The sequence below is a fragment of the Aspergillus fischeri genome, genomic scaffold, assembly GCF_000149645.3.
Source record: "Aspergillus fischeri NRRL 181 1099437636245 genomic scaffold, whole genome shotgun sequence".
Classification (NCBI taxonomy): Eukaryota; Fungi; Ascomycota; class Eurotiomycetes; order Eurotiales; family Aspergillaceae; genus Aspergillus; species Aspergillus fischeri.
This window is the reverse complement of record NW_001509773.1, coordinates 13,895-974,492: the sequence shown is the minus strand read 5'-3', so window position 1 is coordinate 974,492 and position 960,598 is coordinate 13,895. Positions and strand designations below refer to the sequence as shown.

The following is a 960,598-nucleotide window of genomic DNA, read 5'->3' as shown; positions in this document are numbered from 1 at the left end:
TCCACTAAGCAGATAATCTTTTAATCCTTTGGTTTTCTCTTTGGGGTTCTTCCGAGGCTCCTAACTTTAGTACGTAGTTATATATGGATAGTGAACGTGTTCCGAGTCAAAGACAGACCAGATAAAGTGATCAAGAGGGCGCGTGTGATCGACTGTGGGGTAATAGGCTAGATACGGAGTCCTCCGGAGCTACTCGTGGATTAGATATTATGCTCCGCTTGCAATCTTCATACTGCCAATCGGTCGAGTGGTGAGCATAGCACCATTGTTTCATCTATGGAGTAATTTCGAACAGTTCACTATAATAATTAAAAAGTGTGGTTGGATCCTGGACTAGGTAGACTAGTCTAAGGAGAATATATCCTGGATGCTGGCTATACTCTGTACTATCTACATGAACATGTCTCGTGGATCTTCGTCCGCCCATCAAAGATCCGAGAAATTATTATCAACTGTCAACTGAAGATGGACAGATTCCAGTTACTGTTGCATGAGTCCTATGCCCATCAGATGCAGGTCTTGCTTCCTTCGCTCTGGTCAACTTGAGACACCTATTCTGTGTGCATATCTCCAGTTGTGTTCAACGTACTCCTTCGCCGAGGAGATCACCTCATGTAGAAGACCTAGTCTAATCCTTCAAAGTTCAGGTAGCGATAGGCAATTCCACAGATCATTATGATCGTTGATATCGAATACTGTGGATCTGATCCTTTGCGGAATAAGCGAGCCTTCCTGCACCTAAGCAAAAGACGAAACCATTGGCCAGATACCTCATACCTTGATAAGTCTTGGATTTCAGGGGAACCATCTGGGGTTGAACCAGGGGTTGGTTAAGGAACCATATTTTCATGGGATCAGTGAATATTATCTAGTAGACCACTATCGAAACGAGATCGATCAGAATAGGGGAGATCATCTCATGCATTCCACAAGTCTAATTGGGGGTCCAGAATGCGAGAGGTCTTTGCGGATTCCATTTTCTTTTGTTACCTATCTAAGCACCTCCTAAGAAGCCAAGATGCAGAAAAACAACAAAGCATATGCATGTAGTTGCTACCAGTCATATCATTTCTCCAGGACTGAATTAGCTCATGCGACCGTTATTGTATTCTCAATCATGTCAAAAGTATTTTGATGAATGATGTTCCTGTGAATGCTGATCCATCATATTATGGTGTGTTGGCCTGTCCTTCAGGTAGCCTCATCCTCTTCTTCTAAGTTAGAATTTAGACTTGCTGATCTTCTTCGCTCCTCAATCCCCCCAAAATCATTTTTTCCTCCCACCTTATCCACTCTATTATCGTCTGAATAACTTGCCATTTACTCTGTTATATCTCTTCTCACACAAATCGCCATTCACTGACCTTGGTTGATGTGGAAGTAGCTGCTGCTTTATGATAATGATCCCTGTTTGGTGACGGCTCGTCCCTGAGACAATTCTCCACACCAATCCATTGCCGCATTCCACCGCGCGTTTCATCGGGATATCTCGTCTCTAGAACTCGAGATGAACGATCACGATCGCTTTAGCCAGTCATCCTATGGCGACCCGAGATACCTGTCGTCCGCCTCCTTCGAGGCCCCTCCGGCCCCTCCAGCCAAGGTTCTCATGAACGGCTACCGCGAGACCTTTGAGCCCCAATATGCGGAGAAATTGCGATACAATCCGGTGCGTTGAACTCTCACTCGGTGTCTCTCTCATATTGAACCATGCTTTTAACACATCTATTCTTATAGCTCAATCCGAGCCAGCCACGAAGTCCATCTTTGCTGAACGCCAACGACCCCGTCGCCATGTACCTACTCACCGAAACCGCTATGGGGGACAGCATGAATTATGAGATAATGTCGTTGGAGGAAGTTGAGGCTTTGAAGAAAGATTACTTCTTTCTGTCCAGTCGCCTAAACGCAGCCAAACGGAAATTAGCCCTGGAAATGAAACTGCGCGACGCGGCTCTGTCGCTTAGCAGATTAAACAACTCAACAAACCGTAGGGCTAGCGAAGAATACGACGCAGGGATCTCGCCGAAGTCTCGTCCCAGTCACAGAAATGGGTTCGGTGCTACGGACTCTGTGGACAAAACGGAGGAGGAACTGGCGGAGAGCACGCGAAAGTGCGAGGAGCTGGCAAATGAAATCTGGAACTTGGAACGCAAGGCGCAGCACGTACGCCAAAGATTATTGGAACACACAGCCGGTGTTCTACAGATGACGCATAAGGGGTTGAAGAAGAACCTGAGGAACGTTCCACATACCCCGGAGAGCCTCTCTAGCCACAACACCCGCGGCAGTATCGACGACTTTGACGACAGAAGCTTGTACAAGACGTCAGACAATCTTGATGGCCCAGCTGGTTCCGGTAGCCAAGAGATGATTGGGCTTGAAGTTATCGGTAATACCGAACGAAGGCTGGAAGCTTTGAGTGAGAACCTGCGCGACATGGTTTTAAGGCTGCAACCTGAGAGCGACTATGATGCGATTCCTCGAACTTCGGATGATGCGACATCAATCAATCCGACAGCGACAGTCGAAGCGCTCCTCGCTTACATTGAGCGTGGTTTGAATATAATAGCTGCAAAATCAGCTGAGACACCGCGCACCTTGGAGTCGGATCACGGTACGGAGAACCATTTAGTGGAAATCAACGCCCGACTACACCACATCGTGGGGCAATCTGGATTGTCTCGCTCGCAGGCTCTCTCTCCTCCCCCGGCGTCATCAGGGAATGGCCTACAAGCACATTTCGATTACCTGAATCTTGGTATTGATGACCTTCATAGCCAGATTGAGAAGCTCCTCGAACAGAAGAGCATCTTAACCACTCAAATTCAGCAACAGCGGGAATTGAACTCCAAATCGGACGCGGAACGAGATGCACACATAGCCGATCTGGTTGAGCAGATCGCTCATCTCCGGAAAGACCTCGAGCTGTCTGAGCAGGGGGCTCAGAGTGCAAAGGATGAACTCGACCTGGCAATCAAGCAACTCGAAGCTCTACGTCAGGAACTCAACGACCTTCAACAACACAAGAGCGTCGCGGAAGATCACGCGAGTGCTTTGGCATCCGAAAAAGAAGCTCGAGTGCATGCGGAGGCAGAGCTGTCACGCTTACAGACTGTCATCCAGGAACTTAAGCAGGGGAGGGACGATCAGACGGAAGCTGATGAAGCCCGTGTGCGGGCTGAGCACGAGGTCGCTCGTCTAGAATCCCATCTCGAACAGCTTCGATCCGAAAGCGCCTCTCAAACAGAGGAACTCACTGCCGCTCGCTTGAAGGCAGATAGTGAAGTCACACGTCTGCAGAGTGTGGTTGATCAACTTCGTCAGGAGGCCAACGCCAGAGCTGAGGAAGCTGTCGAGGCCCGGGACCGAGCCGAACAACAAGTACTGCAGCTGGAGCAGACGATGCAGCAAGTTCGCAACGATGCTGACGCACGGATCAAGGAAGCCTTAGATTCTCGTGTCGCTGCAGAAGAGAGTGCGACTCGGCTGCAGGCTGAATTGAGTGAAATGGTCAGCGAGGTCTCTCGGCTGCAAGACGCTATGGGAAAGCTTCGCGCCGACATGGAGTCGCGAGTCAGAGAAGCAGCTGAGGGACGCACAAACGCAGAACAGAGCGCGAGTCGTCTGCAGGCCGAATTGACAGAAATGGAAGGCGAAGTCGTCAGGGTACAAACGGAACTGACAATGGCCAAAGCGGAGCTCGATGGTGCGTACGGTAGCAGAGCCCAACGAGCAGCAGAGGTGGCCGCCAATCCAGCTATCCAAAAGGAACTTGATGCCTTGAACACTAGGAATCTTGAGCTTGCGGAGGAGCTCGCAGCCCTCAAAGCCGGAAAGCCTGGTAGCAGCGATCTGCAGCAGCGAGTGCAGATGCTGGAAAGGGAACTCCGGGAAACTATTGACGATTATGAAGTCATGACCAAGGCCAGCATCGAGTTCGAGAAAGAGCGTGAGCGGTACGAAGGCATGATTGATGGTCTACGTGACCGCTGCGAGCAATTGGAGACGCAGCTCAACGAGGAGCGAATCAATTGGATGGGTGTCAACAACGCAGTGGGACGAGATGGCACGTATGAGACCACTTCTACAATGGTCCTGAAGAATGAATTCAAAAAGATGATGCGTGACACTCGCATTGAGAACATGAAGATCCTCAAGGTTAGTTACAATGTCGTGGCCTTCCGTTGCCATTATTCCAGGCTAACCTATCTGTGCAGGCGGAACAAGAAGAACGAAGACGACTAGAGACTCAGATCCGGAATCTGAAGAAAGAACAAGCAGCAAGCACTGGCAAGTCGAGTCTCAGCCAAAGCGTCACGGCTTTATGATCATGATATCCTATAGATTTTCTTTTTTTTTTTTTTTTTTTTCGGTTACCCCAGCTTTGATGTCGACTATCAACTACTACAGCCAATACTTTCAATGTGCATATTATTCTGTAATTCCCTCCATGTACTATTTCGGAACTCTGCCCATATGTGTCTATATTTGTCTCCGCACATATCACAACGAAGCTGACAATGTATCATCAATCGTCTTGCTTTCTCTCGCTTTCCGTTCTTGGATGCTGCATCCGTATTCCTGCTCCTGCCTTGTGACGAAGGTGCGGAAGGTGCACAGGGCCACAAGAAGTTTGTTGGCGAAGATTGCATCCCACACTCCCGAGCCTCGAAAGCACTTGGTACACCGTCTTCTGCAGTCTTACTGAGCATCCATTGTTACTCTTTCGTTCATGACTCCTGATTGTCATTGAACATGTCACTCCGATGTCGTTCTGTCTCCAGCGAGTCTGTGTCCTCCGATCGACGGTCATCTCTTAATGGACGAAATACATATCATGGAAATGTCCGAAACACGAATACAGGTCTATCTGTGCCATTGACCAGTGACGAAAGCTCCATCTACAATGCTGCCAGAGCGGGTTCCGTCGACGACCGTTATTCATTGACCCGTAGCACTGATAATCCCATGGACGAAATCTTAGACAGTGGGATGGCACCGAATATGGCCATGTTCATTCCTTTAGCCCATGAAGCACATGCTTCTCACGCTCTCTATCTCTCAAAAGAGCAGATGATCAAAGGCCCAGTGTGGGACTCGCATCCATTATCAGACACCTGCGTCGCAGCGACCGCGAGCTGTGACGAGAAATCTGAACTTGTTTTGTCTGACGTTTCATTGAAGAAGCACTCTCGTGATAAGTCTCGTCATCGTAAAGTGGCCAGTCTCAATGACCTAGACAATGTTCAACGAGTTCCTAAATGGCCAGGACGTAAAGGGTCGCCAGCGCGTCCTGCTATTCCGCGATTCCCTCCACCATATAGATCACCCACACCTCCGGGCCTTCCATCTTTCGGAAGTCCTGAAGCGATATCCTACTCTACCCAGTTTTTCGTTCAGTCCTTTGTTCGCGAGGGACATATCCAACAGAGAACTCCACCAACCACAGGTCCACTCACTTCGAATGGTGGAGGCGTGGCGTCCTATGGGGAAACCTTGCGCAGGTTCTTCGGATTCTCTTCAGCTGCCCCTCCTCGGCCTACTAGACAGTCGATTCCCGTTGCAAGGGCCGGAGATGGTACGGCAGTGCTAGGACGCTTTCCCTATCGGCATAGCGCCCATGGTACAAGCTTGGTCAGACGACTCGACGACCATCCTTTCCACCGGAGAGCGCTTCCTGCGGCCGATTGGGAGACTGTCGAGGAGGAAAGCGACTCTAACCGTCCGAATGAATATGGTACGAGGTTCGTGAAGTCCACAAGCTTAGCGCAAGCCGAAGCATCAGTGCCAACTTCGCGTCCCGCTGAAGAGAATCGTCGTTTCAATTCTTCCAGTGTCACGCCAGCAATACCTAAACCGACCGTGACTGGACGATCTCGAAACACAGGACCTGCTACGGTGTCCCGGGCGAAAAACCTCATTCCTAGACGGACTAGCATCTCCCAACCACAGCATGGTCGTACTTCACTGAGTGGCAATGAGCCCCAGCAACAGAGTTCGGATCGAATTGGCGAGCCTCGTCGATCTGTCGACATGACTGGAACAGTCCACTGGTCAGCAGACCCTTTGTTGCAGTTTCTACAGATCAGGGCGCTTTCTCTCTGCTGTTGCCTCCCAGGCTTCGACGAACAGGACGACATCATATACGCACAATCTTCGAACGATACGTACACCACTGCAAGGAGCTCGCCTGGCAATGGGATCAACTGTCGAGTATAGTATTATCCGTCAAGCGACTTCTACGGACCTGAGCACGCAGAATCTCGGTCTGTCAAATTGGGCAATCACGCAGGTAGATCCTTTTCTGGACGCCCGGGTTGGCATTGTTATATCACTAGAAAGACACGGAGAGCCTTGGGACAATCAACCTCATCAGAACCTGTCGCTAGTCATAAATTGTACTCGGCTCCCTTGGGTGTTGCATTACGAACAAACACCAAGCCTTGTAACTGTATCATTATTTCTTTCATTATGATTGGAAAGAGAACCAATAAAGACATCCAAATGGCTAAGTCATATACCAGGCAACTCCGCTGCTCACATGCAAATATGCTTGGACATAGAAAACGTAAGGGATAATATGCGTGTGCTGTGGTGGGAAAAAAATATGGAAAGTAGGAGAAGGCTTGGAAGGAAAGGCAATGAACCCGAGATGCAGAGGTCCAAAAGGAAAAGACCAAATGTGCCGCAAGTAGCTAAAGAATTATCGGGCATAGAGAAGAATGAGTGGCATAGATGCACAGAAAGTGAAGTGGTCATGCTAATAAGGACAGAGAAAGAATTATGTGACGAGAAAAGGCCCGAGAGAAAGCGCACTCGAACCGGGAACGAAGTTCGATAAAGTATTATAGACCGGTAAAGAATTGGCACGCTTCATTGAGTTCTTCGTCATCGCCGACAAAGTCCCATCCCACGATCCTGGGATCCTGGCTGGCGCAGATGATCTTGCGAGCGTCGAACTGTAGTTTGAAGATCCTCGACGTGGGGTGGCCACCTTGCGGGTTCAGAGCTCGGTTCACGCGGACATGGTGGTGGTGGTGCGGCGGTACGGGGTTTGGAATGGGCTGCGCGTTCTGCATATGATGTTGGGCCTGGATCAACAGTGCCGGATTCGCAGCGTGCCCTACTTGAGCGTTGGCGTTGCCCGTGTTCCAGGAGTTCCAGAGAGCATTTTGTTGACCAGGCGCAGGATGAGTGATAGGAGCCTGATGATGAATTTGGTTGATGGGGGGGAGATGCTGCGTGGAAGGTGCTTGTCCAGGGGGAGGCACAGCAGCTTGCCCCTGAGGCAAAGGCGGACCCTGATTCTGCGGGACTCGCGGGGGAGGAACCATTGTCCGCGAAGAGGACGGCTGCGCCTGTGAAGCGTTGTCGACGGCGTCGGCCTGCCGTAATCGCTGGCTTATGACCCATCGGCCCTCTTTGTCTTTTTTCCAGATTATGATTGATTCGTCGTACGACCCCGAAACGATCCGACCCCATTGACTGCCACCTCCGCCTGGAGGTATTTTGGCACCCAGGGCCTTGATGTCCCGAGGGTTCCGCGAGCCCGCAGTGTTTTGATGATAGCCGGCGCGTCTGAGGGCACTAGGACCCAAGTCCACCCCTTCACCGGAGCGTTGAGCGTCCCAGAACTCATTTTCGATTGCCAGAGCCTCAAGTCTCATGGCTTCCTCGGCGCCCGGTGGATCACCGAAGCCAGCCTGGACGGTCCTTACCAAGTTGGCATGTCCATGTAAACAAGCGACCTCTGCGCCAGAGGCATGATCAAAAATTCGGACCGTATCGTCATTGCTTCCGCTGATAATACGTCGATTGTCGAATTGCACGCACGCAATGCCTTTTTCATGACCCGGCAGAGTCTTCTTGCATGCACCGCTGTGGATGTCCCAAATCTTGATGAGACGGTCCCCCGACGCAGAAACGATCTCATCGTCGTTCATCTGTATCGCATTAACCGCTGCCCCGTGTCCGTCCAACGTCATCAAAAGAGAGTAAGGCCTCAAGCTTCTGATGTGGTTTTTGGCAAGCTCTGCTTCTAAAACGGGAGATGGGATTTCGCTGGTGTCGATAATATAAGACGGATACGTAACTCCGACTCCTTGACGAACGCTGGGATAATCTTTGTCCAGTGGTGTAAGTTCTCGTCGATTCCAGATCTTGATGAGTTTATCCTTAGAGCAGGTAACAAGATAGCGCTCGTCGAATCTGAGGTTCAGGACGGAGTCATCGTGGGCGGACGTGATTTCATGGATTTTCTCACCGGTAGAGAATCGCCAAATTATGACATTTTTGTCGCTACTGCCCGATATTATGACATCTTCCGACGGCCGCGGGTCAAACTGCAGGCATAGGACCGACTTTGTGTGACCGACAAGGGGACGATACCAAAGCCTCTTGGTCTCCAAATCCCAAACGCGAACAGTCCGATCTCGGCTGCCGCTGACGAGCCACCTCCCTATAAACTGAATTGCATACACACACTCCAGATGAGCCTCTTCTGGGTGGGCCGGATGCGGGAGTTGGAAGTTAGTGAATCGGCCTTTCGCCCAGTTTTCTTCCAAGCGTCTTCGTTGTTTGTAGAGGTGTGGCCAGTTAATTCGCACGGCGCCATTAGGCATTCGAATCATGATTTGAGACTTTGGGGAAGTGGACAGCGGCTGACCGTTCGATTCGGGTAAATCGACAGCTCGGGAATCACATCTGTTACTGGGAGACAGCGGCGAAGATCTCGAGGCTGCCGACACGGCACGGTCCTTCACAACATCACTCATCTGGTGGTCTCCCTCATTATCCGCTTCCACGGGCGCTCCGAGATCCCGTGCTGGCGCGTCATCCGATACTGTTTCTGTAGCACGCGAGTCCAGCCAACCCTGAGGGACTCTTTTCTTATTTTTCGGCTCTCCAACATCCGAATCTTCATGTCTCGACCGTGATTTGCGACTCTGCGGCGAGGATAGCGCGGAGTGCTTCTGTTCGAATGTGCGGATGGCGTCGATGTCGACGCGCCAGCCTTCGCTGATGTATAGATCTCTCCATAGTCGAGTGTCACAGATACGGCTGCGCCACGCGCGGGATGCTAATGAGGCCGTCAAAAGGGTCTTGGGGTCAAGGTAGGAGAAAATCTCGGATGTGATTTCTGGCGGTAGCTTGAGAACAGGGTCCATGTGCAACAGAGGGGCGAGTCGATCGACGACCGAGGCAATAGTAGAGGTTCGTAGGGTCCGGAGCAAGTTATAAGCGAATTCTGCACAGCCAAGAAGATAATCCATCAGTCTCCATGGTTACAGCAATGGCTTTCACCGGACGGGTTTCCAGTTCTGGCCGCACGCCTTACTCACCAGCTTTGTCCGCTTCTCGGAGTGCAAGGAGCCAATCGGGAAGGGACATCACATCGCCTGAAGACGGTTTCAAGCAATCATTGTCCGACTGGCTTTTTGTCTCGTCAGCATAACCTTCATCAAGCTTGAAGCCTGCTGGAGACAATGATGGGGCGGTGAAATCGGAGGAGCAACTGGAGTCCCGGAGCCGCATGAGACGAGGAATTGCAGCTTCCGCCGCAGCGGGCTCTTGCTCCATGTGAAAAATTTTCGTCCGATAACAGTCGTGTGGTCGGATTATTGTCTCTATAATGAATCTTCGTCGTTCAGTATGAGCTTGGTTGACATGGGTGAGGATGTAATCGCGGCGGCCACTGCCTGTCAATAGATAAAGCTAGGACGTTTCCGTTGATCGTACAGTCAGGGGATATGATAATTGATCAGAACAGTGGATCATGCCAATCAAGACTGAACTTGAAGATTGATAGAATGGTCTTCAATGGATCGGACCTTTACAGTATTGCCGTGATGGCAGCCAGATGGCTTGGCCGGAGGGGAAGTTGTTTGTCGATTATGTCAAGCTGAGAGCGGTATATCATGTCAGAATACACGCATATACGTGTATCCAATGATTCCAATCCCATCGATTTGAAGGTCGAGTATTTAGAATTGCAATCTATAATGAGTTTCTTGGAATTCTATCTACGTGGTAGTCATTGCTTTCTAGCTCGTTTTCCATTTCATTTTCTGGTAGGAGTTTGACCGTTCATCCTACAGCGAAAGAAGCACCGGCACTCCGGGAGGTGCTGTCTCTCTGTAAGGGACAATACGGCCATATCATGGATACCTGATGCCACACCGTACGGAGAGCTGTGACCGAACAATTTGAACCCATTCCTTGAAGAGAACAATGCCTTCCTTACTTTCGAAGAAAATATCAAGTCTTTGGAATAACCAGAAAGATACTAATTATTCCAGCCCAATTTGAATCTGAGTGGAAAGAAGTACCGTGCGGCATTTCTGGTATCAGATAGATAGATACAGCAGCAAGGACTCCCACCCTCCTTGACTCTTGAGGTCAAGAGACCAGATTCGTCACGGCTGCTTACTGTCTATCAACAACGAATGCTGTGGACCTACTTGGAACCGGGAGAAGAATATGTATCATGCAAGTGCCCAGTCTCTCTCCCTTTCGCTGCACTAGATACTCCATCAGTTGATAGAGTTGAGAGCCGAAACACTGACTGATTGAGGTCTCCACTTCCCAGGCCCGCCGTCCAATTGAGTAATGGATATCAGAGTCTATTAGATTAGATCAAAGGCTCCATTGTTATTGATGTGTTTTGGATTTTGATGTTCTGAATCACCTGTCACTCGAGAGTTTAGGTGAATACTAGGTGGATAGATAGATAGATAGTCAGACGTAGGACTTCAGGACAACATGATGTAGTGTGACCCTGACTGCCAAGGAGCTGACAAAAGAGAACAGAAGGACATTTGTCAAATTTAAGCCTACTATAAAATAAGTTGAATGCAGGAGGTATTAAAAAAATTAGGTGGAAGAGATTCCGTCTAAAAGTTTATAACCCCTGCCTCCTATGCAGTTCTTACATTTACTAGAGAGGTATGTCTGCATCATATCATCAGGATTATATACCTCTGTAAAGTCCGTGAGATTTGTAACAGAATCATTATGCTTCTTTCTTGTCCTTAGTTATAAGCTTTAGATGATCTCTTCTTCCTTCAGGATCCTCTCTCTCTTCCCTATTTTATGACCTTATTATCACAAACTAAGAAAGAAAGTTCTGTAAGACTCTCTTTTGCTGATACTAGCTATTCAGAGTCTGCTTCTCCCCACCTCTCCACAGCTACTTTAAATACTTCGGTACTCCGTATTGCCTACAGTACTACTGCTTCTATAACTAGATATACATAGCACTAACGCGCGCTACCCTGCTTCAGTAACTAAGCAATCCATTGGCCTGGATTCTTGCGAGGTCTGTCCCTGGCGCTCTGTTACTCATCATCTTTCTTCTCCTTCTTCCACCCCTCCTATCTGTTCTCTGCTCAAAAGAGTCTGCTCTCTTGTCGTCTTCCTTCTATCATATTTTTATCCTGGCTTCTGGTGCAGTGGTACCACATCAGATATCCATCCCCTCCTTCGTCTCCCCTCCCTTTTGCCGTGGGAACGCCTCCTTAGTTCTTGGGCTTCTTGAGAACGCCCGCAGCGGCAAACCCCACACCCACCCTTCTTTTAATTTCTCAGTACAGAAGATCCCTCCTGAGAATTTCCGATACTATTGATACCTGGAGCTGTTCGCAGCAAGGGTCGGGGAATTTACCAAAATAAATCAAGGAAGATAAGGAAGCACAGGAAAAAGAGGAGTCCTGCAAATTCTGTGCGTTGAGAAAGGACGCGAGTGTATTAATACTTCTTTCTTGGTCCCATTTTAACATCTTCTCCCAGAGTTAGTTAGGGCGCGGGAAAGCTTCGTCGTTTGGCTCGACCCAAAGGGATAGTTATTAGTTAACTATCTATCTACGGAGTACCTATCTCCACTCCCCTTCCTGACAACCACCTACCTACCTTAACCTCTCTGCTCGCTCGCACCCGTCCATCCCTCATCAGTCCACCGGCTCGAAAAACTCGTGATCCATGATCGACAGTATTCCCTTTGACCGACGATTTTCATCTCTTTCGACCTCCTTCCTTCGGTCTGCTGCGCGGATCTGATTCGACTCACACTTTGGTTTTCCGTGCCACTACGACTTCGAGTGGCCGGCAGCTGAGATGATGGAGCCCGTGGTATCAAACGGCGGTCCTGTCGCCGAGGACAATATCATCAACCGTCGCGGTGGTGAATCGATCTATCAGAGCTGTGTAAACCTCAAAAAACGGCTGGCTGAGGTACCGAACTTCGAACCCCACTTGCGAGAGATGGAGGAGGAGGACGAGAAGCTGGGCAACACCGACCCTGTCGCATCGCTCTGGAATTGCCTTCGGAATGGATACCCCTTGTTGACCATCTACAATGCCTCTGATCCTCCCGAGCTCCTCGAGATCGATCCCTCCAAGGTTCCCGAGGCGAAACGTCCCAAAGCCGCCACCTTCAAGTTCCTACAGGCGTCGCTGCAGGAGCTGGCCTTTCCCCAGCAGGACTGCTTCTTGATCACCGATCTATATGGCGACAGTACGACTGGCTTTATCAAGGTGATCAAGATGGTGAATCGCGTTTTGGATATACTGGAGATGCAGGGCCAGTTGAAGCGGTCTTTGGATTCCACAACTTCGGTTCCAGCGAAAGGAGCGGTGAAGCTCACCAAGAGGGAGTTCATTCTCAAGGAGTTACTGGAGACAGAACGCGACTACGTCCACCACCTACAGAATCTGCAGGCTCTCAAGAAGGAGCTAGAGGAGACAGGGGCTCTGACTGGAGATGCTAGCCACCAGATCTTTCTCAACTTGAACAATCTCCTTGATTTCGCGCAACGGTTTCTAATTAGGATGGAGCAACATTACGCCCTACCTGAGGATAAGCAAAACTGGGGTGAGCTGTTCATTCACCACGAGGAAGCTTTTCGACAATATGAGCCATTCATCTCGAATCAAATGCGCTGTGATGAAGCCTGTCTCAAAGAGTGGGACAAGATTCGGTCAGCACCGCGGCCGCTCGACCTTCAGCAGATGGTCGCTCAGCCTGCAACTCTGAACAGTTTCTTTGTCAAGCCTTTTCAGCGCATGACAAAGTACCCCCTGATGCTTATGGTGTGTTGACTTCCGATCTGATGTGTGTGCACCGTCATTAACCACCGGTTACAGGAACTGCGCAAACAAACCGAGGATCCCGATCTCCAAGCTGATATCACGAAAGCTATTGACACCATCCAGTCTGTTCTCGACTCTGCAAACGACGCGATCGACAAGGAGCACCTAGCGTCGGCCTTTCTCGATTTAGATGAACGAGTAGACGACTGGAAGGCTCTGAAGATCGACTCGTTCGGCGAATTGCTCCGCTTTGGCACATTCACTGTCTTGAAAGGCGACACCGGCAAGGATTCTGAAAGAGAGGTTTGTACCTGTTTTGCGAATCATCCCGTTATTTGACAAGCAAGCGCTGGTCATGCTAACCAGAATGCGTCCGATCTAGTATCACATTTATCTCTTCGAACGGATATTACTCTGCTGCAAGGATATCAACCCAAACAAACAGAAAACGAAGTTGATGGTGAGCAAGGATAAGCCGGCCACAACTATCAAGGGCAAGCCACGTCTGCAGCTGAAAGGTCGCATCTACATGGCCAATGTGACGGATATCGTTTGCCTTCAAAAGCCAGGTATGAGCGTTCTCCCTACCCTTGGACATATGCCCACCACAGTTCTAACAGGCAGTCCCTCCCCGCAGGATCCTATCGGATTCAGATCTTTTGGAAGGGCGATCCTGGAGTTGTGGACAATTTCATCATTCGCTTCCAGAATGAGGACGTAATGCGCAAATGGTACAAGGAGATTGACGCGCAGCGAGCGATTCAAGCGGAGCAACGCAGCGCCCGAAACACGGGTACCTCCGAAACGGAATTCATGTACATGAAGGGCATTGCGAACATACCGAATCCTTATCAGCAAGAGTACGACGCTGAAGAGCAGGGCACCAAGGAGGCAGCGTTCTTCTCCGAGTTCCCAATGAGCCGTAATGCGTCCAGCACGAGTCTTCGAACCCGGTCCGCAACAGGAGGAAGCGGGAGCTCTGGACCTCCGCTGTCGTCCGGCCGGCAACCTCGCTTCCCGCCTGACCCTAGTCTGTCTGTCCACACGCAGTTCACGCCCGGTAGCATGTCACCTGCAGAGAGGAATATGAACTCGTACTTCTCCCCTGTCGCCGAGACACCGTCGACCAGATCGAGTTCCCAGTCCACTGGCTACTCGTATGGGCGCCAGGGCACACCGTCGAACAACTGGAATGAGGAGCCTAATCGCTACACCGCTCCTGCACTGTCTCGTGGCGTATCCAGAGATGGTACCAACTTCTTCAACAACGCGCCCAATAGCCGGGGTACTCGGCCTTCCCTTCCGCCTTTGGCAGGACAGGCCAATGCGAACGGCATGGCGCAAAGAATGCGTTCCGCTAGCAGCCCGGACATTCATCATCACAACTCTGAATCGCGTCGGTATATGGGAGCCCACACGATGCAGACCGTGGACAACGTCCCGGTACCACCCATTCCTGCTCATATGGCCAGTATGAAGGCGCCAGTGAACAGAAGCCAGAACAATTCGCCTACCGGTATGAATCTTCCGATTCGCAACGGCCACAGCCAGCAAGCCTCTACCCATTTCCACGAGCCTCAATATTCAGAGTCTCGAGCCACTGGGCCCGCATCCGATCAACCGACGTCTCCACTGAGCCGCGAGCCCGACGAAGAGCCTCTCATGCCGACCCAGCTCAAAGCCAAGGTCAACTTTGATGACAATTACGTGACCTTGGTCATCGCCAGTAACATCATGTTCCGATCGCTCACTGATCGGGTGGATGCCAAACTGGCCCGGTTCACCAATCGATCCATCGGCAATAAGTCGGTTAGGTTGCGCTACCGGGACGAGGACGGAGACTTTGTTACGATTGACAGCGACGAGGCTGTCCAGCTAGCCTTCATGGAATGGCGCGAGCAGCATCGGGATATGCTTGCGAAGGGCCAAGTAGGGGAGATACAACTCTACTGCCAAGTGGTTGAGAATTAGACTCGATAGAGCTAGAGCATTGGACTGCTCTGCACATGTTTGTTTTCGCCTTTTTTTGCTTGTTTTTTTCTCGAACCGTCCTTTGCCTGTCTTCCATTGATGTGGGGGAAATTGGCAGCAGGACGGATTATATCCCCTGGATTTCTCGGCCTTCCATTGTCTCACTGGATTTCCCAGCTCATCCCCCAACTGGATTGGCTTGAGACTGTCAAGTTGTCAATCTTGAAACTTGCAGGTAAAGTGGGAATTAACTACTCCGTTGCATTGGCCCTGTGTTGATCACAATGAAGAGCGATATTTACCCATCTACTCCCGATGCTCAACCATATCTGCCCCTGATTTTATCCATGGGGGTACTCTCCCCGGGTCGAGGAGATCTTGATCATGACTTGTTCTATCTTTTTGCCACGTCCATGAACCATGACTGCATGATGTATGTTATACCGCTGTGTTTCTTCGTTTTCCTCTTTTGAGCAGACAGTTTCTTCCAGGTCATCGAGAGACAAGATGTACAGTGGATTTCGTTTTAGGGGCTGGTTCTTTGTCTTTTCTTTCGACTCACATTTTCCATTGAGCAGAAGCGGCACATTTGCATTGTAGTCTGGCTTTTTCCGTTCTTTTTTTTTTTTCTCGAGTAAGGAGGTTTAATGGAAAAGTCTAGTAACTATCCAATACTACCAAGTCCCTCGTAATTGTAGCAATTGTCAAAGATCTAGATAGTGATATACTATGTATCCATCACAGCCGCTTGGATATTATACATTATTCTGTAGATACTCAAGCTTCAGCATCGTCATTCAGCAGATTCTTACAGAGTACCCCTGGACAACTGTATGAGAATAAAGAGATGAGAATTGTGGATCCGTATGGAGCCTGGACGCTATCAATTTAGCCTGAGGGAAATAGAAGCTAGTCTCCCACCTTTTCTCCATCGTCGACCAAGACTCCAAATGCGCAACCACAACGATCATGCCGCACCTTGGGAGTCGATTTGATTTGGGTACGCGTTCTTTCTGTAAGGATGCCAGAGCTATCAGTTATCATCTACACAGTACAGTAGATACATAATCCTATTCTCAGCAGCCCGCATGAACAGTGCAGCGACGCGGGCCATCATCCAGAATCCCCATTTTGCAATGGGGCAGGCGGCTGCTTAGCTGATAAGGTCGGGTAGAATCCGAACTGTTCGTGTGGCGCCCAACCGTTTCCAGACTCGTCAATTGGGATTGAAGATCGGGCTGGACTGCCTGATCAGCCTTGAAGGAACGGCGGTCTGTTGCTGTATGAGGCATTTTCTGTGTCTCTGTCATCTAGTCTTGTTCTTTTTAGAGGGTTGATGCTGGCTGGCATGTGTTCACTTCGTAATGGACAATGTCTTTAGCAAACGAAGCTGATTCTCCTTGGATCGCTTGAGAGAGCTGAATCTTCATCTGTGTCCATGTCTGAGAGGATAAAGGTCTTTTATAGATGCGGAAAGCGAGACCAGCGGGGGAATGAGCCGGGGATATTCTGCTTCAGCGCAGGAGGCCTAATTTAGTGATATAGAGTGATGCCTATTGTCGCCTTTTCGAAAGAGAGTCTGGTTGACTAGACGGCGTGAAGTATCTACGAGGCATCCATCCTATCTAAACTCTGGCTGATGGATCATAGCTCCGTAATATGGTTCCGCTGGCAGTCTCCGATTTAGTAGGAGGAGAAACTTGGAGTAGAGCGGGGTTTCTCTTATCCCAGTTTTTTTGTCACTCTTTCTGCCTTTCTTCTTGCAAGTTATTACTAAATATAATTGATCCTCTGCTCTATGAAGGAGTAGGAAGCTTGCTATCAACAATACACAAGCATCGTCACCTTTGGTTCATGAACACCCTTGTGTCCTCTACGAAATCATTAGAGCGGCGCCAAGAAGGATCTACATTCCTCGCATATATACATACTGCCACATCAGGACAGGACTACTGATACTAGTCTACGAAAATGTCGTTTTCTGGACGTCGCTTGAGCATTCTGCGTCCTTCTAACCGGCGGTTCTCCCTTGGAAAGGAACTGTCCGAGAATGGTGCGTGTCTCATATGTATACTTGCGGCTTCGTCTTGAGGAAATTACCTAGACGCTGAAGGCGTTACCGACTTTGTCCCCACAAGCTTCCTACAATGAACAACTGCGCTGACAAGCTGGACCTCTGCAGAACTTCGTTCGGAAACTCATCGTCAGTTCAGAGCTGCCCACGAGGGTCACCGTCCCCACGCCGGTCTCGATGCTTCCCGTGCCTCGACGGGTGTCGTCTGGTGTACAGAACGTGCAGTAGAACACGGGTACGCAGAGGATCCTTCGGGATGGGCGAACCTGGGTCAGGGCGCCCCCGAAGCCGACGACGAGATCGAGGGAAGCTTTCCCCGACCTACCAGTATCCCCATCACATCCGCTGCCCGCGAATACGGTCCTACCGCTGGTATAAAGCCGCTGCGCGCGGCAGTTGCCAAACTATACAATGAGCATTACCGTCAAGGAAAGGAAAGCCAGTATACCTGGGAGAATGTCTGCATTGTCCCGGGTGGTCGAGCGGGACTGATTCGAATTGCGGCCATTCTGGGCAATTCGTACCTGTCTTTCCCTATTCCCGATTACTCTGCCTACTCGGAGATGTTGACGCTATTCAAGAATGTGAGTATTCTATATGCATCGCATTGCCAGGCAGTCTTGGGCCCTTTGGGCGCCTCCTGCACTTTGGAGCTGTCGGTCGAGTACGGTTACTCACGTGTATGCTTCTACATAGATCGCACCTATTCCCATTCCTCTCGCCGAAGAAGACCACTACCATATCCATCCCAACAAGATTGCGGAGGAGATTGCTCGCGGAACTTCTGTCCTCTTGACGTCGAACCCCCGTAACCCTACTGGACACTTTGTCTCGAATGACGAGCTTGCCCAGATCCAGGACATTTGCAGAGATCGCGCAACGCTCATTCTCGATGAATTCTACGGTGGCTACAACTACACCACTGACTGTGATGGCTCGACAATCAGCGGTGCCGCCAACGTCGTCGATGTCAATCAAGATGGTTCGTCAACCTCTGCCCTTCCTTTCGTAAATCAGAACAATCAAGAGAGATGGGAGGCTAATTCTGACAGATGTTCTTCTGATCGACGGTCTCACCAAACGTTTCCGTCTCCCCGGCTGGCGTATCGCCTGGATCGTCGGTCCCAAGGAGTTCATTGACGCATTGGGTTCCGCCGGCTCCTACCTCGACGGTGGTGCCAATGTGCCATTCCAGGAGGCCGCTATCCCTATGCTCGAGCCTTCCCTCGTGCGCGCGGAAATGAAGGCGCTGCAGCGGCACTTCAGGGAGAAGCGTGACTATGTCCTAAAGCGACTGCACGAGATTGGTTTCCGCGTCAAAGATGTGCCCCAGGCCACCTTCTACATTTGGCTCGACCTGACGTCCCTCGAACCACCTCTTCCCAAGGAGGCCAATATTTCCGACGGACTGAACTTCTTCAATGCCCTTCTGACTGAGAAGGTCATTGTGGTCCCTGGTATCTTCTTCGATTTGAACCCGGCAAAGAGAAGAGATCTGTTCGACAGTCCTTGCCACCATTTCGTTCGCTTGAGTTATGGACCAAAGATGGATGTCCTCAAGATGGGTCTGGACGGCATCGAGAGGGTGATCCGTCGTGCTCGTGGAGAAGCCGTTGAGCTTCGGCCTCAGATTGATACTCAGTGGGAGGATGAGGTTGCCGTGTCGGATTAAGCGGTTACATCGATTACCTGTCACGCTCGTTGTTCTTGTCGCTTCCTCGTTCACACACGTAGAACATTGTTACAGAAGCGTCCGATACGAATTTGGATAAACCGGCATAGATAGATATCACGTTGCGGACTATGGCACTCTAGCTGAAACGGAGTATCGAGTAATAATCCATTGGATCCACTATGTTCCTGTGCAACCAAGTACTCCGTACTGTCCTCTTCTCCTATTTAATATCACGTGATCTTGAGGTGGGATCACGACGGTGGATGATCTTCATTCAATCTTCCATCACCCATGTCCTCGAACTTTTGAGATTCAATGAGGGCGAGAGCTGCGCAGCGCAGTACTCTGCGCCCATGACTATGGTCCTGAACTTGTACCGCGTCCTCAACTATGCTGCCTTCACTTTCTTTTCCGTGCTCCTAGTCTGCCTAATAATCCTCACACCCGCCGACGCGATCTACCAATGCTATAAAACGCACCGGCTCATCAACATTTTCTTCATCACCGGTGCGTATGTGGCCACATTTATTCTTGCAGCGCTCATATATGCGACACGGATCTACACGAATCGTACCGTCCTATCTGCCATCCCCAAAGCATGGATTCCCGTCGAGAAGGAAGATGTCGGGAAGAGCGTCCGCCGGCTAGTAGTGGAGGGACTCGCCCGCAGCGCGATCATCGCCTTTCAGGCGCGACCGAGAGATATAGCGGCAGACGGGGACAAATTCGCTGACTATCCAATGCTTGTGGTGGATCGCGACCAGCCGCCCTGGGGTAAGGTCGAACATCCAGGATGGTCGTCTCCTTCGTCGCCTGATCTACCGGACCTGCCGTATCGCGCTGTGGTGCAGGAACTACCGCATCTGATCGAAGCCAAGGCGGTTTCCCTTGCGCCTCCGGATCCCTTTCTATCGGCTGCCGCCCATCATCGGTTCGATCCCTCCCTCTCCGATCATGGACAGTCAGTTCCGGATACGCGAGTTGTGGAAGTACTACGGAGACCTGCGTCGATGGGATTGCGGGAGTATATCCAGCATCTTACGGCATTGAACCTGGTCAATCCCCCAGAAATCGGTGCGGAGTTTCTGGCTCACTACGAACGGGCCCGGTTTTCGTCTCGCGAGCTCCACGAGGATGAATTCAGGGAGCTGATGCACGTCTTTGCGGACGTCTTGCGGGGGATGACATACCTGGATGCTCGGATACTGGATGACATCCGAGGAGGAAGCTCTCGCGGTGACAGCGAGTCCCTGATTGGACCCTCCGATGAAGAAGGCGAGACGGATACCGTGGAGTTTTTGGATGATAGCGACGCGCTGTCTCTTCGCCGTAGCAATAGCTTGCAGCCTTCGGTCGCCTCGTCGACCTGGGAGAGCCGATCGGTGCATACTGCGCCTACGGCGCAGAGTCGTGGATCGCCGGTCGCATCCAGACATCACGATCGGTATCGCACATTGGCCCCTCCCCGCACGCCGTCGACCCGATCGCTCAGACGCATGCAATCGAATGTCTCTGGCAGTTCATCAGGGGGCAGTGTTATTCGCTTGGTAGATCCCCGCGGGCCGTCGGATCTGCCTTATGCTTACAATTTGGATACTACAAATAGTAGATCATGAGATGTTTTGGTTACAAGAAACTAAGTGCCTAAATTCTGGTCTTGATTCCCTTAAAGGTAGCCAATGCTGCTGATTCTCTACACATTCTCTGGCCGTGGTATGTACATAGCGGTGACGTAAGCCAATCGGAGATGCGGCACAGCTTGGTCATTCGTACTCCGTACCTGAGAATGAGACACTATGTACGTAGTTTCCACTTGCCGGTCTTTTTTCCGTTCTTGGCACAAGAGCAACGTAATCTTGATAAGATCTGATAAAAATCCAGATCAAATCATCCGAAACAATTGCTTTGTCGCATGCGACCTGCGCACTTTGATCCAAAACCAGCATGCAGGCCCTTCTCCGCCGAGGCGCCTCGCTATTTGGCTCGACGCCATCCGGCTCCCCCAAGGAGAGCGGGGGTTTCGATGAATTCCGCAAGGCGCCGTCACACGATTTGTTGTTCCCCAAGGTCGACCCGGCTGTTGACGGAGAGGAATGCCTCCACGACTGTGCGTCGTGTACGGTGAAGTATCCCGCCAGGTTCGACGTGGACTACGAGGATGAGCTCTACGGGCACGTCAACGGGTGGGCGACGCATCTGCTCGTCGCGACCGGGAAGACAGACTGGGTGAGGGATGTTGCGGACGAGAAGGGCAGTTTGATGGAGGCGATCGAGAAGGGGGGCCTTGTGCCGAGCAATGGGGTATGTCATCGTGCAATTCAGCATTCAACGGATGAGTCTTGCTAATGTGTACTCGTAGAATCTGAAGCTGTCTGCGTCCAACATGCCGGTGCCGGACGAGTATCACCACCACGAGCCCGGGGAACAGCCTACCAACGTCCTGATCCTGCCTGCCTTCACGGTGGTGGAGCAGGTGACTCCGGCTCTTGCGCCCGACCTCATCAAGTACTTTGTCAGCCGTGCGCCGACGACCACCACACCGCTCGGAAGCATCCCGGAACCTCTGACAGAGACAGAGGGCGAGGAGCAGCAGCAGCAGCCCGCCCCAGTGGATATCAGCTCGCTGACTCCGCTCCGGTCCCGGCCCTGCGGCCATGCGGCCGTGATCCTTCTCTGCTCGCAGCGCACCCGGGACGCGCGGTGCGGGCAGTCTGCCCCGTTACTGCGGCGCGAGTTCGAGCGCCATCTGCGGGCTCTGGAGCTGTACCGCGACCTGGACGATGAGCGGCCCGGCGGCGTGGGCATCTACTTCATCAGCCACGTTGGGGGCCACAAGTACTCGGCGAATGTGATTGTTTACCGGCGGCGGGACTTTGAGTGGTATCGCAAGGAGAAACCGGGGCAGGACGCGCAAGGGAAGACGACGGGCGAGGCAGACGAGGGCGCGGCGCAGGGCATCTGGCTGGCCCGCGTGCGGCCGGAGGACTGCGAGAATATCGTCAAGTATACGGTCTTGCAGGGGAAGGTGGTCAAACCGGGGCTGCAGCTTCGGGGTGGGTTTGATCGCGAGCGAGGGAAGATTAGTTGGTAGACTAACTACGCTTGACTTGGGGTAGATTGTAAGTATACTGTGATGATATCATGACATTGGATGCATATAGAATATGGCACACATCACCATCTCAATACATCTCAAATGAGAGAGGTGTTTACGAAGGATCTGCATATTAGTTATGCCGTAGATGGGTGCACTGTGCTGTTAATGACGCTATGTGATTGCCAGTATGGCTGTGGCACCCCCACGCCTCAATATCCCACTACCCCAGACCTATGCCGTATTCCACAATCTTCACTCAGGGTGGGTAATGCAGTATAAGAGTACAGCATCCGTACGGAGTACGGAGACATACACCATCAAACATGGGGTCTCAATCATAACCATAATCATAACCTCCCCCGTATCATCCTGGCCAAGACCAGACCAGATTGAGGACGATGAACCTCGGCCTCACTCACCTACTCAAGAGAAGCCAGAAGCCAGAAGCCAGAAGCCAAACTAAACAGTCCCACCCGCTTCCCAAATACGAGCTCCTAATATAACTGAACTGACGGTCCCAGTCAGTCGCGGGCCCCATGCCCCATTCCAAAGTCCAAGTCCAAGTCCAACAGGCAGATTAGTCAACCCAAGCCCCATCGCGCGGATCTTTCGTTAAATTTTACTTGAAAGAGGTTAGCCCGGAGAAGTTCCCCCAGTGTTGCCCCCTTCAGTTCGGCGAGATTACTATCTGCTGAGTGGTGATTCGTTATTCGATCTTCGGCCATGAACACCAGAGCCTTGGGTTCGTGAGTAGGGTGCCTAGGTTCTTGAATCATGAATATTTGATCTCTACAAGGAGTTGACTTTCTTAGGTAAGGTAAGATTGGTGTGGCTACTTTAAGGGACCTGAGTATCCATATTCCGTAAAGAGTGTCAGGTCGGGTGCGATGGCTATGGCCACAAGATTTAGTCCACATTATGGGATACTGATCCGAGAAAAGCATTGCATACCGTTATTGGTGCATCTAGACGACGGATGGATTTGCGAGATGAGATGCAATTTGCAAACTTGCTGTAAATAATAATCTTACTTGAGGTCGTACTAGATAGCAAGCAAACTTTCCATGGTAGTACGGACAGTACTCCGTTCCCTTGCTAGAGTGTTGTGGACGATGGAGCCTGAGGCGGGAAGGGAAGCTAAAAGTGTCTACCTTACCTTACCTTAACCTTAGGCATTCAATGAGTATGACACTGCTGTGCTCTGATTGGACGGTGGGTTTGTGCCGCATTATTTCAACCTTTACGAGGACACAGTACATACCCAAGGCACCTTACTTTCTGACTATGGTCTTCCAGAGTGTTCAGTTGGGCATGGTCTCCAAGCAAAATTTCACTTACAACACGGAGTAACACTTTCAATACTTGCTGAAGAGGAAGGAGAGTAAGGAGAGTAAGGAGACTCTGGCACACTGCAATATCAGCATCCAGGACCAGGAGCTCATTTTACTACCAAAGTTTAAACGGCCCGTTGCACACAAGACTTCAATGTGGAGCGGACGGCTAGACGGGTTCGTGTTACAATACTTGACTTGTGTGACTGTCCACTGTCAATTCATTGTATTGTGTAACCTCTCGCCTTGTTTGGGCTTTGGAGGGCCGTACAACGTTGATACCTTGGATGGGATGGTTTGGGAGGTACGCAAGGTATCAAGGATAGAGTCAGGCAGCAATAGTTAGACTCGGTCATAACAAGAAGCTTAAGGTGTCCGACTGAGTAAGCTTAATCGCTAACTTTTCGATCACCAGGAATCCGTTTCTGGTTCATGTTCAATCAATCAAAGTCAAAAATAAGGAGAGGTGCAGATGGAGAAGTGAGCAGTCCATCAATACTCTGTACCCTCGTCCACATGGCTGCATGCAGATATCTCATCTCATAGCGAATCCCCGCAGCATCCACTTTCCCTGAACAGAGTACGTAGGCGGATGTTACTCGGTGGAACCCACCAAAGACAAATCCATATTGTGCACAGTGCAGACTGCAGTGCAGATTGCCTCCTTTCTGGACCCTGTATCAAGGTTAGAAGTGGGTAAACGTCTTCAACTGTATCGCACTGGAGTGACTTCGATTCTCCACTTTAGCATAAAGGGAAGGTCTAAAGACATCAATCCTATAGGGTGGAATGATGAGCCCCTAGAAAGAGCCCACCAGATACGAGGGACTCAACTTGTGGTTACCGAGAGTACGCCGACGACGATAACGAGCCCAGCCATAGATGTAAAAGCAAAAGATGGGCATTTTAACCGGCACATGGGAACTTCGCAATTCGAGTAAGACCACTAGACCATCTCGTAGACGACGCAGACCCTTACGGCAACGAAAGACGAGATATATTCGCGATGCAAGGCAGTTCTTCTGCCTCGTCTGCCGGCTGGTTCCACCTATGGTCCTCGTCTGAAGCTGTAGGGACAGATTGGCCGTGCATAACCGTCAACTCAATCTCAGTTGCCACCTTGAAAAGTCAAGTTCTCCGGATTTCGCTGCGACTTGACCAGGTAGTCCGAGGTATGTACCTACGAGATACAGGCTGGAGAAGCTATATGCGCATCTCTACAACAAGTACCCCAGAGGTACTCCGGAGATCCACCGGCGATTCAATCTCCTCCGCAAGGTGGCAAGCCAGTTCAAGCAGGCCATAAATTTCGCACTGCGAGTTTTCGCCTATCTGGACCTGAGTTAGCTTAACCTTTGGCGGAGATGTTCGGAGAAGAATCATCGGCCTTCGCCGCCGGGGAGTATCTTGTCTCTTGGATCTGTAGATAGAATCCGCACTTTTTGAGTTTGATTATCGAAGTGTATGAGGTGGATGTTGGCCACTGTATGGAGTAGGTACGAGGGTATGTATGTAAATCTGTATAGGTACCGTACCACGTACCACAGTATAAAACAGTCCCGTACGTACGTCCTGTAATACCAAAAACATACGTTACACGAGTCAGCCGTCAAATAGCATTGTGGGTCACAACAGGCAAACCCATGGAGCTGGCTTGGGAGTTTAAGTGGTAGGACCCGTCCCCGTACAAAGCTTAGAGCCAAGCTGTCCTGAACCTTGATATGTGGGCTCGCAGGATCACAGAATTGGAGATCATCAAACTTACAACTCAGTCCTGGCCAGTGCATGGTCCAAGCTCTTGCACTCTATCCAGATCAGAGTTCAGGGAATTGGTGGTAGCCGGCAAGAATTGCTTCACTTTGCTCGATCATCAGAAGCGGAGAGGTAAATACCGACAGGTGATTCTGCACTCATTGTTGATTCGATGGTTTCGAGTCGCCAAAAACCCAAAGTTCGTAACGCCTCCAGGAAAGCAAACTTTACTTCACTTTGTGCGATTTGCCCGTGTGTCAGCGCGTTCCCTGTCCATTTTCATGTCTTTTGTTTCGTCTTGGCCGATATTCCCACGCGCCGGAATTGCCCGATAGTCCGAGTCCCTGCATGAAGTGTTGAGATTAAGGCAGTGAGAAAGTACGAAGTAGGCAGTGTAAACATAGCACACAGGAGACAGGTGAATGCTCAGCATAACGTTCGGCGGCTATGAGCTAGGGAGCGATCAGCTATGCGGTACGAAGTACAATAATCAGGATCAAGTGAAACAGCATCCCCGATCCTTGGGATCGGCCAGTCGCCTCGTTAACCTCACCGAAACAATTCAAGTCAAGGCTCCTACAACTTAAGTGTTCCCTTGTGGATTGTTGAGGCGAGGTGGCCACTGTCGTCCCGTACCTTAATAAAGCGCTCCCTAATCCTGCTCAAGCTAAGCAAGAATACTCGCCGGTCGAGTATTCAACTGTATCTCCGCCTCAATTATACAGGGTGGATACGTCGATCCATGAAGGTTGGTTCGGAGAGAGTCAGGGGGAAATGATCAAGAGCCAGGATACGGAGAGTACTTACTGGAATGTTATTGTCCAACGAAGACTAATATGCTCGAAACCGTCTAGCCTCATTCTGACACGAACAAGCTTACCTAAAGTTTTCCTGGCCAGGTGGCCGGGACACCGGGTATTGTGGATGATATCCAACGATACTCATAAATGTGGGATCTGTTGCAGCTTCATATAATCAGTGCAACGACGCAATCAGAGTACCGTGTCCATTCTACTTATATTTCTTGGCCACTACTATTTAGAGCCTCGCGATGAGGAGGATAACTGTTACAAAATTAGCGTGAGAGTTCTACCTGCATATGGGACTCCAACTGAACATCCTACAGTGACCACACGTGATAGAGGAAAACAGTGCATTAGGCGCCTTCTGGCTGACATGGAGTACCTAGCAAAGTTTATTCAACTTATCATAATGAGCAAGGTTCACGCGTAGGAATGGTTTCCAGCTCTTCTTGACGCAAGGTAATCACAGTAAGATATCACAAAACACTGACAGCTTACAGTAAGTAGCAGTTAGTCTAGTAGCTATGGCTAAGAAAAAGAGCGCTGATTAGCTGATAACCCCGCGATTTCTGTTGCGCCCCAAGGCAACCACAGCTGCAGCTAGCTGTCAGTTCCGTCTGTTCTAGCAACATCCTTTCTCGTGTCGACGATGAGTCGGGACTCGGGAGCGAATGAGACTTGACTTCCAATCTCCTGGAACCCCATGACAGCATGATCCTTGCTGACAGAAATAGCTGAGCTCAATACTCCATACTCTACAGTCACTCTGACTCTGTAGTCAGGTGTAGACATACGTAACATGCTGGACTTGATGCCGTGCGTTACTCCGTAAAGGTGTGAGATACATTGATCACCCTAGTCCCCGTCCACACTGGAGACCGCTAGTTATCTCCGCATGGATTCTAGGCCTTCACGTCGTACAAAGTCCGATTTTAGAGTCTTAGTACCCCGTACGGATAGTCGGATAACCCCAACGTCTCCTGTCTTTAGCAAGCTCGATGACCTGTCTGTTTGATTGTTGTGGGATGAATCTCTTGGCTCTAGATCCTGGTCGAAGTGAAACACCTGGTAGGAGCTACCTTAGTCTAAAGTACCTAATTAGGTATGATTATGAATGGTATCTGGTATTTTTTGATTCAAAACTTGATACCTGGGCTGTACACACAAAAAAGTATTGGGCGTGGAATCCCATTATGCCCGCCACAAGTGGCACAAAATGTCAATGATAGAATAAAGCAAGCAAGCAACGGCGGATAAGCCATCAACCCTTTACACCCCCTAGCCAAATGGTAATTCTATCCGAATCTAACTACTGCACAGTCTGCACTGGGTATGCTGTGTGATTGTGTCATGATAGCTAACTCAGGCAGCATTAATGCCTCACTCCCCATCGGCCATCGGCACATCCTTGTCCTAGACTAACCCCCGAATCTACTAGTGTCCGTCATTGGGAAATTGGTACCTCTCTGGCTTTCTCATTCTCAGGTTAGGTTCCCCTCTGGCCTGGAAATAACGGAATGCCATTCATTTTTCCCCTCCCCGTCGCATACCAGGGAATCTCATCTCCCCGGATCCTTTATCCGGAAATGTCAGGAGAGGACGATCAACAGTAGCATGTACTTTTTTGTTTCCCTCTCTTCATTTCAAGTAATCTCTGCGAACCCGCAAATCATCTACATATCAGACCGCACAGTGTCGAAGTATATACTTGGCCAACCATTGCCAGATGGTATGTGTCGTCGATCGTGCAAGCCACAGTGGTGGCGGCCTGGTATCTAACCTACCTTAGTTTCTTAGATACTGGCTGGAGTCCTGGATATCGGACTCTGGATTCCAATTGGCCGTCCCCCACCCTCCACTAGGCATGGAATGGAATTCGCAGCAGATAAGTATCAAGCAGGAAATACTTGCCCTTCTGTAATGGCGAGCCACAAGGGTAAACAATCAAACATTGACACGAGTCGTCATTGTGCATTCTGAAACAAATGCCTCTCTGACTAGGGAAAAAAGAGCAGAATTAGTCTGTCTACTTACATGACACTAAGTGGGAGCCACAAACCGTTTCCGATATGTCGATCCTTGGCTGACGTTGCCCGTCTATGGCAGGTAAAAACTGGAAATAAATCGGAAATCCTCGCGACTTGCGACCTTTTTCGATGAGGCCCCACATGACTTGGAATCTCTACGATTCACTTAGTAATAATGTAATAAGCCCCTGGAAGAGAAGCAAACAACTTGCGGCTCAGGACAAGGTACCAGAAAGGTAAAAATGTATAGAGAGAGAGGGAGAGAGAGGGGGGGGGAGAGAGAGAGAGAGATTAAGAAGTGGCGCTCTGGAGTTCAACCTCCCACCTACAAAGTAGCGCTTTCACGCGATCATCTATCTAATGTCTTATTTGCTGGCTTCAGATCATTTATTGGATTGGCTCGAGAGTACCTTGGACCTGGTAACTATACTAGGTTCCTAGGAGTAGGGTGCTATGTATTAGATAGTAGTAGGATTGGACGGTGGACTTGAACTTGGAGAGCCACAGTAGAGAAGGGACAGGGTTAGCGCAAAACTTAATTTGCGGCATCATGGCAAGTATGGTATCAATAAGGACAGAACGCCTCTCCAGCCTTTTAAATAGGGTAATCAGAATGTAAGACAGAGTCGCCAGGGCTAAAATCAAGTGTACATCAAGAGAAGTCCGAGTGCATGTGTAAGACAATTACTTAATATCTTGAAAACATCTCGCAGCGAAGAAAAATCCATGATAGCGTCGTGTTCGGCATCACAGGACGTGCACAGGAGGAAGGTTTGAGATAGCTGATCAATATAGGCGCAAAGGCATTGGGAAGAGCAGATGCCTGGGGTATCCGTGTTGCAATATATCAAAAACGTAATGGTGAGAGTCCATTTGCAATTCCAGGGTCAAGCTCGAGACCACATCAACCTACTCCGAGGAAACCCCAATCTGTTCCTTCAGGTTGATTCAGGATTCGTGTCGGTTGTTTATAGTGAAAATTCTGATTGTATGAAATCATGAGAGGGTGCCCTTCAGCCATAGGCTGCGCAACAAATGTTTGCTGCTGCTGCTGCTGGAACCCGGGTGGTATATAGCTTTGGTTGGTTGTATCGTACCGCTGCTGCATGAGCTGCTGCATGTACTGCTGTTGCGCGTGCTGTACATCAAGCGGTGACGTGACAGGGACACTCTGGGTCATTATTGGCGGCGTATCGTGTACTGGGATATGAGTCACAGGCAGACTTTGTTGTGGATAAAAGTCCTGACTCGGCGTCGACGGCTGGTGGTAATACTGTTGCTGAGCAAGGAGATACTGGTCGTTTGGGATTGGAGCAGCGACTGGGGCCTGGTAAGATTGCTCCGACATCGCATCCTCAGACGGCGGTCTGGTCATTGTTCCTGGCGGGTGGGAACGGTGTTGATGCTTGGTTAAAGTGGTCTTACGGCAGAAGCTGGTCCAGAATGTTAGAGAGTCTTTGCAGTGGTCGGTACATGATCAGATTTCTTACCTTCTCTCGCATGTTGGTTCCTGGCAGATGTAAGGTCGCTTGCCAGTGTGAATCCGCCGATGACGGGCTAAACTTGATGACTGCGTATTTGTCAATTAGCAATAGCTTTTGAAAGCAATGCCCGGTATCAGTCCACTTACATCAGAGAAGGCCTTGTGGCAGCCTTCATGATCACAGACGTGAGGCTTTTCGCCAGTGTGTGTCCTCGAGTGTACAGTCAACGCGCTGCGCTGAATGAAACTTTTGTTGCAGTCCTTGACGGTACAATGATAAGGTCGCTCATTGGTATGTATCCGGTAGTGTCTGCAGAGATCGGATTTACGGTTGAACGACTGAAAACAGTGTCAAACCATTGGTTAGCGCAAATGGCTTCGTAATAGCTGTTGGCATCAAGATTTCCAACAGAACGGGAACGAACTAGGGCGGCAAAAAGCCCAATAAAGAAATAGAGGAAGCCCACCTTTCCACAGTGCTCCCAGGAACAATTGAAGTCACGTCCAACACCTGGGGCCATGGTTGTTGCGACGGAGTGATATAACTTTGGTAGATATGCAAAATGCTGAGGACCGGATATGATAGAGATAGGCGGGGCGATGGTTTTACCTTGAAATTGTGAAGGGCAAACTCGGAAGTGGGGAGATAAGCAGCACTGGCAGATCGAGGAAGATGTTTTAGGGGGGCTTATACAAGGGAGATAAATGTCACGGATCCTGAGGTGGAGACAAGCATGGAGAGAGTATTCCAAGTAGTGGGCAGAGAATGAGGCAGTTGAACAGAAATCTGCCTGGGAGACGCAGTAACAGATCAAAGAAGGACAAGGGGGACAAAGAATTGAATAATGCTAGAAGAAGCAGTATCAACCAAAGCTGCAGATACTCGGGTTTGTTGACTTGAAAGTTAAGCAGTCAAGATTGAACCAAGAGAAAGTTCCAAGAAACGATTGCCCGATGCGCTGACGATACAAGCAGAAGATGATGGGCTGATGGCGAAATCGGATGGGACGATGCTTCCGAATCCAGGTTGAAGCATAATAAGAGAAAGTGCTGTGATAGTTGTAGGTAGTGGTGGTGGTAATAGTTGATATTATATAGTCGAACAATAACAAATAGAAGACATTAAGGTGTCTGGTCGGGTGGAGTTGTAACGCACTGGTGATACGGGCGGGTGTGCCTTCTATGCTTCAATATCACTGAGGGACAGCTGTCAAGCCAGGCAGACCTGAAGATAAACAAGCGCTCCCAAACGATCGATATAACAGCACTGGAATACTCAAAGGATAAGAGAACAGCCAGATATCGGATGGAAAGGGGGAGGTAATAAGGAAAATGGGGTGAGAATAAGAGGGAGTGAAAATCGAGAGGAAGTGAGGACGATTTTCAGTGTCTGAATTCTTAATTTTCGTTTCTATTTTATTTTGTTTTATTTTATTTCATTTTATTTTTATTTTTATTTTTTCATTTCCGATCGGTTTTATTGTCTAGTGAGCAGGACGTACAGCATGTATTTTCATCAATAGGTAATAATGTACATCAAAATAATAATATTATTATTAGTGTACAAGTTGCCTTTAGAACCCATAGGTACCTCAGACCAATAATCAACTACCATTAACCAAGGCTACCTAAGTGGACAATTAGACTTGGCAATTTCCCCCGGAAGGCTGGTGGCCGCTAGTAGGAAGGACTTCAGCAAGTCTCGAGTCAGCTATTCTAAGGTACGGACCACGGAGTAGTCGATAGATACCCTTGTAGGTACTGCGGTAGTATAACTTGGATATTAAGGTAATATGGATCAATGGTACCAGAACACAGAGGGAGACGATGGCGGAAAAAACCTAAGAGCAGCAGTTACCTACTTATTTCGTACGATTTTACAGGAACATTACCATACTCTACGAAGTAGGCCCGACGAGAATGACAAGGCTGAGGTAGTCCAGTCCGTCCATAGCCAGGGTCCTAAATTTTGACCTTGTATTGTCGTTGTACAGGTCGTAGATAGGAAGCAAAAGAAAAGAAGAATAAGAAACGGAACATCGATACACGAATCCCAGGTGCCTACATCCTTTTAGATACTCAATGCAGACGGTCTTACAGAGGTTGATTGCCTACAGGCTACGTCCCTATGTAACTCACTTTGAGGTACTTCGCTGTATCCTTGTACCTACTGATAAATGCACCCAAATACCATATTAGGAAACACACGATAGTGACACCATAGTTTCAAAGGGACTGGAAACTGCTGAGGGAGGTTAAGTACGGGTCACTATATTAGTAGCTTTATCATTCCAGTAACTTATTCAAAATGCTTCGTGGGGCCCGACCTAGACCCAGATACATTTACTACTCTAGTCTCGACGGAGTACTAGCGCCGTGAACATTAAGGGCTCTTGAGTGCTACTTCTCCTAAGAGTGCTAAACTAGACTAGATACTGAACAGTGTTCCGGTCAATGTTATTTGGCGGGGATCGGAGGTACCCACCCGGGTTCCCAATACCGGCCTAGACCCTTTACAGACTAAGTGAGAGAGTACAGTATTAGTCAATGGAGAATGGTGGCTTGCTAGGAGCAATAAATTCGCGTCAAATGGCAGCTGGCCTTGGAAGACACTTGAACTAGTGCAATTAAGGCCTAGTCTCGCTGCATGGCGCAATACAACCTACTTGATTGTCCAATTCACTTGTATTGTATGCATGGTAAGATTTCCAATCCATCCATGGATAGGAGGTTTCGACGATAATACGAGTCTTACCTATGTAATTACTGATAAGACGGATGCTGGTGAACTTCTGGCTCTGTCGTTGAGGCTACTATTTCCATACCCCAGGGTGACTAGACTGAGTCATGTATGGCCTTAATGATCATAAGATGTTGTAATAAGGTTCAATCAAACAGAAGAGGGGACTAATTAGCTTGTTCAACTACTTCTGAAGGCACGTAAATATGTATAGAAGTAGCAGTAGCAGGGTCTATCTAGGGACGAGTACTCCGTACATCAGGTATCTTCTCTTGAAGTCTGTACCACCCAGTCACCCACCTAAGCACTTATGCACCACCTTAAGAATGCTTGGAGCCAATCTCTCACTAGCGGATAAAGGAAGCTAGCTTGTCAGCTTGTGTCAAGCTCCATCCAGTGCATCCTTACAGGAGAGCTACCTAGGGGTTTATTGTTGCTACTTGTCCGCAGGCACGTTGTATGCAATACAAAAGCCAGCCCGATGCGACTGTAATCGCAACTACTATGTTTGAAGCAGTCGCAAAGAAAGGTCGAGAAAGAGAAAGAGCAGACATTGACAGTGCCAGTAAGGGATAAAGGATGGCCTTTCTGACATGATTATGAAGAAGAGATCGGCATCATTTCCGGGAATTTGCGAGTAATAGGAATAACTTATCTGCCTGCTTACTCGACTAAGGTATTTCTGGATATCAGTATCGCCATTGTTCCCGCGAATCAACCGCGTTCTCTATTGTCTGGCTTCGATAGTGAAATGGGAGCTTAAATCTGACCGTCCTGATTCTGTAAACGAAACAGGTTTCATACTGCATAACATTTCACACGTGGTTTACCGAGATATCGAGGATTCGTGTATCAGGTATCGTACGGAGTTTACCGATGTCTTCGTTGATGTCGGTCAGATGGAAAAAGGTCTTCGCATTACCGAATGGCCGACTCTTACATGGCCCGAGGTTACTGTCTCGCAAAATTGTATGTTTTCGACTTCTGATCGGAGGATCCAGTTGGTTTAGGGGCCAACTGTTTGGGCCGTTGATGGTATGCTGCCCATTAGTTGAAAGTAAAATAAAAATAAAAGAAAGAAGCTTGTTAGAGTTGGACTGGTCGGGAGACTGGATACAGGCATCATATGTTGGAAACCTCACTTATGCCTGAGGGGATGATACATCTCAGCTTCATCAATGGAAAGTTCTCCCTTCCTGTGCTCTCCCAGCAGTTCTCCAATGTTGATCCCGACTTTATCTAAATTCAAGCATACGAGGTCATCTGTACCGGTGCCAAAGGATGATGAGGCAACCATGAAGGATGAAGGATGAAAAGTGACAGATCACCACCTCCAGTCAAAATAAAATTCCACTACTTTATTCCACGCGTACTGCATACTGCTACTCATGAATTGTAAACCATGAAGATCTCTCTTGAATTGACTCTTGTGATTTGTGAAGTTGCGATCAATTTGCTCGGTGTCTGGATATTCGGGAATTGAAAAGAGATCCCTTACTACTAGCTACAGAGTAGTAGGGGGTTTACGAATGTCATTTGTTGATTGCTCTGTAGATCCCTCCCTAATCATGCTATTGTGATGAGTATGTTTTCTTTTTCTTAACGCTCCTGCCTTGTTTCAAAACATAGACTAATGGAAGTCATTTCCAAGCAGGCTGACTAGTCAGAGGTGATCGTTTGGAGTCCCAACATCAGTTTAGGGTATGCGTACCTCAAGCTTCTCGATATCATGTGTGCGGCTTCAGCAGGGAACAATCCAACGACAAATGCAAGTATGCCTTATCCTTGGTGACGACGGCTTACTGGCCTCTAGACTTGGGTAGATAGTGTATGTGTGCCCTTTCCTTATCCTCAGAAGACAAGTTGCGCCGTTCGAATGCATCTGGTTATCCGATTGACTTGACAGTTCCGTCCCTCCCCCACCCGAACGCAACACCAGCTATCCTAAAGGCACTATCAAGACCCCACAATCCTCCTAAGTGGCGCAATATAGTGCTGTGCCACAGCTTACTGTAATTACAAATCGCTGCGCTTAAAATCCTTTTGCGAACTCTGGCGCGGAATCCCGTCAATGAGGTGGCAGCATCGAGATAGATGCATCGTGCTTGCGCTGCAGGACTTACGTATCGCGCTGATCTCTACATACAGATTTCAAGGGGCTGAGAGAGCTAAAGACACTGGAAGCATGATTGCCTCTGATTGGGTCCAATGCAAATAGGTTCACAATCAGGTGGCTTGATAACTACCTAAGGACATTGGTAGAGTCACTGCTGGCTAAATAAATGCCGAGGAAGACGTCATGGCTGATCTAAAGAGAGATGTCGTTTTACAATTACCTCTCTAGACTGGACCATCATGCGGAAACAGCAATGGACAGCCAAAATTTTCAGTTGCAAGATAGGTAGGCTTCTTATGCACCCAGGGCCAATGGATTGCAATGGTTGGCTCTCAGAACGGCCGTACTTTATGATCGAGCGAGCTTTGCCTTCGCTTCCTCTCATTATCTGCTGGTTTGCATTATATGACCAACTAACAAAAGTCATTCTCAATGGGACATGTTTCTAGAGAAGGATTTGTGTCTCCCGCTATGAAAGGGATAAGGCCCTTCCCGTCTTCGTGTCGCTTCATTTCCATCTTATTTTGCTGCTTCTTGTTAGCCATCTTTCGATTCTTTGTCATGATCAAAGATTCGCTTGCGATTCGTGCTCATTCGCTTATGCCACTCGTCTTATCGAGCAGTCCGCCATCTTCATATGAAAGCGGGCTGGAGGTCGAAGCAGTCAATAATCAGGAAAGTATAACGATACCCCGCATTTTGCAATCTCTACTCTAGCTTGACTCGACACACGCTATCAACAACTTACTGCACAGGAGGACTTGCCGCTGCAGCCACATTCAGCAAAGTCCTTCCTTCCCGTCGGCCTGTCCTGGAAAGATCGATCCGGCAACCGAGAATCAATGATTCACTCAATCATCGACTTCCTCCTGTGGAAATGCACTAAATGGTTTCGGTTCTGGGCGAAACTAGTCATTACTACTCCTGTTTCACAAGCGTGCATTGAGACATTTAATGGCTTGCGGACCCCTTGCGTCGACAGCCAATTGACAGAAACCAGGCCGTTGGTAGGGAGCAAATACTGTACTTGGCGACTTGCTCTTCCCCTGCCCTGCAAGAAGGATATGGCTCGATACTGAATGTCCTGAACGTCCTGAATGGCCACATAAAATTCCTGGGACACAGCAGCTTCTCTGCGTTTCCCAGGCCATCTGATGCTGGGATGCATGGATTACCCGCTAGTAGTACGATACTGAAGAAGCAGTTTCCCCCTCTTCGTCTCAAGGATGCGAAACATGCATTGCTACACCAGTCGTGCGTCGCACTACCCGACATCCTTGGCCAGCGTATGAAAATCTCCGACTTGCAGGGATCTTTAGACTTATGCACTGTCTCGAGTGGATTAAGTTATATTTATCTAGGCCACCATCACACAAAGACCACCGGCTCGGCTCGGCCTTTCCTGATGGGCAACTTCTCTAGCTCTCTGTCACAGGCTCACAGCAGCCAATGAAGATGTTCTTTGGAAGCTGAGCCGAAACGAAAGAGACTTGAAGTTCTTCCAACCTTCTTCGTCCGAATAGGTACAGGGTTACAGTTGCACTGGGCTTTCTATTTATTCATAATACTAATAACCTACTACTTCAGGCGCTGCTTTGATGATCTATGTTCGGAACATTTCCCCAAGTGTCGGTGAGGCGTCTGGATAAGCGAGCATGCAATCTATCCAGTCAGCGAATCCACCGATTCGAAGGAGTGTTGGCCCCCTTGCAGGTATGGTTGGTCCAACTTCCAAGTACTCCAACTACTGTAGGTAGTATCCATACTTCCAAGGTCCTTTGAAGACACCGATCAAAACGGCGGTGATAATCCTCCAACTTTGACGATCGGACCAGTCTGGAATGGGAAAGGGCCCTTAGGGGTTCGCCTGTTCAAGACTCAGAATTGAGGCTGAAAATATATTCCAGCCATGATGGTCACATCAGCAGCGCCACATGTTGTTAATGCGTCCGCTGTCCACTCCTTTGCCGTATAGGCGTCTCTTCTCCAATAGACACCATCATACTCGTCCTGTTGGTGGCTTCATCTCGAAAAACGAAAACTCAAAAAGATGAGGACAGGTAGTGTACATCGTACGGTTGGGGACTGAAGTACTTCGCCATCAGGATTAGCAGTGTCTCATTACTAAGAGTTCATTTTCTGGAAGAAAACCGGATTACTTTGAGCTTTCATAGCAAATTTCCTGATGCTGACGAGGAATCCCGGTAGAATACGGCTGTGCTGTGTTTTACAAATACGCTTCGCTTCCAATCTGTCGGATCCCCGAGGCCACCTGATCTTCTCTAGCTTTCTCATGGGCTTGCACTTTAAGTTCTCGAACACGAGGGTTCTATATGACAGATGAAGGATATCGAACGGAATGTAAATGGCTATCATCCGGTTCGAGTCGATCGTGGTTCAGAAGACTACGCCAGTAGGTTAGGCGTTCCATCTCTCGCACTACTACTTCCAAGTACCTTCTTCGTCGTCTTCCGCGCCGGTTCTCTTCATTAACATCGCCGTGTCTAGCCTCATCCAAGCCTTGCTCGATTCAATCGCTTTATTGAACCGCAACGGGACTTACATCCGAGGCCTTTTCGTCAACACTGAACTGAAACAGAGAATGATGACAATCCTTAATTGCGCTGGACTGTTCGGCTAGAACCTTGGATATCGCCGTCCTGGATCAATCTGAAGGAAGCATAACAGTTGATTTGAGGGTTCGCATTTTCCTAGGGTTTGACATTGATTGTAGTTGTACCGTCACGGCTTGGCGAGAAGATATTTCTCGATTTGGGTCCAGACCTGATGATCTCTTCGCTATCAATTGCTTGAACTTTCTGGTGCGAGAGAAATGCAGAACATGATATCATACCCTATACCGGTCTTCCCTGGTCGAAGTCGCACTATTTCCTACCCTGGTAAAACGGCCGCATTGCCCCGGAATCTCGACAGACTTTTTCGTTCCCTTGCCCTCCGAAGATCATCCAATTTACCCGTTGAACTAAGACACTACCACATTCGGCTGACCGATTGATGGAAATTTCTAAATTTATGCGTCTAGGTTCTAGGCGATGTCACCTTAACTATAATATCGTCCATCGCATCGCCATCGCCGCTTTGCCACTTGACAGGGGAAACTATCAATGCCCCCACGTTCCAGGACCAGAACGGTCGGATTGCACTAACATGGCTTCACAAGCATTTTCCTGATAGGGACCTCGGAAGAGCCGTCCGATTCGCTTCCATTCGATGGCTGCTTGATACACTATGTTGTTATTGCTTCAATGCAACTCTGCTATGAGCCAATGGCCGCAATCCGCCTCGTTTTATGAGACATGATCTCATGTCTTATGTCGAAAAATCTGGGAAACATGACGGCGAGTCCTGATTGACTTGCGAAATGTCGCATATCAACTGCACTCACCGGGCGCAGAACAGGGATTGTCATCCCTGCGCATCAATTGAGACGGCGCAGCATTTCGACCCCTCGATGAGTCCATGGATTGAGGTGTTATCCACACATATTAGGGTAATTGATGTTATTATGTCGTGAGCACAGCGTTGCGTTAAGGATGCGTAGCAAGCTCTGGTTGGTTCTTGCTTATATTGAGGCTGGCTGCCAAATACGAGTCTCCCGGGGTTCTCTCGAGATCAAGCGTCCCTCGACTGAGTCCAGACACTGTCACGTTGTTCACTTATGCTTACCTCGATAGATCAAGTTGAGGTTTGCTCAAGCGACAGGCCGGCCTTACAACCAATTGGGGCAATCAATGGTGGTTGGCATAGAACGCCATGGCTGCACTACCTGCTTCGAGTTGCTCGTGACACACTGGGGATAGGATGTCCAACGGGATAGAAAGCCTCTCCAGTTGTCCACCTGACTTACATCTACCACGGTTCGTCCCTCAAAATTAGGCATAGCCAGGTGCCAACGCAGAGGTGTGCTAGGTTCGTGCTTTTGTCGAGCTCATATCTGCGATGCACTATGGGCTTTTAGACATGCATCTCCGCGTAGAGTCATCAGCTATGCTCGTATGGCAGCGTAACGAATGGTACTTGCGAACTGGGGTATGAAAGGATCAATTATTTTGGTGATAGGTATGAAACAGAAGGTGAAGGTTAAGGTGAAGACCAAACAGTCCGAATGGATCTCGATCACATGATCTCCTGAACCGGGCAGGCCAGCGATAAACAATTTTCTAGTTATCGGCTTTATCTTGAAGGGGGCAGTGTTGACAATCACATCAGCTACACCAACAACAACTACTACTACTCAATTGACAAGTCACGATCGCAGAGATACTCGCGCCTCGAGAGTCTGACTACATGTCTGACAGGGATTCCCAAAATGACCTGCAAGACAAGGTCTTTGTCTTGGTAACCGGTGCCAACAGGTATTGTACATTTCTCCGCATCCCCTCCCCAGGGGGTAAATTTGCAGTCGCATACCATAATTCATCGTTTCCTAACGTGTTGTTCCTCTCCTTGGTTGCAATTCTCTCATTACAGTGGTCTTGGTTTCTCAATCTGCTGTCGACTGGTGGATGAATTCTTGAAATCTCACCGACATCCCCGCGAGTCTCTGACCGTTATTTTCACCACGCGGAGCACCAAGAAGGGAAATGACACTCTCCTTCGCCTACAGGATCATCTTCGGCGAACCTCTGCCTCTGTCTCTGCTCCCGCCGCAGCATCAGCACGAGTCACCTTTGTCCCCGAGAACGTCGACCTGTCGAACCTCGTCTCCGTCCGGGCCCTCTCCCGCCGACTGAACCAGACCCTCCCCAAACTCGATGCGATCGTGCTGAACGCCGGCCTGGGCGGATGGACGGGCATAAACTGGCCCAAGGCAATCTGGGGCGTTATGACGGACCTCGTGCACGAAGTCTCCTGGCCATCCTTCAAGATCGCGCCCGCGGGGATGGTGACGGATCCCCAGACCGCACTGGGCGACGACAAGGAACCGCGTCTCGGCGCGGTCTTCTGCGCGAACGTCTTCGGCCACTACATGCTAGCACACAACGTCATGCCGCTGCTGCGACACTCTGACACGCTCCACGGGTCCGGCCGCATCATCTGGGTCTCCAGTCTCGAGGCGACGGTGAAGCACCTCGACATCGACGACATCCAGGGCCTCCGCACCCTGGCCCCCTACGAGTCCTCAAAGGCTTTAACCGACATCCTGGCTCTGACAGCCGATCTCCCCAGCACAGCACCCTGGGTCAAGAGCTTCTACTCGGTCGGCGAGCAACCAGAACCCCACAAAGAAACAGAACAAGAACCCGCGCACCCAAACATGTTCCTCACACACCCCGGCATCTGCGGCACAGGCATCCTCCCGCTCTCCTGGCCCCTCTTCTACTCCATGCTCGCGGCATTCTGGCTAGCCCGCCTTCTCGGATCCCCCTGGCACACCATCTCCACCTACGCCGGCGCCTGTGCCCCCGTCTGGCTCGCCCTCTCCGCTCAGGCCGTCCTCGACGATGCGGAAGCACCGTACCGGCGCAACGGCGGCGGGAGAGTGAAATGGGGCTCCTCGTGTAACCGTCTCGGTCAGGATCAGCCGGTTTGCACCGAAGTCGATGGGTGGGGGTATGGTGGTGTGGTCGGGCCGGCCGTCCTGGACGGTGACCAGTCCCGTCGCCGGAAGAGGGGCGCGGTGGATCTCACTGCAGAAGAGAAACTGCAGTATGAAGATCTGGGTAGGAAATGCTGGCAGCGCATGGAGGAATTGCGGATTCAGTGGGACGAGCTTCTTGACAAAGCTGAGGCCCAGGCGGGATCCGAGGCATGACCAGCGTTCTAACTCTATTCCATAGGGGCCCTCCTGTACTTTTTCGGGTCTATAGCTTGCTTAATGTGTAATTGTACATCACCGTCTCTCGACATGGTTATTCTGGATTTGCCAGCCGTCGTTCGACAAGGGCCTCACTCTGTATCGATAATAATGCAGACCTGAACATGCTTCGGAACAAGTATCACCTTCATATCTGCCTTCACTATTTACATTCCAAGAAACCCCATGTCCACGTTTATCATTAAATCAGGTGTAGTATTATTCCTTTTTGCCCACCACCCCCGAGGAAGCACAAGCGGAGCACGCAAGAGAACGGAAAGCAAATGATCCACAAGAAGAGAAACACAACAAGAGACAGCTTCGAGCTGGACGAACTGGGAAGATTATATCATCGAATGCGGCTGTTTTCCAAGGAAGACAGGTTGGCGGAAACCGACGAGGATGAAAGTCAGGCGAGGGGAAAGATGAAGATGACTAAAAGGCTCTAACAGAGACAAAAAAAAGAGGCCGACGCAGAGACACGCCTTCACCGTCAAGGCTATGGGAGTGCTGAGCTACGGGATAGGAAGCAAAAGAAGACGTAAAGGTTACTGCACTGTCTGTGCCTGGCGCGAGAAAATCGGAGTGGAGAAGAGGCGTAAAGTATTGCGCCCAAAGACTTGCACCAGACTCAGCCGACCGATGGACCAAGCTTCAGCGACGCTGGAATAGAATCGAAGAAAATGACAACCACAACAACGACTCCGGTTATATGCATCTGGGTGATCGCGAGGTAGGTAGAATCAATGAAGATCGAGGTAAATTAGGACATGTCGGCATTAGAAGGAGGAAATCACATTATAATGGCAGGAACTGTGCAATGCGTTAGTTCTCGCAATCCCCAACGTTCGTAAAACGCGAGTGAAGAAACATACCATCGATGTTCTGCTTGATGCTCTTGTGGGGCAGAATGGAGCCGCCATTGACGTACACCTCGTCTGCAATGGTGACATCGTCACCCAAGACCGTGACATTCTCCAAGCGAGCCCACTTGCCAACAGAGCTGTTCCAGCCGACAATAGTCGACTTGATCCAGGCATGGTCCTTGACCTTGCTGTTCTCCAAGAGCACACAGCGTTGCAGACGCACGCCATCGCCGACCACAACGTTGGGACCAATGACTACATTAGGGCCAATGCGACAGTTCTTGCCGATCTTGGCCGAGGGATCAACCATGACGTTGCCGCCATAGACGTAGGGCTCGCTGTTGGGAGCCAGCAGCTTGGAGTTACGCTTCGCGAGCGAGGTGAGGTAGAGGCAGGTGCCAGTCAGGAAATCTTTGGGTTGACCAACATCCATCCAGAAACCCTCAAGATCAAAGGAGTGGAGCTGACCGTCGCTACAGATGGCGGGGAATGTCTCCTGTTCGATGGAGGTAGGACGCAGCTCAATGCGCTTGAGAACACTGGGGTTGAGGATGTAGATACCGGCGTTAATGCGGTTACCAACGAACTCGACTGGCTTCTCGACGAAACGATCAATGCGGGAGGGATGGTTGGGCTTGTGAACAACGACACCGTACTTCGAGGGCTCGTCGACCTTGGTAACAACGATGGTGCCCTCGTCGCCATGTTTCTTGTGGAACTCTGCGAGCTGCTTGAAGGGATAATCACAGATGATATCGGAGTTGAGGACGAAGAAGGGAGAGTCGTCCTTGCCCAAAATCTTCTCTGCCAGCTTCAGGGGACCAGCGGTACCGAGGGGTTCGGATTCTACGGAGAACTCGATTCTGACGTTGTATTGTTCCTCATACTGCAGACGACAATCACAGATTAGCCACAGGAACATACCAAGCTAACGGAAGAGAAGAGATCGGTGTACCTTCTTGAGGGCCGCGACCATGACATCCGGGCGATAGTTGACGGCCAGAACAATATCTGTGACACCAGCAGCAGCCAAGCTCTCGACCTGGTGCAGGATCATCGGGCGGTTTCCAAATTCCACCAGGGGTTTGGGAAGGGTCAGGGTCTAGCATTGAAACAAAGTTATGTTAGCATCAATTCGAAGTATTAGACAAACACAGGCTTCAACTGCGGGGGAGAGACACTCACCAAAGGGCGCAGACGGGTACCGAACCCTCCGACAAGAATGAGAGCTACACCGAAAGGTTAATCCCAATGAACGCATTGACACTCGGTTGCAAATGGAGAAATCCGTACCCTTCATGATGAAGATTGATTAGATAACGTAACGAAGATAGGTCAAAAAAGAAGAGGTATTAGAAGCTGGCAGAGGTATATGTTTTGGCTTTGCGACGAGTGTCAGGAGTTGAGGACGAGGGGCTGTGGAGGGAAAAGAGGAAAAGGGAAAAAGGAGGCCCCGCGGACAACGAATGTCAAGAAGCAAAGTCGACGACAATTAAGAACCGATTGAATGTGGGTTCTTGAGGTTGCAAGGCGAATCAAGAAGATAGAAGATCTGTAGACAGAGAAAGAAAATAATACTATTATTATAGAAAAGGGTCGAGAAGCAGAAGCTCAAGTCACAGGAACGAACACCTGGCGTTGTTTCTTCCTTAATAACCTAAATAGCAAATGAGGATAACATAACATGATTTTCCCAATTCTGAGCAGGGGCACTACCACTAAAGCAGAACTGCGTACGACGACAGGTCCCAATGGATGGCCAGTCTAGGGACGGAGTACCTTTGGAACCACACTAAGAATGGGTTATGGAACTGTAAGGTACACTTGCTCCGTACTTTGACCCGCTAATTGGCGATTCCACCTGAATCAGTCGATGGCTCGATGCCACTTACCTTGAACAGCCGGTACGAACATGGCGGACAGTTGCACGTTTTCAGCCAGAACGCCACTGGCAGCCGGTAGCAAATCATGTACGGAGTACTCCATACTCTATCCATACTCTGTAGATATATCTCATCTTAAGACTGGCAAGTTTAAAGGGGGGACATAATCTTAGGAAAGGCCCAGAACCACTGCATCAGGTGCTCGGTGGAGCAACCCCAATGCCCCTTGATATTATTTGGTTATATTAATAGGACTATTTCCTGCATATCCAGGACGCAGATGACTGTTCCATATCATTTAGGAACAACGAATGTCAATAACTAAATATGCTGAGTAGCTACTGTGTGACCCTGAACTGAATCTATATGAGATTTTCATTTTATCGCATTTGCGTGTCTGGATCTACAGTGTGGATTTAGGAACTGCGATGATTGGGGTAGCCGCATCGGGCAAGACAGCTGGGGAATATGACACCCCTGAACAATCTATATTGATGCGCTTGGGTTACATGCGAATCCTTCCTTCATTTCAATCTCTTTTCAGATTCTTGGGGATCTTTTCCTAACTCGATACCACGTTCAATCGATCGTCTGCCATGCTTCGTATCAGACTGTTAAATGGTTGTATACCCCTGTTAGGGATAGCTAAGGTATATATATCGTTATCGAGCATTGAGTTGACTACCCGTTGTCAACCTTGGTGCTAGAGACTCTCTCCTCGTCCTTGCATTATCGCGACTTTAGCTCTTGCAGTCCTTCAGCTTCTTCAATAATTGAACAATTCAATTACTCCTGTGTGTCTGGAGGCAAAGGCTGGCCATGTCTCCTTGACGTAAGCGGCCCACCGCCTACTAGATCCGGTGCACGGTCCACAAACAGACGGATCCACTCCCGCACTTTGCACACCTTCATCAGTAATGGCAGATCGCCATGCTTGGTTTCATCTTCTCTGAAGGTTTGCAGGCGCCTTGTACTGTAGATACCTCCTGCGTCCGTTGCGTCAATCCGCTGGCGGTGCAATAAGTCGACCTTTGTTGCCCCCCTGCCCACACTCTGCCCATATACCCGTTCTCGGAACGAGCTCAATCCTACCATGCGCAGGAGAACAATGTCTCGAGGTCGCAGACTAGACAATGACGTTCGAAGCTTCTGAGCCCCCATGTCACATCGGCCAGTAGCAATTTTTTCGTCTCCCAAAGGCAGCCAGAAGGTAACTCCGAATCCTGTTCTTGTCTCGTCGCCCACTACCACTTCCACGAGGTCCAGCTCCCTTTTCCACTGCCGAGTAACTATGCGGCGTGGAGGATGAATTGCGATGATGCCCACAATCAGGTTTACTGTCATTGTCTGAGGCACAATCGATTGTAGATATGTGGCGCTGGGGATATCCTTCAGGTCACTGAGACACCCTCGAATTGCTAGGGAACCCACTTCTGGCGCTTCTCTGTCACTGGACGACGCAACGGATGTTGCTGTACTATCCGTCGATAAGCCACTCTCCTGCATAGAGTCTCCCAGATGCGCTCCAGGTAAAGAGATCTCGCACGTCTCGTGTACTGCAAAGGAATGGTCGTAGAACTGAGAGATTACCGAGTCATCTGGTGAAATTGACGATACGCCATCTAGGGGCGTGAGATCTTGGGTTCTCAAAAATATAGCATGCCTGTCTGGTTCGGAGCAAACGTTTTCTCGTTCTTGCTCTTGAACTTTCAGATCCTGTAACAATCTCCATTTAACAGCATGGGATTCTGAAACAGGCTGGTTCACTTGGTCTTCAACATTTGGACCAGAGAATGGAAATATAGGGTTGTCGAGCAACCCATCCTCCTCCCAACAGAGGCTCTGCGGCGTGGGAGCACCCATGAGGAAAATGAGCTTTGTCGACATTGCTGGTAGGGCTCATGTGAGAGAAGCGCTACAAACAGATGGTCAACGACCATGGCTCGCACACTATATATATATATAAAATCCGTGGGAAGTGGCTCGTAGGGAAGTGCTGCTATGGCTTCGAGCCTAGTTAGTATGATGTGTCCAGGAGAGATGATCCATCACTGGCACAGGAGGAAAGACAATAATGACAGTATGTCGAAGTCTGACAGATCAGTACCACGGATCGCAGATCGACCTACTTAGGTTGTACAAGGCTCTACGTATGGTTCGTTTGCCGACTAAATCAACCTCTTAGACTACTCGGACAAGAGCGTCAATAATAATGATGCGGGTCAGAAAACAACTTACCTACATATTACCGGTTTACTGCCATTATTGCCTTTGGAATTGAGAATCATGGTGGAAGTTGGAATTAAGGAAAAGCACATGTAGTTCTGCCTGAGGCATATAATCACGTGACAAAGCCAGATACGGTCGTCCGTTCAGGCCGCAGTGGCAATATCCATACGAATTTCGCCGCCGCATCCTTGGCCGATTGTCTGCCGGAGAACGAACTACTCCTCATTCCTCATCTTTGCTCGCATTCGCCATCGTTTGAATCTCGTTGGCGATGGCAGTCATCCCGGTCAAAGAATAAGCTATCATCTATATTGTCTTCATACCTGCCATTCTTTGCGTGGTCGACATTGATTGCTGCGGCCTAGTGCCGCTCTGACTCGAGACAACTATGGCTTTCCAAGTTCCGGTCTCAAGACCTGTAAGGGTCCTTACACTTCTTACGCCTCTTATGCCATCTATTCTGACTTTCCCCTCTTCACAGAACCTTGCGGCCGTCACTTCCGATCTCTGGCCATCGATGTCAAAGCTATTAAATGCGCCTTGGACTGGCATCCAACGCACGGCCACCTCCGCATCTCCTACCACCCGACGACTGCACCAGCGGACGCTTGGGGGAAACGAATCAAGTGTATGCTTCTATTGCGCTCATAAGACTTTCCTTAGTCATATATTGACAATAAGCCAGGCAACTGGCCGGATTCCGCTACCTGAGTGCCTGGACACAGTCCCCCTCGAGGCTTTGAACTCGAACGTCATGCAGCGACCTGTCCGACTTGGGTTGTCGCGGACTTCTCTAAGAGGTAAGCTCATTTTATCGACTTCCATGCATATCGGGATACTTACTTTTGCCATTAAAGATTCGCTCTGGAGTTCCGCGACTGTATCCCGCCGTCCTATTGTGTCTCATTTCGCTCGATCGTATTCAACGCTATCCGCCACCCTGAGCCGGACTCGACAGGCTCCGAAAGCCAACGGTCTTTCGAACCTACAACAGCAGCGGTTTATGTTTGGAGGCCCATCTCACGGTCTGTTAGCGCACCAGGAAAAGACCGCGAACAACAACCCAAGCAGTGCCCACGCACAGAATGCTTTCTATCAGACTCTGCTCCGTGCGAACATGCCCGCTATTATTGTCGAACGATACCGCAGCGGTCAATTTGCGAGTAATGCGCTGTCTGAAGCTATTTATCTGAAAGCGTTGCAGCGTGTCGGTGGCGCCGATTCCGCAGCGGCGGCACCCATCCAAGGTCAGAATCAGCATCTCAACCCCGACCAGCTGCAGGCCGTCGGTCAAGCCGTCGCCGCTCGGAATCACGGTAGTCAGATCGGACTGGCAACGAAGCAATCCGGTACTGGTGCTAAGGATAATCCTCTGCATGTGGTTGTCGAAGAGTCGCTGGGCAGCGCTGTCTTTCGATGGGTCAAATTTCTGCTCGTTTTCGGCTTTTTCACTTACATCTCTCTTGTCGTGATCACCATTCTTGTCGAAACAACCGGCGTCTTAAAGAATATCAAGGGTCCGCAGAGCAATGAGGCTCAACCCCAACAGCAAACGGTTCGGTTCTCCGATGTACACGGTTGCGACGAGGCCAAGGAAGAGCTCCAGGAACTTGTCGAATTCTTGTTGAATCCGGAGCGATTCTCTTCCCTCGGTGGCAAATTGCCAAAGGGTGTGCTTCTTGTGGGACCTCCTGGTACGGGAAAGACTTTGCTTGCCCGTGCTGTCGCCGGAGAAGCTGGTGTTCCCTTCTTCTACATGTCTGGTTCCGAATTCGATGAGGTGTATGTGGGTGTCGGCGCCAAACGTGTTCGTGAGCTCTTTGCACAAGCCCGGAGCAAGTCGCCCGCCATCATCTTCATTGACGAATTGGACGCCATTGGTGCCAAGCGGAATGAGAGAGATGCAGCTTATGTGAAGCAGACCCTGAACCAGCTGCTTACGGAGCTTGACGGATTCTCGCAGACCAGTGGAGTCATCATCATCGCCGCAACCAATTTTCCTCAGCTGCTTGACAAGGCTTTGACACGACCTGGCAGATTCGATCGCAAGGTGGTCGTCGATCTTCCGGATGTTCGGGGTCGGATGGACATATTGAAGCATCACCTGAAGAACATTCAGATCAGCACAGATGTCGACGTTGCAGTGCTTGCGCGCGGTACTCCGGGCTTTTCTGGTGCCGATCTGGAGAATCTGGTCAACCAGGCCGCCATTTACGCTAGCAGAAACAAGAAGCCCAAGGTTGGACCCAAGGACCTCGACTGGGCCAAGGACAAGATTATGATGGGCGCAGAGGCTCGCAGCAGGATCATTCAGGATAAGGACAAGCTTTTGACTGCCTACCATGAGGCAGGTCATGCGCTCGTTGCTTATTTCTCTCCTTCGTCTACGCCATTGTACAAAATTACCATTGTTCCCCGCGGAATGGCGCTGGGAGTGACGCACTTCCTGCCTGAGATGGACATGGTTTCCCGGAATTACACCGAGTATCTGTCCGATATCGACGTCTCCATGGGCGGAAAAGCAGCGGAGGAGCTGGTTTTCGGTCCTGACAAGGTCACAAGTGGTATTTCGGCGGTAAGTTCTATCTTCAAACTTCGAAAGTCTGTTCACGATCACTAATGTTCTGCAGGATATTCAACAAGCCACTGAAACCGCGTTCACACTGATTACCAGATTCGGTTACTCCAAGAAACTTGGCAATGTCGATCTGTCGACCAACTATGATAGTCTATCATCTGAAACCAAGCAAGAAATCGAATCCGAAGTGCGACGACTGGTCGAGGAAGCGCGGATGCGTGCCACCAAGATTCTGACTGAACGGAGACACGAACTGGAACTTCTGACCAAGGCACTGATCGAGTACGAGACGCTGACCAAGGAGGAGATGGAGAAGGTCCTGAGAGGCGAGAAACTAGACAAGATGGAGTCCGTCCCATCGGCTCCGCTCAAGCTGCCTGAGGCTCTGCAGACCGCAAAATTGAATCATCCATCCACCCAGGCCGAGGAACCGTCGGCCGCAGCCAAATAATAGGTTTCTCCCTCACGACTTTGTACTCTCCATATGCCTTCCATCACCCACCTCCTCTCTGCCGAAATCAGGCGGCGCGTTTTTGACGGACTCCTTGTTCTCTGTATTTCGATTCCTATTTTCCATATGTTTTCTTTCTTCGTTCCTCGGTCGCGTTTCTGACTTCTTGGTGCTTCTCGTCTTTCGATATGAAGTCTCAAAACAGCAATTGTTGCATATGAGGTGTGGCATATCGGTTTAAGAATGAGCGATCAATGTACTGTATTGCATATACATACTTATAACATATTCATCCGATATCAATGAAGTTGTAAAGTTGGGATTTTGCACATGTGCTTATAAGAAGGGCATCTTGGAATTATATTATTCAAGCAGTTTCCGTAAAAACCTACACTACAACCAAGACACAACAATGATGCTGCGGAAATTCCCGTTTTGATTGATATGTATACAGAGTTATCCGTAAGAAATACGGTTTATATAGGTGTAGTGTAGGAGTATATATATACTGATGATAGCGGGTATCCAAGAAGAGACCTAGACCTCCACCCTAGAAATGGACCTACTGACCACCGAGACCAAGAGAAAGATGCCAAAATGCCATTACCCCAAGAAGATGAAAACGGAAACGCTCAAACGCAAGCACATTGCACACAATCATCACAATATATATATGTACGAAGAGATGTCGTTACTCTTGGCCCTCGGACTCGATCTCGCTCGTGTCCAGCCAGCCTCGGGACATCTCGACGGCCTTGGACCACTGCTTGTACATCCGTGCGCTCTGCGCGGGCGAGATGCGGGGTGTGAAGGAGGTGCGGTTGGCGCGGTTCATGTTCTTGAGCTCACTGAATTCCTTCCAGACGTCGATGGCGAACCCGGCAGCGATGGCGGCGCCCAGCGCGGTGGTCTCGTGCATGGCGGGGCGTTCGACGGGGATTTGGATGATGTCGGCTTGTGTCTATACAAGTAAAGGAATGTCAGTTTCACTGGTATCCATGATACGGGAAGCTTTCTTTCTTTCAGAGACGTACCTGCATGCAAATGTCGGAATTACTCATCCCGCCGTCCACGGCCAATTCCGACAATTTGTGTCCGCTGTCCCTTGCCATGGCATCGAGAATAGCCTTCGTCTGGAAGCAGGCTGCTTCCATGGTCGCGCGAGCAATATGTCCGCGCTGCGTGTGCTGTGTGATACCAACTTCGTAGAAGGTTAGCAATCCAACTCCATTGAAGGGTAAAATGCGTTCAAATCCTTACAGATGGTTCCCTTGGCATCATCAATCCAGTAGGGAGCAAACAGACCACTGAAGGCAGTGACAAAAACGCAACCTCCGCTGTCGGGAACAGTAGCGGCAAGATCACTGACTTTGCGCGAATCGCGGAAGAATCCGAGGTTGTTCATGAGGAAGGAGATACCACTTCCGGCGACAGCAACACTTCCTTCAAGGGCATACACCGGCTTTCGATCTTTACCCAGTTGGAAGCCAACGGTGGCAAGCAAGCCGTGTTTCGAGATTACGGGTTTCTCACCGACGTTGTAGAGCAGGAAGCAACCGGTGCCATATGTGTTTTTCGCTGTGCCCGGTGTAAAGGCGCAGTGACCGACTAAAGCTGCGGACTGATCGCCCAAGCAACTCGTGATCGGCACTCCGTCAAGAGGTCCAAACCGGACATATCCATAGCCCTCAGGGTCTGACGAAGGGAGAATCTTGGGGAGCCTGATCTTCTTCCTGTCGATACCAAAGAACTTCAGCAGTTTATCATCATATTGCAGGGTTTCGAGATTCATGAACATCGTTCTGGATGCGTTGGTAACGTCGGTGACATGACGACCAGCTTCGGGCCCGCCGTTGAGGTTGTACAGAAGCCACGAGTCAACAGTTCCAAAAGCAAGTCGTCCTTCGTCATAAGCCTGCTTAACTTTGGGGCTATGGCGAAGAAGCCATACTAGTGAGACAGAAGAAGGGTATGTGGAGAGAGGTAGACCGCAGATAGCCGGTAGTTCATCCGACCCCTCTTGCCCTTTGAGCTCTCGAACCAGATTCTTGGTTCTGGTATCAGGCCATGCGATCGCGTTGTGTAACGGTTCGCCGGTTTCCCAATCCCAGCAAAGTGTTGTCTCTCGTTGGCTGGTAATCCCAATGGCTTCAATATCTGATTTGCTGTGGCCCAAAGCCAGGAAAGTCTTCATCGCTTCTTCAATGCATGTGTAAACGGAATCCACGAGTTCGAGGGGATCATGTTCGTGCCATCTAAAGGAGGGGACAAGAGAATGGTTAAGTACAATCCACAAAGCAGCGAAAACCGCACTGGAGCGGCTGACTAGCAATATACCTAGCCACAAGGACGGAATTGAACTTACCCTGAATGCTCGTGGATCTGGCGAAATTCAGTCTGATACTTGGCCACAGGAACACCTGTGCAATCGAAGATAATAAATCGTGAACTCGTAGTACCCTGATCGATAGCACCAATGAAGCGGTCTTTCAGGTTGTCGCCTCGGCGATTTTCATTTTGAAGTAGCGAGCGGTTGCCGTCATGCGATTGATAGGCGGAAATATCAATGTGCGCTTGTTGCTCTTCGACAGCATTATCGAGCTCGGTCAGATCGAAAGGGTTCCTCATTGTGCCGGTTGCAGTGGGTTGATGTTATATATAGAGAGTGTGGTGAGAGAGATGTATATAAATCTGTCGTCTTCTTCCTTTCCTAAAGTGGCCAGTGGAAAGGTAGATGGCAAGCGAGGTTGAGGAGATTGGGGATTGGGGATTGGTGCAATAGTAAGGTAGTAGTAGTATGGTGGTAGTAGGAACGGGACTGGTGGGAAAATTTACAGTCCCTAATCTGGTCTAACTCCAATCTATAAGACAGCGAGAGTGATGGAAGATAGGAAGGGAGAGAGAGAGTAGAGCCGGGAGACGCAAAAAGGGTCGATCTCAATCTACAAATGAGGAGAGGTGGCGGTGCGTAGTACGCGGGGGCGAAAGACACTCTTCTTGGTCAACTTTGAATAAAAGAAGAGTCAAGACTGGGTTTGGTGACGTATAGGTGACTCTCGGGGCGGGGAGGAGGAGGGGTGACGGTGGTTGAAGATCGGAGGATATTCGGGTGGAGCGTGGAATAAGGCAGAAGAGGATCTTAAGAGGATGCCTTTTCCTGTTGTGTACCTCTTTACCCCTCGGTAGGCGCTCTGAATTATGATGATGATGGTGATGATGTCGGAATAATTAAAATATTATGGAGAGCCAGTTGGAGGATCCGGTTTGACTGGTGAGAAGACAGGACTGGGACAAGAAAAACGATGAGGTCACCGGTTGGGTAATTGAGTGTGGTTTATTCGGCGGAGATGTGGGGTGGAGGAGTTCAGATTAGAGAGGTGATGATTAGTAGTAGTTATTAGAACGTAGAAGGAAGAGACAGAGGAGGGGATGATAAGAAGAAGGAAGAGATCAATCAATTGTTCCATAGACACACATCAGGACGTGGGAGACTCTTTATCCCAGAGGGTGGATCTTGTTTTGGGAGGAGAAAGGAAGAATTAAATTTATTTTTTTTCTACAAGCCCGTGCTTTACCTACAGGCTTACAGGAGGAGGACTAGATCAGGTACCATACAGAAGTAGAACAATCTGTAAGTCTTCTCTGTAGGGACTGCCCTGGCTTCAGGATAAAAGGCAGGAGAAAGTCCCTCCATTCATCCATGGCGGAGAAGTGGGTGCGTGGGGAAAAATCCTATTCTCTGCCTCTTGTTAACTTGAATCTGTTTAAGCTAGTTTTTTTTTTTCTGATCAGACGACCATTTGACTTCGTCAGCGTTGACAGTTCCCCTTTCTTAGGGATCTAGTCCAGTACCTGTACCCTACTGGTTGCTACTATCCCCTTACTTCGTCCCAATCCTCTCTTGTCGTCGTTTGTCTTATTCTCATCTGAACTCTTTGTGCTTAGTCTCTAGCTTATTTCCTACCTCTGAATGCTATTTTCTTGGGTGTGGTTACAGACCTTTAGATGCTCCAGGTCAGAATCGGCAAGGTACCCGAAATCCGATATGGAACTCTAGACCTTCTGGACGCATTTCTGAACCCAGCGAGATACCCCATCAAAGCCGCTAAGAATAGTTTCGGACTTGCACATGACACCGATCCAGACCCATCGGCCTTGTAGTAAAGTTCCATAGACTTCTTTCCTAGGATCATCACTATTATCCTGCCTACCCCAAAAATCATATATCATCGAGCGACTGCTCAAGCAGTCAAGCCCAAAATTCTAGGTTTATTAAATAAGCTCATTTACAAACTCAATTCAGTCAAAGTCGGAAGAGATAGGTACATCTTTAAGCCGAAAGTCCATTGACCTTTTCCAGTCGATGAATGCGACTAGTCTTGGACTGCAGCGTGCAGGCTCATGCAGATCCAGCACGGAGTTCTGGAACTCATCCCTTTACTACCAGTCTACCATACTCCAAAAAAGACCATAAAACCTGCACAGAGAACAGAAGGGGACCCTCCTGTTCGCGTACTCCGCTATCATCCTCTGGATAAATTGTCGATCGAGCACATGTGCCACATGACAGTAGTCAATTTTCTTCTCGTCCGAATATCTAGTACTATGATATGATCTAGACCCCCAATTCAATTAATAATTCCTTGCTACTTGGTCTGTAGATTTACGTACCCATTATAGCATCCCCCGATTGGACATGCTCTTTATTCCGTACATCGGCATTTATCCCCTGTTGTAGAATCTAGATTGCTTCCGGACAGAGAAGATCCAAATAAGCTTGGGAGATATCCCGCGCGGCGAAGGGTCTAGGGACGGTGGCAGGCTGGCAGCTCGTCCAGCGCTGTGATTTATGGAGAAATTTTTCTCAAATCCGGATACTCGGTTCGGCTACTTTAGTCTTGGTTTACTCTGTACCTCTGGAGAGCCGGAAGATTTGGGTTGAACAGAGCAACTGTACGATGCTCAGGCACCAAGATATCTAGATATTGATTTTAGCCATAAATATGGGCGATAATGATGTCGTTGATAATGCCCATTACGGTACTACCAGTAGAAGTGTAGTTATGGCCCAGATAGTGGGCGGATTGTGACGTCTTCGACCAGACTTAACCTGCTACTCCGACGTCTCTTCTCTCTTCCCTTTTGCCTCTTTGGATCATTATTCTGCACCCAATGCCAAGAAACGACCTGTTCCACCTTTGGATGATTGCGCAAACACATCGACTATTGACACTGCAAGGGTAGATCGTGCAGTCCATCATGAATAGCCTCGTGATACTTGAGTGAAGATGGTGCTAGACCAACTTTAAACAAGAAATAGACAAAAAGAAAAGAAGGAAAGAATGCGGCACTGGCACTGTACTAGCAGTAGCAGCAGATGCACAGTTCGGCCTAGTTGGCCAAAACGGACGGTAGAATGGGACCTACAGGCAGTCAGGCACTCATGGGACGGAATCGTTGTTCTCTCTTAAGCGGGCCGAGTCCGACATACCTTCCGCACTTAGCTTTGGACTTTGGGGGTTGGGCTGAGTGCCTGTATGCCAACCCTCACGCCCCTCACACTATGGTCTTGTTCCGAGGCTTTCATAGTATCGAGAAAAACTGTCCCTTCTGACCTTACAAGGTCGTTGCTTCCTGCAATTGCAACAGCAACTCGTCATCGAGCTTTTTCGACTGATCACGCAATATGTCTTTAATTTTTCGTGTCATTCTATATCTCTTCTGGAAAGGTAATTATGCTCTGTAGCTTTAGATTTAATTGCACCAATCAAAGAGAAGTTTGGAATTCTCCAGACTAATGCGTCTTGACGCTACTCCGTACCCCTCTTCAGCTTAATCCAGCAAGTTTCGAGAACCCACCGAATAAGTCTAACCTGTTCATATACAGTCCAATAGAAATTCAAACAAAAGAAAGTACCAGCGTCCGCCAGGTCATTGAATTCGCATGTAATCTACAGAAACTCGATCAAAACGATGCGACGTCTTTCCTACTGTCACATTGAGCTGCCACAGGCAGCCCAGGATATCACCCAACCCCTCAATAGGTCATATCATGTGCTATGAGCATCTCAAAATGCACAGAGTATCACATGTATCCCGCAAGTCTATCATTTACTCAGACTCCTCCTCGCCGAGCTCGGCGCGGCGGCGAGCATTAGCCTCTTCCTTCTCCTTCTTCTGCAGGAAGAGCAGCGCGTTGATCTTGTCGGTGATCGTGTGCTCAGTGCTGATGGTGTTGGCGATCTGCTCACGGCCGATCAAGCTGGCCACGATGCTGGCTCCGACAACGAAGGTCAGGACAAAGCGGTACATGCCGTACCAGTGGGGAGCACGGCCGTGGGCAGCAGCGCGGGCGTCATTGTAGTACAGGAAGGTGAAGGCGAGGAACTGGCTGATCAGGGCATATTCGACGGGGAGCAGCAGGGTGGGCCAGGCAACAGCGGGGGCGATGACACCGGCAGCGTAGCGCCTGTAACCGTGCTTGCCACCGTATCCGGCCCATTCAAGACCCCAGTGAACAGCTCCAAGGAAGGAGAGAATCTTGAGGGTCGCTTCGCGTCAGATAGGGAGCTTGACAGCAGGATAAATTCAAACTCACCACAGCACCATAGCCGACCTGGATAGGCTCGAGCATGTGAAGCATCAGCTCGGCAGTCTGGCCGGAGAAAATGAGGCCATCACCGGTGGCGGTAGCACGGTTGATCTCGTAGGAAAGGTAGACAGTCTCGAGGGAAGTAGCGAGGTAGGGGATGACACCAGCCATTCCGAGGTAGAGAGCCTCCTTGGGGGTTCCCTCAAGGCTAAAAGTGTCCTTGATGACTTTCTGAAGGTCGTCAAACGCCAAGGTTTAGTGATATATCCCATACATAACATAGGTACGGCAGGCTCCCGTCATGAATGCCGGCCGGACGTATCGAACTTACCGCTTCGGTCTTGATACCCGCCATCATGTCATGGTCCTCCTCGGCAACCTTGGCTTCCTGCAAACAAACATCAGCAATTGACCAGAACTCACAACATGAGCGGCACTGGCCTTGGGGACGTTGGTAGAGCCCGGGACGCTGGAGGCATAGCGGACGAGGGCAGTGGTGACGGGCTTGCGGGTAGTCAGGGCCAAGCTGGATGCGCGAGCGGGAAAACGAGCGGAGGATGTCAGGTGAGCCTTGAACACATTGTTGGAGAAAGTCGAGCGGGCGACCGAAGCATTGGAGCTAGAGATAGCCCTGAGCACAGAGCGGGCAACCGAGTTTCTGTAGAGCATGGTGGACTGGGGTAGCTAATTTTTTCCGGTGTTTGGTTAGTGATGAGGTCTGGAAAGCTCGGATAGCCGGGATATAGCCGGCAGAGGACCCAATTGAGGCTGGAAAGTGCTACAAAATGGCTCTAAAGATAGAGGCAAGGCTGTTTACCTGATGCTTTACCGAGCTGAACTCGTAAGAGTGGAGATTTTGTGGTCGTGGAAGCAGTCAATCCTGAGGGCCGGGAATGAAGTGATACAATGATGAGGTGTGGTAACGTCTGGCTTCGGCACACCATACAGACCAATCCCGTAACTGTCATTGGCAATTATTGCCTCAGGCATTAAATCGTTCAGTGACCTCCGGATCAAAATAGACGCCATAACGGGATGACCCGACGTCACGTGGCTGAGTCAGCGCAGCTACAGGGTTGCAGCCCTAGGCATCTAACTAGATGCAGTCAGAACGAAGTCTCCAGCAAAAGGACCGACGTCACTCCTCGCAAGGTTGCCCGCTCGAGATCCGCCGCGTCACGGCTGTTCAACGGCAACCGCTACTGCTGGTACGCAAACCCCCTAATCAGTCGGCCAGCACATGTTTCCCCAGGCACTGAGCCATACATTTTCTTTTACGACGCAATTGGGTAATCAGCTTGCCTTGATACCCAACTACCATTATCTCATCCAGGTTTCCTGTCAAGTGGACACACGACCTACTGTTCTGACAGCTTGCTTTCATATTTGCCCCATTATCCACGACATCGTACCGGGTTGAAAAACAAATAGACTTCCTTCTTGAACTGGTTGGCCCGCATCAATCGTGAATGCGCTTTTTGCCAACCACCTGGATGGCTAAAGCTATCGTTACTTGCGAGTGTATCTAGTGCTCGCGCAGGTATGCCATTTCCTGCGAATTTATTCCTCAAACATCCTATATTTTTACCATCTATTAGCTCGTTTAAATCAATATATAACTCATCTTTCTAACGCCGTCATCACTAGGTACGAGTCATTGTTATCATCCGTCAGCAATCTCTGACCTTCCCTGGGCCGACCTGGGTCACGGTCGCACCCCGCAGTCATGTTGGAAGGCTTGGTCGCAAACCTGCTCAATCGCTTCTTGGGCTATTATGTCAAGAATTTCGATGCAAAACAATTGAACATCGGTATCTGGTCCGGCGATGTCAAGCTTCGCAACCTGGAGCTGCGACGGGAGGCTCTTGATCAACTACATCTTCCTTTAAATGTCGTCGAAGGCCACCTCGGCGAGCTCACCCTGTCCATACCCTGGTCTAATCTGAGAGGGAAACCGGTCAAAGTTGAAATCGAAGATGTGTTTCTCCTAGCAGCCCCGAAGGAAGATGCGGACTATGACCCGGAGGAAGAGGAACGAAGAGCTTATAACCTCAAGATGGAAAAGATTGAGAGTGCGGAAATCTTGCGAGAGCGGAATACAGAGGGTATGAGCCAGGAGGAGCAGCGACGGAACCAGAGCTTCACCCAGAGCCTCGTCACCGCCGTTGTTGACAACCTCCAAATATCCATCAAGAACGTGCACTTTCGATACGAGGACTCGATTGCTTCACCAGGTCACCCTTTCGCCATCGGTCTTACACTGAAGGAACTCAGCGCTGTCAGCACTGACTCCGAATGGAACCCTACTTTCATCCAATCGACCTCCACTACCACCCACAAACTAGCTACACTGGGTGCGCTATCAGTATATTGGAACACTGATGCCGAGCTTCTGGGCACAGGACGAGGCTCTGACCTGGGCGCAGAAGCACAAGGCATTAGTCACGCGGAGCTGATTGAGAAACTAAGAACTGCCATTGAGAGCGAAGAGAGCCACCAGTTTATGCTTCGCCCCGTCAGTGGTCGTGCTGGCTTGGAGTTGGATAAGTCAGGAAAGCATGACCGGCCAGCCATCAAGACACGGTTACTGTTTGATGAGCTTAGTTTCGTTCTGGACGACGATCAATATCGCGATGCTCTAATGCTAGTCGATCTTTTCCATTACTTTCTTCGTCATCAGGAATACAAGAAGCTCCAGCCGAAATGCAGACCGAAAGAGGACCCCCGGGCATGGTTCAGATTTGCCGGAGAAGCGGTTCTCAGCAAAATCCACGATCGAAACAGGCGCTGGTCGTGGGATTATATCAAAGAGCGACGGGACGACCGTATAGCCTACATCCATCTGTTCAAGAAGAAAAAGCGGGAGGAACCCTTGTCTCCACAGGAGGCAGAGGATTTTGAACGTCTAGAACGAAAGCTCAGTTACGAGGATATTCGATTCTGGAGGTCATTGGCGCGAAATCAACTGCGAAAGGAGAATATTGGCCTCAAGAAGCCCGCACGCCCACAAACTTGGTCGGAATGGATATGGGGCACCAAGAAGGAGGAGTCTGAAGAGACCACGATGACCGAGGAGCAGCGGCAGGAACTCTATAATGCCATTGACTGGGACGAGAAGAAAGCGATCGCCGAGAGTGTCGAAGTGCCGAGAGAGTGGGTAAAGCTTCAGGTCAACTCCGGTCTCAGAGCCGGAAGCTTCACTTTGAGGCGTGATCCCCACGGAAAATGTAGCGAAGTCATGAAATTGGTGTTTGACAATCTACGAGCGAAGGCTTTGCAGCGCCCGGATTCCTTCTTCATCGAAGTTGATCTCGGTGGGCTCAGAGTGTATGACGGAACAACCGAGGGTAGTCTCTTTCCACAGATAGTCAAGGTCAAGGATTCTCTCCCACAGTCCGAGGACAGTCAAACGCAGCCCCTTGATGGTGACGAGTTGCATCCGGAGGCCAACGAGGAATACGAGGAGGCTGAGGATAACCTGTTTCAATTCCAGCTTGAAAAGAACCCACTGGAGGGCGACGCCGACTCGGTGGTGAGAGTCAAGATGAAGAGTATCGAGGTCATCTATAATCCGAGGTTCCTTGTGGAGATTGTTAAATTCTTCGAGCCCCCTGAACGACACATGGAGTCCATTGGAGCCCTCTTGGACTCAGCAGGAGCAACTGTCGAGGAAATCCGCCAGCAAACCCGAGCAGGCTTGGAGTTTGCCCTGGAGGAGCACAAGAAGGTCGACGCTCACTTCGACATACACGCACCTCTCATTATAGTGCCAGAAAGCATTACACAAGAAAGCTCCCTCTGTCTCATCTTGGACGCAGGTCACATCAGTGTCAATAGTGAACTGGTCGATAGGCAGACCATGAGAGACCTCCAGGCCAAGCAGAAGCGGCAATACGATGAGAACGACTACAAGGAACTGGAGCATTTGCTATACGATAGATTCCTTCTTAAGCTTGACTCCACCCAGGTCTTGATCGGCCCTGGAGTTGAGAGTACCAAATCGCAACTCACGTCCGAGGTCAAGAACCGAAACTTTCATATTATCGATCGTATAAACGTGGACTTTGTCTTGGAACTGTGTATAGTACCGAAAAGCACCGAGCTCACCAGGACTCGAATATCAGGCCATCTGCCGGAGTTACACGCTTCGATGTCTGACACAAAGTACAAGGGTCTGATGAAATTGATTGACATCGCGATTCCACGATTTGACGAGGGAGGTGTTTCCGATCGTCCGCCCGCGAAGAGCTCGAGTGAATCGACAACAGCAGGGAATAGAGCAAGATCGGCTTCCTTCCAGCCCTCAGTACCCAGGGAACTGCCGGTCGTCGACGAAGATTCCGATTCCGAGACAGATCACGAGCAGACAAAGAAAAGTGTCGATAGACTGCCCAACATTCACCGCAAAGATTTTGAATTTAAGTTCACAGTTGGCTGTCTTCGTGGCTCACTGTTCCGGTCGGATCCAAATGACCAGTTTCGAGACCAATTGTTGGTAGAGCTTGTTGCTGAAGGTTTCGAATTAGACTATTACATGCGACCGTTCGACATGGTGGCAGAGATCGTTCTGCAGTCTCTGAGTGTGGACGACTATATCGAGGAAAACCCCATTCCTGACTTCAAGAGGATCATTTCTTCCAAGGGATTCGACGCAGACGAAGATAAGGACCTCTTTCACCTCAAATTTGTTCGAGTCAAGCCAGAGTCACCCGAGTTTCTGTCTACCTACGAAGGTATAGCAATGAACCTTGATATGTCCATATCTACCATAAACCTTGTGGTCACTAGGAAGACACTTCTCACTCTGTTGGATTTCGTTCTCCTCACCTTCACAAGCCCAGAGCAGCCCAGAACCCAGAAGCCGTCGTCCGACGAGACTGTCCAGGACACCACTGTTCTCACCCAGGACACAGAACAGCCGGGAAAGATTCGGATCAAAGCTGACTTGAAGAGCATCGCCCTCATTCTGAACAATGACGGCGTCAGACTTGCTACACTGAGTCTTAACACTGCGGACGTGGGAATTAATCTTGTTGGCCGCTCAATGCTTATCCAGTCTCGAATCGGTAGCTTAACCCTCATAGACGATGTCAATACCGGCGCCTCAGCCACCTCCGACCTGCGGAGGCTTTTGACCATCGAGGGTGATAACTTCGCTGATTTTAAATACGAGACCTTTGATCCCGAGAGCACAAATTATCCCGGTTATGACTCTGAGGTCTATCTGAGATCGGGTTCTATCAAAATCAATTTCCTCGAAGAGCCATATCGCAAGATCATCAATTTCCTTGTCAAGTTCGGCAAGATGCAGGCTATCTTTAATGCTGCCCGCCAGGCCGCAGCTAGTCAAGCCAACCAGCTGCAAGAGAATGCATCTAAGATGCGATTTGACGTCGTTGTCAAAACTCCAATCTTGGTATTTCCCGGTGCCGTGAGACCTGATCGACCCCGCGACACAGTCACTGCTCATCTCGGAGAGATCTATGCTAAGAACACTTTCGTTCCTCTGGATGAACATGCGGAAAGTCCCGCCGTTAACCTGATTTCTTCAGGCATACGCAATATCCGCCTGACATCCAAGTTCCACTTCGGGGAAGATGTTGTCGAAGAGCTGGAGATGATCCAGAAAGTCAACTTGGACTTCAGCATCTGCTATCTTGAGCATCAGAATGATAATCCACGTCCAGATATGGAAATCGAAGGGTCTATGTCTCCCATAAACCTTAGAGTGTCGCAAAAGCAGCTCAAATTTCTGCTAGAGCTCTCGAAAACTGTGCCCGGCGCTTTCTCAACCGACTATGAGCAGCAAGAACTCGAAGCCTTTGAAGATCTTCCTACGTCTGTAACAGACACAAGCAAAGGAGCAGATTGGAAACTCGCTCAAACCCCCCAGGAGCATGAAAAGACCGCCGAAGGATCGGGTTTGGACGACGAGACCTGGGCCAAGCTAGATATGATTTTCAAAGTAGATAGTGTCGGCCTGGAACTTATTCTTGCAAAGGATGACGAGCCAGTGGGTGATCTGGAGGACTCGAGTCTGTCTAAGTTTTCGCTGAATGACACTAAAGTCAAATTGCGCATGCTTACCGATGGGTCTCTGGAATCCGAGCTCTTGATTCATTCCCTGTCTGTTCGCGACAGCCGCAATCAGGACACGAACAAATTCAGGAAGATCATGTCACTGATCAATAACGATGTGCAACAGCAATTCATGGCTAGTCTCTCTATGTCGCCCGGGCCAGAGAAACATCTTATTGCGATGTTGACGATCGATAGCCCACGTATCATACTGGCGCTGGACTATTTGTCCGCTTTGCAGTCGTTTATGAACTCGGTTTTCACCTCAGAGGAGCCGGTGGCCGTAGAAGAGATTGAGGAGACTGATGAAGCTTCTGAGCCAAGATCCAGTACCACAGAAAGCCCAGACCAAACTGCCGTCGCCACCCCAGGCGAGGACTCGACAAGCTCGGCCGGCCAGACAACGATTTCATTCAGAGTGAACCTTGTTGACGCCCAGATTATCATGATTGCCAACCCTACCATTGCACATACCGAGGCTATAGTGCTTGGTACAAAGCAAGTACTCTTCTCCCAACAAAACGTCTCTACACTGCAGATCAACAAAGTCGGCATGTTCTTGTGTCGCATGGACAAGTTCGGGACCAGTAGGCTGCGGATTTTGGACGATTTTACGCTGGAGCTGTCCATGGATAGTCGGCCACAGGAGAAAGGCTCATCGTTAACTTCCATAGACGTGCACATTGAACCGTTGGTGCTGCGCCTTTCCCTCAGAGACATCTTGATGGCACTACAGATTGTCAATAAGGCCTCCGAAATGAGAGCAAACAGGTCACAGGAAATAGAGAGCGGCGACGTGAAGAGAGTATCAGATAGTAGACAACCCAGCGCAAAGTCCACTCGAAGGAGATCAAGCGCTGCGCGGTCGTCACATGCCCCTGCCTTGAAATCACGACGAGCATCGGGGGCGAGCGGCAAACCGGCTAATCAAGGAGCTGCTTCGGAACGCTCAGCTATACTGAAGCGCGAAGAACTGAGCGCGCAGATCGACGGCGTCAGAGTGATTCTCATAGGGGACTTGCATGATCTTCCATTGCTCGACTGGAGCGTCAAGAAATTCACCGTCGATGTTCGCGATTGGTCGTCTGCACTGAATGCTGACACTAGCTTCGATACCTTCATCAACGTTTACAATTTCTCCAAGTCGGCCTGGGAACCACTCATTGAACCCTGGCAACTCGGTTTTCACGTCGCCAAGGAGGTCGACCCAGAAGTCTTTTCAATCGATGCCTACTCACATAAGAACATGGAGCTCACTGTGACTTCGGCTACAATTGCATTGGCATCCAAGTCCTTCCAATTTCTCTCGACCGATGAAGATGTTCTTTCCAAGCCCCGCGGAGCCGACGCACCATATCGGATTCGCAATTATACCGGCTTCGATCTTCGTGTCTGGGCGGATGTCAGCACCGGAGAGGAAGGTCCGGCTGCTAAGCTCTCTGACGGGGAAGAATACCCTTGGAGATTTGAAGACTCGACTGCAGTACGTGAGACTCTTGCACCTGAAGGCCAAGGCGGCGTTGTCGGGGTGAAACTTGAAGGGAGCGGCTTCGAGAGCATCAACCGCATTCCTGTGGCTAGGGAGGGCGAATTCTTGTATAGCCTCAAACCCAAGGCAGATGGTGTTCTCCATAGGCTTCTAGTCGAAGTTAAGCTGGGTACCGACAACGTCAAGTATATTACCTTCCGCTCGCCGCTGGTTATCGAAAACAACACTCAAATACCGGTAGAGCTGGGCATCTTAAATCACAAAGAAGGACATCTCCTCAAGATTGAGAAGATTCTTCCTGGGGATGCTCGGCCTGCACCTGTAGGTGCCGCCTACTTGCATTCAGTCCTCATCCGTCCTGACCAGGGCTTCGGATATGAATGGTCAACAGAACCACTGCACTGGAAAGATCTTCTGCGGCGACCTACTCGCACGATCAAGTGCATCAGCGAAAGCGGACAGCAGGCTCCGCCCTTCTACTTCCAAATGAATGCCACCTACAACCCAAAGGATTCCTTGACCAACGTCTATCCTTACATGCGTATACGTATTTTCGCTCCAGTGGAGATTGAGAATCTATTACCATATGATTTCAAATACCGCATTTACGACAAGAACACAAAGAAGGATTGGACCAATTTCCTAAGGAAGGGTGGTGTCAGTCCGGTCCATGTTGTTGAGCTATCTCATCTACTCCTTCTCAGTATTGACCTAGAGGACACCGTCTTTAGGCAAAGCGAATTCGCCATCATTAACGGAAATGCACAAGATTATCGAAGGGAACACATGCTCTCACTCAAGGATGAACAAGGGATTCCGTTAAGACTAAAGCTCCATTACTTCAACGTTCCAGATAGTGGAGGCGCTTTCAAGGTGTCGATTTACAGTCCGTATCTTATCTTGAACAAGACAGGACTGCCAATGGAGATCCAGAGCAAGGCCTTCTTGCAGTCAGCACGCTCCGCAGCTGGTGAGGGCCTGAACCCCGACCCAAGACATGGCGGGCGGGCTCTCCCATACATGTATGCTTATCAATCGGAAGATCCGAAGAACAGATCTATTTTGAAGATAGGAGATTCCACCTGGAGCAAGCCGCAGAGTTTTGAGGCTCTTGGGAGCAACTTTGAAGTTGTCTTGTCCGATAGGCAAGGGAAGTGCGAGTTCCATGCAGGGGTGTCTGTTATGGAGGGTGAAGGCAAATATAAGATGACTAAAGTTGTCACTATTTCTCCTCGCTTCATCCTGAAAAACAAGCTGAGTGAAGACATCTTGGTCCGCGAACCCGGCTCATCAAACGTGCTTACCATCAAAAGTGGTAATTTGGTGCCCCTGCATTTCCTGCGCCAGATTGCAGAGAAGCAACTTTGCCTGTGCTTCCCCGGCGTGAACAATCAATGGTCATCGCCTTTCAACATTGCAGACGTTGGAACCGTACATGTGAAACTTGCCAAGGCAAATCAACGGCAGAGGCTTATCAAGGTTGATATCATCATGGAAGGCGCTACACTTTTTATCCACTTCAGTTTGGAAACTCGAAATTGGCCCTTCTCCATGCGGAATGAGAGTGATTCCGAATTTATCTTCTACCAAGCTGTAAGCACCCCTGCACGACATATGACTCGTATACATGCTAACACACTGACTGTCCTTATAGAATCCAAACGTGGAGGATGACGAGGATGATAGAACAAGTGGCTGGCGGCCAATTCGCTACCGGCTCCCGCCCCGCAGCATCATGCCATATGCATGGGATTATCCGGCTACGAAGAACAAGTCTCTCGTCTTGACATGTAATGGAAAGGAAAGGCATATCAGGCTCACCGAGATAGGCAACCTGATACCGATGAGAATACCGCCTTCAAGACCTGGGGAGCCGCAAAAGATTGTTGATATCAACATCGTGGCTGACGGGCCGACCCAGACCCTCGTCTTGTCAAATTTCAAGCAATCTCGAAGTCTTTATAAGCAACAGAAGGCACAGACATCCCAGACTAGTGTGTCAACTGGCTTTGAGGTAAAGGAACTGGACTCGGACGTCAATTTCAAAGCTCAGCTACGTCTGGCGGGCATTGGGGTCTCGTTGATCAACAAGAACTTGAAGGAGCTGCTATATCTCACTTTCCGCGAAATCGAGATCAAGTTCAGAGAATCAAGGGTTTACCAGACTTTGAACACAACGATCAAATGGATCCAGATCGATAATCAACTTTATGGGGGCATTTTCCCCATATTGTTGTATCCAAGCGTTGTGCCAAAGACCGGAAAGGAGATGGAGGCCCATCCGATCTTTCACGCCATGGTTACACGCGTAAAAGACGACTCTTACGGTGTACTTTACATTAAATATGCCACGGTACTACTTCAACAGATGACACTTGAGCTCGATGAGGACTTCATTTTCGCCATGCTCGATTTTGCAAAGGTCCCTGGTGCTTCATGGTCCGAAGAGCAGGAAGGAAAACTCTGCGATGAAGATCTAAAAATCCCAGAACCGCAGAATGAAAGTGCTAGCCAAGATGTGTACTTTGAGCTCCTTCATTTGCAGCCGATGCAGTTGGATATCTCCTTCATGCGGACAGAGAGGGTTAATGCCGAGAATACCATGCAGCCCTCCAACCCCCTCATGTTCTTCGTCAATGTCATATCCATGTCAATGGGCAACATCAACGACGCCCCCGTTCGTCTCAATGCTCTTATGTTAGAGAACGCTCGTGTCTCTTTCGGAATTCTTCTGAACAATATTCAGAGACATTACACTCAGGAGTTCCTTCGTCAAGTCCACGTCATTCTTGGGTCGGCGGATTTCCTAGGAAATCCAGTGGGTCTGTTCAATAACGTCAGCTCTGGTGTTGCTGCTATCTTCTACGAGCCCTATCAGGGACTGGTCATGACCGATCGGCCTCAGGAACTGGGCATGGGTATTGCAAAAGGCGCTACAAGCTTTGTCAAGAAGTCCGTCTTTGGTTTCTCGGACAGTATGGCCAAATTCACCGGAAGCATGTCCAAGGGACTTGCGGTCGCCACGCTAGACAAAGAATTTCAAGATCAGCGACGAATGTCGAAGTCTCGGAATCGGCCAAAGCATGCATTGTATGGTATCACGGCCGGTGGAAATGCGTTCGCAAACAGCTTAGCAAGCGGCATTGGAGGACTTGCTCGCCACCCGCTGCAGGGTGCGGAGAAAGAAGGTCTCCAAGGTTTCATCAAGGGTGTCGGCAAGGGTGTACTTGGACTGGCCACCAAGCCGGCAATAGGCGCCTTCGATCTTGCCTCAAGTACGTCAATTTCTCAACAATATAGAGATGTTCATGCTGACTGTTGTCTAGACCTCGCCGAGGGTGTCCGAAACACCACGACAGTGTTTGACGCGGAAGGTCTTGACCGTGTTCGCCTAACCCGTTTCATTGCCACAGACGGTATAGTGCGACCATACTCACAGCGCGAGGCTTTGGGTCAATTTTGGCTTAAGACAGCCGACGACGGCAAGTATTTCAACGAAGACTACATTGCGCACTTGGAGCTGCCGGGCAAGGACATGCTGGTCATGCTGACGTACGACCGAATAATGCTTGTGCGCAGCAAGAGACTTCGAACAGAATGGGATATCCGATTGACAGACATCCAAACCATTTCCAAGGAACGGACTGGTATGAGCATTACGCTAAAGGGTGGCGCAAACGGGCCTTTCATTCCCGTGCAAGACGAAAGCTCGAGGAATTGGCTGTACCGCCAGATCGCCATTGGTAGGTCTATCCGGATAACCTGCAGAGTGAACGGTTGCTAACCATCTGAAACAAAAGCTGTCAACGCATTCAATGAAAGGTACAATACGAGAGTTTGAGTTGGGATTTCTTCCATCTTAAATAATCAGGCCACGTCTCTCTCCCGAGAAAAATGTGTTGAAGGGGACCAACACGAGGATGTATGATGCATTGAACGTACTTGGTCAGATTCTACACTCGCATTCCTTTTTTCAGAGTATATACTTCTACCACAGCCCTTTTAGTGTTGAGCATGATATTGTCAATGTACATAGTCACACTTTTTTTATGACAACAGGACGACTCATTCTTTCACACAGTGTCAAAGTAGACTACAGAATTTATTACACCACCACCACCATTCGTAACTATAAAGCTGCCTCAAAACTAATTTGCCATGTCTCCTAGTGAATGTGGTTGAAAGGCATGCTCAGATTCATAAAAGTCGTGGTTAGACGAAGGTTTCATTTCATCACATACGTGAAGATAAGTTTACCATAGAGAAAATAAAGCAAACATGGGTATCATCAATTTCCCAGATGAACGCGCAGAAACAGAGGCTCTCAGGAAGCTCGAAGTAGTTGAGACAAAGGCTGATATTGTCACTTGCCCTCGGCACGCTCCACAAGCCTGTCTTCCAGACCCATAGGTTCCCATATATCCTTCGCTTTCTTATTTTGAACCCAGACGACATCTCCCTGTACGAATGCGACAACTCCGCCCTTCCCGGTGGCGCTGGCCGTGATGCGGAACAGAGGCTGGCCGTTCTGCGGGTGCGCTTCCCGCAGGGGCAGTATGATAAGACCCTGTTCCATGCACCACGATTCGAGAATATCCTTGAAGGCGATTTCCTCGACGACCTTGGGCTTGCGAGACGGGGCAGGCGCCTCTGGAGCGGCGCGTGGTACGTCTTCTGCGGGGGCCGATTGCGCTGCGACGTTGGGGACTGGCAGCTCGGTGGCGGGGTCGTCCAGGCGCGACGCAAGGTCCATTTGTTGGAGACCTTTGTTCCATTCGTCGTCGACGACGGCGAGCTCGTTGATCTCTGCGGGGATCTGGGTTCGCCACCAGGTGAACCATTCGCCGACCTCTTCGAAGTTTGGATCGTTGGTAAGCCAGATGTATAGAATCTTGTGCCATTTAGGGAAGAATTCTGCCACCAAAAGAAGGCCAAGGACGTTGGGCCTGAAGAATCCTTTCCACTTAAGGATATCCTCCAAAGCAGTCAAGTCCTGATCTTGAGGGTTTACCTCGAAGTCGTCCCGCAGGTGACTCGCAAGTCGGGGTAGCAGGCTGTTACGTAGGGTAACATCGAACTCGGACCCTAGCGCGTCTCGCCAGAGTTCGATGCCGCTTATCAGACCCTTACGGAGATCCCACGATTTCAGGATCTCACGGAACTTCTTTTTCGCGTCTGAAAGAAGACCCGTGGGTTGTCTCGGATTCGTGTGACGCTCGTCCAGATATTGGAGCCAAGTAAAGAGCCACCATGGAGAGCGCGAGCCCTGATGGGAAGAGGGATGACGCCTGCTGCTGCTCCTGGGCTTCCACTCTTTCAGGCCGCCGCTGAGCTTGGGAACGACGAGCTGGTCGAGCACGTTTGCGAATACAAAGTTTGGTAGGATCTCTTTCCAGGATACGATGAGTGATGTGGCAGGGGACGGGTCGTACACGTCCCAGTCATTAATGAGCGCAGAGCGGACTCGGGGGAGCCAAAGAGTGTAGATCATAGTTTCATATGGCGACGTCGCTTGCCTTGACACGGCTTCGTCATTTTTCTTCCTGCTCAGAAGGGGCTGAAGACGACGAAGATTGGATACAAGGAATGTCGGCTCTTGAAGAGGATCCCAATCCTCCATCGCTTGGCGGAAGAGCGGGTGAATAGCAGCGACCGCCGTCTCTGATAGTCGATACTCATCGATCTCGCCTCGGTACTTCATCTCTATCGATTCGAGCTTGCTGGTTAATTCGTCAAACCGTGCAAGCGTACTGTCTTCTTCGAAAATCTCCAGCTGCCCAATAGCGGTGATAAGGTCCGTGAGTTGATCCGTCTTGAGCTGATTGGTGTCCAGTTGTTCCACGATCTGAGCTTCCTCCAACTCAGCAAACTTCTTTCGTTCCGTCAATCCTTTCCATTCATCGGCAAACGCTTCAAGGTCGTGACGCGCTCTTCGTGCGATCTTCAACGCCTCTCCTTCACCTTGATTGACAAACTCCAAAGGAGTCATCAGGCCGGCTGTGGAGGTCAGAACTCGCTGTTCCTTGCCAGTGGCATCAATCAGCGACTTTAGCACGTTTGGCACCTCCAGACCATCCATATCCGCCTCAATTTCGCGTGCGGTTCTAAAACGAGGTTTCGCTCGAGGGACTGGTGTCCCCGTCCCACTCCTGCTCTCCCGTTGACGTTCTTCCTTCTTTTTCCGTCGTCTCCTCCGTTCTTCATCTGAACTGTCTTCGACAACTTCACCTCGGGCAGCTGCTTGTCGCTTCTCCTCCTCTCGAGCTTGTTTCGTTTTCTCGCGAACGGCACCCAACCCAGCGCCCGTCGGTCGCGCTTGCGCCTCGATCGGGGTGACGATACCCTGTCCACTCGCACCCAAACCTTGCCCTTCTTTGTAACCCATCTTAGCCATCATACGCGCAGCAAAAGAATTCCCTCCACCGGTGATGGGTTTGCTGGTATTGGCGTTTCCGCCTCGGGAGGCAGCGGTGGCTGACTGCATGTTGTTATTCCAGGGATTACGACGAGCACTTCCCAGGCCGAAAGAAGGAGGCGATTCGGAGCGAGAGGAAGCTCTCGCAAAGCCGCGAAAGCCTGTAGGAGGGCGAGCATCTTCCTCATCTGAGCTCATATCGACGATTTTACGCTTCTGGCCAGCGAAGGATGACGAGGTCGGTGACTCCATGACCAGACTAACGGGGGCAAATGCAATGAAGTACGCCTGAAAGTCACAGCCTTTTCAGTTTAACTGAGGGCGTGCAAAGTGACGTTGATCAGTCTATGAAAAATCCATGAAAAATGAGCTGGCAACGAGGCCGTGTGATCGGCTTCTAGAACATGAAGATAATAATAGCCCATATCTGATTTCTTGTAATCGCTCGGGCGGTGACGGGACGGGGAAACGCGAACTCCGAGGGCAGAGAAACAATGACGTTTGTTCCCCGTTCTCCTCCTTCGAGCCGATTCTTCTCTCGTTCTACCCTTCATTTCTTCTTGTCTTTTGCCTTTGAGGAGCATCAGAATAGCATCCTGTTTGTCTCTTCCATATCTTCAGTAAACGACATTTCTCAATTACACAATGGCCGCCTCTCTCATCCGTACCTCTGCGCGTACCGCCCTCCGCTCCGGAGCTTCGGCTGCTCCAAGAGCTGCTGCGAGCTTGACTTTTGCGCGCGGCAAGGCTACTCTGCCTGACCTGTCTTGTATGTTGGCTCCGCCTCATCAATGCATTCCTCGTCTCAAGATGAGAGCCTCCTTCCTCCGTTTGAAGTGGAATACCGACGCTGTATTCGAACTACACAATCTCACCTTCACATATATCTACTAGCGTAGCATTACAATTGCAGTCTCTGAATGAAACTAATCATGGATAACAGACGATTATGGTGCTCTGGAGCCTTCGATCTCTGGCAAGATCATGGAGCTTCACCACAAGAACCACCACCAGACCTATGTCAACAGCTACAACCAGGCCATCGAGCAGCTGCAGGAGGCTCAGGCCAAGAACGACATTGCGTCTCAGATCGCCCTGAAGCCCCTGATCAACTTCCACGGCGGTGGTCACCTCAACCACACTCTCTTTTGGGAGAATCTGGCCCCTAAGAGCTCTGGTGGTGGTGAGCCCCCGAGTGGTGCTCTGGCCAAGGCCATCGAGGAGACATATGGCAGCTTGGAAAACTTCCAGGGTAAGATGAACACCGCTCTGGCCGGCATCCAGGGAAGCGGATGGGCTTGGCTTGTCAGGGACAAGCAGACCGGACACATTGGCATCAAGACCTATGCCGTAAGTACAAGCATTCTGAAGGAGTCAATCCCAGACTACTGACTTCGAATTAGAACCAAGACCCTGTTGTTGGTCAGTTCCAGCCTCTTCTTGGCATTGACGCCTGGGAGCATGCCTATTAGTAAGTGGCCCTCTCTAGCCTTGCCGTCCCATGCCGGTCAACAGTAGCTGATGCAAACACACTCCGCAGTCTGCAATACCAGAACCGCAAGGCCGAGTACTTCAAGGCCATCTGGGAGGTTATCAACTGGAAGTCTGTGGAGAAGCGCTTCTCCGCATAGATTGTCCAAGAACATCGTATGTTGACACAGCTTTGGTTGGAGCGTTCTTCTGTTGGTTTGTCGCATATGATTGTATAATGATTTCCTGTATCTGATATAGCCCTAATCAACAAATGCACCAACAGCTGCCAGTCACTCTCGCAATTTTTGCCTCATGGTTGTAGCCACAGTAGGAGTCCTGCAGCTCTCCGGATAGTCGCGGATATAATCTCCCGTAACAGCCGGTATCGTTACCGTACTGAGCTCTTTGCGGCATCATCCAATCTCCAAAAGCGGAAATTCAATCCTCCAGGTCCGTTCCGCAGTATGACGAGCATATAGGGAAAAGGAGACACCAACTCTTCAACTATCTCTCACTCATTGCCCGCCGCCTTTCCAGCAGGATGTCTGCAGAGAGTCCGGGACAGAAAACTGGCTTCCGAGCCTTTCTGACAAACGCTCTGCGACCGAAGAAATCCCGCCAAGTCCTCCGCAAGAACACCGCATCTACACCAAACCTCCGAGCGGCTGCACGACCGAGCATTGCCAGTGATGAAGTTCCTGAAGTTCCTTCGCTTGCGCCATTGCAGGCTCATCGCCTCAAGTATCGGGAGAAAAATGCACTGGTGGACACCCAGCTAGGCGAGACTCGCGACCCTACAGCTATGCTACATTCGATAGGCATTCTTGATACGGAAGATTCGGATGGCTTCGCATCAGACCTACAAAAAGACAATCGACCCCCGGGGGAGCCGATGATTGCAAGCTTATCACAAGACGTGTGGGCGCTTGTTGCAGAATACCTCAATCCGGCAGAGCGAGCCAGCTTAGCATTTGCCAGCAAGACACTCCTCCTCCTCCTGGGCCTGGGGCCCTGGATGGCCTTGAACCTCCCCGAGAACCGCGAATACAGAATCGACTTCCTAGTCCCACATGACCGATACCTCCCCCATCATCTCCTCTGCATGCCTTGCGGCCGATACCACCGCCGCACGCAGGAGGGCCACGAACGACTCGAGCCCGCAACGGTCGTCAACCCGCTTTACAACTGCCCAAACGCCCGCAACCCCCTCCTCCCTGCACCCCGCCACCGCATCACTCACGCCCGCATGCTGCACTTCACCTTCGTGCAGCTCGCGCTGCGCGCCCACCGCTTCGGCCCCGCCTACGGCATCCCCGTCGACTCCCTCTCCCGTCGCTGGCGACGGGACGGCTGGTCCCACCACACCCGGTACCACATCCACAAGGGCAAGCTGCTGATGCGGGTGGTGAGCTCGACCTTCGCAGACCCAGACCTAGCTCCCAGCTCGATGCGCCTGCTCCTCTACTCGCGCGACGACTACTGGCCGTATTTTTCTGTCTGCGCGCACTGGCGCGACGGGGAACTCATGGACGTGTGCAAGTGCGCGCTGGGCCACGTCCCAAAACCCCGCGCCACCGCCGGCCTGCAGGGCCTCGAGCACCGCGCCAAGGACATCTACCATGGCCGCACGTACAACCCCAACGAGTTCGCGACCCTATGCGCCAAGTGCCGCCCCATGCGCCGCTGCCCGGACTGTCCGTCCGAGTACATGGTCGAGATCAAATTGTCCGAAGACCGGTCCGACCCGCGGAGTCTGCGCTTCCGGCATGCGATCGTGGTGACGAGGTGGTGTGATCTGGGCGATGGGAGCTCGCCGCATGGATCGCGCGAGTGGGCCGCGTGTAATGGCGAGCTGGCCGGGTATGACTCGTTTGAGGTGCTGGGGAAGCGGTCCATCTCCGGGGTGTTTGAGTCGGCGTTCACGGATGATCATATACCGGGGCAGAGGATCGTCTCGATGAATCCGAAGGGGAAGAGGCTCGGGGAGGCGGGGAATAGCTGGTATTGAGTGTCTGTTTCTTTTCCTACTATACACTGTATTTCTGGGGCTTTTAACCGTTGGTCATGGCGTATGAAAGAAAAAGAAGAGGAGTATGGTCCGGATAGCGCTGGCTGCATTTCGGGAATGATATAGACTGGGTTTGGGTTTCTGGATTGGTATTTGGCACAAAATCTTACAACCGTTGAATTCGTTATCAATAATCCTAGCTACCTTCATAGTTTACATGTAAGTTCTGAAATAGAAACGATAGTCAGGGACAAGCTTGCCATTGAAGTCAGATGAGCTCGTCATCATGTGCGAATTGTAAAAGCAGAGAGCAAGTCGTAATGAAAGGAGTATCGCCGTGCAAAAGCGTACAAAGGGACATGAGATCAAAAGAGAGGTGGCAGTGGTGGTGAGTTGGCAGACCTGCTGAACCACAACCAGGACAAAAAGCAGAAAGACGCCCAAATGCTTCATATATCATCAGAGATGTATCATAATTCGACAGTAAATAAATGCTTGCATTCCATGAAAACCGCCCATGTAATCGGTAGTCGTACAGTCCCACATGATATTATTTGACGGAAAGGCTCGGGGTATCAAAGCAGGTCATAAAAGTCATGCATGAGATACACGCGACGTGATAAGAGAATTGAAAGTGGCATAGGACGGGTCATATATTCCCAAATTTGGGTATTTTTGGCATTACTCCGCCGGATCCTTCAAGGCCGACGGGTTCTTCGCTCAATATATCGCGGCCGACGTGTCGAATCGTCGTCGTCCTGCTTTTGAGCCATATGTCTGACGGAAGCTGACATATCCTGAAAAGCTCCATATGCACCGACGCTCTTCGCTGCCTCGGGTAAGGTATTGGAGCTGTCAGGGCCCCAACGAGGTATCGGCCGTTCCTTGCTGGTGGTCTGCGTAGTTGCCGTCGAGTCGGCTCCAGCTTTCTTATGATGAGAACCGCTTCCGCTCGACGTTTTCATCCAACCAAAGCCAAAGATGCCAAGGGAGCTGCGTCTCTTATGCCCCTTGCTGGCGGACGTTGATGGTCTGGTCGTTGATGAGTGTGACCAGAAGTTCGATTCTGTGAAAGAATGGGGAAGAGTCCTGCTGGGGCTGTTTGCGGTATTCGCAGCAGCGTAGGTCGGTGCCGATCCGCAGAGCTCCCCGTGAACCCGTTGTGAAGCATCCATAGTTTCAACGGTCTTGGCTGTCTTTGGCGGTTCCATGATCCTGGCTTTGCGAATGACAGGGGAGGGCGCACCATCTCCACTATCCTCTGAATCAGTTATTGGGGATGGCTCAAGACGCCGAGGCTGTGCCAGACGGCCTAGGAATGGTGGCCGAAGATTGATCCGTCGTCGGTGTTCCCGTTCTTGATGTACAGGTTGTGTATTTGTGTCTGACAGAGGCAAAGGAATCGTGGGTTTTTCTGGGACTCCGGGGTCTCGGAGAGTCGAGTCCACACTATGCCTACGTGTTAGGAAGGTGGATTGACTGGGAGCCCGTGCCCCGGTCGCTTTAGACGGCGGAAGGCCGGTATAGGTCTTTGTGTTTGAAGACCTATTCTTCGTGGGCCGAGGACCTGGCTTTGCCGCCTCGACCCAGTCTTGAGGAGTCAAGGGGGACGATAGAGATGGCACGTCTGCTATTTGCTTTTGAGTTATGGGGGCTGGCGGAGAGTAGTAGTTCTTCTCCATCTTTGATATGACTTTCTCAATTCCCACAGGGTTGAAGATCACGTCATCAGCGTCGCTGAAATAACGCATACTTCGCTTAGGAGAAGCTGGATCAAACACGTAGTTCGTCTCGGATGGGATGCCGTTCAAGGGAAAGATAGCCGGGGTCGGTTCGCGCTCTTCAGTACTAAGACGAGGGAGAGTCGCATCACTCCGAGCAGGGTCGATTCTTTCCAAGTCTCTATGATCGGAGCTTTTCGTTGTCAGCTCGCCCGCAGACCGTGGCCGGCCAAGTTTTCGGGGGGCAGAGCACTGCTGGTAAGGCTGAACCTTCTCCCTGGCGCTACTGCCATTCGATCTATTTGTCCCCGACGCACAGGCCGTACTCATTGTGTCTGGAGTAGGGGGTAATTTTGACCCTCCAAAGACATCATCCAACCGCAGCTTCTGGCGGGGGGCGCTTGAGAACATGCCGTTCTTGATAATGTAGTCGCCAGCTTCCCTTGAAGCAGCATTGGTGTGAGCTTGGTGCCTTTCTTTCGGGATGGTACTTGTCGGAAATAATTCCACTTGAGGCTGGTTCCAGCTAGAGCTGCGAATGTGACCGCTTGCCTGTATTTCGCCTTTGGGCCTCGGGGTAGTCTCATTTGTCCCCACTGATTTTTCCCGGTGGACTGGAGTGTCGACTTGGTTGAAAAGAGGCGCCTCGTTTATAGTGTCATAGGGCATGAGCTCGCTACATTCACTGAGAGCACTCAATCTGGGTGACTCTGGTTCGGTAATTTCAGTCATTGAGTTCATACTCTCTGTCTTCGTCATAGCGCTTCTTACAGAGCGCGAAGGATGTTCAGAGGTAACGTAGAGACTGCGTAGAGCTGCGGTGCTCGGCTGCTCTTCACGGAGGAATGAAGGGGCCCTTGTGAGAGAACGACTTCCCGAAGAAGCTCGGTTATTGTCCCCTAGCAAGGTGCCCTTCTTAGACGAAGACCTCTCTGGTATATCTGGAGTGACACAACTCTTAGGTGTGGCTGCGTCTGGCCCATTGCTGGACGAAGGACGAGCTGTAGAGGCTCTGGACGAAAGCGCACCAGCCTCCAGCTCCTCCAATCTCGCTTCAAGTTGACAGATCAATTCCACGGCTTCTGTGACCGCCTGGTCTCGCTTATCGATCTCTTGACGGAGCTGCTCGTTGGACTCGCGAAGTCTCTGATTGTCCTCTTCCACATCACGAAGCTCTTGCAGCTCCTCTTCTAAATCGCGCATGCGCTGAACGTCTTCCTCCAGCTGCTGCATACGTTCCAGTCTTTTCTCCAAGACGGCCATCTGTTGCGCGCGATGGAAGATGTCAAGTTTCAGGTCAAAATTTTGTTTGTTGATTTTCGAAATGTACTGGCTGGGCGTCAATTTATGGCTTGACTCATGACTCTTCTCGTGGGCAAACTTACTTGGTCCATCTCCCTGAAACCCATCTCTCGTGGCTGCTTGAGACCCGCCGATAAGGCGCTATTAATCTTGCGTTGTCTCTCAGAACCTGCATCTTCCTGGGACTGGGACTGAGTCTGGGTCTGAGACTGGGTTTGCAAGCGTTCGGGGGTACGAGGCATGTACTCTGCACAGTCATCTGTAGGAGGAGGACCCTGCGAAACTCGAGTCGCACGTTGCTCCCTTAAAAGGTCTTGTAAAAGCGTAGACGAAGGGTTCACTAAAGGCGTAGAAGCAGGTTCCGGGGTCCCTGTCGCACACAGCAGTTGTCAGCATTCTCTTCTCCATGGTGCCACAGCTTCGCGGAGTGCAAGGACAGCTCAACTATAACTCGTACCTGATCTGGACCCATGTTTCCTTCGTGTGGTACGAGGCGTTCCAGGCAATGGAGACTGGCCGTTGAACCAGGACGTTTCTGTGTATATCAATCAGCACCGAGATACTCTTGTAGAACTCAGGCACGCTTTACCAGAATCCAATCGCGACGGACTATTCATAGTGGACATGCCTTTGACACGAGCAAGCGCCGCAGGAATTGGGGGATCGGATTTGTCTGTGGAACGCAGCGGTCAAGTCAGTTCTTTTGTGTATTGCAAACGGGACTTGCGAAATCAAGGGCGGGCTTACTGTTTGAGCAGTGTCTCAGGAATGCTGTACGGCGAGCAGGGACAGGCACGGAGGAAGAGGGCTCGAAGGACTGTCGCAAGGTAGAAGGGGCAGTTGATTGCACGGAAATTGTGCTACGTCGCTTGGGTTTCGAATCCATGCTGATGAAATGTAGACAGGAGCCACTCAGCTAGCTAGCTAGCTGGCACATTGCAGGATCTGACAAATTTGCAACAGGACGGCCAGCCGTGTGTCCTCTAGGGATGGCAGAACTCTTCATCAAATTGGGGAAATTACTTCATCCACTGAGCAAGGGTTGACTCAAAGAGCCCTCGCGATACGGAGTACTGGCAGATTGACGATGCGAGGGGCCCAAACTTTGAGGCTGGAGGCACAATGATCAACGAGGAGAAGAAACGGAAAGTTCACCTAATGCAGTAGAGAGGAAGGTAGTGATGATATTGGAGAAGCACAGCGTATGTAGCTTTTTGGCACTATATCAAGTGAGGGGAAGATGAAGAAGATGATGACAAGCGCCTGTGACGAGTCAACTGTGAGTCTGTAAGTCTTTAGGCTAAGCAAGAAACGGAGAATCCCACGATATGGGGTCTGGTCGGGGAATGTCAGGTGTTGCCATGCGACCGATTGTCATGCATTCAAGCAGCGGCCGATCTATTGATTTTTATCCCTTGAATTGCGATTGTTGTCACTCTTCTTCGTATTGTCGATATTCATCGTCATACCTCAGATAAGATAGGCAATTGAGCCCGTCGTCATTCACTTCCGCTGTCAGGATATCAGTTTCTGGAGAAAGGGTAGCCTGGAGTTCCCTTCCTGAAGGATCAAAGAAACCACCAATGGGGTTTCCCTCTTGCCAATCATCACTGGCGTTTTTGTGCTAGTGTCCACTAAAGAGTAAGCAATGAGACTAATGTACGACTAAAGTTCTATGTAGACTAGCCTTTCATCCTGTCAGAACTCAGGGGCTGGACTCTTATCGACGACTATTATCGTGAATAGGAGTCAATTTTGAACTCTGGCATATAAGAGCAATCTGCCATTGTCACACATATCCTTTCACCTTTAAATTGTTTTAAAGATACTAGTACACTCAGTAACTAGAAGTACTCCGTACCGTGATTCCTTCTGGCTCAAATGCTCATAGTACAGAGTAGAGCAACAAAAGGAATATGCTTCAACCCCACAAGGCGGGGTGAGCCATGAACCACAAGTTGCCCATGTGCGGTACGCCAGATCTACTCCGTAGGTAGGTAGTCTACCTGTAGCTACCACGGCACAATAGGAATATCATGAAGATATCTTATTGATTATTACGCAAGAGGACCTGCCTGGCCACTATTATTATATTATTGTCCCATCACTGATACTAGTATTTGCTTTGAGATATATTCAGTCACAATTGCGCTTAAATATTACAGCATGCTCATATTCTGTAGATATATATAGTCGCAATGAACCAGGTCACTTGCTACTACAGTTATCCATACTAGGTAATCACGATGACATTGGGCTCCTCTTCCCTGGGTTTCCTGGAGACAATTGATGGTCCCCAAATGCAAGCTACTCCAATGATGTGCTACTCAAACGATCTGGTAGATATTTGATACAAAGAACACAGACAACCATGACCTGCACGTAGGCTAGCATTATTAAGCCAACCGCGAGTCATTTGCTCGAAATTAGGACTAATGACCGATATCTAGAGGCTCATGCTTTAAACGTCCTACCCCATGTACCAACGAAATGAGATTATGGAATCAAATCTTGGATCTCTATCATGAACTAATCAAAAAAATTCTCCCTAACACACTAGAAGCGAGCACAGCTCAGCTCCTAACAACCATTTTGAAATTCGCTCTATCATCTCTTTTTGGCCTCCCCTGCCCAGATTCGTGTCTCCCTTGCGCTATCGTGGGCCACGCGGAACACTAGTTGACGGTAGTCAATAGCCGGGAATTGCATGTCAGGGGATAAATTCACATACATTGCCTCTCCGTCTCATCCAGCCCTCGAAGAAAATCAGCACCCTCCCCTAGAGCACCCTTGGGGTTATGTGCGTGGTCAGCAATTTCGGCTGCGCGCTTTTTGAATGTCTGTCAAGACCAAGATTAGCAGAAAAACTATTCGTTAGCTCCTCGCAGTCTGGTGGGTTTATACGTACGTTGATCAGAACATCCACCATCTCTTCCTCCTCAAAGAGGTCGAGCACCCGCTCGCTCAGACTGTAAAAGTGCGGTGCCAATGAGCGCAGATCGACGGTTCGGGGATCGGCTTTCAGCGCATTCACTACCCGGTCTGATAATGCTGAGGGAAGGTCAAGTGTAACTAATCGTGAAGTCCCCAGACGTGCTCTTTCTTCGGAGTTAGCGGGAGTCTACTTCATCGATAGCACATGCTGCGCAAGATCCTAACCCAATCGATAACATCACACCCAGCCATAATGGAAGATCAATTCGAGTCCCTGCCTTGATCTATACGATCGTCAAATTCTGTGTCCTTCTCCTGGGGCATCCTTACCCACATTTTCTCCAGGATTGCCCTCCAAGATGCCAAGCCCGGGCACCTCAAGTTCAAATGTGCAGGGCAGTTTCTGGTATGCAATCGTTAGATCAAGAAAAAACGTTGTCAAGGTACCGACTTGCATACTTGAGCGTCTGTCAGGATAGAGTCAACGTCATAGTAGGACATTTCGAAGTCTTCTCCGAGTAGTACGATTGTCAAGATGCCGATAATAAAAGCAATGCCATTATTAACTGTGATCTATCTTGCTCAGCGGCGCGTACCGTCGTCGCGTGGTCACGTGATGTATATAATTGAAATTGTCCATTGCGTCTCGGTACTCTTGGCACTTCTCTAAAATAATTATTTGACCATCGTGTGCTTCACTTGACTATCTCAAGAGCGTGATGTAGGTACTACTGTGTAAGTCTGACAATCCTAGCAAAAAATTAATGGCGTTTTCACGACACTCCTCAAGTTAGCTTCTATAGGTGCCATGCCACTGTCCGAAAGATATTGTTGCCAATCTTGGACCAGCTTCCTTTCCAGCCGTACCAGGCTTCTTTAATTTCAGAAAACTCCTTGCCTAGCCGATGGCGAAGAACAATATGTTGGAAAATTACGAAGGAGCTTCACTTGGACGTGTCTTTTGATCCTGGAACCATCTCGAAGTATAGCGCCGGATGGCTCGAATCATCCCAGAACTAGATGCATCCCGGACAATACGGCCAACAAGGAGGGCCCTGAATGATGATGTTTATTGGATGCAGATTCTGAAGTCGACGACGGATGAAGGACGACGGCTCGCAACTTACTCTGGAGGATCTGACAAGCGATTTCATAGATTTCGAAGAGGTCTCACTACTGAACGTACACCGTACAGAGACCCGACTCGAGGTCACAATGCACCTACGTGGACATTGATCTTTTTGTTCCACTACCTTCATCATAAACTCAAGAAAATCTCAAGAAGATCCTCTTGAAGAGTTGCAAGTCAAACAATTTAGGCTGAATTGAATAGGCGAGATCAATGTTGATATAGACGGGCAGGCAAAGAAAGCATGAGATCTCGGTTCGAGGATCCACGGTTTTGTTACCATCTCAGGACGGGACGAACCTGGAGGATCTAGAACTGGGGATTTTCAGGGCCAACCATAGGGTGTTTGTTATCTAAAATAGTGCGACTCCACCGGGCAGTCACACTGCGAACATGTCTTAGATACTGGGAAATGTCTATTTATTATTCATGGGTTCGACTTCGAATCATCCCAAGGTCGTGGGTCTTAAGCTGATGATATCTAGAGAGGTACGGAGCAGCTACGCCTTCTGTAGGTAGAGAGGTAGCTATAGGCAGATAACACTACAAATAGTGTCCAACTCAGACGCCTATCATGGTACTGATTCAATAAAACAGCGCATTGAGAACTAGAGATTGCCTTCTGAGCTTATCGGTCGAATCATACCTGGTTCGTGAAGCCCAACATGACAGTGTAAAATCGGACAATTGGTGAGGGGAGGGTGGAATACATACGGTACCACCATTCCTTTCTGTTTTCGGACCGATAGTGATCTGCCGAGAATCAAAACCTGTTGCCATCCGTCTTGTCCCCGAAATTAATGCGCAGCCATGCAGTCTGAACTCCATCATCCACATATCTCAGCGTTCTCTGTGCTCAGATAGGACAGCTACCCTGTTTGTTTGTTCGTGTCTCCAAGTCATATCTATCATCATCGCATGGCTTGGCGCTGGGTTCTAAATGAGTGCTAGCTACGAGTAATCGGGTCTAGCCTAGGTATTTAGTCTTTGTCCGTTGATTTTCACTGGCTAGAAGGCATCTATTATCTCGAGACTAGGAGGTGCTGGACCCCTCTCTAAGTTCTGAGATGTTTGAAAACCATCACGCTTCTCCAGTTCCTGTTTTTGAGAAGACTTGAGTACAAATGTGGCTCTGACTACATCATACCCTGCAAGAATTTTTTTTCTGCTCCATTGTTATGCGCATATTCGAGTCAGTCACATCCCGATCCAGAGATCGGTAAGTACCGAAGGTAAGCAGTACCTAAATACTTACCCAGGTACCACCTTACGTACTATCAGTTAAACCCTACCCGCTGCCTTCGATACTCCGTACCTGGGCACGTACTTGGGTTGTAAGTGTAACGGCTGCGTAATAATCCTGCAAGCGGTATGGGGACCAAATAGGTACAACATTAAGCAGTGGACCTAAGTAAGGCACGTACCTAGTTCCTTCTCATCCAAATATAGCAATGTATCCTGATAGCCGGAGTCAAGGTCTTACAATTCCATACATACGTCGCTGGGAAATCTAATTTAATTTATCGAAGGATGGAACGTTCAGTCAGTCAATTTATTATCTCTCCAACGATCGATCTACTCTACTCTTCATCTTTTTCTCTCTCTCCTTTGTTTATCTGCTCCTTTAGAAGGTCCCCATTATTGTTTCTTTTTCTTGTGTTTTTCACCCTCCTTCCTACACTCGCAGCTTGCCCCTATCTTTCCATCCCTCCTCTAGTATCATCACTCGCCTCCTTTGAGAAGTATTACATTTGATACACTCCCATGCACTATTGCATGAGGGTTGCTTACCTCTTTCCAAAAACTCTCAAGCAATTATCCATAAATCCCCCTCACTTCCACTAGACCTTACCGGCTGCCTTGTGCTCTTGATGGCCCTTGGGGACGTCCACTACTTCCCCACCACCAAAGAGAATGGCTTACAACGCCGTTTCCCAGGCCGACGTCGAAGTGGCCTCCAACGCGACCGATTCTGATGCCTCCCGCAGTCCATCGCCGCAGTCGCAACAGCGCCCCACCTTTCAGCAACTGCCCCTAGGTACAGACCATATCGGAGGAGGGAGTTATTTACAACCAGCAAAGACCGCAGAGGACACCGGATTTGGCAACTTGAGCTCCATGTTACGGTCCATGACATCGACCAGCTACGACATGGTCGAGGAAGACGACTACGAGGAAACGAACCCTGGCGCAGATCGACGGTCCGACGATCTTCGTCGCGTGATTCCTCCGCTTGACACTACTTCCAAGCCACAAGTGCAAACAGACTCCGATGAACCACCCCTGCGGACTCCCATCACCGATACGCCGGTACCTCTCAGTCATCCGACGCCAGATCTCCAGTCCTTACAAGGAGCGTATGTCACTAATGTGGAGAGGTTGGAGAGGAGTGCGGAACGCTTGAGCTCGAGCTCGGCGGATATTGCGAGTGAGATTCGAAAGATGAATCTCGAGCAGAAGAGGCGCTCGTGCAGCTCCGTCTCCAACTCTGTTCTCCAATACAACACGGAAGGCTCCCCCTTGAGGAACAACATTTCCAGCCCTCAGGGCTCCACTCATTCGGCATCTCGTTTGGCGCAACTGTCGGAAAGCGGAAATGAGGGTATTTTCACCCTGCCTGCGTTTGGGACTGCCCCTGAGCACGTTTCTCCGCCTCAAGAGGCCTTCTCGCCCCAGTCCCCCGCCGATTTTCCTGATCGACACGGTCATGGGGCAGCCTACGAGATTGAGAGGCCTTCGTCTGCAGCTTCCGGTGACACCTTTCAACAAGCGAGGGTTCTGTTCACTGATTTTGACGGCGTCCATTTTGTTGACAAAGGTCCGGACCCCATGCGCCATGTGTCGCTGACCAGACCGCCTCTCGCAAGTAGCTCCGAGTCGTACAAGGAACCACAGGTGGGAAATAATATGGTATACTACCCTGCGCCTGTTCCGATGATGCTGAATTTACCGCCTCGGCTATCGCAAAGACGTGATGCGGAACGGGAACGGGAGAAACGTCGCACCCAGCTCCTCAGCACAGTTGCTCCGGAGAACAGGAAATCCGCGCCATGGCTGTCTGATCAAATTCAAGAGGAAGCGAACGGCCAGAAAAATTATAAAGATTTGCCTCCGCAACTTCGAGCGAGCGTCTTCTTCGACACCCCGGCCGCACCGCTGGAAATCGAAGTGAAACAGGCTTCGGCCGTTGAAACGCTTGAGAGTATACTGGATGCCTCCGCGCATGCCCCTGTTACTGCCTTTACAGAACATCCCTTCGCTGGAAACGTAGGGTCAGATGTATATCGGAGCGCCAAACCCAAGTCGTCCCATCCGAATCTATCCGAACAAAGGAAGAAACGTGCATCTAGAACCAATCTCGTCTCTGAGTATCACGCTTCCAATCCTGACCTCAGAGCGGCCTCCATCGCGTCCCATCCATTACATAAGCAAACTGAAGCAGACGCTGCAGTTAGACATGAAAATGCCGCTCCACATGTGGATGATGATGCTTACGATGAACAGTCAGAGAGCGATGGTTCCGAAACAGGCGACGAAGAATCAGAGGAGGAGGACGGACCAGATTTCGAATACACAGGACCCCCGAATACTCTGCTAGCAGAGCTAGAAATGCGAAAGCAGGAACTGAAACAGCGGCGGCGGACAGCCGCTGCCTCCAGTGGAATGCACTCCACCCTTCTTCAGCTTGAGGCTGTCGCCCAGAAGCAAAGTGAGCACAGACGACAGAAGCCGGTTACATTAGCTTGGGAAGATCCCGACGTTCACAAGCACGAGGAGGATGAGGATGAAGACGTTCCCCTGGCCGTGCTCTTCCCTGAGAAAGCCAATGTCCCCGACGAGTCCAGGCCATTGGGTCTCATGGAGAAAAGGGAATTGGAGGAGAGTGAGCCGCTGAGCAGACGTCGCGCGAGGCTCCGAGGAGAGCCCTTGCCCTCGGCCAGCCTTGATAAGCGCCCAACCACCATGTGCACTCAGAATATGCCGGAGCCCGCGCAGCCGGACAGTGGAGACGAGGGAGAGACCCTAGCGCAGCGACTTAAGCGGTTGAAAGCCAAGGACCGCACCAGCACTGTCGCAGAGAGTGAGTTTGCGAGTGAAATTCTTGCCGAACTGAGCCATCTACACGAGGACGAACCGAAGGACAAGGAAACCGAAGCCGCGCCCGAAGACGAGACTCTGGCTCAACGACGAGAGCGGCTTCGAAGGGAGGCCGCCGCTCAGAAGAAGGCGACCCAAGCCCCAAGATACCGGAGAAGTATGGCGGACATCCTTCATGCCCGTCCGATCAGCGTCGGGCAACCGCCAACGAACGAGCCTGCTGCTCATCGTGGACCGACCCATCAGCGTTCATACGACAACCGTCTATCAACACAGCAACTGCCATTAAATTTTGGGAATCCAGCTCCGGCAGGATTTGCGCAGAACCAGGGACTAGCGGCGGCAAATCCTCAGACTTTTGGGATGGTGCACCCCAATACATTCTACAGCGATGCTATCTTGGGGATGAATCATCTGAGCTATGCTATGCCTCATAACTACCATTCCAAAGTCCTACAGCCAGTGATTGATAATGGCCAACGGGAGATCATTGATCGCTGGAGGCAAAGCATTCGATAAATTCTCCTCTAGCGACCTCAGGCTTGCTTTTGATGCTGTTGTTTCTTTCATTCTTTTACACTCTTGCATCTGATTCTAAGCGGTATTCCATGGTTGTGGTGCATTGAAAGCATAAGCCCTCATTGTATTGGTGATATCCATGTAGAATTAACGATTTTGCTTTGTCCTGTGTAAACTCAAATCTCTTCTGAAAAGATTCCTGATAATGTATTGATGCAACCTTTCGTCCTTGCTTGAAAGTGCAGCTCTGCAGTACTCCGTATGTAGGTATACCCTGTCTGCATTTACTTTGCGGATGTTATAACCAGTCCAAAGCATGATTGATCATAAAGGACATAACTATTTCAATCCGGACCGTGAGGTTGATGGATTTTAAGAGTCAAAAATAAGACACCCGCTTGAATCAAACGACATAGTGCAATCATTAGATTTTCTGTACTGAAAGTTTGGGTTGACCCGTTGATGATGATGATTATCCGCTTTCGGATGATAGGTAAGCTAAGTAAGATAACGGATGACATTCCTTCTTTCACCGTTTCTGTCAACAGCAACAATAAATAATGGAATAACACCTAGTTCTTCTCATGGCTGACCCCTTAGTCAGTTTTCATTATTGGCAATAGTTCTTCTCATGAATGATATCTTTATCATGACTTTGGATGATTCTATCATTTAAATAACGGATATTTACCAGTCCCCCCTCCTAATCTAATAATTTATTCCCCCTCAAATTATCTCCTCTGCTTGTTTAACTATTGTTAGAACAGGACCCGTGCACGGCTGAGAGAGCCCCACAGCTCATTATATTGATTTTATCACCATTGCAAGCTCAACAGGACGCGAACGACAAATTCGAAGGCAGAATGGATGATTTCTATGAGTCCTGAACGGAGCGACCACTCATAAGGAAAGCACTGTAGGTGCTGGGGCGCCGACAATCATGCCACCATCCACAGTCTTCTCCTACTGGCGACGTGAACATCGTCGGTCGAGTGCACCCCCCGTCTCATCGTCCGGACAGGTCTCTTCAAGAGGCAAAAGCAACGGCAACCCTCCTCAGCTCCCGGTTATTCAGCACACCCCGATCCTTGCGACTACGGTTGAGGAATCATCTCCATGCCCCGATGCGCTGACTCCCCTTACTTCGAGCGAATACTCGCCTGCAGATGGCGATACTGATAAGGGACATGGTGTGGGTTCTACAGTCTCGACAGATGCGCCGTCATCTGCTGCGACCAACCTGGCAGTACCGTTCTCTACTTCGGACAAGCAAGTGCGGCCTCAATCCAGTCCGGAAGGCCGCGAGAAGAACTTGGATCTGACTGCTCAGCCGAACTCGTCGCAAGTGTCCATTACGGCTTCCCGTCCCGAGTATGGCGACAGTGATTCCTCGAAGCCGAACTCGCCTTTTCGGCTGTCCTTCGGTAAAGGACTGCTGAACTCTCAGAATCAATCCTTCGACACCAATATTAAGCGATCTTCGACACCCGTGTTGACATGTACCGCTGACAAATCGAATACAATGCACAAGGAATACAGGCCGGAAGGCTCGAGTTACCGTCGTCAAACCGATCGGGACGTGTCCGCAGAACATACACCGCATAAGTCTGGGAAGGCAATGCTTCACCTCCTCAACCCGATGTCTCTGCTGGCCCGGCGCCGCTCTTCACAATTTGCCGGCCTCCGAGCGGAGGACATCAGCATCGGAGCTCGAAACGTGGTCCCCGCCATACCCGATGATTATGATCCTAGGATACGCGGAAACATCATACACGACTTCTCTGCCCCTCGTCCGCGCCGGAATCTGTCCACAGCCCCAGTGCTCTTACAAGATGCTGCAAATCAGTATAATCCATACAATACGCCGCAGACTGAGAATGTGTCTCATCCGCATGGCAGGGATGCAGTGGTTCAATCAAGCGAGCACAGGAAGAAACACAGTGAATACTCCCCAGTTTTCAAGGAGCACTTCGAGGACGATCAGAATGTGCTGCAGGTTGACAACAAAGCCTATTTACAGTCATCGCTTCTCACAAACCCGTCTCTTCGTAGCAATGATCAATCGGTCCCTGTATTTGCAAGGCGACTCCCGTCACGACTACCCGATCATGAGGAACATCCTGAGGAATCAATCCCTCATCAGTCCAAGCCGCAAGCAGGACCGCAGAGCAAAGAACAGCCAGCGGCTCAACAAGATTCAGATACAATTGAAATAATACCCCATCAGCCATCTGGCCTACCGAAACATTTCAAAAGCAACGCGTCCCGATTCAGCTTTGACATGAACGGAGTTGAATCATCAGCACAGGAGAAGCTACTGGAAGAGAAGCACAAGGAGAAAGAAGCGGCACGCAGGGCCAAAGCTCAGCTCGAAGATAGAGAATACAGTGACGTCGAAGACGATTATGACAACGACCTTTTGGATGACTTTGACGGCTTGGAAGAAAGGATCCCTGGGGTCAACACCGACGCCGAAGAAGATGAGTTCAGTGGATTCTCCGGCCCGGGGGCCGCATTGACTACCTCATGGTATGCGCCTGGCCTCTCACCGGTCGTCGCGAGCCCCATCAGCGCCCCGGGTCTTGGTCCAGCAGTCGACATAAATCTGCAATCGGATCAAGGCGGCGCTCCTCAGGTATCCGAGCTCTCTGCCACCGAAGACAAAGTCGCTTCGTTTCCCCCGACGACAACCCTTTCAGAAACGGCAGCGGTAGGATACGCAATGCAGGCGGGAACTCGTTCTTCTACATCGCAGCTAACCGAAGAAGACGACGACCTGTACTTCGACGACGGGGAATTTGGCGACCTGGCTGCTGATGCAGGCGGCGAGACGTTTGACGAATCGATTTTCGATGACGAATCCAGTCATTTGTATGCTCGCAAGACGGCAGTTGTACCCGCCGCGCCGGTTGAACCAGGCACGACGGACCAGACGGAAGACAAGTCTAGATCAGGTGAAGCACCTGAACCCCACAGCCCAAGTCCCGAACTGGATCAGAAGGATGGTCTTAAGCACGCACCCAGCGTTGCTAGTGATTTCCGAGACCGAGCAGTTGCCAGATATGGTGGACTTGACGCTGAAATGACCCATAACCTGACGACAACAAAATCTCATGGTGGGGTCTTATCCGAACATAACCTGGAGGTCTTGCACAACGCGCTGGAGAAGGCCGCCAATGAGACAGCCAACATGGACAGATTCAAGCGCACCACAAGCGCGAGCGAGAGGTCCCTAGACCAGGACAGCACTGCCAGAACGAACCAGACTATGGACTCTTACTCGGGGCTCGTCTCAGACGACAGCCATCTGAGCCAGGTTATGGATGCAATGGGCTTTGAAGAAGTTTTTGACGATTTCAACTACGACGACGATGATGCCTTTTACGATGATCCTATCATCGCTGCTGCCAATGCGGAGGCACTGGAAAACGACGATGAAGGTTTCTATGGGCAAGAGTTCGGATTTTACGCCCAGGCTCATGGGGCCTACAGCTCAGAACTTACAAATGGGGGATATTTTGGTCCGCGTGGCGTCGAAGGCATTTCGCGTAACCACAGCAGCCGAGGCAAATTCAAAGAACCCAGTTTGACTCCTATTACTGAACGAAGTGAATGGAGCACGCGGAACTCGGTCATTTCATTGACAGCGCACGGGGCGGCTCACTCCAATCCCGCCATCTCTGGTCCAGGGCTGGCGCAACTTGTTGATATGGGTACCATGGACGACGAGATGTCCCTGAGCGCGTTGTTGAAACTGCGACGAGGTGCCTGGGGTGGCAGTAATGGAAGTCTTCGTAGCAGCAGCGGAAGCCCACCACCTCATCATCACTCATCATCGAATCGCGCGAGCTTCACGGCCTTTTCTGATGTGAGCCCGACTGTATATACGGTTCCTCCGGATTACCTCTTTGGAGGACCAAGCGCGGCTGAATCGCCGATCATGATACCAACAAACGGAGATGCCACCCACCAGTCGGTATCTGGAGAAGCGGACTCGCAAATGAATCCTGAAGAAGCTATTCCCAGATGATGCAGTCCGTCCACCTCAACGAGCCTGCCGAGCTAAAGGTAGCACGACACGGAGGAGAAGTGTGGCGAGTACATATACATGATTTATACCCACTATTTTACATCTTTCTTGGTTTAGATTAATTCATGATGACTGAGTATCTATACTTGCGTTATGCGTTTCCTCTTTCCAGGTCTTACCTAGTCCTGACACCTATATTCACTTAGTTTCTTCCTTTTCGATGAGGTAATTGACCATCTACTGCGTAAGGTAGTGCCATAATTCGGTGGACCGTCATAGTCTACTCTCATGTAGTTAGTTTCTGATGTGCCTCAAAAGTGAAAAGTACATCCCATGAGTGATCGAATCTTCTCGATGACAGCTTGTGCATACAGATGAAGTCATAGTATGGATTTTGCGTCCTGTCCTGAGGATTACTATGAGTAAATTAATCCAAGGCGATGATTGGTCTGCAAGTCCATCCGCAAAAACCCGGAGCGGGAAATGTTCATACCCGGCCTGTGGCGGTGCGAAGTGTTCTATTGTGATTCGCGACCGGCTGTACTTGCCGCTCTCCAGCTGGTCGTCGGCCCGGGCGAGTGCTGAGTAAGCTGTGGCTGTTGTCAGGAGGACAGCAGGAACTGTATTAGCCACATCCGCGCTGGCCGTCATAACCGTAGGCATTCGGCAAACCTCTTCTCCCAGTCCTTCGTCACTAGAGTTACTTGTCCTCTCTACTCCGGATTTCTCTCCTCTCTTCTTTTTTTCGCGAGGAAAAAAAAAGAAAAGCTCTGATTGTCTAAAGAGAGTGCTTGCTCTCTGATGAGTTCTGTTTCTGTGCAGGTGCTACGGCAATCTTAGTCGACACCTGTTTTCTGATTTTTTAGTGACTACCGTGTGTCTTCCTTTCATCCGTTCAAGCTATCTCAGCTCCTGGGAGCGTTGCCACTTATATCGACAATTTACGAAACAGGTCTCTATACTATATCTGATTCGTTCTTACTTAGTGTTGAGCAATACTAGAAAGAGCTCGAGCCTACTTGTCGCATCAGCTTCATCGCATCTGTTTTCATCGGCGACGGAAAATTCCCGCAATGCTTCGTACCACAGCCGTCAAGGCCACCAGCAGCGGTCTGCTGCGTGGTCCCGCCTGCTCGGCCTGCAGGCGGTCCATCTCCCTTACTTCCTCTGCCAGAACTACTGCCAGCCATAGCTCGAAACTTGGCTTGACCACGAGGAGACCTCTCGCCATTGTTGACCGTTTGTCCAACGGCAGGAGACACTATGCTGCTGCTACTGATGCGGGAGTGGTAAGCCTAGCGCGCCTTAGTCCCCTAATCTAGCTATCACTGAAGACATGGCTGACTTGAACGCGCGAATCTAGGATCCCAATGACAACTTCCTTTCCGGAAACACAGCCAACTACATTGACGAGATGTACCTGGCTTGGAAGAAGGACCCTTCCAGCGTGCACATCTCGTGGCAGACATATTTTAAGAACATGGAAGAAGGCAACATGCCCATCGCCCAAGCTTTCCAGCCTCCTCCGACTCTTGTGCCTACTCCCACCGGTGGCGTTCCGCAGACCATGCCTGGCGAGGGATTGGGCCTCGCCGCTGGCACTGACCTAACAAATCATCTTAAGGTCCAGCTTTTGGTTCGCGCATACCAGGCTCGTGGTCACCACAAGGCCAAGATCGATCCCCTTGGCATCCGCGGCGAAGCTGAGGCATTCGGCTACAACAAGCCCAAGGAGCTTGAACTTGACCACTATGGGTTTACTGAGCGCGATCTCGACCAGGAGTTCACCCTCGGCCCCGGTATTTTGCCTCGCTTCGCCACTGAGAGCCGCAAGAAGATGACTCTGCGCGAGATCATCGCCACCTGCGAGAGGATCTACTGTGGCTCCTACGGTGTGGAGTACATTCACATTCCTGACCGCAAGCCCTGCGACTGGATCCGTGATCGCTTCGAAATTCCCGAGCCCTACAAGTACTCGGTTGACGACAAGCGCCGTATCCTTGACCGTCTCATCTGGAGCCACAGCTTCGAGGCCTTCCTGGCCACCAAGTTCCCCAATGACAAGCGTTTCGGTCTGGAGGGTTGCGAGACCCTTGTGCCCGGTATGAAGGCGTTGATTGACCGCAGCGTCGAGCACGGCATCAAGGACATTGTCATTGGTATGCCTCACCGTGGTCGTCTCAATGTGCTGTCCAACGTCGTTCGTAAGCCCAACGAGTCCATCTTCAGTGAATTCTCCGGATCTGCCGAGCCCTCGGATGAAGGTTCGGGTGATGTCAAGTACCACTTGGGTATGAACTTCGAACGTCCCACGCCCTCTGGTAAGCGTGTGCAGCTCTCTCTGGTCGCCAACCCCTCCCATCTCGAAGCCGAGGACCCCGTTGTTCTTGGCAAGACCCGCTCTATTCAGCACTACAACAATGACGAGAAGGACTTCAACAGCGCCATGGGTGTTCTGCTGCACGGTGATGCTGCCTTCGCCGGCCAGGGTGTCGTCTACGAGACCATGGGCTTCCACTCTCTCCCCGCCTACTCGACCGGTGGTACTATCCACATCATCGTGAACAACCAGATTGGTTTCACTACCGACCCCCGTTACTCGCGTTCCACCCCTTACTGCTCGGATATTGCCAAGTCCATCGACGCCCCCGTGTTCCACGTGAACGCTGATGATGTCGAGGCCGTGAACTACGTTTGTCAGATTGCTGCCGACTGGCGTGCCGAGTTCAAGCGCGATGTCGTCATTGACATCGTCTGCTACCGTAAGCAGGGTCACAACGAAACCGACCAGCCCTCTTTCACTCAGCCCTTGATGTACAAGCGCATCGCCGAGCAGAAGGCCCAGCTTGACAAGTATGTCGAGAAGCTGATTGCCGAGGGAACCTTCACCAAAGAGGACATTGACGAGCACAAGAAGTGGGTTTGGGGTATGCTCAACGACAGCTTCGACCGCAGCAAGGATTACCAGCCCACCGGCAAGGAATGGCTGACCTCTGCCTGGAACGGCTTCAAGACCCCTAAGGAGCTGGCCACCGAGGTTCTACCTCATCTGCCTACCGCTGTTGATGCTTCTTTGTTGAGCCACATTGCCGACAAGATCAGCGGCGCCCCCGAGGGCTTCACCGTCCACCGCAACCTCAAGCGTATTTTGGCCAACCGCAAGAAGGCCGTTGATGAGGGTAAGAACATTGACTGGGCCACCGCGGAGGCCCTTGCCTTTGGTTCTCTGGTCAAAGAGGGCTACCATGTCCGTGTTTCCGGTCAGGACGTTGAGCGTGGTACCTTCTCCCAGCGTCACGCCGTTCTGCACGACCAGGAGAACGAGGCTACCTATACCCCCTTGAAGCACATTGGTGAGGATCAGGGCAGCTTCGTCATCTCCAACTCTTCCCTCAGCGAATTCGGAGCGTAAGTTGACTTCCAACGACCGATTTACCTTGGCTCGCTCAAGCTAACTTGTTTTTAAGCCTCGGTTTCGAATACGGTTACTCTCTGACCTCCCCTAATGCCCTGGTCATGTGGGAGGCCCAGTTCGGTGACTTCGCCAATAACGCTCAGTGCATTATCGACCAGTTTATCGCTTCTGGAGAGTCCAAGTGGCTGCAGCGCTCCGGTCTCGTTGTCTCTCTGCCTCACGGTTATGATGGCCAGGGCCCTGAGCACTCTTCGGGTAGAATGGAGCGTTGGTTGCAGCTTTGCAACGAGGAACCTCGCCAGTTCCCCACTCAGGACAAGTTGGACCGTCAGCACCAGGACTGCAATATGCAGATTGCCTACATGACCTCTCCTGCCAACCTTTTCCACATCTTGCGTCGCCAAATCCACCGCCAGTTCCGCAAGCGTAAGTTTTGGTTCTCTGCTTCCATGAATGACTCTTCATAAACTCACTTGCCATAGCCCTCATGATCTTCTTCTCCAAGTCCCTCCTCCGCCACCCTGTTGCTCGCTCCGATATCGAGGAATTCACCGGTGACTCGCACTTCCGGTGGATCATCCCTGACCCGGCCCACGGTACCGCCATTGACGAGCCCGAGAAGATCGAGCGCGTCATTCTGTGCACTGGCCAGGTCTATGCTACCTTGGTCAAGCACCGCGAGGCCAATGGTATCCGCAACACTGCCATCACCCGTGTTGAGCAGCTGCACCCCTTCCCTTGGGCTCAGCTGAAGGAGAACCTGGACAGCTACCCTAACGCCAAGGACATTGTCTGGGCTCAGGAAGAGCCTCTGAACGCCGGTGCTTGGAGTTACACTCAGCCCCGTATTGAGACCCTGCTGAACGAGACTGAGCACCACAACCGTCGCCACGTCCTCTACGCTGGTCGGGCCCCAAGTGCCTCCGTCGCGACTGGTCTCAAGTCCGTCCACGCCAAGGAGGAACAGGACTTCCTTCAGGAAGCATTCACTGTCCACCAGCATCGTCTGAAGGGCGAGTAAGCGGGACGTTGTAGCCACTGTTGGATTATCATCTCAGGTGCTTTGATTTGTAGGAGCTAGCGTCTATCCATTTCTGTCTCCTTTGTATGAATTCATTCTGTTGTCAGCATCTACTGCGGCTTCCTTCCTACAGTCATGCTGTCCTGTTTTTTGATATCTCTTTTTGAATGTTCCCTGGCACCCTGTGAGGGGTTGGGATTGACTTGTCTATTCCTATAACATGCCGGAGCATGGGTTTGTAAACTAAGAAGGCCTGATTTACTAGATCTGCAATATTCCATTTTTCGTGAACATATCCTGTCCTAGAGATTCTTATGAGACTGAATTGATATTCAGCACTGATGACGTCATGGCAGCCAATTGGGCTAAGATTAGTAAGCTCGTTAGAATAACGTAATCCACAACCGAGCGAGACAGCAAAACCGAATTTTGGCCGATGCTGAAATACCATGAGATATCTTACTACCACACAATCAAATCAATGTAAATTTTCGAATTATCTGGATCTACTAGGGCAGCTGGTTCTAATATGACCAATTTAATGGCAATTACTGCATCGTGGTGGCGCATGCTTTCTGGGAACTGATTCCACCAAGTCCATTGCCTGCATGGCTTCTTGAGCAAGTTGCTGACCTTTGGATCCTGTCAGAACACCCCCAGTAGTAATAAAAGATCTTGGGGCTGTATGCTTCCATTTTTGCTTTTCATTTGCTGCGCGAAGCTCAGTCATCTGGTGTTATAATAGAATGACTTCATGCATGGTGGATTCGGCTGCTTTTGCCAGCTGATGAACTACTTCATTTAGCAGGCTTTCAGAGTTACAACTAACTAATAAATTATTTGATAAGCTGTATCTGCTTTTGTACCTTAGCAGTAGTATAAGGAGTCTTTGCTGTCCATTCCCTGTCTCTGTCTAAAGGCCCATGAGCAGTAGAGGGTGGTGTGATATGCTTAATGGTAAGCCTATCCAACACCTGTTGATAATTCAATGGAACTAGTCCAGAAGCCCTGAATCCACTGCTGATATTGGAAGGTGATAATGCTTTTCGTGCTCGCTTGTAGAGATCCAGAAAGTTCTCTTTGTTGATATGATGAATGCTATTTTGAATACTGCGCATCACCTCTGCACCATATGCCTCCTTTAGGGGTGCAAAGCAGCCAATATTAAGTGGCTGCAGTTTATCAGACGAATGGGAAGGCATATATAAAGGAATGATTTGATGATTCTTGCAGAATAGGTCAAACTCTGCAGATTCATGGCTAGTATGACCATCAAGTATCAGAAGCCAATATTTTCCTTATGCACGCGTCATAGTATGCTTCTCAAAGACTTTTTCCAACCATGATAAGCCAAGCCCATTATTAGTCCATCCATTATCGCTCACACCAATCAGCCAGTCAGGGTCTATATCTTGATACCATTGAGACTGATGGACCTTGCCAGAGAAGATGATCATGGGGGGCAGAGGCCACCCAGAAGCATTGATACATTCAATGACAGTAACCCATTCGCGATTCCCTGGCTGTACAGCTTGTACGCGGCTTGTTTGATGGTGGGATGCAGTAATGACCTTTGCTGTATGAGCTACACCCATTTGAAAGCCAGTCTCATCAAAGTTGTAGATATCCTGTTCAAGAATACCATATTTTAATATGGTGTTCTGAACAAGATCAAACCACCGGTTGATAATCTTAGGATCCTCACATTTTGCACGCTGATAATAATACTTGCGGGTATATTTTGATGTAAGATCATCATGCTGTTTAATGAAGTTGCTGACCCAGTTCTTTCTAATGCCAGTAGATGGACCTGATTTCTGCTGAGATAGTAGTAAATCTGCCATCTTGTGTACAATATCTTGAGTTGGGGGTAGGCCGCGATCATCCATATCTAGAATCCACTTCTTTAATGAGGCCTCTTCAAGATTGGTAAGCTTCTGATAGTTCACTGGTATATTGCTTCGCGCCTTTCGACCATTGATGCGATGGGCTAGAGTGGAATGTGGGACATCATATGCTGCTGCTGCCGCTCGTACACTTTTAAAATGACCATTTTTATATGCTTTGACTGCAAGAGATATGCGATCTTCTAATCTGATGCTTGAATCTGCTGGATTTGATGCCATATTGGACAAAAGGCTGGATTTGATGATGATTCGGTGGTGGTTGTAAGATTTCAGGGGTTGAGTGTCTCGCTCGGTTGTGGATTACGTTACCTGAAATGCAAGGCATCAATCACCTGATGCGGGCCCAAAGGGGAAAGTCTTGCTTCTCCGCACTGCAGAACTTCCGTCTCCTCTCGCCCCATTATCTGACAGACTATCCCATCAACACCTTTGCCCATGTTGTTGGGTTCAAGAAGTATCCCAAACTTTTGTTTGTACCATTTTTCCTCACCTGATTGAGCGGTTTCTGACCTGTTGCGTTTGAACTTTCTCTTCAACCATGGCATCCGTCGTTTCTTCGTCGACGGTCAACGCTCAGGGTCAAAATGCTCGCCAGTCAGCGCGCCAGACACGTACCAATCCATCCAGAACGTCCAAGACGCTGGGAAGGTCAGCATTTGCCTACGGTCACGGTTCAATGGTTGAAGCGCCTCCTACACCTCCCGCCCCTCACGGATTCTATCCCGCCCTCACTCATTTCACCGACGCTATAACCGCTCTGCCGCGAGAATTTCGCCGTCACAATTCGTTGCTGAAGGAAGTGGATGCAAAGGCTTGGGCGCTTGAGGATAACCTTCTCCAGTTGTTGAAGGTCTCCTCGGAGTCGCAACCTGTTCCTTGTCCGTCGAATCCAGCGCCTATTGTTGACGGGGTGGTTCGGGATGATATTGTGCCAGCGGTAGGTGGTGGATATCTACAACAATCAATATGCTTGGCTAAACCTGTGTGCTTTACAATAGAATCCCTCGCAACCCCCTGAATCGCAAGAAAGCAAAAACCGTCGTCTTCTCTTCGATCGCGTGCGGCGCACCCTAGTGGATCTGATGATGACCGCGGACGAAAAGAACCATGTCATTTCCAACGCCAATGACGAACTAGACCGGCAGCTTCTGCGCATCGATGGCGTATTTCCTTTCATTGCAGGGGAGATCAGTGAGGAGGCGCGACTGGGCAGTCTTACACACTGGGCCTACTCGAACAGGAACGCCGCGAAAACTACTACAAATGAGCGCCCGCGCCGGGAAGTCGCATCCAACAAACAAGACCTGAACCATGCGCTGGAAAACGAAGCTGGATCCCGTAGTGATGCGAGACGGGATGCCGCTCGCAAACAGCGGCGCACGCATGCCGATTCGGACTTTGACGATGCTCGTGCATCTGGTTCGCGGAAGGGGCAGGTTAGCAAACCTCGCAGTGGTGCAGGTGCGGCTACTGGGGATCTGTCTGCAGTTGGGCATGGTGCACAAACTTCGGGTGCCTCGGGGGCATCGGGTGCGACGAAACGCCGCAAGGTCGAAAGACCTCCAGCGGCCGATGCGGGTGCAGCGATGGAAAGGTCCGCCAGCGGCGCTGGGAATGCTTCGGGACGTGGTGCATCAAAGGACGCGACAGCTTCAGATGCCACCAAGAAGAGATCTCGTGCTCCTAACACGAATGCAGCCGCTCGCAAGAGGTGAGCTTTTTTGGGATATGCAATTCTAACTTGTGCCTTTGCTAACCAACTGGCAGAAATAATACGGGAACCTCCGCGGCGAATTCGCCAGTGCTGGCACCTGCTCCTCTGGCCGGGGCGTCGAGTGCCGTGCGTAGCGCAGCCAGTCCCGGACCTGGAGCAATCGCTCGGCCCCAGTCGTCTCGTGCCCAGCAGAGCTCTGGACAGTCGACCAATGGTCGCCAGCGGCCGTCCTCCTCGGCGTCCAATCGCCTGGCAAGCAACAGTATGTCACCTCTTTCCTTTGTCTTTCTTTTGCTAACCTTACTTTTGGTTCAGGCAAAGTCGTCGATACCAAGACTCTACCTAAAGAAACTCCGAAAGCGGACATGGTTGCAGCTGCACTTAACTCAGAATTGCAACGCCAAGCCGAGGAAGAGAACTCCGCCACAGCTGCAGCCAAGGCTGTCGGTCCCGTCAGCATGAAACGCGAAGATACAGAAATCCGCCCTGCGGAGTCGGTCGAACCTCGCGAAACACCAGTACCTCAAGCTTCGAACGCAGCCCCGAAGGGCCGGTCGTCGAAGACGTCCACGCCTGTGCTCTCCACCTTGTCAGAACCCAACTCGCAGCGCACTCGACCTACCCGCAACACAGACCCCGCGCCTGCGAAACGATCACATAAGAAGAGTGGCAGTATAGCGGTAGCCCAGCAGCGAGCAGTGTCTGAGCAGGAGGACTCTCTGCATGAAGGGGACGACGAGGACGAAGATGGCGAGCCGCGGTATTGTTACTGTAACGAGATCAGCTTCGGTGATATGGTCGCTTGTGACAACGATGCATGCCCGCGGGAATGGTTCCATCTGTCTTGTGTTGGGTTGACCAAACCGCCAGGGAAGAATGGTAAGTTCATTGGCCTAATGAGTTGGACCATGCTGATAGGGTACAGTCAAGTGGTACTGCAATGAATGCAAGGAGAATATGCGAAGAAATCGGAACGGGCGGTGACCAGTCGCAGCATGGGGTTCGTATGCTCAGGCACAGTTTTGCTGATTGGGATGGTCTCTTGATTTGGCGTAGGAGTAGGCAAGTTATGGACATAGCATAATAGACTCGATTTTCTGTGGCATATCATTTGTAGGTCATTGCCCTCGTAGTATTGATCAACCACGGCACTGTAGGAGTTACAACGCCCTCAACCTATCCATAATCCCTCCTTCTCTCCTACGCTGTCTCTGCCCAGACGCCTCACTCCCCAACCCGGCATTCCCACTCGCCGCCGCCGCAGCAAGAGCCTCACCCTCCAACCTCCTCCTCAAATCCTCATATCGCTCCCCGCCTTCTCCCCCCTGGGTTCCCCGTCTCCCCACCTCCTTCTCCCCAACCGCCCAAGCCGGAACCCTCCACCGAGCCGCAGGCAACGGCAACACCTCCGCCCGCCACGCAACCCCAACAACCCACCCCACCGTCGCTGGAAGCATCATCCCAGGAAACTGCGACAGAGCCAGCTGCGCCGCAACCAAGTACGTAGTTGACTTGTCGGAGAGGAGGAGCGTGAGGTATTTCCCTTGACCCCCTTCTCCTCTTCCGCTCTCATCTGTATTTCTATTCGCCGAAGTTGTAGACGTGCTGGTGCTGGTGCTTATCCTATACCGAAACGTATGCGGGATCCCCGCATGGTACTGCGCCAGCAATGCAAACAGCGTGGCGGTCGGTCCGCAAGGGAGATAGTTCATTTTGTAAAGTGTCAGTGGACGGAGGAGGACGAGGAGGAGCGGCGAGAGGAGAGAGGTATACGGTAGCGTGGAGAGGATGAATGTCTTTCTTTCTCGTCAGTATTGCGAGCGAAGGGGAAGTGGAAAGGGGGACGTACTGCGAACTTGCGCTTCCCCCATGCGCGCTCAACAACGCGGAGATGGTAGGCGAGCATAGCGGCGAAGAGGGCCTCGGTTGAATTGGCGAAGCCGGCGAGTTGCCATGTTGCGAGGCGCCAGAATTGCGCGTAGGGCCAGAGGTGTGGGGAGATGCGGATGCTGGCGAGGTATTTGATGTCGAGGATGGAGAGGGCGATGGAAGAGGCGATTGTGTAGATGAGGAGGAGTTTAGTGATTGGGGCGTTGGTTAGGCCGGAGGTTAGCATTGTTTCGTCTTTTTCTAATTTTCACTTTTGCTTTTTGCCTCTGGTGCAAGGGAGCAGACCGCGTGGCCTGAGTGTGCGGAGTGTGCTCTGCTGGTGCTGGTGTAGTCTGTTGATGATGGTGAGGGGAGATGATGGAGATGATGGATGGTGAACACGTCGCGCCAACTGTGGGCCGAAGCCGAGTCAGTCGGCATGCCGATCCATGATTGACTTACATCTACGGAGTACCGTAGCGTCTACAGTTATACTATACTGGATGCAGATAAAATCATATACATTATCTATTTTCCAGCGATTGCAATCGCTGCATTTCTTCAGTGTATGCCGTATTGTACTTGGCCAAAGCAGTCTCCAATGCTCGGATGGTGAACCCCAGCAACTGCTTGACAGCCTTCTCTCCACCTGTAACTCCCGCAAGATTGAGGCGGATCTTCTTGCCAGTAGCCTCTAGCACCTCTCGTGCATGCTGCTTGAGTCGGTTCACTTCCACCTGGCGCTCAGCCTCGGCGTCGTTTGCGACAGACTGGATGCGTTCCATGGCCCGGTTCAGCGATTCCACAAGCGATGCTACCTCAGCCGCACGATCGGGATTTCCGGACAGAAAAGCCTGCCAGAATTGGTGAAGGAACTCCGTGGTTGTCGCATGCGTCAGGGTTAATCTATCATACAGATTGGTCGACAATCCGTACGTCCCCCCAGTAGATGTAGCCTCCGTCTGGTTGCGCCGGTCGCGGATGGCGTCAAGGATCTGCTTCGATGCGCGCTGCAAGTTGGCCTGCGATCCGACCCGCTGATCATGTTTCTGCTCGTCCTCATCTTCAAGTTCCTCTGGTTCCACCAGCTTCCCCAATGGCGCTGTCCCATCGGTCGGCAGGTCCCGGTCGATCTGGCCACGTAGATCACGGAGAATCTGGTCGGGATCCTGCTTGGCAAACAGCCGACTCTGCTCATCTTCGGTTACTTTGGCCTGCGAGAAAAACCGACTCTGATCCCGGATATTCAGTAGAATCCTGTTCTGTTCATCGTCCCCGCGCAAGTCCCGCAACTGCAGCTCATTGTACGTCTCCTCATCAATGCCGACAGGCGCCGACGGGTCGCGATCCACCGGCGCCACATTCGCCATGATCTTCTCGCTCAGCGTATTCAGCGTCCGAATGATGGGTACCTTGTCCACCCCCGACGGCCGCATGTCCAGATCCGGCCGATTCCCGCGCCGCTGGCTGTTATTGACCTCGTTCCCCGCCAGATCCAAAAAGTGCGGCACGTGCGCCTCCCGCTCGAGATTCGCCTGCTCGTCCTCGCGCAGATATTTGTCGAGAATGGCATCCGTCGCATCGTTTTCGGAGATGCGCTCGCCGCGCAGTTTTTTGAACAGACGACTCTGAAAGAATCGCGACCAGAACTGCTGCTCGCTCAGCTTCGGCACATTCTCATCATATACCCTCTTCACAAGTGGATGCTGGCTGAAAATGAGCTGGATCTGCTCCTTGCTGATATTGAGCTTGGTCACGTTGTCCTCGACCCGCGGCTTCAGCGAGGATAGCACATTGTACGAGCCGCGCGTCTGCGACCGCTCGATCGCGTGCGCCCGCAGCAGGTGCAGCCGCGTCGACCAGAACTGCGACATGAACTGCGAGGCGGACAGGGTATCTGGTTTGGTGTGCAGCGACTCCATAAACATGCGCTGCAGGTTCGCATCGGCCTTGAGCAGCGACTGCTGCAGCTCCACGTCCGCCTTGAGCCGCTGGTCGTCATCCCAGGGTTTTGGGGCCCGCCCGGCCGAGGACACCGCACTTGCGATCGCCATGGCGGCTGACAACCCTTCCCCGCCGGCGGGTGTTCCTGTCCGACCGGGTGTCGGGGTCGGAGTCGCACTCGCGGCGGTTTTGGCGGCCTGGATGGCGGCGCTGAGTGCATCTTTGATGGCGTTCGCTTCCGCACGGGCGTTGGCCCCGGCCGTAAAGGAGAAGACGTATTGATCCGGGGAATCATTCGGCGTGTTGGGAGGGAGAACGAAGATCTTGAGCATCACTTTGGGGTTACTAGCCGGGGTTTGCTGTAGATCTGCCTTGGTCAATCACCCCCACAGAAACAACCGAGTGGCCATCTCACGTACTAGTGATCTGAGAAACTGGAATCGTAATTGTTCCGGTAGCGCCGCCAGCCGCAGGAATCCACGAGATGGACTGGCCGTCCTGAGACATGGTCAGGGTGCCATCTTTCTTCTTGTATGCCGCCGATCCGCTCGGAGGTGCCATCGTCCTGGAACTCGACAGCTTCCACTGTCCTGAGCGGCGTATCGGGATGCGCCCATCGGGAGAGGAGAAAAAAGTCCTTCCAAGGGGCGAGGCCGGCGAAGAGGAAGGTCAGCGGCCCTCTGTGAAGGTTTCGTGGGAGGGAAGTGGGATGATTTCTAGGTCTTGTAAAAATGGGCTCCGCAGCTCTCGTAGGAGGATGCAGATGATCACGTGACAGGTAGCAGTCTGCACGTCACAGACTCGATCCAGAAAAATTCACGGCCCCAGGTTGGAACAAGATGAAGAAGACTACGAATCCGAGCTACTGACATCATTTAACCCTTGTGGCACCTTTAACTTGAGATGAGATTTAGCTATAAGATCAAACCGAAATGTACAGACAGCAGAGCAATGACGCCATTTTCATGAAACCCCCGGCGTCAAAGCAGAACAAGAAGAACACTTTACAGCCAGAATTGCCCTCTGTATACCCACGCAGCTAGGATTGATCTCAAGGTTATAATGCGAACATGTCATGGAGTAAGGATTGATCAACAACCTTAAGAGCCTAGCAACCATCCCAGAGAAGCACAACCGTAACGCTATGAGAATCGCTCCCGCTATGCAGAACACAAGATGCTGGACAATTCATAGCAAAGGAAAGCAAAGCAAATTATCAAACAGAGTAACCAGTGATCACACCCGCACTTTTGTCGCTCACGCTTGCAATTTGGTATCATAAATGAGTCCGCCCATTTTTCGTCAAGGACAGCAAGAGAAGAAAATGAAGCATAGCAAGGGTATTAAACAATCAAAAGTCGTAAGCAACAGCCAGGAAGGAACACTCTTTGTCTCCAGGACTTATTTCTTGAACATGTAATGGCCATAGATGCCTCCAACGTCTCCAACTGCAACCGGGATCTTCCTCATCCCCCACCAACGGGCGCCCATTTTCCAGGGACGAGAGCCGTCGTCGGGGACTTGGTTTGGCATAGATGCAGGGTCACGTACGTACCAGCCGCGTCTGCCAAGCTCGCGGACGGTCCAGCCGCTGGAGGCACGGTTATTCTTGATTCTCTCCCTCAGCGGAGCAATGATCTTGTCACTGAATTCAATGACTTGCAGAGGATAACTCTGCTGCGAAAGGAGCAAGCAAGTATTGGTATTGAAGATAGTGCCAATCGACAACTGCGTGACCTTGTTGAGATCCAAGTAGCACAACGAGGACGGCACCCACGGTTCCGGCGCCTCGGTCGAGCCCGGATTATCCAACACTGGAGGCGGAGCGAAGAACATATTGAGGTCTTTGCAGGACAAATCCGCCGAGCTCAAGCCGAGCTCCTCCAGATGCTTGGTCAAAGGCACTAGGGCAGGCGCATGAGCCGAGGTGATCTTGGCACCCCCCAGGTTCAGCGAGCGGAGGGTTTTGGGCAACCGAGGAAGAAGAGCAGAGACATCGTCCTCCTCGAGAATCCGATAGCGAGTGGGATCGGTCAGGAGGTTAAGGTACACCAGCGTATTGCACACTGCCGGATGCGTGGTCAGAAACTCGACCACCCTCGGACCCTTCAACCGAGTGCACCGCGAAAGGCTGAGATGCGTAATCTGTGCGGTCTCGGGGATGGAGAAGAGCGCCGCCTCGCTGATCTGCGTGTGCGTGACATCGAGATGCGTCAAATTGATCAGACGAGGGAGAAGAACCTCAAAAGTAGATGGAGGCAGACTGCTACACTCGTGTAGGGACACCCGCTTGAGATTCGGTAGGCTCAGAGGCAGACCCGGCCCTGTGGTCAAGGCTTCTTGGAAAACCGCCGAGAATGACTGGGTAGCGCAACCGCAAAAGTCAACACCATGTAGGTTGGGCAGGCCGAGGAATATCTTCCGCACGATATCCACGCTGATATCACCTTCCACATGCTCCTGCAGCAGACATTCCTTAAGGTTTGGCAGAAGATCCAAACATTTCAGCAGCGTCGTGGAGGTGAGGTTCTGGATTTCTGCATTCATCTGCTTGGTGCGTCCGAGTCCTACGGAGGTGAAATGGGAAAAGTCCAGACGACGCACGAGCGTTCCGAGCGCGGGATACTGCGACATGTGGTTGAGAGCCTTGGAGAAGATGATGGAGTGCGGGAAGGTCATGTTTCGGTACAACACACCAAGTGTGGCAGCGTGCAACGTACGGGAGGTCAGGAGACACGACACCAGGTCGACATTCCGTGGTGTGTAGCCATTAGGAGGAATATCCAAAGCCAGGTTGGAAATGATTTGATCTGCAGTGGCATTGTCAGTGGACGAGCTGATGTCCGGCATGCATACGGGAAACTCACCGAGAACTTCCGGTGGCAGTTTCTCTAGCCGCGAGGAGCCTGGAGGGGGTTTCTGAGACTTGGATTGCACCGTCTTCGTGGGAGGATTATTCACCACCGCATTGTTCTCCCACGCCCAACCCCGAGTGTGCATAGCCCCCAACGCGCGAAGATCGCCATAACTCCGGCTGAGACTCTTTCCTCCGAGTCGAATCTGTTTCCAACCAAGAAAACCACCGCAAGGACAACAGAAATCTGGTGTGTGTTGCATATCAATCGCTAACAGCGATGTCTGTTTGGTCTGCTCTGTGGGAGACTGGGTGATGTGTGTATCAACGAACGATTGAGCAATGCCTGTACGGAGAAGATCAATCAGCATGTGCGACCTTGCCGATACATGTGCACGAATGCTTACCGTCGACGTCCTCCTTGATCGAACCAAACGACGGACGACGGCGACTGCTAGATCTGGATCCGTTGGGTGAGGAGCAAGCGGACGAGTGCGGCGAGGAAGTGCGCGATAGATGAGGATGACTAGTGTCTACAGCCGGAGCCGTAGTAAACCGAGAATAGGTAGGCTTCTGTAGGGGAACGGCAGAGGCGGCGACGGAAGACATGATGGACTGGAAGGGGCCTGCAAGAGGCCACCGAACTATATAATCCGCCGACTAGGTGAGGAGAAAGAAGGTCGGACGGGATACGGATGTGTAGGAAGGAAAGGGGAACACAAGAGGGCCGAACGAGACGGACTTTTTTTTTTTCTCCTTCCTTTTTTTCTCTTAGCTAATTAGTTCTCAATTTTTCCCCAGATTTACCAGCAGATTCTTAAATTCCTTACCGAAGCAGAGGAAAAAAGAGGGGCGGCGGAGTTTGTTAAGGTGAGGAGAATGAGGAAGCTGTTAGTCACAGAAATTCGCTATTGAACTATGGATTATCCGTTCGATGGCAGCGGATGGGCACACCACCGCGTTTCCCGAACTGATGCACGGTCCAAAGTTGGAATGCGACCAGTAGGAGCAAAAGGACGGACTGTCACTTGCGTAGAAGGCTATTTGCGGATAGTAGTCTGAAGAGTTTGTAGATTGACGGTAGATGGAAGAGTAGGAGTGGTGAGCGATGAAATGGGAGGCAAGAGTCAGAGCATGTCAGGAGACCAGAAAAGCAAAGGCAAAATCCATCCTACCTAGGTAGTACGGTACAGCTTCTAAATAAAAACTTTCTCGAAAAAAGTGCCAGCAAAGCGGAGGCGGCAAAAAACGAGCAGACAGAGATCAAGAGACACAGAAAGAATGAGAACCACCGGGCTGGGCGCCATGGAAAGGGCAAGATGCGGCCACATGGGGCGAATTGGCCATGATGAATGCGGCAAACAAAGTATGGGGTATCTAGACAGCTTTCTTTTGGAGATGGTAATATCCGTAATTGATAGTAGTATTGATAGTACTTGCAGGACTTTTTTAGTGAAGAAGCATCGGACGTTGTAATGATCGTCATTCTTCCATTTCTTTTCTTTTTTTCCTCTTGCTTCTAAAATGCTCTAAATCTGGAATTAAAATTATCAATCAGAACCTGGCGGTGTGCGCTAGTATTACTTGGGAATAGGGGATTCCTTCTGCGATGAAAACATTGCGTCATAAATCACGACAGCTTCAACATGGATGAGGTAGAGAACCATCACTGAATGTCGGTATATTTGATAGCTTATAAGCAAGGTTAACTACAAGGGACAATAATGCCTGTCTGTCCATTATTATCATTATTGCAGACATATGGATGTTATTATTGAAATCTACCGTGGCCCATCTCTTGGCCTAATCTTCTTTGGGATCGCCGCAAGCATTTTATGACATAATGCGAACCTCCCGCTAGCTCATTGTTAGCGTTTTGGTGGAACATAATTACATAATCAATTTATGCAACTTGACCCGAAACATTCCTGCTATGCTGTAGATAGATGGACATCTGAATGTTTATTCCTTGTTTAAACTTAAGTAAATCAATCAATCATTAGTTGTTCATTGACATGAATACACAAAATGAAGAGGCAAATTTGTCGTCCTTTGTACAGAGTACTCCCATAGACCATACTGTACTGTGAACACTGACTAGTCTAGAATACCCCAGATCCAGCCACGTTCTCTAAAACTAAACCTGCGCCCCCTGTTTTGCCTTACCTAACAGTTATGCTAGCGTGCACACTAGCTCTCTCAGCTTGACCTGTCATTTGTCACTTTGTCAACCATTCTCAGGGTGAATGGTTGATCATGCGGAGGTCTGACACTTACATTTAACAGGGCATCATCAGATCAGGATGAGCTGTGTCTCTGATTTGTCACTTGACCTTTCTATTAGCAATACAAATCCCCCTGGCTCTGCAACAGTCATCACCTGACCATCTACCTTAGCAAACCCGGAAATCAAGGATTATTACTCCGTACTCCATACTCGATACAACTCTAACCAACTGGCAATAGATTTCCGACCGGAAAATGGGTCAACCCGCTCCAGCAGACAATAATAATGCTTAGCTCAAATACGTGGACTATTATTGCACAATGGCTGGACCAGATGCTCACTAGTCTGGTAGTCTAGATAGTTCCTCCCTGCGGACTCCGTTCATAGTCCGTCCTCGTCTCCTTTCACCTCAAGGACAGGCCACATGACCTGATCTCATTTGGCATTTTCCCTTGCTGTTCGTCGTGCTCTGCAGCTGCAACATATCCAATTTCCCGGATTTTGGATGATGATCTTCTCCTCCCAACTCCTGACTATGGTATGTTGATCGTCAAGTTAGCATTCACCATGCATGTCTTGACCGCATAACCATCCCTTCGCGGTCAACATTACTCCTCTGTCCGCTCAGGGAAGAAAATGCCAAGGAGGATCATCCAGCCAAGACTTGAACTATCTACTCCGTCCGCTATTCCTTGTCTATTCCCATATTCCTAAAGAGCACTGAGTTCACTTGCCTAGACCCCTTCATTCTTGGCCGGAACCCCTTGATTCCTTGGATCAGTCCGCTGTGTGATATACACCGCATCTACGAAGTTACGAGGGGTGCTCATTCAATGATGTGCACCTAGTGCAATCGCCTGGGTAAGTAGTCACTAGGTCTAGCAGGGATGACATGACAATGCCTCGCCTCTTGCGGATCATGCTAAGAAAAGGGTTCATTGCTACTGGCGCATAACCGAGGAGAGATTCAATCGAGAATCCCCGGGACATGTGACCTCAGTCTCCGATTATGTCTGACTGACTGCAACTAATGTGCACACTCGAAATCGCAAGGACACCCCCAAAGTCTCACCCTCCAGATGAAGGAGAAACACTGGTCGATATGCTGAGTTAATCATATGAGAACCTCATTCGATCTCTGAAACATCAATACTATCATAATAATTGATCGGACTTACCTTAAGCGGACTTTACGAGAAACAGCCTAACGTGCATCTGCTTGAGCTGCGACCTTGAACGGTCTCGAGCTTCCGTAGGAATTACAGGCGGTCCTGCAGAACCATTCACGAGGAATAATCTAGAAATGCGCAAAATAGCAACTGTTGAATCCGTATTGACCTAGAAACATTTGAGGTCTTCTGTGCGATCTGGTCCCAGTACCTGACAAAAAGATTTACTGGTTGTATATCACTAAGCCAGCACTCCAGAACAGAAGTCGAACGACACAAATAAGGACGTCTGACATTCTAAGACCTCTACTGCAGACTGATGACATACTTCTTGGCTGACGCACCCTTCTTCACCTGTTCGAGCCCCGCCTGAATCGATCCCAATCCCTTACCTACCACCTCGGCTGTTGGGGCAGACTTGAACTCACCCGCTGCCAACGCCTTGGGGAGGAAAGCCTCGAAGATGGCTGGTCCAATCTCGTTATCCTTGACAGCAGCCCCAAACACGAATTTGGACTCGATGCCTTCCGGCAATGCACCACTGGGGGGATTGGTCAAGGAGACAAACTTGCGTGAGTTGACCTTGGAAAGGATCTCACAGCAAGGGCCTGCCGCCTCCGTGCCGATGGCCAGCGCACCAACTCCGGTTTTGCCGTCGTAGACCTTACTGATATTCTCGACGACAGTCGGGCTGCGGTAGTCAAAGACATGACTAGCACCGAGAGATTTGACGTACTCAAAGTTCTTCGCCGACGCGGTGGTGACGACCTCGTAGCCCGCCGCAACCGCCAGCTGGATAGCGTTGCTGCCGACGCTTGACGAGCCGCTCCAAATTAGTACGAGCTGGCCGCTCGACGCAGCCCGCGGACTCGTGGGTAACCGCAGCGCCAGGTAATCCTTTTGAAACAGCCCACAACTCGCCGTCGATATGCCCAGCGGAATGACGGAGGCGTTTTCGTACGACAGGTCTGCGGGGATCGGGGACGCTACCTGGGCCGGGATGACCGTGTAGTGTTGGAAAGCGCCCTCGGCGGGGTTGTTGTCCTTGAGCTCGCTACCCAGTCCCAGCACGCGGTCGCCAGGTTTGAAGTGTGCCGCTGCGCCGGAGCCCACCTCGACGACCTCACCTGCCACGTCGGTGCCCATGATCGTGGGGTAGGTGGTCCAGGAGAACAGTGCGGCGCCCTGCTCCTGGCGGAGATAGTCGACGGGGTTCAGGCCGATGGCGCTATTCTTGATAACAATCTCATTCCCCTTGGGAGGAGTGTAGGCGGCGGGCCTGACCTCCAGAGGCTTTGCCTTTTCGGCAATCTGCCATGCGGCGGTATTCGTTGGGTGCATTCCGTGAGATGAGGAGAGCGGATAAAAGGAACGATAATTGTAAGAGACAAGAGATCAGCGTCGGCCTGACTGGATGAATCCCAAGCCTGAAGTCTAGGAGCCTCGGAATCCCGAGCATGGGGCAGGTCTATAAGTTCTGTGGGACGACCATCATTTCGGGCGATATTGCTCTCGTAGCCGATGACTGCAACTTGACAGGCGAAGGTTGTCAGCATGAGCTCATTGCGATGGTGACCATTTGGCGGTTGCAATACTCTGGGACTGACTAATAGGCCCGGTGTACCTGCCATTCATTTGATGGCTTCACCACTCGTCTTCTCATTGTCCAACGGTCTATCGAGCTTGGTGATCCTGGTGGCACTAGATCAATGTGGATCTCCGATATCAGACTAAACAGGACAAGCCTTCCGAAGACGCTACCAGCATACTCCAGTGAAGCTTGGTTCACATCACTGCATGAAACCACGCAGAGCACTCTGGCACCAGGCACAAATTGTCATTTCTCACGCGCGGAGAAAGTTGCACATGATCTTTGCACGCGCGACATGCCTACAGGAGAGCAGTCGGTGGATCCACTATCGATTCTCTCACTATGGTTGCCAACACAACCTGGGGCTGCCCCCGTGAGTCTATGATAAGATGATCAATAGGCGTAACGAGTATCCTGCATGCTGCCTTGTCCATGAGCGGCACGCAGTCAGTCATATGTTAGAGCCACAAGTCCAGGTAGCGGGGACCTGATCGACTTTGCTCGCGAGACTCCCGGCCAGACGAAGCCCGTTCATCACTCCGTCTCTTCCATCACCAAGTTGGGCAACTCTTCTTGGACCGAGAAGGTCAATGTCCGAGATGAATGTAGGTCATTGATTCTGTGCTATTCAAGAGATAAAAGCGCTTGCAAGGTTGTCTCTAAGCGCAAGCGGGACGAGACACTGCACTTGTCCAGTGACTCCCGCACCATGGTTGTGCCAGGAGCTGTATCCTATCTAAGTACTGAGACCTCATGATCTTACCCCAGTGGATGCCCTTCAACTTGACGGACGACCGTCATAAATGGCGTCAACGACGTGGCTACCACCAGGGCAATCCCTCCACCACCCCACCTGGTATCAACAAGCGGCACGGATGTTCCGTCCATTGAAGTTGAAAACTGGTCTTCAGCTGGTCGAGTTCTGGCAAAGCGTCTTGCTCATATCGTAGCCATCATTTATCATCCTGGTGGACAATCCTTCAGCGTCTGAACGAGCAATGCCATCCACTGTTAGCGGAGCCGGGTATACACCGAACTTTTCCGTATATACCCCCGTTGTATGTACTTTATCTACGACATGCTACGCTTCGATCGGCAATGTATTTCCGAGACAAATGAATCTCACTCCGTTCATACCACATCATGTCGTACACGTACAAGATAGTACCCCGTAACAGAGCGCCATGCACGCAAAAATCATAAATCGAAATCATAAATGATGGTCAATCCCTGCAAGCGACAAGCCACCGTCCCGACCGGATAGAAGCCGGCTGGGCCTGCGTCGTGGCTTCGGTCTAGTTTAGTTTGCATTGACTGACATGTCGCATGCCTTGCCATTGCCATTGCTACGTTGGGGGCTATACCCGGTTCATAATTGTCAAAGGCAAACCCTGCTGTACTTGTGCATGGTCTAGAGAGTTCTTATTCTCGCTATTTGTTTGTCCCTGACAGGTGACTCGGACGCTGCCGAGTTGGTTTTGCCACTCGTTGATAGACACCAGCAATACTCCGTATTAGGATGATTCTCGGAGAATTGGCTTGTTTCCTTTTCCAGGTAACCTAACCTTAATTGAACAAAGTTCGTTGAACAGATACACCTCGTCAGTATGGCGTCAACGATGACCGCATGACTTCAATAATGCAAAGAACGGAATAACGAACTCTATTCATGACGCAAATCGAAGATGTCTATTTGCAAGCAAAAGAAAATCAATTGTAACCAGTTGTAGCAGTGGTCGACTTGCCGGACGGGGCATCCAGACAAGCGCCGATGGATATCAGTAGTCCTAGCCCATAAAACCCGAAGATGCAAAATCGTCTAGATCAACATGATGATAATGATGACCGTAAATCAATGAAACAGATAGTAAACCAGACGCCCAGAATAATAATAAAAAGTTCAACCCATTTCTTCAGCCACTTTTTCCCTGTTTTCAAGTCATTTGTCACGTAGCGAAGTTGTAGTCCAAGTGCGAAAAGTCAAGTGATTTATTCGACAGCGGAAGAGCCATCGCCGTGGGTGACCGGGTTGACCTTGGGGTTCCACTTGAACTTGAACTCCTGGCCAAGTTCCTTGCGGACGGCAGCCTTGACGGCCTCCAGCACGTTGGGGAAGACACCAAAGTTGGCGGGGTTGTGCTCGTCGTTCTCGCCGCCCTGGAAGACACCGGTGCGCACCAGGCAGGTGTTCCAGCCGTACATGTTACCACCAACAATGTCCGACTGCGGGTTGTCACCAATCATGTAGATGTTCTTGGGCAGGCGGTTCTCATTGTGGATCTGCTCCATCCAGGCCTTGAGCACCTCGTCGGCGTAGGTGTAGGTGGCGCGCTCGGGCTTGCCGTAGACAACACGCTCCAGGTCGACGCCGGTCAGAGCCTTGTACTGCGCCTCGATGGCGATACGGAAGCAACCCTGAGTCAACCGAGGGGGGCCCTTGTGGTCGGTAGGCATAAGCAAGTCACCCTGGGAGAAGTAGATGGGGATGCGGGAGGAGACGGGGTCCTTGGCGCGGGTCAGCATCTTGCCGTCCTCGGCCAGCAGCAGATCGATGATCAGCTGCATGTCGGTAGCGTAGTCGCGAGAGTCAGCAAAGACGAGAATGGCGTCGAACTTGATCTTAGAGAAGTCGCGGGGCTTGGCCTCGGCGCGGTCCTCGGCGGTGAATGTGCGCCAGGGAGAGACGGTAGGGTCCCAGGCAAGGATATCCTTGGGGTGAACGACGTTCTTGAAGCCGTAGTTCTCAGCGACCTCACGGATCTTCTGACCCTCACCACCTAGGACGAGGACAGTCTCGTAGTACTCGGACAATGCCTGCATTGGAGTATGAGACTGGATGAACTGGTCGGTCGAGATAGGCACCTCCAGGATCTCAGACAGCTGCTCGCAACGGGCGGCTTCAGTCTTGCCACCACCGTTGGTCAGAAGGATGTAGGGGATCTTGATTCCCAACTCGTTGTCGCCATTCAGCATCTTGAGGGCCTCCTTGGCTTCGGGGATGGCGTGGTTGCCGTGAGCCAAGACACCGTCGATGTCGAAAGCGAACGCCATGTTCTTAGCGGCAGCGACCTTCTCCTTGGACATGTCCTGTACCTGAGAGGCCAGGATGTCACGAGAGACAGAGGAGGCGTCGGCCATGCGAACAGAAGATAGGCGAGACACACGAGGGGATCTGGGAATGGGGAGGGAAGTGCCGAAAGAGTTGCGAGAACCCCGACGATCCCGCATCGAGGGAGACAAGCTCAGGTTGTGCATGAACTGAGCGGCATCACTGATGGAGCTTCTGGTGGCAGGAATCTCGACAGTGTTGCCAGCCTCGTTGGGGATGGGGAGAGAGCCAGAAGCACTGCCACGGGCATCTCTGGGCGAACGAGCACCAGGAGGAGCGGGCTCGACGCCAAAGTCAGCATCATCGAAGCGAGGCATGGTGACGGTAGATGAGAGTTGACAGAGTATGTAGACGTAGAGTAAGGTAAGAGTAACGTAGGAGGGAGATGAGTGGATGATAAAAGAATGGAAGATGATATCACTCTTATATGGGGAGGGCGGGCCGGATCAGTGTTGTTGGAAGAATTCACTAAACGGCTTCCCGAGAAGATAAGGAAGGATGGGAAGAAGAGAAACAGGTGAATGAAGAAAAAAGTCAAGATGATAATGAAGGAGATCAAGGTATTTATTAACTAGAACATGGTTTACCAGAACCAGTGGCGGTCAACCATCCCACTATCACTTGTCTTTCCCTTCTATCCAACGCAGCAGCATAATGAGAAAATCAGGCTCCACCCAGGCGTATCATCATTCCTAGGAATTATCGTCATCATCGTTTTAGGTATCTGGGAAATGGGATGGTATCATGGTAGCAGCAATAATGATTGCGGGATGGACTATCTTACGCTGTAATTGTTTCCAATAATGGTTGGTACCAGTGAAATAATGATACACCCAGCGGGTACAGCGGAGCCGGCGTCTAAACCCTTTTCAGCCCCGACAGGAAGGATTGCCGTGGGTCTTGGTATTTGCCATGTACTGCGTATTTCGTAAGGGAGTTTATACGGTAGTACTCATAGTAGGTACCTTTTTATCTTAGACCCTGTTTGATACGGTCTGTAACATTTATCAAGAAATCATTTCATTAGAGCATGGAAATAGGGCGGGGCGGGGACTGAGAGGCCAAAGGTGGCATCACTGACGTTTCCACTCACCCATTGGCTGGTAAAGGCTTAAGGTGGAAATTTCGTTACCAGACGAACCGCCCAAGAAATGATCCTCTCAGCCAGCATGAGGCCAATCTGCACGCTGAGTGGACAGGAACCCACCCATACCTGCTACTGATTGGCTGGTCAGGCTTTTCCACCCATGGAATATGCAGAGATCGATGGAGCCGATGACGATCGAGCGGGCGGCGGCGGGTCAAACGCTCGCGCCGTTTCGTCCTTTTGATTTGCTGGTGGCAGCTAGGCAGGGATGATGTCATTGCTGGGGGACTGTGTGTCGTGGTGGGGCATCACATCACTGCGAGAAGAAAAGAAACAGACGCAACGTTACAGGGTAATAATGGTGAATTAACTTTAAGAAAAAAAGAAATAATTCTCAAAATGTTGGGGAGATTCAGAGTAGCGACAGTTATTATTGATTATCATCAGCAATTGAGTGCAGAAAAAGAGAGCGGTTGTAGGCTTGTAGTGAAGAAGATATGCTGTCAAGGATGTTTGTTGCTTATCTCCTTTAAGCTGCAACAAACAGGAATTGATACTCAGGATAGACGATTCTGTTGAATAAAAAAAGAATCATAAGAATCCAATAGGGGAGAAAATCATCATCATCAGCGTCATCCCAGCTTGCCGCCTTCGCTCGTCTTCTGCAACCCCACCTAAGCTTCTTCTTGCTGCACTGCTACCCCTCCGCCTCAAAACCACCCAATAATCCCCCCTCCCTCATCTCCCACTTATCCGTCATCACATTCCAATACCCCTGAACATCTTGTTCCTTTTGATCAGTTTTCCATTCTTCATTATCATCGAGTTTCTTCTACCTGAACCACCTCAATTGCCGCCTCTACCTCTCTGCAAAATGTCGGCCGGTGTCACTTTTACTCTCAGCAACGGCGTTAAGATCCCCGCCGTTGGTTTCGGAACCTTTGCCAGCGAGGGTGCCAAAGGCGAGACATACAACGCTGTCACTTGTGCTCTCAAGACCGGATACAGACACTTGGATTGCGCCTGGTTCTACCAGAACGAGGACGAGGTCGGCGATGCCATCCAAGACTTCCTCAAGGAGAACCCCTCGGTCAAGCGCGAGGATATCTTCATCTGCACCAAGGTCTGGAACCACCTGCACCGCTACGAGGATGTCATCTGGTCGCTTGAGAACTCCCTGAAGAAGCTCAAGGTCGACTACGTAGACCTTTTCCTGGTCCACTGGCCTATTGCTGCGGAGAAGGAGACGCAGGAGAAGCCCAAGATCGGCCCTGATGGAAAGGTAATTTGACCCAGAGTCTTCAGTTTGGACCGCTACTGACTAGCAAACAAATAGTACGTCATCCTGGAAGACCTCACCAAGAACCCCGAGCCCACATGGAGGGCAATGGAGAAGCTCTACGAGGACGGCAAGGCCAGGGCCATTGGTGTCTCGAACTGGACCATCGAAGGACTCGAGCAGCTGCTCAAGTTCGCCAAGGTCAAGCCTCACGTCAACCAGATCGAGATTCACCCCTTCCTGCCCAACGAGGAGCTCATTCAGTACTGCTTCAAGCACGATATCCTGCCCGAGGCCTACTCGCCATTGGGCTCCCAGAACCAGGTCCCCACCACCGGCGAGCGCGTCAGCGAGAACCCGACCCTGAACGAGATCGCCAAGAAGGGCGGCAACACTCTGGCTCAGGTGCTGATTGCCTGGGGTCTGCGCCGCGGCTACGTTGTGCTGCCCAAGAGCTCGAACCCAGCTCGTATCGAGTCCAACTTCAAGAGCATTCAGCTGTCGGATGCCGACTATGAGGCGGTCAACAACGTGGCCAAGGGCCGTCATTTCCGATTCGTGAACATGAAGGATACTTTTGGTTACGATGTGTGGCCCGAGGAGACGGCCAAGCAGATGTCTGCTTAATTGGTTCGCTTGATGCGGGTCATAAAACATCATTTAATGTTGGGACGAATATCATGATCGTTGACACGGTACATAGCTACATCTGAAACAATCCAATAAGCTAGCTGGATTAGCTGGTTCATTCATTTGGTCGGACTGCTAGTACGGAGTAGTCTCCATGCTTCTACCTCTCTGCAGTAGATAAATGAAACATAAAATGCGCCAAGATGTCACGAACCACCAATAGCACCTCCTGTCAAATCCATCCCGAAATTGCTTGAAAACTCTTCAACTCAAACCGCAGCCGTAAATCCAATGAGATGCCGAGCTTCCTACAGGCTGCAGCGCCGATGTAACTGCACGCAGTATCAAGAGGCCGGGCCGTTGTAAATGTAATACAATGACTGACTGACTCGGAGGACAGTCCTCCAAGCCAGCACTAGCCACGCAGTATGACGCATGTCTCCATTGTAACCTTCGCACCTCGCCGAATCTGGATATCCAAGAGAGCTCGTCAGGGGTTCAGCCAACAGCCTTATTTACCTAAGATTTAATACTGCGACAGCTAATTGGACCGACGCATTATTTCCTGTACGGAGTAGAATGTCTATGAAATGCACCGCCTCGAGTAATGAGAATCGGGAAATCCCGGGACTCAGCCACTCCCGGTGGGCAAAAACGGAAAAGCCCTAACCACCGAGCTTCCCGAACAGGAAAGACCGAGTTTAGCCCGTGGATCTTGACTTGAGACATCAGCAATAATCCTACTCCGTACACTACAACTACCCCTTAGGAAGAGGTAAACTAGGATAGGATAACTGTTGAGGAATGGCCGAAGTAGACAATGACGTCGATACGAGGTTCATTGGGCTAAGGATATTGGCCAAGTGGATCACTGAGGTCCTTGCTGTTCCTATGGCGCTGTCATCTAACTTACACCTCTTGAATGGTACTGTGTAGACACTGAATAGGTACACGATCCTACTCATAACCCATGCTGAAGGTTAGCAACGGAATTGACATGGATATGAATAGGGGTATCATTTCCCCTAATGAACAGGAACATATGGATCCACATGGTCCCAACAATGATTCGTCCATCCTCGAATTGTTGATAATGAACCATACTCGAGACAAAGGTACTCACATTGCTGTAACTGGTTGATTCCATCCCTTGAGTGATTTTCTGTAGAGTGAGACTCAATTTTGGTATGTCTGTTATATCAAAATGGACGATGAGAGACCACCCTCCTTCCAGGCTGTGTAGATGTAGTATGCCCACCGCTAGTTCACCGTTGATGTTGATGCTGATGTTGATACTCCGGCTCGACATAGGCAAGTACTGCAGGGCAGGCATCAGAAGAATGCAATCTGCAGTCTGCTGCGGGCAACCTTCCTCAAAAGTAGCCTATTATCTAATTACCGAAAGTCAATTGCGTTGTTGATACGGATATTAATGACAAGATTCAGCCAAGAGCATGGCCGTCTGCCAACTTGCCTTCTATCTTAGGCACCATTTGCATGCTATCTGGCCTCACAGTTCATCCTCTCATGCTAGGACTCGGATCTATGGAGACAATCGTCGGTAATGCTCGGCATATACGATAATGGTGATAAACATGATCCAACAAATGACGATGCGACGCATCTCTTCTCCCCGCACTAAACAAACTACGCTGGACTATCGGAGGCTAAGCGAGATCTTCATGAACACAACCCCCCAGTTTCCCCAGTTGGTAGCTACGTAGTTGACTAATTCATCAATGGTATACGATACTGTAAGATGATCGTCGAGTCATGACAGACAAACAATTAATGTGGTTGGCGGGAATTGAGCTTTTACCACCTTCACAGAAACTGAACCGAAGTGATGGCGGTAATATTCACATGAAAGCAGGAATGAAGATCAACAGATCAACAACCACTGCAGATGAACTCACACAAGTTGTGTCTCTTACACATAACGCCTTACCCACTGACAAGTCAACAGAAATACAAAAACGCCGGTTCGCCAGTCATTTGCCTCGCAAATCCCGCAATCAACTGATTGGCGGGTCAGATTATGTACAACCTCCAGAGGAGGATCAGTATTGAAAATAACAATAGAGTTGAAGTGCTCAATCAAGGGCGGGGACGGATACGTCTCGGCATCGGCGTCGATCCAGCATGTGCCTTGAGAATGTTCTTGGATCTTATTCGCGGGGCGTTACCGCTTGTAGAGTCGGACGAGCTCCTATCGTCGCTGCTGCCGCAAGGTAGTATCTTATTCGAAACGGGAGTACCCGTTGCAACAGCGCTGGGCCGCTTGGGGATCAATTTCTTGCGCTTCTCAACATTGCTGCTAGTGCTGAGAGTCGGGAGAAGTGACGCCTTCTTCATGTCTGTGGCCGCGACAGGACTGGGATTACTCTTTGACCCTCCTAACCGCCGCACACGCCGCGCCTTGGGAGCTGCAGTAGCAGATCCAGTAGTTGATGCGGCCACTTCTTCTTCATCACCACCGGTCTTAGCTGTCTGGGACCGGGTGCTGCGATTACTGGTTGCCTTCTTCGTATCGGTGCCCTTGACCGTCGGATTCAAAGCGACGTCAATGCGCTTCCGCTGCCCTCCCTCACTGTTGTTTTCCCCTTGGTACTGCACAAGGCGCTCCTCGTTCCATGTCACATATTTCTTGGCCCCTGTGCGCTTCCGACCGGGGTCTGCAGCTTTACCATCATCGGCATCGAGGTTTGTCTTCTGCGATTGTTCCGCCAAGGCCTGAAGCACGTATTTCGGCATGACCGCATCCCCTTTGTTGTGACGAGTGTTTCGACGTGTCGCCAGCGCAAGCTCCTGGGCTTCTGTGCGCTGCAGGAAGACGAACTCCGTCCCCTTCGCGCGACGAAGAGTCAGGGTACGAAGAGTGGGCGTAGTCGTCTGGGATGGAACTTTGGCAGCACGGTGCCTCGAACTTCGACGAACGGGGCTGGCTGCTTGATCTTCGTCCTCTCGGGCATCAACGCTTTTCCGTGATTGATCATCCCGATCTGGACTATCTGCAAGATCAGACGCTTTCACTGGAGACAGCTGGATTTTCGATGGCGAGGGCGAATTGGCGTCGAGCTCTTCCAGAGCCCGTCGAGCCTGTGGAGTTGGTACGTCACTCACTTCCTGGCAGGCTTGTTCTGTGGCCACAGCCTGCACTGTCATAGCTGCGGCTTTGGCGGCGCGAGCTGCCTTGGCCTTGGATAGGAAGTTATTGAGCAACTCGGCATCCTCCCCACCCAGCGAGCTGCGTAGTGCCGAACGTACCAAGGTGGACTCTTGTTGCACACTTAGACCCTGCTCAGACTTGACTTCTGCTGCGATTGTGGAGACTGCGGCCTGGACTGACAGATCTTGTCGATCATCCGTCATATATGTATCCACGGCTGCATCTGGGGCAATGTTGGTTACGGTATGAAGACTCGTTACACTGATGTCAAGTGCGGGGTCAGGTTGAGCGACATCGTCGGTGGCATTTATCTCGAAATCGTAGCTGTTTCCAGCGCAATCATCTGCACTGACGGACTTGCCATGTAGCGCGTGGACATTCGCTGAGAAAAGAATCGAGTCCGTGGGTGTGTCTGGGGTCGAGTCAAACGATACGTCCGTGTCCTGTTCGGCGATTGACGTGGCCGCGTCCCGTGGCTCATCCTCGTCAGCCACAGCGTGACCTGCCTCCTCCTCTTCATCCGTATCCATCAGCTCCGCTCGAGGATCATTCAAGTCGGCATGGTTCGTAGGTAGTTTCCCTGTAGTCCATCAGCGCGTGTCCCCTAGTCGCCTTGCTAAACCAAATATCAAGCGAGCATGCATACGTCTTCTCCCCGTCGCTTCAGACTCCCATTTCGTCTCAAGGAACGAACGTCCTCGTAGAACTGTACTGTCCGGTTGACTCTCATCCTCCAGCCCGAAGCACCGTCGCTTGACACCGCGGACAAACCCCAGATTCCTGGACAAGTTGATTTCTGCGAAGAGATCTTCATCGACGTCCTCGTGCGATGCAGCGACGAGACGTTGTAACACTTTCATGCTGTTAAACGAGGAACGAAATCGCTTCCAGACTTTCCGCGACTTCGAACGCCCAAGGAACGCGTTCGACGGTTTTCGGTCCCATAGACGAGGGGCGGCGGCGGCCTTGACGGGCGTGAAACTAAACTTTTCTTCCTGATTCTGAAGCTGGCTATAAAACTCAATCCAGCGAAAGCGCGCGCAATTGGCGCACACAGTCGCGATCGTATCAGCGATCGTACCTTGGTCTCTGGGAGTAATGGCAAGGGAGGGAAAAGGGGCAGGGGGAATTCTTCAACACTTCCCCGATCAAAGGACGCATCGTAATTATAGGAATGTCAATCGGAACACAAGAAGCAACTCACCATGCTCGCGACAGAGGGCCAGATTGAAGGGATGGGTCATGACTGGTGGCCATGGCTGCTTGGAGCCCCGAGGAATGTGACGCCGTGACGGAGCTCAACTGTATGTCCATGGAGAATGCAATGTAGAGGTTCAAGCTTCTAGAATACTGCAATAATAGGATACAAGCTTAATAATCGAAGCAGAAATGCGACGCTGATAGAGAAGAAAACCATATATCCTTAGCAATACAAATACGCGTCAAGGTCGAGATGAAGAAATCATAATAATAAGGTAACAATAATGCCAGGCGATTAAGCCGGACCGACGTGTTGATTGGCGGTGGGCGGGCCGTTGCTGTGCCAACAACGCTTTATCAGATCAACTGCGAGATCCATACGGCCAACTCACCTGAAGACGCCGAGGTTCACTGGACATGGATTGGATCTCTCTTTCCACTCCATACCGTGGGTGACTCGATCATCCTTTACTGCATTTATACGTGAAAAAGAAAAGACGGACCCTCTTATGCCTTGATACACCCAAGAAGACAATCGAGAGGTCGGACACAGCCATGGATTTCCTTCCAGCGCCTAATCTCGGTGAGAAACTGGGTAATCAGCAAGACTGTTATGATCCAAGAAACTCAGGTGTCGTCTCATCTAGTTGCTCTGTGCTGCGACACCCTACACTCGTCGCATGTATGACAGGAACAGGCTTGTCATTGTCCGAGGTGCTCGGATTTCAACTTGCATAGTATGACTAGAGAGGTATCTATTCTGAAAAGCAACCAAGTCAAGGGGAGATCGCTTTTGCAATGCTTCAATGGGGCTATTGACTAGGACACACTGCCCTTTATCTACAGGATCACATCCAGTCTCAAACGCGCCTTTCCCGACAGCGTCAAGCCTGAGCTTAGGCACGTCCCCTTGAGCCACTGGCAGGATGATTACTACCGGAGCGAAGAGCTACTTAAGATTTCGAGGTCAAATTAATGGAGTCGGTCTAACATGGCAACGAAAAGCTCTATGAAGAGGCATTGCGAAATCATTTAATTCTGGCTTAATGATTAGCCATTATGGTTGAAGAGCAAAAAAAGGCACGGACAGGCCATACCCCCGGTAAGCATAACTCATAAGGTCGTAAACTACTGTCTCTAAAATTTCATTAAGCAAGAGATCGATAAATCGGCCCCGTAGGTTCACCGCGAACCCTAGAATACCGGCTCCTCCATATCTCGGTCATCGAAAGGGTCACCGAACTCATCTAGACAGTACCATTAGCCATCGTTCAATAACAAGTACCAAAGGAATCAGGACAGTAAGCAAGCAACGCTTGGTTACTCAACCTACCCAGATTAAAGTCCTTATCAATGATATACTCCATCGCTCGCTGGTATTCCTCCTCTGCCCGTTTATTCATCCACCGTGCCCCGGGTTGCCTTTGCTGCTGCTGCTCTTGTTGCCGCTGTCCAGCGACCTGTGTTGAAAAATCTGAGGGTCTGTTCTTCTCGAGTGCGGCCGTCTCCGTAACTTCAGAGAAGTTCTGTGTCTGCGAGCCCGGCGGGGATAGTTCGGAAGGCCCAACGAATCCCGACGCGGAATCATTGAGACTATTGTTGTTCGTAGGCGTGCGGGAGCCGGCCGGCGAGCCGACAGAAGATTCGGGGGATGAGGCCATTTGCGAGTCGCCGTCCAGGTCTGTGCTTCGTTAGCAAGCGAGTCGTGCGGCTGTTCAGATGTACTGGAGTGCGGAGGCGTAGGAAAGGGTTGGCGGAAACACATCAGAGCGCAGAACTTACCAGTCGGCATGGTAATTTATTCCAGAAGCACACAAACGAAGATGAGGCTGGCAAACAGTCGGTGATCGTTGGTAGAGATGCAGCTGTCAGCGGAGTAGAGACGCCTGGGCTCCGCCGCGGTTTAACTAATCAAGCAACAATGATTTTCCTGTCTTCGCTGGCTTTCCCCGCTGCTGCTCACTTTCTTTTTCTCACGCAACAACTGACGAGACAAATCCGCTATCAATGGACATATTGGGCTGGATTTGAATTGGTGTCTCTCGTCCCATTTTTTTGCTCCCGTCTACACCACTAGACCTTGACTAGTCGCCTACGTCCCTAGTGTGGTGGTCAATCCAGGTCCAACTCCATTCCCGCCGTGTGAATATGAGCGCAAAGCCTACAGCTGGCTCCCCCGATGCTTGGGAAGATGATTGGGAAAAACAGGCAGATGTATGTCTTCTATCTCCAATAGCAGTGTTATCTACCTGCGGAACCATTCTACAGATGGGTCCGCTCGTCACCTTCACAAGTGTCTGACCGGAAAATTTCTCCTCGACAGAAATTAGCCGATGATCCAACCCCTCCTCTTCCAGAGAAGAAGGTATCCTCGAAAGTCACCAAGGCGCAGCGCAGGGCGCAACAGGCCGAGTTCAATCGGCAGCTATGGGCCGAAGCGTGCGTGGATATACCCTCTACGATCAATCTCAATTGAATATTTATGTGTTGATTATGTGATAGTGAATCTCCACAAACTTTCCACTACCTAGAGGCTCGTTCCGATGTCCCTTTGAAGCAAGATTTCAAACCAGCGGTGACTGTACTCAGCCGCACGCCTCAATTGATGACGCGCCAGTCATCGTCCAGCGGAGTTTCTTCAGCGACGGCGGGCATCAGTCGGCTCGGTTTGGCGACCAATGATAGCCTGGAGGATTCAGATGACGACCAGAAACGGCCAGAACCGACTCCAGAAGAGCGGCATGCCATTGCCCTGAAGAACCTGGAAGAAAAACAACGAAAATATGAGGAAGTGAGAGAGAGACTGTTTGGAAGTCCGTCTGCAACCACCTCGGGTGCTTCGTCACCACGAAGCGCGACTCCTCCCAGACAGTTTGAGGGCAGAGGGAAGGGGAAAAGCCGCGGCAATGGCAGAGACAACAACAGAGACAAAAGAGACTCTTCTGCATCCTCGACGAAGTCAAAACAGCTCTTTGACCCTGGATATTCCTCCAAACCCAATTCAACCTACGTGCAGAAGAAGGAGAGACAGCAAGCTGGCGAGCGGGTATTGAATGACCTGCCACCATCTCCGCGGCAACCCATTCGCAGTCCGAGAGGCCCAGATGCCGGTGGACGAGGTGGTTTCAGAGCAGGCCACAGAGGCGCAAAGGCCACTTGATCACAACACGTGCGCGACGACCGGGGCGGAGTATGATGTCTTTCACGCCGGGATGTGTCTTTAGTGACAGAATCAATCCCTGCTCGCTGAAGGATTATGGCAACCCCCGCCCGGAGTTGATTGCGTTTGCAACCTGCGAGGTATTGGGTCGATTTTCTGCGGGATGTCAGTCTTGGGCCAGTCACGGCATGAAGGTATACCCACGGGCATATCGCTCATAGCTGTCAAGGTACAACTCGTCAGAGCTAGTTGTCGCCTTGACATGCTCATTGGCCTCAATCGCATTAACCCATGCGGCCCACCGGCTTCCAGGCTCGGGGTCTGGCCAGCCACGGTACGGTTTGAGCACCCGGCTCAGCCGGAGGATCCAAGGGGCGATCTGGACGTCCACAAAAGAGATGGTCGGTCCCAGGAAAAATGGACCTTCGGGATTGGCAGCCGTGATTAGCGTCTTGAGACCGTCTTGGAGCTCCTGCATATTCGCCGTCTGCCTTTGTTCCTCCTGTTCCTGGAGAGCCCTATAGAAGCTGGGCACGATGTGACGATTGATCTGCAGCCGTTCAGCACATGGTCTGGAAACTAATGTCGGACCACACGATACTTACATGGTCGGTCCAGAGCCGACAGTGAGCTCGCAACTTCGCATCGCCAGGCGGCAGAAGGTGCGGACCACCATCCAAATCTTCGAGCTGCAGACCCTGGTTAAGAGATGACGGCCTCCCCCGAGAAAGGAATGTGTGGGTTGAAACCTACATATTCGAGCAGAACCGAACTTTCATACGATCCCCAATCGCCGTGCCGCAACGCTGGCACCAGGCCTCTTGGGTTCACCTCCAACAGAGATTGAGGTTTTTGGTATGGATCTACTTCGATATATTGGTATGGGATACCCTTGATTTCCAAGGCTATCCAAACGCGTTGTACAAAAGGGCTAGAATATGCTTTGTTTAGCTGGGACTGGGCTGAAAGACTTGATGCTCAGACATACCAGAAGCAACTTCCGAACAGTTTGAGTTCTGCTTCATTGGAATGATTTATAGCGGTCAAGGCCGCTAAGCCAGTAGCTTTGGTGTGGTATGTTTTTTGCTGGGCTTCACTTTGGGAGGGCATCATTCTAGTCTTAAGAAATCTGGTTAGTTTCAAAATATTTTGTATCAGAATGAGTCTTCTCAATCGGGCAACCGTCTCGTGGATGAGTCTCGGTTGTAGCTCCTGGGACAAGCGGGGAAGCCAGAGGTCATTTCATGCGGCATTCAGCAGTGACGTAAATAGCGGAGATCACATACGCCAATGCATAACAGTCACACAGCGCAAATCTGACGACTAGTGAACGAAAGAACAGATCGCACACTTACTGAGACTGCCTTCTTCCTCTCCTTGGCCTCTTTCAGCAAATAGCGCTGAACACTATTTTTCTTGACCCGGTCGCTCTCTTCCAATGTATGCCGATGGCCTCCACCCACCCCATCATTCTTCCCATTCGCACCATTGCCATTGACCCGCTGGATCGTAAAGAATCTCTCCCCATTCGCCCCGGGATGACCCTCAGGTAAGGTCGGATTCGGCGTGAGCACGCCGAACGGCTGGCTGTCCCTCCTCTGTCCCAAGGCCGACGATTCATGGAACAACGAGTTCACGCTCGGCAGAAACTCCGAGGGAGGAAAGGAGGTCTCGGGCCCCGTGGCAGCAAAGTCCGATACAGCAGCCACGCCGTACCCGGGGAAGTATTCGGTGATTTTAATCTTGACGTCGCAGAGGTCTCGTTGTCGGGCGGTGCGTTTCCGCTTCTTCTTGTTCGGGTCGTCTGATTTGGGGGTTCCGGGCGGGCGGCCTTTGAGTCTGCAGTCCCAGTAATGGGAGACGAAGGGTTTGCGCTTGTAGCGTTGTGTGGAGCGGTGGGAGTAGACGTTGTCGACGTGCGGGAAGTAAGTTCGGAATCTAGTTGCAGGGCAAGTGGTTAGATAACCCAATTTGAGATTCAATTGAATTTAAAACTGCGTAGACGTACTGGTCTTCAGTCAAGGTGATCGTCTCGTCCACGTTGAATAGCTTTTCCCTCCAGTATTCAAGGTCCGGAGGATCAGGGACCAGTTTCATGTCTTTCAGACAGCCATCCTGTCTCGAGAGTGCCGGGGCCACGGAGTAGCCATCGCCTTGCGGCTGTAGCTGCAAATGATGCGGAAAGGACGGCGAGTCGGCCCCATTACCATTACACTCGACAGCGGTATGTGCAAGATCTGAACGTACTTGCGACAGGACCTGCTCGTGGTGTGCTTCTTGATCGCCGCTGTGAGATAAACAGGATTGCATCTGCTGGCCATCCGAAAGGCTACCCGGGAATGTGTGCTCTCGGGATGTTTGGTGGTAGGTGTGCAGCTTCTCGTTAAACTGCTGAGGAGATATTAACTCGGTGTTAACCGACTCGCCAGGCCGTGACGGCTGCATCGACGCCGGTGTATTGAGCGGATGACCCGCATTTTGATGGTGCCGCTGCTTCTGCGGATGATGGAGATGGAGCTCCGAGTGTTCGAGCGCAGATTGTAGAGGCTGAAGCGACTGCGCGTCCTGGGAATCTGCAAGCTCTTGTGTATGTGACTGGTGATGCTGTTGTTGGGTTGCAGCTAATGCGGACGCGTCGTCTGCCAGGGACGACAGCGATCGGGGCTGTCCATCAGAAGTGTGAGAGTCGACGCGGAATCGCTGGAGATCCGGACCGTCCATGTCTCGAGCGGAACATCAAAGCACAAAGGCGGGATTAGCGAGTCTGCATCATGTCGAGTGCTGCTTTTGGAGGAGCGGAAGGGGAATTGGTGGGGAAGTTGAAGCGGCGTGTTGGATGTGGAGAGCTGCTACTAGTGATAATATGACGGAGAATTATATTGTTGCAAAGTTGCTCAAGACATCCTCCAGAGGATGAATCTACATTTATACAGGTCTCTCTCAGAAGCTGCGCAATGGCTTTGATTTCACTCCCCATTTGTGGAACTCTACCGTATCTGTTGTCACGGTGAAATCAAACAGCTCAAAAAAGAAAAAGCAACTATCGGATATTGTGACAGGGAAACCGACCGGCAAACTAGTCAGCTCTACAATTGACAGTTCATATCAACAGAACAATTCTACGTTATTTGTCTCATGTCATAAGAAAATCCCAATCAATCTTTGTTTGACCTATACCAGTCTCCTCCTGCCGCCTTGAGGTCCGGTGCTCGATTTTGCTGAACGGCGTCCAATAGCGATGCTCCTCAAGACTCGATATGTCAATATCCATTCTCGTCAACACTATACTGACGATACATGGTTAAACTCTGCTTGGCGAACGCGCTCCGGGCCCGAAGCTTCTCGCCGTATCGCGTGAACAGGGGCGGAACAATGCAGAAGATAGTTGCCATGGCCGCCAGCACGGTCACAGCAAGATTTGCGCCTAGAGACGAGAACAGATGGGGCGAGACTAACGGAAAGACAGCCGATAGGATCGATCGGAGGAAGCTGAGGGCTGAGAACCCACTCGACGCGTAGCTTAGATAGCTGTCAGTGAGATACCCCCCAAGGACATAGTCTAACTCGGTCAGCGAGTATCCGACCAACAACAGCGCAACCACAGAGACGCTCCAATGTAAATCCTCCACACCCGGGGGAATGGTCCAGGCGAAGACCCATAGCCCGCCCGCGAGAATCGGTGCACCCAGCCAGAGACCAAGCAGCTTGTGCTCGGGGAGCAGGACGCGGCCCTGCTGCCGGTGCTGGTCGATGATGTACAGGTCAAAGTAGCGAGTCAGCAAGCCAAGACTAAGCCCAACACCGATAGCGATGAAGGGTAAACTCGCTTGTCGGGGGCTGAAACCAAAGGATTCATAGATGGGAGGCAATGCTTCCGTGAAAAGATACACCAGTGCAATTGAGATTGCGCTTATCAAAGACACTATGAACACGATAGGTTCGGTGAAGAAAAGAAGTACAGGCCGAGATAGTGCAAGCCGTGCAAAGCTATGCAGATCCGGTGTATGATCTGGGTTCACTCCTTCCAGCGACTCAACCTTTGACGCCTTGCGGAGCTGTGCAACTTCTCTTGCCAGCAACAGCGAGGGGCGGGATTCTCGGATGGTGAGAAGGAGGAAGGTAAGGAGGCCTGTTACGATGGCCGCAATGTAAAATAGCCAACGCCTTTGAAGCCAGTCCGTTAGCAGCACTCTCTCGGCCATCCATCGTCAAGCAACACTTACCAGTCCAGGTCTGCAACTATGTAGATGCTCAAAATTGGCCCCACGATGAGACCCAAGTTGCTTGTTACGGCCCAGATACATACCATCCAAACCCGGTCGCGAGCGTTGAACATATCCTCTATACTGCCTATTACCACAGTAGTGGGAATCGCCGATAAAAACCCACTGACGAAACGGCCCACAATCGCACCAGAAAGTGAAGGAACGGCGGCTACGACGAGGCAGCTGATGCTGTACAACGCAGTGCTGATGATGTAGAGCTTCTTGCGTCCGAAAGCTTCAGAGTAGGGCGGGAACAGGATACCACCGAGTGCTTGCCCAAGAAGATACCTATTGCGCGTCAATAATGACACCCGCGAGCACATCCACTCTCACAAATGGCTTGGAATGACTGAGAAGGCGAGGCAGGTCACGAACACTGATACGAATATGAAGATGGATTTTGTCTTCTCCAAGCTATATTCAGCAACTGCAGCTCCGGCGGCGGTTGACTAGGTAGCCGATGGGTATAAGTCGACGGTCTGGTACATGAATTCATACGACATGAAGGAAACATACACCAGAAGTGCTCACAGCTGTTCTGAGAGGCTCTTCAAATTAGCACAGATAACACTGTCCCAGACAAACAGGCACATACGTGAAAAATTCAAGGAAGAAGATAAGGCTGATATCATAGACCTTCCGAGAGACATCCCAATTCCGAGGATGTCGACGGTTGCCTACTGCCCATTGCACATAAAGCTCATCGGTGGTCATTTTGAGCCCATATTGGGAAAGGTGGAACGGTAGCGAGTCCGGGCTGCTCAACGGGCTCAGCTTCTCGTCGGCGATTGCGATTGTGGTCTGCATCAGGAAGAGATCAAGTCATAGGAATATCCAATTTGCAAAAGATCTCGTGAACGAGATACATCCATGAGGGCTAGACGCATTTGAAGGGCTTCAGATCAGAGCACCGGAGCCAGGGATACGATGTACGAGCAGGATGTTGCTATCTTCAGAGCAGGCTTCTAGGGAGGTATGCGACACCTTTCTCATGAGGTAAGCGCTCCCTCAATGCGCATTCCTGCGCCTATTGATATCGAGCTGTTCATTGGGCCCTGAGCAAGGATACCCGGCTCTCGTCGTGTGAGTGTGGGCCGTTAGCATGCTTCATTTGGAAGGTCGGAAGGTTCAGCACGATCAACATTCCTCACGGATGGATATGCTCTTCCCATTTCCTTGGCATGCACGTCGCACTGTTCGTCATCGCCAATCTTGCGTCGTGTCCTTGAGGCTTAATGTACGAGGATGTGAGCCGTAGCGTCAGCTGGAGCGAAAGACATTGTAGGCGGGTGATGGTTCACTTACTTTAGCCGACATAGTTGAGGTGTGATTTCCATCCGTTCCATCTCGTATTATTATGTTTCTTCCGACCTGCATGCAAGCCGAATAAAAGATTGTCTGCTTACAGGGTCAAGCATCAAATCACGCAAATCATTCCATTGCTTTGTTATATAACGTAGGACTCATAGATTCATCAACCTGCGAAGGACATCCTCCGTGCTCGCCTACTCCTCCCAACCATCCATCGGGTAAGACTCGCCCTGCGCAGTTTCTGTAAACTATCGGCTCTTCGACATAAGCTTAAGCATTGCCATTGTAAGCAAGCTTGTTGGGGCTGCCCTGAGCGTTGGTGACAACACCATTGGTGGCCAGCTGCTTGATGCGAGAGGTCACGGCAGCAGGGCCAGAGAGGCTCTCGAGACCCATCAAGTAAACGGACAGGCCAACAATGTGAGGGGTGGCCATGGAAGTACCAGAGATGGTGTTGGTGGCAGTGTTGGAGCCAATCCAGGCGGAAAGGATATCCTGACCGGGAGCGAAGATGTCGACAACGGAGCCATAGTTGGAGAAGGAGGCGCGGGCGTTGCTCCTGTTGATCGCAGCAACAGTCAAAGCGTTAGGAGCGGAAGCAGGGCTAGTATTCGAGGCATCAGTCTGGCGCAACATGTTAGTCCGACTAGACTTGCAATGTTCATTTGTAAGTTTTCTAAGACGGGGATACATACGTTCTCGTTTCCAGCAGCGACGACAGAAAGGACACCTTCGTCGAAAGCGTTCTCAACAGCGTTGTTGAAGGCATAAGAGTAACCACCGCCTGTCATTATCCATCAGCAGCCATTACTTTCAATTCAGTCGAACGAGCAAGACGGGTCCATCTTACCAAGACTCATGTTGATCGCAGCCTTCCTAGTACGACCCTTGCTCACAATGTCGTTGGCAGCCCAGTTGAAACCGTCAAGAATGATGGAGGTGCTAGAGGACTCGCCCTGGAAGACCTTGACGGACAGAAGGTTGGTCTTCTTGGCCACTCCGTAGGTCTTGCCGCCAATGGTACCAGCAACGTGCGTTCCGTGGCCGACGCTGTCAACATGGCTGCCACCAGCGGCGTTGTATGCCAGCGATGCGCGGCCCTCGAACTCGACGTGGTTGACATTGATGCCAGTGTCGACAACGTAGGCGTAGGTGCCAGCGCCAGCGCTGGTGTCGTAGATGTAGTCGGTGCTTGCTTGTCCCTTGTGGGAAATGCTGCCCAGACCCCATGGGGCGCCCTTTTGAGTGGTCAAGGCGTCAATGTACCAGATTTGGTCCTCCTCAACATGGGCAACCTGTGCGTTTGTAAGTCACTGATCTTATTAAGCGCTGGGGTTCTGAAGAGTACTGACATCTGCGCTCTTGCGGATTTCCTCGATGGTAGTGTCATCGAAGGAGCCGGCGTAGGCGGCGAAATCCTTGATCTTGTAGTTCTTCTCGATACCGATGGGAGGTTCGCCGCTGGTGGCATCACGACGCTCCAGGTTGCGTTTGTGGAGATCAGTGGCCCAAAGAGTGTGAGACTCAATGGTAGCTGCATCGGTGCCCGGCTTGAAGGTCACGATGTACTTGCCAGGAATCTTCTGAGCAGCACGGCGAGTTTCCTGGACAGGCGCGCCAAACACGGCTGGCAGGACAGCTCCAAGGAGCAGCAAAGTGCGTTTGATAGAAAGCATGGCGAAGACACCGAGAAGACTTTGGATACTCGATCAGGCTGGGAGATGTTGGACTGAATGGTCTGATGAACACAGATCTCTGGAGGACAGGCAGGTATTTATAACTTTTTCTCTCTTCGTGTTCCGTCCATGTTCTTCAGCACTTGTGCCATTTTGATGCCTCTGCATCTCCCAGTCACCACCACGAGACAAGGATGGAGACATTCCGGAAAGTGATCCGGAGAGTGCAGTGGGAACTAACAGGGTAACATTGCAACTCTGCATCGCACACCGTCGGAGAGCCAGATAGTGCATGCGGAGAGCGTGAGATGAGATGAACTATGCAGATGACGGATATGATCTTCATCAATTCGACATGACCGAGTCCGGGACAGGAAATCGATGGGTCATCAGAAAGAAGACGTTAACCAAGGGGAATAGTGATTGAGGCCGCTGATTCGTGCAAAGAGAATTCTCTCATTAGATGCGCAAATGGCGGCCATGAATGCTCTTGCGCCTGCATTTCGCTTACGGAAGGTAATATGTCTTTTTCTTGGCTTCCTCAGCGACGCCTCACGCCATTGTGCCGACTGAGGTCCGTCCAACGGGCAAAGCTTCGGGGAGGAAGGGTCAAGCGATTCGTCTGCAGAGACGGATGTGACCCTACCAGGGTACTTGGCAATCTCACGCGATTTCTTCTTGGCATTTCTGCACGCATTCGAGATAAGGATATTGACTTGGTGGCTCAGTCTGATAGCGGCCAGCCAGGGTCCCCTAGACGGGACCCAGTCGCATGAGATTGGCAAGAGGGGGAAAAGCACATGATGACATGCTTAATGGGCCTGAATGGGCCTGCAGATCGTAATAACGTTTGCATTAGACTGGAGGCCCAGTAGACGCCAATCGAGCAGGCAGCGGTGCTGGCTTGTAGCAGATAACCTTAGTATTGAGCCCTGTACGACGCGTAGATACTGTTTCTCTGGAAATGTCGCCGGCTCGCTATATGGACGATGGCAGTACACATATATCATACGCGCGCACATGTGGTCTTATTGATCTCCTGATGCAGTCATGGTTCCAGGGCAACACACTCGAACCGCTCGAGGTGACTCTTGCACTGACTCGAGCACGCCAACCAGGGCTCGGGGTAACTGTTGAACGAGGGGACGGCCAACTTCCCCTCTCCACATGGTCTCGGCTAGTGATAAGAATTGGTGGACGTAAGCAGTCTCTTTGACCTTTGTGGCTAGCCTAGAGATCCCGGTATCATTATTCGCCGGCGGGCGTCCGAGGAGCGCTGGGCCTTGGCATTAAGGGACCATAACCGTGAGATAGATTAAGAGCAATGCAACGATAATGAGTCCCGATGATAGATTCAGGGCCCGAACCCCAGAGATATGGAGTAAGTACTCCGTACCCTGTGAGACGTTGAGCGCCGAGGGAGTTCCTGTCTGGGCAAGCAGGATTCGCAGGCGCCTTCTCCGGCTTGGCCAATAGCTTAGCATGTCTGGTGATTTAGTTCAAGTTGCATTTGACCTCGTGATCGCGATAAGGGCGCTGTCCAGTCGGCCACGTCCGATTGCAGAGTGGGATCATGGGGGGTGATTGTGCCTTGTGGGCGAAAGGCCAAGAGTCCTCAGTGCAGCATGCCGACTTGGCACGTTCTGTTCCACCGGGAATCCGTTGGGGCTTTTTTATTATTATCCCATTTATATGTTGCAATATGCATATATGCTTGTGAAGATGACGACATGCATGTATACTTGAATTATGTCTCAAAGATAAGGTCTCTACTACAGTTGAACCCTTGCATTTGTTATTTCCGTGAATGATCAAGAAACACTAGGTAATAACGTTGGCAACAAAAACGCCAGCTACCCTGCGGCCAAGACCTATTTTAATGTACAAGGGTGAATGTGGCTAAAATCAAGGACAAAGATACTAGTGTGAAGAGACCTCGCAGAGAGATGACACCATTGCCCTGGTCAAGTACAATGAGCAATACCCAGTCGGAACCATCCTCCGAGGCTGACCATATCACGAAATTCGACAAATATCTCGTCGTCTCAGTGCCATGTCAGATCCTTATTCACTCTTCTCTACATGCTTCCTCTCCGCCACTCTGTTGTCAAACGGGTACCCCGTAGTCCTCTTGTCAGCTCCCGTCTTGCGACTGATCTTCCCATGGCTGCTTGCAAAAAGCGTACACCACAACCCAAGGGACCCGACGGCAAAGTATCCCACCATGGCCACCGCGAAGACCACTTGGTCGGTGGTGGTATACCAGGTGTACGCATAAAAGGCCGAAATAGCGTGGTAGACGGATGTCACTACCAACGTAGGAACGGCATACGGAGCCTTAGGGTCGGAGTCCTCGGTTGAGACTGCTTCTGAAACCGCTGAGCTGAGAGGTATGGAACCAGTCAGCATGATGGTCAAGGCGGCGATCGTGAGCAGACTGAAGCCAAGGCAACGAGCGAAGTAGACCTCAATTGCTGCGACGGTTAACACCAGTTCCTGCTGATTATCTTTTTCTGACGATAGTGCTTACGCGAAGGCTGCCTAGCTTCTTCCAGCATGATTCTTGCGATCATCTGTGGCATCCCAATCAAGGGTATGGCTTGTAGCGAGAGCCACCCCGCGGTTGAGTATGTGTAAGAGTAGAATACCTGGAGTACAGGACAAGATATCAGCCACCAGAATTGACTTTAGCAGTATCGCGCATCCCTTAACACATACGTCCATGATATGTCGAAATGAGCTATATGTTTGGTGCACAGACCCTGTTATGTCGTTGTGGTCCCTGAGGGTTCAGTATTCAAATTTCAACAAAAGATTCAACAAAAGAGTCAATCTTAGACAGATACAAGGACTTAGCATAGGAATATTGCTCCCAGGTGCAGTATAAGTACCTGGAGAAAGCGATCTGAAGCAATTCGGTGATACGTCAGTTTGATACTGCATGGAAGCCGTGTGACATCATCCACATGGCATCATTGGCATGCTTGGAGTGCACGCCTTTTGTCTTGTTTGCATTGGAGACATTATCCTGTTTTCTTTTTCTATCTGGATCCAATATTCTGAATATCCGTAAAGTTATAAAGTAGTAGATCCATATGTTATGCAATCTTATTGTTCCTTCGTGCCTGCGGAAGCCGATACCGCTGGATAAGAATGATAACTACGATAACGCCGTACCAAACCCGAGGAGGATGAGGTCAGCAGGGAAGTTCGAAAGAGAGATAAAAGACATTAATCATAAATTTTTGAGCAAGAAATCTATCGGTTGATATTACTAGAGCGTAGGTACCGTGCAAAACTCAAATCTTCGTCGTTCGGACCGCCTTGAGACTCTGAAAGAGCTTCTTTGTATCGCTGGGACAGCCCCGCCTCGTCACCAGCTGGAGGAACACCTTCCTCGTCATCGTCGGTATCATCATCGTTCTCCGAAAACTCCAGATCCCCCTTGCTTGCAGCAGCAGCGGCTGCTTCTTCCTCCTCCTCTGCTTCGCTGACGGTCTCCGCTTGGTTCGCGGGACGTGGCTTCCGCGAAGATCCGGACACACTCATATCCTTCATCAGCTTGCCCAGCTCCAACTCGCGCTGAGTTGCCTGGGTTTCCTCGCGCTCCTTCTTCTTGCGTTCCAGTTCTGGCTTGTAGTCCCGTTCAAACTCCTGGCGCTTCTCTTCCACTGCTTGGAAGAATTCGTCAATGCCGTCGCCTGTCATTGAGCTTACACCCACGACACTCAGGTGGCGATAGAACTCTTCCAGCATTAGACTCATACTATTGAGAAGCGAGCCCATGTATCCGCTGCCTGCCCCGAAGCCCGCGGCGCTGCCCTCCCCTCCAAAAGCACCAGACTCCTCCTCCTCTCGCAATGCTTGTTGGAATGCATCGAAGTCGGTCATCCATTCTTTCGCGAACTCCGCATCCTGAACATCTGTCTTGTTGAACACAAGGATCATTGGCAGTTTTGTTTTGTACAGGATACTGCAAGCGTAAAGCATGTTGCTCATAAAGGTACTCGTGGAAGTCGTACGCGGGGTATCAATAACATAAGCGATGACAGTAGGAAACGAGGAGGCTAGCGTCTCAAGTAAGATGCTCCCAGATGCACTCCAAACGAAGACTTCGATTTGTCCGGGCGTGTCGACCAAAATGTGCTCGATGGGCTTGGCTGATGGGTTTTCGGGATTGGGTGCGGTACGCTTTTCCAGTAATGATATAATCTGATCAACCTTTGTCGCGAACAGATTCAATGATGTCAAGATACCGCCGTTGGGTCCGAGATTGTACTGCTTCATAACTTCTTTGTAGTTGATCGAGTCACGGATGTCGATATTGCTCTCAAAGGGGACCGAGTATACAGCGGGATCGAGGTTGAGCACGTAGGGGATTTTCTTCTTCGAATGGAGGTACGAGTTTATTCTCTGCATGAAGGTCGTCTTCCCGGAGCCTAAAGTAAAGTGGCATCAGCAATTATGCTCATTCCTAGCAACCTTCAAGCTAGAACGCCCTGTTGAATGATTTACCTGCCATGCCGACGCAGACCACCGACACGGGAGTCGTCGCCATGATGAGGGATGGATAAATATATTGAGTCCTGAGTACAGTCTTAAGATTTCAATAATAAAGAATATTTCTCTTCGAATTAAGAAAAAATATCTAGCTTGATGGAGACGTGAACTTGTAAGTGAATAATGTGGTTCGAAGCAGAAATTCTTTTGTCGCGGGGATTCGAGGAGATCTGCTTGCAGGTGGAGCCCGTAGTCTGGACCGCCCAGACGTCATCCTAGTATTTTCCGCGCTGCGGCCGCTCCCTTTCCACACGAAAGCTCTATGCAATCGTCTTGACAGAAATCAACATGACTCTAAACGATTTTGAGAAATCTCTGGCGGAAGATCAAGAGCGGCGACGCGAACGAAGCGACAGAGAGAAACATCGACACAGAGATCGGGACCGAGATCGCAGCAAAGAACGGTCAAGGCATCATCGTCATCATCACCATCATCGGCGCCATTCGTCGAGGTCGAGAGAACGAGAGCCGGATCGCCCTCGTGAGTCTCGTGACCATGAGGAAAACGGTCATCGACACAAGCGATCTCGCCATTCCACCGACCACGGCGATGATCGGGATCATTCCCACAAGCGGCGACATAGGAGGGAGAGTAAAGACAATGAATCGGAATCCACAGCTCCGGTGAAGGAGATAGTTCAGGAGGAGCCGAAGCAGTTGAGGCGGGATGCCTGGATGGAAGCGCCATCCGCCCTCGACGTTGATTATGTTCACCGGCGTGACACTACACGGTTGGAGGAAGAACCGAAAGCCAAGATGCTCCAAGCGGACTTTGAGCTGAAGATACACGACCGAGAGCTGAACCAGCATCTCCGTGATCTGAAAGATGAGAAAGGACTGGCTGAATTAGAGGAAAAGCCAGCACAGCATGAGGTGGATTACACTTTCGGCGATGCTGGCTCGCAGTGGAGAATGACAAAGCTCCGAGGCGTATACCGGGAGGCAGAGGAGAGTGGAAAACCTGTGGAGGAAGTTGCAATCGAGCGCTTTGGGGATCTGCGCTCGTTTGATGATGCGCGTGAGGAAGAGGCCGAGTTGGACCGTCGCGCACGATATGGCGAGGGTTACGTGGGCAAAGAAAAGCCAACAGGAGACCTCTTCCAGGAGAGGAAGCTTGAACAAGGGGTTCATAGGGAGCCTCTTGAACACCATCGAGATCCTGAACAGGAGCTTGCAGCTCGTGGTCAAGGTCAGAAGATCGACACGGTTCCTCCTTCCGGCGCTACCCAGCACCTTGATTTGACAGCTCTCAACCGACTCAAAGCGCAGATGATGAAGGCAAAACTTAAGGGAGCGGCTGAAGCAGCAGAGCTTGAGGAGCGCTACAATGCGGCCGCCGCCGCGATGGCCAATCGCAAGGAGTCCGATGTTGTAGTGCTTGGAGTTATGGAGAACCGAATGCTTGCAGGACAAAGAAATGAAGCCAAACCCGTCGAAACTAGGAGAGGCCGGGAACGAGGACAGCTAGAGGAAAATGAGGATATGACTATTGAAGACATGGTCCGAGAAGAGCGGCGGACGCGGGATCAATTTGGTGGAGATGGGAGACGGCTGGCGGAGAGAATCGCCAGAGACTCGAAATTCGAGGTCAGTTTATCACCTAATTCGTTCATCTATGAATTGTTACTGATTTATTTGACTGATTTAGAATGATTTGGAATACTTGGATGATAATGCCGCCAAACTCGCCAAAAGGGTGCATCGGTCTGACATCGACCTCAAGAATGCTACCATCAGCGAATTCCAAAAGATGAATCGGATCTTGGATAACTGCCCGCTCTGTCATCATGAAGATACCAACACGCCCCCAATCGCTCCTGTGATATCCTTGGCGACCCGAAGCTATCTCACTCTTCCCACCGAACCCGAGCTCAGCGAGGGATGCGCTACCATAGTTCCTATCCAGCATCGCACCAACCTGATGGAATGTGATGACGATGAGTGGGAAGAGATCCGGAATTTTATGAAGAGTCTAACTCGCATGTACCACGATCAAGGCCGCGATGTCATTTTCTACGAGAACGCAGCTCAGCCACATCGGAAAAGACATGCAGCGATGGAAGCCGTTCCACTGCCATACAGTCTCGGAGAAACCTCGCCCGCTTTCTTCAGGGAAGCGATCCTCGCAGCAGACTCCGAATGGACGCAGCACCGAAAGCTGATCGACACCCTTGCGAAGGCGAAGCAGGGATTGGGTCGGAATGCGTTCCGTCGCACTCTGGTCAAAGAGATGCCCTACTTCCATGTTTGGTTTGAGTTGGACGGAGGACTGGGCCACGTGGTGGAGGATGAGCACCGCTGGCCACGCGGCGATCTGTTTGCCCGCGAGGTTATTGGAGGCATGCTCGATCTAGGCCCAGAGGTTATTAAACGACAAGGCCGCTGGAACCGAGGAGGCGATCGCAGGGTGGAAGGGTTTAAGAAGCGATGGCGGAAGTTCGATTGGACCCGAGTGCTTGTGGAAGGATAGGTCGGGAGAGCTTCAGTTAGATGTTATCCAAGCCAAGCAGCTGATATCATGAATATATATCATATGACCGTCACTCTCTACCCCAAACCCTGAGCAAACAATGGGGAAGATAGTGGTAACCTCTATCCCCGTACCAGGTTTGTGATAATGCGACAGGCAGAGCATTAACGTTCCCGGGAAAAGTATTGACTGCCAAATAGCAGCTGGTCTCACCGGTCCGAGGCCATCCCATGTCCCGATTGATGTCCTGCCTCGCAATTAATTCCGATGCTCGTACTGATCTCCCCGCATAACCCCCACGCCGCGTTCACATATCGCAGGCAAGCCTGTGGTGACTTTCCTCACTCGGGAAAGTCCAGAACATACCGAACGGATCCCACCGACATCGGTAATATCGCCTCATCTAGACAGTTTCTGTATCGTTGTCAGTCGTTGAAGATCTTGACTGGTCAGTTGGGACTGGTGGCTCCGTACGTAGATAGATAGTGCGGGGGAGAAATACTGAGAAGGCGCTGCGACGATAACAGGTGGGGCACTGCAATCCTTCACGGCCGAATGTAGGCAACATACTCTCTCCTCCTTGGTCTTTTTCTTTATTCCTTCTCATCTCTGACGGCCTCTGACGATTGTGATATTCTTCTCTCAGACTCTTCTCTGTTGCTGTCAATTGTGCTCGTAGATATCGACGCAGCTGGCAGGCTGATATACTCTCGGACCTAGCTTGTCCGCCGACAGTCTCGCTCGGCATAATTCCAGGTGCGACGCTTTTCGCTAATAAGTGAGTCAAACTCGTCCTTATCTATCTTCAATTCTTCTTTGAAAAGATCCCTAGATTAACTTGAAGTCACACAGAAACCTCACAATGGGTTCCACCGGTACCAAACCCAAGGTCCTCCTACTTGGATCCATCGTCCAGTACGCACTAGCCTCTCTCCCTGTCTCTATCGATCACTCTTCTGACCCAGTCTCTCCTCCCATCCAGTGCACACAAGACATGGCAATCGCTATCCGAGATCGCACAACTGATCACTCCCACCGCCACAAACCGCGCAGAGTTCCTGCAGGAATGCCGCTCCGGCAAGCTGGACGGCGTCGTCGCCGCATACAGAACCTTCGACTCCGTCACCATCACCGGTTTCATCGATGAGGAAGTCGTCAACGCACTTCCCAGCTCAGTCAGCTTCCTAGCGCACTGCGGTAAGCTCGCCTCGCACTTCTCTACAATCGTATCCCAGTGATCTGACCCCCTCCAGGCGCCGGATACGACCAAGTCGACGTCCACGCCTGCAGCGCTCGCAATCCCCCCCTGCGCGTCTCCAACGTCCCCACAGCCGTGGACGACGCAACAGCCGACGTGAACATGTTCCTGATCATCGGTGCGCTGCGCAACTTCAACGCAGGCATGCAGGCCCTCCGCGAAGGGAAATGGCGCGGCCAACCCCTCCCCGCACTCGGCCACGACCCCGAGGGCAAGGTCCTCGGGATCCTGGGCATGGGGGGAATTGGGCGCAACCTCAAGAAGAAGGCCGAGGCGTTCGGCATGCGGGTCGTCTACCACAATCGCCGCCGGTTGAGCGAGGAGCTGGCCGCCGGAGCGGAGTATGTGACGTTCGATGAGCTGCTGGCCAAGAGCGACGTGATCAGTCTGAACTTGCCCCTGAATGTAAGCTATCTATTCTGCTTTGGCTGGAGCTTCTGCGGTTATGTAGACGTGATTCTAACCATTAGAGAAGAAACACACACGCCACATCATCAGCAAAGCCGAGTTCGAGAAGATGAAGGATGGCGTCGTCATTGTCAACACGGCGCGAGGCGCAGTCATGGACGAAGAGGCCCTCGTCCAGGCCCTCGATAGCGGCAAGGTCTACTCTGCCGGCTTGGATGTCTTCGAGGAGGAGCCCAAGGTTCACCCGGGCCTTATCCGGAACCCCAATGTTCTTCTCATTCCGCACATGGGCACATGGACCGTTGAGGTGAGACTCAGTCTACAGCAGCGAAGTCAACATGGCAGACATATACTAATCCGATTGATTTCTGATAGACTCAGACGGCTATGGAAGAGTGGGCTATCGAAAATGTACGGCTTGCAATCGAAACAGGGAAGCTGAAGAGTCCTGTCCCTGAGCAAGCCGACCTTTGAATGAGAACATCACGAGCATTTTGCACTATGCCAACCATAATTTGGCTAAATGTACTTATTTCTCATTATTGATATGTACATGATTTTTGATGATAGAGTAGATCATTGGATACACTTGTCACTGTGTGTTAAAAATGCACACATCAAATCGATCGCTGTAATTCTTCGATCAACGGACGTGTATCCCTCGAGGTTCTAGTCGTCCATATGTAGGACACCTCGAAGCGAAGCATGCTAGAGCCAAACCCTCAACCAAGTCTTGATTCGAAATGATAAGCAGCCAGAACGCCGTGATGCTGCCATTCCCTAGCTTCTGAGAGAATTGAGAACCGAGAAAAACTCCAATGCCATGAAAGCTTTCGCTGAGCCGATTGGACAAGGTGCGTGAAAAACCGAAGAGGAATGTGAACCCGTACATGTAGGGAATGAAGAAAGAAAAGAAAAAGAAGTCAATGGCCGGATATCACCAACCGTAAGGAGATGTCACCAATGCCGCAATGCCAGCAAAGTTAATGCAGAGTCGAAAACTACTCCCGGGAAACGTACCAGGACCGCACAACCATGCCGCAAATGCGCTTAACGACCTGGGTGGTGCCCTTGCCGCTGGCTTCTTGCTCAAGGAATTTCTGCGCTACATATAGCTTGGCTCCCGCATCCTTTTCGTTGGTGGTGACATGCTGAGGGAGGCTGTGCGGGAAGTCTGCCCAGCGCTGTCCAATGTGGCGGGCAATAGCAATGGAATAAATCACATCGCGATTCTCATAGGTGTCCAATAGCGTTCTGCAACGAGCCAGAGTATCATCAATTTCTTTTGCAGAGCTAGCTTCGTTGTCGTGGAGAGTCAAGAAGTGACCGATCGAACTCCAAAAGTCCAATGCTCTTCGCATCAGTTGATCAGGAAGAGTGGGTGGATCAGCTGCCGGTTCTGGAACTGGCCATTGGGCCAGTGGGTTTCTCTCCATATGCTCGCCAGTTATCAGAGCTTCAATCACATCCAGCCTGGACGCGGTAGCCAACAGCTCGAAATCCTTTCCATGGCTGCCGTTCGACACATTCATCACATGACGGCACAATGTCATGGTACTCCAAACGACGGATGCCTCAAAGCTCTCCAGCTGTGCAACGACGTTGGGATCGCTGAGGTTCCGATCGTTAAATGCATCAATAAGAGCAGAGTACTCGGCCATCAGCTGCGCATTCGCCAACAAGTGGCCGAGAGCTTTCTCCGAAAACCAGCGAGTCTCAAAAAATCTATCAATGGCGGGAGCGTATGTAGCGAGGAACACGGCCTTAATTTCTTCGAGACGGTTCGGGGGGAGAGATGTGATAGGATGAGGGGGCGGAGGAGGAATGCCTCTCAGCGCCAGTAGATCGCTAATCTGAACTCGTTTCACTGCTTCTGGGTGAGTATGTACTAGAATGTAATATCAAGGGATGAATACCGCACGAGAAGGACGTACCTTTGTAGCTGGAAGTTTCCGACGGAGTGACAGCGGCATTTGTCGCATTGAGGGTCGGCTGCAGTCCTCCCTGGGTGACATTCTGGGTGCTGGCCATATTAGTAGAGTTGTTTCCCCCCAACGAAGGGTCAGCGGAAGAAGCGCCGTAGTCGTATTGTTGGTCGGTGGATGTAGATGGCGATTCTGAATGAAGAGAGGGAGCGAAAGGCTGGGATGCCGCAGGCACGTAACCAGGGGGCGCCGAGGGATAGGAAGGCGTTGGATCCTGTGGATTGACGACGAGTGAAGGAGCAGGATTGGGAGCAGGTTGAATTGCAGAGGGTGTCGACGCCTGCGGTCTAAAGACAGGGTCGTAACCTAAACATTCACGCTTGCTCTTGACGCAATTTCTGCAAACAGGGTGTCCTTCGTCACACTAAAGAGTAACACCAATGCTCCGTCAGCCACTTCTAACCAATATCAAATAACCAAGGAATCGATTGAAAACACGAAAAAAAAAAAAAAAAGTGGCTGTTGAGGCGGAAGAAAAACAGTGGGCGATAGGGAGAGCGGGGTTCTTTGCAGGTGGGCAGCACAAGCGAAGCGATAACTTTGCTTGCCCGCCCGCGATCCCCGCACACGATGATCGCCCTCGCTTCGGAATGTACCCAAAACAACAAGGGCTGGAGGTCCATGCCATTGAGATTTCTCATACTTCACGAATTACATACCTTGATTCTGCGCTTTCGGCACGTTAGACATCCGGTCTTCGTTCTCCGCTTAACTTCCTTCTTATGCCTTCCGCCAGAGAGCATTTTGTTCGAGTCGCCAGGGAGCTGGTAGCGCATCTGCGCGTTCGAATTCATACCCATTTGTGATACATTGGAGGGATATCCTGTCATATATTGGCCTACAGAAGCCATTGGGGGCATGTTCGAGGGCATGGGTGACCCAATGGGAGCCTGAGGAATATGGGATGGCTGTGGCGGAGCGTTCATCTGCGATGATGCGGGTTGATGATTCTGGTACACATCATGATTCTGTTGCTGGTATTGCTGATGTGTTGGCTGAGAATGCTGCGGCTGCGGCTGCGCATACTGTTGCGACGACTGATGCTGCTGCTGATAGTGCAAATCTTGTTGTTGTTGCGGTGGCGACGCCTGATGCGGCTGTTGAGCGGGTTGCGATTGATACGTCCCATTCGAATATTGATAGGGTGCCGTTTCAGCGGAAGCGTAGCCTGACTGGTGGGATGTGAGATGCTCAGATGCCCCGGATACCATGCCAGTCGACTCTGAAGCAGCAGGTTCTGGGTTGGATGCTCGTGTACCTGAAAGCAAGAAATTGGCCTCTGCAGCAGGCAAAGTCGTGTCAAGTGGTGGAAGAGATGTATCGATTGGAGGCAAAGATGGCACGTTCGAGTCCAGTGGTGGCAGTGTAGAATCCAGGCTAGGTAAAGACGTATCCATTGGGGGCAGAGTCGTGTCGACGGCCGGCATGGACTTGTCAATTGGAGGAAGCGACGTGTCGAAGGCTGGTAGTGCTTGTACCGGAGCAGAGCTGCTGGTCTCCGTAGGCTGTTCGGCCGCCGCTTGAGGAGTTTGTTCGGGCATTGGCTGAGGTGTGGTCTCAGGGGCATTTTCTGCAGGAGGCCTGGGTGTCTGATCCGGAACCGTCTCGGCAGCGGGCTGTTCGGTCGATGAAGCTGCTTGTTTGGGCGATTCCCCAGGCCCGTTCGCCGATTCTGCTGTTTCCGCCATGGGTGCTGGCGAGAATAGGGTTCTGCGCGGAACGGAGCTTTCGGAAGGCAAAAGCGGGCGAACTCGATGCAACGGGTGATGTACGACGTCGCAGCTTAGCAGACACGCCTATCCGCGGTTCTGTGACTTCGTACAGTGGCCTGAATGTTTGGTGCCGGCTTGCATCTATTCCTGCGGTCTTTCGGCCAATGCGACGTTAGTATCGAGAACACGCAAATAGGCTAGAATACAAAGGATTGAGCGTTTAGAAATCACAGTAGTGCTCTTCTGAACGGGGATGATTGGAACAAAAAATGAGGGTTTTGGCTGGTCAATCTTGTTGGCGCATTCTCTGATTGCCATGGGCTGTTATCTCAAGAGGCCCGCTCGCGCAATGCAAAAGAAGCATTTGTGGCTGAATAACAGAAATATTTCCCACAATAGATCTGGACACTTGTGCAGTACTCGAGACTCGCCGAGTACGGGACCTCGAGGGTGACAAGGCATGGGTTTGGAATGTTGCCGGGCGAGGCTGTCATGATCTTTCTCCGCTCGGACAAAGCGTAAAGCGGCCGCAAAACAAGCAACATCGCAACGAGTTTCAACAAGCAAATGTCGCTTCTTGACATAACGAGTACAAAGTTCAATAGCTCATGAAGCTTCAGAAATAAAAGACATATCGCAAGCTAGCAGATTGCGCCCGGAAAAGGAACAGAGAGGTCCCGTCTGGGTTACTTACCAAGTACTACTACTGGTCCAGATAAGCGAAAAGAAGCGAGAGTAGCCAGCCGAGTCAATAATATTCCACCAGATCTCTCGATTTGATCATGAAAACCTCCGCATTAAGTGTGGGGAGAATGGTTTGCAATGAGGTCGTTGCGCGTCAAGAAGATCTTCTGGTGTGAGCTCCGGAACAACACTAGAAGAAGCCCCGGACTTTGTCTACGAGAGGAAAAGAAAAAAGAAAAGGGAGGGAAAAAAAAATAGCAGTGGCGAGAATCACTCAACACCGCAGATATGGCAGAAGTATCTAATCCTCACTGATAAAATAGCTTCACACCTGCCATTCACTTCCTCTGTGATTAACATTTTTTTATCCAAAAATATCTCCTTCAAATTTCATATCACTCTATATCTTCAATTCTAGCACCATGTCTTTATTCCTCTCATTTTAAGTAGGCATACTTATACACTTATTATGGCTTGGTCATTCACGTCAATACAATCTTAGCTGGTATTAACCATCAGTAAGACCATAGACTATCATCTGACAATCAAAGCTTGAGCTGGCTTAGTATATTACTCTTCTCGCCGTGGGTCTCTTTTTCAACGAGATTGTTTCGTATGCATGCTATTGTAGATTGCACGCCAAAGAAACATGTGGATGTCACCAACGAGTCGCATAGCATATGGGACTCTTTTGATGAGCTGCAAGTGATGTTTACATACGTAAGAACTGATCACTCTCCGTCCACCATATGTGCTCCAACGTCTCTCTGCCAATCTAAGGCGGAATAATATCCGAGAACCCGCATAAGCTGGAATCGGTACACTCGATCTGGATATAGGCTAACGCAAGACCAGACTAGGCTTTCCGCGCAAGCAAATCGAAAATCCAGATCTTATATGAGCTGAGTTGCTTCAGCGACGGACGATTGGAGGCCAGAGGCATCATCCTGGTTTTCCGACACTGGAGCGCAGTGAGATGAGAACCCATAATCGCTTCATTGGAACACCGGCAGGCGAGGCATATTGGACCATGTGCAACCATAACGCATCGTTCGTACATTTATGCGCATGGTAGATGATAGATATCCCGCGGCTGCACAATTCGACTATTTCCTCAGAACCTTCGGCTTGCGCTTCTTGAAAACAACTCCTGTAGCTGCCGCCTCCTCTTCCTGCTTCACCGCTGGGGTATCTGTTGTAGCAAACTGCGCCGCTTCTTTATCCTCAGGCTTGACTGATGGTAGTTCTGACTCCCGTGCCGCAGCCTGTTCCGTATCGTTGCTTGGTGTAGCACCCTCTTTGCTAGCCTTCTCTTTCGACTCTCCATCCGGCGTCGACAATTTGACCTTCTTTACATCCTTGGTAGAATCAATAAGGGCATCCAGGTCTGCATCGCTCTGCGCCCCAGGATACTGCCGAGTCCTCGAGCCCCAACCCTGACTCACAAATCTCTCAGCCTCCTGTCGCGCCTCCTGCTCCTCCTCATCGCCTTCCATCTTGCGTTTCCGAACGCCGATAGAGCTACCAGGCTTTCCTTCCTCTGTATCGTCATCTGGTCGGATAACCCGTTCGGATACCGTCTGCCATTCGCCAGCGAGCGCGAGTTCACCACGGTATTCGTCTGGGATAGCAATTCCCATCTCTGCCAGCTGCGCTATCTGCTTCTTTCTCTCTTCCAGGGACACAGGTCGTTCTGCTGGTGGAGGGGCAGCCGGGGCGCGTTTCCAAGGTGTTGCGCCGCTGTCCTTTGCGCCTGGTTTTCCTGCGACCGTTTGCCTTAATCGCTCGACTTCGTCCTTCGCCTTCTGAGTCTCTCTTTGCTTCCGCTCATTTTCCCGGTGGATATCTCGTAGAAAGCGCTTAAGGTTTCCCTGGTGTTTGGCACTCGCTTCATGCTGGGTTTTCTCGAAGGGTGTATCCCGAATGAATATCTTGCATTGTTTGCACCAGAATCGGGGCTAGATTATTGCTGTCAGTTTGATGCTGGACTTCCCTCACGTAAAGATTACCTCGAGGAAATCTCCGGAGCTGAATGAAGGGCACTTACAGCTGATTTCCAGTATTCTGCCATGACGATGTCTGAGTGTTAAATGTGTTATGTGAAAGGGAAATGATATCACCGTTATCGCAAAACAGTTGCGGTGATAATCTGCCACCCAAAATCGACCTAGTCCTAAAACAGCAGTCAATGTTTCTCTCCAGCTTGAATGTACACCACACATATCATGTTGTCTAGGAATAATCAAAAGCTTCTAAATCCATTCTGGTAACAGAAGGTACAGGCGCTTGTGTAAGAGGTTTAATTTTCCTGTCGTTGTTGACTTCGTTGTATCCTAACGCACGAGTTGTGGTCAACTGTATATATTTCCCCACACCCGGACATTGTAAGTTAAGGTACTCCTTCACAACTCTTATGTCGCAATAGATGTCAGTTCGATGTTGCAACTTCTACTCTGATCCTTGCCTCAACAGTATCGGGTTGGAACCAAAAGCCTATGTCTCGCGTTGAATCCAGAAGCTCAACCTCTCGTCTGATGAACTTTGCATCCTCCGTTGCCGGTATGAACTTGTTGCTCTCTCCTAAACCAGTAGCTGTGGCTTCATCCTCATCACTATCCCAATCGTCTCCATCGTCCTTTTTCTCCTTATGAACAGGGTCCAACTCGTCGGTCTCCCAGACTAGTCGGCACTGGTAAGGCGGCAAATTGAACAGGCGGGAGGCGATAGCCTTGACTTGATATGTATCAAAGGATCTCGGGATCTTCTGAACTCGAATTTGTTCTTGGTTTGCACCGGAACCAATTGATGAGTGCAAGCGAAAAGCCAACTTCACTAGTCGGGCGGCAACAGAGCGCGGATTCACGGCAGCGCCTGCCAACTCGGCTCTCCTGATTGTGGGCGGGCCGTATTTGTCACAAAGCTCCTGATAGCGGGGATGTGTAGCAAGAATCTCGCGCTCTGCGCTTTCCGGATACGCGGATAGCTCCTTGCCAATGAGGGAAAGGTAATAGAGTTCGCCATTACTTCGGTCTTGGGCAGTTATCTTGCTGTAGTTGAGCGTTTGGATGGAAGCGAGTCGGGAGAGCGTTAGCATGTAGGCCTCGTCCACCGTCATTGGCTTCTCCGGTAGGTTTGTGACGTTCGACGGGGCAACAGGCTTGTCGTACAGGGGGTTGCCTGATATCCGCAAAGATTGCAGCCCAGGAAATACGTGTTGGAGTTCATTCACAAACAACCATGAATCGATGCAGTTTCTAGATAGGTCCACCGATTTGAGAATCTCCGAAAACTGAAGAGAGCTTCCTTCCATGCCAGGCGCATAGACCTTCTCGATGCGATTCTCTCTCAGCGAGAGGTGCTCGAGCTTGCTCAAAGAGGTCAGACATGCTAATGAGGATAGCGAAGAGATGTCATTGTTTTCCAGTGTCAAAGTCGTGATGGTACCCGTGATAGGTGTCGAGATCTGGGTAATCTGATTTGCGGAGGCAGATAGAGCAGAAAGTGATGGGAATTGATATGTCAAAGCTGAAATCTAAAGGGGACCAAAGGTCAGTCAGCTCGCTGGTAACCAAGCAGTAGCTTTGCGCAGCAAACCTCGTCCCATTCGAGTAGAGTCTCATCCAGGTGTAGTGTCGTGATACCCTCGAATACCAGACCTTCCTGGCGAGGACCCAGACGATTTCCTCTGCCAACCGTCAGCAGGCTTCTCATAGATGTACTGAATGACCAACATCAGCTTTAATGTCTTCAAGCGCTTCAGCTGTTGACATATGTTTGCAATGTCAACCCAGCTTTCCAGTAAGTTGTAACTCAGATCGAGATCAACGATCTTAGGACATGTCTGTTCTATCTCCTTGCAAGCCTCTGCAAGCTCATGTAGACTCGCTGTATGAGCGAGAACTCCTGCAATGCATAGGCGATCCAGGAGCACGATTTTCAATTCCTGGAGGTCTGCAAGTTTCTTCCGGATCTTGTCGAAGCCAACCTCTTCCACTACTTTGCCACTAAATTTGATGATGTCCCGCGCAGCAGAGGCTTCGCCTAAGTGTTGTCTTGCGAGTTCTTCTTGAAACTCAGAAGCATACTTGTGGCGCACTGCCTCAAGGAAGCCTCGAGGTCTGTCGGTCCGTCGCGAAGGGCGCACGAACGACCCAGCCGTGGGGTGTTTCCTTCTACCTTCCGTGCAAGTCAGTCAATCCGCTCTATCCAGTCTTGAAAGTACTTTCATACATGTAAAATATCTCACTCCGTTGTGTTCTCCAGAATGCTTTCCCCGCGTGGGGTCATCCCATTCCACTCCGAGCCACTCGTCGGTGGTGCCTTCAACTTTACCCATGTAACGAACTGTGCATAGATCCCCATTGTAGGATCGCCGTTGATTCAAATAGCATCCGACGCCCATCATTGAAACTATTAGTCATGCACCCCCGGACTTAAGTTCAAGAAGCTCTGGTGGTTGTGTTGATAGCTTCCCAAGCCCAATGAGAAGCCCGCGGCGGTGCTTACATAACTCAAATATATCGCGATCTCCGAATTTCCAGTCGAAGCTTATCGTTGCGCATCACCCGTTTTTGTCCACACCCTCAGTCCTCTGATTCTTAGTGGACGTGATTCAAGATGGATTACCAGGTGAGAATAAGTAGCATGTATATCCACTTTCTTTGGCATGGTCTGACCTCTCTTTTAGAACCGCGCAGGATCGAAGTTCGGTGGCGGTGGTGTTGCATCGCACTCCGCAACGAACGCAGACCGTCGCGAGCGTCTTCGCAAGCTCGCCCTCGAGACAATCGACCTCGACAAGGACCCCTACTTCTTCAAGAACCATGTCGGAAGCTTCGAATGCCGTCTCTGCTTGACCGTCCACCAGAACGATGGCTCATATCTGGCCCATACCCAGGGCCGCAAGCACCAGACAAACCTGGCCAGACGTGCCGCGCGGGAGCAGCGCGAGGGCAAAAATCAAGATCCGGCGATGTTGCCCGGCGCGATGGGTGTGCAGGTTAAGAAACAGGCTATCAAGATCGGACGACCCGGTTACAAGATTACCAAGATCAGAGATCCCTTGACGAGACAGCTCGGTTTGCTGTTCCAGTTACAGTATCAGGAGATTGCGCCTGGGGTCAAGCCCCGAGTACGGTTTATGTCTGCCTTCGAGCAGAAGGTAGAGGAGCCGCCCGACAAGAACTTTCAGTATCTCGTTGTCGCTGCCGAGCCATATCAGACGTGTGGTTTCAAATTGCAGGCCAGGGAGATCGACCGCAGAGAGGGTCGCTATTGGACCTGGTTTGATGAGGACAGCAAGGAGTTTTGGATTCAGATCATGTTCAAAACCGAGCGAGAAGAGAGATTTAGTGGTGTTCCGGGTCTGGCACCAATGGGACCCAAAACTTAATGAAGGGGGCGTTGAAGGAGTGCGGGTGCTTTTCTGAGCAAATCTAACGGCATGTACTATTCGACTGGGGCTTTCTTTTGGGCGTTATTGTTGGATTTTCCTCGCATTGTGAATCGATTAGTTTTCGGAATGGGGACATTTTCCCGCGAATACACTTTTAGAAAACCATTCTCTTTCATTGGGCTACTTTCTACGTGGCATAGCTTATCTACTTTCTGTTTACAAGATTGTGCTATTTCACAGATGCATTTTCATCGTGGATACATTGAGGCGCGGTGAGCGCCATATGTACGGCCTAGCTAAAAGACAAAACAGCCAGTCAAACCATGGTCTGTACGCTTCAGAGTATGAAAGAAATTTGACGACCAACAAACAATGCACTCGTATGTAGTTCTCTGCTGCTAGATACACTCTATACCCAGCAGTTGTCGTCTTGCGACAGAAAATGCATATGAAACCGAATATGCTCAGGTCATTATCACAAGGGGAAATCAAATGCGCTATATGCTCATGATGAAGACCAATGGAACGAGTAAACCGTCTAAAATTGAACATCCACCGCTGCCAGGGTTTTCCGCGCAAGCCAGCCCGCTTTGAGAATCCCCGGTTCGGTTCATGCACAATTCACCCACTTGGAAGGCCAGCTTTAGGTTTAGTTCGCCTGGAAGGCATTGAACGCTTTGTATGTGTATCCAATGAATGGGAGACTCATCTCAGCCTCCTGCTCCTCTGGCATGGCACGGGCCTGAGCACGGTGGATAGCGCTGGTATCTTCCTGCGGAATCTCGTCGATGGGAAAGTACGAAACGTCGATGTTCGAGCTGAGCTTCGGCTCGAAGGGAGCGCGGATATTACGAAGTTGTTCCCACACCACTCCACGGAAGAATGGGTGGTTCTTGATTTGTGTAGCACCACCGAACTGGCCGCCTTCATTGCCGATACGGTGTTCCGCGTCGCATAGGAAGCTGCAAAGTATGATCAGCTTTCAAAGTCACAAAGCTGAAAACGGGAACTGGAACATACCTCCGTATCAACGATTCCGAATCGCGGGACAGCGTAAGTTCCTCGGGGAAATACAAGCATTCTCTCCAGTTGACGATCTTACGGTAGGTATCCGTGGTATCCTCGGCACAGAACGGGGGCCAACCCACAAGACATTCGAACATGATAGCACCAACAGACCACCAATCACAAAGATAGGTATATCCCTGACCATTGAAGATTTCGGGTGCAATGTAATCAGGTGTGCCGACTGTCGAATAAGCCATGGCCCGGCGGGATTTTCTCCAGGTGTTGATCTGCCCACGGTTCGAGACTGTCAGGTTTATCGCATCGTTGAAGTATCCAGAGTTGCGATTCTTATCCTTCGAAGTTGAGTTCTTCAGAAGATTCTGGTAGTATGAATTGTCGTGTGTTTTCTTGCCTCCAGTTGAGAGACCGAAATCAGTAAGCTTGACGTGACCACCTCGGTCAAGCAGAATGTTGTCAGGTTTGATGTCACTGAACGCGGCCGAGTTAGTATTTGTATAATATCATAGCTGGAGAATGCCCATGGCATAGAAGATGACTAGAAACCATAGTTTGCGTTGATTGTGGGAATAACTCACCGATGGAGGAAGCCAAGCTTGTGGACGGCCTCGATGGCCATTACGATTTCTGCCATATAGAATCGCGTGATATCCTCGGAGAAGATTTCATACTTGATGAGCATGGTCATCAGATCACCTCCAGGTAAGAACTCCATGAGCAGATAGAGATAGGCGCTGTCTTGAAAAGAGGCATGCAGCTTCACGAGCCACGGGTTGTCCTTGGAGTCCGCCAGAATGTCACGCTCAGCACGAACGTGAGCCAGCTGATCCTTCTTGAACATTTCCGTCTTGATCAAAGATTTGAGGGCATAGATTTTGCCATCGGTCTTCCGTTGCACGAGTTTGACTTCACCAAAGGCACCCTTTCCGATAATCTTGATGGTCTGAAAGTTGGCAGGTGTCTCCTTGGTCCGGAGGAATCGTAGGAAAGTTGACTCCTTTCTCGCAGCAATCTCGGCCTCCTGGCGCTTCTTTTCCTTGGGGATACTAGGGTCACGGATCATCTTGTCGAGCTCGGCAGAACTGTTCGAACGGAACGAAAGGCATTAGCAATTTCTCCCTGGCGACGTTAAATGCCTTCATCACTTACCGCATGTTACGATCGCGTGCCCGCTCAATGTTCTCATGGAAGAACACATTCACCAACTCTTTCGCCGCCTTGCCACGCTTATGAACGTTCTCAGAGTAGCGTTCGGGATACCGTTGAAGTTCTTCGTTCTCAGCCGGGGTCCGGGGACTCCGAGGCATAGGAGGGGCCAGATGGCCCGGTTGCTGTTGTCCGGGGGCAGAAGAACCAGCCGTGCGAGGTCTCTGAGCAGGAGAGGCAGCACGACCAAAGAAACCCGTGCGCGTCGAGTTCAGATCCTGGTTAGAGAACTGCTGGATAAGTCCATTTGTCCCATCGTTGGCATTGTAGGCCATCCGTGACTGATAGGTCGGCTGAGGGGACGCCAGATTGTGCTGTTGCTGTTGCTGCGGTTGCTGCTGCTGCTGGCCGTAAGGCGCCTGAGAATACTGGGGAGGATAAGGGTTGGCCATGAAGTATCCTCCTTGGTTGTAAGCCCCATTTTGAGCGTCGACATAATCCTGAGGACCCTGATTTTGGTATATCGGCTGAGGAAAAGCAGAGGGGGTTGTTGGGTATGCGCGGTTGTTGGCCGCTGCTGCGTTGTATCCATTGCGATCGTTGAACCCGAAATTCAGGTGGAGACGATTACTGTTAGGATCCATTTTGTGACACCCTTTTTCCTCGACTCAACTACCTCGACGTGACAGACGTTGGGGGAGTGGGATCGGAGGGTTGTCGATGTGAAGACAAAAAAGTTGACGATCCAAGGGGGAGGGGAAGGGCACGGGTCAATATTCAAAGGAGCGGTGGCTCAGGAGTAGTACGAGGAGCCCTTTTGGGGGAAGAGAGGGGGAGAAGCCGCACGTTGCTCCGTTCCTCCACGTTCAGGAGAAAAAGGACAAGAGATGATAGTATTATCTGAGTAAAGTCAAAGAATTCTTCAAACAAATATGTCTCTATTAAACGAGAAGAAGACTGAATATGAAGAAACAATGAGTGTCAGAGCCAAACAACCAAGAGGCTACTGTGTCTATCTAGTTTACCTGGTACACTCCAACTCTGCGCGATGTTTGGTTCGTTTTTGCGACTTTTGCGGAGTCCGGACTGTCGGGATACGGCAGCTGACAGAGACCAACTGTGCAAGACAGGGGCGGGTGTTGGCCTGGGGCAGTCAGGCACAAATCTAAGGACTGAAAGGGTTCCTGAGGCTCTTATACAATAAATAGTCCATATCTGCAACCTCGGATTTTGAACGATTTAACCACACTTCGATGCACATTAAGCTCGCCTTCGCAGATCAATAGGTACCTTGAACTACTAGGCCTTCAACCACTGACAATGAAAGGGCGTCGCTTTGACATCAAACAGTGGGACAAGACCTAGAAGCACGAACTAGAGGATGATCCAATAACGACAATATCGCTGAATTCGTCAAATACTTTAGATCAACTTTAGCATATCTATTATTGTATTGTCTGCAATCAACGTAGTCTGTTGTTTGGTACAGTCTTGATTATTTGTCTGGACAGTCACTGACTCTTGAACAATGCTCCAATATGCTTTCTATACCGCCCGGATAAACCTCGTCCCGTGCAGCTTGAAGGATCCCAAAGTTTTCTGGACTTATCTCGAGTCATGACCAGAAGCTACGCAGAGGATCTGCTCACTTTCTAAAGAAATTCCCTTTCTCGGGCTTGGCCCAATTCATGAAAATTGGAATTACTGACTCTCACACTTGCGCCCCATTACCTCCATCAACAGCTTGAGCCATGGCGGAGTCCTCCAGTTCCGCCGCTGCCTCGGGCCAGGCTCAAAATGCTTCGAAAGCTACGCCGAAGCCAGCCAATCCAGCATTCAGGATGCTAGGTAATTGCTGATCGGTCTCTTTCACTAATTTTAGCTGACATCAGTCGCTCTACAGGATTGCCCAACTTCCGTTTCAAGCTTCCATCTCGGAATTGGATGATCTTTTTCACCATCACCGGCTCACTTACGGCTGCCATCGTCTATGATCGTCGCGAAAGACGTCGTGTACAACAGAAGTGGTGTGACTTGGTCGCACACCTCTCCAAGGAGACCCTCCCCATCGAACAAACACGGCGGAAATTAACGGTATTTTTGTCCGCGCCGCCGGGCGACGGACTTCGCATTGCCCGTGAACATTTTAAGGAATATGTGAAGCCGATATTAGTCGCGGCAGCTCTAGACTACACAGTCATCGAAGGCAGAAGGGAGGGCGACGTGCGTGCAGCACTTGCGGAACGAATCCGCAAGCACCGAAGGAAGGCTGGTGAGCCAAGCTCGGTTGTCGAGGAAATCGGCAACGAAGACATCATCGCCGACGCGAGACAGAAGATCGGAGTCGTTGAAGAACCGGGTCCAAAGGGTGACCTAGTGATTGGGCGGCATACCTGGAAAGAATACATCCGGGGTCTTCACGAAGGTTGGCTTGGGCCCCTTGATCCTTCAAGTCCCCCAGCTGCACCTGTGGAAGGGCCGTCGGTACCTGTCGAAGGCTCAGAGACGCCTGCTGATGGCACGCCCGCTGAAGAAAACACTGAAAAGAAGGAGGAAGCGGAGAAAAAGGACGACAAACCCGCCAAGCCTAGTGGACCGACACCAGCATATATCTCTCCGGCCGAATATTCATCGCGGAGTCTTCCGCCCACCCTCCCACAGTCCTTGGAAAGCTCCGTCCCCATCCCTTTCCCACATTTGCTGGGTTTCTTGAATACACCAATCAGACTCTACCGTTACCTGAACCGACGCCATCTAGCCGATGAGATCGGACGGGAAGTCGCCGGCCTTGTCCTCGCCTCGTCCAGCAGACCATATCATGACAGTTCCTTCAGCTCCGACTCCGAACTGAGCGGTGCAAGTGTCGACGCCGGTGCTTCACCTTTCTCTTCACCCGATGACTTGATGCCTTCATCTTCCGCAAAGTACGAACAGCAAACCGTCCTCGAAAAAGAAGAGTCCGAATGGCACAAATCAGTGCACAAGCGAGACGAGGAAAACCCTGACAAGGAACGCGAGTGGATAGATGATATCGTCCTGGACCCACGCATTGCATCGCGGATGCAGCGCTCCCTTCTCTCCGCTGACGAAGAGGCGCGCTCACAACGCATTACTGAGGGCAAGGAATACATTCTCGGACAAGAAAGGCCCGCCCCTGTCTCCTTCTGGCAGCGGATGTGGATCAAGTATGGCTACGGGGAGGATGAAGAAACCATCAAGATGAAGCCCATCATTGGCAATCTTGATGGAGCGGATGGCGAATGAAGACGAGTCTTGTCATTGGAGGGATGAACCTCTCAACTTCTGAATGTACCATACTCTCCCACTTAGACTGTATATTAGTGCGACCTTGAAGGTCATATATATTGTAGGCTATCCTGACGAAGGTACATGACCATGTCGCTGACTTCTAGAGGAGGACGACATCATAGTAGAAATCAGCCCGCTACAGGTAATCCATTCAATATCTTAGGCGGCGTCCTGTTCCCCCAACGGACACCGCTCTGATGACATCTAATATCAGTGAGTTAGGCCAACAATCAATGGCGCAACATTTACAAGATTATCGATCTCTTTCGGACAAAGACGAAGGAAAAGCTCGTCAGGAAAATTAACGAAGCAAGCACCAAGCCAGTCGTATCTCATTTTTATATTCAAGCCCCACGAAAAGATAAGAAGTATAGTATCCTACTCATACATCAATCACATTGTATCTCTTCCGCTACACTGGACTAAATTCCTTGTCCCCTTGGGCCCTCAACCACAGGTCCATCGATTTCCAAGGCGATGAGATGGGGGTGAATCTGAAGCGAGGGATTGACTAACCCTTAGCCCCAGTTATCACCGCCGTGATATGTGGATGACGGGATGATTCCTCTTAACATTCGTGCGATGGCTCAGCTGAGCTGGAAAACTGTCGATTCAGGCCATTTGCTGGTGGCCTTCTCGGTGTACGCGGTCTTTGCGGCCTGATCACTTCCCCACTCGTACAGAATCTCGAGACCCGCTAGCGCAGTCTCGATGGAGGCATTGTTCAAGTCAAGCGTGGCGACCAGATCCTTTTCGCACTGCGCCTTGGAGTCAGGCTGCAGGATGTGGCGGCATCTGAGGCTGGCTTGTGTGCACAAAGGACTCTCCTTGTGGGTGGACAAGAAAGAGTCGTTCCACTCTCCGAGATTCTGCGATTTTGGCAGCAGCTTTTCGAATTCAGCATTGACAACCTCAGCGACCTCAGGGGCAAGAGGCTCAGAAAGACTGTCAAGGGCTTTGCGGAAGCGCAGTAGCTGAACATGGAGAGTCGGGTTGCTTGCGTCAATTTGGTGAGCGGCGGCAAGACATTTGAGCGCAAGTGCGTATTTTTCTTCAAACGCGTTAGCCAATTTTCAAAGGCATCCCAGGGATTGTACTTACTCTGTCTGAGATACACCTCGAATCCAAGACACTGCGCCTCGATATTCTTTGGGCTATGCTCTAACAAGGGCGTCAAGAACTTGGTCGCATCCTTGAGCGGGTCCTGCGTTTGGACAAGCTTGTTGCCCAGAGGGTCAGGGTCCTCTTTCTTCGTCTCTCCATCGGAGCCCTTCGCAGTAGCGGCGGCAGCTTTTCTTGCCTCACGCTTTTCGGCCTCGATCTTCTCCAGACGTTGCTGTTCCTTCTTGGCTTTCTTGAGGGCCTTCTTCCTCTCGGCGTCGTCTTGGTCGCCTGAGCCATTGAGTCCGCTAGGCAGTGGACCGTGAGCCAGATCCGGTTCGTCATGGAGTAGAATATATGCTTTGATGGCAGCGAGAGCCATTCTGGTGTAGAAGGGATGTTCGCGCAAACGATCCTCCCACCGTACCATATCAACGTACGCCCTAATCATGCCCTTGCGAAGAGAAAAGCTATGGAAGTCGAATTGATCTTCCTGCCAAACATCAAAGATGTTGTTCACTCCATGGAAGCGCTTCAGAGCGAGACCAAGTTTCTTCTGTCGTAGATATGACTCGCCATCCTCGGTAAGATACCAAACACACTGCATTTCGTGAAGATCGCCCAATGCCCCTCCAACGGTCTCATTCCTGGTGAATTTGCTCATATTGTCAAGTGCCTTTTCGTTGTCGTTATTCCGCAGTTGATACTTAGCCGCCTTCGAGTTGATATAGCGGTCCTTCTCATCCAGAAGTCGGGCCTTCTCCATCTCTTCGGCAGCCTTTTGAGGGTTGCCGTAGTGCTTCCATATCCTGGCTTTGGTCATCTGGTACTCGACGGCCTTGGGGGCTAGTTCGATGGCCTTGTCGACGCACTCCATGGCCTTCGATAAATTGCGACTCAGGTGGTAGTTGTAGTGCTGAGCAAGGAAGTAGTAAGTCGAAGCGAGGAACTCAGTGTTATCCTTAGCTGCCGCTCCTTCCGCGGAGCCGTTTGATTGTGCCGTCCCATTACCAGACACATAGCTTTCCACAAGCTCCTGTACCGTGTCGCGTTTGCTAGGGTTGGTGTACAGAGATTTGATGTTTGCAAAGAGTGATGGCACACCCTTCTTGAGCATGCGCTGCAGGTATGCATCCGCCGCTTGCTTAAACTCCTCGCCTTCCAAGAAGTCCAATGGAATTCTGCGAGGAGCGTCTCCTCGAGGGTTCTTGTCCGCCCAAGCGTCATAGAAAGCCTTTAGCGCCGCGTGATCGCTTTCTGAGATCCCTTTCGCCCTTATTAGACCGTCATAGTAGATGGAGTTCTCCGGGTTCCGCTCAAGAAGGGCAGTGTAGGCGGCCTCGGCTTCCGCCTTTCGGTCCAATCGCAAAAGGTAGTCTGCCTTCATTTCCATGACCGCGAGCACATCCGTTATTCTGTATCCAATAGTCTCAAGGTGTTCCAAGGCCTGTTCGACCTTGCCTGCTTCCGCCATGATCATGTTCTTGTACAAAACAGCCTCTGAGTGCTCCATGTCGGATACCGGCGGCGGTTGCTTGAGCGTCTCCTCGTACGTGGTCAAAACCTTCTCCGCCTCCTCAAGGTCACCTGCAAGATGGTGTGCAATCGCCAAAGCCGTCCAGTTCTGGCGGAAGCCCGGACGGGCTTGCAGCATCGCACTCCTGCTTTGGACGTAACCCTGGTAATCCCGCATTTGCATCTGGAGCAAAGCGAGGTCGCGCTGGATGGGCTGGGACTCCGGCTCGATCCTCAACGCGAATCTGTATGCCTTGATTGCCTCCTCATAGTTTTTCTCGGCTCGGTACAGCAGCCCATAGACGTGCCAGCAAATGTGCGACTTCATGTCATTCCGCAGGGCTTCCTTGGCCAACACAAATGCCTCCTCTTGTTGTCCGAGATTGCTCATGATCAGAGCCTTCATCGCCTGTGTATCGCCATGATTAGGGGTTTTTCGAAGAATCTGGTCGGCGAGCTTAATGCCTATACAAGACGGAATGGAGTCAGTCCACCTTTCTGGAAACTTTGAGTGACTCAATTCGGTCGCCAACCCACCCTTTTTATATTGCTTGTTCTCATAGTGGCGGACCACCTGTCGGAAGGAGGACGCATCCTTGGAGCTCAAAGGCTGCGGCATGGTGGCTGTTGTGCAAGGTTGGCGGAGTTGAAGGTGCCAAGTTACTTGTGCGTAGATAAAGCTGGTGGAAGTTGTGCGGGGAGTGGGCTCTTCGCTCCGGGAACAATGACGAGCACTTATATTATTCTTCTTAGCCTCTGAACAATATCAACGTTGACTCTACCGCAATCTATTTACTCGATTGAGGACAATGGTTGATTTTCTCTCCTCTGCTTAAATTATTGTAACACAATGGATGGCTTGCCTGTACAATCCTCCCTCTTCAGCTGCATTCGCGCTCAACCAACAAGGGCTGACCAGCGTCAGTCAGCATAAGTATCCGAGACGACGCTTGCGTGCATATGCCGGCCCAGGGAATCCTCTACAAATTAAGGTCCGTTCTCGTGCTACCGTACCTTTGTTCTCTTTGGGTATATGCCTGGCCTCATGGTTATTCGACAAGTTGAGATAGTCATAATGGCGCTGGGATAGCTTCTGTCTGGATACCAAACGCCTGAGATATGCAAGTATAATATACAGAAATATACATCAAGAGATATGACATCTCGAACCATATCAACATCTGCTGCGCCAGCAGAATAATAAATGGGGGAGTATCCGTCATGTTTTCGGCGTAAGGATACCGGTCTCTGTTGGTGCCGTTCACAACCCTCACCGTTGCTTCCTCTGGCGCCAATTGTTCAAAGCCTCCTCCCAGGTCGAAGCCGAATCACTGCACCTCTCAGTAACTACGCCCCAGGTTCGCGCTCGTATGATCTCTTCCACTGTTCGTTGGTTCCGAACCAAGTTCGCAAGCGACTCTGTCCTCAGCTCTTTCGGGAAATATCGAGCAGAGTAAGGATCCAATCTTTCATCGACAATCTTTTCCCGTTCCTTTGCCGACTCTTCCTGTCGAAGAATAAGATCCGGATCGTCGGGATCGGGACTGGTCGCCACCCCAGCGCAAAAGTTCAGTACATCAGATCGCGTTTGCCATGACTGGAAGAGGACATTGTCTTTGAAGTTCCGGCATGCTGCGGTATCTATCGGCCTTCCGGCTCTGGAGTCCGTTTGACGGATTGCAGTTGACGAGGGATCAAACCCCTCCCGGGCCGGGGTGACCAGGGCATTGAGATTCTGCGAAATGGAGTCATCGATGGTCGCCCTAGAAAGCCGCAGAAAATCTGCTCGATCCAGAAACGGCGATGTCAGTCATGTTACTCTGCTGTAGTTGTGCGCGATCTTGGGCTGTGCATCAAGTACCTAAGAGCACCCTCTCATTGAAGCAGAACTGAGGAGTCAATTGTGGGGTTGATGTTGATGATGCCCCAGACATTTCGCCAGCCCTAGACGGTGTAGGTCCACCGTCTTTTCGAGAAGTCGAAAGAGCCCAAAACCACTCCAGTTTGTAGAGCTAGACAAGAACTAGGGAAGTAAGCTGTAGGTTGACTTGTGCAGCGGCACAAGAGCGGGATATGGGAACGACGTTCAGCCCTCTGATCCAAAAAGCTCTCAAGCACACGAACACATCAGGATCTTCCAATCTGATAATGTGGCAGACTGAACACACGTAAGGATGAGACTGGATATTGAAGGTGGCTGCGGCAATCCAACGACTGATGCTCTTATCGATAGTGGCTAGTCCAAATTGAGTAGGGAGCTATGGATCACGGGACTTCGTGACATCGACGCGTCTCTATAACAACTTCGTGTTCAGATAAGCTGACGTTTGTCATCGTAAATATTATGAGACATTGAGTACTCCGTACATTATCTTTCATCTAAACTAATAATTCTGCATATACATCAATAGGTTTGCTCTTTAGAGGTACTTCAGCCGCCATGCCTGAATTAGCTGAAGTCTCGCGCATCGTTCACTTTATCGATCAACATCTTGTTGGGAAGACTCTCACGAAGGTTTCTGCTCAGAACGATGATATTGTCTACGGGAAAGTTGGGACCAGCGCCTCTGAATTTCAAAAGGCCATGGAAGGGAAAAAGGTTGTCAGCGCAGGTCAACAAGGAAAGTATTTTTGGCTCATCATGAACGAACCTCCTCATGCAGTGATGCATTTCGGAATGGCAGGCTGGCTCAAGATCCGAGACGCCGATACATACTACTACCGCGTCGAGAAACCCGAAGATAAAGAATGGCCACCGAAATATTGGAAGTTCCTGCTGGAAACAGACGGGGACCCGAAAACCGAGGCAGCTTTCGTTGACTTCCGCAGATTAAGTCGTATTCGACTTGTGGATTGTCCTGCAGAAGAGATCCGCAAACATAGCCCACTGAAAGATAATGGTCCGGACCCGGTGGCTGATAAAGACATCGTCACGGAAGAGTGGCTGGCAGACAAGCTCAAGAGCAGAAAGGTTCCCATCAAGGCCCTTCTCCTGGATCAGGCTAATATCAGTGGGATTGGTAATTGGATGGGGTAGGGCTACACGGCGATGTATGCTGCCGCTTTGATGAGCATAAAGAGCTGACAGCTGTTCAGTGACGAGATCTTATATCATGCCAAGATACACCCGGAGCAATATAGCAATACTCTCAACGATGAGCAGATCAAACAGCTTCACTCCTCCATCCATTATGTTTGTACCACGTCGGTAGATGTGCTCGCTGATTCCGAGAAATTTCCCGAGCATTGGCTGTTCAAGCATCGATGGGGGAAGGGAAAGAAGAACAAGCCATCGGTCCTGCCAAATGGCGAAAAGATTGTTTTTCTGACTGTCGGAGGTAGAACGAGCGCCGTTGTGCCGAGTGTTCAGAGAAAAACGGGCCCCGTTGCTAAAGATATTGGCGACGAGGATGCCAATAGCCCTAAGACCGAGACCAAACGAAAGCGGGTAACGGCTGTTAAAAAGGAGGAGGATGTGAATGACGATGAGAAGGAGCCCAAATCGAAGAAATATGGATCGCGGTCCAGGAAATCCGAGGATGCAGTGGAAATTAAGGAGGAACCGAAGCAGGAGGGAAGACGACGATCCACGCGCCTCAGAAAATGAAGACTTTCCTTTTACACGCAGAGGCATGAACTTATAGCGACGCAATTCATCCGTCTTCGTATACGTATCTTGAAACATACTAAACTTCAAATATGGCCACGAGAAACACAAAACGAACATATCCCTAGAATCTCATTACAACTTCACTCCATCGAGACATTCTCGAAAGATACTCAAATTCCCTGTTCTATGACCGGGATCCACAATGCCGAATACAATTGCTTCAAACCATCCTTTGAATTCCTTCTCCTTCATGACTTGCAACCAGCAATCCGCGACGTCATGCTTGGGATTCATGAACGCGCCACAACCCAAGGCGCCCAGAACGAGCCTCCGATGACCATGGGTCCCAGCAATGCGCAGGACAAGGCGCATCTTACCCTTGATCAAATCTCGATCCTCCGCATTCGCATACCGATATTTCTTGGAATCATCGATCACGACAGGCGGTGCCACCTCTGCTGCTATGCTGACAACACCGACTATGGGGAGCCACTCAGGTTTGCCCAAGTCCATCCAGCGATGTCGTCTTCGCGTGTCTTCCCGAAAAACAACGACGGTCGGTGAATAGATAGCACTAAGGCTACCGATGGGATAGAACTGCTTTTTGAGTGTGAAGCTGAGGCTACTGCGGAAACAGAGCTCCTCTTCTTGGGCCATTGCTCCATGTTCCCAACCGCCTCCGATATGATCCGCGTTCGCCATGTTCAAGACACAGACAGGCTCGGTGTCCTCATGATCGAGGAACTGGGCGGCGTTGGCAAGGTTGATCGCGGTGTTGAAGGTGTCTCCTTCCACAACTTTGACCAATGTGCGGACATTGGGGCAGTTCTTCTGATCCAACTGGGGCAATTTATCGAGCGAATATTTGTACCCATCGGGCGGAGCGCCAGGCGTCACCGTCAATATCGTCGGAATGATGCCCTTTGTTTCTTGAGCGACTCTTACCAGGCGCGCTCTCCTCGTTCTGCTGTCTTCCTCGCCTTCATCTGTTTTCTGTATCTTTGCGGGCCGTTGGGCTCCTTGCCGGACATTCGACTCATTTGCGCCGGAAGCTTCAGGCACATCCTTGACTTGTGCGCGCCGTTTCTGTGCTTTGACAGTTACTGGCTGCTTAGAGCTATCCGCTGGTGCACCGGTCATGATTGGTAGGAAATTTAGAGTATACACAGGGGAGTAGTCGGAAAGTTAGAAAACTAGATGTTATGGATTCTGACACTTTCTCCTAAGCTATATATGTCTATCACTCTCGCTGTCCTTGATCGAAACCCAAGCCTGTAGCCCGACAACAGAGCAAAGCAAACCGGCGTCTCCTGTTGGAGCCTGAGGTCACTAGACAAAGAAACGGCAGAACCGCCTGAACGAGGAGCATAACAAGGCGGAATCTTCTTTGAACACGCGGGCGGTGAGCTTATCAGCGCCGATTGCGGGGTGGAGCAGCAAATCAAGTCAGTCGCCACTTTCGGCGACCATGACAAAGCGCAAGATTGGCTTTACTAAACAGCCTACTTTTTCTATCAAAGAGACTTGGGTTTGTCGGCTTTCTTTATCTTCTGAAAGAGCGCTTCTCTGGTCAAGCTGTTCACCAGCCCCCCATAACTACTGTTTTCTTTGTCGTTATTTTCGTCGCATTGCATCTACAACAAAGAAGACAGGCTCGAAGAACCCTGCGAGATCCATACTTCTTGGGTGGCGGTCTTCTTCGTCCTTATCGCATAGCGGGGAGCTCGACCAAAAGCCCCTGCCACGATGAGTGCAATCCTTTCTGCAGACGATTTGAACGATTTCATCTCTCCCGGGGTTGCTTGCATCAAGCCCGTTGAGAGTCTACCACAAAAAGAATCCCAGTCGGAGGTACGTTTCCTATCTTACCAATCATCTGTTGTTATCAGCCAATAGGCTAACGCTCATTTCCAATTTGATAGAATCCCTATGAGGTGACAAAGGAAGACAAAGTTCAACCGGAAAACCTTCCCCCGGCTCAGATTTCATTGACCGATTGCCTTGCATGCTCCGGATGTGTCACATCTGCGGAAGCAGTGTTGATATCCTTGCAATCACATACGGAGGTTCTCAATACTCTTGATTTGTACCCTGAATTGCCGCTGGATTTTGCAAGCGATCAAAGAGGCACGCAAAATGTTGGATCAGCAGACAGCGATAGTCGCATCTTTGTTGCTAGCGTCAGTCCTCAAGTCAGGGCGAGCTTGGCAGCCACATACGGAATCACCGAGCGGGAGGCAAAATATATGATTGATCAATTTCTTATGGGCCCTCACGGTCTCAGAGCTGGTGGAAAACATGGCAATGGGTTTACATGGGTTGTGGACACGAACGTTATGCGTGAAGCAGTGTTGGCTCTGACAGCGGACGAGGTCACCAACTCTTTATTATCAACTGGATCGGGCAGCCTTCCCAAGAGTCCAATTCTTTCGTCCGCTTGCCCCGGCTGGATATGCTATGCTGAAAAAACACACCCTTTTATCCTTCCGCACTTATCTCGCCTCAAGTCTCCTCAGGCTTTGAGCGGCACATTTCTGAAGTCAGTGCTAAGCAAGGCGCTTGGGGTCTCGCCTTCTCAGATATGGCATTTAGCTATCATGCCATGCTTCGACAAGAAGCTGGAAGCCAGCCGGGAAGAGCTCACCGACATTGCATGGGCTTCAACCTCCGCCGAGTCACAGACAACACCCGTCCGCGACGTTGACTGTGTCATAACCACCCGTGAGCTACTAACCTTAGCTTCTGCTAGGGGGCTTTCTCTACCCAATTTGCCGCTCAAAGCATTGCCCGCGTCATGTTCCACGCCGTTTCCAGACCAGGCCTTAGACTCATTCTTGTTCTCTAAGAGCTCGTCAGACCAAACAGTCGAATCGGGGACATCTGGAGGCTATCTTCACCACGTCCTCAAAATCTTCCAAGCCAGAAACCCCGGCAGCAAGATTGTCACACAGCGTGGGCGCAACGCCGATGTTGTGGAATATGTGCTCATGTCGTCTGGGGATGAGCCTCTTTTGAAGGCGGCTCGGTATTATGGCTTCAGGAATATACAAAACCTCGTCAGAAAACTTAAACCCGCACGCGTGTCGAGGCTGCCAGGTGCCAAGCCGCAAGCGGTCACTTCAAGTGCGAATCGACGACAACCCATGTCAAGGAACGCAGCTCCGGCTGGAACAGGCGCTGATTATGCATATGTTGAAGTCATGGCTTGCCCTGGCGGCTGTACCAATGGTGGTGGGCAAATAAGGATTGAAGATGCCAGGGAGGCAGTTCCGAACGCACTAAAAGAGACATCGACTGAAACTCCTGTGGCTGCATCGAAACCCACGCCACATGAGCAGCGTGCCCGGCTAGCCCGGGTAGATGAAGCGTACTACTCTGCGGACTCGGATAGCGAGGGATCTGTCACGACTGAGCCGGTTTCTGTCCTGTCAAGGGATACCAAGATTCATGAGTTCTTGAAGTATTGGTCCGAGAAGATTGATATACCCCTTTCCCAGCTCGCGTACACGTCCTATCGCGAAGTGGAGAGCGACGTGGGTAAGACGCAGAATGCGCCCAACGAGACTGCTCGTGTTGTGGAATTGGCAGGAAAGATCGGAGGTGGTTGGTGATACGGCACTCGCTGTCTGGAAAACATTGCATATATCATTTATACCCTTCAATTTGTTGTGGATGAGAGCGCTTTTTGCATCACTGGTTGGTTGCATGCTACGCATTTGGAGAGATACCCTTCTATTATAGATTTCTCATTTGTTGGGCATTTGAGAGGATTTATCAGTCATGAGATTGCTATAGGAAGTTCCATAGACGTATAGATCAGGGTAAAGCATGCCGCCTTAGCTTTTCCACTACGGTCACGATCAAACTCTTGAATTTAATACTTCGATTGCGGACAATAAAAGCAATGGACGGAGTAAACATGTGGTAGAGCAGGTACCTGAGGCATAAACGTGCTAGTCCAGAATAGGCTAGCTCCTTCACCCCCCGAACCCTTCCATCGGGATGACAAAGCAGCCTAGAGCATTCGGCAGAAAAAGTGCTCTATCCCAAGTCTGAGCTGTCTCCAACTCGCCTTCAATCACCCACGCCCCAGTTTATACTCGAGCGATACCTTCGCCAGCGATATATTATTTGCCTAGGACGCAATCTCGAACAAACCACATCCGAACACCATGTCCCGCGAAGCTTATCAGGTCCCCTCTCTCGGCGCCCAGAATGCCTTTGGCACCGAGGGTATGGCCGCTGGCTCGATGGATGGGCCTGTCGTCGCGTATCTGTGCGGCGAATGCAATGCGCGCGTCTCCCTGAAGAGAGGCGATCAGATCCGCTGCAAGGATTGCGGTCACCGTGTGCTCTACAAGGAGAGAACGAAGAGGTGAGTCTTTTTACTTCTGCGCCAAGTGAACCTCTGTCCGTGTGCGGTTGCTAATTGCCCTTTTTGAGTAGAATGGTCCAGTTCGAGGCTCGTTAAAAGAATCCGCACGACGAAGTGTTTTCGAACAAAGATTTGCAGGGCCTCCGCCCGTCTCGTCCTTTTTACGACAGTGATGTGCATTTCGTGGCGCTTTGGAGTTGGTTATTTTAAAGTTGAGAACTGCGGGCATGCCTAATGTTCTGCAAAGGCAGCGCTGAGGACAACAGCAAGCAGATATGTTTGGCAACATCGCTATACTATGTTCACAAATATTTTCAGTCCGACCTGATTCAATGCTAAAATATACCCCGTTCTGACGGTGTTGAATTTCCGTCCCTCGGAATATGCTCTCCGAGTAATCCCCAGGTATTCCAAAATCTCGTAACCCAGTATGTACCTAACCTCTATCCAACATAAGCAGTCCCAGCGAGAATTAAAAGAAACAACCCCGAAATGGAAGGCATGAGACATCACACATAACCTTGCGTCATCAATAGAACAGTTTTGTTAAAGTCTGTTTGTGACTTCGATGAACTGTTCCAAGCATTTAAGTGCCGAACCGCTTTCGACGGCCCATCTTGCTCGTCGAACACCCTCCTTCCAGCGACCACCGCCCGGACCACGTTCGGTAATCACCTTGCCATCATCACCAGGGCCCATGTTACTGGTGTCGGCTTCACAAATGCCCGAAATCACCAGGAGGGCGGCAACATTAATCAAGACGAAAGTAAGGATGGGGTCATCCGGAGGTAGCTCGTTTCGCAAAATACTCATGATCTTGGCTGCGTTTTCTTTCGGCATCTTTCTACCGTAGACTGCGCTTAGAGGATGTGTAGGCAGACCGAAATCAGACGGGTGAAGCTGGAAGGTTTCTATCTTGACCAAAGTCCGGGGAACATTTTCATCCTCGTCGCAGGAACACTCCTCATCAGGGCCGTCGTAGTCGGGATTGGGGTATCCCGTAAGTTTCCAGCAGTTTGTTGGACCCGCGCAACTGATTTCGTCCAGGTCCTCCGCACCACAGACAACAAGGGCCTTCTTCACCCCACTGGAGCGCAAGGCTTCTGCGAAAACGGGCCCCAGGCTCTGATAAGCCACACCGACCACTCTCGCTTCCAGCGCCCAGTCGACCGGGTTTGCCAATGGGCCCATTAGATTGAAGATAGTTCGCAGGCCCAAGCCCCGACGCACTGGGTTGGCGTACATCATACCGGGGTGGAAATTGGGGGCGAATAGGAACGCGTAGCTCGTTGCTTCGTAGACTTGGGCAAGGTTCTCGGCAGTAACTGCGGAGATCTTCGGGGGAACTGGGGCGATCGCGTTCAGGACGTCGGCAGAGCCAGAAAATGAAGTTTGCGCGCGGTTACCGTGCTTGGCTATCATAAGGAGCGGCGAGGCGATAATAGAGGCAGTCGTCGAAATGTTGAATGTAGAATGTGAATCACCACCGGTCCCAACAATATCACACTGGAATCCAAGACAAATTTGTCGAATAAGCAAGGCAGTCAAGCTATCGGTTCCGATTTCAATTCACTCACCAGGCCGCCCCCATAGTTTCCTTCCTTCTTCCCACGAGCATTGATGGCATTTTCCAAAGAGCTCTTCTCGATCTGGCTAGCTGCCTCTCTCATGCGAAGCGAACATAATGCAATGACCTGCGCATCTCGATCTTTTGCAGTAGAATGCAAAAGGGTTAAAAGAGCGGCCGTCTGGATGGCCGATAGACGATCTTCAAAGATCAATGCAAATGCTGAAGCGATTTCGGCGGGATCAACAGGGACCTGCGTAGTGGGGTAGGCAAGTTTCTGAAGGAGGGGTGAGATCGAAACCTGATTAGGCTTCTGGTCAAATTCATGCGCAGACAACATGGTGACTTGAGTAGAGTTCTACTCTTCAAGACACTTGAAAATGACTCCAAATGTCAGCAGTGACAAAGGAAAGGTGGAAGTAGCAAACAGCCCCTCAGCTTGTATCACCGGAGGAGTCATCGGCACCCGGCAGAATCTCACCGCCTATTAAATGGACTATACCGAAATGGGGACATCGGCCATTGTTTCTTCCAGATTTTGGTTTCTTTGCGTTGCTTTCAATAATTCATCGGCCAAGGTTATCGGCGCCAACCATTGCGCGAGACTATCACGCCCTGTATTTCCTGAGGGCCTGCACTGATATCATCACACTCGCAGAAAAACAAATCTTACACTTCCGATTCACGATGCCGCCACGGTTACGTCTCGCCAATGGACGCATTTGTCAGTCGTTCCGACGCCAGAGAGTCCTATGTCAATTCGAAATACCAGTCGCTGCTCGTTATGCGAGCACCGCAACTACAGCAACGACTCCGGCCGCATCTATTGAACAGATGACAACTTCCATTCCTCCAATCGCTAGATATCCCCCTTCTCAGCCTCCCTCTCATCGCAGTCCCGAGTACCGACGATCACAGCTTCTCCGGCAGTACACATCGCTTATCCGCACTACACCTCTCATGGTTCTTTTCCAGCATGATAACCTTCAGTCGGTGGAATGGACTGCAATCCGACGGGAACTGAGCAAGGCCATGCAGAAGGTTGATGAGAAGATTGCCGCTGAGGGACGGCAAGCTCAGCCACTGGCGCCGCACATCAAGGTGCAAATCGTGCAGACCAGCATCTTCGAGGTCGCTCTCCGCATTGTCGAATATTTCCGCCCAGATGGGGCCACAGTGGCCAATGCCAAACCTCCGAGAGCCGTCGACCCCGTTACACAGACCTCCGCGGAGATCCCTCTGTCGGGATCCAGGGACGACCCGGCTTTGACCCATGACCTCTCCCGTGCGGCCCATGACGCTGTGATGCACTTGAAAGGCAAGCATGAACTCTCAGCGCTTCTCGTGGGTCCCGTGGCAGTCCTTTCTATCCCACAGGTGTCTCCCGAGCACCTGAAAGCCGCCATGTCGGTTCTTGCCCCCAAGGCGACCGGCTTCCCTGCTCCCACTAGGAGGGCTAACCCGGCATGGCATGAACTGCCTGTCCAAAATGGATTGCAGAAATTGAGCTTGCTGGCTGCTCGAGTAGATGGTCAGGTCTTCGATGTCGACCAGACGAAATGGGTCGGCAGCATCGAAGGTGGTATGGATGGCTTGCGGTCTCAACTCATTATGGCTCTGCAGAGCATGGGATCTAGCATTACGAATGCCCTGGAAGGCGCTGGCAAGAGCCTCTATTTCACTCTCGAGAGCAGGAGGAGCGTTCTGGAAGATGAGCAGAAGGGCCCCGAGGGTGACAAGAACGAATCTTAACGACATAGCAAACCTTGTCTGGTCATCCATGTATAATATTTCTTGTACTTATCTCAATTAGATTTCCTCGGAAAACCCCTCGGTTACATTTCTCGATCTTGAATAGCATATCTTTGATCAATCAGGATCCATTCCGTCAGATCTGTTATTGTTCCTCTCGCTGTCCTCATACGGTGTAATTTATTTCCCTTCTTACACATGGATGCATGTACGAACTAAATTGTTGGCATATCATAATAACCTATAGAATCATCGATGGGAAATGATAGCTGCATGATCAGGCTGCCCAGGTCCACCAGGGCACGCGTGAAAGCACAAATCAAGCATCGTTAGAGTGTTCCTGTTCCTCTCTCATCTGTCTCATCTTCAGCTTAGCGTTCATGCCAACAATGCACCGCACAAGGTCCCAGTCGCCTTCGTGGCCGACCCAGTCCGTAACAAGAATACCAGTCGACCAGTCACCGTCCGTGTCACTGTGTCTCCGGCAGAGATAGTCAACAGTTGCTGGGTTCAGCTTTGCTGCAATCTTCTCGGGCCACGTCCCGACCTTCCAGAAGTTGCTTGCACTGAGGAAATTTATATAAAATGGATGCGCTTTGCTAGCTTCGGGATCCGGGAGGGCACCGAACGGGTAACAGTGCCCGCTGGAGCGCTCACAGTGCTCCGTTACGTATTTGATCTTGACGTCGATGTTCTTCGTCTCGAGGACCTCGTAGAAGTCCTGGATACAGAGTTGACCACTGCTGCAGGTTGCGCTTGGAGTATTATCTGCCCAATCGCTTCCGTCTATGCCCCAGCCGCGGCCGTCGTGTTCATTCTTTAGCTCTTCTATGATGTTAAACCGGCGAAGCAGGACGACTTTCCCGCGCACTTCGCCCAGAGTAGGGATTTTGGGTTCTGTGTACCACCGGCTATCTGGACGAGCATAATGGTCGCGCACAATCCGACTCAGTTGTTCGTCGGTATGGTTTCCTGGGCCTTCTCGCTTCAGAGAGATGATGAGCGTCTCAGATGGATTCTCATCGAGGAACTCATTAACGTCTCGCATCAGATCGCGAAAGTACTTGTTGCCCGTCAAGGAGATGGGGAACACGCTGTGCACTAGGATAAGCTCATCCTTGGATGGGTCCTCGGGAAACTGGGGCTGCACACGGATGTCGAAGAAGCGGACACCATTTCGAAGCTGTTCGCGCGGACTGACAGCTTGGCAGCGAACAGACGGGGCCGCGACATGGCACGTAGGAGAATTGTGTGTTCCCGGAATGGATAGCGAGGAGAGCAATGTGCTATCTTTGAGCTCTCCCATCCATGCTTGCAGATTGGCCGAGGAGTAGATTGCAAGGTGGGATTCAGGCGTCACGTAGACGCCAGTGAAGCGAAATCGAGGATTATCGCACAACGCCTTCATTCCGGCAGACTCCGTCGTAGGAACCGGTGTCTGAATCTGATGTCGCTCTCCCTCGGCTTCAAAGATCCAGCGCAGGCGCTCTTTGTCCGAATCGATGAATGCGCGAACTTCGGTCTGGACTGTCTGGAAAGGTTCCACCTGAATATCAACCTCTTCATGAACAAAGGGTTCATTGTCATCAGTAATTGCGGCGACGGTCTCATTGGTGCGAGTGACATTGCTTAGAATTCGAGTGAAATTCCTGGCCAAGAATTGCATGTCATCTCGAGGATCCTTATGGGGGTGAAAACGCTCAATGAGCTTGAGGGTTATCGGGGTTGTGGTAAGATTGCGAATCGTCAAGTGTTCGGCCACCATTGTGCAGCAAGTCGGCGCTCAATTGAACGGTCTATCATGTACAGCAGAAGCCAGTCTTGAAATGCAAAATATGAAACAGATGGGTCGAAGCACGAGTAGGGAGTGAAAAAGAGAATACTGCCGCCTGCTCTTCTCTACCCTCAGGGTGCTTGGCCCTGACAAGACTAGAAGATTAGGTTGCACCAATGATGATTCGATCCTCCGCAATGCGATCTCCCAGTCCCACGTTCACCATGCCGGTAGCTGGAACCCTAAGGATCATCCAAGACACACCAATTTGCACTTGGAGAACAGGTACTTTTACCCGTTCTGAGCTGGAGGCTGAGCATTATTGAACAGATAGCAACTTCGCTGGCATTAAAGTCAGATACTCAGAGACTCGATCACAGCATAGGGCATAGACGAAATGGTGGTCGTCGGTTGTTATTGCTCAGTGTCGTATTCAGCTCCACTGTGCTGAGATAATCGTGGGGTTTCACAAAACAATGGCAAACGGAGGGGAAGTTAGGCTAGTCGTGTAGATAAAAACCTCGACCATGGACATCATTGTCGCTATTTTTGAATAGTTACTCGATAACTAGCTCTGCTTAGTAATGAAAAAGTATTTGCATGGATTGCAGCAAATATTCTTGCTGAACAAGTAGATATTCCTGCTCTAATCAAACGAGCACTCAGTGAATATTGGTTGTCGCTGGACCTGAGTTGAAGCAAGGTTCGACTCAGCTTAATTTGACTCCCAAATTCGAATCGGATCTTTTGCTCAACAAGGAGGAAAGAATGGAGCCGAGCTGTTTATCAAGGTGCCATTGTTGAAGCTCTCAGTATTTGAGTTCGGATGAGAAGACGGACCGAACCACGGAGTATTCGATTGATAATGCGGAGTAAATCACGTGGGGTGACGCTGGGCTCGGTTACTATCGGCGATGGGGAGCAATAATGCGGAGAGACCCTGTGTAGTCCTCCTCCTACTAATAGGGACAATTCCATGATGTCTCGCGGTTTTCTTCTTTGGAAAACTACCCTCTTTCTATATTCCCATTCCCGGTCGCTTCGTCATCGACTATGAGCTTTTTGCGCTGCAACAGAGGTGTCCTGGGGGCTTTCAGGTCCTCTCGGCCTCAGAGGGTCATCCCAACCACCCCATCGTCGAAAATATTAATACCTCGACGGAGTTTCCACGCTGCATTACCTTTGTGGGGTATAAAATCTCAAATATTGAAGGATGTGGGCGAAGGTATTTTCTTTCCTACGCAACTCTCATGTCTGTCATTCAATTGCTCACCCAGATTCTCTACGCAGGGATCACTGAAGTCCAGATTATTCAGTGGTATGTCGAGGAAGGCGCTCACATAGAAGAGTGGAAGCCACTGTGCCAGTATCAGTCTGATAAAGCAGTCGATGATGTGAGCGAGTTCTTCTCTATCCCGCTATTTACCTATCTGACGATTTACCAATCTAGATAACTTCGAGATACGAAGGAGTAGTCAAGAAGCTCCACTTTCAAGCAGATGACACTGTTCCCACAGGAATGGTATGCATGTTCATTTACAATTGGGAGGCGAGAACTATCCGCGTCTAACATTATGCTCTTCCCAGGCACTCTGTGACATAGAAGTCGAAGATGGCAAATATCCAGATGATCACACGCCTACTGAACCCAAATCCGAGCAATTGCAGCCAGATCCCGTTGCTGCGGACACTCTTTCTGTACAGCCAACAGCATCGACTCCGTTGCCCCCTTCACAAGTCAATGAGACCGCTGTTGAAGCCCCAAGGTCAAAGTATGCCTCTCTCGCTACCCCAGCAGTCCGTGGGCTGCTGAAGACTTACAATGTTGATATTCTTGAAGTCAAAGGGACGGGGAAGGATGGTCGAGTTCTTAAAGAAGACGTGAATAGATTCATTGCCATGCGCGAAGCAGCAGCGCAAGCGCGTTCTGTGGCACCTGCCAGTCAGCAAACAGAAACCACGGTTAACCTGACACCGATCCAATCGCAAATGTTCAAGACTATGACCCGCTCTCTCACTATCCCGCACTTCCTCTATGCGGATGAGCTCAAGATCAACGACATTACGGCTTTAAGGAAGAAGCTGGCATCTGACCCCAAAGATCCCAAAAAGGTCACCTTCCTCCCCTTTGTCATCAAGGCTGTGTCCCTTGCTTTGAACGAATATCCTCTTCTTAACGCTAAGGTGGACTTGAGCATTCCTGAAAAGCCGAAACTGATCATGCGGCCGAAGCATAACATCGGAGTTGCATTGGATACTCCACAGGGGTTGATCGTTCCGAACATCAAAGATGTCGCAAACCGGACAATCATGGAAATAGCAGCAGAAATTAGGCGGCTAAGTGCACTGGGCAAAGAGGGTAAACTCACACCCACCGACCTCAGTGGTGGCACGATAACTGTCTCAAACATCGGTAACATCGGCGGCACCTACGTTGGACCGGTGATTGTACCAACTGAAGTGGCTATTCTGGGGGTCGGAAAATCAAAAACAGTACCAGTCTTTGATGATGCTGGTCAGGTCACCAAGGGCGAGCTAGTGAATTTCAGTTGGAGTGCAGACCATAGAGTTGTGGATGGGGCGACTATGGCAAGAATGGCCAACAAAGTTCGCGAGTTTATCGAGTCGCCAGAGCTGATGCTTTTGAATTTGAAATAGAGCAAGAGCGGTTCTTCCATCACAGTGATACCAGGTTCTAATATAGCAGTTATAGAGTCCACCTGACAAAGCGACTGAAAGTCAACACGTATTTTGTTTCTGAGTCTGTGTTGTGATGGAGTCATGAACACCGAGTCCTACTATTGTGTTCGATGAATAGATGTTTATCCCAAGACCGTTTGGCAGTGAATTTTCATTTCCTCTTGAATTCTGTGTTTGGACTTTCTTTCGTTTGTTTACTCAAGGCTGCGCCTGCTGGCGTCAACAACCCCTCCTCATAGCTCTCAGCCTCTCACACTCACCAACCTCTAACCTCTGATTTTCTCCTTGGTATTCTCTTTCTTTCACTTTATACTCCTCTTGCACTATTGCTGTTGTGAGAAGAAGTGTAACTCTCAGTCTGCCTCGTAGCCGTTGTCTCTGCCCTTGATAGTGTCACCGAGCTGCCAAGATGGGGACAAGAGGACTTCTCTTCATCCGCTGCCGTGGCAGATACTTCGTCATCTGGAATCAGTTTGACAGCTATCCTGAGGGACTCGGAGATGCTATTGTTGATGAAATACCAACTGATCCTGAGGGCTACCGCAGTAAGAAACGCTATGCTTCTGGAAGCTATGCACACCCACTGACACATTTGTTCTCGCTAGATTGGCTAAATTCAATGAGGGAGATGTATTCTCGTTCTGCACAGAAGTTCGAAGAGGAAATACTCACGGTGGATGTCAATATCGAGCAAGACGATCTTAGCATCAGTGAGCGTCATGCAAAGAGCTATCTGGCTGTAGATGACCGCCTTGAATATGCTCCAATTCAGACGATCATGAACGAATTCTCCAATGACCTCCTCGTTGAATGGACTTACACCATAGACCTTGACCGGGAGATGTTCGCTGTTGATGATGCCGCATGCTTCAAGCTGTCTAACATACCCCACGGGGGACAGTGGATCCGATATCTCGCTGAGGATGCCCGACAGCGCAGAAAGCTGGGTGACAATACACCCAAGGACATCATTGCTGATATCTCCTGGAAACCAAACATCGATCCCAACTTGAAGGTTCTGGGCCAAGCTCTCAACATTGAACTTCTCTCGCTTACCGATTTTGCTGCTGAAACTATGCTCCCCATGGACTTAGATGCCGCCTCACACCCCACTGCTGTCAAACAAATGATGCCTGCCCGCATCAACTTTCTGATGACCACGTTTTTGCAGATGTGTAAGGTGTATCGGAAGGTTCTTGATCGCTTTGTCCTTGGTTGGGATCCCAGCTGTTTTATGTTCAGGGAAATGGCGTTCGCTGTGCTGTCGCTCGCTGCTGGAGAAGTGTTCTTCGAATACCCTGAAGTCCTGAATGCGAAGTACGTGTCAAACGGCTATTACCTGCTTCCGAATTCCAGGACTCAAAAATACCATACGAGGATGCTTCCGCGATTTGTACATGAGAGTCACCTTCCTGGCATCGAGCCTGGATCAGCACCGAAAAGCACTAGCTTCTGGTTTCACAACGTTCTCGTTCATCTCAATTCTAGACTTGATTTAGATGATGTCGAAGAAGCATCAGTGGTAGCGGTGGTGAATGAGGGACTCGGTCAAGGACACGAAGAGTTCTATGCCATGGTACTCTCGATTCTAGACGTTGTTCTGATCCGTGTGCAGAAGAGACGTGACGGAAAGCCATATATCAGGAGGTCTCCGCTCATGGCTCTGTTTGAGTTTACTGAGGAGAACTCTGGATATGCTCATGGCCCTCGTACTCGTCCGTCTCAGTCCCAGCAAGGTCTCAACAAACCAGACAGTCACGACGCCAAACCGAAAGACACATCCCTAGGAGAGGACGATGCTGCAGAAGAGGACGGTTCTGCTTCCGATATATCAGCGGACCCAGCGGCAGCGGGTTATTTCACCTTCATGCTGATGTATCACTTCTTCAATGCAGCTGCAGCTGAGAGGCTTGCTGGTACGAGGTCTCTTCCGTTTCCCAATGAGATCTTGTCCTTGATCATGGACTTTTCGGATATGCGTACATATTTGGCCCTTGCACAATCATCTGCTTTCTGCCACGAGCTAAGCCATCACAAGCTCCGGCTGAACGATGAATACGCCGTGATTGGGAGTGGCGAAGATCCTGAGACCTTTGTCCTAGAAGACTTGCATTCAGGGAAGAAGATCCATTCTAAGCTCAGCATGTATCAAGAGAATTGGCGTGGCCGCGCAATCGCAGACGGACTCAAATTGAGTCCTGTTATAGGCGTCACGAATACAGACAGGCTCAGTATCATGGATGACGTGGCCATTCAGTTATCGGACGTGACGCCAAAGGATCCAGTGTGGTCTGAGCCAGAAGAAGGTCGTTCTCGGTAAGTGGTACATCTCGTTTGTAATTTGTCAGGAGAGCAGTAAAGCTGATATGTCGTAGAGAACAATACGCCGGCTGCTCCTTCCCTCGGAACGAGAGAGGTGGTAATTCGATTTTCGATCTGCCTAGTTATGCGTATATTGGTGCTGTCGAGAACGCCTGGTTACAATACCTGTCCAAGCTAGCAAGATACGCTAGTGACGCTGGTGATCTCTACTCAAGCTTCTTCAGAACCATACTCCGCAACAGACAGTACCGCTGTCTTCTGCTCCCTGGATACCGTGAATTAGGGATGGAGCCCTTTCGATGCAGCGGTCTTCACGCATTCTTCCGCCCCAAGCGTGATGAAAGTCCAGAAGAGTGGGAACGGACTCTTCAGTATGTCGTTCGCCAGCTCTCCATACTTGAAGCTGGCCCCAGAGATAGGTTCCAGAGATGGGGTCATCCCGTCATTGTGGCCTTTTCGACAAGAGTCAAACTGTTCTATTATGTCTTTCATCGTGAGGTCAAGCCTCCGATTTGCTCGAATGCGAAATCATACACGGTTGAAATCGCTGCCAAGTGCACTGACCCCGATCCTGGCAGTCGGCTTGTCCAGCTCATTACCGGAGAAGATCCAATTGATCTGTACGACAAAGAAGGCAGGATGAGGTTTGAAAGCTGGATCATATCTCTCTGTAAAAACAGCTCACTGCAATACAATCCATACACCGAACAGTTTGAGCGGGAGGCTGAGGTGGATGATGAAGAGGACAATGGAGAAGACGATGAAGGGCACGAAGATTGACGGACAGGTGGGAGTCAGATTGAGTCAGCCATGTTGCCTCTTTAGGAGCTTGATGCGACCCTACATAATTCCTCGCCTATCTGTTTGGCTTCTTGCTGTCTATCCTGGTTGGTATCATCATATCAGTCTCTTCTTCCGTACACCGTCCTTTGTGGAAGTCGATGATATTAGTTACCTAGATGTATGAATGACCAGCAGGTTATGAAACATTCTGAGCGAATGTGTCAATTGACTATACATAGCTAACGAAGCAAGATAATAAAAAATAAATCGAAAAACATGCAACAGCCAGGACGAGCATTAGCGCTTGAGGAACTTTAGAGGTCGTTGACCCGTTTAATCAATCTCTCTTTTGCCTCGCTTGGTAGCAGCACAAAGAACTTGAGACCATGATGCAGACTATATTACCCTCAGGTAAGGCCTCTGCAGGCCCGTTGGCAAGCTATAATAATAGGGTTAGGGGCGATTAGGGCCCCGCCTCTAGGTGCATGCAGCAGATGACAATAGTATATGACATGCTTGCTTTTTATCCGGTCAGTCTGTGACATATACGATGTCTGCTCCAAGAGAAGGGAAAACTCAAGCTTCAGTTTCTGTATTTACGGAGTCCTTGGTTGAAGAAGGGAACACGATAATTACTGCTTTATTGATTGATCCATCGTGTCCCACCTCCTACACGAGGTGGGGGTATTTTCTCCCAAACTTGCCTAATGCAAGAATCGAGAAGATGAATTTGTAATTCGGATATGTGATAGCACAACTCTTGTTGAAGATGCCTTCGATACCCTCCTGTAGCCATTCCCCGTTTCGCTGCTGTCTAGACATAATCAAGCGAACTCCACGGTGGATAGGTTCAACATCGGGGTAGTCAACGCTCAGGAGTGCAATGACTGCGAATGCGGTTTGAACAACTTGAGATCCCGTAGAATGCTCGATATACGTCATTTGTTCGCAGCTCTGAATGGGTTAGTTCTCGAGTATCTTATCGAAGCATAGGGGTAGTGTAGTGGCTTGTTGATTCAAGTACTCACCTGAAAGCTTTCTGACCATCCACCATCCTCGCGTTGTTTCGAAAGCAGAAACTCACAACCTCTGCGGACATGTTCACTATTATCATAAGTCTCTCCAGCTGATCTCAGGCATTCCAAAGCAAACATCGTGCCGTATGTAAAGCATACTGCCCAGCTTCCATACCAACTGCCATCAGGGCGTTGCGCCCTCCTGATAAAATTCACTCCCCTTTGGATAAATGACTGTATCTCTCCTCGCCGATAGTCAGGCCAGTGTTTGGAGAACAACACCAAAGCTGTCAGCACAGCGCTTGTGCACTCAGGATAATCATATTCAACCATAATACGTCCAAAGACCTCTGCTGTGTTTAACATTTCGAGGTATTCACTTCCCCTGGTCGGCTCATAGGACGCACAACCGCCCGACGGGTTTTGATAAGTGAGCAAGGTGTCCACGGCATCAAAGATCCTTTGGTCTTCAAGCAGCTGTGGATATCCATCGGCCTCTTTCTGAAGCACAATAACAGCCTTCAGCGCCTCTGAAATGCAGTCGCTCACCCCATAACCCTGGTCGCGATTGCTGAAAGCCCAGGCCCCCTTACGGAAATGACGATAGCAAACGTCCTGATCCTGACAATTCTCGCGGATCTGCTGTCGATCCAGGAACTCCAGCGCCTGTACCAGCATGGGCTTGAACTGCGCGTCTTCAGCTAGACCAGCCGACCACACAGCCTGAATCAGAAACGCTGTGTCCCAGCATTGTACACCGTTCGTCCCGTTGGCGAACATCCCGTCTTTATTCACCCAGAGGAATTCTTCCATGCGTTCCCGGTGACGACGCACAGAATAGGAATCGGGCCCATCGCGGATATAGCAAACAATCAGGTTCATAGGTCCATTCACGGATGCTAAATCGGCATAATCTGAATTCGCATCCTCCATGTCAATCAATTTACTGACCCAGTCTTCCGCCCGTGTAGCCAGGCTTCTCGGTCGAAGGTAAGGTGTCCAGATATTCGACAGGACCCAATTGACTGAGTTCAACAACCACGACTTGGGATGATAATTATCAGTCGGGGCAATGTCATTGCGGTGTGCCGCCCACTCGATGCTCTCCCACGGCTGGACAAACAGCTCCCGTCGCAGGGCCCTCACAACGTCCGTTTCCGCGGCCGTCCACCTTTTAGACCAGATCCACGACATCGGGAGAAAGACCTGTCGGATATGCACCCACCATCTCCATGGGGCCACTGGTACCCAGTCCGGCAGCAGCCATGCCTCTGGAGGAACAGGATTAACAACCTCCCAGTCACACACCCCTAGAACTGCTAGCCAAAACTTCGACCAGTGCGGCGCATTCAGCGCGCCTCCGAGCCGGTGGAGAAGACCTCGCGCCTGCACCATGACCGGGTGCTCACTGTCCACCCCAAGAAGGCGCAACACGGTGTAGTTCAGGGACGTGCCAAACACAGAGCTGTCGCCTTCGGAATGGAGACCCCATCCTCCATCGACCGGGTTCGCGTGCGCAATCAGGTAATTTTTGATCTCTGTCGCGTAGGCCGGCGGAATGGGCGTCTCCGTCACCACCCACGCAATCACCACCCCGGGAAGCAAGAACATTGGCCCGCCATATTCGCAGCCCCAATTCCCCGGTGGAAGCTGTAGTTTCGAGAAGAATTTCAGGCCATTAATCGCACTGTCTAATGGTGAGGTAGCAGTAGGAAGATCCGGGAGATCCTATTCCATTATCAAATTAGAATTGGTTGCTTGGAGCACGCGCCATGCGGGAGGGTTAATCGCGTATGGTGGAGATACCAGAGGAAGCCCTAAATAATACTTATCAGCGAGTGTTTGGGGCCATCTCCGAGCCGCTTCATCGTCGTCGAGATAATGCCATGTATGCTTTCCATCTTCGTCCAGCATCCGCCAGCGGGAGTAATCCGTCTTGACAATACGGTTCATGGCGGAGGGTTGCAAGTACCAGCATGCCAGGTATACTCATTGACAGACAGAGAAACAAACAGACAAAGGCCAGCTGTTTGCGAAGACGAAATTGGGCCCCTATCTAGCCGATCTAGGCTAGGGAGGTAAACAATGGACAAAGCGGACACTAGTTTGTATCACATGCTATACACCTGAGGTTCCTGAGAGGATTAAGTACGGCTGGGCGGGCGGGAAGCCCCGTTGTCCACGCCCTATGGTTATATGTGTTTTAACTTCAGCCATCTAGAATCATAATGATATCCTGCAAGGCTAAAGTCGGTTGTGCAAGTTGTTCAGAACGATGCGATCCCGCCAGTGTGGCTAAGGGAACTATCGACGATGACGTCAGTTACCACCAACCGCTACTACCAGCATTTAGAACACTGTGAATCAAGTTAGGATGTAGAAAACAAGGCAATCATCTTTCTAGTCAAGGTATCAGCTATGCCTAACGTAGGGAAACCCTCTTGTGTACATGAAATCATAACAGCAGACAGATCACCATGACAAGACATAAAGATTCAAACCGATGGGAACTCCAGGATATGATGCGGACTCCGTAGACAAGGACAGATCATGATGCTCCCAAAAGCATGAGTGGGCAGCTCTAAAACTCCAAAGACACCGGACAGCGCAAGAGATCCATGCAATCCGTGCAATTGAACCCAGCCAAAAAAAAAAAAAAGAAAGAACAAAATCATAAAGCAAGCAGACAAATGATAACCCGGTCACTAGTATTCCGCCAGCTTTTCCGACACCAACTGAAGAACCGTCTTCTGAACCTCCTCGCGGGGACCATCAGCGTTGACGGTCAGCGCATCCCATTCGCCCTGGGGTTCCTCGAGAGCCTGCAATTGCGAGTGGACCATGCCGCTCTTCATATAGTGGGAGGGATCACGCTGCTTGACGCGCTCGATCAGGACGTCCTTGTCCAGCTTGAGATAAATGAAGTGGATCTGGACCAAGGGGGAGCCGTAGGCGGCTACGCGCATGACGTCTCGATATTTCTGCTTGAGGGCGGAGCAGGCGACTACAACGCCGGACGGAGGGTGGAAGTTGTTGGCTTGCGAAGAGGAGAGGGCCTCGATGGCGGCTTTGCGCAAGGAGATGAGCCAGTCCCAGCGGTCTTCGTCGGTTAGAGGGATGCCATTGCCCATTTTCTCCCGGTTGGTTTGTGAGTGGAACTGTATGGGTGCATGTTAGTTCAACTTGCGCATTTCACCAGGAGGCCATAGGTAGAATATCGGGTGGATCAAAGTACTTACATCATCTCCTTCGAGGAAGGGCAAACCCAGCTCCTTCTGCAGCATCCGTCCAACGGTACTTTTCCCGCATCCCGCAGGCCCGGTAACGACCCAGATATGTTGGATGTTCTCGGCTTTGGATGTCTCTGACCGCATTGAGGTGGCCGAATTGTGATTCAGAGAAACTTTGGTGACTGGTGTCCGAGAGGCATCTACAACCGCATTGGTATTTATAGGCGGTTGAGGCCTTTCCCCAGCAGAGAGCATAGTGTGTAGAACAAAGGAAGAATAACAGCAACAAACAGAAAAGAGAAAACAACGGTCGCAAGAGAGCCGCCGCAGAGGGAACAAAGACTATGACGCTCTAGTGATACACGGAACTCGGTGGGTGGTCCGGATGGTTCAACCAACTTTTGTGAGTGTTGTTGGGGTTGGTGGATGTATATAGAAGGCAACGGTCTTGTGTCTCGAGTGCTTTGAACCAGGTGAAATGCAGCAAACCAGGTCGTTGAACAGGCGATTGCAGGTCAAAGGTAATACCAGTATCTTTCATGCAAGTTATAAGGGGGAGAAGAGAAAGAGACAAGGGAGTAATGGCTAAATAAAAAGGAAGAAATCCAGCAGGCGGATATTAAGTATCAAACCTGGGCCTGTGGGGACTTTCATGTCGAAAGCCGATCCTGTAGGGAAAACATGACCTATTGTTTTCTTTCAAGATTGGAGGTACAAAAACATCGAATCATACAGACGTAACGGGAATTTTCCAACAACTTTCAAACTGGAAAGTCCGAACAACTTCTACTACAATGTTGGGTTTCTCCATAGCCTAACCTTAGGGTACCTTACAGAGTACGGAGTATAGATTACAGCCAGCCGAGTGGGGGGAATCAGTGAAACATATCACAAGGTGGGGGACATTCGAGAAGAAAGGGGGTTCCGCCGGCTTGGGTGTTAGTGGGAGATCGGATTCTTATTCTAGCTTTGAAGACCCTCACCATCGGACAATGGAAAGAAAAGGGAAGAATACTTTCTGAAATAATACTAAAGATTCGAAGCAGCTGAGTAGGTTGTACATCGCCATACACAAATTGTAAGACTCTATCTTTTGGATGAGCATCAGCTACGTACGAAGTTACGTCCCCATGTCATCCCATCGTTTCATGATGTCACGGGTAGAAAAGAAGGTTGCCCTGCACCGGGGATCCGGGACTGATACAGCCAATAATACAATTACAAGAGAGTTACAGACACTCATCCTACAAATCCCCCACGCTATACCATAATAGGCAGGCTGTGTACTGGGAAAGCAGTTTTACCATGTTATTTTCATGCATTTCTTTGAATTCAATGGAAGACCATACAGTTCAAAATTCAAAGGACGCGGAATACAGACAAAACTCTCATAGATTACTCAGAGATGATCTCCAGGGACCAGATACCAGGATGCTGTGGCTAGCATGGGCTGACGGAAATAAGGTAGCGGCCTGACATGAGAACCTTCTACAATATCTATCCGTTATCTGTCTACTGGCCAGAAGTTCTTCGATATTGATTGCAATTTGGATTGCAATTAATGGTAAGAACGAATGGCGTACGCATAGTAGTATTTACACTGTAATCGGAATATTCCCCCACGCAAATTCGAGATCTTCAATACCATCAACAGCAAAAGTGGGAGGATTCAATCAAAGCGCAAAGGATCTATCCCTAGCTACACTCTGTAAAGCGTTGCTCATTCACTTCTAACGCATCCCTGATGATAGAGCATGGCTGTACAACAGTTCAATCTGCCAATGTTTGATCCCGTGGACAAGGGAACAAGGGGGCAAACAATAATGTGTACATTATGGACGGACTAGTACTCCGCACTTCTGGAGGTACTTTGGCGTCTCAGCTCTGATAGGCGCTCAGCAGACAATCATCGTCCAACAAGGGTTATGGTTCAAAAGAGCGAAGCTGCAAGCCCGATACCGCCTTTTTTCAAACTGTCGAGCGTCGACACTCCACCACTCAACAGTCAAAGCCGTGTATTGACTTCGACAGGAGTGCTGACCATGTGGCCCACCGCCTAAATTGATTGATCTTGGGTCATTGTGGCTTGCAGGGGGACGTGGCTCAATCCGGGGAAACCCGCCAGTTTGCATGCAAACAATTCGCTGGCCAACACCTTCAAGTTCCTAGCATTGAGTACTCCGTATTTATTCAAACCTTGTTGGAACTTGGAACTTGGCAGTTATCACGAGACTGGGTCTCACCTCAAGAAGGCAATATGTTCCGTGAAACAAGGGCTCCGGAAATGTGTTTCCAGTTGCCTTACTGGTAGGCTGGCAGATTTCTGCCCAATCCGTTCGTTCCAGTGCAGCTCAGGACAAAGAGACGTGTCGAACTTGTTGGGAACTGCATTATTTTCCGCGTCCCCTATCTTCGAAAGTTCCAGGTCGTACTGAAATCGGCTTTGAATAGCAGTCGTAGTATCATTACCCTCCATGTCGCCAAAACATATTTTCGCGGCGGATGGCAGGGATGCGGTAGCAATGCTGATACCCAGGTACTCGTACTTCTGTATTTTGACCGCTGAGACATGGGACGCTGCACCCAATGTCTTTTATCTTGGACCTTGATTCAAGATAGGTGGTTATCGAGAGCATTGTTCTCTAGCCATTTTAGCACGAACATGACATGAGCGAGTATGCAGCCCATTGGTCAGTATCCGTAGCGCTCAACAATTTAGTGGTACGTTACAAGTGCTCCTGGCACTGTAGATGTCGAGTCGCTTCATATTTTCTGACTCATGGGGAGAGTGACTCGTATGTTCTTCGACTGTTAATCTACGAAATCCGCAAGTACAGATGCAACTGTTGATGGGATAACGTCTACTATGATGCCGAGATATTACGTAATCACCCATATGACAGGCTAACCGTCAGGCAGTCGTGTATCGCCTCTGCGGTCAACAACCAGGTGTAAGCTTGAGCGAAGCTAAGCGGCATGGCAATTGTGTGATCCTATCTGATTTGACTGCAAGGACTTCACGTGTGCACGAGTTCCAATCTAGTATAACTCTCCTAACCCTGCCATCTGGCCTCCGAAATGACTTCTCTCTTCTTCTCCACTCCCGTCGACATTGACGTCGTGCTCGAAGACAGCGATGAACGCCAGACAGTGGACGTGAAGCTCGATAAGGGCCGCCGCGAGCGAGTTCCTCTTTACATGGATGGGGAGTCTGTGAAAGGTGCTGTTACGGTTCGACCAAAGGATGGGAAGCGATTAGAACACACAGGCATCAAGGTGCAATTCATTGGCACAATCGGTATGGGACCCTGCCCGTTCAAAGACTGCAGCACTTATTGCCACTGGTGGTCGAGACATGAACTGACCAATTATCTTGCTGAGCAGAGATGTTCTACGATCGAGGCAACCATTACGAATTTCTTTCGCTGGTGCAGGAACTTGCCGCTCCCGGAGAGCTGCAACACCCACAGACATTCCCTTTCAACTTCAAGAACGTCGAGAAACAATACGAATCATACAATGGTATCAATGTGAAGCTGCGGTACTTTGTGCGGGTGACGGTCTCGAGGCGGATGGCCGATGTGATTCGCGAGAAGGATCTCTGGGTCTACTCTTATCGCATGCCCCCGGAAACCAACAGCCCGATCAAGATGGATGTCGGTATCGAAGACTGCCTGCATATTGAGTTTGAATACTCCAAATCCAAGTATCACCTGAAAGATGTCATCGTGGGACGTATCTATTTTCTCCTCGTGCGGCTGAAGATCAAGCACATGGAACTATCCATTATTCGACGTGAGACGACGGGGTCTCCTCCAAATCAATACAACGAGAGCGAGACGCTGGTACGGTTCGAGGTAGGTCAGCTCGTTGATTTGGTACACAACAGGGGATGCCTGCTAACGTTGTTGTTCTGATAGATCATGGACGGATCGCCTTCGCGAGGTGAGTCGCATCCGGCTGAAGTTTGCTTCATGGCATACTGCTGGCACCCCACAAAAAGCAATATACGTTATTGAACAAATGGGAAGAGTTTCCTGCTGACAATGACCAGGAGAGACAATTCCTATTCGTCTGTTCCTGGGTGGTTTCGATCTGACGCCCACCTTCCGTGATGTCAACAAAAAGTACTCCACAAGATACTATCTGAGCCTGGTGTTGATCGATGAAGGTAAGCAGAACAAAAAAAAGAAAGCACTTGCTTGTTCGGATGTTTTCTCCATTGGCATGGAATCTGCCCGATCGATTCCCCATGGCGAACCAACTGGCAGTCTGTGTGACTTGGAAAGCGCATGACCATTTTCACCGCGTTGTTTGCTACCTGCATTGGTACCTGAGGTTTCCATCTGTTCACACTTGCCCAATAATATCCCACGGCATCCCACCTGAACATTTCAATAGCCGATCGGCTATTGAAACCACCTCGGACCAGTCATGGTGGTCATTCGGACCGGCTGACTTGCGGTCTCTTTCCGAACGGCAAAACCCCCACGCTAAGCCACACTTGGTTGATTACACTCGCGTGGCGGCCCCACTAGGCCCCCGGTTTTCGTCTTTTCATACGTTTTTGTTTCGAAACCCAGCTGTTTTTCTCAGTTTTGCATCCCACTGCTGTATTAAAACGTACTGACCTGAACTCCTTGTGTCTAGATGCCCGTCGGTACTTCAAGCAGTCCGAGATTACTCTCTACAGACAAGCTCCCGAGATCGCAGCGACCCCTCAAATCGCTCAACAACAACAGATCCAGCAGCAGCAGCTCCTTCAGCAACAGAAGCAGCAACAGCCCCTACCAGAAGGGTCAGCCACGGCCGGACCTGGACGCGAATCATATCACACTCAGAGAGTATCCGCCCCTGCCGCTTAGCCTGTAGGCTGAGTGTGTCGCATGGCGTCTCGCTTAACGTTTCTATTTCATGGAAGTTGTTGAGATTTGGCGACATCTTCTGCTCCGTACATATACCCTATCTGACTCTGTATCCGTACCTTGTGCTTATTTTGAATCGTTGCCATCAGATAAACTGGCCCTGTAGTCGACGGTCAACAATTGATTCCTTAAATATGGTAGTTCGCTGTGCCCAACGATGATTGAGAATGCGACTCTCGCTTTCCGCAAATGCTTATCTATACAAATATGCAGGATCGAGATCTATTTGAAATGGTCTCTAGCGAAAAATGTGAAATATACAAATTAAACATCATTGCCGACCCGTTCTAAGACCGCTCCAAGAACCTGGAGAACCTCTCCGTCATCTTTTTCCCTTCCAGCGACCTGCACCGCCTTTATAACGAGTGGGTATATCCATTCCAGATGTTTCTTGTGATGTTCATTTCCAGCCTGGCTTGAGTCGGCGGATGACATGACCACTGTCCTGATCATAGGCGGAGGAGGAATGGCAGTTGGTTCGCTCCGCAAATCGATCATGCCGCGGAGAAGATGTAGCAGCGCCTTGCGCGCCGGCGTGGGCTGCGGCATGAGTCCGCGGAGTGGCTGATCCGCGATGTATGCCTTCAGGGACACGGCGCATCGGAGTATGAGATACGGGGAGACAGAGCGCGAGAGCAGAACGCGGGCTGTCGTTTGCTCCGTATCACTTGTCTCTTTTCTGGATGTATCATCATTGTTGGGCTGGGAGGCTGATGCGAGCTCAAATAGCGTGTCGATCAGAACGTATGCCATCCGAGCACGTGGGGTTGGCGGTGGGTCAAACGTTCGGCCAGGCCGGACATCATATAGATCCTGCAGGAGCTCCTTATCCGAATACTTGATAGGAGCGCCAAAACGCTGTTGCTGGTAGATGAAAGAGGAGTCGAATATCGTACGAGCGAATTGGCGTCGAATATTGTCTGGAATGACGGATGCGCCTAGAGATGGAATGATGATGGACTTGAGCTTGTTCATAGCATCGATATCAAAGGTTTCGTCTGCGTGGATTTTTGTTGTGGGAATTGAACGGGTTCGATAACCTTTCGCAGAGGCAATGCCGTTCACAATGTCTACCACGCACTTCCAGAACCGCGAGATCTCTTCCAAATTTGCGTTTTCGTATTGCTTTTCGACGTATGGAACCGCCACATGGAGGATATCCAGCACTGCAGTGGTCGATTTCTGCCATAAACTGGGATCTCGGTCTTTTCCCGGCCACTCGTACCTTTGAACAATTGGGTTCCCAAGATGTTCCAAGGCACAAGATAGAGAGCCATTGGAGAAGATATCTTCCCTGATACCAAAGGCAGCAATATACCAGCCCAGGAGCTCTACAGCGCTTTTCGAGAACGCAACAAAAGTTGGCCTTCTCGAATCTGAATCTAGGGACCATTTTGTCAATGCGGAATCAACCAAGTCAGCAAGACAGAAAACGATCTTTGGCTGGGCCTCCGGCTTGTCTGAACATAGCAGTTTCACACAGTCAATGATAATTGCTTGTACATCCGAAACCCGATCCACGTCCGGTGAATAAGGAGAGGAGACGGAGTTCCAAGCGAGGAGGCGCAAATGATGGAGAATATGCTCAATATGGTCATCCCCTAGATCGTCCTTATAGAGGGAATACAACTCCTGAAATGCCTGCAAGTATGCAGATGATGCATCCTGATTTGGGCGTCCGAGGTCAATCATGTCCTCCCTGGGAGCAGGATGGCCAGCAACCCACAGCGACCAAGCGAGTCCGAGAGCCTTCTTGCTCATATTATTTGTCGTCTGCGCCCGAAGAAGGATGTTTGCCAGACTGGAGAATACCGCTTCACTTAGCTCCAGGAAGTTCGAGCTGATAAGCTTGTGCAAATATCCCAGGAGACGTTCCCAGGAAGCGTCAAAGGCACCGTCTCCGACAATAGGCCCGAAAAATGTAGTTATCAGATTGGAAAACCCCTTGATCATGACAACTGCTGTTTCTATCCAAGACTGAACCACCTCAGAGCCTCTGGCCTTCTCCGCTGCCCGAGAATTTGCGAGTTCAAGTTCGATGGCCTCAACCATTAGGAACAAAACACGATTCAGACACAGACGCCATGCCTTGGGTGAAAGTTGTTGCCCGTACGCATCAAAAATCCTTAGAAGGGTTTGAATCGCGCAGTTTCGGATCTCCAGCCTGCTATCCCTCGCAAGGCTTACAATCCTAAGCAGAAGCAGCAGCCACAGCGCATTTCGTGAGACCCAGGGTTCATCACCTCTTGCAAGAGTCGAAAGTGTCTCCTCGCTGACTGAGAGTTCGACATGCGACTCAATGCAGAATTCCTCAATTTGCCCTTGCAGAAAATCAGATACATTCCAGAAAGATGATGTCGTTGTCAAGGAGATATTGAAGTCCTCTTGCTGTAAAGCGAAACGGGATAATGAATTCACGAGGTCCAACCGACATTGGCGTGGCAAGAGAGCGATAAAATCAGAAGCGACTAACTGTAGAGATTTGTATGCAGCACGAACGAGCCGAGGCGAATCGGCTACCGAGCGTGTGTCACGCGCCCTGCTAGAGGTATCTCCTGCCGCTGCCGCGCTCTCGCCATTTGAAACGTCCCCGAACACACTAGATATCAGACTGAAGACAAGCGTCCATCCATCACTGAAAGACTCTGCGTACTGCTCCAGAATACTCTTTAACGTCTCCAGACTCTGCTCATGAATCTCTATGACGGAGGTAGAGGGTGGTAACCCTGGCATGCAAGCGTTAACCGAATAGAGCGTCGAGACTTGCATGTTCAGAGTTTCCAGGTTTCTGATATGACGCGCGTTTCGGACTGAATCATCAGCATCGTCTCCCTGTTTCATAGTCTCAAATACGACATAGCTGAGTACACCGTTCGCTTTTAGACGAAGTCTCTGGCTTATCTCTGGGTTTGCGGCGGTGGCAATCAACCGCTCAGTGAGCAGCTGCCAGACGCCGCGGTCGGTGTCGGCCAACGACGACAAGCGTTCAAGATTTGCTTGGGCGAGCTCTTTTGCTTTGTCCAAGACAAACTTCAGTTCTTCATCCCGCACTCTGGACTTTTCGGCCACAAAGGACACACCCCGGTTGTTCCTCCGTGGCCAACCGACGTGCTTTTGCGACGGTGAGGAGTTAGGAGTCCCCGGTATCTTTTCAGATGGCTCATCTTTAACTGGTTCTTCAGTTGTGCCGGAGAGGTCAAGGAGAGCAATCAGCAGACCGTCGAACGAATCGCTCGGATAGTCACCAGTGCTCTCGAACAATTTTGCAGAGGCTGCTTGAACAGCTGTAATTTCTGCCCCGAGGTTGGCTTTAGACATATCGCCTGACACATCCACCGCATTATTGATAGAGCTATTTGTTTTGCTGGAGGCCATACCGATGAGTAAGTCTACATCCTGCAGCGTTCCGAGAATGATCGACCAGGCCGGCTGATCTAAAGTGGGACCGAGGGCAATCCCCAAATTCAAGAGAGCACGGAGGCACAGCAGATTTCTGGTGCTTAGTGACAATGAAGCAATTTCCGCAGATGCTCTCGGACCGTCCGCAGGAAATGGGGAGCTAACAAGGGACACCACGCCGCCCTTGCGTTTTTCATCCATGGCGGTAATGCTGTGGGAATCTGAGGCAGCTGCAGTCGAAGCACCAGCCATCTCAGCTGGCATTGTAGCCTTCGCTAGAGTAGTCAAAAAAGCGTCCCGCGGAACGGACAGTCTGAGAAGGCCGGCAACATGAGCGAGCTTCTGAAAAGATCGAACAAGGTTGTGATAGTAATTTTCGTCCAACGAAGCGTAGAGAAATGTCGAACAGGCTGCAAGTATAGCAGGCCAGCAATTCTCAATGATGCCGGCGCAGGCCTTGATTGCTGTCAATTGAGGGTGAGAATCTAGGTCCAAGGGATTAAGAGGTATCGCGAGTTTCTTGGAATTCGATCGGTGTATCGTTGTGCTGGAATCCTTTCTCTGAAGATTATGTGCAGGCTTAGTAGTATTGCTTTTGTCGGGGCTCATAATCCGACTTCTCCGCTTCTGCTTTGAGTCTGGGACAGTTAATGGAAGTATGAATTTCGCCAGCCCTTCTGCAAATGAGGTGATACAATTGAGCACTAGGCTGTAGATGTATGTTTCAGGGGGAGATGGCGGATCGGTCTTGTCAAGCAGCTCGATGTACGGCGTGCGGACTGTGCTCCACTGACTGCTAATTCCCTGGAAATTAGTCTCAGTAGAAGGGCCAGTGGCCCCAATAACCCCAGCAACTCCGCCGGCTTCAAGTGTTATCTGCTCTTCCGTTATGGATCGTGCATGTTCAGCTCGCAAGGGTACAGTTGAACGACTGCTGACTCCAATCAATGAAGGCTTCTCAGACGCTAGACGAACGAGAGCGGCCATGTGATCTCTGAGAATATTCTTCCTGTTGTCTTCTCCGTCATATAGAGAATAAATGAGCCGAACTAGCCCCGGCTCGGCATAAAGTCCTCTAAAAATTTCCATACAGAGTACTCTTTTCCAAGGCGACGTCCCATCGGGTTCGAGAAGGTGAGTCAGCAACCCAAGAGCCATCTCGCATTCGGCTGTCAGAAGAGACATGTAACGCTTGAGAAGTATAAGAAGAATCCGAGCAACGCGGCTGGTAAAGGCAAAGCCGTGCCTCTCAGAGAGGTACCTGACTGTCATCGGCATGAGCCGAGTCCGCAAAACATGCGTGAGCTCCGCATGTCCAACAAATAAGTGTCCGCTGTTAGTGAGAATGCTCTCGATGAGCTCCAATGTGAACGTTTGAGAAAGTGACTTGATACGCAGAAAATGCAATTGCTCGCCATCTACAAGCCGGCACAGATCATCCAAGACCTTTACGCGCTATGTCAATGAAGTCCGAATACGCGTAGGAGTGTGATGCTTACCCGCAATGCATCGTACGCAGAGTACCCGATGTTCACGGAGTCAGCTTCAAGCTTGATTGTCACTCGTGGCTTGCCTTCATCGAGAGTTTCTGAAGATACGTCAGCAGGCATAAGAAGCCAGGCCGAACAAAGGAAAAACTAACTGTCTTCTTCAGCAACTCGTTCGAATGTCGAGACTACTAACTGCTGAAGAGTGGCCGCTGCTGTGCTAGATACGGCAAGAGTTTTGCTTGTTTGCAGCGTAGCACATATTTCTAATGTACTTGCAAGAAGCTCTCCGCCTAGGTCATTGGAATAATGCTGCAAAAGTGAGGGCAAGGACTGCAAAATTTTGAGTTGGATATCCAGGCCTGATCGAGTTAGCGATTTGACGGATTATCAGCTATGACTGCTTACTCAGGCTAGTGGTCTCTTTCAATCCCCCAAGGACATCCTTCAGCCTCTCAGAAGGTAGAGACCGTGAAGCCACAAGTCTCTGCAAGCAGACAACTCCGATTCCGGCAAGCTTTGCATGTCGACTATGGCAGGCTAAAATAAATGGATCGACAAATCTGGGTTTGCGCACAAGATCTCTTGGGTACTCAGTAATTTTCCCAAGCAGCAACAAGGGCGACATATGGCATTGCTTGACACCCACCAGCAGATATCTGAGCCTCGGAAGTTGAAGGCAACGCCTTCAAATCATTCAGTGACTCCTCAGCAGCCTAAGCCGTCAGTAAGCTTGAGTTTCATGAAACCTCCTCTATTAGATGGGAAGCAAACATTTCGCAAGTCAGAATTCTTCCGTTTGGACTCCTGAATCAGATTCAAGAGTTCTGTTTGCAAGAACTGTGAGGACATTTCCGATCAATGTGTACAGTCGCACCATGCCCAATGCTACCAGTCCGAGGAATATCTCCTGGACTTTTCTCCCTACTGGCGATCAGGTGTTCGCTGAATCCGATATTCGTTCATGGAGCATTTAGTGGATTGTAAGGAGACTGAGAAATTCCAGACCGGAAACAGAACTCAGCACTTTACTTCCGGTATAACAGCCATGTATCTGTCAAGGAGTAGAAGAGAGAAGATAATTGTGTTGCAGCCACTTAGCAAAGACGATGCAATCGAGTTGATCCACATACACCGTTCCTGTGACAGATACTCCGTCCGTACCTTAGCTCTATCTGGACTAGGTGGCTTCTCCAGGGAATGCCAAGACATCAGTGGATATGCCGGCCCCACGTGATACAAGTGGCTGTCGTTATCATCACGTGAGATGACTCTTCTTGAAATCAAGGCAGCCGTGACAAGTACCTCAGGCACACAGGCTAACCAGAATCAGTAGTGCATTGCAGAGTGCCCCTCTTCCTCCCGCCTTGATAAGGTAGGATAATCTCGCTCTCTACAGCAGCCTTTTGTCCTAGTACAGAACTCGTATTGTCCCGTCTTCAACAACAGTCACTGCAATGGCAGCAAAGATTCCAAGAAACTTCAGGCTTCTTGAGGAGCTTGAAAAGGGAGAGAAGGGCTTGGGAGCAGGTGAGCATGCGACCAATCTGCCATGACGCATCACCCCGCTGATATCATGATGCTTTTCAATTTAGAGGCGTGCTCCTACGGTCTTGCGGATGGCGAGGATATGATGATGAGCAATTGGAACGGCACCATTCTTGGCCCACCCCATGTTCGTTCTCTATCTCTTTCCGATTGTCAGACCTAGAAGTCAGCTGACCTAAGGAAATTAGAGCGTCCATGAGAATCGGATATACAGTGTCCAGATCCATTGCGGACCTGACTATCCTGATAACCCCCCAACTATCCAATTCATTTCTCGCGTCAACATACCATGCGTTGACCAGAAGACGGGAAAAGTATGAATCTTGGTCCACTACTTTCCCAATCGAGAGGGATATCTCCTAATCGTCGCTTAGGTCGATCCCGCCAAACTCCCCTGTCTGGCCCAGTGGAAACGGGAATATACCATGGAGACGATCCTACTTGAGATCAGAAGGCGAGTTTTGGACCTCTTATTTACCTTGCAGGAGTAGGCTAACTAATCGCTCAGATACATGGCCCTACCACAACACAAGAAGCTTCCCCAGCCCCCAGAAGGCACCAACTTCTGAGTCTATCGCCTTGTACATGGATCAGACAATGGTCATTGGAGTAACAGGTCGGTTCTTACGTTAGGTCTCTCTCCTTACTACATTGAGTTCTAGAGCGTGTACAGTCTATGCATATCAGCAGGTATTGGCGTGGTTTCGTTAGAAGCCCATTTTCCAAGCAATCAAAATACGAAACGTGCCAGATATTCTATTTGACCCTAACCTTGTAACAGCGACAATGGAAGTAATGTGACTTCATATTTAATATTTCGGTCAGCGGTTATTTCCGTCCAACCTGTATAGACCTAGGCGACGGAACCAGACATGCTTCCGAAGGTCAGGCATCAGGAAAAAGATGCGATAGAGACCGTAACGACTGCTCCCAGACAAGATGGCTTAATAACAGGTGAAAAGTACCTCACGCTGATAGATGACAAGATCTTCCAAGTATATTTGACTGAACGATATGCGAATGTCAAGCATAGCTATGTAGCTCAAAGCTCATCACGTGATATTTAATCTGTCCGTAATCACATGTTCTGGATAGAGATACAAGGGAACAAATTATTACGGAGTACTGAGTGTCAAGTTGATCAAGCTATGCATCGACTCATCGTCCCGAAATCCTTAGGGACGCATCGATATGCTTGTGAGTACCATGTTAGAAGATCGTTTATTATTGCGAGGCATATTTGGCACATAGCTAACCAGTCGTCTCTAGGCCTGGCACTGTATCGAGCACTCCTCCGCCAGTGTAGCAGATTGCCAGGTGCAGTACCTGAGCTCCAAACATCCAAGTCGCTAATCCAGCAAAAGTTCCATAAATATAAGAACCTTCAAAGTCCATCACAGACTGCAAATGCCCTGAAAGCTGGATATGAGGTACGAACACAGTCGCTAGGTGCCGTCTTCCGTGGCATTACCACTAATACACTCTCCGTTCAATCTGCCAGGCTCTCGACTTACTACATTCAGCGTCTCAGGGCAATGAACATGACCGCCACCGTATTGTGAAACTAGTCCTGGAAAGCCAGTCGATTAAAAAACAGACCACTGAGTTCCAGAAAGCATTAGCGAGCACAGTTCAACCAAAGCCTTTATCCAAGAGAGAACTCAAGAAAGAAGAATCGAGGCGCTTTCAAGAATTGACTGCGCGAAGACATCCGGACGCCACTCCCATCCTTTCCCGGCCCCGGCCAGTCGTGAATGGAAGACGTCGGGTCCCTGTGCTCGTCAGCGCGCGGGGGGTTCCTTTTCTGCGCATCAAGAAGCCGCAGCCCAAGAATCTGAGCGGAGTTATTCGGACGAAACTCGATAAGCGCTGGCGTCGGATAGAGCGCCGGGACAAGCTTGGTGTTGAAATACTATTCGCCAAGGACGAGGATGAGTGGGATCAATTGACTCTTGGTCGGCCAGAGACAGAAACATGGGCTGGAGAAATCAAGGAAGCTTTGGCCGAGGTGAACACGCAGCTAAAGGAGTCAGATTTAAAGAATAAGGAGCTTGCCGAGGCGATGTGGCAAGTCGTCCTTGCAGAGCGCAAATTGGCTGCGGAAGAAGCAACACAGGCGTCAACCCAAAGATGAAGGGTCGAACCAGGGAAGCAATATTCTCTTCTACGCAGGCCACTCTTTATGTCGTGGATTTTGCGCTCTGCGAAGCTTCATATCCTCATCCACTACACGAGAGATTGCGCTCTCGTTCGGCTGCAGTGAGCTCAACTGACAGTTTTTCACCGGAGCAGCTCGCTTGTGCGAGAATTCCAACAGCATCTAAACGTCTATGATGCTGAGTGGTAAATGTGGGCCCACCATTTCACCTCCATAATGCTTGATGCGGACGTTTAGTGCGTCGCTCTAGGTGTTTTGAACATGAAACTGGGTGGTCATCCTTATAAAAACTAGTGACAACCAGCTCTACTACCCTTGTTGCAGCTTGCGGTATGAGCAAGCATCTAAATGGGATGGTTTGATCGACCAGTCTATCCCGAGTCCAATCATACCTTTCGTCCTGGGGACAGCCAGATTAGCCCACTGATGACATGGTACGAATCGTACGGATACCACTGGGTGTTTGTAGGTAGAATGCTTCAACCATCTACAAAGTCACCAGTGGGGCAATCACACGTGTGATTCTTCAAAGTGTCCAGCGCTACTCGCAGCAAGTGTATTCAATGTTAGATCCAGATATGTACAGGTGAATGCTGGAGCAAAATCAACCCAGATATACCAGCACTACTTCTTTATGCAGTAATTTTCATCTTCTCAACAGCGGCCGGAATAGCATCCTCATCATCCTCATCATAGTCTGCTTTCCCTGCCAAACCTCTCTCCCATAATTGCTTGCCAGTAAGCTTCTTCTCTTCTTTGACCGGTGCCTTCTTTGCCCTCTTTTCGTCCGCCTCTTTCTCCTCGCGCTCCCTCTGCTCCTTTTCCTCCATTTCTTTTCTGAACCTCTCTCGCCACTCTAAAAATGTTTCAGGAGTCACCGCTGTGCCCTGGAATTTCCGATTCTCCTCCTCTTCCGCCTTCGCAGCTTCCATCTCTTTCGCGGCCTGGACAGCGTTCGCCCGTTCAGCCATGAGTAGTTCGGCACTTTCTTTCAAAGTGCTGACCAGAGTGAAGACCATAGCCATTCCCAGGTTTTCTTCGATAGTTGGCTGTAAAGCTTCCAGGAGCCGATCACGATCTTCCTGAATGTCTAGCAGAGGGTGCTTGGGTGCATTTGGAGGGGACGAGATGTCAAGGTCCGGGGCAACGTCGGGATATTCTGGTGGGTATGATACCTGAAGAATCAGGACTGGCTGCTCGGTTTCTTCCTCATCTCGGGCGTCATTTTCGGGCGTCTCTAAATTAATCGATATCCGGTATGCGGTGTCGGAAATATCTGAGCGTCAATTCACAATCAGCGACTGAGTGCATTCAAGATCGCAACTGCGAATCAAGACAGCTGTAGCCCAACCTGTAATCTCTTCGGGAAAAATGGAGTCGAGCACCTCGCGCTCCTCGACCTGCTCTTCGCGGCCCATTCTGCTTCAAATGTGCTAGTGGCTGGTGGGGTACTGCGAGTAGGTTTCGCAGCAGATGCACAGTAAGGACAGTCGTGCAAACAATATTAGCACTCGGACGTTCGAATTAGTTTGAGAGTCTTGACCCCAGAAGATTTAAAGTATACTCATCTGACAGCTATTATCAAGCTTGGAGTGCACCGAAATGCCCATAGACGATCTTGCGGTCCCGCATGCAAACCAGGCAAACAGATAAGGACGACCAAAATTATTTCATCCGAAAAAGGGAATAATTTCAATGCTTCTCCGCCTATCTGAAATACAAGCTCGACAGAGCCCACGTTGTTGGATACTTATTATGATAATCTATATAATTTGAAACTGTCCTCTTCTATTCGCGAAGAATTCTACAGTACGTTCAAGGCACACCAGCCCATTAATATATCATGGGCAAATCTAGACCTCACAAGAAGAAGGCTTCGAAGTCGCGTGAAAAGTCCGTTCTCCGAGCTGGCGGTTCAGTATCCAAACAGAAAATGACCGAAGATCCTGCGACACTCCTTGAGCAAGCGGTCGTCTTACTTCAAACGGGGCAAGCAGATGCAGCGCTTGCAGCAGCTCAGCAGGCTTTCAATTCTGCGCCCGCCAATTCCCCCACTCAACTATCAGCCCTGAATACTATTGGCGAGATCTACGTCGAACTGGGGGATATCAATGCTGCGAGAGAATGCTTTTTACGTGTGGTGGAGCTCGACCCGAATGGCACAATACCCGAGTCCGAAGGGGGTGGTGCGGAGAAGTTTTTATGGCTGGCTCAATTGAGCGAAGCGGGAGGGAAGGATAGTGTCCAGTGGTTTGAGAAAGGTGTTTCGGCTCTAAGAACAATCATCCAGCAGTTGGAGGAAAAGCAGGACCCTCAGACCGCTGCTGAGTTGGCAGAAAAGAAGAAGAAGATGGCGAATGCACTCTGCGGAGTAGCGGAAATCTACATGACAGATCTCTCGTGAGTAGCATTTTACCCAACATATTCATGGTGGAATAATCTGACAGTCTCCAGTTGGGAAGAAGATGCCGAAAACCAGTGCGAATCTCTCATAACGGAAGCTCTCTTGGTTGATCCTCAAGCGCCCGAAGTCCTCCAGACACTAGCATCCATCAGGATATCCCAATTACGACAAGATGATGCCCGAGCCGCACTCTCCCGAAGTCTTGAGCTATGGAAAGACTTGCCTCCTGAAGATCCAAAGGTTCCAGAGTTTGCAACTCGAGTCAGTCTTGCGCGTCTACTCATGGAAGTTGCAATGGAATTGGAAGCCCTCGAAGTCTTGGAACGTTTGATTCTCGAAGATGACCAGAGCGTGGAAGCATGGTACCTGGGCGGTTGGTGTCTTTATCTTCTCGCGGAGAAGCGACAGGCCCCCAAGGACGCAGAAGCAGAAGCATCGCCCGAGTCACAACGACAAGCTTCCCTTGTCGCCAGTCGCGAATGGTTGAAACAGAGTTTGACCCTCTACGACCTGGTCCAATATGAAGATGAAAGACTCAAGGAGCATGCTCTTGAGCTGGTTGAAGAGATGAACAAAGAAATAGGCGAGGATATGGAAGATGACAGCAACGCCGAGGATGCCGAAGGGGAGGAAGGGGAAGGGGATTGGGAAGATGAGATCGAGGACGAGTCAGATGAAGACCACGAGATGGCGGATTGATAAAAAGTTACAAGTCATATATGTTTGATGAATATCTGTCATGATACCAATAGAGATGAATTTATTAATGCACAGAAGCCAGGCTGGATTTGTCTCCATTAACAGAGGGGGGGTTTTCATAGATATCGCAGTGTTTATTCGACGACCACCCAAGACTGTTGTGGACCAGCCTTGGGACCAGTAAACGCCAGTCTTAACTGCTTGCTATATCATTGATCCCTGACTTCTTTTGTCACTCAATATCGGAGTCGGAATCGGATTAAGTCCTCTCCGACCGCTTTACCCAGAGATACCCAGAACCAAATTTACCCCGGCGACCGACTTTGAGTGGCAAAAAGCTCAATGTGAGTGGAGATCCCTCATAGAGGCAGCCGGAAGTGTCCAATCTTTATTCAGGATGGACGTAATATCAGTGTCCGGCGGGGAGAGCGCGTCGTTGAAGGATCCGGTGGTCGAAGTGGAAGCCGTTGATATGGCAGCCGTGGAGACGGAAGGGAAGATCAAGGCCGAAGATACGGCTGCTGTGGTGGGCGAGGCGTCCCATTCCGAGTACGAGTCTGACAGCGATGACTCTGGAGAGGAATGGGAAACTCAGTCCCTGTACGAAGATGCGATTCAAGTACTGAAGGATGAGCAACTTCGCGATGGCGGTAAGCTCCTTCTTTATGCGCCTGGCTTATACATGCCACTCCCTTCAGTAGTGTCTTTCCACTAACCATGATCTTGACCAGTGCCGGGTGCTTGCACTCTGGAAGAAGCCATTGCGTACCGCGAACGACTACATGAAATCGGAAAGGCTGCATTCGTTGAGGAAACGATTGCTCGTGATACTGTCACCGCGAAGAAGTTATGTACTGCGTTTGGAATCATGCCGCCAGCGTTCCTGGAAGGGGCCCCTGACGAAGCGTATCACCCTCTTCTTGCGATTGGGATTTCGCGCGAATTCTCGAGGCGGCCTAAACTTCCTCAATACAATACAATTGACGATGCCGTCCGGTTGCTCAAGGAATCCAAGAATATCATTGTGTTGACTGGCGCAGGTGTAAGTTTTCAGATCGAAGGTGCTTGTTCGGCTAATCTGGTACTGACGATTTTGGCAAGATCTCCACGAGTCTTGGAATCCCCGATTTTCGCTCGAAAGATACCGGACTCTATTCTCAATTAGAACATCTGGGGCTAAGCGACCCTCAGGAGGTATTTGATATTCATGTGTTCCGTGATGATCCAAATATCTTCTTCTCAATCGCGAAGGATATATTGCCTACGGAGAAGAAATTCTCGCCCACTCATGCCTTCATCAAGCTCCTGCAGGATCAAGGGAAGCTGTTGACCAATTATACTCAAAACATCGACAACATTGAGGCCAACGCAGGTATTCTGCCGGAGAAAATCCTGCAATGTCACGGCTCTTTTGCGACGGCTACGTGCGTCAAGTGTCATCACAAAGTGAAAGGCGAAGATATTTTTGACGACATCAAAAAAGGCATTGTTCCCGAATGCGTGGCTTGCAAAGAGAGTCTCGAAGACGATTCTTTGAAGCCGCAGGGTCTCAAACGGAAACGGATGTCCAACGGAACGCAGAAAAGCAGGAAGAAGGACGGCGAGGACAGTTCGGAGGAGGAAGATTACGAGATTCCCACTCCTGGCGTTATGAAGGTGAGTGCGAAGTATCATGAAGGTGCTAATAGCAACTGACGGCTAATTGTTATATAGCCTGACATTACATTCTTTGGCGAGGACTTGCCCGACGAGTTCGGCCGTCGTCTGCTTCATCATGACCGTGATAAAGTGGACTTGGTCATCGTGATTGGTACATCGTTGAAAGTCGCACCTGTGGCTGAAGTTCCGGGTGTTCTCCCTCGCCATGTCCCCCAGATCTATATTTCTCGTACTGTACGTTACGCTCCAATCCCATGGACATTTGTGGCCTTGGAACTGACCCATTGTTTAGCCTGTGACGCATACGTGCTTCGATATTGACCTCTTGGGTGATTGCGATGTGGTAGTCTCCGAGCTGTCTCGTCGGGCCGGCTGGGAGTTGAAACATGACATGATACCCCCCGATGAGAAGGTTGAGATTACTCGGGTTGAAGGATATGATTCACGATATGTATTTAAGGTTGTGGGCGCATAGCGGCGGAGTCTTGTCATGGTTATTTTGTTACTGTCTATCGGTTAGGGATGGCGCAGGTCTGTGGGCTTATTCCAATATTCGCACTTGCAGTATCATCTGTCAGAGGTTATACTAGGTTAAACTGAAGGTCAACTTCAGTAAGGGATATGTTTGTCGTGTATGCCCTGTTTTACAAAGTACATAAGAGCTGGAGCTAGGAAGACGCGAAATCCTCATCAAGAATAGAGTCCTTGAGGTCACTGAAGTTTCTTTCTAGGTGATCAAGTACATTTTGGTATCGAGATGAGTTGTTGTAGCGTATTGTCCTCATTTCTCTGCCCATTCCCTACAGTGTCGGATGGTCCGATAATAGCAGATTCCGTTTCGCGGCAAAAGTAGAAGAATCGATCAAAAAGTCATCACAGTCGACGCAACCACCATTTGACGCACCATACAGCCAAGGCTAGGCTGGATACATTCTTTCTTACCTACTCATGCAAACATAGGAGTAATTGATTGCTCTTACATCGCCTATCCAGAATCAAAGGCCGTATCTTGGCGTGGTGGCATCGCAATGGAATATTTGATCCGCTTCGCTCAAGTGCACGAAAGTTTTCGACGGCCGGAGATCCAAGCACTGGCAGCTCTGGCTGGAATCGACCTTGAGGTTATTTCTTATAATGAATTTGTAGGTGTTCTTTTCACATTTTCCCCAGGCTGCGGTTCCCTTCCATCTCGGATTGTAATGATCTTGGAGGGGTTTCAGGGTGGAATTTTTGTTCCCCCGCGCCTACATCATTCGACAGAGATATCTCATTATATGTACAGCTGACCGAAAGAGCAGTCACCATATTGTATTGTCAAATTGGCAAATGAGGAAGCTGCACGAGGACTCATTGCTCGTAGCATCCTAGCGAAGGATATCTTCGAGCTCTGGGCTCAAGGCACTAACTATGAAGAAGTTCACAGCGACGTCCGCAGACGGACCCAGCCTCGCTGGAACAACTACAAGGAGGTATCATTTCGTTTCACCATCGAGAGCTTTGCTGGAAAGCGAAGTAATGAAGAGAAACGAGACATTATCCAGTCGTTCGCCTATCTTGACTTCCAGGGTCCCATCCGGATGAAGAACCCAGACGAGGATTTCTGGGTGCTAGAGGAGTATATCCCAGACGTTGCAATTTCAAAGACGACGACCTCATCAAGTACAACACGGCCGGCTGAATTACAAACTCCGCAGAAGATCTATTTCGGGCGCTGGGTTGCTAATAGTAACCGGGAGGTCGTCAACAAGTACGACCTCAAGAAGCGCCGGTATATCAGCACCACATCGATGGACGCTGAATTGAGCCTAGTTACGGCTAATATGGCCCATGCAGCGCCCGGCAGACTGTTCTTTGATCCGTTTGTGGGAACAGGAAGCTTCTGCGTTGCTGCTGCGCACTTTGGCGCGCTGACTCTCGGCTCGGACATTGACGGACGTAGCTTTCGCGGCAAAGAGATGGGGAAGGGTAAACCGATGGGAGTACTGTCGAACTTCCAGCAATACGGCACTGAAAGCAAATTCGTGGATGTCTTTACTTCCGATCTGACAAACACGCCTCTCCGCTCCAGTCAGTTCCTGGATGGCATCATTTGTGATCCTCCTTACGGTGTCCGTGAGGGGCTTCGGGTTCTGGGGACTCGCGACGGGCGTGGGAAGGAAGAGGTCTTGATCGATGGGGTTCCAGCTCATTTGTAAGTTCACATCAAGGACATATCGATACATGATTTGCTGATGCATCTTCAGGCGGCCGGACTACATTGCGCCGAAGAAACCTTATGGATTTGAGGCCATGCAGAATGATATTCTCAACTTCGCCTCGCGGACCTTAGTTACAAATGGACGTCTGGCTATGTGGATGCCAACATCCAGCGACGAGGAAGGGGAATTGGCCATCCCCATGCATCCAAACTTGGAGGTTGTGTGTGTCTCTGTACAGCCGTTCAACAACTGTAAGTTCATGGGAAGAACGCTCTGTAATAGCATCATGTCTGATTTGGCATTTTAGGGTCCCGACGCCTTATCACTTACCGCAGACTCCCGGAAGGAGAGACCTCAGACGTTTCTGTGGGACGAAGGAAAGCCGATTCAGAAGGGATGTATGCTGATGAGCTTAATGCCTTCAGGAGAAAGGTGAGGTCATTTTCTTCAGTCCTACTTCTGCAGAGAGTGTATGACTAACAGACGTTCAGTATTTCATGAAGAACCCCAACTCCAAGGCTAAGTCCGGTACAGAAAGCGATGTATCTCAATGAGACAAAAGTTTGCTTAGAAATACGAAGGCATCCCACAATCGTTGTCACTTAATGCATTATAATACGCCCCTCATATAGGGCCAACTGGAAGTCCTGTTTGAGAGCATCACAGGATAGAACGCGACGTAGGTATCATATATCAACACAGATATAATGAAGAGCAGCACAAGGCTGCAATCTCACAGCTTCCCCTTTATCCTCTGATAACGCACCTCCGTAGCCGCCACATCCAAATCAACGCCTTCCCTCTCTTCCACTCGGCGAACCTCCTTCGCCAGCTCTTCTCTCAACGCCTTGGCCAACGACTCTCCCTCCTCATCATCCAGCTCATCCCTCTGCCCCCGACCAAACATTACGAAACTCATTTTGGCTGCAGTAGGCGCAGGGTCCAACGGCGGCCGGGGAATGACATGGAAATGGACATGGGGAACCTGCTGCGCGGCCCTGATGCCTGTTCGATGCATGAGCCAGAGCCCTAATCAGACAAAGTGGATAGATAACGTACCATTATTCTGCACCACATTCCAACTCCAATCTGGTTCTGCCTCTGTGCCAAAGACAGTTCTCATCACGACCCGCGAGATGATAGGGAGCCACTGGCCGATCTGCGCGACCGCATCCTTTAGGATTTTGCTCATGTAGCCCGGGGGGAAAGGTTAGAGGATATACTGACCTCTCTGCTGACTTCCACGCCCATGTCTTTCAACTTCTCGTGGTGATCTCTCGTGACGACGAGAACATGGCCCCTTGTCAATGGCATGATGTCCAAAAAGGCCAGGACATATGGAGTCGAGAGTACAAGATGCGCATGCGTTTCTTGCGTCGTATCTGTGGGGATGATAGCTGATTCTTGTGCGTCATCCTGTTTGTGCTGAGGACGGAATATCGATGGTGGGATGGGAGGATATGCTGCTGCGATGCGGCAGAAGGGGCATGACGCTGATGATGACGGTACAGTCATCTTGTTTCTCTGTCTCAATAGAGCTTAGACTGGGTCTCTGTTGATGAGAACATCAATGAGTATGGTAGCGAGCGCTTGGTAGTCTGGAGCAGAGATTCATCTGCCGGGGTGCATTGAGGGGCCGATTGACCTCAACGCAGGGTATCTCTGCAGGTATAAAAGCTATAGACTCTCAGCCAATGTATCAGAAAGATTGTGACTTCAACACTTCAATCGTTTTGGGTTGGTTGTGCCTCTGACCTGATGAATTCAAAGTGGCCGGGATCAGAGGGACCTCGGCTTAAATCTTCACACCTACCTACCATTCTATACTGATTTGTGGTGTTGCTCTACCACATGTTGGACTTCTACTTGTGAGAGCTACTCAGGAATTTAAGTAGAAACTTAATAAGGCAAAATGCAAAACTGTTCGAATTTAAATTATACTTTAATTTCTACTTATAGCTGCGCTTCTTTGCTGATCCGTACAACTCAACAGAACGTTGACACTCCGGATCCTCGCCTTAAGCCTACAGCAGCATGTGGAGCGTCATTGATTCGTGAAGTTAGCTGCGTACGACGGACACTCGGCGCATACGGAAGGCTAGTAAGGTGATCGAACCAAAAATTAAGTCAAATGGAAGTACATTTCCAACCCTGAAGCTTTCAACAGCTGTGATACCCGTAGGCGGGCAAGAAGAAGAATGTGTAAAAGGTATCAATCAAAGCTTGTGCGAAACAACCCCGAAGACAGTGCCGAAACCAAAAAGAGCTCAAAGAACTTAAACAGACGATGCGCCAGACACCCCCGAGAGAAGCGGATAATGCCAACGTACGCAAACTGGAAAACAGAGATGCCGTCATAACCGTATGCAAGAGGTGCCCTTTTACCATCACAAACAAACAAATGCCGACATATACCTTGAATTGAATCCGTTGCTCTAACACGGAGATATGTGGCATATCGAGGCCATGATCAGCATGCTAGCACAACATCGATGCGCGCCTATTCACTTTCTTTGATGAAGTTGTACGGTTCTGTGAGTGCGCTATCAATGTACATGTGATGGTATTTCTTGGCCCACTGCCGGGTAAGGATGGAGGCTAGACAGACTGATTAGTTGCTGTTGAATTCCGACGGCATGATCTTGGAGAGCTTACCCTTGAGGAACTTTTTGCTTGCGTATTTCTTGAAGAACGCTTCGTGACATACAGGACGGTGAAGGTAGTCGATCATCAATCGGAAGACAGGGTCGATCTCTTCCTCGGTATAGCCAGCATAGTGCGCTAGGGTGGCGTCCTAGTTTGAGTTAGCTTTACAAGTCACTCTGCTTCGCAAGTGCGAGGGTCCTTACCCAAGCCCCACGTTCCAGGATCAGCCGAGCAAGGTACATCGCGGCTGCGGCGACGTGGCTTTGAGGATAGCACATGAAGCGATGATCCAAAAGGCTAATCTCCATGAGGTACTTGCCGAGGGTACGAGTCTGAATGTCATAATTGTCTGCCTTTGAAATACGACGGAGGAAGTTCATGGGGTTGGGATAGCTCATGTTGTATTCGAGAGTGGCTAGGATGTGGCGTTCGGCATCAAGAATCTCCTTGTCTGTGAATGTTTCGTCTGCAACGTGACTGAAGTTGGCCACATGAGGTGAAAGAACTTCCTCATATTTGGAAGCGATGAACATGGCGGCGACTCCGACCAATTGAAGGCGATCAAGAGCGACAACTTCAGCGGAAAGGAAACGGTCGATGATGTTCACAGCGAGGAAAAGCGTCTCGGGGAGGAGACGGAAGCGTGTGTGAACTTCAATCAGCCAGTCGACAAGAATGCCACGCATCTTCCACTCGAGGTCGGGTTGGTGCTCAATGTAGCGAGGGTTGGGTAATGTCTCCAACTCCAGGTCTCTGAGGTAGTCAAAGATCTCCACCACATATTCAGCGGCCATCAGAGGATCGTCCAAATCTTCAGTGTCCAGGTCGTCGACTACGTCCTCAGGCTTCTTGGCGACTTCAGGCTCAGCGGCAATCACAGCATCTTCCTTCGCTGCAGAACCCTTTTCCACGGTTGTCTTCTTCTCGGTGATATTCTTCTCGACTTCAACCTTCTTGCGCGGCGGTCCCTCAACCTGCAGGGACTTCTCCGGTACCGATTTCTGGCTGGACGTCCGTTTCATCTGTGTGCTGCCGATACCAGAACCACTTCCGGGACGCTTTCCTTCAACCGCAGGCTTCTCCTTCTTTGCGCTGTTATCTTTGGCGCCCAAGGCGGTACGTGATGAGTTGTTCCGGCTCAGCTTTTGAACACCGCCGGTCTGCATGGTAGCTTTCGACGTCAAGCCGACCTTGCCAGACGCGGCTTTCTTCGTTTCCTTGGCCCCGCCATTTTCCGTTTTTGTAACATTGCTGACATCTCCAAGGGCAGCGCGTCTTCTTTGTGTTCCCGTTGTCGTCGAGTTGGTGGCGGCCTTCTTGGTCTGAAGGGGCTTTTTGGCAGCCGCGGTGGTTGTTGGAACATCTCCTGCAGACAGAGCAGCGGCCTTTGCTCGTGTCAGACGCGTCGACGGCCCGTTCTCGTCATTTTCATTCATTGTACCTCGTGTACGAAGACCTCGGGCCTGTTACAAGTTCAATCAGAATACAATTGCAAATCATCAAACCGGAGAGCACAATGGCTTTCGAAAGATGGTAGGTAGAAACATTACGCGTGTCTCTCATGGGGAGAACTTACCGGAGGCATGGTGCTGAAAAGAAGACAGAGAAGAAGTACGTAGGAGAGCGAAGGAAAAAGAAAGGAGATGTACTGTAGCTATTGTCGACCTGCAGAAGCTTTCCAGTCAGCATTCCAGATCACCCCGGTGGGGATAGAATACCTGAGAGCCAAGGCGCAGGTTGCACGTACCACGCGTGGAAATACGTTCAATGACCAGCAATTCAACTTGAAGAAGAATTCCTAGTTAGAGGCACGGAATTTTGTTGCAGAGTCGTCAAAAATAATCGCATATATGGGTCCAACGATGTTGTTGACAGAACCTTTTGACGTCTCAAATCACGTCCTATTCGGGCGCGCAAAAGAAGTAGAACTTCGTGTCGGCGAGCAGATTTTCATAAAATGTCTCGATGGCTAGAGACGACACGCGAAGAACTGTTGATTGCGTGTTTTTGAGGTGCTTTCGCTGTCTTGAAGAAGCAGTACTGCTGGGGTGGTGTAAAGAAGGTTGGTAAAGTTGACAGGGCAAAGGCGATGTTTGGCCCTACGCTTAGCGTGGAAACAAACTAGGTACGCTGGCAAAGCTGCCCCACAGCACAACCACCCGGTTGTATGATGTCGATACCGCGTAGAAGATAGAAGAGCTGATCTTGACAAACCCCGTATGAAGTATGAAATATGAGATACTTGGCTCAATTAATATAATTGATGAGCGAAGAATGGCGTTTGATAAAGGAGAAATACAAGACACCTTATGAGACACCGCAAAGAGCCAAAGTAAAGATGGACGGAAAGGGGTGGTGACGGTAATAAAAGGAAGTCTCCCAGATGGTAAGGTAATACCTTAGAATAGGTATTGTATGGGTGTTCACTGGATGGAGAAGAGGTATCGAAACCTCAGGTACCTACTACAGGGCTACCAGTTCGACTACCTACTTATTATTTGTGACAGTGCTCCAATTTATGAAGGCATATTCAATATCCCTACTCAAATAGTTGACTGCTTCCATTAGATTCATATAGTGACTGCTCTCTACACGTTAGGATGCAATGAAGGTAACCAGAAGGAAACATGGAAGTACTGTGTAGGTACGGAAATCTCCGTATAGATATCGTCACCGAAAGAATGATTATTTACAGTGGTGGAGGCTCTCTGTGAAACGAGTATCGATGCCTCAAAGTTTGTTCCTAGGCAGAGAAGTCAGGGCAGACGCTATCGCAGGCATTAGCCGTGATGCAGCGCGCGCCGGACCACCAAAACAATATGTTGTTGCCCAGCAACCGGTTGAACCTTTGAACTTCCGTTGGACGTGTTCCCGTGTCGCGCAGTCCCGTGATCTCAGTGCTGTGCCACAATTCAACTCTGGGTGGCCGTGCAGTAAGTCAGGTGATCTCTCGCGAGCCACATCCGCACCGGAGAGTCGAAGACATTTTCCGGAGGACAAGCAGATCACGACGACACTCCCATTGGCGAAGGAGTGTTGTCATCGGTTTTGAGGGTGTCTCGGTCTTGTCTCTGATTGTATCGTTTAGCATTGAGGGGGTATGCTTCACCATTGATTGCTTACTTGCTCCTCAAATCGCGCAGTCCGAATCTCGCAGCTCCGGCAGCGCTTGGAATATTTCCGATCAATCGAGATACAACTGAACATCATGCTTCAACCTCGATTCGCCTTGACGGGTCTTCGCCTACCCTTCAGATGCCTGTCTTCAGTGTCATCACGAGCATATGCAACAGTCATCCACGAGCAAGAGAAGCCCTCAGTTGAAGACTCATCCAGCTCCACCTTCGATCCAAGCATCGCCTTTGCCCCTCCACCAACCCGTGATGATGCTGGCGTTCTCCTGCGGAAGTACAAGCCACGGACTCCCGGTATCAGACATTTGCGAAGGCCAGTCAATGACCATTTGTGGAAGGGACGACCGGTGCACAAGTTGACATTCCCCAAACGTGGCCAGGGCAAGGGTGGTCGAAACAACACGGGTAGGGTCACCGTTCGGCACCGTGGTGGTGGTCACAAACGCCGCATTCGAATTGTCGACTTTGCACGAACTGCTCCCGGGCCGCATCTGGTAGAACGCATTGAACACGACCCTGGGCGAAGTGCCCATATCGCGCTTGTGCGCAGTCAAGAAACCCAGAAGCTGAGCTACATTCTGGCTGCGGAAGGTATGAGAGCGGGCGACGTTGTTCAGAGTTATATGTCTGGTATTCCGGAGGATCTTTGGAAGAGTATGGGAGGTACCGTTGATCCTGGTGTTCTCGCTGCCAGGACCGCTTGGAGAGGAAATTGCTTGCCCTTGCACATGATCCCCGTAGGTACTTTGATATTCAACGTCGGACTTCGTCCCGGCAAGGGGGGTCAGCTGTGCCGGAGCGCGGGCACCTACGCAACTGTCATCTCGAAGGGCAGCGATACTAAAACCCGGGCCAACGAAGTAGAAACCCAGGAAGATGGAACGGAAGTTCAGAAGCCCCTCTCCCAACGGGAGAAGCAGAAGCAAGAACGTATCGCTCAACATGTCACCATTCGTCTTCAAAGTGGTGAAGTTCGACTTATTCACAAGGACTGCTGCGCGACGGTTGGAGTGGCCAGCAATCCTAACCATCAGTATCGGCAGCTCGGTAAGGCGGGTCGGTCACGCTGGTTGAATATCCGTCCCACAGTCCGTGGTCTCGCCATGAACGCTGCCGATCACCCTCACGGTGGTGGACGTGGTAAGTCGAAGGGTAACGTCGATCCAAAGAGTCCTTGGGGTCTACCGGTATGTACATGCGTAATCACGGGACTGAATGCGTTATGATTATTCATTTACTGACGCCTTGTGCAGGCCAAATCCGGCTACAAAACCCGGCCCAAGTGGAAGATCAACAAGGCAGTGGTGGTCCCGAGAGTCCGCAACCAAGGCAAGCGTCGCAGAGGCTACAACTGAGATTCCCTCTCTGTGTTCGTTGTCGTTCTCCGCGAATTTACTGCATCGGTGGGACTGTTTATCCATAATTCCATTGGGGAGACATGTGCAAAGGCTGTGTCACCGATCCAGCATCGTGACATGTCCTTTCTTTTTTCAGTTCCTCATTGTATTCGAATATTTTCATGTCTAAATGCGGAGGATGGGTCCTCCGCTCACACTGTATCATATTTTGACTCGATTCGGGCGCCAGGCATGCTATCTTCGATATCTTATAAACTTCCTGTGATTATTCCTTCGCTGTTATGGTTGATAGATTGTATTTCCATGCGTTTGCCATGGCTGTCTCGTCTATGCGGTCGAAATACACATGATTCACTGGAGAAGAAAATCTCCTCTGAGATCCTATTTGTCTTATCGTGAAGCATGCTCAAAGGACTTTCAACCCAAGACCGACGTAGATTACGCCATTCAGATGGCTGACGGTGGCTTCTGCTGATAACGAGACCACCACTCTCAGGGACAGCTTGTCGTATCTAGACTCAAAAAGAGACTCAATGCAATATGGCCCGTATTTCATTTAAGCTGATAACAAAGACCATTCCAAGTGCTTCGAGGCTGGCTTTTTCGAGGACGCGGGGTGATCACCAGTTCCAGATTGGGGATTCGTGGCGCTGTCAGCCCGTCACCAACCTAAAATGATCAACGCCAACGAATCTTCCTACTGCCTATTCTCGACCTGAGCATGACACTTCTCTCCTAATTCTTCTTCTTCAACTTACTTTCACGTCTTCCAATGCTGCATTGGTATGTCTTTTCGTACTTCGTCATTGAGGTCGTGAAACCTCCGTTCTTGCGCCTTTGTCGAGTCGCATAGTCCCGAGAGCCAGCGGCTTACCTTTAGCGATACGTTTTCTACCAACCTCTGTTCTACTACCAGGCCATGGCAGATCTCTTCGGCGAGAATTTTCTAAGCGTTACCTCTTCTTCCTCTCAGTTACGGCCTACACCGACAAATCATGACGCACCATCAGCATCCACCGGCCATGGCGACGCGGATAATCTTCATCTTCCTCGTACCAAGCGCATCGCATGTGTTGTATGTCGGCGACGGAAGCTGAGATGCGATGGAAAGAGGCCGAGCTGCGGGACTTGCTCCCGATTAGGTCATGAATGTGCTTACGATGAGGTTCGCAAAAAGAGTGGTCCAAAGCGAGGTTATGTGAAGCAGCTGGAAGCTCGGCTTGGTACGTGATATCCTTTCCTTTCGGCGTTGTCTCTGACAGGAGACTCTGCATCTTGCATATTGCTAATGTTAGTCCCTGTGAAGCCCAGGTCGAAAATCTGTTAAGAACCCAAGAGCCGAATGCCGCCCAGACTCAAGAAAATCATAACCATATTCCAGCAGCGAATGAAACTGAGATGACGAGCTTACCGGATGTTCCCTTACTCGCAACCGATCTCAGCACCTCTCTGTCACCTCCGCAGCCAATAGTTGAGCATCAGCCTTTATCTCAGGCATACCTACCGTCAGGACTCAATGCTGGGGGGAACTTTGGTTGGGATATGTTGGGTCTGGGACTCGAGGAACCATTGCCAACTCAGGATGTTATCGATGAATTGTACGCCTATATCATTTCTCGCATCTCTATATCAATATCTCATGAGTTGACAGGAACCAAATTTATTTCGACAAAGTGCATCCTTCGTTACCCATCTTGCATCGTCCGAGACATCTAGCAGCCATGAACTTAGCCTACAACATACGACCCGCTGTGTGTCTACAGTATATGACCTGGTGTCATGCAGCCTCTGTCAGCGATAAATACTCAAACCTGCATGCTCTTTTCTATCAGCGGGCGAGGAAATACGCTGAACTGGATGAAATGAAAGGCTTCGGGGAGAGCATTGTTACTCTGGCGCACTGCCAAACATGGCTCCTGATCAGCACATACGAGTTCAAAATGATGTATTTCCCGCGAGCGTGGCTCAGTAGCGGCAAAGCTACACGACTGGCGCTCATGATGGGCCTGAATCGGCTAGACGGGTTGGGTCCCGAAGTGAAGCAATCGTTACCACCAGCTAGAGACTGGACAGAAAAGGAAGAGCGACGAAGAACCTTCTGGATGGCATTCTGCATTGATCGCTACGCTAGTGCTGGAACCGGATGGCCTGTCATTATTGATGAAAGAGATGTCAGTTTCGTACCCTGTTTCCCCGGGCCCCCTAACATGCTACAGCCTGATTGACAGCAATTACTAACCGTCGCGATAGATCATGACAAATTTACCCGCCAGTGAAGCATCGTTTGTTAAGAGTAAGCCCGAGCGTACTCTACGTCTCAGCAGCGTTATGCGAGGGGAAGGAATCGCGACTCTGTCATCTCTCGCAAGTGTTGTACTGCTGTCAAGCATGTTCGGTCGCAATCTTGCCCATCTCCATCGCCCTGATCCGCAGGATAACGACCACGATCTAAATGGCGAGTATTGGAAAAGGCACAGATGTCTTGACAATATTTTACTTCATTTCGCGTTGACAATGCCCAGCCATCTGCGGCTTCCAGCTGGAATAGCCGACCCGAATGTAGTCTTCTGCAACATGGCTATCCAGACGTCGACTATTTGTCTACACCAAGCTGCCATTTTCAAAGCGGAGAAGAACAAGATGCCCGATCAGATCATCACCGAAAGCAAGCGGAGGTGTATTGTTGCGGCGGACCAAATTTCGAGCATCATGAAAATGATCAGTCATACAGATCTGACTCTTGTTCGTCCTTCCACTTCTCGTTGAGCGGCCACCACGCTAATTTGCCATAGATGAATCCCTTCATGTCGTTCTGTGTGTACGTCGCCGCCCGGGTCTTCGTGCAGTATCTGCAGTCGCGGCCCGATGACTCGGCTGCTCGTTCATCCTTGCAGTTTTTCTTCTCAGCTCTTGATGCTTTGAAGAACAAGAATCCCATGACGGAGTCGTTTCTTGTACAGCTGGACGTTGACATCGAGGGAACAGCGTTCCGCGATATTCGGCGTCCAATGGGTGAGGCGCTGCTGGAAAGGGTAAGGCCGCACACCATATTTTCAATGGACAATGTCAAACTGGAATTGCTAACCTCACCCTGTCTTAGGTTCCTGGTTTTGTGAACGGAAAATGCACGTCCATAATGCCTATTCACAACGAGTTCCAGCCCTCCGCCTCACTTCCAAATCGCCAAAGGCGAACACCAGCGCAAGGCCAGAACTCGGGAGGTGCACCAATGGCTGGACTTTCGCAATCTTTCGTTGAACCGTCATATAATCTCAGCTCCGGGCCTGAGACGGTAGGCTCAGGCACAGATATGGACCTTTCGCCGGGTTTCGACGACAATGGAAATGCGATATCAGAAGGCTCAATTTCGTCAGCCGTGAAATCGTCTTCAAATACATCTTACGTCGGTGCTAGTAGCACATCGTCGCCAAAGGTACGGCAACATTCACCCCTCAATTTCTCGAATCGAACACCCAGCCATACGCTCGGTAACAGTGAGTCGGTGCACGCCCCATCGGGTGCCGCGAATACTGGGCAATTTGACGGTTTTACGTACAATGATAATATCTTTTCAACCGACGCTATGTCATCTCTCGATACTACTGTCCCAGACCCACCATTCCCCATTCCTCCATCATGGGATATTGCTGCTATGCAAACATCCAACGGAGAAAATACCAATATAACTCCCGCGACAATGGGGTCTCTCAGCGAGACCCAGTGGGCAGAACTCCTCAGTTCCAATAACTGGGACGCCTGGCGAAACCAAGGCTAAGCCGAGAAGGCGGCCTTCGAGGCCAACATTGTTGAGGCAACCTGCAAGCTTCTCAAAAAAGCAGGGTCTGGAAATTGAGTGAGTGTTTAAGCTCATCTGCTGGATTTACGTGATACCCTTACGCTGGGCGGGTGTCTGGTAACGGCCAAGTCACGATTTGTGGTCTTGAAATTTGGAGTTTCGGTGTATATGACTACTTGGAGTCCTTTCATGATGTAACATGATAACATCTATGGAGGAAGTATCGTGTTTTTGTATAATGCTCTATCAGCACATACCAGATTCATTACTTGGAAATAGTCTCAATGCAACACATCACGAGCAAAGATATCCCATTCCATATTCCGGCTCAGTTTCGCCAACAAATCAGTCCTCCAAACCCAGTACATACTACAGTACGACGAGCAAGGCTGGGGAAGCTCCATAGCATATAATACTAGGCCTCATAAGCTTCCACCAGCGGCACCGACAATCTTCAGCCCTCCGGCACCCGCACTTCCAGGCCCGTCAGCCGTGGTCGAATATGCAAGCCAGTAACGCGAGGGATGCCATGCAACAGTCGGTATACCAGATGCACTGCTGCCGCCCGTAGGAACCGTGTAGACGCTCTCCCCTGTTTCAGCATGGAAAATCTCCAGGCCGTTCCCGCCGCAGCCTACCTCGTCGCAGGCGCCGCAGACGAAACGCCCATCGAAGCTCCAGCTTACGCCGCGGACAGCACCCCCGTTGTTACTCGAGACTGTGCGCCGGCAGATCCAGTCCGTTGTATCCCAGAGCGAGATCAGAGCGTCGCTGCCGCCGACGGCGAGGTACCGGCCTGTAGGCGCGAGGGCTATAGAGAGACATGCGGATGTGTGTGCGTGAAGGGTGTGCAGGACGTCGAAGGACGGGTACGACATGATTTTGACGGTGCCTTCGCCTGTTGTGGCGAAGAGATGCAAGTCGGGAGAGGTGGGGGTGGGGATGTGGTGGGAGAAGGTCGTTGCGTTGGTCTGGACGGGCTGTGGATGGGATTCTAGTGCGGTGTAGGTTGTCGTTCCTTCTTTTGAAGTCGTAGATGATGTTGGGGGGAAATTGGTGACGCCGTCTGTCAGAATATGTGATGAAGAGGGCGATTCTATCGAAATGGGGAACAAGGTGTCGTCCTGGGATCCGGAAAAGTCAGTCCCCTTTCGATACGTCGCTTCCCATGGCTCATGCTCCGAGTTCGCGTTTATGAATTCCGATGTCCCAAGTGTAACGCATGGTTCTTTCAACACACCTTTCTTCCCACCATAAGGACCCTCCCATCCGCCGACCAGGACATTGTGAATGCCTCTCCGCCGACATCGAGACGGCTTACACAAGTCTTCGATCGCACATCCCAAAACCTGACGGTACCATCCGTCGAGCAACTCGCCAGCTCCGAGTCTTTAACCGGGTTAAATAACACTTTCTCGATGCCCGCGGAATGGCCGCGCAGTTCGGTCGAGTATTTGACTGCCGGGCGCTCGGGGTTCCAGATGCGAAGGGTTCGATCGGCCGAGCCTGTAGCAATGAGCTGCCCGGTAGGATTCCACGCTATCGTGCGGATACTGTGGCAGAGAAGCGACAACCGTGGTCAGCTCGGAGGTTCTGAAGGTGAGGTCACCAAGTGAGCGAAGATGAAGACGCACGTGTGGGACCCGGGACCCCTTGCAATGGGGTCATGATAGCTTTGAGTCTTGAGGCTACCGAACGCGAATGCAAATCGCTCCTTTGGCAGGAGATTCCGTCGTGGTGGAGGAGCCATCGCTTGCTATTGCTGCGAGGGAGCTGCGGGCAGAACTGCGTGCGACAGCGGAGAGCAGTGGAAACCCACATGCATGCCCCGAAGGGCTGTGGTTCGAGCTACTAGGAGTTGACCCTCGCGAGTGGCAAGAGAAAGCCCAAGATATATACAAGACCGGACTAATATTGATAGGGGGTCAATTGCAGAGGATTGCTCAGTAAGGGCGCATGAGAAAGTTGGGAACAATCGATAATTGTCCGTTGCACTTATCAGGCTAAGATAGGATTCGTGCCTCAGGCACAAACATTTATAGCAAGCTTCTTCCTCTCTTATGAAGTTGAGAGAGCGATTCATGCAATAATCAATTAGTTACTCGAGGCTCATGACACATCTGCTGCATAAGATTCATACGAGGCCACCTCGATGATCGGCGTACAAAGATGGTTCCTGTTTGTTATCAGATCGCTATGTAGTCTACTCTGTCTCCACAAAGTCAATTGTACTTGGATCGCCTTCAATAGCTTACGGTCTCCACGTTTTGTCAAGTGCTTATGATTATTACACCCGGATAATAATACTTTGACTGCTTAAGGAGGTCGGGGAAATCCTTCATGGATATCGCTGGATGTTCTGTCGATATATTTGGTGGAGGAATGTTGCCGTGCATAGCAACACCTGAGTACTAAACCTGCGATTGAGCCCATATAATACAGACAGTGGAGAACTCTTTACTACCCAGCTTTAGACGAGTATACCCAGAAAGTTCAATCAAAAGAGTCATCTGGATACCTGCGAAAGGACAGCCTTGTAGGGCTGAAGAAGTTTCCGGTCCGCAGGCTCTATCTATCTACAAATCACACTTTTCCGACCCAAACGGCACCACGACAACACATTCTCAAAGCATACAAGCATAAAGCGCCTTTCCGACTTCATCTCGAGTGAGACTATACTCTAATAGAATTTCCAACGTACATTTTGAACTTTTTGGCAGGGTATTATCCTATCATGTTGGACTTCGACGACGACGCGTCCAGGCGTGAAAAGTGCTTCACCACCATAGCGCAATTGCCTGCATTTGTCGACCCTAAGCAGCCACCGATAAAAAAGTCACCCTTTTCAACTATTGTCAATCATCCATTTGTGCACACGGTAAGTTCAAGAAATAAAAAGCTTCTGTGGACCCCCAAGCGATGGTAAACTAATCGTCGAGAACAGGTAGAGGTCCTCCTACCAGAAGAGGTCTATCCAAGCATCAAGAACTCGTTGGATGCGAAAGTCCAAAAGCTTCGATATGCGAGGGTGTTCATGTCTCCTTCAGCACTGCTTGAAGGAGACTTCTTCAATACGTACATCAAAACTGGTACATCATTACCTTTTGTCTTTCATGGCGGCGTCGCGAAGCGATCTCCATTGGTTCTAACCTCTCACTCAGGCAATATCCTCATGATATCCGAGGGGCGGTCAGGCTCAGACAACGTTTACACTCTCAAAGACGGTACGTTCGCTTAGGAAGATGCGCATCTAGATTCAAACTAACAATGCTTCAGGGATCTTGAAATTAGAGCTCGGCAAGGAGGTCTACGAACGGACAGGACTGACAGGGAAACCCATCCGCAGCGGAGGAAGGAAACATGCCAAAGAGCGATATCGTACGTCAATCCGTCATCATCGCGCCTCTGAGAAACTAATGAATCAAATCACTAGTTGTGGAAATCAATCTGCGACTGCCTTCGATGCTGCACGGCAAGAAAGGGTTCGACAGAATCGTCTGGGCATTTAAAAACGTCCTTGACCATTCCGTAGCCTGGCTTTTTCACGACCTGGCACCAGGTTCCACCGGAATCTCCGAAGGTACGAAGTACTCAAACCCGTAAATCTCATGACAAAAGTAATAAAGGAAAACAAGGAGATCCCACCCTCAAAGGCAATCATCCACAAATCATCGACTGTGATGTCTCCCGTACCCACTACCACAACATCATCACTCCCCCTTTCAGCGAGACTACCTTCACAGAAGCATCCTCAGAAAATATCTTGAAAGAGGATTCACAGAATCTCTCTGAATGGCTGGCAATGGTAGCCCTGGGGTCTCCGCGGGTATCAAAAGACGACGACATCGATCCATACCTAAGCCGCTACAGCGTCCCAGATGACGGACCTGTCAGATCCGTCGATCTAGTCTCCTTGACATGGCACGGGTTCGTCCCCGCCAGCTGGATCTTAGATCTGTTCATCACTATGCTGTAAGTCCTCTTCTGCCATGTTCACCAGAACCGCAACGGCTCTGCTGACTCGGTTGCCTACTAGGCGTGAGACCGCGTCAAAATCCTCGCCGGCGTTCACATGGTTTGCACTGTCTTCGACTGCACTGGGAAGGGAAGCAGTGGAAGCGAAGGATGGATATACTATCATGTTGTTGCCGCGATCCGAGCGGACTGACAGTACTCAAGACATTCAAGAAAGTGGAGCGGACGCGCCTACCAAGACCAGTCGGTCTTGTATTTGCTGGGAGTATGTGGGAGCCTCAGTCTTATAATGCTACAATGACTATCAATTAAACAGAGAAGGTTCTCAACCCTTCGTAACGAATGCGCCAGCCTTAAGGACAGTTTCTATCCATTATCGTTCGATCTATGCTATCATTTAAGTCAAGGCTGTGGTATCACCCAAATGAAAACCTGCAAGAATCAGAAACCTCCATCAGATCCTGTTATCGCCCCAACCCAGTGAAAGAAGACAGTCAACCAAGGTAAAACAGTTATACAAAACTCAAGAGCGATGAAGCAAAAACGAGAAAAAGTTATCCATAGGCGCACCAACTCCGCGAGTCATTAACCAAAGAGTTCATTTACCACGTCCTGTAACACAGGTCTATTCCCAATGACCTTATTCCCGCTTAGAAGTTTGGCCCCTTTCTTAGCGGGTTTCTTGAGACCTCGATGCGTTGGTTGGCCCTGTATTGGGCTGAGAGGATTGCGAGATGCTTTTGGCGAAGGAGAAGTCTTTGCGAGACTTCTGCTCCCCTTGGCTGGTGATTTATCTCCATCGAGTGATGGAGTAAAGCTCACGTCGCAGTTGAAGATGTGGGTTTCCAAAACACCTTTGGGCAAATCATATACCCATCTTCGTTCTTCCACCATGCTTATGTATTTGCGAAGCAGGTCATTACCGTCTCGCAGAGTGCTCTTGCTTCCAATAACGAGCAACTTTGTCCGCGCACGCGTAAAGGCGACGTTGATCCGTCTCCAGTCTCGGAGAAGATCGCCAACGTTATTGTCGGTGTTGCTCCGAACGCAGCTTAGTAACACGACTTCCTTATCTCGGCCTTGGAATTTGTCTGCTGTATGCATTTCAAGCTCCGGTAGGTATCGACGAAGATTCTGCTTCAACAGGGAGAGCTGGCTGCGGTAGAATGTGATAACGCCAATGTTACGTGCTGGGATGCCGCACGAAACCAATGACTCTACGAGCTGTGCGCAAATAGAAGACTCAGTTGGATTTACAATCCTAGCGCCGTTTGCCACATCTCGGGCTGGGATCCCAAGCGTGTCTGTGTTGATAAAACGGTTCTTTGCAGACGGATCAAGCACGTCCCGTAGCCAGCAGCGGCCCTGGTTCGCCCCCAAACAAAATTGCCGTTGATTTGGTGACTGCGGTAGTTGATTGATGTGATGCAGCTTGAGACCGCCAATGTTGGGCAGATCCAAGGAGCGCGATGCAACCGCAGGAGTTCCACATTTCAGACGTCCCGAGTAGATAAGATTGTTGGAAAGGACCATAATATCCTCGCACATGCGATATTGGTGCTCAAGATTGACCACCGACTCAGGATGTGCGTCGGAAAGGAGCTTGAACAGACTGACATCGAGTCCTCCCTCTTGGGCTTCCTTGTTCTGCACCAAAGGTGGCAATTGGTAATGGTCCCCAACGAGAATGAATGTGCGCGCCATTCGGATCGGCCCTAAGCATACCGGAAGAGTGATTTGCGAGGCCTCGTCAACAATGCAATAGTCGAATATGCGTCTATTGAAGATATTGTGGTTGACCCCAAGACAAGTCGTCGCGACTACTTGTGACTCTTCATAGGATGCTTTCAGCTCTTCGACGGTGGACTTAGGGACCGCCGCAAGATCGACAAATTGCTGTACTTCAGGATGCACCTTTGCAGTAGCTCCTATCCGCAGAATGCGGAAATTGTCGTCTCGGATCTTTAGTAGGATATTATCGACTGCGGTGTGCGTGTACGAGGTCAGGAGAACACTCTTTCCTTGCGCCACCAATGCTCGAATGATATGGGCAATGGTTGTCGTCTTTCCTGTGCCGGGCATACCAAGAACTAGCGCATAATCTCGCGCACTCATGACCTTGTCTATGGCTCTTTTCTGATCGACATTTAGGCTTGCTTTGGCGGAGTCAGACAACGGAAAAGCTGATGGTGACGGCTTGAAAATGGGTGTTTCTCCCTCAACAATGAGTTTTCTGAGCCGATTCGCTTGAAATAGGTCCTTTTCCATCATGCAAATGAGATTGTTTCGAACAATCGCCATGCCGTTGCTGAATTCGTCCTTATCCAGTCGGTAAAGAATCTCCTCCTCCGGCTCGTTAGAAGTAGTTGAAGGGAAGGAGCTATCTTCCAGCACTTCCGTGATGCCTCGGAATGATTGGTTCTTGTTAGCATCAAATCCCTTTGTCTTTGTTCTTGTATTGTGCAATCTCCGATCGACTGCGACCATTATGTGCTTTGGGCTGACTTGCACAACGTATCCGTTGGCGAGCGCAAAGTGACCTTTCTCATCAGATACAACAATCGGCTCTCCCACTGTCAGTTGCGATTCAGTGAAAGAGAACGAAGGCAAAGGATGCTTCTTGACAAAGGTATATCTGAAGCGATTAATCTTTGTGCTCTCTTTGTCCTCGTATGCGGACCCTGGTTGAATCACGACATTCCCGAAGCAACGCCCGAGAGCCTCTCGCTCACTGCTCAACAAAGTCCAGAGTTCTCGCTTGAATCGCATCATGCTCTGTTCCTCCTTCGTCAGCAAATCGTCCCATTTCTTAAAAAAGTCTCGATGCTGGGGCGTCAAATAGTCCATAGCCTTGACGAATTCATCGCCAAGTCCGCTAGTTTCGCCATCTCCGTCGTCCGCAAGCTTATGATAGATCAAGCAAGGCGTCTTTGAGTAACATCTGTTGCACATGCCCGGTTTCTTCACCATCGGTGGAAGTCGGTGTCTTTCACGGACAAAACCCGCCAGCCGGTTACGTTCCTGGATCATTTGCAAGAGCTCATGTCTGACACCACGGATGCGGAATATCTTCGATATCTCAAGATAGTAAAGCAGACCGAAGGTTACGTCAACGTCTTGAAAACGTACAATCAGTGAGACAAAGTCCGGAGCATAATTGCGGCTGGAAAGCTTACCGTAGCGATCAGAAAGCAACAAGGTATAAAGGGCAGTCTGAGCCCTGTGTGCCTGATTTGTATCTCTGTTGCCCGTCTTGAGCTCCAGAGGGACAACAAGATTTCTGTTGCCCTCCCCATCATTGCATGCAACTTGGACTGTAGCATCAATATTGCCTTTGAGTCCATACATCGGAGACCATATGTGTTCCTCCACCTCAAGCAGCTTATTGATGCTCAGATTGATCTTGGAGCTATGCCGGTCTTCAACAACGGATTCGGCCTGGAAGAGCGATTAATCACCAAAGTATCCCAACTCCTGCGGGATGCACTTACACTCGGAGTGGGCCGAAGGAAGACCTCTGCCCAGGCTTTCAGAGCTGGGACTCTGCTCATCATGTACTCGACGGCTTCCGGAATGCTCATTTGGATCAAGTATAAGTCTTCAACGTGTCTGACAAGAATAGCTTCCACTAAAGCCCTCAAAGAGCTCAGATCCCATTTGTTGATTTTCATAGCTTCCTGAAAGAGCTCATGAAAGATATTTCCGAACACTTGAGGCTTGCTAATGTCGCTTGAATTCTTGATACGGTCCTGGAGAACTGCTCTTCGTTGGCAACCGATCGAGTCTGCAACAACGGTCGCAGATACTAGGTGATCTGGATGAAGTATAATCATATTATGGGCATCATCGACAATGCATTGCCCTGCTGCATCGAAATCGCCGGTCAGGTGAATATATGCACCCTTACTGCATGGGCTGTCGAACCAAGACTCTCGCAAGATTACTGCCTTTTTGTTTTTAGTTCTTTCATCCTGAACCAACAGCACCTGTCCGATTTGTTAGCCAGCAACGGCATATCTGATGAGTTCGGCACGACAAACCTGCTCTGGCTGAGTGCGACCTTTTTGAGTGATATACGTATTCTCTGCAATATCAACAATCAAATATCGTTTGATAGCTTGTCGGTCTGTAGAGTTCTAGCTCTTATGTATTTAGCAAAATCCTATGGAAAGTACCAACTAAGAGCGACAAACGTTGACTGGTCCATTTCTACCTGGCTCCATAGACTGCTCGATAGCTTCCACGTCAAAGTCGTCATCATCAAACTCGTCACCAGAGGATGTTTCCAAACTCCTCTTGGAAGTGCCGTTAAATCCTTCTGTTTCAGATGGTCGTTTCGTATTCTGTTTTATACAAGGTTGTTCATTAGCCAACAGCTTCGCTGACGCTGTCGGTCCTGGAGGAGTCAAGCCTACCGTCTCATCGCATTCGGCAAGAAGGTCCTCTATATCGTCGAAGTCATCGTCGAATTCGTCACTGTTCACAGCTTTGTCGACACTGAGCTTCCGGTTGCCCAAATCAGGAGCTCCTGCGCTATGGTTCGAGTCCCCCAAAGTACTAAGTTGACGTCGAGGCTGCTCCATAGTAGATTCGTCAGGGGCTTCGACGTTCATTGGATTCGTATAGTTGTTGGGCCGGGTTGGTTCAAGGAATGGATCCTCAGACGCTTCGGCCAAGGTGAGAAAGTCCTCATCCAAGTCATCATCACCGAAATCAGATGAAGAGGCTCCTACGCCTTCGGCTTCGTTTGGTTGTACAAGTGGGTGAGCAACCCCGTCGTCATACTCAATGCCTTGCTCTGGAATTTGCGCGGCGGCCTTTCTCTCGATAGGAGAATTCGATCGGCTCCATCGCACTTGCTTGCGTTTCGGCACGGGCGAAGAATCCGACATTTCTGCTGGAGCGACAGAGGGCTTCTGCAAGCTTCTCTCAATCTTTTCCAACAGGAAGTTGAGTCTGGAAGATTTCGTATTTGCAGACTCTAGTACATTACTCTTAGATCGAGAGAAAATGTTGCGCCCACTACCAAACTCTTGTCCATTCAATCTTCTCCGTTTTGCTTTAGATGTGGGCCATTCCGCATTGCAACTAACTGACCTCCTCAAACCAGACGAATCCCTACTGGTGCCGGCCGTGGCAGGAGTCTGGGGTGAAGACGAGAGAAGATTAGCTAGGCGAGGAGGAGGAAAGCTTTCCTCTGGATTGATCGAAGCCTTGCCCAGGTAATTGTTCCACAGGTCTGTTGCGAGATCGCTCTGAGGTGTTTTGAGGAGCGCTTGGAAGGATTGCATATCAAAGGACCGTTTCCGTTCACCCTTGCTTCTACCTAGTGGAGAGCTGGTCGGGGATGAGCTGTGACGCCGTCTCTTTCTCGTTGCGGAAGGTTGAGAGAGTGTGTCCGGGTTCGAGCTCGCAGGTACATGCTGCCAGATAACATGATCTTCTGGCGTGTATTCTTGTCCCGGTGCTCGGTTGAATGCATCTTCTGCATTGCTAATCAGGTCTGCCAGGGGTATCCTGTTCCCTGGCGTCTGAGGACACTCTTTGGCTAGTTTCGGCTCGTTCGCTTCGCCAGAAGGCTCTTCTTTTCCTGGTTCTGATTGTAGTGGTTTGACCACTCCGTTCAACCATGAAGATTGGTTTTCTTTGTCTTCGTGACCTGCCCTTAATGGCGACTTCGCGGGCGACTTTCCTCCATTGTTCGTATGTTGATTGTTGAACCGGAAGGCATTCAACTTGGAACGTGAATTCGAGGATATCGGGTAGGAGTTCGAGTTTCCAGCCATGGCTCAAGAATTGTTGGTGATTTCAGCCTTCTGTAGCACATCGGTTCATGTCTGCCTGGAACTTCAAGAGCTATACAGATTGACACGAGCTGTAGCAATGAGTAGAATGTGGTATCTACCATCGAGGTAGGACGTTGGAGAGAGGAGTGTTGTTTCCTGATCAAAGCAGAAGTCCAAGTATAACATCCATCCAGAGCATGGCTGACGATTGTCTTGATGTAGTACAATGATTGCCTTGAGGAATTGGGGTAATCGAGACGCGTCGCGCGTTGATGGCTCCTGCCTGAGGTGTATACTGGTGCCTGTAATACCAGGCAGAAAGGCGGCGTCTAGATTACCTCAATAGGGACTAGGGTGGTGACTCCAAGCTCCCGCCTCCATCGGCCTTTTGCGGCTTCACGAACATCAACCACTGGACACCAAGCGCCCCTCCACATATCGCAGCCTCATCAACAGCTGCGAATCGATCTATTGTCCAATTGAACCCAGGGCGGCTGTCGCCAGTCTATATCGTTCTTACAGACCCCCGAAGTACCTCTTTAGCATATTTGGCAGGGGTCCTCTACCTAGCGTCGCCCTCCGAGTATCAACCGGCTCTTCAAAGGAACACTGCCAGAGTCCTTCACAATAATCACAATGTCTGCTCGCCCTTTGTCGCAAGCCCTCCGTGCTCGTTGCCTTCTCCGCGGACCTCAGAACACTAGGGGCTTCTCGACCCGGAACACTCTCCACGCCGCTGACCACGGTAATCACTATGACCCTCCAACCGGATGGCTCTTCGGCGTCAAGCCAGGTCAGAAATACGTGAAGGAAGGATGGGAGAACATTTGGTACTACGGATTTATTGGCAGTTTGCTCGCTGCTGGTGTTGCATACATTTTCAAGCCTGATACCTCGTACGTTTCATCCCCACGTCCAGCCATTCATGGGAAGCCTTTTTCTTATGAGCGGCTGTACCATATCTACTTGTATTATATGAGAGCATAGGTACTGATTGTCTTCTAGGATACAAACGTGGGCTTTGGAGGAGGCCCGACGAAGGCTGGAGGCCGAGGGCATCCTGGAGGACCCTGACAAGGTTCAGCACAAGTGATCGCATTATTCCCGATTTTCCTTGTACACTGTACATAGAGTGATCGGCTATGAAAAGCGCCTTACCACAAGCCTGGTCTGTGATACATATGGCGTATGAGCCCAACCTAGACGACTTGCTTTTTCAAAGTCTTTGTTCGTTCCTTCAACTCTTGTTCCACGCAGAGGGATTTTGTCGTCATTGTATTTCTGAAAGTCTCAAATGAAGTCATTCAAGGAATCTTTTCAAGGGGGAAGACGTTGAGCCTGATAGACAATGTTTGTTGATTGCCTTGAAAGGCGCCTGAGACGAGCATTACGTAGCAGGTATTATATGAAGTAGCCTATAACATGATCAAGATCTACTAGGCTTGGGTTGAATGTCTTAGCAATCAAATCAGGTATTATACCTCTGGATATATGTCAGTTCTCCTTAATAAGGGCATCTCCCTCCTAACCTTCTCCAAGAGATTGAGGTCAATCTCCGCGGTAGCGATTCCTGGCTCTCGATATTCGTCTCCGAGTTTCGCCACGATCTCTCCCCATGGATTAACGATCATCGAATGGCCATAGCTTCTTCGCTTTTCATTGTGCGGACCAGCTTGAGCTGCAGCAACTACATACGCCTGTGTCTCGATAGCTCTTGCTCGGAGCAACGCTTCCCAATGCGCCTGTCCCGTTGGAACCGTGAAAGCCGATGGATATGTGATGATCTGCGCATTCTGACGCTTCAGGGCTAGACTGATTTCAGGGAAGCGCAGCTGTAAAGTAGCAAGTAAGATTATGAGCTCTTCTCCATCAGAGTTTGAAACTTGGACACTAGACTCACGTCGAAGCAGATGGAGAGACCGACACGTCCTAGAGGGGTGTCGAACGGCGGCAGAATTTCCATGCCCTTTTCAACGCTCCTTACACCGCAAAGGTGAGTCGTGCATGCATGCTTTCTACTTAGGATCAACTTACGCGCTCTCCTTGAGGACCGGCCCATCTTTGATGTCTACATCAAACAGATGTATCTTTTGGTAGCGTTGAGTAATCATACCATTATCATCAATCCAGATCAGAGTATTCTTGACTTTGCCGTTGGGCGCCAGTTCATGGATGCCAACGTTGATATGCAGGTTTGCCTGCCTGGCTTCACGCTGCAGTCCCTGCACAAAAACACTGTCCTGCACGGATCGCACAAGTGATATGCTTTCTGCTGGCGAAGAGGCAATCCAGTCTGATGCCTCTGGTAGGAATAATGCCTGTTCAGCATTAGGCGATCAAAGTCTCAAGAGCGCCTAAGCGTCAATGACAGAAGAGGTAAAGTGTACTATACTTTAGCACCAGATGCCACAGCTTTGCGCACCAGTATCTGACACTGAGCCAAATTCGAAGTCATACTCGCTGTCGAGCATAGTTGCCCGACTGCCTGTTATGGTTCTGATTAGTAAGGTGGATTTGGGCTGAGATTGGGGTGTTCTCGGCTCTTACTGCAATGGCCATTGTTATTAGAGGCTAGTCAATGAGTCCGTTCAGATAGAAAAGTGTCTATGTACAATTCAGGAACATCGAATAATGGGTTGTAGGATGGTGACTGCTGATAGAGTACCGATAACGGTATGATAGCGATATGAGAGGGGCTTACCTAAAACCGCCAAGCTTCCGCCGACTGAGATTCAACGCCGGAGCAGATCATGCACAAACGTTATTCACTGCGCTGCGGCTGGAAATACACAGTGTTTGTGCAAAACCAGATCTGGCAGGAACTAGATCACTTTTAACGAAATATGAAGAGCCTTCGGAGGGAATTCTCCTCTGATCCGCAGGCCGCCAATGTCACCAGCAAAGTCTTCGTCAGGTCCACGAAAAGTGGAAAGGTGCAGAAGATCGTACGTGAGCTTTATCTGAGACAGGATATTCCTTGCTCGTCCAAGTTATGTTCGCTATGTCCTACAATCGCGCCAGCAGATGCGAATGGCAACAGTAAGTTGGAGTTCCTGGAGTATGCTGAGGCTTATCACTAATGTGGGATAGTTGCGCCTTTCGTCCTCTCCGATCAACCCGCTGGCACGAGCGCTTTCCCTCGCGGTCACTACCTCGTCCCTGATACAAACGCGCTGCTGAATGGTATGGATCTCTTTGAACATACGGGAGCTTTCTACGACGTTATCATTCTTCAGACGGTCCTCGAGGAACTCAAGAACCAGTCGCTGCCGCTCTACAACCGCTTGCTTTCTTTAATTAAGACAGACGAGAAACGGTTTTACCTATTCTTCAATGAGTTCAGATTGGAAACGCACGTGAGAAGAGGTCAGAATGAGTCCATCAATGACAGAAATGACCGAGCAGTACGGGCAGTGGCAAAATGGTACTCTGAGCACCTTCGCAGCACGCTGAAGAGGGGCAAGAAGGAGAAGTCGGTACCAGCAATTGTCGTCATTACGGACGATAAGGAAAATCTCCGCAAAGCAAAGGAAGAAGGTGTGACAGCGCTGTCGCTGTCAGACTACGTCTCTGGCTTGGAGGACGCCGACCGGCTACTCGACATGATCAGCGAGGCGAGGGAAGCAAGGGACGCAAAGGGTGCTCGCGGCGAGCTTTTTTATCCAGAGTATTACTCGATGTCGAAAATTATGACTGGACTGAGGGCTGGCACTCTGCATCAGGGCGTCTTCAGTGTCTCGCCGTACAACTACTTGGAAGGGTCTGTGAATGTCGCAGCTTTTGATAAGCCACTCCTCATCCTGGGTCGTGATAATAGCAATCGTGCTATTGCAGGCGACGTCGTTGTTATTGAGGTCTTACCGAAGGATCAGTGGAAGTCACCATCGACGAAGCTCGTTGACGAAGAAGCAGTCACGCGGAACGACAATCCCGAGGCGGAAGATAATGAAGAGGTAGTGACAGAAAAGGAGCGGAAGGCTCTGCAGGAAGAGGTGAAGAAGGCGCATGGCAAGCACTCTGAAGGAAGGCCGCAACCCACAGCTAAGGTTGTGGGTGTCATCAAGCGGAACTGGCGCCAGTACGTCGGACATGTTGATCAAGGTTCGACAGGTGCGTCAGCCAGCTCTGGACGGCGGCAACAGAACGTTTTCGTCTTGCCCATGGATAAACGCATTCCAAAGATCCGGGTCCGCACTCGGCAGGCTAGCGACCTGTTGGGCCAGCGGATTTTGGTCACGATTGACGCCTGGGATCGCGATTCTCGGTATCCTACTGGACATTTCATTCGCTCTCTAGGAGAACTAGAGACCAAAGGAGCAGAGACGGAAGCGCTACTTCTTGAGTATGACGTGCAGTACAAACCGTTCCCAAAAGCCGTTCTGGATTGCCTTCCGCCAGAAGGTCACGACTGGAGAGTTCCTGCCGACAAGGAACATGTGGGTTGGAAAGGGCGAAGAGATCTGCGGGATATTCTGGTCTGCAGTATTGATCCTCCTGGATGTCAAGATATCGATGACGCCCTGCACGCGCGGGCCTTGCCTAACGGTAATTTTGAAGTTGGCGTCCATATTGCAGACGTGTCACATTTCGTTAAACCGAACAATGCCATGGATCTGGAGGCTAGCGTCCGTGGAACGACAGTCTACCTGGTCGACAAGCGTATTGACATGCTTCCGCATCTTCTCGGCACGGATCTCTGCTCTCTCAAGCCGTATGTTGAGCGCTACGCCTTTTCAGTCCTCTGGGAGATGACTCCGAACGCTGAAGTCGTGTCTGCTGAATTCACCAAGTCCGTTATTCGCTCGCGAGAGGCCTTCAGCTACGAACAGGCACAAATGCGCATCGACGACCCTTCGCAAAATGATGAGCTGACTCAGAGCATGCGCACCCTACTCCGTCTGTCGAAAATTCTCCGTCAGAAGCGAATGGATGCAGGAGCGCTGAATCTTGCCTCACCGGAAGTTCGAATCGAGACGGACAGCGACGAAGTTGGCGACCCGCTCACGGATGTCAAGACGAAGGCAATGCTTGCAACCAACAGTCTAGTTGAAGAGTTCATGCTTCACGCCAACATCACTGTGGCGGCGAAAATCTACGATAGCTTTTCCCAGACCGCTTTGCTACGTCGACACGCCACACCTCCGCCACAGAATTTTGAGGAGCTCATCAATCAGCTCTCGAAGAAACGCAATCTGGAACTCGACGTTTCGAGCTCGCGGGCCCTCGCTGACTCGCTTGACAGATGCGTCGATCCAGAGAACCCATTCTTTAACACTCTGGTCCGTATCCTTGCCACCAGGTGTATGACATCTGCGGAATACTTTTGTGCGGGTGCACATGCCGAGTCCGAATTTCGCCATTACGGTCTGGCCTCCCCCATCTACACACATTTTACCTCTCCTATCAGACGGTATGCGGATTTGCTCGTCCACCGACAGCTCGCAGCCGCGATTGGATACGAAGGCGAAGACGGCCGGGCGCAGGTTGAAGGTGTCATGACACGCAACAGGCTCGAAGACATCTGCCGGAATATCAACTATCGGCATCGGAATGCTCAATTCGCCGGCCGTGCTAGCATCGAGTACTACGTTGGACAGGCGCTCAAGGCTCGTGGGGAAAAGATGGCGGCCGACGGCGTTGATGCGGGTATTGAGGAAGAAGGATACGTCATGCGCGTCTTTGAGAACGGCGTGGTTGTCTTCGTTCCCCGATTTGGAATTGAGGGCGTTGTCCGCCTGGAGGATTTCGTGCTTTCTGGCGAGTCGGCAGTCCGGTCCGTCGAGGAAAGGCGGGAGCTGCTGGTGCGACGTGAAAGCGATTTCGACGGCGAGGAGTACACGCTCCGTGTTTCTGAGAAGGGACATCCTGAGAAGGAACGTGGCGTTACCGTCGAGCTCTTCCAGCGAGTCAAGGTGAATGTCAGCTCTGTGAAGGAAGAAGGAGGCCGTGGAGCTGGAAAGAGACGGGTGCGGATATTGATTCTGGGGGCCGGGAACTAAAAGTTTTGAACTCGCCATACTACGATATCGGATGTAAAGCATAGACATAGGGTTACTGGCGTTCAGCGGTACGAACATACATTTGCGACGGCTGCTTGATCACTCAATCCATAATACTTCCAAGCTTAGAGTGATGTAATAAGGACAGATTGAAACCTGGATGTAGGGTATCATAATGTAGTCAAACAAAACCCGGCAACAACAAGGATATTGCACATCTCTCATACCCGCTTCAAAGCCACCATGCCACGTACCAAGGTCGCAGGCGTCCAGGGGTTCAGATTCGACGTCGTGCGCACGGAGAACGCAGGATCGACCATTTGACACTGTTTCTCGGTTTCAGCGTCCTTGGCTGCACCAGCAGAAGGCGCACTCCCAGCCGCACTATCACCTGTTTGTCGGGTGTCCACCGCAGCGACAGCTTCTTCCTTGGCACGAGCCAGGTCGCCTACTTTCCAGCCCCGGACAAGCCAAAGACACAGCGCACTGCCGATATACATGAAGCCCGTGAAGATCTGCACCCTCAGATACTTCGAATCTGCGGACTTGTTATCGCGCAGCAATAGGGCGATCGCCTCCGAGACCGTCGTCGGAGGCACGAGCATCAGCCAGGTGATGCTGAGGCCGCTGGGGAGGTCACGGAGACCGAGGATCTCGGCGGCCACGGGGGTACAGGTAGCCCAGTAGGTGCCTGCAACGGTGCCGACGAGGACGGCGAAGAAAGAGACGAGACCCATGCTGCGGGCGAAGATCCAGATGACGAGGCAGAAGAGGCCGCAGAGGAAGGAGAGGAACGTGGCGATGTTGATGCGGCCGAACTTATCGCTGAACATGCCTACGAAGGGCCGGCCGAGGCCTTGGCCGAGGTTGAGCAAGGCGCTGACGATGCTGCCTTGGTGCGGAGAGAGGCCCACGGAGAGGGAGAAGTTGGCGATGCTGAAGAGGAGCGCGACGTAGCCGAGCATGGTTAGGATGCCCCAACCGAGGAAGAGGAGGAATTCGGCCCGTTTCAGCAGAGGCAGGTGGAAGGCTTTAAAGCGGCTGCCGACGGCTTTGTTGCGGTCTCGGAGGAGGTTTGCACAGACCAGGTTTACCACGCAGGCGATGATGCCGAGGACCCGGAATGTCCAACCTAGACCGATCCGGGGGATCATGGCGCCTACTGCTAGAGACCAGATGAGACCCCCCAGTCCGGAGCCGGCGGCGTTGATGCCCATTGCAAGACTTCTTCGCCGTTGGAACCACTGCGGAGTGATTCCCACGCTGCCAACGAACAGGAAACCCATTCCCCAACCGAAACAGACGCCCTGGCTGAGGAAGATATGCCACTTCTGCGTGGCAAAGGAGGATCCGATCAAGGACAGGGTTTCGAAGAAGACGCCTAGGTTGAGGACGAACCGCGTCCCGAAGAGGTGGATTAGATGTGTGGCCAGCGGCGCAACGAGGAGCGCGCAGGAGATGCTCAGACCACCAGTGAAGGCGTACGACAATGCACTAGTGTTGGGGAAGACATCGTGTGAGAGATAATAAGAAAGGAAGACCCCGTAGCTCTATATAGAAACGATTAGTCCTCAGTCCGCCAGGCATACCTGGCAGCTAGACATCGTACTTACACTGTTGATGCCCCAAGTGTGCGCATTGATCCAGAATACACAAGCGACACAGACCCATCCGTAACCTCCATCAGGTACATCTTGGGGACTTTTGTGGTCCCGTTCTGCTACTGATGTTGAATCACCCAGACCCTGTCCATGATTCCGTTTGTATAGAGGGTCCTCAGCAGCCGGATCTCGGTCATGGTCTCTTGAACGAGTAATATCGATCGGTGGATTATCTGCCATTGCAACTTTGGATGGTGAATTCTACACAAAGGCAGTCCAACTCGGGTCATATGTTTGTCACCACGACCCAATCGTACACATTAGGAGCACAGTAAGTAGAATCCGAACTTGGACCCCATGAGTAATCCGGGGAAGAGAGAACCAGAGGTGATCAGGAACAGCATGACCGATTTTAGCAAGAGAGATATAAGCAGAGACAATATATTTAGCCTAGGCTAATCTATCTGTTGCGGTGAGAAGGGGAAAAAATAGGTGGTCCGTCATGGATGTGACGCTTTCTAGGAACGGCTCGGCTCCTTGGCCATACGGTTTCGGCGATGTATCCGACTGTCCAAGCGCAGTCATTGGAAGACAGCATCAGGATCAACCAGCAACTACCGTGCCGATTAACCGGTGCGGAGACATGGATACTCTGTAGATAGTCTGATTCTTTCTGGAAAGTGGCAGTTGAAGTTGGAGATTAAGCCCGTGGAGTATCTCTCTAACTGGGGTGAGATTCTGGAGAAGATGGATCAGAATGCAAGGCTCGGTAGAAACCTGGTTAAGCATGATTTCACATCATGATACTGTACTATAGGCAGACGTTTCCTTTACATCTGCCTTCGCCAGTCATACCTTAGGCATCATGTTCATCATCTTTCATCCTCGGAATTATTTATGCGGTGCATCCTACTAACAAAGTACTATCCGTAACTCGTATTCCCACGAGGACAAATGTCCGAAATGCACTAGTCCTGTTCAGGGTTAGAGCCTGAGGTGTCAGTGGCTGACATAAGCACAACCCCGCGTTGCCTCGCGACGGGAAGTTTGACGTGTTTGCATCTTTGTTGTTGTGGTGGTCAAAGCTTCTTCCATCGCCCAGGATGAGGATATGATAAGGTAGCAATAATAAGAGAACTATCACTACTCCGTAGATTCCCTGCATTAATTACAAATACATACTCTTACTCTACTTGAACAATCCAATCTAAGCATATTCTAATCTAACTAACTCTTCATAACTTTAGTCAACCTAAAAGATCACTCTAGTTCATTCCATCCCTGTTATTCCAGCCACCGTCTGCGAGCCTATTGGCTCTGACATGACTCCATAGGTACCTTATCTACTTAGCTCCGAGCTGAGGGTAACAACTCATCAGAGAGATCTTCATCTCCATTGAATCCTTACTGTGATCTTAGACTTCTTCACATCTCAAGAAGCTAGCCCAAGATGATGCATATACCTCATCTTCCCGGCCATATTAAGGCCAAAGATGGCCAGCGGAAGGTTACCCCCCCGGGCCCGACTTATATGTCCAGCGATCAGTTCGGTGAGTCTGCATTGCTCGCTGACTCATGACATTCTTGGAAAGTTGTCGCAGTTTTTGACAGATTGACCCCTCTGGAGTTGGCAGCGTGATTACCTTGAGCTAATATGTGACTTATCTCCAGCAAACTATCTGAAAGACTTGCGAACGAATCGACCAGTCCGCCCAAGCGGATCTAGACCCATTCCATCAAGAGCAACCGGATCAGGTTCGACCCCTCGAGAGACTCTCCCTCCTCGAGCGTCGTCGTCAATGTCAATGTATGGACACCCCGGCACCCAGCCTACTTCGCCCGAGAGAGAGCGACCTCGAGCCAGCAGCTCTCTGTCTACCCATCGCCCATTCGAACCCCACGTCTCCTTGGGGAGCTCAGCTGGGCGCCCATTAGTACAGGAACCAAGAATGGTGCCGATACGTAAGAATGTTTCACCATCGCACGTTTTCTCGCGCCCGTCGCCTCCATCTCCCAATGCTGTTTATCGTGAGAGTGGTCAGCGGCGGGTAGAGAAGGAAGAAGCACGCTCCTTGCGGGACGCGTTGCAGGAATTGGACTTGCATGATGAGATCCGCCTCCATCAGGCTGCACAAGACGAAGCCACGGAGCTAGTCTGGATGCATCAGAACCCCGGTGTGCCCTACAAAAACCCATATGCGCCGTATCATAACCCCGACCTGGACAGAGAATCCCAGACGCCAAAGAACGCCGGCCGCTCTCACAGCCAAAGTGATAAAATTGGTGGGCCCATGGATAATCATGGATCGACCTCAGAAAGCTCTTCTGACAGCCGTTTTGCTGATGCTGGGGGGACAGGTTTAGGTCTAAAGTATGACAGACAACGCCAGCATGGGGTGGAGGACTCTGCAAGCAGCCCTACAAAGTCCTCGTCGCCGCGGAAGAATGTCAGAGTCGATTTTGCGTTGCCCGCCGAGGAATCGCCCTCGAAATCGAGAGGCGGCGGGAACTCATGTCTTTCGAGATTTGGTAGCGAGTCATCGAGAGGGATTTTTCGAAATCCTCGTGACTCGATTTACGAGGAACCGAAAGACACTCGTGGCCCCGAGGAGGATGAGCGACCGGAATTTTCCAGATCCGATTCGTCGGCTCTCAGAGCAAAGCCGCGCAATGCCCTACCGCGAGGCTCTCGACCCCTTCCGGGAAGACTAAGCAGTCTTCCGTTCGTTGACAAGTTGGCGCGGTTCGAGCTACATAAGCAACATCCAACCCAATCGAGAAATCCGGACTATAGGACGAACGACCCGCTCCCGCAAGCAGCCCCTGATGAGGATGCGGACAAAGAGCAGGCCGTTCAGGCCGTTCCTACGAAGGATGGCCTTGAGATTCGCAGCGAAGAAATCAGAGCGGCTACAAGTAAGAAGCTCAAAGATCGAAGCACAAAGCTGCCTATGCCCACAGCCGTCAGTAATCGCGTTGGCCGGCCAATCGTGAGTTTCGACCCGACTTGGAAGCCCACTGAGGCTCCGTCACCGCAAAAGCGTGATAGCCTGAGGCAGGACTCGGCCTCCCCAACACCACAACCGCAGCCTGCTGCCCCTGCTATTGAAGTATCCGAGCCGCCGGCGATACCAGTTATCAATGTTCCGGACGAGAAGGAGCCCACCATTTCGGAGATGGCAGCATCATGTCAGAAGGAAAGGGGAGGTACTAGGCCTCTGCCAGATCCAGTGATCACAAAGCGCCACACTCAATCATCTCCTCAGAAACCTGCGCAGTCCTCACAGAAGCCCTGGTTGTCAACTTATACACGCTCCGGAGTACCAACAGCGAAATGCGAGTCCTGCTCGCTTCCCATTGCAGGGAAGATTGTCACAGCGGCGGGGGCTCGCTTCCACCCAGAGTGCTTCGTGTGCCATCATTGCCACACGCCCTTAGAATGTGTAGCCTTTTATCAGGAGCCCGAGGCCAAGCGCAATGAGCGATTGGCGGAGGCGCCAAGTGACGACGAGGAGGCGCGTATGTTGCGCTTCTATTGTCATCTGGATTTCCATGAGAAGTTTAGCCCCAGGTGCAAGAGCTGTAAGACCCCTATTGAAGGCGAAATTGTCGTTGCGTGCGGGGCCGAGTGGCATGTTGGTCATTTTTTCTGTGCCGAATGTGGTGATGTACGTTCTGACCTTGCCCAACACTGCAAGTGAACCGGACTAATTTTGTATAGCCCTTCGATTCGAACACTCCTTTTGTGGAAAAGGACGGGTTCGCGTGGTGCCTTCAATGCCATTCTCGGCGCACCGCGCCTCGATGCCTGGGTTGCAAGAAGCCTGTCCTTGAGGACGTTGTGGTCAGCGCCGTCGGGGGCCAATGGCACAATGAATGCTTCGTCTGTCACGAGTGTGGCGACGGCTTCGGTCCGGATGGCCGGTATTTTGTGCGAGAGGGCGAGCCCAAGCGAACGTCCAAAGGTCGGATCATTGGGGGTCCGGTCCAGTTGGCTGTATGTGAGCGATGCGAGAGCATCCGACTGAAGGCATCACCCAAGTGATGATACTCAATCTAGGCTGCACCACAGCCTCGCTTCTTCCATCCGCAGTGTCAGCAAATGAAGTGCTGTCACGCTGCCATTCAAGGTTACGATCTAGAGTGTGCATTTTTGATTGATCTTCTCGAATTCTGCCTACTGTGTTTGAGATGACTGCATATGCAAGCAAGCGGGATTTACAGCGATATGGTATGTTATGCATGCAGCGGGTGCTGCAAGACGACGTTTTTTGGTTTGAATCATATTATGGAGTTCGACAGGCAGCATCTTTTTCAAGAATAGCATGTTTCAGATCTATCAATGCCATTACCATCCGCACTCATTCTGCATTCCGCGATCGCTTGGTTTATGCTCAATGACAAAGAGTCATGCAGGCCATTCAGGATCCGTCTTTCGCCGAAAGACAGCCACGTACTTGTTCCCCTTATTCCGAGCCACCTTCTTCCCTTCCTCGGTGGCCTCCTTCATAACCCGCACACACTCGTCCTTCTCCAGCTCCTCCTCCGAAACCCGCTCAAAGAGTTCCCTCACCCCAGCATTCGCATTCGCATTCGCATTCGCACTGGTGCTCTTCTCCTCACTCTCCTCCTCGGCTCCCGACTCCACCCCAAAATGCCTCAGAATCCAATGATGATACTCTTCCACATCGGTAATGGTGTACAAGAGCCCACCGGGCCGCAGAGCGTAGGCGTACTCAGCATTCAGCGTCTCGGAGATAATCCGGGCCTTGTGCTTGCGGGCCTTGAAGTGCGGGTCCGGGAAGCAAATGAAAATCTTGGAAAGTTGGTGGCGGGCGAAGAAATTAGGGAAGAATTTCATGGTGTTGCTGCGGATTGCGGAGATGTTTTCGTAGGAGCCCGGGACGAGAGTGGTAGGCGTGTGCTCGGTGTCAGTTGAGAGGACGGGCGACGCTGCATCTGCAGCTGCGTTTGCGTTTGCTTGTTTCCCGTCTATCTGAGCTTGCTGCTGAGACGGAGTTTCCGACGCTGCTGTCGCGGCTGCAGTCGCAGCCCTGAGCTTAAGCTGCTGGGCCCGGAGGGCTTGGATGCGCGTCGTCACGTATTCGAGGACCGAGACGCGGATCTCCATGCCTGATTTCCATGCTCTGTTAGCACTACCCTTTCAGCGCGTGTGTATATGTCCGTATCCTACCGACTATCAACGACTCCGGCAGCAGAGGCGCAAGCCCAATGAGTAACCCGCCAAAACCACACCCGATATCCACGACCTCCACATCCTTCAGGAGCTTCCGGGCCCCGGCGAGGTTGGTATGCGACGGGTCCGGATCCACAAAGGCAGGGTAATGCGATGACCAGTCCATGTGCGCCGGGCTGAGGGGGCTGTAATCACACATTAGCGACGGATAGTGTCAGTAGAGATGTGCGTGGGGACATACTAATTCAGATGGTGGTCCGAGAAGGGGTTTGCGTGCGCCCGCTGGCGATAGTACTTTTTCTTGGGCAGCTTGATCTCCGCGACGTCGCTGGGGCCGGGTTGTGAGGCGGCCTCTGCTGTTGCTTTGCGGTATTCATCCCGCTTTTGGCGTTTGGGCGGGGGTGGTGTCATGGTTGTAACTCTGTTCTGGGATTGATTTATGATTTCGAGTGAAGAATGTCCCTTACAAAGGGGGTTAGGAGTGTGACGGGCAATTGCAATCCCCGATAGAGAAATATTCGTGCAATGGCCGGAGGTGTGCTGGCGGAGGATCGGACTTTTTTCCCTGAGCGGAAGCGTGACGTCCGTCAGAATGTCGGAGGTGAGCTTGGCGGAGTAAGAGTACACCTCCAAATAGAAACCCCACACAGCTCGATTGCTCTCTTCGTTTTGTCAAATATCTCTTTTTGTCAAATCATATTGTCCATTCAACTTCCTGCAAAGTAATGCACAGTCCTTCATAGAATAACCTCACCATCGTCCCACCAGCAATCCTCCATACCGTACCGCAACCAACCCCCGCATCCGCAGTGTCAATATCGGCCTCAGTATGTCAACGGCTCCTCCCACAGCATAACCACAATCATACTAACCATATCTCCAGTTCCCGGCCGGAAACGAAAAAGATGTCTCAGACTCAGTCTCACCCCACAACAACCTTCCAATTCCCACCAACCTACTCCTTCCCCCCGTTCTTCACCCCCCAACCCAACAGCACAACCCGCCTCTCCCAGCTGCAGAAATGGTCCTCGCTCATCCAATCCTGGTGCCGCCATTATCGCATCTACCGCCTCTCGCTGATTGAAGCGATCGAGAGCCCGCTCTTCCATAATGCTACGCTGCGGAAACGGTTAAGTCTGAGCGAGGCCAGGGCTGTATTGGATTGGATGGCCAAACCCGAAGAGGAAGGGGGTGGCGGGAGGCGGGCAGAATGGATCGATGGGGGAAGTAAGTCGGTGGCCTGGATTTGGTGGAGGAGACCGGAGGAGTGGGCGGGGATTGTGGCAGATTGGGTGAGTACTTCCGTTTCCTCTGCTTGTTGGCTAGCTTGCTGATGGTCGATTCTAGGTGGAAGCGACAGGGCAGAAGAATGTTGTCCTGACGGTGTACGAGCTGCTGGATGGGGAGGCTACAATGTCGCAAGGTATGGTTATGCTTCTGTCCTTCAGGAAGTCGTCGCTGACATCTTCTAGAATGGCATGGTATGGATGCAGACGTGATGCTCAAGTCTCTGAACGTTCTTGTAAAACGCGGCAAGGCCCAGGTTTTCGGCAGTGAAGGCCAGGAAGGTGTCAAGTTTTTCTGAACCGAACTCGTCTTGAAACGCCAAAGTCAAATTCTGGAGCTGCATGACTATTTGCACAGAGCTGCTAATCCCATATAACTAAAGAGCCAGACATTGATCCATCATATCCATGTACAAGGTAAGTTCCCGAGAAACACCGGCTTGGCTATGCAGCAAACCTAACACCAAGACCAGGCAGACGCCCTGTCTAGGGATCGCCCTGGTCAACCATGTCTTCCTTCAGCTCATATCCCTCAGCCGTACGCAGCTCCTGGGACATGGCAATGTCCAGAAGCCAGTCCACGCGCACAATTCGTGGTGTCTTGCTCATGCTCTGTGCCAGTTGTGAAAATCGTGGCCAGAGCTTCTGATGTTCGGGCGATACACTGCTAAGAAGGTAGACCTCTTTACGACTTAGGTCATCCTCCCCTGAGCTATCGTCTTCGCTCTCTTCCCGCTGCGAGTGGTAGGAGACCCTTCCGCGGAAAAGGGTGCAGGTCCCTCCATTGACATCCACAATGGACTTGAACGCTTCAAATCCTCCACGGATGGACTCAACACAATAGATTTGATAGCCCTGCAGGAGCTTGTTCTTGTTCTTCTTCGCCTTGGCCCTCGCTTTTTCTAGAGAGAAGCCGAACCTCTTTTCGGCGGCTTTGTCCACCAAGGGGAAGTCGTCAGGGTTCAGAAGCTCATTCTTCTTGAGGCACTCCGTGATGAACTCAATGTTCACTATCGCAGGACCGTATGCCAGTGCGTTGACGAATTTGGGGGTCCGCAGTATAGATGGGGCGGCGAGATGTGTGCATCTTCGTGCATCTTGCACAACCATGATTCCAAGATCGCGAAGTTGGCGCTGATCATCGTTAGCTCCTTGCCAAACATGGGCTGGTGCATATAGTTAAATATGAATTGGCAACATACCTTGTCTGCATCCTCTTTCTTCAAATTGCCCACCCACTTCTGATATCCAGTAATAAGGAGGTGCATGGCAATAGGAGGTTTCGACTTCTTTTGTCTCTTCGCCCCGGTCGCATTGTCTTCGTCACTTTCTTCCTGCGGTTCTACGGATCTGCGTTTCTTGGCGTTGTTTAGCACAACTCTGTCGTCGTCGCTCTTTCTTCGCCCGCCATAGATCACACCTCCGACTCGCTTCTTTTCCTTCTCGTACAAGGCGATATCTGGTGCGAGTTCCTGGAGTCGATTGAAAGCCGCTTCCTTTGACTTGCGACTGCTCGTTGAAGACGGTGTGTCGTTCTCTTTGCCCTCCGACTCCAAGCGAGCACGTGCGGGCGTCTGTGGCTTCTTGTTTTCTGAAATTTGACGTGACTTGTCAGCTGCTCGCGGTGTCGCAGTCTCAGCATCGACGGTCTTGACTGTAGGTGGCTGCATAGCGCTTGATGTCTTTCCGGCATCGGCATTCTGGTCTTTGGTCTGCATTGCTCGTCGAGGGCTATCTGATGATTGAGTTGTGCTCTCCAAAGAAGAAAAGAAGTGGCTCTCTAGCACAGATCTGTCCAGGCGTGTCTGACCGACCACCTCTCCTAGATTCGTCCGCTTAGGAAAGTGAGTATAGCGGGGATCAGATACCGGTTGCATCTTCCACTTAGCATAGCTTTCCTCCAACCAGAGGTGATTCACAACGTGCAACCCCCATTCTTTTGCAGCAGCGCATTTCTCACTGTTGCCATGGGCGGTCACTAGATGCGTGTTTTCCTGCTTTAGTGTCTTGGTACACTCTGCGCCCGCGGCTGCGATCAAATTCTCTAGGTAGATTCTCGCTTCGCCGACATAATTGGACAGACTGATTTTGAGCCCTTCAAACCCGGGTATTCCAACGCGCGAGATGGGGTAGTGTAACATCCGTCGTAGCGGCGAGGTCCATGCATTGTAGGTGATCATATGGTAGAGCCATGAGAGGTTTCCAACGTCCTTATTCAACCTTGACGCCAGGCGATAACCGAATCCAGATCTGTAACGGCAGATGTAGATATCCGCCTCCGAGACGTCTGATGTCACCCGGCCGCCAGCGTCCCTGATCACCTCGACAATCGTGTTAGTTAGATGTATGCCGATCGCAAGATCTGCCGAAAGCATGATCTTTTTCCCTTGAAAAACATCGAGGTCTGGCCGTGGATGAGCAGTGACGATAGACGCTGGTAGGTTGGTCGGCTCAAGCGTCGAGGCGCCAATGATATCACGATTTTCGGATGGTCGAATCGGCGCGTCTGTACCTGCGCGGAGGATTTCAGGATCTGGAAGAGTATATGGGCGCTCGTCGATTCTTCTTCCTAGTTTGAGGCAGTCATCGAACCTTTAGATGCGGTCAATCAGAGTTCAATCAAAGCTTGTAGGGTAACCACAGCCATACCAGTGGGGAAGCACAATCTTGATGTTCAGCTTTCGGGAAGTGACAATTCGCGCCTTATCGGAATCCACCGTCAGATCGACCAAGTGAGTGACCATACCCGACACCCTGGGACTGTAGAGGCCGCCTTTGGCCAAAACGCCGCCAATAATCGCATCCTTATCGCCTTCTGGAATATCACCGCACATGACGACGACATCGTTCAAGAATAGCCTAGGATCCGGGTTGTACTGTCGCGGGCTGGCCAACTTTTTCTTCGCTAGAGACGCCTGCACCCATTGCGGTTTGACGACGGGGATAAGAGCGTCATTAGCAGCATCAAATGCAGGAAAATCCACAGTATTTGATATCAGATGCGTGAATCCTTCTGTAAGGGGCGGGAAGTCTGCTGGCGGCTCGTAGATCATGGTCTCCCCGCCATGCGCCTCGAACGTTGACGCGAGCTAGTTTGAGAAGTCAGTCGAACCAAGATTGTACAGTCAACGATACCAAGAAGGAAATATGCGTACCTGATGAGCCGTATCAGGGCTGAGGTCTTTGGAGCAAATTATACAGACTTTGCATTGGTCGAAGAGCTGGAACTCTTCGTCGCGGCCCGCCATGGCGGAAATGGAGACCGCAGTCGGTAGAAAACGTTGGGTTTCTCTGTGTCTCTTGCTTATTTATTGAGCCTCCTGATAGACAACCAGTACAAGTATCGTGGCGATGAAGTAGGTAAAGCGTAAATAAGTGCAACACCTAGACGTTGTCCTAGCGACTGTGCATCTGCAAATGATGCCTGACGGATGCGACGCGCCGAACGCGAGGCATCACGACGCCATGTCACGTGACTTGTGCATGAATGCGATACGTCCTTTTTTAGAAAGCAACACGAGTCTTGGTGATAGTGATATCAAGCATAGTTTAAGTGTCGTATTCTTATTATTGGTTGCATTGTAATGCTACAATTCATTGATTCGGTCTTCGAACTTCGAGCCTAGTATTCGAGTGTGTATCCTGCGACGTACTTCAACACATAGGTAAATTCATACGGAGTAGAGATAGCGGGTTTTAATCACACGTTTACCGGCTAAGATGGTTTGACATCTTCCGAGTATTTTGTGAATTTGAAATAGCCACAAAATATGGTAACAAGTGCTTCATTCCCGCCGAACTGGCCCGGTGATTGATCGCCAATTAGATACACCCACTCGCCCCGGCAGTTGGGTGATCCGCCTTGTACCTGTTCCGTCCCCATCAGTCTTCAGCTTCCTCGGCTCATCCCCCAAACCCCGGCAACTAGTTCTGCATGTCCCCAAGAATGATCATGATAGTGGGGTCCCCGGTTTATCGATATGGCAGGATCGTTACTTGTATTGATGTCCAGCAATCCTTCTCTCTGCTCTTTCTTCCTTTTCATATTTCATTCTTTGTGGGATGATTGATTCAAAATGTCATTGTCATCGTCATCAATATCAGGCCCCTTCCGCATCGTGGAACATGTGGTAGAATGCCAACATATCAGAGAATATCCAGCAGCCACTGCGAACGAACAAGAAGATATACTGCATCTGGCTGTGAAACAATACGTTCCACTCGATAACCCTGAACCCCAGCCTGGCGATGTAACCATACTCGCCGCTCATGCCAATGGCTTCCCAAAGGTATATCTATGTACTCTACGGATCACACGCGAGCGCATACTGACTTCATGACCAGGAGCTTTATGAACCACTCTGGGAGGAGATATATGCGCGTTCCAAAGCCAATGGGTTCCGCATTCGAAGTATCTGGATGGCAGATGTGGCGCACCAAGGACAAAGCAGCGTGCTCAATGAGGATCTTCTAGGAAATGATCGTGCGTTGATTGTTATCGGGCCAACCTCTCGAACGTGGTGGACTGACTAGTTCATGTCAACAGCTAGCTGGTTCGATCACCCCAGAGATCTACTTCATCTCGTCAATGTCAAGCGCAAGGAAATGCCCCGTCCAATCGTCGGAATCGGCCACAGCATGGGCGGCGCTCACCTGTGAGTCTACCTGACTCGACCTTTCAAAGGTCAACGCAAGCGATTCTAACGCTATCGCAGGGCGCAGCTATCTCTAATGCACCCCCGACTCATCCACTCCCTGGTCCTACTAGACCCAGTCATCCAACGCCAAACCACCCAGCTCGAGCCACGACCCCTGTTCAAAGACCAGCTCGTCATCGCCAAAACGACCCAACTCTCCACCTACCGCCGAGACAAATGGCCATCCCGCAAAGCCGCCGCAGAAGCCTTCAAGAAGAACCCCTTCTACCAAACCTGGGACGCCCGCGTCCTCGACCGCTGGATCAAATACGGTCTCCGAGACCTCCCTACCGCCGTCCACCCGCTAGACGACACCGCAACCTCTCAGGGTAGTGACCGACCAGTCACGCTCACAACGACTCTCCACCAGGAGGTCTTCACCTTTTCACGGCCCAACTACGACGGGCCCCCTGGCAAAAACGTCCCGATTAACCGGGTCACGCATCCCGATCTGAACCCCAAGCACGTTGGCTCATTTCCTTTCTATCGGCCGGAGCCGTCCCGTATCTTTGCTCAGCTTGAGCACCTCCGCCCGAGCGTGTTGTATATCTTCGCCGGCAAGTCGGACATGTGTCTCCCCGAGATGATGGCCGACAAGATGAAGAATACAGGCACGGGGCTTGGCGGCAGTGGCGGTGCGGCCGAGGGACGTGTGCGCGACGTATATCTCGAGAATTATGGTCACTTGCTCGCCCAGGAAGCGCCCAGTGAGTGTGGCGAGGCGGCGAGCCGATGGCTCGGCAAAGAATTGGAGCGGTGGAGGGCGGAGGAGCAAGCCTTCCGAGATCAGTGGAGCAAGAAGTCGAAGATCGAGAGAGTGACTATTGATTCACGGTGGAAGGAACATGTACCTGCTCCCGTGAGACCCAAGAAGGATTCCAAGGCCAAGTTATAAGAGTCTCATATATAGCCATGCAATCACAAGAGCGCCGTTACAATAGACAAATACAAAATGGACCATCTACGCCACATCAGTGCGATATAGACAAAACTCGCTTCGAAACCTGTCAAACAGCTTCCTGTTTTCTCATAAACTTCATTTCTCGTCTATAAGATAACCCTGAGGAATTTCAGGGCAGACCTCTATAAGCTAGTTGATTCTAATGATCTACATAGACCGTTAATGCAACTTGAGCAAGTCTGGAGCGCCTGGCTCCACGTGTCGCAGATAACGGGGCAGGCTCGAGTCAAAAAGGACATATAGGTTGGTCAAATCAGATTGACTTCTTGGCCGGTCGACTTCCGGAGTCAGTACTGACAGGGACAATTTCCGGGAAGTTCCAGAAATGAGGCCACCACAGCTCATATTCCTCTTGCCGTCCGTTCAGGCAATGGCGCAGCCAGATACCCCAAATGATATATAGGTAAGCTCCAATACCGGTCATGACATGCCTGCAGGAGAAGTTAGCAAAAAGCCGAGTACTGGATTAATACACTAAACGTACCACCAACCATGGCCCTCGAGGAAAAGACCCCAAGGAAGCCCCACTGCCCGACGCCATCTGCGGAGCGTAGGGCAAAATTGGTTATCCAAATTCCAAATGAGGAATCCTCCCAGGAACATCGCTAGTCCATAGGCAACCATGAACCACATTGTGTTGAGAGTCCTCACGTCCCTGACATTCTCGTAATGCTGTTGTTCCTTGGAAGGCACGGGCAGATCTTTCTTTTGACGAGCCAGCCGGTCCTCCTCAGTCGAGTACCGCAAAGAGGGTCGAAGTGTCACTTCCATGGTGTACATGCTTCTCAACACGACGACGATCGTCAAAAGCGCATACGCATTTTGATGGAATACGGGGTCCTGGAGGTAATGGTAGTAAAGAGTGATAAAGACGGCCAAACTTGTCAATGCGACGGCGAGAACAATACGGAAGCCGAGGGGTCTTGAGTAAGAAAACGAGGCATAGCACATCAAGCAGGTCGTGTAGATCATCGAGAGCTCATCAACTAATTGCATCGGGTCTAGTAGGCAGTCAGCAATCTCGCACTTATCCTTCTTAGTGACTGGACTTGCATTTGAGAGTCGAGTGGAATAGGAAACTTCCAGCCCCAACTACGAGATATCCGTAGAAAGCTACCTGGAAGATCGTGTCGTGTCCATATCGCCGACAGCTCCGGATGCCCTTGAATCCGAGCCACATGAACAAGAGATTTGTCATACTATTGACGATTTCGGCGGAGTAGATGGTCGCATAGTAATCCTATAATCCATAACATGTGAGCACAAGACAGAAGCCCAGCCGAAGCTATACACACCTCTTCACACCAGTTCAATGTTGATGTGACGGGGCTCCAATATCCGGCCTTGGAAGGCGGATACGGAATGGACGTTGGGAAAGACCACTGAGGCATGGTGGCTCTCCGCGGCGGGTATAGGACAGCCTCTTTGAATTGCGCCGAGTAAAAGGGTTAGGATATGGGTGGCATCGCAGCGAAGAGGGGAAAGAAAAGATGTGAGAAGACAGACAAGAGGCACCTTAGTCATGTACCTGGCTTGGTAGACAGATACTATTCCCTGGTAAAGGGCGCACTTCCTACCTAGGTATGCAAGGAACCTACCAAGCAAGCCCGTGACGTCGATAATTACACAAATCAGCGGGACCCATCAATGTCAACTCCGATTCTCAGCGCGCCCATTGGCCAGACCGACCCTCCGCGGGCTGCCGAAGCCCCAGCGGAGGCCGTATCGTCATGAAATTACCAGTGATCGATCGATTTCATCCAACTGAGAGAGGTACCTGATTGGCATTTGATAGGATATTTTTACCTATGGATGCTGTTTTCAGATCACCTATGCATTCTTCATCTGCATGGAATGCTTGCAGAAAGTTATCTCGAATGAAATCAGCTAAGTAAATAGAAATACAATTATTCCATATATCGCTTCATCTATGGACGTATCCTTCTCAGAAGACATGAATGGACATGATTTAGCGCTCCAGAGGGTGTACCTAACTAGGTACCTTAGGCAGAGGTGTATCACCGTATGATACGCTGTATGGTTACATAACGGCGGTAAGATATATCCAGATGTGGCTGGTGTTTGGTCAGCTGCAGCCAATCACAAGCAATCGGCCGGAAACTTGATGACTTCACCGATGGTCGTGCATCTGAGAAAATGTTGGAGACCCTCTGCGCCGAGAAAGGCACAGTCAAATCTCACTGCATGACTAGGAAGTGACTCGGCTTTTGTCCTGACAGACCTTCCATTACACGTCATTAGCACTGGATTTGTTTTTGAAATGCGGTTGTCGCATATGCCGTTGTAGATCGACCGCGGAGCGGTCTCCGAGTTCTGGTTCATATACGGTGCTGGAGTGCTGTTGTTATTACGAATGAGCTGAAGCAGTTGCGCCTATATTGCGAAACTTGATAGAAGATCGAACTCCCGGGGCGAACCTGTGGAACTCCTGCAGGGGAAATGTCGAACAATGCTGCATACGCAGTGACGCCGGTGAAAACCACCTCCACATGTACGAACGTTGTGACTATCTATTCTTTGAACAAGACTACCAAACTCAAGGTCTCAGCGCCGAGACAGATTTGCTAATGCTCTATTCCTGTTCAGCATCCAGAACCACATTCCATTTCGCCGCCGGTCTCTGCTCTGGCCTAACCTCCTCCATCCTTCTACAACCCGCAGACCTCCTCAAGACCCGCGTACAACAGTCTCAGAAAACCGCTTCTCTCCTACCTACTATCAAAACGATTCTCTCCTCTCCTCACCCCATCCGCGGTCTATGGCGTGGCACACTTCCTTCGGCCCTTCGAACGGGCTTTGGCTCAGCTCTATATTTCACCAGTCTGAATGCATTACGTCAAGGCTTAGCGCAGACAGAGGCTTCCATGGCCATCGCCGCATCTAGCAGTGATGGAAAATCCCGTACCTCGTCGTCTGCGCTACCCAAATTATCCAACTGGGGAAATCTAGCCACCGGTGCCGTTGCACGCACAGCTGCGGGTTTCGTGATGATGCCGGTCACCGTGCTCAAGGTACGCTATGAATCAGATTATTATGCGTATCGCAGTCTCTACAGTGCAGGGCGCGATATCGTCCGTACAGAAGGTGTACGGGGCCTGTTTTCAGGATTCGGGGCGACTGCAGCGCGGGATGCCCCGTATGCTGGACTTTATGTTCTTTTCTACGAGCAATTGAAACGACGTCTAGCCTCAGTTGCGAGCTCAGAGCAGTCAGAGCAGCCACTCAAATCGACTTCGTCTTCATCCATCAACTTCGTGTCTGGTGGATTGGCTGCCGGGCTGGCCACGGCAATCACTAACCCTTTTGATGCCGTCAAGACCCGTCTGCAGCTCATGCCTGGCAAATACGGGAACATGATACGTGCCGTCCGCTTGATGATTCGCGAGGATGGCGTTCGAAGTCTGTTTGGTGGCTTGGGACTACGCATTACCAGAAAGGCACTCAGCTCAGCACTTGCCTGGACCGTCTATGAGGAGCTGATTCTGCGGGCTGAGGCTCACTGGGCTGAAAAGGACAAGATCGACTTATGATGATAAAATTATGACCTTGCCATACTATATTTTTCCTTCTTTGAGACTTCTCGGTGCTCGTGCAGCAGTTTACAGGCAATTACGGGAAACAGAACATGGCGTTCCATCCTGATATTGAGCTTCTTGTATCATAGATAGCGATGAATATCCCATCTCAACCAGACAATAAGTCACAAGCTCAAAAACTGAGTACAACTTGACGGCTAATAACGTATCATATATCATCAGACATCACAAAAAAAAAGGACACCGTCTTTAGCGAAGAGTAATGGGAGTTGAGGTTGGGCATTCAATGCGAAAAGGCCCAATGCAAAAACAATATGGTATATATTCCAATATACCACGCAAAAAAAATCAACAGGCTCATTATGTGAAAATCCATGCCCTCCGGTTGGGGCTCTTCTTGCGCACAAGGAACATCCTGTCTTTCTTGCGATCATTGACTTTGAGTTCGGTCAGGGTGCTTGAGGTCTCGGTGACGAGCTTCCCTTCGCGTAGTCGCCGAGTGTGGGCGAAGAGCTCTTCCTGCAGGTCTTCAGAGATCCATTGCTTGATGATAATGTAGTTGCCGTCGAGCTATGGGGGGAAAGAGGTCAGTATGGCGCCATCTTTGACGTGCAGTTAGACAGATGCCTTACCTCATCGAAATCCCAAGGCAGGCGATAAGCAATCAGTGTCTCTGGGAGGATATACTTGCGGTGGACCTGCAATCGATTGTGTTAGACTCTTCATGCAATGGCTTGGGCCCGCTGAATCCAGATCACTTACCTTGATCCACGTAGTCTTGTGGTGATCAATCTCCTTTTTCTCCTCTTTTTCCTTTTCCTTTTCCTTTCCCTTTTCCTTTTCCTTTTCTTTCTCCTTCTCCTTTTTCTCTTCCTTGTCTTTCTTCTTCTCCTCTTCCTTGGGCGGATTCTTCTTCTTGTTGATGATGTCCTCAATCTCTGCCTCGGTGTAGCCAAACTCCATCTTTAGTCGAGTCCTGAACTCGCGGTCTTTTCTCTCCTTCTCCTCCCGCTCAGCCATGCGCCTCCGCTCTTCGGCGATCTTCCATTCCTCGATAGCAGCCTGCTTCATGGCCGCCTCTTTCTTCTCACGTTCCATCTGCTCGAGTAGCTGCCTTGCTTGCTCATCGCGGAGCTCCTTCTTGAGACGCTCGCGCTCTTCCTCTTCCTCAATCTTGCGCTGAAGCTCCTTAAGTTTCTCCTCTCGCAGCTTGGCCCGGACTTCTTCCTGCTCCGCAGCCAGACGCTCCGCCTCTTCGAATTTTCGTAGCTTGAAGCGGAACTCGGCCTGCCGCTGTTCCTCCTCCATGCGCTGCTTCTTCTCAAACCGCTCAAGTCGTCTTAGACGATCACTGATCTCATCTTCGTACCAGTTTTCTTCTTCTTTAATAAGTTGAGTCTGGTTGTTCTCATGTTCACCGCGCCGGCGAGCAAGTTCCCGCTCAAGACGTTCGATCTCCATCTGCTGCTTCATAAGCTCGAGGTCCTGGCGTACATCGTTCTTCTCGAGCATCCGTTGATCAATCACCAATTCAAAATCACGTTGGTGACGAGGAGGCGCCTCATGGCGTGGAGAAGCCTCGCGAGACACGCTGGTGCTAGCACGGGGTCGACGGTGCTTTCGGAGAACAGTTTCATCCTCCGACTCGATATCGACTATGGTTGTATCCTCCTGGCGATGCTTGCGGTTCTTGTTGGCACTCCTGTTCGTGCTTTTGTTGCGGGAGACGTTGTTGATATCAACAACGACTGCAGGAGGAGGGGGAGGGGGCTGCAATTCACGGCGGCGCCGAGCGCCCGTTGAAGCGGAGCGATGGATACGGACGTCTTCATGCAAGACAGGACTCAGATAGGTCGTGCTGCTGAAATCAGGATCATAACGATGACGAGAAATAGAACGTCTTCTGACGGAGTGTCTGTGGCGGGGAATGTCCATGGAGACGTCCGACTCTGAGTAGTCTGACTCTGACTCGGTGACTAAACGTGCACGACGAGGCATCTTGATCAGCGCTTGCCTTTGCCTAGGAATTTAAATATATATGTGATCGTGTTGCGTGGCCGAGGCTGACAAGGCTGAACCGCGTGGGGTATCAAAGCGGGGTGGCGCAGGAATCTATATATGAGGTGGGCGGCAGTTGTATAGAGTTGCAAGGACTTGGGGGGAAGGATAGGACATAAGAGAAGAAAAGAAGAGATGAAAGGCAACGACAGAAATAGGACTGGCTCTAAAAAAAATCGACAAGACGAACCAGCCACAGCTTCGCAAAAGCGGGAACGGCCAGCGCTACGAAGATCAGACGAGGATAAATGGATGATGACATTCAGCTGAAGTGGGGGAGGAAGCAGGTTTAAGTATCGCAGGAGACCTCAGACTGAGAGATCATCCCGTCGCCAACGGTCGCAGCCTAACTATGGAGTACTGCTGATTTCTCCTATTTATTTCCCTTTCGCTTACCACTGTGGGTTTGATAACGATAGAAAGACAGCTCCGAATATTGACTCCCCTCGAGATCTAGTGTGCATGCACTATCCCGAGTGCACATTGTCATTGTCGGCGAAACGCCAACTGGCGGCTATAGAAACAATCGACCAGAACGATCTAGATGGGATGAACTGGATGCCAATCTTTACATTTTCGCTGCTTTAGGCGCCTAATCACTTCTAATACAATCCCCAGATCCATATCCAATACTCCACCCTCCTTGTTCCTGATCCAAGGAAACTAATCGGTTGATCCCGCTGTGACCCAAGAGTTATTCCGTGAGGCAACATTCATACTACTTTTGTCAGGATCTTTCTTCAGATGCCATCTGTGTATCCACACATCTGACACTAGGGCGTGACATCCCTCGTGACGGGGATGAGAACACTGGAATCTGGTGCTGTTGCTGCCCGATTGCACATGACGCCACCCACGCAATACTTAGGGGCCGTGATACTAGATTCAGGTGGGCCTGTGGCGGATGAGGGTTCTATCTCCCTTCTTTGCCTTATTTTAAGGTATCAGAGATTTGAGACTACGCGTAGATATGATTAAGCTGCACTTTTGGAGCTGCCTTTTTGCCTGACAGCTCCGTGATCGATGGCTAGTTTATCGGATTTACGGTTGATTGGTCCGGATTCACTTTGCCACAGTTGATGCCCTGCAATGGGCAGAAGTATGACTAAGTGAAGAATACCTCATATATGGTTTTGGTACCGGAACCAGTCATCATTAGATATGGTTCTGATCCACACTATCCCTAGTTGTATCGGTCTCCAGATGAGAAGTGGCCTGCCTTTGTCTAACCCAACCCGATCGGACCCGCTGGACATACTTCATACTCTTGGGTATTCTTCACAAGTAGTTGTACACTCTCCCAAGGAGCGATCGGAGCTGGCCTGTTCAGGGCATCTGTGAGGTCTCATCGCACTTGCGTCTGCTCAACAGCCCTGGTGACCTGACAGATCGAAGCACCTTGCAAATCGTCTAGAGCGTTTTGCTCTCTGCCATACCCTGGGATGTCTCAACTCATCCCAGGCTTTCCCCAGTATATGATTGAGGCAGTTGTTGTCTGCCGACTTGCCGTGCACATGTGATATTGTGTTCAACTTCATTAATCATGCTCGTCCACCGGACTTCAGAATCTGTTCGAGATTTTCGCGACTGTTCTTGTGCGTCATTTCGAGATAATTCAATTTCTTCTCCAGACCCTCGATGTCTGTTTTCAGCTCAGCTGTCTCGGACGCTAACCGCTTATCAACGGCGTCCATCGGAACTGCCACGAACCTAGAGCAAAAGAGGAACAGTCAGCCTCGTCTCGACATCCTCACTCTCTGGGACAGCTAAGTAGCCACGCAGAACCTGTACTCACATTTTCCCAACTCCCTCGTAGACCTTTGTGTCTTTAGATAGCGATCCAATTTCTTTCGATGTCAATTCGAGCAGGCGGATATTCTTCTGCTTTGCCGTGATTTGCGTCTTGGTGACGCCGATCTGCTGCTGCGAGCTGATCGCTCGAGCTTCAATCTCTTGCAGCAACTATAAAACCAGTGTTAGGGGGGCAATATTGTAGAGATATACGCCCGCAGCCAACTCGTACCTTCTGGAGAGCTTCGTTGGGGATAGACATGTCGAGGGCAGATGTACGAGGTGGAGGGGTAGTTGATGAGGGGAAAGGTTCGCGTCCTTCGGATCGATTAATTGGGACGTGTTCAGTATGGTTGCGGTGAGTACTATGAATTTGGGAACTATGAAGGTCTCTCAAGCATGTGTGTTTGTTCGAATTATCCGCGGATCCTCCATGCAGTTAGATGGAGTGGTGAGCGATGCCAATATACAGAGTTGTCCCCTATGATCCCATACTTGGCCTGAGCTCCTCCGATCGCTGGGCGGTAGGACAAATTACCAAATACGGCTACATAGGGCATAGGGTTTGGGCTCCCGGGTGGTACAGATCTATAGTATCTCTCGAGGAACTTATTTTATTTTGCAATAGTTAGATTAGGTAGGATATGAAGATATGCAGATATTGTACCTACTCACTATCTGCTTGTGATCTTATGGATTGATTACAAGTTGAGATTTATCTCGTTGTTGTATGGAGTAGTCAAGATATATATACCCCGGAGAGCCAGAGGTTAGTGCCTAAAGGACAACGACGAGACAAAACAGTGTCGAATAGGTACATTTACAGCTGGTTGTAAAATGGTGCAAATGTTTATACTCCTCCTTTATTTCTGAAGCCCTAGGACTGAGATGAATGGGCCGTAATCCGCGTAGCTTTACCAGTAATGATGAGACGGTATTAAAATATAGAGGTATTGTATGGACGATATGTACTGGGGCCTGCTATGCAAACTAATCAAACCCCCAGGTCTGGCACCAAGTCCTCCGTAGTAGCCTTATATTTTCCTTTCCCCTTCCTTCTTTCTCGCCCCATCCGTCGTCCTTTATACGGTTAGGAACGAAACAGAAACCGAAAGCCGCGTTCAAAATGGAGAATTACCAAAAGATTGAGAAAATTGGCGAAGGTGACGTGATGATGCAGTTATCCAAAGTGGCTGCCTAGTATACTATAACTCACGCATCGATGCTCCCCAGGAACGTACGGTGTCGTCTACAAGGCTCGAGAGGTGAACCACCCAAACCGTGTCGTTGCTCTGAAAAAGATCCGACTTGAGGCTGAGGACGAGGGCGTCCCCAGCACCGCTATTCGGGAAATTTCCCTTCTTAAGGAAATGAAGCACCCGAACGTGGTCCAGTTGTTTAATATTGTATATGTTGACGACTGCAAGCTTTATCTTGTCATGGAGCTACTAGACTGTGACCTAAAGAAATACATGGATGCCCTACCTATCCATGAGGGCGGTCGTGGTAGAACTCTGCCGGACAGATCAATGATGAGCGCCAACCTGGGTCTAGATGGAGCTATGGTGAAGAAGTTCATGGCACAGCTGGTTGAGGGTGTCCGCTACTGCCACAGCCACCGTATCCTGCACCGTGACTTGAAGCCACAGAACTTACTTATTGATCGGGAGGGAAACCTGAAGTTGGGCGATTTCGGACTGGCGCGCGCCTTTGGTGTCCCGTTGCGGACTTATACTCACGAGGTAATAAATGCTAGCCATGAAACGCGTCATTTAAGCCTGCCAGCTAAATATTGTTTCTCTAAGGTGGTTACCCTTTGGTATCGCTCTCCGGAGATTCTGCTCGGTGGACGCCAGTACTCCACCACGGTTGACATGTGGTCTGTTGGAGCTATCTTCGCGGAGATGTGTACGCGCAAGCCACTGTTTCCTGGTGACTCGGAAATTGATCAGATTTTTAAGATCTTCCGGTGCGTAGCTTTTTGCTAGGTCGGGTTGGCCCAATAGAGTTTGACACTTGGTTCTATAGTCTCCTTGGCACCCCAGATGAAGAGATCTGGCCTGGTGTTACCGCGTTGCCAGACTACAAGCCCAGTTTCCCAAAGTGGAGGCGCTCCCCAGCTCCACTGGTCCCAGGATTAGACAGTGCTGGCTGCGAGCTTCTGGATGCCCTGCTTGAATATGATCCAGCTCAGAGGCTATCTGCAAAGCAGGCCTGCATGCACCATTACTTCCGCGATAGCAGCTCAATCTATTCCAGCCGCACCCAGGGCAGTGGCTAACCAATCTCTAGAAAGAGAGCATATCATAACATCATTAATGTTGGATAGTAACTGGTGAATAGATTATTTCATAGTGAAGTCAATACGGACGGCCGAGTGGTCGAAGACCATATCTCTAGTCAGAAACCAAGCAATTTCACCTGAAGGCCAGCATCACCATAGTGGACTAAGTGATCCATTGTTCCCTGCTATTTGTAGTTCGCAACACTTGACCCTAAACACTACTCTCGCACCCTACTCGCATCATTGACCCATTATTTAAACAACTTCTTACTGTCTACCATGCTATTACGTTTATGACAAAGGTCAGAGGTGTGGGGGTTTATATAGAGGGTATCCTTTATGATTTAAATAAAGTAAGTATGCTGGACAGATTCAATTGTAGTAGAACTCGACTGCTCAGAAAAGTGCTGTACCAAAAGGAGCACAGCTGGTTTATCTAATAGAGATCCCTTATAGTTAACCATCCAAGTTTATTGACTAATATGATAATAGGGTAAGTTAAGAAGTCCAAAATATAGTAAAACACATACATCACATAGATCTATATAATGCTCTTTGGCTGTTTATTCTGCAGCCTTGGTGGACAAGTGTTTATGTTTCAAGGAGGATTTTGATGGTTAGTAGATATATATCTACGTGGCAGGAAGGGTACGTAGGTTGTAAAAGAGAATACTACAAGATATAGGTTGTGTAGATATAGGCTGGAGAACATTCAGTCTGTGACCATCTTGTACTCCAAAGCTATGAACATATGAGGACAATTCTAAGGTCAGTAAAGCTAGTGGTCACTAGCACTTATCTAGGTGGTGAGTGTGATCAGAACCAACAACGACATCTCGAAAAGAAGTTCAACCAACAATGTATTTCTGGAAGACTCTGAGAGCCCAAAATAAGTTATTCACCCAACAAAGGAACCAGCAGGAAGAAAGGTACATGTGCACAGGGATTCTGCGGTTGGCCGTCGGACACGATGGCCCATCGCCCCGTTGCTGTGGCAGGGATGTTGGTGGAGACTGTGCTGGAAGCGCAGCCCACTATGGACTATGGAGGCATACATCATCCACGCCTCGCTCTGCATTTCGTTGACCGATCCGAGTGATTCGAAAATAAGATTTCTAGAAAGAAGAAATTGTAAGTGTGCCAAAGTCCCTATGATCATTCATTTTGGGTCGTCGATTCCCTGTGCAGTTACCATCATCCGTCAAAACAATACTAATTGTTTGGTTTACTACATCTATTAGTTATTTGTTGTTAGCCGCCAAAGTTATCGCCTAATTGGCACCGAATCTCCAGAACCATATTTGGAACACCGTTATAATCGTTGACTCCGACAAATATTGGAACAGCTGGGCTGTGATAGGGTCCAGTGGGCGGATCGCAGCCTCTGGCAGCCAGAATGAAGGCTTCATTGTGGATCACGGCCACATTCCTCGCTTCCACGGTCCTATCTATAGAGACATTGCCATTCTCTCCCCCGCAATTCGCAGAAATCAGCAAAAGAGCATACGACGTCTTACAAATCCTGAAGCGCGCCGATAATAATTGCCCGGGGGATTACGATCCTTGCACCAACCTAGGCCATTCGGACGTCTGCTGCAGAAGCGACTCGATCTGCTCTCGAGACGCCGCCGATAATATCGCTTGCTGCCCTACAGGGGCAAAATGCACAGGAAGTCTTACGGGGACGTCCACTGGCACAGGCGCCAGCTTTAGATTCCCTGGAACCGCAACCGCGGCACCGACTACGACTACCAACGACGCTACAATAACGGGCTCTACGCTGACCGGGGCTTATCCGTTCATCTATGTCCCCACCACATTCCCCAATGCAGGCATATGCTCGTCATACTGGTCCGTTTGCCAAAGCGAGTATTCGCAGTGCACCGCGGCACTTGGAGGCCGCTACGGAGTCACCGTCGCAGGAGGCGGTGCAGGAGTCACGGTTGCGGGCGGTGATCCAACGGCCGCCGCGTCTGTTTGCTCGAGTCTGAGTCAAGCTGCTTGCCATGGGCTCAACCTGGCGTACTGCGGCACGTATGCCACGGGGGGAAGTAGCCCGAACATTGCTGTATCTGGCCGAACCTCCAGTCTACAAGACTTAGTTTTTGGTATGGTTGTTGGCGTGGCGGGAATGTTTATTTGAGCCTTTGAGGCACTGAACCATGAGGTCGACAATATGTGACACCCTATTAAGTTTGTCTACGAGGAGTTACAACTGGGCATCGCACACATTGGCCCTGTTATGACGACTCTTTCTCTTTTACGCTTTGGATGACCCATGAAACGATTGACTGATGATATGTACGCATTTATTTTGAAATGGCGCTATGTTTCCCAATATGCTTGTATATAGAAGACGAAATACTTTCATCGATCAACATGACGAGCAAAAACAGATTGACCCGATAACTTCACTTCACTGCCTTATCTCTGACGACCGTCATATTCAAAGGTATTCTGTAGATATGCTGTTCAAGGTTGATCGACTCATTCATTAGGCACGTTATGAAGACCCCTCCTCCCTCAGAATGGACTCGATCAAACGCGGCCTGAACTGGTGGATACAGTGAAATTCAATGCGTTGCCTATGCGCAGGAAATGCCCAATCTCATGCCCAAGATTTTGACTTTCGGATTTCCACGGCATTAGCGTCTCCGGATTGCCTGAAGATGTGTTGTTCCTACATGAGTACGGAGCATATCAGTGTATACACCGCTCTGGCGATTCGAATCCGAACAGCCGACACGTCAGTAAGCCTTGATACTTAGCTAGCACAAGACAGGAGACAAAAGAATCCGTATCAATGAGAAAGAGTTGACGCATTAGAACGCCTGATGTGGACAGTCCTACCGAATACGTCGACCTGATGGCTGATGCAATTAGTTGCTGGCCGATACTAAGGCCGGGTAATTTCTGGGATCTTCTGTTGGTGGAGCTTCTAGACGGTCAATGGCCCGTCTGACGGTCTGAGTAAGTCTCGCCGGCCGTTAAAGTCAGGCGATCAGAAGAGTCGAACGCTGTGACCTAGGAGTGATGCTGTCAGGGACGGCACCCAAAAGAGCGGGGAGGATTTCATGTGAGGGGCAGTGATATGATGCCAATCACACCGACGGATGATGCTCAGTTACTATTAGGGAAGCTGATAGGACAGAACAGGAAAATATGATATAATTCCCAGCCTCCTAGATTTCCAGGCAGTCTCTGAATCTGTATTATTGCAATATATCGTGCGTCAGCTGTGTTGTAGCTATTGGTTGTTAGTATCAGGAAATCCGGTGGTTGGGTTTTGGATGAGAGGAGGCTGGGAGCTGTGCTGAGTCTCGACAGTCAGACCTCCACGAGCTGCCGGGTCGCTCCTCATTCTTCCATTCTTTTCTCTCATAGAAACATTTTTGTTTACTTCGATCATTATCACAAAATTTTTTACATTCCGTTCGTTTCGAAAACCTCGTGGAATCTGCTTTATCGCATTCCTGCTATCGGAACTATCCGAAGTATAGCCTGTCAAAAGTGTCACTGCCTCTGACCTGGTCGACTGCTCAACGAGTGACAGGCTTAAGCTGATTTGGCCAGGAATCGCAGCGAACAGTCCAGGGTGGGCGACTGATCGTTACCTTGCGCCAGCCGTTCAAGCTTCCTCGAAACTGCTCCATCGCCATGAAGACATTTCGTATAGTACGGCCAACGATCTCGATACTGGCTGTTCTGAGTCAGTTGCAACTATCAGCTGCGACACCGCTGGAAGTCGAAGAGGTCAGTCTCGAAGAAGCTAGTCTCGAGAAGCGCTGCGCGAACCCTTGCGGCTATTACAGTCAGCTATGCTGCACCTCCAGCCAGACCTGCGGTACCAACAGTCAGGGACAAGCAGTTTGTTTGGACTCGTCGGGCGGCAGCGGCGGCGGCGGAACTTGGGAATACTATACCACTACCTACGTTATCACCGAGACGGATACCAAAACGATTACTTCTACATGGAGTAGCCTGATACCTACCGCAACAGGCTCGACCAGTTGCAGGACCGACCTTGGCGAAACAGCTTGCGGCAATACATGCTGTGGTGCTGCGTTTGTCTGCGCCAATGATCAATGTATTGTGGGAAGTTCATCGATATGGGTAACAGCCACTGCGACGCCTCCAGTCCGGGGAACGACACAGTCGACTATGACCCAGACTGCAACTGCGACGACCACACAAGGTTTCATTCCACCTGTGGGAACAGACGGCGCAACTTTGATCGGAGTCCATGCGGCCGGAGGAGGACTGAGCGGTGGTGCGATTGCGGGTATAGTCATCGGCGTAATTGCTGGCGTCTTTATCCTGCTCCTGCTATGCGCCTGTATGTGTTGCAAGGGAGCTCTGGACGCCCTGTTCGCCTGCCTTTGTCCTGGTAGAAGGAAGAGAAAGGATACTACATATGTCGAAGAGCGATACCATCACCATGCGCACGGAAGCAAACCCGAAGGGCGTACCTGGTTTGGCACTCGGCCATCCGCCTCAGAAGGCGGCGAAAAGAAGTCCAAATGGGGAAGTCTGGCGACCATTGGCATTATACTCGGCGCTCTTGCATTGTGCCTAGGCTTGAGGAGGCGCAAGGATGAAGACGAGAAGAGTGATTACACTTACCCCAGCTCTTACTATTATTACTCCGACTACTACACGAGCGCAAGTATGTCTCCCTCGCTCCTCAAATTGACCGTCAGAAGCTAACCGTCTTCGTTGTAGGTAGCGAAAGCTCGGATAGGCGAACGAGAGACACAAGACGATCCAGAAAATCTCGCACGCCGCGCTCACGACGATCATAATCTAATGACTTGCTTCCAATGATCCGACGGCGTCTTCGAAAACGAATTCCCCGTCTCCTTTGAATGACTGAGCATTCTCAAGGAGCTCCCCCAACAACTGATAATGCATAGATCGGCGCTGGCCTTGTATGTTATAAGTATGCTTGCTCTTTTTCCATTGTGATATGTGATTTCTGGGACGGACATGTGTGACGATTATCTTCATGTGATTATGTTTTACCTTTATGACTTTGATGGATTGGACGAGAAAAATGATGTAAATATGAGCAACGAATTGGAATGATCCGAGTTATACGGCGATCCCGAAGCCCGGAAGTCCAACAGATCTTAATCAGTGCAGGGTTATTTGACCTGCCGCGACACAAGATGCTATAGGCTCGTCTTGGGACAGATATGGATATATCCGGACCGCAAAGCATCATAAGCTCGAAGCTGAGGAGGGCATCTGGACGCAGGTACCCTTGTAGCCTAACACAGACGCCGATTATGAGTTCATGCATTCTTATCATGATCGCCAAGGGGCATTTTGGATCTCTGATTCCCCAACTTGGCGAGGGTGAGAGCAAGGGCCTTCATAGCCATGCACCTGCCGGACTGACTCGTGCGCCTTTCAGTGTAACCTGCAAGTCGGTACTTTATTTAGGTAGGTTAGGTATTCGAGGAATGTAAGCTTTCAAAACACCTTCCGAACAGCTTAAGAACATTACTTGATGGTGGAAATGAAGCCAGCAGAAAAAAGAGAGATGAGAAGTGAAGGGTTCTTGATGTTATTTTGCAGAGGAAAGCCAAGATCATGGTGCTAGTAGTAGTAACTACCTAGTAGTGGAGGCTCCACAACACACAGGACCCGACCCTTCTTCATCGCCAAAGTCACAAACCCAACTAAACCGCCTAAGCTCAACCTGCGCGCGCTCCCCGCCCGCCTCCCGAAGTCCGAACTTCCCTCTTCAATAACCCTCCTCTATCACTCCCGACTTCTGCTTCCTATTATAACCACAACCTCTACCAGTCAACGCTACATCTGACTCCTGTCAGCAGAGATTTATCCATGAATTACACTTCCGAGTTTCCTGCTTGACAATCTGAACTATCCTATCCTCGCGACGCTTTACCATCTCTATTAGTCGCCTAGGGTACTACGATCCTTCGTCGGCCCGCCATGCTTCAGACACAGTCTCAGCACGTCTTTTCCCACCAGCATCAGTATCCCCAGGCTGATCCTTCTTGGCTGCAGCATCAGCAGCAGCAGCAACAGCCACAGCAACAGCATCATCCGGCCCAGCCCCATCCACACCAAGCCCAACAGCAGCATTCGTCGCTGGTGGCTCAACATGCTCAAGTTCAGGCTGCTGCCGCCGCAGCGGCTGCCGCTCAACAGCAACATTATAATCGCATCGCTATGGCTGGAAACGGTGGTGCTGGGAACGCTGCGCAAGGTGCCGGTGCCGGAGCCTTGAATGGAGAAAACGCTTTGTCCGGTGCGGTGTCGGTCATGGATGGTGGCATCAGCGACGAGAACAGAAAGGTCTTCATTTGGGTTGCAGAGCTGCTTGATCCGAATCGTCGGGAGGCGGCCCTGATGGAACTCAGCAAGAAGAGGGAGCAGGTTCCCGAGTTGGCGCTGGTCATCTGGCATTCATTCGGTATGATCTCAGACTTATCGCCCGTGGTTCTGCGGAGTGCATAACTTGGACGCTCAGTACTAACATTCTCTCCAAGGAGTCATGACCGCTCTGCTCCAGGAAATTATCTCCGTTTACCCCCTGCTGAACCCTTCCCAGTTGACCGCTGCGGCGTCGAATCGAGTTTGCAATGCGCTGGCTCTGTTACAATGTGTTGCCTCTCACAACGAGACTCGCACTCTTTTTCTGAATGGTATTTCCTCACCGTGATTTATTTGCGTACACTGAGAGACAGCATCGCTGATGAGTACGTCGCCTTCTAGCTCACATCCCTCTTTTTCTTTACCCATTTCTCAACACAACTTCGAAGTCTCGACCCTTTGAATACCTGCGACTTACTTCACTGGGAGTCATCGGGGCGTTGGTAAAGAATGATTCGTCCGATGTGATCAACTTCCTCCTAACGACCGAGATCATCCCTCTGTGCCTTCGCATCATGGAGACAGGATCGGAGCTTAGTAAAACCGTCGCCATTTTCATTGTACAGAAAATCCTTCTTGATGATATCGGTCTTGCATATATTTGCGCTACATACGAACGATTTTATGCTGTGGGAACAGTGTTGAGCAATATGGTCACCCAGCTTGTGGAGCAGCAGACTGTGAGATTGCTGAAACATGTTGTCCGCTGCTTCCTTCGGTAAGTCTAGACCTCCGAGTCCCCATATTCTCGCAATGGCCTGCCGATCCGACTCCCATATGCTAATATCGTATCAGACTCAGCGACAACAGCAGGGCTCGCGAAGCTCTACGCCAGTGCCTCCCCGAACCGCTCCGCGACGCCACTTTCTCCTCTGTACTCCGCGACGATGCGGCCACGAAACGCTGCCTTGCACAGCTTCTCATCAATCTCTCTGATAATGTTTCCGACGGCGCTCCAGGAGTCACCATGTAGGCGACGAAAAGTATCCTTCCTCATCTAATATGCTTGGTATATTTGCCACCTTACGACATGCATGGGACGGTTTCTAGGCGAAGACGGATCACACGGCGCAAATAGTGTTCAAAATGGCAATCTCTACACATTGAAACAAGAAGGCAAAGGGAGGGGCATGATCGATGAGGCTATGGTTTCGATTCAAGAAAAGCTCTATTTTTCCTCTATTTTCTTTTCACTTTTTTTTATTGTGATGATCTGAGTTGGTTTCATTTCGGTGACTTGGTGCTTGAGTGATCTTTTGTGTTCGAGTGTATCAATTCTCTGGTTTCCATTTCGTCCTCTTCATTGTTCTTGCCTTCTTGTACGGGTTCTGCTGATCTTTCATTGCAATGGTACAAGGCTCGGTGGCGTGGATATGGTTGGGCGCTATCTTCTCTTTTGCGCATTTCCTTCTCTTCATTCATGATTCTTTTACCAATCCGTATACCATTGAGATAGACCCTCTTTTGAGCAAGAGATACCAATATATATAAGTTTTTGTTCATGATGGATGCTGGTTGAACTGTTTCTCGCGAGATATGCAATTAACTAGTGTTGAGAACTCCAATGTTTGCCCCGGAACTCTGTGGAACAACCCCATTCAATGCATCTTTCCTCTTTTGAATGCTTTATATTTTCATCCTGATTCACAACTTCCCATTTCCTGAGAACTTGACTCTCTGAGCATACAGAAAGACGATCTACTGTGAGTGTGGAGTGCCTTATCGGGTGTAATTAGCCTGGACCACAATCACCTGACGGCGTCCCCAGGTTCGACGCGCCTCCCTCTGAGCTCATCACCCGTCTCGCGCCCTGGAAAAACTTCCGCCGTGTCTGCCCGCCGCCCTTCCAGCCAGGACAATTACAACACTTTCCTGGGGGACGAACTGAAGTCCTTAATACTCATCCAACGCCAATCGGCAATTATCTCACAGATTCAGTTTTCTAAATCTGGGCAGAAGATCAGGTTGTCCCACGCATTGAACCTCGCACCTTCTTGAATTCCCAACTGCGCTGCGGCGCCTTGAATGGTCCTGAATCGCCGCCATGGTATCGCGAAAGCGCACCCGCTCCGAGGTGGACGGTGCTCCGGAGCAGCCTTCTGAAGAAAATGGCTTGCTGAACCGTCTCCGAAATTGCTGGGAGTTTGCGAACCTCATGCAGTATATTGCGATTTTTGGTAAAGTCGTGAAGATTGACGAAGACTTTGGAATTGATGTGAGTGTTATCTTTCCTATGCTCCTGCGCAGCTCCGTATCCCGCGAGCGACGGATTTGTGCTATTTGTCCCCCGTCTTTCTTACAAAAGCTGATTGTTGGTCCTCCCTCCCTTGCTAGGATTTGGAAACCGAATGCCTCAAGCCTGAACCATCGGAAAAGCTCATGGAGATTGGACTTTGTCTTCTTAAATGGGTGTCGTCGCATCGAGGTCTTACGTATGTGGATGGTCTCTTCCTTTCCCTATGTTTCCTCAGCTGACAGGAGGTCTTGAATCTAGGTTCGAGAACTTTGACGAGTATACGCGACGCCAATACAATGCCAAAGCTCCCCACCTGCCCACCCCCTTCGGTTACGACGAGGTCCCGAACAAGTTCTCGGAGTTTGATGTATTTCAAAAGCTTCGTGTTCTCCATCAACTGTCCATTTGGACGTTTTGGAACCCCGATCGCATCCGCGAGAAGATGCCAGAGCAGAAAGAGATTGACCAAACACAATGGGTGGGTAATCTCCCGCCATTAGCTGTCGATCTTGGTCTCCCACAGAAATGCTGATACGTTGCAGCGCATTGAAGAATTAGGCTATGACCGCGAAGGCCGCTACTATTACGTTCTAGATGACAATCGTTTGTACCGTCGCACCGATCCTGATATCCCTCCCCCGAAGCCTGCCAAGTCGAAGCCGAAGAGCCGAAGCGCAAGAGCATCACGAGCCTCCAAACGACGAAAAGTATCAGGCGCGGCGCCGATTGAAGAGTTCGGTGAAGACACTGTCAATGTCGATGACGGCGTCGCTAAAGATCCCTTCGAAAACATGAAGTGGGAATGCATCGCCATTACATTAGAGGACTATAACCGCTTCTTGGACACGATTCGCAAGACCAAAGACCCCGACGAGAAGATATTGCGGGATAGGATCGTGGAGCATGTGCTACCGGTCATCGAGAGGGAGGAAGAAGCTCTACAGCGGAAGCGAGCCAAGCGTGAGAAGGAGCTCTTGAACATGCAGCTGCTTGCAGGCGCCAAACGGTCTGGTCGACTCGCTCAGAAGGCAGAGAGGGAGCGGCAAGAGCGAGAGGCAGCCGAAGCAGCTCGGAAGTACGAGGCGGATTTGGCCGCGGCGCGCAAGGAAGAGGAAAGGCTGAGGAAGATGGAGGAAGAACGACGCACTCGGATGATGACGCGTGAGCAGCGCATCAAAGACCGGGAACGAAAGCGTCTTCTGCATGAAGCCGAGCTTCAGAGAATTGCAGAAGAACAGGAGAGACTTGAAAGGGGTGAGAGCAGGCTGTCAGAAAGGCAGCTTAAGGCTGAAATGGAGAAGCAGAGGAAAAGCTTGGAGGAGCTTCAGTCAGATGATCACTGGATTTTCGACTGTTCAGGTTGTGGAGTCCATGGGGAAAATTGGGTATGAAATGGCCATTCTCGATTGTATCAACCGCACCTTGCTAACAAGGAAACAGGATGATGGCTCACATAGCGTAGCGTGTGAAAAGTGCAATGTATGGCAGCATAGCAAGTGTCTAGGTATTGCACAGCATGATGCCGAGCGCGAAGATTTCCACTTCATCTGTCAGGATTGCAAGCGACGGGAGGAAGAGGCGAAGTTGCCAAAACTCCCACCTTTGAAGTTCAAAATCGGTTCTTCACCACCGTCCGCTGCTGCTCTGGCTACCCACCATCATCAAGACTCGGAAGTAACCAATGCCGCCGCAACAGCACAAATGAGTTCTCCTTCAAAGCCACCGAAGGTAGAACCACACGCTCCATCTTCAAGTACAGCTCAGGCAGTAGCTGGAGTGCCATCATCGCCTGAACGTCCTCCCCAGCACGTCACCCACGGACAGTCAGCTCCTGTTAGCGGCTCTCGGCCTTTATCGTCGCTAATGAAGGGCATGAATGGTTTTGGGCCTTCGTCTCAGGGACTGCCTTCTAAGCTGCCATCCATCTCACAAGCTACGAATCTCCCTCCTATCGGTCGAGGCACCTTTGGTGGCAGTTCTTTGCATTCTGGCCGGCCGTCGTCTGCCCACTCAGCTCAGAGCCCGAGTCTTCCCTCGCCTATTCAGAACCGTCCTTCAATGTCTCCCACCCAGGGCAATCATGATGTTGGTCCGCTTGCGGGATTCCCACCTACAGGTCCCTCGGACGTGTCAGCTCCCTGGACGCCCTTTGGACCACATCGAGCGGCTCCGCGGCCCGACGCTGGCAATAATGCCTCCTTTTCTTCGATCCACAGCGGTCGGCCATCTTTCTCAGCGGCAACTCCTAGTGGCAGCAGGTCCTCGCCCCCGCAGAGCTCGCATGGTGTACCGTTTTCTGGCATCAGCCCAACCAAGCAGTCTCCGCGACCCATGACCTCGGGCAGCCTTGTTGGGGCCCCAATCCTGCCTCCAATTCAGAAACTGGAGCCGAGCCCGAAGTTGATGGGCAGAAGTTCGCCTGACGCGCCCATTCCACCTCCTGTGAAATCTATGACTCCTGAACAGGAAGAGCGTCGGCAAAGGGAAAATGCTCTGATGTTCCAGTCTCAGCCTCACTCCCTGTCTAACGGCCAGTATTCCACCATGTCATCCCCTTCGCTCAATAGGATACCTCCTTTAAGCCCATCAGCTCTTAGTCGGAACAACGAATCACAGTCATAGGCGGCTCGGCAGAACATAAATTAGGTGGTGAATTGGAATTAGGCGTTTATTCTTTGTCGGGTTCAGGTTCCACATTCCATTTTGATATCGGATTTCGTACCACTTTCTACACTGCATCATGGCCGAAGTGTGCTGCATTTCTGGATCTTTCGACAAACAATACCCTTCTTTACCTGAAACAAATTCAAAATCCGCGACGGTGGAGATTTACTAAAATGTTGGCGCTGTTATTCCTCTGATGGGCGAATACTGAGAGGCCGGAAACATCTGCCCCAGCAAATGGACATTATCCAACACCTGCAAACGGAAAAGTCATATTCTTTATTTGACCACCATCTGCGGATCGTCAATTCTAGTCTGCAAGGTTAATTTGACCTCTGAAATATCAGAGGATCGAAGCACTACCTTCGGACGACTTTTGAAATTCCGCATCGGTCGGTCGGCCGATGAGCAGCAATGCCTTTAGGCTTTTTTGACAACATGTCACTGTATCAATTGATCTTCGCTTCTGTCGTACCTGGATACATCTTTTTCTGGCCTGGGCCGGATGGGTTTTTGAATCACATCCACGGAGTTTTGCAATACAGTCAGACGTTGCACTGGGTTAATTGAGGAGTTTATAGAGGTTGACGGATCGGATGGTTCTTTCTGTATGTTTCAATAGATGCGGTTATGGCTTCAGTTTCAAGGCAGAAAATGAACACGCAATCATGACTATTCCTTCAAATTTGCTTCAATTCTATATGGAGCAGTATTGCATTGCCTGGTTGCCCGTTGCCTCAGGCGCAGACTCCAACCATAAAGTCCGAACGAATCCGAACCCCTATCGGGCCAGCTGCATACCTGTCTCAGGTACAATCAAAGGATCCCAGTAAACCAGGGCAGCCTACAATCTATATACCGGTCACCTATAGCGCAGGGGCAACCCCATTCTTGGGCCGAGATGGGATGGCTGCAGCTAAGCAGATAGACAATAGCAAAGACACAGGAATGGGTTTTCTGCGCAGGTAGCAAACAGCGAGACCCTGGCACACCCACTGCGCCGGGAGCAAAGGGTAGAGTCCGTCTGGATCGATTCATGAGCTGGATGGCGCATTTCAAATCGGACTGGATGGGTTTGGTCTTGTTGACGGGAATGTGCTGCTGGTGGGGATAGGGATGGGGATGGAGGACAGGACAATCGCCTTATTGTGCTTGCTCCTCGCATGGTGTATATGCATTGTTTAGGAGGTAGGGCAAGCAAGTCCCTGAGCTTAGCCTGTGGTGATTGAGTGTGTGATGTACGGATACTCCGTAGGCCTGTGACATGTTGCTCGCTGCCGATGACTTTTGGACTTTATTTGCTCGTGTAACGTTGCTGGTTAGGGGAAGTACTCCATAGCCCATAGGTGCTCCGCACCATTCATACCGGAGTACGAGGGTCTAATTCCGTCCGGGCTTCCCCTGAATCGATCGTCAGGGATAATGAGTCCTGTTCTAATAAGATGGTCAGCACTCCGCCATGAAAACTAACCGTTCAAAGTAGATAGTTTAGACGATCTGATTCGATCAATTCTTGGAATCAATCAAGCTGTCGGTTTAGTGTATCGACTATTATGTGTAACGCACAGTGCGCACGGGATGGATGATGGATCATTGTTAGCTTACCGGGGGTGGCTGATTAACAGCCTGGCAGCTGCTGGTACTTTTGTCCCGTCTTTGCTTTTTCTTCTCTCTGCATTCGTTTGCCGGAGGATAGACGAGGATACAGGCACTCAAGTTTCCACTGCAGGACATGGATGCAAGCACTTCATGATCAACGAGTGTCTAGTAGGGTGTACTCCGCACTCCAACTAATGAAAGTATGGATGTAGGTAAAACTCACTCGAGGGAAATAATTCCAAATCATGTATGCTTGGCGGAATATCTTATCGAATGTAACGTCGGCTATCGGCTCTGGTCATGAGTCTTATGAGTGGTATCTCGTGTTACGGGCACGGTTGGGTTAGGGTACTCGGCTATATCATCCCAGGAGGGACTAGTGGAGCAAGACGAAACGCCTAGATTTATGATGGCGGGTGATGGTCCGGCCGTGATGCAGCTCACGATCCAAAGATCGTCTGAATTCAAAAATCTGACAGTGACAGCCCTCGTTCTCAGATCGTATTCGTGACTCGGGGAAGGGCACTTTGGAATGGTTCCCGTAACCCCCGTGGATACTAGTGCTCGTTGTTTAGTTAGTAATCGATTGGAGTAGATAAACAGTACATGCTGATGCCGACATAGGCAAGGAGTTCAGAGTACGGAGTAATTCCGTACTAGACTAGAAGCATCCACTGCTTCAACTGTAGGCTTGTAGGTGTGATCAAGTCCCATACTCTACCGCCGTGATGCCTGTCTCTTGCTCAAGTCGTTAGCCTGTACAGGGTAGGCAGATCCTCATGCACATGGTCTAACTGTAATAGCAGTGCCAGATAAACAGAACGGAAGAATGATATGGACAGTATCCAATAGTATCATGGATACATTCAGGAATTGGTTGGTCGTACAGATTGGAGTAAGTACTTTGGGCTTAAGAAGCAACACGGGTTGCAGGCCAAAAGTCTCCAAGCGGGGTCCGGATGGAGTTCCAATTCCGCTTCGAACTACGGATACGTACGCCGTAAAGTTGACTAGATTACTAGAAGAGGGCACTGATAGCAGGGAATAAAATATCCAGTACGCGTTAGCCGCGCGATTGCTCAATATTTGATACACCATCGATTGATAAACAAAGTGCTGCAGCTGATCCAAAGTCTAAACAACTTATCAAAACCTACATGGCACGAAAACCTAATATTTCTCCATAGGTCGAACTATTAAGGTATGCGGATTGATCTAGACCGTGGAGTGTACGGAGTACTCCGAACGGCGTGGAGTCGCCAGACTATGGCATATACTCCGTATGGTAGTTCGTACTAGTGATGTTTAGATGTCAAAACCAAGTTTTATCCGTCCACTCGAGGCGGCTGTTCGAATCCGATTGAAAGGCAAACTGCTTATTAATAGACGACGAAGCCGCTGATCACTGGCCACCGACCACTGACAAGCCAGTATTGAAGGTGATGATGCTTAGAAGTCAGCAGTCAGTTATCTGTCACTGGAAGTCAAGGTTACTCGGGCCACTAGAGCTTTCCAATAGAAAGCCATGTCACCGCACCATAATGATACCACTAAACAACCTTATTACTAAGGTACCTTACTCCATAGGGAGAATTCATTGGCTGCTCCGTACTGGAGCATCTGCGCATCGTCACATATGCCTCATACCCGAAAGTATGTCATAGACGCCGAAGTCACGCTATTCTGATACAGAGTTGAATTCGAGTCAGCCGCAGATTAAGCTCGTACGAGCTCGTACGAGGGTTGGGATGAATTTGTAACTTTGCGCGGCAGTCAGGAGTCAAGACATCCCTGCATATGCAAAGTACATCATGACGAGGATGGCACCAAACAGAACGCACAGGCCGCGGACATCCCTGTGCTATAAGATAGGGTTTATACATGAGTCCAAACGTCGAGACACTTCCTAATGTACCATGTATCACATCCTTACCATTACCAGCGCCTTAGACTGACCGGTCAGGCCGCAAGGCACATGACTCGAAAACGATGAAAGGTTGCCCTTAAATCCTCAGTGACGATACTGCATGGAAGGGTAGGGTTTAGACTCAAGCTTCGCAATTTGTCACTCTTTCCAGCATTTTGCTTGGTGGAGTTGATTGATTCGACTGTCGGATAGGCCGAGGATTATTCCCTCTCTGGCCTCATTAGTGGATGCCTTACTTTACGGGCAATATGCTACACTCGAGTACTCCGACTGCTAAACTGAGCGTTTCTTATATCCAAAGATCCTTAAAGTCCGTTGCTAGAAAATTTATTAGTAAGACTGCAAGAGCCGTAAGGACGAACTCAATGCATCTTCTTATCACTAACCTTATGTCGAGAGACTTAGGATTCCGCTATGTAGTAGACGCGCGGATGCGAACCATCGAGGGAGATGGATGAACGGGAACCAGGCACCTGCCGCACATTCATTTATTGCCCAATAGAGATTTGCACCTTGGCTGGCTTGGACGGATAACTCTAACGCTGGCAGGTGATTTGGTACGTACCGTCGTTCGAGTCCTTCTGTGTTTCTCCCAACTTTACCCGGCTCCATGAGTCCAGCCTTGTCTATCCTCGTGTTTAGCTTCGACACTGTCCACACGAGTGACAAAGCGTTTTCTGCCATCTAAGGTTGGATAAGAAACCATGTACTCCGCACTGTTTTGTCAAACCATATCGGACCCACGCGGAGGATCGCCATGTCGTTGCTCCATAGTCCACACGGAGTAGAACTGTAGATTCAAGGTAGGACCAACTCTGCACCGTGGAGTCTCACGGCCGGTACAGCCGGCAGACGTGAGAGCAGGGAAAGCATCCTCGAGCTATCCGGGCCGGTGTACCACCACTACCACCACTCACGGTTTATCGCTTGAGACTTGTTGACCTCGCTGCCACTCAGTGAGCCAACTAATGTGCTATCACACCGCAATCTAGCAGGAAAGTTCGCCTCGAGGCGCAGGATGTGTTGTCTATGTCACCAATCATATTGGCCCAACGCCCTGTTTGTTACTCAACTGTGCGCATCCCTCTCCTGGCGACTTACCTTCTTGCCTTTTCCATCTTCTGATTACCAGAAATACCTCGTGGCATAAGGTTCGAAACTTAGGATTGAGCCTACTCTGGCGCTTTGACGATGGTTGTGGTGGCTTCCCTTCCACAACCACATGTTTCTGGGAGGCCACGTTTTTGTTGATCGCAGCCACCCTGCACCTTATCTCCAATCGAGCCATCAATAGCGCAGGTCGCGATGGTCTTGCTCGGCGATATACGCTTGCCATGTGGTTGAGCTTGAGGGGACCATGGAAGTAGTATGCCAAAGGACTTAGTGCCAAACAGACTTTCTTGCATCTCTCACTCCCCATACTTTGACACACGTCGCTCAGGTGAAAAGTTTGACCAGAAGGCATGCAGAAGCAAAACTGTGATAGCTAGTCCAGAAACAGGCAATGCGGTTGCTCATGTGGGTGTTTTCCATTGAATACCTACTCCTCTACCGGTCTCTCAGTTTGCTGTGCCTGATGGAGGATGGCATCTGGTTGGAGTCCCTGGACAATAGCAGCATCCAGTTGGCAATCCTGAGTACAGATCCTTGTCGGCCGTTGGCTTGTGTCCATTAATCGCCTTTTTGACCACTCTTAATCTCCCAAGAAAAGCGATATTCCAGAAAAATATCTGGGACCAAGAAGACGAAGGAAGACTGGCGGTATCTCTGATGTCCGCTTGCTTTACATTCCTGATAGAGCCATCTAGCCTATCATGGAATCCTGAGTCCTTAGCCAATTGTCTGACTCGCCGAAAAGTCAATAGCCTCTTCCCCAAAGTTGATCCTGCCATGTGCTCGGGGACATTTGATCGGCGACTTTTGGAAGGAGCTTTCCGTGGCTCGTACCCAGATTCCTCCTTCGTTTTCTCTTCCCGCCATTTGCCCCGTAAATGGAATCCTATTCTTCACAACCTTGTTTCAAACATATATTCAACGTTGAATGTTTGGGGAGAAGAGGCGCAGTCTTCGAACCTGAAACGTGATTATTATTAGGTTCGCCGGATTTGGTGAGGAAAGAAGCCATTAATCCATTCAGGGTGCAACAAACCAAGATGTGGTGATGAACGCCATGGTTGAGACCAGCGATTTGACCGGCCCCTGTCACCAGACCATCGAGGCTTGGCTCTGTCTGCTGTCCTCGAAATACTACACTCAACGGAATGGGAAAAGCTCGCTTCTTGGCGCAGATCTAGTGATGTTCCAGAAGCTTGTCAGACACCCGGGGTTGTCGAGATTGTCCTACCAGATCATCCTTGCTGCCAATCCCCTTCCTTTTGGAGGAGGCTTTGCCCAAGGACCTGCATGGTGACACCAACGGGGCTGACATGAACTCAGCGGTCAAAGCGTCCCTGCAGGAGTCATGAACCACTCTGAAACTTGCAAGATACCTCAACAATGAGTGCTTTCACCTTGAGGCAGAGATCCTTGATGAAACCAGCCCTGCCCACAATAGTGCATGAAAGCCTTGTGTAAAAATAGACGACACGGACTGCATCCACATGAGATCGAATTGGGAACCCAGCACTTCAGGTTGCTGGGGAATCTCGAGTCGAGCGCTGATACCTGCTCTCAAAGGCCAGAGGTTCCTGTGTCCCTAGATTAAGCTCGAACAAAGAACTGATGCAGGGCCACTTCGGTTCCTGCGCAAGCCATATGGGGCCTTTCCAAGCCTATCAGCAACAGCAGCCCACTTGACAGCCGCAGATCATGGGTCCATGCAAGCCTCCACTCGACGGTATGCCTGCTCACTCTGATATGGTGGACAATCAACAAATAGGCCAATGAAGATGGATGAAGCAGAAGAGTTTGTAAGGCTTCCTCAAAAACCATTCGGTACGTCGATTGTGACTGGTATCCACTACAGGTACCGTAACCGCTTTCAGGTTGACACATGACAGCCACATGCTTATGGCTTCCTACAGTCCAATAAGCTGCAAGGATATGTACTATCAACTTGTTGGTATCACTACAAGATCAAGGAATGAGAATGCTGGCAGGTAAGTAAAGCACCTTATGCATGGTCATGATCCATTGTATGCGACCTGCGTACAGAAACCCGCCAAGTTCTTCCTCAACTCAAGGTAGGCTATGGACTTACTCGTTCCTGCAATCCTGCTACATACGGTCTAGTCGACACGTGACTGGAAGGAGTCCAAGTGTAAGGAACCTGACGGCAAGGATAGCAAGCCATTTAGGCACATCGATCAGGGTTGATCAAGGGGTAACATGCATAATTCCTATATTCTAGACGAAAGGGGAGGCGAAGATGGGGAGCAGTTCGTCAGCCTACCGGTATTTTTGGACGGTAAGGTACGAAACTCTTCCTGACTCTCTTTTTTTTTCTTTTTTTTTTTTTTTTTACAAACATCTGTACCTACCTTACGCTAGTAAGGTAAGAATCGGCGATCTGCTAGAGCCAGCCTGTGGTACTAGTGTGGCCCAAATTTGGCCCACCCAATGATAAGCACCAATGGGATCCTCGTGGCAGGAAGGTAACTTACTGTGCAGATTGTCATAACAGCCACCACGAATTGAATAATAATGCCTAGTAATAGCCGCGCTAAGCTACTACTGCCACGGCATTTATGAATGGCAACATTCGGCAGACTTCAGGTGAGAATCGACTGAGAGGAAAAAGGAAAAGTTAGAGAAGAAGAAGAAACAGTTGATACTGAGGGATTCTACATGTTGTCAAATCTGGCTCTGAGCGAAGTCCTCTCACCTCCTAACCTCAAGCTCCCCACAAAACTGGTCGAATTAAACCCCGTCTCCATCGGTCCCATGCTCACCGTTTGGTCCGACTATGGGGCCTCTCCAAACACGGAACTGCTTGCACCCGAACCAACTACCTACCTATCAATGACAACATTAGCGGCAACTCCGTTTCCCACTCAAGACGTCTACATACAGGTAGCATATCTCCTAGAATGGCGGACCCGAGGGCGATCGAATGATCTCAAGTTCCCATATTCCGCCGCGATTTGGTTAACTAATGGTGAAATGTCCATGGTCCTCTTGAGACTACGTACATTATTACATATGGTTTAGATTGGATGATTTGCTGGAAGTTATGATGGTCCAAAAAGGCCATGTGGAAAGCGTGCGGTTCCATGGGCCAGTCCTCAAGTCTCCTCACCATACGACGTAGATCTGGAATCGAGACGCCTTTTCGATGGGAGGGATTCTAAGTAGCTACGAAGTAGGTACGGTAACCGCCTCATGTTATATTTGAAATATCCACCCACAGACTCCAATGACATGTAGGTTTATATCCTCAGACCCATGGAATGTCGCTTCCAATATCATGATCAGTACATAGGTATCTGAGTCTCATCACGGAGATTGGAAACGTCTTCCTCTTCTATACTTCTAAACAAATCATGAGACCCTGTAGATTTGTCATGTATATACTCCGTAGCGTCTCACGTTATAACTTTGAATTGTCAGTCAGGTCGGGGATAGATAGTTAGTGCCCCGTATGTACTATGGCTCAAAAAAACTCTACGACTGACCACTGTTTGACACTTCAGGATAGTGAAGGATTGACGACATCTACTGTAGGTTTATGAAGTATCTACCAGTCAACTTGGATTCTTTTTTCTTTTTTTGGGGGTCTTTTTCCTTTTCGATTTCCCCTTTCCCCGTTGGTCGTTTCTACCTCTGATCCTGTCTCGAGACTGATAGATCCAATGACTAAAGTGCTGTCACTTTCCTGAAGCTAATTAAAAGAATTTCGCATTTATTACCATAACAGTTACTTGTAGACAGGTATCCCAGGAATTAAAGCCATACGAGGGTCTTCCCCCGTCATACCAGATAATGCCTGAACATAGAACAGTCCAATGTAGAGAGACAGAAAAGTATTCATAACAGAATTGTGTCTTCCAGCCTGAAATTAGATTCTTCATTGAATCTTCCTCTGCTTTTTTCTTGGATATTAGAATTATTCAACTTCTATCAAATCATGACTGATGGATAGTTCCATCCCCAGTGTGGTACCTACATACACTCTAGCCACTCAGTCCCATACTGATTCACCAACAAGGGATCTAGAAGCAGTTCAAAGCATCTATCTGCATCTAGAATTGGCACAAAGGGGGGGCGCATTTCCTTTCGTTCTGGCTCTTTATTATTATAATTATTATTATTTTCCTAATTTTTCTTTTCTTTTTTTTGATCCTTTGGAAGATCCACTGGCGTGTGTTTAGTTCAAGCCTTCAAAGGGCACACACACCAGAAAAGAATAGGAAACACGACCTGATAATATTACTGGCAACCCCCGGTCTCCTCTTGTCCCAGCACAGTGGAACAAAGACAGCGCCCAGAGCAATTTTTGGCTCGATTTTCTCAGCAGGTGCAACACCGCCATTGACTCAGGGCCTCAGCCTACTGGACTGCACCAGCCAGAGAGGTGTTCCTGACTGACTGACTGATGTCTGTCTGTGTCTGTCTGGCTCTCCATGCATGGAAGAACCATAATACATCTCCACTATTACCCACTGATCAGACATTAAAATATTAAATAAGATCGACGGGGCTCTTGAGATTCACCATCTCGTTCACATCCCCATACCCCGGTCAATCAGTCTGTCAATCAATCAATCAGTGCTCTCCTCCAATTGATCCCTCCTTCCATCCTGTTTGCTGAATATCTTTCATAAAATATTCTTCATACCCCTCCTCTATCCTCCCTCTTCTCTTTTCCTTGGTCCCATTTTCCTTGGTCCCATCTATCCTGCCTACTTCTACTCTTAATCGCTGATTTCCAGTGGTACTCTTCTACCGCTCCGTCTCTTTCTGGTACCCGTCTCCAAACGACAGTGACTATTGCTGTCTGATACAGCGTTCCATCTTCTCTCGGGGTCTCTGTTGCTGTGGGGCATCAATTCACTAGAGCCTCAAATGCTCAACTTGCCTCTTAAGCATCCTCTACTTAATCATAAAGTTCTTGTCATTCACCTTCTCGGCTGTCTCTCTGTCCGGCTCGCCAGGTGGTTTCCCCCGCTTGTCTAAGTCAAGGGGTATCATTTTGACAATCGGACTTTCTCAGCCTTCGCACAAGACTCAGAAAGGGGAAATTTCTAGATTTCCTTTCAAGCATCTGCAATTGCTGACGAAGGTCCTACAACCACTCCAACTGCGTCCTACAGACGCATATTTCCACTATCACCGACTTTTCCTCCCAACATCTCTATGCCATCGTCACCTCTGATTTGCTACCACCATGGCTGCTGCAGCAGCAACTGCGAGATTCGTCCAACCTCCTTCTCCCCCTCAGTCAACCGACGGAGATCTCGCTTCTCAACAGTGTGGCATGCTCAACTCGCTATATTGCTCCCAGAATCCCTTTGTCACATCTAGCTTGCCGTGCAGCGCTGAAGCTGCCTACAGTGAGCTTAAGCCTCAAGCAATGGTGAGTTGGAAGCTTTTTCCAGCTTGTTGATTACCTACTGACTGTTGATCAGACCTACGGCCCTTCGTCGTCACCGCGATATGTCGCCCACGAGTATTCAACACCTCTACCACTACAGCATACGGTAGGGTTTCCGCCCCCGTTCTCAATGACACATTTAGCTAGCCAAGCATGTGCTGATGGACTACAGATGCTACCCTCAGGTATTCAGATCAATACGCCGCCTCCTGCCGCGGACGAGGGAGTTGTTCCGAGCAAATTAGAAGCGACTCCTCCTCGCTGGCCATCTTCATCAGCCTTGAAGCTTTCCCCTGGGAAGGTAAGAGTGGCTAAACCTCCCAGAATTAGGCGCCGAGCCAAGAAGGCGAACAACCGGGAATCAAAACCTAAGCTACCTGGTCCTTTAAGTGAAGTTACCAAGCATTTGACACATGTTCCCCTCAGAGACATGGACAGCTGGGTACATCGGCCCAAAGAGGTGCGTCACGCGGAGGTTGCCAAAAAGAATGGCAAAGTCGCCAGACCCATGAACTCGTTCATGCTCTACCGGTCTGCATACGCCGAGCGGACCAAGGAGTGGTTTGCACAGAATAACCACCAGGTCGTTTCAGAGGTCGCAGGCGACAGCTGGCGCATCGAAACGCCAGAGATTCGCGAGAAGTACGAGGTTCTAGCGAACGTCGAAAAGACCAATCATCTCAAAGCACACCCAGGGTACAAGTTCTCTCCGTCGAAGGAAAAGAAGAAACGATCTGAAACGGATGACGACCAGCTGACCGTGGATGGTGGCGAGATGACCTCTGGATCTAGCCCGGCGTTCCTCCAAGTTCATGCTGTGGGCTCGTCTGAGGTCGACAGCAATGGGTGGAACAGCCGCGACTCGACACCCTTCGACTTTCCAGAGCATGGGCTGCCCACGACGACATATTACAGTTCTTCGTGGCAGACCAGTCATCCCAGCATGTCAGCTCCCAAGCCCTCTTCATACCTCCAGCAGCCAATGCATCAAAACCTCATAGGCCCTCCTACTGAAGATTCTCGATTTAAACATGTTGGACTCCAGGACATCCAGTTCACCTCGTCGACGGCGCTGGCCGGGCTGCCTGGAGCCGCCCACCACGACCTTCTTCAGCCCCAGAACACTCCTGGAACTGGACCCGATGGACAGCTGGATCCTCAGTTGCTGTCATTAAGCGACCACTCTAGTCAGCATGCTATGTACAACCACTCACACTATGCGATCTGGCAAGAAGTCCCGACGAGTAACTGTTATGTCCCTGTTCCCTCTCCGCTGCAATCCACATACCATGTCGGCGCCACCTATCATCAAGGCCTGCAGACTCTAGGGGATAGCCGCGATACTTGGGATTCTACCAACAACGAGTCCAGTTTTGATGCTTCCAATGGCGAATTCGAACACTGGATCAACTCTCAAGCATCTGGATATCCCTGATCGGCAATGTGACATTTCAAGGCAGCTTCCTTTTGAGTCCCTGTCTTGTTGCGACGAGAAGACGAGCCTCGTGTCATGCTTACTGATGTGTTTTCTGATTTCTTTCTGTCATTGGGCCGGCCTTTTGTAATTTAGAAGAAAAACTCACGGGTCGGAGTTGTACAGGCGCAGAGTCTAGTATGGTGGGACTGATGATACCCTGCTTTCCTGGTGCTCCTGTCTCTTTGGTCTGTGTGATATCTCTTTGTGTCTGTTGGAGTTGATCTCTTTCTGGGTGGTAATTTCCTTTGATATTCCATGAAATATCCCTGCAAGTTATGTTGTTGATATCTTGATTTTGACACAACATTAGAGTGACTGGCGCAAGTCGTTATTTCCTGGCTTTACTCTCCGTTGTAACATCTTCTTCGCACTGCAGTGCTACAATTTTGTCCAAGGATGAGCAATCTTCCGGTAACCAGTATCTTCTCCCGTCGATTGTAGCTAGAGAGCTATTGGATCGTGACCACTTTCATGGATTGAACCCATAGTGCTTTCAGGAGTCAATCGGCAGGAAGCATCTTCTCTACTCAGATCCACCGATCCACTCGTTCATAGCCAAATCTGCACTATATAAGTCTACGTCATTAACACATTCAGTATGTTCTCCTTGCAACACTGAACATGCACAAGCCGTCAACGAGGCTATTTGAACGAGGAATCGACTGCGGGTGATCAATGCGGGTGAACAAAGCGGCTGATACACCAGGTCGGATATATCTTTGTTGAGACTGTGAGTCAATGCATTCCGTCATTGATTCTCCTGCATTATGCTTTTACTGAGCTTCCTTACTTTGTTGTCTCTCCTCGAGTGTGTGATAAGGCATGTATGTCCACAGATCACCCTAGTGACGAGACAATCACTCTCGGTCAGTCTGCAGATCGCTGATCTATTGATCGGAGATCTTCAATAGATGCACCAAGTGTAAATCCTAAGTCGATAATCGACGTGATGACAATTCAGTCAGACCAGTCACAGGACAGGAGACACATCGTCAGTTGGAAGATTGGGACCTGGGCACATAGTGATGCCTACTTTTCCTGGACATAAATAGTCTACCCTCGCTGGACAGTTAAAGTCCCGGATCATTCTAAGCCGTATAAACTCAAAGACTCAAGTTACTCAACCCTCTGAGAGATCGGTATCCAAATCAATTGCCGACATGAAGCTCGCAATCCTAGCAGCCTTATCGACTCTCGCATGCGCAGCTTCCCAAAGCTATTCCGTTGGCGTAAGTGTCTCTTCCCTTCCCACGGCACCTTATGACAGCTGACAAGGTAGTATGACTCCTTGAACCACGGCCCCGTCGACCCCAATCCCTTCTAGGGCCTCTCATACGGCGACCAGTTCACAGTCGCCTGTCGCGCCAAAGTAGCCCCAACCCTCTACAGACCCAAAAAGAACCCCAACGTGTTGGCCCTCGTTCCAAAGCCTCCCGGGACGTTCCTCGGTTCCGTCCGCAAGGCCCCGACGGCGGATAGCTTTGAGGCCAAGAAGATCTCCTTTGCATGCGTGACGGACCAGAAAGGCAAGACGGTGCCTGTTGACTGTACTGTCCTGTTCGAGGGCGCGCAGAACAACGACCTGGGGATTCCGAAGGTCCAGACGGCGAAATACGCGAGCACGCCCCGGTTGCAGAGAGTGGATTTTGAGGGGTTTACGGACCTAAGGACGGTGGGATTTACTGTCTTCAAGGCTGGGGAGGATGATAAGTTGAGTCAGGATGTTACGTTGATTTTGGATAACTTTGGGTATGTTGTCAACTCGAAGTAGTGTCGTGGATATGCGACCTCCCAACATTTGTGATGGGCTAGGACCGAATATCGCAGGAGCATTGGATTTAGGGCATGAATCCTTAGTAGGATACATTGAAGATCCCTTTATGAACTTGTAACTCAATATGTGCTCGACTGCGTCGTGCTGTCTTACTGTTGTCGTATGGGTGCTTTTGATTCTTCATATTGAGCCTGATACCAATCAAGGCATCCAATATTCGTCATTACTGGACAAACCTACGCAAGATGATGCACCATCCATTTGCAAGAATAATACAGTGAGAGAGGAGTTGTAGATTGTAAGTGCCTACTCCATAGGTTCTTATGCAATGACCGCCTTCGCGAGGCTTGGCACACGGAATTGTATCAACCCGGCAGAATAAACTTATCGGGCGATCATTGACACACGCGTCCAGCGCGATCGTCAGACGCATTAGATTACAGCAGCAATAGCACCTAGAATCCTGACCCTTCTTCCATCCATCCATCAGCCATCGTTGTTCTCAACAAACGATCATGTACGGCGAACTCGGAAACAAACTGGTCCGCCGCGTCTTACACCCCCAATTCCATCCCGCGCTATTGCTAACAGCAGTGACAGGTCCAACACGCCAAACGCACGCAATCCCTCGTCCACCTCCCCCCTTACCAGACCGAACTGGTACGCACCGTCGCCCGCGAAGTCCGCGATCTCGACCGCGACGTCGCCCGCCTCCTCGAGCCCTTCGGCGGCAGCTTCAACCCCTCCGCGGACCCGGCGACCGCCTGCGCCCTACTAGTCGATCACATCTGCACGCGTCGCAACAAGCGCTGTCTCCTTGCATATCACCGCGTGCGCACGGAGAAGCTCGAAGAGCTCTGCTGGAAGGGGGCTGATGTGCTGGAGCAGGAGCAGCCGAATGCCGACGAAGGGGCGGCGGCGCATGGGGTTGTGAGTTCGCAGGCGGGGACCCATAGCTCGCTGAGTCCCGAGGAGGAGGAGTATTTCCGGCAGTATAGTGATATGTTGGCGGCGTATAAGGGGCAGTGGACGGATATTGATCTCACCGGGAGCTTGGAGCCGCCGAGGGATCTGTTTATTGATGTGAGGGTTTTGAAGGATGCGGGGGAGATTCAGACGGAGTATGGGTATGTTGTTTTTGCTCTTGTCTGTCGGCTGAGCAATCCTACTGCATGCATTGAAAGCAGGGCTGATGTGTGTGATGTTTTACAGGGTTATCAATTTGACGAAGAACAGTCAACTCTACGTTCGACAGGGCGATGTGGAACGGCTGATTGCACAAGGGTTCCTGGAGCGACTGAGTTGATTGGAACCAGACGATGATGAAAGACTAGCGGTTTTGACGATTTGATGATACCCATTGTATATACGGTGCATTGAACTTTCTAAGGATTGTCGTATAGTTTGTAGAGGTATTCCCATATGCGGAGTACGGGGCTTTCAATATGGTTCCGTGATTTGAATGGGTCATGCAGTAAACCATTTTAACCAGTTGACATTAAAACCACGGCCGCTGTCATATCAAGTAGCTGATGGTAGCTTCTTACTACGTAAACAAGTACTGCAATTGATCCGCTGGTATGTCCAAAGAAGCAAAGACAGACTAAGCTTGCATTGCATATTCCGTCCTCATGCATTGATCAACCACGGCGATCATACTACATCATCAATCGATTTCAAATTGTTTCTGCCCAACCTTCAAGTTCCAACTCAGGAGGCGATTACTCAATAATAATAACGACTTTATCCGTGCGGTGATCAATTCCAGGAACTACTCATAGTTCCTGATCCACAATTGCTAGAATGCGGTAAAGCGCCTCCAGCGGAGTATGATGATAACAGCCGGTGATAAAGAACTTTTTTAGTCAACTCACGGACCACGATTGATAACGCGGGCAGCTTCCGGCCTTGGAGGTTTAATATGGAATAACTCCTCCCAATGACACTGGTCACCTTCCGTCATACTCACTTCCTCATGCATCGGGTTTTTGAAGACCTCCTCCTCCCAGTTGTTTGGTAATCAAAACACGATTGCTCCTTGTGCCTTGATTCTTGCGTCATTCGGGTTCCCACCCATTCGCTCGTCTGCGGCCGTTGGGGTGCGGCACGCAAATCGAGAAAGGAGCCTAGGCTTCTCGCCGTCAATTTATCCCGTCATTTTTCATTCTTATAGACGAATTGTCTGTGGCTCAGGCAGTAACGGTTCGGGTTCGCGATGGGCGTCATCGGACGTCGAGATCGTAGTGATTCTCGTGCGTCAGGATTCTTGCCCCGTCGCCCATCTTTGGTCGACACTCCTGTTCCAAATGTGACAGAAATACCGATCGAGCGGGCCAATCATGGCAGTAATCCAGACACTTCAGGACTCGAGCCTTCGATTCACGGCGGGTCGAGCTTCAGAACTCCGACTCGGTCATTCTACCATCGGTCCTTCAAAGGTCCCCAGGGTACGATACAGGAAATTCTGTGAGGGGTTCGATGTCCTAACTGGCTGTCTAGATCCGGCACACTATTCATCGGAGGGTCTGAGAGAACAAACAGCCGAATTAGCATCGTTTGCGCTATCGCTTCCTCACGAACGGAGCTCTCTTTCGCGAAGCCTGGATATCTTTCAATCGAAACAACAGACTGATGTCGCTGCACCCTCGTCAAGCTACGACAGCACTGCAGGGGATCTGACTATTGTTGAACCGGAACCGATCCACGCTCCTGCTACCGGCTCCTCGGTATTGACTCAGATGATTCGCAGTCCTCCCTCTGAATCGGTCGGGGACGACACCGACCACTACGGAGGTAAGCTGTGCCCAAAAGACGCGGCTGGTGTGGAAAACCCAAGGCCCTTGTTTAATGATGGCGAAGAAGAAAACACAAGTACTGAACGGACATCGTTGCTGAATAAGACGGCGCAATCTAAACCATTCCATGGATATGGGGTTGCAGACGATATTGAAAGCCAGGACTTACTGAGAGAGCGCGAGCAGGGCGGACAGCCTCACGCTCTAGCAACGATCAGAAGCTGTCTTCGTCTGATAGCAAGCCCAAAGTCTTGGGATGGGAGAGCAGTATGGCAGCACGGGGTGGTTTATCCCGCCAGCCTGCTACCTTCTGTGTTCCTCGGGCTACTGCTGAATATCCTCGATGCGCTCTCCTACGGAATGATCCTGTTTCCGCTTGGAGAGCCTATCTTCTCTGATCTGGGGTCAGACGGAATCTCGATGTTTTATGTCAGCACAGTCATTGCTCAGCTGGTCTTCTCATGCGGAGGGTCAATCTTCCGTGGCGGTATCGGGAGTGAAATGATCGAGGTTGTTCCATTCTTTCACAAGATGGCCATGACAATTCTAGTTCGGGTTGGCGAGGACAATCCGAAATCTGTCCTCGCCACAACCATTCTCGCATTCTCCGCCAGTTCTGTTCTTACGGGACTTGTCTTTTTCCTGATGGGGACGTGCAAGCTTGGTTCTCTCATCGGGTTCTTCCCGCGTCATATTTTGATTGGATGCATTGGCGGTGTAGGATTCTTTCTGATGCAGACCGGTGTCGAGGTATCTGCTCGACTATCCGGGTCTCTCGAACTTAACGGACCAACCTTGCAGAAGCTTTTTCATATGGATACATTTCTGCTTTGGATGATACCCTTGTTGCTTGCTATTGCTTTTCTTGTTTTGAAGCGCTTTGTGCGGTCCAATTTCCTAGTCGGTGGTTATTTCATTGCGGTAGGCGTGGTTTTTTACATCGTCAAATTCAGCGCGAGAGTATCTATGGATACCTTGCGTAGCAGAGGATGGGTCTTTGACGCTCCGTCGTCTTCCAACCCTTGGTATCACTTTTATACGCTCTATGGTGGGTACCTTCAGGCTATTCCAATCAAGCATGAATTGACTTACTTCAGATTTTTCGGCCGTCGACTGGTCCGCATTCGTTGATACGATTCCAGCGATGTTCGCATTGACGTTCTTCGGAGTCCTTCACGTCCCAATCAATGTACCGGCACTGGGTATATCGACTGGGGAGGACAATCTCAGTGTTGATCGTGAGCTCATCGCTCATGGCGTTACTAATGCACTGTCAGGTTTCGCGGGAAGCATACAGGTATGGTTGAGCAATTCAAGGGACATCATTCATTTCACATACTCATGCAGCTCTAGAACTACCTTGTATACACTAATAGTCTTCTTTTCATCGCTAGCGGTGGCAATTCTCGACTGGCAGGTATCATGCTTGCCTTTGCTACAATGGGTATTCTTGTCGTTGGTCCGGTGATTATTGGATTTATTCCCGTCATGGTTGTTGGAGCTCTCATCTTCATGCTGGGCATTGAGCTGATGGAAGAAGCTTTGGTCGACACGTGGGGGAAATTGCACCGACTAGAATACTTGACAGTAAGTAAGTCCTATCTCATCAAGGAGCCGCCTTCTGATTCGTACAGGTCGTCATTATCGTCGTCACCATGGGTGCTTGGGACTTTGTGGTTGGCATTTTTGTCGGAATCATCTTGGCATGCGTGAGTTTTGTGGTGCAAACCTCGCGCAAGTCAGCCATCAGGGCTACATTTTCTGGCAAGATTACAGGCTCAACTGTCAGGAGACCTCCCATCCAGCAGCGATTCTTAAAAGAGGCCGGGCAGCAGACACTCATCATCAAGCTTGCTGGCTATCTATTCTTTGGGACGATAGTCAGCGTTGAAAGTACCATGCGGGGACTCATTGAAGAGGAAGCTTTCGACAGACGACCCATCCGGTTCCTCATCCTGGATTTCTCGCGAGTGTACGGGCTGGACTTTTCCGCGGCAGAAGCGTTCACGCGTATAAACCGGATTCTCCGAAGACGCAATGTGCAGATGACTATATCCGGGCTTGATATGACGAGTGAAGTGGGCAAGAGTCTTCAGAACGTTGGGCTTCTTGCAAGCGAGACCGGCGTTGAGATTTTCAAAGACCTCAATTCGGCTCTTGAATTTTGCGAGAACGATTACCTCAAGGTCTTTTACAACCATCGCGAGGCATTGATACGGAAGAAGAGCGGATCGTCGCCTTATCTTGAAGTTCCTGTGTCCCAGAATCAATTGCAGGCCGCTGAAGGAATTGTTGGCTCTCCCCGCCGGCTGTACCTCCAGCAAGCTGCAACGACTACTCTGCGTGAGGAGGAGACGGCAGCAATGGCTTCGGTTGCCTGGTCGGCGATGCGACAGCCGCTCCCTTTGCTCCTGCAGACCTTCCAGGGGCTCACCACCAAGAACGAGGATTTTTGGTTCAGGGCATGCCCATATTTTGATCGAGTCTGCTATGCTGCAGGTACCGTGCTGTTCCAAGAGGGCGACTTACCTGAAGGGTTTTACCTCCTCGAGTCTGGCATGCTCCGAGCTGAATATGAGCTACCTCAAGGCCATTATTTCGAACTGATCGTGGCGGGACGGCCGTGTGGCGAGCTGCCGTTTTTCAGCGAAACCCGACGGACTGCGACGGTCAAGGCGGAACAGGACTGCGTGACCTGGTGTCTGAATGCCGAAAAATGGAAGCAGTTGAAGGAAGAAGAGCCCGAGATCGCGCAGGAATTGTTGACAGTGAGCTTGAAATTGACGAGTGAGAGAATGGACAGCATCACATCGTAAGCACCTACTTTCTAACATGCCTGCTAACAATAACTAATCGAATATGTTTAGGTATGTTTTGACGATGGCGGCTTGATCACCATACTTTTTGACATATAAGGTGTTATTGGATGAAGCAATTGAGCGTTGCATATCTCGGCGGTCATCCGAGACTTTGAATACACGCATTAGCTTATTTCATGTATAATGGGATTCCTGGCTCTGTAGATAATGTGATTCTGCTTGAAGACTGAACTCTAAAGACCATAGACATGTATTGCCATGAATGAATAGACTAGACGGATGCATGCTTGACGCCTTTTGATGCCATCATTGCCGTCATATCCCGTATTCTGATGCAAGATGATGCGATGCATGGCAAGATCGCATGACTGAGGGGTAGGTTAGGTCCTGCGTATGTAGGTAGTCTTCTCTACGTATTTGATTGCTGCATCTAGCACACTGGCGTCTACATATACTCAGACGTACAGAGCTCCTACTCTTCTATCCCTAATCTGCAATTCAGGATAGACTGCCTGCACCATAGATACGGAGGTCGGCGACAACTGGTCAAAACCTGCTAAGTGCTAACAGGACAAGCAGCGATCATCAGATGTGCAGGATCGACATTGGACAGTAGTGGCATGATTGGCCCGTCGCCTGGTCGGAGATTGTGACTGGTAGATAGCTGGTAGCTGGTGACTCCCCAGCGACAAGAGAAAACGGTTCGAAACGGCCAAGAGCGCGTAGATCTTGATTGTCCTCTCACCGGCTCTGGTCCCAGTCTCACCCCGTAACTCCCAAGGTAGTTATTAAATATCTGTACTCGTATTCAGTGACTCAAGTCTCGACGTCACAGCCAAGCGTTGACCGGTACGCCATCGGAAAATGCAGGGTCATGCTAATATAGGGCTGGCCTCGTCGCGTAAGGTAGGTAGGTACCTTAGGTACCTACCTTTAAGCGAGCGATGCGACTTGGAATGTGATAGGTTGCCTACTTGCGACTTGAGAGAGAGCGGGTTACGCAGTGGGGCTCTTTTTGCCTGACACAGACTATCATAGTACAGTACTTAAGACTAAGGTCGGTATTGGAAAGCAACTAAATTTCCTGTTTCGGGCAGCTGGTCTATAAACCTGGAGCTAGGGCTATTGAAATTTTCGTTTTCGCTTTACTTGGTTCCTGATCCACTCCCCCTTTTTATTTTCCATGCAAAAGCGACGAAGATTAGGTACTTCACCACGTTGGGCTCTCATTGGTATTTATGACAGGCACGATTTCAACTGCTAATGTAGACAAGGTAAATGGAATAGCATGTGCATCCATACGCGACATGGGATGGATCATGGAGGGTGTCAACGTGTTGTGGTTGGTCGCAGCGGGAGTCACGGGGCTGCAGGCGCGTGGACTCTCCCTCAAGTCAGCAACCTATTTTCACCTCTCGCACCTCTCAAAGGTAGGCTAGATAGATAATGATTGGAAGGCCCAGATAACTAGAATGTTCCAAAATGCGCGGTGCGACGACAAACCAAGACGCTGCTTCTGATTTGTAGAGTCAGAATACAAGGTGGCGGCGGGTTTCAATTCCAATCGCCTCCTTGAATCGGAAATAATGCAGAGTGTAGGTTCCCTGGCGAAAATGCAGAGCGTTTGAGGTGGATCCCGCAAGGACAGGGTGAGAGTCGGTGGGTGTGGTGTGTCAGCCTGGCAGGGGGGTGCTACTTCTGGTAGTTGGCTTGCTGTTTGTCGCAAGGATTTGGATCAAATGAAGTGTTTAATAGAGAGTACGGAGGACGGAGTAGTCAAACTGTTATTCTTGTCTGTTTACCACTCTATACCTTTGTATATTTCTCTATGCTGAGGATGTCTTGATAATTCATAGATGTTGGAAGAGTTATCTGTCCTACCAGACCATATGATCATGTAGTTAGCGTCTCTCAATTCTGAGGACGATCTGAAAGAAGACCCATGGATCAAAAGGATCCAGCGGTGGCTGGCGTCCCACAAACAGATGAGCGACGGTTGACGGGCCAGGTGACATGATTGTTGATCGCATCAATCTGCCACACAAAGACTTGTTCTTGATGCCATCGACATTGCTATTGGGGCTCAATTTTGTGGGATCAACAACACCTTTGGTACGGTACCTATGAGCCATGTACTTACTCACACCCCCCAGTCGCGAGTTGAAGGATTTTTGCATCATCATAATTCACAGAACACCGCTAAATGACACTAAAACCGACCAAAATTAAGTTGGAATCGGGCCAAAAATTTAGGGACAGTAAGTGGGTTAGTTCGGAATGGGTCCGCCCAAGCAAGGCCTAGTTGCTCCGTAGGCAGTCTAGAGCCGTTTAATATCGACCTATCTATCTGCACGACCGGTAGGGGAGCTCCTTGAGATTTTCCTTGAGTTGATCACGAAGCTATCCACATACGTAGTCGGAAAGCGACCTTAGTAATTAGTCTGAAGGACTAGCTGTCATAGTGTGCTCCTTAGCATCTTAACTACACCACTGTTTCATTATTCCTCCTTTTTTGACTTTATTAGCAGAGGATCATGGCGCCGAAAAGGAGGTACGTAGTAGAAAGATGAAAAGATAACCAAGAAGAATTTTCACGAGTACGGAGTACCCTAGCCAAACAAATTACCTTCCATCATGGATTGCCCTTGGGTTGGTCAAAAGTCTTGCGCACCTGCAGCGCATCCAAAACATACAATAAAGCTTCCGGAAAGGTTAAACAACCCAGTCACGGGTCCCTTGTTAAGGATAGGTAAGACCATCCATCTTTGATAATTATCTAGAGATTTCTACTCCTGAGCACCGCAGCTGGAGCTCTGATGGGCCCAACTAGAGAAGGGTATACGAGCAGATGGAGCCACCCCTAAGTGTACCAAAGTATTCAGGTATCAACTGCTCCCCAATCCCAAGACAAACATGAAAAATTTCACCCAAAGGACTGCTTTGTAGTACCATAGTAACCAAATTAACCAATAAACCATGTCTATCATTATCGTCCTTCTTCTCTGGCTAGACCAAGTCAGGCCATAGTGAGGAGGACCGCCCTGCAGCTCATTGCCCTTCTGGGCTGATGCACCATCAACCAAGGCTGCATCCACTCACCCCCCTCCTTTACCCCCTTCATCTTTCTTTTTTTTTCTCTCCTTCCTCTCCCTCCCTCTCTTTCCTTTCTTCTCTTCTTCTCCTCTCCATTCCATTCCTGATAACTAAGCTATCACGCTTTTGTTCGTTTTCCACGAACCGTTCTACCCATTCTTCCCTTGTGATACCCGAGCTATTCTTTGCCTTGTGCTGAGAGAGCTCCTGTTTCCTTTCTTTTGAGATACCCCCCTTGAGATACCCATACTCGCCCTTGATACCCGAAGCGCTTACAGCTTCTCTAACGGCTACTTAATCAAATTCCCTACCATAATAACTTTTTAATCAACCATCATCACCATGTCGGAAGTCCAGAAGCCTGTTGAGGAGACCCCCGTGGCCGTCCCTGCCGCCGAGCCTGTCGTCGAAGCTCCTGCTGCCACTGAGGCCGCTGCTGCTGAGGCTCCCGCTGCTGAGGCTCCCAAGGAAACTCCCGTTGAGAACGGTGTGGCCACTCCCGCTGCGGCTGAGACCACCGAAGCAACTGCCGAGCAGCCCAAGGAGGAGGCCAAGGAGGAAATCACTCCTGCGACTGAAGGTGTGCTTGGACACAAGGGTCCTGGTCTGGTGAAGTAAGCGCTACTTGCGAGCCTTGAGACGGCATGGAGCAATGCTGACTGGTTCCTTTTTGGTTAATAGGGGTCTGCGTTTCTCCAAGCGATTCTTCTACTTCAGCAACGAGCCCGTCGAGGCCAAGCAGCTGTCCGTCTTCCAGCAGAACGAGAAGCCTGCTGTCGCCAATCCCATTGTCGCTTGGGCTACCCAGACCGGCAAGGGTCTCCTGTTCCTGACCAAGCGCGCCGAGGACAAGGCTACCCCTGCTGGTATCTTCAACTTGGTACTTTTTTTCCTTTTTTTTTGAGACTTGGCGTGGTTATTCATACTAATACGTCTTAGGCCGAGGTCTCCGACCTTGCCAAGGAGGGCGCCAACGAATTCCTCTTCAAGGTTAACGGGCAGAAGCACACTTTCCAGGCTGCTAACGCTGCTGAGCGTGACAGCTGGTTTGTTGCTCTGGAAGCCAAGGCCGCTGAGGCCAAGGCTGAAAAGGAGACCATCGTTGCCAGCGAGGGCTACAAGGCTGAGCTCGAGAAGCTGAGTAAGTGATATTGGATCGAGTGCTAAATACGGATTAATTCTAATTATCTTGCAGCCAAGCCTGTTGTTGCTGAGCCCATCAAGAAGCCCGTTGAGGCTAAGGAGGAGGCCAAGAAGGAAGAGGCTGCTCCTGTTGAGGAGACCAAGGAGACCACCGAGGCCAAGGACAAGGCCAAGAGCCGCTCTCAGTCTCGCAAGAGGGCCAGCATCTTCGGCTCCTTCCTCGGTAAGAAGGAGGAGACTGAGGAGAAGAAGGAAGAGAAGACCGAGGACGCCAAGCCCGTCGAAGCCGCCGCTGAGCCTGTCGCCGAGACATCCGCTACTGCTGAAGCTACTGAGGGTAAGTTTCATCAATATTTAGAATCTGTCCCGAAGCCTAAAGCTGACTGTCATTAAGCTGCCGCTCCTGCTCCTGTCGAAGAGAAGAAGGAGGAGACCGAGGCAAAGAAGGAGGAGAAGAAGGCTGAGAGCCCTGCTCCCAAGTCCAAGCGTACCTCTCTGTTCGGTAACTTCTTCCAGAAGGTTACCAGCCCTTCCCACGAGAAGTCCGAGAAGGAGGCTGCGGCTCCTGCTGAGACCTCTGCTGTCTCCAGCACTGCCCCCCAGCTCGAGAACCCCGTCGAGGAGGCTGCCGTGAAGCCCATCGAGCCTGAGACCGTGACCACCGCCGCCGCTGCCACCGAGGCCGAGGCCCCCAAGGAGACTGCCGCTCAGTCCCCCACTGCCGAGACTCCTGCCGGCAAGGACAAGCGTCGCACCTCTTTCTTCGGTAACTTCGGCAAGAAGAAGGGCGACTCTGACAATGAGGGCACCGACGGCGAGGCCAAGGCCAAGGGCAACAAGCTCGGCGGTCTTTTCCGCAAGCCCAGCAAGGCCGTGAAGCTCGACAACAAGGAAGCCTCTGCCAAGGAGGAGGACAAGGCCGAGCCCACCGCTCAGGAGACTTCCGCTGCGGCTGCTCCCGCCGAGGAAGCCAGCAAGCCCGCTGAGGCTCCCGCCACCGAGGAGGCCAAGCCTGCGACTGTCGCTGCTACCACGACTCCCGTCCAGGCTGCAGCATGAAGTGCTCATTCTGAGAGGCGTGCCGTCGAGTTTGAGAAATGGTGGGATCAACGTTATGTGTCTCCCAACGCCTCTGCATGCTGTTGAATCATTACCATGACGGAAAACGAAAACGCAAAAGTGTTGAGAGAAAAACCATGAACAAAAAAAAACATATATGTCGATCTGGATCCGGTCTGCCATTTTTTTGCTGTCTTCGAATCGCTCTATATCGTTTCCGCAGGCACTCCTTAGCCAAGTCCAACGAGAATTTGGTGCAAGGAATGTCAATGATACCCACATGCTGCTTTGGCGGTCATTTCTCACTGTATCGACGTCACCGGTGCATTTCGTTCCTTAATGATATCCATTCGCGCAGGTTTCTCCCAACCGAGGCTTGCGTGTGTTCATGTTTTGCGCCGTGCAACTAGATTGATACCACTTGCTGTCTTGCTTTGATGTTGTTGGTTGATCTACGATCACTAGTCTGATATTTTGTGTTGATACCCGAAGGGGAGGACTGGATTTGGTGGCTTCAACTCAAATCGAGCCCGATTGTTGACTGTTTGCTTGGAGCGTGTACGCCATGTATACTTGCGCACCGCATCATAGTAATAATTAATAGAATTGATAATGCTTTTGTATGATTTTGGCAGGCTTTTGTAGACTTTGGTCTTAACGAATCCAATCCGAATCTGAATGTGAGAAGCAGCATATGGATCCAAGGTGCTCCGAAGCCTGCTTCCCAAACGTCAAACCAGGCAGACTAAGTTTTTCTGTCTATGGGGCTCAATTGTGGGCCAAGGCGCCATGGATGGCGTAGAGAACATTCCGTTCTTTTTCAGGGAGTCGAGGCTTGAGGGTTCAAACTCAATTGTACGGAGTAGTTTCGATAGTCTAGTCTCCTGACCGTGCGCCTTGGAAATGACATCACTGAAGCAGCGCCTTTTATTGATTATTAACATATATGCGGATTCATACAACCTCCTGTTTCCAAAGCCAGGTGACAACGAAAACGGTCAAGCGAACAAAATATTGGCGAGTGTTGCCGACATCTACGGCGATTCCCGGTAGGGAGAATCCGTAGGTCTGTTCGTGCATGGGTCGTGGGCTGCAGAAGTGGATTTCCGCCAGGTGCAGAATGTGGACATTGGACGCGATTGACCCGAGGGTTATTCTAGACTGTTTGGCATCGCAGCCTTCGCCTAGTGAGAATCTGACCCTCCTTGATGAAAGGGTTTGTACTCTGCAGGAGCTTGTTAATCGTTACAGAGTAGGGATATGTATGGTACTTTCTCAAGGCTAGAAAGTTGGTAGGAGTATATATAAGGTGCAGACAACTGCCCTCTGTTCAGACTGTCTGTCGAGCCACTTGTCCTTTGAGAATGCCTGGAAAAATACTTCCTTCTGAAAAAGATTGTGCGAGCTGATAGAGTTTGGACTTCGGAGATAGTAAAACGAAGTCCACGCCCTTTGGTGACACCAACGCCCAAATAGGCAATGGGCGGGGAGAGAAAAAGGAAAGTGATATGAGTGGAATAACCCGCCCGATCCCTGGTTTTCCGGTTTTTCTTTTTTTTTTTTTTTTTTTTTTTTTTGGGTCTTTTTCCCTCAGCTCCCTTATTAATCCATTTTATTGTGGAATGTTCTCATTGGTTTATCTGGCGATGGCGTGCTGAGACATGAGGCTCCCAGGCCACCAGGCTGCCAGACATGAGCACTCAGCCCCCTCCCCGTCCCTTGTGACTTGGACTGCATATGCCCGTCTGGAGTGTGGAGTAGATAGGTGTCTGGGTCCGTGGCTAGGATGAAATTGGCTTTATATGACGGGACACGAAGCTACTGGCTTGCGTGGATTCACCCAATGTGATATTAATGAGACAGTCCAGGGAGGCTGTGATGAAACCAGCTTTCTTAGTGCTGTTGTGGAATTGATGCCTGGATTCTGGATGCGATGCTGCGCCGCGTTATTGGTCAATGGGTCGTGAAGAGGACCTCTTTCCTGGTACCGAGTACGCGGCGGAGTAGGGATGGTGCTCCGTATTAGGGAATCCAGATCATGGAAGCGTCATTCCAGGCCCGTCAATTGTCAATGATGGATTTCAGTGATACTGATCCTCTTCGTACGTAAGATAAGGTAGATATCTGTTCGAGGATCTCAAAAATGGTATGTCAATTGAATTTAATTGAAGGCATCTTAATGCTGCACCCTGCTCGACAGGTACGTACCAGAAAAGTACCTACCGACCGTGCACAGGAATGCCGCCCTGGGGCGTGTTCCCGCGGGCCCGACGGACCAATCATCGCGGCACATGGTCCTATGACTCACACCTGCTGACTGCGTCCAGGAGCGCTATCCAGACACGGTTAGTGCAGGAAGTGGGACATTATTGCGCTGCCATTGGCTGCCGGCGGGAACGCACGGCGCACACAGACAGGTTAAACTAGCACACTCGAGGGTTTTAAGAAGTGCCTGATTTCCCGTCGCTGCCTGGCGCTTTTCCTTTCCCTTTTCCTTTTCTCCTCCATCTTTTCTTTCTCTGAAACCATCATCACCTATAATTTTTTAACATCTTCACCATACAACCACACAATTATCAAGAAGATCAGTCTCAGTATCCATTGCAAAATGGCTGCCTTTTAAGCTCCTCCCCCAGAACGAGCTCGTCTTTCTCTCGTGAGACAGACACCATAGATCCTTTACGGTCTTCGTCACTTTCCAACATCTCCTCTCAACCTTTCTCAGAGTCTCCTGTCCCAGGACCTCTGAACTTAAGCATCGCTTCGCGTAGCTCAAGTTCTACTTTGAACAACATTCTCCCGTTCGACGTCACGTCGTTCACCACGGATAACCATCAGCAAACATGGCTCCCCACGCCCCCGCCCCAGCAGCCTTCGGCTCAGAATCTGAATTCGAATTCCAACAACGACAGCAACAGTTCCCCGCAGGAGGACTTCGTGCTCTATCCCGCCCCGTGTCCGCAGCCTCGTTTGAGAGACTCGCGTGCGCCAGTACTTCCGAGTACAGCCCCTAGATCCGTTTCATACAATCCTTTCCTGGTCCGACCTCAGTACCAGCAGCCCAGACGGCACTCGCTCAGTCTGTATCAGCAACTTCAGCAACAGAAACTTTCGGGTTCACCTGTCCAGGTTCCTCGTGTGACCAGGCTTCACTCACAGTCTACCGGGTATTCTCTGTCCTCGTCTCTTCGGTCTAGTCCCTCCAGCCGGACGCACTTTCAGCGTGTCCACGCCGCGTCTGCGCCTTCGAATTCACCAAATCCCAATCGTCCCCCTGTTCCATTGTTTTCAGCAGCCAACGGCACTCAATTCAGTCAAAAACAGCTACAGCAATTACATCAGTTTTATCACCGCCGCATCATGTCGACCCCCAACATCGCTCAAGGTGAGCTGATAGAAATTATATCCGCTTCAGCTTTGTCTAATTCCGCAGCAGATATGCCTGACTTCTTCGGTCTGCCCTCGAATGACTTTGGGGATGATTTCGAGTTGAGCACTGAACCCACCATGCTTTCTCCCAATCAGATCCCCACTGGCCTCATGGCCGTCAAGGACTCTGTGGCAGGTGCCCCTTCGGGCACCATCTCGCCCAAGGACTTGTTCATGGATGCGTCGGCACCTCCGTCGACCTCATTCACTGATCTCAGCACTCCTTCCTTTGAGTCTCCCGGCTATTTCAGCCAGGACACTTCGCCCATGTTCCCCACCGATCTGGAGCTGGGCCCTGGCTCCGAGGAGTGGGGTCCGCTCTTCCCTGCTCAAGATGACTTCTCGGCCTTCGACTCCGCCGCCTTGGATGTTGCACTCGCTCTCTCCCAGCCCGAGACTAAGCCCGCAAAGGAGGTCTCTGTTCCTCCGTCTCCTGCGATTCGCAACTCTGCTTCGCCCGCTCCTTCTCCTGCGCCAAGCAAGTCCGGTGTTAAGCACTCCACCGTCGCCGGTGTCAATGCTCGTCAACGCAAGCCATTACCCCCTATCAAGGTTGACCCCAGCGACCCTGTCGCGTTGAAGCGTGCTCGCAATACCGAGGCTGCTCGTAAGTCTCGTGCTCGCAAGCTTGAACGCCAGGATGAGATGGAGCGACGCATCCGTGAGCTCGAGAAGTCTCTGGAAGAAGCTCAGCAGCGTGAACAGTACTGGAAGGCCCTTGCCCAGAATAGGGGTTGAACGATGATCGATAGGTTATCTTGATGACATGCTGCGTTTGTGATATCTTGTTTGTTTCTTTGTTTGCTGTTTTTCTCTTCGTCGGCTTCTAAAATTTGGGACGTGCAAAATGGGATCTGTGGTGGCGGGGGCTCGAGCCCCTCGTCAACCGAATGCCAGAAGTACCAGTCAGTCTCCGCAGGATGGTTACCTGACGATGACGCTTCTGGCAGGATAAAAGTTTTCTTTACTTGATGCCTTCAATGGTGGGCAATTGAAACACCATCTTGTTTCTATCATTTCGGGTACTCTTCGCCTGGCTTGTTTCTTGCAGACATCCTAGTCCTCATCTAGGGTGCTGTTTCTGTTTCTTTATGTTTCTTTTACTTGATGGTCGGTTCTGATGTCTCCTGTCAACCAGGATTGACTCGTGGCCAATTAATACTTTTCCCGCTATTGCCCTGTCAGTCGCTCAATTCTATGGATGCGAGTTTTGTTGACGTGGCTTTCTGTTTCAACATGTCCTGCGTCTTAACCAGAGACTGTCTTTATACTAAGTTGAATTCAACTATGTCGCTCTCTACTTTTTTTTCTCAGCGTAGCTCTATCCCGCTCGTAGCAGATCACCATCTTCAGCGTGCAAGCATCTTCGCCAACGCTACACCGTGAAGCGTACCAATACCGAAGTGGCTGAATTTACTGCCTGTGAATTACAGAGATCTTCTTGAACTACGGAGATGGATCATTATGATTAATCCTGCTCGACTCAGCTCAGACTTGCCTTTTTAACCGTCATCGACTCAACCTCTTGATTCTCGGAAACCTGCCATCGCCGCATCATCCATACCCTGATATACCACCAGGAACACAGTGACATCAATACCCGGTCTTCCAATCTCGTTTCTCATAAACACGCCCAACCGATATACACTCCAGCCCACAGCGGGAGGACTTATCTCAGAATGAGTGGCTTGCGATGAAACGAGCGGTCGAGAGGGAGTGTCTGCTCTATATGGTGGATTGCACGACAAGGGGATGATGGGCAATGAGAGGGTGAGAGAAAGGGACAGCAGAGGCCGGTCTCAGAAGTATCTGATCAGTGTTTTGTCATCACAGCTGGTCATGTCATGCGCAGGGATTACAGGTGGTTGGTAAATGGTGTAGTCGAGGACAGGAGTGTTGTATTCAGCTCAGTGCATCGGTTCCTTTGGTTCTACCCTTTTCCATCTTTGCTGTCCTCGAGCCGAATTGGATTGCTCGTTTCTTTTCCCGAGCGACGGTAGCCATGCCCAGCTTGACGGCCAGGAGGCGGAGCGCTCTCTTCTCTGGGTCGATGCCGGTATAATCCACACCGGCGGTTTCTGATGGGTCTGGGACGCCGAAGCCACATTTCTCCCATACGGGAGCTTCGAGCACGTAAGAGACGAAGTCTTCGTCTAAGAACGGGTATCGCGCCTCGCGACCCCAGTTTGAAAGGATCCGATCATCGCGGCCGAGATTCCGCTTGCCGAGACGACTGACGTCCAGATGGATCTCGTCGATGAGACCTCTGAAACCGTCGCGGGCGAACGCTACTCCGTGTCGCGCATAGCCCGCGAACAGTTCGTCTGCTCCCAGGCCGGAGAGAAGTACTCTCGCTGGGCTGGTGTACTGAGTCGGGTCGGACGAGGAATCTTGACTATTGACGGCCATGCCTCGCGCGCGAGAAGCGAAGTACAGCGCGCACGCGATAGAGAGGTCCATCTCTGTATTGTGAGGCCTCATCAAGCGCTTCACCATATCACGGTGTGCGACAGTCTCAGTGTAGGGTATATCTATCGCGACGAAGCGCCAGTTGCGCTCTGGGCAGACTCTCTGAAGTTCTGCGAATGCCGCGCGACCCGTAATGCGATCTGGACAGCTTTCGTAGACTGATGATGTGGCGCCTTCCTTGCCGGCAGCTGCGGCAGCGACTCGCGGGTTCTCGAAAGCAACGTTGAGAAGATCAATTGTCTCATTTTGGGGAAGAATGTCATGGGACAGTTTGGCAAGTAGAGTGCAATCAAGGCCACCAGAGAACAAAACGGCGACTTTCACATCACTTATAGTAATGGATGGTGGTTCGGGCACCTTTTGAATTCTCAGGTGTAACGATTGACGAAGCCTCCGCTCAAGCTCTTGGATGGCACAAGAGTCGATTGTCAATGACGGGGGCGTCTCATTCGGGACAGATTTGTTCATGTGTGGTATTGGACTTTTCTGTCCGTTCTGTCAGCGATTGCGTTGATCGAGGAGAAAGCGTGTATACCAGGCAGCTGGCATTTGCATCTTTGGGCCCCCAGCGAAGAGTTTGGATGGCGTCACGATTGAATTTGACGGCACCTGATGCAAGAGCATTCTGCAGCACGACTTGTTTAAAGTCGATGAAATGCACTCCATCTGTGTCAACTTCCTCAAAATGCGACGAGGATGAACTATCGCAGACACTGCAAATTCTCAGATTTCCAGATTCATCTAGACCCTGCAACAAGGACCGTCGTCCAAGGCAGTCCCTACTGAAATATAGCCTTGAGTTCACTGCATCATAGAAAACAAAGGAAAAGGGACCTGTAATGTCACTTATGACACCCACTAGTTTCTGTGTGGGATATCCATGATCAACAGCGTCCAACGGCGAATGGCTAGCACGCAGGAACGACTGGAAGATGGACTCAGTATCATTATCTTGGATAGGTTCGCCAGCTATCTTCCAGGCCTCGCCATTCCAGCAGAGCACGGATTGCGTAGACGAATCCACGAGTGGTTGAGCGTAGACATGATCTCCTCTCAATGAAAGCACCGTGGAGATGAATGTGAGAGTGACGGTCACCCTTGTCTGGTCCGTATGACTCAAAGACAATTCCTGTTGTCTTGTATGGACTTGGTAGCTGTCGGGTCCCCGGTTGCGCAGTAGATTGCAAGTCTCCTCATTTGGGAGCACTGACCCATTAGTGCTCAATGAGAAATAAATGCCGCACATTGCAGCACTGTGGCTGCAAATACACTATAGCAACAAATTCTGGTTCCGGCGACCAGGAGGCAAAAGAAGATAGATTGAAGAAAGTCAACCTCGGTGTTATGTTTCCTCAGTGGCCGGATCTCGGGGCAACGATGATCCACATAGCTTCGTGACGGGTGGTGATAACCAAATACTCCACGCTGCCTAACATGGGTCCGATCGACGTTGTTTCATGCCCGGTCCTAGGTTAAATAAACATTTGCTTCATTGAAATATCCCATTGTTGTTTGAATGGTTTTTTCCTGCTGCTTTTAAGCTCGACCGCTGTGTGCTTGATATTCCTCATAATGATCCGTTACCTCGTCTGAATCTCCCTCCTTCCCCACCGAGTGACCGAGCTTCTACATTGATTGCTGGCGTGCATGCAGATTGCTTATGTCTGAACAAGCGATTTCCACGACCCCGGCTCCGGATGGACGACCGGATTCTCAGTGGGATATTCATGACGATCAAATAAAATCGAATCAACAGCAAGCGACATTGTCAGCTACCGTATTATCGGTGTCTGCGCATAATGACCCCTCAGCAACACACGAAGCTCCACATCAGGGCAACCAGTTAGGGGAGAGGAAGGAGATTCCTCAAGATGAATCTCCAACTTCTACGTTTGACTCGCCAAATATGACATCGGAGAAAGTCGCTCCAGATTCCTCAAAATCTACATCCGAACCCCAGGGGACGTTGTCAGCGCGTATGAAAGGATTGTCGGTCTCGACGAATACAACAGAAACCGGTTCATTAGTAGACAGCGATGTGCCCCCGCCTCCCCCAGAAAAAGACGAATCCTATCTTAGTACGAAATCCCAGCTTGCACCGCCCCTGCAGACGTCCGTGAATGCGACTTCTGAATTGAGCGAGAAAGAGCTACCGGATGTACCGGGTCACGGACAGAAGGAATATAAACCGGACGCTGGCATGGATGGTGCTCGAGAGGATGACTCTGAATCCGAGATTCAGAGCATCATGGGTCAGTTTCAGGACCCTGAACGCAGGGGCAGCCAGGAGCAGTTGATGTCTCCTCGTTTGGAGCTGGCTGAGCAATTCCTTGGAGGCCAGGGTCATTTCCCGCCGCGTCATTCGAGTCTTTCAAAGTCAGCAGAGGGGGGCCCTCAGGCAGCACAGGTGAATGCAGGGACACCATCTTCGGCTGTCGAGAAGCCACCGGCTCCTATTTCGAAGAGCGCTCATAGAGCTTCCGAAGATCATACAGCACTGACTCGACGATCTTCTACGTCGACTGTTCCTCCGCCTCCGCCAGAACCTGAGCCCGATCAACCGTTCGATTTTCATCGTTTTCTGGAGCAGCTCAGGCACCGCACTGCAGATCCTGTGGCCAAGTTTCTCCGCTCATTCCTTAATGAGTTTGGCAAAAGACAGTGGATGGTACATGAGCAAGTGAAGATCATTAGCGACTTCTTGACCTTCATCACCAATAAGATGGCCATGTGCGAGGTTTGGAGGGACGTTTCCGACAGCGAATTCGATAACGCGAAAGAGGGTATGGAGAAGCTAGTCATGAATCGATTGTATTCGCAAACCTTCTCCCCTGCTATACCGGCCCCTCCCTCAATCCCAAGAAGTGCAAGCAGAAGCAGACGAAGAGAAATGGAACGACTTCATGGGCCATGGAGGCGTGGCCAGCACCAGGAAGATGTCGAACGCGATGATGTATTGGCGCAAAAGATGCGGATTTACGGTTGGGTGAAAGAGCAACATCTTGACATACCGCCTGTGGGCGCTCACGGCCGTCGGTTTCTGAACCTGGCGCAGCAGGGTAGGTCTCGATGTCCGTTTATGCTGGGACTGTTTCTGACACTGAACGAAGAGCTTCTGAAGATCAATGGCTACCGTGCACCACGTGATAAAGTGATTTGCATATTGAATTGTTGCAAAGTTATCTTCGGTGAGCAGCAGAATGAATAATCCTTGAGCATGTAAGGTGCAGCGCTGACGCCGATTTCTCTTGCAGGGTTGCTCAAAAACTCAAAACAAGCTGATACATCAGCGGATTCATTCGTACCGCTTCTAATCTACGTCGTGCTACAAGCTCGCCCCGATCATCTGGTTTCCAATATCCAGTACATTCTTCGCTTCCGAAATCAAGATAAGTTAGGAGGAGAGGCGGGGTATTACCTATCTTCACTGGTATGTCAATCAACATTATTTGCTGATAATGTAGGCAACGTGGCTGATTTCATAAACAGTCAGGTGCTATTCAATTTATCGAGACCCTGGATCGGACAAGCCTGACAGTGAGTGACGAGGAGTTTGAGCGTAACGTCGAGGCCGCCGTGTCTGCTATTGCCGAGCAGAATCGCGAGTCCGAGTCCTTCGAGCCGAAAAGGGGAGAGCGTCCTACGGCGGAAAGCTCTCAAGCTCCGTCGCGGGTTTCAACCGATACACAAAGACCTGGGGCGCGGAGGGAGGCGCCGCAAACGAGTGACGAGGAGAGCGCGCCAGTAGCAGGACTATTGCGGACTATCCAGAAACCTTTATCAACAATCGGAAGGATCTTTTCGGACGAGCCAGATTCGCCACACGAGCGACCAATACAGCCTGCCGGCACCCCGCAGCCGGGGGCACCACCGCGACTGTCCCCTAACGTATATCAGCCGCCCCGTAGCAGTAGTGAGGGGCCCCGTAATGCGGCACAGCCGCAGTTGGCCAGGGTACTGGATGCGCAAGATGCTGCTGCACGTCAAGCTAGCGCCGAGGATGCGGAGGCACGAAGGATTCAGCGGGCTGAACACAATAACGTGGTGGAGACACTGTCGAACATGTTCCCGAATCTTGATCGCGACGTCATTGACGATGTGGTCAAGATGAAAGAAGGAAGGTCAGTTTTTCTATGATATAATGCAGAGAAGGATTGCTGACGCTGTTACTGCAGGGTTGGTCTGGCCGTCGATGCATGCCTCGCTTTGAGTGCGGAGTAGGAGAACACTGGTGCTAGTAGGATATTGGAAAGCTCGCATGGATTTTGAGGCGGTCATACTATGGCTTTGATAGCCATACGTCGCAGCATGTCGCCTATCTTGTAGTTATTCGGCTTTTCTACTCATGCCTGTGCATATAATACTCGGGGCAGCTATGACCGCCCAAGTGCCGTCTCTAATGCATGGACCGCATAATATTTCGAAGTCATCTATGTGCTATATCGTAGTAAACCTTTCCCAATACTTGATCAAACGGAGTCCTCATACAACAATAGTAAATGTAAGTATGTTGTCGGGTATATCACGTGATTGTTACAGTCGGTCGATTGACCACGGCTCAGGCCACCAAATTAGTGGCGAATCAGAGTGCTCCAAAAGGACCTCGCTTGCTGCTAGCGGCGTTTGAAGTCCCCATCAGAATATATATAAATCCCCTCGATCCCCCTTCCTTTTGATCTTTTTTCTTCTTTCTTTTCTTCATACTTACCTTGTTTGGGTGGCTGCGATCAAGAAGGCGGTCCACCACGGATTGGTCCCTGCATTGCACAGCGCGGCGGAACAATCCGTTCAACGGCCTTCGGGTCATTGACAGGCGTATTCTTTGGCACTTTCCACCTCGTGGATATCATACTTTCCTTTTCATCAGGTCTTGGGCCAGTGGCTCGAGGGTGGAGAAGAGGTTTGATATGAGTAGTTATTTTAGCGGGCACGCAGTCGTGTAAGGTAGTTTTGGGCTGTGTGCGAGTCTTTATCTCTGAAGGAGGGAGTGTGGTTTGCCTGGCACAAAAGTTTATTCACAATTGCATGTAAATATCTACACTGGAGTTTATGTGATAGATAAAGACGCTATTTCAAGTGCTCATTCCACTTTTGAAGTAGTCCGTACCATGAAGTAGAATTCTATCCTTTGGGATGAGTGAATATCTGACCTCGCGGCTTGTGTTTTTGCGCCACGGCGGTGGCGAGAATAGAGCCCCTCAGCCACAGCAGTGTACAGAGTGACGTTGTCGCCACAGCTGTCAGTCAGTCAGTATCCACCTCGGACTACATAAACACATCGTAGGCAACCGCAAGGGTATTGAGTCTACATCACTCGCTTGCAGGTACAATCGTCTGAATTACTACCCTTCCCTGATTGTGCTAATCATACGGACTACCTCGAAGCAATCTCCGCAAATCGAAGATGCCTCACCTAAATCCCCCCTCTAATGAAGGCAAGGAGCCATCGACTGGAACTCGACCTAGTGGCTCCGCCGGCTATGCATCATTAGACGCCCTATCCACAAGAGAAGGCAACGCCAGCGGACGAGTCTTTGGTACAGGCACCGGCGGCACGGTCACATCGCCGGAGTATTCGACCGCCCTGAATTCGGATGTCATGCAGAACGCGGAGAGTGATCGGGCCATGAGCAAGGAGGAGGCCGATAGGATGTACGAGCAGCGTATGGAAGAGGAATATGCGAAGAGAGAGGGTGGTGCTTAAAGCATAGGCAAAGCTGAAACTGCAGATTTAATCAGAAATCTCTATTCGTGTATTTATAGTTTCCTGAATCAGAATGCATATTATAGACGAGTCATTAACATGCTGTAAAATGATCCTCATGGTCTCGGCAGGAGTGTGGCGTTGCGTTGTAGCCTTGTAGGTAGAACTGTGAAGTTGATACAGTGCAAAAAGAAAGGGCGAAGGCAGTCCGTTTCGAACGACCGCACTTGCGATACTCCATCAACATGACTGACACTTGTACCTCCAAATGAGGTCTGTAAGAATGAAAAAAAAACTGGTAGCTTCTCTTTGATTGAGCGTGTCATCCTTAGTGCAGGGGCCATGCTAATCTTCTCTGTATCGTTTCAAATTGACCAAATGCCCGAAGGCACTTGAGTAGACATTAGAATGATTTATATGCATTTCGGCGAAAGGCTTTCCGGCGCTATTATTGGTCGGTAGTGGTAGTGAGAGAGGAACACCAAAACTTAACCTTCTGTGGCCATGCGACAGCAACCGAAACGGATTGAGGGACGAGCCATTTCAATGTGAACCCTGGTAAATGTTATGAGCCTATGTGGTCCCGCAAAAGTGGAGGTATAAAGCAGTTGATCTCTGGCTCCCATGACTTGGAGAGTCATGTTTGAGAGCAATATGAGCGGGATCATCCAAGCCACAAAAAAAACGAAGGCAGCGAAAGGAGAAATGCAGGCAGATGTCCACCATTGATCCACGAGACCTTTGCAGTTTTCTCCCTCGATGTGACTGATGCCTGGTGACAACTCGCGAATGTGATCAAGGACCCTGTGAAGGAGCTGAAAGGGTTTTCAGGTGTACCAAAGTTGAGAATCTAGTTTTGATTGAAGTTGAACTTTGCTTAAATGGGGCCTCGTATTCTACTCTTCCTCGAGATGTGATTAGCGCGGGAGGTCCTGCCAAGCAAACATCGTATCTTAGGGGCAGATCAACTCGTCCTAAAGTTCCCGTTTATACGAGCCTCAAGATCCATTTAGGGATCTGATCATCCACACGAAGTCTTTCTTTCTGGACCCCTATCCGTTCATTTGCTGCCGCTCCCACTTTCAGGGCTCCGTTCTCAAATAGATCCAGGGCCTGACAACTTCGATTCCAAATTAGGATATCGGTTCGACTCCGTAGAGGCCATCCTGGACTCTTTTCCCCATTGATAGTCAGGCGAAGGCCTACAATAACCGTCCGTAGTACGCGATGATAGGCTCCTCGTTGGGAGCCCTTCGTCTGAGAGGCCTGAAGCAGCAGTTCGTTTGTTTGGGGCCTGAAAATCCGTTTCCAGCCGCATTCAATTCTAATAATATAACTTTAATGGCCATGGACAGTATAAAGTCTCGTATCGCCAGTAGATGAGGCTGAATCGACGTGTGCAAACTTGAGTATTCTTCACGTTCCCTTCGAACTTCTTTCATTTAAGGTCATTGTCATCCTCCAGAGGGCATATTCCTGTAGTCCGTTGAATTTCAGATCGATCACATACTATCCTTACCTTCAGCACGACAGTCTTTTCCACTTTCACCATGCAGTACAAGACCCTTTCCTTGCTCCTTCTGACTGCCACTGCCCTGGCTGCACCAGAGGCCAGGCCCGAGGCCGCCCCCGAGGCTGCTCCTGAAGCCGCTCCCGAAGCTTCTCCAGAAGATGTTGGCAAGAGACAGTATGACTACTACTCGAGCCTCATGAACGAGCTGAACAGCTTGTCAGTATACCCCAGAAGCAAGCAAGTTCAACGATACTGACCGATCTTGTTGTCACAGGGCTGACACCAACAACTGGGACAAATTCTTGACCAACACTGACTACAACCAATACTTGACCAACACCGACTATAAGCAATACCTGACCAACACCGATTTTGGCGGTTTCCCTACCAATACTGCCGCTGGCGACGTTCCTGCAAACACCAAGCAAGGCGGCGTCCCGACTGACCTGGGAGGAGGTCTCGGCTCCTTCTCCGTTCCAACCGCCGCCTTCACCTACGACGGCATGCCTCCTCCGTCCATTGCCTCTGTGCTCATCACTGCTGTTCCTTCCTCGTACATGTCTCAGCTGTCCAACCCCAGCGCTCGCTCATCCCTGATCCACGATATCCAACAGGGTCACTACCCTGACTGGTACAACGACCTGCCTAACAGCGTCAAGCAGTGGATCTCGACCAACTATGCTACCATGACTGGTGCCGCAGCAACGGCCGCCGGCAACTCGGGCTCTGGCTCTGGATCTGAATCCAAGGGATCTGATTCTCAGGGCTCTGCGTCGAGCTCCAGCTCACAAGGCGCTGCTGCTGCTCCTGCTGCCACTGGTGCCATTGCGGCTAGCATTGCGGGTGCTGCTGGTATCCTTGGTCTTGCCCTGGCTCTGTAGGTTGATCAACCTAGAGGTTGACTGGTTGGACAATGCTTATGCTTCGTTATCAATGATATTGAACTGGTTTATATGTTTAGTGACGTTTAATCCTTGGAAATAATACCTTAATGTCAGATTAACCGTTGCAACGGACTACCAATAAAACCATCGGCATTCTGGTATCGTTTCTGTGACAGTCCTATTTCAACGCATTGTAATGCTACCTTCTCCGGTGAGGACCTCCACAGCTTAGACCGGTGGCCGGTCCTGGCATTAGTCCGTATTCTCTCCAATCATAGAGACGCAATATCTTCATCCCCAAGGTTGGTCGGAGCGCTGCCACTAGAGATGAAAGGAGTACGCATCTGTATGCAGCGTGAAATCATTGAGACCCAATCAACCAGTCCTAGATGATGCAAAGGTCATCTTCTTGAGTCATTCACCAATTAGACATTGCGGATTATCATAACACAGACCACCAGCTGCGGGAGATACAAAGTTGCGATCCAGAAATTCGATTGCTGACAATCACAGATGCGTTGATTGGTGGATTGCCGCGAACCTAGAACCCCCTTGATGTATCAGCAAGAGGAGCTACACACAATTCGAATTCCTTATAAGAGTGTAGGGATATTTGAGACTGAACGATAAATAAACGGTGTAAGCATCGCTTCTTAAACGGCATTGAGCATATTAGTCCTCTGCTGTGACTTGTGACTATCACTTCGTCTCACTGTCAACTCGCGTCTGTGTCCTGCAAAGGCCTAGAATCGCCTCCTGACTCTGACGTCAGTGCCACTGATTGCCTGCAATACTCCGTACTGTATATTTCTCTTCTTCCTATTTCGTCCTTCTGGCGCTTCAGACCCTCGAACCCATTTCCCGGTCGAGCTCATAATTTATCCCCTGAAATGGCGCTTTTATTTCTTAAACAAAAGCTTTTTCCGACCGAAGGAAAACAACCCCGACCGGATACCTATGGTTCGTTGAACGCGGCTATATACCGAAGTATATACAACGCTAACCAGGCAACAGGCAAGCCTCTTTTATCAGCAAGCGATTCTGACACTCTAGGCAGCGATATGGATCAAGATATCGAAGCTCAACGTTCCTATCGTACTTTCCACACATCTCGAGCCGACTCCGACTCCGTTTCATCGGGTTCCTCTACTCCCCGATCACGCATCAACCCGCGCATCATCTCGGATGCCATCCTGGGTCTATCCGATGGCCTCACTGTCCCCTTTGCGCTGAGTGCTGGTCTCTCTGCGCTGGGGAACACCAAAGTCGTCGTGCTAGGTGGACTCGCCGAGCTGGCAGCTGGTGCCATCTCCATGGGTTTGGGTGGATACGTCGGAGCCAAGAGTGAAGCGTACGTTTTTCCGCTCACATCCTTGTTGTAATACGGGTAAGGACTAACAGCCTATAGAGAATCATATCAAACGACTGTCCGCGAAACAAAGGAACTGATTGAGACCTCACCTGTCGAGACCAGCGCCATCGTCCATGATACATTCTCCGCTTATGGTCTACCGGAAGCCGCCATCTCGCAGATAAACGCCTCACTGCATGCATCACACGATCGTCTCCTTGACTTCCTTATGTCGTTCCATCACAAGGAGACCCAGCCTGATTGTAACCAGGCTTGGATCTCAGCCATCACACTCGCCCTGGGGTATTTCGTAGGAGGGTTCATCCCGCTCATACCTTACTTCATGGTCGACCAGGTCATCGTGGCGCTGTACTGGAGTATTGGCGTTATGGCTGTCACGCTTCTTGCGTTTGGGTACATCAAAACCTGCGTCGTTCGGGGTTGGAGCGGCAGGGACAACATCATCGCGGGTATCAAGGGTGGTGTGCAGATGTGCTTTGTTGGAGGCGTAGCGGCTGGGGCTGCTATTGCGCTTGTGCGCTTGATCGACCATGGTTCTGCTTGATTTCATGATACCACAGCCTTTGATTCTGTTTGCATCAAAAGTCCAGGGACATATAGACCGAGCGTGGCGTTTGGGACGAGGATTGGGAATGACACTTAATTTATGATGACATGTACGATACTTGACTCTATACAACTCTCTTCAAATCACAGTCACACACATACCTAGGCCTGGGTATCTTGACGTTATTTATACCATATGCAACCCCATCACCCACTCAAAGCTCTCTGAACCAACCCCCTCGCCCTCTCCGACATCTCAATCCCTAGCGCCAACTCATGTCCCCGCTCCGACATCTTCCCCCACGTCTTCCTCAGAATCCCCAAGATCTTCTCCTCATCATGCCCCCTCTCAAACTCCTCAAACTGATCATCCAAGAACACAAGACAAGCCACATCCTCCAGCACCTGCGTCTCCTCATCCTTCCGCAGATCCTCCTTGCGCACCAACGCCGCCACCCTCCCCGCCTCGGCCTCCGAATACCCCGCCTCCAGACACATCCGCTCCGCCAGCTCGGCCTGCCGTTTCGCGAGGTACGTCCGCCACGCATAGTAGCCTGCTTTTGTGGCGGGGTATGAGTCGCGTGGCACCTCCCAGCGTTTGAGGTGCTGGGCGCGGATGGCGAGTTGGAGGAGCTCCGAGGGGTTGGCGGTGCGTTTGTGGAGGTAGGTGGTCATTTTGTTGCTGTAGTGCAGCTCGTAGGGGATTGTGTCATTGCCGTTGCCGTTGTCGGCGACGCTGATGCGGCGGGGATCTTGGGCGTGGGCTTCGTCGATGAGCGCGAGGGCTTTAATGAGTTTGTCGCTTGGGTCGGTGGTTGCCATGGTTGGAGGTCTGCGATTGTTGCACGCGAGGATGGTCTTGTATGTAATGGTATGTGGTTGACAAGATTGAGGTAGGAGGAGAATCCAAGAATCCCCAAGAAAGCACACTGCAATGTGTTGTAGATAATAATCGGAGCCGTGGGATTGGTCCTCTCCGCCCCGCTTGATAACAATTGATCGATCTTGCCCGCCGAGGGGTGAAAGGCTGAGTGTGAGAGCCTGAGGGTGAAACTCTAGATGACTATAGTTATAGCTAGGCAGGCAGCAGAGACTTCGGGCAAAACCATTCATATGCATTCATCTAGATAATGTATCACATTGGCGGCATCCTTGTGCCAGCGAGATCTCCCTAGCTATTGTCCGTAGACAGGAAAAGACGAAAAAGAATACACAACCTCCCCCGGGTCCCTCAAGAGACAAAAGAGAAAGTGTACCGCCATATCACCAGCATGATTGATAAGCCTTGACCAAACAGTCATCCACCGGGGCGACAGAAAAGGACAATTCAACGACGACAATTGACCCATCGAAGATCCAGCAGAAAAGGTGAAACGCAAAAGAGAAGGTAATGAAATGACAACATTAAAAAGCGACAAGAGCATCCGTTTCCGCAGCTGATTATTGCTCCCCACCGAACGCCGTCCCATTGTGAAAGCCGGGTATATCCAGCACCGTAATGCAAAAAAGAAACAAAATGTACGGAGAAGTAATAAATGGGACCAGGACAAGGTCATCGGCCTGATATCCGACCTCAGCGATATCTTTCATCGCATGCATATTCATGTATATGCCACGGATAGTTAATGCCTCCCCCCCTGGTCTGGAACATCTCGAAGCCTTATTCACGAAGAGGAACATTGAACAGAGATTTGCTTTTCATGCCGTAGATCTTAAGGTCGTTCGGTCACCTCGCTCCAATTCCAAACATACCGACGCCGTAGCTACCGCCTCTATCGGGCAGCGGAGTCGAAACCTTTGAAACATGCTCCTTTAGGAAAACAAGAACGATCAGTCGTGTCCATGACCCATCCCAAATGGCATGTGATCTTACCTTCTTTCGTTTCTTCTTTCCCATTCCTTCACTGTTGGAATAGAATGCGGCGTCATCATCGTCATCGGCGTAGCCTTCGCCATACCCGACGAAGCTGTTATCGTCATAATGCCTCTTGCGCCCGCGACTAGGGCGAGCGCGTTCCGGCTCCGTAGGAAGAGGTGATTCATTCGCTTGGCTAGGCGATCGGGCGGTATTAGGAAGCGTAGCTGCTTTCTTTCCGTCCCAATGGCCCGCATGTTTCGATGGCTTCTCATGACCCAAGACGTCCTCCCAGTATTCGTTGTTTGGAACTGTGCCCGGCTCCATCTGCATCGCCTTCATCTGAAGGTTATGCAATGCCGAATCAACATCGGCGACCTTGATTTCCTTTCCATAAACTTTCTGGTTCTGCCATTCCTCCTCGGGCCACATGGTTAGATGTCGGAGCCCGCCAGGAGCAGAGGGGTCGTGCTTCACGGGTTTGTTTCTTCCTGCGAGCCCCAAACCCTTCAGCTTGCCCTCATAAGACTTCCTGAGCCTGTTGATCTTCTCCCCAGTGACAGGATCCATCCTTGCAACCGATTTCGCAACCGGACCTAGACCATAAAGTGAGATGAGATCTAGCGCTGGGTCCGGGCCGGTCGCAATAAGGGCTGTAGATTGCATAGAGCACAATGTTAACAAATCTCAGTTCAATAAGATATGGAACATAGTGCATTGTAAAACGCTATGTGCCGTGTAGAGAAGTCATCAGGGGTATCCTTACAGCTTTTGCAAAGATGGAATGCGGAAGAGAAATCCTGTTGCAGGGACTCTAGGCTCAGTCCATCGGATTTAGCAGAAGCGTTCACGTCTTTGTCAACATCCATGGCATCTGTATCGTCGCGTGTATGTGGGACGTCCATGCCCGCAAAATCGCGGACATCTATCCCAGGAGTTGGCCCTTCCAACTCCCGATCGTGATCGGTCCGTCTGTGCTCTGACTGTTGTGTAGATGATGCATGCAGGCCTGTGGCAGTAGTTGCGCCTGAGTCTGCTTGCACATGCTCAAATGATGTTCCCGCGTGCTCTGAATCCTCGACGGAAGTCGGTCCCATGAAGTGGCCGCTCACACTGCTGGCCGGAGTAGGAAAAGAATTCGTCGGCCCTAGGGTCGGCTGCTGTGAGGTCTGTGTAGACATCGGAGCTGATGAAGGAGGGGATGAAAGGTTCGCAGGTTGTGACGTCGCCTGGCTGGGAGGTTGGGAGGATGCGATATTGGTGGCATAGTTAGAAGCGCTTACCGACATCAACGGAGGAGATGTCGGAGTCTGTGGAAAATGTTCAGAGGATATATACGGCGGGTGGTTCTCTTTCAATGACCCGGAAGCGGGAGATGATGGTGAAGGAGGCCCTGCTCGGAATGACGCTGATGAGGCGCAATCAGACATGGGGATCCTAGATGAGGAATCCGGGACAAGAGAAAGGCAAGAAGCCCAAGCAGCCTGAGCCCTGCGACCGACCGTGAAAAAATCCTATCTAGAAGATCTTTGATACGGGGGTAGCAAGCCAGGGCAGATCAAGGCTTTGAGAGGGGGGAGCGGAATGTGATCACGCCGGTCGAGGTTCGCTCAAGTAGTCGTTCCACGACCGTCTAAATGCCGCGCATTCCAATCAAATCACACGATCTCTAAATGAAGAGTCGAGGAATCAATATTTTGTTGACGTAAAAGGAAGAAGTGGAAGGCGATGTTTGGTGTTGGTGGTGAATAGTGATGCCCTTTGATACTCAATAATGGAGGAGAAACGACTGGAGATGTTGGATGACGGCAAAGAGGCCAGGCGCACACGTGATCGGGTGTCTTTTCGCGCTTGCACTCGGCGCCGGGAGTAATTACTGTCCTATTCGGGTAGTGCGCCATACAGAGAGCAGAGACCTTCGGTTCCCGGGAACGGCAGAACATGATGAACGTGTCTAATCTTGATCTGGTGTTTTGAGAATAGCGCCTGTTTGTTTTTCAAAGAGGATTTACATTAAACCTGTATGCATTCGCCAGAGATTGTTGACTGAAAGACTCCATAAATCGGAAGAATAACGTCCTTTGTCAAGAATACCGGTGCCTTTTTGCGGCGGTATCCCCTAGACACACGGATAGCAAACGAGCGCTTATGTATGGATTATAGATGTCAGCCATCAGGATCTTTACGCTTAATTCTCAGTCAATTCTCGCAGGTTGATTGTTCAATCCATTGGACTGAAACTACGGAGTTCTGAACTCCAAATGAGATGGTGAAGCCTCGAAGATTGTAAGTATTGCGTCAAGCAATAATGCATCTCAAAACATCATGTGGCGGTCCCGTACTTTCATCATTATTGTCTGCCCTCATAAACAGGCGTCCGCAGCCTGATAAATTGACCTTTGGACGTGGTATCTGGCTACAAGTGGAATCTGTTCAAATGTGTAGAATGGATCTAGCGCTGGATTGCCCATGTTGATCATGAAGTGGATTTGAAACGATTCACTATCACTCAATAGAGTCCATCACCGTCAACTCGGTGGCCAACCGTTTCAAATACAGTATAACCTCCTCTCCCTTCGAACACTTGTAGGTTAATCTAGGATAGTAAAGACATTGATCTGAAGTGAGAAGTTGCACAAACACCAAGCCGAGCACATTATTCCAGACTATCGAACAGAGCAGGATGAGTATAGCTGGATTCGCAGACAATGAAGACATGTATATCGCGAAAAAATTCGAGATCGGTGATCTCAACCGGGAGTATCGCAAAGATCATGACTGATAAAATGTGGCCGACTCTCTCACAAGTTGTGCGGAGACGTCGGGGATATTTTCCTCCAAGGATGCCATAAGCTCAATCTGCTCTTGCTGACTGAGCGTCCGTCCTCGCCAGGGTGGAATGGGAAAAGCTCCATTGAAATACTGAGAATATTGATCATCGATCGTGTCCATCCAGCGCATTGGGTCAACGGCAGCATTAACGTAGGTTAAATGGCTCGCTGTCGTTGAGGCGACAGTGTAATTAGGATCCCAACCCGGCAACCCCGGAACTACTGAAGGAAATGAATTAAATGGAGTTGTGGGATTGAAAGTGACGTCAGAGAATACGGTGGATGATTCGGTATACCCCTGAGGTGTGTATGATGCCTGCGTAGAATTCGAGTCGGACGGTTGCAACGGAGGGGGTTCAGTCTCCCAATGTGAGTAGGATGGAGGCTTTTGTGACTCGGCTCTCACGGCTGCCGCCGGAGATGCTTGTGAGTATGGGAAAGTCGGGTCCGCGGAGTGTCCTCTTGAGACAGTGCCGACTGAAACAGTATCATGAATTGAATGATTCCCAGCTCGCAATGAAGTTGCCGTACTAGAAGGGCTGGAAATGGAAGGCGGAGTCATTACGTCCTGTGTGGATGACGGTGTTGCATGGTTGGACGGCGAATGAACGACAAACGATTCGTCAGTATTATAAGCCTTGAGGCATGCAGTCACAAGATTTTTGTACAGCAGCAAAGCGGACTCAACCCCGGGCCACCTCTCCGCAGCAAGCATCATCGCTTCCAAAGCGACGTTGAGATGAGCCCTGACCTCCTCTATGGGATGCTCCCTTCGAATATCGGGGTACGATAAGGACCAGAGAATGGTATTGAGCGCCATAAAGAGTGATTGTGTGAAAATCCAGGTCAGATCAACTGACCCAGTTGCGATTTGCTCTCGTTGCATTGCAACATTGAACACCGACGCTTCATAGCATTTTCGTGCAGCATCAACGGAGGGTTCTGGGACTTGAGGGGATGGTCGGAACATGAAGACGATCATCGTATTCCGTCTGCCATGAAACCTATCGGGGAAAGGTCAGTGATCAACAAAGTCAACAACGCGGGATTTGATTTCTTACCATTTTTCGCTCAATCCGCTACCGCCATCGTTTTTAGGACAAGAAGCCACCCAATGGTCGAGCTTGGCTAGCATTTGCGAGAACCACGGGTCTTGATCATTCGCAGGGGTGTCTCGCTTGTTCAAATACAGAGTTCGCCGTATCTCTAACTGTAGTAATCTCATCTTGAAAAAGTGGATGGCTATGCACTTGGCTAAGATTGGTGTGCCTCCGGGAAGGACTCCATCGGCTGTGATATATCGATCGTCCACAAGTTCGAAGAATTTGACGTTGATGTAATCATGGGGGATAGAATAGCAACTTGGCCGACCAAGGCTATGCGCGAGGCCGAGTTCCATCGAGGTGACAATCCAAAATAACCGTCTTCGCATGTCAACCTCCAACGGGTTCAATGGCCGCCCATCCGGCGACTTGGTCACTGTAGCTTCTTCGGTCAGACCGAGGTCTTGACAGAGTTTGACCGCCATGCCCACAACCCAGTACGCAGCCGTTCTTGTGGGCGTCAGCAGAGAGTATTGGGCTATGAGGACGAGGCATTGCAGAGCCCTGAGATCCATTCGCCTAAGGGAGGCCTCTAAGTATGGTAGTGCCGCCAAGTAGTAACTGTCAGCCAGCCCTGCATACTCGGTGCTCATTTTTTGCATGCTGATGGCAATGACCATGCGGAGTTGGAAATTGAGGCAAGGGTCATCAGAGCCATTGAAGACCTGTTCAACCTCCTGGCGAAAAGAAGGCTCGTGCAGCGTCGGTAGCATGGCTTGCGCTGCAGATATGGTCAAACGAGATGCACCAGGAATCGTCGGTTTAGAGAGGCAGAACTCACCCTTGACTACAAATACATCAATCAGTCGATAAGTCAGATTACGCGGGGGTAGATTAGGTTGAGGGATTGAGCTGATCATGGGGTAGACTTTCGATGTCGGTTTAGAGCTTTCTAGCGCAAATGCTGCTTTGATCTCCTGTGCTGTGAACTCAGGAACAACATCTTTGATGCTTTTTGAGTCTGTGTTCTGCTTGGCCATCTCCATGACCAAACGAGTAATTGCGATACCGCTGGATGGCCCAAGGTACCTCGACTCATCATTCTCTTTGAATCGAATGCGCCCCGCCCCTCGGACCATGAGCTCGGCATCTGCAGCATGTTGAATATCTTTCTCCAGATCGGCCAATTCTTTTTCTAACATGCGAGCTTTTTCGCGCAGGGAGATAATATATGTTCTCGGTATGGTGCACTTGCGGGCGGAATCGTAGTATACGCACTTGGCGTTACTGCGTTCGCATGGGGAACATCTCGGAATACCTGGATCGCACCTAGATTTTCGCTTCGTAACCCTTAGCTTAGGAACGAGAAATTCGACAGGCGGGGTAGATGGAAGATGATGAATTCTCGAAAAGGAACGTACCTGTCGGCACCTGGTACACGCTGTCAATGTATGCGCAATCCGCCCGTCGGGAGCTTCTCCTGTCTGCTGTGGAGATTTGACGGATGGCTCCTTCCACGGATTTGTAAATCGTGGATGTGATTCCAGCGGACTCGAATGTGTGGCCATGGTCGTGCGTCGGGTAGACAGCCCACGAGTCGTTGCGCACGTTCAAAGGGATTCCGAGTCACAAAGCGCTACGCAATACAGCTTCCATGCCTTCACATGGAGCTGCCCTTGTGAGGGGTTCTTGAGTTTAAGTTAGACCCACAGTAACAATTGATGTTTCGAGCACCGGCAGAATAATGTTGACGACAGAGCACGGTCGACATATTCAGGGTTCATCTGCAAGGAGGCGTAGGCGGCAGCACCCGGAGGAAACCATCAGTCTGGAACGTTAAATCGGAGCACTCGTGACTGGTCTCAAACGCTCGTCAGGCGATTAATTCTATTATTTTGTGCGCTCAGCGGACACAGTATATATTTTGATCCTCCGAATGCAAGGAGGAGGGGCGTGGTGGTACCTCCTCGGTCCAGATCCCACAAAGGCGCTAAGTCAAGTGATGAGCCAACGACTTGGTTCTTTAAGTAGGTAGCTACGTACCTGCGGGAGGTAACATTAACCACACTGAGACCAACCAGTCGTAGGTGAGTATTTCTATTATTCCACCCACCCCGATGCTCAAGCTCACAACTGTCCAAGATGTATCTATGTGCTCTTGTTGCATCGTTATGTCGATGTCCAATAGCAAATTACGATAATTATTTCTGCTTTTGCTAAGGGTTTCTGAATCGACCAAATATGCCGTATTCAATCACCCATAGCTGTAAGTTGCGAGGAGGTCATTCAATAGAGACGACGAGGTTCTGATCTTTATCCAGCAACCGTGGTCGTCGATAAGGAAAGTTTCTATCGTTCAAAACTATGGGCAAAGGGCTGCTGGAAGGTATTGCTTAGCTCCAGCCACTGCACAAGTTCAATATACGGGTTCAGCAAATAGGAGGTTGGCCGAACCATATGGACTAGGTCATATTCCTGAATGGATGATTGCTCCCTCGCAGGAATGCTTTGTATTATTGAAATTCATAGCTGTTGTTGACGTGCTCTACACAGCGAAAGGGTTGCTCTGAGGAGACTATTCATGCTATATGCCAAGTTGATGCAGCAGGTCGTTCTGATTGAAACATCAACTGCGACTGCGACTATACATTTCTCTGATTGCTCGTCTCTGCCGGTTCATGACGAAGGCATTGTTGCTAAACAGCGGCAAGCGTTGCTCGAGATCTCACGACTTGGAGCTTCCTGAATCGGGCAGAAATCAGATCCTGGTGAAGTCAATATATACTGCGGTCCTCAGTGTAATACTTTTCCAGTGACTCGCTTATGCTTTTTTGCCTGTCCTGCCCACGTCCTTCGGGAGATTACATGATGGTTGATATGAGGATGCTACTTAGTCTTCAATTAGTTATAAGACTTCCGTGACTAAGCAAATTGCGGAGGTTCTCAAAGCCTTGAGTGGGAGCAAACAGCCTTTCAACTATGTTTCTTGATGCCGCCGCAATGGGGATGAATTTGCTCGCATTATTTCCGAGCAAGCCACCAGAAGGTTCGAGCCTTTCGCTACAACAAGTGACTGGTCGGGTATTCCACCGAATCGAAGGCATCCGAATTACTGATAACCTTTGCTAGATGTGGAAACACAGACTTCAAGGGTGGACATACTTATTGGATTCAGTTTGGGATTATAGGGAAGGATGGCGCTAGGGAGACCAATAAGTCTGTGGCCCGCTATATTCAAATTCTGACCGAGATGTTTGAGCTGGCCAAGCTAGTGCCTAACCCATATCTCTTTAACGTCAACGAGGGATTCGAAAACTCTTATTGAGGCCCTGAAGCATTAGAAACCCGAGTCTGCAGGGCCAAGTAAGCTTGCTGTGAAAGGAAGGACATCCGGATAATGATTGGAATTGGATCGCAAATGACAACCAGCCAAGACCAAGACTGGAACCTGTGTAAGTTGACAGGCGTAAGGTCTGTATAACAGATGCGTGTTGGATATGCACGGCACCAACCATGCACTATAGACAAGGGGTGCAAAGCAGCTGTTGATATTGATCTCTCGTTCCGGAAATCCGAGAATACCGTAGTCAAGAGAACCAGGATGGTAGTGCCGTGGCATGGCAGCCGTCTATGTTGAAGCTTCCTAATTGGGAACAGGACTCGTTGTCTGAAAGAGGGATGCCCGGGGAAGGATATACATATGCGTTGGTCTGTGGCATGCATCTGAAGCTCAGGACGAAGCCCCCGAATCATGCTGTATCATCTCCCCCGAGGCGCCTGTAGTATTCGCGGAAGGAAAATTAGGACAATTACTCTTGTATTCGATTGTCGGCAAAGCGGCAGAGTTCTCCATTGCTGAAGAGATAAGCTGCTGGGTATGGTGGAGAGGGTATGGAGTACGGAAGGTGGGGTGTCCTTAAGAGGTGGGGAAAAAAGGAAACCCAACGGAAGAGGAAGAGCCAAATCAGCCTAGGCAGAAGATCAGCAGATGATGATTTCTTCCACTTCCACTGTATCTACAACGACGTATCGACTGCTCACACTACTACTGCCTTTACCCGCGGCATAACGGTCATGCTGCTTTGTTGGATGCACACCACTGCAGGCTGACCCAGTTGGTGGCATGAACTTTTCATTTGGGTACCCCTTTGGTCGAGGTAACCGGGTTCATTTACCGCTTTGCTTTGCCTAAACCTATCCCTTTCTTATCTCCTCAGGATACCCCAATTAGTGACTTGCGACGCGGAGCAAATCCGCTACTTACTTCCTCCATTGATAACCTCGTGACTTGTCGGTAAATATCACTAATATTTCCACAGGATATGGTAGTCGGCTTTTCTTGACATTGACATCGATAATCTACTCTTCTGAATTTCTCGCTATTACTATAAAGGTACATCGTCAAGTACATCGTCACGAAAAGCAAAAGAGATCCACAGTGACCGAATGTTCTGCTGAGAGCAAGTCTGTCAAAGCAACTAATGATCGATCCCGAGGTACTTCTGCCATCTCTTCTGAATTCCTTATTCCCAAAGTCATTAAAATAGTAGATGAATCAGCCTCTATTTTGATCTTCTTTCGGTCGCGCTCCTGGCTCGCAAGACTTCTGACTGCTTCGGCAGACCACATTTCAGAACCATCGTTCTTATACCTGACATGCTGCATGCATTTCACATGAATCTCAGCCACTGTCCGTCCGCCATTCGGTATGCGCCTGGTGTTTTCAGACGCGTCATACTCTGTTGCAATCTGTTTTCCGATCCTCTGACATGCTGCCCAGGTAATACTATGCTAGAATGTCGGCAAACCCATTTCTAGACAAACCGCTTCTCAAAGTTAGTCGGCCGGTTGCCGCTTGCTCAAGATGCCGAACCGCGAAAATAAAATGCGATGGGAAACTTCCTGCCTGCTCCGCGTGCGAAAGAGTAGGGAAAGCGAGCACCTGCTCTGGCGCCAGTGACGAGTTTGCTAGGGGAAAAGAGAGAAGTTATGTAGCGTCCTTGGAGGGGTACTGTGAGCGACTTGAAAAACAGATTGCAAGCCTGCGGTATCGCAAGGAATCTTCATCAACGGATGAAATAGGAACTGTCCGGGAAAGCTCTATCACTTCGGTTTCATCGCCGGATTGTGTCGCTCAATCACATCGCAAAGAGGTTTCCGACATTGACGACCTAGTTGGGGATTTCGGCTTTTTGTCCGTTCATCTTCGATTGCCCTCGTTGTTTCGTTGCTGACCAGCCGTTCTAGGTCGGTCAATGCCACCTCACGAGATTTCCACGGTATTACTTCGAGCACGTCTTTCGCCAATCTTCTACTATCATTGGCAATTGCCGAGCCGCTGCCGAAATTATCATCGCAGTCATTACCCTCACGCCATGAAATAACACCCCTTTTGCGCCATTATTTCGACAACCTATACACACAGCTGCCTTTCTTCGTCGAGACAAGTTTTTGGACGTCTGTAGATGCTGTATATCAGTCCGGTGGTCGTTTCGCCAAGCCATTTGATCATTGGATTTTACGCCTTGTCTTAGCCATCTCGTCTGCTTCGACGTCGTATCAGCCTGGCGACGGAGATCATCAAAGGGCATTATCTTTGATTTCTGGGGCGCTGAAATACGCCGAAGAAGTTCTTCGCCCAGGATCCGTGGTTGGCATTCAGGGGATACTGTTGCTTGCCCAGTATTCCTTTTTCGACCCTAACCACTTTCGTACTTGGTATCTTGTAGGCACGGCCGTCCGAGCAATGGTTGATCTTGGCTTGCATCAAGACCCTCCTTTGGAAGAGTTGTCTACTCCTGATCGTTTAGATATTCGTCGAATTGTCTATCATTGCGTCTACTGCTTGGATAGGTTTGTGCCTCTACATCATTCTGATACGAGCTCAATCTTACTGATTTGGGTGAGAACAGGGGTGTAAGCACCGCGTTGGAGAGAACACTTTCCTTCTCCGATGGGTCTGTCAATGTCGCTTTACCCTCAGTTACCACAGCACCTGGCTTTGCTCTTGCAGATGCAAGCGATGTCTTTTTGCACAGTGCGCAACCTGCTTGGCATATAGTCAAAATCCGGCAAATACTGTCCACTGCATATCATAATAAGTACGAATACGAAAATGAGGCATCCCTCCCAAATGCGATCTCCACCTGGACCCTGTGCTACAAAGCCCAGGAATGGCTGGAGAATGCTCCTCAGAACACTGCAGGGCCTTTCACTATTCTATATACACTGGAGTCCCTTTACACGACTGTCATCATTTTGTCGCCCATGCATCGATTTATCGGGACATCTGACTATTCGAAGGTTCTGTTGTTTGAGCATTGCATGGATTACATCCGCAAACTTCACCAGATTTTGGAAACGCCGAGCTTAGTGCCACTGATGACATATCTTGACATTCAGCGAGCATACCAGGTCAGTAGCTGGTTTCTCGACCTCTTGGACCGACATTCAGAACTCGTCCTGAACCGCTCGGTGCCACCGCTTCCCAACATCGCTTTTGAGACACCAGAACCACCCGTGATCGACAATAAGGACCGCGCGAACTGTCATGCACGAGCGAGCGTATGCCTGGATTATACCCAGGATCTTCTCCAGTACTGCCTTAGAAAATGGGGAATCGCAACGCTTCTTGACACATTCCAGACAATTTCAGCGTCTGCTCGAAAACGGCTCATGCAGTCACCCGCGATTTACATTCCAGGTGCAGGGCCTTATGTGACCGGACCACCCTTGCACCCATCTGCGGGTGGTGGATATCCTGGGTATCATCATGGCCATTATGGTCTATGAACGAATCAAAGAGCTGAATATTAGTCCGCTAAATAAATGATCCTACCCATTGAGGTACTCCTTGTCGTCCTTCAGAGAAGGGTGTCGAGGACAGACATGGTACCAGCTGAGTGCGAGTTAACCTGTATTCATCTACTCTAGGCTGCAGATATGCGCCTATTATGGGAGTCTGTAAATAATCAGGCATCGAAATGCATGGCACCGAGACGATAGTGCGTCCGTTTCACCATTTTTCCGCATTGCATGATAGGGGACGAAGTGGAACATTCAACCGCTGTCATTTCTATTTTGGTGCGCATGCAAAATTGCGATCACTTCTACATGGTACTTACAGCTGCTTTTTGCAGCCCCACTTTCTCCATCCAGGAAACTCGACGGAAGAAATACCTGTAATTGACCATAACATTGGGCTGAATAAGAGGTCCCAGAGGTAACTAGTACGCAGCGTTTGTAGACTGTGGACTGTGGAGTGCTGAAGTGGTGGGCAGATCGACTCTTGACGTCAGACTGATGATCCACAAAAAGCTCTAGTACAACTTTGTCTGGACCTTGACCACTTAAGTCATCGCGGAAAGATTCCCAGCGCGTCGAAACCTGCTCGGGATGGCGAATAGACCAGTAGCACATCTAATGGAGCTATGATTTCACATTTTTCGCTGCAAACTTACTCTCTTTGTAAACCTCAAAACTCTAGACTTGATAATTTGTGCTTTGTGGCTAGTCGGCGGCCAGGAAAACGATGCTCAGTGCCAAGCCTTCTGGATTCAAGGTTACTGGGACTAACTACAAAGTGGGTACGCCCTACGCCGAGTCCCTACTCCGTAAAGGGATCGAGCCAACAAGAGCGCAGAGGCTTCACTTTTGTTTCTGCCTTGTGGGTTGTAAACCGGGGGCTGATGCAGATGGGAAATTAGCATTGATAGCTGGCTTTGGCTCTACCATGTACATTTTCTTGTGTGAATATAAGTTGAATCGTCAAGACTCGATGGCTAGCTCGGTAGAGCCCAAGCTTTTCGTCATGCTCTGAACTTTATCGAGTCGGCCATAATAGATAGTCCTTGTTCATAACCTAGTACAGATGATGATTTGCCTCCTTTTGGTTTAGTCGCCTCTTCCCATTGATTGACTGATTGTCTTCAGCCAAGATCATGTATGAGCTCATATTCGTCGGAACTCATATGCACATGCTGGACCAAATTTCAAGAAAAGAACAGGCTTCTCTTACGTAGCATGCTCAGGAACCCGACCAAAAGCAAAAGTAAGGTACCTCTGCCCAGACACCTCAGGTACTCCCTACCTTAGTAGCTATCCCCCAGCGCATACAGATAACCCACGACACGGTGACGTCAAGCATCCAGGGAAGGGTTGCAGCCCCCTATCAATAACAGTCATAATCGATGTCACCCACGAACAACTTTTCTTTCCTCTTCTTGTCCCCTTGATCTGATCTTAGTTGTCTAGAAAACTATTTAAATAGGTCACCACAATCCATCGACTTCCAAACACTTTTGGCCACATCACTCTTGATCCATAGTTGTTCTGTCTACCTTACCACTGATCTTCATACCTCAACTGAACACACATTCCCCTTTCGCGTCCTCCATTCCGGTGATACCCCTGTGACGCGATCTTCGTTATCTGTTTCTTTTCTCGTGCACTTCATACTAGTAATCTGTCTGTTACTCGTCTCTTCCCTTCCCCGAAAAATAAAGGCTTAGCGGAGCTTATCTATCCCTTTCTCAAGTGACCATCGAGGGCTCTTGTGGCAGTCATAATTTCTATCTCAATATTGTCTGATTGTCATTGTCGGTCGCAAGTCATCCATTAGCGGTGCCAACAGACCTCAACATGCCGTCTAGAACTGTCAATCGTCCTATGGACACTAAGCAAAAGGAAAAGGTACGCATACCAATGCAACCCCATACTTCCAACGAAGTGCTCTGACAGTGATCTTTTGCTCCAGGATATCAACCAGAAGTTGCAGTTGTTCGGGATATATCAAGGTAAGATTGGAGCACTTATCCTTCAGCAATTGTTTCAGGCTAACGGACCATACAGCTTTCAAAAACGGCAAGCTTCCCTCGGTTAGTCCACGGATCATCCTCGCAAAATGCGTCAAGGCGCGTGGGTTGTGCCTAGTACTGATAAAGTGTCTATAGAACAAGCAATGTGATGTCGCCTTAAACAGTGCCATTACTTCCAAGGCCCTGTCGTCCCCTCCTAAAGAACTGTCCAGCGAGGGCCAGGCCCTGGTTAAGGATCTCCGGGTGATAATTGACGAAGCTAAGAAACTCATTCTTAGCAAGAATGAGGGCCAGTTATTGCAAGACTTTATCTGGGAAGCTCAAAAGATTGGCACTGGCGAAGCGCCGGTACAGCCAAATGTTCCAGTGAGCAAAGAATCAGCCCAGCAGGACGCCGACAGGGCTGTCGAAGGATTGAAAACCCTGGGTACTCTCCTGATCACAAACGGAGAGTTCAGAAAGCTCTGTAAGTGGACTCATTTGGAAGTCAGTGCCGAGTTAAGTACCGTACTGACGCTTCACAGTGAACGATGCTATGATCATTGCTCGTGACATGGCTGGTGATGTCTCGCAGCAAGCTGCCGACAGGGTTCGACCTTCACAGGAGCAGCTGTCCCAAGTGGACCAACCTGCTGAAGAGAATGTCTGGCACGAGAAGCCTGATATCCCCAAGGAACAGCTCAAGTCTCGCTTTCAAAAAAGCAAGGTAAGATCCTCTTCTGACAGCTTATCTGCTCACATGCTCACTTCTCCCATAGGAAGAAGCTGGTGATGTAGCAAACACTGCAACACAATCTGCAACGGGTGGCCAAGACCCTGCCACTGCTAAGGATGTCGATGTCCAGGCTGGTGTCGGTTCGGCGGCCCAGAAGGCCAAAGAGAAGGTCCCAGAGGATGTCTCCGAAGAAGCGAAGAGTCGGGCCCAGGAGCTCAAGGAGCGGACTCGTGGCTACATGGAGCAGAAAATGCCGAAGGAGAGACGCGAGCAAGTTATCTGGCGATTGAAGAAGATGGTTATTGAGATCCAGGGTCATCCTGATTGTAAGTTCAATTCGTAGATCAGAAGCTTGGATAGACGCTAACTTTGCGGCCTATAATAGACCAGCAAGCTGTTGGCACCCTCCTTTCTCTCGCTGAGAAGTACGGTCGTCACACCAGGGACATCTCCCAACAAGGTGCTGGAACCACAAAAGAACTCCGTGGCAACGAGAGAATCAAATCGATGGAAACCAATCTGAAGGTGAGTGACCAGAAGAATAGCGCTGACGGTGAAGCTAATATTATTTCCAGACTCTCATTGAACGATTTGCAAACAGCACGTCCTTGGATGATTTCTTCGATTCCCTTGACAAAATCTACCGCGATGCAGACAGGGACCCGGAACTCAGAGGCTGGTTCAAGAACATGGACACCTTCATTCGGTAAGGCTGACCGCCAAGGTAGACTATACGGATCATTCTGACTCGAGTAGGAAAACCTTGCAAGAACAAGGCTACATCATGCAGGAGGACTGCGACCGTGAATGGGACCGATTGTACGATCACGGTCGTTACCTGTTGCGCGATCGCTACAAGGATCATACCGATCGGATCCTTGATGAGATTAGATTCATAGGCGATCAGTTCAATCAAGACCCTCAGAATCGAGCATTCCGCTCAGCTTTGGAGAAGCTCTTCAATGACCTTGGTCGAGACGCTAGTGGCAATGTCGCTTTCAAGAAGCACCTGCTTAAAGATATCAGAGATGTCATCTTACCTTCGGTCTTTGAGAACGTTCGCTATGTCCCTGTGCCTCGCATCGAGGTGTCCGATCCGATGGCCGACGTGGTGAGTCTGCTTCAAGGAACTGTCTTGAGGGTTTCGGATGACTAACGTTGCAATGTTCACAGGTTGTGGAGAATCTCGTCATCGAGAGTGACAATCTGATGCCGAATGTCGTGGAGTTTGGTAGCGATAACTATTTCCGCTGGGGTCGGAAGAACATCAGTAACAAGAGAGACAACAAGGTTCGTCACGCGTTATCCGGTTATGTCCGTTGCTCAAACTGATTCCTTGCTCAGATCATGATCTCGGTATCCGGTATTCAAGCCGATCTCAGAGGTAGGTTCAATATCGAAACATGACGATATTGAGAGGTTATGTCTTACTAACTCGTCGTTAGATGTCAGTTACTATATCAAGAAGAAGCAGGGATTCCCTTCAATCACAGACATGGGCGTCATGGACATCTTCCTCGGTAACGAGGGCTTTGGGTTCAAGATCGCGGCCTCCACGGCTCATAAGGAGGACCGTCAGCACTTTGTCAAACTGGACAAGGTGACGGTGAAGATTCACGATCTCGACATCAAGTTGAGGAAGTCCAAGCACAAGATTCTCTTCGCCATCTTCAAGCCCATGCTCTTCAACATTGTTCGACCTACCCTGGAGAAGGTGCTCGAGAAGCAGATCCATGACGCTTTCGTCAAAGGTGATGCATTTGCTTTTGAAGTCAACCAAGAGGTTCAGCGTGCAAAGGAAGCTACCAAGCAGGATCCTGCAAATGCTCCCAACATCTACTCGCGCTACATGGACGCTGCGCGCGCGAAGCTGACCGAGAAGAAGCAAAAGGCTCAAGCAATTGCTCAGCGCGATACCAAGATCCAGACCGTCACTACTCTTCACGGCTCGATGTTCCCAGACATCAAGCTCCCTGGAGCAGTCTCCAACAAGGCTACTGAATACACTGATCTCGCGCGCAAGGGAGAGCGCTGGGAATCCCCAATCTTCTCTATCGGCAGTGCCTCTGAGTCCAAGGACATCCCCAAACTCGCTTCCATCCAACGCAAGCCTCACCGGACGGCCGAGGGCAGACTCAGAGAGAAGCCCGATGGCCGACCAACAGAGGGAGCCGATGGTCGAGCGACCCAGGGTGGTCAGGTCGGTGCTGACGGGTATCCAAAGACTGGATATCCCTCGCGTGGATTCGCCGATGAAATGGACAATGCCTTCAGCAACGGCGCCCCCAATGGCCACACGAACGGTCATCAAAATGGGGCCGCTACAAAGGTCACCGCTGAGGGGCTTACCGTCCGAGGCACCCCTGAGGCCTTCAACCCACAGACCGCTTAAAGGTAAAATTAGCTATGAGGACAAATGTCTGCCCGTTCCCTTCAATATTTTCCTTTTTTCCTGACTGATGTCGCATGTACTGGCTTTGAGATATCATGTTTTCGCTTTCTGAGTTTTGTGCTTGCAGTATCTTTGTATGATGTCTTGTGGCTGTCACGCTATGATCTGTATGACTAGTTTCGAGTACGTAATCTCTAATTCTTGTCTCGTTCTTCTGTCATTCCTTGATATTGCGTAAGTCGGTAGAGTCATTCAGCCATTCTCATCAATAATCCAATCTAGCTATTGGATTCTGTTACATCTGTTCAAAGTACTTTTCCCATCCGAGTTCCTGCATCTTGGTCCCCTTCAGCTCCATGTTCTCGTGTCTAGCCTGCTCGGCATACGCCTCCACCTTACGCTGGATAGCCGGGTCGAATGCGCCAAGGATACGAGCTGCCAGGAGGGCAGCGTTGATGCTGTTGTTGATTCCTACCGTCGCGACGGGGACACCTGTAGGGTTGAACGATTAGTGAGCCGTCCACGGGAACAAGAGAGATGTTAAAGAAAGGTGACATACCTCTAGGCATCTGAACGATGCTGTACAAGCTGTCCACGCCGTCTAGCGAGCTGCCCTTGACCGGTACGCCGATGACGGGCAGGACGGTGTGTGCGGCAGCCATCCCCGGGAGATGGGCGGCGCCGCCCGCAGCGGCGATAATGACCTTGATACCGCGCGCGGCTGCGCTGGCTGAGTACTCGGCCATGAACGTTGGGGTGCGATGGGCGGAGGTGATGTCGACGGCAGGCTCGATGCCGAAGTAGTCACGGAGGAGCTTCAGGCCCGGAACGAGCGTCTTGAGGTCGCTGTCGGAGCCCATGATCACGGCAACGGTGGGGGCGGGCTTCGACGGGCCGGACTTGGCGGGCTGTGTCTTGATGTCGCTGCGCTTGGAGCGGATCTCGTCAACAACGTCGATGAGGGGCTGGATGTATTTCTCGGCTTCGTGCATCGTGGGCGCGGTGACGGTGACGTGGCCCATCTTGCGGCCGGGTTTGGCGGCGCCCTTGCTATAGAGGTGGATGCTGGCGTTGGGGATGGAGAGGGCGGCCTCGGCGGCTTTAATATGGGTATCTGGGGCTGCGCCGCCGATGATGTTCAGCATGATGGACGGTTGGCAGATTTCGAGGCTCTGAGGGGGAATGGGGAGGTCGAGAATGGCGCGGAGGTGGGCGTCGAACTGGGACAGGGCACATCCTTCAATCGTGTAGTGGCCCGAGTTGTGGATGCGGCTGGCAATTTCGCACAGCATGATGCTGTCGTCTTCGAGAAGGAACATCTCCACACCGAAGGCACCCTTGCCGTCAAAGGCTGCGACAGCCTTGCGGGCTAGCTCCTGAGCTTTCTGGTTGATGGCGTCGGAGACATTGCGGGCAGGTGCGTAGACGAGCTTGCATATCGAATCTTCTTGTACTGTCTCGACTGTGGGGTATGAGAGGACCGCGTCCTTGGTTTTCACAACCATTACGGCCAATTCCTATGAGCGTCGGTATTAGGTCGAAGTCACTTATGAAGTGAATAAAAGACCAACCATCTTGAAGTAGGCCCATTTCTCAGCGTACAATGGCCGGTCCTTGAGCGCTTCAAGGGCTTCGGGGATATCGTCCTTGGAATTGACACGGAAGTTTCCTGGCGTCCATTGTTAGCTACAAGAACTTCAATATAGCCTTTTCGGGTTCTGCCTTCTTCACTAACCCCGTCCGTCGTAGGCCATCGTCTTCGACTTAAGCATCAAGGGATACCCAAGCTGCTCGCCGATCTTGGCGAGTTCAGCCGGCGTGTTCTCAAGCAGCTCTCGGTGCTCCGCCATTGGTATGCCATATTTCCGCAAGTGTTCCTTCTGGTTGAATTTGTTCTGGATTGTTCGGATTGCTTGCCAGCTGGGCTCAACCTTGACCTCCGAGGAGATCTCCTCAAGAGCGTAGGTATCGACATGCTCGATCTCGGCCGTCACAACGTCGCAGGTCTTCGCCAATTTCCGCACAGCTTCATGCTCCTTGAATGAGCCAGTCACATGACCGTCGTGGGCACTGATTTGTTTCGCAGGGGCGTTATGGGCGTCCAGAACATTGACCTGGATGTTGAGTCGGTTCGCCGACTCAACGAGCATTCGTCCCAACTGACCTCCACCGAGGACTCCCACCTTTGGAGAGTTCCACATTTTGACAATACTGGCAATGAAGGCTAGGAAATTAGAATTGATCTGCTCCAAAGGTCAGTCACCAGACCACAGTGCTTGCAACGTCTGGGGAGGGTGAAACAAGGTCCCTCCGTCTGCCCGCCGTGGGGACATTCGTGACTCCATCGAAAAATTGGCCGATAACCGTCACGTGATACTCCGATAAGCGATTACTGCAGCCAATTACAAGCTTCGACTGCCGGGAGAGCCGCTCCCCACGCGTATAGCATTCCATTGCATTAATTAACCTAGACCAAGCGACTTGCTTCTGGGGACTACCTCGACAACAGAGTGACGAGAAGGAAGCGTGGGGTCAAAATGTCACTGGGTAAGCTGCTTAGATCGTCTCTCATAAAAATGATCACCTGTCCATGAGCGCGCTTTGTGTTGGAGTCTTTTTATCCCTGGCAACACAGCTTTGGGAATGCCACCATGAGCTACTAGAGCTATCTTGCGCTGACATTTTGCAATTCTAGATGAAGAAAGCTTAGAGACGGTCGCCAGTAGCGGCTCAATGGCCTAGTATGGGCAACGATCTGTCAGTCTATCTATATCATGATCGAGTGCTAATACCTCGTCCAGCGACAAATGGCCCGGTATGGTCGAGCCTCTCCTCGAGCGACTAGAACATGTGCGCAGGCTCTACTCATCCTTCTATCCACTCTTCATGAGGACTGACAGATAAGTAGAATGTATACAACGCGTTTCCCATGCCCAAATTCCACGTCGAAAGGCAATCACCAGCCGCGCAGCAACAGCCATCTTCCTACTCGCAAGAACCCAACTCAGTGCCACCGAGCAGCAACAAAGAAGATACTCCTCCAGCAGAGACAGAAAACCCTTCACAGTCGACAATACCCGCATCAGCTGCCACGCCGCCTCCCTCGGGCGAGCGTGTGCCAGACTCCAAACCACACTCGTTCGTTGATTCCTCGACCGATACCCTCCCCCCACCGCTTATGTTATTGCTGGATTCCATCAAGTCGACATTAAAGACATTTTTTGCATCGAAGCCCCCGCACACCATACAGAGACTCGCAGAACTAGTTCTCCGACCTAATGCGCACTATCGAACTCTCCCTGCGTACCTGCGCGCCGTCGACCGAGTCGTTTCCGTTACAAGTACCGCTGATATATTTCCACTTCAAACAGAAACCAGCGCTGGTCAGGTCAACGGCGTCTTGAACGGAGGAGGGCATGGTTTCATGTTCCCAGATCATGCCCCAGGAAGTGATGAGTCCCTGGGTGGGGCCTTGCTCACTCCCATCCCTTGGTTGACCGGCGCATCTTCCCCGGGCAACGACGGTGGAGCTACTCTCAGTGAAGGTAATGCTCTCAGTTACTTGTCTCCATCCATTCCTGTTAACTCTCGTTCTTCGTAGGTCTCGTCCCAGGTGATTCATTATCATTGGTCGCGCAAACATCACAGCCAGAGCAGGTCCAACAGCAGGCTCAGGATCCGATAGCACAAGCCCAATCCTCAGAAACGACAGCGCAGAACGAGACTATGGGTGGTACTAGCCCCCCGCCAGTCGATTCGTCCGAGGAGATCCCCCACGCTCGGGGCCCGCCGATCTTAGGAGTAGAGGATATGGGCCTGCAGGACGGCAAGGGAGTCGAGATGACTTTGGCGCAAGACACAAATGCGCCTGCGGATCAGTCGTCGGCACAGACCGAACAACCTAGTTCTACTGCTAAGGAACAAACCGAGAACCAGAAACCGGCGTCTCGGGCAAATGCAGACAGCGACGGGGATATCCGGCTTGACGATGCGAAAGAGGCTGGGGAATCGGCTCCTGCTACAACAGCAACAGGAGCAGCTGCAGAGGCAGAAGCTAATGAAACTCCCCAGGCGACTGAGAACAAGGATTTTTAGACGCTGTTTGCGTTGATTGTGTTTCTTGGGCTCGCATTGTTTCATATAATGATGATCAGGAAATCTATGAGCGACAGTCTATAGGTCATATATTGACTATTGGCCTTCAACGATGAATGATATGAAGTGACTTTACTATGTGCGAGTGCAGGACTATTCCATGGATTCAGACACTGCTGCCTCGTATCCTTGGATTTTTGCATAATACTAGCGATGCAGTTGTAGAGATACTCGTATCAAACAACATCTGTTAGACCCTCGAAAACCATATATGTCTATGCCATTCATTATAATGATAGCCGTAAAAAGACATCCATCATGTAGGTACTCCATTAGCCGAATCCTAGCTATGAACAATGCACATGAGACAAAGCACCCAAAAACATGCAAAGAGAGAAACAGGTAATTAAACGACAGGCTCCACCGCCTGTAGAGGGACATAGCCATCGTTGGTGTCTATCGTTCTCGGACTCCGTCCGGTGACAGTCGACCAGACTCTCGCGCCTGTCCGCCTGGCCCGACCCAACCAGCCGGTACGACTGCCAGGACCGGAGACAGAGAGTGCAGCCGCCCACCAGTTCTTCCGGGCGCCGCCGAGCTGGGCTTCCTTCTCCAGCTTCTCGGCGTCCATCCATCTTGGACGTTTCCAGAACTTCAGGAGCAGGCTGCTGACGACGACGGAGACGCTTGATGCTGCCATTGCCGCGCCGGCGGCCATGGGGGGAAGCATGAAGCCGCCAAAGGGCAGGAAGAGACCCATGGCGAAGGGAAGGCCGATGACGTTGTAGAGGCAGGCCCACATGAGATTGAGCTTGATGCGTCTGAAGACTGTGCGAGAGAGCGATAGACTGGCGGGGACGGAGAGGAGATCATCCGGCCGCATGAGCACGATGTCGGCGGCTTCCATGGCGACGTCCGTCCCCGAAGCGAGAGCAATCCCGATTGATGCGGTTGCCAGAGCCGGGGAGTCATTGATTCCATCGCCTACCATGGCGACGCGGTCACCGGATTCTTGCATCGAAGCGATTATGGATTGTTTGTCGGACGGGGAGGCAGAGGCGTGAACGAATTCAGAGGGTATACCAACGGCCGAAGCGATGGACAAGGCAGTAGACCTGGTATCTCCAGTGATGAGCGCAGTCTTGAGTCCCATGCGATGCAAAGCAGCGATCGTAGCCACGGCAGTCGATTTCACAGTGTCGCGGAGGAAGATAGTTCCGGCAAACTGGTGATCAATGGCCACATGAATCTGCGTGATGCCAGCGGTAGTCTTCGGGCTGCCGGTGGGCTGATCTTCAGCTTCAACAGATTCAGGAACCGATACACCTTGAGACCGCAAGAAAGCGGCGTTGCCAATTACAGCACGATACCTTGTTCGTTCTCCATTGAACGCGGGCTCAACCAATGCAGATATTCCCTTACCAACATGGGCATTGAAGTCACCCAAGCTGCCTGGTAGTCCATCGCCCTCGAAGTGGCCTGATTCCGCCTTTGCTGCTGAGAGGATGGCCTTGCCGATAGGGTGCTCACTGTTCATCTCCGCGAGACCCACGATCAACCACCAAAGTCGACGACGCCCTTCATGCCACTGGCGTTCAATTCTGGCCTCGGCAACAGTCATCTTCCCCGTAGTCAGGGTGCCAGTCTTGTCAAAGACGACGTGGTTGATTTTAGTCGCGCCTTCAAGCACAGCACCACCCTTGACTAGAATGCCCTGCTGCGCACCAACGCCAGTACCAACCATGACGGCTGTTGGAGTGCTGAGGCCCAATGCACATGGACAAGCAAAGACGATGACAGAGATGCAAAGCTTCAGGCAAACCATGACTTTTCCGCCACTGCCTTCGGCGACGAAGATCTTGGGAGGATGGGACAAAACGTGGCTAACGAACATCCAACCAAAGAACGTGATGAGACCGAGACTGATGATAGCTGGAACGAAGTAGCCAGCAACAATATCCGCCACCCGCTGGATAGAAGCCCGGCTTGTCTGCGCGTCCTGAACCAATTTCACAATCTGGCTGAGCTGAGTGTCCTTGCCGGTTCGGGTGACCTTGAAGTCAATCGAACTAGTGCCATTCACAGTTCCAGCAATGACGGCACTGCCCTTCTTTTTATAAATGGGTAGCGCTTCACCAGTGATCATGCTTTCGTCCACGTAACTTTCGCCTCGAACGACGACCCCGTCAGCAGAAACTTTGTCACCAGGGTGAAGAACAACTATGTCGCCAATTTCAATGAGCTCAGTTGGGATTACTCTGTGACCTGGACCAGATCTTTCCGCGCTTGATGATGCCGGCTTCTTCTCATCGGGGGAAACTTTGGCGGTTTCCCATTCCTCGGCGAGCTTCTCAGCGGCAATAGGATCATCATAAATTGTCGTCATAGACGGAGCCAGGGACATGAGTCGCGAGAGAGCGGCTGACGTTTGACCTTTAGCCCGATTCTCTAGCCATCTTCCGAGTGTAATGAAGGTAATGAGCATGGTGCTTGTATCAAAGACGGTGCTGGGCCGTTTGTCAGCCATTGTGCACATGGCTACAAGCATGATAAAGACACTGTAGAAGAAAGCCGCAGATGTGCCCAACATGACAAGAACATCCATAGTCGGTGAGCGATGCTTGAGTGATTTGTAGCTGCTCAGGTAGAATCGTTTTCCGATACCGAACTGTACGGGGATGGTGAGCAACAAACATAGCACGTCTCCGAGGTACACGCCTGCGCATAATGGGAGCTTGCCGAAGTCGAGCTGCGGTAGATACATGGGAAGCAACATGTTGAGGACAAAGACGGGCACCGCAAATGAGAGAGAGAACAAGAATGCACGTCGCCACTCTTGGATCTCCTTGGTTTTGGAAAGAGATTCCAATTGGGCGTTAGTGTCGTCCGACTCAGACAGCAAGGCATTGTAGCCGGCAGCCTCAATCGCCTCCACAATGGTACGAATCCCAATTTTCGCAGAATCATACGAGACTGCAAGCTTGTATGTGCCCATATTGATGGACGCCGAGTAGACCCCCGGTCTCCGGAGAAGGGAGTCTTCTAAATCATTTGCCGCCACTACATCGCGCAAGCCGTGTAAACTCAGGATTACGCTGTTCATAGAGCTAGACGTAGACAGTTTAGGCTCTGAAGAAATGATAGCTGCATCAAAACCCGCATCTTCGATAATTGTGGTGATTTGTTGGGCTGAGAGAACAGTAGGGTCATGGACGATGATAGCGCGTTCAGCAAGTAAGCTGATGTTGAACTGAATCACACCATCAACACCATCGAATGCACTCTGCACGCTGGATGTACAAGCGCCACATGTCATGCCCTCTATAGAGACGGTTGTGTTCATGAGGCGCGATGTAGCGTCTGCGTCTTCCTGCGAGCCTCGAGGACCGTCCTGCGGCTTTGAGGTTTCCAGAACCGTCGCGCCAAACCCACGATCCTCGATAATGTCCGCGAGCTGTTCCGGCGTGATCACGGAAGCATCATGCTCCACCACTGCCCGTTCCGATAGCAATGAGACGTTGATCGATTTGACGCCGCTGACTTCTTTGAGTCCTCCTTCCACAGCAGACGTACAGGCACCACACGTCATCCCTTCCACCGCCAACGTCGTGGTCGAAAATCGCGGCTTCGGATCCTGCGCATCTCTGGGGATATCGGCTTGTATCGACGGGCCGTCAGTGGAAATGATCTCAGCATCAAAACCAGAGTCTTCGATTTTTTCGGCTATTGTTTCCGCAGATATTATGGTCGGATCATGATGGACGACGGCTCGGCCCATCATCAAGCTAACTGACACCTCTCCTACGCCTTCCAGACCCTTGAAGGCGCCTTCAACAGCGGAAGTACATGCCCCGCATGTCATTCCATCCACTTTGACTGTTGTGGTCGCCATATGCGCTGGGGATCGGCCGGCGGAGGAGCCACTATCGTGGGCGCGTACAAGATCGGAGGCCGCCATCGCGCGGGGTTTGACTTCACCAAAGCTACGCAACGGAAGCTGTACTGCTGTGTGTTACCGCATGAGGGTCTGTTATGGGAGGGAAGTGAGACCAAGACTGTATGAAAAGAGAGACCAGGAGCCAGCGCCTACAGCGAGCTGGGTTGACGTCAAAGATAAATAGCGGACAAAAGACCAACGGAATGGAGCCCAGGGACGGATGTGGTCGGAAGTCCGACAGGGCATATCATTTCATCCCTTCCTCCTTGGTTATCAATTTCTTGAGGGCAACTGGAAGAAACAGCCGGAAAGTCTTGGCTAGAGGCCCATAATGCATAAAGAATTAAAACGCAATCAATCAGCGGCAATGGCTGTGGTTTGGGCCGTTTGGCGCTATTATTAATGTCCATCTAATCAGCTTAGGCCCAGTCTACTCATCTACTCCATCCAGTACTCCTAGTTCCTCTCGATCAGCCTCTGTCACAGAGCAGGCCTTTCTTGCACAAAGTACAGAGTATTCACGCACATATCTAGATACTATTATGAAGAATGCTTCTCATGCTTTGCCAATAATGCCACATACTTGCGATCCTTTCTGAATCAGAAACTCCCAAGTCTGTACACAATCCTTGTGGGCTGACAGCGATGAAGCTGCAGTGTCACACATTTGCAATGCTTGACTCAATATGCAAGGGGACCATCACCGCTCCTTGGTTCTCTTCCCTTGATCAGCGCTTGGTGGAATGGGGTCTGACTCGGTAATTCAGCTCTCCAACCCAAAAAGGCTAACCGGGATTCTCATATCTGGCTCTATTGATTATTATTCTGTCTGCGTGATGAGTCTGCTGTGCGGACACTACACTATTGATCAATTATCAAGGATAGTCTCAAGTTTGCAAAAGTCCCAATAATGAGGATGATTGTTTGCAGGTGACATGTGCAATTGCAGTACAACTTACGATTGGGCCATCATGAAACAAACCCAGAACCCCTATCCTCATTGGGATGTTGTCCAGTTTCAAGTAAACGCTTCTACTAGTCATGATACAGTCTAACACCTCAGATAGCCACCTTAAATGAACCAGGACTCGACGAGTCCTGTCCACAAAGTCTAGATACCGTTTCCGTTCAAGTTTCACAAGCTTTGTGCGAACTATGGTCTTGCTCCTTCACGCTCCCAGGCGTCAACGATAACAAGCAAAAGACTGCATAATGGCGAGGAGAAGGAAATTAGAGTGCCAAAACTTCTCCATTCGCAGTGCCAATAGTGTGAGATTGAATGTAGCATCAGTGATCAACCATCCTAGAATAGTGCTGAGTATTCGTTTCGGTCTGGAGATTATGATCAGAGTTCTGCTTGAATCCCAGCCGGAATCTTTTGGGTGACAGATCTTGTTTGCATCACAAACAAACAACCCCAATTCGGATGACAACTGGATAGGTAGCATCACTCACCATCAACATCCCCACTGTTATCAGTCAACTATTCTATCAGAGACAGTTCCGGTGCCGAGTCTCGCATACGACTCTTAGTCTCTCACATCTAAGTTTCCAGTTGAATGTAGGTTTGCGCTCGACTGTCTCGCCAAATGAGCTACAGGCTACAGCAGCTGACCTCCATTAAGCACCAGACAACCAAGCTCAAATGGATCAAATACATACTCGGGCCATCGAGGCCCTGCAACCCTTCATCCTCTTGGCCAACTCAAACAGTGCTACCTCCCCGCGATTCATTGCCAACCTAATTACAAATGCAACCTCAAACCCGCACACCTACGTCTTCGCCGAGCTGCTGGAAACGCCTACAATCCAAGCCCTCCGCTCACCAAACACCCCAGAAGAATTCCAAGGCTACCTGACCCTCCTGGAAATCTTCGCTTGGGGAATATGGCAGGACTACCAAAGTAAGCACGCCAGCCCTTCAAGCTGAACCATTAGGCTTATAGCAACTAACATCCCCCTCAGCAACACCCAACCTCCCCAGCCTCAGCGCCGAACAAGCCCTCAAGCTCCGCCTCCTCTCGCTCCTCACACTCTCCGCAACACTCAAGCCCCTCACCTACAAGACCCTCATGGACGCCCTCTCCATCTCAGCCCCCGCTGAGCTCGAATCCCTCGTCACGAAAGCCATCTACTCCTCCCTCATCACCGCCCGCCTCTCCCCCGCCTCCAACCCCCCCTTCGTAAACGTGACGTCCGTCGCGCCCCTCCGCGACATCAAACCCCAATCCCTGCCGACGATGATCTCACTCCTGACACAGTGGGAGAGCCGCTGCGGCGACGTCATCAGCGACATCGAAGCCGAGATCGCCAAGATCAAGACCAATGCCGCGAAGCGTAGGGCGAAAGAACAGGCGCGGGCTGCTCTGCTTGAAAAAGCGCTGGCCTCCGCTGATGGGAGCGCAAAGGACGCGGCGGGAGGCGGGTCCGGGTCCGGGTCCAGGAGGCTCGGCGGAGCGCAGCGGTTTGGCCAGGGAGGTGGCAATAAGCGCGAGTTCAACGCTGATGACTACGATGATGAGGATGATGGGTACTGGGATAATGGCAACGATGGCGGTATCGATTTGAACGCGGCTGGTTCGCGTATGGACATTGATGAGAGCGCGGGATCTTCTAGATTCGGGTTGAGCGGGGCTGGCGCGAGACATGCGAAGCGCATCTTGGGAAAGAAATCCTAATGTAGGAGCCGCTGACGGTGGACCTGTAATGGTCATTACGAACTCATGAAGTATCTTCTTCCGGGTGGTTTACTCTACTGCATAGACCCATCATGCTAAGGCTACTTACGAAATGCAAAACCAGCATCTTATCGAGGATATTTTGCCATTAAGACTTGCATTATTATAGCAGATTAGCAGACCAATGCCTGAACACCAAAAAGTTCCACCACCGGCAGTCATTGAAATTGAACATCATGCAGAATAGGCAGAAATGGGTATTGTAAGAAGATGAAGAGGTTAAGAAGCAATCAAGAAGGAAACATTCACAACACGAAGCGGCAAGGAGAGTCTGTTGTGGCTACAGGGACTGGTACGGCGTGGCCTTGAGCCGAACGACGCGGCATCAGCCAGAAGGATGTACCGCGTTTTGCTCGAATCTTTCCAAGCCTGAGGAAGGGCTCAACATAGCGCAGCTTGGATGAGGATATCCTAAACTGTCGGTTCCGAGAACAAACCGAGTGGCTAGCCTATGCAACAGCTGCTTTGCCAGGCCGAAAAAGAAGACCTGCACTGCGGTGTGGTCCCGCGTGGGACATCTGGGCTCGCATGACAGAATCATAGTTGCCAGAATTATTCAAAATATCAGAGGGGCGTCCGAAGGCGAGGCCTGGTAGAGCGGACGCATGCCTAACAGACTGAAAATGACCAAATCAGAGCATAGTACCGGGAACGAAAATGAACAGAATGCTCAGCGCGGCAGCGACAAGTAGAGCGATGAATAACGTTGCAGTGGCTCGTTTATTTAGGAGCTTACGAACATAAGGCTCGCGGATTGGAGCCCAGTTCATGAACGTGTATTCACTGTACCCCAAATACGCCATTACCGGGTCGATCTTATACTGGTACGAAGCGATGAAATATGCAGCCACAATAAAAGGCAAAATCACCTGGTCCGTCATTAGCAGAAGCGTACAAGGATCATGAAAGTAGGACTTACCCAGCAACGAATATGCCGTGGCTTGTCACGGAGGACGACGTAGAAGGCGCCCCAGAAACCACCGCCAAAGCTAATCAAAGCCAAAGCTAAGCGAGTCATAACGGTCAATGGCACAAGGTTACCCAAGGCTTTTGCCTGCAAAAACCCGGGGTATGCGTCGCGTTCCATTGCTTGGAAAACATAGTCTTTGGCGGGGTCAAACACTTCTGGATCGTCTCTCCCGTCATCCTCAATCAGGTTGATTATCGTTGATACCATTTCCTCCGGGAGAACGATCTCTCTTTCAGCACCGGGTAGTAGATACGTGTAGAGAATCTTTTCTGCAGACGCGCGAATATCATGTCGTGTGACTGTATGGCCAGGAGAATTCGATTCGTTCTGTGTCCCGGAGCTTGGACGAGGCGGTTGTTCATTGGAAGGAAGGCGAGCAGCGTTCTGCGACCCGAGACTACTCTGCGGCGAATGCTGGGATGTGTGGCCATCAGAGCGAAGGAAGGCCGACAGCCTTTGATCGGCGTCCTTGTCGTCGTAATCACGAAAGCCCCGGCGAAAGCCAGAGGGACCAGGTTCTGTAAGCGGGATATCGCCAAGATGTTCCAAGTTATCCAAAGCGGCGGATGAGCCTTTACTGTCTGCTTTTTCAAGATCAGGCGTCGCAACTAAGACAGACCGACGCAGTTCGCGGACATAATGGCGACATAGCGACATATGTTGCGATACATCGAGCCTATTTCACTTCGAGGTCAGAACTTTCCAGTGATTCATGCGCCGCACTATTCAGGGATAGATCTCGCGCATACCAGAAATCCAAGTAATCGACCGAGCGCTGTTGGTCTCGCATGTATATGTAGAAAGAGAATAGATCGACAGGAGCCAAAGTGCGACGACTGAGGACCTCAAACAGAGTGGGGAGCCGATTCCTCGGCTCCAAGTCCAAAAGTGACGGCGACGCCATTGTGAGCGAGAGCGATAGACAACCAACAAGGCAAATCCAATAGATGATCCAAACGAGTGAAAATTGGCGTGAGGTCAAGAGCGAAAAAGTCGGAAATGATGGAAGATATCGAGTCGGTCCAAGAATAGGAGTGGCCCGTGTTTACTGTTCCACCAACGTCTCAATAATAAGAATAAGATGGCCAGCTCACGATTTGAACGATCGCAAAAAAGTAGAATATTAACGAATGACCGGAGGTAATTTAGTCCAAATTAAGACATCAGCGCAATGAACGACAGAGATTCGAGAGTCTAGGACTTTCAGGCTCAGGAGCCCCTGGAGAGCGCCGCCTGAAGTGGGAAAAGACGGCTTAAAGTAACAATCCTCCAGCCGCCCACTGGGAACGAGAAGCCGGACAATAAGGACAAGGAGTAACAGGGCACGCGTTGCGATATTATAATAATAGTGATGATTCTAACAGCAAAAGAAGGACGGTCGATTGCCCCGACCACCTGCAGAGCAACTTTCTCATACTAGAATAGTCATGTCCATCTCTTGTTGTCTGTTGACCTGCCATCTTCATGATCCGCAGCCAACAAACGGCCCGCCGCAAAGTTATTCCGAAATGAAGGACCCACCAGCTAATGATCATCAGCAGCTCACCACGTTCTCCACTGCTGGCCGAGATTAACACGCAAGGGAGGCATGAACTATGATGTTAGAATCATCTGGTGGCTAGAAGCAAAGGGCAGCGTCAAACTCACATGTTGTGATAGATCATATCTCTTCTCAATGCAGCTGTTCGCTGAATTCTAAGCTTCCTTGCCGGATTGGACTGCTTTCCAGCCTTTCTTTTAGTCTCGGCGCCTGGGCAATAAAGCTTACAGTAGCGGTCTCCCTGGTAGAGAATGAGGAATGTACAAAGTGATGTTTGTGATATTGCCATAACATTTGTTCAGTCACCGAATGCTAGATAGAAATGGCCAAAATGCTCCCCCATGCATCCATTGGGTATTTGTTCGTTAAATAGCACAAATAAACGCCAACCAAACCAAACTCCATCGCTTCAAGATCAGGAAAGGATGGATCAACCATCAAATAATACTCAGTGCCCATCGGCCAGATGCTATGACAAAGTCAGCACGAGTTGCTCTTCCCTCTAGGAGGATTATCCAAGAAAAATACTTACCGACCACTCCGGGATGTTGCGAATCTGCTGCCACATAAACTTTTCCAATTTATTCGCGCTCTTCGCATATGGTGTGTTCTCATTGTTGTATTTCCGGCAATTGTCAAAGATCAACATGGCATCTTTGATGAAATCTTGCGGGGTGGGGTACATGTCCTTCTCGTGCTTCTCTTCCATCGTCGATAAGTCCATTGGCTCTTTGATGACTTCGTAATAATCAGGAACTTCATCGCGGTTGACAGGTTGAGTGAACGGCCACGCAGCACTGTGGTTCTGCATGTCGTTGAGCAAGTGCAGGAGCTGATTGTAGTTCGGCCCATGGCGCGGTTGCCGCGCCAATTCGTCCATATCTGGTGACCATCCGGATTCCTTAATGGCTGGGATACTCAGAGGATCGATCTTGCAAGCTCCGTTCTTCCATTCCCTTGGCGGAGGATGGATAATATGCGAACGGCTGAAAGCCCTGATTTTGGCTTGCACCGCTTCCTTCTGCTTCAGAAGCATGCGACCTGCTTCCAAGTATCGGATCTTGGGGAGCATGGTACATTGCATGATGGTTCCTCCCTCGTAATCCTTGATATAACCCATCCATATAGACTTGTCGAGCGTGATTTCCTTGGTGAATCCCTGCTTCTTGAAATAACCAATCGCATAGTTGTCCGCATAAGTCAGGAAATGCATGATGGGCGAGGTCGCTTTCACATAGTCCTGCTCTTACAGTTAGCTTACCACTCCTGCTGCGGCTTTAGTTCCCAGCCATACCTTCAAGTGTGACATCAAATGCGCACCGTAACCCTTGACTTGCTGGTCCGAAGATATGGCACAGAAGACGATTTCCGCGAATTTGCGGCTATTGAACGGCCGGTAGGTGATGCCTCTAGACAACAATTGGTGAGCTCTTCAAGAACCAATCAAGCCATTTCTCCCACACGTACCCTACAACCTCTAATGGGTGCTTCACAATGGCAATAGACAAATGCGAACGATCGTAGACAAGGCGTGCGATATAATCCTTGGGCATCTTTGGAAGCTGCTTCTGAAAGATGCACTTCAACCCGGTAAGAACGACGAAACTATCCCGCGAGCCATCATTATTGACCACTCGAAACTCGATTTCACCTCGTCGTTCTTCTAAGACAGCGGGCTGTTGTGGGGAATGAACATCAGCCGCCGCGTCGAATCAACATTCACTGGCGAGGCTTACCTTTTCTGGGAAGGGAACGATCCTCAGCGGTGGCTTTCCAAGAGGTTCATCTTCGGTCTACAACAAACACTGTCAGAAGGGCGACAGAAATGAGTTCGAAGTAGAGACAAACCTTTGGCTCTCTTTCAGGAGAGTCAGTGCGCGCCTTTTTAATCTGTTTCTGAGAATCCGGAGAAGCCGCATCTTCCGAAGCTTTCCGCTTGGAACCTGTATCTATGGTCAATCAAGTCTGAAAACCACAAAACCAACACGCCTGGCTCGCGGACTCACTCTCGGATGTAAGTGCCGGCATATTGTGCTTGAGTTTTCTGTTATAGATCTGTCTTCTTCAACATCCTTACTCCCAAGTGGCGCCGAATTGCGGTCTCCGCGTTATAGGCGGAGACAAGGAGGGCCTGGATCGGTACTATGTTGATCCGACATTGATTGGGCCAGATCGACCATAAGTTACTAAGCTTGACGCGTTGCCTCTTATCTAGAAGCTCTGCGATGGCGGAGTAGTGTAGGCTAGTTGTTCTTTTCCATTACAGACATCAATTGCTGTATAAGCTGTCTGATAATTGATATTTGCTCGATTTGAAGTCTAATTAATTTATCCTCATGTCTCTGAACGAAGTCTGGGAGGCAGCCTCCGCAAGCCCTTACTCTCCCCTGATATCGAAAGATCACCAGTTCTTCGTTGGCTTCAGTCTGCTGCTGAGCGGTAAGAGGATCACAACTTCGTCATGGTTGACAGAACTAATTGGATTTTAGCATTGGTTCTTACTGGTCTTTTCGGTCTGAGTATGTCAAGCCCTGCGCATCCAAACCAAACTGGGTTATAGCTCACCATTGCTCGCTAAATAGATCGCTCCTTGTTGAGCATTGCAACGTTCGGTGTTCCGGCGTCATTGGCATTCGGGTAAGCTGCGACAGTCTGATTTGGAGCCATGCACATTGCTCATATTACACTTCTACAGATTCGGTGCCGTATACATGATCTGCGCCGTTGGTGTCTACGTTTGAGTGACTCGCATCCCGAATCTTTCTATGTACTATAATCGGAAAGTTGAAAGACAAAAGACGTGTAATAGGGCGAGAGCTGTTTTATTAGACACGCCTTTACAAGCCCAACAGCCTCTTCCTTAATCAATCTTTCCGTGCTCACTATTTTATGCGTTTCCCTGGCTATCTGTACAGACAAGAGTCCTAGGGCCATGGCAACTACCGAGCCCATCTTTTCAGCTGTCTCCAGCAACGCTCACCAGCTTTATACTCTGCTGCAATGCATCGGATTCGTTACAAAAGCCACCGTGCAAATAACTCCAGACGGAATCCGGTTTTCGGCAGAGGAGACCAGAGTGATACAAGGACTTGCCTTTCTCGACAAAGCGCTCTTCACCAGTTATACCTTCAACCCCCCGAAGACCCCAAGCAATGAGGCCAATGACGCAGACCACCATGATGACACCGCAGACACCGCATACTACCCATGTTTCGTGGTCTCACTGTCTGCCCTCTTGGAAACGCTGAAAATCTTTGGCATTAATGATGCGCCGTCTGGAAGCTTCAGCCGAGCAGTCAGCGTCCAACCGCCCAACCCTTCAGCCTCAAGCGCATTCACATCCCCTGCACTCCTCCTTGACCGTTCCTGCACAATACAGTACACGCATGAAGGCGCTCCGCTGAGCATCACCCTCTCCGAAACAGGGGTCAAAACGACCTGCGATCTGACGACCTACGAACCCGAAGACACCGACACCGACATCCCTTTCCAGCGCGATGGCATAATAATGAAAATCATCATGCGCTCGGCATGGCTACACAACGCCATCACGGAGCTCGGCGCAACCAATCCCACTGTCCTCAAGCTCTCGGCCTCGGCGACACGAGAACCATTTTTCGCTTTGTCAGGCTCCGGTGGCCCCCTCAGCGAATCGACGGTTGAATTCTCTATTGAACAGCAGAACCAAAACAATGGCCCGTCCCGAACCCATAAGGTACTCACCGATGATGGCTCGCGAGCGCGGGCGAAGAGGGCCAAACTCGCACCTACCGTCACTGAAACCTTTCTTGTCAGCCCCCCGTCTTCAATGGGCATTCGCATCAACCAGAATTATCGTTTCTCCATGATACAAAAGGCGGCTCGTGCTATGGCAGTAGCCAATAAAGTGAGTATTCGGGGGGATAGACAAGGCGTTCTCAGTCTTCAGTTCATGATTGAGTTCGACAGCAATGGACATGGTGGCGCACCTGGTGGCATGCGGTCTTCGGGAGCAAGTACTGGGGGCACTGTGACTTTCGTGGACTTTCGTTTTGTACCATTACTTGACGAGGATGATGTTGATCTAGAAATGGATTAGGTAGAAGTTGGCGGTATGCTTGGTCGAAGCTGGAAGACAACGTTGAAAATAAGGACATCAATAAAAAATCGATTGCTTAGGACTATTTCCCCTTCTCCAACGCCGTACAAATGCAATATGGAACCCAAGATCACTTGGTTCAGCTAATAATATACATGAAAGCAGGCAACCATCAATGCATGGCACTCGCCCGTGCGTTGGTCGTCTTCCCTTGTTCAACCATGAAGCCGGGGCCTGTTTGTAGCATAAGGAAGAACTGTACGGGTTTTGACAGTAGATTACATGACCTAGAGCTCGTTAGTATGTGAAAGTGATTATGCCAGCAACGCAGATAATCATAACTCACCTCTGCAATGGACTGTCTCTCGATGATCGACTTCTGTTTCTCATTGCGGGAGACCCGGTAATAGTAATCACTGAAGTCGCCGCATTGCATATGCCGAAGGAACTCCTCATCGTGGGTAATCACAATAAGTTGAAAATTTGCCTGCTGCTGGCGCGCCCGAATGATGTCGTGCAGGGACTCAGCAAGAGAGCGAATATTGTCCCGGTCGAGGTTGGTTGTCGGTTCATCGAGTGCGATCAGGCCGCAATTGACGCCGAAACACTCTGCCAGGGCCAAACGAATGATTATACTCGCGAGTACTTTTTGTCCTGCACTGCAGCGTCCACGCATATCCATCTCTGCGCCCGATTTGACCATGCAGACGCGGTAGTTGTAGGACCGGTTTCCTTTTGCATTTTCGTTGTCGGAGCGGATGAGGATCGTGTCAACGTCCGTACCTCTGTATGTCTTTTGCCAGAGCTCTCCGATGATCGCATTGATCTCCTCCATCTTCAACGAGTGGTACTTCATGATGGCTTTGTCCAAAGCACCTCCGTACCGAGCTAAATCATCAACAGCAGCCTTGGTAGTCTCTACCTTAATGTGCGCTTCCTTGTACTTCGAAGCGGCGTCTTTGTAGTCCGTGTTCCAATCCGCCAGAAGCTGCATCAATTGATCATCCTTAGACTTCATCTCTCCCATCTTGCTCGCTTGCTTGGCAGCAAGCGCGTTGTGTTCGCGGGTTCGGCGCTCTGATTCCTCCTTGAAGCGGCTTCGGTCCACCTCTGCGTTCTGAGCTGCTAAATCCTCAATTTCAGCGGACACCTCTGCCAGTACTCGGGTCGCCTGGCGATATGTCAGGTTGTCGGAGTATTGGCGTTTTGTGTTCTCGCTGTCTTTGAGCTGTGCCGAGATCTTATTGATTTCTTTTGTAATATTGGCCTGTTCCGCTTCAAGCTGGCTAATTTCAGTCTCGATCGTTTGAAGCTCGCGTCTACTACGCTCCAACTGACTCGGTCCGCCCCGTTCATTGTAAGAATCAATCTCCTCCGTCGCCAGATCCAATTGGCGTATGCTTTCCGACAGTTGAGATATGCCTTGCTGCATCTCCCTCTCTCGGGCCTCGACCCGCTGGCTGATATCGTCGTATTGAGCTTGGTATTTCAGCAGCTCCGGTGTCAGCTCCTCGATGTCTCTGTCAGCCTTTGCGATTGCTTCCCGTTGCTGGTTGTTGAGGTTTTTATATTCCTCGATGCGAGCAAGCAAGTCTGACTTCCTCTCTAGTTGGAACTTCGCATTGTCAAGCCTGCTTCTAGCATCTCGGAGCTGCAATTCCAAGTTATTCATTTCAGTTCGTGCCTGCTCTCTGTCATTTGTGAGCTTGGACAGGGTTTTCTTCAGAGCTCTAGTCTTCTCGCCAATGCCGGCAATCTCCTCTTGGATGTCTTCCAGAGTACGTGTAGCAGTATTGTCCTGCTGATTGGCGGACAGATCCTGGATCTGGGACCGGATGGTCTTGATTTCGCTCTCGTATCGCACGATAGTATTGACAGTTTTTGACAAAGCCTCAACGTCTCTCTTCTTTTCAACCTTCTCGCTGACGATCTTGTCATGATTCTCTAGTTGGTCCAGGAGCTCATCCCGCTGGAGAACATACTGGTCTTCTTCTTTCTCTAGATCCGGAATCTCGGTTTTGGAGAGGCGAGTCCACGTATCGTAAGCTGTACTTACTGCACGGGCTGCGTCGAGTTCGGCTTCAAATCTTTCAACATCTTCTTCCTCCACACCAATCTGTGCTTTCTTCACCAAGCCCTCTAGTCGTTTTTGGAAGACATTGAATTCTGCGTCGGCCCTGAACGCTCGTTGGCACAGTCTACAAGCTTTTACCTGCTTGGCTGTCTCCAGACAACGCATAAAGTAGTCGCCGAGTCCGGCGCTTTGCTCGGCGTCCCTTCTAGCGACATCCAGCTGCGCTTGTCGTTGTTTGAGTGCATCGGGATACTCTTCGGGTTCCTCATTGATGGCTTCGCGAATCTCTGTGGCGCAGCTATTGAGCTCTTTCTGTCGCTGAGCCAGAGTCTTCTTGGCGGTCTTGAGCTTGAATTCGACCTGCTCCAGCTCCCTGTTGACGCCGTCACGTTGACTTTCGGCATTTGAGACGTTTCTGGTCTCCTCTTCAAGGACGCGCTGAAACTCTTGCTCTAAAGTGGCTGGGCCCCAGTTTGCACCGATGTACTTTGCAAGACGTTCGCCATGTGCAGCTTTCATAGTTTCCAAGCTGCGTTCTCGCTCTTTGAGTTCCTTCTTGAGATGATCTAACCGGGCAAAATCCCCGGCTCGTTTTGTGGCCTCAATCAATTCAGCATTGAGGCGGGTGCCTTCATCCTCGAGGGCGTGGAGTTCTGAGTTCACGTCCTGAATCTCTTGGTCCAGAGAAGCCGATCGAGCACGATCTTTGGCGTCGTTCAGACGAGATGAAATGTCCTCAATGTTTGCTTCAACTGCAGCTTGGACGCCCTCGTCGACGTCAATTTCGTTGAGCTTTGCTTGATAATTGGAGGCCTCCTTGTCATTTGCACCAATTTGACGCTTGGCCGCATTCTTACTTTCCTGCAATGCAGACTTTCGCTGCCCAATCTCATTTAGAGTAGACTGTACTTCGCGTAGCTCAGTTTGCGCCTCACGTTTAACGCGCTCCAGCGCTTGATTTTGTTCCTTCAACAGCTTCCGAATCTTTCGCATGAAGTCGTCAATATCGGTTTGATCCTGGATATTGTCAAAGCCTCGGATGTTATGACTGCGAGCAATCTCCCTTGTCATCCTCTGTCTTCTTTCTACCTGGCGCTCGAAGTTGGCTTTGTCATTTTCGTATTTTCCGTATTCGGCTTGTTTGACTCCCAACTTCTGACGGGCTTGCTCAATCCGGTCCTTGATCTCCATGTAGTTCTCCTTTTGAGCTTCCTCTTGTTGTTGGTATTGGAGTTGTTTGGACTCAAACTGCTCTAGATTCGATTGCAGCCACTCATCCGGATCATCAAGCTCAACAAGGTGCCTTTTGAGATTGTCAATTGTCGACTGTAAACTCTTTGCCTCGATACGCTTTCCTTCCAGAGTCCCTAAAACCCGAGCGTAACTTTCAGACTCCTTCCAAGCTTTGTCGGCGAGTTCCGCAACACGGCGCATCTCTTGGGAGAGCTGATGGGTTTCAGCGCGGAGGGCCTCAATCTCGTCCTGTAGCTTGATGGATCTTTTCTCTGCACGGTCAGCTTTTTCTTTGTCTTCTTTGGCATGCTGTTCCATGATTTTGTATTTTGCCAGCTCCTCATTCTGCTTCTTCCGGAGGGCTTTGATATTGTCGATGGCTTTCGTATATTTCATAGCTTCGAAGATCTCATCAAATCTTTTCTTGAGCACCGAGGGTTCGCTCATGGGCCAGAGACTCTCATCCTGGTGGCAGAAAATGACGGAATCCAGGACAGCTCTCGAAACGCCAAGATACTGAGGCAGGATTTGGTCCAGCTCCGCCACTCGGGATGAGATAGCTGTTCTTTCACCATCCTTGACCATCAGAAGCTGTCCCTCGAGGGTTTTCTGTTGTCTAGTGGTTTTCTTCACTGTAAGTTGTAGGCTCCGTGTAGCAACCATCTTCGCTCCAGATGTACTCTTGAAGGATAATTTCACTTGGGCAAGGACTTCTTTCTCTCCGCAGAGCTGGCAATAATTTAGTAACATTTCTCCAACAGGAGAGAGTTCGAGCTTACCTTTGGGTCATGGATGAAAGCACCGCCCTTACTGTTGGGTGGAAGATCGCCGGTCGTAGCATATTTGAGGCATTCAATGATTGTCTGTATTCCCACTTAGCATGAATGACACTCATAAACTGTCCGTTTGTTGAAGCGTACAGTCTTCCCTGAGCCATTATAGCCGACGATCAATGTAAGAGGCGTGTGAAATTGGATGGTCTCGCTGCGGGTGTTGTCGAAGGAACGAACACTGAGAGAGAAACACGAATCAGTATATAAATCGAAATTTTGAGAGTATCCTTCAGTAGGAATGGACGCACCCAAGGATAGAAAGCTTGTCTATCTTCGCTACGGTTGAAGCAAATCGTCAGTCTTGTGCTTCGTCATCGAACTCCGCATCACTTACACCTGCCAAGCTTATCAGTTCTCGATGTTATTTCTGTCTGAAGCGCGCAGACTCACATTTTGAAATCAAGCACTACAGTGCTACCTTTCAGGCTCTGAAGGTCTTCAAAGGATGTCAAGCCACTATCCGGCCCAACACTGTCGGTGCATCCCAAGCCTAATCGAAGCTCGTTATCAATATCGCCGCTTCTGCCTGCGCGTCAGAGACGCGGAAAGGTAGCGCGAAGTCACGTGATATGCGCAAATGGCTTTATGGGCTTGAAAGAGACATTAGTACGCCTCGAGAGGTACGTCGCGACGTTACCTTTATTATTCTCCGCAAGATTGAGTTTAATGGCATTTGTTTGCTTTGGGGCTATGGATGACTAGCATTTTGTACAGCGCCTGACATGTGCTGGTTAAGAAGAGAGTAGGCTACATTTTGCATTGCCATAGTTGTGAGTTACTTGTTGAGCTTAGGTGACAACATCACCTAGGGTGACGACTACTAGATAATGCTTGGAAGCGGAATAGTGGTGTGATTATATGGGTGACAGGATGGGTGGAAATGCAGCTGTGAACGGCCTCAGTAGTGATCTATTCACGTTTGACATCCAAAACAAAACAACGGAACGACGACATGACTGTTATCGATCAAATCCAGCTAGGATTGAGGGCAGTGTACGTACTGGACTTTGATAGAGACGTCTATCCTTTTGACTGATCAATATTAGGACGTGGATCCGGCAGAGCTGTCGAGACTCGTCCCTGAACCCGCGCAGTGTTGAGGGAGCTGTGAATGGAGTCTGGAACTGCATTTTGAACTGGGTTGTCGATCCAGTCATCAGCTGTATTACACAGCCGCAGGCAATGCATACTCAATATGGGGGAATGAGGGGCTCCTCGGTGTCCCATACCATGAGGATAGCTGGGAACGCGCCGCTTCTTTTTGATAACTCAATGCAAGTCGGCGCAAGGCGAAGGGCAGCACTTCCTTCAACGTGATTGCTGTGAATGAGGCAGCAAGCCTGACTGGACCTGGACTCTGGCCCATGCTTCCCTGGTTTGAACCGCGAGCAATTCTGCTGGTTGGAACCCATCAGGAACTGCGGCCCCTCGCCTTGTTGCCATGATGACAACCCTTTTCAAAGCCAGCTTTCGATATCCTTTTTCACACAGCTCGGGCTCAATTCTTTATAGATGTCATGTTCACCGACCCGCAGCGGATGGAACTAATACGACCCGGCACTTGAACCCTTCAGTATCAACTGCGAGTTGGACTCGATGAAATCGGTCCTCTGCAAGCAGTGTGCGCGCTGCCGTGCAACTTGTAGTTGCGTATGTGTTGTTTTCCTACATGTTAATCGTATGCCAGCCGTCTAGACGGCGGTGGGCATGCTCGGAAATGCTTATGACTTACCGGCGATTCTGCAGTGGTACGTCGTTTTTTTGATGTCGACGAAGAAACTCCTCAGTGGAGAGTTCTATAACTCACAGCTTTACACGGCCGAGTCCCTAGACGCCAGTGTTCGCCAGACCATGACCACAGTTTCCAGCTACAAACCGTCGAGTCCTCCGCAAGACCGGTTCTCTAATTTTCCCTGACATGCCTGAGGCCAAAGGTCAACGTGATTCCCGGCAGAGGTCCTGTATCATCACAGACATTGCTGCTGCGGTGTATGCTCTCGTTTCGGACCTGCTTGGCGACACATCTCTCATTTCTCAAGTGATTGAGCAGATGGTCAAACGTCATCGCGATATGACAGAGAATTTCATTGTCGAATGTCAAAACATTACAGCCTCCGACCAGTGCAGCGGATATCGACGAATCTCGAGCGTCTGACACTCATCTGAAACTGGCACTTGGTGCTCTTGCGGAGTAAGACTTTCGAAGATCACATACAGCAATCATCCGACTTCCTGTCAAAATGTGCCGAAATGAGAATAACACTATCCCCTCAAAAAACATTTATTGCATTCCCATCAGTTCAGCTATTGGGCCAAAATGTGTCATCTTTAGGCATGACTGCCGCAGAAGACAAGCTTAAAGCAATTGCGGGCTTCAAATTCTCAATCACATTATCCAATCTTGACACCTACATTGGTTTTACAGGCTGGATGCGGCGTCCCGTATTACTCGGCCATTGTCCAACCTTTACAGGATTGCAAAACATGGTTGCTGAGTCGCGGCCCTACAAAGGGTAAGGCCCGGAAGTACTACACTGAACGAACACCGCTGGACGACATCACAAACAACGAAAGAGAAAGCTTTGGTTCCTTGCAAAGCCATTTGAAAAGTCCATGCATGCTTGTTCATCAAGATCCGGATTTACCACTGTACAGTGACATAGACTCCTCCAAGAAACAAGGTCACGGAGCTATGATTTTTCACGTCAAATTCGATATTCCGACGGAATCATGCTTCAATCCAACATGTCCACCACCAGAAGCGGTTTTACCAATTATGTTTCTTAGTCGCGCATTGACAGCATCTGAGAAGAATTACTGGCCAACGGAGCTTGAGGTCTCAGGTCTTGTCTGGGTTCTGCGGAAGATCCGCTACATGGTTGAGGCGTGCAAAGTAGGGGTGTATTTCTACACTGACCATTCTGCTACTGTGGATATCGCTCGACAAACAAGCTTGTCAACTTCATCGACAGCGCGTGGAGTTTATCAATGAGCCCTTTGAGAACCTATTGTCCAGGCGCCTCCTTCCAAATATTTTGTAGGCGTCTGGGAGTTGTTGATCAGCTGCATCGGGATGTAAGACGACTCGACGAGTACCATTCGCAGAGTCTTCGTTTTCAGGTTCGAACGACCTTGTCGTCCAGAAGAAATGGAATTTGAACTTCTAAGAGATCGTGATTGGCTTTTACAACGCATGGAAAGGTCTTACTGGAATGGACAATATTTCATCATGATCAAAGAAGAAAAGATGAACAATATATTGTTCTCGACGTCCCGATAAACTGCCACAGAAATCCCGTCCAGGTAATCCTGCCGTCGTCCACTTAGAGTTAACTAATATCAAAGAAAACTAAGTTCCAAGAAGTCATGGCTCCTATAACTTCGCTGTTTTTCATCTTATCTGTTTTCTAGTTATCTATTATAGCCGGCCAAGCGCGACTTCTTTTATACCCATCGAGAGTTTTGCCAGCCATGTTTGTTGGCTTCTCCTCCCACAAATATCTATACAATTAGAGGACACCTGGATGTACATTGCCCACAGTATCAACCAGCTGTCCTTTCTCAAAGAGTTCGAGAACTCGTCCCCTCAGATGGTGAAAGTTTCTATGCCAGCGAGAGCAGGGCCGCAGGGAGTACCGCTAATATGCGGCCGTATACAGAGGTCAACAGCGGTCATTTTCGGCGTTGATCTCACAGGTCCTCACATTCCATATGGGATTCCTTCGTCCTTTTTCTGTGTATATCTTTTCCGTCTTTGAACAATCAGATTTTTGCGAGTCTCTTTACATTATCGGCACCTGTATCATCAGGATCTTCGCTCAGGTATTTATTCGTTTATAGTGACAATCACTTCGCCCTTCCTGGTCCCGCGCGACCATGGAAATCGCTCCTCCGGAGGCGGACACAGTGAGATCAAACAAGACATACGCATTGCAGCACGAGAGAGACACTCAAGATACAATGGATGCGCAAACAGTTCCGCGGTCAATTCCTGGCAATGAAAGCAGCAACAATTATCCGAATACCATTCCCCAAGATGCCGAACCGCAGCCGTCTCTCGATGCAACTACAGAACAGGTTTGGGTACAGCGTGCCCTCGCCGAAATGACCGACATGCTCCTCCTCCTACGTCCCGATGGCACAGTTCTTTACGCTTCGCCCTCCTGCAAGTGGATTACCGGATACGAGTCGAAGCAGATCGAACGTGACGCCCTATCCCGCTTCATTCACGATGACGACAAGCCTGTCTTCACCTGTCAACTCGAAGAGTGCATCGCCACGGCCCGTCCGCTCCGGTGCCATTTCCGCTTCTACAAGCCGAATAATACCTTTTGCGTCATAGAAGCGCACGGTCATCCACATGTCAAAGACGAGAATAATACCTGCAACGGTGTCTTCCTAGTCTGCCGGCCGTATCCCACCAGGAGCTCGGCGCTACTCGATTCCTTACTCGAACACAAGATCGAAAACATCCGGCTAAATCAGCGCATCTCACAACTCAGGGCGGAAGAGGAGGAAGATTCAAATGCAGGTCGACAGGCGTACCTCAAGCAAAACTCGGGATCCTCTGCCCTGCGCCAGAACTTGCCTCCATTCGCATCTTACGATGCGACCGGCTCAGGCGAGGAGAACGAGTCGTCCGATACGGTCAACACCGATGATGGAGAACCGGGGTCGCTTCTTGAAAGCACTACGCGACAGGCACAAGACATGGCCCACATCGACGGAATTGAGATGATGACAGGACTGCGTTACCGCGAGGGCGAGCGGTCTCATGGTCTCAGCACGGGCATGCGCCAAGGCTGTCTCGTCCATTGCGATATTGATATAGCCACGATTGAGCAGCAAGCTCAGAGCGCACAGGAGATCGACCGAAGGAAAAGATTGAAGGGAGAGTATCTGTGTACAGACTGCGGGACCTCTGATTCCCCGGAATGGAGAAAGGGACCGGACGGACCAAAGACCTTGTGTAATGCCTGCGGTTGTAAGTTGCCCCAACTCTACCCCTGTTGTTGCTCGACTGAAACTGACTGCTGTCTTCAATAGTACGCTGGGCCAAGAAAGAGAAGAAACGTCAGGAATCAAACTGAATAGCAACTCTGGACTATATCGGCGCGTATCATCGAGTTTCTATACTCCCTTTCCGCGAAGAGATACCCTTGCGTTTCTTTCACCGGTTAGCATATGCGGCGAACCTGAGCGCCATCTCGTTGGCTTTGAGACATAGATCAGCCTTACTCCCATTCGTGTGACAGGAGGTAGTATGAGTCTCGGGTTTATGGATCGTATCTCTGTTTACGCTGAATGACTACGATCAAACTAAACTACAGCATCGATACCCGTCGCGATTCTTCTCATTATCTAAGAAAATGAGGGCGGCGCCTCCTCAATGGCACATTGATGACTCGCAACCAGCTCAATCAACAGAACTTTGATCGAAAGCATGAACGTACACAGGGGAATAGAGCAGCAATCAACAAATTTGGTCAAAATCCACACTCAACAGCCGGTCGCACACATCCTATACACACTTCAACACGATCAAAATGCGATGTCACGTTTTGGCGGCCTTCTTGGGAGGCGGAGGGAAATACATCTGAGGCTGAGACTGGGCTGTTGCCCCAGTCTGAGCGTATTGCCCTGATGCGAGAGTCTCCGCCGACGACTCCTGCTGCATCGAGTGGCGGGGATTTGAACCACCGAGATATTCCCGAAGAGGTAGGTCGGATGAACTGTCTCCTCCTAATCGGTTGAAGGCAAGGCTACGGGGTGTCATAGCAGGCATGCCCTGTGGTGGATAAGCTGGGCTCATCGGAATCATCGCGGGAGACTTGAGAACGGCTTCTTCATATTCCTTCCAGGTTCTCTTCTCTTCCGCCTTCTCTAATCGTTCCGCGCGCTCCTCCGGAGTCAGAACGCAGGAATGGATACTCAGAACGAACTCGACAAAATAGAGGACGCTGTTTCTTCCGTTAACCGCAGCCTTGAGGGTTGACTCGCAGGGGACATGGTACTCACATGATTATTATTGTGAACGCAAATAGGGCCTTCGACTGACGACAGTAATTGATATTGTCCTTATTCGCAGCGACGGTGCACTTCTTCGTGATGTACCACGGCGCACCAGGCTGCGGGTGCGCGGGATCCGACATATCTGGGCCGGCCTGGTACCGAGCAGAAACGATGTATACTGCAACAAGACCCCCGTGGACAATAACCGACACGGGCGGATAGAACAGGCGAAGGAAGTGTATAGGGACTTTGGTGATCAGGAAAAATGTGCTTAAAACACCAAGTACTAGATTGTAATCGGTGATGCTGCAGCCCCAGGCAGCGTCAGCGGCATTCTTCTCCGGTTTCAGGATTAAACGAACAAGAACGCTGGAGAAGAGAAAGAAGCAGAGCGAAAGGCAAGAGACAAGAAAACGTACAATTCGCTCCAGACCGTAGGCACCTTATAAGGCCGATAGTTGGCAGCCGCATACAACTGCTCATCGGGGGAACTGTTGAAGCCGTTGTCTGCGCCATCCTGCCACAGCTTCGTCCGGTATAGATTGTGAGAAGCGATTCCAGTGAGTGTAAGGATAACAATGGTAAACGGCAGCTCGGCAGCCATCAAGTACAGAAGTACTTTGTGATAGCGATGATTCCGTGGGAAATACATGGCGACCGAAACCGAAATCTTCGGATAACTCAGGAAACGGCCAATCTGAAAAGTCAAGTATGAAAGAGTTAGGCCTCGTCTTTATCGAATGTGTCGTCGAAAATAACAGTCCACTGGCGGCCAGACCGGCTGGCTGGGCGTTCAGTTCACTCGCATTGAAGGAACCAAACCACTGAACCAGAGGAGGAAGTCAAACAAGCAACAATCACAGAAAACAACTCCTAAGACCAGCCGGACACACGGTGTAGATATGAACAGAGCAAGAAGCACCGTTAGACTAACTACGGAGTACCTAGGGGGTCAAATATGGCCTACAGCGCACTCTTGTCGTCCATGGTGCCCTGTAAGCAGATAGCAGACCTGAAGAGGGGCACCAACCGCATCAACAATAAGCCAGGAAAGTCGAGGATCAAGACATGCAAAAGGTTCCTGTTGATGCATCTGGCCAATGCTGGCGGGTTTGAAAGCGCCAGCACAGGCACGACGCCCGGGATCTATCGCCAATGAGGCTGCAGAACACGCACATTGGCTGCCCGCCATCACACGCTAGTCCGTGTGACGAGGAGATCAATCTGCATGGCTAAGCGGGTGGCCTTAGTAGTAGTCTAGTAGACCTGAGGAGATGTGCTCAGAGCTAGTTGACCAAGTCAATGAGTTGCGAAATAGCTGGTAGGTCTGTCGAAGAGCGAAGCGCCAACGGAAGGAAGATCACTCGGTGTCTGTGATGGTGTATGCAGCATAGTCTAATTCTCATTATTCATTTTCATCATGCTATTTGGCATGACTAATGCAAACAAGCATTCGTACTCATACCTACAGTATCTCATTGCAAAGTAAACGGATCTAAGACTGTCACTTGAACCATATGAGGGATAAGGAGGAATAGTGATGGAAAATGATTCCAGTGTGACACGCTGGCAAACGTCATACCACTCATCCATCATCAGAGGTGTACTCAATCTAGACTGATCGTACAATGTTGTTTTAACAACGTCTCCGAGGTCAAAGCCTAAGATAGTCTACGCGGATAATTCAAAAGATACAGATACTTGACGTCAAAACCAGTAGGTCGAACATCCGAATGCAGACCCCCCGACTATTGTGGTGCCACCGATTCCACCGTTCACCACACGCACCAAGCATCCTCGTCTCTCAGTCTCAGCGCGTGCCTTTTATTGCGCGGCTTCAACCCCTGTCACCTCACCAGTCTGTTCCGGGTGCGATCCGACGCCAGATGGATTACGCATCAACTAGGAAGGCCTCTGTGCCGCATCTGGTGCGCACGGCGGCAGAGCCCCGACAGAACCGCATGTATACTGTCCGGCTCTCACATATCGACGAGGTCAATCCTACTGTGCGACTGATACAGCTAACAATTCCCCCTCATGTGCAGAGCCTGGAGGGGCAGGAAGAGCGAGCTGATGGAGAGGTATCCTGTCTCGCAACTATGTTTTTTGTATATAACTAACGGCATCAGTCTGATCAACCACAACCACTCACGTTCCTACCGGGCCAGTGGGTAGACGTGCATATACCTGGCCTCGCCGATGCGGGGGGTTACAGCATCACCTCCACGCCGGCAGATGCTCAGGTGCTTCCCTCGCCAGGGCCTCCCGTGGAGTCGCCCATGGACGAAGAAACGGGCCTGCCGCCGATGGACCCGCGAGGCAGAGCACCGTACGTGGAACTAGCCGTGCAGCACGCCCCGTCCAATCCAGCCAGCGCATGGCTCTGGAGACCCAAGGACGAGATCCAGGGACAGGAACTGAGCATCCGCATCGGGGGCAGTTTCGTCTGGCCCCCATCGGGAATTAACCTCGATGAAACCAAGAAGGTGCTCTTCATTGCAGGCGGAGTGGGTATCAAGTATGCCCTCCTAGAAGTCACGAATTCACACATCTGGAAGCGTTTGCTAATCATCGCCCAGCCCTCTGATCTCCATTCTCTCGCATCTGAACAACAACGACGACGAAACAGCTCTACACCAGCAGCACTCCGACATCCACTTCTTCTACTCCACCAAGATCCCCCGGTCTGCAGTCCCGTCCCTCCCTGAGAAAAGCCCCCAGGCGTATCTGGACCGAATCCTCTTCCTCTCGCGGCTTCGCGAGATCATTCGCTGCCAGTCAGAGTCGGGCCGTCTGCGAATCTCTTTACGGCTCTTCCTCACTAATCTCCACGATGACTTCGCGCCACTTCTGTCCGAACCGCAGCAGGATTTGACTATTTATGCACGAAGACAGCAGCCCGATGATCTGCGGCAGGCGCTCCAGGGACCTGATGGTGTCATTAGGCCTGAGGAGACGGTCTGCTATATATGTGCGCCTCCCAAGATGACAGATGAAGTTGCGAGTACTCTTCGAGGTTTGCTGGGAGATGGTAAGGAGCGGGTATTGTTCGAAAAATGGTGGTGATCCAGTTTTTTTCATTCGTAAGATGTGGGAGAGTGTATTGAGGCAAGGCATGCTAGCGCTGCAACAATCGCAAATGTTCTAGATAAATGCTGCTGCAGACTGAGATCCCTGGTCCTCTGCTCAATGATGAGACAATTCAGACCCATGCTAACCGGCCTTCTCAACTCAATATATAAGGTACAAAGACTGCAGGAAAAAAGCGCCCGAGATAGCAAGATGTAAACCATAGACAGCGTATCCATGCCGGGATATCAAGGTATTGAGTGTCGATACGCGTGATTGCGAAGTTGCTTCGAAGCCACATTAAAGAACATTCCCTGGCAGAAGCGGCGAGTCAATAAAGGGCGATTGACACATGTGCAAGGACTCAGAACGCTCAATGATGTTCGTCAGGTCCTTTCACTGCGCCTCCGTCGATGATCATCATCTCGTCGATCTTGGCCTCTACTTGGCCGTATTCAAGTCGCTTGTACGTCACAACACGCCCTGGGTTCATGTCAAAATCATAGAAACGAACGCGACGGACATAGCCACCATAACCTCCGTAGCCTCCAAAACCAGCACCGCCTCCGTAGCACATCCAGAGAGACGGCTTCTGATCTCGGCCTTTGTTAAGCATGCAGTAATCATTAACATGATCGCTAGTAATAGGTTAGCAAACAGCACACAGGTCACTCCCGAGTATCAAAAAGGGTACTTACTGCCCGCAGCTCACGAACAAGATTCCTTCCTCTTCTAGAGCGTCTTTGAAACCAGAGTTAAACCCTGGTGCGGTGGGAGCCTCCGACCAATTTCCTCTATAGTAATTCGAGGAGTCACGGTATTCTGGAAGCGGAATATGAATAAAAGCCATGTTCATGTGCATGTGACTGTATTCATGGTGTTTTGTTTTGAGGCTTTGCGCTGTGTTTTTGAACCACCGAATCTGGCTCGGCTTGATCCAATCGTAGCCTCGGAACTGACGTTCATCAGGAGAGTAGGAGTGAGAGTCGAGCAGGTACAGAGTCAAAGCCGAGTGCGCGGTCGTCCCACGACCGAGAACTTCGACAATATAGTTTCCGACCCCGTCCACATCTTCAGGGCCGGCGGTCGACAAGGAGTAAGGGAGATCTTCAAGTATGGTCATAAGCTGTTCTCGACTAAGGTTGCCTTCGTCGTCGTGATTGCCGAATATGGCTGCGTAAGGTATCTTGCGGTCGACAAGTAACTTGACAGACTTGAAGAGCGCACTCTGAGCATCTCTCGAAGTTTCACCGTTGACTTGGTCACCGCTCAAGACAACGAAATCGGGCTTCTCCTCATCGAGAAGTCTTTCCACAAACTCCAGGGTCCGAGGATCCGCTTCACATTTGTGACCGGGCACGGGCTCTACCGGAACTGGGTCTCGACACACGCCAAGCCCAGTGCTCAGATGAAGGTCTGCTAGTTGCATGATTTTGAATTTCCCATTCTCATTAATGCGTGGAGTGGGCTTCTTGGTCTTTGGCGGGTCTCCCCTTCGAATACTGATGCGGGCCTCCAACTCCTCCGTCTTGCTATCCAGCAGCAGCGGAGTATCTTTCACCTCCCAGCCCACACGTGGATCAACCGCGTCCGCACCGAACAAGACATCGATCGAGGTGATCGCTTTCTGCGAGTCACTCGCATGGCGCTTGGCCGTCCGTTTCAGCCAGATGCCACCTGGCCTCTGCTCCCATTCAATTTTCTCTCCATGTGGGTCATTCGAGGATTGCGGTGTCAGTCGGCTTATCTTCAAGTCGATCACCACCTTGTCAGATGCGAGCAGTTCCTCTTCCTTCTTCCGTTGGAACTGTACGTAAGCACTGGATGTCCACCCCAAGCGCAGATATAGGTCCTTTTCAATTCTAGACCATGCCTTCGAGTCAACTTTGCAACTGGAAAAAATGCTGAGAGAAGAGCATGTAACCACGGTCACATCGGTAACGACGTAGCCAGCATAATGCGTGGGAAGGTGGCCATGGATGGACGCCGGTAGCACACGGAATTTATTATCTAGAATTACCACAAGGAGCAATGCAATTGCGGCGATGATAGCGAGCTGCACGCCCGTCCGAACCTATTATCATTGAGAACGTTAGCAGCGGAATCATGAAATAACCGACTTTCAACGAGTAGATAATCCATACAAGTCGGCGAGTCATGTTAATGAAAGGAGCCCCTGGAGATCTTCGAGCGGATGGTAAGTAGCTGGACGCTCAAGCATGATGGGGCACACGAGACTATAAGATGAAAGCAGGCCACACCATGGACAAGATCTGATTATCGTCAGTCCATCTCAAGGGGGCCAAATCTGGGGATGGAAGAGTCGATTGTCCGAGCCCCCGTATTTGTAGCACCAGGAAACTCGAGACTGGAAGGCGGTCACATGTGAACTAAAGTTTAGTATTACCTCTTGATTATCGGCTTCGAAGTCCCTGATCCGCGGGCCCTCCTTGATCTAAGCCTATTTGAGACTGCCTCGATAAAGCCCTCCTGGTTGGCGAGCCATAGTTGTCTCAGCACTTGTCCGATGAAATCTCAGATAGGATCCTCGTCTAATCCAACCTTCTATATAGCTTATCTTCCTCTATATATGTATAGATATCATCCGGAGGATATTTCCCCTTGTCTAATGAAGATCCCAAACCAGTCGAAGAAATCCAACGTCTCCCGAATCTATACAGCGTCGGTGGAATCATCTCAATTGCCTTGCTCATGCACCTTTTTCAATCCTTCTTCAGCCACTTTCTTCAATGATACCTTCCCGCTCAGAATGTCTTTTGTAGTGTCCAGGATCGTCTCCCAACTTTCGAACGTGGTGAACGGCATTCCTTCCCGCTCGCAGTAGGTCACCAGATCTGAATTGTGATCAGTAGCGTACTCGAAGATCGAAGGTCCAGGGGAGTTCTGGCTTACCATGGCCCTTTTTAGCAAAGAGAAGGTCAGTCTCTGCAGCAGCAGACAGATCGGAGACACCATCTCCAGCATAGAGCAAAGTGGGCCGCTTGTCTTCCGGCAATGCGGCGTACGGCTTGATCTCCAAGGATTTGTCATGTCCGAAATGACTATCGAAGGTGCAAGTTAGGTTCCAAAAGCAATACAACAGGACTCTTCGATATTCTCACCTGTCGTCGTGGTACTTGATTTTCCAACCGCCTGCGGTGTTGATGTCCTTGCCGTCGCGGCTCTCCACGTCGTTGGAAACAATGTGCAAATGGCTTCGAGGCTTGTGTCCCAGCAATGACTCGAACAAGGCACTAATGATGGGCTTCATCCCCGACGACAATACCACAATTGGAACATTGTTTTCCTCGGCCCAGTAGTAGAACTCGATAAAGTGGGGGTCAAGTTTCATGTTCTCCTGGAGGATCTCGATGCACTTGTCGAAAGGCGTTTTGACGCTGTCCAACATATCGCGGAAGGCATCACTGTAAAAAATCGAAGAAGTCAGCGGACGTCTTCTCTCGGAACAATGCCTTTCACTTGCACATACCGGAAGCTAGCTCTGCCATGGAGCACATCGTAATTCCCTTGGCGACGTTTTTCTCGTCCGTATCCGAGATTGTCGGTCTGAATATATCAGCCTGAGACGCCAGATCAGGTTTCAGGCCAGAAGTTTACCAGAAAATCATTGCCTGAGATTAACAGCGGACAATTAGCCTCTGATCGTATAGTTTACAGCCAGGTGTGCTTACTATCTGCCAGTGTAATGGTCCCATCAAAATCAGTGAAGAAGATGATTTTGGGATTGGTCTTCATATAAGGGAGTTCGGTGGAACCCATGGTGACAATAGGTAGCCCTTGAGTACGATGAAAGGCTGAATACAGACAGAATTATGGTAAGATGCTAGTTCAGTGATGCAGATGATGTCAATGGAGACCCACTGGATAGGGGAAGTTAAAGGCACGAATTGGCTGGTAATTGAGTGCAGGGCTAAAGAATCCTAGGTTGATTAGAATGACAGATGGCCCAAAGGATTGAGAACAGGAATCAGAGAAGTGAAAGAAAGATAGTGTCCCATGAATCATCCCGCGGGGGTGATCAACAGTTATCTTACTCCGTACTGCCCCGCGAATCGGTCAGAAAGCAACTAAACTCGATTTGATCTGACCTCTTTACTTTGCCTGCTTCACCGTTTGCACTTAAGTACCTTAAGGTACTGGTGAAAGAATTTCGCATCGTCATTGGGTGGTTTTTCGATGCTCTTCTGGGCCGATCAATGCGGGGGCACCGGTCTGGGACGATGGAAATCCCCCAGTCCCCACGCGCCCCTGTTTTGGATAAGTGGACAGAGATAGAGAAGTGCCGATAGCGACAAGTCCGATAACCGTCAAAAAGTTTTGATTCTGGCCATTGCCAAATCCCCCATCGCAACTGAACAGCGGTTTTTCTCGACATTTACTGATTCTTCTTGATCCCCTCTTATATCAGCAAGCATTGTTGGATGGCTCGTCTTTTTCAATCTCTGCGCCGAGCCTTGGGGCTGACTCCCTCTAAGCCCGTTCCAAAATTTTCGGGGTCAATTGACACGAACTTTTCTTACTTTAGAGGTACAGATCATTTCAAATAGTCAATGCCTCTTGTGCCTGTGTATGCTGATCAATGTCATGTTAGAGGGGGATAGGGTCGTTGTTCATGGCAAAACTCCATCGTTAACGAAGCCCCTTCGAAGAGGGCAGAAGACCGATGTGCGACGAGGAGTACTGGAACACGATAGCATCATTGGTCAGCGAGTACGAGATCTTGTGAAGGCGCACAAGGGTAGGTCCATCTATGCTTGACCACAAGGAATCTATAACTGAATCCCCGTCGCAATGCAGGCCCTGACTACCGACTCAGCCTTCCGACCCTCGACGAATATGTCTCCATGACACCGCGACTGGTCACACCAGTATGAGATCAATCGCCATTGCTGTCTAGTCCAGACTCCTACTCACAAACGTCCCAGTAGATCTATTCCGCAGATGCCAACTTGATTGTCTCCCTCCTCGATATCCACGTCACTCCCCCAGCAGAAGGATCCCAGGAACAGCCACCGTTGGAAATCCTCGAGTCCGGCACGGGTCATGGCTCCCTAACTCTACACCTCGCGCGCGCGATCCAGGCAGCCAACTCAGTTCCGCCTCGTCTCCCACCAAAGTCTCAGATCCAATACCTGCAGGGACGACCGATCCGCCCCGGAACCGACGCGGAAAAGGCAGACCCCAAATCAACCGGCAACACCGCCCAAGAATTACCAGACGGATTCGTCGAGCAGCAAACTGAGCAACAACAATGGGACGCCTGGCGCGCCCACCGACGAGCCATCATCCACACCGTAGACGTCTCCCCCAAATTCTCCGCCCACGCCGAGAAGATCGTCCGCGGGTTCCGCCGCGGAATCTACGCCGGTAATGTCGACTTCTACGTCGGCCACGTGGAGAACTGGATCGCAGAGCAGAAGAAGGCCCGCGCGTCGAGATCCCTCCTCTCGAGCAGCCCCACAGTTGAGCCGTTCCTCTCCTACGCTATCCTCGACATGCCCTCCGCGCACCTGCGCATCCCCCACGTCGCCCCCATCCTGAAACGAGACGGCATCCTGGTCGTGTTCATGCCAAGCGTGACCCAGGTCGGTGACTGCGTGGACCTCATCCGGCGGCAAAAGCTCCCCTTCATCCTTGAGAAGGTTGTGGAGCTCGGCTCCGGCATCAGCAGTGGTCGGCTCTGGGATGTGCGGTTTGCCGTGAAGAAGTCGCGTGCGGACCCGTCCTCGTGGACTGAGGCCGCGGACTCGGCGGAGACCGAGGAAGACTCTTCTGACGCTGCCGTAGAAAGTGTACCTGCTGCTCCTGAAGAAGCTGCAAGGCAAGAGGATAGCGTGCTGGTCTGCCGGCCTAAAGTCGGGACCCGGATCGTGGGCGGAGGTTTCGTCGGCGTGTGGAGAAGGATAGAAGATTCATCGAAGGAGTAGCCTGTTTTCCCTGTTTCTGGATGAGGGACATGTGAGGATACCCATTTGTGACGGATATTGCATTCCATCCCCATTATCCTCCTGCATTGTACAATACACAGTTGGAAATGTATACTATCTTCATTCCTTACTTGTTTGTAGGTCGTAGGCGGTACAATATCGTCAACTCATTCAGGGAATCTCTCACTTATCGCTACAATCACACCAGCGACTGATAATTCAAACAGCAGCAAGCCGGTCCTCTGCCTTCGAGAGGCCACGGCATTTATTCATGAAGTAGCGAAATCAAAGACGTACACGGCAACGATGAACCCCATTCGCCTAGATTGAGAAGATGAAAAGACAGGGCGATGTTCTCCTGCTACCTCAAGCCGCATTCGCTGCCTATGGCCTTGATCGTGACGCGGCACGGCTGAGTTGACAGTGAAAGCACTCAAGAAGACACCAAAGGCGCAGAAGATCCAGGAGAAGAAAAGGATACCGCGCAATTGACTAATTTCCAAGAACATGACAAGCGAGTTCAATTGAGCAAGTGCCCTCGGTTGACAGCAAAAGCAAAGAATGTAACCACAGGAAATGTAGAAAACGACAGAGCAAAGCAAATAACAACACCAGAGATACACGAGAGGATCCCAAAGTTTCCGAAAGAACAAGACAAACCGGCTACACAAACACCAGTCTCATGACGTTCAACATGCTCCATTCCCTCAATTCCGTTGCGGCCCAAAGTCCGCCTCCACAACCTTACCCTTTTTCCCTTTAACTGTAAACTCCGCCAGCAATGCGATATGATCACTTGGAAAATGATAATTGGGGAATCCGGGCACCCTCTGTAGATAGTCCTTGTCCACCTCTCCGAGTAACGCCGAAACATGAAGTGAATTTGAAGAATACCAGATATAATCAAGGATATCTTTGAAGTCTGGCGTGTAGTTCGTGAAGGGAAGTTCGCCAATAGCTCCATATGCGGACTTCAGCTTGAAGGGATGCGTCATACCGACTTTGCTGAGATTGCCGTAAAGACGCTTCTCCAAATCCGGGTGCTCCTCGTCGAGCCGACCGTGCGCAATCAGATTGTATGCTGCGGATCCCGGAGACGAGTTCAAATCTCCACACATCAGGAGAGGGATCTGATCGCCACTAGCATACTGCATGGATGGCGCCGGTTCCTCCAGAGGTGGCGTTTCTGATTGTCCCTCCTCTTTGGAGAATCGGAAAGCCGCCTTGTCGGTGCACGGAGGCCATTTGGCATATGTCTCCGACAATTTGGTGAGTTCTTCCATCAGAATAGCCGTCTGAATCAGTTTCACATCCTTGAACGCTGGATCCCAGTAGAGGTGGGCATTCACGACAATGAACCGCGAACCGGTCTGCCTGTTTTCAAGGAATACGACAACTGCAATATGATCCTTCTGCCAGAGTCGGTTATAGATGTCGTCTTGACCTTTTGCATCTGGGCGCCGCACGGCTGTCTGGCCAAAATTGATCAGCTGTTTGTCGAGAAGGATGAACTTGCTGGCCTTGAAGAAGGTGGCACATCCATCCACGCATTTGGCGTCCTCCTCCTGCATGCCCATAGCCCTTCCTCGTGGCCAGTAAACACCCTTGTAATCATTGTAAGCCAGCTGTTCCCGGAAATATTCATTATAGCTTCCTTGGTCGATTTCCTGAAGACAAATGATATCCGAATCGTGAGACCTGAGCTCGTTTAGGATGAGCTCCCTTCTAAACTCCCAGGAAAGAACGCGAGCTGGAGCGTAGCCGTAGTGTGACTGAGTCGCGGAGGAATCACAGAGTGTGTTGTATGACAAGACAGTAACTTTGTCAGTACGATGGTTCGAGGAGCTGGCGGTTTCGTCGAGGACAATCCAGTCCCGGTCCGGGGGTGGGAGGTGAACTGCCATCAGTGTCAGTGGATTTGCGCAAGAAAGAATGAATAAAAAGGATCTGCAATTCTACTAACCTGGCATCTCTTCCTTGAGATATTTGATCAAAGCCTTGGTACCCTCTTTCATGATGTGAGACTTCAAGACATCATTCAGTGGGTTGCCCTCAACGCCGAGTGTTTCCAGCCTGTAGAGGTAGCCCATCTCGTAAGGAAGTGTGCGGATATTGTTGTCGAACAGGTAGAGCTTCTTCAGATTCGTGAGCATGCCGATCTCCTCTGGAAGCTCGGTGAGGTCGTTGCCTGACAGGTCCAAGTGATTTAATTTCCGAAGCTGCCCGATGGTCGGTGGGAGGGCCTTCAGCTTGTTATGATTCAGGTACAATTTCTCCAGGAAGACATAGTTGAACAGAGACGTGGACAGCGCGCGCAGTCCCTGTCCGCCGAAATCCAAGGCGTGCCAACCTTGCCGTGAAGATGCCTTGGCCTTGACCACCCCGTTCTGCCCGTCAGGGACTTGTTCTTGTGTCTCCGGTTGGCTAGGGGCAATCTGGATGCCCTTGGCTTGTTGCGCGACAGATCGGGCATGGTAGTGGGGCGAGCTGGCCTGCCGTGATTCCGCGGCCAACTGAAGTTGTTGCTGCCAGTGCTCATTCATCGATTCGTCAATATCTTCGTCAACATTAGTGTGAGCCCCATTTTGGATGTGGCTTGGGGTAAAGTGGGGAGTCGCGGAAGCCAATGCCCCGCTCGAGAAGTTGTGTTGGTGGTTGATGTTGTGTGAAGCTTGATTGTGGTGCGTGTGGTGATGAGGTTGCTGCGTATGGTGCGGGTGATGACTCTGCGACTGAAACTTGGGGATCTGCATGCCAAACCGCTGATGGGCTTGGCCGCCATTCATCATGACATGCTGTCCTTGATGAGTTTGGCTGTACATGTTGAATGGATTGAGAGCCGCGGCCTGGCTGAGAGGAGGAGATCGGGAAGGTGAGGGAGTATCGTGATTGAACTTCAGTCTTCCAGTGGGTGAATTCGTCCCGTTTCGTGCGATATGTCGTTGGTGAGAGTGCTGTTGTGGTTGCGTTTGAAAGAAGAACTGCCCGGCCCCAGGCTGCTGGAACCTGTAGGTACCATCTGCCATTTAACGTGGCAGATGAAACCGTGAGCGGGTTGCTTGAAGCGAGATTGTGAAGATGCTCCGAGTCGACGACGCAGGGCTGAGAGTAGCACAGAGAGAGAAAGGAGGAGTCGAGAATCGAATAATGCGGTCTCTCCTTCTCTTCAACATGGGGCCCTGAAGCGGAACCACCCCCTAGATAGTTCTTCCGAAGTATTGACTGCAGCGGAATTCACCACGAACAGCCTCCTTCCTGTCTCTAGTATTCGCTAATCTGCCGACCGAGCAAGCGATTGTCAAACGATAGGGGCGGGAGAGCGGGCGGGCGAGCGAGTCACAAGCGCTGAGGGAGGAGGTCCCGGGCAATGAGCCTGTACCAGATGGCTATCAAGGCTCCAAAGTGTGAATGGACCAAGGAGATCAAAAAATGCGAACAAGTATCCTTATCGATTGATGAAGTAGAAGCATCAAGGGTCTGGTCGAGATGGCAGTCTTGTCGCCTTGATGCTGCGAAGTGGTTTGCATCGAAGGCGGGAGTCGTACGGTCACGTGATGTCATGCCCGAGAACATGATTCGCCAACAATGACAGGGCCAAGACCAACCCAACACGCCAAATCTCCAGCTTTCCCCTCGACACTTGGCTTCAGATCTTTGAAATAAGATTGCATCAGCGCCTATATTGATTTGTTCATGGATGTTTTCAGGTCGTCAAAGCAGTTGAGTCGCACATATGGCTTACTGAGATGAAAGCGATGAACCGAGGCTGGTTCCGCATCGAAGACTCCGGACTTGTTATACACTACTCCATGTCCTCGATTATTGTTCAGTATGCTGGCGAACACCTTCTGGAAGGCGGAAATGTCACTGTCATCCTAGAAGACTTGCTTATCAATACAAGGAATAATCTGACAATTCAGCCTCATTCTACAAGCATATATGCTGTACGATGTTGTAAACATCCTACTATACCTTAGCCTCTTCTGTGTTTGCAGTACACCTTCGTGAGCTGCTTAAAGCGCTTTATACTCGATCGACCTTGCTTGGTTTTACCTTTTGCTTGGGACAGGGGCCTCAGTGCACCGACATCAACCATCGAGAACAGAGGCCGATCTACTATGCTCAGACGCCGCCACAAGTCCGGCTTCACCGTAGTACTCTCTGACCACGGATGTACTTGTCTCGTCTTCAGTGTCGCGTGAACAAGAGACCAACTGTACTATGTGCTAGCTGCACAGGTCATAAGTTTCCTATTATCCGAATTTGCTTTGCAGAAATGGAGATACGGTCGGACTTTTGCCAGTTGTGAATCCTTCAGCTGCGCATGGATGGGTGTACGAGACAAACTGTACTCAAGGGCTGCAGCTGATATCAAGTCCAGAAATGGGACGCCATAATTTGACTGGATGACCAAATATGATGGATAAGACACCGTGCAGATGGCGTAGTCAGCTGTTGGATCAATGTATCAGTGACAGAAAAGACAGACAATTATTGCACATATTTGACGACATGTCCATTGTTAGCTTAGCATCGAAATCAAGGGATAGCAGAAACTATCACGATTAAGAAGACGAGGACAATCCGAGTGGTCACTCGTCAGTCGGCCATGTTGATCGCCTACAGTATGCCAAGATAAGTCAAGAATTGGAGAAGCATTCTTCATTCGCAATGTCTGCCTCGAGATAGGGGATCGTAACCCCAGTATATGGTAATCCTCCGCTGATCTTTCGAACAGCTTTCTATTTCATCCTTCTGTTCTAAGCCCTTCAAGCTACGGAGTAGATACCCGTAGATGCTACCAATCTGTCTGAGCACCTAGGTACTGGTGCTGGCGACTAGTGTACTCAGTACACACTGTGACCTGTGCAGGCACGTGTACTTATTGCAACGGACCGCCACCCGAGGGTTCCATCTGCAAGAGCCCGTCCGGAGCCCGCCCGGAGCCTGTTCGCCGTTTTCAGCACTGTTGGATAGATACATCGGATAGAGGTGTCAGATTTTGCACCCATCTATCTCCGGATGATACTTCCTTCTGCACCAAGATGCAAGTAAGCTACAAGCACCCATCTTATCACATGAAAATTATAAGACGTTGGACTATTGTACTTCTTTCGTATTTGTCTCTCCTGGACTTTCCTCAGGCACAACGCGGTGACCATCGAGATTTCCAATAAGAACTAATATCCTGAACTAGAGCCCACTAGTGTGACTAGACTCATGTAGCCTGTACCGTACCTACGTTAGCCTGCCCGGGAACACAGACCAAGGCATGTCCTGGTTGGGCTGGGTGTCCGTTACAGTTGGCAATCTGCATTACCAATTTCCGTCTTGGGTGAGAGGTCGGTTGTATGTTTTGAATAACATTGTTATTATTACAAGGGGGAGAACTTGTTTACTTGAAAATCTCTACCTCTTAGTTCAACGGCCACTCATCATCGAGTTCCCGTTCGGACGATCTCTCCTTATGGGATAGATTGGATAGGTAGTATTACCTGTTTGAGAGCGTAGTCCACCAGACTGGGTAGTACAATGTAGTATCAATCATGAGATGATCAACTATTGCCGTTCCGTTGTTTCATTTTGTGTGACATGGTCGGTGCTCCTGCATCTGCATTCAACACAGTATTTGTGTAGTAGTTTGTACTAGTGCGAAGGATGTACTTTTACTAGCAGTCCCTGCAGAGTATCTCTGCAGACTATCTATCTATTTATCTACAGCCTCCATCGTCTGGAGTCTGGATATGTAACCGAAACAGAAACTCAAAAACGAAGGCAATGAGAGATAAGAAGAGCCCCTGATCAAATTGATGGGCGTGGGCCAACGGGAATATCTGATTCTAGCCAACAGAGTAGAGTACGTAGGGGTCAGGCTTGGAATTCCGCCACACACGGAGTATCGCTTTTTTCTCCGTTCAAGACAAGGACCGGGTAAAATGAGAGTGATGACGGTGGCATCCTAGTTTAACATCAACAATAATGGTCGGAATGATTGTTCTTGATTGTGTCTTGGATTGTCTTGAAATCATGCTCATATCTGGGACTGTTCTGTGTAGTCTTCCCGTTGAGTGGTAACTACGGAGGAGTAATTTAAACGACATTATAGTTTCTCCTTTTAGTCTTTAGACTCCCGACAACCGATGAGAGGCCCAGTCTCCCAGACCTAGGCAAGGAAATCTTAGGCACTTTTGTCGGAGTCATCCCAGTGGAGCTCGACTGCCGGTTTTAGGGTCGTGGACCGGACGGAGACTTGAGGCGCAATTTTGCGATGGTCTTTGCCCCCCTCCTTCTCTTCATGTCTTCTGGTCCCATGGATCAATCTCTCTTTCTCCGCAGCCCAGACCTGCTTCAATTAACTTACCTGAACTCTCGTATCTTGCGTTGCCCCTCCTGTCTCGTCTCCTTCTGCGACGCTTGATCCTTTGTCCGTTCCTACTGTCTCGAACCACCTCCTGTTACAATGGTATAACCACTTCGCTCAATTCTCCCTCTACAGTATATTTCGAAGGGGGCCGGAATGCATATAGCTCATCGCAAAATTTCGTCATTTCCTCGACTGGTGAAGAAAAAATAGAGCTTCCAGATCGGAAATATGGATATGATGCCAAATACTTTCACCCCCGTGGCCTCCGGGTCCGACCTTCATTCCACCCTGAGTTCGACTGGTCATACCTGGGCAGGCACTTCGACATCCTCCCTCTCGTCCTATAACGACTACACTTCCTACCCCCTCATCCGTCAAGGTGATCGCACCTATCTCAGAGACCCCGAAAATCTATACCCTTTGCCATGCGACCTGCCAGAAATTCACCGCCAGACATTGCGCTCCCTTATGCTCATTCGGGTCTTCGGAGGCCCTTTTTGTACGCCATCGCTAAATGAGCAGCCCCCCAAAAGGGTTCTCGAGATCGCATGTGGGTCGGGGTTATGGTCCAGTATGTGTCATGACTATTTCAGCCGTCGCGGCCATCGCAACATCGCCTTTCACGGCATCGACCTCGTCTCAGTGGCCCCCGATTTGCGCAAGAAAGGTGTGAACTGGCATTTCAAGCGGCATGACCTACGCAAGCCTCGCCTGCCTTACCCGGACGATTACTTTGACTTCGTGTTCATCAAAGACGCGGGAATGTGTCCGTCTAGTCCAGCACAGCAGGCGTCTGGTCTCAGCGAACCATTGCGTGTTCTCAAATCTGGAGGAATTCTTGAAGTATGGGATTCTGACTGGGTATTTCGGTCACTGCTTCCGAATCCGGCCCCAGCTCGCAAATTAGCCTCAAGAGAGCAGGAAGTCGCGGACACCACCGCGACGTATACCTTTTCACCAGCCACACCCTTCACCGGAGCTCAGAACAAGTTTCTCCAGGATTATAATTCGTGGGTCGAGAAAGCCTTTGATCGGCGAAAACTCACTGCTATACCGTGTGCCACCATTGGGCTGTCTTTCAATGCTGAAGTCGACATCCTTGAAAAGGTGGACAGCCGTCGCATCGCCATTCCATTGGGTGAATTAAGATGGGAACGTGAAGGAGGTCGCCCACGCAAGCAATTGACCGCGGAACAGATGTCAATCCGACGAACTGCACTTCTGACTGTTATTCAGATGATCGAAGGCATGGAGCCAATGCTCATGGAAGCTAGCGGGAAAAGCAGGGACGAGTGGGACAGATGGTGGACCGCCATGATAAATGACTTGTTTCAGAAAGGAGGTCTCGCGAGCGGAGAGTGTCTGGAAGTGAGTGCTTGGTGGGGTCGAAAAAGGTAGACCCTGCTTGACCAATCTTCCGGTGGAGTCATAAGATAAAGAGGCTTCGGTGTTTTGGATGCCAAAAAAGTCCATCGACAATTGCTCACGATCCTAATTGGTGATACCCCCAAGTTTATTCTGTGTTTTCATTTTGTTATATTTCCAAGAACCTTCACCCAAAGTTTCAGGCAGCGCCACTGTATTTATTTATTTTCATACCGCTGTTTCAGCGTGCGGTACCGCTTCAGATAATACCTGGTCTGCTCATCAGCATCATGTCTTGAGGTTGGGTGTGCGGATGCATGATATGAACGATCTCCTCATGATAAACGGTGGTCCAACAGTGACTATCCTAGAATATATGTAATAATTATGTTCTTTTGAATCCATCCTGCTCGGAGTCGGTGTAGAGTGGTTTGTGGAAAGGTAGGCTCTCGGAGTTGGTGGGTTTGGGGTGTGGGAGGGGGACGTAGAATCTGCGTTCTTACATAGCTTCGATCTCTGATACGCAGAGAATTAGCAGTTGGAACTCCAACACCAGGGAACCCCAAATTTCCGAGGCGATGACTTCAATCATACCTTTTTTGACAAACTGTGCCCTTGCTATCCCTGTCCGAATCTTTTCTTCGTCGGTCAGATGAGCTTGGCCGGAGAACGCTTTATGTAGCCTTTGTCTGAAATAATCATATCCAAGAGGGTATTCTCGCCCGAGGTAGAGGAGTTCTGCAGTATCTGAATTAGTTTCGAACGAGATGAACACATATAGTCATTTGATGAAGGGCATTCCGGTTCCGTGTCGAAATAGCAGATAGATGAGACACAGGACGCGGAACAAATACCTTTGTAAATATTGATGACTTGCCGACGGAGCTCTGGATTCGTCATTGTATTGTGTCGACTCAAAGACAAGGAGGGTCAGCGTCGGGGTGGGATGGCTGCAAGGCGTTGTCGGGATGTTGTTGTTTCTGCGGCCGGGAGGTGTCGGTGACGTCGTTTGGCGGGTGGCCTGCTATATTAGGTGTGGATTAGGGACTACCTAGCATACAGCCTCGGCTGGATTTCCTTGAAGTCAATCTGTTTAGCTTTATGAGTAATAATTATTAGTAGAAAGCTCGCGCCTCGAGGATATATTTTTCTTACTTATACCTATTGTTGGGGGATTGTCCTAGAGATGTTGCGGAATATTTATAGCTGATGCGGTGCGGAGAAGCTTATTATGGAAAGAAGTAACAGTGCTGCTCTTCAAATTGAACTTCCTAGGCCACCTTTATGATCTGTATCACAGATGCTACTCAGGAATAGTACTCATCTACTTCCCTGGATGATAGTTCATTAGCCCATTGACCCGGCAATCACATCAGGATAATATCATCGACTGCGGCATTTGCGAAGGTGGAGAGTGGGGAGAGCCCGGGGTTAGCCGTCTGCCCCATTGCTCCTTTGGTCCCTTTGAGTGTCAGTGGGAACTAGACCAGCAACAATCCTAGACCCTCTCCTATCCCTGTTGTGCATATTCCAGCTGAACGATGATCGCAATCCAAACCCTCAAAAAACAGCGCCTCACGGCAATCACGTCTCAAGTCCCAAGTTGCTATCCCCGGTTCTTCTCCACATCGCCCATCTCCCAGGATGCTCACACCTCGGCTTCGAAGCATTCGAAGCAACCCCCATCCAAACTCCACTCCATTGATCCGCGATGGCTTACCATGATCAAAAGACGAATTGGAAAATGTATGATGTTCGGCCTGAAGCCGCCACAAGTCGAGGAAGCAGGGAACATACTTCAGCGCATTGCGCGGGATTGGCGCGAGCTGATCGCCGGCAGTGAGGGCTATCTGACAGATGAACAGAGGAGGGGTTTATATTGGCAGACGGTAGCTTGGGGAGAAATGGTAGGCCCAGTGGAAGCAAGACCCTTGTGATGGAACTATGCTGACGGGGGACGTTCTGCGCTGGCAACAGGATAGCATGGTGAGTGTCCGATTCCCCTGTTGTTTATACTGAGATAAACTGACCATTGTCCAGGGTATGTGGGCTCTCCCCATTTACAATTGCGATAGCTGCAGATGTAGTTGAGCCTCGTACAATGCCATCCAGGACACGTCAATAACGTCACATACCTCCGATACGCCGAGACCGCACGGGTATACTTCATTCGCAATATCGCCGTACATATAGACCCAGCACACAGGAAGGAATGGATGAATCTGGTTAGCCCAAAAGGACTTGGCGTCATTGTCCGGAGTCTCAAAATCGACTACAAATTTGTACGTGACATATCTCTTTTCCCTCTGATTCTTTGCTGACGAGTGCACGTGCTGCTGCAGCCCATGACGTACCCCGACAAGGTCACTGTCTACCATAAACTAGTCCACGACCCGTCAGCTCAGCAATCCCAATACGCGTTCGACCTTCAGGCTATGATTCTATCCGAAGCGCGTCAGCGACCTGCCGCCCGCGTGCACGAGGATATTGTCGTGTACGATTACAAGCAGAACAAGAAGACTACCCTGCCGCCATTTGTCGAGGCGCAATTTCAGACCATGTGGGATCTCCAAGAGCGAGCCAGGAAACACTGGCAGCAGCAGATCCTTGATATTGAGACGCAAGTCCGGAAATTGGAGGTGGAAAGCTGGGACCGGGAGGATGCTGTCGAGGATATGGGTTCTGCGAAGAAATGAAAGCTTTAGCTCTAAGGTGAGGTGGCTCGCTCAACGTCTTTATTCTTATATGTTTTAGAGGGTGTAGAATTCAGTCCTGAAGCAGGACAGCCATAGAGAGGCAATGAAGAGTGACAGAAAGCATGAAATGTCTTCTTCCACGTAACCTTTTGCCCCTGTGTGTTGCCGTTTGCCGTGCATTGTCGTGTTTCTCGAAATTATGCATGGGATTTTCCACTGGTGCCTAAGGTTTTAACTGGTAGAGGTGTGCAATCATGGGATGCTTGTTATCATTGCCATACAGGCCAAACCAATACAGCGCGGGGTGAGCACTGATACTGTATGATGTACATGCATCAGCACAAGCTTAACAGATGCAATTCAGAGCGAAAAAGGCAACCCGACGCTTGTGCCGCTGCATTGACTTACGCATTGAGCTCTACGGTTCAGGCTGTTGCCTTCGTTGATAAGGCTCGATTTCGACGAGCACTTAGTAAACAACTATGGGAGCTGCAATGATGTTGACAGTCCCCGTATATATAGGTACAATGGGTACCGAGCCATAAAATGTTGTACCAGGGAAGGGTATGGCGCCCTACACAATTGTCGTCTCCGCTGAACCATCATCATTGTACATCCAGGTCCGTGGATTTTACCTGGGTTGATTTAAGTCACGAACAAAACCTTAGTATCATATGACACTGGACGAACCCGGCGCCGGGGCATTTCCGACAAAATACCCAGAATAAGTTTGGCCCGATTATCCTCTTTAGGGTAAAAGCTGTCGATCATTCATCGTTATTCCCAGTTTCTTCTAGTTAATCCAATCAAGACCGGCTTAAGGAAGATTGATTGACAATCAAGAATCAACAGTCATGTAGGCAATACGCTGAGTGCAAAAGATCTTCATCTACCTCTCTACTTGTTTGGCTATCATGCACCGAGCCATACTAAGGCCTTAAGATATTTATGACAAACGGTCAACTCAACCACAGGTGTCAAGAGCTATTGCTTGAGTCTGGTGAACGAATCTCTGCTATTCCAATCGTTGACCACCAGATCAGACGTTGTGCCCTTTGTAGCTGTCGAACTGGGAAAGTCGACCCCGCTCAAAAAGCGGAGGATTTGATCGTCGGATGATCGACCTGCTTTGAATGATTTTGAGCACAGCATACGACTTGTGCATGGCGGCAGGAGATAGCTTGACAGAGAAGCGAATATTTGTATGGCCAGTTTTTGCGTCAGTGAGGGGTAACTGGAAAGTAAGCAGTAGGTCATGTACCATGGGCCATGACATTGTCGACCTATCAAGGGAGCAATCTCATTGCGATAGATGCCGGACACGTAGTCTGCTAAGAGCAGTGAAAGATGAGTGCAATAAGGCCGAATCATTCCCGTCAAACTCAGACATAGTGGACGCATGTATATCAGCTGGTCAGTATCTTGGCCACACAAGTACCGTAGTGCCAGAGGACTTGGTGAATCCATTATAGGTCATTCTGAAACGATTTGGTATCGATCAGACGAAGCTCGTCTTGGACGGATTCTAGACCCTGAATATCTATGTGTTTTTGAGGTTGATTATAGAAATATTACGGGAGTGTTGAAACTTGCAGGAGTTTATCGGATAACCGCCAAGCTAGAAGAAGCTTACCCCGTTACCGTCGTAATCATTTTGAAACAAGCGTTATGCAGCACGGAGTAAAATAGGCAGATCTGTTTATGTAGATTGACTTGTCATAACACAGCCACAATATGAACAAATGAGAGTAATGAGAATATGTCAGTTTGAAATAGTGCCATTTTGGCCCAAATTCATTCCTTCTGCAGGAGTACGACAAGACATACTCCGTACCGGCAATCGACTCCATCTCTGGTTGAAGATCCCAAAAATAACAAACCTCGGCAGCCAACCGGAATGAAACGCTGCCTTGGTTTGCTCTTCCATCAGCCCATCTGGTCAGGTGATACTGTAATCTATAATCCGGCCGCCTGGGATCTGCTGTACTGTATTGCGTATTTCCAACATTACACGCCAACTGGTGAAGCAAGTGCCATATGACTGATGCCTCAGGCCGCAGACCTTTACCCTTCTGGTGCTTAGTAGACGCGGAAGCCTTACTGCCTTTGGGCTGAGGGTCCTTTTTCTCTCCCAAAGTTCCAGTAGCAAATCTGGCTGAGTGGCTTACATTGGCTCAATCGTCTTCTCTTTTCTTTCTTTTTCTGGTCCGGTTCTGACGATCAGTTCCAACCTTCCTGTGAACTAGACTCCTACGGTAAAAAGGGTAGACTAGATTTCCTACGAGGCTTCTCTCTCTCTCTCTCTCTTCCCGCCTCGTTTCGTCTATCCAGATTCCGAGAAAACCAAACCAAAAAAACCTCCGTTCTTTTCCCTTCCTCTTTCCCTTACCATTCTCTCCAAACCCGCCCCTCCCGCCACGCTATCTCAGCCCTCAGTTTCTCATCCTCCTTCTCTACGGTCTTGTCTTGTCTTGTCTTTTCCTTTTTCCTATTCATTTACCATTAGTCTCCTCTACCGCCTTTGCGAGACCCCTCTTGTCGTTCCTTTCCATCCCGCTCCCGCACATATTGCCAACCTGATATATCGCCATTCTTCCTTCCTGCTCGCCCTTCCAAGTCGTCCTTCCTTCATTTTCCTCTTTCCTTCAAAATTGTCTACGTCTTCACTCACCTGCCTGGTCCAAGTCCTTGGCTTTAATCTGCCAAGCTGACTCGGACCTGGGTGTTAGGCTCCTCTGTCGATGCCACGTTCATCGGCTACGGCTAGGAAGAGTCATAGCAATCGGCATGAGAATGGCAGCGCAAATACAGGGAAAAAAGTGGCCAAACAGAAATCCAATGGACATCTAAACGGTAATCTCAACGGCGGCTCCGCGTCCAGTTCTCTTTCCTCCTCTCAAGTCGATTTGCCGTCGTCTCGCTCTTCCAGCGATCCGGTCATCCCCACAACGACCGCAACATCGACCAAGCTCAACGGAACGCCGGATAGCTCCAAGGGTGATTGCAATGCGCCTGATCATTTGAACGGATACGCCAAGGGCAATACCGACATGTCGTATGTGCAGAACAATGGTGTCGCCTCGCAGACCGGTGGCGATGTTGCAGGACCGGCTTCGCGTCGTACTGAGAAGTCGGCGACCGGTAACAAGAGGTCGCCTTCGAATGCCTCTATTAACCCTCTCCAACTCGCGTCGACCATTCTCAAATCGTGCCCCATGTACGACACGATCGCGATCTTGATCTTTCTGCTCCAACTTCCGCCCATGGTTCTCACTCTGGTTCAGTTTTTGTTCGCCTCTTTGACCTTCTTGCCTCCTAGTGGTGCGTCGGCCGGTTCCTTGACGTCCAATTTCGACATCTTTCAAGGCCCTGCCGGAACTCCTTCCCTCGGTACAATGATTGCGATGGATGGATTCTGTCTACTCATATGGGGCTTGTTCATGTGGACCTGGGCGCAGAATTTCGCGCTGGACTTGGCCCACGTTCAAGTTGCCATCACCCTGGGTGGAGGAGGATTTGGAAAAAACGGGGGGGTGAACACCCTCTGTGTTGGTATAGTTTTGATAATGCACCTTGTACGGAGCAAAGGTATACAGGATTTTGTTATAGGTCATCTTCTTTCCTCGAACATCATCAGTCCCGATATGTTGTCGCAATATTCGCATCTTTTGCCTACTGAGTTTCGACGCACTGAACCACAGACGTCGCCGAGCTGGCTTCGGAGTCTACTCGCAGTTCATATACTGGCCCAAGCCGGCACCGCCATGGCGAGACGGTCAATGGCGAAGAACAGAACGCCTAATCCTCCTCGTACAGGCAAGCGCATCGATACGGAAGCGTCCGCCGGCTCGCAGACACAAATCGACTCTGCCTTCGAGTCAGGGGCCAGTGTTTCGTCATATATCGGTGCTGATGGGCAAATTGTCACTCCGGCAGCGCACAAGGATGGTAGGGATCGATTACTTTCGGCGAAGAAACGCAGGAGACAGGCAAATCAGGTGCGGAGTCGTCAACCGTTTTGGGCGGCACTGGCAAGCACAAAGATAACCGTCATGAGAGAGTATGAACACTCTAGGGCTTTGTCGAAGACGGCTCGCGGTCTTCCCATGACCGAGGATGATCTTCAAGGACTTTCCCTGGACGATGGACTTGTATGGATTACGGAAATCGACAGTTCAACGATAAAATTCGCGGCTGGTGATTTTTCTTCGGCGGATGATTCGAGCGGTTCGGGAGCCTGCGAAGCTGGATGTCTGGGGAGCGAGGATATGGAACCGTTCTACGTGTGCGTGAATGGAGCTCTTTGGGCCACCGCTACAATATGCAAAGTGCACGATGCACCGAAAGGATCAAGTATGGTACATTGGCGGGGCGAGATTTCTGGTCTGGCCCCCAATTGTGCTTACACTTGCTCGTTTGTGCGGAGCGATACCGATGAGGAGATATGTGTCATTAGTGTCAAAACTCCTGCGACCAATGATGCAGAACAAGGTAAGAACGGCCTTTTGTGGATCTTTCACACATTGGAAAATTTTATTAACTCTTCAAAGCAGCAGTCTCTTCGGTATCAACCCCACCGCAGCCGTCGTATCGTCCTTCATCCCCAACGACTACGCTGAAGAACTCTATTGTCAACGCCGAAGCCAAGTTGAATGAGAAGCGGTCTCGGCTCAGAAAGGCCAAGAACGATCACAAGCTTGTCATTTCCAAAATCAGGAAGGAGCTTGACAATTACAACCATCGTCTACACAGCGGAACAGATGAAAACAGGCAGAAACAACGCTCGCTGCAACTGGAAAGGAACATTCGGCAAACGGAAGAGGCCACTGCCTTGCTTGAGGATCAGCTTGACAACCTGGAGAATGTCCCCGACGAAGAACTTCGAAAGTGGTCGGACCAGAAAGCTAAATACGAACACGAGCTGGGTCTGCTCAATTCGGCAAAGGAGGAACTCGCCTCTGCTCGGTCCGCTGTTGCCCGTGAAGTCTCCTCATTGGAAACTGAGTTGAGCTCTGCGATCCAGAGGCGGGAGCGTCTTCAAAGCCGCCGTACTAGGATCAACGAACAATATGAGAGGATTGTCTCTGCTAATGCGCAAGGGCTCAATGAGCGCGAGCGTCGCGCAGCAGAACAATTTGCCCGAGAGCAGGACCAAGCAAAACTCGAAGCGACTTTCAACGAGCAGTTTGCCAGTATTGGGCAGTCTGTGCAAGAGTACCAGTTACGCGCGCAACAAATCTGGCAACAATGTGACGCTATCGAGCAAGCCATCCAGCAGCAACACCAGCAGATGCTCTTGGATCCTGGTCCGTTGACCCCCGAGGGTAATCTGCCCGGGACGAACCCGTTCTCCGAGTCTGCCTTGCCACTGGGCGCATTGACATCGACTGCTCCGAGCAACAGATCACTGCTAGGGCTCAGCTTCCCGCCTTTGAAGTCCAGTCCCCTTCAGACCGCGTCTTCTCCGGTTGGTGCGTCATCTTCTCACCCCACGAGTCCAGTGCAGCAGCCGTCGTACCTCAACTTCCCGACCTCCCCCCTCGTCAATGCAAGCTCTCACCTCGATTCGGACTTTGTCTATCGTGACCGATCTTTCTCGAACCGGTCTGCCCGAAGCAGCCTTTATGGCTCTGACTTCATGGACTCGAGTCGTCGTCAGCCTTTCCAGCTCGACTTGTCTGAGCTGCTTGCTGACAAGAGAAGCCCGGGATCCGATAGCAATACCGCTCTGAATTCGGGCTTGAGACCTGTTTCCAGCCCTTTTCAACGGGCGGGTAGCCGTGGAAGCGGTAGCGGAAGCAATGGAAGTGGTGGAAGTGGTAGCGGAAGCGGCAGTCCTAGCTCTGTGTACGGTAAAACCAACTAGGACATGGGCTGGTTCAAGAGACTTTAGCGGAGTCTTCTGTGCGGATCCCAGGAATACTCCTGGTTGCGTGTGTTCGGTCTCCAATTTCTGCTTGCGTTATTCTCTCGGAGTGACGTGGTGCTTGATGTCGAGGGGATTCTTAGTTCTCTCCGACTTCTAGTGCTCCGCTCAATTCCCGTCGCCTGAGAACTCGATCCTGCGTCCTTCATCCTGTGTAGATTTCTTGGATAAAATGAATTAAAAAGCCTACCATTTGCCCTCACTTGATCGTTCTAAAATGCCCAATATCAATCTGTCGTAGAGGATCTGCGTATCGGAAGTCGGCAGTGAGTGATATGCTAGCGTAAACTCGGTTACAAATCCAACGCTACAGATCCGTCAACCTGCAAAGGTGTGAAAGGAAGATAATCTGTACATTTCTTTCCGCGTCTTTTCGATAGGTGGCTCCTTTTCCCTCTTACGTATAAGGGGAATTCTATGTACAAAATGGCCAAAAATCTGTATATGCGGTGCAAATCTTGAATAACACACCGCCCTCTTGATAGATTGGATTCACCTGTCAGCCGACAGCAGGAAGCAATTATATGGGATCGGGCAGAATCATGGGTCCCAGTTGAAACCCATACTCTAGGTTTCAGTAGTTATATTTCATGGCCCATTCCCCAGAATTTGGTATTGGCATATATCAGGCATAAATCCTTTGCAGAGCCGGACGTTACTGACGTCTCCGCCTCTGATTCAGGAAGATGCCTGAAGAGCGGTTGCACGACGGTCCCAACGATGATTGTGTGGTCGTAGACCTCCACACACTGTGGATTGAGCTGACACTCGAACACAAACGGGAAGTCCTCGACGCTCTCCTCGGTGTTTGTCTGGCTGATGGCTCTCCGTCGCAGGATGGGGAGCGGTCTCGTAACGGACCCGTCGGCAGAAACATGCTGCGCGAATTCAAAGTCTCCCTTTCCACTTAGGAGTGCCAGATTGTGGTTTCCCCTGGAGAAATCCCGGGCCAGGGCTGCGGTTGCTGGGGTGGGGGCTAGGAGATGGACGAGGAACCGGCCTGAGGACTGGAGGGCGGTTAGGGTCTCTGATGGGCGGCGCACGTTGAACGAGATGACGGGCAAGGGATGGAGGGTAACCGTGTTGAAGGAGGAGACGGTCATGCCGCGGAAAGCTTTCTCGATGGGGCCCTGCGGATCTGTGGCTGTGATGATGGCGACGGGGTAGGGTACACGGCGCATGAGCAGGCGGACTTGGTCGGTCAACGAAAGCGCAGGGCGGGCTGATGCCGGCTTCTTGGGTTCACTGCTAGCTTGCGAAGCTGGAGCTGAAGTCCCGTATTGTTTGCGAGGCCATGGTTGCTGAGGTGCTCCGCACCGGACGGGGAAGTTGGACAGTCGGTTAGGTAGAGCGAGTATAGATTGTTGTTCTGATCATATTTAGTTAGACAATGAACTGCAAGGAATTAGTGCAAATCTTCCATACCGACTTTGATATTTATAGCCGACAGTACGGATAGCGAATATGGCAGCTTCATCCCGCCGATGGGAGAGCGGATGAAGCTCTCGACGAGTGGAGCTCAGGGCGAATGCACGAGGGAACGATCAGAGAAAAGACCATAAAGTCTCTTAAGACTCATCCTGAAAGCCCAGCAAATCCTTCGATAACCTTCAATTGATAGCCATCATCACTTCGGCAGCAGATCATATCCACCCAGAAACCTCCGCGGCCGCGGGACGACGAGAAAAAGAGCGGAGGTTTACTGCTTACATAACCCCAGATCCGTGAACAATCCGCGAAATTTCTCGGCCAAAACCCATCGACCGATAACCATCGCAACAGTGCTCGTGCTACCCAATTCAACTCAGAACCAGGAATTCAACTATCCTCACGCTACATCCCTGGGTTCTCTATCAGCGAACACAAATGTCAATCCACATCCCCCTCCGCCGCAGCGCGGTCACTACCGCCAGAGTCCAGACATCCACCACCTATATCTGCTCGCAATGTCGACATGCCACACTACTCCGGCGCCCCAAGCGCCCCTACACCTTCACGCAGCTCATCACCCTCTCCGACGGCAGCACCTTCACACACCGCACGACGTCCCCGACACCCGTCTACCGCTCGACCCGAGACACGCGCAACTCGCTGCTCTGGAACCCCTCGTCCAGCAAGCTGATGAACGTCGAGGAGGACGAAGCCGGTCGACTCGCTGCCTTCAGAGCCAAGTTTGGTCGGAGCTGGGATGCGAATACGCCTGTTGAAGGAGAGACGGATACCAAGGTCGCCGCTAAGGGCAAGGAGGCGGCTGATGCTGATGCGGCTGCTGCTGCTGAGGCCGCGCTGGCAGAGGAGGAAGACGACAATTTGCTTGACCTGATTAGTTCGTTTGGACAGGAGATGGAGCAGGAACCTCCGAAGAAGAAGAAATAGGTTGATCTTTTTGGGGCGGAGGCTAGGGGGATTTGAGTGTATGATACGCAGGGAAGGGCGGATGGCTTCAACGCAATCTTCATCTGGGATTTATGATTCGTTGACGGAGGAGGGCCACCTTTGATGTTGTATGGAGAGATTTCTTTATGTTCTTTCTGGCTCCACTGATTGTTTTACTCATATTGTCGGTTTTATGGCCTGTGTACATGTACATCATACCATCTGAAGGGATTTCAGCATACCATTTGAATTGGACCTTGAACATGTCATTTCTATCAAGGCCCGAAGGAGTCGGATATAGTTTACACGGCAGGCAACAGAGTGAAGACCCGACAGAAACATTAGAAAGGATCGGGTACAGATAAAGCATCAATCATACTACGCTTCGAACGGTATCTGGGTTGCGTGTTCAGCGCGAGTAGAACAAGTGAGTACGGTAAGGGTACTGGCGGCTCGCCAGCAAAGCAATACGTAGATCCGGATCAAACTAGGCCAAAGAATCGCAATTCAGTTATACATGGCGAGAAAAGGTCAGGAGCTAGCCCAGGCTGAGCTACGCCGTCTCCTCCGCAGCGACCGGGGCTGTACCGCTGGCTTCGTCTGTAGCCTGTTGCGCAGGAGCATTGGTTGCAACAGGAGGAGGCGCAAAGAAGGGGATACCCTCTTCACCAGCATCCAACTGCAAAAGGAACGTCTCCCACAGCTCGATCAACTGCGAGGCTCATCAGTGAATCTGATCAGAAGCTTGACTAGCTAGGTAGAACTCACCTCCTTCTGTGCTTCCACTGCACTTTCCAGGAATGTCTCGACGCCAGACTTGAAATCTTCCACTTTTTCTTTCTCAAATCTCTGCAATTCATTACGCATCAAACGGCCCATGTCGTCGAATAAGAGCCTGGCCTGGTGCACTTTTCTTTCCGCGTCCGCCACATCGGCGTTGGCTTGATTGAGGCGATCCTGCTGCGTCTTTCCTTGTCTGAGCAGCTTCTCCTGGGTATGCTTCCGTTTCTGCAGCTCTGACTCCGCCGCGTGCCAGCTATGGAAGGCTTTTTGTCGCTGAGAGAAAGCAGTCTTGACGCTCCCGATGATGCGAAGGTACTCATCGATGGTGATTCCTAGTGTCAGAACATCCTGCTGTGCTTGGCGCTCATAAAGTTCCTTGATGCGCAACTGCAGTTCTGAAAGTCCGTCCAATGGACTGGAAAGGGCGGGAGACAACTCGACAGCCGCCAAAGCGTGAAGAGAAGACGAAAAATCGCCAGCCGCTTCTGCCAATCCCTTGCGCTGCGCGACCACGACATCAATCGCCTTCAGCAAAGCTTTGAGCTGATTCTCCAGCGCGTCCATGTATATCTTCCTATCGTGGAACCACTATTCGACTCGAGTTAGCTTAATGACGTGACTGTATGCAAACCACAAGGGACTCACATCATCGTGTTCTACGAACTTTCCACCCCCACCTACGCTAATTCCAAAGGAGCTGAACATTCCTTTGTTTTGACCTAGATCCGGTTCCCTGTTCTCCTTGTTCTTGACATCCATATTAAACGATTCACTTTCCAGGAATATCTTCAAATCCGCATCATGTTGCAGGATAGGATGTGCCGCAATCTTGTTGAGCATGCGCTCAAGTGCAGCCCTTCTAGACTCGACAAAGTTCGTGTCAAAACGGCCAACAGCTTGCTTTTCAGGCGGGGGAGGCACAACAACACCGGGGTTGTTATTGTGCATGGAATTGTAGAGCCATAAGAAATCGCGGTATCTGCGGCTGACGGTAAACTCCGGTTGTCGGTACGCCTTTGATGTTGTCTGTACTGCGTATCAGTGCCTTGCGTCCCATGCATGAATGGAAATGTAGAGAGGGGAGGTTACCTTCGTTCGAACTTGGTACACGATGTGGCTACTTGTCAAATCTCCCACCTTGTGCGGATCACCCACTGTGATTTCGAATGTCGGCTTGGCAGCCTCTTCAATGCTGACACTGGGCTGAGATTGCCTCTTCGCCCCGTCCGCGTCTGCTGGGGGCTGTACAGGGGGCGGTCCCCTGAAGCCCGCACCATCCTCTTCCAGATGTACCGAGTCTCCCAACCCACCAGCACTAGATGTTTGCGATGTAGATGATGTCGGACGAGCACCGCGACCTGCAAAAGGCTCCTTCTGGGGCGGTGTCGGTGCTTGCTCGTTGACGGGAGCGAGACTGTCGGTGGGCTTGTCTCCGAGCGGGCCCAGCGGATCTACGGTGTCATCCACGGCCTCCAGCTTGGTGGCCTGCGCGCTGATTTTGCGAGCACCTCGTGGGTTTCGTCGAACAGGTGAACGGGTAGCGCTTGGGCTGACTGGTTGCGTTGATCGGTCCGGTGCTACTGAAGCGATGAGCTCATGTCTCAGGACGGCAAGAGGAGTGCGCGGTATGCAATACCGCGGGTGACCATACCGACTTCTTCAGTTTCCGCTCTCTGTGTACCATGACTTGACTGCGAGGGCACATCTATGCTTACAATCAGAGAGGGCAATTTGGAGTTGAGTGGTGACACTGTGCTGCCTGCTTACCGCCCCACGGGGAGTCTCCAGCGTCCAGATCCATGATAGCAGTATGGTTTAAAAGCAATGGGTGCTAATATTTCAGAGACGATAAGACTAACAGTCTGTATGGAAAAACTCGAAATGAGGACAAGATCCAGAGCCGATGAGGGGTTATCGTTTGCAGTTGACAGCTGGGGATTGTATGTAGAAGTCGAACGGATGATCCGCGCGGTCGTCCTGCGACTAAGTCCCAGCCTGGTTCCCCGCCAAGGCTTCCCTAGGTGGGTTGCATTGGAAGCTACTGTTGAGCTTTGATGCCATTATTTCTCGACGAGAAATGATTGATACTTATGGAGCTCGCATTACCCTAATTGATCGGAGCCTGGCTTGAATATCTCAGATGTGCTATACATTTTCGCGGCTTAACAATACTACCTAAGTAGTCTTTAATCCTGCCGAGACGTCCTCAAATTTCTATAGACAAATTTCATGTATCGTCATATACACTGTGCATCACTAGTCATCATATCGCATGCTTCGTCGTTATTCTGCTGATGGACTCCCCATTCCTAAGCCATGTCCTTATCCCCGATAGTCATTCGCTGGCTTGAGGATTCATTTGACCCACGGAAGGCCGAGCTTGTGCATTTCAACAGCGAGCTGGAAGAGATAATCCAAGCTCTCGCACTGCGTCTTGGCTTTGGCAACGTCATCACCCCAGACATAACTGTATACATTCATCAGCTTCAATGGCTCAGTATAACATGAAGGTATACGACTCACATTCCATGTCTCCTCACCAGGACAGCGTAGGTGTCCGGATACTGGTCCATGGCCTTCTCCAAGCTTCCGGTGAGATCCTCCTCAAACGCAGTGTTCTCGATGATAGGAATCTTAAGTGTGTCGAAGAAGCCCAGCATGCCCTTCCCCTTGCCTCGAGGGATACCCTTGATCTGCTCAATGTTGCTGATCTCGAAGCAAGCGTCTGGACCCTTCTCGCGCTCGACCAGGAGCGTCACCAACACGGCCCACTGGGAGTGCGTGTGGATGCAGCAGCCAGCACCACGCTCGAAAGCAGTAAGGAACAGTGGAGTGCATGCGGACGGCTTCAGCTCGAGGGGCTTGCGGATGTACTTGCGGTCGGAAGGAGGGTATTTGGGAGTAGGGAACTCCAGGACAAAGATATTGTGTGGTTGAATCAATTCCTTTTGAACTCCTGAAGGTGCGATGAAGATATGGTCGCCGCGACGGATCGAAGTCTGCATCAATTGATACTCTCGTCAGTTTTCTTTCGCGACCAAAAACGCGGCTACTCACTCCACCACCAGTACCAGTGACCCAACCCCAATTGTAGAATTTGCGGCAGAGCTCAGGAATCAGGTTGGCGGGGTGCTCTGGGTCAGAGGACTGGACCAGATGGTCATTGTTGTTGTTTTCAACTTCTTGAGCCATGCTGCAAGCTTGTGCTGATGACAGACGGAGGTTTACGCAGTCGATTGCTGAGATAATGGTATAGATTTCGAATAATTACACTTGAGAAGAGTTAATATGACTCAGGAGATACCCAGACAAGGGTAATTGGAATCCGAAGGGTGGATATATAGAGGAGCAATGAAGTGGTTGCGCTGCGCGGGGAATGGAAATATTTTTGGCGGGGACTCTATCGCGCAATCTCCGTTGCCTTATCCGTAGTAGATTGTCCAATTGACCAGGCGGTAAACTCCTCGTGGATGATCCATGATCAATTCTGGACATAACAGGAGCAGAATATCTGTTACAAGCTTAGGATTATGATATAGAAGTAAGTTGAGGTCCATGATCTTCCTAATAATTTGCTTTAGACACTGTCTGACAGCTGATATCCATCAACTCCTCCGTGCAAGAAAGCTAGATCCGTTCTAGCTATCGACAGAACATTGGAGAAGCACCGCTAAACCGCAATAGGCAGGCGGGACCTTACCCCAAGAAGCAATCCAGGCTCAAGCAAAGAAGAGGCCACCTTGAACTTCCCGGCACTCACTGGAAGCACTGTTGCTTTGTCACTTGCATATTTAATGCTCGTGTCGTCTAATTGCTCGGTGTAGTCAGTCAGTCAGTGGACCGTCTTACCTGGCCTCACCTCTATCCCTTCTTACTTCCTAGGTATATAACAATTATTCTTGCCCAGTTGTCCTCTTCTTCCCTTCTCCCCCCTTCCCTTACTTCTGTGTGGATCATCTGGTGGTACAGCTTCCCTCCCCCCAACAAAATACCTTACTGTTTGCCTCTACGGAGGTTCAATCGCTGTTTGTTTAACTGATTGCTTACTTGTCCATCATTTGTATTCAGAGATTCTCGGGTATTAGCAGTCTCAATCCCGTCATCGTCCATCATGCGTTTCAACGCAGCTATCACTGGCGCCCTCGTCTCCTCGGCCACGTTGATGGGCCAAGCTCATGCTGAGGAGACTGAGAAGAAGGCTGACGGTACTTCGCTCGTGGAGAAGCCTACCTTCACCGTAAGTAACGACCCGTCAATCCAGTATTCTCCACCGTCGCTCCGCATCGCTGACGGATCGACTCTCTATTAGCCTACTACCATTGAAGCTCCCTTCCTCGAGCAATTCACCGCCGATTGGGACTCGAGATGGACCCCCTCTCACGCCAAGAAGGAGGACTCCAAGGCGGAGGAGGATTGGGCCTACGTCGGTGAATGGGCTGTCGAGGAGCCTACCGTGCTCAACGGCATGGTTGGCGACAAGGGTCTGGTTGTCAAGAACGTCGCGGCTCACCATGCCATCTCTGCGAAGTTCCCCAAGAAGATCGACAACAAGGGCAAGACCCTGGTTGTTCAATATGAGGTCAAGCCACAGAGTAGGTCATATCAGCTCCTGGCAATTGCATGGAGTGTACTGACACCTGTCTCCAAAAAGACTCCCTTGTTTGCGGTGGTGCCTACATGAAGCTCCTGCAGGAGAACAAGAAGCTCCACGCCGAGGAGTTCTCCAACGCGACTCCCTACGTGATCATGTTCGGTCCCGACAAGTGCGGTGCTACCAACAAGGTATGAAATGACTGCCTTGCTATCGAGGCAAGGTCCTCTACGAATCATCACTTACAATACTTCAGGTTCACTTCATTTTCCGTCACAAGAACCCCAAGACCGGCGAATACGAGGAGAAGCACATGACGGCGCCTCCTGCCGCTCGTACCTCCAAGCTCACCACGTTGTACACTTTGATCGTCAAGCCCGATCAGTCCTTCCAGATTCTGATTGACGGTGAGGCTGTCAAGAACGGTACCCTGCTTGAGGACTTCGCCCCCCCTGTCAACCCGGAGAAGGAGATCGACGACCCCAAGGACAAGAAGCCCGCCGATTGGGTCGACGAAGCCAAGATCCCCGACCCGGAGGCCAAGAAGCCTGACGACTGGGATGAAGACGCTCCTTATGAAATCGTGGATGAGGAGGCTACTATGCCCGAGGACTGGCTTGAGGACGAGCCCACCAGTATTCCTGATCCCGAGGCCGAGAAGCCCGAGGACTGGGATGACGAGGAGGATGGTGACTGGGTTCCTCCTACTGTTCCTAACCCCAAGTGCAACGAAGTCTCCGGATGTGGCCCCTGGACTCCTCCCATGAAGAAGAACCCCGCCTACAAGGGCAAGTGGACCGCTCCTTTGATTGACAACCCCGCCTACAAGGGCATCTGGAAGCCTCGCAAGATCCCCAACCCCGCCTACTTCGAGGACAAGACTCCTTCTAACTTCGAGCCTATGGGCGCTGTAAGTTCCTTCATTCTGTGTCCGCAGTTGTTTGCTCCGTTCTGACAAGCGAGCAGGTTGGTTTCGAGATCTGGACCATGCAGAACGACATTCTTTTCGACAACATCTACATTGGTCACTCCATTGAAGATGCTGAGAAGCTCCGCAAGGAGACCTTTGATCTCAAGCACCCCGTTGAAGTTGCTCTGGAGGAAGCCTCCAAGCCCAAGCCTGAGGAGAAGGCTGCCACTCCCAGCGTCAGCTTCAAGGAGGACCCAGTGACATACGTTCGTGAGAAAGTTGACTACTTCGTGGGTCTGGCCAAGCAAGATCCCATCAACGCTGTCAAGCAAGTTCCTGAGGTCGCCGGTGGTCTGGGAGCTCTCCTTCTGACCATGATCCTCGTCATTGTGGGCGCTGTTGGAGCCAGCAGCCCTGCCCCTGCCGCCGCCGCTAAGAAGGGAAAGGAGGCCGCCTCTGCCGCCAAGGAGAAGGCCAGTGAAGCTGTCAGCTCTGCGGCCGACACTGCCAAGGGCGCAGCTACCAAGCGTAACACCCGGTCGTCTGCCCAGTAAGGCAGATGTGCCAATGCTTGGGGAGGATACGGGCGAATAATAAGCCGTTAAGACAAACTTGAAATGGAAGAGGAGCCATCGAAGATCCCAATTTTATATTTATTGCAGCGTTCAAACTATCGTTGTACTCTGATATCCTTGGTTGTTCATGGTAGGTAAGGCAAGACTTCCCGAGGGAAGAAGGCCACCTGTGACGAGACATGAAAAAAGAAGACCATTGCCAACTTCCGAAGGGGGTGGTAGATGCGATGGATTCTGTAAACTAGTATTCAATTTGAGATAGCGAATTTCATCAGATTTCAGATCTTAACCATAGTGGGCCGTCAAGATGCCACATTATCCGTGCCGCAAGTAATACAGACAGACCCTCGGTTTAAGTACCGAAAGCTGGACCGGTATGTCCTGATTAAAAGATAGGCTGCGAGAAGGGTATAGTTAGTAGAAGATAGACTCAGATAAGCGTTGACGGAACTTATCAATGTTCATTATCTTGTTGGAGATTAGAAGTGGAGGTAGCACTGTATTGGAACAACACTTGGATTCAGTCAGATCCATGGAGATGAATAAACCTAGCCTTTGGAGAAGGTTAAGCAGGAAAGCCATTCCTGTCGTTATGATTGGTTTTCCTCGCCGAAGGGGGTTCGGTTGACCTCGGCGCTGCTGGACGTGCCTCAGGATCGCAGATAACCCCGGAATCCGTCCAACACCACAACTGCTCCCTTCCTTTGACTTTCGACTTATATCCTGCTCTATCCCCCCCCCCAGCTCTCTTATGACCTTTTGATTTTCATCGACCCCAGGTTCCAGTTTCGTACGCTTTCCATCTGCAATCCTCCCTTACCCTCACCCTTGTTTATTCGTCATGGCCGCCAGTCGGTCCTTTGCTCGTTCTCTCCCCGCTCTCCGCGCTGCTTCTCCCCGCACGGCCGTAGCCACCGTCTCTTCCGCCAGGATAGCAGCTTCATCCGCAGCGCGGTCGCTGTCGACTTCCTCAGGCTCCTCTTCTTCAGTATTGTCTTCTCAGCGGGCTTCTGCAGCAATGTCAACATCATCATCGTCCTTTGTTGCTACCCGCAGACTACACGCCACGGCGCAGCAGCTCGCCCCCGCAACCACTTCCGCGGCTACAACCGCCACCGAATACCCGACGGATCACACGCCGATCGCCAACCCCATTGATACCACCAACTTCATTGATAACGAGTTTTTGTCTTCCAAGGCAACCACATGGATTGACCTCCATGATCCCGCTACCAACAATCTCGTCACCCGCGTGCCTCAAAGCACCGATGAGGAGCTACGTGCCGCTGTTGCCTCCGCGGAAAAGGCGTTCCCTGCCTGGCGGGCAACCAGCATTATCGCCAGGCAGCAGATCATGTTCAAGTTTGTCAACCTCATCCGTGCAAACTGGGACCGTCTCGCAGCGTCCATCACCCTCGAGCAGGGTAAGACCTTTGCCGATGCCAAGGGTGACGTCCTTCGCGGATTGCAAGTTGCAGAGACCGCTTGTGGCATCACCACCCAATTGACCGGCGAAGTCCTCGAAGTCGCCAAGGATATGGAGACTAGAAGCTACAGGGAGCCCCTGGGAGTCGTTGCAGCTATTTGCCCTTTCAGTAAGTCCTTGCCTTTCACCGCTTGTCCGGTGGATACCCCCGTTCTTTCTCCGTGACTAACCGCCTCCACCCCCCAGACTTCCCCGCAATGATCCCTCTTTGGTGCATTCCTATCGCAACGATTACCGGTAACTGCATAATCCTGAAGCCTTCGGAGCGGGACCCCGGGGCTGCCATGATTCTGGCTGAGCTGGCCCGGGAGGCCGGCTTTCCTCCGGGTGTGATCAACATCGTCCACGGCTCTGCCAAGACCGTTGACTTCATCCTCGACGAGCCAGCCATTAAAGCAATCAGCTTCGTTGGTAGCAACCATGCAGGTGAATACATCTACACCCGGGGCTCTGCCAATGGTAAGCGTGTCCAGGCCAACCTGGGTGCGAAGAACCATGCTGCGGTGCTGCCCGACTGCAACAAGAACCAGACCCTGAACGCCATCGTCGGTGCTGCCTTCGGCGCCGCTGGACAACGGTGCATGGCCCTGAGCACAGTTGTCATGGTCGGAGAAACCAAAGAATGGCTTCCCGAGATGGCGGAGCGAGCCAAGGCTCTCAACGTCAACGGCGGTTTCGAAGAGGGTGCCGATCTCGGCCCTGTCATCAGCCCCGAGAGCAAGAAGCGCATCGAAGACTTGATCGCCAGTGCCGAACAGGAGGGTGCCACCATCCTTCTGGATGGCAGGGGCTATAAGCCTGAGAAGTATCCCAACGGCAACTTTGTAAGCTTACCCTCCTATGATCAAATCCTTTCCCTTTCGCTTTTCACTAACCCATTGCCCGCGTAGGTCGGCCCAACTATCATCACCAACGTGACGCCTGAAATGAAATGCTACAAGGAGGAAATCTTCGGCCCCGTCCTCGTCTGCCTCAACGTCCCCACACTGGACGACGCCATTGAACTCATCAACAAGAACGAGTATGGTAACGGAGCCGCCGTCTTCACTTGCTCCGGCTCGACCGCCTCGCGCTTCCAGAAGGACATTGAGGCCGGCCAGGTCGGCATCAACGTCCCCATCCCCGTCCCTCTGCCCATGTTCTCCTTCACCGGCAACAAGAAGAGTATCGCCGGTGGCGGTGCCAACACCTTCTACGGCAAGCCCGGCCTGCAGTTCTACACCCAGCAGAAGACCGTGACCAGCCTGTGGCGCAGCGAAGATGCCATTAGCACCAAGGCCCACGTTGTGATGCCCACGCATTCATGAAAGCACATCAGATTGATTTGAAGAAACAAAAAGGGAAAATATATAGCAGGGAAAGACCCAAATTGCAAAAACTAATATTCGATATACCATTTGATGACATGCAGGCCTCTGCCTTTTCCCTCGGCTTTCGGGAATAAATTGACATCTTTTTCTGCATAGTCTCACAAGCATAGGCCGTTGTTCTCGATTAGCTTCCGAGTCTTGATGTATCACTTGCTGCTGGACAAATGGGAAATTGTACTGAGCTTTGGCTATGAGATCATGCGTCAACGAAGTCAGCTGCACGATTATCGTTGCGTAGTATTTTGGTACTCCATATACCTCTCTATTGTAGGTAAGGTAAGATAACTCTATCTACCTATCTACCTAGTCGCTGCACACCATAAGAGGCTGCGGCAGGCGGTTTTGATTGGCTGAAGGGAAATTAAATGTGTCGGCTGCAAGAGGCCAAGGTCAATTTAACCTCTATCTACGCGTAGATATCTGCGCCTATTCTTTCTTTCGTCACCTGCCTTTGATGTGCACGCCAGGTGCCCGAGACTTAAGCAATTCATGAAATCGGGTTGGACAGAACCACAACAGTCGAAAACTACATGGGTGCGGAGCATGGGGCTATGGAGACATAGTCCATTCTATAACTAACAATAGGTCAATAGAATCGGGGGTTTGACCAAAGGCCGCTGCACATAACGTGATATTCATAGCTCAAGAGCGAGCAACACAACAAGTCCTCCTTTCCCGCAGATAGGGTCTTCCGTCAGCACCTATCCGATGATGCTATCATACATGACTTAGTGAAGAGGACAAGCTTTACGCGTCCAGCCTCTTGACATAGGTATAAGCAAGACGAGCCATCTTGTAGTCGCCATCCTTGGCGACAACCACACGGCGAGTGTGGTAACGCTGTCCGTTGATTGTCTCAAAGCCCCAGATCTATACGAAGGTTAGTATCTGTCGCCGACCTCCGGCAAATTGTCAATTATACGAACCTGTTCTGCGGTCCAGCCAGCTCCATCGTCCTGGTTAACGACGAAGCTCTGCAGGAAGAGACCTTCGCCTTCACCATACTCCTCACCCTCATTGTCCACGAGAAAACCCTCGCACGGGCTACCATCTATAAGGATTTCGCCCCGCAGGAACTGCTTCACTTTGGGGTCATCGATCTTGGTGTTGATATCGACGGCAGGCCGGACTTTGCCATCATCGCCCTTGGAGCCGCGGATCAGCCGCGACCGTCCCTTGAGGGTGCCAAAAATGTGGTCCTTGTGCTCGCGCTCCGCCCAATCGGTGTGGCGCTTCTCGCTAGTGCCCTTGAGACCTCCTGTCAAGACCTGATCGATATCGATGTGCATGAGCTTCGCATCTTCCGAGTCGGCATACTCCTTGACAATTAGGGTGACAGTGGCGTATGAGATAGCTTTGCGAGTGACCCAGCTAACGCCTTGCTGAACGAGGATATCAGTAAGCATGGAATGACAATGAAGCGAACAGAGATAGGTTATGCAATGAAGCTCAAAAGACCGGGGAATATGGCTTCATGACATACAAATGCGAGAATAGGGTCGGAGGGGTCAGAGATGTTTTTCTCCTAGATTGAGCATCTATGATCAGCAAAATGCGAAATGGAACTTGAGCACAACCCATACCATCGTCCACTCTCCATTGAGGTTCTTGATAGTGACGTCTGCGGGGGCGGCCATGATGGATGATGAGGGGTAGTATATGACAGATGATAGGATAGGGATGGATTCGAAGCGACTGCAGATATCGAGGGAAGGGAAGAATGAGATCTTTTGACACTTGGAAGAGGGAGAGAAATGGGGATTAAAATAAGGCTGTCCGGGGGGACAGTGGTCACAGTGACTTTCATGTGCCTGTCTGGGCAACCTCTCCACAACTCCCCGTTCAGGAACCCTTCCCGTCTCGCTCCTTCCCCCGCTCATCACCGAGGCTGACACGTGCAAGACTGACATCCATACTACTCCGTACTACTGCAACGATTCCATTCTGTCTTGCCCATGATTATCACTGGCGCAGACTGCACAGACTGTTGGTATGAACCTGTCGTCTCATTGATCCAGTGACAGTGGCGGGGTTGGTTACTGTTAGCCTCGTCGCGATTACATGGTACCTGAATTACTATTTGTTGACATTGGATGCCATGTGTAGAGTGCAGCAACTTCAGCCTCTGGATTTGATCGTTAATTATAGCCCATCTCGGATCCCATGCCCGATGCAAATATCCTGTGCTGTTCTACCTCTCTAATTTTGGTATGACGCAGTAACCACTATCATATGAAAGTGTGGAATCAATACTCCGTAGGGTGTTATTCTTGATAGTACCTGAAAGTTCAGGCCGCAAGGGGTGGATACCCCTTTCACGTGCCAAGGCGGAAGTATCGAAAGCCGGAGTAAATATACACGCAAAACTAAGTAATCTCAGGGTTAACAACAATAACATCATAATCTATTCAGATTAGTACAATAGGCAGATTGCCATTGCAAGCTTGCGGCATGTCATTTAACAAGAAATATGCTGGCCTTCCTGACCTAGTGAGTTGTCCAGTCTCACTACACTTGTGTCAACGTCCATGGCCTCATTAACAATGCGTGTCTCGTTAGGATCCAGCCCCCGATATCTATGAAACCCCAGATCTGACCGACGAGGCATCCACACTTCCCGTTAGTTTACCAATTGAAAGCAAAGTCATACATTGCATGAACCAACCATCTAACATACAAAAACTTGAAGACTGCAACGATTCGCACGGCCTCCGACGCGGATGATGACGCTGGCTCAAACTCCGATATTGACCGACACGGAGTCGATGTCGACGACGCGCGTGCTCATTTCCTGGGGGCTACTGTAGACGCCCGCGATGTCAATTTCTCCGATAGCATTGCCCTGAAACGAAAATCATACAGAAGCAAAAGCCGTCGACGACGAAGAGGTCCTGATAGGATAGAAGAAGTGGGTGATGCCAGCGACACGGAGGAGGAAAGCTTCGAGAGGAAGCTGGCCCGCCTGCGCAGGGAAGTTGAGGAGTTGAAGGATGAGATGGCCTCACGACAAACAACAGCGGAATCCACCGAGGAGCCTGTCGAAGCGGTAGACGACGGTGTGCTGGAACTGAGCCGGGCGCTGGACAACCTTCATGGATCTTCTCGAAATGCGTCAGGGTCGCACTCCGCTGCCGCAGCGTTGTCCCAGAAGCTTGTGTCCACTTCTTCCCAAGGCATTCCAGGCGAATCCAAGGGAACTGACGAGCCGATTGCGACAGAAGATGCAGTGACTCCGGCTTCCGCTGGCGTTCTGGCACATGCTGCAGCCTTTGACGGCCGGCTAGCATTGATTGAATCCGCCATGGGCATCTCCAGCTCTTCCAATCCTTTTGTTTCTGACGGCATTTCCGAGCCGGCACTCCAGCCCGTCCTTCCAGCCCTGGACCACCTCACTTCCCGACTATCCACACTTACGAATATGCTTGCCGGTCCCACTCCGGCATCAGCCGTACCAACTACTGGGTCAGCTCCACCATCGACAACATTCACAACCACCCACCTCGAGGCCCTATCAAGCCGGGTACGAAGACTGACCGCGGATACCGAGGCACTCGCTTCGGCGCGGAAACGTGCGGTTGACGCCGCCAAAGCCGCTCAGAACGCCCGTATCGCGACCTCCACGATCGAGCAGACCTCCGACATGTCGGTGTCATCCGGGTCGGCCACCGAAATCGACCAAGCAGCTACTCAGCGTGACGAACAAGCCACGAAGATCCAAGCCCTCTACGCTACCCTCCCTACTATCCAGTCCCTTCATCCTATCCTACCCAGCGTGCTCGAGCGGTTACGTTCCCTCCGTGCCATCCACGCGGGGGCCGCGCAGGCAGCGGATTCACTCAATGAGCTCGAGAAGAGACATGCGGAGATGACGCGGGAGATTGAGCAATGGCGTGAAGGGTTGAAGGTGGTCGAGGAGAAGATGGGACAGAGCGAGGCAGCAATGAAGAGCAACATCGAGTTAGTCGAGCCATGGGTCCGCGACTTGGAAAAGAGACTGGACCGGCTGGAAAGCCGTGAGGATTGATTTTCGCTCTATACCCGGGCCTGCTTAGAACGCTTGTAATAATGGTCATAAGACGGCGATTTATCCTTATGGTGACATATGCATACAGTGATATCCAATAATTTGATTCTGGTGTACTTTTCTGGTACTTCCGTTATTGACCTATCCAACAAGATCTATTAGAGAACAAACATAACAGTATCACCTAATACGCTGCAGGATCTTGATCTTAGGCTCCATCCTCAACTCCGCCCACCACCCGCGCGTGACATGTTTCCGAGCATAATCCCTAACCATCGTCCAGTACCGAGCACCCTCGGGACCAAGCACGCTGCTAAACACCCGCTCCTCCATCTGCCCAGTAGCCTCATCACCAGGACGCAAGACCCTCAGCCCCGCGAATCCATGGATCACCTCGACCTCCTCCCAGCTATGCGGCCGGCCCGATGCCCTCCGGACTTTCTTCTCCTCGCTCGGCTCAATGAGCACGTAGTCGAACCGTTTCCAGAAGGGAGGGAAGGCCTTGGCGGTCTCATCTTCCGTCTTGTCGTATCGCCAGACTGAACCTGAACCTGGACCTGAGCCCGCGCTCTCGAGGACGGCGAGCTCGCTGTTTTGGGCCATTTCCACGGGGATCTGGGGGGGAGGCATCTCCAGGAATCTGGTGACGCCTGTCTGGCAGGCGAGGTTGCCGAGGTAGACGTTGATGACGGGTTTCGTGTTGTTGGCGTGGCTGTGGAGGGTGTTGAGCGCGCGAGCGCCGGGATAGTTTGCCGATGAGGCTGGCAGGAGGACGAAATTCGAGAGGAAGAATGAAGCGGCTGTTGAGGCGATTAGGGCGAGGGAGAGCAAACGGTAGATGATAGATTTTGCGCGGTGCGTCCAGATGTAGGCAGCGCCTTGGGCAGCGGCGGCTGTTAAGGGTGGGATTGTGTATGCGATGAAACGCCATTCCTTGTGCAGCTGAGCGCTGTAGATGGCGACAAAGACAAGGGAGGGGATAATGATGTACGCTGCGGAAGAGCGGGTGGATGGATGCGTGAGGGCGAATGGGAGTGCGAGGAGATAGGTCAAGGGGTTCAGCAGCAGGCGCGGGATGGCGCTGCTGAAATAAAAGTGCCACGGGTGCGTTCCCCATGCGGAGGCTTGCCCTGCGATAACATTGAACTTGAATGCAGCGAGCTCTGGCCACAACGGGAATTGCTGCCAGAAGAACGAATCCACCGGCACGGTGATGGCCAGTCCAACCACAAGTCCCAGAGCTCCGGCCGGGATGATCTCCTGTACGATTCGGATTCGACCCGTAGCAAGGAGAAACAGCGTATGCGCAGCCAGCAATAGGGCCAACTCGGACCGGAAAATGATGCCAGCTATCGTCAACAGGAACAACCCCACTCGGCATCTCTTCCTATAGACAGCGGGAGCTACAGGTTCCGGGAGAAGAGCTCGCATTGCCAATGTAGTAATGCCAAAGGCGAACATGTTGGAGAGAGTCCTCGACGCATAGTAGATGATATGGAACTGGCTTGCTTGGAACAGCAGATACCAAATAGCCGTAGTCTTTCCGAACGCTCGCCGTACGCCGAGCGCGAATGAGATCAGCGACACGGTATTGAGCAGGCCTAAGATACCTCGAGCTACATGAGAATAACATCAGCTGCTAGACTCGCTAACCAAAGCGCAAGCTGGGAAACGCATACCGAGAGTTTGCTTATCAATATTCTCGTTCAACCAGATGAACGGCTGCGACAGCCCGGACAAAACAACAGCCCCGACAAAGGTCCGAGGCACCGCTCCTGGAAATGTCGAATGATCATAATGTGCTAGGATACCAGAGACATCACCCGTAGGAATGCCATATTTCAGAATGTCGTGTACAGCCTGTATATGGAACGACTCCTCGACCTTGGTGTAGGGAGCAACGAGCAGGTGGAGACAAACAAGGACCGGAAGCGACACGATCAACAACAGGAACACTAAACAAGATATCAGCAATTACTGAGTTGTATATTCAGCATAGCAATCGGGATCATTCCTACCAACACTACTCCCCATTGTGCTGCAGCAAGAAGGTTAATCATAAACCCCGTTCCGCAGGCCAAAGTGAAGTCATTTATTCCAGGCTCAGCAGAGCTCCCCTTCTTCCCCACACGTCAGCGAACATCGACCTCCGAGCCAACTAAGTCATCTCCGCCCCGACCTGTATCACCACAGTCCGACTCCGACCCTCCGCGCCTCCCTCTCACCACGCGCAAGTACATCGAGCAGTCGCAAAGATGTTTCTCTTCGGCCTCGGAAAACTCTTCTACGGTGCGCACCGTCTTCCGTCCCATATGGCCCCCGTCAACTAACCCCATCCCAGTATGCTGTCTATTAATCAACGCCGTGGCCATCCTCTCTGAAGATCGATTCCTGGCAAGAAGTACGCTATCCTATCCCCTTTGCTCTATCCCTCCTCCACGTCTTGTTTTACCGCGCTGCTCAAGCTTCACCAACGCAATACCGGTACTGAGACTGACCGGCTGCTCTAGTTGGATGGGGCCGCACACAGACAGACCCTGCCTTCGGCGCGACATACGACAGCACAAGTATCAAGGCCAAATCCGTGAATCTGATCGCTAGTGTCCGGACCGTGATGCGAAGTAAGCTACTATCGATTCTGCCGTTCACTCCTGCCTGTTTTGTTGCTTCGTTGGACAGGAAGTTGGGCTATATGGGGCTGAGCTAACCGTTGTCGACCTGGTTGCAGTACCCCTAATCGTGATCAATACGACGATAATCATCTACGAGCTCATTCTCGGGTGAACGGCGCCCTTGCATAACCTTGTTTTCGCCTAATAGAAGGACTTGGGTCATAGTCTTTTCTTGGGGGTCCTTCAAACGCATGATCGGCCTGTCTCTACACAACGGAATGGGCACAAGAAGCTAGAGCTTCCCGTATAGGACGAGTGAGCCATGAGGTATCCTATACCTCATCAGTGATTGTCCGACTACGAGACCTCGTGTTGCAAACTGCATGAATGACAGATGATATGATTGATTCCTAGCAAGTTGTCCTTTAATTATCATGTCCCAGATTCATGCGACAATTGTATGTTCACGAACATCATGGGTGTTCTCAGTCGTATATGCATATGCGCACTTTGATTGATACATGGATCTCTTAAAAACACCGCAACAGATAATTCTCGACTGTTCTATGGCAATGAAAGACCAGGAAGGTGCTGTAACAAAGTACCTGCCGGACTCAGAAGACAATATCCACCTTGTAGATCCACAGCCCATATGTCCCAAGAGAACACTTTGACTTTTCGAAAGCCGTACGAAAATCTCATGACCATGAAGTAAATGTTACCTGTACACCGTTCCCGTGTCACTTGAAGAAAAGAAAAAAAAAAAGTAAAAAGAATCCGCTGAACGCCTCATGTATGCCACTGTGTGACCCGGGCATGGGTATCACAACATCGACCATACAGAAAAGAAGATAGACACATAGATGCGTGAAATGTGAAGATCATCGAAGGAAAGAGAAATAAGACAAGATCGGTCTCATGAAATCGCAGCTACTTTGACAGCAAACTGTGCCGTAGGTGTCATCTCGCCGCAGATCATAGATACCGGTACCGAAGGGGAAAATATGATGATACACCAAGCGAATATATGTACGGTAAAGATCCGGGTATTATGTGCAAAACTATGCAAGTCCGTTGAAATGCATCAATGTCGACCCTTCGAGATAATGGTCGCTATGACAGAATGCTGAACGACTTCTTTCTGAGGCTGAAACTTCTCCATTTTCCATGTCCGGTACGTTCATGTTTGGAGTCTTTGTGGTTCACTTGCTCGTCCTCTCTTATCGTAGGCTTGCCGGGCTGGGGTGAATTCGGTGGCTGGTCGTGATTTGGAGGTGATTGTTGTCGTTGTTGCTGTTGCTGCTCTGATGTCGGCCCACTTTGCGAAAGGGTTGAATGCTCCGGGATCGGTACAGGCGGGAGATCCGACGACACACTCCGCGTCTCTTTGTCCTTGCCGAGCCTGTGGCTCAAGCTTTTGCTGCCCCGTTTCAGTCGGCTCAGACCACCACCTTGTTTCTCCTTGCCGTTTTCAGTGCTAAGGCGACGGTCTTCCTCGGCCTTGGACGCTTTGCTCATTTCTAGAGCGGCTTTTAGCTCGGCTTCCTCACGGCGTTGGTTTTCCTTCATTCTTGCTCCCTGTTCCTTGCGGCGCAGCTTTTCAGCCTTTTCTTTTTCCTTCTCAGCCGCCTTTCGTTCCTTTTCTTCCCTCTTGGCCAGCGCATCATTCTTTGGTGGGGTTGCAACTGTGGCGACCCTCTCGGGAATGGGAGGGACAGGAGGGACCGGAGAAAGCGGAGAAAGCGGACTGAAAGGAGTGCTCTCGGGGTCTCCATGCTCGTGGTGAGTAGAAAGCTGAGGCGCGGTAGGGGCTCGCCTGAGGCCATTCGGTCGGAGGTTATCTTCGTGAGAAGGGATCTGAGAAGCGCTGTGCACGTGGGCCAAAGGCGACTGAGGGAACCCGTTCTGCTTCAAGATAGTGTCATTTGCGTCGGTAGCGGCCAGGTTCGAGTCCATATTTTCTTGTTCCTGTTCCTTCAAGACAGCCTCAAGGGTGGTCTCCTGGTAGAAAAGAACATAAGCACATGCTAGACCCGGCTTATCGCCAAAAAAGTTTTTGACATAGTTCTTGTCCACCGGCTCGACCATCTCGTCATCGAAAAGTAGCCATCCTCGATCTTCAGTCTTGATGATTGCAACATAGTGTCCGTGATATGGCCCACCACCAATATGCACCACAACCGCATACAACTCATAGAGGCGATCGGGGTCTTCGGCATCATCGGTCGTATTGAACAGACGGAGATGATATGGATAAACCACTCGATGAAAAAGTTTCTGCAGTCTCTGAAGGTCCTCTGTGTATTTGAACCGTTTCAGGTGTAATGCTAGGATGCGCGGCAAGCGTTTAATTTTCATCCTCTTTTCAGCCTCTTGAAGACCACCACAGTTGTCACAGTGGAATTTATTTCGTTCACAGAGCATCTCCTCCGCGGAAAATTTCCTCAAGCAAGATGTGACCGATGAATGTTGCTCCAAATCCACGGAAAGGTCCAAGAACACTTCGTCACGCTGAGACACCTTTTCGCATGTAAGGCACTGCGTTTCTGAGGTCAAGAGACCTTCGAATAGTTCGTGAACCCAACGAGTAGTATTGGGGGTCTTCGAGCCGGTACTCGACGACTGATCCACGGAGTCAGCAGTCTCTGGCGCAGGAAGGCTTTTCTCCATAAGAGGCTGTTTGGAAGCCTCGGCTTCGACGTTAGCGACAACTTCGTTGAGTAGTAGGTTCAAAAATTCATGCGCATCTTGATGCATGGCCGTCCGGAACATTTCGTGGTCTCGCCTGAGGACCTCCAAGAACTGTTGCGGACGTATAATGCCGATGCGGGACTGACTCCCAACGACGGACTCGAAAATGTCCTTCAAAGATGTAAAGAGTGATTCAGACATGCCGTAGCTTGCGGCGTTGTTCTGTGTTTCCAGAAGAGGGAGGGTCTGCAGTGCCATCTTCTTCTTATATTCCGGCGAGTCCTTGTCCTCGGGCTTCTGCTGCGGATTTGGCGGCATGCCAGGTCGCTGAGCATTGGCAGCTTTCTGCTTCTCAGCTTGAGCTTCCGCTTCCAGCTGCGCGTTCGGGTTTGGATAACGGAGACTCTTCGCTAACGCTGCTTCCAAACTCTCTATCGGCGTCCTCGTAGGGTAGTTGATTACCGCTTCGCGAAAAGGAACTGAGTAGTAAAGACATTGCAATATCGAATTACAGTAACTGTCAAGATGAAAGTTTCAGCGGTGTTTTTTTCGATAATCTTTCTTGTCCTTCTGGGCAGACTCAATGTTATGCGCGAGATGACTTACCAGGTATTTCCATACTAAAGCAGGACGAAATGTCAGCAAATTGAACTGAGCGCATAATAGAACAGCAATCCGGTAATACGGTAGCGAACGTACATTCTCCATGCCATAAAACTTGTCGCTTCCATCCTCCCTAATCGGGCCCATGTCCAGGAGCCTCTTTTCTAGAGGCGTCATCGGGGGAGGTTGTGGTTCTTTTTTGGCGGGGACCGCTCCGACCGAAGGCGCAGTAGATCCCTAGGTAAACAAGGTGACAAATCAGCAATTGACCAAAGTGGCGAGGAAATGAAGAGACAATGAAGATCAAGATAGAGAGCGTCTTTCTCTAGCTTCCTTAAAGCTCACAAGTAGAAGACAAACATAGCGCCAGGCAAAAGGAAAGCCCTCCGGCCTAGAAAGCCAGACCAGTAGGCACAGAGACGGGTAAAAGGACATACTCCATTATGGCGAAAACTCCTCAGGAACGACCCCATGTTTGTCACAAAGTATCTCTATTCGTAGTATCCGGCTTCATCTGGTGACTTCCGCGGGAAAGGAAGCTGATGCCAGCGACGCTGGGCGTGTGCGGAGTTCGTCGCAGGGAACGCGCGAGGGATGAGGATGCGGTAGAATAAGCGGGTGGTGACCGAACAAGAAACAGTTGGCGATCAAGGAAGGGCAGGAGATATGGGGAATTCCAGAGTATCTCAATCAACAGTCTAAGTTTCGGACAACCAACGGAACCTGGAGAAGTGGAAAAGGCGTGGAATTTTGATCAGAGGAAGAGAGATATCGCGGTGGAACGTCGAACGGTAGCGGAAGACAGAGAGGCGGGACTACCCCATATGTTGAGAGGAATACGGCGGTTGAGAGAGGCTTCCACGAAGGTTGTGAAGAGTGAGAAAAACGAATTGAGGCGACAGATTGACAGCAAGAACTCGTTAGGAAGGATATGAGTACAGAGATCAGAGAGTGGATAGAAAGATGGGAGAGGTAGAGAGAGCGAGCTGGTAGGTGGTTATCTGAGAACAGAGGCTAGCAGCACGAAGACGTCGACGAAGCACTGACTTGACCTTCGTCTCTCCATACAAACGGGAGTTAATAAGACCGAACCATAATTAATCTCCGGACTACTAGACATACTAGACTGCCAGTTAGTCTACTGCTAGTCGTTTAGTTATGACGGAGAGAGTAAAGGGCGGGTCCGAGCGAGTTTGGGGGGCGAATGAACCGTTTTGGGTCGGTGGATGTTCTCGTCGTTGGTGGGCTGGAGTCGGACGATTCTTTGAGTGTCTATCTACATGGAAGGTATGATTCTTTAGAGACTGCATAATTATAAAGCTGTGATCTTTATGGGCAAGAATCATTATTCTAAATTTCGAATGTTCCTTTTCATAAGCTGTCACCATGGAGAGAACTCTTGTCAGTACCTCTGGAACGGAGTATGTTATCATAATACCACTGACAGTACAGGTAGGTATGTGTAACTAAGCGGGTTACCCGAAACTGTAAGGTATCCTTCTGTCTTTCTTACAGATTGGAGGAGGTAGATACTTGTTAGCTCGGCCTCAGACTATTCTTTCCACTCCAGTAATAGTTATGTGGAAAACTGGATATAGTAATCCATAAGTTCCTTCAGCATCAATCACCAAGGAACAAGGAACTCACTATTGCTACGGAATCTCCGAGTCAGTCGACCCACTGTGTCCGAACTGCTGCCTTGGATGTCCAACTGCAGAGTACATCCTGAACTGATCGATACAGGAGAATCGGATAAATCCAGGCCAAGTCTACCACATTGTAGGGGTGAAGTGACAATATCATTCTTGAAAACCAGTCTGACCTTGAACATATCACTAAGAATAGTAGAGGGAGAGTCCTATGCCATGGCGTAGATAGGTCACTGTACTTTGAAAAGCCACCTTCAAACCTGGTCTTCGTTAGGGAGGGTATTCTGATTTGATGCCAGCCCATTGGCAATGGCTCAGGCTTATGTCAATGGCTTAGCTGGCCTTGCCTGGTGTTACGGTTGCACACAGCGGATCGAGTTCCTGGAGGCGTAGGCCAAGTGATCCTCCACTGATACAGATACGTAAGTCAATTCTCAGGGTCTGATCATTTTCGCTGGCACTCCAGGAATCTGAGCACTCGCAATTCTCTACTCCATATCGGCGATCAAGGCGGACATCGCTGACTTTGAGTCTTGGATTGCTAATCCTGTGGTGAAATACAGCATGAATTCTGACCGGTCTGAGCTCAGCGGCCATCTTGGCACTCCTTATCATATTAATAAGGTGCTGACGGCCTGAGTCCTAAGGCCATAAATTCGATATTTTATCCTATTGTTGAGAGGTTGAATTACCGCCAAAAATAGTCTCTATGGAACTTCCCCCGCATATGGACTGATGTCGATATGCTATCAGTACCTAAGTATCTCGGAAAATGAGGGAGAAAATGTAAGGTACTGTATCGTATGTGTCAAGGTAATCCAGCCACCGAACCACGTGGAAACACAAGGATGATAAGACAATTCCGGTTATGTATGTAGCCAATCGTCAAATTTTATCAACCCCACACTGTTCGATCAACCCGTAGTTCAACTGTTCTGTGGTACTAGGCAATACAGGAAATGCACAATGCGGTATGTTTTGCTGCTGTACGAAACTCAAAAGGTACCTGAATAGGCTGAATCTACGGAGCAGTCTAGGTACCTAAGGTACGCTGCAAAGTCGTCAGGTAGTTTTGGCGGTAACAAGTTCTAGAAAACATCCTGGAATAATAACCATAGATCATTATCCTGGGCATTCTTAAAAGAATAAGAGCGACCGACCGCAGTTTAGTGGTTGCAAGCCAGCCATAACCTGCTTCTTTGAGTGGCAGGTTAGCAGCGGCTGGTAAAAATCTAGAAATACTTAGAATTCCAACCAGGGGCCGAGTCCTACGCACTGGGCCCAAACCAAACACCCGCAGTGACATCCAATGGGACCTGGGGAAGGGGTTATCGCAGATGACGAATGAAAATGCTGGCTTTCATTTGGTTTTCTGGGCCATGTGCCACCCCCTCGCGTGGGGTTAAACTTTGAGCCAATCATAGTACAATTATGTGGGGGCGCAAATACCTCAGTGTACTCGGATTTACTGGCTCAGGGAAGATCTTGGTATGCATTTCAAAACTGGTCTTGAACTTATGTTCAACCAGGTACTTTAGCTACAGGGATAATAATGCTGAATCCAACAGCAAGTACGAGTAGGCTAGGCCGTCAGGATGATGCTCGTTCCAAGTGCTCAGGATCAGCTTTGATTGTGCGACCGGCTGACCTTGCAGCAGATAACTGTGCTCATGTGTACTTTCAGGCAAAATGGACATGCAAGACTGATAAATAAGCAGAGCTCTGTCAACGACGTGATATGTAGATCGACGATCGTACGGAGGACACCTACCCCACTTCCTTGAAGCTCGATTTACGGAAACTATGGGGTAGTCTCAAACCTTCAGAACATGTACCTGGGTTGTGGAATTCGACTCTCTGTGATGCTTCTGTCTGTATCTTCCTGTTCCATGATAGCCAGGATTTACCCCCGTTCTCTGGCCGAGAGGGCTTCAATGCTCACTATGCCTTCAGGGATGTACACCACGGGTAAATACGGGCCATTAGAAGAACTCCTCGAGCGAAGTAACTAGATTATCTTGGACGAATAAGTCAGCCCTCAGTTGAGATTGAGTAGAAACTGCTGATAGCCTAAATTCACCCTGTGTTGGTTCATTACCGCGCAGTGTACACTGCAATTACTCCGTAATTGGTTCGGCTTGCATGAAACCCAGTCTCTTTGCCCGGACTGCTGAGTGTCCAAAGCTTTTCTCTCAATCTTGTCCTGAACAAGCTCTTTCAAGAACCATAGCAGAGCGCAGTGTCCCAAACACCAATAGCTAGTCTATACTCCGTAGAGAGGAATCGGAGAGAAAGAGTCACACGTGACTTGCCCTAAGCGGAAGCCCTGAATCCCTGTTTGAGTGCCGGACACGGAGAAACTTGCTCTTTCAAGCAACTCTTCAGAAAAAGTAAGGAAGTGAGTCAGAAACAACATCAGATCATCAGATTGGCCAGAGAAGTATAGAGAGTCATCGATATATTGTCTACCAGCCGGCTCTGCTTCACCTTTCCAATCCCTTGGATGAAGTTCAAATTTCAATCCGGCTTTTTGCGCTCTGCACGACAAGCAATTGTTGATCCCATTGTCGTTGTACCTGTCCGTCGGGCCCTTCCCAGCGCAGCGGCCGTCCGCCCAACAACCCTCACTCTCTCTTCCAGCGACCCCACCATCCCCCACTACCGCCACTCTTCTTCCCTCACCCTCAGATCTTCGCGCCCGGTAGACACGATGCCAAAGGATAACAAGAATTCCTTCAACCTCAAGACGCCCAAGGGCACAAAGGACTGGTCCGGGTCCGATGCACTCCTCCGCGACCGGATCTTCTCGACCATCGCCGATGTCTTCAAGCGTCACGGCGGCACGGCGCTCGACACACCCGTTTTCGAGCTGCGTGAGATCCTGGCCGGAAAATATGGCGAGGATTCCAAGCTTATCTACGACCTTCAGGATCAGGGTGGCGAGATCTGCTCCCTTCGCTACGATCTGACCGTCCCCTTTGCCCGCTGGCTCGCCATGAACCCTGACGTGCGCAGCATCAAACGCTACCACATTGCCAAGGTGTATCGCCGTGATCAGCCTGCTGTGAGCAAGGGTCGCATGCGCGAGTTCTACCAATGTGATTTTGATATCGCCGGTGCTTTTGATCCTATGGTTCCCGATGCGGAGATTCTGCGGATCGTGACAGAAGTGTTTGAGGAGCTTGGATGGCAGGGTCGTTATACTATCAAGGTCAACCACCGGAAGATCCTGGACGGTGTCTTCGAGGTCTGCGGAGTGCCGCCCGAGAAGATCCGTCCTATCTCTAGCGCCGTTGATAAGCTGGATAAAATGCCCTGGGCCGATGTGCGGAAGGAAATGGTCGAGGAGAAGGGGCTGGATGGTGAGGTGGCTGACAGGATTGAGAAGTATGTGGCCGGCAAGGGCGCTCGGGATCTACTCGAGTCTCTATGGAAGGACGAGTCTTTAACTGCGAACGCGTCGGCCAAGGCTGGTCTGGAGGAGATGGGATTGCTCATGGACTACCTTGAAGCCTTCGGATGTCTCGACAAAATTTCCTTTGACATGTCTCTGGCGCGAGGATTGGACTACTACACAGGTGTCATTTACGAGGTTGTTACCGAAGGTTCTGCACCTGCCGTCTCGTCCTCGGCCCCCGAAGCACAGAAGCTCCAGAAGTCCGGAAAGAAGGACAAGTCCAAGAGCGGGAACCTCGAAGATGAGGACAGATCAAACGACCCCACACTAGGTGTTGGCAGTGTTGCCGCGGGTGGCCGCTATGACAACCTCGTTGGCATGTTCTTGCCCAAGGCTCAGATTCCTTGTGTTGGTGTCTCATTCGGAGTCGACCGTATCTTCTCCATCACCAAGGCCAGACTCGAGCGGGAAAAGAGCGCCGAGGCACTGCGCAGCAGCGAAGTCGATGTCTTTGTCATGGCCTTTGGTGGAAAGGGCTTCACCGGTATGCTCAAGGAGCGTATGGATGTATGCCAGAAACTCTGGAACGCCGGAATCAAGGTAAGCGTCTTCGCGATTGTCTCTACAACAATATAAGCAGAGAGTCAGCTGACCGTTCCCGTGTAGGCCGAATTCTCCTACAAGATCAAGCCCAAACTCCCCCAACAATTCAAGGCTGCCGAACAAGGAGGCGTCCCCTTCGCCGTCATCCTGGGCGAGGACGAACTCGCCGCTGGCCAGGTTCGTATTAAGGAACTGGGACTCGAGGAAGGCCATCCGGAGAAGGAAGGTGTCCTGGTCGACCTGGCTGCCCTCACCGACGAGGTCAAGGCCAGACTGGCCAAGAAACAAAGCCAGACGTCAGCGAAGGCAGATATTTCGGGCGTAACGCAACAGCTCGAAGCCGTCAAGGTTGAAGCTCCCAAGACCGAGGATGCGGGGGTTTAAGCGGGGATAAGTCGCATATAGCAGGCTATTCACATAAAAAGGACATGTAGAAAACGAGAAGCAGGACCGATGAGTACCTGCGAGATTCCAAAATACCCAGTTTAGATTGCAGTCGAATTCGGAGCATGACATGCAAAAGTTTATTAACATTCCATTTCTTTTTATTCCGCTTACTTGGGTTCCCACCCTCATAGTGTACATGTGGAGTATAAAGGACTCTGCCTCTGTCGGAAAGCTAACATACACGCGAATAACAATGGATAATAGAAGTGAGAGGTGACATGACGTCGAGGCCGAAGCAGTCTCAGCCCTGCGCATTTTTCATCAAGAAACTCTTGACAAACGGTAAGCGGTCAATGACATCGAGACCGAAACTCCGAGCCCATGTAACCGGCCCCTGTCCGGGCACATTATACAGCTTGTGCAGGACATCGCAAGCAGCGCCGATCTTGGCGTTTGTGGCGTATCGCTCTGCGGCATACCGTTCCAGAGTCAGGATATCACCGACATCCATCCCGTGGTTGACGGCGTACTCGATCGTCTTGGAGAGGGAAGCCACGTCCCCGAGACCGAGGTTGAGACCCTGTCCGGCCAGTGGGTGGATGACGTGGGCCGCGTCGCCGACCAGAGCTACTCGGGGCGAGATGTAGGTCGATGCGTGGCGAAAGCGTAGCGGGAAGGAGGCCACGCTGCCTTCTTGGACTCCGTTGACCATAGGAGGAACGTGGGATGGCTGAGGGGTATGTTGCAGGCGCCATGTGAGTTCGTCTTCGTGGGGGTTCTCAGCATCGGCGATCGGGTTTGCTGGGCGTTCCATGTTTATCATGTACTTGAGATCGGCCATGGAAAGACGGAAAGCAGCGTTCACCATGGCGATGAAGGCTCTAGGCGACAGAGACTTGAGGTAGGCTGCATTGTCGACAGTGGTTGACCAGACTAGAGTTACGGTGTTGTTGGGAAGAGGAAGGAGAGCAACGGGACCCCCTAAGGATGGCAGGAAACGCTGGTAGGCGGTTCTGGTGCCGATGGGAAATGTAGGCGAAACTGGATCCGACAGAGATAGGGTGGCTACTACGCCATGCCTATCGTAGTCCCAGCCATCCGTCGTGATGCCGGCCCAGCGACGAACGGGGCTGTTGATACCGTCGGCACCGACCAAGAGCCTGGCAGCGATGCGCGAAGGCGCCTGGGATTGTCCCGCGGGACCAGTAGGAGAGAGTGACAGAACCGGCCAAGCCGACAGATTCGGCCCACTCGAGTAGTCAACGCCATTCTCTATCGACGAAACCGTTGTATTTGAGAAGATGGATAGATTCTCTTCGCCTGATGCCTCGATACGTGATAGCAGTCCGCGGACCAGATTTGCATTCTCCGTCATCGTCGCTACAGTAGGGAGATCCTCAAAGGGAGATGTTTCCATGGACCAGTCGAATGATATGCGTGATCCTGTCTCTCCGTCCCATACCTGCATCTCCTGGTACTCCTGAGCACGACTCGCATCGACATGATCCCACGCACCAATTCTCTGGAGGAACGACACAGATGACGGTGTCAGACTGCTGACTCGGTTGGAGAACCGGTGCGGTTCGAGCTTCCACGAGCGGGCTTTGCTTAGATCCTGTGTCTCAATAAGAGCGACCTTGAGTTTTGAAGTGGCTGGAGAAGCTCCTGTATGAGGTTAGTACGGCTAATCACCGAGTATCAACTCAATTGCGCGAATTGAGTGCGAAAAAAGATGCCATACTGAGAGCGGCCAAAAGCCCCAGGCCCGCAGGACCACCTCCGACACAGACTACATCATATATCTCGGGTACAGAGGAGGGTTGAGTCGCGAATCTCCTGCGTGTGATAGCCCCCGATCGACAGGAGGGACAGATATAGGGCCGGAGCGCCGACCGAGAAAGAGGGCGCATGGTGAGCTTAAGCGTACGGAGTACAGTTTGAGAGTTGATCATCAGATCACCTCGTTTTGGCGATGCGCTGAGCCGGTCGACGGAGATGCAAACGCAACAAACACCTTCCCCTATGCGGTATTATTAGCATAAGACGATGATGAGCATCATGCCATCAAGCAAATTCCTCAGGACCAAAACGGTAACTGATAGAGAGGTATAGCTTTGTCACACAGCTGCAACCACAAACAAGCCCCTCGCAGCCGTACCCTGTCCAATGCTAGATGCTCAATCGGGATATCCGAGAGTACAACCGCCTGCGGAGATCACCTTAGTCGACACCGGATGGGCCAGCCCCCAACGAATAGGCATCATTATAACCAGACATGATCTCTAACTGTCCTATCATTTCTTCATCAATTCACTGCCACACCCAATGCACGACGCGGTGCTGCGGCAGACTGCAACTCCGCCACCACGACAAAGTCTGCTTTCGGACTAACCCGTACAACTTCCTTCATACGAATCCCACTGCAGCCGAATGATCATTGCAGAGTCTGGAGACAATAAGCACTGAAACGCTGTCCCATCGCCACTGAGATGCCCGAGACGCATTGCCAATGCACTGTAATACCGTCCCCCCGTCGAGAGGGAAAAGTACTTCGTAGGAGGTGGCTGAGATGAGGTCCATCGCCAGAGGTATATTACGCCGATATCTCGTGAACGACTACTGTAACTGGCAGATGATCTTCGTTAAACTAGAGGCCTCAATCGACTAACTCAATTATGCTTGTTGATTGCTTCTTTGCTCTTAGCGTCTCCCTTAATATTCTATTCAGTTAGTTGGCCTTAAGATCAAGGTCACCAGTAGAGAGGTAGTGACACCATCCACTACGCCTCTGCCGTCAACAAATGGCATCAACTTCAACGCCAACGTCAACATCGACTTCAACCTCCAAATCCAGCACTACGGTCACAGCCTCAGCACCGCCAACCCTCCATCTCAGCGCCAACTTTGCCGGCGCGCATTCCAAGCCCCATGCGGGAAACCCCAGTGCCGTGGGATACGACCATGAGATCTACCTTCAGTTAACGGCCGGCGAGAAAGCGAAAGAGAAGACGCCGAACCAGGTATACCGAGAGGTGAGTGATCCCTACCGGAGAAGGAGCAATGCGACTGACGTTGTTGCAGGAGCGAGCTCGGAGACGCACGACGAGGGCGTTGGATCTAGCTATTTTAGAACCTCAGGGCGATCCGAGCCCGATTGACTTTGAATGCGCTGAGGTTCAGTCGAAGCGGGACTGGTAGATGGGGTTGTATTAAGCCTCAAGATATCAAAGTTCTTCTACCCAGCGTGCAGACTTGACCTGGATGTGTATGTATTGATTGAGGGTACGGCATGGGACTGACTGATGACTACCAAACTATACCGCCGCAAGAGCTGTCATTGAACAGACAAGGAAAGACGCCCTCCGGTGATTATCAAGTAACCAGAATCGCTGCCTTGTAAAGAAACGAAGTAAACAAAGTAATGAACGACCTGTCCAGTACCCTCACAGTTCCCTTTCTCTCTACGCTGCCACGCCCTCTCCGCGACCATGTTCTGACGTCTCTGGATCGTTATCGAGGTCCCCTTCCATTTCAGCAACGAATCTCTCCCAGGTATTTATCACGCCCTGGAAAAAGTCGATGTGCTTTTCAGCAAGAGCCCCTAGCGTATCTCGGAACTCGACCGCCTTTATCCGTTCAAAGTCGGCTACTTCGCGGACAACCTCCTCGTCGAACATCTCTGATGTGGTCTTGGCTGATTCCACCTCCCGGGTGAGCTCGTCGATGCGCAGCTCCAGCTTCCGGACACGCTCCCGACGCGACTGTTCGTGGTCTACCCCACGCATGTCTTCCATCTTGGAGCGGATGAATGAGGCAGGCGATGAAGTTAAAGGGTTAGAGGCGTAGTAGGAAGATGGGTTGGCGGCAAGCGAGTCCCGCTCAGCCACCGCTTTGTTCCGATAATCGACCAGCGCTTCAAAGTCGAGTTGTTTCTGCTCGCGGGTCTTGAGGAGGGCTTTGACGGAGACAATGTATGCTTCCATATCCCGTAGAGAGCCCAGATAGTTCTGATCCGTGTGGTCTTTGAGCGTTTTGAAACCCCTCGCGGTCTCCTCCACCGATGCCGCGAAGATTTGTAGCGGGACCTCGACATCGGGCTCGAGAGGCACAAGTCTCCGGAATTGCGTCGCAAGATCGTTGTAGTCTGTCTCGAGGTCGCTCTCCCGACGCGCTACTCGGGCAACGATCTTCTCAACATGGTTGAGATCCTCATCTAGCTTGTCGGCCTTCTCCTTGACCTCGATGAATCGACGGTCTGGCTTGTGAACCTTTGTGAATGCATTGACGAATGTGTCCGTGAAGTTGTCGAATATCCCCGTGCCGCTTCCATCCGAGTTACCCGTCGAGGTGCGGGTAGAGTGTAGTCGCATGTGCGCATTCCAGTCTGGCGATTCGAGGAAAATAGCGAGCAACGGAGCTCGACGAAGGACAGGGTGCAATGTCAAGCGCTTCAAGAACCGATGTAACGACCAAGCGCGACGAGAAGTGAACTCCGGCCCGAACCGATCCCCCGTCACGTACTCCATCTTATGCTTCTCTGGCAGCGGCGGGACCGCGCAGGCAGGATATTCCCGGTAAAGCGTCCTGTACAGAAAATAGAAATCGGTAAATCGCCTCCGCACAGCAAAGTCCGGCTTCTGAAAAGACCTGAAATCAGTCTGCATTTTATCATCTTGTCAATACTTCATTCGCATGCATCTCCAGCCAGGCAGCCGGCAAACGGGCACAGGCCCACTGATCAGGAAAAAGTAACCCACATGTGTAGTGACGAGATACGAAATGTACGCATCCTTAGTTCCATCATTCTCTTTCAAAGGGGAATCGACTCGACATTCCAGTACCCCATCCCCGATACCCGCCAGGTCCACGGCGTCCGCCAGCGGCCCGGCCTGAGGCGGGTCTTCGTGAACTGAACTCATCCTCCGCTTGCCATTGGTATCACGATTGTATTCTTGCGACTCATCCGCGTCTGTCCCTGATGTGGTGGGCCGAGAGATGTCGCTCTCCGGGTCCTGTCTCCACGAGACGCTATCAAAGTCGTCGTGCTGATCCATCGAGGGGCTGCCGTCCGGCGGTGTCTTGGCTTACGGCGTTCTGGCACTGACACTGTTTGATGGATCCAATGAACAAAGAGCTGAGAAACTATTGGTATCGAGAGACTGATGACAAACGAGAAATATGGAATATATCCTATCGGGTGCTGGTTGGTGGTAGCTGATGATGGAGAGTTGCAGAGGAGCCATCAATCAGCTTGGTGGAGCAGCTGGGGAGCTGGAGAACCACAGCGTCATCGGCCAAGGCTAGAGGAGCATCCAGCCATCCAGCCGTCGAGTTTATCCATGATTACTGCTCCATCTGCCAAAACTACCGTCAATCTTATAATTACTGCTAGCCATGTATTATCTCCAAATTATGTTCATGACTGACTTCTTGTTCTTCAGGAGATGATTATATACAGATCTTTCATTCGGCACCAGGCTGAATCGCATTGGAGATGAATCGAAACGCCTACTAAGTACGGAAACAGGAAAATCAAAAAAGGGTTTTCCACAGTAAACAAAAGGATAAATGCATCAGTGGTCACCGTGTCTCAGACTACGGTCATCGCTTGAGGTGTCGCGGAGACGATCCTCACTTAGAGCCCTGTCTCTGTAAGGCTCATCATCCTCGTCGCTGAACAAAGGCTCCTCCTCATCGCTTTCTCCTGCAAAGGCATTGTACAGCTCGCCACCTCGGCGCTGAGTGCGACCCGGACGCCCATTGCCGCCGTGGAGCGCGTCCTCGTCCTCGATCATTTCGAAATCATAGTCGTCACGGGGGTTATTGAGAATGCGCTTGCGTCGCTGGACCTGGAAGTAGATCCCCAGACCAATACAGAACACAATAATGGATCCGATGGCGGCATAGATCCAGATCTGCGTCCTCTTGGAAGCCCCGAATGTGGGCATGAAGCTGGGCAAGAAGCTGTCGGACGCAGCAGTAGGTGTGGGAGAAGATGTCGCCGTGGCGGCCGGCCTGGTCTCGGCGGGTGGAGCTAGTTCGGTTGCGGTCGTTTCGGCGGGTGATGGTGTCTGAGTTTCGATGGGCTTTGCGTTTACAGGACGATTGATGGTGTCGTCCGTGGAGTCAGGGGCACCGGTCTTGGTAGGTCCTGTTCCCACACTGGTGGTAGCCACAATAGCATCCTCGATGCTGTGATCATCGTCATGCTCATCGGGAAGCGGATGAGGCTTTTGGTTGGCGCCGTCGATAGCCTCTCCCCAGAGATTCAGTCGCCAATCAATGAACTCTCCGGTGAACTCATTCACATTGGTATCTTTGACAATTACAGTCCATCTTCCCACGCCCGACTCGCCCCTGCAGGGAAAAGAAAGTGGTTAGAAATCTGGAATCGCCAACTGTAGTGGAAAGGCTCCTTACCAATGAGCAACAGTCATGAAAGTCCAGTCGACATAGCCCGCATTTTCATTATCCGACTTTCTTGTGGTGCTCAGATGGCTGACAATGCCTTCCGGACTGCGTAGCTCGACGCTAAGATCACCACGGCGTGTATGATTGACATTCATGGTCACAGTAACATGCTCCAACCTGGCAATGTTCGCGTTCTTCATCATCTGCTCAGTCACCTCGTACGAACTGGCTAGACCCTGGTCGCCTTGAGGGACTTTGTGCTGCACACGGAGCCAAGGGGAGTGGAACCAGGCTTGCGGCTTCACCAGCTCCCAGGTCTTGGCCTTCTGAACCAGGGCGTACGCATCGACTTTGCCATAGCCCCAGTCATGACTGAACTTCCTTCCAGCCTTGGTGACCTGCCAGCTACCGTCGTCTTCATGAATCGGGACGGCTGTTTCCACCATGAGATATTGCGCATCGCGCCATGTTAGCTCCGGACGAGCGCTGAGAGCCAGTGCTACCGTCCCCGCGGCCAAAGGTCCTGCCGCCGATGTCCCACCATGAAAAGAGTAACATTTGTCAGTTCCAACGTCAGTGGTGTGGATTGCGTCGCCCGAGCCACTACTGTAAGCGACCACTAACTGTGCAGAGCAAGACTCGGAATAGCTAGGGTGTTTCCCTTCCCTGTCAATAGCACCCACCGTGATACTGTAAATGCTATTCGTATAGCCGTCGAAGTTGCAATTATCCTCGAAGCTTGCACCGTTCCCAGCCGCAAACACGAATATCGAGCCCTTCCCGCCGCGACCGTTCTGGACGCCATTGACAAAGGCCCGCTTGATCAAAATGCCAGGACCTTCCATGGTCGCACCATCATCGGGAGGACCCCAAGAGCACGAGAAAATATCGTTTTCCTGATAGGCGAAGTTGATGGCCGTCGCCTCATCAGCGTCGTTGATAGCCTTGGAGAGAATCCGGACCCCAGCAACCCTGCTGTCGTATGCAACGCCAACTCCACAAACGTCGTTTCGCGCCGCTGCAATCTCACCAGCGCATCTTGTACCATGCTTGTCATCACTAAGTCGTGGCCTAGGTTCTGGAGTGTTGTCGTTGAAGTCGTAAGAGCCTTCGGGGAAGTAGTTCGGCTTAAGGTCATTGCTGTACATATCCAATCCGTCATCGACCACCGCCGTAGTGACACCTTTTCCAGTTATACCTTCCATCCATACCCCAGTAACATTAAGATCATGACCGAGCTGTACAGTATTAAACAAGTGCCACTGTCCATTAAAGATGGGATCCGCAATCCCGAGCGTGGAGGCGATTCGCTTCTGAGACTGGGCAGCTACTGGGTCTTCTTTGCCGGTCGCGAACGTTCTCACAGGCTTCTCGGGCGGTGGTACTCGCTTCACTAAACGCTTCTTGGGCACCAGCTTCTGTGACCAGAGGATCCCACCCAGTGCATCATTGTGCTGCTCTTGCGACGTGGCATCATCTCTCGAACGCCGCCGAATCTTCCTCGCAGCACGTGCACGTTCCAGCAACGTATCTAAGTCTGAGCTGCTCTCCCGAGGTATCGAGAATGTGTGATGGTTTGCGAGTTCTCCGATTTGACCTTCATGGCGAGCTCCCAGGAGCTGAGCGACATGGGATGGCGAAGCGGGGTCGTCGAGGTGGAGAGCGAAGAACTCGTGGGTATCGTAAGATCGAGGCTGGACGTTTGCAGAGGTTGTAGAGATGAAGCTCAAGACTAGAGCTATACTCCCCAGAAATCGCATCTTGGATGTGTAGGACGCCTTATTGAACAAAAGGAAAATGTCCTCTCAGTGAGGCGGAATAAAGGACAACGAATTGTCTGCCATGAACGGAAAGCCGACAAAATCCACTCTGAAGGATCAGGTATCGGAGAGAGGACCTTCCGAGTCCAAGTCAGTTATTAACAAGTAACAATAATGATAAGAAGAAGAAGAAGAAGAATTCGAATATCAGTTCTTGCTTCATGAAAACCCCAGCTTTGTCAATGTCGATGACTGAGAAAACATGGTAGTTGCGGAGTTCGAGTCTATTTTAACTACGAAGTGTCACCTATTCAAGCTGATCTACCTCTCTATTGGGGGCCATAACACTCCGTACCTTGGACAGTAAGGGGCTTCACCGCTAAGGAAGAGTTAGACAAAGAGACGGTTATGCGACCACCAAAATGATTTCCAGAAGGCTAAAATAAAGATTGTGTTAATTCTTATTGATTTTGGATGAAAGAAAGCTACCCGCATACTACTAATTCTGCAGAATAATACCTGTCTGGGCCATAATCTATCATAAACTTCCATAGACAACTCATTCGAGTCTTAACCAGTCCGAAAGACCACGTTCCGATTGCTTCGATCCTTGTCAAAGACTAAGTGTCCGACAGCCTTAACTCCACTGTCGCTCTGCTGCATCGAATTCCTGGATATGGGGATGCCATCTTGACGCTTGAATGCTTTGGATGCTTCTATAAAATTGTGGCACCAGAACACTCAACACTCAACCCCCAAGCTAACCTAGTCGCAGTAACCTGAGTTTCTATAGCGGAACACAGACTATCTTTTTCCGTGGCACATTCAGGTTCAATTTGCATCATTGAGCTGACGTATATACTCCGACTGCCTCAAAATCGTTATTGTTAGGATAAAATTGGGCAGCTGTCAGAGCAGCGTGGCATACGGATTATCGAATCCCATTAGATATATCTTGAGCACGTTCTTAAATAAGGCAGTGCTGCGGACACGAACAATGATCGACAATATTGGAGACACAGTGAAAGGATCAAGGATCCCTTGATAGAAGATCGGTGGTGCCTGGCAGGGTCGATTCTGCTGCAGGTCCAAGTCCAGGTCGTAGTCCAACTGTTTAACAGCCCCGCGGCGAAGCAGTAGAAAAGAAAGAGGGCTGGGCGATTAAATCAAGTTGCCAGCCACCACGTTTAATCTAAGTCCATACCTGCCTGGCCCTGCACGATCAATCTTGCAAGAGACATAATAACATTATTGTGCATTACTCCATATCATATTTGACTTTAATCATTCCGTCATCTTCTTTTCCTTTCATTCTTTTTCTCTTCCTTCCGTAAAGTGCATTAGGATTTCCCATTGTTTTCATTGTATACTCCACATCTGTATACTTCATTATCACGACCCGCACCGAACTTGTCCTGCCATTCCACAGCCTGGGGGCTCAGACTTAATTTCGAATAGGCGTACAGGTCCAGGATAGATTTGGTCATTCTTGACTGATTCGCCTATCTACTGTATCATTGCCAACACATTCATTTTCTCGGTCCTGATTGCAATCCTAAAGTGAGAGGTCAATCTTAGGCAATTGACTTTCGAGGTATGTCTTTAGTTCTCGTAGCACTGGCACTCGTTCTACCCCCCTGATACAACTCTTCGGACCGAATCTGACGATCGTCACTCATGATTAGCCACTTGATTATCATGCTCTCGAGTACGGATTCTTAAGACTTGCTCCTGCCTTTAACCGAGTCGCAAAATGGCTACAGCAGCCTATCGAAGACCTATCGATAGAGACTCAATGTCGCCTCAAATGTCTCCCAACGAAGCTCAGCATCATGATGATAATATTAGAACTGTCCATAGGGACTATTTGCAAGATGACAAGCGCATGTCAAGAAATCCTCAGGTCTCCCATGGCCCGTCGCATCCTTATCGCAGCAATTCTACTGCAACACAGAGAAGACAGGTTTCCAGTTCATTTTCTGCACGAGCTCAGAACCGCCCAGAGGGTAATATAATCCCACCGGAAGATTATCTCACATCCACCCCTCCTTCCATTGATGGAAATGGAGCACCTATGAGGCGTCCGACCAACCCAGAAGCTGCTGCCTCGGGATCAGCGAGGCAGATGGAGGACGCCAAAGCGACGTCGCCGGTAGACTCTGTCAACCAAATATCGCCGCTGAGTCGATCTAGCACGTTACGGTCTTCAACGAATAAGCAGCATGAGTTCGCCCCAGATAGGTCCCCTCTTCAGAAGCTCGAAGTTACATTGAGTGGGATTAGCAAAGAGGAAAAAAGGGCGCGCGTCTTGGAAGCCGAGATGAAGCTCAAAGAAAGGTTGGCACGTCAACAGATGGAAGCAGAGAATCGGAATGCCTCTCTCACGCAGCCTGCAGACAGCAACTCAACCGCAGGCACAATTGGAAGTAGGATGCCTCAGCAATTGGCCTCACAGCGAGATGCCAGCCAAGGAGAGCAGGAGAACCGAAGCCAGAAGACCAAACAGAGCATTGGCCAGAACACTGTTCACCGGGGGCACGAAGCGACGATTCCCCGTGAGCAGGGAGTTCCAGGACAGGCAAAGTCTAGCGCCCAAAAGCCAGGACCACCAGCCCTGTCGGTCGCTCCTGAGATGCAAGCCTCGAAGATTAGCAATTCAAAGCCCTTAGCGGGGCCAATTTTGAATCACGGTAGCGTCCCCAGGCGATCCGTGTCGGTGACAAACGGACCCGGAGGTCATGCCCTGAACACCACGAGATATCCTAACACGTCTCGAGATGGGAGAGATTTCTCTGCGGTACCTGGGCCATCACAGAAAGATCATGCAATGCCAAGTGTGGCACAGATGGCACACCCGCAACCCTATACTGGTGCTCGGGTCCAACAGAGTCGACCGCCGCAGAGGGGGCTTGGAGGAAATCGCCCTTATGCACAAGGCATAGCTTCCCAGCAACCAGAACACCTAATCGCAAATACACATAACGCTGTACTGAACGATCTTTCCCAGGACGAATCAGGTCCCCACACAAAGCCCAAGAGAAACACTGTTTCGTTCAATGTGCCACCGCCAACGCCTCCTCCACTTTCGGAATGGAAGAACGCACCGGTTGCTCGACTGGGTGCCTCGGACTTCGACTTCCAACTTCTCGACGTTGATCGAAGCAAAGCTTGGTGGGAAGGTGGCGGCAGTAATCGCAGGAAGAGCAGAGCTCTCCCGAGCGCTTATCAGAAACCTGCTCAGAAGCTGACGGGTAAGTGGTTCTAAACAGCACTGGGGGACTCCTTAATTCATCCTGTCCCATAATCACTTTTACTTCCCTTTTTGGTCCGCTAACCATGGGATCCATGCAGAGAATAAGAGCTTCCAGCCACCTATCTTCCTGAAATGTGGCCCTCTGCTCCGCTATACAGGACTGAAACGAGTCAGTATTGACGGACCAAATGGCCCTTTCGACAAGGAGACTTGGAGAGGTAGTATTATGATTGTTACCAAAGATTCACGCTCTTCCTATGAGTGTCCGCCCACCCTGAGATTATTTTCGCAGCCGATGGATCTCCTGCCGCCTCCACCTGTCGAAGTCAGTGGCGCTCAGCTTGCACCGGAGTACGTCGATCCCACAGCAGGTCTCATGAAGCTGGGTAGGGACGGGAGGCCGCTTTATGTCAAGCCGATCGACCATACCGAGGAAGGAGTGGACTTGTCATTCGTGGAGAATGACGATGGAGTCTACGAGATGTCCCCCAGTAACCTAGACTATAGCAGGGACGGCGTCAAGCAGTCGATCCCCGCCAACAGGCTTCACTCAGTGGACGGAGAAACAGTAGGAGCATACAAAGAAATTCCCGGAGCGCGCTTGTACGCCGACTCGGCTCGAGATGTGACATTCTGGAGGTTCAACATTGAAATAGAACTAGGCGAGACGCAACAACGAATCGCATACCGCTTGAACCACGGACCGGCCCTGGGATTCTGGGTACCGGCCAGAGGGCAGTCTATGAACATTATGTTCTATAGCTGCAATGGTTTCAGCCTAGGAGTTGATTCCAACAAATTTTGCGGTCCTGACCCTCTCTGGCGCGACGTATTGAATGAGCATCAGACTCGCCCTTTCCACGTCATGATTGGGGGCGGTGACCAGATCTTTAACGACAAAGTCATGGTGGAATCGCCCCGATTCCAAGAATGGATCAAGATAAAGAACCTGACTGACAAGTACGACATGCCATTTGACCCAGAATTCCGAGCTGAGATAGAGAGCTTCTACCTCGAGAACTACTCAGCTTGGTTCTCACAGGGCCTTTTCTCTCTGGCCAATTCCCAAATCCCAACGGTTAACATCTGGAACGATCACGACATCATTGAAGGTTTCGGGTCGTATCCGGACGAGTTCATGGCTACACCAGTGATTTCGGGACTGGGTAGAATAGCGTTCAAGTACTATCTGCTCTTCCAGCATCACAGCTTGACTGAAGAGACAGAAGCAGATGAGCCTAGCTGGCTGCTTGGTGCGCAGCTGGGACCCTATATCAACCAGCGAAGTCGAAACGTGTTCATGTCTATGGGCAAGGAAGTAGCTTTTCTGGGGTTGGATTGCAGGACGGAGCGACTGGTAAGAAAAATGTGCTTCCCTGGCGGACAGGAGAAGCGTAGATGCTGACCAATCTCTCAGAGTGACGAGATACTCAGCGAGCAGACGTGTGATTTGATCTGGGACCGATGCCACCGGGAGATTGTGCGTGGAGAAACCAAGCATCTGATAGTGCTCTCGAGCGTTCCCGTAGCATATCCAAGAATGGTCTGTACCCCGTAAACCCACTGTGACATGGGTTCTCTGACATTTTAAACAGGCAATGCTCAAAAACATTCTCAATAGTCGCAAATCGCTGGGGAAGGCCGGGTTTCTCGGAGGCTTCGTAAACAAGAACGGCAGCAAGGTAGAGATATTCGACGATCACTGGACGGCTAAACACCACAAAGCCGAACGCACCTATCTGCTTGAGGACCTCCAAGACCTTGCAGCAGAAAAGTCCGTTCGGGTGACTATCTTGAGGTGAGGATCTGCTCCTGGGCAGTAAATGTTGGCAGGAATCTAACATGACGCTCCAGCGGCGATGTCCATCTGGCAGCCATTGGACAATTCTACTCCAATCCCAAACTAAACCTGCCCAAAGACAAGGATTACCGATACATGCCGAATGTCATATCGTCTGCGATTGCAGACATGCCAGAAACCGAAATGGTATCGGACATGCTGAATAAGCGCAACCACGTTCACCACTTGGACACGAACACAGATGAAGACATGATCCCCATCTTCACGCACGACGTCAACAACAAGTCGCGTAACAACAAGCGCTTGCTTCCGCGCCGAAATTGGTGCGCAATCCGAGAGTATCAACCCGGTGAGCCGATATTCCGTCCTTACGAGATATCAATCTCTCTGACTGAAGATAGGCTCCACACCTCCAGGTTCGCCGGAATCCGAAGAGGCCCCTCCACCGGCTGAGGAGCCGCGTCCGGGTATACTGCAGAGAACTCTGTCCTTAGGGCGAGGTGACAGACCTCAGGGTGGTTTGCTGCGACAGCTCTCGCAGCGTGGACCTCCACCGGCTGAGGAACCGCGTCCGAGTAAACTGCAGAGAACTCTGTCCTTAGGGCGAGGTGACAGACCTCAGGGCGGTTTGCTGCGACGGCTCTCGCAGCGTGGACCTCCACCGACAAAAGAATTTAACCTTGGAAATGCACCTGGTCGCAGTACGAGTATGGACGGACCATTTCCTCCAGCAGAGGCCGAAGGCGGCTATTTCCCTGCTCCTGCACCAGAATTTCGCCCGGGTCCCTTCCACCGCCGCCCTACGAGTTTGAGCCAGAAGGCAGCCAAGAAAGCTGCAAAAAGGGGCGACGACGGTGTAGGCGCATATGTCAATCTCGAAAAGGGTCTAGCTATCACGCTCAACCTGGAGCTCAACCCACAAGATCCATCAGGTATCACGACGCCGTACAAGCTTCTTGTGCCCATGCTGCGTTATGAAGGCACTGAATACGATCCCCCAGCAAACCCAGTTGCCAAAGGTTGGAAGAAATGGTTGGCTGTAGGGCGTAAGAAAGAGCGTGACTTCGCCAAGGATGTCCCTGGTGATGTGGAGGATACTGATTACGACGATGACCCTGACTATGAAGAAGGCTATGCGGGAAGTGATCTCGATGAGCCTGGTGAGAGGCTGCCGGAGAAAATGGGCCACATGGGGCATGCACCAGCCCATGCACCAGTACCAGGGTCCGTCAATGATTGGCCGGAGGAGACTATGAAGCGGAAGAAGAAGTGGTTTGGACGATTGGTATGAACTTACGATGACCTTTCATGATTCTTAACGATTGAATGCCTTATGAATTTTTCACGCTTGACATGTGCTCCCTAAACTTGTTATGTTGTACATAATTGATTGTCCCACGCAAGGTCTTGGAGGTCTTCATTTGATGATAATCGAGGCTCCATGTTATCACCCATGCAGTTATGAAGACATGCTTAGGTAATGAGGTGGATCGGATCAGATATCCAGATGCTTCGAGAAGCCGAGTTAGCAACTCTGTATGTGCACGAATGACCTTGTGAGACAGAAGATGAGACAGAAAATGGGAATCGGTTATCAGATAGTCGATCGATACATCAGCCATGTACCTCTTAGGCTGTAGCAGTATTCTTCCTGCAATACCTGATGGTGGTTGATTGTGATGGCGAGAAAGGTCTCGGCCAGTATCGCTTGCTAAGCATGGGCACGTGACGGGTCTCGCCGGGGATTGATTCCTAAGAATCGACGCTCTGGATGATCTCATGCAGGGCAGAATTTCGGTCGCCGAGAGAGAGAGATTATCAACAAGTGTCTTGCGAGTAATTACCGAAAGCAAGCTTCTCTCAGTTAAGTACGTATTCCTGTGTTATTAACTGATCTCATCCTTTGCCGTTCGTGCTTGGATCACATCATTCATTATCAATCAAATCCGTCGATCCACTTTTTTGTTCCATCCCCACCATAAAAGAACTGCATAACCAACCGCATGAGAATCACCATCACTAATACCGAACCAGACCAGATTTTGATACGTACTTGAGCCCCTCTTCTTCCTTTCGCCATTTATTCTTCGTTCTCTTTCTTCACCCCCCGATCAATTCCTGATTTTGAGTTGACTAAGACCTCCTTTTTTGCCCCCCTTTCCCCGATAAACTCTTTTCCCTTTAGTCCTCACAAAAACCGTCAAACTGTTTTCCTTCGCCTTTCGTCGGATTTCCTCTTCTCTGCGATCCTCTCTTGGACTGACTGCCGCTGCTGCGTCCTCATTACATCAAAAGTCCTCTCCGCCTACCTCGGTTCTATCAAATTCGCTATCGACGCCGTTGCGCGTCAATTCAACCTCCACGTCCAGAATGGTGCACACGAAAGTTGTCAGTAAGTATCTACCCCTCCTGCAGCACAAAGATCTTTGATTGTCTGCTTTGTTGGTTGTACCCTTTGCTGACGTGGTGTCCTTTAATAGTTATCGGCTCCGGCCCCGCTGCCCACACCGCAGCTATCTATCTTTCGAGAGCGGAACTCAAACCTGTTCTCTATGAGGGTATGCTGGCCAATGGAACGGCCGCTGGCGGCCAGCTCACCACTACCACCGACATCGAGAACTTCCCCGGGTTCCCCGATGGCATTGGTGGCGCGGAGCTCATGGAGAACATGCGCAAGCAGTCCATCCGGTTCGGCACAGAGGTGATCACTGAGACTATCTCCAGAGTCGATCTGTCCTCGAAACCTTTCAAGCTATGGACAGAATGGAACGATGGCCCTGATAAGGAGCCCGCTTGTACTGCGGATGCCGTCATCATTGCTACCGGCGCCAATGCTCGTCGTCTCAACTTGCCCGGCGAAGAGACCTACTGGCAGAATGGAATCAGCGCCTGCGCCGTCTGTGATGGTGCGGTGCCTATTTTCCGCAACAAGCCCCTGTACGTGATCGGTGGGGGTGACTCGGCTGCCGAAGAGGCCATGTTCCTGGCCAAGTACGGCAGCAGCGTCACCGTGCTTGTCCGTCGTGACAAACTTCGCGCCAGCAAGGCGATGGCCAACCGTCTGCTGGCTCACCCCAAGGTGACCGTTCGCTTCAACACCGTTGCCACTGAGGTGCTGGGAGAGAAGAAGCCCAACGGCCTGATGACTCACTTGAGAGTCAAGAACACCGTTACCGGCGAGGAGGAGGTTGTCGACGCCAACGGTCTCTTCTATGCTGTTGGTCACGACCCCGCCACCGCCCTCGTTAAGGGTCAGATCGACCTCGATGAGGATGGATACATCATCACCAAGCCAGGCACCAGCTATACCAGCCGCGAGGGTGTGTTTGCTTGTGGTGATGTGCAGGACAAGCGTTACCGCCAGGCTATCACCAGTGCAGGTTTGTGACCACCGATTTCGAGTTTTTGCTTGATTGTAATACTAACTGCCTTCATCAGGATCCGGTTGTATTGCTGCTCTCGAGGCCGAAAAGTTCATTGCTGAAGCCGAGGGCCCCGAGGAAGAGCCCGTCGCCGTATCCGCTCAGAAGTCCGCCGATAACTCCACCGTCCAGCCCGCCGCTCAGGAGGTCAACGGTGAAGTCAAGAAGGACCCTAAGGGCGCCGTTGCAGAATACAAGTCGAACCCTCTTCTCTAAATGAAACACATCTTAGCTATCCCGGCATTGCATCCTTCTCGCCTTCTCCACGCCGCTTCGCCTCGCCTTGTGCACTCTCCCTGTCCGTCTGTCTCGACATATCATCTTGATATATCCTCTTTCTATGACCCTCATGGGCGCGTTGGTTCTTTCCACTAGACTTCAGCGTTTATTGCAATTTTTCTAATGACTTTTTTTTGTCCCGTATCTGCGGGAACTCACTCCCGACAGAGATGAGATCGTTTATGGGAATCTACTTCTACGAATAGAATAGACATAGAGTTAATCCCAAAGCTGGAATTCAGACTTAGATTTCGCTACGTCTTGTGCATGGGGTAACCCCAGTTGATATCAATATAATACTGCTTGAGCAAAGCTGACTAGTATCAATCCTGTCTGCAGTCTGGGAGTTTACTGTCGTTACATAGCGAACACGCTGTCTCAGTATTAGTAGAAAGAACAATACCATATTCAGCACATTTCCAGCGCCAGCCCCTTCGTACCTGTGTGCCCCTGACATAAAAAGATAAACTGTACTCATACGTGAGTCTAAGCATCACCTCTTCGCCGGCGGCTGCCACGTCTCGAACGGATTGGCCGCGCACCAGCGCTTCTTGACCTCGAGCGACTTCCTTTCCCACTCCTTCGTATTCTGCTTCCATCGATCCCAGATCTCCGTGTTGGTCTGCCGGTTGACCTCCGTCTGTTCGATATACGGCCGTTTTTCCTCTTCGCTGGCTTGCCGCCACATGAGGCCCAACGCCTGGCGGATTTCGTCGCGCGCCGCTTTGGCATTCGGGTCCTTGGTCGTGGCTTGTTTGGCTTCGTCGCATTGCGCGCGGGCTTTACCCCAGTAGTCCTTCTGGTAGAGGAGAAAGGGGTTGAGGCCTGTTCGCGCCGGCCGGGGTTCGGGCGGGCCGAGCTCGGCATGGATGGCTGCCCACATGGCTTGTTCGTAGGCTTGTCGGAGAGCCGTGTCGCCGGAGAAGGAGTTGTTTGATCGTGCGGGCGCTGATGCGTCGGTGGGATGTGCGGATGTGGAAACGGGGGCGGGGAAACCGTTTGAGAAATGTGGTTCCTTCTTCTTTTGCCCCGTTGCTACTGGTGTGCCCAGTTCGATTGACTTGCCCTTTTCGGGAACTAAGGGGTTCGGGATCTCGATAGGTCCAAGGACGGACTCTATGATCTCTGACGCAGCTCGCAGACCGGAGAGATAGGCGCCGTGGACGGTGGCCGGGTGGGTGCCGCATGTGGCCTCTCCTGCGAAGTGTAGGTTGCCAATCGGCTTCGCCATCAGGTCATAGTCGCCCGGCAGCGCCTGCGCAGCTACGTAGGAGTAGCTTCCTCGAGTGAATCTGTCAGTTGCCCACCGCGTGATGATGGTCTCTAACGGATCAGGTACTGCAACGTGCTTGAAGACATTCCGAAGCTGACTCGTCACCTCTGCAATGATCTCCCCGTCAGGTGTGTACTCCGCCTGATGGGCTGCGTCGCCAGCCATCAGAGCGATCAGAACTGGGAGGCCTGTTGTTTTCATGCAGTTCCAGAAGAGATAGAATCGACCTCGATTGGCAGCATAGTCCTCCTGCACCATGCTGTCTCGATTCTTGGGTTCCCGTAGCAGCCCAAACATGTCTCTCTCGGTATCCCAGAAGGGCTCCTCGAATACGAGTATCACTTTGTTCATGACCCCGAACCCGAGCCTTTCTATAGCTCCACGCTTCCAATCAGGGAGAGGCGGCGAGAATTCTATAGAGTCATGCTTCAAGACACCAAGTGACCCCGTGAAGACCACTCTATCTGCAACGAACGATTCGCCGTCTTCACAATGAACCACAGTTTTCCGCTTCCCCGAGCCCGTCGAGTCATAGGCAATCTTGCTCACGATCTTGTTCGTTCGAACGTCAAGTTTCGTGGGCAACGACCACAAGCCATAGGGTACCTGTTGATAGCCGCCTATGACTTGTGAATGCTCGCCTTCGAATTCGTTGCCCAGATCTTGGTCCCAGCCAGAGAGACTGAGTTTGCCAATATTGGTAGCGTTCGCGTATTCCAGGTTTGCAAAATGCCAGTTGATCAAGCGCATATCTTTCGGTGTAAGAGGAAGCATGCGTTGATATTGTTTGACCCCCTCGTCCATTACGGCGCCCAGAGTTGGCGACCCTGAAGCTTTGGCAATAGGATCTAGGTTCAGAGATGCTGTTGGAGAGACCCCGACCTTCAGCTTCCATCCCATGGCTTGACAAGCAAGAGCAGCGGGCTGTTCTTCTGCGGGACCAAGATCGGTCGGCACAGGGGGAACAGTTGCTTTTATGTCCGCTGTTTTGTGGCCCACGCCTCGTCGCACCTTTTTATTGGGGAACAAAAGTTCAACGGTACCAGCGGCGCGAGCCTCTTCGTATTGTCTTACGGTGAGACCGTCGCTCATTGTTAAATCGCGGCCGGAGTCTATCAATCCCCTGTCTCCTTCAGCGGTAGGTACAATAACAGCGTTGTGACGGTAGAGTCCGGAGCGGTCAAGAACATCAATGTACAGCCGTTCATCCATAGCGTCCTGAACTTCATCAACTGCTGAGCCGTCAATATCGTAGATAGTCGATATATCACGTAACAAGTGATAGGGTAGCGCCAACTGGCCCCGAATTATCTGGTCTAATGGATTTCCATGCTCGAAACCGACGACGATTTGCGCGCCCATCTCGGCCTTGGGCACAAATCCTGGGGCTGACTTCGATGACTGAAGGCTCCGTAGAGGATGAGAATATATACGGCCTCCGATTCTTCGCCTTCCCTCCAATACGACAACCCGCGGCGATGTCAACGGATCGTGATATTGCTTGAAGAGACCTTCCAATTGTCTTGCGCAACCCAGGCCTGCCATCCCAGCTCCAATTACAACAATGACTGGGCCGTCCTTGCGTCTTCCTTTTTTAGGGGCAACTAGAGCCGGTGGTATTTCAACGCAACCAAAGTTGATGTATCCATTCCGTACAAGCCATTCGTAGGCAAACGAAGCCAATCCCATCCACCGATAATCTTTGGCGCAGCCTAGAGCCTCATCTTTTGTGACACTGACCATTGGGTTTCGCGTCCAGAGGCGCAGGATTCCGTTTCGTATATTCAGATAAGCTGTGACATGCAGATGGCACAGATGATCCTGTAATGCTTCCTGTTCCTTCTTGTGTAGAGCGTAGGGATTTAGTCTGCATGCATACGCGGCAGTAACACACTGCTGAGCGTAAACGGCAGCTGTGAGCTTAGAAGGTATGGACGACCTTGGCCGATATCTGGCATAGTCTGTACTGCCACTGAGCCCTCTAGGGTCAGATGTAATAGACGACGAGGACGGCACATTATTGACAGTTGACGGTGGAGTTGAGTTTTTCTGACTGGGTTCATACATCAATGACACGGATGTAGCTGAGCCACTAAGTATATTACTCGTATCCTCATTTGAGTCATGTGTCATAGAATCCGTGCTCTCAGATCCACCAGCGACTCTATCGAGAACTCCATTGACATCTTGAGGCCTTGTTGATGGGTCGATAATCGCGGCGAAACTGGATGTCTCGCCGTTCGATTGATTCAATTCATTGCATGAAGGAGAGCGGCGAAGCCGCTTCGCCGGGGGCTCTGACCGGTCACCAGTTCCAGGTATCGCTTCATTCGGTAATGATGGATACTGCAAGTGTTGGTTACCGTTGACGTATGAAGTTGCCTGAGATAAGTAATGGTCAAATTGTGATAAATCGTAGGACAGGCCATTCAGACCCTGCAGTCCCATAGATGCGGTAGTCTCCATCCTCGCTAACAAGGGGTTTGATGGACATTGGACGGGACCACTTGAAACTTGATATTAACCAGATAGACTTCCACCGATTCAGATGAAAGCCGATTATTGTTAGGTGTCGAAAGCCAGCACCCCTTCCCTTTCCAAGACGAATATGGAGATATTAGATGTCAGGATTTCCATCCATGGTGGGTCCACTTAGAGGGCGCCGAAATAGAGGGAAAGGGTTCTTGGAATAGTGCAAAGTATGATAATTCCTATGAGATAGTCAGAGCAGACTGATCATTCACATGAGGATTCTAAACAAAGACAAAGATGTTTCGTATCGCAAGAACATATGTACTCGGTTTCATCTTACCTTGAGGCGAGATAGATCGTACAACACTGCGGGTCCACAGAAAGTATGATCTTAGGTCATCACAGAACGCACGCCCTTCGATCTAGTTTACAGAGATATTGAATGGAGACAAACAAGTTCATCGAAGGACGTGCTTTAACGGGGAGGTAATAATGATTCAAAGGCTGTGCACGATGCTTCTGTGTTCCCACAGCAAATGTGGTTTCAGCAGGAAGACTCGATGGTGCTGGACGGGAGCTTCGGGCGAACCCAGCGTATTTCTCAGTCTGAAGAAGGAAAGCCGCATTCTACAGTGTCTCTGTCTTCTTCACATCGTCAATCGGCTCAGAATGGTCATTTCACAGTCCTCCTCTGGGTTTGTTTATCAGATACATGTCTGGAACTAACAATGTTACTTACGCAAGCATTCTTTTTGTCGTTTCCTTACATAAAAGAGCATTGCAAGCCCCAGGCCAGTAACACCAGTGATTCGATAACGCACTTATCACCTTGCATGTGCCGTTTAGAGCACAACTAGGGCTGAGAAAAGGTTCACCTGCTACGTCTGATCCAAGCGAAATTAGAGTGTCTTGAGTTCTTGAACTGTGTCTGATATCCTCTCTTTATGCAGCAATGACACTACGTGCGTGAGAGGACGTCGTGACATGGCTTTAATTGGCAGGTCTATGCTAATAACAGTGTGTACATCATAAGCTAGGTATATCATGGTGAAGAAATTACTCCTGGACAGCGTGACAGGTCTCAGGGTCTCAGCCCGATCGCACGTGTGTATGGAGACGGAACATCTGACTGTCAGGTCCATCGCCATCCCCGAAAACGTCTGAATCATTGTCTGTGAATTCGTCCCTATAGGGTCCCTGGAACTGCTTTTTGGTGAGATTGGGCGAATTCTCGCTGCCGCTCTCGTCGTCAATAACAAGATCGACGTTGTCATCATCAAAGTCGTTGAACCCGATCCTTTCCTCCTCGTCGCGAGCGAGTGTAGTGGCAGCGGTGTTGACATCTGGGTCTTCGGAGAAAGAACCATGGGGATGGTGAGCAGCATGATCGGCTTGTAACGACCTCCGTATATCAGCTCTCTCTTTGGCTTCCAGCTCTTTAGCGCGAGCCAACGTCCTATAACCATACTTGTTAGCCTCTTGGGGAGTCACGGCAGTGTCAATGCCCCGGGAGACTTACCTCCTGTATATATACCAGCCTGTAAAGATACCAATTCCAATTGTAAGGATAATACTACAGATATTCACAGCCTTGGACCCGGCGCTCATCTCCTCGTTTTTCTCGGAGAGAATCCGAATCCTACTTCCAATGAAAGCCGGGACAAGCAACTTGGGTGTGATGAGAGCAGTTGCAAGTCCATACATCAAAGGGTGCACTGTCGGAAACGTCGAGACGGCACCATTGCAAACAGAGTATGGTAGGGGGCATAGGCGAATCATGCACAAGAGTTTAAGTCCGTCGTACTTGAGTGTCAACGCGAGAGCAGCAAATCGTTTGTCCCGTTCCATCATGCGGTTCACAAATTTCGACAGGATTGTCCGCGACACGATGAAAGAACATGTGGATCCGAGCACGGTTGCAGTGGCATAGAGGATCCAGCTAAGATATGTGTTAGGTCTAGGTTTAGAGCAATCGATCAAATCAAATAGTAAAATAAATCAAACCTACCCTTTCCATATGCCAAAAATGAAACCAGCTATCGTTCCAAATGTCGACCAACCTACCAATGGTGGGAAAGAAACGAAGAAAACGCACAGCCACAGGACGAAAAATGCCAGCCATGACTGTTCCCATTTTTCAGCTACAGGCCCCAGCCAGAAGAACACTTGTCCCGTGAAGATCATGAAAGCCAATCCTAGCAAGATGGCAAGCAAAGCTGCTCCAATAGCCCCAATTCTCTGCCAGAATGTTAGTCTCCGCCATGTCTTTTTGGTTCGTCGCAGCATCTTCGTGGCTTGATTGACGACTTGATCACGGAGACCAGTTGATTCCCGGGCAGAGGGACTGGCAGTATTGCGTCTGCTGGAGGCCAGATGGCTCCATAATGGCTGTGTATCTTCTTCGGCAGGCGACAGAGATTCTGCAGGCGACATTGGAAGTGACAGAGCCCGCGCAGTGGACGTATAGTCTGCAGGCATCTTCAAAAGCGTGGAATCTTATCCGGATTGTCTTTCGATGATTGTGAATCGGCAATGACAGCGATCGGCGCTTAGAGGAGTAGGAACATGGACACAAGCCAGCCAACACTCGAGAATATGCCAATCGCAAGATCGCAATCAACTGCGCATAAAGATAGGAGCCTTCTGGAGCTCTGTTAGGGAAAGGAGCGCCGAAAGTGTGCAGAAAATAGGTACGTAGGTAACTGAATACTCGATGAGCAGCGAAGCAGGGGGTGCCAGAGGAATCGAGCTGGAGTTAGGAAACCCCCATCAGATGTTGAAATCGAACGAATATTAGGGTAATGTTGTTACCCAACTTGATTAACCCTTCAAATTAGCCGTCATAGTGAGATGATTTCTAGGCTGACGCCGTGATGTTGTTGGCCATTTGAAGTTGGAGGATTCAGCTGCTGACTGTACACACAGTTCTATCTAGTTAGCTAATCGCTACTCCGTAGTTGACTAGTAATACGCGGTACTCTGTACATGTGAGTTACTAAGCCATCGTTTACTTTCACCTGATTCAGGCGCAACTGAACTGTCATTTAGGTGATGTCTTTGTCTCTCTGTTTACAATACCTGTCAAGCATATCGTCAATGATGTACATCAGCTGTGAGCGCCCCGGACAGAAGTGTAATGTAGATCAAGATGTCGTAAGTATTGCAGCTCCTCCGCTGATTGACGATCCTTTTGTTATCTCGAGCCAAGGAATTTGGTGCCTTTGGGCCTGAGGTTCCAGATCCTCCCCCACATCCGCGAACCTCATTTCGTGGTTAAGGACAACATTAAATAAGTGTGAAGATAGTGTCTCGAACCTTTTGGAGCTGATCTTGTAAAGATTAGGAAAGAATCTGAAAAATAAATCACGTTTTTCTCCATCGCAAGAGAGAAAAAGCGATTCCTTCGTCATAGTAGGATTCCTGTACCTAGCACCGTAGAATGCCTAGATTCCTTGTTGGGAGCCAGTAGCTTGAGGTGTTATGGCTGTCAATTCCCTGCCTGAGTCCCCGTCCTTCCATCCAGTAGCTTAAGCTCCGTTGACCACGATTCCCCGATCTCTCTCGTCCACCCTCCTCTTTTTGTTCTCATCCTCGTTCATATATCTTCCTTTGTTGTGCAAGCGTTGATCTCTCATTTTAATACCGTTCAGTTGAATTCTCTTGTCCCTCTCGTTCATCGTCTTTGATGGGTTCTTTCCTTTGACAGATGCGATGTGATCTTCATATTCAAGTGTTCCGCAATCTGTCCCCCTTTCGCATGTCTACGCCCCTCCTTTAGCTGACACCACAACCAACCGATTGTGATTCGCAACGCTTTTCCATCTTCGGAGAACAATGGATTTTCATCTCTGAGAGGCTGCTCAATCTCAAGTTTCGAATACGCTCTTAGCGCCCTCCGAGAATTTGACGACATTTACCCCTCATTTTCATAACATTGCGTCGCCTTACCTCGCTCCGCTTCTTTCGCTCACACCTAGTCGTCTATCGCTTCATCGAAGCATCTACTCAGGATGATATCAGACGACCTTCTTGACAGTTGTTTTCAGATCCTTCAGGACAAAGCTCTTGATGAAGAAGAACAGGCAGAGAAAGTTGAGAGTTTCCTACGGGAGAACACATCTTTGTCTGGAGCATCGCTGGAGAATGCGGTGCTCGACGTCCTTTGGCGACATCGGAATCGCACATTACCCGACTCTTCTCCTCCCCCTCCTCGTCATACGGTGATTCGCCGGACCTCGCCAGCACCATGGCAGATGGCACGCTCCTCTACACCTTTATCCCCTCCCTCCAACCTCGGCACAAGCCCTGGAGGCTCATCCTGGTTCCAAAGCTCACGAGGCTTCTCTCGCGCACCTCTTTCATCGACCGTATCACCATTCACCTCCCCGCGACCATCCCCAAGATTAGCCCTTGCGCAACCTATCCCCCATTCGCCGAACCTTAACGCTTACGAATTCTCGGACCAGAGTCAAGTATCGGACTTTTACAGTGACTTTGGCAACGATAGCAATGTGGATTGGCTTGTGGCAGACGATGCGCAGAGCACCACCTCCTCTGTGGGGACAATGAGCGCCTCCGGTGCCCTCAGCGCCACTGCCCCGGAATTTGTTCCCGATATGAGCCCCCACGATATCTTGCGCACTGTGCTTGGAGATAAAAGATCCAATGAAGAGATTGAGGCTGCGTTGGAAGCAAATGGCTATGATCTCGGCGCAACTATTGCATCTCTCTCGCAGGATCAGAGTGGAGGCAGCTTCAGTCAGTCGGATGATGGTCGTGTCGTCGTCGGCAAATCTATGACCATGGAGCAACCGAGATTAAGCACGTCACCGAATCACAACCGAAGCCCTGTTGTTTGTAAATATTGGCTGTCTACCGGACAATGCCTTCGTGCAGATTGTCGGTTCAGCCACGATCTTACCAATCATGTCTGCAAGTAAGTAAAAGAATCGTATATGGTGGATGGGCTTCACACTGATACGTGCTTCAAAAGGTACTGGATCATGGGCAATTGCCTTGCGGGCGATGGATGTCCTTTCTCCCACGACCCTTCAGCACTAATTGCGAATCTCAGTGTGGGGGAGAGCAACCAACAGGGCGGTCCAACATTTAACGTAGAGAACACCTCAGAAGCTTTCCCTCCGTTGCAGTCTGCAGGAGGAGTTGGGGAACAATGGACGAATCACTATCTGGGCAAGTATCCTCATCTATCAGGTTCTGCGGGAAACAAATCTCCACAGGCAATGCAGCTCACGCCAGGGAAACGCAACGGCCATGGGTCTCGTCCACATTCCCGCCCAACGAGCCGTCACCAACATCGTGAATTAAACTCTACAGCGCTTTCCGTAGATGATCCAGATGCATTCCCCTCGCTTGCTGCAGTGAGCGCAAAGAATGCTAGTAAGAAGCACGGGAAACGCAATAACCGAGAAACCGGGTCCGTCAAAGAGACTTTGCCTACATCTTTGGCGGATGTGGTCCGTATGTCTCCGTCCCCTGCTCCTGGCAAAGGCAAACCCACGTCCAAGAATAGCAGGGAAGGGACCAAAAGCCGCGAAAACAGTGCTGCTGCGCAGTCTATCCCAGCTCCGCAGAATATTCCTTGGCTTGAGACTGGTTCCCGAGCCAACCAGCAGTATATCAAATACCGTACGGAGGCTATCCGCCACGGTACAGTGAGAAACAAATTTCTTCAAAGGTAAGGGGACTGAGGTAGCCGTGATAAATTGCGCAGACTAACATATCTCTCAGCGCTGCTCAAGCCTGGAACCGGAACGACGCTAGAGCCGCCAAAGCTTTGTCTCTTCGAGGCCAGGCAGAAAACGAAGCGATGCGTAAGTGCCACCGCGAAGCGGCACGGCAATTGTACGAAGAGCGGAACAAGCACCTTCTTAGTGCCGGTTTGGATGAGTCGTCCGAAGAACTTTACGTCGACCTTCATGGCCTGCACCCTGAAGAGGCAATCGAATATTTAGAGAAGATCCTTCTGAAGCATGCTCGTGAGGGACGACGCGTGATCTACGCCATCACAGGCACGGGTCATCACTCGAAGAATGGCAAAGACAAGATCGGAAAGGCTGTCAAGGCTTGGCTCAACGAGTGGAAGTACCTCTACCGCGAGTTTAGTGTGCCCGGGGAGAGGGGAGGATATGTAGGTGGCATCCTGGGAATCGACCCCACCAGCTATGACAAGACACTTGCCAAAAGTCTAGAAGAGGGTGAGGATGGGAAGGGTGGTGACAGCAATGGTAATCAACCCGTAATGACAATGGGCAAGATTCAACTGTTGAAGCGCGAGGATCTGGAGTCGAAGAGTTCATAATCGCGTGTCATTGTCTTTGAAGGATACCATGCGCTGTTGTCCATTATTGCACTCAGGAGATGACTCGAAAGACCTCTCAATCCCAACACCTTGATCTTCTCACCATCATGGGGAGAGCAAAGTCTGCCACCATATTCTCATCTTCTCATCGCCCGCAGACCACAATTATGAGCTTAATTCCTCTCCCGCACATCTCCATGCAGAGCGCGTAGTGCTAACTAGTTTACTGTTGCTTGCTCCATGGACAGGCCTGATCGCGCCTCGATCGCGATGGTACTTCTTCAATTACGACGTATATACGAGTTAGATACATTTATCAAACACCCTAACGTTATCCTGTCATCGGCTATTGGAGATCAGATGAACCTTCCTAGTAAAACCGCTGAGATCCTGTAAGTAACGGGAAGGACAGAGCGCATATTCATTCGGGCTCTTGATGCTGCCACTTATCTTGCAATTCCTTCACATCAAATCCGCAAGCCTCCGCCTTCTTCACGATCGCGCGTGCTTTCTCCGCAACAGGGATGTCAATCATCTTACCATCCAGAGTCCAGGCGCCGCGGCCTGCCTTTGCTGCTTTCTCATCCGCAATCGTCACGCGTACAGCCCATTCGACCTCGGCCGGCTCCGGACCAAAAATACGCTGCGCCGTCTCTACCTGCGAAGGATGAATACACTGCTTCCCATTGAATCCCAACTGCTTTCCTCCGCGGCATTCTTCCTCCAAAGCCGCCGGTGGTGACCCATCACCCTTCGTAGACTTGTAGGCTGTACAGACCAGATCAATTGTAGACGGCAGATTCGCAGCGCGAGCTGCAGTCACGATGGCGGACCGTGCAAACAAGAATTCTGTTAGAGATGGAGTACGGGTAAGACTGAGGTCGAGGGCGAAATCCTCCGCCGCGAAAATCAGACCTTGAAGAAGTGGTGTCGCTGCACAGATCTGGGTCAGATTCGTCAGGGATTTAGCCGACTCAACCAGGGCCAGAAGTGAGATAGGGGGACGTGAGGCTGCATCTTGCGAGTGTGCCTGTTGCGAGAGCGTGTGGGAGACGACATCGGTGACAAAGGTGAGATCCGAAGCGGAATTGACTTTAGGGATGACGATGGTGCTGAGGTTGGGGGATTGGAGCTGTTCGTTTCGTTAGCTGGATTATTGACTTCGGAGGAGGTGAGGTTTCACTTACTACTTCGGTCAGATCTGCCAATGCGAGGCCGCTATCTACCGAGTTGATGCGAACGGCGCGTTCGCGGATGCCAGATGGAGCGGGCTGGTCAAGCGCTCTCCGCACCAGCGAGCGAGCTTCCGCTTTCTTGTGCGGAGTCACGCTGTCTTCCAGGTCATAGGCGACGCAATCCGCCGTCAATGAGCGGGATTTGTCAATGAAGCGCTGGGAAGAGCCAGGAACTGCCAATTAGACGTCAGCCAGGAGTGTTACTCAGGATCGGGGTCGTTTCGTATGTGCCAAGAGGGGGGATGGTCGACTGCGGGGAGAGCTTGTTCTGTGGATTAACGTACTGTATAGAAGGGCGCGACGGAGGGTATTCCTCGACGCCATCGCTGTCTGGTATATATATGTATATATATGATTAGTCTCAAGATGATATGTGCGGAGTTATTTAAGAGCCTTTATAGCACCTATTGCCTGCTGAAGAGCATGCAGGATGAAAAGGATGTTGCTGGGCTATAATGATATATCCTCGGTCTGAGATAAGATATAGTCCGGTCTTAAGCATAGGCTTCTTGGACCGGGACTTGAGAGCTTAACCGGGCCGTTTAATCGACGTTACTTGCCATTAGTTCTGCTGGCACTAATATATTTGCTTTGTCCGTTGGGCATGCAATGTCCAGTTATATCCATCTGTACAAGCAAGCCAAGCTCTAATAGTAAAACGATCTCTACTCCGTAATTCCATGCTTCCTTTTCTCCATGCAGACAGTTTGTTTTGCTTTTCCGCTGTGGAGCATATTCTGCCATCATCTACCGCCTTGTGTACGGACGCAGGAGACACGCAGCATCATGTAGACACATCACGCGGATTGCTGATCTCCGTTTAACAAGAGAGGGAGCTCATAGCCATTGCCATCTTTCTGTTTAGCAAGAGTTTGAGAACTCTTCGTACGGCATCATGGATCAACCTCTCCAGGCACAGCAGGGTGAGCTGAACTGGCGTCTCAGCGCACATCCGATCACTCTTCTGTTCTTCCTGGGCTTCCGCACCAGTGCGCTGTTGATGTATTTATTCGGTGTTTTATTTATCAAGAATTTGTAAGTTTTTCAGCTACTTGAGAATTTACCCGTTACTCTGTCTCATAGCTTCTCTTCCGCTAACACAATCCACAGCGTCCTTGTCTTCATCCTGACTCTCCTCCTCCTCTCCGCGGACTTTTACTATCTGAAGAACATCGCCGGACGTCGATTAGTCGGTCTACGGTGGTGGAACGAAGTCAACACTGCTACTGGGGATTCTCACTGGGTCTTTGAATCTTCCGACCCTGCCACGCGTACCATCTCGGCCACAGATAAGAGGTTCTTCTGGCTCAGTCTGTACGTGACGCCTGCGCTGTGGATTGGGCTCGCCGTTTTGGCGATTGTGAGGTTGAGCAGTGTTATTTGGTTGAGTCTAGTGGGTGAGTTGTCCTATGCTGATATTGATATCGATTGTTGTACTGCCGAAGTCAGAGGCTAATACATTCCCAGCCATTGCGTTGGTGCTGACCATCACCAATACGGTTGCGTTCTCCCGTTGCGATCGCTTTAGCCAGGCTTCTACGTATGCTAGCCGGGCGTTTGGGGGCAATATTGTGAATAACCTTGCTGGGGGTCTGCTGGGCAGACTTTTCAAGTAAACTGCAATCGAATCTATGCCATGTATGATTTGCGTCTTTTCTTTTAGGGACAGTAGTCCGAAGTTCTCCTTACTTTATGTCATTCCTAGGGATGAGAATAGCTGGAGCATTGTATGAATATCCACAATTTTATACTAGAATATATGTGATAAGCAAGCAGGTCAAATGATTATGAGATTACAGTGGTTATAATATGGTTGATGACCAAATATGTGGATCGATTTGTCTTTACGCAGACACTAGTTGATTTCATCAGCTAAGGTACTTTATGACAAGAAATGTTACTGCCTACAGCTGATGTTAGGTGATAATTCCAGACCGCATCATGCCTCCTGACATAGAGATTACACATGTCTGTCGGTTTAGGGCAGCAGAAATATTTTAAAAAAATTCATGACCAAGATAATAATAATGCTACTAGGTTCTAGTCTAGGAAGTAAATTTTACATATTTCAGGCTCACTTGTTGCGTTACACAGATTTGATATACTAGGAGTATCTCACACACTGTCTTATCAAACCCGAGACAGGACTCTTTCAGATCATGCTAGATTCTCCATCATAGTCCTAATAGTAATCCAAAAATCCCTGGAAAATCGCATTCTACCATATCCTAACCAAGCGCCATACACACTAAGGTCTGCCTTGGAAGAATCCATTTCAATTGCAAGGCAGAATCGAAAGAGTATCAGACGATTTTTGACCCCTAATGCAAGTTGACTGTGCCGCAATCTCGATAGGAGGTCTTTCAACATCCTCGTGCTACATAAACTCACTGGGCTATGCAGCTAGCTCAAACGAGATGACGGGATGCGTAAACGGCTGCGTTTTGCTTTTTCTCATTTCAATGGCTGTTGGTTCTGTCTTGATATAGCTAACTATCGGGGTGTCGTTTGGTCAGTAGAGGCAGTCTGTGAATAGGATTTTTGGGTTTGATTTCACATACGTCCTTTTTCAGTGATGTATAAATATAGAGCTCTTTCTAATGGTTCTCATTAATGCATATTGTCCAGAGAAGCAATACCAGACCAAGTAGACACTCGTCACACTCCGCTATTGTTGTATAGGGTTGCCTATAGTCAGCAACTTCCAGTCAACGATTCAATGGACCTTGTTAAGCATAGAAGAGAGCCAATCTGCCCATTCTGTTCTCCTAAGATGATACTTCACCGTCTGCTAGATGCACTCAAAGTCTCGGCGTAGACAGATTTTTTCACAGAGTCTCGGCGTAGCAGGACTTCTTCACACGATCTCAACCTGTTCAGGCATTGACCCTTTCATCTGGTTTCAGCCTTGCCAGTCCTTCATCATCCTAATTGGTTTCTGTTGGTTATCAGCACCTTTTCAGAGAAGATACATCGACTCACTAGCGGATCATCCTGGTCTTTTTTTGTCTTGCCCGGACAGTCTGAGAGTCTGAGCCCCAGGCAAACGCAGCCAGTGCTGAAAGTATCTCTCATAGCCATAACAAACCCAGTTATAAAGGCCTGGTTGAACAGCCTTTTCTCAGACTGTGTCTTTTTGCTCTCTTTTCTGTTTGTTTCCTCAAGTCTCCCGTCTTTCTCGATGCCGAGAGGTACGAAGATCCCTAGAACTCGCTGGTCAGATTCAGAGAAACGTCGGCTTCTCAATTACCGGGATACACATCCTAACTTGCCTTGGGAACAAATCAAGCTGGTAACATGACCATACTTCATATATCTGAGGATCATAGCTGATCTCTTCTGTAGGCTTTTCCAGGCCGCAGTGGGAATGCCCTCTGCAAGCAGTACTCTGTGAGTTGGGACGATACAAAGCAATATATGCATTGCTAATACTTATAGGACCTGAAAATTGAACGTGAGAAGGAGGCTCAGAAAAAGGTATGTTATCTCGTGGAGTATCTCGTGTAATAGTCAGAGCTTGATGCTAACATACTTCATGCTGTTCAGGCGAACAATGGTAATAAGGCGACTGAGGAAATGGTATGTCATCTCAATTGCAATATCGCGTGCATAGTCGGAGTTCATGCTAATAAACCTCGTGTTGATCAGGCGAACAATCAGAATAAAGTGACCAACACTACTCAGCTCAGTAAAGGGAACAAACGTCTGCTGCACCTCGGAAACAACGAGACACGTCCCAGCAAGCAAACCAAGACTGGTGATGTCGCAGCAAACAATGACAATGACCCAGACTTCGACCCTAGCGAGGCTAGTGACTCTGACGGGGGTGACATTAACCCTGCAGGTGACATTGGCCGCTCTCCCACTGCTCGTCAGCTTCGTAATACGCCTCGTAAGCAGCTGAATGATACTGTCGTGGGCTCGGCTTCTGGCCTGAAGCGTCCGTCCAAGAACACAAAGCTTCAATTCACTGGTCAACCTGGTGCACGCGATCCATTCAGCACAACGCTCGCTAGCCCTGACCCTCGCACACTGCAGAACGCGAAAAACTCTACCAAAACTCCTAAACCTGCATCCACCTCAACTCAGCCAACACTTTCAGATTCTCGCACTCCTGACAACGCAGCAACCACGAACAAATCTGACGCAACCTGCGGAATCGTGTCACCGGTGCAGAGAGCTCGTCCAAGCTTATCTCCTGCAACCACTCATCATTCTGTACAGAATCAACAGCCTACTACCGACGAACATTTGCCATCAAAGCCTGAAGACGAAATGGCTCCTCGTCCTCCCACTCCCCCTTTTTCCGCCACCACTGCTTTCACCGAACCTGGAAACAACGGATACCCACTCATGCAGCATGGCGCACTCCTGTTTATGCAGGCCGGTTTCGCCATGAGAGATTTGCCGAAAGAGCGTGCCCGTAACGCGCAGTTGGACGAGAGAAATGAGAATCTTGTGATGGAGTTACTGAAGCTGAAGGAGAAGGAAGCCGAATGGAGACGGGAGATTGGAGAGCTCCAGCTCCATAACAGGAACCTCGAAGTCGACCTTAAGAAGCAGATCGATCAGGCCAAGAAGCTCGAGGCTGGACTGAAGGAGATGAACGAGAAGAAGAACCAGGGTGCTCTCGATCCCGCCAATGGAGCCACCAATACCAAATGCGAGCACTGCATTGAGCATATCACTCGCCTCAACGCTCTGACCGAAGAGAATAAGAAGATGAAGCAGAGATGCATGGTCTTGGCTGAAGCATTCGCGGCTGGCAATGATCAAGCCTGAGTGGTGCCTGGTGCACTACTCGCAATTCGACTGGATTATCAGCTTGGTCATTGCACAGGGTTGTGAGAAAGGAATTCGGGTGATGGCATGATTATTCTGGGGCAGGGGCTGATGACCCTTGTGTACTTTTACTCATCGCCATCTTGATGTTGTTCTTACCTTACTCAGGAGAACTTGCCCAGTTATCTCTGTAACTAGGGTTCTAATTTAATGACTTTATGACTTCTAAAATAATTCTTGTCTCATGGTAGAACTGTAGAATTGCCTAAATCACGATACTGGCTAGTATGGCATGAAAAGTACCTTAAGCCTATCAATAGCCGGTGCCATAGAATTGCTATCAAACAATATAGGCTGACAGAGGAATGAAGCCATACAGCATGGAGATGCTCGCAAATGCCTACATGATATAATGGAGGCTATGGTAGTCGGATATTCGAACCATATAAACCAGACTGCCAATTCATCCAAATTCATCGGCGTTTGCACAGAATCCATATAGCTCACTTGTTGGCCTGAGGACACAGGCAGGCAACAACTTGATGCTTTTCTTGTGAATATTGATCGCCTGTGCAAGATTTTCTCAGGAAACAAACAAAGGTTGAGGTGTTGTTGTTGTCGTTTGTTTGTTGCTCCTCGAGCTCACTTGCTCTTCTTCCTCCCTCACTTTCTCTATTCTTCACCCATCTCCCATTCATCTCCTTTCTACATATTTGCATCTTTCTAAATCAGTTCCCTTTTTTGTTTCTTGCTTCCTCTAAGAAGTATCGTGTGGGGGTAAGTCTTTCCACTATGCTTCGATCAATTCAAGTCTGCCGGGATACTTTTCCATCGTCGCCTATCGAACACGTTCTGTGTGTTTCTGAAAATTTTCCATCAGGACATTCGCCTTTCCCCTTTCTCTCTCAGGAGAGACATCTGTTGAATGTTCTCATAAAAGCACATGTTACGAAGCGAAACCTTTGACAACGCCGTCCTCTAACTTGCTTCTCTTTTAGTTTTGAGCGTGAACCGACAGTCAAAATGTCTGGCTGGAACTCCGGCGAGGCAGACGCCTGGAATACCGAAGAATCAAGCGGCTGGAATAACAACAACGGCGCTGGTACGTACGCCTACATACTTCTTTTCCAGCAGTGGCAGACGTGTTGTCAGTCCTGCTCGGTTGCGGGGAGTCTCATCATCTTGGGCCGGTACTGGCAAGGATAACATATAAAGAGACATGTATACTCATTTTAGCTTGGCAGGTTTCGCTGACGAGAATGTCAACCCAATCAGCTCCGCCCCTGCTGGAGATGGCGGTGATCAAATGGGTGGTCAGTTCGAGCCTACCTTCGGCGCTGGCGAAGAGGGCAATGACAATAAATGTCGCAAGTAAGTGTTTCCCTCCCCTGGGAAGGTCTACGAAGTTTCTGCTGCTGACAAGACCCAGTTGTGGAGGTGATAGTCACTTTGCGCGTGAATGTCCTGAACCTCGCAAGGGTATGGCTTGCTTCAATTGCGGCGAGGAGGGGTAAGTACTCTACACTACAAGTCAATGTTTGTCAATGCTAATGCTGTATAGTCATTCCAAGGCAGAGTGCACCAAGCCGCGCGTGTTCAAGGGTCCTTGCCGTATCTGTAGCAAGGAAGGACACCCGGCTGCGGAGTGTCCTGATAGACCCCCTGATGTGTGCAAGAACTGCCAGTCCGAAGGTCTGTCCGCGGCCGTGCGCAGATATATAAAGGTGGCTGACAAGAGATGCATCAGGTCACAAGACCATCGAGTGCACCGAGAACCGCAAATTCGACCTGAACGATATCCCTGACAAGCTTCCCGAGGAGGCCTGGGCTGCCCTCAAGAAGGCTAGTGACGAGAGAGATCTGGAGGACTTCCGTGAGGTAGGCAATGAAATTGACCTATACGCATTGAAAGACAACAGTTGGTGGCTGACAACCCTCTAGGGCCTCAAGGTCTATTCCAAAGCGGTTCCTCAGGCCACTTTTGTGGATATTGAGAAGAAAATGCGCGAGGAGAATTTCAACATTTACCTTATTGCCATGGTTTGTTCTAAAGCTCATGACGTTCTACGTTCCTAGAGATATACTGATGGTGTCTATCACTGTAGGAGAAACCAGTCGGAGACAGCATCAGCTTGATCAACCTCCAGGGCAAGTTGAACTGCAAGTATGTCGTTGCATTCTACTTCAGCCCTAAGCCGCAGCGCGCGAACCTCAAGGAACGCTGGCCCGCCGACTCTGAAGAGAACCTTGAGCGCCTTGAGGTCGCTGGCTTCCCTTACGATAGACAAATTCCCAAGTGCAGTAACTGCGGCGGTAAGCAGGAACTTTCTCTGGGTGGATATCGCTGCTCTCAAGAATAATGCTAAAGAATCATAGAAATGGGTCACACTGCTCGTGGTTGCAAGGAGGAGCGTGCTTTGGTGGACCGGGTCGAAGTCAAATGTGTCAACTGTAACGCCAGTGGACATCGTGCTCGTGACTGCACTGAGCCTCGCGTCGACAGGTTTGCCTGTCGTAACTGCGGGTATGTCGTTCTTCCTCTCTTCATCTTCCGAGTCTTGCGTTGACTTGAACAGATCCCCGGAGCATAAGGCCGCCGACTGCCCCAATCCCCGCTCTGCTGAGGGTGTCGAATGCAAGCGCTGCAATGAGAGTAAGTGCTATGTTTGGATGCCGCGGACTACCACACATGCATATACTGATGAACTGCAGTGGGCCACTTTGCAAAGGATTGTCCTCAGGCACCTGCCCCTAGAACCTGCCGCAACTGCGGGTAAGTCTCCCAGAAAGGAGCTGTTGCCACCGTCGACATTCTAACTGCAGCAGATCTGAGGACCACATGGCGAGAGATTGTGACAAACCTCGCGATGTGTCAACCGTGACTTGCCGTAATTGTGAAGAAGGTAAGATGCCATTTGCAGAGATGGCCGGCCGTTCTTCGTACCCAAGGCTAACGGATGATATTGTAGTTGGACACTTTAGCCGTGACTGCCCTCAAAAGAAGGACTGGTCCAAGGTCAAGTGCAACAATTGTGGTGAAAGTGAGCGATCTGCCAAGGATGCCAGACCTAATGATTACATGTTGACCAATGTAACAGTGGGCCACATTATCAAGCGCTGCCCTCAGGCTGCCAGTGAGAGTTTCGGTCAGGACAACAACGACATCCAAGCCAATGGCGCGGGCGATGATTGGAATACCGATACCGCTGCCCCCGTCAGCAATGAAAACACTGACGGAGATGCCGAAGCGGGCGGTTGGTCCGGCGGTGGTGGTGGATGGTAAACCAGGGCGCATGGTGGAGAACGCTGTGCCTGGTGGTGTCTACCGTTCGGTTGAAGATTGACGATGTCTAGATTCGACGTCATGCGCAAGCGTCGTGATCGTCTTCGGATGTTGTCTGCTCGACCGCTTTGACCATTCCCGGTCTACCTTGATGCTACTGCAAGTGTACTCCGTATTCGCTAGTCTCCTGCCTTGTTGCTGTCGCTGGCTATCCAAGCTCTACCGGGCAGGCCCGGAACTTTTCTAACCCGGATCTGAAGGAAGACATTCGGGGTATAATTGGGCAGAGGGCTAGCATTGACTGTTGACTATTTGTGGAGTGGTCGGCGGAAGCCAGCCTTCCTGTCTGTGACTCGGATATGATGAATTTACGACTTGATATGAAATGACCTCCGATGTAGCCTGTAGATGATCCGGCCCGACTCACTGCAGCTGGATCTGTAGTCCTACGTACAGCTCAGACCTGCATTTCGGCCTTGGACTGCTCCAGTAGTGCAGATGCATCCGAAAACCGATCTTATCAGATGACGATTGATACTGTGGTGCCCGATATCGCCTTCATGTCAGTAAAAATTGAGGTACTCTGCCGAACCGATAGATCCAATATGGGTTGGTGTAAATTCCAGTTTTGCATGGACTTGGGAATATTATCCAGTCTTTAAGCTACCCACAGAATACGGTATGAAAGATACAAGAGTCTAGTGATGACTCATGCAAATTGAGCAAACTAGGCGACTGTTGACAATCTGGCAAATTCTCTTCTCCATCTATTGCTTCATGTTACATTAAGAGTAAGCAGCACTTTGTCAGCACCATAAGATGGCGTTTTTATAATTGAGAAATTTGTACCCCTGTGATCAACTACTCTGGTTCCTGCTCCTCATATATCCACAAACCTTCACTACAGTAACAAAATGGAATCTATTCTATCTGCGCATGAAATCGGTGAAGGACTTCCCGTTTTGATCATTCATGGATGGAAGATGGAGGCCAGAGTCGAGGAGCTGGACTTTGAGCCGATATTCAGCAAAACACCGGGACTTCGCCGGATTTATGTGGACCTTCCAGGCATGGGCGCAACACCTGCAAATAATGTCAAGGATCTGGACGATATATACGTTCGCCTGGTGCAATTCATTGATTCTCGACTTGGGAGGTCAAGATTCTTACTTGTCGGCTCATCCTGTGGCGGCTACCTTGCACGTGCGATAGCTCAGAAATATATTGAGCAAGTCGATGGTCTACTATTACGCGTACCGCTGATAGAGCCAAAGGACAGCATGCGCGATCTCGATGCTTTCAAACCTTTGGTTGCAAATGAGCAACTCATGTCGAGCATGTCGGCCGAAGACAAGGCACTTCTTGGAGACGTTCTCGTTCAAACGCCTGCTTACGTTAAAACTTTGAAGGCGAAATACGAGGAGGTTCTCCTTCCAGCGGAGAAGAAAGCAGACAGTCAGGTGTTAGATCCGATCCGGGCAGATCCACATCGATATCAGTTATCTTTTTCGGTGGACAATGAAGGTGCCAAGTTCTTTGCACCCACGCTTGTTATATGTGGTCGGCAAGATGAGAGCGTTGGCTATCGAGACAGCCTTCGCTTGCTGGAGCTCTATCCACGATCAACCTATGTTGTTCTAGATCGTGGTACGCATGGCCTTCCTATCGACGAGACTAGTGTTTTTGAAGCCCTTGTTCGTGACTGGATAAACCGGGTTAATGAATGGCGAGGTCGCACGGACAGAGAAGTGTATGGTGACTCTATAGATGGAAGGTAGTACACCAATCAATAGGGCAAGCAGCCTGCACCATAATGCTCTAAGGAGGGGACTAGATGTGATTGCGATGGAGTTAACCCAGGGGGAAGGTTATGACGATGGAAGAACTGTAGATATGCACTTCTAGATGGGACGGAAAGCCCTGAATAACATATATATATGTGATGGCCCAAATTGAACGAGATTAGGACCATGGAGGATTTCCGGCTGGAATTGTGGCGTCACTGAATTTCGTGGATCGCATACGGGAGCTTAGTCTAAGCACCGATGGTGTAGGTTTGTAAATTAATGAAGAGGTTCAGACCGTTCAGTAGACACTGGAAGTTGAGCCACTGCCGTCATCAGCGCCGTGAAACCGACCGCTAAGCACCGCCGCGTTTCTGGGACATCGTCAGAACGCAGATTAGGCCATCTCCACTGTGGAATCCACCGCTTGCATATTTGCATATTATGATGGGGATAAGCTGTTGGTATCTAGATCGGATGAGTTGATGGATGGGTGAAAGTTAAGATTATAAGCACGAGGTAGAAAGGCACATGTTATTATGAATACTACGTACAGGTTGAGCTCCAGCGAACGTAAGATGCTCAATGGTAAGAATACGGATCCAGATACGGGCAATGGAAATCCAAATTTCCTATTAGACATAATTGATGGGGCTCGTCAAAGACTCGAGCCATCAACGACGAAGCGAAATGAAGCGAAATGGTATGATATGATCTGGCCCGGAATCGCCCGAATAGGCAGTTCCGGGCGTCTCCAGCGCAGGCAGACATAGCAGCGGTGCGACATCAGCCATCAACAGGCCATCGATAACGGCTAACGAGTCAATCAGAACGATTCAGATAGTGGAGCGGCTGTGCATGTTCAACTTTAGTCAGTGCTTGAGCCTCCCGCCGACTGAGTCGAGGATTCAATGGTGAGGACTCTGATGGAGGGTAGTCGACTATCGCGTTCTCCACGTTTGGTTGGCACTTGGTCCGAGTTGCAATGGAGGGAGTCCACGGGAAGAGAAGTGACCTGGGGAAGGTGGACCGTGGACGAAAGGCACCAAAGGTACCTTGCCAACTACCAAATTGGGGTCCTTTGCTATTGGTGTCCTACACCTACATTTCACGAATAAGGACTCATGCGTCTCTACTAATATATTGACAATACTTTGCTTTTCTTGCGCTTGATCATAGTCTTCCTGAATGAGTGGTCTTTCTTTTGCTTCTGGGGTTTCCCGGTCTTGGATGTGGGGCCAATCTGTTCTCGGCCAAGACGCTGTGTACAGTATCCCGGACTGGGTTTCTCCGGCCCGTGTTTCGGCCTTGGCCTTTGGAGATCGGCCTGAACTTCTCAACTGAGTCAACTGAATCAATTCTCTAGACTAGCTATGAACTTGCATCATCGCATGAGACAGCATCTGAGAACACGATGTAGGTAGTACGTCTCTGCTGCCGTGATATTGGCAAATAAGGATACTACTACCTTCGTCTTACGGAGTACGTGGACAGTCTACTGTGTATGTAGCATGGACTACGGATCAGTTGTCTCCGAGACTCCAACCTTGACCGCGCTTATGTCTGATTGCATAGTAGTCGACCATGGCCTGTGGATACAAAGTATATCTAGAACTCAAGTGACAACCACGCGAAGGGCCACGCGCGCAATCACGAGCTCAAGGACGCGAGGGATGATTACATGTTAGTGACCATTGTTCCATTCTCCAACGTAACACCTTTTGTAGAACCAAAGAAGAACACCACAAAGAATCCAAAGAACCGGCAATTTTCCGACCGCGGAATCGTCTCCTCACTCTCGTGTCTCTTCTCCGTACGGATACTCGAAGTACTTCGACCAGTATTCCTCGGGTTGCCCAAAACAGGTTAGCGCATGGACGTCTGCGGTTAAACCAAGAGGACTGATCCCACGCCATGACGGCATAATAATCCTTAGGGTTGGGAAGACATCAAATAATAATGTTTTCAATCAACAATTCTACAATGCTAAATCTAAATTTCACGCCGGCCATTCCCCGCCGATCAATCAAGCCACACCAACCATCGTCATTTTGACTTTCTCCTCAAAGTGGGGAACCTGTATACACCACGCCCCCCATACTCCCATACCCCAATGCAATGAACGAGCCACTACCCGACTCACGAAATCACGGGGAAATCCGTTGTCTCGCTCGATCCGGAGATGGTGGAGTCCATTTCCAACCGTCCCTATCCAATCTCCTCGAGGACGGTATTCGCTGATTTGCCCGTGAGGTCGTCTGTGATACCAAATCATGCCCGCTCATTGCTGCTTTGGGCAAAGTACCTGCCTTAGGTTCTCTCTGACTGCTTCATCCTTGAGCTCTTGCTTTCACCAGAATCCTAGTAATAATAATCATTATTGGCTCTTTCCTGAACAGATATTTAATAATCCTTCTCTTTTAAAAACCCCATCCGTTTCCCTCGTGCGACGCTGATCTCTTTTTCTCCGAATACTTCTTTCTTGTTCCCTTGTTTTCAAATCAATCCTGGACTTCCTTTCCATCACATGAGTCTGTCTGCTCTGGGTACTAGCCTTCCCAACCAACAGTCTCATTTCATCGTCCGGATCCTGTATAGCATTCACTGAAGCATCGAGGCACACAGTGCTTTTGCGCAAGATGGGAACCCAACGGTATCTGGGCCTTCAAGGCCACAAGCTCCAGCTGGCTATCGGTATCATTGCCGGTATGGACTTTCTACTGTTTGGGTGAGTTTGGAATGGATCTATCTTCTCTGGCATTTGCGCTGCCGCTGGCGATATCTGACTCTTTTTCGACTAGCTACGATCAAGGTGTCACTGGTGGTCTTCTAACATTGGAGTCATTCATCAAATACTTCCCAACGATCGCCCTTAACGGACCTTATTTTGAAAGCCTGAGCCCGTCTGAAAGAAGTGCACAGTCTACGCGCCAAGGTGGGTATCAATTCCTTGTCTTGACTGCCCTGTTTTCTCGGTCTGGCGCTTACAACTGGTTCAGGTATCGTTGTTGCTGCCTATAACTTGGGATGTTTCGCCGGTTCGATTCCCACAATCTGGGTGGGTAATTGGCTGGGTCGCCGCAAGACAATCTTCCTCGGTTCCTTGATCATGGTGGTTGGAGCGATCTTGCAGTGTACATCCTACCATCTCCCGCAGTTGATCGTCGGTCGTTTGGTTACCGGGTTCGGTGAGTTTGTCCGCTAGTACAGGCATATCCCCGACTCAAGAAGACCCATGTGCTAATTGAATGCAACCAGGCAACGGTATGAACACCTCGACAGTGCCTACATGGCAATCGGAATGCTGCAAATCCAACCGCCGCGGTCAGATGGTCATGATCGAGGGTGCCATGATCACTTGCGGCATTACCATCAGTTACTGGATCGATTTTGGTTTGCTTTTTGCGGACCCCAACGAAGTGGCCTGGCGTTTCCCCTTGGCCTTCCAGATCTTCTTTGCAGCGATTATCCTGGCTTTCGTCATGTGGCTTCCCGAATCCCCCCGCTGGCTTGTTCTCAAGGGCCGCGAGGATGAAGCAAAGCAGACTCTGACTGCTTTGCTGGGTAGCGACGCCGATGAAACTTTTGTCGAGACCGAGTTTACCGCCATCAAGGCTACCGTCCTGGAGATGAGCAAGGGTTCGTTCCGCGACATGTTCACCATGACTGAAGATCGCCACTTCCACCGGACCGTGCTCGCCTACGTCAACCAGATGTTCCAGCAGATTTCCGGAATCAACCTGATCACCTATTACATTCCCGTTGTGCTGGAGCAGCAGCTGGGTATGGACATGATCAAGTCCCGGCTGGTGGCCGCTTGCAACGGAACTGAATACTTCATTGCTTCCTGGATTGCCGTGTTCACCATTGAGCAGTTTGGTCGCCGTTCCCTGATGTTGTTTGGTGCCGCCGGTATGTCGATCTCCATGGTGATCCTGGCCGTCACTGCCAGTCTCGGCACCGACGCATCCAAAGTCGCCTGTGCCGTCTTCCTCTTCGTGTTCAACACCTTCTTCGCCATTGGTTGGTTGGGTATGACCTGGCTGTACCCTGCCGAGATTGTGCCTCTGAAGATTCGCGCCCCGGCCAATGCCTTGGCTACGTCCTCGAACTGGATTTTCAACTTTATGGTCGTCATGATTACCCCGGTGGCATTCGAGAACATCAAATGGCGGACCTACATTATTTTTGCCGTCATGTAAGCTGCCCTCACTCTCTGTTTACGGTACAGACGCTAACCAATGACAGCAACGCGGCCATCTTTCCCGTTGTCTACTTCTTCTACCCTGAGACTACCAGACGGTCTCTGGAGGAGATGGACCGTATTTTCCGAAAGACCAAGAGCATCTTCTCTGTGGTTCAAGTTGCTAGGGATGAGCCACACATGTATGGCAAGAAGGGCGAACTTTTGCTCACTCTGGATGATGTGGAGGACGACGCGGTGCGCCGTGCAAGCGTGTTGAGCCACGCTCACAAGGAAACTGGAAGCAACAGCGACGAGAACACGAGCTCCGAAAGAGTGGAGCACACGGAAAAGGCCTAGATGCTTGACGCATGAAAAGAAGAGGTTCTATCATGAACGCCTCTAGATGAGGCATGTTGTATGAGTGGGACGGTTGATACTGTCTACTGCATGGCTATATACCCCGCTTGAATTGATTGTACTGAGATTTTAGATTTATGCCATTTAACCATCAGATTCGAGGCTTTCCGTCCATCGTAGAAGTGCATATCTATACTCCGTAGTGCTTTCGTAGCCGTCCCTTCGGGTTAACCGCCATCGCACCACATCTAGGCCCTGTTTAGTGCACTACCTTCCATCTATCATTTCGACCATACAAATGGCACCATGACCTGCATTACGCTGGTTCGAGGGAGTCCGTGTAAGTTGGTTGAAAGAAAGGCTGAAAGTACCACCCAACACAGCAACTCAAATCAGATCTTTCGATAAGACATAATGACTACTAATACCTACTATCTACAGAGTTCAAGTAGAAGAGCATATAGGACCACCGACATCCTGCACCAGAGACAGAATCGGTATTCGGTAGAAGTGGCTTTGACCGACATCGGCAGCGCAAAGTTAAACTATACTGTGAGTCATTCAAGGTTTGGGGTTCTGCTGCAGTGAGTGAGCGTTGGGAAATTGGCGTTGTGGCCAGCCGGTTGTTGAGTGTGGAGTAGATCCGTTGAATAAAGTTGTTATTCCTCTCAGGATACAGAGTCCCCTGAAGGAAAGTAACGAAAGATGAAGCTATCCAGATAACCCGTCGTTCAAACAAAGTTGGACTTGAGCGGGAGGAATTTCCGCTCCGGCTTTAAGCGTCGAAGCTTCAGGAAAAAGAAAAAAAAAAGTTGGTCCGATTGTCGGATTGCAAACTCCGCTTCACGATTAGATTAATATTGAGACTTGGGATTTGAGATTTGAGATTTGAGACTTGGGATATCCAGATATTCTGGTTTCGTTCTTGGTATATTTTTTTTGTTGTGATCTTGCTGATTGACGGGTTCTGTGCAATCCGTGTCTGGACTTGTCTGCTCGAGGTACTAAGGTACTTCTACGGCGTATACAGTACTACTATCTGTCTTAATCTCTGGCTATCAATCAGGTACGTTGAATAAATGATGTCTCCTGCAGATCTATCTTCAGTATACGCTGGACGAGATTTCAGTATTTTCTTCCATTGCCTATTCCGGAAGAATGAGACTTACATGTCTATCCGGGCAGTGACACACGCTAATTGACAATCATCAGGACATCTCCAACAAGCCTGTGCACAAAGTCTATCTACATTCGTCTGAAGCAGTTGAATTGGTCAGCACAGTCCTGATATTTGACGCCTCGACCTATCTGGCCGTGCGGGGCTTGCAGATCTCTTTCATGCGTTGAAGGTTCTGCATTATCTCCTGTGATTCCGACTCGACTGTTCTGCTTGTTCTTCTATTTGATTCAATCATTGTAGAATTCTTACTTGTCTGGATATTTCTGCAACATCAATGCAGCTCTATTCATAATCAATATCCCACCACTCATCCCACCAGCTCCTCAACATGTCGTTGTCGGAACCCGAAACCCGCCCCCAAGATGTTGGAAAGCATCAAGACACCGAGAATGTCCGGGAACCATCAACTGATACTCAGAATGGTGTTGAATCTGGCGATGAGCCGAGCGTCGCTGAGATTGAGCGCATCTATAGGTGAGTCTCCGCCTAGCGCCTTGATGCTACGTAAGAAGCTCACAATCATCCAGAAAACTAGACTATCGAATCATCCCTGCCTTCTGGGTCCTGTACTTTCTCTGCTCTGCCATCCGATCCAATGTCGGTCTGGCACAGACGATGAACATGGACGTAGGCCACGACCTTGGGTCTGTGCTGCGCTTGACTCCTCATCAGATCTCGACCGGCCTCGCCTTGTTCTACGTCTGCTATGTGGTCTTTGACTTGCCGTCGAATCTGGTGATGACCAGACTCAGCCCGCATGTCTGGATGAGTCGGATCGTGATCAGCGTGGGTATCATTGGCAGTTGCATGGCGGCCATGAAAGCAGCGTGGAGCTTATAGTATGTTTCATTCCTGATCCTATAGGGTTTGCAATTTCTGACCACGCACAGTCTCCTCCGTCTTCTGCTCGGCATCTTCATTGCCGGCATGTGGCCCGGAATGACTTATTATCTCACCCTCTTCTACCCTCCTTCCCGCACGGGCAAACGCATCGGCCAATACTTCACTGCCGCTCAGATCTCCGCCGCCGTCGTGGGCCTGGTCTCAGCGGGGTTCCAGAAGATGGACGGCGAGCGCGGCCTCGTCGGCTTCCAATGGATGTTCCTCGTCTACGGCATCATCACCATCGCCGTCGGCATCGTCCTCCTCTGGTGGCTCCCCGACCGGCCCCTGGCTCCCGGCGTCGAACCTCCCCAGCGCAAGTATTTCAAGTGGCTGCCACGCAGCCCGCCCGCCCTCACAGGCCGGGACGCAGAGATTCACTACCACGACCTGAGGCGCGTCTACCACCGTCCGCAGTGGTCCGTCCGCGACCTCCTCCGGGTGTTCCTGGACTGGCGCCTGTGGCCGCTGCTAGTCATGTACTTTGGCGTGGTCGGCGTGGGCATCGGCGTCCAGAACTACGCCACCGTTATCATCAGGGGGATGGACCAGTCCCTGAACGGGATTGACCTCAGTCTCCTCACAGCCCCAATCTGGCTTGTAAGTTCCCTCCCCTTGTCATTTCCCCGCCTTCGCTGCATAACTGACAAAGCAGATGGACCTTCTCGGCATCCTCCTGGTCACCCCCTTCTCGGACCGCTTCCACAAACACCGCGCCCTCTTCTTCTCCCTCCCCGTCTGCCTCCAGATCCTCGGCCTCCTCCTAACCACCTACGCCGGCTCCGCCTCAAACCCCTGGCCCCGCTACGGCGGTCTCCTCATCGTCGGCTTCGGCCTCGGCCCCACAGTCCCCATCACCATGTCCTGGACAACGGAGGTCTTCCAGCCCCGCCACGGCGAAGTCGGCGTCGCCGCCGCCTCGGCCGTCGTCTCCGGCTGGGGAAACCTCGGCAGCATCCTCACCACTTACGCCCTCTACACCGGCTGGCCCAGCGACAGCGCTGCCCCCGGCCGCGCCAAGTTCCGCAAATCTAATCTTGTGATGGTCGGCATTCTGTGCGCTAGTATTCTATCGTCGGTGGTCATGCAGACGGGTCTCTGGGTAGCGGAGCGGAGGAGGCGCGCTCGCGGAGTGGATGAGCCGGGGAAGATTGTCGATGGTGCGGCTAGGCGCGAGGCTCAACAGCGTGGCTTGCAGGGTTTGGGGTCTTCGGGTCTTTTCCGCGTCTTCAGAAAGGGCGCGTAGTTTAGACATGTGTGAATCGATAGATTGCTCATGATTGGCTTTCGAAAGATGAAGATAGATACCGGCTTCTTTGCTCTGTGATAGCGCGGTGTACATGTAATATAATCAAAAGACTAATAGGTATCAAGAGAATTAGTTTAAGCTGTTTGCGGAGACTTTGGAGTAAGTATACTTGGCTATCCAGACATCATACAGTCTGAAGCTCGGCAGCTAAAAATAAATAAATGAGGAAGTAGTTTGCGATACCTCTTGCTCAGCAGCTGGGTATCCCAGTAGGATGATTGAAATCGTGATGAATGTTCCTCGGTCGTACGTTCAGTAGGAAGGGACCCCGAAGTAGGAACGGGATGTTGTTAAGCTCACAGCAAGTAAAGAAATGGAAGGGATAAGCTGTAGGCTAGAACTTCTCTGCATAGACCCCCGGAGCATGATCCTCACAGCCTACAGCACGGCGCCGCAGAGAACGCAACTCCGGGCTATTTGAGTGGGCACCAGTACTACTGATTAGTGCCTAGAGGAGAGCCTAGACTAAGTACAGGCTAAGCTACAGCCTAAGCTATAGCCTAAGCACAGCCTAAATACTACTGTAGATACTAGTACTTGGTACCGGCTAGTGGACTAGTGGTTGATTTACTGGCTGTTAGGGGCCCGACAAGTTTGCCAGCCTCTGCGAGTTCAATTGCTCCTATGGATACTGCCCTGTGGACGCCTGTGTCTGCACGGCCATGGACCAGCAGCGGACCATGCCCCCCCGGTTTCCTCCCTCGTACGGCCCGAATAACAAGGCCCAACCGCCCGGTCCGGGGCAGAAGATCTACGTGGGCAATTTCCCGCTGGGCTCGTGGGAGCTCTCCTTCGTCCAGGGGGGCAATACCTACACGGTAGGGGAGTCCAAGGCTGTGGTGTGGTTCCCCAGGCCGACGGTAGCCATCTCATCTATGACGATCCTCCCAACGGGCTCTTCCCGTATCTCAAGCGCGACCTAGCCGGCTCAGAAGATCAAGATCCAGAGGATGGGGACCCCCAGGAGCCCGCACTCAACGCTACAATCCGCCTCAACAACTTCCAGCTGCCGGCCACCACGCCAAAACAACAACCTCAGCCGCCGCGCCGCCCTCTCCGGGACCAGCTTCCTCGACCCGCGGGTCTATACCGACATACTGAGCTGTGTACTGGCCCCCGACCTCGACAGCTGCACCGACTGCGACCCCCAACCCGACGGCAGCGGCAGCAACCCCCAGCAAGAGCCGCCCTCCGACTCCACCGGCTACCCAGCAACCTACCAGATCTATGCGCCTGAAGCGCGTCTTCTCACAACCCGACGAATGCGACTACGAATGGGCCGGCTTCGAGGCCTACGGGCTCACCACGCCCGAGGACGGGGGCGCGCCGTGCTACCTGGACGGAGCCTGGTGAGCCCGTACTGTCCCTCCAGCAGCCTGGACCCTGATCTGCCGGCTAGCATCGCCGGGATCGACGTGTGGGGGGATACCTGCAAGTACACGGCGGCTGACTGGCGGTCTGTGGGGAACATGCAGGTGGCGGACAAGCTGACCTGCCAGAATAAGTGGAGGGAGGCGAGCTGTATCAAGGGCCCCCAGGGGATGGTGTGGGACTGCGAGCTTGGGATTGCCGTTTATCATGTTCATGGGAGCAGATTCTTAGCTTGTCATACCCTAGGTAGTAGGTAGCCACATGATATCCATATTCAGCTCCTTGGAGGTTTATCTTTTTATACTCACGCATGGGTCTGTAGAATAGAGGCCATTGCAAGTACTTAGCAGACACTAGGGCCCTTAGAAGGGTATAAAGGTCTTGCGCTTTATATAAAGCTTAGTTGTCATGATCAAATGATTGTTCTCCAATTCACCTCGGAAAGAAGTCCTCTATGCTGTACGTGACACATAACCCACATGGGAAGACAAAGAAATCTGATTAAAAATGCAACAGCAGCAGTGGGTAACGAACGCAAAGGCGCAAGCTCTGGCATCTCGAGAGTAAGAGTGACAACCTGAAATACCGACATTAAGGATGGGAAAAACGAGAAAAAGAAATCTATGTTTGCTCCACACGTTGCCAGGCCGCTCTTGTAGTTCTACACCCAGTTGACGCCGGCGGGTATACTAGCGCTAATGAAATGTCTGCACATTTTGTTTTGATATCGAAGATATCTAGTTGCCACCGCAGAGCTATGGAGTGGTTAGCAGAAGTTCGCCTTGGTATGAGAAGGTGCAAACTCACAGTCTCGACGATGATACCGGTGATCTGGTAGGGATCAGCGTTACTGGCGGGACGGCGGTCCTCGAAGTAACCCTTGCCGTCCTTGGCAACCTGGCGGGGAATACGAATGCTGCCACCACGGTCGGCAACACCATAGCTGAACTTGTCGATGCTGCCGGTCTCGTGACGGCCAGTGAGACGCTCTTCGTTACCCTCACCGTAGACGGCAATGTGCTCGTTGTGACGGGCCTCCAGCTTCTGCATGTAAGCCTCGATGGCCTTCATACCGCCTTCAGCACGAGTGGAGGCAGTAGAGACGTTGGTGTGGAGACCGGCTCCGTTCCAGTCACCCTTGATGGGCTTGGGCTCGAAAGAAATCTTGACGCCGAACTCTTCAGCGACGCGGTGGAGCAGGAAGCGGGACATCCAAAGATGGTCACCCACTGTTGCGTTGGTCAGTACTGGCTAATTCAATGCGTGTAGAATGATTATGACGTACTCTCAATACCCTGGCAGGGACCGACCTGGTACTCCCACTGGGAGGGCATAACCTCCGCGTTGATACCAGAGATCTTGATACCGGCGTACAAGCAGGCGCGGTAGTGAGCTTCAACGATGTCACGGCAGTAGACCTTGCCAGTTCCGACACCGCAGTAGTAAGGACCCTGAGCACCGGGGAACCCGCCCTTGGGCCATCCGTAAGGCCAGCCGTCAGTGCCGAGGAGGGTGTATTCCTGTTCCAGACCGAACCAGAACTCTTCCTTGGCGTGGATCTCCATCAGACGGTTGGCCTCATGACGGTAGTTGAACTTGTTGGGGGTTCCATCCGAATCCCAGGTCTCGCAGAGAACGAGAATGTTGTCGCCACGGCGGAACGGGTCAGGGAAGATAGCAACAGGGCGAAGGTAGACATCGGAGTTGTCACCGGGAGCCTGGCCGGTGGAAGAACCGTCAAAGTTCCATTCAGGGAGCTCATCGACAGATGTAACAGGCTTGGCGAGAGTCTAAATTGACGAAGGTTCGAATTAGCAAACATGATTCTCAACATTGTGCCGCATTGCATCGCCGGTCACGTGCCACGGGAAGGTGCATATGAAATCATGGCTTGCAGTTTCCAGTCACCGTGCGCAGGGCTTATCGAAAGAGGGCGCGCGTTAAGATAACGGCACGCCCCATGTCACTAGCCCTGCATCCCAGCGACCATAACCAGTAATATCCATGTATTCATCTTGTCGCCAGATTGGACACCCATTCACATGGAATCCATGTGTACAATCGCACTTCCACGTAACATGTAGGATCGGATTTGATTCAAAAGGAGGAAAAAAGTTGCATACCTTGGTCTTGCAGCGGCAGTTACCGACAGCGTCGACCCAGACATACTCAGCCTGGACATGTCCCCGTTGGTCGAGGCTCATGTACTTCATGAGCTGTTGCCAGCACACAAAAGTCAGTATGACCGTTTCCTCTAAACCGCAGAGGCGGCCGAAGGAATAATTGTAAAATCAATAAAGAGGAAACGCACATTCTCCGTGTTGGAGATGACGGTTGATGTTTCGGCCTAATAGCAAGAGGGTATGAGTCAGAACAACACTCCAAAACATTGTATTCGAATGTATTGAAGGACTCACCATGATTGGCAGAATGTGTGATATGAAGATAGATTTCTTTTGTTGACGAATATTTCAGGCTCGCAGAAGCAGAGCACGCGAAGACTTCAATTACTTAAAATGAAGTCGATTCCAGTAGAGAGAGAGAGATTGACGATGACAATAATCCAGAGGTGGACGAAAGCGACGATATACTGAAGAGCAGATAAGAGAGAGAAAGCGGGTTAAGTGTTAAATAAAGAGGAGGAGGATAAAGGATGGAGATGAGGCGAAATGGATGTATGGGAGTCACAGTAGAAATGTGGGTGGGGGGCGAGGATATCCTTCAAATTTAAGGCAAGAAGGACGACATGAGGGCGATCGATTTCTTTGGGGCGCCGGGGGGCAAAAATTCAGTTATTTTACGGGAAAGAGGAAGGAACCCAGAATAATCCCACTGGAAGATCCATCAAAACTGAAATTTAGATAGGGAAAAAACAGTTTGAAAATTACCTTACCCGCTGGTTGCTGGGCGCCTTCCCGTAATACAAATTCCCACCAGTCAGCATCATATCCACTTCTGACTATTCCTGCCTGCATGATCGAACCATCTGGCCTCTAAAGTATCCTGTCGAGTTGTTGATTTAGAATAGATTTTGAGGACTTTTAGTTTTTACTGTTCTCACCGGAATATTAACATTCATTATTCTGGTGCTATGCTCAACTGGAATGAGGCAAAAGCAAAGTGTGGGCGGAATTTAGTACGAGAGTTTTATCACCACATCAGTACCATACCAACCATATATCCCTCATACTCGTCACCATCACAACCAACCATGTAACAGATCAAAATTATCCCTACCACTGTGAAAAGGATATTGTAACTGAGGAATAGATCTTCGCTTCAATGAACGATCTCGAAAATTCAGTAATGTCCTCATGTCTGGACGCATACTGCAATCCATCAACCTAAACAATAATACCCGTTTAGGAAATCAGATGGATCAAAAATGGCTCCCCCTTTCTCCCGTTGCGCAGGCAGAACGGCATGTGCCATGTAATATGAAACGCTTCATTTCTGATAGGCAGATGCACTGAGTATGGGCGAGAGTTCTTTTGATCAAATCAGTTAATAATTTCACTGTCAAACCGATAAATATCGATTGAAGCCGCCGAAGCGATGGACCTTCCCCGGACTCTCCACCCCACGCCGGAGCAACGAGCTGCTCCCGAATAATGCATTCTGATAAAGATCTGCCGCGATTCTCGTCAATATACATTCGTACTGATGAGCATGACGCGTCGGCTGACTCTGTCTCAAAAGCAATATCAATGACATTGCCTGATGCCTGTGTATGGTGCTGCAGTTGTACAGATAGCAGCTCGATTATGTTGCTAAAAGGTATTATCAAACAGCGACAGGGACGGATGCATATCAATTGCAAGGCTCAATTAGTACGAATCATGCATGCGCCTAATGCAATAGACACCAATCCTATTGGTAGGTGTGCTATAATAGCCTACGGGATGCATCAGACTTTAAGAAGACATTTACAGGGTATCTGACTAGTTAGCTACAAGATAGTTCAAGTACCCTAATTGCTCTCAGAGGGCTTATCTCTCCAGAAGATGGGACCACGGAGATGATTCCGAGGAATTGAGCACACAGTTGATCCAAGATCCTCAGACCGTGTGATTTTCAAAAAACTTCCAGTAGATAATTGCAGTGTAACGCCACAGCGTAAAACCGTGTACCTGCGACTTATCAGCGCATGGTTTTGCTTGGATACTCTTAGTCAATTCCTTATCAATGACTGCCCCTCAAAAAACCCCGCCATTGTCGCGTGGGTGGATAATAGCGCGCCTGCCACATTATCCCATGTCAGACAGTCAGGAGAATTCAAGTTAGCGGCCGAATCAGAAGCTATTACTCGGTCATATCATCTCTGCTCGACTTCTCTCTACGGAGCCGACGTTGTAGGAATCAATACCCGATTCCAGACCATATCTGCAGCCCAACCTATCCCTTCAGGCGGGAAATTTTGATTTGGGTACCTTACACTTTACCCGGTAAAACTATTACATACACGACCCAGAGACGAGTGCCGAATGTGGGGCGTGGCAACGGTCCTTGGACAGCCAGAGGGCCGCCGAAACCGGACTGGAGTTACTAAGTATAATTTAGGACTTGGGAGGGCCAGTAATTGGGTAATTGTGCGTTTTGCACCGCCTCGAAATTGGCGAACGATGGGAACGTTGGGAGGGTTTACCGGAAACTGGATAGATAAGTTATGAGAAAGTCACTGCGTCAAGATGATTCTGGAGAAGCCATCTTCTCCAGATTTTTGGGTGGCGGCCCTTGCTAGTGTCCGATCTGGGTGATGTGAATCCTTAGTCTTCCCGGCCTGTCTCGACAAGAGGCCAACGACAACGGAGTTGAATCGGGAGATTCAGGAATCAGCTGCCGACGAGTGGCTGTAGTTTCAGCCCTGTGGCCGATTTACATTTTGTCTGGAGAACGGAGAAACCTTGCAGGCACTGTACTCCATACAAGAGAGCACAATCACTATTATCATGAGCCTGGAAGCTTCTGTTCTGTACGAGAATCAGAGACATTCTCCAGATCATGAAACACAGCCATCGTTGTCTATCAATAGCATACAGTCGTGCGGCTAGTGCAGTAATAAATAGAACATGTGTGTGGCGGTCCGCAAACACCCTTCTAGCCGGGTGCAGCTTAGCGTCACTCATCCTCCACAAGTCGAATACATCATCCGTCCGCCTGTCCGGTTTCGCCCTTGATCATATGCAATATTATGAAGTCAACTTTGACTTCTGATGCCGACTGTTGACGATCTATTTGAATTCAAGTGTCCAAACAGGAATATATCCCGTTGAAGGCACTTATGACCGAGGACAAAATGAAGACTATGACCGTCACCTCGGTAACTTTTCTCCATTGCAATCCGCAAACGTCAAAATGGGCGTAATTTTTCGAGAGTCGAAACGGAACGTCAATCTCCATAAATGATAGAGTCCAAAAACAAGATGCGGGTAATAGGAAATATATCCCTCACCGGCTACTCCAAAAGCCTGCACACATCTGCGATGGATAATCGCTCATCGCATCGTCCAATAGGCAGCGTATAATAATAATTTCCAGCCCAGCATCTCAATTGAAAATTTGAAACAGAAAAAACCGCAATTATTATTGTTCTTGCCATCGCCAAACGCGTCCGCTGCTTGGCCAGTCATTTCCGCGCCCAGAGAGATTTCTTATCGCAGGACGCTGATTGGATAATTTTGTCGAACCATGACAAACTGCGCTGACTGGATCCCGGTTAATGTGATAGTATCACATCTCAGGCACCAATTCCACATCGAAGTTTGCATGTAAGGTAGAATATTCGACTCGAGGCCACTAGCATCATGTATCTAGATACTTCTTGAATCTGTCCTACCATCCAGGTGATCACTTGAAAGATCAGCTTCAGATGCATCCCACGTAAATCTCAATTTTCGGTGTATCAATGTAGCACTGCAGGCAGTACGGAGAAGATGGTCAGGTACAGTAATTAGCGCAGTTGATCAAACATTCCATGCCCCCTTGCCACGCACCAAGAAGAGAGTCCAGCATTTCGCATGGCAACTCATGGAGGCATCTTCAAGACATTCTTCTGATACGTAATGGAAATGATGCTTGTGTAGAGCCCCTTGCATGATACTGACATATCAAATATTGTTAACTAACAAATCGCGCATATTGGCCGTTCAGGCACTTAGTACACTTGATGTCCCTCGAGCTGCCATATCGTCTCACCTCACAGTGGCATATATTGCTTTTACTGGTAAGCAACTGTACGTACAGGTCCAGGGAAGACTAGGCGTGGTATGGCTGGGTTGGCTTGTGGATGAACATATCTTTAGATTGCCATTTGATGCTGTTAATGCAGGCTTCCTCCCGTGAAAAGGACAATTGTGGAATTGTGGTCATCAGTCCATTCAATTACCACTTATGCGGTACTATCTTGCCCCTACAATTGCAAGCCTCCTTCGAAAGTCCCTTTCCACGGCGTGCCTTCTGTACTCCTCTTGTGAGGTACATGGAGCCTGTTTGTTGGCCCAAGCTCTGTGATCTCACCTTCAAGTGTGGCTCATGCACCTCCTGCTTGAACAGACAAACTGGGGCCGTTGAGTAGACGCGGAGTTGATCTTTAGTAGCCTTGGAGCAGTCAAGCAGCACCTGTTGTCAGGATTCCTTATGACACCACTAAGGGTAGTGCTATGCATACAGCCCCATCACCCGACATACAGCAGTATATTGCAACGTGGAAGTCAAGGGCCTGCATTCGACGGCAAGCCAACCGACAGGTTGATTAGACGCTGCTCTCCACTTAAAAGCCTCCGCCATCGTCTCAGGTCTCACCCGCGTCCCTTCTGCTGCCGTACCCACCGCGCAACCCATTCTACCAAAACCCCGATGTCTTGGGAGATTTCCAGCACCTTGGCTATCCTCTGTTGCAGCTTGAATGATTCACTGTTCTGTGCACCCTTTTCACTGTCCGCTGCCGTTTCATCATCCAGCAGTCCAGTCATGTCCAAGACTGAAATGCGGCCATTAAGCCCAATCTCCAAACTGATAGAGACTTTGCTCAGGACATTGTCTGCAGGAGAACTCGCCAAACGAGGATCTTCCACGGTGAAAAGTAACATTATGACTGGTGATTGTCCAAGTTGGGTCCGTAAGGTCACATCTACCTTGACCTCTTCCTGATGGGCAGCAGGGTCACGCAAACTTATTGATGGTGACATTGCAATGTCTTTCCCTGAGCCTGTAGCAGTAGCATTTGATTTGTTGGCTCCGTTCAACAAGAAGTCAAGCTTTTGCTCATTCGGATCTTTATTGCTCAGAACGATCACTTTGTTTTTCTTTGTTGGCATTATCGCTTTTGAGGTATTCGGTTGCCTAGGAGTCCCCTCTGTGACTGACTCGGCGTCCTTTTTTGACCCATCGTCCTTTTGCGGCGAATTAAATATCTTGTGAATCAGATTCGCAAGCAATGCATACTGACGCAAAATCTAGAAAGCGCACAAGTGTTAGCATATTAGTGTGGCGCAAGCACAGCTTGTACTTACTGGGAAAACGTCCGCAAGTTGCCGCGGATGTGAAAAGGGGATGTCACGCATCGTCCGTCCTGCAACCGACTCAAACGCCTGAAAAGTGTAACTATGATGCTTCGTGCAGGGATTTCCTTCTTGGTCGAAGCCTTGAACAGACGTCCTGCGCCTTTTGCGGCCGGGCTGAGTTATGTCCTCAGCGCCAAGTCCCACTGCACCTGTTGCTGATAGAGGTGACCATCCAGGAACTAGCAGGCCGTCATATGTAACCATTCGGAATTCGTGTGGAAGCTGAATGCCTAGATGCCTGTAAATGTCTGAAGCTGCAAGGATTGGAACATCAAGAGGTGGCTCCATTCGAGCGACAAAACGGCGGTTCAGTGCAGAGGAGCCCAGCATGTTCGAATCAAGTGCCATTGCGTCTGAGCCACCGGAGCCTAGGGTAGGAGGCGGGTCAGCCCAGTTGACGACTGCAATATCTGAAGCTGCAGCCTCATTCGAGGAGGAGCCATTTGCAGCATTGTTGACCACTGTGAGGACATCAGAGTCCACCCATTCTTTCGACACACGAAGTGACGGATAGCCTTCTTCACATTCGATCATTACAAACCATTTTCCATTTTGTGGCTCTGCAACTTCATCAAGCGCTCGATTAGCTGGTCTATCAATGTCCATGGCGTCAGGAGGTGAATTCGCGTGCTTCGCGTCTAAGACCTTCGCTTGGTGCATCCAATAGTCCAAGCTTAGTCCGAGTCGACTTCCCTTGTGAAGGCTTGGTCGGCCAATGGACCCAGCGCATAGATGTTCGAAAACACTCGAGAATCTAGGAAGCTTCTGTTCTTCATCCCATACCCGCTTCAGGCTTTGGTAAAGGCCTTCAATGGCCTCAAAGCAATTAACCTCTTGACTGAGTCTGTCATGCTTGGACAGCCACTGCAGGTTTCCATGAAATCCGGTCAAAGATTTCCATGAACCCCGTTCTCCATCTTCCGGGTTCTGCACAAGATCTCGCTTCAGTACAGCAGTAGCTTCTTCCCGTCGTTCACCATCTGTAGCGTCCGGTGTTGCATAGCTAAGGCTGACGTCTTTCACAACGTTCTGGCCGCGGTGAAATTCAATCTCAAGGTCAACAAAGTTTCCGGCAATGTTGATATTGTCCTCCTGCCAGATAGATTCAAATCCTTCGAGCTGAACTAGACGCTCAATCCCCTCCCTGCAGACTGATCTGCCGGATATGCGAGTCCGTAGAAGTTGGACAACATCTTCAATGTGTCTTTTCCGCTCTTCGTCATTATCTCGAGCGGATCCTAGCTTGATACCTTGCATTCCCAGCGCCTGGATATCATGCTCATTCATACTCGGAACAACTAAGGCATCATGACCGGCAGGAGATGGGCTGATCCCGCCGTAGCCACCCAGCGCTAGCAAAGCAGATGGTGAACTGAAGGTGACAGTATCCTCGATGCCTGTTGTTGCAGCAAGAGGAGTAGCATATTGGTGAGAGGATACACTTGGCTGATGACCATGGCCATGACCCGATGCTGATGGTGTCCTCGTTGAGGGTGACTTATGCGCTATGGCTCTTGCCATATGCGCGCCAGTAGGTCGAGGAGAAGAGGTCAAGTGGGTTGGGGTTGCTCCCGGATTTTGTTTGGTAGAGGGTGTCGCCATATTTGTCCGTTATTTGATGATAAAAAAATCACATTAGAAGGAACGACTAGCAGCCACTCGCGATGACTGCTTTATAATCAATTGGGGTATCATGCAAAGTATGGGATACAATCAACAACCAAACTAAGGCTGCGATGCTTACTTCCCACGCTCCAAGGGGATGCGCAGGAAACAACGGTCGAAACGTCAGGTATCACTAAAGCAGCGGCATCCTACGGGAAAGTTTCTGAAAGGAGCATTTTCGATTATCCAGATAAAGAATGAAAGGAAGCCATCAGCAAAATCGTCAATGGGAGGAAAGACATGGAACAACATCGCAAGAGCTACAATAAATTGCCGGTATCGACTCCGCGAGATCACATGATTTTGTCTTGTTTGTCTCAGCAGCGTCATAGGCAAAGCAGCGATTGAAGCTCCAAATAATTCTGCGCAGACCGATCGACTGCTTCTCGATCTCAGCGGTATATTTACAATATGATCTTGTCTATGTCGTTTACTCGACAGCCGCTCAGGCTAGCGAGATGGTCCCAGATTCGCACAGTGTCTACCCTAGAAGGCAATCCTCATATCGTAAGTTCGGCAACCAGAGCGTCTGCCATATCTCGAGCTCACAAGCACAGTATGTTTTCTCGAATAAACCCCAGAGCGGAAGTCATACCTTGTCGCTCTTGTCTTCGGAGCCTGTCAACCCCAAAACAGCCATTGGTGTCACATCCAAGCTACCTCCTTCGACGGACTCTTTCAGGGAGAATCCGAACTTCCTGGAGATCCTACAAGAGGTCATTTCTGAGTACGGCCACAAAGATCCGGACGCTATCTCTCAAGCTCAGGTTATGGTTTCCACATCTGGGGCTAATATAAGCTCGGGAGGTGTCCTAATGGCAGGACAGAGTAGCCGAAGACGGCGAGAAAGCAAGGACTCTAGTGGAGGAGCCAGTGGCCAGGGTGGTGTCGGCTCTGCTGGTAGAGGCGGCTGGATACACGTTTCCGACAGCAGGAGACCCCCAGAGTATGGTCGTATTGCATGGTAGCGACCCTCTTCGCCTAGTTGCCCAATTGAACCACTAACGAACTGGCAGGCCCGAGGATATCTTCGGCAGTCTAGAAGTTGACGCGAACGGGAAATTTGTCGGAGACAATGGGAATTATCAGCCAAGCGGTACGGCTATATACTTATCAGACGAATTTGGCTCGATTTCAAGCTAACCTGGAAGCAGGCACCTACAGAATCGTCACTAGGGACGGAATGTAAGTTCCCTCGCCGTTCGACTAGTTTTGAAGCTGACATGTTGCACTGCAGACTCGGACTGAGTCCTTTCTTAAGAGAGAAGCTGGTTCAAAGACTACGTGAGCTACAATAGGCGACCTCAGCTTCAGGTCGGGGGTTATACCGAGCTATGTAACACCATGATACTTGTACTATAATACCACATGTATGAACGCATTGAATATGGACACTGCTGGACAGTTGGCTCGTTACATTCATTTCTCATTAGGTGATTCAACCGCTATGCCGCACTGCAGTGGCAGCGTCTGTGCGTGTTGAGGCTGAATTGATCATACTGCAAACCATGACGCCTTCCCTGATTTTGAAGGGTGCAGAAACACTAGGCATACCATCATGATGGCCGTGCATTTGTGGCTGTCATTTCTGAAAAAAGTTTGTGATTCGCTGAGAACCATCAGTCGTCTTCCCATTTGTCTTCTTTAGAGGCTTGTCGTTGTGCGTCGCACTTCGCGTTTTCCTAGTCGATGTTGTCGTCTTCCGTTCAGACTTAGCCTTCAGCTCATGTGCTTTTTCTGTTGGGGAGAGTGAAGGTGCTGGCTCGGTTTTCTGTTTCTTCGGGGCTAGATCGCCAATGTCATCGCCGTCCGGAGGGTACTCTCTTTTGACGCCTGGTTCCGGCAGCGGAGCATTATTTTCACTCCATTGACTGTCTTGAGTCTTGCGCGGCTCATCCGAATCTTTCACCACCTTTTGTTCGGCAGAGTGCAAGGTTTCCTTGGCGTCCTCGTCCCTGGCGGAGGAGACTGCTCCACCCTTCTGCTTCTTCGCGTTGGCGAAGAAATTGGCGATATTACTCTTATTGTCCTTGCTGTTGATCGGAATGATGAAGTCGGGCGAGTTGTTTCCCACCTTGCCGACCTCCTTGGAGACTGGATAGCATTCCAATTCCCCTTCATACGGTTTCAGAATGGACTGCAATTCACTGGACCAAGTTGTCCGTTCGGGATCCAGCCACATCTTCATCGCTTCGCTGTTGGGCTCGAGTATCACTGGCATTCGATCGTGGAGAAATTTCAAGTACGAGTTTGAAGAAGTCGTGATGATGGTATATGTGTAAAGCTTCTCGTCCGAGCCTGTACCTGGACATCAGCGGACGATGAACATCGCAAAGATAGCGGGTGGAATCGAATACCTTCATACGACACGCAATCCCACAGTCCGGCAAAGCACAGCAAATCCCCGTCCTTGCGCTTGATGAAGTGCGGAATCTTTTCTTTACCTCCAGGTCCTTTCTTCAACCATTCGTAAAAGCCTTGGCAGATCACAATGCATCGCTTCTTCCGCTTCATGGATGTCCACATTCCGCGATCCTCGATCAAAGAGTCATCGCGACAATTGATCGTTCGCATCAGAGATCCGTAATCGGGTTTCCGCTTCGTCCAAAATGGTATGAGTCCCCACCTCATGCTCTGAATCTTGTACCTCCATTTCCGATCCTGGTCTTTTTCTACACTGTTGACAGCTTCTGGAGATGGCTCCTGGGGGTCGTCTGTTGTGCCTTGCTCTTGCGCGTCGTCAACGAACCCGCGGTCAGAGACATCGGCCCGGTAGACAGCACCATTATACCCTGGTGCGAAATTGTATGTTTCTCTCACTTCTTCATCCTCGGGGACCTCGTCAATCTGCATCCCTTGCTCCTGCAGACGCCGTCGGACAAATGCCATCCGCTAGCGGTAAGATCAGCACTACTCCGTAGACAAAGAAGCATTGGGGATGATCGGGCTACGCACCACTCCAAGGGCATACCGTCCACACATTTTGGATACGCAATGTCCCTACACCAGGAAATTATTGCGCGTGTTTATAGAAATAGTGCCCCTCTATTTCTGAAGATGGAATAGATATTGAAAGAGCGATAGTGCTGGCGCTGAGCGATCACTTCGACGTCATATCATATCGGCAGGCGGAGAAGCTCGGACCACTAGAACCCTTGAATTTGATAGATGTTTTGAATTTCAGTCTATCTCGCCGCAGTTTCTGGATCGCTCTCCACCACAGCTTCACCACTCCAGCTCCCAATCGGCGCCCGCTCATGATTTGACGACACACAGAGAATCACACAATGTTTAATGCAGCATCACGGCGCGCCTGCGCCTTCATTTCGAGGCCAAGAACCCTACAATGCAACAAAGCTCTCTCTACACGCACGGCGTCACACAGATGTCAACCTGGAAAAAGCACCAGATCATCACTTCAGAGGCAATCACAAACACCATCCTCCTTATTACAACATATCCGTCCTCAGTGCCGACATCTTAGCTATGGACAGCGGATGAAACGCGGCTTCCAGGAAGCGTCAAAAGGAATCTGGCGCAAGAATCCCATCCTCCTCCCACTCGCCATCATCTCAGTCGCCGGAGCCACAGCCATATTCGCATATATATCCTACATCGAGTTGACACGTGTCGGCCCGCAGTATCACAAGTTCCCACCTCCAGTCGCCGAGTCGCTCCGGACGGCTGTATACTACACTGAGGTTGATCTCAACCCAGCCAAGGCGCTGAAGGCATACAAGGAGGCTCTGAGGAAGGCAGTCGAGCTTGGCATGCATCCCTTCTCAGACGAGATGGTAGGAATACATCTCCAGGTATCGATGATGCTTGAGAAGGCCGGGCTGGCGAAACCCGCCATCCAGGTTCTCGAGCGCACAAAGACCGAGTGCCTGAAGTGGGTGGAAGAAGGTAGAAAGAAGAAGGATGCACAGAAGCCTGAAGCCGAAGTGGTGACGGAGTCCATTCAGATCGACGACCCCGACGCGCTAGCAATGCATCAGAAGATGAAGGAGCTAGACGAGTACGAAGAGCGCCAGCGAGACAAGGTCCTGAAGAAGGTTGTCGGCATGCACATGAAGCTCGCAGAGCTGTACGCAAGCGACTACATCCAGGACGAGAAGAAGGCCGAAAGCTACCAGGAAGCCGCGGTGGAACTGTGTCTGAAAGAGCTTCGCCGCCGCCAGGAGCTCGGACTCCCCGTCGGGAGTGCCTCGCAAGACTCCAGCACAGCCTGGCTGAACCTATCCGAGATTGCCACTGCACTCACAGATCTGGGACAGACATATCTAAAGCAGGAAAAGAACGAGCTCGCCATGCCGCTCTTGCTGCGCGCGCTGGACCTCCTACGCACAGACGAGGGCAGCACACCCTCCTGCAAGCAGGTGACGCTCCTCGCGGATGTGTCCACCGCGATCACGGGCGAACTACATAAGAAGACTCCTTCTCGTGGGTCTACTGCCGCGCCTCAACAACTCATCGACTCGGGCAACCAGTGGGCGCAAAAGGCTCTAGACGTTGCTGCTAAACTGCAGCCTCCTATCCGCGACGAGGAATGCGATATGTCCTGTATCGCGGCAATGTATAACCTGGGAGAAATTGCCCATCTTCAGGGCAAGCGGAAGGAAGCCGAACAGTATTGGAAGGAGGCCAAGTCTCTGGCTCGGGGGTTGGGACTCGAAGAGAATGCGGCCCATGTGGAGGAAGCTCTGGCGCAATTGAAGAAATGAGCGACAGTCCGTGTATAAGAGGTCGTGTTATAACTGTACAATAGTATGAAAAATGAAAACAGTTCGAGATTGCTACCTATCGACTGTCAAGAGGCGTAACTGCCATGTTCCCGCATTGAGATGACTAGAGGGCAGTGCATGTAGGCACAATCCCATCCGTGTGCTTTCCCAAGGCAGTGATACAATTGAAGAGTAGGAAGATAAATAGATTTTTATAGTATGTTTTTTTAATTGGTATTAGAACATTCGGCATGCCGACCTTGACAAGATTCCAGACGTACGAAGTTTATGACGAATCAAGCTAGACATGTCGGAGAAAAACCCTGGGCCCAGGCCCGGAGTGCTTCATTGCTCATGGCTCATACATCCCAACCAATGCCAGCGCTTTCTTTTTTATAACAAAGAAAAAACATGGATTTCCTCTCCTCCACCTAAACGCTCGTCAATCATCTATGCCCTCGACATGACACCCCAGGCACGGATCTTGTTGTCAGTGTAACCAGCGAACAGAGTCTGGCCATCAGCGCTCCAGGCGAGAGAGATACACTCGGGCTCACGGGCCTTGGAGCTCTTCTCGATGAACTCGGGCTTGAGCTCATCAACCTTGCTCTTCTTCTCGAGATCGAAGATGGTGATGGAGCTGGCGGTGGCGGCGCAGAGCCAGTAGCGGTTGGGGGAGAAGACGAGGGCGTGGATCTCGTCGCCAGCGTGGAGGGAGTAGAGGTGCTTGGACTCGTTGAGATCCCAGAGCATGGTGGTGCCGTCCTTGCCACCGGAGGCGCAGAGGGATCCATCGGGGGAGATGGTGACGGTGTTGATGTAACCGGTGTGACCGATGTGGTCGGTCTGGAGGCGGCAGGAAGCGAGCTCCCAAACCTAATGGGTACATTTGTGTTAGCTTCAATCCCTCAGGGGAATAGATGAGCTGGTCCCGTGTGTAAAGGTGCAAAACCAAATTGCGAAGTGTCCATCAGGGCATTGGTGATTGTTTGTCTCATGGCCGTAGAAGGCTCTGAAGTAGCAAATACGTATTATGCAAAACATCATTTGGGCAGACAGTTTCGAATCGGGTATACATCGCGCTAGGGAAGACCGGATAAACGTACCTTGACGAGCTTGTCCCAGCCAGCGGAAACGATGACGGGGTTCTGGGGGTTGGGGCTGAAGCGCACGCAGGAAACCCAGTCGGTGTGGCCCTTGTCGGTGATGGTGAACTTGCAGTCGCCGAGGGTGTTCCACAGCTTGATGGTGCGGTCACGAGAACCGGAGACGATCTGGCGGTTGTCGGCGGAGAAGGAGACGGAGAGGACGTCGTTGGTGTGGCCAACGAAGGTACGAGTGGTCTCGCCGGTAGCGAGCTCCCACAGGCGGAGGGACTTGTCCCAAGAGGCGGACAGAGCGTAGGCACCGTCGGAGGAGATGACCTGCACGGAACAAAACACACACGCGGTCAGCCAATCTCGTCATACTTTTTTTCGGTTTCCTCCACGAGTAATCCCCAGTCCTTGCACTCTCTCTAAGCTCAATAGGATTTCGGGTAGCATACACAGTCAGAGACGATGTGGGAGTGACCCTCGAGGCTGCGCTTGGGGTAACCGTAGGCCTGCTCGTCGCGGGTAAGGTTCCAGATGATCAGGGTCTTGTCGCGACTGCCAGAGAGCAGCATGTTGGGGCTATTCGAAAGAAACATCCAAGTCAGAATCTATTTGTCCACGTGCTCAATCAATGCCCAAAGTCTTCCAAAACAAACGTTTCTTCATCCTTTCGGCATATGATTTTCTTGCAGTTTTTTCGAATATTCGGTATTCCCTTACTTCTCCAGAGAGGTAGCCAGGGAAGTAACCCAGCCATTGTGGCCCTCAAGGGTACCACGAAGAACCATCTGCTCAGCCATATTGACGATGAAGGGGCCGCGAGAGGAGGGAGGAGGATGAACGCGGGCGGAGCAATTGTCGTTGACTCTGGGCCTGAGATAAAATCGCAGCGCTCGAGGATGGAGGAGCAGAACCAGCGTTGCCCGCCTAAGCCCTAAACTAGCCCGTTCTGCCGCTGGTTGTGTGGTCCACAAGCCCTAAGCCTAAGCGAGTCACATGACCCCGAACTATACAGATCGGTCGGAGCAGTGGTAAACAATCGTGATACATAACTGCAATCAAAAAATTGGGACGAGCTCATTCATCCAGATTTTTTTGATGATTGTATGAAATTCCCCGAGTTGACCAACTTGAGCATACAGCGACTGGCAACCTAGCATACCCCGAGGACTATATCCATGTCCCATGAGATACCATTAGAGGCAATGCTGTGAAAGCATTGTAATCTAAAGCAGAGCGCATCAAAAATTCAAGGCATACTATAGTACAAGCTGAAATATACAGTAAACAGATATCCGTTTCTCTGCGTCATACCTTGGTCTGCCCACCAGTAGTAACAGTCAAGGCCTATTTATCAAAGACCTGGATGTCGGGCATTCTTCCCAGCCCAGAACCGCCAGTCTTCTTGTTCTTCGCGGCATGGAATCCAACAGCGCTCTTATCACGCACATGCTGTCTCAGAAGCCTGAGGACCTCGGAGTCGGCCCACCGCGAGGGGACAGGCCTATACGCAGCCTTGTAAGCACCAACGGTCTGCTTCCACTCACCACTCTTGGCTCCGGTGCGTTTCCACGTCTCTGTGACGGTATCCTCGGCTGGGCCGTCCGTAGAAGATGGGGGGTCCTGCGTAGCCCAGTAGTAGATGTCCCAGTCATTCTCGTCCAGGAAACGGTCGTACTCCTGGAGCTGTTCTGGCGTCATATCTTTCAGATAGACATCGGCGAAGGTGGATAGCAGCAGATCCGACTCGAGAATACCTCGCTTTCTACTCTGATCTGCATTTGGTCACTCTATTAGCTTCAAGGACCAAGGACCGTAGGAAGCGAACGGCAAGAACCAAACATACACAACAAGCGAGCCCTCATGGTCGCCGGGTCCTCTCCAGTTCGTTTCAGCGGCTCAACCTTGAAGGTAATTCCTTCCATCTCCCCAACACCAAGCTCCGGTTTCTGCGCACCGGGCTGCTGTCTACCGCCAGTGTAATGCTCGACACGGCCAGGATAAGGATCTACCGGCTTATAGTTCGGATCGACCGAGCTCAAGACCTCCGGAGGCGGGGTCTTCTCGCCAACGCTGGGGAAGTCATTGGTCATAGTTGAAGTTGAATGAGGCACAGCTGGGTTCGAAGGCCTCGAAGTCTGGTATTTGCGGTGCTCCGGAGCTGTAGAGGGCGCGCGATCCTTCCCATCGCCATCATTCAGACGAACAGCCGAGCTGCCGAAAGAGCGACGGGCAATTGCTGCTGTGAGAGAGAAGGGCGACCTTGAGGGCCGCGAAAGGCGTTGAATTAGCCGTGGGGCAGACATTGTTAAGCTACTGATCAAGATGAATTTGAATATAGAAGCTTAACAGGGAGTGTCTCTAATTAATGAACTTCAATGAAGCCCAATGTCCAAGGTAGGCACATTAAATAATGACACGGAATTGACATCATCCGCGGCAATGCTGCGTGCTGTTTGCAGCGTTTGCATCAATTAAACATGCCGATGAGATTGGTATAGTCTCGAGTATAAGTCGATTAATTGAGCTCACTACAGACTGCAAGGATACAATGTGTCAACTACATGGATATGAAAAAATCAGATGTGACTGTATGGTGCAGCAGCTTTGCCTCATCGCCAGAACCCTTTCACAACTACTCCGTACGAGCAGCGGCATCTCATGTTATAAACCCACGAACAGTCAAGGTGAAGGCGTGAGACGCTCATTTCTAGGTAATACAGTACTACGAAACAGGAGCACATACCAGAAGCACTTCTATTCATTACAGGTGTCATTTCATAAGTACGGAAATCGAAGCAATGCACCATAAATATACCTGCAAGTACACGAGGCCGAATCCCTCAAATGCGACTGAGAACTCCTTGCCTGTCGTACAATTCAACAGAGAAACAGCCATAAGCAGCCTGTTCATGTCCACATGACAGGTGGGGACCAAAACACAACACGACAAGATCTTAGATAAGATGCTTCGACCTGTTCGCAACAAGAGCAGCAGTTAGCCACGACACCATCAACCCTCCGCAACATGGGAACTCAACATACCTAAAGTAAGCCCTCAGGTATATGACCTGCCAAACACCGAGACCGACCAGCATTCCCATAGTGCCAAAGGCAAACCACTTCACGCGCTCGTTAGTGCTCTCGTTAGTATCGCGCAGCTTCTGTTCGCGGGCCCGCAGGTATTCCATCTCGTTGACGATCTCCGCCACCATCTCCTCAATACGACGGAGATCAGTTTCCACCGGCTTGAGCTTCTCCGCAGCCTGAACGCTGGACCAGTCACGGGCATCGGCGCCGATCTCGACATCGAGCTCGACAGACTTGTACGGGTTCGCAACTCCATCTGGATACGTTCAGATCAGTTCCGAGTCAAGAAATCTCTAGCCGGATATCATGCGCAGCTAGGTAACGTAAGAGGAAAACTCACGATGAGAAACCAGCTTATTCTCAAAGCAAACATCAAACGCCGTATCCGCAACAGAGGTGAATGCCTGACGAGTCTCGCCCGCGATATCCTTAGGCCGACCATGATCATTCCCGAGTGCATCCTTAATCTATAGGACGGAAAACAGTAAGCATCGCTGCAGTAAAACCCGATAAACAGCAATGAATGAAGCCGGAAAGTAGCCTCCCACGACCCGACCCCGAAAATCTCTCAGGGCAGTGGTAAGAATCAACATACGTGCATATTCACAACCTGCCCATCACCTTTCTGCCCGCTCACAATAGCTGTCACAACGACCAATTGGTCCTTGAAGACAAAGTTGCGTATACATCGCTCGTTGTGCCCGCTGCTGGCGTGCAGGTCGAATTTCAAGGCGGAGGAGAGCTGGACAAGGAACAGGAAGAAGACACCGAGGAGTGCCCTCGTGCTGAATTGTGAGGAGCTGCCCATTGTCGATGAGTAAATTGGCCGACAAGGAGGTTGTGGCTTGTTCTGGCGGTATATTTGAGCAGCAATGGGGCTCTATAACATTATTGATGCCACGCCGCGTCTACGGAGAGCGGTCGGGTTAAAGATTTTCCGTCTTCCCCAGTATATCAAACTTTCGAAGACATTGAACCGATTTTATCAGGCCATCTTCTATGAAATTGTTTGAGGACGAAAGTCCGAATGAAACGTTGACTACGCAGTCAACGCTCCACGAGTCTCTACTGTTGATGGCTGACGGTGGTATAATCACGGATGATATGAAATATTTTGCTGAGATAGAAAGAATGTACTGGCTCAGGCAACCGCCAGAATACTGGCCACCCAAAGCTTTATATATACCATCGTACTCCAGTGCAGGACTTTCCCTCAAGAAGTCCAGAAAGTCTAGTTGCGGACAATGAGACAAGAAAGGGAACACGTGAGGTAGCCAAGTGAGTGCGACGCGAGAAAAGCCAACATAAGTTTGCATGCGCGAAGAAATCATAGGCATATCACTGCAAGGAGTATCACAAAGAAAAGGAAAGACGCAAGGAACGTTTCATCACTGGCTCAGAACGCTCAAAGACACATGTCATCTGCCAACCATATAACAATTTCATAGTCGCAAGGAGTTGGGAGATTGGACTAGATCAAGACGGGAGAAAACAAAAGAAGAAAGGGTATATATAATCTCATGCTTCAAACCTCAACTTTCTTGCGACGAACAAAGAGACGGGAGAAGCCACTCGGATCTTTGCCTCTGCTGCCGGATAAGGAGGGTCGCCGACCAGCAGGAGGCTCCGGCGGACCGGTGCTTCTGAGAAAGCTGGCTAATGCACTGGTTTCGGTCTGCTTCTCAGGCACGGTGGACAACCCGTACCCAGCATGAATTGCTCCTCCGTTGCGCTCCATGCCAACCTTGACAGTATAATTCGACTGTCCCGTCAAGTAACCTTCCTGTTGTTGACGCAGCGAAGATTTCGAGGATTTCCCGGAAAGGGATTTGTCAAAGGAAGTATTTCGAAGAAGCCGTGCCTTCATGGCTGAGGCACTTCCAAGTCCTGTGGAAGTACTTTTGGATGTAGGCATATTCAAGGCCAGAGGCTGGGGTTCAGTCTCTGGCGGAGGAACATTACGCAGGAAATCTATCAGGCTTTCTTCCTCCCGTTTAGGCTTCGACGGTTCTAGAAGCTCGTCAAGATATTCGTCGTCGTCCGAGTCATCAATGGCATAAGGATCCCGCACCCGACGTTGCTTCCGTGCTGGTTGAGGATCGGTAGAGTCTCTACTGCTGGCCAGATTGGCCGCATTGACTGAGCCCCCTTGTGCAGTTGAACTGTTGGCGGATTCGAGAAGGGCCGTACGAGAACCGACGGAAGTAAGAGACCGAGTAGCCATTGAGCCTCCTTGTGTGCTAGCAACAGAAGGAGCGCCTTGTCTCAATTCGTCCATGTCCATGGACGAGGCAACTGTGCGCGGGACCTGGTGAGCTCCGATATTCGACGGTCCTTCCCGAAGAAATTCAATTAACTCGGCTGTCTCATGTCCTCGTGGCGCCACAGCTGAACGGGCTTCCAGACGTGGAGCACCGCTGCGGGGGGACTTCCTGTCTCTCTGCTCGGGAGCTACGCTAGGTATCTGAATGGGTATATGTTTCGCCCTCTCGGACGACATAGACTTCGATACCCTTGGAAAGTCGGTCGCTTCCCTAGAGGATGATTTGGATGTCCTTGGCCTAGGTGTTTCGCTTCCAGGAGGGCCGGTATTCTTAAGAAAATCGGCCAAATCCGCGGTTGGTGATCGCTGAGGCTGCCATCTGGGGGAGTCCAAGTTCTTTCAATCGTCAGCTATGGGGTTCTGCAAAAGAGGGTTTTCAGTCTGAACAAACCTCTATATCCCTCATGTTCTTGGGTGTCAGGGTATAATGGATCGTCTCCTCGCTCTGGATCAATTCATCCAATCCCGATTTATCATCATATACTGAGTCATGGGTGACAGCGGATGCTCTACTGGTTTCTGAAGAGCTGCGCACAAGGAACGTAGCGGAGTCGGTTTGGCGACTAATAAGGCCCTTGAGCTTGCTCGAAACCTGCGATGTAGTTGATCCGGCAGTGACTGGACGCTTCTCCCGATGGCTGCCGAAACTGTCGGACCGGCGTGATTTTGTGTAAGTAGACGAGGCTACCGAGGTTGAGGGGCGTGATACCCGTTGAACGGCTGCACGCTCAGTCCCAGAACTGCCAGGGGTAGCTAATCCCGGACTCGTTGCCCCGAAAGACTGCTGGCCTGCAGTGTTCAAGGACAAGGGAACGGGCACGGGCCGAGTCCGCGCACGTTCAGGAAGAATTGCCTCTCCGGCTGGAGAAACCGGTTCGGTGACCTCTTTTCTAGAGGATTGGGCTGTCACCGGTGCCAATCTTGAGGGTTTGCCGTCCGCGGTAGAATCAGACGCCCTGGCAGGAGGGGCTTGCACGGCGGATAAGTCCTCATCAGGGGTCTTGGAGACGTCAGAGGAGCCGGCGGGGCGGGATGGCTTGGCGCTTCCCCCTTGCGTCTGCGGTTCATGGTCAACGACAGTCACAGCCCGCGGCGCTTTTTCTTCCGCTGGCGATGCAGGGGTATCCTCAGAAGCATCCTTATTGGTAACCCGTTTAGGTCGCTGCAATGCGGCCAGCTTTGGCTTTTCGCATAATCCATGTCCTTCGATAACCTCGGAAACCAACTCTTGCTCATCGCTCAAGGATGCCGTGGATGTGCCAGTACTACTGGTTTGACTTGTGGCGGCATCCACTGATGCCGCCGACGGTGAGGATGCCGTGGCCGCATCCTGCACAACAGCGTAGCAGGTCTGTTCACCGGATGAACAGCCTGTTTCAAACTGCTTGACTTGTGGAGTCACCGTAATTTCCTGTGAGACTGATCCGTTTGGTGCCGCTGGTTCGTCATCCTCATCGTGCTCATACATCGTCTCTAAGCGCTTCTGTTCTTCGGCTGTGGTAGGGGAATTTGCCTGCGGAGCCGGAGCATCTTTTGGAATATCATCTTCGGGGTACGGGCTGCTGGGTAGTGACCGCGATCGAACGTGACGGACAAGTCTGGCACCATGTGCGGTGAGAGGAGTAACCGGGGAGTTCCCTGTGGAAGGAGATTTTGGAGATGCCAGGGTGAGTACCATGAGGCTATGAGGTCGCACTTTGTGAGCTACCACAGCTTGCATGGTCCGAATCTCATGTATTTCATGCACTTCGCTGCCATCCAAGTCAGCCACATATCCCGGGATCTCAATCTCTTCGACATCGTGCTCGCTCATTGGCAGAGCGACAGATGCTGGATCAAGCTCCTTGCTGTGCTCAACGCCCGGTGACACGGGCAGACAGGGTGGGCATTCATCAACAGTAACGATGCTGCTTTTTCTGCTGCCTGCAGAGGGTGCAGTCAATCTGCGACGCTGAAAGGACTCCCTTGAAACCGTCCGAGATAAGCTACGTGTTCGAACACGTCTTCGCCAGGTTCGCCATAGCCTTCCTAGGGTCGGATTCAAAGCTAGTTTTTCCATGTCGAGTTCCTCCACGACCAGCCTATCCATACTGCCTCGCTCTGCGCCAGATTCGGTCACTTCGTCATGATTGTCGCTAAGTTTCAAAGATAACCGGGACCGCGCAGTTTCACCTGCAATGATGAGGGCCTGTTCCCCAATGTGCTCGATGATAGACGTTAGAAAGATCGCGGCGGCCGGAGTGATGTTGCCCACGTGGCTGTCGAATCTCGGCGGAATCCCATCGTCAGACTCGATCAGCCGGTCTTGCGCAATGTACTCATCTTCATCGTCTTCCTCCATGTCGCCCAACCTCGTGTACACCATGCATCGAAGCCGAGTCAATTTCCAGGACCGGACCAGGTCAAAATCATTGGCGGAGGTCTGCCCGCCGCAAAATTCAGATTGTTCATCTTCTTCGCCGCCCATGTACTCATGCAGTTCATCATCCGCAGCAGAGACGACTTCTTTCGCGAGTCGAGGTTTGAGGACGTCGGCTATCGCCGGTCGAATGCATGCCAATTGGGTCGACTTGGCGGTTGCCAGAATGTTGTAGAGAAGGTGGTCGAGAAACCCGTTCAAAGCCGAAAGAGCCTCTGGGGTGACAAGAGCGCTCGCATTCGCACCATTGTCTTCTTCGCTAGTCACAAAGTCCGCAGTATTAAACTCCTGGTCGGCGGTGATGATTTGAGCCGCTGCAGATGATGCGATGAACGAGGGCGGAGGGTTCACTGGTGGTGGAGAGAGAAGGTGGATGCGTGAGAGCTGGGAGTCGCTGGACATGCTAGTACTGCGCGAGCGCGACAGTGTCCTTGCCAGCTCGGGGAATTCGGGCCCTTTGTTATGCTGCATGGTTCTTTATATTGATCGCAGGCAGTTAATGGCGGCCTTCCGCGGTTCCAGTGTAGAAGGTGTGTCTCTTTGAAGAGATATACGAAAATACAGAACGGAGTCGCTAGATCATTCTGGAAGAGCCAAATATAATTAGTATCTCGTCAGCCTTGTAGACAGAAAATGTTGCTGTGCGCACTGCCTGCTTGTTAGGGGGGCTCATATTCTTGCGGCTGCGAACACATGATGGGTACGCAAATAGTACTGCAAACGGGAGTGTTGGAGATGGGACAATGGACCAAAAAACCTACCCGTCAGCTGTTAAAATGAGTAGCTATTCATTTATTCATTCCAGCGAGTTGACAGTGGTCGGATACTTAGAAGCGAAAGGAAGGAAACCGTGTAGACCTGATAAAGAGAGTATGCGAAAGAATGGACTGGCTGAGCTCGGAGGAGGGAACGGAAAGAGAGCTAGAAGGAAGAGGGAATAAGAATCTGGAGTTGCACCTGGGACTGGCGAAACTTTGAATTCAGGAGGTCTTCCGAACTTTGGTAACTACAGAACACTAGTTAGTTCAAACGGGTATGACTCGCCCGGACTATCACTAGGTACCTGGTTTTGAGATGTGCTAATTGCTCGATGCTTCGTAGGTAGTCAGGACACGGAGGTAAAGATGCAAATCAGGAGAGGTGGAGACTGTCTTTCTACCATTGAGGTTTGACGATTGGGATCAAGAGTGGGAGTGGAGAACAGTAGTAGTAGAAAGACGACGGGAAGGAAATAACAAATGTTTATCCTTATAATAGGCATTCAGGGACATTATTAGTGATGGATGCTGAATGGCAAATGTCTAGACTACAACAAAGTTCGTGGCTCTAACGCCAGAAGTATCACAATATGGCAATCGCCTGTAAGTAGTTTTGATGAGGTTACATTTCTATAAGCCAGTGTAGATACTCTCTTCAGTCCTCCTACGTCTGCAGCACGACCAACATGCCCACGAGTTGGATACAGTTTCACTCAACACAAGGGACTGATCCTGAGATCGACACCGGCTGTTGCCACTTTGTACATTCATTGTCTATCAGTCCATTTAGAGTAGGACCTCCAGAGGTACATAGCAAATTATGAATTCGCAGTCATGGTAGCACTACACTCCGGAGCAGTACTGGAAATTGAGAAGCAGCCAGATTTGCATGGTATTTGTCACTTCACTATTCCAGTTAGCAGTGCTACAGGCAAGAGATATGGAATATCCAGGTGGATGACTCCTAAGGTAGCAGTCCTAAGTACTACGGAAAGGACGACTAAAATGGGGGCGAATTCAAGAAGACGAAAGCGCAGTGGATCAGAAACAGCCCCACCATCTAAGCGTCCCGATTCCAGGGTCAGGGGAAGAAACCGAATTTGGCTGGAAAAGGAGAAGAAGACCGACATCCCTGCAAGTATTTTCTAAGCACTCCATCGGATCAGGCTCAAACGGATTTTATTTGCTTTTTCTCTTTCAGACTCGCTTTCACGGCATTTCCACCATGACAAAAATCAAATCAAAGTAACAGTCTAGTCTGAATGGTAGGTAGTCGGTTCCGTAGACACTCCGTAATATCATCCGCTGAAAACTCTTTTTTCAGACTATTAGACAACGGTGATGGGGATGGTCCACCAGTTGCAGCAAATAGCAATCCATCGTTTTCCTGGCTCTCTGCATTTTCCATAGATCGCATGTCAAACTGAAGATCCTCTTAGTCCCATTCCTTCTAAGATCAACTTCTACTATGGTACACTTGTCTTGACTCCCACAAGGCAAGCAGTTACACAGAGATGGGTCAGCAACTTCCCATTGTCTTATCTTTGCATAATTGTATCACCAACTCACATCTGGGATGACATAATAGCCGTAATCATGCTTCACTCTTGTCGCAGTAGAAGAAAATTCACTCAGCGTAAGCCACACGTGGTCTTCACAACGCCTTCAAGCCTTGCTCTGGAGGAATACAGACTGTGGATCAGCGATGTCGCCTCTTAACCAATGGATCTATCCACGAGTCAGACACAGTGTCAATAACGGCCTATCGGTTTGCCCAGATGGAATTGTATTCGACTTGCGACTTAGCCGGAAAGCTTATGAACCATGGTTGCAGCCGAGTGTTAATAGATAGTTCAGCTGATACACTATGTAAATGGCTCATCGAGATCGGAGAGCATACCATATTGATGGTGCATTCGGCCCATTTTATTGGCACGTTTTCCTCCGATACAGTTGTTATCCTGGGCGAGGTGGCATTTAGTAGTGGGACTGTTTAACTGCTAATGATGGATCTACTCGCTTATCTGAGACTCTTCACTCTTCACTGCCTCGCAGAACATGGATAATTGGTCTAATTCACCAAGGAGGGATACGTAATCATTTCGGGGTCTTCAGCTGCCAAGCATGTGTTAGGGCTGACCGGCTGAGCGACTGCGTAGGATCCAGCAAACCGAGCCATTGGAGTTCGGTACTCGCTCTGCTAACCTTTTGATACTGGCGTAGATGACTGGACCGACAGCCTGCGGGATCTAGGTTGCACAGTGACTTGATCGCATACGACCTTATACGGATTTGCAGACTGATTACTGCTATAGCAGCCATCCATGCAACTTACTAATATTACGGAGTAGACTTTAAGTCCTATAAAATAGGTCTTGGAAAGGCACGGACTGGAAGTGTGGCACTTGAGTGTGCCCAGAAACCCAGAAAAAAAAAGGATATGGTAAGACTGGGAGTCGAACCCAGGCCTCTTGCGAGAGTGCATGACAAATCTAGTTTTCTAGAGAAAGCTAACCAGCTTGAGTGCACCACCTTAACCACTCGGTCATCTTACCATTTTGGGTGGATGTTGGCGCAACTTTTGAACTCATTAACGATTGTAAAGAAAGGTGGGCAAAGGCAATTTTGATAAAGGAGCCGAGAGGACCCTTAGAAGTTCGTAATAATAAGGTAATTCTAACGTTGCTGATAATTAATGCTTAGGTACGTCGAGAAAATGATTGCCTGACTTAGCACTAAGTTTAAACAGTGCTCTCGGATACGGAGAACTTTACATTTACTGCAGACACAACATGAGAATAGGTAGCAAGATGTGGCGTTATTCAGCATAGTAATGGTAAGATGACCGAGTGGTTAAGGTGGTGCACTCAAGCTGGTTAGCTTTCTCTAGAAAACTAGATTTGTCATGCACTCTCGCAAGAGGCCTGGGTTCGACTCCCAGTCTTACCATATTCTTTTTATCATTTTTCTATTCAATATTGAATGAATGCCTTAGTCTTTGTCCTCAATAGGGAGTATGGCATTCTGCTGTCTTACAATGATACTAGTCAGCATCGTCTCGGGCTCGCAGCGGGGAGCTGAAAGTCTAGGTATCAATGGGTCCGCCGTTGGTATCGGTATACGACCAGCAAGATTACTTCCCAGATATCACTACTCATAATTTGAGCGAATGCATGAGACGCAAAACACTCTCATTCCAACACTACTTGAGACTGAACCACGCGAGCGCCCTTCAAACCTCCTTGGACTGAATTGGAATCAGCTTTGAGTCACCAAGCTCGGAGTGTTTCACTGTGTTTGGTCACATGTGTCAACAGTCACTATCAATGTGTCTGGGTTGATCCATGTAAGTTGCGTCATGGAACATCCTGGCTTCATGAGATGGTAGACAGTAGAGCTATGAGACTAAACGTATAGTTCCTAGTTAACCGCCTGTCTGACAAGAGAGCCGGTCTTCGAGGCTGCATTGCATGGTGTCAGAAGCAGGCCTCTCTAGAATTTGAAATTGGCCCTAAGCATACACAACAATCAAGCTACAGGGAGTCAGAAATGGAAGTAAGCAGGGCAAATGATATTCGAGTACCCGAAATGATGTGAACTTTTATGTACATAACTTCATAACGTTGTTGAATGCATATAGCCATTGTTTTCATTTTTCAAACATCGTAGAAGAGCTTCCGGTCCACGAACTCCTGTTCAGTGTGATGTATACGAGGCCCAATTCTGAAGGGCATAAGCAACGCCGCCAGCGAAAAAGCTTAGCTCATCCTGGCCGATTTCGACATCATTTCCTCCCAGTCTCTCGGAAAGAAGATGTTCAATCTTATCCAGTAGCTTGTTATCGAGTCCTTCAGGCGCCTCGGTCTGTTGCCGGGCTTCCCTTCGCTCAGTGAGAGTGGCCAGTTCGTCAAGCTCCTCCTGAACAATAATGTTGCGGAATGTACCCAGGACGTGGTTCAGTACATTATCGAGGTACACCCCTTGCGCGTTATCAGACTCCATGTATGGAGATTGCGCATGTCCCTTTCTGATATCATCAATTCTTTCGCGGAGACGCGCTTTGTATCCGGGGTCGGCAATTCCGTTGATGCCGTTGATGTAGGCAATGAATAGTCTCTTATCCAAGTCGACAATGTCACTCGGGTGTTCCTCTGGCCATTGTTTGATCGAATCACTGAGTTCATCATGTTCGGGCATTTTGTCACTCGAATCAAACTCGGCGACTTGTTCGCCCTGCAGGCGAAGAGTGCCAGATGCCCTCGCCATTTCCATTAATTCATGGCAGGTTAATTCGGTTCGCGGTGTCTCGGCCTCTTCTTCCTCATGCTCTGGCGCCTCAATATAACGCACATTGGTGTCGAAACGCACCACGGATTCAAACGAAATGAATGAACCGTCCACTGATTCACCATCGTCATCGCAGTTTTCCGAGATGGCATCGGAGACATCCGAGGCCTCGTCCCATGTGGAAACCGCATACATTTCGTCGTCATGTTCATCAGACACAGAAGCGTAGTCGTAGTCAGAATCGTCTGTTCCATAGCCAGACTCAGGTTCCTCATCTTCCTCAATATCAGAATACGGCCTCTTCAAAATGGGCTTCAATAGCGAGTGTAAAGAATCCTGGCGGGCTGGCGTAAAGGAGGCTAGCGACGTGCCAGCAGTGATAGGATTGGTCGGACTGATGGAGAGCTCGTCCGAGGCATAGCAACTGTCCTGGGAAACAGATATTTCGAGGTTGGAGAAAGTCGACGAGAGGGACTCCCAGGACTTCTTATTCAATGTGTGCGTGCTCATCTTGATGAGCTGAATAGCCTTTAACTTCTTGGAGGCAGAATCACAGTGTGACTGAAATATTGCGCTCCTTGTCTCAATGAGATAGGAGTTCGCAAATTGGATATGGGTGCAAGGAGAGGAGTTCGTAGTATAGTGATCTCGAGGTGTGGCTTCGAGGGCCTCCGAAGAATCGGTGGGAGTCCATGGCGAAGCTCGTGTGTGAATGTAGTTATTCACCTAAGGGAGGCAGACGAGGACCCCCTCAGCTGGAATAAACTTGAGACCCATTTCAGAAGCACCTGATGATATTGAAGTTTTGTTTGACCAGTCGAGCAATATAATGGTTATTAGAGCATGCAATTGTGATCGACTGATTTCGGTTTAATCAAAATTTTTGCTTTGTTTCCTTGTCTGTCTTGCAAAAGAAATCTGGTTCTGATAGTCTCGTTGGTGTAAGACATATAGGCTGTCGAATAATGAAGAGAAATTATTTTGAAGGCGCGAGGTTGCAGTTATGTGATGTTTGGGAGCACAACGCGTTGCGTACTGCTAGAACTTGGGGCCCGTGTATCTCAATTGCGATAATAACGGGTTGGATCTGCTTCTACAGCAGTTGCGATCAGTTCGAGTCCTTGATGATACCAAGTCGTCCTTGTGAAGTCATACCCACTTTGCGTGGGATGTTCTGGCAACAGCGGGGGTTCGAGGGGTAACAGTCGAAAGTTGGTGACGGCTTTCGTACGAAAAAATCTCAGACACAGAGAGACATCGACGCTTCACATCGAGTCAAAGAAAATGCGATGGACTATCCAAGGAAGTTCAGCACAATATACAGTGCCTTGGTGAAGGGGAAGAAAGAGGTCAACTGCGCGGCGGCTGCGAGGAGTCAGATTTCCGTCATCGGCACCTGACCTCCTGTTGCCTCCCAATGCAATCAGCCGGAGGCTTCCTAGAATTGGCTTAGCGGCTGCCTTTCCTGACCAGAACCGGAGTGAATTTCCTCCGGTATTAAGAAGGGATGAGTTCTATGATTCTCTGCGAAGCCACTCGGCTTGTATGATGATGGGTGTCTTTGTGAAATTGTGCCGGACCCGAGATATCATCAAGGATTTTATTGAACACACTAATCTCTGCCGCTGACGAGGCTTGAAAATGCTGATGGTAACTGAATGATACTAGAGCTGACGACCCAATCTTCATACCGTAATAAGTCACAGCAGATTGTCACAATGAGCTCGAAATTTTTCCCTCTACTAAGCCTGCACATCTGAAGGTGTTTCTTTGTGATTATGAAACCGTGCTCTATTGCCCTCTCTTTGAGGTCTTACGCTAAACCACAATTCAAACAGTGGTTTACGTCTTGTTAACACCAAGTTACTACCACTAGCCATGGAATTCTTTCTTGTGGCTTGCTGTTGTTACTACTTATCGACCCGAGAAGATGATCCCCCTTGCCAGAACCTAATTTTTCTAAGCACTGGCAGGACATTCAGCGACGCGTTCAGACAGATCTTGTCTAGTCTTGACAAGGCGAAAACAAGGCCCACACTTGCTATTCTTGGTTTCTGAGCCTTTGTCCTATCTTTAGCCCTGGCTCCTTCGAGCTTGATGGACTGAAGAATCCCTAGGCGCAAGATTGGCTCCCCGAAGCCTGAACATCATGTGTGTCCTTGTAGCAGGGAGCTTCCAGTTACCACATGGCTATGGGACACAGAGACGTCTTTGGAGAACAAAGAAACTGGCTGGGGATGAACACCCTAACTCTGGGTACGAGATTCCTTCTACGGGTCATACTTACCGGGCTTGCCAACCACATGAGTTGCTTTTCCGCAGAGAACAAAGAACAGATCACACCATGACACAGTTGGTTCGTGCCTCCTAAAGGTTGATTCTCATTGAGTACCTTTCTAAATAATTCCAAATCGCTTCGTACAGGGCAAAATCTGCAAGCCATGACGACCTAAGGCAAGAATTAGTTCTTTCCTCTCCTGGTGGATATCCGTTACGTGTATAGAGCAGGATAATTTTAGAAAATTTGGCATGAGGGCAATCGCGCAGGCCTTTCTCATAGGTCATGCCTCGAGACTGACTGCTGCTAGAACTGTGTGTGTGCCTGAACCTCAAGAGCCAGGCTGTTTCTTTGCATTGTTGTTGTGGGCGGGCATTCTTCCCAGCCCTCGCATTCCAGACACACATTCGCAACGAGCTTATCGACGGCTGTGCCGTTGAAGGGAGCGAATCATTGCTAACCAACAGCTCCACTGAAACATCAACCATTAAGCAGGATCCAAAGGAGTCAAAGGAGAAGACCAGGGCATTGTGGCCCTGTGCTGGCTAGTGTGGTGTTTGTGATGCGTGCTGACGGTGTAGGAAGACCGTATGACGCTTACACTTTGAACGCTGTGGATTGACCAAATCGACGCTGATAATGGCATTTCGCCATCCTGGGTACTCTTCTCTGGTTCCTTACGGATCATACCGCTCAAGCTAACGGATTTCCCATGATCGTCTCCCGTCCCATGGACCGCTATCGAGCAGCTGTCATAAGCTCTCCCCAAGGTGATGAGCTTTACCTGGCTGCTGAGGACCACACATTCCTCTTCTGTTGATTCTTCCTCTTTCTGGTTCTGGTATAGGGAGGGTTGCATTCCAGCGGGTGGCCAACGACAACCCAGTCCACTTTTGCCCAGAGAGTGGATAAGGGTAGGATATTCGCATCAGCCACTTGCTTTTCCCACGCCTTCTAATTGGTACGGGCATCTGGGGCACTCTCTTGAATCATTCGCATCACCCACCGGGGGATCAGGTGGGCCATATCGAGGCCCTCTCCGACTCCTCCATGTACATTCCTCTCCCATCTTTAGAGCAGAAGGAATGTACGTAGAATCCTCGAGGCTGGCAGCCATCGCGACAATTCAAATAGGGCCGTCTGTCTGTTGTTTGTTTGCTTTGTCTTCTTTGCATCTTCTGCAGCGTTTTCTTTGATTGTCAATCTATCAAACTATTCCTACATTGCATTCCACCATAGCCAACCTGCTTTGCATTGCATCGACGGAACACCGGATCGACACCCGAACTCTCTTCGAGCCATACTTTGTTCCCGCGGTCTCCTTGCCAATCATATCTGATCCGCCTGGCACCCGTTAACCGGTCTCTGACACTTCTCAGCTCTTTGCCGCAAACGGAAAGACAGAGCAGCCCAAGATGTTCGCTCAACCATTCGATCATGCCTTCAACGATTTGTTCAGTCAGTACGTCGACATGGACTCATCGATGGTTGATGGCAACAAAGACGTTTCAATTCCAAGCGACTTTGACCAAATCTTCTCCCTTGACTCGTTGTCAAGCGATTGTGGCGATCATTCACCCCCAGTCCCCACCAAACCCACCCATCATTCACCACAACCGTGGGCCACAGACTTATGGTCTCTGCCGCAAGATGCAGCCTCATCTGCAGGCCAAGGCAGCTTTACTTTTCAGGACACTGTGCATCCCTCAGCTGTCTCAGACCTAAGCTTCCACCTTGAAGCTCTTCCTACTTCACATCCTGCCCCTGCAGTTACCTGCAAAGCATCTTCCCGATCACCGTCCACTCCCCCGGCAACTCCCCGCCATAAAGCCACCAAAAGTGCTCTGGTCACTCCGAAATCTATCCGTCGTCACCGAGATTCCCATGAGCGTAAACTGCTGCGCAAGCAGAGCTTCTCCCCGAGCTTAATGCGCCCTTCCCAGCTGCAGGCAGGCAGAATGATGTATCCCGAAGCATGGGCTCAGCGATTTCAGAACTTCAGTCTTCATAACTCGGACGAGCACTTGCCGCTGTCGCCCCCTCCATCTGATATCCTTGTGCAGCATGAGAACATCCCTGCGGACAATGTTGTCACCCATATGAACCATTCTACCGAGGGCTTGTCGAGAAATCCTACAGAGATGCCTTCGCATTACGAGACTGGCATCTTTAACCAGTCACCAGCAATCTCTATGCCATCACCGTCAGCCAGGTTGCTGGCGCAGCAGCAGCAGCAGCATAACTATTTAAGTCAATCGAATAATTCCACAATGGCCACATCGAGCCCCCCTTCAGGCGACGACATATTTTCCTCTCCACATTCCTCCGATCCTCAATCCTTGTCCTCTTGGCATTCCGACTCCCTTGGTGGCCCTGCACTCCCTTTCACGCCTGAGCTCCAAGCCCACGATGGTCAAGCGTGGTGGCCATCCATGCCCTCTCGAGTACCGCGACAACCTTCATATCAGCACGTGGTGTCCTCTCCGGCTCCACAAAGGTCAATTCAAAGCAACAACCAGCATGATCTAATGCAGGGGGGATTGATGATCCAATTTGATTCCTCATTCGATGGGTCTACCTCGGCAGACCCATCATTCTCGTCTGTCGTGACTTCAGCCCCTATGCCCCAGGAGAATCAAAATACATACAGCCACATTCCCGTCACTCCTCAAAAGTATATGAACTTGTCCGCCTATGCGACTCCTCCTGTTCAACATGCGTCACGATCACCATCTTTGTCTCCAAGAGGCCGCGGCTCACCAACACAAGGATCACCCTTGCGTAACGGAGCCAACACAAAGACTAGTCCTCACCGCCGCGGCTACCACGGCAGGAAGTTGTCTTCTCAGTCAATGAACACACCTAAGCCCGTCAAAGGGCCAAACTCGTCGAGTCCCCGATCGGGATCCAACAAGTCGCTGACAGTGTCGTTTGTCAACTTCACTCCAAACGACAGCAAGAAAATTCTTACTGGAGTCGCTCCGAGTGGGAGTTCCAAGACTAAAGCAAGACGCGAGCAAGAGGCCCGCGATCGACGCCGCAAGCTCAGCGAGGCTGCCATCAATGCAGTACGAAAAGCTGGCGGAGATGTGGAAGCACTCGAGGCTGTCCTCTGCTAAATCCTGCTCATGTATACCTAATATCTTGTTCACATTGTGTTTTTTCGCTCTATACCTGTTTGATTTTATTGCAATGGTCGTTTGGGCGTTTTGATTTTCATTGGGTTTCAGGCGGAGGTGACTTACAAAAAAGGTGCTTAGATCACCACGGCTTTTTGATACACATATACCTAATCATGGAATACATTATCCTAATGTTCCTTAAGTCTATTACTTTGCTCTTGAAGATTATGACTAGCTGTCCGGTTTACCTAAGGATTACTTGCTCAACTATTGAACAGGTTTCATCACACAGGCTGACGTTGTAAAGATTCCCGTTAGGGTTATGCCTGTCAGATGTACAACGGGCTTTGTCCCCGGCTCTCTTCAGAAGGATGTTGCATTCAGTACAATCATATAGTTTATATGGAAGAAGATGGTGTTAGAGAGATGTCGTATATTGTACAGGGCATGTGTATTCCACAAAGAGTTGTGATGAGATATATAGGTATGCAAAGATCCCCTCAAATGTCCTAAACGATGTGCAGTAGAACGCCAGGTTGCCAACTGAATCTAAACAGAAGCAGAGAAATTTGCCTCGAACAGCTTTTCTGAGGAAAGGGATGTAGAAGTGTATAATGAAATCGATTTAGTATTTGCCTAGTCACCTCCGCGAAGAAGACGGTGTCCAGGACTCGGGCTGCCAGTTCTCACTATCGCTCGTTCGAGCTTTAGCCCACGGATCCTCTTTCGCTGTCGGTGTCACATCGGGTGTTGGTGTTGGTGTTGGCGTCGTCGTTCCCGCTGCTTTTGTAGCCTCAGCGCCAGAAACTGCGTTATGCGTCTTGGGACCCTCGCCGACCGCTCCCATCGGTGGATTCAATGTCGCATCGCTCGTTCTGGTCGCGGGCCCTGGCTGCTGTGTCTGCGGCTTGTCGAGGTAGGAGGGCTTGCTTGCCCAGCGCATATCGGCTAATTGGGCGAGTTGCTTGATTTGGATCTGGCGGAGGACATCCTGCTGCTGTTCTTCAAGCGAGGGAGGGTCGGCGCGGACGTATCGAAGCCATTGGTGCCACTGGGCTGTAAAAGACTTTCCGTTAGCTTACCTAGACAAGTTCACAATTTCACTGCCATTGTTTTAGATGTTTCAGGACACTCACGAGTCACTTGCACGTCCGCATAGTGGGTTTTGGAGTTGTACTTGACGATCCGCCGGTATCGCCCGGCATTCAGTGAGTCTTTGAATTCCCAGTATGTGTTTCCGGACAAGTCGGTGCCTGCAATCAGATGTCAGAGGACCTGGAGGCAACGTAGTAACAGACAGTTAGTGCTGGGGATGCCTACCGACAAGGAAGGATCTTCGCCACGGCAATCGAAGGCTTTTCCACTTGAACCACAAGCTGTTCACTGGACTCATTAGGACCCAGGTGAGATGGAACTATTGATGGCAGCCTAGAACAAACACCGATTAAGGCGCGATGAAAACGTGGCTTGCTGAGTTGCGACGTAGAAGGAGGCTATCGATAATATTATTGAGGGCGCAGAAAAACGTCATCGGGCAGTGCTCGTAATCGTATTTTACTTACAATAGGCGTAATTTGTTTGGCCGACAACCACATTCCATTCCATAGATCAGCGTCAACTATCTTCTTCTCGGCGGTTCTTCTTTTCACCATCGCTTCTGTCCTTGTAGAGTCTCTTTCCATCTTCAACTCCTTATACATAGGTTCTCCGTTCATCATTTCTCAATACCCCCCTTAACCAAGCTTCTTCTAGAACCTCTTTTCCCCCTATTACGCTACCCCTTGAAGCCCACATAGATCCGCGGTTCTTCCCACCGTTCCTGTCGGGCAGCATAAACAGGGGTTGACATCCCTCGATCTGTCCGATCCTGATTCCTCGAGTCTTCAGTGGAGTTTCTGTATGAACGCAAAGTCACATTGATTTCTATTCGGCCCCGGTATGGCATCAGTTACATCATTAGATAAGGACCTGCGCAGTTTGCGCTTGTCCCGCTATACCCCGCAGGCTGCCGCAGAGGTCCGCGCATGGATTGAAGAGACGCTTCATGAGAAACTCCCAGCAGGGGATCTCCTGGATGCGCTTAAAGATGGAGTCGCGCTTTGCAGGCAAGTATCTCCAAGCAGAAACACTGCAAATAAGTACTAATTGGATGGACTTTTCAGGCTCGTCAACCTAGCCGTTTCCCCCGGCGTCAAGTATAAGCAGTCATCTATGCCGTTCGTACAGATGGAAAACATCTCGCATTTCCTACGCGCATGTCAAATACCTCCTCTGAGCCTACCGCCCCACGATGTCTTTTTGACTGTCGATCTCTACGAATCAAAGGACCCGGCGCAGGTCCTGCAGTGCCTGATGGCCTTCAGTAGGAGGGCTAATGCTCTTCAACCCAGCAAATTTCCCCGGGCAATTGGTGTTCAGAGCAAAGGAGGCGCCGTGAGTCCTCATTTGACCGGCTCGAGTCAATCGGCCAATACTCCTCTACGATCTCGGGGACTCAGCAACGTCAGCAACAATTCTGGGACATCTAGCCCCGCCAAGTCGCCGGCTGTGAGCAGCTGGAGCAAGAAGTCAGACGAGCAGGTGACAATGCCGGCCTGGAATATCCATCAATATGGGTACATGGGCGGTGCCAGTCAGGGCAACCAAGGAGTGGCCTTTGGCGCTCGTCGACAGATCACGACACCTTCGCCGTTTGTTCCAAGCTTGGAAGAGAAGGAAAAGCGCAGGCGGGAGGAAGAGGAGCGCCAGCGTATCGAGAGAGAAGAGGCTGAACGCATCCGCCGTCAAGAGCGGGAGGCGGAGGAAGAGCGCGCCAAGGCGGAAGAGGAACGCAGGTGGGCAGAAGAGACCGCTCGTCTGAAGGAGGTGGAGCGGCGTCGGCTGGAGGAGGAGCGTCGACAGTGGGATGAGGAACAGCGAAAGTGGGAAGAAGAGGAACGGAAGCTCCAACAGGAGGAGAAGGAGGCAGAGGAGAGACTGAACAAAGCAAGACAGCGTCAGCGGGAGGCAGGTGATGTCCGTCTGACAGGGCAATTTCTCAGTCAATATCAAGCCGGCCTTACTGGCGAGTCCAGGGAAAGTCAGCGCATCAAGGAATTGGAGCGGGAGCTGGAACTCGCCCAGGAACGGGAGCGCCAGTATCAGCGTGAGCGTCAGGAGCTGAAGGAGAAAGAAACGGGCAAGCCGCAATCGCAGAGTCCGCGTCCTGTGCCTGTTCCTCCGAAGCCCAGCTACAGCCTCTCGTCTCTCGAGCAAGAACGACGAATGCTGCGTACCGAATGGCAGAAGCATCAAGCCCACGATGAAACCGCCGAGTCCGAGCCCAGCAATGCGCCGCCTCCGATGCCGCCCCGACCCCTTCCGGAACCGACTACATCGCAATCAGCGGCCGCATCGCCTCGGCCGCTCCCCGACCCTGCCGCTTATGCCAACAAGTCCCAGGGCCAGGAGAGCCGTGTCGACCGCTTCCTCGCATCTAACCGGCCACCTGTCGCCCCTAAGCCCTCGACTCACCGCCCACAGGACTACACCACCACCGCAGAGGTCGACGAAGAAAATAACCGCCGAGTAGCTGCGCAGCAGAAGACAAAAGCAGGTGGATGGGCCTCCAAGTCCCTACTGGAGCGGGAAATGGAGCGCGAGCGTGAGCGCCAGCGTGAGTGGGAAGAGAGTCAGAAGCAGACGCGCGAGGCAGCCGCAAAGGGTCTGAAAGATCCTAACGTTGGCATCGGGCCGGGCCAGGGCGCCTGGGATGTGCACCAGTACGGTTTCATGGGCGGTGATAACCAGAACCGAGGCGGACCCGGACTGGGCGTAGGAGGAGCAAGGCGGCAGATCATTGGGCCGCGCCCGCCGCCATAGATGGCTGGCCAAATTTACCTTGTTATACTGCACTACTTGGCGTTGCTGTTGTCTTCAACCTCGATTTGCTCCGATCATTTGTACATAGGCAATTTAACATTAGATACCATGTTTAGGTGAATCAATTGACATCAAAACTAGACACTGCCGATGCGACGCAGGGGTATCATGAAATAGAGACATTAAAGATATAGAAACAGCGTGCCAATCATGGGAACTTACTTCGCAGAAGCACCCTTCCGCGAAAGAACCTCATCCACCAGAAACATCAACCGCTCACCACTCTCCAGCAGCCAACACCACTCGATATCCTCCGTCTTGCGACTACTCTGGTTCTTCCTCGTTTCCACCTGGACCTTCTCCGCCCGGGCCATGATCCCATCCTGCACCGCAGCCTTCAGCTCCGGCGTGACAGTCAGCATATCACTATCCGCCAGGAGCACCAGAAGCGACTCCAGCGCGATGGACATCTTGGCATTATCGACGATGCTCGGCGTGCTAGCCGCAAAGGGCAGGAAACATTCCTCCAGCTTCGCCTGGTTCAGATACTCCTCGTCTGTGTCCGGGGCTGCGTTCTCGCGCATCCGGAACAGCAGGAACTCGCAGAGGGTGGTCTGCGCGGCGGCGGAGAAATGCGGGAGGACGAAGGGGCTCACGAACGCTTGGTAGATGGGGAGGGGCAGGTGGCGGATATTTTCGACGAAGAGGTGGTAGAGTTCCTCGAGGGTGGTGAAGGAGGCCGGGAGGTCCTCGGAGACGGCGGAGAGGAGGTGCAGGAGGCGTTGGCGGAGGGCGAGGGATGGGAAGCCGCCGAGGAGGGAGACGCCGCCGTGCACCTGGACGGTGCTGGGCGAGTCGGCGGAGACTGCGTCGGCGGTTGGGGTGTCTTTTGGGGGGGCGCCTCGTCTGCTGCGCTTGGATTGACGTGTTGTACGTCTGGCCGGGGCTGGCGCCGCGGGGTCTGTTGCTTCGGACCCGTCCTCGTCCTCGTCTTTGGACAGGTAGTCGCCGAACTGGTCCTCGTCGATGTTGACTTCGCCTTCGCGCTTTTTGATATTATTGCTCTCGCGCTTGAGCGTTTTCAGTTCGTTGTGGAACACCTCGCGGAATTCGTTGACGGAGGCCGAGCCGCCATCTGCGAAGATGGCTCGTAGGATTCTTCGATTTCGCCCATACGGCGTGCTCCCGCCGGCGATGTACCGAAAAATCAAGCTTCTCTCGAGCACTTCGCGACGGGCTTCGTCATCCGCAACACCCATGCACTGCCTCTTCCGCTCGTTCCAGTCGTCCTCGAGAACCTCGCACATGAAGTGCAGCCAGATCTGCCATCGCGCCCACCGTTCCGGATGTAGAACAGAGCAGTTGAACGCCCACCCTACGGCATGCCAGAAGTCTTCAGCGCGAGACCAGAGAGATGCCGATTGGCACATGTCGATGTGCAGTGTCCTCGCGTCGTCGTTCGAGATATTGCCATTCGCGTTCTCGTCGTCCTCTACGCGCCGCCGCCTTCCCTGCCGCGAGGACTCGAAGTGATTGAACGCAAACGCCGCTGTGAATCTGGCAGAAATCGGTCCGACAAGCGTGTTGGTGAGCCGGAGCAGCCGCAGCGCTGCGTTCGGTGCCTCTTCCTCCTCTGCTGTCTTGGCTCGGCTTGTGGTGGATGGGTGGACGAGAAACGTGGCTGCGACTGCAAGGTACTGCGGGGAGGGGACGTAGACGGGTCCTGAGGCAATAGCACCAGGCGACAGTATGTTCAGTAGAAGATTGAGTGCTTGTGTGTCTGGTACGGCTCTTTGTCAGTGGGTGGCATCGATGATATGTGAGCGGGCAAACCAACATAGCTTTTCTTCGAGGAATATGCCACAATGTTGGACAAGTTCGTAAGGAATCGCCTTGGTCGGGCGATATAGGGGCAGAGACGCCCCTTCCTCTGTGGCCATAGCTATCGTCATCGGCGTTGATCTTTGCTGACCTGGTGAGTGTCTAGGTGGGTGACAGTGAGCGCATAATTTGGTTATAGATTAGGCGCGTGAACGCGAACCCGCGACGCTTATCGGAGGGGTTCCATATACGGTCTGCTATGAAAGCGGCGGCCGATATTCTATATTCTGATGTACGCAAACATCGTATTTGCCAATGCGACCGGCTCCTTCGTCATATACCGATGGTTACAGTGAAGCAGGGAAATGCGAATCGTCAATTTCTTGTACTGAGGGTTCTCTTGCTATATCGAACAAAGAATCCTCCGGCCTGTCATCAAATCAAGGTGCTGTAGTGTAGTGGTTATCATGCGACGTTGTGGCTCCCCACAGCTCCGTCTCGACCTGGGTTCGATTCCCAGCAGCGCCAACCACTGGCGTCTGGCTTGATTTGTTCATTTTTTTGCCGTGTCCTTTTGCATCGCCTTCCTCATTCCATTTATTTTTCTACTCTTTCCTGTTCCTTGATGCATTCTCTATAGTTAACAGTTATAGTTCACCTCACTAACATAGTGGCATGGGTGGCCGCGTCGTTGACCGCGGACTTCTGTCCGCACCGCAAAAATATATATTTAACCGACATGAAAGGACAGCGGAAATGGTGCTCCGCTCCATCAACGCGATACATGGGACATAGATAACAATATATTCTCCAAGCTCGTAATATCATAGAGTATCATATCATCTTGGCCACGTACAGAGACCATACATCGCCGGCGTTTTAGACATCTGAATCGCTGTCTCGGACGCAACATCTCCCGGATCGGATCACCATACGAACATTGAGCTGACCGAGGCTTGGCTGGGTTCACTTTCTCCGTGTCTAGGAATTAGCGTCAGGCTATTCGGCGTAGCCCAACAGTTGCAGAAACACGCGCAGCCATATGGAAGGGCCACTATGGTATAGACTCGGAGACGTCTGGATGTACAAGCAGTGCGGCGATATGCCCAGGTAGTCTATATAAGCTAAAACCGACACATTCTAACACCCGTACGTATAATGGAGGCCTGGACTGGTCGAACTCAGCAAGCAAATGGCGGTTCACCAGTCAAGCGTTGGCTAAGCATGAGATGAGGCTAATAATGGACTCGTAGGTATGTAAAACACGGCTTTATTGCAGTACAAGGAACAACTGCTCCTTGCCGCACTCTAATTCGGCTCACACCGATTCATATATCAAGTATTCTTTATTGAATTACCCCCAACCCCCAGTCACACCACGAACATGCAGCAGATAAGGAAGTTGTTGTAAGCGTAGTTGAAAAGCTGGAGAGAGAAGTCGATCCCGTAGACGGTGCTGTCCAATAGAATAATATAGCAAGCAATGGGGTGCTCGTAAAAGACAAGGAAAAGGAAACACTGAGACGCCAAGTGGTAGTGTAAGCAAGGAGATACTATGTCGACTCATCCGATAAGTCGGAAAAGAGACCTATCCGCAGACGGTGTGACTATGGACCAGATTAGCGATGACTGCGCGATCAAGTCGGAGGGGACATACAAATGGTAATTTTGGAATGACAACACCCAGAGTGGCCAGGAAATTGATAGTGAAGTATGTCAAGTCGTAGTGCGTGTAATGTGTGCTAAGCAGGAAGAGACAGATGGGGACACAAAGGAGGAACTTCTTTGTTGGCGTGTACTGGTCCCCGTTGTCAATTTGCTCCCACATGTTGAGGTTGTCGTATGCTCCAGCGTTGAACTCGAATGGAATACCCCGCACCCAGTGAAACATGATGAAGGAGCCGAACATATAGCTGATATTTGTGAGGGTCCATGATGTCTCCTGCGAGACGCCAGGAATGATGTCGTAGAAGATCTTCAAGGCGATGATGAGAACGAAATGGATTGTCCAGGCACCTGCAATTGACGAGCTCGAGTCAGCTGTTTGCCCATACCAAGCTGCGTTCCTCCAAATCACATAGACTCGCTCGTATCACAATATGTAGCTCACGTACCCTTGGCATTGACCCAGTTAGCATTGAGGTTCGGCAGGGCAGCCTGATCACTGGTATGCTCGATGGATTCCGGCGGCTCCTGGTAGATGATACTGCTCGATCTCCTCCTCCGACCAGCCTTGGATTGAGACATATTGGAGTCCGGAGACAACCGGCGCGAACCAGTGTCAACTCCCGGAGGGAAGGAGATGGCACGGGGAACGAGTAGGGAAGACACTTTGGCGGTGTTTCGTCAGGATGTACGGAGCAAGGTCGAAGAGGTTGCCAGAGATAAGCCGGGAGGTGCAGAAAAAGCAAGACCAGGAAGCACCAATGAACGCAGGCCTTCTCTTTTTCTTCCTGAAGAATCTTACTCCTTTCCAATGAGAATGGAGACTCTCGCAGAACTTCCGACCGCAAGATCTTAGAGGACCGGCAGTATGATGGGTCACAGGAGTCAGCAGACAACAACTGCACCGTTGGCAAATACAAGACTTGGAGACTGGTCAAAAGCAAAGAGAAAGGATACAATGAATGGCGATACTATGATAGACCAAAGAACTAAAAGGAAATTCGAGCAGTGAGTGACAAGAAAACCTTGGGAGAGGGTCGACGTGTAGCTGGAAGTCGAGGGGCAAAAAGAAGAGAAGGTCGGCGGAAGGAAGAAAGATTGGAGATTCACAAGGAGAAGCAGAAGATGGTGAAGAAGAGATAGAACAAGGTCAACCAACTAGTGCAGAGGCCAGACCTCGGGAACTCATCAATTGCTTCTATATTGGATGTGTTCTAGACTGCTCCGTCGATAAACTACAAAATAAACATGTTCGTCAATCTGGATTGTTATTTTTATCTCCCCCTGGCTATACATATGGGAATTGAGGCCACACTATCTCCTAGTCCTCCGTACGCCGTCCGGAGCTGTTATCTCCAAACCGTTAGCTATATTCAATTGCAGCTCCATATTAATACTGAATCAATGCACAGTGGATAACATCACAACAGCAGGCCAACAATGGTTTCCAAGATAGATTCCAGTCCTTCATTGTCATCCTCACGCTCACCGTAGACCATCAGAGGCGACAAATGACGTTCCTGGTCTCTATCGGCTACCGTAAAATTTCTCGATCGGAAACAACCCAAGAATGCACAATGTCCACCCATCTCTTAATTACCTTTACCACTCGGGCGACTTCCTGAACCCTCGCAGGCGCCCAAACCCTCGATGAGGCATCATGACGGGATCTTCCGATAATGAAAATGACTCACGAACTGCCTCTGTTGGTGTCCAGCGTAGCCGCTTGAACGACTCGAACGACTCGACCGACTCGTCGCGCCCCAACTCGTCGGATCCAAACCCGAATCCTCGAAAAAGGCAACGGAGAAATGGCAAATCTGCGGTGCCGGACGTGCGAGACTTCGTCCCTCAAGGCGCTACTTTCACCGCAGCATCGCTAGAGGTAGATCCGGACAGCGCGTCCAGCTCTGGTTTTGACTCGTCCGACGACGATAGCGACGGCAAATCCACTACGTCCGATGCAGAGAAACAGAATACCGCGCGGACGAATCCTCAGGCACCTGCCATTAACTGGAACAAGACGAGCAAGAGTGGCATCAGAACGTCGCTATCCAGGCGAGCGGACAGGACGGGCGAGAACAAACAGGCTTCTTCTCAGTTCAAGGCCGTCAACGACAAATTCTGGCGCAGTCGCAGTGCTTCTGTGTCTAGCGACGGTGGCGATCAGGATGTTACGTTGGTTGAAAACGAGGGTGACATGGAGGAAGGGGAGCTTGACGAGGAGACATCAGCAGAGTCAAGTGACATTGATCAATCTGGAGATTCGGATGACTCCGTTTCTCTGGATTCCGAGGCTGATGACTCTATATTGCTGAATATTGGCGATCAGAATGATCAAATAGATGGCTTGTCTGCTGAAGTAAAACCTGTTTCGGTGAATGGTATCGCCGCAGGCGACCGATCGACAACATCGAAGGAAGAATCACATCGTCTCTTTTCCCAAAAGTACTCGGTCGCACCGACAATACTTGCGGATCTCGATCGAAATGATATGGAGATACAGGCTAGGTGCTTGTTCTATGACCGCGAAATCAATGACATCAACCTTCAACTGCCAATATCGTGCACTGAGTGCTTAAAAGAGGGACATCTTGCAGCAGTGTGTCCTTCCAAAGAGGTATGTTCTCGAAACATTCGACTGAGTGTCAGATATATACCCCCCATGACACACACAGTCTACTGCAATCTATCAAATGCGATTACTGACTACCTATAGTGCGTACATTGTGGCGCCTGGAACCAGCACCAAAGCATATTCTGTCCATCCTGGCGGAGATGTCAACGATGTCGAGAACGCGGTCACGATGAAGAACAATGCTCCTCGCTTCTCAAAGGCTCCGCATCCGAGATACCTTGCGATCTCTGTGGATCATCTAGCCACCTGGAATTCCAGTGCGATATGATGTGGAAGATCCCACGGCAGGAACTGCCCTCGGGGCCCGTGCTAGTCTCAATCTCATGCTCTCACTGCACCAGCAACCGCCACCTTGTCGGCGACTGCCCGTCCCTCTCACGATCGATGGTCTCCTCATCATTCACCCTCCGAGGCATCGACCCCCACATGGTGACCAACATCAACTCCGTAACCAGCGGCAGGCAAGGCGGACCAGCCCCCCGAAGAGGCCAGAGCGGCATGCAAATCCGGGGCCGCGCCGACCGGCCCTCGGCATCCTCAGACAGCGAGGACATGATGCCCAGGGCAGGCCGCCAACCCGGCGGTCGGAACGCGACCGCGAACGCCAACCGGCCCAACATCCGAATCGGCAGCGGGATAGGGAGAGGCAAGAATCTTGCGCCCGCTGGCCCTCGCGCCTCGGACCGGGATACCCGCCAGACGTACCGAGACCGTCAGGACTATGGGGGCTACAATTCCCGCCAGCGCTCCCTGTCTCCCAACGCGCGCTCGAGCCGGGGTAGAGCCAATGATCGCCGGCAGCCGCCGCCTCGCTCGCCTCCTCGGAATCGACCGGAGCCGTCCCGTCGGACAAGAGGCGGAGGAAACGGCGGGGGTCGAGACGGTCGAGGCGGACGGGGTGGTGGGAACAAAAGAGGTGGTGCCAGCGGAACTTCTAACGGAGATGGCTATCGTCCGATGCCGAGTGCTGCGAAAAAGAACTGGGACAGATACAGACTGTGATGAAATGGACAGTGTAACGATACCCATGAAACTGCAGGGGCCTTGCTACCTTACCAAAGTCTGTGAGTGACTCAACCTTGCCAGATGACCTTGTATATTGCATGCGGCTATTGTTGGTGTATTAAGGGCAATGGCGTTATATGGGTTTACCACTTTTTATTCGAGTCTTGACTTGGGGGCTTTGTTAGATAGCATTATTCCATCATGTCCCAATTCGGGCACCATGACCGTGACCATGTTTTCATGAGTCTATATCCATAAGGGCATTAAGAATACGCCTTTGCATCCCATTCGCGGACTGTATATACTCCCCGCATATGTATAGTACACCAGTTTACTCTTTATGCAAAATCAGACTATGTGACGATCGAGGGCTCGAGGGCTCTTCTGTATGCTCTATCCATCCCTGTCACTTGTGGGTGGCTTATCTCCTCCCCGGTGACCAACGAAACCGTTTTCTAGTATGTCAATCAGCTCGTCTAAACGCTCGATACAGAGGTCTGTATGAGCATGGTCTTTGAGATGAGTATTGTGCTCGTTGACAAGCAGCACAGTCGCTGCGCCCGCCGTATGACCGGCAGTCATATCATCAATGCTGTCGCCAACCTACGACATTACCAAGGAAAACAGAATTAGGTTCTGGATACAGGCGAATCAAGAAGGTGCTGACTTACCATGATCAAATTCTCAGCGCGATTGTCAAGCCCCCATTCTCGGGCAATATGTAGAATCCCAGCAGGATCAGGCTTGGGAAGTAGACCAGGTGTTTCTCGCGTAATGATGGGTAGGAAAACGTGAGAAGGAAGGTGATTCTGTAAGAGATGCATCACTGGCGCCCTGTCATACATAGCGCGGTCAGCTACTCTACAGGAGTGACTACAAAGCAGAGGCAAGGCTTCAACGCACTCGAAGTTGCGTGTACAGAGGGCCCTATGCAAACCCCGAGACTGGAGGTAGTCCATCAGGTCCACCAGACCTGGCTGAGGCTGCTGTTGCTTCATCGCCTCTCGCTCGATGGCTTTGATTTTTTCGGCTGCCGCGGTGCGCTCGGCAGCGGTGGGAAGATCCCGAATATGATGCAGGATGTCGACTTTCTTGTCGATGCCCAGAGCTTTACTAGGAGCTGTTAGGGCGGCATACCTTTGAATTGGGTGTTTTGTGATGAGTCCTTACCGCATCTCGGAAAACATGTAATTCTGTGGTAGGCTGTTGCGGTTAGTTAAGACTATAGCATTCTATTGGAGCTCGGATGAGAGTGAAGTGTATCTCTCGGATCACAATAAAGAAGAATATGCCAGATTGATCTATCTATATAGTAGAGGTCTCACCATAGTGTCCCGTCAACATCGAACACAATTCCTTTCAACCGAGGCGCATCAGAAGGTTCCGCGAGGGCTGGATTGAGGGGAGCGAAGCGTCGTTGTCGGAGGGCATAATTCTCAAGTGAGAGTGCCATTGAGACGACTGAAGATGAGGATCGGCTGAAAGTACGAGATGCAAGCATAGAATGGAATAGTTGTTGTTTGTGTGCGGGGAGATCTAAGGTATGGTGGTGAGGATCGAATCAAGTGACGTGATCGGGGGAGATGCGAGGAGATAGGCAGTGGCAGTACACAGGACTAGCGGCACTTCCAAGAAGAGCATCTGGAGTGATAGATCGATGTCCATGATGCTTAAGGTGCAGAAGATACCATTGAGGCCGGGTGATATTTTACAAGTCGACCTACGTTACTGATCTTCTTGGGACATTATCCCATATGCTGAAAATGCCATTGCTGGTTGCTCCTTCCTCCGAATACAGCTTGCTACTTTTCTCAATTCCCTGAAACAGGAACTCTTACTTCTTTGTATAATGAATTGTATTTCGGTTCTTTTATGGCCTCTCTGCTCTATATTCATCTTTGTGACATATCCTGTCGCAGCACACCGCTTCATCTCAAGGACCGCATTCATGGCGACCTCAGCACCCAAGGACCTGTCTCAGAAACATGAACCTATAGCTATCAGTCTGGCACAGGCTCTCAAGCTAATAGGAGCACTGTTGACGCTGAAGATGCTGCATGCTGTGGCGCTGGTCTTTCGCATAGAGCAAGCAGCAGCATGGCACCCGGTTCGGGGAGCCATTCATCGCAGAGAGCAGCAAATCGTACGGATCTTTCTATCTTCAATCCCGGAAAGCTACTACGTACCGGTTATCGGGAACTTCTTCTCCAACGACCTTCCCTTAACCTCCATCGCAACGAATTCGATTTCGATTCAGCAGTCCCACAGACCGACAAATGCGGTGGAAGCAGAGTCTACCGAGAGGACATCGTCCAACCAGAACAGCCTGCTGATGCAAGTGTCCTCCAGTATCGAGCCTGCAGTCCGCATGTCTCAGGGACTCGTGGATCGCGAGGCAGAGCTCGCCAAAAAGAAATCGGAAAGCGGTATGGACTCAATGATTCCAGCGGCCGGCAGCGATTCGCTTTACTCCAACACGACGATAAAAAGTACTTCTGTGCGCAGAATGTACTCGCGTTCCTCGAGTATGCAGCAGCATATGGCAGGTTCGGCGGCACAGTATGCCAAGCTTGTGTCTGGCAGGCCACAATTCAGCACTACCAGTCGGCCAATGTCAATGGAGTCCACGGATGGACAGCAGCCTCGAGTGACCGATGACTCTGTGAACGACCAGACTCTGCTTGAAATGGAGACTTTGCGAGCAACCCACTCGGTGGAAAGTTTTCCTGGAAAATTCCCCATCAGTGATGGACTGGAGTTTAGTTCGCTTGCGACAGCACCACATCATATAAGAGGCCGAGGAACAACATCTGTCAGGCCGTTTTCGGATGTTTGATGGGACCTTGGATTGTCTGTTCTGCTCTTGGTTTCTCTTTTCCAGGCTGGGATAATGGAGAGTTAAGCGTGTTTTCATCATTACTTGGAGTCTCATGTGTCAGAAACAGGGTTAGTATTCAGGTTAATACCCGATTCCATAATTCAAATCAGCAAGAATTCATCCAAAAACAACAGAGCAACAGGGCTACTGTTCTTGGTGTATGGCATGGTCCAGATATCCCATTGCCCGAACGTAGATCTTTGCACTCTCCAGAACCCGCTTCTTGCTGTCGCCATGCGTGTCCCAACCGACAAAGGCACCGTGAGCATCATCGAACTCTGTGTGCTTGATAGCCTTCCAGATATTGAGCACCGCGTCCGGCGGCAGGGGAATCTGTCCAGTCAGTTCAGCCTATACCAACAACCAAGCAAGAAGCACAGACCATGTTGGGATACGACCACATGAACGTATACGACGCCGTACCCGGCACTCGATCCTTATGATAAACGCCACTCGGCACAACCGCGATCGAATCCGCAACCAGCAACTTCCTCAACGGTTTGAACCACAGCACCGAGCTACCGGGGAAATGACCCCCCGTCTTCACCGCCACCAGGTCCGCATCGCCATCACCTTTACCCGGCAAGGGGATCCGTAACTCCCTTCCCTCCCAGAACACCTGCCTCTCGGACTTGCGCATTACCCACTCCTTATCCTCCGTTGCGATGTAGACAGGACACCCGAACACCTCCGCCCAGTGCACATTCGCGCCGAAGAAGTGCGGATGCGAGATGACGATCGCGGCGAGGCCGCCTAGCTCGTTGATCCGGCGGATTGTGTCCTCGTCGATGTAGGAGAGGCAGTCCCAGAGGACGTTGCCGTGGGCTGTGCGGCAGAGGAAGGCGCGCTGGCCGATGCCGACTTTGGGGCTTGTGTGGATGGTTATCAGTGAGTCCGGGTGGTCCGGATCGGGGGCGAAGTCGTTGTGGCATTGGTTTGCTGATTGTAGAGTGCGGAGGGTTGTCCAGGATTGGCTTCACTGACAATGTTAGTAGATACCTTACTTGTAAGTGAGGCTGGGTGCGATGCCTACCCTGTTGGAGGGAGGTATTGGCGTGGATCGTCGCAGATCTTACAGGAGGACTCGGAGGTGGTATCGTACTGTGTTCCGCAGGTGGAACACATAATGAGGTCCAGCGAGTCAGGCATGTTTGCGGTCCAAAAGGTTGTCTCTTATCCTAAAAGTAATGTTGTTGTCGCTGTGGTTGAGAGAAGTTCGGAGGTTCTAGAGACGGGGGAGATCAGGTGAGGGGATGATGTCGTTCTTGATAACTTACCCCGCATTTCGATTTCGCACTGCATCTATGATGGCCACAGTCTTTGATAATCGTGTCAGAACCATGAATTCGAGTGCTGGATCTCTTAAGTGGAAGAGTGACTGGTGTGAAGAGCTGGGGTTCAACCATGCTTTTATGTCCAGGCTATGCATGTGACTGCGAAGTACATTCATCACCAGCATGGTCACAAGCGACCGACAAGACTGGTCTGCTAAAAAACAAAGTATGCAGGAAGGTGAAGAGAGTAGGGGATCATTCGCGCGCAAATAGGACAGAAAAAATACAGGTAATGCCATTAAATCAATGTTTACAACCTGAATCCGTTTCACCAAAAGTCATCAGGTAGGGCAAAAAGAGGCTGCAGATGTGATATGCAGGAACGCTGGGATCGTCAAATTATCAGGTAAATGTTCAAGTGCAAAGGTCATTAAGGTCATTAGACATTGATCAGCACAAGAATCACAATCTCTAGCTGAGATTGGGTAGCGTCTTGGAAGCGTCACTCAAGCCTTTGTCTGAGTGATGTTGCGTGACAACCGATCAATGGTCGTGTTCAACGTCAACCTGGTCGGGGCTTGCTCGATACTGACTCCTCTTCCTGCGGTTCGGGCTGTATTGGGAGCCTGAGTTGAGAGGTCGAGGCCCGGTAGGTTTGCGCGGAGAAGGCGTGCCACGTGGAGAACGCATAGCAGAACTCTGCAGGTAAGATAATTAGTATTATTCTCGTTCCTAATGTGGTAGACAAAGGGAGCTCACCTGGGAGGCAACACGCTCCGCGTATGATCGCTCCTCCTTAATCTTGGGAGGCCTCTCAGGGACGAGTGGACCCTCGTCCATGATCTTGGGAGGTCTCGGGGGCCCCTGTTGCCCAGCTCTCGAACTTGTTTGCGAGTAGCCAGTATCCGAGATTGGTGAAAGTCGACTGGCGCCACTGTACCGATTCTGATTCGGATTAGTGGCAGACATGCTGGGATTGGAACCCCATTGATCCGAAGTCGCCCCGGTCATTGGCATTCCGTAAATCTGCGCCTGGGTCTCTAGCTGAGATTGGTAGCGCCCGGTAGGGCCTTGGCGTGGTTGGGGATGCTGCAGATCGAGACTGTCGCGATGAGCGCGGTACTTCGGAGCCTCAGAAACCTGTGATGGGACGAGAGGCGACGGAGGTCGATTCTCCTGCTGCTGGTCGTTTAGGGTGTAGTTGGACCGCAGTCGGTCATCGCCTTCCGGATCGTACCAGTCAGCCGCCTTGTATGGCCCGTTGATATCGGATCCAGAACGTGACGCATCGAAGTAAGGGCGTTCCTTGCGTCCGGGTTGGAGGCTGTTGCGGATATTATCTCCCATGGAAGATGCGGTGGTTTTCGACCATCGGGAGATCTTGGGAAAGAAGGAAGAGCTGCTCGACTTGTGTTTGCGTGCCTTTTCCGTCTTCGGGCTAGTCTCGTTGCTGAGAGCGCCCGAAGCCACCGGCATTCGAGGTGGAGTTGAAAGAGGCGCAGACTCAGCCCTCTCACGATGTCCATCCGCGTTCTCCTGGGACGGCATGTTCGGGCTCAAAAACTCTCCGCGATCGTCGTAATCGTCGTCCTCATCGCCTTCCGGGACGGTGCTGACGCGGTTCTCGAGCTCTCTTCTTTGTCCATCGCTACGAGATTCCTGGAGAGGTCGAGAAGATGTTGAGAGGTACCCTGTTCCTGGAGAGCCAGAACCGGCGAGACCCTCAGGCTCATACCCTTCCGGATCAACACTCGCTGTTCGATTGACACTGCGGGCGAATCTGTCGTCCTGACCTGCGCGCAGGGCTTCGACCTCCTCGAGAAGCTGTTCCAGCATCTCCTCGATCTTGGCCAAATCATTCGAAGACTTGAGACTCAGCCCCTTGAGCGCCCGTTTGAATATGCTCTTTCGCTTCGAACGCATGTCCTCCATATCTTCCGCAGCCTGGCGGAAGTTTCTTGAGCCGCTAGTAGGTAGTGGGCGCGGTCCACCGATAGCTTTGTATACACGTTCATGCTGCTTGTCGCTGGCCTCCATGATCATGCCGTCCTGTTGAGCGATGAACTTCTTCATTTCCTCGAATGAATTGCGCATCTCCGCTGCACTTCTGACGAGAGTCACCAGGATCTCAGTATCCCTGGCATTACGCTGAGCGTCACGAACAGTGAGCTAGTTAGTGGAGAGGTTAGTGAGTGTTCTGTAATTTGAAAAGAGAGGGGAAAAGGATGCTTACATGATCCATAAGGGCAATGATATCTTTTGACTGGATTCTGTCGATCCCTCTCCCTGTAGCGCTATCGTACAGAGGAGAACCAATGCCGTGTGAATAGCCACTTAGGTTCCTCTGGTGAGAAGGCCCGGTTGGGTCGTCGGCCTCCAGGGGAGTGTCGAAAAGGCCCATGCCATTGGCATCGATTCCACCAAATCCCTTACTGACGGGCTCGGGAGTATCGGCACCTGGTGACAGAGGATTGGCGGCCGATACATAGCCCTCGTCTTTGGCACCCAAAGGCGAGCCGAACATGTGACCACCACCATACGGTTGATCAAAGTAGCTGTCAGGTCCATAGTCGTCCGCAGCGTAGTAATCCTTGTTGTAACCATGGTGATCCATAGACTCTACTCCTAGGCCCGCTCTACCGGCACCCGCGTCAGCATACTCGTGGTAATGCGGCGACTGATCACCCTTTGGCGGTGTCTGGTGATACGTCCAGTTGCTATCCTGAGCAACACTCCCTATCGGACCTTGGATGATGGAAGGATTTGTATTGATTTCCGATTCAGAGTCGGGGCTCACGTCGCGACCATCACCTATGGGACTTCCTGCACTGCGGGGCTCATCAGCATATATTTGAGGCGATTGGGTTCGATCCTCAAGCGACTGAGCCACACTTTGGGGAGGCGATGTGGCGCCCATTCTTCTCGGGAAAGATGTCTCATCCGGACTGGATGTATCTTGGCGTTGCTTGAGAGGGCTACCCTGGCGAGACCTATTGGCTGTCTGCTGGTGCGAGTCAGGGCTGCGGTCGTCTTGTATGCGAGGCAGATTCTGCTGTGAAAGGTTCCCGCCTGACTGATTCGACTTGGTATCCAGAATTGAAGGATCAAGGAGCGAAGCAACCGCTGATTCAACGGCAATAGGTTGGACGTATTGAGGATTTGCACCGATCCCCTGAGCAACACGCTGGCCCTGGTCAATTTTCTTTATGTAGCTGACTTCGCTTTCATCAGTGTAATTGGTCAACCGTTTGCCCTCGCTGTCAATAGTGTCTGCCGTAGAGTGTCGGTTATTGGGCCCGTCTAACTCCGAGCCTTCATGCCACCTCTCGTTCTGGGGTGTTAGCCTTGGCGTTTCCTCATATCCCAACTCGTGATCAATTTCGTCCCGATGTTTTAGAATCTCACTATGACTTGTCAAGCCGTCTGGTCGTGTTGACCGCGCGAGACTCGTGCTTGGCGCCGAGGAGAGCGATTCAATCGACAGTCGCGGCTCCAGCTCCCTCTCGCCCTCAGAATATTCATGTTGCTCATGCTGATTGGCATACTGCTGGGATTGAGAGTCACTCTGATAGCTGGCTACGCTCTGGATAGGGCTGAGCGTGCGTCGGCGCAAGTCGTTGTTGAAGCCGGAGTCTCGACGGTCGGAATGGACGTCTAAGAGGTTAGCCGCTGCCGCAGCAGCAATAGCCCCAGCAGCAGCCTCGCTGACGGGCGAGTGATCCCGATCAGGAAGGGAAGGATTTGAAGTGCTGTGCAATGAGAGGTCGTGGTGTGAGAGGTTGCTGTGTTTCAGCGCCAATTCATGCCGCGAGCCCAAGGGTGTCCGATTGGGAGTGCGAGAGATAGGAGAATTAACTTGCAAGGGCGAGCTGCGAGATACGTCCTGGACTCTGCTTTCTTTGTGTGGAGTTTCAGTCTCTGCGCTTCGTTGAGACAACAGAGAGTCCCGGGTCAATTCCGTCTCGACGGCACTGCGCAACGGCATGGGCGCCACGTTATGTCTCTGGAAAACGAGCTCCGTTTCATTGATCCCCTCGGCGCGGTCTTTGTCGTCACTTCTTCTGCCTTCATCCTTATCGATGCTGGACTGCGATTCATGCCGTCTCAGAGCGGCCGCGGTCAATGCAGTGCCTACAATTGCGGCCTTTTCCGCATGGCGCAATCCTTTGCTTTTCTGTCTCCGCAACTTGTCTTGTTCGGTCAGCTCGGGGCGATTGCCCCAGACTGCATAGGTCGGTTCGAGTTTCTTCTCGCTATCCTTGCTTGTGCGGCGCTCCTTCGTTGCCGGCAGCGGCTCGCCCGAGAGTATGATCCCTTCGTCCTTGCTATTCTTGTTCAGGACAACTTTTGGTTTCATGACATCTGGCGCACTGGCATGCTTGGACAGACGCCGACCCAGCTCATCCCGAGACCGAGAACTGGCAGAGGAGGTATGGGAAGCATTGAGATCACGTTCAAATTTGGAAGTGTTTGAGATGACCTTTTGATCCTTTTTGAGTTCCTTCAACTCGGGCAAAATCAATCTTCTGATCGCGTCCTCAACCGTCTCCAGCAGTTTTGGATTGTTGAGGGATGACTTGGAAGTTCCCGACCGGAAAGAGTATTGGTCGCCGGACTTGCGGTGAGAAACAGCTGAAGCGCTCAACAGACTGGACTCAGGACTCGCCATGTCGTCGTCTCGGTAGGCTCTGCTTTTCTTGCTGGTGGCGCGGTCGCGTGGATCGTTGCTCAATTTCTCAGCTACTCGATGAGCGATCCTCTCCGTACTCAGACTGCGGCTTCTCTGGCGGGTCGGCGTCTTGAGATAGTCCTTGGTTTCGTGATCGTGTTTCCTCTCAAGACTCGAGCTTCGTTTGCGTCGTGGGCCAGCAGAGGAGGCTTCGAGCATGCTATCCGCGGGCATCGACGAGATATCCGATGTCGGCTGGATATACCTGTCCCGCGAAAGGCTGGACAGCTCACTGCCCTGGTCCCGATTCACGAATTCGATTTCCACTGGGGGATGCCGAGACGAGTGGTGGTTCTCGTCAATAGCAGAGTTGGAGGAAGAGATGCTGTTATCATCTGGCTCTACCAGTGACTTGTGCTTCGAAGGGGAGCTGAATGAAATGCGGCGCGAGTAAACCGGCTTTCGGTTCCCGCTCGACTCGCTGATCTGGATATGATCTTTTTGCTCTTTCGCCTTCCGAGCTGACGACGGAGTCACTCGAACACGGACGCTTGGCCGCGAAGTCAAAGAACCAGAACCCTTCCCTCCTTCGAAGTACTCGATAAGAAGGGAGGTCTGGGAGTGATGCGATGAGCGAGACAGTTTGGAATCGTCGCACCGGTCACGGTGTCTCCGCCGGGTGGAGATGATTACGGGGCTTCCGTCGTCAGGGATTGAGTACGACGTCTTGTCTGTGCGTCGAGAGATGTCAGTGGCTAAATCGGTCCCTGTAGCACTGCCGCCAGTGGTATCGACGATGGATTCAGTGGGGGCGGGCAAGATCGGCCTGCGGGTGTCGACACCCATCTTGGTAGGAACCAGTACGTGAGGTCCTCAGCCAGAGAAGATCATAGTAGTCTGTGTCTGTTTTGTCGAGATACTTCTGAGGGTAAGGGAAAATTGAAGGGGATTGACGAGGTAATGGAGGCAATCGGGAAGGATGACGAGGGGCTGACACCGAGATCCAGAGAGCTGAACGATGGTTTGTCACTACAGATTGTAGACATGCAGTATGGACGGTGATGTGGTGGGGTCGGGAGAGAGTGAGGCAGGCAAGTGAATTGTTCCAGGGAAGATGAGTGGTCTAGTACCACAAGAAGCAGAGAAAAGGAAAAGGAGTCCAAGCGTACCAATGTAGAGCAAATTGAGAATGAAATCAAGCAGACAGCAATAAAACCAGAAAGTCGAACAGACAAGCGAACGAGACGACAGACGTTAACTCGACTTTTGAATGTCGCCGCTAGACTACGGCGATCCCTCACTTGATGGTAGCAGCAGCTGTAGCTTGTAGGTATGGACGTGCGTACAGTAGAAAATAGATAGAGCTTGACCGATAAGAGAGCCCGCTCCCCAGACCGTATCTAACAGGGAGATCTGGCGCATAAGTTGGTGGAGACGAAAAAGTCACAGGCTCGCTGTTTCTAAGATTGAAGCTGCGATCATGGTCTTTCAGAAGGTAAAAAAGTAACAGTGATCAACCAGACAGAAAGCAAGCAAACGAGGAAGATGAGAGAAAACCAGAAAGACAAGGGAAAAAAGACGAAGGCTGGAGCAGACAGAAGGCAAGATCTATCTAGCTAGCTAGTTAACCTAGTGTTGATGGGATGATGATAGCTGGCCAGCTGGCCGAGGATCAGAAAACCAGATTATTATCTAGCGGCAACACACAAGCAGCGACGGCTGTTCTTGAATCGTGTTGAATTTTGAACGCCAATTATTATTTAAATCGGAAGGAACCTCGAAGGTGAATATTGTCCTTCATTTTCCTACCCTTAAACTTCTACTTTACTTTTCCAATGTTTCTGCCCCTTTCCCATCCTACAATTGTATATATGAGGCCCTTTCTCGGATGAGTCCATGTCCCCTTGGAGTAATGCAAGGTATATACTCCGTACCTAGTCCGAGTAGTAGCACTCACTGTAATAGGCGGAAACAAAAGCTATCGTTACAGTTCTAAATTGGCAAGGCTACGAGGTGACGCCCAATCTCGTCACCCTGCAAGGTGGCTGGGACAATTGTACAGGACACAGACTCAGCCTGAGGGAATTGTTACTGTCTCATTGAACGCTCCATGGACTTTGTACAGAGTATCTTGTATAAAAATTATCTCAGTCTGTGTGTCCTGATGTCGTTTGAGATCACATTTACGTTGTACTGTAGTTGCTATCCTTCTACAGTTGCATTATTATATAGAGCTGTGTCCCGGTCTGCGGCGCACATCACACTATCGTTCGTAATAAATTTTGAATCTGCCATCAATAATTACTTTCCGAAAGGAGAGAACGACTCGGGCAATTCTCGAAAGAGTCAGATAGTAGCCGATCAGTATCATTCATTGCCTCTCAGGCTCGTGCTCTGAAGATCCTGTGCTGGTGGTACAGAAGAACCTCTAATTGGAATTCAGCGACCAGAGTATCTCGAGTCGTCAGTTTGACGACAGAGCGGTCACCAGCAAAGACACAATAATGTCCATCCTACCACGGATGATCTGAACTCTTTCGGAGCCGTTCAACATCAGACTGGGTGGTGAGGTTTATCTACGTCCAAAACAAGAACACAAACTCTGAGTATCCACCGTCGGCGCGGGATCAGGACCCGCTCTCCAGGAACTACCGGCACTGGCTCATGGCAACAACACACTCTCAGAAACTCATTTCCTCATGCTGAATCAATACCCAATCCGATGGAAAATCTGACACCTACCAAAGGCCGATCAGCCATCTCCAGGACGACCCTCGTGTCCTCTGCATCATTGGGCGTGACGGCTCCATATGCCCGCCAACTCATCACATCCCACCTTTAACGCCCGTGATGTGGTTGGTTGATTCAATGCAGTTTCCCCAGCCACCGCGGCCGACATCACCAGCCACCGGGTTCTTGTTTGCAGCTTCGGATAATACCATCCTTTCTTTTCACTTTTCAAACTGAAAGGAAAGTTTGAAGAATAAGTAATATTTAATCGGATGACCAGGGGAACTTACCAGTCATATCCGATCGCTTCGGAATCGTTTGCGGATGTTTACCTCTTGTGCCTAAAACTAACGTGGTACTCTGTACAGCCATCTTGCATACCCTCGGTTCCCTGTACTCTTTCTACACTTCCGATGGAACAGAGAAAGTAAAGGCCGGATGGCTACTTGCATAGCGGCAAATCCTGGTGCAAGATTGTACCTTACATGGATTACCTTGCATCGAGGGATCAGTCGATGCCATTTATAGAGATATAGTTATCTAGTATCGGCATCGTGACTCCAAGAATTCGCCGGACCTTCGGACATATCCTTCATCTCTCGTCTTGCTTGTCATGTTCTTGTTGTAGGCTTAGGACCTAGAAGCGTCGTGAGTACCTGACACGGTCACCTTGAGGATGAAGACCGTGATCTGATGCTTGTGATCCTTGAAGGGTTACAGGTAGTCAAGTCGGGCGATTTCGAGTTCGATACTTCGAATACATCTGGTTAGGAGCATCTTCAAGGGAGGAATGTAAGACGACTAGATATGTAGACAGATTATATATATCCATAAATATGTATAAACTCCTGCACTCCTAAGAGACATGACGCCAATATTCACAATGATCAAACATGGTTGCTTTTAGGCTTTCCAGATACGCTCTATGAACAGATCATAGTCTACTAGTCATCATGCTTCCGCTTGAATTTCAATCCTTTGCTGTGAGGCTGGCTGCCGTAATTGCGCCGCCCCTGTTGCTGCTGCTTTTTGTCGCGACTGAGACTAGCTCCCAGCTGGATGTCGATGCGTGGTGGGGTGGAGAAGCCGAAGCCCTTAGCAACCTTGACGAGATCGAGCTTGTGTACGTCGAAGACAGAGCGAAGGGAATGAGAGGCATATGCCTGAAGGTAGGAGCGGTAACCTTCTTTGGCGGACTAGATTGGGGTCATGTCAGCATGTCATTCGTCTACTTAACTGGAGTCGAAGGCCAAAAGCACAACTCACCTTGTTCAGATAGTAGTTTTGGCCAATGAGCTTCTCGAGTTGAGATTGAACGTTGACGATCTTGTTCGCCGGGAATTCGAACTCGACCACGGGCACGCGTGCTTCCTTCAGATGCTTCAAGAATCCGACTTCGGACGGCTGCAGGAACATCAAACTGCGACCCTTGGCATTGGCACCACGAGCGGTACGACCGACACGGTGAATGTAGTCTCTCGGGTCATCGGGAGGGTCAAACTGAATAATCCAGTCCACAGCGGGGATCTGAAACGATGGTTAGCATAAAGCAGACAGATGATGCGTTGTGGAGGAGTGACTCACATCCAAACCTCTAGCAGCCACGTCAGTGCAAATCAGGGTACCCTGCTTGGCGTTGCAGAATTCGAAGAAGGTGTTGGTGCGCTTCTGCTGCTTCTGCTTGCCGTGCAGCTCGAGCACCGGCAGATCGATGTAGTTCAGAAGTTCGGCGTGGTACTTGACGCAGTTGCAACTTGAGAAGAAGACAATAATCTTCTTCTTGAGGTTGCGCTTCAGGAAAGAGAAGAGAAGCAGGAAACGCTTATCGGCCTCACAAATGACGTAGCCTTGTTCCAAACCTTCGACCGTACTGTGTTCCTTTCGATGGTCGACGTTGATATAGAGAGGACCGGGCCGAAGGGAGATACGTGCCAGGTCCTCGACCTTTGTAGTCTGCGTGGCAGAGAACAGCATCGTCTGTCTCTCTTCGGAGGGCAGGATCTTGACAATCTGGCGCATTTCATCTTCGAAACCCACTTCCAGAATCCGATCCGCCTCATCAATGACGAGTGTCTTCAGATTCTTGAAGATGAAACCTTGAGTGTTCTGCAGATGATCCAGCAGACGTCCGGGGGTTGCGATGAGAAGGTTAACACCCTTCATGAGCTTCTCCGCCTCGGCTCTCCGATTCGCACCTCCAATGACTATACCGTATGTTTGAGAGCTACGAGCACAAGTCAGCAACTACCGAGTACTAAAGCCGGTGCTGTAAGTCACTTACTGGTATTGACATAATTCTCTAGCCACACCGAAAATCTGAAGGGCAAGCTCACGTGTTGGGGAGACGACAATGACACCAGTACCTGCACGAAATGACATCGATCTGTCAGTAAGCCGCTCTCACATAAAAAGAAAGGATATCCTTACCGTTCCTAGGCTTGAACCGTAACGCGCTCAGCATCTCGACAGCAGGAATCAAAAAGGACAAGGTTTTCCCGGAACCGGTCTTTGCAGCGCCCAGAACATCCCGACCGGCGAGAAGTGGAGGAATCGTTCGTCTTTGAATCTCGGTCATAGTATCAAAGCCCATATCATTGATGGCCTTCAATGTCTTCTCCGTTAAACCCAGCTCCGTGAACTTCTGAGGCTCGCCCTCTACTGTTGGGAGACGGAGAGCATCTGCCGAGGGAAGATCTGTGGACTCAGCATCCTTCTTATCCCCGTTGTCTCCATTCTCTGCTTCTGAGTTGTCGTCGCCATCGTCTCCGTTGTTGTCGCTGTCTCCGTCGGCTTGAGAAGGAGCGCCCTGTTCTCCCTCGCTCTCATTCTCTTCGTCGCTAGATGCGTGGCTGACCTTGCGCTTCTTAGTGGATTTATCTTTTCCATTCTTCTCGCTCTTCTTAGTATCCTCCCCCTTCTCAGGGGAATCGGTCACAGCTCCATTTTCAACGACAGGCTGAGTAGTCGCATCATCGGTCTCAGTTGCTGCACGAGCACCTCCTCCGTGCTTTCTCTTGCGCTTTTTCGTAATCGATTTCGCTGTATCCACAGGGCCCGACATCTCGACTGCTTCGTATCGTAAAAGAGACGAGTGGTGTCTGGAGTCCGAAAGTGGTCTGGTTAAGAAAAGCCTAAGCGTTCAACTGACAATTCTCTTCTATTTTTCGTCTGTCTTTTTTTTTTCTTGGGGTCGACCCACGGCAAAAACTCCACGTCACGTGCTGATAGGAACTGATAGCAGTAATCGGATGTGTCAGCAGCCTAATGTGGCACTTTACTAAGGCATCAATTTCAGGTACAGATCCTAGTGCTTTTCAAGGTACATGGGATTTCGGTTCAGAGTCCTATGTCTGCCTTATTCTGATACAATAATCGTATCTTCAATGAGGTCGACCCTATCTGCTGAGATAACACTGTATCTGATATTGCACGTTTCTCATTTTCGAAGTTCACCTAATATAGAGGCCCCAAATAATGACATATCGATCGATGTAAGGTGTTACGCTTGTCCCAGCGAACCATGCCGAGATTGGCAGCACATGATCAGATTAGAATGAAGAGCTGAGCTTGCTCATGCTTGGACTAAGCGAATGAGCAAAAGACCTCATAGGGAGCACCTTGCCCGCTTTGCCATGCTCTCATCCTACTTTAGCGTCAAGGTTGTTTTCCACTGATCTAGACGCATCTGACCTTGCTATCAAAGGTAATTTCATGATCTGGGACCACGCTGAGAGTAGAGTTAATCTCTTCGTGGGTACCCCGCGAGTCAGAGCCAAGTCCAAGGGATGGATTGTGACGACATCTATCCTCCGAACTGGCTGGTTTCTCTCGGCTAGAAGTTCTCCATTGACTTCAGTAGACATGGTGCTGATTCCGAAGCCGAGATTTGGCTAGTCTGTCCTTGGGATCGCATGCGGTGTAGGAATACTATTCTGTTACCAAGACGTTCTTCAAGGATCACAGGGAGAGCTGTATATCTCAAGCTGCAGTGCTTCCTTTTATGGCTGGGGTCCCATAAACACTTCCCAATAAAGGCATAAGAGCGCATGCCAACTCCTGCTAACATTGTCATTCAACGGGGCTGTGCAATATAGGAGCGATGAGACCTTGAGAGCCAAGATACATTCAACTGATTAATTTTGCTGCCTTGAACCCAAGGTCAGGAGTGCTGGGCTTTCACTTGTAGCCGAGTACTTGGCGGCGCATTATGTATTGATCTCAGTCTCGGCTAGATGTAAGACGAATAAATGAACTGTGCATGGTGTTCCAGGGCCATAATAAAGGGAGATGTCTATGCAATTTCTATTACGAAGTTTCTACTGGATTGAGCATTGAATGCTAAAAATAGCAATTCCTGCTGCCTATGACCTGATGGTTGTTCAAGACTTGGAGTTTCAAATGTACTGAAACTTCATTTGCGATTTCTTTGTCCTGATACTTGAGTCCCCAAGGGTCGAAGTACGAAGTACTATTCCTTGATTTCCTTCCGAATATTATTGATTCATTGTTGAAGTCGTCATCGCATGACAAGTACAAGTGCGATCCGCGAAGATCGGTGAGGATGAACGTCATGGCGCGCATTACAGTGGGAGGATCGGCTCCAACCTCCAGCCTCTGATGTAGATCAGGGACGGCAATGTGCGACTATCACCGGACCATGATGCTTGAGTCGAAGTAGTATCGTGTGCATTGTCCTCCAGATCATGTCGTCAAATGAAACTGGAAATCATCTATGTCTATCGTACTGTGTAGACTAAAGCTGACATCCTAACGTATGCCACCGAAATCATCGTTAAATACGCCAAGGAGTCTTTTGGAGGCTGTGCAGAACGCAGACTTAGGCGCTACCAGATTCATATGGAGGATATCCAGTACTGTCTAGACTTTACATCAATGATCTAGTAGTATGGCATTCAAATATAATGTTAATGTCCAAAGAAATATGAATTTCATCATGATGATAATCAGTCACTGATATAACCTCAGCCTTGAGCTTAAACGAAGTTTGCATGATGGTTAAAGTTTGGGTGGGTGGCGGAGTTATTAATAGCATCCGCTTGAAATCATGATCCAAGGTTGAAAGATGAGCAGCAGAAAGACAAGTATCGCGATCAAAACTGAGGAAGTTCACACAGTCCCCGACATGGCAACACTTGGCCTGAAGTTCTGAACCAGTCTCTAATGATAGACTCTGGACGTGGCTGGGTGATTGCTAAGAACATACTGTAAGGTAATAGATAGACGCTGGATCGCCAAGACGAGTAACGATGAGCATATCACTTTCAACAGAACAATGGGACTGATCCACTGGTGCCTTTGGAAAGCTCGAAGGATGTAATCTCGCAATCCGTGGGGTCCTTGGTACCATCTAGGATAACCCAGCCTCCAATCTTCATGAATGACAATACTGCTCCCTTTGTCCTTTTCAGTGGTTTAATATTATTCCTGGAAAAGAACGAATCACAAACCTCACCAAGATGAAAAAGTCTTAAGTACTCCGTACTCCGTAGCACAAAGGATATTGTGTTCCTGTTGCCGCCGACGCAAAGGCAAATTTGAAATGGATTAAAATTATAACCAATGATCTGGTGCTCTGGTCCAGCAAATATGCCGCCCCTGAGAGACGCGCGTGCATTATTGGGACACACAGAGGCTCAGCACGGGCTGGGTTGATCTGCTCTGGTGGTGGATGCTGTGGGTGGTTGTCCGCCAAGGGAACTTTTGCGAGACACCTTACCTTTGAGATAGTGGATGAGGTACCTACAGAGCATGATCCGAGCATTACGGCAGTTTCAGCAAGAAATTCGATGGCTGACACGGTCATCCATCATCTTGCGCATGTAGACTTGTCATGCTGAAGAATCTTCGGCATATGGTAAAACCTAGTTCCTTCCCTGCATAAGTACACTGTAGACTTAATCTTCCAATATTTCCTTTTACCTGCTACCTACCCTACCCCTAAAAGTCTGTCTCGAATTGAAACTGCAGCAAATCCACTCAACCCAAGGACAGCTGCCTGAACTCACTCTGCGACCCTCAGGGACCTTAATTAATGAATGCAGTGGTCACCTGCCATTGGTCCACCTTACAACACAACCCCCCGTGCTGACTCAGCTGTCGAGGGTGTTTCATCGGCATTCCTGCGGTCTCTCCTGCGACCAGACCTGTCCCATCCACTCCCCCCCCGTTTTCTTGTGTTTCTGGAGAGATCAAGAGCGAAAGGGTGCCAATTTCTACCTCTCCTACTACCCTCGTTCTTTTATTTTCTTTCTTTTGATATCTCTCTTTGCCGCTTCTTGACTACTCGTCCAAATCGAAGCGTCTTGAGGGAAAACAGAAAGAGACGGATAGAGAACGACGGCCATCATATCTCAGGGAAACCCCCGTCCCCTTGGTTGTCTTACCCTCTTAGGCTATACACTGTGTGTTCGCCGTCCCGCTCGCTTCAATCGTCCTCCAACGACTTCAATATCGCTCTCGACACTCTTTATATACACTGCGACGTTCGTCACTCTTTCCGAAAAATTGTTATCGATCGCTTCATCGCCGTATCGATTCGTGCGATCCTTTCTCTCGTTTACCTTGCCTAGAAGACTCGCGCTGGACATCGGTCTATGGTCCCTTCAATGACTTCTTGAACAACAAGCCGCAATACAACCCGATCTTACTCGAACAATCTTGAATCGGCACTCTATCTGAAATTGCTCGTTACCCTCGCTTCCACATCATTACAATACAACCTTTGGTCGATACCACATTTCCGCATCCGGCCGGTCCACACTTGGTACTCTGGAGTACCACCTCCCATTCGACAGTGATCATTCCAGCCTTTTGACTGTGCTCTATTCTCGTCTCCATCCACGAACTTCTTCCCCGCTGTCGAGTGCAAGAACACAGCTCGACAGAGCCCTGCCACCATGCGGTTAATATCGCTGATCATCAGCTTGTTCGTCGCTTTTCTCGCAACACCGCTTGTGTCTGCGACTAAGCTCATCGAGTCCAATGCCCTGAACCTGTGTCAAGACAGTTCGAACTTCACAGCAACCTTCTTCAGTGTCACTTTCACGCCCAACAATCGATCATTAGCCTTTGCCTTTGATGGAGTCGCTGCGATCTCCGGTAAGGTTACCGCCGAGCTTGTTCTCACTGCTTATGGATATGAAGCACTGAGGAAAGAGCTGGATCCTTGCGAAATGAATCTGGCGGGTCTTTGCCCAATGAACGCTGGTCCCATCGATGTCCCCAGCGCCAATATCGTCGTGTCAGAGGATGTGGCTAAACAGATTCCTGGTGAGGATGCCTACACTGACTGCTGTCTGAAATGGGTGTAATCTCGCTAACCATACCATTAGGCATCGCATACACGGTTCCAGATCTTGATGCCAAGGTCCGGATTTATATCAACTCTACAGACACTGGCAAGAGTATCACTTGCATTGAAGCTAGTCTGTCGAATGGCAAGACGGTTTACCAGAAAGGCGTTGGTTGGACAACAGCTATCATCTCCGGTTTGGGTCTTGCTGCTTCCGCAATCACTTCTGGTCTCGGTCACTCAAATACCGCTGCTCATGTTGCAGCCAATGCTCTCTCTCTTTTCGGCTTCATGCAGTCGCAGGCTATGTTCGGCATGATCTCCGTTGCAATGCCGCCGATCGTCGAAGCATGGACGCAGAATTTCCAATGGAGTATGGGTATCATCCACATTGGGTTCCTGGAGACCCTTTGTACTTGGTATCTACGATCGACCGGTGGCACGCCTTCAACCCTTCTGTCCGAGTTGTCTACCACTTCCGTCGAAGTCCTGAAACGCCGAAAACGTTCTATTGAAACTACAACGAGCCTGATGAAGAGGGGCGTCAACAAAATCGTGAAAAGAACTAGTGCGGCCAACGACGCGGCTACTTCCTCAACCGTCGTTGTACGCGGCATTGATCGTGTCGGTTTCATAGCAGGCATTGAACAGACCAATATCTTCCTTACGGGTCTCATTTTCTTTGTATTCTTCGTCTTCATAGTGATGGTCATTGTCGCTCTCTTCAAAGCTGGGTGTGAGATCCTCGCCAAGAATGGAAGGATGAAGAGTGACAAGTTCTCTGATTTCCGGAATGGCTGGAAAGTCGTGGCACGAGGCATCTTGTTCCGACTGACCCTGATTGGTTTCCCCCAGATGTGTGTGCTGTGTCTCTGGGAATTTACCCAGCATGACTCGGCCGCTGAGATGGTACTGGCGGTTATCATGTTTCTGTCAGTGCTCGGCGCTCTGGGCTGGGCTGCTTTCAAAGTGATCCTCCTGGCCAAGCGCTCGGTTGTCATGCACAAGAACCCAGCATACATCCTCTACTCTGATCCCACATGCCTGAACAAGTGGGGATTTTTGTACGTGCAATACCGTGCAACTGCCTACTACTTCGTGGTGCCGGTCCTAGTGTACCTTCTTATCAAGGCCATGTTCATTGGCCTTGGGCAACCCTCTCCTGTTGTACAGACCGTCGCCCTGGTCATCATCGAGGCCGCCATGCTCATTGCCGTCAGCGTTCTGCGGCCTTGGATGGACAAAAAGACGAACATCTACAACATTACTATTGCCGCCATCAACTTCGTCAATGCCATCTTTTTGCTGTTTTTCTCGGAGGTCTTCAACCAACCAGGAATTGTTACTGGCGTCATGGGCGTTATCTTCTTCGTTTATAACGCGGTTTTCTCGCTGATTCTATTGATTCTGGTGCTTATCGCATCCATCTACGCCATTGTATCGAAAAACCCCGATACCCGTTACCAGCCCATGAGAGACGACCGCGGCTCGTTTATCAAGTCGCAGAGCCAATTGACTACGGAGTTGGACGCCCTAGGTGCCACTGCACGCGGCGATGTCAAGGATACGTCGTACAAGTCAAGTCCCTTCGACGATGACAATGGCTCTTTCTCAAGCGGCAATGGAGCCAGCATTGGACGTCAGAATCTGCAAGCATCTCATGATACGACGCCGCACCGCCAAGCCCCAGTCTCTCCAGTTGATCCTTCGGTACCTCTATTCCCCAGCGACGGACGGGGGCCGCCTAACTATGGACGTTCACCATCGCCAATTCCATACCGCGCCCAGCACAATGCCAGCCCATGGCAGAGAGGGGCCGGGTATGATCATTAGAGGATCCCACTGACTGTTTTTTCTCTGAGCCTTTCTGGAAATGAAGTTATGGCGTAAGCGCGGGAGTGGACTGACCAATCGTCCTGTCCTCTGACCTCTGATATTTTCCTTTAACCCTTTCGTCGTTCATCCACCCTTTCTACCTCCTTTCCTTTTGCTTCTTTGTGATATACTCCAAAATCCTTTTTTTTTTTTTTTTAACTTCGCTATTGATCTTACTATATCCTTACTGGATGTTCTCTTTTTCCCTTGCGATTAAAGCTGGCGTTCTGAAGCATTGGATTTGGATATCGGGACCTGGGTTTGTGGACTTTTCTCAAGTATTTTAGGGACCTAGAGTCGTTTGTGCTCTGCATTGTCCGGTGGTGTATCATATCGCGGTTCCATGTATGGACAGGAATCATATTGCTAGAGCCTGCGTGAGACACGCATGGTATCCCAACATGCTCATTATTATAGAATACGTCTGTGGTTACCACAACTGGATGTTAGTGTGGACTCATGTTGGAATGATATAAACCCGAATGATCCTCAATCCGAGGTTTGGACATAGATGCGTGTGGCAATGGTTATATTGCAGTAAGATTAATCATTGTCACTAAATGCATTCGTATAATATCCTGTTAAACCACGCTGAAGTAGAACAAATAAAAAAGTTAGTAGAGATCTACCGACACGAAAGCCCGAGTAACATCACAAGTAATACAACACAATGACCAGCCCGAACTCAATCATCGCTTTTCACCTAGTCCCGGAGGAGGCCCCGGCAGACTCGAGGAGCCCATCCCCGGCGGCGCCGGGGGACCCGACATACCGGGCCCAGGGTTCGGACTGAAACCAGGCTGGCCGGGAGGAGGTACAGGAGGGAATCCCCCAGCGCCGGGAGGAGGAATCTGGAAATTAGGCGGGAATCCGCCAGGTGGCGGGACAGGAGGAAATCCTTGACCAGGGGGCATGTTGCCGAGAGGCGGAGGGGGAAGACCTCCTGGGGCGCCGCCTGGTGCTGGGGGGAAAGGAGGTGGGAAGGGGAGGCCTCTACCGCCGGGTGGTGCTGTCGGAGTGTCAGTGTTAGAGCGGGAGAATAGAAATGGGATGATAGAGGGTGTGGACGTACGAATGGGCATGCCCGGGGGAACTCCATTGGGCCCTCCGGGGGGAGGGATGCCGAATGGAGGAGGTGGGAGTTGACCGGGGCGACCTAAGCGGGGATATTGGTAAGTGCTTTTCCAACACAAAGAGAAGAGGATTGTCCATGAGCAAAGGTAATGTTACATACCAGGGAATCCGAACGGTGGGGGAAAGGCACCCGGAGGAGCCATTGCAGGGTTGGGAACAGCTTGGCCCTCGGCGGCATATGAAGACGTGATCGAGTCAATGACGGATTGTGCCTTTTCCTGTCCAATCTCTGTACCAATTGTCAGCACCGTCAGCGACAGACTGTGGTAGGGGCTGCATACGTTGATAGTATTCCACCACGTTCCTCAGATGATTCCGACCCGCATTGTGTGCCTTACGCACGCTCATCGAGTCGTGCGTGAGATATACATCGCAGTAGTCACCTGTACACAGAATCCACCGTTAGAATCACTGCAGCTGAGACTGAGGTCGTATTGATAAGATGATTGCTTTCGGATGGGCAATCGCATCCGAACCTCTGATATGTTTCCGACAGGGAAGACCTACAGAAGAGTACAGCGGATGTCAGCTTGGATGTTCACATTATAGGGAAGAGATACTTATATTTTGGCATTTTCAATTGTAGAAGCGATCGCTTCTGCAATCGTATGGGAGAAGTTCGAATGGGTGGCGCTCAAAAGGCGCGTTGCGCGTGGGACAAAGATTGCGCGCTGAGTCAGAACGGATCTACGCTGATCAAATAGTAATTCTCAGATTGCAGTACAAAACTTGTCTCGTTTGTCAATAGTTCGGTTGCATGCACAGTCAGGTTGGTTAATCAAAGCATTGTCGCAAGTAAATTTAGCTACGGAGCGGAGAGATTCCATCCAATGGAGGTTATCAGAGCGGTGAAAAGTGGCAGAATTCGATGATGTCCTCAGGCTCGAAGGTGTCAAGGCTAGCGACGTTGCCTGGAAGCAACTACGTGTTATGAGGTTGCAATGATGACGATATTCAGTCGATTATCTCAGTCATGGCTAATGATATTCAAAGCAGTGCGCCGAAACCATGGCAATTTAGAGGAATTGCGAGCTAAAATTTAGCACTGTTAACCATTACCATGCGCTGCACGTCTTGATAGAGCTCAAATGGGATGGAATACGCGAGCCGAGCGAAGAAGTGTCGTCCTACATTCGCATTGCTTTCTCACTCGAGGGAGGATATCCCATTTTGGCCATATATGACAAGAATTGTTGAAGCTGTTTGCTCATGCTTTGTAGATCAGTAGCGTTATCTGATGGTTCTTACAATGGATATCTGCCTGAACCATTCTACATAGTCAAGTCGATCTGTGGTTGAACACCGTGAGAGATCCGAGGAACTTCTCTGAATCATCTCAGCTGTGATTCATGATGGCGTCGATGTGTCAAGATGTTCTTCATCGACGGACTGTAGTGTGCTGCAACTGCTTCACCCTTGCAAGTCTCGAAACATCAAGATCAGAAATTAGCAGCAATGGCCGACACGAGCAGTTTTTACCAAGGAGAGGCATTGTACAAGGTTGAGAGAAACCCAACGTCTCATGAGATTCAGTCAAATAAATCTTGCAAGGACGACAGCCCAGCTCAGTGTTCATGCTGCAACCCCAGGGGATTGCCCCGTGCAGTCAAGATCCTCGTTCCTGTTGCAGTGGTTGCTGCAGTTCTAGCTGGGGTCATAGTAGGCACTGTCCTAGGAACGAGGGATACTCGATATCCGGATTATTTACCACTCGACTATTTCCTGGTGGATGAGTACCACCCGTCCTCCTTCTTTGATCACTTCTGGCACTTCACAGCCGAGGACCCTACCTATGGATTCGTCGAGTAAGTAAACAATCTTCGGCCTACATTGAGCTCGCGCTTACAAGGTACAGATATGTCGGTCGCAAAGAAGCAGAGTCCCTCAACTTGATACATTCTACAGACTCATCTGTAAGCATCAGAGTCGACAACAAAACCCGCTACGCACCCCGAGGCAGAAAGTCCGTCCGACTCGAGTCCAAGAAAGGCTACGACATGGGCCTATTCATCTTCGACATCATCCACACACCCTACGGCTGCGGAACCTGGCCCGCCCTGTGGCTCGCTGACACATACAACTGGCCGCTCAACGGGGAAATCGACGTCCTCGAAACCACAAACAGAGCTACAGAAGGCAACGTGGTCACCCTGCACACCGATAAGGGCTGCAGCGTCAAGGGAAGACGGAAGCAGCAGGGCTGCGCGCAGTACTCGACCTGCGACGATAAGCACGGGAACGCGGGCTGTGCTGTCCAAGCTCGCCCGGCCACGTACGGGAAGGAGTTCAACGAGAATGGCGGTGGTGTATGGTTCCCGTCCTCTGCCTTTTTAAGGCCAAAAATACTGACCCGTTCCAGGTATACGCGGTCGAACTGCGAGAAGCAGGAATCCGAGTCTGGGGTTTCCCTCGCGACTCCATCCCAGATGACATCTCGAATACGGAGCACAGACCTGACCCGTCCTCTTGGGGGTCGGCTCTGGCTGACTTCCCCAGCACACACTGCGACATCCCGTCTCACTTTAGCAACCAGAGCATCATCGTCAATATTGATCTATGCGGCGAGATGGGCGCCCAACGGGAGGACTACAACGATTTGTACGATTGTCCGGCAACATGTGAGGAGTTTGTCGCTCGCAACCCGCAGAATTTCTCGCAGGCTTATTGGGAGTTTCGCAGTTTTCAAATCTATCAGACGATGTGAAGGGGGTTTCTAATTTGACTCGCTATTCTTCCGTGGGATGCTGATTTTTGTGTTTATTGGATGACCTGCGACTGGCTCGCGGGATCTTGCTTTATATATGGACTTGCGGGGTCATATTGTTGATTGCCGCTCTTCCTGGCTTATGTCTAACGCAATTGATACCACATATTGATCTTTTCTCTACTTGATTGAGGTGAGCGTAGTACTACTAGTGCAAGTGCTAGTATGAAAGCCTAGCACAGAGTAAGAAATGCAGGTTACCCGACCTAACGACAAGAGACCTTGCATAAATCACGCAAACCTGACGGACAAGTCGCCATGACGTGATGTAGGATGAGATACAGAGGCCTCCTATTGAGACCACCGTAGTCACGTTCCCACTCCGCTCCAGCTGATTTGAGTGACAAACTGACTTCGAGGTCTCAATCCAGGAGATTAACCAGGAGTCGCCAGGAACCGGAGCGGCGGTCAAAACCCCAAGCCGGCCCCAGACCGGGGGCATTCTGTTACTTAAGATTATGCCGGCCGCAGGGTTCTAGTCCCTCTGATCTTCAGGCTTTAGCTAATATTAATAATGACTTGACGACTCTAACTCCGCAATATGATGCAGGGGGAAAGAAATGCCGCATATTGGGGATGTGCACGGAGTATGCAGTTTTGTACAACTGTGACACTGAGATGCTGATGTGCATGCTGCTGCTACACTCGTCGCAAATGGAGCAGTGGAGAGTAATGGGGCGGTTTTGTTTGGAAGGTGATCTCCGACTGCAGAGACTACCTTAGAAAGTATAGTTGTTCTGCAGTAGTCCGTTGGAGTTTGGGGAAGAGGGGTTCACCGAATCCAAGTTCCCGAACAGTTGAGTAGTAGACTATCTCAATAAAGTAGGGGATCTGCCACAAGGGGTATTGAACCCTTTAGAACGCAATTAATGATAACCCCTATTCTGCTGGTGAGATCACGGGGAGATATCACGGGATGCTGACTGCTGGTGGTGCCAGCATGACAGTTAGGTACGTGGTACTGAGCCACGCTGGGCTGGGGCTGGAAAATCCGGGGAAGGCAATTTCCTGTTTCATCTTGTCATTGTCAGGCTGGAGAAGCCTCGGAGAACTCGATTTGGGTTAAATGGACCGGCCATTTGCCGGTAAGGTGATCCGGTTGCTGGTACTGGTCAGTGGCACTCGGCGAGAACCACCAGTGACTATCCATTTTGACAAGTTGGAATGATGACTGGTAAAGGCAAAGCGGAAGGCCAGTTTTGCTGGTTGGAGTCGCAGAAAACTTGCTACCCCTCAAGGGAGATTGATTGGTCGAGAGCAAGTGGGTTACACAGGAGAAAAATAGAACGAGAGAAAAAAAATTTTTTTCCTTCCGTGCGTCATTTCTGAGATCCACCTTCTGTCTGCAGTCTGCAATCCAGGCTCTTCCGGTCTGGGGAAAGCTGTCCTCTTTGAGCCTAGTGTCTGTTCTCCTGTCGATTTGCGGTCAGGCCTGTCATAAGTCTCTACCACAAGTACGGCAGTACTCGGTACCTGGAGAGTAAAGCCTGAGATAATCGAGGTAGCGATTATGATAATATCAATTACGAAATAGCGATGCAGACTGCCCCAGAATGAACTAGATACTTGGTAGAATCCAAGATTGAGAAGATTCTACGATCCTTCATCCTTGACTGATCGCCCCTGACTTGATCTTGGCGCTAGACTCGAGCAAGGCTAGTCGGATCTACAAATGCCAAGTCATACACTTTTGCGTCCTCTCCTCCGAGACATCACTATTGAAGACTCTTCCTGACACTCAGTCATGGGATAGATTATTGTCTGCCAGGAAAATAGTGCTATAATAGTAGATCCATCACCGAACGCTCAGCCTCAGAAAGGGGTAGGTACAGGGAGAATATTCTGCAGCCTGCCATGGAGATTCATGATGGCATGGAATGTCCTAAGAGATGGCAGTTTCTACGACAAGAATGATGCAATTGTACATGGATTTAGGTACATGCGGGGTTTTTTATTTTGTTCTTTTTGCTTTGTCCGCTTTCTTTACGCCTCGACGCGCAACCACCCATAGTCCGATAACAATAGGCCATGTTACATTTACTATACTACGTAGAGTTATAGATGGTGAGGAACGATAGTCTGGGATTCCCCATGCAGCATTCACCAAATAAAGATGCCACGAGACTACCTTAATTAGGATTTCGCCGCATGATCCAGCCCCCAGGAACTGCGACGCAAATAGCCAAGGGAGAGGATCTGAAGCATCGACAGAGACGGTGAGTGGGAATTGGAAACATCGTCATTCCACCATGTCTAGAACCATCTGCTCTCCTCATCGTGACCAACACCTGGATTGCTTCGGTGGCATTTCGGGAAAGAGGCGAGTGCTCAAAGCGACTCGTGACTGACCATCCAGCAATTTCCATTACCCCCAGAAAATTCTAGGGAGCATATGATTGGCTCCAAAGGCCGTTTCTGTTACGTTTGCCACGCCGCGGAGGGACGGTGTGCTCGTCAGATGATCTCCAGGAATTTCTTAAAGCAGCAAGGGCTGTTGGCTGCCAACTGGAGTTTTTGCCCAATAGGAGACTGAACTGCTGACACAATTTTGGCACATTTGCTTCTGATTGGCTGCTGCGCCGCTGAATCAGCAAAATATTCTTGCTGCCGCCTTACAGCCTGCTGAAGAACCGCGCGCATACTCTCGGAGGCTTACCTGATACGTCAACCGTGAGAGAATTTTCGCTGGGGAAACTTTTTGTGGTTTTGACGACAAGACTAACCGCCAACTCCACTTGGCTATCCAATATCCACAAACAGCACCGCGTGTGACCCTCTGGTTCTGTCCGTGACTCTTGTGCCTGGCAAGGAGCGCCCCATCTATGGCACTAATGGTGCGATTTGGTGCAATGATGGTAGACCATGACGGCACAAGGGAGCATAACTATATAAAACCTTCCCCGCCAGAATGTTTGGGTCCCATACTATACGGTCTCCATCCAGCAAACAAAGAAATTTCTTCTCCTTGTTACCTCGCGTCCTCTAATACTCATCGCTAGCCTTTTCTCTCACACGTCTTCGATCTTTACAAACTTATCTACTTGATATTCGAGCATTCTGCTTCTGCGTGCTTGAAGTCGCCTACAATTCCGCGCGGTCACGTCAGCTATATAGACTAGACGTTGAGCTTCATCAATTAGATGGTTCTTTGCTGAGAGTTGGCTCTTGAGTCAATCGCACGATCCGCATACCACGAGCTTGATTCGAGTATAATCCGGTCAAAGGATATCCATCACCACTACCGACATTATGCCCGCGAAGATGAACTACCGCGTAATTGAACCTCACCCGTCCGTTCCTCACAGCAGCCGTCCAGCCCTACATACAGCTCGCGGAGGCGCTGGCAATGTCATCAGCCTGGAGAACACCAAGACTACCGATTCGCAAACAGCCACCGGCCCCGCCTCTCTGACACGTCTGGATTCCAATGTCCCGAGGACCTTCAAGTCCGGCCGCGGCGGCGCAGGCAATGTCCGCAGCAGCAGCGAACGAGCAATCTTCAGCTTTGACGAGGAACTGGAACGGGAATTGCGCCGTGCCGCCCCTGTCTACCATGTCGGCCGAGGAGGTGCCGGCAACATGATCTACGGCGATAGCTGCAGTAGCGGCAGCAGCATCCTCACCCGCAAGTTTTCTTCCAGCAGCACGGCATCAGCGAGCAGCACCGGCTCCACTCGGGAAAAGGCCCTTCGTGGCCTGGAGAAGGGCTGGGGGAAGATCAGGGGTATGGCTTAAGGGGTTGCCACTCCCTTTTGCAGAATGCGCTTCTCTGCGCCTAACGACATGACGATTTACGACCAGCAACAAAAAAAAGTTTTTCCTATTTCCGATTATCATCTACTTGGGGAAGTCAACTATCACCTACGCTTTCTTAATCCAACTTCAACATCCTTCGTGCGATGTGATTACTGTGGAGCGTCCTGGCCGACAATCCGCGACTAAATCTATCCTTCTGCTTCAACGTGACTGTATCGATCTGATACCCCTGCTACTATACATCTGAAATCTGCTTCCCTTGTCTATGATTCCCCAAGGATTTTTCAACATCCATTGCGCCTATCTCCCATCATTCATACCATTCTGTTTCTTCAAAAATATTCGGCGTGTTTGTGGCATACCAGATCTATGGATTGGCATCGGGGAGGCCATCTGCATCTGCATTTGCATCTGCATCCCTCATGTATCTTAGCGTACCACTGGCGTTGACCACACACCAATTGGAAACACGAAACAGATTTCTGCTATTGGATCTTTGCTCTACTTTTATTCTTTATTGTAACATGTCCGTAGTCATTCATCCGTAGACCAGACTTATGTACCCGTACTGACGATATGGCATACATTTGATCATCGTACGACATGTCGCTCATTCCGTCTATATTCCAATGTCTATTATGTACAACATCTGCCTTCAGACGGCTCCCGCTGATACAGTACAGGCCAAACACTACCTGAAAACAACCAGCCCCACTAAAGCGTGAAGTAAATTACTTGCTGTTTGATAGATTCCGGCAGCGGGACATGGATTTCATGCATAGATTGAGGTGCTATCATGTGGTATTTGCCAGCAAGAGAAAAGAAAGGTATAGTGCGTGATGGGATGGACGATGCATGAATGGCTCAAGAAGAGGGAAGAAGAAGGGTATCAAAAGCCCAAGCCTAGCCGCTACGAGTAGTGGTTTGACTCAATTGAGCCCGCCGGACTTGTGACGGCTGGTCTGGTGTCTATGGGCCAGGAGATAGAAAAGGACGAGCAAGACTCGTCCCTTCACGATCACCGCGTTTGTTGATGTGAGAGACATGTTTAGGCGAATTTCCTGTGGATGATCTCCGGGTCTTCGTGCCATTCGTCTGCGCTTACCCACATCTGACGGAGGTGTTAGCTGGTCTGCTTTTGGGTATGGGTTGGGGAGTGACTTAAGACGTACCTTTCGGAATGTGCTGAGCCCGGCGAGGATACCACCGCCGATCCAGGTGGTGTATTTCCGTTCTGCCGGAGCAGAGATGCGGATCTTCATGTCCTCCACGGCCAATCTCTTGATCTCGCGCATTAGTCTGTCCGGGAAGTTCTTGCACAGTGTTGAGCCGCCTGAGAGGACGATGTTGAGATACAGAGATTTCCGGAGATCGAGATCTGTGCGGGTGATGGCGTCTTGGACGATCTGATGAACGCCAGGGTATTCCAGGCCGATGAGCTCGGGCTCGAATAGGATCTCGGGGGCTCTGTAGCGCTCTTGTCCGATCTATCCTGGCTGATTAGCTCGGTCTCCCCATGATGGTAGAAGGGCTGACCTTGATCTTGTGCCCATCAGGCAATACGTAGTCGACGGCTTTGGCCTCCGACTTGTGATAACTGTTCATCCAGTCCTTCTCTTCCCGCTTCGGATCCAACGACACGTAGCAGACCTTCTCCTTGATCATCCGCACCACCTCCTTCTCCGCACTCGTATGCAGCACATGCCCGTTCTTCCGCAGCAGCAGCTGCAATTGCTCCGTAACATCTCGCCCCGCAACATCAATCCGCCGTATACTATTGGGAATCGCGAAACCCTCAAACACAGGTACCGCATGGGACACCCCGTCCCCTGAGTCCAGCACCACGCCCGTCGTGCGCCCGGACGCGTACAGCGACAGCACCGCCTGGATGGACGTATACAGCGCCGGCACATTAAACGTCTCGAACATGATCTGGGCAGCGACATCGCGGTTCTTGCGCGGGTTGAGCGGCGGCTCCGTCAGGAGCACGGGGTGTTCCTCCGGTAGCGTCTTCAGCTCGTTCTCGTACACGTAGTGCCAGATTTTCTCCATGTCGTCCCAGTCCGTCACGATGCCGTGTTCCAGGGGGTATCGGATCTTGAGCAGCCCGCGCAATTCCTGTGCTCGTTGCCCGATAAACACGTCGCCCTCTAGACCGCCAGCCATCACCCGGGGGTGTTTTGGCCGCCCGACGAACGAGGGGAAGAAACATGAGGGGATCTCTTCTCCGGCGAAACCGGCGCGAATTGTGCCGCTGCCATTGTCGATGACAATGGGGGCGTTGTGAAGCGTTGCCTCGGCCATTCTGTGAGGAGAAGGGTTGTGTTTGGGGAGGAAGTCGGTAGGGGGGAGGCGGCGCGAATTGTGGTGACAATGGCCCTGCGGCCTATTCTTGCTGGTTGTGACTCGTAAGACCGGTGGATGCGAAAGATTATAACTGGTAGCTTGTGAAGTGAGTTTTAGTTCATCCGCGTGGACACTGGTAGTTGTATGCGAAATAGATGTTTTTAGAGGGGATTTTGTTGTTGTATCCCGCAACTCTTCGCGTCCGCTCAAGTTTCCCATCAACAAGGAGCTTGGGCCAGCCGACTATCGCTGCTACAGATGTACTTCTACGACTATTTGCCGCGACACAAAAATTTATCATAAAATACCACAATGGCGGACCCTGAAGGCTTGAAAACAATAAATACCTAAGCAGGCAAAATCCAATGTTCATGAACGGTCGTCCACTAAACAAACAAGGCATCGGCCTTTCTTCTATTTGAGCACACGCTTCGATCGACCAACAAATCTGCCTCAAGGCCCATGCAGGGGGCACAAAAGCTTGGACCAGATATCCTGAGGTCAAGCTTGAAGCAATTCCAACAGTTGGAAGCACCGAGGATGAAGGAGTAGCGGCGGCGTTATCGTTCGCAGTTCATGTGAAAGTAGCCAAGAGGTAGCATAAATCATCATTCATAAGGGAGTTGACGGTATTTTTCAATCCACAAATCCCATCTCATCAGACATTACTTGCTCCAGTGTCGGCTGATTTTTCTGGCCAGGGCCACGAACAGGCGGCCACCTTAGCATGCGAGCTCGCAGTTGTTCAGCCTGATGCAGTGCTTGGCAAAGATTTCTGCAGGGTAATTAGCAAAGCTTGAAGCACATATAGCAGAACCTGAAACATACTGATAGTGACTAGCAACCACGTATCCTTGTTTCTGTAACTGGCGGGCGAGTTCCTCTTGATGGTTGTCCTGAAGAGAAGGATTGGGCACAACGATGAGGGGAATGCCCATCCGTAACACCTCGAGAATGGTGCCAGAACCTAACAAGCATTCCATGTCAGATATCAGAAGACGCCAGTGCTGATTAGCGGCCAAGAAAGATGATCCATACCTGCGTGACTGATAACCAACCCACCACTTCGTCCTTTACTTATGTCTGCCTGAGCCAATGCAAACTCTCCTCCCAGCCCATGCTCGTGGAAGGAGAAACCACCGATATCTATTCTGCGCCATGGCCTGCGCTCAGGTGGGTACTGCTTGAGGAAATTCTCATAAATCACCGCATTCTTGCCGTATTGTACCAGTAAATGCGAGTAGCCATTTTTCTCCAGGGCCGTCACAAATGAGGGATCCAGCGCAGCGCGTACAAGCTCTTCAAAAGAGGCAGTTGCGCCGACTGTCACAAAGCATACTTTGGTCGCGAGCTTCGCTGACATGACCGCAAACTAAGTCCCCAGGAACTCAGTTTGACAGGGAATTTGATCGATGCCTTGACAGGGCCGCAGAAGCATTTCAGCTCCTAAGCTAGTTAGGCCCTTTGAATAAATACGCAAGTCCGTTATCAACCACCATCAAGGTCAGACAAAGGAGATGATGAATGGTTGTTGCAGTACTTCGGAGTGATGCATTGATACGATGGCAGCAGTGAATGCGCTTATCCAGTTTGGGTTTAGCGTTGCCATGCGAAGTTCATCCGCAGAAAACATCTCCGACGTGCAAATCCCAGGAGGAATTCGACAACCCCCCCACGGCCAATCTTCGCCCGCAATGGCCTTTGTCGCAAGATATCTGGGCCGTACGGCCTTTTCGGTCGCTCGGAGAGGTCCGGCTGCTATTCAATCTCGCCCATTCTCTGTCACGCCCTTCAGATTCATGCCGGAAGATCCGCCAATTACCAAAGAACCCTCGCCGGAGGATGAATTGCCTGACGTGCCGGAGTACTCGCCAGATCTCCTTAGCAAGGAGGAGCGGTCAATGTATGATATGCTATCCCCGGAGGAACGGGAGGCCTTTGACGCGGAACAACGTCGCATGATCGAGGAATTCAATGACCCGCAAGTGCGAGCGGCCAAATTTGCGGAGATCGAGAAGAGTGTGAGAGACATAGAGAAGGAAGTAGGGTTGCGATTTGAGGATGTGCCGGACAGATCCCGGGGCTTCTGGGCTGAGGAAGAAGACGATGAATTCGGTCTTGTGGAGGACGCAGACGACGATTTCCACGACGATGAAATCACCTCCATGGCGCACGCGGAGGTCGAATTGCACCGCGAGATTCGTGAATATGCTCGCATCGCGGCTTGGGATATGCCTTTACTGAGCAGTAAGTTCCAACATTTCTAGGCGACTATGGTTCAATGCTAATCTGGCCTCCAATCCCTAGAACTCGCCAAACCTTTCACCCTTCCTCCCGAAACTCACATCCTGCGCTTCCGCTACACCACATATATGGGTGAACAGCATCCAGCCGAAAACAAGGTGGTCGTCGAATTGGCCAGCAAGGATCTTGTCCCCAAATATCTCTCCGAGGAACAGCGCCAAACCTTCCTGAAACTCGTGGGAACCCGCTACAACCCCGATACGGACATTGTACGCATGTCCTGCGAGAAATTCACAACTCGCGCCCAGAACAAGCGATACCTGGGTGACATTGTCAACACCCTGATCAAAGAGGCGAAGGAAGGCGACTCCTTCGCAGACATCCCTCTCGACCTCCGCCACCACAAGCCCAAGACTCAGCTGCGCTTCCCGGAGGAGTGGGCGATGACAGAGCAGCGGAGGAAGCAACTCGAGGCCACACGGAGAGAGAGACAGCTCAACGAGCAAACACGGCGGGCAGTCGTGGATGGGAACGCCATCGTTGCACAGGCCACTCTGTCACTGCCTTCCTTGAACCCTGCCTTGAGGGCCAGAGCCGCCGAGGAGCGAGAGAAGGTTGCTGTCAAGGTTGGAGCCAAGGGCCAGAAGAAGAGAGTACGTTAGACCCTCGTCGTGGTGGTGTATTGAACTTGACTAGTTCATGTATTCGATGGATGTCTTCTTTTGCGTGATTTTGAGTTCGAAAATATCAAGGGCGGGCGCACATGTCAAACGGTCGTATAGACTATCACTTACACTATTGTACAATATTCTACTTCATGAGCTTTTCCCATCTTTTATCACTGGGATGTAAGTATACTATGTTTCTGCTTCATGCCTGTACCACGAAAGAGGAATCAGAGGAAAGCTTCCAGCAAGTCAAATGCAATCAACCATCCTATGTCATTAAGGCCATCCTTTTTTTTGTGATTTTTATTTAAAGATATAGATCCATACTTCTCAACCGTCGTTATAACAGACGACAGACACAGAAGGACGACGAGAGATCCGCCCAAGTTCAAAAGTCACGAGAACAATAGTCCGGCGAGGTCAAAGTCGAAGCCAACTTCAACTCATCAACCTCGCGATTGGTTTTGTTCACAACCTCCAAACTAGCAGTTCAATCTCATATCCTTCCTCCGTTCGTAATTAAAATAATCGGCTGAAGACTTAAAGCCACCCAACGAAATCAAGAGAGAGAGACAACAAGCAAAAGGTCAGGAATCGGAAATGTGAGATGAAAGGATGTCAAACCGTCGACGAATGAATGTCCACAATCGGTATCCATGCAGACGCTATCAACTTGAATGACCTCCATTCTCCATGTTGCCCTCCGCCATCGAGTGGTGGGTATATTTAACCATGGGCGAGTGAGTGAATATTGTACGAGAAACCAGACCAGCTGGCGTGTCATCATAAGGGGAAGTGACTAAAAAGAGAAGAAGAGTGGCCACCATCCGCTTGCTATCACGTGAGGGTGAAAACCGTCTGTAAGAGACATTCGTGACTGACACAAACCGGGCAAGGATTCTCTCTTATATGGGGTTACTTGGCACGTCCTTCGCCCCTGCCGAAAATGTCGTCGGCAGAGGAGACGGAGGGACCTTTGAGGACCGTTGGGTTCTTATGAGTGAACACGCCGATAGGTGGAAGGAGCGGCTTGAGACGTCCATCGTCGTCGTCGTTTCTGGCGCGGCTGTTGAGGTAGGCAGTAGGGCTGGGCTCAGAGCACGAGAGGCAAGACTCGGTCGAGGATGAGCGGCGGTGGCGGGGTGACTCGGAGGACCTGGGAGTTCCCTGCACGATGCCGACGCCGGTCTTGGGGGCCACAAAAAAGTCATCGTCATCGTCATCGTCGAGGTCCTTGACGGCCTCAGCAGCAAGGTTATAGATACGGACACTCTGCTGGCGAATCTGGTTGGCATCCAAAGCATTGGTCTCCGTACCACCATTAGGAGCAGGATTAGGAGCAGCAGGACGGTCCTGGAACAGGCGACGAGACTTGGGTTGCACGCGTTTAGTGCGAGGCTGACTGGCGAAGACGTCCGTATCGGCGGGCACCGTGTTGGACTTTCCAGGCACAGTGGTAGCTGCAAACATGTCATGCAGACCACGCAAGAACTCGTCACGCTTGGCACGCTCTTTGGGATCGGAGATAATCTGTTGGCCAGAACGGCTCAGATCGCTGGATGTGTAGTCAGGAAGGGGATCGAAGGAGAGCAGGTCGATCTTCTTATTGTACACACTGGTACCACGATTCTGGGGAGTGGAAGCATGAACTGGGCCACCCTTGTTGCGCGCGTGTGAGCTCGAAGTCTGAAGCTGCGCACCCTGTGCCTGCTTGGAACCGTGATGGCGAGCAGAACCTCTAGGCGAGCTGACATTGCTGAAGTTGGGGCGGCCTGGAAGCGCAAGAGGAGTCGGCTGGTGCATGGAGACAGCCCCCGGGCCCTTAGTGCCTCTTTCAGTATCGGAATGCTCAGCAGTTGCATCGATTGCCAGACGAGAGCCCCTCGCAGCACCGCGGTCGGAAGCAGCATCATCTAGCAAGCCGGCCAGAGCACGCGACTCACGGGTCTGGTTGCCTCCGCCTGACAAAAGGCTCGGGACGTGGTACTTGTCACGGTACCAACGGGGAATATCGCGCAGACCAAGCTTCTCGAGCATGGAGCGATCGGTGGGCATCTCATGCTTAAACAGACAGCCTGCATGATTGTTAGGCCTCACTTGTCGATTGCCTGTGGTCATGGATTGGACTATACCTTGCTGCTGATAGTCGCACTCGCCGTGACGGATCCAGTAAGAGCAGTATTCCTTTTTCTGATGACTGCCCTATGCCATGGTCAGTTCCGTCTTGCTCCATGTCTTAAACTGAGGACGACTCACCTGTCTGGGGGTCCCACCACCGTTTCCCACAGTGTGACCCGCAACAGCACCAGCATTAGGAGCAGTACCTACATTAGCAGGCACAATCCAGCCATGATTAGGAGGTGGAGTAGGCATCACCCAGTTCTGACCATTGGCCTGCGGATACATAGGCTGAACAGCCAGACGCTGCTGGGGAGCAACACCGTTTTCATCCGGCATGTATCTGGGCGCGGGACCTTGACCTTGGTTGCCATACTCCCTAGCACGCGGGCCGGGGACGTTGGGGATATCGACTGGAAACTGGAAGCGAGAGAAAGGAAGAGTACTCTCCACGACATAGAACGAGCAACGAGGGCCCACGGTACCAAGGCTGGTCATGCCCTGGGTATCACCTGGAGAAAGAACGCGTGGGGCCGAACGAATATTGACGTGGATAGGCAGCTCGTCAACAGCAATGAGAGGAACAAGAGTACCATTAGGTCTGGCGCAGAAAAACTGAGGACGCAGAGGGGAGGACATGACGTCGGGATTCGCTCTCCAGAGCTTGAATTTGACACTCAGAAAGCCTGCAACTCAGAAGAGCTGAGAGGTTATCAAAGAAGTGATCTTGAGATCGCTTAAGAGGATATAACAGGGTAAGTGGTGCTTTGGAGTTGAATGATGAAAAAGCTTTGCAGATGGTGGGTGTTAAGAGAGAGAAAGAGGGAGGCGAGAAGAGGTCAAACAGGATATTTCTCGCGTCTATCGCTGAATGAATGCTCGCGATGTATTTTGATGTTTTGTGTGCGATGTGAAGCGAGCTGGACATTCACTGCTGAATAGCGCAGAGGCTGAAGCAGCACACTACCTTCTATGTGTTGTGATCACAATATGGATGAATCTACTAAATCAATGACAGGCAGCGTATATAGCGGCTTCAAGAACAACATCTAAGAGAAGGAATAATCAGCCGCCAGGGAAAAAAAGTATATAGGCAGATGGGATGAAGCTATCCCAAAGTCTGGATACTAGACCAAAAAGACTATATCGACTGAGCTTCTAGAAAAGACAACGAACAACAATAAAAGAACGAGAGGAAGAAAGGGAAACATTTTTCTTTAGGATTCAAAGATTCAAAAGAACAGAAGAAAAAAGCTTCAAGCTTAGTCCTTTAAAAAAAGCATGGCCTGTTTGCCTCCATCCTAGACCATATGGTGTTGGCATCGGTACAACAGCTCAGCGGATGGCTGCAGTTTGCTCTCCCACTCGCCTTCTTTGCTTTTTCTTTCCCTTCCCTGAGCCTCCTTTGAACAGGCCAACGGTTTTCTGGAAGAGTAGAGAAGGCCTAATTCTTTTTGTATTGTCTTATTTCAGCATTTTGATTGTCTTGAATGGCGGACCCTATGGATGAGATCATGAGGCTGATTGTTCGGGATGTAAGGTTGCACCTTTGACTACTGAGGATGTCTTCTGTTGGACTGTGGAGCCCGCCAGCTTTACCAGGCTCAAGACTTGCACGTCAGTGTTCGTATAGACGTTCTCACGCTGATCTAAGCGTATAAAGTAAAGTACATCATGGTATCAAAGTCGTAGAAAAGATTCCATTCCGATCCCCATGTACGCCCATTGATGCACGTCCCTATGTAAGAACCACATTCCAGTCCATTCCTCTGCCATAGAAAGTCAAAAAGCGCCGAAACAACAGAAAAATAGAGAAACAGCGCAGATTATCTTCCTGATGTTGGGAATCTTTGTCCGGGCTGACTCGGGCCGAAGGACGTTGTCCCATGGCCAGCCGGGTAACTGGTCAGATCGATAACGGGCGAACCAGTTGAACCGGTGTTGGTTGTACCAGGAACTCCATTACTGACCTGGCTTGCTGCAGCCCTACTGGCCAGAATCCTGCGACGCTGTGCAAGGGAGCCGCGTATCCCTTGCAGGTATTTCTTGGCTTTCTCGATAAGCTCGCGATCCTCAGTGCTGTGCCTCAGAGCGTCTAACATCCTTGCCACTTGTGTCTCAGACCGAAGGTGGGGGCAAGTACGTGCAATCCCATAATGCGCAAGCCCGCATAGACCGCAATGTTCAACGCCGGCCTGCTTCAAGGGGCAAGAGCCCACCGGATGATGCTTGGCACAGACAAAGCAGGGCGGGTGACGCGCCTCCACATTGCCGTCCATGCCTGTTGCACCGTATGCAGGGACTCCGTCCTCTTCGGCAGCGATACGTTTGAAGGGACGGACTGTACGCGTGGTTAGTACCGAGGAATCAGTGCTCAGGCGGGGAACTGCGTTACCTTTGGACTTCTTGGAGGACCGGTCCATCTCGTCAGAATCCATCCCAGGGTCATTGTCTGATTCAGATTCTATGACCTCGTCCGCATTGTATTCAACGTCATTGTCGGCCTCGCGGCGAACCTTCACAGGCGAGACGTCCGTTGTGTCTTTTCCGTAGTCTACTGCTGCTCGCTTTCGTTTGCCGCGGCCCAGCGTCTCTGCCTTTCTCCTGGCCTCTTCTGCCGCCGCTTGCTCACGCTCCTGCAAAATCTTCTCCCATAGCGTATTACTGATTGCGGGATCTTCACCTTTATCTTCAGTGTCCTGCAGTTGGCCTTCCAGATTTTGGTTGTCATTCGCCCAGACCCTGGCGAAGCTGAATTGAGACTCAGGCGCACTTTCGTCAGGCGTCTTCGCTTGCTCTTCCTGACTCCGATCAAGGAGCTTGTCAACAGATTCCGAATCGTACTGAACGTCTCCTGAGTCGTCATCATTAAACAGTGCTTGGGCTCCGTGACGCAATATAGATTCCAAATCCCGCCCATCATCCTCCTCCGCGACCATCCTGTCAATGAGAACATGATCAAGGACCATCTTCTTCTTGCCAATCTGCATAATTTTCTCTTCGACGCTTCCGCGAGTCATAAGCTGAAAGACAAGCACTTTATTCTTCTGACCGATGCGGTGAGCGCGAGAAAGTGCCTGCATATCTTGATGAGGATTGAAGTCTGGATCCATGATGATAACAGTATCTGCCGTGGCGAGATTAATTCCCACACCACCGGACCTGGTGGAAAGAAGGAATGCAAAATATGGTGAGTTATCAGCATTGTATTCATCAATACGTTTCTGCTTCTCCAATGAAGTCATTCGTCCGTCCAGACGGCGATGCAAAAGGCCGAGGCCGTCCAGAAAATCTTCAACAATATCTAGATTATCGAGGAACTGGCTGAAGATCAAAACTCTGTGGCCTCGCTGCTTAAGCTTAGGAAGCATAATCTCAAGCAGCTTGAGCTTTCCTGATGCCTCAACCAGGTGCTTATGCGACGCAGCAGCATTAGCAGTGCGCTCCTCGATTGCTTCACTGTAGACAAAAGGATGGCATAGGCATTTTCGAAGCTGCATCAGGATATTGTTCAGATTATGGCGATCTGCCTGCTTAACGCCTTCAGAGTTATTGTTCCTCTGAAAGATCGCCTTTATCAGCTGCGGATTCTTCGCCAAAATAGATTTGTACAGCTTCTTCTGAACAACAGACATGGACACAGGCACAATGATTTGAGCTATGGGAGGAAGAAAGGTGAGCACTTGTGCTTTTGTACGTCGCAGGAAGAATGGTCGAATCATGTTGTGTAGTTCAGGAATGTTCTCTTTTGAGAGTGTGCCGTACTCTTCATCTAATTTTGCAGCGTCCTTGGTTGGATCACAGAACTGAAGTAAATTGAAGAGCTCACGCGTGTTGTTCTGGAGTGGTGTGCCTGTGAGGAGTAGCTTGAAGGGAAACTTGAATCGCGACAGAGATTCATATATCTGGCTCTTGTCGTTCTTCAAGCGCTGCCCTTCGTCGACTACCAGACCTGCCCACGGTATCTTCATGAGAACTCGTCGAGACGCGTCATCAATCATAGTCTCATAGGATGTGACTACAACATGACATCGAAGATCTGGTTCGCCCTGAGAAAAGAGCTCGTGCTCCTGGGCCAGCTTGCGGGCGAATGCTGAACCGTAATATGTGACGACGCGGATGGAGGGAACCCATGACTTGATCTCCTTGCGCCAATTTGGACAGGTTGAGTTCGGCACAACAACAAGGAAGGGCCAGCACTTGTGGTACTGGATGAGAGTCGCGAAAAAGCCAATAACTTGAATAGTCTTTCCTAGTCCCATTTCGTCCGCAAGGATGGCATTTTGTTGCTTAAACCACATGTAGTATAGCCAATTCACCCCGTCTTTCTGGTAGTCCATTAGCTGCCCCCCGGTCATCATCTCAGGCTGAGTGTCTCTGACAACTTGAGACTCGAAATTTTGCTTCCGAATGTGAGCAAGATGCTTCTGAAGTGCCTTTTGCTCTGGCATATGGATGTAATCACGTTCAACCCAGTCATCATAGGCAGCTTTGAAGTCATTCCATCGTTCAGTTTGGCTAGGATCAGGAGGAGAGTCCCACTCTGCTTCCTCATACGGCAGGCCTTTGAATTTCATGTACGCCCTGGTCACCTTGTGAATCCTCTCAAGGTCTGACTCAAGGCTTCGCTCTTCCACTTCTTCAGAATAGTACACTTGGAAGACAATGTCAACGCGCAGGAAATCTTCAGGGATCGCTTCCTCTATAGTCATATGGGGCTGGAAATTTTTCTCTGACCTGAAGAAAGCTCTTCGCATAGCAGGACTAACAATACCCCAGACCCAGCTGCCGGGCATCCATGACGTATGGTGGTAGGAATACCCCTTCCATTTGATGAGATATTCCTTATCCGCTTCCTTCACCCCGTCCACAGTGTACCCAGCGACATGGTTTGGGGTGTCTGCTGGTCGCCACGCAACTATCGCACCGATCTCGCCGGGGACTGATGAGCAATCGTGGCACTTCCAAGTATAGGAGTATTCTTCAAAGCGGGCCGTTGCAGGATCATCGGTCGTATCGGAAATTGGAGGTAGGTGTTCAAAGTGAAAGGCTCTGTGGCAGGCTGTACATCGGAATAGCACATTGTCCACATTGTTGACAGTAGTAATGTCCACAGGGGTAATCGGATCTTTCCCACCATTGTCCTGGCGAATCTGCTGTTCTTGCTTCGGTGTCAAGCGCTCGCGGAGAGGCTTCGACATCTTGCCTTGATCGTTACATTTCATACAAAAGCCTTGATGGGATGATATGGGGTCCTTTGCATGGGAGACTCCTATGCAGCGCCGGCATTGGAGAACAAACTGTTCATCAGCAACTTTGGTGACTAGATGATCACGATTCGATCTGGGGCCTAAGCAGGCTTGGTGATAGGCACTAGTACAGCCCTGACAGAAAACAAGAGGACCTCTAGTGTCATCATCACCTTCGATTCCACAAACCTCGCAGATGCCAAAATGGCGAAGGCGAAACGCATCTTCTGGAGGAATCTTTTGAAAAGTCTCCTTGGCACCGACAAATCTCTTTTCTCTTGAAGAGTCTTCCTTCTCAGAGATATCATCTTCCATCCTTTCATGCAGATTCCGCCGCAAGGTCTTCCGCTGACGAGTTGAGAAGCGCTCGCCTCTAGGTTCAGCGTACTCGCTCTCTGAACTTGACTGCTGTCTTGATCGGCGCGACACCCGGTTGCGGACACCTCTCTTGAGGCGGCGAGTCCTTGCGGTGATAGCAGAGGAAGAGATAATATCATCACTCGAAGCATCCCTCACAGGCTCGTCGTCGCTGCTGAGGGGACCAAAGAAATCCGTGAAGGTAGCGTTCTTTGTGCGTCGAGATCGCCGACCTCGGGTTCCAGATTCAACATCTTCCTTGTCTGAGGAGTGAAGCGTTATGTGAGAAGTTGTGGGAGATGACGAGCGGTAATCAGTGTTCTGGAAGTGGAGTAGGGCCTCGGGACCGTTCTCGAGTGTCTGAAGGTGAGAGAAGGTGACCTATATGATGAAGATTGAATGATCAGCTTAAGCATAGTGAGAGATATGTCAAGTGAGTCTCACTATGTCCGATTCACCACTTCGTAACCGCACGCGGTACGAGGGCTCATTTAAAGGATGCGATATTTCGCTGATCACATAGCGGACCGCAAAATGACCAGGAAGAAATTTATACTCTTCTGGGTTGGCGATCGGAGGTACTTTAACTGCAGCAAGTCGCATTTCACGAGGCATCGGATCCGGCGAGAGGGGTTGCTCCTGTTGAGATGCTTGCTGAGGCCCTGGCTGGGGTGTTCGCTGAAGCGTAGATTGAGATCTTCCCCGTTGAGTGTACGTCATATGCGAACCATTGAATTTAGCTAGCAAATCCGCGACAAGATCCTCGTTGTCATCGTCTCCATTAGGAAACACTGTTCCGTGATATAGCTCCATTATATTCAATAGGGGATGCTCCACAACACACGAAGTACGGAGTACTCGGAGACGAGTTAAGTAAAGAGTAGGGAAAAGAAATAATTAGACACGAAAAGAAGTGGGAAACCACATAATACAATTGAAAAGGGCTATGCAAGGTCAGTGGCATTTGACCGCAGATAATTTCTTTGACATGCTTAAAAGCGTAATATTAGGACGCCCCATGAATTGGTCTTCATAACTAACGCGTCGGACGACAACGCGAAATTGTTCCGGAACAATGATGATGCGCTTATCTTATCAGTTTCTGATTGCTGGGGAAAAAAGAAGAATTCAAGACAGGAAGATCGAGAAGTACTCAATTTCTGAACACGGTTTCCTCATTTTCTTCGCCACTGACTATGTGCTACTAAAACTTCATAATCGAAAGGCAGTTTATTGCCTGAGTCTACCTCGTACTTGAAATGTTTTTGAATGCACCCTTGAGAGCCCTCGGGACCTGCTCATCGAGAGCTCCTTCGATCCCACTGCGTTCCATTCGCAATGCCTCCTTGAATTCGGCCATTGGTCGCGGCATCCGCAAGACTAGGTCGGTGGAAGGAAGAAACCAACCGCAGAAGAGCTCCACAGGTGACTCAGACCAAAGCCGTGGCAGGAGGCACTTTGGTCGATCGGACAGTCGCAGAGATGTCGGCATAAAAGCTTTCGACGAGGACGAGTTCATTAAGACAGGTCGATTACGTGAGCTCAGATCGGAACGAGGTGCAAGCTTACCGGAGCCAAAGCGACCTAGAATACAGGCCGACGAAAGGGCCAAGACCATCAAAGAACACAGGAAGGAGAGGGATCTTCAAGAACGATCCAGGTTGAAGAGGGGCGAGAAACGTTTCACAGAAGGGGAACCCGAGCAGAAGAAGAAACATGTGTTGGTTCCTGACTCTGTTCCGTACACCACTCCTGCATCTGAATTCATCTACGGAACCAGCGCCGTGGAGGCGGCGCTGCGCAGCGGCAGACGCCAGCTGTACAAGTTGTACATATATCAGGGAGACAACGAGGAACTTGGTCCCACACGATCTATGCTACGCAAGCTCGCCCTCTCCAAAAACATCAAGGTGAAAATGGCATATGCAGGATGGGACCGGCTGTTTGATCAGATGAGTTCTGGCCGACCCCACAATGGCTGTATACTTGACGCATCCCCTCTGCCACAACTGCCCGTGAAGAGTCTCTGCGCCACTCCGACCTTGGGCGCGGATGAGTTCCGCGTGGTCCTAGCGCCCCAGTCAAAGGAGGAAGCGACGGTGAACAGCACGAACAATCGCATCCCCGTCCGCCACCTTCCAGGCAAAAGCAGATATCCAGTCGTCCTTCTCCTTGACGGGATCACCGATACTGGCAATCTTGGCGGCATCATCCGCTCTGCCTATTATCTGGGAATTGACGCCATCGTCTTCGCTGGCCGAAACTGTGCGCCCCTCTCCCCGATAACGATCAAAGCATCCGCCGGAGCCGCGGAAAACATGCCTCTTATCAAAGTCAGCAACGAAGTGGACTTCATCCAGCAATCCAAAGCCAACGGATGGCACTTTTTCGCAGCCGATGCACCATTACCAGGCTCTAGGTACCCTGACACAACCGGCGATATCGACCTCACTAGGAACGCGGTCACGCAGGCACCTAGTGTCATCATGCTGGGCAGTGAAGGGTCTGGGTTGAGTGGCCATATCAAGTCCCATGCAGATTCGATTGTCAGCATTCCCGGGGCGAGAAACGCGACTGAGTGGGGATATGAGAAGGATTCCGCCAGAGTTGACAGCCTCAACGTAAGTGTTGCTGCGGCGATTCTGATGGAACAGTTTCTACGAATCCCGATCCTGATCACAGAGGCGCCGCCAAAGAAGGCTGTGAATAAATGATCAGGATATAGACGTGAATTAACAGCCATTATGTGTATATAGCTTGTACAATACCCCTAGAGTATGAACATCTTTATTCTCCAAGTGCAGTTCTGTCATGTGGGACGACTCAATGATATAATGCCGTAGAAAGTAGGCCGACTACCATGGTTTGAATGAGGGTCTTGTCAATAAATTACTGAATACCGAGTAGTACCGATCCGAAAAGGCACTTGTTGTACAATTCATTTTGCGAATGAAAGGAAATCTCATGAACCACGACTCATCGGTGACATATATTGCCAACGCCATACCAAACACTCGAAAAATACCAACCCATCCCATAGCCAAATAATCTTCAATATAAGGTACAGGATAGTCATAAAAATTTTGTTGATCGGAGCGAGAATGGAGGAAAAAATGAATTACTTTTTCTTGCTCTTGGACTTGGATGCAGTAGTCGATGAGACACTGGCTGCTCGTGAAGTCGACACGGAATTTGCTTTGCTGCCACTTTTGACGGCTTTGACCTGTTTGTTCTACTCGCGGTGTTAGTTGATAGTCATGCCCGCTTGTAGGGAAAGCAAGTTAACTTACCACTGCGCCGTTTTTGCTCTTCTTCTTGGCTGGTGCGCCGACTTCCTCGTTCTCTTCATCCTCTTCTTCACGATCACGTCCCCGTCCCTTGCCGGCTTCGCCATTCGCTCCAACCTCAAACTCTTTAGCGACAGTGTTCAATAGTGTAGTACAGCGACGGCCAATCTCCACTGGTGTGCGGCTGAGGAAGAACCAATCGAAACGGAAAAGGGGAGACTCGCGAATCTCATCGCGAATCTTCTCGTAAAGGCCCTCGCCGTCGACTCCATACTTGTCCAGCATCACAAGAAGGAATCTGTCTTCTTCTTCTGTATAAACCTTCTTGTTGGTGGTAGACACTGTGTAGTTGATCTTGAGCTGCTGCAGAGGAACGCGGTACATTTCCATTTTTTTGCGAAGCATCTTGCGTTGATGGCTCATTTTCCGGAGCTTCTCTTCACCCTGCTCGATAATACGGATATACTTGGGGTAGTCTTGAATTTCGGTGTATCGCTTCCAGAAGACTTTAGCGTATTCTTCCACTTCGGCTGCATCTTTGCTGTCCACTTCGGTAGCGATCCCTTCATAATCAGTACGGCCGAACTTGGCAGACCCGTTGATGAACTGCTGGAAGTCTCGGCGATTCCATGTCGCGAAACCCTCTTCGGACATCCGGGCCTTTTCCGCCTGTTCCTCCTCAGTCAATGGCACGGCATTGTCAATTTCTTGCTGCTCCAGGTCACGCTCAGCTTCTCGCTCACTGAGCTCCTCTTCAGGGCCCTCAGGAAGCTGTGCTTTGTACCCGATTTCTTTGTGGAAGTAAGCTGTTTCCTTCTCTTGAAGTTCTTGGAGACCCGGGGGAAAGAATTGCCAGTCATGGATGGATATCTGCTTCGGCGCGCGTGGAACCTTAGGCTTCGTTTCTGCCGTCCTTCCGCCGGTGGCCAGCGCCTGACGGTAATATTTGTCGATGGAGTAAAACTGTTCCTTTCGCTCCCGCTTTGCTGGGTTGATCCAGTTAATACCGATATCTTTCTTCTTTTCTGTAAAATCCTGGCCGTTCCATTCGTATGCGCTCTCAGAGCTGAATTTCTGCAGATCATCGATACCCAACTTCTCGTACTTCTTGTTGAGTTCAGCAGTCCGCTCCTCACCCTTGCGCAAGATAGCATCGATATCATCGTCAGACAACTGCTTGTCATTAGGTAATGTGCCAGTTGCACCTTTTGTGTTGAAAACGTTTGCGGCTCCGTGCTGGATCATGCCAAGCAGCTCATCCTTGGAGGCTGCGTTCTTGACTTGTTGCTGAGCACGGCCTTGTTGAATGACAAGTTGATCCAAGCGCAGTTTCTGCGCGGCTCGCTCCAGGACCTTCTCCTCAATAGCATTTTCTGTAACGAATCTAAACACCACGACTTGCTTGGTCTGACCGATACGATGGGCACGGTCCATCGCTTGCAGATCAGCCTGAGGATTCCAATCACTATCGTAAAGAACGACAATATCCGCAGTCGTCAGGTTGATACCCAGCCCTCCTGCTCTTGTTGTAAGCAGGAAGATGAATTTATCTGAACCCGGCTTATTGTACTCGTCGATGGCGGCGATTCGATCTTCATGCGCCGTTGTACCGTCTATCCGGCAGTATTTGTAGTCTCTAAAAACACAGTAGTCTTCCAGAATATCGAGCACACGACTCATCTGCGAGAAGATGAGAACTCGACTTCCTTGCTGCTGCATGCGTGCAAGGAGCTTGTCCAGAATGACCATTTTGCCGGAATTATACACGAGATGCTCGTCAGTCGTATAAGGAGGACCGGGTTCGGCGCCCTCAAAAAGATACGGATGGTTGCAACATTTGCGCAGTTGCATGACGATATTCAACAAGCGCGTTTTTGATTCGCGTTTCCCAGCAGCGCCATTGACCGCATCAATATCTTTCTCGAGGATCTTCTGATACCACTTGACCTGCATTTCCGACATAGGCACATAGAGGTTGACTTCTTTCTTTGGCAGCAAGCTTTTTTCAACGTCACTCTTCACACGACGGAGAAGGAAGGGCCGCAGAACGCGGTGTAACTGCTGTACAACGGTATCTTGATCGGCATCTTGACTGGAGAACCATTGATCGAATGCTTCCGAGTCGCCGAACACATCGGGTAATAGGAAGTTCAGAAGAGCCCAAAGCTCATGGAGATTGTTCTGAAGGGGTGTACCGGTGATCAACAACCGATTGCGCGAATTGAATACACGAATGATCTGGGCTAGTGAGGATTCCTCGTTCTTGATCCGATGCGCCTCGTCGATGATGATATACTCCCAAGCGAATTTCTTAAGGTGCGCCTTCTCTCTGAGAACCATCTCGTAGCTGGTGATGCAAACGTCGAAATCTTCGTCAAGAAGTCGCTCATTGATGAGTTTATGACGTTCCTCCTTGTCACCCTGGAGCACCAGGACATTAACTTCTGGTGTCCATTTGTGAAATTCACGCTTCCAGTTATCGAGGGTGGACTTGGGGACCGCGACAAGATGAGGTCCAGTGATACCGCAGACATGTCGCAAGTACCCAAGGAAGGAGATGGTCTGTAATGTCTTACCCAGACCCATTTCATCAGCCAGTATACCAGAAATGCCGTTCTCGTGTAAGGAGACCAGCCAATTCAATCCCGCAACCTGGTAATCGCGCATTTCGCCGTGAATAAAGGGAGGGGATTCCCGGAAGACCGTAGCAGTTCCGGCACCGGTTTTCTCGTCTTTTAGCAGCTCGGCATCTTCCTCTTGTTCGGTTCGGCGACGTCTATCATTTCCTGCGCCCCCTGTTCGTGAAGACCCCTTCTTCTTAGCCTTGGCGTCTTCTTCAGCGTTCTGTCGGTCAATCTCCGCCATGATCTCCTTGATTCGGGGGTTGGGGTTGGTTTCGATGAAGTGGCGGAACAAATCGGTGAGGCCAAGGAGATAACGAAATCTTCGGATAGAGTCGTCTTCCTATGATGCGCAAAGCCAAATGTAAGTTCCTGTACCAACGCAATGAGGCTGGACAAACAAAACCGACCTTTGACTCGTCCAATCGCCCATGCTTCTTGCCAAATATGCTCTTCCTCATTTGGAAAGCCTCGGATCTCCTTCTCCGGCCATCAATGGGAGCGGCATCGCCAGCAACGCTGCTTGCCGTTGTGTTAGGGTTCGTGTCGGAGTCCTGATTTCCTGTCGTTAGAGAGTCCGAATTGCCGATATCAATGGGTTTAGGCGCAGTTACCGTGTAGTCTGGAGTATCTTGATAGCCCTGTAGAGGGAGAATGATTAGCATCAAGTGCCAAAGGCGAAGGAAGCTCGAAATCAGACTTACCGTCATTTGCGAGTCTACATTATCAACGGGTACTGACGTGACAGCGTCTTCGTTTGCATCCGTCATTGGAGTGTCCGCCTGCGAGGGTGTATCGGAGTTGAGGACTTGCGAAGGAGCCATTTTGGTTCTCTGCGCACTGAGCGCAACTGTCTCTTACGACGCGAAACACGACTCGAGAATGCTTCGAGAGAACGGCAAAAGACCGAAGAAGAACTTGAAAAGATAGAGCCGATGATAGTTGATCTGTCCTGCAACTTTGTATGATGGTTATGGCGGCCGAATCGTTAAGCCTCAGAGTACAAGGACAGGAGAGGAAGTTGGATACTGAAGAACGATAGAATGTCGCCCGTCGCGCTGGGATGGCAAATGGACTTGCATTTCATCGGAGCAGCGCGGCGACGAGACGCGCTGATTGGATGAAGCGTGCAGCGGTTGATGACTCAGCGCCGAGCCGTTTTGACGCGGAATAGAGGTTTCCCCGCGGTGGATCACGTTACCGGGACAAAGCAAAGAAATGAAAGATCACCTACACAAGAGAATCGTTACAGTCCATCAATCACCTGCTGGCATCCGCGCTTCTACGTCGCCTTTCTTTCTCCTTTCCCTTTTCTTTTTCGTATCTACCTCCTTGTCAGTCATTGGTTTCAGTGCCTGAAAAGTCCTTTCTACTCTTTTTTTCTGGCTACATCATCGTGACTCTTTGTTCACGGAGCACGGTTCACCTCACCCCTTCTTCTGGCACCGAAGCGACTACCGTCTTCAATCTTCTATCAGGGCGGCTTCTGTCGCTGTTATAACAATCATGGACTCCATGAGATCTTTGAACACATCTTTACCGAGCTCGACGCCTCGCCCGCAGCCTCCCGAACAACTCCTACAATCGTTCAAAGCTGCTGCACTGTCCGTCACCAACCTTTACAAGAATGCTGTACTGGAACAAGCTCAGGCGAGACAAGCAGGTTATCAAGAAGCGATTGAAGATCTTCTTCAGTTCCTAGACAAAGAAAACCTTGGCCTCGGCGATGGGGAAGGGTGGAGAGTACGACGGTGGGCGACTGAGCGAAGTGACGGACTTGGTACACCTAGCGATGATGACGAGCGTGGAGATCTTGAGAAGAGCAGAAATACTCCACAGGCCACAGTTCGTAAGGAGCAGCCTGAGTCAGAAGCTGTCCGGCAGTCAACGAAGTTGGAATCGCCTCAGAAACCCGGATTGTCTCAGCGGGACGAGCCCGCCGCCCGGGAGCAGCAGCCGCCAGCGCTTTCTACCCCCTCAGCCAACGATACCAACGGCTTTGATAGGCATGCTATCTTCACCTTTACGGCAGGACCATCTTTCCCTCAATACCAGGAACACGACGTCGACATGCAAGCCTCAGATAGCTCTACAGCATCTTCTCAGGATGGTTCCCCTGTCAGCGTCTCCGTCTTGCCCCGAAACTCCCGACAGCAAAACCGCCAAACAAACCTATCGCGACCGAATCCTCGAAGCTCTCCCCGCGACTCATCTGTTGGAATAGGATCGAAGCGGAAGCTCACTTTTCCCGACTTTTTTGACCTCTCCGGTATGGGAAACAACAAAGACATGTTTGGAGGTGGCAAACGCGGCCGCTTCGCCTAGAGAATATAATTGTCGACGATGGGACGAATTTTATTCTTATAGTCACGCAGCGGTTGATTGATACTTCGGATTTTCGGTGCATTTGTGGGAGTATTACTTGTGCTTTCTGGAGCTCTTTTCTTCTGTGCATTTCATTCCCATCTTTCTATTCTTACCTTCTTTCACATTATCACACTTTCCAAAAACCTTTTCGTGCTTTTGTTTGTTTCATGCATTTCAACCTATAGAGGATATCAGATATGGCGATACCCAGCGAAGGCAGTTGTTGTGAACCTTCAATCGTATATATTTTGAATTTTGGTCTGCATGCGCACCAAGGAATCCTTTGTTCTCCTTCTTTCCCAGGACATATAGTATACCATCGATATTCAATAATGTACATTATGAGCTCGCACAATACCCAAAGCTTTGCTGCCGGTGATTAATTTAAAGCCCTCCATATCCCCATGCCTACTAATGTTGCAGATATAGTTGCAATGCCCAATTTCCGAGATCCCATCTTATATTTTGTCGCACTCCGCATGATTGTTTGTTCTTGCTTTCGTAGATTATTCATTCCCGTGTAGTAACTGTATACTCCAAGGCCAATGAACGCGGCCGAACCTATGTGTTTTCAAGTGAGCAAGCCGCCCTCTATGCACGGGAGCAAAGAAAGGACGAGAGGGACGTACCTGTTATTCGGCAAGAGAGGCAATCATCATACTTGTCTTCTGCTAGAATACGCTTTGCGTCTTTTGATTGAGCATCCCAAGCGCTCTGACTTTCTGACGGCGCCATTTGTAACTGGGTCCTTATCAGTGTGCGAAGGTAGGTGAAACAGTCTCAGAACAGGATCGAATTCTGATACGGATTTCTTCAAAATGCACCCCTGAAGTTAATCAGCAACCTGGGAGGACATAAACTTTGCATGCCTCGAGGAGCTTCCTCCCAACGCATCGTAAAATTACCAGGAGGCGGGATTCGGCGGCAGAAACACAGTGACTTATCGGATGTCGTCAACCAGCGGACGTATCTGATCTCCGCTAATGCTTCCCCACCGATTGAGACACACGACAGACCGGCATGATGAGCGAGGTCGATGCGCTCTACATCTATGATGAGTATAAGTATGCGCTGCCTTTAATGTTTTCCCCGAGGTTCAATTCCATGAGTGCTGACTGCCTGAGCTCTCAAGCAACCCGCTCGTGGAGCATGTATATCGCTCCCGTCCGCCCTCCGCGGCAGCTATCCTCCCCCTCTATCTCGCCCACTCACCCCCGCGTCCGTCACTCCTCTACATTCCAAATATCTCGCCCCCGGTGACGGTCTTTTCTATCGTACAGTCAAATCTGCTGTTTTTGGCCCTTTCCGAAGTTGATACCGAGCCGCTTCTTGCGCTGGAGTTCTTGCACCGAGTAGTTGATGTGCTTGAGGACTTTGTCGGGGCTCCATTACTCTCTTCCAAGCTTCAGGCGAACTACGATGTGGTCGCACAATTGCTCCACGAAATGTGCGATGCGGGAATAGTATGCAATACGGAACCAAATGCGCTGCAGGAAGTTGTGGAGATGCCAGGATGGATGGGGAAGTTGTTAGGAGGCGTTGGACTACCGGGGTGAGTATGGGGTTGTTGCTCTTGCAAGCCGGTCTTTTGATGCGGCTCTCTAAAAATGCGAAGTCTCTTACTGACCGGGTTACACTGCGTACAGGTCGTCTACACCTATACTAGGGCCTCCCAACCCTCTGAAAAACCCATTATCATCCGCAAATGTCGCACAGGGCCCTGCGATCCCGTGGAGAAAGGCCGGTGTGCGGCACACGTCGAATGAGTTATACGTCGACATTATTGAATCACTCTCAGTCACGATTGCTCCGTCTGGACGACTTCTGTCGGCGCTGGTATCAGGGACCATTGCGTTCACGGCTAAATTATCGGGGGTACCCGACTTGCTCCTCACATTAACCACTCCCAGCGGTCCCCAGGCTGTGGGGAAGAAGATAGACCTGCCGGTATTCCATCCCTGTGTTCGACTAGCTCGATGGAGGGAGCGACCTGGCGAACTCAGCTTCGTGCCTCCCGATGGCCGATTTATTCTTGCGGGTTATGAGGTGGATCTGCTTCCTATTGATCCTAGCATCGACCAACCTCCCACGCATATGGAGAAGGTGTTCTTACCTGCCATTGTCGAAGTACGCAAATCACTCGGACCGACGGGATCGGAATTTGAGGTCCGATTGATTTTAAATACAAGCTTTCCAGGATACTCATCTTTCAACCGCCCCGGAGCAGGGCGGGGCGGATCGGGTACTTCCACTCCCTCGTTCCTTGGAGGAGGCGGGAACTCCTCAGCACCCGTCCTTGAAGAGGTCGTGGTCACAGTACCAATACCGAAGACGGTTCGAAACATCACCGATATGCAGGCGAGTCGCGGAGAAGCGATATTCGCGCCCGGCAACGACACCCTGGAGTGGCGCATACCTACCAAAGACTCCGGAACTGTTTCGGGCACAGCGACTCTTCGCTGCACGGTCGTCGGACACCAGAATGTGGAAGACGAGTTTGAAGAAGACAACGAGGGGGCAGACGCAGACGCAAATCTGTTGCAAGGGTACTACGACGCCTCAACAGCAGCGTCTTACCAGGTCGCGGAGGAAGCCGCAACAGGTACAACGAAACGGAAAACGAAGAAAAAGAAGAAGACAACAAAGACAACAAAGACCAAGAAGTCATCCAAATCCGCCGCCGCCAGCGCGCTCGTCGCCTCCGATCAAGACAGTGTACCGCAAACCTCTCCCAATCCCTCAAAACCTCAAAGCCCTGCACCTGAATCGTCGAAATCGCCAGCCGCACCCGCCCCTGCACAATCCTCCTCCCAATCATCGTCCTTATTCTATACACCACCTCGTAAAACCAAGGCACAGCTGAACGCCAGCCTTATGCCGAACTCCGCCTCTGTCTCATTTTCTGTTAAAGGTTGGCTACCGTCGGGGCTCCGAGTCGACAGTCTGAACATCGACCCACGGCGCAGTCGAGGCCTCGGAGAAGGCGTGAAGCCATACAAGGGGGTGAAGTATCTGTGCGTCAGCAGGAGGGGCGTGGAAGCTAGATGCTAAGCACAGTTTCATCGTGCTACCTAGACAGAAGCTATCGCCATCTAGACATGCATGAGATGAGCCATGATATATCATTACTTTGCAATATACAGTGTTCGCAGGATCTAGCTACGATGATAAAATTGGGGTTTGGAAACCCGCGATGACAACGGTACTGACATTATGACATGCGCAAATTCAAGATGCCGGTCAGATTCAGGCTATATCATGGACCAAATTTGTATAACAGTACAAGTAACAGAACGTGACAAAAATGCCGTATCAAGTAGCGATTTGCAACCGAGAGAAGTAAAAGAGAAGACAGGTCCGTCACACTATCTTAGAGTTTCGATGATCGACGTTCGAGAATTTGCAGCACAATGTAGGCCACTAGATGTTCATAAATGTAAGTAGATGTATTAAATCAAGGTTATAGGTATTAGACGATTAGATCATTATCGGTAGATGTCGAATGTAAGGGTATCTCCAAGCCGCCGGGTATCCAGAAATCATTCAAGGGGCCAAGAACTGAACAAAAAGCAGAAATGAAATATAAAGCGAGGAAATGTAGTAGAGCGAGGAGGAAGACTCCTCGAGAGCGTTTTGAAGGTGTGAAAGGCGGGGCGGGGGAGAGTTCACTCTCGGTCTGCCGAGTAACGCGGAGAAGTGAGAAGTCGGGAACAACGATATACTTCACAGGCGGCGGAGAGGGTTGTGGGGAGACAAGATAAAGAGAGATTACTCACCAGCTGCAACAACTGCTGCCCTACCGGCACCAGCCTTCGCGGTTCCCCCGCCGAGAGTGAGGATGGTGCGCAGCCAGCCAAACCGAAGCTTATTGCCGTCGCGATCGAAATCGGGCACCATGGTACTGGCGACCTTGAACTTGTTGAGTTTGCCGGCATACGGAGGGTACCGGATCGAGAGGATCGCCTCGAGCCAGCCGGGGCTGGTGGTGATGGGGCGGCGGTGCACGAAGACGTCGAAACTGGCCTTTCCTCTGTAGGCGCCGTTGCCGCTCTCACCGACACCACCGAAGGGAAGCGTAGGGATGTGCAGGGCGGCATCGTTGACGGCAGCTCCGCCCGAGCGAGTCATGGAAAGGACTGTAGATCACGTCAGTTGGGTTGGTCCTGTGGCAAGTATGGTTGTCGGGTTGCCTAGGGGAAAGTGTGGTGGACTTACTCTTGTCGGTATCAGCCTTGTTACCGAAGGGGTATACACCCAGGGGAGTGCTCTGGATGCTGTTGGCGATATTGACGGCCTCCTCGAGGTTGTCGACGGGAAGGATGGGCATCAATGGGCCAAAGCTCTCCTGGATGATGAGAGAGTCGTCGGGCGAATCGACCTGGACAAGGGTCGGTTCGATGAACCTTTCGTTCTCGTCCATGGTTCCTCCCATGAGGATCTTTCCCTTGGAGTTATCGATCATGGACTTGAGCTTACGGAAGGCACCCTCGTTGATGATGCGAGAGTAATCCGGCGATGCTTTAGCGCCCTGGGGGTAGAATTCCTTGTAGGCCTTCTTGAACTCCTCAACCACGGCGGGCAAGATGGCTCTGTCGACCAAGAGGTAGTTCTGCGATGTGCAAATCTGGCCCGCATTCAGCGTTTTACCCCATAGCATACGGCGCGCGACCAGTCGAGGGTTGGCATTCTTGGTGATGATGGCGGGGTTGATGCCTCCCAGTTCCAGCACAACGGGAGTCAGATGAGGAGCGGCTGCTTTGGCGATGATACGGCCGACGTTGGCGCCTCCGGTAAAGAAGATCTTGTCCCATCGTTCAGCAAGCAAGGCCTGGACCTCCGTGGGTCCACCTTGAACCAATGTGTAGCATGACGGGTCGAGAGAAGCCTCCACAATCTGCTGCATGACGGCGGCGCACTTGGGGGAATTCTCGCTAGGCTTGATTACCACAGTATTACCAGCAGCAATAGCGCCAATGACCGGTCCAAGAGTCAACTGAAAGGGGAAGTTGAATGCACTATACTCGAATCACCGAACGTTAGTATATTTCCTGGCAAGTCGAAAATGGCTGGCTCATACCCAATAACCAGAACACAACCCAGCGGGTCTTTACGGATCTTAGGGTTCATAAATTTGTAGTTGAAGTCGATATCCTCGGCCTTCTCATCCTTAACCCACTTGTGAAGATTCCGGCTCACAAACACGATGTCATTCTCCATCCATAAGGTCTCGGAGACTTCGGACTCGAAACGTGGCCTGCCCAGATCCTGGGCCAAGGCCTCGACGATCTGCTCCTCATGGTCCTTGATACTGAAAAGAATGGCATAATTCATTAGAAAGAAGTCCGAAAATGCACAAGTGAAAGAATGGATGGTTCACTCACGCCCAGTAGAGCTTGCGAAGCTGCTTCAAACGAAATTCGACATCGCGCGTCTTGTGCTCTAGAAACGACTTGCGCAGTCTCGAGGCGCGCTCCTGGATATCTTCAATAGGAGTAAATTGAAGTGGCGGAATGTCCGACGCAACCATGATGGAAAAGGGGTAAAACGTTGAAGAGTTACAAGTTACAGCTGAGAAGAGGAATTTTGGCGGGGATGGGCGGGACGGGAGCTGAGCTATATAGATGGAGCTTACTACAAGCGGAAGATTGTTTTAAGGAGAAGAGGGTCAAAACGCTTAAGATTATATAGTTACTACCTAGGTTAATTTATCTATCTGTTCAAAACTAAGCCCGGAAATATGTTCGTTCATTCATTTGTTCTTCAGGAGGGCTAGAATAATCATGTCCGTCAGAATCGTCACCACATGCGTCAAACCGCTAGAAGCTTAATGCTCTTCCCCTCGCTTTGAGCATCTTTGAACCGCGGCAACTCCTTTCTCTCTCCCCTTCGTCCATGGTTGTACTGTCCCACCATCACAAATGACATTAATCCATCCACTAAAAAGGCAAACACATTCATACAGAGTACAGTTGATCACTTGATTCAATAACCTCAGTTCCTAGAAGATATTCCATAGAAGAGGTGCTGGCTTCATTCTGCAGCACCATCCCTAACTATGGGATCTTCAAGTTATGCTTCCTTTGCATTCGGAGTAACTCCACATGATCGGCAACGCCCTCGCAACGCTCTCTCAATCTGTCAACTTGACGGGAGCAATAGTTCAGCCGAGATGCTATGGTTTTTGTCCAAGTGTCACCGTTTATCATCAGGCACATGGATCCTATCACCTTGTGTGGCCAATAACTAACCAGCAGCAATCCTGCTAAGACCACAGTACTCCTTTTGGGTACAAAGTAGAGTCTTCCGTGCAAATTCTAAATCTCAGGAGTGCCATAATCCTGAAGATCTTTGCTCTCGCTGAAAGCTCGTCTAGAATGAAGCAGAAATCTCGAGAAAATATGTTATGGAATACTTGAGAACGGAACTTCAAGAATGAAACGATTTTGATGCGACTATCCAGGTATTGGCTTTCTCTGTATGAGAAGACATTTCAAAACAAAAACTCCCAAGATCCCAATGCGTACAGTCTACTGTACACTGACAAGACTTGACAGCGTCAAGAACAAAGTGTCAGATAAACAAAAAAAATTAAACGTCAGTGTCATGAGAAATTTTCAGGCGGTTCTTGACTATCCACCATCTCAGTGCTTGAACTGATCCTCTGTCACACCCTTACCCATGGCGGCGGTGCTGCTGACACCGCCAGTGAGCATCTTCAACATGTTATCCACATAGTTGGCACCACTCCATTTCTGGTGAGTCACCACGTCCACGCCCTGCTCCATCTCGGGTTCCTGCACCAGTTCGCCGTACGCGCGCATTCCCTGTTTCGCGTAGGCCCTGGCGAACTGGTCGGAGATGAGTGCGGTAGTGTGCAGACCAGCCAGGGTGATGAACTGCCAGGCATAGCCCAGAGCGCCGAGTCTCTTGATGTAAGTCTCCTGCTCCTCACGCGGCATAGCCTTCTTCCAGTTGAAGGATGGCGACAAGTTATACGCCAACTTCTGTTCGGGCCAGACGGCGTGGACACCGTCGGCAAACTCCTTCGCCTGAGCGTAATCAGGGAGCTTACTCTCCATCCAGATCAGGTCCGCGAATGGAGCATAGGCAACAGCACGGTTGATAGCGCACTGCGTTCCTCCCTGGTACCGGTAGTAGCCCTCCCGAGTACGGGGAGCATCCCAGTCCCAGTAGATGTCAACGCCAGTGATGCCCTTGGCGATCGCACGAGCCTCACTGTTGCTCTTGCCCTTGACGGCAGTCAGGTACTCCTTGATGAGGGCATCCTTGTTGACATGCACGCCCGCCTTGATGGTGTCGACAACAGCATCGTTGAACAATTTCAGACCAGCTTGGGCGATCCATTGATCCTCGATGGCCTGGAGCTCTTCGCCAGACTTGCCGGCCTGCTCACCCGCCAGCATGAGGTCGTTCAGTGGCTGCAGGTTGGGATTGGTAGAGCCAACGATGAAGGCGTGATCGCGGTGGTCGATGGTAGAGGTGATGAGTGTTGCGGCTTCAGAGTCGGTACGGGCAATGGCAAGCAGGTCGGTTCCTGGGGTCTTGTCAGCTGATATTCTGGTGGAATGGCATTCTGCATGTGTACTCACCCATGATATCTGCCTGCGCGCGGATGGCAACCAGACGGTTGATGTGCTCGCTGATAGGGACAAGAACCTTTCCGGCCATGTGACCACACTTCTTCGTACCAGGGGCTTGATCTTCAATGTGAATACCGGCAGCGCCTCTCTCGATGAACAGCTTGGTCAATTTCATGACAGCGGTGAGACCACCATGGCCGGTATCAGCATCGGCGATGATGGGGCGCAGGTAGTCGATGTTGGGCAGCTTGCTCCGCTGGTCCTTGGGGGTTGTGATGCGTTCCTCGCGTTGTTTCCGGTCATGGAACAGCTGTGCCATGAACAGCTGGTTTACCTTGTTGGGGACGGTGTTCTGCGCAATACGGAATTAGCACGAGCGCAACGGAGCATAGGACAGAGGCTGAATAAGAGCTTACCATGGGGTAATCTGCGAGATCGGGGGAGGGTTCATCGGTGGACGAGGCGGTGGAAGAGCTCTGCCAGCCGGAAACGTAGACGGTGTCGAGGTACTTGGCCATCTGGGTGAGCATGGTTGGTTCCAGACAGCCATAGGTGAAACTGGCAACTTTTTTCTGGAGGGGATTAAGGTCAGTGCTTTTTCTCTGCACTCCGGTCGAACCTGCGTACCTCAAAGTTGCTTTCCAGGATCTTCCAGAGCTTCTTGCTCTGGTCATTGGAAGGGTACTGGATCTTCAGGTTTCCACGCTTCGCCACGATCTGCTCTGCAGTGTACGGGCGTTTTGTGTACCTCCATCTCGAGTCTTTCCACCAGGCCTTGACGGCTTGGACGTCGTCCAAGTATTTCTGGTCTTCGTCTTCAAGGAAACCCATTGTGACAGGTATGAAGAGGATTCAAAGAGTGGGAGTTGGAACGAATTGGCCACAGAAAGGTTGATTGACAGCAGTAATGTAACAGTAGCTAACCCTACACTAGGAGGAACATGCAAGACAAGATATAAAAGAAGAACAGAACCCAGAGAGGAGAGAAGAAAGTAGGTGAAGCTGAAGGAGAACAGGTAGGGAAGAGAATTGCAATCTCAAATCCAGAATCACAAGCCAGAAACCAGGGTACTTATTACATTTGAAGCATGCGCCATCGCGAATGCGTCAGAAGGTCTATGGTCGGTAATCGCTCGGCTCAGCGGGACAACGAGGAATCCAATGCGGGCCGGCCATATGAGCATTGCACTATTATTGAATAGAAGTACCAGAAAGTTTCGCAAACCGCGGAGAATCATTCGTCGACTTGCTCATCAGGAATTTGAGTTAACATGTTCCAAATTCACAAGCTAGCCCCGAGAATCGGCCAAGCTCACTGGTGGTGGCTCGGGAGAGAGGATCGAGACTTGCTGATGATCCTCGGTCTAATGGACGCAGTAATACAGGAGTGCCTGTTTTCAACACCCATTGCCACACAACCATTTTGCATGCGACTGACTGATATAAAGTCGATTGGTATTCATATTTGAACGCTTTTATCAGTCGAGCACCTCTCGAGTAATATCAAATAAATTCGAATTTCTATGAAATGCCATGAAGCTGGAAAGCGAGAATCTCAAATGCGACAGGATGACGTAAAAACATGTGCTAGATGTATGACAGTACATGACAGTATCAAATAATGTACCTCAGGGAGATCGGTTCTCCAACATCTGACAGTTCAGAAGCACACTCCTTGACACCGATTCTCGGAGCTTTAACGACCCTGTCAGACATTATCAAATTCTACTATGCTTAAAAGGAATATCCCCCGAATGTTCCTGTCCTTCTGCTCCGTACAATCCGGTGAACTCGGTGCCGATATCAGAACTGAGTCATCTCAAGTATCGATGTCAGACCCCGGTAATTGTACCCCACATACGTACGGTTACCATCGCAGAGCTTAAATCATGCACAACCTCAGGTGTATATGCCTCAGGCAGTGGTACAACATCACAGCTTTAATCAGAACAAGTAGATATAAAAACACTACAATTGTACAGAAAGTCTCAAATACTTCGATATGTTCTCCGTATCTACAGTGAAACAAAACAGCAAGATATCGAAAAGTACCTAAGGTACCTAGGTAGGCATCAACCTCGGCCCAGCGAGCACCAATCACAGGCCCGGAACGCTTCGTCCAGGGGTGACTCGCATCTGTCCAAAGTATCACGAAAATCAGCCTCGGGAAAATAAGGAGGTGGAATGCGTCCTGTTCCCGTTTTATTGTCGACGAAAATGCCATCATCGTCTTTCTGATTGACAACTGAATAAATATAGTGGCTATTTTGGGCATATTTCCGCTCGGAGGCGGAGATGCTCTAAGTACACTGCTGCGTGGAATGTTCACATGCAAATCGTATATCAGATTGCAATTACATCTACATCTAACCTAACAAACAGTCACGAGGCATATTGCTGGAACAGGCACTGGACTAGACTAGGATTTGAACCTCTCGCCTACTAATTCCTCACTCAGCTTCCATAATCGCTCTGCTTCGAGCGGACTCGTAGCCCATGGCTTGGCTGTGTCGACCCACGGGTCTGCAACATGGCAGTCGGTCAGGTACTTGACGTTGTGTTCTGGGTTGTATCAGCGGAGCACTCAATCTTAACGGACAAGACTCTTACCTGCAAGATCAGGATCAAAAGCTGCATAGATATGGGTCGAGCTGTCCCCAATGGTTTCGGGTCCAGTCTCTTCCAGCCTTCTGGGTTACCCTGCGCGCGGTCGAGAGCAGCTGTCCTGTCAGTCAGACTCAAAGAACGAGAGACCAGAAGGTGAAAGGCACATACCGAGCTCCTCGAAGCTCCCGTCCAGATCTTCGAGAAGGTGGTTCGCAAGATTCGTGAAGATCACTCCCGGGTGCAGACCGAACGCGAGAAGATTCCGGGTCGCAAGCTTCTCAGCCAGAGAAACGGCCATGAGCATATTCGCCGTCTTGGTCTGCCCATATGAGAGGTATCTATTGTATACCTTGCCATTCTGACAACACTGTCAGCCCAGCTCACAACAGTACAAAGAACCAAGCGCCACTCACATCGAAGTTATAATCCTTAATCCTAACCCCACTCAGCCGATGCCCATCACTAGCAACCATAACAACCCTCGGACTCCTCGCCGCCAGCACCTTCCCCATAATCAAGTTCGTCAGAAGGAACGGCACGAGATGGTTCGTCGCAAACTGCGACTCCATGCCCTACGCCGAAAGCGCATACTCCGTCGCCATAACCGCGGCGTTGTTGACCACTACATCGATCGCAGGGATATCATCCCACGAGTTGATCTGCGACGCTGCCTGCCGGACGCTATCCAAGGAGGCTAGATCGATCTCGAGGAGGCGGGTCTCGACGCTTGGATGCCAGGCCTTGATCTCGTCAGCTGTCTGCTGGATTTTGCTCCTGTTGCAACCGGCGAGGATGAGGCGTCTTGGTCCGGCGGCTGCGATGGACTGCACGAAGTGGCTGCCTAGGCTGCCCGCGGAGACGCCGGTGGTGAGAATGACTATGCCTTTGATCTGGCTGGCATAGTTCGGACTAGTACGTGGGCGGGCGTGTTCTTGTCGATGAAAGACATGGTTGTAGGTGCGAAGCATCTCTGAATTAAGCTTATGGCTGTACATCTTGAGACGATGTGTCTTATTTATATACGTAGGACCATGCTGGGTGGCAATTTGGCAGATGCAGGATGCTACTCTTGGGGTATGAGATGCATTCTGCTGACTGCGGAGATAGCTTGTTTATCTCCAAGGTAGATTCTGGCAACGGATGATGTCTTTATGCAAGACTAGATTCATCAGAATCCAAAGTTTATGAATGGGATGACGATGCTATTGACCGAATCGAGTATACCTATAAAAGTACTCTATGTGAATGTTCCCGCCAGAGACAAGTTATCTTGTCTCCGGAAACAGATGGCAATTTGAATAAATGACTGGACTTGGAAAGAAAGAAAGATGTTCAAATGGTAACACAGGGCTAGTCGTGGAAATCAATTTTCCGTTCCTTTCTGGTTATGCTGACATGGCTGAGAGAAACATGCCGACTGGGACGACAAGAGGATAGCATCTGCAAAATCCAGGAACACATCAAACTCCATGGTGCCTGAAAGGGTTTTCTGCATCCGATTCACTCGAACTGAATATTGAGAAACGAGCCGCAATATGACGATTAAAATGATAATACCCACGAAACGAGAAATCAACCTGCCGCAAATCACGATGAATGCTTCTCTAACCAGTAGTAGAAGATGCTCCGAAGAAAGGAGAAGCCTGAAAACTGGAAGTAGTAAGCGTCGAATCACCGATTCTAATAAGCGTCCTGCACGGCTATAGCTTTGCTGTACGTCTCCCAAGGGGTGATGGCTCCCAGCGCGCGCCGTTGATGGGCGTTTAGGAACTCCAGGCCGTACACATAACTGGCATTGACCCAGCCAAACCTGTATTCAATCGTCAGCTATCTGGTGCGGGTGGCAGAAGACGTGTAAACTTACCCTTCTCGAGGCGCACCCTTGAAATCTACACCCTGGTTGCCATATTCGGCATCGACCCGGTGTGGATCGATCGGCCGAGTGACGTCGTATTTCTCGACGACAACACCGTTAAAGTCGACAAAGGCCTTGGTGATCATGAACAACCACTTGTAGGCCAGACGCTCAGCTTCCTCCTGGTAGCCGTATCTCAGCAGGCCCGTCCAGGCCAACATCTGCTGCGGAGCCCAGCCGTACGGGTAGTCCCATTGCCGGTTGGGTCTGTCCAGGCCTACAGCGCCGCGGGACTCCTCGGTTCCGGATACCAGGCCACCATAGACCTCAAATCTGGGCAAAGCCTTCCTCACCATTTCTGCCGCCTGGTGCGGTGTCGCAAGTCCAGCCCACATGGCCCAGAATGTTGTGGCGCTCTCATAAGTCGTCCGCTTCTGCAGAACCGTGTCATAGTCGAAGTACATGCCCTTCTCATCATCCCAGAGGTAGGTATCCATCCGCACCTTGCGTCGTCTTGCACGACGATCCCACACAGAGGATGACTCACTTTCGATATCCTTGGTCGACTCAGTGCGGAATTCAGGAGGGATTTCTAGCCTGTCTTTGAAATAGGTCCGGATAATCCTGGCGATATCGACCTCGTACTTGTACAAAAGAGAGTTCAAGTCCACCGTGGCCAAATTGGCACAGACTCTCTCGAGACGGTAGCTGGTATCGTGGCCCGATTCACGGACGGCCCTATCGTGCAAGAAGTACTCGTCGAGCTCAGGTTCCTGCACTTTGCCTTCGTTGTAAGCCTGGACAAACTCCTTAAACGTCATACCATGCTTTTCAGCATACGGAGTGAGGATATGCGTGAAATGCGTCGGTTCAGTTTCGGGAGGAACACCTCTTCCTTCTGGACGGTACCTGGACAGACCCGACAGCTCGTCATACCGCGGTGCAGCCGTCCAGACGCTGTAGTATTCCTTGATCGCAGCGAGTGTTGCGTTGCGAAGGAAATCCATTGCGTCCGGCTCGTTCTTGATACGCTCATAGACACGCAGCGCCATGTCGGTCAAGAACGGTGGCTGTGAACGGGTGAGGTAGTATGAGCGGTTGGCATTCAATATTTTGCCGTAGTGCTTGATGCAGAAGCAAAAGTTGATGACCATGGCCTTGGCCAAGTCCACTCTGTTGCTGACCAACAAGCCTAGAGACTCCATGTAACTGTCCCACCCGTACAGCTCGTTGAATCTTCCTCCTGGGACAACAAACGGCACACCAACGTATTCGGTCTTTTGGGTGAATTCATTGTACTTCTTCTGCATTGCCAACGCGAGCAATCCGGGCTTAGAGTTCAGATCCCTCACATAGTCCGGTGTAATGTTCGCATCGAGCATCTGCACATCGAGTCGCAACTCGGGGCGCTCCTTGGCAATCCCTTTGTAGTACTCGAACTGCTCGGGGGCACCGTGGGGGACATAGATCCGAGGCCGCGGGTCATCAGTCCAGTCTTTGGGATCCCTACCGGCGACTTCAATATTGGAACCATCAATGCGACGAGTGAGAGCGTCCCAAAATGAATTCTTGATAAGGCGAGATAGACGCGCAACAGGGTTCTCGCTCAAACGAGCTTCGTCGAGAATGATGTGCTTCCTCCCATAGTCTTTGGCGATGGTGAGCTCCTGGAGAAGATTGGAGAGCATGTACGTTCCTCGCACATCGAATCGGTTGTACCCGGATGACGCAGCGGTTCCTACTGATAACACCTGGATAGCACCAATCAGCCGTCGCTCGAAATATGACTTGCACCGTTCCGGGCCAATGGCAAGACCAAATCACATACCTTCGGACCAGCATCCTCAATCGTTATCTGCATGTTCCTGTCCGTATCCTCCCTTTCCAACAAGCTCTGCAGGGTTGTGTCGACGTCGATAAGGAACTTCCGTGGTTGTGCGGAGAGTTCATCTGTTGAGCACGTGCAGGTCAGTCACCGCAACTTTCTCAGTTTGTTCTTCGCAGGGGCTTCAGATACGTACCATGGCTGCCTCTCCTGGCAGGGATTCTGCCCAGAAGATCCTGAATATCCTCGCGGTTGAATGCTTTCAAAGTCTAGATGTATATTACCGAAATTGATCAGCAAAATGCCCTGGTCTCCAAGCTGTCGTAAGCATATTGTAACTCACCGAAGAAAACGCACGCCTGCGGTCTCGAATCCGCGCAACTGAGTCCTCGTCTCCATAATAAACGTCAGGATCAGAAAACGGATCGAGGGAATTCGTTCGTCGATGCTGTGTATTGGACGAGCTCATCGTCTGTTGGTCGTGGAAGAATAAATGGAAGCGATCTCGGAGTCAAAAAGGCTAAAATAACGATCAGAGCAAGGATTGTTGGGCTGAACGAGGTAAAGCGAGATCAATGACCGCGCCGAAAGTCGTCCGTGGCGTTCTTGCTGTGTCCCTTAAAAATTGCTATGATGCTTGGTGTCTGAATTCCAGCTTGCAGCACAGAGTGAAAAGTTCTTAGTGATAAATGACGAAGGGAGAAAGATAGACAAAGGGGAGTTCCACACGAATTGGCCACACCGATCAATTATTAGTTACCACAGACGACGGACGGAGGAATGACAACGTGTGCCGTGGGGGGATGCACTGTTATTTTTGTTTTTCTATTTTCCTTCGGATTCCGCTTGATTTGGCTTTTCTTCTTTTTCCTGTCCAGATGATTTCCGAAGCTGGACTTTCTTGAGTATTACCTGAACAATTGAACTCCGACAATGATAAAGAGGTTCATTGTGCTGGTATGACGGCATAAGTGAACAGATGATGTCGCCGCTCCACAGGGCTCCATCACTACATCATTGCCGCTCATCACTACTGTGTTTCGTAGCCTGTAGGGTATCCGCAGCGTCAAAGAAAGTTATCGATAGTAGTCTTGACAAGGATATGCTCGAATCGAGAACGTGCAAATGGAGGGGGAGGGGCTGAATGAAATAAATCTTATCGAATCAACAAATCATAAAGTGACAGATCGGAGCGAAGAATAAGAGGGAAATGCGTCGAAATCGGTTGGTTACGATCAAAAACGGTTGTATAAAACTTTACCAGTGTCGACCACCGGTGCATATGATAGATCGAAGGCCTATACCACAGATATCACCAACATCAATCCAATATTAATTCAGACTACTCGCTTGGGGATGTCATTCCTCGATTATACTTCCATATCCCTCACTATTTTGTATGGTAGCGTCTAAAACTGTTCAGTGTTTGAGATCGACGTCCAGCAAGAGACTCATCAACGAGTCTGCCATCTCCCGCAATGCGTTCACCAGGAAGCAGTATCGCGCGGTCGAGTTGAACAGGCAGTCCACGGTGGCGTCCTCGTATCATCATGGCACAGATGACGATTTTGCTAAAGACGCTAAACTGTCCACAAAATGAGGTGGTCACATTGGGGTATCCCAGACTGAGACCAACGTTTCCACTGCAATGCGTCAGACATCTTCGGAAGGAAAGGAATAGATACTGTACTCACTATGCAGAGACAACCTCAAAGAATACGGCAAACACGCTGAAGCCCTGCAAGAAGTCAGTGGTGCGAGCCCTAAAAGCGAAACAAGACTGGAAACCGACAGGTTCCGAAGGGTCCATGATCCTCCGTGCCTCGGTGGCACAGATACAGAAAATCCCAAGAAATATATACCAAAGATCAAAGCTGAGTTGATTGCGCATATGCGTCGTCACGTAGTTAATCCCGTTGTTCTCATCCAGCTCATCCTGATTAGAGGGATATAGCCCAAGAGCACGTTCCTCATATGTATTCGAAGCACGGATGCTGATGGCAATCGGAAAAATCGAAATGTACATCATGACTAGTAAGCTGAATTGAACTGCAGGGTTCACTTCTGCGAGGTTGAAGGACGAAGTTCCCGTATGGCGTGCCGAAGCAGCCTGAAAAATGGCCGCGAGGATGCGATGCCCACCGGATAGAGTGTTGACAGCCGGATTATGGAGATCAAGCAGCACAATGAGCAAGACGTCCACAAAGTTCAACACAAAAAGGATTCCAAAGAGCACCCATGTCGGTCGGCTACGGAAGAGCAGCGTATAGCAACGGCGTGGATAATTCAATAAGAAGCTCAGCGGCTCCCTGACGGACGAGTGTTTCGGGGCGGATTTGAACATGATCCAGATGATGAAGCGTAGAAAGCAGGGGTACATAGTATGCCCTGCGTAGGCGAGAAAGCTCATGATGAACATCGGGAATGCTGCATCTCGAAACGATATCATCGAGTCCGGAGTGAGTGTGAATCCTAGGTTGTCAACCATCGTCTGGGACGTGTACAAGGCCCTGCCGGCGGCGAGCATAGTAAGCCTTGCTGATATTGGACTGTCAAATGCTCATGCAGCAGCAAACCTACCACCAGACGTTTCCTTGTCCGCATTCCTTCAGATAGTCCCTGTATTTGGGATCCGCATGTTGAATCCAAGGCACGAGGCAAATGACACCAAAGACATGGAGGCCAACAAAATAGCCTATGCACATATGTCAGGTTCTCCGTATGAAATTATCTCAAGTCTACTCTCACCCAGCGTTATCTTGAGAAGTAGCCTAAGGCTGCGATACTCTATTCCTCCCAGAGCTTCTCTGTCTTCAGGGGTCAGGTTATAGAACTTTGAGTTTCTGCCGAGACTGGCTTGTGAGGACAGTTGCGGCAGCTCCGGGTCTTTGGCAAGCGAGATGGTTCTTCTAGTCTGTTGCTCTTGAGATCTAGAGGGATAAGATCCAAGCACAAACATCGACGAAGCAACACGCTCCAGCGGGATGCCACTGACCAAAGTTCGGTGACGAGCTATATCGGTCTGATGATCATCATCGGCGTGTTCAAAATGGTCTGGTGTTGACGGAGTATTAGTGTTTACGTCTCTATGAAGATATAGAGATCATACCGTGGTCGTCTATCTCCGTGATAGCATGACCTTGACCCTGTTAGCGCAGAACTGAGTTACTCAGCTCAGAACCAGGAATTACCTCTGTCGCGTTCGCGCGGCGAGGGTATGTGCAGAGCTTTTGAGTTGTCTGCAAAGGAAATTTGTCTGTGTTTGGTCGGGTTCTCGCCGCCATTGTTGTCATTGCCCGAGATGATGCAATCATGTTCCCTGAAAATCCCCCCTTGATGCTTAGACAACCCAGCCGGAATTAAAACAATTTAGTGGAGGTACCCACTTATTCAGCTTCAACTGATTATCATATAGAGCACTCGAGTGCATCTGCGCTGTATTGGCTTCTGAAGGCCGATCGGCATTGGCCTTGGCTGGTTGCGCTTCTGCATCTTTCGAGCGCGATGATTCTGATTGCAGAAGAGTAGGCGCTTCACGAAGTTAGCAACAAGCAAACCTAGATCGGATTGTAACTGATAGATGAGCTGTAACACATACCCAGTTTTTTCAGACGCTTCTCGAACCAGTGCAGTCGCACAACGACCACTATAAGATTGATGAACCCAGCGTTGGCCACAATCGGGACAAAGTACAGAAATAGCTGTTGATAGGTCTTTAGCTCCTTCACATCAACACTGTTTTTGATCAATTTTTTATCAGCAAGTGTCTCCATGAACTTCGGAGTGAGGCCAACAAACGGGTTCAGTCCTGATTCTGTCGAGGAGCTTACTCCGAAAAGGTAGGCATCGACTGCAGTGAGGTTCCCATATGGGTAGAGGATAACAATCCCTAAGATGCCCAAAGTAACGATGTATGCATCTTATTTCTAATGAGCTTGCATAGAATGATGTAGATCAGATAAGGTTAACGCACAATGCAAGGTTATGAAATTAAGTGGTGGCTTCCACATTCCTAGCTCTCAATTAAGATAGATCTCGACCGCAACTTGGGATATTACCCTCGCAACCAGAACGCCGATAACTTTTAGGGTCAAGTCTAGGAACAAATGATAAGCTGAATACTCTTAGAGACCTTTGTTTCGTTCAATAAGTGTCACTGAAGTAGAAGGTTAATATATTGGACTCACGCCGAATTTGCCCATCTACAGCTTTATAGTATAGGGCGCGTTAGCTGAGGGATTTGCCAGACCAATCCGAAGCTCACCGAACAGCAACCCCACGCAACTATGAAGCTCCCCTGCGTCTATAAAGCTTCAGATGTAAGAGGCAATTATCTTATCCACTGGTTAAAAGATGTGGAATACGAGCTCTCAAGATATTTTTACTGAGCCACCGCCATCGGGCTGAAAATGATGAGATCTGAGAGTCGCAACGGACGATCTGTCAGCCCGAAAACCTCAATTTGATCAAGGCGAGAGCTGCATTTACCTACCATAACTTTTACGGCACGGTGGCATCAGAAGACGTGCTCAGTTGACTCCTTGATACTGGGGAGTCGGGTTGGTCTATTCACGCCAAGGCAATATTACGCTCTCTGAGAACGGGGTTACGATGACGACCTTATCTCGCGGAAGTGCCATGCAAACTCCCAGGGATCGGCTGAAGTGCATAAGTTGGATTAGACACGTGGATATTGGTGACCCTGTTCAGCTGTTCTTATTCCCAGAGGATCAAGATTTACTGTATGCAACCCCTGCTCAACTGCTCATAACAGTGGAAGGCAGCCACAACCAAGGGGATGATCTGATATAAACTCGGCAAGACCTTCTTGAATAGGTTATGATAAGCGTGTCCATTCGAACGTTTTTGCTTTTCTAGTCTGCGCTAAGCTGGTTGTGTATCTTGTCTACATCTTCGCAGCAATCGCGCTACCACCGTCCACCGTGATTGTCGCACCATTGATGTACGCACCGGCCCGACTGCTGAGGAAAAGGCAAGCACCGGCGACATCCTGGGGCGTGCCAATACGGCCCAGTGGGTTAGCGCCTTCGATAGCATCCCGGAATTTCTCCAAGGTGGCGGCCATCATCTTGCTCTCGAAGGGACCGCAAGCCAGGGTGTTGGATCTGTCAGAAAGCCATGTTAGTTTCCTTCTTCGACGCAAGTAACTAGCATAAGGTGTACGGACGTGATATTCCTCTTGCCAAGGTGATGTGCGAGGACACGGCTCAGATGATGTAAGCCAGCCTTGCTAGCACTGTATGCGAACGTCTCCAGAGCCGGAACTCTCAATCCATCAATGCTACCGATGTTAATGATACGGGCTGGATCATTCGGCGCACCGGCCTTCTCGAGAAGGGGCGTAAGGAGCTTGGTGAGATCAAAGACTCGTTGCAGGTTCAGGGTGAGAACTCTGGTCCATGCAGATGAGGGGTATTCATCGTATGGAGCACCCCAGTTTGACCCGGAGTTGTTCACGAGGACATGAAGCTCTGATAGAGCATGGGATTAGCCTTCCGCCTGAGCAGGGCCCCCCAAAACCAACTTACTGCTTTCGCGCTTGGCAATCTCCTCAGCTAGCCTCTTGCATTCCTCCTCCTTGTAGAAGTCCGCGGGAATAGCATACGCCTTTCCCCGGCCAATAGCATTCAGCTCCTGCACGGCCTTCTCGCAAGCCTTGGCATCCCGAGACGAGATGTAAACTGTTGCGCCGTTGGTGACGTAACCTTCGGAAATCATACGCCCAATGCCTTTGGCTCCGCCGGTGACCAGCACCACTTTGCCCTACATAATTGTTAGCAATATGCAAAATGTTGGTGCGCAGGCGAAGAGCACCGATACTAACCTCCACATTGAAGAGACTCTGGGTATCCATTACAATAGTGTCAAAAATGAGATTCTGGGGCGCAAAAAAGAAAAGAATGAGGGGAATAAATTCTGAAGAATGTTTCAAGGGAGACCTGTCTTCACCATAGTCGAGGCGAGGGAAGCCCTCCTCATATAGTCTAGCTACGATGCTTATCCGACGACCGAGAGACTGTTGCACGGCTTGGGGAAGAAATACCGAGGCTGTTCGGAGCGGGAACAACAGAAGCACCGACACATAGACGCTATGCCTAATTTAGGAAAATCCAGGGCCGTCTGGGCGCTTGTGCGGGGAGGGGCGAGTGTTGTTTTATGATTATTCTCTTGAGTTGCAGTTGCTCTACGGTTGTATGGCGTTGGTCCCATAGATGGCATTATCGGTTTCAGCATCTCTTAATTGATATCATTTACTTCTCGCATATTCACTCGGTTTAGTCTTGCGTCATACCCCAAGATTATAGATTTCTCGCTTTACCTTGCATTTTGCCTGCGTTTATCTAAAAATGGAAGAACTATTAGCGAGACATCGCAAGGAGCAGAAAGATCTTCAAGCGCGCATCACGCAGAAGAAGAAATCAGCTACAAAGAAGACACGTCGAGGAATCAACGAGGAATGCGAGAGGCTACAGCGAGAGCTCTCCGATCGTCACCAAGCCGAAATTGCAGCGCTCAACGGCGAACCTATCCAGCCAGTCGATGGCTTCGGAGACCTCAGTCTTCGCGATCCCGATGCTGAAGATGCAGATTCAGTAGGGAAACCCACATCAGATGATACACAAGGCACAGACAGCCTCCCGGAGCCTTCAACGACCGACTCGACTGCGACCTCCACACCTGCCTCCGCCCCGCGTACGAAGAAACCGAATCGACAAAAGGCTCGTCTAGCACGTCGGGCAGCGGAACAGGCGGCTCAGTCGGCGCTTGCCGCAGAAGAGGCCGCGAAACAGGTTGACCATCGTGGTAACGAAAAGGAGGTGATGGAGGCTGTTTTCAAACGACTGGGCTTGAAAGAGGTGGAAATCAACCCAGATGGGCACTGTTTATATTCAGCTATTGCCAATCAGCTGGAAGAATCAGGGCTTGGGCTTAGGCCTGATCCACAAAGGATAGTCATTCAGCCCCAGACGCAGTCTCGGCTTGATACGGTTGCTTCGCCCAGACATGATGGCTACAGAGCGGTTCGAGCAGTGGCAGCGGATTTCATCGTCGAGCACAAGGATGACTTCGAGCCTTTTATGGAGGAGCCGTTGGATTCGTATACCCGGAAGATCAAGCTTACCGCCGAGTGGGGAGGACAGCTGGAGCTGCAGGCAATCGCTCGGGCGTATGGAGTTAATATTAATGTCATCCAAGGCGATGGCAGGATAGAGAAGATCGAAGCCGGCGATATGGATGGGATTGATGAGGAGGAAAGGAACAAGCGGGTCATTTGGTTGGCATACTACCGGCATACGTACGGGCTGGGAGAGCATTACAATGCACTTACGAAGCAATCATAGAGCAGCCATTCAACAAGGGAGAAACATGCGATTTGATATCTGTTCTCGAATCCGCTAATTGCTCTTAAGCGTCTCAGGATCGTTGTCAAGGGTCCCGGATTACGGCACAAAGAACAAAAGAAGTGATGACCTAGTTCGGGCGGCGCCATATCGACACTCGGTCTTGGACCTCTCCCTCAACAATCCCAACTTCATGCGTCCGAGCTGGTTGCCAATATGCCACTCGCTCAAGCCCCTGGGGGCTTGGCGCTTTTGATGGGTCAATGCTACATTGACGATTTGCATCATATGGGATCTCTTCGCCAGGGTGGTTCAGATGTGCCATATAAGCCTCGGACGTAGAGGCCCACGGAGGGCCCTGTAGTGACGTATCCTTGTGCCTTGGAAATTCAAGGCAAATGAGATGCCCACGCGGCGAATCCGCCAGAAGCTGGGTGTGCCTGAGCGCCCATTGCGGACGCATTGACGGGTCCAAGGCGCAAAAGAACTATCAAACACAGCTGTTTAGCGAGAGAAGCACAGTACTGCGATAGGAGCTAACTGAGGTCTCCTGAGAAAGAAGACAGAAACCAGGCCGAGTGCATTGTACAAAGGACCTTTGAGATCCACATACCGTGTAGTCATAGATCAAATCGAAAGAATTCCGAGGCAATTGTAGTTTCTCCAGCCAAGTATCCTTGAAGAAGTCGCCCTGCACGAAGGTGATTTTGCCTTGACCAATCTCCGCATCCCGTACGGGATACTTATCTCCATTCTTCGCCTGTTCCTCTTTACACACCTGAACGGCAGTGTCGCTATATTCCAGACCATAGGCATCATACCCGAAACTGGCCAGGAGAAGTACATCGACACCTCTGCCGCACCCCGGGACTAATGCCTTCTTCCGGTACGTGTTGCCCTGCGCATCTCGGCCAATGGGGCCCCCGATGATATCGCGCTTCTCAATCAGCGTATCCTCCAATGCTGGATTGGGAAATCCTCTGTCAAAGGGGAGAGGTTTACCCTCACTCTTATTCCAGAGCTCAGCCCATCCTTCAACGTAATTTTCCTTGTATCGCGCTATGAACTCCGGGATACTCGAAAGCAGTCTGGGGTCGTTCGACATTATTGATTCAGTGAGATAAAACGGAGCCTATTGTGGTTTGTCCTTCAACGTTGCTCAAATGCAGCTCGTCCGCGAATCAAGGTGCGAAGCCTTATATAGAACCTTTTGGTAGGTACGCGGCGGGGTAAGTTATAGTTTCTGTGAAAGCCCGAATGAACGGTTCGGTGATCAATCAGTTTACCCACTCCTTCTCCAGAATTTCAATCGGCGATGTCTCAAATTCTCTCGTAATGACTAATGATTTATAAGCTAGGCGATAAATCATATCTTCTGTAGAAGGACATACTCATATATGCACAATTGTATTAAGAACTCGGCTGTATATTTTTGACGCGGCATGTTACCTTACCTTCGGCAGCAAATGAAGACCAGTCAGTGATCGGGAATAATCTTGAGCAATCTTGAGAGTACCCCGTTATATCAACAAATACAAGAAGCCGATTGATGCTGGAAGCAGGTCATCTAACATGCATAGGGAACATCACAGGAATTATGCCCGGAACATGGCGGAAACTAACATTATTTCCCAGCTTGAGGAGACATAATCACTTTGCAAGTCTATTCCTCACAGAGGAGATTTGCGATTACTTCGGGTTCATTCACTCACTCTGTATCAGAAAGGTGAGCCAATCAGTTTATACTGCAGGAATCGCCATTCCATCGCCTCTGGGGTCACTCCCGGCACTGTAGACCAATTGGCCATCGTCGTGATGACAGCGAATGATCTGTCCGCGACCAAACATTCCCCTCTGCCACCCGGTCAGAACCTTGACTTGATGTCCAAGCCGCTTGAGGCCTTCAATGGCATCATCACTGATACCCTCCTCGATATAGACTGTCTGACTGCCAGGCTCAGAGTCAGCCGCGATACAGATCCGTGGAGCATCCAGCGCTGCTTGAGGATGATAGTTGAACGCAAGCATGTTGAGAAGAACCTGGACATGGCCCTGTGGCTGCATGAAACCACCCATGACTCCGTAAACAGAGTGAAGAGAGCCATCGGAGCAGTTGGTAATTAGCGCAGGAATGATGGTGTGGTACGGCCGCTTTCGTGGAGCCAACGCATTAGGATGACCTGGGTCCAGAGAGAAATTGGCGCCGCGGTTCTGGAGCGTAAAGCCACAACCTTTCGGAATGATCCCACTACCGAATCCAGCATAGTTACTGTTGATGAAGGAAATACCGTTGCCCTCTTCATCAGTCACAGCGAAGTAGACCGTATCGCAGTGATTGTGAGCTGGACTACCGTGATCGACGATGTCTGCCGCTTTCTCCGGGTTGAACATCTTCGCCCGTTCGGCCAGATACTCCCTGGAGATCAGCTCTTTCGACGGTACCTTTTCCACATCTGGATCCGTGACCCACCATGAAGCATCGGCGAAAGCAAACCGAAGACTTTCGATAACAGCGTGAAGGTACTCTGTCGAGTTGTGCTGATCCTCAGTAAATACAGGAATCTTTCCCGTCCGTTCGAGTTCCTCAAGAATACCCAGGGCCATGAGAGCAACAATGCCTTGGCCGTTGGGCGGATGCTCCCATATTTCCACGCCTTGGTTTTCTTCACCGTCCGTTCCAGCGGTCTGTTTTTTGACAATATCTTGGCCAGTGAATTTGAGTGAGATAGCTTCAGTATTCTGTGTTCCGGTCTCAGCATGATACTTAAGATCGTCCAGGGTCATGTAGCCACCCAGGTCCTGGACGACCTTGACCAGCTCCTCTGCAACTTCGCCTTCGTAGAACCCCTTCTTACCCTCTGCAGCAAGTCTTCGGAAGGTCTTCGCCAATGTCGGATTCTTCATGATTTCACCAGGAAGTGGGCTTCTAACACCGTCACTGGCTTTCGGATCAAGCTTGAGCATCTCCCGGAAATTTGGAGACGCATTTCGTAGCAGGTCTTCACCTTCACGCCACTTGAAAAGCTGTTAGAACGGCATATTATACTGCAAATGCTGGACAAACGGAAAAGGATACACTTACAAAGTAGGAGGATAATTCTGACACCGCGAACCCTTGCTCTCCCAATTCAATTGCTGGCGTTAGAATCTGCTCCAAGGACAGCTTGCCACTGCCGAATCTCTCCACTGTGTCTACCCATCCAGCAGCTGCGCCGGGGGTAGTCACCGATAGGACGCTGGTCATTGGGATGCTCCCCTTCTCATTGGCACCGAGGTTCAGATCCTTCCTGATCTTCTCGAGCGTCGCGTTGGCGGGATATCGACCAGAACCGTTGAGTGAATGGACTTTCTTTGACTTTGCATCATAGAAGAGACAGAACATGTCACCACCAATCCCGGTTGATGAAGGCTCGGTGACATTCAATGCGGCGGCTATTGTTGAAACGAGTCAAACCTGCTTATCATCGCTTGTTGCAATCAGCACTTACCCACTGCTACAGCAGCGTCCTGGTGAAACGTAATAGTCAGTGAAACTGATGGCCGGAGTAATGTCCCATGCACACATACCGCAGCATTTCCTCCTTCCTTCAGGATTCTATGGCCCGCAGCGGCTGCCAGAGGTTGAGTACATGTTACGATGCCTTTGGTACTGTGGACAGTACTCCTTCTACTGGCGAACGGGACAAAGTCCGGGTTCAGTCTGGAATAAACAGCGTGGGAGTTGAGAGGCATTTTGAAGAGAAATGACAAGGGCAACGAAGAGCAGTAGACAGTGAGATTGAGCAAGAAGGAGACGTGACTAAACGATGAGGGGAGGGTGAATCTTAAGTAGGACAACAGATGAAGACTCATACATACTAGGAACTACTATCGGGATGCTCCGCTCCTTTATGCCGTGCGCTCGAATACAGCCGTAACCTTACCATTTATTGGGGTAGGTTGAATTCTGGAACAGCTTTTCGACCCTGGCAGCAGAAACCCGACATACGCAAAGTTTGTTAAGATATGCCATGCTTGAAGTAACTTCCTGTCATCACCAATACCCTCCATTGCCTGCATCAAATGCCTCGATTTTGCTTGTTCTCGACCGAGCGTTGGACATCTTGCCGAGGAAAACAGAGAAGATGGAGAAAAGTTGGGGTCACCTTCCTCTTCGGGATTGAGGGGCAGCTGTACTGCTTCGGGTTTAGTGCGGGGGAGATACGCGTGACTCTCCGATAAGACGAAGGGACACTGGCGTCATATCATAACCACCTCTCGCTTTGAGCCGCTGATGCTTTGGATAACAAGCTGTATTGTCATAGAGACTGTGTATAGAAACCCTCAAAAGGACCTGTGTCACGCTTAAAGTCTTCCGTTCGCCTTCGGCTTCTCCATTCCCGAAACGAACCACGAATCTGGCGCCCCGTCGCCCCGCGCCGACAACGGAGCGATCGTCGTCATCCGCATCATTGCACTGTATATACTGCACGGATGGCTGCTATACAAGAGTGACAGCCTTTCCCTGTTGACAGTGTGATAGCTGTCTATATTGGATTTGATTTCAATGGTTCTTCTCCAGACTGAATCTACCATCTGTGGGGCTCCCTTGAGCCGAGCGCGTCCTCCTTCTCCTCTCTCTTTGATGGCATAATGGTGGTGTTTGTCGATTATGACCATGATGCCTTCCCCGGAGCCCATGATGGCACGTACCTTCAGCCGGACAAGCCTGCGTTGTCGAAGTTGAAGGCTATTGGCTCTGATCCGCCAACTCATCCTGAAAATGATCATTCGATGCACGATCATGCAAAAAATGACGGCTCTCATGAGATACTGAATCGCAATGGGTTTTCAGCTGCTTTGAGTTGCTATCCGTATGCCTTGCTGATCGACAGTTTCTGGAAAGCATCTCGGCGCTGACTGAAGCTCTAGAATTGTCAAGGAAATCGCCCGACAAGTCGATCTCAATACACTCTATGCCCTCTCCCGAACTTGCCGTCAGTTCCATGCAAATCTAGCACCATATCGCCATCAGCTGGTGAAGCAGACCCTTCGTTGCGAGAACGAGTATGTTGAAACTTTGTCGGATCTCTTGGATGGCAGGGCGGCCATTCCTGACAGCGTGAGATCTGTGCTCCGACTTGTGAGTCAGGGAACCCTGACTGCCGGTAGACTGGTCAGGGGCAAGGTTGGTAGATGTGCTCGGGACATGGTAGCGGAGTGTCGGAGATGCTCCAGGATCATATGCAGGGTATGACCGAGTGAAGCACGTGTCATTGATGGTGGACTAATGTCGTCCACAGAATTGCACCATCAAACCCCCTCCCAGAAATACCCTCAAAGATCGCGTTCGTCGCTTGTGTACCACCTGCCGTACAGCACCCTTGGCCGCCCATCTTACCCGGAACCCTTCTAGTACAACTACTTCTGAAACCCAGGTGCCGCCAGACCTTTCTAGTTTCACGGCATCAGCTTTTATACATTCACCATGCTCGTGCGAAGATATGGTATGGCTTTGTTATCCATGCGGAAAGACCCTACGCAGTAGCGACACTACTTACCGCCGGGTGTGGACTTGGCGCACTCGGTATAGCACATATCTTGGAGGTCTAGGTACCGGGATTGGCGAGGGATGTCAAGGGGTGAAATGTGGGAGGGAAGAGGATTGTTTAGCTGCTCAGGAGATTGAGCTGGAAGTGGAGTGTGAGGCAGACGAGTGGTCACTCTCAGGAAGTTCGCACAACCATCAGGACGATGCGCGCATACACGGTCACCTCAGTCCCCAGGATGAACTTCTCCGGGATCAGTCTTTGGAAAGAACTAACAGTCGTGATGAAGAAAAGCCGGGGTACTTCAGACAGGAAATCATTGGGATAGGCGGACGAGTCAAGCAAAAAGCGAAGAAGCGTGTCACTGTCGGAGCTTGTGTTGTGGAGTACGAGGATGAGCGTGATACCGGTCAATATTTAATCCGAGAAGAGCAGGGATTGAATCGGAGCTGGTGCGGCTGGTGCTGCAGGGTTATCCCGTCCAAGGATGACCTGGCTTATCCATTGTCTATACATTGATGCATAGCTGGTCCTTAACGTATATCAGCCTGAGTATATAGGGAACGGCATTGAAACATAGTTTATACTTTCAAAATGGAAAGTTGAAGGCTTCGTCGCGCGCAGATATGATTACATAGGACTAATGAGGACCAACAATGGCACAACAAAACTCAGTAGACATACCGAGAAAAAGAAAACATGTCAGGATCCCATGATCGGGCCTCAACCACACAAATAATATCAATCTAAATGCACGCACCGTATACCCATTGACCAACAGATTCGCTCATCATACACGCCGAATCCGCGCAGTACTCGATCGCAATCCTGCTATCTCCGAGAAAGCCTATTTGGACCAGTACAGTACAGCCCCGCACACTGTATTGCATCGCACTCTCCCGATTTAGCATCCTTCCGGTATTGAATCTCTGCCCTGGCCGCAGAGATACCAGTTGGAGCCATAGTCTCTTTTCCACGGCAGGAATGCGCTCCGAACGAGGACCTAGATGGAGTAGCAGGTCGAAAGCGAAGAGAGTGGAAAGATAACGATTGGTAATTACGTTGGTACGCATATCTTGCAGTTCTAATGAGGTCTGGAAGAATTCTTGAAGTAGAGGATGACTTAGTCAACTAACAAGTAGGACGTACGAGTCTAATTGGTCATCAACGCCAGTATCGACTGATAAACTGTCAAACGAAGAGAAAACTCTATCTGTCAATGAAGCATGAAACCGAATCCACCGTTGCAAATGGATGAATCCAAACAAGATCTATCATAAGGGCGTTCTGTCCAGAGACAGGTGAAAGCGAAGGGAAGCTGTAATGTAATTGTACAATACTTGGAAACGATCGTATTGTTGCGGTTCTGTAAAGCGAATCGTGGGTATATGCTCGTTAAGCAACATAAAGAAGGACATAAATGGAGTATAGTAAAGGACAGCGCATAAACCAACGGGATGAGCACCTGAAGCGTGAATATATGATTGTGGTGAGCTATACAAGAATGCGCCTGGCCATGAGGTTTTTATCGGAGGATGTAGTTGAGGATAGGATGGAGGCATTTTTGATGACATTGCCATGGAGTGAGGTCGTGGAGGATATAATAGGGACTGGAAGTCCTTGCAACCAGCCTTTTGGTGACATAGATGGTGAGAGATGGCGGGATTGATTGCGAGGGTATACCGGTTATAGCGTCCAGGACTTCCAGGGTACAGTTTGAAAGGGTACAGTTTGGGGATGATGGAGGTCATCATAGGCGACATGGTGTGACGATGGCCATGTAGGAGAAGGATAATGGCAGGAAATAGGCTATAAAACTGTTAGTTCAAAGACTCCGTACTACAGAGAGTCATGGCAACGTACTGGAGAGAGCAGGCTTCCATTCAACGACATGGGAACCATTGAGGAGAGGTTGGCCTCGGCAGGATCCCAACCACGTAACGTGGAGTGCATAGGAACCGGCGAGGACGTCAGATCAGAGTCGATGATGCTACTTGGATACGAATCGACCATTGTAGCTGGGGTAGATGAGAGTGAGGAACGGCTATGAGGCGGGAGAGAGAGCGAAGTGCCATCCGAGGCGGGCGACGGGCATGTTTCCGGGGTTGCGTAGAAACGAGTATCCTCAACGGACTCGAAGATCTGGTGACTGCCATACATGGGTACCTGAGGAGCTGGATGCATGTCCATCGAGTTCCACATGAGACTGCAGTTGCTCGTGAGGCTCGGGTGCATGGACGAGCCCACCAGGGCTCCGACGGACATTGTGCTTGGTGACTGTGTGGCAGCGAGGTATGTGTTTATGGCTGGATCTATCGGCATGCACTTGGACACTCGAGGGGGTTCTGAAATAGTGGGAATTTGTGTGTCTCGCTCCCATTGTGATGAGCTCTCCATCTGTGCCTCAAGCTCACTGTGAGGTCGAGTGTTAGTTGTGCCTCCAGAAGAGCCCCATTCCGGGATGAGACTTACTGTCTTGCCATGTGCCGGGTTAATAAGTCTGAACGATGAAACTCCTTTTTGCAGTTCTGATGAGGGCAGCGGTATAAAGCTTCAGGCTTGTGGTTCAATTCATGCCGTCTATAAGATGGTAAGCAAGTGTTCCGTGACACAATTAAGAGGCTTTGCTACCTTCTATGTTCTGCTCTTGTAAACACCTAAGACCTTGTTAGTAGATGTCCCTGACACAGCCAGATGGTGTGCAGGACCAACCTTGTTGCATCCCGGGAATTCGCAAGCATGTACACGCTTGCCCTTCTTGGCTTTGCTGATACGATGAGTGGTAGGTGTGTAAGTGATAGGAAGAGGAATCTCTGATGCTGCGTTGCTCCGACGCATGGTCACGGTGGTTTGTTTACTGGCTGTGGAGGACAATGATTTTTTAGAGGCAGAACGTCGTGGTTGATAAGCAGTTGCTGCGGAAGATGTGCTTGAGGTGTGGATGAACGAGGATAGATGGACTGGCGACTGAGAGCAAGATATAGCTTCAGAGTTCGAATAGGCACCTCTAAGCATGTCGCAGGTACGCTGGACAATGTGTGGGGGAGGTAGGCTGTGATAATGTTATTGTTGGAGTCCCGACAGCTAACGGCGATAAGATTGGTTGATGACGAGGAGGGTGAGATTAGATGTTGGAGAGAAAAAGCCTCGCATGCAAGTGACCGAGATGCAGTGGAGCGAAGAAAAAGGAACGAGTCAAGATGAAACTCACGAAATGGTGGCAAACGACTAGAGAGACTGGGGGGGATGGAGGTGAGGATGAGGAAGTTGATATAGATAGTTGAACCGTCGGAGTGGATATGCGAGGTACCAAGTCAGCCTGCTCCAGAAGATCTTCCTCACCCCCAGGCCCACAATTGGATGGTTTGATATGAAGATGTTAATTAAGAATTTAGGGGAAAAAACCTGAAACAATGGTATTATTGATGATGATTATTTTTGGTCAAACATAGAAACAAATCATGTAAGTAAGCGAGAGGTGCAGGTTTGATGATCAATCTGCAGGGTGATCATACAAGCATGGCTATGTGCCTACTAGCTAGGTATACCTTGGATGACTCGGTAAAATTGGTGTACATATTGTTAGCGATGCTGTTTCCCGGCTGCAGAATTAGTGTGAAACTAGAGTAAAAATACTACAGAGCCACACTAGGTAAGTCCAACAGTCCTAGTTACGTTGGAAATCAACCTTGACTCGGAACCTCGAAAGTGGAAATCAGTGAAGCATCAAAAGTTCAAAGTTTAATAGATTAGAATAAAGCATGGTGGGCCCCAGTCGAACGAGGGCAGATTGCGGAGGTTACATTATTACACACAGAATACCTTACAGGAAAAGTCAAAATTTCCCCTGAAATTTGGAGGAAAAAGTATTGGATAGAACTGAAAATAATGCGTCCCCCATTTCCAGCCATAAGCCGACCACCAACATCCACACTGGACCAAAAAGGGCTCGGATTAGCTCATGCGGCTGAGGCGCATTTGAAAAACATGGACCTGTAAACATTTGAAATACTATTATAATTTTATTTTTATCCTTGAGCCAACAACGTGTACAGCCAGGATTAACCAAGTCCCAAATATACTTCAACGGTTTTTGGTTAGGCTGATTCTTAAGCACAGGGAAGAAGCTAGACTGGATCTTGGATCCCAAGCCACAACTTTTAGAGGTCAGAATGCCCGAGGGAACAAAAGGATTGTAGCATGTCTGAATACTCAGGTATGTCAACATTAGATAGAGTTGCACTTTCACATTTCACTCCAAGCGTTATCTTTCCATTTGAAATGAGGTCAAGTCCTTCCACTATGGAGAATTCTGGACGGACTACGGAGTAGGTACCTCAAAGTCATAATGACGAGATGATTTTCTGACGGTCAAGGGTGTAGAGACCATCCTGGACCACAGCAGCAGCATGAAAACCAACAGAACACAAACAATCACGAGAGGGTAATATAATAATAGCAGTCCATAGGACGAGGTCGAAAGTGTTGGTTCAACAGTGCCTCTGATTGGCTGGTTCGCAAATACTTCCATCTTAGTTGCATTTTTCCATGGAATGTGTGCTAATTATACCACTTTTTCTCAATCCATTTGGAGTTTACTTCGCTTCTGCGCAGGGATATTCGCTGTTCGCTGAGGCTGGTCTGGCACCGCTGGCACGAGGCATTCAGGCTTCTCTCAGGTCAGCCCTAGACACAGTCTATCACAGCTGAACAAAATTAACTATTATTGACACAATTAATATGCTGATTGAACTCTTAATGGGCTCCTAAACATCCGCCAAGGTCGAATCAGCTCGGGCGGCTCATTTGGCTTCTGACAACCAGCGAAAAACAAAACAAAAAGAAAAAGGGTTCTGCCATTGGTTGTCCCCAAATACCTATCTTGGTCTTTTAAGAAGTTATTCCAAATGGTCGTTTCAAATTGCAACCCTTGTGATTGTCGCTTTTGTTAGAAGTTAGAATGGGCCAACCAGAAGTTCATCTCCCTGGCCCTCGTGGCCATGACACTGCCCCGCAACCAACACCAAACACATGCCCTCTCAGGAAACTCCCGATTTCATCTCGCTGATAGATCAATTCTGTTGTATAGCCATAAGTCCAACATTAGTCGCAAACTTCCTATTCCTCTTTTAGATACTGGAGAAGGTTCGTCCCGTGTCAAGTCTGCCTCCAAGGCTGTGGCATCCGTATTTGTAGTTAAATATAGCTACGTATAGGACCCGTCTCGTATTTACAATCCGTTCGCTATTCGGTTTTATTTAAAGATCTACATATCTTGAGTATCATTCCTGCGTCAGAGGCATGGGTCACGGCTTGACGTAAGGAGTAAGGAGCAGTAAGGTGCCCCCGTAAACGTGGACAAGCACATCCACGTGTGGATAATGCCATAAGCACCTTGCATCCTTCGCTTCCACTATCCTCCGGCCTCCGGATTCCGTGCTCGTGCTCGAGAGACTGATCCTTACCCGTGACTCGTCGATATGAACACTTGACCATCGACTGATACCCATGCAGCCCTCCGGGGGAAGATCCGGCAATCTGCCCAAATGTCCGGTCGATTTTGTACCACCTCACCTCCGTACTTTCCAGGCTTCGCTTCCCTGTCAAGGCCTCGAATAATGCATTCCCAGTATCCCTGGACTGCTGGAGAAATTGACAACGACTAAGGAGGAGTGGGCCATTCCCTATCATGAGAATCCAAGTATAGGCTTAGCTTGTTTCATCTGGGTGATCAGTACGCTATCTTGTATATACATTGATGACTGTCTCTGGTCCATGACATGCAAAATTGAAAAAAGTACCTTGGGTTTTACTGTTGTTTCTGAAGCTTGTTCCTTTGCGTACAGTCCTCTGGCTTCCGGAATTGTCTCCAGGATTTCTGCACCGTTCGGACAATCCGATCTGGTACAATCAGCGAAGGTCGTATTAAGGCATCGGTTTGCTTCGGATCCAACGACCAGACATTTGTCTACTTGTTATCTACAGCCTCGGTCAATCCATTATCAGCGAATCCTGGTGCTTGTATCTGTATGCATCCAACAAAGAGAGTGCATCTCAATCATCATCATCATCATCATCATCCTCACTCTGCAGACAAACAGTCCTATCGGCTCATTCTGCAACCCACACCTGCAAAACCTAGCCAACCACTGCGGAAACCAGTCTCCGTAACTTTCTCTCCAGATGAGCGTACGAGAGTGAGCTGACGATTTGTAGGCAGTCCATCTAATACACAATACTCTGTACTTAACCTCCTTCCTGGGAATGATCGTCACTTCCACATGGACATAGTCACATAATCCGCATTAGAGTGCATTAGCTGGGAATGCTGCAGTGAGCATGGCAACATGGGTTGATGGAGGGTAGGGTAAGACGTGGCCCACCATCCATTACTTTTTTGCCAGTGGCCATGTGGTCTTGAGCGTCGGACATGGACACGGACACGGACATCGTTCGAGTGTGGATTTCTGCATACCTGTTCTTGTTTACTGCACACCGAAGTATGGCCGTCGAATATTGAAGTAGTGAGTGCTACTCCGTTCTCCGTCGCTGTCCAGTGGTACCTTTAGTAGGGCTATGAACTAACCCTAGAGGTGCTACCGAAGCTCATTGGCCGTAAGTCCCTCAGATCCAAGAAACCTTACCTTACCTTATCCCTTGCACTTGTTCACCTTATTCCGTACTCCGTACCGAGCAACATCCGCATTCCACAGGGTTTACTTCTACATTACCTACATTCCACTTGTACTCGCAGGAGCCATGCCGTCATGGGTGTGTGCAAGGTGTGCAAGCGCATGCATGGATGAAACCTTCGACGCTGACACACCGCAGCCCAGGCTGCAGTCTGTCGAATCCACTCGCGATTTCTGGCGTGTGGGTTTTGGCAGAGCCATCACGTGGCGGGGTTGGCCTGCAAGGTTCCTAATCCCTCGAGGCGGGCCGGTGGATCAAGAGACAGGCGAGACGAGTGTGCGTTGGGACTGTTGACTGATAAACGGACTACTTAGACTAGTATTTCCGCAATCACTTTATTTGTTGTCTATTGCGTTGATGGAGGTGGCAACTGGAGAGCGATCGGCTACTATGCTTCTTGCCTGCGTGCGTTTTCCCGGCGAATCAGGCAGTCACCTAAAAGGGTAGACTGTTACGATGGATGCAGGCGGTTCAAGTCCAGATCCAGTGTTACACAAAGTAAGGAAGGATGTGCGACCCTTGAGATTCCAAAACTCAAGTACTATGCTAGTACTCTTGTAGCACGTGTGTCTTAAGATTGTAATGAAAGTGAGACAGCAACGTGGTTGTCTGTGGGGAAAGGCCTCTGTTAGGGTCAAGTATGGTGTCACTGGTGTCACCGTTGTGCAACCATCATAGAAGCTGTATGGAACCCAGAAACCACTAGCCTTTTTATGGTATAGCCAAGTCGGTGGAGTGGGTTTCACTACAAACCGCACCTTGCCTGGTCAAGTAATCGGTAAGGTACAATAGTTCAACTGTAATTTGAAGAACTCAGTACCGACAATGTACCCAGGCAGGTTACCACGGATGCTGTAAAACAGTTGGGGATAAGAAGGTAGAGCTTCATAAACGTCGATCATTGAAGCAGAGGGTAACTGAGGAATGAAGTGAGGATCTTGGCCTGTATAAGCATTGCCCTTCACCTGATTCCGTCGTATAGCCTCCCATTTTGATCAAGCCGCAACCTCGACTTTTGTATCTGATTGGTTAGCTTCGTTCGCTGTCGGAGAATCGGTAGACAAAGAAATCCGTGACAAGGATCCCGCAGCCGGAGCCCAATCTCGACCCGGTAAAAAGGGTCATTCGATTGTGCTCCTAGTGCTCCTAGTTTAAAGGCTAGATAATGGTTGATAGATAATTTGCAATGGTTACCAAATCGCCAATACTCGGACCCGACACGGTCTATTCTCGATGAGGCTTATTAGCGTCGAACTAGATATCGATGGCATCATGGCGGTATTATTCTTATCCAGTCTCGACTCTTAGTGCAATTCACAGCCAAGCCCTGCACGGGTGCACCGTTTGTAGGGATCTTGCACTGCCATGCGACCGACTCCTGTCATTCATCTATCTCAAACATGACATAGGTAAATCTGCTGTCATCATGGAGACCGACTAAAGCATCGGAATCTGAAACGGGAAGGATGAGAAAGGTTGGGGTTGGTGTTGGTACTGCGCCTTGTTCATAGGGTTACCCGTTCTTAGGGAGATTCAGCCTTGCCTGATTGCCTCAGGCTGTGAGTTGGGTAATGCATATCACCAAAAAACGTTGTACTGTATTTGTTACACTTAGGCTAAGGGTGCAGAGAAAATTACAAGCCGGAGTCCACTGTTGATCCTGATCCTGAAGTTGGAAGGTAAAAGCCTCAGTGGAGAAAGCAAGACCTTTCCTTTCGGATGGCGGAAAGAACTCCGGCGTACCTTTTCGGGTTTCCAATTGGTGCAATTATCGACCATCCTGGCTCCGGCTCGACCAAGTTAACGGGCTCATACCAATTGCCTATTTTGACGTTCATTGTCGTCAGGCATCTATAGAATCGTGGACACTGGAGTGACTTGGAAGACTGGACCCTGAGCAGGCGACGACCCCTGAAATGGGCAGAATCTCACCAATCACAAGTGTCATTATCAATATGAATTCTGCCACCAAGTAAGATCAATCATCAAGATAACATCATCTGAGGTTCAATAACCACTAACTCATGTGGCTTACGGCTTGCAGCCAATGCCTCGCCAACAGTTAGATTAGTTGATCCCAAGGCTGAGACAGTCTGCTGAATCTGCGTGGATTCGACTGAACCGGACTCTGGTACTGAACCTACCGGTAGACCAAACGCCATTTAGTGTTGACGATAGTTTCTCATCGATGTCTCCTATCTAGGTATCTATCTCGAGGATTTGGAGTCCACCCGGAGACCAAACGGCAGGAACCGTCTATGCTCCTACCAGTAGTGGAATAGCGGCCCGTCATCGCCAAGTGCCGCGACCGAATTTAGTAATGAATTGGAGTTTTGGAGAAAGCGTTCGAGGTCGACTCCTTTTATCTCAAAACATATACCTGATTGAGTAGGAGTCTGCGAGGAGCCTCGAACTGTCAAAGCTTTCAAGTCAATCTAGCCCATCAAACGCCGTCTGCATGATTCAGTAATACTCCGTCCTATCGCATTTTAACTGTTTACTTAACACTATTAGCTTGCTGTCCCTGGAAAGTGGCTCACTGGCTCGGCAGTCTCCCGTCGTCGTGACTACTTGATCCTGCCTAGCACCGTTCCGTCTCCCTTGACTAGGCGATGCGCAATCGGCGCCATACCAATCAGCTCTATACCCAAGCACATGCAAAGACCGCCCAAAGCCTTGGCAATCTCCATTCTGCATTGCTTTTTGGATAGATCTCTACTGGTCGAGAATCAAACAATGACATTACCTACCTGGAGCTTGTGTGCTCCGAAAACTCCTGGATGCATATGTCCCTTTCAACCAGCCAAAAGCGAGTTACGTTCCTGCCATCAGATGTGGAAGCATTTCCTCACGGGGATGGCCTAGCTCCCGTTCAGAGACGCTTTTCGGGAGCGGCATCTGGTGTCTAGACTACCCTGACATCCCAATCACCGGTGTCACGCTTGTAGATCTTGAAGCTTTGGTAATATCCTGAACTGCGCCAACTGTACTAAAATATACTAGCCGGAACCAGATCCGTCATGTCCCCGCTTCAACGGCCAGTATTGTGATAAAAGATGGTTCTCCTCTAACTAGACAAAGAAAGGAGGTGGTTAACCAAAACAAACTGTAAAAAGACCCATAAGTAACTACTTCTTCGAGTTTGGATAGAATTTGATTCCTCGCTGGATGCAGACAGTGTCTAACACAACATGGCCAATACACCAGGAGCACAAATACAAGCCAACAGAGATTAATCTAACAATTGGCTGCTATATCTATATATTGCCAGCTATAGACCAGGATTCTCTCCTCCGTACTCCGTACCTACGTTCAATTTCCGGGATAGGAAACTAGTAACTAGTAATGGGTAACCACTAATGAACATGCATGAGCCTTAGTGCGATTGAGGGCCAGCCTGAGGTGTCTTTATTATATCTATGTTATTGCCTTGAGAATACCAACTGCCTAATTGATCAATCATGCTCTCATGAAGGCACCCGCACTCGATAGTGCTTACCACCTAACTCCTAAACATTCTTCACACCAGTAGCTTCGTCTCAATCTTCACCTCGCATATTCCCTGTCGGACGCCACATGCCACACGGAGTACAGCTTTTTATAGGATATCCGCAAAGAAGTCGATCACCATCATTGATGGTTGTCCACCACCAATAGTAGCCGGCCAACCCTCGCGAACCAACACCTCCTGCAGAACGGACAACGGTGATTTGCTCGTACCCCGGGTCATCATGCACCGGGAAGACAGACCCGTGTGGCTACATGACACTCGACAAGTGAGCTGAGCTGACATCATCTTCTCTATCATCCTTGCTCTTTAGTCTTTTGTTAATATCCGAGTGGTGAGACGGTGATATCTACTCATTACAATGATGAGTGTTTGTCTTGCTAGCTGTGAGACTACCATGATATCATGCGCTTGGCCATGATGATATGGTCAGATGTCTAGCTACGAATGCGTTACTGGTCAGTTAGCTGACAAGTCCAGCTGCGATCGTCGTCGTCGTCGTCTTCCTCCTTCTGTGACTGACTGCATGGTCAGCCCTTCGGCTAGACTCTGACAGCTGAGATTGGATATCCCCGCCGCCACAGGACGTCGGATTACTCTGCGTGGACGGGCGGATATTGCCCCCCCCCCCCCCGGTTTTCTTCTTCTCCACTGGTCTCCTGTCTTCCCCATACCGCGACGGGCGAAGATGACCATATCTCCTCGCCACGTATTCTGCCTCAGTCACAGCGCTCCGGGGAGTTGTCCGGAGCGAAGCCACCAAGAGGATTGAGATGATGTGAGTGGCATTTTTGCTGATCATGCACGGCCCTAACCGAAAACAGATGTTCCTCACGGTCATGGGGACGAGACAGACCTGGCTTGAACGTGTGTTCGACTGAGAGGTAGTAGTTCGCGTATTGATTCAGCCGAGCTGGATACCTTGAGTAGGATACGGTATTAGCCACCTGGCTCGGATTGGGATTCTCTCCGACACGACGGATATACGCCAGCACGGCAATGAGTAGGCTCCAGTAGATGCGGGCGCGGGCGCGGAGTGTGCAGAAGTTAAATCTTATGTTGGTCTGCGTGGCTCCTCTTAGCAAGTGCATAGGCGAGATAACGAATGGCGAAGAGACGTTGAACACCGGTCTCGTGATATCTAACTGTACTGTATGTTAACTAATGGCAACGGAAGATAAAAGTGACGTGTAGGATGCATCTGTATGCTCTGGCTCAAATCAAAGGAAGAAAAGTAAAGTCTTTGCATTGCAATGCTCATGTTGAATTCCGAAACAGTGTCCCGCTGGAGGAGTCCACGTTTTAGCTACAGAACCAATGTCAAAAAGCTCGCTCGACAAGATTGCTGTACAAAACCCCTCAAGATGCATTCATGAAAACATATATGGAATACAAGTCAGAAAAGACGAAGTAAAAGCAGAAAACACCACATATGCTTATGCTAATATGCCGAGAGTACATTCGATGCGATGCGAGATGGTTGAGAAACATCAGTTGACAATAACCCGAACGGTAATATGGGAGTGAAATTCAAGGTGGGTCGGCCGTGTTAACAAGTGAAATGACACCTGAGTTAATGAGCAACAACTGCTTTGAGGATATTCTTGAGCTTCGACTCTTCCTTTGGAGGCTCATCTCTCCGGCGTCTGTGATGGTGATGGCGGGTTTCTCCACCATGACGGTGGCGATGATGGTCGGTCGCTTCTCTTTCCTTTGCCTGCTCTGCTTCTTCTGCAGCCCTTCGTCGTGCCCTTCGCTCGCGTCGAGCCTGCTCTTCCTCCTCCGCATGATGGGAGCTCGTGGAACGGTCGGACCCTCTTCCTTCGTGCGAGTGACGGTGACTGTGGGAATGGCTTGTGGAAGACCGACGCCCAAACACATTGGCAGCAGCTTTGTCGCCATTGATCTTAAGAAGGGGACCATTCGTTTCTGATTCGGCTGTCATGTATTTCAGGAAGGCTCGCGGCTTCGAGCCCGATGCATGGCCATCCCTTGAGGAGGTACTTCTACGTTCGCCTCCGTGACTACTCGAATGCTCTCTGGTCCGTCGGCTCGGTTCGATAGTCACGGCAGCCTTTTCCCGCGAAGAACGCTCGACTTCATACGTGGCTGAGCGCTCGGATCTTCGTCGACTGGGTTTGACATCCACGGTAGCTTCTTCTTTCGACGAACGCTCGCTTCGTTTAGGGCGCTCTCGCTCCGAGGAATGCCTGTCCCTCTCTGCCTTCTCTGGAGCACGGAATTTGTCTTTACTCCGTATTTCCTCCTGCCTTAGCTTTTCTTCATGCTGTCGCTTGGCTTCCTCGAGGGCTTTGTTCCACCGATCAAGGAGACTACCACTTCGCTCAAGTTTCTGGCGTGGCAATGATCTTCGTACTTCCTCAGAAGAACTCTTCGAATGTCGTCTCTGTCCCTGATCCGGGGACCGCCTCTTTCTCCTGCGTGCATGTTCGGCTGCTATGGCGGCTGGAACAACAGCTGGCAAGGCTGCTTCCAAGGGCTCCAAGCCATCGATATCTCTTGAGGTTTCCTCAACAGGCGTCGGGTCTGGAGCCTCTTCGGAGACTTCTTCGTCCACAGGAGCAGCTTCTTCGACTGGGACAGATTCTTCAATAGGAGCGCCTTCCTCGACAACGGCAGGTTCCTCGGCAGGTATCTCCTCGGCGGCAGCAGGCTCTTCAACGGGCGCAGATTCAACGGGAGCAGATTCCTCAGCAGGAGCATCTTCCACAGGAGCAGGTTCCTCACGAGCTAGCTCTTCAGGAGGGATCTCCTCAGCAGCAGCAGGCTCTTCGACAGGGGCAGATTCCTCAGCAGGGACCTCTTCCACGGGAGCAGGTTCCTCCGCTGGAGCAGACTTTTCAATTGGCGTGGGTTCCTCAGCAGGTTCTTGCACAGGTGCTGGCTCCTCAGCAGGAACCTCCTCAGCTGGGGCAGGTTCCTCAGTAGGAGCATCTTCCACAGGAGAAGGTTCCTCAGCAGGAATCTCCTCGGCAGCAGCAGGGTCTTCAGCGGGAGCCGGTTCTTCAACGGGGGCAGGATCTTCAACTGGAGGAGGTTCCTCAGTAGGAGCCGGCTCTTCAACAGGCGCAGGTGGATCAGCCGGAGCAGATTCTTCAACTATCTCGGGCTCATCAGCAGGGGCAGGATCTCCCGCTGGAATAGGCTCGGTAGCCTCCTCGGCTGGAGCTGGGTCTTCAGCCGCGGGTTCTTCTGTTGGGGCAGGCTCCTCAATAGGAGCCACATCAACAGGAGTGGGTTCTTCAGACGCAGCAGGTTCTTCGGCAGGAGCAGGCTCTTCAGCTGGAGCAGGTTCTTCAGCTGGAGCAGGTTCTTCGGCTGGAGCAGGTTCTTCGGCAGGAGCAGGTTCTTCAGCTGGAGCAGGTTCTTCGGCAGGAGCAGGTTCTTCGGCTGGAGCAGGTTCTTCGGCTGGAGCAGGTTCTTCGGCTGGAGCAGGTTCTTCGGCTGGAGCAGGTTCTTCGGCTGGAGCAGGTTCTTCGGCTGGAGCAGGTTCTTCGGCAGGAGGCGCTTCCTCGACGGCAGCCTCTTCAACTGGAGCGGATTTATCCTCTGGAGTAGGCTCTTCAGCAACGAGTTCCTCTGCCGGTGCCTCTTCAACGGGAGCAGGTTCCTCCGCTTCAGGCGCAGCAGGGGCCGGTTCCTCAGCAGCAGGAGGTTCTTCAGGCGCAGGCTCATCTGCAGGAGGGGGCTGCTCGGCAGGTGCTGGCTCTTCGGCCTCAGGTTCGGGGGAAGCAGATTCTTCGACGACTTCTTTAGTCGGAGGTTGCTCCGGTGGTTCTTCAGGAGCGTCCTCTTTCTTTTCTTCTGCTGGAGCTTCCGCAGGAGTTACCTCCGGTTGAGCCACCTCATCAGTTGGCGGTGCTTCTGGAGCCGATTGGGCGGCAGCATCTTCAGCTACAGCTTCGTCCGCGGCCGGTGTCTCAGTTGCTCCTTCTTCCGCTGCGGGAGCTTCGGTTGCCTCCTCTTGCTTGTCCTCGACTGGGCTTTCTGCAGCAGCAGGCTCTTCCTGTGTCGTTTCGTCTGAAACGTCATCGGCAGTTGCACCCTCGGGAGCTACCGCTTCTTCCGGAGTGTTGTCCTCCGCCGTCTCAGTCGGCGCGGCGGGTTCCTCCTCAGAAGAAGGTTCAGGTGCGGGCTCTTCAGGAGCGGGCTGCTCCTCGGCAGGAGGTTCCTCGGTAGGAGCTTGTTCTTCAGCCACGGGCTGCTCCGCTTCGGGTGGTGGGTCGCTCTGTTCTTCAGCGGGTTCGTCCGGGGCTGGACTATCCTCAGTGTCGGGTTTCGTCGCATCTTCTTCTGCTGACCCGTCCGTTGGTGAGTCGCCCTGTGCGGGAGCAGCTTCTTCGCTGTCAGGATTATCTGCAGGTGAGTTCGCATTTCCAGTATCAATATCGACGTCATCAGGAACCCCTGCAGCAGCAGCCGCTGCTTCTGCCTCCTCTTCTGCTTTTGCATCCTCCTCCGCTTGCCGTGCCGCTTCCTCTTTCTCGGCCTCGACCTTATCGAGCTCCGCGGATGGATCGCATTCTGGGAAATCATCCTCTGGGAATGAGGTCAGCTGGTTTTATGCATTTCGGTATCCGCAAGCATACCGTTGCTGTCTCCTTCTTTGTTTTCCGATGCAGGACTTTCATCTACCGCCGCTGCGGCACCATCACCTTCCTCGGGCGGTGGGTCTTGCGCGGCATCTTCAGTGGCCGCTGGCGTCTCGGACTCGTCGGGGTTGGCGGCGTCTTCGGCTTTCTGCTCGGTACCGTCTGCCTCTGGCGCAGGTTCTGCTTCTTCCTTGGCTTCTGGTGCAGGCTCATCTGACGGTTCAGGCTCAGGCGGAGCAGCTGCCGCTTCAGGTGACTCTAGACAAATGTGAGGAAGGTGAACCCAGATAAAAGAGAGAAGGTGGCGATTGACAAGCATACGTACCTTCAGATTCGGGTGCAGGCGCAGCGTCAACGGGAGAACTACTTGATTCTTCTACGGGAGCACTCTCTGGGGATGGGCCTTCCTCTGAATTGGTCGCGTTATTGGTGGTATCCTGATCCTTATCCGATGTCAGACCATCCGAAGAAGTAGCAGTGACGGGATAAAATGAAAATTGCAAAGTTTGACGGTCGAAGGTCTGATATTGACGCTCGATTGTCTGATATTCAAACTTGGGAAGCTGTGCATACTGTAGGTTGGCCATGGTCCCCAGCCTCGGCGGCCTCTTCAAGGCCGGGCTCGGCTGTAGGGTTGTCTTCAGGGAGGGAAAACTTATTATCGTTCACTGGTAGGCGTTGCTTATTATTGTTATTGTTCTTCTTCTTGTTCTTTGCTCCTCTTTTGGCCATGGCATCGGATCAGTCACAGTACGTCCAGCTATGAGCCTTTCGGTTCGGCCCAGTTGATGTATCGATTTATATAGACAAGGTACGTCTTTCCTGTCACACTCTCTTCAGGGGTAGGAAGGGATCAATCGGATAAAAAAAGACAAGGATGATGCAAGAGAACGGAATGGAAGAGTCAGACATGAACAGGCATGGGAAGGATGAATTGGGGCAGACGCTCATGTGTTAGGGAGGTCAAATCGGGATTGAACAAGCAGCACACGTCTTGTCCCTCCGCCAACAGCATGGTGGTTCCGCCCAAGTCCCAAGGCGAGGCGACGTATCGCCGTCCGCCTGTACCCATTGCGATGGGATACTGTCAAACTACAGTTTGAGCCTTGAGGCCGGATGGACGTCACCGGCGAACTACCCAACGGCATGATTTTTGATTGGGCCACGTCTCACAGATCCAATGGCCTTTGACGAATTTAGGAAAAGAACTTGGGAGACCCCCTCCCGAAAGCATCGTTAGGGCCGGGAAAAAGCAGGACGATCATGCAGTAGCCAGCTACAGGCAGCGGGGCGAGAAAGGGAAGCCGTCCAGTTATGGAGTTGCGTGGGTGGTTGGATAACTGGGTACCGCAGGGTTGGTGGGGGTGGTGCCACCGATAGATAAATCATGATTGTCTGTGTTGCTTTCTCTGTTTTTGGGCATAACCCGCAATAGCCTCGCGCGGTTAAGCCAACGCGCGTGGCCGAAAAGAGTAAATCAGGAGGAGTTGAAACGACCAGCAACGAGAGGGCTTTCGTCGGGTAGCTCCTATGCCAGACAATAAACATCCTCTTAATGGCATCGTAGATGCCAAAGAGATCGAACAGTCATGCAGAATGAAGGACTCGGGTCGTTTCCTATACTTAGAAGAAAGATAGGCAGCAAGCCTTCAGAGGCCAGACAACGAGAATGACAAACATGTCCAACCTCTCAGGGACACTCCTCAATCATCGATTCCTGCCCAACGTAAATTGCGGGCGGCGGCCGGAATAAGGTGCATAATGTGTGGTGCGTCGAAGCACCGGCCAGAATGACTGGGATCAGACTGGAGTGCATGATCGACTTCTGTCCTGTTCTCTGCAGCAGAGTGTCAATCATGATCGCCAGCCTGTTTCATTTCTGCGACTACGACATCAACGATGATGGTTGGGACATGGAATAGACAATTCCTGATGAAACCGAGGTCTTTGAGGGGAGAAAGAGAAGGCGTTCCAAAACTCCACCGAGACACTTCAGCACTTGAAGATCAGTCTAGACTGTTTTAGGCAATGCCCAAATCACTCCCAAGCCCAACTTCCATCTACTATTGTCCTTTGTACTCCGTAGAAACGACATCTAATGCTATTGATATTACCATCCGCATGAATATGATCCTGCCAACAAGGAAATCTGACAAATCTAGAAGCCACAGAATAACCCAGAAGTCCTGGTTGTGAAACGCCACAAGATGTCACAGTAATCAGGCAGTTTGTTTACTATTTCTGCACCTAAAAAATGAGGCGAGGATTGCTGCTTTGGCGGTCAATGAGTGGTCAATTGGCACCTAACTATGGAGCACTAACTAGCCAGAACGGTTTGGACGCATTTGAAACTGAAAGAACTCTTCATCACGCCTCTCCGAAAGCAAAGAAGAGCAGAACAATGATAATGTAGTGAGCTATCCTGGGTATGCCACGCTGAGCAGCAGCCCGAAAAGAGCATCTTCGCCCATTCAATGCTACCAGAAACAATGCTACCAGAAAACTGAGTTTGACTTGAGAGAGATGGATAAACGTTGAGAAGTCTTTGATTGCTGTCCATAGCCATAAGCAGGGCGACGAATCATAGAGCCAGATGCGACTGGATATGTACAAAATAGATAGTAGGTTATCCATAGAGCTGTCTGCGGTGGTTCCATGCATGATTGCCGATGATCCCTGATCCATCACCGACCACTGCTTACCTCAGAATATTCTCTGCTCCTTGGGCAATTGATTCCCAACAGGGCAATGCAAGAAAGAATTATGTGCTGAATTCAGCCTTTGACCATCCAGCAATTGCTACCAAAATCAACCAGGCCATCCAAAATAGCCTCCTCTCATCATGGCGGCACTTTCCCTACGCTCAGAAACACCATCATCCTCCATGGTCAATAGAGCGAAGGATAGAATATAGTAATACGGAGGATCTATCACTCCCTACCTTACGGTCAATAGGCTGCGCTGGACCTATTATTTCTGTATCAAAATGTAATTGCGCGCTTACAGATCACCTACAGCAGGCACCAGGAGAGCAGACAATTCGATCATCGCTTTATGCTATGCTAACATGACTCGTAAAAATAACGTTATCGGGGTATCTTTTTTTGCATTCCGGCCCAGAAAAAGACCAGACTAGTGACTCACGGCATCCATCGACTTCCTCCAACGAGGTCCAAATACTTTCATAGCGAGGATCACCGAGCTGCTGGCGAAAGCGACCAGTCCAAGGATCGTAAAGAGCCATCCGTTACCGATGGCATCAATAATGGGGGCTGTCACGAGCGATCCGATGCATGAGAAGATATTTCTCATAAAGTTGTTCAATGCGACACCAGTTGATGATTTATTAGGCATGAATTCGGTCAACATCGTCGTTGCCATGCTGAATATGAGCATTGATCCGACACCAAAAAAGAAGTTGGCGGCCATCTGGAAGACAAGGTTAGTATTCACCCTCCCAGTAAAACAAAACCCTAGACCAACTTACCGGCGCAAACCAGAAGACCCCCTTGTCAGCAGTCCAGCCGTACCAGATCAATGCCGCAGGATACAGAAATGCACCCAACCAAGCATTCTCACGCATGCGATCCTCTGGGCGATAGATCAACTCGCCGTGCTCGTCATATCTGCCGGCCTTCTTCGCCTCACGCTGCATGATTTGGTCCATCCATCGCCCCCCGAAAATACTCGCAGCTATGTAACCCAGCGAGTTCGGGATATAGAGGCATCCAACAATAATGGTGCTAAAGTTGTAGGGGTTCGTTGAAAACGTATGTTCAACGCTAACGTTCAACACGTACAGGGACCCGAAGGTGATACTCGCGTAGTATACAGTCAAAAGCACTGCGGGATAGCGCAAGTAAAGAACGATCTTAAGAGGGTCAAGGAAAACCATCTTGAGGACCTTCAACCATCTAGCAGTGAAGTGAACGACCTGGCGTGAAGATATCCGACTGAGTTGTTGTTCAACGGGTGCTTGTTCATCGCCATCAGGCTGCTTTCGATTGGCCAATGTTTCAGGAAGTGCAAAAAAAATGAATATCACGATGATTCCGCCATAAACGGCTAAGAGCCACATGGTACTTCTCCATCGCCAACGCTCTGCCAGAGCACCCCCCACGATGGGAGCGAGCAAAGGACCGCACAGCGGGCCCAGGTAGAAAATGCCCATTGCGCGTCCCCTTTCATGCGGGTCCCACAGATCTGCTATCGTCCCTGCACCAACTGCTTGAACTGATGCCGATGCCCCGCCGCTCAACATGCGCATGACGATTAGCATCGATATGGAATGGGATACGGCACTCAGAACGTTGAACAACACAAAGAGACTGAAGGATACGAGGTATATCGTTCGCCGACCAAGTCTCTCACTGAAAGACGACCACCAAAGTGGAAATATAGACATACTCAGCATGTACAGCGAGATATTCAGGTTGACGACAGTGGTTGGTGCGTCCATTTCCTTGGATATTTGAGAAAGAGAGGCTATTGTGAGAACCTGTTAGCACGTGCTAATGAATGGTATATCGACCGTTTTGGTCAGCGAGGAATTCTCGAAGTGTGAGGGTAGCGACGCCACCAACGAGTTGTTCACCGACAAGGGGAGCGCATCAACAAAGTGGGTTGGCCACCACGAGTTCAATTCTAGGAGCAGTTGGACTGGGAGCTACCTACGGAATAGTATTGAGCTACCCATGGGAGCTGTAGATCCTGCCAGCGCGACAATGAATGTGATAAACCACTTCGTTTTTCGGAGATACGTCTTCGGATTCTCAACCTCTGCCAGCAGTGTGAGTTGTCCGAAAAGCCCTCGGCGCTTCAGCCTCGGCACCGCTATCGGCAAGCTTTCATGCTCTGCATACGGAATATCGATCGCTGTGCCCTTCACATCCATGGCCGACAGTGCGGGCGATCCCGCGAGCGAAGAATGGGCATCTTTTTCGACACGTAAGTCTTCATCCCCGGGCCTTTTGACTGTGGGAGCATCGGTATATGCAGTTTCCGCCGACGTGATTTCGTGAACACCTTCCTCCAAGTCCCCGGAAGTCATTTCTTATGTATGGGGAATTCGTTCGTTGTGAAAGAAAAATTCCTATTGTTGTTCCTCTGGAAACTGACGGGAGTATAAGATCGATGACGCACGATGCAACCCCATCTAAGGTAGCATCAGTCTTGAGATCTTGGGATATCCGGGAAATCCAACAAGTAGTTCGTCCGAAGAAAGAGAGAAAAGCGGAGAAGAAAAGATTACGGAATTATAGAGCAGTCAATGAAGATAGTGTGCAAGTCCTGCAACTGTAGCAATGTCGGTTAATAAGACTGGTGGATATATAAGAGAGCAGCGATTCTTCCCCATGTTCTTCAGAAAGTAGGAGGGAAATCCACTTCAAGAGGATAGATATATCGAAGGCGTCCTTTTGAGCGTAATGAAGTGTCGTAGAAGGAAGGAAGTGAAAGGGAAATACCTATTAGGTGAAAACAGAAAGAAGTGAGCGTTCCCTGCTGGCGCCGTTTGAGGCAGGTGTAGATCTACTCGAGGACTGATTCTCCACTTGCTGCCGGACAACAATCTCCTCTTCAATATTGAATTGAGCATTCAATATGGTAGCTGGGATACATCTTGTGTCAGTGATATGTCAAATTTTCTCCTACGCGCTTTCTGTCTGGATACTGCTCTTAGTGGGAGAGCAGTCCCTCTTCTCGGTCTTTCTCCGCATGCGGAACCCATTTTTCTCATGAATCTGCCAGATACCGTTCATAGTGACTTCAACATCTACGGTCCAACGACTCTAAGACTTCTCAGTCTCCACCTCAATGACAAGGGTGAATCAAAGAACCGAGACAGTGTGCCGTTTGATCCGTAGTGACCAGTCGGAGAGCGTGGCGCATTTGGCGATGGCGGGGGTTCCCGCCCTTGGCTTTCCCACCCCCCAGTTACCCGAGGTCAAGCCTTATGTAGTCTAGCCGACAGTCCTTCCTGCACAATAAGATCTCGCTCCACGGAGCTCTTCTGCTAACGAGAAATGCATAATTCAACCCAATATAAGGTCATAACGTCCCAGAAAGGCAGCCTCTTAGGGCTCATCCCAGCGAGACCAGTCAATTCCGTATTAGTGAACAGCGGAAAGTCTTGCAGCTGAGTCGATCCGAAGCTACGCATACTAGTGCTTCGGTAGGTGATGTCTCATCCTTTGTGCGGAAAAGGATCTCTTCAAGATAAGAATAACCCCCAGATAAGGTAATGCGCGGGTCCCGGGGTCGAAATGGGTGTCAGTCTGCATGATATGGAGCCTCTAAAGCCGATCAGTATGCGAGACAATCGGATGCTTTGCCGTCGGCCTCACGACTTGGAAATGACCAAGGAAGTCCTTGCTTTGTGTATGACCAGGGGTCTTTGCTTTCCGCGGTAGTGGCGGCATCAGAGAGTGCTTTTCAAGATCCGATCGAAACATGAGGTATCGGAAGAGGCGTTTGCTTAAGGCCTACTGCCATTCGCTCCTCAATTGAAATGCTTGTCAGACGGCATATCCACCAAGGGCCTCACAAAGTTCTCGAAGGTGAGATAGTCAACCTCTACAAAGTATATATTGTTAGCCACCAATGTAGAGAGAAGGGGCGCTCATATGTGGATGCACTGTTGGAGGACAGCCACAATACAAAAGACAGAGGCCATCAGCTTCACCTCCATTGCTGAAGGAACCGATGCATATATAAAACAAACACCACGGAGCACGACCGAACCAAGGTTCTGCGATAAGAAATGGCCCCTATCTTCCTCGGTTATATGCCGCCTCCTAAATCTGCAAAAGGAATATAGATGACTCTCGATCGCGAGCCAACCGATGATCAGACCCTGCCTTACGGGGATTCCCTATGAATAGAAGTATCGACGTCGTCAGTCAATATCAATGGCGTATTTTCCGGGTATACGGAGGACATCGTGGCCCCCCGAACACAAAGCACATTTATAACCACAACAAATAGCAAACCATACTCGTCGTTCCTGAGGACAGAATGTCAACCGCGCAACGCTTTTGATCCCTGCTCTACCACCGGGATAGACTCCTTGGTTACTGGACAACATATGACGGGGCGGTGTGGACCCGCGCAGCAGCTAGCGATGGCTTCAAATTGACGAAGGGAAGCACGTTCGAGAGAACAAAGGGAATACGGAGATGGTTCTCTAGGTGGAGTCAATACTTCGACCGAAAGCTAAGCTAGGTTGCCTCCAGAGACTTCGAAAGTCGCCGGGCTCGAGGGATGTACTCATTAATGGACGTGTAAATTAGTCTACAATCTCTACAGATCATAGGAGAAATTGCCAAGAAGAAACTATTAGATATCGCGTACACTCAAGTGTGTTTGATAGCAGACACGCAGCTGCGACGAGGATTTGATGAATGAGTTCCTGACAAACAGTCCTTAAAAGTGCAGTCACTGGGTTGAAATGCTACCGTACTATAAGGCAAACTGATCTATTATTAACTGCAGACGAGTGCTTAGAGGCGGTATCCATATTCATTTCAAACATTAACTGCAAGACCTGTCCATGACTCAGCCGGTCTTTCAGTCCACTCTGGGGATGGAATCCGAGACGACGAGGAAGTTGAGTGATGACTCGGAAAAGCAAAATGTGACATCACAGAAAGAAATCAAAATGAAAGAGATAGTCCAGCTCAAGTAGAGGGGAAACCAAAGAAAATTGAACTGATTACAGAAGAAAATATGAATCGACACGCCAACTGTGGAACGCCTTTTGAAAAATACAAGTTCCTTGACACACGTCCGAGTACAATATTGGGCCCATGACCCTACCAATGACCCTGCCGGAAGTAACATCCAAGGTATATATGATTGATTTGGGATGATGTGATACCGTCCGAATATCCTGTCCAAACGGTGTGACCTGCTCGGGGAGCTCCTTGGATTTTCATCTTTCTTAGAAAGAGGGCGTTGTGGTTTGAGGATTTCCGAGTTTTGCCAATAGCGAACACGTTGGAAAGTCGGTGACTCCAAGAATAAGCCTCTTTATAGAGCGCGGACAAGAAGCCCGATAAAGTGCTAAGGATTAATATCTTCCAGTGATCGGCTGGGGAAAACGGTGAGGAATTCGTAACAGTATGTTGATTTCATAGCAAATTCAACGACTCAGATTGCCTTGGTGAACTTGGACGCTGCGCTTGATGTAATGCGGCTAGGGGTTGCTTCGATACATGTCGAATTAACGTCGGTCAGGGTTTGTTACCTAGGATTTCGAGTCAGTGCACCTAGTTAAAATATTCCAAGCGCAGAACTGAAGAGCCTCACCTGTAAGATACGACGGGAAAAGTCTTGATCGTCATCAATGCTACCATTGCTTTGGCGCCTTTTTGCCATGAAGTCGCCATCGAACCTCGAATCGGACATGGAATCTTGCGACATGGGCTTGCCAAAGTGCTCGGTGGCGCCAGCGTTATTCGAGTACTGCGGCCGCACGTTTGTGCGCTTCCTGAAACGCCAGAGGAAGAATCCAGCTCCGACAAGGGAACAGAATCCGACCACACCGACAACAACACCAGCAGCAATGGCAGCAGTGTTCGGGCCATCCTTGTTCTTTTCTTCGTTGAGTCCGTTTGTTGCGCCCACCCCATTGCCTGCTGCTGCTGTGACGACTACTGTCTGCTCCCCTTGGGTGACGACTTGACCCTGACTGCCAGTAGTCACAGTCGACCCGCCGTTGGTCGTTGATGTTGAGCTCGAGTTGGTGCTGGCAGACGAATCATCATCTTGGTAGTACGCAACGTTGGAACTTAGGCCAGTCAGGTAGACGGAGAATGTATTTTGACCACCACCTGTTAAACCATCAAGTCAGCACGGCAACGGAACCAGCAAAAGTTATAGAGAAGACCATACACATGACATCAGGCCAACCAGCGCATTTGACATTACAGTCGGAATCGGCCGTCTTAGCCGACTTCGCGGGCAGCTCAGTTCCACAGAGACAGTTCGATCCCTTCGTCAAGGCAAAGACAAGATTGTTGTTGGTCTTCATGCAGAGTTGTTGACAGTAACCGTTACTCTGATACATATAGGGGCCTTGGTCTACCAAGGGTGTGGAGTCACTGAAACAGCCCTCGCTTACCATTTCGGCGGCGAAGACTGCTGGAAGGTTGGTGGTGAGGAGCAGCGCTGAGGCTGTAAAAGCGGATCGGACTGTGAAAGGCTTCATTCTGTGTTTGGTATATGTGACTGTAATATCAAAAAGCGAGAGTCGAGGCGTTAAGCGGTTGGTGAGGTCTGGTGAGAAACGAGAGACAAGGGACGACCAGCGTAGCCCTTGGATATTATTTTGCGATTGTTGTCTTCAATCTACTCCCCGTTTATCCTTCCTGAGTAGAGAGCGGCAGGAACGGTAACAAGAAACAGTCGTCGTGATTTATCGACGGTCGGACCCAGCTTAGACGATTGATATGACGAGTGGACGGTCGTGAGATGCCAGAGAAGAGCGACGAAAAAGGTTTAGTTGAGGCAAAGTTGAAGCGAAGAGGGTGATACCGATGAAAAGCCGGTGTTGATCCTTCTGGAGAAGACGGTCCCTTGGCGGGGAAGAAGTTGAGGACCGGTTGTTTCACAAACCCCTTTTGTCGGGAAGCTGAAATGAGCAATCTGAACGGGGCTAATTGCTCGCACCGCGGTGTGATCAGTCAGGCAACCACCTCCTTCACGTCAATAAGAGAAAATTGTGCCTGAGGTAGAACAGAGAAAGCGAGGCGTCGAAGAAGAAATCTAGAAACGACAAGGACGTCGACAAAGAATACAAAAAGGGTGGTTACTGAAGTCGAACCCTTCAAACATACAGTAGAAACGAGTGGAAATTTAGTGGAGGGAAAGGATTATTATGGAAAGGGTGACAAGGAGAAAGCAGCAGGAGAAGGATCTGGAGAAAGACGGAAGGCAGACAGACAGAGTGACTGAGCGACTGACTGTGACTGATGATAGTGTGAGAGGGACTGATTATTGAATGGAGACAGTCGAGGGATTATTGGCTTAAGCGATAATCTCCGGGTTCAGATTATTATTATTAGGAGGAGGGACTAGCTTAAGGTACGGAGTACAGAGTACTCCGTACAGGGTAAGTAAACAATGCGACCTCTCCCGCACCTAAAAGGAAATGTACCTGCCTTGGGGATTGGAAAGCATACACGGTACGCCATTTTCTGTGTCGAAGGAGGAACAGTGTCCAAACGGGCCCTGACCCTGGTTCGCCTCTGACGGTAATTTTACATCCCGCGTAACAAGCTCCACTCATAATTCTGCCCAATGAAATGAATTATCATTGTTTATATAAGCGCATTTGCCGTGCTTATGACCAGGGGTACAGTAAGTCGTTTCCATATTTGGCTACCCGGCTGGGAAAAGGGAGCCATTGTGGTACAGACTAAGCCTGAGATGGGAAAGGTGTACATTAGCTTGCAAATTGTGGTGGCTCTGCTTTTCTGTTTCATCAATTGAAAGAGGGGCTGCTGCTGTACGGAGTAAGGTAGATACGTAAGGTACAGAATACTTAGAGTTATGAATTGCCTGAAGTGCTAAGTAAGGTAGATGCAAACTGTAAGGTACACAGGCATGGCAAAGGGACAATGTGGTACTTATACAGGTACCTGTATAGTGCCTAGTCTTCCTTACCAGAAAGGAATCAAGCTCTAGGGCCGAGGGGGAATAGGATGCAGTTGAGCTGAGGATACAAAAGTCTTCACATACGGAGTACGGAGTACTCTGGCAAAGTTCATGCAAGTCCATCTTGTGGGATGATCAGTCATCTACGGAGTACTAGTAGACACAAGTCATGTACTTTCCTCTATTGGTCTCAAAGCTAGGATAGGCTTTCATTGTCGCATGCTTGGACTATCCTTATGAAACAAAGCAAACAGATAACTTGTGATTCACTGCCTGTCCTCGAGAGCATCCTGCTGCCCTTGTAACATTTTTCAACTCGTCCCCTAGTCGAAGTTCGTGGTGAACCCACCATCTATTAGCAAACTATCTATCTGTCTACCATCGCGTCGTCTCCTTGTTATTTATTGCCGTAGATAGATGCTCCGTTTCTCACTCTCTATTCTCGACAAGCCATTGTCAGCCACATTGCAAAGACAAGGACGCGGCGTCGTCGATCCCTGTTTCGGCCAAGCGCCCCGATGGATCACACACACAGACCCGTGATGCGAGCCCTGATTCCGTAGACCACCCTACCCTCCGATAACGCAGATCAACATGTGTCACATTTCTTCAAGGACAATAATGATCACAACAATATGGTGTCAACAAAGTGAAGGTTACTCTCTGACCTTAGAACTCGTGCAAAACTCCCTGCTGGTAGTCACCAAACTCACCACGCTTCCATGAGTTCCAAGGCTCCAAGCGGCCACTCCCGGACTGTGTGGGTCTGAACCCCTTCATGACTTCTGCAGGTTAATGCGGATCGTTGGAACCTGTAAAGAAACTGTAAGGTTCACCCTCTTGGGGTACTGATGTAACGCACAACGAACACACAACGATAATATCTCGATCGCTCATCCTCAGATCGACAAGGCTCGGCCAATGACAGAACTGATTCTCATGTGAGCGATGATGATGAACTCGTTTCATTGTCTAACAGTCCTGATTTACTCCGTAGATCGAAGATAATAGTTCATGGCTTCGCCAATTACATTGCCTGACAGACACGCATGTCGATGGAGATCAATCAAAGTTTTCCATACATTATTGCTGAAAGGGAGAACGACGTAGGCCGAGAGAAGTAGCCTGCGTATATCACCAGTGCGAACTCGATGTTATTATTATTGTGACGAGAGCAGTGCCCCTGACTCCTGACTATTCGTGGGCCAGTACGGAGTAAAGCCCTCAGCTTATGTTCCTGAGATATGGCGCTTGGGAATACGTGTGGTCGTGATTGCGCCGCTCCATTTGCGATTTCTTAAAGCCCATCATCCTTATTGCGGACAGTCGATATTCTTGTGAACCCTAGAAGTCCGCCAAATGACTCAAATGACAATGACAATTTTTGCAATGCAATGACGTGGCATACGGAGTATATGCCGAGGGATACCTTTGTATGGACGTCATGGAAGAACCAGCCATTCCAGAAACCGAGAGGAATTGTTCCCTTGGGACGTTGAGACAAAGTGCCTTGCCCAAAGAGACAGGCTCATACTCCTCCAGTCGCAGAGTTTCCTCATTCAATCAGACTGGCCCCAAGAACTTGACATGATGAGAGCAACTCGATAGTTTCGTCAGCGTTCACGGTCAAAAGACAGCAACGGATTCATCTGTTCTTCTGTCGGAGCCTCAGATCGCCAGATCCTTGGTACGAACGGTTCCCCAGGACTACCAGCTCGCACAGTCGCACTAATACGGAGTATTAATAGATCAATGCTCACTTCCCGAGAACCAAAGCCAGATAGACCCTGCTCGTGTGCTGTTCTTTTTATGCCCAACCGCGATTCTACCTACGACCACTATCATCCTTCCAGAACAAGCTTCAATACCACAAAGGGATACACCAGTATTTCACGTTCACCTCAACACGTGAAAACCACTGTATGGAATACCTCCCTTAGACGGAACAACCGGAAGCTGTACGGATATGTAAATTTGTCCCGACGAAGTTGTAAAGCCCTCGGGCAGGTCTAGAACCTGTCAGTTGACCCACAGCACAACAGTCAGGCTTGCATCCAGTCCAATTTTGTCTTAACTCGATGATCTATCGACTTATCGAGTCCACTGTGACTGTCTAGAACTCTTCGAGTTACGCTGTAGCTAAGATTGGGAAAAAGTAAGCTGCTGTTGCCTCACTGCACTGCTTGACAAGCAGAAACCCGGCTTCGGCATCCCAGACCTCACGTCCATGGCAACCTCGCGCCCATCTGGGCCTCTAGGTTAGGTTTGCGGTTTTCCTGCGTACGAGTCGTCAACCTTGTCTTTAATCTGTAAGTTTGGCGGGAAGTTTGCGGCAATTGACGGAGATTATTGTCAGTGATGCATTTCATCATCTATCAATAGCCTTGAGGCTTGAGGGTTGGCTAGGCTCTCTATCCACGTTGCACATCTGGATTATTAGTCTGATGTACCGAGAAGTAGATTTGAAGGATCTAGCTGCATGCTCTGGAATAAGCTGCAGATATTCATCATTCTGCTGGAAGATCTGAGCCGCAGTGCAGCCGGCTGTATATATATGTATCGCAGTATGTATTAACACTACAGCCTCGTTTGTCATCCATCTCAGTTTCTCAAGAAATGCTTGGATCTGGTATCTGCTGTAACCCCCCATCATGTATAACAGTATTTGACATACGTTCAATATGAATTGTCAATGGATGTATCTGACTAGGATAAGGAAATGCTCGGTAAAGGTTCACTTGATGCACTGAAGTCGGGGTTCTACCAGATGTTTCGGCGAAGCTCAACAACAGCTTAACTGGTACAAAGGAATGCAGCTGAGGCATACAAATCAAATGCAAACTTTTCAAAATTGTATTCAACAATTCTCCACGTCCTCTCCGGTATATATGTTCGTAGAAAGATCTCTCTATCACGGTAATTAAATCTTGAGCAGCCAAGCCTGAACTCGTCTGTACAGATAATCGACGCCTCTATGGCTTGGGAATCTTTATCGACTTGCTGACCATCATGCAGCCGTGCAGGACAAACAGCAGAACAACGGGGTGAAACTCAAGTGGCGTGCCCTGGGCGGCGAGTCCAATAGGAAGATCCTCGAGAATCCAGCCCTGAGATACCCAGTAGGCCATGAGCGAAGCGATGCCCAATGTCGTCGGAATCGGTGTGCCTTCAAAGTACTTGGACTTGCCGGTCTTATCCTTGGGAAGGACGGCGACGGTAACGTTGAATCGGGCCAACCGCGTCAAGCCGCAAAGGACGAAGAACGCTAACAGAAGATGGTCGACGAGGGTGCGGGCTCCAAGAGCGAATGCGCATGCGGCCGGTGCGAGGCCGAAGGAGATCTAGAGCGGAAAGATAGGGGTCAGCTGCGTCCGCTGCCCTCAGGGAGTGCGAAGTTGCCATACCAAGTCCGCCAGAGAGTCCAGCTCCTGTCCCATGAGGGACGACTTCTTCCTCCATCTCGCGATTTTGCCATCCATAAAATCAAAGAATAACCCAAAAGGCATGAAACCAAGAGCGGCCCAAAGAGCACCATGATCATGTGGGTCTCCTAGACAATAACGCATCGATGAGAATACGGACATGACTGTTCGAGATCTAGTCAGCATCGGTGCATGTTTTCGATTAGTGAGATTGCGGTCTTGCCTCCACAGAATCCTATCGAGTGCTGTCAGCATTAAAGGACGGATAATGTTGCTCTAACAGATCTTACCATTGAGCTCGGTCACCAAATCAGCAAGATGCAACGCCCTGCACGAAACTTGAATGAGCAACGTATCTTGATTCCCACCGGGCACTAAAATACTAACCTGACCAAGCTAAAGTGACCCGTCTCCGACGAGAGGAGCATCTTCTGCTTTTCCTGACCTGCAATCAATAGGTGAGCATGTTGCAGTACAGTTGCATCCGCTGGTGATCCAAACTCACCTCCATCGCCCGAAGCCGCGACACCGCTATTTGAAGACTGACTTGACGACATGGCTGCTGTTCGACGAGACATGCTCAATCTGTATGAACAAGAGTAGACGATATATGACAGGAAATTTAACTAAAATGTGGGTTCAGAGAGATCTGATGGCTCTTATAGGTAAGTAACAGGTTGAAACAGGTTGAGGATTCCAGTGTTGACAAACGCACAGATTCTCCGGTTCCAGGGCGGTCCAGACGTCATTGGAAAGGCGGTGCAAAGCTGCGCCACAGAATCAAGCCACATGCTGCTAGGGAAAATTTCCAGCTTTTAACATTCGATGATGATACAAGCTGGTTAAGCTCTACTTTAAAGGATAATGGACGTAGTATTGTTGCAAGCGGACGAACTTGGACTCGCGCTGTGTATTTTACAACATTGCAGAAATTGAAGCAGCAAACTTTCATATGCATAATAAAATATCTCGAAAAAAAAGGTTCCTGCAAGAGCTCCCGTTTTCCCATAACGCCATAATAAGACAGTACTGGTCAAGACACACTGTCTATCGTCGGAAACCTCCACTACCACCACGAGGTCCTCCTCTGCCACCACCTCTGCTCCCACCACGGAAGCCGCCTCCACCAAAACTACCTCCACCAAAACCACCTCCCCTAGGTCCTCCACGTCCTCGGGGGGCGCCGCCTCGGCCACCACGAGGTGCACCACGTCCACCTCTGGCGCCTCCGCGAGCAAAACCACCTCTGCCACCGACGGCCTTCTTCGGTTTCGAGCCTAGACAAAGTTAGTATAAATGTACGATAACTGGACGAAACTAACGGCATACCCGGAGGGGGCTTAGGCTTGGGAAGGAACCTATTGTTGGACAGTTAGTCACGCAAACATGCAAACCAAGGCGTTGCAGAACGTACTTCTCAAGCGGAAGAAGCTTGTCTCCTCCAATGTAGACCTTGTCGCCAGGCTTGAAGGATGTCGCGACAATGCCCTCCTGAGGCTTGATGGTGAAGTAGACCTGGTTGATGGGACCGAGAACTTCGTCGACCTTGCCAATAGGGGTCTGATGAAGAGGGTTAGTCACTAAGTCTGCGACAGGAGGTAGGATGTAAGTCTATGCCGTACTTTGTTCTCGAGGTAGATAGGGGCGTTGAAGTAAGGAATCTTGGGATTCACTGATTCGCAAACCATCTCGCCCTCGCAAGCGTGCATGAAAGTTCCCATCTCTGACAAAAAATCAGCCATCCGTCATCTCCCCCGATGTACCGGCAAATGTATAATTACCCAGAACCTGTGCTGGCGGCCCAGTTTGTGCTTGGAATCCTCCGCGGCCTGCCCGACGAAAATTTCGTTAGCAACCATCAATCTTCCACTTTGGCAACTATTCGAACTCACCACCGCGTCCACCAAAGTTTCCACCACGGTTGGCGCCTGAGGCGAAACCGCCACGGCCACCTCCACGAAACGACATCTTGATTGTGGTGTTGCGATTGATAGCTGTCTGGAGTTCGGAGTCCGGAGAAGTTTTCAAATGGTGGGAGCCTCGAAACGGTAAAGTGTCGCTAGTCGCCAGGGCAGTTTAATGTCACGTGCTTCACCGCCTTCCTTCCCCTCACCGTTTTGAATTATTGACTCTTCGCATAGGCCGAAGAAGAGTCATCGTTCTGAGCCTGCCCCCTACCTATTGTGCGCGTCTCCCGAACCGCTGGTCTGAACTTACGGATACAGCCATGGCTTCTGAAGACCCGAAAGAATTGCCAGTGCGGCCTGCAGAGGCCCAGGACGCCAATGCCACTGCCCCGCCAAAGGCTGCGAAAGCTAATGCAGCCTCGAATAACGACTCTCTCCCCGATTTCATAATTGAACGGAACAAGCTATTTGAAGAATTGTGGCAACAGTATCTTGAAGAGCTCAAGAATAAGCCTCACCCAGAAATCAATGTCCTTCTCGATCTCGGCGACGGGAACCCCTCTCCTGTCCCCGCTAAAGCCTGGGAGACCACCCCCGGATCGTTTTTGAGAGACGTCCCCAAGGATATCAGCGCCAATGTCGTGCTCGCGAAAATCGATGGCAAGGAACTGTGGGATCTGAACCGCCCTCTGGAGCGCGACTGCACCGTCTCTTATGTTCTGTTCGACAGCCCCGAAGGTCGGGAGGTTTTCTGGCATTCGAGCGCGCACTGCCTGGGTGAGGCATGCGAATGCGAGTATGGATGCCTTCTCTCCCACGGGCCTCCCACTCCTCAAGGTTTCTTCTACGATATGGCCATGCCGGACAAGTCAGTTTGCCACTCCTACTTTTCCCTACGTGTGCCTTGTGATGGAATAAGAGTCTGATTCTAGAGAATAGCCGTGTTGTACGAGAGAGTGACTGGCCGGCCCTGGATAGCAGGGCGTCGCGGATCTTCAAGGAAAAGCAAAGCTTCGACCGATTGGAGGTCACAAAGGAAAACCTCAAGAAAATGTTTGCCTACAGCAAATATAAATTGCACTACATTGACAAGCTTGTCACCGGAGAAAAGAGTACGGTTTATAGATGCGGTACCCTGGTCGACCTTTGCAGAGGCCCTCACATCCAGAACACTGGAAAGATCAAGACCTTCAAGATTATGCAGGTATGAACACGATCCTGCGGAAGCCGTTTTGCCCGGGTCCGTTGCTGATTGCTATGTCCAGAACTCTTCCGCATATTTCCTTGGTGATCAGACTAACGACTCTCTGCAACGTATCCGTGGTGTTGCTTTCCCCGATAAGAAGCAGATGCAGGAACATCTGAAGTTCTTGGAGGAGGCGGAGAAGCGCAATCACTTGAGAATCGGCAAGGACCAGGAGCTTTTCTTCTTCGATGAAGTTTCTCCTGGCTGTCCTTTCCTCCTTCCCAACGGAACTAAGATTTTCAATGCGCTCCAGGCTCTTCTGCGGGCTGAGTACCGCAAGCGCGGCTACCAAGAAGTTCAGACTCCCAACATGTACGACGTCGGCATCTGGAAGAGATCTGGTCACTGGGCGCATTACAAGGATGATATGTTCAAGCTTGACGTGGAGAAGCGAGAATGGGCTCTCAAGCCCATGAACTGCCCGGGCCATTTCGTGCTCTTCGGCCACCGCGAGAGGAGTTACAGAGAACTCCCGCTGAGAATTGCGGACTTTGGTGTTCTGCACCGTAATGAAGCATCCGGTGCATTGAGCGGATTGACCCGTGTGCGGAAGTTCCAGCAAGACGATACCCACATCTTCTGCACCCAGGATCAGGTGAGGAGGGATCTTACACCATCTTTTATGTCTTATTGTCAACTAACTCCTCGCAGATCGCCTCCGAGATCGAGGGTCTCTTTGATTTCCTCCAGTCCATCTACGGACTATTCGGCTTTACATTCAAGCTGAAGCTTTCCACTCGCCCAGAGAAGTATCTCGGCGAACTCGAGACCTGGAACTATGCTGAGGAGCAGCTCAAGTCTGCGATGACCAAGTTCAAGGGTAAAGACTGGACGATTGACGAAGGCGATGGTGCATTCTATGGTCCTAAGATCGACATCACCATTGCTGATGCTCTCAAGAGAGAGTTCCAATGTGCTACTATCCAGCTGGACTACCAGGCACCAATCAACTTCAAGCTCGAGTACATGACCAACGAGAAGGGCCAGGCCGTTATGGAAGAGTCTAAGACCGAAGGCGAGACCAAGTCCAACGAGCCTGGTCCAGGTCGGGCGCGCCCCGTCGTCATTCACAGAGCTATCATTGGTAGCTTTGAGCGTTTCTTGGGTATCTTGATTGAGCACTTTGGCGGCAAGTGGCCATTCTGGATCAGTCCCCGTCAGATTCTGATTGTCCCCGTCATGCCTGCTGTGAACGACTATGTTGAAGAGCTGCAGCAAATCCTGCGTGGCGATAAATTGAATGTGGACATTGACATCAGTGGTAACACCATGCAGAAGAAGATCCGTACTGGTCAGCTAGCGCAGTACAACTTCATCTTTGGTAAGTCTTATCGCGAATCCTCATCTTTTTCCTGGATGGTATTGACTTTGGGTAGTCGTCGGCGCTCAAGAAAAGGAGTCTCGCTCTGTCAACATCCGTAACCGTGACGACCCTGCTACACAGAACAAGGGCGTCATGGTTCCTCTTGAAGAGGCTCGCCAGAAGCTCCGGGCTCTGAGAAAGGAGCGCAGACTGGTGAATGCTCTGTAGAGGATTCGACACCGGTATCCAGCGTTTATTGGGTGGCGTACTTCGAGGGCCGCTATTTATACGGCCAGCGATCTCGCGTAGAAGTTTATGACTTATGTAGGCATTGATTTGCCTCTCTCACAGAAAAGTAGATCTGGAGTATTTAGCGATGAAGACATGAAGAGAGTTCTGATCTAGAAATCATGGGGTTCTAAGACTCTGTATTATGGATAATAGATACATCGAAGGAACCTGCATGAATCGCTACATAGCAACTGGCGGTCCCACCATGAGTATTGTGGGCCTATGAAATTTTGACACCCCTTAATCCAAGTGGTGATAGTGACTGGTCAGTTCTGGTCAAGGGTTTTCGCCCGTCAACGACAACAGGTCGGATTTTGCCAAGATCATCTCTGGGGTTGGCATTGGCAAGGGCGTAGGGGAGATGTAGGTCACTGTTTTGCGCTCCTTTTCCAGCGTGTCCTGACTTCACTGCAAGCAGGCGATATCTAACATCAACAGTCATGCTTGAATCATCATGCAGCGCCTTCATTCGTTTAGTCAATTACGACATGCATCCCCACTGAAACTTTTTGCCCTCGCTGCCGCCTTCATCTTGGTGTCCGCCTCCCTCGTGTTTTACTCCAAACCTGCCAGTCCCTCTGATATTGACCTCATCCCCTCACTACCCTCCAGCAACAACGAAATAGAAAACAAAGGCACTTGCTATGTCGACCTCGACCTCTTGAGATCTCACGGGTACAATGATACTGCGAAATACGCACGGCTCGAGATAGCCGTGAGGCGAACAGCGAACTTTTCGGGATTCTCTGACACCTTGCCCACTCGTTTCCCCGCTTATCAGAAGATTCGTTTGGACACAGCCGAGCAAGAAGCACCGTTGTCACCGGAGACATGCTCTCCCTCAGTGACCATTCAAGCTCCGTTACCGGTCGCACCACCCAACGCGTCCCACATTCTGTTCGGCGTCGCGACAACGCTGAGAAGACTGGATGACTCCCTGCCTGCATTTGCACATTGGGCGGCAGGAACGGACGCTCGCATATATGCTTCGGTGGACTCCGACCCAGGCTCGCCAATAAGAAGGGTGGAGCAACGAGCCAAGGAATTGGATGTCCGTTTGACTATAATTCAATCTGATGAGGAGCGACTGGATCAGTACTTCTCTCTACTCCGGGTTCTGCTCAAGCACCGTGATGCATCGACGCAGTGGGCTGTCTTGATCGACGACGACACCTTCTTCCCTTCTATGCGAAATCTGGTGGACAGACTCGCAACCTACGACGCGACGAAGCCACAATATGTCGGGGCTGTGACGGAGGATCTCGCACAAGTGTTCAGTTGGAGTTACATGGCCTTCGGAGGTGCTGGGATCTTCCTCTCAATACCACTCCTTGAGCAACTCAACAAGGTGTATGATGATTGCAACAGCTTCAAGACCACCGGCGACCGAAGAGTCGCCAGGTGCATCTACGCCCACACACACACCAAACTCACCTGGGACCGCGACCTGTATCAGCTGGATCTCCAAGGGGATGCTTCTGGCTTCTACGAGTCCGGTCGCCCGCTGCCGCTGTCGGTCCATCACTGGAAATCATGGTTCCATGCAGATATGGTTGGGCTCGGTCAGGTTGCGGCCGTCTGCGGCGACGCTTGTCAACTGCATCGTTGGCGCTTGAAGGACAACTGGTTCCTCGTGAACGGGTTCTCCATGATCAAGTATACTTCAGCCAGGAATGTTGATCTGATGGAGAAGACCTGGGAGGATAGTAAATACAGAGGTGGGGACGGCTTCGCATTCAGTCTGGGTCCATTTCGCCCAAAGGATGAAGGCAAGGTGTCCTTTCGCTTGCAGAACGCAACTCAACAGGCAGGGTCTGTTCGACAGATCTATATTCATGACTTGGGGCCTGAGAAGCCTCCTGAAGTACTGGAAGTAGTCTGGAAACCTGCATCTGGGTGACGTTGCCTTCTGTCCGAGTTCTTTTTACAAAAATCGTTGAATGTCTTGTCGGTACAGAATACTCTCAGGGACTTCTAGCATCAAAGTCGAAGCATACTCGTTCTTTGTTCTGATGCGACTTAGCAATGGCGGAGTTGTTGATTACTTTATGTCTCTGGCTATGTAGCGAATAATAAACTGTCGAATTGAGTTTGTCCTTTGTTTGTTCTAGACTTCAAGCTGTATGATCAGGCTGCTCAGCGCTGTGATTCCTGGCTGGCTAAGCTTCACGACAAAAGAGCCATCCATGATGGATTATGGAATATGGAGCCTTGGGAATCCCCACCACAGCCCCTCTCCTGTCTCAGACGGGCCTCAGGCATCTGTCTTCCTTTGTTCTCGATGTCACCTCTTCTCTTTGACATCGAGTCCTTTTTGTAGCATGGACTCGCCGTAAATGCAGGTTCTCTCCATTTTCCTTTGTATATATTTTTATCATGATTTAGGATCATCGATGGAGTCTCCTTTTCTTTCTCTAAACTGCGGCGGAGCACTGTGATTACTATTGATGCATGTCCCGGCGCTCCAGCAGCTGCAGGCCCCAATCATTCCTTAATTAACTCCCCCGTCACATCCCCAACTGCGCAGCTTCACATCAAAACACGTTCTATTTCTTCTTTTAACCCCTCCCTGCTCTCTTCCTTTTCGTCTTTCCTACCCCTCATTCTCCTTTTGAACACTTTTCATTTTTTGTTTTGCCCTCTTTCCCGTCGCTCCACCGAGGTTTCGATCTGTTACTGCGGCTGCACATTGTACTGCGGGGCTCGAACTACTGACAGCTCCCTTTCCACCAAGCCTGTCTCAGTTGCACCGGATCTCTTTTCTCCTTAAATTTGTTTGGCAATTTCAGCTGCGGCTTTTGCTCCATTGAGATACCCGCTTCGTCTTCACTCTCGTTGGCACAGAAGCATTGCGATTCGAATTCCACATCCGGCTACATACGACACTCGTCTGTCGATTCCCCGCCCCGACTTTTATCGTCGATCATAAGTCGGTCGCTCCAGTACAAGAAAAAGCTGTCAGATTTGAGTCATGTCTGATCTACAGGGTCGGAAGGTCTTCAAGGTCTTCAACCAAGACTTTATCGTGGATGAACGGTACAATGTGACCAAGGAGCTGGGCCAGGGTGCATACGGTATCGTTTGGTAGGTTATCTGCATTCTCAAGGCTGCGACGAGGTATCTGTTTTTTCTGTATCAGTGGAGAGGGCTGTATGGCAGAACTACATCAGAAGGAGTGGTGAAGCGTCGTGAGTCTACCATTGAACTGAGTACTGATGACGATCATTCGACTGTAGTGCTGCCACGAATGTTCATACTGGCGAGGGCGTCGCCATCAAGAAGGTTACCAATGTCTTCAGCAAGAAAATTCTAGCCAAGCGGGCATTGAGAGAGATTAAGCTTCTTCAGCACTTCCGCGGCCACCGCAATGTACGTCAATTGCTTGTTTGCTATTAAGATCGGTAGGGCTGATCGGAACTGCAGATCACCTGTCTGTACGATATGGACATTCCACGACCAGACAATTTCAACGAAACCTATCTGTACGAAGGTGAGTGCCACGACCGCTATGGTGCATAGCAGCCACTGATTGATTTTATGCAGAGTTGATGGAATGCGATCTGGCCGCTATCATCCGCTCGGGACAGCCCCTGACCGACGCACACTTTCAATCTTTCATCTACCAGATTTTGTGTGGACTCAAATATATCCATTCCGCCAATGTCTTGCACCGAGATCTGAAGCCTGGTAACTTGCTGGTCAACGCGGACTGCGAGCTCAAGATCTGCGATTTCGGTCTGGCCCGTGGTTTTTCGATCGACCCCGAGGAGAACGCTGGCTACATGACTGAATATGTCGCGACCCGGTGGTACCGTGCTCCTGAGATTATGCTGAGCTTCCAGAGCTACACCAAAGCTAGTATGTCATACCTGATTTTCGTTGCGGTTAGACCGCCGAGATGCTGACGATCATAGTCGACGTGTGGTCTGTAGGATGCATCCTGGCCGAGCTGCTCGGCGGCCGTCCTTTCTTCAAAGGCCGGGACTACGTCGACCAGCTCAACCAGATCCTGCACTACCTGGGTACCCCCAATGAGGAGACCCTGAGCCGCATTGGATCTCCTCGTGCGCAGGAATATGTCCGCAACCTGCCGTTCATGCCCAAGATCCCCTTCCAGCGTTTGTTCCCCAACGCCAACCCCGACGCACTCGATCTGCTCGACCGCATGCTGGCCTTTGACCCGGCGTCGCGTATTTCCGTCGAGGAAGCGCTGGAGCACCCGTACCTGCACATCTGGCACGACGCCTCCGACGAGCCCACCTGCCCGACGACATTCGACTTCCACTTTGAGGTCGTCGACGACGTGCAGGAGATGCGCAAGATGATCTACGACGAAGTGGTGCGCTTCCGCAACCTCGTCCGGCAGCAGTCCCAGGCGCAGGCCGCCGCTGCCGCGCAGCAGCAGCAGATTGCTCAACAGACCAACGTTCCCATCCCTGACCACCAGCAGGGAGGCTGGAAGCAGGAGGAACCCAAGCCTCAGGAGGTGCACGCCGCGGGCGGCCACGCGAACGATCTGGAATCGTCATTGCAGCGGGGGATGGATGTTCAATAGACGTTGACTTCCGTAGGAGGATTGGAGGATGTCTCGGTGTCATGTCAATTGTCCACTGTTCATAAACTTAGTATATCATCATCACTTCATCTATACCTCTTGTTTAGGCACTACCGTTTGGCATCATCTAGCAGAACATGTATCTAGCAGAATAGTAGCCATCCCTGATCTGGATGAAACTGAGTTGTGTCGATACCTGTGCCAATGTAATGCAGATACATGACCAGACATTGTCTCAAAATCAAAAAGCTCAAGCTCAGCACACAATAAAGTACATACATGATCCATCAATCCAACTGAAACTCTATAAACAAAACATGCATCAATCATTATCATCCAATCGTATAAAGCCAAGTACCTTCTGGGGATAACCACCCATCCTCATCCTATCCTACCCTATCATATCTTCAATATATGGCGACAGCATATGGACCAACTATATATCCAAACCTACTCCGTGAGCAAAATGTCCAAGTTAATGATAATACCCTCTCCACCAAACAGCCATGCAGGCCGCAACCACCAAATCCAACATCTTGATCCCCTCGTCTTCGACGATCAGTTTGCCTAGTTTGGCGCTTTTACCGCGCAGGCCTCCGCCTGCTGGTTCGCGCGCGAGCGAGAAGTCGAGGCGGTCGGGGTCATCTGCAGCGCCGCTGCTGGTGCTGCTTGAGGAGGGGTTGCGGGTGTGGGTTTGCTTTTGTCTGTGTGTGTGTCCGGGTATGCATGAGACGGAGGAGGTGCTCACGCTGGTGCCGGAGTGAGAGCGGGGTCTGGTGTAGGTGGTTGGGTTGAGGAGGTGGGCGAAAGAGTTGCGTTTTGAGGCGGGGTGACCCTGGCCGTGTCCGTTTGGATGGGATGTTTGGCTCGGGGAGGAAGAGTGGCCTGGGGTGTCGGAGGAGGTCTGGCTGAGGGTGAAGGGGGAGATGTGGGCGGAGTTGGACGGATGATGGTGGTGGCCCGCTTGGAAAGGGGTGTTGAAGCGAATTTCTGCGACGGTCACGGCTGGAGCTGCGGGGGTGGAAGGGTTCGTTCCATTGCCTGGGTATGAGGGCGTGGGGATCATGTGCTTGCATTTGAGACTGCGGCCGTTGACGCTGGTGGAGAAGGTGCAGATGCCGTTCCAGGGGGAGGTGAAGGTGTAGTAGCCGCTTTTGAGCTTGGAGTGGGCTTGCGGGTGTGGCCGGGTCGGACTGCCAGTAAAGGTGTCCAGTGAGGATCTGTTGGTAGGCATATCCAGGGAGCCTCGCGAGTCGTCCCAGTGATGATGTGGCCGCGATACGCAGAGTTGGCGGCGGAATTTGCGTGGCAGGGACGGGTCCAGGGACCGTGTTTCAGGGTGCGACTGTGTAGGGAATTTGAGTGTGGATGAGGGCAGAGCCTGTGCATCTGACGGGAGGTTTATGCCCAGGCTCTGCAGGGAAAACGGCTCGTCCTGGGCTAGGAACCGGTTATACCCCGGTGTCGACACCTCGATGTCGACGGCGGTGCTGTCCGCCTTGGATGTGGAGATGGTCGCAACATTCCATTGACTGCCATGAGTGGGATCGCGGCGAATGAGAGTGATATGGAATCCCTGTCGATCTGAGGCCTGGCCGTGGTCGCGCGGCCTTCTGTGAGGAGACTGCCCTGGGCTCCTTGACGGCGATGCTCGGCGAGCGTTCGACCCTGCCCCGTCAGACGTATGCGGCCGTAGTTCGGGCCCCCTGTTATCCAGGCTAAGACGTCCTGCGGAGAAGGCTTCGTACTTTTCCTTCCCGCTATCGAGTCCTTTACTGTTGAGATACCCCGACAGCGCGCTCCATCGATTACTCTTCTTCGCCGGACTGTTGTTGATCGGATCTAAAGGAGCTTCCTCTGTTGGCACAAACGGCAGAGTCCTGCGCGGTAACGGCGGTGCTCTAGTCTCTCCTGTATCTCCACGCGAGTCGCCCAAGTGGTCGGAGATATCCGAAACAGCGGTAGCTGACTCCGAACTGGGAAAGCCTTGACGAAGCGTCGGACGAGGCGGGGTCGGCGGAGGCGGAGAGTCGACAGCAGTAGAGTACGGCGAGTAATTCTCCTGCTGCAACGGTGCCTGTGGAAGAGGACCGCCAGGGACAGGCTTCCGCCGGACATTGTTCAATCGCGCAAACTCTGGCGGTGCTCCATCGCCCCATTGTTCCTTTCGTAGTTTCGCCTGTTGTTCACGCTCCTCCTCAACCTCCTGCAACAGAAGTTCGTCCTCCGGCGTCGCAACATGAAGGTAGTAAAGGGAGGCGTTGATGGCTTCTGCGGAGATGCTCGATTTGGTCGGAGGCTTCAATGGCGAGAGGAATACATCTGTACGAGTCAGAACTGTCCGTCTTCCTCAAATGCAGTAGGGCTTGAATGACTGGCGCGGGGGCAGTTCCTAGGAAATACCTTTGCTTCCAGGTACGCGCACAATATAGAGAACGAGAGGATCTAGCTTCTTTTGTGCCGGATTCCGAGGGTAGGCAGGAGGGTTTGAGGCAATGGTAGTGATGGACGAGAGCGAACGAGCCTCGACTGGAGGCTGGGGGATATTGGGATGGACCGAGGCGGGGGAGGGTGCAGAAGTTGCGTCCGCCGCGCCGTCGACCATGGCCATTTGATTGACTATCAACAGTCGCAGTGGTAGGTGACGGGGCGCACGGAATGAGCTGTATTGGACGCCTGAAAGGGTCTTGGGAGGGCTGTTCCTGGGCAAAACAAACAATCGCGGAGAAGCCGGGAGGATTGGGCCGTTGCGGAGGAACCGCCAAGAGATTATATATCAGCGACGATCTGCATGAATTGCAGTAAACCGAGAGAGATGATGGCCTGCCAAGTAGAATGCGTCTAGAAATAAAAAGGGTCGTAAGGACAGGTTTTTCTAGAGTACGAGACACGTAAGTGCGGCGAATCTACGAAAATCGCTGCCTGGAGTACGACTGCTGCAGATCTATGGGCCCAATGCACAAGCCAAATTCCATCGAATTGGTATCTCGAAACGAAAATAGCTACAAAGAAACTATGCCCGTTGCTGAATCCATAATTACTGAATGAGACGTGAATAAAAATGAAGGAGAGAAAGCCCGAGTCCCATTGTCCGACCAGATAAAACCAAGGATATCAGATATGAACTCCAATCCGTCCGCTGAATGATCCGCTGTTCTGTACCTATTCGAGATGGAATGACCTGTCTCGATTGGATGCTGTCCTATACAACCGTTTCGGTCCGTTCGCCTTCCGCGATGACCGGAACGCTGAGACCACGCTCGGGGCTTTGTAGTACTAGTTGCTCATGCCGCCGGGCCCGTAAGAAGTCGCTGATGGCGCGTATGAGAATGAACCAACCGACAATCATCAAGACATACGAAATCCACTCGCTCGTTGTGATGTCGGATATCGCGCCGCTTCCGCCGTTGCCACCGGAACCATCAGAAACTGAAGTTGGATCAAAGTTGTGGCTGTTGGGATCCGGGGGAGGAACGTAGTCCGCACCACCGTCAGAACCTCCATCACTCCCCCCTTTCATGTAGAAACCATACTGCACTAACGTAAGGCCGAGACCAGCTCTGCTGCCATTTTTCGCGGCGTGCGTGGTGTGAAGAAGGTAGGTCAGGAGGAAGCCGACTAGCTGGAAGGACATCGAGATCATGGCGTTCCAAACGAAGGAGAAGATCGAGCCGACCGGCAATCCATCCACATAAACCTCATCGGACGAGATGCCGGGAGCCAAGATAGTGGTCTCCCAGTACGGGGGTGTGGCGTCTGCAGCTGCTTCTTCGTAGGACTATAGACGTCAGCTTTTGCGTTGGTTGATGCCAGACAGTATGCTTACCGGAGGTAGATCCTCATTCTTCTCTCCCCGTTCTGGCTTGGCCGCCAGGTTGGCAAAGACTCCGTCATTTGACGAACTGATCACGCGACCTGCGCCTGACGAGGGTGTGCTGAAACTGGGCAGTATTGTTGGTCGTCTCTGCAATGTTGAGCTCGACTGGTTTCTCTGTGATGGTTGTTCGTTGCTGCCAGCCGATGAAGGGGCCCCTTCTCCGCCACTGCCCGCTGACTGCTCCGGATGGGCCCGCATCAGTCGCTGTCGGTCATCAGGTTCGTCATCACCCTCGGAATCGCTGGCGTCACCAAAGGCGTCGGCAAGAGTCTGGTCTGCATCGCTTCGAAGGGGGTCATTCTGGAGAAGTCTTCTTGATGAGGAAGAGGAACGAGAGTGGAACGAGGGCGGCGGAGACGAGGGCGTAGGAGCGGCTTGCAAAGGAATCGACGAATGGGAGTCAACCTCGTCGTCCTCGTCATGGGCATTAACCTAAAAGTAGTCAGTATCCTTAGGGGATCGATATAAATACGTCTATATAGATGAGTGCTGCCCACCCTTTGATAACGCTGCGAGCTCATGACGAGCTGAGCAGGTGGCACGTTAGAGACACTCGGGGACTGCAACAAAAGAAACGACAACTGTGAGACGAGAGAAAGAAGACCAAAAGAAGCAGGTGAAAGAATGTGCAGGAGATGCAGGAAACAATCGATATGATACTTGTGAGGCGTTGACTTAGGATGTGGATGGAAGGGGATCGACCTGCCCGTCTCCGTAATCTCCTCACTAATCAGGCAGCCAGCGGTGGCGGTGACTGGACATCACTGTGGCTGGTGTGGTTAATGTGGCTGAAATTTTGGCCTGGAATCTGGGGCATCTCCGATTTTCCGATATCATCAATTCATCATCTGCTTTATCAGAGCTCGACAGAACCACAGCTTTATCGCGTTACACTTGATCCTTAATTCGTCTTTCAGAAACTTCCGGGCGAGATTTACAGCTGTTCTTGCATTACTAAAGACACAACATCAGTTTCTCACCATGAGCAAACCGGTGAGTCCATTGTCCACACCACACCACGATGTACAGACCATACTAACAGCTACAGACTCTGAACCCCCAGACAATACAAAACCGCATCTCTCATCTCCTTAAACACTGGCCTACGGACCCCGTCCGTCCGGCCTCTGTCTCCGTACAAACCTACCTCCAATCCCGCCTCCAGCCCACACAACCGCAACAAGCGCAGCCATCCAAGGTTGAAATCTCAGAGGCCTCGCTCAATGCGCTCTCATCGTTACTGGAAGATCGCTACGCGAGACGATACCCGTTACCGCCGAAGCTGCGGCGGCCGGCGTCGAACCCGGACCACTATGACAATGTCGTGAAGGAGTTTGAAGAGGCGCCGGGGCGGGATTTCTGGGGAAGGATGGGGAAAAGGCTTCGGGGGTTGTTTAGATTTACGTGATCGAAGCTGGGTGGTGTATGATATGTGTATGTATATAGCCGTTGACATTGTACTATTATTAGCCGAATGGAGCTATCGGATTGTGCTGCAGAAGGTATTGATATCACTTGGAAGTATATAGTTGATGACCACGAGACTTGTCGGATGTAACAGGCTTCCTGCTGTCTTGAAAGAATACTGAGCTTGGAATGAGTTAGCATCTTGCATCTTGCATCTTGCATCTTGCACCTTGCACCTTGCATCCTACGGTCTATGTTCTATGTCTATTTTAAACATGTCGACTTGCATCTCAAGCAGTTAACAAACGCTGTGCTACAACCAGGCCTCCAATCGCGTCTATTAAACAAATACATACTACTAATGATTGTGTCAATATCTGCAAAGCAAAGCATCAGCTAAGACTATTGCCCCGGAAATATTCGCGTCATGACATGGAAGAAACCTTTCTATACGAGGTGGACAACCTCCAATTCGACAGGTCTCAAACACCCTGAAACGCAACCAACAGCATTGATTCTGACAGTCAGTGGCCGAGATATCGGTCAGCTGTTCATGTCAACATCGTGATGTCAGACATAGACATAGACATACTGACATACATGTGTATATATATTCACATCTATCCGCACATTACCACCATCACATCTACAAGTACAACCAAGTAAACACAGCACAATGCATCTCACCAACCTGGCACCCATCCTCTTCCTCACCCTCGCAGCAGGTATCTCTCAATACCATCAACCTAACAAAGTACTCTGTACTAACGAAATAGCATCCCCCGGCTGCCCCAACAACCTTTGCGGCGACAAACCCTGTCCCTCCCCGAGCACCTGCACAACCTACACCCGCACCTCACCCTCCTCAACCCTAACAACTTGCATCCCCGCCCCAACCTGTCTAGGGGTATACCGTAAGTCCTTTTTAATCTTCTTTAGCATACGCGAAGACTGATGGACGTAGAATCCTGCTCCTTCGGTACCGGCCTCACCTGCTGCTCGGGGTACTGCGCCGCGACGAAATGCCGGCCCACGAATCCCAAGTGGCCGGGCTGCGCCGAGGATTTCCAGTTGTGTGGAAGTGATGCGGACTGTTGCTATAGTGGGAGTAAATGTCTCGAAGGGATTTGCCGGAGGGTTAACAACGGCGCCTAGCCACAGCTTACGGGTATGCTTATGCTTATGGTTATGATTATGGTTGAAATGATGGCTATAGTATGCAATGAAGTATAATGAATTGGCTGTGTTATGTGAAACTAAACTTGTTACTATCTCGTCTCTCGTTTCTCGTACTGTCTAGCAGTTGAGGTTCACGGCTATACCATGTTAGTTTGAGCACTTGAAAGTGGATGAGGAGAGGGGAAGGAGGGAGGGGTACCGTTAGCAAACAGGGCATAGTTATCCGCGTTGAGCAGCGCCTGGCTGGCACTCAAGGCGGTGGAAGCCCGATATCCATAGGCGAAGTCGTCCGTGCCGGGCGAGTAGACACCCGGGGCGTGGGTGAACTCGTGCAGGCTGGTGGTGGCCTGGTCCTGGGCGTGGCAGGAGCGGGTCAATGCAGGGAGGTCGGAGTAGTAGAGGTCGCAGTTGGCGATGACGTTGCTGGAGGGGAGACAAAAGGCGAGGGTGTTGGAATCACAGTAGCCGTAGGGGTCGGTGCAGTAGTAGGTAGTCTTGCCGGAAGACTGGGAGGAGGCCTCGTTGGCGATGGCGCGGAAGCGTGCGGCGACGGCGTTGCGGGTGCTGCTGGAGGTGGTTCTGAAGTACTCCTGGAAGCGAGCAGAGGAGCCGGAGGAGGCGGCGCTGGCAGCGGCATTGGCGAGGGAGACAGTGTTGCGCAGGGCCGTGGAGAGGGCCGAGGCACGGCTGCCGGAGCAGGAGGCGACCTTTGTGCGGCGGTCGAGAAGCTTGATGGCCTGGGGCACGGTGGCGGCCTTTGCGGCGTCGACCTCGATCTCGAGCTCGTTTGACTGGTAGGGGATGTAGCCGGAGACCTTGCGGTCTGTGGCCATGGGGACAACACCATCGGTGCGAATGGTCACAGTGCCACCCTCGGTGAGGTCAGCCGTGCTGGCGATGTCGAACTCGTCCTCAAAGGTGGCGCCGGCCGCGAGAGTGGTCAAGGCATCGTCAGAGAGACCTTCAGTGAGGTAGCGACGCTTGATTCCGGTGAACTCGACCTCGGTGGCTGACTCGTTAGTATGTCTTGTCTGGGGGGGGGGGGGAGTCGGAGGAGGAGATACCATTGCGGAAGAGCGAGACCTTCTTGACAGGAGCAGCATCCTGGAAGAAGTTGAGATGCACAAAGGTGACCTCCTCGTTGCCAATGTTCTTGACGGTGGCCTTGATGCGAGTGTTGTCGACCTGGGTCAGGGTGACATCCAGGGTCGGGGCATTGGCAGGAAGAGCTAGAGCACCATTGATGAGGGCCAGAATGGCAGAAGCGAGAACGGTAACCTTCATGATGAATTGAATTGAATTGAGATGATTGCTGATGCTGTGCTGTTGCTCTTGCTCTTGCTCTTGCTGACGCTTCTGTCAGACCTGGGATCAACCTCATATTTATAGAACCCCAGATACTGGTGATCGAAGTATAGATATCACGAACAAATCTTGGAACGAACGGAGATATGCCCAAAACAGGAGGTTACATCTATCCCGTCTGACAGTCTCGAGTCTTGACTGGACAGGATGACAAGACCCCGATTGTCTGAAGACTGCCATGGCGTTTTACATCCGACATAGCCACTGCGCGAGGCGTCTTGAAGCATCACCATCGCGGCCAAGAGAAAAGGCCAAGAAGTAAGCTTGGCCCGCCGGAGGACCGTTTGTTCAGACGGTGTTTGCTTGAGGTTTATCATCATCGGGACACTGGATTGGAGCGCCAAGAGGGTTGGTCCGGCATGTAAATGATGAAGAAGTCTAACCGGCGGTCCGTATGCCTGAAGAGGAATGTCCGTGTCGAGATAGTCTATCTGCAGAGTGTGTCTTCATGTATTAGGTCGTCGGCAAGCTTCCTGTGTGATATATCAGTATATTTCTCATATTGCTCTTTTGGTATGTTGGTATTCACATACTGATGGCAGTGTATTGATTGACAACTGACTGACAGGGACGATGTGTCTAGACATGATCTGCTGTATCTAGACTCAGACCCTGAGTTGCCCCTGAGATTAGTGAAACGAGTGGATTCGTCGACTCCAGATTGTCAGAGAAATCTGGGACTGACTCGTATCATTGACTGAAAGAGACAAAGGCATAGATTAAAGTGCCGATCCTGACCACTTTATCAATCCTTAATATCCGGCTGATACTGACGGAATGCAACCTAAGACTTCTTGTTTCACCTCCCCTCTTTCATTCCCAGTTATCTTGCTGCTTAAAGCTTGGCAGTTTCCGCTGTGTATATAATTGGTGGATTGCTATCTTCATATAAAGCTTGGAGTTTCATCTTTCGTCCCACCTGCCCATACCCCTCCACAGCGTCCTCCGGCACTTCAACATCAGACAGATATTATTCATTTCACATCTCAACTGACAAAGAGACAACTAACAAACTGCGAGAACGACGACACGACATGACAAACCTCCAAGTAATCCTCTCGCCCGTCCCTCCCTCCGCCACTCCACCCATCAGCCTCCCCATCAACATCGCCATCCACAACCCAGCAACCACACCAGTAACCTTCCTCAACTGGGGCACCCCGTTCGACCCAAAAGCCAACCTCCTGGGCGTCTTCCAAATTAACGACACCACCGCCGATCATCCAATCACCCTCGGCACCATCAAGTTCAACCGTCAACTGCCTCCTTCGCGGGACGATCTAGTCGAGATCCCCGCCGAGAGCTCCATGGAGCGGACCATTACTATCCCGCATGTGCCTCTGGAAGAAGGCCACGAGTACGCCGTGCAGGCAAAGGGCATCTGGCATGGGATCTGGGAGTGTCCCAGCGACCAGGTGACGGATTCGCAGCTGCAGCAGCTCGACCAGAGGGGGGAGTTTGAGTCTGAGCGTGCGCTGTTCAAGGTTACGCAGTAGCCTAGCATCTGTACTTTGTACGGAGTACATAAGTCAATGGATGTGTTGATGTGATGTTGTACATGTACGACTGCTCCCAGTATATAACCTCTCCACTGCGCTGTAGTAAACTTACACCTTCCATCCCCAAGTCAGTCATAGTGCGGTAACGAAACAATGCGTACGACAATTGATATCCCGACCGACGCAGCGCGCGTGTTCTCCATCCTCGCACAAGGCGGGATAGGCATCATCCCCTCGAGCGTCGGCTACGGAATCATAGCGACTGAGCCTCCCGCGCTACAGCGCATCTACACCGTCAAGCGTCGCCAACCGCATAAGCGCCACGCCATCATAGGCAGCTACGTGCTCCACCGCGAGATCCATGTCCTCCCGCCTGACAAAATGGATCTCGTGCGCTTGCTTACGGTCGATCTCAACCTCCCGCTTGGGGTGATCGCCCCGTACAGACGGGATCACCCGCTCCTCGCGAGACTAGACAAAGAGACCCTAGCGGCGAGTTCAATGGACGGCACGATGGCCATGCTTGTCAACGGGGGTCCGTTCCAGGAGGAGTTGGTACGGGTGACTGCTGCTGCTGGGAGGGCAGTGCTGGGTTCGAGTGCGAATCTGACAGGGCAAGGGACGAAGACCGTGGTGGAGGAGATTGAGGAGGAGATTCGCGAGGCGGCGGATATTGTGGTTGATTATGGACGGGTGAGGGATGGTTGGCCGCGGGCGAGTTCGACCATGGTGGATTTTGAGGCGATGCGGGTGGTGAGGGTTGGGGCTTGCTATGAGGTTATTCGTGATGTGCTGAAGAGGTTTGCTGGGTTGAATTGGCCGGATCCGAGTGTCTGATGAGGTTATTGTTGTTGCTGGTGTAAGTTAGGTTGCATCAACAGCTGGAACGAGTAACATCTTATATCTACTGCACCGTCAGTACTCATTCATCCGAGTAGCATTGCTAGACGAGCATCGTATAGCATCGTATCATCGTATATCAACCAATTAGTACCCCCAATGACCAGACTAAACCATCTAAACCGCCGATCATGCAACCTCGGGTACACTAATCTAACCCCGAATGGCTTCATTTAGCGAATCTCACATTATATATCATCTTCCATCTTCCAGCTCTCCTCACTAACCACGCACACATCAAAATGAAACTCTCACTCCTCCTCCTCAGCGCAGTTTACACTGCAACAGCGAGTGCAACTCCAACTACAGCTGCAAAAGCAGCAACCCACGTAATCTACTCCTACCCCGGCGCCTCCCCCCCAGCAAGCCTCCTCTCCCTCGTCTCCTCGGGCAAAGTAGGGGGCATCATCCTCTTCGGCGAAAACATCGATGCCAACCTGCCCTCCACCATCGCCAACATCCAAAAAACCTACGCCTCGTCCCCAGACTACAATGGCACCCCGCTGCTCATCATGACCGACCAAGAAGGCGGCAAAGTACGGCGTCTTCCCGGTGGTCCGACCCTCTCCGCGAAGCAGGTCGGTCTGTCCTCTAATCCGGCGTCTACTGCGGGAGAAACAGGCACAGAAGCAGCGACCACACTGGCCAAGTACGGCGTGAATGCGAATCTGGCGCCTGTGCTGGGCGTTTATCGCTCGGCGGGGGACTTTCTAGATGAGTACGGCCGGTCGTATGGGAATACTTCCGAGCTGGTAGCTTCCTGCGCGGAAGCCTTCATTCGCAGCCAGCAAGGACAGAAAGTGATTGCTACGGCGAAGCATTTCCCCGGTCTGGGGGCTGCGGGGGCAGATGCGAATACGGATCTGGTCCCCGTGAGGATTGACCTCGGGCTGGACGAGTTGCGGCGGGTGGATGAAGCGCCGTACTCCGCTGCGATTGCAGCGCGGGTGGATATGGTCATGGCGTCGTGGGCGGTGTATCCTGCGTTGGACGAGAAGCCGGCTGGGTTGAGCGAGAAATGGATTCAAGGAGAACTGAGACAAAGGCATCGGTTCAAGGGCGTGACCATCACGGATGCGATTGAGGCCGGGGCGTTGAGCGCGTATGGCGATGATGCGGCGAGGGGCGTGCTTGCTGCGCAGGCGGGGATGGATCTGATTCTTGCATCGGCGAGGAATGTCACGCAGGGTGAGGCGATAGTGGATGCACTGACCAAGGCGTTGGAGAACGGAGAGGTGGATACGGAGGGGTTTGAGGCCGGCACGGCGCGAATCATGGCATTGAGACGGACGTTACACGTATAGACGGATCAGACTAAATCACGAGTAGATGTAGCAATACTCTCCCCCCAATGGATCCATCAAATCTGCAATTTTTCTCGGCCCACCGAGCACTCCAAACTCCACGACCGTATCGACAGTCACGTCCGTCGCCCACGGCGGATCAAACATCCACGCCGTCCCATTCAGCGCATACCGTCGCTCCGGACCCGCATCCTGCCACATCCCCCACAGCCGATCCACCATCGCATGATGCAGAAAGAACGCCGGATCCTGCACGGACGAAAACACATCCCCCATCGTCGGGCCAAGCGCAACATGAACCGCGGCATGCGCGCCCAACCGGCCCGCAGTGCTCGGATCCAGCACCGCTAGAAACTCCTGGATGGTTTGCGCAGCGAGGATCTGCTGCACGGCGTCGGCGCCGGCGAACCGGTGCAGCGGACGAGCGTTAAAGCTGCGCATGAGACAGCGCGGGTTGTATCTGAAGGCCGACGGATCGAGCGGGCGGTACAGCTCGTCGAGGTCGTGGAAGTTCAGCGGGCCCATGTTTGCGGGCCAGGCGGGGAAGGTAAAGGGCCCGGCTGTTACGCAGCCGCCGCCGCTTCCCCGGCCGACACAGCCCACCTGCTCGTCGCAGAGGATGAGCTCGTCTGGGTTGTAAATGCCGTCGCCCGAGAGGGAGGAGGGGGAGTTGTCGAAGAGGGGGGAGACGGTGAGGTTAGGGTGTAGGGGCCAGTTCCAGTAGGGGATGGAGCCATTGAAGGCGCATTCGGTGCGGAGGGCGGTCTCGAAGAGGTGCAGGTAGTGACGGTGCCAGGAGAGGAAGACGCCGTTGTTGTGGATGTGCGAGGTGTAGTTGATGTGTGTTCTGCCGTCCGTCAAATGAATCAATTCATGGGAGGCAAGAGGATGGGACGTACGCGACAAAGTCGTCGAAGCGATCCTGGACTCCGGGGTATTCCTCATTCGGGAGGACCGAAGGGAGGGACCGTAGACAGAACAGCGCGTCGATGTAGTCCCGTCGTTCGAGTTGTGTCAAAGAGCTCCTATTCAATCAATACTGCTCCTCTGTTGACAGCATCACATACCATTCTCGCCGAACTCGCGCATCGAGAAGCTTACAGGGCAGGACAGGAGACGCAATCACGCCCACCGCAAAAAGAAAAACAAGAAGCATGATTGCTGAAGACCAAAGATAGAGGCATATCCAGTATTTAAATCTGCCTGACAGCTAGACCGACCTGCTGTGTAACGGTGCTCTGTTTGCACGGGGATAATTGGCCAATACCTGACCGGTCTAAGAGAATATCCACAAATCATACGATGAATGCATGCTATTATTGGTTTTCTTCCTGTACGTACATGCTGGCAGTCACAGCTACAGCTCCAGTTTATGCTCCGGTTCGTCCTCGCAAAACACACTCCAGATGGGTACCGGTTCGTCGCTCTCGTGCACGCCGGGTTTCAGCAGTGTCTGTCGTCCGATACACATGGGGCCTCTGTTTTGGTCAGCATGCTGAATCAGTTGAAGGACTCAATTGGCAGACGTACGTGAAGAATCGACATGGCTTCTTGACCGATACTGTCGTCACCTCACTGTAGCGGTCAGTCAGCACTATACTGCATGCGCTATTTGCATGTCAAACGTACTAGGAATCGATGTTATGACAATCGCCCATGGGCACGCTGACTGTTTTGCTGCCTTCTTCGATAGTTTCCAGCCCGATCTGCAATATCCCTGTCAGTGGTGCATTGGAGTGAGAGTGGATTACTGACAGTGGTGTTTTTGGCTGCGGCCGAGACGACCAAGAGCATGACCCAGGAGAGACGCATTTTGTAGCTATTGTGTATCGTATGATTAGTATGATGGAGAACAGAATAAAGAATCGGGAAGGAGTATTTATTTCGTCCAAACTAGGGATGGCAAGGGATGAGACGCTCCCTTGCGGATCTATACATGTAAACATTCCCACCATCGCGATGAAATGACGACACCTAATTGTTAGGACCATTCAGGATCCACGACAGATTGAATCTCCTCCAGATGATCGCCCGATACGAATTCTTGCCCGTGCCATCATTGAAGAAATCGCTCTCCACCAACGCCCCAATCTTATAATCCCCCGTCTTGGTCATACTCGAATAACCCCCCTCATTACCCGCCCCGGTAACCTTCGCATCCTCCAGCTTCCGCCCGTAGTCGAACTTCTTCGCATCCTCATCATAGCTGATCCGCACGCGCATCGCCCGCCGACTCGTCCCCGACGCGGAATTCAAAAAGATCGTCCGCGCCGGCGCATCGCTGTTATACCGCAGCACCGACCCCTGGCACGCCGGGTCCGGCAACCCGGTGTCCGTGGCAAACGCCCCGAAGCCCTCCAGCGTACCCCGCGCCACAATCCGGTACCCCTTCTCGCTGGGCCGGTCATTGCGGTACAGCTTCCCGTCGGGCGTCTGCACGATCGTCCCCTCCGCCCCGGCGCCGGTCAGCCGCTGCACGCTCCACGTGCGGTTCCCCGGCGCGCCACGCCCGATAATGTTGCGGCCCATGGAGGGGATGACCAGCTCGCCGGTCGTCAGGCGGATGCCGTTGCCGGGGCCGACAGCGTCCCAGGCCCAGCCGTTGGGGGTGAGTTCCTTGGTGAGGTCCACGGGCTTGGACCAGGTGTTGCCGTCGTCTTTGGACTCGGTGAGGTACAGGTGTCGGCGGCCTTCCCAGGTGGAGTCGATTTTCTTGGTTACAGTGCCGTCGGGGAGGACGTCCTTGCCTTTCTGGCTGTAGGTGGCGCCGTTCCACGAGAGGAACAGGTAGATGGTGTTGTCGTCGTCGACGACGGGGGTGGGATTGCCCCAGGTGCCGGCGCCGGAGCCGACGACTTCCCGTAGAGACTCCCAGTCGGATGGACTGGCGCCGTTGTTGGTGGCTGTCTTGGTGCGCTTGTAGACAAGGTTGATGTCGCCAAAGTCTCGGTTTGTGTGTCGGCGGCCCTCGGCGAAGGCGAGGATGCGGCCGGTGGTGGTGCGGACTACGGCGGGGATGCGGAACGAGTGGAAGCCGATTCCCGTGGACAGTTTGTCTGGTGAGGCCATGTTGGCGCTGCGGAAGAGAGGGAATTCATCGTGGTAGGGGGCGGCGGACTTGGCCGGGTCGTTGATTGCCCATGCTGGGAGGAACTGCACAAGCAGTGCCAGGATAATGAAGCGCATCGATTGCATCTTGCTAGTTGCTGGACAACATTACGGCAGGAGACGGTCGAGGAGATTTTATAGCCATTGCGAGAAAAAGCATCCTGATTGAGTTATCCAGACATTCTTGAATATCAACGCACGTGGGCGTGTCTTGTAGCTACCTAATATAACCTCGTGTTGATCAGACAGACCTCGTATACGATCGACATTCACGCCGTATTCATTCTGTCACTTATTATGGCAAGCAGAGACTAGCGAATACGAACTCGGAAATTAGACCGACGCCTTGTCAAGCTAATAAGCCTGGCCCTCTTCATTGTTGTGTAGTCGTAAGGTATGGTTCATCCTGCAGGATGACTCTCCGTCAATACGATGACTATGCATCGCAGACTACCCATCCCGCTCGTGTTCATAATCCCTGTACTCGAACTGCACGAACGGGCATATGGTAACTCCTTGCAGTCAGGGGCAGTAAGGATGTTCGACATGTCTACCGGAGGCGACAATACTGAAGGAAGGTCGTTCATAGGCGGAGCCCTGACGAGTGCTGCGAGTGTGGCAAAGATATGCTTCGAATCAGTCAAGGTCACGAACACTGCAATTGTCGTCTGCTATACAGACCCGACTTGATTCTTGCTGGTCTTGAAGCTCTCCCGTTGTCGGTGGATTCAAGGACATCTGCTCTACATCTGCTCTTGGTCAGGGGTAGCTACCAGTGCCTCGGCCTTACAGCGTTTCTGGTGATGACTGATGAAAGAAATCCATTATTTCGTTCACTTGAACCTTTCCGAAAATCCCCTGCCAAGCACATAAGTCTTCCAAGATTGGCCACAAAATGCGAGGGGAGCACAGGTACATCGTCACGACATAGCACATGGCCAGGTTCACCTTGGCTTATGTGCCAATCATCCAAAGTGTTCCCCGTAGCATCCAATTCCCAGTCGTACCAGCCAATCGAGGACTCAAACTTCTTTAGTGTACGTATAGAGTTAGACAGACTAGAAGTAGAGGGGGAAGGGTAGTTCTGCAGGACTTCTCGAGCTAAGCATGACATGAAGCACAGAGATTCCTCGCCAGGGAAGGCAGTCTCGGTGCCTGCATGCCTTCTCACTTTGGTTGTCATATCCTTGGGAGTGTCTTTATGAACTAATCTGTCCGTGTACGGTTAGAAAGCAGAGTCTCTCCAGTCAATAGTAGACAAAGTCTACTCCGTACTGGGAAAGCAGAGACACTGTTATTACTTGTAAGCTTCTTGTACAGACAACCATTGAAATCTAAAATGGTCATAATAAGATCAACTGCATTGAGCCACTCCCTAGCTTTGCAATTCCAGTTTAACGACAAAACATAAAGAAGATTCAAAGTACGAAACCGGACTTTGCGGAACGTAGACAGCAGAAGAAAAAAAAAAAAAAAAAGCATACGGCATCATTCAAAGCCCAAATGACCACCTCTCTTGCTTATTGTCCGTGGACTCATGAGGGATGTAATTAGGGTCGAGGTTGTCGTCAGGTCGTCGCTGGAACTTCCATCCTCGATGTCTGGTGCTGCCAACCTATCCATTTCCTGTTCAAGCTCGTTCTCAATGTTCATCCCTTCCCCCATCTCATACTCTACAGGCTCATTGCCCTCACTCTGTCTACCTTCATCTCGAGCTCGTTGTTCACGCGTAGGACACACGTCGCGGTAAAACATTGGCGTGATATCAAGGCCATATCTGGGACATCGTGTACTTTCACCTGTTGCCATTTTGAATAGGTACCCTGTTGACTGTCCTGGGAAACGTCCTCAAACGAGGCAGCAGGCTGAATCCATAAGAGACATCGACATGATGCGTGCATTTGTATACGATGTAATTACCTCTGCACATTTCTATCGGGTGGTATGTCGGAATATGTCGCTTGATTCCGGAAACTAGTAAAGTAAGTGAAAAGTAGTTGTTTCAGATCCGAGTGCTCGGTAACATACAGTTAACCCAAGCAGACTCAACCAGCAGACCTGCAAAGACGTTCTCCAAATTGTGCGTGCTGCTCCCTTCACCTGCATGGCCCTCTGGACTCTGCGTTGGAGCAGTCTGAGGAGCAGCGCTGCTTTCGGGCCCGATATCACGAAGTTCTCTTCTGCAACCACACTCCGGGCAACAGACTGCGTGGACCACCTCAAAGTTCCTAAATCCCAGACGTTTTGATCACTTGCAACACCACGTGTAGTGAGTTTCCCAACCTTGGAGACACTGGCAAGACGCACATCGGTAACGAAATTGGTAGACACTCTATGAATGGTGATGCCGTAAGTCAGAGGAAGATAGTTGTTCTTCGTAAAGCTAGTACTAAAGTACAACAATAAGTACGATAGGTGGTGCCACTTGATAACGGGCATACAACAATAGCTTGCCCCGAATCGAAACAGGCGCCGTTGGGCTATAGAGGCGCTCTTTGATGGATTTGCTTCTAGCCCAAGCTTGAAGTTCCTTCTTGATGAATTCGCCGCCGCCATCCGTATGGACGGTTTGGACCATTATGCCAGCGTGTTCTTCCTCCTCGATGAAGAGCTTGACGTGTTGATAATCCGGACCGATACGGAATTTGAAGCACGTGTGTTTCGTTGCGTTTCTGGGGAGGTTGTTTCTGATAGTGGTTGTCGAAGGTGGAGCTGAACTCAGTCGAGGCAAAGCTTGTAACCCTTTAGGAAGGCTATCTGCTGGAAAGCGTCTCTCGGAGGCGGACGTCCACGATGCTGCGGGAGTACTGATTTGTTTGACGGAGGGAGACTTTTGACGCGTGGTCGCAGTGTTCGACAATGAGGAGGTGAACTCTGCAGGAAGACTCATGCAGAGTGAGGCGGTAGAGTGTGCCATAATGTTGACTCCTTGGAATTTCAATATCTCTCTCTAGATATTTTCGGTTTTTATTGCTTGAAAGCCAGTAGCTTATATGGATATACAGATACAAGGATGCAAAGGTAGTAGAAGAGAGAAGGAGAGCATGATAGAAAAGGTTTTATACCCATGATGGAGAGCACAGTGGTGAAGTTTATAGAAATTCAGATCTCTGCTCATTTGGATATCTCCTTTCATATCAGATATCTCCAGTGTCATTCACTGTCCATCGGCTGTGGAGTGGATATGTATGCGTAAGGGTCTACATGTTTCCTTGATTCAGCGGAACCTGCCTTTATCTACAGTGAATGATTCATTATTATATTTGGCGTACAGGTAGTTATGAAGACTCCAGTGAGAAGAAAACAAATTTCACATGGATAGGGCTGAGTCTCAGGCTTGGAATTCACTGTGCCAATCATGGCCTTAGTCATGCTTCGGACTGAAGACAGAGGAGCAAATAGCAAACAGTCAACCCGTATACGGATGTTAGAAATAGTCTGACTCTGTTATAGTCAACCTGAGCATTTGGCCACAGATCCAGCATCATGTACGCCGGTATATACTTTGAAGCCGTTGTAATATATCTATTTTACATTGGAGTTGTATATATACCGGTTACGAGGATGCTTCACTTCCACTATGTACTTGTCCCTCAGACGTAAATCAAGCCAAGGATTAGAGCAAGTTGCCACAGCTACAATATCGACTTCTTGCAAGTCAAAAGTAGTATCTAGATGTATGTAAGCGTAAGGATCATACCATCTATCTCCTCCCACCCTGCACTGTTCTTTGACAGTCATCCGCAACACTTACTCTGGCCACATTTCGAGGGTGATGTGAAACGCTTCCCAGTCTTCAAGCTCAAGCTCAATTGTGTCAACCGCAATGGTAGACCGGAGGTACTTATTTGCATTTTTCAAAGCCACTGCCGAGGCAGGGTCAAGGTACTCGCAGATCAGTAGGTGAATCTCTGCTGGGAGATTGAGAAAGGTAGTTGTGGATGCCATTATGAAGCGGCTGTTGTGCTCAAATTGAATTAATTAGAAAAGGAAGAAGTGATATGATAGTAACCCGTACCTTAATGTCTGGATAGACGAACACCTGGCAAGGTGAGAGATGAGAAGACAGAGAGATTGGTCTTGGAGAGTACTGGCCTTCTCGGGTACCATGCCTCACATTGACGGTCACCTATGGATCAAGAACCTACCCTCTGCACATGAACGGTGAATGAGTAGACAGTCATCTCTGTTTTGACACTGTAACCCTGTCCTTACTTCCTTGATCAACATCTCCGAAGGTGTGCGATGAGCTACATGATGCGACACTCAGCGAACCAGGGCCAGTCATAGTTCCTGCTCTCTGTGAAACAACTAACACTATTTTCACCTGTCACCATCGTAACATAAAACCGTACGAAGCAATGAGTATTCGAAAGAGTACTGCTTCATGCGCTAATGTAAAAGTGCATGAAGTGTGCATTGCCAGACTATTGCCAGCTGAATAACGGAGCCCTGAGTCCTCTGTACGAGGGAGCCTGAGTGAGAGCATTAACTTGTCTTCAATAAAAAGTAGGCTTCTGGCATCAGAAAGAGTGTCAGCGAAATTGGCCAGGAGCTTAGGTTCGGTCTTCGTGCTTTAGGGCTGTTGCGCTGCCTCGATGACAGCATTGGTAGTCATGGCAGTTGCTTCGATGACCGCTTGATGATTATCTGAAGATATAGTTGTGTTTGACCATAACTACTTGGAGCAATTCGAATGACTTTGACAAGCGATTCTAGCTACTGTTGCACGCAGTAAGACTTGTAGTCTGCCATAGCCATCTGCAGACAAATGATCCTGAGTTTCGTGCGGCGTCAAGAAATTCCGGCGATACCAGAACAGCTCAAAGCTCAAAATCGATTATATTGAGAATCTTTCGTTTAGAAAGCAACTCCCATCCTACGACAAGATATGAGCAGAAATCGACGATTGAATGTGTTGAAGAAAGCCATTGCAGGACTTTGGTGGATCTCGTATATAGACCCACTCCTCACAACTTCCTAAAACGGAAGCCCAGACTCAACGCCAAGAGGCCAAGCTTCTATGTACCATGACACTATCCTATATGGTAAAGATGCGTGGACGAACGTGGATTCAATTCTCCGAGTAGAAACTTGTTCTGGAAGGTTGGCCTCACCAGGTGTCTTGGCTGACAGGCGAGCAGATTCCTCCATGCTTAGAAATCAGAATGTCCTGTAGATATAAATTGACATCGTCGACAGTTGATCCACTAAGATGAGAATGACTATGGAGGATAACTCAGTTGGAAAGATCCCAGCCGAGATGGCAACCCATGATATAGAAGAAGACAGCGAAGCACGCATCGAAAGACTAGGCCGCGAGCGACCACCCTGCTTCTCCAGCTTGTGGTCCGAACTAACCTTTTGCTTCTCAATCGTCATGTCACAAATCCTCGCTGTATGACCTCCCTACTTGCTGTCGGCCCTACCTCGTGAATTGACTGACAAGCCTAGGAATACTACATCTCCGGCTCCAACATCCTCCTCCCAACCCTCATTTCGGCCCTGGACATCCCCCTCGCCTCCTCCATCTGGCCCTCCACAGCGCTGTCCTTAGCAGTAACCTCCACCCTCCTTATCTTCGGCCGCCTGGCAGACATGTATGGCGGCTTCGCATGCTACCTCTTCGGCGCCGCCTGGCTCACCATCTCCTCCATTCTCGCGGGCTTCTCGCAAACCTGGCTAATGCTCGTCATCTGCCGCGCACTGCAAGGCCTCGCGCTCGCTGCATTCTTGCCGTCTGGCATGATGATCCTAGGCAGCGTGTACCGCCCCGGACCGCGGAAGAACCTCGTCTTCAGCGTGTACGGCGCCTGTGCGGCGCTGGGGTTCTTCGTGGGGATTTTCTTCTCGGGGTTGTGCGGGAGGTTTCTCAGCTGGAGGTGGTATTTCTTCATCGGGGGGATTCTGGCTGCGGTTACGGCTGCTACCTCGTTTTTCTCGATCCCGAGTGATTTTGCGGAGCGCAGGAAAACGAGAAAAGTTGGGATGGATTGGTTGGGAGCTGGGCTGCTGGTGCCTGGGCTGGTGTTGCTGGTGTTTGCTATTGCGGGGAGTGCGCATGCGCCCAGGCAGTGGGCGACGGCGTATATCGATGTGTGTCTTGCGCTGGGGGTGGTGCTTCTCGCGGTGTTTGTGTATGTGGAGGGTTGGGTGGTGGGGGATCCGCTGGTGACGGCGGATGTGTTTGCAGTTAAGTACATGAAGCCGTTGCTTTTCTCGCTTGTTTGTTTGTATGGCAGTTTGGGGATTTTTTTGCTCTATGGAGCATTATAGTACGTATCCTTTCCTGAGCTTTGTGGCCACGCTAACGCATCGCAGCATGCAAAGCATCATGCACGCCAGTCCGCTGCAAATCGTCGCATGGACAGTCCCCATGGCGTTTGGAGGCTTGCTTATCTCGACAGTAGGCGGCTTCATCATGCACCGCATCCCCGGCACGATCCTCATGCTCATCTCCTGCCTGGGATACATCGGTTCAGGCCTCTTCTTTGCCCTCATCCCGGAGAACGGAGGGTACTGGGCGTTTGTCTTCCCGGCCATGATCTGCGGGACAATCGGGATCGACATCAGTTTCAACGTTACTAACATCTTCATCACGAGTAACATGCCGCTGGAGAAGCAGGGGCTGGCGGGGGCGCTGATCAACTGCACGTTGCACCTGGGGATTGCGCTGCATCTGGGGTTTGCAGATATAGTGCAGGTCAACACCGACGAACAAGGGCTGAGGAAGAGTTACCAAGCCGTATTCTGGTTCCAGGTTGCGCTGTCAGGGCTGGGGCTAGTGGTGAACGCGTTATTTGTGAGGATTAGTCGGGCGAAGAGCGACCTGACCGTTGATGAGAGGAGGGCTTTAGAGAGTAATCTATAGCATGTACACTTATTACAAAATGCAATCTACTCCCTCTGACGCAGACGAAGCCTCTCTCCCCGCCAATGCAGCAGCGCCGTCGGCACAAAACTAACCCCCATAATCAACGCCGTCACCACACCCGCACTCCGCGCAACACCCACCCTCTCAAACATCGCCGTGAACCAAAACGGCCCGATAAATCCCCACTCGGACCTCACAAAGTTGATAAACACCCCGATACTCCCCGCATCAGCCGGGTACGCATCAACCGCATACGTCGTTAGCACCGTGGTAACAACCTGGTTCCCAAACGCCGCGACTCCCGTCCCCACTACCGGCGACACGGTCCACACCCCTTGCTTCGCGTGCTCCGTGCACACCAGGAAGACGACCATCCCGGCAATGGTCAGCAGAAAACCGATATAGCTAAGCCAGAGGCGGAATTCAGGCGGCGGGCGGCGGGAGATGCGGCGGGCGCGCAAGGCCATCCATGTGTCCGAGGCGTGGCCGCCTAGCTGCTCGCCGAGGAGGGAGCCGATAATGAGCCCGAGGAACTGCAGGCCGAGTTGCTGGGCGTTGAGGGAGAACTTGGATTGTAGCAGCTGCGGGACTTCGACGGAGTTGAGGACGCTGCCGAAGAGGAAGACCATTGCGTAGGCGCACGCGGCTGTCAGGACGGGGATGTTGGTGAAGAGGGTGAGCGGGTGGTAGAATTCGTGGAGCGTAAAGGGGGTGGGGTCGATGCGTCGGAGGGAGAGGTATTCACGTTGGAAGGTTGAGGTTTTGGAGGTCATGTCTGTGCCGATGTAGCGGGTCTCAGGGCCGAAGAAGAGGTAGAGGATGAACTGGACGGCGTTGGTCTGTCATAGTCAGTGATAGCTCATACGCAGGATAGTAGAGAACGTGCAATTGCCAAAATCCAGTATATCCACTTATATCCCACGCGCTGCGCAACAAACCCAAAAATGAACGGCCCAATCGGCACCCCCAGCGTGACCATCACCGTCCAGACACCCATATACCTCGCTCTCTCGCGCTTGAAAAACGTCTCCGCAACGACCGCACTCCCAATCGCCATTGCAGGGCAGATGAAGAACGCAACGAGCGCCCTACACGCCGCCATAGACGCATAATCCGGGCTCTTCGCGCAACTGATATTACACACGCAGCTTAGCACAAGCGAGACAAGGAAGATAGGCCTCCGTCCGAAGCGCTGGGAGAGCGGTTTCCAGACCAGCGGGCCGCCGCCTAGTATAGCGATCTGCAACGAGGTGAGGTAGCTGACTTTTTGGATGGATACATCCAGATCGACCGCGATGTCTTCGTACGCGGCGATGATGCCTGCTGCGATGAAGGTGCCCATGAATGCGTGGAAGGCCACCAGGAGGAGGTTGGTTATTCTCTGTTTTCTTTAGTTGCTATCACAGCTACTCCGTACAGTAGGGGCAAAATACCTTCCATAAAGGCCAGTTGTATGGATCCGCCGGGTCCATGCTGGGGAGAGGGTCGAGGTCCAGGGTGCCATGTCGCTTGAGCAGATATGCACGATGAGGCTCGGATAGTTCGCTAGCTGGGTCTGGTACGATGTCGATGTCTGCTTCTGCTTCTGCTTTTTCGAGAAAGTCAGACTGCGATTTTGTCTTTCTGGATGTGTCGTCCATGGTAATGGTCTGTTCCGGCAGGTCGATAGATGGCATGATGATGCTCAAAATGGTAGAACAACCGTTAAATAAAGGTCCTGGGACTGAATCAGGGAGACGCCCCTTATCGCTAAATGAGAAGCGGGGATTACCGTGATGTACAATAGTCGAGATGACTATTGGTTCCTAGTGAAGCTATTCAGTCTAGTGCCCGGTAGTTGTTGCTACTTGCTTGCCGTGGGGGAGTCCGGGGAGGACTCTCCACCCGCTGATACGCTGATCCTCCACGAAGCCGGGGATTTTGTGATCTCGGAAGACAGCTGTCATTCCTTGCCGAGGCTGGGTCAACTGCCGATTTGGATTCCGATGGATACATAGTACAGGTGGATATCCTGTCAGCATGATGGCATCTATTCATGTCAGTCCAAAGAGTATCGAGTCTTTATCCCTCCATACGTCACAATCTGTTCACTATTCTAACTTTTATATCACAAAGTTACAGCCAAGGACCCGGAAGCTTAACAGGGCCTAAAATGAGGTACATAGAGTTCGCCAAGTATACCAAGTCGGTTCCTGCAGCCACAGAGCTTATCAAATTGGATTCGGCGCATACCACTAACTATAGATCTTCTGCTCATACACTCGACTGTCTGTAGTCCTAAATTAAGCACTTATATTCTTCTTCTGCACCTTTGGCTCCAGAGGAAACACCTGCTCCTCCGGCGTCACATTTCCATACACAATATCCCACCGCTCCCGCAGAGGTTCAGGCGTCTCCCAAGCATTTTCCGGGTCCCGCAGCCAGAGCCGTAGCAAATGTCGCCTGCGACCGTTAGTATACCGTAGTTATATCGTATAGAAATTGACAGGGGAAAAGCTCACTCTTTCCCCGGCGCATCGCGGAACCCCTTGCGAGCATGGAAAATACTCAGGTTATTGATATACTGCACGTCTCCCTTCTGGAAATCCAGCGCGGCGCTGTGCTCCTCCGCCAGGAAGTGCAGCACGTCGAGCGCTTCGGCCTGCGCCTCGGTGATGGGCGGGATATTCGCTGAGCGGGGCTGGGCGAGGAAGCCGGTGAAGTAGCGGCGGGCGTATTGGATGAGGACGCGCTCGGGTGTTGATGCCGTTGCGTTCTGGTGGTAGAGCAAGGGACGCAATGTATACGGGCGCTCGGGGTTATTGAAGCTACGCTGTAAGCAAGAGATTAACTGGGCGAGAGGGCGCACTCACCCATCCACAGGCCAATCCGTTGCCAACGTCCGGATCAAATCCGGTCGTTCCTTGGCGAGGATGTTGTACACGAGCCAGCTGCTGGAGATCTGGCTTTCGCCGCCCTCTGCGGCTGTCTGTAGACAGAGCAGCGAGACGATATCGCCTGCGTCGGTGTGGAAGACTTGTTTGTCGGCTGTGCTGCCGGGTCCGCCGATGTTGCCTGCTTGATCGGTGCGAGTCAGGTCCTTGATGTGCGCGAGGATGATGGATGTCCCGTCCGCTTGTCGTTGGTCCTGCTGCCGGCCGCGGAGGCTGCCAATATGCGAGGATACGCCGGCGTAGATGAGGATGTTGTCTTCGCGGGAGTACCGATCGATGTCTAGGCCGCGGAGGACGAAGAAGCCTCGGCCGTTGTGGATTTCGTGCGATAGTTCTCGCAGTATAGGATGAAGAGTGGGAAGGGGGAATGTCTCCTGATTGATGTGGCCGGGACCAAGGCCCAGTGCTGTGGAAGTTAGACATGCCCTGTGACCGGTTCGGCAACTTACCCTTGAAGCTATTCAACGCAGCGTGGATCTCCTCTCGCTGCGCGTCATTGAGCTTATAGATCCAATCATCCCGCTTTTCTATCTCTTTGCCCTCCCAAACAAGAGGAGAAGAAAGTTTCTCGGGGAAGCCAGGAGGAAGAGACTTGGGCAGGTCCTCGGTTGCCTTGCGACGCTGCACGCGCGCGAGATACTTTTCGTAGTCTGGATGATACTGGATATCAGGTTGACTAAGTGTCTGAATTTCGACCATTTTGTTACCTTGATTCTAGGAATATCTTTGGTTGCCTACTGCAAGGTGGGGGGTAACTGGTATATAAGTCCCCGCAGGCATCACATCATCGGATGCCTGTATAGCGAAGTATTGCACCATCATATGTACTACACTAGACTGCCATCCATTAGTATGTCCCCTCTGTAATCAAGGCTTCTCGTCAAATTTCCCGCCATTCCGTCAAAATATAACTGAACTCATATATCACCTCTGAAGGGCAGAAACCACTCTTGGGGGTCGGTCTAGCCTCGGTCCGACCATTGAGGATTTAGGGCCGACAGATCTACGACAAATCGACAAGACCTAATGTTTTTCTATCTACTTCTTAGGAGTTATGATAGTAACTAGTAAATGGGCGTCTTCCACTACTTTTCGCAGCTGCCTCTAGACTTCGCCGTCTCATCTGGAAGCACTGCCTAGCCCATCGTATAACGAATGCTCTTAAGCCTGCTGAGCCAACCACATAACGCACCAAAACACCCAGCCACCGACCATCCCATTTATCAACCGCGAGTCTCGGCAGTCGTGCTGGAACAGGGATTGGACCTGGAAGAGACGACTAGCCTGGACTCGATATGGCTGCAGCCGCGGTGGGATGTGCTGCACCTCAACTGGACGCGACGGCGCTAATGTTGTCAGGGGGAATACAGACGACCCTTCAAGTCCGACCGCCATGTTCCTGTGGCGGGCGGAGGAGCTGGTGATGCAGCCTCTGTCATGGCGGAGATTATCAACCTTTTTGCTTGAAGACGCTGTTAGATGGTGCTGATGCGTCTGACAGCCCGTGGCTTCTTTATCGCGGCGTGCAAAATAAGGATGTGGCTGACATCGCGTATTATGTGGAAAGTCAAAATAGGCTCAACATAGCAATGGCGGCTGTTTCTCTGCATATCACCGGGGAAGCAGCTCTAAGGTCTGGCCTGGTCTGGTTGCTGGGCAATGCGCCTGTTCAGATGGTTGATGTTGGTGATGAGGATCAGTTGAGGGGTTTTCAAGCATTATCCGGGGATTATACATTGGAAAAGGAATCAGCTGTGTAAACGCTCTTTGAAGTATTTACCAGTTCTTGGTTCCAAATAGCTGTAGAGGCATGAAGTGACAAGCTGTATGGACTATCCTTGTGTACATGTGGCAGCCTGCACAAGAGGAAAATCTCGACACTCTTGGACGAACTGGGGCTCCGCTTGGGTTCCTCTGCTGTTGGAGCAAGAGGAGTTCATCCAATTGATGACAAGTGTCTGTAAGTCTTGCATGCCATAAACCGACACTATGGGCGTCACATCCATTGGGGCCTATAAGCGAGATGATCAGAGCAAATCTCATGCCTTATTCAAGAATCTCACCATGGATTGCAAATAAATAAGTACTAAGTGCTTATTTGTATAATCCCTTCTAGGCTTTTCATTACTGGATACGAGACTTTATGATGCTGTTCGCATCGACATATTGACAACCAATTAAAGGTCTCGTGGACATATATACTTCAGCGAGTAAGAATCATGGTTCAAATAGATAGATCCTCTGCTTCAAGGATATTTCGGACAGACTGACACTCAGACGTCCAGTACACAATACCTTTCTAACAGTGAAATCTACTTTCCTCCAGTCCTATCCGGATTGCTCATCTTGCTCGTTGCAACTATACAAAGTTTCGCCTAGTTAACTAACTTAAGGAACCCGGCGATGAGTCAGCATCGCCACCAGGCAGCCATTGACCTTTAATGCTTCAGACCCCCTCTCTCATTGACAATAATATCTCGCATAAATCCATGATCCATTAAAATGAAGATTGCTATCATTGGAGCAGGCATCTCCGGATGCACCGCCTATCTGCAGCTCAAGAAACACCTCCCCGGATCGCACACAATCACCATCTACGAATCTCACGATACCAGCAAGGATCGCAAATTCGACGCGTCCAAGGGTAGCCAAGAAGAGGATGCCACGCATTCATCTACTCTGATCGTCGGCGGAGGTCTAGGTATTGGGCCTAATGGCTTGCATGTCCTCAAGCGTCTGGACGAGGACCTCCTCCGCGACATTGTCCGAGGCGGATACGTAGCCCCGCATGGAAATCTGAAAAGCAAACACGGACGTCTTCTCATCCGCATGGACAATTCTGCTCCAGGTGCGGGAGATGAGCCGCCGGTGCACATGGTCGGTTGTAGTCGGGAATGGCTATGGCGCTGTCTGCGCGAGAGGATCCCAGACGGAGATATAGTGACGAAGCGTGTGGAACGGGTCGTCGCCAGTCCTGATGATCGCAATACCATCTACTTTAAAGATGGCAGTCCAGCTGTCGAAGCGGATCTGGTGATTGGAGCCGATGGAATTAAAAGCGTAGCTAAACGGGCTCTTTTCCCAGAGGCGGAGGAGGACCCGTTTCCTCCTCATTATGAGTGAGCAATCCTTTCTCTTCCAATTATCAGAGCTGACGAGAGTAGAGGTGTCTGTGGTATTGGCGGCTTCCTGCCGTCCAGCGAGGTCAAAGACCTTGTGGAGAAAGGATCAATGAACTTCATCTTCGGCGGAAACGGCTTCTTTGGCTACTTCTTCAGCACCAGTTCTTCGACCGCTCCGCACCGGGACTCACCGCACCATGTTTCTGAGCCGGGTGATCTACTTGCCTGGTGGTCGACTTATTCTGTGGACGAGTGCCCCGATACCAAAACACTGGACATGGATGATGTCCTTCAGCAGCTGCACAAGCGACACGAACACTGGGGAGATCCCGTCGTGCGGAAAGTTCTCAAGTCCGCGCGCGTGAAGAGCATGTATCCAACATGGACGTCGCCGCAGCTGCCGACGTGGGAGCGAGACGGCGTAGTCTTGGTCGGGGATGCGGCGCATGCGCTTCCGTCGACTTCAGGCCAGGGATCGTCCCAGGCACTGGAAGATGTAGAGTCGTTCGCGAAATTTCTGAGTTACTTCCTTGGCAAGGTGGATGGCAATGGGGTCAACGAGTGCAAGGAGGCCGTTAAATTAGCAGCAAAGCAGTATATGGATCTACGCCGGCCACGGATCCAGGCCATCCTGGCCGATGCGAGGAAGAAGCAAAACAAAAAACGAGATATGGGGGTAATCGAGGAGTATCTGATGTATTCGATCATGTGGATTATGGGTATGTATGCCATCGGATTTGGGGATCTGGCTAACATCGAGTCAAAGGCTTCTTTCCGAGTGTGATGAACAATTTCGCGCAGCAGGTCTTTTCATATAATGTTGCAGAGCACGTGGACCAAGTGCTCGCAGAGATGGATGCATCTAGGCATTGATTGGAGTTAAGACTCATGTGGGTTGAGGACGAATGTCGTTTCCTTGAACTAACAAGGGAGTTCTGTTCTCTGTTCTCTGTCGCTGCAAGTACGTTTGCGTACTGCTAATACTCACCTGACACATCTCTCAACTCATTTGTATTCATTATTTTACTAACACCATTCGATTAAGTTCATCTGCATTCGCTTCGGCATATTGCAATTCCAGGAGATTCCCCTCGTGGGCAGGACTCCAGCCTGGTCGAAAATATCAAGAGAACAAATAGTATTCCATTCACTAAGAACAAAATGAGGGGCAGAAACAGAATACCCCGCGCGACCATCCATTAACGCCAAGTGATTCGTCGCTTACTGGAAGCTAATGGATGCACACTGAGCTCAGCCTCATCCACTGCACTAACTAGGCCTTATTGCCTCCCACTCGACTTCGGTAGAGTAGCTTCAGGCAGACAACGACCGGCCATGGCAGACCCGATCTCCATTCTCGGCCTGATACTACAGGTAGTCCACACCACAAAAAGAGTCTATGAGTTCGCAAAACAAGTCAATAATGCCGACAGCGAGATCCGCGAATTATTCGGGGAGCTCTTCGCGCTGAAGGCGATTCTCGAGCAGATGCAGACGGACCACAGCGAGAAAAATGGGACATCGACGTTCCGGGATGCATTGCTCAAGGCGAATACCGTCCTGGAGGAGATCCTGGATGATCTGCAGAGAAGAAGGATGCGGCAGTCGCGGTTGGCGAAGTTAGGGTGGCCGAGTAGGAAGGGAGGTCTGGAGGGGAATATTGCGCAGCTGGAGAGGTTGAAGACGTATTTTATTTTGGTGATTTTGAAGGATCGATCGTGCGTGTTCTTTCCCAGCCGAGGGACATAGGCGGAATTGACGGTTTCTAGGGTCGTTGAGAAGGAGACGGCGCATTCTATTGATGCTGTGGTTGACTGGAGCAGGGAAATGAGGCAATTACGGGAAGGTAGGTCCTAACCTATCTGATATATTGTCCATGTCTCATGATTGAAGAGAAAACGAACGAGAAGATCAAGACGTGGATATGTGCCGTTGACTTTGAATCGATGCATCGCAAGGCTCGATCGCTCTGTCAGCCTGGGACTGGAGCTTGGTTTATTCACGGACCTTTCCGGTCGTGGATTGCAACGACGAGCAAGTGCCGGTTGCTTTCCCTAGAGGGAAAATGTGAGTAATCTGATGTCCATTGTAGGAGATATGCTGACCAAGATTAGCGGGGTCAGGAAAGACTGTCCTATGGTAGGTATATCGTGGGAACTCCTCACCATCCCAGTTACTAATCTTCATCAGCTCGACGGCAATTGAGGCTGTCAAAGATGCTATCGCCACGCGCACCTCCAGCCAAGTGATTTACTACTACTGCTCATTCCACTTGACTACATCGCAGGAGCTGGTCTACCTGCTAGGAGCATTGCTGGTGCAACTATCAGAAAGCTACCCAGACATCCTCGACGAATTGCAAGAGAGTTTCAAGAGACGCGCTCTCCCTCAGCCAGATGTACTGGTTAGCCTGCTTCTGAAATTCACGAAATCACTGTCGGAGCTGTTCATCGTCGTGGATGCGATCAACGAGAGCAGTGAAAGTGCACAGATTCTGGACGCACTGCTCACCCTCCTGGAATCATCACACAACATTCGGATTATGGTTACGAGCACGACCTCACCACCAGTGTCGAATCCCACCATTAGTATCCTCAGGGCGCAAATGAGACCTTCAACTAATAGAATTGACATTGAGGCATTTCTCGATACCCAGCTAACGTCAGTCCCAGCTCTTCAACGGCTACCGGAACACATCAAATCCCGCATTAAGACGGTCTTGCTTGAGAAAGCAGGTGGAATGTACGTATGCTTCATCGCAAGCTTAAAAGATCAAACTAACACATTGCTGCAGGTTTCGATACGTGCCATGTCAAATAGAGCTTTTAACTGCCCAGAAAACAGGCCGGGACGTCATTCTCGCTTTGGACAGTATGCCGGAAAGCCTGCACGGCACATACGAAACTATCCTATGTCGAATCCCTTCATACGACCGCGAAATTGCAAGAGAAACACTACTCTGGCTTAGTTCAGGCTACCAGGAGATTACATTGTCCGAGCTCAGCGAGGCAGTTGTCCTGACGAAAGGTGATAAGAGCATTGATGACGACTGTAGACTTTTTGATCCGCAGGTCATTCTCTCCATCTGCCAAGGGCTGATTGTCTACGACGAGCGTACTACATTCGTTGCTCTAGCGCATTCGTCAGTCAAAGCTTTCCTCACATCGGACGCAATCAAAAACGGGCCAGCAGCGTACTACAGCTTGGGCGAGATCGAGGGATCACGGCGCATCTGGCAAAAATGCCTGACGTACCTGATGTTTGACGAGTTCAAACAGCCTTGCTCAAACTTTCGCTCTCTCGCAGAGCGTCGGAAAACGTACCCGCTGCTCAAGTACGCCTCCGAGAACTGGGCGAGCCACTGCAGTCCGTCCTGGCCACCAGGCTATCCTCTCATTGATGCCGAAATCGACGAGATTTTATCCTTCTTCGATACCCGTCATCTCCCTGGCGGGGGAAACTATACATCCTGGATCCAGATACTTCTGTACGAAGCGCCCGCTGAACAAGCCCGTCGCACGGAGCCACTATACTACGCTGCCTCGTACGGCATCGTACCCCTTGTTGGCCGGCTCATCCAGTCCGGAGCGAACGTCAACGCAGCCGGCGGGCGTAACGACGCAACGCCCCTCATCGTCGCCTGTTACAGAGGACAGGAAGCTACCGTGCAGAGATTGTTAGAAGCAGGGGCAGACCCTACCATCCAGGATGCAGCGGAGATGTGCAGCCTGGAATGGGCAGTTCGGAGGCAACATCGTGGTATTGTTGAGAGCCTCCTATCGCACAAGCGTAAATCCATGGGAATTGGTTCATCGGATCTCTATTGGCAGTGTCGGGCTTGCAAGTACCAGAACACGATTGCGGCTGCTGTGCTGCCGTGTGCTTCTTGTGGGATCGAATTATTTGATCAGTACGGTATTAGGCTCGTGGGATTTGCGCCACGGAAGAGTGCGCCACAGGGGAGTAGGGCTTGGTTGCGCGTTGGTCGTACGATTGAGGCAAATCGCAAATTACTAGGTAACCAAGTGTCGTCTGAGTCCTGAAGCTGGGACGTGCAGCCGAGCGGCCACTTCAGCTGGCCTGAGTCATTGATATTGGGCGATATAATGCTGTATTTTGGCTGACCACCGCGGTGGAGGAAGAGAATTTAACTCTTGCAGTGAAGCGTCGTTTCGATAGAAAGCTGAGTTTGATTGACTCATTGAGTCTAGGTTTGTAGTGATAAGCAGTTCAGCCTGAGGGTTTTACCGGTCTGAAATATCCATCTTTCGAGAGCCAGTTTACTGTTTGAGCATTTCATACCATCGTCAGCCCAGAGAAGTCAACCCATCCATATCTACGATGGTATCAAACCCTCTTTCCAAGGCTTCTCCCTCCAACGAGGAATTGCAGCAATTCTACGTCGGAAAAGACATCGGCGACCCCAAACCAGCAGTCGTGCTCGATGTCGCAATCATTAAACGCCACTGCCAAACCATGCTCTAGACAACAAAGAAGCTAGGCGTAGGTTTCCGAGCCCATGTCAAGACTCACAAGGTATGTTCTCCGAACGCAATTCCCTACAGTCAATTGACGATACCTAGACACCGCAAATCGCCCGTCTCCAAGTCGGCACGGAATCCAGCGAAGCAAACTTTGTCGTCTCAACGGTCCCCGAGCTGGAGACTCTCCTCCCGCTACTCCTGGAGCTCCAAGCGCAAAACCGCCGTGTCAACGTCCTCTACGGCATCCCGCTCCTCGTCTAGCGGCATTAGCCCGTCAACTACGAACGACTGATCATGATCATGATCTTCCCATCTCCGTCATGATCGACCATCCAGATCAACTAGCTTATCTTCACCAATTCCACGAGGTCGCCGGCCTCCCCGCTGGTGTCTTCCTCAAAGTCGACACGGGATACCACCGAGCCGGTGTCCCGCCAGACATGCTTAACAAAAACGGACTACTTGAGAAAGTCCTACTGGAAGAGAGACTAGGCCACGCGCGCCTGATCGGGGTCTACTCGCACAGCAGCTTGAGCTACGCAGCCACTAGCCCCGAAGCAGCCGTATCTTACCTGAAAACGGAGATTGAGGGGTGCGGACGGGCGCTGCACCAGCATGCTTCCATCCTGCCGGATAGGGAGTTGGTTATCAGCGTGGGCGCAACGCCGCAGGTTGTCTCGGCGCGGAGTCTACTGCAGGAAGAGTCCTTGTCCCCTGATGCAAGGGCGTTGAACAGCCTTTTGCGGGATCCTAGTGCGCACATGGGGGGTAGGGTTAGGGTAGAGTTGCATGCGGGAGTGTATACTCTCCTCGATATGCAACAGCTCGCAACGAATGCGCAGAGCTGGGGTAGCTTTGAGGAGGAAATCGCCATCTCGGTGATTGCGGAAGTGTGCAGCGTGTATAACGAGGGGGAGCGGGATAAGCCCGAGGCGCTGGTGGCGGCGGGGACTCTGGCTCTAGGCAGGGAACCGTGCAAGTCATATCCCGGCTGGGCAGTCGTCGGGAACTGGAGGCGCGAAAGTCAACGTGGTGGCTCGCATTCGCGTCTGATTGTCGAGCGGATCAGTCAGGAGCATGGGATTGTCGCATGGGAAGGTGGTGGTGGGCCCGCAATCCCGGTGCGGGTTGGCCAGGCTGTGAGACTGTATCCAAACCATGCGTGTGTGACTGGGGCGTTGTATGGGTGGTATTTGGTTGTTGATTCCAATGAGGATGGGGAGGGATCAACGATTGTGGATGTCTGGACGAGAACAACTGGATGGTAGACAAATCGAATATTCCCTCAATCTTTCTGTCGGAATCATTTCCCGTATTTGAATCTTCTATCTGTGTTTTATCTGCTTGGATGAAAAATCGCATTGATCATATCTAAGGTTTGCGCCACCGAATGTCTTGATTGGTCGATGCTTATCTAAACCAAGATATGGGGGACATTTTCCCGATATCGGTACATCTCCGGATCATCTTGAGACATGAGAGATAAGGATGATGGCCACTATATAGACATGGACGAGACGCAGCCCATACCAACATGGCAGCATCCGTAAACACAAAATGGCTTCCCTTGACACCAAATACCCCATGGAAGCCACGGAGACTGCCCTCTCCAAAGATGACTCTCCTCCAGACGCAGACATCGATCCTCGCGCAGAGCGTGCCCTAGTTTGGAAGTTCGATCTGCGTGTTCTTCCCGCGCTGGCCGTCATGTACCTCTTCAACAGTCTCGACAAGTCCAATGTGGGGAATGCAAAGACTGCCGGACTGGAGAAGACGCTCAATCTCAAGGGAAACGAGTACAACTTGATCCTCAGCATCTTCTTTATTCCGTATGTCCTGACGGCGCCGTTTCTCGGTATCCTGGGAAAGAAGTACGGCCCTAACCGCGTGCTGCCGTGCATGATGTTTGCCTTTGGGTTGTGCACTATCCTCGTCGTCGCGGTGTTCAATTTCAGTGGCCTGTTGGCCATTCGCTGGTTCCTTGGAATGGCGGAGAGTGCTTTCTTTCCGCTGGTTATCTACTACCTCACCACGTATGTCCCTTCTGCCAGTCTAAAGGAAAGTAACTGACAACAGCAGATTCTACCGCCGTGGCGAACTAGCCCGCCGGCTCGCCATCTTCTACGCAGCGCAAAGCATCGCCTCCGCCTTCTCCGGCCTGCTCGCGTTCGGCGTCTTCCGGATCCAATCCGGGCCCCTAGCATCCTGGCGCTACCTCTTCCTCATCGAGGGCGGAGGCACAATCCTCGTAGCACTCTTCACACTATGGTATCTCCCTCGCTCCGCAGCGCACGCATCCTTCCTCACCCCCGAGGAAAAACAACTCGCATACCTCCGCCTCCAACGCGACAGCTCCGCCATCGTCAACGAGAAACTCAACCTCCGCGACGCATTCAAGATCTTCCGCCACGGCACCTCATGGCTCATCCTCGCCATCCAGATCTGTCTCGGTGTGCCCCTGCAATCAGTCCAGCTCTTCCTCCCCTCCATCATCAAACGCCTCGGCTACGACACCGTCAAGACGAACCTGTACACCGTCGCCCCCAACGTCTCCGGCGCAGCTATGCTCCTCATCCTTGCCTTCTGCAGCGACTGGACCCGCTGGCGGTTCCCGTTCGTGGCGCTGGGGTTTTTGTTTACTTTTATCGGGTTCGTCATCTACGCGGCGATTGATGTCGAGGCGGATATCCACGTCGCGTATTTTGCTTCCTTCATGATGACTTGGTATGTCCCTCCCTCTCTCCTCACTTTAAATGACGAGCTAATTGGAGATGAAGGGGAACCTCCGCGCCTTCGGTCCTCCTAGACGTCTGGTACAACAACAACATCGCAAACGAGGGCCGCCGCGTCGTGCTTACCAGCATCGCCGTCCCCGTCGCGAACCTCATGGGCGTCGTTAGCTCGAATATCTTCCGCAACCAGGACGCGCCGCGGTACATGCCTGCGCTGATCACCACTGCGTCGTTTGGGGGGACTGGGATTCTGTTGACCTTGTTGCTGGGTGGGTGGATGATGATGGATAATAAGCGGAGGGATAGAGCTCAGGGGAGGAAAATTCGGGCGCAAGACGTCTCGACGGAGAGGTTACATGAGGGGCCGGATTGTCCTGATTTTAGGTGGTCGTATTAGGTTTTCTTTTTAGGTATAGCTGGCTATATGTGTTTCTTACTTATGTTACGATTCAGATCCAGAAAGCGTCTATCCTTACAGAGTGTTCAGGTTTTTACCAGTGGATTCGGCAGATACGGTTAGTCAGAAGTACGACCAGGTACGCAGCTACGGAGAAACCACTTGTATTAGGGTCCAACGAATGATCATAGACGTGACCATAGCACTATGGAATAATAGTTGTGAACTTGATATGTCGAAAGTAGACCAAGATGAAGATGACTCAAGATAGGAAAGTTAGTGCTGATCAGCGGGAAGAGTGAGCGTGTTAAGATATAGAAAAACTGATGTTCCAGGTTGTGAGCCCCTGAGAACCGATCTAGGAAGTAGAGATATTCGCGTCCCTATTATGTCTTCTGCATGCGGCTATCCAACTCTCTCTGGAAAATCGTTGCCTTCAACCCATTTGGTACTGGGAACATGTCAGTAAGTTAATTGACAAGGTGGGAATGACCTACTCAGGATTTAAATCAACTTTGGCATGATGCAAATCCCCCCAGCGCGCAGTCTTGAATTTGCAGGTCGCGCCGCGAGTGCAGCCGTCTCCAAATGTACAGTGGTGACTCAAATAGCAGCGATAGTTTTCGCAGTAAGGACCGTTAGTACATAGACTGCCGCGGGCTTTCCATCGGTGGACCGCGCGCTCTCCCGGCGTCAATTTAAGTTCGTGTTCCTGCGGACAGTTCGGTCCCTTGGAGCAGCCATCCGCCAGGTACAGCTCGTTACAAAAGGCTCTTGGTTTGATTCTCAGGCACTTTTCATTGTAGGTTCGATGATCGTTCGGGTTCGCGGGCCGGTTGTTGGGAGGATCGATGCGCTGCCCGTTGCTGTTGTAGTATATGACTCGCGGCTCCTTAGGTTTGGCACTGGTTGCGATGATGACGTTATGGTGACCGTTTGCACCGCCGGCGCTGGCGTATGTTGGATATTTAATCGAGACACCACCGTTGCCGGAGCTAACCACAGTTCCAACTGCGGGGGATGCTCGGCGCTCGGGCGGAGCTACCGCGGGAGAGTTGGTGCGGACAGGGACAGTATTTGTCGTTGCTGGTCGCGCGATAGGACTTTCCTTTGTAACAGTAGACGGAGGAGCGATCGGTGGCTGTGTAGTAATGCCACTGTCGGCAGCGGCCGTAGTCATTGATTGTATTTTGGGAGCACTCAAAGACGCAGGGGGGACGGGCGGTGATCCGAGAAAATCACTGCGGAAAACAGTATCAAATCGGGTCATCTCAAAGCCCATCTGAGTGAAGGCTGACTGCGCAGGAGTAGTCTCCAAAAGAACGATGCGCTGTCTGCCCGACTCGCCTGCGTATTCGCGAAGATCATGAAGATAGCCGTTATCATGGCAACCAGCGAAGAAGATTTTCTTGCACTGGAAGTTTTTATAAAAATGCCCGAACATCTCTGCGAGAATATCAAGTCAGCGAGATACCTGTCAATCAGTCTGAAACTTACTTCTCATTTTAGAGTCAGCGTTCTCCTTGCCGTGGCCGACATTGACAAAATCGAATTCGGCACGACTATTAGTAAACTGCTCGGCAAATACCCGCATCTTATCCTCATAGTCGATGGCATTGTGGTGGAAAAGCGACTTGGCCAGCCCGTTCAGGTTCGCAAAGACCCGCACCACAATAGGAACGTCCTCGGAGCCAAGAGGTGTATCCTTAAGGTAGTTCCTCACTGCCTCGGTGAGTCGCAGAGCAGCTTCAGGGGCCCCATGACGAGGGTCCAGCAACAACTCCTTATTGAAGATGGCACCGTCACCATCAACCAGGACTGCCACATATGGGTCTTTGTTCTAGTCGGTGTTAGACGGTAAGGCGATTCATACTGTCTACGAGTCAACTTACATAGAGCTGTTCCCATCTTTGCCGCTGTTCTCGCAGATCGCGCAGCTCTAGCTGGTACCTATGGCGGGACTCTCGCTCATGCTCCAGCTCGATAGTAAGCGTATCCAGTCGTCCTTTATCTTCATTGATTTTTCTTAACACGACCTGATCAGAATCAGCATTTTCGACGAGTGAAATAGGGGCGGTGAAGGCGTCTCACCTCGATAAGCTGGGCCCTTTCCGCGTCCTGCTTAAGAAAATGATTAAAACGATTGCTTAGATCGTCCATCGACGCCGGGTCAACAACACTACCCATGGCGACGTTATTGTATCTAAAACCAGTATAAGGACCGGAAGAACAGAATCTTTATACTTTTTTGATGACTGAGGGCGAATACCTGCTCAGTCTGATAAACAAAGGAGTGAATTGATTCCTTTGTCTGAGCTGTGAATAACCGGTGGAGCTGCCATCTAAATTTTGTTATGGGAATTCCCAGTCCAGTAATGAATCAGGTGACTAGAGCTGCATAAGTGGTGTCTAACAGTATCCAATAAGGTGGTCCATAGGGGGTATGGAGTGCCTAAGGCTCCTAACAACATTAAACCCCTTTAAGACTTGAAAGCAGAGGACTGTTTCTTTGGCAATCCTGCTGACTTTGATATCCTATAAGGAACGATATGACTATCAGTTTCTTTGTCGTCTTTTATCCATGTTTCTATTAATAGCTGCAAGTCATCCTTTCAGTCAATACCAAGAAAGCTACTTGATATATCCCCGTGTGTTGGAGAAAGGTTGCTGGGTTCGGCCAAACGTGGCTCAACATCAACTCCTGCTCAGCCTTAACGGGTGTAGGTCATATTCGGTTATAGACTGGTCTATTTCATGGTTGGACACCTGCTGACCTATCTCCCATCGAATCCTGACGACCTTCTCCAACTCACGCCAAGCTGCAAGCCCTGAAACTAATCCGCAACACAGATCGATAACTATCGATTAGATTTTTCCAGTCTCAGATTATTGACCAATAGCTCGCCATATTCAACATTGGGGAATCCGGTATTTCTGCCTAGATTCTTACTCTCTCATAGTCACTTAGACTGTTCTGTGTAAACGATACACAGGTCCTTTGATATGGTCCTCAAGGAAAAGAAGCGAGTTTCGATAATTGCACCATTGTGAATCAGCGACCAGGCAATTTGCATGTCGCCTGCCGCACGCCTGAAGAACTTCCATTTATCGCCGCCGTGGCATAGATGGAGGATATAGACGGGGACTGCGAGAAGTTGCTTGTGCGCCGTGTCACAGTCATATTCCCAGTTATTGATGTCAAGGACGAAAAACGTATATTGTGGGTAAACATCAATGGCGATCAGCTGTATCTTATGGTTCTTTCCCACACAGCAGTGAGTGGCTCGATGTGCTTTGATACCAAAGCCACGTAGTCTTCTGACCTCAAAAGGTTGGTAGGTATGATACCATCGACACAGATGGTATGCTGTTCTTCAAGCGTTGTAAGGACATGGTCATTAACTTTATCCATGATAAAGATCGAAGGGTGAAGTATATGACCCACCTGGACGGATCCTGTCGGGCAAAATATCTTGGATCCTGGCAGTTGTTCTTTTGTGGGAGTGGGACAATAAAGGTGACTACAAGTCTAAGTCTACTCCCTTGATCCATTTCCTTGGTTCATTACCTCTCTAGGATTCATCATGCAGTAGGTGGCTTAGCCGTTTTCCATGATCTTAATGCACTTACTTCAATGTCAACACAGAAGATCTGTTTGTGTTGTCACGTCAAGTGCAGATGCCCTATGCTCTTACTATCATGGCTCTCTGTATAGTAAGTAAATACATTCCCGAAGCACCTTTGAATAATTGCATAAGTGAGCAGTATTCTTATAAGGAGGCTCATCATAGTAGCAGAGCACAAACAATGACAAAGTAGTAGCTGATCAAGTCGAAGATTCAACAATATCAGGATGTCATTGGAGCGACAAATAGAATTGAAGATGAGAGCGCACCACAGTCAATTTCGACGCGAGTAATAGCACTGACGGCAGTCACCCCAGCCCCTATACTCTTCTTACGACATTATATATGGCCGCGTCATCCGGCAACGCGAGGACTCCTGTCATGGCGCGAGTCTAGCCTCCCTTCCAGACAAGCACAGAAGATCTAGACAGTTCTGCGTTATATCACCTGCGCAAGCTTCCTCATCTTATTGGTGCATGCAATCTATGCGTAGATCAGAACGATTTTTCAACCCTCTGAATCATACCGAAATAGCCAACTCGGGGTTGCTGACTGATGGATGAATAGTCTGCTCTAGGGCGTTGCGCGGCAATCAATCTATGTATATTGCAGTGGATTCGTGCTATATACCTGACGAATGCTTATTATGACTGCCGATCGTCGCATAATCTCCTGAATGGACATTGTTCCACCATTCAGGAAGGGAATGGGTAGACAGTACTTGTGTTTTTTTATCGATACTGGAGACAGGAACAGAGAATTAATATAAAACCGTCTACTAGGTCCCTGAAAAGAGGCTGTTCTTTCAAGCTCCCTACGGAACTGCTGAGGCATATGTGTGTTACGCAGGCCGAGAACAAGACAAAGACGCCAGAACATCACTGCAATGAATTAATTATACGCTGAAGGAAGATACGGAAGGAAAATTCCCAACAGACAAGTGCGACACCGAACCTCCTGTCGAACCACCTACGGCCCATCCACCGCACTAATCATGACTCGCAGTGGAGCATTTTGATATCCCGCACCGCGCCCTAGCTCCTTGATGACGACGATCTCCAGACCAAGCATCCTCCTGACCCGGCTAACCTCCGATAGCCGTTCGAGGTTGATGAACCTTGTAATTTCCACCAATGACCATTCATGTTACAGACATTCATGTACCGGCTTGGCCGGAGCCAAGTTGGAGCCAAGTTTGTGGAAGCTTTGTTTCACTGAGCAGTGCTGAACGACAATGGTATATAAGGAGTGTGTCATGGAATCATGGATTGACTTAGCAAGCTGTAATATCCAACCCGTCCTTCCTTTCTTTCCTACCTGTTGACCAGATTCATCCTTACCCACCAAAACTGTTCTGTTGATCGGAACTTTCATTCATTCATTCATTCATTCATCATGCGTTCCGTTGAGCTTCTTAGCCTGGCTGCGCTGGGCTCCCTCGTCGCTGCTGCCCCTGCTCCGTCTCGCGTGTCGGATCTGACCAAGAGGTCATCCACTTGTACCTTCACCGCCGCCTCCCAGGCCACCGAGAGCGCCTCTGGTTGCTCCGAGATTGTCCTGGACAACATCGAGGTTCCTGCCGGTGAGACTTTGGATCTGTCTGATGTCGATGATGGAACTACCGTACGTCGCTGCCGTGCTCATCTCCCTGCCATATCCACTATACTAATCCCCGAAGATCGTCTTCGAAGGCACCACCACCTTCGGCTACAAAGAGTGGAGCGGCCCCCTGATCCGCTTCGGCGGCAAGGACATCACCGTCAAGCAGAACTCCGGCGCCGTGATTGACGGCGAGGGTTCCCGCTGGTGGGACGGCGAGGGCACTAACGGCGGCAAGACCAAGCCCAAGTTCATGTACGCGCACAGCCTCGAGGACTCGACCATTACCGGACTGTCCATCAAGAACACCCCCGTGCAGGCCATCAGTGTCCAGGCGACCAACCTCTACCTGATCGACATCACCATCGACAACTCCGACGGGGATGACAACGGCGGGCACAACACTGACGGGTTCGACATCAGCGAGAGTACCGGGGTGTATATCCGCGGCGCGACCGTCAAGAATCAGGATGACTGCATTGCCATCAACTCGGGCGAGGTATGCTCCCCTGTCTTTTTCGCAGGTTGGTGTTGAAGCTAATTGACTCCAATTCCAGAACATCGAATTTTCCGGCGGCACCTGCTCCGGCGGCCACGGTCTCTCCATCGGCTCGGTCGGCGGTCGCGACGACAACACCGTCAAGAACGTCACCATCACTGACTCCACCGTGACCGACTCGGCCAACGGCGTGCGTATCAAGACGGTCTACGACGCCACCGGCTCCGTCAGCGAGGTCACGTACTCCAACATCAAGCTGTCTGGTATCACCGATTATGGTATCGTCATCGAGCAGGACTACGAGAACGGCAGCCCGACCGGTACCCCGACCACTGGCGTTCCGATCACCGATCTGACCATCGACGGTGTCACTGGTACAGTCGAGTCTGACGCCGTCGAGGTGTACATTCTATGCGGAGACGGCAGCTGCAGTGACTGGACCTGGGAGGGCGTGGACATCACTGGCGGGGAGACGAGCTCCAAGTGCGAGAATGTTCCCTCGGGTGCTTCTTGCTAGGAGCCTTATCGGATGAGAGTAGCATTAACCTGTTGGTTCACCATTGAGATAGCGTAATATCAGAAATTCTGTGCAATGTCATGCACACCTAGGTTCGAAAGGGAAGTCTGAGGCATTCAGTGCTGAAAGACTTGGTAGGTGAAATACTGAAGAAGTCCTTGAATTCGGACATGCCGCTGTAGGTGGACCAGATATGACAATGATATTTTAGCCGGTGATCCCAAACAGACGAAACCGAGGAATTGATACAACTGCCCATCACGGGGTAGGACGAGCCCACTTCTCCTGAATTCCGGAGCAGATGATGCACCCCGAGAACCGTGGGGGCAAGAATATACATGCATCGTAGTCATACCTGGAGTCCATCGCACTCCTTTCCTAAACAAGTATTATCTCAATCCTGGATGCGTTTAAAAACTGAGAAATGATGAATCTCAAACTGTCTATCCGAGGGCCAATCAGCTGCTCTGGCAGCCTCGCAGTGCATTCCGGAAGAAGCCTAGCTGCGTCCACTTTCCAACAATTTAGCAAGTATCTGCGGAGTACTCCCAGCGTGGATCTTGTGGATCGCTCCAATTTGTGGTCAGTGGTATCAAATTACCGATGGGTCTGGTTCTTCATATCAAAGCGTAATTGGTCGGTCCTGTCGAACCCACGAAATGGTTTGTTGATGTCAGCGATCGACAATTGGGGAATCATCGTCAATGCGGGGGCGTTGACTCCGGGGTAGACTCAGAAACAATATTGTGGGTTATCCATCCAAATTTCAAGACGGTTGAAATTAAATCTCATTTTTGAGGACAGCTGTTGTTTGTAGGTAAGCGCCATTCTGTGTACACGGAGCGGAATTATCATGCATATGCTGGAGCCAAGGGATTCCCAGATAGGCGCGTAGAATTGCTGGAACATGCAGGCGTCATATCGAAGATCTCCGCTAGCACATGTAGACTCCAAAGATACTAGGAATGTATTGAGCTTAGGTTCGGTTCATACATTGGGACTTGGAGAGATAAACTTGATAAGCCATGGCCTTGATCCACAATCGCGGGGATGGATCAACGGTCCCTGATCCCTCGTAGCGCTTATCATGACATTATGTCTCCCACAATAATGGACGTGTCGAAACCGAGGTATGCCGATCATGCGGGGGACTTTCATATGCCCTGTGCGCAATAAGGCTGGTCTGGATTAATATATAGGGTCGACCCAGCTTGACCGGCCAGACCTCCCTCCAGACATTCTTCGACTGAGAACTTGACTCAGACAATGGCGCACTCGAACATCCCCGAAGGATTCCTCGGAAATCTCACCGCAGATCAACAGAAGAAACTCGAGCAGTTATGGACAATTATCTTGACTCTGTCCGACGCTCTGACATCCACCACCACCGCAGACACAAATGAGCCCCAGCACAGACGCAACTCCTCCCTCGCTCGGACCAACACGACGGCCTCAAAGGGCAGCGCCGCCACTAACCCTGCCCACGCTGCTCAGGTCTCTCAGCACCTCCAGGGGCTCGGGCTGCACGCGCCCGAGATCAAACAAGTCCAACACATCCTCACCCAGATTACACCGGAGGAAATCCGAGACGGACTCCTAAGCACCGCAAAACACGATCACCCAGATGCACTGCTCCTGCGTTTCCTGCGCGCGCGCAAATGGGATGTCAACAAGGCCTTCGTCATGATGCTAGATGCCATCCTGTGGCGCATGAAGGACTTCCACGTCGACGAGGAGGTCATCGCCAAGGGCGAGCTGCATGCGCTCAAGGCGTCGCGAGATACCTCCAACGCTGTTGCCGCAAAGAACGGAAAGGACTTTCTGGCGCAGATGCGGATGGGAAAGGCGTACGTGCACGGTGTCGATCGGCTGGGCCGGCCCATCGTCGTGATCCGGGTGAAGCTGCATAAGCCCGGTGCGCAGAGCGAAGAGACATTAAATCAATTTATTATCCATGTTATCGAGTCCGTGCGGCTGTTACTCGTGCCGCCGGTGGAGACTGCTGTAAGCAATCGCTTTCTGCTTGGATGGACGGAACTGACGAGTGCAGGCTGTTGTCTTCGATATGACCGGATTCGGTCTCTCGAACATGGAATATCCTCCCGTCAAGTTCATCATTAAATGCTTTGAAGCAAACTATCCCGAGTCACTGGGTGTGCTACTCATTCACAACGCCCCATGGGTGTTCTCAGGTCCGTTTGTTCCTAGTGCAGGTAGTGTATCAACTGACGAGACCAGGTATCTGGCGCCTCATCAAAGGCTGGATGGATCCCGTCATTGTCTCCAAGATCCACTTCACCAAGACCATTGCCGATATGGAGAAGTTCATTCCCCGCGACCAGATCGTCAAGGAACTCGGCGGGACCGAGGACTGGACGTACGAGTACGTGGAGCCCGACGAGAACGAAAACGACCGCATGGAAGACACAACGGCGCGTGATGCCCTGCTGGCACAACGCGCCAGCATCGGCGACGAGTTACTTAACGCCACGTCCAAGTGGGTGACAGCCATCAAGAACAAGGATGAGGAGGAGACAGCAGCTGCCAAGGCTCATCGGGATGAGCTGATTGAGCAGTTGCGGTCGAATTACTGGCAGCTAGATCCGTACGTGCGTAGTCGGAACTATCTGGACCGAACCGGGGTGATCAGGGATGGGGGTAAGATCGACTTCTACCCCAAGAGCCAACCCCAGTCGGATGTTGAGGTGGCCAAGGTCGTGGAGGTCGAGCACGTGGAACAGACTCAGGCGCAGGTTGTTAATGTCTGATTCATTTCTTTCTGTACGAATTGTGTCTTCAGTGTATTTCGCTTTAGAACATGACCCGTTGTCTCTTCATAGGCACACACGAAGCTCTCTTGCATCGTAACAGTTGCCTGACTGTCCGCTCTTCGTGATAGTTAGTTGGCTAACCCCTCGAGGATTCCTTACCTCTTGAGGTATAAATAAGCTGGCGTTCTTCAAACCTGAAGATGGAGCACTTGATATGGTTGAAGTCCGCAAGAAGTGTGACAAAACCAACATGGGAGCTTTCCATGTCGTACAAAACGGCGCGGTAATCTGACACATTGGCAGTCGATTGGAGCAAGCGACCGTTCTCGACTTCAAACAGCCATCACATCGCACAACTTCTCCAATATTGCCCTCAGACCGTGGAGTGTATCTCTCCTGCTTTGAGCACGGGCGGGATCGATCGATGCTCGACGAGATTCACTGTATCGAATGTCTCTCGCACAGAGGCATCCAGGACCGACCATCCACACTGCACGCGCTCATATCGAAGGAGGAAAGCGTTCTCCCCAGGTATTGACGTATCCTCGTACGTCATTCTCCGTCAGGCGTATAACATTTTGTTGGAAGTGACAACTCTCATTATTCGATCGGATCAACGCAGAGGCAAAACTATCACGGTCGCGGGATCAACAGCAAGGTAGTTGCTATGCCGGTTGGACCGTTTGATTCACTTGGAGTATTAGCACATGGGTCACCCAAAGCTACCTTAGATGTTGACGAAAAGTAAGAAGGCAGTCCCGTGTTTTGATGGCGGGGGCATCCTTGGTACTTACAGTAGCAGAATATATAGACATAATGCATGGTAAATCAAAGAGGCCAAGAAGGAGGTCTGGTATTCTGAACAGATAGTAAACCATAGAGAATAAAGGATTTAATAAATGAATGACGGAATCTCTGGATCTAGAAGCAGTAATCTACTTCAACAACTTTGCAAATGTGCATGATCCTCACAGCCCTGATATTGTGCCCTATTTCCTATTTGGGCAGTTTACAGTTATCCAGTCATGTGACAATAGAAGCAAGTGGTCAGGGGCTGGCCAATCAGAATAGCTGGCTCAGGGAAGCCTTGCCTGAGGCAGCACTACCCCAGATGAGGATGGATTGTTGGAACTGGCGATATGGCGCCACTTTCTTTGTATACCATCAAGAGACAAATTCCAAAACTCTTTGTGTCCAAGTGATGCAGAAGGACTGTTCCTAAGAAAGACTAAATGTTTCAGAGTGAAATGGAAATGGGTTATGAGCCGTTGAACAAACAGACAGGACCCAACTCAATGAAGTAGATTGAGATACAGAACTAAAAAGAATGACGCAATTCCCAGAGATGTTACCAGAGTCTTTTACTGCGCAGGCGTAAAACCACTCAGGGATAGAAATGGCAATACCATGGTTGTGCACGAAGAGAAACTAGGTATCCATGACCGCTGCAGCCTGGCCAGGCATCTGAGGGAAGCCAATCTCGCCCCTGGTTCTTTGACTGACATTTCTCTCACTACACATCATCAAACATCCAACGCCAACCACGTATTACCATCACCTTCATCAAATCAGCGACATATCCGGAGATACAGAAGCTCATATATTGCAAATTGCGGGCTTCCCTTCTGCACGAGGCATCATGCCTCGCAAAGACTTTCAGAGAGACCTGATTGGTGCAAAAGTATCAGGCAGATTCCCTCATCTGAACGGTGTCGGAGCAGGAGACCATGATGGCTCTATCACATTTACGTTCGCTGATTCCTCAACCAGCACCAGGATTGATTTCCAAGCCATAGTATCAGGTGAGGCTTCTTCATGACCTTCTTATGACCGCGACCAACTGACATCTCGGTAGATACACAAGACTACCCCGAAAACCACACGTACTTTGTCTTCACCACGTCCGAAGATCCTCCCTCAAGGGTCGCTACAGTTATAGAAAATGCTCAGTCCAGGTTTTCAGGGGTTTCACTCGAGGATTTCCTGACGTACATCGACGAGCTCGTCCAAGACGCGCTACGGCAACCGGCTTTCGAAGCCGATGACGACGAGAAGGTTGACTATAGGGCTGACGAGACTGACTTTGACGACGACGACGTTGACTGGGATATGGAAAATGAACCGGTATTTGGCATTTCGCGGGCAGACGAAAAGCATCTATTGAAAACCTTGCGCCGCGACCTTCGCGCCGTGAAAAACGCGGGTCTTAAAGTAGGTTGTCTGGGAACACTGACAGGCGCTATAATCGTATCAGTCTCCTGTCGCATCGGTAGACTAGGCATATCTGAGGAGGCCATGAAAGCATGGAATGTTCGCGCTTCAGAATACCTGGTTCTGCTCATTCGTTATCCAGGGACCTATGTGCATTTTCAGGAACTGCTGGCGCTCGGAAATGCAAAGTACCCTGCAATCCAGTTCCACGTCGGGTTATGTGACTCTTACAAGCCAATTGCCGAAGACGCCATCCGAGCCTTTCAAGGGAATCTTTCACTATCCGAAGATGGCCTAACAGGGACCGCCCGATTGAGATCACTGTTCATCGAGCAACCGCTGGATTCACTCCTGAACGAGAGATTCCTCCGGATTATGGAATTGCGATATCATCTAGGCCTGTCATGGACAGGTGCTGAGCTTTACATTCAACAAAATCAAGGCAGGAAGCCGGACGATGGCGCTCTACCCGACGACTATTTCGAGCCAGACGCCTGGAGTGCCTCCGCACCCGCCCTGTTTCAAGATGACCATATAGGTCAAGGCCACGGGGTTGAAAAATTGTCCCTACCGTTGATAGCGATGCAGTTCACTCTTCGCCACTTTGTGAAGTGCACAGAATTCTGCCTGGTCTGCCATTGCAAAATCCGCGACCGTTTTGAAGCAATCAAGCCGTACGTTTGCTCCAACAGTTTGTGCTTGTTCCAGTACATGGCGCTCGGCATGGGCCCGAGCTTGGAACACGAGATTCAATTCCAACCTAGCGTTGTTGATTTGCTCATCAGTTTGACATATGCTCGGGCAGTATCCGGTAAACTCACGGATTTTCCCACGGGCCTGGGTCTCAAGGTCCCAGGGGTCCTAAACATGAATAGGCTTGACGAGATCGAACATCATCTGACAAGGCCGAATGACAGAAATTCTTCTCAGGTTCCAACCTGTTACAGTGGCAACTTGGTCCCGGCAACAATGGCCTGTCGCCTGGATAAGCGCACGCATCTGAAACCCGGAGACTGGGTGGTCATTTTTCAGACTGGAACGGATCAGAAGGACGGGCCCTGGCATTGTCGAGTAGAGGCCATTGATGTAGGTACTTGTGAGGTGCAACTCTCCTCTCCCACTGTGAAGGGACAGCAGCTCTTAGCATCTGAACTTCTGCCTGGCCCATCACAGGTCAAATTCATGGCTTATGAGAGGAATTTCGATGACCTTGACGTCGATGAGAAAAGAGCTGCGGTCAGACTGCTCCTCGACACCCTCCCGAATGTTGACAAGATGAAAGCCTTCCTTGCGGACTCTGATAACAAAAGGCTGGCTGCTTGGAGGGACGTCATTTCCCCGGCAGCACTTGACGTGTTGCGCTGGGTCGTTGCGTCAAACCGCTCGTTTATCCTGGAGGACGATACCACGCATTCTGATTATCGAGTGACTGGAATGGGGTCATACAAGCAGTTTCGGCTTGTGCAAGGAGCCCCAGACAAAGAGCAGCGCTTCAGAGCCGCCGTCGCCGCTAACGCCGCCATGACCAAGACAGATTACCCGACCATCTTTGCCTGGCACGGAAGTCCAGTGTGGAACTGGCACAGTATTCTCCGAGAAGGTCTGCACTTCAAAGAGGTTACAAACGGACGCGCCTATGGGGATGGGGTTTACCTGTCAAATAACTTCCACACATCCGTAGGTTACACCCGCGAAGGACTCGACTACTCCTGGCCTCAGAGCAATTTGAAAATCAGGATGCTGGTCTCGCTAAACGAGCTGGTCAATGCGCCAGCTCAGTTCAAACATACCAATCCGCATTACGTAGTCACCCAACTGGACTGGATACAGCCGAGATATCTCTTCGTCAAATGCCAAGGTGCAGGGCCCGGTGATGGAACAGCAAATGCCAAACCATCAGCGATGTATACTCAGGATCCAAAATATCCAGCCCAGGGGCCAAATGGAACTTCAATCTGCATTCCAATCTCTGCTCTGAACAGTCAGCGGAGACATAGCTTGGGCGTTACTAGCCGAACCGATTCTGACCTCGCCATATCCGCATCTCCTGGAAGAAAGAAGCGTAAGAGGGATGCTGATAAGCTGCCTACCCCTGACGCCTCGAAAAACGACATAGTCTTAGAGGAAGATGACGTTGTTAGTGTGGCCACAGCATTCGACGACCTTCAGATCCTTCTTTCAGAAGACGAATGCGAGGTAGAGGAGCCGGAGCCCCCGTCGGTCAAGCCGTCCAAGAACGGTGTGGAAAGTGACTTCGAGCCCGGAACTCTCAAAAAGGAATCCCTTCCCTTGCTCACCCCTCCCCAATACGCAACCACACCAGCGACCAAAGTTCTACAGCAACATCTGCAAGCGACTCTCAAAGTCCAAGGTCGAGAGCCCCTTCATGACCTCGGCTGGTACATTGACCCAGATTTTATAACCACAGTATACCAGTGGATCGTGGAGCTGCACAGCTTCGACCCCAAGCTCCCGCTCGCCAAAGACCTCAAGCAAGCGAATATGAAAAGCGTCGTGCTGGAACTGCGCTTCCCCCCGGGCTTCCCCATGTCTCCTCCATTTGTCCGCGTGATCCGGCCGCGATTCCTGGAGTTTGCCAATGGCGGTGGTGGGCACGTCACCGCCGGCGGGGCCATGTGTATGGAACTCTTGACCAATTCAGGCTGGCTCCCGACGGCATCTATCGAGAGCGTGCTGCTGCAGGTTCGAATGGCAATCACCAACACCGAACCCCGTCCTGCGCGTCTGGCGCTGAACCGGTCTCGCACGGACTATTCTGTTGGCGAGGCGGTTGAAGCGTACAAGAGGGCATGCCTGGCGCATGGATGGCAGATCCCGGAGGATATTCAGCGGCTTTCGTGGGCTTAATTTGTTTACGATTTATGGGATAACGACCTATTTAGGAATGTGGAAACACAAACATCCATTGCTGTTCTCGACGATAGTACTGATAAGGATTCCTGGCTTTGCTCGCTTTTATAGTCCAAGAATCTGGTATGACTCAAACTCTCTAGAACTGGCGCACGCTCGTACTCGTATTTGATTGGCGATTATTGTAGTGTTGCCTAGGATCAGCTAACAGTGGGTACTGGAAGCTATATAACAGCCCTATCACCTCATTTATCGCCATCCTGCCAACAATACCAAACAACCACTAAAACAATACAACCCGCAACAGCATCTCTCGGTACCTATTCTCCAGCAACCACCACGAATCACAATGTCCACTACCCCGCTTACAGACGAAATCTCAATCCGCCTAGCCGTTGAAGAAGACATCCCACAGCTCAACACCATCGAAACCTCCGCAGCCCAGCTCTTCCGCACCGTCCATCTCGCCTGGATCGCTGACTCCCCGCCCCTCGACCCAGCCACCCTGCGCTCCATGATCGCGCAGAAGAACGTATGGGTTGCAGTGACCTCAAACAACACAGCCGTAGGCTTCATCGCCGTACAAGACCTAGACGGAATGTTGTACATCGCCGAGATGGACGTCCATGAAGACTGGCAGAGGAGGGGGATAGCGCGGATGATGCTAGAGGAGGTGGAACGGCAGGCGAGAGAGAGGGGGTATGAGTATATTTCTCTCACGACGTATCGGGATTTGGGGTTTAATGGACGGTTCTACTCGAGGATGGGGTTTGAGGAGGTGGATGTGGAGAAGGCTGGGGAGGGACACGCACGGGAGTTGGAGGAGCAGGCAAGGGGTGGTCATGAGAAGGATAGGAGATGTGTGATGCGGAAGAGGGTCGCGGTATAGTTTATGGATTGGCTGTGCTAGAAAAGAATCCTCTGTTGGTTTACCGATGTGAGAGAGTCAAGACCTACACCTCGCTTCAGTAGTAGTAGTAGTAGTAGTAGTATTCATACCCATACAGCTGCCCTCTCTAGTGGCCTGCTATGTCGCCAAATGCACTTTGACCACCTTCTCTGACAAAGGCAAATTGTCAAAAGCGACGCGACTATCAACGTGCAGACTCCGGGCTTGACAACGCCGGAATCTGTTCGTGAATGCATCAGAAGATTCCTGTCTATGACGATGTCTTGCTCGAGATCTGTAGTAGGCCGACGGCCAACAAGCATCGCGAAATTCAATCGAATCTCGCCCCTAGGGATGGCATCTGTGTTTTGACTTATCTTCCAACCATGTATCTCGGACCCCGTATCTCCATCAAGGACCTCAGGTTGTCAAACGTGCACCCGAACAGCGGGGGAGGGAAGGTTTTTAGTGCAAACCGTATCAATCCTTCTGCTGACCCTCCAAATGTCAATAGTGAAATTATGTGCTTTGCTAAGATTAAGCGGATGCATGTCCCAGAGGCTCCCAGCCGTCCTCTTTCATTCGTTGCCAGCCGCCGTGCCGATTCCCAATCGCAGGACGCCGGAGGCGGTACGATACTCAATGGGGGTGTATGCTGCCTTCCAGAGCTCGACATGACACCAGGGCGCAATATATCATACACGCTGTTATCGACGACATCGCCAGTGGAATCTCGGATCCGGCACGCCGGTAATTCGTTCAGGTTTGGACGTCCCATCTCCTTCTCGAGCAGGTAGAAACAGTTACAGCGCCCTATGGCACAGGGGTCTTCATCTGGATCGGTGTCCTCATTCTCTAGAACAATGACGAAGAAATTCTTCCAGTACATTTCACGTACCACCGTCAGATGGCCTGTTCTGAGGACTGGGTGCAGAGGGTCCAGCCCAAGCGACTGGGACGCACCTTTAAAATCCGGAGCCTTTTACCTCTGCCTGGTTATGTCCATACTCTGTTCCAATCCCGTTGCTTCCTTGTCCAGGTCGCAATGATACCCGAACGCAGACTCCGACTCATCATCGGTGGCCGCCATGCTGAGGAGGGGAGAGCCCCCGGCCCCAGGAATTACTTTGTCCTGACCTTCCCCTCCCCGACTTGCATTGAGCAATTAGGAAGGAACGCCGAGTTTATCCGGCTACCCTCATGGTATGAAAGCCCACGTTGGTATTAACTCTTTCGCGGATGATGCCTGTAGTCTCGAAGCAGTCCAGGCGCACGGCGTGTTGGTAGGGGCATTCTACCTCACCAGCTCTCATCAGCAGCCAGTCCGAATTGTCTGCAAAATTCTGGGAGGTGAGATTTCCAAGTATGGGGTCTCCCTCGGGTTCGGATAGGTGAAAACACACACTTAGGTACACCCACTAGCATCCGAAAGTAAGAGGAAACAGATGGAACGACGAGGACTGCAACAACACGAGATCAGAGAAATGGCACTTCAAATACCAGTATGGAATCAGAATGGAGAGTCAGTTCAACACATTAAGAATCCAGCTCAAGGATCCTGGAATGTAAGTTACAGATGTGAGGAGCGTCGAAATGGGTTTAGAACCCTGGTTGATGAAGTTGACACCGACAGTGGAGGAAAGAACAGAAGACGCGTTGTTTGGTGCTGTTTTGCGAGTTTCATGTCGCTCTTTTACATTAATTTTCAGTCAACACAGTCGCCACAGTAATCCGTTAAGATGCATTCTAATCTCCTACAGCAAATGTTGCAACGTAGGATCTGCATCGCCTTCGCTATGAATCGTTCAATGACTATATGTAGTTCGCTTGGGGGACCATGGGAATGGTATATTACATTGACGAAGGGGCGTTGAAAAGGAAGGTCGGCGGAACTGAGAAGAAACGACAGGAAGTGCACTCAAAGTTGGAAGAGAACGGAGGCATGCCCTTATTCCTGATTTCTACAATAAGTTCGTCTTCTACCGATGAAATTGACTCTTGTAGACCCTCTCGTTCTGGCTCTGTGGCATTGCGGCTTGTCTGATCGCCATTAGCGCAGCATCTACAGCACAATATCCGCGGTCATTGTCATATTCAGTCAAGACTAAGTCTCCACCATGTCTCTCTTTGTAGACATTCCCTTGACACCTGTACTCAGGCCTTTCCATTTCTTCCACCCTGCGGTTCAGTGCGCCAAGAGATCCACAAGCCGTCCTTCATCCCGTACCCCGTTGTACAACTACATACATAGGACGTAGATGTAGTCAAAGCTCGGCAGCGACGCCAATTCGATCTCTGTAGCGCAAGGTAAAAGTCCATGTGGATAATAGAAGAACTAAGTGGAAATATATGTTCTGATTCTGATATTGACATTTTAAATACAGACATAGTTGCTTAATAAGCCCTATTGACAGAAATGAGTGTACAACCCCTGGCATTGATTACCATGTCAACACCCACTCCGTATATCTATTGCAATGATTGGAGTTGACGTTGCGTTAGTTTTTATTCTATACACTCAGCTATTACTGAACTCAGCATCATATATACTACTTTATCTACATGCTTGTGTGTGTGGATTGCTACCTACCACGGAGACATGGTGTGTATTGTTCTTCAGGGGAAGCAATCAACTAAACTTGATGATATTTCATCTTCTAGTCTTCCGAGCAAACATAAGTGCTGTATCTGTTTTATAGTGTCAGATCACACCAGCAAGATGGTCCAGTACATTCTCAAATGAATGTATCCTTGACTTTCACGTTTGCTGAAGTGACATCATATCAGACACATCCATGCGTCAAATCTCTTTCCAATCACAATATATAAAACACTTCTGGCTCCGCACAAGGCGTTCGCCTCTTCTCCTCCCAGTGCAATATCTCCCATCCGCAGCGAAGGAGAAGATCCTTCGTCTTATCCCATTGGTCGGCATATTGAGACCCCCTCCACCGGACATTGAGGGTGCGTTGGCCGTACTTTTTCCGATAGCCCTCGATAAGATCTGGAAGCATAGAAAACTCCTTTGGGCTGTACCTGGCGCCTTCCTGGTCGTGCTCCCATTCCTGGAGGGAGATTTTCCTAGCACTGAAAGGATTGAACAAGGGCAGCGGATCATACTCGTGCAAATCAACCTCTGGATACAGCAAGCGAGGCACCAGCCTTTGTCGGCAGTCAAACAACCACATCGTCACGGTAACAGGGCTGTCGGACCAGCTCAGTTTTCGGAAAACCTGCTCAATAGTGGGACTGATGACTTCAAACCAGTCGCTAACGTTCTTCAGCCATATAATACGGCGCTCAGCAAAGCGAGCCCCTGCGGTCGCCACACCATTCAAATCGAAGGGCGCCTTTGCGGTGAGTCCTTGCTTACTTTGTGAATTCTCAGGTCAAGCGAGGCGTATTGGATCTCGAGCTGTTTAAGCCGACATATATTACGTGTTCCAATCATCTCCAGCCATCTGTATAAGAGGTCCCAGTCTTGCTCGCCGTCTCGGATCATGAACAGGAATGTGTTTTCAGCGAAGAAGACTCTGGCTGCTTCTTGATAGATGGTGCTATTGCAAAGAAACAAGGGCAGTACTGAGCAAGGGAGGTTTCGTGTTTTAAAGATGGTTATTATCCGTTCAAATTCAATTGAACGGAAAAACACTAGATCTCGTCCTTCGGAGTCCAAAGAATTTATATCTCTGTGGTTGAGAATATATCTTTTGTAGATGAAGATGTAGGGTTCTTTCGAGACAAGTAAGTAATTGTAGATTTCGAGACGGATCTCAAGGGGAAGACAAAGGAAACTCTTGGGGTTACTGGCTGACTCCATGTTGGATGAGGAGGGATATGTCTGAGTAGTGTTGATGCAAAACTTTTCCCAGGAAATCTTTAGAGATATCGCGACATGTCATCCTTAAGCAGCAATGACATCCAATTGTGTAATTCTGATCACGACACTTTGTCCCGACAGCCAGCAAATTTTGACATCGGTGTACCAGACTTTATGCCCTACTACTGAGTTCTGATCTGACTCATATTTGACAAAAGGACGCTATGTCCAGTCCCTGTTTGGATCATTGAGCGAATTGACAGATAGGCCATATTCGAAAAAATCACTGGCCCCTTTATAATGATATTTGCACTGCCATATCTTTCCTCACCCTCATAGGTCCAGTGGTGCTCAACGATATCCTACGCGCATTGTATGCTGATCACTCTCCCCGTTTCTTTACTGATGCTGTATAGACTCACATCAGCCAGGCGCTGCATTGGGCTGGCGGTAGCGAGATCATACTATGGGGCTTAATCACCCATGTGGTCGGGCAGGCGCGGGTTGAAGTTGTTTGTAGGTTGCTGATGCGATAGAGTCATAATGTACACCTCGCTTCCTGATATTTTGCGCGTAGCACCGAAGTGTTCTTCACCCATGAAATACAGGTTTCAGAGCTGCGACGTGTCCCCAAGGCTTTCGAAGAACTCATGATCGTACCCACCGCCGTCGATGTTGCACAGTGACATGTTCGAACTGCTCGTCATCTACCGAATGACAGCGTAAGGGCCAATTTTCAACTCTAGGCGGGATGGTGAGATTTCCAGGTATGGTGTCTGGCTCGGAGATTCGGAGAGGTGAAAACACACATGTGTAGCAACTGAAAACAAGAGGAATAACAGTTGGAACAACGAACACTGCAACACGAGTTTAGATGAATGGCATTTCGAACACCAGTATGGAATTGAACAAACTGGTCAAGTCGTATACGAAATAGCGGACAGGAATCACTAGAAATGTCATCAATTTATGTTAGCCAGCCATAATGGGAGATTAATAGCAAGTACTCACATTCCTGTAAAAGGAACCAGCCTGAGAGGCCTCAAAGCAAGTTGGAAGACGCTAACAGAAGGAAATCAAGCAATAGGCACAGAGTGCATAAAAAAGTTACTTGTAAAGGGCAACAGAGGAGGGAGAAGGTAGATAGTTATTAGCCATCAAACCACTACGCCAAAAAGGCGTTTAGACGACCATTTCTAGCGTAGGCATATTACGGTTAACAGCCTGTAAGGTGGCTGTGGAAGCTAAGCATAGTGCAATTATAAAGGAGGTTAGATATTATGGAGGGACTGGGAGAGTGCATACTCTTTCTAATTCAGTTCTCTTCTGGGTCTGCAGCATGTAGGCGTGAATGTCTATACAAACAGCCAGAAAGCTAACATCTCGTTGGTTGGAATCAATCTGCTGCAGTACCTTGTGTCTGTTCAAGAAACGTATCATTGACTGGCTCCAATCTCGCTAGGTTAATTCCGGGCTAGGGCTTCATATCTTCCCTGTGCCAATGCGTACACAGTTTCCAACCGGGGCATGCTCACTGCATGTTCCCGAGCCAGTCTCACTGTGTTCCCAACAATCGCTTCGACTTCAAATAACCGACCCTGTTTGACATCCTGCAGCATACTGGGATCGCGTCCTGTTCCTTCTTTCGCCCGACGTGTTGCTATCTGAAGCCGCACCCTGGCCGCTTCCTCGTCCACCCGGGGGATCCCCAGCTTCTTCGCCAATGCCACGATTTCCATCATGATCCCCCAAACAAGCTCAAATGCGAAGGGCTCGGAAGACAGAAGAAAGTCACCGTCCGAGCACATGCTCAGCGCGCAGATAGGATTCCACGACGCGTTGACGAGCAGCTTGGTCCACCGCGCGATTTGGATATCGTCGTGAAGTTTGGCCTCACCACCGCCTTGATTCATAAGGTCGACAAGCTTGCTGGCCGCTGCTTTGTGTGTAGCAGGTGCATTGGCGGGATAAGTTCCCAGTTCAATCAGGTTCAGCATTTCTGGGTAGTCGATGACGCCAGGACTGGTCTGGGTGGTTGGGAGGTAGACGACACCGCTGAGGATGGGATTCTGCGGGAATTCGTCTGCAACCTCCTTCTCAATTTCTATGCCATTCTGTGCTAGGACGACGGCAGTCTCTGGACGGCCAATAATGGCCGGTCTGATCAGATCTGCTATTGACGGCTTACTGCCGGGGAAGCACTTCGTGGTCACCAGGACATAATCATATACTGTGTCTTTGGGACATTCAGCAATACTGCGAACGATGTAATCTGGCCGATATGTGACATTGCCGAATCGGACGCTTCTCAGAGTAAATCCCTTCTCCTTGACGACGTCGTAGTTGGACCGACACACGGCTGTCACGGTGCATCCGGCGCGTTGCAGTTGGAGTAAATGAATGGCGCCAACGCTACCGACCCCAAACAGCAGAATATGAGGTTTTGATGCCATGGCTGAGGTGGCGATGAGAAATTGGGGGCCGTTATACTCGGATGACGATCAGGGGGTGAAGTTGCAAAGTCGGTGAGTCAATATCATTCCCGTTCTTGGTGGGGTTGATTATTTATCTCGGGCCTCTCGGCTCAACACGAACGAGCTTACGAGCTTTCTTTCTCGTCCTCCTTTCTCTCTGAAATGACACGATGTCTTTTCAGGCCCTTCCGCCAGAGGTTATTTCCTTAGTTGTTCGCTTTCTTGCTGACGTCCATCCGCTCAGTGTCTTTCGCCTGCTCCGAGTCAGCAAGCGATGCTTCGTCTTAGCTTTGTCGGTAGCCAAGTCACTTGTCTTTCATACAGTCCGCTTGCAATTTTGTCACCATGGACGCATTGACAGCCAAGTAGCAACGGTCTGCCACAAGTTGCAAAAGGCTGATGCCTATACTTATGTCAGGCGGTTGATCATCGAGGGCTTCCTCTCGGGAGACCCCCCTGAAGAGGAGTATGATGACGAGTGGTTTCCAGCCCGAGTCTCACGTTTCTCACCGTTGGATCGCGATCCGCGAGATGCGTATGAGTTTGAAGAGGAGCTCAACGGCACAGGATGGGACCTATGCTATCGCGATGAAGACATTAACTTTGAATGCTGGGAAAGTGTCGCGGGGTTGATTAAAAGACTACCTGCCCTAGAAAATCTTCATCATTTGCATTACGAACAGTTCCCTCCTTGCCTGCTTCAAGCATTGCATCAATACCGACCCGAATGTAGACTGCATTTGCATTCGTTCGTGCTGCGGAGTATATCAGATCCAACAGCTGAGGAACATGAATATTGCCTCGTCACCTCGCCGTCTTTGCATAGTATCACTCCCTACTACGACACATCCATACCAGAAGGTATCTGGCAGAAACAAAGCTTTGTGCGAATCCTAGGCCTCGCCCCCAACCTGAAAGTGATATGTCCAAGCGCGTCGGACGACCGTACATATATTGCGTCAGGAGCTGGTATGACCAAACTGATGCAAAACGCAGGCGACAAACGTCCGGCCGCAATAGAATGACCTTCGAATCAGACACTCCTACTATCCCATGCTTGCCGCTGCACTGGAGGAATGGGTTCCGTACATTGATTTTTCCACACTGCGGATTCTTGATCTGGGATCATCCATCAAGGGAGAAGCATTCGCAGCATGGGCAAATCATCTTCATTTCCCGGCCCTTCGAACCCTGCGCTTGTTCCTCGGTCCTGAAGAGGTCGGAGCAGAACAAACACCCGATTTCTACCTGCAAGCAACAAGATTTCTTCAGAGTTTGCCATCGCTATCGGAGATCCACCTGATTGCATGGCACTCACAGCTGTGGATAGAGACGTTGGCAAAACATCACGGATCACGTTTGCGCAAGCTGTCTGTGACCAGTGGACGCAAGCTGTCTGTGACCAGTGGACGCAAGCTGTCTGTGACCAGTGGACTTTGGCAATGGTTTACCGAGCACGATATCCTCCAACTCGGCAGATATTGTCCTCTACTGGAGAAGATGAGCATCCCCATCCGTCGCACCCAAGGAGACGCTCAAGAAGTAGCTGTCTACAAGGCCTTGGGCACAATCAGAAACCTGAAATTCCTCGACCTGGAATTGAACGTTATTGATCCAACCTTGTACCAGGAGAACGCTTCCATCGATTCGGACTGGGACGACTTTGACAATCAATACACCGAGGAAGATCTAGAAGGCATCAACCGAAGCCGCAACGGACACATCCGGAGACTTCTGGTCAATACCCTCATTGACGAACCACTTGCGTCCTCGATCTTCGAGGTCATTTCGGCCGCAAAGTCCCACGACGCACCACTCCTTGAACGGCTGACCTTGTCGATAAACGGGAAAGCTGACCGGCACTACCGTCCGCGATACGTGTTCTCCCGCCTTGTGAGGTTCTTCGCCTCGGAGTGGACCGTCGAGCGCGATCTCCGCTACGAGCACCGGGACAAGTTCGAAGCGCGGATCTCTCAGAATTCCAAATTCCAGTTTTCCTACAACGATAGTATGTATCCGTGGGTAACTAATGTGTTTTTGCGGATTTGGCCTATCACACAAGACGGAAACAATACTAACATTAGATATTGGGACGTTTGGAAAAGCTTTTTACTGGCTATAGAGGAGACGCAATACGATCAAGGAAGAGGCAGATGTAGAGATTCCCGCCAGGGTATATATATGCAATAGTGGTTCGACAGTTAAAGACAATCAATCCATGACCCTATGAGATGTCAATACTGCTTTAAGCCTTAGTACTCATAAGATTATAGTAGCTCAAAGGGGTCCGCCTACTGCTCCTGCACTGGCTGGTGTAGTATTCAGTGCTCCTTTCTCTCTCCTTTTGCTGCCATCCTCGAATATGTTTACTAATGGCAGATTCCTCATAATCGTAACTTTTATCTTGAATTTCCTGTCGAGACTATAAGACAAGGGATCTTCTCCTTCGCTCCGGATGGGAGATTTTGTGTTGGAAGCAGAAGCGGTGAGAACCTGGCAAGAAGCCAAAAGGGTCTTTTACATTGAGATTGGGAAGATATTTGACGCATGGATGGTCTGATTGATATCTCTCCAGTGTACTTACTGACCATCTTGCTTGTGGATGTGAATTGGCACTATGGAACAGATACAACACTTCTGTTAATTCAAAAGACTCTGCCAGGACTAAAGGAGGAAATGTTATCCAGAACAATGCATGTTAACTCTCCGCATAGATCCTCGAGTAGGTGTTAACATGTAATCAATACCGGAGACTTATATACTAAACTCTGCCAATGGACCTCATTTACTTACTGAGAATTCGGTCTGCATCAAATACTTCAATATCAGCACTTTATCTCGGTATATTACCACTCTCTAGAAAGGTATGTCCGCCCCTGCCATACCATCGAATGACCGGCTCGATGCCTATAAGAGACACCCCGCCACCGAGAACAAAGAAATGCCCTCAACAGCTCTTCTGCCAAGACACACCACAAGGCCAATCATATTAAATTCCTATTGATGACCGTTCATGGCTAGTTTGAGGCCTTGCGATTACTTTAATTCCCTTACGCTGCTCATCTTGTCTAGTGGCTAGATTACTGGAATATGCATATATTGTGCTGAACGCCACGGCCGTCGCACTATCACTCCGTCGTTTCATCCTAAGTAATTTAGCACAATCCCACGCTACGATAGCACGACCATGCTTGCAGTACCTGCTCTTTCCCGACATTGATTATAGATGTGAAAGTGACGCCGTTGACGCCGTCATGGATAGCAACCTCTTTCTACCATACGCTGCCCTTCATTGGGCGCTGCACTATCGTTTGCAGGACGCCAGCGCTGCTCGCCAGCTCCAGACTAACGCTCTTGTACTCTGCAATGTGACTGACCCTCGTGCCAAAGCTTGGATTGACCGTTACTTTGATTATGGCTATGAGAATGCGGTTGAATGGACTCCTTTGATATTGGCGACCTACCTTGGTCTCCCCAGTGTGGTCCAGGCGCTTTTGGATTCGAACACTGATGCCACCGTCCAGGACGACGAGGCTGGAGCAGCCCTGTGGCTGGCAACCCTCATGGGCCATGAGCAGGTTGTCCAGATACTTTTGAATTGCTGCAGTATCAGTGTCGCCTCCCAAAGCGAAGAGTACTCCATAGCATTGCACTTCGCAACCAAGGCGGGCCGAGACGATATCGTGGAGATGTTAGAGGCTGAACATACCAACCCCAAGGCTTTACTAGATTATGCTTTTCTACGCTCATCCATTACAAGCCCGGCTAGTGTTCGAATTATCAACCAATTGTTCTTGGACCTCATGCGCGACAGAGGGTGGAAAAACCTTCCCCACCAAGCTCAGAAACAGTTGCTAGCTTACCCACCGAGAAAGAAGTTGGGTTTAATTGAAGAGAATAAGCTATCGCAAATTCGGGGGGCACGAAAAGCGACCAGAGCATGATGAAAAGTTTTATGTTGAAGGTCTTCTGGAAGCAGCTCAAACTTTCCAATTATTATCGGGAAGCAAGGTATCAATTCATGGCCAGCTTAGAATGAGTTGCCTTTCTAGCCTAGCAAAACACTTTAGCAGTGGACAGGTTCCCCGTCCACCGCGATAGGGCAGTGGAAATAGGCTGAGACTAAATCAAGATGAGCTGCCCTTAGCCTAGGTTGTTATTTTCGCGGGTTGGGCCGGGTTCCTCTATCTTAAAACCCAGCCCACCGGGTTGGGGGTCTAAATTTCTAGGGCTCAAACCCAACCTATAACTGGGTGGGTTGACTATCTAGAACTTGCTAGGTTCTATACTGCCAAGGATATTATTCTCCACCTACTAAGTAATATTTATCATATAGAACCATACTAATATTCAAAGAATATAAACATACAAATAAGTGTTATTATACAGGGTTGCATAACCGAACCGCTAAAATCGAATCCGACCCTCACCGAACTCGAAGCGGTTTGGGTTCGGTCTCCAGCCTAAGGGATCGCACCGGTTTCGGTTTCCCTAGGTTGGAACTGATTCGAGTTCGGTTAAAACCGTTGGTTATGGTTTTTGAGGTTTTATCTGCTGAGATTAACCAACCCTCACCATTTTGCATAGTAATCACTAATTTTCTAGGATTTCCCTAAAAATATTAATATCACTAGATAGCCTAGTACCTACTCTGTCTATATATAAAATACTAAGTCATAATATCTAATGGTTAGTGATAGGTTGGTATGAAAGTGGTGGTGGTTTTTATACATATGTGCATACTATGATCTAAGAACGATTTTTAACCACCGCCCCATCAGCGATATAGATGTTGCTCAGGGAGGAGAATACATTAATGCTCTCTAGGCTTCTGCTCTTAAAGGATATCATGAATTCATTAAACTACTACTTAAAAATAAAATAATTATGAATGCTCAGGGTGCACTTTATGGCAATGCTCTCTAAGCTGCTGCTCTTATAGGACATCATGAGATCATTCAACTACTTCTCGGAAATGGAGCGAACGCCAGTGCTCAGGGCAGACCTTATGGCAATGCTCTCCAGGCTGCTGCTGCTAGAGGAAGTTGTGGTATTATATCAATATTGCAGAGGTGGGGCTATGTGTGATTTTTCTAGTAAGCTGTGATGTATGATAGTGCTTACGAAAGCTGAATTCCCTGGCTTTCCCTCCAATTACCCCCTCATATTTAAGCATCTGATGACCGCTCACAATCTCGTCCCATAGGTGGATAGGTGGACTCTGGACGTAGCATCGATGCTCAGCCTCGTGGTGGCTGTGCTATAAGCCTGGGTCAGCCAGGCTACGACATTCCATCAACGCCATCATATCAATCATCAACCGACTCTCGGATATACACATCATAATCTGCCATCTAGTCAATCTTGCTCCAGACAACTGATCAATATGGATCGACCAAAAGCTTCCGAAGAGGCAGCACCTGCCTACCATGAACTATTCGACACAGAATCTATCAATCAACCGACAGCGACATCTTCCAGGACGGTAAGAGTTTCTCTAACCGCTTCATGTAGATAAAGACTTGGACTGACTATCTCAGCATCAATACGGTCCTGTCCCGGACAACGACCTGCACGAAAATTTAAACATCGCAAACCACCACGATGTGGAGTCCCACCCTCAAGTCTCCTCAAACCAGCTTTCGCAGTTAGACCCTACAAAACCACATTTCCACTGCGAGACCTGCGACCGCCAGCTCGAGCGCCGACAGAGAAGGGACACCGAGCGGGAGTGCTGTCGGATGGTTGCGCTGGTGTTTATTGTGGCCATTATCTTTCTGACATTGTTGGGTATTGTTATTGTGCGGAGAGTCAGATAATGGATTGATCTCAACTATCCAAGCCGAGACCTGAGTGAAATTAATGTCTCAGTGGACCGTGATGGTTTTATTAATTGACTGTCCTGTGGATATCCATCTTTGCGAGTGTTTGAACTCAGTTTATTATGTGTTCTGTCGATGACGTACGTCTACACTCTTACTAACGCCTCCCTCCTACAATCACCTTCAAAACACCTATAATCAATATTCTCCCCGCAAAAGCATCATCTAGCAGATTATTCTGTATTTAGAAACCATGTCCGAAAGTAAGCATCTCTGCAAGGCTCATAGTATGCCCCGCTGATGTTGAAGACACACATACTTCCCACCACACCGGATTCATGGACCGGATGTTCCATAACGGACATGATGACAACAAACAAGAGCAAAATGAGCAACATGACCAGCAGCCCGAGACTCAACCTCAGCAGGGTGCCCAACCTAATTCACCGGTCAAGGAAGGCGAAAGGAAAAGCGTCGAGGACTACGTGGACGAAGAGCGAAAGCTACTGCAGGAGGGAGACACATACAGTGGACTCATGTAGGCTATTCTGTGTAAGAAGTGGATACCATTATTAGTGCATTCATTGTCATCAAATTATGCTGGTCGTCATTCTATCCTGTGTATCAGTGAATTCCTTAGACGTGAATTCCTAAGTACAAAGCAGTAGAGAGGAATCTCACATCTAGTCAAACTTATCTTCCTGTCTATATATTCTCTAGACTTGCAAGTCTCACCCCTCGAATTCTCATGATATACAGCTAACTGCAACCCCAGACTGGCCTATATGGTCACTGTGTTTTCGAGCGTGCGGGATCTGTCGGTTTGACTACATTTGTCCCTTGTCTTACAATGTGATTTCATACTCTGTGATCAGGGAGTTGCTCAATCTTGTACCACGGTGAATGTGAGATAACATTGCTATACTAAGAAGTAAATTATCCGGACACCTTTTTAGAATCGCGCTATTTGATTTGATAGAAGCAATTTGACTACTGGTCGTCGGCAGCTGGGATAAGCTTCTAAACGACCGGGACATCTAAAAAGGAAGTAATCAGCCAGGAGGTGCATTGAATTGTAATCTAATATTGCTCAAGCTTACTACATGCAAACACCGAGGATGTGGTGATTCGCTGATTGAAAGTGGCGTAAGCCTGCCAACTGGGCAAACTGGGGCATTGTTGCGGATTATTACCGAATTGGGTATATAACATGGCCAAGCCCGGCTGAGGCTCCAGACTCCAGCTGCAGGTGAGAGGTTGATGACCTCAGATCACCCGTGTCTGAGATGATGTTGAAGTGATTGTCCAGTATGTCAGGATGTATTCGAATATAAATATGGCCGGATCCGCGAGTGCCTCTCCTTGACACACAGCAACACAACCACTACAATAGCAAAATGCGAGCGCATTTGTTCTCTCTTTCTTTTCTTGCAGTATGCAGCACCAGTGCGGCCAACCTCCTTGGTCCGGTGTACCCTGCCCCTAGAGACCTCAGCAGCAGGTCAAGCCGAGTCGCAGCTGAATGGAAAACTCTGACAGCGAGGCTACACCGCGAGACCTCCTCGGATTCCTCTTTGCTGAAGAACCTCACCTTTTCCGTCGGTCTCTTTTCCATCCATGATCCAGCAGCCGAGTCGTTGCAGTTTCACTACACCTCCACGGAGATCCAGAATGCCCCAAATGGCACCAAAAAGGTCGACGGAGACTGTATCTACCGCGTAGCTAGTGTCTCGAAGCTTTTCACCGTTTTTGCTGCGATGCGTGAGCTCGACACCGAGCAATGGGAACGGCCTCTGACGGAGATTATTCCGGCCTTTGCCGAATACGTCAAGTCCAGATCCGACAAGAACTCAGTTTACTCTACCCCCTGGGACCAAATCACCCCCAGCGCCCTTGCCGCGCAGATAAGCGGCGTTGCGCGCGATGTATTGCCATGGGACGGCGGAGATCTACTCATGCAGTACGCAATTGCGATTCTTGCCGGCTTGAACCCCGTGCCTGCAGCCGACGACCCAGCAACCTATGGACTCCCGCCAATCGACCTGAACGATGCTCTATCACTGTCACCGTGTCTGGCGAACGTGAGCGAGCCGTGTACTGGGCCTCTGTATGCTACTGGCGCAGCCAACGACGCAGCCGTCTATCTCCCTTGGACGAGCCCGGCGTACTCAAACAATGGGTTCATCCTATTCGGTCTGGCTCTCGCCAATTTGACCGGAAAGTCTCTCGACGAGATATACAAGCAGAGTATCTTCGATCCGCTGGATATGCATTCATCCTACTCTGCCGTCCCGGGAGCTTCTGAGTTCTCTCGGTCCGTGATCGCAGGCGACTTCGCCTCCGGCTTTGGCTACGACGGTGGCATCTCCAAATCGTCGGGGGGAATCTACTCGACCACGAACGACCTCGCAAAATTCGGGACAGCGATCCTGAACTCCACGCTCCTACCGCCCGTCGTCACACGCAGGTGGATGAAACCCGTCTCCCACACGGCCGACCTGCAGTATTCCGTCGGCCGACCGTGGGAGATATACCGGTACAAGCATACCAAGTCCGGCGTGGTCACGGATCTATACACCAAGCTCGGGGATGCAGGGAACTACGGCAGTTTTCTTGTCCTGATTCCTGATTTCGACGCTGGGTTTAGTATCATCGGGGCCAGCGCGTTGGCAACGCGATCGAATGCGACGAGTCTCCTGGCGGATGTCGTCACGGAGAGTATCCTTCCTGCGCTGATGGAGCAGGCTGCGTCTGAAGCGAAGAAGAATTTTGCGGGGAAGTACACTAGCGATCGATTGAACTCCTCTCTCGCGTTGGATGTTAGTTCTTCTGGAAATCCAGGCTTGTCGGTTACCTCGTGGGTTAGCAACGGGACGGATCTCATGCCGTTGCTGGGTACATTATTCGGAAATAAGAATTCGAGGCTCGTGCCGACCATTGTGTCGGAGGGTGTTGGACAGGTGGCTTTCAGAGCATATACAGCTACACAGCAGAAGTCCGGAGGACTATTCCAGAGAAACTTTGATGTAAATGACTGGCTGGTCGTCGGCAGCGGGGGATACGCGACTAAATCACTGGCAGAGTTTGTGTTTCAGGTGGATGCGCAGGGGAAGGCGAGCAAGGTGGAATTGCCAGCTTGGAACGTGACTCTTCAAAGATAGTTGTCTGTTGTCTGTTGTCTGAAACATAGAGATATAAAAGCCATCAACGTATATCACCGAATATGGATACAACTACTGGTCATCAAACCCACTGATACGCCAACACCGGAATGGTAAACTCCTCCGCCGTGCACGTCGCATTGAAAAACGCATCATGCACACACTGCAGTTCAAACTCCGTGCTCCCAGAGTACGTAATCTTACTCCCATTGTTGCAGGTCAGCGCATGCCCCGCCCCAAGGACATAGTCCATCCTTCCAACGGAAGTCTCCTGATTCGAGCTCCCGTAGAACGAGACAATGCGCCCGAGCCCGCGGTCCGCATACCCGCAGTTACTATCCCCGTTCCCGATATCGTGCACCCGATACCCAATGTACTGGTCGTGGCACTGCAGGCCGTCCGTGAAGCCGATGTCGAGAGTCTCGAGCGGGCCGTAGCCCCAGGGGTGGTAGTTGGGCATGCCCGTCCAGCAGAGGTGCACCCAGGAGCCGTTGCAGGTGGCCTGGTTGGGCTCGCACCAGCCGCCGGTGCCGGGGCAGAGGCAGCCGTAGGCGTCGATGTCCGCTTGGTTGTGCACGCAGTCGAGGCTGTGGGAGCCGTTGTACCAGTGGAAATTGTTTACGGTCCAGGTGGGGAGCGGGCAGCCATCCGGGGGTGTGATAGACTGGGTGAGGGTTGTGGAGGTAAGGGCCAGAAGGCCGGTGAGGAGGCTGAGTATGGTCATTTTGATGGTAGAATTCTGTTAGTGTTGATAAATAGGAAAGAGGAGGGGGAGGGTTATCACTTATATAGATTCCTGCACAGATTGTGGGAGCAACAATGACCTGATTGCCACACAGGATCGGGGTTCATGATGAACCTGACTCGATTCTTCATCGCTTCTGCAGCTCTGGAGCCACCAAGAATTCAATCGCCAATCAGCGGTAGATATTTTAGACACTACTTAAGACATGTCTTGAATGGACTACAATCATTGGTACAACGCATGCCGATTTCCTTACTACTTCTTACTTAATCCTTAGGCCTCCCATGCTTCTCCATTGAAATCGGGGCAAACACACTTAAATCTCACGGGTGGAGCTTGTGATGCTTATTTTAGCCCGACCTGCAGTGTGCATTGACCACTTATGCATCGGTATCACATCGTGACATTGGAATAGGTTCTGTTAGAGTTGCGCGTGGGCTGACAGGATTGATGCTATTGTCTTGTTTGCACGTCGGAACTATCATATGTTTAGGATATTTTGAAAAACAATATGCAGTCATTGGACAAGTCTTGCGGATAGATAGGATGTATCTATTGAAATCCAACACAGCCAGCTAAAAAGTGCCCGGACGATGTACTCTAGTCTAGGAATTGCATTTTGCAGTTATGGCGGTATACACTGTGGCATCGTCAGACTTGCCACACGCCTGCAGGGATTATCTGAGGTTCTGCTTTTGTATATGTGTCAGTCATAGACCTGGAGCAGGTTTGGGAACATAAAATCTTACTGCTTTGTGGTTTTGACTGCTTCCATTCCTCCGGTGACACCTCCGCCCACAACAGCATTATCCACATCTGGATCCTTGCTTTCTGGGAAGAGCGATTTGGAAGTAATCATTTGGCGTAGATGTAAAAAGGTGATTTCGCAGGGGTGGCTTGCATGTAGTCATGTCTTCGTATTGGGCAACTTGGGCTTCTCAAGGACATCCTCGTCCGGTTCGAAGGGATGGGTCTTGTCCCAACATGCATGACTTTCAACTGTCCATTCTCAGAAAAGGGCACATTGTTTGCATATCTGACTTCTTCGGCACCCCCATTGTCGCTTTAGGAAATACAGACTAGACTCGTATTCTTAGCTTTCCGTCGCAGACTCCACCTAGAAGGATACTAACCCTTTCATCCATTATGTGTCCAGATTTACATACTGCCCTTAATGACCTCCTTAGGTTTTGGCCCATTTTGGGAGAATTGTCAGCTTTACGGAGGTTATCTTGCTAAGTTTCTGTAGATGAGGGAAGAGCTCAGTCCAATCTGGCTTGATCACAATGAAGAGAGTCATTGACATCAGCCCTGAAGTCTTGTTCCTTAGAAGAGCTCTTCTAAATGCTGGTAAGCCTATCCAAGTCCAAGAAGTATTAGTAGATTGATAATATGGCGGAGGTGAAGGGTGCATACTTTTCCAACAGCAAGCAAGTGTCGGGGCCATATTAGGAGTATCTTAGGCCTCGTCCGACATTCGTTTTCCCGCTATTGTCCTGCCCATGAACGAAGGCGTTTTGTTCTCCATAATCCGGATGCAGAAACTCCTCAACGAAACGTTTTCTCCCTTTATGACATGCGATGTGGACGGGATTCTGACCTTTCCAATTCCGCTTGTTGAGATCGTACCCTTGTCCTAGAAGCTTGCGTGCGAGCTCCAAGGCTTGCTCTTCACCCATATCATCAGCTTCGTCCACCAAAATATGCATCGAATATTTGTCTTTCTCCATGAGCAGATTCACCATGTCCATGTTGCCAAGCTTCAATGCCTTTATCAAGGGGGTCATCTGATGTTCCATTTCATCACGGACGTTGGGGTTCGCTTTCAAACCTAGCAGTAGTTTAACAATTTCTTCATCTTCAAATTCCACAGCCCACGAGAGAAACGTGCGCCCTTCCGGAAGCACCTTGTCCAAAAGGGAAAGGCTTTTCACCTGTAATATTAGATTTCGCAGCCCAGTATAATACCCCGGGTCAGACTTCGAGAAATTAGATGGGCCCGTCTTCTTTTTCGGCTCCTTCTGTCTCCGCCGTGACCTGGTCTGAAGGTACCGTTCCCACCAGGCACAACTACCCATATCGGTGGGGAGTTGTAAAAGATAACCCATACAATCTGGCCATCCTCCAGTTGCTGCACACATCAGTGGAGTTTTCTCCTCGTCGCCCTGCGTGTTGATTTTGACACGACCAGACTCGACGACCAGCTTCACGAATTCTTCATTTCCTTCAGCAGCAGCCAAAGCCAGCGGGGTGTTCCCTTCGTCGTTTGTTAAATTCGGATCTGCTCCTTTCTGCAAAAGTAATTTAATCATGTCATTATAAAGGGAAAGGGAACGGAGATATTGGCTTCGCGAAGTAGCCCAAAAGAATGGGGTGCTGTTTTGCTCCTCTCGAGTATTGGGGTCGGCTTTCATGTTCAGCAACACTTCCACGACGTAGTACTGGTCATTCTCAATGGCCCGCGAAAGTAATGTTCGGCCATCCGCGTCCTTTTCGTCCACGTCCACTTGCTCGTTCTCTAGGATCCATTCGATCTCATAACGACTAATGAAGTTACGACCAGACCGAAGGACTGCTTCTCTCAGGGACTTCCATCGCAATGGAGGCCGAAAACCTCTCCTGTCCCACGATTGCCTCCCCTCTGTTGACGCGAGCTGCGGATCCGCGAGCGATTCGTCTTCGGAAACTTCAGAACCGGGTACCGAAGGGGGTGGAGATGGCTGGTCAATTTGAGTGTCGTCCATATTCGGACGATCAACAGGCATGATCCAGACGTATTTCCGGCTGTGAATGTCAAAGTCAGTGCACCGAGAGCAGAGACGAGTTTCTGACGTTGACGAGGTCGGCGGCTTAAAGCAGGATCCGTGACAAGGCACAGCCAGCGGCCAAGCAGCTAATGCAAGGCTCTGCTGCTAGGTACCCATGCAGCTGTCATGCACATAAGCGCTCTGGTCAGTCATCGAGCCAACCGCAGCATTGGAACAACCGACTGTGTCACTATCCAACACATCATCAGCCTTGAGATGACAGAAACAGTCTTATCATTTACAGCCTTCCTGTAGGCGAACATTCTGACCGTCCATGCAGTAAACTCCAGCCCAGTGGATTAGTCTGAGTTATAGACTTCACCGGTGGAGGCGAATTGGATTGTGCCAGACACAAAAACTCGAATATTAGTGAAGTGTAAAATATATCAAGTTCTTCATAGGAGGGAAATTTTGTATTACTATAGGAAGGAACGAGAAATAAACAGATAACTACAGAATGTAAGGTACCGCGGGCGCTTTGTACGGAAAGCAACACAGTTGAGTTTTACCATGGCTACTCTAACTACACCTTCCGCAGCCATAGGTAGTGGAACATGATATCGGATGCTGAGTAGAGATATGGTGATTGAGACGTCATCTAGGATGGATATTCGACTATCATATAGTAGGGATATCGGATATTAGAGTATTCATATCGAACGTCATATGGTAGTAGGATACTAAAAAGTTAGATATACCTCGATATTCTGAATACGCAGTACATACAACGGGCGAGACACCCCCTCATGTCTTTTTGTATATATAAATTCGGTGGTAATACTATGTGATGATTCAACATCCCTAAGCTACTAAGTACCTGATGTCCCTACTACTCCGTATATGATTTTGTACAAAAAGTACGCAATATAAAGGTGTTATGAGCACAGTCATAGCAATCCATCCTCCAGACAGCACCACCACCGCATCCTACAAGAAGCACTTTGGCTACGTTCACAATACCACACATACCAGGCCAGACGCACTGTCAACGCGGCGCGGTGTACGATAGGACTGAATACACAAGACTCAGGGCAAGAGAATGTCATGATTGCATCTACTCCTGAGCTAGACCCTACCGAGGAGTGGATGTTGAACGGTTTGAAGAAAACAACATGGAAAGGCATGTATTCAGGCGAAGTGGGTATTGTAGCTAAGGGAAACCTATCTCGAGCAATGGAGGGTGATGCCGTCTTTATTGAGTGGTCTAGCTTGCAGGCAAACAGCAAATCTCAACAGGTCTCCTCGAACCTTGGTTGATGTGGCTCTTTTGCTTAGTGCCTGCATGCACGGTACCATATTAAGGACCATGAGATGAACATCTTCTTCGAACACTCGATATGTTATGAACCATACCTTATGAGGGAATCAATCATGACAGGCGATTGTAGTTCCATGTCTGGTTTTGCTGGACTGTGGGATACTAGCTAGGCTAAAATCTGCCTCATAGTAGTAGTCATTCAAACAGGCCTCTCAATCCTGGATCCAAATTCAATTTCAGTGATCCGACTATCAATGTTGAACATGACCTGAAGATCTAGACATCCGTAACGCAAAACAGAAGGGCGGTGCAAATCTAGGTCCTTGAGTCTAGTTCCTGGATTGACTTCACATTGTCTTCAACAGTCTGTTCCAAGGTCCTCCAGCCAATTTGGTCTCCCCACTTCTTCAACAAAGCCAACGGCAGCGTGAAGTCTGCCGTGATGCTAAGCTTCCCCATACCTGGGAGATCATCTACAAACTGACGCTGTGGGTACATCTTGCGCATGATGGCGAGAATATCGTTCCAGTTGCAGTTTTCTGCCCAGGCCTGAAGACGTTCGTTGTTGATATCTGGATCTAGGATAGCAGCGACATGCAGTAAAGCGACGTCCTTCACATCGATGTGATATACTATTAAAAGCAGAAATAGTCAGTTCATCTTAAACAAACTTGCCAGAATTTCCGAGAGATAGGAGGCTTACTCGCAGGGAAACCAGCTAGCATGGGTAAGTTACCGTCCCAAAGTTGCTTAATCCAGGATCCCGCAGACTGAAGATGACTGTCACTCGTTACTAAAAAGCTTAATAGCTAATTTAAAAAGGCATAAATTGAAATGCAGGGTATTTCACTGAATCGTCATGCAGCATCCTGAGTTTAATATAGCATGCTTTGAGCAAGAGATGTCAGGTTTCCGGTCATAATCTGTCTTGCCCGCCTGCTGCTTTTACCAAGAGCTATAGTTAAACAGTGCTATATCATGTACGGGAAGTATGCAACTACTATAATGGAAGAATGCTTGACTTACTAATTTTATGATAAGGCTCAAATGAATGAACTCCACGAAGATGACCTTTGTAAGTCCATGGAGTTTCGGAGTTTCAGATTCCACATAGGATTATTATGGGCCGCCATCAGAGTTTTAATAATCACCACAGACTAACATACTTTCTATCTATCTCAAGAGCTAAGACTCTTTAGCTTACTTTGAGCTTATCGCGATTATGAGACCTGCTATCATTAGCTGAGGCTATAGCTGTCATCTATATAGCTCCTCTTTGGCTTCCTTGACCATGGAGTCAAGAAGGCTCTCTTACTCCGCAGATGAATGTTGCTTATCAATATGTAGTTCTGTATATAGATTCTAGGATTGCAAGTATGGCCTTAGAGGTATAAGAAAGCGCCGGACAGGTACTTCTTGACCCCGCCAACAGCATCATTACAGCAGCAATCATCTATATACAGAGCTCCTCTCCTCTCTCGGACACGCACTCTGATCACAGTCTCATTTCCCTTTAAATCTAGTCCAACAGCACACTTTCTCTTTGTCTATCTTTGCAATAGCCCCAATCACCCTCTATACTCTCGCCGGTAATATGTCTCCCTAATTGACCTGGAGCTCACAATGAATGTCTGTAGGCCCTGGCCCTAATCCTGTCAAGGTGGCTATGGCCCTTAAGTACCTCAGACTAGACTATAACTATGTCCCTCTCAGATTCAGCAAGGGCAAAGGCACCATCAAGGATCCCTAGTACACCAAGGTCAACCCTAACAGCCAGGACCCCACCCTGATCGACCATGAAAACAACAACTTCACTATCTTTGAGAGTGCCGCTATCCTAACATACCTGGCTAAGAAGGTACCTACCTAGATTATCCCTTAGACATATTGAAAGTTATAGTATCTATATCTCACTCCTTTGGAAGGGAAAGTCTAGCAAGTGAATAATGTAGAGGACTGTCTGTGGAACTACAGCTCCTAAGTTAACAGGTTTTACCATATTCCCCTGTGAACTGGATGTTTTCACCAGAAGGAAACAACAGGGGAGACATAATCAGCTTAGCTAGCTTAATAACAGGTCAAGGCTGACGGCTGAGAAGTGATAGAGGGGGGAGGCGCAGCCAAAATTTCCGATGGAAAAAGAGAAAGAGGGGGATTGGTAGTAGCCATAGGCGCAGATGAAATGACGGCAGCGACCAGAAGGGTATAGAATATTTACAGGGGATCCAGGGGGGAAAAGGAAGTTAGCAGAGAGGATAGTTAGAACAGCGAGGGCATGATTCTCATATACTGGAGGTCATAATACAGGCAGTGTTTGCAGGACGGCGTATCGGGAGATCATACCCAACGGCAAAACTAACCACAAGAGGGAATTCACAGGTCCTCGCTTTACAACGACAAAACCAACTCCTTCAACTTCATGAAATCAGGAACCCCAAGACCTGTAACAGGATCCCAGCCGGCAGTAGCGTTCCAGTGAGCGTAGGGGATGATACCACCACCGGGGACTGGCTTTCCGGTCTGTGGGTTGATACCATTACAACCGATAGAACTTCCGGCAGTGATATCGGTGAATCCTTCCGCGAGTATGCTATACAGCAATGGGTTCAGGAAGCCAAGGGTGGACTTGCCGGCGCGCAGACGGGCGTCATTCAACAGGCCGACGATACCAGCAAAGACGGGGCAGGCGGCCGATGTGCCACCGGACTTGTAATGTTTGCCAGTTAGGACGACCTCGTAGCTACATGCGGTTAGAATGCGGACGTCAATAAAAGCAAGGTCACGTACTCAGGGGTCAAGCTATGGGCAGAAACATCAGGGAATCCACGGCCCTTGAAGTTGGTGTACTGCGAATAGTACTTCTTGGTGTCCTTGGTAATGTGATTATTGAGGTAGTTCTCCACCGCGAAATACTGGTACCAGGGACGGCTGAAGTAGTTGCTGAATCCACCCGAGCTGGCGTCCCAGGCAACTTCAGGAGCATAGGACTGTGTACCACCAACTGCGGTGATGAAGGGGCAGGTGCCAGGGAATGTAGGAGTGAACTGAGGCGTGTTGGTGCCGTCATTGGACATGCACGCCGAGCCGATTCCTGATCATGTTAGCACGGAAAGATTACCAGATGATCTGTGCCTACCGGTATCACCAGAGGACTCGAGCACAGTGATACCACGAAGACCCATCAAGCCGATCAAGTTGCAAACTCTCCTGGCGTAGTACTCGGGAACAGTCTAACAGGTTAGTGTCTACCTATACAACAGAATTACGAGTATGCTCACCTGTTCATCGTCACCATACGAGTTGGAAATCACCTGAGGAAGATGGGAGTTGGGTTTGGAGAGCAAGTACTCGTAGTACTGGAGGTAGGGCTCATTCTGGTTGTCCGCAGCGGTTGGCTCGTCGACATTGGGAACAAACGGACTAATTCATTTTAGCTGGTTTCCTTCAGTCGGAGGGTCTGGCTTACGGTGAACCGCCAGTGATAAACTCCACTACTGGCAGGGCGTGGCTGACGGCTACAATCAACTCCACGTCCAGATTGGCCTCGCCGAGGGAAGCAGTGGCCCAATTCTGATCATTGGCGCCTCCGTTAATCAATTCGACTGAGAAATTCTGGGGTGGGATGTTGAACAGTTGCTCATAAGCAGCCAGATCTGCATAGTTGGCTGACTGATTCAAGAAGCTACCAAAGCCGACTCGACTGCCCGAAGATGCATCAGGCTTGTAGTCGCCGAGGTTGTACATCTCCACTAGGCAGTCGGGAGTGATCAGGTTGGCGCAAGAACTGTTGGTGGCTGCCCTCCTGGGAAGGGCTGGAAGCTTCACTGCGTGAGGTGGCAGTGCGCTGTCTTGCTCCTTGCCAAAGAAGACAGTGGGGGCAATCAGATCGATCGACTCTGTCAGGCTATCGGGAATGGAGTACTGCGTGGTACGCAGTTTCTGGGAAGCACCATTGCGGTAGTAGGAGAACTTGGTGTCAAAGAGCTTGTTCGCCGTTCCCACAGTGGTGGCAAAGTTCACCAAGCTGCCCTGACGAGACACTTGGGTGACCCCGGCATCCTTGAGCCATTGGATAACAGCGTCATCGCTTGCAGTAGGAAATAGGGACTCAATGTCGGACTGGTCCAGCCACTTGCCGTACTCCGCGTTCCCTGGGGTCGCCAGTGTGGTCAACTTGGACTCGAGCTGGTCGAGGTTCTGCCGAGCAAGGGCAATTGAGAGAGTGGTCGTGTCGCTCTCCGATGCATCCTCGACGAGTGTCCAGCCACTAGGAACAGCTGAGAGCTTCTCGTGCACCACACCAAGGGCTGGGGCTGCGAGGGAGCAGAGCAACCCTGCGTAGAGAGTCGAGGACAGCATTGCGGGAGGACTGCGGAGCCGAATGCAGAGGGTCGGATAAAGAGATAAAAGACAAAGGACATCAATCTGAATCGGCCGCCGATCGATATTTATATTTGCATGTCAGCTGGATCGAAAAGGCGAGATTATCATTCCATGTGACGGCAACCGGCATGATGCTAAGGGATCGTGGACAGAGCGAGGACACGCGCATTGCACCACGCAGAGTCCAGCATGGCTCTGCGCGATTTTCTCTGCAGATACCATAAAGAAATTAGTGCAAACTGTTTAATTAAGTCCACCGGAAGACCGCAGGAGTGGCGCGAGACTTGTCTTTGAATTACTCCACAGATTGAAGGCAGTTTTCAGGTTGCCTATTCAAGGGGCTGGAGTGCTTATCTTGGTCAAGCCAGCACAAGCATTTTTGCTCCACCGCCGCCAATCATTCCAAGCCTTTCCACGATCTCTCTCCAGGAACAGCCGACTGAGCCGAGGATTGGTTGTTATTGGGATGTGGCACAGAAAAAGGCTACATCTGCTAGCAGAATTCTAGCCATCTTGCACGGTCGGAAGACTGATCAGCCAAGGGTATTTGGTTGGGAAGCTCAAGAAACGCGTCCAAATGGCTTAAGGTATCTCGTGGTTCTGGAGTAAATGAGCAATCTCACCGGCAAGGAGCATAAATGAAGACGTGCCTATATTCAGAGCCTGAGTCTTCTATATGTTAAGGTACTTCCCTTCGGAGTACCTTCTTATCCTTGTTGATGCTTGACGATAGGCCATGTTTTCAATGATCCACTTTAGGACGACTCGTGGAATCCTTCCACTAAGCCGTTTAGGAAGGTGATTGCCTGCGTGATTAATTGATATCACGAACCAGGATGACCATGTCGTTGCGGTTTCGATCGGTAAAAGATTGCTAGGAATACGATCTTTGTTATCTCAATTGGGCCGTTAAGATCGACATCGGCGAACCAAACAATCGATGAAGCCCTGGTCAGTTTTTTGGTCTTCTTTTCTTTATGTGGCAATAATAAGTAATGTTTGCCAAGCAATAGCATCATTGGTCTAGTGGTAGAATTCGTCGTTGCCATCGACGAGGCCCGTGTTCGATTCACGGATGATGCATTCTTTTTTGTTTTACATCTTTTCCCCAAGTCAACAAATTGTCCATTACCATTGAGTGTATCTCTTTTTTTTTTTTTTTTAATTGCCTTCCTGTCCTTGCCTTGTTGGATTCAGAGTCGCCGTACGGAGTACTTCATAAAGAATGACGATGGTGGATCGATTTCAATTTACCTGAATAGCAATCTATATATTTCCGGTCAGGCCACCAAATCTGACCACATCTGATCATGTTGACCGGCACTCTTCTAACGCATATGGAATATCCAAATACGAACCTGCTGTGCTGCATGAACTATGTTCATTTCGTCACCCTATCGTGTCGTTCTCGTCGTCAGGCTTGTCGACTTACATACTTCGTGCCGCTATTTGCTGGGAGGAGTTCCCATGGAGAGTCCCGAATCTGCATCGATAAGTACACTTAATCAGCGCAGGACGAGAGAGAACCTACCAACGACAATCTGTTGCCCAGTCATGGATGTATTCTTCGCCAAAGTGACAAACATATTCGCGCAATCCTCCAGGTCGGTCTGGTAAAAGTCAGCAAACGGACCAAGATACTCAGAACAAGAGCATCACCTCATGCTTTAAGACGGCCTTTTGGTTGAGCCACTCAATCGCCGTGTCGCCGTACTTTTTGCCCTAAAAAGATCCTTAATACGAAAGAACTGCTGACCAGCAACAGGAGGGAAGCTCACCCAATCCGTCAACAACAGGCCCGGTAGAACAGCATTGACACGGATTTTTGGTCCCACGGATAATGCAAGATGCTTCATCAGGTGCAAAGCGGCGGCTTTGGTCACCGAGTAGCCCATGCTGCTTCCGTCCGGAGTGATTCCCTAATTGTTCATATGAGACTTGGATAGGGCCTTCGAGAAAGACGACGTACTGCGATAGACGAGGTCATTATATAGACACCCCCGTCCGCATTCTTCTCAAATATCGGCTTAGCCGCTTGCATGAGTTGCATATGCGACATGACATTCACTTTCCAACACTGCGTACGTTAGTGTCTTGAATAAGGACGGCCGGGCCGTGCGCGTCTTGCCTTGTCCCATTCCTCAAAAGACAAGTCATAAATGTCCCGCTTATCAGCGAACCGAGTCCACCCAGCATTTGCAATAACAATATCCAGGCCCGATAATTGCTCATTAGCCTCCTGAACAATACGTTGATTGTCCTCTGGGAGTTCAGAGTCCTGTATACCGTTAATTCTCTTCTAAGGTGCCTGTGGAAATTAAACTGACGCCCTGGAGAACAATGGACTTGATAGAATACTCTTTAGCCAATTGACTGGCGAGGTCTTCCGCAACCCCACGGCTTGAGTGGTAGTTAATGGCTACATTGCACCCCTCAGCTGCAAATTTCTGGCATATGACGGCGCCTAAGCCCCTGAATAGATGTTAACATTGGAGGGAAGAAGGCATATGAGATGCTACCTTGAGCCTGCCGTGACGAGCACATTCTTCCCTTTGAGACTATATGGCATTGTTGTTTGAGTCGCAATCGGAGGTGGCCGATGGTTGAAGTGAGGTGACAGTCGATGACAGCCAAATGTTGAGACTGAGACTGATGCGGGGTAGATTTGGCCCCTCTCATCTATGCCATGCTATCGCCAGGGATACCTCGGGGCGAACGGGTACCCGAGACAACCGGATGAGCCGGTTACGCCATCGTTGACTGCAGTTCCATGTAGCCTGAGAGTGGAAAGACTAATTCTCAGTAAATTGAGGAAAAAGAATGGAAATGTGTGCTCTATGGAAGGATAGGCACCTCGCTAGACAAACTCCTACGGTTTATTAGAGCTACGAGTTAACTGAGAGAACAACACCTGAATGTCCGGCAAGCCTTTCTAAAGGCAGATTCTGTAAATCAACCGCGCTTTATTAAATTTGTCTATGTGTGACAGGAGGAATGGTGTATAGTCCTGCAGAACCTTTGCTTTTTTAAGTTTCATCTCCCAGTACTCAACACTCCCTTTCTTAGGCTGAGAACTCTTCAATAGGTTGGGAAGTCGACTCATCTTGCAATGAGAACTTAGAAGGCATGCATTTAAATGTATCCCTTGAATGGCCTGTGAATACCACTCCAATGTGAAAGAGATGAACAGTCAGTGGACAGTTTGGGTAGTAAGACAAATTAGATCAAAGACGCTATTCTGACATCATGATTCATCTAAAGTATTCACTTTTTGCATGTTCTATTTGCTAGGTTCATATTCCCAGTTGCAGTAAGTAGTGAATAATAGAAATTTCACTTCATCTCTTTAGAATAGGGGTAGACCTACCCCCAGAACTAATCCTCTTCTTCCATATCTCTGCAACATAAGACCAAGGGAAAGGTAGCATTCATCCCAGTTCCTAAACTCCATTTTTCTATACATTTACTCTCAGTATTAGAGAGGAATATCTCAATCTGAAGTTGAGATGCAAAGAACAGCGCAAGCTCTACCGCGGATGATGCGGAAGGCTTTGTCGTCTATCTTAAGGTGCATAGGGTGAGCGTACGGATCCCTTCCTGCATTTACCGCAGAAACAGTGTCCTGAGACCCTTTCGCTTTTCTACTAGATAAAACCATGTCCTCAATAAGCTCTTCCAACAGCGGCAAAAAATGGCCGGCCATTCGACAAGCCCTGGCACCGCCGATGTTGTGCTGATCTATACGCCAGTAGAAGCCCTCAGCATGGGCAATATCCACCTTCTCATGTCTTAGGGCGAATATCCAACTAGCTGTACAGCGCAGCACCATATGCAATCATTTGAAAAGGCCATCAAGCACAGGATAAAAAGGGTTGAGCTCCGATTGCTCGCAATAACCCCAAAGTACCATCCAAACCTACAAACAATACAGTCAGCGTCAGTGACGCACCACTCGCCGCCAGTTTTACGGCGAAAGACGCGCCAATGCTCCTCGGCATTGGACTTGCTGCCGCTGCTGCAGTAGCAGCATTAGTTATACATACTGGTGTACTGGTGTGTCATGAGGATCCAGTGGCGGTACATAAATCCAATTACCACGGTTGATGTTGGTAATAGATACTAACACTTTCTGTCATAGTTACTCAACGTCACATGTCCTCCCCTTTCCTCACGACGGAACCCGAGGGTATCCCAGTACACCTGGAGTAACGTCTGCGAGCTTTTTCTAGGGCCTCATTAGGGGGCTGTTATGAGACATGGCAACAACAGGAACATGGTTGTACGCCTTCAAAACGCCCGCTTTCGGCTGCTAGACGATGCAACATTTAAGTTAGCTGGCTGGGGGTATAATATTCCCCTTAATCTTCGGAAATGGGCTGAGAAAGGGAAGTAAATCTGAGGCAGATGCAGAGACAACCTATCTTATTCCATATCAGGATTGTATGTTAAAGGTTCTACGAGGCAGCACAGTTTTGATATCTTAAATCAGACTGACGGAAGACTACCTGTGTGATTGCTCATTGCGATTTGCGGAGATTGAAGGTTTTTACCATAGGTTTAGCCATGGCTCTCTTCTTCTTCAACAAAGGATGCAGAATATCATTTGGCCCTACCCTGGCCGACTTCTCTAATATATTGAGCCTTTTCTTCCCTCTACTCCATCCGGCAAGTGGTGCAAGCTCTTCAACAATCCAAGACAAGACTCTGCATCTCTACCTTGAGTTTATCAGCTTCGACATCAAAGGTGCCTAGGTCAGAACTCTATAAATTGGACGGAATCCTCGCTCTTCCTTACGTCCCTAGAGAACAGCCATAGTATACATGATGGCATTATTGTCTTCTCTATTACAGCTGTTTCCTGGGCGCCTTCCCGCCCTTTTTTGGCGGCGGGTGTTGCGGACCCCCTCTGTACACCCCATCCTCATCCGCCAGGGTCCACAACTCGCCCACATCCTTGGTCGCAACTGAGACAGACACCGCCTCACTGTTGGCGTAGCGGGCAGAGAGCCGTATACTCTCCTGCACACCTTCAATATCATAAACAAGGAGCAGGGTATCCTCATCTAAGGCTGTCTTCTCATCCGCAACAAGGAATGTAGTATAATCTACTATGGTGTCTGATGCATTCTCCTGTAGAAACTGGGCAATCTTGCCTATGTCCCAGCCGAGGAAAGGATACTGGAGGGACTCCACTGGCAGCTTGGTGACTGAGTCTTCTGTGTACTTCTGGAGTTCGGCCACGTCGGCCGTCATAATAAGAATTAGGTTTGGAGGTGAATCAATTTTACTTGAAGCCTTGTATGCTTTTGAAAGGATGGACGTGATAACCTATCACTGTCAGTTAAGATGTGCTTCTTCAACCCAGGGTCTGAGAGGGGTTCTGTACAGTAGGCGACACCTCGTGGGTGCAGATGATGGGAATAAGGCTCATTGTGAGTGATTTGCAGCTGTGATGTCTATTATTGATTCTAGAATTGTGAGAGAGGATGGAGGTATTGGGTGGAAGAATCAGAGGTAATATAGGGGTAGTAAGACGCTGTTGCCTATATTGCTTGAATAAACTGATTGTTGCCTGCTGATTAGTAATCACACAGGCTTGATAAATGCAACCCCATGAACGCCTATGATTGTTCATCAGGTCATCCACTTGCACTCTGGTGTGAACTAGATATTCTAAAGCATATCCTGAATCAGCACCGCATTGAATCGCATAGTGGATTAGAGACGCCTTTACCGATACCAACCTAAGCATGTAGACTCAATGCTACCATGTCTCCAGGCCCAGTGGTCCCAGTGTCTCCAAACAGTGGCGCACCTTCTGTATCCAGTCAGACTGATTGATTCAATGAAGTCTTCTGGATCGGCCCGGAAGATTGCTGATCATCAGGTGATGGTATCTCTTTTCGCCAAAGAGTTACTCTTACATAAACAGACTGAACGTATTCCAGAATTATCCAGTCAACGCAGCAAACCCTGAATAATTGTGAAACGTGATGGTCGCGAAGGATAAATGTTAATTTTGTCTCTCGGGTATACCAACCCAATATTGGAGAGTCAAATGCACCAGAACTGTTTCCAGCAAAGTGTCGAGTTCCGAGAAGAACGTCAGGTTGCACTCCAGGATAACTGACTGAAATGGGCTAGTCCGCCTACTGAAGACGCGGATGAGAGGCTAGTTGATACATTTCCTGACTCCTTCTGAAATACAAACACCATATATGATGGATGTGCAATCAATAATACTTGGCTGCACTAAAATTGATGCTTGTCTGACCAACAGTCTGACCCTGGCTAATGGCTTCGAACTTGAGTACACCGTCACGCGCACCAAAGGTGACTTTGAGATCATAGCTGAGGTCATATACTCGCTCGTCCTTGATCACTTTGGAGGGAAACATTGCCAAATTTACATTGGAAAAGTCCACAACGATGTTGCCAACCGTATACACAGCTGTGCCCTCGTTAGATGGGAGGATACGCTTCGGAAGTATACGAGACCAACCTTTGTGATCCTGGCGCTCCGGGGCTTCCTCCTGATCGCATGCGTACAATGTTGTGAATTTCCTCAGGCTCGAATGTTCATAGTGCGTCCAATGCACCGATACAGTGCGCCTGTAATTATCTGTGTACGTTGCTCCCTATTCACTAGCTATATCAACATGTTCCACAGACTGAGATCCAACAGGGCCGGTTCAGGAGCACCCACCTTAGCAATCATCCATTCCATGATGCCAGACACCATTTTTATGCCATCATATGAATCATAATAGGCATTAAGTTCACTGTCGATTCCAGCACGGAAGGTGATACCCCAACTGAAGCCGTAGTGTCGACGGCATCGCTTCGTTGTTGATTGGAGACCCTCCAAACCACGTAGTGCGGCTCCTTGGACAATTGCAGCTTGTCTAGATCATTTAACACCTTAGATATTGTGAAAGTACATCTTTGTCGCAAGAGGACAATGCTTACGGACTATCAGGGACGGTGATGGTGATCTTGCCTGTAGACTCAAACGAGGATCTAAAGGCTTTGCGAAGATACTCGGAGTCGCCAAATCCGCCAACCAAAACGATTCTCTGTTCTTCGTTAGTACCTGTATTATCAATTCAATCGAAAGATGAACTGAAGGATGTCAATGGATTCAAAGCCGAGGAGTGGCTGCGTAGTTGCGGAAGGGCAGAGTGAAGCGATCGGTCACTCAAGCATACATTAATGATATCTTTGCCAGTCTCCTTTCTAGCATCAGCGATCTGCTGTCGCACCAGACTGACAATTTTCTCTATGACAGGATCAAAGATGGAATGCAAGTCGGCACTAATACGAGTCAGCAGCACATTGATCGAGGTCAGTAAGGGTTCTTAACCTGGAAATAAGGACTAATCGCTCCTCTTCATCGAAGAACTCTGGATCTGGATTATCCACTGTCATATTCAGAGGCAACTCGAAAGTGGTCTCTTCGTCAGAATTTCCAAAGTCTCTCTTGATGATCTCAAACCTCTTCATAAATTCACTGCCAGGGCTCTTTCGTTTCGTGGGTAAACGGTCGAATGCATCGCCGAAACGGTCCGACATCAGCTTGTAGAAGTTGCGGTCGACCGCGGTCGACCCGCACTTGCCTCCTAAAGTTCATTTAGAGATAGGCCTACAGAGACCAAAAAATACTATTGGAGGAGGTATACCAGTTCCTGTGCACAATTCCTCAAACTTCAGTCTTGGAAAGACCTCCAGGACCAAATATGTGGTAATGTCCTGACAAGTGAGCATCTGAGTAGTCCAGCGCCTTCATCAACAGCTCTTACCACGGTGCCACCGCCACAGTCGCAGACAAGAACTCCATCTCCCGCCTGAAAACGGTAATGAGTCACGAATCTTGAACAAGTAACAAACAAGACTGGCACTGACCTTGACAGATCCTCCCATACTGCTGGTTGTGTACTTCTTCAGCGCTGTGACTGCCGCTGCTTCTGGCTCGCTGATCAGAAATATCTGGTCCATTGGCCGTGAGGAACTTTTCCCAAATCCAGCCCGTTGAGCAGCAGTCCTTGTAGCATCCAGTGCCCGATCAGACCAAATGGCAGGGACAGTGAGCCAAAACTCGAGTGGGGTAATACGCAGGTCTGCCTCTGTGATATTCTTGGAGATAGTTTTGAGTATATGCTGATAAACTTCGGATAAATAGTCAGCAACGACATCAACCGCTGTTTTCCCTTCTGGCAGTTTCAGAATGCCAGTCTGGGAAGCAGTTTCAAGGGTACTATCATCATATTGAGTTAGCGGGGTGCCCTGGTCCAACAGCAATTTTGTCCATGAGTATGATAACATCCCCGGCTCGACCTGGTAACCCCAGCGATTTGTTGTAACACGTGGATTATTTTCAGTGGCATATGCAATCCGGGACGGCGCCTTGAAGACGGTCTCAGTATCCCTCGAGGGTCCGGGCCAGGTGCTGATAAGTATGATATCGCTTAAACCACTTCCTTTGGAGCTCACGTAGCTCGCTCCTTTGTGCCCCTTTGTTAGTTATTCTTCGGTAGAGGCAGATTGTAATAACAGTACCTGTGAACGTGGTGCCATAGTCGACCCCCACGATTATCTTGTGCTTGGAGTCAAGGGCAAGCGAGCTAAGTTCGCTAACGATTGCTCTATCATAGGACATCTTAATGCTTCAGCTCGGAGTGAAGATTGGAATAGGCGATGAAAAGAAGCTGCTTCTTTGGTGAAGTGGGAAATAGGGGAATCCCTCTCCCCCTCTTACTCCCCCTCTACTTCTGCGACCCATGCATGGATGCAGGTAAGACTTTACTATTTTCGGCAGGAGACAGGGTTAGACAATGCGCGCCAATTGCTTAGAGCGATCCCGGTGGCTGAGCGGATGGTCGTACTTTCGTAGCGCCCGCCATGAGACCCATGTTCCAGACAACTCACTGTATCCCTTGGTTAAAGTCCCCCAAGATCCCGCACAAGATACTCTTTGCAAAATTTTTCAAGACGAATCACAACCAGGCTTCACGATCAAGCCAGTTCTTTGAAGTGATAAACGTGAGAATATGGACGTGACCGGTAACACGACGGAGGGCAAGGGGGTTTCCGCAAATAGACGAACCCGCCGAAGAGTGAGATACAATACTTGTCACTCGCTCAACTTTCACAGTCTCACTCGCTCATGGTACAGGTACCTACCCAAAGCCCGCGACAAGTTCATGACAGGGACCTCACACCGAAAGAAAGCGATATTGGGAAGGATCACCATTCAAAGTCTACATTACAGAAAAAGGGAAGTCACTGGGGAGTGCCAAGTGTTTTCAGAAAGGTCTGCTAGCAACTAGGCACTTAGTACAGGAGTGTTGCTGATTATAGGGCAGGTTTTGCTGCCATGGGGATCAGATTCAGCGAAAGATCCATTACCTGCTTCTGCGGAGCAACTCAGTCCGGAACACAACGCCTTGCCACAGCCTGCTCACGAGGCTCCATTGTCTCCGGTCACGGTGAATGAAGATGGTGGTGACTTAGAAGATGGAATCCATCCAAGAGATGCCAAATACCACCTTCAAACACGCCAGCCGAGTGCTCAAATTGACCAGATGGATGCGGAACACAGCCAATTGTTTCAGGAAAGCAAGGCTGCGATCCGACGCCTAGAGAATGAGTTAACCAGATACAGGACACGTATTAAGCAGCAAGAGGTTGAATTGAGCCACCGGGATGCGGTTATTTGGGAACTCCGAAGCAACCTAGCTCAGATACAAGATAAGCACCAAAAGTTGGAGGACATAGTTGTTGCACGGCAAGAAAATGCTCTCCAGTCAATGGTAGCAAACAATGGATACATTCCTAAGGAAGACCAGTCCATTAGGGATGAGCTGTCCAATTTGACAGAGAGCATACGGTCGTGGGCCAGAAAAAACTGTTTAATTTCCTTTGCAGATTTGGAGGATGTCCCCGAAACTGAGAAAGATATGGTCATCCGTCAATTAACCGAATACTGCTCCCAACCAGATTGGAACACAACGATGAGAGAGATCTCCATCCCGCAGAATAAAATCCCAATGGTTCTGTTACACGCCTTGTTAGCGAAAGATTTGTTTGAACAAATATTTACAGATCCCTTTTTTGCGTTCCCAAAGATCGACGGTGATCACACAATATTTGCAGCAGGGTACTTTCAAAGCATATACCGCATCATGATCCAAGGTACGTAGGATATATCAATCCTATAGCCGCTGACGGAAGCTAACAGGAACTGGCTAAGCAGCTGATGAGCAAAAAGCGCATACTTGGCGCTCGCTGACATTGCAAAATCTTTCCATCACAAGGGATCCCAACACAGAGACCTTTTTACAGGACATGACCAAGAAGCTAGTGAGAGGGCTTGTGACCAGATTCTTGAACAGTTCCGCTCGCACTCTTCTTCGCAATGTTGAAAATCATGAGGCTGGCAACCAACGGGCTCAGGAGCTCCAGTCACTGTATGATGGGGCCGCGCAGCTGGCACTCTCCCTGTGGACTCAACGGGCTTTCATGACCTGTCAAAGCCTGGAAGAGCTACCACCGTTTACAGTTTCAAACCCAATAATGCGTGCCCATCGGCTCCATCGGCTCGACGAAGATGATAAAAGGCTGGACGGGAAACGGATACTTCTTTGTGTTCAGCCAGCCATCCTAGCCTTTGGTTCTGAGAATGCCGAGCACTACAACCAACACAAGATATGGTCTCCAGCAGTTGTGGTGGTGCGTGAGAAGTAGTTCGACTCCTTACAGTGGCGTGTCAAAAGTTTGGATCCAGCGTATTCACCACTAGGCCTGATTAATGCAACCCTAATATTCTGTCCACAGATTCGAACTCCGATACCACTCTCAAATGATAATCAATATTATGGCTACTCACAAAGAATTATCTCCACAGATACGTTCACGTATCTATGAGCCCCATAGTATTAGATGGAGTCATTAGATTCGAATCTGCATATAAAATATCATGGTTACCAATCGGGCCTAGCGGTAAATACACTGGAATCACTGGATTCGAACTTTTGACGCGCTACTGTCGGATGCTATACTATTTATTATTAGCTCGGGGCGACGACGCCGCTAAGTATCACTGCGTCTCTTCAGATTAATATGATTGGGCTACCCATTTAGCGGTTCCATAAAGCGACGGAATATGCCGGCCTTCTTATCCAATCATTTATTCTAAGAATACCCCTCACAGATGAACCCGGTCGATTTAGTCTGGTATGTAACATGTAGCTGTGGAAGGAAATGCAAGTTGCCTGCGCCGCATACCAACTTCGCAGCCGCCAAGGCAGATTCTGTGGGAGAGGAGGAACACTACTTACCAGGGGGGGGGCGCGACCCAGAGGCTGTTATGGTCACCGGATGGCCCCTGTTGTATGCCAATGTTTCAGCTCGCCCTCGCCCTGTGTCTCGATCAAAGAGCTGCTATACAAGCCTGCATCCTCGCAATAAAACTTGCAAAAGAGGCAATCAGTACGCAATAGACTGTTATTGTTTTCACCTTGCATCCTCAACTCCCCAATGGCACCTTTGTCCCTTGAGCAGGCGCAGGCGATTGTGGACGACATCCAGGTGACAAACGGCGGCTTGCCTCCCGAGGTTCAGAAAGCGCTGCCGCAAGAGTCATTGAGAGCCTACAAGAATCTGCAGACTATAGCCGGAAGATCGATTGTACACGTGGCCGAAGACTGTACGACACGGACACGCGGTTCCTCTTCGAACTTATCCAGAACGCGGAAGATAATTGCTATGGCCATGCTGCTAGTCAAGCGGAGGAGCCATTTCTCCATCTCACTCTACATAAAGATTATATAACTGTGGACTCAAACGAGGACGGTTTTACTGAGAATGACGTGCGGGCTATATGCAGCATTCACCAGAGTTCAAAGAAACAAACTGGCGGCTATATCGGCCACAAAGGGATTGGCTTCAAATCTGTATTCAAGGTTGCATACAAAGTATCTATCCAGTCAGGGCCCTTTTCCTTCTTCTTTGAGCACCACCAGGGGGGTAGTGGGTTAGGCATGATCACTCCGTTCAACGAGGAGCCTCAGGAGCTACCCCCTGGTGTGAACACCCGAATAACCCTCTTTCTTACAAACATAAGCGACTTCGAGGCTTGTGCTTCAGAGCTGAGTGAGATCCCGGACACGATGCTGCTCTTTCTCCGTAAGCTGCAGAGGCTCACTATTGAGATCCCCCCCCTGCAGTCTCAGATATCTTTCAAGCGCCATGAGGACATGTCAAAGCACTTGATCACACTTACCAAAGAGACGAATGGAGAACAGTTGAAGAAATCTTACCATCTTGAAAAGACCACCCTTTCCAATCTCCCACAGCATCCCAGTCGCCCTGGGCAACCCGAGGTTGACCTAATCCTGGCGTTCCCAGTGCAGGAAGACTGCAGCCCTCTCATTCAGGCCCAGTATGTGTATTCCTTCCTCCCGATGCATGATGAGGGGTTCAATGTGAGTAATGTCTCTTGCTCAGGATTCTGATCAAAGACAGTCCGCTAATAGCCAAATAGTTTCTCATCCAATCGGACTTTATCACACAAGCCAGTCGACAAGGGATCCATCGTTGCGATAGAAACTATGCTATCCGCGAGGGTATTAGCCATTTGTTTCTCCAAGCTGTCGCCTACTTCTGTAAGCATACGTCGCTTAGATATGAATGGCTACAGTATCTTCCGGGGACGCACATTCGCGACCCCTTCTGGGCTTGTCTTCGAGAGATGATCTTCGACCGCCTAAAGGGATCCAAAATTCTATTTTCCCGCAGAGGTATCTTGAAATCCCCAACCCAGCTTGAACACCTGTCATCACAGCACTGCGATCGCCATGGCCACCCTCTGTTGGACGATATCGAACCCGAGGTTTACCTGGCGCAGTCATACAATTGGAACAGACATGCTGAGAATTTGATGGAACTTGGTGTGAGGAACCTGTCGTACCAATCCATCTTGGATCGTTTGGAACCATACCTTGAGGGCTCAGCGCCAAGGTTCCTAGATTCGAGTTTGGATGATGATTGGCATACCAGAATTGCAACTCTGCTTCTGCGCGCTCTAAAACGGCAGCCGGCAGGCTCTTCTCTGACTAAACGAATAAGAGAAATGGCCCTGATACCCACTTCAGACGGGTCCCTGTTACCGGCTTGGTCTTCTGCAGTCTATTTCCCAGATGATGAGAGAGGGATTCCTATCCCCGAGGGCCTAAAAGACATACGAATCGTTAAACGGAGCGTGCTAGAAGATAAAGCAAGACGGGAACTGCTCGAAACATTGGGAATAGCCCGTTGTGAGGCACAAAAAGTAGTGAAGTCTATTCTGAAGCTGTACGATGTACGCCATGGGGTCACGCTAGAGAAATCAGTCGACCATTTGAGGTATCTCTTCAAGACCCTGGGAAAAGACGAAACGCTAGACAATCGCATCTTCATCATGGACAAGTCTGGAAAACAGGTATACCGCGCATTTGTCACTTTCGGTGCCAAAATCATCAAGGACGACTTATACTTCGAGACCCTGGGAGAATATGGCACGAAACACCTCGCCCAGGAATTGCAGTGTGGGGTCAACAAGCAGAGTTGTCCTCCTTTTGAAATGCGTATTATCCACCACGCATATATTGAGGCTGTACCACCTGGGACGGTCAGTAACGGGCGCACCTGGGAGCAGTGGCTGGAAGAAGTGGCATCGGTTCGCCGCATCCCAAGGCTGAAAAGTCCCCGGACAGATGGATTATCCACGCTGTGTGCGCACATGTTGGAATATCGACCCATGACTCTGATAGGACTATTGAAAACATACTGGAGCAGCCTCCAATCAGATCTCACGCCGCGCGTGATCAGCGCCTTGAAAGATATGCAAGTTCCTTGCCGGAATCAATTCCAAACCTATCTAGATTGCACTTATTATCCATCTAAGGAGATGCAGCGGTTATGTTCCGACGCAACTCTCCAGGAGATTTTCGATAGATTCATAGACATTCCTGCTAACATAGCAACTGATGGTACCGATGGATGGGAGTTCTTAACCACATTTGGGGTTAAACTAGAGGCAGATATCAACTTTTTTGGGGAAATTTTCTGCGGCCTAGAGAGAAAAGCCAATCACACCATCCAGACACAGGCCGTCTTCTTCAGGATGTATAAGGAGCTCTTCATTCGGTTTTCCGATGGTCCCATCGGATTGCAGGAGTATGTATTTTGCTCAAACGCTGAGATTACCATTATTAACCAGCTTCATGCAGGATTTTCACAACTTGGAAAAGTGTCTGCATCCCCTCATGTTCAGGGGAGATACTAGAGTTAGCATTCCTCAGAGATTGTGTCTGGAACGGACACCCCTCTCTTCGGACGAAGCACCCTCTTGCTACTCACCCGGAATACTCCAACGATCCACATGTGGCATGTTTGTTTAAGGATATACTCTCTGTTCGTGATGCGGACGTCAGCACGTACCTCGACGAGCTTCAGTGGCGCAAAGACAACGCGGATGTTGCTCCGGACGACCTGAAGACGATTTACAACTGTATCTCGCAGAATATACAGAACCCTGATGATGGCGCTATGATACTGTACGAGTTATGCATGTGGCATGAAAGTTGGTGCGGGGCTAATCTAATCCTAGGAGCAAATTCATGGAACAGAAACTGGTCTATCTTCCGACAGAAGGATCTTGGGTTGCGCCTGAATCCTGTGTATGGACAGACGCTCCAAGAATTGGAGTACAGTATGGCATCAGCGCTGTGTACCGGGAGCTGGAGAGCTTCTTCCGCGGTTCTCTGAATGTGCAAACTCCGACAGCAGCGACTTACTTGGAGCAACTCAGGAGATTAGCATCTAATGAGGCTGTGGATATTGGTGCGGTCAAAACTGCCATCTATAACCTCAATGCTTTGCGACCAGGGTCAGATGAGCTCAGAGGTCTTTCACATCTTAGATTTTTGCCAGCAGCAATGCCCGATGGCACTGTGGAGATATTAAAACCCACCGATACATTTTTCATTGCAGACCGGGTTGAATATCTTTCCGCTTTTCGGGGCAAAGTTCCCATTCTGGACTTCTCTCTAGAAGAAGTCTGGCGCTTGCACCACCTCCTGGGGTGTATCGATCTGCAGAACCGATACATGTCAACGGCAGTCCTGGAGCAGACTGATGTCGATCAGCCATCCCACGAGCACTGCTCCAGGGAAACACGGCTGTTCCGCAAAAGGGCGACACACATTTACCGGTATGTTTAGTAGCCGTAGTTACCCGAGACGGTGCTAAAGAGACTATAGTTGCATCTTACATTACAGTGAGGACGGCCAAGAAAGTGTTGGCCAGAGGCTCCGACAACTGCAAAACATACTTGTTTATGAAAGCGCTGGTTTTAACAAAACACTTGTACTTCAATTAAACGAAGTGACGGCGAGAGTACAGAGTGATACGGGGTCGGTGCATATCGCGGACGTTAATGATGTGTTACACATTTACATCCCTAGGGACCAGAATGACCGTCGACGCTGCTACAGCCACGACCTTCCCCAGGCTCTGGGACGTTATTTTGGACTTCAGAGGGACTCTGCAGTACCATTGATTTTCACAGTGGTTTTTCTCACTCCGGAGGACTTCATCGATGAATGTCTAGACGGCCATGGAATCGTTCGGATTCCTCCTGACATCGCTCTACTACCAGAATCTGAAGTTATAGACACGACAATCTCACCCGGTCGTATTGAAGAAGACGACGTTTTCTCTGCGTCAGACGAGGCTCAGGAGAGTAGGGATGGTATGTACACACCTCGAGATTCATCACGCTCAAGCCCTGGAGCCGCCTTAGACCTACCGAGGACAATAATCGCCCACAACAGGACTTCAGCTCCACCCCCAAGGCTTTCCACTGTGCCATCTCCTGACTGGTCATCCCCGGACGGAGTGCCCAGGTCTTTCTCCGAGCATCATCCGTACACTCAGCTTCTCGATAAAATCATCGGACTGGCTCGTCCGCTCACACTTTCTGAAGTTTTGCAACGCCCAATGAGCACAGTGCAGAGTAGTGCAAATACTTCACATGAATCGGCTTTTGGAGTTCGATCTGAGAATCAACTTGCCCACGATATCAAGATCGGCGCTGCAGGAGAGTTATTTGTCAGACTCAGCCTTCTACATCCCTTCTGCTGCAACCCGAACTAACTAATTCGTAATATTTAGGTTTTTGAGCTCCTGTCGTCATCAAACCTTCCAGGGTTTAGCCGTGACAACTGGCGGAGCACCATTCGCAAGCATATCTCCGTCCATCCCGACTACCATGATCTTGCACCCTGGTATGGTTTCGAGACTGCAGACGTAGTTTACCGCGACACCAGCTCAACGTTAACCACCACTCTGATTGACGCTGGATATTTGCCTCACGCACGGTGGCATGGTTCAAATCCAACGTACTATATAGAAGTGAAGACGACGAGAGGGGAGTGCGACAGTGCTTTCTTCATGAGCAAGAGCCAGTACAGACGAGTAAGATTCAGGACCCTGGATCCTCCATCGTGCCCTATTGCAATAGGCATTTTACTAACAGTCACCCATAGATGCAGACAATGTGGACCGATCGTAATGTCGAACTGGAAGAGCCAGAGATCTACGTCGTTTTCAGAGTCTACTACTTGGGTTATGAGAGCATGGGGTTGAAAGTTTATGTTGATCCGGAAAGGCTACGACAAGAGCAGAGTTTAATTTTCTCGCCGGAGTCATACAGTGTTTATCCCAGTCTGGTCGCATAGTTGTGACCAACCTAGCATCTGGGAAGATTAGCTTAACTATGTGTGTCCCTTCTGACATAGCGACCAGTCAACATCAAGTTCAACTGATGCCGGAAGCCTAGCATAGCTGGCTATGTGGTGTTTGCGTTACGGGCACTATTCAAGTATCTATTGACACAGATCCTGGTTTGCATGAATGAATGATACGAATGTCATCGCAGCTATGTTAGAGCGCAGCAATATAGTCATGGTTACTCTCCTAGCCCCGCATATGCCTTTGATATCTCGAACACGCGACTTCGAAGGCAACATGCGGTATGTGCCTCTTCTTGATGTTTCCGAGCAACTTACAGTACACCAGTAATAAAGTCTTCATGTTGCAGGTGAGTAGCGACAGGAAGATGATCAGAACTGTTGCAAGCGTGAAGGTAGGGACTGCTGCAACTATATATGTCGCTTCGACCGCGTGGAAGCTCTAGTTCATGCTCAATTACCACGAACAAAATGAATGCGCTATATGCATATATACATCGGGTGAGAGACTTCCAAACAGACGATTATACATTAAAATTATATCAGGTCAAACAGGTGTCTGGGTTCCCGAAGTTCCCTCGATGGCGCCCCCAAAACGACTTCCTCGCTTCAACTTGGGGCGGAAGGGAGTCCACCACGTGTCCGAGTTTGGGGTCAAAAGCATCTCGTTTTGCTCAATCAGAATCGATGACTTCCATTTTTCCTTGAAAAACCCGCTGGAGTTACTCGACGACCCCGGTCCTCGAGCAACGTAGCTGCGGCTCTGGTACTTACCCAGCCAGAGCATTTGTTCATGTTCCCGGAGGTACCGATCACTCGAAAAATTGTTGTACACGTTCGAGCGACCCAGCATGCCAAGTTTTCGACGCTGCTCGGCCTTGTCGTACATACGCCTCGTGATCTGTTCTACCTCCTCACGCGAAGGGCGCAGGGATAAAGTTGGGGGTACATAGCCCTCCTCGTCCTCGGCAAAAGCGCTCCATTGGCCCAGTAATGCCAGCACCCTGATCTGAGCACTGGCAAGGGATATAGCGTCGTTGGGCGCAACCACTTCGCTGAACTTCTTACCAGTGGCGCGGTCAGTGACCACACAAAACGATGCACCGACGTCGGTGCAAACCACGGGGACACCAGTCAAGGCGGCCTCGCCCATGGCTAATGGAAGACCTTCGGAAATGGACGAGTTCATGAACAACCACTGTACTGGATCAGCCATATCGCCACAAAAAGGAAATGGCAGAATACAACTTACAGCGTCTTGGAGGACCACAGATGGATTTCCCAATCCTTTCAGGACAACATGCTCACGCAGGCCCTTCGATGCGATGATTTCCTGACATTCCGACGCATAGGCCGGCGCGCGCTCCATGTCTCCGTAGATGTGCAGCCGATAATCCTTGAAGCCCCAGATATTGACAATGAGGTCAGTTGCCATGATCGCTGTCTTGATGTCTTTGACATATCTGCCAGATGTCAGCTAACTAAATTCTGCGGTTCAAGTCTTGAAGGACATACCGAATATGTGACAACATGACTACAGTCGGGGTGGCCGTCTTGATCGTCTCAATTGGCTTATATTTGTCCATGTTAGTGATCCCGTTCACAACTGGGTCGATCTTTCGACGGAAGGTCCGGCGATGCTGGAGGGCACCTTCGCAGGTTCCTAGTTCGATTTCCCATCCCGGATTGAAGTATTCGGCACATGGAAGGACAACATCTGCGTGATGCTGGATCAGAACGCACGACAGATGCCCTAAGCCAATCAGAGTGGTATTGACAAAGGTCGAATCGAAGGACACAGCTGATGACAGGAATGTGGTCATCTCGCGGAAAGAGACGCAATGGTCCCAAACATGCAAGGCACATTGACGCTTTACCTTGCACAGGACGCCGTATGTAGCGCCCGTGAAATGATGCGAAACCTGGAAAACATCCGGGATCTTGTCGGGAACGGGGATGGAGAAGATGAAGAGATCTACGGCAGTCAGTGATCATGAATACAAGCCGGCGAGGGAATTATCAACAACTTACAGCGGTGCCACATGTCCAAGGCCGAGTCAAGCTGCAGTAGCGTGGGTCTCTCGGAATTCAACCATTGTGAAACAGGAACAGCGCCGGGCGTGTCTTCGCTGAGCCACATTTCTCTCCACGCCTGTTTGACAGTATCACTCATCCAGACATCGTTCCAACTGCGGGACGACTCAAAATACGTGTTCAAGTCCACCAGGGCACGTGTCGCTTCCTCGATATGCGAGCAGGTGAGCTGGACGGCTCGTGAACACCGAACTATGCTGGACAGAATGGGGAGGAAATTGCGTCGGATATCTGCCACCGTGGTGTCGTATGACTTCTCGACCACTGCGGAATCTAAACAATTTTGGAACACACCGTGTGTTGGGTTGAGGAAGTCCAGACCCCATTGCGGCAAAACAGTCAGCGACTGCACATTCCGTTCGATCTGGAATCGAGGGACGCCAAAGTCATTGGCCGCCTCAGCGAGGATGTGCCACCGGATATGCTTCAGATCGTTGACCATGTCCCTTCGGCATGCAGAGACACCTCCTGGCTCATTGGGCCAGGTGCCGGTGTCCATCGCCAAAACATGCAGTTCGCTATCGGTATCTTGTAGCTGAGTTGACAGTGTACGTGTGTTGATCCTTGCGTCACCCCCTTGGCCAAAACTGTACAGGTCGCTGATTTTGAAGGCCAGTTGTGTCCATGAACTGATTTCGGGATCAATATCGACACGAGCCAGAATGGTGTCTACCTGGGCGTCAAGATAGTTCGCTGCTGAGTCGAGACGACCCCAGTCACGCCGCCTCCAGTACGGACGGAGAATACGATCAGATCGAAGCAGAATCTCGTCTAGCCACCGTGCAGTAACCGCATCAAACTCCTTGGAGGCCTTCCATGATCTCCAAAGATGTGTCCGAGCACGCGAGGTTGGAATTGGATATTGCTTGACGTTCAATCGCAGATGGCGGGCAATAATGTTTGTTTTGGTGGAAGAAAACGAGACAAGGGGGTTGTCATGCAAGAAGGTGCACCCTGTTGGCTTCTCGAGAACATGGAACCAGTCGTCACAGATCATGGGCGGCGTGGGAATGTGTTCACCGTTCAGAGTGGTCGCAATGATTGGATGGAACTTGTGATCATACGTCCACTGAGCATTGTAGACATCGCCATCTTGGATGAACACAGCCTCGGTGACCCGTGGATACGGGATCCATTTGTCCAGGCGCTCCGGACGCGTCGGTGGAGGCATACTCCATGCGACCTTGATTTTGATATGCGGAAAGACATACTCGGCACGAAGCAACTCGTCGTCGAACTTGGCGTTCTTGCGGTACCAGTACTGGAACTGAACGGGATTGACGCCTCTCATGGCGGAGCCGGTGGTGATGTATCCGCGCTTGTCGTACTGTACTACTTGTCCCTCCAGCTCGCCAGCAAGACATTGCCGTTGCATGGGGAGCTTTGTCTTAGACGTCTCAGGATAATCATATACAAACTCGTTCAGCAGCGTTCCCTTGCCGTCATACTCTTCCCGACTGCGAAGAATGAGCTTGTCGGTGTATGTGTTGATGGCCACCAGATTCTGCCGTTGACTCGGTTCTTGCTCATGGCGACCGGAGTATTGGTAGAGACGAGAACAACCGTCTGGCTCCCTATGCATGAAACAAGTCGCGAGACCGTTCAAACTTTCAAGGACGATACGGTTCTTTTCCACCACCGTCTTCTGTCCTTTCATGTTTTTGTACAGGGCAGAAACCTTGTCTCGACCATGTAACTGCAGAATATTAGCTCAAGCCATGAATAGAGAAAGGATAACATACCAGAACGAGGGGGAGGATAAGGTCTTGCAAGGCCTTGCAGAAAGACCAAATCGCAGTCAGAATCCATGTGATGGGCCAAGAGATGACCAGCGCCTGCCCACGAAGGATATAATTCAATTCCCGCTGATACTCGGGATCTGCGACCAAGGAGAGCACAGTGAACTTGATACAGGTCTGAATCTTCTGAAGAAACCTCATGACTGTGACTCGGATAAACTTCATAAACCCCTTGTTCTTGAGCTCGATCTCGGATGACACCGTGGTAATCAGTTGATCATAGCTTGAGTCGCGGAAATCTGACCTGGGTCCAAAGTCCTCATCATGCGCAGCGATCGCTCCGGCGTACTGGCCTACAAGTACCGCCAGGGAAGTACCCAAGCTATACCTCGCAACGAGACAATGAAGCTCAACTGCGTCGGCTGTGCCAGCTCGACAACGGATCCACTCCACATCTGGTGCAGAAAGACGAGTTGGTTGGCCGCATACTCTCTCTATCAAGAAGGCGTGGATATGCCGAGGCATGAGATCCCATTCCCTGTCGGGGTCCATTCCCAGAAGCAGATGGCGCAGCATTGTCTTTTGAGCGTTGGCGATCACCCGTTTCCTTTCAAGCGAAGAGCTTTCGAGCTGGCGCTTGATGCCCTCGGGAACGGCAAGCGCACCACTGTCGTGATGCTGGGCTACCAAAAGTTCTGCTAGCATTGCATGATCACGCGAAAGTCCTAGTCGACTTTCAGCCGTGACTTGAACGAGAGTTTCAGCGATAGCTTGGCAATTGCGCCGGATGTTCACAACCCACTCATCCCCCACAAGGTCGAGGCTGATCAGAATGAAGATGTGAAGCCGATTTCCTGTTCTTTGTGTGATCGCGCGCATGGTAGGGTCCTGTGGCGGCAGCAAGAGATGACGTGCCGACACAAGCTCGACAACTGTTTCTCCTGACTGCCATAGCTCGGCTGCGCGATGCAATATTGTCTCTGATTGGGGAAAGGCTCGTTGCAAGCTGGGTGATGTCTTGGTCTCGCCCTTCGAACGGAGGATTTGCATCACCTCCGCGCCAGGGTGTTGAGAAGGATCCAACTTGTACCGGAGCTCGGGCGAAAGAGCACGGATCGCATCAAAAGTATTTGATAATGTGGTTTGTGAGAAATCAGGGTCTGGCTCCAATGTGCTGCAGGTGTACGTTACCGCATGCTTGTCCTTATCAACACCGGTCAATTTCTGCCCACGGGACCATGCAACGTCAGCCCTGAGGAAAGACACAATCGCCGTCGTCCAGGTGCCAACTGCCAGCCCGAGCACACCGCTGTAAGCAAACTCCCGCGGGAGGACTCGCAGCAGGATGCAAGCCAGGAAACCAACGATCGCACCAACGGTGAGTGCCCGATCCGATCGGGATCCAGTGTAAATTCTGTTATACTGATACCAAAGAAGACCCGTATATGCACCGATATACGCCAAATACATGATGGTGGCACTGCGGGAGCCTTCAAATGACCAGACCAGAGCGCAAGTGACTGCAATAGCCCAGATATGGAGGAAAGAGAACTTGAGCAGATTCCGCCAGTACAGCGCCCGTCGAGCGCGTGCGTCATTACGTGTGGCCTCTCGCAGAAACTCGAGAGAAGGAATTGGCTGAGGTGTCCTCTGATGTGCCAGCGTCCACAGCGGCTGTGAGACGCCGTCGAGGATGACAGCACCTATCAGATAGTAACATAGGCCGAAGCCTACAGCTAAGCGATATGTCTCACTTGACGCGGAGGATAGTCCGACCAGTCCTTCGCCAGTGAACAAGGCTGTCCACTTGTCCATGAGGGCGATGATGAAGTAAAGAATTCCGCCCCAGACGTCTTTCCCTGTGTGCCGCCAGTGAAGGAAAGCATTATGCAATTTGAGTCCCTTTTGCATGTCACCCATGGTATCAACGGCGGCTTTAAGCTGCAAGTTCCACGTAGGACTGTAGGCAAGAGGAAGCCTGGTCCTTGAGAATTTGCAGTACCAGACAAGCAGGAACATTGTCGCGGAATATTCTTCAGCAAGACGCTTGACAAACGGGTCAGCCGTGGATCTGATCCAGAACCAACGTCTTCGTTCCTTCAGCACGCAGGCCAACAATGTCTGCCGGGCCAGGGCAGTGGATGCCAATTCCTTATCGGCATCATCAGTAGACGTACTGGCGAGATACGTCTTCTGGTACCAGTCGACTACCTGGCCGTCGGTGATGCAGGGAATATGGAGATACCAATTGTTCCACTTGGCAATTACACGTCGAGCACCGAGCAATAGTGCTGTCAAAAAGACGGCCAGTACGCAGGGATAGATGATTATGTCATGTTGAAGCCAAATCGTAAGGACGGGGGAAACGAAAAGAATAGGAATGCAGCTCATAATCACCGTGCGGCCCTGAACACGTCAGTATCTATCCCTGTTATCCTGTGCATGCAAAAACTTACCGACTGGAACTGGAATCCAGGGAGCTGATAGATTGACAGTGCAGACAGCGTCATCAGATATATCGTCAGCATCACCAGGTATGCGGTAAAGACAACACCAGACACAAAGCCTTTTGCAATTCCTATCCCAATGAATGCAAAGATACCTCCGACGGAGACAACTGCTACACCGGCGATGAAGCGGGTTAAGACGAACATGCTCATCGCGGGAAAGGCCATGGCATATAGATAGTAGCTGCCTCCCGAGCTGATCCAGCCGCCGAAGCCACCGCAGAGTAGCAACGCAACCATCAATGCAGTGGTCGCCAATGTTTTATCATCATTGCTCATGAACGTTGTGAGATACAGGCCTCGTCCGATGGTCGTCAGGAGAGTGATATCGATCAGCGCTGGAACCGCAAAGATGCCAAGGAACGTAAAGCGGTAAGATAATGGGAGGTCCTCCTGTCCTCCATTGGGATCCAGATCGATATCCATGGACGCATAAGCAGTGGGAAGCTCGGTGAAAGCTTCCTCCCGCCTAGGTGGTTGGTGCTGGCGATAGTATGCGCGGATACGATCGGACAGGATTTTGCCAATGGCCTTGGGCGTCATGTCGATGTAAGCATCACATCTGGCCCCGACCGCATAATTTTCAGCAAAGCAAGATGTTTGCACATGGTGAAGGTTCAGACGAGGGTTACGATCAAGAACCTCGAGATAAATCTCGTTCACGGCCAGCTTACGAAAAGCGCAGAAGACGGACAGGGCCAGAAAGTCTGCCCTGACATCAATCTGGCCCGGTTGCAGAATAGCCTCCATGACCTCGGTAATCTTTGCCAGACTCGTGCTGTCTGCCTCGATGAGTACCTCAGGAAGACGAGCGTCAATCTCTTCGAACAGCGCCAGAGCACTTCTGGGTTCGAGGGATGCGCAGCCCTGGTCATGATACCAGGCCAGACGCCCTTCAACAAGCTGCTTGGCCGACACTTCCCCGCTTAGATAACCGGTCGAAGTCATAGCTCGTAACTGGCTCAGAGTTGGGACTTCCAGCAGCTGATATTCACAGCAAGTGCGGACTTTAGCTACTAAAGCGGACGACTCTTTGCATGTCGACAATGTCAACCGCTGCATCCAGAGCAAGGCCTCTGCGGGACTAAGGTCTTCGATGTCGTTCACCAGTCGAGGCGGGAGGTCCCATTTGGAAGAAAGAGTGTTTCTGGCATCCGCGAGGGCGATTTCCGCTTTGAGGCATTCGTACCGGCTGAATTTGCGACGCGATAGGAAAGTGTGCAAGATGGTCCCTGTCCTATCGACCGTCTTTCCGGATATGAAAATATCCAACGAGCCCGTGAGGGCATCAGCCTCGTACATGCCCCAGACCTGGGTCTCACTGCGCGTGCGAAATCCGGAGTGTAAACCGACCCAGATCCGAAGCTTGTCATTTTCTGCACCGTTTCCAGAAGAAAGCAGATCAATCAATTCTTGGATCGTGGCAGACATGGCACCTGCACTGATGGAAGCTTTCTGCGATTTCAGGAGAGCACGCAGGTCCGCCGCCATACGGCGCAGCTCCTCTACTTGAATCCGGTCGAGAAGATCTAGGTCGCGAATGCTGCGTTGCGCCTCGAGAAGGTCACTGATGTCTTTTTCAGAGCAGTCATGACCCATTTGGAAACAGCCCAGACCGGTGTAGTCAACACCATCGGCAGAGACAGAGAAGGGATTCATGTGTGCGTAGTCCATTTTTGATGGCCAATCAACCGCATCGATGTCAATCGAGCGCGCATCAACCAGTGACCGATTTGTGGGAGGAACAATGGTCATTTTCTCAAGGAGAGCCGGTATGAAGGTCCTTAGGTCTTCGTAGCGAGCATCATGTTCAGCTGAGACAGTGGTCACCTGCACGTACGTCAGCCTTAGCATCTGCTACAATGGAGTGGATACTCACCTTGTCATTGAAGCGCCAGTTGTCGTGGGCCTTGAGCACAATATCGTCCTTCAACCACATCAATGCACCTAGGGGCTCATTCTTGATTGTCCGACGAGCGGCAACTTCGGCGTCTATCAGAGCGGACCGAGGACCAATCCAGGTCATGGCGCTGTTGTAACCGCACCACTTGAAGGTCCGTCCGAGGACATGGTGGGAGACATCCACGTCATCCTCGACTGTCTCCCACATGGCGTGAGTGCAGCCTCCCATGGCTTTTTGGGCAGCGACAACTCGCATAACCGTCCGCATCTTTTCCATCTGAAAGTAGTCGCGCTGGTTGCCGTCGGGAAATATTGTACCGTTGCGGTAGACAACGCCGCGAATGCGGCTTACGTCGATGTCGCGGCATTCACGTTCGCTGAGATAGTCAGGTGGTGACATCTCCAGCCATACGTCAAGGCCAATACCATTGAGGTATTGGACCAATTGGTTGAGTACAACTGGTTGGAAATGCTTCTGCCAGTCTGCGAGGAGGACTCCGTGAAGTGGTGACTCCCTCCCTTGCGGATGGCTGAAGTTCGAGATGACTGTCTGGGCAACGACACACAAGCCTTGAATCACTTCATCGATTGTGATGCTTGTCTCGATGTTTACCAAACTTTGAACATGCAGCCGACCAAGGACGTGGGCGGAGGAACAATAATTGTATATGCCGCTCACCACGCCATGTTGAAGAGGGTCGACCACGATAACGTCCCATCGCGACAGTATGGACAATTGCTCTGAGCTGGGAGGGCTGGGTATGGACCCAAGGTAGACTCCGAATGTCTTTAGTTCTACCTTTGCAGGGCTCTGCGAACGGAGAGGTTTCGTTTCCCTCTTCAAGCGGTCAAGATAACGAGTGACGGCCACGGGGGCGGCTGATAGTTGGCGTCTCCCCTATATCAGGTGGTCAGTATTTATGATGAGGGAGAGAGATGGGAACATACCTTCCAGCGAGCATGAAGCTTCTTGCCAATAATGAACAGGATGTATAGACAGCCCAGGACGATGGTGGTCAACAGTAGTACGGCAAGTACTTTGTCCCACCAGGTCTTGAGCATTCCATGCCATCCAATGGCATGGAGACCCAGATATTCTGTCCCCATGGCAAATGAACTGGGGATCAGGGACGCGATAACGAGTGATATGCACAAGACTACAGGTGCATGGGCGTGCGGATCTATATGACGATGATATAAGGCCGAAGCCACCACCCTGCCAGCTGACTATCCTAAGTAGAGCCTGACGAACTCAGTGATGCATCTCTATGACAGATACTCGCCGACTGGACGGTGGCTGAGCTACAGAGTGCCTGCCTGGGCTAAAGAAGCAAGAGAATTCAGTTTTGATTTCAGCTCGGGTTCTGGCGCCCAAATTTACGATAGGAAACAGACCAAATTACACCGGCGCTAGTGCTGCAGTGGTTCGATCCAAAAATAATTCTTTATCAGGAACGAGTCTATGACTCTGCGATCAGTGTCTGAGTTTGGACTTGGCATACGTCTAGCGAGTCAAGGGTCTGGATGTGTCTTGGTCTTAGCCGCTAATTCTCGTCAGAAGTTGCCATTACTCTTGGCCGTCCGGTGGGATCGGGCTGGAGAGGCGAGGAAGGTTCGTTCTCAAGTATTTGTAGAGAATCGATATCGCTTGAATTGTTGCTGGAGATCCGCCTCTGCGTGTTACCATCACTGTCGAGAGGCTTACGTGCTCTTCACTCCAATCGTTCCACCACGCTCACCTACAATGGCTGCTTCCAAAATTAAAGGACGACGCAATCTGTGGATTGGTATCGGAATCGCCATTGCCATTGTGGTTATTATTGTCATTGTGGTGCCATTGGCAGTTCTCCTGCCTAAAAAGCATCATGGCAAGAAGGCTACTATTCTGTTCCCCCTCTATATCTGGCCAGAGACCGACAGTACGTGGGACCCGCTGTACGAGGAGTAAGTTTGCCCTTGTCAGATCCAGAAGAGTTGGTGGATTGATGTCGTCAGAGTGAACAACTACCCCAATCTCAACTTTACCATCATCATCAATCCCAGCAGTGGTCCGGGAAACAGCTCGCAGCCTAGCTCGCAGTATGCACACCAGATCCAGCGGCTGAATGCATACCCAAATGTGCGGACGGTCGGATACGTGCGCACAGGGTATGCCAGCCGGAATCTGACCACCGTGCTGCAAGAGGTGGGCATCTACTCCGGCTGGGCAGCGGTATCGCCAACTCTTGCCATGCGTGGGATCTTTTTCGACGAGGTGCCCAGCGAGTATACGACGTCCGCGGCCGAATACCTGGCTACGATCAATGAAGCGGTCAAGAACGCCTCTGGGCTGAGGCCAGACCGAACGGTGAGCATGTCTCTGTTTTCGTATTTGTGTTTCAGTACGCTGTCCAGGCCTGGCCTCAAAGTTTCCGAGTGTACGAGACATGCTTTGAGGCTCAACTAATGATTCATCATTAGGTGATCCATAACCCGGGCGCGATCCCAGACTCCCGATATAGTAACATTGACGGGACCGATGTGACAGTTGTCTTTGAACAGTCCTATCAGGAGTATCAGACCAAGCATGCGAGTCTGATGGCGCTTCCTGCGAACCGGACGGCTTACAGCTACATGATCCACTCGGTGCCTTCCATGAATAATGGCACACTCCGCGGTCTGGTCCAGGATCTAAGCGAGCGCGCGGAATATGTGTTTCTCACAACGCTGAGCCAGAATTTCTACGAGAGCTTTGACCCACAGTTACCCACTTTATGTGCTGTCATGCCCAGTTGACGTGGGTGAAACCATGGGTATTGGATGCGGGGAGACATGTTTTGACTTTGGACTTTTGATATCACATCCAGGTAATCACAGGTAATCAATTAGCTTTGTCAAGATTCCGGAAATACTGGATAGTTAAGTGACTGGCAGGCTGAGACATCGTATTGACCAAGCTTTGATAGGCAGTGTCGGGCATCGGGCATAGAAGGAAAATGTGATACCACGGCTGGTTATCAACGGCACCACATGGCTCGATCTCTGCATATCGTCAGCACTAGGCTATCTCCTAGTGGGAGCCTGTAGACTAGTAGATAGATAGATAGATAGACATGTGCGGTCGCAGGTCGCCCCTGTCAGTCAGGGCATCTGTTTAGCTTTCATCACTATCGCTTGACTAATCTGACCGATTACTAGCCTGGATCAATCGCCATCATTTCGCCATTTTACTGAATCTTACGACTCCATCACCGTCGGCACAATGCCCCCAAAATCGGGAGTTCTCGTCCCATTGTACATTTACCCTCTATCAACGACGACATGGGCTCCACTATACGACGCGTGAGTCCACCAATCTGATTCCTAAAATCTATTATACAAATTACAATACTGAATTGGTATTCACTTCGTCAGTATAACTGCCCACCCCGACCTAGACTTCCTGGTGGTCGTCAACCCCAACAGCGGACCGGGCGACCTCCCCTCCCCGAACAAGGATTACGCCCGCGAGGTCCCCAAGCTCAACGCTTTCCCGAACGTCTACACCGTCGGCTACATTCGTATCCACTACTGCGATAAGCCTCTAGAGGAGGTCTACGAGGAGATCGACCGGTATGCTAGTTGGTCGGCCTGCGATGGTTTAGGATTAGGTGGAATTCTACTCGATGAAACGCCAAACCATTATTCGGAGGAGAGGGAGGAGTACCTGCGTGCTTGTACAGGGTTTATCAAGGGGAACGGGGGAATTCTGCGCGATCGGATGGTAAGTTTTTATTTCCTTTCTTTTCTTTTTTTAGTTTTTGGGTTTTTCTTTTTCCATGGGATTGCTGCTGACAGGGCTGATGCTGGTAGGTCGTCCATAACCCAGGCACACCCCCCGACACCGGGTTGGCCGACACCTGTCCGGATCTGATTCTGACCTGCGAAGAGCCGTACGAGAGGTACAGCTCCGACGAGGTGCAGCGTCGACTCGCCGAACTGCCCTATGATCGGGCCCGATGCGGGTACATGATCAGTGCGGTGCCTGTGCGCGAGTTGACGGACCTGGTGCGCGAATTGCGCGATCGCGCGGCGTATCTGTTTGTCACGGAGGTGGAGGGGGATTTTTACGAGCGATTTGGACCAACCAGTTGGATGCAATTGATGCCTGCGCTGAAACGCGATTCAGATTCGGAGGTAGTGTAGACTAGAGTCTAGAATCTAGATCCTGGTCTAGAGCCTAAGGCTAGCATGGATCGAATAGATCTGTCATTTTTGCGGGTTTAGCTGTCACTGGTGCCAAAGTTAGCACGCCCTAGTGGAAGCCACCATAGCTGGGCGCCACAATGAATCGCTGGGTCGCACTTTTGGCTCTGTGCCGTGGATAAGATGGTGCAATTGGTCGATAACGGTGAGACATGCACCGACGCCTCATTGATATGGCGTTGGATATCCGTAGTTGCCTACTTGGCATCGCCAGCGCATCGGCAGAAGCTGACTGCGGCTGCATAGTCCATGACGGTGAGACTGGCATTAGGCAAATAATGGCGGTGCGATAAGGAAAGTATATTCCTCGTATGAATCGAATCCTTCAGATGTAAGGTACGGAGTACGGTACTTACGGTATGTATTTATGGCGTACGAGTCATGGCCTGACATATCAGAATCCAGATACAGCCATGTCTCGGCTATCATATCCAGCTGGATTGCTGGAGATGAAAATAGTATCATCGACATGAAGTCATGGAAACGTGGATGCCATGTTCATGACGAGGATGACTGCGAACCATTGACTTATTGTCTGCGATGAGCCTCGGGCTGTAGACTGTAGTAAGTCGCTCCTTTGGTTGCTGTGATACGGTATACCTTCCCCAGTATGACTTCAAGTTCACATTCTGAAGGAAGCCCATCTGCTTCTCCTCGGATCTTTTCTGAAGTCCCGACCCCAGACAGCGAGGCGGATGGGTTTGATACCTTGACACCTGTCAGTGATGGCGAGGAGTATGTCCTTGTCACTGGCGGCCTAGGATTCATCGGCAGCCACACCTGTCTGGAGCTGCTGAAAGCGGGATACAATGTGCTCATCGTCGACGACCTGAGTAACAGCTACCGCCATGTATTCTCCCGGATCCTGCTGGCCGCGAAACTGCACTTTGACAGTACGGATGGCCACTGTCCCAAGGCGACGCTGTACGATGTCGACTACCGCGACATGTCCGCCATGAGGAACCTCCTCGACGCATATCAGCTCGACCTATCCACAAGACAATCGAGAATCATTGGAGTCATCCACTTCGCAGCCTTCAAGCAGGTCGAAGAGAGCATCCACACCCCCCTCAAGTACTACCGCAACAACATCAACGGGCTCGTCGACCTCCTCTTCCTGCTAGACCAGTACCGCATCACCACCTTCATCTTTTCCTCGTCAGCCAACGTCTACGGCAAACTAGCCGAGAACCGTCCCATCCTCCACGAAGAAGAATGCACCCACCAACCTGAACCCAACCAGTTAGGTGCGCCTCACCCCGCGGAAATCAACATCTCCCAAATCACAAACCCCTACGGCCGCACCAAACTCTTCGGCGAAGCCATCCTCGCCGACGTGGCCCGCGCAAACCCCGCCTGGACCATCGTCGCCCTGCGCTACTTCAACCCAATCGGCTGCGACGCGTCGGGCCTACTAGGCGAAGACCCAAAGATCAATCCCTCGAACCTCGTCCCCGCCCTCGTGGATATCCTCACCGGTAGACGAGACGAGCTCCTCATCTACGGGAGTGACTGGGATACGCCTGACGGCACCCCGATCCGGGATTTCATCCATGTTACGGACGTGGCGAGGGGCCATACGGCTGCGTTGGCTGCGGCGCGGGAGGGCCGCGTGCGGGATGGGTTCCGCACGTTTAATCTCGGGACGGGGCGTGGGCATTCGGTGTTGGAGCTAGTGCGGACGCTGGAAAATGTGTCCGGGCGGACGATTCCGAGACGGGTGGTGGGGAGGAGAGCGGGGGATGTTGGGTCGTGTGTTGCCAGTGCGGAGCGGGCGGCGGTGGAGTTGGGGTGGACGACGGAGAAGTCGTTGAGGGATGCTTGTGAGGATCTGTGGGGTTATCTGCAGGAGTAATAGGAGGTATATTCTACATAGATCACTAATATCATAGCCAATGTGGATTTGTTTCCTAAACAGCAGGTATAACCGTGTAGCAATATGTAGTTATATATATTTGCTAGCTCGTGGATTTACCCATGGTAGGCTACTGCTATTTTATAAATATATATTTAGTAATATGTAGCACTAACGTCTAACTGTCTATAAAGTGCTATATATAATATATCTATCAGAGTGACTGATCATTGTCTGGTGGAAAATTCCTATGTTCATGATATATGACGTCATTCATCTCAGTGCCTTTCCATAGCATTATCCTCTCTCTCTCCATATCCACCTATATTTCCACCTGAGTGAAGCAGTTGATTGGCCAATTAATTGCCACTGATCCGGGGTTGGCCTGAGCACGTTCCCATGCCTCCACTCTGATTGGTTGACTCCACAGATGGCCTGAGGGTTGCCTGATTGGGTCCAGATTGGGTCTAGATTGGACAACTGAAGAATGTTCGCTGCATGCGCACGTGTTTCTCCTGGAGCTTATCTATCTTTTGCTGTCTGTCCCTTTCTTGTCCTGTAATCATCTTTCTTTAGTCACCTATCCCTCCAGCTGTCGCAATGAACGTCTTTAACGAACAGAGAGGGCGCATCGCCCTCTACACCTCACCACGGACCAAAGAGGGTGCCACCATCGCCATGCTGATCGAGCTCATCGGGTATGCTATGCGTGGCATGCTGCAGATGCTAGTACTAACGGCACAGACAACCGCATTGCATCCACCTCGTCCACAGCATCAAAGAAATCAAACACGACGATGCAAGCGCATACACCAGCCTCCCTGTCCTCTTCGATGTAACCAGCGAAGGGAAAAAGGCTAGTGCATCCAGCTTGTCGGATATCACCCGCTACCTTCTCACGAAATACGACGCTGAGCACCACTTTTCATACAAAGAGGGGTCCAAGGAAGCAGAGGAGGTGAAGAACTGGATTGCGTTCCTGAACAAGACAATCCACGGCGATAGTCCTGGGGAAACCTTTACGCGGAAGGCCCTGCGGTTGTATTTGCATCTCGAGGAGCATTTGCAGAAGGCGCAGAGTCCGTATCTCGTTGGCAAGAAGTGGTATGTCTGTTGCCTACCATCAACTGTGAAGCGTGCTAACAGATGCAGTACACTGGCGGATTTGGTTGTTTTCCCGTATGTAGCCGGTGCGAGTCAGGCAAACTTGGACCTTGAGCGCTTCCCCGAGTTGACGACCTGGCATGATCGACTGGTCCGGAATCCTCATGTGGCCAAGGGCATGAAAGATGTATATTTGGAGGCGTAGTCTCGTTAAATTATGGCGTATACATGATACATGTATTAATTTGCATATAATGGTTAAAGTCAACTAACCCCCCGCCACAGCATCAAGAATGTCGGTCACCTTCTTAATATCCTTATTCTCCACCTCAATATAATGCCTCATCGCCAGCGCCGTCACAACTACCATCTCCACGAACCGCTCGTCCCCTTGCATAAACACTTCAATCTGCTGCCCCTGCCCTTTCAAAGATAGCTTCTTGTGGTATCTCGCCAACAACCGCCGCTCACTGTCAAACAGCTCCAGCTTACTCCCTCCCCATGCATCTGGCTTCCATTTGAAGTGCCCTAGAGGCGGGTAATCGAAGTGGTGATTATCGCTCTTGAGGAGATCGCGCTTGAGCAGGAATTCGTGCCCGTGAAGTGTGATGTCCACCTTGCTAGAGGGGAACTTGTGGACGGTGCAGGTTCCGATGGGGATAGGCGCTGGAGACCATGGCCCTGGCGGTGGGAGACGCGAGACGGTGAGATGTGGTTTTGATTTCTGGGTCGCAAGCTGGAAGACTGGTCTGTCTGCGCAGGTGATTGTCTCCGCCGAGCTGTCGAGGGTAAAGGTGTAGACGGGCTGGAGGGATTTATTTTTGGAGAATAGTTTGTCCATGACTGGTTTGGTTATGTTATTGGAGCTGTTCGCTGAATTGAATTTTCAGTTGGAATGGCCTTTGAAGTGCTGGAACCTGTATATATACATTATGGAAGTGAATTTCTCCATACAATGCTTTTGATCCTGCCGTGGCTATGACATGATGGTATGCCCTTTTTGGCAATGGTCGATTCTAGGCTAGTCCCAAAAGGGTAATTAATGTGCATCCCGCTGCGTGCCAAGAGCTGATCATCCGTATTTCTGCACTGCCTGACAGCGCCTTGGCCCATGGATGGATGCACAGAAATTACTGTTTTGGGATAGTCAATGATCCTTAGACAATATTGTCCGCTTAGTCTAATCTAAATCAGGCGAGTCACTCGCCACAGCACCGAGGCTCAGTATTGGAAATGTTGTTCCCCGTTATGGCCACTGCTCAACACGGCCTTATGGCGGGTGCCTCTTCACCCGCTCAGCAATCCTCTGAATCTGGATTACTTTTTGAGTCAGTTGAGATAATAGAAGCGATATCTCAGCGATCGTTCGTTCAGTCTGTTGAAGCTGTCGGTACACCTGGCAGTCTCACAAATCCCGTCAGCGATCTCCAGCAGAGCGGCGGCACTTACTGAAAAATTGGCCTAAAAATACAAAATACCGAAGAGCTTGGTCAACTGGACAGACAATGGCGTATCCCTCCCCGATACGTATCGCACCAATATCCTTGTCATGTCGCATGCGACCCGTCAATCTCGGTAAGTTCATGATATCCAGCGCGACCATGGGTAGAAATTGTTCAAAAGGCTCTCAACGACAACATTAAAGTATTTTTTGAAATCTTGACCAAAGACATCTTCATCTTCTTCGTCAGGGGTGAGCTCGGGACATGGATAGTGCGCGACCTGGAGACTGCAACCACATATAGGATCTTCTTCCTGTCCTCAGAGGCGCTGAAGAAGCAAGTGGTGAGTTGAGGACCGCCTCCAGAGCCGCAGGAGTCACCATGGACAGGCGCGGTGAGTCCAGTGGAAGATCCCGTAACATCTCGTAGAAGCGGCTATTCCGTTAGAATAGAGAATAGAATGATGTACAATGGAAGACATGCCGAGAAACTTCAACCAGCGACGCCCCTTCCCACGACGGATCCTTCACCCACCGAAACCGCAGCAATTCAATCGCCCTATCGCGGCAATTCATTACGCGCTCGTAGTCCCAGCCGGGAGGATAGAATGACATGTTTCCTTCTTTTCCTTTGCATTATCTTTCATCGGGGATGGAAAGTGAATGATGAAAGGAACTTGACATGATGAGAGGGGAAATACCGGGTTGATCGTGATGATTAAACTGGTGATATCGGATGTCAACTCCTTAGTACTGGGAGGCGGGGCTGTCATCACAGTCTCATGAACACTTGAACACTTGAAGAGGCATAGGGGACATCAGATAAGGGACAGTAAAACAGCTTTTATTTAAACTAGAAAGAGGCAGTGCTATCTATGATATTTAGGATTGGTAACGATATGGAAGTAGTATACTACTAACAAGATCAACCTCAGAGGCACTTCGGACTGTTGAACAGTCATCCGTATATACGCGAGAACCAGGTTTATAAATTACTAAGGTCTTAGACTAAGACATTACATCCACCAATATAATAAGAGGACAGGGATCCAGACTCAAACTATGTATAATTATGAAGAGGACAACCAAGCTCCAAAGATCCAGTCAAGTCCGTCACTTGAATCCACCAAAAAGATGACAGACAACATCGAAACCACTACCTCAAGCAGTCGACAACTTCCCCAGCAAGAACCGCGCCGCATCGCCCGTATTCGCCCCGTACGTGAAATGCGCCGCCGTCACAATCAACGTGCCATCACACACCAAATCCCCCATAGCACAGTAAATCTTGACCTTGTCCTTCGGGAAATTGGCAATCTGCCCCCTCTCCTGCGCATTGCGCGTATATCCAAACAGCACAACACCCTTGATCTTCTCCTTGACCTCGTCAGGAAGCCGCTTGATAGACCCGTCCATCACCGCCGTGCCTTGGCTGTATCCCCCAGCTACAATCTGCGTATCTGGGCATTTCGACGCAGCTTGCTTGAATAAGTCCACGGCTTCATTGATAGCTGCCGGGGAGGTGTTCTCGGGGAGTGCGTTGGACCCCAGATCAGCTGTGTAGGCTGGTCCGACGCCTTGGCAGGCTACCTGCCCTGGTTTGGCGGCTTTGAGGTTGTTGCAGACTGCTGGGCCGGTGGACATCCCCTGTTTATGTTAGTTCTGTTGCTATTGGATAGCATGCGGGAGTTCTTACGAGGAGCCCTGGCTCCGTGGATGCACGGGCGAAGATGAAGGTGATGGGCTTGCAGGCTCCATCGCGGAGTTCGTTCCCGGAGGAAACTAAAGTCTGTTAGACACGACCACGACGCAGAGACGGAGGGTAGGTACGTACATTGTCTCTCCTGGATGGCAACTGGACTTGCGGCGGCGAGGCCGGCGAGGGCAAGGGTCAATAGGCGCAGGTTCATCTTGTCTTGGGCCTTTGTCTTGGGAGAGTTGCTAATCACAATCCTTGCCCTGACAGGGGTCTTTATATATACGGTCCTTGGCTTGATAGAGACTCATCCTCGGCAGTTGCCCAGAATAAGAATCCGATGAGAGGTCCAGGCAGAACATTCAGGAACTAAGGTCAGATCCCATTGGGGTCTATTCCCTCACAGTTTCAGAATGTCTTGGATAGTTCGTTCTTGATCTGATACAGATTGAGAGTCTGAGTCTCCTGCCAAGTCCTGAGTACCGTCCCTGAACGTGCCGAGGACCTGTTTGTGATGTGGGCCATGTCTCATAATAGTGTTGTTGATACTCCGTGGTTCGCCCGAAATTTGGGGAATCCCGGACGATTTTCCCAATGCGGTTTGAACTCGCCCAAAGTCCCAAGATTTGGACTCATAATTGGAGAGAATACTTGATTTTAACCGACCTGAAACAATAATCGATTCATCCAGCCCTACACTACATGACTCACGGGATCAGAATGAAAAAAGACAAACGCTGATCACCGAACGTGCCCACCAACGACTCATTCAAGCCAGATTCTGCAGATTGACCAACTCAAAATACCGTCCTCGCTTCCGAAGCAGGTCATCATGCGTCCCTGACTCCACCACCTCCCCCTGATCCAGCACGTAGATCACATCCGCCCGCTGGATGGTACTTAACCGATGCGCCACGGCAATAGTCGTCCGGCCCTGTGCCGCCGCGTCCAGCGCAGCCTGCACCACCTTTTCAGACTCCGAGTCCAGCGCAGAGGTTGCCTCATCTAGAAGTAAGATCCGTGGATCACGGATGAGGGCGCGCGCAATGGCGATGCGCTGCTTCTGGCCGCCGGAGAGCATGCCGCCTTTTGTGCCGACAATCGTATCGAAGCCTTGTCTGTTCTTCATTAGCGACCCATAACTACATGAGGATTTGGGGTTGACGTACGGGAGGGAAATGATAAAATCGTAGATATTTGCGTCCTTGCACGCATTGATCAGCTCGTTTTCACTGTTGTACGGCCTGGTACTCCCCAGAAGGATATTCTCGCGGATCGTCCCCTGGAATAAAGCCGGTTCCTGGCTGACCAGCGCCAGGTGGCTTCGGTACGAGGTTAGATCCCAGGTAGCAATATTTCTGCCGTCGACGTAGATTCCCCCAGTCATAGGGTTGTAGAATCGTTCCAGCAGTGAGATGATCGTGCTCTTCCCGCTGCCGCTGGCGCCGACCAGGGCGACGAACTGGCCGGGTTTGACGGTTAAATTCAGTCTGCGAAGCACCGGTTGGTCCATCCGGCTCGGATACCGGAAGGAGACATCGCGGAATTCAATCAGCCCGCGCATATCTGGCTGGGGTTTTTGGCGTGCAGCCCCGCAATTCGACTGCATGGTCTCGCCGCTGAAGAGCCGCTTGAATTCCCCCGCGGCGTGCTTTGCCTTTCCCATATCCGGTGCGTGAGAGAAAACAGTGCCAGCCGCCTGTGCGCCGAAGATCACCTCGCTGAAGCAGACATAAAACTGGAAGAGGGAGTACTCTCCATGCCCCAGAAGCGTCCCACCGTACCAGAATCCCAGCGCCATGCACAAGAACGGCAGGGCTTGGGAGCTGGCGTACAGCAGCGACGATTTGACGATGGGGAGGATATCCCGCTTGAGCTGGTCCTGCAGCTGGGTTTGATACGAGTCTAAAACCTCCCCCTCCATCGTCAACGAAGCGACCGTGCGAATCGCCGAGGCCGCTTCGCAGGCTGAGCTGGCGGACTGCTGATACGCTGCCTTTGCGCGCCGCTGGAATTTATCCAGCATCCAGACGCGGATAAAGCCGCAGAGCAGGAGTACAGGGACAGCGGAGATGCAGACTAGTGCGAGCTTCCAGCCCATGATTATTGCAATACCCAGCGAAGCGACCAGGTTTACCGAGACGATGAGCAGGGTGCCGAGGGTGACACCGCTGATGCCGGCCAGTTGTTTTGTTTCTGCGCTCAGGGTAGCTGTTAACGCGCCCGTGGTGTTCTCCGGCACGTCGAAAAAGGATATGTCCTGGTGGAGCATTACGCGGAAGGCCTGGCTGCGGGCCCGATAGACCATTTTTTCGGAGCAGTAGGCGAAGAGGCTTCCTTGGAAGGCATACAGAATAAATGTGACCAGGCCGAGCATGAGGAACATGAGCGACCAGAAGCTCGCATCGTGCCGTAGCTTGGGATATTCCCAGGGCGGGAGGCTCAGCGTGCTGACGGCTTTGGCGAAAAGGACGGCCTGCGAGGGCTGGATGCCTCCGGCTAGGACGGATGCAGCCAATCCCAGCCCGAGAAGCGGCCATTCGGGGCGGTTGAACGAGGCGAGGAATTTAAACAGCGTCCAGAGTGAGTAGGATATCTCTTTGGCTTTGTGCAGGTGCACCGGTAGCGCTGATATCGACATGCGAGACATCCGCTGTTTCAGTCTCTCTCCCGTCTTCAGCCCGACATCAGACGCGTCGTCCTGAGCATCATACTCCGAGACGTCATCGTCTGTAGGATAGTCCAGGTCAAGGAAGAACGTCTGCATCGGGCTTCGAGGCATCTGGCTCATCCGCGTGAGCCGTTTCTTGATCTGCTGCGCCTTGACCATGCCGTAGTACACGCCCTTTCTGTCCATGAGACGATCATGCGAGCCCTGCTCGACGATGCATCCATTGTTCAAGACGACGATATTATGCGCTTCTTTGATGGTGGACAGCCGGTGCGCAATCACCACGGTAGTCCGGCCCTGCGACGCCTTATCCAGAGCAGCCTGTACCAGCCCCTCGGATTTTGTATCTAGAGCGGAGGTCGCCTCGTCCAGCAACAGGATCTTGGGGTCTTTGACTATGGCCCTCGCAATCGCGATGCGCTGCTTCTGGCCCCCGGATAGGGAGAAACCCGCAATGTTGGTTTCGTACCCGTCCGGCAGGCCCATGATGAAATCGTGCGCATTCGCCATGCGGGCTGCATCCTCGATCCGTTTTTGTATCTGCTGAGGCGGTTCGTGTTCATGTTTCGAGCCGATCAGCCCAACGCGGATGTTCTCTGCGATTGTGGCGGCGAAGAGCCGTGGTTCCTGCGAAACGAGAGACATTTGCTGGCGCAGCCAGCGCAGATTCAAATGCTGGATACCATGTCCGTCGAGCAGGATATTCCCCGCTACAGGGCTGTAGAACCGTTCGATGAGTCCTATGATGGTGCTTTTGCCGGATCCTGAGGGCCCGACAAAGGCTGTGGTTTTGCCGGCTGGAATATAGACGCTCAGGTCGTGCGCGACGATGACCTCCGGCCGAGATGGGTAGACGTGGCGGATATTTTGCAAAACAATATTTCCGCGGACATGGCCCAAGGTGATGCCCTTGTCTAGTGACGCGTCCAGAGGAGATTGCCGATCGATCGTGCTATACAGCTTGGTTGCGGCCGCCACAGCAGTGGACAGCGCCTGGGTATTGGGCGCAATATTGCCCAGATTGTACGATCCGAGAATGATAGCCATAAGGATAGTTAGCACATCACCGGCCTTGACATGGCTCCCGTCGTCGACCAGGAACCGCGATCCCATCCAAAATCCCAGCCCGTAGTTAAGATACATGACACACAGCAGAGCCCCAACCATCAGCGCGAAGATCATCTGCGCCCTCATCCCCGGTCTCTCTGCATCCTTGAGGTGTTTCTCGTATTTAGTGGCTAGCGTCTCCTGTGCGTCGAATGCGACCACTGTTCGGATCGAATCGAGAATATCCTCTGCTAGACTTGCGCCTTGGCCTTGGGAAGCCAACGCGCGCTTGTTGAAGCCGAGCATGGCTGTGGAGCAGCCACCCATGATTAGCAGCAATGCGACCAGGGTGGCGCTACAGATCAGCGCCAGCTTCCAGCTTTTGATGTATGCGATAATGAACGCCGTGACGAACGTTGATAGTCCAGTCAAGGCTAGACCGACCTTTTCGGAGATTCCATCTTGGATGAGGTTCGTGTCGGCCGTGATCCTGGTCGTAATTTCTCCCGCGCCAAGTGTATCGAAGAAGGCGATGTTCTGTCGTAGAATGGCGCGCAGGTACTCGACGCGGATCTGCTGCACAATGTGGTCGCCGGTGTAGATGAAACCCACAGTGGCGAGGTAGATGGTTGCGAACTCTCCGATGGCCAGGTAGACAAAGTAGACGACGTACTTGGTGAGTTCATGGTGGAAGTGCTGGTAGGTGATTTGTCCGCTGACGATGTCTTGAAAGGTTGAGGTCAAGTTGCCAAAGAGGACCTATCTCGTCAGTTGCAATCATAGGTGACGGGGTATTGGATACCTGCAGTGAATAGAGGCAGTGCAGCACCGCCTATGATGGCGCAGGCCGAGCTGACGACGAGGATGGCAATGTCCCATCGCGAAGCATATCGATATATCCCAAAGAAGCCTACATGCGACTCTGATGCATCGATCTGTCTGTGCAGGATGGCTTTCTCCGCTTCAGACAGACAGAGTGTTGCTGAACTTCCTCCGGGAGACTACTTCATTAGTTGCAGCTGTCAAAGTATGCAGTGTACTTACTTTAGGTAGGTCCTCTAGCTCTATGTCCTCCTTCGACTTCATCGTGTATGTTCTCTTCGCTCTGGACTGGACATCTTAGCTACGACATATCTGGTATGTAGGAATGTGGCTGTCGACAGGAGACTGAGACGGGCCATCTCTGAGACCATGTGATACTCTCTCGCAGTCGTTACTCAAAGCATCATTGTGGAACGTTTCACCGGCAGGGGTGTCGACCAGTTTCAAAAATCAGACGACACGCGAACTGACAGCCCTCGGACTTCAACTGCCGAAGCCTAAGTGCCGTAGCCTCGGTGATTGCTTGACGATCAGTGACCGACTTATGAGACCGTGCTCAGTCACATCATAAAAGTCAAATGGTTGCTTAACTTGCTGGTCACGGAGATCGACAGTTGAAGCAACTAGAGTCTCACTTGGCTAATACCACGGGACCTTTTCTTCAGCTGGTATCAATCTAATTATTGGAAACTACTTGAGTTCCAGCCTTCCAGGTTCCCGAAAGTATGTAAATCTGATGGAAGCGTGTTTGCGATAGATGAAATGATAGGGCAAGATGATACCTCAATTCCTAGGTGTCGACGTTCCATGGTTCAAACAGCCGGTGTTTATAGCAGCGAACGATGAAACAGTCTGAAATTTGGGTCCAACGCGAAAACTCAATTAACAGCCTAAAGTCGACCGATCTAGACTTAGATTAGCACATCAATAACGCTGCTCTTAAGGTTTGTGCGAAACTTGTCAGTGGGCCTGGGGATCGCGCCGTTAGACTTAATTCCTGAATCTGTGCACACAAGTACTCCTAGCCCTACACGGTTCATTAAGGTTGAAGGTCAAACAACTAATCATACTAACTGAATATGGGTATGAGATACATCACACTAATTAAAAGAAAAGACAAACAGTACAATTTATCAGTTAACCAGTCTCTTCCTCAGTTTCACCTTGAGGTCCGGCACTTCCCAAAACGCATAACACCGAGACTGCCGCTGCCAGTCCTTGACCTTGCCCACATACTCGGCCTCAAACTCTAAGAAGAAGCCGGCCAGAGTCAATTGTAGCATCTGTTTGGCAAAATACTTGGCAATACAAGCTCGGCTTCCGACCAGGAATGGCTGGACCGCCTCTTTCCTGTCTGTCGATCCAGGCTCTGTCCATCGCTCCGGGATGAATTCGTAGGGACAGCTGAAGTACTCCGGATTGTGATGCAGCGCAAACAACGACGTACAGATCTCAGTCTATATCACGTTAGCGTAGGACTAAAGTCTGAAACTGAAGAATGTACTCACCCCCGCAGGGATATACACCCCATCCACATACGCCCCAGGTGAAACACGCGGACCCCCCAATGGCACAGGCGGATACAAGCGCAACGCCTCCGTAATTACAGCATTGAGATAGGGCAGCTGCGCCGCAACATCCCCCGAGATATCGTCGGCCGAAGCAAACGCCGCCTGTAACTCCTGCACCAGCTTCACATGCGCCTCCGGGTGGGTCAGCACCAAGTAAATGACCGCGCAGAGGGCGTTCTGCGTCGTGTGGAAGCCAGCCAGCATGATCGCCGAGAAGTTCTCGGCGACCTCGTCCTCGGGGAGATCGCTGCCCCCCGACCGCTCCATCACCTCGACCATGATATCGCGGCGGGTGTGTGATGCGCGCAGTTGTCTGATACGTTAGCTTGTTTCGCGTCAATTGCCGGAAACAGAACCTACTCGTTGATGAGTCGCATGCGGGCTTGCTCCGCGCGGAGGCGGATCCCCTTGCGCAGAAACCGACGAAGCAGCCACTTGATTGCCGTTGGGATGCCGGAGCCCTCGAACTGGTCTCGGATTGTTGCCCAGTAGAAGATACGCGGCAGTTGCTCGGTCCAGAAATAGGGCTTGCCGCGTTTCAGGCAGCCCAGTGGCTTGCCTAGTAGGACCTCGGAGACGGTATCTACCGAGTGGCAGTAGAGAAGTTCGTTCAGCGAAATGGTGTTTTGCGTCTCAAGTTTGCCTCGGATCACCTCGTGCAAGCGAAGGATGCACTCGCGGATGACCCCTGCGTGGACATGCATAGAGCCAGGGGTAAACGAGGGGCCGAACAGCTTGCGAACCGACGCATGGTAGACGGGATCTGCAGCGGTGAAGACGTTTCGACGGGAGATATTTCGGTAGAAGCCAGTTTTTAGGAATGCAGCGCCTTTGCCAGTGCCGGTGCTGTAGATCTGACGTAGGGCTTTGACGGTGTTGGTGGTGGCTTGACCGGGTGCGAATCGGACGGTGTTGCCTGGTTTGTTAGACTCAATCACTCAATCACTAACAAGTTATGCAGTACGTACCGTAGGACAGATGAAGGGAATGAAAGTGGTATGCACTTCGGCCGGAGATGAAGGCAAGCTTGGTGCCAATCTGCGGATATGAGATGCGGTTCTACTTGTCAGAGGACGGACTTACACCGCAGAGATATAGGTCAACGAATGATCCGGGTACGCCTTTGATGACCGGTCCCTTTGGCGCCAGGCGTATTGCCAGTAGCACAAGGCATGGCACTAGAAGGACAGCAAGAATCGGAAATGGGACGACCGGGTAGGCGAGTTCGGGGAAAGGCCCCGAGGGCAGCGACATCGCAACGAGGACCATATTGAGAATGCAGTGAATGAGTGTTGGGATGATGATCCTATTGAGCGTCCAGAACATCCTCTACTATTTATCCTTTCTACAATCTCATTCCTCCGTATCAGATCAGCTAGGGCTAGATTGGGGTAAGCAGTGCGAAGACTTGCTCACCTGAGTTTCGGGTGGAAATTGCTCATAATGTGATACACTGCCTCGGCTTTTGTCCGGATTTTCTCATCTAACACTTCTCTATGATGTGATGGTTGGTGTGAAGACTCGATGCCGATCTGCGCTTCGTCTGGCAGTGGTGGATCCGCCGGCGATGGACATATGAAACGAACCCTGGATACAAAGTCGCGAAAATCAGATCCCCAATTTTGATCACCGAATTAAGGTCAGGAGGTTCTCCTGAACACTGGTGTTACATTTGCGGTCACTTACCTGAATCACACGGATTGATTCGGTCGATTGATTGGCATATAAAAACCTGTCCCACTACGTACCACCTTGTCTCCATCCCTAACATCTTGCCTCAATCACTTCGATGGCTACTCCTACCCAGGTATTATTCCTCGCGAATAGCGAACATGGCCAGACGAATATCATCCTGGCCATCACCCATGAGCTGCTTGTCAGAGGAGACGTCGACGTCCATATTGCCTCATTCCCTGCGTTGGAAAGACGGGTGAACAAACTCTTGAATGACAATGCCCCTTCATATAATGACTCGTTTCGATCGCGCATCCATTTCCACCCTATTCGCGGCCCCTCCAATACAGACGTGTTCATTCGCACGGGCAAACGAGGAGCGTTCCATCCTCCTGGGTACAGCGGCGCCGTGCTTGGCTTCCAGTCGCTATGCGAAGACATCTGGGGCTGGACAGAAGACGAATATGTCGATATCTACCAGTGCTGTATGGAAATCATCAAATCTGTACAGCCTTCGGTAATTGCAGCCGACTTTTTCTTCCTGCAGGGCCGCGATGCCGCTTTCAACGCTGGCTACACGGCCATCTTGATCAATACCACATCGCTCACTCATATCGTCCTGGGCCTGCAGCCACACTCCGCTGCTCTGTGGAAGTACCCTTTGTAAGTCCTTCGCCCAGCATAGCCGGATCTGTACTGACTGCATAGACCCGGAACTGGATTCCCCTACCCGCTTCCTCCGCACCTCATCCCGCTCAACACACTGGCCGTGCTCAAAACAGCCAAAATGTACCATGGCAGCGGTCGCCGTCGCGAAATCCGCGAATGGCGCATCCGGCACAAAATCCATGGTCGGTTCCCTTTTGCTGATGCCTGGCGACCGGACCGATTCCACCTGTCACCAGCGCTGAAAGAGCTGGACTGGCCCATGGACGTGCCGGACAACATCCTCCCGTGCGGACCAATTCTCCTTCCCACCGCATCGGTAGAAAAGCAGGACCCGGAACTCGCAAGCTGGCTGCGCAAGGCGCCGACTGTCTTGGTTAATCTGGGAACGCTGTACGCGCCAGACCCAAAGGTAGCGGAGAATATTGCGAGCGGATTGAAAATGTTCCTCACTTCCTGGAAGGGAGAGAAGGTTCAGATTCTGTGGAAGTTGCCTAAACATCCACATGACGAGGAGAATGTCTATGCTCAGTCGATCAAGCCCCTTCAGGCTGAGGTAGAGGCAGACAGCGCGCGCATCCGACCTTGGTTCGAGGTTGAGCCGATGGCTATGCTGCAGACGGGTCAGATCGTCTGCTCTGTTCATCATGGAGGTGCGAACTCGTGGTATGAAGCAATTCAGTAAGTCTCCACTTCTGTCACAGTGTTCCAGACTAACGGTATAGAAATGGTGTGCCTCACGTGGTGCTGCCTGCGTGGCAAGACTGTTACGAGAATGCAGCTCGAGCGGAATGGCTCGGAATTGGTGTCTATGGCAATAAGAGCCGTGCGCCTAACATTGATGCCAAAGAACTGAGCAAGGCGTTGCTCAAGGTCATGGGAAACAAGTCGTACAAAACCAAGGCACTCGAATTGGCCAAGCTTTGCAAAAAGAAGGAAGGCCGTGTAGCGGCTGCCGAGAAGATTGTCGAGCTGGCGCTCAACCCAGACAGAATGGCCATGCACATGCCAGAGGTGAAGGTCGAAGACACCAAGCGCCCCCTCTACGAGATCAAGAATCGTGCTGGGATGGTCCTCGAAACCGCTCAACCCTCTGAAACCAAGGGCAAATCCGCCCGTGTACCGGTTCTTCGAGATATCAAAGAAACCCTCGTCGTGACTACACTATGCAACGCCTGGTTTCTCTTCCCACTACTGGGATACTCTCTTCTCCTCGTCCCTCGACTGCGTCTCTTCGTCTTCCTCTACATCCTCTACATCAAATATCTCGCCAAAGCACACAAAACCGGCACCTTATCTCTCCGCAACGACCGCCTCCGCACATCCTGGATCTGGAAAGCCTACGCCTCCTACTTCCCCCTCCGCCTCTACCGCTCGGCACCCCTCTCCCCCCGCAAAAAGTACATCTTCGGCTACCATCCCCACGGCATCGCCCTCCGAGGCGCAGTCGGGACCCTAGCCGCCGACGCAGCCGGATTCTCCGATCTCTTCCCCGGCCTCACGAACACGCTCCTGATGAAAGACGAGGCGTTCTACCAGCCTCTGTACAGGGAGTACCTCCTCTCCAGCGGGATTAGCGGCGTGTCCCGCTCGTCGTGTATCCGACACCTTACCCGCGGGGGACATGATGGGCAGGGTATGGGCCGGGCGATTACCATCACCGTCGGCGGAAGTCGCGAGTATAACCTTGCCCGGCCGGGGACGATGTGTGTGGTCGTCCGCATCCGCAAGGGGTTTGTCCGGGTGGCGGTTGAGACGGGGGCAGATCTCGTTCCTGTTATTGCCTTCGGGGAGAATGAGCTCTTCGATTGTGTGGATGTGTCCTCGTCGACTGTGCTGGGGGTTGTGGCTAGAGTCTGGGAATGGGCTGTTGGACACAAGGTCGCGTTTTCGACTGGTCGGTTCAACATCTTCTGTCCGTATCGGCGGCCGGTGGATGTTGTTGTTGGGGAGCCGATTCCTGTGATGCAGCAGCGGTGGGATCCGGATCAGAAGTATATTGATCGGTTGCATGAGGAGTATATCAAGGCACTGCAGAAGTTGTGGGATGATTGGAGGGATGCATTTGGTGTAGACCGGTCTGTGAGGTTTCAGATTGTTGAATGATTCTTTGATGCCTTTCAGCTATTATGGGTATAATAGCAGGTAATATCAGCCATGTCTATGCAATGTAATTACCATCAGCTAGGATCTTTGGAAAGCCAGCTGTCCAGCATTTCCACAAAATCCAGCTTGTACAACCACTCCGAATCAAACAGCTCATTGTCTGCCTCCTCAAAGGAATGGCTAAGCATTTACCATCATTAGCCATCAATAGAACAAGGTTGATGGGTGTCTTGGGACTGACCTCTTGTAAGTCGAAATCCAATAACCTCGCGCGACTTCGATCTAATGCGTAATCCATAATCCGCCCATTGCTGCGAATATAGATTACACTTTTTCAGAATGTGGTCAAGATCAAAGTTGTCCGTTGTAACCGCATGTCCGACGCTGGTTAAGGGCATGTGCAATCTCTGGTAAGATGTCGTAATGAATACGATTAAACTCGAAACTCTAGTACCATATGAACTTTCTTCTCACGTTGTAACGACAATAGATCACGATCCTCAGCATATCTTGTCTTCCATACGGCATGACAGTCAAGTAGGTCTCATTATGGATATCGATAATCCCATCAGCTTCCTGGATCTCCCGCCGGAGTTACGTCTCCAGATCTACAAAGACCTTATTTGGACATATCCTGGTGTCCCTATACACTTTCAGCTACAAAATTCTACGAAGAATAGCTCAATCAAGCAGAGTACCACAGAGACAAGAAGGCTCCACGCCGCAGTTCGTTACAAAGATTCCGCTTGAACTTGTTCCTCACCAACAAGCAAGTCTATCTGGAAGGTGCTCACGTGTTCTACACACACACCCTATTCAAAGCCTCCATTAAACTCGGAGAGAAAGACTGGCAGACGCTATACAAGTGGCTTGTGATGATCGGTCCGCACAACCGGAGAAACCTCAGGAGGATCGAAATACGCTATTGCTGTCTGGAATGGGCTCCCATACTGGAAGATGGACAGCCAGGTAAAAGGTGGGTGACCAACCTACGTGATTTAGATGTATACAAGCCTCTTGACTGGGGAAACCTGTAGCCAACGGGTGAATGGGTGGAGTACATCAGTCCAACGATCGAGAAGATATTCAAGCTGCTTGGCGAGTGTCGCAATGTCATAGTCACGATCGACTGCTGCGCAAATGAGCTTGGTGACAGAGTGTTGTCCCCTGAACTCTACGTCGCGGAGCAAGGGACTGGGTACCCAAATTCTAGGTGGTTTGATATGTCATTCCAGTATTGGTATAAGCTCTATATTTCCTGTAAGGAGCAACCGGATATCGACTTTGATGGGGACCTCTACGGTGAGTATGACTTCTTAGGACCACTTGATAAGTCGTTGATACCAGATCTGGTGGAGCTCTATCGGACTCGGTACGGCGAGGATTCCATCAGCGTGTTGTGAACGGGTGAAATAATGATTTCGGCAACAGAGGAGAGGAGCTGGAGCATCAACATAATTGAGCGTTTCGGATGGGACATACTGAAGCAGTCGGGATGTCGTTTTTTGAGATCTAGCTCTTCAATTCCGACGACGGAAGTGGTAACTATGCAGTTGCAAAGAAGGTCGAAGAATCTACAGGAGTTAGCTACACAATTGTCTGGAGATCCTGAAGCTGATATCGATCTGTGTATCCGGTGCTCTGATGATGCGGACTAGAATACGTGGGACTTGCTCGAGTCGTTATATATATCTGTCGACACGGGCTGGCTATACCTGTGATACCTTCCATTGTTGCTGACAAATTTGATCAATTGAATGACTTGATACTTTTGCTGATATTGAACCAAAGACTCTGTTGCCAGCATTGAATATTTTGTTCATTCCAGAATCTACCATTTTAAATCAGGGTGTCCTTTCCAGAATCTTGTGATATTGACGCAGACCCCAAGACGCACAGCTGAGATATTCGCAGGTAAAGGCCGATGACAATGAATCAGAGACCGAAGCATGAACAGATTCATAACCATGTCCGACGACAGACTTCGACAATCACTGCGTGTTTGCCAGTATTAGGATTGCTGAAGGTATAATGATCAAAGAGATATAAAACAACTGGGACACTGCATTCATTTTATTGCACCATCCAAGCATTGTATCCGGCAGGTGTGATAATGCGACCGTGAGGTCCGTAGTGCAATCTACCATGTTCATTCCTTACCGCGAACCTTCAAAGAAGAAAGACACCAACACGCGACGAGCAATCAATGCGTTCGTGGCAGCAGAGGCAAGCACAAGACGGCGCAAGCGAGGGGGAGAAGAGGTCAAGCACAGAGGGAGGCAGGGGACCCTGCGGTGGTTCCATATTCCAGATCGTCCCGATTCAAAGGAGACAATAACACGAAAGGGACCAGCCTCCATAAGATGATGGTCAGGCACAAAGGAAGCCGACGTCAAAAGCTCTGATTGTTCCCACACGTGTCGGGGGTGGCAGGTTCTACCATTTTGCGAATTCGCATCGAAAGGTCCTTTGACTGCGCGCGCTCTCAGCTATTGTGAGTGATTTCCCCATCCTGTTTGGATTCCAGGGACTTACTGGCGAGAAGTGGAAGCACAAGTTTAGCACCAAGGAAGCCATTCCTGCTTTGAAGGAGGCGTGGGAAAATGGTGAAGCGTGGGCAGGATATGGCCTGATCAACATCGGTTTTACCAAGGGTACCTACAGTGCCCACTTTGAGCCGACCAGGCAATCAAGAACAAGGAGCTAGGGCTGCTGGAGAAGAATCTTGAGGAGGTGGTGAAGGAGGCTTTGGCTGAGGTCGGACATGCTGGTTTTTCATAATTCAATAACTGCGTATGTACGGATGACTTACGGCTACGGGGAGATCAGTGTACTGGGGTTGACGCTGAATGCGTAGAAGGAAGGATGTTGATTTGCAAACTAAAATCAGAATCTGAAACAAGGCAGTCAAGAGATGTAACAGAATAGCAGTAAAGCAGAAACAACAATCAAGCAATCTAACAGACATTGATTCAAGTCCTCTCCGTCTCACGATGGATTCATCTAAGTAGCGTTGGGCTTGGGAAGAGCGTGGTAGCTGACATCGTTATCGCCAATCTGCCAGGTTCCGCCCTTGGTGTCCTTGTTCTTGCTGCCGTAGCATTTGGAGCTGGAATCGGCCATCTTCATGAGGTATGTCTCGCAGTCAGCCTGGTTGGGAGTGTGATCTCCATCCTTCATCTTGTTGTGGATTTCAACTATATGCTCAGTCAGCCAGTATCACTGTAACTCAGATCAAGGAGTCTCACAGTCCACACCGGCAGGAACATCCCCCTTGAGATAGTATCCGTTCTTGACAATCGCCGCGTGCTTCTGTCCCGCTCCGATGACAGTTGGCAGCCCGTCCTGGCTATGGGTGACATGGTAGCAGTACTGCTCGACAGCAGACTTGTAGCCGGAGTGGCTCTTGCTCTTGTCGTCCGCGATGGGCATCCAGTTGTCGCCACAGCTGGAAATGTAGTTGCTCTTTCCACGCTTTTCGAGGTCATCATATCCGTCGTTGGTCACACCGAGGTCAATAATATCGCGCTTTTCGACGTCTCCGGCGCTCAGAGGAGTCACGCCGAGGTCGACGATCTCTCGGACAACGATGGGAGAGCGCTCCTCGAAGGATCTGGGAGCGGCAGTCGCGGCGGTGGCCAGGAGGGCAAGAGAGATGGCAATCTTGGAGAAATGCATTGTATTGATGAGTATCTTAGAAAAGATCAAAGATGAGTTTTTGAGTTGCTGTTGTGAATCTGTGGTTGTTGCTGTTGTTGATGATAATGCCAGAGGACTGGGAGATGCCATGGCTTTATATCTTTCGCTTTCATTGACCTCCTCTGATTGAATGCTTGAGATGATGCCTTGAACTGTCTCTACGGAGCACAGCCATTTTCCAACCAACTCGGTCGCTTCGTCTCCACGTCTTCGTCGCGCCTCCATCCATTTCCTCAATAGACTCCCTCAATGCAAGGAAAAAATGCCTCAACTGATGGCGAAGTCGATCTTCAGTCTCTGGTTGTTGGTGTTGGGGGCTACAGCGAGGCATAGTCACATCTCCTACAGATGATCTATTCCTGGAGATCAACCAACATTACGTCAACTCACAGCGGAATAAGGATAGCAAGGCTTTCTGATAAGAGCTCATAAATAGGGCTATCGCATGAACCCATGGACCAACAAGGAATCCTTTGTTGGGGGCGGCGGGTTTCATACCTACTGCAGGTTATTGACCCTGCGGGATGTTATAGAATGTCAAGTGCAAGTATTCTGTATGACCTCCGGTAGCATCGCCTCTCCGATGATCTCAAGCATATGCAGCGTTAATATGAAACAACCGTCGGGATGAGACGCGGGTCATCGCGGCCCCATCCAACAGCCAAGCCCTAAGCCTCCCCGGGCTTTTGACCAGGGCCGCTGGAGAAGACTCCAACATGTTGGTCTTGGCAGGGATATAGTCTCTGATCATCTGGAACAGCCTTGTTTGCCCCTTTAGATGGCCCCTTAACGCTAAGGCTTTCGAGGAGTAAAGTTGGTTTACTTTGCAGTCAATACCCAACTGATGGCATTGCTGCAACCCATGAATCAGCTGCCGTTGGGAGTAAAAGAACGCCTTGCAAAGACCTCTTTTCCTTCCAACCAACATCGCATGGGGGCGAGAATAATGTAGATGTGTAGAGTCGTAGAAGCTTTACAGTCTCGAGCTTTATATAAAGGGATAGAATTCAGTTGTAATTGAGAATCCACCACGATTCCAACAACATCAAGCTCTTACTCCTATCATTTTCACAAACCACATCTCACTCAGGACCACAGTATCAAACCTTACAATGAAAGCCTTCAGCTCCATCCTTATCCTCCTCTTTGCGATCTTCAGCCTCTGCCTCGCAGAACAGCACCCAGACAGGTTCCCCGATCAGAATGTGGTCGACAAAGACAACTACGAGGCCGTGACCCTAGCCGCAGCGGCAGAGCGTGTCCAGCTCGAGCACGGCAAACGCTACGCCTTCCGCGAGAAATGGGCCCCCGCCTACGGCGAATACAGGTGTCTGCCCGACTACTCGCACGTGCGGCTCATCGTCGGCCAGTTCTTCAACTCTCCCACGCGCTCTGGACGGCAGGGTTTCTCCGCCAAAGCCTTTGAGATGATCAGCGACGAGGCAGAGACGAAGCTCGGGCAGACACCCGTCGGTGGAAAGGTAGAGTCTCAGGTGACTGAGAATTGGTGGGCGAACCACTATTACAACTACAAGAAGAAAGAATGGGTGCGCGTCAGCAAGGACAGTAAGTACGAGTATCTCGGGGAAACGACGGCGACGGATGCGTTTATCGAGAACCAAGGTATGTGTATTCGACTGTTTCCTGAGGTGGCTTTCTGAAGGTATCTGACTTTTGCAGGTCTGAAGTACGCTCGCGAAAACCCTAGTTACAATCTCGCCTGGAACAACTGCATGGTTTACACCAACAAGGTGTGGGACAAAATTAACTGAGACTTACAGTACTTGTAAGGAGCACAGAAGGACGAGTTGATATTAATGGATGCTGTTGGGTTCGTGAATATTTAGAATCGAGTGCATGTGGAATGTTCCGCCTTTGCTGTCTCTTCTGTTACTGAATCTTCATAATCCGTATCAATTGCGATTTTGACTTGCTGCTCGCTTTGCTGGATGAAACTCCTCACCTCTACCTACCTTCTCTACACTTAACAGTTAGTTGCAAAGTGTTGAATTGTTTATACTTGGATTCTCATGCCCCAGGCAGAAACGCCTCAAGCCGCTTTTGTAATTTATGAGGTGTCCACGTCGAGCATGCAAGGACACAGAACTCGTAATCATCTTTTTATGAGCTGAGCATAACAGTTCTACCGTCTCTATCATGTCCATCTCCTGAGACAGTGGTGGACAACACTCGTTCAGGAATCACTTGGTTCGATGAGGGTAAGTAGATAGGGTCCTATCTCACGTTTGTGAATCCTTAGCAGTCGAGATGGATTATCGATCGGAAGCTTGCAGAGAATGAAGACCTAGCCACCGAGGACGATGCCAAGGAGTGCATGATGCCCTCCGAGGCCCGTGGCATCTTTGTATGTTCAAACGTCGATGTCCCAAGTCAAGAAGCTGTTGTTAAGAGTCGCATACAGGATGTTCCTTGTCCATTGTAATACACTCATGTTCTGATTGCATTTAGGATGCCGTACTTCAATACGGCCGCATGAGCAGAGTAGAATGTGATTAACTTTGGGAATCGTTCAAGGAAGCATGGAAGTAAGTTGTCGACTTCCATTGATGAACGGTCACGTCTTGAGCAGGAGAGAAATATGGATACTTAGCTGACTACCCTGGAAGAGAATGCGTTTTCCTATGGCAGAGTTCACGAAGACTACGGTATTCGAACTTGTCTGGAATCATGAAAAGCAGAAATGGTAAATAAGCACTCCATTCTCGTTTTGCTATGATGTATGGCTTGCAGTTTCACTCAGTTTGTTGACCACCCCTGCACTACAGTCACATTGTAGATTGGGGCGGTGGAGGTAAAGCACCGACAACGATGTTTGGCAAATGCCGAGTACATTTCATGGAATCTGGCGTGGGTTAGGAGTCATAATTACGATGATATGTCAACATGGACACTAGGATGGGACAATATATTTAGACTGTTTAACGCAATCCGCAAATCCATATGCAGCCGCAGCCAATCCACAAAATGGGCGCATTGGTTCTGGTTCCGCGGTTCGGTTGCACCTAGGAGAAAGTATACATCTGGAGACTTGATCTACTTGTTAGAGAGAGAGAGAAAGAGTAACCTTAGTAGCTATCCTGACTGGAATAGTGATTTTGGGCCATCTGATTTGAGCAACCGCCTACAAGACAAATACCCGGCGCCAAAGCCAACACTGTCACCATTTCGGCCAAAAATAACTCTCGCCAACAAACAGAAAGCCAACAGACGTGACACAGCCGCCTTGACAATGCATCGCCAAGAAGACCGTCAAAAGAATGAGCCTCTAAAGAGCGGCCTTGCGCCACAAATTAATTAGCGTGAAACCTAGCCCGTCTCTCATGAACCGCCAATAGGCCGCCCGCTGCTCGACAGACGTGATCGCCCATCCAAGGATCCAACAGGCTCCGATCGCGAGTCCGGCAAGAAGGCGCTTGAGGGGGCTATCGCCGCATACGGTGAGAGTAAGAATAATACCGGCCAGGGTAGAGCGCAATGCGTTCAAATTCGTTATCGGAAGAGGCTGGGCGATAGAAGGCTCGGCGATACACCATGTGAAGAACAGCGTGCTTGTATTCACCGCGAAAGCGAACATTTTATCGACCTCATCGGTGACGGGATTCGAGAATGGAAACAAATAGGATAGACGGAGGGACTTGAGTTGTCGGAGTGCAGTGAGCGCCAGGCCGATTGCTAGAGCCCGTCGAAGATAGAGTGGTGTCGACGATTCTTGCTCCATGGTGAAGGCCAAATGCTTTGACAATTGAAAGCGAGGTATGAAAACTAGCTTGACTCCTCTGAGACTGCGGAAGGAATAAGGATGCAAGAAGTAATGGAGCACAAGCGCTATGATGGGGTGGCGGGGCTTAATATATAGCTTAGCAAGGCCAGATGTGAATTTCTTACAAGTCAACAGTGCTGATCATGACACAAGTACAGCCACAATAATAAACAACTAAGAAAATATAACCTGCAAATAAAACTGCAACATGAAACCAACAAGATCCCCAGATCACCTGAACTGCCTTCCCTTCAAACTTGCGGCGCAGGCCTGGCATTGAACATAAGACATTGCACATTGTAAACAAAGTTGCAAGCGTAAGCTGCTGCAACGCCAAAACTGACGAGCACCAGTCCCTGGCGCTGCTCGTCGGTCCATTCATTGCTTGTCCATCCCATCCCTATCTCAGCGATCCCCTTTTGCAGCACCGCCCCCGCGGCCCAACAGCAGGTTTGGCCCTGGTCAATGCGACGATCCAAAGTCCCTGCGCCAGTATGCTCGAACACATCATACACGATCGTATCAGTGAAGTCCGGATGATTCAGTGAGTGCAAGTCCTCGGTACTCCGGATCAGGTGGTACGGAGCGTCACCGACCAGCAACGCTCGTTTGTCGAGTAGATTGGGATTTTCTCGAATCGCATCTAGCTGAGATCGATAATAGGCTTCCTCGTCCATCGAGTCACGCTTGGTCAGGCCCACGCGGTCGAAGTAGTCATTCAGACAGACCTTGGATTTGCTGCTGCAGGAAGAGGTGCAGCAGTGATCCTGAAAGACAAACTCGGTGCACTGATCGCGACAGGCGCGGTACTCGCTGCTGCTGGGATTGAAGGCCTCTTTGCATTTATTGAAGCAGCCGAGACGGATATTGTCCTCGTTCTGATTGAGGCATTTGCTGCAACCGGTTGCACTGACGATAGAGGCAAAGATGGCCACGTAGATGAATGAGAACAGGTGGAGACGCATCCTGTATAGCAGTGATGAAGTAGACTTGTGAATCAGAGAATGAGATGATGGATAATGCTCAGTGCCAGAGGCGAAGAGAGAGGCTTAAATTGATGTCGTACTGATTGATGTCGACATATTCACCTTCGTGAAAGCACGGCCCCCATACATCGAAACATCACAGCCACATCACCCCGTCATCGCAGATTGCAATATGTTGGTTATCTTCTGGCGATCGTTTTCCACGGCCAGATTGACCAGGTTGCAGATGTTGGATGCACCACGGATACTGACGGGCAACAACACCTCTGTTGGTTGATGGGGCCAGAATTGCTCGGCATCAGGGATCTTCAGATGTTGGTTTTTCCCCCACCAAGAGCGATCAGAATTGTTCCAGAGAGTGGACGCAGTTGTTAAGACAAGGCAGACTCGACAACTTCACTTCATCATTGTCTGGTCACCTGATCTGGCGGTCTCATCCTTGCTAAATGCCATCAACCATCATTCCCCTCTCTTCTCCCGATATCCCATACTTCTCCATTGACTTCCATCTCGTTTTCATCAAACTCCAAATTAGAAATCTTAGAACTCTTTTCTGATTGCTGTCGAGTCTGAGCCATGGGTCAGACTGCAACCAAAGAATCTCCTGACGAGTTTCTCCCGCTAGTTCAAACCCGGGGTAGGGCGATCTCCATCCATTGCGGCAGCGAATACTGACCGTCCCCAGAGGAACTTTACGAGAGATTTAAATGGTGCCTCTGGAAAGATTGTCTGGGTGATGCTAAGCATGAATGGTTTCAAACCATTTTCCAGATCTTCTGTACCGAGTCAGAATCGGAGAATTGTACGTCTGAGTGCATTGTTGATCCACTTCATGGGAGTAACATTCTATAGTCTGGACGGTGTCAGACCTGCAGGAATTCATGATCAGCACCTTTCCACCAGAGTTGGCAGCGTGTGTCCGTGAAGCTGCCCCAATTCTACATCGCTGCCTCCTGCGACTGGGATCGTTTCCATACCACAACGATCCACGACGTATTATGTCGCAGGACGTCCTGCGCACAGGAATGATCATCCTACTAAGATTGAATGGAGGAAAGCTTCTTGAACAAGATGACGGCAAAGCGTCACTCATCTACCCCGATCGCCTCAATGCCGCACAACGCACCTTATTGTTTCAGAGCATGGCAGACATGCAAGCAACTACCAGTGATACACATCGCAATGCGGAAGATGACTTTCATCTTCAGAAAGCGCTCGATCTGATCACTTATGGTAATTTCAGTCGCAATCCGTGGTTTCCGACCGCTGTGACCAAAGGGCCTGAGTATCCTCCCGCTGAACATTTCCCGTCGTCCAACTCAACGTTGACAAACGGATCTATCCCCTTGAAGGACTTTAGATCCTTGCTACGGTTGATGCTTCTGACGCAGTTACATGTAGCCGGTATTGAACCGGATGAGTTCACCTCCTGTCTAGCGCAGGTTGAAACTGTGACCGACTGCCTGCTGGCCGCATTTCAAGAGCGAAATGCCACGGATTCTACCGGTATATCGTTCGCTACTTTTGACCAAGTACTTGGCAGGTCACTGGTGGGTATCAAGATGCTCTGTTTGACAAAAGGATTATATGCTAACACGGATTAGCAAAACCTTTTCTTGGGACTGCCCCGAGTGTTCGGGCCGTTACACTCGGTCAAACCTTTGCCGTCTGAGAAGCTCCCCTCATCAGTTGGAGACGCACAAATGCTGCTGAGAAAACTGTTTGCTTCTTCAACCAAGACACAGCCTCCTCCAGAGGGGTTGATCACGAATCTCCCCCTCCTAAGTCTGCTCTCAATGGCCTTGCCCCAAGACTTTCCCATCGAAGCACAAAAGAGGCTCTATTCTTCTGGGGAGATAGATATTCAGCAGGTACACACTTGCGTGTCCCTAATCAGCACAGCAAAAATTATGCTTGTGTCAGGCAAGAGTGCATCGGAATCTGTCATCTTCGGCGCATACTTTCCCAAGGGCTCCTCACTCAGCGGGGTTGCCAAGTCAAACCTCATTTTCCAGCTTGCGCCAGTTCCCAGAGTCTTCTATAGCTCTGAGGAGATGTTGCAGATCAACCCGGACTTCTCTACAACAGACAGTCGATTGGAAGTCTCGGTGAAGGATGATGTCCTGGGCTTCATTATTCTGGCGTTGCAGTCGGACTCGACAGGCGTCTTTACAGCACGTGAAAAAGGCGACATCAGTCTGACATTTGACATTAACGCGGTGGAAGTTTTCAGTTATGAGGGAGAATTTGTGCGTGTTAATACTTTCAACTAGTTTTGTCTTACATGTGTTCTTCCGCGTCAGACCTTCGTTGTACATCCTTGACAGATGGAATATGAGTACCTGTGAAAGTTATATGCACACAAGTATACCAGTAAAGCCGGGCACCTACAACCCCTGCGGTAGTTACTTACGTGATATGTGTTATATAAACATTCAGTTTATGCTTCCAGGCTTGAGCCGTCGTGCCATTCGGAAGTAGGCTGTATGGAAGTGCGTCTTTGAGTCGACAGCATGGTAGATATTGGTATACTCTTTTCATTAATTCGCCCAGCTAAACTAAACAAATCCTATCACGGAGTTTTGATAAGAGATTTTTGGTAATATAGCAGCTGAGTTTCGCATTTTAGTAAAATCTTGCATGCACAAACATGCTTGCTTCATCCTGGGCGACCCCCGTTGTTATGAGCTAGCCCTCGGTGTCTCTCTGCCCTTAGGAGGAACATAGCTTCCTCCGTGGCTACCACGCTCGAAAGTCATTCATGCAGGACCGCATTTAACGGCCAAGGTCTGATTTAATTGATTATGATCATGGGTATCTTCCATATGCGTCATAGGCAAACGTGGCTTAGAGCCTCTTCGCCTAAAGCAACTAACATGACTAGAAAACCAACATCTTGGCATATAATTGACAGGGTATTGCATCAGTACAAGATAAAACGGCCCCAAAGATCAACACAACACTAACCCCGCCACAATACACCAGTCCCAGTTCCACCTCGTCGCCTCAACCACATCATCTACATTCAACATGCCGACCCCACTATCCACCAGAAACCGCCATAGCCTCATGCGCAGGCTGACAGGCCAGGAGGGGATACTCCAGAACCGAGAGAGTAGCCCTCTTTCCGAGGCAGCGCTGATCATCTTCTGCATGGCCTGTTTCTGGTTGTCCGTTGGGCCCCAGGGCCATACAACGCCGACGGCTTTTTGGAGCGAGACGCTAGCGTAGTAACTGTTTTCTGTTTTGTAGGTGGAGTTCTGCGCAAGCTTGTCTAGCGGGGCGTCGAAGAAGACGTAGCGATCTTCCTCTGCCAGTACCAAATCAAAGACCGTATTTCCGGTTCCAACAACCGTGACAGGCCCACTGACAAGGGTTTTGCTCGTCCCGTTCCAGTGGGATAGCCATCCACCAGAGCGTAGAGGAGCCAGTTGGTCGAGGAGGACGGGCCAAGTTGCATTTCCGTCAGATTTGATATCGACCAGGAGAGTAAGGCTGGTTGTGGGATCGACCTCGAATACGCCTTCTGAGCTGTTGGCGGATGAGTTTGCGTTTACGTTCGAGAGGATAGTTGTCAACGGCTCGATATAGAGACTCCTTAATGTACGATCAGGAGTCAGAGAGCGCTTCCCGTGACCAACGAGCAGATCGCTGCCCTCAAGCCAGACGTCTGCCTCGACGCCTGTGCAGCCTGCCGCGATGGCCTCGTATAGAGGCACTGAGCGCCAATAGTCGTTGTGAGAATGGCATTGGACCGGTGTTATGCCTTGACTGAAGTCTTTCGGCCAGGGAGATAGTGCGGCGAGTGAGTCTGCCGGGCCTTTCCATGTTTTGACGATCCTCTGTAGACCGTTCGATGAGACGGTAGGTGTGAGCCGATCGATCAATGTGAGGACAAGTGAGAACCAAACCCTAGAAGTGTCAGGACAATGGGTTTTAGTTATGATGACAATACCTACAGTACCGCAATACCACCGAATGCAAGGACAAGAGCAACGACAACAAGGACACGATTTCTCCTGGCTTTCTTCTTTCCCACGACTGTAGGATCGAGTCTGGATCTGAAGCTCGTAACCCACCGGCGAGGAGCTTTCTGGTTTGGCTCATGGTAAGTATGTAGAGACTTGTTGGAAAGATCAGAAAGCCGTCGTTCTGTTAGGGTCGTGTCACTGAGCGAATCTGAGCGCCGCGAGGAGAGACGCGAGAATAAAGGTAGGCCAGTCATGATTTGATACTTGTAATGGAGCTTTTCGGGTGTAAACAGCTCTTTAACAGTCCCTCGCTTCGTTGGTGAAACTAATGGACATATGGAGACCATTGCCGAAGCATTATGTAGGTGCCTCAATCACCCATGATTCCCAAGGCTGACACAAATCAGTATAACAATTCGCAATACATACATTACCCTGATAACAATTAGCCAACATGTTGGCTTTTCGAAAGTTGGGGGTTGCATGGATGCGACTCAGCCTCGATAACCATGCCAAGGGGCCAAAATATCAGGGTCCATATTTAACCTGTTGGTGGCGGCGGCTACAGTTGATGAAACCAACAACTTTGAAACGCAGGATCGACAAGGCAGACATGATGATTGACATAAGAATAGCCATACAAAGATCTCTCTCCTCGGTTTGCCCTAGACTCAGACCCTAGCACGCAGAATTGTACAGTTGGAAGTAAGAGCAGAATTATTGCGCTACAATATTGCCTTTTTGTGCTACGAGTCTACAGAATATACCTCACTAATTGTAAGCGATTTAATAACTGAATACAGAACATGGTCATGCAGTTTATCATGGCTCCATGAATAACGACGGCAGCAGGTTGACAAATGTGCTTTTCAAGATTGGGCCCTTGGAAGGTTTCCACGTCCTGTCAACCCAGTTGTGCAACTTCATCTGGAATATTGAGGCTGATGTCGCCCTCAAGCATCTTCTATGATGAGCATCCTACCATGGAATTCAGATGCAAGTGAGACGGCTACTTTAACAGTCAGGAGATCTATCCACATCGCGGACAAATACGTACGACTACTAGACACTTGTTCTACAGGGACTTGGCTTTAATATTCACAATGGGCACATATCCTGGCAAGTGCTTCCAGGATCCAAGACTGTGTGCGATTAGCCCTCCAAGAGAAGGCTGGCGAAGTACTCGACCCAGACAAAGCATATTCTGAGGGAGCTCTGATGAAGAAGTTCATCGACTCTGCCTCGTTCCACATTCTGGTCATATGGAGGATTTTGTTATACCACCTCACTCAACCATGCTTCAGCGAGGTCAGTTCAGGATGCTTATTGAGTCTAGTATGAGAGACTGATAGACTTGTGGCTACTCATTTTTGGCGTATTTGCTGGATATAGTCACTAAAATCACAAATCAAATCAAGTCCAGTCATTTTTGGGTGCGACTTGGCACCATATCCTATCAAGCTTCATCACTGTGCACTTTCGAAGTCAGGACTAGGTCTATGTGCTTCATTTTAGTGTGAGGAGAAGGACTTGAGAGATATTGTGTGTTTGTCGAGGCAGCCATAGCAAGTTTTTTTGTGCCAAAGCTTATCCAATGCTTAGACGAACATTCCAATCTTGAAGTATAGTATTATAGGAGGAGCAGGAGTAGCATTCATACCTGTATATCGGCGCCCTCCGTAGGCTCGGAGTCGTCTCTATAAGCTAAGGTACTTACTAACCGAGGCTAGATGCCGTAAGATGATTGTAGAAGCAAGAAAAACAAAAGCCAGACTGTGCGAGCAAGGAGTGATATATAATGGAAGAAGAGGGTCCATCATCTTACAGCTGCGTATCTCGTGCTTGACACCTCTAAGGCTTGTGTGGAGGCCATATCAACGTGATGACGCGAAGTTTCCCCAGCATACGAACTACCTTCCATCTCAGTGCTCGTCTTGATATTCATGACTAAAATTCAGATTCAGTGGACTCCATGCCAATATGTCAAGTAGTCTCAACTGCTCTTCTCTGCAGGTGAAACACTCGATATATATCTGTCCGCATGAGTCATGTGCCAACCAATGAGAAGGGGGTTTTAGTCGTGTAGGTAGAAATGGTCAATTCGGTGTAGTGTTGTCTGTCTGTTCATAATAAGAGTGTGTTGGTCGGCTGCGAGTAGCAGGCGAAAAGGTGAAAGAATTCTAGCCTGGCGGGATTCGAACGCTTGATTATTTCAACAGCCGAACTTCTTCGGCATTCGATCCAATCAGATTGTGATACGCTTCCTCTGTCATCTGCTGGTGCATGTCTCAGAGCCAATCTCTGAATTGGACCCTATTTATAACGGCCATCTTCCCGCTGACATTAGGCCACCTGTATCATTATTATAGCTGAGCTGATCAATGAAAGACAGCAACATCATTCGGTGATCAAGACATCATAGACCACGTGACCCTGTCGATGAAAGGGAGTGATCTCATGTTGTCGGATCTTCACCATAGGTTGCCCAATTGGGACACCTGCTGTGCAAGGTAGCTTTGCAGGAGGCCTCAAATTGTGAGACCTACTGGAACTCATCGAATGATCTCCCTTTTATTTTTGCATCTTCGATGCTTGGATGTATACGCAAATTTGACGACAGGATGTCCTGCGGACTATAAGAACCATCAACAACCCAGCCTCTTCAGACTGATCTAGCAGGAACAACAAATCATTGTCGCTTTAACCTCAGCACGCGAGATTCCGTGGAATTGCTATTTTTCGCCATGAAGGTCCCTTACTTCCTTCTATTCCTTGCGGCGACTGTGTCTGCCCAAAATGTCGCCATCGGTTTGCCCGCCGAAGGAGAGAACTTGGCTCCTGGGAGTTCGACTGTGGTACAGATTCAAAGACCGGTATGTTTCTGACAGCCCCCAGCAAAAGAATAGAGCTGAGTAGATGGTTTCTAGAATTCCCTCACCGGGTCTCAGGAAATAGCCGTTGCGATCGGCCTATCTTCTTGCGCGGACTCCAAGTGTTATTCTTCAGAAGATGTCATGGGCACTATTTTATATAACGGTCCCTTCAAGCCAGAGTATCATGAATCCGGCCTGCCGCCTTATCAGAACTTCAGCGTGAATATTCCCGAATCTATTGGAAAAGGGACGGCGCAGCTCAATATTGCTCATGTTTCCTTGGTTGGTGTAAGTTGCCTCAATTTTTGATCGATGGGGCGAGTGGTGCTGACTAGATCCCGCAGGCTGGCCCTTTCCCATTTATGGAGACATTGAACCGGACGGTCCTTATTGCTTAGCACTATGCAGTTCAGGCAAAGTCTTTGATTCATTAAATTTGTTTGAAGAAAGTCCGATATGTGGTGGATGCATCCTCATTACATTCTTCGTTATCATCAGTATTAATATGAGATGTTGTTAAAGCTCTAATATTACAACTTTTAGTACTGTTCACTCTATTGACCCATCTAACCATTTCTGACATCCGCTTCATGGCAGTTATGCGCTATTCTTCGTCTCAACAGAAGCGGCAGCCCGATCCATTTCCTCTCCTTTATCCAACTGCAGTCCGAGACGAGTATAGTCACCCGGCTTTGTAGATCCATTTGGGATATGGAATCGCTTGTCGATCCGACTGAAGGTCAAAAGGCAAAGGATAAGGATCTCGAGGACAAAGTTGAACACGTAAAAGGGGGCCTTGGAATCGAACCAGGCGGGGTTGGTGACCGGTCGAGGTGTACTCCAGTTTGCGCCAGCCTTGAAGCCCGCGATAAGGATGCACAGCGCAGACGATAGGATCACGATGACGGCTTTGCTGGCCATGCTCCCTTTCCCGAAGGATTCCTCCTGGTCGGATCGTGCGAACAAAAACGCAACGAGGAGATGCAGGATAGGAAGACAGGTAATGACGAGAAGAAGGGTTATGGCTGCCAGTTGGACATCGCGGCATTGCGACTGCGTATGCCTGTCGAGGGTATAAACGCTGACAACAGTAGCCGTGATGACCATGATCAAGGCTGCAGCGACGAGGGCGTAAAGGATCTTGTAGGCAACCCGCAAAATGGGATTCCAACCGATTCGAGGCTGCTTCGCTCGGAGGATACGCTGTGCGAGAAGCAAGTTGATGATGTATACTAGGAGCACACCAGCGTTGACAAAGATATTGGCGGCAATGGCGAGTCGGACGTTATGCTGTCGATTGGCCCAGACGATGCGCAAGACTAGGGTAGTGATCCGTGCCATACAAAAGCCAAATAGCATTCCCGACATAAGGAACTTGTGGCTTCTGCGACGATTTATCTGCAGGATGGTCATGTTTGTAGCTGCAAATCCGATGTAGAGGGCGAGGAAGACGGCACAGATGGGGATGTCGGGGATGACACTGGGTAAACCCCCAAGTCCAGCGTTGGGCGACGCATACGGCCCTCCTCGTTTGTCAAGCATCATGGATACTGTCTCATCGATATGGTGCCCTGACTTTGGTAAGATTTGATGTTGAGACTTTATGCCCAAGCAGTGTCCCCATCACGCTATAATATATACATGGCTCCAGATGCCCATCGAGGACCGGGATCGGTGGTCGGCGAGTTGGGCGCCGACAACGTGAATGATGGTCATTATCCATTGCTTAGCTCCCAGCCAGCTCGTAATAAACCCCTATTGCCAACAATCTAGTTGGACTTTGCGTGGAGAGGTCCTTTGGGATGACAGAAAGAGAAGCCAATCAGGTGACAGGGGCGGCGCCATCGGCTCGCACTTTTCGTCGGCGGCCCAAAATTTCGTCCGCGACCGAACAAGACTCTTGCCTCTTCAGCTCCCCATCTCCCTATTTTCCGCTACATCATCTCGGAGATAACGCTCCGAGGAAATTATGTCTCAGTATTTCCCGATGATTTATCACAAACAGTAATAGAAGCCAGTCATTTCGGCAATGTCGAGTCCTCAAAGCGATCTCACCGCGCTGCGGAAAGGAACGAAAAGCTGCACAGAGTGTAAGCGACCATGAGACAACATCATCCAGGTTTCATCTATTTAATCAACAAGGCAGGCAGACGGCGTAAAGTTCGATGCGTCCGAATCTCCGAAGATGCTAAGTCCTGTCGGCAATGTGAAGAGCGAGGTTCGGCCTGTGTTGCCCAGCTTCCGACCAGACTGAGGTCCTCTCGAGCACGGTTCTCGTCTCGACAAAGGATTACACAGCTGGAATTTCAGGTCACTCAGCTCACGAAAATTGTCAACAGCCTTGAAGTCAAGCTTGGGAGCAAACCGTCTCGAGTAATATACTCTGACACTGTTCAAGCTCCTGATGCGCAAGAGTCCGATGCCGAAAGTAGCGGGTCGGATTTTCCCATGACAGATCGTCCATCCCATCTACGCTCACTCTTCCAGAATGACTGGCTCAGTTTTGACACCTCGCAAAATGAGAACAAAGCGCAGGGAAAAGTCTCCACACACTTCTCGCGTCTCGTGAGGCCTCGTCTGCAGAGTCTAATCCCCCCAAAGGATGAGGTGATCGAGATTGCAGGATCCTCATTTGATTGGCTGACCATGCTACATACCCTTTTACCGCAACCCTGCACAGTTGTCTCACAGCAAGATCTCGTCGTCAGGTACGAGGAGATGTGTAGTCCTGATGTGAACATCCTTACTCTGGCATCGTGGCTCCTAGCGCTGGCGATCATGGCCCAACAACTTCCGCAACAGACCGAAAATCGCGAAGATCAGCTCAGGAAATGCCAGAAGCGGTCTGACCTTTGTCGCAAAATTATAAATACCATGGAGAGTACGCTATTGTGCCATGATCGATTGCTTGCAACGGGAGAAGGACTTGCAATGGCCGTACATTTTGCCCGACTGTGAGATTCGCATCTATGACTCGATCGAGCGAGATGAACACATGCTAATTCTGTAGTCACCTCGGGCTAGGAAACTTACAGAAGTCGTGGTTGACAATACGGCGGCTCATCGCCATTGCAGAACTGATGGGCTTGCCTCGAATACATCAGGCAGTTCGGCTCGACAAGATCAGCGGAACCGATGACCAGCATTCTTACCGCATGGCCCAACTTTGGGAATTGCTCTGCAACATTGAGAGACTGTCCGGAATGATTTTGAATCTCCCACCTGACACTCGGCGCTACCAACCCTCACCCAGTCTACGACTTATCGTCGACGGCGTTGTTCAGCCTGACATATATGTCACGAAGTTGCTGCATATCGCCGTTCGAATACACGAGATAGATGAATCTAGTGCCATTCAGGGACCCGCACCAGAACTCCACATGACTGCTCTGGAGATGGCTCGGGACCTGGGCACCCTTGCTGCTCAGACGCCTAGCACATGGTGGCTTGTCAACGAGGCATCCCCGGTCACCGCCACCCACCTAGTACAGTTCTTTCACTATACAATCTTGATGAGAGTATACATTCCTATGGCATTGCGTCAAGATTCGCGAGAGGAGTATCTATACAGTCGGCTACCATGCATGGACGCTTGCGCTGCCGTGGCAAGGCGCTATATCTTCCTCAGACGCAAACTGCCTCCAGGTGTGTTCGTCGGACGAGTAATAGACTTGCAGGCTTTCACAGCTACAGCGGTTCTCTTGCTCTTGTCCCGCAACACCTTCCCGACGGACCGGCGTAGCTTTCATGTCGACACCAGTCAAATTCAGGGCGTGATTGCCGAAGTAATCAAGATTATGGGGCAAAGATCCAAGGACCCCACGGGCTTTGAGTTTGCTGAACAAGCCTTTGATACGCTCTGTGCCCTTAATCGGCTTCTACGACAGGAAGAAAATACTGCCTCTGAGCAGACACTGACCTTGCAAGTTCCTCTACTCGGGAGGCTGCACATCCGTCGCAATGTGAAGTCCACACAGTCGACTGCGACCAACGTGAAAGCGTCGTCCCCGTTGGCTCCTTCTTCTCAAGCTCAGAGTCAAGTCGATATGTCCGCCTCCTTCCTACAGGGTCCGGTCGGCTATCAAATGCCCACTGTCATGGACGGCGCGACTGCTGTCCCAAATGGATGGGGATGGAACGACTTTTCCTGGTCTATCGAAGATACCCATGAGAGCCTATTCAATGATGCTTTCATGGGCGACAGTATGGAACAGGCTGCTTTGTGGTATAATACACCTAATAATTCACTTTCCACGTGGAATATGTTCAATATATTCTGAGAAGTCGACATCCACGACTACTGGGTGCTACGACTCCAGATAGAAACAAAGGAAAACGTTCTCATATTTTAGGCTTCTGATGGGCCAGCCAGCCAACTCAACATGGACGGAATCGAAGAAGAATCTCCGCCCTCGATCATGCCTCGCCAATGGTGGGTTTAGCTTTCCGTCCTTCGATGACTATGACAGGGGTGATTGTGAGGATCAGAACCGCAACAACTACCGCCACCTGTGTTCCAAAAACTGCCGCAGTCCCGTCTTTCACAATCCAGGAGGGCTGGAAGTATCCGACAGAGAAGCCACTGGCTGTACGCCAGGCATTGATGATGGCTGAGACTACTGTTGACTGGTCGGGATATTTCTCCAGATTGTATGCCGTGATCGAGCTATTTAATACAGCAATTAGCTCATCAAGTCATACTGTGGGTAAAGGCAGACTCACACTGTACTGGAGATCATGCCAAATACGACCATTAGCCAGCCAAATGCGAGACCAATCCAATGCTTATGGTAGTTCAGGGTCATGCCGTATGTGAGCAGTCCACAAGCCATGACTCCAATGGCGACCCAGACACCGTGCAGTCGATACTCGGGACGCCACTTCTGCTGACGGGATTTCTCAATCCAGCCATTAAACCAGTAGCCAAATGCATATCCTAACAGAGTCAGGACCTCTATCAGGGATCCGGGGATGCTGCTCACCAAGTAAGCCTCCGATGATTGGGGCCCACCGCAGTGATGCCGACTGGACTGTGTCGAAAAGGTAGGGAGGCTGCGCAACAAACGTGGAAACGGTCACAGTTATACCTTGCAGCTGTCAGATATACCTTTATGTTGCGGAATCAGAACCCACCGATTGGCCAGCAAAAGTTGACCATTGTTGCGATTCCGGTCAGGAGGAGCGGGAACTTGAAGATGTATATGGCAAGGATCTTGGTCCAGTAGGCCAGAGTGCGCCCGACAGGTAGGCTGTGATTTTTGATTCCAAACATTGACTGCAGGCGCGAATTACGCTGACATTGATGTCCTCTAGCATAGTAAGTCTCGTATCCGAAGAGAAAGATCAGGATTGTCGACAGTGCGTAGAAGCCCGTCAGGACGCCAAACGAGGCCTTCCAATTGCTGCCGGCACCGATATATCCGGCCAGGGCAGGGCCTAGAAAGGGCCCGATCAGGAAGGTAGTGCCCCTGAAGCCAGTTAGTAAATTTCGATGTAAATGCGCTAATGTTCGATCCTACCAGATATTGATCATTTGAGGCCAGTCTGGAAGCAATTGTTAGCTACGGCCATGTTGAATTAGGTTGGATGAATTCGAAATTTGCATACCTTTCGGCTCGTACATATCATGAATAATCGGCAAACCGACCACTTGTGGGATCGTGCCAAAGAGACCCTGGAGAGAGCGAAAGGCAGTGAAGGTGCTATAGTTGTTGGATAACGTCGCTCCGAGGACCATGAACGTGGTGATGAATTGCGGCCATAGCCATACCGGGAGACTATTCGTCGTGTTAGTACACGTCATTTCTGCCGATGGACTGAGTGAAGACATACCGTCCATATGCCTCTATCAATGGTATGGCCATCAGACCACCAACACCCTGTAACAGCATGCCGTAGTTCATACTAGTTGCGGAATGATCAACGCTGACTCCCCACTCCAACGCTTGAGGCACGATTAATGTCGCACCCCAAGTCATTCCTCTGTTTTCGGATCGATCAGGATATGATAACACAGGGATTATGCAATCAGACAGCAACGTACCCATCAGCCAAGATGGAGCTGGACATGAGTGCGATAAACACAAGAAGCTTCTTTCTTGGGCTCCATTTCCGAGGATCTCGCCCATCCTCGTCATCAATCTCGGTGACGTGACTTTCTAACTTTGCCTGAGTGATATCCTTACTCACATGGGGCTTTTCGCCTGCATCGACTGAGTCCTCGAGTCTGGACTCACTCATGATGACCAACACAGCAGACGAGACGTGCTGCAAGATCAAATGCTCAAAGGGACTCAACTGTACTGCAGAATTAGAACAAGGATAGGATATAAGTCTGACAAGGACTCACATTACTAGAAAGCGAAAAATTATCAGGAGGCAGTTAACAACAAGAGACGCCACGCGGCCGGAGGAATGTGCTGTTCGAATTGCCCAATAACATCCACCATGAGGATAAAAAGCCTCGCGCAAGCAACCACCTGGACGACTCAAATCGTATTAATTATCTTGGCAAGGAATAGTCCCGGCCGGTTTGTCTTCCATGGGATCTAGAACCGACCGCAGAAGTGATTATCACCAGAGGGGCAATCATGGCAAATGGTCATTATGATGGGGGCAGGCAATCTACGGCGCAGCCCACTAAATTGATAGTGAATACTAGTACTGCGTAGCGTGAAAGTGACAGCAGGGATCGGGTAGACCCAACCTTGTAGGTTTAATAATGTTGAAACTAGGCTAAGTTAGTGCGCAACCAGCACTTTTAATGTGCCTCTAGTGCAATTATACTTCGGATCAGGAAGGAGCCAAAACCAATGGGATAATTCCACACAAGCTGCGAGATCGTGATAAAGATATCTATTCCATGCCACAGCCATCTGCAGCAGCACCCGCTAGTTCTCCTCCGTCAAGCACCATGTCTTCGCCTGCTGCAGCTGCAGCTCTTGCGAGCACAGTGACCTCGGTCGGTCCAAGATCCCCGGAAGCCGGTATGCGATACTGATGCTTGACTATATAGGCTGCGGCCTTCGGCTTTGTTCCTGTTGCGGTTCGCTTTCAGCTTTTCGATATCTTGGCAGATCTTGAAAAGCCAGTGAGCGGACAAGATGTCTTGACGGTCCTCCAAAGCCGGTCCAGCGACAAAAACAGACAGGATGTACCATGTATGTACCATGCCTTGTCCTGATGAACAGCGCCGCTCTGACCTGTTACACCTGCAACCAGGTTTACTTCTAATTCGTGAGATGGCCTCATATAGACAAGAGGAATCGAATCGACGTTGACTTCTTCGTCTAGAGGACACACTGTATGCCATGTCCGGTTTGGGCTTTGTTGATTTTGCCGGAGAGAATCTGTACCGTGCCAATGCCATAACCAAGCATTTGGCTGCCACTCCGTCCGCCCAACACGGAGCTGTGCACTTGTATGCTTGATCCTATTTTGGTTTCTATTCATTGGATTTACCGTTGCTAACTGTTGGTAGTACAACCGAAGCCCTTCTCGCCGGTGCATTCCTGATGCGAAAACTCGAGGCAGAAAACTTTCAGTATCCATTCAAAGAGCAGGAGACGCCATTTCAGTTTGCCTACAAATCAATGGGCCAAGAGGAGCTCGCAAAGGAACATACTTATTCCATCATGGCTGCAGAAGGCCGGATGGACAGTTTCAATCACTTCATGGTGGGCAAGTTTATGAAAACAAACACTGCTCCTGACCGTCTCCGTGCCCTAGGGTACGATCTGGAATCGGTCCTTAACGACGCACATGCTTCTACTCCGCTGACCATGGTGGACATCGGCGGAGGTCGCGGGGAGATGATTCTCGATTTCAAGGCTGCATTTCCCCAGCTTCAGACTTCGGACCTGATCGTCCAAGAGTTCAATCATGATATCACAGATATCCCTGGGGTTACCCTGGCTACATGGAACTACAAGGATGAAAGTCCCCAACCGATCAAAGGCGCGCTGATCTACCATCTGGCGCATATTCTACACAATCTCTCAGACTTGGAAGCTTTGCGCCTGCTGAAGAAGATATCGGAGGCTATGGCTCCTCAATCGCGATTGCTGATTCATGAGTTTGCGAAGAATGTCAATTACGCGAAGATGCACGCTGCCATGATTGCCTTGTATGGAGGTCGAGAGAGAAGTTCGACCGAATGGCATCAAATGGCGGACTTGGCTGGGCTTCGGGTGACATTCGAGGCTTATCCGCCGTTTGGAGAGGGCTTGGTTGAAATGAGGAAGGCGGAAAGCTCTGTTTAGATAGATATTACTTGCCAACTGCGGAAAATAGAAAATTAATGGAACTACCTGTCTCTATGATTCTTGTCTCTCTCAGACTACTGCAGTGGATATCTCCCTGGGTGAAGTCTGTTGCAGATGATTCTCATTTGTCATAGCGCGTTCTCAGCTATAACCGACTCCAGCAAAATACCATAACTGGTGGACCTTTTTGTAATTAGGGAACGAATTTGTGTATACTCTTATGTCTGGGATTGATTCGATCTGATTGTGGCAGCATGATTTGAGGGCTACTAAACTCTTATGTAACTAAAGCGGGCCCACTATCGGGATTTGCTTGTGGCCTGATCCTGTCCTTGTCCTTCATATCCCTAGAACAGATAAGTCTGAATCAGTGTTAAGACCACTAAGAATACCGTGCTACTTAGCGGCTCATCATCCCTGTAGTTTAATTCCACCACTGGCACGGATTCGTTGACCCATGCACATAGTGGATGCCATGCACCAATGAGGATGTCGTGTGTATATTGATCAGACAAGTGCTCACTGCCAAGGAGGCTTCCAAGTTTCTGCCTCGAGGCTTGCTCTCTTGATATTTTCCATCCCGGCATTACTCCGTAGCTATCTTCCGGGTATCAGTCGATTTTATCGGACCATCCCGAATAGGCTCGACGGGCTACTCTCCGGAACGATTTTCTCATCCGTGGTCTGTCTACATTACCCGGTTTTGGTTATTGCTGCTTCAATGATCCTTGCTCTATAGTTACGATACTATTTGTACACGTTGTCTTGATAGCTGTTGCATATGATCGTGGTGGGGACCAGAGGTAATCACCAGTGCTAGTCAGGAGTAACTTGGTGACGAGTAGGAGTATTGGCCTGCAGTACCAACAGACAATGTCTCAAGATCACCTCTCGACTGTCTCTTTGTCTCTTTGTGCGATAATGGTTAAAGCCAAGCATATGAGTTCACTATGCTGGATCTCTATTAGCCGTTTTCCTGTTCAAAATTTGCTCGAATCTCCTAGTCCGGAGTTCACTGAAATTTGGCATCCCACGGAAAGACTTACCTATTCTTGTAAACATGCATTTCCTCAGTTGCCCTGTGAATAGCACCGCTCAAGGCACTGCTCAGCCGTGACCATAAAATGTCCACTGCATTAGGGAACGATACCAACTACGGTGAGTGTCTATCCTTTGACTCTTGGTTGAGAAAGCACAGAGCGATGTATAGATGTGATACTGATACTTAAGGCGATTCGTCAAACAGCTGGTCCGTACATCTATGCAGCGTGGGTTAGTTGCTGCTATCCTTCCCTGTGCTCAGGAGAGATAACTGACAGAATCGTGCTCAGGCTTTGACAGGCGTCGCAGGACTAGCCTTGGCCTTTCGGTATACGACCAAGACATGGATTCGATGGATGCTGCCTCGTGTTAGTTCCCCCGAAAGAGTATGGGGCTTGGAGGATATTCTGTACGGCGCTGCATATGGGTTTGATATCGCGCATATGGTCTATATTCAGCGCAGGTTGGTGTTCTGACCAGAACCCTCACCGGATCCTTCTGACACATTGACAAGCTTTGAAAATGGTCTCGGGAGGCACATGTGGTTCCTGTCGGATGCGGAAAGGAACCTCGCGTTGAAGAACGAGTTTATTTCCCAGCCTCTAGGTGAGTGGTCTTCCTTATCGGGTGATGTAGAAACTCACAGCTGTCTTCTAGCTGTTACTGCCTCCATGCTGAGCCGCTCCGGCATGATGTGTTTCCTCTACACGTGCTTTAGCAGCGTTGATAAGCAGATCCGCCTATCCATCATTGTATGCATGGCAATACAGGTCGTGGTAAACTCGGTGACTGCCGTTCAGATTATCGTGCAGTGCGGCCCCAATCCCTACCATGCAGTACGTGAACTCCCTCTCCTAGTTCCTGACAATAGCTGACCGGTGTAACTCCCTGGTATCAATAGGTCAATCGAGTCAGCTATTTCCACTACATGTGGGATAACCCACCAGCCGATGGCTCCGTGGTCTGTCAATCACCGGCAGTACAAACGACAATAGGATTCGTTCAGGGTGGTATGACGCCAGCTGCCTTCTTCAGTATATATCGTACTGATGGATGGTCAGGCTTCAACACGACGATCGATTTCTTTTTGACGGCACTCTCAGCGGTCCAACTCTGGCGTTACACAATAAGGGCAACGGACTCGGCTCCAGCACAGCACAAGCCGCTGTTCAGTCGGATTCGGCGAATGCCACGACAGGCGCTCTTTCGTCGAATCTGGCAGACTGTTAGCCTCAGCGGGCCGTTGCTGCTATCGGGAATTGCCTCTATTGTGAAGACATATGTACGCAGCCGTCGACAGGAATTATTCCCTTGCTGACGGAATGGAGTAGTTGCTCAAAACCCTTGGGGAGCGGAACGATATTACACGTGAGTTGTCGCTGACATATTGTTGGAGGCAATGCTAACGATCCACAGATAACACTGTCCCCTTTATTCTGTGGGTCAAGTAAGTATACTTCCGAAATCTTCTAGTGCAGCATGGTCTAACACCCCAAAGGATAGAGAACTACAGCATCCTCCTCGCCACGTTCGCACCGATGATACGCCTGTTCATGTCAATGGTATCCACAGACACAGGACAAAGTGGTGGATACTGGTCGAACAGTCGGTCCAAGAATAGCCACCCCGGCCTGGAACTGGATTCCCAACCACATACGCAAAGAAAGGGAGCGGTGGTCATGTCCGTCTCTGCAGCGGAGGAGGCGGCGCAGCGTACGGATGATGAGTGGAAAAGAGCCAGCAGTAGAGCACACCAGAGACGTCGCAGGAGTGACCTGCAGGATGGCTCTAATGGAGTGACTATCCAAACGGAGATTGTTGTCCGGGTGTCATCGGATAAGGCTTCGACAGAGAGACTGGTCGTTTGAGGATCAGCTTTCTCTATGCATTCGCCCTATCAGCGAAAGTGATGGATTCTTTGTTACTGCTCTTGGGGTGGGAAGGGGAGTTCCCGGACTATCTCATGGAACGGGTGTGCAAAATCTGAAATATGACTGATTCCCTGCTATATCACAACTAAATTATCTCTACTTATCCTAGAGACCGCCATGCACATGTCATCTGTGTCTTCAAATAGGCTTGCAGATCTACATTGTTATTGATCTGCCCCGCCTCGTCGTGCGCAAAGCTAAGTGACCCGCTCCTAGAGAAATGAGGTTGCTGTCACCTTCTGAGCTTCCTCTGGACTTAATAGATTCAGAAGTTGTTAAGAAAATGCAATTTGATTCTGATGAACTACTAGATCTGTTAGCTCCTCAGTATATAGATCCTTATCCTGTGACGCACGTTTGGGAAGATGCCGGAAAATCAATATGGAAATGTAGGCCGGCTCAAGTGCTTCTAACTAGATGTTCCAATATCTCCCTCATTTGGTTCACCACAATGCTTGCGTGTGTCTCATCCTCCAGCCTGAGATATGCTCTACCACCCAGCCGGGCGGCTATCTGCACACCATGATTGGGTGGAACAAAAGTATCAAGCTTCCCGTACCATAATTGCACAGGTAGTTCAGGACGAATATCCTCTAATCGAAAACCATAGTCCATGCACACCAACCTACCATCCTGCCACACCCCATGAAACCCTTGTGCGAAGCTTTCTCGAGTCGACCGCAAAGATAACCGGGGCCAGTCCGTCTTCATAAAGTCAATGTCCTTCTCATGAGCGATTGGCTTCTGGAGCAGAAGCTCAAGACGCCTCTCGTCACTGAGATCTAAGCGTCCCGATCCCTCTAGCTTCCAAAACCACCGGACAACACTGAGGGGCGCATAGAGAAATCCCAGTGGGAATCCAAGTCTGTGCACCCAATCTGCTCCACTCATACCGATGTCAGGCGGCCCTAGGCCGCAGACAATCGAAACACACTTGAGCTTTTCATAGGGTAATGCCGCGGCGCAAGCAAGTGCATATGGCCCGCCTCCTGATATTCCCTATCCAGCGGCGGCAGCAAACGGTGTTAGCAAACAGTCTCGGTCATTCTCAGGAGTAATACTCTCTCCGTACCAAAACACTATAATGATCCAACTCAAGGTGCTGCGCGAGGCGTTCTAAGTCTTTTGGATGATCAAGGAGTGTTCGACCGGGGTGTGGTGAACTCCATCCTATACCAGGTCTGTCCACAGCAATGACACGGGCGCCTAATTCTAGTCCCAGCTCATGAAAACCTGCTGCCTCTAGGCGAGAGCCCGGGAGGCCATGTAGGTAAAAAATAGGTCTTCCGGTCAGCGAACCATATTGTGCATAACCGAGGTTTCGTCCATCTGGGAGGGTCAGGGTGTCTGAACTGTCGTTGTCCGTACGGAAATGCGGCCTCGGATGTTCATCTGTAAGAGCTGCTGGAGCGCTGACTGGGTTGCAGGTAGCTGTGAAGCTGGCAAATAGACGAAAAATATATGCTTTCAAGTCCGATATTGGAGACATGGTAGATGCAAGAAGTTGCTGAACATATTGCATAAAGGAACTATCAACAGCTGACCGGAAGTGCGTATTAACTGCTGATACTCTAGTATGACTGACTCGTAAAATTGTGCTATGGACTAATGGTGTTAGAGGGCCTGTCGGTCAGGTGAGAGATAATAATGAAGGTCGATTTGGAAGTAGTATCCCCATAAGCACAGAGAGTGAGTTATATGAGTTCCGTTTTGCTAGAGATTTAGCCCTATTCACTATGTAACCATGCAGGAGCGGGGTAGTATGTCAGACTGTTTCTTATGGTGGGCACTAAGCCCTGATGGAGGATGATTATTTGCTTATATCTCTGCAACAACTAGATATTCAATATTTATATAGTATAATATTGAATCACCATAGTATCAATATCAAATCCTCATCTAATAGGAATAATGAATACCATATAGTGGTCTAGTATCAATATCAGATTCTCATCTGTTGTCTTTCCTTGGTCTTCCCGTACCTCTAGACACGTCTGCGTGTGTCCAGGATCAACCCGAGAGGGGCAACTGCCCACGTGACATCATCTCACATCATGCTTCACGGTTCGGATTCAGGCATTCTCTCCATTTACCATATTTTAATCAGACATACGGATGCCTGGCAACCATGAGCTCTACCGACCACGAGATCATCTCTTTGAGTGAGATACCGACCCGTCGTTCTTCCCATGACGTGACTTCGTCTGAGATAGAACAACCCTCGCTGCCCCCCGCAGATGGAGGCAAAGCTGCCTGGCGACTGCTGGCGTCATGCTGTCTCATTCAGCTACCAGTCTGGGGTTTGTACTAAGCGCGAATGACCGGGGTTTATCAACGACTGATTTGGCACGCCAGGATTCTCGACTGTTTTCGGTATTTTCCAAGAATACTACAGCACGCATGATGTCTTACAGGGCAATAAAGGCGACCTTGCTACCGTGGGAACTACATCAACTGTATTGGAAAGGCACCACACACATGTCATTAGATTCAATATAGTCTAACGCAATCGGATAGGGTCTCCTGTACCTCTTATCACCTGTGACATTTACACTTTTGACGCGGTATCCACACCTCCAGGCTTGGTGCATTCCGACAGGGCTATGTATCACCGTGATCGGCTCGCTTCTATCGTCCTTCTCGCAGCAAGTATGGCATCTCATTGCAACTCAGGGTATTATGTGCGCCATCGGCAATGCGCTCATGTTCAGCCCATCATCTCTGTATATGGACCAGTGGTTCATCCAGAAAAAAGGCCTTGCCCTCGGGATCATGTGGGCAGCCAAGAGCGTAACTGGTGTTGCATTGCCCTTTGCGGCAAATGCTTGTTTGCACAAATTCGGTTCTAGTACAACCTTCAGAGCTTGGACTGTCACTACGGTATGATGCCCGGGTACATTGCTACCTTTTGTTCCCGACTGCACATTTGTTGCGACACTATGGAGGCGAACCAACTTGGGTAGCGTCTGTAACTGTCGGATTGCATCCAGTGCTAACATCGAATCACAGTTGCTTACTACCCTAGTGTCTTTGCCGTTCATGAAGCCTCGAATCCCTGTCTCGCCTTCTGCATCAGCCCGGCGTCTGGACCTCAGGTTCCTCCGCCTGGCCGTCTTCTGGACGCTCCAGGCAGGCAATATCATCCAAAGCTTTGGATACTTCTTACCATCCACGTATCTGCCATCGTATTCGACCACAACAGTTGGTCTGTCAAGAACGATGGGCACAATGCTAGTCTCGCTCTTCAACGCGACTTCTATTGTCGGTGGTATCAGCATGGGAATGCTTTGTGATCGTTTCGCAGTATCGAATATTCTGCTTTTCTCCTCGATAGGCTCAGCACTATCCGTGTTCCTTCTGTGGGGCATGGCATCATCTCCGGAGTCCGAATCGCCTCAGACGGGCATTGCTTTGCTCACTCTGTTCTCCATCTTCTATGGATTCTTCGCGGGTGGTTTCAGTTCCACTTGGTCGGGTGTCATCAAACAAATCAAGCGTGACTCTTCCACCTCCTTGGAGACAGGGTTAGTCTTTGGTTTGCTGGCGGGAGGGCGGGGAATTGGCAATGTCATCAGTGGTCCGCTGAGCACGGCACTAATCAAGCAGGGATCGCTGAGTGGCTCGCAAACCAACAACGCTGGAACTGGCTTTAGCACTCAATATGGGACTTTGATTCTCTTCACTGGTATCACGGCAGTGTTCGGAGCTTGGAGCTCGATGTGGGGTTATATCAGCTCCGGCGTGCGCTGTGTGAGCTGCTGAGAGCAGGCTGTATGTTTGACTGCAGGACACGACGTTGGTTTTCTGGGTTTTCGACTCATTCCAAGATTGATATTGGTTTGAAGATGAAATAAATCCCTACTTGATTAGCGCCGTGCTCAGCGGACCACTGATGATCTCTAATCATGGCTTCCCCAGAGGCGCATTGGGCTCCCGGCCTCCACTGGAGGCTCCTCCACCTCCGGTATTTCCCATGGAGTAGACAATCTGACGGCGTTAACAATGCCTACAATTTCCAGTTAGACGAATATGGCCCCGTTATCATTGACCCTCGCCAGGCCGTAATGAATATGTTATTCGTCATTAATACACCCATGAGATCCCCACAGACGTCAAGAATTTCGCTTTTGAGATGGCCACGTCTGAGTTCACTTGGGTTCAGCTTCTCGCACCTATATGTGGCGAGTAGAATATGGATATTCTGGAAGATCCCACACAAAACAATACCCCCCTAAGGAGGACGACCCATCATCCCTCCACTTTACTACAATTACCCGGGTCTAAGCCCCTGCCCCAATAATAGGTTTCATTAAAGTGAAGGCTACTCTCTCGGCTACGCCGCCAGATTTAGGCTTAGAGCGACAGACAATTTATCTTCCGCTTCGTGGTAGATAACTTCATCTCAGATAGCTCGAATATCATTATTATAGATGCTAATATGCATTGGGTGGCAGTAATACAATCAAGACCCGCTCAGTAGTCTACTCATCCGGAGCCTGACCAAACTGCTGCTTGTATTTCTCAGCAGCGCTGCGTTTGCCCTCCTCTGAGATACCAGGGTTACGGGTGGCACTAAATGAAGTTAGTCTAGCAAGCTTCGGCGTGCACGGGGGGGAACATACGCCTTCAATCCAGCCTGGACTCTGTTAGGGTCCTTCTGGTCGTCACCTCGTTGCTGATAGAAGTCATCATGGACCTGCTCGCCGCCCAGTTCGTTGTCAATGACCTCCTGAGCGTGCCGCTTGGCTTCATCTGAGACATTGGGGTTGTTCAGAGTACTACCATCTTGTTAGGCTATTCAATAATTTGAAGGGTCGGACCAGGATCAACCTACGCCTTGTAGCCACGGAGGGCGTTGATGCGATCTTCGGCCATGGTGCTTTGAAAAGAATTCCTGATAGTGTAATCAACTGTGTGGTTTGCGTTCTCGTTTGTGTTTGTCCCGCTAATGCAAAAGTATTGCAGTTGCTTCTTATAGCTTCTTGTATCCTTTCGCCACAGCTGATGTCAGCATTTCATCAAACCTAAACTCGGGACTCCACACATTCGCACACCTTGTTTTCCATAGAATGAAGCGCCGAGAACAACCAATCGCGGTGGTTGATACTCCACAAATTGCATTTACAGAACGTCAAATCAAACCTCATCGAGTGATGATTGACCAGTCTCAGAATGCCCTCACTGACACTGTCCAGCTCCAGGGCAGCTGGCTGCATTCTTCGCTTTGTGAATGAGGTACATCATTGAGAAACGTCGTCGACGTCATGGGATTTGACGTATCTCACAATATTTGGGATGGAATACGCACCCCAGGGCTAGCCCATCGGATGGGTCAGATCGAGGAGTGAATATCTATATCCGAAGTTTCCGGAAACAGGTTTCTAGACAGACTTCGAGCGATCTTTGAAGAATTAGGTATCCCTAGGGTAATAATGATATAGTGAACAGATCCTGTCAATATGCTGATTAGGACCTGTCTGGCAAGTCATCATCTTGGACCTGAGGGATATCTCTGCGCTCTTCTCTTTGAATGCAGCCTCAGGCGGATATACTACTCAAGCCTATATTTCTCTCAAAACCAATCATCTCCTAGCGAGCAGAGCTTCCTGAGAGCCATCTGAAAGATCCATGGTCCCTTCAGCTGACTAATCTCTCATCCTCCCCCAACCATGTAGCACTCTCTGATAACGGCATATTTACACATGGTGTTGATAGCCTATCTAAGCATAGGCTGCAGCCGTGCAAACGCCATCACTGTGCATATCACCAATCTTTGCGTAGGTATCCAAGTCCATTCTATGTCTCCATGCCGACTGAAACAGACTCGGGACACTGGAATTTATGAATTTCATGGGTGCTGCAGCTTCAGCTGCATTGATATTGCATAGGTGTCAGCCATGTCCACATTTATAAGCCCAAGAAACCGTCAACGACACCTGCTTGAACAGTGCGTCTTCAGTTGATTGGCGCAAAATTAGTGTCTGAAGGGAGGATGGACTGGTGTTTTTATTTGCTTGTTTCATTTGTTTACCGCTACATTCTACCTTAGTCGCTTGGCACGCTTTTTGGTCGTTCAAAAATTCAGACCGTCAATGTCTGGGTTATTGAGTTCTCACTAACCGATGGCTCTTGTTCCTACAAGGCCGAACCCAGCCAGACGCGAGTCAAACCAAGAGTGGAACTTGAAACAAATTTAATGAGACTATTGATCATATTCGTGGCTATGTGGATACATAGTATCAGGGGTGAAGTCCACAATCATTGATCGTTGTGGCGCGGGCCGGACGCCACGAGCTTAACAACAAATAGACGGTTCTCACGGGTACTGGGATCCAAGTTTAGTGGCTGTTAGTGTACCTACTAATGCATCGTGACTGCGGCAAGGCTGGAGCTGAGAATAGCGGCGGCAGACAAAGTTCCGAGTAGCCGCGTACAGTATGGACTTAAATTCAAGGGGCTCCCCTTGGCCGGGACAAAGAGAACAAGGGAAGAGGCAGAATCTGTAGCAGCGTTGCCATCGTGAGTATCCTACCAAAGCCGTCACTATGGGAAAACGTGTGCGTCACTTTGTCGGAGTCGAAAGCTCAGAGCAGCTGGCGTTCATTGATGAGCTCCAGGAGCTAGGGCTAAGCAGCACAATTGATCTGCCCGAGGTAGGCTAAGTGGCCGCAGCTTAATGGTGACATGGCCATGGCTAACGATATCAGCTTGTGGTGGTGGGAGACCAGAGTACCGGCAAGAGCTCGGTGCTCCAAGCCATAACCGAGGTTTCCTTTCCGGTCAAGGACACCATGTGCACTCGGTTTCCAATCCAGATTTCGTTCAGACAGACCTCCGCCTCAAATAAATACCCAGTTAAGGCTACTATTGTTCCGGGGCGACTGTCCGAGAATGACGAGGCGCTTCTCCTTCGCATACAAGACTTTATCATCGAAAAGGAAGAGCTGACTTCGGAAGTGATGGAAGAGATCATCGAGGAGGTATGTTGGATAAATATCGGCTGATCTGGCTCATCGCTGATGCAGCTAGGCCACGGAGTGCATTTTCGGCGAGCGGAAGCCAGGGAAGCAATTGAGTCTGAGCGACGCCACACTCCGAATTGAGCGGTCCGGCCCGGACGAGATGCACTGGACGATTGTCGATCTCCCGGGTCTCATTCGGAAAGGGCAAAAAAGTAAGAAGCAAAATGGTGTATCAGAGGAAGAAGCACTTGCGCAGCCTAATGCGGCAGTTGCGTGGGAACTAGCTCGAAGCTACCTAGCGAATGAGCGGAATATCGTTCTGTACTGAGCCAGACGAGATCCGTAGTTAAATTACAAAGCTAACAACTGGGGTCCAGGGTGGTCATCGACAATGTGGACGTGGAGCGGCACAAGACTTTCGAATTAATTGAAGACATACCGGGCCTGGAAAGCCGGTGCATTGGCGTGCTCACAAAATGCGATCGCAAGCAGGAAGGCTCCGACGATTGGGTATGTATAACCGCTCGGCCATTTCTAGGTGCGTTATGTTGCTAAAGTGCTCCCTTATCCTAGATGGTCAAACTCCTGCAGAATGATTTGCCTACTGTCCCTCATCTCGACCACGGCTGGTTCGGATTGCGGAACAGAATACCTGCCGAAGCCCATATCACAGACGCCGAGCGCGACGAAAGAGAGATAAAGGAGTTCGCCCAGCCGGCTTGGGAGGGAGTGGGCAAAGATAGGACAGGCATACGCTCGTTGATCAAGTACGTCGACAAGGAGCGGCGGGCCCAAATTCAGTCAGGCCTGCCCCAGATCATCGCGGAAATTCGTCGGAAACTTCAAGATTGCGAGTCAGACCTTAGCAGAATGGGAGAGGCCCGTGATAGCCCCAAAGCCCAGCGATACTTCGTCTTCCAATTCTGCAATGAAATGCAGAAGATGGCCAATGCGAGTTTGATAGGCCAATATCAAGACATACCCTCAGAGGATCCGAGGATCATGCTTCGATACCGAGTGCAACGTCGTCTTGATCAATTCTATGACGAGATGGTGAATCTAGATAACATGCCCATTCTCTTTTCGAACTATCAGGACGACCTGAAAATACTCAGCTCGATGAATCCGGAAGAATGGGAAGAAAAGGTCATGAATGCCCCTGGTATGTATTCCGAGATATACAAGGAAGCCAAAATCAGCGAGGGGCGCAGCCTCCCAGGGAGCATTCACCCAGATGTGGAGGAGAGGATGTTTCGGAAGCTGACCACCCATTGGGAGAGGATTGCTCGAAGCTTTGTGGAAGACGTGAAGGACCTCGCAAAGGACTGCCACGATGTGCTTGCGAGGATAGCCATACCCAATAGCAAAGTGCGACTTGAAGTGAGTCGCGTTGTTGGGAAGACGCTGGAAGAGTGGAACAGAGATGCAGATGCGGCTCTCTGGGAACTCATCAAGGATAACCAAGCCCGGCCGCTCGTCACTCGCCATCCCCTGTTGATCTCTGAGACGATAGCTGCAGATAAACAACGCGGCGAAATCTTACTCGGGAAGAAGACGACAAAGGCAACGAATGGGGAGAGTGAGGGGATCCCCAACGCCATAAGCGGGGGCCATCAACCACGTTTTATCTCGACTTTGCTGAGCCAGGTGCTGTTTGTCCGTGCAAGGCTGGAGTCGTACTACAAAATTGCGCTGTATCGATTCATTGACAATGTAGCGATGCAGGTCGTCGAGCGACATGTGCTGGGACCGAAATGCCCCATGCTCACCGTCTCTGTCAAGACCTTTGCAAATTTGAATGACGGAGAACTGAATAGCGTGGCCGGGGAAGACGAAACGGATATTCGTATTCGCGCGAGGCTGGAAAAGGTGCGGTCTCGATATGTCCAGGCGTTGGAAAAGTGGGAGAGATTGAGAGTACTTTAGCATGGATTAAGCAGCAACAGTCTGGTTAGAATGATTGCAGGCTAAAAGGCGACTGTATAAGCACGACTTCTCGAGACTTTTCTATCCCTCGTCCAAAGGGTCATCAAGAACTGCTTTATAGATATGCAGCCAATCGTGGATAACCACTGTGATTCAAAGAAGATTATCAGAAGATTATCAAGCATCCCTCATTCGACCGAGAAACAGATTGATAATGATCATAACGATCATAATGACCATATATCTCATAAAAATATTAACCTCTATACGAATGCTGGAGAGGCCAACCGTCCAGACATATGGACTCCTATCAAAAAAATAAGAGACTAGAGAATTGTAAGTGGCTCATAGCTAATTCAATCATGAATAGTGCGGAATCTCTTTCACCATATAAACCATCTTAAAAACTTATGATTATGCTTTCATGATAGTAAACCCTATCGGTCCGATCTGCGCCTCTGTGAGGAAGGTGACTAGTCCCCGTGTCGCAGGCGAATTCGAAGACATGTGCTGCAGAGACTCGCAGTGTCGGGCATTGCCCACGGAACGCAGCAAGTGGCATGAAATACAAGACAGATCGATAACAATCATTCAGGATCATCAGGCAGGGACGCCTTTCATTCACCCACCATTCTATCCAGGTCCTCACCAACTGCAATTTGGCCCCTCTCCTTGTCAAGAAACCTTAGATTCTTTTTTGGACATGGCCAGGGAAGATTTTCAAGGAATATATACCTAAATATTCTCTCCTTGATACTGAAAGAGAGCCTGAATTAGATCATCCTCAGACTCTGGGATATGAGATTCAAGCCCTCTGATCTTAAGGTCATCGAGGCTTAGTGAGAGCTCGTAGAACAGCTTAACCATCTGCTTGCTGGTTAAGTCCTCATGTATAAAGAGGAAACAGCAGAGAGTTCAGGTTCTTCAAGGCCCTTTGCATTGTGTTCCTCCACAATCCAAAAGACTGACAGAGCTAAGCCCAGAATGTCTGGTTTCCGCAGTGGTGTTCCAATCACAGTTACTGACGCGGATGTCTCGGTCATCAATGCACTTGGGCTCCACAACAATATGCGCCATGATGTTCTCGCTGTTGATGTACTTTACAGAAGTGGTCTGCCTGATAAAGGCATTAGACAGCTGGAGGCAATCTCATAAATAGTACTCACAATTGTCCTTTCTTTGAAAGTAGGCATTTTATCAGTTAATGAAGTAAGGTTGTCTTCACTCTGTCTGTCCTCATTGGTGCTGTTATACCTCAGAACCTTCTGCCATAATGGTATGCATGAGAGTAAGGCTCTATACCAAGCTATACCAGAAATCATGCAGTGATCTGGAAATGAAGAAGGGTTAATAAAAGTCTGCATTAGTCCATGCTAAATTATAGTAAGTATCTAGGACAAGGCTGGTGCTTTTAAAGGCCACGCTGTGCTCCTGAAATACTTTCTATTACTTATTCTAGTAGTATTAGTTAAGAATAGAGCAGAGGAGATTTGCTGTTGCTAGCCTATCCCTAGTCTTGACTTTTAGTAAAATAAAGTTTATAATCTCTGTACATGCTAACTTACCCTATAATAGATTGACTAACTTATAACAAAATAAGTAATAATACAGGGATACTTATAGGCTGCTAATATAGTTAATTATATTATGTAGATGGGTGATAATGGGTAGTAGTGGGCCATGATGAGCAGCAGTGGGCAAGTGTGGGTGATTGTAAAGCTATAGTGCCTAGAATAGCCCTTAACCCTATTTAATTACTTTTCCAAAGCAAAACTTTTAGAAAATACTGGGAAACACTAACTTCTGCGTTCTCATTCTAGACTTGTGATGCTCTAAAGACTCTGGGCAAAGTAACTATTCTGCACAGAAGTCTCATGTGTAACTCTCAATGTCCTCTTTATTATCCACACTCTTGGGCCATTCGTTCGGCCAAACCAAGAGAGGAGGGTATCATGTGATTGAATTCTACCCATTTTTTATCAATCTGGCAGTCATGACGTGGGGCTAACTGTTGTTACCACCAGCTGTGTGTGCTTTTAATAGTCACCTAGCTAGCCAATTAGACTGCTCGCATAAACGCTGTACGCCTGGCATCTGGATAGCCAGGAAGCGACCTGACTCCGCTTCTCACAAGCTTATGAAAGCATTTAATATACAGCTATCTCCCCGAGACCTTCCCGCTTTGAGTGTGCTTTCTCCAGCTCTACTAAACTCTTCGTGGCGTGGCATAGGATTTTTGAGCAACGTCATTGGTCTTTTGCGCAAAGCAGGGCTTCTTGGTCCAACCGCCCCACTGCTTCTGGGCATCTATAGTGTCTGTCTTATCGCGAAATGTCCGGCCAGCGTTACTTATGGTGGTCGTGGGACGAGCCCCTGCTATCCCGGGGTTTTCTTGCCAACCGCCAGATGTAAGCCAGTCACGCTTCTTCTCGACTTGGCATATGACAGTAGAGGATCAGCCCAATCAAGAGCGCATAAACCTCTATTGCCATAGTAGTTGTACGCAGGTGTTGATACCTCTCTCCTGTTTACCTGGAGCCTTGTCCGCAGAAGAATAAATGGCTCAGAAATATAAATACCCAACATTCAAGCTGATCAAGGAGCTACCGAACATTCCTTTACATATTCTTCACTTACCTCACTACAGCTACACCCTCACTACAATGTTCCAGTCAACGACACGACATCTTTACTAACTGATTGGTAAAACCAAGTTGACTGATCTTCCTCCCGAATGGCAAGCCCCAGTGTCCCAGGTTCTCGAGGCCGAAGAAAAGGCTGTCAGTGAACCCATCGAATTACGATTTGTTTTCTACTAACAAGCCATATTAGGATCCAGATTTCAAAAACGTCGAGATAAGGTATGATCCTCTCAGAAAAACTTTCGCCTGGTGTCGGTGTTGTGGTAATGGGAGACTGTAGGGGCTCTAGACCACATCCCTCACACGACGACCCCAGCGACAAGGAAGATGTTATATCAGTCCGCCTCAAAGATGGAGACAATAAAACTATGAGAAGGCTCCACATCCACCAAGATGGTTCGGTCAAGAAAATCAATGTTGGTTGAGTGTCGGTCCATAGCTTGGGTGGGAGCAATACATGATTTGAACCTGTTGCAGCTTCCTGGTGATTCCCATTCGGGCACATTCTGCTTTTCCAAATCCTGTCTCGTTAATTCTGGAAATAAGTACTTCAAATACCTAAAAAAAAGGCGGCTTGATCCATTAAAAATGTAAGTTCTGTGCGGCGCCCCCTGGTTTGCGCAGCAAGCCCCTAGATGGATCTCATAGACCAATGAAGGCCCATTTTAACAATATGAGGTGCCTTGTATCCATGACTTAGCCACCCACACCAGAACAAGGCACCTCCCAACGCTAAGCATTCACTCCAAGCGTCCAGCTTCTAAAATCCACATCCATTCAATAGTCTCTGAAAAGAACAGAGTGTTACCCATTGTGCATTGGGGCAGGAGCATGTCAATCAAATAAACGACATAGTTATGACTCAACCTTTTAATAAGCAGAGTACCCAGCCTCAGCCTCAGCTCTAAGGGGTGAGCGCCGAGAAACGATCAAACTCACGTGATCTATCAGCCGCCAAGTCCCGTCAAATAAAGAAGTCGCATTATCCCTATATATAATCATTCTCGAGCTTCGCACCGCGACAACGATGTTTCGCCTATCGCGCCGACTACTTAAGGGTCCCCTGTTCCAGCGTGCTGTGTCACCAGCGCGACAATATACTCAATCTAATTTTCTTCTTCTCGATTCAACCGAAAAAATCGAGGAGGAGACACTTCCATGGTACTCGCAAGAACGCTTTTATCCTGTCAAAATCGGGGAAATCTTTCAGTCGAGGTACCAAGTGGTTGGGAAGCTAGGCTTCGGGGCATATTCCACTGTGTGGCTTTGCCGGGATCTACAGTAAACCAAACTGATGTTAGTATTACTGTTCAATGGAGATTAACTCTGTATCAGGCAACATATGTACGTCACATTGAAAGTGTGCGAGCGGGATTCTCCGGAGGGTATAAGAGAAATGGAAGTCTACGGTCATCTCAAAGCCGTCAAAACACGCCATGGCGGTGCCATGCTTGTGCGTAGCGCTCTGAATGCTTTCCAGATTGGCTCTCCCAAAGGCAACTACCGGTGCCTTATTCATCCTCCATTGGGCATAAGTCTATTTGATTTTCGGAATCAACCCGCGGCTAAAGTTCTTCCTGAGAACATACTTAAACTAACTTTGCTACATCTCCTTCTTGCTCTTGATTTCCTCCACACTGAAGCAGGCATCGTCCATACTGGTATGAACCGCTCACTCTTCCCCGAGAGCTCCTTCTAATATTTTTCTCTATTAGATATACAAGAGAAGAATATCATGTTTGGTATTGAAGACAACTCAATCTTGACTGATTTTGAAGAGGGCGAGAAATCCAATCCCAGCCCACGCAAGATAGTTGGGGATCAGGTGATATATGCTTCTCGCAAACTCGGAAGAACCAAACATCATGGCCGACCTGTATTATGTGACTTTGGACAGGCTCGCTTTGGCTTGACTAAATACTGCGGGGATATCCAGCCTTACATATACCGTGCTCCCGAAGTACTCTTGCGGATGCCTTGGGATCAGAAAGTCGATATCTGGAATGTGGCAGTAGTGGTATGTGACATTCTTCTTCCAGCATTGCCTCTTTCTTTACTCATCATGATAACGACCTGATCTACCCAGACTAACAATGAAACTTTTTGCAGACGTGGGACCTTTTCCAAAAAGGACATCTATTCTATGCGCGGGATCAAAACAAGCAAAATTCTGACAGCCATCACCTTGCTGAGATGATTGCGCTTTTGAGGCCGCCACCAAAAGATATGCTTCGACAGAGCGAGTATGCTTCAGAATTCTCTGATAGTGAAGGTGTGTTTGCCCGTATGCACGTCTATTTCGACTACTGACCATGGAACGCCCAGGAAATTGGAAAGGAAGAGTTCAGATTCCCACACTGTCTTTGGAGAATCTGGAAGGGAACTTGCAAGGCGAACATAAAAAGTTATTTCTTGAATTCATGCGCAAGATGCTTCGATGGCGACCGGAAGAGAGAGAATCGGCAAGAAATCTGTTATCAGATCCATGGTTGAGGTCACCATAAACAGGTAACTAGATATCGGACCACTCCTGATGGGGCAAGTCCAGGACCTTGTAGCTGTCCAAAAGTAGACGCTTCGTCCTTCAGTCGAGACGTAATATCCTCTAGGATGCTTTAATGTCCTTCCATTTTATAGAGCAGCGGCGTAGAACAACACTCTTGCGTCCCTATGGAAGGCAATAATTACCATCGTTAACTTCTTTGTCCAGAGTCAAAGAAGCTGTTCTGAATCGGAGGGCTGGCGAGAAGTGATCATCCTGATAGAAGCTTGTTGTTACAAAATAGAAACCCTATCACCACAAATATCTGTGTCTATTACTAGTAGGTGACTTATAGGTGCTGACGTTTTGGCAAGACAGTAACTAGATTCATTTATTTCCACAAGACTTTCTAAGATATATATTAGATAGGGCATGTATATAGACTGAAAAATCATCTTTACCTAATAAAGTAGGGATTTTTGGTGGATTTAATTGACGGCTTTGTTTAGCGCGTGTCTGGTTATCCGGCATAGTGATTATAAGAAAAGACCATACTGTGTAGGGCGGTCCAGAAGTGGAGCTAGTACATTGCAAACCCCCAGACAGCATTAGCAGTATAGGGAAAGCCTCCTGAAAAGATGTGAACAATGGCACATGCTAACTTGAGTATGACTGCAGTGTGGGCCGTCGACTATGGCACTACAGTAAAACCTTGCTATAGCGAGATATTCCAGACAGACCAAATTACTCGTTATATTGAGGTTCTCGTTATATCAAGGATAATACTTACCCTTGCTAAACCTTCTCTCTGTAATTAGATAGTTATATTAGGCAGAGTGTACGGGAAACTCGGCTGGCTCACTACAGACCTATCTAGAATGCAGAGCTTTAAGTACCCGTAGCACACCGTCAACACCTTTGACCTGATCAGTGATTCCAATGACATATTTAGGAACCGCATTAGTGATGAGGGATGAGTTTCATTACCGGCTATTTGAGCGAAGCGTAGTTTGTAATTTCGAATGATTGAAGTAGCCCGAGTCTACAAGCAAATATCGATTTCTTGCCTAGCTAACATGGTTCTCTACCACCCAATTTTTTTTTCTTACATACGCTCCGAAGCCGATGATTGGCCTTCGCAAGCCAGTAAGTACCTAAGGTAGTTTAGTACTCCATACTGTAATTGCAAGTAGGTAAAACTCTAAGAAAGGGGGTGCGCATCCACTGCGTCGCGTAGCTATCCCCCGGGATAAGGATGTACCCTGAAAAGGTTGTGAATCCCAAGTTGCTTATTTCGTTTCTGTCTTGGACCCCTCCAATTTTGTCAGTAGCTCACTCTGTGAATATTCATCTTTCCATCGTCTCCTGGGCAGTTCGAATATGGAAGTAACCCGCCCATAAGAGACGCCACCCAGCTGCCCCAAGGGCCGCAATTTATTCAGGTCAATGTGCCTGAACTCTGCGTCAACAGCATCCTCTTGGACCCAGAATCGGGTCGCCCTGATAAGCACCAGTGAGGCAATGCTCATCCCAGGCTTGACATGGTCTTCGAACTCTTTGATATCAACCACTAGCCCTTCTATGGAGAACACAGACTCCTGAACACGGCCAGGCTTAACTGTCGTTGTGGGCGCCTCGTGCAGACCTGATATTTCCCACTCGGAAACACCATACGGCGCATCGATGGAAGTTGCATTGACTGCCTCGATCATGCTCTCCGAGACTGTATTGATGACCACCTCGCCTGTTTCTTTCAAATTGCGGAAAGTATCCTTGACCCGGCCCGGCCGCGAGGAGAATCCAACGATAAACATGGGTGGGTCGTGGTCAATGACCTGAAAATAGCTGAACGGGGCGAGGTTCTTGGTCTTTCCGTCGCCGGACACGGTGCTCAGGAATCCAATCGGGCGCGGCGCAATGCCAGAGATAAGCAGATGATAGTTATTGATCATTGGGCGGTCCGGCGCATAGGGGTCGATCTCGCGGTGCTTTTTAGTAGCACTTGCACCGCTGTCAGGGACTCCTTGCCCGTATTCCCAGTTTGGGTTGGGAGATTTGGTGACTTCGATAGGCCTATTCGAGTGGTCGAAGTCTGGTCGTTTGGCTTGGATAGAGTCGAAATCGCCAACTTCAGCGATGATCTGGTAATTTGCTTCTGCACTCGCAGTCGCGGTGTTATTCTTTTCAGGCCCAGTAGCAGCCACAGCGGCTGATGATGAAGACACTCTCGGATCGTTCATATTGCAGCCTGCTCTGGTGCGGAAAGCTTGAGCCAAGGCCGATGACTGCCTGTAGTTGTTGATTCAGCTAAGTATCTTACGCCATGAGGAACTTTTTATCCTCGATTTTTCAACATAACAAGGCAATATACGGACCTTCTTGACAGCAATCGTCCAATGCCTTTCGCGCATGTTGCCATGATAGTGATTTTGAGAAAACGAGCTCATAGAAATCTCCCTTTTCCCAAGCGACAATGTCGGAGGAGAACTGAAATATCCGGGCCGGGACGTCTAGCCGACCTTCGGTATCCAAAATCGGGATCCACATCCGATAGCTTACAAATCAAGCAGATATCATAAGTTCATAACTATGGCGTATTTGATCACGAACTCCCCCTGTATTAAATAGCTACCACCCCCCGGGTATCGTCTGCCTATTGCATCAACCCCAGCAATCCGCATCAAGTTGGGCAGCCAGGTCTAACAGCTCTGTCGGCGAGATCCCCACACCCATGTCCGCATCGAAAAAGTCCCAACCAGGTTCTTCGCTGGCCGTTGCAAGCCCCCCGGCTCTGTCTTCGGGATCATCCGTCTGCCGGGGAACCATGAGCGGGTCATAGACGGGTGTCAACGGCGTCAGCAACTGCTCCAGCTGGGTGAGTTCGAGCTTCCGGAGAGGTGCTACCGAGCTCCCTTTTGAGATCATTTTGTCCAGAATACATTGGATATCTTCACACCAGGAGTCGTGCAGAAGAGAAGGCGCCACGACGCGGATTACGTGGAGAAGAAAGGCGGATGAGAATGCGTCTTCGAGTTGGAATGGCAGAAATGCTTCTGATATCGGGATTAGGGAGTTTTCTGGGCGGGTCTGGTATCATGCAAACGAAGAACAGAACGTACCGAGGAGATCCTCATCACCTATGACACGGAGGACACGCAGCACCGTTTGCGCGGAATCGACACACGACTGAATGAGGGAGGCGACAGCGGGCGTTAAGGGGATAGAACGGAATTTTTGGGTATCAGGCCGCTCGATATGCATGTGCAGGGCACACATTACCAGAGGCCTCGTCGTCAGAACCACGCACTGTTACGTCAGCGACTAGGATACTACTCGAGGCAGATACGGGTTACTCAACATGATGATAAGAGAGAATTAGCCTGAGCGCCATCCGTGATGCTCGATTGATCGAACCTTGGAAATGGGTGTTTAACAACGCCGTCACTTCCTTAGACAGCTCAGCGAGCTGCCGCAGAATTGACTGGGTATTTTTGATAAGGGAACCTTCAAAGTCTCTTCCCACTCCGTATACCGCTGCTCTGGAGTTAGCTAGTCCAAATGCGAACAGGCGTTGAGACGAACTGGTCAGGATATTCGCCATGAGGCGAGACAGTCGGATATGGAGCGTCATATTGAGTGCCTCCAGGGAATGATCATGATGGCAAGGGAGTTCCGTAGTAATGTCCTCGTCCCTGATAGACATTGGGCCACCCATGAGGGCGGAAAATTCCCGATCAATCATGTAGACCACCCAGAAGACGTGGTTGCAGAGGCGAGAATGCTGTGCCCCGACGACTTCTTCGGGCATATGCCGGTGTATGCCTTGGACGATGCAGACACGCAACGCCTGTCCAATCTATATCGGCTTTTAGTTTGATAAACCGACTCACTCCTCCAGTGGCCATTCGACAGTACCTACATGTTGAAAGGCCGCTACTCTCATGTCGATCGACTGAAAATATAGTGCGGCTAAGGCGAGTGCTCTGATTGAATCGAGGGGCTCGCAGTATATTCCAGACAGGTCCGGTAGTAGGGCCATGGCCCTAGAAGCATACTGAGACCCAGATGGTCCTTCTTGCGAGCTACTCTGTACGACAAATGCTTTACCAAAGGCCAGTATCAATAGGTATTGGGCGTACCAAAGCCTTGATGATGTTGCCTTCGTCGCGGGATCCTTGTAGAGCTCCTGCAAGTGCTGGAGATAGCTAGGTTCATCGATGATGTAGAATAGGTGTCCAAAATAGAACTTGACTGTGTTGAAAAGAAACAGTGCGTAGTCCAGCGGGGGTAAGTTCGTTGTGTCCGGCACCTCGTCACTTCTCAGGGACGTCCAATGCAGTTTAAATGCGACCCCGTCCAGATGCCATGGATCAGGCAGATAGTTGGATTCTGGGACATGTTTTCCGATCAAGGCCAACACTCGACGGCAAAATGACCATGATGAGGAGGGACCCATATAAACTGCGACCTGCATGAGCAGAATCACGGGTGCTGATCGCTTAAAGGGCAAACTTACAGTATCTTCCATCAGGTGCTTTTGCAAACGTATAGTCATTATCCGCTAGTGGGTTGTGCCGAAAGATAAGTCCATTGCCACCATCCGGTCCAAGCTGAGTCGTATCATTGCCCGCAGTGTGTTGCCGCGAGCTGCCAGTTGGTCTGCTCTGGTCAATCGCGTCACCTGTGGCCGAAGCATACGGATTCAATGCAGAGGTCTCAAGATGAGAGTCCGAACTATGTTCCTTCACACTTGACTCCTGTATTGGACCCGATCTCCTGGAATGATGATTAATACTGCAGCCCTCTTCCAGTTGGCGAAGGTAGCTAGGAGGAACAAATAATCAGCCTCCGGTCCTCTGAGATGGTATCAGCAGTTTAAAGTCACCTTTCCTGGACGGATATCATCCGTTCTTCAGGAGGAAATTTACAGATCTTTCTCTGGTTATCGCATCTCATACAAGGCTGCGTCCCAGAACACTTAAGCTTCATTGAGCGACATCGCTCACAACTTCATTGAGTCAGTTATCAACCCTAAAATAGGAAGACGGAATATATAAGGCTGGCGCACGCTCTTGCACTTCTCTTCTTTCCCTTTGATTGGGCGTTACGCGATGCCAGCATGATAGGCAGGTTTCTGTCAAAGCAATTCGCACCACGTCAGAGACTGTGAAGTAACAATGCAGGGTTTGGATTCGGCTTCCGCTTCCGACCTCTCCGTTTTATAAGCGGAGTGATCCACTAAGTTCTGGGCCAATGAGAATTGACCCTTTTCGCCAATAATCATAGGAGTCGAACTGTTTGATATGAATATAGGCAACGCCAAATTTCGGTCATTGCTTAACCTTTGCTCCCGCAAGGCTTTTATGCCTGATTATACACTAAACTGGATGGAGCATGTCCAGTGAAACAAATCAGAAGTAAGTTAATGCAGGGTCATCGTATAGGTGAGTCAGCAGTCCAATTAACTAGTTAACTTACTATGGCTTGGCATCTACTGTCATCCAGGGTAATCGAGTTACATATAATAGTGAGCTTAAGCCATCCACTTCCACTGTTGCAGTGGTTCTATTCGATCCAGGTATGTTGGGAATATCAACTTCAGCTCTATAGTTCTTCCTCAAATTGTCTCTGTCCATGGATTGGTAATGAGGAGGGCAGGTTATCCAAATGTGTACCCGGATCCTGAATTGCTCGCAAGTTCAGGTGGACGAGACGGACCAGATGCAACAATCAAAGTCGCTGCCGGCGTTGCTGTCGACACTTCATGATGTGAATGAACTTCTCTATTTCCAGCGTTGAACCAACAAGGCTCTGACGAGCATATACAGCATTGTCAGCCGGCTGGAGGAATCCTTGGATCAAAGGGTCGGAACTGAAGTTAGCAGACTCGAAATATGCGAAGCCAACACTGTATGCAGCTTTAACATACTCCTATACCTTGTCAGAAGCTTCAAATTCCGACATTCCATGGCTATATTTCAAAGGGAGGTGATGATATAAGGTATTTCAAGCGGAAATAATGGTTCAACTAAATTCTTGCTCTGGCACAGTGAAGCGATGACTATCTACCCACGGCTGTCTAGTGTAAAATCCCCTACTTATCTTAGAGTCCAAAGCTGCTCAAGGTTCGCCCAAGTAACGGAACTGGAATATATCACCACTTGTTCCATACGAACCAAGAGGTGGCATATCCTTGAGAGGGCCTATGGGTTTCCCCTGAGAATCAAAGATTTCCACGCGGACAAGATCGCGATTCGAAATGTAGATCTTGTCTGTTGGGAAGGCATGCGTAAACTTGAAGGTGCAGCTATTCGCCCAGTTCGTTGTGCATAGTTCGGACTTTTGGGTCACCCCAGGAACAGGAGGCTTCGCTCCCAGGTACATGTTGGTCTTCTTGTTCCAGACAACATATTGGAAGCCGGGTTTGAACTATATTGGCATCAGAATGATGGCACGGACTAGTGCAGATTCAAGAGACATACCCTGTACCGGACGGTTTTTCCATCATAGACCTCATAAAACTTGGTACCAGCTTGGTAGATCTGTGAATCATCCTCGGCTGATGCTTTCATTTGAACGGAATGCGATGAGGCAAAATTTGAGGCGGCGTTTGCGAGCAATTCAGCCATGGCTGGTGTCATAATCGCAGAATCTGAACATATTTAAATATCAGTTATTGTCCACCCCGAAATAAGGTGGCTGTACTAACCGAGACCGAAAGGATTGGATGAGGAATTGTCGCAGACTGTTGGATATAGGAGCTCATTGGGGTGCTTCAACCAAAATGTGACCCAGCCATCCCACTCCTGAGGGAGAGGGTCAGGCTTTTTGGTTACTTCGCTTTCCTTGAGGGGTGCCAAGTTATTGAACTTCTGTTTGACGTATTCATATCCTGGAATGAGCGATATCATGTCTTCCATGGAAAGGAGGTCATCTTGCTGTAAAGACTATTAGCACTGCTATGACTTAGTGAAATTGGCAGCGTTGACGAACTTACCTTCGAGATCCTCCAATTGTAGTAAGACGCTACGGTAGCGCACCAGGCAGGAGGGCTATGTAACAAACGTCAGTTCAGAGCAAACTCATAGGAAAGCTTTCGCAGAGCAACCCACTTGTTGCACAATAAAGTGTCACCTCCCTTGGCTTCCCATGCCAGATTAGTGCTCAAGCTGCTGTTCTGGCGATTTGAGCTATGGTTGCTTGAATCTTCATAGCTACCGCTGGCAGAGCCTTGAACGTATGTGGATGAGAAGGAGGCGGCAGCAGAAATCTTCAGTGCCCGAGCTCTTTCTTCTACTTTACCCTCTGCAAAGGAATCGCTGCTCTCCGAGGAATGCAGGCGTCCACCTAGTTCGACTCGAGAGGCAAAGAACGTTCCTGTAGATGTTCAGCTATTCCTGTGAGGGCAGATAAAGATGTATCAAGGAATTTACCATATTTTCTTCTGAAAAATTGCACCGCTTCGGGCGTAGAGATGTTCTCGAGATCCTTCTTGCATTCATCTGAGATATCAAGGCTATCCCCATCAAGCTCGAGGACAACTCGGGGAAACTATGATATGAGGGTTCTCAGCAACAGTATTGAATGTGAAAGCCTAGTAACTCACGTTATATGTGATTGTCATGCGCTTAGAGTCTGAAGTTGTGTTTGATGCTGTTTTTACCTCGGCTTGCGATTTGTATCCGACCTTTACACCAGCAGTGACGCCGAATGCTCCTCCCCCTCTGCACTTGTTAGCAAGATTTAAATTGTGTTGGATCTGTGGTTTCATAGGAAACTTACACAGAGACCTCAGCTGAATGTTCAGAGAGCGAACTGTCGGCAATTGCATCTGCCACTGATGTCTTATTTTCAGAGACATTGATATAAGAGTCATCTTGTACAAGAAATCTAGGAATCCTCAGGTGATGCACCTGGTGATGGTACAAAATTAGCAAAGGGCGACCCAACGAAAGGGCCACATACCACAGGTTCATTGTCACTAGCTGAAGGGGTAGCACCGTTCTTGCCACCACTGTTGAAGACAATTTCAAAATCATGGAACTTTCGCGGCTTCAATGCAAAAGCTATTTCACCATTAGTCACCAGTCAATTAACCTTTTAAGGTTATGAATTCGCATACCAGGGTACATCGCACGTTCGACCTTTCTCTGGCCGTTCGCTAGCTCCCTCACATAGTTGCCATGGAGAATTGAGTTGTTTTGAAGGACGATATACCACTCTCTCTCACCCATGTCCGCCGGATGGCTGGATATAGTTTGCCTCAGTCTCAGTAAAATACTATTCGCGGGGAGCAGTATCTTACGTGGGGTTTTTGCCAGCAAGAGCTTGGAAATTGCTGTGATTGTAGGAGCTCGTAAGCTTGTTAACCTCGGCTGATGTTAATCCCGGTTTCTAAGTACGGCAGTCAATATAAACAAACATCTGTGAGTGATGGCAGAGCACTTACGTTGAGCGAGAGGTCTAACTTCTCCTTGAGGAAATCTTTGGTGGCCTCATCCAACTCGGTTGGAATTTTACGCAGCTTCAGGTAGACTTTGTATGATTTGCCGGCGCTCGATTCCCGGGTGATCTAACAGTTCGACATTAGCACCGTACTGGGTCAAAAATCCAGGTGGGATACTCACGGGGCGACCATTGTTTCCCTTCGCTCTCTTACCTCCACTGTCATCAGTTGAACCCTCTTCATCTTTGGGCTTCTCCTCGCTGCTGTTCAGAAAGTCCAGGTACATATCGAAGCGAAGTTTGTCGTCCACTTCAGCTCCCTCATCGTTGCAGAACTTGCTGGACTTTCTATCCACAAGTTATTATGCGTTTATGTGAGTCAACCCGTGTGGGTGGTCAACTTACTGTCTCCAGGACAGGGCATTCTCGCTGATCAAACCCTTCCGAATATCGGCCAAGGTTGTGTCCTCGACATTTTTGATGCTGCCGATGGTGACGAACTTTTCCATCTGGCTTGTCTTGGTCACACTATCAAACAAATAGATATTGAACATGGCTTGGCGGTCGGTTTTGTTTGCTTGACGCATTGGTTAATTTTGGGAACTTATGCTGCTCAAACGATAACTGGCGTCTCTCACCTTCCTCCGATTCCTTGATTTGGCCCTCTATTTCCTTCAAGTTTTCCTGCTGTTTGGGGTCCGTTTTGGCGTCCTTTGGTGGCTGGGAAGTAGCTCCCTTACTTTCATTTTTAGCAGCAGGCATGATGAAAAAAAGCACTAAGTTAGTTTGCAATCTTAAGTGTTGATTTTGCAAGAGAACAAGATATTTAGTAGAGCCGAGATTGTTCTTTCTCGGTTTTCTAAATCCCAAGGCAAGACGTGATGCGAGCCGAGTCCGTATTTAACATTTCAGTCACTCACTGTTAACAATTAGCTTCTTACAAGTCAATTCCCACGAGAGTCCACGCAATTAAGCGCCTGGGACGTCACCCGTGCAGAATAGCAGCAGGAAGAAACAAGTAAATCCGATCTGCAAAGATTCAGATGAACCATTCGATGAACGTGTAGATCCCTACTGGATTTGGTAGAACCATGAAGCCCACCTATCTATCACTGCAGGTTTGAGCATGCATCAGTGGAGGTGATTGCGCAAACTGACTGTCGTATGTGGAGACTGCATCGACGGTACCCCGCCAGAGCTGAACATGGAAGGAACGTACAGGAAATGGATCCTCATTATCTTAGGGCATAAAGGTTTGAGCTTCAATCCTCTGAACTTTTACACCTAGAGATCACAGCACGCAAGCATTCAGTCGGGTGTGTATTGTTCATACTGTCAATGTTAATCAAGACAATGAACCAACCCACTGTGCATGAGTAGCAATCAGCGTGACGTCAAGATCTACTTTTTTATAGCACCAATCGCATCATTTATGTTGGATCAGCGGTTCGCCCCGGGCGGAAGGCAACCAGAGATAGGCCGTGGCAAATAGATTATCTAAATCACTGCACTCACCTGCATATGGATCAGTGATAATCATCAAGGCACCTCAAAACATGACGTGGGAGACATATGAACAAAGTCAGTGCCATTGAGCTGTATCGTATATGGGTTAGATTTTATCCATATACGCTGATTACGCCTCAAAGTGTTCGAATACTTGGCAGATTGGTAATTGCAGGATATGTCCCAATATGTCATCATGGGGATTGTGGTACCCAACACCGACACGAACCAGCTGAACGAGAGAGACCAATAGTGTGCCCTAAGCAGATGCACCAAATACAGACTATTATGTGTAAAAGGTCCCTACTGTAGCAAGGATAAAAGAGCCAAGATCCTTACTATATCGTGTTTTATATCAGTGCAGTTCATGTGACCATTGGGAGGGCAGAAGGAGTGAGATGTAGTCATTATAAACAAACAAAAAGTCAATATTGTAGAACCAATCAGCTGTACAATACGTAACTCACATCGAATCTTTCAAGGATAATGCGCGCCTTTGGAAGCGATTGAATGCAGTGTACCATGCGTCTCTAGTAGTTCCTTCTTTCTTTGCCACTCCTCATGCCCGATGCATCTTGTCCAAATTCAATTGTCGATCGAAATTCAACATGGCCATGATGAAGAACGGGGGTCCTACGACACTCTGAGTATCTCCAAATGTCCAGTTTGTAGGCCGTATTTCTTCTCCATCTTCGACCACCCTTCCGATTCTCACTAAGAAACACATGCGGATGCGGGCCAGACCCATTTGTTGGAGTAACTCCTCGTAAGCCGAAATATTCGCAATGATGGGTCATCTCACTTACCAGCTCGACGGAAGACAGTCATCAGCTGCGTTGAAGCTTTCTCCCCCGCTGACTTCGGGATGCAGGCTGGCGTGGATAGCGAAGCGAGGATTGAAATCCTGGCTGCTGTCATTGCTTTGGATAACCCGGGTTTTCATCATCCCTGGGAAAACTCCCTCGGCTCCTTCGCCATGCATTTCACGATACAGGTAAGACATAATGCTAGCCACTGTGCTAGACAGTATACCTGTGTGGAACTACTACCACATCTGGAATGACTCGCATTAAGTCCATCGTCTGCATTGGGGCACTGATTTCAGCAGATCAAGCGGACTGTAGTAAAAGACTTGTAAGGCGTATAGCTCGGATATGCGAGGAAGTGATTCCCGAAGGGGCAATTCCTGGGACCATGGATAGTTATCAAGATGAACACCGTAAGCCTGCCGTTGTCAATACCTCGTCAGCTATCGGACACTGCTTCGTAATTCAATGATACTTTCGTTCCCGTTGGCAGGAGCACAAACGAAGTGCTGCTTGACATGTCCGAATCCCAGTCTACTTAGGGTCGGGTCCATTATTTTTACCACTAGAACAATATTCTTGACTATATATACAGAGTATAACGTACAGACAGTGACATTACACCTCATCACTCATCAGCTCCCATTGCAAACTTTACCAAGTCCTTGGAACTACCAAAAAACACATTTGCCTCTCCTCCATTCTTACTCCAACCGGCATATTGCCAGAACATAGCAGCCTGCCAGCCTACCGGCAGCGTGCCCATCTCCTCAGCCCAATTCGCCAACCATAATGCATGCTCCGCGCCAAACGTGGCATTGTTCCCAGCGCACTTCGCCCACCAGCCCGCCGAGAGGAACAGGATCGGCGTTCGACCCGTCCGGAACTTGTACCTGTGAGAGAAGTCAAGCATCCAGTCCGTGATTTCTGTCGGCGTCATCCCATGACAAAGCTTCCCCGCAATATTGCCCTCCATCTCCAGCACCCCAGGCAGCGTCTGTCCATCCGCGGTCCAGTTCCCCCCATGTTCGATGAAGAAGTCTGCTTGATCGGCTCCGCTGCTTTCTGCCGCAGCTGCGAAGTGGACTGCGCCATGGGCGATCCCGGCAGCGAGTGCGCCGGTATTTTGAAAAGGGAAGCGTACGTTTTGGTAGTTGATGCCTTCAGTTGCCTGTCGCGAGCGTCGGTCAACAATAAGTCCGGGGCCAGACCATACAAATATAATTGGAGAGAAACAAGAGAGAAACGGAGAATGGACACGTCGATCATTTTGATCAGTCTCACCCACCTTGACGAAGACAAACTTTACCCCGTTGGCAACTGCGTCCTTCCAGTTTACAGGCAGATGGACCTCAAAGAGATCGATTCCTTCAGTTCCATTCTGTGTCGCAGCTGCAGAAGCGAGAGACAAAAGGCCTAGGAGCAGCCACCACGGCATAGAAAACTGCATGATTCTCGGAGAATTTGTGTAACATCCACAAATGGATCGCAGCACGAAGTGTCGATCAGAGACGGAAGACCCCTTTTGGAATTTTGATGTCCTGATTGAGTTGCGATTTACAAAGTGGAGAGGTGCACTAAAAGTCCTAGCACCGCGCTAGTGTAATAACTAAGATTTAGCAGATTTCAGTACTTGGCACAGTTTATATATCAAAAACAGCAAAAGATGTAGTATCGAGAGATAGGAGTAGTCAATGTCATAATTCAAGCGGAAAGTGTGCTGTTCCAGAGCCCAAAAGCGGACTTTTGAAATTCCTGGGCCACATACGGCACCAGGTATGAAAGGACAGGAGCAATAGCGGACCTAGAGACAGCTATGCAGTGATTTGGGAAGCCATCAGGCAAGATATATTTTCAACGCCTGAGCACTACACCCCAGTTTACACAGCCGCAGGTTAGAATTAGAACCGGAACTAGCCATGTCCACTAAACTCATGACTACAAATAGACTGACATATCTGGATTCATATAATCGGCAATGAGGAGAAAATCTCTTATTTGTTGCAGACCTTACTTAGGACCCCCGACAAGTACGACATCTGCGCAAGATGGTGCAATTTGCGGCGATCAGTTTTATTAGACCTGGTTCTGGGGATCTGACTGACGAGAATAAAGTATTCCGGTATCTTGTGGACAGGGAGCGTAGCCATGACTTCAGCTCTCATCCTTTGCATCAATCGATGAGCCGAATGGTGACTGGTGACGGGGAGAAACTCCACTGAGTTATCAGAAGCAGCGGGGCGGAAATGGTCCTCACTGTTAGTCAACCACAGGAAAGCAACTAGAAACGGCTCTCGTGGGCCACCGATCTCGCCGAGCAGGTCCACGATGACTGCGTCCGCGGGGGTTAACGACCTACGGAGGATGTACTCGACCTCGGTGGCTTCGACTCGATATCCATTAATTTTGAGGAGGGTATCTTTGCGGCCCAAATGTTCCACAGTCCGGGCATGCGTATATCTCCCCAGGTCTCCGGAGCGATAGAATCTCGATGTGCCTGCACGAGACGGGTGGAGATCTTTGAGCCAGGTTGGTGCATTCGGTAGGAATCCAACGCCAGGCTTCTGGCAGACACCGTCCAGGTATCCTCGGGCCAGGTGCGGGCCTTCAATCAGTATCTCACCGACAGCCCCGACAGGCATAAGGAGCTCTGGAGATTCTGGGCTTGTTATCCAAATGGCTCCGCTCCCGCTTCGTCCGACGATAGCATTCTGGCCCGGTTGGAGTTGGTCGTTGTAAGCGCAGAAGGTGGCAGACTCCCCCATCCCATACTGATTCACCAGTCTCACATGAGGGGACCATCTTATCAGGAGCTCGTTTGGCATCGGCTCACCACCAAGGCAGACCAACTCCAACGTTGGCACATCCTGCGGGGATATCTGAGCGGCGATAGTCGGGGTCAGAAAGGTCATGTTGACTTGAAGGATGTTGATGTTCTCCACAAGAGTAGATACAGACTTGGTCGGGGTGTGAACACAGCAGCATCCACCAGCAGTGAGGGTGGTCAAATAGTCATTGTTGCTAATATCAAACGCGTAATCATCAAATTGCAGCACGCGGCTGTGTCGGCCTATTCCAAGCAATCTGTTGTAATCTCGGACTGCCGTAGCATACGCTCGATGCTCTTGAATAATCCCTTTTGGCTCTCCAGTACTCCCAGATGTGAACAGGATGAGACAGACATCACTGGGTTTTACCCAGGGGCATATGATACCAGTGCTTACAGGAAGAGCGCGTACCATTTCTGGTGTAACTGCAATGACGGACGGGACAAAACGAGTGTATCTGGACTGATAAGCCTCAGAGGTGAGGATTATTTTTGCATTCACGCGGCGAATCACATTCTCAAGGTAAATGGGCGGATCAGTCGCGTCAACAGAGATATATGCGGCGCCAGCTTTCAATATGGCCAGGCGGGCGACAATTGCCCATGTGGACTTCTCAAAACAGCTGATTACAAAGGTCCCCGGGCCTACACCCATACTGGCCAGAAACTGTCCAAGTCGGGATGTCGCATCATCCAGCTGTGCATAGGTCAGGTCACCATCCCAGGAATGGACGGCCGGAGCATCAGGAGTTAGTTGTGCATGCTGCAAGGCTAAGTCGTGCAGCAGCACTTCATATGATTCAGATACACTCTCAGTATATTTTTGCAGCAACTGGCGGTCATGTTTTGAGCACAAGTCTAACTTTCCTAGGGATTGTAATGGGGATGAAACCACAGCCCTGATGGCCTTATTGAATGTATGCAACATACTAAGTGCAAGTTCTCTAGAAATCTCAGAGACGGAGAAGGTGAGCTTGGCTTGGAGCTCTCCGTTTGCTTGCGAGATGTCCAGGAAGAGCTTGGAATTGATGTGCTGTCAGAGTTTTGACCTGTTAGCGGCGCAGATGGACATAGTGTGTAGCGACGGTTGAGAAACGGAAATGTATACTCCTGTGTTCAGATTTCTATTGCTTGATCCCTCTGCCATGGCAGATAATCCTCCTGCATAGCAAATTGTGGTCGTCAGAAATTTTTCCGAAGCCTCGTCGGAAGGATGGTCGCCCAGTGACATGTGTGACGTCGCCTCAGACTCAAGAAGGGAGACATTTCGAACGAGGTCTTTGACTGGGACCTCGCAGTTCAGCTCGATGGCGACATGACGGCCTGGTCCCTGTGCGAATCTGGTAAAGTAGATGTCGGGCGAATGCCGACCCAGGTGGATGTCCTGAACAGGACAGAAACAGCGTACAGTGACCAGCCAACTGGCGTTGAGGAGTGTTATGATGCTAGGTTGAAGGCCGAGACAGGACTGATATTCCGAGATAAAGGCACTGAGAATCTTCTCTAGACTATAAGAGAGTGAGAGATCCACAGAATCCCGCAAGGTAACTGATGCATTCTTGTCCTTAATCTCAGGGACATCAGCAGAAGTCCACCCACAATCTTGTATACGGGTCAACAGGGGTGCCATGATAGGAGCTACTGTCGGTATTTATGTGTGCCTAAATTGAGATGCATGCAAACAATGTTGGTCTGACACTAAGGTAAGCTTGATCTGAGAAGATGGGGGCAAAAGTAGACAAGATCTTGGCAATTATAAGACGATGCGCTTTAGCACCAGTCATACTATGTTGCTCCATATTATATATACAAACCAGGCCTGGCTTCATATTTAGAGCTGATAGAAGTGCGTGAAATGCAGATCAACAATAGCTATGCCGGACGCATGATTCGCAACATATTTTGCTCTGAATCCCCTTGCTTATCCCAGCTTATGATTCGCTCCTTTTTCCTTTTTTAGAAATAAGGATTGCGGCGCATGACCTGATATTATCCGGCAATTCAGCCCCCATGCAGTGTTCTAGATCCAGAGCCGCAGCTCCACCAAGCTCTGGCTTCGATTTCTAATTTTCACATCCATGTTAATCTCCTGTCTGTTTCCCCTGACTTTGGACTATAGTTAGCTTGGACTTAGGCCGAGAGCATCACGGGACCTCAACCCTTGCTTAGACATTCCATCCTCCGCATCGGCATGAAGGCCTCGGGGAAGTTTTGGCCGGTCCTTCCAGCCCCCAATCCGTCCGATACCAGCCACACAGGCACCGTAGGCCCAGAGCAGTCTCGATTTACCCTTGTAGTTTCCACTTCCTTCAGGAGTTCACCGCAGTAGGGTCACGAGTTCACGACTGGAAATGAAACTATTCCAGCTACTAGCTTCGGTCTTAGTGCACAATAGCCTGGTTGTGATTATATTACCATCAACGACATAAAACACACCATCTTTGTCGTCGACTGCTTTCTTGGTCCATGACATTAGTAGGTCGCTATATAGAAGGACTCAGACCCAAGGAGAAAAAAGCCGAGTACTTGTCATCTCTGAATCCACAGAACCAGGCTATGTGTACACTTCAATACGACTATCTTGGATTTGCCAGGAATAGTGCATGGCTGAGACCAGGGTCAAACAAACAGAAGGGTCATGTGAGGTCCCTTGTTATCCTCCCAGAAAATAGTCTGGAAGACGGAGTAATAATATGCACTCTGTCTCTACCTTAAGTCGTCCCGGGAGTGTCGGGAAGATGCCGCGTAGATTAAAGGGGCCGCGGGAGTGCTCACATGATATAATTGGTTTTTCTAGCTCCATTAGTTGCAGGGATAGCTACCCCATGCTCCACCATGGACCAATCTCAACTTCGGGATTGGGGGGATGGACGTGGCCGCGTGGGGTTGACCTGACGCGAGGTCTGGAATTAAAGAAAGCGGAAAAGGTTTTCTTTTTCTGGACCATACCTGGCCGAAAGTCGAGTTGTTAGGGACTCATCAACTAGCAGTGGTTATCCCAGTCATCTCTGAAACTGGACACGTGTAGGGGGATTGAGTGGTAGCCATCCTTTGTCTCAATCAATTCATATCAAGCCAGACGCATTAGACCCGGGGGGATGGTTCAAATTCAGACGGGTTGTGCTCCGAGGGAAATAGCTACTCCGTAGTCGGTGTGCCATACTGACCCGTACTATTCAGAATTTGCAGACCCGCTTGGCAAATCCCGAGAAAGTAGTGGCTATTTAGTGCTGCCGATACGAAGGCGACGCCCAATAGCAATGAATAACAAAAGCTTAGCTAATTCATTCTGGAAGCGGCAGAAAACTCTTACAGTGACGCCACTCACTTTGTTGCTCATGCAAGGTACTTAAAATCTCTTGTTTTCTCCAGTTTCCTTATCAAGTACTTCTGGTACACCGCTCACCTTGTACGGGCAGCAATGGCGAGGATGAGTAAGTTATCCCCCGCCACTGGCCCCTATTTGAAGCCCAGCCCATGATGTAAGAATGCTCCATCAGCTCTCGATTTTTCCTGCGATCAGCAGTCAAAAGCAGCGGTGACCCTGCTGCAAACTCTTCCCCTTTCTCTATCTCACCCTTGTCGTTCATTTTCCACCTCATTTGAGCACAATGGCACCTCTCAAGCTCAATAGCAAGAACCTGTCGCAAATTGCGGCGGCAGGTGGCGCGCTGGTGAAGATTCCAACCTACCAGCGCGGTCGCGCCGTCAAGGAGGGAATCGTCCACATTGGTGTCGGCGGTTTCCACCGGGCTCACCTGGCTGTCTACATCGACCAGTTGATGCAGAAGCATGGTGTGACTGACTACGCCATTTGCGGCGTTGGCTTGCAGCCCTTCGACTCCGCAATGCGCGACGCGTTGGCCTCACAGGACCACCTCTACACCCTCATTGAGCGTTCGGCCAAGGGCAGCTTTGCCCACGTCATTGGCAGCATCAACTCCTACCTCTTTGCCCCTGATAACCGCGAGGCCGTCATCGCCAAGATGGCACACCCGGACACGAAAATTGTCTCCCTCACTATCACCGAGAGCGGTTACTACTACAATGAGAACACACACGAGCTGCAGAGTGAGCACCCGGACATCCAGTTCGACCTTGATCCGGCCAACGAGAAGGCACCGCGCACTACCTTCGGCTTCCTCTACGCGGGCCTGACCCGCCGCTACCAGCAGGGTCTCAAGCCCTTCACCGTCATGTCCTGCGACAACATGCAGAAGAACGGATCCATCACCCGTCATATGCTCGAGTCATTTGCCCGCCTACGCAACCCCGAGGTCGCGGAATGGATTGCCGAGGAAGGCGCCTTCCCGAACGCCATGGTCGATCGTATCACCCCTCAGACATCAGAGAACGACAAAACGGCACTCGCAGATACCTTTGGCATTGTGGACTCATGGCCCGTCGTCACGGAGCCCTTCACGCAGTGGGTCATCGAGGATCAGTTCTCCAACGGCCGTCCTCCATTTGAGAAGGTTGGTGTCCAGGTTGTCAAGGATGTGCACGCTGTCGAGCAGTTCGAGAAGCACAAGCTGCGTCTGCTCAACGGCAGCCACTCGGCCCTGGGCTATCCTGGTCAGCTGGCTGGCTTCAAGTACGTGCATGAGGTCATGGAGAACCCATTGTTCCGCAAGTTCGTGTGGCAGATGATGCAGGAGGAGGTCAAGCCTCTCTTGCCTGAGATTCCGGGCGTCAACATCGACGAGTATTGCAACACCCTCATCGAGCGCTTTACCAACCCAACCATCATGGATCAGCTGCCCCGTATCTGTCTCAACGCTTCCGGCAAGATTCCTCAGTTCATCATGCCCTCGATTGCCGAGGCGATCTGGGTGACTGGCCCGTTCCGCCGCCTGTGCTTCGTCGCTGCCGCTTGGTTCCACTACGTTAAGGGTGTCGACGACAGCGGCAAGCCGTTCGAGGTCGTCGACCCCATGCGCGAGGAGCTCCAGGCCAAGGCTCGCGCCGGAGGCAACGACCCGTTCGAGCTGCTCAGCATCAAGAGCCTGTTCGGTGACGACTTGCGCAGCGACGAGCGGTTCCTCAAGGAGATCACCACCGCTATGAATGACATTGCCCGCGACGGCATCATGAAGACGCTTCCCAAGTACATTGACTGATTGCCCGGCTAGAGTTGTTGGATGGTACACCTGCGTTTGCGAGCGATATTTTGTTTGTATATTTCATGAGTGATTTGGATAAAAGCACCACATAGAGATAGAGATGATAGACTAGGTCCCCTAATTCTCACTTTATTGCGCATCCTATCATTCAGGCCCGGCGGCAGAGCCCTCGACAGAAAACGCTTTTGATGGATTTGGATGGATTTGGATTTGGTTCTGGGTACTTATGCACGGTTGCAGTATATAGGAGTTCTTTTAAAACATAATATTTATCACAATCATCTTTACATGGCTCTATCCTTACAAAAGGTGACCCAACTTAGGTGTTGGTACTAGGACACCACTAATAAGCGAATTTGGAGAAGAACAATGCAGAGGCTAGAGGTCAATTATGCATCCAAGTGGTAGGATGCTGTATAATTGACTGCATTACACTGCAGTATTGTATGATCCTAACGCCGCGTTGCGAGAATCAAAGTAGCCGGCCAACAGCCATGCAGACATCTCCCCTGGCCCAGGAGGTCCTTCAGCTCCTGCAACAGCCCCGTAAAGGCCTCTGGATCGACCCCTGCATGAGGAAACGAACGGAAATGCTGCAGGAACCCCTCAAAGTCAGTTTCAAAGCGCCATTCCTCATCAGTTTCATACACAATCACATCAGTAGGGCCCGAGAAGTCAGGATCTGTCACTTCATGCTGTCGCTCAGGCGGTAGAAGGCCCGTAATGCCGCCCTGGGCCATGTTCAGCCGGATGCGCAATGCCCCTGGCCGAAACCACTGCGGCTCCAGCGGAGCCACATTGTATTCGTTCGAACTGCGACTCATGACGTTAATAGTGTCCTGCGGATGCTCCGCCATGTTCAAGAGGATTCGACCGCCCTGCTGGCTGATCCGCTCCCAGACATCTTGGATATCAGGATCATCAAAGCGCGCGGGACCAAAACCCGCGCACGCAAAGGTGCCTCCAGGCCTGAGCTGCGTCGCAATCGCTTGCATTGCCGCTTGCTGGTCCGCAAAGTGCATCACATTGGTTGCAAAGGCCAGATCCACACTTCCCGGCGACAGGTCGTCGGCGTCTTCGACCGGTGCGGCGCGATAGCTGAAGCCGTCTCGTCCAAGGTGCTCCTCAGCCAGCTGTATATTTTTCGGCACGATATCGGATACAATGACGTGCTGGAACTTGGACCGCAGCTCCCCTGGGTAGGGGCCGATTCCTGCGCCGACATCGTGGACTGTCCCAAACCGCCCGCCGTTTTCTCGATGGTAGCGATAGATGCGTTGGAAGAAGCTCGGCGGGACTTGTGGGCGGCCTCGGAGATAGTTGTCCCAGAATGCCTTGCTGCGGGCGAAAACTTGGTCTTTGGATTCGATGGGGCCTGAAGTTGGAGGAGGAATGCTCTGGGGTACTGCCATGTTGACGTTTGATTTACTATGTAGCTTGGTTGTTGTAAAAGGGTAATTATATCTATTCTGTCAGTATGGTGTATAAGACTACATACAACACTCCAATATGTAATCTGCATAAAGCCTCATCCATCTTATCTAAGCCCAGCTGTGCCCTCACTGATCCACTGAAGAATGCGCAGGCAGTGGATCATCAGAATCGGGGCTCGGGGATCTTGGGTTACTAGAAAATGGTCCGAGAAATATATGAAGTCACCTCCACTGAATACTACCTAACACTATTCTAACAGTTATTTTGATTATCCGGTCTCGTGTCCTATAAAACTATGCTCCCAGACTGCCACTTTAATCTTCGTGTCTAATGCCTACTTCTTGAGAATCTGCCTGAAACCCAGGACTGACCCCATCAACGGGAATAATGAGCGCACCGCATGCAGCTGTGCCCATCGGACAAGCAGTCCCCGAACCTCACCGAGGTTCGCTGCAGCAGGATTGGCATGCATTCGAAAGAGAGCATTGTTGGTCGGGGCCATGACAAGCCACGTAAAAGGCACCATCGAGATCGTTGTCACTGCCGCAATGATATGAGGTATTCCCGACCGGCCCGTAGCACGCGTACTGCTCGCAGTATAGCCGTACAGGAGACAGGTCGTGATAGCCAAGCTGGGCATCATCTTATGTCCAATGTCATAAAGGCGCGTGAAATGTTGCAATAATTGCGAGGGTTGAGTAGCAGTGCCGAGCACAACAGGGATGTCAATGACAGAAAGTCCCATCATGAGACCTGCACCGGCGTTAGTCTCTCTACGTGAATTCGACATAGGATGACATACCCGAGAGAAAGGAGCCTGTAATGACTGCAGTTGCCTGCGTAATAATCCCAGAGGAAGCATTCTGCGGCATATTGATAGAAGTGCAGTGTGAAGGTGCCTAGAGAAAAGAGACAAGTGCCAATAGCTGTAGCGAATCGATAGTAGTTATAGAGGAGCCGGTTGCAAAGACGAGAATTACCCCGATATCAGCTCGGTTACATCAAACAGCTCGGTCTGGTCAGGACCATATCATCCCGCTCTCCAATTTAAGGTAATCGGCGCCTTGAAAGCCACCAACAAGCAGATTACTACTCAGGACATATTTCCTTCAACTCATCTAACCTACATCAAGAGATGGGAGAATCCACAGGGAAGCTGAGCAGATATCTCTGCCTCACCATCTGCGGCTACCGCAAACCGGGCATGAGTGAAGAAGACTACCGCCGCTATATGACCGAGGTTTCTGCCCCGATGACAAAGGACTTGATGGTAAAATATGGAGTCAAGCGATGGACTATGGTGATTTGCATTTCTCCCATTGTATACTCGGTTAACAACAGAACAGGTGCATAACACGACCGCCACACGCGCGCTCATGGCCGAGTTGTATGACTCGCAAATGACCAACGTGGTGGATTTTGACTGTTTCAGTCAGGTGGTCTTTGAGAGCCTGGAGGACTACAAGCGCATGAAGCAAGATCCTTGGTACAAGGAGCATTTGTTCCATGATCATGAGAATTTCGCGGATACCAAGAAAAGCATGTAAGTCACTCGTCTTCCGTTCATGTATGGAGGGGATACTCACGCTTGTTGCCCTCAGGATGACGATTGGGTGGATCGAGGAGTTTGTTCGGCAGGGAGTGGCTGTGGATGGAATGGAGGATTGTTCTCTTAACTAACGCTCTTCTTGTTTCTGTCCATAAATGTGGTATAATGGTAGATCTTTCATGTTCAATAGCTCTGTTAGCTCCTTGTCGAAACCTCCGAGCCATTGGTCCGAGTGTCCAGCTGACATTTCTTTCTACCGATGTAGTTTAGGTCGGGGCTCAATTAATAAAGGTCCTGTTCATAAGTGACCTAATGATAATTCCATTGTCTAGTAAATTGTCTGGCTTAATTCAGTTTACAGATCTTGCAGTCACATAATGCTCACCGTTATCAAGTGGCTCGTCTATGGCTGCTGTGCTCTCCCAGCCGTGGCAACCAGAGCACCTTTGCCAAAAGATTGCCGAAATACTCCAACCAGTCGAGGCTGCTGGAAAGACGGGTTTAATATCCTGACAGACTACACCGATCCCAAACGCGTCCCGCCTGGAAAGCTGGTCGAGGTCAGTTGTCTTACATTTGTTGTGCCCGTCCAAATTGTATCGATAATATACCAACGTGGAATTAGTACAATCTTACCGTCAGTCAACAAGTCATCACTCCCGATGGATACGAAAAACTAGGAATGGTGGTCAATGGTTCGTATTATCGCATATTTTGGTGGAATTTTGGAATAACGAGACACTATAGGACAGTTTCCTGGTCCTACGATCGAAGCAGATTGGGGGGACACTATCCGTAAGACTTCACTTGCGTCGACATTCATAATACTGACAAGTACAGGCATTAGCGTGTACAATAATTTCACCGACAACAACAACGGTAGCGCTATTCACTGGCATGGACTGCGTCAATTCGAGACCACTTTCCAGGACGGTGTCCCTGGAGTCACACAGTGTCCGAGCAAGGTACGAATCGCCCAGCGGAGCATAGGTAGGAGCAACTAACCTGTCATTATAGCCTGGAGAAACGCAGGTATACGAGTTTCGGGCGACGCAATATGGAACGTCCTGGTATCATTCGCATTTCAGCTTGCAGTGTGAGTGTCAACTGTTCAGTTTAAAGTATGCATAGTAATGGATATCAGACAGCAATGGACTCTTTGGTATGTAACCATCCTATGACGATTTGGCTATACTGAAGATGTGACCAGGACCGATCGTCATTCACGGACCATCCAGCAAGGACTGGGACGAGGACTTGGGGCCCTGGCTCCTGCATGACTGGTATCATGACGATGTGTTTTCCCTGCTTTGGGTAGGAGAGACGAAAAGTCGAGGAGCAATTCCCGAGTCCACCGTCTTGAATGGCAAGGGGAAGTTCGACTGTCACAACAACGACACGCGCTGCACCGGAACGGGTGGAGAGTATTTTGAGGTTAGTTTCCGAAAGGGCGTCAAGTACAAGTTGACCATAGTCAATACGGGTACCCTGCTAGAATATATGTTCTGGATTGATGGGCATAACCTGACCGTCATTGCGACTGACTTCGTCCCCATTGAACCATATGTCACCGACGTGGTGAATGTGGCGATGGGCCAGCGGTATGAAATCATCGTCGAGGCAAACGCGGACTTTACTCACGGTTCCAATTTCTGGATTTACGCCCAATACTGCGGCGAGGTCGATCTGCTGCCTCACAAGGCAGTGGGAATTGTGCGCTACGACGAACAGGACCGTCGGGATCCCTGGACGCGACCTCTCAGCGACCAGCATCGAGACTTTGGCTGCAGCGATCCCAATCCAGACCACCTCGTTCCCGTCGTCCAGCAGTCGGTTGGCAGGCGAGTGAACAGCATGGAGATGAAGGACTACCTGAGAATGGGCCAAGAGGGCTATCCGGATCCGATGAATTTCGACGGCGACCTCCACAAATGGGTCCTGGGGGATATACCAATGTTTGTTGATTGGAAGGACCCCAGTCTCAAGAAATTGGCCGTAGACGGGCATCCGGACTTCCCACCGGAGACCGTTCCCATCCTGCTGGACTTCGATACAGGCGCCTGGGTCCACTTCGTCATTACCAACAACTATACCTTCGAGAAGGTGCATTTCCCGCGCAATCTGACTCCGGTCATGCATCCGATGCACTTGCACGGGCATGACTTTGCCATTCTCGCTCAGGGCAGAGGCGAGTTTGACCCGGGCATAGTCCCGAAGCTGGATAATCCTGCCCGCCGCGACGTGGTGAACGTCGATACTGGCAGCTATGTCTGGATTGCCTTTCAGGTCAACAACCCGGGGGCATGGCTGCTGCATTGCCACATCGCCTTTCATGTCAGTAGTGGGCTCTCCTTGCAGTTCATCGAGCAGCCCAAGAAGGTCAAGCCGCTCATGGAGGCGGCCGGTGTGTTGGGGGAATTTCAAGATCGATGCGCGAGATGGACTAAGTATTACGACAGTGTGAACATCCCTGATAACAACACCATAGATGATTCGGGCATCTAGGAACGTCCTGGACTTATCTAGAGTGGATTGAGTACGCTGTAAGCTCACCATAACTTTACCACAACATCTCAATGATCCTTGGCTAAGATAGTGCTCAGCTATACAGGTTGTATCTTAAGTAACTGTTAGTGAGTTGGATTTGGAATATTATAACTAGTAGTTGGCTTTATAGTTGCATGCGATAAGAATTCAGACAGGTTCTAGCCTGTTGGCCCAATCTATCCAATCTATCCATTTGCCAGTCTTCTATTTGCTGTATATGCATGCCCTCATTGTAATGTAATTAGAAAGAACTCTAAGTTGCCTCTTTATTCTTGTCAATTCTGTCCTCTGTTATTATATTGTGGCTACAAGTGCCTCCATGTCATCCTCATGGTCCTTCTCGGGACAATTCAGGGTGACGTCGGGCAGATCGGGTAACCCGCAAGAACTCCCACGAAGACTCCTCTTAAATCATTCTCTTACCCTAGACCTTCCATGGGCCGCTGCAGTATTGTCTTCTAAATGGCAACGGCTTCACAAATCCGGCTTCGTCCTCACTTGGGCGTCGCCCGCGTCACCGACATCAATCCGGACGGTTCGCTGGAGGCGGCGAATCGACTGCTCCAAAAGAACCACAATGAACATCACATTTTTTGGCGGAGTGTTGCCGGCCATAACCACGTCGCCCACTCGGTGCTGAACACTCTGGCCCTCGGTGGCGGGCCCAGAGATCTCCAGCGTGCATTCGACGATGGGGCCGAGATCCAGGTGCCTATTCCTCCACTGGATCGTGACGCAGTGGCCGGCATGAGCGCCCCGGATCAGTTTCGGGCGCGGATGGGCTCCTTAGAGCAGTATCCAAACTTCCTGGCCTTCTTCACCAAAGAGATAGAAACCAAGGGGTATCCGGCTGTCGTTATCGAGTACTGCTTTAGCGGTACATCCATCGCCGAGAGCATGTTCGCGAACCTGTTCGAAGGTCTATACCATCCGCTGATCCACCTGGCACTTGGGATCGAATTCGATCAGCCTAGTATCGTGGCAGAAGGCCTCGCTCAGGCTGCCTGCCATGATTCCATGAATATTGAACCATTCTTGTTTAGTACCGAAAAGAAGGCCAAGACCCAGCATGCCACAATCGACCCGAATACACAGTTGATAAGTCTGTTTCATGCTGTGAGAGACAACGAGGTCCTCCGGGCCGCAGCCCACGGGGACTACGGTGACGGTGTGGCCCGAGTGCGAGATGGCATCTTGGGCAGGGCCCGAGAGGAGATCAGCTTAATTGCAGCTAGATTTCGAGTCGACGTCGATCAATTGGATCGTCGAGCGGCCGAGATGATCAGCTGTGCGGCCTACCTAGCTGGGTCAGCGCAGCGGCCGGGCAAGGCTCGCAAGATTGACTTCTTCCACCTGCACGCGGTTACTGCCTCGCTGGGACTGATTGTGTTGCTCCAGCAGCCCTGGGTCACGCCAGAGCATAAAGCGCGTCTGATCGAGTGGAAGGCCCGCGTCGATCTAGTGTGGTATGCGGCCAGTGGTGCTGTCGAGCTTCGTATCGAGGATATCGTGGATTACAGGCCCCGTCATGGGTTGAACTGGGAAAGCCTTTACCAGGCAGTCCCGCGTGTGCATGACGATGGGCACTTGGCCAAGTTTATCCGAGCTTTGAAGGCCGGAGAGCAGATCTCAAGGCCGTTTGAGCAGGGGAAATGGGCCGAGGCATTCCCCATCAAGGGGTCTATGTGGCTCCGAATCGCACAGATGGCATATGATTCGAGTGCTGGTCGTCCAACCGAAGAAAAATGGATCTGGGGAGCGGGATTTGAGCAGAACTGGGCTGCAGTGCCAGCAGTGTAAAGACTGATTGACGACTGGCTTCGGGTAGGGTTCGTCAAGTACGGGTTTCCAATAAATTCAATCGTCCAGTACGATTGTAACTCTTTAATAAATAAGCATATTTTTTTTTTTCAAGCCATGAATGCAGCACGTTCAACCCCTATGACAAACAGAACCTAGCCTCACATTCATCATGCCAATACATTCCTACATACATTCCCAGCATAAATTGCTGTACCACATGGCTCCGCAATTCCTTCAACAGTATTCAAGGCTTACGACCGGTTGCAATGATCGCGACGCCTTTCATCGGAGCCAGCCCATCCTTGCCATATTCCCTTTCCAGATACCGCATCAAGTATTTTGGCACGTCGGCTTCATACCGGTCCCGCTGCTCCTGTGTCCAGAACTTGCTGAGGATGTAGGGCAGGAGAATCTTGCACGCCTCACCAAACTCTTGCACAGGGAGTAAACATTGTTTCTCCACGGTGGTGATGTTGACATCCTCGAACCCTGCCTGTTCAAACTCGGCACGTACGTCGGACTCGCGGTCCCAGCCTTTATTAAGCATCGTGTTGATTTCATCCATTGTGGGATATGGCAGATGTCCCGGCATAGTTGCAATGACAGGCTTCATGATAGTGCACCAGTTGGCTATGGAAGAATATTAGTATGTATGCCTGTACCTGCAAGAGGGAAAGTACCAGTCTTCCATGTTGAGGTCGCTAATGTCCCGCCTGGTTGAAGTATTCTGAAGCATTCTGTTGCAAATGGTCGTTAGAAGTACTCAACTTGATGTACATAGAAAGGGCAATTACCTTTCAATGCTGCTCTGTAGTCAGGGAACATATTGAAAGCTATTCAGGAAGCATTGGAGTCAGAATATTAAGTACTCGACTCTCCTTGCTTCTGTGCTCACCAAATGCTGTATACACATGAGTGTAGTGATCACTGGGTAGACCAGTATCCTGGGCATTCACAATCTTTGCTTCAGCATTGTTCCACCCTTCGGCCTGCATCCGCTGCTTGGTGTAGTCGACCATGCCCTCAGATAGATCACCACAGGTCAACTTCAAGCTCCTTTTATTTCTCTTGTCAAGAGTACGCTGAAGGGTACTCGAGATAGAACCCGTCCCACAGGCATTGTCCAAGATAATCAAGGGTCTCTGATGGGATTTGGCGATGCCAGATTCGGCCACCAGTGTCTCCGCATAGAGCTCACTGATCTTTGCGCCATAGGTGTACTGATCGGCGAAGCTCTTTTCGTGGAATACCTTCTCAAGCATGATTCTGGTGAGTCTGACTGCTTTTCTGGAGTTTACAGGACAGTTTGGAGGAGATCACCGAAATACGTGTAAGCTCGGCTCCAAGAGCAGGAGCAATTCTCCTTCATTCCTCTCCTAGGCTAGAAGGTTACCCCCGAACTGTGACCTGCGAAAGGACTAAGACCGACGAACCCAGATCGGGCTAATTGCTCGGGCGATATTCCTTGGACTGAATGCGGTACAGGCAGAGCCCCGAGACCGAGCCCCGACAGACCCGGCTGCTCCGGAGTTGGCAAGAGGGAGACTGGCCTCTCTTGAATTTCTAATGTCACTAGATCGCTTATAAGGACATATTACAGAGTTGTGTGGCATCAAGCTGGCGGGCGCATAGTCTTAGCTGGATGTGCAAGCTATTCATAACCCTAAGTCGTATCGATTGCTATGTAGCAAGTCTAACATAGTAGTCTTCAACCAGCGGATGGTTTTCCTAGAGGTGGTTGGCTTAAATTTACTAATTCGATAGCAACGCATATGAAAGAATACCGTCTCAGCTAGCTTATGGTCCGTCAACCTGTAACAGGGAGATATATTGAACCAAAGATACTGGTTCATACCATTCTCCATGTCATCAGACATGCCATATGCGGTTCTCGGTGCGACAGGAAACTGCGGCACTGCCTTGATCCAGAACCTCCTCAAGTCCAGCACCAGCAAGGTCCACGCGTACTGCCGTGACAAGCGCAAGCTGCTGTACCTGCTGCCTCATCTCGCAGACAACAAGCAAGTCGACATCTTTGAGGGCAGCATCCACGATCTGCCACTCATTACGGCGTGCGTCCGCAACTGCCATGCCGTCTTCCTGGTGATCTCGACCAACGACAACGTGCCCCAGTGTCGCATGGCCCTGGATACAGCCACTGCAGTCATCCAGGCCCTGCGCATCCTACAAGGCGAAGGGGCCTCCATGCCCAAACTGATCCTTCTCTCCTCGGCGACACTTGACGACCAGCTCTCCCAGAATACCGCTCCCTGGGTCAGATGGATCCTCCTCAAATCTGCTTCGCAAGTCTACCAGGATTTGAGCCTCGCCGAGGCGTTTCTGCGCAGGCAGCAAGACTGGGTCTCAACCATCTTTATCAAGCCCGGTGGGCTCTCGGTGGACGTGCAGCGGGGGCACAGGCTGAGTTTTACCGAAGAGAAGAGTCCGCTGTCCTATCTGGACCTGGCAGCAGCCATGATTGAAGCAGCGGATGACCCGGATGGACGATATGACATGCGAAACGTGGGTGTCGCATACGCAGATGGGCCAGCCAAGTTTCCCAGGGGAGCGCCGATGTGCATCTTCATGGGACTGGTGAGACACTTCTTGCCTTTTCTTCATCCCTACCTACCAGCCACGGGACCGAACCAGGCATTCTGTGCTGACCGTCGGACCGTCAGTTAGTCGAGAGAATCATTTGCCAGTATGACTAGAGTAGAGAAGCCCGATGTATTTCAGCATGTCAACACATCCAAGTCCCCGTAAACTACTTATGTATCGCTCTCAGCCGGTAAACTAGTTTGCCGCAGTGTACAATCGAGCGTGTCCCCCAACTGTAGAAACGCGCTGTGCAACCCTTGCTTACTCCCCCTTGCTTGGTCAGCTTCTTTGAATGCCGACGCCCGTAAGATGACATTATTAATGGTTGGTTAATCAGCAGGAGGGTTGCATCCGGACTGTTGAACTATATATACTGATGTCACCCCACCCCGTTGTTGGTATCCTGCCGTGCATGACACCTTTTCCATTTTTGTCCCTACAAGATCAAGACAGACATGACTGACATCAAACCCATCACAGTCTACGGCAAGGGCGGCCCCAATCCCCCGCGCGTAGCCATCATCCTCGCCGAACTGGATCTCCCGCATGAGATCATCACGGTGCCTCTATCCAAGGTCAAGGAACCCGATTATGTCGCCATCAATCCCAACGGGCGCATCCCCGCCATCTACGATCCCAACACCGACCTCACGCTGTGGGAATCCGGTGCGATCGTCGAGTATCTCGTGAGCCACTACGATCCCAACCACCGGATCAGCTTCCCTGCGTGCTCCAACCTCGCCGCCCTGGCGACGCAGTGGCTGTTCTTCCAGGCCAGCGGCCAGGGCCCGTACTACGGCCAGGCGTCCTGGTTCAAGAAGTTCCACCCGGAGAAGATCCCCAGCGCGATAGAGCGCTACGTCGAAGAAATCAATCGCGTGACAGGCGTGCTGGAAGGCCATCTGTCGCGCCAAAAGGTGGCATCAGACGGGGATGGTCCTTGGCTCGTCGGCGGCAAGTGCTCCTTTGCCGATCTGGCGTGGATTCCCTGGCAGGTCATTGTCACGGCGATTATTCAGCCGGACGATGGATACACTATAGAGGACTATCCGCATGTGAAGAACTGGTTGGATCGCATGATGGCACGGCCGGGAGTTAAGAAGGGCATGGCGGACATCTTCCCTTCTACCTGATATGTAATGTTATTGCCTGATTTTAGTAACTAGCTACGGAATCAAACGTGTCTACCTAAGAAAGAAAGTAATAGAGATGTTCTATTGGGCTTCACGTAAAAGACCGATAATCTCGGACGATAGTTTACTCAACCGCTTATGCAACTCCGGCTCCAACTGATCCCCCAAACCGACCGACAAGGGGGCGTCCGTTCCGTGAAAGATCTGCCCCAGAGAGGCACCCTGTGTTCCATACATTTTGAGTCTCGGTCCAAGCTGGTTCATCACCCGCTGGATACAGTGCAGCTCGCCAAGAACCCGCTGCCCCGGCATCGGGCTCGCGTCGAGCCTGCGATTGGGAGCACGGCCCTGCTCTTTTCCTGGTATCGCGGCAGCGGCGTACCGGTCCAAGATCTTGCAGACGATCAAGGCCAAGAGAACGAGGAGGTAGCCGTCCTTTTGCGAGCATGGACATTGTAAAATCTCGGTAATAGCATCCGTGGTCTGTTTGTTTAGTTCAACTACGGCGTCGATAGAGGGTAAAGAGGATTCGATATCCGCCTCCCTTCGAATGACCTCGAATTGCTTGAGTAGATCAAGGGCGCGGAGTAAGCACCGGCAGGATAAACGACGGAAATCTGCCTGTGATTCTCTACCCGAAGTGGGAGAGGCTCTCCTGGCGATTGTAGTTGTCGGAGGCAGTGATTGGTCTGAAGGGGAGGGATCCACAGGCTTGCCAAACAGATAGATCGTGTCGTCTGGAACAACGGGAGAGCTCTCGCTGCGGCGATAGAGATTCGACGGATGTCTACTCGTCCCGTCATAGACAGCACCACGGTCTCCAGGAAATGGGTCCTCGGTGGAGACCGGGAAGGAGAAAAAGTCGTCAAAGTCGGGGCACCAGGTGGTCAGTGCAGAGGATAAGCTCGAGTCAACCGTGGACAAGGGACCTGAATGCAGTTCGGGCGTGCTGTCGAACGGCTCCGGCAAGGCGAAGAGTGGATCGAAGGCGTCCGGATCCGGAAAATTGCCTTGAGAGATCGCGGTCGAGGACTCCGGCGAAGGTAAGGTGTGCGACAGGTGTACGGGCTTTGGCTCTCCCCCAGATCGACTGTCTGGTTTGCGGCCGGGACGTTTGGTCACAACATACTCACAGACAGTGCCCCGTCGGCGGCATCGGGAGCAGGTCGGTTTCTCCTTGGAGCATCTGACCTTGGACAGTCCACAGGCATGACAACTGTCACACAGTTTGTGGAGAGCACTTGCCCGACGGGAAGACGCTGGGGACCGCATCCAATTCGGTTCGAGAGAAGCTGGCTGGCCGCATCAGAGAGGATCTACAAGATAGAGTAGTTGATCATTGCAAGCAAGTTCATATGGTGGGGTGCCATGTCTGACCGTGATCCCTGCGATTGTGTCTCGGATATACTCCCGGGGACTGACGATTGGAGAGCTGAGGCTGACGCAATCTATCGCGTCTAGCACGATGTCACATAGGCTGAGGCCAGATTGACGCCAGTCGTTGATAGAAAGAATTGCTTCATTCATGTACGAGTCATGCAAACTCAATAATCTAGTGGTGACTCACCACAATTGCTCCATCTCTATGACCTACGGGAATCACATCTATCATACAGGACGGGCCGGGCCTAACGCGTCTAGAATGTCAGCTTCAGTGCTTAACATATTCCAAACCAAGGGCATTGACGGGACTCGGCGGATATCTGAGAGTGCTTCCTGCAAGGGATGACAAATATCAAGGGGCTGGCTACCCATTCTCAGGATTCCTAATGGCTGTCGAGGGTATCCCTTGGAGCGCACACATTCTTCTCGTCCAGCAAAGCATTTCTGAACCGTGGCACCACTTCTTGACCCAAAGCATAATTACCCTGACCAATCGCCATGAACCACACCTGTTTGTCATGATAACGGGAAAACCCCTATAGGCTCTCCACCAACTGTCGATTGCGGGATCATCTTCCGATTGGACTTTATTGGTCATATGTACAGTCCAGTCCCGGCTGAATGCAGAGATAACGTTGCATCCGAGTACAAAGACATAAAGATAACTCTGAGCTTATCACTCGAGCTGCATTAGGGGAGGATAGGGTGGATCTAACCAGACACCACAGCTTCGCCTAATTAGGAAGGAGTCTCGTAGACGTCAACCACCGAGACTAAGTGGACTTACACCAATTCAGCTTATTCGGACTGGAGTTCACTATCTTAGGTTTGAGAGACTGGTGGTGAGCGTATGCCGAAGCTTGGTTGGTTATAAAGTTAGCCATACTTCTTCCATATTAGGGCAATGTTAACAACTCAGCTAGCATGTGATAAAAGTAGTCAAAGATAGTTCTCATGCAAGGGACTCACAATGGGTCTATGAGCCTGATACCCATCAGACAGAAACTGGCGTGCCCCTCATTGCGAGCCCTAGACAGCTCCATAACTTGAGCGATTACATTTACCTCAGATAATGTAAGCAAGACATTAAGGCAATCAGCCAATCCCGTGGGCGACGGACTTGGGAAGGCTCACACTGTTCCCGGCCAACGAAGCCTCACACATGTCTACAGGATTCTTCGGGTAGGTATGTCTGTGAAATATCAGTAATGGACACTGACGGCTACAAGGGGGATCCTCGACAGGGAGCGTAGTGACAAGTTTCCATAATCAAATCGAGATCTTCGTATAGGGTTATACATTCTTCCACTGGATACTACGGATTCTCAGTCGGCTGGTCCAAAAGAGAAATATCACCGTGACCGAAAGCTTGATACTTTACCCCCAAAGCCACGGTGGTTGTATGAGGCAGGTGGAGTCGATTCACCACAACCAGTCGCCCTACACTGTCTTTAACACCGTGGACCAGCTCGACCAGCTCATCCTCCTCCATTAATCGGTCATTGGCCAATTGCAGCAGCGAGAGATCGTGCAGACGCACGCTGGCCTCCACCGTGGCATCTACAGCTCCCGGTTTGGGGAGCAGGAGCCCCCCAGTAAGGATCAGCGTCGCACGACTGTTGGCGGCTAGAACACTAAAGTGCGCTCGCACCTCCGCCAGGACGGACGTGGAGAGGACAGCATGCGGTAGAGGGCCCAAGTTCAGGATGTAAATGGCCGCGTCGCGGACGCGCTGTGGGCCGCCCAGCTCACGTACTTGCACGCTGCGGACATCCTGTTGCGGCGCAGCATTGGTACTCCAGTTCGGGATTCTTACTTCCTGGACGATAAAGTGAAGCATCGGGTGAAGCTGCGCGAGTATCATGGTGACACTCTGGGATTGCGGTCCAATTACCTAGGATTCGGTCAGTTTATACCCACTGCGACCATATCCCGGCTACATTTACCTCCACAACGCAAACATTGTCCAAATTAAACCAGTCCACTCGGGCGAGCACCTGCCGGGTGAGGTCGCTGGCATCGCCCCCCGTATGTTGCAGGTACGCCGACCAGCGCCGTTGCAACTTCGGCCGCTGCTCACATGCAAAGAAAAAGGGGTCTCGATGATCGAAGGCGATATTGTACGCGGTGCCAGTTTCGCTGGCCACCGTATCGCCGAATCGACCGGTCGCTGAGGCCATCTGCAGCGCCGTGGGGGCGGCCGAATCCGCCAGAAACATCATCGCGTCTCGCAGGGATGGTCGGCTGACGAACAGGCTTGACAGCGGGCTGTGCGCAACGTGCCCTAGCTGGGGCTCCTGAAGGAATCCTACCGTGACTGTGAAGCGTATAATCCGGGCTAGCTGCGTCTCGGGAACGCCAGAAAGGCGTGCGAGGTCTGGGATGCTGACGCTACCGGTGAGAGGCAGACATGCCAGCACCTGAAACTCCCCTAGCCATTGGAGACACGCGAGAAGTTGAGACTGCACCGCTAGTCGCTGCACCAGGTCTGCCGGCTCTGCAAGAAGTGTCTGCAACTGATCGACATTGCTCAGCAGCAACCGTCGGATCTCGCGGATGGCCCGAGGCGCCTCTGACGGGACGACGACTTGTGGACACGCCCCATCCACTCTGGCATTGCGGCAGTAGTCGGCTAGCCTTTTGGCGGCAGCGGCGACCTCGTTGGCCCGGGCTTCCAGCTGGGTGATACTATCCATCTGGATGTCCAGACATGGCTCTTCGCAGATGCTCAGTGTATTTCGTACGATGGACCTTTCTTATAACGTCCACCAAATCGGCGCACGCAGAGTTTGACCTTGCCAATCATATTTACTCCTTATGTGTCTAATTTCACACGCTGGGAATACAACAATACAACCATGGATCGCCCTCCCCGTAACCGCTGGCATCGAAGCTATATCCGGCAGATGCTAGTGGATACTCATACCTTATCGTTCGTGAATGAGCGCTATCTATGGATAAAAATATGAATTAAAATAAAAGTAAAAGAAATGGACAAGATTGAAGACAGCAGCCGGGCTGCAATCAGCTGTAATACTCCAGTAGCCAGCTCTTCAAATCCCCTACAGTCGGATACTCCAAGAACAGGCTGCCCGTCACTGTCACCCCCAGCGCCTCCCGGAACTTTTCGGAAATCACCAGGCTCATCAGACTGTCGATCCCTAGACTAGAGAAACTGGCACTATCCTTGAGGTCACTCAGCCCGAGTCCGGCCTCCGTAGCCACCAGAGCAATCGCTTTGGCGGCGGTACTGTTGGCGTCGGGCTCAGCGGCTGCCTCGACTCCGTTAGTGGTCGGCGCATCGGCTGGTGCTGGAGCAGCCGGAGTGCTGGCCGGTGCCGCTTTGGGCTGCACGGCCTCCAATCTAGCAGGAGGAACAGGAGGAGCAGGAGCCGGCGCAGATGTAGCAGGCGTAGACTTTCGGGCATCCGCATCCGGAGCTGAGAAAAATCGATTGAGTAGGATACGAGGGTACCTCCGGAACTTGATTCCCCCGACCATGCCGACGATAGTCTCGTCCCGGAGCATGTAGACGTCACCCAGATAGATATTGTTGTCTTCGACCGTCGGGATCATCTTGACATAAGAGCGGTATTTGTCCCCCGGAAGGAGGGGCACCGCAAACCGCATCGAGCTCCATCCGGGAGTGACGCAGAAATTGGCATCCGTATCGTTCGCATCGGAGACATTCATTATGAAGCCGGCCAGATGGGCCACACTGTCAATGAAGTACGGGGGAACGGTCCAGGTGCCGCCTTTCTCTATGGTGAGGACGACATCTGCAAATGCCTCGAGCTCGTGCAGCACCACTGACTGCATGCCGCGGTACTTGTCGGCATAGTCGACCAGGCTGCCGGCGAACAGTCCGTAGGCCATGCGCCGGGTGAAGCGGTTAGCCACGCCGTCTTCGGCGAGCCGCTCAAGCGCATGGATCCGGCCCTGCACGAGATGTGTCGCAGGACGCCAGGATGCCAGCCACTCGCTTGCTTCCTCGTAGTAGATAGTCGCACTGGCAAAGGGCTCCTCAATGGATCCGTTGACCACGTTGTGCCATTTCAGATGTGCCTGTCCGGACCGGATATTCTCGGTGCTCGCAGACACTTGGATGAGCTGTGGTGTCTTGGTGTTCTCCTGCGCCACAAGAGCCTTGAGGACTTCCAGGTTGGCTATATTCATGTGTGGTTCCTGATTGGGATATAGCTTTTTATAGAGATATTCACCCAGCGTGAACGCGATATCGGCGTGGATCGACTACTGATGTTAGTCATGCAGGGCAAAAAGGGAGACAGACCTTACCGAGGTAACAACTCCCCGTCCATTCATTTTGTGGCCATACGCTGCCGCTAGGAAATCCGGCTGCATGAGATCTGACTGCATGACGACCGACCCAGCTGTACCGTCGAACTGCTCGTGGATGATCTGCTGGACGGTGGATGTCCTCAGCTCCGATGCCAGCCCCGCAAGTGCATTGCTCTGTGCGGCCTCGTCATCGTAGAACGTGTTTCCCTTGGTGAGGGCCCAATTCCCATTGTATTGGATCCAGTATGTCTTTTCATTCCAGCTATAGGTCGGGAGATCTAATAGCCGTAGGGCACGTTCGAACGGCTGGTGGAACTCATTCCAGTCCACAGGCACTCCAGCGCAGTGGAGAACCCCTAAACTGTTTGTGAGCGTTACCCAGTTATCCTCCCCGCGGCGGAACGACGGCACTGTCACGCTGGTCGTGGGGAGGGAGGATCTGACGAAGTTTACACAGACAGGGTGTGGACCGATCTCAACGCACACGGTAGCGTCGTCAATGGTGGAAATCTTGTGCGCCATCTCCATTGCAGAGAGGAAGTTGACGGTCTCGCGCGTCGCCCGCCGCATGTACACCGAATCTATCGTATGCTCATCAAAGACCACCTTACTCAGCAACGGCGAGATCACCGGCAAGTTAGGTGCCTGGAAGACCACGCCCGATGCCGCCAGCGCCTCAAATTCGTCGAGGATGGGATCCATCTGCGCCGAGTGAAAGGCAAAGGCTACCTCCAGAACAACGCATTTGAATCCCTCAGCTTGCAGGGGCTTCGCCACCGCCGCCATCTCCTCGCGGGTGCCGCTGAGGACCATTTCCCTGGGTCCGTTGACACAGGCAACCTCATATGGCAGGCTCCCCGCGAACTGCTCAATCTGCGCGAGGGACGCCCGAACCGCCATCATCTGATGGCTACTGGGCTGGCACCTATCCTTCAGCAGGGACGCACGCTGTCCGACAAGAAAGATGGCATCGCTGGCAGACAGAACTCCGGCGATGTGCAAGGCCGCATACTCACCCAGACTATGGCCCACCACCACATCCGGCTTCACCCCTAGCGAGGCCCAGTACTTTGCTAGAGCAATCTCGGTGCAGACCAGTGCTAGCTGTGTGATGATGGGGGAATGGGCATGGTCCTGGGGATAGGAGCCGTCAAGGGCAGGGACAAAAGAAGGGAACCCTTGCCCCTGCGCCAGCGTGTCTAAATTGAGGATCTGCGCGCGAAAGTACGGCGAGTCGTGGAAAAGCTGGAGGTCCCATGATTTGTATGAGGATCCCTGGCCGGTAAAGGCAAAGGCAATAGGGGGCGGGCCCGTAGCAGAAATCGGTTGAAGGGTGTTGACAGAGTCGGATTCGAGGCTTGCCCGCAGCTGAGCCTTCAGATGCACGACATCCGAAGTGGCCACGGCGACTCGATGATTATGGTGATGGCGCCGTGCCGTGGTCGTGTACGCCAGGTCAGACAAGACCACGTCCGGATGTGCGTCCAAAAAGCCCAGAAGCCGTTCGAGGTTCCCTTTGAGGGAGACCTTGCTCTTTGCCGAGACGGCGACTAGGTGACAAGGACGGGGGTCGATCTCGCCAGCCGGCTTTGGTCGAAGGGGCCCTTCTTCCACAGCCAAGGTCGAATTGCCCCCGGCGGCACTGAAATTGTTGACCATCGCGATGCGCTTCCTGCCGGGACCGCGGGGCCAGGGCTGCTTTTCATAGGGAATATGCAAATTTCGCTGATCCAGGTCTTTCGGGAATCCAGGATTGATGCTATTCTTGATGCCGACGTGCGGGGGGATGGTCTCTTTCTGGAACATGAGAAGTACCTTCACCAGCGCGGTGACACCTGCTACAGCTTCCCCGTGGCCGACGTTCGCCTTGACTGCACCAATGAACACTGGCTGCTTGGAACTGCGCCGCTTAACAGCCGGGGCAAAAACATCACTGACTGACTTCATTTCTTCCGCGTCCCCGGCCTGGGTCCCAGTTCCGTGCATCTCAACGTAGCTGACGTCCATTGGATCGATGCCAGCGCTGCGGAGGACCTGTCGGCTTAGAAAGGACTGGGCACCGGCATGTGGATGGGTGATGGAGATGGCTTCAGCAGAGTGGTTTGTCGCAGCCCCAAGAATAACTCCCAAGATGTTGTCATTGTCTGCTTCCGCGTCTTCCAGACGCTTCATTACGATAGAGGCCACTCCATCCGCACGGCAATAGCCATCCGCCTCACAGTCCCACGTTTTGCATGCATTGGGAGTCTTGGTCAGGAAATGCCCGTGGCTGAGGCCGGCGAAGGCATCCGAATTTGTCAGAACATTCATTCCTCCGGCAACCACTGTGTCGGTGTCGCCGTTCCAGAGAGCGGTACAGGCTGCCTAGGAGAGGTTAGTCAGAGGACGATGATCAAGACGTCCGACATACCTGGATGGTGGCCAAGCTGGAGGAGCAGGCCGTATCGATACTAAAGCTCGGCCCCCAGAGTTTGAAAAAGTAATTGATCCGTCCCGGTCCAAATGCACGACAGCCGCCGGGGATGAAGTAGGTGCTAATCTCCTGTGCCGAGTTGACTTCGCGGTAATCGTCACTGGCTTGGCCGTAGAACGTGCCAATGCGGTGTTTGTTGGACGATGGGGTGCGGTTCGCCACGTATCCTGCCCGCTCCAGGGCTTCGTAGGCCGTCACAATGGCGAGACGCTGCATTGGATCGGTCTGTTGAGCTTCTCGGGGGGACATGTTGAAGAAGGGGGCATCGAACAGGCCTGGTTCGTCAATGAAGCAGCCATACGGTGTGTGGCTAGCATTGACGCGTTTCCCCGCGGGGTCAAAATGGCTATCCACGTCGAATCGGTCCGGAGGGATCTTGCGATGGACATCCAGCCCCTGTTCCAGAATGTCCCAGAACTTCTCCGTATCGGTCGCTCCGCTGGGCATGCGACAGGACATGCCGACGATGGCAATCTTGGATTGCGCCGTACCGCGCGGGGTGGGTCGCTCATCGTCTCTCGTCTTTGTGATCCATGGATCGAGGTCCTTGATGGTCACCTCAACTCCTTCCCTTAGGGAGGTCTGCAAGGCTGACAGGAGGTCATGAACAGGAAGTGAGATGCGGAAGACCTGGACCTGGACCTCAGACACGGAGAGCAGCTTGGCCCGTTCTACTACTCCTTGAACGACATTTTCCCACTCAATAGCTTGGGTGAGGATTTCGGTAATAACATGTTCGAACAGCTCCGTCGCCGTCGTGGCTGTAGGGAAGGGCTCGCCGCTGCCAGTCGAGAGGATCGGGTATCTGGCGATAAAGCGCGTGTCCAAGGCCGCTATTGACGGGCCCTGAACCACTGACCGGGCATGCTGCGAACTGTAGATGTGTTTTGCGTGACACAGCCCTCCGTACACGGGAAGCGCAACGAAGGTGCGGTCACGGAAGAAATCAGACATTCGAAAGAGGCGCCTAAGTCGAGCCGGTGGCCCACTGATGGTCACTGACGTCCGACTGATTGCGCTGATAAAGATCCGGCTAGCTTCGGGAGTATTCTACCGCTATTAGCTGGTAAATATGGTAATACTCTGGTAGAACTCACTTCTCGCGTGTGGATAGCAGTAAGCTCCTCTTCTGCTTCACTAGGTGTGACATTGGGAATCACGTAGGCCCATGAGCCACGATCGCCTGTCGCATCAGCGGGTTGAAGATTCTGAGAGACATCGGCAACCAGCACTCCAAGACGGAAAGCCACTCGGACGACCTCTGCCCCGGCCAAGGGAAGGTCCGCCAGCGTCGGGGAGAGAGAGACAGCCGTCGACGCCAACAGGCCAAGCCCAAGGCCTGTGAGATAGGTGTGTGCAGAGTCAAAGGCGTATTCATCCGGTGACGTTTCGTAGTACCTGATGTCGTTAGTATTGGCTGCTGTTATGATCTTGTCGCACTTACCCGATAAACGTTCCCAACTGAATAACAGAAAGAAGAACGCCCTCGATCGACCCGCAGAGAGGTCCTCTGCACAGCTCAGGCTGCTCGGCAAGATGTAGAACGCTCTCAAACGGGGTTACCAAGGCTTTTTGCGCGGCATGTAGTTGTCGAACTTCATCGTGGACTGCCCAGGTGCTCTCCTCGATGAATCGGGCAAGGAGCGGGTAACGCCGGTCTTTGGTGTAGGCGTGTAGTCGTCGACAGATGCCTTGAAGGCCATCTTGAGGAAGCTCGTTACCAAAGTAGACGAGCTTCATTCCTTTCTCTGCTGTGGGAGACTCGGACGAGGGGGTAAAGTCTACTGGCCTCATCGTCGCTGCTATAGACCTCACAGTCTCACAGCAGATACGGGAAATCGGAGAGGTATCTTTGCTAACCCTAGATACTATTTCCGTAGAGCAAGGAGGCTATCGTGTAGTCAATGCAGGTTTTTGCGTACAGACATGTCTATATGCTGGCCATGCGTCAAGCCCAACAGGACATGCCGTGTTCGGAAGTCCGTCTTGCTCTCGGGCTACAGAGAGCTCGGTCGATATACTTTGGACGTCCGACTGGTCGGTCAATTCTCTCAGGTCCAATTAGGCCGAGGCCGATGACCACTGTGACAGTAATCATTGACTCCGTACATTTCGCTTTCCTGTTTGATTTTCCCGCTGTACTTCTTTGCACATACTTCCCCCTTGTACATAGGAACAGTAATCATGGCCAATGCGAAACGAGGAGGATATCGACAAATCAACCAAGCACTGAACATATGTGCCTGGGAGGGTTATTTGGATGAGCAGCACGCACGGCTGCCCACTCTTGAGGATGTCGAACAAATCAGCCCCCGCGTGCTGCGTATTCTAGGCCAGAATGAAGGCAAGGTACGCAGAGCCGCACGGCTTCAACACCTGTAGTTCCAGGCTGATCGAATGACTTCAGTTCACGCTCCAAGGGACAAACACCTATATCGTGGGCACCGGCCGCCAACGTCTGCTCATCGACACGGGACAGGGGATCCCCGAATGGGCCACCCTGATCTCGTCTACATTGGCAGACTCCTCGATCGAGCTGTCCCATGTTCTGCTCACCCACTGGCATGGTGACCACACCGGGGGCGTTCCGGATCTTCTCCAATTATACCCTTACCTGTCTGGTTCTATCTACAAGCATACCCCTGGCAAAGCCCAGCAGCCGATTTCAGACGGGCAGGTTTTCCGTGTGGAAGGGGCTACTGTCCGTGCTGTACACTCCCCAGGCCACTCGCATGACCATATGTGTTTCATCCTCGAGGAGGAAAATGCCATGTTCACCGGGGACAACGTCCTGGGCCATGGAAGCAGCGCGGTCGAGGTGCTTAGTACCTGGATGTCTTCATTACGGATAATGCAATCGCTTCGCTGTGCGGTGGGCTATCCGGCTCACGGCGCAGTGATACGCGACCTGCCAGGCAAGCTGGACCTGGAGCTAACGCAGAAGGCCCGTCGGGAGGACAGGGTCGTAGAGACGTTGAAGCAGATGAAAACAGAGGACCAACGTAACGGAGCACGGGGAAAGGGCAGCGTCACCGTCCAGCAGCTGGTGACGGCCATGCATGGAAATGACCTGGATGAGCAGGTGCGAGCAATGGCCTTGGAACCGTTTGTCGACGAGGTTCTGCGGAAGCTGGCACAGGATGACCGGGTGGCTTTTGAGGTTAGAGGAGGCCAGAAAAAGTGGTTTGCAATCGAATACACATGAGTACAGATATCTGTGGTACTGCATTATCTCCGCATTTATGGGGCTCTTTAATCCCAGCTAAAGACATCGAGGAGAGCATTCCACTACGTAACCATTCCTTCTCCTTGTAGACACGGGGCTTCAATTGCAATGAACAGCAGCGTATTTACAACTCCGGCCTCCGGCTAATGCCCAGCCCCAGTTTAACTAGACTTTAGGTGCTTTACGCTCGGTGGTTTTCCTCGGGTCGTTTTGTCGGGCGTGCTCCATATCTACCAGATGTCACCCCGAGTGCGGCGTAAGAGGAATGCTTGTGTTACAATGCCTGCGCTACCATCTGGATAAGTACCTCGACACTGCTGTATTGGAACAAAAGTGTCCCTTGATCAACCCGCGTAAACGAATAAAAGACAACAAGATGGAACGGCAACCAAAGTCTCTCTGCGACGCGGCGCAACTTCTTCAGACTGCCGACATTATCTCTAACACCGTCCAGACCATTATCGCGGAATGGTCGGCGGAGGTGAAGGCATCAAAAGGCTCTCGCAAGCAGAATGCTCCAATGCTTCCTAGTCGGGAACTGTTTGATGCTCAGCGGATCATCCTAGCCGCTGTTGGCAAGCTGACCGAGTTGGTGTCAGATCCGAGCGCAAGGATCCTGGAAGTAGCAACGCAGTTTCAGGAATCTCGATCGTTGTACATCGCTGCTGAGCGGCGCATTCCTGATCTCCTTGCAGCCGGTGATGAGGGCGGCGTGCACGTCGACCGGATCAGCCAAAAGGCCAGAATCGAACCCCGAAAGCTGGGTGAGTCTGCTCTGGGATGAGGGTTACGAACAAATCCTCTCTTCCTTGTGATAACAGGCGACTGACGCGATCTGCAGCTCGCATTTTGAGATACCTGTGTTCGATTGGTATTTTCAAGCAAACCGGGCCGAATACCTTCGCAAACAATGGCATTTCTGCGGCACTAGTGTCGAATGAGCCCTTGCGCGCCTACGTTCAGCTGGTGAATAGTGAGGGCTTCACGGCCTCCGATCGTCTGCCACACACCCTCCTGCAGCCAGACACCGGGCCCTCTTACGACGTTGCAAAGACAGCTTGGCAAAATGCCGTCTGCACCAAAAAGACCCGATGGGAGTGGATCGAGGAACGCGTGGCTCCAGAGAAGTTGCTGGAGTCTGGCGGCCATTATCCGGGGATTCCGAGTCTGGTTATGGGGCTCCCGCCAAGGGAAGATGATGGACTCGTCGCGAGACCGGAGCTGGAGATCATGGGTCTGTCCATGGTTGGCGGCGGGCGAGTATTCGGGACTGCCCATGTTTACGGTAGCTCTCACCTTGACATCGTCGGATCGGCTTTCTCGCTAACGTCACGCAGATTTCCCATGGGCCTCCTTGGGGGATGCCTTAGTTGTTGATGTCGGGGGAGGCGTCGGCGGATTTCCCCTGCAACTGAGCAAGGTCTACCCAAAGCTGCGGTTCATTGTGCAAGACCGTGGTCCGGTCGTCAAGCAGGGGCTGGAGAAGGTCTGGCCCCGGGAGAACCTTGAGGCATTGCATCAGGGACGAGTGCAGTTTGTCGAGCATAGCTTCTTCGATACAAACCCCACTGAGGGTGCCGACATTTACTTTTTGCGATATGTTCTGTAAGGCTGTCCTTTCCCATGCTCGACGGTTTCTAACATTGGCACACTACAAAGTCATGACTGGTCCGACGACTATTGCGTACGCATTCTGGCCGCCATTCGCTCGAGTATGGCGGCACACTCTCGCTTGTTGATCTGTGATCAGGTCATGAATACGACCATCGGCGACCCCGACTTGGACTCGGCCCCGAGCCCGTTGCCGGCCAACTACGGCTACCACACGCGGTTCAGCCATAGCCGAGATATCACCATGATGTCGTGTATTAACGGGATTGAACGGACGCCAGCGGAGTTTAAGAGTCTTCTCCAGGCCGCAGGGTTGAAGCTGAAGAAGATTTGGGACTGCAGGAGCCAGGTGTCGTTGATTGAAGCAGTCTTACCCGAGGTAAATGGCTTCAGATAGTATATCCTTCTATCGTTCTGGAGAATTTGCGGAACAGAAAATAGCCCATTTTAATCGAGGAAAAGCACATTAACCCTGATGAGATGAGGGAGGTAGACGCGTAGCCATCTTTGTGAACCAGCCGCCTTTTGGGATTGGTCTGCAAGAATGAATAAAATCTTTGCATCTTTGATTGCGATCAAATCGGCCGTTTGTGAACAGAGCAATTCAGGAAAAGGTACGCATCCTTGCAAAGAGAGCATCACTTAATGAACGGCATTGGAAACACTCCCTCGGGCGGACTTGTATCGAATGACCACGGCCAGTCATCCAGTAATTCTGGCGGCAGCTGGAACTGAGTGAGCGGGTCCTCAAACCCGGTTAGAGGTGCATGTATGGACGCCATGCTGTCTTGATGATCTTCCGACGGCATATGGTCGGGGTTAAAGGATGACCTTCGGGTAGACATAGTCGACGATGCTTGCATGCGCATGTACTCGTCTATGCGACCTACCTGCGCTTTGAGTCGTTCACTGGCACCAGTGGACCGTCGCAGGCCTGACTCCAACCGATGCAAAAGCTGGGCCATTTCCAATCTATCACAGTGAGTCTCGGTTTGTCTGTGGGAAGTTGCAGGGGATGACCTACAGGAGCGTACGGACTCGTCTATAAGATCTCTCAGAGAGACTTCCTTCCATGGCCGATCCAAGGATATAGCCAATTCCGCCCAGATGATGCAGCTTCGAGAATCAGTACAGACCGTCGATTCAATGTTGGCGGGAATAGCATACCAAAGGAGAACTGATAGCTTTCAGATATTCGACAGGCACTTTGGAAAAGACGCTCAGGACTTGCCCTGCGACGTCACATTTGCCATCCGCCCCTGGGTCTTCGTTTGCGAATAGGACCATGCGCAGCAGTTGCAGAGTTGCTTGAATGTTAGCGGACTGGAAGCCTACGATATCCTGAGCGGGGTCACCAGTGACTGGCGGAGTCTCGCGAAACTGCGCCGGCAGAGAAGAGTACATGGAAAGAACGTGGTCCATGACAGAGGCTGCGGCCATTGGGGCTGGACGGAATAATGACCAGATTCCGGTCTTCCCATCAGTGTTTGAAGGCGACCGCCACCGTTGGCAATCGACGGCATGCTCCAGTATTCGATAAAGGTCGGTGGTGAAGTTCCAGCCACGCATCCACTGACTCGGCTGTCCTTTTCCGCCGTAAGCATCGTTAAGATCCCTCTGAAGGGACGACATGTTGGGGATGAAATCGTCATCCTCCTCACTCGGATACTGTACATTAGACTGCGCTTCTCGGTAGCGGATGACTCCGCCCCATACAATGGAGGAATAGACATCTAAGGTATATATGGACCAGAACTAGCACGGCCGTTAGACATTGAGCAGGGTTGTGCAAATGATGAGACGGGGAAGCGCCTGCGTACCATCCTTCTCCGGACCTCAACCTCAACGGGACTCAGGTCTTTGGGCCATAGCTTCTCGTCATGCAGCCCTTCCATTGCACTCAGTGTATGGTAGATCCCCGCATATTGTTGCATGTCCTGGATTTGTCCATTCTGGATGCCGGCAATGCTAAGAATGGCACATGTCCTCAGGTATTCCGTACCCTTTGCTGCGGCCAGGTCTCGCGGGATGGATTCCTTTGCCGCAGCGCAAAAGACCTCGGAGGGAGGATTTGCTAGTTGCGAGGGACACCAGCGCTTTGAATACAGGGCTCCGTCACGAGCCCGCGCAGAGGCCAAGGCACACATGGCCATTGTCGACGCGAATAATCCGCGATGCTTCAAGTACTCTCTCTTTTCCAGCTGCATCAGGAATGAGGACCGGTGAAACAAGGGAAATCTATCAAAATCAGGCATTAGCCAGATGTCCCGGCGTTCTTGGACAAGGAGATAAGCACATGGGATATACAATCTCGAAATAGACGTGAGCGAGATCGTGGATAGTGCTCTGGCAGCCAATCGCAAATGCCTTCCACGAGTTCACCAGCGCCCCATCATTGGAAGTTGGCGCAGTCGTCCAGGTGCCATTCAGAATGTCCCACGGGGAATCAGCAGCGCCAGGCTGTCTGATAGGATCTAGACGAGCTGAATGCGACGAGGATGATCCTGCAGCATCCAAGCTGAGTGGCCGAGCAGACTTGCTCTCTGCTAAACTGGCATTTCTCGGAACTCCTCGCCTCCTGGCCGGGCGATCATATGTACATTGAATATCAAAGTCAGCGCAGTTCTGGCAGGGCGCCAGAGGGCCGTTGATCTTATTGCATTTTATGCTACGTCTGTGGCAGAAGTCACCTATGGGTTGTTAGGGAAAAACCACGAGTTGTTGATAGGAGCACGAACAGGCCTTAGAAGCACGTTGAAATTTCCTCGGACGTTGCGACATTCCCACGATGGTCTGGCACTAGAGAGTACGCTAGGTAGAGCATGGATGAAGCTGTTCAACTGTTAACTGTTAAACGCGTCGACCCGATGATCCGTGGCGTCCCTTGCAGTGGCGGCTGCTGACCAATTACGTACAAGTTAGTTAACTAAGTTACCGAGGTACTCCTTATCAAGTGGTACAGTCGCTAGGGATACATGGCTCGGCATGACTCGGTCAAAACTCGGATACTGAGGCAAATGCATCATGGAAGGACATGCTAGGCTGTAAGCCCTAACTATAAGCATAAAAGAGGCACTGATCGTGTAATAATCCATATTAAATTATAACCTGGATGGTATGGTTTCTTTTCTTACTTGAAAATAATAGAAAGCTACCTTGTGCGTGATCAACTTGTGTAGGTGTATCTTTATATATATCCATGGTCTCTCCGTCCCCAATATACTGTGTTTATATACAGTGGTTGGAACCGAGTCAAAAGTCATAGAAGACCTCAAATTCTCTTCTCATCTTGCTCTATCACAGCTACGGAGAGTATAATAGGTTTTGATCTTATCTTCCTACGGTTATATCCGAATCACTTCCCAAGTCAAGCCGAATTCATCATTTGCTAACCCTCAATAACGTTTCATAAATCATTGTGACTTCTATAATACATCTATATTCATATCCGTAACACAGTATCACCATTTATTATCAAACACTTCCCCTTTGACATAATTTACCATCTCACTCACGGGCGAGAGGTGGTCCCGCCCTTCGCCAAACAGCATACCCTGTCGCATCACCTTGCGATAGTTCTTGCCTGGCGATACCTTGCCCAGAACATATTCCTGACGGGTCTCGACACGAGTAGGCACGGGGATCGAACGACCTACAATCGCCTCCATGCCCTGCCAGGCGAAGGTGATGGCCTCCTTGGCGCCGCCGGGGATACCGGCCGCGTCCAGCATCATGATGCGTGTATTCGGGTAGTGTTTCTGGATATACTTGACGATGTTGGGGTTGTGGGCTCCGCCGCCGCACATGAAGATCTCCTCGATCTGGAGGTCTTTGGGCGCATAGCGACGGTAGTGGTCCACGATGGCCTGGGCTGTGATGCGGGTGACGGTGGCGACCACGTCGTCTGGGCTGAGTCCCTTGCTTTCCGCCTTGCGGATGAGCTCGAAGGCAATAGTATCCCGGAAGACTTCGCGGCCGGTGGTCTTGGGCGGATCGAGGCGGAAGTAGGGATGGTTCTGGAGGAATTCGTCAACGAGTTCCTGGTCGACGGTGCCGCGGGCGCCCATCTCGCCGTCCTTGTCATACTCCTGCTCGCCGTTGGTGTAGTGGCGGACCACGGCATCGATGAACACGTTGCCCGGGCCGGTATCGAAATCGTAGCAGGCATCGATTCCTCCGTGCGAGTCAGGGGGGATGAAACATACGTTGGCAATTCCGCCAATGTTCTGACAGGCGCGCAGCTTGGTGGGGTGGTGTAGCAGCAGGGCATCGAAGAAGGCGATCAGCGGCGCGCCCTGGCGACCGGCAGCCTGGTCGCTGACTCGGAAGTCGGTGACGGTGGTGATTCCGGTGCGAGAAGCCAAGAAAGTGCCCTCGGCCATGGTTAGCGCGCTGCGCACTTCGCCTGGCTCTGGCATGGAGAGGAGCCAGATGGTCTGCCCATGAGATCCGATCACATCGATGGTCTCAATGTCGACTTTGTGCTCCTGGCAAAACTCCTTGACGGCAGCCGCAAATGTCTCTCCCAGAATGACATTTACTTCCGATAGCTCCGAGGGCGAGGTCTTATTGTGAAGGATCATGTTCATGACCCGCTTCTTGATGGTCTGCTCGAGAGGAATTTCGCCATACTACAAGCCATGATCTGTCAGTGTCTTCGTCGCACCGACTGTCATAGCCCCGAATATTGCCCGACATACCTTGAGAAGCTCGAAATGCATGGGAGACTCGGGAGTCTCCTGGCGGAAGTGGCACAGAGCGCAGTCAATTCCATCCTACAAGTTTGTGAGCCCCCTGTTTCTGGCGATAACTCCATCCGAACTCACCATTGATGTGCCGCTGTTCAAGCCCAGGACGGTCAGGTCCAGGGCCGGGCGGCTGGAAGTACCGTTGGAAGCGCCGTTGACAGTCATCGTTCGTACCTTCGTTGCTGGAGAATATGCACCGATAACGATTCAACCCTGCGTTTCTTTGGCAGTGGACGGACGAGGGATTAAATAGATTAGGCAGGTCGGCTTGTGACTACATGTCAGCTCGCCCTTGTGATCTGGGCCAGCGTCCGTCTTATTTGCCTTCATGTTAGTTACTACCAGCCCTGAAAGGCAAGCCACGGACATCATTGGTCTGGATTTCAAGTGGCCCTGGGTTGCCATTGGCTGGACGCGTAAATTGGTAAACGGAAGAGCTGTTAAATGCTTGAAGGGTAAACGGCTAAACGCTTAAACGGCCAAAAATCTCTGGGGATGCTCTCCGCATTGTGGCTTCTCCCCGAGTTTTCGCCATTGCGCGGACAGACGGAGTACGTTTTGACACGATGTCGCCCGAAACTGCTCCAAAACGCCCAATCTTGTTTTATGGATCGGTTTGGGATGGAGTGCAGGATTAGGGCTGAGACTATTATTTAAATCGATCTCTTCCCCCCGGATTTTCCTCCGCATTAGTCTCGTGTCTACTGCAAGCTCCAACGGCCTGTGAATGGACTCGGGGGTTTGAATCTTTCAACGGTTTGATATCTTGTGCACAGGTCCATACATCATGGGGTATACCACTTTTTGGAAGCGGCTTTCGTCGTCGCAGCTCAATGTGGCAATTCAAGTTTTCTCCCTTGTTTGCATCTTCTTCGAGGGCTATGATCAAGGGGTCATGGGAGGCGTCAACAGCGCGCCTACTTATGTTACCGAGGTCGGCATTGGTGAGCCAAATGGCAAAGTGACTGATACTACCCATCAAGGAGGTATTGTCAGTATCTACTACCTTGGATGTATCTTTGGCTGCTTTGCCGGGGGCTGGCTGGCTGATCGTATTGGCCGTATCAACGGTCTGCTGATCGGCTCTATATTTGCATTGGTTGGAGGTGCTCTCCAAGCTGCAATCCAGAGTTCTGATTTTATGTTGGTTGCCAGAGTCATCACAGGTGTCGGTACTGGAGGTATGTCCTAGTGCATCCGAAGGCTAGATTTTGCAACTTGCTAACTTCATCTCTACTAGCTCTGACCGGTATCACGCCCGTTCTGGTGGCCGAGACTTCTGCAGCAGAGCACCGTGGAGGCTTCTTGGGCTATGTCTTCATTGCAAACTGTAAGTCCCATCCGCGGGATGCCTTTTCGTAGGAATATTGGCTGACGTCTTCTAGACTTGGGAATTTCCGTCGCATACTGGCTGTCTTTTGGGCTCGCCTTTATCAATAACGGTTACTCTGATGTCCGCTGGCGGTTCCTGCTCGCCTTCCAATGTGTCCCAGCCCTGATACTGGTCTTGTTCATCAAAATGCTACCGGATAGCCCCCGTTATCTCGCATCAGTCGGTCGTAACGAGGAAGCTCGCGACCTACTGACCAGGATCCGCGCCCATAAAGCCACCCCCGCGGACATTGACCACGAATACATGGAGATTGTTGCATCCTCTCAGGACAGCAAGCCCAGTTCTCCTATTGAGTTTGTCAAGATCCTGATCGGCAAGGGTGGCAGACCCGGCTCGAATCTGGGTCGACGGGCCTGGCTTTGTGTGTGGCTTCAGATCATGGCTTCGTGGACGGGTATTACAGTAAGTCTATACGTTCCGCAAAAGTCTTAGGGTAAAAGCTTACAATGATCAAAGGCTGTTACAGCGTATTCTCCCGTTCTTCTCAGCCAAGCCGGGTACAGTGAGGTTACTCAAAACGGTCTCGCAGGGGGACTGAACACGATCGGTATTGTCGGTACGGTCATCAGTGCGCAAATTGTGGATCGACTCGGCCGGAGAAAGTGTCTGATGCTAGGGTCCCTGGTCCTGTTTGCTGTCGAGCTTGTGGTAAGTCTCAGCCATTGCCCTTTAACATTTGAGAGCAGAATTAATCAATTATTGTTGCAGGCCGGTGGCGTGTATGAAGGCTCGCTTCAGAACCCGAGCAAAGCTTCACAGTATGCACCAGCCGCAGTGGCAATGCTCTTCCTCTTTAACCTGGGGTATGCTGCAACCTGGGGAACGGTGGCCTTCCTTGTGCCCACAGAAATTTTCCCATCGGATCTGAGAGCACAAGGCAACGGGTTCGGTATCACGGGCTGGGCTATCGGAGTCGGCATGACTACCTTAGTCAATCCCATCATGTTTGGCAGCTTGAAGAGCCGCAGTTACTTCCTCCTCGCCGGGCTAAACCTTCTCTGGATCCCCATTGTCTACCTGCTATACCCGGAAACGTGCAATCGGTCCCTGGAATCGATCGACGCCTTGTTCTCCACACCCAGCCCGTTCTACTGGGACATGGAGCGAGCATACAAGCTTCATAGTGATGTGCTCGCGGAGAGAGCAGCGCGGAAGCTCGCTGACGAGGATGCTACAAAAGCCGAAGGTCAAGAATCAGCTCATGAGGAATTCCACGGTACGACCACCGTTGGTGTATGATGTACGAGTTATATAGTCGCAATTACAGGGCTGTCTGTATTCTATCTATTATCAAGTCGATGTCATATGTTCTGATCCTTTGAATAGAGGAATGGACCGGCAGCTACTGGTCAACCCCCAATCTGTATTAGGGAGTGCTCTGATCTTATCTACATTAAGATGGCTTATTAGCCAACATTAGTTAGCAATCCTAGGCTACCGGGATGTTAATTGCCGAAGCACTGGGCTCGCGTGTAGTTCGTGGTCAAGAAGATATGGGCAACTACAAGTGTTAGAGCGGAAACCTACACCCCTGCTGGCATTGTTGGTAGGCATTATACGCACATCAACGAGCTATTATGAATCTTGTATCTCCACATCTTAGTACTTCGTTTCCCGTTTCCGCCATGCTTTAGTCTCCATATGGAAAGGTCGACGGACTGACCAGTCTTAGTATTGGAGCCCTATTATCATTAGCTTTAATGTAAAGGGCCTCTTTTTCCATCGTCAGTAAATTAGTACATGCACTAGGGTGGTGCCTTATGTATAGGTTGTGCAGCCACCTAGCTTACTACTCCTAGCATTACTCATGGCACGAAACCATCACTTCATGTATCTACGCAATGCACAGCGGCGGTGGCTATTATGGCTGTGCTGACTTGCCATAAAGACAGGTGACTCACAGAGCTCAGGAGTATGCGAATGCCATTCCTATGGTCTTTGTTAACAGACTTCCCTGTGTCTGAAGCCGACTAAGTATATCATTGGTAACTACTGGAAACACAAAGGAGGAATAGGCTCGCACTGCAGAGAAATGTCCTGGCTACTTTGACCCGAGAATATCATACAGATGCTGCTGCCGCGCTCGCACATTGGAAGCTGATTCGGGTTTATCCTCCCAATCCTGCTTACCGAAGCAAAGTCTGACGATGTCGCTGTTTACCTGGTTGCTTTAATCTCTTCTATTTATCGTCTCTCATATAGGCCATCTTGACTCACAAGACTCACCTCACATTTTTGTATTACTTTAGATAAGTCTGCTGCAAATGAATGCTCTGAATCAACTATATTAGATTATTTAGATCCCTTTCCCTTTAAACTATGATTGTGAAGAACATCTAAAACTTCATCAGAATGAAGCATATCAAGAACTCTATTCTAACCTGACGGATATAATGTATACAGGTACAGAATCATAATGGTTGCGCCACGTCTTGTCAATTACAGCATGACTAGATTATCTGCAGACAGATCTGCCATGATTTTGTCATTGTTTGATATCTTCCAAAAAAATTTTATATGGCTCTATAAGTTGGGACACTGAACTTGTCCACTATAAAGTTTAATATCATGCCACCGCATTCAAAGAGGGCGGGTGGCAAACTAGAACGGTCATTTCAGTTTAGACAAGCTGAATAGAAATATCATATGAGGTATTTCGCCACCCTCGTTTTGCCTTTAGTTAATATTTGGGTCCAAAACATAGCTATTTCCCAAGGATCTCATGTGGGTAGCAAACATTAAGCTTATGGAAACTTCCTTAGCTAGCTTTAGAAACATGATATCATGCCACCCAGCTGGCTAATTACCTGGATGTCTCAGACTTGCTAATAATACATCAAAGGCTGCTGTCTATTCCACAGATATATGATCAAGACATGATGGGCCACGATGGAACTGCACAGCAGGTCACAGAAGCAAACATCAACGCCTTACTTAACTTCTGACAATGACCTGGAGAATGACACAAATGATCCAACAGATTTGTACTTGGCCATTTTCGCATGTGGCAGTTTTTATCTAATCCTGGCACTCTGGTAAAAGTTCCCTGGACTATAATGCCTGTCCCTATGTCCACAGCTGAACACTGACTAAATGAATAGGATACTATACACATCGTATTGCACCACGCAGAATGAGCATGAAGACCTGGATCATATTTATGAACGATCAATTCGCGAAACCATAGCAGACAAACTAAACGAGCTTCAAGAGGCAGCCCCTATAGAGCTCCTGGGTGCCTGGCTGATGTCGACGCGACCCGCCGAAGTTCCATATTTCCAGTACAACAGCATCACATGGTAGGGTCCTGATCCTTGATGTTGAGCATCTAAAAGTACGGGCATGTGTTGCTAACGTGAGCGACAGCTCTATCTGTTTAGATCCGGTCCTTAAGCATCATCCAGTTCATACACTGCGGTGTCGTCATGTTTTCCATGATCTTTGCCTGGAAAGATGGTTTTTAAGGGCTCATAATAGCTGCCCACTGTGCCAGAAGGCTTTAGTAGAGGTCTGTGACGTATGCCAGGACTGTACCGTGTGAATATTTCCCTTGAGGGTACTGCAAAAGATCGTTCAAGTTAAATAGCTCCAGTTCTCCATATGACATTTTTGCAATCGTAACTCTAAATTAGAGCCCTAAGGATATCATTGGTGTCTCAAGACCTTTCCTGAGCATTACTCGAGAAACTGGTCGTAGCTCAGTTCTGTCAGTATCAGGTCTTGTAGACATGGCTAATCGTTTTCAAGGATCAAGGTCTTACTTTCTTTATCCAGGGTACTTGCGGGCGAGACCCCGCCTCATTCTGTGGTCTGACCGAGTGATACTTTTCGAACAGTATAATCATGACGAAGTTGATCAATCATGTCCAATAGCATGGCTAGAAACCGTTGCCTACTCCTGGTTTAAAACAGGGCATCTCCATGTGGCAGGTCTTTGTTCTTTATGTATTTTGCAGTTCACTTACTGTCTGCATCCCATTCTTGCGTTTCTGGGCAGGATACATCATGCCGTTCATGTCATATTCACATGTACTGGAACTGAGACGGTGGTTGGAGGGGACCCGAGCGAATGTGATTTGTTACGGATCTCAGGACTATGCGGAAAAGATTAAAAGATGGAGTGATACTTGCGAACGAGACGCAGTGTGTTCCTCCACGTTCTCATTGTACATACGACGGGGACTGACTGACTTTCGCCAGGGCGCTATAGTCGAAGTGACTTCTACATCAGAAGTATCTGAAGCAGTGCAATTTGCCCGAAAGCACCATATCAACTTCGTCACGGAGGCCGGTGGACATTCTACCACTGGCTCGTCTGCTACCCACGGTGGACTGGTCATCAGCCTGACGAAAATGCGTCGGGTTCTAACTGACCCTGCCTCTAGAACTGTGTGTGTCCAGGGTGGCGCTATCTGGGACGACGTTAACGAGTCCACTGCTGCTTATGGCCTGGCAGTTGTCGGTTCAACTGCAAGCCACACAGGAGTTGCCGGGACGACACTGGGAGGTGGCTTCGGGTGGTTAACTGGCCGATACGGTCTGATCAGCGACAATCTCCTCAGTGTCAAAATGGTCTTAGCAGACGGTACCATTGTGGAGGCATCTGATGAGGATCACCAGGATTTATTCTGGGCAGTGCGCGGAGCAGGTCAAGCCTTTGGGATTGTGACAGAGCTTGGTTTCCGTGCTTATGAGCTTGCTGGGCCAGTGTATGGTGGGACGCTCATTTTCACCGTAGATCGATTACCGGGAATCCTTGAATTCGCCAGTCGCTTCGACGAACTGCAAGACGAAAACAGTGGCCTTTTCTTTGGGCTTGCGGCGCCATCAGCGGCTGATCGTACTGGTATCTTGGTTTTGCCATTCTATAACGGCAGTCATGAGAAAGCTGAGGAGTTCTTTGCGCCGTTGATGTCTCTGGGCCCTTCAATAAACAAAACGTCTATGATGTCCTACAAAGAGCTCAATAGAATTGCAAATGTCGATCCAGTCCCGGAGGGTCGAAAATGTTTCAGTGGGACCAAAGTATCCATGCCACTTGACCAGCATCTGCTCTGTGATTTATGGGAGCATTTCGACGCGATTATGGATAAATACCCGCGATCGAATAACAGCGTGCTAATGTTTGAGCTCATACCTTACGGGAAGACCATAAGTGTCCCCATCGACGCCACAGCCTGCGCAGATCGAGGACGATACTACAACGTCGCGTTGCTTCTCTGCTGGTATGACCCTGAGCATGACGCGGCGATGCATACGTATATGCGAGCCCTACTCTCGAGGATCAAGAGATCGGATTGCTTTGCTGGCAAAAAGGAGCCTGTCGTGCAAGCCAATGCTAATTTTGCAGGTGGGAGGCACTTGGGAATTGTTCTGTCTTGATGACATGCTGACAACCCATGTAGGTCATGAGATTGGAGCAACTTACCTCTTCAGGGATAATCTTCCCCGATTGCAGGCTCTGAAGAGGAAGTATGATCCACATAATGTCTTCTCTAAGTGGCATGATCTCGTCTCTCATACAGAAAGGCAATCATGACTATGGTTCAAGTTGGGCAGTTTAATGAGAACATTTTCCCCCTCCCTTTTTGAGAACTTGGTGGTATTCTTCGGCCTTGCAGAACGGATACTCATAGTTGACAGGTGTCTGTGTCACAAAAGCAAGAGTAATAGCTACGCGAGGTCCTCGACTAGAGTTCGCACTCGACTGGTAGAAAGGTGATTGAGACTGGCAGGGCAGTGCTTTATTAGCAAACTATAACCTATGATCCTCTGGTGCATGTACATATGCTCAAAAGGAGACTTTCCAGTGATATTTGTATCAGTAACTAAGTTAGCAACACTTTAACTCAAGGTGAAATCAAGATGAAATACATGGACTTTTGCATCTACCACCAATTCCCACACCATAGGAAGCTCAACAATGCCGGAAACCGAAACAATAAAGAGATACAGGAAAGCAGTAAAGCAAATCAAACACTATTCCCAATCCACAATTCTTGAACGACAATATGGTCTCACGCGAGCGAATATCGTAACGACTAGTCCCTCTGTGAGCCATTCTCCCCTCGAAGTGTTTGTACACCATTGACGAGAGCCAGAAGATGCAGACGCCTCTCATAGAGATTCCGCAGATCCACTCGCTTGCGATCATCAGCCGAGTTATGACCTGTGATCAAGATGATCATGAAGAATGACTCAATCAAACTCGGTGGGACATTGCACAGCAATTGGCCTGTCATTGTCCATTTCATTGCGCTTGCTCCTGCAATGAGGCCCACAATGGTGAGAAAGCCAGCCACGACAGTGATCTCATGTGCGCAGACCCGATTCATCGCATCGGATACACGCTGCGTCAGACCTGGCTTTTCAGCGACTTCTTTGATCGGCATGGCCTGACCGACACTCTCGAAGAGTTTGTCGTCTTCCGCTTCAACCTTCTCAAACTCTAGATCGGCAAAGCCTCGAAGCCGAGCTTGCAAGTTTCGGAGGACAAAGCCATCACTCATGCCAACGAGACCGGCGTAAGTGCCAATGATCAGCCACCAGTTTGCGTCGAAGTGCAGTAGAGGTCCTATCGCGACCCAGACTATCATCATGACTAGTAGGATGGTAATCCCGACTAGAGTCCCGACGAGATCCGCGTAGTAGAAGATGGCACGTTGAACTCCGCTAACCTTGGGCGCGGGAATAATGACCACGTCGTTGTCAATGTTATCGCTAGTGAGGAGCCGGAGGCGAAATTCGAGCGTTGCATCAACCTTGAAGATTGCATTCAGGCAGCTGAGGGCGTAGGCCGAGTGTCGCTCGCGGACGTTAGCCAGGAATGCAAAAACAAACACCATCAATGCAGAAGAAGCCGAGTTCATATACAGCTGCCACTCGTCGCTGTATCCTTCCCGATGTCCGAGGCCAATCCAGACGAAGACGCCAACCCAGTATAGAGCGACGGTGCCGAGATGACCCAATACATGAGAGAACCAAGTGATGGTCCGTCCGAAACGCTTTTCAGCTGGTAACTCTGCACTGAATTCAGGAGCGTCCCGGTACCGAGCCACGACCGTCCGCAGACGGACTTGCTTCTCTGGATCTTTCTCGTCTGTTTCCAGGTCCAATTTCGCCAGCATCCTGCGGTGGCTGAGAATGCGCGACTGCAACTCGGCGGCCACAGTCATTTCCTCATCGTATGCGTTGAGCTGCTGCCTGACCAGGAAGGAGTCAAACACATAGCTGACAATTGCCTGAATGTCGGAGATCAGGACTTGCCAGAGGTCGGTGGTCCCATACTTGATCCCAAGCAAGGCCCAGGTGAGGAGGCCCGCGAGGATGAAGAAGAACACTGGCTCCGATCCAGACACCCGAACGACGAAATCCAGCCACCGATCGAGCAATCTGGGTTTGCTTTTCGGTGTGTAGCCAGTGGCGTTCGGCTTATCGATTGCAAGGCCGTCTTTCTCAGTGAACTGAGTAGGAGCCACGCCTTTGATATCGGCCCTGGTTCCGGGCTTGCTCAGGACACTCAGGAACCGATTCATTTTGTGCATGAGTGATATTTTTTTTTTTTCTCCTCTGTTTTATCTTCCCCTTGTGTTGGCCGTATGTAATGAAGCAGAATATGAAATAGCGAATGAATGAATCTAAGGACACTGGACTAAACTGTTACATATCAGCGCCTGCGTCCCAAGAGCATTCTTGAGAATGAGGATATACAAACAGAACGCAATCTTTTCCATCTTCTGAGCTCTATATTGACACTCCGCGAATCAGTGGCCCTCAATAACCTTTGTCCTATGGCGGGCGACGTTCTTCTAGGAGCTCTGGGCAGACACCGTTGGGTCTGGGGCTATGGCATTCCACTGCAGTGATACAGCGGCATAAGATTGTAGAAGGAAGGTTATTCATCGATGTATGTCTTTGCCGAAGTATCAAATTGGCCGTATGATGAAGTAGAGATATGAGTGTTTGATATGAAGAGATGATCAACCAAGTAGGCGAGCAGAGGAAAGTGGAAGGGAGGGAAAAAAGTCTTATATGTGCCGGACAAAATGTTCTGTATAGATTTATTTCTTAGCTTCAGAACTGGAGACTTCTGGACGACCTTATTCGGTCCATCCCCGTGGATTCAGCCATTCAGGTTCGTCGAATCTGTTGACAGTCTGTCATGGCCGCCCAAGAGAAAGCTTGGATCGATCATATAATTCCCTCACCGGCTTGTTAGGCTACTATGATTTGTTCCCCTATCTATCAACAACGAACATGATACATACTGCTCTTTTACGATTTGCGGCAGGTGAATGCTGTCGTTCATTTTGATGGACCATCAGGACCAGTATCTGTACCTACAATTTTCTCTTCGTCTTGTTTCCCTCTGAACCTTTGATATCGCGACAATAGTCTTATTTCGATTTCCATCACTTTCTGCTATCATTCAGGGCCGCTAGATGCTTGACAGAGTGGCTTCCATTGATTAAAGTTTGCATATCCATTGGCTCCCAAAAATGCCTCTCATATCTCACGAAACATAGATGCCTAAAATGGGCCTGCAGAAAATTTTTTTCTCCAGAGTTCTCTGGTTGCCTGTTAATATCATAGCTATATTCTGATTACTCAAGGGTCTATTTGGATATTGTCTATGCTGTTAACGTGGAATATAGAGGGGAGTCATAGTCACGATTAACCAACAAAGTAGGAAGAAGTGTCAGGGAGGGCGATGCTGTATCTTATTCAACTCACAACGCCACCATAGAGGCGTCTCCTTTTCCAACCTGGAACCATTTGTAAATAATAAGTGCTCAAGTGGTTGAAGGCTGGCAGTAAAGGCAAGTCGACCGATGGTACTGGGGCTGGTGTTGACTCTGGCATAACTCTTCTAGTTCTATTTCATGCTTTAATATTTATCAGAAATGGATATACTTGTTACAAGGCATGGTCTAAATTCTGGAGGATAGTTTACATATCTGCTTTTTCAATCTTATTTGCTTTTGAGAGTGTCCTACATGGGCAGGGCAAAGCAGGGCATCAAAACCCTCTAGGAATCTTGTGGTTGTTAAACACCCTACTCATCTGAAAAATGATCTTTCATGGGTCTAAAAGATCTATGACATGCCCGATTAAATGCCGATTAATTGAAATCATACTTGGCTACCATCATCCGTCACCACTATGGCATTCTCCTTGGCAGCAAGCCTTGAGCTTCATAATGCTGCCAGCTAATCAAGTATAGAGACTTGGTTTACAGTAGTCCATCTTACTGCTTCGCGCATATCACATAGGAGACTTTATCCATGAACATAGAACTTGACCTTCCAATGTTATTGATGCGCATGATGCCTAGCGCTGTTCCTGATCTATTGATGAATTAGATTCCATATTGTTAACCAATATCGTGGGCTTTATATTCTGAAGTCCACTCCATTCAATTGTAATAGAAAATATGTATACAAAGGAGAGCGTTGTAATACATGACAACATTGAGGACATTTAATCTTGTTGCTAATAACTTAGCTTCCCCCATACTTGTGTAATTAGGCGAGCGTGAATCTTATTTGGCCTCAATTGCCAGAGCCAATCAAACTAGTACGAGGGAATTAAGATTCCTAAAAGCAAGAGAGAATTTGACCAAATACTTGCTTACATGCTTTGCGACGATTCTAGGGACATAGCCTACGGTTCCCGCATTTGGACGGCTCCACATGGTAGAAGCGGGCTAACTGAAGACACGACATAAATATCCAAGTTGCGAGTGCTCATCCACCTGCCTCAAGTATTGATTTCTTAGTATTTCAGACACAATCGAATCTCGCAGCATGTCTTCCAACACGACCCACATCTGCGTCGTCGGTTCGCTGAATATCGACTTTGCGGTATCAACATCCCGGTGTCCCGGGCCAGGGGAGACCTTGACAGCAAATTCCCTCTCCGTGACAGCCGGCGGAAAGGGTGCAAACCAGGCCGTCGCATGCGGTCGAGCGTCGCTCACCTCCAGTGACGTCTCAAAAGTCACTGTGAGCATGATTGGCGCTGTGGGCGCCGACGACGTTTACTACGCAACACTGATCCGACCGACGCTAGAGGATTCTGGCGTAGATACAAAGTATATTGAAGAGAAAACAGACAGCCGCACTGGATCTGCGACAATCATCGTCGAGGATTCAGCGCACGGCGAAAACAGGATCCTGGTGGTGCCGGGGGCCAATCATGCGGGGATGGACGATGCTTCCAAGATCCTCGCCACGATCCAATCCTACCCTCAGGCCCCGGCTTTGGTTGTTCTACAAGGCGAGATCCCCAGACACACGACTCTGGACTTGATGAGGCATTTCAACCACCCAGGGAATCCGACACATATCCTGTTCAATCCCGCCCCGGTCTTCGCAGATGGCGTCCCGGTTGACGCGCTCTCCAGCACCTCTGTTCTGGTCATGAACGAGACCGAAGCGGTACAAATGCAGGCATCCATCTCTCCAGATTCAGCAATCGGCACGCAGACGACAGACGAATTGAAGCCGGAAGACCTGGCGAGGCAGTTCCATGCTCTCGCCAACGTCAAGACTGTCCTCATTACTCTTGGGGCGAAGGGCGTGTTCTTCTCGACTTGCACCGGCAGAAAGGGCTTCGTCGATGGAGTCCGCGTACAGAAAGTGGTTGACACGACGGCTGCTGGTGACACCTTTGTTGGGTATTTCGCTGCGGCATTTGCCGAATTTGTCGCGACATCGGCACCGCTGGAAGAATTTGATAACGCGATTGAGCAGGCCGTCCGACGGGCAAATTATGCTGCGGCGTTATGTGTGCAGCGGCCAGGTGCGATGCAGAGCATTCCCACGGCCTTGGAAGTCGATATTTTGGACAGTCGGTAGATAAAATCAAGTCCTGATGTGACTGCCATCAAGCAATTGGTTCGTAACGTGACATGCGCCACTGGGATTGAAGAGACTCGATCTCGTAGTCCAGGTTGATCCCTGTCAACTCTGTAATCCGCTGTAGCCGGTTCAACACCGCTGACTGCTGTAAATGGTGAGTCATGTCTTTGGCTATGAGAAGCAGCGCCGCGATGAGAATCGGGTCCCACTGCTCGACCGTATCGTTGCTAGTTGCAATACCAGCAATGGATTGAGCATGCCAGATAGAGGAGGACAGACATTTCGGGCCGGTCAGCGTCTTCACAAAGCGCGGCTTGCGAGTCAGGAGGAGAAACGACGCGACATGGTATACAGCATTTGCGACTAGTGCGAGGGGTGTGGTGTAGACCAAGATTGGGAAGGAAGATGCATTCTGTGGGTCGATCTCATCTGCGTGCGCAGCTCGAACATCCAAGACGGGCTGCACTTGCAGGGGACGATTCTGATACCATCTCCGACACTCCGTCCACAGATAGTTCCATTGCGACACGGGATTCAAAGCGGGGACTGTGTCTACTTGGCCCAGGCCCTCGAGGTATGCCGTTGGGCCTCCGAAGATGAAGCTCAAGGTATGCGCGAGAAGAAGGAGAATATGCTGGTAGACCTGTTTGATCGAACTTGGCTCTGAAACGGACACTGGCGCGGGAATCAGCATCTGTGGAGGCTCAGAGCTTATAATAGACGCAGCAAGATCTGGCCAGTGTTAACTTCTGACAATAAGCTCGGGAAGTTTATCAAGCTCACCAATTCTGAGCATCACACAAAAAGACGGTTCATTGAGCCCTCCATCAGAGGCCGACAGACATCCGAGGCCTCCTGGCGCATTGATATAACCAGTCACCAAGGTCTTCCACTGCGATGGACGCGAGGAAAAGAAGTCATGCAGCATAAAAAATACGTTTCCTGCTCGCTGGATAGTAGTACTTTGCAAAGGAAGGCCGTTCTCGGCTTCTTCGCGAAACCTGAGGCCCCTGGCGAGGTCGTCGGCTGCGTGTGTGGGCACTACAAGCGACCTTTGGCCAGCAGCAAGCGCGAGGATCGCAGCGAGGAGTGGTCGGACTCGCCTACCAAGGATCAAGAACTCGAGGCCGAAAGCACGGCTTGGATCACCGACATCAATCCAAGGGGCTAGTGCATAGCAGTAATGTCGAAGTAACCCTGTCTCCGGATCATTGCCGGAATCCGACAGAGCGGTAAAAGAAACCTCGCGCCGAGCCTGCTGGGTAGGAATAGCGGTGTTCGAAGGAGGATGCACCGTAGCGTGACTGGGGGCTGGAAGTAGTTGTAGTGGCTCTACATGACTTTCGGCTGGACTTTGCTCGTGCTCTACCGTCCCACTCTCATGCAGTGAAGGAGTTGCGGGGGTCTCATCCACAAACTATCGCGTCTGTCAACGGACTTAACAAACACTTCTTTGGCGGTTTTCGTCTTACTCTGATAGTGCTGTAGGTTGACCCAGTCCCATCGGATTGCAGGTCGGATGCATTTACAACCGAGACAAAGGTGACTTTGCTGGGATATTTACAGGCAAAGCCTTTTGCAATGCAATTTTCACACTGAGGCTTGGCCTCATCGCCTGAGTCGACATGGAATCAGATTTAAACCACGCTTGTAAGTTCTCAGCATGCTTACATTTCCTTCTGCGTCTGCGACACGTCCAGCAGCCAGTACGGACACGTTGTTTGCCTGCTGGGGTAGCTCTCTTTGTCGGCATCGTGGTAGTCGGTTCTTCCCCAGACGCTTCCGAGAAGATGCAGTGACCGGTCGAAAAGGGGGCTTTGAGCCTCTGCACCCCGGAACTAGCAGGCTTGGACCTCCTCGGCTGACCGATGAAAAGCGGCTTGAGGGATGACCGGTTCTCGTCCGGTTCCCCTCCATCTCGGACGGATTGTGGGACTGGGGAGAAAGTCAGCGGAATTTTACTAGGACATATAGGGCAGCGGGATATTGGCCAATCAGAACGCTATTTCAATCAGAATTATGTACTTCTTTTACGTAATACTTTTGTTCACTTTTCTGCTTTTCTGTTTTCTTGAGTACAGATCTGTATATGCATACAGATCGATGGCTCCCTCTTTTTGACTTACAAGGAAAGAAAATAAATCGTCGGCATTAATATACACATATGAATGACTCTGAAATAATTCAAACCTACTGTAATTAATCGTCCTGGTCGCATGCGTCTGAGCTCTAACTTTTGCTGATGCCCATGGGTTATAGTCGTAGACTCCTAGTATGGTGATAGGCTAAGTATTCCAGAATATCAATAGAGAGTAAAGTGATTGTCTAGGTATAGGAAAGCACTTGAGAGGATAGAATGTTTACAGGATATCTAAAGACAAATTTGGTAGATCTTTTGATTAAATCTTGCTGATAGAGACCATCCGGATATATATCTTCGCAAACATACCCCACGTGCAAGCAAAAAAAGTAATAATTACAAGCAAATACATAATTCTCATCCCTCATATAATAAAGAGCATCATCTAGACATTCTCCACAAACTTCTCTTCCGGAATTGGCCCTTTGGACATACCGTTGCCTCCCTCAGCCCTGGCCAGCAGTGCCGTCAACCCCACATCGCGTTGGGCTTCACGAAGGAGCTGGGCGTCGCGCTCGCCGGTATGACTGTTGAACACCCGGTCCATTTCCTCCAAGGACGCGTTTTTGGTCTCAGGGAGGTAGAACTGGACCCAGAAGATGCCAACCAGAAGGAAGACGGCAAAGAAGATGTAGGTGCCCCATTGCCATGACTTCAGCATCGGGGGGACGAAAAATGCAATGGCAAAGTTGTTGACCCAGTTGCTGGAGGCTCCGATGGAAGCTCCCTTTGCTCGGATCGAGAGAGGGAAGATTTCAGAGACGAGCGTCCAGGACACTGGGCCCCAGGTGGCGCCAAAGCCAGCGATGTAGAGCCAGATCAGTGCTGTAGCGTGTTAGACAGTGTTGCAAGGATTAACGGCGAATGGAGAACTCTTACCAACTGCGGTCCATCCGGCTGCTACATGAGACGGCCAGTCGTGTTGGAACTTGGCAACAATCACGCCGACAATCACCATACTCAGGAACATTACCACCGAGCCGACCAGCAACATGGGCTTCCGACCAACCCGGTCAATGATCAACTATTGAATATTAGTCAAAGGTTTAGAAGGTTGGCACGAAGAATGATGACTTACCATAGCTGGTACGGTGCTCACGAGGAACACAACTCCGGTGACACCAGTCGCCAGGAGAGCGATCGTGCCGCCAGTCAGACCGAGACTGACAAAGACGTTGGACGCATAATAGATGACTACGAGAATGTCAGCTCAGAACAAGGAACGCAGAGTTGGAAAACATACTGGCATCAATTCCACTCCACTGCTGGAAGAACATCACCAGCCAGGCGGTGCAAACACGCTTGAAGTTGTCCATGGTGGAGAAGCAGTTGGCATACTGCGCCCACTGGTTCTTCAGGATTCCCTTTTCCGCCGTGTTGGGGAAGGCTCTCTTCTCAAACAATGCTTCTGCTTTGATCTCGAGATATTCCATCTGGACAAGGTCATGTTCGACCGGCAATTTCCTCATCCAGGCGAGCGTGGACTGAGCCTCCTGGTCTCGTCCGACTTTGACCAGCCACCGAGGAGAGAAGGGCATAAACCAGATGCCGCAGGCCAGTGCAAAAGCCGGGATTCCTTGAATAATGGAGGGCAGACGCCATGCCAGATCGGATTGTGTTTCACCAGTGCCGCCAATGTAATTGCTGCCGTAGCCCACCCAGAAGGAAATCATGATACCCAGGATGGTTGCAAATTGATAGAAGGATACCAGGAGACCGCGCATCTCCGGAGCAGCCAGTTCGGCATTGTACAAGGGGCCAACACCGCTGAAAAGACCGACTCCCAGACCGGTAAAGAATCGTCCAGCGTACAGGAGCGAGGCCATTCCTGCCGAAGCACCGACGTACAGATAACTTCCTAGGATGACCCAGCAGCATGCCGCGAACATGGTGTACTTTCTCGAAAAGATCTCGCCAAAGATGCCAGCAGATAGCGATCCCACAATACCGCCCAGCTGAAGAATGGAGGTGAGCCATCCGGTAGCCGCAGAGGAATGAACGACCGATGGGAAGTTTTCCGTAAACCGAGTCATCACTAAGGATTGTCCGAGCACTCCTTGTTGGTAGCCATACTCGAATCCACCAAACCTACCCATTGCCGGTCAATGAAAATCCCATGACATTGCAGCTCGAGACACTTACGAGGCAAAGAAGGCGATGAACAGAACCTTGGGGTTCTCCCGCAACGACTGCCACATTGATTTCTTCTCCATTTGGCGATGTTCCGCGTAGCCTGCTTGCTGGGAGACGGAGGCCTCCAAGTCAGTGGATGAACGACCACTCATAGTGAGGTCTGGTCAATAAGCCCAAAATCCAGAGGGGGATTATTGCGTGCAAAGAGTTGCCTTGAACACAGGGGATGAACGACCGGCCTGAGGGGAACATGACTTTATAACCATTTTTCCTTCTCCAATCGATAATTAGCTTTGCGAGGACTTCTGCAGAATAAACACAAGGAACAGGAAACGGCCTGGCCACATGAAGATCGGCTCACTCCAGGAATTCCCCAGAGAAATCTCTTGCTTTGGCCCAGTTGGGGGAAGGGAAATGTGGGGATCCCGCACAAACGTGGTGCCATGGAGTGAGACCATAGGCTACGATTTCCTATTTGGGCTTATCGGAGGCCACCGACAGTAAGCCCTATCCATAAACAGATATCAGAGCCTATAGTTGATGCAAAAGCTTAGCAGACAGCTCCACCCATTCTTGCTTCAGACATCTTGTGACTTTGAAAATCCATTGGCCCCACAGCATTTGTCAGTAACTTGAGGCACCGTGCAGTTTTCCGCGCCAATTTGAATACAGGATTAATGACGCGGTTCTTCCCGTCCCAATGAATCAGGTATTATTTTTATCTGAGAACCAGTTGGAATCTGGGGAAGTTGAGTCATGCATAAAACGACTCGTAGCGAAGCATCTCTATTGAATGGAATGATATGGGACTCAGAAGAGGCAATAATCACGCTGAAATAATGTGGACTATACACATGTGTCTCACATTATACCTGGCCTGAGGATAGTGTAATTCTACCCGGATCCATTGACTACAATTACATCATTTATCGGCGGCATCTATTGCATAGAAGAACAGACTCATATAGCAGATAGAATCTCACCTGTCTCGTATCCCCATGCCCGCTCAAGGTCCCTCAGTCTCCACAAGGCACCCCATCCGGTGCTGGTTTCAATCTTCTTGAATAATCTGGCGACCTCGAGATGCTCGCTTCGATGGCTCAAGAGCTTTCCTGCGATATAGAGTGGCTGGATCGCGTTGATGAGATTGCCACTGTGAGGGTTCGTCAATGAGATTCCACAAACCCTCCGAGCATGCCAAACAGGGGAAGAGTGCGGGCTTGGAGAAACAAGCGAAATGTTTGCCGGTTTCATCTGTAGCATCATGATGCAGGCCGTGTGATAGAGCTGGTTGCCGGAGATTGCTGCCCAGTGTGCAAAGAGGATCTCAGGGAAGATCTGATCGCCGCCAGTAATCGTGGTCCTGATCGGGAGCATGGCCGGACACCGGTGGTCGTTCCAAAATTGCAGCTCTTCCCAGAGTTGTCTCCATTGTTCGGAGAACGGCCTCGTGTCGTTCTGATCCAACTCGCCCAGTTCCAGGAACCGTGATCGCCGGCATGCCAGATTGCACGTCTTCGCGCAGAGATACACTGCCCAGTTCGCATGCCTGTCAGGATTCGAACAGCCGTCCTGGCAAAACAGGTTCTTGATCATGATGTCTCGCTCTTCTTCAGAATCGGCCGCCTGCGGAGGGACCCATTTGTGGAGTGGAAGGATAGTGCCTTCGGTTCCTTCTGAAATAATCGCTCCACACAGTTCCATTCGCGCATAGCACCAAAAGACGGCCTGAAGATGGCCACCAGAGAAACCGTTGACATTATATGCGTCGAAGAGAGCCGCGCAGCCCTCGACATGCCGTCTCCAGTCTCTAGGGCTGACTGACATCAACTCCAGACACCCCAGGATACAGACCGTTACGAGCACATTAGGGTCTTTTGCTTGAAGATACGGACTCAGCAGCCGAATGGACTGTTGATAGAGCTCCAGACTATCATACGACTTGTCCAGGCAAGCCTTGCGCTCAGTCTGCCGAGCCGAAAAGGCCAAGATGGCGTAAAACAAAGCAGGGGAGCTCTGAGCGAGGACGGGGATATGCACACCGAAATGGCTTTGTTCATCAAACTTGTCCAGATGAGGAGCGCACTCGATGATCCAGTTTTTCAGGTAGTGGATCAGTCTGACCTTGGGGATCGAGACCTGTGCGAAATCCAGACTGTTCCTCAACAGCCCTGACGCAGAGTCCTCGATCGGATCCGATGGTCTCGGTGATTGATGCCTCGTGGGAGCATGACTGGCCACTGCTGTGAAAAGTACATCGCGCAGTTCTTCCTGGAGCTGCAAGAATCGCGGGTTTGCTGCATACTCATCTGAGCTGGAGATCGTCCCTGGCGAGAGGGTCGTTTCTTCCTCGAGATGGGAAGTTGCAGTTTCTGCAGGCCTTCTGCCTGGACCAACAAAATTACTCATTCTTCCTTTGAGAAAGTAGCTGATAAATATCCATTCGTGCGTAGGTCAATATCTCTCAAGGCAGTTGACCGTGCACTATTTGCATAGGTCTGGCTTCATGTAAATTCCATTTCATAGCCGAGGACCTTGCAACTCATAGGCATGTGTCGTATCTGTGTCTGAATTCTTTGATCAGAGATTGACTCACAGTACCAATTTCCCCTTTTTTCGTGGGAAGGGGAGAGGAATATTCGGGAGGAAAATTGAGATAGGCGGAGAATGACCATTTGTGGCTAGTTTTGTACAACTGACTAATACGCGCCTATTTCACAAAGCACAATTTCCATATTCTCAATAAATCTCTATGACTTTTTAATCCTACCTGTAAGATTCGCAGCCAACGCATGGCCTACCGCGTAGCTGAGGTTCTGTAACTCATGCATATGCGTTCCTAATGGGTGTATTTTCCCATTGCTGAAATTCTCCGGGAATTGTTCTCGTATCAATGGCAGGTGTGCGCGCCACTCAGCATGTGCCACAAAGAGATCAACATCGAAATCGTCCATGTTGATGGCAGATTTGCCCTTATGACGTCCTCGAATGCCGTGACTCAGACTCCCCACGTATTGGAGAGGATGTCCATGGTATGAAAATTGTTCCAGCAGGGCGTCGATATCCTCCTTAATGCTCCTGAAACGACGAGCCCAGATCGCCTCGCCTTGCATCAATATGTTCTCGCGGGTGTCTACCTGCCGGAGGTCAACCATGGCATTCTGGTAGGCCCACGTGGTGATATTCCCGTTCAGCGTGTCCAGCTTCCGAAGGAGCCGGGTTACTCCTTCGCGGGCTCGTGCGCGCTGTGGCTCTGGAAGTCCAGCAGCCTCGTTGACCCGATGAGGAAACGCGTCTTTGAATAACAAAGTGTATTCATTTGTTACGAGAGCCTGGAACTCTTCGATCGGGTGCAGTAGCTCCGCCTTGAAGCGCTGTTGGATGTGCGGAGTTTGTATGTGACTGAAGTACACTTTTAGGTATTCGATCTTGTTATACGATGCTCTGAAATGTCTTCCAGAGGCAGGATAGCGGTTTCTGTGAGTGGTACCGTAGCGTTATCGCTAAGGCTAGTGGCCTTGTAGAAGTTATATCGCAGCCAGGGGAGCGATGGTGAGGGTGTCGATCTGCTAAAGACGGCATGGATCATTATCCATGCTACTAAAAAGGAGCAGAGCCCTTTTTCAAACGAGTGATTCATCTATATAGTGATCAGAAACGGTAAATAAGTGGACACGACCTAGCTTTAAGTCAGTAAGCCAACCATCCTTTAGAAACCGAAACTTCCTTTCGATTAGAAACCGAACCCGGGGATGCGCCCTACTTGAGATGCAAATCCTCGAACTTAATCACTGTTAGAAGAGTCTGGAATAATACAAAAGTCTGTTAACAACTGAATATGGCGCATACCACCTAGCCGGACTGCGTCAACCCTTGCATGAATGGCCAAGTGACTGTCAGAACAAGTGTTTATACGCGAGGGTGGGTTATTCTAGGCCCTTTGGCTTTTTATGCTGTCGAATGAATTGTCTCCAACTAAACAGAAATGACAGAATACTGGACAAGGGACTTGGTTCTTCTTTCATCGACGAGCCCTGTCAACAATACGAACCTGCCTGCGAGGACGATGGCAGAGAAATACCCCAAAAAACGGAAAGGTATGCTTATGGCTTAATTCAAGGTCAGTATGGATGTGTCTCATATGCCGGAATATCGCTGAACTTGACACGAATCGCCGAGGGATGAAAACGTTGTTCTATGCATGATAAAGAGGAAGAGCCTACTACGCGGCCTGCGACGAAATTGAGCCTTGGAATCCTAAATGCGACAGAATTTACATTTACTGAGTACAAGGACAGTCAATCATAGTCAGGTGGCCCAGATTGAAAAGGACCGAGTCAATGTCATAGAGAATGCCAACTAATTCTAATGACAAGCCTAACTTCTCCAGTATCTTGCCCACTTACTCTTGCCCTTGACGATGTTGACAAACTCACGCGCAATGATGCGGTCAGTCTGCTCAGATGGATGCAGATCATCATACCACAGGTAACTGTCCCGGACTGCATCAGATGTACACGGGCTTCCACAGCGGTAGACAGAACTCGTGACATTGTATGGTGCAGTGCCATTCAAATACTGCGAGGGGTTTGCCCAAATATCAGTCATCTGAGAAAAGATCAGCCAAAGGTGCCGCAGCCTAGGGTACCGGCAAATCGCAATCTCACCAAGGCATGCACATCATAAACAGCAAATCTGCTATGCGGGTATCGATTCGCGACGACAACATCATATGGCGTTTGATAGTCATACACGGCATTGACCATTGTCACATACTGGCGCATCTTCTCGCTGGGTCGAGTGATATTGGAGCCATAAGCCGCTTTATCGGTCCAATACTGCGCGTTCAAGGAGCCGCCATTCTGCGGAAGAGCATACAAGGGAGTCAAGTCTAATGGCGCCATGTTCATAAGCACAAAGGCTCGCGCGCCTATCGCGTACAGCCGATCAAGTTGTGCGTAGACACAGTCGGTCATATACGTCAGAGGCATTCCTGCTGGTTGTACTTCGGTGAGAAAGCCTCCGTAGCCGATGTCGTTGGTGCCGATCCAGATGGCGTAGACTGTTTCATCTGGTGAATTGATCAGGGCGGGCTGTCCGGTTGTATTACTGACATAGTCGTTATCCTCCAGAAAGGTAGGGATTTGATTCTGCTTGATGCCGTTGCGGACAGTGTTTGCGACAACAGCATCGCAGACCGCACCTGACCAAGCGTAGTCGTATATGTTCGCGCCGGTGTATTGACGTATATAACTGGGCCATACACGACCGCCGGTGCTTCTCTTCGTCGACTGTTGAGAGGTTGTGAGCACCCCGATTCAATAAAGCTCTCGGTGACCATACCTCAGCTGGAACTGGCGGTTTGTATGATCGGACCCCGTTATCGGTATAGCTATCACCGAACACCACGAGGGAAGTAAGCTTCTTTAGTAGTGCTCGGGAGGGCTGCTGGAGTGGCGCGCTGACTGCCACACCGAGTGTTAGGGCGAGCACAGGCAGGGTAAAAGCCAACTTCATTGTCGCTGTCTATCGAGTTGGTTAGGGACCAGAACCCAAAGCTTCTCATGCGGGCTAGGATGACCATATATAGGCCCACAACTAGGATCGTCCAGCCTGGTTGGAGGAATCTTAGAAGCCGCCCCAGTCACAGCCATACCGTAAACATCCAAGCATAAGGGGTTTATGGTTGGTGGAGTATTAACCCGCACATAACAGAAAGGCTATGCTAAACTTCATGTCCATATGGCTGTTTATCATGCTTCTAGCCAAGTTACCTAGTTGCGGGGTCATTCTGGAATTGCTGCATGTACCCCTCTTCGTCAATATAGCCCCGCGGCGTTAGTCCTAGAGTACTGGCTTTAGCACCAAGACCACCCGCATTGATCAATGGCATAATTCCGGATATGCTGAAATACCATCAGTACGCCCGAAGAGGCTACGCAGCGTCCGCAAAGTCAGGATTACATCGCGCTGTGGTGGCTTGTCCGGGTAGTCCTCGGCATCATTTCAGCCGAAAGAGCTCCTCTCCGGGTTGATCTTGTCCAACATTTCACTCTCTCCGTCAGCCGGTCGTACCTTGCGGAGTGGGAAAGGCAGGGTGGAACTGTTCCGGATAAGATAACAGTGTGCAGCAACCGTGACAGTGCATTGTTCTGGTAGAGAACTATGGCAAGTCCGCTGCACCGGTACCCCTTGGCAACTAGCAGGGATTTTCTGATGATGCGTCCCTGAACATTGAGGCCCCAAGTTCAACCTATGCTCAATGACAGGAAGTTTCGAGAAGGCTCTAACAGAGATGCCGCTCGCCATTTTATCAAGGTTGTAGATCTACCTATCATCTGCACCAAAGACCTGAAGGCATTCTGTGAGTGGAAAGCAGAGATGCATATGGACAGGAACTGTTGTATTGGCAGTTTTCATGGTCTGTATTTCCACACAAAAATCGGCTGTATTGAGTATCTGCTAATCTTTGAGGTAAGGACAAAATGTACAATTGAGGTTGGGCAACAGGTCATCGAGATGAAACGAAGCTGGGGCAGGTCATATATCACCATTCTTGCAACGCTCACGGAGAATGCTCGGAAAGCTATGGCCCCAGCTCCTGAGACTCGCTGTATCGATTTTTTACAGCTGTCAGGGGTGCGTATGGATCTGTGTTCATCGGCACCATAGAGGGCATCGATTTCAAAAGCTGTTGTCGCTTTCTCCGCTCACAGACACCCCATATCAGAGAAATGAGCGATATAGCTCCGAGCGAAACACTGGCACCTACACCAACGGCGAGAGTTTTCGAGTCTCCACTTCCGTGATCGGATATGTTTGTATTGGCGCTACTGACACTGTTTGTTGTGTTGAACAGCTGGAAGTGGGAGGGGAAGAAGTGCCGGTGCTGGAAGCGGCGTTTATGGCCGTCGCCACAGTGGGTTCAGCAGAGCAGGAAGTATTCGCCAGGACAGCTTCTTCGGAATTATATTGGCAAGGGGAACTTGGAACGGGCTGAGACTGGTCGCGCAATACAGGGCGTTGCCCCCGACATTGCTGTAGAGAACGATAGAGCATCCAGTGCTTCGCGCATTTGGTACTAAACAGTTGGGATGTTAGGCATGTTATGATGTTGGTTGAATGTGACTCTGTCGGCTCCTGTACGCACCTCCAGAACAACTATCTTCACATGCCGATGAGGGAGACCATTCAGCGTCAGTGCAGGCCCCGCAATAAAGCGTGTATGGCTGAGATGCCCCCATACAGTAGCCATTTGTCGACAGACAGAGTCGGTTTTTGGTCATCTGTCGATTCGCGTACATAGGGCATTATTCCTGTATAAAGGGTATACTTATCTATAATGCTTATAAATGATCCTGGAATTTGAGCACCCACTATTGTAGTAATTGATTGCCAAAAAGCTTTGGCATGTTGCCGTTTTATCCAGTTGGTGAGTATATTCAACTCTACCATTAAACCACGACAACAACTGCCTCGGGTATTTTCCCCCAGAGCCTGTTCCTCAATATCATGGAGTCAGGCAGCAAGACACCGTTGCAATCATAGTCATGTATGGATCTAGACCGAGATTGTGTACGGATGAGCGTACTTGTGATGCACGTCCCACGATGGCTTGAAATGCATCTGATCACTATTCCTTGACTCTGTATTAATATATATTATGTCATGTTTGTTGGAAAAGCCATTAAACTGCGTTGAAGTCGCCATGGTATAAGCTGCTGTCCGTCAGTACTCCTTCAGCCCACAAGATCAAGATGGAGGCTCACCACCCATATTACTGTATTTCAGCCAATCCCCCACGCGAACTTCCGCCTCCAATGTAGATTCTCGTGCAACACAATCGACACTATCACAGGTAGGACCCCAGATTGAGTAATGGTGCGGTCCACGCACTCGCTTTGTGTTCCTGAGATGGTATGGTGAGCTGCAGGGGATCAACGACGGATGCACCACTTCTTTCTCAAAAAGAACATTCATAAAGCTCCCGTACACGCCGTCGTTCTGGTAAAGCATATCCGGGCGGTCCTGTGCGGCCTCGGCGATGTGGCACCGGCGGGACAGAATCTTGCAGACAAGAGTGTAGGCACTCCGGGCATAATAGCGCCCTGGCTCCGCAATAATCTGTGTCCTAGACGGAAAAGCTTCCATCAGAGTTCCTCGTATTGACTGTGCAATCTTCTCAAAGTTGCTATCCTGATAGCCGCCACCAATGTCTAGGAGATCCATGTCGTATCCCAAGCTTTTGCCCAGCTCAAACACCATGTGGGCATGTCGAATGGCGTTCACATATGCCGAAACGTTCGAAGCCCCCGTACCTTTGCTCTATTTCAGTACTACGAAGTGAGGAAGTGTCACTGGAAGAACTTACCGACGTGAAAGCTCACCCCGCACACTTCCAAGCCCAGTTCTTGTGCGCGTTGCAACAGAACGAATGAACTCTTGATGGGAGCGCCGAATTTCTCGCCCAGCTTGATGAGAGCATCGTCATCACAGGCATAGATCCGCAGCATGAGCCGTGCAGTGGGAAGAAATGTTTGAATGGTCTCCAATTCGTCCAGATTATCAAAGGTAGTCAGAGTAACTCCCGTTCTGGCAGCAAATAAGAGCGAGGAGGCCGACTTGCACGGGTTGGCGAATATGATGCGTGATGGATCGACTCCGAGATTGAGGACGACCCTGAGTTCCTCGGTCGACGCGCAGTCAAAACCAGTGCCGAGTTCAGCGAGCAGTCGGAGCAGCGTAGGGTCCGGGTTGCATTTCACCGCTGGGGCATCAATCGTCAGTTTGGGTCTAGCACCACAACTCGCAATAGATTCGATGCTTGATATGCCCTACATACCATAGAACGGATGAACATTCGGTAAATTCGATTGCCAGCGGCGGTGTTGACGTAGGATCTGCCCTAGATCTGCGACAAAGAAGGGTTCGTCTGTGATGCCAAATTCGTAATTGCCCATACTCGATAGACGAGTCTGGATGGTCAGATAAATCAGACGATCAATTGGGTCCGTCATTCTTGCCTTATGCCAATCTGAAGTGAGAGAACAGTGAATAGGCGCGGCAGACATCGTGTTTGAATTGTCATTGTCGCATCGACCTATGAAGTCATACACTGGGAACACAACTGAGCGATCAGCATCATCGACACAGGCTAATCTTATGCAGGTCAATTGGAAATGGGGTCCTCGACGCTTTGTTTTGTTCGTACCTGCGGGGGGCAGGCAGCCACTGTCAAATGTCAATGGTGAAGTCACATTCCGCAGTGGATCAATCTGGCATTTGGAATAAACAGTCGCGTACAGTGCGCGAGGAAAGAGACAAACATCATCATATAGACAAGTAAATCACTACTGTTAGATGGGACTCGACAGGTACATATAAGGACTATCTTAGAGATCATCTAGGCAGTCTAATGTCATGTGTGTTCTGGAAGTGGCATGCGAATCTTGTACGACCCACTACTATAAACCCTTACAGGTATTTTGATGATCTATTGAGTGCTCTATGAGTATGTTATCGAACCTTGAGGTTTGAGCCGTCTGATAATAAGGTAGAAAGAAGAAGTTACCTCAGGGTCTGCATCTTTGTCCTTGCATTAGACTGGTAGAGTTGTAGACCTATTACCTAACTTAATCCGCGAATCCATATCTAACCATATCTAGGGCTAGACAGCATATATTTCTATATATTAGATAGAGAATGAATGACTATATGTATCTCTATATAAAATAAAATACTAGATTCCCTAAGAAAAACTAGAGTTATGTTGACTTTGGATTTTAGATAAGGGTAGTTAAGATGGCAGTGGTAGGAGATATATACCTCTGCAACGCTTTTCATCCTAACCCTAGGAGGTACCCCTACCACTATTTAAGGCTATTTAACTTATAAAATAGGAAACATTTTCTATTCATATAATTAGTTATCCTGCCATTACATGGAAAATTAGATATCCTAGGTGTGTGGTTAGAATACTTGCCATGGGGCTCGGCATAGCCTAGAGAGGTAGTGGTATATAAGCATGTTCTACGCCTGGTGATTCCATGGGGAATCACCATTGTAACCTTTTCGGTACTGTGGATAGTAGCGCCTAGAACACTACCTTCTTACAATACTAGAGAAATAGGTAGTAGTCTAGATGCTAGAGGCCTCCTGACTGGTTACTAGGTAGTATGGATATGTCTGTTAACCGCAAACCGCAATCCAACCTCGTGAATGTAAGGGTGGGGTCAGATAGCTAGTGGATCAACCCATATTCTGCATGGTTTGCATCAAACGTCGTACAGATCAATGCAAATCCAACCCGCAACCAGTCTACCTTGCATGAAGAGTCCGATAGGCTGATTTGTCGGCCGGAAAAGCAATTTAAGAGGGGTGAGGACAAGATATGGAGAATTCTCTCCACCCGCGTTTCGGGCGCTCGACTTGTGTAGTGCTTATTCCCACCAAGCATGCCCATCTGCATGCTTCCAAGTATTTTATTTGCAGACATCCTGAACAGAACTCGTAAGCGCTAGAAGGCCTTGACTGATTCAGAAGAGATGAATAAGGCGGTGCATCAAATGTACGTCGCCGCTCCTACCCTGCTATCGAATCGATCAGTATTCAGTACAACTCCGTGTAATGACAAGGATAATCTTAGTTACCACGCCTCAGGAGGGCAAAGCATAAGGTCCAAAGTCAATTCGAACTCAGAAGGCGCCATTTTCGGGCTAGCTAACCAACACGACCCAGAGATAAACTAGACAATGTAGCCATCCCGAAACGTTCTCCTACCCCGTGAGGCCGCCATTGGATACTGGTTCCATATTCTTCCCAGCGGTTGGAGAACAGCTATCGGGTCAGCGGCGGACAAGTCACCATGGAGAGACACGAGTTAACTAGTGCTGCGGCTGTTAGTCATACCTCACATAGTACAGTCTAGACATAGCGCCCTTGGACATTGCTAACCCGGTTGAGGCACTGCTGCGGCCCCTCGGGGAAGATCCCCGACACTAAGGCTTGCATAGTTATGTAGCATCCAGTTGACGCTAGCCCTGACAGTGGGCTGACGGATAATTTTAAAAAAGAACATTCACGAGGAGGGGTTTTCATCGGTTGTATTCACACTATTCCTCTCAAAATCTCATCATTGATCTGCAATGTCACTGCTCAATGATAATCACTAGTAATATCACCCTTGACATCTCCGAGTTCAGCCCAGAGAACATGGCGGAACCAACACAGAAAGCCACAACTCTGCTGGAAAATATCACAGCCAAGGGGTCCTGATAGGGAGAGATAGGCACCGAAAAATACTGTGCGACGTGGGAGCTTGGTCAGACGCCACTATCCAAGCCTATCTATGACTCAGAGGGTCCTGATGGCGCCGTTCATTCGTGTGATGCTGGCCGTGAGATCTACATCCACATCCACAAGCCTGATAATGGCAAGCTTAGCAAAGGCCTCCTGCACCCCCATGGGGCGTATATATTAACAACGCGCAGACAGTGAGATTCCTTCCCCCCCTCCACTAATTCCTGCATGTCAGCTCGTGTAGATATTAATGTCTTACGACAACTCTGATAGCACCCCCTGGGAAATACGTAAACAAGTGCTGGTCCAGGAACACCCCAACCCGGCTGCCGCGCAGTACATGGTGGCCACGCGGTGGAAGTGTATGGCGTCCCCCTTGTTAGAGCTAGCGCTTTGGCTTCGCAAGCAAGATGTAACCTAGACACAATTAAGCGTTGGCGATGTTGATGACGATGCGGGGTCGCAACACGTAGTTTCCGGGAAAAACTCAGCAGGATCAGTGATATCGCTTAGGGCTTTCATTTATGGGGCGTCATTTGCCCTAGGTTGATTGGCCAGATCCCTGTATGTTACGTAGCTGATGCGTTTGTGTGGATGTCAATCAGTCTAGGGACATTGGGCCCCCAAAACGAACGGGGCTTGGCTGACCAATGCTTTTACGTTGTGGTAAGAGATTGCATGGGTGTTGTTATGTGTCAAGGATTACACGAGTTGGTGAATTGCACCTCTCACTGACCCTATAAAATCTGAGCTTCCAACTGACGGCTGGCATTGGCAGGCTCGTATCTAACAGGATCAACCCCTCGCTGATGCCTAGATGTTGTCAGATTTTAGTGTCTCATCCGCCTGCTGAATAATTAAATCAATTGAAGTATACTCTAGCTGAATCTGATTGGTTTCACCATTAGTTAGAGACTTAAAGTCCCAAGGTCTAAATGTGTTCTACCTGGTTACTTCATATCTTAGTTTTGGTAGCTATTACTCCGTAGTTGGACTCCTAGGCAACCAACTGAATGATCGTCCACTCGTGTCAAAAGTCAAAACTCAAGATTAGCGCCGTAACTCTAACATTTAAAGTCCTACGGGGAAACCCGTATCGGTCCCACCACCAACAACCGTCGAGCTCTGGGACAGGCCTATCCTCTCGCCTACAGACTCTGCAGCGGTGTCAATGCGTATCAGATTGCGGGCCCGTCGATCCCTTAAGCCGATTGGACAGAACATTAATACAGGGGATACTAAACAAGCCACTATTATTATAGTGACCAATCGACCTATGGGGATTAGCTGACCTGCAATCTGATACGAGGTGAGGGGATACGCCTTGAGACATGGTGCTTTAAAAGGACAAAGTTGAATGATAATGAATTGTTTGTTTCTCTTGCCACCATTCTGAATACGGGAAATGAATGATTTCTTCATTCAGTACCTTGACGTACTTTTATAGTAATATATTTATCGCCCCTGGGTGGCTGGCATCCATGCCTGGGTCCCGGGAGGGCGCTTCAGAAGGGCTATTCTCCTACCCACCTCTCCCACAATCTATCTACCTGGGTAATCCGGCCCGGCGCTCACCTCAGCTATTTGTTACACCTCTGGCTGGCAAGATAAGATCTTGTTGAAAAGGTCGTACGAATCTCAGCTCCGAAATCGCTAGTATTCCGCACACAGATGATAAATCAACGAAAATTTGGTTCTTTCTGATCAGTATCTGACGGACGTACATTTATGCTACCGGAATCGTATCTCAGGGGCCAGTTTGGGGGTATCAACCTTATTGCTCCGGATATCGCGGTAGTGAGAAGTGATATAACTAATAGGCAGGAAAGGTAAATTCCAAATATGGTGGGTAAGAAACCCAATGAAGGCCTGATTCTTCTAACGAGTGACTATCACGAGCGGTCTAAATACCCTAGGCTGTGGCGTGTATGATGTTTTTCACCCCTTGGTATTCGTGATCTGAAACGTCATATAGTAGATCAGTAAGCGGGTTGATATCACAGAGGAGTAGACCACCGGCTGGTCGATTTGCCATATAGGGAAGATATAATGAGGAGGAGGGCCATGCCGAATCTTCCCAAATGGGTAAGCCGTAATTTATAGATCGAACCTCCCAACTAATACGAGGAGAGTTATAGTTCTTAATAATGCCTGGACTGCCAATCTTGGATAAATAGAGAGGGGAAGGCTGGACCGCCCCCACTGTGGTTGTCCTCTTCTTATGTGCATCAATTCTCGCTGATTGGCATGTCTCCGTTGTCATAGTCCTCGCGACAAGAACGCCCAGAGATCAGCCCGCCACGATCAGAATCTTGTCCAAGACAAGATTTCGATCATTTCAACTTGACGTAGCGAGTCCTGAGACTGGAGTCATTCTCTGTACGCACTCCTGTTGGCCACGTCCATCCATTGGTTAACGACTTAGGATTATGCGAGACTACTGAATGCGCAAATCTGAAGACCTGCATCTTGACAACATCAGACGCGCCGAGATATGAGTTCTTCGACGTCGAAAATTCGTGGCAGCTGCCAAGCTTGCGCCTTGGCAAAAGTCCGATGTCCCAAGGAGAAACCAACCTGCTCCCGCTGCGAGAAACGTGGAATTACGTGTGAGTATTTTATTATGAAGCGCCCTGGACGCAAGAGGGAGAAAGAGAACGGTTATGAGGGCAGGAGCAGCAGCAGCGGACTATCCAGTTCCAGCCATGTCGAAAGTACAGCTCTTCCCGGCGATGTACAACATGCAGATCTGTCGTTGCTCCCTCCGGACCCGACACCGTCCCCCAGACTATCAGAAACTGCCGAGTCTTTCCATATGGATATGTTTGCGGGCCCTCTGACTCCCCTTGACTCATTTCTGTCACCTGGTTTATCCGGGATGAGGGACTGTCTCACGGAGCTTCTCGCAACGCCCATCAACTTTTCAGAACTAGGGTTAATAGACCCCAGCTTATCAAGTTTCGCTCCAGAGCAACATGAAATTGCGTGCTTGTTTGGGCCAGATGGTGCCAGTACCGATCCGGACTTGCTGTCAGGGCAGTCGCAGCTCGAATTCAATCACTCACCTAGACCCTCATCGTCGGGGGATCAGTCTCTCTCGGAGGTTGGGCCGAAGTGCAGTGACAAATCAAAGTGCCATTCTATCTGCGGCTGCATGGTGCGAGCATTAAACCTCATAAACACCCTCTTTTCCTCGCGAGGGTCCTCATCCACGTCTTCCTCCCCACCAGTCGTTCCACACGACAGCGCTTCAGGTTCCACACCCACCCGCCCCGATCCGTTGCTAGAAGTACTGCTGGCCGAGAATAGAGAGTCCATGGAAATAGTTCACACCATCCTCAAATGTGAATGTGGTGAGATGACCTATCTAATACCTATGTTGTCGATCGCCGTGGTGAAGGTCCTCGAGCGATACGCCCTCACCGCGCGCGAACTCGCCGGAGACCTAGCGTTGGAGGGCAAATGCAAAGACCCCGATCGACCATTCAGCAGCTCGGTCGATGACGACCACAGCACGGGCCGGACGACCGCGCAGCTAATCCTCAACGAGCTGCATCGTGTGCAGGGGGCGGTTAACCTAGTCGAGCGCCTACTCAAGGAGGACTTGCTGGAAGATTGTGTGAAACGCGGCCAAGCGTGCCCAGTTTCATCATCGCCTGTCGCTTTCTCGCCCACCACTGTCCACCAGATGAATACCGATTTGCGCAGGCGCTTGACTACCCTGTCTTCAGAGATTATTAATATCCTGCGGCAGAGTTAAGGGGTGGTGTATAGACCATGTGGCAATGAAATATATCACTAGATGAAGAGATGATGCGAAGTTAGATGTTGAAGAAGACTTGGTGGCACGGATAGAGCAGTACTCTCTCGTCGCTATACACTCATGATGCGAACCTTATGACATTCCCAATCAATGGCTATATGTCTCTGTTATACACCTCTCAATGATTTGGTACCCCTCTGTTTCAATCGACCTTCATGCCCTGGCTCTTTTTCTCAGCACGAAGAGCTTGTTTGTCCTCTCCATACTGTTCATAGAACCGTCAAGTTTCTTCTCCCATTTTAGACCACTCTCGTCGTTTGGAGTCGATTCTCCTGCCCGTTTGATTTCTGGATGAAGGCTTGACGCCTCTATTTCTTAGAAAGCACATACTCATGAATCATTTGGACCAAGTTGTTTACAAATATCACGCAATAACATATCCTATCATAGTGCGACTCAATCTAGCTATAGTACTCATCCAACCACACACGCAAGTCATGAACAGTCGGGTACTCCAAAAATAGACTCCCACTCACAGTAATGCCCAACTGCTGACGCAGCTTCTCTGCAATAACCAAACTCATCAGACTATCAACCCCGAGACTCGCAAAGCTGACATCATCCTGCAATTCTGAGAGCTCAATGGCTGCCTCGGCTGCCACAAGCTCCAATGCCTTTGCTGCGGTGCTGTCTGAGGCGGCGACGGGGGGTGCAGCCGCGTCTTGTTTATTTCCTTGCACAGGGACTGGCTCCGGAGCTGGAGCTGGAGCTGGTGTCGGCACCGACTCTGCCACATTCGCTGGCTTTGGAAGCGGTGCCGCGGCAGACACCAACTTTGTGCTCTGGGCGCTGCTCCTGGCACCATTTGCACAAGGCATGGATCCAGATGCTGGGTTTTTGATATCTGCCGGTGTGAAAAACCGGTTGAGCAATACTCGAGGATAGCGGCGGAACTTCATCGCTTGCATGACCCCTATGATCTCGTCGCCCTCTAACACATAGACATCCCCAAGATAAACTGTCGGATCCTCGGCAGTAGGGATCATCTTTACATAGGAGCGGTATCTCCCACCGGCGACAAGTGGACACGCCATGCGCAGTGATCCCCATCCGGGGGTGACACAGAAATTATTCTTGGTGTCGATGGCGTCTGACACGTTCATGACGAAGCCAGCGAGGTGGCAGACGGAATCGACGAAGAATGGCGGCACTGTCCAGACGCCGCCTTCGTCGTCTGGCTTGGTTTTAACGTCGGCGAAGGCCTCCAGCCCGTGCAGCACCACCGACTGCATGCCACGATACCGGTCAGCGTAGTCAACCAACCGGTCAGCGAACAGCAGGTAAGCCATGCTGTTCGATAGACGGTTGGCAATGCCATCGTCCGCCAATTGGGAGAGCGCCTCGATGCGCCCTTGGACGAGGTGGAGGGCTGGAACCCAAGAAGAAAGGTAGTCGCCCGCAGTGCCGTACCGTATCTGGGCCGTCACAATGGGCTCCTGATCGGCGAGTGAGACGCCATCATTGGTGACATTATGCCACTCCAGATAGGCCACGCCCGAGTCGATGTCGGCCGTCGAGATGGTGACCTGGATGAGCTGAGGGACGCTGCGGTTCCTTTGTGCCACCAGGCCCTCGCGCACAACCAGATGGGAGATTTCCATGTCAACAACACCCTTCTTGTTATTGGGTCTCAGGGAATCCAAAAGATACTTTCCAAGGGTCCATGCGATGTCGGCGTGAATGGACTAAAAACCAGATCAATATCTGCGCCTTGCTTCCTGGGAGGCGTTCTACTCACCGAAGTCACCACACCAGCTCCATTCATCTGATGGCCCCATGCAGCGGCCAGGAAATCCGCCTGCATCATATCCGACTGCACGATGACTTTTCCAGCCGTGCTGGAAAATGACTCTTCAATAACCCGATGAACCAATGATGTCCGTAAGCTGGAAACAGGCGCCGCAGCCAAAGGGCTCCCAGCCGCAGCCGACCTTTTCTTGGAGTCATAGAAATTATTGCCTTTCGTGAGCGCCCAGTCACCGTTGTACTGATGCCAGTACGTTTTGTTGTTCCATGCATAAGTGGGTATGTCCAACAGGCGCAGACCATGCTCGAAGGGACGATGGAATTCATTCCAGTCCACTTCCACCCCTGCAGCGTGCACCGCAGCCAGGCTCTGTGATAGTGTCTGCCAGTTATTCTCTCCGCGGCGAAATGACGGCACTGCTACATTGACAGTGGACATGATTGACCGTACAAACCCTAAGCATACAGGGTGCGGGCCGATCTCAATCCAGACCATAGTCTCATCCACCGTGGACATAGCAAGTGCTTTCTCCAAAGCAGCCGCAAAATTGACCGTCTCCCGTGTTGCCCGGCAAATATACTTGGCGTTGACTGTCTTCTCATCGAATATAACCTTACCAAGTAGGGGCGAAATGATTGGTAGTCTCGGAGGTTGGAACAAGACTCCGGTTTGTGCGGTTTCCTCCAATTCGTGCAGAATTGGATCTGTCTGCGCAGAATGGAACGCAAATGCCACATCTAAATGATAGCATTTGATACCCGACTGCTCTAACTCCTCAGCCAAAGCTTCCATTTCACTCACCGTCCCACTCAGCACGGTGTCCTTTGGTCCATTCAGACAGGCGACCTCAAATGGCTTTCCATTCGCTTTTGATTGCACCTCGTCGAGCGCGGCACGGACAGCCAACATTTTGTGGCTCCCTATCTGACATTTTCTCTCGAGCATCCGGGCCCGCTGGCCGACGAGGTAAATCGTATCCGCTGCAGACAGCACGCCTGCAACATGCAGGGCCGCATATTCGCCTAAGCTATGCCCGACAACAACCTCAGGTCGCACCCCAAGAGACTCCCAGTATGCTACCAGCGCCAGCTCAATGCAAACAAGTGCCAGTTGGGTGACAGTAGGCGGGTGAGTGTAATCCTGCGGATGGCTCCCATCAACCGCAGGGATGATAGACGGAAATCCCTGAGACTGACAGAGTGAGTCGAGATACAACATTTGGGACCGAAAACAAGGCGAATCACGGAAGAGCTCCAGGTTCATAGACCGATGGGCGGCCCCTTGGCCAGTGAAGACAAAAACAACAGGCGGGGCCCCAGTTGAGGGAATAGGTTTGTGAGTATCGGCTGACTGGAGATGCGAGTTCAACTGGCGTACCAAGTGAGGAACAGCCGACGTGGACACTGCTATTCTGTGGTTGTGGTGATGGCGCCGAGCGGTTGTTGTATATCCCAGATGGGAAAGTGAGACATCTGGGTTCGACTCGAGGTAATGGATCAGACGCTGCAGATTGCCCTTTAACGAAACCTTGCTCTTGGCTGACACGGCAACAACATGCATCGGACGAGTGTCTTTGTCGCTATCCTCAATCGGCCGCACTGGTCCTTCTTCAAGAACAATACTGGTGTTCCCCCCCGCTGCACTGAAGTTATTCACAACAGCCACGTATTTTTTGTCGCTCGAGCTTCGGATCCAAGGGGTTGACTGGTAAGCGATATGAAGATTTCTTTTATCAAGGTCCTTGGGAAAACCCGGGTTGATGGCGTTCTTGATGCCCACGTGCGGCGGGATGGTCTTCTTTTCCAACATCAGCAGCACCTTGAGTAGTGCTGTTGTGCCAGCCACGGCCTCACCGTGACCAACATTGGCCTTGACAGCCCCGATGTATAGTGGCTGCTTGGTGGCTCGACGTTTTGTGCTTGATAAGGGAGCAAATACGTCGACGACTGACTGGATCTCCTGTGCATCCCCTGCCTGCGTACCCGTCCCATGCATTTCTACATAGGAAACATCAAGCGGATCAATAGCCGCTTTTGATAGGATCTCTCTGGTCAAGTCTGCCTGGTGTCCAGCGTGGGGGTGGGTAATAGAAACAGCGTTGGCGGAGTGGTTGGTTCCAGCAGCGAGGATGACACCCAGAATGTTATCATTATCGGCCTCGGCGTCCTCCAGGCGTTTCATGACAACAGTGGCAACACCATCTGCTCGACAGTATCCATCGGCTTCGCAGTCCCACGTCTTGCATGCGTTTGGCGTTTTCGAAAGAAAGTGGCCCTTGCTTAACCCAGCAAATGCATCCGAATTGGTGAGCACGTTCATTCCACCTGCCACTGCCATATCGGTATCACCATTCCAGAGAGAATTACACGCAACCTATATGATTCACTATTAGTGTCCGCTCACCTGCGCACTTTTGGGGCACGTGGAGCTTACATGAATGGTGGCCAAGCCAGAAGAACAAGCCGTATCAATACTGTAGCTTGGGCCGGAAAACTTGAAGAAGTAGTTGATTCGACCAGGGCCAAACGCCCGGCAGCCCCCAGTGATAAAATAAGTCCCGATTTCCTGAGCGGTATTGACTTCGCGGTAGTCATCACTAGCCTGTCCATAGAAGGTCCCGATTCGATGCAAGTTAGTGGAGGCCGTCCGGTTAGCCACATAACCAGCACGCTCCAGGGCTTCGTATGCAGTGACAATTGCTAGTCGCTGCATGGGGTCCGTTTGCACTGCCTCCCTCGGAGACATGTTAAAGAATGGTGCATCGAATAGCCCTGGTTCATCGATGAAGCAGCCGTAAGGTGTCAGGCTCGTATTCAGGCGTTCTCCAGAAGGATCACAGTGGGTTTCGACATCGAACCGGTCAGCAGGGACTTTCTTATGCACATCAAGGCCTTGGTTTAGGATTTCCCAAAACTTCTCAGTATCGTCGGCCCCTCCAGGTAACCGACAAGACATTCCTACAATGGCGATCTTTGCCTGCTGGGCACCCCTCGGCCCTCGCGGCTCTGCCTGAGGCTTGGTGACCCATGGCACGAGATCCTGCGTCCGTCCTTTGAAGGGAAGAGACTCGGAGTTCAGGGCTTCCACCAAGTCGCGGACCGGCAAAGATGTTCGAAACATAAACACCAAGGTCTCAGACACTGCCGTGCATTTAGCCTGTTGTATGACCCCTTCAATGACATTGTCCCACTCGATTCGCTGAGTGAGAAGCTCTTCGACGATATTGCGGAATAGGCCGCTCACGGTTTTCGCGGGAAAGGGCTTTCCATTGCTGGTCGCGAATATGGGCACACGTGGTGCAAGCCGGGAATCTAGTGAGACAAGAGCGCTGGAGTCGGTATTTACGATGCGGTCAACATGCTCCTTGGTGTATACATGGTTGGCATGGCATAGCCCCCCGTAGACCGGTAGAGGAACAAATCGGCGGTCTCGGAAGTAATCCGAAACGAGGAAGAGATCTTTGAGGCGAGTTGGTGGGCCGCTGATAGTTACGGAGGTCCTGCTGAGGGCGCTGATGAAGACCTTGCTCGATTCAGGAGTTTTCTGGAGTATAAAGTCATTTATTTGGCAACGCCGAGTGGGCCGCGCAAGAGGTTCGAATTACGCACCTTGGCATCGTGGAAGGCGTCAAGCTCGGACTGAACGTCGACTGCAATAGCATCCGGAACAACATAGGCCCAGCTATCCCCAGGGCCGCCGTCAGAGGTTGGAGCCTGCAGGTTCCGAGAAACCTCATGGACCAAGATGCCTAGTCTGAAGGCGATCCGGACAACCTCCGCTCCAGTGACTGGCATGTCAGCCAATGTGGGGGAGACCGACACGGCAACGGTGGACAGGAGACCAGTGCCCAAGCCGGCGAGGCAGGCATCGGCATTGTGCCAGTGAAACGTGTCTTCGGTGCTATCTTCATAGTATCTGAAGTGACGAGCAGTTAGCTTGAACGAAATACCCTTTGATCCAGTCCACTCACCCAATGAATGTGGCCAGTTGAACCGCACATAGTAGCATGCCGTCGATACATCCACCCAGAGGACCATGACGGAGATCCGCATGACTGACCAGACTGAAGATTGTCTCGAAGGGTGGGATGAGAGCCCTCAACGTAGCTGGCAATAAGCGGACTTCTTGCCGCACGGCTGCGGTGGCTTCATTGATGAATGTCGCCAGCAAGGTATGTTGTCGGTCCTTGCTCCAATTGTACAGCCGACGAGACAGATCATGCAGGTCATCGTGAGGGAATTCGTTGCCAAAATATCCTACCTTCATCTTGGCTGGGTCCACCAGGGACTCGGTGGTCGATGGCGTTGCCGTGACCAACGACGGTTCTGTGTTGGGGGTTTCCGTCCAATCCATATCGATAGTCATGAGTTGCTGTTGTCTTAAGTCGGGTAATGGGGGGTCGACGAAGGATGTATAAATTGACGATGGCAAGTGAACCAGTTCCATCAGCATTTGTATACACTTCAGCATCGGATCGATGCAAGCAGGCTGACCCGATGCGAGAGGCCCAACCTTTGCCCCGATGCCGGATCGGCGCGAGTGCAGGATTTCATAATTAGCCCGCTATCTCTCGGTTTATATCTCCTCGCCGGTGGTTTAGATGCGCTGGACACCCCCTTTCGCCTGTCGAACGACATACCCTTGATCCAAGCAGTGACCGTCCACCGTTACACTAGTGTCAATTCAACATGGCCCCCGGTGTAGGAGGCTACCGTCAAATCAACAAAGCCTTGAATATTTGTGCCTTCGAGGAGTATCTGGAAAGCCAGCAGACGCATTTGTGCGATCTTCCAGACGTGGAGCAGATCAGCCCGCGTGTAATTCGAGTGCTAGGACAGAATCCAGGAAAGGTTATTTTATTCTATGTATTCAAGATCTCTGCCATATGCTGACCAGCCCTGCGTCGCTCAGTTTACCCTCCAAGGGACGAATACGTATATCGTCGGCACGGGGACGAAGCGCCTGATCATCGACACTGGCCAGGGTATTCCCGAATGGGCGGACCTGATCAGGGAGACTCTGTCCCACGGTGACTTCTCGTTGTCTGACGTGCTCCTCACCCACTGGCACGGGGACCACACTGGTGGAATTCCCGACCTCCTCCGCATGTACCCTGATCTTACGCCACGCATTTTCAAGAACACGCCAGACAGGACTCAGCAACCTATCGTCGACGGCCAGATCTTCAAGGTAGAAGGTGCCACTGTGCGAGCAGTCCACTCTCCGGGCCACTCGCATGACCACATGTGCTTTGTTTTGGAAGAAGAGCAGGCCATGTTTACGGGTGACAATGTGCTGGGCTCGGGAACAGCAGCTATTGAGCATCTCAGCACGTGGATGGTGACACTGAAGCAAATGCAGAGCCATGGCTGCAAACTGGGTTATCCAGCCCACGGAGCGGTAATCACCGACCTTCAGTCCAAAATTGGCAGTGAACTGGCCGGCAAGCTACGCCGGGAGCGCCAGGCGCTGCACGCGCTCCGACAAGCAAGTAGGACTGTAAGCGGTGGACCCGGGAAAGGCAGGCTTACAGTCAAAGAGCTTGTGGCGGCTGTGCATGGGGACCGAATCGATGACGGTATCAGGGTGCTGGCTCTGGAGCCATTCATGGATGAGGTGCTGCGCAAGCTGGCCGAGGATGGTGCGGTGGGATTCGATATGCGAGGGGGTGTTAAAAAATGGTTCGCTGTGTGATACATGATGTCCAATTTGCTATGTTCTGCTTAGATGTGCTTAGATCTTTCTGTTACGTCGAAATTCTATGCCATTTCTTTCGCAATGACCATTCGATAATGTATCTCACAGCCATACCTGACATTCAGGCTCGCAAGTGGTTAGTTGACCTTATCATTCTACAAGGTACGTCAATACATACAAACTGCACAATCAATTTACTAGATTGAAAGCTCGGTTTCATACATTTTGCCTTCTTCGCGAGGCTTGGGTAAGCACCGGACATGGTTACTCTCCAAGGCTTAGCCAACATCGGTGCAATTCTCGCTTTCTGCCGTCCATCCTTTATGCCGAGTGCAATAAAGGACTGCTCCTAAATTGCGCCATCAAGTCCGGAGCTCGCGAACCAAGGCCCTGAATCCCAGAAATACCCCGAACAGCGGATACAGCGACCGCATAACGTGCAACCAGGCCCATTTCACCACGAGAACCCGGACCACAGCTAATTCTGAGCTTTCTTCCGACCTATGCAATCCAAACAAGGCATTGTTCGTCGGCACCATGACCCACCAGGTAAAAGGCACCATGGCTAAGGTCGACACAGCCGCCAGTGCATATGGGGACCATAGAGGCGAAATCGCGGCCCTCTTGCTCAATGCCACATACCCATAGATACCGCACGTGGCGACACACAGCGCGGGCATAGAGATACTCCCGTAGTGGTAGAGTCGCGCCCACTGCCGTAGCAGTTGAGGTCCATCGTCGATCGTCTCGAGGAACACGGGGATCACCAAGGCTGAGAGGCTCATCATCGATCCTGCACCAATGTTTAGCATTAGCCCGAACGATTCGGCTAGAGGGCCTGTCCGCTGCACTGACCTGAGAGGAACGATCCAGAGACCACGGCCGTGGCTAAGACGTATGTTTCTTTCGTCATGGCGGTCGGTGTGTGCAGCACGATTCCGCCGGATTGAGTTATTCGATGGGGTATATAGTATAGATCCTTTCGGCATAATTCTCCTCGCAGTCTAGATAAAGCCTTGACTCCATTCTTGCAGTCGGGTGAAAGAAAATGCCTCATTTTCTCTTGTCTCATATCCACCCCCCTGCCCAAGTGGACTTCGACTTCGACTTTGAGTAATCGTCTGCCCAACATGGCTTCTTCCACCCACCCGGAACTGCCCGAGCTCTCTGGTTCTTACGAGAACAAGTACCTGTGCCTCACTATCTGTGGTTATCGCAAAGCAGGCATGACCGAGGAAGACTACCGCAACCATATGGTCCACATCTCTGCGCCGATGACAAAGCATCTCATGGTCAAGTATGGCATTAGGCGATGGACACAGGTGAGCATATGCCCATGTCTGAATCATCTACTCTTCGGACTGACCCAGACGCGGACGTAGATTCACAACCAAGCTGCTACGCGCGCATTGATGGCTGAGCTTTTCGATCCGCAGATGGCAAATGTCGCCGACTTCGACTGCTTCAGTCAGGTGGTGTTTCAGGATGTAGAGGATTATAAGCGGATGAAACAGGATCCCTGGTATCAGGAGCATTTGGTTGGTGATCATGAGAACTTTGCGGATACGAAGCGGACACTGTGAGTTTGAGCATCTCGGGGAGTGGCATTGTTACTGATCGCTATAGGGTTACTATCGGGTGGATTGAGGACTTTGTGCGAGACGGAGAAGCTGTTGATGGATTCAAGTCGTAGATACCTAGTTTGGATGCAAGTGTCGTGTTCATTAGGACTGCAGACTAAATGTACGCGAATATGGAGTAGTAGGGTTACTCTTCATTATCTCGGCTTAGGCTTAGAGTGTCAACTGAAGTAACCTTTGATTGCACAAAAGATGTTCCCATTGGCTCATATCAATCAAAGGAAATACTACTGTCCAACATATCTACGAAGATGTCACAAAGTCGGGAACCGCCTCCCACATTGCATCGAAGCCAACGCCCCAAACCCACTTCTTCTGAGCCTCAGTTTGCGAAGCGGTGGAATCATAACAGATCTGGGCAATTCGGAGCCAGGAATTTCCCTTGACCGGCAAGATGTCGGCGTGCTCCTGCTCGAATGGTAAGGCGACCTCCTCGGCATTCTTGAGGGCCCGCACAAACTTGGCAACATGTCCGTCGTCGTGGTATCGATTCAAGGCGTGATACAGTTGTCGCCAATCCATTCCCCGGCTCAGCGTCGGTTCGTAGTTGAGGAAGTTCTCATCGCGCAGCTCCGGTGCCGCACAAGCTGCGTACCACACCAGATCGAGCCGTGCCTTCCATTCGACCAGGCGCGCCTTGTCCGCGATTGAAATCCAGTCGGCGCGGCCGAGCACCGTGAAAAAAATGGAGCTGGTCACGCAGTGCATCAAGAAGAAGTCGATCTTGCGCTCCTTACCCGGCTTATGCGACCCACCACACGCCCAGGCCGCGCAGCTCATCAACTCCACCGTGGCACGCTGCACATCGTGTTCGTTGGGGCTCACTTGGAACTGAGCAGCCACGTGGACGATCTCTTCAAAGGCCCGGCCGAGAACGCCGTCACGAACTTTCCAGGGTCCGTCAGACAGTCGGGCTGCGGTGCGGATGGTGTCATTGGCCCGCACCTGGCGATAGAGCTGGACGAGAGGCTTGGTGGCCACCGACCCGGTCTGGGCCAGGGCCTCTGCTGCCTGGAAAAAGACGTCAATTTTCATGGGGTCGTGGCTCGCAGCCTGGGCGAGACCCTCGGCCACGAGTCCAGGCAGATTGAACTCGATCCCGAAGCCAAGATGGATGATCGGGTGGTACAGGCCCTCGAACAGCTGAGCTAGCATGAAGTCCGCGAGGGGTGTGCGACTAAAGCAGTGTCTGCTTACAACGGCCTCCTTCGAGCTCCCCTGCTGCTTCAGTTCCTGCTCGAAGAACGCCAGGAAATTAGAGTACTGATCCAGCCGCTGCATGTGTCGTCGGAATACGGCTGGGTCGCGCATGTTTTCGACGGTTTGAGCCTCCATAGGCGGTAGGGGGCGCTGAATGGGTTCCCCATCTTCATACGCCCTCTGCAAGTCGGCTGGGGTCCCGCCCATTGCCAGGGTGCTCAGGATGGCGTGCGGGATGTGGTTGTGACCAGCAACATCGCGAAAGTACATGTGCCACTTTTTGTGGTTCTGTTGCAGCAGAGTGCTCGCTGCATCGGTCGCCCCTGGGGAGTAGGGTTCGACCTGCCCGAGGACTTTCTCGGGGGAGAGATGGAAGCCTGCTATGGCAGGGGCTTCAATGGTTGTAGTAGTCATTGTTGACGGTTATGACGGTTAGGGGAAACAACATCGCCAAAATCAAGTGCGCCCACCATGATATTTAGAATGGCCTACCACTGGCTAACCTCCATCCCTTACGCGCGATTGACCCTGACAAATACCCCGACATGACAAGGGCCGAAGTCAGGCCATGCGTGAACTGTCCGAAGAGTAGATGCCGTCGGGCTTTCTTTGCCCGCGCGGTTATTACGCCGGATTGACATCTATCATACATACATACATACATACATAGGTAGTCAGGGCGTTGACCGAACCGTAGTGAAAGATTTAGCAAATACAGCTGTGTGTGCAGACTGGAGATTGATACTCTTGCTTCACTCCACAAGATGGAAGTCAATGACAAGTTCTTTGCCCGGGACGATGTCTTCTGGGAAAACTACCTGAAGGGCCGACCACGAGTGCCCGACTCCTTTTTTGACCGCATTTTCGACTACCACAAGGCCAAGGGGGGGCAGTTTGGCACCGTCCACGACGTTGGTGCAGGCAACGGTCCCTACGCCCTGCGACTGCGCTCCCGTTTCGACCATGTTATCGTATCCGATATCGTGGCGAACAATATTGAATTAGCCCGCCGTCGACTACAAGGGGAGGAGGGCTTCAGCTTCCGCACGTCCCGGCTGCAAGACGCCGACGATATCGCGGCCGGCAGCATCGACATGGTCTTCGCAACCAACGTGATGCATTTCGCAGACCCCCAAGACATCGCCATGGCCGCTATCGCACATCAGTTGCGACCGGGGGGCACTTTTGCAACGGCCGGCTTTGGTCCTGCGCGATTTCACGATGCCCGGCTGCAGAGCTTGTGGGATCGCATTAGCCGCGAGGGAGGACGGCAGCTCCTTAACAAGGCCAATGATCCTATGGAGACTGCGCGGGTTATGCTACGAACGCAGGGAACGTATAATGTTGCCCCGCTCCCGCGTGGGACTTTCACTCCGGGCGCGCTGCGAATTCATCTAAATATGACGGATGGGGGCATCCAGAGCATGCTGCCTCTAGACGATGTCTATCAAACCACATCTGTCGAACCGAATTACACGGGACCGGACGATGTCGAGATCTACGAGCACGATGAGGGCTGGAGCTTTGAGACGGACCTGGCGGGGGTGAAGGAGCATTTCGAGTCTTTTCCATTTGTGTCGCAGTTTCCCGATGTCTTCACGAGCCTGTACCAGGAACTAGACGAGATTCTCGCGGATGGGAAACCTGTACGGGGCTATTTTCCGGTCAAGGTCATCTTAGCGACACGATCTTAGCTAGGGCTGCGGCAAGGTTATATATATATATATATAGTGCGTAATCCGCCTGGATCTCTCAAGCCACGCCTCTAACTAAGAGCATCCTTGGAATCCACGGTAAATCGCGTCATTCTAGGTACATATATTGAATGCCATATCTCCTATACATAGTTACACACGACTATGTCAACGTTAATTGCATGAATATTAATATAAACCGCTCACCTAAAGCTCACCTAAGGTAGAGGAAAATGTTACATGCAATACTTGGATAGTAGTAGGCCTTCGAACTGCCCCATAATGAAAAAAATCAACTTCGGTCAGCTCGGTGCCTGTCCGCTGCAAGGATTCTGCAGAAGAACACGTCAGCCATAGGGGTGACCGGGTCGTATTAGCTGGGATGTGAAGTAGCCATTGATACAATGATAAACATCTCGCTAGGACGCACGGACAACATGATTAATAATGGTTACATCGTGGCATGCTAATCTATTCGGGGGCTAGAAAGATCCGCATGACCTATCTCGGCCACTGGAAACACGCTGAATTCGGATATTAGACATCCCCGAACATGGGCAAGGGTGCATGTACGGGGACACGTATAAGAGAAGGAGATGGAGGCACGCGCAGAATAGGCAGAAAGTAACATGCCAGAGGCGTGTTGGTCAACAATTGCTCCAACAGCCTCAGCCGAAAAGACTGGCCCACTGTTAGTGTATTGGACGCCACGTCTACTTGGCTTATCCCTCCACAGCCGTCATCTTATCACAGGATGGACGATCTGGCCCAGCTCCAAAGCTGCAGCAACGAGCTCGCCACTGCCATTACGAGCCTGGCGAGCTACGCTGGAAGTGGAAACGCCCAGCAAGCCTTCAATAATCAGTCACCTTTTGAGCCAGAAGAAGTTCAGAGAGCAAAGGGAAACATCTTAGCGGTTGCCACCAAGCTTAGGACGTTGATATGCGGGCCGACAGACTTTCTGCAGCATCTCGCGAGCCAGGTTGTGCATCCATCACGCCTAAGCCGTTGAACGACTCAGCTAACGCGACTCCAGAGCGAAATCCTCGCGTGTCTGCGGTGGCTCGGTGAGTTCCAAATCCTGGCCTGCATCCCGTTGATGGGGAGTGCGCCGATCAAAGATATCGCCGACTTGACCAACGTCCCAGAGTCTCGCCTGCGCCGCATCATCCGGTTGACTGCGACGGCTGGCTTTCTTCGCGAGCCAGAGCGTGACCATGTGGCCCATACACCTTTATCGGCATCCTTCTTCTCGAACCCGTCTCTTCTGGATGCCGCCATGTTTCTCTCTGAGTCCGCAGCTCCAACTGCATTGCAGATGCCCCAAACCGCCCAAGTGAAAGAGAAATCGAGCTCGCCTCCATCCAATGGTACTCCATGCGACCTGGTCTTGCCCAGGGGCATGGAATTCCATACCGCCTGCAAACGGCGGCCAAAGCTGAATCGTCAATGGTTGGCATATCTTCACCACGCGGCGGGTTTACATACGGCCGACGATATAGCCGCCGTTCTCACGCAGCTGGACTGGCCCAAACTGACCAACGGGCGCGACGGAAGTATAATAGAGGTATTTCCATGTGTCCCTTTTCCCGGACGAACTACTGGTGTAAGTATGCCATGCCGTATCCCGGGTTGACCACTGTCACGCGCAGGTCGGCGTCTCTTCGTGGTCCACGTCGATAGCTCGACGCCTGGCGCACTTTTACCCAGCCCTCCATTTCACCGTCCAGATCAGCGACCCAGCCGCTGCCATCACCCAAGAGGAGTTCCACCCCCGGATTACGGCGACGAGTCGCATCCTCGGGACACGGCAGACGGCAGCGGGCGCCGCTGTCTACATCCTGCATCTCCCGTTCGCGTCGTCCTCCCCGAGTGCGGTGATGACGGAGCTTGCCGTGCACCTCGACGTTCTGCGGTCGCGTAGCGGCATCCTGCTGATCCTAACGCCTCGTCTTCTGCCCCAGCCTGGGAGCCTCCCTGACGCTGAAGTTGAGGCGACGGCCCGGTCTCGGGATCTGGCGCTCTGGCAGATGGCGGACGAGGGCGAGATGGAGATGCTCGAGTTGCTAGAAACGATTGACACGGTTCGGGACAGCCTTGGAAAATTGGTCGTAACCTCTAAACTACGCTCGCGGAACAATTTGGTTGTTGCTGTAACGGTCGAGTACCAGAGGGATTTACCTAGCTAGCTAATACGGGAGGACTGGCTATGGCTATGGAAGGACAAGAAGAAGAGGAAGAAGAAGAAGAAGACTGCAGGGAGCGAGGGCAAACAGGGTGCTGAGATCGTATCCATCCACCTGGAATGCTACTCATAATCGATCAGCCAACGATCTCCCGATGGAGCGCTATCAATATGCTATTTCGAATACTAGCGTACGGGCAACTAGACCTATTCAAAAATCTTCTCCAGATCATGCTCAGCCCAGCGAATCTCTGGCTCCAGGCCGGCAAACTTCCACACCCCATCAACCAAGCAAAACTGCACAGTAGCCTTTCCATGGCCATGGCCCGTATACAAGACCTCTGTCAACGCATCATCACTATACTTCTGATGCGCAACCCGCATCTGATGATGGCCGGTGATTCGGTCCTCATGGGTCTGCACCAACTTCCCAGCGCCGACAAAATGCTGCGTTTTGATGCGCGCGTTGCCCAAGAATTTCTCGCTAGATGCCATCGCCAGGAACTCGTCGGCAGGCATGGCCTCCCACAGCTTGCCAATTACGTTCCGGTAGTCAATCTATAGCAGTTAGAAGGGGCGCTACAATGCATATGGACAGGGATGGCGCACGCGGAGGGTTGGCGCGATGCATTTTGCCAGACGGCCCCAGTCTTTGGTATCGTAGCTCTCGGCCCATTCGAATAATGCGATCTGGCATCCTACGGCGTCTGAGATCTGTGAGCTTCCCTCCAATTTCATGTCTCGGATGAGGGGGTCAGGGTTGGGCGCACCTTCGTAGGCCGGCGTCTTCGGGGGAACAGCTTTGGTCATGTTGATAACTGTCTGATGAGTGAGTCGGATTTGCCTTCAAATTCCCAGGGGGAGTTGATTCTCGCTATAAATAACCATTTCTACCGACCACGCGCGATACTAGTAAATGTTCCGATATCCACTTTGCATTGTCGCGGGGCCGAATCCGGGACAATAGTGAACGGGATTTTGTTGATAGATAAAGTACCTTAGAGGGTTCCTGACATCGCATTTGTTCTCAAGTCTAATCCTCCATAGATTCTCAATTCTCTCCTGTGACAAGGTCTAATACTCTACCATGACGATCCCCTACACTCCCGGCCGGCTGGACGGCAAAGTCGCCCTGGTAACTGGCTCCGGACGCGGAATCGGCGCAGCCATCGCCATACAACTAGGCCGACTGGGCGCCAAAGTCGTTGTCAACTACGCCAACTCTGCCGAGCACGCAGAGAAGGTCGTCTCCGAAATCAAGGCCCTTGGCTCCGACGCCGTCGCTTTCAAGGCCGACATGCGCCGCGTGGCGGAAACTGCGAAGCTCTTTGACGATGCGGTCGCCCACTTCGGGCACCTGGATATCGCCGTCAGCAACTCCGGGGTCGTCAGCTTCGGGCACCTGAAGGACGTGACCGAGGAGGAGTTCGACCGGGTGTTCAGCCTCAACACGCGGGGCCAGTTCTTCGTCGCGCGAGAGGCATACCGCGTGCTGAGCGAGGGAGGTCGGATCATTCTCACCTCGTCCAATACGTCCAAAGACTTCAGCGTGCCTCGCCATTCGGTCTACTCGGGGTCTAAAGGGGCCATCGACTCGTTTGTGCGGATCCTGTCCAAGGACTGCGGTGACAAGAAGATCACCGTCAATGGGGTCGCCCCTGGCGGCACTCTAACAGACATGTTCCATGCAGTCTCGCACCATTATATCCCAAATGGGGAGAAGTTCACGGCGGAGGAAAGGCAGCAGATGGCGGCACACGCATCGCCCCTGCATCGCAATGGGTTCCCGGAGGATATTGCTAATGTCGTTAGTTTTCTCGTTAGCAAGGAGGGCGAGTGGGTTAACGGGAAGGTCATCACTCTGGATGGAGGGGCGGCGTGAAGGTGAATGGGACTTGTTTATATTATTGAATGAGATCATCGCAAATCAATCTATATGCCTCTTTACAGCTGTCGATCTCAGTAATTAACTTCATACCAACCCAGTGTTTTCAAATGTGGGTTGATGGCTGGAATGCTGATAAATTCCAGCTTTACTTCTGGTCCCAAACTCAGACTCAGACCTGGTCGTATCCAAGCAATGGACAATATGAGTATGAGATCTGCCATTTGATATTGGCTCAGGCACTGACATTAACAATTTACTATGATTCTACTTAAAGCTTTGGAATGTCATAATGCAGTAGTGAATCAGCATCTACGTCCAATCTCCATCCAGTAGGTCCTCCACCTTCTTCCCGGCCGCCATTTCCCGATGGATTCCCTCCAGTGTCCAGTGCACAAATTGATGGCCAGGGGGAATATTGGTGTTGTCAAATTCGGCTCCGCTGACCAAATGGGCGAATGCCTGGCCGTACTTTTCATACACATAGCCTTCAGGGTCATGGCGGAAGAACCACTTGGGATAGCGCACGCGGACCTTGCTCGGGTCGGCTCTCACAGCATCCCAGTCAGTGGTGTCGCTAAGAACCTGTGCATTCACAAAGGCCATTTTCTGAGTACAGCTCGCGCGCTCGTACCGGAGCAGGTTGTAGACTCGAGTGCCGAGTGGGACGCCTGCCCCGGCACCAGCGCCGTGTGCAGAGGTGGCGGCCGGGTTCGAGGCAATCTGCAGGCTTGTAGCCAACGTAATCGCATCTTCGAGGGCCAGGGTACCGCCTGCGGCTGAGGAGGGTACCGTGGAGTGCGCTGCGTCCCCGATCTGTACTACACGACCACCAGGCGAGACCCATTCGCGACGCAGGTTACGCCAGCGCAGCGGCCAGTGGATAATGCTGCTCCGGGGGGCGGTGCGGACGAGGGCCTCGAGGACCGGGTGCCAGTCGGAGTCTGACTCCCCTGGCACTTTGGCCCGGCGCAGCACGTCGATCACCTCGTCCGGGCTCACGTCGGGGTCCCACGACTCACGCGCAACCTTGTTCTTGTCTAGCAGATGGTCGCGCGGCGTGATTCCAAACGCAGCCAGCTCGGGCGACAAGTATAGCCCAATGTGCATGCCGGACCCCATCCAGAACTCATAGGTGTGCTTGCCTCCCCAGCGCTGCCGGACCGCCTCATCCGTGAACGCCAGCTTCGCTGGGAAGGCTGTGCGGTACACAGACATGCCGCTAGATTGCGTGGGCAGATACTCGTCGGCAATCAGCAGCTCGGAGCGAGAGCGGAAACCATCTGCAGCGACGACTGCATAGAATAAGTATCTTGGACCCAAGGATGGGTATAAAGGGGTCACTTAGGGCACTTACCCACATGCGCTTTGCGAATGGATCCGTCCGTCATCCGAACACCGGCAACTCCAGCGCTCTCATCCTCAAAGTAGCTCTCGACGCGCTGGCCATAATCCACCCGGAAGCCCAGCCTCGCAACCTGGCGCAGGAGCATGCGATAGAACTTCTTCCGGATCTGCACAGCACCAACGTAGGGAAACCCCCCCGGCCGCGCCTCCCGCTCGGCCACATACTCGAGCGCATTGTAGTTTGGCTGAGCGGGGCCATCGACGAGCTCGCCATTATGGCGGTAGTAGTACGTGCCCACGGTGACCTTGTCTTCCTCCAGTTCACGGCGCATCTGCGGCCAGTGCTTCATGATCTCGAGTGCGGACGGCTGGATGATGATGAGATCGCCGCTGTAGTTGGGGCCCTGGTTGCGCTCGACAATACCGACCACATCATGGCCTTTTCTCCAGCATTCGAGAGCTGCCATTAGCCCGGCAAAGCCAGCACCTACAATCAGCACCTGCACGTATGTCGGGGGACCGCGCGGAGGAAGCGGATCCTCAGATGTCCAGTTCTCTGGATCGAACTCATGTTTATCGCCGGTTGCGAAAAAACGCAGTGGTTCCTGGGACTCGGTGATACTGCCCATGGTAGTGTGTCTGTGGGACTGTTCGATATGGTAATTTCTGCATAGTGCCGAGGCTCAGCGTTATATCCTCGCATCTACATCATAAATGGTCTGGGGTTCAGTAGTTTGGTCCATCGGTTAACCGGGTGAATTCGATATGCTCCCAGTCATTTGCCCGAGTATCGGCACATTAACTACAAGGGGGTTCTGACATCGGCCCAAATAGACCAAGTACCTGGTCAGATGGTCCCAAGCGTCCCCATACTGTTGGAAATGGTTATTACATTGCGTCCTGCGCGAGATACTGTACGTCCACGCTGGGTTTGATCGTTATATCATACTCGCTATGTTCAACTTCTTCAAGCAAACGAAAGTCGCACCACGCGTGGTGGCCGGAGATGAGGTGGTCGAATTGCCCTTCTTCGACGATACCCTGCTCCTGCAGACGTTCGTGCTGCACTCAATGTTCGTGTTCGACGAAGCGCTTGACGTCTTGAAGCTGCAGGATGCGCTCGAGCGCCTGGGACAGCGAGCAGGCTGGCAAAAGCTAGCGGCTCGGCTCCGGAGGAACGTATGTGATCATTCAGAAGTCGTTTGATTTAATAGGTTCTAATTCTGATATACATCTACATGGAGCAGACCGCTGGTCAGCTCGAATTCCACATCCCGACTGAATTCTCATGCCAACGACCAGCTATCACCCAAACCCATATTCATCATGAAGCGCCGCTGTCACAACACCCAGTTTCCTCTTTTCTCCCAAAACCATCTTCGCAGCCCGCCATTGTCGGCAATGCCGAGGACCTACGGCCCCTTTACGAGGGCCTCAACTGTCCAAGCAAGCTGGACGACTACCTGTACGAAGACCGGTCAGTTGTCGGCCTACACGTCGTCTCCTTCCATGATGCCACAGTTCTCACTCTGAACTGGATACATGCTGCATTTGACGCCACAGCCAAGAAAGCCATCCTCGATGCGTGGAATCTGGTTATGCTGGGAAGAGAAGATCAGATTCCTACTCCAGTAACTTACAGGGAGGACGCGCTCAAGGACCTTGGAACGAACCCCCTATCGCCACATGCGCTGGCGGACCGAAAGACTTCCACGTTGGGGATGATCCGCTGGGCGCTAAGCAATGTCACGGACTTGTTCTTTCGCAGCCAGGAAACACGCATTATTTGTTTACCTGCTGGATTCGTCAAGAACCTGCACGCGGTGGCAATGAAGGAGCTGCTTTCTTCTCCGCCCGGACCTGGTGAGGAGAGGCCATTCGTGTCCGAAGGGGACATTCTGACAGCGTGGGTGGCACGTTTGGCAGTGTCGCATCTATCACAATATCCAGACCGAACAGTAAGGCGCCGAGCTGATATCGTCCATTTCCTAGCAGTATTGACGCGTGTAGGTCGCCATTCAAAACGCCTTCTCCGCCAGAAAGGTCCTGCGACAGTATCTTCCCGCTGACCAGCCGTACATCGCCAACTGTGCCTTCTTCTTCAACGTTCTTCTCCCGGTCAAAGACGTCCTCGGGCGACCGCTGAGTTATACGGCATGGCAGATCCGACGCGCCATTAAGCAGCAAACAACGGCCGAGCAGACGGAAGCATACTGCGCGCTGCTTCGTGCGTCAGGTCAAAACAAGCTTCCTCCGTTCTTTGGTGATAGTTCCAGTATGCAATTATTTTGTTGTGCTTCAAGAGGGTGTGTGCTAATGCGTGACAGTGCACATGCTGAGCTTCTCAAACTGGACCAAGATTGACTTCTTTGGGTTGGACTTTTCGGCTGCCGCCTTAAAGGGTGCTGGTCCGGTGAGGCCGAAGTACATCCAGAATGTCCAGACACCTTACAAGTTCACCGAGATGTTCCCTATTGTCGGGAAAGATGAGCAGGGCAATTACTGGCTTAGTGGAACAAGGACAACGCAGAATTGGGATATCATTGAGCAAGCGCTGCGAGAGGAGAGTCCTTGTACCTAGCATCCGCCTTAGAAATGCGTATATTACCAGGCCTGTGTATGCATCAACCTCCAATCCATTGCAGTCCAGAATTGATCTATATCAATGTCCATACCAGGCGGTCCAGCGACGTCGGGGAAGCTGCTGGGTCCTAGGTCCGGACCTGGGAAGGCTTGTCCGTCGGCACTGTGACCGGTGAAGTTCATCTGTGTGGGAATCGTCTCTGAATTGGTACCGATCGCGATGCTGCTGTGAGGCGGTTCTCCGGTGCTGCAGCTCGGTACCATGGAGGATCCCGAACTCGTCTGCCCTACTTTGTTGCGAATATCCAACACAATCTGGGGTGTCTCCACAGGCATGCCCCGTTGCCGGAGGAATATCTCCCGCGCTCCCCAAGCCTGGAGAACCACCCTTGCAAAGACGGTGAAGACACCCTGCCCGCTGGGCTTGGGATGCATGGCGCGCGCTTCGTAATTCTCGCTCATGGCCTGCCAGGCCTTCCCCACGTGGCTTTCTGTGGGTCGTTTCTTGAGGTCGTTCAGGACGTGGATGTATGCCAGGGCTGGGACGTGGAAATCTACCAGCCACCGGTACCGACTGGTCAAAGGGGAGACTCGCAGTCTCGTATCGCACTCCAGCATCTGCAGAGCGTAGGACAGGGCAGCGTTGCGCTGCGCGTCTGTCTGCTGCATCGCTGGCGACGCCAAGTGCCGTGCGTAGTGCTCCAGCAGGCGGTTTCTGGCCAGGTAGCCGCGCGTCGTCCAGATTGTCATATAATGGAGCGGGTCAGCGGGGTCGCAAAAAGCGAGATATTTTTCCTCGATTGCCTTCTGTATAGTCAACATCTCATCGTCTGCAGGAAGGGACATATGGCCAGGATCCTTTGCCTTAGCCACCGCCGCCAGTACCGGGTTGACAAAGTTGATGTGAAAGGAGGTATGGCGAATCAGGTCGGCGAGTTCGCTTCGAACAACCGCGAACAGCGCCTCTGTCGGCTTCTCGTTGGTGGGGGGGCAGGAATTGGTGTCAGGTCGAATCTCAAAGTCGTTGGCGTTTAACGGAATCCGGCAGTCCCAAGTGGGTGTCAACGTGGTGACCTTGTAGTCGGACATCTCGCACATGCGATGATCGAAAATCACCAATGACCACCAGAGTCTTCGGCGCATCTCGGCCTCCACGGCAGTATATCGAGTGTATGTCGACTCATTGTGGAGCCCCATCCGTTGTGCCATCCGGAGGGCGGCGGCCAGCATAGAGGAGAGCGAGCGCGGGTCTGTTTGCGGCGAAACGGAGACCTAAAACCGTTACTATATGTGGTATTTCTCATCTCATCGGAACACGGACGGACTGCATACCAAGTAGAGGTACACTGCGGTCAAGCCATCGACATTGGTAAACTGCCAGGGCCGACACTTGATCAGCAATTGCCGACACCCCAACCGGTAGCGCGCCAGCAGATCTTCCTTGGACGACCTGAGCAGCCGATGACATTCGTTATCGGCCAGACTCATAACCGCGATGCAGTAGATGCTAAACATGAGTGCCTCCAAGGTAGGATGGATATTTTCAAGATCGCTGACCGCATCGACAATCCGTGGCTGGAGCGTCGGCGTATGGGTCACTTTCAGCAGGGGATTGACGTTTTCCAGATACGTCTGCCAGAGCCTAAAGATCTGGACTTGTTCGGGATGCAAGGCGAGGACATTCACATCAGCCTGTGGTTGACCAAACAGCAGATCATCACCGGTCTGGTCGTTTGCTTCCGGCTGGTCGACGTGATGGTCCCAGGCGTTTTGTACCCCGTCAGCCTGCACATCTGGACTGTTGTCGTCGTTTTCTTCGGGTTCAAGTGTCTTCTCTAGGGTTAACGGCTGCCGTAACGACAACAACTAGGAATCGAACGTACCACTCGGCTAATGGCCTGCCAGAGGTCGCTATAAAAGGACTAGTTAGTTACTTCCTGTGGTAAACTTGGGCTAATCAGGTGTCGAACACTGCCTGAGACTGGACAGGGGTCTGTGCCCTCGCCGATTCTGACCGTTCACAGCCCCGAGAGACGTCAGCGGCGACAGGCTCCTGCTTGGCTTGGGGATGCAGGGGTTCAAAATCAATGTTATGTTGGCGAAGTAGGCCCTCGTAGTGGCGCAGGCGGTCTAATAGAACTCGCTCTTGAAATCGACGACGTCGCGGAGTGAGCGTTGCAGGGACACACTGTGTGTCAGATGCGACACAATTCCCACAGGGGGATTTATGATCGCACCTGACTTTTCGCTGTTGGCATCTCACACAAGCCCGGAGGCGGGGCGACCTTGCCGAATGATCTGTCGACATGCTGAATGCGATGCGATGCGATGGGACGAGGATGATGAACGGAGATGGGAAAATGCAGAAGAAACATGGGGGGTGCCGGAGGGTATTTCGGCCTTTTGAATGGACCGCGGCTAAGTATTCGGACTATTCTATCTCCCGAACTATCCTCCGTGGCATCTCGCATGATGGCGTCTGTGAATATTGAACAACACACTTGATAGGGTCATAGGTTACTATGCAGAATGGACATCCCTGACTATCTGTGGCTTCTCGGGTCCAACTAATGACCGGGAAGGGGGTCGCTTGCCACTTCCCGCACTTGTTGGTCTACGTCCGATGATATATATTTATATTGCCTCAGTCTCCATTTGCATCTCATGCACCGTACCTGAGGGATAGTCCAAGAAAAGCCCATCGCCATGCCTCCAGAAACTCATGACTCGGCTCAAGTTGCCGAAACCTCAGCAGATGCACCGACTCAGCCTAAAAGTCCCGAACCCGAGAAAACAACAACAACGACAACGACACCACCGACGACGACGACGACGACGACAGTTATTGTGATCATCTCAGTGCTCCTGAGTATGTTCCTCGTCGCGCTAGACAGAACTATCCTCGCCACGGTATGAATTTGCACAAGGACCAGACCATCGTTACGGCCCTCTGCTAACTACTTCGAGGCCATCCCCCGAATTACAGACGAGTTCCATTCGCTCACAAGCGTCGGCTGGTACGGGAGCGCATATCTGTTGACCTGCTGCGCGTTGCAGTTGATCTTTGGAAAGATCTATACACTCTTCTCGGTCAAATGGACCCTCCTGTGGAGTATCCTGGTCTTCGAAGCGTCTTCCGCCCTGAGTGGCGCGGCTCCCAACTCGACTGCTCTGATCGTGGGACGAGCCATCTGCGGTGTGGGTGCGGCTGGAATCTTTGCTGGTGTGGTAAGTGGATACCCCCTTGTCACCGTCTCGACTAATCATGGTTGATCATGTTTTCTTCAGGTGGTCTGCATCGTCCATGTCGTCCCTCTCCATAAGCGTCCCCAGATCCAAGGCATGTTTGGTGCCCTGATGGGGGTTTCTTCAATCGTGGGCCCGTTGATCGGCGGTGGTTTTACTTCAAACGTCACCTGGAGATGGTGTTTCTACATCAATCTGCCTGTCGGGGGCGTGGCCATGCTTGTTATCCTGATCTTTTTGAAGATCCCCGACCAACCTACCGCCCGGGCCCCCTTGTCCGAGAAGATCAAGCAACTGGATATCCCCGGGACCATCCTCCTGGTCCCGGGCACCGTCTGCCTTCTCCTGGCATTGCAGTGGGGGGGACAGACATACCCGGTGAGCGGGCCCACCCTAGACCTGCTTGATTCGTACCTAACCATCTATAGTGGAATAACGGACGGGTGATCGCCTTGTTGACTCTCGCCGGCGTCCTCTTGGTCGGCTTTTCTGCCGTCCAAGTCCTTCTCCCGAGGACCGCCACTCTGCCTCCACGGATCATGAAGCAACGTAGTGTCGCTGCGGCGTGCTGGGCGACCCTGACCATCAACTGTGGAAACTATATCATCAGTAAGAGTCCCGCGACGCACCTCTTCCAAACGCAACAGCTAACCAAAGGGTAGTCTACTTCCTCCCAATCTGGTTCCAATCGATCAAAGGAGCGTCTGCCTCCGAGTCCGGCATTCGCACGCTCCCCCTGATGATCTCTATGGTAGCCGGGTCTATAAGCGGTGGCACCCTGAACACCAAAATCGGCTACTATACACCGCTCGCCATCGTCGGGACATGCCTTATGTGCGTGGGAAACGGACTGCTCACCACGTTCGAGGTGCATACCGGCGCGGGGAAATGGATCGGGTACCAGATCATATACGGTCTCGGCCTGGGCTTGGCGTTCCAGGTACCCAACCTAGCGACACAGGCCAGTCTGCCGAAGAAGGACGTGCCTACCGGGTTAGCCCTGATGCTGTTCGCCACTCTGCTAGGGGCGTCGGTGTTTGTATCGGCTGGAGAGAACGTTCTGGCCAATCAACTGGTGAAGAGGTTGGCTGGGGTCGAAGGGGTTGATACCAGTTTGATCACCTCTGGAGGCGCCACTTCTTTGCTCCAATCGCTCCCGGATGGTGTGCGTAATACCGCTCTTATTGCATATAATGAGGCGCTGAGAGAGGTGTTTCGTGTCGGTTTAATCCCGACATGTCTGAGTGTCCTCGGGGCTGCGGCCCTCGAGTGGAGGAGCGTGAAGAAGCCGGCAGGAAAGACCTCTGCAGAGAACGGGGAGAAGGAGACAAAGAAGGTCGAGAAGCAGACTGGGAAGGTGTGAGATTGGAACATGTTCAGCGATCAACGAGCATGCTGTACACTGGTGGCCAATAGGCATCCCCTCTTACAAGTATTTGAGTTATTGTACTATGGAAAAATAGACTGTTTGTATAATTCCAACTACTGTTTCTCTGTTCTTTAACCCTACACCTGTATTCTATACTGGACCAACCAAGCCTACTGTCGAATTCTTCCGTCTTCACTCGCAATACGATGATCTCTGGCTTTCTTCATGCTGTCGCCACCTCTACACCGTAGACTGTTCTTCCCTTTCCTTCGCCATAGTTGCGGAAAGTCAGTCAATCTAATTTCGCTTCCCATCAAATTCCCCTGCTTCTAGTTCAATTAATAACGGTGACTGAATCATCGCGTGCAAAACAGCGGAGCATATTTGAGAAACCACCCGAATCCCCCGCAACCCCCCGAAGCCCAGCAGGCCGGGAACATGTCTGAAGAAGGAACTATACTGACAATTGAATCCAGGTTTGACATTCTCATCTGTTTCTCATCAACAAGGACAACCATACACGACAAGATGTCTCTATTCGAAGCCCAGCCCCGCCCAACTAAGATATACCACTCCGAAACCTACGATCGTATTGCCAAGCACCACGGCTTTGACGGTCAAGGCAAGGTGATACTCATAACAGGCGGCGCAAGCGGCGTCGGCTTCAGCATCGCCAAGGCCTTTGCCGCAGCCGGCGTCGCCTGCATCGCCATCGTCTCGCGGTCTGCCGCTCCGCAGGAACAAGCCAAAGCCGCCCTCGAAGCTGCCTATCCGTCCGTCCGGGTGGTACTCTTCCAGGCGTCTGTCACAGATAGTGTCCGGATGACCGAAATCCTGCACGAGCTAGGCCCCGTCGACGTCTTGGTTCTCGGCGTCGCGGTCGTCCACCGACGCGAGAAGGCAACGGTCATCACCGAACAAGAGCTCCGTGACGCGTTCGACACCAATGTCATCGCTGCCTTCAACCTCACAAAAGCTTACCTTGAGACGCCCCTTCCAGCCTCGGGTCAGAAGACGATCATCAACATCTCCTCCGCCGCGGCGCAGGTGCACACCACGCGCCGGGTCGGGTATGGATCCAGTAAGGCGGCTATCGCACAGGTTCTGCAGCATTTCGCCGTGGAGCAGGAGCAGGAGCAGGACCGTAACCCAGTGCGAATCTTCTCGTTTCACCCTGGGGCATTCTACACGCCGGCCGTGGCGCAACACTTTGCGAAGGACGAGCACAAATGGGACGATCTGGCGCTGCCGGGGGATTTCGCCGTTTGGCTGGCCGGGCCGGAGAGCTCCTTTTTGCATGGACGGCATCTTTGGGCAAACTGGGATGTTGACGAACTGATTGGATTAAAGGGAAGGGTTCTGCAAGATAGGAGGTTCCTCACAATTGGATTGGTGGTTTAGTTTGAATAGACTTTTGTAAGACGTATGTAGGTACGGAGGGTATTGCACTGTCTCCTCTATTACTGTTCTGTGTTCGAAAACAAATACTCATTCATACAGGAAAGGACAGAAATGTGCAGGAACATATGATTCAATCTAAACATACTGGGAGCCATGAACTGTTGTTTTACCTACTATCCTCCCCTCCTCTTCATAATACCCTAATAATACTCAAAAAATCGTCCTCTGAGGCACGGAAACTACACCTTTTCCCTTGGAACCAATTTGCAGTAAGCAGATGGTAAGACAGTCCCACGCGCCGCATTCAACTCCTTAACATGCACCGCCTGAGGAGTAGGCTTCCCGGTCTCATCGCAACTACTCCAATCGTACATGGCCACGGCATAAGCAATAATAATATTTTGCTGCAGCTTCGCCCAGCGCATCCCTGGGCAAGGGTGACGCCCTCGGCCCCAACCGAGGACTTACAGATCGATCCGTCAGCATCGCTTTATAGACCGGGTTATCGCAAAGACCAAAAGCGGGACAGTCACTTACATCCATAGGCCTCATTCCGGAATTCTTCTCGCCCGTCCAGAAACCGTACCGGGTCGAATTTCTTCGGGTCGGGGTACAGCGTGTCGCTGAAATTGACTTCGGTTGAGTTATAGCAGACAAACGTGTTAGCCGGGATGACCTCATCGCTTCCCGGGATTGGAATGGGGTTAGGTGAGACGTTCAACCGGGCCATCGAGAAGGATGTCCACATGCGGATCGTTTCCTGGAGGCAGAGGTCGATCGACGGGAAAGAGTTTTCCCAGGCATGCAGGGGGATCGAGGCGAGCTGGTCCACGAGCGGCGCGTTCTTGTCCGGTGAATGCGCCGCTGCCGCGGCCTTGATGTCCGCATAGACCTTTTCCTGCCAGTCCCGGTGAATGGACATGATGTTGAGCATCTGGCCGCCGATGATGCGGGAATTCGCCGGGGCGATGAAGAGCACGGTGATAAAGAACTCAATGATGTGGTCCAATTTGTCGTTGTAGTCCAGCAGGATTTGGACGGGGTCGTTCGGCCGCCGGGCACCGTTCTTCAGTCGCTTGTTCACAATGTCCTTCATGAGGTTGTAGAGGGCGTACCGCGCGTAGCGGCGCTTGTAGTACGACGGCGAAGGCAGCCAGGGGAAACAGACATTGTAATGGCTGAACGTAAAGAGAAGAGTCTCCACGTGGCGACCAAATGTTGCGAGCAGCTTGGGATCAGCGATGATCTCATCGGTGCATAGCAGGCGAACGTCCTGCGTAAAGACAGTCTCCCAGCAAGACACGGATGGCTTCGTCACACGGGAGAGGCCCGCCATCCCTACTCGCGCATCCTTCAGTAACTGGGGTAGATAGTGATTGAGCTGCTCGGTGCTCTGCAACTCATACAGGCGCCGGAGAAAGTAAGTATTTTTCCGGCTGCTTTTGACGTCTGGCCTGAAGATGTCGTGGATCGGAGGCCAGAAGTGAATGTTGATCGGTCTGATCAGCGCGCCGCTGACAAAGTCCAACGCCTCGTGGGTGAAGAACATCTTGCGCGCAGCCTCGCCAGTCACTCCAACCACATGGCGTTTCCCCAGCCAGAAGCTGAAGTTGCCGGTTTTCGACTCGGCCGTGGCACTTTTCCACCAATTCCTGGCCTTCCTGTTAGTGCCAGCCGATCTACATAAAGGACTTTTACTCACCATTGCTCGGTCGTGAACCCCAACGAGCCGATGAACGGTAACTTGTGAGAAGTAAATGCAGGAGACTTTTGGTGAACTCGGGGGGTATAGGAAAGGAAGGCCAGGGCGCTGAGGACGACAGCTAGAAAGGCAGCGGTTCCAAACTTCGCCCACTGGAAGTCTGCGCCGTCTGTAAATCTGGAAATTATCTGGAAATCCATCATGGCAGGTAAGTGTAGATCTGCCAGGTAGAGGACAGATCATTGACAAGATTGGCTTTATATGATTTGAAAAGCCGTTCAATTCTTGTAGACTTGGGTCTAGTACGCGGCACTCGGGGAATTGATTTACTGAACGTAAGCAAGTCCTGATCAGCGCGAACAGGGAGTACAATCGGGCGTCTCGGTGGATTCGCGTGAATGAGATAGGCTAGACCCGATCTTATACCAGATTCCTGCACAATAACAAAGGTCACTGAGATATTAGCCGGGATACTGTATATCAAACTACTTTTAGGACTACACTAATCATGTCCGGATTGGTTATACAAAGTGTGGAATCATATTCAGAATTCAAAACCTAAGTTGTTCAACCTCACTCCATGGTACTTCAATGCACGCATCATTTAACTAAACTTCGCTCCCAGCTGCATCTTGTTTTCAGCCACATACTTGTCCAGTTTTGGTAGAAACTCCTTCATTACCACCGCATCAAACATCTCTTCAATCTTCTGCACCCGGTCGCCGATTTCATTGAACCATAGAAAGAGCGCATGCTCATTTCTATACGGCCCAAACGGTGTGTCCGCCTTGGTGAGGGCGTAAATGACGGCCTTGCCCTGCGGTGCGTCATGGACAACGTTATGGATATCCAGCTGGGTTATCTAGCATTAGCTGGTGGTTTTGGACAACAGAGGCTTCGTTCCTTACGGTGAAATTGGACATTAGGGACATGAGAACCGGAAAAAGCTGCTCGGTGTCTGGGCGGGTGCGGACTGGCACCCCTGAGCTGAAAGGCAGTGTTTTCTGCGTGCAATCTTCGGACCAGTTGGCGAGAAAACCGTCTGGGGTCCATCCGGCCCATCCTTGGATAAATTTCTCCAGGGTTGCCGCTTGGACTTCAGCTGGTGCAGGCATGGCTATAGGGATATGGATGATGGACGAGATTAGATACGTAGTCCGGCAGATGGATCATCATGAATGCAATGTATGTTTTTATTCTTTTATATACTTGCACCCAAGTCCTCACTCGCAAGGCTCGGGAGAAACAGACCGTTCCTTTGTCGTCGCGGCGTTCCAGTCTTCCTGAATTATCCGATTGGATAGTAATCTCACCGCGGCCCCGTGTTCATCGGCAGGTACGGGTGCAGAAAAGGAAAATAATGCCTCAGCAGACCAACCAGGATGCACAACGGGGTACCCGCCGGGAACTTCGCCCTGCCATTTGTATTAACGACGCCCAGACTCTGCATGTCGTAACAGCCCGTCTCCTCGTCGGCCGCCTCAATCATCGCGGCCGCTAAGTCAAGGTATGACAGAGGGCCATCTTGGTCCGTCCGACTCAGCGCATGACCCCGCTGAATGTCGACCGACAAGGCACCCGGCTTAATGAATATACTGGTCAACCAGTCTTTCTGCGCATGGAGCAGCTTCTCCGTAACCACTAAGTCCTCGTAGACATAGGACGCAGACCGGTGCAGGATGAACCGTAGGAGTGATGGAACGTCACGAGAGAGATGACTGTCGGTCGTAGCGGATGAAAGAAGCACCAGTTTAGGCATGACGGTGGACGTGGGGTTGTTGCGTTTGAGATCCTGGAGCGCCTGGATTACGGCAGTGGCGGTGGCCTGTGCAAGATGGCAACCGGGGATGTTATCGTTTGTTGAGACGACAAGGAAGACGGCATGGCAGTTGCGCAGGCATGACTGTAGAAGTTCGCCATCCTGGATGTTGCCTTCGAAGATGCTAACCCTGTCTGATTCTTTGATGTCAGGGAGTATCTGCAGGAGCTTTGGTCGGTTGCGACAGTAGGCGTGAATCCGAGCATCAGGCATCTTGAGCAAATTCTCAATGAGCGCTGTGCCGCAGTTGCCTGTTGAGCCGAGGACGGCGTAGGTTCTGGGGAACATCTTTCTGGCGCTGGGAGACGAGACAAGGTTGCCTAGTGGGTTATGTCGCGCATGAGGCGTGAATGGGGTATCTATATAGGCCTATTAGTATGGGATATTTGTTTACAATGCTCAATTGGGAGACCATTCCAGGTTCTAGTCTTGGACCATTGCTCTGGCGGGACCATTCCCCTATATGCCGATATACATACATGGACTAAGCTTATTGGACAGATTCCTCTAGCATCGTTTCTTCATGATCCTCGGACAGCAAGCATCTCGCGGCACACAAAGCTGAAGAATCTAGTTCTTCAAATCGCCAAGCCCCATCAAGTACTTCTGGAACTTAGGAACAAATCTTTGATAGAAGGCTGAGTCCATCATTTCCTCCAGTCTACAAACCTTGGTCCCATCTTCAGAGAAAGACAGAAAAATCGCGTATTCGTTGGTCCACTTCTCGCCCGGAAAGGGCGTATCAGCTTGCGAAGTCGCATAAACCGCGGCTGTGCCCCTATCAGGGTCGTGCACAATTTCCTTGATATGAAGCTACTGGGCTGTGAGCTTTTCCGTTCCCTTACCAGTGTTCGGGTGCAAGGAGGTGGGTGAAATCTTCCGATACAAGCAACAGCAGAATCTTACCTCCCAATTCCTCAAATTCTCCACGAGCCCGGGGTAAAACAAAGCGGCCTGATCGCGCGACCGGAACGAACTTTCTCCCAGCGAGAGGGGCAGTAATCGTTGCTTGAAGTCGTCGGACCAAAGAGCCATTGTATCCGGCGCACTTCCCTCCCGCCATGCAGCCAGGAACTTGTTCAGTGTGGCGGCCTGGATGTTGGCTGGAGCGGGCATTTTCGCGTCTTGATACTGGGAGGGAGAATCGCAGGATGACTATTTTTTTATATTGAGCTTCAGGGCCTAGAGAATTACAGTTCTTTGCGCTTCCATTCCATGGAGTATTTACGCTGCTCGGGATATTGAGTTGAGTATACTCAGAAGTAGTGTCTGTTGGCGGCGGGTGGCGGGCGAAAGGAGCGATCAGACCGGGCGAATTGATTGCAATTGACCCGAAGGTTCAAATGGGACTGGAAACTAGTTTAGGGCCAGGGTTTTAATGGGTTAGGTAGTCCTTCAGGGATAAAAACTATGCTCCTACTGATCATTTATCCTTACGGACAAAGCTAGATCTGTAGATCCTCTTAATTTCTTACCCTCTATGGATCATGGTCCTCTAAATTCCATCTAATTTCTTGCCTTCTGGTAGAGTCGCATAACCAAACCACTAGTGTCGAATCCAACCCTCGCTGAACTCATAGTGGTGAGGTTTAGTTTCTAGGTTGTGAACCCGCACTGGGCAGGTCAAGTGTAGATCCAGGGAGTTGGATGTTAAACCACTAGCAACTATTTGATGAGTACTCACTAATATAGCTGCATTTAGTCTCAGTTCAGGTAAGTTTAGAAATAAAACTAGAAACTAGTCAGCATTAAACCACCAAATCTCATCACTAGCTTTTACTGGGTTCGCACCGTCCTCTGCAATAACCAGATGCTTGCTGTCATCCTCCATGTTCATTGTACTGAGCCGCACTGTGAGAGTGCTGTAGCCCGGATCGAGCTCAAGCCGACGGCCAGCAATTACTCCTCTTGCCAGTCTGAGTTCAGGCGAGTTTAGGATCAGCTGGCACCAACGCATTTGCGATCTTAAATTCAAACTTTAGAGATCAGAACCGAATCAAATCCAGTCTGATTTGGTGTGAGTTTGACTGCAAGAACCCAAAATCATTCTTAAAGTATAATCATTATCAAAGTTTGAAATATATCCAAACCATCAATCATACCAACTTCTAATAGAAATAATTATTCCTATCCACCCGCTAAATGAAGAATAAGTTGGACCATGTTCTTGCAAGTTGAGGTGGCGTTTATTCTACAGTAAACCCCCGATATAAGCAACTATTAGAGACAGCTACTTTTGCTTCCTTATATTGAAATTTCCTGATATTGGATTCCCTAGCAACCAACACCGGAAATATATATTTCTCTACCTAAGCACTGCTAGAGATTACTCAGATACTATTCCTTGAGTTTCCTCCCTAAAATCACCCTTTATACTATGTAAGATACTGTATAAAAGCCTTCGAGAGGTACTCTGTAGATATGGCCATAATTTACCACTTATGTAACCCTGTATTAGCTGGTGAAAATACTCTTAAAAGTGGTCTAGGCTGCCAGGCAGTGATACACACATAGGAAAATACCCTATTATAAGGAATTTTGTATGGGAGAAATGAATTTCAGAAGTAATTTCTATACATTGGAGTGTTAAGTAATTGATTATGGGAATAATTCAGACACCAAGATTAGTGCTATATCCGAGGTTTTCCTTATATCAGACTTGCTTATAAAGGGCGTTTACTGTAGCCTAAAGTAAAAAATAGAAAAGAGCTAGCCAGTGAGCAGTAAGATTTTAGCTCTTGGTCAATATGCCTGATTGGTTCCCCGATGCCCTATGGCTGTCTCATGATTCGACATTCTGCACTCGACTCAACCAACGCGTACCGAATTGGGTAAGTTTTGCATGTGAGGTGGAACCATGCCCACAAATGTCGTCTCCATTCAAGTCCTGACTCCGTATACGCTTAGCGACCTTGTTCATATTTATTGATGAGTCACTAATAAACTAGCTCCCCGGAGATCAGAGTCCGAGAGCTCACTGATGACAAAACTGTGTAAATATTCTCGCTTGCTCTGTTGAATGACAATCGAGATATCGAGCCTCCACTACTTGCCCAGTAGCCTTCAACCAGCTCCTCCGGACGGTCACAATGGATCCCTTCCCATTTGAACCCTACCGCTCCGCGCGTCTCCTTTATCGTGCGCCAGAGGATAACCCAGCAGACGATTCATTCTTCCAAGCTCTCTACGCCGACCCCTTAGTCAGATCTATGGCAACTGCCGGCCTCATACGTCCGCTCAGCACAAAGGAGCGGAAGGACTTGCGAGCAAGGCTTGCTGGTGCATTCATGTCAGTCATGATATGTATCATCCCGGACGAGGGCTCCGACAAGGTGCCTGAGACAATTGGTGTGATTTCATTAAAAGGGCAAGCCCCTGCCTTCACTCATAATCGCACACATGAGTTAGCGATCACTATTGCGCGCCAGTACCAAGACAAGGGGTATGGGACTGAGGCTATCTCATGGATGCTGGACTGGGCTTTCTCGACTGCGGGCCTGCACCGCGTTGAGCTGATGGTCTCTGAGTGGAACGAGAGGGCACAAAAGGTGTACCGAAAGCTTGGGTTTGTATCTGAGGGACGGAAGAGGCAGTGTGTGTGGAAAGGTGGGAGATGGTGGGATGCACTCCATATGGGCATTTTGGCGCATGAGTGGGAGGCGAAGAAGGCTGCTGACTCCTGAAATGCTGATTGCTGAATCAGATAAACAGGAGATATCTAATAGATGAGATGGTGTCAGCCCTGACAAAAATTTTGCGTAATCCACTATCATTGTATATAACAATCATATAATACAAATGGATCGTGCTAGACAACCAGGACAAGCTCCTCATCGCCACAGGAATGCTCCCCAAGCTCCTCGCGGCCCGGGAGCTGACCGTCGAAGGCCAAACTATCACTGTAACCTGGTCTCAGGAGCGCGAGGAAGCCGAGAACAGAGCCATTCCAACGAAAGGCTTCAACATCAAATACTGCCGTCGACTCAACCCCCTTTAAGGACGGTGCTTTCGCTCGGGCAAGCGAGAACGAGCACACCTTCGAGGTCAACTGCCCTGCTTCGAAACAAAGGTAGTACTGGAATCGCTGTCGAATTTAAGGCTATTATGGATGAGTATGAGCTAGCTACATTGCTTGTTCAATGAACTAATTGATGGCGATCCTCCTGGAAAAGAATCAGAACTTCTTATATGTGATATAAGATGGTGGGCTTTAGGGTGTAGTTTAATAGAAAAACCCCAGCTATTTAGAAAATCAATGCCCCCTTTTCAAAACACAGTGACAGGCCTTGAATCCAGCCTCTTAGTCCCACACATAGAACCGCCAGGTCCATAATGCCGAATCCCTCCTCCGCGACATATGAACAATATTTAAACAGGGCCATCTCTGAAAGGTTTGTACTGCTGCGGGCATGTCATGTTGGACGATGGAACTATGCCCTGAAGGTATGCCTGAACATGTCGAAAGTAACAATCTGACCCCCTCTGCTCAATGACTGTATGCTGCATTCGAGGGGCACATCCCACGAGTAAGCCTAGATTCTTGTTTGAGGTGGTTGTATGATTGAGATTTGGTAACAACTTACACCAACAGCTTCTTGCAGTAGGAGTACCAATCCGGCAAACTGAGAAGACATGTTGCGCGCCCTGCGAAGAGGTCAAGTCAATTAACGACATACCAGATGGCGAGACAAGTTGGCCGAAACGTACGATTTCAAGGGCGTTATAGGGTCGATGGTATTACTCGTAAGAAGGATTGGGAAGGACGTAGGCCTGTCTAGTGCTCGTATTGGGCCTGCATAAGCAAAAACTGGTAAGATTCCGCCTCCAATGGATCCGATGTATATTTCCGTATCCCAAGATAAGAATCATGGAGAGAGAGAGAGGAAGATGCCTACCTTGAACGACCATGCTATCAGGCAAATTTGGTCTGAATGATCTACACAAGATATTGTCTTGGTAGATGGGATAAATATCACCAATGTACTTGCTCTTGGAGATCGTGTACTCGACGTAACTCTTAAATTCTTCCATGGTAGTGAGCCTGTTTCTTCGATACGAATCGGCGCACTGAATGGCTAGACGGGCGTCGGATATAGAATTCAATCCGTCAAAGGTGCCTGCAAGAGCAGACATGTTCCCAGACTCAAGCTGGTGTAGGATGTCGGCCATGACAGGGAATTCCTTCAGTGGGGCGTAGATAGAGGTGAGGAAGAGAGCCTTCAGATCTGAATAGGTGGCCAGTGTCGGTAGGACTTGACTTCGGACTCCGCTTACCGGCACCGGATGGTTCTGAAGCTGATGAATGATGCCGTCCAGTCTGGCCGTGATGTTAGCTGGCGTGGGTCCCCAGAAAGAACACTTCCCAGGACCTGCGGAATGGCAGAAGCTCGAGAATCTTTCCATGGCCTCGTCCATTTGATCCACATTGTCCCTCCATTCATTGTTATAGTATTGCTCTGCGTTCACAACACCATCTAGTATCATTCTCCCAACTCGGTCAGGAAACGCGGAAGCGAAAGTGCTGCCGATGACAGTGCCGTAACTAATGCCATAACACCACAATTTGGCGTCTGCTGGTGACTGACCGGCCACCTCGGCCTCGGCTTCTATAAATGTGAGCAAATCATGGGCGACCGCCGGTGTGGTCACATAATAACCATGAGGTGAATTATTGTCGACAGCATCATTGCACCACTCTCCGTAGATAGAGCTTGAATAGTACTGTTCTTCAAGCGAGGTTGATGAGATGTTGGTAGCGCCTGTACTGTGCAATTGGCTGAAGGCCAATCTTGCTTCTGATTTCCCTGAGAAGCAGTCGAATCTCAAATCACTGTTGTTCACACCGCGAGGGTCGAAGGAGACGAAGTTGTAATGCTCTCCGAACATTTGCCCTGCAACAGTACGGTATGTGAGGAGGAGATCGACACCGGAACCGCCTGGACCCCCTGACGATGTGTTAGTCTAGTTATAAATTTCAGCTAACTTGGTATGATTTATCTCGAGATCTTACCGGGGTTGATTACAATGCTTGGAGACTCGGCGGTGGCATTCTTCCCAGCGAGTTTTATGAAGGCGACTGACGTTGTGCCAAGACTTCTGTTTGAATAATCCAAAGGAACCTGAAGTTTAGAGCATGTAAAGTCATCGAAACATGGTGTCCACATGAGTTTGGCTGATGGCTCAATCTAGATGGCTAGTCAGAAAGTTTTAAGACCTTAGATTGACGTATGTGGTTCGGCGAAATCTCACGTTCTCAAATCCATAGACCATGCCTGGTTCATGCCAAATATGGGCATTGCATCCTAAGCTCAAGAAAAGGATCACTGCATTCACTAGTTGTGTCATTGTTATTCCCAACAGGTTTCTCCCTGCGCGTTCTGTTATATTGCTTGCAAGAAACTACAATTATAGCCAGCACAGTTGCGACATCAGGGAACTATTTATACCAAGTTGAATTTCTTAGGTGACTTGTTAATGAACTTTATTCCATTCAGTTGCTACACTTTTCAGGCAGTAGCATTCCCATCAACTTACAACACCTATTGTGGCACACTCTGGATGCTCCGATTCTACGAACCAGCCAATCAATATCTATTTTCCTACCACCAGGTTTCGCTATGGAGGATGCGAGAATGACGGGAATTCTTACCCCTTACCCTTGTCAGAGTATAAGTAAGTCTGAGGCTTTACTCACTGCTGAATCTCACTATCTCCATGTGAACTACGGAGTATATTATAGCATAATCCAGAGATCCACAAAGAGATATCTAGCCATCACACCTCTGTACTGAACTCCCTCCTCACTGGAATTCAATAGGTAGAAGCTCTGCGTTCTTTGGCGCCCTGCTTATACAGACTATCTCTATCAGGGTTTATTTTGGCTGGTTTATACTTACTCCAGACGCTATTCCATCTTCTCCATGATTGAGCACTTTCTTCCATGGAGCCCCACTTGTACGAACTAGCCAATTAAAATGATGATGATATGCACTAATCTGTATATATATGATTTATCACGGTTGGTTTATCTTTGGCCAATTTGATTGATTTCCAGCCTTCTTTTTTTGATTGTCCGTCTTTTCTCATTCAAGTGTCCATCACAAAGGATGCGGGAGATGTCTTCCTCGCGGGCATACGAACAGACGAATAGACAGTCCTTCTGACGTCGATTGGGGCCCAACGTAGTTTGCCTTTCGAAGCGACTGTGGTGGACCCGGGAGTGCCCACTACTTAAAACAGCGCGAACCACAAACCTCGTCCAGACATCAAAGGGATGGATGAGATTAAGGAGAACACCAAGACGGCCAGCCAAGCTTGGAGAAGGAAGCCTCGCAAGTTCGCTCCAAAGTCAAGACTGGGCTGTAAGACTTGCAAGTGAGTCTTGACTCCGTGTATTGCTACAGAGCGATCAATCGTGTTTAGTGATCCAGAAAATGACACTCAGCCTCGGTGCACCTCTCAGGATAAGACGAATAAAATGCGATCTATCTCGTCCTTCATGCTTGAAATGCCAGTCCACAGGTCGCACCTGTGACGGCTATCGTGAAATGCCCGTCGCTTTCAAGAACGAGAAGACCGAGATTCAATCAACTCATTATCATAACGAGAAGGCCGACAGAGCGGAGAGCTGCAACAGTTACCATCCTTGCACCACGATCAGTGCGTATCATCCCAAAACGTGGTACTCGAAATACCATGGCCTCATTTGGCAGAATCTCGGACCCTTTATGATCCTGCCAGTGACTGGGTCAGCTCAGGCAGAGGCAATGTGGTTTTTCGAGTCTATTTCGATCAAGCATCTGAATGAATATCGCCCCTGCGAATCATGGCGTAAGACTCTCATGTTCTTCTCTCAAACAGTGCCATCGGTGCGATATGCCGCCATTGCTCTGGCTTTGATCCACCGAAACTACCTGTATCGCGATTCTAGCGACCGTATGCAGCAACCGCAATCTTCGAGAGACTGGCTACGGGATAATGGTCCCCTGTTTCACTATAATCGGGCCATTCGCCTTCTTTTGGACCAGGAAAATGGCACCAGCACCGAAAGAACAGCCGTCACGCTTTTGGTCTGCTATCTCTTCACCTGCTTTGATCATCTGGCAGGCAATTACGTACAAGCAGTGAAGCACCTGCGCGGAGGAGTGGAACTCTCACGGAACATCGACAAAGCTATACTAAACAACAACAGTACTTATGACGATCCCAAACCCTCAGGGTTTTGCACGCTTATCTACCAGGTCACAAGACAGATCCGCCGTCTCGACATGCAGGCTGTATCATTCCTGGTCGATTGGACTCCAGCCGACATCCAAGAGAAATTCGTGTTGCAGCTTCCACCTGATGGTACCTTTCTGTCTCTCGACCTAGCCGCCGACCACCTCCAGACCGTCGTCGCACAGGTAATGAGACTGCGTCACACGGTGCAGCAAATGTCTCCAATGGACAGGATGCCGCCGACACTTTTGTCACTCAAGGATACCGTATTTGGGCAGTTGGAAACGTGGCAGAGTTCCTTCAAAAACACACTGCGACAAGGTAGATCCTATGAGACAAGCTCTGAAACTTACCCACTTGTATCACTGCTGCGCCTTCAACATACTGTTGCATGCATTCTTCTCAGTTGTTGCGGTCCTGGCAGAGAAATGGACTACGACAACTTTCTGCCCCAGTTCCAGCAATGCGTGGCCTTGGCGCGCGACTTAGCAGCGGCGCATGAGCGGTTTTCGGAGTCTTCAAGGGCGACTTTTACACCGGAGATAGGCATCATCCCCTTGCTTTACATAATAGGGGTCAAATGCCGACATCCCATGGTCCGACGTGAGGTCTTGAGGATCCTGCGAGGGCAACCGACACAGGAGGCGGTTTGGGATAGCATCTCTGCTGCCAGAGTGATTGAGCGGGTAATTGAGATTGAAGAGGGTGGGTTTGAGGAGGGGCTAATGATACAGAGCATGGAACAAATTTCTGTATGCAAGAGGATTGAGGCTTTGTCTTGGGTACATGTTGCCAGTGGACAGTCTGCGGTCAGGTTGGATATTTCGTATACGTTCTGCGCGCGGGGGGGATTGCATATTGAGTCTCTTCTGATATAACAAACAGAAAGTCTCATCATGTCAAAATAATCCATGCTAGACAACCGGTCATTGTACCAAACCGAACAGAAAATGACTCCAGTCTGGACTGCACAGCTGGCCAAGTTTCCCGATTTGGCACTAGATAATTTTGAGACCCCGACGCCCTTTCTGTGGATCACAAATCCAAAATGTTCAGTGCTGAACCAATCATTCTTATAGTTGAGCTGTAGCGCAGACACTTGGAAACTATGAATATAATGAATCATTGCGCTGCGCTGCTAACACATATTTTATTATAGGTATCTCTTTACCTTCGCCTGGTTATTGAGCACACTTTTATACATCAAAACAAGATGGTCACATTGACAACTGTGCCTGTGACTCTTCCCAAAGACAAAGTTCCCACCAAAAGAAACGTCAGAGATATCATCAGCCCATTTCTGACAGAAGAATGGCCATCTGTGGACCCAGAGACCCTGACCATGTCGTACCATGCATCATTTGCCAACGCCCACTGTTCCGTGGAGCGACCGAAGCGGGCTACTGGCACATCTGCTGAGCCCTTAAAGGTGTTCATCAAACTTCACAATGGCACCGGGTGTGATCTCAAAACTTTGAAGCATCTGGCACCGAGCAAGCATGAGGAAGCGCTCTTTTGCTACGAGTACGGCCGATCTGGCCTTGGAGCCGAAGTTTATGGATTCTTCAAGACACAGGATGGCACACTCGGGAGAATCGATGAGTTCCTCGATGCACGTAACATGGAACCGGAGGATGTTGAGAACACGGTCATCCGAGCGGATATTGCTAAAGCACTGGCAAAGTTCCATGTTTTGAAGATGCCACTGGAGAAAACGGCCGTGGAGCCATACTACGAAGCCATCATCAACGGTCTCAAGAAGTACCACAAGATGGACAAGCTGAAGGTACTTGGGAGAGAAGGAGGTGTCAGCCTGGACAACCTGGTCAACTACGATTTTTGGACAAGGGTGCGAAATGTGGTGGACAAGCTGGATTCCATAGGAGGAAAGACAGGATGGTGTATCCATGACATGCAATTCATGAATGTGATGGTGAAGAATGGTCCGAAGGAGGGAGAGAGCAGAATTGCCTTGATTGACTTCGAGTTTGCGATGCAGAACTATCGAGCGTTTGACATTGGTGGGCATTTTATGCAGAAGAAGTTCAAATGGTTTGATGAGGGGAGCAGGATAGCAAATTGCAGAAAGTACACAGAAGAGGAGAAGAGACACTTCTGCCAGGAGTACGCCACCCAGTGGAACAAACTAACAGGTGACTCAGATACCCCGGACCAGGTGTTCCTAGAATCTGAATATGGACATATGTTGGCAATTGGTTTTGACATCCACAATATGCTGTGCTTCATGAGTGAAGAAGATGACAAAGATCCCTTGAATCTTCTTGGGCTTAACAAGCTTTTTGATGAGTTTATGGATCAGTATGCCAAAGTTGGGTTGGAAGATCCGTGATATAATTACATGTGCAGACGCGTGCAATTAGATCATACTTATGAAGCGCGAAGCGATGGATATAGGCAAGGAAAGTTCAAAGAGGCTGAAGACTCTCTCCTCCAATACAGCAAATCCAGAGCAGTGATACATGTATGACTATTCTTCCCCATCTGCCCCTTCTAATCCAAGAAAGGTAACCCGACCAGATTCATGATCTATAACCAGCGTGCTATATATGGCAGCGGCGCATCTTGCCTCATAATCATGTGGGAGTATCAAAGCAAGTTTGGTGCCATGAATGATTAAATTGCCATCGACATAAAAGTCCCGACTTGTTGTCGTCTTTCAGCCAGGATAAAATGATCTGATATCCAATGAGCCCATGTCTGTGTCTATTGCTCTGCCGTCTTCGAATAAACATTGATATGTAAAGAAGAAATTTGTCTTGCGTGCGCCTAAAACTGTACCTGTGCATACCGAACATTATAATAGGGTATCTGTTTTCTGCAATTTCTGTCTGATTACCTGATACACAAGATCCAGGGTATTCTCAGATGTTCGAAGAATCATCCTTTAACAGCACAAACGACGAGGAGATACCTTGTTCTGGAAGATGTGTGAATTCTGCCAGGAGTGTAATGCCGACGTCTCGCTCATGATTCGCTTGAAAGGTGGTCAGGTTTATATTTTTAACTCAGATAACCAATGGGCCTCTTCGCAGGAGGGTTTGTTAAGCTAAATCTTTTCATACTGGTTATTTCTGGGGCTCTACTAATTGCTCGCAAGACTTTACACTATCCTGTGCCTTTAAGGATAACATGGCAAGAGCTGGCCGCTGCCTATCAACCCTGAACACAACATATTGAGCGAAATGGAGGTGCTCAGTACAGGATGTATCTATGATTTTAGTGGCTTTTGTCGCGATGCTTAGATATCGCCAACTAGGAAGACGATTATAAATACCTTTCAAAACATTCTGGACTGATCTATGATGCTACCTTGTAATATTTGTAGCCTAGGGAATTACCTTTATGGATTTATGTACTCTGTAGCCTTCAACTGCTGTCACGATAAGGCAGCCATTAGCCCATGTGATAATTTTTAACATGATCTTCCTGGTCGAACTCCGGGATTTGGAAGTATTCCAAACCCTGTCAGACGACACTTCATATATTAAAATAACTTGTTTCACACAGGGAGAGATCCAGTGTTATAGAGTCGCCTGTTACACATCAATCGGAGCGCCCAGGACGAGCGCCTTTATTCACACTGTCACCGCGATGCCTAGCAAATGAAAGTAAACGAAAACAAAAACAAAAGCGGGGGGTATAATTGGGTTGATTTGATTTCAGATCCATACAACCAGGAGTGCAAGCCACTGTAATTTTCATTCATCCGCTGGACGTCCGAGTATTTCTCAACTGGCCGAGTAAGTTGGTTCAAAACATAGATCAAAGATCCGATATAAATTATAAGTAAATGACCTGATACGAGTCTCAAAAATGATAAGAAATAGTTTGTTGGCATTATACTACAGCATAATGGCCGCAAGACAACTCCGCAGACTAACCCTACCAAACCACTTCCACCTTCCCATCCTGCCTCACGCCCGCCATCTAAGTACAGCACAGACAAATTGCCATCGATTCGACCACGAAACCGACATCCTAATCGTCGGCAGCGGCGCCGCAGGCCTCACCGCCGCTCTACGCGCCCACTCCCACGGGCTCTCGTCCCTAGTCATCGAGAAAGATGCCCAAATAGGCGGCACCTCGGCCTACTCCGGCGGCGGCCTCTGGATCCCTAATAACCCGCTCGCCGTGGAGGCCGGTGTAACCGACACCCCAGAGCAGGCAATGACGTACCTGACATCTGTCATCGACGCGGACACCCCCGAAGACACCGACGTCCGCCGCGCCTCATCCCCCGCCCGCAAGCGCGCCTTTCTCGCCCACGGCCCCCGCATGGTCTCCTTCCTCCGGGACCGCGGATTCGCCTGGCGCCTCAGCCCAGGCTGTCCAGATTACTATCCGCACGCGCACGGCGCACTACCGACCGGCGGGCGCTCCATCGAGCCGGACGTGTTCGACGCCCGGCGACTCGGGCTCGGCGAGAAATGGACGGAGGCTATCCGGCAGCGGCCTGGCCGGTCGGTCCCGTTATTCACGTACGAAGCTAGCAGCGCGACGCGCATGGGGGCGTCGTGGCGTGATGTCGGGACCGTGCTGCGCGTGCTCCTCCGCAGCATATATCTTTCCCGTGTGCGGGGACAGATCCCCGTGACGATGGGCAAGTCGCTGGTTGCGCAGCTCTTGTGGTTGCATACGCAGCTTGGCCAGGGTCCGGTGCTCACGGATACGGCGCTGCGCCAGCTCATCGCTACCCCTGAAGGGGCCATTCGCGGGGCGCGCGTCGCGACGCCAGATGGGGAAAGGAGCATCCGCGCTCGTCGCGGGGTGCTGCTCTGCGCTGGGGGTTTCGCGCATAACCAGGGGCTCCGTGAGCGGTATGGCCCGGCGCCTGCGAACGCCGAGTGGACCAGTGCCGCGCGGGGCGACGACGGGGATGCCATTGTCGCGGGTGTGCGGGTCGGGGCAGCAACGGCCCTGATGGACGAGGCATGGTGGGGCCCGACGCTGCGCGACCCCGTCCGGGGGATATATTACTTTGCGCTGCAGGAGCGAGCGCGGCCGTTTGGTGTTATTGTTGACTCGTCCGGCAAGCGATTCATGAACGAGGCTGAGCCGTACACGGATGCCGGCCACCACCAATATGCGCAGAAGGCCGTCCCAGCGTGGTTCGTCTTCGACTGGAACCATCGCAAGCGGTACGCGGTGGGCTCGCTGATGCCGCGGCAGCAGCCCCCTGCGCAGGCGCTGGAGGCGGGGTATATCCACCGCGCCGAGACGATCGCGGAGCTGGCGCGGCAGATCGGGGTGGATGAGGAGGGGTTGCAGGGTACGCTGGCGAGGTTCAATGAGATGGCTGACTGCGGCGTTGATAGCGACTTTGCACGCGGAGAGAGCGCCTTCGACAATTACTTTGGGGATCCGACTGTGCGGCCAAACCCGAACCTGGGGGCTGTGCGGACGCCGCCCTTTTACGCGATCCCGCTTGTGCCGGGCGATCTGGGCACCAAGGGGGGTCTGCTTACGGATGAGCATGCCCGGGTGATCAGAGAGGATGGGACGCCTGTGCAGGGGCTGTATGCGGCCGGCAACACGACTGCCAGCGTGATGGGACGGACATACCCAGGGGCAGGGGCTACATTAGGACCGGCGATGACGTTTGCTTTTATAGCAATGGACCATATCTCTTCTGAGCATGTATAGTATCGCAATATCTTAGCATAGCGGCAATCTAATATACCATGTCCGTGAATTCGTCCAAAAACCCCTTCGCCAACAACACCCGCATCACTCCCGGCCTCAACGTCAAAAACACCCGGACACCGACACCATCCCCTCCAGGCCCAGGCGCAGGGCAAATCACCGCAACCGTATTCGAATACGCCATCGGCGCAACCATCACCGGTCCCCCAGCTCCAAAATCCACCTCGTAAAACCCCAGTCTCGACTGATTCGAAAACGCCTGCGACACCATCATCGCATACAGCATGTTTGCCTTGTCACCCACAAAAGCGATAGCCCGCAGCGCCCGCCGGATGAATGTCTGAATAGTGGCTCTATTGGCTGTATCCACGACTGCTCGCGACAGGAGGGCTGCTCGCGCGACGGATTCCGCGGTGAGCGGGGTTTGGAGGAGGGACCCCGGGATGGAGACGTACAGGCCGATTGCGCAACTGCCTGTGTAGTTGCTCGGGACACCAATGCGGTGGCGAAAGTCGCAGGGGACGATGGCCTTGACGGTCTGCGTCCGGCGGGTGAGCAGGTGCTTGGTGTGTGCGAAGGCGAGGGTGAAGAGCGCGGTGATGATATCATGATCAGAAACGCGAGAGGACGGGTCGATGCGGGTGGCTGTATCGCGCAGACGGTCCAGGGTGTGTCGGGAGACGGAAAAGAGATGGCTCTCGATCTCGTCCGCGGGGGTTTTGTCGCCGAGGAAGCGTTTATAGAGTCCGAGGAAGAGGACCACTAGCGTTGATAATAGCCCTAGCAGCCATGATGCAGGATGCCACATCGAGCGAGGAGGAGCTGGCTGTACATCCGCAGGAAGGTACTCGTACATCACCCGACGGTCCATCAGCAGAAGAGGCCTGCTCTCGCCCTCGGGGTGACTGTAGTTCCTAGCAGACCATCCCCAGGACTGCAAAAAGTCCACAAACCCCTTGGCGTCCACCGCGCAATGGGCTATACGCACCACCATCACCACGCCGCTCTCCTCGGCCAGTCGATGGACATGCACTTGGATCAATTCTCCATTGGGGGACGCACGCGGATCAACGACATTGGCGTCTTTGGGCCACACATCACGATGGAACCCGTTGTCCTTCAGATGCCGGAAATGAAGGTGCGGGTGTGTCTGCTCTTGGTAGAGCGGGAGGTTTAGATTATCGCGGTCAACAACAATCTGCATTGCATTGCGGCCGTGACGGCGCACATGGCCGAGAAGAATTGGGAAGTTCTGCAGGGCACGATACAATGACTCCTTGAGGAGGGAGGATTGCATGAACAGCCCGGGGCCGGGGCTTTTGTTCTCGTAGAAAAAGACATTGGTGATGTAAAGGTGACTGGGGATGATGTCAAGGGGAGAGAGATCATAGACGTGGTTTGATATGTTGAGGTCTTCCATCTTGTTTTCTGCTGCACTTGCTTTAGCTCTGGTGGGAGAATGATATAATACAGCCGAAATTCCAAATACAAGACCAGTTCTTTCACTGTTGTATTCTTTTTGTGTTCTTAGCAGCTATCTTCTCTTCATTGGGGTATGCTTCGTATTCCCCCTCATCTAGACTGACCCACAGACTAGTCTTCCTTGCTTCTTAGCCTGCTTGATTTACACAAGCTGCTGCTGCGTAATGACTTCTGTAAATTACTATTTGAAGATCCTCAGAAAGACAATCGTTAATTGATCCATTAGGTCTTGGCCCTGTGGCGAAGGTTACATCGCATCGCAAATTGCATACTTGGCTTCAACTTATACGAGGAAAGCTAAAGAACAACTAACCAAGACTCGGCACATCTGGTATCAGTTACTGCCTGTGAGACACGACCAACCGACAATCCCGCTCTGGATACTTGGGCGTTGTGAACAACGCACTGCGCGTGGGCATGATCCTTGGCCTCCCCAGGGCATCCACATTCCACGGCCCATGCACACTATCCTCGGGCAGTGCAATGTCATACTCCTTGAGGAGATTCGCAATGATGATCATAATCTCCATCATTGCGAGATTACGCCCAATGCAGTTGCGGTGACCGTAGGAAAAGGCAAATACATTCCGCTTGGCCTGCTCATCGCCTAGAAACCGCGTGGGGTCATAGAGATGCGGATTTGTCCACACGTCTTTGTTGATGTGCGCCCCATGGAGGTTGATAGCAACCTCCACCCCTGGGGGGATGTAGTGTCCCTGGATGGTGAGGCCTTTTGTGTAGGAGACGCGAGGCAAAAAGCCCGAGGTGATCGGGGAGTATCGCAGGGTTTCGTAGACGCACGCCTCCAGGTAGGGGAGGTTGTCGCGGCACTCGGCGAAAGTGATCAGATGGGAGGGAGAGAACTGGCTGCGGACCTCCTCGGTGACCTTGGCCAGGTGCTGAGGATACAGCGTCAGGAGATGGATCACCCACGAGGTCACAAAGGAGGTGGACTCGCTGCCGGCGAGCTGCATCGCGATGCTTTCCGTCATCACCTCGTCCGCCGTCATCTTCACGCGGGGATTCTCTGGATCTTCCGCATCGATGAACGCCTGCAGGAGATCCATCGGTCCTTCTCCCGCAGAGGATAACAGATTCTTTCGCCTCGTCACCGATTCCTTGCTATAAGCAATAAACCGCTCGTACCGCTCGCGATACTGGCGCAACACCCTGGAAAATGGCCACACCTTGAGGAGAGGAAAATTCTTCCGAATTCCCAGGTACAACCCGGTGGCCTCAATCCACCGGATAACCGTCTGATCATCATTCTTCAGCGCATTGAACTCCCTCCCAAATGCCAGGGCCCCGATCGTATCAAACGTCGCATACTGCGTATGATCGCGGTAGTTGACCGTAACCTGCTGTCTGCCACTCTCCTCCAACAGTCTATCCCACTTGCTCTTAATGGCAAGCACGCTGTACTTCATAATCAACCCCTCCATGCGCCCCAGATACCCATGGTTCAGATACGGGCCGATCTGGCGTCGTCGACGACTCGCCTGCGCGGGGTCCCGCGTTGTGAAGATGCTTGCGTGCCCTTCAATGTCGAGCATCTCGTAGACCTTTGTCTTGCGGAATTCCGGCGACAGCAGCACGGTGCGGATATCGTCGGGGTGGCTGATGCTGACGCCATTCGGGCGATGGACGTAGATGTTCCCGTAGCGCTGGTAGTCGGCTTGTACGGATCGGGGGCCGTCAGAGAGGACTCGTTTGAGGATGGAGTATTTACTGGAGAGGCGGGCTAGGCGAGAGCCGGGGATATGGCGAAGGGGGGAGAAGAAGAGCTCGTAGGTAATTCTCCAGGTGAGGCTGAGGAGTAGAACGAGGGGGATAAAACGGAGGATTTCTATCATTTTGCAGTTTGATAGGGAAGATGCGGTCTGTGAGGAATAAAGAGGTGAGGGGAGGAGAAAGATATTAATAAGGAGACGGACTTAGGGCACATTGGTCAAATGTCTTAATCATTGCATTGCTTACCCGTACTAGAATATATATCTTCAAAATGGATATTCAAGTCAAACTGCTGTGCAGTCCTACCAAATTATCTCTACCAGCTCATTCCAGTACTTATCCTTCTTGATCCCCTGCATAGCCTCTACGTTACTCGTCAGAAGTACATACACCCCTCCCTCCCTCCCCTCTGGCGTCGGCAAAATCGCCGCCATGGTATAGCTCCCCGCAAACACCGGCGTCAAACACACAAAGCACGGCCTCCCACCGCCAAAATCCGCCTCGTACATCGGGAACCGCACCTGGCTTGTCGTCACAAGCGAGGTCGTCGTGCGCGTCGCTGTGAACGCCAACGGTCGCATATGGCTCGTGGGATTCGCCCGGATCAGGTCATGGTACGCGGCCACCAGACCCGGCTGCACGCGCTCGATCGACTGCCGGACATTCAGCGCCGCCGTCGCAAGAGTCTCTGAGGAGGTCGGACGAGCGAGCTCAGCGAGCGGCGTCCGTACCATCATCCCCAGGAGGAGATTCCCGGTGTATATCTCCCGTACGTTCAGATGGCGGCGGACATCGCAGGGGACGCGCACCGTGCAGTGGGTTTCGGGTTGTCCCTGGCCAGGGCGGAGCCAGCTCAGAAAGCCCGCGGGAGGCTCCGGCTGGGGCTGACTTTGGATGTAGGCTTTGCTGATGAGCGCAACGAGCAGGTCGTTGTCCGAGAGACGGGTGCTGGGGGGGATATACGGCTGCACGGCTTTGTGGACCTGGTCGAGAGAGGCTCGAGAGATACGAAATAGATGAGCCTCACCCCGTGCCATGCCGGCGGTCTTGGAGAGTAGACCTCCCAGCGTCGTTGGGGAGAGCCATGCAAGCCAATCGACGAGCAGATTCCGCTGACCGTAGATCGACTCCGTGAGGGGATCCAACGGAGTTCGCTCCACAGGCAAGTACCTCTGAATGATGCCACGATCAAAGCTGAATTCACTTTTAGTCTCCTCCTCCTCCTCCTGCTGCTGCTGCTGCTCCTGCTGCTCCTGCTGCTTCCTCATCGTCTCCGCCCAGTGATTGATAAAAGCAAAATATCCCACCCCGTCCACCACGTAATGGGGGATGTTGATAAAGAGAATCACCCCGCTGTTCTGTGCTAGTCGCATTACATGGATATTCAGCAGTTTGATTTCCCCATCCGCCGCAGCAGTGGCTACAGGTCCCACGGTCGCGACGCCCGCCGGCCACGCATCCCAGGAAAAACTGGCCTCCTTGAGCTGCGACCAGTGGACGGAGTCGCAGAGCGTCTCCCGGATATTGGGCTGGTTGGGATTATCTGCGTCGACCTCGACGACGATGTGCCCGGTGCTCCTGGCCCGCAGACGGCCTGTCAGGATGGGGAATTGCTTAAGACTAGCCCATAACGAGCCCTTGAGGAGGTCAGAGGGCATAAAGTCATTCTCAGACTGCGTGTTCTCGTAGAAGAAGGCGTAGGGGATGTTGGAGAAGGAGCCTTGTAGGTCGAACGGGGAGAGGGGGATTGACTCCATGGTGACAGGGCACTCTTCATTCATTGAGAGCGACAAGCTGACATAGGCATCAATGTTCGCAACATCTCGCAGTCAGGTCTCTGGAACTGCCTTTGGTAAATTGATGAAAGCAACGAAGACGGCCCACCTTCGTGCCGCAATGTCTCGCTGTTGCATGAATACGAATATCACGAAGACCCGTTCTTTTACCCGATACGTACTTATGTATTGCTCTTCAAGTGCTAGCTCCGAACCCGTATATGCAGCCAAGCCAGGCTAGACCTCGATTAGGGCCTGTGCTCGTATCCGCCAGTAATTTACAGTTTATGCTCCACAGACAAGATTTGCAGAATGAGGTTAAGGTAGCATTCCGTTCAGATAGCCACATTTCTTGTTTGTCGATCCCTAACCTAAAACTGCAGGCTGCAAAATACATCACTCTGTAATTCTCGCTGACAATATCATTCGACAATCCCTCTCAGGATCTGCAGGCATGGTGGCCACCCCCATCTTCGTGGGCATTACCTTCGGCCTCCCCGCTGCATCGACGATAGTGGGCCCAAAGCGACTGTCCTCAGGTAACTCCACCTCGTAATTCTTGAACAGATTAGCTAGCGTCACCATCATTACCGCCCAGGCCAGATTGCGGCCAATGCAGAACCGCGTCCCGTAGGCAAACGAGAGCATATTCCGCCGGGTTTCGTGGTATGTCTCCTGTTTGAGAAAACGCGGAGGATAAAACCGGTCTGGATCCTCCCAGGAGGGCCGGTGCAGATGGGCCGCGCACTTGTTAGTGGCGATTTCTGTGCCTGCAGGGATGTAGTAACCCTTCAGGGTGATAGGCTGGTCTGAGACACGGGGAAAGGAGGTGCTCGCCGTCGGGATACAACGCAGAGTCTCGTAGATGCAGGCCTCGAGATAGGGGAGTTTGGCCTTGCTCTCGTTGAATGTGATGGTGTGATTCGCGGGGAAGTTGGCGCGAGTCTCGGCCACAACCGCTTGAAGATGCTCCGGGTAGAGCAAAAGAAAGTGGATCACCCAGGAGATGACAGAGGAGGTCGACTCGCTGCCTCCAACCAGCATGGCGATGCTCTCCGCCTGCACCTCGCGCGCGGTCATAGGGGCCTTGGAATCTGGATCTTCCGCGTCGAGGAGCGCCTGCAGCAGGTCCGCTGGCTTCGGACGCCCCGCCCGCAGGTCTGCCTGGCGGATGGCAATCGACTCCTGGCTAAAGGCCACTAGGTCATCGTATGACTGTTTCAGACCCCTCACCAACCAGGACAATGGGACCCGCTTGACCCACGGGAAGTAGTGGCTCACTAGCATGTACGACAGCGTATTGTTGACCCATTTCGTATACACGAGATTGCTCGTCTGGAGGGCGTGGAACTCGCGCCCAAACACGAGCGCGCCGGTGATGTCAAACATGGCCAGTTGGGTATCGTACCGGTAATTCACCTCCACCTTCTTGTGCTTTGCCAGCTGGGCATCCCAGCGCGCTTTCAGAGCCTGGACCCCGTATTGCAGCATGACTGGCTCCATCTGTGTTAGATACGCATTGTTGAAGAATGGGTGCAGTTGTCGCCGACGGCGCTGCGCCTCGGCCGGATCAGTAAAGGTGGATACGTTCGGGATGCCCTCGTATTCAAACACCCGGTACATGTCCGTTTTGCGGAATGCGTGCGAGCTGAGCACTGTACAGGCATCGTGGGGGTCGCATAGGTACACTGTGTTGGGCTTGCAGAGGTAGATGTCCCCAAAGGTGGAATAGTCCTGGCGCGCTGCGGTTTCCGCCTTGCCAGTGAGAAGATGCCAGAGGGGGCGTTTCGATGTCACCCGGGCCATGAACGGGGCGGGGATATGGCGGAGAGGAGAGAGAAACAGAGCATGGATGAGCAGGTAGCAAAGCCGGAGGGCGAGGACAGCGAAAAGGATGGAGATGAGGCTGGCGGCGGCCATTGTGTCATGAAGTGACTGACTGACTGGACTGACTAGCACTGAGCAGAGTGTTGTGAAAGGGAACAGGGAAGATAGAATGTTCAGTGAGAGAAGTAATAAGGAACAGTTCGATAGCAGATGACTCTTAAGAGGTCATTAACCTAAGTCACATTGGGTGGCCTCGGTAAGCTTTTGCATAAGACACGGTTTGAAACAAGCCGTACTATCTGTAATTATTATTCCAGTTTGTTCTTTCAATCTCTCTTCCACCACATCCCACTTCCTGTTCATAGTATTCAGCTCAGACCGACCATGAACACAGCCATCATCACCGGCGCCGCCCAAGGCGTGGGCCTCTGCATCGCTGAAGCCCTCGCCCAGCGCAACTATCGCATCGTGCTCAGCGACATCGACACCGAAAAGGGCCCCGCCGCTGCTTCCAAGCTCAACCTCACTCACGGCGAGGGCACTGCCGCCTTCTTCCCCTGCGATCTCTCCAATCTACGGGAAATCGATGCCCTCCTCTCCTTCACCATCGAGACCATGGGCGGGTTTTCCGTGCTGATCAACAACGCGGGGTACCTCCGCGCGCCGTTCCTTGCGCTCTCCGCGCAGGACATCCAGGATATGATCACCGTCAATCTAACGGCGCCCATTTACGCAACCCAGCAGGCTATCAAATACTGGGATGGGCTTGACCAGGGCCAGGCCGGATGCGTGGTCAGCGTGACCTCCTCGTCGTCGTTCAAGACGTATGCGAGCATCGCACCGTACGGAGCGGCCAAGGCCGGCGCCGCCATGTTTACCTTTGCGGCTGGGGCGTTTCATCCGCGCGTGAGGGTGAATGCGGTGGCGCCGACCGCGATTGCAACGGGCTTTGACAAGAATCGCATGCGGGTGGAGACGGACCGTACGGGGCCAGGGTATACGCCCGAGGAGGAGATGCGGGCAATGGGGTTGAAGAGGTTGCAGCCGCAGGAAGTGGCGGACGCGGTGGTGCGGTGTGTGGAGGATGAGGAGCTGTATGGGAAGGTCCTGTACTTGGATGCGGTGGAGGGGATCAAAATACATGATGGATATACGTAGAATAACTTATTTGTCTTCGCGTCATATTCCAACTACTCTAGGTCTTTGGCCGGCTTATCACTAATTGACAGTCCCGGTCCGGATGCGTAGGCGCAAACACTATATGGCACTTGGACGGCATGCGAATGGGGTTCCCCTGCTCGTCTACATGATGCGGTCCGTACAGACTGCCTTCTGGTAAACTCCAATCGTAGTCCTTTAGCAGATTCGCCAGAACGGTCATCATCTCCATCCATGCCAGATGGCGCCCTATACAGCTGCGCGTCCCATACGAAAAGGCAAAGATACTCCGCTTCAGATCGGGATCCTTCAGGAACCGGTCCGGCAGAAACCTCTCCGGTTCCTCCCAGACGTCCTCGCGGTTATTCATAGCGATGAGGTTGAATGCTATCTCGGTGCCCGGGGGGATATAGTGCCCCTGCAAGGTGGTCCCATTGCTGAAGGAAACCCGAGGCATGAAACTCGATGTAATGGGCGTGTACCGCAGCATCTCATAGACAAAAGCCTCGAGAAAGACCAGCCGATTACAGTCTGCATAGGTGATCAAATGGTCAGGACCAAACTGCCCACGCACCTCATCCACAGCCATCCGATAATACTCGGGATACAAGGTAAATAAATGCACCACCCAGGTCAGCGAGGCGGCCGTCGTCTCACTCCCAGCCAGTTGCATGCCCACGCTCTCGGCCTGCACCTCCACGGCCGTCATCTTGACCTTGGAGTCGGGGTCTTCTGCATCAATAAATGCCTGGAGCAGATCGACGGGCTTCTGGCATCCTTGTGCCAACAGCTCCTTGCGACTGGCCACTGCGTGCTTGCCAAATTGAACAAACTCCGAATATGCCCTGGTCCAGCGCCGCACCAGCCGCGAGAAGGGAAACACCATGAGCAGCCGGAAATTGATCCGCACGCCGATATAGACGGCTGTCGCCATGATCCACTCCACGATCGCCACACTCTCCCCTTCTTCCTTCAGCGAGTCCAGCCGCCGGCCAAATGCCAGCGCACTCATAATATCAAAGGTGGCCAGCTGCAGGTCGTGGCGGTAGTTCACCTTCACTGCTTTCTCTGGGCCATGGCCCTGTTGAGCAATCAGTCGATCCCACTTGTCCGCCACAGCCCGGCAGCCGCTCCGCAGAATCAGCTCTTCCATTTTTGCCAGATAGCTGGGATTGAAGTACGGCCCGATCTGCCGGCGCCGTCGACTAGCGAGCTTGGGGTCACTGAAAGTGACGATATTCGCCATGACAGGGTCATTAAGGCCATGATAGACGTCAATCTTTTGAAACTCGGAAGACGCGAGGATGGCCCGCACATCCCGGGGATGACTGATTGTTATGGTCCGCGGTTTGGAGAGGTAGATGTCCCCATAGGTATGGAAGTCGGCCAGGGCTGCGGGGATGACCCGGCTGGGGAGGCGGGCATAGATTGCTCGAAGGGGGGTGAAGCGTGCAAGAACCGGTCCCGGAACCCGGTGAAGGGGAGACAGGAACAAGGCGTCCAGCAGGCGCCAGGAAGTCCACAAGATGACAACTAGGCAGAGAATAATAGGAAGGGCCATAGTGTCTCAGCGCGTGTCCGAGGAGAGGCAAGGGTGATTCATCCGCAAAAGAGATAAGAGTGCTGTGCAAAGGTCCTCGTCGCTTCATTTACCCTTTTTTGGTATATCCTGGATTACCCCTCTTCTTGTCTATCGGTGGGATTGGGATGGTTCACTTCCCTTGCATTGGGTGCGTGGCCTCATGCGCCTATCACATGTGATACTGTCTCTCTGTGTCCTTCTATTTCCTGATACAGAGGCTTGCATCTGCGTGTTCCACCAAAGGTGACATCGCTTTTGACAAGGAATTGAAGTAAACATGTGGGTGTTTTGCCTCTATCTGGAAAAAGAACATGAAATAGCCACGGGTTTCTCCTCTCCGGCTGAATACGATGCCGATCCTGCAATTGACCAATAACCTTTATATTTAAAATGATGACCCTGGATGATCTCCACAGTGGCCCAGGGGTTAGAAATACTAGTCAAAATACTTGATCGAAATTTTCAATCTGTCTGTCATATGCGTTCGTGCACGATCTAGATGCCTGCAGCCAGTCTCAATACGACATGGGATTGTTGACCCTAGTATGTATCTGTATACGAACATATGCTATCAGGCCAGTTCCTGACGCCTCGCCTGGTCCCATGTTTGAACCAAAGAGGCACAGGCGAGATAAACACAATTCTACGACAGGTTCCCTCTATAATGCTCTGATTCATACTGTTTCAGGGGGAGAAGACTATTACTTCCACAATGATCAGAGTCGCTGAGCTTCAGCCCTTTCTGAACGCAATCAGCGTACTCCAAGTGCTCGCGGCAATCTTCATTGGAGCCCTCACCTATCGACTGATTGACGCCTATTTCCTCTCTCCCCTCTGTTCCATTCCTGGGCCCCTTCTGGCCCGACTGACCACCAAACGCGCCAATGTCGACACTTTCTCCGGGAAGGTGACCCAGACCGTCGACAAAGACGTGGCCAGGTACGGCGATGTATATGTCTACAAACCCCGTGCGGTATGCATCAATCACCCAGACGACATCCGCGCCGTGCTAGGCTCCCAGGAGTTTCGCAAGGCCGCCTTCTTTGACATCTTCAACGACGGCAACACACCCAATATCGTCTCGCTTAGGGAGCCAGAGCTGGCCAACCGTCGCCGGCGGCAGCTAGGTCCCTTCTTCAACTACGCTTATCTGGGACGCGCAGAGCCTCTGATCCTCCAGCATGGATACCAGGCCATCCGCACGAAATGGGACGCGTTAATAGGAGCGAACAGCGGGCGCCCAACCGAGGTCAACTACCGCACTGACACCCAGCTCGTGACGTTCGACATCATGAGTGCGCTGGCGTTCGGGCGCAACTTCAACGCCATCTCCCGCGGTAGCTCGTCAATCATGAAATGGGCCGGGTTGATCATGGAGATGCTGGAGTCGCCCGTCGTCCTGGCCCTGCTGTCGCTCCTGCCATTCTCGCTCATTATGCGGCCGTGGAAAATCATGTATCGCGAGCTGGCGGCGTTCAGCAGCGACGCTGTCGACATGCGCAAGCAGTTGCTGGCTGACGACTCCACGGAAAAGCCCTTGGACATGCTGCAGGCGTTTATCGACGCGGAGGACCCCGAGTCTAAAGTCAAGATGAGCCCGCATGAGGTGCAGGCCGAGAGTATCATGATGATGCTGGCGGGGAGCGAGACCACCTCATCTGCCATCATGTGGACATTCCACCTGCTGCTGCTCTACCCAGAGACTCTCAGGCGCGCCGTCCACGAGGTGCGCAGCACCTTTTCCTTGAGCCACTTGGTGACACACAAGGACGTGCGGAGCAGCTTGCCGTATGTCGAAGCCTGCGTGTACGAGGCTCTTCGGCACTCGCCCACCACGGCCGGACTGACCCCGCGAATTTCCCATTCTACGGGCATCACCCTGCAGGGACATTACATTCCGCCCGGGACAGAAATCTACGTCAATCTGCGCTCGCCGAGCATGCATCCTAGTCTCTGGGACGACCCAGCGCGGTTCAACCCGGATCGATTCCTTGATAGCGAGAACAACAAGCGGTTGCTCTTCACCTTTTCCTATGGTCCGCGGAACTGCCTTGGACGTAACCTTGCCTGGGTGGAAATGCTCACCATTGTCGCCAATGTCCTCAAGGACTACGACATTGCGCTGACCGAAGATAGCCGATTTGGGCCGCATTGCACAGATGAAAATGGGCTGCCGGTTCTCATGCCCGCCAAGTGCTTCATTGCGTCCTTCCCGGCCAAGCCAGAGAGGGACTGTCGGATGGTGATTACCAGGAGGATCGAGTGAAAGCATGCGCTAGAGAGTATTCTTCTTGCTAGTCTTGTGAAATGTAACGAGTTTAGAGAAGTGGAGCGGGTGGCTGGTCAAATGGCATGATTGACACGTTAGAAACCTGAAGTGGGAAAGGCGCATACCACGCCTTGTTTTCTAAAGTCCGTAGGCATCTGGAGAATGACCAGGACGAGTTAGAGGTCAGAATCAGTTGACTGCGAAGCAGGCAGAGGCGTTCCTCGTGCATAGGGGCGAGCATGCAGAAGGCTCGGCTTTTAGGCAACGGAGTCACCCCCCTCGTTTTTGTCGTACTGCCTGTTTCGGAGGTTTCTATTTTTATTTTTTGAAAATAATGTAAGAAATAAAGCGTAAAGTAAACTAAAAAGACCAGTCTGGTAATACAGATTATTTGCAGTCTTGCCACGGTACAGATAGTTCAGTATAAAGTCCTTCTTGTAAGGCCCACAGCAGTAGTAACGGAGCTCTTGCCTTTAACCATGACTACAGACAGCAGCATGCCTGCGACAGTCATCGGCAAGGCCGAATTCTCCAACACCAAAGCCGCCAGCGAATTCGGTACCAATCTATCGCGATGGCGGCTCAACGTCGACAATGGCCGGCACATGTGGGAGTATCTAGAGTCCGAGGACGAAGCCAGAAAACGACCGCAAAGCATCCTGGAAAAGTACTGGCTGGGTCTACCGTATGAACTCCCCGCGCGGCCTCGCGCTACCCGCGCCCTGGAGGCCGTGGAAAACGGATGGGAATTCTTCAAACGCCTGCAGACAGCCGATGGGCACTGGGGATGCAACGATGACGGCCCCCTGTTCGTCACCAGTGGGATGGTCATCGCGAGGTACATCGTGGGGATCCCTATTGACTCCCACATGAAGCAGGAAATGTGCCGGTACTTACTCAACGTGGTCAACGAGGACGGCGGATGGGGCCTGTTCATTCAGTCCCCGTCGACCGTCTTTGGGACGGTGATGAACTATTGCATGTTGAGGATCCTGGGCTTGGGGCCGGAGCATCCAGCGATGGCAAGGGCGCGCAACACCCTGCATCGACTGGGAAGCGCGAGTGCCACCCCGACCTGGGGCAAGTTCTGGCTGTGCGTCCTCGGCGTGTACGAGTGGGAAGGGATGATTCCCCTGCCGCCGGAGCCGTTGCTCGTGCCTGCAAGCTTGCCCTTCAATCCGGGGAAATGGTGGGTGCACACCCGGAATGTCTACATCAGCATGAGCTATCTGTACGGCCATCGATTCTCCATGCCGCCCAACAAACTCGTGCAGGCTCTGCGCGACGAGCTCTACGACATCCCCTACGAGCAGATCAACTGGCCAGCGCAGCGCACCAACGTCAGCGCCGCGGACCGTCTCACAGATCCAACCTGGATCCAACGCAGTTTTACCTCTGCTCTGACGACGTACGAGACCTTCAAGATCCCCTTCCTGCGGCGCCGCGCGCTCAACGAAGCTCTGTTCCAGATCGAAACGGAAACCCGCAACACCCACTACCTGTGCATCGCGCCCGTGAGCTTCGCCTCAAACATGCTGGCGCTGTATCACGCCCACGGCCGAGACAGCCACTGGATCCGGGGCATGCGCGACCGGTTCATCGACCCGATGTGGCTGTGCCGCGAGGGTCTGGCTGCCTCCGGCACAAATGGGACCTCGCTGTGGGATACAGCGTTGACGGTGCAGGCCACCATCGACGCCGGACTGGCCGCGCGGCCCGAAAACCAGGCCATTCTACGCAAAGCCCTCGAATTTATCGACAACTCGCAGATCCGCGAAGATCCCCTTGGTGTGCACCACGTTTACCGGCAGCCGACTCGCGGCGCCTGGCCCTTCAGCACCCGTGACCAATCCTACGCCGTGTCGGACACCACCGCGGAGGCCGTCAAGGTCGTCGTGCTCCTGCAGCAGATCGAGGGCTTCCCCAGTCGCATCTCCGACGAGCGGCTCCAGCAGGCCATTGATCTGATACTGGGGATGGAGAATGCCGGTGGCGGGTTCTCGGCTTATGAGCCCGTGCGGGGGCCAAAGTTCCTGGAACTGCTCAACATCACAGAACTCTACGAGAACGTCATGACGGATAATCTGTATCCGGAATGTACCAGCTCCGTGATCATGAGTCTGACGACGTTCGCCCGGGAGTACCCTACCTACCGAGCACGGGATATCCAGGCCTGCGTTTCCCGGAGTGTCGACTACCTGCTGCGGTCACAGTACCCGAATGGCGGCTGGTTCGCCAGTTGGGGAGTCTGCTTCACGTATGCGACGATGTTTGCGCTGCAGGGACTGGCCTGCATGGGTCGAAATGAGTCCAACTGCGCCGCGTGCCAGCGGGCTTGTAGTTTCTTGCTGCAGCACCAGAATCCAGACGGCGGGTGGGGTGAGAGCTTGGATACCGTTCGGTTCAAACAGTACCTCCCTCATCCGGACGGGAGCCAGGTGACTAATACCGCCTATGCGGTGATAGGATTGCTAGCGGCACGATGTGGGAACCATGAGGCCATTCGTCGCGGTGTTGCGTATCTTATGAAGGAGCAGCAGGATACCGGGGAGTGGTTGCCGGGGGCGCTGGAAGGAGTGTTTGCTCCTCCTGGGGGGATGCGGTATCCGAATTACAAGTTTCACTTCACATTGATGGCGCTGGGAAGGTATGCTGCGGTGCACGGAGATGAATGTCTAGCTGCGCAACTAGTCTGATACTGAGTAACACCAATTATTGCCTTTATGATCAAGTAGCACGCATGCCCCATAGTCACCGCAGCTGTGATAACCAGCTTGAGTAATTTAATGCTAGTATGCTATTCTCCTCATCTTCAGCTCACAGTTCCAGACAGAGATAGGAAGGCCCTCTTTTGGCTATCCATGTGACGATGTCTAGGTCTCTTTTGTTCCCGGTCTATACTTGGCAAATACGTGTGGTATACTCTATCTCAAGACTAATTCCGTCGCGTTTCGGATGTAGAATCCAACAGTTGAAGAGCTGTGATATGGGATAATTTAGTATTCTGCTATCGTGAAGGAAAGCAGTAGGGGATTAGCTTTAAGAAACAACAACCTGGCCGTTAGATGTGATGGTGAATATATAGAGCATGTGCATTGTGATGAGTGACACTACCTAAAAATATTGCCTTATAATATAAACTCTAGCCTGTCTGGAGAGATAGTGGCTTTAAAGAGGATCAACTCCTATATTTTGTAAATAGGGAAGGGGGTACGCCTACTTAGTCTCGTTGATAAAAACAAAGTGAATAGAGAAAAAGATTATTGTCGACAAAGTATTTTCTAAAAATTGTTCATATCCGGAAAGAGAAGAAAAGACAAGAAAATCACAGGTCAAGATCGCCTCAGTCATATAACGATTGAGAAAATTGATAAAAGGTGAGTACGTAGTACATTCTGAAATGAAGCTGTATGTAAAAGCAGGCAAGCTATCAACGGTGCAAACAATCAGTAATGGTTTTACATCAGCACACATCGTTCCCACCACCACAAGCCCATTTCTTGGTTGCCAGTCTGCACAGGATCCTCCTTGACGGACTGAGCCGGAAAGGTACTTCCCTGTCCAGAGAGAATAAGCTTAAAAGTTGACCTAACTACAACACCCAACATCTAGATTCAATGTTTCTTATTGGTTGCCATACATGCTAGTGCAAGGCAAAGCTATCACTGTAGTGACCAGTGCTTTAGTATACAATATGGCCTTCAGCCAGTCTGGTGTCACTGACAAATCTGCATGCGACCCCAATTTTTACCCCTTGCTAAGAGGTTTGGGAATTCCCCTTGAATTTATCCAAGGTTAAGGCAGTTATCTAATGCTATACCACGCGCTTTCTTAATATTGCTCTGCCTCTGGTGACATGTTTTGTCACTGGTTTTGCCCCTCAACTTTCCTATATATTGCGTGATGATGATCAGATATCTAAGACATCTCACGAAGCTGAAAGTAGAACTGGAAGGCTGTATATAAACTGAGCATACATTTTCACGCTAAAACTAAACAGCTCTGTATCTAAATAAGCCTAACATAGCTCTAAGAAGAATAGTCAGTGGAGCTACAATGCCAAAGTATTGCCAGCCCACATAGCTAGTGACGGTCTCAACCACCCACCATGGGTCATCTCCCAGACTCTTGCCTGATTAGAAACCTTTGTTGAGATAGCCAATCTGCCATATACGATACACCGCAGTGTACATCAAACGACTGCCATAGTATTGATGCCTCTTACTGCACATTTCACCTAATATCAACTTCGCGATGCTCCCCAAACACCCATTATTCTACGAACAAGAACATTACTAGGAGCAAAAATTTTGTAAAAGGCAAGAATGGCTCTAGTAAAAGCAGGGTGTCCGCCATGAATAGTGGTCAAGCTACCAAAAAGAAGGTAGAAGTTGAAGGTTAGTCCAGGAAATGCTTGTATAATGGTGAGTCTAATAAGGAAATTGGGCGGATTGACCTATCCTTCAGCCACTATATACTCCCTGAGTGGTGGAATTACAACCAGGCCACTGCTGGAAATGGTAGTCCTAGCAAGATAAAGATTAGTGAAGAGTTTGTATAGGGGTGGAGGTTGAGGTAGAATGCCTCAAAGTACTATAATAATAATAATTATAAAAGAGAATGCTACAATTATTACTGCATCAGTTTTTTCATGAGTAATTTAAATAGTAGCCATGGGGTATAGTGCATGGCTCAGATTCTGAAAGTAGAATACTGATTCTGATCATTGAGCGCTTCACTAAAATTATTAGATTTAAGAGAAGGACTGCTTTCATCTCTACTGTTTCCTCCTACTTTGGAAATGCTAAATATTGTCATTTTCTTTATAAGCTTTAATATAGCTTGCATAGGTTGGTGAAGTTAGTAGTAGTTGTATATAACCATACTATAACCAGCTCTAAACATAAGAACTAGAAGATACCACAGCGCATTATATAGCATTCTAGTGGTTGCAGTGAGAAAGACTAGAGTCTTAGTGAGATAATCCATGACTGCTTTATCTGAGAGCTCAACTACTGCTAGGGTAAATATACTAACCATGGCCGCATTAAGTTCTGAAAGCACGGCATATTTGTTTTCCTTAGCAAACCTATCACTCCCCTGAGTTCAGTAGTCATACCAGCAAGTCGCTGTCTAGTGTCACACCCCGGGATCTGTCTCTGCTGTTCTCTTCTAGTCAACTATTTTGGGAACGGGGTTATATAGTCCCTGGACTATATCTGATACTTGCCTGAGTCCGACCAACCAGGCAGCCTATTGATATACCAACCAGGTATATGCTGGTGTAATGATATAATGATCTGACTAGGATTAAGGACAATCCAAAGGTAACATAAGAGTAATTACTGAGTGACAGGTCTGACATCAGAAGCAAACCGAGCAGGCATCCAGGCCGTTATTGACAGAGCATTGGAATAGGAGAGACAAAGCAAGGCGATATTTAAGGAGGGAAAGATGGTTATTATACACTTCACGCACCATCCAAACGGACCGATACAAGCCTATATATAATTAACAGCCAGGCGATTATCCTAAAGAAAAGTAGCAAGATACTAGGACTGGTGATGGACTCCGAGTTACAGTACGGGGAATAATAAAGGAAGCAGCTATGTGGGGCCATATGTCTACGAAGGCTGAAGATGACCTCGCCCCTGACGGCGAGACAGCCGTTTGTAACAACGGTAGCCCCGACAATGGATGACGCGTCAAACGTGAGGTCTCACAGATGCGGGTGGAGGGAGACTAGATGGTTGAACGAAGCACAGAAGTTGGGTGCACAAGCCAACACAGGAGCCTTCAAGACGGTTTCGATGGCGGTGGCGGAAGCTGAAGGTGGCATTCTACCCATCGGTAAACTCGACGAGATCTACAAAGCGGCTCTGAGAGAGGCAGATACTGTCACTCTCTGGCATGGCGGAGACACAACCAATCAACAAGATGGATTGATGTAAGCTTTGGAGAAGCGCTTCCCTGGCATCAAGCTCAATGTCATGGTCGATCTCTCCAAGTATCACAATGTCAGGCTGGATCAGCAGCTTGCTGTCGGTGGAAAGGCTGTGTATGTGGATAGTGTCATTTTGTAGACCTTGCAAGACTATCCTCGCTGGGCTCGAGAGGGCGCATTGCTTAATTACGCACCTAACGGCTTTGACCAAGTCGACCTGGCTTTCAAGGACAGCACAGCTTATTGGTACGCTGCGCTTTTGGTTTGAGGCTCATATTGGAGTGGCCAAGGGAGTTGACCCTATCAATGACCTCTCGACCAGAGTTAGAGGTTTATACTGGTCTTGGGTATTAATGCCGAGGGTGTCAAAGCAAATGTTTGAGTCGTACGTTAATTGATCTTACGGTTGGAGACTTATTTGCCAGCGACAAAAAATTCATTCCATCAATCATGCTTAGATTATGCCTCGTATTGCCGTACGGGATAAGTGAAATGAAGAGAAGGTCAAGGGCGATGAAACAAATAAGAAGGAAGCAGTATCAAACTGATTCTCTCTGTCACAATCATAAGTCTATTTATTCAAAAAAAATACCACTTACATCCCATCTATCTCTAAACCATCTTCAGATATTACGCTCCGGAGCCCACAGTAGGGACTCAAGCTAAGCTGCTCCTGTCGAGGCTCTGAGCGTCGCACATCTGCTTGTACATGCCGTTCTGCCTAATAAGCTCGTCATGCGTACCAGCCTCGACGATTCTACCCTGGTAGAAGACGCAGATCTTGTCAGCATCTCTAATGGTGGAAAGTCGATGGGCAACGGCTATAGTGATGCGATCTCCACTGGCGGCAGCGTTCATCAAGGCTTTCTGCACGACTCTCTCAGACTCGGTATCAAGGGCTGAAGTCGCCTCATCCAGCAAGATGATACTAGGGTTACGGATGAGAGCACGCGCGATGGCAATCCTCTGTCTTTGTCCGCCAGAAAGCTGGCTACCTCCCTGGCCACAAAGAGTGTTGAGACCTTCAGGAAGAGAGCTCACAAAATCCCATACATTGGCTGCACGGCAAGCTGCTTCTAGTGCATCATCCCTGACAAGGGCTTGTTCCTCAGGACCGACATCAAGTCCCGCAGCAATGTTCTCACGGATACTACCAGGGAAGAGAGTGGGCTCTTGTTGAACGAGAGCGATTCTGTTGCGATAAAGACGGGGACTGATCTCGGTGAGAGGAGCTGAGCCGTCGATGTTGATGGTGCCACTTGTGGGATCATAGAAGCGTTCAAGGAGGGACACAATGGTACTCTTTCCACTACCAGAAGCGCCGACAAAGGCAACAAATTGTCCACGGTCGATCTGCTCAAAGTTAGCTTGGTCTTCTCCATAGATCGAGGTACACTGACCGTGAGATCAAGGCCCTTGATGACTCTTTTCTCAGGAGCAAGAGGGTAAGAGAACTGAACATCTTGGAAGTCAATGTAACTTCCACCATTTGCAGGACCCTTTTCTTTGTTCTTATCTGTTTCCCGAATGATTGGCTGCAGGCCGGTGAGCCAGAAATAGTAGTTGGCAGCAGAATTTGCCTTGGTGAAACCTGGAGTTATTGTGTTAGAGGTGTGGGTTGAAATAGAGATGATGTACTGACTGCTTGCAAAGCTGAAGATGACTGCAGCGGCCTGACCGGAGAAGAAGACACCCAAGAAAGATATGATAAACTGTGGAAATGTAATTTCTCCTTGCGAAACGAGTCTCGATCCGAACCTATAGCTCTGGGTCAGTAGTCTACAGCAAGAATAAGACCATGTACCCACCAGAATCCCAGAGCAAGGATGAAAAATTCAATCGATTGAGTCAGAGAGAACCAAATCATCATGGTGAAAAGAGGCAAAGTCGAGCCCGAAACAGCACTATCTAATTCCGCGGTATACTTCTCCAGAATACTCTTCTCAATTGCAAGCGATGAAACAGTCCGGATGGCGTTTACACTCTCGGACGCTATGGAAGCACTTGTTGAAAACCTCTTGTCGATGTCTGTGTTGAGCTTTGTCTCCAGGCGAATACGAGCATATCCTGCCAGTAGAAGAGGAGGCATGCCAGCAAAAACACCAACAAGGCCGAGCTTCCAAGCATATGCAAGAGCAAGAATGCTACTGGAAATGATGTTGATGATGGATTGAAGGACCAATGCCACGTTGAAGCCCATGAGTTCCCACACAGCTTGTGACTGGGAGTCGATGCGACTGACAAGAGCACCAACGGTGTTCTCTGGTCTATCGAAAAAACGCAAGTCTTGTCTCAGCATACTTCGAAAAAGCCCTTCTCGGACATTCTGGCTCAGAGACTGGGGTTCAAGTTAGCAAAATGGTGATCCAGTCTCTTTTCCCGAACTCACCTGGGCAATAATATTTGAAATCCATCCTATAACGAAAAACACCACCAAGGCTCCTAGGCCAATGACAAAGTACATCAAAGATACAAAGTCACCACCTTTGACTAGGTCAGAGGATGTGAAGACATCCATGACTTCGGAAAGTAGCAAATTCTGTCCTGGGTATACAGCAGCTGCGTCATTTGGTTAGAGTCTATACCTGGTAGTGGCTGTGCAGTGGCAGACTTACCTCCAACAGCACAGGCAATGGATACTATAACAAAGTAAGCTCGAAGCTCAGGAGCCGACATGATCATCTTCCAGATGGTATGTAGAAGTCCTGTAGACTTATAAAGGTCAAAATCTTCCCTGTTCATTTGAGAGGCGAGGTCCTCGTTGATAGCAGAATTGGATTTTGCGAGAGATTGAACGGGCTCTATCGCTTCGGTAGATGTTGTCGATTCTTCGTCAGATGTCCGGGTATCCAGGTTTCCCTTGCTGGTAGACAAATCCTGGGCTTGGACTAGCTTGGAGTAGGTGCCGTTGAGGGCCACTAGATCATCATGCTTTCCCTGCTCAACAATTTTGCCCTTGGACATGACCACAATGTTGTCAGCATCTCGAATGGTGACCAGTTTGTGAGCAATGACCAGCGTGGTCCTGTTCTTGGAGGCACTGTCGAGTGCTTTTTGGACTATACCTTCGGAGTGTGAGTCGAGTGCTGAGGTGGCTTCATCCAACAAGAGAATGGAAGGGTCAGAAACAATACTTCGAGCTATGGCAATCCTTTGCTTCTGTCCTCCTGAAAGAAGTCCGCCTCTCTCACCAATGCGTGTGTCGTATCCTTCTGAGAGGTTCTGGATGAAGCCATCTGCAAAGGCAAGCTTGGCTGCGTGTCTGACACGTTCTTCTTGGATTTCTCTGGAAGCCTTCTCCCAAGGAGTCCCAACGAGACCATTGGCGATGTTCTCAAAGACAGTTCCATTGAACAAAACAGGTTCCTATGGAATATTAGCATCTAGGGCAAGGTGACGTTTCCAGGGTTGACTTGGAACACACCTGTTGGACAAGTCGCATTGTTGTACGAAGCCAGGTGACGCTCAACTCCTTCAGGCTGACTCCATCAAGTTTGATGTCACCGGTAACAGGATTATACCATCTTTCCAGAAGACCAATAATAGTACTTTTCCCCGAGCCACTGGCACCCTATTGAAGTGTTAATTCCCCTTCTCACAAGCTATTTTACAATAGCTGAGGGAGGAGGATAGGACATACCACTAAAGCTGTGACTTTTCCAGCCGGAATAGTAAGAGAAAAGTCATCAAGCACTTTGATGTCTGGTCGTGTTGGGTAACTGAAGCCGATCGACTGGATTTCGATGACACCAGAGACTTTACTGGGCTTCTGGCCCGACTCGTCAAGAGGGTTGATGTCTGAGGTCCTGTCGATCAAAGCAAAAAGCTCTGTAGCACCAGCACCAGCGCGAACAAAAGAGGAAATGTTTGGAGCAATGCCATTGATCGAGGTGGAACCGATGATGACCGAGAAGAGGACACTATTGGTAACCATGGTCAGCTATTTGTCAAGAAGAGATGTGTCAGCCCGATTTGGAGGACACCTACGTGAAGACGGCGCCGATGCCCTCTACTTCCCCACGAGCAATCATTCTGATGCCTTGCCAGAACGCCAAACCCATACCTGCATAGATGACAAAGTACTGCCAGGCAAACATAACACCATACACATGAGACTTCTTGCGACACAGTTGTCGTGAAATTTGAAGAAAAGATGTGTACTTGTGCATAATTCTTGACTCGAGGTTGAAGGCTTTGATCGTGTGGATGCTTGCGAGGGATGTTTCGGCGTACTGAGCAGCTTGAGAGATGACCTTCAAGTTCTTCCCATCGATACCAGCGTCGATCGTAGCCATAGTACCGATGACCAACATGATTGCTGGCATGATGCAAATGAGGATAAGGGTGAGCTTCCAGTAGCTGATGAACGCGATGATGAAAGCCGCAATAAAGGTAGCAAACGACGCGAAGAAAAGTCCCAGTTTATCTGCGATGCCGGACTGGATCAACTTTCCATTGGATGTGCCCTGCATGGATATAGACCCAGAAGTTCCGTGATCGAAATAGCTGACCTCTTGGCTGAGGGCTGCTCGTAGGTAGGATTGTCGGATATTATTCGTGACTCGGAAGGAAACGTAGGTAAATAGCGTCGAGTATAGGTAAGTACAGCCTAATCTAGCAATGCCAATGTATACAAAATAGAGCCTGAGAGAATATTAGCTGGGGCCAAGGCGAAAAGGGGTGAATGAATATTTACGAATTCGTGCTAACGGCAGTCATGAACCCGTCTGGATCTGTGGCAATACGTGTGGGGTCACCCATGACATCCATCAGTTCTCCTATTACGAGGTTCATCATTGCCATTGCTACACCGGAGCCGATCGCGGCGAGGATGGCAATGATTTCGAGGGCGCAGTCGAGGGGTTGACAATAGGTAAATATGCGCTGTAGTAATAGTTGTCAGCATGATTGTCATGCCAAGATGTGTCGAGAACGGTCTTCCCCTACCAAGAACGCAGCGAAGCCAGAAGTTGGCTTCTTGTCAGGTTTGCGAGAGCTCTCCGGCTGGTCAGCCGCTGTCGCATCCGCGACTTGATCGATTTTCTCCATTGCGACATGAATGCAAGCAAGGTTAAGAAGAATTATGTGTTTATAAAGAAATATTCGATAGAGGAAAAGGACAAGTGAAGGGCAAATATCGCTGTGTAAACCGCAATAGTGAAGGAAAAGGGGTGTAAGAAATAATTAGCGCAATTAGCGATTGACAATGTCAACCTTGAGTAGTAGAAATAACTAAAGAAGATGCAAGTATGCTCCCTTTTATCTGTCAGGTAAGATCAATTGACGTATACCTTTTCTTTAACCTGTGATTTTGGTGCAGTGCGGTATGCCAAGAGGCCGTCACCGAGATATTCACTATATCGGAGGGCGGACTGCCAAGAATCCACAATACCGCGGTCCACCCTCACTTAACCTCAATAGGCGTAGAGCCAGTCATGCTGGAAAGTTGATTGGCCCATTCAAGGATTGCTGAGACCCATTTTACAGCTTAACGTTGATCCCTGGCTATTAACATCTGCGGCTTGCGGACCTCAACTTTCTTTCTCCGCCATCGTCTTTAGGGAACTTGGTGTGCAAGATCATTTCACCAAAATGGCCACCGAAAAGGATGACACATCCCCTTTATCGGGTCGGGAAGTTGATGAAGTTCGGCATGATGAGCAGCAAGATGGTGGTAGCGGCGTCCCTTTATCCACCATTTCAGCAAGTTACCATTGGCCTTAAGCTCTGTTTCTTTTACTGACCAAAGTCTTCCTGATTCTAGTGTGATAGGTGTCGCTTCCGAAAGGTACACATTCATTCATTCATTCATTTATTCAAGGTCTATCAGGGACACTCAGTCTCAGTTTCTAACCTAAGCCCCCATCCCAGGTACGCTGTGACCGGAAACATCCATGTTCCTACTGCGTCCGCACAGGTCATACTTGTACCTACCCACAAAGGCATAAGTCAAAGGAGAGGCGACAACGCGTCTTCATATCAGAGATATAGTAAGCATATACGCACGCCCGCTTGTTGCATTTGCTAAAATACAGCCTTCTAGTGAGAGGAAGATTGATCATATCTCACGGAAACTTGAAGAGTTTGGATCTGTCCTGGGGGCTATCCAAAACTCTACTCAGAGTGCTATACCCGCCACTGCTCCTCCAACGACTCCATCACACCCGACATCGACTGCATCCGCCGCACCGAAAAGTGAAACGACATCTACATCGTCAATCGATCGCCTCGGCAGCAAGATCCTTACTCCAAAGTTGGAGCATCAGGGAGAGTCTTCCCTCTCAGCCCAAGCCACCTTTGCCAATGAATTTCTTGAAGACGCCATCATCAACAAGCCGAACGGCATCGATATCGCTGCTGAGATGTCTTCTGTCTTGAAGTCTCTGAGAAAGGCTTTGGGAAGGAACTCAAACCACCAGGAACATGACTACCTGTATCCTCACGCTAGAGCTCTTGGGTCGGGACTCAATCTGCGCAATCTTCCTATGCCACCTGTCGACAAAGTTTTCATCGGCCTCGGAATGACCAAAGGTAATAACGACAATTATGCCTGCCTCTTGTTTACTTACCTCTTACCATTGTGTTATAGAGAACGCTCGAGTTCGGTTCTTTTTGAACAATGAAGCAACCTCCTTCAGCGACTACTTCCTCAACGTGTATTCGCCAGGCGAGGCGACTCATGCTGATCTCATCATTGTGAATGGGGGGCTCTATTGGATGTTTCGACAATGTAAACACGCCGTCACAGATTCTGGCCAAAAGGCCGACTTCGAGGCGCAAGCTGTTATCTGCCGGGACAATCTTGAGACAATTCTTGCCAATCTGCCATTTCATCAACCTTCCAAACTTGAGACAGTCAGTTCTATGATAATAGCTGTACGTAATATTGATAATCTGTCTTGACGTGATACTAATACAATCCCAGTGCATATACTGTCTCGAAACATGCAAGCCATCCGCGGCCTGGGGTTTTGTCGCAACTGCGTCACATATGAGCCAGACGCTAGGCATGCACAGCAAGATGGCAATGGCTCAAGATCCCCCGGAAATCAAGGCGGTCAAGATCAGACTATTCTGGCTAGTTTACGTGCAAGAAAAAAGTCTTTCTCTGCGACTCGGCCGGTCATCAACCATTCGCGACAGCGACATCACAATTCCGGTCCCAGGTATTGACTCGCTATCAGAGATAAGCTACTTTTCGCAACTAGACAAGATGAAAGACCTGGCACATTTACAAGGCAAAATTTACGACCAACTCTACAGCTCTGGTGCTTTGGCGCAACCGCAGCATATCAGGACCACCAGGGCAAGACGTCTTGCGGCAGAGCTCGAAGTGCACACGAATAGGGAGGGGAGGAGTGAGGTATGGAAGCCCAAAGATCATTTATTGCTTGCTTTATCAAGGCGTACGTCGATACCTTTGACGACCACCTACTGACAAAGCTACAGAAGCTATACGCAGAAGCTCTGCGCCAGGCTACTAGCAACGGGTTTCTAGAGGCCTTCGTATGCACCGGTAAAGTGATTTACCTGTCACTGATTTGCTTGGTTTATCGAGCCATACCACCTGAAGCAAATCAGGGCACCATTTTTGGAAAGGAATGCATTAGCAGTGCTCACAAGGCTCTAGAGGCACACAGACAATGGATGTCTCTTGTCACTGAACTTGACGGTGACTTTCTTGAAAGCTATGTAAACATGCATGTACACCCGCCCCATTCTGGCTATATATACACCAATCTCTGACCCTCTTTCACTCTTACAGGGCCCTATTACATTCACCGTTTGTTCCTTTCATTGTCATCTTCTGCCATATCATCGAGACATGCGATAAGAACGACCTTGGTCTCCTCGAAAGCGTCATCAAGACTCTACAGTCTGCTACGGATAGCGTTCCATCTTCTGGAGTGAGGAAAGAGTATCACCTCTTCAAAGCACTTTACGATGCCGCTTGCAGTTACATTGAAGCTAGATTAAGCAAGGCCAATATCGGATTTCGCTTGTGGGCAAACACATCTTCGTCCGCAGCCTTGCTGTCACCAGCTCACCAACAGCCTGTCATCCTCACGCCAATGTCTAACTTGCAAAGTTCACAGACGACCGCCAGGATGTCGCTAGATGGGACTGATGAATGGATGCCTCAGTCCTTCGAGACGCCTGGTGGGGCCGAGGTCGATCAGTATGGCGCACAGCTTGGAAATTGGCTTCATATGAACGACCAGATGACCAGAGCGTTAGAAGACAGCTACTTTTGGGAAGATCTTTTGTGAGGAGAACTTCGTGATAGCTAGATATGTAGGATTACGTCAAGATTCTGGGACAACATCGTGCTGGTTCCGTATCACCCTCGAATCTTAATCTACACATACTGCATTAGCGCAAGTGCACCAGACCCTGGGTTTCTTCGGAGCTATGTGGAAGACTCCACGGAAACTGATACTTAGGGCTGTGTATCACACTGAGCGTGCTTAAAGGTTTAAAGTGAATGTGATGAGCAGCAGCAAATGTGTTGATTGATTGCTGTTCTTTTTGTGCGAACACTCTTTCCATGTAAAAAGCCTGCTTCATCATCATTAATCCCGACCTTACGCTTGCCTTTCGTTGCTCCACCATATTAAAGGGAAATAAATCCATTCAACTCAACATTCCCGGGGCGTGTGCAGTGCTGGGGGTTTGTGCTATTCAGTGACACTCAGGGTACCTTTGACGGTCTCTGGGATACGAAGCAGATGTCGAAATTCTGAACACCCGGATATCAGTAGCCAAGATCGGATCGCAGTCACCTTCACGCATTGTAGGCACCTTATGATCTACGTTCTCCAACGACAAGCCAGGACGAAGAATATGAATTCTTAGGGGGAATTTGCGCTCTAACAGCTGGTACTATCCTACAGACAGCCTCATACGTCATAGCTCCTACGACCAGCGGCCGTGTAGCTAAAATGAACAACATCCCTTGTGCGATTCTACCGCCAGCGACCACGACACATGATGATTATAGAAAATATATCGTCCTGCAATAAGGTCTTGAATGCTCTCGAGATTGTAATCAGAATCGAGGTGCTTCATCTTACATCTACCCGGATCATGGCCGAATGTTGATTCGACAGTGGAGCGAACTTGATTCCGTCAAACTCATATATCAGCTGGCGATATCTTGTAGCGTTTGATCCTTTCCTGTCTCCGTTACATACTCTCTTTTTGCTGTCGCTTCGAAGCCCCCGGTTTGTCGGTCATCATTAAGCGCCGCGCCAAGGAGGCTCTAGCTGTGTCCGCGACTCTGCCCGACATTTATCAAGGGAAAACAGATCCAGAACATTTTCGTTGGGGTATGAGCACCATGCCAATGACCTGCTAGAGCAAGATAGTGTAGGTCTAGTAACGGCTGGCAGAGGCTCTAGCAAGAATTCGGCAAGTACATTCCAATGATTAGACTTAAATGCACACCAGCTATGGAATAAATTACTAAGAAAAGAGAGAACTTATTTTCCCAGAGACTGGAAATTAACTCACTGGCATTAATGAGTATCTTTCCCTTCTGAAGCATGCTCATTAGAGCATCCCCCTTCCCCGGTAAGCATGAGTGATTCTATCTGGGCAGTGGCATGGTTACAGTCCAAGATCTGACTATGTACAAGGTATACAGGGTATTCATGGCCCGTTAGTTTGTACTCCGCACCGCACTTGACCGTAGCCCCATACGTTGGACCATTTTGACAGCAGCATGGTATAGAAAGAGAGGTTGACCCGCAGTGGCGAGACCAACGATCAACACGGGGGAGCTGGCCCGCGGAGACAGGAAGGAGAATTCGCTTTTTCGTTCACAATCTACACCCAAACAAGCCGCAGGAAAAAAGGCAAAAGATTGGCCCGGGTTGGGGTCCCATTGGTCGGAAAGGAACCATACATTTCCTGAGTCAACTAAGCATCCATCCTTTCCCTGTCACTATTTAGGTCCGTGTTTGAATGAACAAATATGCTTGCCCCTATGCTCTTCACCAGCAAAATATTACCTAAACAATACTCAAGCGATCGATACCGCCAGCAAAAGGTGCGATGCCCTAAGAATTAGGAATTATAACCTGCCGTTAGTGGTGGTCGTAACCATCTCACCCCGTGCAATCGATGTATAAAGGCGGACGTGCCATGTGTGTACAGCTGTATGTCATGTGCTCCCCTTTCTTAGACTGCTCAATTAATCGGGTCATTCGCAGCGAGGCAGAGATACAGACGGGCAAATGGGAAAGATGTCCTATCGCCCGGAGGAAATACACATCTCAGTCAGAATCTCTCGAGCGTGTTCTCAAGTAGCGATGTTGCAGGATATGACCTCAACGACCTGATGATGCCGTCGCTCGACACGTCCATGGCCTGCATCGACGATGGCGACGGACACAGCTGGAACAACCACCCTGACCTCACATATAATACAGAGAGTGATAACAGGACCCAAGAGGGCCCAGGGACCAACCCAACACTTTCTCGGGAGGAAGGCAAAGAGAACCTGACAGGGCAGCTGATGAAACTGAGCAACCGGGCCCTGGCAGCCATACAAGAGCTTGAATGCGCAGTCATTACTACCTCCTTAACAGTAAACCCCCCTGCAGTGAATGAAGTGTTTGAGGCTGTGAATGCTTTAGTGCGCATCATCAACAGCATCCCTCTGGCGGACAGCACATATGGCTCCTCACGGCCTTTGTCCCGGGGTGAGAACGAGCGACCGCTGCCTACCGAATACAACCCATTTTTCTGGCTCTCGCCTCTTACCAGCACGTTCTCGCTCTCTTCCACGCAGTTTGTGACTTTATTAAGAGGTCCTTGGGGTCCGTAGTTCAAGGGTTAGAGCTGCAACAGCAAACTTTGCACGGCGCTGAGTCGTCCCCTGCGCAATTCATCTGCAGCTCATCATGCACCTACTCAACCGCATAGGTCGCAGCCTTCGAATGGGGAACCGCGAGAATACTGACCAACATGGGCTGACGTTCGGGCCTGGCGGCAGTGGAGAAAGCCGCCCCTTAGAAAGTATTGTCGACTCTGCTCAGCTCATGCTCAGAACCCTACCTGATGAGCACGTCAAGCTTAGTGAGCTCATCAAGGAACTTCAAGCTTGCATAGAGGAAGGATTTTATGTTTTGTTTGAATAGAGTCAATAGGTTTCTACAAGTCTTTTAGGAACCCAAGCCTTTGTTGTAATATTACCGTGTTAGCTAGCTAGTAGAAAGGTCTTTTTTTTTCTTTTTCTTTTCTTTTGGGCACGTTTTTTTCCGAAATTGGAAGGATCTTCATACCACCCGTCCCGTCCAAGCCTCTGAGGTAAGGGGTCCTCCGCGGCCGATTCGAAACCCGGAACGAATGTAGTGAGAGTACTTCTCCATTAAAAATATCCACGACGAAAAGTAAACTATCATCCCACATTGACTGTATAGAATCCTAAGTACGTCTATGTATTAAAAGTCCCACTTGTAGTGAAGCTGGATTTCATAATTGGTCAAAGAACCCACAAGAAGTACCCGCACTACGATCTTCCCATCTTGTATCCACAAAGACTTCCACTTGGGACGTCCCGAGCCACTAGTGACTACAGGTCAGCCAACCTTTACTAAGGAGTTCAGCTAGTTAACTAAAGTAGGTCAGCCAACCCATATAATATAAATATAAAAGCTCATCCAACCTTTTATCTCTAAATTAAATTTTATGTTCTATAATAATTTTTATTATATTTTATATCCTTAACTAGTTCTAAACTAGTTCATAATATCATCCTTAGTGTCAAGGTGCAGGCTCGCAGGCAGGCAAGGATGGGTTAAAGAGGTAGTTGACACTCAGGCTAGCTTCACTAATCCTTATCTAACAGTCCCAGGCTGCAGGTAGACTGGTACGGGTAAGCTCTATAGACAGGACGTAGCTCAAAGAGCTTCAAACAGGTTACAGATAGACCTCGTAAGGAGTCGCGACTCGTCAGGTTCGATTCGACTCAGAACCGCCAAGACTTAGGTTCAGGTTCTAAGATCTAGAGTCGCGATCCGACTCTAGCATTCTTAGAGTTGAACCTGACAGGTTTGACTCAAACCTTAGGTTCCACAAACAGTGCAAATATAGGAAATCCTGTGATATGCATATTTTATACAGTTTTTATCTGTATTTTTGAGTATTTAGATTACAGTTTAGGTGAAAAGGTCAGATTAAAATGATTTTACTATAGGATTAGATGGGAGCTTTCATATTTTAAATTCTACTATATTTATGGCTTCTGATACACAAATTAATCTTCATCTTGCTTCAAATGCTTTAGAACCCGCCCTGATGTTTGCCTCTGAGTATTACTTTCACCATGCAGGTTGCTGTTATTAGGTAGAGGGATTTCATCCTGATAATCCTCATTATCCAGTTTAACCAGTGGCCCCTGGTGCTCTGTGGCTTTAGTCCTTGGTCTTTTACCAAGCGCACGCTCACTAGGCAGTTGTATTAGTGGAGATATAGCTGCTAGGGCATCTTCTTCATTATCACTAATTAGATTAAATTCATCCACTGCCTTATAAGCATCTTGTTCTTCTCTTACTGCTTAAATCTCCTAGGCTATGAGATATTTATTAATAAAGGTTAGCTGCTCTGATTCAATGTCAAATCTTGATATATATATAGACATCATAAGATCCTTAATTATGTTAGGCTTCAGAGAGCCTTAATAGTAGTGACATATGTCATAAGCTAAGTTGAATAGTTATTTAACACCAGAACCAGTAGCAGGAGTTATAAGAATATCTCATGCTAGGCTTGCAAGGATAGGATATTCATACTATTAGTCCTTCCAGAAAAGCTGTGGATTAATTAGACAAGTGCCTAGAAATATGATAAGTAAAAGAGATGTAAGAGATCAGAGAGGGTAGTATACTGCTTCTAAGATACTGTGTAAGCTCACTGTGGGTGTTTGTCTGTGGCTGAAAGGATGTAGCTGATGTGATAAGCATATTAATATCAGAGATCTGATCTGCTAAAGAGTGGCCATTAGATATGGGCTGTGTGTCTGAATATTGCTGTTAGTAGGGCACAAGGTAATCCTTAAGACTCTTGTGGTATTATACGCGCTAGCATGGCTCCCACTCCTTAGTAGAAAAGAAGTAAAGCTTATTTTATAGCGCTAGGATTGTACTAATTGCATATAGATCATCATGGATATTATTAGTCATGCTATAATACTCTGATAGCTTTAACTTAGCTTACTTCAGGGCAGATAGCATCACTGCCTTCTAATTAACCTTCTTTTGCGCAAGCTACGCTATAGATCTTTCTAAATAACTAAAAAGTTTGTTATAGATACTGAAGATGATATGGACAGTAATATCCTTAGTCTTCAAGAGGGTGGTTGTGAATGTAAAGAATGGCTAAGTGATTATAAGAAGATAATTAATCTGCCGCCATTCCTCCTGGCTTAGCTGTAGATTATGGCGACTATACTGCGCGCAGAACCTATCAAAAACAGATTATAGCTGTTTAGCACACCAGAGCATCAGATATATTAAATTCTAGCAGGTCCTAACATCCTGCATTAGTATAAGCTTTGGTTCTGTTATCTAAAGGTTCTAGAAGGCCTCTCAGCATTAGGGGCTCTTATTAATATAGACTGCAAGCTGCTGAACCTAATATATTATAAGTATAAACTAAGGCAATATTAAAGAGGGTAGCTTACCTTATTAAGAGTATATATAATTTCTTGATTCTCTTGCTGAGCCCTATTCTCTTCCTTAGTCTATTCTATCTCTTCTCTCTCATTCCTTAGGTTTGCTTCCATCCTACTAAGAAGCTCTTTCAAACTAAGTTAAATAACATGTGCCATACATGGTATATAAATAATTAGTGTCTAGTTTAGTAGCTTAAGTGACTGAAGAGAGTCCTAGATACTCTCTACTAATATAGAGTTATTAGACACATTATTAGTAGTAATAGTCAAGACCTAGTCCTCAATCCCATGCTTTTAAAGTAGGTTAAGGAGAACTAAGCTTAGATTAACTCCTATATGTGTGCCATGAAGTGGTTCAAAGCCAAGCAAGATCTCATGATAGTTCTAATCCTCATTAATAAAGTAGCCTGTAACAGCCATAAAAGCCTAGTAAAAGGGTAAGGTCTAGTAATCTAATGTAATAGAGAGCTTAGCACCTGTAGGAAGCTTATAAAGAAGATTCTACTATTGTTCTTTAACCATCTCTTAAAGGTGACATCAGACCATATATGCAGAAGGGATTTTGGGTAAGGATGGCACAAGCCAGGCTATCTTAATAAGGGCACTAAACTAAGGGTGCTTAATAAGTTGAAATAGCAGTTATAAGGTAGTAATGAATGCAATTACCCTCTCTATCCAGGCTTGTGGAGTAAAGGTAGGTTTTTAAGACACCAGATATGCCTAAGATAACTAGAACTTAGTAGAGATAAAATAAATCTGTAGAGATAAATATATTAATATACCCCTTCTTATATGAGCCTTCTAATATCTTGTGAATGAGGCACTATCCTCTAATAGTTAACCCCTTGTAAGTGTTTATTTATAGAGGATGTTCTATAATAGCTGTCTGCTGGATAATTAAGGATTTAGCTACATATTTTACACATAACCTTTGGAGACCTATCTTGGATAGAGGTAACCTAGTGAAAATGCTTCCAACACTCTGCCTAGCACTTATTCTTAAAGATATTCCTTTTTAACCAACTTCTAAACTTAGTCTTCAACCACCACGCAACAAATTCATTATTTACCATCTCTGTCCAGAGAAGATGGTTCTTCTTCTTCTTCTCTGGGCCAACATGTTCAAGAGTATTAGGGATGGAGGGCGGTACTAGAGGCCAGGTGAATTTAGCATCAGGTGTAGAAGCAGGCATCTGCTGGCTATATGAGGCGTCAGGGAAGAATGGCTGTGGACTATTAGATGGAAGGAAGGAAGAGCTATCTAGAGGGGTATCCTCATAGATAGATGAGGGATAATTATTAGAGAACTTGTGAATAAAAATGAACAGTATATACTAAATAGTATATAAATGACAAAGGAAATTTCATGAATATAGAGGGGAATAGATGGCTTGCCTAGGTATAAAGGAAGAATAGGAGGAATGGTAGTAGAATAGAATAGAATAGTAGAAGGAAAAATAGCTAAGGATATCTTAGCTTAATGTCTTAATTCCTTAATTAATATATGACTAGCTATAGGGTGATTTTAAGGGTGTATTTATAGATGATTCCTTCTAGCATAGGCCATTCGAATATTGAATGATCTCATAGCTGGGTGATCTCATAGATTAGATCACCATTTGCTAATGGTTGAAATCGATGATGATCAATGATGATCCATGACCATAAGGTTAGAACCATAGATATGATCAACGATCAACCATAGCGGATCAACCCATGGATATGGTCAACAATCAACTATAGCACGGTTTTCACCAACAGAACTAAGAGATTTGACTGTGTGACATGGTAAATAATAGAGTTAGGATGATAGAGAAGGACTGGAAGAGACATACTAGAGGTTAAGTGAGCTAGAACTAAGGGAAATAGGAAAAACTATGAGAATTAGCTGCCAATGTGAGCTAAATGAAGGTGTTAATACATCTATTTTAATATAGACTAGGCTATCTACCTGCGTGTGTGATAATTGGTTAGTGAGGCGGCTAATGCCCCCTATAGATAGGTTCTGTTAGGTTCAAACCTAAGTCAAACCTGATGGACCCTGACAGACCTAAATTAGAACCTGAAGAACCTGGCCTGGAACCTAACCTGGAACCTCATCTTAACCCACATGAAGAGTCATTTCGATCTTAATTTTTGCCCAAGTCCTCAACCCTAAGTATATAGTCTTGTTGCTTTTAAGTGATAAACATACAATATACAGAGTAAATATAGGATATTAGTATTCCTATATGAGCTTCTAATTAGCCTGTTTAATTCTAATAACGGCTGTTGAAACATATTCAAAGAAATGTTGATTAGGATGGTGGTGAAGCACTCAGTATAAAATATATATTTCTCACTTTATATAACACATCAACCACAACTTCTACTAGAATTAACTACTAAGGGCCTCGAGGCCACTAAATCTGATCAGATATAATATTAGCTATGCTAGGTATTCTATATACAGACGAATTTCATATAATTTCACAAGGGATGTGGCGATATCACGTGGTTTATAGATATTTTGACCATAACAGCAGTAAATTACAGTTTAAAATCTTGATGAATCATCATTTTATCCATCTAAAATAGGAAAATCTTGGCAAAATTATGCAAATCAGGTTCAGGTTCGAGGTTCCGACCTTTGGAACCTGAGTCGGACCATTTCGAGGCCTAGTTACAGAATTGTGCGGTGAAGATATTCCCAAGATCACGTGATTCCTCCTTAGCAATGTCAACTCCTATCCACAGCAGCACCGTGACACTTAGATAACTTTTATTATCTTAAGAATGATTAAATAGTAATTAATTCTCTTATTAATTTATTATCTCTTACACCTGAATTAGAGTATAATAAATTATTAAATAAAGTTAATAAAACAATTTTACATAATTATAATATTATAGAAGGTGATCTAGATAAGGTAGTATAAAGATATTAAGTTTAACTAGTTCTTAACTAGTTACTAACTAGTTTATAGCCTATACTAATTATCCCTATTACACATGGAGGGAAAAGGCCTGGAAATACTACTTAATTTATTAAGTATAGTAATTATTTACATATAGAATATACCTTTAGGGGCCAAAGATGCTGAATTGGTGTTACAGTCTTTTCTTCTATGCACTTCCCTTTCTAGTTTCCTTGAGGTTATACCCACCTGACATATTCCCCTAAGAGAAGTGGTTTCTTTCCACTATGAAATCAGTGGCGTGACTTGATTAGTTGCGCAGCTTGGTGTTCCCCTCTTTTAGGCAGCATGAGATGCATATCTCTTGCATGGGTCCTTCAGCTGATGAGTTGTCCTAGTATTCAATTTCAAATCATTGATTACGCTCCACAAGGACTTAGAAGTTTCTTAGGGAGGCTATATGTTAAATAGAATGCTTCATGAAGGATTCTTGAGGGTTCCTCAAGAAACAGTCTTGCCATGATTTGGCTTGGTACCTTCTTCCTTACCTGACTGACAGGCCTTCTACCCTGCACAGTAGACACCTTAACAATTGGGCGATTCTGGTAGCTGTTTTGGGCTGCTTCGGCCCCGGGAGCTATTCCCGAAGGGGCAGTATTTGCATGCCGCTTTAAATCTCCAAAATTACCATGTACGCTCTGTATCAGCGTTACGCGCTCAACGGGACCCACCAAACAGAACTATAGCAACTTGGCTTGGGACAGTTTTCCTGCCCACAAAAACCAAGCCTTTGTTGTATTCGGCGAAGTAAGAATGTCCTTTTTCATTGTCGCGCAGATACTTTGGCTTAGCATCGACTCTCAACGATCTATCCCTCAAATGAAAACGGCTGTCATTGACGTAACTTAGACTGGTGGCCTTCAGGTGGGCAAGCGACAGGGTAAAGTCATCGATGCCATCATGGCGACTCAATGCCTTGAGCTCTTCTGGACTAGCAGATAGAGTATGGTTGAATATGACCGCACCGTTCAGAGCAGAGTCAGGAAGAAAGTCCTCTAATTCCTCTATTTTATCACAAAGGCTTCTGAAACGCTCCTGAACTGCTTCGTTTGACAACGCAATATCCTGTTGTTCTATGATAGCTCTGGTTTCATCGTACTTGTCCTCGTAAGATTGAGCTAGATGTTCCACCAAATCAGAAATAATGCTTAGGGAGCATTGGATTCGGGCATCTGGGGCCACTGAAGCGGACATGTTGCCTCCTTGTGTGCCCCATCTCACTGCCCACCAATGCAGCCTCGCACTGAGTAGTTGAAGGCGATAAACATCCCAAGCAGTCGATTCATTCGCGTTCTTGACATTATTCAAGTCTTCGAGCCCGTCAAAGCAATTCTGAGCAGATACTTCCCATGAGGAAATAGCAGAAAAGTCTGATTTCACTGAATTATCTACCATGTTGGAGAGCAAGTGATGAGAGAGTATGGCAAGATGATAGTGTAGCCTAAAGAAAACCTGAGGAGAATGGGCGGGGTAGGACAATTTCCAAAGGGTGGCCGAGGTGTTATATGTCCTCATCCCTTGGATTGATTAATGTAACAGTGCAAGGCGTAACGCAAGGTGGATTAAGCCCCACGTATGTAAGCGTACAGTACATGTGCCTGCTAGTTGTTTTGTGGATGAGATATGACTTTGTAACAACACATATTGATAAATTTGACTTCCGCGTTCCCTCTGTTTCCTCAACCAAGATTTAGGCTGTAATGTAACCGACACTGATATGCTGCGTGTGTCGCACGTGGGTTGTGCAGTAGGATATGGGAGATTGGTGAGGCCTGGCAGTCTGACGCAATTCAGTAACACTAGATGTCGTATTATACGAGATGTATAAACAGTAGAACGCACCTAGTCGGCTCCTTAGATCAGGAAGTGGCCAGCAACTGCCAATGCACACAAGATTGAAATCATCACAAAGATAAGGAGTGCTGATATAGTACTGCACTGGTAGGCTATACCACTGCCAGCACCATCTAATACCAAGCCAGTCGCGGAATGTTCACTGAGACCTGAGCTTTCGGTGGAGTCCGACATCGACTTCATTTAACTGAGGCGTTACACTAAGACAGCAGTGAAGAGAAGGGTGACTTCTTTGATGAGAACTAGTAGCGCGACCTGTTAGACTTGGTTGGCAGCTTGCTTTCGGATCTTATATTTAATTGGGAAACAACAGCTGCTTAATAATCTTCCAGCACTTACAGAGTAGTAAGTCTTGGAAAAACTTAGTATTCTGACCATTGGCCCTTCAAGAAAGAAAATCTTCATTAAGTTCACATCAAACGGGAAGATATTGAGTGCTGCGTTGAAAGAGAACAGTGCTGATTTCTACAAGGAATGTTCAACCGTGACGAGCGGAATTAGTAAGCTAGCTCAACAGTCCTTGGGAAGCGCGGCTTAACACTAGAACAATCATTAACCACCTACTTGGTCATCTTTTGGTGAGCAGCCAAGCATCACGGACTCACATGCATCACTCTCATGTTGGTCATTACATATTGGTTGGACTGTTATGTGTAAAATAGAATAAAGAAGTGAGGACACAGTAGCCCCTCTAGTCTTTCTTCAAAAGTGTGTAGATCACCCCTATCCTACACTGGGTGTTCGCCATTATTTTTAATCCATCTCCAACTTCGATATGTCGCTCAACAGCACCAGTGAATGCATCCTGAACTAGTTTGTTCTGACCGTCGCCCTTGGTAATGGCTCCGCCTTCTTCAGCCCTTTGATTAAACTAACTTGACTTGCAGTTAAGGTTTACTGCTACCCAGGCACACTGGGTCGCAGTGTTAAGCTCCATCAACCACCCTTATCTCTGCCCGTTCAATTTTTTGTTTCCTGTTCGAGTTGCACACTACACAGGATGGATTTTCTTGCCAAGCTCTGCCTTGTCTAGGGATCAATCAAGTTGAACATATCAAGTATACCCAGAATGAAGGCATTCCTTTCTTCTGGGTGCGGAGTCGAATCAGGCCTCCAGCATCTATGGAAATCCTTTGTTTGAGTTGAACATGACCAAGATAAGGGAGAAGTCCCTAATTCTTGCTTCTTTTATGTCTGTATGCTGACAATACCCAAATGCCCATGTTGCGCAGTACCATACCATTTCTATCATCAGACTTGCTTTCCGACCACGTATACAAATTGCCTCCTAATAACGAGGTTTGCGAGCCTATTTGGCGGTTCAATATACCGTAATTAAGCATGGTTCGAAGGCGTTCATTGCGTTCCCCGATTCGATCTAAAGGGAGTTAGTCATCGTTCGGCAATGCCCGCTGACAACTGGACTCACTTGCAGATTATGGATACGTCAAGGTAACTCACCTTGTTCAACACTCCATGGCGTACTGTATTTCAACAATTTTCATCGCATTGTGATGATCGACATTCATATGACAGGATACACGAATCTCATTCTCAAGGCATCTCAGTATTCTTACCTCCCAACGCCAGTTGCACTTACTCAGCTCAGAGTACTCTGCTTGTTGTGCATCTGAGATGGCCATCTGAGAAGAGTCTGGAACGCCCTAGGGAAATGGGCGACTTGATTGTGCGAGAAGTCCAGCTTTATTGCTCAACTCAACTGCTCTGCTCGGGTAAACCGCACAGTGTGATTTGCCTTACTTTTTCTTTGCATGAAGCTTGTGTAACCCATTCTATGATCATTGATGACAAATGTAGGAATAGTGAGAGTGCGGAATAACACTTCGGTTGATCAATCCGTATAGGTCCATATCAAGGTGCTTGTTGGCCAAGCCTGGTGATAGGTAGGACTGGTGCACGCTGAGGCGATGGGTACTGGACTGCATGGTTCAGGACTACTGATATTCTTTAAAAAGGCTGTGGTCGTAAAGTAAGCCCTAACATCAGATTCTTAGTAGGACATTGTTGAATAGCTGAGAGTTGCCTCTATATCCAGCAGTATGATCCCTTTCTCAGTAATGCACGGTGTGCAATGATACGTAAGGTGAGGGCCCTTCTCAGGGATATTGGTCCACGGATGATAGTTTGGCACGTAGCCCTTATCCAAAGAAGCTAACCTGTTATTCCAGCAGTTTGTTCTTGTGTTGCTCACGGCACTCACCGTTTACATCATTGTGAGTACCAATGCCTGCCTCCGGGAACTTTTGCATCTGCGACTCAAGAAGAATCACCGTTGTGAGTCGTTCCCTTGCGACGGGCATTTCGCCCTCACCACATTCCTAGCCGGTGATTATGACGGGAAAGAAGGTGACCACGATGATGATGATACCTACTTTGTTGCCGCGCGCGTTCTTACCTACCAGTTGCTACACGCTCCGAGAACTAGACTACAAAGTCCAACCCCGTTCATCGTGCTAGTGACAAAGGATGTACGGGAAAGCAAGCGTCAGAGGCTACGCGACGACGGAGCAAGTGTCGTCGAGGTCGACCAAATGGAGCACAATATCTCCATTTCCGAACCCCGCTGGCTGCAAACTATTACCAAACTCCGGGTGTTCGACCCGACGGCTGTACCCTATTCAACAGTCCTATATCTGGATACAGACATTGTCCTTATACGTCCGATTGATTCCATCTTCAGCGACCCGAGTAGCAAAATAACAGATCCGCTGGACTACGCCAAAGGAAATGACGTAGTGCAGGATCGTCTTCCAGAGAAGTATACCATGGCCGCCTCTCCTGAGTCTGGAAAGCTTGATCATCCATACCCATATCTTGATACAGAACAGAGGGATTCCTACTTCAACAGCGGCTTCTTCATATATTCGCCTAGTACTCAACTCTTTGAGCACTACATGTCCCTTTTAAAAGGATCGGAGGCTTGGTACCGCGGCTTTCCCGACCAGGATCTATTGAACTATGCCCATCATTTGGAGGGGCCAATGCTCTGGCAGAAGTTACATTTTTCCTGGCATCTGAACTGGCCCAACAACAATGACTTGAACAGTGGGATGGCGGCTTTACATGCTAAATGGTGGAAGGGAGATTTTGTGTCGCCTTCGGTCAAGGAGTACGCATTGTCCAGAAGATGGGAGATGGAGGGATACTGGATGGGTAGGGCTTCCGGGTGCGGATGAAGCATGCCACTTTGTATGAACAGGCTACTAGAAATGATGTCAGTCTGTACGTATGATTGTCTCTGTCGAGCTGGGTGATCACACTTGGGTCAGCGATATAGTGCGGTTGGTGATCGCAGGCTTGTCAGTGAAGCCACAAACAACCGAACCTAATTGGGAAGTGAAGAGGCCGACTAGGTTCGATCCACTACCATAATGCCAAACGGTGTCCCCGTGACACCAGATAATGAGAAATTATAGGTGGGCATAGTAGGTAATTCTTCCTCGGCTCAGTCGCATTTACCAGCGCATTTGGAAAAAGGAGACATAGAAAAGGTATATTAGCAGCCCTTACAATCTGGCAAACGAGTATTCATGATCCCGACGCCTACTTTACGTCCATGATCCCCTCCCTCCTCCTCTCCAAGCAGGATCAAGCAAGTAAGTAATTGTTGAATAGTATGTAACAACGAGCTAACCTACAAGAAATGTATAACAACACTGAATCATCCAATGAAGAGATTCTCGATAGATCCGCCCCTAAAACATCAGGAAGCCCCCTCCAGAACTCAGCTTCTCCTGACCAGCAAGAAAATTCGGAGCCCTTGAATACGGGCTGTGTTGATGAGGAATCTTCAGCTCCAGAGAAAGTCAAAGATCGGGGAGCTGAATTCGAGAGCTTTTACGTCAATCCTGAATTTGCATGCAGCATTCCAATCGGAGAGATTGGAGCAATGCTTCTAGCTTGGAAGACAGAGCTCCAGACCATACCACTCAGTGAGAATTAGCTAAATACAGTAAAATCGCGTGCTGCGGTACCTAACTGTTCTTCTAGAGCGGGTGGGGGGAAGCCATGGCAATGAGGAGGACGCAGCCAGTACCGCTGATACAGAAGCAACAACCGTCCGAGGATCTGTGAATTCGGAGGACGGTCATGAATGTGAATTTCTTTCAGGCGCATTGGCAACTTCATACGCACCTGATAGCACAAACACCGCTGACGCTATAGCCCGCACCAAAGTCAACAACGTGTCATTACCGTTAAGAAAGCGACCGAAGGTCACCCAGAGCCAGAGCTGAGGTAAACGACACATGCCGGCGATTCTCATGTAGCTGCTGTACGTAGCCCTATACCAAGCTAAAGATAGTACTTCTTTGCAAAGTGCTATCGTGGTTCATTCCTGGTGTACGACAGGGACGGAAGGGGGATTTGGTTCTTAGTGCGTATTTAACGATGGGCGAGATTAGCTGCACGGTAGCCAATCCAGCGTCCAGCTTTGAACATTACTATATTCTCAAGAGCGTGATACAAGCGGTAGTGGGAAGTTATAATCAATGTGAAGCTTCTTGGAATCAGATGTTGTTTGAAACACTATTTCCTTTGCTCAGCCCTCCAGTTGCTGGGGTGATCAGGCGAGTAGAGCAGCATTCTAGCATTCTAGAACCGCGAAGTGCAAGTTACATCCTCTTCATGGTCACCCACGTCTTCTTCACTTTTTCTTCCCCCTGGCCATCGTTTCATTTCCTGTCCCATCCACAACGCTGTCAGTATCATACTGGCGATGCTGACCGACGCAAGAAGCAATACAAGTCCCGTCCACCCAGATTGTTGATAGATAAATCTGGCGAAAACGGGGCCGATCACGAACCCCAGAGCAGACATGCCGTTAGTGAGGCCATAGACCTGGATGATAGCAGATCCATTGCCGAGTCGAACAGGGCAACTTGTTGTCCCCGCACTCGCCAGTGAGACTGCATCAAACCAAGAAGCAATCTCTGAAAAAATTGCGAAAATGCCGGCCAAGGCTAGCAAAATGAGTAGTACTGGTTGAGACGGTAAGCCATTCCGGTCAGCGACAGATAGCAATGCGAGTGCTAAGCCTGAGCCCAAATATCCGAACACTGCGGTTTTTCTAGCGCCGAATCTGTCTATTGCCCAACCTACCAGTGGTGATAGCACAGACGGAGCCACCAGCGCTAGAGAAGGCACGCCTGCCTGCACTGAATTCCAACCATACATATGCAGCACGAAGAGTGGTATAATCGAGTTCAACCCGCAGCATATTAGAGAAGACTGGAAAGAGCCCCGTATTGCGGTCCACATTATGTTCCTCATAGTATTCGTACCCATAAAAATTGTACTAATCTCGGAAATGAGTGAGCAATCCGATTTTGAGCAATGGCACGTGTTCAACCACTCTGGGGCATGTGGATACGTAGCGATACCTGTTGCCTGCCATCAGTCTCACGAGCAGATACTGCAAGGTCTGGTCCATCTGAGCAAAGGATGGATGGGCACGTATCGTTATAGACGTTTGACACATGAAGACTCTGTGCCGCTTCAAACAGCGCTGGAGTTGCTGAGCAAATGGAACGTACGATGAACCAGCAACGTCAACCTGTATTATGCCTTATACAGCCACCAATCAGGGCGTATGCGCGTGCTTCTATAGCCTTTCGGGCAAGCCATCCATGAAAATGGAATATAGCGGGTAGGAGAGAAGCTTGTTCAAGGTCAACACCTCGGATTAGTACTGTAGCCTTTCACCTAGTCCAGTGCTGCACAAACCGCGGAGTTCTGATTTGTTCAAGTATTGACGATTAATGTTTGTCCTTGGGTGATCTGGCTCATGCGAGGCTCTTAGGAAATGAAAGTCGTCGAAGCCTCTACAATTGAAGACTTCTTGCTCTCGATGACCGTCAGCCATTTCAGTCTTCAGCTCTTTTTGTGTTTGCGTAACACGGATCGTTGTGCCCTGTCCAGGGCTCAGCAACTCGCCTCACGTGGACTAACACGTCAAAACAATTACAGAGTTCAACAGCTAATGATTCAGCTGGAATTAGACCAATACCAAACTGTGAGTGGGCGTGCTCGACCTCTTTTCTTCGTGCATAGAGGGCCTGGTTAGTGGGAAAACCCCACAGACCCCTTGGCGGAACTGAGTCTGAATCGTGCACTAGGCCTCCTCTTCCTAGCGGGCAAACCGCGATCACACCAAATATGTCTTTGGGCGCAGGTGGGGTGCGTGTTCTTCCTGGGTCGGCTCGACCCGCCCAGCCCACAGCCCCATCGTCGAAGCTACTGGTCTCAATCACATGATGGTATATTTACCAGGTTGATGCTAATGTACTCAAAGTAATGTTGAATATCATGGAGAGCGAATAGAAATAGCACAATGTGATGACTTCATCAAGCAGAATCCCTACTCATGCTGTTCAACCGTCAGACAGCATGTCGGAGACGTCCTTCATAACTGTTCATTCCAGAGTCGATTATTAACGCATCTTTTATGGTCCAAATGTTAGACTCCCCCGGCGTTCCTAAAATGATACTTGGTTGGCTAGTAGTTAGTCTCCTGTGCTAAAATTCTATTGAGAAAAGAATGGTCGGCATATATGCTATGTGTAACATTCCCTGAAAGTTGAAATTTTGACCCGATTGGGATTGAATTTCTATGAGATATGCAAAGCTGCAGTCAATGGTCATTATGAAGGGCAATACTTCATGTCTGAAGGCAAAGGGTCTCATATCCAGCGTTCAGCATTGAATCGATTAAAATATATACAAATGCAGAATAGGTGGAGGATAGGATGAATGATGTATGTAGAGTAATGTTGGCGTTATTTTTTTTTTCTCGGTGTAGAGCTGTTGCTAAGGTCCAGACGAATATCACTGGAAGGAGAGATGGACCCGACCTGTTGAATTCAGAAATCAATCTCGATCGCAAAGGTGTATCGAACGACTGGTGGCGGCAGGATTTATGTGTGTTGAACCTGGCCATCGGTTATTCCGTCTTGATCCACATGTTCGATCGTGGACTCGGACATAGCGCTAAGAATTCGCTCGTTGGGAGCATCGGAACGTATCGTGGATATGAGTTGAGAAATATTCGCCCGATCAGTATGGCGTATAAATTGTATCAACTATTCCAGAAAGTTTTTATAATATTGGAACTCTCTGCTTATGTCGTCTGGTTGGTTGGCTGTGGTGGATGGTCCGCTTCCCTCTGTCATACCGCGCTGCAGATACTCAGGTAGATGGATCGTATGATCTTCTTGCGGAGAGTATGAGGACAGGCAATGATAGTTGAGCGTTAACTGCGAAGCAAGTCTTTATAAAATGGTATCACTACCCTTACTTTGGCCGCCGTGATTAGGAACAGGCGGCGCCTGGTAGAATGAACATTCGGCCGAAGGTTGAGAGTGGAGAATAAAGAGGCATATACGGAGTAGACATAAATACTGTCGTAGGGTCACGTGACCTCTACTACCTTAGTCAGCCCGCTGCCCCTATCTCATCGCTGGTTAGGCCTCCTAGCTAGGGAATCCAACCATCTCAGTGCTACGTCAGGTTATGAGCCCTTCTCCTTCCATTCTGAGCGATATTGAAGCTATTCAAACATGCCTGGCACTAGATCCAACTAATCAGGCAATCGGAACGCTGCCCCCGCTAAGGGGGCTGAGATGGCCAGCGATTCCGAGCCTACTCCAGCCTCAGGCCGAACCGAACCAGCTGCTGAAGAAACAGTTCCAGAGAACCAAGCAGCCGAGCTTCCAACGGATGACATCAAACTAGACGGCATACCGATTCTGAATGGCGATGATGAGCTAGATGATTGGCTCACATACGTCCAATTAACGCTAGATCTCTATGATCTAAGCCGGTTAATCGACCTGATGATACCGAGGCCGAAACCGAAAGATCCAAACTATGCGAGATGGCGGCAACTATCTAAGCAGATTCGGAAATGGTTGATACTCAATATCTCAACCAATATGCTACGATCGGTCCGAGAATCGGCACTTCCCTGGGACTACGCCGATGAGGTTATATCCACTTTGACGCAGATTTTGCGGGGGAGAGGCGTCAATCGCGCCTGGGCTGTATGGGAAAGCGCGATCTTCATCCAGAGAGATGATTTCGCTAACCTAAATCACTTTATAGATGAGCTGATTCGTCGAATACACGCGTCGAATAGTCTGAAATACAAGATTGAGCCACACCAGGCACTTATCTTACTGATTCGGAATCTACGGCCTAAGCTAGATCACTAGTGCGACGCGCTTATGATGAGCTATCAGCACAATGATCTTACTGAGAAGATTGACCAAGCCGAATTTCTCCGCATCTGCCAGGACGCTAAAGATCAAGCCCTTATATTGAACCAAGGCCTAGCAGCAGTTCCATTGGCTAAGCAGCCAATCACACCATCTACGCACACTGAGAACTAATCAAAGAAGCCTAATAGGCGAGCTGCAAGCGAGGGCCCAGCAATACCAAACCAGAGAGGCCCTAAGCTAGGCGAAGACCTGCAAAAGTGGCTATCTAATTGGCTCGCTAAAGGCAAACCAGAAGGGAAATGTGCTTATTGCCGAAGAGGCCAGCATGCACCATCCAATTGCTGGTATCTAATTCCTGAGATACAGCCCGAAACATGGCAGCCAAAGAAGGGCACCTGGGCCGTACCAGCTACTAGCAAAACCACTGGAACCATGAATGCGGCAGTTGATGACACATCTGATGAAGAAGATGGACCAATCACAACACGTTTCTATGGTGCCGCAGTGGCAGACCAGCCGCAGGAAGCGCCTGACGAACCTTATCAAGGAGAAGCTCACTCGGCTATACATCAACCATCCAATTGGATTGCAGATACAGGCACTAGTGGCCATATCTCTAATGATCTAAGCGACTTCATAGACTACACACCATGGGGAACCAATGAGAAGCCATATACATATGGCTCAGCCGCGGGGGCTGAGGGAAGGACCCTTGGCTGAGGCACCGTTCATTTGCAACTAGAAGATGGTGATAGTATTAAGTTTCACTGCTACTACAACCCGGCATCGCCATACTGCCTATTCTCCGTACTATTGGCAAAGAAATTGTTAGGCATCTGTTACCGACCTGAAGATAATACCATTCGAAGGCTTTTAAATGGAAAGATAGTTGGCTACACCTACGAGGCGCAGAACGTCCCGTGGCTCAAGCTAGCAGCCCCACCCATAGCCGCTGCAGCCAATGAGATTGAATACAGCCTTCTGCACCGACAATTAGGTCATATCTATCACGTTCGCTCAGGCAAAATCAAAAGATATGGTAGCATTTGGAAGGAATACTAAGTCTAGAAAAGAGGAAGAAAAAGTATGTACACAGAGTAGAAAGATATCACAGAGCAATAGTGTAAACAGATCAAACTTCCAGAAGTGGTAAGTGAGGTGACAAAGGATGGTTATGAGAGATGGTGATGGGCCGTCACATTACCCCCCCCTTTAGGCCCTGGATGCCCTCATTCGGGGATGATCATCGTCAGGGTGATCAGGCAGATACTCATCATCCTCAGCTGCTTGAAGCCATTCCGGTAGGCGTAACGGGGGCCCCGGCAGGTCCGGATATCGCGCATGGAAGTCGCGAACTAATCGCGGGGAATTCCTGAAGTTCCGCGCTGGATACCATGTAAGATCCAGATCATGTCCTAACCATCTGACGCGATATTGAAGCTTCTTATAGTGTAGACGAGAAGCTAGTATCTCTTGCACTTCCCATTCCTCCTCACCGTCAACCTCCATGGGCGGCGCAGGATCCTGGATCTGACCTGGCAAAGGAGGGGAGGATGCGGCCTTGCGCAGCTTCTCTGGGGCAAAGATGGGATGGACCTTGATTGAAGGGGGTAGATCTAGCTTATAGGCGTTGCCAATTCGTTCAAGGATGCGATACGGGCCCGCGCACTGGTCAGCGAGCTTACGGCTTGGTCTGGCAACCGCCCAATCCGCTGTTATGACGAAGACATGGTCTCCCACATCGAAATCAACATCGCGACGGTGCTGGTCAGCAAATTTTGACTGCTTATCTTGCGCCGCGGCCATACTCCGGCGGGCAAACTCCCATATCTCTTCCATCCGCCGTGCGAACTGCTGGGCCTGCTCTTGGTTGACATCAAGTCTGGATGGCGGCGTGGTAACGGACCAATCAAATGACGTACGCGGTTCGAAACCTCGTTCCATAAAGAACGGGGACAGTCTGGTAGACTCGCTCGGTAGGGCGGCTGCAGCAAAGTTCAATATAGGTAGCCATTCATCCCAATCATCCTGGTAGTGGTTCACAAAGGGGCGTAATCGTTGCGCGATCCATTGATTCATAACTTCTGTTTGTCCATTGGTTTGCGGGTGATAGCCAGATGAGAGCTTAAGGCGGATTTGCAATATACGGCAAAGCTCATCCCAAAATTCCGAGACAAACTGACCTCCACGGTCCGAAATGATCGTTTCTGGTAGTCCTGTCCATAGATAAACATGGGTAAGGAAGAGACGGGCCATTTCTGTGGTAGTAATGGTCTTCCGACATGGAATTGCGACAGCCCGCTTCCCTAGACGGTCTACTACAACAAAAGCAGCATCAAATCCGGTCTTTGAGCGGGGGAAGGAGCGGAAATCCATAGTGATATGCTGCCATGGCTTGTCCGGAATTGGTAATGGCTGGAGCAGGCCCGGCGGCAGGTCTCTCCGTGTCTTTATACGCTGGCATACTAGACAGTTGTCAATATATCTGTCAACATCCTGTCTCTACTTGGGCCAGTAGTATCAGCTCCGGAATAGCTGCTTAGTCTTCAACCTTCCTGGGTGTGCTGTAGAGGGCTGACGGTGGATATCATCTAATAGATGTGCGCGGAGATCATTCACGTCTGGGACCACCAGTCGTCCGCGGAAGAGTAGGGAATCATTAGCATTGACTGTCCACTGGTCATGCCCCTGACGAGTGAGCTCCCTCATTGGTCGCAGGCTCTTATCTGTCCGATTTGCCAGTAGAATTCGGTCTACTATTGTCGGTACTGAATTCGGCACGATAGGGGCCAGCACTCTCGGGTCATAGTTCTCAGGCTTCAGTACCAGCTGAACTCGGTGATCATTCTCCTGGGTTGGGACCTCGGGCCGAGATAAGGCATCAGCTAAAGTGTTAAGTCTTCCTGGTCGATATGCGATTTGAAAACGGAAACTGGAGAGGAACTCGTTCTAATGGGCCTGGCGGGGGTTGAGCCGCTGCTTCTGCATGAAGTACTGTAGTGCTTGGTGATCTGTCAATATCTTGAAAGGGTCAGATCGCTGGAGTCCTTGCAGTTCCGCCCGCCATTCTTCCAGCGCGCGGATGATGGCCAGTAGCTCCCGATCATGTATGCTGTAATTCTGTTCCGCAGGGCTCATTGTCTTTGAGTAGTAGGCAATTGGGTGCCACTCCCTCCCTCGTAACTGAGAGAGGACCCCTGCAACGACGCCATTGGAAGCATCAGTCTCTAGTTTAGTGGGTAACGCAGGATCGTAGTGGGCCAGGATAGGCGCTTCTGTTAGGGCCACCTTGAGCTGCCTAAAAGCCAGCTGACAGCTCTCGGACCAGATGAAAGGAGTGTCCTTCTTAGTCAGCGCAACCAAGGGCTTCGCTAAACGGCTGTATGCATGTATGAATCGTCGGTAGAAGTTGCAGAAGCCTAGGAAGGATTGCACTCCTCGGACTGTTGCAGGTGCCTTCCATTGCTGAATCACAGCAATCTTCTCTGGGTCCACCTTGATGCCTTTAGTAGAGATGATGAAGCCTAAATACCGCGTCTCTGTAACATGGAATTCGCATTTCTTTAGGGAAGCTTGTAGCCCATGCTCTCGCAGTCGTTGCAAAACAGCCCTTACATGTAACTCATGATCCAGGGCGTCATCGGAATAGATCAGGAGGTCGTCAATATACGCTGTCAGGTACTCATCCAGGCAATCCATGAAGATGCTATTGACAAAACGCTGAAAGGTGGCAGGCCCGTTAGTCAGTCCGAAGGGCATAACCTTGTATTTAAAACTGCCATAACGGGAGCGGAAGGTTGTGAGATCCTCCGAGGCTGGATCCATCCGGATTCGATGGAACCCCTGCCGTATATCCAGTTTCGTGAAGATCTTTGCTCTGGAGATGCGCTCCAGAATCTCATCAATTAATGGCAAGGGGTAGCGGTCCTTTCATGTGATAGCATTGAGCTTCCTGTAATCAACGCAGAACCAGAGGCCCCCGCCTGGCTTCTCTGCCATGAGAATAGGGGACGCGAATGGCGCACTACTGGGCACTATGAACCCCTTATAAAGGTTTTCCAATATGTATTCCCGTGCGGCCTCCAGCTCCTCCGCATTCATCTTATACAAGGGCCCATATCCCACGTTGTTGTCCTGCTCCAGTTCCACCCTATGGTCAACATCACCGCGGTAGGGGGGTAGCATGTCTGATTCCTTTTTTGAAAACACATCTGCAAAGTCATGATAAGCTTCCGGCAAGGCTCGCTTGATCTCACTTATCTCATCAGTATCTGGAGTGCCGGAAGGGTCTGGTTGCTGATCAGTTGTTGGAGGGAAGAGGGATTGGACTGCAATCATTAACTGCTGAGAATGGGAAGGAGGGTGTTCAGCGCATCTTAGTTCGATTATCTTATCCAATTCATGCAAGGAAGTGAGGAAGATCGTAATATTCTTCTTGCGGGCGTAGCGGTGGAAGGCTACTGCTCCGACGGCTGCAATATCCACCGTAATCTTCCGCAGGGGTGAGGGGGGTTGTTGGATTAGGATAGGTTCGGGTTCCCTGCCATGCAAGGCTCGATTCATTTTTATCTCACCGTGTCTTCGGTCCATGTCTTCTGTTCGCGGGGGTTTATATCAGGGGACAACTTCAGGGACATCTTTCTCAAGCTGACAACTGATCTTATTTCCAGAACTCCTGGCAATCATATGGGGAGCTTTGCGGAATCTGACATTCCGCCGCTGCAGAACGGAGCGTTCCCTGTTAGATGTAGGGGAAGAGGCAGTATTAACTCCGGTGGAGTAGCCCCAGGGTGATGGGGGAGGAGTCAGAGGCAGGTATTCTCTTGGGCGTTGATTAGAGGGAGGCCGAGGGACCTCCTGATTCAGATGTATGGCGACCTCTTCCTGGTAAGGGGCTGGCGTCGGCCAGATTAACTGCTTCTTCGCGCAGTCTACTAGTATCTGGCATTCAGCTAACCACATGCGTCCCAGTATGATATCATGCTGACCAAGGTCCAAGATTAAGAAGGGCATTCCACGCAGTATTCGACCGTCCAGGGCTAGGGTCAGCATAATCACATGTGTGAGAGGGATCGACTGCTTCCCATCGAATCCGGTCACGGCGTATTCTTCTTCCAGGGGGGTGGTAGGGATTCTAAACCGCTGGGAAATGCAGATGGCAAGCGGCGTGGATATACAAGCGTAAGCATTTGCTCCAGTATCGATTAGTGCTTGCGTAGATACGGAAAGGCCATTGACTAGGACGTGTGATTCCATTGAGAGACTATCTTTTTCGTGTCCTAAAAGATTCCGTAAGTCTAGACTGCACATATCGATTCTTGTTCTGCCCAGGAAGGAGACTTCTCCTAGGCTTCCTTGTTTTCCGACTGTGGAGTTGGCTCAGCAGCTCCCTCCAGTATCTTTAACTGCATGGTTTGCTTGGTAGGGCAATCACGACTGGTATAGCCCACCTGGAAGCACTTGAAGCATTTGCCCTCAGCCATTAGGCGCTTCCGAGTATCATCATCGAGGATCTTGGGGGCAGGAGAGGAGGTAGCTGTTCTTCCACGCGTGTCTGGGTTATTAGGCGGGCTGGTAGCCGCAGCAGGGGTGGTAGCACGAGTAGAAGAGGAAGGTCCTGCTCCCCTGGGTCGACCATTTATTCCACCATTGATTCGGGCCTTGATCCGTTCCATATTCTCAATGTTTGTAGTGGTACGGCTGCAGTAGTCAGTAAATTCCCGGAATGTCTTGTCGTCGTCATTATAGGCAGGCATCGTCAACTCTTGCATGCGTAGGGAAAGCTTGTTGTACAAATCATCTTTCTAGGAGTCTTCTGGAACTCCTGCCTCGGCTGCAAGGTAAAGGAATTCTGAAATGAAATCATTCCACTTGGTAGAGGGCTTCATATAGAGAGTATTGTACTTCTGCTTCGCAACTCTCTCACGATTTGGGTCCGCGAACACGTTCTCGAGGTGCTTAAGGAGATCAGTGGCATCCTGGTATGGGTTAACAGCATTTTCGCGGAGACGAGGGGTGATGTGCTTCCGGGCATTGCCCTCAGTCCGGCTAGTGATGTAGGTAATTCTCATCATGGGGTTTGGGTAGTGATCAGCATTCGCCTGAAGCTTTTGCTTTATGGCTAGTAGCCAATCTTCAAAACGGGGATCCTTCCCATCGCTGAGGAGAGGGGGGTCTGGAATCTTTGCCGACTTACCACTGGCGGCCGAGGCCTGGGAACCAGTGTTTCCTGCGCTAGATCCACGGGCTACTTGCAGGGCAAATTCGTTCCGTTCGCGGGTAATCTCTTCCAGTCTGGTCTGTATCTCCTCGCGTACGACGTTGACAGCGTGTAGCTGATCCAGGGTCTGATCACGTTCGATAGTAATCTGTTCTTTCTGGTCCTTAAGGGTATCCACCTCGTTCTGGATCTCGATAAGCTGCTCGTTCAGGAGGGTCGCTTCGTCACGGCATAGGGTAGCCTTTGCATCCAGGTCAGTGTAGATGCGGATAATGGCTTCCCAGCAGCGGACAGGGTCTGTCTGCCAGTGAGCAGTGAATTCTTCGTAGGAGATACTTTCTGCGAGTTCGTTGGTGTCTTCATTGAATCCTCCATTCTTCGTCTGGCTAAGTAGTGCAGTCAGACGTCTAGAGAATCTGCAGGCAGGCTCAGCGCGCTGTTCTTGGTCATTCTCATTTTGAGATTCGGTTCGATTCTCGGGTCCAAGAGGGGTCTCGTTAGGTCTAGCCATGTCAATTCGTTCGTCAGGTTCATCCAACCGTTTGGCGTCGTTGGCACGCAGGGTGAAGAGATCTCGTTGAGAGAGGCAGATCGGTGCTTAACTCGTCAGAGAAGCGCGTTTTTTAGCTGGATCTTAACTTTCTCGTTGAGAAGGAAGGTAAGGAGGAAAGAGACTTAGTATTATATCACATTCGCTCAGGCAAAATCAAAAGATATGGTAGCATTTGGAAGGAATACTAAGTCTAGAAAAGAGGAAGAAAAAGTATGTACACAGAGTAGAAAGATATCACAGAGCAATAGTGTAAACAGATCAAACTTCCAGAAGTGGTAAGTGAGGTGACAAAGGATGGTTATGAGAGATGGTGATGGGCCGTCACAATATCAGCGTTACGAAGATGGCCTCAACTCTCAGGCACAACGGGGAGTTCCAAATCTATCAAGATTCAGATCCACACTGCCCCCCCATGCCAATTGGGTAAGGCACAGAGAATTGTTAGCCAAGATCCAATGCCGCGAGCCAAACATGCTGGTGATGTCATTCATTTCAATATATTCAGCTTTGGTGGAGAAGGCATTCACAGTTATCAATACTACCTCCTCCTATTGGACGATAAGACTCGCTTAATCTCACTTAGCCTGCTGAAGAACCGCAAGAATAAGGTTAAAGATAACATCATCGCTTATGCTAAGTCAGTCAAGAACTAACGCGGCAAATATCCAATCAAATTCCATGCAGATAACATCAGAGATCATTTCCAGGCATTTGATTGGGCAAGGACGAAGGGAATCGCGGTAGATCGAACCGCTCCTAGATCACCAGAACAGAATGGACCAATCGAACGCTGCAGCGGAATCGTCACCCAGATGGCCCAAACTATGCTCATTAATTCCGGCTTACCGAAAGAGCTATGGCCATACGCAATAGATACCGCCGTTTATATATTGAATCGATTGATTCCGATTGGCCAGACTAAATCTCCATTACAGCAATGGCGCGAAGCGCTTAAGCTGCCCAATCCAGTGCCTTCGCTAAGGCACGTACAAATTTGGCGATGCCTCACTTATCGACATATACCCATTGAAGATCGAGCTAAAGGCCAGAAATGGCAACACCACGCCAAAGTAGGCCATCTGATTAGCTATGAAGGCGATCATGGCCATATCTACGTCATCTGGCATCCAGAAACGAATAAAATAAAACGAACACGGGATGCTGTATTCCATGAAGGAAGAAATGACTACCCCAGACCAGCAGCTGGAGATGATCTAACAAAACTGATTGGACCGTCATTGCCGAAAGAGCCGAGAGGCCCTACCATGATTCTGCAGGGAGATAGGCGCAAGCAAAATGCGGGGAAGAATCTCCTAGCTCTGCCACCTCCTCCAGATTATATAACTGGGAGAATCCAAACTATTAACCCGGATGCTGAGCTGCAGCAATCAATACAGCTGCAGATTCAGGGAGTTGATGACCATGTCCAGATGACAGGCGATTTTACTAGCAATCTTGGACAGACAGAAGAAGTCTACCAAACCATTGAAATGGACACACCTGATCCAATAGCATTGCCTGCAGAGCAAGCATTTCCAGCTGCATACGCCGAAGAGCAACCAAGGCGAATCTCATCCAGATCAACTAAGGGCAAGAGCCCTGCTCGCTTAGGCGACTGGCAAACGGCTCAAGCCGCCATTACGCAAGAACCTTATTTCGATGACAATGAATCAGGCTATGGCTTAGCCCTCTTCGCCGCGCCTATCCCTCATAAGATCAAGGGACATGAAGTCAAGATACCAACAAGATATGATTAAGCAATCCAATCACCGCAAGCAGATCACTGGATAGCCGCTATGGAAGACCAAATAGGTAAATTAACCAAGAAGAACACCTGGGAGGTCGTTAAGCGACCATCTAACGTCACACCACTTCCGGGGAAGTGGGTCTACGACCTCAAATTAGACGCCAACGGCTATATCAGCCAATACTGAGCAAGATGGGTCGTCTGCGGCAACTTCCAGAAGATAGGGCGTGATTTCGATGAGGTCCACGCGCCGGTTAGCACTGAATCGGCTATTAAGCTTGTTCTCTTGCTTATCGCAATCTGGGACCTAGAATGGGAACAATTCGATGTAACCGCCGCTTATCTACATGCCGCTCTGGGGAAGCGCCAGATCTATATGCGCCAGCCAATAGGCTTCGCCGTTGAGGGAGATTGGGTTTGTTGACTGCGGCAAGCTCTCTATGGCCTCCGCCAATCAGCTTACCTCTGGCACCAGACCTTTACCAAAGTGATAAAGAAGCTGGGCTTCACCCCTTTGCTCAAGGACCCCTGCGTTTATATGAAAGGTTCAAAGATGTTCATTCTCCTATACGTTGACGACGGTATAATGGCTGCAGAGAGTCATAGCCTCCTGAATGAGATCAAACAAGGCCTCAAGAAAGATTTCGGCCTCAAAGAACTAGGGGAGCCAACTAGATTTCTTAGCTGCAAGATCACCAGGAATCAGGCTAAGCGAACGATTAGCCTATCACAAGAGCCATACATCCAGAAGATTCTGCACGATGCAAAGATGACCGATTGCCATGCAGTAGATCTACTAATAACCCCCGGCTGGCAGCCAACCGAAGATGCCGATCGAATCAACGAATTCGCTTATCGGCAACATACCGGCAGAATCAATTGGCTAAGCGTCAAGACAAGGCCAGATCTGACCTATGGAATCGGCAGATTGCAAAGCCAATCCAAACCAAACACTGCCGACTTAAGCACAACCAATGAGATCTATAGATACCTCAAAGGTCACCCCAATCTAGCGATAGAGCTAGGCGCCTCGCCCAATCAGAAGCTAATTAGCTACGTTGACTCATCGTTCCAAGATCAGGAGAACGGCAGATCTACTGAGGCGTATATCTTCTTCTTCGGTGGAGCACTGATCTCATGGAGTAGTAAGGCTCAGCCAATCGTTGCTCCCTCATCTACGATTGCCGAATACGTCGCGTTTGATGGCGCGGTTAAAGAAGCCATGTGGCTTAAGCGATTGACCTCCGCGCTTGGAATCAAAGATGATTCACCAGTTCCAATATGGACCAATAGCAGCAATGGACTAGATATCTTACGGAAGCCGGGATACCGATCTACTACCAAATGGATTGATAATCGCTATCATTTCGTCAAATGGGCGGTGGATCAAGGCAGAATCACCTTACATTGGATATCGGGGACAGATAACGTCGCTGATTGGCTGACGAAACCGCTAGTGAAGGCGGCATTCGAAGGGTTTAGGGCACGAGTGCTCGTAACCACCTAATGGAATGTAGATATTGCCTATTTAGGAAGTTAGATAGACCTCAACGCCAGCGTGCTGAGGGGGCCGTGTCGTAGGGTCACGTGACCTCTACTACCTTAGTCAGCCCGCTGCCCCTATCTCATCGCTGGTTAGGCCTCCTAGCTAGGGAATCCAACCATCTCAGTGCTACGTCAAATACTATTATGATGCTTTCCGATGTATTGTGTTGCCAGAACTTTCCACGCCACAGGCATGGTATGGTGACTTGTCAACTCAGGCAAACTGAAAAGAGGCATCGGTCACGTGGTCTAATGTTGATACCAGGCGATGATTGGTCAGGTGACCGTGGCCTTTGAGCAGCATTTCACAAGAATTTGGTTAGTACTAACGTACTATTCACTTTCCCACAGTCGTTTACATCCAGCCAGGGCATATCCAAAACCCCGTCCCCTCCTTCTGTCGGCGCCCATCGCAAGCCTTTCGGCCGCCAGCCCACCGATTCGACTATCCCTCCAGGTTCTTCCCACTACCACCACCACAATACTGCGACCGCCTTCCCACTTCTACGCCATTCAGCATGGCTAGTGGTTCTAGCACTGAACTCATGACGTACGTTGGCTACCTTTCTCTGGAATTACAATCACGTTGACCAAGTGCCGTCCAGGGACGAGGAATATAAGCAGAAAGTCGAGAATTCAGTTGGGCCCGTTGTGGTCACTTTCCTTTCCCCGTTGGACGACAAGTGCAAGGCTGTCGCCTGGAAGATCGAGGAGCTGAGTGACGAGTTCACAAGCGTCAAGTTCTACCGAGTCGACGTCAGAAAGCACGTCATGCTCTCCAGAGCCCTTTCCAGCACAGAATTGCCCATCGTTGTCTTTGTCAAGAACGGCACAGACGTTTTGACACTAGCCTCAGATGTTTCCCTTCCAAGAATTCGGGAAGGCCAGCGCTGTTCTCAATCTACATGGGTCCGCAGGTTCTAGTCATCCTGCTTTATATTCTCTTGGTCTCTATCTGCCATATATCATAGGTGTCGTGTTTGGATATCTCTACTTTTCACCACGATCACCGCCGTATACCGGGATACGTACTACTTCAGCGAGGGCTCTTCTGGTCTTGTCTACATTGGAGTTGGCGTGGGTGCTCTCATTGATATGTTCGCATTGGTGCCCTTGCTGATAGCATCTTACCCCGTCTCACAGCAAAGAACAATGGGATATCTGAGCCTGAGTTTCGACTTCGCCCACTAATCCCTGGAAGTCTGCTGCTCCCCATCGGCTTTTGCTGGTATGGATGGTCAGCCGACAAGCATCTGCATTGGATGATGCCGGTTGTCGGTATTGGCTGGATAGGCTGCCGCATGACCGCGACTATTCTCCCCATTCAGGTGTACTTAATTGATGCATACCGTGAGTATGCCGCGTCACCTATAGCAGACATCACTGAAGCCATCCGAACGGGTCTGCGGTTTAGAGTTTGGCTTTGATTCTATTTCCTTGTTTAGCATCTGCGATATCATGATATACCTTCCGACACCCCCTTCTTTTTTTCTTTTATCTGTTACACCACCCGTTTCCTCGAGTCAATATGTGGGATGGCGCGAGAATATACCCCGCTATGTGTTACAAGTTTGATGATTTTATGATCAATGTTGAATATGAATTATCAATCTGTGTAGGTTGAGACAGTAATGTTACCTATGATTCAACAGTATGGCTTCTGTTGTCTTTGTCTTGAGCCTGCACTTCCGGTGATCAAGCCTGATTCTTATCCATGTAAAGTAAGAGAGCTGTACGACCACCTATATACTGGGCCTAATGGGGTCTGACATGAGATGAAGCGGCACCAAGAGAGTCGGTGGCATTAGTAGTGTAAACAAGCGCATGGAATTATATATAGCCTATCTTCCTTCCCTGGCGCACCAATGGACCCGTCTTTAGTGAACTAAGTTCTGGCTGTATTTCTTGCGGAGTATCACTGCTCCCAGAAGCCTCTATTGCCCATACTGAAGTAGATCTACTGCCTGAATCAAATAAAGGTTACGATCATCAGCCATCATGACCAAGGTCTCTATCATCCTCACACTTTTCAACCTCGTTTCCTCCATCCTGGCATTCTGCTACACCCAGTCCCCTTTATACCCACCTCTATCTTACAACTGTCAGTCCTTCGAGGTATGGGACACTCTCAGCGAAGTAGAAGCATCGCTCTCGGATTTAGTCCGCAATTCCAACAACCTCAATACAACATCCTATTCAATTGAAATCACCTCATCGCAGTCCACCTTATGGTCGATGTTCCATACCGCAAAGGACAAAAATCTCACACGACCTGGAGTTAAGAGAGTTGACAAGAACAGCCGCTATCGTATCGCAAGTATCACCAAGGTCTTCACCGTCCTGGGGTTACTCCAACAGCATGCTGCGGGGAACCTGTCCCTCGAGGACACGGTGGACAAATACATCCCTCAACTTCGCAGCTCGCATCACCACAGAACTCCTAGTATCCAGTGGGACCAAATAACACTCCGATCCCTGGCAAGCCAATTCTCTGGTATCCCCCGCGACTGGGTCCCGGACCCCGACGTCGTCCACACAACTACAGAATGCGATCTTAAGCCCTGCACGGCAGAGGAATTAATCGACAACTTAACAAGAAGGTCTGCCTTGTTTCCCCCGAACACGAAGTCGGCGTATTCAAACCTTGCATTCGACCTCCTCGGGCTCGTATTAGTGAACGTCACCGGCACCACATACGAAGAATATATAACAACCTCGATCTTCGATCGCCTGGGAATGTCTCAGACATCCTTCGTCAAACCACCGGACAAAGTGTCCGTGCTTCCCAAAGGCAATGCATCGTTTTTCGACGTCAACTTGGGCGTGCAGAATCCCGCCGGCGGATTATACTCTTCTTCGAACGACATGTCAACTTTTCTCCGCTATGTCCTCGCCAACTTCACAGACATTGCGGATGGAAAGCTGAATTGGCTTCTACCTGTATCCTTCACAGCTGGGATGGGGAGTTTCTACGGCATGCCGTGGGAGGTTTACCGCACCGACAGAATCCTCCTCCTGGACGATAAGCGGAGGACCAGGACAGTGACCTTCTTCACCAAAGGCGGTGGTCTCCCCGGGTACAGAACTCTCATCCTCCTCGTGCCGGAATTCGATCTGGGTATCACGATTTTCACCGCCGGAAGCGACACATTCCTCGATGTAGTACAGGAAATTCTCACCGTTCCACTGATTCGGGCGGCTGATGAGTTTGCTGCTCGGCAGGTTAAGGAAACATATGTGGGGAGATACACTTCCCCATCTACCAACTCTTCGTTAACACTGATCTACACATCAACCCATGGCCTCGAGATCAGCGAGTGGATTTCAAATTCTACAGATGTGCTGAGCATCATATTCAACCAATTTCAATACCTGGGGAACGCACAATTACACGCTCAGTTGATTCCATCCGGTCTCTACAGAGACGAGGAGGAGCAAGTAGGAGAGATATGGAGGATTGCAGTCGTGATGGATCCGAGGGCGCCCCCGGATCCAGTTTTAGGGCGATCGAGCGAACACAAGACTAACGCTGGCTTATGGTCAGGTTCCACCCGCGTTTGGGATGAATTCTGTATTACTGATGTGGATAATATAATGTATGAGGGAAGACCCTTGAGCGAGGTTGTCTTTTGGGACAGGGACGAGGAGACTGGCATGTTTGAAAAGGTGGAATTGACCGCCTTGAGGATCAATTTGACTCGTGCGGACCAGATGGAAGAGGGAGGGATAATGGAGGGACATCTGATCAAGCAGGAACTTTGAGCCAGTGGCAAAAACTGTGGCATATCTTTCGGTGAATGCATTCTTGGCCGGGACTATTACCTTGGAGACAGTGAGATTTCATCACACGTTAGCTCAATTGGTTTTCCAAGTATATGACAAGCCCTTTGATCCCAACAATGGGGCGAGTGCCTCTTTGCAGGCGATCAATCGCCACATTATCTTCATTCACTGTCCTTTAGTTCGCTGCAGGATCCTACTTCCGTGGCTCCTCAAATCGAGAGCTCAGTTTCACGCCGTTTGCCTCCTTTTCCGTAAAGTCCAAAACATCCAACCACATTGTAAATGAGCGAAATCAACAGTTACAGCAGCTTCACATGCCGCCCATCACTGTGTCCGACATGATAGTATCCTCAACTTGACCACCGCGAAATGGAACGCCAAATTCTTCATAATGAACCGATAGAGGAGTTTAGTACCCTTTCTGAGACGTCCCGTAGTGGTGGAACTGTCGAACAAGCCGTTGCGAGGGCGAACGGAGGGTTACACAATCGTTGCTCCTGGTGACACAGCAGGACTTTTCAGTCAGCCGGCAGATAATCTGTCAACTCCTACGTTGCATTGTCGTTGATATGCTGTCCACTCATCGGCAGAGTTTCCTCCGTTGACGCGGCGCCGCGCGGCTGCACTTATGCTAAATGGTTTTGCATACTCATCCATAGTAATCATGGTACGAAATACTGCCACTTTGGGTTCATTTGTCTATTGATCGGTCATACAAATCACTGATAGTCATTCACCTGAGATCGATAGACTCTTCAGCTTGCAGCCAATGGTCGAGAATATCTACGATAATCTCGTAGAAGCCTACTGCCAAACGGAATCCGACAAAACCTTCATATTCAGTCTGCTCGGGCAACTTGTTGCTCAGCCTTTTGTGGACGGAAGTCCTGAGTACATATGATGATCCCCTCTTGGGCCCCGCACAATTCAATGTGGATTAAAAAGAGCGTGATTCCTAACAGTATTTGAAAACACAGTCGAGTATTCCCTATCATGTAGCTGTATTCGGTGGACGCATGCTATCTGTATCCTCTCGCCGTTTTCGCTTAAGGAAGCAATTGATGCCTGAAGCAGCAATGGGTCTTGTCTTTCTCACAGTGGTAATTCCGTCCTATACCAAATACTCGAGAAGTCCCTTCATTAGATCTTGAAATGGCCTGGTATGACCTTTGTGTTAGTCATGTTCATTCTGCAGAGAATTTGAGACAATGTGTTATAGTGAAGGTGGTGACTATAGTGAGAAGACAGGCTGAATATTAATACTCGTATAGTATTATTGAACTCAAAGATAACATGAATGGGCTATTCCTTTAGGGAGAGTACTTACTGAATAAGCAATGGCTTTTCTAGAATATTCTGCATCAAAGGCTACAGTGACTAGGCTATTGGACTGGCTAACAATGAAGAGATGTGGTGACACTGATTGGCCCTGTAGTTGAAAGGCAATTGAAACCTTGATGATTCCATCAACACTTCTAAAAGGATGGCAATGAACAATTGCAGCTATATAAAACAATAAGAATGCAGTTTGCTCTTTGTTGATAACTGCTTTGGGACTAGTGCGGCTAAGACACCTTTGAAGGGAGGGAACACGGTGAGCGTTGGCTCGTCGCGCTCCCAAGGGTTCCGGAGGATGCGGATGTCAGCTCCACGCCGGACGCGAGACAGGCTGGTGTAGAGCTGGCCATGTGCGAATACTGGCATGGTGAGGTCAACCACGACGCGGTCCAGCGTCAGACCCTGGCAACTGGCGACGCTGGACAGTCCAATTGGCACGATGCGGTCGGAATTCAAAGGTGATGCGAGGGAGGCAGAAGATCTGCATCTCCTCATCAGTAGCTTGAGAGGTCAGTAGCTGATTATGTTGCAGGAGGCGCACCTGGACGACATTAGCAAGTAAGTTCACCACCTGCACCCTCACATTCTTGACCAGGCCCTTTTCAATGGAGAGATTGCCCCTGATGCTCGCGACACAGCCGACTTTAAGAGAGAGGTTATGTGGTGGGACGCCAGGCTCATGTAACATGGTGAGAAGATCAGCTTCTGCACCGGTCGGTAGGTGGAAGCTGGACTCGTCCATTTCCTTAATTGTGTCATGACTGTAGTAAGCGGCTTCCTTGTAGTTAGTATGCTGAGCAGACGGCAGCAGAGGGGAAGGACTTACTGGAAGACCCTGACAGGGAGTCCAGCTACAGTTGGTTGAAGATATCTACCCGCGCGTTGAAGGGGCTCAGGAATGCTCGGCGGACAGCGTCAGGGGAGGTAGCAAGGGAGTCGTCAAGGAATAGGAATCTAGCAGCACCATCCATGTTTTCAAGATGCCGCAGATGCCGCACTGGCACAGGGGCCTCGAATGGCAGCACCACATCACCGACCTGGTCCACCCAGGTGGCGTAAGCCACATCCCCCGCATACCGGATCGGAATTGTCAGACGCAGGATGTCGAAGTGGTCCCAGAGATATGAGGAGCGAACAGAGTGGTTCAGCGTGGCAGATGGGCGACAGCTACCACGGACCACTGGTGCCACTTGGCGGAAGTCACCCAGTGCAATGAAGGTCTTTCCACCAAAGGGAAGCTGATTGATATCTTGGAGGAGCTGGTTTGCACACTCCAGCACGGCCATTTCCGCGATTGGTAGCTCTTCCCAGATGATCAGTTGCGCATGACGGATCAATTCTGCACGCGCACGATACAGACTAATCTTCGACTCCAAACCCTCATCACTGTCCTGCACAGGGATACCAAAGGCAGAGTGGGCGGTCCTACCGCGCTCGTAATGGATGACACTGAGCGCAGTCGTGCCTGTGACACAGACAATACCACAATCAGCACGGACCCGGTCACAGAGGGCAGCCATCAGAAAGGTCTTGCCCCGCCCAGCGCGGCCGTCGACAAAGAAGCAGGCTGCACCATGTGGATCCTGCTGGCGCAGGATACGCTCAAAGATCCACCGCTGGTCAGCATTCATCCTTGTACGGGCCGCGTCAGCACGGGCACGGAGCACTGCCCAGTGTGGATGGAAGAAGTTGAGCTCCAGGTCCACCTCAGAGCCATAGTGGTGGCGTTGTGGCTCCGGTAAGCCGCATTGGGCCAGGGAAGAACCTTGGGAGGAGAGGTGGCGCGCTATATCCTCCAGAGCCAGATTAGTGGCGTCATCCGATGGTGATGGAGCCCGTAGTCTGCGCAGAGGTCACGCTGGAACCGTGTCCAAAGCTGCATTGCGGGGAATGGAAGGTCCAGGAGAAGATACGCAAAGAGGAAGCGGAGCTGCGAGGGGCGGCTATACGCAGCGATGGCCTCACTAATGGCGTATTCAGCCTCGCTGACATCCCGGAGCAGGCCCAGAGCGGTAGCCGCTTCATGATAGGTTGCGTAGCAATGGTCGTGGACAGTACGGAGGTCCTGAAAGCTTGACGCGGGGCGCACCTGTAGCAGCGCTCGCAGGTAAAACTGCTCCTTGTAGTGCAGTGGGATGACCTGTATCCGGGTGACAATATCCCCAGCTGCACGTCGCCGTACCACCTTCTGCCGCAGCCCTTGGTTTGTCTCCACCTCGGTGATCAGGACCTGGCCTCTATCAAGTGGGTCGTCTAATGGCAAGGTCTCAAAGTAGTAGCGGCTGAAGAATTCCATATATGTCAGCTGCTGGAACAGCTCTGTAGGCGGACGCTGGAAGTACCATAACAGATCACTCATCGTGGAGAATCCCGGCGCAGTTGGACGGCGCATCCTGGCGAGGTTACGTCCTTCCAGATGGACTGGGAGGCAGCGGACACTCGGATTCTTATGCACAGTTTCAAAGTTGAAGATACGGTACACTGCCTCAGAGGCAGACAGATAACGCGCGCTCATATAATCCTTATACTCATTGACAATGTCTTCTTCATCCCCAGCGTCCACCATGTTGTGAAGGCTGAATCTGGTGCGATCAGGGCCCTTGAAGAGGTATTTAAATAGATAGAGGAAGATAACCGCCGTGGAGCAGACGTCAACATAGATATGGCAGTCGAGAAGCTTCAGCAGCGCGGGTATATGTGGTGTAACCCAGCAGCTGTCGGCGTTCCGTCGACGGTAGTGCACGCGTCCCAGGTCGTCCAGGTGCGTGTGGGGTGTGATAGGCTGCGGGTAGCCGTAAATACATCGGCCGTTGCGGTTACAGCGCGACCCTGGACGGGCCAGGTGGTTCTGTGAGTGCATGTGGAAGCGCCTTACCTGACGGTAGAGATCTGGTTCCTGCTCTGCATCCGGCAGCTCTGCGGAAATGAAGATATCGAGCGCTGACAGCGGCGGCTCCTGCTTGAACTTCACCCACAATGTGGGCGTGTGGCAGGCCTCACTTCTGGAACTCAACGACGCTGATCTCATAGACCAGCTCCCCGAATCACTTACGCAGGAAGGCCTTCAGGATCCCCAACCGAGCTCGAAAGGCGCGGCAGACGACAGCTGGGATATCAGTAACATCCTGGCCAGGTAGGAGTTGCGACTGGATCTCCGACCATTGCGGGTTAGTCGTCATGGTTAACCAGATTGATGGCTTTCCCAGCTTCCTAGCAATTGCCAGTGAGTCTGTCACCTGGTCAGAGGCCCAGGCGCGAGAGCCCATGAAGCTCGCCGGAATCTTGTTCTGGAAGAGGTCAGGGATTAAAGGGTCAGCGGCCTCATCCATTGATGTAGCGTGGACACGGCGCCCCCGTTGCAGGTAGCGTAATCGCTCCTCCCCCGTCCGCGAGAACATATCAACGGCGTACTCGCAGGCCAGGCGGCCGAGGACCTGGAAGCGCCGATCGGAAAGGAAGAGGTGGCGGTACCACTGGATCTGCGTGCAAGGCATGGCCTTCTGGAAGTTATCAATATAGCCCCAGCCGCGTGTACCATGGGGAAAGAGCAGCGGATACTGCAGCGGCTCATACTGACAGGACAAAATGGGGACGAACCGCGGTTGCAGACCTCCTCGGCCGAAGAAGACCACCTGGCGAGGGTTCACGTGACGGAGACTGTCCGTGTTGATAACGGCAGCGATCTCACCACCTGTCGGTGGCACTGACAATTCCACTGCCAGTGGCATGGCCTCATCACTCACCTGGGTCAAGGCATGGCGCAGAGTGCGAACGTACGGACTCGCTCGGTCCAGGAACTGGCGTACAGTGTTCACAGCGTCCTCCGGCAGTGACTGCTCCCGGGCACGCTCAGCGCGTGCCGCCTCATCGTACAGGAACCAGTGCATGCTATGACCTTTATCAGTGATGTCCAGCGAGCGGTGGTAGACGCGACCCTCGAGGACGACATTTGCGAGTCCCTGAAACGGCACGAAGCGACCAGTGGTCCCAATCACGGAGAAGGCAAAGAGGTTGTTGAGTTGACGACTCATGCGTGAGATGCGACCTTGATACTGTAATGAAAAAGGCGTCGATATAGTGCTTTGTGGGTTACCTACCCCGCTAATGGCGCCTATCTTGGTACCTCGGCTATCAGGCACCAACCACTCTCCAGTGTGTATATAGCATACAGTTCTCTACCTAGTTTCCTAGTTCTACTTACTAGCGAAAGTCCATTCCCTTGGAGTCAACTCTCACTTCGTTCATTTGCTTATTATGGAATCTTAACAGATACCGCTCCAGAAAGGGGTGTAGGAGGTCATCACAGGCGGGTAGGCGCGGCAAACGTTTACGCCCCTGGCCGCAGCACCATCCATCTTCCTCTGTAGACAGGAGGGCGGTACTACAGAAGGAGCAGATCCTCGACCACCCTTGCGAGAAGGGGGTCACGACCATCGCCGCCAGCCGATCCCACCAGGGGAGGGTCGGCCTGGGAATCGCGCGGGATAAGAGTCCCCTGACAGCAGCGGCCCTAGCACGACACTGATAACATAGCTGCTGTGCAGCCGCTGCTGACAGCCAGGATTGGTCACACTGAGAGCAAATAGCCTGGTGGACCGACTCAATTAGTGGTAGCTGTGGCAGCTCGACAGCGTCTGCGACGGGAAGGACACCAGGCAGGCGCGCAGTCTCCGGTCGAGGCGGGGCCAGTTGAGTGTCCGGCAGCTGAAGGTTCAGTGAACGTTGAGGCTGGACGGGCTCTGCCAGAGGCGTAGCCTGTAGCGGCGGGAGCACGGGGAGCAGCAGACATGGACGCTGGACTGGTGCAGGAGCAACAGGGGCAGCAGGGGCAGTACGGCGACGCCGGCGGCGGCAGGCGTCACAGGTCCTATACCAAGCATGATCCCATGGCCGCAGGCAGCGCGAGCAGGTGGGTAGACGGGGATGGGAAGTCGCATCGGACATGTAGTGTAGCTTCACGAAGCCATCGAGGCTTGATGGAAGGGATCGTACGGAAGATCAAGGACTGACCGACAACCATCAGCGGGTTATATATTCGCGTACGCATCGTCGCAAACTGTACGTGGTGGAGAGGGCGCGCACAAGCCACGGACATGTGCTTCAGATGGCATCTATGTAAAAGGCGTGTTCTTGGTCGCTAGTCCGCAATACATTTGAATTATATCTCGATAGTCACGTTCTTCCCGAACACTCCGAACAGGCCTGGGGAGCTGGTTCCCGTGAGGTACCGTACCGGGGTTCGATGGGAGATTAGTGACAGTATGTTACAATGGCTCATTGGACGATGAAATCCAGACACATTCTGAGACACGGTACGGCTACACATGAGTCGTTTATAGCTGTCTGTCTAGGCTGTGTGGCAACGGACTTCAATACCTACAGGGCAAGGGACAGTGGAGGATGGAGCGAAGAATGTTGTGCGATTGGCGTCTCGGAAACATGGATAGTGAGAAAGGGAAAAGACAAACCGAGGATAAAGAAGAGGCAGCATACATTCTAGAAGTGTTGCGGTCTGGAGAGCGTGTGCTCTACCTCCAAGGAATCCTCAAATTCGAAGCCAGTCACTGCCAGCTTGGAACATATGCCGAGGAGACGGACTCGCGAGCAGTTTATTCGTTCTTACCATCGGTTTGCTTTGAAGGGCGGAACTAATCCATATGGCGGAGGTATTGATATTTATTCGGCGGAAAGTACCATCGTGCTATACGAGGCCACAGTATACGTGAGCCTATGTCGCCCCTGCCAAACGGGCCAACACCCAGTGACGTACTCAATGCAGTACAGACTGATTGCGAAAGCAGACGACAATATATCCGACCAAGAGATGACCGGTTATTCAGAGCTACATATGACCACCCCGATGGAACACGAGATTGTTCTACGTGTGACCAGAACCAGCTAGTAGACCGTGAACCCCGAGAAACCAACATGCCTGATTTCCATTACGGTTTGATTGCTTCTGGTGATCAGGTCATGAAGGATGCCAAAATTCGAGACTCTATTGCGCAAGAGTTGAATTTGCTCTGTTTCGAAATGGAAGCTGCCGGGTTCATGGATCAACTCCAGCCTCTTGTGATTCGAGGAATATGCGACTATTGCGACTCCCATAAAAACAAAAAGTGGCAAGAGTATACGGCTGTTGCTGCTGCTGCTTATGCAAAAGTGTTCATATCAAAGAATCCTTCGCCCCAATGATTAGCAGCATGATGTCTTGATCTCTGCCAGAACTGGTACAAAGGACACCACTGACCGGTGAACTAGTCGATATCAAATTGCGGGAATACTATGACATGGGCAATCGTCTGAAGATTAAGCGCCTTTCCGGAGATTTTCTGGATATGGATCAATGCTACATCAACCTTTCTATAATATAATACCAACATAAGAACCAGGATACAAAGTTGCAAGAGGAATCACCACCTTCAAGGTTCTCACTATTCAGTCGCCTGAAACTAACTGCAGATACTCCTGAAAGGGAAGTCACACTCCCAGACCTACTTCGTGACCGACAACTTCCGAATGGCCAAATGATCCAACCGAGACGGATTTTAATTCGCGGACGCGCGGGTGTTGGGAAAACAACACTCTCCAAGAAGATTGTGCATGACTTTTACCACCAACGGATGTGGGCCGCCCTTTTTGATCGCGTGATATGGATACTTTTGCGAAAGCTCAAGGGGATGTCAAGCCTGGATGAATTTTTCCGCCGGGAGTACTTTTCTTTCCAAGCCGAGCGTGATGATTTGGTTTCCAAGCTTTGGAAAACGGTTTTGAATCCAACCTATAAAAGAACTCTCTGGTTATTGGACGGCCTTGCCGAAATATCAGGATATCGCAGTATTTCCGGCACTGACTTGACTGAGGTATTCAACAGCCTATTGTATCAGGACAATGTGGTCATCACATCCCGCCCATATGCTGTGAACATGTCTGGTCTTGCTCCTTTTGACCTAGAACTAGAGACTGTCGGGTTTCATCCGAGTCAGGTGCGGGCTTATTGGCCAAAACTATGAAGGATTCAGATATTATCGATCAAATTCATTCATTTATTCGGAGCCACTGGCTAATCCAGGGACTTGTTCGGATACCAATCCAGCTTGATGCATTGTGCTATAGTTGGAATAAGAACAACTTCCATTCTGATGCTTCACCACAAACCATGACAGAATATATTGTATGCACTCTGTAGGACTCAACTAGCCGTGTAAGCTATCCTGTTCCAGTGAGAATACCTCAAGGGCCGAAAGTGAGAAGAGTAAGTCCTTGAATATCCCGAGCCCTGAGTGTGTCCTATGCACTTCATCTATTGCTCATCTAGCACGATGGACCAAATCTTTCAGCTAAATTCTTGGGAGAATCAAGAGAGCTTAGCAAAAGGAACTAAGCCGTGGAGAGCGTGCCTCAAGTGGGCGTGCGGCGCTGTAGTGTGTGTGGCTGTGGCCGACAGCACGCGGGGCTAGGCGCACTTGCCATCAGCCTTGCTCTTGAACCCATAAATATATTTATGGAGTCACCAACGACTGGCAAGACAGAACACTTTTACTGCTGCCAGCCGACCAGCTCAACTCACATGCCCCAATGGCGACTCTAAGTGACCTGCCACACGAGGTGCTGACGATTATCTTTCAGGCTCTATCTCCCTCAGCGGTTATATCTACCTGTCTTGTTTCTAAACGCCTCTATGAAGCCTGCCTCCCTGTCCTCTACGCTTCGTTCAGAGCGAGCAGCAATCCAAAGCAAACTTGGAGAAGATTCCACTCATTCCTGAACATGATCGCAAGAGACCATTCTCTTGGTCGACGCGTCAAATCAGTTCTTATCAATGACATCAGCGATGATGATATTGCAGCCTTACGCAATTCAATTATTCCGTTGCTATCTCAGGCATCAAACATACAACAATTTGCAATACCTGGACACCCAAATCTGCTGCCCGAGCTGAAGCGACTGCTCTCTTCAGGCGATCTTCCCCTCCAACGCCTACGAGCCTTTCAATGTGTGAACTGTGGGCCTGAGATATGGGAAATCATACCACACTTTCCGCTGTTATCTCAGCTATCTCTAAGGAATTATTCATGCGAGCTGTCTGCACTGCATCTACAGGCATCCAATCTACCTATTGAGCATATCTTGCTTGAAGGATGTAATCTTGGTTCACAAGCTATATGTGTGGTGATCAGGAGCTGCAAACGTCTAGTGAGCTTCCAATATCTTCATCCTCGGCTTCGCGAAGAGGCTTTTATAAGCATTATGCCACTCAGTGCTCCAGATATATATGAGGCTTTGCTTCTTCACAAAGATCACTTGGGAGAATTTCTTGTGCAGGATCATAACTACCGAGTATCATACGATGAGACCCCAAAGTTTGGATCTTTCAGAGACTTTCCGGCTCTTCAGAGGCTTGGTGTGGACTGTAACACACTCTCCATGAAAGCGTCTTTACCGCCGTCACTACATTCGATAGCAATCCGGCACTGCAGCTCATCTACATCCATAGATGTGCTGCTCTATCTGGCTCGCCATCCCTCAGTGGAAGCAATCCAATTCGATGATTCCGATGGGGGGACCGCTATTTTCTTCCAACAGTTGCAATCATCGGGGCGGATACGGAAGGACATCCAGGTTCATCTTGTGTCTACGTATGCTACCGCCATACAATTCGACCATCTAAGCCTGGTTACTTATCCTTTGCCCTGGATTGGCGTCCCAGAACTCAGCTAAGGATCTCCGATACCAAATTCAAAAATTTATGGGTTAGGTGTCCAGCTTATACAGTGCCCGTTAGGGTAATTACCAGTCGACCACTGCTAGCTTACGCTGCAGTGGCGGCTGTTCTTGGAATGAGGGCCGACTGCTATTGCTTGTCTAGGTCCAGTTACGTAGCACTGTTCCTCTAGTCAGCCACAGCCAGATATAGTCAGACTTCGTGCAAGCAATGAAGAAGTACTATCATTTTAAGTGACACATACGCTCAACAACAGGGGAGAGAGACGCTGAGAAGTTGAAGCTAAGGGCCGCAACGATCTTCACGCGCATGCCAACAGCAATTGGCAATTGTAGAGAAGGATAGCTGGCCAAGCTAAATGGATTAGTCGCGGCAAAATTGGGTAACTCGCCGTCAATATCCCAATCACCCTGAGACAATGAGGAAGGCGGTTGCCAATGAGCCATCGTCTCAAATCTGGCCAGTCATTTTTGTCCACATACCATGTCATCACGAGGAGTGAGCCCTCATCACCACTTGCTGACAAAGTTGGTGATGCCAAGAGCACATAACAAGCTACCGTGAACGTAAGGATGAAAGAGGCATAGCGGTAATTCTGGCTACGCGAGTAAATGCTCAAGGGCTAAACTTCTTATCACGTGATTGATCCAGAATGGTGAGTAGACCCTCGCCAAAGCCCGCCCAAGCCCATGGGTACCCGCCAAGAACCCTGTTGAAGTGAGATTAGATTGATTGATTGTTCTTCTTAAGGGATTTCTCTTTTACAGGGGCGGGATGCCTCATATATATACTGTTCCCAATCCCTGCCATAAGGTTCAGCCACCGTGATACTCGACACCATGGGCAGGTAATGGACACCCCAAACCCAGCTTGGGTTACCCATGGGCGGGCCGAAAAGTTGAGAACCCAGCCCAACCCGCGATTTGGCGAGGTCTAATGGTGAGTCCTCATCATGACAGTGCTGATAGGTGGTGATGAGCACATCAGTTAAAAAGCACAAGGGCAGCCGTACTCAGCATGGCACTCTTCTCTTGTTATACGCCGCTGCTCTCAGGAAGAAAGAATAGATGATGGGCAGGTTTCACCAGCATGTATACACGTCGAATGATACTTGCTCAATTGTCACTTTTGGCACAAAGGCTCAAGTTCACTCTACTAACAAATCCCCACTCTCAGCCGGTATCTGCCGAGGCGGCGCTGGATCAATCTAATCATAAACGCTTCGGGAGAACGTAGACTGTCCACTGGCAGATAAATTCATGATGGTTCAACTTGTCAGCAACTACTGTTCTTGAAAAGGGCACTGCTCGAGATATCAAAGGCCGTATACTATCAGTAAACAGGTAGCTATGCGTCTAGAAGCTGCATAACCCTAAATAGAACAAGCTTATCACGCCTGACAGACACAGTTTGGTGCCTAGATCGAAAAACCAAGTTCCAAGGATATATGTCGGGCTAGGATTCTCCCTTCGCTACTAGCCAACGCTGCAAAAATAACCTCAGTAATACGGGGGAATTCCGCAGCGACTGGCACAACATGATTGATGAATCGTCTTCAAAAGCCTCGCGCCTGGTTTCGAGTTGCTGGATGACGAGTTGTGCGATTTTGTCTTCTCGTAGCCGGTTTGGGTCTAACCAATCGCAGGCAATGATAGACATCCCCGGTGTGTAGACCATACCGTTCTCTCCCAGCAGACTGAAAATCATGTTAACGAACTCCAGAAAGGTTAACAGCTGCCAGCTATTCTCGGCTGTATTTTTATATTTTTGATAGATAATCCCTTGGAGATTGTTTGATAATCCCCAGGACACCACCAGGTTGTATACCGACACATGCAGCGCAAGCTCATTTCCTTCGTCTATGGTAACTGTTAGTATGACTAGGACATGGAGGAGAACAGGAACCCTAACCGGAAAGGTAAGATAAGGGACAGAACTCATTAGAGTATGTTCCGACATAGATAAGTTCCAGAATTCGCCACACCGTATTGACATTTTTAATATCAAAATGCAACTCGAGTCTGCCTGTCTCCTGGAAACTTCGACGAAATTGGCGTTGAAAATATCGGCTCTCTTCCTCCAAGATCGGAGAGTGGACCGGAATTCTGAAGCCACCTATGACAATGGATGCATCAGCACCCTCACCTGTCTCCCAGAGCCTTTGCTTATAGCACCTATCGGCGTAGGGGAATAGAAGTTCCTCTCCAGACATTCTGGTTTGTCCTACCAGGTTCTCCTAGGGTAGCAGCGTAGACGATGGTCTCACTCTATTTATCCTTCATCGGCAATGGTTTAGAAGACTATTATCATCTTACGAACGTTGCCCACAATGCGGTAGGCTGACATTGTCATTGATGTTACGTTGACCAGATGCTACTGTGGCTCCCGCATGAAACAATAACTCTAGTCAACAAGGGCAAGCAAATGGCGCATGTAAGGGTGGAGAACTAGTGGGCACACCACTTTTGAGCTTACAGAAATAACCAGGGATATGTATACCAAGGTCAATTTGATAACAACTCAGTTGAACATGCGCGCGCGAGCTTAAGTAAAACCCTAGAGTTGATCATTGGAGTAGCAGAGCGGGTTTGCTTATATATGTCAAGATTCGAGAGGATCGGCTTCTGAGCTACCGGTATATTCATAAGATGGAAATCTTTCTCTTCCCACACTCGTAAAGAGGGGTCATAGACAGCATTGACTATTGAGGCGTAATCCTTCAAATCACGTGCTACTGGAGCTATACTTTTGAACTGTGTCGTCCTTTGTGATAGCATGAGGAACGCCAATGCCCAATGTCGTCTATATTCCATCCCGTAGACTGACACTACGTTGTGTAGCAAGCAGACTATACGGTCACGATGCGCGGCTTCCAAGTAGATGCGAAACACCAGGCCGTTCTACAGTTGTGTAGTTCTAGTGCTCGTATAAATAGATGGCTATAGGGTAGAGGGGGCTCATAACGCGGATTTCTCCCTCGGAGAGAAATAACACATCTCTCAGATTGTGGGCCTGTTCGGCTGTCCGTAAAGTTTTATTTGATTCTATTTTTTCAATGTCTTGTACAGCATTCGGCCAAGTTTCACCTCGACGACCTGGTTAATTTCGATGGTTCAGGGGTGAAGGACGGGATAATAACCCCAGTAAAAGGAGAACGACATTGTGACCAGTCCAGTTTGCATCAGATAAATATACAGAATCAATGGCGATCTAACACCTCTGATGTTTCCCTCCGTCGTATATATCTGCTATGGCTTTGATCTTTAACCGTGCAATTTCGCAGAGCCAGCTTCTGGAGGCTTTGCGATAAGCCCCAGCGCTGAGACAAAAAATATACCGATGCATGAAGAGATTCACCTCGCAAAGTGTCTTGCATTTTTTGTTAGTATAGCACTGTGGGATGAGGATATAACGCACCTGACGTAGCAGCTTTTGGGCATGGGCTTGTGGAGTAGTACCTGAGGTATATGAGCATCAAAGTTCTCCACACCGTGTGTATATCCGCTTCCTCGATGGTGATCTCCCGTAACCCTGATTTGC

The 960,598-nt window shown here is 50.4% G+C and overlaps 350 protein-coding genes and 4 non-coding genes across 354 annotated transcripts, besides 63 other annotated features; 174 read left to right on the top strand and 180 right to left on the bottom strand.

Moving 5' to 3' along the window:
- Positions 1-1,507: 1,507 nt before the first annotated feature.
- NFIA_104780 (involucrin repeat protein) lies at positions 1,508-4,331 on the top strand (the record flags this gene model as incomplete). The annotated part of the gene is made up of 3 exons (XM_001266886.1): positions 1,508-1,669; positions 1,738-4,161; positions 4,221-4,331. The coding sequence occupies 3 exons, from the start codon at positions 1,508-1,510 to the stop codon at positions 4,329-4,331; spliced, it is 2,697 nt and encodes an 898-aa protein (XP_001266887.1).
- Positions 4,332-4,348: 17 nt separating this feature from the next.
- Positions 4,349-4,373: a microsatellite.
- A 385-nt stretch (positions 4,374-4,758) lies between these two features.
- On the top strand, positions 4,759-6,222 carry NFIA_104770 (uncharacterized protein; the record flags this gene model as incomplete). Its single annotated transcript, XM_001266885.1, has 1 exon — positions 4,759-6,222. One exon carries the CDS (start codon positions 4,759-4,761, stop codon positions 6,220-6,222), a length of 1,464 nt encoding a protein of 487 aa, XP_001266886.1.
- Positions 6,223-6,848: 626 nt separating this feature from the next.
- Positions 6,849-9,582, bottom strand: NFIA_104760 (F-box and WD domain protein; the record flags this gene model as incomplete). Its single annotated transcript, XM_001266884.1, has 2 exons — positions 6,849-9,250; positions 9,345-9,582. 2 exons carry the CDS (start codon positions 9,580-9,582, stop codon positions 6,849-6,851), a joined length of 2,640 nt encoding a protein of 879 aa, XP_001266885.1.
- Positions 9,583-12,114: 2,532 nt separating this feature from the next.
- On the top strand, positions 12,115-15,060 carry NFIA_104750 (Rho family guanine nucleotide exchange factor CDC24; the record flags this gene model as incomplete). The annotated part of the gene is made up of 4 exons (XM_001266883.1): positions 12,115-13,089; positions 13,144-13,392; positions 13,472-13,658; positions 13,727-15,060. The coding sequence occupies 4 exons, from the start codon at positions 12,115-12,117 to the stop codon at positions 15,058-15,060; spliced, it is 2,745 nt and encodes a 914-aa protein (XP_001266884.1).
- A 1,971-nt stretch (positions 15,061-17,031) lies between these two features.
- NFIA_104740 (pyridoxal phosphate-dependent aminotransferase) lies at positions 17,032-18,806 on the top strand (the record flags this gene model as incomplete). Its single annotated transcript, XM_001266882.1, has 4 exons — positions 17,032-17,113; positions 17,243-17,718; positions 17,831-18,116; positions 18,187-18,806. 4 exons carry the CDS (start codon positions 17,032-17,034, stop codon positions 18,804-18,806), a joined length of 1,464 nt encoding a protein of 487 aa, XP_001266883.1.
- A 356-nt stretch (positions 18,807-19,162) lies between these two features.
- NFIA_104730 (DUF4129 domain-containing protein) lies at positions 19,163-20,425 on the top strand (the record flags this gene model as incomplete). Its single annotated transcript, XM_001266881.1, has 1 exon — positions 19,163-20,425. One exon carries the CDS (start codon positions 19,163-19,165, stop codon positions 20,423-20,425), a length of 1,263 nt encoding a protein of 420 aa, XP_001266882.1.
- Positions 20,426-20,753: 328 nt separating this feature from the next.
- Positions 20,754-21,900, top strand: NFIA_104720 (sucrase/ferredoxin-like domain-containing protein; the record flags this gene model as incomplete). Its single annotated transcript, XM_001266880.1, has 2 exons — positions 20,754-21,110; positions 21,169-21,900. The coding sequence occupies 2 exons, from the start codon at positions 20,754-20,756 to the stop codon at positions 21,898-21,900; spliced, it is 1,089 nt and encodes a 362-aa protein (XP_001266881.1).
- Positions 21,901-22,335: 435 nt separating this feature from the next.
- Positions 22,336-22,363: a microsatellite.
- A 913-nt stretch (positions 22,364-23,276) lies between these two features.
- Positions 23,277-23,305: a microsatellite.
- A 4,762-nt stretch (positions 23,306-28,067) lies between these two features.
- Positions 28,068-28,110: a microsatellite.
- Positions 28,111-28,723: 613 nt separating this feature from the next.
- On the bottom strand, positions 28,724-29,194 carry NFIA_104710 (putative C2H2 finger domain protein; the record flags this gene model as incomplete). The annotated part of the gene is made up of 1 exon (XM_001266879.1): positions 28,724-29,194. One exon carries the CDS (start codon positions 29,192-29,194, stop codon positions 28,724-28,726), a length of 471 nt encoding a protein of 156 aa, XP_001266880.1.
- A 1,517-nt stretch (positions 29,195-30,711) lies between these two features.
- Positions 30,712-30,762: a microsatellite.
- Positions 30,716-30,762: a microsatellite.
- Positions 30,763-38,466: 7,704 nt separating this feature from the next.
- On the top strand, positions 38,467-39,934 carry NFIA_104700 (3-keto-steroid reductase; the record flags this gene model as incomplete). The annotated part of the gene is made up of 2 exons (XM_001266878.1): positions 38,467-38,534; positions 38,650-39,934. 2 exons carry the CDS (start codon positions 38,467-38,469, stop codon positions 39,932-39,934), a joined length of 1,353 nt encoding a protein of 450 aa, XP_001266879.1.
- Positions 39,935-40,801: 867 nt separating this feature from the next.
- NFIA_104690 (mannose-1-phosphate guanyltransferase) lies at positions 40,802-42,142 on the bottom strand (the record flags this gene model as incomplete). Its single annotated transcript, XM_001266877.1, has 4 exons — positions 40,802-41,728; positions 41,798-41,944; positions 42,028-42,071; positions 42,136-42,142. The coding sequence occupies 4 exons, from the start codon at positions 42,140-42,142 to the stop codon at positions 40,802-40,804; spliced, it is 1,125 nt and encodes a 374-aa protein (XP_001266878.1).
- A 1,369-nt stretch (positions 42,143-43,511) lies between these two features.
- NFIA_104680 (uncharacterized protein) lies at positions 43,512-44,612 on the bottom strand (the record flags this gene model as incomplete). The annotated part of the gene is made up of 1 exon (XM_001266876.1): positions 43,512-44,612. One exon carries the CDS (start codon positions 44,610-44,612, stop codon positions 43,512-43,514), a length of 1,101 nt encoding a protein of 366 aa, XP_001266877.1.
- A 730-nt stretch (positions 44,613-45,342) lies between these two features.
- On the top strand, positions 45,343-47,983 carry NFIA_104670 (i-AAA protease YME1; the record flags this gene model as incomplete). Its single annotated transcript, XM_001266875.1, has 4 exons — positions 45,343-45,372; positions 45,436-45,582; positions 45,640-47,529; positions 47,585-47,983. 4 exons carry the CDS (start codon positions 45,343-45,345, stop codon positions 47,981-47,983), a joined length of 2,466 nt encoding a protein of 821 aa, XP_001266876.1.
- A 691-nt stretch (positions 47,984-48,674) lies between these two features.
- NFIA_104660 (glycerol kinase) lies at positions 48,675-50,611 on the bottom strand (the record flags this gene model as incomplete). Its single annotated transcript, XM_001266874.1, has 4 exons — positions 48,675-48,944; positions 49,018-49,184; positions 49,244-50,238; positions 50,349-50,611. 4 exons carry the CDS (start codon positions 50,609-50,611, stop codon positions 48,675-48,677), a joined length of 1,695 nt encoding a protein of 564 aa, XP_001266875.1.
- A 3,483-nt stretch (positions 50,612-54,094) lies between these two features.
- NFIA_104650 (DUF3429 domain-containing protein) lies at positions 54,095-55,244 on the bottom strand (the record flags this gene model as incomplete). Its single annotated transcript, XM_001266873.1, has 4 exons — positions 54,095-54,523; positions 54,582-54,806; positions 54,907-54,963; positions 54,999-55,244. The coding sequence occupies 4 exons, from the start codon at positions 55,242-55,244 to the stop codon at positions 54,095-54,097; spliced, it is 957 nt and encodes a 318-aa protein (XP_001266874.1).
- Positions 55,245-56,301: 1,057 nt separating this feature from the next.
- Positions 56,302-65,983, top strand: NFIA_104640 (membrane morphogenesis protein VPS13; the record flags this gene model as incomplete). Its single annotated transcript, XM_001266872.1, has 4 exons — positions 56,302-63,735; positions 63,797-65,417; positions 65,469-65,885; positions 65,943-65,983. 4 exons carry the CDS (start codon positions 56,302-56,304, stop codon positions 65,981-65,983), a joined length of 9,513 nt encoding a protein of 3,170 aa, XP_001266873.1.
- Positions 65,984-66,505: 522 nt separating this feature from the next.
- Positions 66,506-68,809, bottom strand: NFIA_104630 (putative G-patch domain protein (TFIP11); the record flags this gene model as incomplete). The annotated part of the gene is made up of 1 exon (XM_001266871.1): positions 66,506-68,809. The coding sequence occupies one exon, from the start codon at positions 68,807-68,809 to the stop codon at positions 66,506-66,508; it is 2,304 nt and encodes a 767-aa protein (XP_001266872.1).
- Positions 68,810-69,202: 393 nt separating this feature from the next.
- Positions 69,203-70,188, top strand: sod2 (superoxide dismutase sodB; the record flags this gene model as incomplete). Its single annotated transcript, XM_001266870.1, has 4 exons — positions 69,203-69,326; positions 69,501-69,907; positions 69,961-70,028; positions 70,098-70,188. 4 exons carry the CDS (start codon positions 69,203-69,205, stop codon positions 70,186-70,188), a joined length of 690 nt encoding a protein of 229 aa, XP_001266871.1.
- Positions 70,189-70,571: 383 nt separating this feature from the next.
- NFIA_104610 (uncharacterized protein) lies at positions 70,572-72,038 on the top strand (the record flags this gene model as incomplete). The annotated part of the gene is made up of 1 exon (XM_001266869.1): positions 70,572-72,038. One exon carries the CDS (start codon positions 70,572-70,574, stop codon positions 72,036-72,038), a length of 1,467 nt encoding a protein of 488 aa, XP_001266870.1.
- Positions 72,039-72,736: 698 nt separating this feature from the next.
- On the bottom strand, positions 72,737-75,947 carry NFIA_104600 (uncharacterized protein; the record flags this gene model as incomplete). The annotated part of the gene is made up of 5 exons (XM_001266868.1): positions 72,737-75,088; positions 75,145-75,431; positions 75,519-75,596; positions 75,651-75,734; positions 75,809-75,947. The coding sequence occupies 5 exons, from the start codon at positions 75,945-75,947 to the stop codon at positions 72,737-72,739; spliced, it is 2,940 nt and encodes a 979-aa protein (XP_001266869.1).
- Positions 75,948-77,668: 1,721 nt separating this feature from the next.
- Positions 77,669-78,496, bottom strand: psf3 (DNA replication protein PSF3; the record flags this gene model as incomplete). The annotated part of the gene is made up of 6 exons (XM_001266867.1): positions 77,669-77,736; positions 77,793-77,901; positions 77,970-78,159; positions 78,221-78,279; positions 78,330-78,398; positions 78,455-78,496. 6 exons carry the CDS (start codon positions 78,494-78,496, stop codon positions 77,669-77,671), a joined length of 537 nt encoding a protein of 178 aa, XP_001266868.1.
- Positions 78,497-81,038: 2,542 nt separating this feature from the next.
- NFIA_104580 (uncharacterized protein) lies at positions 81,039-83,741 on the top strand (the record flags this gene model as incomplete). The annotated part of the gene is made up of 1 exon (XM_001266866.1): positions 81,039-83,741. One exon carries the CDS (start codon positions 81,039-81,041, stop codon positions 83,739-83,741), a length of 2,703 nt encoding a protein of 900 aa, XP_001266867.1.
- Positions 83,742-84,681: 940 nt separating this feature from the next.
- On the top strand, positions 84,682-87,771 carry NFIA_104570 (uncharacterized protein; the record flags this gene model as incomplete). Its single annotated transcript, XM_001266865.1, has 1 exon — positions 84,682-87,771. One exon carries the CDS (start codon positions 84,682-84,684, stop codon positions 87,769-87,771), a length of 3,090 nt encoding a protein of 1,029 aa, XP_001266866.1.
- Positions 87,772-88,844: 1,073 nt separating this feature from the next.
- On the top strand, positions 88,845-92,207 carry kgd1 (alpha-ketoglutarate dehydrogenase KGD1; the record flags this gene model as incomplete). The annotated part of the gene is made up of 4 exons (XM_001266864.1): positions 88,845-89,060; positions 89,135-91,179; positions 91,239-91,612; positions 91,669-92,207. 4 exons carry the CDS (start codon positions 88,845-88,847, stop codon positions 92,205-92,207), a joined length of 3,174 nt encoding a protein of 1,057 aa, XP_001266865.1.
- Positions 92,208-93,046: 839 nt separating this feature from the next.
- Positions 93,047-94,297: a mobile genetic element.
- Positions 94,298-94,652: 355 nt separating this feature from the next.
- NFIA_104550 (putative PHD finger domain protein (Ing1)) lies at positions 94,653-96,772 on the top strand (the record flags this gene model as incomplete). The annotated part of the gene is made up of 4 exons (XM_001266863.1): positions 94,653-95,051; positions 95,113-95,825; positions 95,882-96,090; positions 96,144-96,772. The coding sequence occupies 4 exons, from the start codon at positions 94,653-94,655 to the stop codon at positions 96,770-96,772; spliced, it is 1,950 nt and encodes a 649-aa protein (XP_001266864.1).
- Positions 96,773-96,988: 216 nt separating this feature from the next.
- Positions 96,989-97,944, bottom strand: dscB (the record flags this gene model as incomplete). The annotated part of the gene is made up of 2 exons (XM_001266862.1): positions 96,989-97,624; positions 97,678-97,944. The coding sequence occupies 2 exons, from the start codon at positions 97,942-97,944 to the stop codon at positions 96,989-96,991; spliced, it is 903 nt and encodes a 300-aa protein (XP_001266863.1).
- A 277-nt stretch (positions 97,945-98,221) lies between these two features.
- NFIA_104530 (TFIIH subunit TFB1 family protein) lies at positions 98,222-100,202 on the bottom strand (the record flags this gene model as incomplete). The annotated part of the gene is made up of 2 exons (XM_001266861.1): positions 98,222-100,008; positions 100,061-100,202. 2 exons carry the CDS (start codon positions 100,200-100,202, stop codon positions 98,222-98,224), a joined length of 1,929 nt encoding a protein of 642 aa, XP_001266862.1.
- Positions 100,203-101,042: 840 nt separating this feature from the next.
- NFIA_104520 (Leucine Rich Repeat domain protein) lies at positions 101,043-103,104 on the bottom strand (the record flags this gene model as incomplete). The annotated part of the gene is made up of 3 exons (XM_001266860.1): positions 101,043-102,451; positions 102,509-102,841; positions 102,903-103,104. 3 exons carry the CDS (start codon positions 103,102-103,104, stop codon positions 101,043-101,045), a joined length of 1,944 nt encoding a protein of 647 aa, XP_001266861.1.
- A 3,093-nt stretch (positions 103,105-106,197) lies between these two features.
- On the bottom strand, positions 106,198-107,232 carry NFIA_104510 (zinc-binding alcohol dehydrogenase family protein; the record flags this gene model as incomplete). Its single annotated transcript, XM_001266859.1, has 1 exon — positions 106,198-107,232. The coding sequence occupies one exon, from the start codon at positions 107,230-107,232 to the stop codon at positions 106,198-106,200; it is 1,035 nt and encodes a 344-aa protein (XP_001266860.1).
- Positions 107,233-109,471: 2,239 nt separating this feature from the next.
- On the bottom strand, positions 109,472-110,908 carry NFIA_104500 (phosphatidyl synthase; the record flags this gene model as incomplete). Its single annotated transcript, XM_001266858.1, has 1 exon — positions 109,472-110,908. The coding sequence occupies one exon, from the start codon at positions 110,906-110,908 to the stop codon at positions 109,472-109,474; it is 1,437 nt and encodes a 478-aa protein (XP_001266859.1).
- A 1,644-nt stretch (positions 110,909-112,552) lies between these two features.
- Positions 112,553-113,584, top strand: gldB (putative glycerol dehydrogenase (GldB); the record flags this gene model as incomplete). The annotated part of the gene is made up of 2 exons (XM_001266857.1): positions 112,553-112,960; positions 113,015-113,584. 2 exons carry the CDS (start codon positions 112,553-112,555, stop codon positions 113,582-113,584), a joined length of 978 nt encoding a protein of 325 aa, XP_001266858.1.
- A 2,100-nt stretch (positions 113,585-115,684) lies between these two features.
- On the bottom strand, positions 115,685-118,013 carry NFIA_104480 (uncharacterized protein; the record flags this gene model as incomplete). Its single annotated transcript, XM_001266856.1, has 3 exons — positions 115,685-117,336; positions 117,403-117,767; positions 117,961-118,013. 3 exons carry the CDS (start codon positions 118,011-118,013, stop codon positions 115,685-115,687), a joined length of 2,070 nt encoding a protein of 689 aa, XP_001266857.1.
- Positions 118,014-119,150: 1,137 nt separating this feature from the next.
- On the bottom strand, positions 119,151-119,748 carry NFIA_104470 (uncharacterized protein; the record flags this gene model as incomplete). Its single annotated transcript, XM_001266855.1, has 3 exons — positions 119,151-119,203; positions 119,290-119,637; positions 119,739-119,748. The coding sequence occupies 3 exons, from the start codon at positions 119,746-119,748 to the stop codon at positions 119,151-119,153; spliced, it is 411 nt and encodes a 136-aa protein (XP_001266856.1).
- Positions 119,749-120,104: 356 nt separating this feature from the next.
- NFIA_104460 (uncharacterized protein) lies at positions 120,105-121,116 on the top strand (the record flags this gene model as incomplete). The annotated part of the gene is made up of 3 exons (XM_001266854.1): positions 120,105-120,170; positions 120,280-120,395; positions 120,459-121,116. The coding sequence occupies 3 exons, from the start codon at positions 120,105-120,107 to the stop codon at positions 121,114-121,116; spliced, it is 840 nt and encodes a 279-aa protein (XP_001266855.1).
- Positions 121,117-121,297: 181 nt separating this feature from the next.
- On the bottom strand, positions 121,298-123,837 carry NFIA_104450 (glutathione S-transferase family protein; the record flags this gene model as incomplete). The annotated part of the gene is made up of 6 exons (XM_001266853.1): positions 121,298-121,666; positions 121,722-121,805; positions 121,870-122,047; positions 122,105-122,284; positions 122,449-123,054; positions 123,125-123,837. 6 exons carry the CDS (start codon positions 123,835-123,837, stop codon positions 121,298-121,300), a joined length of 2,130 nt encoding a protein of 709 aa, XP_001266854.1.
- A 539-nt stretch (positions 123,838-124,376) lies between these two features.
- On the bottom strand, positions 124,377-126,188 carry NFIA_104440 (putative MFS multidrug transporter; the record flags this gene model as incomplete). The annotated part of the gene is made up of 4 exons (XM_001266852.1): positions 124,377-125,280; positions 125,340-125,669; positions 125,757-125,795; positions 125,977-126,188. 4 exons carry the CDS (start codon positions 126,186-126,188, stop codon positions 124,377-124,379), a joined length of 1,485 nt encoding a protein of 494 aa, XP_001266853.1.
- A 774-nt stretch (positions 126,189-126,962) lies between these two features.
- Positions 126,963-128,368, bottom strand: NFIA_104430 (S8 family peptidase; the record flags this gene model as incomplete). The annotated part of the gene is made up of 4 exons (XM_001266851.1): positions 126,963-127,316; positions 127,388-127,476; positions 127,543-127,987; positions 128,045-128,368. 4 exons carry the CDS (start codon positions 128,366-128,368, stop codon positions 126,963-126,965), a joined length of 1,212 nt encoding a protein of 403 aa, XP_001266852.1.
- A 2,064-nt stretch (positions 128,369-130,432) lies between these two features.
- Positions 130,433-130,950, bottom strand: NFIA_104420 (uncharacterized protein; the record flags this gene model as incomplete). Its single annotated transcript, XM_001266850.1, has 2 exons — positions 130,433-130,842; positions 130,899-130,950. 2 exons carry the CDS (start codon positions 130,948-130,950, stop codon positions 130,433-130,435), a joined length of 462 nt encoding a protein of 153 aa, XP_001266851.1.
- A 676-nt stretch (positions 130,951-131,626) lies between these two features.
- Positions 131,627-132,926, bottom strand: NFIA_104410 (putative ATP binding protein; the record flags this gene model as incomplete). Its single annotated transcript, XM_001266849.1, has 2 exons — positions 131,627-132,807; positions 132,884-132,926. 2 exons carry the CDS (start codon positions 132,924-132,926, stop codon positions 131,627-131,629), a joined length of 1,224 nt encoding a protein of 407 aa, XP_001266850.1.
- Positions 132,927-133,216: 290 nt separating this feature from the next.
- NFIA_104400 (putative cell cycle control protein (Cwf19)) lies at positions 133,217-135,398 on the top strand (the record flags this gene model as incomplete). Its single annotated transcript, XM_001266848.1, has 2 exons — positions 133,217-134,515; positions 134,577-135,398. 2 exons carry the CDS (start codon positions 133,217-133,219, stop codon positions 135,396-135,398), a joined length of 2,121 nt encoding a protein of 706 aa, XP_001266849.1.
- Positions 133,340-133,364: a microsatellite.
- An 862-nt stretch (positions 135,399-136,260) lies between the features above and the next one.
- NFIA_104390 (D-mandelate dehydrogenase-like dehydrogenase) lies at positions 136,261-137,538 on the top strand (the record flags this gene model as incomplete). The annotated part of the gene is made up of 5 exons (XM_001266847.1): positions 136,261-136,313; positions 136,381-136,595; positions 136,652-137,061; positions 137,132-137,371; positions 137,440-137,538. The coding sequence occupies 5 exons, from the start codon at positions 136,261-136,263 to the stop codon at positions 137,536-137,538; spliced, it is 1,017 nt and encodes a 338-aa protein (XP_001266848.1).
- A 527-nt stretch (positions 137,539-138,065) lies between these two features.
- NFIA_104380 (putative C6 finger domain protein) lies at positions 138,066-140,737 on the bottom strand (the record flags this gene model as incomplete). The annotated part of the gene is made up of 3 exons (XM_001266846.1): positions 138,066-138,952; positions 138,999-139,413; positions 139,709-140,737. The coding sequence occupies 3 exons, from the start codon at positions 140,735-140,737 to the stop codon at positions 138,066-138,068; spliced, it is 2,331 nt and encodes a 776-aa protein (XP_001266847.1).
- Positions 140,018-140,152: a microsatellite.
- Positions 140,738-142,551: 1,814 nt separating the features above from the next.
- On the bottom strand, positions 142,552-143,516 carry NFIA_104370 (putative formin binding protein; the record flags this gene model as incomplete). Its single annotated transcript, XM_001266845.1, has 2 exons — positions 142,552-143,403; positions 143,493-143,516. The coding sequence occupies 2 exons, from the start codon at positions 143,514-143,516 to the stop codon at positions 142,552-142,554; spliced, it is 876 nt and encodes a 291-aa protein (XP_001266846.1).
- A 357-nt stretch (positions 143,517-143,873) lies between these two features.
- On the bottom strand, positions 143,874-145,847 carry NFIA_104360 (putative tubulin-specific chaperone; the record flags this gene model as incomplete). Its single annotated transcript, XM_001266844.1, has 4 exons — positions 143,874-144,977; positions 145,040-145,130; positions 145,177-145,621; positions 145,676-145,847. The coding sequence occupies 4 exons, from the start codon at positions 145,845-145,847 to the stop codon at positions 143,874-143,876; spliced, it is 1,812 nt and encodes a 603-aa protein (XP_001266845.1).
- A 215-nt stretch (positions 145,848-146,062) lies between these two features.
- Positions 146,063-146,837, top strand: NFIA_104350 (spliceosome assembly protein PRP11; the record flags this gene model as incomplete). Its single annotated transcript, XM_001266843.1, has 2 exons — positions 146,063-146,074; positions 146,133-146,837. 2 exons carry the CDS (start codon positions 146,063-146,065, stop codon positions 146,835-146,837), a joined length of 717 nt encoding a protein of 238 aa, XP_001266844.1.
- Positions 146,838-147,489: 652 nt separating this feature from the next.
- On the bottom strand, positions 147,490-149,656 carry NFIA_104340 (serine/threonine protein kinase CBK1; the record flags this gene model as incomplete). Its single annotated transcript, XM_001266842.1, has 4 exons — positions 147,490-147,802; positions 147,861-148,337; positions 148,445-148,948; positions 149,016-149,656. 4 exons carry the CDS (start codon positions 149,654-149,656, stop codon positions 147,490-147,492), a joined length of 1,935 nt encoding a protein of 644 aa, XP_001266843.1.
- Positions 149,385-149,419: a microsatellite.
- A 1,107-nt stretch (positions 149,657-150,763) lies between the features above and the next one.
- NFIA_104330 (Tim22-complex subunit TIM54) lies at positions 150,764-152,276 on the top strand (the record flags this gene model as incomplete). The annotated part of the gene is made up of 2 exons (XM_001266841.1): positions 150,764-150,860; positions 150,916-152,276. The coding sequence occupies 2 exons, from the start codon at positions 150,764-150,766 to the stop codon at positions 152,274-152,276; spliced, it is 1,458 nt and encodes a 485-aa protein (XP_001266842.1).
- A 632-nt stretch (positions 152,277-152,908) lies between these two features.
- Positions 152,909-155,556, bottom strand: NFIA_104320 (peptide alpha-N-acetyltransferase complex A subunit NAT1; the record flags this gene model as incomplete). Its single annotated transcript, XM_001266840.1, has 2 exons — positions 152,909-153,372; positions 153,423-155,556. The coding sequence occupies 2 exons, from the start codon at positions 155,554-155,556 to the stop codon at positions 152,909-152,911; spliced, it is 2,598 nt and encodes an 865-aa protein (XP_001266841.1).
- A 651-nt stretch (positions 155,557-156,207) lies between these two features.
- Positions 156,208-156,871, bottom strand: NFIA_104310 (MIX23 family protein; the record flags this gene model as incomplete). The annotated part of the gene is made up of 2 exons (XM_001266839.1): positions 156,208-156,672; positions 156,809-156,871. The coding sequence occupies 2 exons, from the start codon at positions 156,869-156,871 to the stop codon at positions 156,208-156,210; spliced, it is 528 nt and encodes a 175-aa protein (XP_001266840.1).
- Positions 156,872-157,377: 506 nt separating this feature from the next.
- On the top strand, positions 157,378-158,544 carry NFIA_104300 (putative formamidopyrimidine-DNA glycosylase; the record flags this gene model as incomplete). Its single annotated transcript, XM_001266838.1, has 2 exons — positions 157,378-157,970; positions 158,034-158,544. The coding sequence occupies 2 exons, from the start codon at positions 157,378-157,380 to the stop codon at positions 158,542-158,544; spliced, it is 1,104 nt and encodes a 367-aa protein (XP_001266839.1).
- Positions 158,545-158,679: 135 nt separating this feature from the next.
- Positions 158,680-159,687, bottom strand: NFIA_104290 (uncharacterized protein; the record flags this gene model as incomplete). The annotated part of the gene is made up of 1 exon (XM_001266837.1): positions 158,680-159,687. One exon carries the CDS (start codon positions 159,685-159,687, stop codon positions 158,680-158,682), a length of 1,008 nt encoding a protein of 335 aa, XP_001266838.1.
- Positions 159,688-160,293: 606 nt separating this feature from the next.
- On the top strand, positions 160,294-162,158 carry nar1 (iron-sulfur cluster assembly protein NAR1; the record flags this gene model as incomplete). The annotated part of the gene is made up of 2 exons (XM_001266836.1): positions 160,294-160,398; positions 160,470-162,158. 2 exons carry the CDS (start codon positions 160,294-160,296, stop codon positions 162,156-162,158), a joined length of 1,794 nt encoding a protein of 597 aa, XP_001266837.1.
- A 561-nt stretch (positions 162,159-162,719) lies between these two features.
- On the top strand, positions 162,720-163,018 carry NFIA_104270 (Rpo12/RPC10 RNA polymerase subunit family protein; the record flags this gene model as incomplete). Its single annotated transcript, XM_001266835.1, has 2 exons — positions 162,720-162,922; positions 162,994-163,018. The coding sequence occupies 2 exons, from the start codon at positions 162,720-162,722 to the stop codon at positions 163,016-163,018; spliced, it is 228 nt and encodes a 75-aa protein (XP_001266836.1).
- A 450-nt stretch (positions 163,019-163,468) lies between these two features.
- Positions 163,469-164,829, bottom strand: NFIA_104260 (anthranilate phosphoribosyltransferase; the record flags this gene model as incomplete). Its single annotated transcript, XM_001266834.1, has 2 exons — positions 163,469-164,428; positions 164,500-164,829. The coding sequence occupies 2 exons, from the start codon at positions 164,827-164,829 to the stop codon at positions 163,469-163,471; spliced, it is 1,290 nt and encodes a 429-aa protein (XP_001266835.1).
- Positions 164,830-165,176: 347 nt separating this feature from the next.
- On the top strand, positions 165,177-166,241 carry NFIA_104250 (mitochondrial 54S ribosomal protein uL10m; the record flags this gene model as incomplete). Its single annotated transcript, XM_001266833.1, has 1 exon — positions 165,177-166,241. One exon carries the CDS (start codon positions 165,177-165,179, stop codon positions 166,239-166,241), a length of 1,065 nt encoding a protein of 354 aa, XP_001266834.1.
- A 319-nt stretch (positions 166,242-166,560) lies between these two features.
- On the bottom strand, positions 166,561-168,006 carry NFIA_104240 (phosphatidylinositol-specific phospholipase C; the record flags this gene model as incomplete). Its single annotated transcript, XM_001266832.1, has 1 exon — positions 166,561-168,006. One exon carries the CDS (start codon positions 168,004-168,006, stop codon positions 166,561-166,563), a length of 1,446 nt encoding a protein of 481 aa, XP_001266833.1.
- Positions 168,007-169,265: 1,259 nt separating this feature from the next.
- Positions 169,266-170,673, top strand: NFIA_104230 (putative 2-oxo acid dehydrogenases acyltransferase; the record flags this gene model as incomplete). Its single annotated transcript, XM_001266831.1, has 3 exons — positions 169,266-169,409; positions 169,466-169,537; positions 169,603-170,673. 3 exons carry the CDS (start codon positions 169,266-169,268, stop codon positions 170,671-170,673), a joined length of 1,287 nt encoding a protein of 428 aa, XP_001266832.1.
- A 451-nt stretch (positions 170,674-171,124) lies between these two features.
- NFIA_104220 (uncharacterized protein) lies at positions 171,125-173,817 on the top strand (the record flags this gene model as incomplete). The annotated part of the gene is made up of 3 exons (XM_001266830.1): positions 171,125-171,260; positions 171,321-173,031; positions 173,091-173,817. The coding sequence occupies 3 exons, from the start codon at positions 171,125-171,127 to the stop codon at positions 173,815-173,817; spliced, it is 2,574 nt and encodes an 857-aa protein (XP_001266831.1).
- Positions 173,818-174,489: 672 nt separating this feature from the next.
- NFIA_104210 (terpene cyclase/mutase family protein) lies at positions 174,490-176,789 on the bottom strand (the record flags this gene model as incomplete). Its single annotated transcript, XM_001266829.1, has 3 exons — positions 174,490-174,774; positions 174,849-176,564; positions 176,643-176,789. The coding sequence occupies 3 exons, from the start codon at positions 176,787-176,789 to the stop codon at positions 174,490-174,492; spliced, it is 2,148 nt and encodes a 715-aa protein (XP_001266830.1).
- A 752-nt stretch (positions 176,790-177,541) lies between these two features.
- On the bottom strand, positions 177,542-178,321 carry NFIA_104200 (gluconokinase; the record flags this gene model as incomplete). Its single annotated transcript, XM_001266828.1, has 2 exons — positions 177,542-177,994; positions 178,076-178,321. 2 exons carry the CDS (start codon positions 178,319-178,321, stop codon positions 177,542-177,544), a joined length of 699 nt encoding a protein of 232 aa, XP_001266829.1.
- A 2,823-nt stretch (positions 178,322-181,144) lies between these two features.
- Positions 181,145-182,931, top strand: NFIA_104190 (vacuolar protein sorting-associated protein 26; the record flags this gene model as incomplete). The annotated part of the gene is made up of 5 exons (XM_001266827.1): positions 181,145-181,364; positions 181,451-181,923; positions 181,987-182,011; positions 182,121-182,237; positions 182,717-182,931. The coding sequence occupies 5 exons, from the start codon at positions 181,145-181,147 to the stop codon at positions 182,929-182,931; spliced, it is 1,050 nt and encodes a 349-aa protein (XP_001266828.1).
- Positions 182,797-182,851: a microsatellite.
- Positions 182,932-183,255: 324 nt separating the features above from the next.
- NFIA_104180 (putative endosomal peripheral membrane protein (Mon2)) lies at positions 183,256-188,505 on the bottom strand (the record flags this gene model as incomplete). Its single annotated transcript, XM_001266826.1, has 5 exons — positions 183,256-187,266; positions 187,489-187,845; positions 187,890-187,978; positions 188,033-188,239; positions 188,286-188,505. The coding sequence occupies 5 exons, from the start codon at positions 188,503-188,505 to the stop codon at positions 183,256-183,258; spliced, it is 4,884 nt and encodes a 1,627-aa protein (XP_001266827.1).
- Positions 188,506-189,429: 924 nt separating this feature from the next.
- On the top strand, positions 189,430-189,916 carry NFIA_104170 (E2 ubiquitin-conjugating protein MMS2; the record flags this gene model as incomplete). The annotated part of the gene is made up of 3 exons (XM_001266825.1): positions 189,430-189,552; positions 189,614-189,739; positions 189,800-189,916. 3 exons carry the CDS (start codon positions 189,430-189,432, stop codon positions 189,914-189,916), a joined length of 366 nt encoding a protein of 121 aa, XP_001266826.1.
- Positions 189,917-190,573: 657 nt separating this feature from the next.
- NFIA_104160 (LYR motif-containing protein) lies at positions 190,574-191,559 on the top strand (the record flags this gene model as incomplete). The annotated part of the gene is made up of 3 exons (XM_001266824.1): positions 190,574-190,622; positions 190,677-190,855; positions 190,927-191,559. The coding sequence occupies 3 exons, from the start codon at positions 190,574-190,576 to the stop codon at positions 191,557-191,559; spliced, it is 861 nt and encodes a 286-aa protein (XP_001266825.1).
- Positions 191,560-192,215: 656 nt separating this feature from the next.
- NFIA_104150 (RWD domain-containing protein) lies at positions 192,216-193,001 on the bottom strand (the record flags this gene model as incomplete). The annotated part of the gene is made up of 2 exons (XM_001266823.1): positions 192,216-192,859; positions 192,935-193,001. The coding sequence occupies 2 exons, from the start codon at positions 192,999-193,001 to the stop codon at positions 192,216-192,218; spliced, it is 711 nt and encodes a 236-aa protein (XP_001266824.1).
- Positions 193,002-193,426: 425 nt separating this feature from the next.
- Positions 193,427-194,686, top strand: NFIA_104140 (ACL4 family protein; the record flags this gene model as incomplete). Its single annotated transcript, XM_001266822.1, has 2 exons — positions 193,427-193,983; positions 194,038-194,686. 2 exons carry the CDS (start codon positions 193,427-193,429, stop codon positions 194,684-194,686), a joined length of 1,206 nt encoding a protein of 401 aa, XP_001266823.1.
- Positions 194,687-195,083: 397 nt separating this feature from the next.
- NFIA_104130 (putative histone deacetylase SIR2) lies at positions 195,084-196,820 on the top strand (the record flags this gene model as incomplete). Its single annotated transcript, XM_001266821.1, has 5 exons — positions 195,084-195,336; positions 195,418-195,728; positions 195,788-196,342; positions 196,400-196,579; positions 196,638-196,820. The coding sequence occupies 5 exons, from the start codon at positions 195,084-195,086 to the stop codon at positions 196,818-196,820; spliced, it is 1,482 nt and encodes a 493-aa protein (XP_001266822.1).
- A 553-nt stretch (positions 196,821-197,373) lies between these two features.
- On the top strand, positions 197,374-199,097 carry NFIA_104120 (tRNA (guanine-N2-)-methyltransferase; the record flags this gene model as incomplete). The annotated part of the gene is made up of 5 exons (XM_001266820.1): positions 197,374-197,487; positions 197,644-198,536; positions 198,589-198,794; positions 198,851-198,975; positions 199,035-199,097. 5 exons carry the CDS (start codon positions 197,374-197,376, stop codon positions 199,095-199,097), a joined length of 1,401 nt encoding a protein of 466 aa, XP_001266821.1.
- Positions 199,098-199,276: 179 nt separating this feature from the next.
- NFIA_104110 (HIT family protein) lies at positions 199,277-200,058 on the bottom strand (the record flags this gene model as incomplete). Its single annotated transcript, XM_001266819.1, has 3 exons — positions 199,277-199,548; positions 199,603-199,717; positions 199,771-200,058. 3 exons carry the CDS (start codon positions 200,056-200,058, stop codon positions 199,277-199,279), a joined length of 675 nt encoding a protein of 224 aa, XP_001266820.1.
- A 1,096-nt stretch (positions 200,059-201,154) lies between these two features.
- On the bottom strand, positions 201,155-202,774 carry NFIA_104100 (B-type cyclin nimE; the record flags this gene model as incomplete). The annotated part of the gene is made up of 3 exons (XM_001266818.1): positions 201,155-201,337; positions 201,393-202,652; positions 202,766-202,774. The coding sequence occupies 3 exons, from the start codon at positions 202,772-202,774 to the stop codon at positions 201,155-201,157; spliced, it is 1,452 nt and encodes a 483-aa protein (XP_001266819.1).
- Positions 202,775-204,397: 1,623 nt separating this feature from the next.
- Positions 204,398-205,678, top strand: NFIA_104090 (mitochondrial 54S ribosomal protein uL2m; the record flags this gene model as incomplete). Its single annotated transcript, XM_001266817.1, has 2 exons — positions 204,398-205,510; positions 205,577-205,678. 2 exons carry the CDS (start codon positions 204,398-204,400, stop codon positions 205,676-205,678), a joined length of 1,215 nt encoding a protein of 404 aa, XP_001266818.1.
- A 922-nt stretch (positions 205,679-206,600) lies between these two features.
- Positions 206,601-209,456, top strand: NFIA_104080 (putative C6 transcription factor Prf; the record flags this gene model as incomplete). The annotated part of the gene is made up of 6 exons (XM_001266816.1): positions 206,601-206,904; positions 206,988-207,279; positions 207,333-207,852; positions 207,932-208,423; positions 208,474-208,713; positions 208,782-209,456. 6 exons carry the CDS (start codon positions 206,601-206,603, stop codon positions 209,454-209,456), a joined length of 2,523 nt encoding a protein of 840 aa, XP_001266817.1.
- A 443-nt stretch (positions 209,457-209,899) lies between these two features.
- Positions 209,900-211,227, bottom strand: NFIA_104070 (WD repeat-containing protein; the record flags this gene model as incomplete). The annotated part of the gene is made up of 3 exons (XM_001266815.1): positions 209,900-210,601; positions 210,718-211,030; positions 211,112-211,227. 3 exons carry the CDS (start codon positions 211,225-211,227, stop codon positions 209,900-209,902), a joined length of 1,131 nt encoding a protein of 376 aa, XP_001266816.1.
- A 984-nt stretch (positions 211,228-212,211) lies between these two features.
- On the top strand, positions 212,212-213,742 carry NFIA_104060 (ribonuclease P protein subunit p40; the record flags this gene model as incomplete). Its single annotated transcript, XM_001266814.1, has 7 exons — positions 212,212-212,355; positions 212,422-212,566; positions 212,639-212,701; positions 212,754-212,855; positions 212,911-213,057; positions 213,104-213,449; positions 213,514-213,742. The coding sequence occupies 7 exons, from the start codon at positions 212,212-212,214 to the stop codon at positions 213,740-213,742; spliced, it is 1,176 nt and encodes a 391-aa protein (XP_001266815.1).
- Positions 213,743-214,037: 295 nt separating this feature from the next.
- Positions 214,038-219,238, bottom strand: NFIA_104050 (bifunctional ATP-dependent DNA helicase/ssDNA endodeoxyribonuclease DNA2; the record flags this gene model as incomplete). The annotated part of the gene is made up of 6 exons (XM_001266813.1): positions 214,038-216,890; positions 216,944-217,438; positions 217,493-217,588; positions 217,646-217,795; positions 217,868-218,408; positions 218,550-219,238. 6 exons carry the CDS (start codon positions 219,236-219,238, stop codon positions 214,038-214,040), a joined length of 4,824 nt encoding a protein of 1,607 aa, XP_001266814.1.
- A 636-nt stretch (positions 219,239-219,874) lies between these two features.
- Positions 219,875-220,331, top strand: NFIA_104040 (uncharacterized protein; the record flags this gene model as incomplete). The annotated part of the gene is made up of 2 exons (XM_001266812.1): positions 219,875-220,134; positions 220,244-220,331. 2 exons carry the CDS (start codon positions 219,875-219,877, stop codon positions 220,329-220,331), a joined length of 348 nt encoding a protein of 115 aa, XP_001266813.1.
- A 382-nt stretch (positions 220,332-220,713) lies between these two features.
- Positions 220,714-221,693, bottom strand: NFIA_104030 (carbon-nitrogen hydrolase family protein; the record flags this gene model as incomplete). Its single annotated transcript, XM_001266811.1, has 4 exons — positions 220,714-221,070; positions 221,139-221,217; positions 221,273-221,556; positions 221,631-221,693. The coding sequence occupies 4 exons, from the start codon at positions 221,691-221,693 to the stop codon at positions 220,714-220,716; spliced, it is 783 nt and encodes a 260-aa protein (XP_001266812.1).
- Positions 221,694-222,081: 388 nt separating this feature from the next.
- NFIA_104020 (exosome catalytic subunit DIS3) lies at positions 222,082-225,237 on the top strand (the record flags this gene model as incomplete). Its single annotated transcript, XM_001266810.1, has 2 exons — positions 222,082-222,277; positions 222,329-225,237. The coding sequence occupies 2 exons, from the start codon at positions 222,082-222,084 to the stop codon at positions 225,235-225,237; spliced, it is 3,105 nt and encodes a 1,034-aa protein (XP_001266811.1).
- Positions 225,238-225,458: 221 nt separating this feature from the next.
- On the bottom strand, positions 225,459-227,078 carry NFIA_104010 (MCT family MFS transporter; the record flags this gene model as incomplete). Its single annotated transcript, XM_001266809.1, has 2 exons — positions 225,459-226,787; positions 226,851-227,078. The coding sequence occupies 2 exons, from the start codon at positions 227,076-227,078 to the stop codon at positions 225,459-225,461; spliced, it is 1,557 nt and encodes a 518-aa protein (XP_001266810.1).
- Positions 227,079-228,288: 1,210 nt separating this feature from the next.
- On the top strand, positions 228,289-230,883 carry NFIA_104000 (LIM domain protein; the record flags this gene model as incomplete). Its single annotated transcript, XM_001266808.1, has 3 exons — positions 228,289-228,388; positions 228,510-230,506; positions 230,560-230,883. The coding sequence occupies 3 exons, from the start codon at positions 228,289-228,291 to the stop codon at positions 230,881-230,883; spliced, it is 2,421 nt and encodes an 806-aa protein (XP_001266809.1).
- A 363-nt stretch (positions 230,884-231,246) lies between these two features.
- On the bottom strand, positions 231,247-232,446 carry trm8 (tRNA (guanine46-N7)-methyltransferase; the record flags this gene model as incomplete). The annotated part of the gene is made up of 3 exons (XM_001266807.1): positions 231,247-231,971; positions 232,033-232,220; positions 232,277-232,446. 3 exons carry the CDS (start codon positions 232,444-232,446, stop codon positions 231,247-231,249), a joined length of 1,083 nt encoding a protein of 360 aa, XP_001266808.1.
- Positions 231,417-231,442: a microsatellite.
- Positions 232,447-232,940: 494 nt separating the features above from the next.
- On the top strand, positions 232,941-233,620 carry NFIA_103980 (ESCRT-II subunit protein VPS25; the record flags this gene model as incomplete). Its single annotated transcript, XM_001266806.1, has 3 exons — positions 232,941-233,327; positions 233,383-233,458; positions 233,508-233,620. The coding sequence occupies 3 exons, from the start codon at positions 232,941-232,943 to the stop codon at positions 233,618-233,620; spliced, it is 576 nt and encodes a 191-aa protein (XP_001266807.1).
- Positions 233,621-233,807: 187 nt separating this feature from the next.
- On the bottom strand, positions 233,808-236,569 carry NFIA_103970 (BRCT domain-containing protein; the record flags this gene model as incomplete). Its single annotated transcript, XM_001266805.1, has 4 exons — positions 233,808-234,455; positions 234,524-235,913; positions 235,971-236,410; positions 236,477-236,569. 4 exons carry the CDS (start codon positions 236,567-236,569, stop codon positions 233,808-233,810), a joined length of 2,571 nt encoding a protein of 856 aa, XP_001266806.1.
- Positions 236,570-237,397: 828 nt separating this feature from the next.
- NFIA_103960 (putative toxin biosynthesis protein) lies at positions 237,398-238,913 on the top strand (the record flags this gene model as incomplete). Its single annotated transcript, XM_001266804.1, has 4 exons — positions 237,398-237,610; positions 237,666-237,804; positions 237,868-237,976; positions 238,037-238,913. 4 exons carry the CDS (start codon positions 237,398-237,400, stop codon positions 238,911-238,913), a joined length of 1,338 nt encoding a protein of 445 aa, XP_001266805.1.
- A 319-nt stretch (positions 238,914-239,232) lies between these two features.
- On the bottom strand, positions 239,233-240,370 carry NFIA_103950 (ceramidase; the record flags this gene model as incomplete). Its single annotated transcript, XM_001266803.1, has 4 exons — positions 239,233-239,410; positions 239,464-239,980; positions 240,033-240,219; positions 240,275-240,370. The coding sequence occupies 4 exons, from the start codon at positions 240,368-240,370 to the stop codon at positions 239,233-239,235; spliced, it is 978 nt and encodes a 325-aa protein (XP_001266804.1).
- A 1,069-nt stretch (positions 240,371-241,439) lies between these two features.
- Positions 241,440-242,530, top strand: NFIA_103940 (putative mitochondrial carrier protein; the record flags this gene model as incomplete). The annotated part of the gene is made up of 2 exons (XM_001266802.1): positions 241,440-241,491; positions 241,587-242,530. The coding sequence occupies 2 exons, from the start codon at positions 241,440-241,442 to the stop codon at positions 242,528-242,530; spliced, it is 996 nt and encodes a 331-aa protein (XP_001266803.1).
- A 366-nt stretch (positions 242,531-242,896) lies between these two features.
- Positions 242,897-244,534, bottom strand: NFIA_103930 (uncharacterized protein; the record flags this gene model as incomplete). Its single annotated transcript, XM_001266801.1, has 3 exons — positions 242,897-243,106; positions 243,169-243,234; positions 243,299-244,534. The coding sequence occupies 3 exons, from the start codon at positions 244,532-244,534 to the stop codon at positions 242,897-242,899; spliced, it is 1,512 nt and encodes a 503-aa protein (XP_001266802.1).
- Positions 243,346-243,412: a microsatellite.
- A 1,601-nt stretch (positions 244,535-246,135) lies between the features above and the next one.
- Positions 246,136-246,647, bottom strand: NFIA_103920 (putative prefoldin subunit 1; the record flags this gene model as incomplete). Its single annotated transcript, XM_001266800.1, has 3 exons — positions 246,136-246,304; positions 246,390-246,556; positions 246,618-246,647. The coding sequence occupies 3 exons, from the start codon at positions 246,645-246,647 to the stop codon at positions 246,136-246,138; spliced, it is 366 nt and encodes a 121-aa protein (XP_001266801.1).
- Positions 246,648-247,511: 864 nt separating this feature from the next.
- NFIA_103910 (cyclin-dependent kinase) lies at positions 247,512-248,666 on the top strand (the record flags this gene model as incomplete). Its single annotated transcript, XM_001266799.1, has 4 exons — positions 247,512-247,548; positions 247,619-248,127; positions 248,191-248,354; positions 248,414-248,666. The coding sequence occupies 4 exons, from the start codon at positions 247,512-247,514 to the stop codon at positions 248,664-248,666; spliced, it is 963 nt and encodes a 320-aa protein (XP_001266800.1).
- Positions 248,667-250,065: 1,399 nt separating this feature from the next.
- Positions 250,066-250,812, top strand: NFIA_103900 (uncharacterized protein; the record flags this gene model as incomplete). The annotated part of the gene is made up of 1 exon (XM_001266798.1): positions 250,066-250,812. One exon carries the CDS (start codon positions 250,066-250,068, stop codon positions 250,810-250,812), a length of 747 nt encoding a protein of 248 aa, XP_001266799.1.
- Positions 250,813-252,326: 1,514 nt separating this feature from the next.
- Positions 252,327-253,376, top strand: NFIA_103890 (uncharacterized protein; the record flags this gene model as incomplete). Its single annotated transcript, XM_001266797.1, has 1 exon — positions 252,327-253,376. One exon carries the CDS (start codon positions 252,327-252,329, stop codon positions 253,374-253,376), a length of 1,050 nt encoding a protein of 349 aa, XP_001266798.1.
- A 1,254-nt stretch (positions 253,377-254,630) lies between these two features.
- NFIA_103880 (Rcd1-like cell differentiation family protein) lies at positions 254,631-256,047 on the top strand (the record flags this gene model as incomplete). The annotated part of the gene is made up of 4 exons (XM_001266796.1): positions 254,631-255,114; positions 255,191-255,346; positions 255,417-255,792; positions 255,870-256,047. 4 exons carry the CDS (start codon positions 254,631-254,633, stop codon positions 256,045-256,047), a joined length of 1,194 nt encoding a protein of 397 aa, XP_001266797.1.
- Positions 254,702-254,740: a microsatellite.
- A 1,071-nt stretch (positions 256,048-257,118) lies between the features above and the next one.
- NFIA_103870 (putative PHD finger domain protein) lies at positions 257,119-259,932 on the top strand (the record flags this gene model as incomplete). The annotated part of the gene is made up of 5 exons (XM_001266795.1): positions 257,119-257,289; positions 257,409-257,506; positions 257,569-257,788; positions 257,853-258,695; positions 258,751-259,932. The coding sequence occupies 5 exons, from the start codon at positions 257,119-257,121 to the stop codon at positions 259,930-259,932; spliced, it is 2,514 nt and encodes an 837-aa protein (XP_001266796.1).
- Positions 259,933-266,934: 7,002 nt separating this feature from the next.
- Positions 266,935-266,961: a microsatellite.
- Positions 266,962-269,301: 2,340 nt separating this feature from the next.
- Positions 269,302-269,331: a microsatellite.
- Positions 269,332-269,825: 494 nt separating this feature from the next.
- Positions 269,826-271,467, top strand: NFIA_103860 (HMG-box domain-containing protein; the record flags this gene model as incomplete). The annotated part of the gene is made up of 3 exons (XM_001266794.1): positions 269,826-270,014; positions 270,067-270,138; positions 270,205-271,467. The coding sequence occupies 3 exons, from the start codon at positions 269,826-269,828 to the stop codon at positions 271,465-271,467; spliced, it is 1,524 nt and encodes a 507-aa protein (XP_001266795.1).
- Positions 271,468-272,669: 1,202 nt separating this feature from the next.
- Positions 272,670-273,280, top strand: NFIA_103850 (uncharacterized protein; the record flags this gene model as incomplete). The annotated part of the gene is made up of 2 exons (XM_001266793.1): positions 272,670-272,738; positions 272,834-273,280. The coding sequence occupies 2 exons, from the start codon at positions 272,670-272,672 to the stop codon at positions 273,278-273,280; spliced, it is 516 nt and encodes a 171-aa protein (XP_001266794.1).
- A 518-nt stretch (positions 273,281-273,798) lies between these two features.
- Positions 273,799-274,589, top strand: NFIA_103840 (DNA replication protein PSF1; the record flags this gene model as incomplete). The annotated part of the gene is made up of 3 exons (XM_001266792.1): positions 273,799-273,825; positions 273,884-274,410; positions 274,496-274,589. 3 exons carry the CDS (start codon positions 273,799-273,801, stop codon positions 274,587-274,589), a joined length of 648 nt encoding a protein of 215 aa, XP_001266793.1.
- Positions 274,590-275,498: 909 nt separating this feature from the next.
- NFIA_103830 (sulfate transporter family protein) lies at positions 275,499-278,894 on the top strand (the record flags this gene model as incomplete). Its single annotated transcript, XM_001266791.1, has 5 exons — positions 275,499-275,730; positions 275,783-277,126; positions 277,176-277,375; positions 277,432-277,665; positions 277,713-278,894. The coding sequence occupies 5 exons, from the start codon at positions 275,499-275,501 to the stop codon at positions 278,892-278,894; spliced, it is 3,192 nt and encodes a 1,063-aa protein (XP_001266792.1).
- Positions 278,895-282,332: 3,438 nt separating this feature from the next.
- Positions 282,333-284,192, top strand: NFIA_103820 (uncharacterized protein; the record flags this gene model as incomplete). Its single annotated transcript, XM_001266790.1, has 5 exons — positions 282,333-282,604; positions 282,672-282,870; positions 282,930-283,131; positions 283,186-283,470; positions 283,528-284,192. 5 exons carry the CDS (start codon positions 282,333-282,335, stop codon positions 284,190-284,192), a joined length of 1,623 nt encoding a protein of 540 aa, XP_001266791.1.
- Positions 282,402-282,447: a microsatellite.
- Positions 282,427-282,455: a microsatellite.
- A 1,545-nt stretch (positions 284,193-285,737) lies between the features above and the next one.
- Positions 285,738-285,769: a microsatellite.
- Positions 285,739-285,769: a microsatellite.
- A 1,783-nt stretch (positions 285,770-287,552) lies between these two features.
- On the top strand, positions 287,553-288,359 carry cpcA (amino acid starvation-responsive transcription factor GCN4; the record flags this gene model as incomplete). The annotated part of the gene is made up of 2 exons (XM_001266789.1): positions 287,553-287,577; positions 287,629-288,359. The coding sequence occupies 2 exons, from the start codon at positions 287,553-287,555 to the stop codon at positions 288,357-288,359; spliced, it is 756 nt and encodes a 251-aa protein (XP_001266790.1).
- Positions 288,360-289,523: 1,164 nt separating this feature from the next.
- NFIA_103800 (asparagine synthetase domain-containing protein) lies at positions 289,524-291,336 on the bottom strand (the record flags this gene model as incomplete). Its single annotated transcript, XM_001266788.1, has 2 exons — positions 289,524-290,576; positions 290,626-291,336. The coding sequence occupies 2 exons, from the start codon at positions 291,334-291,336 to the stop codon at positions 289,524-289,526; spliced, it is 1,764 nt and encodes a 587-aa protein (XP_001266789.1).
- A 414-nt stretch (positions 291,337-291,750) lies between these two features.
- On the top strand, positions 291,751-294,227 carry NFIA_103790 (guanine nucleotide exchange factor VPS9; the record flags this gene model as incomplete). Its single annotated transcript, XM_001266787.1, has 4 exons — positions 291,751-293,149; positions 293,201-293,278; positions 293,345-293,520; positions 293,580-294,227. 4 exons carry the CDS (start codon positions 291,751-291,753, stop codon positions 294,225-294,227), a joined length of 2,301 nt encoding a protein of 766 aa, XP_001266788.1.
- Positions 294,228-297,344: 3,117 nt separating this feature from the next.
- NFIA_103780 (uncharacterized protein) lies at positions 297,345-298,188 on the top strand (the record flags this gene model as incomplete). The annotated part of the gene is made up of 2 exons (XM_001266786.1): positions 297,345-297,523; positions 297,582-298,188. 2 exons carry the CDS (start codon positions 297,345-297,347, stop codon positions 298,186-298,188), a joined length of 786 nt encoding a protein of 261 aa, XP_001266787.1.
- Positions 297,418-297,465: a microsatellite.
- Positions 297,610-297,677: a microsatellite.
- Positions 298,102-298,159: a microsatellite.
- Positions 298,189-299,252: 1,064 nt separating the features above from the next.
- NFIA_103770 (VIT1/CCC1 transporter family protein) lies at positions 299,253-300,107 on the top strand (the record flags this gene model as incomplete). The annotated part of the gene is made up of 2 exons (XM_001266785.1): positions 299,253-299,542; positions 299,600-300,107. 2 exons carry the CDS (start codon positions 299,253-299,255, stop codon positions 300,105-300,107), a joined length of 798 nt encoding a protein of 265 aa, XP_001266786.1.
- A 209-nt stretch (positions 300,108-300,316) lies between these two features.
- Positions 300,317-300,931, bottom strand: NFIA_103760 (DUF4202 domain-containing protein; the record flags this gene model as incomplete). The annotated part of the gene is made up of 1 exon (XM_001266784.1): positions 300,317-300,931. One exon carries the CDS (start codon positions 300,929-300,931, stop codon positions 300,317-300,319), a length of 615 nt encoding a protein of 204 aa, XP_001266785.1.
- Positions 300,932-301,835: 904 nt separating this feature from the next.
- On the bottom strand, positions 301,836-303,145 carry NFIA_103750 (uncharacterized protein; the record flags this gene model as incomplete). The annotated part of the gene is made up of 2 exons (XM_001266783.1): positions 301,836-302,617; positions 302,731-303,145. The coding sequence occupies 2 exons, from the start codon at positions 303,143-303,145 to the stop codon at positions 301,836-301,838; spliced, it is 1,197 nt and encodes a 398-aa protein (XP_001266784.1).
- A 1,591-nt stretch (positions 303,146-304,736) lies between these two features.
- On the bottom strand, positions 304,737-307,406 carry NFIA_103740 (putative C6 transcription factor; the record flags this gene model as incomplete). The annotated part of the gene is made up of 2 exons (XM_001266782.1): positions 304,737-305,799; positions 305,857-307,406. 2 exons carry the CDS (start codon positions 307,404-307,406, stop codon positions 304,737-304,739), a joined length of 2,613 nt encoding a protein of 870 aa, XP_001266783.1.
- Positions 307,407-311,584: 4,178 nt separating this feature from the next.
- Positions 311,585-312,630, top strand: NFIA_103730 (fungal specific transcription factor domain-containing protein; the record flags this gene model as incomplete). The annotated part of the gene is made up of 2 exons (XM_001266781.1): positions 311,585-311,691; positions 311,751-312,630. The coding sequence occupies 2 exons, from the start codon at positions 311,585-311,587 to the stop codon at positions 312,628-312,630; spliced, it is 987 nt and encodes a 328-aa protein (XP_001266782.1).
- Positions 312,631-314,478: 1,848 nt separating this feature from the next.
- Positions 314,479-317,761, top strand: NFIA_103720 (uncharacterized protein; the record flags this gene model as incomplete). Its single annotated transcript, XM_001266780.1, has 12 exons — positions 314,479-314,529; positions 314,594-314,633; positions 314,689-314,714; positions 314,790-315,120; positions 315,179-315,360; positions 315,413-315,695; positions 315,755-315,894; positions 315,945-316,075; positions 316,126-316,480; positions 316,543-316,659; positions 316,714-316,753; positions 316,815-317,761. 12 exons carry the CDS (start codon positions 314,479-314,481, stop codon positions 317,759-317,761), a joined length of 2,643 nt encoding a protein of 880 aa, XP_001266781.1.
- Positions 317,762-318,056: 295 nt separating this feature from the next.
- Positions 318,057-319,962, bottom strand: NFIA_103710 (phosphoribosylaminoimidazole carboxylase ADE2; the record flags this gene model as incomplete). Its single annotated transcript, XM_001266779.1, has 4 exons — positions 318,057-318,253; positions 318,321-319,278; positions 319,333-319,430; positions 319,497-319,962. The coding sequence occupies 4 exons, from the start codon at positions 319,960-319,962 to the stop codon at positions 318,057-318,059; spliced, it is 1,719 nt and encodes a 572-aa protein (XP_001266780.1).
- Positions 319,963-320,690: 728 nt separating this feature from the next.
- On the top strand, positions 320,691-321,856 carry NFIA_103700 (uncharacterized protein; the record flags this gene model as incomplete). Its single annotated transcript, XM_001266778.1, has 2 exons — positions 320,691-321,306; positions 321,363-321,856. The coding sequence occupies 2 exons, from the start codon at positions 320,691-320,693 to the stop codon at positions 321,854-321,856; spliced, it is 1,110 nt and encodes a 369-aa protein (XP_001266779.1).
- A 406-nt stretch (positions 321,857-322,262) lies between these two features.
- Positions 322,263-325,814, bottom strand: ctpA (Cu(2+)-transporting P-type ATPase CCC2; the record flags this gene model as incomplete). The annotated part of the gene is made up of 1 exon (XM_001266777.1): positions 322,263-325,814. The coding sequence occupies one exon, from the start codon at positions 325,812-325,814 to the stop codon at positions 322,263-322,265; it is 3,552 nt and encodes a 1,183-aa protein (XP_001266778.1).
- A 1,624-nt stretch (positions 325,815-327,438) lies between these two features.
- NFIA_103680 (PCI domain-containing protein) lies at positions 327,439-328,471 on the top strand (the record flags this gene model as incomplete). The annotated part of the gene is made up of 2 exons (XM_001266776.1): positions 327,439-327,697; positions 327,759-328,471. 2 exons carry the CDS (start codon positions 327,439-327,441, stop codon positions 328,469-328,471), a joined length of 972 nt encoding a protein of 323 aa, XP_001266777.1.
- Positions 328,472-329,163: 692 nt separating this feature from the next.
- On the bottom strand, positions 329,164-330,405 carry rgsB (putative RGS domain protein (Rax1); the record flags this gene model as incomplete). Its single annotated transcript, XM_001266775.1, has 3 exons — positions 329,164-329,400; positions 329,451-330,177; positions 330,251-330,405. The coding sequence occupies 3 exons, from the start codon at positions 330,403-330,405 to the stop codon at positions 329,164-329,166; spliced, it is 1,119 nt and encodes a 372-aa protein (XP_001266776.1).
- Positions 330,406-331,489: 1,084 nt separating this feature from the next.
- Positions 331,490-333,069, bottom strand: gcnE (histone acetyltransferase GCN5; the record flags this gene model as incomplete). Its single annotated transcript, XM_001266774.1, has 7 exons — positions 331,490-331,510; positions 331,574-332,281; positions 332,336-332,450; positions 332,509-332,717; positions 332,778-332,834; positions 332,890-332,984; positions 333,048-333,069. 7 exons carry the CDS (start codon positions 333,067-333,069, stop codon positions 331,490-331,492), a joined length of 1,227 nt encoding a protein of 408 aa, XP_001266775.1.
- Positions 333,070-333,377: 308 nt separating this feature from the next.
- NFIA_103650 (putative DNA repair protein Rad1) lies at positions 333,378-335,119 on the top strand (the record flags this gene model as incomplete). Its single annotated transcript, XM_001266773.1, has 5 exons — positions 333,378-333,480; positions 333,531-333,560; positions 333,624-333,678; positions 333,737-333,776; positions 333,962-335,119. The coding sequence occupies 5 exons, from the start codon at positions 333,378-333,380 to the stop codon at positions 335,117-335,119; spliced, it is 1,386 nt and encodes a 461-aa protein (XP_001266774.1).
- Positions 335,120-335,397: 278 nt separating this feature from the next.
- NFIA_103640 (MRX complex DNA-binding subunit) lies at positions 335,398-339,554 on the bottom strand (the record flags this gene model as incomplete). Its single annotated transcript, XM_001266772.1, has 5 exons — positions 335,398-335,406; positions 335,466-339,155; positions 339,206-339,289; positions 339,347-339,437; positions 339,508-339,554. Coding segments are annotated over 5 exons (3,921 nt in total), but the record flags the coding sequence as incomplete, so codon positions are not given.
- A 1,883-nt stretch (positions 339,555-341,437) lies between these two features.
- Positions 341,438-341,698: a mobile genetic element.
- Positions 341,697-342,218: a mobile genetic element.
- A 917-nt stretch (positions 342,219-343,135) lies between these two features.
- NFIA_103630 (GATA transcription factor LreB) lies at positions 343,136-344,349 on the top strand (the record flags this gene model as incomplete). The annotated part of the gene is made up of 2 exons (XM_001266771.1): positions 343,136-344,243; positions 344,306-344,349. 2 exons carry the CDS (start codon positions 343,136-343,138, stop codon positions 344,347-344,349), a joined length of 1,152 nt encoding a protein of 383 aa, XP_001266772.1.
- A 464-nt stretch (positions 344,350-344,813) lies between these two features.
- On the bottom strand, positions 344,814-345,923 carry NFIA_103620 (uncharacterized protein; the record flags this gene model as incomplete). Its single annotated transcript, XM_001266770.1, has 3 exons — positions 344,814-345,219; positions 345,278-345,577; positions 345,691-345,923. The coding sequence occupies 3 exons, from the start codon at positions 345,921-345,923 to the stop codon at positions 344,814-344,816; spliced, it is 939 nt and encodes a 312-aa protein (XP_001266771.1).
- A 1,081-nt stretch (positions 345,924-347,004) lies between these two features.
- On the top strand, positions 347,005-348,337 carry NFIA_103610 (FAD-dependent oxidoreductase; the record flags this gene model as incomplete). Its single annotated transcript, XM_001266769.1, has 3 exons — positions 347,005-347,352; positions 347,401-347,789; positions 347,851-348,337. 3 exons carry the CDS (start codon positions 347,005-347,007, stop codon positions 348,335-348,337), a joined length of 1,224 nt encoding a protein of 407 aa, XP_001266770.1.
- A 376-nt stretch (positions 348,338-348,713) lies between these two features.
- NFIA_103600 (metallophosphoesterase family protein) lies at positions 348,714-350,499 on the bottom strand (the record flags this gene model as incomplete). The annotated part of the gene is made up of 3 exons (XM_001266768.1): positions 348,714-348,978; positions 349,039-350,414; positions 350,485-350,499. The coding sequence occupies 3 exons, from the start codon at positions 350,497-350,499 to the stop codon at positions 348,714-348,716; spliced, it is 1,656 nt and encodes a 551-aa protein (XP_001266769.1).
- Positions 350,500-351,037: 538 nt separating this feature from the next.
- NFIA_103590 (putative Phosphoserine phosphatase) lies at positions 351,038-352,120 on the bottom strand (the record flags this gene model as incomplete). The annotated part of the gene is made up of 5 exons (XM_001266767.1): positions 351,038-351,195; positions 351,254-351,402; positions 351,463-351,765; positions 351,831-351,867; positions 352,033-352,120. 5 exons carry the CDS (start codon positions 352,118-352,120, stop codon positions 351,038-351,040), a joined length of 735 nt encoding a protein of 244 aa, XP_001266768.1.
- Positions 352,121-352,782: 662 nt separating this feature from the next.
- Positions 352,783-354,288, top strand: NFIA_103580 (tRNA (adenine-N(1)-)-methyltransferase; the record flags this gene model as incomplete). The annotated part of the gene is made up of 4 exons (XM_001266766.1): positions 352,783-352,888; positions 352,953-353,099; positions 353,159-353,229; positions 353,290-354,288. 4 exons carry the CDS (start codon positions 352,783-352,785, stop codon positions 354,286-354,288), a joined length of 1,323 nt encoding a protein of 440 aa, XP_001266767.1.
- Positions 354,289-354,995: 707 nt separating this feature from the next.
- NFIA_103570 (CCR4-Not complex 3'-5'-exoribonuclease subunit Ccr4) lies at positions 354,996-357,314 on the bottom strand (the record flags this gene model as incomplete). The annotated part of the gene is made up of 2 exons (XM_001266765.1): positions 354,996-356,185; positions 356,252-357,314. The coding sequence occupies 2 exons, from the start codon at positions 357,312-357,314 to the stop codon at positions 354,996-354,998; spliced, it is 2,253 nt and encodes a 750-aa protein (XP_001266766.1).
- Positions 357,315-360,880: 3,566 nt separating this feature from the next.
- On the top strand, positions 360,881-362,050 carry NFIA_103560 (class I SAM-dependent methyltransferase; the record flags this gene model as incomplete). Its single annotated transcript, XM_001266764.1, has 1 exon — positions 360,881-362,050. The coding sequence occupies one exon, from the start codon at positions 360,881-360,883 to the stop codon at positions 362,048-362,050; it is 1,170 nt and encodes a 389-aa protein (XP_001266765.1).
- Positions 362,051-362,245: 195 nt separating this feature from the next.
- On the bottom strand, positions 362,246-362,917 carry NFIA_103550 (electron transfer flavoprotein regulatory factor 1; the record flags this gene model as incomplete). The annotated part of the gene is made up of 3 exons (XM_001266763.1): positions 362,246-362,295; positions 362,612-362,764; positions 362,872-362,917. The coding sequence occupies 3 exons, from the start codon at positions 362,915-362,917 to the stop codon at positions 362,246-362,248; spliced, it is 249 nt and encodes an 82-aa protein (XP_001266764.1).
- A 641-nt stretch (positions 362,918-363,558) lies between these two features.
- Positions 363,559-364,713, top strand: NFIA_103540 (thioesterase family protein; the record flags this gene model as incomplete). Its single annotated transcript, XM_001266762.1, has 3 exons — positions 363,559-363,924; positions 364,105-364,299; positions 364,360-364,713. The coding sequence occupies 3 exons, from the start codon at positions 363,559-363,561 to the stop codon at positions 364,711-364,713; spliced, it is 915 nt and encodes a 304-aa protein (XP_001266763.1).
- Positions 364,714-367,171: 2,458 nt separating this feature from the next.
- Positions 367,172-367,191: a microsatellite.
- Positions 367,192-367,454: 263 nt separating this feature from the next.
- Positions 367,455-370,579, top strand: NFIA_103530 (putative ubiquitination network signaling protein; the record flags this gene model as incomplete). Its single annotated transcript, XM_001266761.1, has 2 exons — positions 367,455-369,204; positions 369,270-370,579. The coding sequence occupies 2 exons, from the start codon at positions 367,455-367,457 to the stop codon at positions 370,577-370,579; spliced, it is 3,060 nt and encodes a 1,019-aa protein (XP_001266762.1).
- A 641-nt stretch (positions 370,580-371,220) lies between these two features.
- Positions 371,221-372,116, bottom strand: NFIA_103520 (flavin reductase family protein; the record flags this gene model as incomplete). The annotated part of the gene is made up of 2 exons (XM_001266760.1): positions 371,221-372,008; positions 372,065-372,116. 2 exons carry the CDS (start codon positions 372,114-372,116, stop codon positions 371,221-371,223), a joined length of 840 nt encoding a protein of 279 aa, XP_001266761.1.
- A 389-nt stretch (positions 372,117-372,505) lies between these two features.
- Positions 372,506-373,015, top strand: NFIA_103510 (mitochondrial 54S ribosomal protein bL31m; the record flags this gene model as incomplete). Its single annotated transcript, XM_001266759.1, has 1 exon — positions 372,506-373,015. The coding sequence occupies one exon, from the start codon at positions 372,506-372,508 to the stop codon at positions 373,013-373,015; it is 510 nt and encodes a 169-aa protein (XP_001266760.1).
- A 553-nt stretch (positions 373,016-373,568) lies between these two features.
- Positions 373,569-375,503, bottom strand: NFIA_103500 (sorting nexin 1; the record flags this gene model as incomplete). The annotated part of the gene is made up of 5 exons (XM_001266758.1): positions 373,569-373,727; positions 373,784-374,386; positions 374,444-374,824; positions 374,888-375,283; positions 375,450-375,503. 5 exons carry the CDS (start codon positions 375,501-375,503, stop codon positions 373,569-373,571), a joined length of 1,593 nt encoding a protein of 530 aa, XP_001266759.1.
- A 650-nt stretch (positions 375,504-376,153) lies between these two features.
- On the bottom strand, positions 376,154-376,990 carry mde1 (methylthioribulose 1-phosphate dehydratase MDE1; the record flags this gene model as incomplete). Its single annotated transcript, XM_001266757.1, has 3 exons — positions 376,154-376,265; positions 376,322-376,797; positions 376,856-376,990. The coding sequence occupies 3 exons, from the start codon at positions 376,988-376,990 to the stop codon at positions 376,154-376,156; spliced, it is 723 nt and encodes a 240-aa protein (XP_001266758.1).
- A 919-nt stretch (positions 376,991-377,909) lies between these two features.
- clxA (calnexin) lies at positions 377,910-379,853 on the top strand (the record flags this gene model as incomplete). Its single annotated transcript, XM_001266756.1, has 5 exons — positions 377,910-378,035; positions 378,108-378,390; positions 378,450-378,580; positions 378,646-379,299; positions 379,356-379,853. 5 exons carry the CDS (start codon positions 377,910-377,912, stop codon positions 379,851-379,853), a joined length of 1,692 nt encoding a protein of 563 aa, XP_001266757.1.
- An 862-nt stretch (positions 379,854-380,715) lies between these two features.
- NFIA_103470 (CoA-acylating methylmalonate-semialdehyde dehydrogenase) lies at positions 380,716-382,667 on the top strand (the record flags this gene model as incomplete). Its single annotated transcript, XM_001266755.1, has 3 exons — positions 380,716-381,469; positions 381,547-382,184; positions 382,251-382,667. The coding sequence occupies 3 exons, from the start codon at positions 380,716-380,718 to the stop codon at positions 382,665-382,667; spliced, it is 1,809 nt and encodes a 602-aa protein (XP_001266756.1).
- Positions 382,668-383,477: 810 nt separating this feature from the next.
- On the bottom strand, positions 383,478-384,367 carry NFIA_103460 (uncharacterized protein; the record flags this gene model as incomplete). Its single annotated transcript, XM_001266754.1, has 4 exons — positions 383,478-383,600; positions 383,657-384,112; positions 384,214-384,255; positions 384,314-384,367. 4 exons carry the CDS (start codon positions 384,365-384,367, stop codon positions 383,478-383,480), a joined length of 675 nt encoding a protein of 224 aa, XP_001266755.1.
- Positions 384,368-385,181: 814 nt separating this feature from the next.
- On the top strand, positions 385,182-386,754 carry NFIA_103450 (uncharacterized protein; the record flags this gene model as incomplete). Its single annotated transcript, XM_001266753.1, has 3 exons — positions 385,182-385,220; positions 385,290-385,349; positions 385,420-386,754. The coding sequence occupies 3 exons, from the start codon at positions 385,182-385,184 to the stop codon at positions 386,752-386,754; spliced, it is 1,434 nt and encodes a 477-aa protein (XP_001266754.1).
- A 180-nt stretch (positions 386,755-386,934) lies between these two features.
- NFIA_103440 (dolichyl-P-Man:Man(7)GlcNAc(2)-PP-dolichol alpha-1,6-mannosyltransferase) lies at positions 386,935-388,788 on the bottom strand (the record flags this gene model as incomplete). Its single annotated transcript, XM_001266752.1, has 3 exons — positions 386,935-388,370; positions 388,434-388,709; positions 388,773-388,788. 3 exons carry the CDS (start codon positions 388,786-388,788, stop codon positions 386,935-386,937), a joined length of 1,728 nt encoding a protein of 575 aa, XP_001266753.1.
- Positions 388,789-390,479: 1,691 nt separating this feature from the next.
- On the bottom strand, positions 390,480-392,837 carry creB (ubiquitin C-terminal hydrolase CreB; the record flags this gene model as incomplete). Its single annotated transcript, XM_001266751.1, has 3 exons — positions 390,480-392,574; positions 392,664-392,677; positions 392,757-392,837. The coding sequence occupies 3 exons, from the start codon at positions 392,835-392,837 to the stop codon at positions 390,480-390,482; spliced, it is 2,190 nt and encodes a 729-aa protein (XP_001266752.1).
- A 3,975-nt stretch (positions 392,838-396,812) lies between these two features.
- NFIA_103420 (histidine--tRNA ligase) lies at positions 396,813-398,693 on the top strand (the record flags this gene model as incomplete). The annotated part of the gene is made up of 2 exons (XM_001266750.1): positions 396,813-398,306; positions 398,373-398,693. 2 exons carry the CDS (start codon positions 396,813-396,815, stop codon positions 398,691-398,693), a joined length of 1,815 nt encoding a protein of 604 aa, XP_001266751.1.
- Positions 398,694-398,997: 304 nt separating this feature from the next.
- Positions 398,998-400,606, bottom strand: NFIA_103410 (putative ubiquinone biosynthesis monooxgenase (Coq6); the record flags this gene model as incomplete). Its single annotated transcript, XM_001266749.1, has 2 exons — positions 398,998-400,361; positions 400,438-400,606. The coding sequence occupies 2 exons, from the start codon at positions 400,604-400,606 to the stop codon at positions 398,998-399,000; spliced, it is 1,533 nt and encodes a 510-aa protein (XP_001266750.1).
- An 891-nt stretch (positions 400,607-401,497) lies between these two features.
- Positions 401,498-401,894, top strand: NFIA_103400 (uncharacterized protein; the record flags this gene model as incomplete). The annotated part of the gene is made up of 2 exons (XM_001266748.1): positions 401,498-401,728; positions 401,778-401,894. 2 exons carry the CDS (start codon positions 401,498-401,500, stop codon positions 401,892-401,894), a joined length of 348 nt encoding a protein of 115 aa, XP_001266749.1.
- Positions 401,895-402,157: 263 nt separating this feature from the next.
- NFIA_103390 (sorting nexin-4) lies at positions 402,158-403,750 on the bottom strand (the record flags this gene model as incomplete). The annotated part of the gene is made up of 2 exons (XM_001266747.1): positions 402,158-403,354; positions 403,454-403,750. The coding sequence occupies 2 exons, from the start codon at positions 403,748-403,750 to the stop codon at positions 402,158-402,160; spliced, it is 1,494 nt and encodes a 497-aa protein (XP_001266748.1).
- Positions 403,751-404,269: 519 nt separating this feature from the next.
- On the bottom strand, positions 404,270-406,867 carry kexB (kexin kexB; the record flags this gene model as incomplete). Its single annotated transcript, XM_001266746.1, has 2 exons — positions 404,270-405,053; positions 405,117-406,867. 2 exons carry the CDS (start codon positions 406,865-406,867, stop codon positions 404,270-404,272), a joined length of 2,535 nt encoding a protein of 844 aa, XP_001266747.1.
- A 179-nt stretch (positions 406,868-407,046) lies between these two features.
- Positions 407,047-407,066: a microsatellite.
- A 1,554-nt stretch (positions 407,067-408,620) lies between these two features.
- Positions 408,621-413,212, top strand: NFIA_103370 (uncharacterized protein; the record flags this gene model as incomplete). The annotated part of the gene is made up of 6 exons (XM_001266745.1): positions 408,621-410,118; positions 410,279-411,477; positions 411,538-411,663; positions 411,716-411,918; positions 411,975-412,270; positions 412,323-413,212. 6 exons carry the CDS (start codon positions 408,621-408,623, stop codon positions 413,210-413,212), a joined length of 4,212 nt encoding a protein of 1,403 aa, XP_001266746.1.
- Positions 412,362-412,585: a microsatellite.
- Positions 413,213-414,291: 1,079 nt separating the features above from the next.
- Positions 414,292-415,559, top strand: trr1 (thioredoxin-disulfide reductase TRR1; the record flags this gene model as incomplete). Its single annotated transcript, XM_001266744.1, has 3 exons — positions 414,292-414,313; positions 414,402-415,301; positions 415,360-415,559. 3 exons carry the CDS (start codon positions 414,292-414,294, stop codon positions 415,557-415,559), a joined length of 1,122 nt encoding a protein of 373 aa, XP_001266745.1.
- A 556-nt stretch (positions 415,560-416,115) lies between these two features.
- aof2 (putative lysine-specific histone demethylase Aof2) lies at positions 416,116-419,361 on the bottom strand (the record flags this gene model as incomplete). The annotated part of the gene is made up of 1 exon (XM_001266743.1): positions 416,116-419,361. The coding sequence occupies one exon, from the start codon at positions 419,359-419,361 to the stop codon at positions 416,116-416,118; it is 3,246 nt and encodes a 1,081-aa protein (XP_001266744.1).
- A 1,095-nt stretch (positions 419,362-420,456) lies between these two features.
- NFIA_103340 (TVP38/TMEM64 family protein) lies at positions 420,457-421,845 on the bottom strand (the record flags this gene model as incomplete). Its single annotated transcript, XM_001266742.1, has 3 exons — positions 420,457-420,823; positions 420,887-421,306; positions 421,376-421,845. 3 exons carry the CDS (start codon positions 421,843-421,845, stop codon positions 420,457-420,459), a joined length of 1,257 nt encoding a protein of 418 aa, XP_001266743.1.
- Positions 421,846-423,377: 1,532 nt separating this feature from the next.
- On the top strand, positions 423,378-425,689 carry NFIA_103330 (CCCH zinc finger and SMR domain protein; the record flags this gene model as incomplete). Its single annotated transcript, XM_001266741.1, has 3 exons — positions 423,378-424,303; positions 424,361-425,065; positions 425,119-425,689. The coding sequence occupies 3 exons, from the start codon at positions 423,378-423,380 to the stop codon at positions 425,687-425,689; spliced, it is 2,202 nt and encodes a 733-aa protein (XP_001266742.1).
- A 421-nt stretch (positions 425,690-426,110) lies between these two features.
- On the bottom strand, positions 426,111-427,248 carry NFIA_103320 (HpcH/HpaI aldolase/citrate lyase family protein; the record flags this gene model as incomplete). The annotated part of the gene is made up of 3 exons (XM_001266740.1): positions 426,111-426,821; positions 426,877-427,097; positions 427,209-427,248. The coding sequence occupies 3 exons, from the start codon at positions 427,246-427,248 to the stop codon at positions 426,111-426,113; spliced, it is 972 nt and encodes a 323-aa protein (XP_001266741.1).
- A 571-nt stretch (positions 427,249-427,819) lies between these two features.
- NFIA_103310 (DUF846 domain-containing protein) lies at positions 427,820-428,540 on the top strand (the record flags this gene model as incomplete). Its single annotated transcript, XM_001266739.1, has 3 exons — positions 427,820-427,959; positions 428,035-428,321; positions 428,392-428,540. 3 exons carry the CDS (start codon positions 427,820-427,822, stop codon positions 428,538-428,540), a joined length of 576 nt encoding a protein of 191 aa, XP_001266740.1.
- Positions 428,541-430,105: 1,565 nt separating this feature from the next.
- On the top strand, positions 430,106-431,706 carry NFIA_103300 (uncharacterized protein; the record flags this gene model as incomplete). Its single annotated transcript, XM_001266738.1, has 3 exons — positions 430,106-430,216; positions 430,363-430,401; positions 430,573-431,706. 3 exons carry the CDS (start codon positions 430,106-430,108, stop codon positions 431,704-431,706), a joined length of 1,284 nt encoding a protein of 427 aa, XP_001266739.1.
- Positions 431,707-432,729: 1,023 nt separating this feature from the next.
- NFIA_103290 (putative zinc knuckle transcription factor (CnjB)) lies at positions 432,730-434,989 on the top strand (the record flags this gene model as incomplete). The annotated part of the gene is made up of 13 exons (XM_001266737.1): positions 432,730-432,808; positions 432,951-433,077; positions 433,136-433,216; positions 433,268-433,398; positions 433,454-433,584; positions 433,648-433,746; positions 433,812-434,019; positions 434,083-434,230; positions 434,283-434,359; positions 434,419-434,479; positions 434,533-434,609; positions 434,676-434,747; positions 434,805-434,989. 13 exons carry the CDS (start codon positions 432,730-432,732, stop codon positions 434,987-434,989), a joined length of 1,476 nt encoding a protein of 491 aa, XP_001266738.1.
- Positions 434,990-435,903: 914 nt separating this feature from the next.
- On the top strand, positions 435,904-436,767 carry NFIA_103280 (alpha/beta fold hydrolase; the record flags this gene model as incomplete). Its single annotated transcript, XM_001266736.1, has 1 exon — positions 435,904-436,767. The coding sequence occupies one exon, from the start codon at positions 435,904-435,906 to the stop codon at positions 436,765-436,767; it is 864 nt and encodes a 287-aa protein (XP_001266737.1).
- A 2,645-nt stretch (positions 436,768-439,412) lies between these two features.
- On the top strand, positions 439,413-441,316 carry NFIA_103270 (sugar porter family MFS transporter; the record flags this gene model as incomplete). The annotated part of the gene is made up of 5 exons (XM_001266735.1): positions 439,413-439,501; positions 439,575-439,708; positions 439,773-439,961; positions 440,032-440,971; positions 441,022-441,316. The coding sequence occupies 5 exons, from the start codon at positions 439,413-439,415 to the stop codon at positions 441,314-441,316; spliced, it is 1,647 nt and encodes a 548-aa protein (XP_001266736.1).
- An 861-nt stretch (positions 441,317-442,177) lies between these two features.
- Positions 442,178-442,210: a microsatellite.
- Positions 442,178-442,218: a microsatellite.
- A 606-nt stretch (positions 442,219-442,824) lies between these two features.
- Positions 442,825-444,624, top strand: NFIA_103260 (putative MFS transporter; the record flags this gene model as incomplete). The annotated part of the gene is made up of 4 exons (XM_001266734.1): positions 442,825-442,970; positions 443,024-443,335; positions 443,387-443,978; positions 444,034-444,624. The coding sequence occupies 4 exons, from the start codon at positions 442,825-442,827 to the stop codon at positions 444,622-444,624; spliced, it is 1,641 nt and encodes a 546-aa protein (XP_001266735.1).
- A 529-nt stretch (positions 444,625-445,153) lies between these two features.
- Positions 445,154-445,202: a microsatellite.
- Positions 445,203-445,349: 147 nt separating this feature from the next.
- On the top strand, positions 445,350-446,040 carry NFIA_103250 (uncharacterized protein; the record flags this gene model as incomplete). The annotated part of the gene is given in 3 exon segments (XM_001266733.1): positions 445,350-445,526; positions 445,541-445,793; positions 445,817-446,040. 3 exon segments carry the CDS (start codon positions 445,350-445,352, stop codon positions 446,038-446,040), a joined length of 654 nt encoding a protein of 217 aa, XP_001266734.1.
- Positions 446,041-446,795: 755 nt separating this feature from the next.
- glnA (glutamate--ammonia ligase) lies at positions 446,796-448,478 on the bottom strand (the record flags this gene model as incomplete). The annotated part of the gene is made up of 6 exons (XM_001266732.1): positions 446,796-446,813; positions 446,866-447,287; positions 447,344-447,848; positions 448,182-448,274; positions 448,370-448,405; positions 448,476-448,478. The coding sequence occupies 6 exons, from the start codon at positions 448,476-448,478 to the stop codon at positions 446,796-446,798; spliced, it is 1,077 nt and encodes a 358-aa protein (XP_001266733.1).
- A 4,377-nt stretch (positions 448,479-452,855) lies between these two features.
- Positions 452,856-455,222, bottom strand: NFIA_103230 (RNA polymerase II mediator complex middle subunit MED1; the record flags this gene model as incomplete). The annotated part of the gene is made up of 2 exons (XM_001266731.1): positions 452,856-453,512; positions 453,570-455,222. The coding sequence occupies 2 exons, from the start codon at positions 455,220-455,222 to the stop codon at positions 452,856-452,858; spliced, it is 2,310 nt and encodes a 769-aa protein (XP_001266732.1).
- Positions 455,223-455,743: 521 nt separating this feature from the next.
- Positions 455,744-456,583, top strand: NFIA_103220 (uncharacterized protein; the record flags this gene model as incomplete). The annotated part of the gene is made up of 4 exons (XM_001266730.1): positions 455,744-456,249; positions 456,302-456,381; positions 456,440-456,470; positions 456,523-456,583. 4 exons carry the CDS (start codon positions 455,744-455,746, stop codon positions 456,581-456,583), a joined length of 678 nt encoding a protein of 225 aa, XP_001266731.1.
- Positions 456,584-456,867: 284 nt separating this feature from the next.
- NFIA_103210 (SOS response-associated peptidase) lies at positions 456,868-458,267 on the bottom strand (the record flags this gene model as incomplete). The annotated part of the gene is made up of 3 exons (XM_001266729.1): positions 456,868-457,583; positions 457,643-458,177; positions 458,241-458,267. The coding sequence occupies 3 exons, from the start codon at positions 458,265-458,267 to the stop codon at positions 456,868-456,870; spliced, it is 1,278 nt and encodes a 425-aa protein (XP_001266730.1).
- A 515-nt stretch (positions 458,268-458,782) lies between these two features.
- NFIA_103200 (TPR domain protein) lies at positions 458,783-460,009 on the top strand (the record flags this gene model as incomplete). Its single annotated transcript, XM_001266728.1, has 1 exon — positions 458,783-460,009. One exon carries the CDS (start codon positions 458,783-458,785, stop codon positions 460,007-460,009), a length of 1,227 nt encoding a protein of 408 aa, XP_001266729.1.
- A 450-nt stretch (positions 460,010-460,459) lies between these two features.
- Positions 460,460-461,903, bottom strand: cpcB (40S ribosomal protein RACK1; the record flags this gene model as incomplete). The annotated part of the gene is made up of 4 exons (XM_001266727.1): positions 460,460-460,885; positions 461,116-461,433; positions 461,556-461,682; positions 461,824-461,903. The coding sequence occupies 4 exons, from the start codon at positions 461,901-461,903 to the stop codon at positions 460,460-460,462; spliced, it is 951 nt and encodes a 316-aa protein (XP_001266728.1).
- Positions 461,904-462,450: 547 nt separating this feature from the next.
- Positions 462,451-463,409, bottom strand: NFIA_103180 (succinate dehydrogenase assembly factor 2; the record flags this gene model as incomplete). The annotated part of the gene is made up of 2 exons (XM_001266726.1): positions 462,451-462,878; positions 462,950-463,409. 2 exons carry the CDS (start codon positions 463,407-463,409, stop codon positions 462,451-462,453), a joined length of 888 nt encoding a protein of 295 aa, XP_001266727.1.
- A 651-nt stretch (positions 463,410-464,060) lies between these two features.
- NFIA_103170 (emp24/gp25L/p24 family protein) lies at positions 464,061-465,001 on the bottom strand (the record flags this gene model as incomplete). The annotated part of the gene is made up of 3 exons (XM_001266725.1): positions 464,061-464,449; positions 464,534-464,660; positions 464,789-465,001. 3 exons carry the CDS (start codon positions 464,999-465,001, stop codon positions 464,061-464,063), a joined length of 729 nt encoding a protein of 242 aa, XP_001266726.1.
- A 717-nt stretch (positions 465,002-465,718) lies between these two features.
- Positions 465,719-469,406, bottom strand: NFIA_103160 (uncharacterized protein; the record flags this gene model as incomplete). The annotated part of the gene is made up of 2 exons (XM_001266724.1): positions 465,719-466,852; positions 466,908-469,406. 2 exons carry the CDS (start codon positions 469,404-469,406, stop codon positions 465,719-465,721), a joined length of 3,633 nt encoding a protein of 1,210 aa, XP_001266725.1.
- Positions 469,407-472,134: 2,728 nt separating this feature from the next.
- NFIA_103150 lies at positions 472,135-472,248 on the bottom strand. Its single transcript has one exon. It is a non-coding gene; the product is annotated as a tRNA-Leu (tRNA).
- Positions 472,249-472,528: 280 nt separating this feature from the next.
- On the top strand, positions 472,529-472,642 carry NFIA_103140. Its single transcript has one exon. It is a non-coding gene; the product is annotated as a tRNA-Leu (tRNA).
- A 747-nt stretch (positions 472,643-473,389) lies between these two features.
- On the bottom strand, positions 473,390-474,490 carry NFIA_103130 (uncharacterized protein; the record flags this gene model as incomplete). Its single annotated transcript, XM_001266723.1, has 1 exon — positions 473,390-474,490. One exon carries the CDS (start codon positions 474,488-474,490, stop codon positions 473,390-473,392), a length of 1,101 nt encoding a protein of 366 aa, XP_001266724.1.
- A 3,240-nt stretch (positions 474,491-477,730) lies between these two features.
- On the top strand, positions 477,731-479,377 carry wetA (developmental regulatory protein WetA; the record flags this gene model as incomplete). The annotated part of the gene is made up of 1 exon (XM_001266722.1): positions 477,731-479,377. One exon carries the CDS (start codon positions 477,731-477,733, stop codon positions 479,375-479,377), a length of 1,647 nt encoding a protein of 548 aa, XP_001266723.1.
- Positions 479,378-480,020: 643 nt separating this feature from the next.
- NFIA_103110 (uncharacterized protein) lies at positions 480,021-481,098 on the bottom strand (the record flags this gene model as incomplete). Its single annotated transcript, XM_001266721.1, has 4 exons — positions 480,021-480,436; positions 480,517-480,633; positions 480,701-480,794; positions 480,943-481,098. The coding sequence occupies 4 exons, from the start codon at positions 481,096-481,098 to the stop codon at positions 480,021-480,023; spliced, it is 783 nt and encodes a 260-aa protein (XP_001266722.1).
- A 220-nt stretch (positions 481,099-481,318) lies between these two features.
- NFIA_103100 (calponin homology domain protein) lies at positions 481,319-483,241 on the top strand (the record flags this gene model as incomplete). Its single annotated transcript, XM_001266720.1, has 2 exons — positions 481,319-481,518; positions 481,543-483,241. 2 exons carry the CDS (start codon positions 481,319-481,321, stop codon positions 483,239-483,241), a joined length of 1,899 nt encoding a protein of 632 aa, XP_001266721.1.
- A 218-nt stretch (positions 483,242-483,459) lies between these two features.
- On the bottom strand, positions 483,460-485,181 carry NFIA_103090 (uncharacterized protein; the record flags this gene model as incomplete). Its single annotated transcript, XM_001266719.1, has 2 exons — positions 483,460-485,021; positions 485,079-485,181. 2 exons carry the CDS (start codon positions 485,179-485,181, stop codon positions 483,460-483,462), a joined length of 1,665 nt encoding a protein of 554 aa, XP_001266720.1.
- Positions 485,182-485,506: 325 nt separating this feature from the next.
- On the top strand, positions 485,507-485,590 carry NFIA_103080. Its single transcript has one exon. It is a non-coding gene; the product is annotated as a tRNA-His (tRNA).
- Positions 485,591-486,615: 1,025 nt separating this feature from the next.
- Positions 486,616-487,309, bottom strand: NFIA_103070 (ORMDL family protein; the record flags this gene model as incomplete). Its single annotated transcript, XM_001266718.1, has 3 exons — positions 486,616-486,669; positions 486,720-487,078; positions 487,177-487,309. The coding sequence occupies 3 exons, from the start codon at positions 487,307-487,309 to the stop codon at positions 486,616-486,618; spliced, it is 546 nt and encodes a 181-aa protein (XP_001266719.1).
- Positions 487,310-488,387: 1,078 nt separating this feature from the next.
- On the top strand, positions 488,388-490,367 carry NFIA_103060 (zinc knuckle domain protein; the record flags this gene model as incomplete). The annotated part of the gene is made up of 2 exons (XM_001266717.1): positions 488,388-489,347; positions 489,447-490,367. 2 exons carry the CDS (start codon positions 488,388-488,390, stop codon positions 490,365-490,367), a joined length of 1,881 nt encoding a protein of 626 aa, XP_001266718.1.
- Positions 490,368-490,763: 396 nt separating this feature from the next.
- On the bottom strand, positions 490,764-491,823 carry NFIA_103050 (putative haloacid dehalogenase-like hydrolase; the record flags this gene model as incomplete). The annotated part of the gene is made up of 5 exons (XM_001266716.1): positions 490,764-490,973; positions 491,042-491,204; positions 491,274-491,483; positions 491,541-491,573; positions 491,696-491,823. 5 exons carry the CDS (start codon positions 491,821-491,823, stop codon positions 490,764-490,766), a joined length of 744 nt encoding a protein of 247 aa, XP_001266717.1.
- A 396-nt stretch (positions 491,824-492,219) lies between these two features.
- NFIA_103040 (uncharacterized protein) lies at positions 492,220-493,206 on the top strand (the record flags this gene model as incomplete). The annotated part of the gene is made up of 1 exon (XM_001266715.1): positions 492,220-493,206. One exon carries the CDS (start codon positions 492,220-492,222, stop codon positions 493,204-493,206), a length of 987 nt encoding a protein of 328 aa, XP_001266716.1.
- A 186-nt stretch (positions 493,207-493,392) lies between these two features.
- On the bottom strand, positions 493,393-494,397 carry NFIA_103030 (putative metallo-beta-lactamase domain protein; the record flags this gene model as incomplete). Its single annotated transcript, XM_001266714.1, has 3 exons — positions 493,393-493,581; positions 493,631-494,222; positions 494,282-494,397. 3 exons carry the CDS (start codon positions 494,395-494,397, stop codon positions 493,393-493,395), a joined length of 897 nt encoding a protein of 298 aa, XP_001266715.1.
- A 668-nt stretch (positions 494,398-495,065) lies between these two features.
- On the bottom strand, positions 495,066-500,237 carry NFIA_103020 (uncharacterized protein; the record flags this gene model as incomplete). Its single annotated transcript, XM_001266713.1, has 4 exons — positions 495,066-495,221; positions 495,282-496,691; positions 496,756-500,037; positions 500,187-500,237. 4 exons carry the CDS (start codon positions 500,235-500,237, stop codon positions 495,066-495,068), a joined length of 4,899 nt encoding a protein of 1,632 aa, XP_001266714.1.
- A 2,628-nt stretch (positions 500,238-502,865) lies between these two features.
- Positions 502,866-504,982, bottom strand: has1 (ATP-dependent RNA helicase HAS1; the record flags this gene model as incomplete). Its single annotated transcript, XM_001266712.1, has 5 exons — positions 502,866-503,117; positions 503,188-503,448; positions 503,506-504,145; positions 504,203-504,284; positions 504,349-504,982. 5 exons carry the CDS (start codon positions 504,980-504,982, stop codon positions 502,866-502,868), a joined length of 1,869 nt encoding a protein of 622 aa, XP_001266713.1.
- A 3,856-nt stretch (positions 504,983-508,838) lies between these two features.
- On the top strand, positions 508,839-511,066 carry NFIA_103000 (transient receptor potential ion channel family protein; the record flags this gene model as incomplete). The annotated part of the gene is made up of 2 exons (XM_001266711.1): positions 508,839-509,211; positions 509,274-511,066. 2 exons carry the CDS (start codon positions 508,839-508,841, stop codon positions 511,064-511,066), a joined length of 2,166 nt encoding a protein of 721 aa, XP_001266712.1.
- A 731-nt stretch (positions 511,067-511,797) lies between these two features.
- On the bottom strand, positions 511,798-512,590 carry NFIA_102990 (putative U1 snRNP complex component Yhc1; the record flags this gene model as incomplete). The annotated part of the gene is made up of 3 exons (XM_001266710.1): positions 511,798-512,264; positions 512,343-512,471; positions 512,524-512,590. The coding sequence occupies 3 exons, from the start codon at positions 512,588-512,590 to the stop codon at positions 511,798-511,800; spliced, it is 663 nt and encodes a 220-aa protein (XP_001266711.1).
- Positions 512,591-513,697: 1,107 nt separating this feature from the next.
- Positions 513,698-514,946, top strand: NFIA_102980 (glycoside hydrolase family 16 protein; the record flags this gene model as incomplete). Its single annotated transcript, XM_001266709.1, has 3 exons — positions 513,698-514,047; positions 514,098-514,548; positions 514,602-514,946. The coding sequence occupies 3 exons, from the start codon at positions 513,698-513,700 to the stop codon at positions 514,944-514,946; spliced, it is 1,146 nt and encodes a 381-aa protein (XP_001266710.1).
- Positions 514,947-518,255: 3,309 nt separating this feature from the next.
- Positions 518,256-518,741, top strand: NFIA_102970 (DUF3602 domain-containing protein; the record flags this gene model as incomplete). Its single annotated transcript, XM_001266708.1, has 1 exon — positions 518,256-518,741. One exon carries the CDS (start codon positions 518,256-518,258, stop codon positions 518,739-518,741), a length of 486 nt encoding a protein of 161 aa, XP_001266709.1.
- A 1,069-nt stretch (positions 518,742-519,810) lies between these two features.
- On the bottom strand, positions 519,811-521,066 carry NFIA_102960 (actin-related protein ArpA; the record flags this gene model as incomplete). The annotated part of the gene is made up of 3 exons (XM_001266707.1): positions 519,811-519,873; positions 519,935-520,249; positions 520,299-521,066. 3 exons carry the CDS (start codon positions 521,064-521,066, stop codon positions 519,811-519,813), a joined length of 1,146 nt encoding a protein of 381 aa, XP_001266708.1.
- A 678-nt stretch (positions 521,067-521,744) lies between these two features.
- On the bottom strand, positions 521,745-522,471 carry alg13 (N-acetylglucosaminyldiphosphodolichol N-acetylglucosaminyltransferase catalytic subunit ALG13; the record flags this gene model as incomplete). Its single annotated transcript, XM_001266706.1, has 3 exons — positions 521,745-521,883; positions 521,937-522,075; positions 522,147-522,471. 3 exons carry the CDS (start codon positions 522,469-522,471, stop codon positions 521,745-521,747), a joined length of 603 nt encoding a protein of 200 aa, XP_001266707.1.
- Positions 522,472-522,802: 331 nt separating this feature from the next.
- NFIA_102940 (mitochondrial 37S ribosomal protein mS35) lies at positions 522,803-524,014 on the top strand (the record flags this gene model as incomplete). Its single annotated transcript, XM_001266705.1, has 2 exons — positions 522,803-523,355; positions 523,416-524,014. The coding sequence occupies 2 exons, from the start codon at positions 522,803-522,805 to the stop codon at positions 524,012-524,014; spliced, it is 1,152 nt and encodes a 383-aa protein (XP_001266706.1).
- Positions 524,015-524,935: 921 nt separating this feature from the next.
- On the bottom strand, positions 524,936-526,777 carry NFIA_102930 (uncharacterized protein; the record flags this gene model as incomplete). The annotated part of the gene is made up of 2 exons (XM_001266704.1): positions 524,936-526,222; positions 526,277-526,777. 2 exons carry the CDS (start codon positions 526,775-526,777, stop codon positions 524,936-524,938), a joined length of 1,788 nt encoding a protein of 595 aa, XP_001266705.1.
- A 1,187-nt stretch (positions 526,778-527,964) lies between these two features.
- NFIA_102920 (putative chromatin remodeling complex subunit (Chd3)) lies at positions 527,965-532,557 on the bottom strand (the record flags this gene model as incomplete). Its single annotated transcript, XM_001266703.1, has 2 exons — positions 527,965-532,125; positions 532,189-532,557. 2 exons carry the CDS (start codon positions 532,555-532,557, stop codon positions 527,965-527,967), a joined length of 4,530 nt encoding a protein of 1,509 aa, XP_001266704.1.
- A 446-nt stretch (positions 532,558-533,003) lies between these two features.
- NFIA_102910 (RNA methyltransferase) lies at positions 533,004-534,458 on the top strand (the record flags this gene model as incomplete). Its single annotated transcript, XM_001266702.1, has 1 exon — positions 533,004-534,458. One exon carries the CDS (start codon positions 533,004-533,006, stop codon positions 534,456-534,458), a length of 1,455 nt encoding a protein of 484 aa, XP_001266703.1.
- A 404-nt stretch (positions 534,459-534,862) lies between these two features.
- NFIA_102900 (putative SNF2 family helicase/ATPase) lies at positions 534,863-538,476 on the bottom strand (the record flags this gene model as incomplete). Its single annotated transcript, XM_001266701.1, has 4 exons — positions 534,863-534,976; positions 535,035-537,995; positions 538,063-538,293; positions 538,357-538,476. 4 exons carry the CDS (start codon positions 538,474-538,476, stop codon positions 534,863-534,865), a joined length of 3,426 nt encoding a protein of 1,141 aa, XP_001266702.1.
- A 682-nt stretch (positions 538,477-539,158) lies between these two features.
- Positions 539,159-539,977, top strand: NFIA_102890 (uncharacterized protein; the record flags this gene model as incomplete). The annotated part of the gene is made up of 1 exon (XM_001266700.1): positions 539,159-539,977. One exon carries the CDS (start codon positions 539,159-539,161, stop codon positions 539,975-539,977), a length of 819 nt encoding a protein of 272 aa, XP_001266701.1.
- Positions 539,978-541,042: 1,065 nt separating this feature from the next.
- On the top strand, positions 541,043-543,070 carry NFIA_102880 (putative AP-3 adaptor complex subunit mu; the record flags this gene model as incomplete). Its single annotated transcript, XM_001266699.1, has 3 exons — positions 541,043-541,083; positions 541,152-541,571; positions 541,666-543,070. 3 exons carry the CDS (start codon positions 541,043-541,045, stop codon positions 543,068-543,070), a joined length of 1,866 nt encoding a protein of 621 aa, XP_001266700.1.
- A 717-nt stretch (positions 543,071-543,787) lies between these two features.
- On the bottom strand, positions 543,788-545,546 carry NFIA_102870 (hexadecenal dehydrogenase; the record flags this gene model as incomplete). Its single annotated transcript, XM_001266698.1, has 4 exons — positions 543,788-544,155; positions 544,235-545,034; positions 545,097-545,327; positions 545,401-545,546. 4 exons carry the CDS (start codon positions 545,544-545,546, stop codon positions 543,788-543,790), a joined length of 1,545 nt encoding a protein of 514 aa, XP_001266699.1.
- Positions 545,547-546,660: 1,114 nt separating this feature from the next.
- On the bottom strand, positions 546,661-548,451 carry NFIA_102860 (isocitrate lyase 1; the record flags this gene model as incomplete). Its single annotated transcript, XM_001266697.1, has 4 exons — positions 546,661-547,574; positions 547,630-547,972; positions 548,037-548,192; positions 548,248-548,451. The coding sequence occupies 4 exons, from the start codon at positions 548,449-548,451 to the stop codon at positions 546,661-546,663; spliced, it is 1,617 nt and encodes a 538-aa protein (XP_001266698.1).
- Positions 548,452-550,039: 1,588 nt separating this feature from the next.
- NFIA_102850 (uncharacterized protein) lies at positions 550,040-550,796 on the bottom strand (the record flags this gene model as incomplete). Its single annotated transcript, XM_001266696.1, has 4 exons — positions 550,040-550,168; positions 550,231-550,340; positions 550,396-550,585; positions 550,641-550,796. 4 exons carry the CDS (start codon positions 550,794-550,796, stop codon positions 550,040-550,042), a joined length of 585 nt encoding a protein of 194 aa, XP_001266697.1.
- A 3-nt stretch (positions 550,797-550,799) lies between these two features.
- NFIA_102840 (oxidoreductase, short-chain dehydrogenase/reductase family) lies at positions 550,800-551,176 on the bottom strand (the record flags this gene model as incomplete). Its single annotated transcript, XM_001266695.1, has 2 exons — positions 550,800-551,117; positions 551,144-551,176. The coding sequence occupies 2 exons, from the start codon at positions 551,174-551,176 to the stop codon at positions 550,800-550,802; spliced, it is 351 nt and encodes a 116-aa protein (XP_001266696.1).
- Positions 551,177-551,907: 731 nt separating this feature from the next.
- NFIA_102830 (alpha,alpha-trehalase) lies at positions 551,908-554,376 on the bottom strand (the record flags this gene model as incomplete). Its single annotated transcript, XM_001266694.1, has 5 exons — positions 551,908-552,037; positions 552,092-553,833; positions 553,911-554,032; positions 554,104-554,176; positions 554,251-554,376. 5 exons carry the CDS (start codon positions 554,374-554,376, stop codon positions 551,908-551,910), a joined length of 2,193 nt encoding a protein of 730 aa, XP_001266695.1.
- Positions 554,377-555,297: 921 nt separating this feature from the next.
- NFIA_102820 (putative potassium uptake transporter) lies at positions 555,298-556,866 on the bottom strand (the record flags this gene model as incomplete). Its single annotated transcript, XM_001266693.1, has 5 exons — positions 555,298-555,550; positions 555,602-555,645; positions 555,700-556,417; positions 556,488-556,602; positions 556,656-556,866. The coding sequence occupies 5 exons, from the start codon at positions 556,864-556,866 to the stop codon at positions 555,298-555,300; spliced, it is 1,341 nt and encodes a 446-aa protein (XP_001266694.1).
- Positions 556,867-558,813: 1,947 nt separating this feature from the next.
- On the bottom strand, positions 558,814-559,782 carry NFIA_102810 (short chain dehydrogenase/reductase family; the record flags this gene model as incomplete). Its single annotated transcript, XM_001266692.1, has 4 exons — positions 558,814-559,033; positions 559,096-559,399; positions 559,457-559,691; positions 559,753-559,782. 4 exons carry the CDS (start codon positions 559,780-559,782, stop codon positions 558,814-558,816), a joined length of 789 nt encoding a protein of 262 aa, XP_001266693.1.
- Positions 559,783-560,275: 493 nt separating this feature from the next.
- Positions 560,276-561,271, top strand: NFIA_102800 (deubiquitinase OTU2; the record flags this gene model as incomplete). Its single annotated transcript, XM_001266691.1, has 1 exon — positions 560,276-561,271. The coding sequence occupies one exon, from the start codon at positions 560,276-560,278 to the stop codon at positions 561,269-561,271; it is 996 nt and encodes a 331-aa protein (XP_001266692.1).
- Positions 561,272-561,401: 130 nt separating this feature from the next.
- On the bottom strand, positions 561,402-562,376 carry NFIA_102790 (putative thiol methyltransferase; the record flags this gene model as incomplete). Its single annotated transcript, XM_001266690.1, has 2 exons — positions 561,402-561,758; positions 561,885-562,376. The coding sequence occupies 2 exons, from the start codon at positions 562,374-562,376 to the stop codon at positions 561,402-561,404; spliced, it is 849 nt and encodes a 282-aa protein (XP_001266691.1).
- A 635-nt stretch (positions 562,377-563,011) lies between these two features.
- On the bottom strand, positions 563,012-565,003 carry NFIA_102780 (gamma-glutamyltransferase family protein; the record flags this gene model as incomplete). Its single annotated transcript, XM_001266689.1, has 4 exons — positions 563,012-564,295; positions 564,354-564,703; positions 564,760-564,778; positions 564,839-565,003. 4 exons carry the CDS (start codon positions 565,001-565,003, stop codon positions 563,012-563,014), a joined length of 1,818 nt encoding a protein of 605 aa, XP_001266690.1.
- Positions 565,004-565,903: 900 nt separating this feature from the next.
- On the top strand, positions 565,904-567,318 carry NFIA_102770 (uncharacterized protein; the record flags this gene model as incomplete). Its single annotated transcript, XM_001266688.1, has 3 exons — positions 565,904-566,124; positions 566,183-566,438; positions 566,785-567,318. 3 exons carry the CDS (start codon positions 565,904-565,906, stop codon positions 567,316-567,318), a joined length of 1,011 nt encoding a protein of 336 aa, XP_001266689.1.
- A 1,167-nt stretch (positions 567,319-568,485) lies between these two features.
- On the bottom strand, positions 568,486-569,637 carry NFIA_102760 (C2H2-type zinc finger protein; the record flags this gene model as incomplete). Its single annotated transcript, XM_001266687.1, has 5 exons — positions 568,486-568,608; positions 568,663-569,212; positions 569,272-569,379; positions 569,431-569,456; positions 569,512-569,637. The coding sequence occupies 5 exons, from the start codon at positions 569,635-569,637 to the stop codon at positions 568,486-568,488; spliced, it is 933 nt and encodes a 310-aa protein (XP_001266688.1).
- A 3,219-nt stretch (positions 569,638-572,856) lies between these two features.
- Positions 572,857-572,884: a microsatellite.
- Positions 572,885-578,573: 5,689 nt separating this feature from the next.
- NFIA_102750 (PE repeat family protein) lies at positions 578,574-582,200 on the bottom strand (the record flags this gene model as incomplete). Its single annotated transcript, XM_001266686.1, has 3 exons — positions 578,574-581,560; positions 581,611-581,871; positions 581,939-582,200. 3 exons carry the CDS (start codon positions 582,198-582,200, stop codon positions 578,574-578,576), a joined length of 3,510 nt encoding a protein of 1,169 aa, XP_001266687.1.
- Positions 579,679-579,710: a microsatellite.
- Positions 579,701-579,855: a microsatellite.
- Positions 579,908-579,992: a microsatellite.
- Positions 580,001-580,049: a microsatellite.
- Positions 580,273-580,525: a microsatellite.
- A 308-nt stretch (positions 582,201-582,508) lies between the features above and the next one.
- Positions 582,509-582,723, top strand: NFIA_102740 (uncharacterized protein; the record flags this gene model as incomplete). Its single annotated transcript, XM_001266685.1, has 2 exons — positions 582,509-582,566; positions 582,626-582,723. 2 exons carry the CDS (start codon positions 582,509-582,511, stop codon positions 582,721-582,723), a joined length of 156 nt encoding a protein of 51 aa, XP_001266686.1.
- Positions 582,724-584,086: 1,363 nt separating this feature from the next.
- Positions 584,087-584,115: a microsatellite.
- Positions 584,116-584,745: 630 nt separating this feature from the next.
- On the bottom strand, positions 584,746-586,663 carry NFIA_102730 (MFS transporter; the record flags this gene model as incomplete). Its single annotated transcript, XM_001266684.1, has 3 exons — positions 584,746-585,042; positions 585,101-586,098; positions 586,288-586,663. The coding sequence occupies 3 exons, from the start codon at positions 586,661-586,663 to the stop codon at positions 584,746-584,748; spliced, it is 1,671 nt and encodes a 556-aa protein (XP_001266685.1).
- Positions 586,664-589,834: 3,171 nt separating this feature from the next.
- NFIA_102720 (WSC domain-containing protein) lies at positions 589,835-590,821 on the bottom strand (the record flags this gene model as incomplete). Its single annotated transcript, XM_001266683.1, has 3 exons — positions 589,835-589,858; positions 589,921-590,444; positions 590,506-590,821. The coding sequence occupies 3 exons, from the start codon at positions 590,819-590,821 to the stop codon at positions 589,835-589,837; spliced, it is 864 nt and encodes a 287-aa protein (XP_001266684.1).
- Positions 590,822-595,241: 4,420 nt separating this feature from the next.
- Positions 595,242-595,853, bottom strand: NFIA_102710 (CDP-diacylglycerol-serine O-phosphatidyltransferase; the record flags this gene model as incomplete). Its single annotated transcript, XM_001266682.1, has 2 exons — positions 595,242-595,610; positions 595,674-595,853. 2 exons carry the CDS (start codon positions 595,851-595,853, stop codon positions 595,242-595,244), a joined length of 549 nt encoding a protein of 182 aa, XP_001266683.1.
- An 885-nt stretch (positions 595,854-596,738) lies between these two features.
- Positions 596,739-597,659, bottom strand: NFIA_102700 (H/ACA ribonucleoprotein complex subunit GAR1/NAF1; the record flags this gene model as incomplete). The annotated part of the gene is made up of 6 exons (XM_001266681.1): positions 596,739-596,968; positions 597,021-597,049; positions 597,106-597,251; positions 597,314-597,414; positions 597,473-597,520; positions 597,584-597,659. The coding sequence occupies 6 exons, from the start codon at positions 597,657-597,659 to the stop codon at positions 596,739-596,741; spliced, it is 630 nt and encodes a 209-aa protein (XP_001266682.1).
- Positions 596,751-596,846: a microsatellite.
- Positions 596,813-596,846: a microsatellite.
- Positions 597,660-597,918: 259 nt separating the features above from the next.
- Positions 597,919-600,375, top strand: NFIA_102690 (threonine--tRNA ligase THS1; the record flags this gene model as incomplete). Its single annotated transcript, XM_001266680.1, has 5 exons — positions 597,919-598,466; positions 598,538-598,802; positions 598,864-599,439; positions 599,496-600,165; positions 600,221-600,375. The coding sequence occupies 5 exons, from the start codon at positions 597,919-597,921 to the stop codon at positions 600,373-600,375; spliced, it is 2,214 nt and encodes a 737-aa protein (XP_001266681.1).
- Positions 600,376-600,892: 517 nt separating this feature from the next.
- NFIA_102680 (glycosyltransferase family 31 protein) lies at positions 600,893-602,338 on the top strand (the record flags this gene model as incomplete). The annotated part of the gene is made up of 1 exon (XM_001266679.1): positions 600,893-602,338. The coding sequence occupies one exon, from the start codon at positions 600,893-600,895 to the stop codon at positions 602,336-602,338; it is 1,446 nt and encodes a 481-aa protein (XP_001266680.1).
- Positions 602,339-603,409: 1,071 nt separating this feature from the next.
- On the top strand, positions 603,410-604,993 carry mpkA (mitogen-activated serine/threonine-protein kinase SLT2; the record flags this gene model as incomplete). Its single annotated transcript, XM_001266678.1, has 5 exons — positions 603,410-603,522; positions 603,675-603,807; positions 603,862-603,928; positions 603,982-604,296; positions 604,353-604,993. 5 exons carry the CDS (start codon positions 603,410-603,412, stop codon positions 604,991-604,993), a joined length of 1,269 nt encoding a protein of 422 aa, XP_001266679.1.
- Positions 604,994-605,468: 475 nt separating this feature from the next.
- Positions 605,469-607,604, bottom strand: NFIA_102660 (uncharacterized protein; the record flags this gene model as incomplete). Its single annotated transcript, XM_001266677.1, has 2 exons — positions 605,469-607,315; positions 607,397-607,604. The coding sequence occupies 2 exons, from the start codon at positions 607,602-607,604 to the stop codon at positions 605,469-605,471; spliced, it is 2,055 nt and encodes a 684-aa protein (XP_001266678.1).
- A 591-nt stretch (positions 607,605-608,195) lies between these two features.
- Positions 608,196-609,391, bottom strand: NFIA_102650 (metal homeostatis BSD2 family protein; the record flags this gene model as incomplete). The annotated part of the gene is made up of 3 exons (XM_001266676.1): positions 608,196-608,771; positions 608,820-609,302; positions 609,368-609,391. The coding sequence occupies 3 exons, from the start codon at positions 609,389-609,391 to the stop codon at positions 608,196-608,198; spliced, it is 1,083 nt and encodes a 360-aa protein (XP_001266677.1).
- A 1,084-nt stretch (positions 609,392-610,475) lies between these two features.
- Positions 610,476-610,521: a microsatellite.
- Positions 610,522-610,953: 432 nt separating this feature from the next.
- NFIA_102640 (uncharacterized protein) lies at positions 610,954-611,432 on the top strand (the record flags this gene model as incomplete). The annotated part of the gene is made up of 2 exons (XM_001266675.1): positions 610,954-611,191; positions 611,242-611,432. 2 exons carry the CDS (start codon positions 610,954-610,956, stop codon positions 611,430-611,432), a joined length of 429 nt encoding a protein of 142 aa, XP_001266676.1.
- Positions 611,433-611,593: 161 nt separating this feature from the next.
- On the bottom strand, positions 611,594-612,740 carry mep20 (putative penicillolysin/deuterolysin metalloprotease; the record flags this gene model as incomplete). The annotated part of the gene is made up of 2 exons (XM_001266674.1): positions 611,594-612,465; positions 612,521-612,740. 2 exons carry the CDS (start codon positions 612,738-612,740, stop codon positions 611,594-611,596), a joined length of 1,092 nt encoding a protein of 363 aa, XP_001266675.1.
- Positions 612,741-613,855: 1,115 nt separating this feature from the next.
- On the top strand, positions 613,856-614,317 carry NFIA_102620 (uncharacterized protein; the record flags this gene model as incomplete). The annotated part of the gene is made up of 1 exon (XM_001266673.1): positions 613,856-614,317. The coding sequence occupies one exon, from the start codon at positions 613,856-613,858 to the stop codon at positions 614,315-614,317; it is 462 nt and encodes a 153-aa protein (XP_001266674.1).
- A 156-nt stretch (positions 614,318-614,473) lies between these two features.
- On the top strand, positions 614,474-615,157 carry NFIA_102610 (uncharacterized protein; the record flags this gene model as incomplete). Its single annotated transcript, XM_001266672.1, has 1 exon — positions 614,474-615,157. The coding sequence occupies one exon, from the start codon at positions 614,474-614,476 to the stop codon at positions 615,155-615,157; it is 684 nt and encodes a 227-aa protein (XP_001266673.1).
- Positions 615,158-615,462: 305 nt separating this feature from the next.
- Positions 615,463-616,524, top strand: NFIA_102600 (putative glycosyl hydrolase; the record flags this gene model as incomplete). The annotated part of the gene is made up of 1 exon (XM_001266671.1): positions 615,463-616,524. One exon carries the CDS (start codon positions 615,463-615,465, stop codon positions 616,522-616,524), a length of 1,062 nt encoding a protein of 353 aa, XP_001266672.1.
- A 15-nt stretch (positions 616,525-616,539) lies between these two features.
- On the bottom strand, positions 616,540-617,680 carry NFIA_102590 (putative polyphenol monooxygenase; the record flags this gene model as incomplete). The annotated part of the gene is made up of 3 exons (XM_001266670.1): positions 616,540-617,371; positions 617,424-617,549; positions 617,592-617,680. 3 exons carry the CDS (start codon positions 617,678-617,680, stop codon positions 616,540-616,542), a joined length of 1,047 nt encoding a protein of 348 aa, XP_001266671.1.
- Positions 617,681-617,881: 201 nt separating this feature from the next.
- Positions 617,882-618,336, bottom strand: NFIA_102580 (uncharacterized protein; the record flags this gene model as incomplete). Its single annotated transcript, XM_001266669.1, has 4 exons — positions 617,882-618,002; positions 618,055-618,099; positions 618,154-618,230; positions 618,280-618,336. The coding sequence occupies 4 exons, from the start codon at positions 618,334-618,336 to the stop codon at positions 617,882-617,884; spliced, it is 300 nt and encodes a 99-aa protein (XP_001266670.1).
- A 162-nt stretch (positions 618,337-618,498) lies between these two features.
- On the bottom strand, positions 618,499-619,719 carry NFIA_102570 (putative extracellular sialidase/neuraminidase; the record flags this gene model as incomplete). Its single annotated transcript, XM_001266668.1, has 1 exon — positions 618,499-619,719. The coding sequence occupies one exon, from the start codon at positions 619,717-619,719 to the stop codon at positions 618,499-618,501; it is 1,221 nt and encodes a 406-aa protein (XP_001266669.1).
- Positions 619,720-621,564: 1,845 nt separating this feature from the next.
- NFIA_102560 (uncharacterized protein) lies at positions 621,565-622,549 on the bottom strand (the record flags this gene model as incomplete). The annotated part of the gene is made up of 3 exons (XM_001266667.1): positions 621,565-621,606; positions 621,661-622,015; positions 622,074-622,549. 3 exons carry the CDS (start codon positions 622,547-622,549, stop codon positions 621,565-621,567), a joined length of 873 nt encoding a protein of 290 aa, XP_001266668.1.
- A 2,304-nt stretch (positions 622,550-624,853) lies between these two features.
- NFIA_102550 (putative MFS multidrug transporter) lies at positions 624,854-626,503 on the top strand (the record flags this gene model as incomplete). Its single annotated transcript, XM_001266666.1, has 3 exons — positions 624,854-625,030; positions 625,087-625,907; positions 625,954-626,503. 3 exons carry the CDS (start codon positions 624,854-624,856, stop codon positions 626,501-626,503), a joined length of 1,548 nt encoding a protein of 515 aa, XP_001266667.1.
- Positions 626,504-626,529: 26 nt separating this feature from the next.
- On the bottom strand, positions 626,530-628,182 carry NFIA_102540 (putative MFS multidrug transporter; the record flags this gene model as incomplete). The annotated part of the gene is made up of 3 exons (XM_001266665.1): positions 626,530-627,345; positions 627,393-627,887; positions 627,940-628,182. 3 exons carry the CDS (start codon positions 628,180-628,182, stop codon positions 626,530-626,532), a joined length of 1,554 nt encoding a protein of 517 aa, XP_001266666.1.
- A 606-nt stretch (positions 628,183-628,788) lies between these two features.
- NFIA_102530 (TauD/TfdA family dioxygenase) lies at positions 628,789-630,138 on the bottom strand (the record flags this gene model as incomplete). Its single annotated transcript, XM_001266664.1, has 4 exons — positions 628,789-628,948; positions 629,008-629,313; positions 629,359-629,845; positions 629,889-630,138. 4 exons carry the CDS (start codon positions 630,136-630,138, stop codon positions 628,789-628,791), a joined length of 1,203 nt encoding a protein of 400 aa, XP_001266665.1.
- A 694-nt stretch (positions 630,139-630,832) lies between these two features.
- NFIA_102520 (uncharacterized protein) lies at positions 630,833-631,199 on the top strand (the record flags this gene model as incomplete). Its single annotated transcript, XM_001266663.1, has 2 exons — positions 630,833-630,859; positions 630,909-631,199. 2 exons carry the CDS (start codon positions 630,833-630,835, stop codon positions 631,197-631,199), a joined length of 318 nt encoding a protein of 105 aa, XP_001266664.1.
- Positions 631,200-631,941: 742 nt separating this feature from the next.
- NFIA_102510 (FAD-dependent oxidoreductase) lies at positions 631,942-633,345 on the top strand (the record flags this gene model as incomplete). The annotated part of the gene is made up of 2 exons (XM_001266662.1): positions 631,942-632,558; positions 632,604-633,345. The coding sequence occupies 2 exons, from the start codon at positions 631,942-631,944 to the stop codon at positions 633,343-633,345; spliced, it is 1,359 nt and encodes a 452-aa protein (XP_001266663.1).
- A 551-nt stretch (positions 633,346-633,896) lies between these two features.
- Positions 633,897-636,604, top strand: NFIA_102500 (uncharacterized protein; the record flags this gene model as incomplete). The annotated part of the gene is made up of 6 exons (XM_001266661.1): positions 633,897-634,246; positions 634,331-634,407; positions 634,455-634,628; positions 634,676-634,700; positions 634,752-635,303; positions 635,356-636,604. 6 exons carry the CDS (start codon positions 633,897-633,899, stop codon positions 636,602-636,604), a joined length of 2,427 nt encoding a protein of 808 aa, XP_001266662.1.
- A 298-nt stretch (positions 636,605-636,902) lies between these two features.
- Positions 636,903-637,306, top strand: NFIA_102490 (uncharacterized protein; the record flags this gene model as incomplete). The annotated part of the gene is made up of 3 exons (XM_001266660.1): positions 636,903-636,998; positions 637,047-637,097; positions 637,145-637,306. 3 exons carry the CDS (start codon positions 636,903-636,905, stop codon positions 637,304-637,306), a joined length of 309 nt encoding a protein of 102 aa, XP_001266661.1.
- A 59-nt stretch (positions 637,307-637,365) lies between these two features.
- On the top strand, positions 637,366-638,313 carry NFIA_102480 (uncharacterized protein; the record flags this gene model as incomplete). The annotated part of the gene is made up of 1 exon (XM_001266659.1): positions 637,366-638,313. One exon carries the CDS (start codon positions 637,366-637,368, stop codon positions 638,311-638,313), a length of 948 nt encoding a protein of 315 aa, XP_001266660.1.
- Positions 638,314-638,602: 289 nt separating this feature from the next.
- On the top strand, positions 638,603-640,174 carry NFIA_102470 (putative MFS transporter; the record flags this gene model as incomplete). Its single annotated transcript, XM_001266658.1, has 3 exons — positions 638,603-639,078; positions 639,125-639,769; positions 639,823-640,174. 3 exons carry the CDS (start codon positions 638,603-638,605, stop codon positions 640,172-640,174), a joined length of 1,473 nt encoding a protein of 490 aa, XP_001266659.1.
- A 493-nt stretch (positions 640,175-640,667) lies between these two features.
- NFIA_102460 (uncharacterized protein) lies at positions 640,668-642,361 on the bottom strand (the record flags this gene model as incomplete). Its single annotated transcript, XM_001266657.1, has 4 exons — positions 640,668-641,620; positions 641,672-642,014; positions 642,067-642,210; positions 642,266-642,361. The coding sequence occupies 4 exons, from the start codon at positions 642,359-642,361 to the stop codon at positions 640,668-640,670; spliced, it is 1,536 nt and encodes a 511-aa protein (XP_001266658.1).
- Positions 642,362-645,169: 2,808 nt separating this feature from the next.
- Positions 645,170-645,194: a microsatellite.
- Positions 645,171-645,194: a microsatellite.
- Position 645,195: 1 nt separating this feature from the next.
- On the top strand, positions 645,196-646,415 carry NFIA_102450 (glycoside hydrolase family 28 protein; the record flags this gene model as incomplete). Its single annotated transcript, XM_001266656.1, has 3 exons — positions 645,196-645,423; positions 645,479-645,898; positions 645,957-646,415. 3 exons carry the CDS (start codon positions 645,196-645,198, stop codon positions 646,413-646,415), a joined length of 1,107 nt encoding a protein of 368 aa, XP_001266657.1.
- Positions 646,416-647,681: 1,266 nt separating this feature from the next.
- On the top strand, positions 647,682-649,183 carry NFIA_102440 (CRAL-TRIO domain-containing protein; the record flags this gene model as incomplete). The annotated part of the gene is made up of 3 exons (XM_001266655.1): positions 647,682-648,419; positions 648,466-648,607; positions 648,654-649,183. The coding sequence occupies 3 exons, from the start codon at positions 647,682-647,684 to the stop codon at positions 649,181-649,183; spliced, it is 1,410 nt and encodes a 469-aa protein (XP_001266656.1).
- A 1,642-nt stretch (positions 649,184-650,825) lies between these two features.
- Positions 650,826-654,265, top strand: NFIA_102430 (putative ubiquitin conjugating enzyme; the record flags this gene model as incomplete). The annotated part of the gene is made up of 2 exons (XM_001266654.1): positions 650,826-650,988; positions 651,042-654,265. The coding sequence occupies 2 exons, from the start codon at positions 650,826-650,828 to the stop codon at positions 654,263-654,265; spliced, it is 3,387 nt and encodes a 1,128-aa protein (XP_001266655.1).
- Positions 654,266-654,617: 352 nt separating this feature from the next.
- NFIA_102420 (GNAT family N-acetyltransferase) lies at positions 654,618-655,157 on the top strand (the record flags this gene model as incomplete). Its single annotated transcript, XM_001266653.1, has 1 exon — positions 654,618-655,157. One exon carries the CDS (start codon positions 654,618-654,620, stop codon positions 655,155-655,157), a length of 540 nt encoding a protein of 179 aa, XP_001266654.1.
- Positions 655,158-655,235: 78 nt separating this feature from the next.
- Positions 655,236-655,260: a microsatellite.
- Positions 655,237-655,260: a microsatellite.
- Positions 655,261-657,973: 2,713 nt separating this feature from the next.
- On the bottom strand, positions 657,974-658,977 carry NFIA_102410 (uncharacterized protein; the record flags this gene model as incomplete). The annotated part of the gene is made up of 2 exons (XM_001266652.1): positions 657,974-658,473; positions 658,953-658,977. 2 exons carry the CDS (start codon positions 658,975-658,977, stop codon positions 657,974-657,976), a joined length of 525 nt encoding a protein of 174 aa, XP_001266653.1.
- A 1,463-nt stretch (positions 658,978-660,440) lies between these two features.
- NFIA_102400 (ketopantoate reductase family protein) lies at positions 660,441-661,430 on the bottom strand (the record flags this gene model as incomplete). The annotated part of the gene is made up of 1 exon (XM_001266651.1): positions 660,441-661,430. The coding sequence occupies one exon, from the start codon at positions 661,428-661,430 to the stop codon at positions 660,441-660,443; it is 990 nt and encodes a 329-aa protein (XP_001266652.1).
- A 1,074-nt stretch (positions 661,431-662,504) lies between these two features.
- Positions 662,505-663,573, top strand: NFIA_102390 (uncharacterized protein; the record flags this gene model as incomplete). Its single annotated transcript, XM_001266650.1, has 2 exons — positions 662,505-663,459; positions 663,536-663,573. 2 exons carry the CDS (start codon positions 662,505-662,507, stop codon positions 663,571-663,573), a joined length of 993 nt encoding a protein of 330 aa, XP_001266651.1.
- Positions 662,815-662,886: a microsatellite.
- Positions 663,574-664,705: 1,132 nt separating the features above from the next.
- Positions 664,706-665,395, top strand: NFIA_102380 (Ankyrin repeat protein; the record flags this gene model as incomplete). Its single annotated transcript, XM_001266649.1, has 1 exon — positions 664,706-665,395. One exon carries the CDS (start codon positions 664,706-664,708, stop codon positions 665,393-665,395), a length of 690 nt encoding a protein of 229 aa, XP_001266650.1.
- A 2,241-nt stretch (positions 665,396-667,636) lies between these two features.
- Positions 667,637-667,941, top strand: NFIA_102370 (uncharacterized protein; the record flags this gene model as incomplete). The annotated part of the gene is made up of 2 exons (XM_001266648.1): positions 667,637-667,811; positions 667,850-667,941. The coding sequence occupies 2 exons, from the start codon at positions 667,637-667,639 to the stop codon at positions 667,939-667,941; spliced, it is 267 nt and encodes an 88-aa protein (XP_001266649.1).
- A 729-nt stretch (positions 667,942-668,670) lies between these two features.
- NFIA_102360 (serine hydrolase domain-containing protein) lies at positions 668,671-670,434 on the top strand (the record flags this gene model as incomplete). Its single annotated transcript, XM_001266647.1, has 1 exon — positions 668,671-670,434. The coding sequence occupies one exon, from the start codon at positions 668,671-668,673 to the stop codon at positions 670,432-670,434; it is 1,764 nt and encodes a 587-aa protein (XP_001266648.1).
- Positions 670,435-670,516: 82 nt separating this feature from the next.
- Positions 670,517-671,158, bottom strand: NFIA_102350 (uncharacterized protein; the record flags this gene model as incomplete). The annotated part of the gene is made up of 1 exon (XM_001266646.1): positions 670,517-671,158. The coding sequence occupies one exon, from the start codon at positions 671,156-671,158 to the stop codon at positions 670,517-670,519; it is 642 nt and encodes a 213-aa protein (XP_001266647.1).
- A 1,469-nt stretch (positions 671,159-672,627) lies between these two features.
- Positions 672,628-673,944, bottom strand: NFIA_102340 (Ankyrin repeat protein; the record flags this gene model as incomplete). The annotated part of the gene is made up of 1 exon (XM_001266645.1): positions 672,628-673,944. The coding sequence occupies one exon, from the start codon at positions 673,942-673,944 to the stop codon at positions 672,628-672,630; it is 1,317 nt and encodes a 438-aa protein (XP_001266646.1).
- Positions 673,945-675,559: 1,615 nt separating this feature from the next.
- NFIA_102330 (uncharacterized protein) lies at positions 675,560-675,969 on the bottom strand (the record flags this gene model as incomplete). The annotated part of the gene is made up of 2 exons (XM_001266644.1): positions 675,560-675,876; positions 675,948-675,969. 2 exons carry the CDS (start codon positions 675,967-675,969, stop codon positions 675,560-675,562), a joined length of 339 nt encoding a protein of 112 aa, XP_001266645.1.
- Positions 675,970-677,632: 1,663 nt separating this feature from the next.
- NFIA_102320 (S53 family peptidase) lies at positions 677,633-679,603 on the bottom strand (the record flags this gene model as incomplete). Its single annotated transcript, XM_001266643.1, has 5 exons — positions 677,633-677,984; positions 678,032-678,335; positions 678,381-678,474; positions 678,523-678,664; positions 678,711-679,603. The coding sequence occupies 5 exons, from the start codon at positions 679,601-679,603 to the stop codon at positions 677,633-677,635; spliced, it is 1,785 nt and encodes a 594-aa protein (XP_001266644.1).
- A 1,036-nt stretch (positions 679,604-680,639) lies between these two features.
- NFIA_102310 lies at positions 680,640-680,710 on the top strand. Its single transcript has one exon. It is a non-coding gene; the product is annotated as a tRNA-Gly (tRNA).
- Positions 680,711-681,072: 362 nt separating this feature from the next.
- On the bottom strand, positions 681,073-681,522 carry NFIA_102300 (uncharacterized protein; the record flags this gene model as incomplete). The annotated part of the gene is made up of 4 exons (XM_001266642.1): positions 681,073-681,110; positions 681,159-681,237; positions 681,287-681,349; positions 681,406-681,522. The coding sequence occupies 4 exons, from the start codon at positions 681,520-681,522 to the stop codon at positions 681,073-681,075; spliced, it is 297 nt and encodes a 98-aa protein (XP_001266643.1).
- A 2,950-nt stretch (positions 681,523-684,472) lies between these two features.
- On the bottom strand, positions 684,473-685,058 carry NFIA_102290 (uncharacterized protein; the record flags this gene model as incomplete). Its single annotated transcript, XM_001266641.1, has 2 exons — positions 684,473-684,955; positions 685,014-685,058. The coding sequence occupies 2 exons, from the start codon at positions 685,056-685,058 to the stop codon at positions 684,473-684,475; spliced, it is 528 nt and encodes a 175-aa protein (XP_001266642.1).
- An 802-nt stretch (positions 685,059-685,860) lies between these two features.
- Positions 685,861-688,283, bottom strand: NFIA_102280 (Hsp70 family protein; the record flags this gene model as incomplete). Its single annotated transcript, XM_001266640.1, has 9 exons — positions 685,861-686,265; positions 686,334-686,532; positions 686,597-686,703; positions 686,836-686,941; positions 686,991-687,246; positions 687,307-687,376; positions 687,427-687,496; positions 687,564-688,104; positions 688,184-688,283. The coding sequence occupies 9 exons, from the start codon at positions 688,281-688,283 to the stop codon at positions 685,861-685,863; spliced, it is 1,854 nt and encodes a 617-aa protein (XP_001266641.1).
- Positions 688,284-688,674: 391 nt separating this feature from the next.
- Positions 688,675-690,370, top strand: NFIA_102270 (uncharacterized protein; the record flags this gene model as incomplete). Its single annotated transcript, XM_001266639.1, has 3 exons — positions 688,675-688,740; positions 688,990-689,818; positions 689,988-690,370. The coding sequence occupies 3 exons, from the start codon at positions 688,675-688,677 to the stop codon at positions 690,368-690,370; spliced, it is 1,278 nt and encodes a 425-aa protein (XP_001266640.1).
- A 792-nt stretch (positions 690,371-691,162) lies between these two features.
- On the top strand, positions 691,163-696,405 carry NFIA_102260 (uncharacterized protein; the record flags this gene model as incomplete). The annotated part of the gene is made up of 8 exons (XM_001266638.1): positions 691,163-691,263; positions 691,329-692,109; positions 692,169-693,841; positions 693,895-694,221; positions 694,275-694,877; positions 694,927-695,776; positions 695,840-696,142; positions 696,214-696,405. The coding sequence occupies 8 exons, from the start codon at positions 691,163-691,165 to the stop codon at positions 696,403-696,405; spliced, it is 4,830 nt and encodes a 1,609-aa protein (XP_001266639.1).
- A 559-nt stretch (positions 696,406-696,964) lies between these two features.
- On the bottom strand, positions 696,965-705,766 carry NFIA_102250 (glycosyltransferase family 4 protein; the record flags this gene model as incomplete). Its single annotated transcript, XM_001266637.1, has 8 exons — positions 696,965-697,615; positions 697,670-697,880; positions 697,933-698,392; positions 698,449-700,207; positions 700,254-702,656; positions 702,707-704,587; positions 704,637-705,557; positions 705,608-705,766. The coding sequence occupies 8 exons, from the start codon at positions 705,764-705,766 to the stop codon at positions 696,965-696,967; spliced, it is 8,445 nt and encodes a 2,814-aa protein (XP_001266638.1).
- Positions 705,767-706,403: 637 nt separating this feature from the next.
- On the top strand, positions 706,404-707,434 carry NFIA_102240 (spherulation-specific family 4 protein; the record flags this gene model as incomplete). Its single annotated transcript, XM_001266636.1, has 3 exons — positions 706,404-706,603; positions 706,655-707,006; positions 707,120-707,434. 3 exons carry the CDS (start codon positions 706,404-706,406, stop codon positions 707,432-707,434), a joined length of 867 nt encoding a protein of 288 aa, XP_001266637.1.
- A 296-nt stretch (positions 707,435-707,730) lies between these two features.
- Positions 707,731-707,750: a microsatellite.
- Positions 707,751-707,900: 150 nt separating this feature from the next.
- On the top strand, positions 707,901-708,823 carry NFIA_102230 (spherulation-specific family 4 protein; the record flags this gene model as incomplete). The annotated part of the gene is made up of 3 exons (XM_001266635.1): positions 707,901-707,980; positions 708,053-708,401; positions 708,491-708,823. The coding sequence occupies 3 exons, from the start codon at positions 707,901-707,903 to the stop codon at positions 708,821-708,823; spliced, it is 762 nt and encodes a 253-aa protein (XP_001266636.1).
- A 670-nt stretch (positions 708,824-709,493) lies between these two features.
- NFIA_102220 (NAD-dependent epimerase/dehydratase family protein) lies at positions 709,494-710,738 on the top strand (the record flags this gene model as incomplete). Its single annotated transcript, XM_001266634.1, has 1 exon — positions 709,494-710,738. The coding sequence occupies one exon, from the start codon at positions 709,494-709,496 to the stop codon at positions 710,736-710,738; it is 1,245 nt and encodes a 414-aa protein (XP_001266635.1).
- Positions 710,739-711,338: 600 nt separating this feature from the next.
- On the top strand, positions 711,339-712,047 carry NFIA_102210 (glutathione S-transferase family protein; the record flags this gene model as incomplete). The annotated part of the gene is made up of 3 exons (XM_001266633.1): positions 711,339-711,436; positions 711,483-711,842; positions 711,891-712,047. 3 exons carry the CDS (start codon positions 711,339-711,341, stop codon positions 712,045-712,047), a joined length of 615 nt encoding a protein of 204 aa, XP_001266634.1.
- A 63-nt stretch (positions 712,048-712,110) lies between these two features.
- Positions 712,111-712,683, bottom strand: NFIA_102200 (uncharacterized protein; the record flags this gene model as incomplete). The annotated part of the gene is made up of 1 exon (XM_001266632.1): positions 712,111-712,683. One exon carries the CDS (start codon positions 712,681-712,683, stop codon positions 712,111-712,113), a length of 573 nt encoding a protein of 190 aa, XP_001266633.1.
- A 1,761-nt stretch (positions 712,684-714,444) lies between these two features.
- Positions 714,445-715,193, bottom strand: NFIA_102190 (cutinase family protein; the record flags this gene model as incomplete). Its single annotated transcript, XM_001266631.1, has 3 exons — positions 714,445-714,930; positions 714,980-715,065; positions 715,118-715,193. The coding sequence occupies 3 exons, from the start codon at positions 715,191-715,193 to the stop codon at positions 714,445-714,447; spliced, it is 648 nt and encodes a 215-aa protein (XP_001266632.1).
- Positions 715,194-715,748: 555 nt separating this feature from the next.
- On the bottom strand, positions 715,749-719,783 carry NFIA_102180 (putative ABC multidrug transporter; the record flags this gene model as incomplete). Its single annotated transcript, XM_001266630.1, has 4 exons — positions 715,749-716,097; positions 716,149-719,456; positions 719,504-719,698; positions 719,742-719,783. The coding sequence occupies 4 exons, from the start codon at positions 719,781-719,783 to the stop codon at positions 715,749-715,751; spliced, it is 3,894 nt and encodes a 1,297-aa protein (XP_001266631.1).
- Positions 719,784-720,652: 869 nt separating this feature from the next.
- Positions 720,653-722,359, bottom strand: NFIA_102170 (cytochrome P450; the record flags this gene model as incomplete). The annotated part of the gene is made up of 5 exons (XM_001266629.1): positions 720,653-720,976; positions 721,028-721,403; positions 721,451-722,006; positions 722,059-722,128; positions 722,174-722,359. 5 exons carry the CDS (start codon positions 722,357-722,359, stop codon positions 720,653-720,655), a joined length of 1,512 nt encoding a protein of 503 aa, XP_001266630.1.
- Positions 722,360-722,879: 520 nt separating this feature from the next.
- On the top strand, positions 722,880-725,536 carry NFIA_102160 (Diacylglycerol acyltransferase family; the record flags this gene model as incomplete). The annotated part of the gene is made up of 3 exons (XM_001266628.1): positions 722,880-723,427; positions 723,473-724,111; positions 724,156-725,536. The coding sequence occupies 3 exons, from the start codon at positions 722,880-722,882 to the stop codon at positions 725,534-725,536; spliced, it is 2,568 nt and encodes an 855-aa protein (XP_001266629.1).
- Positions 725,537-728,539: 3,003 nt separating this feature from the next.
- Positions 728,540-729,214, bottom strand: NFIA_102150 (uncharacterized protein; the record flags this gene model as incomplete). Its single annotated transcript, XM_001266627.1, has 2 exons — positions 728,540-728,733; positions 728,785-729,214. The coding sequence occupies 2 exons, from the start codon at positions 729,212-729,214 to the stop codon at positions 728,540-728,542; spliced, it is 624 nt and encodes a 207-aa protein (XP_001266628.1).
- Positions 729,215-730,347: 1,133 nt separating this feature from the next.
- NFIA_102140 (uncharacterized protein) lies at positions 730,348-731,007 on the top strand (the record flags this gene model as incomplete). The annotated part of the gene is made up of 2 exons (XM_001266626.1): positions 730,348-730,858; positions 730,916-731,007. 2 exons carry the CDS (start codon positions 730,348-730,350, stop codon positions 731,005-731,007), a joined length of 603 nt encoding a protein of 200 aa, XP_001266627.1.
- A 1,514-nt stretch (positions 731,008-732,521) lies between these two features.
- NFIA_102130 (uncharacterized protein) lies at positions 732,522-732,974 on the bottom strand (the record flags this gene model as incomplete). The annotated part of the gene is made up of 1 exon (XM_001266625.1): positions 732,522-732,974. The coding sequence occupies one exon, from the start codon at positions 732,972-732,974 to the stop codon at positions 732,522-732,524; it is 453 nt and encodes a 150-aa protein (XP_001266626.1).
- Positions 732,975-733,267: 293 nt separating this feature from the next.
- On the bottom strand, positions 733,268-733,981 carry NFIA_102120 (uncharacterized protein; the record flags this gene model as incomplete). The annotated part of the gene is made up of 1 exon (XM_001266624.1): positions 733,268-733,981. The coding sequence occupies one exon, from the start codon at positions 733,979-733,981 to the stop codon at positions 733,268-733,270; it is 714 nt and encodes a 237-aa protein (XP_001266625.1).
- Positions 733,982-735,000: 1,019 nt separating this feature from the next.
- On the top strand, positions 735,001-736,275 carry NFIA_102110 (uncharacterized protein; the record flags this gene model as incomplete). The annotated part of the gene is made up of 2 exons (XM_001266623.1): positions 735,001-735,534; positions 735,607-736,275. The coding sequence occupies 2 exons, from the start codon at positions 735,001-735,003 to the stop codon at positions 736,273-736,275; spliced, it is 1,203 nt and encodes a 400-aa protein (XP_001266624.1).
- Positions 736,276-736,953: 678 nt separating this feature from the next.
- Positions 736,954-738,227, bottom strand: NFIA_102100 (phosphatidylinositol-specific phospholipase C/glycerophosphodiester phosphodiesterase family protein; the record flags this gene model as incomplete). The annotated part of the gene is made up of 2 exons (XM_001266622.1): positions 736,954-737,914; positions 737,962-738,227. 2 exons carry the CDS (start codon positions 738,225-738,227, stop codon positions 736,954-736,956), a joined length of 1,227 nt encoding a protein of 408 aa, XP_001266623.1.
- Positions 738,228-740,717: 2,490 nt separating this feature from the next.
- Positions 740,718-741,244, top strand: NFIA_102090 (uncharacterized protein; the record flags this gene model as incomplete). The annotated part of the gene is made up of 3 exons (XM_001266621.1): positions 740,718-740,846; positions 740,901-741,134; positions 741,191-741,244. 3 exons carry the CDS (start codon positions 740,718-740,720, stop codon positions 741,242-741,244), a joined length of 417 nt encoding a protein of 138 aa, XP_001266622.1.
- Positions 741,245-741,443: 199 nt separating this feature from the next.
- On the bottom strand, positions 741,444-742,388 carry NFIA_102080 (uncharacterized protein; the record flags this gene model as incomplete). Its single annotated transcript, XM_001266620.1, has 1 exon — positions 741,444-742,388. The coding sequence occupies one exon, from the start codon at positions 742,386-742,388 to the stop codon at positions 741,444-741,446; it is 945 nt and encodes a 314-aa protein (XP_001266621.1).
- A 906-nt stretch (positions 742,389-743,294) lies between these two features.
- NFIA_102070 (transcription factor domain-containing protein) lies at positions 743,295-745,126 on the top strand (the record flags this gene model as incomplete). The annotated part of the gene is made up of 2 exons (XM_001266619.1): positions 743,295-743,800; positions 743,857-745,126. The coding sequence occupies 2 exons, from the start codon at positions 743,295-743,297 to the stop codon at positions 745,124-745,126; spliced, it is 1,776 nt and encodes a 591-aa protein (XP_001266620.1).
- Positions 745,127-745,262: 136 nt separating this feature from the next.
- NFIA_102060 (putative MFS transporter) lies at positions 745,263-747,086 on the bottom strand (the record flags this gene model as incomplete). The annotated part of the gene is made up of 8 exons (XM_001266618.1): positions 745,263-745,512; positions 745,569-745,782; positions 745,829-745,933; positions 745,980-746,314; positions 746,366-746,390; positions 746,454-746,623; positions 746,679-746,828; positions 746,890-747,086. The coding sequence occupies 8 exons, from the start codon at positions 747,084-747,086 to the stop codon at positions 745,263-745,265; spliced, it is 1,446 nt and encodes a 481-aa protein (XP_001266619.1).
- Positions 747,087-747,759: 673 nt separating this feature from the next.
- Positions 747,760-749,107, top strand: NFIA_102050 (putative O-methyltransferase; the record flags this gene model as incomplete). Its single annotated transcript, XM_001266617.1, has 5 exons — positions 747,760-747,807; positions 747,862-748,006; positions 748,068-748,082; positions 748,140-748,266; positions 748,327-749,107. 5 exons carry the CDS (start codon positions 747,760-747,762, stop codon positions 749,105-749,107), a joined length of 1,116 nt encoding a protein of 371 aa, XP_001266618.1.
- A 1,127-nt stretch (positions 749,108-750,234) lies between these two features.
- NFIA_102040 (uncharacterized protein) lies at positions 750,235-751,381 on the top strand (the record flags this gene model as incomplete). The annotated part of the gene is made up of 6 exons (XM_001266616.1): positions 750,235-750,268; positions 750,357-750,382; positions 750,442-750,614; positions 750,666-750,987; positions 751,053-751,112; positions 751,283-751,381. The coding sequence occupies 6 exons, from the start codon at positions 750,235-750,237 to the stop codon at positions 751,379-751,381; spliced, it is 714 nt and encodes a 237-aa protein (XP_001266617.1).
- A 2,829-nt stretch (positions 751,382-754,210) lies between these two features.
- On the top strand, positions 754,211-755,844 carry NFIA_102030 (putative MFS monocarboxylate transporter; the record flags this gene model as incomplete). Its single annotated transcript, XM_001266615.1, has 3 exons — positions 754,211-754,375; positions 754,600-754,962; positions 755,092-755,844. 3 exons carry the CDS (start codon positions 754,211-754,213, stop codon positions 755,842-755,844), a joined length of 1,281 nt encoding a protein of 426 aa, XP_001266616.1.
- Positions 755,845-755,987: 143 nt separating this feature from the next.
- Positions 755,988-756,271, top strand: NFIA_102020 (uncharacterized protein; the record flags this gene model as incomplete). The annotated part of the gene is made up of 2 exons (XM_001266614.1): positions 755,988-756,143; positions 756,182-756,271. 2 exons carry the CDS (start codon positions 755,988-755,990, stop codon positions 756,269-756,271), a joined length of 246 nt encoding a protein of 81 aa, XP_001266615.1.
- A 292-nt stretch (positions 756,272-756,563) lies between these two features.
- Positions 756,564-756,957, bottom strand: NFIA_102010 (Con-6 family protein; the record flags this gene model as incomplete). Its single annotated transcript, XM_001266613.1, has 3 exons — positions 756,564-756,654; positions 756,705-756,860; positions 756,917-756,957. 3 exons carry the CDS (start codon positions 756,955-756,957, stop codon positions 756,564-756,566), a joined length of 288 nt encoding a protein of 95 aa, XP_001266614.1.
- A 1,670-nt stretch (positions 756,958-758,627) lies between these two features.
- Positions 758,628-760,970, top strand: NFIA_102000 (putative dynamin family GTPase; the record flags this gene model as incomplete). Its single annotated transcript, XM_001266612.1, has 5 exons — positions 758,628-758,735; positions 758,790-759,062; positions 759,112-759,365; positions 759,422-759,554; positions 759,618-760,970. 5 exons carry the CDS (start codon positions 758,628-758,630, stop codon positions 760,968-760,970), a joined length of 2,121 nt encoding a protein of 706 aa, XP_001266613.1.
- Positions 760,971-764,639: 3,669 nt separating this feature from the next.
- Positions 764,640-766,124, top strand: NFIA_101990 (putative protein kinase; the record flags this gene model as incomplete). Its single annotated transcript, XM_001266611.1, has 5 exons — positions 764,640-764,872; positions 764,948-765,273; positions 765,328-765,629; positions 765,722-765,884; positions 766,042-766,124. The coding sequence occupies 5 exons, from the start codon at positions 764,640-764,642 to the stop codon at positions 766,122-766,124; spliced, it is 1,107 nt and encodes a 368-aa protein (XP_001266612.1).
- Positions 766,125-767,383: 1,259 nt separating this feature from the next.
- On the bottom strand, positions 767,384-768,334 carry NFIA_101980 (flavin reductase family protein; the record flags this gene model as incomplete). The annotated part of the gene is made up of 1 exon (XM_001266610.1): positions 767,384-768,334. The coding sequence occupies one exon, from the start codon at positions 768,332-768,334 to the stop codon at positions 767,384-767,386; it is 951 nt and encodes a 316-aa protein (XP_001266611.1).
- A 421-nt stretch (positions 768,335-768,755) lies between these two features.
- NFIA_101970 (fungal specific transcription factor domain-containing protein) lies at positions 768,756-771,083 on the bottom strand (the record flags this gene model as incomplete). Its single annotated transcript, XM_001266609.1, has 6 exons — positions 768,756-769,006; positions 769,214-769,400; positions 769,453-769,950; positions 770,014-770,555; positions 770,611-770,918; positions 770,980-771,083. The coding sequence occupies 6 exons, from the start codon at positions 771,081-771,083 to the stop codon at positions 768,756-768,758; spliced, it is 1,890 nt and encodes a 629-aa protein (XP_001266610.1).
- Positions 771,084-772,214: 1,131 nt separating this feature from the next.
- On the bottom strand, positions 772,215-775,301 carry NFIA_101960 (uncharacterized protein; the record flags this gene model as incomplete). The annotated part of the gene is made up of 15 exons (XM_001266608.1): positions 772,215-772,523; positions 772,577-772,746; positions 772,804-773,032; positions 773,092-773,146; positions 773,207-773,471; positions 773,528-773,645; positions 773,701-773,818; positions 773,877-774,007; positions 774,060-774,160; positions 774,217-774,341; positions 774,400-774,488; positions 774,544-774,666; positions 774,722-774,887; positions 774,945-775,116; positions 775,178-775,301. 15 exons carry the CDS (start codon positions 775,299-775,301, stop codon positions 772,215-772,217), a joined length of 2,295 nt encoding a protein of 764 aa, XP_001266609.1.
- A 2,178-nt stretch (positions 775,302-777,479) lies between these two features.
- NFIA_101950 (putative secreted glycosyl hydrolase) lies at positions 777,480-778,301 on the bottom strand (the record flags this gene model as incomplete). The annotated part of the gene is made up of 1 exon (XM_001266607.1): positions 777,480-778,301. One exon carries the CDS (start codon positions 778,299-778,301, stop codon positions 777,480-777,482), a length of 822 nt encoding a protein of 273 aa, XP_001266608.1.
- Positions 778,302-778,845: 544 nt separating this feature from the next.
- On the bottom strand, positions 778,846-781,308 carry NFIA_101940 (putative NRPS-like enzyme; the record flags this gene model as incomplete). The annotated part of the gene is made up of 2 exons (XM_001266606.1): positions 778,846-780,711; positions 780,787-781,308. The coding sequence occupies 2 exons, from the start codon at positions 781,306-781,308 to the stop codon at positions 778,846-778,848; spliced, it is 2,388 nt and encodes a 795-aa protein (XP_001266607.1).
- Positions 781,309-781,797: 489 nt separating this feature from the next.
- On the bottom strand, positions 781,798-782,151 carry NFIA_101930 (uncharacterized protein; the record flags this gene model as incomplete). The annotated part of the gene is made up of 2 exons (XM_001266605.1): positions 781,798-781,985; positions 782,094-782,151. 2 exons carry the CDS (start codon positions 782,149-782,151, stop codon positions 781,798-781,800), a joined length of 246 nt encoding a protein of 81 aa, XP_001266606.1.
- Positions 782,152-783,289: 1,138 nt separating this feature from the next.
- On the top strand, positions 783,290-784,798 carry NFIA_101920 (mannitol dehydrogenase family protein; the record flags this gene model as incomplete). Its single annotated transcript, XM_001266604.1, has 1 exon — positions 783,290-784,798. One exon carries the CDS (start codon positions 783,290-783,292, stop codon positions 784,796-784,798), a length of 1,509 nt encoding a protein of 502 aa, XP_001266605.1.
- A 455-nt stretch (positions 784,799-785,253) lies between these two features.
- Positions 785,254-786,213, bottom strand: tpcM (methyltransferase tpcM; the record flags this gene model as incomplete). Its single annotated transcript, XM_001266603.1, has 1 exon — positions 785,254-786,213. One exon carries the CDS (start codon positions 786,211-786,213, stop codon positions 785,254-785,256), a length of 960 nt encoding a protein of 319 aa, XP_001266604.1.
- Positions 786,214-786,569: 356 nt separating this feature from the next.
- Positions 786,570-787,107, bottom strand: tpcL (anthrone oxygenase tpcL; the record flags this gene model as incomplete). The annotated part of the gene is made up of 2 exons (XM_001266602.1): positions 786,570-786,988; positions 787,038-787,107. 2 exons carry the CDS (start codon positions 787,105-787,107, stop codon positions 786,570-786,572), a joined length of 489 nt encoding a protein of 162 aa, XP_001266603.1.
- Positions 787,108-787,370: 263 nt separating this feature from the next.
- On the top strand, positions 787,371-787,915 carry tpcK (decarboxylase tpcK; the record flags this gene model as incomplete). The annotated part of the gene is made up of 3 exons (XM_001266601.1): positions 787,371-787,535; positions 787,582-787,778; positions 787,837-787,915. 3 exons carry the CDS (start codon positions 787,371-787,373, stop codon positions 787,913-787,915), a joined length of 441 nt encoding a protein of 146 aa, XP_001266602.1.
- A 246-nt stretch (positions 787,916-788,161) lies between these two features.
- On the top strand, positions 788,162-790,289 carry tpcJ (oxidoreductase tpcJ; the record flags this gene model as incomplete). Its single annotated transcript, XM_001266600.1, has 6 exons — positions 788,162-788,344; positions 788,410-788,479; positions 788,532-788,579; positions 788,625-788,749; positions 788,802-788,898; positions 788,995-790,289. The coding sequence occupies 6 exons, from the start codon at positions 788,162-788,164 to the stop codon at positions 790,287-790,289; spliced, it is 1,818 nt and encodes a 605-aa protein (XP_001266601.1).
- A 504-nt stretch (positions 790,290-790,793) lies between these two features.
- Positions 790,794-792,131, top strand: tpcI (questin oxygenase tpcI; the record flags this gene model as incomplete). The annotated part of the gene is made up of 1 exon (XM_001266599.1): positions 790,794-792,131. One exon carries the CDS (start codon positions 790,794-790,796, stop codon positions 792,129-792,131), a length of 1,338 nt encoding a protein of 445 aa, XP_001266600.1.
- A 247-nt stretch (positions 792,132-792,378) lies between these two features.
- tpcH (methyltransferase tpcH) lies at positions 792,379-793,396 on the bottom strand (the record flags this gene model as incomplete). The annotated part of the gene is made up of 2 exons (XM_001266598.1): positions 792,379-792,764; positions 793,030-793,396. 2 exons carry the CDS (start codon positions 793,394-793,396, stop codon positions 792,379-792,381), a joined length of 753 nt encoding a protein of 250 aa, XP_001266599.1.
- Positions 793,397-794,009: 613 nt separating this feature from the next.
- tpcG (oxidoreductase tpcG) lies at positions 794,010-794,819 on the top strand (the record flags this gene model as incomplete). Its single annotated transcript, XM_001266597.1, has 1 exon — positions 794,010-794,819. The coding sequence occupies one exon, from the start codon at positions 794,010-794,012 to the stop codon at positions 794,817-794,819; it is 810 nt and encodes a 269-aa protein (XP_001266598.1).
- Positions 794,820-795,190: 371 nt separating this feature from the next.
- tpcF (glutathione S-transferase tpcF) lies at positions 795,191-795,868 on the top strand (the record flags this gene model as incomplete). The annotated part of the gene is made up of 1 exon (XM_001266596.1): positions 795,191-795,868. The coding sequence occupies one exon, from the start codon at positions 795,191-795,193 to the stop codon at positions 795,866-795,868; it is 678 nt and encodes a 225-aa protein (XP_001266597.1).
- Positions 795,869-795,949: 81 nt separating this feature from the next.
- tpcE (Zn(II)2Cys6 domain-containing transcription factor tpcE) lies at positions 795,950-797,140 on the bottom strand (the record flags this gene model as incomplete). The annotated part of the gene is made up of 1 exon (XM_001266595.1): positions 795,950-797,140. The coding sequence occupies one exon, from the start codon at positions 797,138-797,140 to the stop codon at positions 795,950-795,952; it is 1,191 nt and encodes a 396-aa protein (XP_001266596.1).
- Positions 797,141-798,566: 1,426 nt separating this feature from the next.
- On the bottom strand, positions 798,567-799,947 carry tpcD (trypacidin cluster transcriptional coactivator tpcD; the record flags this gene model as incomplete). The annotated part of the gene is made up of 2 exons (XM_001266594.1): positions 798,567-799,145; positions 799,198-799,947. 2 exons carry the CDS (start codon positions 799,945-799,947, stop codon positions 798,567-798,569), a joined length of 1,329 nt encoding a protein of 442 aa, XP_001266595.1.
- Positions 799,948-800,275: 328 nt separating this feature from the next.
- tpcC (non-reducing polyketide synthase tpcC) lies at positions 800,276-805,817 on the bottom strand (the record flags this gene model as incomplete). The annotated part of the gene is made up of 5 exons (XM_001266593.1): positions 800,276-801,502; positions 801,548-803,914; positions 803,961-805,073; positions 805,121-805,421; positions 805,468-805,817. 5 exons carry the CDS (start codon positions 805,815-805,817, stop codon positions 800,276-800,278), a joined length of 5,358 nt encoding a protein of 1,785 aa, XP_001266594.1.
- Positions 805,818-806,207: 390 nt separating this feature from the next.
- tpcB (metallo-beta-lactamase type thioesterase tpcB) lies at positions 806,208-807,228 on the top strand (the record flags this gene model as incomplete). The annotated part of the gene is made up of 2 exons (XM_001266592.1): positions 806,208-806,372; positions 806,431-807,228. The coding sequence occupies 2 exons, from the start codon at positions 806,208-806,210 to the stop codon at positions 807,226-807,228; spliced, it is 963 nt and encodes a 320-aa protein (XP_001266593.1).
- Positions 807,229-807,625: 397 nt separating this feature from the next.
- Positions 807,626-809,257, top strand: tpcA (O-methyltransferase tpcA; the record flags this gene model as incomplete). The annotated part of the gene is made up of 4 exons (XM_001266591.1): positions 807,626-808,013; positions 808,091-808,534; positions 808,587-808,854; positions 808,909-809,257. The coding sequence occupies 4 exons, from the start codon at positions 807,626-807,628 to the stop codon at positions 809,255-809,257; spliced, it is 1,449 nt and encodes a 482-aa protein (XP_001266592.1).
- A 241-nt stretch (positions 809,258-809,498) lies between these two features.
- Positions 809,499-811,013, bottom strand: NFIA_101780 (putative C6 transcription factor; the record flags this gene model as incomplete). Its single annotated transcript, XM_001266590.1, has 4 exons — positions 809,499-809,832; positions 809,885-809,976; positions 810,028-810,615; positions 810,681-811,013. 4 exons carry the CDS (start codon positions 811,011-811,013, stop codon positions 809,499-809,501), a joined length of 1,347 nt encoding a protein of 448 aa, XP_001266591.1.
- Positions 811,014-812,321: 1,308 nt separating this feature from the next.
- NFIA_101770 (UPF0075 domain protein) lies at positions 812,322-813,773 on the bottom strand (the record flags this gene model as incomplete). The annotated part of the gene is made up of 3 exons (XM_001266589.1): positions 812,322-813,491; positions 813,561-813,635; positions 813,687-813,773. The coding sequence occupies 3 exons, from the start codon at positions 813,771-813,773 to the stop codon at positions 812,322-812,324; spliced, it is 1,332 nt and encodes a 443-aa protein (XP_001266590.1).
- A 622-nt stretch (positions 813,774-814,395) lies between these two features.
- NFIA_101760 (putative MFS sugar transporter) lies at positions 814,396-816,240 on the top strand (the record flags this gene model as incomplete). The annotated part of the gene is made up of 5 exons (XM_001266588.1): positions 814,396-814,789; positions 814,849-814,938; positions 814,994-815,403; positions 815,458-815,649; positions 815,710-816,240. 5 exons carry the CDS (start codon positions 814,396-814,398, stop codon positions 816,238-816,240), a joined length of 1,617 nt encoding a protein of 538 aa, XP_001266589.1.
- A 2,766-nt stretch (positions 816,241-819,006) lies between these two features.
- Positions 819,007-820,383, top strand: NFIA_101750 (FAD-binding oxidoreductase; the record flags this gene model as incomplete). The annotated part of the gene is made up of 1 exon (XM_001266587.1): positions 819,007-820,383. The coding sequence occupies one exon, from the start codon at positions 819,007-819,009 to the stop codon at positions 820,381-820,383; it is 1,377 nt and encodes a 458-aa protein (XP_001266588.1).
- A 659-nt stretch (positions 820,384-821,042) lies between these two features.
- Positions 821,043-822,536, bottom strand: NFIA_101740 (uncharacterized protein; the record flags this gene model as incomplete). Its single annotated transcript, XM_001266586.1, has 1 exon — positions 821,043-822,536. The coding sequence occupies one exon, from the start codon at positions 822,534-822,536 to the stop codon at positions 821,043-821,045; it is 1,494 nt and encodes a 497-aa protein (XP_001266587.1).
- Positions 822,537-824,807: 2,271 nt separating this feature from the next.
- NFIA_101730 (ribokinase) lies at positions 824,808-825,860 on the top strand (the record flags this gene model as incomplete). Its single annotated transcript, XM_001266585.1, has 1 exon — positions 824,808-825,860. One exon carries the CDS (start codon positions 824,808-824,810, stop codon positions 825,858-825,860), a length of 1,053 nt encoding a protein of 350 aa, XP_001266586.1.
- Positions 825,861-825,888: 28 nt separating this feature from the next.
- On the bottom strand, positions 825,889-827,780 carry NFIA_101720 (uncharacterized protein; the record flags this gene model as incomplete). Its single annotated transcript, XM_001266584.1, has 3 exons — positions 825,889-826,557; positions 826,618-827,280; positions 827,535-827,780. 3 exons carry the CDS (start codon positions 827,778-827,780, stop codon positions 825,889-825,891), a joined length of 1,578 nt encoding a protein of 525 aa, XP_001266585.1.
- Positions 827,781-828,388: 608 nt separating this feature from the next.
- On the bottom strand, positions 828,389-830,288 carry NFIA_101710 (sugar porter family MFS transporter; the record flags this gene model as incomplete). Its single annotated transcript, XM_001266583.1, has 5 exons — positions 828,389-828,828; positions 828,883-829,027; positions 829,082-829,197; positions 829,247-830,091; positions 830,146-830,288. The coding sequence occupies 5 exons, from the start codon at positions 830,286-830,288 to the stop codon at positions 828,389-828,391; spliced, it is 1,689 nt and encodes a 562-aa protein (XP_001266584.1).
- An 808-nt stretch (positions 830,289-831,096) lies between these two features.
- NFIA_101700 (putative C6 transcription factor) lies at positions 831,097-833,725 on the bottom strand (the record flags this gene model as incomplete). Its single annotated transcript, XM_001266582.1, has 3 exons — positions 831,097-832,523; positions 832,907-833,510; positions 833,627-833,725. 3 exons carry the CDS (start codon positions 833,723-833,725, stop codon positions 831,097-831,099), a joined length of 2,130 nt encoding a protein of 709 aa, XP_001266583.1.
- Positions 833,726-834,358: 633 nt separating this feature from the next.
- Positions 834,359-835,653, bottom strand: NFIA_101690 (SGNH/GDSL hydrolase family protein; the record flags this gene model as incomplete). The annotated part of the gene is made up of 4 exons (XM_001266581.1): positions 834,359-834,393; positions 834,543-834,744; positions 834,804-835,427; positions 835,480-835,653. The coding sequence occupies 4 exons, from the start codon at positions 835,651-835,653 to the stop codon at positions 834,359-834,361; spliced, it is 1,035 nt and encodes a 344-aa protein (XP_001266582.1).
- Positions 835,654-837,696: 2,043 nt separating this feature from the next.
- NFIA_101680 (type III PLP-dependent enzyme) lies at positions 837,697-839,207 on the bottom strand (the record flags this gene model as incomplete). Its single annotated transcript, XM_001266580.1, has 4 exons — positions 837,697-837,854; positions 837,906-838,454; positions 838,508-838,903; positions 838,979-839,207. 4 exons carry the CDS (start codon positions 839,205-839,207, stop codon positions 837,697-837,699), a joined length of 1,332 nt encoding a protein of 443 aa, XP_001266581.1.
- Positions 839,208-844,057: 4,850 nt separating this feature from the next.
- NFIA_101670 (uncharacterized protein) lies at positions 844,058-845,194 on the top strand (the record flags this gene model as incomplete). The annotated part of the gene is made up of 1 exon (XM_001266579.1): positions 844,058-845,194. The coding sequence occupies one exon, from the start codon at positions 844,058-844,060 to the stop codon at positions 845,192-845,194; it is 1,137 nt and encodes a 378-aa protein (XP_001266580.1).
- A 464-nt stretch (positions 845,195-845,658) lies between these two features.
- Positions 845,659-851,357, bottom strand: NFIA_101660 (putative polyketide synthase; the record flags this gene model as incomplete). Its single annotated transcript, XM_001266578.1, has 5 exons — positions 845,659-846,942; positions 846,996-849,377; positions 849,438-850,547; positions 850,613-850,919; positions 850,975-851,357. 5 exons carry the CDS (start codon positions 851,355-851,357, stop codon positions 845,659-845,661), a joined length of 5,466 nt encoding a protein of 1,821 aa, XP_001266579.1.
- Positions 851,358-851,692: 335 nt separating this feature from the next.
- NFIA_101650 (metallo-beta-lactamase superfamily protein) lies at positions 851,693-852,698 on the top strand (the record flags this gene model as incomplete). Its single annotated transcript, XM_001266577.1, has 2 exons — positions 851,693-851,854; positions 851,901-852,698. The coding sequence occupies 2 exons, from the start codon at positions 851,693-851,695 to the stop codon at positions 852,696-852,698; spliced, it is 960 nt and encodes a 319-aa protein (XP_001266578.1).
- A 365-nt stretch (positions 852,699-853,063) lies between these two features.
- NFIA_101640 (DUF1772 domain-containing protein) lies at positions 853,064-853,614 on the bottom strand (the record flags this gene model as incomplete). Its single annotated transcript, XM_001266576.1, has 2 exons — positions 853,064-853,494; positions 853,557-853,614. 2 exons carry the CDS (start codon positions 853,612-853,614, stop codon positions 853,064-853,066), a joined length of 489 nt encoding a protein of 162 aa, XP_001266577.1.
- A 217-nt stretch (positions 853,615-853,831) lies between these two features.
- On the top strand, positions 853,832-854,394 carry NFIA_101630 (EthD domain-containing protein; the record flags this gene model as incomplete). The annotated part of the gene is made up of 3 exons (XM_001266575.1): positions 853,832-854,023; positions 854,084-854,280; positions 854,328-854,394. 3 exons carry the CDS (start codon positions 853,832-853,834, stop codon positions 854,392-854,394), a joined length of 456 nt encoding a protein of 151 aa, XP_001266576.1.
- A 190-nt stretch (positions 854,395-854,584) lies between these two features.
- Positions 854,585-855,955, bottom strand: NFIA_101620 (questin oxidase family protein; the record flags this gene model as incomplete). The annotated part of the gene is made up of 1 exon (XM_001266574.1): positions 854,585-855,955. One exon carries the CDS (start codon positions 855,953-855,955, stop codon positions 854,585-854,587), a length of 1,371 nt encoding a protein of 456 aa, XP_001266575.1.
- A 231-nt stretch (positions 855,956-856,186) lies between these two features.
- Positions 856,187-856,210: a microsatellite.
- Positions 856,211-856,305: 95 nt separating this feature from the next.
- Positions 856,306-857,235, top strand: NFIA_101610 (class I SAM-dependent methyltransferase; the record flags this gene model as incomplete). The annotated part of the gene is made up of 1 exon (XM_001266573.1): positions 856,306-857,235. One exon carries the CDS (start codon positions 856,306-856,308, stop codon positions 857,233-857,235), a length of 930 nt encoding a protein of 309 aa, XP_001266574.1.
- Positions 857,236-857,989: 754 nt separating this feature from the next.
- Positions 857,990-859,424, top strand: NFIA_101600 (uncharacterized protein; the record flags this gene model as incomplete). The annotated part of the gene is made up of 3 exons (XM_001266572.1): positions 857,990-858,220; positions 858,272-858,791; positions 858,847-859,424. 3 exons carry the CDS (start codon positions 857,990-857,992, stop codon positions 859,422-859,424), a joined length of 1,329 nt encoding a protein of 442 aa, XP_001266573.1.
- A 29-nt stretch (positions 859,425-859,453) lies between these two features.
- Positions 859,454-859,488: a microsatellite.
- Positions 859,489-859,627: 139 nt separating this feature from the next.
- On the bottom strand, positions 859,628-860,230 carry NFIA_101590 (putative scytalone dehydratase; the record flags this gene model as incomplete). The annotated part of the gene is made up of 2 exons (XM_001266571.1): positions 859,628-859,978; positions 860,030-860,230. 2 exons carry the CDS (start codon positions 860,228-860,230, stop codon positions 859,628-859,630), a joined length of 552 nt encoding a protein of 183 aa, XP_001266572.1.
- Positions 860,231-860,507: 277 nt separating this feature from the next.
- On the top strand, positions 860,508-861,302 carry NFIA_101580 (putative hydroxysteroid dehydrogenase; the record flags this gene model as incomplete). Its single annotated transcript, XM_001266570.1, has 1 exon — positions 860,508-861,302. One exon carries the CDS (start codon positions 860,508-860,510, stop codon positions 861,300-861,302), a length of 795 nt encoding a protein of 264 aa, XP_001266571.1.
- Positions 861,303-861,617: 315 nt separating this feature from the next.
- NFIA_101570 (FAD binding domain protein) lies at positions 861,618-863,281 on the bottom strand (the record flags this gene model as incomplete). Its single annotated transcript, XM_001266569.1, has 2 exons — positions 861,618-862,600; positions 862,663-863,281. 2 exons carry the CDS (start codon positions 863,279-863,281, stop codon positions 861,618-861,620), a joined length of 1,602 nt encoding a protein of 533 aa, XP_001266570.1.
- A 325-nt stretch (positions 863,282-863,606) lies between these two features.
- On the top strand, positions 863,607-865,233 carry NFIA_101560 (uncharacterized protein; the record flags this gene model as incomplete). The annotated part of the gene is made up of 4 exons (XM_001266568.1): positions 863,607-863,831; positions 863,900-864,610; positions 864,663-864,927; positions 864,980-865,233. The coding sequence occupies 4 exons, from the start codon at positions 863,607-863,609 to the stop codon at positions 865,231-865,233; spliced, it is 1,455 nt and encodes a 484-aa protein (XP_001266569.1).
- A 23-nt stretch (positions 865,234-865,256) lies between these two features.
- Positions 865,257-867,610, bottom strand: NFIA_101550 (transcription factor domain-containing protein; the record flags this gene model as incomplete). Its single annotated transcript, XM_001266567.1, has 5 exons — positions 865,257-866,507; positions 866,568-867,065; positions 867,119-867,146; positions 867,206-867,423; positions 867,473-867,610. 5 exons carry the CDS (start codon positions 867,608-867,610, stop codon positions 865,257-865,259), a joined length of 2,133 nt encoding a protein of 710 aa, XP_001266568.1.
- Positions 867,611-867,941: 331 nt separating this feature from the next.
- NFIA_101540 (MDR family MFS transporter) lies at positions 867,942-869,844 on the top strand (the record flags this gene model as incomplete). Its single annotated transcript, XM_001266566.1, has 5 exons — positions 867,942-868,145; positions 868,203-868,463; positions 868,524-868,859; positions 868,910-869,090; positions 869,144-869,844. 5 exons carry the CDS (start codon positions 867,942-867,944, stop codon positions 869,842-869,844), a joined length of 1,683 nt encoding a protein of 560 aa, XP_001266567.1.
- Positions 868,029-868,075: a microsatellite.
- A 534-nt stretch (positions 869,845-870,378) lies between the features above and the next one.
- On the top strand, positions 870,379-871,251 carry NFIA_101530 (SDR family NAD(P)-dependent oxidoreductase; the record flags this gene model as incomplete). Its single annotated transcript, XM_001266565.1, has 1 exon — positions 870,379-871,251. The coding sequence occupies one exon, from the start codon at positions 870,379-870,381 to the stop codon at positions 871,249-871,251; it is 873 nt and encodes a 290-aa protein (XP_001266566.1).
- A 239-nt stretch (positions 871,252-871,490) lies between these two features.
- Positions 871,491-873,153, bottom strand: NFIA_101520 (cytochrome P450; the record flags this gene model as incomplete). Its single annotated transcript, XM_001266564.1, has 3 exons — positions 871,491-871,714; positions 871,789-872,912; positions 872,954-873,153. 3 exons carry the CDS (start codon positions 873,151-873,153, stop codon positions 871,491-871,493), a joined length of 1,548 nt encoding a protein of 515 aa, XP_001266565.1.
- A 404-nt stretch (positions 873,154-873,557) lies between these two features.
- Positions 873,558-874,068, bottom strand: NFIA_101510 (uncharacterized protein; the record flags this gene model as incomplete). The annotated part of the gene is made up of 2 exons (XM_001266563.1): positions 873,558-873,806; positions 873,862-874,068. 2 exons carry the CDS (start codon positions 874,066-874,068, stop codon positions 873,558-873,560), a joined length of 456 nt encoding a protein of 151 aa, XP_001266564.1.
- A 194-nt stretch (positions 874,069-874,262) lies between these two features.
- On the bottom strand, positions 874,263-875,060 carry NFIA_101500 (uncharacterized protein; the record flags this gene model as incomplete). The annotated part of the gene is made up of 1 exon (XM_001266562.1): positions 874,263-875,060. The coding sequence occupies one exon, from the start codon at positions 875,058-875,060 to the stop codon at positions 874,263-874,265; it is 798 nt and encodes a 265-aa protein (XP_001266563.1).
- Positions 875,061-875,342: 282 nt separating this feature from the next.
- NFIA_101490 (nuclear transport factor 2 family protein) lies at positions 875,343-875,888 on the bottom strand (the record flags this gene model as incomplete). The annotated part of the gene is made up of 2 exons (XM_001266561.1): positions 875,343-875,585; positions 875,679-875,888. 2 exons carry the CDS (start codon positions 875,886-875,888, stop codon positions 875,343-875,345), a joined length of 453 nt encoding a protein of 150 aa, XP_001266562.1.
- Positions 875,889-877,861: 1,973 nt separating this feature from the next.
- NFIA_101480 (GNAT family N-acetyltransferase) lies at positions 877,862-878,455 on the top strand (the record flags this gene model as incomplete). Its single annotated transcript, XM_001266560.1, has 1 exon — positions 877,862-878,455. The coding sequence occupies one exon, from the start codon at positions 877,862-877,864 to the stop codon at positions 878,453-878,455; it is 594 nt and encodes a 197-aa protein (XP_001266561.1).
- A 747-nt stretch (positions 878,456-879,202) lies between these two features.
- NFIA_101470 (uncharacterized protein) lies at positions 879,203-881,117 on the bottom strand (the record flags this gene model as incomplete). Its single annotated transcript, XM_001266559.1, has 6 exons — positions 879,203-879,304; positions 879,356-879,416; positions 879,480-879,594; positions 879,668-880,717; positions 880,783-880,957; positions 881,022-881,117. 6 exons carry the CDS (start codon positions 881,115-881,117, stop codon positions 879,203-879,205), a joined length of 1,599 nt encoding a protein of 532 aa, XP_001266560.1.
- Positions 881,118-882,045: 928 nt separating this feature from the next.
- Positions 882,046-883,867, top strand: NFIA_101460 (uncharacterized protein; the record flags this gene model as incomplete). The annotated part of the gene is made up of 2 exons (XM_001266558.1): positions 882,046-882,133; positions 882,294-883,867. The coding sequence occupies 2 exons, from the start codon at positions 882,046-882,048 to the stop codon at positions 883,865-883,867; spliced, it is 1,662 nt and encodes a 553-aa protein (XP_001266559.1).
- Positions 883,868-884,202: 335 nt separating this feature from the next.
- On the top strand, positions 884,203-885,339 carry NFIA_101450 (putative choline kinase; the record flags this gene model as incomplete). Its single annotated transcript, XM_001266557.1, has 1 exon — positions 884,203-885,339. The coding sequence occupies one exon, from the start codon at positions 884,203-884,205 to the stop codon at positions 885,337-885,339; it is 1,137 nt and encodes a 378-aa protein (XP_001266558.1).
- Positions 885,340-886,862: 1,523 nt separating this feature from the next.
- helE (3-ketosteroid 1-dehydrogenase helE) lies at positions 886,863-888,653 on the top strand (the record flags this gene model as incomplete). The annotated part of the gene is made up of 1 exon (XM_001266556.1): positions 886,863-888,653. One exon carries the CDS (start codon positions 886,863-886,865, stop codon positions 888,651-888,653), a length of 1,791 nt encoding a protein of 596 aa, XP_001266557.1.
- Positions 888,654-888,681: 28 nt separating this feature from the next.
- Positions 888,682-890,073, bottom strand: helD2 (acyltransferase helD2; the record flags this gene model as incomplete). Its single annotated transcript, XM_001266555.1, has 1 exon — positions 888,682-890,073. One exon carries the CDS (start codon positions 890,071-890,073, stop codon positions 888,682-888,684), a length of 1,392 nt encoding a protein of 463 aa, XP_001266556.1.
- A 400-nt stretch (positions 890,074-890,473) lies between these two features.
- On the bottom strand, positions 890,474-891,988 carry cyp5081C1 (cytochrome P450 monooxygenase helB4; the record flags this gene model as incomplete). Its single annotated transcript, XM_001266554.1, has 1 exon — positions 890,474-891,988. The coding sequence occupies one exon, from the start codon at positions 891,986-891,988 to the stop codon at positions 890,474-890,476; it is 1,515 nt and encodes a 504-aa protein (XP_001266555.1).
- Positions 891,989-892,168: 180 nt separating this feature from the next.
- On the bottom strand, positions 892,169-893,623 carry helD1 (acyltransferase helD1; the record flags this gene model as incomplete). The annotated part of the gene is made up of 1 exon (XM_001266553.1): positions 892,169-893,623. The coding sequence occupies one exon, from the start codon at positions 893,621-893,623 to the stop codon at positions 892,169-892,171; it is 1,455 nt and encodes a 484-aa protein (XP_001266554.1).
- Positions 893,091-893,127: a microsatellite.
- Positions 893,093-893,127: a microsatellite.
- Positions 893,094-893,127: a microsatellite.
- Positions 893,624-894,037: 414 nt separating the features above from the next.
- Positions 894,038-895,561, bottom strand: cyp5081D1 (cytochrome P450 monooxygenase helB3; the record flags this gene model as incomplete). Its single annotated transcript, XM_001266552.1, has 1 exon — positions 894,038-895,561. One exon carries the CDS (start codon positions 895,559-895,561, stop codon positions 894,038-894,040), a length of 1,524 nt encoding a protein of 507 aa, XP_001266553.1.
- Positions 895,562-895,852: 291 nt separating this feature from the next.
- Positions 895,853-896,626, top strand: sdr1 (short-chain dehydrogenase helC; the record flags this gene model as incomplete). Its single annotated transcript, XM_001266551.1, has 1 exon — positions 895,853-896,626. The coding sequence occupies one exon, from the start codon at positions 895,853-895,855 to the stop codon at positions 896,624-896,626; it is 774 nt and encodes a 257-aa protein (XP_001266552.1).
- A 37-nt stretch (positions 896,627-896,663) lies between these two features.
- Positions 896,664-898,187, bottom strand: cyp5081B1 (cytochrome P450 monooxygenase helB2; the record flags this gene model as incomplete). The annotated part of the gene is made up of 1 exon (XM_001266550.1): positions 896,664-898,187. The coding sequence occupies one exon, from the start codon at positions 898,185-898,187 to the stop codon at positions 896,664-896,666; it is 1,524 nt and encodes a 507-aa protein (XP_001266551.1).
- A 733-nt stretch (positions 898,188-898,920) lies between these two features.
- Positions 898,921-900,474, top strand: cyp5081A1 (cytochrome P450 monooxygenase helB1; the record flags this gene model as incomplete). Its single annotated transcript, XM_001266549.1, has 1 exon — positions 898,921-900,474. One exon carries the CDS (start codon positions 898,921-898,923, stop codon positions 900,472-900,474), a length of 1,554 nt encoding a protein of 517 aa, XP_001266550.1.
- Positions 900,475-900,956: 482 nt separating this feature from the next.
- osc3 (oxidosqualene cyclase helA) lies at positions 900,957-903,173 on the top strand (the record flags this gene model as incomplete). The annotated part of the gene is made up of 1 exon (XM_001266548.1): positions 900,957-903,173. One exon carries the CDS (start codon positions 900,957-900,959, stop codon positions 903,171-903,173), a length of 2,217 nt encoding a protein of 738 aa, XP_001266549.1.
- A 2,754-nt stretch (positions 903,174-905,927) lies between these two features.
- Positions 905,928-906,326: a mobile genetic element.
- A 752-nt stretch (positions 906,327-907,078) lies between these two features.
- Positions 907,079-911,470, bottom strand: NFIA_101350 (ABC transporter ATP-binding protein; the record flags this gene model as incomplete). Its single annotated transcript, XM_001266547.1, has 11 exons — positions 907,079-907,774; positions 907,822-908,012; positions 908,064-908,179; positions 908,230-908,759; positions 908,811-908,980; positions 909,037-909,787; positions 909,846-909,992; positions 910,062-910,341; positions 910,409-911,065; positions 911,118-911,305; positions 911,369-911,470. The coding sequence occupies 11 exons, from the start codon at positions 911,468-911,470 to the stop codon at positions 907,079-907,081; spliced, it is 3,828 nt and encodes a 1,275-aa protein (XP_001266548.1).
- Positions 911,471-912,013: 543 nt separating this feature from the next.
- Positions 912,014-914,691, top strand: NFIA_101340 (fungal specific transcription factor domain-containing protein; the record flags this gene model as incomplete). Its single annotated transcript, XM_001266546.1, has 7 exons — positions 912,014-912,095; positions 912,339-912,411; positions 912,465-912,952; positions 913,011-913,297; positions 913,347-913,784; positions 913,871-914,121; positions 914,187-914,691. The coding sequence occupies 7 exons, from the start codon at positions 912,014-912,016 to the stop codon at positions 914,689-914,691; spliced, it is 2,124 nt and encodes a 707-aa protein (XP_001266547.1).
- Positions 912,215-912,240: a microsatellite.
- A 2,075-nt stretch (positions 914,692-916,766) lies between the features above and the next one.
- NFIA_101330 (uncharacterized protein) lies at positions 916,767-917,252 on the top strand (the record flags this gene model as incomplete). Its single annotated transcript, XM_001266545.1, has 1 exon — positions 916,767-917,252. One exon carries the CDS (start codon positions 916,767-916,769, stop codon positions 917,250-917,252), a length of 486 nt encoding a protein of 161 aa, XP_001266546.1.
- Positions 917,253-919,302: 2,050 nt separating this feature from the next.
- Positions 919,303-920,070: a mobile genetic element.
- A 53-nt stretch (positions 920,071-920,123) lies between these two features.
- Positions 920,124-920,738: a mobile genetic element.
- Positions 920,739-923,713: 2,975 nt separating this feature from the next.
- On the bottom strand, positions 923,714-924,451 carry NFIA_101320 (uncharacterized protein; the record flags this gene model as incomplete). Its single annotated transcript, XM_001266544.1, has 1 exon — positions 923,714-924,451. The coding sequence occupies one exon, from the start codon at positions 924,449-924,451 to the stop codon at positions 923,714-923,716; it is 738 nt and encodes a 245-aa protein (XP_001266545.1).
- A 2,551-nt stretch (positions 924,452-927,002) lies between these two features.
- On the top strand, positions 927,003-928,107 carry NFIA_101310 (glycosyl transferase family 8 protein; the record flags this gene model as incomplete). The annotated part of the gene is made up of 2 exons (XM_001266543.1): positions 927,003-927,014; positions 927,103-928,107. The coding sequence occupies 2 exons, from the start codon at positions 927,003-927,005 to the stop codon at positions 928,105-928,107; spliced, it is 1,017 nt and encodes a 338-aa protein (XP_001266544.1).
- A 6,759-nt stretch (positions 928,108-934,866) lies between these two features.
- Positions 934,867-937,404: a mobile genetic element.
- Positions 935,071-935,619: a mobile genetic element.
- A 639-nt stretch (positions 937,405-938,043) lies between the features above and the next one.
- Positions 938,044-938,355: a mobile genetic element.
- A 596-nt stretch (positions 938,356-938,951) lies between these two features.
- Positions 938,952-939,878, bottom strand: NFIA_101300 (uncharacterized protein; the record flags this gene model as incomplete). Its single annotated transcript, XM_001266542.1, has 1 exon — positions 938,952-939,878. The coding sequence occupies one exon, from the start codon at positions 939,876-939,878 to the stop codon at positions 938,952-938,954; it is 927 nt and encodes a 308-aa protein (XP_001266543.1).
- Positions 939,879-940,243: 365 nt separating this feature from the next.
- Positions 940,244-940,819: a mobile genetic element.
- Positions 940,253-941,098: a mobile genetic element.
- A 561-nt stretch (positions 941,099-941,659) lies between these two features.
- Positions 941,660-943,150: a mobile genetic element.
- A 580-nt stretch (positions 943,151-943,730) lies between these two features.
- Positions 943,731-944,136, top strand: NFIA_101290 (thioredoxin domain protein; the record flags this gene model as incomplete). The annotated part of the gene is made up of 2 exons (XM_001266541.1): positions 943,731-943,762; positions 943,818-944,136. The coding sequence occupies 2 exons, from the start codon at positions 943,731-943,733 to the stop codon at positions 944,134-944,136; spliced, it is 351 nt and encodes a 116-aa protein (XP_001266542.1).
- Positions 944,137-945,210: 1,074 nt separating this feature from the next.
- On the top strand, positions 945,211-946,974 carry NFIA_101280 (serine hydrolase domain-containing protein; the record flags this gene model as incomplete). The annotated part of the gene is made up of 1 exon (XM_001266540.1): positions 945,211-946,974. The coding sequence occupies one exon, from the start codon at positions 945,211-945,213 to the stop codon at positions 946,972-946,974; it is 1,764 nt and encodes a 587-aa protein (XP_001266541.1).
- A 1,732-nt stretch (positions 946,975-948,706) lies between these two features.
- Positions 948,707-952,364, bottom strand: NFIA_101270 (uncharacterized protein; the record flags this gene model as incomplete). Its single annotated transcript, XM_001266539.1, has 4 exons — positions 948,707-949,126; positions 949,209-950,175; positions 950,283-951,351; positions 951,386-952,364. 4 exons carry the CDS (start codon positions 952,362-952,364, stop codon positions 948,707-948,709), a joined length of 3,435 nt encoding a protein of 1,144 aa, XP_001266540.1.
- Positions 952,365-952,533: 169 nt separating this feature from the next.
- NFIA_101260 (uncharacterized protein) lies at positions 952,534-953,277 on the bottom strand (the record flags this gene model as incomplete). Its single annotated transcript, XM_001266538.1, has 1 exon — positions 952,534-953,277. One exon carries the CDS (start codon positions 953,275-953,277, stop codon positions 952,534-952,536), a length of 744 nt encoding a protein of 247 aa, XP_001266539.1.
- A 495-nt stretch (positions 953,278-953,772) lies between these two features.
- On the top strand, positions 953,773-954,528 carry NFIA_101250 (uncharacterized protein; the record flags this gene model as incomplete). Its single annotated transcript, XM_001266537.1, has 2 exons — positions 953,773-953,948; positions 954,051-954,528. 2 exons carry the CDS (start codon positions 953,773-953,775, stop codon positions 954,526-954,528), a joined length of 654 nt encoding a protein of 217 aa, XP_001266538.1.
- Positions 954,529-960,598: the final 6,070 nt, after the last annotated feature.